This window comes from Thermobia domestica, chromosome 4, assembly GCF_964235325.1.
Source record: "Thermobia domestica chromosome 4, izTheDome1.hap1.1, whole genome shotgun sequence".
NCBI classification, from domain to species: Eukaryota; Metazoa; Arthropoda; class Insecta; order Zygentoma; family Lepismatidae; genus Thermobia; species Thermobia domestica.
The window spans coordinates 303740226-304893658 of NC_137457.1; the positions used below are offsets into that span (position 1 = coordinate 303740226).

The following is a 1153433-nucleotide window of genomic DNA, read 5'->3' on the forward strand; positions in this document are numbered from 1 at the left end:
AGCCCACCATCAGATATCATTTTCTACATGCAGATGATATTTGTAAGTCTTTGCAATCAGTTCTGGAAAAGGAAACCGCACTTAGAACGTGCCACCGCACCTCTCACTAACGAAATGCTTGGCCCTGTGCAGAATGTAAGCCTGCTCTCGCTTCTTGCCCACCTATGACGTCATCACAAAATCTTTCTTCCTTTGTTACTCGCTAACGACTGAAAGTATCGCGATCAAACAAACACCATTCCTTTTAGAATGTTCAACTCTACAAATGGAAATAAATTGTAAAAAATGCATTTCTAAGTCGAACTGCTCCTTTAATAATACTAATCATACTATTACTACTACTAATAATAATAAGACTAACAATCGCACTACTAATAATACTAATCATCATAGAAAGACATTTTTGCATCGTGGTTCCACCGTGTCTCTCTTGTCCACCGGGTAAACATGTTCGTTTGGAACTTTCGATCGTGTATCGTGTTCCATTTGATATCGATTCTCATCATTGACGTATCAGAGATCACAATCACCACCAAGTGTTATCATCTTAAGTTTGCAACATTTGCGTTCGTTAGAAAATAAGTTCAGTGTATCAGATTCGTATCCCATCCAAGGCATGTATGACCAGAGTACATAACTTCCAGGGGCGATGGGGAACGATCATTATAATTCCTGTTTGACGACGTTGCGAATCGTCGGAGCAAGCATGTTTCCATCTTTCAACATGATCTTCTTCTGCAAGTTTCAATGCGATTCTTGTCGAGGAGTTGGATAGCTTCCTTTGTAAGTGATGCTCACAGGATTCCTACAATATGGTTCTTATAATTTAACCATGTTTTCAACACTAACAATATGCAAGAGACCATTGAAGTTGTGGGATATATAGAGATAATTTAGCGATTATATTCCCAGCGTCATAAAGAAGTGAGATTGAACGAAAAGAAAAAGCTGTACTCACAGAATTAGATAATGTTGTAAAGAGAAATAAACTAACACTTTCTTCTAGTAATACAAAAAGGGCATATCTGGTTTCCCATAAGGAGCAGGCTGTGTCACGTGATCAGGTCAAAAGTCATGTTGCGTGGTCATCGAGTCATCGAGTCAAGACACTTCAAATCCAGATGTGAGATATTTCAAGCACGTAACCTTCGCGTGGGGTGCCCTGGGTAATTCGCAGAAGATGCATATACTTTATCATTATTACTGATTTTACTCAAATAACTTAACTTTTGACAATGTTATATCCATATTTACCTTAAGAGCTATAATTACATCGTCTTTAAGCTCTTCATTATTCTTTACGATAAGCGTTCAATTAGCGTTCTTATTATAGTTTTTCAGATATATGGAAACTTCATTTTTTCATTGATTTGACACTGATTTTAATGTTCATGTTTCGTGATTTTTTACTGTATTCCATGCATTTTAGGACAATTTGCTTCTGGAATATAAAATCTGTGTTGCCTCTTCTACATTTTTAACTGAATTTCAGCCTCTTTTGGTCTTTGAGATAAGTGGAGGAATTATTTTTTTCTCATTGATTTTCCATTGACATTAATATTAATGTTTCGTGCTTTTTTTTTTTTTTACTATGTTACCTCCAGTTTAGAACAATTTGCTTTTAAAATATAGGATTTACATGGAGTCTTCTACATTTGAACTGAATTTCAACCATCTCCCTCTTTTGGTTTTTGAGATAAGTGGAGGAATTATTTTTTTCTCATTGATTTTCCATTGATATTAATGTTAATGTTTCGTGCTTTTTGACTATGTTTCATCCATTTTAGGACAAATTGTTTTTAAAATATAGAATTTACATGGAGTTTTCTACATTTGAACTGAATTTCAACCATCTCCCTCTTTTGGTTTTTGAGATAAGTGGAGGAATTATTTTTTTCTCATTGATTTTCCATTGATATTAATGTTACTGTTTCGTGCTTTTTGACTATGTTTCATCCATTTTAGAACAATTTGCTTTTAAAATATAGAATCTACATGGTGTCTTTTACATTGAACTGAATTTCAAACATCTCCCTTTTTTGGTTTTTGAGATAAGTGGAGGAATTATTTGCTTTTCATTGCTTTTCCATTGATATTAATGTTCATGCTTCGTGATTTTTTACTACATTCCATCAATTTTTTATTAAATTTACCGTTTGTATCTCATTTCTATAGTTTCGTGTAGGAAATTATGATGCTATTCAGCTTAAATGCGTAAATATACTCAATTGTCAAAAACAACTCGTAATATGTATATCATTAAATTGGGATAAACAGTAAGTAGTTCGAAACCACTATATGAAGATAGGCACTATCAGTTACTTAAAAGTTGAAATGCTGACGATGAGGATATGAAAGATAGAGCTGAGTTTTAACCCAATTCCCGCTCACCATTCACCGGCGCATGGCAACTGCAACTGGAATTACTGTTAATGCACGAGGACATTCCCGTTAAAAGTCATAACATATACATAGGCTCGGACTGACCAGGGCAGGAAGGCAGGGATCCCTGTCGGAGCCCTCTCTAAATATATATTGTAGTTTATTCCGTTCCCAGATTTCAGTGGCCCTCAGCATTGAATATAGTCTTAGGGTCTCATTATTGGAATGACACTAATAGTATTGTAAAGTCCTGTTTGGGGTCCTTTGTTTGTGACCTAGTAAGAATATATTTCAACAATATGAAGAATGGGGCCCCAGCATCATATTATCCAAATGTGTATTCGGACCCTATTAATGCCGAAATGAAACTGACTTTTGTAAAGTCCTGCTGGGGCCCTCTGTTAATCGTTTGACAACTTATTGCAACGCCATAAAGAAACAGAACAGGGGCCCCACTCGGGGACCCCATTACCTCACGTAAATGAAGTCGACAGCTTTATGAAGAAAAGCCACCCCTATGGCAATGGTTTTACAAGAATCTGTTAAACTTACACTACTATTACTAGTACTACTACTAACAGTAGTAATAGTAGTAAAGTAATAGTAGTGAATGATAATAATAATAATAATAATAATAATAATAATAATAATAATAATAATAATAATAATAATAATAATAAGAAGAAGAAGAAGAAGAAGAAGAAGAAGAAAGTGAAGACGGGCCCTGCAAGTGAAGCTCCTGCCGGGGCCCTATACCCCCCAGTCCGAGACTACATATACGCTCTTACGAGACAAGCATACTTTCTGTAACACCACTGCAAGATTTCGATAATGGATTTACAAAATGTCATTTGGTTGAAGGAAATTACTGACACGTGTGGAATGAAATAAGCATTTCGAAAACAAGTACACTTTATAAATACAATTTTCAATAAGAACATATAAACAACAAATAATAGCCCCAATATACGTTGTATAAGTGAAATATCCAAAACTTTCTAGTGTTTTCGAAATGTTCAATTATATATAGTCTGTGCTAAATAATCTAAATTTTTCTGTAGTTGCTAGTTATTTCCAGTAAACTTTCTTGTAGTTTTTAGATTTTATTTTATTTTTTAAAGTATGTTGTGCCAATTAGGTGCACAAATGCAGGAAGGGCCAAAAGAAATATGGTCGTTAGAGCTCAAATGCACATCGATATCCTAATGAGTTTAGTAGAAGCGGGTTACTGTCAAACGAGAAAATAAAAAGTATAAAAGGAATAGAAAAATAATATGAAAGACTAGCTAAACCATCAGAATGTGGATGCCACATTTGCACACTATTACATGCAAAACCCTCTTTTCACATTTTTTTAGCACATTATCATTCACCAATATACAACTAGAGTCGTAACTTGTAGGGGGAAGGGATCAACTGTCCCCAGGGAAGCTCCCCGCCGTTCGAGGGGGGCAGTATAAGACAAAATTTTCTTACTTCAAATACATGAAATTATAAATGAAGCATGAAACAGGTTCACTACATTACATAAACAAAACAGTACACAAAATGTAAATAAAAATGAGTCGTGGGTCCACTTCAGTAAAAAAAATTATCTACTAGGTCTATTAGGGCCCCTAGAAATATTATTTATTCTTATGGCTTTGTGATATGTCAACATTGTCCCATTAATTAATTTGTCAGGTATAGAATAGGCCCAGGGCGTACGGGAGGGCCACCAAAAGTAAGATAAAGATGGAAAGAAGAGCGAAAGGGCCCGAAGCAACGTTTTCTAGACGCTGTACACAACATAAATTTAACAGGCTTAAAAGGAGCTATTCAATCACATAACTCTTTGTTTGATTATCTTCTTTAAGTTTATGGCTGAGAAGCAGATAATAGAACGTAACATCGTCTAGATGCCAGCTAACAAACAGTTTTCCAGTGTAACTCAAATAGCTTATTCGATTAGTACATTTTTTCTGAAGAATAATATTATAAGTTATGCACCGTGCGTATGGAATCTTTTATTTAAGAAATGTTAAAACTTATCCGAAGAAAAGTGTTTTTTTTAATTACTTTCAACATCTCTCAATCAGTCATGCAAGAAGAAGGAAAATATAGATTCACAAACAAATCCAAATTCTATTTTAACACAAGATGGCATGTGGAGTCCAAATAAAATTCGAAGTATGAAGTGATCGAATTCGTTAAAATTCAAATCTTCCTTATAATCTCGATGCGATTTCGATGTATTTCTACCATAACCAAGCTGTGTGAGGCTGATAGGTAGATGTATTTCGGCCATCTCTAGTTGTAGCCGTAGTATAGAAAAGATGAGGGCTAGAGTTTTCACTTCCAGAACATCGACAAACGGTTTTTGCACGATCAGGGTTAAAAGTGGATCTGAAAAGGTCAGGGGAGGCATGACACGTCGTCCCCCTTACCTATGTTTGCCCATTGCAATTTTTTAGGAAGTGGTGGGACGCCATAGATATTTTTTGGAAGTGGGCGAACGATGTCCCCCGCGTTCTTTTTCACTTTAGCCCTGTGCACGATTACAAAAACAAAAACAATATACACTCATTCAGAATACATGAAACAGAAATATTGAAGCTGTATTCTTTTACTTTTAATTTTTTTTTACATTTTTATTCATTCGGAATTAAAAAGAAATATCTTAGCTATTTTTTTCAATTTTACTTTCTTTCTTTACAATTTCTTTTATTAAATCTTATTTTATCGTATTTCTTTTCTTACAGCAATGATTTGCATTTACAAACAGTAACTTTAAATGTATGTTTTTAAAAATTAATACCTGATTACCTTTTAATCATATCAACCAGGATTACAAACGTTATTCTTTGGAGGATATTTTTTCACATGCATTTATTTTAAAATTTTCATTTTTTAAAGATTATAACCAAACGGTATTTTATATTCAATACCTAAAGATAGTAAATGGTCTCATATACTGAGTCGAGAATTAAGGTTGGTCAATACAAGTTTCCTTCACCAGAACCAATTCATCTATTAAAGGAAACACGTTTATCTCTATTATAGTAAGCAACTTTTTCGTTTCCCACACTTTTTTATGTTCTGAACAATGTTTTATTACCCACATCTTTATCTTGATTGTTCTCCAAGATTCCCCGATCAACAATCCAATGGATGTCTAATGGATTGAATGTTTTCCTTCCTAGATATAACTCACTAGATGTCTTACGAGTTTCTGAAATTTCACTCATACGTATTTAAAGTAGATTGAACTTGATAATTACTACTTGACTATTTCATTTGATTTTCATTTACATTTGAACGCAGAATTAATTTTACATTACGATTCATTCTTTCCGTTAAATATACAGATGGTGAATAAGAAACATCCCTTATATTCTGAATACACAAACTAAATAAATATTGTTTAAACAAATTGTTAGAGAAATAGCAAGCATTATGATGTAATAACTTACTCGGATAACCGTAAGAATATGAAATCTTATCTAGCATAGAACATATTACCCTAGAAATAACATTTCTCAGAGGTTCAATGATGATAAATCTATTATAAGCGTTAGTGATTACAAGAAAATATTTGAAACCAACACTTGGAATCCATGGACCAATTATATCTATATGAAGGACAATATTGGAGTAATTTTCCTTCTGAAACTAGATACACCATACAAAACTCCTATTGCAATCGTTACAACGCTGACAAATGTCACATCTGCGTACATACTCGGTTACATTTTTAAATTCCTTTTCACGTGTAAAGCGGAATGCTATTTTTGCAAATCTTTCTGCACCTCCCCGTGACTTCTCTCATTATTACTTCGTGGAATAATTTTAAAATGTTTAAACTCTTCGGTGCATCTGCTCTCAAGGTTCCATGTACCTTACTATGTGTACGTTTTAATAAAACAATAACTTTTAACAGATCTGTTCCTGATTATTCTCTAATTCTTTGATAATTCCGTTCAATTTAGGAATTAGATCTGTTTAATTTAATTTCCGTTTAATTTAATAATGATTCTGTGCAATTAACCTAAAGGTTTATTAAAAATAGAACTTGCCCAGAAGTTAATGAAAGAAAGATGCACATTTTTATCATAAATTATCTTCTGTTTATCTTGAAAACAAGGAGAAAATGGATACGTATAATTGTTCATTCTATTGATATAATCAGCTACATGATTATTTTTCGAGCATAAATAGATTATATTAAACCTATATTTAGTGACTTTTTCTAGTAATATACCATTTTTTCTTTTATGTTCTTTTAGTATTCAGGTCAAACGTAGATTTTCACAATATACTGTAATTTTTTTATGTAAATACATATTAAATGTTCGAAGTGTCATTACTATACTAAATGTTTCAAGTTCAAAAATGTGTTTAGAACAATCTGCAGAAGAAATTAACTTTGAGCAAGAAGACATAGGCCTAAATTGATCTTTCTCGTACTGACTAAGAAATGCATACTAGATATGCTTGAACTGTCGACATGATAACCAATGAACTAAAGAGATCAGGAATCTTTAATTAACATAATTTGTTATTGCCTCCTTGATTTGTTGTAAAATTTCATCTTCCTTTTCACAGATAATAGGCCTAATAGACTTCAAAGGATACAAGTATTACGTAAATACAAGATTAGACCATTTTTTAGTGTTTTAATAAAGCAATTTATTTTAAAAGGGGTTTTGAAAGTGTATTCACGTATATTACGAGCATATAAACTACTTTAAGAAGTAAACATCTCAAGGGAAAGGGAAAAGAAACTATTTGTGAAGTGTATACACATTTACCAAAATATTTGAGGCAAGAGAAATAAGGACTTTTGTATCTATGTCACAGAAAACAACTTTTTGTGGTCAGGATAGTTTAGAAATAGGGAACAGAAGGACGTAAAGTGGTAATCAAATGTGTGTATATAATCTCTGGTAAATTCTACCAGAGATGGAGTTGATGATTGGTCTTCGATCGACAAGACTTTGTTAGTCGTATTCAAATACCGAGTCTGTAGTCGCGAGTCAATATTTTGTCTTTTGATAATATTATTGGATTTATTTATGGACACGAGCATGCAAATTGGAAATTATTTGTTGTTTTTTTTTATTTAGCGTAAAATGACTACCAGTAGTAACATTAGTCCAATTTAATTATCCTGAAACACCTTAGGCCTTTGTGCCAGAACTCATGTTTACTCACATTTTGCTAGTAATTGTCAAAATTACATAAATCAGGATAAATTCATTTGGAATGAGAAAGTGAAGTAGTAACTTGATTTCAATATCTCAAGCAGATTTATGTAATACAAATATCTCAAGCAGATTTATGTAATACAAATATCTCAAGCAGATTTATGTAATACAAATATCTCAAGCAGATTTATGTAATACAAATATTTCAAGCAAATTTATGTAATACAAATATCGTGTTGATATTCACGTAATCACAATAACTAATTGGTTCAATAATTATACAGGCATTCGTGTCTAACATTATTGTATACATTTTAATTGTTGTAAGGACCAATCTAGCTCAATTTGTTTCATTAGTCAAATTATTCAAATAAAGTGATAGACTAGGAATAAGGTATGATTATTCCACTACTCTAGCAGTATTAAAATCCCCATTTTCTCATTTGACAAGGTAATTTGCATACTTAGATATAAGTTTGTTTATTTATTACACGCATAAATAATTTAATTTAAATAATCAATTAATTATAATTAAATACGCATGTGTGACAGATGAAATGAATACTACCACTATACAACCTGCAGTTTGCTTACGTTAGGTCACTCTACCTATTATGGTTAAACATATAGTTTAACACATACAGTGTTAATCTGTATAATCCTGGCGTACAATTAATCTTTATTACGTGTTACAAGGGACTAATAATTCAACATAGTCTTTAACAAAAGGGAGAAAATAGGACAAAACTAGACGTTTGCATAAAGCTCCTCTATTCTTAAACTTCGATTGATTTTTTATTACGTGAACTATTGTTTATCGTAAATTTTCATTTTACCATAAAAAAAACTCATATCTTAGAAATGTCATCTGATTTTTACATATTCGTCTCTAATGGAAACAAAATTATTATTCAACCTTCTATGAATCGTAATACCTTTTCGGGGGGGGGAGGGATTTCGCTGTGTTTTTCGACAATATAACCGTGACAAAATAATATCTAAGTATTCCTCTTTGACTTCATTAAATATCCTGGGCAGAAAATTGAAAAAAAGGAATTCCTACAAAATTAGATTTGGTAAAGATATATCTGCATACAAAATCAGCTCTAAGCGACTTCATTATATGCTAAAATATGTCCACAGATACATATTATTATTATTATTATTATTATTATTATTATTATTATTATTATTATTATTATTATTATTATATAAGCGGCTCAAACATAATTGTAAGCGCTACTTCCGGTAAAATTGAATTATTTGGATGGAATGGGTTGGGATTGAACCACAGAACAGTATGTAGGTAGTTTAATTTTGGAAATGATCTGCAGATGGCTGGGGAAGATTGTTTAATGTATGTCATTGCATTAAATTGCATGAAAATGTTGGAATTTCTTTTTCAGTTTACTCAAAAGTTAGAAAATGTGACATACTATTATGTTTCCTCGAGCCGCTCATACGGTATACACGGTATTGTATGATCAAGATGAGTGACTGAGGTTAGGAGTCTCACAGAGCTCCGAGCAAGCTAAGTGGGCAGGAAAGGAGACTTAGAGCTCCAAGTAAGCTAAAGGTTTTGCGTCAGGTAGCTCCTAAAGCTTTAAGCAAGCTAAAGGAGTTTAGGTGATCAACGAAAAACTTATAATAGTTGATTAGTTCCTCCTGGTTTTATAAGTGTTCCAATGTGACAGTGGCGCTGGTGGTCATTTGTTATTACGTGACAAGTAGTGTCGTTAGTGTCGTTGTTGACTGCTCTTGTAGTAATTCGTAGTAGGACGCACATGGTTTAATGTTTACAAATATGAGCACATGTTGGTTGTTAGTAAACAGAGCCATGTACGTGATATTACAGTACTTATACATAGACTATTCTATTCATCGTAGTTCATTTATACTTATAAAGTAGGTTATTTTTTCCATGTCATTTCTTTATTTCAGGTCACGTACCTTAATCTCTATTTCTTTCACGTTCCTCAGTAAATATTATTAATTGTTTTGTCCCTGTATTTTCGTTTTTCCGGCTTCTAGTACGCTAGAATAACATATAACAATAAGCGTACATGAGCACTTACTGTATTTGCTGAATATCTAATACGGTAGAAGTTACGGAATGTGATTTCTTTTTTATGTGCCATAAGTGTTTACAAGGAGTCGTGAAGCTTGACCTAGATCCACCAATGTCACCACCCAATAGAACGCGAAGGTGTGTATCGGTCGTCAATCTCCAACCATGAAATTTTGTCAGTGTCGTGTCTCGTGCTATACGGATAACATCTCCTGAGGGTGCAGTGTTGTCAGGTTGCCACTAAGTTTCGTTTTGTTCTTATTGTTTTTGTCGTTCTGATATATTTTTTTCTATCATTATGGTTACTGTTTAATTCGAATAATTGATGTGTTATAGTTCTTTAAGGTTACTTTAAAGGGACAAGTTTTGCCGATAGATGTCACTTTATAGTCTTCGTCTCTCTCTCATGTATTTTTTATCTCTCACGAAAATTTACTATTTCTCTTACAAATTTCAACCTACAGACTTCAAATTTTTAAAGAAGGAACTTCATAACCAATGGAAGGCAACAATCCGTGCCGATTTTTAATTCAGAATTTTCTTCATTGATGAAACAATTCCATTGTTAAAAATTTGGATATCCATTTCAACAATCAAACCATCTCAACAATGAAGAAAAGTCTAAATATAAAATCGGCACGGATTGTTGCCTTCCATTCATTATGAAGTTCCTTCTTTAAAAATTTGAAGTCTCTAGGTTGAAATTTGTAACAGAAATAGTAAACTTTCGTGAAAGGTAAAAAATACATGAGAGAGATGCTAAAACTATATTGTCATCTATCGTCAAAACTTGTCCGTTTACATCAACCTTAAGTGCTGTTTTCTTGTCGCTTGTTCGCCATGTAGTCTTACTTTGGCAACGTTGTTCGTGCACTTCTGTTGTGTCATGTTTTTTCAAGTGTGCATTCGGAAGGGAACTTCACGAAATCGTACCGAATTCTCTAGTTCCTCCTTACAGAGGCCTCATCCGATTAGTTATCGGTGGAAATTAAAAATTCTTTTTTTTTTCTCCATAGTTTGCAAGCTACTCCAACTTAACAAACTGACAATTAACGACAGAACATTCACACATATGAGTCAATTTATGTGTTTTGCAAAAAAAAAAAAAAGATTTACAGCTTCGGTTATATCTGGCAACACTGTGTGGTTCCTAGTGCAGTTTAATCGTTGCTTCCTAGTCTAAAAATATATGTATAAACAAGGTTTTCATTTTGGTATTACCATTATTTGTGTATCGCTTCAGGTTCAAAAGCTCTACTTTTCCTAAACTTCGGGTTGCATTGTATATAGGACACCCTGTAGTACTACGATTGGTGTAGAGCAAAGGCTTCACGAGTCGTCGCAGTCACTACAACATTGATATTATGTGGAATCTACTAGAATTCTCTCGTAGTACACTAAAATTTGTAACATAATTTTGTATATCGATAAGGATTTGTATGAAAGCCCAAGTGGGTTCTCTAGACTTACAGATTAGAAGGGCGTGTTTGTTAACTTTCACATATTCCCACTAAACAACAAACATCTTTAAGAAATAGTATTACCTAAACAGTAACGTAGAGATTTACATTTTTTTTTTTACCAAGACGAATCCTAAATTAAATCCTTTAAGATTTAATAACAACATTTCGTGAGTTTTAATTAATTAATGTTGGTATTAAATCAATTTTAGGAAATTTACCAGATGAACTGGAGAATTTATTTTAGTTTATGAGCAAGAATGAGTGAAAGTCAGGTGAAATGAATAGTTGAAGTTAAAGAAATACTTGCTTGTTACTTGCTTGTTTTTGATGTTGTAAGTGGCACTGTATGTAGAGGCGGAAGGAACTATTTGACGGAGAGGTACATTTGTTGATTTAGTGGCGGGAAAGTCAATGTGGAAATAGCGCGTATATGTTAAGGTTTTGACATATAGTATTTGAGTTTTATCGAATTATGCAAAAATAGCGAGCATCAGTTGTTAAAAGCTGTCGACAGATCAAGTATAGTAATACAACGTTGGGGAGGAAGGAACAGGAATTTAGCGGCTTATTTAGCAGTGTTTAAGGAAATGAAACCTCCAAAACTGTTTTACACAATTTTGTACTCGAAATTGGAAAAGTTTATACGTCTCTGGTTTAAAGGGAAGTGATTTCTAACTCAATCTAATCTAATCTAATCTAACTATTGTAGTATATTTTGGTACTTTTTTTTCATTTTCATGTGGTTCGGCAATAGAGCAGAAATGATAATCTTAGATTTGGAATTAGGTCTCCTACAAGCTTATTCGGTTTCTACAAACGTATTTTGGTCTTAAATTATTTCATTCTATTTTGTATATGTTATTTTCAAGATTTAATAATTTTATATTTTTTCTTTCTTTTCTTTTAATTATCAATTTGTGGCACAGGAGATGGCGCACTTTCGCCAAGAATTCTAAAAATCATATATTCTTATCAATTTCACGCACTTCCACAAAATTAACACCACAAACAAATGTAATTGTGAACGAATGAATAAAATATAACTAGCAAATTAACCAAACGTAAATAAATTAAACATTTGCTAAATTAATAAATTAACTTGTACGGTGTGATTATAATGTAAGTGTTATTTATAGCGTTCAATATTCCAAATTACGAATGAAATAAAAAATAATTTTGAACATTAACTCTATAGATATGCCACATTGAGTTGACCCCTAGTCTTCCGTTGCAAGCGCTGCTATCGCCTAAAGGAATTGCACTCCCCTTCTCTCGCTTAGCAATAGCTGAACCCTTATTGGCTCAACGTGTGGGTGTGTGAGGGTGTGAGCTTTAGTTCGCATTTTTGGCACGGCTCAAGACATATTGGCAGCACAATAGTTTGTTTCGACCTGAATGTTTAGTTGTGAACAATGTTCGTAATTAGAGGGATTTTTTTTAATTAAGGGAAATTTCATTGGTAAATTTAACAAAAAGGGAGAAAGAATGGGTTAAGTTTAGAGTTACCCCTCCGCTTTTTATAAAAATCAGGAAAATTTACAGGAGAAATGAGGTAAGAAATGATAATTTGAAGTTTTTATTTGATGTTTAGAAATGTAAGTTCGGCAGGAGAGTTATGTTTAATACGAGAAAAGATATGTGGAAGTTAGAACTATTTGCCGGATGCGGAAGCATTGCGGAAGGTTTCAGCAGCATGGTAGTTGTAAAATATGGCGAATATGGCGAACAGGTGTAACGGATGCGCAAAAATAATGAAGAAAACCTTTTAATTTTTTGTGAAACATACGGAGTACTGAAATTAATTGAAATGTAACAATGTTTAATACTTTAAGCACTGTTTTTTGTATGTTGCAAAGTCCAAGGGCAACTTCAGACTGGAGGGGCAACTCTAAACTTAAGCCGAAAGATTTTTTTCCCCATAAAACTTGAAAATCCCGGGAAATTTTCGAGCTGGCTCATTGACTAATATACTAAATACTTAAATTATTCTTTGTTCTTCAGAAACAAATCAATACAATAGCAATACATTGTGTATGTGTGTATGTATCTTGCAAGTAGCATAAGTTTCACCCATTGTTGGCTGTGTAGTTTCTTTGTAAAAAAAAAAAAAAAGTGAAGAAAAAAGTAGAAAAAAATAGAAGCGAAAAGCAAATTAATAAAACAAGTGTGGTTGGAGCTTCCTTCAATATAGTTAAACTTATCATATAATTTATCATAGGAATTGGACATCCAACAAACTAGGAAAATTTTGATAAGAAAAGGGAAATTTTGGGGTCAGTTGAGGGAGATTTTGTTAACGAAACCTACGAACACTGCTTATGAATGGCATTGGTTGTTTAAAAAAAAACTTGGCAGAGCTGACAATCTTCGTAGACTTTGTAGTAATGTAGTGTATTCGTACGATTGTTAAAAGGAAACTGCTGAATTTTTTTTTAGTGTCTTAAGTTTAGTCTGAAGGCCATAGTAATAACAAAACTTCTACCTGAGTATATAAATTTGCTGGAAACAATTTTTCCTGATATTCGTGAATTACGGGATATTTCGTCTCCATGTACTTTCGTATAGGATGATGTGGAGCAGTGGCGGTTCTAGCTCGGGGCCGGAAGCATTGGCCTCCCAGTTTTTTTTAGTACCTAAAATTATTTAAGGCATTATTTACATATTTTTTTAAAGTTTATAGTAAAATTATTATATACCTATCATTATCTGGGTTTTGGCTCTCCCCCTTCCCCCCAGTTTTTACCTTGTAGAACCGCTACTGATATGGAGTGATCAATTTGAACAATACATACATCAATAAGATTGGAAATAATTTAAAAGTCTTTTTGTTGGTGACAGATTAGCATAGTATGAATTTGGTTTTACTTGAAACACTATTCTAATTTGGAAAACTAGGAACGGGCTCTAGAGGAAACGAGAAATTAATTTGAATTAATATACTTCTGCTATGCCACGCAAAACGGAAAGATACAGTCCTCAACTGTGTGGATACAAAAGAAGCAGCACGATTTTCCCGCACGATGTAGAAAGTGCATATTTGCTGAAGAGATGTTAATTGCAGAACTAATCCGTGAAGACTTCTTTCTACATCTTTGTTATTTATATTCCTATATCCAGGAAAATGCTCATTTGGTCAATTTTATTTGCAGGAAATGAAATCGAAATACGATCATGTCATTTTGGTTTATCCCTCCAACACATTAAACTATTGAGATATTTCGGTTCAATTTTCGTTTGGCTGGAAATATCGATCTTGTCGAGAAAGACCAAACTCACTGGCTTCTTTGAATGGATTTGTATTATTTTGTGTTTTAATTTCTTTTTAAAAATCTGTTAGAAGGAATACCTTACTTTGAAGTACAGCTCACAGATGACGAGAAGAACCCTAGCAGAAGCAGTGACGTAGGTATGGGCTCGCCCACTTTTCGAATGGGGGATTTCAAATGACACTATGGAATAGCACACATGTAACTTTACCCGGAGTAGCAGACGACATTTAAGTGTAGACCACACCTCAAAAACCAAAAATGGACTTGACCGTGTCGTTGACCTTTCCCCGCTTCCCCTGTTTTAGGGTTCTTCTCGTCATCTGTGAGTTGTACTTTAAGACAATACTTCCAACAAACCTTTTGGAATATTTCTTGTTTTAAGTAATTGCAAATGGACACCTTTAGTCCTTATAAAAAGTTTCGGTCTTTACGAAAACTCAGCTAAGCACAAATCTTCTAAGACTAAAGCTAACCAAGCGACTTTAAATTTTCTTCTTCACAATTCACAGTACGGCTATTAGGAAATTAGCTTTTTTTTTTTTTTTTTGCCAAGTCACTTTTGGCACGGATGTTTCTCATAGTGGTGAATGTGGCGTATGATCTTGGGAACACGTGGAGAAATTTTTAACCTGTCGCCTGTAAGGAGCATGACGCTCTCAAGTATAGACTAGTGTTGTGATTCCTCGTCACGGTTTCAACAGTGGAACAAAATGTATATATCAAGTTCTGTCCCCACTAAGGGAAAACATCTATAGAAACATTTGAAGTGTTGAGAAATGCCGTGAGATGAGATGAAATGTTAGAGGGTTCTTTTGGGGAAAGAGGATAATTACCTTTCTCGTTGCCGTGTTTTTGAGCAACGTAAGGATTAAGTATTGGAAGGGAGTTTGTGGTAGATGGCGATCGCCCTCAGCTTATGTTTCTAAAATGAACTGTTATTATTTGGTGAACAGTAGTAGTAATGGTTTCAGTTGAGGACACTTTTGTATATATGGTTCCCTGGCTCAGGGGACGTGGTAGGCCTACAGAGATGCATAGAACTACCCCTCTAAATTTTGGCAGGGATATCTTGGCCCATTACCTAAATTTCGGTAGGGGTACTTAGGGCCACCACCATTAAATTTGGGCCATGACCCCCGGCCCAGGGGTGCATGGGACCACTCCCAAGGGCACAAAGTGTTATGAACTGCCCCCAATACAGTCTTTTTATTCACTCTACGATATCTGACATTACCATGAAACTTGCATTTCGGTCATTTAAAACGATAGCGCGATTTTTGTTAATCATTTCAGATGATCTAACAGATATCGTACAGTCTCCTTATTAGTGTTGGAGCAGGAGACGAGACGAGAAATAAAGTTTTTAGTCTCGTCTCATAATTTTTAAAAAATTCTCTGATCGTCTCGATTCTCAGAGCCCTTTTTCTCGTCTCATCTAGAATCTCAAAGTCCTTTTTTGTCTCGTCTCGATTCTCGGAGCCCTTTTTCTCGTCTCGACACTCGAAACCCTTTTTCTCGTTATGACGTGACTTTCTTCTTGATTTTGTCTAGAAGTTATTAAAATCCTTCCGCGTCACGAGAAGTCCACGAAAGATGTCTTATAACAACATTTAAACCATATTGTGTTATTGTCGAAAATATTGTGTTATGACTTCCATATCTTTAAAGGCAACATTGATTAATGCTCCGCACAATCACTTTATCAATTTATAGTTTTCTATTATGAATAATGTAACACCAAAATAGTGTTTGTGATTAAAATCTCGGATAAACTAGTATTACGCATGACATTCGATAAATTTCTCTTCTCGTCTCGAAAACAAGTCGAGAATTGTCGTGTTTCCCGTTTACTCTTGAATTTGAAAATTCGCTTCTTCGTCTCACTTTCGAGACGAGACGAGACGAGACGAAAAATTTCCGATCTCGTGGGGAACACTACTTCCTCTTCACTCCAAGAGAGCTGATATCACCACGAGACTTGGATTTCGTTCATTTAAAATGCTAATGTTTTTAGATATTATTAGGAAGAGGATGAGAAACTGGTTGGGACATTGCCTAAGAAGAGATTGTATCATGAGGGTCGTCCTAGAGGGTATGGTGGCGAGAAAGAGAGGGAGGGGGCGAAGGAGACTACAATTAATGGATTATATTAAAACAGAAAGATCATACGCAAAGACGAAGAAGTTAGCGGAGGACCGTGGAGCATGAAAGCTTCTCAGCTGCGGCAAGTGACCTGCCAATAAAGGCTGAATACCTATGATGATGATGATGATGATGAAAATGCTATCACGACTTTTGTTAATCATTTCAAATGTTTTTTCAGACTTGCTTGAACCTTACTTATATATATAGCAGAAGTATATATATATAGGATACTTCATATTACATATAGGGTGTTTCATAATTTATGGGTCAATATTTTAAGAAGAATTGATTGATCATTATTATTATCATTTTATGTAATTTTTGGTTTTGGTTTAACTTTTTATTGTTTTTTTTTTTACGCTTTTGTTTCAACCACCAAAGAAACAAAATATTTAATTAAGCAGAGGGAATATTGTGTACCACAATGTAATGAAACAAAATATTTAATTGAATTTTAAAATGTGTATAAAACAGGCAATGTATGAAGTGGAGGCAGTTTGAATATTCTTTAGGATTCATAATCCAATGGAAAATTTAGAGTGCCTTGACTTCTACAATGCAAATGACCGGCTATGACTTCTAAAACTAGGAAGACTCAGAAAGGGTTTGGGTACAAAACCTCGCGGCCAGAACCTCGCGGCGACAACCTCGCGGACCAGAACCTCGCCTGGCCAAAATCTCGCCTCCCAAAACCTCGCGGCCCAAAATCTCGCCTGGCCGAAACCTCGCCTGGCCAAAACCTCGCCTGGCCAAAACCTCGCCGCCCGAAACCTCGCGGGACAAAATCTCGCCTGGCCAAAACCTCGCCGCCCAAAACGTCGCGGGCCAAAATTTCGCGGGGCCAAAACCTCGCCTGGCCAAAACCTCGCCACCCAAAACCTCGCGGGCCAAAATCTCGCCGGGCCAAAACCTCGCCTTGCCAAAACCTCGCGCCCCAAAATATCGCCATACCCAAAATCTCGCCTGACCAAAATGTAAATGTTCCAACAGATGATAAGGATGACGGTATAAAAGACGCTGTTTCAGAAGAAGTGTCACGGGTATTTGACCAAGTCCCGCGATACCATATGGAAGTTCTATTTCTGTATTCAATGTGAAGGTAGGGCGAAGGATGTTTTTAAACTGGTTATAGGGAAAGAAAGTCTGCTTAAGGAAAGTAATGACAACTAACGGAGTTAGTTTCGTGAACTTTGGAACATTCAAAAACTTAAAATTTTCACAAAAATCTAATAATATTTATGAAAGTATGAAATAATATATGAGTTTTTACGAAGTCCCTTGAACATGTCCTGTAGGTTAAAGGAGACGTAGATGACCAGGGTGAAGGAAATGATCGAATAAAGAAAGTGGGAGGAAACGGGAATAACCCGAGAAAGCCCACGCACACGATGTATTGTATATTATTATTATTATTATTATTATTATTATTATTATTTGTAATGTGGAATTGCATAAAGAAACTCATTGGGTAAATTTTAAAGAAAAGTTTCATTCGCGGCGAGGTTTTGGCCACGCGATGTTTTGGGTGGCGAGGTTTTGGCAACGCGAGGTTTCAGCCCGGCGAGATTTTTTCCCGCGAGGTTTTGGGCGGCGAGGTTTTGGCCACGCGAGGTTTTGGCCCGGCGAGATTTTGTCCCGCGAGGTTTTGGGCTTCGAGGTTTTGGCTACGCGAGGTTTTGGGCGGCGAGGTTTTGGCCACGCGAGGTTTTGGCCCGGCGAGATTTTGTCCCGCGAGGTTTTGGCCGGCGAGATTTTGGGCGGCGATGTTTCGGCCGCGAGATTTTGTCCGTATCCCCTCAGAAAGAATGTGCAAGAATGTTGACATGACGGAAAAATCATATAAATACTGCCGGATTCTCTTCCGGGTATGAGAAGTTCTATTTTGACGTCGAAACTCTGCGAGTCAAATTATTCATAATCAGTTTTGTCACTCCGCCATTCTGTCCATCAAAGGTTCTGTTCGTCATCGTTACCAAAAGTAAGTGATTATGCATTGTCTTCTCTAGTCTTTAAGTCATACCAGTCCACATCATGCTCTGTAGTTATTCAGTCATTCAAGATCAGTTCATTAAATTCTTATTTTAAATTATTTCTGTGTTGTCGAATTTTATCTTTGAATTTCTACTCCCATGTTTCTAATTTTGAGCTACGCTATCTACGCCCCCAAGACTTGCATTAATTTAAATTACTTCTTGGAGGAACTGGGTGGATGTTAAGGCCATTCAGTAGTTTTCATGTATGAGAATTGTTTGGGGTTCGCGACCCAGACAAGAGGTCTCCGTTCGACATGCCTCCAGAAGTTTCTAACTGCCTTTTACGTCACAAAACCGGTCACGTTTAAGGTAGATTGCAAACCTATTTTTAAGGTTTTAGCAATATATATATATATATATATATATATATATATATATATATATATATATATATATATATATATATATATATATATATATATATATATATATATAGAGAGAGAGAGAGAGAGAGAGAGAGAGAGAGAGAGAGAAAACACTAAGAGAAAACGAAAAACATAGACTGGAAGTCTTTGAAATGTGGTGCTACGAGGATAGAAGAATGACTGAAGTTAAATTGACAGAGAAGGTTCAAATGAGAGAGTACTGGAAATGGTAGGAGAAGAAAGAAACATATTGAAGAATATTCCGAAAAGACAACTTTATGAGACATGGAGGAATCTTGTTAGTAGCTATGAAGAAAATTGTAGAAGGATAAATACTTAGAGGAAGGCCATGATTGAAAATATACGGACCAAATAATACAAGATAGAGGGAAAAAAAGCTACGAAGAAATGAAAAATCTGGCCCAGGATAGGGAAGGGTGGGAAGCTACGTCCAACCAATCGAGAGATTGCTGACATGGGGTGATGATGATGATGATGATGATGATGATGATAATTAGATAATCATTTCACAAGTGGACACTTAGTCGAAAAAGTGTAAATGCATTTTCAGGGAGTCATCTTGACTGAGGATTTTCTGGGCTTTTCTCATTCATACCAGGTAAATGCCATAATGGTACCTAACAAAATGTCCCAGGCCGTTTCCTTCCTTCCCGAATCCTTTCTTCTTTCCCTTCCATTAGATCGTGTGCTCGCCGAGGGACGTCATCCCTCATATACGTGACAGGCTGAATGAATTTAATTGCCGACAGCCCAGAAATCTAAATTCTAATCCTAATCCTAATCGCGAAACACAAATCATCATCTCTGGCTATATCTCATTAACCATGCCGTATACTGGGCTATGTCTCATTAACCATACGGCATACTGGGCTATGTCTCATTAACCATACCGTATACTGAGCTATATGTCACTAACCATACCCTATACTGGGCTATATCTCATTAACCATACCACATACTGCGATATATCTCATTAATCATACCGTATACTGGGCTATATCTCATTAACCATACCGTATACTGGGCTATATCTCATTAACCATACCGTATACTGGGCTATGTCTCATTAACCACACCGAATACTGGGCTATATCTCATTAACTATACCGTATACTGGGCTATATCTCATTAACCGCACCGTGTACTGTTGTGTTGCAAGTGTCATAATAAAAACCTGATTTGGGTATATTTCGGTATAAGTTTCAGTGTAGTAGATAGCGTGGTTACCGTTCATCAATTTTTAGGTTACACAAGGTTTCCCTTTCTCGAAAACTACTCATGAGGATTTACGTAGGCTGATCAATAAACACTGGTCATCAGTGTTTATGAGGTGAATACAACAGCACGGTACAGAAAACGAAACACGTCTGTGTAGTGGGAGAAGTGACGAATAGGTTGAGCAAGTTTGAAGGTCACGACGTCAGGAATATAACCTTTCCTGTCATTCGAGCACATACATAGTTTCAGTTTCGATAAGGCAACATGGGAAAATCATCACTACCGATAAAAATTGGTTTCATCATTATGACCCTGAGTCCAAACAGCAGAATTCTGTGAGGAAATCTTCTTCATCACCAACACCGAAGAAAGCGGGAGTGGTTGCTTCTCCTGACAAAGTTATGGTCATCTCATTTTTCCATATTCGAGGCATGGTGTACCAACATGAAATGAAATGAAAATGTCTTTATTGAAGCGGGCGAGGTTCAACCATGGCTGCTCTGCCATCTAACCCTTGTCAAAAGAATACAATATTAAACATTACACATCAAAAGGAACGAAAAAATAAATAAAAAATAAAAAATACAAGTAAAAGAACAAATCACAAAATAAACAAGTCACATATGGAATAAAAAAGTATCGATATTGTTGGATGTAGCTAAGTTGTTGCATAAAACTGTACATGTCGTAAGTGCCAGAGGCTAGTCGCTGGGATTTCATCAAATGTGATTTTAATGAATTGCGAAATGAATTAAATGACTTTATTTCCGTGATAGCTTTCCACCACATAGAACTGTCACGGAAGTGTATTATAAGGGTGTATTGAAAACCCTCCAAGGTCACATTCATCGGAAACGACGAGATTTGAAAGAAAGAGGACGGATGCTACACTATGATAACGCTAGGCCCCATATTGCCAATGTTGTTAGTGACTATCTTGCAAACATCAACGTTCCGTGTGTACCCCATCCTCTGTATAGTCCTGATTTAGTCCCTTGTGATTTCTTTCTTTTTTCCAACTTTGAAGAAACATCTCCGGAGACGGCGGTTCGCATCTTCAGGGCCAGTGGTGAAAGCTGCGGAGGAGATTTTGAAGGGTCTGTCCATGAATGGCTTCCAGCATGTCTTTGATAACTCGCAAAAACGTTGGGAAAAAGTACACACATGTAATGGGTTTGAAAAAGACCATCAACATTTGGAGGATTAGTACAGGTAATTATCTTTTATTCATTTATGACCATTCTTTATTGACTAGTCCTCGTACATTCATTAATATCACCTTTGTCTCATTATCGAACTTTTTGACTCATTATCGAACTTTTTGTGTCTCATTATCGAACTTTTTTTGTCTCATTATCGAACTTTTTTGTCTCATTATCGAACTTTTTATCTCATTATCGAACTTTTTTGTTAAATGATAATAATATTGTAAAATTTATTGTTAAATGATGATAATAATATTGTAAAATTATCGAAATTTTTTGTCTCATTATCGAACGTTTTGTGTCTCATTATCGAACTTTTTTGTCTCATTATCGAACTTTTTATCTCATTATCGAACTTCTTTTTGTTAAATGATAATATTGTAAAATTTATTGTTAAATGATAATAATGTATGATAATAATATTGTAAAATTATCGAACTTTTTTATGTCTCATTATCGAACTTTTTGTGTCTCATTATCGAACTTTTTATCTCATTATCGAACTTTTTTGTTAAATGATAATAATATTGTAAAATTTATTGTTAAATGATGATAATAATATTGTAAAATTATCGAAATTTTTTGTCTCATTATCGAACGTTTTGTGTCTCATTATCGAACTTTTTTGTCTCATTATCGAACTTTTTATCTCATTATCGAACTTCTTTTTGTTAAATGATAATATTGTAAAATTTATTGTTAAATGATAATAATGTATGATAATAATATTGTAAAATTATCGAACTTTTTTATGTCTCATTATCGAACTTTTTGTGTCTCATTATCGAACTTTTTATCTCATTATCGAACTTTTTTGTTAAATGATAATAATATTGTAAAATTTATTGTTAAATGATGATAATAATATTGTAAAATTATCGAAATTTTTTATGTCTCATTATCGAACGTTTTGTGTCTCATTATCGAACTTTTTATATCTCATTATCGAACTTTTTGTCTCATTATCGAACTTTTTTATTAAATGATAATAATATTGTAAAATTTATTGTTAAGTGATAATAATAATAATGTATGATAATAATATTGTAAAATTATCGAACTTTTTATGTCTCATTATCGAACTTTTTGTGTCTCATTATCGAAATTTTTGTCTCATTATCGAACTTTTTTTTGTTAAATGATAATAATATTGTAAAATTTTAATGGAGTTAGCAACACTGTTATGGAGCGCTATCATCCCGTGGAGTTCCCTCACACCAAGCTCCTCGACTCGTTTGCTGCCGCTGTCAGACAAAAGCCCGGTAAATCACGTGACCACGGGAGATGAGCTGCACTATTTATAGAAACCTTGTTTACAGAATGTGGAAGTCGGAGAATTTTTTTTCCTTCTTTTATTTTCGCTAAAAATTGTTTCTTTTCTATTTTCCTCTTCAATCTTTATACGGAGCTCCATTGGCATTCTTTTTTTTCTTTTTCTTTTTTTCGCCCCATTTCTCCTTCCTCTTCGCAAGTGAAACCCTACGAGCTTTAATAGAGACAAAAAATGAAATGGATTCTATATAACTTTTTCTCTCTGGCCACCTACAGATCCTTAGATAATTCATTAACGTTATCTCGGTCACTGTGCCATGTTTTCATACATCCTACATAATGCTGTGTTAACATTTTACATGATTCGTACTATAAAAATCATATATATCGATAAACTGAGCATGAGAAAACAATGATGAGCATTTATCAACGTTTAAAGATACGCAAATTGTTACACATTATATTCTAATAATAAAAAAATTGAAACGAAATATTTAAAAATGAAATGAAATCTCTGAGTTTTACGTCCCACGCTTATGCCAGTTAGGCTAAAGGAGACGGTGATGAGTAATGAATGAAATAGTAGAATGAAGAAAGTGGGAGGAAACGGGAGAACCCCGAGAAAACCCACGCACACGGTGTTTGTCCACCACAAAGTTCACTTGGGGGGTTGGGATCGAACTCGGGACCCCAATCACCAGAGGTGAACGCTCTACCACTGAGCCACCTCGGCCCCCGAAATATTTAAGTCTTACATCTCATGATGGTATGCCATGTAAGTTAAAAGGAGATGGTGATGATGAGAATGACTGAAATGATAGAATGAAGAAAGTGGGAGGAAACAGGGGAACCCCGAGAAAAACCATACGCTTGTCTACCACAAAGCCAATTTGCGCGAGAAGGGTGTATCGACCTATTTCCGGTAAAATGAGATATAGATATTTTCTGCAAGTTTGAGCATGTCTGCATGTGTCTAGGTGATGTTAAGGTAATATCTCTGCTCCGTAACGAACGCCTGTCTCCAAAAATAGTGTGTGAATACGTTGGTTAAATGGATAAGGGCATTTTGTTTTTCTGCTCTCCTGAAAAATTGAAGAATTGCTAGTTACGCCCTTATCCAAATTTACCTCTAGAATAAGGATTAGATTTGTGGGCTTTCGACATCTGTGGCCATGTTAGCACGTCACACATACGAGGGATGACGTCACTATGCGAGGAAAAGGAAGAAAGGAAGCGGCCTGGGACTGTTATGTTAGGTACCAACCCGGTATTTGCCTGGTACGTTACGAGGAAAACCCAGAAAAACTTCACTCAGGATGACTAGCCTGAAAACCTTATACACTTTTTCGATTGAGTGCGAGCTGGAATCGAACCAACGACTGCACGCACCAGAAATTAAATCAAATCGTTCAGTTTACCGTTCCATGATTATGCCCGTTCTGCCGAGGGAGATGGATGATTAAGCCAAGTAAATGACGATGGAAAAGTTGGTTGAATGAGAATGTGGCAGAAACGGGAGTACCCCAAGAAAACCCATGGACCCCCACGGACACGGTGTAGTCCATCACAAATTCACTTGGAGAAGGGTTTGAACCAGGGATACCATGGATCAGAGGTAAGCGCTCTACCAGCGCCCAGAGATCGCTTCGGTCAATGAAAACTTGACCCACGACTCACCGTGACCCACTGCTACTCACCACCCACCATGAATTACACTGAAAAAAATGAGGTGTTGAAACAACACAAAATGCCTACCACTTTAGCGTGTTATTTGTGTGTGTGAATCCGACGATTCACAGGTTTACAACAATATTATTGTGACCGATTACTAAAAATATAGAACATTATTCGTTACTTGGTAGAAGTGCCAAAGATATTTCGCAAAGATTTGCTCATATTAAACGATAAATACCAATGCAAATTCTCCCAGGTAGTAACGAGTTATTTTTGATATGCTCGGAAGGCGATGTCTTTGTGCTGAATTAACACACAAGTAACACGCTAAAGTGGTAGTCATTTTGTGTTATTTCAACACCTCATTTCTTGTTGTGTACTCTGACCCACTGTGAAACACTCCGATCCACCAAAACCGATCGTCATCAACTCTTACCCATGATCCACGCCTTCCTCCCAACTGACTAAAGAGATTACCCATTTGTAGTAAAACAAGACTGTGAAATTATCACTAATCAGAGTTTGAATTTCTACGGTCAATCGCTCAAGCATTGCTCTGTTACAATACCGGTAGATCCGACTTATACAATATAAAATAGTAAAGTGTTTGTCATAAGGCATATTACGATGAACTTCAATTTAATTATCATATATAATTATTTCCTTGTTGAAGTGCAGATACTTTTCAGTGGAAAATACCATGAAATTTGAAAGTCTCAAATCAAAGTAAAGTATGCCAACGTGAGGGGGGAAAAGTGTAAAGTTCGACTGACTCAAAAACCAAGTAGTAAGTCTTATTGCTATTATTATAATTACAAACATCAATATCCAAATGTACCTGAAGTTCTTTTTTCACTTAGATATCTGATGTAACTAAATAGAAACAAATGAAAAAGGAAGAAAAATGAAGGCCTTGAAAGTAATATGTAGACAAATTCACCAGTGTTCAAGTCTACAATGCACGAGCAGAGTGGGTCGGTGGGTCATAATGGCTCACGGTGGATGGTGGGTCACAGTGGGTTACGTCCTGTTGACCTACGATCCACTTCTCCTCCTCCAAAAAACACGATTTGTGTAGCACTGGTGTTTCTTGGAACCAATTAATTGTGTTATGAAAGATATTCATGTAAATAAGAGTTGGCCAACACGTTGATCGCGATCTACTAAGCATCTGGGTAGTCGTTAGCAGGGATGGAGTAGGTCAGTGGATCAAGAGGACTTGACCCACTGCGACCCACCACCCACCATGACCCATTTTAACCTTTCGACCCACTGACCCACGACCTACTCTCATCAGTACATTGTAGACAGCAGCTTCTGAACACTGGTGAACTTGCCTACGTTTTACTTTCAAGGCGTCCATTTTTCTTCCTTTTCCATTTTTTTCTATTTACTTACCTGAGTTGAGTGTTATCTACGTGAAAAAATAACTCCAGGAATTTCTAGATATTGATATTTGTAATTGTAATAATAGTAATAGGATTTACTGCTTGGCTTCTGAGACAGCCTGTGCGTTTTTTGAGAAGCTAACTACTGGAAAAAAATATACTTTTCAATAACGTCTAATATGTATATGAAATATTATATAAAAATGAATGTAACTATGTGTGCGTAATCATCACGGCCAAATGTCAAAGTCAAATGAAATCATTTTTGGTATATATTGTTAGGCTCCAATTCCAACTGGAATGTTATCATATTGCTTTTATTACGAGGCATGTCCAGAAAGTAAGTTCCGTTTGGTAATAAAATTAAATTGTGTACAGATACAGAAAAAAATATTTATTGCACAAAATTCTACAACTCTTAAACTACTTTTCCACATAACTGCCGAAATTTTGCAGGCATTTGTCATAGCGTGGCACAAGGTTTTTATACCTTCTTCATAGAAGTTTGCCGCCTGTGTCTTCAACCTGTTGGAAACAGTTTCTTTCAGCTCGTCGTCATTGTTGAAGTGTTGACCGCCAAGGAAAGACTTGAGATGTAAGAACAGATGAAAATCACTGCGGTTTTCCTGGATCTTGTCATTAATCGCGTGAACCAGTTCTTCTGTAACCAAAGATGGACGCCCACTTCGTTCTTCATCGTGCACGTCACTACGTCCTTCATTGAATTGTCGGACCCATCTTCTCACCAATGAATCACTCATCGCATTTTGTCCGTAAACATCGCAAATTTGCTGATAAATTTCACTTGGTTTCACTTTCCTCGCATTCAGCAAACGAATCACCGCTCTGATTTCACAAGCGGCGGGATTTTCAATCAACACCGATATTGTAAACAAGCACAACAAAGCGTACGTGACTGACAGCGATCTCCAAATGGCGCACGTTTCTTCTCCTTGATACAGAGCGTCTACCGCGCATGTGCGGAACTGCGATCGCAGCGCTGCAGCGGAGATAAATTGAAACGGAACTTACTTTCTGGACGTGCTATGTATAATACATATCCCAAGGGCGGGTGGAGGTCCGAATTTCTGCGAAAATTGAGTTTCTCACGAGTGGGTCATAGTGGGTGGTGAGTTATGGTGGGTCGTGGGTCAGAGTGGGTCATGGTTGGTTGTAGGTCGTGGGTCAAATTTTCATTGACTCACGCTATCTCTGGTCGTTGGAGGTAGCTCGCAATAATGTGTGACATGCTGTCTATATTGACCAACTATTCCTGTTCTACGCTCCCTCTAGCAGGCTAGTAAACAGATAACTAGACCATACATGATTTCAGAAATGAAAAGTAGCCCTAAATACTAAAAAGGTTAGCCACTCATATTGTAAATTAATGGGCTAAAGGCAAAGATGGGCACATACATTCAACACCATTGATCGTAAAATAGCTGAAATATACACCTTACTTCCTTCTCTCTCTCTCTTTTCTCTCTCTCTGCGCTCAAGCTAGACACAGAAATAAAGAAGAAGGTTGTGATCACAAATGTCTGTAGCATTTACCAGCCACAGGGATCATCACCCTTAATTGTTGTTGCTATGACAATAAATCTTGTCTCAGCACACTTCCGTTTCTCTCGTGTCCCCCACCTACAGTAATAGATGAAACAGGATCAGCTTAAAATCCCTGTCCCTGCCACATATCTAATAACCGTGGCTAACCACCACCGTTGTGAACGATTACCCGTAGAGCATCCTACACAACTCAGAGCAGAAAGATTGGTTGGAAAACACAAGAACGATTGTCACAAATCGCAGTACGTGTTTTTAAAGGTTGGCTTAAAGGGGCAAGTTTTTCCGATAGATCTCACTACAGTCCTCGTATCTCTCTCATGTATTTTTTAACTTTCACGAAATTTCACGATTTCTCTTACAAATTTCAAACTACAGACTTCAAATTTTTAGAAAAGGAACTTCATAACCTATCGAAGGCAACGATCCGTGCCGATTTTTGATTTGGAATTTTCTTCATTGTTGAAATGGCTTAATTGTTGAAATTGGATATCCAAATCTTTATCAATATACTGTTTCAACAATGAAGAAAGTTCTAAATAAAAAAAATCGGCACGGATTGTTGCCTTCGACAGGTTATGAAGTTCCTTCTATAAAAATTTGAAGTCTGTAGTTTGAAATTTGTAAGAGAAATCGTGAATTTTCGTGAAAGGTAAAATATACATGAAAGAGATACGAAGACTGTAGTGACATCTATCGGAAAAACTTGTCCCTTTAAACCAACTTTAAACGAGGAAAATAACAAATAAGACATAAACGTCCAATCTAAACTAGTAATTTTAATTGTCTTTCCTATATTGGACTATTTTCGCTGTATATTCCAGTTCTGTACACAAACGGAATGAAAGATTTTTCAAATTGTTGCATTATTTCTGCTGTTGAATGTACACTGATGTTTTTGAAAATTACAATACCAATAAGTACGTTTTCTTTCAGTAAATTTTACTCATTTTTAGTACGTTTTACTGTGAAGTCATATACGAATATTGTGCATCACTAGTTTGTGCGATATTACCTTATTTCGATCATGAACTTATTTCTCATCTCGTCTCGTCTCTCGAAAAGCTTTTTTCGTCTCTTTTTGTACACTTATGTACAAAATTTATATTCTGTTTTTTTTCTTCTTAATTTCATCTAGAAGTCACAAGAATCCTTTCACATCACGAGAAGTTCACGAAGGTGTGAAATAATTAACTACATTTCAACTACATTTATTATTTAAGTATATTGTGTAATAGTTCTCGTATCTTTAAATGTTGATAAATGGTCTTCGTTATATTTCTACAACCACTTTATCAATTTATAGTTTTCTTTTACTATGAATCACGTAACTGTGTTTGAGATCTAATACTATAATGAACTAATGTTGCTTACAAAACTAAAAATTTCTGGTCTCGTCTCGAAAAAAGAAGAATTGCAATGTTTCTTGTCTCGTGTCGAAGTTTTAAAAAAATACTCCTCGTTTTCGAGACGAAACGAGAAACTTATTTCTCGTGGGCAATACTAGATAATAAAATATTCCTTTTTCTTAACAATTTGGCGACCCTGCCAGGAAGAAACGACGGATATTCAACCGAACTCTCAGAATTTATACGCTACGCTACAATATACAAAGATGGATTGTGCGTACATGGGCCTAGTAGCGTCCACAGTTCGTTTTTCTGGAGTAACAACGCGAAAGGGTGGTTTACGAACCGCTCACCTAGTGGAGCATAGATAAATGCACAAGAAATTTGTGGACAAGCATCACTACGCCGCCTTGTTGGCGTCAAAGAAGACAACAAACACAGACAACTTCGTGGGAGCCTCTCATATCATGAATTGATGCTCGTACAGAATACACCGCAATGACAGTAATGCATATGTGGAAGCAATATACGAAAGAGACTCGTACGTAAGACAATTGAGCAATGGATCGTGTAACGTGGCAATGCTACGGGATAACAGGCATCTTGTCTCTATGGCCTTGGCAGGCAGTGCAGCCTCCATGAAAACGAAAACAAAAGCTTCATGCTACGTGTGCTGTGTGAGTTTTAACGCGTTAACGAAAACAAGGTCTTACAGCTAATTCGTGTATGGCAGGACATGGACTACCGATTCGACGTTTGTCGCATAATAAATGGTACTTATGCTGAATGCATAAAATAAAACTGAACTTTCGTCTATTCAGTGATGTATCGTATACGTCGCTATCTATTGTGCTTCATTGCAAGTAAATATTTTAAATTTGCTCTTTCTTCGTCGCATACTACTTATACAGGCTACTATAAATGATTCATTTGTTTTCAAAAGGCTGTATTTTCAAAAGTAATTTATTACACTTACAAGAAAAGCTATCCAACTCCTGGGCGAGTATCGCATTGAAACTTGCACAAGTGGAAGGACATATTGAAAGATGGAAATATGCTTACTCTTACGATTTGCAACGTCGTCGAACCGGAAGTAGAATGATCGTTCTCCCATAGCCCCTGAAAGTTATGTACTCTGATCATACACGCCAGAATGTGATACACTGGAACCTCTTTTCTCACAAATACAAATATTGTAAACTCAAGATGATGATAATCGGTGACGTCATTGTTGCGAATCGATGTCGAATGGAACACAATACACGATCGTAAGTTCCAAACGAAGATGTTTACCCAGTAGAGAAAAGGGACACGCTGAAACCACAACGCAAAAATGGCTTTCTAAGATTATTATTATTAGTATTAGTAGTATGACTTATATTATTATTATTATTATTATTATTATTATTATTATTATTATTATTATTATTATTATTATTATTATTATTTATCGTCGTCTTCGTCTTATTGCCGACCTCATGTTCGTGTTGGTTGAGGCGTCAAGCCAGGGACTCAAGGGTCCCGACTCCGAATCCCGGCTGGGGTATGGTTGTTTGTGGATTTTAAACATTTATAGCAATGCTAGATTACACAAGACGGGGCGAAGTTCTTCGTTACTTAACAAGCCCAACAATATAGCCTATTTCTTGTCTTCTTCTCATTATTATTTTTACTCATCATACTGATCATATTAATAATGCTAATCATACTACTACCACTCTTCCTCCTCCTCCTCCTCCTCCTCCTCCTCCTCCTCCTCCTACTACTACTACTACTACTACTACTACTACTACTAATAATAATAATAATAATAATAATAATAATAATAATAATAATAATAGTAATAGAAAGCCGTTTTTGCGTTGTGGTTACAGCGTGTCCCTTTTCTCTACCGGGTAAACGTCTTCGTTTGAAATTTAGGATCGTGTATCGTGTTCCATTTGACATCGATTTGCATCAATGGCGTACTAGAGATCCCAATCACCACCGACTATCATCATCTTGAGTTTGCAATATGTGTATTCGTGAGAAAACAGGTTTCAATGTATCACATTCTGGCATGTATGACCAGAGTACATAACTTTCAGGGGCTATGGTGGAACGATCATTCTACTTCCGGTTCGACGAAGTTGCAAATCGTAAGAGTAAGCATTTTTCCATCTTTCAATATGTTCTTCCACTTGTGCAAGTTTCAATGAGATACTCGTCGAGCAGTTGGATAGCTTTCCTTGTTAGTAACATGATAAATATACATATGAAAATAATTGCAAACTCACCAAGTTCTCTACGCCTTTTACAAATGTTCTATATTGTAGGGAGCTAGCTTCTTTACCAGCGGGGGCTGAGGTGAAGGGGGGAAATTTTAACAATTTTTCTGCCTCACTCTTGCAATAGTCCCTTACCCTCCTTAGTATTATGCTTTAAGCGTTGCCAGAGTTAAAAAATTGTAACATGAATGTCATTTTGAAGAGTTAGTGTGAGTTGGTTATTTGTTGTGTGCTGTTGTGGTTGCGGTTTCGTTGCTTATTATTCATTTGACAATGGCTTCACAGCGTAAGAGAGGGCAAACTATACACAGCGAAGCTAGAGAAGTAATATGGAAGGCCATAGTGCAGTGCGACGAAGAAGCTAGGGAGAAAAAACTGAAGCATTTATCACAGCCAAGGTCGCCCATGTTGTGGTTTCCAAGGGGGGGGGGTAAGTATAAGCAACGTTTCAAATATAGCTTTATATTTATCTGTAACTAATGTAAAAATTCTATTGGGTTTTAGATATTCCCAAGTACAATTTCCTCTTGGGGGGGCGTTCGCCCCCCCCCCTGATGGGCGACCTTGATCACAGCCTAATTTGCGTGTGTCCACGTATACAGGGATCTTCGAAAGGGATTGCATAATTGCATAAACTCTGAATTAAGTATTAGCTGAATTTTTTGACAACGCACTGGCAACCCTGCCCAGGACCGTCGAGTGACCGTTTCTTGGTGACGCGGGTGGGGAACCTGTCAATCAACTCTGAATTCCTCAGCCTCGCATTAAAGCCAGCTCCCTATAATACTTGTCCGTTTGCTCACACCTCACAGGTTGTACAGCTATAACAGACGAATATCTCGCATATTCTAACACAGGGTTTCTCAACCTGGGGGTCGTGAAGATAAGCGGAAGAAATAAATATAATTACAATATAATAGCGGAATATGTTTTTAAATATTATTTTGAATTTTGCTGATAGGCATATTTTTATTTTTGTACATACTGTTAAGAACAATAAAAATAGGTCTAGTAAACATTTTACATAGGTGCACAGTTGTTTAAAAATCAATTTAAATAAAAGAAGTACGATATGAAACTAATGAAAACTGCATATTGAAATACTAGAAAAATGCAAATGCCACTAAACCTGCATATTGAAATACAATTAAATTTGAAAGCTAATGAGATATCTGAGCATGATATGATTTCACTAGTGCGGCAATGTCCGGTTCAATCTTCGTGATGTACATTACCAAGTCATTTAAAATAGTCAATAACTCTTTTTTTAAACAATTGTCCAAGTTTTAAAACTAAATTAGAAATCACTTTATTTTTTTTATCATATTATCCAGAATTATTGAAGTTCTGAAGTTATAAAATTTTCAAACGACCTCCATTTTCGAAACAGTATAACGGATCGAATTCGATATTTTTAATATGAATGAATTGACAAAATTTGGTTTTAAATCCATTCTCTTCTAGGGAAGTTACTGTATCCACCATATACAATAAAATTATTCTACTATTATAGAAACAGGCGGATATCGCAATAGGTATATTACAAATCCCACACAAGCTTTTTGAAACAAGAAGTTATAAGGGGGGTCACTGACAAGAGGATGTGATAAAATGAGTGTCGTGATAGGAGTTAGGTTGAGAACCACTGTTCTAACACACAAAAGCTGTTTTCTTGCTTAACCTCCATTTTAGACAGGTACTAAACTTGTGCTGCCACCTGGAATACACAATACAAACTCTGTGAGTTTGTGGCTATTTTCATATAGCCTATCTCTCATGTTTGTACGTATAATAAATTTGAAAATATAGCGTTTTGGACACGAATGAATCATTTATAACAGCACTGTATAAGTTATAATGTGCTAAATGCAGTTTTTTAAAATCTAGCACATAATTCCAGAAGTTTTGATAGTTTAGTAGAGAAAAGCTAACGTCCTAGTCTTCACTTACTGTGGTCTTTGTCTTGGGAAGATTTTTTTAAACAATAAGTTTGGCAAAACTTTAGGAATAAACAAAGAAATAACACACTAAAAAGAACTTTAAAGAAAAACAACATGTGATGTAACAAAAAGCCGTGAATCACTTTTATCTTCAACGCAAAGCAAACATTTCTCTCCATCAAATGCACGAGAGAAGGTGAAACAAGACGAAAAAAAGGAAGAAGAAAAAGCAACAAATGACACGGCTAAACCCCCAAGATGTCACATGGAGTAATAAATATTGGTTACGCACTGACAAGTTGATGCTTTAACTTTGTTTCTGTTTGTGTCAGTACCTGATGATACTCTTCTTACGTGTGCTTTGATGACTCTTGGCATGATGTTGGATGCATCTTTTGAAACATATCTAAAAGATCACACTACGGAAAAAAAAACAATCTTTTACACTACATCCGTTACATGACAACAAAGTTATCCCTTAGTCCATGACTCTCATGTTGATGTAGAAATAATAATAAATGTGCCAAAACAACAAAGAATAGTCATAAGATTCTGTTAGCTTACTTTTAAGTTTGTTTGCACGAGTCAAATCTTGCAACTTAAGTTTTACGCACTTTCATACTAACTAGAGTTGAGAAAATTTTGCACATCTACTTAAACTTAATGCCATTACAACATATTTTCATATTTTTTCTCTAGTTTATTGTTTTATTAGGTAACTCTTCTGTTTGTTAGGTCGAATCTTGCAACTTAAATTTCACTCATTTTCATACTAACTAGAGCTGAGACACATTTTGCATATCTACTTAAACCTAATTCCACTCTTTTGTTTGTTAGAGTTAAGTCTTGCAACTTAAATTTTACTCACTTCCATACTACAGGGTGTCCAATATACAATGCAGCCCGGAGTTTGGGATAGTAGAACTTTTGAACCTGAAGTGATACACAAATATTGGTTATACCAAAATGAAGCTTTGTTCATGCATATAATTTTAAACTAGGAAGCAACGATTGAAGTACACTAAAAACCACACAGTGTTGCTAGATATAACCGCAGGTGTAAATCAACGTTTTTACAAAACACGTAATTGACTCATAACTCATACGTATGGATATTCTGTTGTTAATTTTCAGTTTGTTTAGTTGGAGTAGCTTGTAAGCTATGGATCAGTTTTCGGGGTCACTGAGATAAACAATGACACTTTCGATGCCGTTTAAATCCAAATCACTCCGCAACTTGGGGGAAGGGAAGGATGGCATATAAAAATGTTCGAAAATGACCGATATTAGTGTTGAGTTCATAGTGTTCAGTGTCGCTAAGAGGAACAGTAACACTTCCAATGCCGTTTAAATTAAAATTAGCTCCGCAACTTGGGGAGATGTATAAAAATGATCGAAAATGACCGATATTTGTGTCGAATCCCTATGTTTTGGGGTCCATAAGTTGATTGGTGACAGTTTTGGTGCCCTTTATATCCAAAATGAAACGTATTGTCTCCTATGAAAAACGGTTATTCTAGTTAATTTATAAAAAAAGAAAAGAACTGAATAAAACTATTTGTTTAAAAATTGCATATAAATCTGAGAATACAGATAAAAATTACAGCAGAAAAAAAACTTACGTAACGAATACCTAAAGCCCTCCTCAAAATATTGTCACGCTTCGTAACGCAAGGCCGAACCCCCTCTTCCTTTGCCGCGTTACGTAATATGTAGACGATCCCTTATGCAACCCAAATTTTCACAGAAGTGTGGTTGGTTGCATGCAACCAGACGTTCTGTTGACTTCAAGCATTACTTCATTAGATGATAGAATGGTTCACTTCTGGTTGGAGGCTTTTTATGTGGTGCCTCTAATGCAGTGGTGCCCACCCCCCCCTTTTATGCCCATGACGCACCCCCCACTTGTCTATCCATAGGTGTTCTTCCATGAAAAAAAATCTGTTCGATTAATTTTTACACCCCCTCAAACATATTTATATAGATTTTTAACCCTCCCAAATATTTCAATGACGCAGTTTGCGTCATAGCCCCCCTTGTGGGCACCCCTGCTCTAATGTAAGAGATAAGAACAGTTGCTTTCTAAAATGCAATTTTAAAAAAAAGTTATCTCGTTCAATCATTAAGATCGTAAAAAGAATATTAATTAGTACGTATAATTATATAGTAGAGTACCTGCTACATCTCGCTCGTAAGACTCAATCGAGAACTGATTGAATTTGAAAACATTATAATAAAAACTAAAAAAAAAAAAAAAAAAAAAAATACTTGAAAGCAACACTTTTATAAAATGCACGGAACTTGTTTTAGACAGGGTAAAATGAAGAAATGGAAGTAAGATTAGAAGTATTGCGTGCGATTCATTATAATGGATTATAGCGAACCACTTCCCAAATATCCATGAAAAATTTTAATCCTCAACTGCAGGAATAGGACTCAATGCTGTAAGTCTTACTATTTAGTCCATTTCTTAACCATCAACCTTAGGAAAAGTGTCCAATCCTTCCACTTCTAGTCTCATTTAGCCATCAACCTTAGAAAGAGCCCCAATGCTTTTAGTTTTAGTCCCATTATTTAGCCATCAAACTTAGAAAGAATCCTCACTTTTAGTCTTACTCTCAGTTTCTAATCCTCAACCTTAGGAAAAGCGTCTACAGCTTTAAGCCTTAGTCCCATTTCTTAGCCATCAACCTTAGTTAGATCGCCCAATGCTTTTAGTCTTAGCCCCATTATTTAACCGTCAACCTTAGGAAGAGAATTCACTTTTAGTCTCATTTTCTAACTCTTAACCTTAGGAAGACTCCAAAGCTCTTAGTCTTAGTTCCATTTCTTATCTCACAGCCTTAGATCGCCAATTGCTTTTAGCCTTAGTCTCATTTTGTAATTCTCAACCCTAGAAAGAGTGTCCAAAGCTTTTAGACTTATTGACATTTCTTATCTTTCAACCTTAGATCACCCAATGTTTCCAGCCTTAGTCTCATTTTCTAATCCTCAATCTTAGAAAGTGCCCAAAGCTTATAGTTTTAAGCCCATTTCTTAGTCCTCAATATTAGATCGCCCAATGGTATTAGTTTTAGTTCCATTATTTACCCATCAATTTAAGGAAGAGTGCACACTTTTAGTCTTAGTCCTATTATATATCCATCAACCTTAGGAAGAATGCTCACTTTTATTCTTAGTCTTATTTGCTAATCCTCAACCTTAGGAAGGGTGTCCAAAGCTTTTAGTCTTAGTTCTATTTCTTATCTCTCAGCCTTCGATCGCCTAATGTTTTTAGCCTTAGTCTAAATTCCTAATCTTCAATCTTAAGAAGAGTGTCCAAAGCTTTTAGACTTAATCCCATCTCCTAGTTTTCAACCTTAGATCGCCCAATGCTTTTAGTTTTAATCCCATTATTTAGCCATCAACATTAGGAAAAGCGCCCGATAATTTTAGTCTTAGTTTCATTATTTGCTCATCAACCTTAGGAAGAGTGCTCACTTTTAATCTTACAGTTAGTCTCATATTCTAATCCTCAACCTTAGGAAGAGTGTCCAAAGCTTTTAGTCTCTTATCTCTCAGCCTTAGATCGCCTAATGCTTTTAGCCTTAGTCTAAATTCCTAATCTTCAATCTTAAGAAAAGTGTCCAAAGCTTTTAGACTTAATCCCATTTCTTAGTTCTCAACCTTAGATTGCCCAATGCTTTTAGTTTTAATCCCATTATTTAGCCATCAACATTAGGGAAAGCGCCCGATACTTTTAGTCTTAGTTTCATTATTTGCTCATCAACCTTAGGAAGAGTGCTCACTTTTAATCTTACAGTTAGTCTCATATTCTAATCCTCAACCTTAGGAAGAGTGTCCAAAGCTTTTAGTCTCTTATCTCTCAGCCTTAGATCGCCTAATGCTTTTAGCCTTAGTCTAAATTCCTAATCTTCAATCTTAAGAAAAGTGTCCAAAGCTTTTAGACTTAATCCCATTTCTTAGTTCTCAACCTTAGATCGCCCAATGCTTTTAGTTTGAATTCCATTATTTAGCCATCAACATTAAGAAAAGCGCCCGATACTTTTAGTCTTAGTTTCATTATTTGCCCATCAACCTTAGGAGGAGTGCTCAGTTTTAGTCTTCCAGTTAGTCTTATTTCCTAATCCTCAACCTTAGAAAGAGTGTCCAAAGCTTTTAGTCTTACTCCCATCTCCTAGTTCTCAACCTTAGATCGCCCAATGCTTTTAGTTTTAATTCCATTATTTAGCCATCAACATTAGGAAAAGCGCCCGATACTTTTAGTCTTAGTTTCATTATTTGCCCATCAACCTTAGGAAGAGTGCTCACTTTTAATCTTACAGTTAGTCTCATATCCTAATCCTCAACCTTAGGAAGAGTGTCCAAAGCTTTTAGTCTTACTCCCATTTCTTAGCCGTCAACCTTAGTTAGATCGCCCAATGCTTAGTCCTATTTCTTAGCCTTCAATCTTAGGAAAAGCACCGAATTCTTTTAGTCATAATCCTATTTCTTAGCTTTTCTCAAAATATAACTGCTACAAAATATAACTTCCATCCCCAGTACTGCAGAATTCCAAATCGGTTATTTTACACATAATAAACGTATACATATATTTATACTTGTGTAATTAGATAATTGAGTTGAGTTAATTTTCAGTTTAACGTCCCGTTCAGCAGCGAGGCTATACGAGACGTGGACCTACTGATTAACGTGGAATCCGAACCACATGAGCTCCCGCCGGGAATCGAACCCGGGCCTCCCGTGTAATTAGATAAATCCGAATGTGTATTTTAAATAGAAAAAATAATTTACGATACGGTTTTCTTTTCATGGTTATAACAAGTAAGATGCTCTGAGCACAAGGGCGCCCATGTTGTGGTTTCCAAGGGGGGCAAGGATAAGTGGCATTTCAAATAGAGGAGAGGGTGCAAATGTGGAAACCCAGTTTGTATTTAATTTGTAAGAAAGCAGTGAATCGCAAAGTTGTTGGATCATAGTATGTTTTTAATCTGTAGACGAAACAAAGACAACAAAAGATTTTAAATGATTACAAAGTTAAGAAGCTAAAAGTTACAAAGTAAACAAATTTCGATTCAAGGTTTTGTTGTCATCAGACAAAAATGTTATGTAGGTAAGTCTTATTTGCAGAAATCACAAACATAAATGTTTGTTTCCGCACCGGCACACTCAGAGTGACTCCATTTCTCACATAATTGACATTGAATCCATAGTCCACCACGCATATCGTTCGAAAATAGACTCCCATAAAATATGCACAGGGCGTCTTTTTCGGTGGACTTTTCTACTTCAACTGGAAGATAGATTGCAGTTTTTTTTAATTGGAGAAGGAACTTTGGGCATTTTTTTAGTTTTCTTACCGGCTGCAAGCGGCTTCTGTTTAGGTCTAGTCGTACTCTTAGATAAGGATTCTTCGAGCTGTTTTTGTACGGAGACGATGTGAAAACAGCGGAAGAACTCGGCTTACGACCTCTATTCGAAGTCTTCCTCTTCAAAGGGGGGTATTTTCATGATTTCATATGTGACACACAAAGTTTTGAAGAGATGCTCGGAACGTTGGGATCCTCTGAAGAGGTGCTCGGTACGCTGGGATCCTCTGAAGAGGTACTCGGTACGCTGGGACCCTGTAATAAAAATAGTGGAGACAATTATTTGCCTTTTTTCCGCCTCTTTGTCAGTTTCCACTTTGCTTTACCCCTCTGCCGTGCCCCTCAGTTAGGCCATGAATAAAAAATATCTAACATATACTTGTATGATTCAAATGTGTGTTATCTTCAATAAATTATTTACTAATAATAGAACAATGCAATGGTCTTTAGGGTGAGGGAAATGTGGAAACATGTTTGTGGCATCCACATGTTTCCAAGTTACCAGTACTGTAGTCAAATTGGATTGTACGAGTTAAGTTAAAAACACGTTTGTTTGTGATTGATTGAAAGCCACCAATACCTTCCCAATAACCCCCTTTCACAATACTCTGACATGTATTACACTACATCCAGTAGCGTACCCAGGAATTTATTTCGGGGGGGTTCAAACTAAATATGAAGCTATTTTATATTAAAATTGCTAAAATTGCCCCTAAAATTAGGCTAAATTTTTAAAAAGTCGAAATTTCGGGGGGGAGTCCGGACCCCCGTGTCCCCCCCTTCCGTACGTCCCTGACTACATCTATGATACTTTTGACTTAATACTACACACTTACCTCCAAAAACTTCACGAAAATGTGTAAACAACAATCGACGCACCACCATTAACTACACTGGCCGACTGCTTCATAGCGTTGTGCAGTGACGAATGGGGACGAGGGTGATTGTTTACGGCAATCGCCGCTAGGTTAAAGCTCTCTGCAGTCAACACGTTACGTTTCCACATTACCCTCACGTTTCCACATTTGCACCCTCTCTTCTATAGTTTCAAATTTTGCTGTAACTATTCTAAAAAGGCAATTGCGTTTTCGATATTCCGAAGTACAATTTCTTAAAGGGGGTCAAGCGCCCCACCTTGTCCCTCGTAATGGGCGCCCTTGTCTGAGCGTGATGGCTGACTACTGGTGAATACGAAATGCAGACCAACAAGTTGCGAGTTGCCACTTTTATTAGCCAATGACTATGAACTACTTGTGGTTCTGTTGTGAGATTTTCAATTCTTCAATTACTTTATATTCTCTCTCTTTTGGTTTTATAGTCATAAAACGAATGACAAACTGTAAAGATTCCAAACCTAATCAGTGTGGTAGTGTTCATTGATAAATAATAAGCGGGAAAAAGAAATATTAGAACAATTAAACCAAAACTTTTGTGGGTTACTACAAAATTTATTAAGCTAATTAAAGCTTTCGGCTACGCATGAAAATCCACATAGGTATTTTCATGGAGTTGTTGTGTAATTCTTTTATATGTATGTTGGGTTATTCAAAAAGATTGCCCAATCAAAATTTCGCATTTGCTAACGATACAAAGCGCACTTTCCTTCTCTTTGAGAACAAATCCAAAACTGGAATGCTCTTATACTCGGATCCGGTTTTCATTATTTTAAATTCAACAAGTATTCCCAATTTTCTGTTATTTGATATCTCTATTTTCTTTTTCTTTTTTTTCTTTTTTCTTTTTTCTTTTTTTTTTGTTACCTTACAGGTGCAACAGCATTCCATCTACGTCCAGATCAGCTGGATTTTCTCAGTGACTCAATACATGTAGTTTGGACATAATCCCTATATAATTTATATAATTGCTCTATAATCACAAGACGCACAGGGCAGTGGCTCAGTGGTAGAGCGTTCACTTCTGGTGGATGAGGTCCTTGGTTTGATCCCAGCTCGCGCCAAGTGAACTCTGTGGTAGACAAACACCGTGTGCGTGGGTTTTCTCGGAGCTCTCTCAGTTTCTTCATTCCACCATTTCATTTGTTTTCTCCTTTAGCCTAGCGTGGGACGTAAAACAGATTTCATTTCACTTAAACGCACATACGTTAGACATTATGAGACGCGTGTGCGATTCTATATTGTAGTATTCACGTGCAAGGTTTTACAATATTTACTTAAGCATTGTTCAACTATAGATCTTGATAATACTGAATCTCTAAGTAAAATTATTTTTTCGTCAAAATTGCATACAGAAAATGAGATCTGTCTTATGTGCTTGCCAGGTAAATAACTTGAATACGGTAAATAACTTGAATAAAGTTCAAACTGACAACGTGTTCATGAAAATACTTAATTTTTAACAAAATATAGGATACCATGTTACTGCTTAAATCATTTCATGGAGTTTTACCTTTTTTTTTTTTTTTTTTTTCATGTCTCACACTTTTATTATTAGTTTCACTTTTTCACTTTTCTCCCTTACGGGAGATTTATAGTCCCAGCCGTAGAGCCATGTGGACTGTTTCACTAAGTTTGTTTTGAATAAAAGTTTTTTTGAATTAAATATTTGTATTAAAATGGCACGTGCCAAAATGGCCGAAGTTGCCTGTTTTAAATAGGCTTGTTTATCACACTTTCATTGTAATAAGTATTCCCAAAAACGGCGCATGTAGATATTAAAATAGAAAGACATTGTATTAAAATTGTATTGAATAGCAAAATTGTGAAAAGTAATAAGTTGTAAATAGTAAAAAATTGAAGAAAAACTGAGAGCAAATTCTCCCCAATACTTAGGTTTACAGCGCCATCTTTTATCCCCCCTATTATTAGTTACAAGCAGGGATTGACATAAATCTTTGAAATCTTTAGTTGCTGCTTCTTCTTTTTTTGCGAAAATCAGAAAACGAGAATTAAAATTTACGGATTGACAAGTTAAATTAAACTTTCACTGAATAATAATGCTACTACCAACAATTGCTTATAGAAGTGAATTCATACGTAATTAATTAATGCTGGGTTTACCTCAGAAAGCGTCCTAATATTAAATTACCAACCAGTTTCGATAGATTCTATCTTTCTTAGCAATTAAATCGAAACCTCAACATCTCATGACTACAGAAGGGCAAAATATGAAATTTCACATTTTAAAGCATGCCCCGTAGGACAATGGGATAAGGATGTTTATGTTTCATATGTAAAATCGAAGTATCTAATTTTTAATTTTCATATTTTGACAAAAATTTCATATTTAGTAAAAATCTTCATATTTCTTCGTATTTTGTATGTTCCATATGCCTAAACTGAATTTCTAACTTCCTTGAACCCAGTGACCTTATATCAGCTTAAGTCAGAACAGATTGGCGGTGAAACTTTGGGTTTGGCTTAAGGTGCCATTTTTAGTGAACGTTGTTTCTGACTAAAGTCTAATCCATCGCAGGATTCTGAAACGTGGATATTTGGATAGGGTACATACTAGTTCCTAAGTGAAGTCTTGACCCGACCACTGTAGGTTCCATAATATTGGAGCTAAGGGCCTTTAAAGTTTATTTATTTATTGTTTTTGTCAGCCCGTAACTCCGAAAGGAAGCATTTGTGCACCCAGGTTGGTCTATATTTTTTGTCGCACCTTGGTGTCAGGAATCATCTCTCAAATGTTGTCGGTGTTGTTTTGAAACACCCTGTATACAATTTATTTCGCTAGCAGAAAAAAAAATACTTAAAGCAGTAGGTTTTAATTGTAGTTTTCTAATTTCTGGTAAAATTCCTCTTTATTATTTGTATATTTTTCGAACAACTCAAAATGAGATGTGATCTTATTTACAGATACACCGTACAAGTGAGTCAAGTTGAGCAGCGAGAAATATATTAAAATGTTCAATATGTGAAACTAAAGCAAGATTGCTACACCGTCCAATTGAGAATGCGAAGGATTACTGATTTTCTTTATTACTAGGTTCGGACGAATCTGACCGTGACACCACTTAAAAAAAAAAAAAAAAAAAAAAAATTTTTTTCTTTCAACAATGTTTTATGAAACGTGTGTATACTAGCAAACTTAGGCGTGTTGTGTCGATGAAGACAAAGTATAATGAATGTGTTGGTATTTTTTGTGTGTGAAGTTCGTATTCTTGCTCGTAAGTGAAGGAATCGCATTTCCCTTGGTTTATTTTTGTTACCTCGTAGGACTAGTGCATATTCAAATATTTCTTTCGAATCTTTCAGTTTTCCGTTCACACTGAAATGTATCATTTTATTTTTTCTTGTTTATATAACTACAAGTGTTACAATATATATGCGACAGTAACAAAACGAAAACGTTTGTATGCGACAGTAACAAAACGAAAACGTTTGTATGCGACAGTAACAAAACGAAAACGTTTGTTTCAGTTGGTGACGTTGAAGTTAGCAATATGTATTACTTTTTCCACAAAATATTTCGTTACCATTACAGATAATTTATCGCACCAGAGAACAGGTATTTGTTTTCATTTTGTAAAGTTTATATAAAAGTCTATACTAGAATATTAAATAATATTAATTATATGTTTTAGTGCATGAGTAAATTAGCGAAACTTGCCTACTGCTCTTTCTTTTAAGAAGTAATTTGGTAAATTAACAAAATTTCACCAGATAAAAGAGCATATTAAGAACTATTTCATTCAAGAGAAACGCTTCACAAATAGACTTGCATGTAACTGCAAAATTCTGTAATTAATGCACATCCACGAATAAATGACTAAAAAGTACATAAAGGAAATGATTGCAGACTATTAATTTTTAAGAGTAATTACAAGTTTTGTTTTCGAGTGCTTTTTTTAAAAAATACTCACAATATTGAAATTTCTCAATTTACATCTTACACCCGTTGAAAAAAAACTTCCATTACTAGTAAAATTAACCTAACAAAAATATTTTTGTTCTTTTCCCAATTTTTCCCGGAAAAAACTGCTTTGTACCAACAGGTTCAAACTTTCCGAAAATTTTACAATACTAGCTCCACCCAACGACAAATGTTAAATAGTTCGAATTGTCCAGAAACGAAATATAGGATAATATTTCAATAAATTCATAATGTTTGCTTCAGAGCTTGTCCAGAACCAAAAGAATAAAGTAAATACAATGTTCAATTAAAATGTAACAATGCTCTGAATAAAAGTTTCTAGATTATTATTATTCAGTTGAAGCAACAAAAATGTTCCATCTTATGTGATTACTGATAGCTTATTTTTTTTTCAGGGTTACCAGGTCAATCAATAACCATTTTTCTAGTTCGAAATTTCTAATTGTAAATAGAATTATCGTAAAATTTGAAACATCCATTATTAATTTTAATGATTTTTTTAATCAAAAGGATATTTAATTTCACTAAATAATACATCGTTCAAAACTAAGGTAGTGCATGATTCTATTTAAAATGAGTATGTTTATGTTGAAATTTGTTTATATTAACGAGCTGGCAATAGTAAACGGAAAAGCAATCACACAAAATGGAGTATCATAGTTGCTTATAAGCGAATTTTCAACAAATATTTAATTCATTTTAGTTCAAACGAAGTCACATAATATCTTTCCATATCCTAAACCAAATATAAAAGATTTTACCTTGTATCCAGAGAGGAAATACTTTTCTAAACATAAAAATTAGAATTATAAATCACTGAACAAAGCAACGTTTATTTATAAAATACTAAATGTGTAACAGTTTCGCCAACTGAACATATTGGCTTCATCAAACACGGAAGACAGTGTCTGGATGAAGCCAATATGTTCAGTAAGTTGGCGAAACTGTTACACATTTAGTATTTTATAAATAAACGTTGCTTTGTTCAGTGATTTGTTAAGTTATTTAAGATAGCAAAGTAGTATCAACCAATTAGTTTTCCAAACAGTTTCGATGCTGTCTGGCATCTTTCTCAATGTCTGCAACTGCGTTTGCTCGACTGGAAACACGAATTCCTTTCTATATGTTACCAGTCTAGCAGCGCAGTTGAAAACACTGAAAAGATGCCAGGGTGCATCAAAATTGTTTGGAGAAGTTTTTGCTCCCCGCATACAAAGTAAGGTCCTTTTATCTCTAAGTTACTAATTGCTTCAGTTTGAATATAAATATGTGCCCGATTGCGAAGCATCACAATCACCAGCTACAAGTTATGGTTTTGGGTATAAAATGAGGATTTTAAAAAATTTCAAGACAAAATCTGTAAAAAACTAATATTTATTTACATCAAATTCAACCATACAAGTTGTTTTGCTGTATATGGATCAAAATGCCAGTCTACTATGTACAATAAAATCAATGTGTATATATATTCATTATACAGTAACATAATAAATCACTGTCCAATATTCAGTTTCGTTATTATTATTATTATTAAATCTTGTATACACTTTGCATTTTCTACTGAAAGGACTAGGATATATATATACATGTAACGTTTTAATGACTGGCACATTTAAAATCAACATGGTTTACAATCATATAATTTCATTCTCTGGGAAACAATACTATACAAGTTATTTACATAAAAAAACGGTCTTACCACCAGATACTGTTGTGTACGGTTAAGAGACCTGATATTTTCAAAAGGAAAATATATATATATATATATGTATATATATATATGCAACAGTCACGTGTTATATCACAGCTGTTTCATATAATCTTATCTGTACATTAAGTTGATTTTATTTTTTAACAAGGAGTAGTAAATACCAGGAAAAAGCTGTGATTTCTGGTAAACCAGATATTTGTGTTTGTATCAAAAAATCTGTGCGTTTTACTTAGAAAATGTTATGTAATATGTGTGACTTTGTAAATCGTAGAGTAAGAATAGAACTTCGGAGAATTTGTCCCCTCTCTCTCTGATTTGTTAAGATCACGGCCACGTACAATATCACAAACTATGCCACTAAGATAACATAATAGTTTTGTGTATACAAGTAATAATATATGCTATTGAGAATACCAGTTTTAAGTACAAGAGGCAAACTCTGTAGTTAATAGTTTCGTTTCAAATGCAAGTTCCAAGGAGCTCATTCGTGGCTAAACGGTTAGCGTATGCGCCTTTGGCGTGAGAAATCCGGGGTTCGATGCCCGAAGGGAGCTCATGTGGTTCGGATTCCATGTTAATCAGTATGTTCCGTCTCATATAGCCTTGCTGCTGAAAGGGATGTTAAACATAGCCAACTCAATGTAAGTTAGAAGGCTCATCCAACAAATAACTATCAAGCAGGTAAAGAAAGAGTAACTTCTACATCAAATTACTGATCGTATCTCTTTAAAACAATAACTTTCCAGCTTGAATATTTATCTTCAAATTGTTATATAGATACATAAATATATACATAGACATAGATGTCGTTTTACGAATTATGAGTTCATTTAGCGAACGGTTTTCTTGAAGATTTAGAACATAATGTCCGAAGTTCAAATACAACAGGTCCATTCACTAGCATAAATAGCTATAGTCAACAGAAACATCAATATAGATTCCCTTCCTCTTTTATATATTTTTCTAAGAATACATATTTAAAAATAGTAATTTGATGTAGTTCACGGAAATATGTAATCAATTACTCGATGTTAATTACAAAAGAGGAAATATAGATTTTGGCACAATATTTTATATATATATATATATATATATATATATATATATATATATATATATATATATATTACTCTCTACATATTCCTTTGCCAATGACTTTGATGATTTTTTTAATGCAAGGAGAATGTAATCGCTATACAGTGCTGAAAACTATATTCCAACTTGTCAATTTGCTCATAAATTACCGTAAGAAATTTGCTGGTGACATAACAATACTTTTTTTTTTTCTTCTCAAACAGATCAGGATTACAATATTGAAATCAAATTAATCTCAAAGTTGATGCAATGATACATAAATATTTGTTATTAATTGAAGTACTACGTACATTACTTTCGCTGTAATAGTAATAAATATCGAAGCTTTTTTTTTTTTCCTGAGGAGACAAATATCCAAAGTTCTAACCATACTATTGTTTCTTTTAAAAGATGTTTCTCTGAAAAACAAATTACTAAAAAAAAGTACACCTTTAAGTAGTAAAAGAAGAAGAAGGAAAAAATTATAAGGAAGCACGAAATGAAATAGATAGGGTTGGAATCCAGATTTCAAAATTAAGAAAACGACACATTAATCAATATTCCACCTATTTAAACACGGATAATCTAAGTGCACGAAGATGAACACTTTTTTAACACATCATTCAAGAGCTATAGAATTTTACTGACTCAATTCTACTGTAAAATCACTGAACGCATATTTAAAGAACTTGCTCCTTAGGTTTTTAACGCAAAGATACGGGTTTAAATTGCGCGGTATATCAGTGTTAAAATTAAAAAAAAATATATATATATATAATAATTACTTTCTTTTGTTACTGTATCGCAGTCGCCACAAACAATCTAAATGTCTTATTTGACCAATACCTTAGAAAACAAGGTTCCAATTTTGGTACACATATATAAACATGCAGAGAAATACTGTATTCCCAACTGAAATAAAAGTAAATTCGCATTGGTCAATTAGTTTCGAAAGTGAAATCAAATTGGTCAAGTACTTTCGCAAGTGAACTCAAATTGGTCAAGTACTTTCGCAAGTGAACTCAAATTGGTCAAGTACTTTCGCAAGTGAACTCAAATTGGTCAAGTAAAGATAGTGAACTCGAACTGATCAATCAGTCAATCAATTTTGAAAGCGAACTCAAATTGGTCAATTAATTTCGAAAGTGAACACTAATTGATGAGTTTGTTTCGAAAATAAACTCGAATGGTTAATTACTTTCGAAAGTGAACTCTAATTGATCAATTAGTTTCGAAATTGAACTCAAATTGGTCAAGTAGTTTCGACTGTACGTACAAAAGATAAGAAGAAGAAAAAAAAAAGGTAGTTCTTACATTTGAAACATCTTTTAAATAAAGGAGGAAAATAGTAAACATACAAAAATCGCATTGACATTTCAGCACAAGTAGTAATTTCAACGACGTGTATTTTCGTACTTTGAAAATATGAAGCAATAATAAGCTATTTATATCAGAAATAGAGTTAGTAACATTATCAGCTTTACAATTTTATTTACCACATATACACATTAAAAAAAAAAAAAAAAATCAATCTCCTTGTTTCACATATATTACAATTACGCTACGAATACTGAAACACAAATACTGCTGCCATTCTTATCGACGCCATGTTTACTCCTAACAAAGAGTTTCTAAACAATAGTCACACACATTCAAACAGCACAGTTAAGTAAAAGAAGGACTACATCCCACAGACATGTAAGGTATAGACTGACATTTTCTACCCCTATTAAACATTGTGTTGAAGCCAGTTCGGGAATTCATTTACCACTCATGAAAGCATTATGACTAAGAGATAAGCAATATCGAATCTTCGCCACAGTATTATATTATGATGTTAATCAATGCCGAAATTTCTCAATTAACCTTCCTAATGCTATGCGGAATTCAACTGTGCCCTCAAGTCTTATTTTTAATTAAAATGTGTTAGAAAAACAGTATACTTGAAGGTTGCACTATACCTCATGATTACATAAATACTTTGCACAATGCAATTACTTTTAGTATTGAAAATTAATACACCAGGGTCCACTTAAGATCGCTCGTGACACTGTTGTTTGAAGTTGACAATAAAAGATAGAAACATATAGGTTCACTGTTGTTTCCTGTTGTCACACCTTTGCTATAAAATATAATTTGCTTGGTACGCATTCGAGTGCTGAATTAAGTGTTTGATTTCATTCTCCAATCGTGAACCCAGTCTTGTTTCTAGCTTTCAGAAATCCAATTACGATATTTGCGCAAATATAAGCCGGGTGTGAGTATAGGCCGCGCCTAAATTTCTGACATGAGATTATAGAAAAAGTTAATCTCGAATATAAGCCGCACTACTAAATTTAAGAGGAAGTTGTGTGTTACATGTATCAGTCATCCATTCAAAGCTAGTGTAAGACAATTCTATAGAAATTACATCATGAACAAAGCGACTTCGACGCCGGGAGGCAGTTTGCAACGTGCATCTGTGTCAGAAGTGTGCCGTTGGATTTTTGGCTTCTTGGTGGTCAATATCGGAAGAACTTGATATGAAAAATTTCAGAAAAACTGGGATTTCCAATAATCTTGATGGGACTGAAAATAACCTTCTTTGTGATAGTGAATCTGACCAGCGGTCTGGATCGTCTAGCGAGGGTGAAGAATCACACACTGGTGATTCTGAGATGGTGGGAAGTAATTGTGTTTAATTTGGGTGCGTACAAACAAGCTGACGCAGTTTTGTTTAATAAAGTCGCTTTTTTCAAGAACAGGTACTGTATATAAATATACTGTATACATTATATATACTGTATAATAAAGGTACGTATTCCTGTTAGTAAAATTATTAAATGTACAAGTGATAGGTGTTACCGGTACCCAATGAAGGTGGCAATTTTTTTCCAATAAGGGTAAGATTTTCTGCTATTTTCTTCTTAAGTCTTTGATGGTTTGCAAAAATAACTGCAGTAACTTATAATGGTACTAATTTCAACCCAGAAGATGGTGTCATTTTGAAATTGACGATTGATTATCTGAGGGGGAAAAAATCTTGATTATAGGCCGCACCATGATTTTTCAAGCCAAAATGTAGAGACAAAAATGCTGCCTATATTCGCGCAAATACGGTAGTTGTGTTGATTGTGCATTAAATCTCACAAAATGCTTGTCTTAGTGGCAGTAAAGGGTTCTTTTTCAAAATAATAATTTGATATGTTTTTCTTTTATTATTACTTTACGTGGAGTCCGATGGAATATCTGTTAGAAGTTTATGTAATTTCATACCTTAGCCTTAAAAAGGTTAATAAATTCCCCAGAAATGAGTACGTTTAGTCTTATACTTAATGGCTTCAGTTGATTCTGCCTCCTTACGTCGGTCTATACTTTACATGTCTGTGCTAAATGCACATCTCCTATACTGTATATAATATCAAAAAACATGTGTGGAAAAGCGCGCGCCTGTATTGAATATATGTATATATTGATATAATATAAATTTGGTGATATAAAAAAGAAAAAAGATCGTTCAAGTAGTACACAAGATAGAAGATAGGAATGTGTGATCAGCGTACGAGACAATACAAGGAAATATACATAAGTTCAGTCTTCACTTTGTTTTACAGTGTAAGAAAAGTACAAGAATCACGATATGTCTCAGTGCTTGTCATTTGGTTTTCCTCATTAATTTTTCTGCTTTGCGTATTATAACAAGCACAATTACTACACATTTATTTTCAGTATTAACAATAAAATCAGTCAAAACTTTTCGTAGTTTCTCTCTTAGAAATAATAAAACATTCACTGTTAAAAACACAATTATAAACATACAACTTGTTTATACAGTGGTTGATACCCACCAGAATTTTCTCCGTGATTTAACAGCCGTAATCTTTTCTTTCCCCATAATCGCTCGTCGTTATTTCATTTAAATAAGCTAATCTCGCTTACTCACGTCATAGGTGTTAAGTTCATTACTTAATTAATAAATAACAAATAATTAATTATAACAACAACATTATGACTAATGTTCTTACGCTATTTTTTTCTTGACAGGACTCGCGTCCAGCCTGCGTCCTGCGGTAATAGTATTCTTTGGCTGTTCTAACTGTCAAACTGGATGATGCTGTGTCACCCCTCGACCAGACGAGCGACTCTTTTTGTTGCTGCCGAACATAAACCAAGTGCCTACCTTCCTACCTAAGGAACCTGTAGATCCATGCGATGACTGTAAATTGCCAACCTGACTTTGTAAGTTTTGACTGGAACCAAGTATTTCTACTGGATTAATACCGGATGTTAAGTCACGTTTGTAGCTTTTATCTGAAAGAAGAGAATTCGTGGTCATTAGTGTAAGAGGATAAGAATTAAAGCTTCTTAACATTACGTAAGTTCCTTATAACCTTCTACTTAGCAATTAGCCTATGAGAAGCGATCTACGTAAGTACGGTACTGTTAATCCTAAAAGAACCGAAAATGTTTTGGGTTCCGCTTCAGGAACCTAGACGTTTTAAGAGACTTTCGCCACAACTTTCTTTATATTGTGTCCGTTGCTTTCGGTCTTCGCATGTTATAATAGTTATACTGTTGTAGTAATGGTGTAAGCGTTTGAACTTAGTAGCTTTATTTTTTCATCTGTTACAGACAGAACATGACCCCTCCGCTGGTAGGGTACACCAAGAACGAATAGAGGACAGATGGTCTGGTCTGAAGTTGTGTCAAGGGCTGACATTCATCGGAGACTTTCAACACAACACGGGGACCGTGTAGAACTATGTACAAGTGGATAGATAAGTTTCAAAAATGACCGAACAAGCGTGACACACGAAGAAGGAGCAACCCCCACCACTTATTCTACTGTTACAGCAATCAAGGCGACGAAGTTTTGAGTAGAACAGTCACAGGACATGAACGCTTGTTCATCATTGTGAACCAGAATCCAAAAGATAAACTAAGCAGTAGAAACGTCATGATTATCAACAGAAAGGACTTCCAGACGCAAAGTTCCGCAGGAAAAGTGTTGCTAACCGTATTTTGGGACTCAGGCACGACTAACAATCTACACTGGAAGACTATTTGGAAAAGGGGGCGTACAGTTAAAAATACAAGATACAGTGAATCGCTTGTCAACAATCTGAAGCCAGCAATTCGCACCAAATAGCGAGGTCTATTGTCGAAGATTGTATTGTTGTTGCATGATCACTGTTTTCTGTTCCTCCTTAGTACACACTGCCAGCAGAGTGACCATGTTCTCCAGGTAAAGAAAGAAAGAAAGAAAGAAAGAAAGAAAGACAACTGGAGGAAGTTTAAACTTTCATAACGTTACTGCATTATAACATGCGAGGGCGGAAACAGAAAACCATAATTCAGTGTGTTTCAAGAAGAAAACCAAAATATATATTGAAATCATCATTTGGAAACATCTATAGTGATCTTTATTATGAACTACTTTTGAGAATATTAATTTTATTTTGTGCAATGGACTTAAGAAGTGCATTTCGTTTCATTTCTTTCTTTTTAAATTATAATGCATTATTTGTTCATGCTTGAACCTCATCCGTGGGAATTATTCTGATAACGTATTCTTACATACCTTTCTTATACATCATGATAATGCTCCAGCCATTTATTAAACTCGAATTATTCGATAGAATTAGAAAAGACGAAAGAATTTGGACTGATCGTGGATAGATCCAGATATATACCATACTTTTTTTTTTCTGAAGGAAATTTCAGTAATCTTTCATTATCAGCAACTTTATAAAGGGAACACACAGATGGACGCTATATATATTCAAGTTCTTTTAAGGATACATGGCTTTTAAGCCTAGCATCGAAACCACACATGGAGCCTCTATAAGCCTGGATTATTTATCACCCAGTAGGCTACGCCAGTTTTGAAATTCTATCTCCCTTTTTGGTCATTATGACTGTTCTGTACATGTAAATTTGTTTGGTGACAATGTCCAAATGATCTTTTCTCTTACATAATATGTATTTTACTCTCTGTGACAGAGTGTAGAGAGCTCTGCCCACTAGTGTAATAGCTAGCGTGTGTACCTTTAATGCACGCAGTCCCGGGGTTCGATTGCCGGTGGAAGCACAAAATATTTAATTTCACAATCAGTCACTTTCATTACTCATCCGTCTCTTTTGACTTAAAGGGCATCACTGTAGGGTATTACACTACAGATAGAAAAAAAAAAAATGCTTTTCTCTGTATGCAGACCAGTGGCAATTAAAAGGCTTTTTCTAGGCTTTTTTTCCCCTCACGATCAGGAGTGTACGTAAATAAGAAACACTCATATTTTTGATATCATATAAAAATTACAGTATAAAAGTACTGTCAATCCTCTGAATTATCATGATATTTCATTCAATTGATGACGATGTTACTAAAATTCAGAATTACATGAACGCTACTTCTCTACCATTTGTTTATGCATTGTTGTACATATTATAGCTGCTATATTTGTTTGGCAATAGATATTTGTCAGTATAAGTACATCGGACAAACAGGAGATATCAGTAACTTTCCTTACCAACTCTGCGCTATTCACCCTTTCATCCAGCCTACAGTAACAATTATCTTTAGAGTGGTTTCCGCAAATCTGCAGATGGAGAAGTCGTTATTTGCTTCCTAAATTCGCGAAATGAGTCGGTGTTTTATCTTTGACTTTAAGTAGTATAGCATATTTACTTTAGGATTTAAAACGGGGATTTTTGTTGAAAACAGTCACAAAAATAACAGACAGTTATTTCTGCGTATTCGGCAATTGTTCTCGATTTTTTTTTTTTTTTTTTTTTTTTTTTTAAAGAAAATTTGTTTATCTAGAAACAAATTTAACAACGTTGGTCCCAGTGCAAACAGCTTTTCTTTTCTATCTTGTAAAGCTGTTTGCACTCAAATTTTAGCTGTTTGGGTAAGCAAATTTCGATTGTAAAAGTGAAATTGTAATATTTCATGCTTGGGGTGGAGGCGTAAAGAAATTAAGCTGGGCGTATATGTATACGCATTGTATTTGCACTCATTTTACAAGTGTGAACCGGATATTTTTGACTTTGTAATGATTACTATCGGACATTTAATAGTAAAAAAAATATTAAAATGATATAAAATGAAAGACAAATGAAATTTAATAAATGGTTTCATTTTAACTTTTCTTTTTAACAAAATTAACTATTATCTACAAATACTTACTGCGTGGTCGACCTGGAGGTCGTCTTTGGCGTCTGGCTGTGTTTCGTGCTAGTTGTCGTGCAGATTCTGGAAACACAAGTCCTTCTTCTCGGTCTTTGGCAACTAAATCCCGTTCCTCTTGCATGGCCTCCAGCCAACGCTTCTTTTCATCCACCGACCGACAGCAGAACATTAGCCACTTGTCTCGAAGATTGTTCCTCACTTTCCAGCCATGCCTTACAGACACGCCTAGCTGAGGATCTACAATGAACGAGGAAAAAAAAATGTTAGTAGTTCTCATTATTGTATGGGTCCACTACAGAAGTCAGTAGCGTTAGATATCAAAATACCCATGCACTCAAGATTATTTTAACACTATAAAATAGTAAAAGAAATAAATAAGATTAACTTTTTAACATGAATTGATAATAAGATAAACTCTAACAGTGTAGTTTATGTCAATTCCTAAAACACCGAAACGTCAAAAAGTGAAAGATAAAATTAGCTACTAAGTTACATTAAAAATTCTAAAATAATAATAATAAATAATAATAATAATAAATAATAAATAATAATAATAATAATAATAATAATAATTTTTATTTCAGTGCCTTGAACAGCTTGTTGGCAAAAATACAGCATATTGTGTGGTATCAGAGCACTACATTACGGTGGAATAATAATACTGATAATAATAATAATAATAAAAAATAAGAAAATACTAAAAAGAGGAGCACTAATATAAAACACAATGTAGATAAAAGTCAATTAAGCAGGAATAATTCCTTGTCAACTTCTCTATTTATCTAAAAAAAATGGAAAGCTAAGAAAAACATTGGTAAAATTACACTTTAGATTAATGTTGCTAAAACTATCATTCAGATCTCAAACTATTCACTTTCTAATATAGTTAAGTCTAAATTTATGTACTTAAAGAATTCTCAATCTTTTTAACAGGTTGACTGCAAGGTGATTTGAGGGTACTGCTCCCAGGAGGCCATACAATTTCTTCTTACCTTTAGCTCGATTATGCATAGTTATATCTAGGGATGGACAAAACCGGTTTTTATAAAAACCGGTTTCTAGAAAACCCGAAAAACCGGTTCAGTTTTCTTTTAAAAACTTCGTTTTTTCACCGAAACCGGTTCGATTTTCTCCAAAACCGGTCCGGTTTTCACCGAAGTAGAAACTGAATCGTTTTCCGGAGAACAACGAAACACTATTCTGGTCAGAAATAGAATATATTTTGGAAAAGAAAAACCGGTTTTAAAGAAAACCGAAACCGGATCCAGTGAAAAACCCGAACCTGTTTTGGAGAAAACCCATAACCATTTTCGGTGAAAAACCGAAAAACCGGTTTTTGTGCCCACCACTAGTTATATCACATATTTGTCGCAATATTTTGTTTCTCCCGAAAATGTACCAATGGGTGCCAAGCACCATATGTGATACTCGTAGTCTCACTGTAATTTGTGATAATGAGCATCATATATGATGCTTAAGAACCTGGATAGGCTAATAATTTGTGATATCAAGCATGAGCATCATCTATAGTGCTCATGGCCCCACAGAGAAATAAGGTGAGCACCACATATGATGCTCATAGCAGTCAACCTGTTAAAATTTCACATTTCCAATTCAGAGGAACTAAATTATATTGTTTGGTGACAATGTCCAAATGATCTTTTCTCTTATATAATATGTATTTTACTCTCTGTGACAGAGTGTAGAGAGCTATGATTTGGAACTGCCATTTCTTATGCTATGATTTGGAACTTTAAAACCTAGGTTTCGTAAACCGTATTCACTGATATAAACATAATCTAGTAATTTTTGCATGATTACTTTGTCAATTTTTTTTCTTCTATTCATAAGACTTTCCAAACTCCAATAATAATTCCAATATTCATTAGCTACGTGAATAGTAGCTCATTTTCATCTTAAAACATAGCAGTGGAATAAAACACTTTAGCACAGATTCTATCTTGTTTGCCAAAGTTTTACACACGCTGTTCCTTATTGCTGAATCAAATTTTAGTTTTGGTCTTACAAGTAATTTATACAGAAATACATATGAAGGGTAAGGGGAAAAAACAAGGAATGTCTATGTGTGCTTTGGCCTATCTATTGGTGACTCTTGGTACTATTTCACTGCGTACAATAACGAATGGACAATAACCTTTAACTTTATTAAGTGATATTTCGTGTAATTCAACACAATTTATTTCGTACGCGGTTTTCAATATTAAAAAGCCCTTTTCTCGAAAATGTAGATTTGTGACATTCCTTCTTTTTTTCCCCTTACCCTTCATATATTTTATCTCTTTGAAATACAGGCCACTGTTTAAAAAGAAAACCTACTATCCTTCTGGCACCTTGTACAATACAATGTATGTGGTAAGAAAAGTTTAACTGACCGTCAAATGTAATACCTAAATCTTTTATCATAATAATAATTGTTTTCCCTTAAAAGAAAGAAAAAACATTTCTAACACTGGGACACGCGTATACAGTACTTACTTTTAATGAGGAATTTTTTCTAAGTTGGGGGAGGGAGATTCGTAAGATTTTTGGCATAAAATTTGAACCACCTCTTCTCCCCCTCTTGTTTTCCGAACCTAATTCTCTTTCTTCCTACGGTAAAATGTGATGTGGGTACTAAACAAAAATGAGAAGGTTATACTCGAACGTTGCCTTATTTACAATAAATGCTTACCTTTCCCATCAGGAACGTCAACCACTTCAGAATTGTCAAGATCTATCCTCCCTTTGTACACATAGGTGTTCCTTTTAAGAATGTCCTGGAATGAGAAATGATAAAGTGTTACAATACAAGACATGTAAAAATATAACTTGAACTTCGGATTTTATTGATGCCGTAATCAAATAAACACTTTCTTTTTTTTCTCGGATATATTTTCAATGTTGTTTTATTTGTTTACAATAGCACATATCCAATAAAAAGCGTTTACTAGGGAAAGGTATAAGATCAAATTTTAACTGTAACAATCGTTCACATTTCTTAATATATTTTTTCTAATTTTAAAACAAAGTTTACTAGCAGAATGCTCATTCTTAGCAAAGAGAGAATACGTTTTGTTTTAAACATAAAGTACTAATGGGGGCTGAATTTGAATTTAAACGGCATCAGAAGTGTCACTGTTCATCTCAGCGACCCAGAAAACTGTGGATTCGACACTAATATCGGTCATTTTCGATCATTTTATCATTAATGTCCCCCTCTTTCTCCCCTAAATTGTGCCGTCAAAGTGAAATGATAAAAAACATCCCTGGCCCATACTTCATCTATGTGGCAAATTTGATCGAGATCTGTCGTTTGGTTCAAGAGTTATTAAAGTTTTATTTATTTTTATATGTCTCCAATCCCCTCCCCCTATCCTACACTGTACCGTTAAAGTGAAATAATAAAAACCATCCCAGGCCCGAACCTCATCACTGTTGAAAATTTGATCAAAATCGGTAGGGTGGTTCAAGAGTTATTAAGTCACAAACATAGTCATTCATTTTTGTATATATACAGGTAGATAGGTTTCAATTTCAGTTACCAAAAAACACCTTTTTTTTTTTTTTAATTTTGTAATGATTAAATATTGCGCAATGACATTTACCTTATTTGCCGGTGTATAAGGCGTACTTCAATTCTGTATTCAATCATGCGGAAATTCAATTAATTTTCTGTATTTAATTTTGAGGGTAATATATTTTCACTGCCTTTTATAATATATATTAGCTGAAATGCCCGTTCTTCGCACAGGAAGAATACGTTTATGGAAAGTATTTATTACCCCTTCCCGCCTTAGGATACGCATTTCAATGAAAGCGTAACGATAGAAATTTAGTAAGATAAAAGTAATTATACTGGGCATAAAATTTTGAACCCCTCTGGTAATGTTGGATACTCTTTTAATTGAAAGTAATATAATAAAAATCCGGTCGGAGGTAGGTACTAACTGTGTTACAAAACTCGTTTCAAACGAGTCAGCCATTTTTCAGTGATGCGATCACAAACAACAGATAACATCGATTTTAATGCGGTGAAAAAATAACGGAAATGCTCCAGCTGAAAGATTTGTCCGATTACTTGTGATGAGGAGTTTATATACCGAGCTTAATGTTTCTAGTTTCAGGGAGATGATCTATTTTCCGCATACATTTTGACTCCCGCTTATTCTTCTTAGGATAAGGCCACGAATAACAATGACATGACAGAAACCTCACAACTACATATCCTCCAAATTTCAATTCAAACTGTTCATCTGTTTTCCCGTGATGTGATTACAAACATCAGATCCCGTTCAATGTGGTAAAGTAAATATATATATAATCCCCCCTTTACAGCAAAAATTTTCAGAAATGCTGGAACATGTGTTTTTTTATTTGTAATGAGAAGTTCCGGTATCGAAAAACACAGGCAAGCTTGAAAGAAATAAAATATCGCTTTTATGCTCGGTCTCCCTTGTAGAGTTCGAGTCGACAGGGAGATGAACATTAGGTGCATAGGTGGAGGTGACGATGGGATCTTCTGCTGGAGGAAGCAAGGGGTCAGAAGAGCCTGCTAGCCTCCCGAGTGAGTCAATGACACGGACCATTGGGCCCAGATGTTAGCGTGGTACTTCACTACAGTGTCTTTGTAGCCGTGAAAGAGGCGATCGTAGCTTATTAGCTACGTAGCAACATCTATCGGAGGGGAGCGATTGGTGCTTCCTAAATAGAAATATCTGCCTCGTGCACAAGGACTACATTATCCACTGATATCAGTAATGTACGGTGTACCTTTTCCGTAAAATGAGGTAGGCAGGAGCTGGGACCTTGTTATACCTACCGAGCAGGAAAGCCTTCGGGATACCTCCCCAATGTGCCTTTGGGTCCTGGACATGGTTAGTTTGGTGCCGGTTGAATGACATGAAGGTAGGCAGGGACAGGCTCCAATCTCCACCTTCCCCCAGTCAGCCTGAGATCCTGGTTTGAGTTGAACTCTGCCGAACTGTGGTCATATTGTGAGATTCGGTAATTTGGAGCAATGTTTTCCAAGGGAAATGTGAGTTTGCTTTATAACGCTCGGGTGCCATCACTGCATATGGTGGTAGGCCCCTACTCGCTAGGGGAGGTTGGTTACCGAAAGGCGCAACAAATAGAATTCTGGGAAATATTTGAAAGAGCATTGTAAACACTCAATATACATAGATTCAAGATGTGTGGATCTAACGCGGCCGTAAGTGATAAGTCTCGTCTTATAAGTCACCTCTGTTGGTGACTAAGAATGATGGAAACACTCAAATCACTTGTGGCAGAGGCAAATGGTGGCCACCATAATTATAAATGCTACTGAATCATTATTTCTAATAAAAGACGTGATTTTGGACTGTTTTCGTAATAGTTGTTAAAATAGCTACCGACGCCCATGTTCTGGGGTGAGGAAAAGAAAAAGTAAAAAAAAATAATTCGAGTGATTTGTTCATGTCAGCCATTATAGCATAGAAATTATGAAAATAATGAAATCTTGTATATTGTATTTTTTCTTTTAAAAAAAAAAAAAGGTAAAACGAAAAAAAGAAAAGAATGTAACTAAGTAAGAATTGAGAGTTAAAAGCTATTGGTTTTGTGTTAGCTACTTCGTTAGCTTTGTTGCAGGAAGAAAAGGTATTGCTTCGGTGTGTGCTGGTTATGACGTCAGCTATCAATCGCGTGACAAGGCGAACCTTCACGGCTGCTTCGCTGAGTGGAGGGAGGCAGTTGTGTTTGAGTTCTTTAACCAAGGTTGTCTTTTGGCTATCTAGGAAAAGTCTTCCTTTAACAAATTGAGTGGTTCTTTTTAACAAAACAGATTGGAAGATTGAAAGGAATAATTTTTACCTGGAAGTTGACTTTATTATAAAAGTAATCTTTAATAAGAAATAGTAGTTGCTTCGTCTTGACTTACATGACGAATTCAGTTGACTTTTAATTCTATGGGATAATTTTCCAGAGTTTGAGTGAAAAGAAAAGGACAATAGTATGCTGTTAAAACGGAATTTTAATCGTGCTTCAAATTAAGGATTCTGGAATTTGTAATATTTAATGGATTATATCATCGTTAAGTTTAATTGCTTGAAGTTGAATGCAGGACTTTCGCTATTCTTTGAATGGTGCTGGTTATTGAGTACTCAGCTGAATGGACAGGGCTAGGAGTTCGACAGTCGATTTCCCTTTTGTGTCAAAGCATTTCTGTATGTGTGGAAGTAGTAGCAGTAGAGAGCTTGACAATTTACCAAGGACCAGGAAGCAGTAACAACGGTAAGTGAACGTAGATAGTACCTTTAGACCCCTCTTGTCTGCGTTAATTAACTGTTTGTTGTGGTTGTGTAATTTGGTTCAAATTGGTCGATTCGTTCTGATTGAATTGCTATTTCTAAATGGCAAAAAATTTCATAGATTAAAATTCAGGTTGCGTTGCAATAAATTTTTCAATTGCTGATAGGTCTTAACTGGTCCAGAGTTTCTTTTTAGTAGAGGTTTTGTAATAATTAAAAAGAGTAATACCGATTAAATATATCTTGAACCCATTTTGAATAAGCAATCAGTGCTTTTGAATGGGAAACCGATTGATAGCTGACTCAAAGGGGAAACAAATAAATATATTAGTTAACTGAGAACTGATAGTTCAGTAACTGTTTTTCTGAATATTGAAAGAGTAGAACAATTACGTTTGAGATAATAAATTTGAAAATAAATTATTGGAAGGCAATTTGGTAATTTGTGGAAGTAATAATTGTGTAAAAATTCCTACAAGAATCAGCAGTTTTGTTGAAATCAAGACTAAATTTCTATGTAAAATTTAAAATATTTTTAAAAAATTTGTTGTTTAGAACTATTGATTAATTGTTAAATGGAGACTTTATTTAGGAATTATTCTCTTTAAACTTGAAAATTATTTAAATTGTTGAAAATCCTTATTTGTTGAATATTAAAATCGTTTGAATAGTTGTCTCTTTAATATTGAAATTTGTAATAAATTGTTAAATAGATTTAACCTGATTTTAATTGAGTTAAGCCATTTTCAAGTATTCTAGTATAACTAATAATCAGAAGGTTTGAAGAAAAATTATTAAAATTCTATTTCAGGTATTTAAAGTAGTGACCATAATTTTTGGTAAGTGGTGTTGCTCGTTATATTTTTTATTTAGCCTTGTGAAGCAATCCTCCGTATTCGATTTGCTTTTGGAGGCATGTTACGATTATAGATTCTTTGGCTATTTCCATTTTGCAATCGGAACAGGAGTGGATGCGTTACACACTCTGTCTCCGTCCCCATCACGAAAATTAAATTAGAGTGCTAGAAGAAGAGGAAAACATAGGAAGATAGTAGCCGTTAGGGAATCTAAACGCTGATACCTACCATCAAGAACATTTGACGAAGAAAACTCTCCAGACAGGCGGAGTGAGGACTAAAAAAAGGCACCAGAGCAGAAAGGTGGAAAAGAAGGATGGCCATCTCTGGATTGGACTGCACGAGATCCGATTGAGATTTTATTTATTTATTTATTTATTTTAACTGCGTGATAAAACTTCGGGACCTTACGCCATATGTCTGTTGTCATTTTTAAAAGGGATTTCTAATCCTAGTTTTTTTTCTTTCCTTTGAATACATGTATGGTTGAAATGATGCTCTCTACATACGCATTTCTATTTCTTCCATTACATTTCTGGAAATGTGTGTTCAATAAAGAACTTCTTTTGGAGGGGCAATCGTAGATGGCTAACTTACAAAAAAAATATGAAATGAAATCATTGAGTTTTACGTCCCACGGTTTTGCCGGTTAGGCTAAAGGAGACGATGATGAGTAATGAATGAAATGGTGGAATGGAGAAAGTGGGAGGAAACAGGAGAACCCCGAGAAAACCCACGCACACGGTGTTTGTCCACCACAAAGTTCACTTGGCGGGAGCTGGGATCGAACCCGGGACCCCAAGCACCAGAGGTGAACGCTCTACCACTAGGCCACCGCGGCCCCTACAAATAAAATACTAATTAAATGATGAAGCATTAACGCACTACTTTATATAAAGAGCATATACTATTATCTGTACGGTGCGTCGTGAACCTGTATTATTCTGCAATATTTCACAAACTTCACTGCTTTTTTTTTCCAGCAAGGCCAGTTTCTCTGGATTACTTATTGAACTGCTCACGTTATTCCTCTTGTTGGTGGGAACAAGATTTCCCTCCGCACTTAAAGTCAATATTAAGTAGATTATTACGCCAATCCTCTTCTGAAAATTGATACATTGCATTACCAAAAAGGAACATAGTGACTACCTTACATTCATAGTAAAGTGTTTCTGTGTACGACTGATCAATTCTCATAAGAGGATTAACATAATAATGTACTTAATTTTGACTTCCAGTGCTGAAGTAATTCTTTTCCCGTAAACAAAAGGAATACCATCAATATGTGTAATCCAAAGAAATAAAGCCTGCTAGGAAAAGCAAACAGTAAGGTTTGTGAAATATCGCAGCATAATACAACTACACGACGGCATCATAGATAACAATATTTAGTCTTTTGTATTCTGATCCTTACCTTTTTACACAGAATAAGTTGATGATCAAAAAGAAATAAGGTAATATTGCTTGTCCACATTCCTGATGTCACTTTTATTACTTCTCCCTGATGTATTAAAAGCGAACTGGTTTCAATCAAGTCATTACCCTGTCAAAGGAAAAGGAAAAGAAATTAGATTTGTTTAATGACAGAATATACACCTTAAATCGTTGTACAGTCACTTTCCGCAATATTAATCATACATAGCAAATTAGCAGAAAACAGTAAAAAACATTATTACGAATCACTAAATAAACATTAAATACTAAGCACTTTGGATAAACACTTTATCCAGTTGGTACTGGTGGAGCGGGGCGGAAAGAAGTAGGTGGAAAAAGACAGAAAACTTAAAAAACAGTATTTTCTGGAGTCACCTGTCTATGACAAATTTTCAAGCAAAAATTGCCGTAACTGGCCTGGCCTCCGGCTGAATCTCTAAACGAACGCTCTGAAAATTCAAAAAATTGGCGCAGTATACAAGATATTTTCTTTCTGGATGGCCAAATACGATTTCCTTAATGTTTACGACGAATGTTGAGGTAAAATTAGCTAAAACACATGTTGCTTACATAAAAGAGGGAACTTGGTCACCAGGAAACTTACTTATCTGTATATTTAGGCAGAAAATTTACACAATGTGTCGTTAAAAAAAAAAAAAAAAAAAAAAGTATGACAAACTGTGTTTCAGCGTCGTCTGTAGATGCAAATAGAAATAAGTTTACTTATTGCTATATTATGTCACTTGATTGTTCAACAGCATGGTAGCTCAATGGTAGAGCCTTACCTCTGTTGTGTGAGGTTCGAACCTTACCAAGTAAGTTTGTGGTGGATTCTCGGATTACTCTCGTTTCCTCCCACACTCTCATGCTACTAATTCTTCCATCAACATTCACTTATTTTAATCGTCTCCCTTAATCTATAGGGCATAATCGTAGGACGTTGAACTGAAAGATTTTATTTCATTTTCATTTCGATTGTCCAACAGCCCTTCTCGTTACTCCAGTGGCTAGCAAGCTCCTTCGTGGCTAAGCGGTTAGCGTACGCGCCTTTGGCGTGGGAGACCCAGGTTCGATTCCCGGCGGGAGCTCATGTGGTTCGAATTTCACGTTAATCAGTAAAGTCTCGTCTCATATAGCCTCGCTATTGAAATGGACGTTAAACTCAAAACAACTCAACTCTAGTGGCTAGCATGCGCGCTTTTGGTGCACAGTCCTCCCAATCTTTAAATACATAATGGTATTTTGGATTTCACGCCTTGAACTTGTAGCTGAAAGTCCCGTTAACCTCTGTGCTGAAAGGGAGGCTAAACCCCAACGCAACCACCCAACCGATTGTTCAACAAGTTTCGCGCAAATGCACTTAAAATATATATATAGAAAATATAATTTCACACGATCTATCGATTAGATAACATTCTTTACAATATTGGTCTTCACTATTTGCCAAAAATCTTCGATCTAAATGGTACCCTTCTTTAATTCCGAAACTATGATATACACAAGGAAGCTCTATCACTGAGCCACCGTGCCCCCCAGTACAAATCCTGTATAGAAAGATAAATAATTGACGAACGCAACCAAAAAGATACAACGAAACACGGTGAAAAGAATGCAGACAAAAGATGCATTTAAATGTAATGTAACAGGTTGATTGAGGCTGTAAGATCTGGAACACGTTGAGTGAAGTTTGGAGGGGGGGAAAAAGATATATTTGAAAGCGTTTGGATCATAAGGACATAGCAAAATGTATACGATCTGCTATAAGCTAATACACAAAATTAATCTAAGTAATCCCAAACCAAACCAATCGGGGTAACAGCTCAATTGTGGACCCTAGCCTGCTTCAGCGTCGTCTGTCAGCAACCGGTTGAACTACGTCCAGTCTAGCGACGAGCGTTGCAGTCACTAACCGGCGTTTCAGGAGCTTTCTAGACTTAGTGGGCGTCACATCTTTCATTCACGTGACTCCCCAGTTTCCCTCACGACGCTGGGTGGGCACCGAAAATTAGGAAGCACCGTCCGGGAATCGAATCCGGGATCACGAGGACATGAGTCCAACGCTCTAACCACTAAATTATGGTGTCCCCCAATCTTAGTAATCACTAGCTGAAATTCTCGTTCTTTGCACAGGAAGAATAAGTTTATAGAAAATATTTGAATTCCTCCCCCCCCCCACCCATACGATGTGTATTTGAATCGAAATGAAATGATAAAAACGTAGCTCTACCCAAGTCTTAAGCTGCAAAATTCATTTCAAGATGTGCAGTTGCTTCGTAAAAAATTTAAACACCTTTCACCTCCTTTGGATATGTAATGATAAAAACGCAGGTTTATTCAAATAATAACTATCTTCAGAAATCGATCCTATTGTGTGAAACACACTATTTTCTGCATAAATTTTGAATTCTTCCTCCTCTCCTTCCCCCTTTGGATAATGAAATAGACATGATAAAATCCTGGCTCGAGCCAAGTGCTAACTACGTTTCAAAATTCATTTTAAAACGATTTAGCCGTTTTTCCGTGGTGATGAGACAAATAAGGTCGGCTTGAATGTGGAAAAAAAGAAAACGCTGAGACACATACCCAATTATTTTTAATTGGGGTTTATATACCGAGTTTCAACTCTGTATCTTAAGGGGCTGCAATCCTTTCCAAAGTGATTTTAATCAAAGTGGTATGTTAAAAACACAGTTCGAGGTAGGTTCAAAACTTTATTAGGTGTACAACTTTGCTTCCACCGTTTTCTAATAGATGGCTCTAGCAGTATGTGGTGGTGGAAATAAACAGACGCAGGAAATCATACAATAAGCTTGGGCATTTGTTAATGTAACCCTATCGAAACATAAGTCGATTTGTGTCCGCATCATAAAATTATTCTCGATTAAAAATGTCAGTTTATGAGCCACATTACAGTCATTTGCGGGAGTTTTTAATTTTCTACTTCAATATAAAGAAATATGCGGCGGAGACTCATCGAATTTTCTCATGGCGAGACCGCTATTAGTAAAAGAACGTGTCGTGAGTAGTTTCAACGTTTCGAGAACGGTGATTTTCACATCGAAGACTGGCATGGCGGTGAAAGAGAAGAGGTTTTTGAAGATACAGAATTGGTGGCATTATTATTCTTTTTGGCAGGATTATTAGGAGTAACTCAACAAGCCATTTCGAAACACCTCAAAGCCATGAGAATGATTTAGAAACAAGGAAATTGGGTGAATTGAAGCCCCCCGCGTTTGTCTGCTTGTGAACAGCTGCTTGAAGGCAAAGACGAAGGGATTTCTGCATCACAATGTGACTGGGGACGAAAAATGGGTTCACTACGAAAACCCTAAGCGCAGAAAATCGTGGGGACTTCCCGGTCATGCTTCCACGCTGACTGCCAAACCGAATATTCACAGCTCAAACGCTATGCTCTCTATTTGGTGGGACCCGATCAGCGTAGTGTATTATGAGTTGCTATAACCGACTGAAACAATCACAGGCGATCTGTATCGAAAGCAATTAATACGTTTAAGCCCAGCGTTGAAAGACAAACGGCCGCAATACAACGAGAGACATGATAAAGTGATTGTGCAGCATGATAATGCTCGACCCCATGTTGCAAAGTCGGTCAAAGCATACTTGGAAACGCTGAAATGGGAAGTGCACCTCACCCCGTTCTTATGAAAAAGTCAAAAATTGGATCGATACATGGCCCACCTTAAAAGATAAGCAGCTTTTTCGACGCCGGATTCGTACGCTGCCCGAAAGATGGAAGAAAGTAGTGGCCAGTGATGGATAATGCTTTGAATCGTAAATGTATAACGAGTTTTTTTCTTTCTTCAATAAAGTCTCGAATGTCGAAAAAAAAAAAAAAGAAATAAAAGCGGAAACAAAGTTGTACACTTAATATTTCAATAACACACGAACAAACATAGATCCATTCAGCTTTATAAATAAGAAGATTACTTACTTCCCACCCTTCAACTCTCTGCTGCCATGCTGCTAATTTTTCTAGACTTTCCATGCGACGTTTTCGTTCATTGATCAACACAGCCACACCTCGCATAGCTTCTAATGCAGCCTTCACTTCTTCGTAATCAGGGTGATCAGCCTATCAAAGAAAAAAATATGAATCAGCTGGATACATCATAAAACACGTACAGTGACAATAGTAATATTCGTAGGAAAGCCAACATCAGAAGGAATTTTGGAAATTTAAAAAGTAAGCTGTCTAGTACTTACAAGATAGTTATTACATAAAATAATAGACGGTTCTAGATTTCTCCTTTCAGTCTAGAAATCTGTGGGCAAAATTTGTAACATTAGAACTATTGTGCATTTGAAATATCTGTACCAAATGAGAAGTTCAAAAAACAATTAAGTTATTTATCACCATTCTTATAAGTATTAAACGACCCATATTCCAAAATTAACGACCCATGTAAAAAAAAAAAAAAAAAAAAAAAAAAAAAGACTGGCGCGAAGTGCAAATACAAAAGTGATCGTGACTAAATTGCGAAGAATGGGATCCTTGGTTCGATTCCAGCTCGCGCCAAATGACCTTTGTGCGCCAAAAACATTTTCCCGAAGCGGACTATCCAAAAATAAATATTCACGATTTAAATGCCATTGATTTTTTTTCTTACCAACTTGATATGATCAATGTATCAGTAAATAAGTACAATATAACAAAATTCTTGTTGGTACCAAAGGACTTGTCATGAAATAAGAACCAGTTTTCAAGGTTCCTAGTCGAGATATCTTTGTGTGTTTCTTCTGACATTCGAAAAGCTGGATTGACTACTGGAAGACTCCGGTACCAGATACTCGATACCAAAGTGAGATTTAAAGTATGGTTTATTTTATTTTATATATATATATATATATATATATATATATATATTTTAATACATAGAACGGACGATAAAGCAAGCATTACAAGTTTGAAAACAAGCATGGAAGTGAAATTCTACCTGAAAAAATATTTTAAATTCTTCAAGAAGCAACTGTAACTGGTTAATTCTAAAAGTAATTTATTCAGGACTAATTAACACCAATAACAATTATTACGCTGATTTAGCTCTTCAAGACTTCTACAAAAAAAGCTCTTGTAGTCAATGAAGGGCACTGATCGGCTGGAAGATGCACTGTTCAACTGAGTGATGAGTAACTCAGAGTATCGATGCGTGATACATTTATTTCTAAGCCTTTTGGTTTTAATTCCAATAGTCCTCCAACTGCCTCGCGATGCTGAACTTACACCGAGAACTGTTCCCCATCGCGAATCGAACATAAAAGCTCGCGCACACATTACCTAGTTCTAGTACGTATTTTTAGGCACTAAAGCAGTGTCTTCATTATTCGATTTAAAAAGTACCAATAAAGTTTTTTTTTACTTCGTTTTTTTTTCCCAAGTCTAGAGGCATTGCAGAACATGTTATGTATGGTTACACGTCTTTCTGTGTCGAGACATAGGATGTGATGACAATAACTTAAAAAGAACTATCTTTTGTTGGGCCTATTTTCATTATTTTTTGGCGGGCTTACTTTTGCACCTAGTAGATAGAAATTTTGCACAAATATTTAGTGTACCCCTTAGTATTTTCCAGATCTCTGCGTTAAAACAGAGGGGAAAGGTCCAGAGGGACAAAGAGAAAAAAAAGAGTGATATTTAAAAAATTCCTTTCTTCGCGATTTTCCCACCTCAGATACATGATGGAGACATGTGGATGGTTCTGTTTGAAAGAGAGTTCTACTCTGAAGAGAATGATGGACGAACCATGATTCTAGGGTAAATAGGGATGTCACAGGAACTTTCTACTGGGTCTTTTGGAGTAATCTGGGGCATTGTGGGGCTCATTGGTAAATATTTTTTCCCGCCCTTACTATTCAAGATAGAAGCTTGAAATTTTGTGCACACATTTAGTAGACCCCTTAGTACTTTTCCGTTGACTTAGAGATCTATGCGTTAACACAGGGGAGTTCCAGAGGGACTCAAAATTTGATTTTTTTTCCCAGAAAAAATACCGATTTCTCTCAAAATCTCCCGCCTCAGGGACTGATGGGGAAATATGAATGGTACACTTTGAAAGACTGTTCTATTCTGAAGAGAATGAGGTACGAACAATGATCCTAGGATAAATAGGGATGATGCTGTAGCTGAAAGTCTATAATTTACATTAAAAATGCCAGAATTTAAAGGGATTAACAGTGAAGTTAAAATTCGAATTATCCCCTGTTCGTGTTGAATTTTATTGTTCAGCGTATTTGTGTAACAAGAGGTTACGAAGGACGGGACCTAGGAATGGGCAAAACCGGTTTCTAGAAAACCGAAAAAACAAATTTTGGTTTTCCCCAATAAACTTTTGGGTTTTTACTGAAATCAGTGTGACTTTTGTCAAAGCTTGCATCTGTTTGTGTTCTTATAGTATTCATTTCCAAACAAGTTAACGAAGAACCAAAAAGTATTTGATAGAAAACCGAACCGTTTTAACAACCGAAACCAGTTTGATAGAAAATCAAAGCCGGTTTTATAAAAACTAAACCGGTCTGATAGAAAACCAAACCGGTTTCCCTCAATGTTTTCAAATGTAGACATCGTTTTATTTTCTAAAATTCAAAAAAAAAAAAAAAAAAAAAAAACTGTTTTTGTGTTCACCACTATTACTAGTGGGTAGGAATGCCAATACCGGAAGTTTTACTTTCCGGAATCCAGAATTTAAAACCGGAAAAATTCCGGAATTCGGCAAAAATTCCGAAATCGGATTTTTTTTGAATTTCGGAATTTTTCCAAAATCCGGAAAGTGAAATTTCCGATTCCAGAAAATACATTTTCTGGAATCCGGATAATTTTGGCCATCCTACTAGTGGGTACCAAACTACGATCAAGGTTAAATCCATTGTAGTTGGTGGGTCTCTTATTGAAAAATAACATAATGTATACACTATGAATATATAATGAATTACAGAATGGATTTATAGGACTGCCATACTTATGCTATATTCTTACCTTAGTATATTTGAGCAATTCAGCTAATTGTAAAGGATATTTACATATCCTTTGGACTGGTGTGAGCAGAAACCCATCGAGAGATATGTCAATGAGACCACGCATAAGACGACATGCCTCGAAGAAATGAACGAACCGGGAGTCTTGGTACAACTCTTGCAAGGCTACAATGGCTGACGGGTGATTATTGCAATATTCGGAGTAGATGCGGAAACCTGGAGTCTGTAAAACAAGATAAATAAAATTAGAAATGGATATACATTGAGCATATTATACAAATTTAAAATCTTATGTTTACGCCTTTTCATAGGAAAATAATTATACAAAAATATTTCAGTGTTTTTAGTCTATATGGAGATTCCTAAGATATCTTGATCATATTATTTCAATTTGCCTACAACTAAAAACTACATAAAATTGTGCTTACCGCCATGGTCAAAGCCTCGTTTTGGTATACGACCAAAATCTCACCACTGTCAACTCCCTTAAGTATGAATTCTTATTATTGGCGATTAAACACAATTAAGTGATGACAAAAGAGCATACGTCATTGAACGATGAAAAAAATGAAATGAAATCTTTAAGTTTTACGTCCTACGATTATGCCAGTTAGGCTAAAAAAGACGGTGATGATGAGTAATGAATGAAATGATGGAATGAAAAAAGTGGGAGGAAACGGGAGAGCCCCGAGGAAACCCACGCACACGGTGTTTGTCCACCACAAAGTACACTTGGCGGGGGCTGGGATCGAACCCGGGACCCCAAGCACCAGAGGTGAACGCTCTACAACTGAGCCACCGCGGCCCCTTTTAACTTTCAAATTAAATGGGATGCATACATCTACGTATAGAGGTCCATTCAGCTATATTAAGCCGAAGTCAATGTGCAACTGTACCGCGCATGCACAACCCATCGCCGTGAGACTACCACAAGGCAAGCAACAGTAACTTGTTAGCCACGCAGTAGAGCAAGGTGGTTGACCGTAGTCTGATGCAGCCGAAAGTGAACAGATTTTGAAATGGGTTCATTGTGACCTTTTACAACGCTAACTTCACGGCGTCGCGTGTCATAGAAATGTGTCAAGTGCGTAATTCTCGTGTAGATCGTGCCCTTGGAAATATGCGGCACAGTCCTGGGCCCACTACAGCGACGCGAGCAGCTAGAACCGTTTCTCAAGTGTTCATGACTGTGATCGGTTTCTCGTACAGGGACACGCCGGAAACTAAGTCTCCGAACGAAACGTCAAAATCAATGCTGCGTACTAACAGACTTATATCCTGGCTGAAATGTACCAGCACGAATTGTACGAATATGACGTTAACCAGATTGACCTGTAATAAGACAAGGGATCCAACTTCACGGCGAAAACATCACTGGAATTCTATCGCCATAAGGAGCAGGAAACTGAAATTAAGGCACTTTCCTTCTCTGCCATCCCTGTCAAGAGTATAGACGCAAGTCCAATGGACTATTATGCTTTCGGACTCCTCAGGCGGCGCCTGTCCCATCATCGAGTCTCCACCGTCACCGGCTTGTGGAAAGCCTCTCAAGAAGAGTGGGATGCAATACCCATGGACTAGCTTCAACGCAGTATCTCGCTATGAATACTCCGATACCGGTCAATAATCAGTAAAGGCTGCTTTGTAAATCGAACATAACCAGTGGTGGAACCACGGTATTTCTTAGGTAAGTAGCACATTCAAATTCGGAACTGAATTAACGTTTGTATATGCATACAGCGATATATATGGAACATTATGTACTGAAGCTATAATGATGCCCAGATTTTGGATAGGAGATATTTTGGCCTGTGAGGTTCTGCGTGTAAGATTTTGTACCCAAACAGGCAATGATTCTCATTGTTTGTTATGATGTAATATTCCTACCAAATGGTTGACTAGTAAGTATTTTTGTATATATATATATTACACACTGAATTTGATTCCCTGTTTTTATTGTACGTTAATTAACGTGCAGTTTTCAATTACAATATTATACTATATAATTGGTGAACAACAACAGTTAAAAAAAATACTTTCTGGTATTCAACGACTGAACATTATTAGTGGAAATATATACCGGCACAGTTGATCATGGAATTATTACGGATTACGTGAATTATTAAAGAACTTACCTATAAACATTCTACAACACAGTACAAGGTAGCCAGAAAATCCCTTTACACCCGCTCTAAATGCCTGTGTAACAATGTAAGATGTTAAAATATGAACCTCCTATCCCGATCATTGATATGGTAACAGTGCTCCTCACATGAATTGCCACGTGACTGCCCGCGGAGGAAGGATAATGAAGTGAGTGTGCTGACCTGACCACTTCATTGTCTCGCCTTTCCGTGTTTGGTGAACAATGGCAGATACCAGAAACTTCACCTTGGAGGAGTGCTTAGTGGCAAATCTGTGAGTTCATGAACGGAAGCTCAACAACAAAAATATGCCCCAGGTGACAGGTTTCGTGATCGGTTCGGTACGGAGAGATCAAGTCGTCAGACTTTGATCACGTGGGAGAAGAAAGCTTCTCGCCTGGGAAGTGTTTTAGATGCCCCTCGTTCTGGTCGTCCATCAACGCGAAAGGAAATATGTGCAGAAGCTAGTGTGTCAGTAACGCACTCACCCTGCAAGTCGACCAGAAAGTGTTCTGTAAAACTTGTAATTGCAAGAAGCACAATGCAGGTACACATAGAAACGGACTTGGGATTGCACGTATTTCGGCCAATGCCCATCAATAAACTAACCGACGATTACTGAAACCACCAGCAAGAAGCATGTAGGATCTTGTTGGAAACCTTCCCCACCATTTCTGCTCGGAAGTGCGTTCTCTTCTCTGATGAACGTGCTATTTATCGGAGTTTGTGAAATAAGAACGTCTTCATATGGTTACATGAAAGTGTAGGTATAAAGGGACTTCTTGGCCACCCTGTAAACAGCAATAAATTGTTTCAAATGCTCAAACCAAAAACAAAAACTGGTGAATACTTCATGTTACTGACTGCACTTCAAGGATTCATTCACTTCATTTTATGTAGTTTCTCATCATCTATGAGGTGTTCAGTAGATTAAGTTTTCTTGTTTTCAATCATACTGACGAAGACGACGGTGGTTCGCTGAAACAACTTGCTACTGTCTACATTTTTGGATTTGATATGAGTTTAGCGTCCCTCTCAGCAGAAAGGCTGTCTGATGCGTGAAATCCGAACCACATGAGCTCCCACCCGGAATCAGACCTGGGGCTCTTAGGCCGAAGGTGGTACACTATCCACATAGCTATGAAAAATCTGCCACTGTCTACAATATTATAGGATGCTTATAGGAGAGTTTTTTAATATATAGGTGAGTGAAATATCCTTGATCTACTGATTACGAGTAGTTCAGTTTAAGTAAATTTTACACAATTAGTTGCAGATCAACTAGATTATCAGCTTAAGACACCTCTACGTATATTTTATTGATTGGAGAAAGTAAGTAAGTTATCCACTGAAACATGATCGCATAATGTAGTAAGAAAACGTCAGGCGTATCTTCCTTAAACGTACCACAATATTTCTATATAATCATTTAGTATTTTGTGTGCTGTAAATACGTTGATGTATTTCTTCAGTTTTTAATTATTATTATTATTATTATTATTATTATTATTGAATGTGCATGTGAGCATGTGGGCAAGAGGTTTAGTTAGCCAACTGGTATACAACAATTCATGATACAGTGCATAGTGTTAAAATGGGACATCTAATAGTATAAAGATATGAATATGACGACATCTATGTTTATCTCCCATTGACGACCGATCAAGCGAGCAGGATCTGCTCTTAAAATAATCTCACCTCATTAAATATTACAGGTTAGTTGCGTTACGTTTATTATAATTTTTTCTACGAAAGGGAACTTCTGAATGTAAATCACGTTCTGTAAAGAACGTTTACAAATAAATTAGGCGGCTTAGCCCATCACATATGAGAAGATAACGTCCCTCGAAGATTACACTGTCTGGGGAAGGAAAGAAGCAGCCTAGGACCATTCTGTAAGGACCACCCCAGTATTTGTCTGGTGTGAATGAGAAAAACCTAGAAAAATCTCATTCAGCATGCCTAAGAAAGCTTTTACACTTTTCCGATCGAGTGTCCCCACCGAGAATTGAACCCAGCACCACTCGCGCTACAGGCGAGATCTTAGCGACTACGTTACGCGAGCCCACTTAATCGAAACCCAGACCGTACGTGCAGAAAGCCATTCGGAGGTACAAATTACAGGTCAAGAAATATATACTGGGTGTATCAAAAGTCCGGGACCATAGGCCAACTCCATTTTAAGATACAAACGTTGTTAAAAATAGGTGCTTTTAATCTAAAGCGGTACAGTTTCTCCAATTGCACCAGCCGTTTGGGCTCCACACTAGTCAACCTGACCTGAACTGGCAACATAGGGTCCCCTACCGGTGTAAAGCCCAAACAGTTGGTGCGATTGGAAGAATTCCACCATTTTAGATCTACAACCATCTAGTTTCAATAACTTTCTTCTTTTCCATTTCTCGTATTTTTACTCATAACGGAGTTGGCCTATTGTTCCCGAGTTTTATTACACTCTATACATTTATTACAGACTAATAACAAATAATTTATAGAGAAAAAGTGCAGAGATACAAAATATGGACTAAAAGATAATTATATTTGTTAGGAAGTACTAACAAGTAATTTATATAACATGGAAATAAAGTAACAATTATTATTCTATGAAATTATATAAATCTATTTTGGATTTATATAACATAATTCTATCGAAGTAAGGTAATTTTTTGGACTCCTTCAGTAAAAGCTAGCATGCGAACTGCTTATCATATTGTGTTTAGTTTGAAACATTAATCTATTTATTTCTCAATTTCTTAATCAATGTACAAATGAAACTTCAGAACTTTAAGAAGTCAATAAGTAGCACCAATTAAAGCGCTATTGTATAGAGTGTATCAAAAAGAATTTTACAATTTTGAAAACTCATATGGATTTATTTATTTAGCTTACAGACATGGTCTTGGTGTCATTTTGTAGCAAAATACATCAAGCTTTATTTTATTTTATTTATTTATTTTTACTTTATACCCCCGGGCGTGAAGCAAGCCGGGTTGATTTTGTAGGACTGTTTACAAAGCTTTGTCTCACTTGCTCTACAACGTTCACAGACGTATAGGAATGACCTGAAGATTTGTGTCTTACCAAACATCCAGTTTCAATACAACACTTATGCCACTGATAAATAGTAGGCCTACTGGGAGGATTTTTTACCATACTTTGTGCGAAAATTACGTTGCATAGTTGTCGCAGACTTGGATTCTTCAAACTAGAACACACAATTATCACGCTCGGAACCAGTAAAGGCAACCATCTTTGCTACAACTGCCGCTACCGCTCGCGGTAGCTTGTTTCTGAACTAATGTACTACGTGAGTCAAAACTTGATGCATTTTGCTACAAAATGACACCAAAACCATGTCTGTAGGATAAATGAATAAATCAATACGAGTGTTCAAAGCTGTAAAGTTCTTTTTTGATGCACCCTGTACTGTACCGTTCTTATTAAAATAACAGCACTCTGTTTAAACACTCAGATAAATAGAGACTGTCTATGAAAACGTAATGCACGTGCGGTGAAATATGTAATTCATTTCATGAATTTTACTATTAAAAGGATTTTAAAGTGAAGCACAATTTACTGTACTCACTCTACGTAGAAAATGAAGCCCAGTTCCATATAAATTATGATTACCTACATACCAGTACCTACACAATGTTGATTCATGAACATTTCCCATATTTCTAAACTATATGTTGTAAGACAATTTAACGTAATACAAGACAAACGAAAAATTGATATTCTCAATCCTATGTTAGTATAAACATGTTTTAGTACTTTTAAGTCCAGACATATGCAATTTAACAGACTTTACGAAAGTACACAAAATATTTCTGAACTTACATGTTTACTAAAACATGCTCCCAGACAACTTTTGTGAGGTGCGTCCCAAACCACACAACTCTCAAGATCCTCGAGAAACGATGATTGGAATTTTAAAAGATCCTCCAAGTTTCCAAATATAGTACTTATTTGTTGTGGGGAGAACATATCTGAACGATTGCGACACTGCTCCAGATAGCCCTGGAAGAAAGAAAAAAAAATGCATCATTACAAAACAAATACTTGACATACGATAGTATTATATTGTTATTGTTAGAGCTAGGCATTTTAGGTGCAAATTTTAAGTGTAAATATTCATACAAACAGTATCAAAACTAATTACATCTTATAAAAGGACTCAAAATCTACTGACGTATTAAAAAGTATACCTAAACCAAATTCTAGAAACAATGTTATTAAAGTTACAAGTCCAAAAAACTGTTAAACAAAAAAACATTTAACATTTCAATGTTTTTTCTCAGTGTCCCTGACAAGGAAACTTTTTCCGGTGTCACACAAAATGTGGAACAAGACTATGGTCAATCGATTTGTGTTAGTGAACACGAAAATCCATACGCGGAAAAAATCCTCGATCACAACCGTTCCGTACTTATGAGGGGGATGTGTAGGGGTACTGCCAATACAACACGTTTTGGATAATGAGACGAAATATGGCGCGAGTTAGATGAAAATAGGCATAGAAGCGCAGTTAAACATATACCAGTGGCGGCTGGTACTATATGTTGCATGGTTGTGCAACTGGATATTTTTTTAATACTAAAACTATTTTTAAGTATTAAAGTAGTGTATCAGTAAAAAATAAACCTCTGCTCTTGAGCGCGAAACAGTATTGATGCATTTCTGAAAAAAGTCAATCAAAAAAAAAAAAAAAACGGAAAGAAAGAGAGAGATTTACATGTCCAGTGGCAGCGAACGTTGCCACTGGAAGCAGTAACACTGAGCATATGGCAGCGAGCTCCTATCTCTTAACATGGGGAAGTGGATTTATTCTTGCATCGCTCCTATCTTCCCGTATTGGTCTCATGCGGTTGCCTTTCGTCCGCAACTGGTCAGCTTCTGTAATAGTTACGAATTCCTCCGCTTAGCAGCGCTAGCAGGGTGAGCGAGATACAGACGCTTGGAAGAAAGAAGTTATTCACAAAACATAAACTCGCAAAGAACAAATATAAGTCTGGTGGTAGCAGGGACGGATCCAGGCTGAAAGTTTGGGGGGCGGTCGTTCGAAGTCAATAGATTTTATTTAACATTTATAATACAAAGGTGAAAATTCTTGGGATAAGATTTATTTTTTAAAAAATCCTATTCTGGGGGGATCGATCGAGTCTCGAAGAAGAAAATGTCTTACTACTGGTCTAATTCCTAGCTCTGTGTCTTTCGTGCACATGATTCTGTGTTCGATTTCCGGCGGAGAGCATAAATTAATATCAAATCATTCACTTCCAATACTCATCTGTCTTCTTTAGCCTAATTTGCTGGAATGTTAAACTACTTTTTTTTTTTTTTTTTTTTTTTTTCATTTTCGAAGGAAAACATCTTAGATTTCATGCTTCTTTACAGACAAAAATACGTGGTTTCTGAAAATGGACTTTTTGTACCGTATATTTATACAAAGAAATGCTAAGAAAATGCATATTGTCGGAGGAGAGAGGTGTTTCTGGACATTAAAGAAAATAAAGCGGAAAATATTTGCGGTAGCGATGCTTTCTATTCAGAGAAACTTGGCGAGCAGCATTTCAGATTTCAATAAAGTCATAGAAAAATTTGAAGCCCAAAAGATGGAAGAAAGCATAGTTTATATAATAAACATAGTCTAAAATAATGCATAGTTTATATAATTAAATAATTTTGTTTAACTGCGTGCATGCAATTTTCTTGCTTTTTTTCTTCTTTTCGGATTAACGCCATCATTCATGGCTTACAGCACATACTATATATTCGATTTATCTCGTGTTCAATAACATGAGTGTAGAGGTTTTGTATATAAATAGTATATAAACGTACATTGATAGGGTTGTTTGAAAAAAAGGAAATAGCTTATATATAAAATCAATATTAGAGAAATGATTTAATCAATAACATACAAATAGAGCTTAAAAGACTTTCCTCTTCATATTTCCTGAATATTTTTTTGGATAAGACTCAAGAATGCTGGGGGGGGGGGGGACACTTGCACGTACCTACATACCTTTGATATTGCAACATTGCAACCGGTGCTTGTACAAACTACGAGCCGCTACTGACATATACTACAATGTGACATTACATTAGACAATGGGCCTACTCTGACAAGTGAGGAAAGAGGCGAAGCACGTAACGACAGAGGGGAGGGTAGTGTGGAGTATAGCGTAGCGGAAAAGTTCCATAGAAGGTATGAACACATACGATATATTACTTAAGGAGAATAGCATAGTAATATATCATGGACATGGTCAAGTACATGGGTGGAGAATAGAAAGCCAAGGGGGCAACGGCCCCCACCTTCCTGAACTGATCTTTCAATGTATAGTGGTGTATTGAACATTGCATTGCAATTACACAGGGGCGTATATTGATGTCTTACTTTTATGTCATCATCATCATAAACATATGAAAATGAATGCCTATATGTATACAATACTCTATACACATCGGACATTACGACGGGAGCGGGTCCGGACCCTACGGACAATCCCCTCCATAGCTCTTTCTTCCATTTCTGCTTCAAAGTGTCGTTTGTTTGTGATTGATTACTTGGCCAGGTATAATTACTGTACCATTCCCCTGACGTCTCGCTTTTCCGTTTTCCTCAATTATATGACCATTTTTACTTGTGCTTACCCGCCCCTCCTCTCTCGTTATCTGCTATGCCTCTGCCGTTATTTGTCAGTATTGTCAAATATAATGTCACATTGTAGTATATGTTGTGCTTCAACGAACTTGCTCCATATTTCGTCTCATTATACACAACGTTGTGTTGCCAGTGCTCCCATAAGTAAGAAACGGTTGCGATGGAGGATCTTCCCCGCCAATAGATTTTCTTGTTCACTAAGACAAATCGATTGAAAATAATATCGTTCCACATTTCGTGTGACACCAGAAAATGTTCCCTTGTGAGTAAGACTCGTGGCTATATGACTTGCGTATGCGTCTTTGGCACATGAGTCTAGGGTTCCATTGCCGGTGGGAGCTCATGTGGTTCGAACCCAACCGTTAAGCTGTAGGTCCATATATATATATATAGAGAGAGAGAGAGAGTCGATACTAAACGAGACGGTAAAAGTCCAAATTAATCAATTCATCCGATCACTAAATAAATATTTGTATGCACGAAAGCACTCAACAATACCGACTGGTAATAAGCGTGATTTGATAGCTTGAAGTTGCCACTCCCTTCAATTTCTATTATATAGGTTTCCCTTAACGGAATGCACTGCAGCAAAAATTATGTGATGTCGCACATGCCAGGTGTTCCTTGTTTATTATAACATTTAGGCGAGTCAACAAAAGATCTTAAGAAAGAACAAAAAGGTGATGACATTGAGAGAAGATGCAAAAAGCCACTTAGACTTAAAAAAAAAAAAAAAAAAGCGCAACCAAAATACAGAAGTATTTATTTAACGTTTTGTTTGCAAGACAAGCTAATTTGGGCAATTTAATAGCAGAAAAAAATTAAGATTCAGTACATAAAATTCCTAGTTCTAGTTATTGTTCTCCTGTACACAATTACTGTATTTCTTTCTTCATTTTTGACTACAGAAGATTAATCTTTAAACGCCTATTGACGCACATCTGCGTCATGACTTTAAACCATCACGGCTCAGCCCCTAATTAAGGCACGAAGATAATTTTAGAATCAATGTGTTCGTGAAGAATGAAGCTTTCCAAGGTCATGCATCTTATGTATATGGAGATTACCACAGTAGAGGGGGAAGGGTAAAATTCATGTTTTTTTTTTTTTTTTTTTGTTGTTGTTGTTTATTACATCAGTTTTTTGGGGGGCAATCCTCCCTCCCGCCTTGGGGGTACAGTAATAAAAATTGGTATACGAAACAATAAAGTAGTCCACTATACGCTAATACCCTGCAAAAGTACTTGTTTGTTAGGTGTGTGAAATAGGGGATGTTCAAAATTGACCAATTTTGGGTTGCCAGGGCCTCCCAAATTCTATTTTTTAAATTTTTTCCCGGATTTTTTCTCTTTCTTCATCTTATTCTACGAATAAAGCGGAAATTGCACAAGTGTTACCTCGTTGGAATCTGCGATCCATAAGATTTCCAGCGATGTATGAATCATGAATCTGTGATAATTACGGGGTTTCTAGAGCCCCTAACGTGAGAACCTACGATTTCGTTGAAATCCCTGGTCGGTGTTTAAATGTTAAGGTAAACATTTGAGAAAGTTCTCATTAAAATATGAAACAGGGTGTGACCCACTCCTTGCAGTTGTGAAATTGCACACCAATAAAGGAAAATGGGACTGTCCATAAATAAATGTGCATGTTACGTGAAACAACGAAGTAATAACTCTTAACTTACAATTAATTGTTTTATAAAGCATAAGTGTGTGGGAAGATGAGGATGGAGCCAGTGGAAAACGAAGCAGTTATCAACTTGATTTGATGACTTGATTTTGAGTTTAACGTCCCTTTCAGCAGCGAGGCTATATGAGACGTGGACCTACTGATTAACGTGGAATCCGAACCACATGAGCTCCCGCCGGGAAGAAGCAGTTATCAACTTTCAGATTTTGAAACGCAACACTCATCCAACTAGGGTTGCCGGATCTCCGGGTGCCGCCCAGAGTGCTCCGGTTTGAAATACATTCTACGGTATTTAAGAGTCAGCAAATTTAATCAATGAGCCTAGTGTGATGTTCCTCTGTCAATTTTTCTTTTAATATTTCAAGTGTAACATTCATCCTCAGGGCACATAATGCCTTAAATCCTTTCTTACAACGTTATCTTCACAGTTTTCTTTTTTTTTTCTTTCTTTCTTTCCCGCAAGTGGTAATTTAATAATGTTTTTAGTTAGTATTTTCGACACATTTGGTTACTTGCCTTTCTCACTATGTTATAGATTGTTCTTATTCTTTCACTACATATATAATGCATGTATGTCCTGTTCTTATTCTTTTACTGTATATTGTAATGTACCATGTGCTTGTGTTTATAAACAATCACACATGCTCCTGTTTGTAAACATCAACCTTACGTATTTACGATGGAGTACTACACCTCACATGGGATTACTACAAGAAGCAGACGACGGACCCCAACCACCTCCTACAAATCACATGACGACATGAGAGCAGCAGCGCCACCGCCGCCCGGAGTGCTTATATAACGAAGCGGATTCAATGGACAATAACCAGTATGCGATTGGTCTCTCCTCCTCTAGCTTGCCTGGAACTCTAGGAGAAAGCCTCTAGTTTGCTGCGGAGCTCCGTCGGGATCCCAATCTCAGTTGCTTCGGGGCTTTGTGACTCTTAACCCCCCCCCCCCCGCCTACTGCTTGCTTCGGAGCATTTAGGTTTCCTACAGCACTTTGCCAACAAATTTTGATCGAAAGTATGTAATTCTTTGAAATTCCGATTTTTACATTCATTTAAGCATAATATGAAAGGAAATGATAATAGAAGAATTTTCTTAGCTCAGGTTGTGAAAAAAAAAAAAACAAACGCCCTTGTACAACAGTAGCTGTATATATACAAATGCATTAATATTTATAGAACATTTAAGAAAAATCCTTGTAAAAACCTACATTTCACTTTTTTTTTTATCTATTTCACTGTGATGTGATAAGCTGGGGAGTTAAGAAGTACCCTAACCTATAGCTTTCTATATCCTTGTACTTCCTTTTTCAAAATTGCGCAAATACCAGTTTCACAGCAATACAGAAAATAAAGTAACCGTGGTCAAGTTAAACATTAACAATTCCGTAATAAAAATCAGTATTAACATCAAAACATCAAAAATATGTACAAATACCTTTTTGTGCAAGAACTACACTGCAATGTAGACAAAAGTTTCAAGTGATCTCTTGTACAGAATTATGTTTATTTTATTTTGAGCATCTTCACTTGGCTTGCCTTTTGTAGGTTACATCTGGAGCATCACTTGCAATAGTCCAACAGTAGTCGGCCAATATGTTAGAACTCCTCTTTCCTTCATATCTCTTCTCCATGGCTGCAATATCTTGATGGAAACGCTCACCATGTTCGTCACTTACTGCTCCACAATCTTCGGGAAAGAAGTGAATGAAGAAAGTGGAGTTTCAGAGACATATTGCAACCAAGATTTTCGTAGCACAATAACAACTTTGCTACCAGTTGTTTGTAATTTGTTGCTCGGTGTCTTCCCAAGAACTGTGAACAAACACTCTTCAAGCTTTCCCACGCAGCTTTGAGAATTTCGTCGAACTTATGATCTTTGAATAGTTGCCTAATCTGTGGCCCTATGAAAACACCCTCTTTAACTTTGGCATCACTTAATCGAGGGAATTGTCCTCTTAGGTACTTATAGGCCTCATCCTCTTGGTTCATGCACTTAACGAAACTTTTCATAAGACCTAATTTAATATGTAGAGGGGGAAGCAAAATTCGGTTACAATCTACCAGTGGTTCATATTTTTCACTCCCGGCTGAAGAGTTTCTCTGGTACTTCAATCACTTTTGCGGTAATGAGATCCACGATCTCTACTGTCCCATTCACATATAAAGCAACAATACTTTGTATACCCTAACTGCATACCTAGCAACAGTGCTATTACTTTAAGGTCACCACAAATGAGCAACTGAAAATCGTAATATTTAATGGCTTGAAGTAAACGTTTCAAGTTTTCATAAGATTCCTTCATATGAACTGCGTAACCTACAGGAATTGAAGGAAGTTCATTTCCAATATATAAAAGCACTGCCTTTAAACTCACCTTGGACGAATCTATAAAGAGCCTCCACTCCGTAGGTTCGTAATTAATTTTAAGTGCCCTCATGAGACCATTTACATCTGTACATGCCACAAGTGTGTCTTCCATAGTAAAAAATGAAGTGAACATCTTCTCCCTATTCCGATACACTGAAATATTTACTTTTTCCTGCAATGAATTCCATTGCTTTAAGCGTGACGCTAAAATTTCGGCTTTGCTTTTCGAGAGGTCCAAGTCTCTGATTAGATCACTTAGTTCCTCTTGAGTAAGTCTATGTGGTTCACATGGAGGTTCTTCTACAACAAATGTAGGGTCCTTCGAAGTACTTGATTCAGGAGCTTCAACTTCTTGATCATCATCAGAAAAAAGATCGTATTCTTTAGGTGGGTCAGGAACAGGTAGTCCTTCTCCATGTGGAACAGGGCGCATTGCAGAAGGAATGTTAGGATAGATCAAGGCCCGCTTCTTCTTCGTGGAAATTCCCTTCTTGACGGAAGGAACCATACAAAAATAACAGTCTCTGATGTGGTCGCTTGGCTCCCTCCAAATCATGGGCACTGCAAAAGGCATTGAGCGCCCCTTCCCATTAATCCAATTTCTTAGATTGCTGGCACAAGTGTTACACACAATGTGGGGTGCCCAAGATTTATCTTGGTCTCCAATTTTACAACCAAAGTAATATTGATAGGCTTTTCTTATTAGTGGTGTAATAGTCTGCTTTTGTGAGGAAAATGTCACTTCCCCACACACGTAGCAGAAGCTATCCGCATTGTTTACACAATTTCGCGGCATTTTTGTTTATTGAAATCCTCAAAATGTCACTTGAAATAGTTCCGACAACTATTTAAAAATATACATTCGAAATACCAGTATTTTTGCGTACTTGTAGTTGTATTTTTATGTCCTGCACTACACAAACGTCACACCCAAAACGCCGATAACTGCACTAAACCTGTCTTTTCTAACAATAGCAGAACACTACTGAGATAAGGAACACAATGAAACCAAGCGTTCATCTAGTTTCTCCAGTGTTGCCGGACCAGTGTAACATTTTACCCCAAACGAAGCGAGTATATTTATTTTTAAAGTGTTATTATTAGACATGCCTGTAAAACGAAAAGTAGAGCTAATATTCGAAAATAACTTTCAAATTCGTGATCAGCACCACAAAATCAATAAGAATTAGCTGATTTTGTTCAATTTACATTTTCGTTGTTGAACAGTGATGTCATTTATACTTATATCCTATTAGTTATTTATAAGGATTGTACTTTTATTGAAAAAAAAGGTTGTTTAAAATATTTTCATTGTTGTTTCAATAATGTTTTTATTTAAGTATTTAACAACAGTGAGAATAAAATTTAAAATTAGTTTCGATGGAAATGAACTGAACAGTAAGCTCCTGTTTTGATGTCTAAGGGTAATAATAATTGTTGTTAATTGTAGAGTGTTCTTTTTGCGAAAGGAGATGCACCAAATAAGTTCAAAATAATGCAGAATATTTTCGCTGTAACAATCAGTAAAGCACATGTCAAATGAATGTTTATTGTAATCAAAGTTCAATGGTCCAATGATACAAAAAGAATTTGTGATGTTCGACATTTGAGTTCATATGAACTTAAAAATGGCCTGTTAAGATTTTCACAAAACAGTTCTGGAAAACAGTACTCTCTATCATTCAGCGAAGAGCTCCAAAAATATGAATAATAAGGTAGCAGTCAATAATCACTAGTTTTATTTTCACTTTGGCACGACAGCCTATAATTTGGCTAGTATTAATGATGTGTTAGAAATAGTGATGGTTAAGTCAGAAATAATGGCGGTAAAAACATGCAGAAATCCAATTTCAAATTTGTTGAGTTGATTTTGAGTTTAACGTCCTGTTCAGCAGCGAGGCTATTTGAGACATGGACCTACTGATTAACGTAAAACCCGAACCACATGAGCTCCCGCCAGGAACCGAACCCGGGTCTCCCACGCCATAGGCGCGTACGCTAACCGCTTAGCCACGAAGGAGCTCGATTTCAAATTTGTCTCCAGCTACATAAACGCAGGTAGTCCCCGGGTTTGCCTTCAATTTGACAACCCCGCACCAAACATAGAGATCGTAATGTGTACAAAGCTAAATGTCCTACAGCATTGACATTTCAAACGAGGACAGAGTCCGTAGAAAACGGCCCATATTTTTGGACGACCATCACAATCACAAATTAAGGGTATACCACCAAGGAGTAAGCAACCATACTAGAAGATCACCGAATAACTATTAGAAAATTAAGTTAACAAAGGTAAAGTTAGTGCAGTCGTTTGAAAGAGAGAGAAAATATGATTCGCTGATCTTATCTTCTGCAAGGAGCAACCATGTCATCTGCTTCCGTGAACTTTTAGCCATGTATAACGATTTTTTTTTTTTTTTGATTACTTATAATATTTGTTCGCTAGGCCTTATCACAATATAAGACGACGTAGATCAGCATCAAACGTCTGAAGCCTAGGCTACACAATATAAACCTTGTGGTCCACAACCTTCAGAAAGGTACGTGTCTATGATGATGCTATTTTTTTAGGAGGAACCAGAAGAAAAAAATGACACATTTTCTGGCAAAAGAACATACAATGACTCCAACTCACTATGACTTATTCAGTGAAATTACGGAAACTCTACGAAAAATTAAAGGCACAATATACTTTTCAACGGTGCCCATGTTCTTGAAAACAAAACTCTTTTTACAGCTCTCATGTCGCTCAAATAGAAGCTTATTCATGTGGCTAAGAAAATCTCATTATTTCGCTTACACCTGACATATGCCATTTGATTTCAACCTTTTATCTTTCCATAAAGTTGTTTCCGAAAGTAAGAGCTTCCCAGTTGATGAAGCACTGATTATAGAGGTACATTCGTATCTCCAATTCCAAACTGCTAAGCTTTATAAAAATGGTAGCTGTAGCTGTACAAAATTATATGCGTATGGTTCTAGATGACAACTCTCTGGAGAAAGACTAACATCTGTGCCAATTTGAGTACACCCCTGACCATTGTGTCAGGAGAAATCTTTACTTAGCGCCCATCGTAAACAAACACTTAATCGCTGACTTGATTGTTCATGAAATGGGCTAATGGCGAATGTGGGTTATATATTGTAATTAGAACACTAATCACATTACACTATCTTTACAGGTCAATGAATTAAAAGTTGACTCGTTACGTTGAACACTACACAAATACACAACTACTTACAAAAAGACACTGAAAAATATATTACCTCCACAACATCTCGTAAGTTCTTCACAAAGTCCCGCTCTGTGCTGATAACCTCTCGAACAACACTGCTCCTGACTTGGTCGTTGGATAATAATGATATACTGGTTCTTCTTCGTAGTTGAGACGACGCTGACCCTGATGCGATCGCCGCTAAGCAGTCTTCTACTGTATCTTCTTGACTTACACGTAACTATAAAAGAAAATACATTTTCATTGGTGTCACGTAAAACAACAGCTCCTAAACTATATTCCGCAAAATAAGTTCGTGTTCCTCAAAATATTTGAAAAACAACTTATGTAAATACATAATTTAAAATAATAATAATACATTAATCACCTACATAATAAGTTGTCACACAGGCTACTATGGTCCGCCAGGGTTACCATGCACTCGAATTTATCTTTTTTTTTTTTTTTTGTCTAATCTTCTAGTCCTCGCCTTCATATTTTTCCTACTCTTTCTTCTTGCTGCATTTTTCCTCTTTTTTGATTCCTTCTTTCTTCGGTTCTCCAGGATATCTCTTCCATTTTCACGCTTTATGAGTTCTCCTCGTTTTACTTCTATTGTCGCGGAGTTGTCGTTTGAATCATCTTATCTCAGATTATTTGAAGCTGCATTGCTTATCTTTTACCATATATCAAACAACATATTTGAAAACTATCAAAGAAGAGGGAGGGGGCAACTTACTCTCCACATTGCCTGTGATCAGAACAGTCAAGCATTCTTTTCGTCCGCGTAGAGAGTTTGAGACATATTTGTCGCCTTTCGCGGTTAAAACTGTTTCTTTGCTGGTTTAAGTGTAAATCAGATTCGTCCCCGTTGAACATTCTACTCAGATCACTTAAGCTGTTAGTGTAATTATTTTCTGATAAATATTCAAAAACACAACTTGCTCAGGTCTCTAATTGTTCCTCGGTCTCCGATGCTCTAGAAATAGTAAAACTTTTCGCCATCCTCAGAGACAGTGGAATTTCTTTTGAAAAACCCTAGTAAGCACTTCAGGGCTTACTCACGTAACTCCCATCATTTTTTGGTCACTAACCAGGACTTGTTCTTTTGATACTAAAAATTTCCCCTTCACTCAGCATGAATCCACATAACAGTTGCTCTTCAACGTCCTTTATCAACGTAGATTCTGAACCCATCCTCGTTCTTTCTGGAGATTTTCCCGTAGTCTTGTCTTTGAGGGTACCTCGAGGAATGATTAGTATTTCTTTTTAAAGCAACAGTAGCATGGTAACCCCTACCTTCACATCGCTCAAAGATTCCCTGCATCCACTCAGAATAATAATTTAAGATTTTTCCTCGTTTCGATGCCATTTTGAAATGAATCGATCTAAAATACAACAGCATTAAACAAGAGTTAGTCAAGATATATTATTGTAAAATGAAAAACTGGAAATCAAATACTTCATGTCTGCTCGCTGTATATATATGTCATTGTTTAAACCACAGGTACAAAAATAAAATATCTAAGTATATTTGATTTGTTTTCTGAAAGAACGCTTAAATAATACATTGTATTTACGCGTTTTTGTATGTTTATTAACAAAGTATTTTTGATAGCTCACAACGTTGTGTTGACAGTGTTTATTCCCGTGACGACTATTGGTTCCACTCAGTTTTCAGAAATATATACCAAAATGATCAGTAAACAAAGTTTTTTTTTTCTTCTTTAAATAAAGTACAAAAGCATCCAAATTTAATAATAAACGATAGATGATCCAGCAGTTGCCAGGTGTGGCGAATTCTAGTACAAGTGAGTCAAGAGTGAGCTAGTAGTAGTCACGTCCATTAACTCATGGAATTGCACATAAATATATATCTAATGATAAACGTGTTCTAGGGATACTAAATCTAAGGTTCAGGTCACTCAGAATACGAGAACATACTGTATCGCAATTGATATGTAAAGAAGAACATACCTGATTCACTTATGATTTGATACAAACGAACACATTTCCGGATGTTTCTCATCATACACTTAGCTAATCTTCAGCAAAGTATTTCCCCACCGAGGAGTATATCGTCACACATGATAATATATCGTGACGAGGATAGTAAGGAACTTAGTGGCGGATAGCTTAACTTTTAATCTCATGTATTTTCCTTATTTTAGGGATTTTAGTGCGTAAGTGGCGACTACCGGTGCCCTCTCATCTAATAAATATTAAGATTTTTTGTCCATAAATTCATATCGAAATAATGTAGATCGTGCACTGGATATAACAATCGATGAATTCCTGAGAATTGATATATTTCAATACACAATAAAATTTTACTGAAATAAATTAACTTCGGAGGTCCCCAAAATTTCGTTATACTGGTACTTTACTGCACCATAACTCAGTTCCCAGGAAATTAAGTTGAATCGATTTACTCACTATAATTTATTAGTAATGGTACCTACCCGTACAAAGGCTGCTGGGAACCAGCCGCTCTTCTCCTCCCTTGATCCCCACCACCAGTCTTTGTCAGTTGTATCCAACACTTCTATCACCTCTCCTGCTCGGAAAGCAAGTTCTTCCGGATCCATGGTTACGTGATCCCACAGCGCTTCAGCAAGCACCACGGCGTCTTCATCCACCCCCTGAAACCAAAACAAAATACGCAGCTGTTTGTTATTAATACCCCCATGCCAAGCGTTAAATATTTCTATTAATTATTTAGTACTTAATTTGGGTATAAAGCAAATAGCATGAGTGTCAAAACAATGGTTAAATGTTGAGAAAACAAGAGTACATATAGAACCAACGTTATAATCAATCGGTTAGTTTTCTGATAATGTCCTCCAAAATATTAAATTAAATAAATTGGTCAACATACAACGATTTTAGTGCTCTACAGGGTGAATACAAGTCAGGAACACTGGCGGTATTACTTTCTGATTTTATATGAGTTGCGGCATTTGGAAAACACGAAGGACGAACAAAAGATAAGCAGCGATACAAAACGAAACGCCATTTCATTACTCTCAAATCGTATGCTACCGGCTGAATGAAAAATTTCACTGACGCAAACCGGAAAACAAGTGGTTCCGTTTTATATTCTGAAACTACGGTAGACTTTCGAAAGATACAGATTTGTGACTTCCGGTTTTGATAGGGATAAAGTCGGAGATACAGGACCATACCATCGGATAGTTCTTAGGATCTTACAATTTCTGAACTGAGGTGCCGTAGAAGTCCCTAACAATTTCTGAGAAAGAGCACTTAAATTTAAATGAAGTGTGTATAATATCAAAGAAAACATCGTAAGTTAACGAAATCACAGTAATTCAACATGATCACCCTCCATATCTAAGCAGAGTTGCCATCTCTCCGCAGTGCACCTGAACACACCTGGTAGGCCCCATAGTTTTGGAGCTATGGACCTTAAATTTCATTTTTTCATGTTTTCGGCAGCCTGTAACTCCGAAAGGAAGCATTTGTGCACCCAGGGTGGTCTATACTTTTCGTCTTATCTTGGTGTCAGGAATCACCTCCCGAACGTTGTCGGTGTTGTTTTGAAACACCCTGTATATATACCCCTCAAGATATATATAAAAAGCTTCTCGCTATTTATGCTCGTTCTTGCTCTGATACCTGTCGACAAACGGACGGGCCATAGCTGTCCTGTAAGACTTCCCATACTTTTGCAAAACAGTTTGCAAGTCTAAAAACAAGCCTTTGGATCGAACACCAGATTAACTATTTTTTAAAACTGAATTGTACGACATGAAAAATGCAAGATTTAGATCTTTCTGCGAGAGAATAACCTTGTATTTTAGTTGCACTGGATAATCATATATTGACGATAATTCAAAGAAACATGTGTATCGAGTATAAGGCTGTGTAATATTATTTTTCGATGTCTGACATACTTTCGTAATCAATTTTTCGATTTAGACATTTTTGGAAATGTCGATATTCCGAAATTTCAATGTTTTCTTGATGTCGATTTTTGACATCGAAATCCGGAAATCGCACAGTCTTAGTTAAGAATGATGTCGGTAAAATCGTTTTATTCTTTATAAGTTTTTCAACTGGTTTCAGACTTTATATCCACCCTGTAGCATGTTGTTCAATTTATATCTACTTTCCATTAGTATGTTGATGTGAAAAGTCCATTTTCGCGAGGTAATCCTGTGTTTGTTGCCCTCTAGTCACATTTGCAAGTCTTTTTCGACATCTGAAAATATGTTTACCACACAAATAATGATACATCCACCGAATTTCACTGTTGCTTGTCATTCCTGACAAAACAGAGATATATATGTAATTGCACGTTTATTATTTTTTTTAAAAAAAAATGCAGTGACTGCGTCTCGTTAAAATTGGCCTATACAGTTTCGACAGATACTACTGCCTTTCTTGGAAGATCGCAGTTAGTTAATGAAAAGGGTTCTGAACTGTTGAAGGAACTCCATTATTTGTAGTATCATTTCGCTGACATATGTAATATTAAGAAAATGATTTGGGTAATATTAGGTTAAATCAAGTTGTTTTACATAAAGATTAAAATTCTTACATATATTTATTGTAATGGTTTAGGGACAGAAATTGACACATACTGTTAAATAATTAGGCAAAAACTTGCCAGTATTTGCGTCTTGTTAAACTTGTCCTATATAGTTTCAACAGATACTCCAGTCTTCCTTGACAGATCGTTGTTACTCCAAATGGTCTGGTTTTATATGTAATTATAATGAAATTTTAATCTAAATCATTTTCTTAGTAGGACACATGTCTGTGAAATGATGGAGTTCGAATACCCCTCAAGATATGTTATTGCCTATTTATATGGAATAAACAAACATAATGTGCTGAAACCCATTTGACTAAACTCCATTCTGCGCACAGACTTGCATGTGTGGCTGTCCAAGAGAGCTATTATCAAATTTCCCACCAGACTTGATACCTTATTTTTAATTAAACAGAGGCAGCACACAAAAATATTTTAAATACTATTTTGCTGAATAGTTAAGTTAACAGAGACTTTCATGTTGTAAAATACGAGGCCAGTAATAAAGTAATGAGACTTCTTCAAAACTACCTTTATTTATCTACACTTGCACTTTATCCCCTTCAAAATAGCTCCTTTAGAAAGCTACGCAGCGATGGAGACGTTGTTTTTAGTATTGACAAGGAGCATTATTATGATGCACCATCCACGAGTTTGAGACATCTCGCTGCATGCGAGTGACTCGTTTTCGTAGTTGATCAAGAACTTCACAGTAAAATTTCTGTTGATCGTTTGGCCTTCAGGTTCAAATTCTTTATGGGCAGGGGCCGCGGTGGCTCAGTGGTAGAGCGTTCACCTCTGGTGCATGGGGTCCCGGGTTCAAACCCTGCTCCCGCCAAGTGAACTTTGTGGTGGACAAACACCGTGTGCGTGGGTTTTCTCGGGGTTCTCCCGTTTCCTCCCACTTTCTTCATTCCACCATTTCATTCATTTCTCATAATCACCGTCTCCTTTAGCCTAACCGGCATAACCGTGGGACGTAAAACTCAAAGATTTCATTTCATTTTTTTTTTCTTTATGGGCAATGCTCTACTGTCAAAGAGAATATGAGCAAGGTTTAGATTTTCAACTTGCTCATTCGCGCTTTTTTTCTGCCGTGACGAGTTAAGAGTGTAAAACTCAGCACTTTGTGGTTTGATTTCGGGACTGAACTCAAAGACGCAAGTCTCGTTACCTCCTTAAAATATCTGGATCATTCTGAATCCCTCTAAAGATCATGGAACGCGTCTTCCCTGTTGAGCTTTTGTTCAATCGGTACCAGTTTCGCACAAAGTTTCCTCACTTCCAATTGGCTGGTCAAAATCTGATGGACGGCCATGCAGTTCAAATTCAGTTCGTCTGTTATTCTAACAGTTAATCAACGGTCAATCTGCATAAGGTCTCGAATTTATTCCATATGTGAATAATTTCTGGACGTTGCTGGTCCAGACCGGGCCTCATGTTCCACTGATACCCGGCCTTCAGAATATGTTTTGAATGATCCGGGTTCGCAACAAAGCAGCACTGCCGTAGACTTTTTTTTTATTTTTCTATACAGCCTCGGTCGCGTTGTACCCAAGTTTAAAACAGAACTTGATGGCACACCACTGCACGTAACTTTGTTCGCTCATGTACATGGTGCTGCAAGATTCACTTCACAACAGAGCTCTCTCATTTCACCTGTTAACACGACGGTCTTGTCACTCACATCGAGGCTGCATGAAATGTTGACGAGTGTGCGCTGGAGGGAAGGGATGAGGAAGACGTCCAGTGTTTGCTAAGTCCTGAGTTCTACCTCCGGTCTCATTACTTTATTTACAGACCTTGTATTAATGGTGGGGTGCTGACTGCCACAGCCAATTATTGGTGCTGATTGCCACGACTGGCGCTAATTGCCAATATGAAGGTGCTGACTGCCACGAGCCTGAGAGAAAGTTGCTAGACGTAACATTACCGGACGCCAAGAAGCATGAAAGAAACTAGATGATCCTTAGGATCATGTTGTTCAGACCAACACTTAACAAAGGTAAACAGGTCTCTGTATGTACTCTCATGTCCAAAATTATTGTCACATTATTATAAATATGTTTTTCTAGTAATATAATTTGATAACGAATTCGCCCGGTATTTCTTATAATGTTAGTATGTGTATAATCGGCTAATACAAGTATGTGGTAAATTTCATGTCAAAAGAGCAGTAAATAAGAACAATAAAACGAAAATAAAATTTCCTTGTCCATTTAGTTACATTTTATTTTACTCATTATGATTTTCATATTTATAATTCTTTTCCTATGAAATTTATCACAAATATAAATTTCCTGATTATACACATAATATAAGTATTAAAAGTACTCTGCAAAATTATCAAATTATATTCTTACAAGAAGACAGTTATAGATATGCGACAATAATTTTGGACATGAGTGTACTTTCAGTTTTGTCAGGGAGCGGTGTGTACAAAATTGGTACGATTTATGTATTCTCACTTGAACTCCATATGTCAGCATGAACTGTGTACAGCTGTGCAAATTGTTTCGAGCAGCTCTTGAAAGTTCCATCAAAAAAGCACTGCTGGCTGTACCTCACAAGGGAAGTTCAGGAGAAAGCACTCGCCTGCAGAAAAACTAAGCATGCCATTTGAAGTCCCAATTCATGCTGATTACAACAAGCTAATAAAATTCCTGTACGGTTGAGAACGGTTCGAGATATTCAACTTGGACATTTATATGAGAAAATGAGGATATACGCATTTATACGCGTTAAGTACAACATAATTAGTAACGAATATTGACATACGAATTGAAAGCTATCGGAAGTAACAGAAAAAAAAAGTGTTTCGCAATAACTAACGGGTTTGTTAGATACAATTAGTCATTACATTGTTTACAATAATCATAGATTAGAGATGAAAATTGATCACTGTTGTTCTGTTTTATGAAGAAATGACGCAGGCAAAATACTCCCTTGCACCATGAACATTTTATATGTGCAATTGTGTTGCATCCGTCAAGAGAACAGTTCGCAGAACCAAAGCAAAAACCAAATTCGACAAGTGATTCAAAAGTTATATTCCTATAATTTGTTCATAACCTGCCTTGCAGAACGCAAACTGAAACAATCTAATGTATCGCGGTGATCGGAAGTGATTCGTATGGACACGAACCTTATTTGATTGTTTCGTTGGTACATTATAACGTCCAGATGAAGAAGATTCATACTATGTACACATCTCCTGCCATAATCTTTGATTGATCGGAATCAAAACACATCAAATGGTTGCACAAATCGTGTGCAATTCTTTGGTATCTTCTCAACCATTAGGTCTTTGCTATCCGTCATGCAACTTGTAATGGACAATTTGTCTGTGAATGGACCCCAGTGATCAAGCAATAGCAAGTTCAAACTATCAGGCTTCGCCATGGGTGAGAATACTTAAGGCTGTGTCCAACACTCGCAATGCGATAAGATTTCCCTATATAATAACATGGCATATTTCTTTCCAAAATTTTATGAAAACTATTTATTTTATAAAGTTCAAAATTCGGCCAAATGTTTGTTAGTATTAATATTGCATGTTCACTTTTACTTTTTCTTGCTAAGGTAATATTAAAGCGCGCTAATTAAAAATTAATTTTCTTCCATTTAAAAGCTGTTTAAGATATTGGCTGCATTTTGCAACAGTGTAGAACAGCATGGGACAGAAAGAGAGGGCTCTTTTTCCAGGAATTCTAAAAACCCTGTTCACCCCTCTGGACCTTTCCTTATTAGTCTTCGCGACACGTGGTAGAAATTTATGATCCCTTCTGGCTAAAAACCAATGTTGCCTCGATTCCTTTTCTTTCTTTCCTTTTTTCTAGTTGAAATATTTTTTTTTAAATTTTTGTTGTTGTTAACTGAAAATAGGAAGGAAAGCTTTCTCCTTATTTTGCCGGACTTTAACTGCACAAGTAAATCGGAGGTACAGCAACACTGAGAGCAGTGACAGCTTACACGCTTGCGAGTACTAACCGAGAGTTGTGGGGGTGAAAAGAAGCAGTGGTTGGGGAAAGAGCCCTTTAAAGCTGTCCCGATGTTATAGGAAGCTATAGGTAGATTTCTTACATTCTCTGCCCCCGCTAGGTCACGTGCGTGAACTTAGGGTTGTCCGCGGAGAAAAAAGAAACCGATGGAATGCAGATTGACAGCAGATAACAAGAGCAATGTCTGTTTTCTCTCTCTTCATAGATCGTAAAGATTTCCTTGATTCTACGTAAACATATCAGTGAATAGTTACCTGTACAGGCATATTGCAGCTAACAACATACGAAAATTTCAGAAAATCTGTCTATGTTGTTTTCAAGTGAGGGAAGTCTGTTCATCTTATAAAATTAGTTTCGAACTGTATAGCGTAAAGGAAACTCACTTATTTGTTGCATCAACTGAGAAAAATTTACATATAGATCAAAGAGAAGTCTTAGGAAAAACGAACGATATACTAAATGCTGGTACTTACTGTCTATTAAGTATATTCGTATCAAAATTGTCTAATAAATCTAGAAATGAATAAAAATAAAGAACGGTCCGAACGATTCTTTTACTATATATATATTATTTACATAGCGTTTTGAGTGGCATCGAGAACCCAATTCTTTGCCTTTTTTTTTTTAAATCGAACTTGAGACTACAGGGGCCTACGTCTCAAAACTACTACTCTTGTAATAGAAGTGCGATACTTCTCAAAATCAAATATTTTACACTTGTATACATTATTAAAAAGCGGCAAATTAAAAATGTCAGCAATAGTACTTAGAAATGAATTTTACTATTTATTCTAGTATATCTACTTCATGATATTTGATGGATTCTCAAAAAAAAAAAAAAAAAAAAATTACAAGACGAGTAATTTTGAGAAATAGACCGCTGCCGTGTTAAAAACACACACACAATTGACGAGTAAATTTAAATGTATTAATTAATATTTATTTTAGAAAACGACATGTCAGATGGAGCCGAAATGCCATTTTATACCGAAACATTAATAACAAAGACAAATGTGGAAATCAGGCAGAGCATATTTTGGGAAGTATATCATCCTGGTGATATTCGCCTGGTGGGACAGAAGAAAATCGTGGGTTAACATTAATAATAATAAAAATGCTTCTTGATATCACTTATCGATTTTGCTCTATGGAGCTATCGATTTGGTTTTAGTTTGATTTCAGCTTAGCGTACCGTTCAGCAGCGAGGCTATATGAGACGTGGAACTACAGCGAAGGAATACGAACCATACGAGTTCCTGCCGGAAATCGAACCCGGGTCTCCCGCGCCAAAGACGCGTATGCTATCCACATAGGTCCGGGGGAGCTCTATGGAGCTATAGGGATCAATATTGAAACTAAAAGAGTGAAATTGTTTTACCATTTCCGGTTTCAGTAGAGAGAAATAGGTGAAGATGGTATTTTTCTTGAGATGCTCAATCGATTTTCGAAAACTGTCGCTATCTACTACCAATTTATTTTTATGGCGATCAATGTCAAAACCGAAAACGGTTTATTCCTACCACTTCTGATTTCAATACATGGTTAACGAAAGAAAGGGAGCTTAGTTTTGAGACGTCGTTTGAATTCCCGAAAACCTCTCGAGCTCTCTGACAGTTTTTATTCTATGAAAATCAATATTGAAACCGGAAATAGTAGTAAATTTTTACGACTTACGGTTTTAATAGTGAGATAGGGGTAGAGGTGGTAAATGTTCTTGACGTTGGATCAATTTCCCAAATCCTCTCGTCGCTAGTTATTTCCGTCTTTGATTTATGGCCATTAATGTTGAAACTGGTTGTAGTCGATTTTTATCACTTACGGTTTAAATATAAGGTTGTTGGAGGAGACAGACACGGAACCTATTCTTGGGGTGCTGAATGGATTCCAGAAAACTGCTTCTCGATATATCTTATCGTCTTTGCTCTACGAAAGTCAATATTGAAACTGGAAGTAGTAGTAAATTTCTACCAGTTCCGATTTTCAATAGAGAAATAGAGATGGAGAGGTACATTTTCTAGAGTCGTTGAATCAATTCCCTATTCCCGCTTGTCGCTAGCTATTATAGTTTTTGATTTATGACCCGTAAGTAGTCGATCTCTATAACTTTCGATTTATATAGAAGATTGACGGAGGAGATGGAACCTATTCTTAGGACGCTAAATCTATTCCGGAAAATTCTTTTCGATATCTCTTACCAATTTTCGTCTGATACCTGTCAACATGCAGAGCCGTTCTATTGGACTTCCGATACTTATGCATAACATAGTTTGGAAGTATAATAAATCCAGATAGAAGAAATATTATTCATCAAAATTATTTTCGTGCAGATTAACAATCTGAGAATTTCAAAAATTCTTTTACAACAGTAATTATGCCATGAAGAATAACGGGGACCACGGTGGTTCAGTGGTAGAGTGATCACCTCTGGTGTGTGTTGTCCCAGGCTCTATTTCAGCTCGCGCCAAGTGAGTTTTGTGGTCGACAAACGCCATGTGCGTGGGTTTTCTTGGGGTTCTGACGTTTCTCCCACTTTCTTCATTACAGCATTTCGTTCATTCTCATCATCACACTCTCCTTTAGCGTATTCGGTATAACAGTGAGACGTAAAACTGAAAGATTTCATTTCTAAATAATAACCTAATGCATTCTACAGGGTTTTATTCTTGGGTAATAACCAATAATAGCGTACAGATTGATGATATGCTTGGAGATTGATATGCCATAAAATCGATTATTCATGCAAAAAATGCACAAACATTTGCCAGCTAGTCACTACAAGTGAGAATGACATCTGCTTCGTTCAGATAATGTTCCTTATGAGACGAGACGAGACGAGACGAAAAGTAAGGTTTTCTCGTCTCGTCTCCTAAGTTTAATAGGCCTCGTCTCGTCTCGATCCTTGAAGACTTCTTTCGCTCTTGTCTCGAAATTTTATTGCTCTGTTTTGTTAATTTATGTTTAAAAAATTATATCTTATTTTTTTCTTAATTTCAACGAGGAGTTTTCACAACCGTTCCGCGTCATGATTGTTACACGAATAGTGTGATATACGAACACTTAAACCACACTTATTATTGGAGTAAATTTTGTAATGACTTGGATATTTTAAACGTAGATAAATTCTCTTCATTGCTTTCGTACCATCATTTGTGCTGTACGCATGATGCGAAAACGTAATAATGGAATTATCCCTGACGGTATTGGCCCCATAGCCCCTAAATATGCCACTGATCACAACATATTTTTCATAATTTTTAGTCCATAAATGCAAGTTGCACTTCATAATTTTACTAAATATGTATGTTCATTGCATTGTTCATATAGAACAAAAGCATGGTGACGGAACAAACTTTTTAGTGCTGTATCTCAGTTACATGAGTTACAAGTTATCCGCCTACATAAATAAGTTCTTCGTTTCTGAGTCAACAGGTTTTATCCGTAAATTTTCCCAAAAAAAGTGCCCACCTCATTCTTGTTCCGTCTCTCTATTTAATTAAATTATATGATGAGCGTGAAACGTGAAGATCTACTTCCGACGCAAGTGTTTATAAGCCGGGCACTAACTACTTACCTATCTTTCTTTTCCTCTTTTAAAAATTAATAAAATCACTTATATTCTGTCTTGTAATATATATATATAAATATAATTGAAAATCACTATGTGACTAAATCTCCTGAACCTCCCGACAGATCTCGATCAAATTTCTAACATGAATGAGGTTCGAGGCTGGGTTGGTTTTAGGCTATTCACTTTGATGGTAGAACTAAGGGGAGGGGGTGGAGGAGGTAGTATAAAAATAAATAAAACTTTACAACTCCTGAACCACTCGACCAATCTTGAACAAATTTTGAAGAGAAGACAATTCAAAACAAGACTTGTTACAAAATACAAGTAAAAAGATGTGTAGGTAGATAAGATTTTCTCATTTCTGACAGCAGCCAGTCTTACCTCCCGCAAGCTTTTTTCTTGCGACCATATGGTCAGGTTGTCAACTACTACCAACTTTTTGAAGATCAGTGAGGAACAATGGTGTGAATGGATCAGGTCTCTGCACCTCCACGAACAGGAAAAGAAAGCCTGCTTACAACGCTGCCATATTTACTTGTAAAAAATAATAATTATAAACTATAAGAGCAAGTTTAAAAATAAAAAAGTGAACATGTAGTATTGTGGTAGGTTAACATCTGGAGAAAGTTTGAACTGCATAAGACAAATAGTTTTCATAATATTTTGGAAAGAAGTTTACCATGTTATTATATTGGGACTGATGATCCCAGCTCCAAACGTTAGACACGGCCTTAACGCATTGAAACGTGCATCCACTCATTTTCTCATATAAATTTCCAAGCTGAAAATCTCGAACAGTTCTCAACGTATAGGAGTTTTATTACCTGTTGTAATCAGCATGAATTGGTCCTTCAAATGACATGCTTATTTCTCTGCAGGCGAGTGCTTCTCCCAAACTTCCCTTGTCAGCTGACTTCAGACCATCATATCCATTAAATAATACAATAAAACAATTAATATAAACAATGAAATGTGCAAATTGTACATATAACAGAAAAGACAATCCCTTTATAAACATCCAAGTGTATGTCGTTCCACTTAGTGAGCAACTTTGTAACTTATAGGATGCCACATAGATTTGCTGTGATGATTACTAAATTAATCCCTGCTAAATTAATTAATAATCATAAATTTAGTATGAGGGATTAATTCCTCTCTTTCCAAATACAGTTTCTCCCAGGCTCGTGGCAGTCAGCACGCCGTCGTGGCAGTCAGCACCTTCATATTTGCAATCAGCGACAGTCGTGGCAGTCAGCACCAATAATTGGCTGTGGCAGTCAGCACCCGTGGCAATCAGCACCTATCCGTATTAATATCATTAGTAACTAAAAAACTTTTCTTGTCCCAAGATTGGCATATTTTTGCTTCAATACAGTCGTCAGTTTTGTGTGTCAATTAAATAAACAATACATGTTAAATGTTACTACAAAAAATATACTTTTTATTGCACTGATTTACAGTTTTGTTCAAAGTACTTGGCTATGCATCTCAATTTTATTTATTTATTTATTTAAGTAGGAATATACGAACCAGCAATTTTCTCTTTGACACCTCTATGCGTTCCAACATTATAAATATTTTGCCTATGAAAGTTCTATATTTTAAAAGAAAAACGTGTGGAGCAACGATTTTTGAACAAGACTGTATATATGAATCAAAACTATTGCTCATTACAACACAACATACACTCAAACTATTTTAAAATATATATCCCGAGTTTCCTTCAATATATTTTATTGTTTACCAATACCTGACATTAGCACTATTAGAAAGCCCTCTTAAGAGAAGATCAATTGATTTCTGTAACTGTTAATCATATGGTGAAAAGGTTACACAGGATAATCCCCTATCGAATCAGTTTACCTGCTCGAAAGACTTCTTTCTTTCAGATAACGAAGCGTTAGATGATTCAGAGTCTGATAACGCCTCGTCTTCCGAAGTACATCGCTCCTGCTCATCTTCGCTGTTGATATTTCCAGTCGATGTTCTTAGGTTAGGAATACCTGCAATTTAAATATTACATTATTAAATGTAAATAAATTTCCTAACTTAAACTAGCAGTGTTCATTCTTTACACAGGAAGAATAAGGTGTAATAAATATAAAAATCACAAATTTTAATATTGTATAAAATTGACCCTCTTTTCCCTTTCACAAACGGAATTTTCGAAAACAATGAACTAAGTTTTCCCTTAGTTTTAATTAAGATTATGTACCAAATTTCACACCTTAAGCGAATACTCACATTCGGCATTTTCTGAATAAAAGGAGATTTGAGTGTTATAAAAATGTTCGTCTTTCCTTCCTTAGGAATGGAGTTTTTGAAAATGCTGAAACACGGAGTTGCCTTACTTTTAATTAAGGGTTTATATGCCAGTTTCATCTCTCTAACTTCAGGGATTCGTGAGACAGTCTACGCTTCGTGAAAAATTTAAATCTTCATCAGAATAATATGTACGAGGGTAATTCAGAAAGTAATGCCTCTAAGCCAACTACTTGGCCAATAATACTGCAAACATTTTGAACTGTTTATCACTAATGCACTAATGTTTAAGTTATAGAATGTCACTTGTTTCAACTTCCTATCTCTTGTCATTCCAGAGTAATGAAGCAATCCATGGCATACAGTGATGACGTCCGGTTGAAACAGCGGGTTGTCATTGAATTTTTGACTGTGGAAGGTTTGCGCCCAGGAATATTCATCGCCGGCGACGAGTCGTGGATACACCATTACGACGCGGAAACGAAGTGTCAGTCGATGGAGTACCGCCATACGTCCTCTCCTCAGCCAAAAAATTTCAAGGTGGTCCGAAGTAGGCAAAAGTTAAGCCTTAACAACAGTGGACATGGAATGCTTCAGCAGGAAGTTGGAAGTATTATAAGCCATCAGCTCCAAGATTCCTTGTGTTAGGAATAATGCGTGCTCAGATGTTTTGTTTTACGCTTATACGTGACAACATCGTAAAATATACTGTAACAAAATTCATCGCAGCACGCATTATTCCGTACACGAGGAGCTGTGGTGCTGGCGATCCCTAACACTTGCGACTTCTAACTGAAGCATTTCGTGTTCACTGCTGTTAAGGTTTACCTTTCGTCTAATTTGGACCCACCTTGAAATCAGAGCATAGCTGAAAATTCTGTTGAGAGAATGTCTCGGAATTCCTCGGACACCCATTGCATATTGATGAATTATGCATTTTTTGGATTACGTATATATGATTTCCTTTACGCTGATACAGACCACCACTCCATGTTTTTTTTTTTCGAATTTGAAATAGCCCGTGTTGAAATTTAGCCTTTTAAGAGTCTTCATCCCGGCGAAATTAAAATACCGCTAATTTTACAGTAATTATGTGATATCTTCAAATAGATAAAAGATAATTGAAATATGGAACAAGAGTGCCCTAGACAATACTATTTTGCATGAGGTACCGTTACCACAAGTCACCTAGTAGCTTTTTGTTTTCAGCCGTTTAGAAACGCGAAAATAAATGCCGATTTTCAAAATGGCTTGAAATCGAAAGCAGATAAGTGAGTCGTGATAACGGTTTCTCATGTAAAATAATATTGTCTAGGGCGCTCTTGTTCCACATTTCGATTATCTTTTATCTATTTGAAGATATCACATAATTACTGTAAAATTAACGGTGTTTTAATTTCGCCGGGATGAAGACTCTTAACAACTTTGGACAGCTCTAGATCTGAAACTATGCACTTTTTCCCACAGGTCCATGTGGACTTTTTTCTCTTATTTTTGTGAGGAATCACCTCCTATAATTTATCGGTATAGTTCATTAACTATTGTGTATATGTTCTGGGTATGTTTATGCATAACATCGACAATAGGAACACCGGTTTTGAGAACTCTTCTTTTGCTTGAAAGAATAAACCTTCCCAATGGTCCTATATAAATTTCTAAAGGATCTGACAGTAATCTTTTAGAGCTAGACTATGAAACACATCAACGATTACTGGGTTAATAACGACAAAGTAACATGCTTATAGGCAACCATACATTCTTCAGCGTGATTATGGTTGCATAACAGCACAGGGGTTGCACTGCAATGTTTTGGAATACTTTCATAGTACATTATATATTCTCTCTGTTGTTTTAATATTTTAAACAAATGAGTTATATGTGCGAAGTCGGTTATTTAAAAAAAAATCTTACAGTTATTTACACTCATATCCACGTTGCCTAAAGACAGATAATGTGCACAAACACTTGCAATAATTCAAAAACTACTTGGTTTCACTTCTTCCAGCAGCAAAATATTATTTTTCTTTTAGCATAAGTTATTTTTGATATATTAAAGATGTATATGCAGATTATCTATCTTCAGGGAATATGAAGGCCAGTGTGAAATTAAAAAAAAAAAAAATCTTTGCGTTAAGTAACAATTTGACACTCACCTGATGGCCGCCTTCTTAGAAGTGGGGAAAGTTCATTCAAGTCCATTGGCTGACTAATAGAACGCCGCAACTGCGATCTACCCACAGACTTTTTCAAACTACTGTAACAACAAAGAAAACAAATATTATATATGAGTATATACGATTTCATATGCATTCAAAGATACTGCAGGGTTGCTTTGAAATTTCAGAAACAATTTTCGTTCGGAACACATCAGGTTATGAACTCGGTTGTGCTCATGACCATACAAACATTATGTAAGATCACTTGGTACGGGACAGGACCTTTCCCATCACAGAAATGTACTTAACATTCTAGGTATAACGTTGAAAGCCTTAACACAATGATAGAGTAAAATTATTTTATTACAATTTACAGGAAAAAATATTAATTGGTAATCGTAACATGGAGTTGCATTCTTTCAATATTTTCTCCTAAATAAGCATGGTATGACACACTTAACCATCTATGTACAGAAGGGGATATTTTTATATTCAAATTATATTATATTTTTATATTGCTTAATAGTATATTCCTATTATGTATTATTTGATAGTTTGAAATAAAATCTATATTACGTATACTGTTTCTACGCTTAACTTTCTGGCAAAGACTATGTTGGGATGTAGTATGGGCAGAAACTTACCTGAATTTGTACACATGCTGTTATGTAATGTTGTCGTGTAACAGAGTGTCTACTAAAATTCCAAAATGAAATTTCGTGACTTTTTCGTGACCTTTTCTTTACCAAATCATAAAATTTCCTAATATTTTCAAGAGCGAATTTGGGTGCGAATTAGGCCGAATTTTCCTCCATGTGATAGAAACGTACTTTGCTTGCGATTTGGTAGCGTCTAAAGCCGACGATAGACATTTTTGGTAGTGAAATTTGACATTTTATAGAACAAAATTTTTCAATCTGTACTTACATTTGTACAGTTAAAAAAAATCGTGACCCAAAAGCTAAATTTCGTGACTTTTTCGTGACTTGCATGACCGTTTTCTGATTTCGTGACTTTTTCGTGACATTCGTGACTTTCGTGACCGATAGACACCCTGTGTAAGTACACATGCCGTGTTGTTAGGGAAATAGTATGTGTAATGTTTGGATGAAAGAGAATCGCTAGATTATGAAGAAGTAATTAATGTAGTTACGGGCAGTAGAGATTGTTATATCCAGTAAATAATACTTGGATAGTCTATGTGGAAGGTGTATACCAGAAAGAGGTATAGAAATAAAAGTTAGCATTTGTGCAAAAGTGTGTTGTTGATTTGGACAAGTCGATAGTAATACAGCAGACACAATTGATGTGTACATTTCTTTTATTGATATAAATTTACAGACCATCTAAGTGATTTTCTGATAACATCACTGTCACTGCATTACCCTGACTATTGATCACTTTGTACAGGCTGAGGCAGCGTTAAGAGATTTCTTTTAATACGCAAATTACAATAATGTTGCCAAGAGTGTATGTGACTGATCAGCGTCATCCTTATACAGTAGAATCCGGCAAACTCGACCTCATGTGGACTGAGATGGTGACGAGTTACCGAAAACGTCGAGTTTTACGGAATAAGAGGTTGATATTCACAATTCATGATTTTTTTTACTGCATATTGTCACAAACCCGCCACGAAAAAAGAGAAAATTAGTTGTTAAAGTGATGTAAAAACAATTTCCAGATAACAGACGACTCTACTGATTAAAATAAGTTTACGAGTTTACACCCTGCACAAAGCATTAAACTGTGATAAGTAAAAACTGGAACGAAACTGAACAGAACAAAAAAAAGGCGAGCCAAATCATGACCCTGCATACTAACACCCAATCTCCAGTAATTGACCATTACAGTAAAATTTAAAACTCTAAATAAACTTAAATAAAAGATAAACTTTTAAAATAAAATGGTGGGCGGAAGCAGTGGGGTTCATTCATTCCTTTATCCAGCCAACAACCGCAAACATCTTGCCAAACGAACAACAGAGCCGAACAACTCACAGCAACAGCTCTCCTGAAAGAATAAGGACCATGAGACTGGATGTGGCATTTGCATTGTAAGTTGTCTCCCAAAACTCCCTTTTCACGGTATTCGCTGAGCTGTGGATTGGGTAACATAATCGATATCCCGTGAGGGTATAATCTTTATACCACTATATGTCTTGATTTTGTAATCTGTAGCTGTTAATAAATCTTTCAATTAAGTGAATCAAAACGTCTAATGTTATAATTCAATAGCATATCTCTTTTGGCTTTAAATATCAAAAACAATTTTTTATAGTTAAAAGATTAAAACAATATTACTTTAATGTGAAAGTTTAGGTTAACAACAAGGTACGGCCATAATCCTTTAAGCAAGCTTGCTCTACTTACTTGCATGGTATAAACCAAGACGCCCGTCCGTTCTTCCCCAGTAGATGAGAACTCATGTGTTATGCAGAGACAGTGTTTCCATCAATAACTTTTATAGCCAGTTTTTTCTTATGTTAGTGATGAAGTAATTTCCAACGACAAAAGAATTTCAAAAAATGAAGTGTTTATAAAACAAGCATAAAATAAAATATAGAATGTTTAAACAAAGGGCTTAATTTACAGTTCCATTGCGAAGGGCCCCAGACGATAGACGTTGACCAATAGATGAGAACTCCAATAGGTATAATAGGAAGCACTCGTCAAGTCCTATCTAAAGCCTCAGGAGGTTGGTCAAAAAGTGCAGCAAATGTAAGGGTGTCATTGGTGATTTAGAGAAACAGAGAGGTTTTAGGAATGAAATCAATATAGGAGTAAGATCAGTATGCAGCCACATTCAAGAACATACAAGATACAACCACATGTAAGAAGTATCCATAGAAGATAGCGCTAAGCTGGAGATATCGGCATAGGTGATCCGTCGATTTTTTTTTTTTTTTAAAAAAACTAGATATCTCGAAAGAAAACAAAGGTAGACGAAATAAAAGTGTGTCTAGTATAGGACCTTTCAAGAACTTACATATGACATGCAATTTGTTAAGGAAACTTCAGAAAAAAGGTGAACTAGTGAGAGATCGTTCTTCACTAGTAGTCCCATTTTGACTAATTGGGAAGCTTGCCCAATTAGAAAGCTATCAACCGACGACTTGGTTAGTGGATTCTCTAAAGAAACTTGAACGTATTCTAACTTATGCAAACAAATTAAATAAACAAACTGCTTTCTAAAACCTCTCAGTTTCTCTAAATCACAATCAACCCCTTACCTTTGCTGCCCTTTTTGACCAACTTCCTCACCCATTAGAGGCAAAATAACAGTGCTTCTAGATAGAGCTTGACGAGTACTTCTTATTACACCTATTGGTTAACGTCTACCTTCTGGGGCCCTTGACAATGGAATTGTGAATAAACCAGTTTGTAGCACTACTGGATACGATACGATACGGTTCATGGATACGATATGAAAGTAACGTTCAAAACAGATGGTGATCATTTTCAAAATTTTTTCATTGATTATTTCTGAATGAAGCAAAAAATGTGTACGAAAGTATATATATTTTTTTCATACCTAAATAGTAACTGACATGCGTCTTCTAAACTCTTACGTACTCGTAATGAGTCTTGCAACAGACATACGTTCTTGACGAAAAGAGTGAGTGAAATTATTCGGATGTGACTAACTTGGTGTGCAGTATGCGAGCTCAACGCATAGCGACTGTGACACAGCTAAATAGTTGAAACTTATGCATTATTTCATCCATAGAGGGCACTATGTGCTATTAACGGCTTTTTGCCAGTGAGGCGGTATTTCCGTAGCAAGCCGAACATTTTTGAAAATATCCTCGTAGTTCCCTTTAATTTAAATCTGTTTGGTGCCTTAAAGGAAAATTTGAACGACAGGTGATTTCAGTCAGATAAACTTAAAATTCACAGTGATTCAAATTGATTACAAATCCTTCTCTTTATTCTCTTGTTATTTGACACATTTGAATATCGATGTTAACATGCTGTGACAAAAACAAACTATTTTGAAAAAAAAAATCTTTACTGGACATAATTCTGTATTTGTACCTGCCTAAAAATTTAATATGGGCTTCGGGCTGAACGGTCATTAGATAGACTAAATTTTGTCACATTTTCACAGCTAATATACTTACTTTCTGAGTATGACTCCATTTTCTATTAGCGCTGGGGCCATGGCAGGTTGAGGAGGCCTCATTTTGAGTGGTGACGGTGACGAGAACTGCCGTCTGTAACTAGCTCGTCCTTCTGCACTGAAACGTCGGCCGCCGAGATCTGAGTGAGTCCGTCTCACTTGTTGTTTATTTTTGTACCTGTTTTGTAAATCAGCCTGGAATACACAAGCAGAAGACAAATATTAAATAATGCGGTTAACATGTCTCGATATTATTTTTTGAAATTATTCTGAAAGGATCTATGTTCATTGGATGCACTGTAATATATACAGACTGTTGTAAGAGTAACGGAAACACCTGACCAAAATAAAACTCACCTCTATAATACACAAGAGATTTAAGGGTGTCTACATTAAGGGATTTTCAAGATGCTGTACCGCAACTGATTTTAGAGATAAGAACTTAACCACAAACTATGGCACAACACACCTTGATATAACTTAATGTATCTGTAATCTATTACTCTATATTATTGTATTGCATGATCTTTATGTTCCAAATAACCTTGCTACTTCAAAAGTTGCCTTCATTACCGAGAACGACTACTTGGCTTCCCTGACATTAAACAATTTTTCAATAATTTCATTGACTGTAAAGTTGTTTTCGATAATTTACCTGATTTTTCCCCAAATTTCCAGGTCTGTTAGGAACCTTGTTTATGAGGTTTGGCGTGGGTGTTGATTAGTCAGTTAGGACTACTTTCATATATCGAGATTACTAACGAAGTGTCCGGCCTCGCAAAAGAAGAATGTTTGTCCACAATATTTGATATCTTGTACCCCCCAAGGTATTTTTTCTAGATTGTCAATCATATGTAACTTTTTTTTTTTTTTTTTTTTTGTTAATAAGTTTACGTAATTAATTTTATTTTCCTAACAAGACGAGCTTGTGAGAAAGCTTTTTTTTTCATCCATTTTAAACAACCCCTTTCCCTTTCAACCTTCTCATCCCTCCTTAGGATACAAATAAAAAAAAAAACAAATTCTAAATAGCCTATAGTCCCCTAAAAATTTCAGTTTTTTCAACATAGTTACTTAGAAATATGCCACTCCAATGTGTGGATTGTATATCAAACAAACATTTTTACTCATAAGTATTATTATTATTACTATTATTATATGAGAAGAGTGACAATGTCTTACAATTTAAAATGAGCATATGTTAAGAGAAGTAACAGAGCAATTCTTACCAAAAAAAAAAAGCTTTAACTTTATGACAAGAGATCTAGCTGTCAATCTTGATTTTACTGTTATTATGTATCTTCAGTGTATTTTTACTTTATAATTCTTTATTCAAAGAACCAGTCTTCTATGTTGAAATATGACAATAAGTGACCAAGAGTTTTTGTTTGCTGGATGTCCAATTTTAAGCGAGGTTGACTCATTCTTTTAAATGGTAGTTAAATGAAACTAATTTGCATAGTTATGTTAATGGTATACTATCAAATTGACTGTTTGTTTTACAGTAATTTTGATCTTGTTTTATAAATTAGTTTTGAACTTTATAATGTGAATATATTAATCTTCTGACAAGGGCCTTAACCTGCTCTAATAGTCATTCTATACTATAAATTTTCTGGTCTGTTTAAAATAATTATATAATGATTTTAACACAGTCTGTATTTTTGCCTATGAACTGTTCATAGCACTTAAAATAAAGTTATTATTTACGTAAAAGTTTGAAATTATTTTTCTACCCTGAAAAGATTATAAACTATAAAAATCCTATACTATATATGAAAACCTGAAGTAAATTTCGATCTGAAAGTTTCGAGTTATAACCGAAATGATTGTCTATGGACCAAGCCAGTTTGAATATATTCGGATCTAAGCGCCAAACCTGTGCATAGTAGTCCAGATCATTGCCAATAGAATGCGTAACGTGTATGTGCTCGGCACAAATTTTCGAGCAAAAACATCATTATCTCAAAACTGTTCAAATCTGGGCACTTAGATCTTAATTTACTTCAGGTACACAGAATACTAAGTTATTACTACTAAGCCCATACTATGGTAGTTAATAGTTATTGTCATTTTCACGTTAAAAAAGTATTTCCTATTAGCAACAAAAATATTTTGACACAAACCAACAAGATACATATGCTAATTGTTTCACACGACGATTTTCATACAATCGCATTTTATCGACTAAGGAAACAAAACGATAAGGATGTTATCAATAACTTATCAAACAGACGGAATATTTGCCTTTCGGTGACATCTCAACTTACATCGTCAAGGAGGAAGCATTGACATATGCATTGAAGGTTGACCTCACTGTTTGTCGAAACAATTTGTATTTAACATAACGTAACAGCAAGAAAGAACAGATGATTGGAATATACAGCGTATCCCTCCAATGATCGGCCAATATTAAACATGGAATTCTTGGAACAACAAGAAGTTTTAGGGAAAAAAACATTTTTGCGATATTAGCCAATAATTAGCTTTTGGATCAGGGGCCACAAAACTTTTGAAGAGTACCTAAATTGAGAAATGAAATGAAATCTTTAAGTTTTACGGTTATGCCGGTTAGGCTAAAGGAAACGGTGATGATGAGAGATGAGTGAAATGGTGGAATGAAGAAAATGGGAGGAAACGGGAGAACCCCGAGAAAACCCACGAGCACGGTATTTGTCCACCACAAAGTCCACACGGCGCGAGCTGGGATCGAACCAGGGACCCCAAGCACAGGAGGTGAACGCTCTACCACTGAGCCACCGCGCCCCCGGTACCTAAATTGAGTTTTCGTATTTTCTACGGAATAAGCACATCACACTGAGTTAACTGATAGTTTGGGTTCGGCTACACTATCTTAGTTCTTCAGATATAAGGCCTACAAGAAAATTTTTAATTTAAATATATTGGATCTTTTGATCCAAAAATAAAGAAATGTCACGTAAATGGTCGCGTCTGAGAGTTTCTGGTTGCAAATACTTTTAATTTTCGATTAACTAAACCGCTATTTGCTCCCGAGCTATCTACGAGTGGGAAAAGTTCTTCAGCGTAAGTACTGGCTTTAGCATCCTTTTCCGGCACCAATACAGACACGTATAGTGTAAGGTAGGATCCGAACCTTCGTAATGGGCTCAAATTTTAAGCTCTCCCACCGGGACTCGAACTTTGTGTGCCAAACGCGCATGAGCTAGCCTCAAAACAAGCCGGGAGGGCTACATAAGTTTAGTAAATAATAATAATAATAATAAACGGACTAATCTAAAATCCTTACATCCTTGCATTAAACTTGAAGAATTTAATATGCTTCTAACTGTTCTGATATTCATTTTTTTTTTTTATTCAAAAGGCACTGTTGGCAAGTCTAAAGTTTCAACATTTAATGTACGATATGTATGTTTATAAAATCGAATGTATATCCTTTGCAACCTTTCCTGCTAGTCTAAAGGCTAGCGTGTGCGTCTTCCCCAGGTTCAATTCCCGGCGGGAGAGGATTAGTAAAAATTGAACGCATTTTACAGTGGTTCGAGATTTCCCCTTAAACTGCAGGTCCAACTCTCAGACAGTCTCGGTGTTCGCTAAGCTTAAACAAACAACAGTGCGTGCTTTGTGAAGTATGACAGAAGAAAACGTTGAAAATGTTATGTAAACAAATATTTTAATGTGCTGTACTTTTGCATTTTATGATAAATTGCACATTTTTCTCACTTCGCTAAGCTTTAGTGTTAGAAAGAGCAATTTAATTGAAGAAAACAAAAGTTCAGAAAACTGAATTCCACTCAGACGGCCATGTTCTCCACACAATTACTAATATGATGAAAACTTACGCATAGTCGTTAAAAAAAATCGTCCTTTGCTTAATTTTCATTTTACGCGTAACTTAGAAATTAAAGGTCTGCTCCACACCAAAGCCGACTGTACAGTAAGTGCAAAACGTGCATTTCCACGGAGCGGCAAGTTTCGAGAGAAGACAAATCTGCCATCACTATATTATTTAAAATAAATATTGTTGAAAACAGATTTCATGATGATGGTAATTAAATTTACTAAGTTGACCTTACTATTTGAATAATATTACATTCGTAAATCATGTTTGGGTCGCATTGGTTTAAGGTCACATGGACAGTGATAAAGCAAATGGTCAGATAAGTTCCAGCATGAATTGCTTGAGTGCTGTCAAATACAAGAACTAAATTCTCGAATAGTAAAGAACACCTGTTCCACTTAGGTAGTTATCACATGTTTGACATGAGAACTAGTCGTCTTGTCTTTGTCACAAACAAAGTTTCTTATCATTGAAGGTGGAAATAAGTTTTTTTTTAATTTTTAATAGATATAGAAGAAAAATCAAGAAATAAAGATAAAAGAGCTAGTTGTACTGGAATTGGAAACTGATATATTGAGATTGAAGCTCGATATTGAATTCTATAAAATGGATTACCATCTTTTTTTCTGTAGGTGTGTTTGGTTTATCTTTCACTAACATAATAGATTATTATTTAAAGAAAAAAAACAGACACAACGAGATTGTATTTGTAGTGTTTAGGCCTTTCTGAGTGCGAGTGTTCTTTCCCTACCCTTCGTTGTTCCTGATGGGCGGCAATGGTGCAATTTCACGGGGTGACAAAGTGCCTAGAGTTGGCCCTGCTCCACACCATAATAGTTCACAAGCTTGTATAACTGGTCTACCACCATGCCAAGTTTGATCCAGATCAGATAAGTTCAGTTGAACTCGTATAATACGAGGGGGGACCCAAAAGAAACCGGATTGAAAGAGTGCTGCCGTTCCTAGGCGTAGTACAGAGTAGGGATGGCCAGAACCGGTTCCTGGTAGAACCGGTTTTCGGGTCTGAACGGATCCGGTTCTAGAAGATCCGGTTCCGGAATCGGTTTTCTGATCTAGATCTGGAACCGGTTCTTCGGATCCAGGTCTGGAACCGGTTCCTAAGATCCGGTTCTGGAACCGGGTTTTCAGATCCAGATCTGGAACCGGTTCTTAAGATCCGGTTCTGGAACCGGGTTTTCGGGTCCAGGTCTGGAACCGGTTCCTAAGATCCGGCTCTGGAACCGGATCTCCGAGAACCGGTTCCGCTGGCCATCCCTAGTAGAGAGTTCTGCTAGATGGGTCTAGTAGAGACCTTCCCAGACTAGTTGGCCAAGTGGCGTCTGCGTAGGAGGTTAACGTTTGATCGTGTTATTGTTTTTCTCAGCTGTTCTCGTTTGCCGCCTGCGAAATCGTTATAGCAGATTCAAAAGAACAAGGAGTGTGTTTGCTTCCTACTTGGAAAATTGGAAACGAAAAATTAGCAAATGCTTCAACAGGCTTTCAAGAAGGATACTATGAACAGCACATAATTTTTTGAGTGGTTTGGGCGCTTTAAGTGTGGTGAGATGAGTGTTGAAGATTATGCACGTTCTGGGTGCTCTTCATCATTTCGAAACGATGAAAACATCGAACAAATCTGCCCCAAAATCAGCGAGGATCGTCGTTTTATGATCGATGATATTTCAAAACAGGCAGGAGTGAGTTGGAGCTCGTGCCAGCGTGAGGTTTTACAAATGAGACATGTTGCCCCTAAGTTTGTTTCTCGCCTGCTCACACATGATCAAATCATTCGTCTGAATTTGAGCTAGAACTTGAAAAATCAGATTGAAAGTGATCCAAACTTTTTGACCAACAAGATGACATTTTCCGAGAATTAAACAAAATCTAAAACAAAAATGTTTTGATGGTGTAGAGGCTGTAAAAAGAACTTCGCAGAGAGCATTGGACGATATAAAAGTTCCAGAGTTCCAGAGGTGCTTCAAACAGTGGGAAAGAAGATGGGAGAAATGAATCGCATTTAATGGAGAGTACTTTGAAAAAAAATGTAATAAATTATTTTTTTAGAACGAAAGTCCGGTTTCTTTTGGGTCCTCCCTCGTATTGTGTCCTCCTCATTGATTTTTCAAAGAAAGATCAAATAAAAGAGGAAAATAAGTCTTCTGCTAAAACACATCATCTATAAACGACGAGGAAAACAAAACTTCAAAAGTACAAAAAAAAAAAAAAAAAAAAAAAAAACCGCAAGCCTACACAATCATTCTATTTTACCAATGTTGTTAGAGAACTATATGACCTCAAACGACTGCAAAGCTCTCTCAAACATTGGTTTGCCAAATGCGTTAAAAAATTATCAATATCCATAAAACCAAACTGCGCAGCGTTTCCTTCTTTTCCTTTTTCCCCCCTCCATTTTATCATCAAGGTGCAGGACTTCCCCTAATTGCTTCCTTTGACAGCTTTCTGTTTCGTAGTGAAATATATTTCGTACGAAAGCTGTCTAAATGTAACTCAAGTCATTTGTGCAAGGAAAAATAATCTACGGAACCCATAAACTTTACCTGTCACACACTGTATCAGAAATCACATTGTCACTCAAAATTATGGTTTGTAAAGTAAAGCTGGTTAAGCTTTTAACCTGATTATCATTTTGATTTTGCCGATTGCATAAGAGGGGTATTTTCTATGAAAATTAATGGTGGCCAACTTATAATTATTTCATTGTTCGGTACATAGTGTAAAGTTACCCACTTGTTTGATTCGCCGAATGCATAAGTTGGACATTTCTTATAGAACTAAGGTCACCACTTATGAGATATCATTGTGTCGCAAGTAGTGTTAAGTTGGCCACCTGTTTGATCTGACCACTTGCGTAAGTTGGATATTTTCTAAGATACTAATGGTGGCCAATTTACACATATTTTACTGCGTAACACATAGTGCTATGATCACATTCTTTTAATTTGATCATTTGTTTGATTTTGTCATTTGCATAAGTGGGCATTCTCTTAAAAACTAGATTGGCCAACTTGACTTCAATGTGCAGTAAACAGTGTTAAGTTGGCCGCCTTTTCTACGAAACTAACGGTGGACAACTTACGAAATATACCAGTGCGTAGAATAAAGTTGCCAAATGCTCTTTTACGCCTATTTGGAGCTCATTCGTGGCTAAGTAGTTAGGGATGCACCTTTGGCATGGGATACCCGGGGTCGATTCCCGGTGGGAACTCACTTGGTTCAGATTCCGCGTTGAACTGTAGATCCATGTCTCATTATAGCCTAGCTGTTGAAAGGGACGCTAAACTAAACAATCAATCTTTTATGATTACTTTTCAACCAGTTTGATTTATCTGTTGAAAAATTAGATAATCAACTTACAATCATTTCACTGTGTAGTAAATAGCCTTATGTTGGCCATCTCTGATTGGACATCCGTTGGATTTTGACATCTGCGTAAGTTGGACTTTTTCTATGTAGATAAGGTGGTCAACTTAGCTATTTCACCGTGTGCAAGTAGTGTTGGTCATTCGTTCCATTTGTCCGCTTGGAAAAGCTAGATATATTCTGAAGAATTAAGGGTAGCTACCTTACGAAAATTTGATGCAGCAAATTCTGTTAAGTTGACCACCTCTCTAACTTCGTCGCCTGCTTAATTTGGCTACATATAGGCGGAATTTTGCAGATATAGTAATGTGCTACGTGTTACTACTCTGTAACTTTGTTACATGCGTAAGCTGGACTTTTTCCGTAGTAAACTTATGTTCACGGTACCTAATGACAGATACAAAGTATAACCTGTACTGTAACACAGTGTGACTACTCATGTTACAGATACGATCGCGTCTAAAATTGGAACCAACATACGAGAGTACAACTATAGTATCTGTAAACGGGTTACGTATTTAACATAGAATTAACTTTAATGATGATTACTGTCTGAATTATCTCATTAAATACTATAAAACATCAGCTCTTAATTACTATGTAACATCTTATTAAGAGACCGATAATTTCACCCACATTTTTTATTCTAGTCATAATGGGATCATTCATTTAATTAAAGAAATCCATAAACGAAGGATAAGCATATTTTATGAATGTATATGCATGATGTAGTTAAAGTAGTTAGAGCCTATTTCAACTGTGCCCTCGAAAAATATGTGAAACATTCTTCGGCCCTGCTCCCGCTGCCTTCTTGCGGGGGAAATCTTCCATTTGCTTTGAGGGAAGAAGTGAATGACCTCGGCTGTGTTGCCAATTTGTCATTCAGTCGTTTGGTCTTGGTGAGTGAAGATCGTAGGCTACTTAGAATGGCTAACAAGACTACAGCGAAGCCCGAGAAATAATTCGGAATGGCAACCCTGTCTTCATCCAACCATTGAGGATCTCGCCACAGCAATTTGTTCCTCCTCTTTTGAGGGAGGTATGGGAAAGCAGACATCGACAGCAGCACCAGCAAGGTCACAGTTGAAATAGAAAGACTCTAGTTACTATCGCTAGTAATGCTATCTAGCACAAGGTGACCAGACGTCCCGATTTAGCCGGGATTGTCCCGTTTTTTTTCTGATTCTCAAATGGGACGCCTAAATGTCCCGTTTTTAAGCAAACATGACCCAGGCGTCCCGTAATTATTATTCAAAATATAAATGGTCAATGCTAATTCTACACTCTTCCGTATCAACACTCATTGGGAAGGTTCAGCCGTGCCTAGAACTTCTGAATATTCAAATGAGAATTGAGTGTTCTGGGGTTCAAGTGGGAATTGAGTGGGAATTCTGAGTGTTGAAGTAGTTAAAAGTATTTTTGGGTAGTACTTAAGTTAGAAACGCTGTGTTATCATTTTTACGTGTGTATTTTGTAAATTGAAAACACTGCTGAGTCCCAAAACGCAATGTGGAAGTCACCCCCAACCCACCCCGCCGTCGCCGATTCGTATACGTCCCGTTTTTGAAAGTAAAAGTTCTGGTCACCTTGATCCAGCAACAATATCACTAATAATAATACTATCTAGATACACACGAGAATTACTAATAATCCTATTTAGATACAGTCTTGTTTAAAAAATCCTCGCTATTGAACGGTTTTTTGGAGAGTTCTGTATTCTTACCCACAGAAAGTATTACACAAACACGGATTCTCCTTGACAAATTATAATATTTAATTCAAGACATAGCATTTATTTAATTTTCATTCGCAATATTTACGTAGTTTTATGAATACGACTGGCCACGTTTCACCATGCCTAATATAGTTCATTTGTTCCAATCACAATGAAAAACTAAAAGTTACTTACCTCCGTAAGAACATTGTATGTATTACTACTCAATAACTTGGAAATCAAATCTCTTTCTAGATAAGCTAGACGCAAAATAGTCATCAGAAACCGATAAAGAAGGAGCCATAGCAAGAAAAAGTTGATATAATTCACTTTCCGCCACCACGCTCTATACTCAATGATCTCTACTGATATCAACCATAGCTACCAACGAGACGATAAGGAAACGGACGAAACAGACAACTGAGGAAAGTTCCCTTATCTATAACTTATTTTCCTCGAAACTCCGCAAAATTCCAACACAGCGCTGTACGAAATAGCCACTGTTATCTTTCCTTGTTCACACATTTGAAAAATACATAGTCTCCAGTTTAAAGTACACGCAAACGATGATATTTTAATTATAAAGTTTACATTTGTCAATATTACGAGGAAATGCTGGTACAGACGGACACAAAATAATATTTCCGGTATAAGAAATTGTAATAGCGAGAGGCGGTTTTCTGTAACCAATTAAGAATTCCGAGAATATACCACATCTCCAAGGGCGGATAGGCCACCGGGATACCGGGAGAATCCCGGTAGGAAATCCGCCAATAATAAATTAATGAGGCCCTGTGGTGGAATTATATTGGTGCATGCTCCATTTGGTATGACAGCTTTCGACAGAATTAATAACTGACCATTGACCATTACATTTTTGTTTCTGAATGTCAAGGGGCCTTGAAATTTATTTTTGTACTCAGCAATGTCGAAGTTTTTAATGAATGTTGTAATTTCAGGATGTACGGGGGAAAAAAATTGAGAAAAATGTACTTCAGTAGATAACGTTTATGTGCTACATGAAAATATTTCAGACCTAAATATTTAGTCACATCTGAAACTGATTGATACACTTCTTAAGACTTAAAATTGTGCTTTGTATTCGAGGAGGTAGGTGGGATATGCCAATTCAAACTTCATGTAACGATTAAAAAAAAAAAAAAACCGATAGAGATAAAAGGAGAAAAAGTAAGAAACAGAAAAGGAAATTAGGAAATAACGATTATGTTAGATGTAAATATTCTTCGATATTTTAGAATCCCACCATTGGACTCATCCGACAGAAAGCAATGGCAAACCACTGTCGGTGTTTGCCTTGCCTAGGGACCGTAAGGTTAATTAAAAAAAAAAAAAAAAAAAAAACGGCTGAACACTTATCATCATTATCCTCGCTTTAAAATCAATTGAGTAAATAAAACATTTATAAGACAATAAATAACCATTTTTGCAGTAATTTAGAAGCAGTTGAAGCTAAACATTGACATTTTTACTAAAATTTCTTCGTTGGGTGTTTTAAGAGTACCTATCACTGCGAAATTAAAATACCGCTAATTTTACAGTAATTATGTGATATCTTTAAATAGATAGAAGATAATACAAAGTGGAACAAGACCTCCCTAGACATTGTTATTTTGCATGAGGTACCGTTATCACGAGTCACCTAATAGCTTTCCGTTTGCAGTTATTTAGAAACGCGAAAATAAATGCCGATTTTCTAAATGGCTGGAAATCGAAAGCAGATAAGTGAGTCGTGATAACGGTATCTCACGTAAAATAATATTGTCTAACGAGCTCTTGTTCCACTTTTCCAATATCTATTTGAAGATACCACATAATTACTGCAAAATTAGCGGTATTTTAATTTCGCAGTGATGGGGCCTCTTAAACGAATGTGCCGTCTTTAGAAGGGGGTCATATTTAAGAATGGATAAGTGGAGTGAACATAATTGGAGAAATAAGATGATGGGTAAAAGATGCTGTACTGCGAAAGGTATTTGGCTATTTCTAGGATCCCAGAAATGAATTGTCTGTCCAGTAATCTACACATTGAAGGAAACAGCATCTACCCAGAATAATAGATCTGAAACTAGACATAAAACAGAACAGCTCGCAGAAGGACTCATAAAGCAATACTTGCTGTTCAAGTATTTCTTCGCATCTTTCAAGAAACAACACTTCTGCCGAAGTACTTACAGCGAAGTGGCGTTGACATGTTACAGGCTTACAGAATGCTGCATAAAGTAATTTCCAAACTTGATTAATATTGGTTGGATTTTGATTCCATCGTAAATGCTGCTACAGTTTTGCTGAATGGGCAAATAATCCTCCGCAGACGAAATTCTAAACAAATTAAGACTTATTCCGTGTAACGAATTAATTCATATTCACGAAGAAATTAAATTTCGACTAAAAGCAGGGAATTCGTGTTATTATTCGCTTCAAAATCTCTTGTCGTCGCGAATTCTGTCGAGGAATTTGAAGCTTAAAATATACAAAACGATAGTCACGCCTGTTGTTCTGTATGGCTGCGAAACATGGTCACTTACTCTGAGGGAAGAACATAGACTGAAAGTATTTGAGAACAAGATCCTGAGACGAATATTCGGACCCAAGAGGAACGGGAATGGGGAATGGCGGAAACTTCATAACGACGACCTACGTAATTTATACGGTTTACCCAACATTGTTAGGATCATCAACTCTAGGAGGCTTAGGTGGGCAGGTCATGTAGCTAGGACGGAAGAAAGTAGAAACGCTTTCAAAGTCTTGACAGGAAGACCAATCGGAAAACGACCATTAGGAAGACCTAGGCGCAGATGGGAGGACAATATTAAGATGAATCTCACAGAAATAAGAATACAAAGTAGAAACTGGATGCAGTTGGCTAAGGATAGAAGTCAGTGGAGAGCTTTTGTGAACGCGGCATTGAACCTCCGGGTTCCATAGGCCATACAGTTAGTTAGTTAGTTTACCGTTTAGGACTAATGCCGTGTCCCCGGACAGTCAAGTAAAGGTACAGGGAGGCAGGAGAGGATACAAAGAAACAGGCCTGAGTGCATTGACTGAGCATCTGAGAATACTTTGTTTTCCACGTGCTTAGTGAATACATGGTATGACGCTTTGGTTGCATCGCTCACGCTACCTCGGTTCGACCTCTGGTCAATGTGCGGCTAGCTAAATATTTTTTTTATCCGAAGCTTTTTACCCGGTTTTTTTATCCGAAGCTTAGTAGTCCATCGGGTATCGAACTTGGACCACATGAACAAACATTATGAACACCATTACGGAGAAATCAATTACCTAACTCCTTTACTAGTTTAAATTAGGGATGGCCACAAAGTTCCGGTGGAACCGGTTCTCGGAGATCCGGTTTTCAGAACCGGTTCCGGACCTGGATCCGAAAACCCGGTTCCAGAACCGGATCTTAGGAACCGGTTCCAGAACCGGATCTTAGGAACCGGTTCCAGACCTGGATCCGAAAACCCGGTTCCAGAACCAGATCTTAGGAACCGGTTCCAGACCTGGATCCGAAAACCCGGTTCCAGAACCGGATCTTAGGAACCGGTTCCAGACTTGGATCCGAAAACCCGGTTCCAGAACCGGATCGTAGGAACCGGTTCCATACCTGGTTTTGAAAGCCCCCAAAGACCCGTAAAGGAGTCACAAAGTTCACCTTCAAAACACTGCAAAAAGGACCATGCGCTTGTGCCCTCCCCACCCAGACCTGCTTGTGTTCCCCAGAAAAAAATTTGGTCCACCAATGGGTGTTTAGCCAAATGAGTTGGCTAGTTTGCCTGTTTAGCCAATGAGTTTACCAGTTACCCAGTTTATTTAGCCAAATGAGACAAGTGGCCGCCGCCTGGGCGCCTGCCTGTCGCTTTCACCAATTCATCTAGCACACTGTTAACAGCCTGCCAGCAGCTCGGGTTTGGCGTAGGGATGGTCAGTTTCGGTTCCAGTAGAACCGGTTCTTGGAGATCTGGTTTTCAGAACCGGTTCCAGACCTGGATCCGAAGAACCGGTTCCAGACCTGGATCCGAAAAACCGGTTCCAGACCTGGATCCGAAAAACCGGTTCCAGACCTGGATCCGAAAAACCTGTTCCGGAACCGGATCTTCTAGAACCGGATCCGTTCAGACCCGAAAACCGATTCCACCAGGAACCGGTTCTGGCCATCCCTAGTTTAAATAAAACCGTCCTCATGTCAAGGGCGGATCTAGGAACGACTTCTGGGGGGACCGAAGGTTGTCATAATGCTACTTTTAAGGGGTCCAAACTCTGGGATGGATTTTATTTATATATATAAAATAAGAGTTTCCTGTTCTGGGGGGGAAGCGATTGCTCCCTTGGATCCGCTCCTGCCTCATGAGGATGAGAAAGTAAGCTCTATGATTTGATTCTCAAGGATATTTAGATGGACTAATTAACAAGGACAATTGAGAATATAAAATAAACATCTCCAAGTGTCACGATATTACTAAAATAGACACTAAAACAAGTAGCAGAGTTGTGTGTACACAACGCAAAGAGTGGTTTCTATAGCGTGATATTTTTTCAATTAAGATTAAAAGCGAAAGTGGTAGAGGAGATTAGAGTGGAGATGGGAAATATAAGCTCTGTCCGGAAAGTAATGTCACCAAGACTGTAAGTATGAAGAAAAACTGAAATGATTTTTTTTTTTTAGTTTAACTTCCCACAATTTATGCTCTTTGAGCTCAGGGAGATGAATGATTAAGGCAAGTGAATGATGAAAGAATTGGTGAAATGACAATGTGGGAGGAAACGGGAGAATCCAGAGAAAAATCCACTTACACGATGTTGTCCATCACAAACTTACTGGGCCGGGGAACGAACCAGAGACCCCACTCACCAGAGGTAAGGATGATAAATCAGAGTGGAGATTAGAAATATTCTCGGGACACCACTTTTCGCTATACATTACCGTTTTTGTTCTACAGCAATTATCGTTAAAAACGAAAATGGTTGATTTCTGTCAATTCTGGTTAGAATAAAAGCTTATGAGAGGAGAGTACCTACTCTTAGAAGGCTAAATCAATTAAAAAAAAAAAAAAAAAACACTTTTTGCTATCTCTGATCGTGTTTGCTCTATGTAGATCAATATTGAAATCGGAAGTAGTTGTGGATTTCCATCATTTCCACCTTTCGTTAAAAGTTAAGGATAGAGATTAAATAAGTTCTTGTAACGCTTAATCGATTGTAAGAAATCGCATTTCGGTATCAATTTCCGTTTTTAGTTTACAGTGATCAACGTGAAAAGGGAAAATTGGTGAATTCTACCACTTCCGGAGGATGGATCACCTCCAACCACAAACTCAATTCCTAACTTTTCACCCCAGGGTGTCTACTGAGTTTCATTCTCAAAATTCCACTATATTCAGTATAACTATCAGCAAAATTCCTGTGCCTAATACAATGATTTTTTTAAGTTCTTTAGAAATAATCACACTCTTGATGATTTCAGGTTTGTAATTGTTTCACCATCAAAAGAATATTTTCAATAAATTTAGTTAACCTTGATTTTCTGAAATACATTGATTTTTTAAAACATTTTTTAAAGGGTCTCCCAACTCCCCTCGCAGCCCTCCACCCATTGCTTTAAATGTCTAATTACAAAATGTATATAACTCTTCCTTTGGAAAAATTTACAATCTCAATGGATACAAAATTGTTTCTAAGACTATTAAACCAATTACAAAAAAAGTATTGTTGACAAATTACCGATTTCATTATTTTTCCAGTATGTAGATCAAAATTCCAGTATACTTCCAGTATCAAAATTGAATTCCAGTATAATTCAAGTATTTCCAGTATCAGTAGACACCCTGAACCCTCTACAACCTGGCTAAAAATGAGGGTGAGCCATCAAGTGGTTCACGAAATGTTTGTTTCCCGGACGGACAGATAAGGCAAAGATATACAAGATTTTCTGCTTGGTAAACCGAACTCCTTAAAAAAAATCAAATTGTCTCCCTGTTCACATCAAAATCTATTGTCGCGAATTCGGTCGAGGAATTTGAAGCTTAAAGTATATAAATAATAATAATCATGCTGTTGTTTTGTATTGTTGCTGGCGTGGGAGACCTGGGTTCGATTCCCGGCGGGAGCTCATGTGGTTCGGATTCTATATTAATCAATAGGTCCACGTCTCATATAGCCTCGCTGCTGAACGGGACATTAAAATCAAAATCAACTCAACTCAACTGTATGATTGCAAAACGTGGTCGCCTACTCTGAGGGAAGAACATAGACTGAAAGTATTTGAGAACAAGAACCTGAGACGAATATTCGGTCCCAAGAGGAACAGGATTGCGGAATAGCGGAAACTTCATAACGAGGAACTACATAATTTATACAATTTACCAAACATTATCAGGGTCATCAAATGTAGGAGGCACAGGTGGGCAGGTCATGTAGCCAGAATGGAAGAAAGCAGGAAAGCTTTCAAAGTCTTAACTGGAAGACCAACGGGGAAAACGACCATTAGGAAGACCAAAGCGCAGATGGGAGGACAATATTAAGATGGATATCGTAGAAATAGGAATACAACGTAGAAACTGGATCCAGTTGGCTAAGGATAGAAGTCAGTGGAGAGCTTTTGTGAACCCGGCATTGAACCTCCGGGTTCCATAGCCCATAGAGTTAATTAGTTAGTTATAACTGTGGAACATGAAGTTATGAGAGCACGAAGAGATTGGAAGAGGAGTCAGACAGCGATGTAGCACATCTCCTCAACTATTTCAACATTTACAGTATATGTTTAATGAAGGAAGCATTATGGGAATTGCGGTTTCAAGATTGGAGGGCAGATCATTAACAAGATCAGGTACGCAGATAACACGGTTATTATAGCTAAAACCAAAGAAAGACTACGGGAGATGATTGACTAAATAGTTGACACTGAGAAGCTATATGGAATTGAAATAACATCGAAAAATCGAAAGTCATGAGAATATCCCATGAAAACGCGTCCTTACAGGTCAGAGTAGAACAAAGAGAACATAAAGAGGTCGATAATTTCAAATAGTTGGGAAGTATTTTGACGAGAGATGCTTACTGCACCAAAGAGATCAGGTCAAGAATTACCACAGCCAAAGACGCATTCGACAAGGAAAGCTCACTCTTAACTAGCAGGTTTAAGGAAGAAGTTAGTCAATCGCTATATATGGAGTATAGGACTGTATGGTTCAGAGACTTGGACATTACGGAAGTTTGAGAAGAGAGCTTTGAAATGTGGTGTTGGAGGGGAGACGATAAAACAGGCAGAGAGAGAGCAAAAAACGAAGATGTTTTAAAACAGATAGGAGACGCTTTTAGCCAGCATACTTTGTAGGGAGACCAATTGGACTTGACACATGTTGCGAAGAAATTGTCTTCTTCATACCGCCATAGAAGAAAATCGCCCAGAACCTGCCGAAAGGCAAGACACTTGATAACAATAATAATACGAAGAAAACGGCATCAAGAACTGGAAATTTAACTAACCTGGTTGTGAAAAAATTTACCAAAGTGGCATTTTATGTTCATCACTATTGTATCACTGAATTTTCTGCCCCTGCCATTTTTCTTATGTTCAATTTGTGATGCCATTGTATCTCACATACTTTATAAGCAAGTTTAGTTTTAAACGCAATAAAACCACACAAACACATTAACAAATTTCACTTAAAATCCATAGAAAGCACTAAACAAGTCTCAAAACGTTAGGAAAAAGCAAAATCTTTTTTGGTTTTGATGTCATTTCCTGCTTAACATCCTGTCTAGAGATAACAAGACCACTCTCGTACCACCAATGCAGCATATTTCTTACTGGTTAACAGACTTACAACCAAGCAAGGTACACGTATATTTATTTAAAAAAAAAAAAAAAAAAAAAAAAAGCATACGTTAAAATAACATACTTTTTATTATTTTTTCTTTCTTCTGTTTAAGGCAAGAAAAAGAACTGTTATCGGTTATCACTTATATACAACCTTCGACACATAAGCACATTCCAATGCTTATCACATCGTAAAAACGACTTAATAAACTTCACACATTGCACTTTCTTATAAAGAATTGTGCATATTAAGCACTTTTTCCTGACAAACGAAGAAGCTGGCCGGTGTACGCGATAATATAATGGATTTGAAACAAGTTATTCGAGGCACGTTAACCAATAATAACTTTATTATTATTAATGTACTTCCAAAATATGCACAAATATCGGAAGTCTTATAGAACGACTATGTCCATCTGTCTGTCTGCTGACCGTCTATCGGCAGGTATCACAACAAAAATATAATTTACCAAGCGAAGTAGCTCAAATGGTAGAGCGTTAGCTTCGCATTCAGGAGGTAGTGGGTTCGATTCCCGCTGCCGACCATCTTGACTGGGGTTTTCCTCAGTCCTACCAGGCAAATGCCAGGATGGTACCTACTAAACAGGCCCTGGCCGATACCTTTCCAAATCCTTTCGTAGTTGTAGTTATCCAGTACAAAATGGCCTCTGAGCTGTATCTGGTACTTGCTAAATAAATAAATTAATAAAGCATGTAATAATGTAATGGATTTGAAATACATTATTCGAGGCCAACTAATCAATATTTGCTTCAACTATTTTATTATTAATAATACACTCCAAACTATGCACAAGTATCGGAAATCTTATAGAACGACTATGTCCGTCCTTCTGTCTGTCTGCTGATCATTTGTCGACAGGTATAACAGCAAAGATGTAAAGCATGTGATAATGTAATAGATTTGAAATTCAAAGCACTAACCAAGATTTGCTTGAACTAATTATTATTATTATTATTATTATTATACTGTATTTCCAAAATATGCACAAGTATCGGAAGTCTTGGTAGAGCGGCTAAGTCCGTCTGTCTGTCGATAAGTATCACAGCAAAAACGGTCAGATATATTGAGAAGCGGATTCTTGCAATCGATTCAACCACCTCAAAATAGATTTCACCTTCTCCATTAATTCTCAGTTCAAACCGGAAGTGGTAGAATTCAACTATTTCTGGTTTCAAGATTGATCACCATAGAACATAAACGATAACAAGTAATGACATGCTGTTTTTTTTTTTTTTTTTTTAATTGATTCAGTGTCTTACGAGAACATATCACTTACAGCAACACTCTACCGAAACCAAAAATGGTTGAAATTTACTAGTTTCTTTCAGTTCCAATTCTGATGTCCAGACCAAAAACGGTAAAAGATATCGAGAAGCTGTCGTTTACAATCGAGAAAATAAGATGAAATTTTACGGTTATGCCGGCTAGGCTAAAGAAAACGGTGATGATGAGAAATGAATGAAACGGTGGAATGAAGAAAGTGGGAGGAAACATGAAAACTCCAAGAAAGCCCACGCACACGGTGTTTGTCCACACCAAAGTTCACTTGGCGCTAGCGGTGATCGAACCTAGGATTGCCAACTCTGACAAATAAAAGTACCGGCACCTGCTCATAATCCTCAAAATAGATGAGTATAAGTATATTTTAAACCTTGAAATATACAGTTCAACCTGGAAAAATATCGGTCTGCCGGTAATATACCGGTTAGTTGGCAACCTTAATCGAACCGAGGACCCAATACACCACAGGTAAACGCTCTACCACTGAACCACCACGGCCACCTTATTTGCAAACGATTCAACGTCTCAACAATAGATTTCACCTCCTCCATTAATCCTCTATTCAAACCGGAAGTGGTAGAAATCGACCCCTTCCGGTTTCAACGTTGATCACCATAGAACAAAAACTGTAATAGATAGCGATAAGGAGTTTCTGTAATTAATTCAGCGTCTCAAGAGAACATAACATCACCATCCGTAAAATTCTACGAAAACCGGAAATGGTTGAAATTTACTTGTACTTCTTGTTTAAACGCTTATTTTCATAGAGTAAAAACTGAGACACATCAAAAAGCGTTTTTTTTTAAACAGATTTAGCGTCCCAAAAATGAGTTTTCTCTCGACTCTTATCTATATGTTCAAACTGGAAATGGTGAAAATATATGATTTCCGGTTACTATATACTGATTGCATAATGGATACAGCGGAAATAGATAGACACAAGCAGTTTTCTGATGGATTCAGTATATTGCTCACCTCTGGTTTTTTTCCTCTACTGCAACCGGAAGTAATAGAAACCAATTACCACTTCCGGTTTCAATATTCATTTCCATATAACAAAAAAGTACGAGAGAGCGAGTAATGGCTTTTCGATATGGATTCAGCATCAGAGGAACAGTTTCCATCTTTTATATTATTTCTCTATTTCAACTAGAAGATATTCATGTATTGCTTCAAGTTTGAGTATTGAATTCACATGGTTTGAAGGTCTACCGTAGTTTCACACTGTGAAACGAAACTCACTTGTTATTATATTAATACTAGAAGAATACTCGTTCTTTGCACGGGGGGAATAGTTTAATTTTGGACATAAAGGGGTGAATTTGGATTTAAAGGGCATCGGAAGTGTCACTGTTCATCTCAGCGACCTCGAGAACTAGATTCGACACTAATATCGGTCATCTTCGATCATTTTTATGTATCCCCCTTACCCCCTCCCCTAAGCTGCACCGTCAAGATGAAATGATAAGAGAGATCCCAGGCCCGAACCTGATCCATGTGGCAAATTTGATCGAGATCGGTCGGATGATTCAAGGGTTATTAAGTCACAAACATAGTCACTTTCACTTTCATATACCTAGTTATATCATAAATACTGTCACAAGTTTGAATGTGAATAACACAGAGAGTATTAACACAAGTCAATTTATTTTGGTCATGTTTTACATTGATAGGTTGTACATCTGACGCACGAATCATTTGTCGAAATGCCCCCCCTTGGCCTTGCTGCAGGCACGAAGTCTGTCCGGCCACTGGTCAATGGAATTACGCACCACGTCTATGGGAAAATTGTTCACTGCTCGGGTTAAGAATTGTTTTAGACTGTCGACAGATGGATTCGTTTATGGCAGACCTTTGCCTGAAGGACTGTCCAAAGTTTGTAGTCCAACGGGTTACGGTCCGGACTGCTAGAAGGCCAATCAGCGGTAGAAATGAGGTCGGGGACGTTCCGTGCCAGCCAGTCCTGGGTTGTTTTTGCTTTGTGGCCTGGAGCGGAATCCTGCTGGAAGGTCCACCTTTCTCCAGGGAACATGGTAGCAGACAATGGTTTCACTATAGGTGTTGGCACTGTGTCCTGGTACACCTTGGCAGATGTTATAACACCTTATTCGCAAAAATGCAGCTGGGTTGTGCCTGAGTAGCTCACTCCCCATCAAACCATCACTGAGGCAGGATGATGTGCCCTCTGAACCCTTGGAGCTGCCTCAGCAGCTTAAGTAGATGACGTGGCATACACACGGTCACTTTGGGCGTTGTAGGTCTGCTCAATTGTGAACACCTTTTCGTCAGTGAACAGATCTTTCTGTGCAGATTGTTGGCCTAACAACGCAACAGTCTCTTTGATATAAGGACCCTCTGCGACATTAATGTTTGGGTCAGAAAGTGACTAGTCCACCTCTTATACGCCCGTAGATGTAGGTCACTCCTGAGCACACGAGACATGGAATTTCTGCTGATGTTCATCTCAGCAGCCATCACATTTTGTGTTCGAACAGGATTTCTTCGACTTCTCGCTGCGACTGCTTTCTGGACCTGTAGGGTTCGTACCGTTCGTGGTCTGCCACTCCTTGCGCGGTCAGCTGCCGTTCCAGTATCGGTGTATCGCTGCATGGCGCGATACACGAATCTCTTGCTGATTTGTAGGGGTTTTGGGAGGTTGAAAATCTCACCTGCTGTCTTCCCGACCTTGTGTAGTGCAATTACTGCTACACGATTTTCGTAATCGCCCCACTTCATCAGAACTCAGTACAATACCAACGTATGTCATGAACAGTCAAACACACACTACATGCATATTCCGCTTTATACACAGATGGCAGCACTGTGCCACTCCGGATGCCTACAGCACCACTCGAAACTTTGTGACAGTATTTATGATATAATTAGGTATATAGATTCCAACCGGAAGTAATATAAATCAATTAGCACTTCCGGTTTCAATATTAATCTTCATTCAGCAAAAACATACAAGAGAGCGAGTAATGGCTTTTCGATATGGATTCAGCGTCGAGGAACAGTTTCCGACTTTTATATTAACTCTCTATTCCAACCAGAAGTTCTAGATGTATTGCTTCAAGTTTGAGTATTGACTTCACATAGTTTGGAAATCTACTGTAGTTTTACAGTGTGAAACGAAACTCACTTGTTATAATATTAATATTATTACCAATTTTCAAACTATATTATGAGCAGTGCGCAAGTATCGAAAGTCTTTTAGAACGGCTATGTCAATTTGTCTGTCTGTTTGTCCGCCCGTCTTTCGATAGGTATCAGAGTAAAAACGGTACGTCCCAAGAATAGGTTACATTTCATCCGTTAATCCCTATTCCAGTTGGAAGTGGTAGAAGTTATCTACTTCCAGTTTCAATGTTGATCGCCATAAAGCAAAAGCGGTAACACACAATTACAAACACTTTTCAGAATCGGCTCGGCGTCTGAAGAAAATCACCACAGTGACAAGCAGTTTTTGGAATCGGCTCGGCGTCTGAAGAAAATCACCACAGTGACAAGCAGTTTTTAGAATCGGCTCAGCATCTGAAGAAAATTACCAAAGTGACATGGAATTTTTGGAATCAGGTCAACGTTTGAAGAAAATCACCACAATCACAAGTATTTTCTGGAATTTGCTCGGCGTCGGAAGAAAATCACCACAGTGACAAGCAGTTTTTGGAATCGGCAAGGGGTCTGAAGGAAATCACCACAGTGACAAACAGTTTTTGGAATCGGCTCAGCGTCTGAAGAAAATCACCACAGTGACAAGCAATTTTTGGAATCGGCTCAGCGTCTGAAGAAAATCACTAGTGATAAGCAGTTTTTGGAATCGGGTCAGCATCTGAAGAAAATCATCACAGTGACAAGTAATTTTTAGAATTGGGTCAGCGTTTGAAGAAAATCATCACAGCGACAAGTAGTTTTTGGAATCAGCGTGGCGTCTGAAGAAAACCACTACAGTAACAAGCAGTTTTTACACCAGTGGTTCCTGGCGCCCGCTTTCGTAAACCTTGCATACTTGACGCTAGTGATGTGTCACTCGCGAACGAGCCGGATCTTCTGAACGGCTCTTTTGGATGAGCGAGTCAGTTGTGGCTCATCTCTACTAAGTCAAGGTTCTTTGGGAGTAGCGGTTCTTCGGCAGCGGAAATGTGGATCTTGTGTGTCGCTCACTCGCGAACAGCTCTTTTACTTCTCGATCTTGGCTCAGTCAGTTGCCGTTGTGGAGCGGCGGTTTCGATGCTTGTCACTAAGCTGTTCTTCAGTTCGGTAAGTATGCCTTGCCGAAGTGTATGTCTATATATTTCCGACATGAATAAAATAATATCAACAAAGTTGGTATTTGAGACATGATGTGGCAATTGGACCCACAATGATACCTCACATACAAAACGAAAACTAAACCCGTGAACTTTTCAAGAATACCTAGAAACAAATTTGCAGAGCAAGGAAGTGTGTGCAGTAAGTAAAAACCCGTAAGATTCGGTTCATTTCCTTTCCTTGGGTCATCCTCTTTAATCGGACGTAGATAATTCATTTGAGAAATTAAACAATGAAAACGTGCATGCGTAGCAGTAAAGAGTACTACTTAGTCGCTCAGCGTTTATTCATGCATTCATTGTGCAACTGTTTGTTTTAGATAAAGGTACGTGTTACACAGCTCTTAACAGCCGAAATTATGTTAAAAGGAGCATATAATGAAAACGAATCTTTAACAATTGCAATTAATTTTTAATTATATTTTACGTACGAGAGAACTGATCCTTGCTACGACTTAGTTCGTTATTTTCTGTATGAAAGGTAATTAAAACCTAAATAATGGTGTTTAAGGTATTTAAAATATTTTGTGTAATACATACAAAAATTCTTACGGTTGTAATGTATTGAATTGAAAACAACTCCCGTAAGCTGTACCTACAAACATAGTTAAATTTTATGGGAGCACACCGGCTTGAGATGTTTGGGGACGATGCTCCCATAAGACTGTGTGGATACCTGTTCTTCAAAACGCAAATGTTAACTTCGAATTGAGCATAAAAACAAATATTTACAGCAACGATAAACGGTATTCTTTGTATTTACTTGAATATAAGCTCTTTATTTTATAGCCGATCAGTGGCCCGTGCTGCAGAGCTTCCTCCGGAGTCAAATATCCGTTCATACTTAATGTGGATTACCAGTAGATGCACAAAACTATTTCTACTCACGTCCCCCGTGAATTGAAAATCGACGGGGAGAAATCTGAAATCAGTACTCAGACACCAATGGTTCTTGAATTGAGGTCCAAAAGACTGCCAATGGACGGATGCTACCGAAATAAGTTAAACCGAACAGGTGTAGGGTAGCTAGCGCTCTTACTTCGTCTGGAGGAGGAGGTTATTGTTGTTTTTATATTATTATTATTATTATTATTATTATTATTATTATTATTATTATTATTATTATTATTATTATTATGTTAAAATGGCAAAGAAAGGTGGAACATACTGATCTCTCATCATTAAAATTAAAAACTCCAAAATTTCCCAGACAAAAAAAAAAAAAAAAAAGTTTAGTTTCCGACCATCTGTAGTTAAGACATGAATCGATTCTGGAACACATGCTTAACAATCTGGTTACACGAAATCGCGATACATTGTTGATACTTTTACTCGTTTGTTCATATGTACAGTACCAAACATTGCACCCTATAAAATTCACACTGCAACCGCCACTGGAAACACTTTACAATTTCAATACTCATAAAGCCTCTCATTTATTGACTCGACTTGAGTATTGAGTAACACTTATTATCTTTGTTTACAGAAAATCCAGATTCAACCAGAGGCATCGCCATCAGATAAGACAATACACTTACTTCTTCACAAAATCAATTAGTTTCCTATCCTCTTCTTTGTGTATACGCTATTGAGAAATTTCCCCGCCCACTTCAGGCTTCCGTGACCGGAAGACACCGTGTATCCGATATCGTTTGTTTACCCAGCTGGGTAATCATTGAACAATAGTAAATAAATACAGTAAAACTGCATGTAACAAATACGGTTTGAGCAAACATAGTGCCGAACTAAACAGGAAGCTCTAAGTGACAAGATATGATCTGAAGATATAAAGAATGAATACAATGCTTGCCTATACACTGCTATAAGTATAGGAAGTCTTATAAAACTGCTAAAGTCAGTTCGTCCGTCTGTCGACAGGTATCAGAATATAAATGGTACGAAATAGCAAGAAAGGTTTTCTGGAATAAATTCAGCGTCCCAAGAATAGATTCCATTTCCGCCCTTGTCTCTATTAAAGTCAGAAGTTGCAGAAATTTACTACTTCCGGTTTCCACATGGATCTCCATAGAGAAAAAACAGTAAGAGAGGATAAGATTTTTAAAAAAATAATAATAATGGATTCAACATCTTAAGGATAAATTTCGTCTAGATCGCTCTATTCAAAAGCAAGTGATGAAAATCTACGATTTCCGGTTTCAATACTGATTGACAATGAAAAACGATAACAGACAGGGAGATATGGATTCAGTGCCGCATGGCCATGTTTGGATCATAGTGGAAAACAGTGACAGATAGGGAATGATATGTATTCAGTTCCGCATGGATATGTTTGGATCATAGTGAAACACTGTAACACAGAGAGAATGATATGGATTCAGTACCGTATGGCCTATTTGGATCATAGTGAAAAACGTTAACACAGGGAATCATATGGATTCAGTACCGCATGGATATGTTTGCATCATAGTGAAAAGCGGTAACAGACAGGGAATCATGCGAATCATATGGATTCAGTACCGTATAGATAAGTTTAATTTTCGATTTCATTTTCTATTTCAACCCCGAGATGTAGAAAACTACTAGTATTTCTGTTAAAATTTTGATCTCGAAAGACCAAAAATTGTAAGAGATAGCAAGAAATAGATTTTTGATATGAATTCAGCGTCCCAAGAATAAATCTCATTTCCAGTCTTGTCTCTATTAAAGTCAGAAGTGGCAGAAATTTACTACTTCCGATTTCAACATGGATCTCCATAGAGCAAAAACACTAAGAGATAACGAGAATTTAAAATATATATATATATATATATATATATGGATTCAACATCTTAGGGGGAAATTTCGTCTGGATCGCTCTATTCAAAATCAAATGATGAAAATCTACGATTTCCGGTTTCAATACTGATCGACATAGTGAAAAACGGTAACAGACAGGGAGATATGGATTCAGTTCCGCACGAATATGTTTGGATCATAGTGAAAAACGGTAACAGATAGGGAATAATATGTATTCAGTTCCGCATGGATATGTTTGGATCATAGTGAAACACTAACACACAGAGAATGATATGGATTCAGTACCGTATGGCCATGTTTGGATCATAGTGTAAACTGACAGACAGGGAATCATATGGATTCAGTTATGCACAAATATGTTTGGATCATAGTGAAAAACGGTAACACAGGGAATCATATGGATTCAGTACCGCATGGATATGTTTGGATTATAGTAAAAAGCGGTAACAGACAGGGAATCATGCGAATCATATGGATTCAGTACCGTATAGATAAGTTTAATTTTCGATTTCATTTTCTATTTCAACCCTCAGATGTAGAAAACTACTAGTATTTCTGTTAAAATTTTGATCTCGAAAGATCAAAAATTGTAAAAGATAGCAAGAAATGGCTTTTTGATATGAATTCAGCGCCCCAAGAATAGATTTCATTTCAGCTTTTATTCTTCTACTGTGAAACTGACAGTAAGAACTTGGTACAACTTCTGATTTCAGTGCTGACTTCTATAACATGATAATTGTAAGATATAGCAAAGAACTGTTTCTGAATATGGATTCAGAGTCCAAAGAGCAGGTTTCGTCTCTAAACCTTATCACTTTTGAGGAACTGGAAGTTATTGATCTACTACTATTTCTGGTTTCAGTATTGAATTCGCTAAATATAGAAATCTACCAGTTTTAGAAAGTGAAACAAAATTCAAACAAGAACATAGTTAAGGACATACTTGCTTATTTTTAATTGAGGTGATTGTTTGGTAACTTAGTCACTAAGAGCACGATTTTAGCACAGGTCCTTGATTTGGTAGAAGTTTACAGAGATGGTTGTTATTCGATAGTAACTGTCACTTTCTTGAACTTCAGATATTGACGAAAATGTCTAGTGTTTCAAATTGAGATATAGTTTTAATTTTACAGCGACATAGAGACGACGGACGAAATAAAATTTGGCTATACATTATACCATCCCGGAAGTATCTTAAGGTTTCATACTATTACCTTTGCTGAGGTTGTTACCCACAGTGCCTGTGGCTATGGCGTAGAGCCACGCGCCTGAAAGACTGACATAGAAATCTGGGTTTATGCACAAATTGGAATTTGGTTTAGACAATGAAATCTTCCAATGTAAGATTTACATAATGACGAAGTTCGTTACGTAAGTTAAGATGTCTTCAGCACATAAAGCGAATTCACAGACGAAATTGTATAATAATTTTTAATATTTTACAGTGGATTCTTTAACATAAAATTATGAGTAGTAATCTTTTCTCTTTATTTGTTTGTTTGTCCATCGTCTTTTTGACAAATCATATTAAATTTTAAAAAAGTTCAACAAACATAAAAGTTTATGATTGGTCAGTTACGTTAAAAAAAAAAAAAAAAAAAAATCCCTTTTCAGCACGTGTCCACTAACAGGTCTTTCCACATGAAAGGCGAAAACTATTTAGCAACGAGAGCATGCTCGAAGTACGAAAGGTAAAGCTTAAAACCATTTCAATAAATAATTTTTAAAGAACTTAGTAAAAATGAAACAGAAATACCAACCTTAAACTTTTCTAAAAGTGATTGATTTAGAACATCTGACTGAGGCCGTGATTTCTTTGCATGGAGGTTCACCGCTGACCTTACCCGTCGTCTAATCTGAAATGAAAATTAAATCAATGTATTTTTAATAAAGAAAACAGGGTTTTTAAAACAAGTTCTTGCTTTAAAAAAGAAAACAATAATCAATAAAGGATAACACGCTAATGAATTTTAACACAATCATATCATTTATTTTAAATTATGATTCCTGAAAAATCCTTGCACTTTCACGCTTTCAGCTCTCATTTAACAGGGTGTATATCCACTTGCTTTCGCGGTAAGACCGTTCCTTTACATTTCCCACAATTATGCCCTGTCAGCTAAGGGACACGATGATTAAAGCAAGTGAATGATGATGGAAGAGTTGGTGAAATGAGAAAGTGGGAAGAAACGGGAGTATCCCGACAAAACCCACGGCCACGATGTTGTACACTACAAACTTACTTGGCCGGGCATCGAACCAGGGACCCTAAGCACCCAGGGAAGAGCCTATGGATTGGAAGTGCATAGAATTAGAATTTAAAATCTGTGGGATGACTACAACTAATAATTTTACACCGAATATCACTGAAGTACGACATTTATATTTTAAGTTTGCGTATGTTCTAGTGTCTCTGCTCAGGTACGCTTTCTCCACCTATTTCATATCACGACCTTACCCCCTTACCTTTGACCACACCCTCTTCCGTGCAACTCCTATAAGTATTTTTCGACTTGTAATAAGCTTTTCGGTTATTGCCTAATGAAATCACATAAGGCTCAGATTTCCCACTAGTCCTGATTTTGTGAAGCCTAGTGAAATCATATATGGCTCAGGTTTCACACTAGCCTTTATTTTGTGAAGCCTCGTGGAATTACACAAGGCTCAAGTGTCACACTAGCCCTCATTTTATGAAGCCTAGTGAAATCACACTAGGCTAAGGTTTCACACTAAGCTTCATTTTGAATATTGCATTTCAACATGCAATTTTTCACTACTTTTAATCCTCTTTTATTCCAACTGTACTTTAAATTATTCTTTATTTATTCAAAATTTTACTTAATATTGTTTGCTCTATTTGGTAATAACTACGGAAATAAGAATATATCAATCAAGATAAGAAACGTACAATAATCTTTAAAAATAATAGTTTACACCCATTCGATCCTACTTACATTTATCATCCCCTTTGCGACCTCTCCAGAGGTCCCAACCATCAGATTGAGAAACCCGGGCCTAGGAAACCAAGGATCTATTGCCGCATGGACGAAAGAACTTCACTGGATCATATCGTGCGAAATCAATCAAATCAGGAATGGCTTACCCTACTTATCCAAGATGCAGTTTTGTATTATCTTGAGGGTCCGCGGTGGCTCAGTGGTAGAGCGTTCACCTCTGGTGCTTGGGGTCCCGCGTTCGATCCCATCTCCCGCCAAGTGAACTTTGTGGTGGACAAACACCATGTGCATGGATTTTCTCGAGGTTCTCCCGTTTCCTCCCACTTTCTTCATTCCACCATTTCATTCATTACTCATCATCACCGTCTCCTTTAGCCTGCCCGGCATAAACGTGGGACGTAAAACTCAAAGATTTCATTTCATTTTTTTGTATTATCTTGCAATCTCTTTCGAGATCTATCCACAGGTCTCTCTCTATAAGTGATATGTCCCACCTATCTTAGGCGTGTTGAGTTGAGTTGATTTTGAGTTTAACGTCCCTTTCAGTAGCGAGGCTATGTGAGACGGGACCTACAGATTAACGTGGAATCCGAATCACATAAGCTCCCACCGGGACTTTGGCGTGTTCTAACAAGTAACGTACATATATTGTGGAGTTCCACGTTACGAATGCGTTATCACTCAACAGTTTCTTATCTCTTAAGGTTCTAATTCCCCCCCCCCCCCCCTCCTTCTCAAAACTGCTTTCGAATACAATCAACTTGTGTTCATCCTGTCGTGTTAATGGCCAACTTTCACATCCATAGAGCACCACAGACAATACTATTACGCGTTGATACCTTTTCTACATTGGAATTAATAATACCTTAAAAAAGTTCCCATTTTGGATTTTTGCTTTCGAGCAATGATAAGAGGGAATTTATTTACAGGGGATCGACAAAACAAATCAAAAAACGCTTCATACAGGACACGTAAATTTGGCCCTTCACTGTACAACGCGTGTTGCGGTTGCCGATCGTGTTTTCTTTCCAATGTGTCATGTGAACCTTCCTCTTCCGTCAGCAGTAACCCGTTCACCTGTGAGTGTCATGGTGTGAAAGTGGTGCGGTAGAATGGACGACCTGACAGACTTCCAAAGCAGCATGATCGTTGGTGCCCGTCTGGTTGGAGCTTCAATGGCAACAGTGGCGAACATTGTGGGGGTATCGAAAGGCATTGTGCTCAATGTCACGAGGGCATACACAATTCATGGGCAAACGACGTCTGCAAAGCACAACAGTGGTCGAAAGACAATCCTGTCAGATAGGGGCCGGAGGCATTAAAACGGATTGTAGCAACTAAAAAGAAGACCACTGCAATGAAAATTACGTCTGAACTCAATTCCGGCCTACAGAACCCGGTTTTATTGAAGACATTGCGACGGGAACTTCATAAAATGAAAATTCATGGCAGGGCCGCTATCGTCAAACCCCTGGTCACAGCAGTAAATGCAAAAAGGCGTATCCAGTGGTGCAAGGACCACAAGGCGTGGACTCATGAGCAGTGGAAACACGTAATGTAGTCCGATGAATCGACTTCACCTTGTTTTCAGCAACCGGTCGTGCTTACGTATGGAGAACACCGTCGCAGGCCTATGATACAGACTGTCTGCTCCCAACTGTAAAGCATGGGGGTGGTTCTGTTACAGTATGTGCAGTGATATCGTGGTTTTCTGCAGGTCTCATCATAGCCCTGCATGGAATGATGAATGCTAAGGGGTATGAGGCCATTTTGGGGGACCAGCTTCTACCTATGGCCCAAATATTGTTCCCTGATGGTGATGGCATCTACCAAGATGATTTGGCACCCTGTCAAGCTGCAAAAACGGTGAAATCATGGTTTGAGGAGCATGACCAGGAGCTATCACACCTCCCCTGGGTCCCAAAATCACCAGATCTTAACATCATTGAGCCATTGTGGTCTGAGTTAGAAAGGCGTTTTCGGTCTCATTACCCTCCACCAGCATCCCTTAAGGAACTGGAGCATGTTTTGGAGGAACAATGATACAAAATTCCACACACCACGATTCAGGAGCTGTAAACGTCCATTCCACGTCTGATCCAAGCTATTTTGGACGCAAAAGGAGGCCCCACACCATACTAAGTATGATTTTCACACTTTTGCAAACGTTTTAGATTTTTTTGCCCAACCCATATTATATATATATTATTATTATTATATACTTCAACAGCTTCGCACGTTTAATAATTTCCCCCGTGCCGAAAACGTTATTTTTGGATGTCTGTTCGACGATATCGATGTATTACACTCTCCTAGAAGCAACACCGTTCAATGTATCCAAATCAAATTTTAAACTTAAGGTTTTTCATAAGAAATGAAATCTTTGAGTTTAACATCACACGATTATTAGACTAAAAGAGACGATGATTAAAGTAAGTGAATGATGACGGAAGAATTAGTGGAATCATAAAGTGGGGGAAATGGGAGTAGCCCTAGAAACCTACGGACACGATATTGTCCACCACAAATTTACGTGGCCGGGAATCGAACCAGGAACCCACGCACCAGAGGTAAGCGCTCTACCACTGAGCCACCGTTCCCCCGAAGGTTTTCAGGAGATTCGAATGTTTATATGAAAAGGGAGTTCCAATTCTCTTCCTACTTCTAAAAATAAGTTTAATTTACTCGAGAGTGAAAATTAAAAATTGCAAATTACTCGAAAACAGTCGTTAAGATTTTGCTTGTATTTTATAAATCATAATTTGATTAACAACCGTATAGCACTGAGAAAAAAAAGGACCACGTCACTTTTGGAGGCAAGTTAACTTTGCACAATTTTCTCAAAAACGATTAGGCGATTTTGTTTATATTTCATTATCAACCCCAAAATATGCTATAAGTAATTTCTCCAGAAAATTTCCAAACAAAGTAGTTTACTCATGAAGTGAGACTTTTCCGGATTTTTTTAACGGCTCGGGGGATTTAGTTTATATTTCATAAATGAATAAATCATTAATAACAGTTGCAGCATAACATGGTTTAATTTGAAAAATACGAACAAGAAAATTCAGTCCGATGCCGCACACCTTTCACTTTTCAAGTTCCGATTATGTCTTCCGTTCGCATTTTTTCCTATATAAAGAAATGTCACAAATCTAGCTCGAAATTTATTAAAACTTAAACTATTATGAAACTATTACTACTTACAACTGGTGGACTATCCATATCGTCCAGAGGCTCATCTTCCATTTGGTGATCGGTGTCATGAGACTCTGAACTATCTCCACCAACAGGAACAGCAGAATTTGGCACAATCTGAAACAAGAAATTTAAATATGAATGCTGACATATATTTTAATATCTGTCTTCCTGTTTGACGACAGATATTGACTCATATTAATACAGGGTGGACATAAAGTCTCTCCCTGATAACAAAAATTAATAACAAGAAAACAAAGAATGATGGAAGCATGCAGTCTGAGAACATCACTTATATGATACTTCAAGATTTTGCCACAGCCTGTGCTGCCATCTACTGCAGCTGACAACAATGCGACAGTCGTTTGTTTAAAAATGGCGTCAGCACAGCAGAAAAGGAAGTGTGTGTTGTGGTATCGTGAAACAAAATACCTTATCAGAGTTCAATGAACATTCAGAAGAGAGTATGGATTACAGCCACCAGGTGTTAACAGCATAATGTAATGATATAGCAAGTTTATTGCGAAAGTAAGTGTTTTAGATCATTTATAGAAGCGATAGACCGAGTGTTAAATGTGTGGAAGCTGTTCGTGTTCCTTTAACCCGAACCCCACGGACATCACGTGAACTGGACATCCCGAAGTCAACTGTGTTAAAAATTCTACACAAACGCTTGAAGTTATAACCATATAAGGTGCAAACTGTTTATGCGTAAACACAAGAAGACCACCTCCGACGCGCAAATTTCGCATGTGACATCGACATGGATGTCTTAAGGGCAACTAATGGAGAACATGTGGAAATTCTCTAAATCAAGTAAAGAAACTTACTGAGTTTTTCTATTATTTGCTGCAAACCGCATGCTTCTGTCATTCTTAGTTTTGTTGTTATTAATGTTTGTTATCAGGAAGAGACTTCATGTTCACCCTGTATTATTAACGTAAAACAAATTAAATTAAAATTAAGTACTGCCCCTGCATCCCAAATAATGTTTCAACTTAAACTATTTCAACCCTCTCTCTCTCTGGGAGAGTTCATTGATATCACAGATATGTTCAACTCTATCCCTGTTGTTCCTGCGATTTTCTGCACCCAGCAATGGTTGCGAGCCCATAAAGTTTCGGATCTTATTATATATGAAATCATCATGATGGAAAGAGTTGCATGAAATCATCTAACTACTTACATGTTTTCTTTTATAACAGCTATTTTACGATGTAAGAGAAAATTTACCTCCAAGAAGATGGTCTCGCTATCGGTAGCCCTCTGTCTTCTCTACTGGCTAACATTGTTCTCAACCATTTCGAAACAAAGGCTGACCACTAAATAATTTATTAGGTATCTTAGGTATATTGACAATTGCCTGATTATTAACAAGGATAGAAACATTTTTAGATCTTCTATTGGAATTTAACTCCATTCATAAAAACATAAAATTTATATTGGAAGAGGAATCAGAAAGAGGCCTAAATTTTCTATATCTTACGATTTACCGGCAAAGCAATAAATTTTTCTTGTCAGTGTACACGAAGGAAACGCCATGTAATCATTTTGTACACAAAGTTTCAGTTCATTCAAATCTAAAATGCGAATGTTTGGAATAACTTTTTGTTTACGAGTTTTCTGCATTATCCGCAAAGAATCAGAACTTTCAACATTTACGTAGGTACAAAAACTGGATTTGATGTTTACATTCTAGAAAAGTGGAAAAGAATCACATGGGAGTTTTACATTAGGCCACAAAAAACACCCTCCAAAAAGAAAGATTTATTTATCCTTGTGGCCAGGTATTTCTGTAAAACTGCGCCAAGTTCGTTCAAAATTCGGCATATATTTTTCCGTGAAATCTGGGACCAATTTCGAAAATACAATTTCTAAATTCAAAAGTTATTATAAAGATCAGTTAGCAACTTAAGGTACTTATAATTTATTTACTTTCCTTGCTCCAATTTTTACATAGGTATGACGCAAAGCAACATCTCAACTAGAGTAAAAAAAAATATATAAAGTATCCAAGGAGTGAAGAGCTGTCCACTTTGGGTTTATACAGGCATTTAAAGGAAACAACGCACCAGATTGATAAGTGTTAAGGTGGCTACTTCATCATTATTTTACCAACACAGTGGAATCGCGTTTCAGTCAATCATCTGGACAAAAAAATCCACTACTTAATCTTGATAAAAGCAATCCGGGCAAAAATGGAATAGCATTATTGGTAAATACACTAAATTAATTTTAGAAAAAAATAGTAAGCCTAAAGTATTTAAAAAATGTTTTCGTATTTAAAAAATTATAATAGTCCAAATATAATTCTTTAATAAGTTAAACAAAAAGTGAAGAATAGCAGTGTAAAGTGAATGAATATACAAAAATTCAGGAATTGACTGACCACAGAGCACTTACCTCAATTTGAATACCGCTGTCTCCACTGTTGCATTTGGCATTCCGAGCGGCCTTTTTTCCTTTCTTTCTTTCTCTACTCGAACGCCACACAAGGGGTCCAAACCTGAAAAAAAAAATCATCTTTTAGAAGGATTTAACAAAGAATTAGTAATTTTTGACAGTTTTTAAATAGCATATACAACATAAACAGCATATTTCTTGAAGTAAACATTGTAACCGAAAACTATGTTTATCTAACAATGTATTTTGATTGACAGGATCGGAACGTAATTTGAAGAAAATATAGACATGTGATCACCGTAGCAGCTAGGAATTTTCTTATGATGTACTTGTCCTGATGATGCTACCAGAGGAATTTGATACCGAAATACAAACCGGGAAGTCAATCACACGCATTAACTCTTTCGCAGCGAAAGTCAACTCTAGTGGATCTGAGAATTTTTGCCTTTCGCTGCGGAAATCGACTTTAGTCTACAACGTCTATTTTCAACGAACTTAAAAAGTTCGTTACTGAATTCTCTATGCCTGTGTGTGTGTTATTTGAATTGTTTTTTCGATTTTGAGTTCTCTATTCAATCACCAAAAACTATCTGATAAACTGATGGAATTTTTCGCGTCACTCTTACCGTTCCCGACATATTGGCCAAAAAATGACCGATTTTCGGAAATTTAAAGAGCCATATCTCGGGAACTGTAAATCATAGAGAGATAATATTTTGCGAAGAACATAAGAAGGTGTGGATAGTTATCTTCCCGTTCCATCTCTCCATTCTTTATAAATTCGTTCTGGCAATGCTCGTGGAGCATTCTTAACTGGTTGTTTATATTTCGCTGCGATAGTCGATTTCAATCGCTCATTGTACACGGAGCATGTGGTAGTTATAATGCGTTGCATTGTGCTGCTAACTGGCGGCGGTTTCTTGGAATTCTGCAGTGAAGTGCGAATGAATACGAAAGCTTTGCGTCATCCTGTTGTGGTGTGTTTGCGGTTTTAAGGCTAACTAAGTATAGCAGGAAACAATGCCAGACAACAGTAAGACAATCAGTGACAGTCAGATAGCTGCATTTTTGCTAGATTCTGAATCAGATGTGTCAGGAGAAGAGGGTGAAGTTGAACCTTCCAGATCTAGAATCTGAAAGAGTTCCAAAACGTAGCAGGTAGCAGTGGTCAGAATACAATGTGTGATGTTTATTTGTGGAAAATATTGAGCATTGTACGCCATGGTCATTTGCTGATTTTGCAGATATCTGTCTTTGGTGTCTAAAAGATGGTGTCTTTAAAACCATATTTCACGAAAATATGAAAATTTCATTTTTTGGCAGCTTAATTGCCCCTTTTCCAGGAACCACCTGAAAATTTAATTCCGCAACGAGAAGGTTAATAAGTAAACATCATTTTCATTTTAATATGCATCAACATAAAAATGCATACAACAAATACAAAAACTTCAATACATTTATCAGTGGTTCCCTATACAGCAGGGGTGCCCACAAGGGGGAGGGGGGGGCTATGACGCGGGCACAATACACAGATTGGCATCTTGTAAACAGCATAACCTATGTAGTAAGTTTTACATTTAAAGTCGGGTGAAATGGAATTCTACATATATTCTTGGACTTTAAGTAGTGCTATCTTTCAGTTTTGTAGTAATATTTAGTCTCCAGTTCTAAGGAAGTTGGAATCATTTATTCAGTTTAAAAGTTTAAACCTCTTAAATGTTTCAGATTATATTTTCACTGTATCCTTTACGTAAATTCATTTGTTATATATTTCAGAAGTATTCATTTTGGAAGTACATTTCCAAGTGAATTAATACCACTAAGTCTATTTTACGATCATTGTCTTAGTGAGTTATGTTTAACTTTATTACACGCATAGCACTTACTTTAATATAGTTTCACACCTGCTGAATATGTGCTTCTGTATTATCCTTCAAATACACATGAATTACTATATAATTTCTATGTTTGTAACGAAAAAAATATACAAGTGTGTCATATACGCCCCTGGATGTCTCCTATTTTCCCTGGCAATTTTCAATGTGAATCAGGAATGGAGGGAGATCAGTGTCTCACTTTTGCATCATGGTTGTCTCAAACATGCCCCATTGGCAGGGGAAGTGAGACACATATTTCATTTCTTTCTTCTTTCATTATGTAATATCACATAAAATTCACACGTAATATGATAAACAGACAGAAGCATATAATATGCAACTTTTTTCCTCCTAATCCGGTTGTTGTGTATATATTTAGAAAAGTATTATCTCGGGTTATCCACTCTCACATTGATAAGTTCTTTTAAAATATAAACTTTGTAAATACTTGTGGTACCAGTACAGTTTATGGATCCATATATTATTTAAAATATACAGAAGATATATTTAATGTTATTTACAAAGAAGTAACCAATATATGTAAGAATCTTACCTTTTACATGTCTAATAACGTAGAAACACACCAAGAAGTGTACAATGTTTTAATCTAGTATTCATGTATACGGAAGCCATATCAAAGTAAAGTTAACTCATGATGTCCAACGGGGAGGACGTAAATATAGCAAGGAGGAAGAAGTGTTGAATATGCAAAGAAGAAGTACATAGTAAAAAAAAAAAAAAAATGTAATATGCAGGATAACTTTACAATGCCTGCGTCAGTTGGAATCCTTACATAGACATAATAACTTAGACTCAATTTATTTTAACAAAATAGACCCAAATTTCCCTAACCCTAAACTAACAGACCGTACCCTAAACTGATCTAGTCTACTATACCCTTTTAAAATGGCCCTACTAACTTATACGCAGCTGGAGCGTGTAATGTAAAGTTTATTTTTACATATATTTTTAAAATTCACAGAAGAAACATGTAATATTATTTCTTGCACAATCATCGTTAACAAACGTACTCACACTCGCTAACGAGCCTGTTCCTTATGGACGCAACCCACGTCCGACAACCAGCTTCGTCCTGCCTTTAAGCGAGTTAGATACAATTCTTGCTATCAGTGGTACTTAGCACAAATTGATTTATTTTTTAACTGTCACTTTTTTATGACAAGTCTAAAAATACGTGGTATTTATAGTGCAAGTCAAGATTAGGCACACCAGATTTTGCAAAATTTACACAAAATTCAATACTCTGCACGAAAAGACATATTCATAACAAATAAATTTCTGCAGGTGGCAGAGTTAAATATTAATTAGGGCCTAATACAACTGTATTTTGTTTACAAGTGTAGAGTTACTAATGTAAAATCATTGCAAGTGCAATACGTTAATTAAAACAAGTGAGAGCATATGAAAGATAGCCGTATTATTATTTTCCGCCGGTGGAGTATTTCTGCAGTGTACAAAAGCTGTACCTTATGTTTACAAGTCTCTAGCGTTACTAGTGTTAAACCATTAAGAGTGCAATAGGAACTCAGATTACTATGAAAACCCACGTTCTTTTCACCATCCTCGCTTACGCGCCTGCTTCATTTGGACATATCTCCCGTGAGCCCACCAGTTTCGCCCTGCCCTGATTCAGTTTGTAGTCTTTAGTAGCCATCTAGCACAAGTTGATCTGTATTTCTTGCACTGTAGCTTTTATGGTAATGTTTAGACGTTGTATTTATACAGAAGTTGCAAATACTCTGCTGGACCCTTTGAACTTCATCTATACTAAGTGAAGTACTGTCACGATGTCAAGTGGTATGCTTAAACCTAATCTGCACGCTATTGGTACCCAAAACGATTATGACTCCCTGAAGTGAATCTGCGTCCAGGAATGCAATTCTCCACATAAGAAACAATATTTAAATGTATTGAGAGTATATTTATTTATTACGGATCCATAAACTGTATTTGCACCCATTTTTTATGGTTCAACTAAAGTAACCCTGTGCAATGATATGTATATCTAAGCACCATATATATAGAAGCTATAACAATGTTTACTTGTACTACAAGTAGACTATACTTTACGTACAAACTAATTCGTACTCTTTACAAAACTTTTAATATCAGTAACAATTTTACTAATAACTAATATTTTAAATATTGAGTTGCCTGCATCCCTGATTTTACCTTTCTCGCAAAAAACACGGTCTCTTCAAAGATAATCCTTCGATTGTTTTCTCCACTGACAGCCGTCGTTTTCGACTGCTAATCATCGTAATAACGAAAATGCTCTTGTATCTTTGAATTGCTGGCTAAACTCTTAACACAGAGAGAGCTGATAAATTTTAATTCAGGTTACAATTCATTTCTAAGCAGAATTTCACTCAATCACTACCAAATACTACATTCATTAATTCAAATTTACCACTGCCTTGTCTGCTGCGTGGATATTTTTTGTGATGTGCAAGTGATACCAGTACCTAACCTCAAATCCGTTCCTTTTTAAAGCAAGAAATTCCTAGTTAATTTTGCTTTGATTTGTGTCCCGGGTACCAATTTTCACATTCACCCATGAGTTTCGTTTCATATTGTGAAGCTACGAAGCTTCAATGTTGAAACAAAAAACAGAATTATGACCTATTGATGAGGGTAGAACCTTTTGTTGCAACGATGTACGCAAAAAAATAGTTGAAAAAGCGCTATTTATTACCGGTCTTGCTCTTTGGAAATCAATATTAAAACCGAAAGTGGATTTTTTTTATCACTTCTAGTTTCAATACAAGAACTTAAATACATTTATTATTGGGATCCTGAATCTAGAGGTATACACAGGCGGGTTTAGAAGAGGATATTGCGCCCATGAGATCATTTGGGGAACATATTTTTTTATTGAAAATGTTATAAAGAGGAGAAAGATACATACAGGGAGAAGAATGGTAAATATGAGGGCAAATTGGTAAATTTGAGGTCAGAATGGTAAATTTGAGGATATAGTGGTAAATTTGGAAGAATAGCAAAACTGGAGAGAGAGAATGTTAAATTTAAGGGGAAAATAGTAATTTTGGGGAAGATGTGCATCTCAAGTCTGAATCTATACTATATCGCTACCTATGGAAGAGTCAAGTAATTTCACACTTCTGGCCACAACGAAAATAAAGGTTAAAAAGATACATTTTTCGGGTTGCTGCCTGGTAATTCCGGTGTATGAATCAGGTTTGTTTTTAGGCTATACATTTCTCCACTTTATCTTCGCTGTATTTCAGACACGTTATTCTTGGGAAGTCAGGGGAATAACTGCCTCCACCGAGTTTGAGAAAAGCATGCTTTTTAATAAATTGTATACTAATAAAAAAAAGAAAGCACGAAACCCTTGTCACTGGACCCCCCCTCCTCCCCAACAATCCGTGGCAAAATCTGAGATAACGTTACTATCCATTGATTATCACAATACCTTGTTATGGAAACCCAGACAAAAATACAACTTCCTGTGGCATAATATTCATAAGAGAATACAAAATATTTTCACTGTTCCTTTCCACTGCTTGTAGCAATAAAATTTATATTTTTCCCTGTATGACTTCTCTCAAGAGCCGCCACTGTTTACGTTTACTATTATAAATTAATCATAAGTGTTTACAAAATGCACCAATACCTGAATACCGCTTCTGCATCTTCCTTCGTTGGAAATTCGACTGAGCGTTGTGTTGTGACTTCTTCGTTGACTGTTGTTGTTGGTTGGTCCGAGTTTTCCGTTACTGACGCCGGCGCTACCTCTTCCACTGTTGGCTCTATGTCACCTGCTACACTCCCGCTTTCGTCCTTACTTCCCTTTTTGTAGAAGCGCAAGGAGAAGCTTTTACGGAACTTCTGAAGAACGCTCTCCGATACAGTACCTAATAAAATATAAAAGCATTGGTCATTAGGTGTTACGGATTTAAACCAAGTAAAAAAGAGTTTAAATTGACGGCAAATAAGAGTCCAAAGACGGCAGATTGCGTACTAATGTAATCTCTACTAGTAGCAAGGATCTTATAAAATAGAGGATATGCCCTTACAACAAAATCTTGAAGCCATACGTCACAGTTTCGCCACCCCTACACTGCCCACTCCGCCCAATAGGATCGCAATGTTTTCAGCCAACAATCATGGCGGAAACGAAAGTAGCCAATCAGACGATGGCAGAAACGAGAGCAACCAATCAGACATACCGATGCTCGGTTCCTTTATGGCTTCACCGATTTAATAGGATGAAGATACATATGGGCAGATCCTCTATTTATAACATCCTTGATTGGTAGGCATATTTTAATGCCTACTTCAAAACTATTTTTACGTTTTAAAGAGTTAAATTAATTTCAAGAGACTAAGATGGCGGAATGCATACTAATGTAATCTCTATGGGAAGCCATATTGGTATGCCTGTTTGAGAAAAAAAATGCAGTTTAACACAGAACTAAATTAATTCCAAAGAGGCTAAGATGATGGAATGCATACTAATATGATCTCTAAAGGAAACTATATTGGTCTACCTGCTTTGAGAACTATTGTTAAAGTACTCCACAGAGCTAAATTAATTTCAAGAGGCCAAGACGGCGGAATGCATACTATTGTAATCTCTATGATAGGCCACATTGATATATCTGCTTGAAAACTATTCTCAGAATTCTAATACAGTTGAATTAATTTCAACAGACCGAGGTGGCAAAATAAGTATGTAATCTCTACGTATCGAACTTTTATCGTCTCAGTTAGGAATTATTAGAAAAACGGGCAAGGACACACCTCTATTTTATTTTATAAAATTTATATTGGCTTCACTAAATTGGACGAAGCACTAGGAAAACAAAGTGCTTATGTATAGGTCTAAACGAATTAATAGGCCTTAGTCACTATTTCAGCATTTCCAGTGGTAATGAGAGTGATTGATTGATTGATTTTGAGTTTAACGTCACGTTCAGCAGCGAGGCTATATGAGACGTGTCCAGTGGTAATGAGAGTGAGACGTTCCAAAAGTTGCATGTTCGGTTCGAAACAGTCTGGCTGCTAGATGAAGAAGACATATGCCCAGGACCGGATTTGTATTTCTTTTCATGTAATGCATTTGATCCATATACTGTATTTTATAAGGTTTCTCATTTCAAGAATTTAGACAAAAATTACAATTCGTTCTTTCATTATATCATGTTTATAGGTCAATACAGAACATAACCACTGTAATTTTATATAGCATATTGCTTTGGAACTCACCGACAACACATGGTACCAGAAGAACATCTCACAGTGCTAAATGACTGTGTTAATTCAACACAATGGCTCTGTGCCACTTTAACACATGGATAATGTCATTTCAAGCTCATCGCACTTTGGAGTAGTGTTAAAGTGGTGGGTGTTAAATAAACTTACCTGACGTAAGAGGAGTAATTTTAGTAACACGCCGTCTTATTAAACGAACATAACAATTTTGAGGATAATAAAGTATATCGCAAATTACTTACAAAGAGTTTTGAGGAACGAAATATAGTTGGCGACAAAGAGGAATAGTGAATATAAGAACAACAGATGGCAGCAATCCATGTAACTATCTGAAAATCCATACATTTACAAAATTAATGTGAAAGATTACAAGAAATATAATATGTTGTTAATTAATCGGCATGAATGGCAAATATATCGTTAAGCTTTGCTTATAGCATGAGATCGACATTAATGCAAATTTTCAATGTCAGTTTACTTCGAAATTTATATCATCCTCGGAAGGCAATGCGCAACTTTAAAGGCACGATGTAGGTGTCTGTATCTGATACACCGGATTTCGCCACTTTAAAGATGCTTTCAGGGGCAGTCGATTTAGGCTCCGATCTACAGGTCAAGAAAGCGGTGCGTTCGTGGCTTGCTGCGCAACCAAAACCCTTTTCTGCAGAGAGTATCGGAAAGCTTGTGCAACTTTGGAACAGGTGCATTGAAAAGCAGGATGCCTATGTTGAAAAATGATATGAATAAAAACATTGCACTTTTGTGGTATCGCAGATTTTTATTGACTTGCCCTCGTATAAAGTTATCAAATGTGTAGACAATTGAAATGAAATGAAATCTTTGAGTTTTACGTCCCACGGTTATGCCGGTTAGGCTAAAGGAGACGGTGATTATGAGAGATGAGTGAAATGGTGGAATGAAGAAAGTGGGAGGAAACGGGAGAACCCCGAGAAAACCCACGAGCACGGTGTTTGTCCACCACAAAGTTCACTTGGCGGGGGCTGGGATCGAACCCGGGACCCCAAGCACCAGAGGTGAACGCTCTACCACTGAGCCACCGCGCCCCCCCATGTAGACAATTGTTTTATATCAAGAGTATTATGTGTTACACAAGCAGTAAGGTGTGTATGACGCGACTAAACTTGTGTCGGTCTTTTGCCACCCCTTAGAAAAATACTGCGGGCATTACCGGTAAGGATGTGTGTGTAAGAGAGAGAGCAGATGAGATTGGGTCAAAATTAATGACTGGTGAACATCTATCTGGCTGGGTCACCAGCCTCCACTGCATACGGATACACCATATACCCAGCCAAAAGATACAAAACTAAAGCAAAATCATCAGTCATTTAATCCAGCTGCTTCCATTCAGTGAACCGCCAATTCCGTTGGTTAATCATCATGTTATCGAAAACAGAATAAAAAGCTTTATTACAAGTAGAGACGAAATGTTTTTTTTCATATAGCTGCTCGAAACATTTAAAAAAAAAAACGAAACAAAAGAGATTTTTCTTCATTTCATAAAAGAATATTAAGGCATATTGTGGATATTTTTCGGACTTTTTTTTTTTTTTTTTTTTGGCTTAATATGTGGTATTCCATTCATTGCTGGTGGTCTTCACACAAAAGTCAGCTGCTTTTATCTCTTTGGCAGGCGGATGGATAGTCAATGCCTAATTAAAGAGACATTATTAAACCATAGTCATTTTGGCGGGATGGGGATCCGCTTTGATAGTGAACAGAAATGAAACACATGTACCGTAATTAGCAAATAATGAGTATATACTGCTTGGAATTTAATGTTCCTCGCGTTGAGAGACAGAGAGAGAGAGAGAGGTTGTTAACGTGCTTTTGTGGCGCAAAATAACACGTGAAATGTCACAGATTGTTGCTGGTTTGGCTGACGTCCAGGTTCTCTTGGGAAAATGTTCACCCGACCTGCACCAAGGCATGATTTATTATAACTTGTGAAACGTAACGTCATTCAATAATATCACGCATTATTTTTTTTTTCAATGTGAATTCTTTCCAATTCAACACATCCCAATATAGAAAAATGGCGTTTAAAAAAAGACAAGAAAGTATTGTTTTTCATTACACAAAAAACACCTTATGCAGAGTCATTTCGACGTATGATTAGCGTCATACTAAAACACTGACTACTGCAGGAGACTTTATGTTAGTCGAACTATTTAGTATGGCACTAATCGTGCTTCAAAACGACACTGCATAAGGCCCAAAGAGTCTTAGCACTGGTGTTTGTGATTCTTTCAAACACCTTTATTTAATATGACCATCTTCTCAGGGCCGCAAACATTGTACACGCAATTCTTGGTACCGTACTCCGTGGGGGAACAGATTTCAGCGCTGGTATATAATTATGAAGCAAATGCAGAGCAAGTTTTAAAAAGTAATAATTATAATTGTGCTGACAACGCATCCTTCAGTTGAAGGTATCTGCTTTAGTGCAGGATTTGTCAATAGAACAGGTGACTAGTTTTCGATACCTGGGTAGTATTATTAGTAATGATATGAAGTGTGAACGTAAAATGAAAGCAAGGATAGGAATGGCAAACGAGGCCTTTAGGACTAATAAAATACTATTTTGTGGAAATTCGAACAAAGAGTTGAGAAAAATTCTCATAAAATTCTTCGTGTGGAGTATTGTACTATATGAATCAGAAACATGAACATTATGTAAAAATGATCAAAAACGACTGGAAGTTTTCGAAATGTGGGTGTAGAGAAGAATGGTGAGGATTAGCTGGATCGAGCAGAAAACGAATGAGAGGATGTTAGAAATGGTGCGGGAGAAAAGAACAATTTTAGATATTATTAAGAAGGGGAAGAGAAAGTGGTTCGGACATTGGCTAAGAAGAAACTGTATCATGAGGGACGTGCTAGAGGGTATGGTGGTAGAAAAGAGAGGGACAGCGGTTGAAGAGACTCCAATTAATGGACGATATCAAAACAGAAATCATACCTCGAAACGGAAGAGATTAGCGGAAGGCCATGGACCATGGAAGCTTCTCAGTTGCAGAAAGTGACCTGTCAATAATGGCAGAATACTTATGATGATATAAAAAGCTACGTTTAACCTAAACTGATATTACAGCTTTTTATTCTATTTGCGATAGCGCGGTGACTAGTACTGGTACCTCTTCAACTTAATTGCCGCTAATTCGCTGATCAACTTCACCTGATCTGATCACGTGCTATGACGTCATAACGATTAACGATCTCCTGATTTCAGTATGGACGGGGACAAATAGCTCAACTGCTGACGTCCCCATTTATTCTTCAATCAATAATTTTAGCACAGGTACATTGGCTCACCCTCAAATTTTGGGAGAGTACATAGGACCACGCCCCTTAAATTTTAGAAATTTCCAAATTTAGAAACTTTGTATAGTACTACAAGACCGTATGTATATATGTGAGTTTAGTGGTCCACCTCGTTCACTTTTATGGGTAACAACTCCCAAAACTTATAAGCCTTCTTACCTATTTTATCGTCTTTGACGAGGTTTTATGACCATATATGCTTATATAGTTCAGTATAGGGGTCGTTTCATAGAACATGGATACGTACATTGGTGCTCTTATTTTAAATTTTGTGAGGGGTACATAGGACCACCCCTTAAAAATTTAGGAAATGTAAAAAAAAAAAAACAGTAAATGTTCTCTAGGATCTAAATAACATGGTATTTCTGTAAATTTGGTTAGTTTTGCTTGTTCCCTTCTACGGATAAAAATGCCAAAAATACACATACTGTCATGTGCATACCACGTGGTTAGTTTTTGATCTAATTTATCTTCTTTAAATGCTGTATTACGTCATATGGTTAGTAGTTAAGTGCAGGGGTCAATTATCTTTCGTGAGATATAAGTATTTCCATGCACTCCTCTTAAATTTTAGGAAGCATACATAAGACCACTTCTTAAATGTGGGAATTGTTAAAAAGTAAATATTTGTACATGTTCTCTAGGACGTAAATATATACTTTTATATGTTTGTTTAGCCCACATTGTATCCAACTATAATTTTAAAAATATTAAAATTATACGTAAGTAACACGGCTGAAAATTTGGATTACAGTGACGGGGTATTTTTAATATACTGCCCCCCAACGTTCAGTAAGATGATGCTTTCTTATGTTACATGGTTATATAATTGAGTTCAGCGGCCTATTCTCTTCATAGAACATGGGGCTGCAGTGGCTCAGTGGTAGAGCGTTCACCTCTGCTGCATGGGGTCCCGGGTCCAAACCCTGCTCCCACCAAGTGAACTTTGTGGTGGGCAAACACTGTGTGTGTGGGTTTCCTCAGGGTTTTCCCGTTTCCTTCTACTTTCTTCATGCCACCATTTTCATCCATTTCTCATCATCGCCGTCTTCTTTAGCCTAACCGGCATAAACGTAGGACGTAAAACTCAAAGATTTAATTTCATTTCTTCATAGAACATATGCATATTGATGGTCTCACCGTAAATTTTTCGAGAGGTATATTGTCCCACCACCTAAATTTTGGAATTCTCAAAAAACAAAATTAGTTATTTTTTTTCTAGGACTCGAATATATGTTTTATAATTTTAATTATATTGTTTAGCTTATAGTCTTAACTGCCATTTATCATCTGTACTCACTGGGATACAGGACAAAACCACGATAAATTAATTGCATGATAGGACATTAATGTTCCTTTCCAACACCGAAACTTTGATCCTAAGCTTAAAGTGAGATCTGAACCACGTGAGCTCCCATTAAGAAGAAAAAAAATGAAACGAAATCTTTAAGTTTTACGTCCCACGCCTATGCCGACTCGGCTAAAGAAAACAATGATCATGATGATGAATGAAATGGTGGAATGAAGAAAGTGGAAGAAAACGGGAGAAGCTCGAGAAAACGCACGCACACGGTGTTTAGTTCCCCTAGGAATATAACCCAGGTCTCACATGGCGAGGGGATAATATACTAACTGTATAGCCACAAGAGAGTTAATACGTAACTATGACACCTAACCTGTTAAACATGTTAAACATTCCATATTTCACATTTTTCTTTACAAAAAGGAGCGCTATGCGGATCCCTTGATATAAAATGTATATGTTTACTTCCTACATTTCTCAAAAATGACAAAATCCAATACTTGCATTGTGTGAATAATGCCAACAGTGATACTTAAGAACATGGAACCATAATCACTACACACAGTAAATGGAAGTAATACAATTAATGATATAGCAGCCATTTTAGGGCTATGTGCGAATTGTTTCGAACATTCTGATTGGCTTATCGACTGCTTCATTCGTCTTCATTGGCTATTCATTACTCAACTGGAGAATGGGTTGTCATTACTCGTACAACTTCCATTTACTCTGACCACTATATTGAGTACCTAAAGCGTGAAATAGAGTCCAGCATCTAACTCAACATTATCTATCTATCTATCTATCTATCTATATATATATATATATATATATATATATATATATATATATATATATATATATATAATTATTTAATCTTTGAACATGGTGGTACGTAGGTATCTGGATAATGGTTTTCAAAAAATATTCATTCCTTTTGTATTTACCCTCAGAGTAAGTGGTTGAAGTTGTGTTACCTACTCATATTTAAAAGAAAAGTAATATCATTCTTACCTGAGATATCTCTTTGAGACTGAGAGATGTCCGTACTCTCGGCCAAACGAAGACCCTGTGACGGTGGTGATAGCAGAGGTAACGTGCTTTGTGACGACAAAAATACTACCTCCTTATCCGAGCAAACTTGTGACCAGGGTCTGAAAACAGAAAAGAAAATATATTTATTACACTTATTTATTTGTTAATTATTAAAAAAAAATATCTAGATACTAAATTCATTTGTACACTGGAATTTATTTTTTTTTATGCCAGTGTGAATAAAAAGATGCATTGCTATCAACCACAAGGGAAATAACAAAGTACTAAATTTTAGTAGGAGAACGTACTCCAAAGAAGGAACGATCTTTTGGGATTCTCATGGATCGACTACCTAAAAAACGGTAAAACTATCACAGGTCAGTGCTACGACTCCTTATTAGACCGTTGTCAGAAATAACTTATGAAAAGCGGTACCACTTAGAAAAAAAAAACTACCACGATAATGTCCCAGAACACATTTTTGCAACTGCAATTGGCAAAACTGTCGAATTATATAGGCTACAAACTGTTACATCGTTCACCATATTATTCAGATTTGGGCAACTCCGACATTCTCCTCTCCAGAAATTTGAAGATCTGACTCGGTGGAAAATGACCTCATATCTGATTAGGAGATTATCCTTGACACAAATGCCTATTTTCCAACATATCACATATGTTATGGTTTGGAAGACATAAAATTGTTTGGAATAGGCTGGTCAAAATAATATCGTGCTAAAAGAAGACTACGTCGAAAAATAAATTAGTTTTCAATATGAGACGCAATTCTATTCATTTCAAAGTTATAAACTCTGCTCTGCTATACACTATGAGATAAGTCCTAGCAAATATCTTAGGATTTATCTAAGGAATAGTGTTACGACATATCTCTTAGGAAATCCCACCCTTTTGTGCCATATACGTAACTACATTGCACATTCTACTGATATTGATACCAGGCGCTATATTGTTAAATTTCACACATCTATATATATAAAAAAGCATAAAAATCAAAAGATAAATTAACAAAACATATCTCATCAGCCCCTGCACCATTCTTCATTTTGTCGAGCATTTTTCTCTTTCACCCACATACAGTTGGCGGGGAGAAAACAAATTTGTTTTCACTTTCTCTCACCTGATGTGGCTTAAATCGAAATCTTGTGAATTTTCTTTCTGAAATAGAGTGTGCTCGAAACAAGAGAAATCTCATAGGATCGTTCAGAACACAGGAAATGATATGCGATCTGATGCCATACACACTGAGATTTTGGCTCTAGGAAAAATCGTAAGAGATTTGCTAGGATCTATCCTATAGTGTAAGGTGAAGAGATGTTACGTGTGTAGCAAGGAACAAAGTCCAAGTGGGTGACGGGCTACAGAACCCATGGCAAAACATGATCAGCAAAAAGAAATAGTACACAGGACGGACGTATCAGTGACAGAAATCATAAGAGCCGCGAAGAAGATTGTCACCTAGGAGTAAATGCGGCATAAGTGACTGCGGAACCAATGCGACAATGCAACTTCCAGTCACTTTTGCCGCAACTTCCAGTCACAATGCGGAGGAGTTTTTGCCGCATTCACTCCTAGGTGACAATCTTCTTCGCGGCTCGACTATTTCTGTCACTGATACTTCTGTTCTGTGTATTGTTACCTTTCGTAGATTTTGTTTTAATATAAGTCAGACTGCACCATCCAAACCATTGATCACCACCAAAAACATTTCAACGAAAAAGAAAGAAAAAGTGCCGAGACGCAAGCAAAGTAACCCTTTGCTTATTGGATACTTAAATGTGGTTCAATGAATCCTCTTTCATTTTGTTTCTATCTAGCTGAGATGCCCGTTTTTCATACGAGTAGGAAAGTTTATGGGACCCTCTTTCCCCTTAGGACATTCTTGAGCAATGAATATGGGCTTAAACTGCATCTGAAGTGTCACTATTCATCTCAGTAACTCTGAAAATTATACATTGGATACTAATATCGGTCGTTTTCAATTATTTTTACATGCTACTTCCTCAACCCTTCTCCTCCTTCCCAAAAATAACTAGAAAAACTAAGTTAGGCCAGGGTCAACACACGTACCAAAAATCATCAAAATCAGTGTAACGTTCTATGAGAAATTAGCCATCAAACATATTTTTACATGTCACGCCCTTCATCTCCTCATCCTCATTCCTGACGAAAGTGGGGTGAAAAAAAAAAAAGAAGTTTAAGGCCAGAGTATGCACTCATGTACCAAAAATTACCAAATTCGATGCAGTGGTCTAGGAGAAATTTAGCGAGCAAACACTGCCACGTTCATTTTTGTTTATATATGACAGGGTGTGTGGCGGACACTCAAATAAGTTTATACTCCAAACTATCTCCTCCCCTACTGTCAAATATGACAGTGACTGTGATTCTGTAAAACAGCAATTTCCTGGCGTCATTCCTTGGTCTCACGCTGGATTACGCTCACAAAACGCATTACCGCGAGGACGGAATCGAATGTATCAACATTTTAGATGCGTAAGATTAAGTGGATACATTAGGAGACCATGTGCATCCTATGGCCCAGATGTTGTTTGCAGCCAATGATGAAATTTCCAAGATGACAATGCCTCAATTAATACTACTGGAGCTGTTGAAATGGAATTTCATGAATTACACATCATCTGGCTCACCTAATCCCCAAATTTGATCATTATTGAACACCTGTGATCACAAGGTGGTTCTGGAGCTCAGGATGCGGAGCAGATACACTTCTTCATCTTCCTCACGGAACTAAGTGCTGTTGTTCATGAGGAATGGTATAATATTCCTCTGTAAACCATTAACTGCTTCATGACAAAGCCGAGTTGTTCTGTGGGCTAATGGTGGTCGCATGCCGTATTAAGGAGGTAAGTTAAATCATCTTCTGGTGCTTCCACTATTTTGATATCCGTTTGTATCGTGCTACCAGTCACACGTCACCCTACAATATACAGGATAACCCATACATTTTTCCTATTATCTTATATGGACATGCACTCTAGGCCTCATCTCCTGACCAACTCTATAAGCAGATAATGTTACTTGAATGATGTTTATGCGGCGGTGGCTAAGTGGAAGTGCGTTCATCTCTAGTGCATGGAGTCCTTGGTTCGATCCCAACTTGCGCCAAATGAACTTTGTGGTGGACAAACACCATGTGCGTGGGTTTTCTCGGGATTCTGCCGTTTCCTCTCACTTTCTTCATTCCGTCTTCTTTAGTCCAGCCGGCATAAACGTGGGCCATAAAAGTTCAAGATTTCATTTCGTTTTCGATTTTTTTTTTTAAGTAACATTGTGCTCACTTGATGACTTACTTAGTATATAGCTATCATCTGGGGCAAATACTGAGAAAGTATTTAAACGCATGTCTCCTGGTTTAGCATTCTACGTATACTGATCGATGCAAATAATTTTGGTGCAGCATTCTAGCGGCTTGTTATTATTATTAGTTTGAAGTGATACGAAGCTGAGGAGAGAAGAGTATACTTATTTCCTGTTGTTTCTACGCTACTTGTCAAATCTCGAGATCACACACAGAACTCAAAGCTTTTGATTTTGAAAATCATGTTTAAAGGCCTTTATATACGCCATACAATCTGTTTTCATATTACCCTGGGCTGTTTCGATTTATCTCATCTGATTGAGCAAGCTATATGTACTGAATAATGTTCATGGATGTTCCATGTTGCATTCTATGTAACACGAAAAATTACGTAGTATATAAAGGCCTTTAGACGTGCTGGAAATGCAGCTAAAATGGAGTTCAAGACAGATCTAGAACTAATTTGACGTCACCATTGCTAAGTTCATTATTATCCATACAAAGATTTATTTATATAGTATAATGAATCATAAGCACTTGAATTTTCTGTCCAGTACATGGCAGTCTGCCATACCATTTTTCATATTCTATACATTTTGTGGAGCTCTGGATTAAGGCTTCTGAATTTCCATATTAAAATATTTCAAGTATTAGAAGCGAAAGACTATATGACAGGAGGTGAGAAATGGTTCAAATAAAATACCATATAACGAGATGGAATTTAAAAGAAGAAGAAAAAGAAAGATTAATTGCCACTTGATCTTTCTTTACAATGTAGCCAGATTTACTGTTTTTATTCCCCCTCAATAATATTAATGTTTGTGTTAATTTATTGTGCTGACAAATACGAATAATAATAATAATAATACAAAAAATAGGACAAAAAAATGTTACTGATTATCCTTGATTACAGCGACCCACATTAGATTTCTTCTTCTTCTTCTTTTATTTTTCTAATTCCCGAGATTCATCCATCACACTTAACCGAGAAAGGTCTGATTGCGTTTGACATTGTCACTGCTAACATAAATCTTTCCTAGTTTAAACACTATAATTTTGTATTAGCTGTAATTATAACTTATTTTTACGGCTTTTTTTGTTTGTTTGTTTCACTTTGACTCCATTTTGGTTGTAAAAGCGAAGCCATTTTTTTTTAATAGTTGTGACGAAACAACAAATTGTGGACCAGGCATTTTAAAAAAAGAAGAAAAAGCCAGATTAGCTATATTGAAGTCGGTTAGAGCAGAAGCACATGTATGAGAAACGTCCAGGGACCAATTTCTCAAAACTATTAATCTTGTAATACAAGTGTAAATTTTTTTGAAAATTAAATACAAATTTTACAATTATGTATATCATAAAATCATGCCTAATTAAAGGTATTAGAATTAGAATTTTAAAATGACTTTTACTATTGTTGTGTAATATACCATTACAGTCTAGTGAAATTATGTTTTTAATAGGAGGGTGCCCGAAATTTTTTGCACCGACTGTACTTGACGTTTAACAAAAATTTCTGGCTGTTCAGATAATCCGTAAATTTTATTTGTTATTCTATTTCAAATTAACATGGAAAAACTGTAAAAATTCATTAGGAATTATAGTTTTGGGAATCAATACCTTTATTTATATTTTAAATTAGTTATAAGTCTTGTATATGGATATGTAAATGGATTATTACAATTCTTACGGTGTCAGTGCTATCCGAAAATATAGATCCACTATTGGACGGAACTTTCCAGATCAAATAACCAATCTAAAATTCGACAGAATTTTCAGGACCACCCTTCACCTCTCTTTTAGATACCTAGGTCCTTCTAAAATCTAGTTTAATCCAGTTTTTACCAAATTTTATTCGTTTCAAAGCCCCACCGCCAAAATGCTTAGTTTTGATTGGATGATAAACCCACGCTATGATATTAGGGCGCAATTTTTCCATTCCAAGCCGGAAAATCTTGCTGACAACAGCCAGATTTCGATCGTCGAGCTTAAAAGGTCGCAACGGAGTGAGAAAAACTGCAAACAAGGTAATATTGGGACTTTATTAACGTCCAAAAGATCACTGGAAGTCTTGGGAGCCATGAACTCTTAAATTACATAGTAAAACTGGTCTAAAAAATCTGAAATAGTAAATGCAAGATAATGACGCCATGTTTTCATCCACCGATCGATATGGACAGAATTTAGGATAGTGTGTGCATTTAATCTCCTTTTCCAAACCCAGTTTGCAGTTCAGTGAATCGAATAGTTAAATTTCCCTTTTGCCCCTCCTGAATCAGTGTAGGTTCGGTCAGACCTGTCCGTTCAGTAATCTGTCTGTGTAGTTAGTACGTGATTTTTTTTTTTTCATACATGGCGGTATTTAATTTCTTTGTAGTTAAGATAGGTAGAATAATGCACGTGTAAATTTACAGTAGGGGCTCCTATCGGACTCCCAAATTGGGAGTCCGGCTTCCAGCGGGATGAGTTGAACATGTAGTTTGTTCCGGGTTCCTGCCCCTTCAGGGCAGGGGGCCTATTGTTAGTTAATACTTTGATATGTCCCCTCAGGGCATTGATTAAACAGGTTGAGTAAAGAATGTGATTCAGTGAATATAAGAGCCAGTTGGCCCTGTTCATTTCTTTCCTTTCGTTACCTTTCATAGAGCCGATTTAACATGGTAAAATCTGAATGATTTCTGTGTATATTTATTAGTATAACATGTATTAATGTAGTGTGTAGTATGAATGTGGCATGATGTGTCTTGTAGTTCGAGTAGTATGTGTATATTTGTAATGTAGTATCAGTGATAGTGGTAGTTAAGTGATGAAAGAGTGTGTTGGACAGTGTAGTATTTACTATGCGATAAATTCTTTATTATTCCGTCATTAAGTGAACTCATACACGATATTTAACCTTTAGTTTACCATTGACAGTACACTGTCAAAAGTGTACATCCGTTCGTCCCGCTGCCACTGTACTGACAGAGGCGAAAGGTCTACTTTTACCAGCGACACACCGGTTGAGAACCAACCTTTTTGGTTTCTTTCAGTATGGACTATCTCTTCATACAATAAGGCACATCATTTTAAAAAATAAGTGTGCTGTTCCTACTTTTTTCTAGCTTTTAACAGCAATAAAAATTTAGGTTTGTGATTTTTAAAAAGAATGGCTTTTAAATTTTAAAAACTCTACGTTTCACAGGATTTTATAAATGTTTCGCAGGGAATGTCATGGTGATTCAACGTATAGTACAGTCCGCATTGGAAGAAGGCGAAGAAAACTCTTCTTTTTTTTTTACCACAGCTAGGAGTGCGGGGGGGAAGAGTGAAATTGAGAAATCGTGTTTTCCTCCCTGTGTAGACTAAACATATCTCGACGGAAATAATTTATGAGCCACGAGCAGGAAGCTATGTTATCTCCAATTCGTTTTAACAAGTGGGCTATATACACAATTTGCCCTCTAACCCCCCACCCCTCACACCCACGAGCTCAAACTGCGCTGTTTGTTCCTCGTGTACAAATCCATGTGGTTCATTTTCCGGTGTGTGTGTGTGGATGGAATTCTTTTACGCAGAAGAGAGTAGAATCAAGAGTAGTAGGTTCGCTTACATTTCGAGATGGCAGCAACAAGCCTTTCCAAAGAAGAAATTCAAGAAGCCCTCTGGGAGGAGACCGACACAGAAGATGTAGATGATTTGGACGTTAGTGACAATGACGAACCAGACATCGAACCCGAGACATTGAGTGAAGACGATTCCGACAGCGACGACGAAACACGTCCAGACTACAGGCAGTGGATTCGACGGGACAGATCTAAACCTTCCCCTACACCTTTCCCTTTCACTTTGCAAGCTGGACCAAAGACCGACAGACTGACTGCATCCTCAAACCCCATTGACGCTTTTTGTCTATTTTGTGATGGTGATTTCTTCAACATGTTGTTGACAGAATCGAATAGGTATTATCAACAACATGTTGCAAGACACAAGCCATCCAAAATAGAGCCACCCATTACGCTGGAGGAACTGTATCGTTTTTTTGCTATCCACCTTAGTATGGGACACAACAGACGAGACAGGTACTCAGACTATTGGAATCGGTCCGGCATCATGTTCTCTCCTTGGTACGGCGAAAATCTTTCCAGAAATCGTTTCTTTCACATTTTACGCTTTCTTCACTTCTCTGACAATAGCAGACCACCTAACGTGAACGACCAGTCCTATGACCGCTTCTGGAAACTGAGGGACGTTTTCGAATATCTACGTGACAAATATGATAAACTGTACCAACCGACAGAAAACTTATCGCTTGACGAAGCCATGATTCTGTACAAAGGTAAAGTGATTTTCAAGCAATATATCCCGAAGAAACGCAAACGATTTGGGGTGAAACTCTACATGCTTTGTGATTCTAAGGGGTATGTTGTCGATCAGATCGTTTACCTTGGCAAAGATAAGACCAGACAGACAACAGAAATGACTTCAACACACGCATTGGTCATTGAACTGACACAGAAAGTTCAAGGAGTTGGCCATAAAATTTTTATGGACAACTTCTTTTCCTCTCCTGATCTTTTTGACGATCTTGCAACAAAGCGTACGCAATGTTGCGGGACCGTCAACAAGAACAGACGTTCGATGCCTGACGACTTCAAAGACCGCTTTTTCAAAACAACACGAGGGGACATACATGTACGGACCAGGGATGACTTATGTGCGGTTTGTTGGAGAGATAAACGAGACGTTTTTCTTCTGACAAACTTTCACAACTTTCCTGTCGACGGTAACTTCCTTGACGAACATAAAAACGCGATCAAGCCGCACATTGTTCTGGAATACAATAAACACATGGGTTACGTTGACAATGCTGACAAGATGACGAACACGTATAACGTGCGAAGACGGACAATGAAATGGACAAAGAAGGTTTTCTTCTACCTTCTTGACCAAACTATTTTAAACTCTTTCATTCTGTTACGTTTCTTTCGACCTTCCCCTGCCTTACGAGACTATAGACTACAACTGATTTACGAACTGGTGGCTCTGGGGACACCACCAGTTCCAGGACCGTCGCACATAATAAGTCGACCTCCACCTCTAAAAATACAAAGGTTGGAAGCTGCCAATTCTAAACATTGGCCCAAGAAAGTTCACGAATGCAAGGACTGTGTGGTGTGCTCCAATAGTAAAAAAAGGAAGAGATCAAATTATGTGTGCTCGGAGTGTAAGGTTCACCTGTGCGTTGATCCATGCTTCGGGGTGTACCACACGCGACAGTGACCCACGTGACCCTAAGGGACCTGAGTGCATTGTACACAAGCTGTGACCAGGCTGTTGGTAAGTACAAGTACTAACTTTCATTTATATTGCATAATTTTACTTCTTTGTCAATGTCTATAATAAAAAAAAGGCATTGGATTGTTACTGGAGATATGTGCAATGTTTCAGAAGAAATATTTATAGTGAAAATACTATTTGATTTTAAGACCTAAACCAAAAAGATTTCGCATTCGGAAGGATGTACGTACATTTTCAATACAATTCTTTACAAACAATATTGAAAAGAAGGGGGTTGGGGGTGTTTTCACCCCCAAATTTAGCATTTTTTTTAGATTTTTTTATCTTTGGCGCCCCGTGGCGCCCCCTGAGTTTCTACCAAGTATGTCAAAGGACTCAAACATTATACCAGGGACCTTCCTTAAGAATACAAAAGTGATTTCATAACTTAGTCGCATTTCGTAACGTCAGAAAAAAATGTTTTCTGGTACACTGCAATGACATAAATTTTACACATTTTTTTCGCATTTGCAAGGTGTCAGAAAATAATTTATAGAAACATTACTATTTCATTCTAAGACCTCAACCAAAAAGATTTCGCATTCGGAAGGATGTACGTACATTTTCAATGCAATTCTTTACAAACAAAATTGAAAAGAAGGGGGTTGGGGGTGTTTTCACCCCCAAATTTAGCATTTTTTTAAGATTTTTTTATCTTTGGCGCCCCGTGGCGCCCCCTGAGTTTCTACCAAGTATGTCAAAGGACTCAAACATTATACCAGGGACCTTCCTTAAGAATAAAAAAGTGATTTCATAACTTAGTCGCATTTCGTAACGTCAGAAAAAAATGTTTTCTGGTACACTGCAATGACATAAATTTTACACATTTTTTTCGCATTTGCAAGGTGTCAGAAAATAATTTATAGAAACATTACTATTTCATTCTAAGACCTCAACCAAAAAGATTTCGCATTCGGAAGGATGTACGTACATTTTCAATGCAATTCTTTACAAACAAAATTGAAAAGAAGGGGGTTGGGGGTGTTTTCACCCCCAAATTTAGCATTTTTTTTAGATTTTTTTATCTTTGGCGCCCCGTGGCGCCCCCTGAGTTTCTACCAAGTATGTCAAAGGACTCAAACATTATACCAGGGACCTTCCTTAAGAATACAAAAGTGATTTCATAACTTAGTCGCATTTCGTAACGTCAGAAAAAAATGTTTTCTGGTACACTGCAATGACATAAATTTTACACATTTTTTTCGCATTTGCAAGGTGTCAGAAAATAATTTATAGAAACATTACTATTTCATTCTAAGACCTCAACCAAAAAGATTTCGCATTCGGAAGGATGTACGTACATTTTCAATGCAATTCGTTACAAACAAAATTGAAAAGAAGGGGGTTGGGGGTGTTTTCACCCCCAAATTTAGCATTTTTTCTAGATTTTTTTATCTTTGGCGCCCCGTGGCGCCCCCTGAGTCTCTACCAAGTATGTCAAAGGACTCAAACATTATACCAGGGACCTTCCTTATGAATACAAAAGTGATTTCATAACTTAGTCGCATTTCGTAACGTCAGAAAAAAATGTTTTCTGGTACACTGCAATGACATAAATTTTACACATTTTTTTCGCATTTGCAAGGTGTCAGAAAATAATTTATAGAAACATTACTATTTCATTCTAAGACCTCAACCAAAAAGATTTCGCATTCGGAAGGATGTACGTACATTTTCAATACAATTCTTTACAAACAAAATTGAAACGAAGGGAGTTGGGGGTGTTTTCACCCCAAATTTAGCATTTTTTCTAGATTTTTTGATCTTTGGCGCCCCGTGGCGCTGCTCGGTTTGTACCAAGTATCTCAAATGACCCCCAAAATTATAGCAGAGACCTTTGGCAACAAAATGCTTTTTACTTTATGTCTCTATACGCAATAGTAGTTATTTTAGAAGCTTTTCTTTCATACACTACAAACTGTTAAAAATCATTTAAATTTCCCGCGGTACGGAGAAGCGTACACCCTGCTGGCCGGCGGTAAAGTAAAGGTTAATAGTGAACGTAATATAGTATAATGATTCCGTGTACAAGGTCACATTCAGTTGTTCAAGGGTTGATTACATCGTCGCTAGCCCTAGTGTCAAAAGTCAGTACTAACTGCCATTCGCATGTCAATGTTCTTAGTGATTTAGTTTTCGTGAAATTGACCTTTCTTTTCAAAATAAAACCTAGAAGGTATAATTCACAGCCCATATGAATGTACAGTTAGGTCAAGTGACCCAAAATTAATATATTCTGAAAATTTCAACATTCTGCATAGTCTAGAAATCGAGATATTTAAATAAATAAACAATACGTAAATTTTTAACAGAAGTCGGGCGATATGATGCTAGTTCTTCGCTTTGAAAATATATTAAATGTCCATTTTTCTTCGTGGCTGTAGAATTTCATTGTTGATGCAGAATTTTATAAACATTAAACATTATCGCAGATAATTCTATTTTCAGTGAACATACATAGGATTTTTTTTTCTTTCGTTCTTAATAAAGCTACCAAGTATTACATAGTATTGTGTGTGTGGTAAGAGTGTCTTGGGTTCGAGTGAGGTTGTCGTGCGGTGATCGGAATGGGAAAATGTTTGTAGTGATTATAGATTTTAAAGTGTTATGATGAAATGTGTATATAGGCTGGGCGTAAATAGAGGAAACAGGGTGTTCGTAAGATATAGCGTCGTAGTGAATGAAAAGAATGATGATACGAATATTATATGAATATTATTATGAATATGAATATGAAGTATATGAATATTATAGTAAATGAATATAGTAGATAGGACATCCATATAGTTTAAAATATATAGTAGCCCAGTGAATACTTCGCCGCGTGTTGATATATAGATATTGAATAGAGACGTATAGCTACAAACATCTCAGGTTCCGACCCCTGCACCATAGTATCACGCGGACCGGAGGGCGATATATAGTCGGACTATGGTAGTACTTTGTAGTTTTATGTGTCATAATAATAATCAACCATAGTAATACCATCTGATAGAATGGGTAGCATCATATAATCGCTGACTAGACATATTGAATATTAAATTGTGAAAAGACAGTGGTAGTTATACAACAGGGCTGTAGTGAATTATATTTTCTGGTCGGTTTTAAAAATAGAATGCACCACTCCGTGAGATTTTTTTTTCTTCACGTTACCTACTCAGGCTAACTTATAATGTTCATGGAGGCGACATTTCTGATAGGGTTACAGAATCAAAACAATTAGTTATTGAAATTTATTTTTAGCGTACCCGGATGTCGACCCCTAGTCCCTTTAAGTATTTTCATTTCTTTTCTTAGTTTAATTAGACGAGGGAAATTAACGACATCCCAGACTGTGGCGTGTCTGCGCGGGGTAGCTATCGGTGAAGTTTGGCAATAGAAATCACCGATCCAAAATTCAGTTTATTTAATTTTTTTTTTACTTCGGCAAATCATTAGTTAGGGATATCTTAGATAATACTTCTATTCTAGTTTCATTACTGTCCTCGAACCTTCTTAGTTTTTCTAAGGGGTCGAATATTTTTTTTTTACTTAGAGATTTCAAAATTGGGGACGCAGTTACCTGGTCCCTTTCCCCCTCTCCTTTTATCCTGCTGGTCTGGGCCGGATACGGGGATCGGATTTCAATCTTACAAGCCAACTCTTGTGGGATTGGGATCTGATGGACACAGAACTTGCATCCTTGGCAGCAGGGCGCCCCTTGAGTCTACGTATTTGAGTAGACCACCCTTTTTGGCATATTAAGAATATTTTGGCTATGGATTTTGTTGAGAGCGAATTTCGACTTCTAACTTTGTAGCGTTAGTTATTTCTCACTTAAGTCTTTGGCGCCCCTATTCTTAGTCTTCCTTCTTCTCTATCTCTCTCTCTGTCTTCATTTCTTCAAGTTTTTTTTTAATTTTTTTTTCAACCTTCCCCCCCCGAGATTTTGAACTTGTTACTTACGATTTATTTAACGTACAACTCTGATCTGAAATTACCAGCTGAGACGTTGCAAGACACGATTCATGAATGGAGTAGATAATGATTGGGTCCTCCATCACATTTTGACCTATCGCCGAAATGAACAAAGACTTCGTAGTTGACGACACTTCGATTACGTTCTCTCACCGTCGTCCCTCTTAAGTTTTTTTTTAATCCGTTGGTCACTTTCCTTTCTGTTTTGGTTTTCGATTACTTTGTAGTTAATCTGGGCCCAGAAATTGTATTTTGATTTACCTAGTTATATCTAGAAATGCTCTGTGTTACGTGCCTGCCTCACAAAGTTTTTTTTCCTTCATGATTTAAACACGAATTGATTATATAAAAGTTAAAAATTTATAGACGCGCGGTATCAGATAAAATTTAATTTGTTTCCAAATGTAATGTTGGAAGTCATTTGTTTTCTTGGACAATGTTGCAACCTTCTTAGAATTTATTGTAGGGGTGATTAATTTAAATGTGTGCGCATTTATTATAAATATATATATATAGAGAGAGAGAGAAATAAATACTTCGAAATATATGTGTAATTAGTATGTGAATATGATGTTAAAGTAAAAGTATGATATTAAATGTATTATGAATATATGTAAGAGCGCTCGTGTCTGTCCCCCTAGACGTGTATTGGTTGCTATAGTTTACCAGAAGTCTTCCGACGAATTTAAGAATGTAGATTTTGTTAAGAATACCGCCGTGCACTTAAGTAATTTTCCTTTTCTTCTGAATCAATGTAAGTGATAACCTCTGTAATTATATAATGGCATGCATTGAAAAAATATCGGCAGGTCTAAACGTAACCCACATCATAACAAATATTATCCCTGAACAATTAACCTAAAACCATTGTGGAAAGTGTACCTTGAATCCGTCTCACCTTTATATGTATCCTGTGACTTGACCAGTTTTTTTTTTTATCCTCAATTTGAACCATCATACTCCGTACACCTGTGGAAGATCATTTTTTTTTTTAAATCCGAACCATGTATAAACATATACGAAAGTGATCCTAATGAAAGGTCTCGTGAAGTGTCCCAGTGTTGGATAAATAACTTGAAATTATTCGATTAATAAATTTGGAAATAGACCGTCTAAGAGGAGAAACTTCCTCTAGTGAAAGTGATTTTCTCGAAATCCCTAGATGGATATAAACGTAGCAGTGTGCGATTGCAGATACAATCTGTTAAGAGTTATAAACCAAATATAGTCGATGAATGTCTTTTTTTTTCGTAAACCACTAGATATATATATATAGGTATATATATATATGTATAAACACAAATTAAGTTAAATGGAGCGAAACGTTTTGGACACTACGACTAGTGCGTGAGTTGTGATTTGGACGCTCGAAATTATTAATATTTTAATATCTCGACGTGAGGTAGAGACTCATATAAGTTCTAATACACCAAAAAGTTTTTTTTTCTTTCCTCTTTGTCCAATTTTTTTTAAGTGAAATAAGTTTTTTTTTGCGTATGTCGCAAATCATCATTTTGCTTTAGCATGCCTAAGATATGATACATGTAATTATTTTTTTTTTCCTTTCTTTTTCTTTTGTCAATATGATTGAATATATAAAATTTACTAAAATATAACACTATGTACTCTATTAATATATAACTAAGAATTTGTGCTTTTAATATTTTTTTTCATAATTATTTGTTTTGTCTTTTCTTTTCACTATGAATGTAATAAACTATTTGTACCATTGTAGCTAGTTGATTTTCCTTTAAACATATATACACTGTCCTGAGTGAGTGAGCGTGTGAATGCATGATAGATTTAATATAAGTAATTTTAGTGATATCATTTGTCATATTAACATCTGTAATATATGTGTCATGTTTTAATATATGTGTTAAGGTAAATAACCTAGGTCATGAAGGACCGTCACTAATGGTTTAAATCGGCTCGAGGAGTGAAGCAAAAATAGCAAAATAAGCCTAAATACGACATCTTTCTTCCAGGAAGTTGAGACTTCGATTGATACGACACATAAATTTATATTGAGTTTATAAGTTTGATTTTTTTTTCTCTTGGCTAATTCATATGTGTGGTCGATCCTAGAGGACAGAGTTCAGATGCTGGATAGTTATCAGTCACCGGTCGGAATAACTTTACAAAGAATTAAACTTCACTTTTCTCATTTCCAGGTCTAGGTCTGGGCAACCCCATGATCGTGGTGCCTGGAGCTAGGTCTGGGTGGTATGAGGGAACATGTGTCTATTCCGAAGCATTCCAAAATTGATTAGTTGTTAATAACATTTAGAATGATTCATCTTTCAACGACTTTCCCGACCTTTTACTATATTTCCGGAATTATCCAGTAATCTGTTTCTCATTAAAATACCCTATCTCTTTTCTTTCTTCTTTACCTACCTCCTTCTTTTACCCTTCTACTTTCTTCTCTTTCTTTCCTATTTCTAAATGAAAGAAAACGGAGTCATGATTGAGAGTAGTCGCTATTGGCACGGTCAATAAGTTGTTTCGATGAGTTTTCTTCGGGAGTCCGATATGGAATAATTAACAATAACAAAAGGTTTATTGGAAGTTACTCTATTGGAAAATAATCTGGATTTCAATCAGTAAGTGATCTTTCGTAATCGTCCTCGTTAAAGAAAATTAATTTTAGCGACTCCTCTCCAACTCTACATTAGCTCTTTTATCTTCGTTAATTTTTTTAACGTCTTCTTTCAATTTTGGCTAACCGTGACAGGATCTGTTGCCCTGGAAACGGCGGTTTCTATGGCAACGGACAGGAGTTTTCTTTCAATATTGGCGACCGTTGACATCGGACAGTTACCATGGAAACAATTGTTTTCCCTGGTAACGAATCTGAAATTATTTATTAAACACTGTTTAGGATCGAGCACATATTGATTTGGCCACAAAGATGAATAATTAAAAAGTCACAGTGAGATTAAATAATTATAGTCATTGGCTATTCTGCTATCTTTGTCTCTCTCTGTAGAAAGGGGGAAATGAAGGAATTTGTCAAAGTAAATTCTAAAATTTGAAAATGCTGGAAGTTGACCCAAGGAGGGAATTAGATAGGAGTCCCTTAATTTATGAATAGTACCTGATTAATAAGTCTTGTTAGTTGATAAGTATATAATTGCATGTGTTTATATTGTGTCTTTTTGGGTGTAAGCTATGGCAACCAATAGAGAAGTCGTATCGCACGAGAACGCGGAAGTCTCATGTACACAATGTACATTAGAAAGTAGTGAGAAAAGAGCTCGCGTCTCCCGTAGGCTAGTGAGGTGTCACGAATGTGGGCTGAAATGGATCCATTTCAGTTGTACCAATTTAGAGGATACTGCGGAAAATGCAGAAAAGGTCCGAGCTGGTGAGATAGTCAAATACTGCAAAGAATGTGAGGGGAAGCTCCACCAGTCGCGTGAACCCATGAGTTTATCCTCTGAAAAAGAAAATGAGCATCCCGATTCGGACGGTGAGCGAGGGTATAGTACTCCGAAGAACCGAGGCCAAATATCTCCAGTGGAGATATCTGACCTCGATGATGATGAAAGAGATGGGGATCCAGTTGGTGATAAACCCAAAGAAAAGAAAAGGAAGACTGGGTCATCTAATAATGACGCTCTCCTCCTTTCATTGCAACAAATGCTACAGGAAATGAGACGCGAAATAAATGAAAATATAGATAATAATAGCCGAGAGATGAGACGCGAAATGAATGAAAATAGCCGCGAGATAAATGAAAAAATAGATAATAATAGCCTGGAGATGAGACGTGAAATGAATGAAAATAGCCGCGAAATAAATGAAAAAATAGACAAGAATAGTCGGGAGATGAGACGCGAAATAAATGAGAAATTTGACACCTCGAAACGAGAAACCGAATCTCGATTTGAGGTACTAACCAAGAAAATCGACAACATATGTTTGGACTTTGCTTCCTCAATAACCACATTGAGGCAGCAAACGTCTACTGAAATTGATTTGGTCAGATGCGAGGCTCAACAGTCCCTAAAGCAACTTCAGCAGGAGACTGAGGGTAAATTAGATAATGTAAATTCTGAAATCGAACAAATAGATACCAAATTGCACAAGATTAACAATAAATTAGAAACACAGCAGGCCGAAATTGATAGTTTAAAGTCAACCTTGTCGGACTTATCATTGAAAACCGAACTGGAAGTAACTGACCAGAAAATTTCGAAAATTCAAAACGAGATAGCAAATATTCAAAAAGAAATAACGAAACCTAGTCGTGAAAAATCAGAGGTAACCTATCCTTTCCCCGGTAGCGATTCCTCAGAAGTATTACCTGCGATAACAACTACATGTAGCGCAGGAAAAGAAAATTTAACGTCAGTTGATGCACGGGATATTGCGACGCACTACCCAATGCATCGGTCAGAACCAAAGTCGTGGTTCAATTCTAATAGTGTGCCGAATCAGTCGAGTGTTGTGACGACTACGGTCACTAGCGTGAGTGCTCCCTCCTTACATGGAGGTATACAATCACATAGCGCGTTGCCGGGAAGAGGAGATGGGTGCCATTCTGAGTCGTTGTTCACGGGTGCGATTGGTCCGGGGATGGAGCCCAACATATTCAATACGACCAACAAAATCCCTTTCACTTACATGGGTAATTATAACACCGCTACTACGTCGTCGGTGGTAAATCCGGTGACGACTCCGATTGTGCAGGATAATATGTTAATTCCCAGTAACTATTCCCCTGCGTATGTTAGTATGGGTTCCAAGGTTTCGCTGAGGGACATCGAACGTTTTCCCACTTTTGACGGGAATATTACCAATGGACAGCCTCGTGTTTTTCTGCGTAGATTGCAGCAGTGTTTAGAAATGTATCGGCTGACCGATAGAGAACGTTTACAAATAGTGGAAAAACTTTTAATTGCAGCATCAGGCGCGTGGTTTGCTTCTATTAAATATAGAATCCATACGTTTGACGATTTCCTTATCCTTTTCAAGGAAGAATACTGCAATGAACATATAGAGAGGCTTCAGAAACGCAACCTCCAATCTTTAAGATATGATCGAGCCAAGTATGGGTCCCTTCTGGACTATGCTTGGAAGATCATAGAACTGTACTACCAGATTGCAGAGAATCCATCGCAAGCCGAACTAGTAGACATCATAGTGAACGCTCTTCCACCAGATGAGTCGCGGGCTATTGCTTCCCACTTGTGCCAAACGGTGCGAGAAGTTACGTCACGCCTAGCTGCCCTGTGTGGGAAAGAAACTGGAGGCCCACCAAAGAGGTATTTCGCCCGACAAGCCAAAGTTGTGAAACCCGTGAAAAGCAAGGCAACGGCTAGTTGCCAAACGGACTTTCTGAGTTACACCCAAGCTGGATCTCGCTATCCGAGTGGGAGTGGCTCAGAAAGCAATCAATACAATGGTCGACGCCTGTTCCGTAACCGACCGATGTTTAACAATCGCCGGGGTTATCGCCCCTATGACCGCACAATGGGGGAATCGAACCCGAATAGGGACGATAATAGGAGGAACTTTAACGGGGCGTACCGGAGAAGAGAAAACGGTAATGGTCAAAACGGCAATGTTAACAATAACTGTGCAAGTAGATCTCAGAATTCTGTCCCTTCGTAAATACCAACTAATGGCGGAAATGGAATTCTAGCCACTCGAGGGATTGATAGTCGCGAAACCGCTGTCAAATCGACAAACTAATTCCGCAACTACCTGGTGAAATGGGGGAGGATAGTTGCGGGAAAATATACCCCATTATTTTGAAAAATCAGACTGACCACGAATGTAAATCTAAGTTATGGACACAAAATTCATCATTTCGGGACTCGTTACAATTTATCATAAAATTTGTTATAGATGAGGAACCCTTTGCTTCAAGTGAAGAACGCTATTTTTCTGCCTCTCCCAGCCTACGAGGAAGTATCGGCGGCGTTGAACTTGTCGCTACAATAGATAGTGGCTCGGAGCTCTGCCTAATGGACTGGGAGGTGTGGAAAAAATTAAAGCAACGGTTTCCATCCGCTAAATTGAGACCATACACGGGCCTTACACTTGGCGCTTTCGCTGGAAAAGAGAGTTTTTCGGTTCAGGACGTTCAAAATTTCAACCTAAATATACAGAATCATATATTTGAAATAGCCATTTTCGTTATAAAGTATTTGCGAACGGACCTAATACTGGGATGTCCGTTTCTAGATAAATTCCATTGTATCATTGACCGGGAAAAGAAAGAGATCAGAATGAAAGATAGTTTAGGAAACACTGTTGTCGTTCCTACGGATCGACCAAACATAATGCTAGTGAAATTACCAGTGGAAGAGATTGCAATCGGTGAATCAGGATGGCCGGTGATGGATCAACCCATGCTTGACCCCAATTTAAATTGTCAAGCTGCCTGTGCAGTGACACCTCTCCACAAGGGAGGGGTTAACAGGGGAGATCAGCTGGATCCACTCCTGGGCACCGAATGCAATGTCTCGGAACAAGAGATTGATTCATATATTGCCACTCGGGATGACTTACCATCACCGATTAAATCAGGTCTTCGGAAATTATTAATAAAGTACCGTTCTCTTTTCTCTGAGTACCCACGCCGCGTTAACGCGCCTCCCTATAAAATACAGTTGAAAGATGAAGAACCAGTTGTTGGACCATGTTATTCCGTTCCCCAGGCTATACAACCTGAGTTTGAAGCAGAGTTGAATAAATGGTTACGGTTGGGGATAGCAATAGAACAAATGTCTCCATATCGAAATCCTATTCATGTCGTCCGGAAGGCCTCTGGCGGTGTACGTCCAGTTTTAGATCTGAGGGCTACCAACTCAAAAATTAATCTCCACAGGTGCAGGTAGAACCTATCAATGAGTTATTACACCGAGTTTCGCAGGCAATGTGGTTTTCGTCGTTTGACGCGTCAAGTGCATATTATGGGATCAGTTTACACCCAGACTCTTACCAATGCACCAGTTTTGTGTACAAGGGAAGACAATATTGCCTCACTGTTCTGCCACAGGGGCTGAAAAGTAGTCCTGCTGTATTTCAATCAGTAATGACAAAATTTTTTAATGACTCGACCCGTTCTTTTGTTATTTTGTACTTAGACGATGTACTAGTAAAATCAACTACTGAAGAAGAGCATTTGGCTCATTTAGAGAGAACTTTCGAAATCTTTAAACAAGCAAATTTTTCATTAAATTTCAAGAAATGTAAGTTCTTTGCACGGGAAATCAAATTTTTAGGACATATAATTAGTGGCAGAACAATAAGAGTTGACCCTCGACTCAATGAGCCAATTCGTTGTTTTCCAGTACCGAAATCTAAGAAAGCATTACAGAAGTTTTTAGGGCTTATAGGATGGAGGCGAAAATTTATCCCAAATTTTTCTGGTCTCACTGCTAATCTGTATCAACTCCTGAAAAAGGATCAGAAATTCGTACTGAACGACGAAGCCTTGGAAACTTTCAATAAACTGAGAACTCTTCTTAGTAATCCACCTGCATTAAGTCAGCCAGATTTCTCCTTGCCTTTTCACATCCATAGTGATGCGTGCATGGAAAATTTGGCTGGCCTACTTGCACAATATCCTTCAGATAAAGATAATCCTAACGTCATTGGATATGCCAGTCGACGGGTGAAACCCTATGAGTTGTCTCTTTCAATATCTCAGCTGGAACTCCTGTCAGTCCTGTTCCTCTGTGAACATTTTGAGCAGTATATCATGGGTCGTACTACTTATGTCCATACAGATAACGCGGCAGTCACACATGCATTCACCCAAAAGAACCTTGAGCCACGAACCACCCGCATTCTATTGAAACTGCAGAAATTCGACTTAATTTTCCAACACTGCCCAGGCCGAGAAAATTTTGTAGCCGACACAATTAGCAGATACCCACCTGAGGTATTGCTTGAGCCCGAAACACATTATGTCCATTTTTTAACCAAAACGCAGGATGCTGATATTAATCTAGACTTTATTCGAGAAAATCAAAGAACAGATGAATTATGTAAGAACCTGTTAAAGCAATATGAAAACAACCATAATCTGGACAGAGTAACAATGTACTGTGGGTTAATTTATATTAAACCTTTGCGTATTCAGAAATGGCTCTTAGTGATACCGCAGAGTTGTATACCCCAAATTATCAGTGTTGTCCATTCTACCGGTCACTTTGGAGTTCAGAAGTGTTATCGTTTTTGTTGAGCTATATTTTATTGGAAGAATCAAAAAACCACGATTAAAAACTTCATACGAAATTGCATAGAATGTGCCGAAACAAAGTTTACGAACCGTGCTATAGCTAAGCAGGAATATCATATCCAAGCGACCGTACCCCATGAGACTCTGGGGGTGGATCTTATTGGAAAATTGCCACCCAGTCAGGGATATTATTATATTTTATCTTTAACAGATATCTATTCTCGTTTCGTTACCTTCCTCCCACTGAAAAAGGCTCATACTAAGGAAATAATCACCGTATTAGAGAGACGATACTTTCATCTATTGCCTTACCCACAGGAATTTTTATCCGATAAAGGACCGCAGTTCCAATCTAAGTTATGGCAGGACTTTTGTAACAAATATAAAATTAAACATAAGAAAACTTCCAGTTATTCCCCGCAGGCTAACGGCGTTACAGAACGTAGCCATAAAGAACTCAATAGGCTAGTTAGATTATGGTGTCATGAGGATCAAACCACTTGGCACAAGTACCTAGTCAAAATTCAGGATCTCCTAAATAACTCATATTGTTCCAGTATTGGCTGTACGCCTGCGGAACGCTTTCTTAGTTATTCTGCCAATGATAGCTATAGGAAAGTGTTCCCATGGCCCAAAGAGTTAGATTCCGTAGATAACCGTTTCCGATACGCTGAAGTAGAGGTAAAATTAAAAAGTCATGCTAAACAGTCGTCAAACGCTATAAACCTGCAAGAAGGGCAATTAGTGATGTTGAAACTGCATAACTTATCCTCACTTATAAAGCATGAGTCAGCAAAATGGATGAAAGTCTATACCGGCCCGTTTTTGGCAGTTAAATTATTGAAAAATTGCGCTGTATTACATAATCTAAAAGGTGAAAGTATCGGAACTCACAATTTCCAAAATCTTAAGCTTTTCAACTGTACTGAGGACAAAAAACGGGAACTTCTATCTCAATACCCAAAGTGAATGTTACACTGTCTCATTTGAGTGTATGAGAGTATGAGTGAGTAGTTAGTTTATTAGTACTAATACATGTTAACTCTATTCAACAAAATTTTGTTATTCAAACAGAAATTTTTTTTAACGACGCCGGGGAACTGTAATATACCATTACAGTCTAGTGAAATTATGTTTTTAATAGGAGGGTGCCCGAAATTTTTTGCACCGACTGTACTTGACGTTTAACAAAAATTTCTGGCTGTTCAGATAATCCGTAAATTTTATTTGTTATTCTATTTCAAATTAACATGGAAAAACTGTAAAAATTCATTAGGAATTATAGTTTTGGGAATCAATACCTTTATTTATATTTTAAATTAGTTATAAGTCTTGTATATGGATATGTAAATGGATTATTACAATTCTTACGGTGTCAGTGCTATCCGAAAATATAGATCCACTATTGGACGGAACTTTCCAGATCAAATAACCAATCTAAAATTCGACAGAATTTTCAGGACCACCCTTCACCTCTCTTTTAGATACCTAGGTCCTTCTAAAATCTAGTTTAATCCAGTTTTTACCAAATTTTATTCGTTTCAAAGCCCCACCGCCAAAATGCTTAGTTTTGATTGGATGATAAACCCACGCTATGATATTAGGGCGCAATTTTTCCATTCCAAGCCGGAAAATCTTGCTGACAACAGCCAGATTTCGATCGTCGAGCTTAAAAGGTCGCAACGGAGTGAGAAAAACTGCAAACAAGGTAATATTGGGACTTTATTAACGTCCAAAAGATCACTGGAAGTCTTGGGAGCCATGAACTCTTAAATTACATAGTAAAACTGGTCTAAAAAATCTGAAATAGTAAATGCAAGATAATGACGCCATGTTTTCATCCACCGATCGATATGGACAGAATTTAGGATAGTGTGTGCATTTAATCTCCTTTTCCAAACCCAGTTTGCAGTTCAGTGAATCGAATAGTTAAATTTCCCTTTTGCCCCTCCTGAATCAGTGTAGGTTCGGTCAGACCTGTCCGTTCAGTAATCTGTCTGTGTAGTTAGTACGTGATTTTTTTTTCATACATGGCGGTATTTAATTTCTTTGTAGTTAAGATAGGTAGAATAATGCACGTGTAAATTTACAGTAGGGGCTCCTATCGGACTCCCAAATTGGGAGTCCGGCTTCCAGCGGGATGAGTTGAACATGTAGTTTGTTCCGGGTTCCTGCCCCTTCAGGGCAGGGGGCCTATTGTTAGTTAATACTTTGATATGTCCCCTCAGGGCATTGATTAAACAGGTTGAGTAAAGAATGTGATTCAGTGAATATAAGAGCCAGTTGGCCCTGTTCATTTCTTTCCTTTCGTTACCTTTCATAGAGCCGATTTAACATGGTAAAATCTGAATGATTTCTGTGTATATTTATTAGTATAACATGTATTAATGTAGTGTGTAGTATGAATGTGGCATGATGTGTCTTGTAGTTCGAGTAGTATGTGTATATTTGTAATGTAGTATCAGTGATAGTGGTAGTTAAGTGATGAAAGAGTGTGTTGGACAGTGTAGTATTTACTATGCGATAAATTCTTTATTATTCCGTCATTAAGTGAACTCATACACGATATTTAATAGTGAACGTAATATAGTATAATGATTCCGTGTACAAGGTCACATTCAGTTGTTCAAGGGTTGATTACATCGTCGCTAGCCCTAGTGTCAAAAGTCAGTACTAACTGCCATTCGCATGTCAATGTTCTTAGTGATTTAGTTTTCGTGAAATTGACCTTTCTTTTCAAAATAAAACCTAGAAGGTATAATTCACAGCCCATATGAATGTACAGTTAGGTCAAGTGACCCAAAATTAATATATTCTGAAAATTTCAACATTCTGCATAGTCTAGAAATCGAGATATTTAAATAAATAAACAATACGTAAATTTTTAACAGAAGTCGGGCGATATGATGCTAGTTCTTCGCTTTGAAAATATATTAAATGTCCATTTTTCTTCGTGGCTGTAGAATTTCATTGTTGATGCAGAATTTTATAAACATTAAACATTATCGCAGATAATTCTATTTTCAGTGAACATACATAGGATTTTTTTTTCTTTCGTTCTTAATAAAGCTACCAAGTATTACATAGTATTGTGTGTGTGGTAAGAGAGTCTTGGGTTCGAGTGAGGTTGTCGTGCGGTGATCGGAATGGGAAAATGTTTGTAGTGATTATAGATTTTAAAGTGTTATGATGAAATGTGTATATAGGCTGGGCGTAAATAGAGGAAACAGGGTGTTCGTAAGATATAGCGTCGTAGTGAATGAAAAGAATGATGATACGAATATTATATGAATATTATTATGAATATGAATATGAAGTATATGAATATTATAGTAAATGAATATAGTAGATAGGACATCCATATAGTTTAAAATATATAGTAGCCCAGTGAATACTTCGCCGCGTGTTGATATATAGATATTGAATAGAGACGTATAGCTACAAACATCTCAGGTTCCGACCCCTGCACCATAGTATCACGCGGACCGGAGGGCGATATATAGTCGGACTATGGTAGTACTTTGTAGTTTTATGTGTCATAATAATAATCAACCATAGTAATACCATCTGATAGAATGGGTAGCATCATATAATCGCTGACTAGACATATTGAATATTAAATTGTGAAAAGACAGTGGTAGTTATACAACAGGGCTGTAGTGAATTATATTTTCTGGTCGGTTTTAAAAATAGAATGCACCACTCCGTGAGATTTTTTTTTCTTCACGTTACCTACTCAGGCTAGCTTATAATGTTCATGGAGGCGACATTTCTGATAGGGTTACAGAATCAAAACAATTAGTTATTGAAATTTATTTTTAGCGTACCCGGATGTCGACCCCTAGTCCCTTTAAGTATTTTCATTTCTTTTCTTAGTTTAATTAGACGAGGGAAATTAACGACATCCCAGACTGTGGCGTGTCTGCGCGGGGTAGCTATCGGTGAAGTTTGGCAATAGAAATCACCGATCCAAAATTCAGTTTATTTAATTTTTTTTTTTTACTTCGGCAAATCATTAGTTAGGGATATCTTAGATAATACTTCTATTCTAGTTTCATTACTGTCCTCGAACCTTCTTAGTTTTTCTAAGGGGTCGAATATTTTTTTTTTACTTAGAGATTTCAAAATTGGGGACGCAGTTACCTGGTCCCTTTCCCCCTCTCCTTTTATCCTGCTGGTCTGGGCCGGATACGGGGATCGGATTTCAATCTTACAAGCCAACTCTTGTGGGATTGGGATCTGATGGACACAGAACTTGCATCCTTGGCAGCAGGGCGCCCTTGAGTCTACGTATTTGAGTAGACCACCCTTTTTGGCATATTAAGAATATTTTGGCTATGGATTTTGTTGAGAGCGAATTTCGACTTCTAACTTTGTAGCGTTAGTTATTTCTCACTTAAGTCTTTGGCGCCCCTATTCTTAGTCTTCCTTCTTCTCTATCTCTCTCTCTGTCTTCATTTCTTTAAGTTTTTTTTTAAATTTTTTTTTCAACCTCCCCCCCCCCCGAGATTTTGAACTTGTTACTTACGATTTATTTAACGTACAACTCTGATCTGAAATTACCAGCTGAGACGTTGCAAGACACGATTCATGAATGGAGTAGATAATGATTGGGTCCTCCATCACATTTTGACCTATCGCCGAAATGAACAAAGACTTCGTAGTTGACGACACTTCGATTACGTTCTCTCACCGTCGTCCCTCTTAAGTTTTTTTTTAATCCGTTGGTCACTTTCCTTTCTGTTTTGGTTTTCGATTACTTTGTAGTTAATCTGGGCCCAGAAATTGTATTTTGATTTACCTAGTTATATCTAGAAATGCTCTGTGTTACGTGCCTGCCTCACAAAGTTTTTTTTTCCTTCATGATTTAAACACGAATTGATTATATAAAAGTTAAAAATTTATAGACGCGCGGTATCAGATAAAATTTAATTTGTTTCCAAATGTAATGTTGGAAGTCATTTGTTTTCTTGGACAATGTTGCAACCTTCTTAGAATTTATTGTAGGGGTGATTAATTTAAATGTGTGCGCATTTATTATAAATATATATATATAGAGAGAGAAATAAATACTTCGAAATATATGTGTAATTAGTATGTGAATATGATGTTAAAGTAAAAGTATGATATTAAATGTATTATGAATATATGTAAGAGCGCTCGTGTCTGTCCCCCTAGACGTGTATTGGTTGCTATAGTTTACCAGAAGTCTTCCGACGAATTTAAGAATGTAGATTTTGTTAAGAATACCGCCGTGCACTTAAGTAATTTTCCTTTTCTTCTGAATCAATGTAAGTGATAACCTCTGTAATTATATAATGGCATGCATTGAAAAAATATCGGCAGGTCTAAACGTAACCCACATCATAACAAATATTATCCCTGAACAATTAACCTAAAACCATTGTGGAAAGTGTACCTTGAATCCGTCTCACCTTTATATGTATCCTGTGACTTGACCAGTTTTTTTTTTTATCCTCAATTTGAACCATCATACTCCGTACACCTGTGGAAGATCATTTTTTTTTTAAATCCGAACCATGTATAAACATATACGAAAGTGATCCTAATGAAAGGTCTCGTGAAGTGTCCCAGTGTTGGATAAATAACTTGAAATTATTCGATTAATAAATTTGGAAATAGACCGTCTAAGAGGAGAAACTTCCTCTAGTGAAAGTGATTTTCTCGAAATCCCTAGATGGATATAAACGTAGCAGTGTGCGATTGCAGATACAATCTGTTAAGAGTTATAAACCAAATATAGTCGATGAATGTCTTTTTTTTTCGTAAACCACTAGATATATATATATAGGTATATATATATATGTATAAACACAAATTAAGTTAAATGGAGCGAAACGTTTTGGACACTACGACTAGTGCGTGAGTTGTGATTTGGACGCTCGAAATTATTAATATTTTAATATCTCGACGTGAGGTAGAGACTCATATAAGTTCTAATACACCAAAAAGTTTTTTTTTTCTTTCCTCTTTGTCCAATTTTTTTTAAGTGAAATAAGTTTTTTTTTTGCGTATGTCGCAAATCATCATTTTGCTTTAGCATGCCTAAGATATGATACATGTAATTATTTTTTTTTCCTTTCTTTTTCTTTTGTCAATATGATTGAATATATAAAATTTACTAAAATATAACACTATGTACTCTATTAATATATAACTAAGAATTTGTGCTTTTAATATTTTTTTTCATAATTATTTGTTTTGTCTTTTCTTTTCACTATGAATGTAATAAACTATTTGTACCATTGTAGCTAGTTGATTTTCCTTTAAACATATATACACTGTCCTGAGTGAGTGAGCGTGTGAATGCATGATAGATTTAATATAAGTAATTTTAGTGATATCATTTGTCATATTAACATCTGTAATATATGTGTCATGTTTTAATATATGTGTTAAGGTAAATAACCTAGGTCATGAAGGACCGTCACTAATGGTTTAAATCGGCTCGAGGAGTGAAGCAAAAATAGCAAAATAAGCCTAAATACGACATCTTTCTTCCAGGAAGTTGAGACTTCGATTGATACGACACATAAATTTATATTGAGTTTATAAGTTTGATTTTTTTTTTCTCTTGGCTAATTCATATGTGTGGTCGATCCTAGAGGACAGAGTTCAGATGCTGGATAGTTATCAGTCACCGGTCGGAATAACTTTACAAAGAATTAAACTTCACTTTTCTCATTTCCAGGTCTAGGTCTGGGCAACCCCATGATCGTGGTGCCTGGAGCTAGGTCTGGGTGGTATGAGGGAACATGTGTCTATTCCGAAGCATTCCAAAATTGATTAGTTGTTAATAACATTTAGAATGATTCATCTTTCAACGACTTTCCCGACCTTTTACTATATTTCCGGAATTATCCAGTAATCTGTTTCTCATTAAAATACCCTATCTCTTTTCTTTCTTCTTTACCTACCTCCTTCTTTTACCCTTCTACTTTCTTCTCTTTCTTTCCTATTTCTAAATGAAAGAAAACGGAGTCATGATTGAGAGTAGTCGCTATTGGCACGGTCAATAAGTTGTTTCGATGAGTTTTCTTCGGGAGTCCGATATGGAATAATTAACAATAACAAAAGGTTTATTGGAAGTTACTCTATTGGAAAATAATCTGGATTTCAATCAGTAAGTGATCTTTCGTAATCGTCCTCGTTAAAGAAAATTAATTTTAGCGACTCCTCTCCAACTCTACATTAGCTCTTTTATCTTCGTTAATTTTTTTTAACGTCTTCTTTCAATTTTGGCTAACCGTGACAGGATCTGTTGCCCTGGAAACGGCGGTTTCTATGGCAACGGACAGGAGTTTTCTTTCAGTTGTAGTGTTTTTATTTCACTATATTTTACGACTTGTAAAAAAACATATTACAAGACTTGTTGCTTTGAGAAACAGCCTCAGAAAGTTTATGTCTGGACGTACTCTTGTTGAACCTCAAACTTCAACATTGTTGTACGTTTAGCCTGTAGTGTGTCTAAGAGTGTAGTAGGCGGGACGAAAACTACAATGTTAAATTCGAGACGAGAGACATGAAAATTATTGCCTTCAAGATGAGACTCGTCTAATAAGCAATGATAGTACGTAACGACTTGATTTCAAGCGCTGGTGTAGTGTTACATAGTTAATAGCATAAAGTCTATAAATTGGCACGATTATTGTAAATTCATGTAAGAAAAGTCATGAGAAAATATCCCGTGGAAACACGTCTTTACGGGTCAGAGTAGAACAAAGCGAACTAGAAGAGAAGGTTGATCATTTCAAATATCCGCGAAGTATTCTGACCGAGAGACACTTACTGCACCAAAGAGATTAGATCAAGAATTGTCGTAGCCAAAGGGGCATTCAACAAAAAAAACACCCCTCTGAATTAGAAGGTTTAATATTGGACTAAGGAAGAAACTGGTCAGGTGCCCTATATACGAACAAGGTCGCCCATGTTGTGGTTCCCAAGGGGGGCAAGTATAAGCGACATTTCAAATATAGTTTTAAATTTTGCTGTAACTAATGTAAAAATTCTATTGGGTTTTCGATATTTCCAAGTATAGTTTCCTCTTAGGGGGGGGGGGCGAGCGCCCAACCTTGTCCCCTGATGGGCGTCCTTGTATACGAAGTATTGAATTGTGTGGTTTGGAGAGTTGGATATCATGGAAGTTAGAAAAGAAATATTTAGAGAGCTTCAAAACGTTGCGCTGGAGGAAGATGAAAAAATAAAATGTACGATGTTTGAAAAGGGGTAGGAGAGAGAGACGCTTTTAGCCATCATCCTTCGTAGAAAGGCCAATTGGATCAGACACATCTTGCAAAAAAAAAAAAAATATGTCTTCATACCGCCATAGAGGAAACGATGGACGGAAAGCGAAGAGTAGAAAGAAGACGAACCCAACTGGTCGATGATTTGAAAATCAGAAGAAAATATTGGGAGTTAAAAGAGGCAGCTGAAGATCGAGAAATGTGGAAGAAACATTTCCGGGCCTGAACCTAAAATCATTAGTTCCAGGACTTGCCAACAGGAAGACTACTTAATAAATACAATGTAAGAGTACTTGTCGACGTTTAAAAATTTGCGAATCATTAACTAATCAATTTACCCCAATTATTAACAGACTTAGCTATTATTAACACGGCCGTGCCCGGGGGAAGGGGGGGCGAGCGGGACGACGGCCCCGGGCGCCGAAGTAAGGGGGCGAAAAAATCCGGAGAAAAAAGGAAAAAGATAGGAAAAAATGCTTGGAATATACGTATGTGGGTGCCGTCGTATGCTCTCGCCCCGGACACTGATTTTCCACGGCACGGCCCTGATTATTAACACGACTTAGATTAATTTCTTACACTTTAAAAATATTTCAATACGAGACTTCTTAACTATTGCATATAATTAACATTTGCAACACATAGGGACAATACACCAACACCAAATAAAGGTGACAGTAAACGAAAGAATATTGTGCTTCATATGGAGTAAATATTTGTGGATCGTATATAAGTAATTACAACCTACTTAACGTTTAATACTGACGTTGTCTTGGAATTAGTAACTATTCGAATTGGCGTTACTGAGAGACTGAGATGATGATGTATCATAAGTAGATCTGACCCCTATACTAAAGTTGTAGGCAGTTCTATAACGGAAGTAATCTGATTTATATACATCACAAGAAAATGTTCCAGCAACGATTTCAGCTGGTGGCACGGTATAACACCCTTTTCCGGAACCATATCTCCGATCAAATGTGGATTTCCGGTATTTTGCAGTACTTTTCACCCCTCGTATACTGAAACTTCCCCGGGGAAAATCTAAAATCATCACTGATAGGTTCCGTCCCTTCCCGCTCTTCTTCCGTTATCACTTTTTAGGCTCATCATAGTTTGGAAATCTATCTATCGCAGTTACACACTGTAAAACGAAATTTAGCAAGAGCTGTAAATTGTGATTCTTGATACCGTATCACCAAATAGGATCAGTCTCTACTTTCTTGTACTCATATTTACTTTATTGAAGTTCTTGATGTGAATTTTCCTTTTACAAACCGACACGAAATCTGTGAATTTCTATTACAGCATGAGGAGGTAATAAGTAGGCCTTCTCTTGCACAGAATTGTTTCCTGCATCTGAAAACAACACTTTATGCTTTCCCTTCTTTTGCAGGAAACCCTTTCGATACGGAGCTAAATCCTATTCTATTGGCCTTGGTAAGAATGTAAACATTTCTGCTTGGTTAACGTAGATACAAGATTTCTTCCCTTGTTTTAACACAGAACGGAACACAATTTTCTTGTTCTGTTAACACAAAGAACATTCATTTCTTAGGTTGTTGTGGTTACGTAGTTTTTTTTTTTTTTTTTTAACTTTCTTTCTATTTACTAGAAACCAGAGCAGCTATTATGGAGATGAAGTAACATCATAAACTTAAAGCTACATTTCTTTTGTAATTTACTACCAACTTCAGATGAACTCAGTTCATTAACTGTCAGATACTTCTGTCAAAACGAAGTGTCCGAAAATTGTCAGTAAAGCACAAAATATGTGATCATCATCGAAACGCATTTTGTTGCCTTTCGAAATATGCCCATTTTAAGCAATATACAGGGTGTTTCAAAATATCACCGACAAAGTTAAGGAGGTGATTCCTGACACCAAGGTAAGACAAAAAGTAGGGCTATAGACCAGGGTTGCCAACTTTTCTTAAGAAAAAATCAGGACGCGACAATCGGAATTGTGAGTCCATCTCCCGCCTGGGAGCACGACTCCACGTACAGCGAGTCATTGAAAAAAATGTAAATAATCAGCTGAATAAGACGTACCTGAATGAATGCAGCACCTTATTTTTTCCCCCACCCACTGCTCTCACTATGTATAAGCAATATATGCAACAAATTCAAACCAAAACAACTGAAATTTATTTAACATAAACAACGTTTAAAAAGAAAACTATGTAGAATGTTTGGTTTTTAACACAAACAAATGAGCTAGTTAGCGTGGCGGCCACCCGCTAAAGTGAGCGCTAGTGTTACTACCACTGCAGTAGCAGTCGCTTTTCGCGCTGCATGGAATATACTATCATCATAATCGGCTGGATTATCAACTCAAAACACTTAGGGTATAACTATTAATTAAAAACGAGCTTCTAACTATTTTTCATGAGTCAAATTAAAACACAAATTTGTTAAATTGATTCTACACATAAAACTGGGCGTGTAAAATACCCAGTTATATTTTAATTAACTTTGAAATTCGATAAATCGGGACAATATGCGTCCCGACGAGTGTCCAATCGGGACGCGGGACAAATAAGTCAGAAATTGGTACAGTCCCGACAGAATTGGGACGGTTGGCAACCCTGCTATAGACCAACCTCGGTGCACAAATGCTTCCTTTAGGAGTTATGGGCTGCTGAAAACATGAAAAAAATGAACTTTCAAGGTCCATAGCTTCAAAACTATGAGACCTACCGTAGTCGGATCAAGATTTCATTTACGAACTAGTATGTGCCCTATCCAAATATTCATGCTTCAGAATCCTGTGGTACTTCCGAAACAATTTTTATAGAGGTAGTTGGTGGGTATTTCAAATTATATGCTGTAGCCAAATTCCCTTTATAAAAACTGTTGCGTTAGTACATTAGGATTCTGAAACATGTATTTTTTGGATAGCACACATATTAGTATCTAAGTGAAGTCTTGAGCCGACAACGGTAGATCCCATAGTTTTGGAGCTATGGATCTTTAAAGTTCATATTTTCATGTTTTCGGCAGCCTATAACTCCGAAACGAAGCATTTGTGCACTCAGGTTGGTCTATAATTTTCGTCTAATCTTGGTGTCAGGAATCACCTACCAAACGTTTTCGGTGTTGTTTTGAAACACCCTGTATATATGCCAACGATTAACAGAATCATTAAAACACTTTTTGTAGTAACTTCTGGGAACAGTCTTTAGTTCCTTCGGTGAATTTCGTTTGATGGATTCAATTGAGTCAAAACGCCTTGCGTGAAATGGTAATTTCAATTCTGGAAACAGGACAAAGTAAACTTTGAATTTTTCCCCCAAAATTCGCTCACAATAATCGCCATCTGTGCTGGTGCGTTGTCGTGATGCACATTCCATGAACTGCTTTTCCACAATTCAGCAGTTTGACGTGATTTTTATTTTTCTCATTCCTCCTCTCCAGTCAGCACCCTGTTGTCTTGTTTGCATGTCAAACTCGTATACTCATGTCTCGTTTCCCGTAATAATACTTTTCATGGATGTAGCATCGGCTCTGAGCTAATCGAATATGTCCTTAGTAATTTGTTTTTGATATTATTTTTGGAGAAAATTCAGCTCTTTCGAAACAATTCGAACGGCGACGCGTCTCATGCCCAAAAATTATCAATAAGAAAAGTACGAAGGTATGTCAAGTGTTGAGTCCAGAGTCACCTCTTTCCAACTTGAATGAAGATTTTCCTTCACGTTTCCTTCACTTTGTTGATGTTTTCATCGGTCGAAGACGCTGAAGGATGACCGGAATAACGCGAATTTTTACACACTTCTCGGCCTTCTTTGAATGCTTTGTACCAACCGTATACTTGAGTTTTGCATAAAATCATTCACCATAGGTCTTTTACATTTCCAACACTCCACAAATAAATTTCCGTTGGCAACACAAAATTTCAGACTTTTTTTTTTTTTTTGCTTAGTATTTTTATTCACTCTAAAGTCACAAGACACCTCCAACCCCCTCCCCCCGTGACTTCACCTATTTCTGAAATCAAAGCAACATTTTCGAAGAAGACCTTTTCCGTTTAAGTAATGACGTCATAGATGCAAGAACAAGAAAGAGCAAGATGCAAACTTTTTCAACACGACTACGGAAGTTTTGGAGCGGCGATGAACAAAGTGCACTAATCTAGGGAAATTCTTGCGCACACTGGTTGACCGATGCAAATGTTTAAACTTTCCTTTGTTCTTCAGAAATGAAACAATACAATAGCATAATTTGTACCCATTCTTGACTGGGTGTGTTTGTATTTTTTGTGAAAAAAAAAAAGAAGTGAAAAACTAAAAGAAATAGAAGAAAAACACAAATGTGGTTGGCACTTCCCTTAATACGTATTACTGAATTAATCTTAGGTTATCACATAACTTCTGTCACTGGAATTGAATATTCACCAAACTAAGGAAAATTTGGTAAGGAAAGGGAAAATTTTGTGTCTGTTGAGGGAAATTTTCTTAAGGAGACCTACGAATATTGCTAAAAGCCCACGAGACTACGTTGTAAAGTAAACATACTTTCCTCTTGTTTTTTTGTATTAGAGCTCACAGAACTTCTCTCGTACAATTCAAACTTGAACAAAATGAAAATTTATTTCTCCCCCCCCCCCTTCGATATCAAAATACAAAGATTGACAATCAAAATTCGTTACAAAGGAGAAAGTGAAGTTTAGCTTCTATATACCCTACATGGAACGAAATTTCCTAATGAAAGTTTTCCCTTAAATGACTTGATATAAATTCGTGAATATAATCTTAACTTGAACTAGCTGAACCTGTGCTCTCTACATAGCACATCATTCACATATGAGCATTAATCTCCTTGTCATCCCTCAATATCTGTGCATGTCCCTTTACAGACACAAGTGAAAGACGTCTCGATAAAAATCGGCAAGGGGAGATTTCGTCAATATGTCGTACGGTTTGCAAGATTTGAGCCTACTTTTCGGTTGAAGTCCCTAATTCACGTATGATCAGTGTTTTCTTTTATCTTGCATGTTGCACATTATTTACACAATTAATTATAATGTCAGTGATATATGGTGTTCATTGGACAAAACAATCCAAACAATAACGATTCATCTTAGACTGGAGAAATGGTTATCCTTCGGTTTTCATTATCAGTTGGTCATGAAACAAACGCCTGAGACATATACAACCCATATATACAACTATGTGATGTTCGAATGTATAACTTTCTGGATATGGTGCTTTACTTTTTCAAAATTTCAGCACTTCCAGTATACTCGTAAAGAATGTATTAAAGAAATAGCGGTCATGTTATTTAAATATTCAATTAGAACTGTACAATCTAAAAAAAATTGGAATCGACTAGCGAAAACTGCACTTTCTAGCACTTGTAGTTTTCTAGATCTCGTTGTCGAAAGGATTGGAGACAAACATATAAACCTAGCATTTTAATATATAGACTAGCTGTACCTGCGCTCTCTACACAGCGCATCATTCACATATGAGCATGAATCTTCTTGTCATTCCTCACAAGATCTGTACATGTCCCTTTACAGACTAAAGTGAAAGACATCTTGATAAGAATCGGCAAGGGGTATCATAGAGGGAAGAGTTTTTCGATTATTTTTTCAATATCTCTCAACGTTTGCAAGATTTGAGCCTACTTCCGGTTGGAGTTTCTGATTCACATATGACCAGTGTTTTCTTTCTTGTTGCATACAGTATGTAATACGCAAATACACTACATACACAATTAATTATAATGTTAGCTATATATGATGTTCATTGGGCAAAACACTCCAAAAATAAAGATTAACCTTATACTGGAGAAATGGTTATCCTTCCTTTTTCATTATTACTTGGCCATGAAACGAACGCCTGAGACATATGCAACCTATATATACAACAATGTGGTGTTGGAATGTATAATGCGTAGGATGTGATGCTTTCGTTTTTTTTATTATTTCAACACTTCCAGTGCACATGTAAAAATGTAATAAAGAAATAGTGTCCATGTTTTTCCAAATATTCAATTAGAACGACAATCTATGTAAAATTTTCAGTCGATCAGTGAAAACGTCATCTTTCTAGAGCATGTAGTCTCCGAGATCTCAGTGTCGAAAGGATTGGCCACAAAGATATAAACGTTCACAAACAGTTTAAAAGAACTCCAAAGATGGCAGCACAATTCGTTTGCATTGATTTTGAAGAAGGCTTATTAAGGTACAAAGACTTTGAACAATAATTAAAAAATAAACTTTATGAAAAAGATCTATTTAAATAATTTATTTAAAGTACACATACTTTAAAATATTTGTCTTTGTTAAATGTGAAATCACAAATAACCGTAAATCAAAGGATTGAAATCAAAAGTTAGAGGTTGGAGTTCAGGCGTCTTTATTGCTACTGTAGCATTTTAGTAGATAGATTGTTTCATTCTAGTCTACTTTCTGGAAAATGTTCTACTTATGGATTAGTTTTGCAGATTTAATTCCTAAAACTTGGAAGTAAACCATAAATTTGTCCTACAGAATAAGTAAGTTAAACTCTGAGCAAAATAGATTAGACAGAGAGAAAAAAAACAATTGAGTAACGCGAAAAACAAATCAACAGCTAATAAATTGTGAAACCTTTTTTGTTTGGCCTGATTCAAATTGATTCGCAAACGAACACAGTGTATTATATGACGTGAAAATGAACGAACTTCCTCACACTTTTTTAAAAAAAATATTATTGTTATTATTTTTACTTTATTCATTGATATAGCTATTCTCCTTGACAGTTCGTGTCACGTGATACAATGGCATGTTTTTGTTTCTTTCCTGCAGTAATCGTAAATAATTTTGCTTACCATCTTTTTATTCTTCTTTTATTGAAGTGACAAAGACGGAACACGTGATTGATGAGCATGAACTGTGATGATTTCGTGATTTATGTGGGACCTTATTAAGTAATTCTGAAAATGGATTCTTCATTTTTAAAGAAAGAAGAAGAAGAAAACTTTCAACACCAAAGACTGTAAACGGGGTCAAAATTACGAGTGTTACACACGAAATGTTGGAAGTTAGAATTGTTATAAGTTTCACTTCAAGAAATGTGATATTAACGAAAGCATATTACAGGCGTTAATTTTCTTTATTAAACAGCATTATATATTATGAATATCATACTGTGTATGAGGCAAAATGCGTGCAAAATGAAATGAAACGTAAAGCATATTACAGGCGTTAATTTTCTTTATTAAACAGCATTATATATTATGAATATCATACTGTGTATGAGGCAAAATGCGTGCAAAATGAAATGAAACGTATAGTTTTACGTCTCACAATTATGCCCTTTACACTAAAGGAGACATATGAATTAATGAAATTATCAAATATTTGTTGGAATGAGAATGTGGGAGGTAACGTGAGGATCTCAAAAACGGGGATGGCGTGGGTCAATAAGAACTTGACCCATGATCCACTGACAAACCATTCACCATGATCCACCGTGGCCCACGATCATTCACGCACCTAAAACCCATCGTCATCAACTAACACCCATGATCTACACCCTCCTCTCCACTGACTAAAGATTTTACACTTGTAATAAAACAAGGCTGTGAAATTGTCACTAATTGGAGTTTGAATTTCTACGACCAATCGCTCAAGCATCGTTCTGTTAGAATACCAGTAGATCTGACCTTTATGATGTAAAATGGTAAAGTATTTGTCATGGACCATATTACGAAGAATTTCAATTTAATTACTATATATAATTATTTCCTTGTTGAATTACAGATAATTTTCAGTGGAAAATAGGATGAAACACCCAAATAAAGGTAAAGTAAGCGAACGAAAAAAAAGTGTAAATTGACTGTGTCTCGAAAGCCAAGTACTAAGTCCTATTGCTATTATTACAATTACAAATATCAGTATCCAAAAGTGCCTAAAGTCCTTTCTTCACTTAGATATAACACATCTTAGGTAAGTAAATAGAAACAAATTGAAAAGGAAGAAAAACTGAGGCCTTGAAACTAAAATTTAGACAAATTCATCTGTATTCAGAAGATGTTCTCTACCATGCACCGAGCAGAGTGAATTGGTAGACCAGAGTGGGTGGGTGGTCCCAGTGGATTACCTCCTGCTGACCAACTCACAAAGCTTGACCCGACTGACCCCACGACCTACTCCATCTATGCTCACAAAACCCACGGATACGATGTTTCCACCATAAAGTTGCATGAGCGGGAATCGAATGAAGGATTCCTCACACCAGAACTGACCGTTCTATATCACTGAACCACTGTATCGCTGAATCGATTCCGGAAGCCTGCTTGTCACTATCGCTTACCGTTCTTGCTCTGTGACGATCTACATTGAAAGCAAAAATGGTTACTTTCTACCACTTCCGGTTTGGATATAAAGGGTTACTGAAAGAGATAGAACATATTCTAGGGATATTGAATTGATATAAGAAAACCCTTGTCGATCTCTCTTTTACCGTTTTTGCTCTCTGGAGATTTGTATTGGTGTAAAACCGGAAGAAATAGTAAATTTCTACCACTTCCGGTTTTAATAGAAATATACAAGTAAAGATGGGTATCTTTTCTTCAGACGAATCTTCTTCAATCGATTCTTTTTTGAAAAATAAAAAAGCTTGTCACTATGTAATGGTATCGTTCTATGGTAATCTGGGACGCTGAATCAACCTAAACAAACAAATAAATAAATAAATAAATAATAACGCTCCTCGATATCTCTTACCATTTTTGCTCTGATGCTAGGGTTGGCCACAAAGTTCCGGTTCCGGCAAAACCGGTTCCGGAACCTATTCCAGACCTCGATCCGAAAACCCGGTTTCGGAACCGGATCTTGGGAACCGGTTCCAGACTTGGATCCGAAAATCCGTTTCCAGAACCGGATCTTACGAACCGGTTCCAGATTTGGATCCGAAAGCCTTCAAAGACTCGTACAGGAAGCACAGAGTTCACTTTCAAATCACTGCAAAGAGGACCACCCGCTTGTCTCCTCCCCGTCCATACCCGCTTGTGCCCCCCCGAAAAAAGTTTTGGTCCACCAGTGGGTGTTTAGCCAAATGACTTTGCCTCTTTAGTCAATGAATTTGCCAATTACCCAGTATGTTTAGCCAAATGAGACAATCGGCCGCCGCCTGGGCGCCTGCCTGTCACTTCCACCATTTCAGCTATCACATTGTTCACAGCCTGCCAGCAGCTTGGATTTAGCGTAGGGATGGTCACGAAGTCCAGGTTCCAGCGAAACCGGTTCTTGCAGATCCGGTTTTCAGACCCGGTTCCGGAACCGGTTCCAGATCTGGATCCGAAAATCTGGTTTGGAACCGGATCTTGGGAACCTCTTCCAGACCCGGATCCAAAAAAACTGTTCCAGAACCGGATCTTCTAGAACCGGATCCCTTCAGAGCTAAAAACCGGTTCTGGCCATCCCTATCTGATGCCTATTAACAAACTGACAAACAGATATAGCCGTTCTACAAGACATCGGATACTTACGCACGATGCGGTAGGTCTGTATTTATATGTTATGCGCCCCTGTGCTCTAAATAATTTGACCCCCCCCCAAAAATGACCAATATTAGAGTTGAATTCATAGTTTTTGGGGTCGCTGAGATGAACAGCGACAATTTTAATCCAATTCAACTTCAAAGTCATGCTCCACTTCCCAGCGAGGGGGCGAGATTTTAAAAGTAATCGAAAACGGCACATATTAGTGTTGAATTCATTGTTCTCGAGGTTGCTGAGTTTAACGGTAACAGTTTTCATGATGTTCAAGTTCATCCTCACCCCTCTGGGTGGGGGTGGGGGTGGGAGAGGATGAGTTTTCAAAAATAATCAGATAAGCTAGCTAATTAGTAACTACTGTAATTAGTTAAACACATTAACATATTTTCTTGCGCTTGCACGGGACTCTGCAGGTTGCTAGTTTTAAATATTACTTTATTGTGAATCTTAAAAAAAAAGAAAAAAAAAGAAAACTACTGAGGGCCGCAGTGACTCAGTGGTAGAGCGTGGGGTCCTAGGTTCGATCCCAGCTCGCGCCAAGTGAGCTTTGTGGTAGACAAACACCGTGTACGTGGGTTTTCTCGGGGTTCTCCAGTTTCCTCCCACTTTCTTTATTTCACCATTTCATTCATTACTCATCATCACCGTCTCCATTAGCCTCACCGGCATAACGGCAGAACGTAAAACTTCAAGATTTCATTTTATTTTATTTTAAAAAATCCAAAATTTTGCTGCTCCCTAAATTCTGCCGCCCTGTGCTCGAGCACAGAATAGCACTTACCTAAATACAGACCTGCGGTGTGGATTTATTTATTTATTTTGAAAGTTTACTATAGTCTGGTTCTGGCTAGCCCTCACAGTTTTCACCTTCTAGATCAGTCACTGCTTATGCATAGCATATTTTGGAATTGTAAACTAAACTATAAGCCTTTACTTCAATATGAATCTTCTGCATAGAGATAGACTACGCATTTTTCTTCCATCCAGCCAATTTCTTTCTTTCTTTCTTTTTCTTTTTTCTTTTTTTTTCATCGAAAACTGCAGAGCAAAGAGAAGGGACAAGTATCCATCATTCAAAGTTATCGACATGTCAATGACCAACTGGGGGGAACAAAAGAAAACATTGGCTGAAAGCCAGGATTCAGCTATAGTACAGTACCGGGTACAGTAGTGGCATAGTAACCAATATGTTGCACACGACACATTTTCTTTGTCTCACCAGACCCATCAAACTCAAAGACGACTTGACAACTGACGTCATCAATCACATTTTTTTCCTTTTTTTTTTTTTTAAATTCTAAAGAGAAGATCTACAGCTATTTTCTCAAGCTACGCACACATATACCTGGGAAAGACAAGCTAGTGATGTTTCACAATCAGCGACACATAAGATAATTACCATTTATTAAGAAAAGAACTTATAATGTGTTCAAGAGGACCCATCACGGCAAAATTAAAATACCGCTAATTTTACAGTAATTATGTGATATCTTCAAATAGATAAAAGATAATCGAAAAGTGGAACAAGTGCTCCCTAGACAATGTTATTTTACATGAGATACCGTTATCACGACTCACTTATCTGGTTTCGATTTTCAGCCATTTAGAAAACCGGCATTTATTTTCGCGTTTTTAAATGGCTGCAAACGGAAAGCTACTAGGTGACTCGTGATAACGGTATCTCATGCAAAATAACATTGTCTAGGGAGCTCTTGTTCCACTTTTCGATAATCTTTTATCTATTTGAAGATATCACATAATTACTGTAAAATTAGCAGCATATATTTTAATGTCGCAGTGATTAGGGCTTGTTAATGTATGAGATATCAATGAGATCTTAACTGTGTATGATGACACAAACAGCTGGCTGAACCTCGCAGTTGAGAGGGTTATAATTGAGCTACTCAGCTGACCCGAATCTAAGCAACACTCCTGTAAGTCATATCCTAACTTCTTATAGGGCAGTGGCGGATCTAGAAGGTAAAAATCGGGGGGGGGGGGGGCAACTAGAATCCAGACTATGATAGGTAGGGGAAAGTCGCACAAAACCGGGCCCAAAAATGTTTTTACTTGTTCTTCAGCATTTATATGGATGGTATAGGTTGAATTAGTTTCCAAATGCTAAATAGATTTGTTATTGACACACACACAAAAAAAAAATGTTTATTTCAGTGGGAAAAGGTCATAAATTATATGAACTGTCGCCGATTATATGAAAATAAATATGGAAGAAACATGAAATAAAGTCGTCATTTTGTTATAAAATTACATGGCGAGCAGATTTTATCTGGTCCCAAACGATTATCGTCGAATATAAGCTGTTAAAGAAGCACTCTGATTAGCCAAATTCAAATTACCTCAAGAATTTATCCCTCTACAAGAGATGTTCTATTCATCGCCTCCGTAGCCAAGTCGGAAGAGCATGTGGTTAGTAATCTAAAGGCTGATGGTTCGTGCCCACTCTTGGGTATTTTTTTTACTTATTTTAAGCGTTTTTTAGACTCACATTAATGTAAACACATTACGCATATAGGCGATTTAACATATTTTGGGAGAGTAATTTTGTGGCTCATTGATGCTTACCGCATGGAGAACATATTAGGCACGTTCCCCAGGTACATGTCAGGCATGTGCCCAGGGGCGGACATAGACTGTGACTATCACTTGCCATCCATTTGATTTCTCTCAGAGGTATATAAGGCACATACTGGACACATCCCCATGTACCTGAGTGAACATGATAGGCATATGCCTGGTAGGTAATTGTGCTGTTAGAGTGCTTTCTGTTCTATGACGATCAACGCTGAAACCGGAAATGATTTATTTCAACTGCTTCCGGTTTGAATAGCTCGAGTTGATTTTGAGCAGCGAGGCTATATAAGACGGAACCTACTGATTAACGTGGAATCTGAACCATAATGAGCTCCTGCCGGAAATTAGAACCTGGGTCTCCCACGCCAAAGGAGTGTACGCTAACCGCTTAGCCACGAAGGTGCTCTTGAATAGCTTTATATGAGTGAAGATGAAACCAATTTCTTGGGATGCTGAATCCATAGAAAAAATTATTTTTGCCCTATCTCTTACAATTCCTGTTGTATGGAGATCAATATTGAAACCGGAAATGGTAGTAGATTTCTACAACTTTTTGTTTCAATGTAGGAATAAAAGAGTCGAGTTAGAATCTTATCCTTCAGACGCTGAACCCATTTTTAATTATCATTATCTATTACATTTTTTATCTATGATGATCAACGTTGAAACCGGAAATGGTTGATTTCTACTGCTTCCGGTTCGAATAGAGTGTTAAGAGAGGAGACAGATCATGTGCTTGGGGCACTAAATCCACACCAAAAGAAACATTTTTGTTACCTCTTACCGTTTTAGACCTGACACCTGTAAGCAGAGACAGACGACATACCCGTACTATAAGACATTCAAAATTTATGCATAGAATAGTTAGAAATATTATATATATATATATATATATATATATATATATATATATATATAGATAGATAGATAGATAGATAGATAGATAGATAGATAGATAGATAGGTAGATAGATAGATAGATAGATAGATAGATAGATAGAGAGAGAGAGAGAGAGAGAGAGAGAGAGAGAACTCTCTTAGGAAATAAACCGACAAGGTAGACAAAAGCAAATTTTTTACTGGATACCACAAGTGAGATGTAGAGACCTACACAGCATCCTAATACTGGTGGTATCAAGAAATTAGAAATTAGGTAGCACTCCGAATATCTTGGAAACGAGATATCCAAAGATAGATGGTTGTCAAAAAATATTGGAAAGACCTTAATCCAGCAATAGATAGACACTTGTTGATAATGGTATGTATGCGTTTCAAATATAAATAACCCTCACCACTACAGTAATGTGATCCCCATTTTCATTGTCGATATCAGAGCATTTGCAATTAAGAAGTAAACGCTTATACCTTGTACTGAGAAATCATAGGTTTAACCCTATAGCTGCAAGATTTACTAAAAACAAATATAGTTAAACTAAAATTTACTGTTCCGGTATAACTGAGTAAAATTTACTGTTATGTCTGGGTATAACAAACGGTTCTGCGAATCCAAAATATTTTAACAACGGGTTTTAGCGCGAACTGGGTGAGTAGCACCACTGATTCAAACACGAATATTGTTTGAACACCTTGATGTCTGTTCCTGTCTTAACTCCGGTTTACATTTGAGAAATTGGCTTCTTTCCTTTCTTTGTTCTCTCTTTCCAGTATTTTCCCTGCCATGATGCATCGGGTGAATTGAAAGTGTTTGATTTGATCTACTTGTCCAAGGCGCTGTGAAGCACACGGAATGAACAGGTGGGGCGTTTCGTTGAAAAGAGAGAGAGGGAGATTTGGTTTTATGCCAGAAACTTGTAAACGAGTATGCTCACCTTTTTTTCTTTTTTCTTTTTTCTTTTTTTTTTAAGTGTCTTAAGCTCTTGTTGTCTTGGCAACAACACGGACGCATTTCCGTTTTTACAAGGTCTTATTCCTCAGCTCAATTTCTACATGTATCCTGTTAAAAGCATGAAGTTACACAATAGATGTAATTTCGATTATCGATCACCAATAAAAAAACTCCCAAACCTCTAAAGTTTAAAAACTTCAACGAATTAAAATCGAACAAATGTTACAGTTAAAATATGCACTCAATTCTAACCAGTGACGACGCAGGAGGATGTTACAAGGGGGAGGGGCGAGTGTCAGTCTCCTATGTTCATAAAAGCCCCTTCCCCCTAGGCATGTTTTGTTTGTAGCTCAAATAATATAAAACTGTCCTTTTCAGTATACAAAAATATAGCCACCCCCAAAGAGACTAATGCTGGCATTAGAAGATGCTCACAGAGGGGTTTAGGAAGCAGGTTGCGCCCATGCGAATATTTGAGGCGACAATTTTTCATTGAAAATGGTACAATCAAACTGAAGAATGGTAAGTTTGGGGGGTGGAAATCGTCAATTTGGATAAGAAAGGTAAATGTGGAGGAAAGAAAGGTAAATTTGAAGGGAAGAAAGGTAAATTTGGAGGGAAGAAAGATAAATTTGGAGAGAAGAAAGGTAAATTTTGAGGGAAGAAAGATAAATTTTGAGGGAAGAAAGATAAATTTTGAGGGAAGAAAGGTAAATTTAGAGGGAAGAAAGGTAAATTTGGAGTGAAAAGAGGTAAATTTGGAGTAAAAAAAGGTAAATTTGGAGTGAAGAAAACTGGCTGAAACAAGCTGTGATTCATTTTCTTAATGCTAAAAAACGTGAAAGCGGCTAAAATGCATCGCAAGAATTGAAATGAATATTCAATGTTGGAATTTAATTTTGTACTCTACTGAATTATAAATAAAACGAAAATTTTAAACCTCACAGCTACTAGAATGCCTAAATACTTTGTATAGTAGGATATTTAAGCATAGGCCTATGTTGTCTGTACAGATTCAGAATGTGCATAAATACATGTTTTAATCGTTTGGATTTTTCGAATGATTTAGCATTGGTTTTCCCGTTAAAACTATATTGACGTTCGATAATAATCAGGCACAGCCGTGGCCTCGACATATGGCATTAAAGAGCACTTACTGTAATAATAATAATAATAATAATAATAATAATAATAATAATAATAATAATAATAATAATAATAATAATAATAATAATAATAATAATAATAATAATATAATAATAATAATCATCTCTAGTTCGGTCCTTAAATTTATGGGCCATGGCAATGCTTAAAAATCTGCGGACTTCAGTTCCAGATTCTATATTTCTGAACTAAGCAAGCGAATGGTTATTGTTTCGGATAGTGGGCGTGGCGATTCCAGGACAAACATTCCTTGGAAAGACTTTACTTCACCGAAAGACACTACTGGCGCCCAGGATAAGATTATAAAGGTGAAACTGAATACCCAGCTACCACTCCTACTGGGAAGGTATTTGTTTAGGTTTCACGCATTCCGAAATTCCTTCACGACATGTTAACAATGCGCGAAATATGTACTAAAATGCTTTTGTCTTTACTGTGGAAGCAATCGGATGAAGCGATTTGAGAAAAGACAAATAGCAGATCTTTCGGTTGTCAATCACTCCCACCGCATTCATGATAAAAATCTTTGGAGGAACGAAATTGTTGTCAATAGGTGGTCACATCGTGTAAAGATAACCTTTGTCTCCTGTAGCCTGTACACTCCTTAACTGAATCCGCCTAATTCCTTTGATCTTTAGAAATGTAAAAACCTTTTCTTGTAATACATTATTCAAATATTTAGTCTTATTCACGTATTTTGGGTATAGACGAAGATTATAATCATGTCGCATAGAAACGAGTACTCACTATTAAATTTATTACAAGCATTGCATATTGATCTTGGAAGAAATTTCTCTCGCCAGTAAGATGGTTATGAAAATTTTAATATTTTTTAACTGGGATTCAAGAAATGTACTCTGTACAGAGGTATGCATTATACGTGTATGTGGAGTGAGTGGAAAGCATAAACTTTTTTTTAAAAAAAAGTAGATTTTTTAAATATTCCAAAAAAAAAAATACATAGCTCCTGCTTAGCCGAATTATTAACGCGCACATCTTTAGTGGAGAAAACTCTTACTGCCGCAGAAAACACTAAAAAATTTCTGGTATTGATGCAGTGGGGGAGTAAATGAATTAAGATGTATCGAACTCCGGATAAAGAAGTCAGAAATGATGGAACTTGAGAGACAATGCGCTGACCACGCACCCCAATTGAACGAGCGCAATCTGGAGGGCTATAAGCTATTTACGGGTTGTGGGGAAAGCAAGTTTAGTGCTTCCTTTTCACCTGTTAGCCAATATAATCAGTATTTGAATTGAATATGTGCAACTAAAGAAAACTGAAAATAATGGACGCGTGGTCAGTACACTGACTTCCAACACCATATTTCTGTAGTTCAGAGACCACTGTATGTAATGAATGCTTATGATCCACGAAAACAAAAAAAGAAGAAGAAGAAGAAGGCAGGGGTGCCCACAAGGGGGCGGCGGTAATTTCGTCACCGGAAACTTCGTCACCGGAAAGTTCGTCACGGTAATTTCGTCACCGGTAATTTCGTCACCAAAATATTGCCATATAGGTAATTTCGTCACCGAAAATTTTGTCACGATAATTTCATCACGGGTTTCTTTTAGAGCATAATACAAGTAGAAAGAATGAACTCGAAAAAGTTTTTGAAGTTGTTTGCTTTAATCTTCAACTGAAGCAAAACTATGCAGCATAATCAAAATAGATTATTATTACTAAATAAAGAGTTACATATTTTAGATATCGTATTTGAGACGAGAGATAAAAGTTTCCAGTAATTCTATCACAGAAATATTATCATATAGGAAATTTTGTAACGGTTATTTTTTCACCTTTCTTGAACTAAATGGAGGCAAACAAATGACCAAAACAATTTACGTTATCTTAATCAAACTTGGAAAACAACTCAGTTCGTGTTGAACTCTACAAAATTGAAGTTTCGGGTACTCGACGCAGGTGCAAGCACCAGTAGAAGAAAATAATGCCAGCTTCAGCAAATGTTGAAAGCACAGGCAACATGGGAACTAATGGGTTTATATATCACTATTTACAAATATTAAGTATCGCCAATATCAAAATTTTAGAACAGAAAATAGCAAACAAATATAGGAAGATATGTCAATCCGTTCATTTTCCCGCAAACGGGACGAAAATTTGCATCGTACTTGTACCATTTTCTGAGCCCAAACTCTTGGACCTTCCTCCACGTTAACTGAGTCATGTGAAAAGAGTGATCGTTTTTAGGAGCTATTGAAAGGAGAATATTATATTTCAACTCTGAGTAAACATTGGCAAATTGTTATTGCATATATGTGGAGAAAACAAATTTATTTAAAGGAAGAAAAACGTATAAATATGTCTGGAAGTTTCCTTTAAATAGCCTTATGGAGCTATTGAGAAGTGAAACATGGATGGTGGACTGAAACTTTTCAATGGCTCCTTTAAAAAAAAAAAAAAAGCCCTATATGTTACGGTATTTGAGCAGTACGGTACGCCCTAATGCAGAGTAAGACACAAAATTCATATGAAGAACTGTTTCGTGCGGTGATGTATCAATGTAGTGAATTTAGTGAATATGCGGACCCTGTAACTGTGGTTATGGATTTCGAGATAGCGGAAATGCAGGCTGTAAAAGCAACTTTTGGAAACAACTCGTGTCCACCATCCATGTTTCACTTCTCAATATTTGAAATATTTCACTCAGAGTTAAAATATAATATTCTTCTTTCAATAGTTCCTTGAGTAAACATTGGCAAATTGTTATTGGATATATATGTAAAGAAAACACATTTATATAAAGGAAGAAAAACGTATATATTTCTGGAAGTTTCCTTTAAATATAACCTTATGAAGCTATTGAGAAGTGAAACATGGATGATGGAAGGGAACTTTTCAATGGCTCCTAAAAAAGAACAAAAAAAAAAAAAAACGTATATATTATTTGAGGTGAGACTTCCTTTACTAGGTGTACGCCCTAATACAGAGCAAGACATAAAATTCATATGAAGAACTGTTTCGTGAGGTGGTGCATCAGTGAAGTGAATTTAGTGAATATCCGGACCCTGTAACTATGGTTATTCGATTTCGAGATACCTGAAATGCAGGCTGTAAAAACAACTTTTGGAAATTCAACTCGTGTACAGCGTTGCTTTTTTCACCTGACTCAGTCAACATGAAGGTCGAAAAGCTTGAGCTCACAGAACAGTAGAAGACCAATGAAAATTTTCGTCTATTTTGCTAGAAAATGAACTGATTGGCATTTCTTCCCATAGCACATGTGCATCGATTAATACAAGAGTCTTTGGAGGAAGAGCGGGAGCTTCTGGACTGTTCTGATAGTACTTACGTGTCCGGCACATATCGCCGTGTTAAAGCTCGGTCTGGAAATATTCGTTTACACAATGTGCCCCCTCTATATCCTCCAGACACCTGGAATGTTCACTAAGCCACCCTGAACAACAATCATAGGACAAATAATATTTGTGAATCGTGGAACCGTGAATCGTGTGAATCGTAAATACAGGATGGACTTAGTAGGAGTTCAGGAAGTTAGGTGGGAAGGAAATGGATCTGAGAATTCCGGAAATTTTACGTTCTTTTACGGGGAAGGAAATAAAAATCACCAGTTAGGAACAGGGTTTTTCGTTCACAAACGAATATTACCAGCAATTAAACGGGTTGAATTTGTTACTGACAGACTTTCTTTTATTACTCTTAAGGGACGGTGGTGTGATATTATTGTTTTAAATGTACATGCTCCAACTGAAGATAAGGGTGACGATATAAAAGATAGTTTTTACGAAGAAGTGGAACGGATATTTGACCAACTCCCGCGATACCATATGAAGATTCTATTAGGGGATTTCAATGCGAAGGTAGGACGAGAGGATATTTTCAAACCGATTATAGGGAACGAAAGTTTGCATAAGGAAAGTAATGACAACGGTGTTAGACTCGTGAACTTTGCAACATCCAAAAACCTAATCGTGAAGAGTACAAAATTCCCACATCGCGACGTTCATAAATACACTTGGACATCACCAGACGGAAAAACACATAATCAAATTGATCACGTTTTAGTAGATAGAAGAAGACAATCTAGCATAATTGACGTCCGGTCGTTTAGAGGGGCTGATTGTGACACTGATCACTGCCTGGTAGTAGCGATAATACGGGAGAGATTATCGTTGAATAAAGGTAATATTCAATGTCCGAAAACGGAGAGATTTAATTTAAAGAAATTAGAAGAGAGCCAGGTAAGAGAGGAATACCAGATTGAAGTTTCGAATAGATTCGCGGTTTTAGAAGACTCGGAGTGCACTAGTGTTGAGGATACTTGGATTGAAATTAGAGATAGCATTAAAAGCTCAGCAATAGAAAAATTGGGACACGCGGAAATACGTAGGAACAAACCATGGTTCGACCAAGAATGCATTAAACTAGCAGAGAAGAGAAAACAGGCAAAATTACGGTGGCTACAAAATCCGAATGAAACAACTACACAAAATTTCGCAGATATCAGGCGGGAAACTTCCAAAACTTTTAGAACAAAGAAACGGGATTTTTTGAAAGCTAAAATTAAGGAACTTGAAGATAATAGTAAAAATAAAAATATTCGGGACATGTATAAGGGGATCAGCGAATTTAAGAAAGGCTATCAACCTCGTGCTTATATATTAAAGAAATCTGACGGAACAGTTCTCACCGATACGGATAGCCTCTTAAATAGATGGAAGGATTTCTTTGACGATTTGCTTAACACGCAACCAAAAACTAATGTGCGTGGAGAAAAGGAGATACACACCACAGAACCGTATATTCCAGAACCCAATCGAATAGAAGTGGAAGCCGCTATAAAGAAATTGAAGAAACACAAATCTCCGGGTGTAGATGAAATTCCGGCTGAGTTAATTTTAGCTGGAGGCGAAAAATTGTGGAACAAGATACACAAACTCATTCTCCTTATCTGGAACAAGGAAGAATTGCCACAAGAGTGGAAAGAATCAATCATTGTTCCAATTCACAAGAAAGGCGACAAAACTGACTGTAATAATTATCGAGGCATTTCTCTTCTGTCAACATCCTATAAAATCCTTTCAAATATTCTGTTAGCAAGATTGACCCCATACGCAGATGAAATTATTGGAGACTATCAGTGCGGATTTAGACGAAATCGATCAACTATCGACCAAATATTTACCATTCGCCAAATACTCGAAAAGAAGTGGGAATACAATACCCCGGTACATCAACTATTTATTGATTTTAGAAAGGCTTACGACTCGGTTAGGAGAGAAACATTATACAACGTTCTTACAGAACTTGGAATACCGAGAAAGCTAATTAGATTAATTAAGATATGTTTAAGTGAATCCCAAAGTAAAGTCCGGGTAGGAAAATTTTTGTCCACGAGCTTCCACGTCGAAAATGGCCTGAAACAAGGAGATGCGTTGTCGCCATTATTATTTAACTTTGTGCTGGAATACGCCATAAGGAAAATCAAAGATAGCAACCAGGGCCTAGAGTTGAACGGCATTCACCAGGTTATGGCATATGCTGATGATGTAAATTTAATAGGGGATAATAGGAGAACAGTAGAAATAAATGCAGAGATCTTATTAAACGCTTGCAGGGACATGGGTTTAGAAGTAAATGCAGAGAAAACTAAATACATGGAAGTGCGTCGGGACCGTAATACGGCAAATTGTGGAGGCGTTAAAATATTAAATAATACTTTTGATAAAGTGGATACTTTCAAATATTTAGGATCAATATTAACAGACGAAAATCATATTCACGAAGAAATTAAATGTCGACTAAAAGCAGGGAATTCGTGTTACTATTCGGTTCAAAATCTCTTGTCTTCGCGAATTCTGTCGAGGAATTTGAAGCTTAAAATATATAAAACGATAATCATGCCTGTTGTTCTGTATGGTTGTGAAACATGGTCGCTTACTCTGAGGGAAGAACATAGACTGAAAGTATTTGAGAACAGGATCCTGAGAAGAATATTCGGACCAAAGAGGAACGAGAATGGGGAATGGCGGAAGCTTCATAACGAGGAACTACATAGTTTATACGGTTTACTCAACATTGTTAGGGTCGTCAAGTCTAGGAGGCTTAGGTGGGCAGGTCATGTAGCTAGAATGGAAGAAAGTAGAAACGCTTTCAAAGTCTTGACTGGTAGACCCATAGGAAAACGACCATTAGGAAGACCTAGGCGCAGATGGGAGGACAATATTAAGAGGGATCTCGCAGAGATATGAATACAAAGTAGAAACTGGATGCAATTAGCTAAGGATAGAAGTCAATGGAGAGCTTTTGTGAACGCGGCACTGAACCTCCGGGTTCCATAGGCCATAGAGTTAGTTAGTTTAGTTAGAATCGTGGAACCAGAAGTTTCATCAACTAGTAGGAATATCCCACCCAACTACTTGGAGGTTTATTCGTGGAATTCAACAAGATGAAGCAAGAGTTTCAACTATGCTTCATCAAGATGATGTGGGCCAACCACCAAAAAAGAAAACCAGAAGAGCGTTTCAGACTTTGCAGAAACGGCTCCAGTCTTTGTGTTTAGCGTACAACGCTGGAACTAAAAGTTTGACAGATTTTTTGCTTGGTGTTTCATTTAATGTGGTGCACAGTAGAAAATGAACATGTAAAACGCTTATGGTATTATAACGACTTACATTTTCTTTACTATTTTCTGTTTGGAAATTTTGATATTGGCAAAACATAAAATGTGTAAATAGTAATATACAAACTCATTAGGAGCCATTTTGCCTGTGCTTTTAACATTTACTGAAGCTGGCATTATGATCTACTGGTGTTTGTTCTTGCGTCGAGTATCCGAAACTTCGATTTTGCAGAGTACAATACCAACTGAATTGCTTTCCAAGTTTGATTAAGATCAGGTAAGCTTTTTGGTCACTTAGTTTGTCTCTACTTAGTTCAAGAAATATGAAAATATAACTGTGACAAAATTTCCATGCTAATTAATATTTCTGTGATAGAATTACTGAAAATTTTCTCTCTTATCTCAGACATAATACTTAAAATAACATGTAACTATTGTAACTATTTATTTAATAATCTATGCAATTTCAAAAACTTTTTCGAGTTTATTCAATGTGTCAAGTTCTATAAGACACTGGGCATTTTCGGTGACAAAATTACCGGTGGCGAATTTACTACGTCAAAATTTTCGGTGACGAAATTACCTACATGCTAATATTTTGGTGACGAAATTACCGGTGACGAAAATTCCGGTGGCGAAATTTCCGGTGACGAAATTACCTAAGTTCAGAGGGGGCTATGACGCAAACTGCGTCATTGAAATTTTGAGGGGGGGTTAAAAATCTATATAAATATGTTTGATGGGGGGGTAAAATTAATCGAAAAGAAGATTTTTTTCATGGAAGAACACCTACGGATAGACAATTGGGGGGGTGCGTCATGGACATAAGGGGGGGTGGGCACCACTGAAGAAGGTGCGGTGGCTCAGTGGTGGAAAGTCCACCTCCAGTGCTTGGGGTCCTTGGTTCAATCCCAGTTCGCGCCGTGTGAACTTTGTGGTGGACTAACACCGTGCTCGTGCGTTTTCTCTGGGTTCTCCCGTTTCCTCCCACTTTCTTCATTCCACCATTTCACTCATCACCGTATCCTTTAGCCTAACCAGTATAAGCGTGGGACGTAAAACCTAAAGATTTCATTTTTCGAAAACAAAAAATCTTCTGATCGTATTTTCAATCGTTGTGGCTATTTTGGTGGCCGTGATTTTGCGAGCCATACAATCCTGTATATATATATTCCCAGCAATCCCAATAGGATCCTGGGAATATATATCGCAAATAGAATCCCCACTTTACAATATATATGGAAGGGCTGTACCCACTGGAGGTTCACAGGGGTCGGACCCCGCTCCCAAGCTTCCTAACTCAATATTTATTTATACATTTTCCCAATAAAATTATACTTGTGTAACAGAGAAATGATTGATGTAGCCAGGGGCGGATCCAGGACGTACTTCTGGGGGGGGCGGTGGGTTGTAATACTGCTACTTAGAGCTACTTTTAAGAGCTCCAAACTCTGGGATGGGTTTTATTTATACATAAAATAAAAAAAAAAAATACTTCTGGAGGGCAATTGCCCCCCCCCTGGATCCGCCACTGGATGTAGCATGAAAATTTGATCTTACAATTCATCTGTGCTTTTTCTCTTATAAAAAAATAATGTATAATTTTTTTCTGAAAATAGAGGTGGAAATATTTTACAATTATTTGTCGTCTTTTCGGGTGCAGAATAATACCCGTTCAATATTACAGAGGTACCGGTAGTGACTTTTAGTATTGGAATCCCCCTTTCGCAAAGCTTGGACTCCATTCAACAACAAAAAAGGTGCTACATAAACACAAAAATAGTAATATAATACTGTTGAAGCAAACTACAACGATGTCCAGTGGATAGTATACGCAGAACCATTTTTATTACATTTTTCAAGTGTTTCCGTGTATATTTGGCAAAATTTTAGGTTTTCGGAATGTTTTTTGCTTCTCCTGAAAAATTGTGGTTTTAACACATAGCGGTTCTTCGAGGCGCAGCTATGATATACATGCTTATGTACTTGAGCTCCCTTAATAAGTTTCTAGCTACATCACTACACGAAGACACATACTACGAACAATTTCTCGGTAAAAATATTTTAATTATAAATTAAAAGCCAATAATGATAATAAATATAATGTACTTACCTTCGAATGTCCCATTCCGATCTACTCGTCACATGTTTATCCAACAAAGGCGTGCTGGAAGCTTTGGCCCTTCTAGCAGATTTGGACACCCCTCTTCGACGTCGTCCGGAAGGGCTGTCCCCAGCTTCTTTGATCGGCTGCAGAAAGATCACGCTATTAGCACACATCATCCGGGAAACCACACTATAACTATCAATCACTCCAAAAATAACATGATCGTAATAAACAAAACGTACAAGAATTTTTTGATACGCAAAAGCAATATATTAAAGAAAAAAAAGTTTTCACCATGTTAAAAAGCACTTCAAGCAGAAAATAGCTTATCAAAAAGGTTGATACACTAAGAAAACAAATACAAATTGATAAGATTTCAATATTTGAGTGGCAACTATGACGGATTAGTTTCACATATTTCTTGATTAACGAAAGCACTTTGTTGTCTTGTTTTATCGATACTTATTCAACTGAACAAATGAATGAAAAATACTCCTAAAAACACATAGTATTGTATGTTCTTTTCTTTTCACCCCAAACCGTCTTGCATTACAGACAAACACTGTTGCAGAACCGCACTCTTTAAAATAAAGACATGGAAAAGTAACTAACTGGAATATTAAAAAACGGTATGTTCGTTGTCATACATACTAACCAGCTTATTAGCGGAATCCTGGGTGTAACGTGCGTAACACGGAATTAATGGTAATGACAGAACTACATCACAAGATAGCACTTGGGTGAGCATGGCTGCGGCACTGTCTTGCTTGCGTTCATTCCAAGCGCGTGGAATATACTGTCGCTCAAAAAGCCCAAGGAAAGCGTACACAAGAAAGGACCGTGAATTGATGCAGTACGTACTGTTGGAAGATCGGAAGAGAAATGAAAAAGAGATCTGTTGACCAAACCTAACTCGAGCGCTTTTTCTTTTTCTCTCGCTGCGAATGAGACAGTTGATCATAAAAGTTTACCGGAAGTAAGGCGAGAAGCGAAGCCAGTAAAGAAATACAGTAGCGTGTGACAGTTTCTTGATCTGTGTGCATTGTGTCTGTGCGAGAATCTCGCCGCAGGATTATGGGGTGGGTGGAGTAATTCTGCCAGTGTGACAGTATTTCCTCAGTGTTTTTTTGCGACAAATACGTGTTGCCAGTCATTTGATTGCATTTTTGAGTTTTTTTTTATTTCTTTCTTTGCGTCCTTACGTAACACCAAGTTATGAAGGGCAGGACCGTACTACTAACGTAAGCTCTAAAGCACGATCTGGGCTTGAATTCGGTACGTTGGCTTAAGAGTCTTCATCCCGGCGAAATTAAAATACCGCTAATTTTACAGTAATTATGTGATATCTTCAAATAGATAAAAGATAATCGAAATGTGGAACAAGAGCACCCTAGACAATATTATTTTACATGAGATACCATTATCACGACACACTTATCTGCTTTCGATTTCGAGCCATTTTGAAAATCGGCATTTATTTTCGCGTTTCTAAACGGCTGAAAACGGAAAGCCACTAGGTGACTTGTGATAACGGTATCTCACACAAAATAATATTGTCTAGGGCGCTCTTGCTCCATATTTTAATTATATTTTATCTATTTGAAAATATTACATAATTACTGTAAAATTAGCGGTATTTTAATTTCGCCGGAATGAAGACTCTTAAGATGACCAGAAATATTTTGATCAAAAAGATTTACATTAGAAAACAGATTTTGGGCTTTCAGGATCTATGGCCATGCATGCCTGTCACGTATAAGGGATGACGTCAATCGGCGATCACACTATCCGAGGAAAGGGAAGGAAGACAGTATTGGGGAAGGAAGGAAGTGGCCTGGGACCTATATGTTAGGTTCCATCCCGGCATTTGCCTGGTGTAAATGAGGAAAACCTCATTCAGGGTGGCTGGCCTGGAAAAGCTTTTACATTTTTTTCGACTGAGTGTTCCCACCGGGAATCGAACCCGAGACCGTTCGCACCAAAGACGAGAGGGTTAGCGACATTTGATCAAAAAGACTATATGAGTTCAGTTTAGCGTCCTTTTCAGCAGCAAGGCTACTTGAGAAGTGGATGGACCTGCAGCTTAACGCGGAATTCCCGCAGGGAACAAAAGCCCGGTCTCCCGCGTCAAAGACGTATACGCTAATCATTCAACCCCGAAAGAGAATTACAAGACGGAGGGGGGGAAAAATAAAAAAATACGTGAGCTGTCTCTGTGTTTTGTAAGTTCCTGTTGTTTTAATCAGCAAACCGGTCCCGGGTTTTATTCCTAGTAAGGATACCCAGTCGGAAAGGTGTGACAGCTTTTTCAAATCAGACGTCCTAAGTGATTTTTTTTTTTTTTTTTTGGAGGAGCTTCCTTATTCACACCAGGCAAATGCCGGAATGATACCTAACATATAGATTCCAAACGCTTCCTTTCTTCTTTCCCCATTCTTCGGATAGTTTTCTCTCCGAACTGATGTCACCTCTTATGCGTGACGGACTTAAGACTATAGATGCCGGTAATATAAGTATAAACAAATAATAATCCACAAAAACTATAGCAAGAGCATAATCATAACATATAAATAACTACTTCCGTTTCCTCCCAATTGTCCTTCCACCATTTCATTCATATCTCATCATCACCGTCCTCTTTAGCCTAGCCGGCATAATCGTGGGACGTAAAACTTAAAGATTTCATTTCATTTCTTGTCAATGGTTATCCTAGTTGTATTGCTATAAAAGCGACAGAGAGCATGACCACATTAAGAGACCTCGAAATTAAAATACAGCAAATTTTACAGCAATATGTGATATCTTCAAATAGATAAAAGATAATCGAAATATGGAACAAGAGAGCGCTAGACAATATTATTTTGCATGAGGTACCATTATCACGAGTCACCTAGTAGCTTTCCATTTGCAGCCATTTAGAAACGCGCAAATAAATGCCGATTTTATAAATGGCTGAAATCGAAAGCAGATAAATGAGTAATGATAACGGTATCTCATGTAAAATAATATTGCCTAGCGAGCTCTTGTTCCACTTTTCGACTCTCTTTTATCTACTTGAAGATATCACATACCGTAATTAGTGTAAAAGTAGCGGTATTTTAATTTCACCGTGATAGGGTTATAAACTAGCATCCTCCATTGTCTATTGGCTAGAACACGCGCCTTTGATGTACACGGTTCGGGGATTAATTCCCAATGGAATAGCCTTGAAAAATTTGAACGCATTTCACTTTTAAACTTTAAGTCCACATCTCATATAGCCTCGGCGCTGAAGAGACAAACTATAGTCCTACCAATAAACGACAAGCTTACTTTTCGCAGAGCAGATCGCTTTTTCTTTTAGTTTTCATAAGTTTGAATTAATTTTATTTCCTAACCTGAGTGGGATTGAAGGTTACTTTTCTATTCAACGTTATTTTTTCAATATTTACTCGAATTTAACATTACTTTTCCATATCGATTTGAATTTAATGTTTATTTTTCATATTGATTTGAATTTAAAGTTACTTTTTTAATATTGATTTTAATCTAACGTTACTTTTCCATATTGATTTGAATTCAATGTTACTTTCTCATATCGGGGCTATATGGGACGGGACTCTACAATTTAATCTGAACTACTACTCATGTTTGTATCCTAGGTAAGAACCTCTATAGGAAATCAAACCCAAGATCACGCACAAAAAGGACATGTGCTAACCACTCGACCAGATAATGCAATGCAATACAACTGTATTATTTGTTCACTGAAGTTCCATTTCAGCAGTGAGAACAATATGGGACGTGGACGTACTGTTAAAGTGGAATTCGAATCAACGTAATGAGCTCAAATTTTAGTGTTCATCTACGGAAATCGAAGCCTCAACTTACAATTTAGTGTTCATAGTAGACGAAACCTAGGACATCATTTGGTAGAGTCAGGCGGGCAACTGTCCCCTCTCTTCCGTGCAATATATAAAACGTCCAGTTGGAATAAATCACAAAGGGTTTAGCATCCCGTTCAATTGCGAGACTATATGAGATGTGGAAGTGGATTTACAGCTTAACGTGGAATCCGAACCACATGAGCTCTTGCCGGGAAACGAACCTGGGTCTCCTTCGCCAAAACCTGGGTTGAAAATTAAAGAAAACGTGAAACAGGAAAATGTCAGCGCATTAAATGGAGCATCCTGCTTGTCACACAGAGACCATTATTTGTGTGAGACAAATGTACGAAATTCTTATGCCGACAGGTTGGCAATATTGTTTTTTTTTTTTTTTTAATCCTGTACTTTTAATGTTATTTTTGTGCTGATGTTTCGGAACCAAATACTGGTAAATAGGATTTAACTGTCATTTACAAGCAATGATAAATTGTTATAATTTGAATTTTAAATTTCTTCTGTTCGTTTGCTTATATGTAAAGAAATAAGGCGTAAATGACATTGATAAATGGAAGATGAAGTTCTGAAACGAGACGCCCTTAATCCTTTACTGTTACAACATATATGTAAGAGTTTCATACTAAAGACGATGGTTGATGACTTGAAAATTTTGAGTTGAATTTGCAGTCACTTGATTTTTTAAGAGTCTTCATCCCGGCGAAATTAAAATACCGCTAATTTTACAGTAATTATGTGATATCTTCAAATAGATAATAGATAATTAAAATATGGAACAAGAGCGCCCTAGACAATATTATTTTGCCTGAGGTACCGTTATCATAAGTCACCTAGTGGCTTTCCGTTTTCAGCTGTTTAGAAACGCGAAAATAAATGCCGATTTTCAAAATGGCTCGAAATCGAAAGCAGATAATTGAGTCGTGATAACGGTTTCTCATGTAAAATAATATTGTCTAGGGCGCTCTTGTTCCACATTTTGATTATCTTTTATCTATTTGAAGATATCACATAATTACTGTAAAATTAGCGGTATTTTAATTTCGCCGGGATGAAGACTCTTAACGTCATAAATAGCAAATGAGTAGTTGGTATACATACAAATGTTATTCATGAATATTTCGTTTCGAATATTTCTTGTTCATGAATTGTAGTAGTTTTCTTTTAAGAGCTCAACAAGTTTTCTACTTTCAAATTCAAAGTAATTTGCTTTTTAATTTACATATACCTTTGTAAAGAAAGGTGTGCTGTGCTTTCTAACACTTTAACAAGCGAAAATACCCTCTAAACCACAAACTACTTGGCGTCCTTTCTGGGCTTGAGCCGCTTCAACGCCATCTGTCAGTGACCAACTGAACTATGTCCAGCCTTGCGACGAACACGTAGTCAGTGCGCTGCGTCGCCCTATCTCTGACAGGTGTATCAGGAGCTAACAGATGGCGTTGGAGAGGGGCTGTTACGTCAAATAGTTTAGTATGTCTTGAATATTTCAAATAAAATTTCATGTTTAATCTCTTTTTCTACAGAAAGATAATACAGTAGTTTTAAGCAGACTATGCAAAAAGAAAAGAATAAGAAAATACTCTTTGGGCTTAGCTTTGTATAATCTTTTATACTGTAAGTGACAAATTTCACAGTTTTCACTAGATTAAATATTGAAGATCCCTTATTTAAAAAAAAAAAAAACATTTAGCTTATCTTCGTGATTCTCACACGTTTATACTCTGATAAACCTTGCAGTTATCTTTCAGTGCAGTGATTTCACACTACACCCCACTTACAGACGCAAAGAAAATTATATATTTACTGAGAAGACACACGCACACACGCACACAGTGAGGAGAAAGTTGTATTTGTCAGAATCACATTAACAGCCTCGCACATATTGCGATACGTGTGTGTGTGTATGTGACGATGTTTTGTCGTGTGCGGGCCATAAACTTTCTGATCCGCTCCATCAGTGGTGTAACGAAGCTACAATTACAAAGACTTTGTGTACATGTAAGAGAATGTGTCGGTTGATATGTAACTAGTCTATATACACCTTCAGTGCAGGAAATCCGGGACTGGAAGCTCATTTAGTTCGGATCCACATTATACTGAAATACCACGTCTCATGTAGTCTCGGTGTTAAGAAAAAAGGCCGGTAAACTCAAAAATCAACCAACGAAACGAACTAACTTCTATACGAGGAACCTTAAGCCTAATTCTCAACCTATTCCTATACTACTGCTTTTAATTCACAGTTTGCCATATTTTTTTTTCTAAATCCACAGGCGAAACAAGTGTACACCACGTGAAGGAGTTTAGTTTGTAGCCTATCACGTGATATTTTCTCAACTAATAACGAAACCGAAAGTTATAGTAATTTCTACTACTTCCAATTTGAGTGGAGAGATTACAGTGGAGATGGTATATGTTCTTGGGACAATTAGTTGATTGCATAGAACAGTTTCTCGCTTACAATACCGTCTTTATAGCGATCAACGTTAAAACCGGAAGTGGTTGATTTCTGCCACTTTCGGTTGAATAAAGCAGGAATAACAGACAATGGTAGATATCCTTCGAACGCGAAACCAATTCCCAAATACCTGCTTCTCGCTATCTCTTGGTTTTTGCTTCTATGTACTGTAGATCAATATTGAAACTGGAAGTTCTAGTGCATTTTTATCACTTCTATTTTAGTATAGAGAATAAGGAGACGTGTAAAATGTATTCTTAGATGCATAATCAATTGCAGGAGACAGCTTCTCATTATCTATTACCGTTTATGCTCTAAAGTGGTGAATACCAAAACCGGAAATGGATGGTTTCCACAACTTCCGGTTTGAATATTACCTTCACCCACGAACTCGATTCTTAACTTTTTATTTTATTTTTATTTATTTATTTATTTATTTATTTATTTATTTATTTACATCTTGGTCAAAACGTCCTTTGTCTGCAACGATGCTATATAGGACGAAGAACTAGATTTTAAAGTGGGATCTGAACCACTGAAGCACGTTAAATTCTTTCCCACCGAGAATCTCGTAAATCGGGACCTTGCCCAACAAAGACACACATGTTAGTTACTATACCAACCAAGAAAGTTGTTCGTAGGGTTGTACGTATATATTGATCGATAATTTTGATATTTTGATATTCCGATATATTGATCAAGTCTTGATATTTTCTTCGATATCGAAATCCCGATATCTCACACTTCTAGTTATTGATTAATATGTCTTTGTAGTTTATCAATACGTCTTTGTAGAGATTCGGCATCGGAAATGGAGTGAAATGAAAAAAAAAAAAAAAAAAAAGAGTAGGCTAAACAGGCTCAGTTGAAACATAAAGTGTTTCCTTGCCTGTCCAGGACTAAGAAGAACGACAGATTCTTTCAAGTTCAGCACAGCCGGATGTAGCAAATTAACCGTTGTCTGTCAGACAGCACCAAACCCACATGTTTTTTTGTTCTTTGATTTTTTACTTCTTCTTGATGTTGTATGGACCCACCCTGAATTAATTACTCAAAAAAAAAAAAGAACAAAAAAAAAAAAAAAAAAGACCTCCCATTTGAATGCATTTTCCTATCTTACACGTATGTATATGCATTTGTTGTTTTATTCATATTTCTTAGAACCCTTATATAGACAATTAAAGACTACACCACATATGTATTTTTTTATCTTTTCTTTTAAAGTGCTTTTTCCAGAAGATGACTTGACAACTGATGCATGCACTTGAAAGAAGCATGAGAAAAAGCTAATTTAAAGCCGGAAGTTCAGAGAAAACAGATTCGTGAATATAGAAAACTACTACCCACAAAATATTAATGGTCTGCTGCTCTCTAGACACACATAAATACAAAAAAAAAAAAAAAAAAAAAAAATGAATGCACAAGAAATGTACGATGCGTGTCCTTACGGCTTATCGTGGGCAAAAAGTTCATGTTTTTACTTATGCACTGTCAACAAGTGCAATGAAAATCATTTGTTTCTTCTAGAGCATTTAAATTAACTGGACAAAAATAACTTTGAGGAGTTTGGTACATATTTACTAGGGATGCCGAAAAGTTTCCGGAATACGGATTTCATAAAATTTCCAGAATTCACAAAAAAATCCGAAATTTAGAAAATTCCGGATTTCGGGCTCGCTGACGAAGGACATAAGAACGAATCAATCAATTTAGATTGTAGGTCTTGTCATATATAGCCACGCTAATGGCAAAGGATGTAAGAACCAATCAATCAATTTAAACTGTAGGTTTCGTCTTATGTAGCCTTGCTGCTGTTAAAGGACGTAAATACCTATTAATCTCATTTTAAACTTAGGTTTTGTCTATATAACCTTGCTGTTGACAAAGGACGTAAGCGACAATCAATGGATTTAAATTGTAGGTCCCGTCTTATATAGCCTTGCTGCTGTTAAATTATGTAAGTACCAATAAATTAATTTAAATAGTAGCATTCACTGTTGACAAAGGACGTAAGTGTCAATCAACGAATTTAAACTAGGTTTCACCTTATATAGCCTTGCTGCTTTTAAAGAACGTAAGTACCAATAAATTAATTTAAATTTTGGTTTCACTGTTGACAAAGGACTAAGTGCCAATGAACGAATTTAAACTGCTGTTAAAGGACATACGTACCAATAAATTAATTTAAAATGTCGGTTTCGCCGTTGGCAAAGAACGTAAGTACCAATTAATCAATATAAACTGTAGGTTTCGCCTTATGTAGCCTTGCTGCTGTTAAAGGACGTAAATACCTATTAATCTCAATTTAAACTGTAGGTTTTGTCTATATAACCTTGCTGTTGACAAAGGACGTAAGCGACAATCAATGGATTTAAATTGTAGGTCCCGTCTTATATAGCCTTGCTGCTGTTAAATTATGTAAGTACCAATAAATTAATTTAAAATGTAGCTTTCGCTGTTGACAAAGGACTAAGTGCCAATGAACGAATTTAAACTGTAGGTTTCACCTTATATAGCCTTGCTGCTGTTAAATGATGTAAGTACCAATAAATTAACCTAAAATGTAGCATTCACTGTTGACAAAGGATGTAAGTGCCAATCAATGAATTTAAACTGTAGGTTTCATCTTATATAGCCTTCCTGCTGTTAAAGGACATAAGTACCAATAAATTAATTTTAAAATGTAGGTTTCGCTGCTGGCAAAGGATGTAAGTACCAATTAATCAATTTAAACTGTAGGTTTCGCCTTATGTAGCCTTGCTGCTGTTAAAGGACGTAAATACCAATCAATTAATTTAAAATGTACGTTTCGTCCTAATACTGTATAACCTCCTAATATTGAGGAAGTAAGAAAGGAATGGAAAAGGAAAAGCGGCCTGGGACCACTGTGTTACATACCACCCCAGCATTTGCCTGGTACGACTGATTGATTTAAACCGTCACAAAGGATGGCCGACCTGAAAAAAAAAGCTTTTACACATTTTTGACTAAGTGTTTCTCACGGGGAATCGAACCCAGAACCGCACGCACCAACGGCGACAGCATTAGGTACTCGGGAGCACCAGACTTTAAACAACCAAAGAACGTAACTCTGACTGCGTATGTAGCCATAAGGAAGAGTTCTACAGTGTATCGCAACCGACAACACGTGCATAGAAAACATGTATGCTAATCTAATGCTGAAGCGACAAATACATTTTGTCGTTTTGTAGCTAATGGGAGAAACACGACCGGAAGTATAAAAGTCATAATTCACAGTAAATGCAAGAAACAATATTAATAAATTAGCTCTTAATTTTCAATTATACAACTAAAATTGATATTTATTACATACGCATAATGCAATAAAAGTGTCAAATGGTGTGAAATATTATCTGCTGAAAGAAAGAAAAATAATACATACCGCACTGTATATGCGAAAGATTTATTTAATTAAGCAGTGAGAGAGATATATCTTGTGCTATTTTATTTAATTTTCTTATTCCATAAATACTAGCAATCTTAATCTGTAGGTGGGTTGCTTCAAGAATCGAAGCATGCGAAAAACTGAAAAACGAAACCAGAACGCAAAGCTACGAAAAGTGAGAGAGGGAGAGAGAGAGAGAGAGAGAGAGAAACAGAATTTATGACGTCACTTCCTGTCTGATTTACTGTGTTATTATTACTGAAAACAGTACTGAGAAATAAAAGTGCTGAATTTATCACGTTCTATATCATTTGTGAACATTTCTCAAGGAATGTAGTGTACATTTTTTTTTTTGTTTTATTATTTTTCTTTTTGTATAGTCGTACAATAGCCAAACTACATAATGAACTTGAAAAACAAAAATTGTCAGACATGATATGTTCATTTACACTGAATACTTGTATTGAAGAATAGCAACAATAACATCTATATTTCTTTTGCCCTTTCTACAGATGATTTATGAATGAGCATTATAGTTAAAAATGGGTCACGCGAAAGATGTCACTCACAACACAACAAAGACAAGAATATTTTCTTAATGGTTATCTTATTTTGATAAATCCCATCTTCATTTATATTTACATTACGAAAACTAAAGTACTAATTAAATGAATACAACATCTATCAACATCATTTGTAGGTAAAATGAATATAAATAATAATAAAAATAATCTCCTGAAACCATGTTAGACGAAATGTATATTTCAAAACCGAAATGATTACTAGATCTTAACAAAAGTACTCATTTCCATTTAGGATTAATATTCTGTACTGGCCCTGACATTATGAAGTAGTGGGTTTTGCGGCTTGTGACACACATCCTTACTAATATATAAACTAAGCAGGAGTCACCTAAAGTTACCAAGATTTGTATACAGATCTTCACTCTATCTAATCGTGTACGAAGTCTATCAAGTTTTGTATACATATCTTCACCAAATCTAATCACGTACGAAGCCTGCCAAGTTTTGTATCCAGATCTTCACCAGATCTAATCGCGTACAAAGCCTACCAAGTTTTGTATACAGATTTTCATCAGATCAATCACGTACTAAACCTACCAAGTTTAGTATACAGATCTTCACAAGATCTAATCGCGTACGAATCCTATCAAGTTTTATATACAGATCTTCACTAAATGTAATAGCATATGAATCCTACCAAATTTTGTATACAGTTCTTCACCAGATCTACTCGCGTACGAAGCCTACAAGTTTTGTATACAGATCATCAGATCTAATCGTGTACGAAGCTTATCAAGTTTTGTATACAGATCTTCACAATATCTAATCATGTACGAAGCCGTTTTGTCGATTTTCGACTCGAGGGGAACTGGGGTGGGGTGACACGTTCTGGAGATCTCAGAAGCTTCAAGTTAGGCAATTCAAACTACTCTGTTGTATTGCAGTTTGCATACTATTCAGTCTGTGCTAAAGAAGCGGACACTTCTGCTGTTAATAATAAATAATAAATCACGTTCCAGCTAATTATTTAATAATGGATTCCTATTTTTTAAAATTATATTTCAATACTAGCCTACTTAAATTAGAGATTGAGACAGAGCACATATTCTATTCTCTAGATGGAGAATCATTTATAAAAACAAGTAAGTTCTTGTTTCACACTTAGGTATACAAACTAGTGTATAAGTAACAACCCAATCTTTTAGCCAGAAATGTCAATTCTGGTTTCAAGAAGCGGATTAGACGGGGAAATTACTCTAGGGATGTTGAGTATGTTTACAAGAATAGCATAATCTAAGCAGATCCTAAACACACCCTTTGATGCGCTGAAATATCAGCAATGTTGCCAATTCAGAGTGTTAATTTATGAAAACTAGGATTTCCTTGGTTCCCCCTTATAGAGACCTCATCCGATTAGTTATCGGTATAAACAAAAAAAAATCTTTTTTCCATTCCATAGTTTCCAAGCTACCCCAATTAAAAAAAACGGTTACATCTGGCAACACTGAGTGGTTCCTAGTGCACTTCAATCGTTACTTTAAAATATAAGCATGAACAAAGCTTCATTTTGATAAAACCATTATTTGTGTATCGCTTCAGGTTCAAAAGTTCTACTATCCCAAAACCCGGGTTGCACTGTATATTGGACACCCTGTATATAAATCCTTCGGAAAGTTCTATTTATCTCTGACTGTTTTTTTTTTATCTATGAAGATCAATCTTGAACAATGTTGCTGACGAAACGAAACAGGAAATAAGGTTCTTTCGTCTCGCCTCGTATATTTTGTAAGAAGTCCCGCCGGAAATAGTTGATTTCTGCCACTTCCGGCGGTTAGATCATCACCAAGAAACTCGATTTCTAACTTTTAACCCTCTTCATCCTGGCCACAATTCATCTTGATTCATTAAGTAACTCGATTTCTAACTTTTGACCCTCTTCATCCTGGCCCCAATTCATCTTGATTCATTAAGTAACTCGATTTCTAACTTTTGACCCTCTTCATCCTGGCCAAAATTCATCTTGATTCATTAAGTAACTCGATTTCTAACTTTTGACCCTCCTCATCCTGACCCCAATTCATCTTGATTCATTAAGTAACTCGATTTCTAAATTTTGACCCACTTCATCCTGACCCCAATTCATCTTGATTCATTAAGTAACTCGATTTCTAAATTTTGACCCTCTTCATCCTGGCCCCAATTCATCTTGATTCATTAAGTAACTCGATTTCTAACTTTTGACCCTCTTCATCCTGGCCCCAATTCATCTTGATTCATTAAGTAACTCGATTTCTAACTTTTAACCCTCCTCATCCTGACCCCAATTCATCTTGATTCATTAAGTAACTCGATTTCTAACTTTTGACCCTCTTCATCCTGACCCCAATTCATCTTGATTCATTAAGTAACTCGATTTCTAACTTTTGACCCTCTTCATCCTGGCCACAATTCATCTTGATTCATTAAGTAACTCGATTTCTAACTTTTGACCCTCTTCTTCCTGGCCCCAATTCATCTTGATTCATTAAGTAACTCGATTTCTAACTTTTGATTCTCCTCATCCTGACCCCAATTCATCTTGATTTATTAAGTAACTCGAATTCTAACTTTTGACCCTCTTCATCCTGACCCCAATTCATCTTGATTCATTAAGTAACTCGATTTCTAACTTTTGACACTCTTCATCCTGGCCCCAATTCATCTTGATTCATTAAGTAACTCGATTTCTAACTTTTGACTCTCTTCATCCTGGCCCCAATTCATCTTGATTCATTAAGTAACTCGATTTCTAACTTTTGACCCTCTTCATCCTGGCCCCAATTCATCTTGATTCATTAAGTAACTCGATTTCTAACTCTTGACCCTCTTCATCCTGACCCCAATTCATCTTGATTCATTAAGTAACTCGATTTCTAACTTTTGACCCACTTCATCCTGACCCCAATTCATCTTGATTCATTAAGTAACTCGATTTCTAACTTTTGACCCTCTTCATCCTGGCCCCAATTCATCTTGATTCATTAAGTAACTCGATTTCTAACTTTTGACCCTCTTCATCCTGGCCCCAATTCATCTTGATTCATTAAGTAACTCGATTTCTAACTTTTGACCCTCCTCATCCTGACCCCAATTCATCTTGATTCATTAAGTAACTCGATTTCTAACTTTTGACCCTCTTCATCCTGACCCCAATTCATCTTGATTCATCAAGTAACTCGATTTCTAACTTTTGACCCTCTTCATCCTGGCCCCAATTCATCTTGATTCATTAAGTAACTCGATTTCTAACTTTTGACCCTCTTCATCCTGACCCCAATTCATCTTGATTCATTAAGTAACTCGATTTCTAACTTTTGACCCTCTTCATCCTGACCCCAATTCATCTTGATTCATTAAGTAACTCGATTTCTAACTTTTGACCCTCTTCATCCTGGCCCCAATTCATCTTGATTCATTAAGTAACTCGATTTCTAACTTTTGACACTCTTCATCCTGGCCCCAATTCATCTTGATTCATTAAGTAACTCGATTTCTAACTTTTGACCCTCTTCATCCTGACCCCAATTCATCTTGATTCATTAAGTAACTCGATTTCTAACTTTTGACCCTCTTCATCCTGGCCCCAATTCATCTTGATTCATTAAGTAACTCGATTTCTAACTTTTGACCCTCTTCATCCTGGCCCCAATTCATCTTGATTCATTAAGTAACTCGGATTCTAACTTTTGACCCTCTTCATCCTGGCCACAATTCATCTTGATTCATTAAGTAACTCGATTTCTAACTTTTGACCCTCCTCATCCTGACCCCAATTCATCTTGATTCATTAAGTAACTCGATTTCTAACTTTTGACCCTCTTCATCCTGGCCACAATTCATCTTGATTCATTAAGTAACTCGATTTCTAACTTTTGACCCTCTTCTTCCTGACCCCAATTCATCTTGATTCATTAAGTAACTCGATTTCTAACTTTTGACCCTCCTCATCCTGACCCCAATTCATCTTGATTCATCAAGTAACTCGATTTCTAACTTTTGACCCTCTTCATCCTGGCCACAATTCATCTTGATTCATTAAGTAACTCGATTTCTAACTTTTGACCCTCTTCATCCTGACCCCAATTCATCTTGATTCATTAAGTAACTCGATTTCTAACTTTTGACCCTCTTCATCCTGGCCCCAATTCATCTTGATTCATTAAGTAACTCGATTTCTAACTTTTGACCCTCTTCATCCTGGCCCCAATTTATCTTGATTCATTAAGTAACTCGATTTCTAACTTTTGACCCTCTTCATCCTGGCCCCAATTCATCTTGATTCATTAAGTAACTCGATTTCTAACTTTTGACCCTCCTCATCCTGACCCCAATTCATCTTGATTCATTAAGTAACTCGATTTCTAACTTTTGACCCTCTTCATCCTGACCCCAATTCATCTTGATTCATTAAGTAACTCGATTTCTAACTTTTGACCCTCTTCATCCTGACCCCAATTCATCTTGATTCATTAAGTAACTCGATTTCTAACTTTTGACCCTCTTCATCCTGACCCCAATTCATCTTTATTCATTAAGTAACTCGATTTCTAACTTTTGACCCTCTTCATCCTGACCCCAATTCATCTTGATTCATTAAGTAACTCGATTTCTAACTTTTGACCCTCTTCATCCTGGCCCCAATTCATCTTGATTCATTAAGTAACTCGATTTCTAACTTTTGACCCTCCTCATTCTGACCCCAATTCATCTTGATTCATTAAGTAACTCGATTTCTAACTTTTGACCCTCTTCATCCTGACCCCAATTCATCTTGATTCATTAAGTAACTCGATTTCTAACTCTTGACCCTCTTCATCCTGACCCCAATTCATCTTGATTCATTAAGTAACTCGATTTTTAACTTTTGACCCTCCTCATCCTGACCCCAATTCATCTTGATTCATTAAGTAACTCGATTTTTAACTTTTGACCCTCTTCATCCTGGCCCCATTTCACCTTGATTTATTAAGTAACTCGATTTCTAACTTTTGACCCTCTTCATCCTGACCCGAATTCACCTTGATTCATTAAGTAACTCGATTTCAAACTTTTGACCCTCTTCATTCTGGCCCCAATTCATCTTGATTCATTAAGTAACTCGATTTCAAACTTTTGACCCTCTTCATTCTGGCCCCAATTCACCTTGATTCATTAAGTAACTCGATTTCAAACTTTTGACCCTCTTCATCCTGGCCCCAATTCATCTTGATTCATTAAGTAACTCGATTTCAAACTTTTGACCCTCTTCATCCTGGCCCCAATTCATCTTGATTCATTAAGTTGTTCTCGAAACTTTTGTCCCCCGGGCGGACGGACAGAAAGAAGCTTATATGGACAAAAAATGACAATATACGTATTAAATGAGTTTTGAGAACTCCTTAAGAATTAGATAAAAGTGTTATTTCAGTGAATTGAAGAAGTATTGATAATGTTTTAGAAGGCATAATAATTGATAAAAACAAAAATTATCAAATTGTACTTGATTCGGTAATATTTGGTTGGATTACATTACGTTACCTTATATCACGTCATTAGGGATGTAGTTTTACCATACGGATCAATAATAATAATAATAATAATAATAATAATAATAATAATAATAATAATAATAGTAGTAGTAGTAGTAGTAGTAGTAGTAGTAGTAGTAGTAGTAGTAGTAAACAACGGCTTAGAAGGCCAACAGGGGTTCATTGGTTTCTATTCTCGACATGAAATCGGCAAATTAGACTTGCCCAAATTTCTCTGTGTATTTTACAGTTTATGTATCCGTATAATAAAACGAGTGTACCGCTCCGCGAAATAGTCCATCCGCCTCCACACACAGTGCCGCTTACATCAAAAACAATCAGCAAATACAACCACTTTCTTCACTTTTATTATTTCCCTTACCTGACTTTCACTCATTCTTCCTCACAAACTTAAATAAATTCTCCAATTGACCCGGTAAATTTCCTAAAACTGGTCTCACGATACAGCAGTTAATTCTTATCAAATCACTTTATTCGGAGTTGCAGTTAAATTTGGTAGCTACGAGTATAACATCTATTGTCATGGAAATAAATTCCCGTGAAATGAAATGAAATTTTACATGCAATGTATATGCTTTTTAGGCTAAAGGAGGCAGATGTATTGCCATTCTTGCTGGTTTTCCTAATATTTACTGTAGTCACAACAATGGGCGATTTCTACGCTATCAATGCCATCTGGTTTTGAAAATGAAATGAAATCTTTGAGTTTTACGTCCCACGGTTATGCCGGTTAGGCTAAAGGAGACGGTGATGATGAGTAATGAATGAAAATGGTGGAATGAAGAAAGTGGAAGGAAACGGGAGAACCCCGAGAAAACCCACGCACACGGTGCTTGCCCACCACAAAGTTCACTTAGCGGGGGTTGGGATCGAACCCGGGACCCCAAGCACCAGAGGTGAACGCTCTACCACTGAGCCACCGAGTCCCGCCATCTGGTTTTGTTTATTTCTTGAATTTAGCGTCTAATTTCAGCATTCAGGCTTACGAGACACTGACCTTCAGTTTAACGTGGAATCTGAAAATCCCATTGCACCCACTGCTCTCCCACAGAGAATCGAGCCCGGGACCAGTACCGTGCCTTGGAGGGCAGGGGCGGGCGGGGCAACTGCCCTGGGCGCCGAAGTAAGGGGCTCAAATTTAGGGAGCAAAAAAAAAAAGGAAAAATGATAGGAAAAATTATTTGGAATGTATGTATGGGGGCGCCGTCGTATACTCTGGCCCGGGGCGCTGATTTTCCACGGCAAGGCACTGCCCGACACCACACACAACAAAGGCGTGAGCGCTAGATACTAGAATATTTTGTTGTTCTTAAAACTAGAAGTATCACCTGATGAAAAACATGTTCGTAATAAAGTAGTCGTCTTACAATAAAGAGGATAAAAATAGTATTTTTAAACAAAAAAAAATGGCGATGGGAGGCAAGTTCGTATTCAGAAATTTATTTTGGAGTGAGTACGAGGTTTTTCAGGGGGTCCAAATATAATATGAGGATAAATTATAACAAAATTTGGAGATGAGTTGATTTTGAGTTTAACGTCTCTTTCAGCAGCGAGGCTATATGAGACGGGACCTACTGATTAACGTGGAATCCGAACCACATGAGCTCCCGCCGAGAATCGAATCCGGGTGTCCCACGCGAAAGGCGCGTACGCTAACCGCTTAGCTACAGAGGAGCTCATAACAAAATTTGGAAAGTCACTCCTAAAATTAGAGTAAATTTGCAGAAACGTCGAGATTTCAGGGAAGAGGCTGTCTAGACCCCCAGAATCCATCACCTGCGTACGTCCTTGGTGGGGGGAACAGAGATTTTTTTTTAGACATTAGTCTTTATCTTTCAGTTTAAAGTTTCATGTTATGCCATTTAGGCTAAAAAGACTAATGATTAAGGCTAATGATTGATTGATGGTGGAATAGTTGGTGGAATGAGAATGTGGTAGGAAACGACATTACTTCCGAGAAATCCACGGACACTACGTTGAAAACTACAAACTTACTTCGAACCAAGGACCCCATGCACCACAGGTAACCGGACTACCAGTAAGCTACCGTGCCCCCCCCCCGCCCCTAGTCTTACGTAAAGATGGAGGAGCTAAAAAAAAAAAAAGAAGATCTTTAAAAATCAAAGTTTTTCACGACTTTTTTCCCCTGGAAATTTTTGAAGCAGAAGTAACAGCACATTTCACATTTCACCTTTATTTTCCATTATAACACGAAAAATATTTAAGTATTGTTTCTCAAGGAATAAAACCATAAAAAAAAAAAAAAAAAAAAAAAACTCAACGAATCAAAGAAAATTTGTCATTCTGTAAGAAAGGAAAAGAGCAAATCTGTGGATGTAGTCAGTTTTCTAGATCACCAAATTGTTTGTAGAGCTATTAAAGCATTGTTCCATGAACAAAAATGTTTTAGCAAAAAATTTAAATGAGTTATGGTAATAACTGTTCTCAAAATTTTAATTGTTGGATTTCGTCGAACAAAATTATCGTTTAATCTATATATACAGGGTGGTTCAGTAATGTTGGACAGCCTTGAATAAATCGGAAACCAGAAGAGATATTAGCAAGAGTGTGGTGGATCCATATACTTGTGGAAGGGGGACGTCTTGTGAGGTACCACACAATGTTACCAGGTCAACAGTGTTGCCAGCTCAGTACAAAGTTGTATTTTTTTAAATGGAACATATAGAAGTTTATGCCATCAAAAGAATTAGTACAGAATGTGAATACCAACAAGCGAAACCGCACCTGTCAGTGTTGCCAAATAAGGAAGTTATAAAGCTTCAAAGATCAAGAAATTAAAGTGTCCGTAGAGCAAAACTAGCAAAAAGGCAAGAAAAATAATACTACGGAATGAAAAGGAGTAACCGAAAGAGTAAACCAAAGAACGCACAGCATCCAGTGAGTAACAGGGTTGCCACAGCAAAGGGGAAAAAATTGAAAATTTTGCAGTTGCTATAGGAGGAAAAGTGCCCATATGACATAATGCTGGAAACACCATAGAAAGTCTATGTAAGATTCAGGAATCCTAATAGCGTTTGTTCGAAATCAATATCTCTAACCGTTTCCGAGATATACACCAAAGGTGTGAGGAGTTTGCAACACTGCATAATAATTCCCTCGCCCTCCAAACTACAGGAACGAGTAATGAAAATGATACGCCCAACAAAATGTAAGAACTACACGGGTCTAATCGTCAAATCAATTATGCAGTGTTGCAAACCCCGCACACCTTTGGTGTATCTCGAAAACGGTTAGAGATATCGCTTTCGAGCAAACGCTATTAGGATTCCTGAATCTTACATAGACTTTCTATGGTGTTTCCAGCATTATGTCATATGGGCACTTTTCCTCCTATAGCAACTGCAAAATTTTCAATTTTTTCCCCCTTTACTGTGGCAACCCTGTTACTCACTGGATGCTGTGCGTTCTTTGGTTTACTCTTTCGGTTACTCCTTTTCATTCCGTAGTATTATTTTTCTTGCCTTTTTGCTAGTTTTGCTCTACGGACACTTTAATTTCTTGATCTTTGAAGCTTTATAACTTCCTTATTTGGCAACACTGACAGGTGCGGTTTCGCTTGTTGGTATTCACATTCTGTACTAATTCTTTTGATGGCATAAACTTCTATATGTTCCATTTAAAAAAATACAACTTTGTACTGAGCTGGCAACACTGTTGACCTGGTAACATTGTGTGGTACCTCACAAGACGTCCCCCTTCCACAAGTATATGGATCCACCACACTCTTGCTAATATCTCTTCTGGTTTCCGATTTATTCAAGGCTGTCCAACATTACTGAACCACCCTGTATAAAAGAGAACGCACAAATCCTTTGTTACCTCATCACGCTAATACGGCTGAACCAATTTCTTTTATTTTTGGGGGGTTATTAGGATTTGGACCCTAGATGGTTTTTATCATATCACTTTAATTTTTAATTACCAGTGTCTTGAGATAATTGACCATTCAAGTGTCCATAACGTACAAATCCTTTGTTAGCTCATCATAGCTAAATCTAACCGTATTTATATGCAACCCACATGACCGTGTCACTCGGCGGGTTAACATAAATGACAGGCGATATAATGTTAACATTCTTCTATGGTTTTTATCATATCACTTGAAAGCGAAAAAGTAAAAATTATCTAAGTAACAAAGTTTATTGCGTTCCAGGGTGACCGCAGCGAAGCGGGGTGAACGCTGCTAGTTTACGCATAAACAAAACTTCACAGTTAGTATCGCGGTTTAGGAGCAAAACACATATCATGTAGGAGATCTCTCTCTTACATCAGGGGCGGATCCAGGGAGGGTCCCCGAAAGAGAAAACTTTCTTAGAGTTTGGAGCTCTTAAAAATAGCTCTAAGTAACAGTATTACAACATACCCCTCCCACCCTCTGGTGCTTGGGGTCCCGGGTTCGATCCCAGCCCCCGCCAAGTGAACTTTGTGGTGGACAAACACAGTGCTCGTGGGTTTTCTCGGCGTTCTCCCGTTTCCTCCCACTTTCTTCATTCCACCATTTCACTCATTTCTCATCATCGCCGTCTCCTTTAGCCTAACCGGCATAACCGTGGGACGTAAAACTCAAAGACTTCATTTCATTTTTCCTACCCGTCCCACACCCAGAAGTCCGTCCTGGATCCGCCCCTGTCTTACATCGAGGCTGTAAAAATTCGAGTGAGAGAAAGTTCGTAACACTATAAACAAGTTTGCTATTTCAATTCCAAACATATTCGCAGGCAACACATAATCTTTGTACTGTACATGCAACACATAATCTTCCAGCGTTCAATTCGCGGTGGAAGTTCATATGGTTTCTGAACTTCTGTTAAGCTGTAAGTCCATATCTCATATAGCCTCGTTGGTGAAAAGAGACGCTAAACTCTGGACTAAACTGCCAATGTAATCTTCAGGTGGTAATTTTCCTCCCAGACCACTGACTCCAACTATTTGTGTGATATGTGTGTGCTAATTGGCAGTAATTCTTATCGGTAGAAAAGGCGGGCAGTAATAGATGGTAATCTGATGACAACACTATGTACTGAAATATGTCCTACGCCGAAATGTCAGAAAATACAGATTTATTTATATGTCAATGAAGAAATAAATAGTTTTAATCGCTTATGAGGGACTATGCAGCACAAACGGAAAATGTTTGGTGCGCGAAATCTAAAGGAGGATATAAAACACAACGTATCAATGGCACTTTATACCTCTCCTCGTAAGATGGCAGTACGTATACAGACAGCTCCCTGCGCCATCTGTTAGAGACCTTGCCAATCAGCTCATTTCATTTAGTATTTAATTATGTAACATTATAGATACGTGTGCTATCGTTTTTTTTTTTTTCTTTTCTAAAATGTGAATGGACAGCAGTCGATTTTGAAAAAGGAACAGAACAAAAAGAGAAATTAAAGAAACTTGATTATTTATTTTGTTGTCTAAAAAGATGGGCAATATTAAATTGTTACAAAACTTAGTCAAAAACTGCAGAAGGAATGCAGAGTTTGTGCTTTCACACACTCGTAAAAGAATTATAAAGTTATAATAATAATAATAATAATAATAATAATAATAATAATAATAATAATAATAATAATAATAATAAATTCCTACTTTTATGTCATTCATATATAGGTAGACTAAAGAAGAGGAATAAACAAAATGAACGATTACAGGACTCATAGTGGTCTTTTATCCTGTAAATAGTTGAAAAGTGACCATAGGCGCCGACTTGAAGAAAATATTGGGGTGGGCGGGAAACAATGAATAAATATATAATCATATTCAGCCGTTTTCTATCAAATGCTGGATAAAGGCCCCCTTCCCTCCAATCTCGGTCCGCTGCATTCGCTCCACTGCTAAATTCATGACATAAGTCAAATTTGTCTATAGGCATTAAAACAAATTCAAGTTCAAATTCTGGAAACTTCACTGCAGCACATTGATCTTCACTTGTCATATCAGTGTTGCCATAGTGTTGGTTGAAGCTTTAGTACTCTATTAAACGTCGTTTTGAAAACCTATCGAATAAAAAGGCTGTTCCTAATATTGAATTAAAGGCACGACGAAATTTACGACAGAAATTCTTGTCCCTTTTTCTTAATCCTTCCTCAACTGGATTATATTGGGGGGCGGGGACCTCACCTTTAAATATTGGAGAGTCAATAGTGTCCTCCCCCCCCCCCCCACCAAAGTCGGCGCCTATGAAAGTGACCAAAAGCACACGAAAAAGTGACCAAAATCTCATCATGTCCCTTTTTTCCTTTGTCAATTTCTCCATCACCTCTCTCTCTTTGTTTGTTCTTTTGTTTCTTCTTCACTTCTTTTTGAGTTTCCTCCTTTCTTAGGTTTTCTAAGTATGCTTTGTAGTTACGATAAGCAGACTTACCAGATGTAAGAAGCTTCTAAGTAAGTGGAACCAGTTCTGGCCTATTTTCGAATTTCTTCATCCCAGACACTATATTTAAATCGACATTGAGAGTTCTCAAAACCATGAAATATTCGAATTCATTACCTACTCTTAAGAAGAACATACTAGAAGCATACATACACCAGAGATGAACGCTTTACCACTGAACCATCGCAGCCCGTTCCACGATAGTTAACGTAATATTATCCTTATATTAGAAGCGCTAGTTCTTTGCACGGCAGTATGGAACCCTCAACACAGCAGAGCAACTTGGGTTGTCTAATTTGAGGGGCTCCTAAGATGCCTTGTATTTTTTCAACCTCCAGAATGCGATTCCTCTACACCCACCTCGAGTTGAATTAAAAAAAAAAATGGCTTTCTACGGGATTATATCTGGTGAAGATCTGTGTACAAAAGGGGTGCACCCATGGGGTTCCCCCGGGTTCGGACTCTTAAAAAAAAAAAATCCTAATATACATCTGTACACTTTCTTCACGAAACTATTCTTGTTTAACAGGGAAATGATTGATATATCATGGAAATTTGATTTTATACTTCATCTGTACTCTTTCTCTTATAAAAACAATCTAGTTCTATCATTTTTTACTGAAAATATACTTAGGTGGAAGTATTTTACAATTACTTATTGGGCACAGAATAATACTCCTTCAATACTACATAAACTCCCTCAATACTACTTCAATACTTCATAGTGGGTTGTAATATTGAACCCCCCGCTCCCAACAAAAAATTCTGGATGCGCACCTGCTCTTTTCTATGAAGATCTGATGACACATATATACGTATGTATACGTTCGTTTATAGGTACACGTGTATTAGTAAGGATAACCATATTCGTAAAGCTTAATAAAATGAAAATACTTAATTTTTTTTTTTAAATGTCGCTTGCTTTTACACTGCACGTACCCTGCATAATGGCTTTGCAGTGCAGCCTGAGATGTTAGTTAGGAGTGTTATCTGCTCAACGAACACTGCCTACACGTTCATTTATCGGTGTCCCGACAAAACGTACCAGCGACAAAACGTACCACTTGAATTTTCGCGACAAAACGTACCACTTTTGACGACCTGTCATAAATGACAACCTGTCATGGATTAATTAAAGCATTTCTGATATTTATTCCACGACAAAACGTACCACTTATATAAATTACAACCTGTCTTGGACTAATTAAAACATTTCGGATATTTAATCCGCGACAAAACGTACCACTTCAATTTTTTTTTTTTTTTTTTTTTTTTTTAGCGTGTTCACAGATTATTCTCCAGATCGAACAAACTTCTCTTAAGGAGCTCCTCCCTTGCTAAGCGGTTAGCATACGCGCCTTTGGCGCGGGAGACCCGGGTTCGATTCCCGGCGGGAGCTCAGGTGGTTCGGATTCCACGTTAATCAGTAGGTCCACGTCTCACATAGCCTCGCTGCTGAAAGGGACGCTAAACTAGTTTCAACAACATTCAAACTTCTCTTAAAGATTCTGTACGTGACAAACGTAACATTAAACACGTTTATCAGGGAGTAAGAGAACACGAGTCTTCCAAAATACATTAGACCAATGTGGGTGCTTACATATCTAACAAAAGAGAACATAATGTTAAGAAACTACTTCCTCATGAACAGGTAAAACAACGGCAGTATAAGGTTGAGAAGAAGAGACAGGTAATGTATCGAGTTGTCGAAGTGCAGAAACTCATTGGTAAAAGAGGGCTCATTTACAGAGGAAATGTAGCAGCCTATAAACTGAAAGACACAGCTATAGATCATGGAAACTTTTTGGATATTATTCCTTTCTTAAGCAAATTTGATCTTCCGCTTAAAAGTAATTTAGATAAGGTCACCGAGAAGAGTCATATACGAGGAAGTAAGCAGGATAGTGGTCACATAACTTTTACTAAACACGGTAAATTTTGTTTTGAATACTATCACACTTATCAGAGAAGATATTTCGAAAGAAGTCTCTCAAGCTTCAATATTTTCTGTTCTATTAGACACTACTCAAGATATAGTAGTTTCAGGCCAGTGCTCTGTTGTTTTACGGTATGTTGTTAAAATGGTTGTTAAACAAAGTATTGTTGTCATTGTAAAATGCATATCTACCACAGGCCAGTGTCCTTGCGGTTTACTGCTGGAAATTCTGCAAAGGTTGAACCTTGATATTAAGAAGTGTATTGGAAATTCAACCGATGGCTCAAGTAACATGGAAGGACAATATTCGGATTTTTTCAATTCACCTATGATCAGTTACACTGTGATTCAGTTGATTTTGAGTTTAACTGCCCTTTTAGCAGCGGGGCTATATGAGACAGGACATACTGATTTACCGGAAATCCGAAGCACATGAGCTCTTGCCAGGAATCGAACCCAGGTCTCCCACGACAAAGGCGCATACGCTAACCGCTTAACCACTAAGAAATTCAGTTACACGTGTGGTGTTACGCTCATATACTCAATCATGTCATATGTGATCTGACAAAAAATTACATTGATTTTGTGTCATTGTTCTGCTGAATGACTGTGCGATATTTATGCGTGAGTCTTATCAGCGAATGGACATTTGGAAGATCAAATGTTAACAAAGGCGTCTTACAGTTATTGCGGAAACAAGATGGTAGAAAACATACTGTTTTTCAGAAAAAGTTTGGTCATTTTTCGAACCCAGAAAGTGCTTTGTATACAGAGTTGACCATAATAATTAAGAAAATTGCTTCTACAGAAAATATCAAACCAAAAGCTAGGTGTAAAGCGAAAGGATATATAAAAGATCTTCTCAAGTTCAAAACAACTCGGACAACACAAATGTTCCTTAAGATATTTCAAGTGACGACCTCTCTGTCAACCTATCTCCAAATAGAGGGTGCTGCTAGTGTAGTCCTATCGGATAGTGCAGACTACTCTGTTCCAAGTGAAAGAGTAGAGAGATGATTTTTGAATCCGTTAAGAATGCAGCATTAAGCTTTGTAGAATGTGTCAATAAATTTGAAGACTTTTAGAACGTGATTTCTTTCTTTTTTCTTTTTTTTTTTTTTTTTTTTCCTATTGACCTGTCGACAATTCGCCTTCAGAGATGGACAAAGATTTTCCCGTGAATATGAAGATGAAGCTGCTTCTATCCAATGACCAGGTATTGCATCGAAGCATTCAACACAATATTGGACATGGTAGTTTCGAGTATTTCTTCAAGATTCAAGAAGCAATGTACTTTATGGATTATTTGGACCCTAGCCACTTCAACCAAGTAACAGAACTTCCAGACGTGCCTTTCGATAAACTTACATATTTTCTGAAAAACTTCAGTAAAGAAGTTTCCAAGGATACTATAAATGTATTCTCTTGGACTTTTGAAGGATGCGGATATCCTTGAAAGTCAGTCTTGATGACGAGCACTACCGAGAAAAAATGACTGTCCTGATGATGCAAGTGATTCAGAATTAGGAGAAAATACATTTGTTTTCAAGGAAAGCGAATGCAAAACGTGTTGCAAAATTGTTCAATGTGCTGCTTTTTAATTTTGCACAATTGTAAATTTTGCAGTAATACTTATCCAGGTTTCCAGCATACAAATTTTTATTGACTTTGCCCGTAACTCAGGTAACATGTAAAAGAAATTTTTCAAAACTTAAATAAACTGAAATACATTAAAAATAGGATAACGAGTACTGTCTCAGGAACATTTGAAAACATTTATGTTGATGTCTATTGAAAAAGATTTATTAAAAAATATTTCGAATACAAAAGTGATAGATACAGTAGCATCAAAAACTAGTACACTAAAACATCTGCTAATTTTTTAATATAGTATACGTTCTCCTTGAACTTCATATAATATTTTGAACAATTCAGAATAATATTCTGATGAAAGAATATCAGGTTTTAATTGTCAATTGTTAATACTATTGACTTACTGTAGAAAGAAAACTGCAATTGATTTGTGACATTAAGATGTTGGTGGCCCTTGTGGGAGAAAGCGCCCGCGCCCCTCTAATAATGCCTATCCGTCTCTGGTCCAAAGCCTGGATAAAGTGTGATGGAAATCAGCAGATATTCAAATATTGCATATGCAAGATTCTTGCTGGTCTTGGTCTGGCGAGAATCTTGCAGGTATTATCTTGGTCGCTAGTATTGTCTTGGTGTTGCGAGAATCTTGCAGGCAAGGTCTTAGTCTTAGTCTTGGTCTTGCATCGCTACTTTTCTCACCATCAATCTGTTTAACTTTTAACCTTATTTTGGCCGGTATGTATATACTTATATACCGTCCTATCAAGTGGTACGTTTTGTCGCCTGTCATTATTTGATGACTGATTAGAAGACTCTTCACAAGTAGCCCTCCAGGCAAGTGGTACGTTTTGTCGCTTGTCATTATTTAAAGTGTTTTTAGAAAACCCTTCACAAGCATCCCTCAGGGTAAGTGGTACGTTTTGTCGGTGGTACGTTTTGTCGCTAGTACGTTTTGTCGCGTATTCTCATTTATCACCTATTCTTCTCTTTTCTTCACCACTTTCCAAGAGAAAGAGAGAGAGAGAGAGAAACCTTCAAGGTAACAGCTTACCCACTGGCACAATCAATATTTGAACATACAGAGTGAAGTGTGAATATGAAGATCGTCCAGGTGTGAGAAAGAAAAAGATAAAAAGAAACTTTTTTTTTTTTTTTTAAAAAAAAAGGAAACAATTTCTCAAGGCTGCTGGGGCCATTAACACAACAAAGTGCTACTAAATATTTAAAAGTTATATTGACTCTCACGCAATTGCCTTGTCTTTTTTCGGGCGGAACGCCAACACTCAAAATACAAAGTGTTACTAGCAGGTATGGTAAGCGCGTTGTAAAAACAACCGTCGTCCGCATAAGTATATATATCTGCAACCATGGTCGCCCGCAACGGGGGGGGGGGGGGGTTGTCTCGTCTCTCCATGGATTTTTCGAAGGGTATTCAGTTTTTAGGAGGTACATGTCAAAGCATACCGATATGTTTCCTTCATACTATATAGTATTTACTATATTTATGGTAAATACGAAGGTGATTCAGAAAGTAATGACTCCAACCCCATTATTTGGCCAATAGTACTGCAAACATTCTGATCTATTTATAATTAATGCACTGATATTTAAACTATAGAATGTCACTTGTTTCACCTTCCTATCTTTTCTCGTTCCAGAATAATGGAGCAATTGATGGCATCCAGTGGTAACACCCGGTTGAAACAGCGGGCTGTCATTGAATTTCTGACTGCGGAAGGCTGTGCGCCTAGGAGCACTCATCGCAAGTCGTGGATACACCATTACGGCCCGGAAACGACGTGTCAGTCGATGAAGTACCGCCACACGTCCTTTCCTCCGCCAAAAAAAAATCTAAGTTGTCTCATCTGCTGGCAAAGTGTTGTTGACATTCTGCCTCGTCCTTCTTATAATCTGTATCTTGCGCCCAGCGACTTTCGGCTCTTCCCCAAACTTAAGGATCACCGCCAACGGTACGGTTGTGATGGGAGATGGAAGCAGCAATTTCGCAAAGTTATTGCCAGTAGCCACCACAATTCTTTGCCGACGGCCTGAAAAACCTTGTTTCGCGTCGGCGCAAGTGTGTTGCTTGTAATAGGGACTATGTTGAAAAATGATGCCACCATTTGTAGCTTACATTGTAAGCTTTCCACTGATACCTGTATCGGTGCTATCTGTCGAACACAAATAAAGGTATCACCTTGGAGGCATTATTTTCTGAATCACCCTCGTACTATAGTAGCATCGTTTATTTACTGTAGTTCATAAGCAAGGGCGCCGATCCTGGGGGCCGAGGGGGCCCGGGGCCCCCCAAAGCTCATGCGGGCCCCTGCATTGTATTTATGAATATACAATATTTGGCTGGGCCCCTGCATTGTATTTATGAATATACAATATTTGGCATAATTTGAATGCAATTTGTCTTAAAAACCTCATATATATGCCTTCTGCATCTGAATGCCCCCTCCCAAATTTACAGAGAAATCGGCGTCCTTGTTCATAAGGATATATGCGTAAATAACTATTATTTTATATGAAGTACGAGCGCGCATCTAAGTGTGTGTATACTTGAGACTGCAACCTAGAAGAAAAAGTCTTGCAGGTGTTCCTGTCTAGAACTTGAATGAGAATATGGAATCAAATGCGATAATTTCGAGAAAACCCGCTGACATCATGTTCCACTGCGTAGTTGGGGACTGATTCCCCGATCCCTGGCACCAGACGTAAACATAGATTTGTATAATGTATGCACTATATATATGCTGCAGGTAATTTGTACTCCAATAAGGTAATAAATAAGTCCAGAATCTGAACACGTACAGAGCTCCCTCGTCGCTAAGAGGTTATAGTGTACAGGCCTTTGGCGTGGGAGATCCGGGTTCGATTCCCAGTGGGAGTTCATGTGGTTCGGATCCCACGTTAAGCTATAGTCTCACGTCTCATATAGCTTCGCTGCTAAAAAGGGACGCTAAAATCAAATCAGATCAAATAAACACGTAGACAAAGAATATGGGATCAAATTTATATAACAGCGAAACTCTCATTTCTGCGTGGGAATGTTGTTCACGTGTTTTACACTCTTCTTTTGTAGGCACATGCTACCTTACTTGGGACAGGTAAAGTTGAGGGGGCGCAACTGAAAATAAGTGTTCAAAAATGTCAATCGCTTCACGAATTATCACTCTAACGTCTTTTAGAGTATATTTGCTTGGCGCCTACCTATATTCTGTTTCCTGGCATATTTCTGTTTCACCTATATCTAAGATAGGCCTGAGGTAATGATAAAAATGCCGGCAAGGCTGTAGGCGAAGCAGGAATAGACCCAAACGGAAGACGATATTTACAGTAGATTAAATTTTTTCTCACTTGTATAAAAATGCTGTATGTAATAGAAAAAGAAAAAAAAATGTTCAGAAATAATGAAAACGATGCTCGGTAGTGAAAGGGTTAACGTAATGTCCCAGTACATAATTTCTGTTATTTGTTCCAGAATTTTTATAGCTTGCCTACGGGTTAAAAGAAAACATGAAAAACTGTTGACGCTAATGCTTTAAGAAATCAAATAATTACAAGGGGAAAAAATCCAAACTCTTAAATTCTTTCTGCCCTATTTGCAAGAAAGTTCATATTTAAAAATTTGCATAATTACAATAAATCCAAACTGTTTTGTTTTAAATTCTTTTTTTTTTTTTTCATCAGTCCTATTTGCAGGGGCGAAAAAGGGAAAAATGACCTTCAAAAATTGAGATAGGATTATAGCTTTACCAACATCCACTTGATAATGGCTCCAAAAATATTACAGAGTGGTTTAGCTAATTATGAAGGAAAACAGCCAAAGAAAATATGATGAAGTGCCTTGAAGATGAGTTAATGATCAACACACAAACACAAACATAGCAACACTAACACACACACAAAACCTGCAACATGAAAGCATGTATATTTATAGCATTTTTCCATGGCATCCCTTCTTTTTTTTTTTCTACTTCATTCTACCATCATACTTGTTTTGTGCGTATGTGTGTGTGTGTGTGTCAAGTGGAAGACCCACCACAAATAGTAAACCATTAATTTTCTCGATGGCCGACAGCTTTCATATTACTGCCGTAGATAACAGACGCGAACTGGACGCATTGATGTAACAGTCTCTTGAATGCTGGCTTTATTAAGAAAAAGAGCAACTTGCTTGTTCTTAGAGACTGCTACGTTACTATCATCCTAATAATAATAATAATAATAATAATAATAATAATAATAATAATAATAATAATAATAATAATAATAATAATAATAATAATAATAATAATAATAATAATAATAATAATTATTATTATTATTATTATTATTATTATTATTATTATTATTATTATTATTATAACTGCAAGAAATTAAATGAAATGAACACTTTAAGTTTTACGCCCACGGTTATGCCGGCTAGGCTAAAGGAGACGATGATGATGAGAAATGAATGAAATGGTGGGTGAAGAAAGTGGGAGGAAACGGGAGAACTCCGGAAAAAACCCACGTACACGGTGTTTGTCCACCACAAAGCTTACTTAGCGCCAGCTGAGAAAACAACTGCAAGACATTAATAGAGTGTCATGGTTGGAGCATTTCATTTCGGAGCAAATTTGAAAAGAAAATAAATAAATAAAAGTTGTAGCCTATATTCTACTCATATGCTACAAAGGCAAAAGGAAACAGATAGATGACTAATAAAAGTGAGTATGTAAAAATTGATGGAATGCAAATGTAGAAGAAAAGAAAAACATCGAGAAACCAGAAGGTCGTGTACTATAAAAATCACGCGATTTGGAATCGAACCAGAGACTTCTGGCATCAAAATTTAGCCCTCTATTGCTGTGAACTCGGTTCCATTGAGATTCATCACGAAATAAATTGCCAGTTCTACAGCAGATGCTGGGACAGGCCCGCAACTCCAGGGGGCCAGGTTCTCCCTAAACTTTTCGTGGCTCCCCAGACCTCAATACAAAAATCACAATTTAGATATTTGTAAGATAATTTTTTAATGACTTCCCCCCCCCAAAAAAAATCTTTGTGGCTGGTTTCGAGCCTGTGCTGGAAGTGTCCCTTATTTTGATTCAAAAACAGGTTTCACCATGTTGGCACCAACTTCACGAAGATTAGAATAATTAATGTTGTCAGTGCCACTGCAAATGTTTGTTTCCAAATCTTGTATAGTCCCACCATTGTTCTTGTATACCTCTTGCTTTAACCGGCCCAATAGAAATGAATAGCAGTGTTGCCGGGTGCATGTAAGTAAAAGTTTTATCATGATAATTTCAAAGTTTACTTTTCATTGTTTTCAGGAATTGCATAATGTAGACAGATCCTTAATACACCTTTTGATGCACTGAAACATCAGTAGTGTTGCCAATTCAGAATGTTAATATGTGAAAACTACTATTTCCCTAGTTACCCCGATTAGAGGGCTCATCCGATTGGTTATCGGTGGAAGTGAAAATTTCTTTTTTCCGCTCCATAGTTTCCAAGCTACTTCAACTAAACAAAATGAAAATTAACGACAGAACATCCATACGTATGAGTTATGAGTCAATTTACGTGATTTGTTAAAAAAAAAGAAAAAAGAAAGAAAGAAAGAAAAAGAAATACACCTTCGGTTATATCTCGCAACACTCCTATTGTACTTAACTCACTGCTTCTTAGTTTAAAATTATATGCACGAACAAGGCTTCATTTTGGTATAACCACTATGCCTATTTGTGTATCTCTTCCGGTTCAAAAGTTCTACTATCCCAAATTCCGGGTTGCATTGTAAATTCAACACCCTGTAGTTTATAAACATATGTGTAATTTGATTTGCCCATTCCTTTGTAAGTGTGAGAGTGGAGCATTACCAGCCAATAAGATTTATAAACAGCGGAAGATTACAAATAGACTTGTTTACTTCCGTTTTGAAGTAAGAGGGAGCCAAAAGTAACTACAAGACGATTCCTTGTGCTGATTACATATCAGTCATATGTAGCCGTTGATAGTTTGCAACCTTAGGAAGTAAATGTATGGTAAAAGTTAACAGATTTTAAGAACACCTTGTATATACACAAAATGAACACATAAATCATTTAACTTCGACGCAGAATGCACTCTCTTTTCTCCCCCCCCCCCAATTCCTTCAAAAAGCAAATATATATATGCGTGCTCCAAATCAAACATTTAACTTTCTATTTTTGCACGGGTGAAAATGCAATTAGTTCTACGCAGTGTGACATCATGACCTGGCAATATTGATTTCAAAATTAGTTTCCCAGTGGCAATGTGAGGAAACAAACAAAACGACACTGGCAAACCTACTATATCATGCATATTTGTCGAAAGCGTCGCAACATATTGTCAAAACATAAAAGCACATTAACACCGAAGAAAATGAAATTTACTCTGACACCACAGTCATTTATTTACTGACTTTTCTTCTTTGTATTTTTTTTTATCTTGTTTTCTTTATGATGCGTGTGTTTCAAAATCGTAGAACATCCGTGGCTAGAAGAGACGTTACACTATTTTTTTTTTCGTAACCTATTTTTGAGTTGTTTAGGCTAAAAATATTCGAGGTAATAGCAGTACTTATCTTCTGTTTACGTCATTTGACGTCAGTGTGTAATATGCAGTGTTTTATGGACCACTCTAATAGTTTATAACTTTAAAAACAAAAAATTGGTATCTATTAATATTTGCATTAGGTCACTGATACGCATTCTGTTTGGTTGGTGGCCATCACAAGAATTAACCTCAACATTACTCATCCTCTACGCTAAGTAAGTTCACTTAAAAAAAAAAAAAAAAAAAAAAAAAAAAAAAAAAAAAAAAAAAAAAAACAAGTATATCAGTGGCGGCTATTGAGAGAAATCGGTCTAAATCTATTTGTTTTCGCTATAAGCTAAGGGTGGAAAGTTGCATATACAAGAATTCATATATTAGATAAGATATTTTTCCCCTTAGCGTTTAACGAAATAATAATTTTAAAACCATTTTTAAAAAAATCTTGACCGACTTCACACATGCAGTCCACTTATTTAAAATATTACAGTAGTACGAAGGGCTCGTACAGGACACTTGTCTATGATTGGCTGTAGAAAGCCACGTGACATCAATCAATGACCCTGGTTACGTGGTATGACGTCATAGGTCATCGACCTTGATGTTGAATGAGGTACGTAACCCTATCTCAAACTTTTGGAGGCGTGCAAAGTTTGGTCATGGTAACTCTATACGAGTACGATTATATATATATCGGGTGTTCTAAAAATGGCGCCCACGGACTACAGAGCACTGTTCTTCAAGTCAAAATAAAGCAAAAAATTATATATATATAATTATGTACCTTTCGGGTGGGTCCTCGTCTGGAGATGCGATTTGCATTATGCGGCAACGTTGCAGAAAAAGAACTATAGATTAGATCTACCAATATATCAAATAGTTACATCGATTCTTTTCAGATGGCAGTTGAAGTCAAAAGATATCGACGCTAGCACCATCTACTACCATTACAATCGATGCAGCTACTTGATGGGTTAGTCGAGAAAATGCTCATGATTCCAAGTTAAACTACGACGCTGCCACATAGTGAAGTTTTTGATTGCACATTGCGCCTGAAGGAGGGCTCGGAGAGTATGCCATTATATAACATTTTTGCTTTATTCGTGCCTGTAGAATAATGCCTCTTTCACCTAATTATGCAAATTTATTTTGAAAGCTACATTTCAATTCGACAAATTCATCGGGTCTTATGTGGATTTTAAGGTGCTTATAATTGTCCATTATGAGAAAACGATTTTTTTTTTTTTTTTTTTTTTTTTTTGAAAACGAATATGAATCATGATATAGGCTATAGTACCTTGACTAAAGAACGTCAAATCGAGAATCAAACATGTGAATACTCAAGCTCGAGCAATAGACATCATTAAAACACTATAAAATTCTGCAATAGTGCTCTGGAGCTGACATTTCGATTGCTTCTGGGCCAGAGACACAGAGACCCCGGCCGATTAGGACGAAGTCTTGAACTAAGTGATCCGTACCGTATTTACTGCTTTGTAAAATGCGGCGCGATGACATAAAACACGTAGTTTGAAGATTTCTGAGTTACAGCAGAAAATTTTGGGTTGTTCTCTACCTGGACACAATACTTTTGAAACACCCTTTAATTAAACAACTAGAACAGACTATCTCTAACCCTAACCTACGGGAGTTTTACGTTAGAAAAGAAAGAAGAAAAACAGATCAAAGCCCCTGAGGCACGTGTTAGAAGTCCAGTGCATGACATGCGTGGAATATTAATACGGACAAGTATTGATAGCACTTTCTGACGCCCCCTTCCCCTCTTTCTACCTGCAATTGCCCCAAGCATTGTAGTACTAATGAAATGGCATTCCACTGTGGCACCTGCTGGAGTTCCACAGACATCAACCTCGGGTTGCTGGTCACATAACAGTGGGTAACGTTTTCATACTTGTTACATGCCACAACCATGCTTAAAACTGAGATCACTCTCAATTTTCTTGTGTTTTGTAAAATATTTCAGAAATACAAATTTATCAATTAGGGATTTCGTACAATGTTTCCTGTCTTGAAACAATTGCTCTCTACATTATAGATAACTATTATGAAATCTAAAATTTACCAGGTGAATTTTTTTCTTGAATGTAACTGAGAAAGTTATCGGGAAACAAAAAGGTATAACCGAATGAGATGGTGAAAAGTACCCTTGGATTGTTATATTTATACCAAAGGTATCTCATATCCAAAGATAACTTTGGTCAGAAAATCAACTTCTTCAAATCCCTTCGAATTTCGAAGCTATTGTTAAAAATTCAATAATCAAAAAGTGTTCGTATCTCAGAACGATTTAAGTTTCGAGGGTAAAACAAAATATGAATATACTTTGCTTGAAGGATCTTACCGCAAACAAACAAACAAAGAGTGAAAAGCAGGTCGAAAATATTCGAATTCAAATATTTTTGCTTTATGTTTCAGTGACCACTTTCTATTTTCTACTATAGAATAAGCGCCAACATACGTATAACATACGTTGACCATGGTTCGATACTCGCGGTGCAATTTAAGTCGTATGAACACTTTTTGATTTTCGAATTTTCAAGAATAACTTCGAAATTCGAAGGAATTTGTAGTTGATTTTCTGACCAAAGTTACCTTTGAATATGAAGAACCTTTAACATAAATATCACAGCAATCTGTGAAAGGACTCTTTTTACAGCCTTATTCGGCTATACCCTTTATCATGGGGTATATTCTATTGAATGTAATTGAGAAAATTACTGGGAAACAAAATTTATCATAGGGTACATTCTATTGGACGTAACTGAGAAAGTTATCCAGAAACAAAATTTATCATGGGGAATATCCTATTGAATGTAATTGAGGAAGTTATTGGGAAACAAAATTTGTCATGGGGAATATGCTATTGAATATAATTGAGAAAGTTAAAGAGAAAGAAATTTATCACAGAGTATATAGACTACTGAACATAATTGAGAAAGTTACAGGAAAATAAAATATTTCGCGCGGTATATTACGAGTATGTTGTACATAATTGATAAAAAGTTATTGAGAAACAAAAAATTATTGTGGGGAATGGGATCTTCTACTGAAGATAATTGAGAAGAATATCGGAAAGCAAAATTTATCAGAAGGAACCTACGTTTGAACGGAATCAGGAAAGTAATCAAGAAACAAAATTTTATCATAGGGGTCTTACACAAGAAAACTTTACTGGAGAAAGTAATTGGAAAACAAAATTTATCACATGAAATCTTAGTTTTGAATGTAATCTGAAAAAGTTATAAACATCCACATTTGTCGGACGGATTCTACTTAGAAACGTGACTGGGAAAAAGTTATCGCAAAACAAAATTTATCAGAAGAAATCTATTACTTTTGAATGTGATGGCGAAAAGAAAACAAAATGTATATCAGAAAGGATGTACGTGCCTTTGAATGATAGGGAAAAGATATTGGGAAGCAACATTTATCAGACGGATTCCACTTACCAATGCAACTGGAAAATATTAGTTAAAATTGAAATTTTATCACAAGGAATCTATTCTTGAATGTGACTCAGAAAGATTACAGTAAATCAAAATTTATCAAATGAAACCCATTACTTTTGAATTTGATAGTTATAAGTCATTGCAAAAGAAAAATTATCACAAGGAATGTAGTCGTGAATGATATTATTTTTGAGCGTGAATAACAAAACTTGTTAAAGAGATTCCACTTTGTACGCGTGCCGTGCGTATGTGTGATTGTCAGAGTTTGACCCGAACTAAGGCATCGAATCTGTGGCTAAAGTTTTGGTGCTGATCTAGAACCGTAGGACAATTTTAAGAACTACAGTAGTTAAATATAGGGGTACCGAACTCCGGTCTCAAAACCTATAAATAACGGAAATAATAATCGATGTCTTCCCTTGAAACATTACACAATTAAAGCTGGTTGGCTTACCATGACCATTTGTGAGCTGCTTCTGTTGAAATTTACTATCAAGAAAAAAAAAAATCTTTGAGCAAAATCACCTAAACGTGAGCTTTATGCATCAGTACTACCACAAAGCCTCTAAAACGTGAGCTTTATGCAACGGAGTTTAGTTTCTAAGAGGTCCTTTTCTTCAGTACTATCACAAAGAAACACTAAAACGTGAGCTTTATGCAACGGGGTTCAGTTCCTTACAGGTCCTCTTCCTCAATACTACCACAAAACCACTAGAGCATGAGCTTTACGTTACAGAGCTTAGGACCTTAAAGGTCCTTCACTTCAATACTACGCATAGAACTACGAAAGCGGGAGCTTTACGCACCAAGGTCCTTTACTTCAATACTACACACAACACAATCAAAAAATCAACTTTACGGAAAGGACTATTCGTATCTAAAAGACTCTTCCCTTGAGTACTGCACATAAAACAAGGAAAACATATCTAAGATTTTCCTTGTTTACTTTAACTACTTCAAAAGAAGGGTTGTAAATATAGATAAAATATACTGGCCCTATTTTTATTTGAATTAAATTTTACGAATTAGAAAGAAATAGTCAGTACCAGAACACGAAATCTACTTTGAACGATCTTTCTCCGGTAAGAATTTAACAATTTTAACTCTTAAGCTACGGCTAGACAAGAATGCGTTTCCGATACGTTACCTCCCGCAGTTAACGCGACCTAAGTGACTACTACGTAATTTTACTTTCGCAGAGTTGTGAGCCAGTCAGGGTTCCCAGGCCTTACTGCCACACCCTTATTCTCATTCATGCGAATCACGAGAAATAATCCTATTGTGTTACATAGATTTTTCTGTGATTAGCTAAATTTTTTTTCGGAATTTCCTTGTATTTTTGTGAATTTTCTTTTGTTATGTATGGACACATTTTATAATAGAAGTTTCAAAACTCTGCACAAAGCTTCTTCAAAGCAGCCGTTTCTTGCTAAAATCCCCTTGCCTGGAAACACGTCTTTCCTTTTTTCCCTTTTTTTAGACATCTTTTATTGTTCCGAAACGCACCAAAGAACACGCTCGGGCCGACGTATTCTGGGCGTTTTATTGCTTTTGCGTTTGTAGCGCACTGTGATCAGCCATACACATTTAAATATATGGTCAGCGTATTCCAATCGTAGGCATGAGCCATAAAAACGCGTTGCGAACACATCGAAAAGCCGCGCACTTACTTTTTCTACGTTTATTTACGAACCTAACACATTTAACCGGCTTGTTTTACTCCCTCTTTTTTTCCTTGCTATTATTTCCTTCTTATTCTATGAGGAATAAAAAGAGGAGGGATGAAGTGAGCGGAGGGGGGAAATATCGTCACTGCAGAGAAATAACACAAGGAATCCTTTGCGTCACTCATCAAATATTTAAACACTCGTCAGTTAAAGTGCTTTTTTTTTTTTAACCCGTATATGGAGGAGTCGGTGCAAAGATATCAAATAACACCATCCTATTTTTCTCCTCCTTTCTTCAACTCATTCCACATACAATGAACAAGAATTACACAATTCGTTCTCTTTTGTCTTACTCTTCCTACTATATTGTAGCAAAACATTGCCAAGAACACAAAAGCAGCGCTATACAGTTTCACATAAGTATACTAAAAAGCATTGCTCTCATTCTATAAACAGTTCCTATCAGTAACTTTTTTTTTTTTTTTTTTTTTTTTTTTAACCCTGAACGTATCATTCAGAATATACGAAAGTAACTTCACATAAATTTCTAAGGTATAATTTTGAAAATTATGTAAAACAGTAAATAAAAAGTATGGCACAAAATCTTTTTAATTTTTACGTCCCACGGTTATGCCGGCTAGGGTAAAGGAGACGGTGATGATGAGAAATAAATTAAAATGGTGGAATGAAGAAAGTGGGAGAACCCCGAGAAAACCCAAGCACACGGTGTTTGTCCACCACAAAGCTCACTTGGAGCTAGCTGGGATCCAATCGAGGACACCATGCACCAGAGGTGAACGCTCTACCACTGAGCCACCGCGGCCCCTAAATAAAAGTACGTAAAACAAAGTAAAACAAGTATAAATTTCAGAAACGGAAAAGTATGTAAAACAGTACGTATAAGGTTCAAAGTATTTAATAAAGAAAGTATTTACAATACTTTGAAATTGTAAGTATTCAAAGAATTTACAGAAAAATATGCAAAACAGAAAGCATAACAAGTAAAAATATGTACAACAGGAAGTATGAGAAGTAAATAACACTATAAGATCCAAAATACTACATTACCAAGAAAACTATAGAGTGTACTATACTACAAAAGAATACAATCCTTTAAAAAGTAAGTATAAGATTCAATCTCTTTAAATATAAAGTTCAAAGTATTTGAACAGTAAGTACTGTATATAAGATGTAAACAATACATATAAGATTCAATTGTGTTTAAAGAGTAAATATAAGATGAAAAATAGTACATAAAAAATCCTGGATATTTAAAAATTAATCATAAGAACCTGAATATTAGACAGAAAAGTATGTTTTAAAAAAAATGGCATGCAATTTAGTTATCACTACATTGTAGTTACCTTAGAAGTATGCCAAACCAAGCGAATAAGTTTCTGCAGTGGGCAGCTTTATACAAAGTTCAATCACAAAGTAACGAACAATCTATCACATCTCGATTGAAAGCAGGGAATTCATGTTATTATTCAGTCCAAACGCTTTTGTCTTCGTGAATTCTGTTCAAGAATTTGAATCTTGTAACAATGTGCTGTAGGGTTATGATAACAATGTGCTGTAGGGTTATGATAACAATGTGCTGTAGGGTTATGATAACAATGTGCTGTAGGGTTATGAAAGATAGTCGCTTGCTTTGAGTGAAGAAAGCCGACTTAAAATATTAGAAAATAAAATCCTGAGGCGAATAGTCAGATCTGAAAGAGAAGTGAATGTGGATTGGTGGAAATTTCATAACGAGAAACTGCATAATTTATAACGTTTATCTAGCACTGATAGTGTCATTAAGTGTAGGAGGCTCAGTTGGGAAGGTCATGAGGCCACAATAAAAGAAAGTAGGAATGCTTTAAGGTTGATTTAAAGAGACAGGTTTTGCCAATAGATGTCACTTTATAGTCTTCGTATCTCTCTCATGTACACTCATGTCCAAAATGATTGTCGCATATCTATAACTGTCTTCGGTTAAGAATATAATTTAATAATGATTTTGGAGGGTACTTTTAATACTGATACTATGTGTATAATCGGAAAAAATATATATTTGTGGTAAATTGCATAGGGAAAAAAATATAAATACGAAAATTACAATGAGTAAAGAAAAGTGTTACTATTTGGACAAGAAAGTTTTATTTTCGTTTTATTGTTCTTATTTACTGTTCTTTTGTCATGAAATTTACCACATACATGTTTTTGCCGATTATACACATACTAACATTCTCAGAAATACAGGACGAATTCGTTATCAAATTATATTCCTACAACAACATATTTATAGACATGCGACAATAATTTTGGACATGAGTGTACATATTTTTTACCTTTCACGAAAATTCACGATTTCTCTTACAAATTTCAAACTACAGACTTCAAATTTTTCGAGAAAAAACTTTATAACCTATCGAAGGCAACAATCTCTGAAATGGCTCAATTGTTGAAATTAAATATCGCAATCTTTAACAATATACTGTTTCAACAATGAAGAAAATTCTAAACAAAAAATTGGCACGGATTGTTGCCTTCGATAGGTTATGAAGTTCCTTCTCTAAAAAATTGAAGTTTGTAGTTAAAATTTGTAAGAGAAATAGTGAATTTTCGTGAAAGGTAAAAATATACATGAGATACAAAGACTGTGGTGACATCTATCGGCAAAACTTGTCCATTTAAACCAACCTTAAAAAAAAAACTTTAGCTGAGAACCCAATAGAAGAAGAAAGCAATAGAAAGACATAAATAGAAGAACAATATTAAAATGGATTTCGCAGAAATAGAACGAAAGAACAGAAACTGGATCCAGTTGACTAAGGATAGACGTCAATGGAGAGCTTTCGTGAATGCGGTGTTGAACCTTCGGACTCCATAGGCCATAGTTAGTAAGACTCAAAATAAATAAATAAATAAGTGATATATGCAACCAAACAACACGCGTGATTATAAATTACATAATTTCTAGGATAGTATTTACTTCAATTATTTACAGTGAAGAAACTTGAATCAATAGAAACTGAACAACAACAAACACAGTTTGGTATCAACATAATTTGTTTCGCATTTGAAGGAGTAACGGAACTATGGTCTTTGTATTGGTGAAACCGTAGATCTACTTCTTGTTCAGGGAACTGCCTCAAGTGCTTAGCACGAACAACACAGGGCTTCCATTGAACACAAAGCGAGGTCCGCATATTAAATAATTAAGGCCAGGGAGAAGAAACCCTGGCTAATGATCTACTAACTTGGCTCTTGCAAAACGCAGAATAATAATGATGTAGAAAGAGAAGGCAAGAGAGAGAGAGAGATGACACTGAACTCGAGATGAACTCTTCTCATCAACTAAAAGGAAATCTCGATATGAAAATATGAAAGTCTCGAAAGCAGTAAAAAAAAAAAAAAAAAAAAAAAAAAGTATCTGCTAACATAATATATACAGGGTATTAATGAAATATACCGAGAAACTGTAAGAGGTTATTCCTCACATCGAAATAAGTCAAAAAAGTTCCTATGGACCTGTTGGGAAAAGTACATAGTTTCAGAGCTAGGGCTGTCCAAAATTGCGAAAAAAAATTGATTTCAAGAGGCCCTATTTCGAATTCGAGAAATTGTGGAGTGGTGGTCCTTATCAGCGTAAAGAACGTTACGCATACACAAGCCAAAAAATGCATAGTATATCAATTTTCAATGAGTGTGCAGGGTATTCTGTACAAGGTATAATTGTCAAATACGTTCTGAATAGAGTTTTCAGAAAAATAAACACACTGCTGAACAAGACTGCGCTTATTTAATATAAAAACACATTTACACGTGACGTTTCGATCTTCTAGCCAAGATCCTCATCAGACGATGCACACTCCACAAGATCGAAACGTCACGTGTAAATGTGTTTTTGTAGGCTGGAGGTAAGCCTTGGCAACAATCGACATCCAGTGCTTCGGAGGGAAGTCGGAAGTGTTAGGAACCGGCCATTCCATGTTCTTTTGTGTTCGGAATAACGTGTGATGCGATGTGTTTCGTCACGGTATATTTCATGTTTTTGTCACTTATAAGCTTGAAACAAACCATCGCAGCATGCTTTTTCCCGACTACGAGAGACCGTGCTGTTGACAATCCTTAACACTTCCGTCATCGCGCTAAAGGATTCCCTTTTCACTGCTGTAAAGGCTTATCATTTGCCTAATTTGGACAATCATAAAGTCAGAGCATATCTGAAAATCCGGTTGATGGCATGTCTGGGAATTTCACTCTGCAGGGAATACTCTCCACACCCTTGAAGATTAATGAAATATGCATTTTTGGATTGTGTATGTATGACTTCCTTTACGCTGATAAGGACCACCACTCCACGATTTCTTGAATTCGAAATAAGGCCTCTTGAAATCAATTTTTTCGCAATTTTGGACAGCCCTAGCACTGAAACTATGCACTTTTCCCCACAGGTCCATAGGAACTTTTTGACTTGTTTCGAAGTGAGGAATCACCTCTTACAGTTTGTCGGTATAGTTCACTAACACCCTGCATATATATAGTGTTTCAAAACAACTTAGACAACGTTTGGAAGGTGATTCCTGACACCAAGACAAGACAAAAAGTATAGCCCAACCTGGGTGCACAAATGCTTCCTTTCGGAGTTATAAGCTAGCGAAAACATGGAAAAATGAACCTTAAAGGTCCATAGCACCAAAACTATGAGACTTATCGTAGTCGGATCAAGACTTCATTTACGAGGTAGTATGTGTCTTATCCAAATATCCAAGTTTCACAATCCTGCGGTACTTCCGAAACAGTTTTTAGAGAGGTAGTTGGTGAGTACTTCAAATTATTTGTCCATAGCCAACCTCCCTCTGCAAAAATTGTTGCGTAAGTACCTTTGGATTCTGAAACATGGACTTTTGGATAGCGCAAATATTAGTTCCTAAATGAAGTCTTGACCCAACTACGGTAGGTACCATAGTATTGGAGCTATGGATAATTAAAGTTCATTGTTTCATGTTTCCGGCAGCCTGTAATTCCGAAAGGAAGCATTCGTGCAGCCAGGTAGGTCTATATTTTTGTATTATCTTGGTGTCAGGAATTACCTCCCAAACCGTTGTCGGTGTTGTTTTGAAACACCCTATATATGTAGTTTCAGTTTTAGGCTAACATTCAGATCGGGGCCGTGATGTTTCAGTGGTAGAGCGCCACTTCTGGCGCGTGGATTCTTTGGTTCAATCCCAGCTCTCAACAAGGGTGCTTTGTGGTGGAAAAATTCTTTGCGTGCGTGGGTTTTCTCGGTGATTTCCCATTTACCCCAACTTTCATCATTCCACTATTACCTCCATCTCGTAATCACCGTTCATTTTAGCTTAGATGCAGTCGTGGGCTGTTAAACACCTCCCTCCCACTTAAAAAAAAAAACACACTGAAACGATCATATACATATAGTTATGACTTCAGCTGCTTACTCATTTAGCAAAATACCTAAAGAAATCTAACTGTACCAAAAGTTTTTCCCTATAATACGCAATATGAACTCCATGAACTTTCATAAACATCATTCTATTGAAACATGTACTATTACTATTACTGCTACTATATCTCCTTCCAGAGTTTCTCCCCCCCTTCGTGGCTATATTGTTAGCACAGACGTCATTGGCGAGAGACCCGGGTTCGATTCCCGGCGGGAACTTATGTGATTCGGAGTCCACGTTAAAATGTAGGTCCACGTCTCATATAACCATGCTATTGAAAGGGACTAGCTTAAATTCAACCAAAATTTCACTTTCTCTTACTACTACTACTACTAGTAGTAGTACTATTAATATAATCCTTATTTCAGAGCCATGAAAAGGCGATCCAACTGGAGCTGACATGTCCCTTTCCGCCTAAACTTGAGTTTAAATGTCATCGAGATTTACACTAATGATCATAGCTTAGTGATCCGGAAAGTTACGGATTCGACACTAACATCGGTCATTTCAAACACGTTATTTTTCATACACACACATCCATGACGAAGTGGGTTAAACGTGGACCTGAACGGAATCGGGACTGTTACTGTTGATCTCATCGACCCTCAAATTATGGTAATGATCAGTTGGGGGATCATTCGTAAGTATATAGTTAGTGTATGCGATGATTAGGATCCCCTGTCAAGCAATAGGCCTACTTTTCATATAGTCTCGCTAATGAAAGGGGCCCTAAACTCCAATCCACCACCATTCATATGCGTCATCCTGGATAATTATCCTCTCCTCTTACGTATACATTTCGACCCCCCGCGTATCCCCCAAGCTGAAAATCAAAAAAGCGGCTTCGTACACGATTATATCTAGTGAACATCTATCCATGTACAAAAGTTTGTGACTCATTTCTATGCGAAAATGTGTTGAGAGACACATCCACATTAATACACTCATATAGTTACATATTATTTTATTATTATTATGTAAGATTTATATTTTCGGAATGTATAAAAGACAATTTTACAATATAGAGTTGGCACTACTGACATGAATGCTGCTCGCCTGTCTTCGTTCGCGAAAACTAAATGAAGCAACCGTCCAACGTTTCATGAATTATTGGTTTCACCAAATTGCAGAACAGAGGAATGTAATACTCCTGAAAAGTTAAAAACTGGACGAGGAATGTCTTTTTTTTTTTTTTTTTAAATCTTTTCGTTCTTTTTTAAATATTACATAAGAAAAGTTGATACCAAAACAGATTTAAATACCTTCTATTTTGTCTACGTATATAAAATAAAATAACTTTATGTCAAATCGTACAGACCAAGAAAGAATATTGGAACCAGTCAGATTATTATTATTATTATTATTAAATAATAATAATAATAGTATTAGTAGTAGTATTTAGAGGATGGTCACTGAATTTCTTGTCACTGCCACTATATCTGGCTCTCTATCCAGGAGTCCTCAACATCTTAAAGTGAACTTTATCTACACACGATTATCTTGTTTCCCATAAGACAGCGTGTAAATTTTATTTCAGGAATAACTAACGAAATATCACACTAAACGACTTAGAAATCTCCACACGAATACACAATACCTATACAAATTAGATCATTGTTTTACTTTTACACTCAATGACATAAATTAATATTGTAATATACATTTCAGTTTAGTTAGGCAACGAAGTAATCGTTGAAGAAGAAAAAGAATACTGGCCACTTCAATAACCTTGTATAGCAGACGATAACACCAGTTATGATGCTAAGAGGGCAAGAAGTGGACGCTCCCTCAACCAGAGGCACTGTTGCCAACTCGCGAGTGTGAAATGTCGCTAGTTTAGTACTCTAGAGAAGCTAGAAGTCGCTAAACGCCTCCTGCCAAGTCGCAAAAGAAGTCGCTATATAATTTAATAAAGGAATTAAAATATTTTAAATATTTTCCATGTGCAGTGGAAGACTCAAGTATTTTTTTTTCTTTTTTTAAAAATGACCATCTTGACAAAACCACTGCACTTTGCTTTTTGAAGAATACAAAATTAATAAATACAGCATTAAAAGTTTGCAAATACTTAAAATTTTGGATCACTTTTTCCCATTCCCTCTTATAGAGTGGGTGTGTACGATTATTTTTGGGGGTAGGTTGGGGAATTCATGTTGCTTTCGTATTGAAATCCTTCACCGAACTCACCCCACGAATTTTCTGTATATTTTATATTAAGAACAACCGCAGTTAAATTAATATATAAATCTCACGCACTACACTGAACCAGAAAAGCACAACGTTCTCCAACGTCACTGTCACTGTACGGACTGTGCAATGGAAGAGGTTACCAGCTATTACGCAACTAATTAGATAGGGAAATTCCCGGATTTCCGAACCGCAGTGAAGCAGGGCATAATGCTCATAGCAGCGATGAATCCAACGAAGTAAGTCGCTCATAGCAGTAGTGCAACCGAGTGTGTAAAAGTAGTTATTAGTATCACAAACTGCAAAATTTTGGAATCTTTAATATAAATATAGAACAAAATAGCTGAATTTCTAAATGTCGCTAGATTTGTCGCTAGGCGCTAAATAAAAATTTTTGTCGTTAAGACACTTCCAAAAGTCGTTAGTTCTAGCGACAAAGTCGCTAGATTGGCAACACTGACCAGAGGGGAACTTAGCCCTCCGATTGCACCCAAGCCATGTTGTGTCTTACTGAAGGTCAAGGAATATAAAACTATCCTTTCCGATATACAAAACTATAGGTACCTCCCAGACCGATAGCCAGCTCAAAAATGTAGGGAGTGTCCGGTAGAAGTTAGGGGGGCCCGGTTCCCCTAGACACCCGTGGATACGGGCCTACTGCCTCCCGAAATATCTCTACCCATCCACTTGTCCTTCCCCACGAAAGTAAAGTTGGTGTCGTCACTAGGACACGAGGATAGGAAAAGAAACGTATATTTCCTTCCCTTTCCTGGTTTGTATGCCTTAGCCAACTTCCCTTCCTCTTGAGTTAATCAAAAGCACCTGCGCTTAGTGGCTAGAGCCTTTTTTATTTGAAGTGTGCCCCATCTGGCGCTGCAGTCGAGGTGTGTTTTCCCGTACCTCCCTCAAAAAAGAGGGACAAATTGCTGTGGCCGAGATCTTTCAATTGTTGGATGCGAAAGCGTTGCCAGAATTAATTATTTCACGGACGTCGCTGGACCCTGTCTTGTTAGTCACTCTAAGCAGCCTACGATCTTCACTCTTCAAGACCAAATGATTGAATGACCCATTTGCAACACAGCCGAGTCATTCACTTCTTTTCCTTAAGCAAAGGGAGGGTTACCTCCGTCATAGACTGGAGGGGGTGGGGCCGAAGTATGTTTTACATATTTTCCGAGGGCACACCTGAAATAGACAGGCTCTACCATGCTTATCGCGGGAAAAGGGTTCGATTCTGTCACGTTTCGCAACTCTTTATTGACTATGTTGCCAGTGTCTTTTAAATAATATTACAAAAAATTATGACATAGATTCTAGATGGGAGCTCACGTGGTTCGGATTCATGTTAAAATAAAGACCCATGCCTCAGCCTCAGTGGTGAAAGGGAGGTTAACTTCAATCAACCAACAAACTAAAATACCCTCACGATAAATTTTAAAAATGTAAATAACTTCATAGACTGGACTGATTAGAAATCCTAGCAACGATGAGGGAATAACAATAAAAAAATGTACTCACCGTGTCAGGAGCAGTGTGCACACCATCTGGTGTTGATTCCCGTAAACCACAGGGGCTGGACAATGGACTCGGAGTAGAGCACGGGCTGCCTTGACGGCGCCACGGAAATAATACACTACAAAGAAAACAGAAAAAGATCACTTTAATATACTCTATATGTTAATTAAAGTACACACACAAAAAACAATGCAAATCATATAACATATTTTATCTAAGAAATTTCTTTATATAAGGGTAGATGGAGTATATTAAAATAAAACTTTTTGATGTAATTTATAGATAGGTAACCATATTTTAGTATCTCAAACAAGGACTTTGTGCCTAAGGGTAGGAACATGCCGAAGATACCTCGCGATCGGGGTCGAGGTTTAAGTCGCGATCGCTACCTCGCTATGTGCGATGGATGAAGGGCGCACATAGCGAGGAGGTCGCACCCTCACTATTAAGTTCTCAGCTTAACGGGATGATCTACCTTTTCTCGGCACAAATTTTTTTTATATTGGACCTTATGGGGAGAACATGGCTACCGAATTTCCTCAGTTTCTAAGGAACTGGGTATCTCTAATGGGAAAGAAAAATTTTGCAGCATTCTACAGAAGTTTATTAACGGGTTGAAATACTTAAATTGTATATTTGTCTGCTAGTTTAGCAGAAATAAATTATTAAAAAATAAATAAATTAGTTTCTTTTTATATAAATTATAATATGTCTAACTTTGGAACCAATTATGGTAGAAAGATCAACTTTTTTTTTTTTTTTTTTTTGTTTTATTCCTTGAGAAGAAACGACTCTAATAGTTTTAATCACAACCGTATCTGATACGTCAATTAAAAAATAGTATTTTAATATAAGTATTAAAGTCCACCTGTCAAGAAGTTTGACGAGGGTAAGATATCCGCGCCCACCCTTTTCTTCTGTTTTCGTCCCGAGAGACATGAAGGGACCGTTTTCACAGCAGGTGTCAATGCGAATGTAAACATCCTGTCCTCACGTTCAATAGCCCAAGTTCGGCCACTTTCTCTCTCTCTCTCTTTTTCTCTCTCTTCCGAGGAGGTGTTTCTACACTGTAAGAAAATTATAGATATGTAGATAAAATGGTGATCAATTATTTCTGATAGCCAGATGATAGACAAGCATTCTAAAATGCCTTCGAATTCCAAAAATGTATCGACCATAACTTTACCATCTGGTTATTTTCAGGAGGCAAAAGTTATATTATTATTATTATTATTATTATTATTATTATTATTATTATTATTATTATTATTATTATTATTATTATTTGGAGTTGGAGTGCAAAGTCACGAAGATACAAATGGCTCCATTGGCTAAACATACACATAGCTGCCCCCATTCAGAACATCCCTTTGTGCGTTAGAAAACATGCTATAACAATGCGCTCCTCGCAAAAATCTAATTCAACTCTTATTGACCTCAGTAGCGCTTACTAATAGCGTAAATGCTATAAATCAGGCATTTGCAAGTAGGAACAGGGATTGGCCGAATCACAGAAATCTTACTGTCGTCACGGGCTGTAAAAGGTAATATATTACATTTTCACAAGAAATAATTATCGGATAATTTAATAACGGACAATTTCGCGGGCTGTATAAAAGAACTCGGCGTGTCAGATCCGGGCCGCGAACCGACGTTTGGATATACCTGCGTAAACATTCAACAAAAATATTTCCCCCGTAGGGCGCTTCTTTGTATTGAAGAGAAGGCTAGTTCCGAGAAATGCCCAAACAATAGTAAGGAATTTGAAAGTCAAGTTCTGACCACCAGAAGTAATAAACAATCGAAGTCAAATAAGAAATCGTGGATGCTTAGAAAGGCTATTCCAGTAGCAGGATCGGAGAATACAGGAAATCTATCCAGTGTTTTCTGTATATATATATATTATATATATATATATATATATATATATATATATATATATATATATATATATATATATGTTTGTATGTATGTGTGTGTGTGTCGTGGATGAATAGTTACGCTAATCCTTTATAATCAAGGAGTCCCTTGTTTGATTCTCGATGAAGACACAAGTGGTTCGGATTCTAAGTTAAGCTGTAGGTCCCACCCATAGGACGTCATCATTCTGAAAGTATGTTCTTTTCTGCGTATCCTGCTTCTTGTTTCAACTCTTTAGGATAAATCGAGACTAACTGACAGTGCGTAGTCTTAGCGGGGTAAGCGCGGAAAAGCGAAAAAGTCAAAGAAAACAGGGCTTTGCTCCCTTGTCCCCATATAACAATGCACAGTATGGACACCGTTCCAAATGGATCTTACAGGAGCTATCATGGCAAAATTTTTGTATAAGACAATTGGTGTGTGTCGTCTGCATGGTTGTCTGGGGACAAAAAAGGGCAAACATGTTTTTCAATAAATAAATAAATAAATAAATAAATAAATAAATAAATAAATAAAAGAAAACGTGCATTTTTCAATTCCCATATCCTCGTCCTAAGAAGGCGCTTAGCGCAACGAGCCTAAACTTTAAATGCTTTGAAAGTTTGTTCTTTTTTGCGTATCCTGCTTCTTGTTTCAACTCCCTAGGACAGTGATGATTTCAGGGGTGATTCTGGGAAGGGGGGGAATTCTCCCAAGAGCTACGAAATTCACCCTCGGGTGCTTGAGATCTTCGCAGAAATTTCTGTGGAGCACGCAATTTTTAGTCGGTTTACCCCCAGTGCCTCCGGAGGAAATGATCTGAAATTAACACTGCTATAGGATAATTGGAGATTGGCTTACAGTGCTTAGTCTTAGCGAAGTAAGCACGAGAAACCAGAAATATCACAAAAAACAGGGCTTTTGCTCCGCTGTTCCCCCGTGAAAATGCACGGTTTACATACAATACAGGTTGGATCTAACACGGCTATTTAGAGAACGTCTTATAGAGCATTTGGTGTGCAGTGTCGTCTGCGGACAATGAGGCAAAACCGTGTTTTTCATTAAAAAATGGAGTATTTTAAATTCCCTCGTCCCTTCAGGAGACGCTTCTTTAATGAGACCGTATCCTGCCTCTTTCTCCCATTCTCTAGGCTCTAAGCCAATTAGGACTGACAGGCATTTGATAAGTCCATTACTTGGTTGCCTAGTAATTAGCCATCATATTGGCTGCCATATTGGATTTAGACAAATGTTCTCTCATGCTACCATGTAAAATATGTCTTGTCGTGATGAAAGCTACCAGAAAAAGTAGGTTTCGTTTAGTCCTAAGGAAGTACGCTATATCCTAGACTAATGCGTGCATATACGCATTTGTAACTTTGTACAGTTAATCGTTAGACAACAGTGTTGCCAGGTTGTAAGGTTTCTAAGTGGCAATAAACAATGCCATATTTAAATTCATCGGCCTCAGAAACCTATAGTTTGACACCAAAATTATCTTTCTAAGTGCCTTGGTTCACGATCTCTCTCATTATATATATATATATATATATATATATATATATATATATATATATATATATATATATATATATATATATATATATATATATATAGAGAGAGAGAGAGAGAGAGAGAGAGAGAGATTTACGTAGGGCGGCGGCCGTATTGGAAAATGACGGCTACTAGGATAACACCTCAAATTTGAAATATATTCCCAAGACATTATTTTAAAAAGAACTTAGGGGACATTTTTTACGGACACCTATATATGAGGGCCAGGACTTTACATTGTCGGAATCCTGTGGGGGCACACCTCTTTCCCCCTTCCCTTCGCCACTACTGTATGCTATAATATTTGTCCGGAAGGGAAAAAAATCCAAAAATAACAGCGTTTTCTGATATATACTGTTCTTCTCGCGCACTCTAGAATGCAATGAAATGAAATCTTTGAGTTTTACGTCCCACGGTTATGCCGGTTAGGCTAAAGGAGACGGTAATTATGAGAAATGAATGAAATGGTGGAATGAAGAAAGTGGGAGGAAACGGGAGAACCCCGAGAAAACCCACGCACACGGTGTTTGACCACCTCAAAGTTCACTTGGTGGGAGCAGGGTTTGAACGAGGGTCCCTATGCACCAGAGGTGAACGCTCTACCACTGAGCCACCGCGGCCCGCACTCTAGAATGCATCTTGATTAACTTCCAGAGGTAACGGGGAAAAGAGGATACTTCACACCATATCGTCCAGTCTCTTAGTATGGAACCATTGAGGCAGACAAACTCTATAAAGCTAACAGTATTTGGCAGCTGACAGGTAATCTCAGAAACTGGTCGAGAATCTGTTTCATTCAGACATCCACCCCCTTCCCCCTCCATTTCACCAACCCCCGCCCTTTCCGCGGCCAAGCTTAGAGTGGGGCGTGACTTACCCTCGTCAAACTTTGACAGGTGGACTTTAATACTTATATTAAAATACTATTTTTTAATTGGCGTATCGGATATGGTTGTGATTAAAACTATTAGAGTCGTTTCTTCTCAAGGAATAAAACAAAAAAAGTTGATCTTTCTACCATAATTGGTTCCAAAGTTAGACATATTATAATTTGTATAAAAAGAAACTAATTTATTTATTTTTTAATAATTTATTTCTGCTAAACTAGCAGACAAATATACAATTTAAGTATTTCAACCCGTTAATAAACTTCTGTAGAATGCTGCAAAATTTTTCTTTCCCATTAGAGATACCTAGTTCCTTAGAAACCGAGGAAATTCGGTAGCCATGTTCTCCCCATAAGGTCCAATATAAAAATTTTTGTGCCGAGAAAAGGTAGATCATCCCGTTAAGGAGAAACATTGCTGTGACGCATATGAAATTATTCCATCAGTGCATAAAAATCACTACGAAATCACATTTTGAGATTGAAAGAACCAAACAGTTTATAAATAGGGATGGACGCGAGACATGAGAAATACCAAAGTCTCGTCTCTTGTTTCGCAAAAATATTTCAGTCTCATCTCTTGTTCATTTCTATCAATATTCTAAACTAAGGACTTTTACCTTTTATTCAATTTTCTGTGAAGAAAATGCCCTCTTTCAGCACTCAGGCGAGAAATCGATTCCCAGTAAAATTTAATAAATAAATAAATAAATAAATAAATCGTGTATGTCTTCAGATTTCGAGGTGGGTGGGGTATTAACTGCAGCAAATGAAGTTTCGGCACTGCAATTCCATTATTCGACGTTTCCTCCCTATGGATACTTGCCTGTCTTTACAGGTATTTCTTTACCTTAAATCAATAACGAATTTAGAAGAAACCCTTTTTATTAATCTCGGAATTGGGGAGGGGAGTCATGGAGTTCTTAAGCATAGATATGATTAACAGTAGCTTCTTTTTTTTAAAAAAAAATCTACAATTTACGGACTTAAGTCCAAAAGCCCCCTCCCTGTGACCGCCACTGCCTTATATAATACTAAGCTACAGTACAATTCTCAAATAAATAACTTATCTGACATTCCCATTTCAGTTGCTATTTTCTTCCATTCTCTATTTAAAACGTGCCTATTATGATGTTGTTTGTGTTTCTTATTCCGTATTGCTGGAACATTCCGCACTAGTTCTATTAATATGTCTTTCATAATCAAATATAATAGTGCAGCAAAACCTCTCGAGCATAGAAACACACAATCCTCTTTAGACGAAATTCTAAACAAATTAAGACTTTATTCCGTGTAACGCTTCAGAGAGAGCCAATGAGAATACGATGCTTCCGCTAAACATTGATGTAAAAACAAACTCAGTTGTTCTTCATCGCGACCACTAATTCAGCCTCGCGATCGACCTCTAGGTCGCGATGTAGCGTACATCTTCGGTATGCGCTTACTCGTTTGAATACATGGGTTTGTGCCAGTATCGAGAGTGCGACCGCATCTTAAACCTCGACCTCGATTGCGAGGTATCTTCGGCATGTCCCTACCCTAACATACAGGTTCCAGGTCGCTTCCTTCTTTTCATATTTCCTCGAATAGTGTGATCGCCGAAAGAAATCATCCTTCATATATTCTATAACGAGCTATAGGTGTCGGTACCCCACAAACATATAATCTCCAATCTCTCTACTAAAACCGGTTCGCTGTAATATGGGTCTACACTAGGGGTGTTCCGGATTCCGGAATTCCGGAATACTTCGGAATGAAAATCTTAATTCCGGAATCGGAATTAAAAATTTAGTTATTCCGGAATTCCGAAATCTCGGAATTCCGTAATTTCGGAATCTCGGAATTCCGTAATTTCGGAATCTCGGAATTCCGTAATTTCGGAATCTCGGAATTCTGTAATTTCGGAATCTCGGAATTCCGTAATCTCGGAATTTCGGAATCCAGGAAGTTCATCTCTAAATTCCGGAATTTCGGAATTCCGAAAGTTCACCTCGAAATATCGGAATTCAGGAATCTCGGAATTCCGGAACTTTAGTCAGAAATTTCGGAATTTCCAAAACTCGGAATTCCGGAATCTCGAAACTTCAGCTAGAAATTTATGAATTCCAGAATATGAGGACTTCGGTTCAGCACTGCTGAATCTTTGAAATTCGAAATTCCCAATAACGGTACATCGATCCAGCATATCGGAATCTCGGAATGCTGAAATGTCAGCATCTGAAATCTTCAAGTAACATGATTATGAGATAGACATCAACACTCAGACAATGTAATGATGAAACTTACTCTTTTTTACTCATTGTTAGTGGCGGCAATACTCCGTCTTTCTGCAGAACGAAAAGAGCTGAGCAGAAGGACTCATTGAACAAAGTGTAAAGACTTCATTTACTGGTTCTTGTCTTGTTCTAATGTTCTATCCAAGGGCAGGCTCTAACATTTATACATCGTTGCTAGCTGGGTCACTAGTGCAATACTGATAGAGTATCGACCAGTTTCTTCCCTGCGTGGCTTCAAAATGACATATAGAAAATGAAAAACTTAGAAACAGGGCGAAGCCATAGATTGCGAGTTTCGTATTCATTACCTATATATTTACTTGCACACTTGAGCCGATATTCACCCTCGTACTCCTTAATGTTTAGAAGCCAGGTTCTGGATACGTAGCTGAAATGCTCGTTCTGCGCACGAAGAGATTTTAGATTTTAGAAAGGCATACGACTCGGTTAGGAGAGAAATATTATACAACGTTCTTACAGAACTTGGAATACCGAGAAAGCTAATTAGATTAATTAAGATATGTTTAAATGAATCCCAAAGTAAAGTCCGGGTAGGAAAATTTTTGTCCACGAGCTTTCACGTCGAAAATGGCCTGAAACAAGGAGATGCGTTGTCGCCATTATTATTTAACTTTGCTCTGGAATACGCTATAAGGAAAATCAAAGATAGCAACCAGGGCCTACAGTTGAACGGTATTCACCAGGTTATGTTTTATGCTGATGATGTAAATTTAATAGAGGATGATAAGAGAACAATAGAAAGAAATGCAGAGATCTTATTAAACGCTTACAGGGACATGGATTTAGAAGTAAATGCAGAGAAAACTAAATACATGGAAGTGTGTCGGGACCGGAATATGGAAAATTGTGGATGCGTTAAAATATTAAATAATACTTTTGATAAAGTGGATAGTTTCAAATATCTAGGATCAATATTAACGGAGGAAAATCATATTCACGAAGACATTAAATGTCGACTAAAAGCAGGGAATTCGTGTTACTCTTCGGCGCAAAATCTGTTGTCCTCGCGAATTCTGTGGAGGAATTTGAAGCTTAAAATATATAAATCGATAATCATCCCTATTGTTCTGTATGGTTGCGAAACATGGTCGCTTACACTGAGGGAAGAACATAGACTGAAAGTATTTGAGAACAATATCGTGAGACGAATATTCGGACCCAAGAGGAATGGGGATGGGGAATGGCGGAAACTTCATAAAGAGGAACTACATAATTTATATGGTTTACCCAACATTGTTAGGGTCGTCAAGTCTAGGAGGCTTAGGTGGGCGTGTCATGTAGAATGGAAGAAAGTAGAAACGCTTTCAAAGTCTTGACAGGAAGACCAATCGGAAAACGACCATTAGGAAGACCTAGGCGCAGATGGGAGGACAATATTAAGATGGATCTCGCAGAGATTGGAATACAAAGTAGAAACTGGATGCAGTTAGCTAAGGATAGAAGTCAGTGGAGAGCTTTTGTGAACGCGGCATTGAACCTCCGGGTTCCATAGGCCATAGAGTTAGTTAGTTTAGCCATATGTGTACCAAGTTTGGTTGAAATTGCTTCAGGTGTTCCAGAATTATGCTGGAACAAACGTACATCCATTTTTATAAGACAAAGCATCTAGCTCTTCTCCCTCATAGTTTTCTTAGTTTTTATTTTCTTGTATTAGGAAAACAACTTTTCAACGAAAACATGTGGTTCGAAGCTCACATACGTAGTCGGTCCGGTAACTAGCTGATAGCAAATAGTTTTTCATAACGTAGGTTTTGCATAATGCTATACCATAATTATGTAATTTTTGTAGATAGCATGGCACAAAAATTAATTCAATTATACCATGATACCTTTTTTAATACACAAAATGAAAACTTTCCTTTTTGTCAAATGTATTTTGCGTTAATATAAAGAAGAAATAAAAATATGATAGATCTGAACTACGGAAGATTGGAAATACAATGTAATATATATTTGTAATAACTGTATTTAATATTTGTAAAAGCAGTGGAAAAATATACAATCAATCTAGCTTTCAACATAAAGTAATAATGAAATGCCATATCAATAGAATGTTAATCCTCTCAAATTTCTTTAATTTAAATTAAACCTATAATTTTAGTTTCTACCGTAATTTTTTCTGTCAGAGCTTTATATAATAGCGGATTCTTACTCTTATAAGTTAGGCTACCTGTTCATAAGATCGATAAAATAAACAAACAAAAAATACCTTATTATGTTTAAAGATGTTGGTTAATGCAATATAAATTTCATATAAATTTTCATAGATTAGAATATACATTATTACAATTAATTTACAAAAACTAAAAAAATACACATTACCTCAAATCCAATACTATCATTGTACAACATTTTAATAGAACAACCTTTATTTCGTCGGACTCTGATGTATAAAATCAGTTCTTCGATCCCGACTCGTGAGAGGATAGTTATGTTCGCGAAAATTTTCAAAAGAATAAATGTTTTAAAAATTAGAAATAATATCCTATATATTTGATGGATGCCATTAAACCTGATTGTATCTGTAAATTATTTCTACTACAAAATGTTACTTTTGAAAATTCGTTTATCCTTTCATAGCGTTTTCAGTCTGGTTAGTTTTACTAGGACATATGTAAAAGGCAGAATGGAAATGTACATTAACTACAAATTAAAATAAAAAGTACTTATCATGATGAAACATAAGGAAATGTTATACAAATAACATACTAACAATATATATTACGCATATTTAATACGTAACACTAGAAAACTAAGAAAATGTTATGCTGTACAAACATTTTAAATACGAAATATTATGAAACTTGAGAAATATATTAATTGAAATATTATATTGAAATAATGTATTAACATTATGAAATCAAAGGGAATGTTATTTGAATAATATACAGATACATCTATGCAGTGATAATGACACTGGTAACTATGCCCTTCTCAATAGCTTAAATTTACCGTACCTTTGAAAATAAGAAAAAGCAGATACAGAGACCGACAGAAGTATTGGAATAATATAATTAATACTTTATTTACATTGTATGCATTATAAACAACATACATCATATTTGCTTAGTAGTGTTGAATTTGTAAACATGTAAACGTTACCATTATGTGTCTCCGAAACTATATTTAAAATATCATAATGCATGTATTTAGCACACAATATATAGAGTCTACTATATTTCTCCTGCGGTCTCACTTATAGGACGACATAACGTCTCCAAACGAGTAGACAGGTGACTGGATGCATGTTTTATGCCCCCACCACACAGTCGTTGATTTCATACTGTGCCTCGCAACAGCAGCTCGCAATTGTAGTGTAAAGCTAAGCATTCACAAGTGGCATGGGGTGTAAAGGTAAGGAGACAACAGTCGAAGAGAGAAATGTTGTAATTAATTAACACTATAGTGTTGTGAATAAGCCGAGATACGCCGCTCCTTCTAAACTTACTACTAGAGACAGGAGCCAAACAAGCAGAATCCGGCATCTGAGATTAGAGGAAGCCTTGAACAATATTCTGGCACTGTGATGCACACAGGAACAGTTGGACTGGTTTTACATAGTGCCGGTTACAATGCCAGTTTTCCTACGAGGAAACCGTATGTCAATTGTGTGAATCAGAAAAAGAGTCTAAAATTTGTTAACCTGTATAGGGGAAGCCAACAGAATTCTGGGATCACGTTCTCTGGTCGGATAAAAACAAATTCTGCTTATACAGGGGTGATGGACGTGTTACAGTGTGAAGGCTATCAAATACAGCTAAGAACATGGTAGCTACAGTGAAACATGGAGGCAACAGTGTGATGGTATGGGGATGTATGTCTTCATCAGGCGTTGGGGAACTGGTGCTTATAGATGGAATCATGGAAAAGTTTGAATTCAAGAGAATTCTTGAAAACAATCTTAAGAGGAATGCACAGAAGCTAGAACTGGGAAATGGTTATTACTTCCATCACGACAATGATCCAAAGTATACTGCGGAAATTATGAGGCTTTGGATGGTGTATAACACTCCTCACACTTTGAAGATACCGACCAAATCACCAGATTTAAATCCTACAGAGAATATCTGGAACGAGCTCGAAGATCGTGTTAGGAAACCTCACATTAGAAGTAAGGACCATCTGAAAGAACTTCTTCAGAGTGGAGAAATATGAACTCTGCAGTAAGCACAAAAAAGTACAGTCATGTTAAAAAATTATCGTAGTAATCCATAGAAAGGGGAACATAACTAATTACTAGCTGTTCTCTGTTGAATGCTGATATCCAGATGTAAACAAACTATTTTCATCCTTTCTGGTAGTGGAAATAAGTATCCGATGCTTTTTATGAGTTTATATATTTAGTAGAAGACTCAAATTTATTTTGTAGCAGTTGTAATTTTGTCTACTTTCTTTGCATACCTATAGAAATGATAAATCTAGTAAACATGTTTATGTTAGAATAATTATGTTGGACTCTGTACTTCGTGTTGATTTATGAATCCCCTGTTAACTAAGCCAGAGATGTGAAACAACGAGAAAATTTAGCTTATATTCAATAGTATTTTAAAATGTTTTTGGGACAATAGCTTTGTTCATGGACAGAAATATTAACTGCCCAGCATGCTCATCGGTAAGATTATTTGTGTACACAAATATTTTCTCGCTAATTTTGTTAATCTTGAAAGATGGTGGGAATGATTATTCCACCAAAGTAGTGGCTCTTCCTCCCAATCTGCATCCCCAAGGCTTAGGTACAGGTTCAATTATTCTATGTGACTGCCTTCTTTATCCTGTCACCAAATGTCCTTCGTTTTAGGCAACTGTCTAATCTTTTAGTACCAACATTCCCTCAATTATCTTTTCTAGGATTTCCTGCTGGAATAAGTCTCAACTTATACAGTACTCTACCTTTTGTTATCTCAATATTTTTACCCAAATTATCTTCTTTAAACCTGAGATCTAAGAAAGCACAAATTTTCTACAGAATTCTGCTTCTTTCATCCTTCTCGAATCGCGATTTCAGAAGAGACAAAATTTCCATTTTCATGCTTCTTTCATCTTCTTTGAGGCTGCTTCTAAGATCTGTTCACTATCTCCCTCTTCAGTCAAAAAGTCATAGAATGAAAGATGTGTTTCCTGCGTACTTGCTTCATCTTGTTATGATATATCGTCTATCAGTTGAGATTCTTCGACTTGAAAATCTTTTGAAATTTGTTCATATGATGGCCATATGTCCGACGCTGTAACAGATGTTTCTGCTGACATACTGTCACAGAGCATTTGTAAGGACGATAATAGTTAATAATTCTAATTAATAATCATAGTTAATAATTCTGTTTCTTCGTTCTGAAGGATAAGATTTTTATATATTGTTTGAGACAGAACTTTTGCTATTTCTTCTTCGCGTGTTACAACTACCAGCATCAAAAGGAAAGTAAACAATCATATTGTTGGCGTGCATGACGGAAGTATTTTACGCAGAAGGCCTAATGCATCTTACTCTTCTTGTAGCGCATGTCTCGTTTTCCTGCTTTGACTCATAATTTGTCTGTTTCCGAAGGTCCCTGTAGCTCAAGGGCTTTGTTTACTCTAATATTCAAAGTATGGCCGAAACAACTCAAATGTTGGAAATCGCTCCAGTCAACAATGGCCTTTACAATATTGGCACTACTGTTGTTACATAACGAACATTTTCAGTTGGTATTTCCCACATATCTATACTAAAATATAAAGCCTCTCACAGATTTGATTTCGGAAAATCGGAATTCCGGAACTTCATCGCAAATATCGGAAGTTCGGAATTCCGGAATCTCGAAACAAGATCTGAAATTTCGGAAGATCGGAATTCCGGAATCCAGAACACGATACTAAATTTCGGAATCTCGGAATTCCGGAATTTTCGGAATCTCGGAATTCCGGAATTTTCGGAATCTCGGAATTCCGGAATTTTCAGAATCTCGGAATTCCGGAATTTTCAGAATCTCGGAATTCCGGGATCTCGGAATTTCGAAATTCCGGAATTCCGATATTCCGAAAATTCCGGAATTCCGAGATTCTGAAAATTCCGGAATTCCGAGATTCCGAAAATTCCGAAATTCCGAGATTCCGAAAAACGGAATTCCGAAAAATTCCGGAATTATCGACATTCCGAATTCCGGAATTGAAATCTCAATTCTGAACACCCCTAGTCTACACTTTACCCAATATCTCTGAAATGCAGATTTAGGAAAACCTGAAGGTGAAGGCAGCTGGGATGTAACACCTCGTTTATTATCTGTTCCGACTGACTACACAAAACTATTTTACAGACCAAAGTAAAGCAAAAATCCCTGCCGGGAACTAGTACTGGTTTACGAATCCACTAAGTTATGATATATTAAATTTTTTTAATAGTTAAAAGATGGTAAACGTTGATAGTAACCCCAGCTACTAGCCATCTGCATAAATTATATGCGTATATATGAACAGGAAGATCACAGCCTACTTGTTAAGGGTCTTCACTACAGCAAAATTAAACAACCGCTAATTTTAGAGTTTTTCTGTAATATCTTCAAAACAAACAAAAATATTCAAAAAGCAGAAAAGTAGTGAACTAGACAATACGATTTTGCATGTGACACCGTTATTACAACTCATCGATCTGTTTTCGATTTGCAACTGTAGATAGATTTAGCATCTTTTGAGGATTCTGTAAATAGCGGCTTACCGAAAGCAGGTAGGTGAATTGTGGTAAAGGTATCACATGCAAAATCGTGTAGTCTAGTTTACTGCGTTTCTGCTTTTCCAATATTTTTATTTGTTTTGAAGATATTACAGAAAAACTCTAAAATTAGCGGTAGTTTAATTTCGCTGTAGTGAAGACTCTTAACAGAGAAGATGGCACTGAAATTGCTGTGATACGACTGTGTTGGATCATGATATAGCCTCAACTTCTACCGGTGCTAATAGATGGAGTTAGCACCAACGCCTGCCGGCTTTAATTGCTATCTGGTGAGAATCGATTTAATGACTTGATGGATTCGTAGAGCAGTGCTAAACAGGGTTGCTAATCGTCCCGATCCTGTCGGGACTGTACCGATTTCTGATTTATGTCCCGCGTCCCGACCGAACACTCGTCGGGACGCATCTCGTCCCGATTTATCGATTTTCAAAATTAGTTAATATTTTACTGGGCCATTTTTTCAAAGGAATAACTTATTCTTTTATAAGGCTACTAGTACCGGAAAGTACATTTTTAAAAAATGCTAAACTCTGCAGGAAGAAAATGAAGTATCTCTTTTGCATTTTTTTTTTTATTAAGTTTACCAAAGGGAATATTCAAAGAAAAGAATTATTTAGTTGATAGTTTGTTTCAGTCATTCTTTAAAGAAACTAATTTGTTTGTGATTAAAAAAAAAAAAAAACATTCTATATAGTTTTCTCTCTAAACTTTGTTTATATTAAACAAATTGCAGTTGTTTTGGTTTGAATTTGTTGTATATATTGCTTATATCTAGTGATAAGCAGAGGGTGGGAAAATAATAATAATAAAAAAAAAGGTGCCGCATTCATTCAAGATCGTGTTATTCAGCTGATTATTTACATTATTTTCAACTACTCGCCGTACGGGTAGTCGTCTCCAGGGGCGAAAGGGGCTCCAACACCGGTTGTCCCGCCCCGATTTTTTTAAAAAAGAAAAGTTGGCAACCCTGGTGCTAAAGGTTCAAATTTTTACATACTACGTTGCCACACAGTCAAATTTTTGGTTGTCCCTAGCGCTCAAAGGAAGCCCCGGAGGCGCAAGATATATCATTATATACGTAGATTTCGGTTCATTTCGACCTGTAGAAAAGTTTTTGTGCGCTGTTCGGGGTCATTTTTAAAACAACTCATAGACCTATATACGGGTATTACCGTCTCCAGGCTACCTAACGAAGCACGGAGAAATAAAGATATGGGCCACAAACGTGATGGTAAAACGAATTACGATTATTATTATTATTAGTTGATACTACAAATCAAAATAATGTCTTTGTGCATACTAATATTTATGCAGTGTATATTAGTTGGAATTCTGAGTTGTATGTAAGAATAAACCTTTTACTACATTGAGAAAAAAAATTGTAGGTGGCGTACTTAAAAAGATAGGTTACATGCGTAATTCATGTAGTTTTTGGACAACGTACAGCAGACGTATAACTGAAAACGCATGTTTTATAATAGTTTCTGTATAAGTGTTCGATCCATACGTACTTCCTGTATGAAACAATGTAGGCGATCAGGATCTCACATACAAATGAACGTATATAACATATAGCTGGCGAAGGTAACATAAGTATATGCATGTGATATACGGAAAACTGTTAGATGTCAGACATCCTGCAACGGCATGATGTAACATCTAAAGGCAGTAGCTATGTAGCATACGGATAACGTATGCTCCGCACTGATTTCTATGGTAAGCAAGAAGATACCGTATATTTGTACAATATACCGCTGTCCGGAAAACGGATTTTTCTCTGTGTAGAATTTTGAAAAACACCCACTATGAATTTTCATCGTTGAGAATTTATCACGAAAATTTTTTTCATGAAATATTGGTATTAATAATGTCGGTTTGAAGTGTTAGAAATCTGGCAATTCTAAAAGATACTGTAATGAACCACTGTATAGGTGTGAATGGAAATACGTATAAGTATGGGTGTGTTTACAGATATATTATATGTATATTACTTGATAGTAAATGAGTTATAAACGTTTAAAAAAAAATTTGTCTCACTATGCCACATCTTTCCCTATATACTACCAATAGTACAGATGAGGACAAGATAAACCAAAACCAGAAAATTGTTTTTCGAAACACTGAACGAGATAAAGCAAGCAATTCTAGCTGTGTTGGACCGTGAATAATGATTCATTAACGGCTAGTCCTTAGTTCCGCTGCTATGCAAACGGAAACTTCTACTTCATGGATCTCTCTCATTAATTTTCGTTTGGGACACTAATGGCGCTGGAAGCAGCTCTCGTTCCCGAGAGTTTGGAAATCAGAGACGCTTTTAAAAATAGCTCCACGAGTTACACCACACACACAATACATGAAACAACCGAACGTTTACCCATTCATTTCCATCGCTGAAACGGAAAGTGATTAATGCCTGTATTTACTTAATAATTTTGCGTTTAATAATGACAAGTTTCAACACGGATTACTCTTGTTATTCAACGACGCCAGAGAGATAATATGGAAGTTTTGCGTAACAGAAACACTGAAGTGCAAGTACTCAAATTGGGATAAATTTATACTCTGTTGTCCGAACTTTCTCTTCTAACAATAAAGTTTCACATTCACTACATCTAATTTAACGTAATAATTCTCCCCCATCCCCAATACACAAAAGTAAACAATAATTAAGTCAGCATAGATACCTTTTTATTTATTTCTTTTGGTGCAAGTTAACAATACGGGGACATACCTTGAATATAAACAAGCGAAATACGTTACTTCACAAGGATGAGTAATGTTTAAAAAACTTAAATCATCCAAATTCAGCCCCGCAGCTTGGGGGTCTGAAGGGGAAGATATATTTAGAAATGATCGAAATTGACTAATATTAGTGTCGAATCCATAATTTTCGGGGTCGCTGAGTCGAACAGTGATACTCTCGATGCCGTTTAAATAAAAATTCAGTACTGCAACTTGGGGCAGAGGGGAGATATATAAAAATGACCGAAAATGACCTATATTAGTATCGAATCCATAGTTTTCGGGGTCGCTGAGACGGAGAGTGACACTTCCGATGCCGTTTAAATCCAAATTCAGCCCCTTTGTATCCCTAAGGAGAGATGGTGGCATGTAAAGGTAATTGAAAATGACCGAAATTTAGTGCTCAATTCACAGTTTTTGCGGTCCCTAAGTTGATTCGTGACAGTTTTTGTGCCCTTCATGTCCAAAATGAAATGTATTCTCCGCGTGCGAAGAACGAACAATCTCTTACTATTTTATATAGCTGAAAATAGGCGGGTTTGAGAAGGTTGCAACTTGCCCCCTAGCGAGCGATGTTTAAGCATCAAGAGTTCTTTCCTGCTGATCTAGTGTCTAGTGAGCGCGCCTTTGGTGCATAAGATCTCGGGTTTGATTCCCGATGGGAGAGAGCATTGAATGCGTTCAAGTGGTGCGGATTTAAGCTTAAACTATAGGCCTACGTCTCATATAAGCTCGGAGCTGAAAAGGGACACTAAAATTCAATAAAGAAAGAAATGAGACGACCCATAACTAGGGAGGTGACCAGGTAAAGGTCACTCTCTCCCCCTCCCCAGCGATCATCTTCAGCTCTCTGCTGATAGTATACTTTCAATTGGGCGGTGTTATGCAACAACTAGTCAACCCACAGTATTTTTTTTTTTTTAAATAAATGAGTTAACCCTGCTGGAGGGTTCGAACATATGTAAGGAACATACTGAAAAAAATGCTGGTAACGCGTTTGCAGTCAGTCTGCCATCTATGAAGAGAAAAGTCAACTCACATACAGTAATATCTTATGGGGTAGAGAAACCTGTAACTGCGATTTCCTCAAAACTGACTCGTTGTGGGTTGAATGGTTGTTGCATAACACCGCTCAATTGTTTATGTAGCTAAATATATGTTCAACAACTAGGCAGCTAAGAATGAGAGGTAAACTCAAGTTATCGCCTCCTCCCGCACATCCACCCAAGGGCGCCGAGTTCATATGGGCCCCTATTGTATTTATGAATATACAATATTTGACATAATTTGAATGAAATTTGTCTTAAAATCCTCATATATATATACCTTCTGCATCTGAATGCCCCCCCCCAAAAAAAAATTTACAGAGAAATCGGCGCCCTTGCATCCAACCCTTCACTGACTTCGTGTTCTGGCTATGGGTCTGTGTACAGAGATAGCGTGGGTCAGTGAAAACTTGACCCATGCCCCACCACCAACCTTGAACAACGACCTATCACCCATCATGACCCAATCTGACCCATACCTAGTGATGTGAGGCGGAAAATTTTCCATTTGGGAAAATTTTCTTCTATATTTTTCCGGAAAATTTTCCGTTCTAAAAAAATATCAGTAATCAAGTAACAATTCCTCAGCAATCATGAAATTGATTGAATTCATGTATAGAATTGTTAAAACTGAAAGATCGTTTAAATAATCTGAAAATTTTCATGGCTCAGACAATTTTCAGTACTATGTAGGAACAAGTTAAACAATTTTTCATGAATCGAAATATTTTCTGCCTTATATGGAAAAATTGAAGAATTTTTTAGGAGTCAGAAAGTTTTCATAGATCGGAAAATTGTCATCACGATGTAGAAACAAGTGGAAAACACTTTTCATAGGCCTGACAATTTTGGATATTATGTATAGTGATGTTAGGTGGAAAATTTTCCACTATATTTAACTCCACATAGAGCTACAAAATTGAATTTCAGTAGAGGAAAGTTAGTCAGCAACAAATTATAATTTTCCAATTAGCTTTCGGGAACCGGAAAATTTTGTATTTCAAGTTGGGAAATAAAATTTTACACAGTGTTTCTCTCTCTCTATAGAAGAAAATTTTTCACCTCACATCACGGTTAAACAACGATGTAGGAATAAGTGGACTATTCTTTTACGAATCGGAAAATTTTAATCACTGTACAGGACAGACAATTTTTTGATTCATGGAAAATTGTTCCACTAGTTCCTACATAGTACAGAAAATTATCTAAGCCATGAAAAATTTCAGATTCTTTAAACGATCTTTCACTTTTTAACATTTCTATATATGAATTCAATCAATTTTATGAATACTGACGAATTGTTACTTGATCATTGATATTTGTTAAGAACGGAAAAATTTCCGGAAAAATATAGAAGAAAATTCTCCACCTCACATCACGGCTAAACAACGATGTAGGAATAAGTGGAGTATATTTTTACGAATCGGAAAATTTTCCGTTTCAAAATTTCCCGGAAAATTTTCATCACTGTATAGGACACAATTTTTCGATTCATGAAAAATTGTTCCACTTGTTCCTACATAATACTGAAAATTGTCTAAGCCATGAAAGTTTTCAGATTCTTTAAACGATCTTTCACTTTTTAACATTTCTATATATGAATTCAATCAATTTTATGAATACTGACGAATTGTTATTTGATCATTGATATTTGTTAAGAACGGAAAAATTTCCGGAAAAATATAGAAGAAAATTCTCCACCTCACATCACGGCTAAAAAACGATGTAGGAATAAGTGCAGTATATTTTTATGAATCGGAAAATTTTCCGTTTCAAAATTTCCCGGAAAATCTTCATCACTGTATAGGACACAATTTTTCGATTCATGAAAAATTGTTCCACTTGTTCCTACATAATACTGAAAATTGTCTAAGCCATGAAAGTTTTCAGATTCTTTAAACGATCTTTCACTTTTTAACATTTCTATATATGAATTCAATCAATTTTATGAATACTGACGAATTGTTACTTGATCATTGATATTTGTTAAGAACGGAAAATTTTCCGGAAAAATATAGAAGAAAAATTTCCACCTCACATCTTAACTAGACAACGATGTAGGAATAAGTGGAGTATGTTTTTATCAATCGGAAAATTTTCCGGAAAATTTTCATTGTACAGGATAAACAATTTTTCGATTCATGGAAAATTGTTCCACTAGTTCTTACATCGTACTGAAAATTGTCTGAGCCATGAAAATTTTCAGATTCTTTAAACGATCTTTCACTTTTTAACGTTTCTATATATGAATTCAATCAATTTTATGAATACTGACGAATTGTTACTTAATCACTGATATTTGATAAGAACGAAAAATTTTCCGGAAAAATATAGAAGAAAATTTTCCCCTCACATCTCGACTAAACAACAATGTAGGAATAAGTGGAGTATGTTTTCATGAATCGGAAAATTTTCCGGGAAAATTTTCCAGAAAATTTTCCGTTTCAAAATTTTCCGGAAAATTTTCATCACTGCCCATACCCCCCCCCCAAAAAAAAAAAAACATTGCCATCAACTATGACCCATGATCCACGCCCTGCTTTCCACTAACTAAAGTTTCCACTTGTAATGAAACAAGGCTTTGAAATTATCACTAATCAGAGTTTGAATTTCTACGGTTAATTGTTACAATACCAGCAGATCTGACCTTTACGATATAAAATAGTGAAGAGTTTGTCATGGGCCGTATTATGACGAATTTCAATTTAATTATCATATATAATTATATCCTTGTTGAATTACAGATATTTTTCAGTGGATAATAGGATGAAATTTGAAAGTTTCAAATCAAGGTAAAGTAGGTCACCGTAAAGAAACAAAGTGCAAAATTGGACTGTGTCTTCAAAGTCAAGTAGTAAGTCCTATTGCTATTATTATAATTACAAACATCAATATTAAAAAAGTGCCTGAAGTTCTTTCTTCACTTAGATATACTCATCTCAGGTAAATAAATAGAAACAAGTGGAAAAAGGAAGAAAAATGGAGGCCTTGAAAGTAAAACGTAGACAAATTCACCAGTTTTCAAAAGATGCTGTCTACAATGCACTGAGCAGAGGGGACTCGTGGGTCAGTGTGTAACAGTAGATGGTGGGTCGCAGTGGGTCACTTACACCATTACCAGTCAGAAACAAAACAACAATCCAAACAATGGAAGTACCCCTCCTCCCCTACCCAAAAAAGGCAAAGATGTTCTCCTCCGCTGGCAAAGTGATGGCCTCTATTTTTGGGAATTCCCAATTCATTGATTACCTGCAAAGGGGTCAGTCATACCGTCACAGAACAATACTATAGCGACCTTTCGACAAAAAAACTTCAAGTGGAAATTCAAGAAAAATGGCCACAAATGATGTCCAGAGGCATTCTCTACCATCATGACAATGTTCCCGACCACACATCAGCAGTTGCCATGCCTACTATTCACGAATGCGGCTTTGAACTAGTTCCTCATCCACCCTATTCTCCAGATCTGGCCCCCTCAGACTTCCACTTGTTCTCTAATCCAAAAAAGACTCTAGCAGGACGACGTTTTGCAAGCGATAACGACGTCATGATAACCGTGGAAGAGTTTCTACATGATCACAACCTAAAGATTTTTTCCCCTACTGGGATAAGAGCACTGCAGCACCGTTGGAGCAAGTGTGTTGCTGTCCAAGGGGATTGTGTTGAAAAATAAAGGTATTACCAAATCTGTACTTCTTATAGTTTCCTCAAGGCTCAAAACTTTTCACTTACCTCTCGTACAGTTAGTTATTCTATCTTACGGTAGCAGTTGAAACTTTCTCTTTACAGTTCATGGTTTTACCGACAGAGGACTGTGCAACTCTTTTTATATTTTGCGCAAAGTTACCTTTGAAATGCGAAAATAACCCCTGTCTTATGGTATCAAGAGTTTAATTAAGAGGCCTCATTACTGCGAAATTAAAATACTCCTAATTTTACAGTAATTCTGTGATATCTTCAAATAGATAAAAGATAATCGAAAAGTGGAGCAAGACTCCCTAGACAATATTATTTTGCGAGAGATACCGTTATCATGACTCATTTATCTGCTTTCGATTTCCAGCCATATTCAAAATCGGCATTTATTTTCGCGTTTCTAAATAACTGCAAACGGAAAGTTATTACTAGGTGACTCGTGATAACGGTACCTCATGCAAAATAACATCGTCTAGGGAGGTCTTGATCCACTTTTCGATCATCGTTTATCTATTTGAAGATATCATATAATTAATGTAAAATTAGCGGTATTTTAATTTCGCAGTGATAGGGGCTCTTAAGACTATTGGATGAGAAGGTATGCGAAAAATGGGTTAAAAAACAGAGAGGGAGAAAGAAGTAAAATAATCGTATCCTGAAAAAGTTATGCTTATAATTCATAGAAATTACAATCCACAGGAAAAAAAAAAAAAAAAAAAACTAAGCATTTCATCTCACATTCAGTGCAAGTGACAAGAGTCCTGGTTCTTCTTTCTTTGAGAACTGCAAGTACATTGTATATTAATGAAAGTCAGTTACGTAACGGAATGGCTGTAAGAAATTCTTCTTGCCATCTGCTACGCTTCCTTCCGTTCTACGAAAGACAGAAGTTTCCTTAAATTATTCTTACATTGTACGTTTCAGTTCTCTTAAGAATTCTATCCAGTTTCTAGCAGCACTCCTTTCTGTGTTGGCAAAACTACAATACCAGAATTTTTAGCAACGTGAAATATGTATAACAGAAATTTTTATTGCTAATTTGCATTATAATTTAGTTGTGACATCTAGATCTATTGGATTTGTCGTTGTAAGATTCCACAGTATTCTAGTAATATATTCCTTTCCAAAGTTCTCAGTTTCTGTTATAGGCGGCGCTAGAAAGAACATTTTGCTCTTAAAATTGTGATATCATATGTTTGAGCCTTTGCAAAAGATAAGATACTCTCTCTCTCTGCCTGTACAGGGTGGCCAGGAATTAACTCCTTATCGAAAATTGTTCATAGCTTTTTAAATACAATAACCAATGTTTATGAAACAAACAAAATGTTCCTTACAATTGTAGAATTTAAGCATGATATCTCATTTGTGTCATATCAGTGCCGTACAGATCATGGCGCAACGTCTAGGCTTGCGTAAGCAGGCTTAACCGGTACCCCGGTACAAAGTATAGCAGTTCGTGGTACAGTCCCCAGCAAAAAAACCTGCAACATGAGCATGTAAGTTTATTGTGAAACTACGCCTAACAGCGCAGGGAATCAACATAACGTCTAAGTGGCACGAATCACGCCAGCAGAAACCTCGTCGTCCTTCCCTGCACACTTATTTTGGAGCAAACGACTTCATCGTTTCACAATAAACTTACATGCTCATGTTGCAGCTTTTTTGCTGCGGACTGTACAAGTAGAGAGATGGTGACGAAGTGTGAAATAATCTCATATCTCGATAGGTACAAAGACAATCAGGAATTGTCGTTCGAAGCTCACAAACATAGATTCTGTAGAAGTATTAGAAGACACGGTCGGCCCTCAACAGTTAGGAGGAAAATATGCAAGTTGTTCAGGTAATGTTCACTTGAAGAAATTCTCAGAAATCGCAAAGAATCTCGCGAAGGTGGTTTAATCCAGGGGCGTAAATAAGGGCCCCACAGATCCCGCATTGCGGGGGGACCTCAAGCCATAAGGGGGCCCCAAATCGTGAAGTAGGACGTAGAGAAGGGGCCCCACTCCACGCTGTCTGCGGGGAGGCCCCCAAGCCTTTAGTTATGCCATTGGTTTAATCTGACACACAATCCGAAGTGTACTGAAGGAAGAGTTGAATTTTCGTCCATTGGAACCACATTACTGCTACGAATAATCGCTGGAAGGCTGTGATAATCGGTTCACGTATGGGGAGACGATGTTTGCTTGATATGAAGGCTGATCCGATCCTATCTTTTCGGTAATATCCTCTGGCTAGATGAAGCCGTATTTCATGTTGGAGGGTTTGTTAAGCAACACAATTGTTATTATTGAACGGAAGAGAATACGAGGCTAATTGCTGAAAAAAGCCAACATTCTCCACAGGTTACTGTGTGATGCGGTATGACGTCCAGGAAAATTGTAGGCCCATACATCATTCGGGACACAATGAATGCAGAACGGTAACATGCTATGTTTAAAGATTATATTCACGGTATTGTATCCGCGCTAGGCAATTAAAACGACCTAACCTTTCTGCAGGATGGGGCTCCGCTTCATATCGCACGTCCTGCCCGTGCGCGGCTCGACACCTAGTTTCCAGAATGCTAGCTGGAAAACCAGCACGGCCATGAACGGCCAACCCGGAGTTCTAACCTAACGCTCTGTGACCTCTTCTTCTCGCAGTAGGAGAAACAGGAAGTTAATTGCACAAATTTGAATTAAGGAGCGAATACGCGAAGCTCTTGTAAACATACAGCTAAAGATGTATCTTCAGAAATTTGTAGCAAACATCCCCCAACCGCTTAAGAAAACTGATAGATAATGGTAGGTGTTTATGTGGAAATTTTAGCAATACATAACAATTCTGCCACTGTAAGGAATAAAATGCTTTTTGTTTCATGAAAATTGGTTAAATGTTACTCGCTTGATTGATCTGTGCGTGTAGAAGTTGCGAACTAATTTCTTTGTTTATAAATGATGTCATTCAAATGGCAGGGTTGAAAGCGGTACTAGATTGATTTGAGATTTTTATCATATGTAGTTTTTTCAAGAAAACTAAAAAAGAATAAGCTGAAGAAAGTTATTTAAACATTAGTTTTCCTTTCTAGTGGCCAGCGCCCGCGCCTTTGTTGCACGGGGTCCTTGATTCGAATTCCGCTGTGAAAGTGATTTGAAATTTGAACGTGTTACAGTAGTTCCGATTCCACCTCACACTATAGGGTCAAGTCCCATGTAGGTCTGTTGTTGGAAAGAGAAGCTAAATTTCAAAAACAGCAAATACTCTTCCTTTGTGAATTAAGAGCTTCCTTTTCAGGACCGACAGGAATTTTTTTTTAAAAAATTGTAGACCTTTACGTTGGCGGCCCCACTACCCCTTCTAATTGTCACAGTGACATGAACAATACCTCATTGTAAAGCTTATGGAACACAAATTTCAACGAGATAACTTTTGCACCCCCTCCCCCGTGCCAAACCCGTAGAAGACTGTTTTTTGAAATGAGAAATTTTTGTTTTTGAAAATTTGAGAGGCTGGCAACACTGTTATTTGTCGTACGCAGGAAAAAGTATTTTTACGTATACGCCAGACATTGGGTACGATCATGTAAAAAAAAAATGAAGGGTGAAAGTTCAATACAAATGAGAAAAAATTCCGAACGTGTTTCCTACGAGAGTCACCCTGTACATATTTTTCGAAATATTTTGGTGTACCCTGACGTTAGCAGTCCTAGCGACGCCTCTAATTTTCACAGAGATATAAGCCGTTCCTCCTTGGAAAGTTTACGGAACAGATTCCAACGAGTTAACTTTTGCCCCCAGTGGGTACGACAAATAATAGTGTTCCCATAGACCCACACACACCGAAAAAATGTATTTTTTCCCGACTTTATAGATTTCTTCTTTTTCTTTTACGGGTTGGACATGGGAGGCACAAAAATTACCTTGTTAGAATCTGTGTCCCATAAGCTTTTCAACGAGGTACACTCATGTCCAAAATGATTGTCGCATATCTATAACTGTCTTCTTGTAAGAATATAATTTGATAATGATTTTGCAGGGTACTTTTAATACTGATAGATACTATGTGTTTAATCGGGAAATGTATATTTGTGGTAAATTTCACAGGAAAAGAATATAAATACGAAAATTAGAATGAGTAAAATAAAATGTTGCTAAATGGAGAAGAAAGTTTTATTTTTGTTTTATTGTTCTTATTTAATGCTCTTTTGACATGAAATTTGCCACATACATGTCTTTGCCGATTATACACATACGAACATTATAAGAAATACCGGGCGAATTCGTTATCAAATTATATTCCTACAACAACATATTTATAGATATGCGACAATAATTTTGGACATGAGTGTACGACCATGTCTTTGTGACAAGTTAGAGGTGCCGCTAGGGCTGCAAACATTAGAGTAGACGACGGGGTCCATCGAAAAATATAAGTACAGGATGATTTTCGTAGGAACGATGTTTTTCTTCTTTGCTATTGTATCTTCGCCTTTCATTTTTTTTAATGTTATTAATCCGAATGTCTAACATACACGTGACATTACTTTTTTCGGCGTACGGCAAATAACAGTGTTGCCAGCGTCCCATAATTTTCAAGTAATGTGTTTTTCGTTTACAAGAAAATATACACTGGAAAAAAGGGTAAATTCAATACCCCTTGCAAGTACAATGGCCATACACAGGGTATCACTAGTTAGTATGTTCATTTATCTTTCTTGATACTACTTTTTATGCTTGTAGCTCCTTTGGGAGGAGAGTTTTTCCCGAATGCTGAGGAGGAAGGGGAACTAACGTCCAACTTTTCTCCGTATCCTTCCCCTGCTGGACCCCTGATGTGTGGATGAAATGCACACCGTTGGAAAGATTCATCATTCCTAAAGAGATAGACATCTAAATTATCTCTCTAAATTTATTAGAAGCCGAGTAAGGGGGTTTAAACTGATGGCTCAACCCTTGAGCCGTTAGTCCTGAAAATGTTTTAATCTGTAAATTTAATTTTGTTAAAAATAACTCCCATTCTTAAAAAGCATCAAGGGATTAGTTATGCATGTAAACGACGTAGGTTAATGAACATAAAAAAAAAAAAAAAAACTAACGAAACTTAATTAATGCTTATTCCGAGCCAGCGATGTTCGGCGACCAAGAAATTTTTTCTTCAGTCAAATAAAACTCTCGTAAATTTATATTATATTTGAATTCCGAAAAATAGGTATATACCTTTCCAATTGAAAAGGTCGAGCGTCTAAAGTATTACATAATTTCTTTCGTTGACCACAATCACACATATTACTATGTTGTAATACATTTTATATTATTTCCATCTGTTGAAATATTCTACTTACGACGAAAAAAAAAAAAAAAACTAAACACCAGACTTCGTAGTACAACCACATTCAAACAAAAAGCGACTTGTCTCCCATCTATTGGTCACATTAACATCATATTACGCTTTAATGTATGCGCTACAACTTACGTAACAATTTTAAAAAAATTTATTTTATTTCTTCGTAGAAAATTCATTGAATGTCAACACATATATAGTCATATATTAGCGCTACATAGCACTGTCGGCTTCTTTAGAGGACTTCAGTGGAAGTTCAAGGTTTTTGTGACTCAAGAAAGTCTCTATAGTTACGTCATCAACTTGTTTCAATAAATAGAGAAAGAAAACACAAACAAATGAGACAATACCTAAAAACTTGTTCCCATTTGAATTAATTAGAGGTAATTAGAGGAAGTTGAGCATAACTTGTATACCAGATCAGAGAAATTTCTGTTTATATATATATATATATATATATATATATATATATATATATATATATATACACAAGGTGTCCAATATACAATGCAACCCGGCGTTTGGGATAGTAGAATTTTCGAACCTGAAGTGATACACGAATAATGGTTATACCAAAATGAAGCCTTGTTCATGCATATATTTTTAAATTAGGAAGCAACGATTGAAGTACAATAGGAACTACACAGCGTTGCCAGATGTAACCGAAGGTGTAAATCATTTTTTTTTTTTTTTTTTTTTTTTTGCAAAACGTGTAAATTGACTCATAACTCATACGTATGGATGTTCTGTCGTTAATTTTCAGTTTGTTTAGTTGGAGTGGCTTGTAAACTACGGAGCAGAAAAAATAATTTTTCATTTCCCCCAATAACTAATCGGATGAGGCCTCTGTAAGGGGGAAATAGGGAAATCGTAGTTTTCATAAATTAACACTCTGAATTGGCAACTTTCCTTATGTTTCAGTGCATCAAAAGGTGTGTTAAGGATCTGTCTGCATTATGCAATTCCTGAAAACAATGAAAAACGAACTTTGAAATTATCGTGATAAAACGTTTACTTACATGCACCCGGTAACACTGCTACTATCAGAAATCAGTTACCAGCTCTACAGCGGATGCTGCGAGTGTCTCCTGTTTTGATTCAAACACTGGTTCACACGTTTTACCAGATTGGCAGTTACTTTACGAATATTAGAAGTGTTAATGTTCTCAAGTGCGAATGTTCGTTTCCAAGTCTTGAATAGTTCGAGAATTGTTCTTGTATACCTTTTGCTTTAAATAGCCCCATAGAAATGAATAGCAGTGTTGCCAAGTGCATGTAAGTAAAAATTTTATCATGATAATTTCAAAGTTTGTTTTTCATTGTTTTCAGGGATTGCATAATGTAGACAGATCCTTAACACACCTTTTGATGCACTGAAACATCAGCAATGTTGCCAATTCAGAGTGTTAATTTATGAAAACTACGATTTCCCTAATTCCCCCTTACAGAGGCATCATCCGATTAGTTATAGGTGGAAATGAAAAATTCTTTCTGCTGCTCCATAATTTCCAAGCTACTCCAACTAAACAAACTGAAAATTAATGACAGAACATCCATAAGTATGAGTTATGAGTCAATTCACGTTTTACAAAAAAAAAAAAAAAAAAAAAAATTGATTTACACCTTCGGTTACATCTGGCAACACTGTGTGGTTCTCAGTGTACTTTAATCGTTGCTTCCTAGTTTAAAAATATATGCATGAACAAAGCTTAATTGTGACATAACCCTTATTTGTGTATCGCTTCAGGTTCAAAAGTTCTACTACCCCAAACTCCGGGTTGCATTGTATATTGGACATCCTATATATATATATATATATATATATATATATATATATATATATATATATATATATATATATATAGATAGATAGATAGATAGATAGATAGATAGATAGATAGATAGATAGATAGATAGATAGATAGATAGATAGATAGATAGATAGATAGTTAGATATAGATATATAGATAGATAAACAGGCGACAAAGTTTCGACATTCTAACGGACTACGCTAAGTCAAGTCCTGGTCTTTAGCGAACCCAAAACGTACGAAAGTGTTGCCTAACGATTTTTCTAAAAAATTCATCTTTCCACTCTAAAATCAGTTGCATCAAATGTTTACGACAGGAAGTAACGTTTTTGGCCTGATTGATTGATTTTGAATTTAGCATCTCGTTCATTATCGAAGCTACAAGACGTTGGCCTACAGCTTAGCCAAGGGATCCGAAGCACATGGATCTCCCACTCCGAAGGTGAATATAGTATCCTTACAGTCGGTAGTATTGTCCTGTCCCTTTGCAAAAAGGAAGATTTCACTCAGTGGTAGCTTTTGAGGGCAGTCACATCTTTTCTAAAAGCTCAGCACTTTCACTAGACTCTTTAGAATCTTGGTGATGCCTGTAGGTACTATTTTTAGTGAGGAAAAAAAAAACGCGCACGTAAAATAAATGCAGAGAACAGAAATGGTAATGGTGAGAGAAGTATTTAAGAAGGATAGCAAGGTATCTGAATAATGAATTAGGAAACTATTTATTTATTAAAAGTTTTTTTTCTTTACCTCGACAGAGTTCGTTAGTAGAGACAATCCGGTGATAACGGTTAACGATGATGTAACGTATTGTATAGTTTAAAATCAATGATATATCCTAGCTTCTATGCAACGTGTACAGTAGCAAAGCATTGCTGGTCGCCTATGATTAAAGGATATGTATTTTAACTCGACTGACTTCGTTAACGGAGACAATCCGTTAACATCTTCACGGATAACGGTGATTTAACGTATTGTAAAATTTAAAATACATAACATTACCTAGCTTCTATGCAACACGTACAACAGGAAAGCATTGCTGGTTGCCTATGATAACAGGATATCTAGCTTATCTCAACATAGTTCGTTAATAGAGACAATCCGTTAACATGTTCATGGATAACGGTGATTTAACGTATTGTATAGTTTAAAATCCGACATACGTAGCTTCTATGCAACATGTACAGCTGTAAAGCATTGCTGGTTGCCTACGTTTAAAGGATATCTAGCTTATTTCGACAGTTCGTTAATAGAGACAATCGGTTAACATCTCAGGGATAATGGTCATTTAACGTATTGTATCGTTATAATCCATAACATTTCTTAGATTCTATGCAACACGTGCAACAGGGAAGCAATGCTGGTTGCCTATGATTAAACGCTATGTAATGTCTTTACTACAAAGAAGTTCATTAGCCTTTAGTTTCGCGTGCTCGCCCTTACTTCACGGAATTTATTCTTAATAATTACCTTAAAATTGTATAAAATATTTACCAGAGAAGTCCATGTTCAGGAACCCAATCAGGACACAACATGTACGAAAAACTAGAAAACGGAAGACTGCATTTGCAACTTGTCACATCACGAAATCACTATTTAAACACATACACAAAAGAAACTAATCACCATTTACAAAAGGAAGGAAGCATGATAATCTTTTTTTTTTTTTTTTTTTTTTTTTTTTTTTTTTTTTTTTTTTAGAACTTGTTAAAACTCAGCACAGATTTTAGTGTAAAACAACACTGACCACAGGCACAAACAGCATTTAAAACAAGCAAGAAATGAGCACTCGTTTTGGACCACGGAAGCGCACAAAAAATTACAATCGAACAGCCTTTTTCTGCGAATTTATACAGCACTCTCGAATACACAGGCTCAATTCCCGTAGACGACTAAAACACAAAATTCCTGGTAGCATGCAAGAACGATTTATGGGGGGGGGAGGACTCTAATTCGGATGACGGGGTGGGGGTGGGGGGGAAACCCATCGCATGACGATTCCGTCGCTTGCGCCAGGACGCTGGGAAACTCTTTGGTTCATCCCCACCTCTCTCTTATTCCACTGTCAACGCAAGTAAAAGCGAACCAAACCACCCTTTCCCCACCCACCACCATCGCGGTGCTTTTCTCGTAAGTTCTCCGTACCTCATTCATTTCCTAGTTACCACGGGTCACGTGACGTTACTAAATCTAGGCCAAAGTCTTATATATATATATATATATATATATATATATATATATATATATATATATATATATATATATATATATATATATATATATATATGAGGTTCTTTTTTATTATTAAGAAAAAAGAACTACACCTACTCAAAAGTAACGTTTCACGTTAGAAGTAAGCAAAATATCACGCAGATTAAAGAAAATAAAAAGTTTCCGTAAATCTGAAGAAAAGTGACTGCAGTTAAAATTTCAAAACAATGGCCACATAACGTTCGATTGTAGGTTCAAGTTTACCGTTTCCTTTCTGCATCGAGCCTACAGTATATAAGATGTACATCCAGGGCGGGATTTACACTATCTAAACTGAGAAGCTGGCAATGAAAATAGCAACATTTTCCAACAATGTCTGCCCTAATGTTTCCGCCGAATTAGTCCCAGAAGCGACAGTCCTATTAGCGACAGGAACTGTTATCTGTCCTATGAGCGACCGATTCATTTACATTGAGATGATGGAAGATGATATGATTCCATCTCGTAAGATATGTTTGTCTCTGGCGTTATTAGTGCCCGAACAACTTGGTATGAAATATGTACGTGCCAGTGATACTGTTCGTCAAATATATTTTTCCTCTACTGTGAGTGCAAAGAAAACTTATTTTAATTTTGAGTTAGATTTGACATAAAACATATCAAATAACGAGACAACAGGGATATTTCCATGAAAAATGTATTCCTATGTAATTATTGAAAATCCAGTTGTAATATCCCCTTTCCTCAAAAGCTCTGTTTTCTGTACTTAATTTGATTCAAATCTAATTACTCACTGAGTACAGTAATATATTTTATTTTGAAAAACTTAAACGTGTAACAGTTTCGCCAACTATCTACTTTTTAGACTTTCTAAGACACTGTGAATAAAATAAAAAAAAAGTCAATGATAAAGGACAGCTTACATCTGATTGGCTATTCTCAACCAATCCCACCAATTACAATGCAGTTCACTCTAAACAATCCTGAAGGTAAACAAACTCTTTAAACTACCTTTCCCCCTATTGCAAGCTACTAAAACGTAAACTAATTGCTTAATTTGCCTTCCTCCCTTGTTTTGACTTATACATAAAAGCTTGCCGTATAGCAATCTGAAGTAATCCCTTACAACTAAACGAACTATTAAGTCCTGCGAGAGATTTGTAACTTGTGTAATAATTTCTTCGAATACACAGTGTTTTCAGATTTCTTCGATGTCCTCAAGTGATATCCTCTTTTTGCATGGACGCCCGATGGGAAGGCTGGGATCGCCCCCCTGGCTCACGAAAATGTATATGTAATATAGCAAACCACGTATATTAAATACCAGATATTCCAGACGTGATACAGCAACCATGAAGATGCCCCTCCCTAGAAAATTTTTTTCGGGCGCCCCTACCTTTTTCTGATTTCTTTCTTATGCCATAAACGTATTCAATCTAAACTTATGCTCCGCATCATTTTAACATGAAATTTTTAATTATATTAGAATCATAGACAAAGGCGGAGCTACTCTAAATATTTAGTTAGTTTTCCCCTTGGTATAGTCAGTGTATTCATAGAAATTAATTCAAAATACAGTGAAACCTGTCTTTAGCGGAATCGAGCGGGACTTGCAAAAATTTCCGTTAAAGTCAGGTTTCCGCTTAGTGGAGGTAGACCTTTCCTTTCTTTAAAAAAAAATGCATGCTTATAAAGGGGAATACTGGGAAAATATATTGCTGTACGTACATTGTTCGATTACAATACTTCTTTCTTCTACGAATAAATACACACACAAAAAAAATTAAAATGAATACAAAATATGCTGTGCACACGTCTTCTTTATTTTTCTAATAGCCAAGCAGGGTTTTCTGTGTACATTGCTGCTTGACTTTCCGCATACACTTTAGCCTGAAGAAATTACACTAAGTGAATCAGAATCATTTTTTCGTAAGGCAAATTTTTGCAGTTCCTTTAAACTTCTGAGAGAATCTTCATGTATTTATTCTACACTCTTCTTGGAACTCGGTATCGTATTCCTCTTCTTCCTCTATCTCGTTTTCTTCTTTCCGACATTCCGTATGATTCTTGATTAAGTTGCGGGGATTAAGGACAATTTGTGGGGGTCAATATGAGTATACCTAGTGGTTGGAGAAGGTCAACACTGTCCAGAAATATCTAACAAAAGAACGAACATTTTATCGCAGACAGTGTAATGTATATGTCTCACAGAATGTCTAAACATCTTTTAAACGCTGTAGTCCGGAACTCAGAATTTTCCGTTAAATGTTTATTTTTCTTTCCGTTGTCCGCGTAACACAGTTTCCGCTTAATGAAGGGACTTTTTACACGTTTTGTTCTCCAAAATTCATGGGACCGTGAAATATTTCCGTTTAAGACAGTTTTCCGTTTAATAAAGGGTCCGTTGAAGACAGGTTTTACTGTATAATATTAGCAAAAACGTATAAAAGATTGTTAATGTAATGAGAGCAGTCTCACGTATTAAATTCAGGTAGAGCGAAATTTTTCACAGTACATTTTGTTAGGTTCTAAATCACATTAGCGTCAAACAAATTAAAGAAGAGAGAACCTTATCTTCTTCCATTATCTTAGTATGAACGAATCGGTGACTCATAGCGCAGTTAACAGATCGAATCGGTCGCTCATAGGACAGTTAACAGTCCCTGTCGCTAATAGGACTGCCGCAGGTGGGAGGACACCGTTTCCGTCTGGGGAGTAAATAAAAGAGAGTTTTGCAAAAGCAATAGTTTAAGTCAATTTTTCTGAAGGTTAAAGGAATGGGATTCGGCAAGTCATGAGTTCGATTTCCGAGACTAGACACTGAGTATTTCCAGAGTAATTTCTCATTCACACCATACATGCTAAAGATTTAAAAAAAAAATCCAAATTTAATTCAAATGTACTGGTAGTTATTGGTGCACCCCCGTCAGAAAATCCTGTGTGCATCTACATAAAATTAAAATGAAATCCGAACAACCGTAAAGCGTTCAAGTTTTAAGATTTATCCTCCGGAAGTCGAACCCGGTACCCCGTATATCAAAGGTGCGCGCGCTAACCATTAGGTCACCGATGAGGGTTAGTCTATGACGTTTGGAAACAGTGCGTGTCAACAGACAGCACATTCACTACTTTTAATAGGAACCTTGTTCACCTTCATAGCAGGTATGTCTTTTGGTGCACAAGGTCTCGAGTTCCCTTCCAGAGCATCTTACGCGCTACAAAGAGTTCAGATCACAGTTCTTAAGGAGCTTGGTATAACAAAACTCATTTGTAGACGTATTTACTCTGTCTGTTTGTGTGTGTGTGTGTATCCAGAAGCCCCCCCCGTAAAATCTCAGTAACTACTTAAGAGTCTTCATCCCGGCGAAATTAAAATACCGCTAATTTTACAGTAATTATGTGATATCTTCAAATAGATAAAAGATAATCGAAATGTGGAACAAGAGCGCCCTAGACAATATTATTTTACATAAGAAACCGTTATCACGACTCACTTATCTGCTTTCGATTTCGAGCCATTTTGAAAATTGGTATTTATTTTCGCGTTTCTAAACAGCTGAAAACGGAAAGCCACTAGGTGACTTGTGATAACGGTATCTCACGCAAAATAATATTGTCTAGGGCGCTCTTGTTCCATATTTCAATTATCATTTATCTATTTGAAGATATCACATAATTACTGTAAAATTAGCGGTATTTTAATTTCGCCGGGATGAAGACTCTTAATGGGCCACCATCAATTTATCAAATTTAGACAGGATGTAGAAGGTCAGTAGTTAGGAAACGAGTTCGTCAGTGGTGGATATTCAAACCAGAAGTGATAAAGATTAACTTTTGGGAAGCGTGAGAATGAGTAATAAAATTCAACTTCCCGACTCGAAGTCTCAATGGTCTTAAGCTGAAGAGTCGACAATTTGAAGTTAAGATGATGTGTGCCAGAGTTCTCACGCCATTTTTTTTTAACATACGGAAGTTTGCTACCTCTTTCCTTTCCTATTGTCTTCAGAATCACCTAATTTCACTTAAAAATACTTTCCATATAAATACATACTATGTATAAATTGGAAACAGTATGGTATATACAATGTGGCCCAAAAGTAGGTATACACCCTTGCGTTGATTATGTATAACATTCTAGTTTATGGGTTTATTTACTTCGGCTCTTCCGAGATTAAGATGTAAGTAAAAACACATTAAGAACAAATAATAAAGAAACTAAGTCTACCTAATGGATAACAATAAGAAATGATATAAAATGCAATGAGTTGATTAGTACGGTATACTGTATACCTACTTTTGGGCCACCCTGTATAGTGTTGCGCATGAGATACTTCTCGTCTCGTGGGCAAAACTATAAATTGATAAAGTAATTGTAAGAACATAATGTGAAAAGCATTTATCAACGTATAAAGATGCACATATATTACACAATATACTCAATGTTGTTATATCACATCCTTTGAGGGCTTCTCGTGATACAAAAGGATTCTGATAATTTCTAGATGAAATTAGGGAAAAATAGATTTTGTACATAAATTTACAAAACGAGATGAGAAAACACTGTGTCAGAGCTTGCTACTTCTTTCTTTCAAGTAGCTCCCGATTTGTTCACACGACGCTGGGAGACGCAACAACGCCAACACTATTTGGCAAGTTTGAACGGTCACCCTGCTTGACTTCGCTGATCTTACGAGAAACGGTATCCCACTGTAGTTAGGTCATTAGAGTTGATGGCCCTCACTGTTTGGATATAAAATCAATTCAGAGTGAGGGAGTGAATTTAACTCTTCAAACTCTGCTTGGATATACAATCAGTCAGAGTAAAGGAGTAAATTTAACTCTTCAAACTCTGTTTGGGTATAAAATCAGTCAGACTGAGGGAATTAATTTAATTCTTCAACCTCTGCCACACTGCGATTTGGGCAATACGTTCGCATTAGATTACGGATTTGCTTTTGATAGAATATACCGTATTATGTTTTATGATAGCTTAATATCAACTACGGTGGGTTAGAAAATAATCCATGAGGAAATCCATTTACTCCTCCTCTAGTCTTCAAATAAAAGTAATATGTGTGACGAAAATCTGTAATATATATGTATATATATTCTATTTCTATGAACAATACTGAAATTAGTGAAGCGTAAGACGCTGAATATATCAAATTTTTTTCCTCTTGTTTCTAGAATGCATAGACACATCACTAGTTACTCGTATTATTATTATTATTATTATTATTATTATTATTATTATTATTATTATTATTATTATTATTATTATTAGACCATATTATTACAGTTATTTCCTCTAAGCCTTTGACTTTTTTTCAAATTACCTGCACGCCAGCGACACCTATTGGCATCAGATAAAATGCATCGCAACTAGCGACATCTATTAGCCTTACTCTGAATTATTAGTAGCGTGACAGGCCGCGACACACTGTCATTATAAATAAAGATTGTCCCCCAAGCATTCGGCTCGTCTTCAAACTGGCTGCACTTCAGCGACACCTATTGCCGTCAACTAAAAGGCAACAGAACTAGCGACAAATATTAGTCTGATTGTGAAATATTGGCAATTAAGGGTCTTCACCACAGCGAAATTAAACTACCACTAATTTTAGAGTTTTTCTGTGATATGTCCAAAACAAATAAAAATATTCGAAAAGCAGAAACATAGTGAACTAGACAATACGATTTTGCATGTGATAACTTTAACACAATTCACCTATCTGCTTTGGGTATGCTGCTATTTACAGAACCCACAAAAAATGCTAAATCTATCTGCAGTTGCAAATCGAAAGCAGATAGACGAGTCGTGATAACGGTATCACATGGAAAATCGTATTGTCTAGTTCACTACGTTTTTGCTTTTAGAATATTTTTATTTGTTTTGAAGATATCATAGAAAAACTCTAAAACGCTGTAGTGAAAACTCTTAACATGACTGACCCTTTATAATAAAGTTAAATAAGAATATATAAATATTTCCCCTTTATATTTATGCAACCCGCAGCTTTTAAATGTTTTGAAGGTTTGCATATTAGCGTTTTTTCACAGTGATCATGATTTTTTGCCTTATAATAAGTACTATTATTATTATTATTATTATTATTATTATTAAATTTACAATACTACAGGCGAATACTGTTACACTAATTATAAAGTCAAATTAACTTTTCCCCAGGCCATTGGTTAGGGAGGCTTTGCTTAGAGCATTAATGTATATATAAATCAGCCAGATACGAATGTTATCTACTGCACATACAGATATATACGTATACTATATATTGAGCGAAGCATTTGGAAAAGGATGCAGTTATAAATGCTGGGAATTTTAACTTCTGCTGCAACAAAAAAAGGCAAGAAAAAAAGCAAAAACCCGTAAAAGGTCAAATTGGCCGTTCAGTTCATATGTCGATCATCCATTACTTACGGCTTCGCTGCAGCAGTTGATTTTTTACCTTTTTATATTTTTAGCCTATCCTTTTTGGTCAATAACTGTCAGTTTCATGTGGTTCTCGCTTTCTACAAACTTTTCCTCCTACCTCTCTCTCTCTCTTCCTCCACTGGACTCCCTGTTAACTATATTTCCCCCCCCCCCCCAGTAGTTTCAAATTCCGCCATCTTTATTAAATTTTACCCATCCTCAACCAACACTGAAAGAGAGAAGGACACACACAGAGAGAGAGAGAGAGAGAGAGAGAAACTATAAAAAATCATATCCGAACATGAATTGGCCAATTTGAAAGCAGAAGCGAAGTAAATGAAGAATTTTATTTTTAAGTACTACCTAACTGCGGAAATGAACTGTGGGCACTTATAAAAAATTTAAGACAAAAAAAGTGAAAAATAAAATAGAATACCTAGATTATAGGAATGACAAAAGAAACCTTTAAAATTAAGACAAGCATATTATGTGAGTAACCAGCGGCATAACAGATTTTTTCTGGGGGACAAGCATTAATGTGTATTTGCGCCCCGTAGAAAAAGTTGTTTTTCTAATTCTTGAGTCTCTCTTTCCATCTTTCGCTTACTCTTTATGGGGCCCCCGGAGCCTGTGGGCCCTCCCTCACGGCAAGGTGTGCGGGGCCGTTAGTTACGCCCCTAGGCAAGTCCCATACATGACGAATTAATTTAGGAGACAATATTCACAAATCTCAAAGGCATATAAATAGATATTATTTCTAAAAGCCCCTAATGGTACACATTTTTTACTGAATGGGCCCACGACTCATTTTTGTTTTATTTACCTTTTGTGTGCTGTTTTTTTTTATGCAATGTAGTGAATGTGTTTGATGCTTAATTTATAATTTCATGTTCGTATCGTATATGGAGTAAGAAAAATTTGTCTTAAAGTTGGCCCCCCTCAAACGGTGGGTTGCCCCTTGCCCCCACAAGCTACGGCCCTGTGAATAACTATACGATGAAAAGTTGCGATTTCTTTTCTTTTCTTTCTTTCTTTCTTTCTTTCTTTCTTTTTTTTTTTTTTGTTTTTCGTACATGCAACCTTTCAATAACGGACACTGATGGGGCATGATTATCTGTACGCAAATATTAGCTGTCTGTTGCAGGGAAGTTAGCATAAATTTGGAATTATATACTTCCTTTTCCAAATTCCGGAATTTTTCTCAATTCCGGAATTTTTTTAAAAAATCTGGAATTTTGTAAATTCCGGAAAATTTCCGAATTCTGGAATTTTTTCCAATTTTAATTACTTTCCGGGAAGTAAAAATTCCGGAATTAGCCATCCATATTCTCTCTCAACGAATTGAAACGAAATCTTTTAATTTTAACGTCCCATGTTTATGATTGTTAGCCTAACGGAGGTGAATGATTAAGGCAAGTGAATAATGATGGGAAAATGTGTGAAATGATAATATAGAAGGAAATAAGAAGAGTACCCCGAGAAAAACCCCACGGACACGATGTTTTTCACTACAAACTTACTTGGCCGAGAACCGAACAAGGGACCTCACCTACCACAGGTCCACGTTGGTTAGAGACACCGCAGTCTACTGGTTAGAGCGTGGTCCTGGGTTCGATTCCCGGCCGGTTCTTATCAATTTTTCCCCGCGGCCAACCAGTGTCGTGACGCAAACTGGGGAGTCACGTGAATAAAAAGACGTGACGGCCACTAGGTCCTAATGAGCCTGTTAGTAACAGGGTGACGCAGCGCGTTGACCACATGTTCGGTCACTAGGCTGGGCGTAGTTCAGCCGGTCGTTAACAGGTGGCGTTGGAGTATCGCACGCCCACAAGGGGCTGTTACGCCAACTGGTTTTGAAATGAAATCTTTTGAGTTTTACGACCCACGGTTATGCCGGTTAGGCTAAAGCAGACGGTGATGATGAGAGATGAGTGAAATGGTGAAATGAAAAAAGTGGGAGGAAGAGGGAGGACCCCGAGAAAACCCACGCACACGGTGTTTGTCCACCACAAAGTTCACTTGGCGGGGGTTGGGATCGAACCCGGGACCCCAAGCACCAGAGGTGAGCGCTCTAGCCAACTGGTTTTGTTTTTACCAGGACCTTGATAAGATTTGATAATAAACATTTCAAATTATAAAAAAATAAGTAGATAAACCAGTGATTTTATTGATTTTTTAAAAATATTTTTTTAAAAATCTTTTATACACATTTAAATAAAATCTTGTATTTAGCCTCTCTCCTTTTTTCTTTTTTTTTTAAAGAAAAGTTTCTTATTTTCGTTGAATTTAATTAATTTACCCTCACAATAGCTTACTTCCTACAGCTGTGTATTGTGTGTGACATTTTTGTGATCCTTTCCTCTCTGCTTGTTTTTCGAGCTGTGTTATTCTTCCTACATCCTCTCTCAGAGATAATCGGATTTAGACAGAATTTGAATTAAGTTGGTGGATGTTCATTTCTCTCTCTCTCTCTCTCTCTCTCTCTCTCTCTCTCTCTCTCTCTCTCTCTCTCTCTTTCTTTCTTTCTTTCATTTTAACAACCCGAACAAACTTTTGTTGCTTAGATCACAGCTGATGTTGTATTTCTTATTCAAAGTACAAGTAACAAAAAAACAAGCACCAAACACTTCTAAACAAATTAAATCAACACTCAATTTGAAATTCTTGGTAAGAGTCGTTCAAAAAATTCCCGGACTCATTTCATCATTTTTTAAAAAAGTGACTGTTACAGAATTATTTATTTGTTTGCTGAAATTTAGCGTCCCTTTTCTACCCTTGGTTTCCCTCTTCCTGATTTTCCTTCTGCCTTTCCCTCTATCAACACGGTGATCTAATCGAAGCACCGAATACGATGGTCAAGCAAGCTGTTTCTTCTTTTTCCTATTATCATGATCTGTCGTCCTTCATTAGCTTCCTTTAGTACGTCTTCATTTCTTTTCCTTTCAGTTCATGATATGCGCAACAATCTGCTCCAACACCACATTTCAAATGCTTCCGGGTTGGATATTTCAGCTTTTCTCAATGTCCACGTCTCTGATCCGTAAAGCGCAACGCTCCATATATATTTTACACATATAAACTGGAAACTGGTTTGTAGAGAAACCAAGAAACTGGGGTTTTGGATTATTTCAAAACGAGTTTCGGTGTTCTGCAGAAACCGGTTCCATTTTCTGCAGAACAGTTCTGGTTTTCTTTTACTGAAACCACTGTGATTTTCGCCGAACCTGGTGTCTGTTCTTGATCTTGCAGCACTTATCTCCAAAGAAGCTAACAAAACAAAAAGCTTTTGATAGAAGATTAAACCGGCATTACAAGGGGCTATTGTTAGAAAACCGAACCAACTTCCTTTTGTTTTATCAGGTCAATCAGAGTATAAACGCGTGAAAATCACAAAAATGAAATACCTATATCCTTTCCTTAAGAGATATCGTTTCAATTTAATCCAAACAGTATACGCTGAGCTTAAACAGTGATACAGCATTACTTTTCGGTATGGGAAGACAAATAAACATAAAATTGTATTTGAAATAGTCAATACATGGTTTCTTGATTAATGAATGTCAAATGACACACGAATATTGCAGCTCGAGCAGTGGACATCACTTATTCACTACAAACTTCTGCAGTAATGCTGTAGATCCGATATTTCAGTTGCTTCCAGGTAATCAGGTCTGTCTAGATCCTCAGGTCTCTCAGGGACAGAGAAGTGAGACCCAGATCCGGATAATTCGAACAAAATTAATGATTCAACTGACCTGTACCCCGATCAATGCTATCTAAAAGTGAAAAAATGAAGTTCTTGAGAACTCAATCTTTACAAAGACTTTTAAACTCAGAACTCTGTAAAACGAGTTTGTTTTTAAAGGAAAGTTATTACTGTTGGAATGAGAACAGAATTGAATAGATAATATTTAAAAAAATGGAAAGCTGGAACTCACAAGGGGAAAAAATCCATTTCTAAGTTTGTTTTACAGTAATCTTTTGAAGTGGAAGTTAAAAAAAAAAAAAAAGGAAAATCTCAGAATATAAAACCAATTTCCCTTCGGATATATTCTGCTGGTTAAATCTCCTGAATGGATTTTTTTTTTTTTTTATTAACTGGAGCGGGAGTGGACGAAATGATAAGACGGGATAAGAAAAGCATAGGGAGTTGGCAAGAAGTATGAGAGGATGAATCATGTCTAACGTTATACCAGTTATAGTATTATACCTAGGCACTACAATCTTCAAATTTTATCCTGTATTTAGAAGTACCGGAGCTTTTTCGCAATTCGCATCAGCAACTAACGTAACTGGAACACTGAGATGCATATTTTTTTTACACTCGACAATAGACATAGGAACTAAATACACGTTTTTGATTGGTTGCAGTTTGCGACTGATCAAATCTTCTGGTGCATGTATTGAGTATTATAGTAATAGAAGAAAATTATCACTTTGTGTGTTGATAAAAATTAAAATATAATTATATTTGGGTTATATTTCGTAACAACATGAGGTATACTTTTTTTTCAAGCGCTACCCTAAAAGAAATACGCATTTTGGTCACAAGGAAACGGGTGAGGTTTGAAGTTGGACCACCCAAGTGTGACGTAATGTTCAGTGGATTATCATGTGGGTAAAGGTGTAACAAAACGAGCCCTACAGGGCTTCTAGGCTCCTTTGCTCGCTGCCGCTCGCTCAGCTGTTTCATGACGTAAGTAAAACACTTTTTATGCATTATATATTACGTATAAAAGCAAACGAGTATTGTTTTTATCTTAATGATAAAAGCGTTATGAAAATTAAAAAAATAAAAAAAACTTTCCTTGGGCTGGGTTTGAACCCACGCCAAAAGCTATTGTCATTATTAGCCCGTTGCGCTAGTACGCTTGGCCAAGAGGACCTACAGCAGCGGGATTTGATTCCTGCTGTATGTACGCTACGTGGCGAGAAACGGATAACTTCAACCAATCAGAACCGCGTATTTCGTTCCTATGACTAGGGTCTAGCATGATTAAAAAAAATATGCTAATGAGGTATGTGTTAGTGGTCAATTGTCATCAAACTTCAAGGTTATCGTCTATCGCACTATTCTAAGTTCTTGGACAATTTTTCGAAAACGAAGTATGAAATATAAAAATAATCCAAGAACGAAGTTTTTCGGAAAACTAAAAACGAAATAATTTTACAAAACGAAAAGCTTTTCGAAAAGTCGAAAAATTATATTTCCGAAAAACGAAAAAGCAGATTTTTCGAAAAAGGCCATCCCTAGTAGGTATGCTTTATTTCCTTAGCTTTTAAGGACAAAATTTGCATTGTTACCGATATGTAAGGCGACCAGATATTACACTCTTTTTCAGGCCAAAACTATTGCTTTATAACCTTTTCATGTGTTACAGACGCAACCGCACTTAGGTCAAGAACTTAAAACGTCAAATAAACGTGTCATGAACAGAAATGTAATCTGCTCTGCTAATGTTAGATTTATCGTTTGTTGGTTGAATTGCAGTTATAGCGTACCTTTTAGCACGGAAACTATGCAAGATTTGTACCTACAAGTTTAAAGTGGAATTCGAACCATCAGAATGAGTTCAAAATATTTCAAGGAGCGGTAATCGAACCCGGGAGCCCCGGATTCAAAGGTGCGCGCGCTAGCCAACACATCAGGGGGAGTGCTAGCTTATTGCTTATGTCGCGTGATCGTCCTCTTTGTCATATGACAACGCAACTATAGTAATCGCTAACACATTTATCCTTCTGTAACAAGACCTCCTCTGTGGCTAAGCGGTTAGAGTACGCGCCTTTGGCGTGGGAGACCCGGGTTCGATTCCCGGCGGGAGCTCATGTGGTTCGGATTCCACGTTAATCAGTAGGTCCACGTCTCATATGGCCTCGCTGCTGAACGGGACGTTAAACTCAAAATCAACTCAACCCTTCTGTAACAAGACATAATGTACGAGTTATGGTTATATCCTACTCTTCTTATACGGGGCAGAACGGTGGTTCAGTGGTAGAGTGTTCACCTCTAGTGCGTGGGGTTCCTGGTTCGATTCCCGGGCACGTAAGTTTGTGGCGGACAACATCATGTCTGTGAGTTTTCTCAGGGTACTCTCGTTTCTTCCCACTTTCTCATTCCACCAATTCTTCCATCATTATTCACTTGCCTTAATCATCCGTCTTCTTTAGCCTGACAGACATAATCGCGGGACGTTAAACTAAAAGAAAATATTTCACTTTTTCTTCTCATACGCCTTTTTTGTCGAAGTATTTTCTGGTCACACTACCGATGTGCATTCCCTCATGAGCCACCCCTGACTGTAAACTACAAACAAAATTTCAACTTCCGCTTTTATCTCAATATATACAAAATCTGACAATAAAGTTCGGTGAACGAAGTCGCTGTGCTCGACCTGGCAACACTGGCGCAACGAAACACTGCACACGAGTAGCGACAGCTGCCGCCATTGTGGACTCACCGTTGTTCAGTTGTGAGTCAACTGTGGTCTGTGTGAGAGACTCGTTATACCAAGTGAGTGTTAATGTGTCCGGTTTCAAACTGATAACAGTAAAATGAACGAACAAAGGATCAATCTGAAGTTCTGTTCACGCATCAAAACGATGCTAGTCACCTTTTTTTTTTTGACAGTAATGGCATAATCCATAAGGAATTTCTACATGAGGGAACGACATTGAATGCTGCTATGTACGTTGAAATTTTGAGACGTTTCATAAAAGGTGTACAAATGGGTACGATCCCAGTACTCAGAACAAGGTTCATGGGTTCAAGTTCACGACAATGCTCGCCCTCACACAGCCAATATCGTCAGACAATTCCTGGCCCAAAAGGGGGTGGTGCAAATTGATCATCAACCATACTCGCCAGATGTGAATCCTCCCGACTTCTTCCTGTTCCCATGCCTCAAACTCGCGTTGAAAGGAAAGAGATTTGACGATATTCCAGACATCCAGCGAAACGTGACGAGGCTCCACAGCACCATCCCGAAAGAAGAATTCTCAAAATGTTTCCAGGACATGTACAGCCATGCTCAGCGTTGCAAAGCTGCGGCAGGGGACTACTTCGAAGGACAGTAAGGTAAGTTACATTCATATTGTATCTACTTTCTATAGTACTGCCAAAATGACTTGAGCCGTGGCAAAAATGTGAACTAAAGCTTACACCCTCGACACACCTACGGGTTGAGCCAATGAGAGTTCACCCTTTGCTAAGCGAGAGAGCGGATGCGAAAGGGAGTGGAATTCCTTCTGCCGATAGCAGCGCTTGGAACGAAGGACTAGGTGTCAATTCAATGTGGTATATCTATACCTATGTATTTACGGGATCATGCCGGATACAGCACGTGTCACTTCCGGTTTCAACATTCGATTCTCAGTTATTACGCAATGTGAAAAGAAACTGTTTAACTGAAAAAGAAAGAAAAAACTTTTGATAACATTCTAGTCAAACGAGATTTCCTTAAACAGAAAGAAAAGAACAGTATCATTCGCAATAGCAAAGTGGAGTAACATCGCAAGAATTCTAAGAAATCCCTGAAGATCTATTGTGAAAATCCTGTGAAAGGCATCTCAGGGAAATAATCCAGCTGCAACAAACTGAAAAGTGCAAACGAACGAGACGAAAAGTGCAAACTTTGATCTTCTGTGATGTAACGAGAGCAAAAAGAGAAAGAAATAGAGAGAGAGAAAAAAGACACCGCTTAGAAAAACAGGTGACACAAATCTCACAGTGTCGCCTACTATCGTTAATAAAATTATCATGCGTTTGCAAACATACACACACACAAATCAAATTTCTTAAAACCTAAACTGAAGTCTAGCAGAACAAACGTTATGATTATGTTCGTTGAAGTTCATACATACCAGTGATGCCAGCCCGTGGGGTAAAATATCCATTTTGGGGGATTTTTTTAAAATGTTAATTTCCAGTGGCGGATCCAGAAGATAAAAACTGGAGGAGAGGGCCAGCTAGAACCCATACTATGATAGGTATATCGTCAGTTTACAATTTTTAAAGGATTCTACAAAACTTTCCAACTTATTTCTTTCCTAATTGATATTATGCCTACTTTACCGTTCGTTTCAGCACCGAGGTTATATAACACATTGACCTAAAGGCTTAAGTCTTCATCCCGGCGAAATTAAAATACCGCTAATTTTACATTAATTATGTGATATCTTCAAATAGATAAAATATAATCGAAATGTGGAACAAGAGCGCCCTAGAGAATATCATTTTACATGAGAAACCGTTATCACGATTCACTTATCTGCTTTCGATTTCGAGCCATTTTGAAAATCGGCATTTATTTTCGCGTTTCTAAACAGCTGAAAACGGAAAGCCACTAGGTGACTTGTGATAACGGTACCTCACGCAACATAATATTGTCTAGGGCGCTCTTGTTTCACATTTCAATTATCTTTTTATCTATTTGAAGATATCACATAATTACTGTAAAATTAGCGGTATTTTAATTTCGCCGGGATGAAGACTCTTAACGTGAAATCCGAACCGCATAAGCATACTGCCGGGAGTCGAACCCGGGTCTCCCACGCCAAAAGCGCGTACACTAACCGCTTAGGCAGGACGGAGCTCTTAAGTTAAAAAATGATGGCAGAAAGGCATGATAGTAATAAAGAATTCTCACAACCAACTATACGTGTTTCCGTCAGCATTTTCATTTTTATCTTTCAAGAAGGAAAATGCTTATCTCTAAACTGTTCCTAAATGCATAAGATGGAAGCTTACGCACAAATCACTCAGATATTGAACAAAATTAGTATCATACAGTAGTTTCATTTTTCATATTTTATAAGTTTTTAATTTTTTGTAATTTAGTGTAATGTGGGAAATTCAATAGCAAAATGGGGATTTCTGCCTCTCAAAATGGGATTTTGTAAAGTTTTAGGTTGGTGTCACTGGTTTACACAAAAGTCATGCATGTTCTGAAGTTATATGATATTCAATGCTTCAACACCGCACCGCTTGTACACTTGATGAAATTCTGCATACGCCACTGAAAATACAGTAGACTCCCGAGTATCCGGGTCACGACTATCCGGCCTAGTTTTCTTTCATCGTAATTAAATGAGGAAGACAAGGCGCTGTATTGGCAACATTGCCATGGTCTTGGAAGCGGGCGACTGCTACGATCCTCCTATGTGTCGTGTGCAAAATACAAGTTGAAACAGAAAAAGAGCAGCCTTCTGCTCCTTGTTCATTGTTTCGTCAGTCTGTAACGGACAGTATTGCCTCACTTGGTACAATTGTACCAAATTCAGCCCCTTTTGTCACTGATCGGCCCGTTGGTACCACGCTGGCATTTTCAGCCCCTTTTGTGAAAATGCTGGTACAATTCTACCCAATTCAGCACCATTTAACAAATACTTGTCAAATTATTAATTATGTGTTGTGGTGTCGTTGAGGGAAGGTTCTAGGACCCTGGACCGGTTTTGCATTTTTTTTTTTTTTTTTTTTTTTTTTTTTTTTTTTTTTTTACAAATGTCAGTTTTCCTTATATTCTTCTTACAGTCTATTATGCTTCTTCGGTCGTGAAATAAGCGAGAATAAGTTGCAATAATTTATATTTTAATATTTTATTATAATGTACTGTTTACACACGAACTCGAAGATGATTGATTAGTTCTACGTTTTATATATTTTTTCATATATTGCCATCATACCGTTTTGGTTTATTGCTCACTTCGAAATAGAGGTGCGTTTGGTTTCCTTACAATTCATACCAAAGATTATAGTTGTGTTTTCCTTTTTAACTTGCGGTCTCTGTTATACCTCTTACGTGCGACAAAATTTTCATCTTCCACGGTTGTTCGGGATTACCTATTTGGATATTTTCAAAAAGAGCACTTTCTTGATTTGGACTCTTAGAAGGGGAAGGGGTGTTCTAGAACTTCGCCTCTTTTAGTTTCGTGTTATAGACTCATGTATTACACTGGTATAAAATAACGAATTCAGCCCTTTTTGTTTCAATTTGGTACTATTTTTCAGCCCACTCCAGAGCTACGACTGTGGAAACACTGGTAACAGATCTGAATACAGTACGATTGCCATTGTTCCTGATTATAACTGTATAGTACGTACAGTGCTGAATTCGTAAATTGTTCTTGGGGTGTGCATAATGGTCATATACAAACGAGTTCATAGAACTCCGACTTTTTTCTTATCCGGCCTGCACTTCCTTGACATTAGGCCGGATACTCGAAAGTCTACTGTATATGCATAAATAATGTAATGTTTTCCAGAACGGCACAAACAGCTGTGATAAGAAAACGTAAATCTGACGGAAATATATTTTATTAAAAGGAACAATATAGTGTATTTGTTTGCAAATGCTCAAAAGTTAGGCGGAATTCAAGTTGGTGATTGTTTACAAAATAACCTGAATTCCTTCAGACACTAACAAGAAATATTGTAAATCGCAGCTGCATTTTGTTAAAAGACTTTGCAGTAGTACAGCCTATGCTTGAATGCAGATAAAAAGCATTAGTCAGCAGTAATAATCACGTACACACACAAGAACTAACATTTTTTACTTTAACAACCTCTCAAAATACAAGTGAATGTGCACGAATCTTTCTAAAGAAACCAGATTCCAATTCTTTGAAATGGTTTTGTAAACTATGACCTTTGAATAACCTTTTCGTCGTTATTAATAAACGGGAAGTTTTCTCCTTTCCTTGAATGAATCAGAACTTCCGTATTTTTCTTCTCTCTTCTTTATTCAATCTCACCAGATTAGCAGCAAAAATGAAAAGAAGGAAAAATAAATTTTCAACAATCTCATTCTGTTGTATATATATATATATATATATATATATATATATATATATATATATATATATATATATATATATATATATATATATATATATATATATATATATATATAAAAAGATTGTATGACATTTATATTCACGGCATGTGATACTATAATTAAGCATAAATTTTTCCTTCATACAATTTTAGAATCCAAACTACGCTATACAAAAGTATGGGAAGAGTTATAGAACGGGTATGTCCGCCCGTCTGTCTGTCTGTATACAGGAATCATAGCAAAACCAGTACGAGACAGCAAGAAACATGTTTTTTTGGGGGGGGGGGGGGGGCGGGGGGTATGGATTTAGCTTGTCATGAATAACATTCTATTTCCGTCGTTATATCTCTGTACCAACCGGAAGTGATAGACACATGTTATTTCCGGTTTCAATAAAGATCGGCTTAAGAGCAAAACCAAAACCAACCACTAAGCGTAACAGCCCTTTTTGTAGGCCTGAGCCGTTCCATCGCCATCTGTTAGTACCCAGCTAAAAATACGTCCAGCCAAGCGACGACATGCTGCATCGCCCTGACTCTTAATTAGTGTATCGTGAGCTTTCTACACCTAGTGGTCGTTACGTCTTTTATTCACGTGACTCCCCAATTTGCCTCACAACGTTGGGTGAACGCCAAAAATTGGGAAGTTTCAGCCGGGAGTCGAACCGGCTTAAGTGCAAAACAGTATGCAATAATGAAAAATATTTCTAGGTAAATATTTCATTACCTAGTGACCCTTTTCATAAACCCTACATACCTGACGCCCTTGCAACCTATGCAGGGGCGGGCTCATGAGGGATCCACGGGATCCGGCGGACCCCCAAAGAAAACTTCTTAACTCAACATGCATGTGTACACTTTTTCAATAAAACTATACTTATTTAACAGGGAAATTGATATAGAATGAAAATTTGATCTTACACTTCATCTGTACTCTTTCTCTCCTCATTCTCTTATCTAGTTCTATCATTTTTTGATAATATAGTTGGAAGTCTTCTACAATTACTTATTGTCTTTTCGGGTGCAGCATAACACCCGTTCAATACTGTAGTGGCTTTTAGTATTAGACCCCACGTTTCAAGCCTGAACCTCTCACAACAAAAATTTCTGGGTTCGTGCCTCATTCTATGACAACGACAAATCGTCAAGTATGTTGAGCCTGTGAAGTTAGCTGAAGCTACACTGTAAATGATATTTTACATGTGGTACTTTTATTCATAATTTGACAAGCCTATTTCTACAGCATCTTGCGCCTCCTTTTGGCGTGGGAGACCCGGCTTCGATCTCCGGCGGGAGCTCATGTAGTTCGGGTTCCACGTTAATCAGTAGGTCCACGTCTCGTATAGTCTCGCTACTGAAATGAATGCTAAACTCAAAATCAATCTTGCGCCTCCTTGCTCGATTTTCACGCCCACACTCTGGGTACCATCATTTAAAACAACAAAAAATTTATGTCTCTTTAGCGGCGACAAAACACACGACGAAATACGTGGAAGATTTAAAAAAAAAAAAAAAAAAAAAAACAATGCTGTGTATCTTTTTTTGTTTGTTTCTTTCTTTTTTTCCCTCCCAATTTGATTGCTATTTGTCACATTCATTGTACTGTGCAAACCATAAAAGCATAACAATGAGGAAAAATGCAAATCTAACGTGCCATTCTTTTGGGATTTATGCATAAACATGCATACATACACACACACATGTACCATACATATGCCTATGCATTTTACTGATAACTGCCAGATCATATACAGGATTTTTTTTTTTTTTTTTTTTAAGCTGACGCAATACCAGAAACATACATACAATTTGCTAGGAAAAGAAAGTAATCATATCTATGCGCATATGTACTTTAGAATGTTCCACCCATTTTGTTTCGCAGAACTGAAAACTTGAGCGATTACGTCACCCATTAAGTCTTGAAGACCTATAGTACGTGGTTAGTGCCACGTCGAATTATTAACTTTTCCTTGTCCTATTCCCAAGAAATAAAGCATAATAAATCAGTTCTTCATTATATGTGCTTCTTAAATGTAAACTCTAGAATAAATTGATGACCAAGTAATAAATCAATTTGTTGGCCAAGTAGGGTTGCCAACTCGGGAAAATAATAATAATAAAAAAAATAGGCATCCAATCAAAATCCGCTGTGATATAGGTCGAAGTGTGAAGTATCTCTGTTCGGATCTATTCAGGGGAAGAAAATGTACTATCGTGAAAAATAAAATTGCATTAGCACCTGTGTTCTGCATATCCTTAGTACAGCGTTTCCCAACCTTTTTCAACTTGCGGCACACTATGGGTGTATCTTGAATTCTCGCGGCACACTCATTATTATTATTATTATTATTATTATTATTATTATTATTATTATTATTATTATTATTATTATTTGCTAATCTAAAATAAAATGGTAATTTTTTATCTGTGATTACTGATCATCTTCTCACAGAGATGAAAGCTCGATCACTGGTTTTCCCCTATGCTAATTCATTATGCTTATTTTTTATTATAATTTTAAAATAGAAAACAATTGCAATGAAATATAGGACTCAAATTTTTAAAAATACGTTCTTTTTTTTCGAAATCTGTATCCAACCTTTCACTAAGAACGAAGATCACTAAATAACGAACGAACAAACAAATGTCTTGTACTTTTAACTTTGCTGTTTTAGCCAAAACCGGTGCATATTATTGCAATCACACAGCTTGCGATGCGTCGAAGTCAAAACACAGCTGTTGAACAAAGTGTTGTTCTGTCATTCACGTGCGAATGAGTGTTCTATGAACGTTCACTTGACGCGTACCGTACAAGTGCTTCCATTTTTCGGTGTTAGTATGACTCTCAATTGAAGCGTAACATAGCAGCTAACCGTGGAAATGTGTACGAGCCGAAATACTGTCTGCTACACAGTAATAAATGTAGAATAATATATTACAATTACAGTAATCTTTTCCATGGTAGAAATTCATAGTAATATGAAATACAAAAATATAAATTTTTCCCTATGTCTTGCAATTTGGTTGCTAAAAAATTAATAATTTTGATTCGATTTCCTCAGGGCACACCAGCGGTCCATTCGCGGCACACCAGTGTGCCGCGGCACACCGGTTGGGAAACGCTGCCTTAGTACATTGACTAATAAGCTTGATAGATACATTGTTCTATAAATGAGAAACTGAAATCGGCATTGATAATTTTATTGGCATTTTCCAACAACTGCTACTTCTTTAAAATTATCCAAACAGATGAAAAAAGTATATTAATCCTTACGCAAAAATTTTGGAATTGGAAAATGAAATTTGTTCTTTAAACTTGTACTTCAACTACAGGAAATTGCTTTAAGAAGTCCTTTTTCACTCTCAATAAATGTGTAAAATTCCTTACAAGTTAATTTCAAATTTTCCCTGATACAGTCCCTGTCCTCTCTTTAAAATTATCTAAGCAGATGATGGTGAAAGATGACAGTTTGGATCAGTGGCGTATTTAGGGGGGTGGCTTCCGGGATTTAGCCCCCCCCCCCCGAAATCTTACTTAGTATAGTAAAGTAAATGAAATATCTTGCAGAATTTTCACATTTTCAGGCAAAGCCCCCCCCCCGAAAGTTAGCAAAGCCCCTCCCGAAACAAAATCGTAAATACGCTACTAGTTTGGATTTACATAATGAAAGTTACTTCTTAAATCTATACTTCGAACGAGATGAAATTGCTTCGAACTACATACAAATTTGAAAATACCGGTTATAAAGGGACTGGTAAGAAGTTTGTACCGGTCACCGGCTTTAATCAAAATAACAGCAATATTTCCGGCCAGTCCGGTCAAAAACCGGCCAGTTGGCATCCCTATGGCCAACAGACGAGAAGTATCTCTCGTCTCGATACTTGGCTTGAAAACAAGTTGTGGGTCACTGGTAAAGTGCTTTATCTCTAGTGCGTGGGGTCCCTGATTCGATCCTGACCAAGTAAGTTTTGTAGTGGACAACATTGTGTCTGTGGGGTTTTCTTGGGGTACTCCCGTTTCCTCCCACTTTCTCATTCCACCAATTCTTTCATCATCATTCACTTGCCTTAATCGTCGTCTCCTTTAACCTAAAAGGGCATATTATTTGTGGGACGTTATACTGAAAGAAAGATTTAATTTAATTTTTATTTCCAGAAGACAGAGAAAAACGTTTCTTTCTTTCTTTCTTTCTTTCTTCTTCTTCTTTTTTTTTGAAACAAAAATTGATGATGTACAACTCTCACGCTCCCTACTAAGAAGAAACGGATACTGGAGCATACACTAATTAACCAGGCGCGCACCCACGCGGGGGGATCCACATGTCTAAAAGTAATATTTAAAAAAAAAAGCAAATTCGCAACTCGACATACACTTGTACACTTTTTAAAAAAAAAAAATAAATAAAATTATTATTTTTTAAAAATTAATGGAGCACGTGCACCTCCCCCCTCCCTTCGTTGTAAATATACACTACCTAAAGTGAGAAACTAGCAGTGAGTTTTGCAAAAAAAAAAAAAAAAAATCAATAGTTTCAGTCAAAAAAAAATTTCTGAAGGTTGAAGGAACCGGATTCATCGAGATCAGACACGTAGCATTTCTAGGGAAAAATTTTCATTCACATCACAGATGCCTAAAGGCATTTATAACACTTATTTCAAATGTACTGGCAGTTATTTGGTGCACCCCACTCAGAAAATCCTGGATCCGGCCCTGATTGTACACCATATTTTTTTCTTCGAGCTTGGTTTACCAAAATGCCTGTACTAAGCGTCCTAAGAACACATAGGCCTAATAATCTCAATCCTTAATTCTATAACACATAGGCCTAATAATCTCATAGGCCTAATAATAATAGAACACATAGGCCTATGAGATGTGAATAATAATAGAACACATAGGCCTAATAATAATAGAACACATAGGCCTAATAATAATAGAACACATAGGCCTAATAATAATAGAACACATAGGCCTAATAATCTCAATACTAAAACCAGAAGCGATAGAAATCCGCTATATTTTCCAGTTTCATTATTGACCTATATAGAGCAAAAATTATGAGACAGCAAGAAGTGTTTTTTTTTTTTTTTTTTTTTTATCGATTTAGCATTCTACGTATAGATACCATCATCTTCTATGATGGACGATTAGAAGCTACGGTTACAAGGCTGATATTTCTGGAGTTTCCTCTGTTATAGAGGAGTGTGCGGTAATTTTAATACATGGAGTTGGCAACTGTGCACTGTCAGCCACCTGTCAGTTGTGGCGTAGAGACCTGCACGGGCCGAATTTTTCGGCCCGAGCCCAATCCAGCCCGAACGTACCTAGGCCCGGCCCAGCCCGGGCCCGAAAAGTTTACGAGATTTTCGGCCCGAGCCCGGCCCAGCCCGGTAAGTTTTTTAAAATTCTTGGCCCAAGCCCGGCCCGGGCTCGATAAATTTTAAAAGTTTTTGGCCCGACCCTGGCCCGATAATTTTTTAAAAAAAAAATTAGCTCGAGCCCCAATCTTTCTCAAAATTTAGTACTAAATTTGACCTAACCTCAGAAACCTTTTCTAAACTCTGGTTTACAACCTGACGCTTGCCTCCCGAATGGTACCATTGCCTCCTAGAACTTTGCCTGTCATCGAGAGAACAAAAACTCCATTCCCTGTAACAAAAATCTAACTTAATTGATTTTTAGCATAAAGTGAAGATGGCAATATTGTTTAGCGACAGGCAAAACATTCCCACCCCTTCTTATTATTTTGAGTTCAGTGAAGGTCAAGGTCAGAGCTCAATTTACCGCATAATGCCTGCAATCCTCTATAATGAAAGTGGAGCCGCTGAGCAATACAAACTGTAAATAGCTATTGCATTCTTTGTAACATTTTTCAGGGACACACTTCTTCAACATTTGGCTTTATTCCTATTATCGTTTAACGAAAGTCAATAATTATTAAAGAATTGCAATTGATCGGCCCCAGCCCAGCCTGACCTGAAGAGAAATCAGTGTCGGCCAGCCCACTCCCGGCCCGGACCAAAGAAATAGTGTCGGCCCGCCCAAGCCCGGCCCAGCCCAAACAAATAACAGAGTCGGCCCGCCCAAGCCCGGCCCGTGCAGGTCTCTACTGTGGCGTTAATGTATGTAAACACAAAGGACGAGTCGTTTGAAAAACTAGTCTCGCGAAGAAGTCCGTTCACTTATTCGATTTCTGTGGGCGAAACATGTAACAACGGATGAAACTCACCGACAGCTGGTAGAGGTTTACGAAGTCACTGTAATGTCTCGTCAGCATGTCGCAGAACAGTGTCGAAAGTTTGCGGCTGGTAGGGAAAACGTCACCGACCAGCAATGCAGCCCAGAAGACTACAACGCTGTTGAAGCAGTTTCAGTGGGACATCATTGACTACTCCTTTACAAACCAGACCTCGCTGCAAGCGACTTTCACCTGTTCCCGCACTTGAAAGAGCACCTCGGAGGTCGTCACTTCGCTTCAGACGAGAAAGTGAAACACTTCGTTACAACGTGGCTGAACACGCAAGGCAGAGTCGGATTTAGGTTTGGTGGGTCCCTAAGCTATTGAAGGTAATGGGCCCTTTAAGTATCAAAATGAACGCAAGCACACTATACAAAAATGAAGAAACTAGGGATATTTTAGAAAGCAGGCTAACAAAAGGGGTCCCATTACTTATATCATAGGAGTCTACACAATATGAAGCACTGTTGCTATATGTAGATTTTACTTTATTTATTATTTTTCTTATATTTTGGAAATATACATAAAGTTGTTTCCTTTAATTTTTGGGCCCCCAAGGGAGTGGGGACCTAAACTATAGCTTGTTTAGTTTATACATAAATCCGGCACTGATGCAAGATGGACAGAATTTTTACCAGAAGAGAATCTTCGATCTCATCCCACGATGCAACAAGTACCTCAAACTTAATGTGTGTACTATCTGTTGTCTGTATTGGTTGTATGAAATAGTATATACATACTTCAATACAAGCTGTGTAACCTTACTTTCCGATCACCCCTCGTACCTTAAACCTCTGTTTAAACCGAAAGTGGCAGCAATCAACTACTTCCGGTTTTAACGTTGATCTCTATAGAATAAAACTGGCAATAGGTAACAAGAGGCGGTTTCCTACATTCAATTAGGCTTCATAAGAATAATATATTCCATCCCCACTCTAGTCTCTCTACTAAAACCAGACGCGGCTAAAATTTACAGCAACTTCTGGTTTCAGTATTAATTGAGGAAATAGTACGCAATACAAACCAAATTCTTTCATTTTTTTCTTTTTTTTATGTTACTTTAACGTCTCACAATTATGCACCGAGGCTAATCACTGGCGATATTAGTTTTTTTTTTTTTTTTTTAATCTGGGGGATCGGATGAATCAAAATCAAAATTCTCTTTCCGACAAAAGTTATATATACAAAGGAGCAGTGGCGGATCCAGGGTATGATCAAGGGAGGGGCTAAACCATAGTTTGCAGCTTTATAAGTGTAAATCAGGATTGAAGCCCATTTTATCCAGTGTATACCTGAGCGTAAAGGGGGCATATAGCCCCTATAGCCCCCCCTGGATCCGCCTCTGCAAAGGAGTATAGTTTCTTTAAATATATTTTACTAAAATCTGGGGGGACGCGTAACGACGACCGTGCGCTAATGGGGACCGTAATGATGAGATCGATAATAATTATGGAATAATGGAAGTGAGAGAAAACCGGAAACCCCCGAAAAAAATACACACTGTGTCTTCACAAAACTGGAATCGAACTAGGAGCCTCACATGTCAGAGGTGAGCGCTCTACCACTGAGCCACTGCAGCCCCGACCTTTAGGTGCAGTACACGTGATACTGTTACTTGTTACGTTTACAAACAACAACAAAAAAAAAATGTCGAAAACTACATGTGAAAAACTACATGTACTCACATCATTTTCACCCAAATGGTGTGATTGATTAGCATTTGTCTTGTGTTTAGACATTTTCATTTTTCGTTCAACGATAGTAAGTTTGAAAAATTGTTCTAAAACTAAAATTTGAGTGCAATATATTTTACAAAAAGAATACCTGCCTTTAATACTCGTTTCTTTTCCTGATATATGCCTTTGACGCAACACCACCTACACACTTCCTACGTCACACCTGCAACCAATACGCAGCGACGGAGGTGCATTACTGTGAGAATGTAACAGCAGACACTGGTAGAATACCGAAACAGAATAAAAATAGTAGCATCCACATGAGTAAAAGTATGTGTAACAATAAAAGATAATATGCTATCGCTTCTATATAAAAAGAGACAACAACGTTAAAACAAGTAAATTACCTTTTGAGTTTAAAACGTTATTCGCATCATCAGAAAGGGGTTCTTTCTTCCACATTCTCGTTTAGTTTATTGACTGCAGTTCCAATCGTCTTGTAAATTTTCTACAATCAGAGGCGGATCTATCCTGAGGCTGGGTATCTAGGATCCCCAGTCTTTCGAATAAGAAAAATAGTTTAAGCTATTATTTATATATATATATTTTTAAAGCTTATAGTAAACTTATTATATACCTATCACCGTCTGGGTTCTGGCTGCCCCGCCCCCATTTTTTACCTCCTACATCCGCCACTGTCTTCAATATTAGTATTAGCGTTTTTTAAAAAAAGAAACCTAAACATTAGACAAATACTAATCGATAAGAGCTGAAAATACGTAAAATTATCACAATGTTCACCACGTGACAGTGCTTTTTTTTTTTTTTTTTTTTTTTTTTAGAAATCGCTACTGGGTGTCCAGGCGCCAAAGGACCCTTGACACACACAGCAAAATTCAAACGGAGAGAATTTTTAAAATGTATTTTTGTATAATGTACACTTTTGAAACAATGACATTAAAAATGTTTTTGGGAGAGTTCTGCTAACAGTTTCATTTCCGATTCAACACATCGCCATCAATACAGGAACGGACATTTCCTTTTTGCAGGTCGGTACTTACAGATAAAACCGTACTGTGTTATCATAATTGGATATTTTTCTTCATTCATTCATTTATTTTTATGTCCATACTTTAAAGTTGGACATAAACAGGACAAGGACATAAAAAAAAAAATACGACTGGTACAGATGGAGAAGATACAAAACAATGCAATACACAAAGTACTGAACAAGGAAATAACAATACATGAACTTGACTAAACATTTCCCTAACGAAATCATTTTATGTGTATACGTCAGTGTATATTTTAACATATTTTCGCGGTGTCGTCCTAGATGCGACAGTCTTATGTGCGATAGGAACTGTTAACTGTCCTATGAGCGACCGATTCGATCTGTTAACTGGCCTATGAGTCATCGATTCGTTCATATTAAGAGTGGTGTTGGTTGGGAATAGTTAATCAGATGTAATGTATCTCAAAAGCTTTCTTTTATTATTGAAATGCTTTTTTCATTTCATTCATAGTGTCTTAGGAAGTCTAAAAAGTTAGCAAAACCCTCACAAGATTAAACGAAACATTGTTTTGCTTAGTGAGTAATTAGATTTGAATAAAACTAAGTACAGAAAGCAGAGCTTTCGAGGAAAGGGGATATTACAATTAGATTTTAATATTTAATTACATAGGAATACACTTTTCACGGAAATGACTCTGTTGTCTCGCTAAGTTATTTCATATGTGTTATGTCAAATCTAACTGAAAATTAAGATAAGTTTTATTTGCACTCACAGTAGAGGGTAAATATATTTGGCGAACAGTATCACTGACACGTACATTTTTCATAGAACGGTTGTTCGGCCGCTAATAACGCCAGAGGCAAACACATTTTACAAGAGGAAATCTTATCCTCTTCCATAATGTCAATGTAAATGAATCGGTCGCTCATAGGACAGATAACAGTTCCTGTCGCTAATAGGACTGTCGCTTCTAGGACTAATTCATTTTCACTAGGCGAGATTGGAACTTTTGCATCATGATATGAGATATTAAATTAAAGGACTTCGTGAAGCCCTGTTAACATTTTGTGTCAAACATTCAAGTCGCATCGCCTAGAAGGAACATATAACCAGCGTATGCCACACTTAGTACCACACGTTCTGTAATGTATTTTGTAAAATATGCATCAGAAGGCACGGAAAATATTGTGGATTTAAGCATCGTCAATGAAATGCTATCTAACCGGGATTCCCTTAACGAAGTTTAAACTAACTCTATCAAATCTTAATCTAAAGATGACCAACGATATAAAGTACCAAAAGTAACCACAATGGGCCAAAACAAATGCTGACAAAGAAGTAATGATTAAAACAATCTTTCGCATATACATTCAAATATTTTATTTACCAAATGATAATTTCGAAATTACATATAATACAACAAACAAAAACGTTTTGTAAGCAGGCCCGTATCTAGGGGGGTCTAGGGGAGCCGGGCCCCCTAAATTTTTGCTAACCTAAATTTTCACGGTAGGCTTGCAAATGAAAAATGAAATGAAATCTTTAAGTTTAACGTCCCACGGATATGCCGGTTAGGCTAAAGGAGACGGTGTTAATGAGAAATGAGTGAAATGGTGGAATGAAGAAAGCGGGAGGAAACGGGAGAACCCGAGAAAACCCACGAGCACGATGTTTGTCCATCACAAAGTAAACACGGCGCGAGCTGGGATCGAACCAGGGACCCCAAGCACCGGAGGTGAACGCTCTACCACTGAGCCACCGCGCCCCCGCCTTGCAAATGAACTATAATATGGGGATCAACTATAATATGGTTGGATCGGGCCTCCCCCTAACTTCAGCCGGACCCCCTTACATTTTTGGGCTGGCTACGGGCCTGGTTGTAAGCAAAAGATAAGTAAAAATTGCATTTCATAAAAATTAAATATCGAAATAGCAAGTTGTTTTTTTCTGTTATTTCCTCTCACAGACTATTCAAAAGGTATATAAGCTAAACGCCATTTGGACATGTCAGAGAGTTCGGTTTCAACCTTTCTAACTCTTTAGTCGGTTTATTAACTTCCTGCGGTGCTTCCACAACAATTTTTATAGAGTTAATTATTGGGTACTTCAAATTATATCCCCGTAGCCAAACCCTATCTATAAAAATTGTTGCGTGAGTGCCTTAGGATTCCGAAACATGAATTTTTGGATAGGGCACATATTAGTTCCTATGTGAAATCTTGACGCAACTGCAGTAGGTCCCATAGTTTTGGAGGTATGGATCTTTAAAGTTCATTTTTTCATGTTTTCGGCACCTGTAACTCCGAAAGGAAGCATTTGTGCATCCAGGTTGGTCTATACTTTAGGTCTTATCTTGCGTCAGGAATTACCTCCCAAACGTTGTCGGTGTTGTTTTAAAACACCCTGTATAAACACATTAAAGAAACAGGACATGATATAGATTGGGAAGGAATCAAAAGATTAGAAAGGGAGAAAAGGAGTGTGATAAGAAAGTGGAAAAAAGCCCAGTGGATTAAGAAATATGCGAAGGAGAAGTTAATGAATTGGTCTAGTGGACTTGTGATACATGAATTATGGGAAAAGATGATAGACAAAATAGAAAGAAAGAATTAAAAGGAACAACACGATCTGTTGGAGTAGGTGTACTACGGAGAACAGCAGATGGGCAATAGCGAATAGAAAGTGTAAGTGACAAACACCTAATTGAGAGTTTCATAACAGGTGCGCAAAAAGAGAAAGTGACTACAGTAATTAAAAATTTACTTTTTGAGCCAATTGAAAGTTTACGTTTACAGTAATTTAAAAAAATACTTTTTAGAGCAAATTAAAAGTTAACGTTTTATAAAGAGAAAGTGGGCGTGTCTTGCATTCACATTGTATATAAGCTGTCAAAATTGGATATTTCTCTCATAATGTGTCTGAGGAAGGTTATGTTACATAGCCGAAACTGTAACACAAATATATAATCTTAATATATATATACTGCTTTGGTCAGTTGGAGTTATATTAGTAATATAGAAAATCCTATGTTAAAAATATTACTTTTAGAGGAAGATAGGAGAGAATATGTAAATACTATTTTTCAAGAAAGAAAGAAATATGGCGAGTTTCACATGCTATTTCCAAAGTTGGTGGAGCAGCCACAAAAGTTTTTTTCAGTACTTCAGAATGGCACAGAATACATTTTGGCACATCTTACAGAAGATCTGAGGACGCATAAAGAAGCAAAGTAATTTTTGAAAATATATATCAGCAGAAGAACGGCTTGCTGCAACATGTAAATGGGAGTCTCAATACTTGGGATGAGTTGTAAACCACCCTGGCGTAGTCTGTAGAAGTCGGCCGTAGTCGCCAGACCATGACGGCGCCAGTCTGACCACGTACACTTCTCTCAATGCATTTGTTTATTTCACCGATGTCGTCAGAGTATGCCAGACTACTAAAAAGTCGGTGAAAGTCTGATCCACTGTGACTATAGGCTTAGAAGTGCATCGGTCTAGTCGTCCGTCAACTCAAAAGGAAATACGTGCAGAAGCTAGTGCGTCAGTGGTGCATTTCACCCTGCAAGTCAACAAGAGAAAGTTATTATTAAGTATTAGTAGGAATGAAATAAGTGCAGGTGTAAGCGGACTTTCTGGCCACCCTGTACGCTATTATATATTCTCCTGTTAAATAGCAAGTTGGATGTAATGGTGTTTATCTTCCTCTAACGGAGAACGGTGACACACACTCCTAATAGTGACACACCATTCAAACGGTGACACACACTATTTCAACAGTGATGCACAAACTACTTGTAATTTCCTTGGGCAGATCTTGTGGAATCGAATTCCATTTTAATGGATTAACAGGTTTCATCACATACCGAAACATTGTTTCCTGGACATGTGTCCCATTATTTTTCATTCCGACCGTATATACTCGCCTAAAGGCTATACCATCTAACGTATACCGAAACCAAACTTTAACTTTTTTACTTATTTATTTTAAAATAAGATTTTCCACTGAAAGCTTAACATTTTCCCCCCTCAAAAAGAATGGTAACAATAAATAAATAAATAAATAAATATTTCTGGAGAACAGTTTTAATGCTTTTATTTATACTTCATAAATCAGTATTTTAGTAGCAGCCTTCGTATATGACATGGTGTACCTTTTTTTAAACTTTGGAAATAACTGAGAAGAGACATTTTTTTAAAAAAATGTTTGATCATGTAAAAGATATTTTTTTTTTTAAATATCCAACTCGACATTTCAAACTCCCATAAAGGAAAATTAGAAACAACATACACAATGATAACAATAATCGTATTTAACCAGCCTAACGCTACAAATTATGCTACATGACAAATGCGTGTACTTACAATGGATAATTACAGAATGTAATTAAAGTGCATGTGAATCGATAAATTTAAAAGTCAAACATACAGTACATACGCAGAAAAACACATGCACAGACATATTGTTAACCTACAATATGTTATAAATTCCTCTGAGAACTGGATACACCAAACTAACACATGCATATCATCAGAATTACAAGTTATATCGTTATTTCACAAGTATGTGTCATTTCAAATTTTGCTTTCGGCACGGGGGGGGGGCAAGGTTCTCTACCGATATAAAAGTTCCACGTCTTTCGTTATTTTATTAGTGTAGAATACAAGGTATGATCAAAAAATATGGTGAATGAATGTAATTGCACAGTGTCATCTATTGATGTTGTAACCATGAAGACTGGAGAGTGAGGACTTGTTAACGGTGTCTGTAGCGCGCCAACATTTAAGTTTTGTTCTAAGCTGAAAAAAAAAAAAAAGGCCCAAAGAAGCACACGCAATGTCAAGATCAGTGTATGGCGACAAAGCCGTGGCATTGAAGACTGCTTACAAGTGGTATGAGCGATTTAAAAGCGGCAAAGATTCAGTAGAAAAGGAGCAACTATCGTGACGTCCTTCGCCACAAAAACAGATGAAAACGTATAAAAAGTGGCACAAATGATTTGTTAAAACAGGCGAATGACTGTTCGAGAGATTTGCGAAGAACTAAACATCTCGTATGGGTCCGTGAAAAGTATTTTAACCGCCGATTAACTGGGTAAAATGGCTTCCTTCTTCACCACGAAAAAGCGCAGTACCACATCTGGCTTTGGATCCGCAAGTTTTTGGCCGAAAAAAAAAATATTCCTCTCTGTCCATGTTCGCTGTGTTCTCCAGATATAGCACCATGCGACTTCCCAAAGAATTAAAACTGTAGATAAAGGAAAACGTTTCGATACCATTCCTGACATTGGGAGGGCCCACTACAGAGGAGCTGAAGGCCCTTCCAAAAGAAGCCTTCCAGAAATGGTTCCAGTCTGGATTCAACGTTGGGATAAGTGCATTGCTAGCCAGGGACAGTACTTTGAAAGAAAATAAATCAAATTGCATGTAAGTTTATTACATTGTTTCTAATGAAATTATTCACCGTATTTTTGATGACACCTCGTATGTATTACGAAACATCCGGAGGGGTAATAGTTTTCCCTAAAGGCCCCTGATGTATTATTGTTTGGACGAATCAAAGAATAACAAACACTTTCTGCTACTTAATAGTCTTATATTTCTCACATACAATGAATAATACCGTATTAGCCCGAACATCTGAAAGAGGGAAAAAGAAAAAAAAAATGATATCTGAATATAAGCCAAGGGAAGGAAATAGGATGCCAGTAATCATTTACCGACAAATTCAAAGAAATGTTATTAGGCAGACCCCAGATATCATAGATAATTAATTTTATTCCGTGCATAATAGTTGATACTGGCGACAAACCAGTAGATTCATTTCAGAAGACTTAAAAAGTTCAACACTTCAGTTTATGTACACTGTGACTTTCACGTTGTGAACACTATGACTGTCACGTAATGTACACTGTGACTTTCATGTTGTGTACATTGTGATTTTTACGTTGCGTACACTATTACTTTTACGTTGTGTACACTATGACTTTTACGTTGTGTACACTATGACTTTTACGTTGTGTACACTATGACTTTTACGTTGTGTACACTGACTTTTACGTTGTGTACACTGTGACTTTCATGTTGTGTACATTGTGACTTTCACGTAGTGTACATTGTCAAAAGCAATATGCGTTTACGTGGCACTGATACTTGTTTAAATGTACGAGATGTGTTTAAAAAGTATCGAATCTTTGGTTGGCAAAAATAAATTTATTGATTTGCAAATCCGAAACATTAATTCCCCTTTAAAGTAGTATCCTTAGTAATGCACACACTTCTTCCAGCGTGTCCTGCATTGTTGTAAACACTTCTGGAACGCAGTTTTTGAAATGGTGAGAAATCATACTGTCGCATTCCGCACGATGCCTTCACTTGACTCAAATCGGGTTCCTTTTAGCGGCATTTTCAGCTTGGGGAAATAACCGAAAGTCATATGGAGCCATGTCAGGTGAGTAGGGAACATGACGATACACAGGAATATTGTGTTTCGCAATGAAAGCCGGAATCAAATTTCACGGACACTATTCTCATGCCCAAATTCTCGTTTAAAATTGAATGTACCGATCCGATTGAATGGTTTCAACTTGGGTATCGCCAAACTTTTGGCAAAATTTGATGCAATATCGCTGTACAAGTTTTTCTGTCATTTTACAAAAAATTAAAATCTGACGACCGCTCACTATACGTCTTCACTCGTTGGCCGACTGCCACCGACTAACGGTCTCTGCGGGCCGGAAAAAATTCACGACTGCGCATGAGTGTCCCCCTCTACATCTAAACTGAAGAAAGACTCCCGCGCTTTATTCGTTTACGCGAAAAAAAAATATAAGGGTCGATACTTTTTGAACACACCTGGTATACATTCAGCATTCCAAATATATTTCATTTATCCCCATATCCGCTTATTGGAATCTGAACTGATAAATCTATCAGATCTGGATAGAATATGAAATCATTATAGCTTGGAAGTCCACCTTAAAATCACAGTATGTAACGAAATTAACTTTTTTTATTATTATTGCTATAGAGAGAACTTAAATTCTTTGAACACTACTAATTAAAACATGTATTTCAACCGATGAATTCCTTTGGAACTTACTGATAAAAGAGCGCTTATGGTACATATTCCTATCTTGATTGTTTTACCAATTTTATTTCTTTCTATATTTTACGTTGCCACATAATTACAACATAACGTTGAATACAATACATTACGTATTTATGTACTGTATTTCCTTCATAACATACTTTACTTTCGAAAACACCAAAGTATATAATTTATAGCATTGCGTTCAGAAGGGAGTCAATGTCCTCTGTAATGGCTCTTCATTAGAATGCATATACCGTCAAAAATAGAGTAACGTTGAACAAAGCAAAAATACATTTTTACGATTTTCTAAAAATACAAAATACGGCAGCAGAAGTTTTATATGACTTGACGTCACAAACTCCCCAACGCAACAGACATTGGTTTTGTAGCAGTGCTGCATACAGTCTTATAAAACCAAAAAAAGAAAGAAAAAGAAAAAAAACTCGCGGGAAGATTATGTTAGTACGGTTAACACCTACACAGTTACTCTCTTTCTGTGAAATCTGAAATTACACCCAGTAATATGTGTACCCCGGAACTTGTCTATGATATCAGACAAACGCATGGCCATTATCGGGTATTATTTCACATCACCATGGGAAAGTACAGGTATCTTGACACTCAAAACAAATTCCATACTAACAATTTTTCGCATTTTTATAAAGGAGTATTTGTTTCATTTCTCTAAACTTCAGAATTTCCAATTTTGAAAATATATTTTAATGGAAAGGGGACACCTAGTCTTGTGGTTAGAGCGTTGCACTCATGTCCACGTTATCTTGGGTTCGATTCCTGGTCGACGCGCTTCCCAATTTTTGGCATCTACTCGGCGTCGTGAGGTCAAACTGGAGTAATGTGAATACAAAACGTGACGGCCACTAGATATACAAAGCTGCCGATACGCCTGTTAAAGATACGCCGACGCGACGCAGTGCGCTGACCGCGTATTCGTGGCCGATTCAGCCGGTCGCTAAATACTAGGGATGGCCAGAACCGGTTCCTGGTGGAACCGGTTTCCGGGTCTGAACGGATCCGGTTCTAGAAGATCCGGATCCGGAACCGGTTTTTCGGATCCAGGTCTAGAACCGGTTCTTCAGATCCAGGTCTGGAACCGGTTCTTCGGATCCAGGTCTGGAACCGGTTCTTTGGATCCAGGTCTGGAACCGGTTCTTTGGATCCAGGTCTGGAACCGGTTCTGAAAACCAGATCTCCAAGAACCGGTTCTTCGCGGAACCGGTTCCGCTGGAACCGAAACTTTGTGACCATCCCTACGCTAAACCCGAGCGCTGGCAGGCTGTGAACTGAACAGTGTGCTAGATGAAATGGTGGAAGCGACAGGCAGGCGCCCAGGCGGCGGCCGCTTGTCTCGTTTGGCTAAATAAACTGGGTAACTGGCAAACTCATTGGCTAAACAGGCAAACTGGCCAACTCATTTGGCTAAACACCCACTGGTGGGCCAATTTTTTTTTCTGGGGGCACAAGCGGGTCTGGGCGGGGAAGGCACAAGCGCATGGTCCTCTTTGCATTTTTTTAAGGTGAACTTTGTGCCTCCTTTACGAGTCTTTGGGGGCTTTCGGATCCAGGTCTAGAACCGGTTCCTAAGATCCGGTTCTGGAACCGGGTATTCAGATCCAGATCTGGAACCGGTTCCTAAGATCCGGTTCTGGAACCGGATTTCGGATCCAGGTCCGGAACCGGTTCCAGAACCGGTTCTGAAAACCGGATCTTCGAGAACCGCCGAAACTTTGTGGCCATCCCTACTAAATACATGTCATTGGAGCGGCTATGGTCCACAAAAAAAGGGTCTGTTACGACACGTGGCTTGGTTTGGTTGTTTTGATGGAAAATTAGTTTCAGGATTCTTCATGAAAGCTAATTTTAACATTATAAAATACACAGTGATCTATGTCAGAAATTGAAATATGACTTTGCAGAATATACACGGATGTGTTTACTTTGTACGTTCGTACACTTAAGATGGTAACTTGGTAATAAAGATATGTATAAAACAAGCTTCTGCTCTACATGTCCATCTCGGCAAACTTCGTACTTGCCAAACACGCTACGCCACGTGGCATAAGAATTTCTGGAATTTATCTTTTTCTTGAGTTTAAAGTTACACCATTACGCTTTGAGGATAAGGAAGATAGTGACCTTGAAGATCTACAGGGTGGCCCAAAAGTAGGTATACAGCGTAAACTAAGTAAGATATTTCCTGCCGTATGATCAGCTCACTGCATTTTGTATCATTTTTTTATTGTTATCCTTTAGACAGACTTAGTTTCTTTATTATTTGTTCTTAATGTGTTTTTACTTACATCTTAAGCTAGGAAGAGCAGAAGCAAATAAACCCGTAGAATGTTATACTTGATCAATGCAGGGATATATGGCTACTTTTGGGCCACCCTGTATAGTGTTTTGATGATAATTCTGTTTAACAGACCATCTTACTTCAATTGTGGTATGATTAATTGTTGCAACACGCCCAAGTAATTGGTACCGTTGCTCAAACTGTCTTCCTGGAAGAAGAAAAAACTATACATTTTCTGATAAGTAACGCAGCACCACACTTACTTTAGAGTTACATTCTTCGAGTTTGTAATTATTTTTTTCATTCTCCAATGATTACATTAAGTAAGTTCACACGGCCGTTGACGCGAATGGTGGATTCAACCTTAAATATTTGCCAATTTAGCCACTGATCATGTATTTTTCCTATTCAGTTAATAAACAATTATTCCATTAATGAATAAGTGTTCTAATAATAACTGTTCGAATATTCATTTAATTAACAAAGACTTGTTCGAATAATTATTAAGATTTATGAACTAATGTTCCAATAATTATTACATTCATGAATAATTGTTCGAATACGTAGTCGATTAACGAACAGCTTCGAATAATTATTCAATTTTCGAACAACTTGAGAATAACTATTCAATTATCGTATAACTGTTTAAATAATTATTAAATTATCGAATAACTGTGCGAATAATTATTCAATTGTCGAATGAATGTGCGAATAACTATTCAATTATCGAATAACTGTGCAAATAATTTTTCAATTAAAGAATAACTGTTCGAATAATTATCCAATTATCGAATAACTGTGCGAATAATTATTCAATTGTCGAATAAATGTGCGAATAACTATTCAATTATCGAATAACTGTGCAAATAATTTTTCAATTAAAGAATAACTGTTCGAATAATTATCCAATTATCGAATAACTGTGCGAATAATTATTCAACTATCGAATAACTATTCGGATAATTATTCAATTAAAGAATAAGTCTGATGAGGATCTTGGCTAGAAGATCGAAACGTCACGTGTAAATGTGTTTTTATATTAAATAAGTGCAGTCTTGTTCAGCAGTGTGTTTATTTTTCTGTTTTTTTAAGAATAAGTATTCGGATAATTATTCAATTATCGAATAATTATTCAATTACCGAATAACTGTACGAATAACTATTCAATTATCGAATAACTATGCAAATAATTTTTCAATTAAAGAATGACTGGTCGAATAATTATTCAATTATCGAATAATTGTTCGAATAATTATTCAATTATCAAACAACTGTACGAATAATAATTTAATTATCGAATAATTGTGCAAATATTTTTTCAATTTCGAATAACTGTGCGAATAATTATTCAATTACCGAATAACTATTCAATTATCGAATAACTGTTCGAATATTTTTCAATTAAATAACTATTCGAATAATTATCCAATTATCGAATAACTGTGCGAATAATTATTCAATCAAAGACTAACTATTCGGATAATTATTCAATTATCGAATAACTGTGCGAATGATTCAATTAAAGAATAACTGTACGAATAATGATTCAATTATCGAATAACCATTCAGTTAACAAACAATTATTCAATTAATGAACAAATGTACATATGATTACTGATTCATGAATATTTTTCGAATATGTATTTGTTTTGGTGAGTGAATTTTCGATAATGGGAATAAGATTATTCGAAATAGTTTCTAATAAAGAACAAATAGAACCAATAATAATGTTAATGATATTATTAAATTACAAGTAAAAAGACAGGATTACCTAATATTATTCTCAACATAATGGGCCCTATGCAGAGTCGTTCTGACGCGTGATTAGTGCCATACTAAAGAGTTCGATTAACAAATGTTTCCTGCAGTAGTCAGGCCTTTAGTATGACGCTAATCATACATCAAAACGATTTTGCGCAAGGCCTAATAATTCTGCACAATGATTAAGTTCTGTGACTGTCAAGACTCCTTTTCGACAAGTTTGTTACTTTGTTGAACACAGCCTATAGGGAAGTACCATTGAACTTTTAAGTTTCGTGACTGTCTTGCAGGAGGCAACGCACTTAAAAATTGACATATGTTATTTTTGGTATAAAACACATAGATACACGTAAGTACGTTCTTGGTTGATTCCCTCGAACACGCACGCACATGCAGTTATTGGTCTTGCCTCAATTCAGTCCTTGCACATGCAGGTGCATATCAAGATTAAAAAGAAAACTGGACAAGGAAAAAAAAAAAAGTAAAAGAAAATTGCTCCCAGCAGTTGGAAAAGTTCCAACGGTAATCCGCCAGACTCTCAGTCGCTCAATAAACTGGATTCCATCTTCAAATCCAGTATGTGAAGTGTCCAACAACATGTTCCATTCATGTAGGGGCTTCTTTGATATACATAGTTGTTGTACAACTCAACCTAATATATGAAAGAAAAAGAAGAAAAGGCTAACATACGCTATTGTAATCTAACATACGAATTAGCAAAGCAAACGAATTTGTACAGGGTGTTTCGAAATTCCAGTTACAACGTTTGAGAGGTATACTATTTTACATGTGGAAAAGAAAAAAAAAATTGAATTAAGGTTGGTTTAAAGGGACAAGCTTTGCCGATACATTTCACTAGAATGTTCGTATATCTCTCATGTAATTTTTACTTTTCACGAAAATTCACGATTTCTCTTACAAATTTCAACCTAGAGACTTCAAAATTTTTAAAGAAGGAACTTCATACCTATCGAAGGCCTATAGAATATTCTTCATTGTTGAAACAGCTCCGTTGTTAAAGGTTTGGATATCCATTTCAACAATGAAGAAAATTCTAAATAAAAGATCGGCATGAATTGTTTCTTCTTTAAAAATTTGAAGTATCTAGGTTGAAATTTGTAAGACAAATTGTACATTTTCGTAAAAAGGTTAAAAAAAAAAAAAATACATGAGTGAAAGACGAAGACTGTAGTAATATCTATCGGCAAAACTTGTCCATTCACCCCAATCTTAAGTCGAAATTGGTTTCGTTTTTCGGTTATAAGCAATGACGACTTCAGGGAATGGCTTGGAGGAAATTCCTTCACTCCGAAAAAAAAAAAAAAAATCCCGGGGCACATCTCCGATTGTACTCAACGTGAGTTATTCCAGTATTTCCGCAGTACAAGTATTGCTTTCATCGAAAAAAATGAAATTAAATGTTTCAGTTTTACGTCCCACGATTATGCTGGCTAGGCTAAAGGAGAATGAGACTATGATGAGAAATAAATTAAATACGTGGGAGGAAATGGGAGAACCCCAAAGAAAACCCACGAACATGGTATTTGTCCACCACAAAGCCCACTTGGCGCGAGCTACAATTGAACCGGGGACCCCATGCTCTCCCCCCCCCCTTGTATCAAAAGTAACGCCCAAAGAAAATCTTCTGAAATCACCGTTGGCTACAAGTTCCATAGGAAGCAGGATAGAAAAAAAGTCACACTTCGACCATGCGTCAATAGCATCTAATACAAAAAGATACCAATACACAAAAGAATGAAATATAAACGAAATTTAAAAAAAAAAAAATCTCTCTCTGTCATGGGAACATGGTAGCTCAACTGCTCAACGGTAAACCGCTTATCTCTGGTTCTAAGAGTTTCTCGCCATATTTTAAGCCAAGGGAGTTCGTGATGGACAACAACATGTCTGTGGGTTTTCACGAGGTTCTCTCGTTTCCTCCCCCATTCTCATTCCATCAATTCTTTCATCATCATTCACTTACTTTAATCACTCTTCTCCTTTAGAGGGGGCCACGGTAGCTCAGTGGTAGAGCGTTCACCTCTGGTGCATAAGGTCCTTGGTTCGATCCCAGCTCGCACCAAATGAGCTTTGTGGTGGACAAACACCGTGTGCGTGACTTTTCTATGGGTTCTCCCCTTTCCTCTCACATTCTTCATTCCACAATTTCCTTCATTTCTCATCATTACCGTCTCCTCTAGCCAGGAACGTACGCAGGGGGTGGGTTCTGGGAGTCCGAAATCTTGACTTTTCTGTAAATTTAGTCTAATTTTTGAGGACGATTTCATAAGTTTTCATGTAACTTATCCTCATATTAAATTTAAACCGTAGCCAAAGACCCTTGGACCCCTCCTGAAATAAATTCCTGAGTACGTGTCTGCCTCTATAGAGATGCCACATTGTCTTGATACTTAGCCTTCCTTTCCAAGCGCTGCTATCGGCTGAAGGAATTCTACTCTCTTTCGTCATCTGTAGAGCAATGTTGCCGCACTTCGGAACGCGAATCTTGCGGTCAGTACAGAACGTGCGAATTCTATACGATAGTTTCTTGTTTTTAAATCTGGCAATAGCGTAGACGACTGCAAGGTTCTCTCGCTCAGCAACAGCTCAACCCTTATTGGCTCAACGCGTGGGTGTGTCGAGGGTGTGAGCTTTAGTTCGCATTTTTGCCACGGCTCAAGACATATTGGCAGCATAATAGCCTAGCCGGCATAATCGTGAGACGTAAAACTTGAAAAAACCTCATTTCATTTCGTCTCCTTTAGACTAAAGAGCATATTCGTGGGACGTTAATTAAAATATTTCACTTCTTTTTCTTTTGTATCTCTGACGGGGAAATTATTCGAGATTCCCTACTTTATGGGGAAAACTTTTTCTGAGGTCCTTCAAAGGATCGGACAATTACATAATTGTACATCTACTATTTCCGAAGCTTTCTTTCTTTATTTTTCTTTTTTAAATTCATGTCTTGTTAACCCTTTACTGTATGATTAATTCCTAGCCCGATAAACACAAATTTTATTCCTGACAGTTATTTCTTCCAAAAACACTAAAAATTAAAATAACATTTGAAAATTTTATCTATCACCTCGGGCTGACAACAAGCGAAAATTACGATTGCACCAGATCTGTAACACTATGCATTAACAGCTATTTTTTACACAAGTTTTGCAAAATCTGAATAACGTTTAAAGAGGTAGCAAAAATTACAATTTTTCTAAATCTTCAATCATGATATTTCAACATGTAATATTAAAAAAAAAATCTATCAGAAAAACGTAACTATAATGCTGCCAAAATGTCTTGAGCCGTGGCAAAAATGCGAACTAAAGCTCACACCCTCAACACACCCACGCGTTGGGCCAATAAGCGTTCAGTTGTTGCTAGGCGAGAGAGCCTTGCAGCCGTCTACGCCAAAGAGAGTGGAATTCCTACAGTCGATAGCAGCGCTTGGAACATGAGACTAGGTGTCAAGTCAATGTGGTATATTTATAAGTACTTGGCGTAACAGCCATGAGCCGATCCACGCCATCTATTAGCGATTGGTGGAACTACGACCAGCCTAGCAACGAGCGCGCCGCGTTGCCCTAACGCTAACCGGTGTATCGGAAGTTATCTAGACCTTGTGGCACGGTCTTTTATTCACGTGACTTCCCAGTTTGCCTCTTGACGCTAGAAGCACAGGCCGGGAATCGAACCCGGGACCGCGCGGACATGAATCCAACGCTCTAACCACTAGACTACGGGGTCCCCCATTAGAAAAAAGTAGTTTAATCGAATATCTGCAAAAATTCCGCTCCACAGTGTTACATATTTTGATTTCTCTTTCTCTCTTTTCTCTCAATTTTTTTCTTTTTTGTTTGCTTGACCTCGATATCATATTTTGGACAACAATGCAAAACAGACTACCCTTGTGACTGATGTAAAGTAAATGGATTAAAGATATCTACAGGTGTAAGCGGTCTCGATTTGATTCCCGGTGGGGGCACTCCACCGCAAAAGTGTAAAACGCTTTTAAGGCCAGCCATTCTGAATGAGGTAATCCAGGGTTTTCTTCATTCACACCAGGCGAATGCCGGGGTGGTACCTACCATATAGGTCCCAAACCGCTTCCTTCTTCCCTTTCCCCGGATTGTGTGCTCGCCGAGGGATGTCATTCTTCAAAGCGTCATGGGCTAACATGCACATCGATGCCGAAAGCTCAGAAAAAAAGATATCTACAGCTATTATTGTATGTGTATCCATATTAGTGTTTGTGTTACATAAAGCACATTATGCAGTCAAGGATTAATTAAAAAAAAAAAAAAAACAGGAAGTTTGGTCAACCCTACCTTTCTCAGCTATTTTCAAACTTGACATGTCTTACCTGTAAAGAAAAGAAAAGAAAATCAGCATTACATGTTTACCGAAAATTCATATAACATTGAGAAAAAAATGAATAGTCATAGAAGTCAAGTAAAACACAAACGCAAATTGTTTGTTTCCCAGTTGTCTGAGCAAAGCATTATTGTTTATGTCAGTCTAATTTCTTTTGCTTCTTTCTAATATATAGTCCATATAAGGACCCAAAGGGGGTATAGTCCCCGCAACTAGAGGTCCAAAATTGCACTACAAGATTTATGGTTAGTGGAGAACAAAACGGGTGTTTTTAAACACCGTTGAGCAAGCTAGATACAAAAATAAACATTTATCATCCTAAGGTACGTACACAAACACCTAAAATTAAAGGATGTCCCACAAAGAATCCATTTTTTTTTAAATGCCCACCATTTCTGTTCTAGTAGGTTGGCAACATTGAACGTTACATGATTTTCATCTATTGTCTTTATTGTTAGTAGTCACGGAACGCCGAATAGCGCTTGATCGTCATCTGTTTTCTGTACGAGTACGAATGGAGCGCTTTACGACGGAACAGCGTGCTGTCATAATGAAACATTATTACAAATGTAATGAATAATGTGAATTCCTACCCGTACAGAAAACAGATGACGATCATGCGCTATTTGGCGTTCCGTGACTAGTAACAACAAAGACAATAGATGAAAATCGTGTAACGTTCAGTGTTGCCAACTTATTAGAATAGAAATGGCGGGCATTTCCTTCTTTATGGACCAACCTTTTACATGAACATGGCAGCTTGAATTCTCTTTGACGAACTTCAGCGTACGCCACTGCTTATGGTACTTGATTGTACTTTATAATGAAAAAAAAGAGACAAACAAGATGTATATCGCATACCAGATCTAACACTGATGTCAAAAATCGATCCAGAGAAAAAATAAATCAATGGTAACCCGTGTTTTTACTAATTATAAATATTCATAATAACGTATCTTGAAACGATTATAAATGAAAGTGACTATGTTTGTGACAATAATCACATAACCGATCTCGACCAAATTTTCGAATCCATAGTTTTCTTGATCACTGAGACGAACAGTGACACTTCCGATGCCGTTTATGCAAATTCAGTCCCCAATAATACTCCCAAGAGAGGATGGTGATATATAATTCTAATTGAAAATGGCCAATATTAGTGTCGAATTCATAGTTTTTGAGGTCCCTAAGTTGATTAGTGACAGTTCTGATGCCCTTTAGGTCCAAAATAAAACTATTCTCCCCGTGCGAAGAACGGGCATTCTGTTAGTAGTGAATAATTTTGACCCTATAAACGAAACCATACTTGACAAGATACTAGTGTCATATGTTACTAATTAGAGTGTATTTGTAACGCTTAATTTTTTTTCCATAATGTTAATTTAATGTAGATATTTTATTTTACATTTATATCTAGTACGAATCATAAAATTTTAAATAAATTTTGGAGAAAGAAAAAAAAATCCTATTCATGATGTTTTCCTTTTAGGACATAATTACTGGTTCGTCTATACCCCACCGAACAGATGCCCGAAGAGTAGTGTGGCCACCACCACCATTCGCGCGCCAATCCAATGCAGTACAGAACAACCACAATGGCCTAAAAGGATTAACTCAAATTCTGACCAGACAAGTTTTGTTTCTAAAATTAACGAACGTTTATTGCATCTGACTATTTAAAAAAAAAAAAAATCGTGTCATTAATTCCAAGATCTTGCTGAAGCGACACCCAGCATCGAAACCTTTAAGCTTTACTTAAACGAAGACTATCATTAATCTTATTTATAGTACTTCAACTTGAAGACAATATTAATCAATCAACTGTATGTACAAATATGTACTGTTCTCGATTTGACCAAATAAAATTTTAAATATTTGTATATCTTTTATTGCAATTTCATATTCTTTAAATAACAACAATACTCCATCTCTTAAGGAGTCAATTTCAAGAACGGATAACAAAATTCCTTTAAGAAATTGGAAAAGGAAAATAACTCATTGCTATCACTAAACATAGTATAGTTTACAGTTGAGGTTAACTCCATATCTCACCAGGCGTGCCCATCTCCAATCAATAAACACACAACAACAACAACAACAAAATAATTTGTTACTATTATTTCCCTATAATTCAGCATATTTGAAATACTGAATACACTCCCTTTTACGGAGGGCAAAAGCTTGATATTTATATCTCATTTCATTTAACGATATTCATTTAGTTATCCGCAAGACCGTGCATGACATTAATATCAAAGCAATATAACACACAATAAGAAAGAAATCTACCTAACTAATCTAATCTAACCTAACCTATAGCTATCCTACTTCTACCTCATTTAGTACAAATATTGAAACCACATTTCATATTTAAGAGGGCGGATAACTTGCACATTATATATATCTATATATTCACATCATACGAAATTCACACAATAATAAAAGAAATCAGACACATAAATAAATTGCACGCTGGAGTTGCCTCAACATCTATTTACGCTATCAGGAATAACAAATTTGTTTTTCAATAGTTTCTCGAAAGTATGCAAATGAGGTTTTGATTATACAGCATAATTCAATTTCTGTGGAATTTTGAATTTATGTTAACCGTATCACAACAACAACGCTCATGAAAGAAAGAAAAAAAAAAAGCTAACTTAAAGTGACTATGGAATCAGTACCGTCAACAGTATCAATATATATTTATCAAATAACATGCTTTTAAGATGTCAACATCAAGACGATGTGCAGAGCTTTCACTATCTGGTCTCATAGCAGCAGCTAATTATAAGACTCGAAGTTCGTGACTATTAGATTTTGTCATTACTCATTTCCTTCCCCTCTAAAGACTGTCTGAAATTGTGTGACTTAGCGATACGCTTAACAACTCTTCATCATAATCACATACATAACGGAGAATTGACTATTGTCCCTGATTAACAATTTTGAATTCAGTCATCAAAACAATGTCACTGATACCCCAAAGTCACTAATACTTCAAGTGGTTTAAAGAGGAGTTCTCATGCAACTTCTAGAAGTCAACAAAATGGAGGATAAAGTCACTGACCTGTATTCTGAGATGCTCACACAGTACCAAAATTTTACCACCTGGTTGACTGTCTGGTTGGTTCCAACATTACCTGAGCATCCTTCTTGCTCCCAAATTACCCTGAATAGCACCGAGAAAACATCTTGGACGGCTTCTCTTCATTTTGATTAACCTCTGTTTGAATTGCCATGTTAAAGATAGGCCGTCTCCAAACGAAACACTACTCGTTATTATTGGTATTTCCCAAGAGCCCCATTCTGCCTAATTGTGTGCCAGGTTAGTCAAATTTCTGGTTTTGACAGGGTTTACGGTCCAAAATTTCCTTTTAGATGCACGTTTTCCTGTTATATTTTAGAAGGGCTCTTGGGCTCTTTCACTATTATGTTACTTATAGGATCTTCTGTACACCTTACACACCCCCTCTTGACAACACTAGATTTAACTATAATCAGTATTGATATTTAATTTTTATGACTCTTAATATATAAAATCAGTTTTAACAAAAGAAAAGAGAATTTATTTATTTATTTCCGCATATTTCATTATTCTTTTTCTTCTATATTAACTATTTAATTTGGCTATTCCCACTTTGAGACATACCAACATGGCGAACGTTTGTTTACATTTCGAAAAGACGCACAATTCATGCAAGGTCAGACTTCAAAACCCCAGACCAGGTAAGCTTGTCACGGAACACATTAAGGTGTTCGTACTTTTATGAGAATCATGGCAGTTATGCTAAATATAATTTGAATCTCTATAAAGATAAACAATAAATTCTATCTTTCTTCCGGTCAAACATTAGGCCTAAAATTATGTAAACAAAATTAACCTATAACGTTCTTTCGTACATTAATGCCGAATAACTTTTGGATTTAAAACAATTTCATTATTATTGACTACAATAATAATAATAAATAGGTTATCTCATGTCATCGTAGTATAATTCCGTAATATTAACAAGATAAATATAGTGACTGCAAAGCACACCATCTGAGCCGTCATGCTACATCACTTACGTTATGTAGCTATCAATGTTATATTGTCGGTACTGATTTACAATATGCTAGTCAGCAGTGATACATATTATTATAAAAATAACCTACCGATAAAATGTACAAGGAATACTGTAATATAGAATTTTATCTAATGTTACCGGTAGTGAAAAACATACCGTAACATATTTATCTAATTGTAAATCATAGTACTGTTCAGTACTACTATTATTTGCCATTAAAAAAACTAAATCAACATATCCTATGAACTGGCAACACCGGATATTCAGAATCTCTTTGTTTAAAGTTATATATTCTGTTGTGACCTAAACGAGAGCAACCTTCTTTCAACATGTTACTTTTTTTTAATACTTCGCTTACTCACAAAATTTGTGGCATGAGGCCAACTTTTCTCTGTCACATCTGGCAATTACCCAAATCTTGACCTCATCCCATCAGTTAGAACCTGACAGACTCATAACTTTTCTTCTAAGTAACATTATACGGTGACGGCGGGTAGTCTTTGCGTTGAATAAGTCAATTCACTTTTATTACCATACAACAGAGATTTCTTCCATCTACTGTATATACGTATGTGACAAGACATTTTTTTTTTATTTCAGCCTATCAGATGGAATTCAATCAACCGCTGTATCATCTGACAATATGACAAGGCATTATAATACCTACAGGATTACAAGATAGAAAAAATCAATACAAGAAGTACTTGAGTTTCCACATAACACGCTTTTATCAATAACATACTTTCTTGACCTTCATTACGATGATACTGTCACTTATCAACCTTCTTGTTTACAACTTAATTAGCTTTCTGGCCTATTTTGGATGGGAATGGCATGTAATGTACTGAATATAATAGATAAATGACTCAACGAAAGGAAGTATTACATATTAAGGAATGAGTCAGAAAAATCATGTTCAATCGATTCGTTTACAAATCTTTTTTTTTTTCTGTAAAAACTGAGTAGTGCTGTGCTGTCCACGAGATTTCTTGTCCTGTCTAGGAAACTAGGACAGAGGTCCACTTTGCATTTGAGACGAGTAGAAAAAAGACGGCTCTCGTCTCGTTTTTGAGAAGAGATAACGGCCAACGGTAGTTCACCAAGTCTTAAGTTTCTTCGTCCCGGCGAAATTAAAATACCGCTAATTTTACAGTAATTATGTGATATCTTCAAATAGATAAAAGATGATCGAAATGTGGAACAAGAGCGCCGTAGACAATATTATTTTACATGAGAAACCGTTATCACGATTCACTTATCTGCTTTCGATTTCGAGCCATTTTGAAAATCGGCATTTATTTTCGCGTTTCTAAACATCTGAAAACGGAAAGCCACTAGGTGACTTATGATAACGGTACCTCACGCAAAATAATATTGTCTAGGGCGCTCTTGTTCCATATTTCAATTATCTTTTATCTATTTGAAGATATTACATAATTACTGTAAAATTAGCGGTATTTTAATTTTGCCGGGATGAAGACTCTTAAGAGCTTTACATGATTCAAGGCATATAAAAACTATAAATTGATAGAGTGATTATAAACGTTAGAAGATACAGAACAATACACTACACAATTACACATTACACAATATACGAAGTGTGTTCAAAAAGTATCGAACCTGATTTTTCCCGCGTAAACCAATGAAGCACAAGCGACTTTCTTCAGTGTAGATGCAGAGAGAACGCTCATGCGTAGCCATGAATTGTTTTCCCGCCTGCAGAAGGCGTCAGTCACTGGCAGTCGGGTCGGCCAATAACTGAAGAGGTGTAGTAAGTGGTCGTCGGAGTTTTTTTTTTTTTTTTTTTTTTGTAAAATGACAGAAAAACTTGAGCAACGATATTGCATCAAATTTTTCCATAACCTTGACGATACTCAAGCGGAAACCATTCAATCCAATAGGTACATTCAATTTTGAACGAGAATTTGGGCATGAGGAGATTGTCCGCGAAATTTTGATTCAGGCTTTCATCGCCAAATACAAAATTCATGTGTGTCGTCAGGCTCCCTACTCACCCGATATGGCTCCATGTGACTTTTGGTTATTTCCCAAGCTGAAAATGTCACTAAAAGGGATCCGATTTGAGTCAAGAGAAGACATAATGTGGAATGCGACAGCACGGTTGCTCACCATTCCAAAAACTGCGTTCCACAAGTGTTTCCAATAATGGCAAGAGCGCTGGGAGAAGTGTATGCATTACCAAGATGAGTACTTTGAAGGGAATTAGTATTTTGGATTTCCAAATCAATAAATGTATCTTTGCCAACCAAAAGGTTCGATACTTCTTTCAACATATCTCGTACTCCAACAATAAATATACTTTAAATGTTGTTATATCACACCCTTCATGATTCACATGTAACGCGGGAGGCTTTTTTTTTTCACTGTAGATGATATTAAAATATCAGTGTATATACATTTACAAAAGGAGACGAGACAATGAAAGCTTCTAGAGAATCGAGAAAGGACGATTTGATTTGATTTTAATGCCCCATTTAGCTCAGAGGCTATAAGAGACATGGACTTATAGTTTAATGTGGGATTCGAACCACACAAGCTCCCGCCGGGAATAGAATCGGGGTCTCCCATGTCAAAAGACCACGAGCTAAGCGCTTAGTCCTCGAGACAAGACGAGAAATAATAATTCGAGAATCAAGATGAGACAAGACCTCTACAAAACTTATGAGACGAGACGAGACGAGGAAACCTTATTTCTTGTCTCGTGAACAAAACTAAAACTGAGGTGGAATGTCATTATTATCATCATCATATGAAGTAGTCCTCCATCAGATGTAAGGTGCTGCACTTTGAGGAACTTTCCGCGAAACTGTGCTACGTTTTCCAATATTATTTCGATAAAGGTGCAAATATTGCGCAGGACCGCAAGAAAAAAAAAATGTACTGTTTATGGGCAAGATACGTTATAGAAAGTTAAGAGCCAAAAATGGTTCAGTCTTTTCTTTCTAGAAATCTCGAAGTGGAGTATGATCCTCGCGGTGGGCGATCAATCACACACACACACACACACACACACACACACAAAGATATTTTGGTAAAAGCTGAGAAAAACCGGATGTAGAGGACTCAGGACATTGCCAATGACATAAACATCCATCGCCAGTTACGGCATTTGAAGACAGCCGACTTAAAAAAAAAAAAAAAAGTTCCTAACCCCTTTGTTACATGCAACCCACTTTACTTTGTTGATTATATGGTTGCGTACGAAGTTTTTCTCATCACGTGTGGCAATAATCACTTCATTTAAAAAAAATATATAATTATTATTTTAGTCAAATATTTTATACATAAGAACTTTCCTTGGACATGGTTTATTGAATTAGTGAAAAATACGTCAAAATATGACCACCAATTCTCGATATAGTCTCGAACATACCTACCTAGCTGTCTATATACACAAACATACAAAAACAGAGAACCTCTTTTTTCTTTTTCTTTAAAGTCAGTTAAAAGATCATTGAAGGACTATTTTTTTTTTTTTTTCAGAATAGAGATACTTTCAAGTCTAAATATCAAATAATTACGTAGAGAAATTTCAGAATTATACTGATTTCCGAAACACGAAGTGTAGTCAAAAAAAAAGAAAACTCCCGGAATGTTGTAGTTTCGGCATTTATGATAATTGTTGTACAGTACAGTACTTAGGTTGCCTAATTACGAATCTAACAAGTGTCAACATGTCTTAAAAAGTGATGGGCAAAACCGTTTCTTAAAAAACGTAAACCGGTTTGTAGAAAACCGAAATCCGAAAAACCGACATTTCGATTTTCTCCAAAACCGGCTAAGTTTTTCACCAAAGCCGGTTTCGGTTTTCTCCAAAAACCGGTTTGGGTTTTCACCGAAACCTGTTTTGGTTTTCTCCAAAACCGGTTTCGGTGAAAACCTTTGGAAAACATAAAACCATTTCTGTGGAAACGGATTCTTTTTCCGGAGAACAACGAAACACTATTCTTGTCAGAAATGGAACAAATTTTGGAAAAAAACGGAACCGGCTTTGAAGAAACCGAAACCGGATCCGGTAAAAACCCGAACCGGTTTTGGAGAAAACCGATAACCGGTTTCGATGAAAATCGAAACGGTTTTGAACAAAACCGAAACCGGTTTTTGTGCCCACCACTAGTTTTAACAGGCAGTATACGAATAGTGTAGCTGAACAGATGAGTATGGAGTGACCAGTTGTTGCAATTAGGAATGCGCACGAAACAAGATTTGTGGCTGTCTCGTCTCGAAAATGTGCTGTAAAAATGATATCTTGACTCGAATTTTGTCAGGAAAATCCTGTCTCGACTCGTCTCGTGCGCATCGCTTGTTGCAATTCCACAGATCGACCAACGTTCAACTATCAAGTTCATCTGCAAATTGGGGAAAATCGATTTTACAGACTCTGATAGCCTTAAAAATAGTTTAGCACCAACGGATGTTTGGCTCTTCCCAAAGCTAAAAATGGGCCTCAAAGGTACTCGTCAAAGAAGAGATCAAAACGAACGCGACGGCTGAATTTTGCGAGATACCAAAACAGGACTTTCGCCGATGTTTCCAGCAATCGCAGGATCGCTGAAACAAGTGTATGTGTTCCGAAGTACTAGCGTCATTTTAGATTTGGCCTGGGGGAGGGGGGAAAGACCCCTTGATGTAAGTAAAATTTCGCTTTTTTTACTGACTTACTACTACTACTATATTGATAAAATCTATATACAGTACATCTCAAACTCAGGAGGGGGGCAAATGCCCCTCCCTGCTCCCCTAAATGACGCCCCTGTTCTGAAGGTACCTCCTTTGATATGAATTAAGTAAATGTGTACTTAGTTGTGGTAATAAAGAATTAAAACAAAATTCCGGGAAAGTTTCGACTGCCCCTCGTATTTTGTAAAATCTCCAAAAAAAAGAAGAAACTGCAGTCAAGCCGAAAAACAAAGTTAGTTTTGTCTTGTTTATATTGTGAACTGAGAAGTTTTCGAGGCAAAGAGCAAAAATAGCGCACAGTCTTAACTTGTTTTTTAAACTATTAAACCTATCCGCTACATCAACCTAGCGGCACGCCCAATCAGATTCTTTTTTTAGTTAGATCTGTTCGTTTATTAAATACAGTGTTGCGAGATATTAGGGCAGTAGAATAACGGGACTTAACTATAGGAACTGTTACGTTCTTCGATCGTAGAAAACAGACATTACCAAGCTTTCTGTCAATCTCATCTCATTGTATTAGATTTGACAGCTACCTGATTCGCAAGTTCCTTCTCTCTCCCCTTTACCCTTGCACTTGAAACTTTTTTTTTTAAATTTGTTTTCATTTTCTTCTAGCAGCTAACATGATTTGTTCCTTCTGACAAAGAGGCGAAAGAAAACAAAAACAAAGAGATGGTTCTGTTGTGCGACCCTCTTGCCGAAAGCAAGACCAATGCCAGAAGGCCATCGGAGGCCAATCAACTTCCAGATTTTCTTTTCAACGCTGATTAAAAAGCATCTGCATGAATATCATCAACCCAAGAAACACAGAACTCGTTATTAACACAAAACAGAAACGTATTGTACATGGCTTGCATAGTTTTGTTTTTCTTCTATCGCCTCAAAAGTAACTCACGCAATTCCACAATATATTAGCCTCTGTCACAGAGTTTATTCTAAAAATTCGCTGAATTTACTTCAATCGGACTAAAAAATTGTATGCAGTTTTACTTAAGGTCTGCCACAAATGAGTAGATTTACGCTTAGAAACTTGTTAATAGAAAATGAAAGAGAAATATAAATAAGGAACACAGTTCCATTTCCAACCCCTTTGAAATCTTTAATCGTACACATATCGTTACTGTAAGCACACATAAGTATAAAGTCTACAAATAAGATGTTTCCTGATTAAAAAAAAAAAAAGAAAAAAAACTATTATTAGTTCCTTAAAACAAACGTGCATATGTAGTTGAATATGGAGATTCATCATAATCATCATCATAAATATTCTGCCATTATTGGCAGGTCACTTGCAGCAACTGAACAAGCTTCTTCCATGCTCCACGCTCATCCGTTAACCTCTTCGTCTTTACGTATGATTTCTCTGTTTTGATATCGTCTATTAATTGTTGTCTCCTTCACCCTCTCCCTCTCTTTCCTGCCACCATACCCTCTAGCACGTCCCTCATGATACAATTTCTTCTTAGCCATTGTCCCATCCAGTTTCTCTTCCTCTTGTTAATAATATCTAAAATTGTTTTTTTTCTTCCTCCACCATTTCTAACACCTTCATTCGTTTTCCTCTCGACCCAGCTAATTCTGTCCATTCTTCTCCACACTCGCATTTCGAAAGCTTCCAGTAGTTTTTCATCATTTTAACATAATGTCCATATTTCTGCCTCATACAGTATAAAACTCCACACAAAGCATTTTATGAGTCTTTTTCTCAACTCTTTATTCAAAGTCCCATAACATAGAATTGTCTTCCCCCTAAAAAGGCTTCTTTCGTCATTCCTATCCTTGCTTTTATTTCACATTCACACTTCATATCATCATTAATAATACTACTCAGGTATTGAAAACTAGTGACCTGTTCTATTTTCTCTGCTCCTATTTCTACATTTAATTAGTTCTGATACTGAATATTTACATTTATATGAATATTTACCTTTCTTGCATTCTTTTAAAACCAAACTTTTGCACCTAAAATTCCTAGCTCGATTCATCAGATACATAGTACTGAACGAAAGAAGCAAAGATGATTCCATAACGGAAGTGTCTTAGGCGTGCGGGTGAACAAAAATGAATCCTCAAGGCATTCATTTATTATAGTGGTGTTAGTACGAACATATAACGTTAACCGAACCCAACGAACATGTCGTTGCAGCTGTGTAACCTGACCGATAATTTCTTTTTCAAGGTCACTGAATAATAATTACCTTTTGATGATTACAACAGATGCTTCCTTGATGATCTTCTTCTAAGGTGTAACCACGAACAGAAAACATGATTTCATAAAGAAGTATTTACTGTATAAGTACTTGTACAATAGATATTACGAGGGCCGTTCCGAAAGTAATGCCTCATTTTTTTTTCATGGAAACTAATGGAGATACATAAGTAACAACAGCACAGCTAAGCCGAGCAATGTTTCGGCTGCAGACTGTCATTCTTCCACACAGTTCTCACCATTCGTTATGCACTTTTGCCAACGATGAACCAGAGCCTGTATGCCGTGCTTGTAAAAATCGGAAACAGCTGAGGCTAACCACTTCCTTACAGCCTTAACAACAGCTTCTGAGACTTGAAAATGTTCGCCACATTCACATTTGTACACAATTCTTTGGTCGTTATCCGCAATCAGCACGGATGACTTGATCAAGACGCTTTTCATTCGGCGGATGACAGCCGTGCAGGGTTGACCGAGCCGTGGCTTGTCATGAACACCCTTTTCAGCACCGTGAAAATGCCGTACCCATCGCCTCACATTGCTCACGTCTATTGTATCGTCTCCATAAACCTTTACGAAGCGTCGATGTATTTCAATCGGCACAATTCCTTCAGCAGTAAGGAATTCAATCACTTATCGTTGTTTTATACGCACGTCCATATCAGGTTCCATTTTGGAACACTCCTATGCTGGTGCTAACTACCACAGAACAACGAGACCAGCTGCAAATAAAAGAGGAAGGTTCAAGCATTAGCACTACACCAACGACGTTTGGGACGGACATACAAAGTCAACACACACACAAAAAATAGGAGGCATTAGTTTCGGAACGACCCTCGTAGTATTTCAGTTTATGCCCTTTAGGTTAAGGGAGACGGATTATTAAGGCCAGAATGGTGATGAAAGAGCTGGTGGAATGAGAATGTGGGAGTACCCCGAGAAACACATGAAAACGATGTTGTCCACTACAAATTTACTTGGCTGGAGATCGATTCAGGGACCCTACGCACCAGAGGTAAAAGTTCTACCACTGAGCCACTGTGCCCGGCTCCTTTTTTATTGCAAGCAGTGACATACACAAAAGCTTATCAAAGGAGGAGTGTATATAGGAGTTTCGTATAGAGGTCATACCGTTCAACGCATCGGAACAACTCTCCTAGAGGCCATACCGTTCAACGTATCGAAAGTACTTGCCTAGAGGTCATACAGTTCAAGGTATCGAAAGCACTCGCCTAGAGGCCATACCATTCAACGTATCGAAACCAGCTGCCTAGAGGCCATACCGTTCAACGTATCGAAATCACTTGCCTAGAGGCCATACCGTTCAACGTATCGAAACCACTTGCCTAGAGGCCATACCGTTCTACATACCGAAAGACTTGTCTAGAGGCAGTACCGTTCAATGTATCGAAACCACTCCCCTAGAGCTTATACTGTACAAAGCATCGAAATCAAACATAATATATACGGTTATTATAAGATTTTCCACGAGGTGTTGGGATCGAATTTTCTTTGCCTGCACCACATACGCACGCGTTAGCCACTAGACACGCTGGATTTGCTGCAAATGAAGAGAAATTGTGGTTTAAGACGACAACTTTTAACAATGCAACTGTCTTGATATATATATATAACAATTAGAAAGTCAAAACTACAGTGGGAGACGACCAGTGGAAAAATTCTTTGTAGGGAAGTAAACACAACTGAGGAAAGAAACAAGAGGAAAAAGTAGTAATCGTACCAAGAATTCTAACAAATTCCACAGAAGCAGTTTTCTACAAATTGCACTTGCCCTGAGGACCCAGTTCTTGGACTAAAATCATTCTGAGTCACGCAGACAACTACAAAACAAAACAAAAAAAAAAAAAAAAAGAGTCGGCAAAGTATTAAGTTTTTTTTTTCTTCTGAAAAAATAAAATATGAAGTAAATAATAGTAGGAGAAAACAACAAAAGGAATTCCGTTTAAGTTGAAAGTGGTACTTTATTTAATGGAGGCTGTGAATTTCTTCTTATTCAAGATGGGATAAGAAAAATAATAATCATAATAATGCACAAGAATGAGAAGAAAAGTTAACAAAATACACCTTTTTTGGATTGATTGTTTCTTTAGAACAAGATGCATAACGACGAAAATAATGCTCCTAGAGTCGCAAGAACTTTTTCTAGAACAAGGACACGTATTCAGAAGAATCTCAAGAGACTCTCGGATAGAGCTATTTAGTAATACTATCATATCAATCCAAAATTTGACGTTATTAATTATTTACCTGGCGCATAAACCAATCAACTGCTTTTATGACGCAGCTGCCCAATCTTCACATATTATGAACAGTGTTGCCCACGAACAGAGGAGGATCTAGAAAGTAAAAACTAAGATGGAGGGGGGCGGGGGAAGATTAAGTACCTGGCTATTTGAGGAGATCGCAAAATGTATTTATTGCTCATGCGTACGCTTGGAATACGCTGACCATGTATTTAAATGTAGATGGCTAATCACAAACGCGAAAGCAATAAAAACGCGGAGAAAACGTCGGCTCCAGCGTATTTGGTGCATTTTGGAACAATACACCGCCTACTGTTTAAAAGATTTCAAAAGGAAGGGGAAAAAAAAAAAGGAAAGACGTGTTGCCAGAAAAGGGACTGTATCAAGAAACAGCTGCTTGGAAGATGCTTTGCGCAGAGTATTGGAACTCTGCTATTACACACCTGGACCTGGAAAAAAAAAAAAAAAAAAAACTCGGAAACCCTGACTGGCTCACAGTATGATTTACAACTCTAGCAAAAGTAAAATTACTGAATAGCCACCTTGGCCGCGTTCGCTACAGGGGGTAACGCTTTCTCAAATAACCTAAGACTAAGACAAGTAAATAATGAGTTCACTATAGACTTTCAAAAATATATAAATAGTAGCTTAAATTATTTCTGTCACTCAAAAAACTGGGGGGAACTAGGCCCCCGGTCCCGGGCTAGATGCACCACGGCCCACGAGACAAGAAATTTCTCGTCTTGGTTTTCATTTTTTTGAGACGAAAACCATTTCATGAGACGAGACAATACTAAAACATTCTTAGATTGCAAACAGTTTTTAGTGTTACTTTCTTAAGAGTATTTTTTTAAACTATAAAAACCATTATACATACAATGTTAAGAAAATTTCTAAAACGTTGAAATTTTGGAGTACTTGGGGGATGATTTTTAGAGAGGCTGTTTGGGAGTACTTGATCACTCTCCACCTACTTCTCTAAAATTGGTGTGCAAGCACTGAAGCATTCTTATGAATATTTGGAACATGAATATTTGGATAGTTCACATATCAGTTTCCCAGTGGTCTTGAGCCGACTATGATAGGTTACATAGTACTGGAGCTATGAATTTTTAAATTTCACTTGTTTCACGTTTTCGGTCCCCTATAACTCCGAAACTATCCACTTTTGAGCACAGGTCCATATGAACATATTTTTTTTTCTTATTTTGATGTGAGGAATCTGTTTCCAAAATATTCTGACACATTTCTGTAACATCCTGTATAGCCTTGTAGGGCCCTGCACGGGCCGAATTTTTCGGCCCGAGCCCAATCCAGCCCGAACGTAACTAGGCCCGGCCCAGCCCGGACCCGAAACGTTTTGGAGATTTTCGGCCTTGGCCCAAGCCCGGCCCGATAATTTTTTAAAAAAAATTTAGCTCGAGCCCCAATCTTTCTCAAAATTTAGTACTAAATTTGATCTAACCCTCATAAACATTTTCTAAACTCTGGTTCACAACCTGACGCTTGCCTCCTAGAACTTTGTCTGTCATAGAGAGAACAAAAACTCCATTCCCTGTAACAAAAATCTAACTTAATTGATTTTTAGCATAAAGTGAAGATGGCAATATTGTTTAGCGACAGGCAAAACATTCCCACCCCTTCTTTTTATATTTTGAGTTGAGTGAAGGTCAAGGTCAGAGCTCAATTTATCGCATAATGCCTGCAATCCTCTATAGTGAAAGTGGAGCCGCTAAGCAACACAAACTGTAAATAGCTATTGTATTCTTTGTAACATTTTTCACGGGCACACTTCTTCAACGTTTGGCTTTATTCCAATTATCGTTTAAAGAAAGTCAATAATTATTAACCCTTAACGAGTTTTCGTAACCATTTGGCTACACCTTTGTTTGATCTTGTGTATTGCGTTTGAAGAGTATCAGGTATTGTTCGTTATGATTATTTGTGTACTTACTTTCCGCGATGGTAGCAGTTATTGCCCCTGGTGACAACTCAGGTAAATTTTTCGCGGGAAGTTGTCTGTGGATATGTTGTTTTGCAAACAGTGCCGGAAGCAGTGAACCGTTAAGGGTTAAAGAATTACAATTGATAAGCCCCAGCCCGGCCCGACTTGAAGAGAAATCAGTGTCGGCCAGCCCAAGCCCGGCCCGGCCCAAAGAAATAACCTTGTCAGCCCGCCCAAGCCAGGCCCGGCCCAAAGAAATAACAAAGTCGGCCCGCCCAGCCCGTACAGATCTCTTATAGCCTTGGTGTTGAAAAGAACGCTAAATTCCAAACCAACCAACCAAAACGTTCTACTTTTTCATGAACGTCTAGTATCGGATAAGTGTATCGAATATGATATTCTTTTTTTTTTTTTATTGTGATAAGCTCTAGCTCTAAAATGTGGAATGAAATCAATACACGACAATGAGGAAATGTTCAGTAGTTAATGTGCTTTTAATTACCACGTTTTTCTCTTATTGTAAAAAAAATAAAAAACTCAAGGAAAACATGATTCCAAATATGAGACCCTTACAAGAACTATGTATTTGGATAATAATTCTTCTGTCTTGCATGCTAGACAGATAAAATCAATATCTGCAGCATTACAGTCATCATGTGCCCACTGTTTGCAGCGTAGACATTTCATCTTCTCCATTGTCACTCATTGTAGTCCTGGGAGTAGAAACGGCCGCAAAAGTAGACATTCGCCATCGGCGTCACTTGTATCTTCTGTGTCAATATTAATATCTTCACTAGAACTGTTGCAGAGGGAGATTGAATCAGTAACCGATTTGTCACGAAGTGAAAGAGCGGCTTTATCATCGATGCTGTCATAAAAGAGACAGGTCTATACTCATGGCAGTATCTTTAAAACAAATTAAAAATCCTTTTTTAAGAACGTCATACAATGATTCATTTGTATACATTTTAGAGATCACACTAGAGCTAGGTACGTCTACGTATGCTTACAGGAAAACGTTTTTCTGTTCTTAGATGTAACGCAGCACTTGACATTTGTAATGCTTTAATGTCTAGCGTTTCTTTTTATCCCCTAAGCTGTAAACAAATATATTCATTTACATCACATAGACATTTCACAATTCCATGTCATGCTATAAACATGAACGTAACAACCACTTAGTTCCTTAGCCTGTTTTAGAGTTATACAAAATGTATTCCTTATATGTGACTCTGCCACCATAGGACTTCATTTATTAGGCTTCGTATGGGGTCTCATATTAGGAACATGTTTTCATCTCTTCCGAACAGAAAAACAAAACAATTCAATATATTGAAAGGTTCAGCGTTTGAGTCACATCTTTTTACAACCATAACTATTAAATAGCAATGCATCAAAAATTAAACATTTACCTTAACAGCTTTAGATCGCTTGTTAAGCTGCAAATAGCAACAAAAACTACACACTTGGTACACGCACAAAATATGTCCTAGTTCTTATTCCAATTGATCGGTAGTGAAGATAGCATCGCAAAAGGTGGTAGATCTCATGATATAAAAGTTCTACCGCATGCCGCTCGGTTACAGCACCTATTTACTGCATTAGGTTGTGGTCTCATATTACGCAAGGGTCTCATAATCGGTACATTTACTCTACACATCAGTTAAATATTATATGGTATAGCTTCGAAGATTATAATCATATTCTGATGAAATTTAGGTAAGACCACCGGGAAACATACTCTTTGAAACAACAAAAGAGCGATCAAAATCGCAGCACATATGTTGGAGTTATGCGTGTATGTATAAACGAGTTCTTTTTTCAGACCCTTTTCGTTTCTACAAGTCAGTTTACAATACATTTATAATATACACAGGGCCAGATTAAGGGGGATGCAAAGGTGCACGTGCACCCCTCCCCTTCGTTGTAAAGATACTGTACACTACCTAAAGTGAGAAGCTAGCAGTGAGTTTTGCAAAATCAATAGTTTAAGTCAATTTCCTGAAGGTTGAAGGAAAAGAATTCATCGAGAGCAGACATTTAGCATTTTCAAAGGAATTCCTCATTCACATCACAGATGCCTAAAGGCATTTAAAAAACTCAAATTTAATTCAAATGTACTGGTAGCTATTGGTGCACCAACTCAGAGAATCCTGGATCCGGCCCTGCATACCTTCATATATATACACATGCTTCACATGCAGAACGGCCAGGAAATCTCACGCCTTGGGGCCATCTACCATCAATATCATCTACGTTAAAAAAAAAAAAAATCCCTACAACGAGAGATTATTCTTCAGTTTGGCAATACTGCACATACATTTATGGGAGGACAACTGGCTCACCATCCGCTCCTGTTCTGTTGTTGCTGATGTACATTAAAAAAAAAAAACGCATGTGATTTTGCTCTTTTGGAATTTCCCTTCAGTATAAATTTGGCACAGATATGTCTTAGCCAAACACAAAAAAGAAACACAAAGTTCAGCTATGATTACGAAATGACGTTATACAACACATAATCCCTTATCGCTGAACAGCTTTGTAATTGCTCAAGCGAGAAGAAACTGCAGTCAGATTTTGGTTTTATTTTCTCTTCACTTTGCATTTCGAGTTATCTCTTTTTGTTTTCGCCCTAACTTCTGCAATTGGTTTTTATCTCATCTCCCTCTGAACTGTGGTCCATTTCCTTGTTTTCAAAGTGAATACTGTTAAAACAGTTTCTAAATGTGAATGAAAACTTAGTACACAAGGATATATTCTATTTAACTTTCTGATTATTTCCTCAACAATGACGTCATTTTAAGATTAACTATTTACGGATAAGGTTTTTGTCGTCTCGTCCTGTAATTTTGCAAAAGCCTCGTCTTGCCTCATTTTCGGATCAAAAGATTCAATATATTTCAATCAAAATTTTTTTTGTATCCTTATATCTGGAGAACTACATGTTGCCATCCCAAAATATCACTTAACTCAGAGTTATGTGCTTATTCCGTAGAAAACACGAAAACTTGATTTAGAGTACGATCAAAAATTTTGTTGCCCCTGATCCAAAAATGCATCGGAAAATCCAACATATTTAAAATTTTTCATGTTGGCCTTATATCTGGAGAATTATCTATAGCAGCGTTTCCCAACCGGTGTGCCGTGAATGGGCCGCTGGTGTGCCGCGAGTAAATCGAAACAAAATTATTGATTCTATAGCAATTAAATTACAGGACACAGGGAAAAATGTATGTTTGTATTTCACATTACTATGAGCCTGTAATATGAATTTACAATTTTAAGTTTCAAACCGCGTTACTTTTCTGTACATTTTTAATATTAAAAAAGATATTTGTTATCATTGTTATGATGTTATGACCATTATTGCTTCTTTATGTTGCAGACTATTTCGTAACTTCAAATGTTAAAATATTCAACCCTTTCGACAAAACAAACATGCATACGAATTACCTACATTTGTGTTTTAAAAGTAAAGAGATTTGTTTGTTCGTTCGTTATTTAGTGATCTTCCTTATTAGTGAAAGTTTGGATGCAGTTTTCAAAAAAGAAAGCGTATTTTTAAAAACCTAAGTCCCATATTTCATTGCAATTGTTTTCTATTTTAAAATTAGAATGAAAAATAAGCGTAATGATTTACCATGGTGAAAAATCAGTGATCGAGCTTTCTTCTCTGTGAGAACATCAGTAATCACAGAAAAAGATACCATGGTATTTTATATTTAAATACAATAAAATCTATGAGTGTGCCGCGAGAATTAAAGTTACACTCGTAGTGTGCCGCAAGTTGAAAAAGGTTGGGAAACGCTGACATATAGTGTAGCTAAACCCGAACTATAACTTAATTCAGTGTGATGTGCTTATTCCGTAGAAAAATACGAAAATTTGATTTAGGGCTCGTTCAAAAATTTTGTGGCCATGATCCTAAAACTAATTACTGGCCAACATTGATTTTTTAAATGCATTTTTTGGATCATTCATAAAATACTTAGCAAATATCACAATCTTTTGAGCCATTTTTTGGGACAATTCCTAAAAGTATTGTTTCTAAATATATCTACAAAATGTATACCCTAATTTTTCTTTCTTACTTTCATCCTGAAGTTATCAGAATCCCTCCGCGTTACAAGAGGTCTACGAAGGGCGTCATATAACATTTTAATCATATTCATCGCAAAATATCGAAATACATATATTGTGTAATAGCTTGAGTATTTTTCAACGTTGATAAAGCTCTTCATTGTGATCGTACGATGACTTTATCAATCTCTATTCTATTTTAATTTTAAACCATGTACAAAAAATATCACTAGAACAAATGTTTGGGATCTAAAACTTGGGTGAACTAGTATTCTACAACAGATTAGAGGAGTTTATCTTCTCGTCACGCAAGAAAAATGAAAAACGACTGGGTTTTCGAAATGTGGGTATGGAGATGAATGGAGACAATAAGTCGAATCGAGCGGAAAACAATTGAGAGATTTTTTTAGGAATGGCAGGAGAGAAAAGAACAATTTTAGATATTATTGAAAGCAGGAAGAGGAACTGGTTGGGACATTGAATAAAAGAACTGTATCATGAGGGACGTGCTAGAGGGTATGGTGGTAGGAAAGAGAGGGAGGGGACGAAGAAGACTACAATTGATGGAGATATCAAAACAGAAAAATCGTACGTGAAGACGAAGAGGTTAGCGGAAGCAAGTAGAGCATGGAAGCTTCTCAGTTGCGGGAAGTGACCTATCCCTTATGGCAGAATACCTATGATGATGATGATGTCTCGAAATTGAGACGAGAATTAAGTTCAGTTGAGTTGATTTTGAGTTTAACGTCCCTTTCAGCAGCAAGGCTATATGTAACAGGACCTATATGATTAACGTGGAATCCGAGCTACATGAGTTCTCGCCGTGAATCGAACCCGGGTCTCCCACGCCAAACGCGCGTACGCTAACCTCTTAGCCACGAAGGAGCTCTCGAGACGAGAATAATGTTTTTAGCTTCGTCTCGAATCTGAAAATGCACTGCTCGCATCGTGGGCACGGAAACGCATTTGTCGATCTGGATGGCTAGAGTATTACTGCATATCCAAGCTCACGACATTTTTTTTTTTCTTTGCGTTTCCTGAATCTTAGAAAGAAAACTAAGTTTAACAAATTATCAACGTTCTGTGAAACAAACAAAAGAAAAATCGATCCAAATCAGACTTATTACGAAACTTTCCACAAGATATCAGAAAACCTTTGCTCTCCTTAGTGGTTCTCTGCTACTCTAACCTCGGAATTCTCAGAACGTCTCACAATTCCCTTGGTATCAGTTTTAACTCTTCTTTTCCCTCCTATTTCCACGCAAAACCTTTATTAATAGCCCTACGTAATCACCTTTTCATTTAATGCTCTGTTATAAATCATACCATTCGGAATGGAAAGCTACAAACGACGTTATACGTTTATGCGGTGTGCTAAGAGAGGAAGAGGGAATGGGGAAAAACAAAAAGTACGACCACAAATGACGCGCAGAAGCAAACTTAATTCATTTCTTTCTTCGTATGTGATCAGAAATAGGATTTTTTAAAAAATAATAAAGATGGAGAAGCAAAACGGAGGGAAAAAAAGGAACCCATATCGTTATCAGTCAGTTTAGCTATTAATCAATCAAAGGAAACTTACCAGATGGAGCAGAAATCTTCTCGGAGATGAAAAAAAAAAAAAAGAGTGTAATTTATGCCACAAGAATTGTAACGACTGGATGACAAGCAATTAATAAGATTCATAATTTGTCTATTTATAAATAAATAGGTTCTTAACTCTCTTGGCCTGAGCGGGATTAACCAGGAATTCTAGGTCTTGTCAAGGATTTTTTTGTCTTCTTTCTTTCCTCAACCATAGATTGGTGGGCATCATGGAAATTTTAAAATTTTTCTGTCTCTTGGGAGAGCTGTTTTATACTTTAATAAAACCTCTTCTTCGTAACTGCATCTAGATATTCTATCCTTGGTCTTCCTCTTCATGGTTTTCCTTCTGCCTTTCCCTCTATCAGCACAGTGATCCAATCGGAGTGTCGAATAACATGGCCAAGCATGTTGTTTCTTCTTTTTCCTATTATCTTCATGATTTTTCGTCTTTCATTTGCGTCCTTTAGTACGTCTTCACTCCTTTTACTTTCGGTCCATGATATAGGCAGCACTCTGCGCCAACATCGCATTTCAAGTGCTTCCAGGTTGGATATTTCCAGCTTTTCTCAATGTCCATATCTCTGATCCGTAAAGCACCACGCTCCATACCAGAGCCTTAATAAATCGTTTTCGAATGTTCAACGACATATTTCTTGATGTTAGCAGTCCCCTTTGTCTGTTTAATGTTTGTTTAGCCTGCGGTATTCTTGAACTTGAAGTAGTGTCTTTTTCACTTATTTGTACACTGGGACGGTTAAAATCCTGGAATTGAATCCTTGGTAGGTTAAATAATGAATACACGGTACGTTTGTTACAAAAAAAAGTAAATATTAAAATATACGCGTGTAACTTTTCGAAAATGAAATGAAATCTTTCAGTTCAGCGTCCCACGATTTTTCCTTTAAAGGGAGATGGATGACTAAAGCAAATAAATGCTAATGGAAGAATGGGTAGAATGAGAATGCGGGAGGAATCCGGAAGTACTCCGAGAAAACGCATAGACACAATGTTGTCCACCATAAACTTACTTGGCCGGGATCGAACCAGGGACCATAGATAAGGGCCACTACCACTGAACCACTGTATCCCTGTGTTAATAGCTATTGTAGTCGCGTCTGCACATGCATACATTTTATTCCTGACAGTTTGAGTGGTTGTCGTAGGGACTAGGGATGGCCAGAACCGATTCCTAGTGGAACCGGTTTTTCTGAACGGATCCGGTTTCGGAACCGGTTTTTCGGATGCAGGTCTGCAACCGGTTCTCAAGGTCCGGTTGCGGAATCGCTTTTTCGGATCCAGGTCTGGAACCGGTTTCGGTTCCGGAATCGGGTTTTCGGATCCAGGTCTGGAACCGGTTCCCAAAATCCGGTTCCGGAACCAGGTTTTCGGATCCAGGTCTGGAACCAGTTCTGAAAACCAGATCTTCAAGAGGCGGTTCCTCGCGCAACCGAAACTTTGTGGCCATCCTTAGTAGGGACCCCAGCACATCCGTTTGTTCCGGGGCCCGTAATAGTGTTAAGGGTGCACTGGTCTGTGCACGTGCAAGAAGTTGTTATGTGTAGTCGAGAATGTGCTTATGTGTTGCTCTTTCTCCTTCCCCTCCCTTGGCAAAATAGAAAAAAAGAAAATCCTGCGGGCCATCTCCCTTAATTTTTATTGACATTTTTCGGGAAAAGTATGTCTTATTCACGCGCGAATACGATATCGTATAAGGAAAGAAATAAGCAAGGTAGGAATAAGCAAGGAAAAACTTTGGAGAAAAAAATTAACACCAATTAAATCGTGAACACATTTTGTATGTGTACAGTAAAATGCTGTAAATCAGATACCAACATCATTAAGATAAGGTAAACTGATAAAACGTAATTAATTAACAGAGCTTTCACTCATTTCCCCCTTTTACTTGTGAAGTTTCCATAAGATAAACATCAATTGAAGATGCCGACAGAGAAAAAAAATGCTGACTAGCAAGAAGTGTCAAGAACAACCACTTTGTCAGAAAAAAAGAAAAAAAAACGATAAAGAAAGAATTTTATCACTACTTCAATCAGAGTAAGTACAAAAATGTCACGTATTCAATACAATCTGAAGGTTCTGTGAATCACTTTATCAACACAAGAATACATAGACTAACTTTGTAACATGTGTCCCTGTATATAAATTTGTTCAATACCCCAAACACGAGGGTGATTCAGAAAGTAATGCCTCCAAGGTGATGCCTTTAGTGTTTGACAGATAGCAACGATACAGGTATCAGTGGAAAGCTTGCAATGTCAGCTACAAATGGTGGCATCAATTTTCAACATAGTTTCCATTATGGGCAACGCACTTGCGCCAACGAGGAACAAGTTTTTCATGCCGTCGGCGAAAGATTGTGGTGGCTGCTGGCAACACTATTGCCGAACTACTGCTTCCACCTCTGTGTCACAACTGTAGCGTTGGCTCTTAAGTTTGGGGAAAACCCAAAAGTCACAGGGTGCAATGTCCGGACCATAAGCAGGATGAGGCAGAATGTTCGTGAACCTCAGGCGTTGCAATGCTTCCTGAGTTTTGTGGCTTATATGCAGACGAGCACTGTCGTGGTGCAGAATTGCCTGTTTATCTTTGCAATCTGGCCCGTAGTCGCTTTAGGCTGTCAACATAGCGATCTGAGTTTCTGGGCGCACAACTTTCCGCAGTCAGAAATTGAATGACAGTCCGCTGTTTCAGCCGGATGTCAACACTGGATGCCATGAACTGCTCCATTACTCTGGAACGAGAAGAGATAGGAAGGTGAAACAAGTGACATTCTATAGCTTAAGCATCAGTGCATTAATGATAAACAATTCAGAATGTTTGCAGTACTATGTCCCTCGTAAAATAAATATCGTAATTTGATTTGATTTTTCAAACTAGTTACTTATATTTGCGGTTCTGGGGTAGGCATATTTTTGGTGGCACACGGTGGCCTATTCAGGCTAGTGATGAGCGCAAGAGTCTTGGTCTTGCAGTTTTTGCAAGAGTCTTGCATGCAAGACCAAGACCAAGACCAGGAATCCGGATGCAAGACCAAGACCAAGACCAAGGGGTGCAAGACCAAGACCAAGACCAAGACCATACCTGCAAGACCAAGACCAAGACCATACCTGCAAGACCAAGACCAAGACCAAAACTCTTGCGCAAGAGTCTTTCACAAGTACCGGTATTACTTGAATTTTTTATAGAATGCAAAGAAAGGGGAAAAAGTCATTACATCTTTTACTTGAATTTCTGGCTTCAGTAAAAATGCCGCTGGAGTGATGTGTTCCCAGTAGTTTATGCAATCCACGTGAGTCGATCTGCCTGTGTAGCATATAGCTGCAGTATGTCGTTTTCTGAATTGGCTGTTCGCATTTTCTGTAGATTTTGCTCCTTTTCAAGCTACATAGGGTCATCTTGCGCCATGTGAGCTTTTTTGGTGGACAAACACCGTGTGCGTGGCTTTTCTCGGTGTTTTTCCGTTTCTTCCAACTTTCTTCATTACACCATTTCCGTCATTTCTCATCATCACAGTCTTCCTTAGCCTTGATGCATAACTGTGGGACGTTAAACTAGATACTTCATTTCATTTCGAAGCATATTAGTGATGTTCTTCTTAAAAAAATAAAGAGAAATATAGTATTGAACATCAGTAATTCTGTACACACAGATGCCGAATACATGTGTATGGCTTTGGCTCCGAGACTCAAGCATCCGTTAGAAATTTTTAATGTGTGCTCATAAAATTAATATCGAAATAACATTTTCATGACATTGACAAAAACTTGCATGTGCATGTGACGGCAAGTTTGATTTCATAGACGCATGCTTATACGTTGAATAATTGTTTATCAATAAAACTCTTAGCCTCATTAGGTAGACCTATACGGCACATCGAGGATTGAGCGATATAACATACTACAATAATAAATCTATATTATAAAATTGAAAATGAATATGTTTGTGACTCCTAATCTCTTGAACCACCCGATTGATCGAAAATGATCGATATTAGAGTGGAATCTATAGTTTTTGGGGTGGCTGAGATAAACAGTGGCACTTCCGATGCTATTTAAATCCAAACTCAGTCTCTTAGTTTGGTGGAGGGGAGGGGATATATATGGAGGAGATACATAAAGATGATAAGAAAAGACCAAATATTAGTGTCGAATCCATAGTTTTCGGAGTTGCTAAGGTGAACATTGATATTTGCGATCCCATTTAAATGCAAATTCAGCACCACAACTTGGGGGAGAGGAAGGAAGAAGATACATAAAAATTATAGAAAATGACCATTATCAATGTCGAATCCATGGTTTTGGAGGTCATCCAGATGGACAGTGACACTTCCGATGCCGTGCCTCGCAATATGAGGGAGGAGGAGACATATAAATGTATTGAAAATGAACGATATTAGTGCCGAATTCATATTTTTGGGGGATCTCTGAGATGAAGAGTGACACTTCTGATGCCGTTTAAATCAAATTCAGCCCCGCAACTTACGGTGGAGAAGGGGAGAGAAATCATCGAAAATGACCGATATCAGAGAGCGTTTTAGTAATAGTAAAAACTGACTGACTAACAAAACATTTTTTTTTTAAATTTAACCCAACAAAGGGGGTAATTGATGCTAGTAATCCATATTCACAAGTGTGAATGATTTTGTACAATTATTTCAAATAACTTGGAGTTTGATGCCGTTATTTTGTATTTCTAATATACTATAGGTCAAAAGTATTTATATAAATTGAGTTTACACAAAAGACAGACAGTTGAGTCGTTTTCAGTTTTCACTCAAATTATTCTAAAATATTAAGAGGTTTTATTATAATAATTAATATTTTTTCTTCTTTTTCGGTCAATATTGCTGAAAGTCTCTTCGTCTTGACGTAGCATTTTTCTGTTTTAATACCTTCCTTCAATTACAGTCTCCTTCACTCTCTCATTCTCTTTCCTTCCACCATATCCTCTAGCGCGTCCCTCATAAAACAGTTTCTCCTCATCCAATATCCCAACCAGTTTCTCTTCCTCCTCTTAACAGTATCTAAAATTCTTTTTTTTTCCTACTGCTAATATTTCTAACACCTACTCATTCGTTTTCCGTTCAACACAGCTAATTCTCTCCTCCCCCCCCCCTCCATGTCCACGTTTCGAAAGCCTGTTATTTTTTAATCGCTTTTTTAATCCATGTTTCTGCCCCATAAGAGTACAAACTGGAATCAGCAAAACAAAATCTCAATATTTAATTGGAAGTTTGTTCAATACAAGGATTAGCTAAACCTTGAAAATGGTTGAAAAGAAAAATATGACGCCTTTAGAGTGTAAAAATAATTTTGCACTTTGCTTTGTGCCGCTTTGATTTTCTAGTCTCCCCAGTTTGGGAACCAGTGGAGTGTTGGATCTGTTATATCTATATATATACATATATATATATAAACATAACGAAACGTTGTGATTTATCTTATAAGTAGTGAAGCGTGGGCATCCACTTAAAAAAATAAAGGTCATCATCTACGTTGTACACTATCATAATATGACAAGAAGGTAAAATATATCACATTTAGAAACATACATTGTATTTCCGTTACTATTGGCGAATTGTAGAGTTTATTATCCCTTATATCGATAGTAAAATTTACCTATGGAATGCTTGAGATTTCTTAAATGCAAAACTTGCAAGACTCTTGCATGCAAGACCAAGACCAAGACTGGGTGTGCAAGACCAAGACCAAGACTGGGTGTGCAAGACCAAGACCAAGACTGGATGTGCAAGACCAAGACCACGACCAAGAGCACCCGGTCTGGTCTTGGTCTTGCATTTGCTCATCACTAATAATAACTGGATCAAAACAGCAAAATCGTATGTAAAGACGAAGAGGTTATCGGAAGACCGTGGAGCATGGAAGCTTCTCAGTTGTGGTGACATACCAATAATGGCAGAATACCTATGATAATGGTGATGATATAGAGTAAAGAATAAAGAAGTTGTCCGACTCGAAGATCTCACCCGTTCCACCCTCCCCCCCCCCAAAAAAAAAAAGGTTGGTAGAAAGAAAATGAAACAAAATTTTGTATATGACAAACCTATATGTGTAAGAAATGAAATGAAATCTCAAAAGGTGCTGGAAATATCGTCTTCCAGCTCTTAAACACATTTGAATACGACGTTGCAAGTTTATCAATGTGGCTCCCAGAACCCTGTGTGGCATTGCTTTGATTTCACGGTGGACGCTCTTTCGTAACCATCGAGGATCCGTGGTTTGTTGTTATATATCTTTACTTACAGATAACCCCACAGGAAAATGTCTCGTAGGTTCAAATCTGGTACCCTTCGAGGCTATCATACTACTGAAATGACTCAGGAAAAAAATAATTCCATTCCAGCCGTGCATCGAGAAGAGTGGTACGTACCTTCATCTTGTTAGTACCAAACGATAGAGATCTGCACAGACCGAAATTTTTAGTGCTTGCCCAGCCCGGCCCGTGAATTTACAATGTGAGGCCTGGCTCGAATCCGAAATATGTTTTAGCATTTAGGCCGAGCTCGACCCGAGCTTATGTGGTAATCAAATGAGCTCGAGTTACGGAAACTTAATAATTAACGCAAAATTGTATTTTTATTTACAGCAATTAGAGATTTAATTTTGCAGTTGTGCTTTATAAGTTCTCTAGAAAGAATGATGCAATATATGTCGTTGTGCAGTATATTTACAAAGTTAGGCCCGAAACGGCCCGAGAAATATGATTGTATATTTAAAAATTTAAAGCCCGAGCCCGGCCTGGGCCCGAAGTGATATATGTTTTGTAGGCCCGAGCCTGTGCAGATCTCTATCAAACGAGTGCCAATGTCTGATCATCTAACATTTACGATAGTTTGATATAAACTTCATTCTTACAACTAAGTCGAAAAAAAAATAGGCCTGATTATGCCCCATTGTGATAATGCACAGGACACGCCTACTTTTTGTGAATGAAGGGGTTCCTCAAGTATATACAATGCTGGGAGAATTCTGATTATTTCATAAAGTATTTCACAATCACTTTTATTGATTATCCGTATCCTTTTGCCTACAGACATAACCGTGGGAAGTGAAACTATAAATTTCATTTGATTTCTTTTTTTTTTTTTTTTTTTTTTTTTTTGAGAATCATTGGTTAGGATCAGGAATTTGGAATTAGACTTCTGGCATTTCGGCATTTATGACCATGTTAGATCGTCACGTATGAAGGATGACGTCCTTCCAGTGATTACACTATCCGAGATAAGGAAAGGAAGCGACCTGAGACCTGTATGTTACGTACCATTCCGGTATTTGTCTCGTATCAACGGGGAAAACCCAGGAAAAACTCACTCAAGAATGGCTGGCCTGAAAAAAGCTTTTTACAATTTTTCGACCAAGTGTCTCCCCCGCCCCGGGAATCGAACCAGGGACCGCTCGCACCAAAGACGAGATCGTTAGCGATTACACTATGAGGATCATTGGTTTACTAAAATTGATAGAACCACAAGATAATGTTACAGGGTATGGAGTAGAAAAATGTCTCATATTAATAGGGATGAGCACGAGACAAGATTTGTGGCTGTCTCGTCTCGAAAATGTGCTGTAAAGGTGGTGTCTCGACTCGAAAAACGTATATTTTTCTATTGGAAGAGTCATGTCTCGACTCGAATTTTGTCAGGAAAATCCTGTCTCGACTCGTCTCGTGCGCATCCCTACATATTAAGCATATTAAATTCATCCAATTATGGGTGCGACTCGACTTTTTAATTAGATATGACTGGGTATTATTTTTTATCACGTATTAAACGATGCCACTTAGAGTTATTTTATAGACTTTATTATATTATTATTATTATTATTATTATTATTATTATTATTATTATTATTATTATTATTATTATTATTATTATTAAAATAACTTTAGCATTTTGTATCTATGTACTTATATGTTATCTGCTGGCTACGAATGAAATATAACCAAGAATCCTCCGTACACATTCCAAAGTTGTGCCATTAAAGGCCGTGGGTGGGCAGGGTGGTGCATGCAAACATATATGAATGAAGACCTGTTATAAAAGATACAGGGTGTGGCACAAGCTTCAAAGTCTCCAGCCAGCAGGTTTTTTATCATATGGGTGATGCTAATGAATGCAGGTGATGCTTGTTTGCACATACGTAATAGACTGGAAACATAAAGTTGTTTTCTGCAGACTTTGGCTGCGGAGAACAAGTCTAGTTTTATTTTTATTTTTATTTATTTTTTTTAACATAGATGTCATTGCGAAATTGGTCTTTCCCGTTCATATTTTTTTTCATTATTATAAATAATGATGATAATGAACCTGATGCCACTTGTTATTCTAGCAGGGAACAAAAGCTTCTTCAATTTATACAAACACGCCCATTATTGTTAGAAGCTTTGTTAATAACCCAGTTTAATTGAGGATGTATTTACAGTTAGCGTGCTTATTCTTGTCCTTACAAAATATGTACTTACGTTCTACCAATAACCAATAGATGCTATGGAGAGAAATGTAAAGAAAAAAATTAAATGAATTTTTTGAGTTTTACATCCCACGTTATGCCGGCTAGGCTAAAGGAGACTGGATGTTAAGAAATGAATGAAATGGTGGAATGAATAAAGTGGGAGGAAACGGGAGAACCCCGAGGAAACAGACGCACACGGTGTTTGTCCACCACAATTTTCACTAGGCGCGAGCTGGGATCCAGCCAGGGACCCTGCACCAGAGATGAACGCTCTACCACTGAGCCACCGCGGCCCCGAGAAATGCAAAGACAAAGGTTCATACAAATCCTCTTTCACCAAACTTTTCAAATTAAAATTTGTTATAAATATCTTATTGCAACACTTGCATTTTGAATTGGAAACGTCCTGTTAAATTGAATGTGTTAATTCCGAATCTGAAGACCAGGCGCGTCATTTAGGGAGGGCAGGAGGGAGCAATGCCCCCCCCCCAAGGGTTTGAATAATACATATACTTTAATCGATGTCTACTAATATAGTGTACTAGTACAAAACGTAAAAGTCTAATGTCGATGGTGCGTCCCCCCTCAAGCAAAGTCTGAAATGACGCCCCTGCTGAAGACCGTTTGCTGATAACTATTTTCGTTCCTGAGATACACTCGTAGCTCACACGGATCGAGACATTAAAAATGGCCAAAAAAATCGAGAAATGATTCCGATTCTGAGGAACATTTGTCGATGTTTATCACTGTCGAGATACAGCCGCAGCCCTCACAACTTAGAATACTGAAAAAAGAATGGTCGCGTAAATCAAGGGTGCTGATTCTGAATCATAAAACAGTTTGTCGATAACTCTTTTGAGATACTGTTGCAACTTCCACAGCTCAGGCATTGAAAACACCGTGTAAATCAAGAATGTTAATTCCCAATCTGAAGACCGTTTGTCGATAACTCTTTTTTGTTCTCGAGATACAGTCGCAACATCCACAGCTCAGGCATTGAAAACAGCAGTGTAAATCGAGGATGTCAATTCGCAATCTAAAGACTTTGTCGATAATCTTTTTTTTTTTTTTTTTTTTTTCGTTATCGAAATACAGTCCCAACTTACACAGCTCAGGCATTGAAACCAGCAGTGTAAATCAAGGATGTTGATTCCGAATCTGGGGGCCGTTTGTCGATAACTCTTCTTCGTTCTTGAGATACAGTCGCAACTTCCACAGCTCAGGCATTGAAAACAGCCGTCTAAATCGAGGGTATTGATTCCGAATCTGAAGACCGTTTATTGATAACTTCTTCTCGTATTTAAAATGCAGTCGCAAATCCCACAATTCAGGCACTGAAAACGGCCGCGTACTAAATCGAGGGTACTGATTCAGGATCTGAATACCCTTTGTCATTAACTTTTTCGTTCTCGAGATACAATCTGAAATCCCACAGCCCATGACCCCGAAAACGCCTACGTGAATCGAGTGTGACGATTTCGAATCTAAAGAATGATTGTTTATAACTCTTACCATTCTGAAAATACACTCAAAACTATCATAACCCAAGATAACGCGGCCGCGTAAATCCAGCTTTGATTTAAAATCGTAAGACCGTTTGTCGATATGTGCCTAGTTCTCAAGAGGCAAGGCCTTAGGACACAAAATGATTTTTTAAAAAAAAGAGCGAGTATAACAGCGGTTTCTTGACAAACATAGCTGCTTTAAGAAAGAAAGAAAGAAAGAGAGAGGGGAAAAAAGAACTTTTGCAAATGAAACAACGTATATTTAGGAAATAACACAACTCGTTAGCACCTAGACTCAAGTTCCAGCACTGTGACCCTCAAAGCGTTTCATTTGTGAAACGAAAATTAATTGGTAATTATGTCGTAGTCGGAGCTCAGGGACCATAATGAACACAGAAAATTTCTGTCATCCCCTTTTACTGCCTTGCCACCCTCTTAAAGCAACTCCAACCCTGTTTCCACCCTTTTCTCTCTCTCTCTCTTCTCTGGTCCTTTGGAATTAATTTGGTAGAACAATTCCTGCTTTCTACGAATATACATACAACGCTGCAAAACATGATCTAATTTCCACGTAAGCAGAGCAAAACAACGACAGAGCCAAAATACATTTTTAAATATTATGTTAAGACTGCTTAAGCTTACTACAAAGCACCAAGATATTCAGTTGCTAAGCAAACAAGGAATTATATTATTATTATTATTATTATTATTATTATTATTATTATTATTATTATTATTATTATTATTATTATTATTATTATTATTATTATTAATTATGATTTACTTCATAATTCTACACCTCGACAGCACAATAACTAAAACAGAATACAAGAAAAAACTACGAGGGTCATTCCAAAAGTCTTGCACACAACACATGCACGATTGTTTGAGTGGTGTGATCAAGTTCAATGTTATGTCAATTGTAAGTCAAAGTTTGGACTTGACGGTTGTGTCAGTGTTTGCTGTTTCACGTTGGCTATGTTGTGAGAAATTCAGTGTTAAAATGAAAGGTGAACCCGCCTCGGATTAGGGATGCACACGAGACAAGATTTGAGGCTGTCTCGTCTCGAAATTGTGCTGTAAAAGTAATGTCTCGACTCGAAAAATGTATATTTCTCTATTGGAAGAGCTCTGTCTCGATTCCAATTTTGACAGGAAAATTCTGTCTCGTCTCGTCTCGTCTCGTGTGCACCCATAACTCGGATTACACATAGTGACCAGCGTTTCTATATCAAAATCGAAACTCTAAGTGGAAAGAATCCAACTAAAATGCTTACAATGCTCTGCGAGAGGTTTTTCTGGAAATAGTGTAGTGGATCGTAGCACTGTATCATGAGGGTCAGCTCGTTTCCGTGAAGGTTGTGTAAGCACTGTGGACAACCCAAGAAGTGGAAGACTATCAACTGCAACAGATTACATCTCTGAGATTATTGTGAATCATATTTTGACAGAGGATCGACGAAAAACATGTGAGTAAATTGCATATGAGGCCAGAATGTCTGTCACTTCAATTTACAGAATCATTACTGAAATGTTAAAAATGAGAATTCGTCAAAGAAGATCTGACATGCTTGCAGCTCGTGTTCTCATTTTGCACGATAATGTAAGACCGCATACTGTAAGGAAAACACAGTGAGGAAGTAAAGGAAACACTCGACAAGTATGAATGGGAAATACTTCTCCATCCACCATATAGTCTTGATTTGAGCCCAACATACTTTAATTTGTTTCCCAAATTGAAGGAACCACTCAGCTGAAAACGTTTTGATATAATTGGCGAAACTTCCAGTGAGGTGACCCGAGTGATCAGACAGCTCAACAATCAAGGTGCCCTATCCGGAATACAGAATTTACCAAAACGTTAGGAAGCTGTCATAAGCAAGAATGGAGATTATATATTGAAGGCTTGTAAAGGTATTTTGTACAATAAATTATTTATTTCCATAATATCATCTAAGTGCAGAACTTTTGAAATGACCCTCGTATCAGCAGACAGAGCAGAGATTATTTCAGTAGTGGTCCATGGGGAAATCCACTCCCCGGAGCATTTCTCCGATCACCCTCAAACTGGATTACCAGTATTTACGAAGTACTATTTTTTCCCTCCGTTTATTGAAATTCTCCCTCCCCCGAGGAAAATTTCCTGGAGTCATCACTGACGATAGAGTACTGTATCTCTCCAAATATATTGAGAAGCACAATGCCTCAGTGGTTGAGCGCTCACCTCTGATGCAGGGCCGGATTTCGCATTTTGGCGCCCCTAGGCCCAATAATTTTTCCGCCCCTAGTCTGGTTAAAGTTACTTTCCTAAAAACCTTTATTAAAAAAATATATCAGGCCTATATGTTAATTGCTTAAACACCATTCCACGATGCAATTTTGTCATTGCAAGTTTTTGAGGAATTTACTTGGTTCTGGGCTTAACAAAATACCGTAAATGTATTAACAAAAGATTGGTGAATAACTTTGGTTTTGTTCAATTTAGCCATTTGGGAAAATAAATTTAAAAAACTCTGTAATACATTATAAAATAGTTTTAATCTCAGAAACACAGCTTACATGAAGTATTTTCATAACGTGACACAAAAACTTCAAAATCAGAATGCTTTATTAGCCTGATTTTTTAAAATCAATTCAAAAAATATGTTAAGTTATGGCTATTTATTTTTATTTCTAGATATTTTTTAACTTTTTTCTCTCGGCCGTGCGCCCCCTGGGAGCTTGCGCCCATAGGCCCGGGCCTACCGGGCCTATTGGGAAATCCGGCCCTGCTCTGATGCCAAGGGTCTCTGGTTCCATCCCCAGCCAAGTAAGTTTGTGATCGTATCCGTCCGTTCTCCCGTTTCCTCCCATATTTTCATTCTACCAATTATTCGGCCGTCATTTATCTGCTTTAATCATCCGTCTCCTTTACCCTAGAGGACAAACATCGTGGGACGTTGATCTTAAAAATTCCATTTCAAACATTAATTAAATGTTATATATGCCACCTATTTGTAGTGTCCTGGTATTTCTTCCTGCCGACGGGTACGGTATTATTTGACAAGTATATTTTTTTTTTCTTAAGAGCCTGACATACTAAAAACCAATACAAAATTTACCAATTTTCTTTTGCTTGTTTATTCATAAGTGAAAGGAGATAATGAAATGCAACTCACCACAATCATAGATAATGTTATTCTACAACAGCAAATATGAACCTGAAGAATGTTCAGTGTTGCCATCCATAGAAATTACAGTATTGCCAGAATAATATTTCCTTAAAAATTTAAGTTAAGGCAGCGACTAGAGGAATATTGTCTAGGGCCCTCTTGTCTCACATTTCGATTATCTTTTATCTATTTGAAGATATCGCATAATTACTGTAAAATTAGCGGTATTTTAATTTCGCCGGGATGTATAAGGAGTAACTGATAAGACTGAAGCTAGCTATTTTATACGATAATAACCAATTTGAACATATCATTTAAGGCCACCAGAAAACTTCAATGAAACAGAATACCCTGGTTTCTAACGTGAAAACTAATATCGGTAGAAAAAAAAAATCTACAAAGTACTATCGTGTTACAAACGTTTTCTCATATTGTTTCATATACCACATGCCCATATTTTCATTTTTGAAACTGTTGACGTTCATTCAACACGACGATTTCAAGATGACATGATACGTAATCAAATGCACTTGAGTTTCGTTCCTCTAGTTGCTGTCTTAACTTAAATTTTTGGGAATTATTATTCTCGCAACACTGTAATTTCTATGGATGGCTAGGGGCCGCGGTGGCTCAGTGGTAGAGCGTTCACTTCTGGTGCTTGGGGTCCCGGGTTCGATCCCAGCCCCCACCAAGTGCACTTTGTGGTGGACAAACACCGTGCGCGTGGGTTTTCTCGGGATTCTCCCGTTTCCTCCCACTTTTTTCATTCTACCATTTCACTCATCATCACCGTCTCCTTTAGCCGAACCGGCATAAGCGTGGGACGTAAAACTCGAAGATGTCATTTCATTTTTCTATCTCCTTTCACTTATGAAAAATAAGCAAAAAAAATTGTAATTTTCGAATTATTTTTTAGTATGTCAGGCTCTTAAGGAGAAAATATGTAAATAAATACCACAATTTTGAGAAATATGTATTTAAGGGGAGTGTTGAATGTACGGGGAAAATTAGTTTTCTCTAACAAATGGATAGGACTGCAAGCATCAAAGGTACGTACGAACGGTAGCTACCAATTTAAATAATAATAATGACAAAGTTAATTTAATAATTGCAAATATCATTTCAAGAAGTTAAGATCCAATTACGCTGCGATCGCCTCTACTTTACATCCTGCCTACCCAAGAGAGAATTTCTACTGACGTCACTGTTAATAGTGCTACCGATATTGCTGAAACATCTCTTAAATTTTAACTGTATGTTTTAGGAGTCATAAATTGAAACAGTTTAAACATTTCTGTAGATGACTTTTTTTTTTTTTTTTTAAAAAAAGGTCGCTTTATTTGAAATGTCATATTCATGCGTTTTTCCTTCTCTCTCTCTCTCTCTCTGCTATTCGATTTTGTGCCGTTGCGTTGCTCGTGTATACCCTATATATATCTCAGCGACACGTGTTGGGCCTCTTGCATTCCATCGTAGCAGGGGGTTCCCAGGGAATCCCTCACAGCAGACTACGTTGAGAGGAGAGATGGAAGAAAGTGACGGCATGGCAGTGCATTTAATCGAGTGAAAGTTTCGTTCAGTGGTGCCAGGAAAAAAAAATACTCTCGTGAAACTTAAAATCATGAATGAATCTATGCTGGTAGTTGAAGCGATCAGTTTTATGTACCCTCTCATGCTCCAAGTATGTGAGGTTTTAACTTTACCAATATTGTTTCAGGTTAAACCAAAAATCTTATATTTGAGGTTACATTGATGCCAAACAACAATACTCTAGGCTTTACATACCCTTTCATACCCCAGGTATGCGAAGTATATACCCTCTCATATCCCAAGTATGCGAAGTTTTAACCTCTCACAAATATTGTTTGGTGTTTAACCGAAAATCTTATATTTCAAGTTAAACTTATGACAAACCCAATGCTCTAGATTTTATATATATATTCTCTCATACCCAGGTATGTGAGGTATACATCTTCTCATACCCCAAGTATGTAAAGTTTTAAGATGATTAATATTTCTGTTTTAGGTTTAACTGATAAATGTTAACCTAGAAAAACTTGTAACGTCAAAACACTTCTAATCTTTGAAAAGATATACCTTCAACGATCGAAAAAATCTAACCTAAGCACATATTTCCAGGTAATGGATTGGGAAGTCCCCGTTACTAGGGAAGATCCTAACCATGGATGGCCAATTCCGGAACTTATACTTTCCGGAATCCAGAAAGTAAAATCGGAAAAATTCCGGAATTTAAAAAATTCTGGATTTTCGGGAAATCCGGAATTCTGAATATTCCGGAATTTAGAAAATTCCAGTGTTCAGAAAAATCCGGAAAGTGAAATCTGCGATTGCGGAAAATAAATTTTCCGAAATCCGGAAAATTTTGGCCATCCCTATTGTTAACAAATTGACTCCATTAACGAAAACGGCCGAAATAGACACTCTAGCTGTCTATTGCAAATTATTATTATTATTATTATTATTATTATTATTATTATTATTATTATTATTATTATTATTATTGCCTTAAGAATCCGTTTCCCTTAGTCTGAAGGACATAATCGTGGGACGTTAAACTGAAAGATTTCATTTCATTTCTAGAGGTAATGTTATGACATGATGTTACATAATTATGTTTTCGAGTTCACTTCGTTAAAATGACGGTCATCTTGAAATCGTCGTGTTGAATGAACGTCAACAGTTTCAAAAATGAAAATATGGACATGTGGTACATGAAACAATATCAGAAAACGTTTATAACACGATAGTACTTTGTAGATTTTTCTTCTACCGATTCTGGTTTTCAAGTGAAACCAGGAATCCCATTTCATTGAAGTCTTCTGGTGGTCTTAAATGGTATGTTCAAATTGGTCATTTATCGTACAAAATAGCAAGCTTCAATCTTTTTAGTTATTTCTACTCCTCATACATCTTAAAGAAGAAAATGAAATGAAATCTTCCAGTTTTACGTCCTATGATTATATTGGCTAAACTAAAACAGAATGAATAAGTGGGAGGAAACGGGAGAACCCCGAGAAAACCCACGCACACGGTGTTTGTCTATCACAAAGTCCACTTGAGGCGCGAGCTGGGATCGAATCAGGAACCCCACACAGCAGAGGTGAACGCTCTACCACTGAGCTCCCCTCCTTAAAGAAGAAGGAAAAGCATGAATTTAAGACCGTGGTCATTTCGGCAAAGTGACTGAAAAGTTTTTCGCTCAACGGTTATAACATTATTATATACGCATATGTCTCCCTCATGCCTATGTGATTACTACATTAACTTTTGGCGTGGGAGACCCAGCTTCGGTTCCCGATGGAAGCTTATATCGTTTGGATGTAATGATTGAACTGTCAGTTCGCGTCTCACATAACCTGAGTGATGAAAGAGACGCGAAAAAATAACTTTGGCGTGGGAGACCCGGGTTCAGTTCCCGGCGGGAGTTCATGTGGTTCGAATGACCCCGCGTAGTGTAGTCGCTAACGCTCTTGCCTTCAGTGCGAGCGGTCCCGGGATCGATTGCTGGTGGGTCCACTCGGTCGAAAAGGTATAAAAAGCTTTTTCAGCTACCATCCTGAATGGGGTTTTCCTGGGTTTTCCTCATTCACATCAAGCAAATGCCGGGGTGGTACGTAATATATAGGTCCCAGGTCGCTTCCTTCCTTCCCCAATCCTTTTGTTCCCTTTATCCGGATAGTGTAATCGCCGAGGCATGTCACCACTCAAAAGTGACGGGCTAACATGGCCATAGATGCCGAAAGCCCAGAAATTTAAATCCTAAAATCCTCATATGGTTCGGATCCCACGTTAAGCTGTAGGTCCACGTCTCGTATAGCCTCGGTGCTGAAAGGGACGCTAAACTGAGAAACAACAAGAAAAAAGAAGCAAAAACTTCAATCCAGCCAACCAGAATATATTTCTCGTGATGTTCCAGCGATTCAACAATTTTTGGACCACCCTGTATTTTCTTTTCGCGAGTGTTCTTTTTGTAAACCTAATTGATCGGTAAGCTATTATATTTTTTAAAAAAGAAAAAAAAGACGATAAAGGATCATACGAGTAAACAAAACTTCCACATGAAACAAAAAAAAAAAAGTAATAAAGCCATTAATTTCCTGAAGCTCTAAAGTAAATAGACATTGTTTTACATTCCCCTAAGTATCGTAATCATAGGGTATGTAAGAAAGAACTGAACCGGGAAAAGATAAACACGAACCATTTTCTTTCTTTCTTTTTCTGGTGTGCTACAGATATAAGATCAGATATCTGTTTCATATTTTTCTTTCTCTAAACATTTAAAACTTTGGAAAGTAAGCGTACATGGCAAGTTGCTGTGTGTACAATACTAAAGGATTTGGTTGTTACGATTTCAACAGCGTTGCCAACTAACCACTACAAATTCAATTGTTTCTCTTAGATTACGAAAATAGTATTATTTGTTCAGTATGACAGTTGATTCATTTATTAACAAAACTCTACATATAAAAGAGTGAAACCATTTTAAACAAAACGATTACGAGTACGAAATAACGAGTTAGATTTCTGGGCTGTCGCCATTGCCATAATTTTTTGATCCAAAATAAGGACCAGGGCCGTGCCGTGGGGGGGGGGGAGCGGGGCGACGGTTCCGGGCGCCGAAGTAAGCGGGCAAAAAAAATCGGCACAGAAAAGGAAAAAAGATATGAAAAATTACTTGGAATATACGTATGGGGGCGCCGTCGTGTAGTCTCGCCCCGGGCGCTGATTTTCCATGGTACGGCACTGATACGGACAACCCTTAAAATGACGACCTATCAAAGGTACGGTGCCCAAACAAAGAATAAATATTTTGAAATTTCTTACCTAAAAATCACCTCTTTAGGTTATCACACAATTGTTTACTGTAATACTTAAAAACACTATTGGAAACTAACATGTTTCTTTTTTATTATTAACACAAATATAATAAACCAGGCAATTAAATTACATATAGGTCCTATTAAATCTAACCAAAAGAACCCTGGAATGGAAAAATGAAACCCTTTTTAAAAGCATAACCTACTTTATTAATAGTGACTAAAATATGAGTTACGTGATGAAAACACAGTTCTTTTCAAACAAGATTTTAGCGATTCCCGACTAAATTCGGAAATTTTCGGACAGCTCCAAAACTCTCAAATACGGACATTTTCCTATTTCATACTTTGTACGATACGGACACGGACACGGACCCAAAAATACAAACAGTACGTACAAAATACGGACGTATGGCAATGATGTCCCTTGGCGATTACACTATCGAAAGAAAGGAAATGAAATCTTTTTAAGTTTTACGCCCCACGACTTATACCGGCTAGGCTAAAGTAGACGGTTATGATGAGAAATAAATGAAATGGTGGAATGAAAAAAATGGGAGGAAACGGTGGAACCCCGAGGAAACCTTCACACAGGGTGTTTGTCTGCCACAAAGTTTACTTGGCACGAGCTGAGGTCGAACCAAGGACCCAATGCACCAGAGGTGAACACTGTACCACTAAGTCACCGTTGAATCCTATCCGAGGAAAGGGAAGGAAGAAAGTGACCTAGGACCTTTGTTAGGTACCATCCCGGCACTTGACTGGTGTGAATGGGGAAAAACTCAGAAAAACTTCACTCAAGATGATGGCCTGACTGAGAAAGCTTTTACAATTTTTCGACCGAGTGTCCCCACCGGGAATTGAACTCGGGACTGCTCGCACCAAACGCGAAAGCGTTAGTGACTATGCTATACGGGGCCACCTTTTTAAACAAACCGATTAGCAATATAATCATCATCACCACCAGGGCCGGATTTAGGGGGTGCAAAAGTTCACGTGCCCCCTTCGCTGTAAATATACACTACCTAAAGTGAGAAGCTAGCAGTGAGTTTTGCAAAATCAATAGTTTAAGTCAATTTTCTGAAGGTTGAAGGAAAAGAATTCATCGAGAGCAGACATTTAGCATTTTCAATGGAATTCCTCATTCACATCACAGATGCCTAAAGGCTTTTAAAAACTCAAATTTAATTCAAATGTACTGGTAGTTATTGGTGCACCCCCCTCAGAGAATCCTGGATCCGGCCTTGATCACCACCACCATCGTCAACCACTGTCAATCCATTGCTGGATGAAGATCTATTCAATTTTTCTCCTGAGTCATCTCTCTTCCCCACGTTATTCCGCAATGCTTTTTGACTTTTCTTATCACCTTAAATGAGGAAGTTTCCCAGGTCGCTTACTGTATCTTGGTATCTAGTCAAGAACTACTTTCGTCCATTGATCAATGATATCTTCTTGCAATATGTTCAGCCCATCACCACTTCAATGATTTTACTTTCATGATAATATCCGTCACTCCGGAGTGGGTGAAGGAGACTACAATTAATAGAAGATATCAAAACAGAAAAATCATACGTGAAGGCGAAGAGGTTAACGGAAGACAATGGAGCATAGAAGCTCCTCTGTTGCTGCTAGTGACCTGTCAACACTGTTTCTTCCAGAAATGTTTTTTTTGGGGGGGCACTGCTCCCCCCGGAGCTCTGACAGTGCCCCCGGAACAGACCAAATTTAATACGTTTATTATATAATAAAAGTAGAATAGTACCAGCAGTGCCCCCCCCCCCGGAACATTAGTTCTGAAAGAAACACTGCCTGTCAATAATGGCAGAATATCTATAATGATTATGATTGATGATGATGATGATCCACACTGTCATTCCAGTAATAATTTCATAATCATTCAATTTCACTAATCATCCGTCTCCATGAGCCTTAAAGTTATAACCATGGAACGCTAAACCAGAAATTCTATTTTATACATTTTAATGAACACTAGAAGCAAACTTATATTAAAAAAATAGTTATATTATTCATTTCAAGAGTTTGGCAACGCTGATTTTCTGAAGCAAGTTAGTTCTGAAATAAATTTTTCCGGTAAACACAAAGAAAGCAGATAAAAGAGAGGAGAAGAGTAGATGTAGTAAAGTTAAAAGAAAAAGAAAGAAAATAAATATAAAAAAGTTCAAAAGTGGACTTGAAGGAGAGGGCAGAGAGAGGAGGTTCTCTGATCAAATAAAAAAAAAAAAATAAGAAAAGAAAAAAGAAGACGGAACTGTTCCGGATCGAAAATCGATAGTTTTAATAAAAGCAACCACCCTGAGTCCAACTTCCCAACTAATTCCCTCAAGGAATATCCATTCCGTTCTCTCTTTTTTTGACTATTCTGACTTTATTTCTTGACATTTCGTCCAGATGCTGACATTATGTAAAACTTCCATTTTTTTTTCTTTCTTTCTGTTAGCTGGCTCAGGAAATGGAACTCCAAATCAATTCTGCTTCTTCATAGTTCTAGAAATTATTTGAATGTCTACTCGTCTAATTGTGTGATACTGTAACTATATTATGCTGATCAGGGGCGGCGATAAGGGGGAGCAAGAGGGGGCAGTTGCCCCCCACTTTTTTGGAGGTGACCCCTTAATGTATATAATTTCATTAGGAAGTGTAAATTTTTTGTATGTATTACTGGTTCAGAGAAAAAATGGTGACATATAATATTTGCCGTTGCGTGAGTACCTACTGGTTATTTGTCTTCTCGTGGAATTAAGAAAGCTACAGGAATTGCGTTTCAATTGCAATTCAAAGCAATTAATATTGCTACTGCATATTTCTTTAAATGTGGTATCATATGCTTGTAGTATTTACTGTCATTCATTTTCTAACAGTAATGTATACAGTACTTAATGACATGTGTGGAATTAAAAATATAAGTTGTTCATTAATCCCTAGTTTCAATATAACTTCTACAAAACAAGCCTCATTATTCATTACTATAATTAATATTATCCTTTCTATTTATTTGTTTTGCAAATTTGTTATTAAATAATCTGATCACAATTTTTAAGACAGAATTTTAAGATCTTCATGAGCAAGGAATCAAATCTCTTTTCACACTTTCGTTGTTTTAAGAGTACAAAGGGCTAGTACCTACTGGCGTTGCTCTTGTCAATTTACTTAATAAAATATGAAATACGATATACGGCATTTTAACTGAAAAAGATAGTATCCTATTAGTTATACAACCTTTCATTACATAAAGTGTTAGAAACAACCAGCAAAACGGATATACAAACATTCAAGTCATGTCTTGCTCCGCCCCCACTTTTAACGTCCACATCGCCGCCACTGATGCTGATCAGCATATTAATGTGAAAACTCGTGTTGCCTACAATACGGAAAACTTCTCGTCTCATCTTGTCTCAGAAAAGAGACGAGTAATATATTTTCAAAAATGATACGAAACAAGAAATTTCACAAGTCTAGTGAGCAATACTAGCTCGTCCAAATAAGGAATGGCCAGAATCGGTTCCTGTTGGAACCGGTTTTCGGGACTGAATGGATCCGGTTCTAGGAGATCCGGTTCCGGAACCGATTTTTCGGATCTAGGTCTGGAACCGGTTTTACGGATCCAGATCCGGAACCGGTTCCTCGCGGAACCGGAACTTTGTGACCATCCCTAGTCCAAATCTGAGATTTCAAACACTATTTTAGTGTTATGCAAATCATAAAATAGGCTATGAATTTATAAAGTTATTGTACGAACATAATGATGATCGTTTATCAACATCTAAGATATGCAACTCATTAAACAATATACAGGCTCGGATTTCTATGACGTCATGTGTTTATCCTGACATATATTTTTATTTACATTAGTATAATTATTACTCATACAAATGCATATTTGAACCGCAATTCAGCTTTAGATCATATTTCACCCGAAGAGATATAAAAGAATTTTTGGATCATATTTTAAGTGAATTTCACTTATTGCTTGAAATGCATTTCTCAGTATTCGTAATGAGTTTATTTGGAACTCCTTTCTTAGAAATATTTGTAACGCAATTTAACAGATTGCAGTGCAGTTCTTCAGTAATGATTCTTGCTCTGCCATAGCAGCAATGATTTTGGAAAAAGAAATCACTACTTCCGCCTCGGTCTGTTTTCTTCCGCAATGATATTCACACCACTTCAGCCTCTCTCTGTCTCTGTTTCCTCCCTGCAGTAATACCTTCACCACTTCAGCCTCTGTCCGTCTTTGTTTCCTCCCCTGCAGTGATATCCACACCACTTCAGCCTCTGCCTGTCTCTGTTTCATCCCTTGCAGTGATATCCACACTACATCAGCCTCTGCCTGTCTCTGTTTCCTCCCCTGCAGTGATATCCACACTACATCAGCCTCTTCCTGTCTGTTCCTTTCCTGCAGTGATATCCACACCACTTCAGCCTCTGTCTATTTCCTCCCTTTCAATAATATCCACACCACTTCAGCCTTTGTCTCTGTTTCCTCCCCTGCCCCTGCAGTGATATCTTCAGCACTTCAGCCTCTGTCTGTCTGTTTCCTCCCCTGCAGTGATATCCACACCACTTCAGCCTCTGCCTATCTGTTTCCTCCCCTGCAGTGATATCCACACTACATCAGCCTCTGCCTGTCTCTGTTTCATCCCCTGCAGTGATATCCACACTACATCAGCCTTTGCCTGTCTGTTTCCTCCCCTGCAGTGATATCCACACCACTTCAGCCTCTGTCTCTATTTCCTCCCCTGCAATAATATCCACACCACTTCAGCCTTTGTCTCTGTTTCCTCCCCTGCCCCTGCAGTGATATCTTCAGCACTTCAGCCTCTGTCTGTCTGTTTCCTCCCCTGCAGTGATATCCACACCACTTCAGCCTCTGCCTATCTGTTTCCTCCCCTGCAGTGATATCCACACTACATCAGCCTCTGCCTGTCTCTGTTTCCTCCCCTGCAGTGATATCCACACCACTTCAGCCTCTGCCTGTCTGTGTTTCCTCCCCTGCAGTGATATCCACACTACATCAGCCTCTGCCTGTCTGTTTCCTCCCCTGCAGTGATATCCACACCACTTCAGCCTCTGTCTCTATTTCCTCCCCTGCAATGATATCCACACCACTTCAGCCTTTGTCTCTGTTTCCTCCCCTACCCCTGCAGTGATACCTTCAGCACTTCAGCCTCTGTCTGTCTCTGTTTCCTCCCCTGCAGTGATATCCACACCACTTCAGCCTCTGCCTGTCTGTGTTTCCTCCCCTGCAGTGATATCCACACTACATCAGCCTCTGTCTCTATTTCCTCCCCTGCAATGATATCCACACCACTTCAGCCTTTGTCTCTGTTTCCTCCCCTGCCCCTATAGTGATACCTTCAGCACTTCAGCCTCTGTCTGTCTCTGTTTCCTCCCCTGCAGTGATATCCACACCACTTCAGCCTCTGTCTCTATTACCTCCCCTGCAATGATATCCACACCACTTCAGCCTTTGTCTCTGTTTCCTCCCCTACCCCTGCAGTGATACCTTCAGCACTTCAGCCTCTGTCTGTCTCTGTTTCCTCCCCTGCAGTGATATCCACACCACTTCAGCCTCTGCCTGTCTGTGTTTCCTCCCCTGCAGTGATATCCACACTACATCAGCCTCTGCCTGTCTGTTTCCTCCCCTGCAGTGATATCCACACCACTTCAGCCTCTGTCTCTATTTCCTCCCCTGCAATGATATCCACACCACTTCAGCCTTTGTCTCTGTTTCCTCCCCTACCCCTGCAGTGATACCTTCAGCACTTCAGCCTCTGTCTGTCTCTGTTTCCTCCCCTGCAGTGATATCCACACCACTTCAGCCTCTGCCTGTCTGTGTTTCCTCCCCTGCAGTGATATCCACACTACATCAGCCTCTGCCTGTCTGTTTCCTCCCCTGCAATAATATCCACACCACTTCAGCCTTTGTCTGTCTCTGTTTCCTTCCCTGCAAGCGATACCTGAAATCCAGTTTCTTTGCTGCATATTTGTGGAAAATTTTCCTATCCACATCCGGGAGAGGTTTTCAATACACGGGGGGATGTGGGTGAAAATACTGGCAATTTCAATTGAGTACGATCAGAGATATGACCCCCGGTTAATTCCTACCTGGGCCACTCCCTGAAATCTATCACATTATACTTATGATAAGATTTGGCTTTTTAAAATACTAACCGTAGGGATATTTTTCGTGTATGAGACATACTTGACATTAAAAAAAAAAATACCTAAAGAAAATTTAGCACCATCTTAAATATAGCTTCAAGATGTCTGGAGTCAAGTGATTTAATAGTGTGAAGTTACATGGTATTAGGTTATATTTTGACATTTTTAAACGCATAAATGCATGCGTATATTCAATTTTTTTTTTAGTTCATAGTAGTTCGAGCCCTACTTATAAATATCACGTTCATGCTTGTTGCTACAGACTTGAAGCAGAAAATCCAGTCTTAAGAGGCCTTATCCCGGCGAAATTAAAATACCTCTAATTTTCCAGTAATTATGTGATATCTTCAAATAGGTAAAAGATAATTGAAATGTGGAACAAGAACGTCCTAGACAATATTATTTTGCGTGAGGTACCGTTATCACAAATCATCTAGTGGGTTTCCGTTTTCAGCCGTTGAGAAACGCGAAAATAAATGCCGATTTTCAAAATGGCTCGAAATCGGAAGCGAGATAAGTGAGTCGTGATAAAGGTATCTTATGTAAAATGATATTGTCTAGGGCGCTCTTGTTCCATATTTCGATTATATTTTATCCATTTGAAGATATCACATAATTACTGTAAAATTAGCGGTATTTTAATTTCACCGGGATGGGGCTTCTTAAACATACGGACGGGACCTACCGAGCAGTTTATTTATCCTATTATTCCAACCTTCAACTGGATTATTAATTTTCCGCTTGTAGCAGCTCCATTTTAACCACAGGAATATCTTCGTATCCCAGCCATTGTTGCACAAAATAATTCAAGAATTTTTTTTTAACTTCTCATTAGCAGGAGCTTCTCAGTTGATGAATAATAGCCAGCCTTCATCCTGGTTATTCATTCTGAAAATATATTCGTTTCATCCTTGGTTCTCTCGGAATTCAGCATGAATACCATTAACTTGTGTAAATTGCTTGCTATAGCTCTTCGTAGATGCGTTACAAACCGTTTGACGATCCTATTGGTATTAAAAGTGCAGCTATTTGATTTTGTAAGCACAACACACAAACACTGTGTTAACGCTATCTTCTTAACTACGTATCTAGCTAGTAATTTTCTCTACTCTTAACAGTCCTCAGTTAGTATTTAGCTTCAATGTCAAATACTAATCCTGAATTTCATACAAACTTACATGATTAAGAACGTGGTCTTAAGTGTCACAGCTGACACGTTTTCAAATGACCCTTTAAAAAAAAAAAGTGATCGCAATTGTCTTTGCTTTTCACATAATCGCAATTATCGTACGTCGTCATATATTCGTAGAAATTTGTAGTGACGTCATAAATTCCACACTCAAATTTCTAGTCTATAAGAAAAAGATTGGGAACAGTATTTAACAGCGTTTTGTGGATGGCGTTTTGAAATGGGAGTTACCTACCTGGCTTATGTTCTACAATTTTTGATATTAGGTGATTCTTCATATTTATTCCTGAGTTTGAGTTTTCGTGTTTGGCGTCCTTATGCAACCCCAAGATGGAAAAAAAAATGAAATCTTTCAGTTTAACGTCCTACGTTTATGCCCTTCAGGCTAAGGAAGACGGGATGATTAAGGCAAATGAACGATGATGGGAACATTAGTTTTGGAATGAGAGTGTGGGAGGAAATGGGAGTACCCCGAGGAAACCCATGGAAAATATTGCCCAAAACAAACAAACTTACTTCAGAGGGAATCGAACCAAGATCCCATGCACCAGAGGTAAGTACTCTTACCACTGAGCCAGCGTATCCCCGTAAGATTAGAGACATGTTACCGTTGTGAAGATAAGTATATAAACTACTCGTCCGAAATAAGTAGGAAAAAATGAAATGAAATTTTTGGAGTTTTACGTCCCACGATTATGCCGGTTAGGCTAAAGGAGACGATGATGATGAGTAATGAATGAAATGGTGGAATGAAGAAAGTGGGAGGAAACGGGAGAACCCCGAGAAAACCCACGCACACGGTGTTTGTCCACTACAAAGTTCACTTGGCGGGGGCTGGGATCGAACCCGGGACCCCAAGCACCAGAGGTGAACGCTCTACCACTGAGCAAATTATTTTAATCACGGAAAAACTGGTGATCCATTTGAAATATGAATTTTTCCACACGCTTACTGTGTGCGCAAGGAAAGGTGGCTTGTGACAGTTGGGTAGAGCACGTGGAGTATTGGAGACGCTGTTGCCAGAGGCTCAGCAACAGACACACCAGCTTTGGCGACAAACTCAAGACGTTTAACTAGTCGTCTCAACTACTGGCAACAGCGCGGTCAGTGACCTTCGTTGCCTAGAAATAGCGTGGAAGAATACTGCTGTGATTGGCGAAGAATCCTCCCTATCGTTTTGTTTACATGTGCAGCTATCTATCAGAGACCACATTTCAGTAACTCGATAATAGCACTTCGGGCGACATGTTTTTTTTTTTTTTTTTTTTTTTTTTTTTTATCATTTCACTTTCATTTCAAATGCATATTCCAAGAGGGAAGGGTTTCTAATTTTCGCAAAGACTAATACCATAAACATTTTTGCCGTTTGAAGAACGGACGCAAGGGCTAAAATATCAGGTGCGAGGCCATAGGCCGAGGAAATGCGGGGGAGCGAAGTTTCAGGTAGACGATAGCTAAAAGTATCCGGACACCCCCAAAACATACGTTTTTCATATTAGGTGCATTGTGCTGCCACCTACTGCCAGGTACTCATTATCAGCGATCTCAGTAGTCATTAGACATCTTGAGAAAGCAGAATGGAGCGCTCCGTGGAACTCACGGACTTCGAACGTGGTTAGGTGATTGAGTGTCACTTGTGTCAGAAGTCTGAACGCGAGATTTCCACACTCCTAAACATCCCTAAGTCCACTGTGTCTGATGTGATAGTGAAGTGGAAACGTGAAGGGACACGTACAGCACAAAAGCGTACAGGCCGGCCTCGTCTGTTGACTGACAGTGACCGCCGACAGTTGAAGAGGGTCGTAAAGTGTAATAGGCAGACATCTATCCAGACCATCACACAGAAATTCCAAACTGCATCAGGATCCACTCCAAGTACTATGATAGTTAGGTGTGAGGTGAGAAAACTTGGATTTCATGGTCGAGCGGCTCTCATAAGCCACACATCACGCAGGTAAATCCCAAACGACCCTTCGCTGGGTGTAAGGAGCGTAAACACTGGACGATTGAACAGTGGAAAAAGGTTGTGTGAAGTGACGAATCACGGTACACAATGTGGCGATCCGATGGCAGGGTGTGGGTATGGCGAATGCCCGGTGAACGTCATATGTCAGCATGTGTAGTGCCAACAGTAAAATTTGGAGGTGGTGGTGTTAAGGTGTGGTCGTGTTTTTCTTGGAGGGGACTTGCATCCCTTGTTGTATTGAATGGCACTCTCACAGCACAGGCCTACATTGATGTTTTAAGCACCTTCTTGCTTCCCACTGTTGAAGAGCAATTCGGGGATGGCGATTGCATCTTTCAACACGATCGAGCACCTGTTCATACTGTACGGCCTGTGGCGGAGTGGTTACACGACCATAACATCCCTGTAATGGACTGGCCTGCACATAGTCCTGACTTGCATCCTTAGAACACCTTTGGGATGTTTTGGAACGCGAACTTCGTGCCAGGCCTCACCGAACTACATCGATACCTCTCCTCAGTTCAGCACTCCGTGAAGAATGGGCTGCCATTCCCCAAGAAACCTTCCAGCACCTGATTGAAAGTATGCCTGCGAGAGTGAAAGTAATCATCAATGCTAAGGATGGGCCAACACCATATTGAATTCCAGCAGTACCGATGGAGTGCGCCACGAACTTGCAAGTCATTTTCAGCCAGGTGTCCGGATACTTTTGGTCACATAGTAGATAGATAGATAGATAGATAGATAGATAGATAGATAGATAGATAGATATAGATATAGATATGGTAGCTCATGACGGAAGACGCATTGGTAATACTTTAATTTAATTGGTACAAGCTAAAAGGATAAGATTTGTACAGCTTCAGAAAGCAATATATAATAATTGGTGTACGAGTTTTTTTTTTCTTTGGCTTGCATGATATATTTTCATTTTACCAATATCACTTCCCTCAAAAGAACTCTGTGCTCATGCACACACACATATATATATATATATATATATATATATATATATATATATATATATATATATATATATATATATTATTTCATTCAGCCACAAGATGTATCACAAAAGATTACAAATGTTTAAAAAGAACAATCTTATCGTGGAGATAATAATTTCAAATTTCATTCAAGAATTATCAGAAATAGATATAAGGACAGAAAAACAACGGAAATTCCTATTAAAGGAAAATAAACACTTTGACAAGGATAATCAACAAAAATGAAAACGCAGATAACACTAGATCAATGTAGTATTGTTATATAGAACAATAATAAAATACATCGATGCCGCTAAAGTCGATCCGATTCTTTTCAGATTTTAACTTTTTTTTCTTTTTATACCTGAAAGATTCGTTTATTGGAATGAATCGTTCCGGAATTACTCATTACTTTAATACACAAGTTCTGATTTTAAAAATTTGAAGTTACGGGACGGGACTAGTTTGAGGTTCCCGACGCAAAGAACGTCGTACAGGGTTGGCAGCTCTACAAGAATCTTCGTAGACACAAAGATAAGTTCCGAGTACTCTGGTCCTGCATGATAGTCTGTGTCAGAATTCAACTAAACAACTCTCTAGTTCTGATTGTAGTTCGGAGCACATGTAAATAGTAGGTCCGTCCTCCAAAATCTCGGTGTTGCATAAGGGCGCCAAATATGATAACTCAAACTCACGGATTTTGTGGGAAGGGGAAGGACAGGTAAGAAATTCAGACAGTTATGTTGTCTCTTAAGTGGTGACATAGATAACAAATGACGTAATTCTTCCTGTATTCTCCATTGAAATTCGAGTTCTATACATTCTATACACAAGTAACGGACAACCAGATTCAGCAGATACAGTATCAAGAAAGAGTGGCGCTGTCGTCGCTGATTCTCTTTGACGTCATATGCAGACAAGAGATAAATTTGATTGCTTGTTATCAGGCTTAACAGCTTTAGAGAGAGAGAAGTAAAGAAAGAATAAATAAACTTAAAGAATGTAATAAATATATTTAGTCTCATTAATAAGCTTCGGATTTACAATATATCGGAAATGTTTAACTTGTTTCCCTAATCTAATTCAAAAACACTGTAAAACACTCTTCCTTGTTTACATCTTATACATGACTCAGAAGTTATCTTTATGTCTACGAAGAATCTTGTAGGGCTGCCAACCCTGCCCCACGTTCTTTTTCCTGTGCTAGCAACATCCCACTAGTCCCGCCCCGTAATTTCATTTTTTTTAAATCAGAACTTTTGTATTAAAGTAATGGCGGATAATTGCAGAACATTCATTGCAGAACATTCATTGCAGTGAACGAATCCTTCAGTGAAATGAAAGGATCGAAACTTGGAAAAAAAAAAAAAAACAGGTTGACTTTGGTGGAATCAAAAGACAATTCTTTCGGGAAAATAAAAAAGATCGATTCACTCACTGTAGTAGAAGAAGTGAGTTAGTGGATTTGGTTCATGGAACCAAACAACATATGAATAAGCCCAGTAGAAGTATTTATATATACAGTACTGGGAAAGCAATACTTCAAAAACAGGGGGATATTGTAGCGATATGATGAAGAAACATTTATGATGAAACAATTTACGCATATATAGAAACAACCAAATCTTTACTTAGCCGTTCCTTCTTTGCATATAACAAGCAAGAGGAAGAAATCAGGAAGACCTGGAACTTCCTGATGTCTCGAAACATTGTATTTATTTCTTCTTTATACATTTCTACTTTTTCCCCTTCTCTTACAAAACAAACTTTGTAATAGCTTCTCAGTTGATAACAGTGCTTCGAGTATAGTTTGACTGAAAGAAGGAATCATATTGGAGAAACCAGGGGCGGATCCAGGGGGGAAACTTTCTTATCTTATATATATAAATAAAATCCATCCCAAAGTTTGGAGTCCTCAAAAGTAGCAGTATGACAACCTACCGCCCCCCCCCGCCCCCCAGAAGTCGGTTCTGGATCCGCCCCTGGGAGAAACATGGAAAATCAGAATCAGTGTTTCTTTCAGAACAAATGTTCCGGGGGGACGCATACTTAGTATTTCGGGGGGCACACTGTTGATACTATATTTATTCTTATATAATAGACCATTTTGGTCTCCCGAGGAGGCACTCTCAGAGCTCCGGAGGGGGGCGTACCCCACAAAATATACATGTCTGAAAGAAATATTATTCAGAATCATTCAATTCATCGAAACCAAATGATTCGATCAAGAGTACGGATCGAATTGCTCTTTGGACGAGTCAAATAAGGAAACCAAAAAAGTCGAAATGATATAACTTACTGGAACCAAAGGATTCGACCCCTTAGAAACGAATCCTTCTCTGGAATGAATTGAAAGGAATTGACTCTGAAGAAAGAACCAAATTATCCATCAATTCGCTATGTTTCTTGGTTGTGACCTCAGCCAGGGCTGGACTAACCCATCTGGAAGCCCGGGGTTACGAAAAAAAAAATATGTGGCCCCTACTGACTTCACCTAATACATTTTTGTGAAAGTACAGTACGAAAGTTAAGGGAATATATTTCATATTTTTGGTCATATTTTATTTTATGATGATGATTGTATCTTCATTATTCTTTTTAAATAGCCAGTTGAGATTTTGATCGGAGTGAAGGCCTTATCCACTTGGAGACCTGGGGCTATAGCCCCTACCTAAGATCCCCCCTTAACCCTTTGGGGATTTTATGGTACAATTTGTACCATACGCGTTTTTCATGGTACATTGCGTTATAACTCTCCTATTTGAGCTTTTTCGTCCGTTTTTTTTTTTCAAGTCCAGAGGCATTGTAGAAGACATTACGTATGGTTTCACACCTTCCTGCGTCCAGACATAGGAGGTGATGACGTCATAAGTCTAAAATATATTTTTTCATTTATTAAGCCTATGTTCAATATTTTTTGGCGCACTTACTTTTGCACGTAGAAGATTGAAATTTTGCACAAACATTCACTCCACCGAGTAGTATTTACCAGATTTTTTTTTCAGATTTGTGAGTTAAAACAAGGGGGGAACCAGTGGGTCAAAGGGTTGAAAAAAGGGATATTTTTACCCCCAAAATCCCTTTCTTCGGGATTTTCCCGCCTTACATACATGATGGAGACAGGTGAGTCATACCGTCTGAAAGGCAATTTTATTCTGAAGGGAATGATGTGCGAAACATGGCCATAGGATAATTAGGGATGTCTCAGGGATTTTTTTAAAAAATCCCTCTGTATACGGGAATATGGTACATTGTCGGTATATATATATTTTTGGCGGGCTTACTTTTGTATCTAGAAGATTGAAATTGTGCATAAACATTCAGCTTACGTAGTAGTATTTATCAGATTTTTTTCAGATCTCTGCGTTAAAACAGGGGGGGGGGTCCAGAGGGGCTAAAAGTTGAAAAAGGGACATTTAGACCCAAAAAAATACCTTTCTTCCGGAATTTCCCGCCTTATATACATGATGGAGACACGTGAGTCATACCGTCTGAAAGCCAGTTTTATTCTAAAAAGAAAATGATGTGTGAAACATGACCCTAGGGTAATTAGGGATGTGTCAGGGAATTTTTATCAAAATATACTTCTGTATAGGGGAATATGGGGCAATGTCGGTATATATGTTTTATGGCGGGCTTAGTTTTGCACCTAGAAGATTGAAATTGTACACAAACATTCAGTCCACCGAGTAGTATTTAACAGATTTTTTCCGGATTTATGCGTTAAAACAAGGGGGGTCCAGAGAGGCTAAAAGTTGAAAAAAGGGATATTTAGACCCAAAAAATCCCTTTTTTCGGGAATTTCCTGCCTTAAATACATGATGGAGACATGTGAATGGTACCGCCTGAAAGGCAGTTTTATTCTGAAGAGAATGATGGGCGAAACATGACCCTAGAGTAATTCGGGATGTCTCAGGAATTTTTTCCCCTGAGATCATAGTGTTTTTGGTAATTTGGGGCATTGTGGGAATTCTTCATAAAATTTCTCCCGCCCTTACTATTCAAGATAGAAACTTGAAATTTGCCACACACATTCAGTATACCAAGTACTATTATCAGATTTTTTAGATGGCTACGTTCACACAGGGCCGCTCCAGGGGGGACCAAATTGCGAGAAAAAAGTTTCCCTCCGAAATTTTCCCTTTGACATCATTTTCCCGCTCCTGGTATATGGTATGAGCATGCAAGTGGTACCATTTGAAAGCCAGCTCTATTCTGAAGAGAATGAGGTATGAACCATGATCCTAGGATAAATAGTATTGATGCAGTAGCTGCTTGACTGAAAGTCTAAAAAATAGCCCAAAAAGCCGAAATCTGGAAAGGGTTAATCCGGCCCTGACCTCAGCATTATCAAAAGTTATGTGGAAGCTGAACTCGTGGAATCTATTACAGTACAAAAATATAGAATAATTAACGAATACTGATAATTGTTTTAAATTATTAGGTTGACAGTCCAAAATCTATTTTCCTGAACAAGAAAACTTAATCTTCTGCTCGTGGCTAATTATAATGAGATCATATATTGTGCCTAACACATTTTTTAAAAATTTGCTTTAGTTAAACAATCGGGGAAACAAGGAAAGAAAATTGACAACAGAGTAGAAAGACGACATTACGCGTCACCTCGTGTAGCTTTTCACCCAATATAATATTATCTCGTCACTAGCGCCATCTATACACGAAAATGAACTTAATGCACGCAAGTGAAGGAAGAAAGGGCAAAAAAGCCTATCAAAAATTATTGCTGCTAGTTAGCGTGCTGTTGTGGAAAAGATCTTCCGTTTTTTTCTTTTCATTTAGTTATTTATTTTGTTTTCGTGCAGAGGACGATGGCATCATCTTCATCTTTTCTAACGACTAAGCTTTTGCTTGACGTAATGACGGGACATTTCGATTATCTTTCACTCTTCTCAGATTCGTTCGTTTTACTTCCGTTCAGCAAGAATAGACGTTGTAACTAACGGTTCTAACGGTTTGAAACGGGAGATGAATTAGCCTTATTTGATACTTTTTTTCCTTTCCTTTCTCCGAGATGGCTGCAAACGAAATGAAAGGCAAACGTTTTCGATAAACGAAGTATTAAAAAGTATCAAACTATTCGCGAAGTTTATGGTTGCCAGAATTTGAAAAAAAAAAAAAATAGTCCTCGATATCAAAATATACATTTAAGAGCCTGGCATACTGAAAAAAATACAAAATGTACCATTTTTCTTTTGCTTACTTTTCATAAATGAAATGAGATAATGAAATATAACTTATCACAATCATAGATAATGTTATTCTGCAACAGAAAATATGAACCTCAAGAATTTTCAGTGTTGCCATCCATAGAAATTACAGTGTTGCCAGAATAACTTTTCCCCCAAAATCAAAGTTAAGGCAGCGACTAGAGGAACGAATTCAACTGCATTTCATTACGTATCACGTTGTCTTGGAATCCTGTGAACTACATTTTAAATAATGGTTGTATTTAGTTTGTAATAAACAAAATATTTTAAATATGCAGTTATTAAAATTAAATAATAATGTAATTATCTCACTAATAATGTAATCATTTCACTAATTACCTGTATACTTTTCTGCGAAACGTTCGCTACACGGCACTCTGATAGAGTGCTCATTTCTGATGATAATACTCCCTGGTTCAACTCCAGATCAATGTGATTTTCTGGTTGACAACATCCTATCCATGGGTTTTCTCGGGATTTTCCCTTTTCCTCCCATATTCTCATTCCGCTAATTCCTTTCTTAATTATATATTTTCACTAATCATTCATCTTCTTTAGCCTTTCACAGTCCACCATATTCGTGGAACGTAGAACTGAAGATTTTAGTTTATCTTGTGGAATATTTGCACTAGGTGGTGACATTATATCCACATGGCATAGGCGAAAATAAGGGGCACCACAAGAAACACGTAATATTCCTTTTACGTGCACGTTTACTTTTGGCACCCCACTTGATGTAATTGCTGGATTTCTTTCCTTCTAATTGTCTCCTTATTAATTTGGGCTGGGCGATATGAAAATGTTTCACTTACAGCACGAATGGTATGTAACGGAGTCGGGGCAGGACGAAGCTGTTTGGCACGCGCGAAGACGCGTCAGCGACGGTGAATATACCCATGAACGAGGGTAATGAAAACAAGTTGGTTTTAAGAATGATACGGCGTTTCAACAGCACTTGTCATGGCTTCACACTAGTAGCACTTCACTTGTATTTGGTAAATATAAAATACAGCTTCTGTACTCTGTGCAAGCTTCAGTTGAGAAATACACGGAAGGTATCATTTTATTACGATTTTGTATTTCTGTTTTTAAAAAAATCTCCGTATTTTTGAACAGTACAATGCGTAACACAGCATTTAATTACTTTCCAAATTGTAGATATGACTACAATTTCACGTCTTCCATTAATATATTAATTTATTACTAAAATGTATACTTATGTCCTCAGCAGGCCCAAATGATACCCCTGAACGCAACACACGCTCTGATGGAGGTGACCAAAGATTACCTCCATTTTGTGTTTGCCATATGATATGATCGCTGACAGAAGACTATACAAGGTTCAATACAGCTGGTATCGATATTCGAATTTGGTTATCAATAAAATATCGAAACATGATCGATATAGCGAAAAATAAAATCAGATTGACATACTGATTCGATATTTGAAAATGAAAATCGAAATATCGCACAGCTCTACATTGACGCTGGTGTGATCTATAAAAGAGTGTATTTATTGTATGCGCACTAAAGGTTAATGTAAAAAATCGGTTTTTACTTTTAGCTGTACTGGTATTACAATTCATAAAGAATCATGTAGCTCTTAAACACGCAAGCACAATCCGCCACTAAAAAAGCTTGTTTAAAAATAGAAATATTTTTTTTATTATAAGAAATAAGGAACATATATATAAATATTGTAAAATTTGTTCCCCAAAGGTAAGTTGTTACTTCATTTTTTATTTTTATTTTTTTAATAGTTAGTCACGCGACGATGCCTGGAGGTTTACATATCCATAATAATGTTAAAAAAAAAAAAAAGGTAAATGTGTAAATCGTGATGCATGGGTTCCTCAACCGAAAAGACAGACAGAGGTCTTTTACCGTCACCGAAAATGATAAGAGTCAAGGTTAGGAACGAGGTAACGTTTATTACATAAAAATTCCTTTTTGAAAAAAAAAAAAAAAAAAGCCGTTAACTGAGATGTGGTCACATTGTTACAGTGCTTAGACAAGACAACAGAAGTAAAAACACCGAGAACTTACTGAACTCCTTGTCAACCGCGAGAAATTAACTTGACTTTTATTTTAAAGCGAATATCGTTACTTTTGAACAAGTGGCTTCCAAAATTAAAACCATCCAACCAATGATCTTTATAAAAATTACATAATACTTAAAGTCATTCGCAGTGGCGTATTTACGATTTTGTTTCGGGAGGCTTTGCCTGCAAATGTGAAAATTCTGCAAGATATTTCATTTACTTTACTATAAGATTTCGGGGGAGGCTTAAGCCCGGAAGCCCACCCTTAAATACGCCACTGCCCATTCGTCTGTAGAACATCCATTTCTTGTGGGATGAGAGATGAATACTTTATGGGCCAGCTCTACCATATATGCAGCCAGGCCCGTATCCAGACGGGTCTAGGGGGCCGCCTCCCTAAAGTTTTGCTGGTCCCCTAAAATTTTCACGGTAGGTTTGCAAATGAACTATAATATGGTGATGAACGATAATAAGATTGGATTCTCCCCCCCTGCTTCAGCTGGACCCTCTTACATTTTTGGGCTGGCTACTAGCCTGTGTAGAACACGTGCATTTGCACACGGCGGCAAAATCTGTCATAACTATATTATTAAAAAAAAAAAAAGAAATCTTGTTGGAAACAGACTTCATGATGATGGCAGGGTGGTTTTGTTTAAAACAAATGATTAAAACTTATTTTAAACAATTTATTTTGTTTATAACAAATTTTGTATACGTTTTAAACAGTTTGCTTTAAACACGTGTATTTTTTAAGACTTGTTTTAAACATAAGTTTATTTGTATTTTATTTTATTTTTGTACAAAAATCTGCCAGAACAAGAAAATTGTCAAAAAGTGCTCCCCATTCAGAAGACTATTTTATTCCCACGTGAATGTTTTGAGTTCTCATGGCTACAGCAGGTCAATGTGATAATTTACAATTTATTTTCTCTCTTCCCCCCCCCCCCCTAATTTTTAATGTATATGGTATTGTTTAAATGCTTCTCAGTTAACTTGCGAGAAAGTGTTGTAGTCGAAGGTTAGACTATTTGTAGAATTGATATTAAAAAAATAAATAAAATAATTATCATGGAAACAAATTTTTGTGTTGTATTCAGAAAACAAAAAAAGGTTATTTGCTAAATTGCGGTTCTGAAATTAAAATATCGCAGCCATTCGTTGATACAGTATATGTTGGTTCTCAGTTTCCGTACAACTTGGAATCGTTTAACATGAGTTTTACGAGAAGGAAAAAGAACATCATTTGGAGCAAATTTATTAAAGTAATTCAAACTCCATCAGATAAGGAAACAACCATACGAGCTCGCTGCAAAACGTGTAAGAAAGAAATGGTTGGTTTAGTATAAAGAATGAAGAATCATTATGAAAAATGGCAATGTTGGAAGAAACTGGAAACCCAAACAAAATAATAAAAGTGTTGATCCGAAAATTGCTTCTGATTATTCTAACGTCAGTTATGTGGTTGAGATGCAACTGGAAACTTCAGGTAAGAATTAATTTCGTATCACCAATATATTTTTCATTATATTATGAAAATTTTATTTCGACCCTTTTCCCCACCTGTTCTAAATTTTCTTAAAAATTTTATACTTTGGCATAGCTTGTATGAAGGGACCAGACGAGAAAGTGCAAGGTATGGCAGTCGCCCGCGTAACTAACCATTAAGGCGTGATACTTATTGTAACATCAGTGCCGAACGTCAGTCTGGAACAATTTGATCTCAATTTGCTAGTCCGTCTGCATGTATGCACCACGCTACAGGGCGAACTTTTCGGTCTTTTAACATTAAATTTTGAAGGTAGAAGTACTTGACGTCGGAATTTCCTGTATAAACTTTGACTGCCATCTGACGTAAAATTTCAAAATTAGTGGTTCGGATCCCATTTTACACAAAAAGACCTGTCTCATATAGCCTTGATATACTGATGCAAGACTATAATCAATCAAACTAAACAAATTTTATGCGTTACGAACAAACTTGGGTTGCAGAATAAATTTGTTTAGTCTGAAGTGATAAAAATTTAATTTTTACCGGTGTGACTTGCTTCACGAGCTGCCACTGTTAACGTATAATCTTCATTGATTAGTTGGGCTTATTCCTATTTGGTGGCGTATATTAATATTTGTTGAATATACTGCACACTGCTGTTTAGGTCTCTGATCAGAATATATATATATATATATATATATATATATATATATATATATATATATATATATATATATATATATATATATATATATATATATATATATACTATAGGACCAGGATTTTGCTGTGAGAGGAGGCAAGACTACGAGGAAGGATCAAAAACTAAGGTTGCAAGGAAGATATTTCTGTAGTTTCATCTGTTATGGAGGAATGAGGCGTGTGCGATAATTTTAATACATGGAGTTGGCAGTTGTGCAGACTTTCAACCACCGTCCACCAATGGCGCAAGTTGTAGGTACACACAAAGGGTGACTCGTTTGGAAAACTTGTCTCGCCCGAAGAAGTCCGCTCAGTTATTTGATTTCTGTGATCGAAACATGTAACAGCTGTTGAAATTCATCAGGAGCTGGTAAAGGTTCACTGTAATGTCTCGTCAGCATGTCGCAGAATGTCAAAAGTTTGCGGCTGGTAGAGAAAAATGTCACCGACGACGAGCTCTCAGAGAACCACCAAGCTGTTGAAGTGTTTCGCTGGACACCATCGACCACCCTCTCTACAGCCCGGACCTCGCTGCAAACGATTTTCACCGGTCTTCGCACTTGAAGAAGCACCTAGGAGGTCATCGCTTTGCTTCAGACGAGGAGATGAAATACTTCGTGACAACGTGGCTGGATAGGATTTTTTACCAGGAGGAAATCTTCAAACTCATCCCACACGATGCGACAAATGCTTCAACCGATGTGGAGACGATTTCGAAATAGAACCTAATGTATGTACTATCTGGTGGCTGTGTTGGTTGTCTGTTATATGCACGTTTCACTGTAGGCTTTGTAACCTTATTTTCCGATCATCCCTCGTAACTACATTTGTTTTTTATATTAGTGTTCTATATATGGAACTCTTGTCACCACAAATGACGTCCTTGTCCAGAAGTAGGCCTATGTATTTTATTTTTTTAGTACACATAGCAAGTCGAAGATGAAAATCACTCTACATGTTTGACCTTAATCCATTTCCTTCTATCTTGGTTAGACTTTAGTCGCTGAAAAGTGCAGGAAAAAATCATTCTAGTAAGTGATGAGATCAATTACGTCATCGTCCGTTTAACACTATTTTGTGTATGTATGTGTGTGTTATCAAAACATTATTTCATTGTTTCAAAAATACATCCTACTTTATCAGTTCTCTGTTAGCACATAACCCAAAGTTCAAATAGCAAGCAAGATAGGGACGCATTTTAACACATTCGTCATTTCTGCACATAGCAAAATCGTAGTTACAGTACAGTATACGTATGTACGGGATTTAAATGGTTTGACAGACTTTTACGTATAAAGAGGACATTTTTAGAGTTTACCAGGAGCTGAGAAGTCTTCTAATGCCATAGTGAGAACATTTATTTTTAGCCGAATAATAATTAAAAAAAAAAAACAAAAAACAATTAAATTCGATCCGTTTCTATGTACGAGGGAGGACCCCAAAATAACCGATATTTCTTGATAAAAAGCATGGGCGTTTTTTTTTTTTTTTTTTTTTTTTTTTTTTTTTTTTTTAATACAACTTTTCAATGGAGCTTCAGGATAACCCGGATAAATCTTCGAGATGGTCGATTCTTCTTGCCTGATTAGATCATGGATTTTGGCGATTTTGTCCTCGGTTCGCACACTTGAAAGACGACCGGAACGGGACCAATTTTCAATGGTCATTTCCCCACTTTTAAACTGAGCAAACCATTCGTAAACTTGTGTTTTGTTGAAAGCGTGTTCCTTGTACGCTGTTTGCATCACCACAACAGTTTTTGCTGCTTTCTTGCCGAGTGAAAAACAAAACTTCACAGCTGCACGTTGTTCGTGAGAGTCTGCCAGATCTTCGTGTCACGAATGCACTACAGATACACACAGAGAACTGTCATAGGAACCACCACGTCGTTGTGAGTTGTCGCCACTTGGCATACTGACTCAGATGTAATCCCATAGCGCCTTAGCTGCGCAACCTCGTACTACAAGTACACGATGCACAGGAGTATGATTCCGGTTATTTTGGGGTCCTCCCTCGTTTGTATATATGCCCTAACTAATACTTATCAATATAACGGAAACCTCAAAAAATACAACTCACGAGATTAAAATGGCATTGGGCCATCTTTCGCCCACAGAACAACTCTGAGTGACGTGGAATGGCACTATAGAAGTCGTGATGGCAACTGGAATATTAGACCATTCTACGTAAAGTGCATCAGTCAATTCTTTGAGAAAGGATGGAAGTAGAAATCTACGTCGGGTTCATGGCGTCTCAAGAAAATAGATCACTAATGTTAAATTGTGTTCAAGTTGGGGGATTGAGTACGCCAGGAAAGATGTTCAACTTCATGCTAATGTTACTCAAACTACTTGGGCCAGGGAAGGTGTTCAACTTTATCCCAATGTTCTCAATCTACGTAGCCCAGGGGAAGTGTTCAACTTTATCCCAATGTTATTCACACTACGTGGGCCAGGAAAGGTGTTCACTTTATCTCAATATTACTCAAACTACGTGGGTCAAGGAAAGTGTTCAACTTCATCCCAATGTTATTCAAACTACGTGGATCAGGGAAAGTGTTCATCCCAATGTTACTCAAACTACGTGGGTCAGGGAAAGTGTTCAACTTTATCCCAATGTTACTCACACTACGTGGGCCAGGGAAGGTGTTCACTTTATTTCAATGTTACTTAAACTACGTGGGCCAGGAAAGATGTTCAACTTCATCCGAATGTTACTCAAACTACGTAAGCCAGGGAAGATGTTCAACTTCATCCCAAAGTTACTCAACTACGCCGCAAACAGCTCCAGCTGTATAAATGACCAACTATCATCCTAGAATATGGCATCATTACCCGGAAGCAGCATTTGGTCCATAGGATGCACACTGTCCCCCTAAAATGGCGACATAATCATGGACAGTGATGCGATCGATAAGCATCAGCACAAGACCCACTAAAAACCACGATATTGCGGCCCATAGTATCACAGAGCTTTTGTCGTGTTTCAGAGTTTGGCGGAGCCACACATAAACATGGTCTGTAGTTTGTATAAAGCGAACGGTAACTCATCCGATCATATCACACGTTTTCAGTCATCAGTGGCCCATGTTGCAGCATGTTTGCAGTACCATTGTAGTCATGCTAAAGCGTCATAGTCGCTGATCAGTGGATTCGTCCGCGTAACCCAACGCCATAGTTCATTACATGTAAACTCGCGGCGGAATGTGATTGTCGATACGAGCTGTGAGAAGTGCTGTTTAAGTTTCTCCGTCATTTGCACGGTAGTCGCACAACAGATCTGAGTGTCAATTCACTTTAATGCTTGGCTGGTTTCCTTCCGATTACTATTCCTCTTCGCCGATATGGTTTTGTCATGAAATGTGTAGCCTGGCATCACCTTTGGACATTGCCCCTCGCGACACACCGAACATACTTGCCACGTTTGTCATGGTCGAACCAAATAACAGAGCGCCAACAATTTAACCTCACTGAAAGTCGGAGATGTCGTCTTTCTTATACTATCACTGAACACTGCCATTACACTGCTCTCTAAGTTGTACGGAGTTTACCTAAAAACACCACCACGGACTTCCCTGCGCTGTTGTCGTCGTTTATTCCCCAACCTGGACATTTGATGTGTTTCCAACTCTACGCAGACATTTGACATATTTCAACTCCAGGTGTTTACAGTAAATTGACAAGTATCTGTGTATATTTTACGTTCCTAATTATAGAGGTATCCTTTAAAAGAAAGTTTCAACGTATTTGTAAAAATCTTCATATTATCTTTTATTATTATTATTATTATTATTATTTTGTTTATTGAAATTCTCTGAAAATGTACTTAAAAACAAGCTGTAAAAGGAACGGATTTAAATAATTACAATAGTAGGCCTATTGCTTGGGTGTAGATTTACATTTTTCTTACCTTAAGCAGATTAACTTCTTAAAATTCTTTAGTAGAACAGAATGTTCAGCAGACTTGACTTACCTGTAACGAAAAGAGGAAAAATACAATATATTTGATGAACAAGAGGAAAAATATAGTACATTTAATGAACAAGAGGAAAAATACAGTATATTTGAAGAACATCTATAACTTAGGATAGGGACATGCCGAAGATACTTCGCGATCGAGGTCGAGGTTTAAGTCACGGTCGCACCCTCGATATTGGCACAAACATATGGATTCAAATGGGTAAGCGCATGCCGAAGATGTACGCTACATTGCGATCTAGGAGGTCGACCGCGAGGGTGAATTAGTGGTCGCGATGATGAACAACTGAGTTTGTTTTTACATCGATGTTTAGCGGAAGCATCGCTGTGGCTCGTGTTCTCATTGGTTCTCCCTGAAGCGTTGCACGGAATAAAGTCTTCATTTGTTTAGAATTTCTTCTGCAGAGGCTTGTGTGTGTCTATGCTCGAGAGGTTTTGCTGCACTATTATATTTGATTATGAAAGACATATTAATGGAACTAATGAGAAATGTTCCAGCAATATGGAATAAGAAACACAAACATCATAATAGGCACGTTTTAAATAGAGAATGGAAGAAAATAGTAACTGAAATGGGAATGTCAGATAAGTTATTTATTTGAGAATTATACTGTAGCTTATTATATAAGGCAGTGGTGGTCACAAGGAGGGGGCTTTCGGGCTGAAGTCTGTAAATTGTAGATTTTTTAAAGAAAAAAGAAGCTACTGTTAATTATATCTATGCTTAAAGACTCCACGCCCCCCTTAATTCCGAGATTAATAAAAAGGGTTTCTTCTAAATTCGTTATTGATATAAGGTAAAGAAACACATATAAACACAGGCACATATCCATAGGGAGGAAACGTCGAATAATGGAATTGCAGTGCCGAAACTTCACTTGCTGCAGTTAATACCCCCTCCATCTCGAAACCTGAAGACATACCTGACTTATTTATTTATTAAATTTTACTGGGAAACGATTTCTCGCCTGAGTGCTGAAAGAGGGAATTTCTTCACAGAAAATTGAATAAAAGGTAAAAATCTTTGATTTAGAAATTTGATACAGATGAACAAGAGACGAGACTCAAATATTTTTGCGAAACAAGACGAGACTTTGGCACTTCTCATATCTCGACTCGCGTCCATCCCTATTTATAAACTGTTTGGCCCTTTCAATTTCAAAATGTGGTTTCGCAGTGATTTTTATGCACTGAATTTCACATGCGTCACAGCAATGTTTCTCCTTAAACTAATAACTTAACAGCGAGGGTGCGAGGTCCTCCTCGCTATGTGCGCCCTTCATCCATCGAGGTAGCAACTGCGACTTAAACCTCGACCTCGATCGCGAGGTATCCTCGGCATGTCCCTACTCTTAGGATTTCTACTACACAATAATCCTATGTATATACAGGGTACATACAATATACAAATTACTGTTGTTAAAATCAGAAGTAGTAAGGCGTCATTGTTAGGAGAAATCAATTTATTTCATTTATTTATTTATTCGTATTTCTGGGCAATACCGGCATTTATGGCCTTAAACACGTCACATATGAACTATGACGTCCATCAGCGAGCACACTATTCGGGGAAGTGAGGAAGGAAGTAGCCTCCGGCTGGGATATATAAGTCAGGTACCATCTCGCTATTTGCCCTGATATAAATGAGGAAATTTCAGGAAGGAAAAACTTCATTAAAGACGCTGGCCTGAAGAAAGCTCTTTACATATTTTCGACCGAGAGCGCCCGGGAATCGAACCCGAGACTGTTCACACCAAAAGGCGAAAAGCGTTAGGGAATATCAAATAATGTTTACAATCCGCTAATTAACATTAAAAAATACTATTAAGTGCATCTGATTGGCTACCAACGATATACCTTTTTACTGCCATGAAAATTTGTTTTTCCTTGATATCGAAAACTACTCATGAGATTTAATCTAAAATATGTCTTTTTCTTCACCTTGCTGTCATTTATCAACTGATATATCTCGATAATACAACAGAAATTAAATTTTAAAGAGTTACTGATACTGTTTTGGGCTTTATCTTATCAACCATGCTGTAGTAGTGCCTGTCATCTTGCTAACGTGTGATAACGGAAAGATTGATTAGGGTATACTTTAGCGTCAGTTCTTAATTTTAAAAAAATACATATAATTTTGTTAAGTTTATATGTATTGACTGGTATGTGTGTCCTCCTTCGACATATTTTTTTCCCCCTGTTATACTAGTAATGTCAAAGAACGGACTATAAAACGCACTTTTCTTCTTCTTCGAAAAATTGCCTCCAAAATTCAAGTGCGTCTTATTACTCGAAATTAATATAAAAATGTCCAGTGTTTGATTTAAAATTCCCGCCAGTCTTAAAAAATGGCCATATATTCGATGCCGCGGGAAACCTATTTCTACCTGGCAACATTGAATTCAACTGGCAGCAGTAGTGCACCGATGCGACGGACATGAGTTGCAGGGATTCACAAGCTTGCTAACACTGTTTCCCTCCCGCCCCGCCATCACAAAATTGCTTCCAATCGTCAAAAAAAAAAAAAAAATTAAAAATTAAGGTGTGTCTTATAGTCCGTAGCGTCTTATAATCCAAAAAATACGGTACTTTTTCTTCCATTATTCGAATATCAGAATCTTCGATTTCAATATTCGAACTCTTTTTAATCGATCGATTGATCTACCACTGACCCATTAACCATCGAACTTTAAATAATGGCACTTCATCCCACCCCACTCCAGACAAAAAAAAAAAAAAAAAAAAAGGACGGATTTCAGAAAGTTACAGCATCTCCGGAACCTGCGATTTAAAGGGGGTCCATATACTTCGTTTTACTGCGCAGTTCTTTATGATTTCTTAATTGAATGATAAACTATGCGAACTGAGCGATTTAGGCAGGTTTTCCCATGCAGTTATTTGGATTAAGCAACAGGGCTGTCTTTTTGGAACGATAAATTGCACAGTTAACTGAAGTAAACGTACAGTAAACATAAACTGAAACAGCAACTGCTCGTTAAGAGTCTTCATCCCGGCGAAATTAAAATACCGCTAATTTTACATTAATTATGTGATATCTTCAAATAGATAAAAGATAATCGAAATGTGGAGCAAGAGCTCCCCTAGACAATATTATTTTACATGAGAAACCGTTATCACGACTCACTTATTTGCTTTCGATTTCGAGCCATTTTGAAAATCGGCATTTATTTTCGCGTTTCTAAACAGCTGAAAACAAAAAGCCACTAGACGACTTGTGATAACGGTACCTCACGCAAAATAATATTGTCTAGAGCGCTCTTGTTTCACAGTTCAATTATCTTTTATCTATTTGAAGATATCACATAATTACTGTAAAATTAGCGGTATTTTAATTTCGCAGGGATGAAGACTCTTAACCTGAACGGTACTCCCTCACACAGTCAGTTCAGTTTTTGTACCAAGTTTTTAAGACAGCTGGATTGGGCAGCAAAACTGAAACTGTACGACCTCCTTATAAGCTGATTCACTCATAGGGTTCCGTGCCATAGAATGTCGTGCCCTGCCTATGCTTCATCTGTGCCACGGGCGTGACAATTTATATATACTATGGCCGTACCGTTCCGCTACTGTTTTCGACACCATTTCCCAAGATGAATTGCAAGAAGGGTCAAATTCATGTTGCTTCGCGTATTCCGAGAAAAGCACAAGTATCGCGGCCATCGAGTCGCGACCGAAGTGGTTTGTTTTCAAAGCAGCCTGTCGGGACTAGTGGCGGGCACAAAAACCGGTTTTTAGGAAAACCGAAACTGTTTTTTGAAAATTTTAAAAACTTTTCACCGAAACGATTTCGGTTTTCTCCAAAGACCGGTTCGGTTTTCCATCGAAATCGGTTATCGGTTTTATCCAAAACCGGTTCGGCTTTTCACCGGATCCGGTTTTCTTCAAAACCGATTCATGTTTTTCTCCAAAATTCGTTCTATTTCAGACCAGAATAGTGTTTCGTTGTTCTCCAGAAACCGATTCCGTTTCGACAGAAATAGTTTTATGTTTTTTCCATAAGTTTTTACCGAAACCAGTTTCAGTGAAAACCAAACTGGTTTTGAAGAAAACCGAAACTGGCTTCGGTGAAAAACCGAACTGGTTTTGGAGAAAACCGAAAACGGTTTCGGTTAAAAACCGTACCGGATTTTGAAGAAAACCGAAATGCCCCTTTTTTAGGATTTTGGTTTTTCTAGAAACCGGGTTTTATAAAAACCAGTTTTGTCCATCACTAGTCGGGACACGGCACGGAACGGCATTCTTCGTGTGAATTAACCTTAAGACAGTATAAAAATCATTTAAAACGCTCATAACGCCCAGTGATTCACGAAGAATATCTTACAAGTAGTGAGTTGCGTTATAGGACTATATATAAGTGTCACCATTAGCGAAGGACAAAATAACCATAGACGCAATCTGTTAGTTAATAGAGAAATTTGCTACATACACAGTACATAAGTAACAATTTCTTCCAGCAAAATAAAAACTTTATAAATAATTACTATTGACAATGAATGACATGCTTTCTAGCCGCACAAAATTTCTATTTTTTTTTTTTTTTTTTTGCGATTTTCTCGAAAACTAATTAGATTTAACCCAAAATCAAGTTATTTTGTTCAGCTCGATCTGACCTATCGTCTTATCTTTGGAAAACATTTTACTTAAGTATAAATTACTATTTGGAATTAGGATCGGGAATTACGATTTCTGGGCTTCCGGAATCTATGTAGGCCGTTACATATGAAGGACATCATCACTTGGCGATCACGTTACCTGAGACATTGGGGAGAAAGAAGGGAAGGAAGCGATCTGGGATTATTATGTTAGGTAACATTCCGGCATTTGTCTGGCGTAAAGAAAACCCAGAAACCTCATTCACGATGGCTGGTCTGACAAAAGCGTTTACCGAGCGCCTCCATCGGGAATCGAACCCGAGACCGCTCCCAGCAAGAAATTAAAATGTAAGAGTCAATTTTACGTTTAGGTTATATCTCATCAACTGTACTGTATTTTTTTTTTTAACTGTCTATTGAAGTTTATTTTGTTATTCAGATATATCTTATTAAATTGTACCGATACGCTAAACCATGCTTTCTGAACCTATTTCACATGAAGACCCTCCTCCTTTATCACACCCTCTTTCTAGCACGGACGCCGATCCTGGGGGAGCGAGGGGGGCCGGGCCCCCCCAAAGCTTATGTGGGCCCCCGCATTGTATTTATGAATATACAATATTTGTCATAATTTGAATGCATTTTTTTTTTAAATCCTCATATTTATGCCTTCTGCATCTGAATGCCCCCTTCCCCCCAAAAAAATTTACAGAGAAATCGGCGCCCTTGCTTGCTAGCGACCCTTATTAAATAATTTTCGGCTTGTAATAGATTTTTTACTATTATCACTTACAGTTGTATACACAGTATGTGTGTAAATCTTATACGTACAGGAAGGGGAATAACAGTTTGTAATAAGTGTGGACATAATAATCCGTCTATCACAGTAAATTTAATTTTTTCCGCTAGTAAACTCTAATTACATTTATCTTCTTCACCTCCCATTCCGACTCTCTTACGTGTCCCGATCTCCAGATTGAGAAACCCAGCACTAAAACTAAACTAGAAATTAATCAACTTTTATACATCTTTGCAAACGTCATCTCTTGTGAAGCATTTTTTTTTAATCTAATACATTCTCTCTCTCTCTCTCTTTTTTTTAAAAATTCGCATCGTAGTTGTTTCTAACTTACAATATCAACACAAGATGGCACAATAGCATTGGCTGTTGGCTAATTAATACATCATATTCTTTGTGCTAGCAGTTAGCAGAGTAAAATAATGGCCATTTTTTTACGAATTGTAAACGATCTGTTTATAAAAAGGACAATAATAATGGCTGCAAGGAAACAATACTATATTGAGTCATAAACAAGAATTATGGTCACAGAAATTAGTCACAATGTGAGCAATATGCTTATATACGTCCTGAATTGTCAAACTAAATTTCCAATAGATGGTAAATGCATCGTTGTAAGCCGTTATCTAGCTTTATTCCAAAAAGCAAAATTTACTAAAAGCAGAAAAGACTTATTTAATACAAACAATGAAGTAAATGTTAATTTTCACAAGATAATGAATTAAAGATGATCCAAAAATGTACAGTGATAATGAAAATCAAACATATCGGAAATAAGAATATTCTTTGGCAATCTAATAATACTATTGTTCCACTGAATTTATTTACATTGGATTCGAAAATGTAAATAAATTCAGTGGAACAATAGTATTATTATTAGATTGCCATAGAATATTCTTATTTCCGATATGTTTGGTTTTCATTATCACTGTACATTTTTGGATCATCTTTAATTCATTATCTTGTGAAAATTAATTCAAAGTCCTTTTACCCATCCTTCTAAGTCCTCAACTAACCTTAGAAACACAATGGCATGTATATCAGATATGCATCCTCCCCATCCTGATGTATGCCCATTCCGCATGGCAACATACATTCCCAACATACCTTCGCCACCTTCAGGTGGTCCAAAACAAAGCAGCAGGTGCCATCACTGGACACATTAGGGATACACGTATCCTGCAAATCTACCAGGATCTCGAACTACCGCTACTCTAAGAACTACGAACTCAACATTCAGCAAAATTCTGGGGGAATGTCCGCTAATCAACCAATCCAACAATCAACACAATAGGAACAAGAAATCCATCGCGACAGATGTACCGAATGCCCAAGGACCCACAGTAGTGAAGCACCTCCCAAGACGATAACTCCAGGGAACGGTGACAGTCGCGATCCCAAATCTTACAGACGCAGGTGAAAAAGAAAAGAAAGAAGAAAAAACAGCCAAGAAAAAACACACAGATAGAAGGCACGGGCACTAGCCCGAAACTTCTAAAATCAAACACCCGTCAAGAAAATGCCTGCCTGCCTGCTTGAATTTATTTAAGTAACATCTGAGTTTGGGCTAGGAGAGCTTCTTATCCAGTTTTAATATAGGGATCAGTTTTATAAATTAGAATGTTCTATGAACTAACTGCAACTGCTCGCTCTTGTCTTATTCAAAAAGCAAGTTTATATGTTTTTTTTCCTTTTGAGGTAATACTAATTGAAACTTCCTTAATTTTATATAGAACTAGCAGAATATGGTACCCGTGCTTCGCAAGGGGAGAATAGTTTCAATTTGGGCATAAAGGACTGAATTTGGATTTAAACGGCGTCGGAATTGTCATTGTTCGTCTCAGCGACCCCGAAAACTATGGATTCGAAACTAATATCGGTCATTTTCGCTCATTTTAATATTTCCGCTCCCCCTCACGCAAGTTGTGAGGCTGAATTTGGATTTAAACGGAATCGGAAATGTCACTGTTCATTTCAGCGACTCCGAAACTTATGGATTCGACACTAATATCGAGCATTTTCGATCATATATATATATATATATATATATATATATATATATATATATATATATATATATATATATATATATATATATATATCCCTCCCCCAAGTTGCAGGGCCGAATTTGGATTTAAATTGCATCGGAAGTGTCACTGTTTATCTCAGGGACTCCGAAAACTATGGGTTTGTCAACACAAATATAGGTCATTTTCGATAGTTTTTAAACCTCTCTCTCCTCCCTGAAATGATAAAAACCATCACAGGCCCGAACCGCACCTATGTTAAAAATTTGCTCGAGATTGCTCTCTGGTTCAAGAGTTAATAAGTTTTATTTATTTATATATCTCTACCCCTCCCCTCCCCTAAGCTGTACCGTCAAAGTGAAATGATAAAATCCTTCGCAGGCCCGAACCTCATCTTTGTTGAAAATTTGATCGAGATCGGACTGGTGGTTCAAAGTTATTAAGTCACAAACATAGCACCTTTCATTTTTATTTACATAGATAACAGATATAACAATCGATGAACGTAATCTTCCATGGCTGCACAGAGTGGAGGGCGAGGGGAACAGTTGCCCCCCTCCCTAGATTTTCAAAGAGTGTTAAGTTCTTGATAGTACTACATGTCAAGCCATACTAAGGCGCTATAGTTCATTTAACAAGGATATGTGCGTAAATATAGAATTGTTCATTTTTATATAATGTATTACGCTATGTGCATGCGTAGATCAAATTGTGCGTGTGTGCATTCGCGACTGTGGATGTGTGTCGGGTTTTTGCCCCCTCGGATCAGTGGTAATTTCAGTTGATTTTCTCCAGGGAGAACTTCACTACACTGGGGACATAAAAAGTAGTATTACGAACATACTGGGAATCCACATTGAGCACGATAGGATATGCATGGGTATTTCGTGGTTCCGGGGGGGGGGAGGAAAAGAGATTCTCCCCCGACCACCCCTGAAATCATGATTGCATAGAATCGTGAGTGCGAGTTTGCTCCCTGCTCCCCTAGCAAAAATCCTGCGAACGTCCTGGTCTAGCTCTGTTAAATGCTAACAAGTAATGTAAAATTTCAAATTGGAATAAATAAATAAATAAAACAAATGGTTATTTTGAAAAAGTTGGAGATTTGTTCCTCACTAGTATAAAGAACGACATAACAATGACTACAGCTAGATGGATTGTCAAATTATGCGTTCCCTATATGTCCCCCTTTTCTTACCCCAGAGGTACTGAAAAATCAAGAGACATGAGTTAGATGGCCTTTGTTTGTTAATTTTATCTTATAACAAACAAAAGGGGGATACAGGACGTAGCTAATAAGGCTGCCTCCTAATAATATAAAACCCTAGTAAGAGTTCAAATTAAAGATGATAAAGACAGCTAAAACCATTTAATCAGTTCACCGTTAGTGTATATGATCTGTAAGTTGACGACGCCCGATCGAACGAACAAGTGCGCTATCCTCATAGTGGATACATTTGTAAACGACTGTACATATACGCTACTTCATGACGATTTTACAAGTACAAAAATATTTCATAAAATAGAGATTTGTGCAGAGGAAGAAATTCTATTTTATTTTTCACTTTAAAACAAAAAAAATCGATTGTCAATTGTTTCAGCCTTTTGACATTTCCTAACTTCATGCTTTAAAATCACTTATTGTACGAACAACGGCAGAACTAATTGTGAACAAACTGCTTCAATTTGTCACGAAGTCTTTTATAAAACATTATATTTTTTCCTTCTCAGCCTTGTGAAAGTACTAAGTCACTTCACAGATTCAAAGATATAAATGTATATTCACAGAGTGTCTTTTTGATAGCTAACAAAAATATTATAGAGGTTGTTAACTACTGATTTATTTCTCTTCTAAAAGATTATATTCTGTCTTTATTGTTGAAATTCTATTCTTTCTAAGTTTTTTTTCTTTCTTCCTTCCTATCTCGCCCATTGCTTTTCATGTTACACCTGCAGGAACAACACTTTATAATTCCACTTATTCAAAAGGTTTTCCAAGGTTAACAGCTGTCGGTTACGAAAAATCAGTGTTGCAAATACAAACAGTTAACGTTTCTGTAGGCACTTCTATCTTGATACTCAAATTGAATCATATTTCTCAGGATGAAATCAAGAAATTACACACAATAATGATTTATAAACAAGCCTGAGGCCTCAATCTATATCATTCTGCGCAAAATTTGCAAATCGCAACTTAAAGCAAAACATACAATTAGCAATTATACCGAGTATCACTAACTAAAACGGAAATTTTGTGTTGTGTTGACGCAAGTCGCCAAGGAATGAGGCCCAAGGTATGTTGACGTTTCGAATTATCGTGTATTTTATAAATGGTTAAACAAACCTGCTTGATTATCATCAATATCGGAAACAAATGTATTATGTTAAACAGTTAATTAAATCAACCTTATATTGCTGTTTTATACCTCCTCGCTGGTCGATATTGACAAAATAGCTATCTAAAGATCGATATATTCAAACATCGAAAACTAATCGGAAACTAGGGTTACCAGAATGCAAAAAGTAATATTATATATATATATATATATTATATTATATATATATATATTATATTTTATATATATTGCAATAACTCAAGGCAACATGGCCAGATAATAAACAGTGGTGTACGCAAAGGACAGTATCTTGTAATAACACCTTCAACAAGAAGATAACAAAAATCCTGAAACGATATATCCTAATCTTAGAAGCTTGAACCCCAGTGATGAAATTCTGTGTACGTCACTGATAATAACATTTATTATTATTATTATTATTATTATTATTATTATTATTATTATTATTATTATTATTATTATTATTATTATTATTATTATTATTATTATTACAAACTCATACAATAAAAATGCAAAATTAATAGCAAATAGATTTGAAGTAGAAAATGATATTATAAAAAATAAGAACTTATTAAAAACTCATTATTATTAATTATTATTACTAGCTGAACCTGCGCTGTCTATTCAGCGCATCGTTCTGTTATAACCATGATTCTCCTTTCCACTGTGCATGTCTCCTTACTCTCACAAGTAAAGCTTTGGAGACTCACAAAGGAAGTAAATTCCTATGTGTAGATGTTGTTGGAGTGAGTAACACGATACGAAGTGGAAATATTTTTTCTAATAAATCCATATCCGTCCGAGAACACCTCAATTGCGTCTCTTGAGGCCTTTGAAGTTGCCAGCATGCAATAGGATTTGCCATTCAGATTTAAGCAAAGCGCCTGCAATGTCCGTCAACCCGCCATACGCATATTATCTACTAGTTGCCTAACACCGAAGTTTCGGCCTGCAACAATGTTAATCTTATGTGCTCAAAATGGTCCCTAAAATGTTGAATAGGGCAATAACGACACGCGTTTTTGAAAATCTGAATGAGAACTGGGCAATCTACACAAAATTTGGAATCGACCAGTGAATACGGAATGTTTCTAGCACTTGTGGTTTTCGAGATCTCATTGTCGAAAAGATTGGAGACAAACATATAAACCTATATATATATATATATATATATATATATATATATATATATATATATATATATATATATATATATATATATATATATATATATATATATATATATATATATATATATATATATTCAACAATTCAAAATGTTAGATGAAGAGCTCACAATTACAATAGCTGAGTTTACCCTAATTATTTTAATTGTTAACTTCCTTTCACGACCTGACAAGCGTTTTTATTATCCTAACCTCTCCAGATTCTTGAAAACTCAATTTCAGGGTGAAAAAGAATACACAAAACTGGTCTGCTACGAAAAAGTATAAAAGTGTATATCCAGAAAAGAGAGTACTCGTACTCAGGGCCATATTTCACATTTTTGGCGCCTCGGGCCATTATAAAATGCAGGCTCCTCAGTATCAATATTTGCCGTCAAATTTCTGTAATATTCAAAACTGGAATATGAAAACAAACTGGTTCGATTGGCGTGGGAGACCCGGGTTCGATTCCCGGCGTGAGGTCATGTGGTTCGGATTCCACGTTAATCAGTAGGTCCACGTCTCATATAGCCTCGCTGCTGAAAGGGACGCTAAACTAAAAAAATCAATCAATCAATCAAACTGGTTCGAGAAAAATTTACCGCCCCGGGCCATGACCCATGTGGGCCCATGCGCAAAAACAGTCCTGCTTGTGCACTCTTTTATAAAGGTGTACATCCGGCAACGATATTGACAATTATATCAAATATATAAACATCAATTGGCAGGAACGTACGTAAGGGGGTGTGGACCCCTGATATCGCAACTTTTCTGTAAATTTAAGCCTGCATAATTTCACAGATAATAATTTTTGGAACAATTTCACAGATTTTAATATAATTTATCCTCGTACCCAATTTAGCTAAGTGGTTAGCGTACGAGCCTTTGGCGTGGGAAACCCGGGTTCGATTCCCGGCGAGAGCTCATGTGATTCGGATTCCAGGTCTCATATAGCATCGCTGCTGAAAAGGGTGTTAAACTCAATTCGTATAGAATTTGAATCCTTTGAAATAAATTTCTGTGTACATCTTTGTCAATTGGTATTTAAAATATTGACAAAAAATATCGCACAGACACACTTTAAACCTCAAAAAGATTGTGCATCAATAGCTGACCAGGTAGATATGAATGGTAGATTAACTGTCTTGCGTGTATACGCTATTCAAAAAGATCTAAGATGTCTGGGACGTATGATTGTCCTTTGCCATAACTTATTTACGAATAATGACTGACTGAAGTTCATTCGTCCTCAATGGGTGAGTCTTAAACCTAACAACATTTTAAACTTCTTATGTTGGCAAATGATTGATTGGACAACGGTTATCCAGCTTTGGAAGACTGCAAGAAATTTTCCGACACTTGGCAACCCTGATAAAACAGATCACGTCTTCGGTCCTCCAGCTGCTTTGAGGTTACAAGTTCTTTTCAAATACGTTCCGTCTTATCCTGTCTGTCTGTCTGTGTAAGTGTGTCTTCCTTCCCACCATTGCAGGTTTATAGAAGAAAGAAACCCCCTTCCGATGCCTCCTCAAATACTATATAACAACAAAAGTGCACTTCACTCACTCACGACGCTGGTATGACTTGACTGGCTACACAACAGCTGCTCTTCCAAGAAAATCAGCAGCAGGTCATTCAGCGAATAAGAGGAATTCCCACCGGCCACCTGAGAATAAATATACTATGGGTGGATTTCTTCACACATGCACTTGGCGAACAGCCGTTCTATATATGGTAAAACATGCTCTTTACATGTGTGTTTGAAGTTTCAATATCCAAAACTAGCTCATCACAGTACAATGTATTGGTGATAACGTACAGGTTACCAGCACCGTACCGTGCATTTCTACTGAGGAAAGTTGTTAATTCTAATGCATTATTTTGAATGTTCTGTATTATCCTTACATCATAATTGCATTATTTATATGTAATGCGATGTTATGTTTAATCTGGGCGCGCGGAAGCGATACAACTTCCATGGACCCCACGCTCCTAATAATTACTTCAAACAATTTTAAAGATATCCTCTTCTAAATTAATTAAATCTCTTGCTTTTACAAAATGAATTTGCATTGTTATATCAGAAAATTTAACTTTCATGAAGAACGTTTAAATAGATTTGAGAAACAAATAAGCAAAATCAAATAATTAAAATCCCAGTTCCTTTCAAAGAAAAATAATTTCACATATAAATAATTGAACTAATAATCAAAGATAGCAGATCATGGACGCTACGCCCCTGATAATCAATTCAAATACAGTATCCGACTGAAAGACCCCCCCATATTTAGAGAGGGCGCTGTGTGAATTGTGGTGGAGATACGGCGGCGGAGGGGGGTATAGATCGATAGCGGTATATGATACGTATCATTTTCAGTAGTCGAAATTATGTGGCGCGGTAAGGATCGTGCGTTTGTTGTGAAGGAGTATATTTATAATGGTGGTTCTGTGATCACTACTCAAAGGACATTTCGCATTCGGTTCGAACTTGGCCGACATGATTCTGTCTCCGGGTAGAAAAACTATTCAAGTTTGGGTATCAAATTTTAGAGCAACAGATTCTGAACTGAGAAAAAGGTCACCTAGTCGACCTGTTCAAGTGTTGAATGCTTTTGAGATTGCTGGATGGACGCTCTCACACGCGCCACATTTTACGGCGTTGTTATGGTCCGAGATCGACCATGTGATTTTTTTTTTTTTTTTTTTTTTAATGCAGAACATGTTGCTTTAAAGTTTGATAGCCAAACTAAAACAGTTTTTTTTCTATCCGGAACAGAATCATATCGGCCAAGTCCGAACCGAATGCGTATGCCCGTTCAGTAGTAATAACAGAATCACCATTACGAATATGCTTCTGCACAACAAACGCACGACGCTCACCGCACCACGACGTTGCAACTACTGAAAATGGTATATATACCTCTATCGATCGATACCCCACCGCCGCCGTATTCCCACCACAACTCATACAGCGCCCTTTCCAAATATATGAGGTCTTTCTGCCGGACCCTGTACAATTCGGTATAGCTTTCCATGAAATAGCCTCTGGTAATTATTTCAAACAATATTCAGTAGTTCCCACGCGCGCTACGCCCCTGGTAATTACACCGTATGAATTATCCCCGTTGGCCCGGTGACAACTAATAAAAATTCTGTTCCAACCGCCTTTCAGGCATATGCTTTTACGGTTCCTCTCCTCGGCGCTACGATAAGTTACATTATAATTATGTCACCTACGCAAAGAACGTCCTTTAGAAAATTGTCCTAGTGAGTGTAGCCCCTCATATTCTGATTCTTCTCGCTCCATCCCCCCCCCCTAACTGACAAAATATTTTGGAAGGAAGTCTAAATGGAACATCTGAGAGGAGGTAACTGAAGCCAGTACCCAACAGAAAACAAATTCAGAAAGTCTACACATAAGAACAAGCTGAACATTATTTCGTTTCTGAGTTCTTAGTCTTGCAAGAAGTACGAAAATAATCAAGTTATTCATTTTACTATGGACCTCTAAATTCGGCATGGGCTCCCTCGTGGCTAAGCGGTTAGCGTACGCGCCTTTGGCGTGGGAAACCCGGGTTCGATTCCCGGCGGGAGCTCATGTGGTTCGGATTCCACGTTAATCAGTAGGTCCACGTCTCATATAGCCTCGCTGCTGAAAGGGACGCTAAACTAAACAACTCAACCCAATTCTAAATTCGGCATTGGTAACTTATATGCTTCATTTTACTTATACAGGGTGACTCAAAAGTCCCCTGACAGAATAACTCTGTTATAATCAGAGTTACAACAAAATGTAAGAGAGGGAAATCATCTCCAAATATAATGCTTTCAATCTAAAGTGGAGGAATTTTTTAAACTGGACGACGAGCCATTTGAGTTGTACACTCTTTATGCGCCCAATGTTAAATGAAAATGCAATGTTGCCATTAACCTGGGCTCACAACGTAAGTGAATGAAGTTACTATCTTTTACACTAGCTGTCAATGGCCAGCCTCCATTTCAAACATGCCTCCATTCACCATATTCCACCTCCAGCCCCGCTCTTCCCTCCCCTAGCCCCTCTATTAATGGTAATGTTGCATTTTCATTTAATATTGCGCATATAAAGAGTGTACAGACCAAGCGGCTCGTCTGATTAAAAAAAAAAAAAATCCTTCACTTTAGATTGAAAACATCATATTTGGAGAGGGTTTCCCCCTCTTACATTTTTTTTATAATTCTGATAACAGTTACCCTACGTTGGGGGACTTTTGAGGCACCCTATATATACAGTATAGCAGACTTCTCCACACCTATCTTTACGCGCAGGTGCAAATTTTGTTCGTAATCAAAAGACATCAGTCTTTCCTTTTTCTTTACATGCAATTGTTAAGCATAAGTCTCCATTTTTTAACATATTTCGTGATGTAATTGTCATTCAGCACTAAAATGGCCACCGGAACTACGCTAATAACAAAAAAGAAATTGAGCTAATTAAAATAACACCTATTTTCCTCAGCTTTTCAACGATTAACGACCGGAAGTTCATAGAAAAATGATCGTTTTAACTTCCAACAACAATTGTATATATTCTTATCCGGCGCTTAAAAATTATTTGTTTCCTGGAATCTTTCAAAGTTAAAGCTCATGTGGTTGATTGTTTATTTTGGCCTAAATTTAGCAGCAGCTTTCAAACGTTCGTGTTAATTTAAGATCTTAAAAAAAAAAAAAAAAAAAAAAAAAAAAAAAAAAAAAAAAAGTGATTGGAGTTACGAGTATATGAAATGTTAGCACACTCTCTTTAGGTTCCTTGCGGAACTTCAGTTTGGTTTATAGTTAGGGGGGAGGGAGCTCAATCTTTATCAAGCCAATGGTTTCCAATAAATTTTAACTATCGACACTTTCTCGAATATACACGACACTGAGACTCACTTAGATCAAATTAAAATTGTTCAGTGTAGCGTCCCATAATTGTGCATATTTAGCTAAGGCAGGCAATCAGGCCCGCAACTAGGGGGGGCTAGAGGGGCCTGGCCCCCTAAACTTTTCGTGGCCCCTCCAAACCTTAACACAAAATGCTATTATTAATACAAAAAAAAACACACACACACACAATTTAGCTATTGGTAAGATGTTTAATGACTTGCCCCCCCCCCCAAACATATTCATGTCCCCCAAACCTCTGTGGCTGGTTGCGGGCCTGCAGACGATGATTAGGACAAGTGAATGGTGGGAGAACTGGTGGAATGACGATGTGGGCGGAAACAAGAGTACCCCCGAGGAAACCCACGAGCACGAGGTTGTCCACCACAAACTTACTTGACCCCGGATCGCACTACGGCCAATGCGGATATACTTTCTGTTTTGGTATATAGATCGGAGACGTGGACACTAACAAAATCATGAAAAAATTAAATGAAATATTTTAGTTTAACGTCCCACGATTATGCCCTTTTAGGCTAAAGGACATTGTTAAGGCAAGTGAATGATGATGATGGAAGAATTGGTGGAATGAAATGTGGGAGGACACGGGAGTACACCGAAAAAAACACGGACACGATGTTGTCCATCACAAACTTATTTGATCAGGGATCGAACCAGGGACCCTACCAGGGTTGCCAACCGCCCCGATTTTGTCGGGACTGTACCGATTTCTGACTCATTTGTCCCGCGTCCCGACCGGACACTCATCGGGACGCATATTGTCCAGTTTTTTTTTTTTATTTTCAAAGTTAATTAATATTTTACTGGGCCAAAAACTTTGTGTGATGATTGCCAGCTTGATTTTAGTATTATTATTTGTCAGTAATTCCTAACAATGTTATACACTCGTTTGTGATTTTAAAAAAATCTATATAGTTTTCATTCTAAACTTTGATCATATTAAATAAATTGCAGTTGGTTTGGTTTCAACTTGTTGCATATATTGCTTATAGGCCTACCTAGTGATGAGCAGTGGGTGGGAAAATTAAATAATAATAATAATAATAATAATAATAATAATAATAATAATAATAATAATAATAATAATAATAATAATAAGGTGCAGCATTCATCAGGTTCGTGTTATTCAGCTGATTATTTACATTTTTCAACGAGTTGCCGTACGTGCAGTTGTCTCCCGGGGAGGAAGGGGGTCACCAACGCTGATTCTCCCGTCCCGATCTTTTCTTAACGCAAGTTGGCAACCCTGGACCTTACGCACCAGAGGTAAGAGCTCTACCACTGAGTCACCGTGCTCCCTGCTGTATATCAGGCAGGGGCGGATCCAGGACCGACTTCTGGGGGGGGGTTGTCATACTGCTACTTTTAACGGCTCCAAACTTTGGGATGGGTTTTATTTATATATATAAAATAAAAAAGTTTCCTTTTCTGGGGGGCGATCGCCCCGATTGCCCCCCTGGATCCGTCCCTGATATCAGGTTAGAATTAAGGTTGGTGTAAAGGGACAAGTTTTGAAGATAGATGTCACTACAGTCTTCGACTCTCTCTCATGTATTTTTTTATCTTTCACGAAAATTCACGATTTCTCTTACAAATTTCAATCTAGAGACTTCAAATTTTTAGAGAAGGAATTTCATAACCTATCGAAGACAACAATCCGTGCCGATTTTTTTATTATTATCATTTAGAATTTTCTTCATTATTGAAATGCCTTGATTATTGAAATGGATATCCAAACCTTTAACAATATAACTGTTTCAACAATGAAGAAAATTCTAAATAAAAAATCGGCACGGACTGTTGCCTTTGATAGGTTATGAAGTCCCTTCTCTAAAAATTTGAAGTCTCTAGATTGAAATTTGTAAGAGAAATCGTGAATTTTCGTGAAAAGTAAAAAATACATGATAGAGATACGAAGACTATAGTGGCATCTTATCTTCAAAGCTTGTCCCTTTACACCAACCTTAAGAGACTCGCTGATGTCGTTGACTGGTACAGTTTGTTTCAAAATTAAATTTTAACTTGACTAAACGTTAATAAATAAATTTTATAAATTCTGGACTAAACAGATCCTCTGGATGTCATAAAATTAATTCTTAAATTATAAAAAAAATCCGTAGCAAACCCCATGAGACTGCGACATATCGGTTGAGAAAGCTTGTAGAAGGGGCAGAAGACATATTACTCTCTGATATGGAACTAAAGGCGCAAACAAAAAACTCAGGCAAAGCAGATTTCTACTACAGTTTATTTCATAGAAAATATTGAGGTTACTGTCTGCATATTTCTGCAGATGTACTCCCATGGTGTGTGGAATGTGGATGGTTCCTTCCTTTACAGCAGGATTACAAAATTAGCTTCACTTCAAATCATCAACGCCATTACACAACCACAGAAGACAGTGGTTCCCAACCGGTGTTGCGAAATTTTTGAACCATTTGAAAGCGAATCAGGAAGCATTCAATAAATGATTTTTAAAATAAGCACTTACTAATAATTTTTAGGCAGACTATCAGACAACGCCCTTAGCGGCACCAACACTCAGAACTACACAGTCACACAGCTTTATATAGTCTGTGAGATTAGCGTGAAAGAAATATTTTACTTCCTGACACTAGTATGAAATTTCGCACAGTGCAAATATAAAAAATAAAAATTAAAAAAGGGATAGCAGACACTTAATCAGAGGCCATGAGCCCCTGTCGTGACGTCATCAAAGTGGCTGCCGTGTCAAGATAAATAAGTTCGTTTAAATGATCATATCTCCATTATCAATCATGATATTAAGATGTTTCATTATGTGAAAGAACTTGAATTAGTTACCCCCCCAAAAAAAAAAATCAGTAACCTTTTCTTATAACACAAACGGTCAAGAAATTATAACGCTGGCGAAAATCTGGAAGTGGGTAATATAATGGTAAACATTTCAGAAAAACGCTCTCTAAAACAAATAAATAAATTTACATATAAAACTCTAAGCGCCTGCTCAGTAACATTTAAATTTATTTATTTGGCGCAGGCGGTAGGATTGGATCCTACAGTCAAAAGGGACACAAGATATTGAAGAAGTAACTAATGCCAATTTTATTACTTTTATAATCAAACTACTGTATAGTACTTATGTTAATACAAACACTGTATCAAACACATTAAAAATAAGCAGAGATAAATACAAAATAATAATAATAATAATAATAATAATAATAATAATAATAATAATAATAATACAAGATAAGATACACAATATATTAATTATCTCTAGAACTCTTTATTGACACGATAGTCTATCAAATACATTCGCCATGTTTCTCTATCGTACACAAACAACTGATTCAATTCAACAGATTTTTTAGCGAAATTAAAAATCAACAGTAAAAGGTGTATGTACTTTAAAAATGTGTTTCAATATCTTTTTTCGTTATTAATTGCTGTTTTATGTCTATTTACCCACATTTCTGGTAATTAAAAAAGCGTTTTATTGCGGTGTAAACAACAAATCAGACCACACAGTTTAAAAGTATATCTTTAATCTGCTTGAAAATGTGGCCAACGAAGTGGAATTTTGTATATTTTTATTCTTTTTTGTTTTCCACTAGTACCATATATAACGTCATGTTTGCCAGATTATATAAAATATATAATATATATTAGTGCTTTATTAAAAAATGTATTATAGTTTCACTTTCTGCATTATTTTTAGACAAGTGTTCTTTACATTTTACGTAAAGCAATGACTTTTCATTTTCAATTGCAAGCATAGATAATGCTGAATCAAAAAGTTTTTAAAAGAAGTAACATTAACTGTAAAATTATTATTGAACGAAAGTGTTGGATCAAATATTCTTCATTATTAGCATTCCAGATGCAGAGCCATTGTACTTTTAAAAACATGTAAACATATACCGGATTGAAAGAATTAGCGAATCCATTGTGTAAAGAAAAGCAACCGTTAAGTTGCAAGAGCATGAAAAATTCCTTCCTTTATATTCTGCTCATATATATAACATAACACAGAATATGATATTTAAATGATAAGCAAAATACGTTCTGAAGGACAAAGAAAGTTGAGATTCAATGTAGATGAACTCTTACTGATTCAGATATATTTCTGTAACTCACTGACCAGTGTGACCAGCCAGCAAAAAATATTTCGTACTAACCTATGCAGATAAAAGGTACTAGATATGGGGGGAAAAGTACTAAAATTTTATCTGTCCCCGTTTCACCCTATTTATGACATTTTACGATATTAACCCGGGAACACTAATATGTTTTTGTATACACTATTACTAAATATTCGTAAGTTTTACGATTTGAAGTAAAACTCATTGTTTCCTTGCTATACAGGGCCGTGCCGTGGGGGGTGACGGCCCCGGGCGCCAAAGTAAGGGGGCGAAAAATTCGATAGAAAAAAGGAAAAAAGATAGGAAAAATTGTTTGGAATATATGTATGGGGGCGCCGTCGTATACTTTCGCCCCGGGCGCTGATTTTCCACGGCACGGCCCTGTTGCTATATAAACTTTTTTTCTAATATATAAATATTTTCTAATATAATAATTAATGTTTATTTATTTACTTTATAGGATACATTGTGATTAATTTCTAGTTTTTTAACTAAATGTTGTTGGTTCAATATATGCATAGATTGCTATTATATAATTGTATCATAAGTCTACTTCAAAAAAAAATTAACATTACTTTCAATGAATCCCCTTTTACTATGCTAAACCGAAAGGTGACTCAAAATAACACTTATGAAGTTATTTTGAGTCACTTCAATAGTAACTGGCTTTCAAATTCCTATTTCAGAAAAAAATACACAACAATAGAAGTTACTTTTAAAATTGTAACGTTATCACTAATACCTCGTAAAATCTACGAATTGCCTCTCCATGTCACACTTTACACGAGAGCATTGGCAAACGCAATCTGCCTATGAGATTAGCCGTGACGCCAACTTGAACGAATGTGTAGAACTGGTTGAAATCACCAAGTATTAGGTCACCATCGTAAATTTTACGACATATTAGTGTTCCCGGGTTAATAACGAAGGTTTCCAGCAGCTTCCCTTCCCCTGTGGGTGGAGGAGTGACCCCACATTTTTGAAAGAACCTCCAACTTTATTATTATTATTATTATTATTATTATTATTATTATTATTATTATTATTATTATTATTATTATTATTATTGTTGTTACAGTCAAAGTTCAATACAAACCGTGGAAACCACTTACTCCCTCTCAATTTTGATTTTACTCCCCAAACTAAAAATCCTGGCGGAATCCGTGCTTAATTGTCGTATTAGAACTCACTGTAAAACCACTGAAGTAAAACAAGTATGATAAATTTAGAGGATGTCGGGAGAAAACAAGAAATATAAAATGGGCTTATTGAGAAAATCGAGTTTTAATTTTTTAATAGCCTATTGTTGAAACGGATCACCAAATATGTAATATTGTTTACTGTGGTCATTTATTAGTTGGACGAGGCGATCGGACGGCACCTATGTCCCACTTCTGCTCTTGTAAATACCACTGGTGAAAAAAGGCAGAAAAAGGTTACCAGGAACAATGAAATTTTCGTACATTGCCAAATTTTCATGAGATTCCTGTTTCTCTCCCAAATATATTTATGAGAAGAGGAGGAGAAACGTACTAGATTTGTGGGAGAACGTACTAAGAACACAAAAATATTATAAAAGGTACTAGATCTAATACGAAAGTACTAGTGGTGCTCTCACTGTCACTGATTGGTCTTTCTTAGTTCATAGTGGATTCTTGACTTCATCCCTGTTAGAGCAGTTCATTAGGTGCACCAAACACTATGTCCTTATGTGCTAAGAATGTATGTGAATTCAATTATATATTTTTCGATCAAAAGATCCAATATATTTTAATCAAAAATTTTCTTGTAGGCCTTATATCTGGAGAAGTACATACCCAAACCCAAACTATCAGTTAACTCAGTACGATGTACTTATTTCCTAGAAAATACGAAAACTCAATTTAGGGACTGTTCAAAAAATTTTGTGGTCCCTGATCCCCGATTGGCCAAGATCGCAATCTTTTGATCCATTTTTGGTTTTCCTAATTTTCTTGTTAAAATTGAATTATATATTTGAAAAATAGTAAAGCAATTGCATTTATTGATGGTCGCCATTTGCATGCATTGGCTGACCATATTTTCGACTGAATTATTAATTTATGCAATTGATATAATGTAGATATATATGATGCAATTGAGTCAAAATCGTGTATGGATAATGTAAAAAATAGAGATAGAAACGAACTGTCAACGTTACGGATGTGTGTCATAATCGAGAAAGGAAAAATGGAATGAAATCTTTAAGTTTTACGTCCCAAATAACCGAGAAAGGAGTCAAACGGTGAAACAAGGTTAGTTGGCCAGATGGTCGAGGCAGAAAAAATTGGTAAAATAAATATGTGAGGTATTTATGGATATGTGTATGTGTATTCTTAAAGAATTGTGTAGGTGTATATGTTGTGTAAAGTGTAAAATTTCCACTTATCCCCCTTCCTCTTCGCACCACAACACTAAAACGATGTTATCACTTCCACTGCTATCGCCGAACTCTGTAATAGGTTCACACAAATAAGTTATCTTTGACTTTTTTGTTGTTGTAGTTGTTGCTGTTGTCAAAACCACAAAAGGAGTTTAAATTTGTGATGCAGACCTAAGTTCGACTCGCGTACATCACTAAAATTTGTATAAGTAATAAATGCATATTAAAAAGTTAGAATGAAGAAGTAACTGTATAGAAAAGTGGAAGGTCATAATTGCGAAAGTTAAAAAAAAAAAAAAAAAAAAAAAAAAAAAAAAAAAACAGTAGATCGAAATTGGAGTAAAGTTTGGGATGTCCAAGAGGGTCTGCATTTTAGATTATTGGGAAAAACAAAAGTAGTTCAGAAGACAATATATAAAATAAAAAGAGAACATGAAATTTGATGAAAAGAATGTATGATGTATAGAGTAAAGGGAGAAGTGTGTAGAAGAAAATATATAAATGTAAACAATGGTGTACACGTAAGTACGTCAGGAAAGGAGGAGGTTCGAGTTTCCAAGTTCATATAATGTCAGTGTTTGTATACCTATCTTGATAAGGTAATTGTTTAATTTTGCATAATATCTTGCTCAAAGAAGGATTTTAAAAACTCCGAAACTCCCTCTTGTGTACACTACTGAATGTAAATATATGGGTCTACCATAGTCAACTTCCTCTCTGAGCATGACACAACAAACAATGTGAATACAAAAGAGACCCACTCACGAACTCCCACAAATTACAGATGGCGCTAGTTTGGTTATTACAGATTGGAAGCTCTGCTCTTTCTTCAAAGTTAAGCAAATTCACTTTCGGTAGCGAACTGAAGGGCAGGAAGGAAGGGTGAAAGGTTTTATTCAAGGTGTAGGAAAAATCAGTAGATGAAAATATTTAAAGGATAATGAAAAGAACAGAAAGAACATGGAAATAATAAAGGCAGGATTGATACATATAGAGACAAAGCTTTTAACATCAGTTTCTTGAACCGAAATTTCCAACCTTTAAAATAAATCGACGTTCTGCCGCTGAAACCGGATGATGGTGAAAACTACAGCCGCTGTTTCCGATCTATGGTGACGATTTCAAACTGCACTTACCTTAAGAGAAACCACGTCGCCACCATCGAGAATGCTCTATTTGGTGGCCCTGAATTCGGGGAATTGCCCTACAGCGAAGTTTCCACTGTAAGAGCCTGGCACGTAGTGTGGTAATGTCACGCCGCAACCACTCCTTCTGACAGGCTTTTCATAGCCGTTAACGGTGCAGGGTCTCCTGGAGACACGGCTTGTTTCAAGAGACCAAAGGCACAAAAATCCATCAGTGATGTATCAGCGAACTTCACTGGAATCTCTGTAAATGGGATGGCATGAATTCCAGTCTCTGCTGCTATCTGTTGGAGGAAGAGGCGGGTTGAGCGAGATGTATGACTTGACGCCTTGTTTTGAAGATGCACTCACACACGATTCTTGTCTCTCCCGTAGAGATGGGGAATGTCATGGCGATAAACGGATGTCAGGATGTAAGCCTGATAATATTCCGAATTCACCTTTGTATTTTTTTCCTACATGATGTGTGGTGAGCTTGCTCTTGTACGAATATCTAGCAACGACAATGAAACCTGTGCCAAAACTTTCCTTGCATTCAGTGAACCCACTTTGAAAGTCCCTCACACCTGTTGATCTATACAACATTGCACGTGGCTTGAGACAGTCTCCAGATAAACATACGCCTCGTCCAATGTTAAAACAAAATTCTTTTCACCGCCCAGGTACCTTTCATATAGCTTTTGGCAGTTGATGCGACGTTCCTGGATGTTTTGGCAAGAGCTTATGAACACGCCCTGTCCGTCGCTTTATCAACCTCAAATCGTGGTGAATGATGGTGTGAACTGTCTTCAGTGATGTCTGTAGCCGCTTCGTGGTACTCCTCTGAGTGGGTGGATTCTCCCTGGTGACCACAACCCCGACTTCCCGAATTCTAGCTCGTGTGCGGCTAGTGGCACGCCGGAGGCTGCCCTGTTTGTTCTGCCCCATAGGTATCATCCCACGTCTCCCTTTACCTGCCCCTTTCAATGTCCGTAATATGCCACTTTTGAACACAGCTGATAATGGCACTATAACTGTAGTTCACGTTGGAATGAGGAGTTATGTAGCCCTCCCAATAAGCACTTATTTTCGGAGGCATTTGTCCTGATACGCACTTACCACACCTGTCTCGGACAGTCAATGATCCAAGGTACCCACACGACTGGAACCTTCCTTCTCTTTCTGCTTGGTGGTGCTATACCAGGCGTATAATTTCGTCACCATAGATCGGAAACAACCTCTGTATTAGAAGACAAAGCAATATTGATTTTGGTTGTAAAGCAGCACGATGGTTTAGTGATGAAACACTAGACTTCTGTGGACAAGCTCTCCAAGATTCAATCTCCAGACATGTACCATTTGTAATAATAACACACTATTTATATCCAGTTCATAATCATTCATAATCATCCACTTTCGATCAGAAGGCGATTCACACGAAGTTCAGTATGCACAGTTGACGCAGTTGAAAATTACTAGTTTTAACATTCTAAACGAAGACGGTGACGGAATGAAAATAAAATGAAAGGAAAGCCCGAGAAAACCCACACACCTGGTGTTTGTCCGCCTTTCACGAGCTGGGATGAAAGCAGGGAAACCACGCATCACATGTAAGCGTTCTACCACTAAACCACCACGACCCTACGATGGAGCTGAAAGTGATAACAATTCAACTGAATCGAGGAAATGAAAACACCCTTGAGCTCTCGGAGCATTATATATATTAATTTAGATAACACATGAAAGTAATTATTTTAGTTTTTGGTCAAACTGTACAATAAATTTATTAACCACTAACCATATAAAACCTAAACAAACCTATCCGAAAAGATGAAAATTAAACCGAAACAAAATGAAAACTTGACCAAAAATAAAGAAGAAGAAGAAGAAAAGACACAATATGGGATTTGTAATTTCTTGCGGCAACTTCCCCAAATGGCTAGCATATCCGTATTTCACCCCAATTACAGTACAAAAAGCAGCAGTATTGAATAAATGAAAACAAATCTTTTGTTTAAAACTTTTGATGAAGGAAAAACAGGACTACTGCTCATTTACAAATATCAGGTAATGAATGGGTTGACAAAACGGCGAAAAATAGGTCATATTCTCAGGAAACAAAATTAGATTTTTTAAAAAAAGTAATAAGGAAAACAAATACCGAGTGGAAACTAAAGATGTGTATATGTATTCTCTAATATGGTTTCACATTTATGTTAACCAGAGTAAACCTCATTACAAGGGAAACAACTTTAGTTAATCATATAACTGTGCTTGTAAAACATCACGCATACCTCACACAAAGTAAGATAAGAGACGGGGAAAATATCTGGTACAAAAAAAGTCTTGTTTCTAAAATTTTACAAAAAAATACATATAGAAAGAAAAGAATATAACCAGTATAAAAAAACAAAAATATGAGTTGGCACCGTTAATGTAGTTTTATTGCCGCGGTTATGAGCATAAAAGATCGTTTGGCAGATTTTACCTTATAGGACTTCCTTGGAATTAAATTCAGCCAAGTAATAAACTGAAGAAAGAAAAAAAAACCTCCGAGAAACCCTTGGGTCAGCCATTTTGTAAATATCTAGTACATATCTAGGTTAGATATTACATACACCGTATACATTTCAGAAGATAAGCAGAAAAATGAAAAAGAAGATGATGATTATGATGATAAACGCTTTAAAAAAAAACTTGCTGAATTATATAACTTACTGTATACGTATGGACCGTACATGAGATAAAGAACCTAAGGATAAACACAGCAGAAAGAAAAGTGCCAGGTTGGATATTATTCCTTACAGGGGTATCTATCCCCTTCCATGAGAATGGGCAAAACTCCAAAATTTACCATTCTACCCGAAATTTACCATTTCCCCCACAAATTTACCATTCTTCCCCAATTTACAATTCTTCCGTCAAATTTACCATTCTTCCCTCAAAATTAACATTCCTCCGTCAAAATTTACCTATCTTCTCTCAAATTTACTATTCTTTCCCCAAATTTACCATTCTTTCCCCAATTTTATTTTTCTTTCCTCAAATTTAACATTGTTTTCCCAAATTTATCGTTCTATCCCAAATTTACCATGTTCCCTCAAATTTACCGCTCTTTTCTCAAATTTACCGTTTTTTCCCCAGATTTACCATTCTTCCCTCACACTTACCATTCTTACCTAATTTACCGTTCTTCCTTCAAATTTACCATTCCTCCGTGCAAATTTATCTTTCTTCCCTTAAATTTACCATTCTTGTCCCAGATTTACCGTTGTTTCCCAAATTTACCGTTATTCCCTCAAATTTATCATTTTCCAATCAAATTCACCATTATTTCCACACATGTGCCGTTCTTTCCTCAAATTTGCCATTCTTCCCTCAAATTTACCATTCTGACTCAAATTTACAATTCTTTCTTCAAATTTACAGTTCTCTCTCCCAAATTTACAATTCGACCTCTCTCTCTCCTACAATAGAAAATATACCCCCCAGATACTCCTATAGGGGCAAACTGTGCCCCAATAAACGCCTGTGAGCAACCCTGGTTCTACGAAAAACTAAAATGAATCACTTTCGAGCTTTTGTGTTCAAATTGTGTTTTGACTTATAATATACCGAAATTATAAAGAGGACAGTACCTACTAACATCTGGGACTTGAATCCGATGTACTTGGCGGGTATACAGATTTGATCGTGCAAGAGATCGAATGTTATACAGGACGTTCCCCATCACACTATTCCACGATCTAAAAAGCGCATGATTACATTACCCATATCGGCCGGACCTAACAGCAAATCTGGTTTGTTCAACTTGCTATATATACAATGGCGGATCCAGGATATGATCAAGGGAGGGGCTAAACCATAATTTGCCGTTTTATCCAGGGTAAAGCAGAATTGAAGCCCATTTTATCCAGTGTATATCTGAGCCTCTGAGCCTATAGCCCCAATAGCCCCCTTGGATCCGCCTTTATATTATATATATATATATATATATATATATATATATATATATATATATATCGTTAATAATAAAGGCAAAGCTTCTATTTGTATCACCTGGAACATTATAGAATACAAACAGATTACCAGTGAATAAGAGTGAGGGAAGAAAAGGCTTTAGTCCTGAAAAGGACCGCTTAAAAGAGATCATATTTGACCCAAATTTATCTTATGTTCCCAATATATTGTGAAGGACAAATTATACAGTACAATTAAGTTTCAACGGGGGGGGGGGGGTGAGTTGTCCGACGATGAAATATATTAATCGATAGCTCTCATTAAGCTGAACAAAATGATACAGATGAGTGAAAATTATCATGCGTAGTTTTCGAGAAAAGAAACTAAAACATTTTAGTAAATTTAGCAGTGTTAATTGATTACAGAAACATCCAAATAACTGCAATGCTTGGAAAGACCAAGATACTGTAATATTTTATTATGAACTGGGCTGCAGTTGGTTTAAGGATAGTGTAAAGGGACAAGTTTGGCCGATAGATATCACTACTGTCTTCGTATCTGTCCCATGTACTTTTTACCTTTCACGAAAATTTACAATTTCTTTTATAAATTTCAACCTAGAGATTTCAAATTTCTAGAGAAGGAACTTCATAACCTATTAAAGGGAATAATCCGTGCCGATTTTTTATTTAGAATTTTCTTCATTGTTGAAACAGTTCCATTGCTAAAAGTTTGGATGTGCATTTCAACAATCAAACCATTTCAACAATGAAAATTCTAAATAAAAAATCAGCACGGACTATTGCCTTCGGTAGATTATGAAGTTCCTTTTCTAAAATTTGAAGTATGTAGGTTGAAATTTGTAAGAGAAATCGTGAATTTTCGTTAAAGACAAAAAATACATGGGAGAGATACGAAGACTGTGGTGTCATCTATCGGCAGAACTTGTCCCTTTGAACCAACCTTAATGTTCAACGTTGGCTGGATTTCCTCGTATGTTATACGAAGATACTCTTTTATAAGAATTCTTACTGATACGTAATTTTCATCCGTCGCCCACTGCGAGGCTCATCTGTCAGGCTTTATCGGCCGCGACTAAATTCCGCAAACCAACTAAAAAAAAACGGTTGCGCGTGAAGCGGCACAGTCCTTGGAACATTTTTCGAAAGAATAATGGCACTACTCTTGCGTCAAACCGTGCTTAAAATCGTAAAAGATCATTGCATTAAAAATCACGACGTCGAAAAGCTCCCTTATCGCCGAGTGACAGAATCTAACTATTTCAAACAAATCTGTAACTTTGCAGTTATACCTTTCAACACTCGAGGCCATACGCTTTTAAACGTAACAAGTTTCAGTCAGCACGGCAACGCTATTTGAATTTTAGTATCTAGAAACTTTCGGCATGCCCTCGTATTTTTACTTTCTCAGTTCTTATAGCACTTCGCTCCTCATGTTGCAAGTATAAGTGTGTGTAATGCCACAAGCATTGTTTTTCTAAAAGTTGCAAGAAATAGAACAAAATCGTAGGTGGAGCTACCAATAAAGGATGTTCACCATTACATCTTGCGCTTTTTGCTGTTCCTGTTATTGTTGTGGATTTGTTACTGCCACGCCATATGTTCTGCAATATCTCTGCCAGACGTTTGAAAATTACTCATCCAGGGTATAAAAACAAAAGACATACGTTATTTTTACAAGCGCTTCTCTTTTCTCTGTGTTGTTGTGATACTGGAACAACTTAAAACAAATTGTCCATTTGTATTTGTAGCGCTATTCTTTTGTCTCTGCACATGTCAGCGATTGCACTACCACATATGACAGTTCTTGCCAATTTTTTTTTTTTTTTTTTTTTTTTTTTTTTTTACAAGAGCACTTTTTGAAACCCACTTAACAGTAATATTATGCACATTTAAATAAAAGAATAAAAAGATACACCAACATTTTAATAGGTAACCACTTTTTTTAAAAAAAATCAACTGGGCATATGTGAGGAAATAACGTTTCCGCTTAGAGTTTCACTGCGTGATATAGCCAGACAAGAATGACTTGATTGCTGGGTTACTTGAAATCATAGTTAAATACTAGCTGAAATGCCCGTTCTTCGCACGGGGAGAATAGGTTTACCCGTCACCATTTTCACCCCTTAGGATACGTATTAGGGATAAATGTTTACTTAAACGGCATCAGGAGCGTCACTTTTCATTTCAACGACCCCGAAAACTATGGATCAGACAGGAATATCAGTCGTTTTCGATAATTTTTACATACTACTTCCTTTCCCACCCCTCAGCCCATACCGGAGAATGAAACAGGACTTGTCGGCATTGGAAGTGTCACTATTTAGAAAAGTATGGATTAGATACTAATATACGTAGTTTTTGATTATTTTTACATTTCAACTCCTCACTCTCCTTCGATGGCCGAAAATGTTCTAAAACTTTAAGAGTCTTCATCCCGGCGAATTAAAATACCGCTAAGTTTACAGTAATTATGTGATATCTTCAAATAGATAAAAGATAATCGAAATGTGGAACAAGAGCGCCCTAGACAATATTATTTTACATAAGAAACCGTTATCCCGACTCACTTATCTGCTTTTGATATCGAGCCATTTTGAAAATCGGCATTTATTTTCGCGTTTCTAAACAGCTGAAAACTGAAAGCCACTAGGTGACTTGTGATAACGGTATCTTACGCAAAATAATATTGTCTAGGGCGCTCTTGTTCCATATTTCAATTATCTTTTATCTATTTGAAGAGATCACATAATTACTGTAAAATTAGCGGTATTTTAATTTCGTCGGGATGAAGACTCTTAAGTTGGGCCAGGATTCACTCATGTACAGAAATTCGACGGAGCAGTCTAGTAGAAATTATCCTTCAAATATAGTTATATTCGCTTTTTTTTTATTTATTTATTTATATAGATACAGCAACAAAACGTCAGGCAGCCAAATACAGAAGGCAATAGCTAGAAGTGATTCTTTCTTGTTCCACTGTCGATAAGTAGTTGTTAAACACAGAGTTGCTGATAGTTTATAACTTCCTGGAATTTTCACTGTCTCAGCCTCCGTCATAGTTGTCTAGCTTCACAACAATGGTAACCCTGACCGACTTTCGAAAAATTCCTTTCTGGTCACTGCCCATTATTTCTATGTAACAACAGCAAATGGCCTCCCGCGATAGTATGTCTATCTGGAATTAGAATTATTTTATAGTAGCAGAAGTGCCCAGACTTCGCATGGGATAGAACAGTATGTAGTCCTGCAGCACAGAGTAGTTTGGACTGTCTTAACTTGAGGAGCTTTCGAGAGACACTATATTTTACGATTCTCTAGTACGTGTGATCCCTTCCCTAAATCCGCTCTCGAGTCTAAAATCGAGAGAAACAAAAAAGTTTTGTATGAGATTAGATTTCGCAAAAATCGATCTGCGTAAAAAACTTGATGCGAAGGCGGATCTATCCCGAGGCCCAGTTTTTTTTGAAAATCTTTGAGTTTTACGTCCCACGCTTATGCCGGTTAGGCTAAAGGAGACGGTGATTATAAGAAATGAATGAAATGGTGGAATGAAGAAAGTGGGAGGAAACGGGAGAACCCCGAGGAAACCCAAGCACACGGTGTTTGTCCTCCACAAAGTTCACTTGGCGGGAGCAGGGTTTGAACCCGGGACCCCATGCACCAGAGGTGAACGCTCTACCACTGAGCCACCGCAGCCCTGCCCAGTTTTTTTGAGTGACAAAAACCACTGAAGCTACTACTTAGAATATATATATTTTTGAAAGTTTATACTAAACTCATGATATACCTGTCATAGTCTGGTTCTGGTTCTGCCCCCCCCCCCCATTTTTACCTTCTAGATCCGCCTTTGATTTTATTTGATGGCTCGTGGCACTGGCGTCAGCAGCACATAAACTCTAAGGAGACAGACTGCCGGAGGCACTGGGGTATATGGAATACCCCAGGAAAGCTGGGAGCCCTCCCCAGGGAAAATTTAAAAAATAATCATACATTGCATTTTAAAGCATTTTTAACAAAAAACAAACAAACTTTAAAAAGTTGTTTTATTTTTACCTTTTTATAGCGTAGTTCAGTGGCCAACCTTTTTATAGCGTAGTTCAGTGGCCAACCTTTTTATAGCCTAGTCCAGTGGCCAACCTTTTTATAGCCTAGTTCAGTGGCCAACCTTTTTATAACCTAGTTCAGTGGCCAACCTTTTCAACTGACACATTTCAGGACATCGTGACACACTTGTTTGATATTTTTATTATAAATAATAATAATAATAATAATAATAATAATAATAATAATAATAATAATAATAATAATAATAGTGAAACCTATTAATTTTTATAATAACTCAATGTGTATATATAGCATTGAGCACTACTGCTTCCTCTAAAGTTATTGATTGGTACCGTCTGTGTTGATTTTAACTAATTATTATTAAATTGTGCATGATTTTTAAATTCTAAAATTTCGCGACACACCTTAGGGGAGAATAACGAAGTAAAGGTTATCATTTACACTTACTAACCGCGTATATTAATTCTCTTTTAAAAAAATGGTAATTTATATATAAATTCCATGTCCCTTAGTTTCGGTGCATAATCGAGGGGCGTTAAACTAAATATTTAATTTCATTCCATTTATATAAATTCTCATGAAATGCCCCACTTGAAATGAATACTCCAAATATTTAAAACAAAATGTCGATGAGTGCAAATTCTTGTGCAAATGGATGTGTACTGAAATAGTCCTCAAAGCAGTGTAATTGTCGATCGCTGTGAAGAAAATGAATTGGAATCCAAACTCTAGCTGCTCAAACTTTCAATCAAGATAAGCTATAAATCACATTTTTATTTCTGTTACTTTTAGCTTTTCTCTCCACTAGATAAGTCAGTTTTACTCGCAATTGCTCAATGATAATCAGACTTTTAGTGTGGGCGTCTCAAGTTCAAATTTAGATGTGCTTTAAAAGTTATCCAGAAAGAATGGTCCGACAAATATCGTTGTATGGTATATTTTGCAAAGTTAGACTCAAAAGGGCCGAGAAATATGATTGTATATTTAAAAATTTACGGTCTTAAGAGTCTTCATCCCGGCGAAATTAAAATACCGCTAATTTTACAGTAATTATGTGGTATCTTCAAATAGATAGAAAAAAATATATTGAAATATGGAACAAGAGCGCCCTAGACAATATTATTTTGCGAGAGGTACCGTTATCACAAGTCACCTAGTGGCTTTCCGTTTTCAGCTGTTTAGAAACGCGAAAATAAATGCCGATTTTCAAAGTGGCTCGAAATCGAAAGCAGATAAGTGAGTCGTGATAACGGTTTCTCATGTAAAATAATATTATTGTCTAGGGCGCTCTTGTTCCACATTTCGATTATCTTTTTATCTATTTGAAGATATCACATAATTACTGTAAAATTAGCGGTATTTTAATTTCGCCGGGATGAAGACACTTAACCAAGCCCACGGACTGGGTCAGGCCTAAGCCCGCGACCTCGGTCCGAGCCCGTGCAGACATTTAACACACACACGTTCCTTACAAAATACATTGGAAATATATGGAGCACGTGGTGCCATCTATTGATTTTAGACGGTAGAGCCTTTACATTTACCTATTAATGAATTTTGTAAAGCTTCAGACGCAGAACAATTTTGCATGTGTAGTGAGCGTGTGTGTTGTTTGGGATAGAAGCCGTATGGTTCTGAGAAAGTCGCATGTCTCGCAAATTTACACCCACTATGTAACACTGGTATACTTCTCTTTTTTTAAACTTTAATTAGTGAAAACACAGTGGCCTCCAAAAGTTGTGTGTATTGAAACACAAATATGGCTAACATTCGTATTTCATTCTTGCCAAGTATTTATTTACAGCTGCATAATTTGGAGAAAGAAGTCCAATTCTCATAGCCGGTTTATTAACAGGGTCAATATTTCACAGTTTCACAAAGAAATTAAGAGGAGAACTGTAAGGGGAGGGGAATAGGAGGAAATATAAAGAAAAAAGGCGGGGGTAAAAAGTGGGAATTGAAAGAATAAAACGTATTAAGGGCAAAAAACACGCAAAGCAAGTGTCGGTCACGACATCTCTCTCTCTCTCTCTCTCTCTCTCTCTCTCTCTCTCTCTCTGTCTTTTCCTCATTCACTCCTGTTCATGTAGTTATTACAATACACTACAGTTTTTATCCTTACACGTGCAACAATAAACTTTCTTCCTGAACATGAGTACCTACTTGCTTTCTACTTACTCAATGGACACATTTTTTTTTTTTTTTTTTCACATGGCGACCAACTACTTTTTCTCATTACGCCAATTATTACGGAAAAGTTCACGCATTAAAGGTGCTGATGATAGGATTAAAAAAAAGAAAAGAAAAAAAGAAAAAAAGAAAGAAAAGGAAAAAGAAAGAAAAAACAAAAAGTAAGAAAAAATTACTGTTAGAAATTTGCAAATATCTGGCAACATTTTTCTGTCGTCAATATACACTCATGTCCAAAATTATTGTCGCATGTCTATAAATATGTTGTTGTCAGAATATAATTTTATACCGAATTCATCCGGTACTTCTTATAATGTTAATATGTGTACAATTGGCAAAGACATGTATGTAGCAAATGTCATGTCAAAAGAGCAGTAAATAAGAACAATAAAACTTTCTTCTCCATTTAGCAGCGATTTGTTTTAATCACTCTAATTTTTGTATTTATAATCCTTTGATTCCTTTTCCTATGAAATTTACCACAAATATACATTTCCCGATTATACACATAGTATCAGTATTAAAAGTACCTTGGAAAATCATTAACATATTATATTGTTACAAGAAGACAGCTATAGATATGCGACAATTATTTTGGACATGAGTGTACCTCAACTTCGTCATTTAACTTTCTCTTACCCTTTTAAGATCTAGTATCTATTTTAGGCACTAAAGCAAGGGCGCCGATCCTGGGAGGGGGCCAAGGGGACCCGGGACCCCTATTGTATTTATGAATATACAATATTTGGCATAATTTGAGTGCAATTTGTCTTAAAATCTTTATATATATATATATATATATATATATATATATATATATATATATATATATATATATATATATATATATATATATATATATATATATATATATATATACCTTCTGCATCTGAATGCCCCCCCCCCCAAAGTTTACAGAGAAATCGGCGTCCTTTCACTAAAGTAGTGTCTTCATTATTCAATTAAAAAAGAACAAATAAAGCCTTCTTATTTCGGGTTTTCTTTCCTTTTTTTTTTAATTCTAGAGGCATTGTAAAACACGTTTTCACGCCTTTCTACGTCGAGATATAGAGGGTGATGATGTAACTTACAAAAAATTATTTTTTGTAGGTTTATTTTTATAATCTTTTGGTGGACACACTTTTGCAACTAGAAGATTGACATTTTGTATTTAGTGCACCCTTGAGTACGTTCCAATATTTTTCAGATCTCTGTGTTAACATACGAGGGTCCAGAAGGGAAAAAGGACTTTAGAAAATCGCTATTTTATCGCCTCAGATACATGATGGAGGCAAGGGCGCCGATTTCTCTGTAAATTTTTTTGGGGGGGGGACATTCAGATACAGAAGGTATATATATGAGGATTTTAAGACAAACTGCATTCAAATTATGCGAAATATTGTATATTCATAAATACAATAGGGGGCCCATCTGAGTTTTGGGGTGGCCCGGGACCCGCCCCCCCAGGATCGGCGCCCTTGGATGGAGACATGTGAATGGTCTGAAAGCCTGTTCTATTCTGAAGAAAATTATGTACGAACCACGACCCTAAGATAAGTAGGGATGTCTCAGGAAAATTTTATATCACCTAGGTACATCCAGGTCTTTTGGAGTAGTCTGGGGCATTGTGGGTCTCATTTTGTACAAGCACTTTATAAAGAGCATTTATCAATATTTAAAGACAGACAAGTCATTATATGATATGCTGCAATATAAAGCCTAATAAATGTGGTTTAAATGTTGTTGTATCACACTTTTCATATACCTCTCGTCTCGCGGAATGATTCTGATAATTTCTAGAATAAATTACGAAAAAAAACCCTTCAGGGCATAAATTTTGAGACGAGCAAAATTTACAAACAAAATGAGACGAGCCATTTTGGAGACAAGCCGTGACGAGAAAATGTCTTTCTATGAACTAGACGAGGTGGAACAATTCGAATATCGACACGAGACTTCTACACCATATTTATGCAACCTGAATTCTCGTTTCGTCTCGTAGGAAACACTAGTGCGAGCGGCAATCTAACCAGGGACTACGCGCGTCAGAAGTGAGAAGGCTATCACCATGCTACTTATCTACCTCCTGAGACCACAAGTGATAAGTCTATTACATCTAATTAGAATATTAAATCATATACAGTCTGTTACAAAATAACTGCACAATCTGCTAAAATTTCAAGGTTTTAATTTCCCTTAGAAAATTGTTAATTAACTTTATCTCTAAAGGGGCTTAACGTATCATACAATTGTTCGCCAATGCATTTTGATACGTTTTTGTTTATTGCTACTCATAGATTTTGTGTGATCTTTGCTCAACATATGGCAGTGCATTCACTATGCAAATGGCTGCCTCATGTATTCACAAGTGAATGGTGATCCGCTGATCGTTGTTCATGAAAATTTATTCCGTACGTAACCTTTCGTGTTTGTGAGTTATTGTTTATAATATGTATATAATTTTTGTGATCGATTTTCTATAGTTAATAGTGATTACGTATTAGAAAAGTTTAAAATACTGAACGACACATCCTCTCGTAAACAAAGGAAGATACTGGCGTTGTACTATCGTGGCATTTCGCAATGTCAAATTGCAAAACAATTTGAACTGCATCATACAACGGTTGGTAGAGTTACTAAAAATCAAACAATGTATAATAAGTCCTCTTTGAGAGACAAATGTGGCCGAAGGCGAAAAACAAGCCCACGGATAGACAGAAAAAGTAAGGCCCTAGCTCTGACAAGCAGAGCATCATCTTCACGACAAATTGCTCAAACTGTGGCCGATGATACTGGTATTTGTGTAAGTTACGTAACAGTTGTTAGACTGCTAAAGGAACAAGGAGATCGGAAGAAAACACCTAGAAAGAAGCCGATACTTAACGAAAATCACGTAAGAGCCAGGAAACACTTTCTTACCATGTACGAAGCGTGGTGTGTTGAAGAATGAAAACAGGTGATTTTCTCCGTTTAAAAAAAGTTTAGGGTGCTTGTGAACGACAGTGGTGTCCTACTATGGATGAGAAGTGGGGAAGAACTTAATAGCGACCCTATATCACCGACAGAGAAGTTCGGTGATAGTATAATGGTATGGGGCTGTTTCACGTCGAAAGGTATCGAAAGACTAGAAATTTGCAACAGGTCAGTTAATGCACAGTATTATATGGACATTTTAAACGTAAACTTCTAGCAAAAGTAAGAGATCATTTCTCAGGAAAAACAAATTACTTCACATGTTAAGATGATAATGCGCCGTGCCACAGAGCTGCTGTGGTTAAGAAGTGGTTTTCAGACATGCATATCCAAAGGTTGCGGTGGCCACTTAATTCTCTAGACATGAATCCTGTTGAAAATTTATGGAATATCATGTCTCGCAAGCTTACAGGGAAGTGCTTCCAAACAAGGAAGGAGCTTACTGAAGCTGTGGTGCAAGTTTGGTTGCATGACTTAGACGAATCCTTGTGCCAGTCTCTAGTACACAGCATGCCAAGTAGGTTGGCAGCACTGAAAGCGGAAACATACAAAGTACTGAATGGGGTATATATACAGTTAAGGCTTTTATACACTTAACAATACTGTTCAAGAAAACTCGCATCCATTTCTTGTTCATTAATGAGATGTTAACATGTGTTCATACAAAGTGCATGAAAACAAATATGTTCATACTTTTTGTAGTAATGGCTATTTGTAGCTTATTATTATATAATATATTGTATTTGAATCTTTTGTCTCTATAGATGTAGTAGATAAAACACCAAACGATGTATAGAAATAATTTGAAACCATTGCAATTAACATATGTCATAATATATATAACAATTCGCAAAATTTATCGATTTTTCTTAGGTGGTGCAGTTATTTTGTAACAGACTGTAGTTTAGAAAGTTATTGTAAGTTTATGATTTTCCAGCTTTGCTTTCTGCTTTCCCGCAATACATTCTATAACTAATCAATAGTCCTTACATACAGTACTTATATGTAATAGTTTTGATCAAAAGAGACACTATCTTCATTGGTTTTCCGAGAGATATTGCTCTTATCATCACCGGAAACAATGTGAACACTTTATAATTCAGTGATTCTCAAAGTGGGGTCCGCATAACCCCTGGGGGTAAGTGGGATCTAGCCAGGGGGTCCGCGAGTTCTAAAAATTGAAATGTGTTGTAATAAAATGAAACTCACAGCTGTTGTGCAAGAAGTATTTTTAAGACTAAGAAACTGTAGCTGTGGGCAGTACGAGTAAAAAAACAATAATTATTCATCATTTGCAGTGCTGAAGGATTTCATTGACTCTTCATGTGAAAATTCTCTGCAGAAAAGCACAAAACATGAAAGCATTAGCTGCAAATTTTCGAGAATATTTCTCTGTCCCACAACCTGGTAATGGTTGAATTGGTAATCCTTTCACTAATGTAGAAATCCATGACATACAAGGTATGAATCTCTCTAACACAGAACAAGAACAGATATTGGAACTATCATGCGATACTTCATGGAAAAACGTTTTCAGAGAAAATGAACTTCATAGCATTTGGTTGCGTGGTTTCTGTGAGTATGAAGAGTTGTATAAAAAGGCATTGCAACATTTGATGCCTTTTCCTACCTCTTACTTATGTGAGCAAACCTTTCTTGTTCATTGCAGTATTCGAACCTTAAAGCGAAATCATCTTCATGTAGAATCGGACCTAAGATTGATGGTGACAAAATTTATTCCAGGTTTGAATGCAATTATGGAAAAACACAAAGAATTTCATTCCTCACATTAATGACCCCACATTTAAGAATTTATCAAGTGAATTTTCTTTAAAAAAAAATCGATTTTCATTCTTCAAAGTTACTGTATTTTCAATAGAAATTTCGTTCACTACGAAGCAATCATGTATCTTTAAAATAAATTCCTTATTGCAATATTTTTCTTGATCTTTTTATTGTCAGTGCTAATTCAAATTAGTACATATTTTTAATACCTTGTGAAATTCCTTTAATACCTTGTTCACTACGAAGCAATCCTGTATCTTTAAAATAAATTCCTTATTGTGATATTTTTCTTGATCTTTTTATTGTCAGTGCTAATTCAAATTAGTACATATTTTTAATACCTTGTGAAATAGCAGATAGCGTTGCAAAGGGTACACAGATCACTTTCCGAATGAACAAGGGGTCCGCGTTATCGAAAGGTTTGAGAACCACTGCTTTCATTTATTCAGAACATATTGACAACGAAAATTACACACCAGCTGCTATACAGGTTTTCGAGACGCTATAACTCGAAAGTGTCCCCCCGTACTAATCATCACCATCAACGAATATATCTTTCAAACTTCTACACAACTGATAATACAAACAAGAATAGCAGACAATGTACCTCATAATAGGCATTTGCTCATAATATCACCATAAATTACAATTCACACGTCACATTCAATAACACCACAGACAGCAATACAATTTTGAGTCCCGAAAACAGATTCCAGCTGAGCTTGATCGCCGTCAGGTGGCGCTGATTGATTCTACAAAGCATTTATTCACGTCACGTGAACAAATATTCAACAAAAACCTCGCCACCAGAAGGCGCTGACAGTTAGGAACTTGAAAATAAAACGTAATATATTAAAGAGAATTAAATGCTGAACAATATTACTGAAATGGCTTCGTGGCAGACATTTGTTTCAATGAACTTTACAAAATATTTTCTTATGTATCAGAGAATTGTAAAATAAATTAATAAATAAAATTATACTTAATATTATTAACATTTAATTGAAAGAGATCAAACAAGATACATACAACAATCAAAACATCTCAATGAGCTTAACAATATGATGAGTCCTATGCGTAGATTTCGAGGGAAACGAATGTTTCGAGATGAAACCAACAATGAACTATATACTACTAGTCAAATATAAAACTACTATTGCAATATACACTTGTCAAATATGAAGCTAATACTGACGTATACACTAGTCAAGTATGAAATTTAATACTGAAGTATACACTTGTCAAATATGAAGTTAATCCTGAAGTATACAGTAGTCAAATATGAAACTAATACCAAAGAATACACTAGTCAAATATGAAACAAATATTGAAGTATACACTAGTCAAGTATGAAACTAATACTGAAGTCCCAAACAGACGCATCAGGAGGTTTCTAGACCTAGAGTCTTGATTTTCACGTGACTCCCCAGTTTGCCTCACGACACTGGGTGAAATCCGAAAATTGGGAGGCACCGACCGGAAATCAAACCCGGGACCACGCGAACATGAATCCAACGCTCTAACCCAGCGTTTCCCAACCGGTGTGCCGTGAATGGACCGCTGGTGTGCCGCGAGGAATCGAAACAAAATTATTAATTTTATAGCAATCAAATTGTAAAACGTAGGGGAAAATGTATTTCACATTACTATGAACCTCTACTATGAATCTACAATTTTAAGTTTCATACCGTGTTACTGTTCTGTACATTTCTAATGCTGAAAAAAGTATTTGAAGTCATTGTGATGACCATTATTGTTTCTTTATTGTTGCAGACTATTTCGCAACTTGAAGATTTAAAATATCGTTCAATCCTTTCGACAAATTACCTACATTTGTGTTTTAAAAGTAAAAGAGATTTGTTTGTTCGTTCGTTATTTAGTGATCTTCCTTCTTAGTAAAAAGGTTGGATACAGTTTTCGAAAAACAAAGCGTATTTTTAAAAACTTGAGTCCAATATTTCATTGCGATTGTTTTCTATTTTTTTTTTTTGAATGAAAAATAAGCATAATGATTTACTACGGGGAGCTTTCTTCTTTGTGAGAAGATCAATAATCACAGAAAAAATACCACTATGTTTTATATTTACAAATAATATCTATAAGTGTGCCGCGAGAATCCAAGTAACACTCGTAATGTGCCGCAAGTTGAAAAAGGTTGGGAAACGCTGCTCTAACCACTAGACTACGGTGTCCCCATATTTATCTATTTATTGTATATCTGAAAAGAAAATCACTCTCATGAATAGCAGGTTATAATAGTGACACACATTCCAGTTTTAAAATATCGAAAAAGTATTGGTTTTACTGTTTACTTTTTCCTTTCTTTCATTCTCTTTTTTACGTTATTATCGATTGGATACAGTCCAAACAATCAATCCTCTTCAAAATTAGAAAAACTCTGTAATATTATATATATATATATATATATATATATATATATATATATATATATATATATATATTGCAGTTATGTAAAAAGTCAAATTCCAAAGGTCAAAAACTGCCCCTCGCTTACATGAAGACCACCCTGCTTGCATAACTACTGAAGTTCCCTTCAAAGCAATCACCGAGATAAAGGGAAGAAGGATAGAGAAGACCTAACCATGCGTGAAATTCATACCTCGGGGAGACTACCCTCTGTAATCTGTGGACGAAAGAATGAAAAATGTATATGATATATATGTATTTTTTTAAAAAAAGAAAATTTCCCGCTTAAAAAAAATGCTAGTGTTATCGTGACCGAAATGTGGAATTCCAGTCCTTTTATTCTATAGCCTCTAAGAAATATTTCTGGTTTCAATTTTCCTAAGTTAGCAGAAGAGGGGGGAAGAGGAGGGGGAGGAACGTTTCGAAGCCCTAGGAATGCCGTCTTCATTAGAATACCTTAACACAAAAGAAACGCTAATTACATTTTTGTTTTGCTGCCAGACCACCACTATAACGCTAAAACTGCATGATTTTGTTGTGCTGCTGAAACCACGCATTTACCCACAGTATTTCAAAGAAAGAAAAAAAAAACGAGAGGGTGTTGCAGTATATCTGTAGTAAGAACCAGTGCTGTTAAAATAATTGTGTGATATCTTCAAATAGATAAAAAGATAATTGAAATATGGAACAAGAGCGCCCTAGACAATATTATTTTGCGTGAGGTACTATTATCACAAGTCACCTAGTGGCTTTATGTTTTCAGCTGTTTAGAAACGCGAAAATAAATGCCAATTTTCAAAATGACTCGAAATCGAAAGCAGATAAGTGAGTCGTGATAACGGTTTCTCATGTAAAATAATAATGTCTAGGGCGCTCTTGTTCCACATTTCGATTATCTTTTATCTATTTGAAGATATCACATAATTACTGTAAAATTAGCGGTATTTTAAATTCGCCGGGATGAAGACTCTTAAACTGAAAGATTTACTTTTATAAAATGGTTAGTGTGGAGAAGTATTTTACTGTATGAGGTAGAAACATGAGCATTATGCAAAAATGATGAGAACTGACTGGAAGCTTTCGAAATGTGGATATGGAGAAGAATGGAGAGAATTAGTTGGGTCGAGCTGAAAACGAATGAGAGGGTCTTCGAAATGGTAGGGAAGGAAAGAACAATTTTAAATATGATTAAAAATAAGAAGGGAAAGAGGTTGAGAGATAAGCTAAGAAGAAATTGTATCATGACGGACGTGCTAGAGGGTATGGTGGCAGGAAAGAGAGGGAGAGGGCGAAGGAGACTACAGTTAATGGACGATATCAAAACAGAGAAATCAAACGTGAAGACGAAGAAGTTAACGGAAGACCGTGAAGCATGGAAGCTTCTCAGTTGAAGCAAGTAACCTGCCATAAAACGCAGAATAACTATGATAAGGATGATGATAAGTAAAAGATGGAGAGGTATTATACAATGTAAGGATAACTTAAGACAAGTGGCGGTTCTTGAGAGAAAGTAAAAATAAATCACATCGGTAAAAAGAAAATTATCCCTACAAACTAAGGAAAGAAAGCTTAAGCAAATGTGCTAAATTCTAATATTACAAATTTGTAAAGCTGTTTGAAGTTTCCTTGCCTTAGATTGTAGCAATAAAATTTAATATTTTACACATTTGACTTTCGTCAAAAGCTGCTACTGACTTAAAGTAACGTTATCAGGGGTAAAAGTGCAGGGAAACGCGGATGGACGCCGTCCCCCACCCTCTAAAAAATATGTACGGCGTCACCACACTTCCTGAAAACGTGTCGCCACGTTTGGCCTAATCCTCGTTTCGCCTAACCAATTATCTGACACTTTTATGACAGATAAATGATAAGATTTGTGTCCGCCATTTTAGGCGAAATAAGGATCCTCGTTTGGCCTAATCCTCGTTACGCCTAAAATGGCGGACAATAAGAAAAAACCGTGCAAATTCAACACAGGGAAATTATATAAGAGAAAATTCCCTAGTATATAAAGAATTAAGAAATGCAAAATATATAGATTAATATTATATTAACTATTTTCGAGGAGTTAGGATTACCAAAACTTGTTTATGTATTTACTAGGACCATGGATATATACGAATATATATAAGTAAGCGAATAGCAAAACCCGTTAAATTCACATTTTAAAATTTGTGACAAATCGAGAAAAACTGTTTAAACACGTCAGAATTGTAAAATAACATTAGAAACTAGAGAACATTAAACAATTAAGAATAATGTGAGTGTTGGTCTGTGGAAAGCTGTATAATCACATTAGTCTGTGAATTGCGTTATTGAAGAAAAAGTTTGGATTTAACAGGTTTTGCGTATGTAAATGGAAATAACAGCTTTTGCATCTGGACTAGCGGTCATTTTTGTTGAGGCTCAAGATACAAAACCTATCACAAAGAAAGGGAGCCAGAGTCAGAAATCAGTATTATGCCTATGCACAAGATTGGCACAAATGAATATGGATACATAAATGGTACATTAATTTTGTTCTAAATTGAAAACAATGGACCCAAATGTGCAAAAAATTGAGTTATGTAACCTCCTCTCCGTCATCATCTATTAAATGAAAATCCATATCGTCGTCGTCCTCTGGTGCATCACCATTTTCTCGGTTTTCTATTCCTCAGAAACCTCTTTGTAAAACGTGAGCTTTGAGCTGCTTTCAATCGTCAAACCCTTCGTAACTACAAGCGGAGTTAATTATACCTATCTGTATACACTTCTAAACTGAATGACTATATTTTGGAAGAGTTCGTAGCTTTTTATGGACTAACATAGAGTGAATATTAATTTGCCAATTATCCCAATATATGAATTTGAAATATAGCAATACAAAATGTGCAAATGTTGAGTTTGAGCAAAACAGCGGCAGAAAGAGAATCAGAAATGGTAAATAAGTTGCAATTTTTTTAAAAACATGTTGTACCAGAAGCATGTTAAAATTTTGAATGATAATTGACACGAGACATTTTAAGAAAGAGGTTCTCCTGAAGCTGAAGAGACTGTTTAGAAAAGAACCTAATCCAACAATGTTCTGTTCAAAGTAAAGAGTTACCCTGAAATACAAAACAAACGACTTTTAAGCATAGGATAGTCCACTCACCTTGTCTTTTAGACTACATTTCGTTTCCAGTTTTTCATGTGTCTTGTACGTTTTCTAGACAATTTTGGTGTTGTCTGATAACAAAATTATGATCATCGCTGCCTAGAGTATCGTTTTCTTTCGATTTTGCGTGCATTTGTCTAGTAATTATTAGAGAAAAGAATATAAGCACAGAAAAGTTTCACAAACAGTTAGGTTAAGACATATAGTGTCTTCATTTTCAGTCCAGGGTGCGCGGTGATTCAGTAGTAGATCGTTCACCTCCGGTGCTTGGGATTCCTGGTTCGATCCCAGCTCGCGCCGTGTGGGCTTTGTGGTGGACAAACACCGTGCTCGTGGGTTTTCTCGGGGTTCTTCCGTTTCCTCCCACTTTCTTCATTCCACCAGTTCATTCATTTCTCGTCATCACCGTCTCCTTTAGCCTAACCGGCATAACCGTGAGACTTAAAACTAAATATTTTATTTTCATTTTTTTTTCAATTTTTCCAAAAATAAAAAAAAAATAAAAGCACACACTTCAAATCCTGTCAAATAAAATTTCGAATGATTTACGAAGAGTTGCAATAAATATTCAGATTACTAAACTCATATAGTTTAATCTGAACTCATAAACTCATATACTAAACTAAATTCAGCTAATCCTATACAGTACGAAACCTCAAATTGTTTGAAATATGGAATTAACCGGGTTTGATTCTGCTTTTCTCATGAGGTTATTCGCAGATTTGGGATTTAACAGTTTATGAAACTGAATATGGAAGAGGAATTTAACTGGTTTTGCATCTGTTGTCATGATGGATTTAACAAGTTTTGGTAATTGGCACATATTTCAATCTCAATTTTCAACTAGTTAAAATGGCTTTTTCTACTGAATACTGTTTGGAAATAATAGCTTTCCAACTAAGGTTTCCAGAGCAACCACTATCTCATTTTTTTAAAGTGAATTTAACGGGTTTTGCCATTGGCCTACTCATATATCGCATATATATCGACACGTTCTCTAACTATTCAAACGATTTATGGTATGGATTCCAAATCTTAAGGATAGATTTCATCTCAGCTTGAGTCTTCTATTAATGTAAGAACTAGTACAACTTTCGGTTTCAATATTGATTCCTAAATATTAAAAATCGTAAGAGATAATGAGAAATCGTTTTTGATGAGAATTCAGCTTCCGATAAACAGGTTGCATGTCTCACATTATCACTCTATTTCTGCCGTAAGTTATAGATATATTTCCGGTTTCAATATTGAATCTGCATAATTTGGAAATCTACAGTAATTTAACAATGTAAAAAGAAACTCACATGCAAGAGAACAAGGTATAAATGTTTTCATAAATTTGCTTACTGCACCGAACACCAGTAAACCTTAGCCAAGACGGACACCCAACTGAATAAGGGGTTCAGCCAGATAGTTAGTAGACAACGTTCGCTTCATCGTATGGACGTCAGAAGCCGATAACCCACGAGGTTACTACTTGTCATTATATGTCACTACCGTTAATGTTTTACACTGGCAACAGAATGCTGTGACTAGACCATAGAAACGAGTAACATGGTTAAACAGGGTTGGCAAAAACCATGTTAAAAAAAAAAACAATAAACCTGTTTTTTCTTTTTTTTTTTTTTTTTTTTTTGTTTAAACCCGGTATTTTTTGGGTTTGAATCAGGTTTTTTGTTTACATAATTTGCTGTATGTATTTATATCACATATATAGAGAAATAAGTTTGTTTCATCTTGGGTTATTGTGCAACAACCGGGTTATGCTGGAAGAGGTCACATAAGCTTAAAGCGGAATCAAACCGCTTCTCGGCTTACATCCGAGAGAAATTGTCCTCCATTTGAACTCGAAACCGGGACTAATTGACCACAAATGCGATATATCTGCCGACTCACTCATGAAGGACTCCTGGTAAAAATACGTTGTGCTGATCTTTAGGTACTTGTAAAAGTAACTGTCAAGAGTCATTTCAGAAGGACAAAAAGATAAACAGTTGCACAAGTGAAACCATTATACAGAATTACATATGGACAATTTCAAAATGCTGCAGAGTACAGAAGAACTGATTTAGTCCAAGTTAGTTCATTATGACTCTTATTAGTCGAAGTTAAAGAAATACAACGAGAAGAAGAAGAAATAGACTTAATTTACATATCAGTAAGAAAAGTGAATAAAGATACGAATTATTTGAGTCCACTTTGGCTCTGACCTATTTATACATAAATAAATACCAAAGATACTTCTGATTTCAATAAATGACTCTCGTGGGATTTGTATGAACCCTCCTCTCCCCAAAACTACAGCATTTCGATGTATTTTATCAATAGTAAACATTATTAGAACGAAACAATATTTAGAATTTTTCTTTGATTGAAATTGCATAACAATAATAACAAACTATTAAAAAATCACAAAAGAAGCATTCATAAACTTATAAAAAAAAATACAAAAGTTGCTTTTGTAGTATAATCTTTTTGAGTAATGAATGGCACTTTTTAGGTCTGAATATAATACGAATAATATACGGGAGTGAAACGTAATAACCCATAAGTGTGTGTTCATCAAGATTTTACGAACACTTACACTTTTACGAATATTTTTCGTGTTTTGCTTTAAACCAGTTTTATTTATTTATTTATTTATTTATTTACATGTATTTATTTTTAACAGCTGGTTTAAACCAGCAAATCCTGGTGCGATGAATCTCGTTTTCAATCTCATCACGCCAGTGATCAATAATTTGGTGCCAGCCCAACGAAATCATGTCAGGTTGGAATTGTACAAAATAACGGAGACCATGTTGATTTATAGTGTTTTTCTGTCAGTAATGTTTTGGACCTTTGGTACCTACTATTCACCCGTATTGTATCGAAGTACGAAGATCACCAGAGTCAACTATAGGCCTATCTTCATTTCTGTCATACGAGTGGAAATGGAGTGTACCAGCAGGACAACCACCCTCGTAACAGATCCCGGTTGGCCACCATCTGTTTGGAGGAGCATTCAACTTCTTCCTGCTGAAACAACCACTGAGAAGCCCGGATTTCAGTCTCATTGTACATCTCAGAGACTTATGCTATGGACATTCCCGGTAGTGTGTGAAACGAGTGGAAATTTAACTCAAAAGGGGTAATTTCAAAAGTAATAATAAGAAATGAAATATATTTTTCTTCTTTCTTTGTCAGTAACACATTGAGATGTTTGAATTGTGGAATTATCCAAAGAGCAATTTGTCAGCAGAGCGATTTGTCACAAATCACTCATTTCGATCACAGTTGTCCATTGTTAAGTTATGAGCAAATTTACGGATCTTTTGTCAGATGTAGCTCGAAATAGCTACAAATTTCATACGAATTGTAATTACAATAGAATCACAATAGGATCCCTTGTAATGCATCAACAGTTACAAAAATGCTTGAAAATGGAATGAAATCTGGTACAATTGTCGAAACACTTTTCCGAAAGCAAATAGTCCTATTACAAATTAGTTATGGGAAAACTAATTTGTATTTCTCAGTTCTTCACATAGTAGGGATTTTGTTTTCGAAAAATTTCCCTCCAGTTTTATCTCCGCGATTTTTTCTATAGTCCACCATTTTAGGCAAAACGAGGATTAGGCCAAACGAGTATCCTTATTTCGCCTAAAATGGCGGGAATAAAGCTTATCTTTTATCTGTCATAAAAGTGTCAGATAATTGGTTAGGCGAAACGAGGATTAGGCCAAACGATGCAAGATCTCCTGAAAAATTACAATGGGCAAAGATAGGCAGGGGGACGGCGGGACGTCATGCCGCTATGTACCGCCCCCTACTTTTTCAGATCCACTTTTACCCCCGAACGTTATTAACTCTCTGCCAGAGAATTCATGGACGTTTGAAAGTCCAACCTTTATATATATATATATATATTATATATATATACGAGGCACGTTCCGAAATGAAGTTTCATTATTTTTTTTTTTCATACAGAAACTGTACTGCCAAATACAAATACACAATCGCATCATGAACTATACACTTTGCACTATTTTTCGAGATAATCGCCACCGACATTGCGGCATTTGTCGTAGCGTGCAATCAGTTTGAAGAAACCGCTCTGGTAATACTCGGTGCCCTGCGATGCAAGGAATTGTCGCATAGCCCGTTTCACCTCAGCATTGTTTTGGAAGTGATGTCCCGAAGGTGTGGTTTTCAATACAGGGGACAGGTTGGGAGCAGGTCCGCTGGGACAAGATCGGGGTTGTAAGCAGGGTGATTCAATCTCTCCCATCCGAAGTGATGAATCTCATCTTGTGAGAGCCCTGTTGGGTGGTGTTTTGGATTGTCGTGCAAGAGCACAATACGCAAGAGTCCTGGTCTGTTTCGATGAATGGCGGACCTTACTTTGATGAGGGTGTCACAGTAGCGTGCCACAGTTCCTTCTTCGAGGAAATCAAGGAGAATCACACCTTTTGCGTCTCAGCACACTGCGGCCACAACGTTTCCTCCAAAATAATAAGCAGCAGCTTGAAAGCAAAACAAAATTATTTCCATGATAATAATTATTATTAGACGTTAATATGTTTGGATTGGTACGACTTCGAATTTTTTTTTTTATTAATTATGGTAAGACAATATGTTGTGCTTTTATGCGTTTATTATTATTTCCTGCTTTTTAGTACAGTTTTGAATTAGTTTTAAGTTTGTTTAATTTTTACACTTTGATATGCAAAATGTTTCTCACAGTGGGTGACCAATCACAGAAAAAAAAAGTGAGTGATATTCTGCCAAAAGTCGAGAAAGATTGCCATCTAAGCAATTATGATATCACCAATGATCTAAAACATCCACCACCAAAGTGCTAAATCATTTGGGAAAACCTGGCAACAAAAATATTCTTCATCCTTTGGGTATATGCAACCGATCTTGCTTTAATGATTATCTGGTTGCAGCCGTTTTTTTTGTTAATTTACCGAGTTAAAAATTATTTTTTTAAAAAAAATCTTGGTGTACGTATCCAGGGACGTACGCAGGGGTGGGTCCTGGTGGTCCGGACCCCCCTCTCGAAATTTCGAATTTTAAGTAAATTTAGCCTAATTTTAGGGCAATTTTAGGAATTTTAATATAAAATACCTTCATATTGAGTTTGGATCCCCCCCGAAATAAATTCCTGTGTACGCTACTGTACGTATCGATACGATTTGAATGGCATCCATTTTATTCTAGTTGACAGCCGGTTCTCAGTTAAACCCCAAAAGTCCTTTTTCTTTCTTTCTTTTAAATTTACAAGGTTGAAAATTGAATTTTTGGGTAAAGTATTTATAATTGTTGATGTACGCATTTGTTACAAACCAAATCACATCTAGTTTGCCGAAGCCGACAATTGATCTTATCGTTCACGTTGTTCCAGCGTTGTTTAAACTATAGTCACATTCCAGCTTATTTAGTAGCGATTTCACATTTATAGCAAATACTTGTGTAGTGCGGGAGAATCTCCATAGATGTAGACCAGCATTATCGTTACTATCAATGCTAAATAGTTGAAGGAGGGATGGATCGATGAATCTGAGTTTAGCATCCCTTTCAGCAGTGAGGACACTTGAGACGTAGACCAACAGTTTAACATGGATCCTGGACCATATGAGATCCCACTGGGAATCGATCCCAGATCTCCCGCGCCGAAGATGCGTACGCCAATCATATAACAAGGAAGGAGTTCTCCAAATAATTGCAAAAACTAGATGCTATAAAATACCTCTCCTGCATATAATAATAAAATAATGAAGATTTGTTTTTAAATTTTCCATGATCACGGTATAACATTTCTTTTCTTAATGTGATCACTGTTTTATATATTGCAGAGCTGTTCTCTGAATTAAGTACAAGAGAAATGACACCGAATTAATTCCTTGCCATTAAGTTTCCATAGTTAGTCATGTTATACTGTAGATTTCATTTGCTCTCTTTAATGTTCTCGCCACCTTGTGCTAAGTAGTCATATGAATATTAAATCCGCTCTCAAAAATATGTTACTGTACAACGGGGGGTTTCAATCTGGAAGTCGCTTAGGTCAGTGTTTCTTGGTTTTCTCAAGTTTAAGACTCACCTCCAAAGGTATTATATATCACAGAACTCAGGCAGAGCGGGTTCAAGATATTTTGATACCCTAGGCGAGAAATATTTAGGCAACTCCTGTCCTAACTCCACCGCCCCCTGGTCCAATCTGATTTAATGCTTTTACCTTTTTGGTTTAGGTAAAGGGTCTTTATATAAGCAATAAACACGATAAAACTTGCTATCATATATGGTGGCTTGCTTTAATGTTTTCACATAGTTTTATATATATGAGCTCATGTGGTTCGGATTTCACGTTAATCAGTAGGTCCACGTCTAATATAGCCTCACTGTTAAAAGGGACGCTAAACTAAAATCAACTCAACAGTTTCTCTTCTCTCCGTGGCAACACTATACGGAAGATACCTCTAAAAGGTGATAATTGTTATTATGGAATTGTCAAACAGACAATACTGATGAACTCTAGATATGACATGAAGATAAATTTACCTAAATTACAAGGACAGGAAAAAAGTAAAACTGAAGAGGGACAATTCTTGGCCAGGGGGCAAATATAGGGTTGTTACGAACTCCACAAACCAATAATAATAATAATAATAATAATAATAATAATAATAATAATAATAATAATAATAATAATAATAATAATAATAATAATAACGCGGAAGCCGCCTACTTCGCCTATATGGACGAGACGAGCCGATATATTTGGAATCGCCATATCATTATGTTCAGCTCAATGAGATCTAGCTGCTGCTATATATCACCTTTTGAACGAAAAATATTTTCGGTAAAAACGGTAACAATATTGTTGAATTTTCAAACCAACCGTATTTCGTTTGCCTTTGCTGTATTTTGACACTGATGGCTGTAGTTTAACACTGATGGTTGTAGTTTAATACTGGTGGCTGTAGTTTAAGATTGATGACTGTAGTTTAACACTAATGGCTATAGTTTAATACTGACGGAGCGACAATATACTTGTCACTTATTCTTTTTCATTTTCGACGGACGTCATGAAGTATATACAACTTAAATAAAATATAGTTTTGCTTTCAAAATTCGCAAATTCAACCTTTGAAAACCGAAACCATGATGCAATTACGAATAGGATGTATTTCTAATAAAACCTTGAAATACTGAAACAATTAAAAGTTTTAGTTAGTTAATATTTGTGAACGATGCATTGAAGCAAAGAAAAGCGTTAATATGCGGAAAGACACGTATTACATTACATGGTTATGAATCATTTGTTTAACATTTTTGGGTTTTCTTCATTTATATATAAACAATTATTTTTACTATTATTATATAAATATGTAACCTATTGATTGTAAGTTCCGGGTATTAGCAAATAGTCTTTTATCAGAAGTTAAGAAATAGTGACTAATTGCAAAACGTATGCTTCTAAGTTGGTGAAAATGACTCAATCTATACATAGGCCTATTGACGTTTGTATTATTAAGTTAGCAGGATCTAAGGAAAGTGAGAACTTTGTACTACTTTATGACTGGTATAGGCTCGAGACAAATCAAATATGAAGTATTCGCTAATATGTATCGTTTTACATTGTGAAACACTACGGTAGACTTCCGAACTATGAGAATTCAGTCAGTGGCGTATCTAGCGTGGGGCCGGGGGGACCTAAGCCCCCAGCTGATTGAGTGACAAAAATAATTGAAGCTATTATTTATATATTTTTGAAAGTTTATAGTACATCCATGATAAGTCCTATCATAGTTTGGGTTTTGATTGCTCCCACCCCCCTGTTTTCCATTTTCAGTTCTGATCACCTTAGGGCATGGATTCTGAACCTTTTTTTGCACCGGCGTACTATCAGAGCGTACTAATAAATAATACGTACCACTAACAGCAACTCGTGTACCACAAATGTTACGTGTACCACATGTTGAGAACTCTTGCCTTAGAGCAAAATCTGTGTAAATAAAAATGAAAGGGACTTAATATTTCTTGAACCACCAGACCGACATAAATATGGATCGGGCCTGGGATGGTTTTTGTCATTTCACTTTGACGGTGGAACTTGAGGGAGGGACAGGATATTATATATATATATATATATGATCGAAAATGAGCGATATTAGGGCCGAATTCATAGTTTTTCGGGGTCGCTGATATGAACAGTTACACTTCCGATGCCATAATCCAAATTCAGCTCTGCAACTTGGGGGAGGCAGAGGGGATACACATATAAATGATCGAAAATGACCGATGTCAGAGATCGTTTCAGTAATAGTAAAAAGTGACTGACTAACGAAACATATTATTTTTTCTTATTTCAACCCAGCGAAGCTGGTAATTGACGCGAGTCGGTAATAGACTATATAGCTACGTAGGAATTGTTTACTGCTATGGATTCAGCGTCCCAAGAACAGCTTCCATATCAGACCTTATCCTTCTATTGTATCCTACTGTTTAACATGAGACACTGGGTTTAAATAATTTAACATTTCTTTTCAGCACCAAGGCTATATAAGACGGGACCTACTGTTTAAAATTTGGGATTGTATTAATTGGTTTTGGAGTTTAACATCCATTTTCGTCGTCGAGACTATGAGATGGGACCTAGTATTTATAAATTGCTTTGGACTGATTTAACATTCATTTTTTTAGCACCGAGCCTACATGAGACACGGCCTAATTTTAAACGTGAGATTGGTTTGAATTGAGTTTTAACATTTCATTTCGGCACCCAGGCTACATAAATCATACTGTTCAATGTACGAGTGCATTGGATTGATTTAACGTGGGATTGTATTTGATTGATTAAAGTTTAGCATCTCTTTTCAGCACTGCGGCTACTTGAGAGCAGTGACGACGCCAGCTTTAATTTCTTTGGGGAGGAACGGAGGGGCAGAGAAATTTGAGGGGAGGGCTAATTTTTGTAAACTCAATATAAGTTTTATGTTACTTCACCTATATTACAACATTTCTGGGAAGAGGCAGTCGGGAGGCGAACGATGTAACCGAGGGGTGTCCACCCCCTTTGCCTCCGTTAGCGTCGTCACTCTTTGAGATTGAGATTTACCTACTGTTTACAGTGCGATCCGATCTACTGAGTCTGTTTTTGAGACAAGTATCTCCACCAGCAGTGGAAACGGAGCTGTCTCTCTTCCTCCGCCACTGTAAGAATCGAAACCGAGACCACGCGCATTAGAGACAAAAGAGCATTACTACCAACTAAAAAGGACTTTGGAAACCTCCTTTTGAAGTATTCCACTCCTTCCTCTGCTGATGGTTTGCTGAGGCGTCATTTGGGCTTCCAGCAGGAGCGCCGCCCGAAAAAATTTTCAAGGGAGGCCAACTCCATCGTTGCTATGTTACGTTTGGTATTTCTTGTGTTTAACATACGTGGTTTGCTATATTACGTATACATTTTCGTGAGCCAGAGGGGCCTTCACCCCTTCAGGCGCCCACGACCTCCAGGGAGGAAATTGTTCCCCTTGTGAGTTTGAGGTTCATAATACATTTTAACCAACAGGATAACAATGTACCAAAAACCTGAAAATTTTCTTACATAGAGAGTCTTGCCCCCCACCCCTGAAACAAACAGAAATTACACAGTTGCTGGTACTGATTGTTGCACTAAATGTGCTCAATTACTTCCTTTAATAGAATCAGTCGCGTATTTGCAGGGGCTATCGGGCTCAAGCTCCCCCCCCCCCCGAAATAAATGTGTTAGTTTTTCGCATTCAAAATACAACAGTAACAGTTTTTACTATTTCTAAGAATATTATTAACTTTACATTTTTTTATACTTTATTCAGAAATAATGCTGTATTTGTCAAATTTCATACCATGTAAGAATTGCGTTTTTTTTTTTTTTTTTTTTTTAATCTTTCGTCCATTCTAATCTTCTATTTCTTTTTATTAGTTGTTACTTTATTTCCTTCTATTGTTCATAAATATTTTATTCTTGGATTATTTCATTAAAATTTCGCCTTCTTTTCCTAATCGCGGGATCTCTATTTAATTTTATACGATAGGTTACTTATTTTTCTAAAAATGTGCGCCACCGAATTTCATACCTCCACCCCCCAAGCATTAGGTATTATCTTACCTTTTAGTTATTTCTGCCCCCCTCCCAGGGGCGGATCCAGGACCGACTTCTGGGGGGGCGGTGGGTTGTCATACTGCTACTTTTAAGGGCTCCAAACTTTGGGATGGGTTTTATTTATATATATATAAAATAAGAAAGTTTCTTCTCCTGGGGAGGGCGATCGCCCCGATCGCCGCCCCCCCTGCATCCACCCCTGCCTCCTCCCGAGTCTCACACAATGTTTTCATTCCTCATACCTGGAAATGTCATTATTAAAGGAAGGAAAATAGGAGCGCTCGAAGAAAATTTTCTGTGGGGGTGGGGGTGGACATCTCTATGGTTGCCATATTACTTCTCTGGTATTTTTGATATTTAATATACGTGGTTTGCTATATTACGTATATATTAGGGCGCCCACGAAGGAAAATGAACTTCATTAAAATTTGTCGGCATCCAAAAGGAAAAATATAAGTGCTTGAGTCACAGGTCCCCCCCCCCACCCGCATAACAAAATCCTAAATACGCCACTGCATAGAATAAATAATTTGTACTTACCTTTTGCCATTTAGAACTTTCTTATCGTTTGTGTAGAGCAAAGTGCTCCCGCTCAAGTTTGTGTTATGAGCTTCCCAGCTGAGAGAATGACTGTGACACAAAGACCCCACAGGTATTTCGGACAGGTACGGAGAAAAATGCCAACTATGTCTCCAAGCGACCGTTGATGAGGGTAACGATGGAGAACTTGGCGGGATTGTTGTCAAACGGCGGCGTCGCGCCGGATCTAATCCTATGTCACACATTCACACTATAAAAACACACAAAACTCACAAAAAAATTGCTGACAACACAAATTTTTCCCTCTCCTTTTCCGCCACCCCAAAAACAAAATCACTGTAACCACACTTATTTTAACAACAAAACATCAATTATTTCCCAAGGAATTGCCGTTTTTTTTTTTTTTTAATAAATTTGCGCGCACGCGCGAGTTAATAATATTAGCGCACACATCCAGAATCGCACTCTCATTGATATACACAACAATAACACCTGACACGCACTCCAACAACCGCCAGTAACAAGCTACTCGCAAGAAATACGTTTGTAAACTGAACTGAACACTCTCAACTGAAGTTCAACCTATCTCGAAACCGGACTTCGCTTCGCATCGCAGCAATAGCAAAGCGGCGGTTGTCACACGTGTTTCTCCGACCCAATACCAGGCGGCGCTGATGTTTCCTTTTTATTTTTTTTTTCTTTCTTTTCTCGAAGTAGTTTTCAACTAACTCGTCGTAGGACGATGGTTATTACACTGTGATCTCGGGAGGGGATTATGAGGGTAAATTTCAAGCGAAAGGGATAGGATAGGAAGGGGGGGGGACAAAAATAAGGGCGGAAGTTGTGTGTATGTGGTGTGGGAACTAAAAATTCATTCAGAGTAGGAAAATGCATGGGGAGATAAGTAAATTTAAAGATTCTCTTTTCTAAAGAAGATTTGTATTGATGTAACAAAAAAGATTTTGAAATAGAAACAGCGTTTCTGTATATTATTACCTGTTTTTTTTAATCATCTTTGCTCCACGCGTTATAAATCCACTTTTATGAAGAGATTCTTTGTCAAAAGCAATACAATTATATCATTATAAACACTTGTAAATTCTCCTTACTTATTTCTTAAAATGCTGATTCATTTACTATTGTCTTGAAAATTAGTTTCTCGTCGAGACCAAAAAAAAAAAAAAAAAAAAAAAACGAAGTGCAAATTACAGAGAATGCGTACAGTAAAAAAGTGGAAAGAAATCTTTAAATTTTACGTCACATATTATGCCGGCCGGATAAATGAGACGGTGATAAAGAGAAATCAATGAAATGGTGGACTGAATAAAGTGGGAGGAAATGGGGGAACCTCAAGAAAACCCACGAGCACGGTGTTCGTCCACCACAGAGCCTACTTGGTGCGAGCTAGGATCGAACCAAGGACCCCATGCACCAGAGGTGAACGCTTTACCACTGAGCCAGTATGCCCCCTGTCGATTCCGTCTCATATGGCCTTAGTGCTGAAAAACGGACTTGAAACCTCACTCGCGCGCCACTTTATGATCCCTTAAACTCAAGACTCTCGTATAACCTTTCAATCAGACTCCCCACTTACGAAACCTTAATCACAAGCCACCATAGGTTCGTTTCCCTCAAACTACTCGCTACGTTACAATCCCTTAAACACAAGTCAATCTGACGCTATGTAACGGCCTTTCAGTCCTGTCACATTTTGACTCATAAACTTCACACACCACGACATTTTGAAGCACAACCTCTACAAACGACACATCAACTTCCGTAGCACAGGTCATGGACTCGTGTTACCTACAAGACAAGACGTGAACAAGAAATCAGGTTTTCTCGTCTCGTAAAGTAAATCTTTGTTAAATCAAGTAAATCTCGTCTCGTGGACTCCCACCCACTTTATTCTCCTGATTTGGCACTTTTTAACTTTCATATATTTCCAAAGCTCGAAAAGAAGTTGGAAGGTACTCATTTTGACACTGATGATGACGTCATACATGCCGTTGATGGAATTTTACACGCCTTCCACAAATTATTTTTTTTTTTCAGCAGCATTAACGAACTTGAATATCGATTAGGCAAAATGTGTTGACTTGTCGGGAGACTATGTTGAAAAGTATCAACTTCCATAAGCTCTCTGCTGCTAGGTTCACAGGAAGGCTTAGAACTTTTGTATCAACCCTGATTTTATGTACTGACTTTAAAAAATGAAATGAAATGAAATCTTTAAGTTTTACGTCCCACGGTTATGCCGGCTAGGCTAAAGGAGACGATGATGATGAGAAATGAATGAAAATGGTGGAACGAAGAAAGTGGGAGGAAACGGGAGATCCTCGAGAAAACCCACGAGCACGGTCTTTGTCCACGACAAGGTCCACACGGCGCGACCTGGGATCGAACCAGGGACCCCAAGCACCGGAAGTGAACGCTCTACCACTGAGCCACCGCGCCCCCTACCCTATCTTTCTTTTGTTAATTTCATATAGAAGTTATCAGAATCATTTTGCGTCACGAAACGTTTACAAACACAACTATGTACAGTGCGTCCCACTAGCTTTCAAACCCGAAAAAAACGTTATAATTTCCGAACAAACGTACATAAGAAAATGAAATTCACAATACTCGTACCTTGTTTCATGCTAAACACGAGAAAGGGTTGAACAGAAACGCACACGTTAAAACAAAGACGATAGGTGGCGCCAGGGAAAGTGCTGCTTGGCGTGGTGCGGGTGCGTTAACGTGACTCGAGTCGCTGCATCGCGAGGATGGTTCTGTACACCGTACAGGAACGCGTGTTCATTGTTAAAAAATATTGGATATCGGGATCCTATCAGACCGTTCAACGTGAATTTTGCCGTGAATTTGGATGCCGTACAGGACCATCGAAATCATCAATACATCATTTGATGAACAAGCTCGAAACAACAGGAACGTTGCTTACGGAACATGAAGGCGCGCGTCCACGGATGTCCGAGGAGACAGTACAGAATGTACGGCAACGTCTTTTGCAGTCCCCTAAGAAGAGCCTGCGTCGATTATCACAAAAGGTAGGGATGTCAAAGTCAACTGTGCAAAGAACCGCCAAAAGAGCCAAGCTGTTTCCATATCGCGTTACAGTCGTCCAGGAGTTGAAGACTACAGATTGGAAAAAGCGCGTGATGTATTGTCGTTGGTTGCAAGCTTTGTTGTATGACAATCCAGGAATCCTAGACTAAACTTGATTCACAGATGAAGCTTGGTTCCATCTCAATGGTTATGTGAACTCGCAGAATACTCGGGTGTGGGCCGCCGAAAATCCGCACGTGTACCATGAGATTCCACTTCATCCCTTGAAGGTGGGAGTTTGGTGTGCAATTTCCCAACAGTGTATCACTGGACCCATCTTCCTTGAAGATACAATGAACACACAAGTTTAGTGAATTTGTGAATCAGCTGGACGATCAAGAACTGCGTCGCGGTTATTTCCAACAAGACGGAGCAACGTGCTATACTTCCAACATGGCCATGGCAGAAATTGAGTCCTTTTTTGGTGACAGGATAATCTCCAAAGGATTGTGGCCGCCAAGATCCCCGGATTTGACACCACCTGATTTCTTCTTATGGGGTTTTCTTAAAGTTGTGTCTACAGAAACAGCCCACAATCACTGCAAGAGTTGCGAAACAACATTGAGAATGCGATTCATGAAATCACACCGGAGACTCTACATCGGACTTTTCACGATATGGAACGCCGTGTACAAACATGTCTTGACGTCCAGGGAGGATACTTTCAGCACCTGCTGTGACGGTCATGTATTCAGCATGAAACAAGTTACGTGTATTGTGAATTTCATTTTCCTATGTATATTTGTTCGGAAATTATAACGTTTTTTTTTTCGGGTTCGAAAGCTAGTGGGACGCACTGTATAACGACATTGGGATAGCATTTATTATTGGAGTACATTGGGGAATCACTTGCATATTTCTAAACTGATAAATGCTCTCCACTGTGTTTTTTCAATCACTCTATCAGTTTGTAGCTTTTATATATGAATTATAAAAAATTGTTTGAGATCTAAGACATTGATGAACAAGTATACCTATCCCGCAGGAGACTCAAGAAATTTCTCGTCTCGTCTCAAATTTGAAAGTATACTTCTCGTCTCGTCTCAAATTTGAAAATATACTTCTCGTCTCGTTTCAATTTTGAAAATATACTTCTCGTCTCGTTTCAATTTTGAAAATATATTTCTCGCCTCGTTTCAAATTTGAAAATATACTTCTCGTCTCGTCCTAGAATTGAAAATATACTTCTAGTTTCGTCTCAGAATTGAAAATATATTTCCCGTCTCGTCTCAAATTTAAAATTATATTTCTCGTCTCGTTTCAATTTTGAAAATATACTTCTCATCTCTTCTCAAATTTGAAAGTACTTCTTGTCTCGTCTCAAATTTAAAAATATACTTCTCGTCTCGTCTCAAATTTGAAAGTATACTTCTCGTCTCGTTTTAATTTTGAAAAATATACTTCTCACCTCGTCTCAAATTTGAAAATATACTTATCTCGTCTCAAATTTGAAAATATACTTATCTCGTCTCAAATTTGAAAATATACTTCTTATCTCGCCTCAAATTTGAAAATATACTTTTCGCCTCATCTCAAGTTTAAAAATATACTTCTTATATCGTGTCAAATTTGAAAATATACTTCTTATTTCCTATCAACTTTGAAAATATACTTCTTATATCGTCTCAAATTTGAAAATATACTTTTCGCCTCATCTCAAGTTTGAAAATATACTTCTTATCTCGTGTTAGATTTGAAAATATACTTTTCGTCTCGTCTCAAATTTGAAAATATACATTTTTTGTCTAAATTTTGTACATATATTTCTCGTCTCGTTTTCGAGCTTACTCGAAAATTTTCTCGTCTCGTGACCAACACTATTAGAGATATAGGGCTCAAAAATACTCTCTGGACGCTAATGATTTCAGAAGAAACGACCGCAGCCAGATAATGACTATAGAGTATTCTGTTTATTATCATCATGATGAGCGCTGTAGATTAATGTTAACACACACAATGTACGTATCAATGATGAAATATTGTAATCTAGCATGAGATCAAACATTTCGTGAGGAGTGGGTGTGGTTACATAGGCGCACTATTGTTCTCAAGACTTCGCCTACCACCACCTACACCAATTAAGGTTTCCTTTTTTTTTTTAAAAAAAAAAAACCTAAAGTGAAATATGGATAGAAGAGACTGAGAAAGAGGGAAGCTTCGAAAAGGAACAAAAAAAAATCAATATGGTAGCTGCTGTATTATTCAACCCCATCAACCTCCATCGCCGCAAATAACCATCAGACTTCCCCCACCCCACCCACTTTAATGCCCTAATTTCGAAAAACTTGTAAGAAAGTTTGAAACAACTTCCTTTCCCCAATTTCTTTGTTTTTATCTCTGTACAAAAAAAAAAAAAAAAATGTGATGAAGGGTTTGAGGACATGACAAGTAACGTAAGGTGCATGTAGTTTAAAATTCTTTCCTAAGAAAGGCTATGAATAAAGAGGTGTCACATGCTGAAGTCGAAAAAGATCCTAACAGGGTATTAAAAAGTTTGATACATATATATAGGGTGTTTCAAAACAACTCCGACAGCGTTTGGGAGATGATTTCTGACACCACGATAAGATGAAGAAAAAGTATAGACCAATGTGCGTGCACAAATGCTTCCTTTCGGAGTTATAGACTCCCGAAAACATGAAAAAATGAAATTTAAAGGTCCATATAGCTGCAAAACTATGGACCTACTGCAGTCGGGTCAAGACATCACTTAGGAAATAGTATCTGTCCTATACAAATATTTAAGTTTCCCAATCCTGCGGTACTTCCACAACATTTTTATATAGGTAATTGGTTAATACTTCAAATTATATGCCCCTAACCAAACTCCCTTTATAAAAATTGTTGAATGAGTACTTTAGAATTCCAAAATGTGTATTTTTGGATAGCGCACAAATTAGATTCTAAGTGAACTCTTGACCCGATTACGGTAGATCACATAGTTTTGGAGCTATGGTAGTGTGAAGTTCATTTTTTTTTCATGTTTTCGGCGGTCTATAACTCCGAAAGGAAGCATTTGTGCACCCACGTCTATACTATTTTGTCTTATCTTGATGTCAGGAATCACATCCCAAACGTTGTCGGGGTTGTTTTGAAACACCCTGTTTACATACATACGTAAATACAGGGTGTGGGAAAATAAGATTCTTCTTTCCAAGAAGCATGATACGCTGTTGTAAAAAAAAAAAAAAAAAAAAAAAAAAGAAAAAAGAAAAAAAAGAAAAGAAAAAAGAAAAAGAAAATTATTTACCACTTTAATTGATGATTGTTCATGTAACGTAAATTTCCATTAACTTCCAGAGATGTCGTACACAGGGCTGTGCGATATTTCGATTGTTCGATATTTTTCAAACATTAAAATATGGATATCAAAAACATATTACTGTTACGAATTTCGATATATCATATTTCAAAACTCTTTTTCTATTGGTTGAATTAGAATTTAGCGCCCCTTCAAGACTAAATGACATGTGGACCTATGGTTTAAAGCGGGATTCGAACTGAACCCGGGACGCCATGCACAAGATTTTTTTCGGTATTTCAGTACTTTTCTTTATTTCGGTAATTTTTATATTTGGTATTTTCCAAATATTTTGATTTTATTTTTTATTTCGGTATTCGATATTCTGATAAACTACAACTAACGAAAAATTCTGGAAAAAACCTCAGGAAGGGTTATAGGTGGGTAATTCATTTACTCTGCGATTTATATAGGTATGTGACAACTGGAAATTTAGGAAGCAAACTGCAGACATGTTCAGTGGCGGCTTTAGCAGTTAGGCATGGGCCTACCCAAAAATTCTGAAAAATATATAAACGCTAAAAGATAAAATAAAGAGTAAATATATTTTCCACTATTTACATTAATAGTAGATAATTATTTAAGAAATAGCATCAAACACTACTGTAAAAGTAAGTTTCTACTGCCATTAATCAAACAAATGTATATATGTATCCATAAGGGTGGGAGAGGGCCTACCCAAAAATTAAAATCTTAAAGCCGCACCTGGACATGTAAATTAGAATTAGGGATAGGCCTATTCAAGAATTGCCCAATGACTTAGCCGCACTGAAATTTCGCTTTTCATGTGATCAGTGAAGTCAAGCAGTGCTTGGTACGATCCAAACAAAGATTGCTGACCATTCGTAATCACCAGACAGTGTTCGTATTGAGGCGTCCACCCAGCGTTGTGATGATAATTGGGGAGCCATTTGAAACAACGAAGTAGAAACTCCGGTCTAGAAATCCTGCATTAACGGCAAGAGGAGCCGATGTACTGACCACACATCACCTTAAACGCATGAGTGCCACAAGCGGTCTGGTAAGCCCTGTCCCCTTAAGAACTGTTGCGCCAGTTTTTTTTTTTTTTTTATGTACTCTATATAAGAACTGAATACTTATCAGATATAAGGTTTTCTGATCTCTTAAAGTATGAAAAAAAAGCAACATTCTATTGCTCCCTATTCAAGCTTCCTGATAGTTGATGTCCTGTTTAGAAAAAACAAAACATAACTATATATTTGCTGTTCTGGAATTACTAAGAAATAAATACTATGGTGGTGGGTATGTACACTCATGTTCAAAATTATTGTCGCATGTTTATAAATATATTGTTGTAGGAATATAATTTGATAACGAATTTGCCTGGTATTTCTAATAATGTTAGTATGTATATAATCGGCAAAGACTTCTATGTGGAAAATTTCATGTCAAAAGAGCAGTAAATACGAACAATAAAACGAAAATAAAACTTTCCTGTCAAAGGCACGTAGCCAAGGGGTGGGTCCGGGGGGTGCGGATCCCCCCCCCTCGGAACCAGAAATGTAACAATTAAGGAAGGATGAAACAAAGAAACGAGAAAAAGAAGAATCAGTGTTAAAAATATAAAGTTACAGCAAGCGTTTAGTTACTCTTATGAGGAGGTTTGTGTGGAGGAAACTAAGGGGGGGGGGTCAAGTTGAAAATTGATATTATTGTAATGGAGCCTTCCGAATTCAACCTGTCTCCATACTAATCCTATGGACTACAAATGACGATCGATAAATCGGTTCGATCAGATAGACTCTCAGAAAAACTTCAGAAACTCGGAATATTATATCTTTTTCAATACTTTTTGTTACATTCTTTTACTCGAGAATCTTCATAGTTCGTTTTTAAAATACTTACTAACATATCCTTATTTTATTGTCCTAAGAAACCAATATGGGTATGTTGCCAATAAAATAGTTTATATTGATCGAGTCCCTGGTGTGTAACGAGAGTAATTTCATGTCATGCTCCCCCCCTCCATCACGAAATCCTGGCTAAACGAACAAATATATGTTTCCAGTAAACTAGTTTAGAATGATCGTGCCCGTGGTGTAATAACCGCAATATTTCGTCACGGACCCCCCCCCCTATTATGAAATCCTGGCTACGTGCCTGCCTGTCCACTTAGCAACATTTTATTTTACTCATTCTAATTTTCATATTTATAATGATTTTCCTATGAAATTTACCACAAATATACATATCCCGATTATACACATAGTTTCAGTATTAAAAGTATCCTACAAAATCATTATTAAGTTATATTCTTACAAGAAGGCATTTATAGATATGCGACAATTATTTTGGACATGAGTGTACTTCTTTTCCTAAGTGTACCTCTTAAATGTTCAATGTACTTTAGATCCTAAGTGTACCTCCAAAATGTTCAATATACTTTTGATCCTAAGTGTACCTTTTAAATGTTCAATTAAACTTTTTTTTTTTTTACCATTCTTTGACGCTTGACAATAAAAAAAAAAATTGGAATTTCCTCCAGTAAATGTTTATTTAGGTGACTCATCGTCTACCAAAAAAAAAGTCTCGTTGTCCTGTTGTCTCCACCCCCACACCCTGATCTTCCAGCAACTGCTCAAAACATTTCGAAGGCATTTCCTATCATTCTTTCCTGTTAGTTACGTCGTCATCTCTTGTTCGTTCTCTGAGTTCCTCTTTTCTTTTGGTACCTCCATCTTGTATTTCTTTAGAAAGCATGTCTATTTTTTCTTTCCTTCTTGAGGCTATCTTTCACTTTACTTTTCTGTAAAAAGTGGAAGAGAATTTTGTCAAATGTCAATCACTGGTTGCTACATTTTACGTAACTATTGAAATAAAATATTTACACTTATAAAAGTTCCTTGATTATGCCTTATAGTAGTGTTTCTCAAACTGTGACACGGTGAACGCACTTTGTTGCGTGAAGAAATCTAGAACAGCTCGGATACGTTTCTCAACAAATATTGTATTGTTCGTATGGTGAGGGTCCAAAGAAACAATCTACAGCACTGGCAACACTGTTTTTTACCATTGAACATAGATCGTCGTACCACTGTGGGACCCAAAAGGCTGGTGCGATTGGAAAAATGCTAACATTTTACATTGAAGATTACCTATTTCCAATGGATTTTAATGTGAAACCTCTCTCTTTACCCATACACCCGGTATATGAAACTTACAGGCTATTGCAATTTGTCTTCCCTAAATGACGCCCCTGATTGTTATCCACCGGATTTCTTTCTTTAAAAAAAAAATACGATTCAGTGTACTTTTAGTGACAAAAATAAATGAACTAACAGTGGCGGATCTACAAGGTAAAAACTGGGGGACCAGCCAGAACCCAGACTTATGATAGGTTTATCATGAGTTTACTTTAAATTTTCAAAAATGTATAAATAAAATAGTTTCAATTATTTTTGTTACTCAAAAAACTGCGAGCTTATGCCACGGCCCCGGGCTAGAATCCCCACTGAGAATTAGTGCTAGAATTTTCTTTTTCCATTTTCAATTCAAAGAAGCATAAAGCTAACAATTAAGTTTGTACAATATGTCCTACTAGAAAATTCAGAATGTAATTATTACTATTAACTTGAAAAGTTGTATGTTATTTTCTTATAAATCTCAATCAAACAATAATTCATATAACTAATTAAATTTATTCCGGGCGGAAGCCATATATTGACATGTAAGTTCAACAAAAACAAAGGTAATTAGCTACTGGTTTATGTTCTAATTAGATTATTTATTTTAATTACTATTCTATTGTTGTTCTATTATGTATTAATTTAATTAAATTTGTGTACGTTATAAGCGCCATCCAGAAACAATAATATTGTATATTATCTTTTCGTAATATATATACAGTACTCATAAAAAACACTAAATTTAATTTCATCATAATAAAAATACCCCTTTACTGTTTTATTTTTCAAGGTTTGTTTCGCGTGATGTCAAAAGATAGCACAATGTCGAAAAATTGTGACTGTGTAATGTAATGGCTGCACAATGGAAGTACTTGTTATTTGTTTAGTATAATATTAATAAGGAAATAATTTATTATCGAAATGGTGACTTTCATTTCTGGTATTATGTAATGTGTCAATGTCAAAGTTGCTTTCAGTAGATGATCCTACTGTATTACCAAGGAGAATTCACTATTTTAACGCATACTGTGCAATTTGCATAAAACTGGCTTTGGGGAAGAATTAAATTAAATCATTCAAGTTTTACGTCCCATGGTTATGCCGGTTAGGCTAAAGAAGACAGTGATGATTAGAAATGAGTGGAATAGTGGAATGAAGAAAGTGGGAGTACCCCGAGAAAACCCACGAGCACGGTGTTGTGAAAGGCCCTATGGTAGTAAATGGCCAAACTGTATGTGAAGAGCCCCTAAAGAGGATTTACTTGAGTAGAGCATGCACCTAGTTTATTACTTTATTGTGTTAGTGGGATGTACTTTAGAGCTACCACTACACAATACTAAATTAATTAATAAACCGTTTATATTTTTTTTATTGAGTATAGGGCTGAGTACTGACCTTTGAGAATAAGATAAAAAGATAGAATGCAGGAGCTATAAAGCTGATATTTGATAATTAGAAGCAAGAGAATAGCGTTAATGGTTACATAAAATTTTAAAAGAAATTAAAAATAAAAGAATATACTGTACTGCCAATGATACCGAAATGGTACACACTCTTTATTTTTTTTTCGTTACTATATTGCTCCTGTGTCAGTACTTGGGTTTTAATGTTTTTTTTCTGTGCACCGTTAGGAAGTGATAATACATATAGGAAGCATTGAGAAGTTCTTTATACAATTTTAGCTGAAAAAGGAAAACATGATATGGTACATCTAAAAATTAGTGTATTTACCAGTTCCAGAACCATTGGACAATTTAGCTATGAACCAGCCATTTGTGTTTTGATATTATTTAATAGCAATATTTGAAGATAAAAAAATGGTATAATTTTTTTGAATGACTTGAACACATTTTATTTTACACTTTTCCACTGTGCACAGGGATAATTACTAACCTTGTGTATGTTTATGCAGATATTTATATATATATATATATATATATAACTAGAGAAGTTTTTTTTAATAAAATGTTTATCCAGTTGATGTTGATATTTGTTTTTAAGTGATTTTAGTATAGAGTTCGATTAACTAGGATTTGTACACAATTTTAATATTTTTATGTTACTGTTTTTCAAAAGGAAAAGTTAAAGTTTACTAAAAACCACATATATTTTAAAGTCAGGATTATAGTCCGTTCTTAGTCCTTTGCAAACACTGATTATTTGGTACAAGATGTTTTTAGAACTTTTAATTGTTTATGATAAACTAACAGCTTTGATTTTTTTGATGTTAACGATTTTTTTTTACACTGTATGTGATCCGCCAAAGATGTGTTATGTGAAGCAACACATTATTATTCTCAAAACCAAGGGAGCTACATTGCCCTGACAATGTCTGGTAGGCGTTAGTCTTTTAACTGCCAGCAAGGTTGAGCACTTTTTTTAAAAAAAAAAAAGAAAAATTTTTAATAATACTTCGATTATATACACTAAACGTGTAAAAATATAGCATTGGTTTACTGTATTTAGTTTATGTTTATTGTTCTTCTCTTGCAGAAGCGGCGATTTAATATTTTAGAACACATATTGTTTTTTTTACGAATTATTTTACTTTACGTGTTAACTATTCTTTGGCTCAAGCACCTTTTTTTTAAACTTTTTTCTTTTGATTTTACCCTATTTTTTTTTAGTTTAAAACCGGAGAAGTGCTTTTTCTCTCATGTCCACTTTAACCGTTTTTTTTCCTTGCAAAGAATTTGTCCAGAGCGGCTCCACAGGCAGATTTCACCCTTGCTTTCAATGGTCACTGTCCTTGAGGCGCTGTTAACGAATTTAGTTTTTGATGTGGTATATTTTTTTTAAAAAAATAAAGCAAACACTTTTTAGTTTGTATGGATATATAACATATTTCAATTTATGTTTTAATTTTTTTTTCTTGACTATAATAATATCAAACACTCATTTAAGGTTTACTATATAAATTAAAACAATATTAAAAATAATAATTACAAAAAAAAACAGCTGGTTCGTTTAACTCCCTTTTGCCTCTCCTACATGGATAAAACAAAACTTTGCTCTCTCAACTATATATGTGTGTGTGTCTGCTCTGTTAGCAGTCTGTTAAAACAGAACCAAGAAAGTTTTTAAATATTATCTGGACACATACTAATAGCAAAAAAAAATGAAAAATAGAATGATATACTAACTATAAGGTATGGTGTCCCTATAAGGTAAATTACATGACGTCAATATTTATTGTTTAAAAATGTGAAAAATTTTCAACGTGCGGTAAGCACATGATTTTTTTTGCACCAAAATTTGCTCCCCCTTCCGCCGAATTTGCATGAAGGGCTCTATATAGAGATTTTGAAGAAATAGCGAGATAAACCGCTCTTGTTGTAGGGAGTCGCTTTTAAATTCCAATTTTAATTTTATTTGGAATAATTCTTAAGAATAATGTTTTATATTTACTTTATACGAAATTAATATATTACCTTAAACTTGTTCTGTGATTACATGATAAACAAAAATACAAATTTAAATACAGATATGCAAATAGGATAATTTACATATAAAAATATAAAAAACTACTGAGCACAAACTGCACTTTACAATTTCCCCTTTGGAAATGTGGAATGTGTTTACTAACACAGAACACATTTCCAGAGAAGTGCACATTTGTTAGATAAACTTGTTTTATACTTTATATATATTATTAATTGATTACATAAGAAAATTACAATTAACAAATTAGATAAGCACTAGAAGAGTATTTCACTATTTTTATTTTTACTAATATACTAACAATACATAACGAATTAATGATATACATGAATTATTTAAGGAAATGCGTAAATGATCCTATTTTATAAATACAAAGCTATTTTTATTTTTTTTACACCTAATTTGACTCTAAGATACATTATAATATAATTATGTCACAATATGTGATAATACCATATAGATTCTTGTTACTCTTAATAGTTTTGTAATTACGTCACATTTTTGGTATTTCCCACCACCTGATTTACTACTGTTTCTTCTCTTTTAATGAATTTTTTTAATAGGTAGGCATTTTTTTTATTTTGACTTTATTTGAAACTGGGTCAGCCAGTGTGTACATATTTTTTCCTGACGTGCCTACAATACGCTAGGGTCCCGAAAACAGGATTATGAGCTTTTTGGAAACACCTGTTATTGCATTTGACCTAGGAAAAATTCTGGCCAGTATAAGTTTACCCACTTGGTACACGATGGTACGATGTGACTTGTTAAAGTACTTTTTGCGTGCAGTTGCATTTTTTGCTAGGTTTCTACCTGCAATTTTAATATAGTACTGCACATCATGGCGTCTTTCCATTTTAGGAATTTTGAAGATTTTTGCGATGTCTCTGGACATGGATTGTCCAAAATGACATTCGTATGCAGAGACGCCAGTGGTCAGGTGTTTCGCTGAGTTTAGACATTTTTTAATTTTATTTAGATACTTGGACCACATCTTTTGATTGTTATGACAGTATTTTTGAAGTAGACGAACTGTTGCCTTTACTGCCACTTTTGCCATTTTTCCCTGTGGATAATAGGGAATGGACATGATGTGTTTGATGCCTAAATTGGATATTTTTTGCTTTCACTGCTCCGCGGTGAACTGAGAGCCTTTGTCCGTGAGGACTAGTTTTACACTGGGACTTAGTTTTAAGAACTCCTTAAGTTTTTTTATCGCTGTGGCAGTGTTTGCCTTTTGGCAAGCATACAACGCTACTAGTTTTGAAAATGCATTATAGAATACTATTATATAGTTGACGCTGCCTATGCCTCGTGTCAAAGGACCACACCAGTTGATACACACTAGGAAACTTGGGCGGTTTACTATTACAGGATTGAGAGGTCCTGGCAGATAGCAGTGTGGTGGGTTAGCTTTTTGGCAGATGATGCAGGATGCACAGAACTTTTTTACAAATGCACGCATCTTTGGCCATTTAAAATACTTTGACAGAAGTGGTAGTAGCTTACTGGCCGACATGTGCCCCCGATTTGAATGATAATAATCGAGCAGAGGAGCTACTAACACTTCTGGAATGCAAATACGGACTCCATTTTGGTTTCGTTTACACAGACGGCCGCTTAAGAGCTTGTAATGGTGACGATTTTTTTTACTTTGGGTGAGTCCGTGTTTTCCTCCAAATCCCTCTTTATTTTTCCATAAGTGGGATTTGAGGATTGCATTTCTGGCAGTTGCGATGAGTTTTCGCAATTCGCACGGAACCTCCGTAAGAATAGCCATTAGGGATTTTTGTAAAACTGGTTTTTTACACACTCTCAAATCTTCCTGCAAGTGCGGAGGGTATCTCGAGTGATAGTCACTAATGTTTTCACTTGATTTTACGAACTCGAATTTGAAGTTCAGGTTTGAGAGTGTCAGAACCCATTGTGAGATCCTCTGGTTCGTAAGACGACAGAGTAGAATGAATTTTAGAGCCTGATGGTCGGAACGAAATTTGAACTTGTGACCAATTAAGTATTATTTGAATTTTACTACTCCATTAATAAGACCTGCAAATTCCTTTTCGGTGATGCAATAGTTCCGTTCTGCGGCGTTGAATACGCGCGATGAAAACCCAATAATCCTTATATCATTATTTTTATTTTGTTGATATAGGAGTGACGAATACGCAAAGTTGCAGGCATTACATTCCAAAATGAGCTGCTTGTTTGGCAGAGGTTGCTTTAATACCACTTTTTTTTGGAAAATATTTTTTATTTATTTCATGGCCTCCTGATGACAAGGTTTCCACTTAAACTTCACGTTTTTTTTAGTAGGCCGAATAACGGGAAAAGAACTTCTGAGTACCTTCGACTGAAGCAGCGGTAGTACTGACAATATTTAATAAATGATCGTAATTCCTTAACATTCTTAGGTGTTTTAAAATCGATCACCCGCTTTACTTTTTCCGGATTTTTTTTGATACCGTATTGAGAAAGTTGGTATTCAAGTATGTTAATTTTCTGACGAGCAAATTTGCATTTTTTTAGTTTAAGAGTTAGGCCACCTGCTGTTAATAAAGCGAGCACTTCGTCAAGATGACGCATGTGCTCATTAAATGACGTATTTTTTACTACAATGTTATTTACATATTGACCACAAAACTTTTTTACATCTGGTTCAAGAATTGAATCAAGAGCACGTACATACGAGGCTAAACTTTGTTTAGTGCCAAACGGTAACTTTTGGAAAACATAAGATATTCCTTCGTGAAGAAAGCCCAGATACTTTTGATCACTTTCTCGCACCTTGATTTGAAGGAACATTTTTACCCCATTAACAGAGCTAAATCACGACTTATTACACATGTCTTGCAGCACAGACAGAGGTGGAATTGGGCGATTACATTTTGAATTTGATATTTTTTTTAACGAATGTCCATTAATGCACACCCTCACTCTACCGTCGCTCTTAGGCGTTACTACTAATGGATTGGCAAACGATGTGGCTTGTTTTTGAATGATTCCCCAGGCTAGCCATCGATTAATTTCGTTGGCTACCTGGTTCCTGTATTTTACTGGGTATGGATACATTTTAGCTTTCACAGGATGTTTGTCCGTTATTTTGATTTTGTGCTCATAATTGGATATGCACCCAGGCTTGATATCGAACAGTGCCTGATGCTTTATTAACACTGCTTTTAAACTTTTTTTCTGTTTCTGTGAGATTAGTGTACTTGTCGACGTAGTCTTTTATTTTTGAGATGGATGCACGGGTTCGGATTTGCCTCCAATCGGATGGCGAAAACACATAAGTTGTTAGCTCTTGTGTGGTTGGGTATCTTTTCTCCAACCTAAGCGCTTGAATGACCGTGTTTTTTACGGGCTTACTTTTTTTTAGGGTTGCTATGTATACAGGCATGGCCTTCCGTCTTTTGTTTGACGGGTAATTTTTATCTAAATACACATCCCCTAACTCCCCAACTGGAACCCAGGTGCTTTGGCAATCCATCTCCCACTCCAGACAGCGTACGACTAAGTCCTTTGAGTGACAGTTTATTGATTTAAATTGTATTTCTACATCATGTGGATTGGTAAGATGTAGAGTTTTTTTGTCATAATTCAATATGGCACGTGAATCGTTGAAGAAGTTTGAACCCAGAATAAGCGAACGATTTAGACCGGACACAATTATTTTCACAGTATGAAATATTTTTTTTTGAATAACAAGCTCTAGCATTGTTTGTTCCACTAACGCAGCAGCTTTTTTGCCAAAAGCGGAGGTTACTCTAATATTATTTGCACGCAAAAATGCAGGGGGAGGGTGGCTATCCTTAACTTTATTTCACAGTTTTTGGGAAATTGCGCACACGCTGGCTCCTGAGTCTAGTAGTGCGTCAACTGCTTGCGCAAATACTACTACGTGAATCTCGGGGAGTGATATTACATTATTTGTAGGCATAGGTTTATGGCTCGTATCCAACAAATCTTTAAAAATAGAGTTCGCTTCTTTAAAAATATTCCTGTTAATGTTGACATTTTTGCCATTTTTACTTAATAATGAAATTTTACTAGCACTAGCCTTTTTAAAGTGTGTACGGTTGATAATCTTTACACAAGTTTCCCAATTTTTCCTTTCATTTGAATCTTCATTTACGGAAATTTTCTTTATGGCGGTTTTTGGCTCGTCACTCTCAATTTTTCTCTCATACACATTTTCTCTATTTTGCACATACTTGGGATCTATTTTTGAAGACTCAGTCGGGGTATTCACGCACGCATTCGACCTACCGTCCCCACAAGCATGTGCAGTTACACCTCATTGACGAGTCAACGGCGATGCTCGACTATTCATATCTGGGTTGTCATTTTGGTTATGGGTAACTGTTTTTTTGCTTTGGTCATATGTCTCTAACACATGTAGAGACTCGTTTCCCCTGAAAGCAGTTTTCTGCTGGCCGGGAAAAGGTTTAACATTACCCCGCTGACCTCGTGCGCGACGTGTTGCATTTTTTTTTGTTGCCATTTTTTTTACCTCGTGGGTGTGATACACCTCCACTCTCGTTGCCACGGTTACGAGATGGGCTGTTTTTTAAATGATGTTTTTTTGGTTGTTTCTGGTAAGGATTCCGGTTGTCTCGCCTTTGCCTGTTTTGCCTTCGAGACGAATGCGTACCGCTTGGGCGTGGGGAGTTCTGTGACCTGCTTTCATAATTGATTTTTAACATGTTCACTCCCTTTTTATTATAAGTGAATGACTCGCGGTCTCGCATTGAGGTTTTTAACTCCTGCACGAGAGTCAGCAGGTCAGAGATATTTTTAGGCCGGGACGAGACGACTGACCTGAATAACCAAGGTGGTAATTGCCGTGTGAGAACCTTGAGGAGGGTTGATTTGCACATACTAGGAGACAGAATACTGTTTTTGTGTAACAGGTCGAGCAGATAGTTGGATGGGGATTTATGCAATTGTGAGTCATAGTGAGACGTAAGAATGGTTGCACGCAAATTTGCGAGACGTTCCTTGCTTAAATACGTCTCGCGGAAGAGGGCAACAAACTCGTTATAACTTTTTATCTTTGCTGCAGTGACCTGATACCAAAGTGCTGCCGAGTTTTTAAAGCATTTTGACACTAGACTAAGCCTCAACTTATTAGGTACACCACTAATTTCGAAGTAGCGGTCTAGATCCACGAGGAAGTTATGAGTAGAAGTCTCGTTTTCATTTCCTTGATAAGTTGGTAGTGTAAGGTCCCTATGGAGGAATCCTAACGCGGTTGCCATATTTACACCCTGTGCCTGGTTGCTAGGAATGGTCCTTGACGTAGAAGGTTGCGCGTTGGTGTCAGTCTCGCGGGCGTCTACTAAGTTCCCAGGTTGAGAACCCAGCAAGTCGCGTTCTGAAGAGATCTGCTGGGTTAATGGTGGCGAGATGGCTCTGGGTGACCCTGCTGACAATGTGGCGATTTTTCCATCCACAAGTTCAGCTGTTTCACGCTGCACTGACTCTTTCCACTGAGCCATTTTTTTTCAGCTTTTTACAAACATTATTTACAGTCTCTTGCATTCGTTGAATGCTTCCATTGCATTTAGACCTAATTTTTTCCAGAGGCGTTTCCTGCTGGAATTTTTCCTTTATCCTTGCTATTTGTGAGGTGAAGTTCACCTCAACTCTCTTTACTTCCTGGCTTATTTTTGTTATTGAGTGTTCTACACCTGCTACTCTCTTTGTGACACTGACAGTGGTCTGCTCCACCCGGGACGAAACCTGCTGCAACGTTTTCGTTAGTTTACTGTAATTTTCATTAACTAAATTGGCAACCTTGTTTGAGTTTTCATGTACTTGACCTATTTTAACGTTAGTCTCATTGATGTGGGAATTTAACTCCCCCCTGGTGGATTTTAACTGCGATCGCAATTCGTTAGATGTGTTTTTAATGCGCTGAACGAGTTGGCGTTTACTACTTTTAAGCTGTTCTTGAACTATATTTAACCTACGCTCAAGCCTGAAGTTGTTCGTCTTAATTTTTTCTTTGAGTCGCTGATTGCTTTTACGAGATTCCCTTCGCACCTGCTCTAAACCTGATTTTAGTTTCCTCGCACTAGATTCTAATTTTTCTTTAAGTTTTTGGTTACTCTTTTCCAGGCTTTTGGTATCCTGTTTAACCTGTTCAATTCCTGCTTTTAATTTTTTCTGACCAAGAAGAATTTGTTTTAAAATTGCTGTTAAATTTAGTTTTCCTGCATTGCTAGCCCATACGTTTGAGCCATTAGTTTTATTTTGACTTTTTTTTGGAGTTGAATTCGAGACCACCAGTGACGTATTACTGATACTGGGAGGGGGGTCGTTGTTTTTGAGCTTGGACACGTTAGTCTCGATATCGGAGTTTGCGTTTTTTTTTGTGCAAACTCTTCGTTTTTTAGTTTATTTATTTTTTTAGCAATCGAATGAGTGACTACCATTAAACTAATAAAATTTGTAACAAATTTAACCTCCCCCTAAATTGTATGCCTGAAACTCTAATTACACAGAATAAAATATCACAACATATACACCAAATAAACAAAATAACTCTATTTCTGCAATATTTTTGGAATCGCTATGTGAAACATCAAACATACCGAAAATTTAAGCCAAAAAATGTTGAGAAAGCTGACTCTTATTCAATGTCACCGTAGGATAAGATGAACATTGAATTGCCCCACGCTGGGCGCCAAAATTTATTGTGAAAGGCCCTATGGTAGTAAATGGCCAAACTGTATGTGAAGAGCCCCTAAAGAGGATTTACTTGAGTAGAGCATGCACCTAGTTTATTACTTTATTGTGTTAGTGGGGTGTACTTTAGAGCTACCACTACACAATACTAAATTAATTAATAAACAGTTTATATTTTCTTTATTGAGTATAGGGCTGAGTACTGACCTTTGAGAATAAGATAAAAAGATAGAATGCAGGAGCTATGAAGCTGATATTTGATAATTAGAAGCAAGAGAATAGCGTTAATGGTTACATAAAATTTTAAAAGAAATTAAAAATAAAAGAATATACTGTACTGCCATAGGGCCTTTCACAGTGTTTGTCCACCACAGTCCACACGGCGCAAGCGGGGATCGAAACGACCCCGAGCACCGTAGGTGAACGCTCTACCACTGAGCTACCGCGCCCCCCAAACTGGCTTTTGGATGACAAAACAAAAACAAATGGCCGAGTCAGGTGTACACTACGAAAAGAAGTTTGGTTCGTTCAGGCTTGCCAACCATATGATAATTTATCGTGATATAGTTATAAATATATAATAATGCTCTTGCGATAATTGGTTAGATAATTTTAGAACGCACACTCTTCTTGCAATTCTTAAATATGCAAATAAATTGTATATGTGCCTGAGATAATTATAAAACATACACTGTGGTTTCTAACAGTCATACCCACTAAAATAAATTAATAACGATTTGAAAATTGGGAAATGGCAACACTGCATCCATTCTTTAAATTCAATTACGTTTTACGATGGGATGAAAACATTGTTGTTCAGAGTAGCGTTTATAAGGATTTTTTAAAAGAAAATCGTGAGGACAGTGACGTCGATCTGGAGTTCGAAACCGAAGATTTCTAGATAAGATTTTTTATAGAGATTGCTATTATTAGTAGTATTATACTTGTTTTTTTTTACAATTATCACATGCATAACGAATATACGATATTTTTTTTGTAATATACGATAATTTTAAAGACGAAATTCGATAATTTGATCCTCTGAGGTTGGCAACTCTGGTTCGTATTGTGTAATATGGTTTCAATTAATGTTGATTTCTATCACTTCCGGTTTGAAAACCACGCCTTCATCAACGAACTAAATTCACAACTATTGACTCTGTTCAAAATCCTGACCAAAATTGATGATAATTCATCAAGAAATTCTTGAGATTTTTTAAAAAATGTTTTCCAAATGGAAAGACGGACACACCAAAAAAAGGGGTTTTGTGGTAAACCAAACTCTTTTTTTTTTTTTTAATAGACTTTCAGAGTTGCATAGGCACAGTGGTTCCGTCGCAAATCAAGGATCAAAGACCTTTTACCGGTAAGAGTCTTCATCCCGGCGAAATTAAAATACCGTTAATTTTACAGAAATTATGTGATATCTTCAAATAGATAAAAGATAATCGAAATGTGGAACAAGAGCGCCCTAGACAATATTATTTTACATGGGAAACCGTTATCGCGACTCACTTATCTGCTTTCCATTTCCAGCCATTTTCAAAATCGGCATTTATTTTCGCGTTTCTAAACAGCTGAAAACGGAAAGCCACTAGGTGACTTGTGATAACGGTACATCACGCAAAATAATATTGTCTAAGGCGCTCTTGTTCCATATTTCAATTATCTTTTTATCTATTTGAAGATATCACATAATTACTGTAAAATTAGCGGTATTTTAGTTTCGCCGGGATGAAGACTCTTAAATTACGTGATTCCATCCACGGCGCTGGATACGGAGAGGGCAAATCGTACTAGAGCCCGCCTTTTTTGAGGGGAGGAGGGAACTAACTAACCCATGGTAACAAGAATAAGTTTCATTCAGTAAGTCTTATAAATTCCTTTCAGTTCTTATTCGTATACTGAAACCGGAAGTTAGAAACTAATAAATTCCGGTTTCAGTATTGGTTTTTGTATACAGTCATGGTCATAAGTATTCGTACAGTGCAAACGTTGAAGAAAATACACATATTTCTGCCATTAGGTAAATAATTAGACGCATGTGTTGTGCGAGATATATGCTTCATTCAGCAAAGAATATGCACAAAATAAACGGAAAACAAAACATAGATTAATTTGCTACAACAATGAAAAGAAACAAACAATATGACTGTGTGCTGGACATAAGTATTCGTACAGCAAACGAAAAGTTCTCTGGTTATGAATGACAAACCATAATATCTTGCCTTAATACTTCGTATGCATGCCTCGCTTTCGAATAACCTCCCTCAATCTGTTGGGCATTGAATGAACAAGAGACGTAGTGGTTTCACGTGTAATATTCTGCCACTTTGGCAAAAGTATCTCTTTCAGTCTAGTTTTATTAGTTATTTCATGTTTTCGTATGCGCGTTTCCAATTCACTCCACAAATGTTAAATGGGGTTCAGGTCTGGGGACTGCGCTGGGGTTTTCAAGGTATGAGACGTGTGGTATAGTAACCACATACGCACAAGCTCGGCGGTATGTTTTGGGTCGTTGTCCTGTTGGAAGTAATAATCTTGTCCAAGACCCAATTTATCCACACTCTTCTGCAAATTTCGTTTCAGGATGTCTAAATATACATATTTATCCATCGTTCCGTCAATAAATACAAGCTCTCCAACGCCCGCGGTAGACATACAGCCCCAGACCATCACCCCTCCAACACCATGCTTAACGGTCGCTTGTATATTCTGAACCTCAAGCTCAGTATTGGGCCTTCTCCACACTAAAATTCTGCCATCATTGTGGAAAATATTAAATTTGCTTTCATCTGTAAACAATACCTTATCCCAAAAGCCTGTACTTTTACTTACATGCTCCTGTGCAAACGTTAAGCGCCATTTCCTGTTTTTCTTATTGATGAATGGTTTTCGTCTCGGTACCCGCGCTCTGTACCCAGCTCGATTGAACAGTCGCCGAATAGTTCGTGAGGACACTTGTTTCCCGAAGTGTTCATGTACATATGCCGCTATCGCTGACGATGACACTTTCGACGTTTTCTTCATAAATCTCAACACTACCCGTGTTTCCCTCGTAGTGAGCTTTTGTGGACGACCCACCCTTTCACTGTTTATGTATATTGTTTTCCCTTTATATCGTTCTACTATACACTGTACAGTCGAACGACTTCTGTCCACTATTTCTGCAATTTGTGAATAAGATTTGTTCTTCTGAAATAGTGATAGAATCAGTTTCCTTTCCTCGGGTGTGGTTTCTTTCCTTTTCCGCCCCATTATCTCTTTCTAGGTTACAGCGAACACCACCCAACACTTCACCTGACACTTTGAGCGTCTCAGTAATGACTATCTAGTCTCTGCCTGCTGGCACTAGTGATTTGATAGTACTTGTCTAGTATTATTCTGCGGTGTACGAATACATATGCCCAGGCAAATATCGCTCTGCCCACGCATTTCCTTTATTTGTACATTCCATAGTAAGGATATTTCTACGAATTCGTGTTGCGTCTACTCTTCCAAGTGCAGGGACATGTCTGTGTTGGAGACATAACTCTCTCATTCACCATTTGCCTGTCAATGCATTGTTAATTCTGGTACAGGTGCTGTATGAATAGAGGAGAAGGTCTAAATACGGGCTGTGGTCTAAATACGGGCTAGGTGACGTTCTAGACTTCTGAATGCTTGTGTAGTGCTACCATCTACTGACAAAGGTGTGAAAGCATTATTCAAGGACGAAAGTGGTGGCGTGGTACAGTTGGCGACGAACAGTTGGGTCTGGTTGATCAACTTGTGTGTTTTGCCTGTGTTCAATCGCGGGAAAGTTTTATCAGGTATGTGTTTTGTGTTATTTTTGACCATAAGAAAACCCAGTTTGAAAAATTGTAACAGGTAAGTTGTATTATGCAGGAATAGCACTTGTAGTTCGTAGAAAATAAAAGGTAAATAATATTGTGTATGAGTACTGTTGCGTGACAAAGCAAAATATACGAATGGTCTAAATACAGGCTACCTTGCTAGGTCTAAATATAGGCTAGTAGCCCATATTTGGACCATCATTGTAAAGTTCTCAAAACTATCTCTTTTGTTTCAGCATGCCAAGATCGAAACCCAAGTACACTACAAAAGGCAAGAGAAAGATGTGGAAGCAAGAGGTCATGGCGAGTGCTATTTGCGCCGTAAGAGAAATCCGCATGGGGACGCTGAAAGCAGCAAAGACTTTTAATGTGCCACGTACAACTCTGCAAACGTTAAGCAAGAAACACAATCTAACTCCCATTGAAGGAGCAACGACAAAACTTGGAAGAAAACTGATATTAGGTGACGAGCTTGAAAAACAATTGGTAGAATATCTACTCCTCATGCAGCAAAATTTTTTAGATACACCAGGAGCGACTTGCAACGTATGGCGTATCAACTAGCATCACGAAATGGTCTTCAACATCCATTTAGGGACAGGCTGGAAGATCGTGGATTGATCTTTTCCTTCGTCGGCACAAAAAACATTATTTCGCTTCGTAAACCATGTGGAACGTCTTTTGCTCGGGCTTTTGGTTTCAACAAGGAAAATGTTCAGTTTTTTCGTCTGTTCGAAGATGCTTATGAAAAATACAAATATCCTGCAGAGAATGTCTACAATGTGAATGAGACGGCCCTTACAACTGTTCAAAGCAAATTCCCGTCTATAATTGGAAGGAAAGGTAAAAGACAAATATGCCGCTCTAACTTCTGCAGAGAAAGGTGCAACAATCACAAATATTGCCTGTATGAGTGCCGTTAGACAATTTGTGACTCCCATGGTAATATTTCCGAGAACAAATATAAGTAGTCAGTTAATGAAAGTAAGTCCTCCAGGTTCCGTTGGTGTAGCGCATCCTAGTGGGTGGATACAAGCCAATTTATTCACCATATTTGGAAGAGCATACCTTAAAGTCCAAACTGTGGAAATAGCTGTAAATGGTTTTAAGTCCACACGAATTTTCCCATTGAATCCAAATAGTTTTAGTGATGCAGATTTCATTACTTCTGAAATAGAAGCACAAAAAACATGCAACTCAACCCTTAAACCTACTGTGGATCAAGATCCGAGCCAAAGTAACAATGCCCAAGATCCTGTCCCTTCTACATCATCGTTTGAAGAGTTTCCCTGCTTTACATCTGAAGATACTCACAACACAGTACCTGGTACTTCAAATCTAGTAAGTCCATTTCATATTTCAACAGTTCCTATAATTAAAAAAAGACTCAGCAATCGAAGTAGAAAACCAGCACGTGCTACTGTTATAACGGGTACTCCTCACAAAGAAACAGTTCTTACTTCCTTACAAACGTCCCATTATCGTTGACTACCGTTGACCACAAATCTGCAAATGTAAAAAGGAATACATCTGGACAGAAAATAAGACAAGGATCTCTGGAATTTGCAAGACAAGAATCAGATTCAGAAGAATGTAGGATGGTGATTTCTGATTTAGACCTTTGTGATGATGAAAATACTAACTTAGATATGCCTGTTGGACACGAAAAGCTTAATGACGAAGAAGCAAATTGTATATTCTGCGATAGGAAATTCTCTGAAGATACACAAGGGAAGCTATGGGTTACATGTATAATGTGTTCAATGTGGGCACATAACGAATGTGCTGGTGCGGAAAAGGAAGACTACATCTGTGACTTTTGTAAATAGACAGTCATCACCTCTACATTATTCTTTCATCTTATTTTGTACCTTCAAGGATTTTTCTTAGTTCTTTGTGGCAAATTTCGAAGGTAGCCCATATTTGGACCATACTTTCAAAACTTAACATTATGGTCTCTCTCAGAAAACTGTGTTTATTGTTGTTAGTCTTGGAATTTTCAGCTATATTTGTAACTCTGTTATAAAGTTAACATCTCTCAACATATTTGGAGTTGTTATTTCGTACATTCCTTAGAACATTTTATTGATATTCGAAAAATAAAAATGGTAGCCCATATTTAGACCTTCTCCTCTACTTATGTCCAGTACTGTATAATAATTGTGAGAGATAGCGAGACACTGCTTTTTGCTACGGATTCAGCGTCCGAAAAACAGGTTCCATCTCTGACCTAATCCCTCTAATGTAACCGGAAGTTATACATATACTGTTTCCGGTTTCAATATTGAATTCGCATAGTTCACTTAGCCTTTGTGGACTTGAGCCGCTCCAACGCCACCTGTTAGCGACCCGTCGAACTATGTCCACGCTAGCGCTGCGTCGCTCTAACAGGCGTATCAGGAAATTTCTAGATCTATAGTTCGCGTCACCCGAATTGGTGTATGGCACCAGCCAATAAATCCAGTGCGCTGTTACTAAACCTTTAGGGAGGAATCTAATCCAGTGGTGCCCACCCCCCCTCATGTCCATGACGCAACCCCCCCCCCTCAATTGCCTATCCATAGGTGTTCTTTCATGAAAAAAATCTTTTCGATTAATTTTTACACCCTCTCAAACATATTTATATAGATTTTTACCCCCCCCCCCAAATATTTCAATGACGCAGTTTGCGTCATAGCCCCCCCCTTGTGGGCACCCCTGAGTCTAATCATTCATAATTTTCCACAAATACGAACAAAATCAATTATGAATGATTAGAATCCTCCTCCTTGAAGGTTTAGTAACAGCGCAGTGCGAGCTTATTGGCTGATACCACATGCCAATTCGAGTGACGCGAACTATAGTGGTTCTAACGTCTTGTTTTCACGTGACTCCCCAGGTTGCCTCACGACACTGGGTGGATGCCGAAAATTGAGAGACCACGCGGACGCCCACATAGCACAAGTACGTCCACGGGATGTCAGAGACTGAGCCCGCAACGGAAGACGGATATCCCGGGATTATCTGAATATGCTCCCGGGACCTCCACAGGATTTCCGCGGGAGATCCAGATGTCCGTTAATATCCCAGGATACGGGATATTCAACGGCACCACGAAGAGATATGTCTATTGGTTTTCCCTCGGACCTCCTGTCCCATCTGGGACGTCCCGTGGACATCCTTACATGGGAATCCTTCAGGACGTCCCATGCAGAATGTGCATGGGATGTCTTCTCATTGTCCCGATAATCCCGGGAACCGAATGGGATGATTGGGATCAAAATGGGACATCCCAGGGACGTAGTGTGCTATGTGGGCGTGAATCCAACGCTATAACCATTTGACTACTGTCTCTCTCATAGTTTACATTAGTTTCAGAATATCAAAGGAAACTCGTTTGTTCTTTCCTTAATTTCCGTATTGCATATATTCTTCTTTCAAAAAATGTATTTAAAATATCCTTACATTGCCTCTACCAAAAGACTATTAGATTGCGTAGGGTCTACCACCGCTTTTACTTACTGAAATATCGAAGGCAACCGCAGCCATTTTGCGTCTAACGTAAGTCCCTCTCCATAATAAGGAAGACCATACAAAGCGTAATATTTACTTTTGTTCTCATTACACTGCGGGTCCTTTGTAGTTTAGCCAGGGACCAATTGTAAAGCCTAAACCATAACCAGCTTTTTGTGGTAACCGTACAGCACAAGTTAAGTACATAACATGCTTGGCTTACACACGCGCCTGAGCACAATATTGTCAAGTGCGGTAACTGTGACGCATTTAGCCGACCAATTGCCTATCTCCCGATCTCTTTCTCTCTCTCTCTCTCTTTCTCATTCTCGTGGGAGAAAAGTCTTGTAGGAAAACCTATAGTATACAAAGGATATACATGCATATAATCCTCTAGTCTTTAACCAGGGTGTTATTCGCGAACGCCGTTCCTCATTTCACCTCATTGGATGTTTTACCTTTAAATATATTAAAAATTCGTCCCCAGTAAAGCAAATAAGGAATTGTGTTTCTGGGCGTTCGTATATATGGTCATTTTAGTCCTCACGTATGAGAGATGACATACCTCGGTAATCACAGTACTCAAGAAAGTGGGAATGAAGAAAGCAGCCTGAAACCTATATGTTAGGTATCATCCCAGCATTTTCCTGGTGTGAATGAGGAATCTCAGGAAATAATCTCACTCAGGATGACTAACTTGAAAAAGCTTTTACACCGAGAATCGATTCCGGGATCGCTCACACCAAAGGCGAGAACATTAGTGACTACGCTTCGCGGGGCCACCCGAATTTAACAAACCGCAAACTAGCTTTTAATGTACATAACAGCAGAAATACAAATATATATAAAGTAAAGGTCTCAACCAGGTTGTCTCCCAGACAATTTTATCCGGGGAGGATCAAAATGTGACAGGGCTGCATTGGAACGTTATTTGCTAAAAGTCGTTCCCTTCACAAGAGTGACATACAGGGTGGTCCAAAAGTGTAGAAACAACACCCAAATAAAAAGCACAATTTTAAAAGACATGCAAAAACAACACTGTAGATTAATAGTGAAGGTAGGGGGAAAACTTTTAGGGCATGTGATGTGGATGGCCGCTATCATTAAATCCGCCATTTTGAATTCATTTTCATTTTATTAAATAGAAACCATACGTTGTGATACCATGTTTTCATCTGAAATTTTCTCATGAATTTAATACTGCTTTTGTTTTTGCTTTATCATTTACCATAATAAAGTTATGATTGTTTTTTTTTCTTATTATCATTTCAGGTGATCAAGATAACATACAGTAGCTGTGATGCAGATAGAACGCACTGGGATTATTTTTATGTCAGGAGAGGGAAGTATAAGCGTCGTTCCTGATGACATTAACACCTGTCACCCAGATAGGGCATACGTTAGCCCAGGGATGCAAATAACCACTCGCCCGGGGCGAGTGGTTCATCGATGCGGGCGAGTATTTAATATCATACCGAAGGTAAGTAAATGATTTCTGTTGTGGGATGTGGGTTAGTGGCTTTTTTTTTCTTGTGCTAGTAAAATTTTGTTGCTTATTTGCATCCCTGCATTATTAGCCATGCAACAGTAAGAAAGTTGATCAATAGGGTCTACTAAAATTCCAAAATGAAATTTCGTGGCTTTTTTGTGACCTTTTCTTTACCAAATTATAAAATTTCGTAACACTCTCAAAAGTGAATCTGGGTACGAATTAGGCCGAATTTTCATCCATGGTTTGCTTGTGATTTGATAGCATTGAAAGCCGACCATAGATATTTTTTGTGGTGAATTTTGACGTTTTATAGAACAAAATTTTCCAGTCTGTACTTAAATTTGTACAGATTAAAAAAACGTGACTCAAAAGCTAAATTTCGTGACTTTTTCTTGATTTGCATGACCGTTTTCTGATTTCCTGACTTTTCGTGACTTTCGTCACCAACAGACACCCTGATCAAAAAATTCAGAGGAACAGAGTCCGTGGCTAATAAACCAAAATAAGGTAGGTCATGCACGGCGACTGAGGAAACAACGTCATTAGCAATGTTGCCAGCATTTAGCAAGAGTCCAAATCGAAGCACTCGTCGTCTGTCCCAGGAATGTGGTATTAGTTGCACATCCATCATATGTTTCTTCCTGCATAAGTGGCACCCCTACAAGCCTTAAGTGCATTCAGGACCTATTGGAAGATGGCGTTTGGAATTTGCGAAGTGGGCAACAGTGCAAATACGCCATAATCCCCGTTTCGCTTACGCTGTCTTATTCACAGATGAGGCCAACTTTTATGTTTCTAGTGAAGTGAACGAACAGAATGTTCGCTACTGGTCGGACACCAATCCTCATTGGTGTGCAGCATCTGCTGGCACTCCTGGTAAAGTAATGGTGTGGTGTAGTGTGAAGGAATCCGTGTTGTGGGTCGTCTTTTGTTTATAAATGATACCATAACAGCAATCAAATATCGTTAAATCTTGGAAGAAGATATCCTGCCATCTCTCTTATTTGAAAATGGAACATTCCCTGTCTTCTATCAACATGTGGTGCTTCTCCGCATTATGGAAATTGTGTTCGTGAATATTTCGATGGGCAGTTTCCCAATTCGAAGATCGGTATATGTGGTGCTGTCGAGTGGCCATCATATTCCCCTGACCTCACCTCTAGATTATTATTTTTTTTTTTTTATCTTTGAGGTCATCTCAGGTTCATTGTGTATTCAGTGAAAATTCGGGATATTGACCACATAAAGGGAGCGGATAAGAAACGTGTGTACAACCATATCCGAAAGTACTTTGAGCAAGGATTTGGATGAATGAGAAAAAAGAAATGACTAACAATTCACTGGAACGGATAAACATATCGAATTCATGTTTTAATCGAGAGAAATATATATGTAACTGATGTTGTAAAAACAAAAAAAAAAAAAAAACTACCTAACTTCGTTATGATAAGGGATAAAGCAAAAACAAACACACTATTAATTTTTTTTTTTTTTTTAGTTTTTGTAATTAACACAAACACAATTAATTACACTTTGAATTCCTACCAGATTCAGCAGTCACAAACTCAGAAACATCGAGGACATTAAAAAGAAACACCCAGACGCTTGAGTAAGACTAGAACCCACGATGAGTTCAGTAATGTCACTTTAGATTTTGCCGGAGGGGGGGGGGGCAAGATTGTTCACCGACATAGGAATTTCACTTTCTTTTTTTTTAGTATATCAATATACATATTATAAAAAGCATGTGTTTCTCAAACTTATAGGGAGAACTCGGCCCCTGTCCTTCTAAATGACACTCCTTGTTGAGTTTCATCTCACGATCACACCACCCAACTATATCTAGCGGCACCACTGAACAACCATGACACTTTTGTTAACAGTAAATTATCAACTGTATAGTGAGTTTTTGCTCATCCTGTATCGAGTAATACATCTTAAATACCGTCTATATTTCAACACACTTATTTTACACAAACGATAAAATCTGGTAGTAACACAGTATTGACTAACCTACATACAGACATACTACTTTTCTTACAAGAAACAGCCTATAGAAAACAAGACAAAATTAAAAGCATTCTAAGCTCCTTGATACGCCACTCTTATAAACATAACATCACAGGCAAGAAAAACTAACGGTTTTGAAGTTTTAAATTCCCACCCCATCGAGGACAACAGCCAATCAAACTCTCGTGCCAAGAGACTTAGACTCGATTCTTAAGTAACGCTATAAAGTCGTTCACTTGTCTCCTGCATTTTATGAGCTATAAACCCTTCGTTACCAGATGATGCTGATTGTAGAATACATAACAGCCTTGATAGCGGCGTAAAATATTGATCTGAACATTACAAATTTATTGATTATTTTTGTCGCCTTACGAGGGAAGTAATAATTTAAAAGGGAAATTTATTTCAATTTCATTTAAGTAATATTTCTTTTATTTGTTTTTGCTGAATCTTGCTAAAGTAAGAGTTCGTGATTGGTATTTTACGACACACAAACATGTCTACTGCACTTCCATATGCAATGAGGATTTTGAAGTTGTGGCAAAGAAAAAAAAAAGAAAAGAAAAAAGGAAATATTTCTTAATCTGGTTTAGACCGGAAATGGGGAACTCTTTTTTGTTGTTGTTGTTTGTTTTAAAGGTCATATTGACAATGCCCATTTCTCAAGAAGGTTGCGTATGATAGCTTTGAATATAATTGATTTTTCTAGTTATTTAACAGTTAATAATCACATTAATAATTTACTTGAAAATGTACAGGGTGGCCATAAAGTCCCGTTACCTTTGATAAATCCTAATGTAAGTTTTCTCGTTACCTCTTTATGAATGTTCTAAGGCTTTCCGCTCTTTCAGATTGTGTGAATGATGGCTGATATTTCCGGTTACAGTATTGAAGAACGTGTTATTGTAAGTTTTTGGTGCATAAGAGAAACCACACAGATAAGACACTGGCAGAAGTGCGTGTAGACTTTCGGATAAGGTTTTAACGAGATCCTTCCCGAAACATACACTTTTATTATGGAAACAGAAACTATTCGCCACAGGAAGGATAAGGAAAGAAGTGGCAGACCGTCCACATGAGCAGAAACACGTTGTTCTTTCTCGACGGTGTTGTGAATCACGAGTGATAACTGGGCATGTTGCAGAACTGGTTTGTTGCTCTCTTGGAAGAGCACGTAATCAAAGAGACGGAAGCAAAAGAGAGGTTCAGCATGATGGAGCACCTGCCCATTACGCCCTCGCCATACGCGAATATTTTACGGAAGTCTTTCCTGGGCGTTGGATTGGCCACGGTAGTCCGCATCTGCCTGGCCATCACGAAGCCCAGACCTCACCATTTCTGATAATGCGCTATAGGGGTTCATAAAGCACATCGTTGCACAAAACAATAACGATACCACTTCCGAACTGACGGAAGCTGTGAAACAAGCCTGGTTTAGAGAATAATCATTAGAACTTGGCTTTATATGACCTAAAAAACTTTGAAAATATGTTTGCATTTATGACCCAAAAATGGTCAAATTTGATTTATGATAAAATACGGCAGAATGAGCTACGGAAAATAAATACAGATTTAACGAAAGCTCCTAAGAATAGTAACTTTTTAAAGGCGTGTACAAAGTTAATTTGTCTGGAATAAATGACTTTAACCGCGGAAGCATCGATCACAGCAAATTACTGACACCATAAAGAAAGCTGAACGGCGTTTTACTAATAATTGTATTTTTTCTTTTCTTTTGAATGTATGTTCTTAAGTTGTGACGTATCTATCAGAGCACAATGCCAACCCTATAAACAGAAAACAAACACTTTGACGTGAAAAAGTAAGTCTTTCTCTTTCTGTGGAGTTGCACTGGATGACTAATGCAATTTCAAATTCTCAGACTTGAAGGATCTTCAATTTGTACTAACAATGGCCTTGTAATTGCACTACCTACTTTCTACATCGCGAGATATTACAAGGGCATACTAAAACCAAGTTAAATCACTTGCGTCAATTTCTAGTTCACTGTTGCTCAATTTAACTTGTCGTTGGACGTTCGTAAACGATTTATTAAGACCCTGGTATGGAGTGTGGCCCTTTACGGATTAGAGACGTGGACATTGAGAAAAGCTAAAATATCCAAGCTGGAAACATTTGAAATGTGGTATTGGCGCAGAACGCTACGCATATCATGGACCGAAAGGAAAAGGAATGAAGACGTACTAAAGGAAGCTAATGAAGGACGACAGATCATGAAGATAATCGGAAAAAGAAGAAACAGCATGCTTGGCCAATTTATCGGTACTCCGATTGAATCACCATGCTGATAGAAAGGTAGAAGGAAAACCAGGAAGAGGAAGATCAAGGATAGAATATCTAGATCCAGTTATGAAGAAGAGACCTTATCAAACTATAAAACAGCTTTCCCAAGCGAGAGAAAAGTTTTAAAATTTCCATATTGCCCACCAATCTACGGCGGAGTTGAACAAGGAGACCACAAATAACGTTAGAAGTCGTACAGTACATAAAGTGTTGAATATCCAGTATTTCATTGAAGCTGACTGGTAAATGTGTTTCTAACCAATAAGCGAAACAGTGAAACTATGATCAAAAATATACTTTTATTTCACTTCGTGCCCAAATATGAACTAGAGTAAAACAAGGTTCCAATATTTATTTATCTTACCAATTAAAAAAAAAAAAAAACATATTTTCAAATTCACAAGAATCAGAATTGTGTTCATAGTTGTCATCTATAGAAATTACAGTGTAACCAAAATTTGAATTACCCAAAAATCTAAGTTATGGCAGCGTCTAGAAAAATGAACTCAACGGCAATTGATGACTTATCATACTGTCTGTATTCCTTGTTAACTGCTTTTTAAATAATATTTGTATTTATTTTGTAATAAAGAATACAAAATAAATAATTTTTAATAATCAGTAGAATTAAAATACAAATATTATTTAAAAAGTAATTTACAAGGATCATCAATTGCCGTTGAGTTCATTTTTCTAGTCGCTGTCATAACCTAGATTTTTGGGTAATTCAAATGCTGGTCAGGGGGGCGCGGTGGCTCAGTGATAGAGCGTTCACCTCTGGTGCTTGGGGTCCCGGGTTCGATCCCAGCCCCCGCCAAGTGAACTTTGTGGTGGACAAACACCGTGCTCGTGGGTTTTCTCGTGGTTCTCCTGTTTCCTCCCACTTTCTTCATTCCACCATTTCACTCATCTCTCATTATCACCGTCTCCTTTAGCCTAACCGGCATAACCGTGGGACGTAAAACTCAAAGATTTCATTTTCAAATGCTGGTCACACTGTAATTTCTATGGATGACAACACTGATTATTCTTCCGATTCGTATTTTCGGGTGTAGAATAACATTATATATTACTGAGGTAAGTTATATTTCATTCTCTCTTTTCACTTACGGAAAACTGGCAAAAGAAAAATGTGTTAGCTTTTGAAAAAATATTTAGTAGTCTTAAATTAGACGCGTAAAAGGACACCAGAATAACTTTTGAAAAACTGAAACAAGGGAGAGAGGAGTAGAAGCAGAGTTAGAGACGTTATGTTTTCATATTTGAATGGTAGTTAAACTCAAACTCATATTTGAATGGTAGCCCGTAAACTTTGTACAAGATGGGTTGCATATTAGGTGCTTATAATGTAACTAAACAATTTGTATAATAACTTAGCCTTTTGTGGGACCGAACCGCTTCAATGCCATCTGTTAGCAACCGGTTGAACTACGTCCGGTATGGTCAGTGTGCTGCGTCGTCCTGTCTCTATAATAGGCGTATCAGAAGCTTTCGAGCGCTAGTGGCCGTTACGTCTTTCATTTACGTGACTCCACAGTTTGCTTCACGACGCTCGATGGATGTTGGTGGGTGAAGTACCGGCGAGAATCGGACCTGGAACCACGTACATGTGAGTCGAACGCTCTAACCACCACATTACAGTGTCTCCATACAATGTAACTAAAATATCTTATTACCGATAGGATTACACCATCTTATTCTGAGTACATGCTGCAGAGGTCTGCACGGGCCGAAACTCTTAGTCCGTGCTCGTGTGATAATCAAATGACCCCGAAATAGGCTCGAATCACAGAAACTAAATAATTAACGCAAACTTGTATCTTTATTTACAACAATTGGAGGTTTAAGTGTGCTTTAAAGGTTGTCCAAAAAGAACGGTCCAATAAATAGCATTGTACAGTATACTTACAAAGTTAGGCCCGAAAAAACCCAAGAAATATGGTTGTATATTTAAAAATTTACAACTCGAGCCCATGCAGACCTCTAACATGCTAATCGCTTGACTTTAAAAGGATTTAAAGAAATTGAGTGGTCAGATTCTTTTGAATAATACTGTACATACACATGAAGAGCTAGAGAAAACAATCTTCCTTATTTCTTTTGTTGCAGAGCAAGTTTATCCAATGAGGAGACCAAACGAGACGAACCAGTTTGATAAGGAAAAACACAAATAATAATATTAACGCATTACACATAAAAAGAAACAAACAAACAAAAAATCAACCGTTAGTTAATTTTCTTGTTCTGTAGTGTTTCGTATATGGGTTCAAGTTTTATGGCACTTTAAGGAATTTATTCTATATACTGTGTCTTTCTGTATGTGGACATATACGTAGAATAGATACAGCGTATTGTTTTCATAAATATGTGTAACAAAAACGAACAAATAAACAAAAACGCACTCCAAAGTTGCACTTTCCTTATTAAGATTATTTTATCTGATCTAAGCACAAGCTCTTATTACTAGTTTTACCAGTACTTACAGAGATAAATGGCTACTTTCTTCAATTTCTGTAACATTGGTTGTTCATTATAACTTTACTAATTGGATGTCGTCAAAACATACACAGGTGTTTCTCTACGTTTTTTGTCAATTTCAATTTATACAGTGAAACACGTTAAGTTCGTAAACATATCTAATAAATTAGAAAAGTTTAATTGTGATGTAGATATAATGATAAAAGTACAGTGAAATATAGTTAAATTTATTCATCCTTTGTATAACAACAACTTGACTCGTCATTTGGTTACTGATCCCCCCCCCCCCGTAGCGTAGTCGTCAACGCTTTCGCCTTTCGTGCGAACGGTCCCAGGTTCGATTCTCAGTAGGGACATTTGGTCGAAAAGATATAACAGCTTTTACAGGCTAGCCATTCTAGGTGAGTTTTTTCCTGGGTTTCCCCTCATTCACACCAGATAAATACCGGGATACTACCTAGCAACATTCCTTTCTTTCTCTCCAAGTTACTGGGCAGTGTAATCGCCAAGGACGCTATCTCTCATGTGTGTGTAACGGGCTAACATGGACATAGATGTCGAAAGCCCAGAAATCCTAATCTTAGTGACGGGCTAACATGGCCATAGATGCCGAAAGCCCAGAAATCTAATCCTAATCTTAGTGACGGGCTAACATGGACATAGATACCAAAAGCCCAGAAATTTGATTTCTAATCCTAATCTTAGTGACGCCCTAACATGGACATAGATGCCGAAAGACCAGAAATCTAAGTCCTAATCCTAACCGTAGTGATGGGTTAACATGGCCATAGATGCCGAAAGCCCAGAAACCGAGCGAAGTAGCTCAAGTGGTAGAGCGTTGGCTTTGCATTCGGGAGGTCGTAGGTTCGAATCCCGCTGCCGACCATCCTGACTGAGGTTTTCCAGGGTTTCCCTCAGTCCTACCAGGCAAATGCCGGGATGGTACCTACTAAACAGGCCCTGGCCGATACCTTCCCAAATCCTTTCCATTGTTGTTGTTGTTGTTGGATATCCAGTGTAAAATGGCTTCTGAGCTGTATCTGGTGATTGTTAAATAAATAAATAAATAAATTTCTAATCCTAATCGTCATTTGGGTAATTTAGAAAGCGACCATAGTACTTAAAAACAGTGATCGTAGTACAACTTTTGCTGTCTCCTCACACACAGAGGTACATAATCCAAAAGATAGTATAATATTTATGTTGTAAGCGATCTCCAGGACTCATCTGTAGGTTTGGACGTTAGGAATATATCGTACAAGATGTACAGAGCACATTCTATCTTGACGAAATTTGGCGGTAGGTCTTTTGCAGAATATATGTGTGATCAACGGCGCCGACTTTCCAAAATTTATATGAGTGCATAATCAATGGCGGGAAGTCTTATATGTTTTCAGTAGAGTCTCGATATTTTTTGGATTGATTTCCTTTTAGTTAAAATCTTCTATGAACACTGTCATAAAGGGCAGTGCTGTGATCAAGTAAAATATACCGGTAATATAAGAACAAGTTGGGGCTGCCCTAGCTCAGTTGGTAACACGGCTGACTTAAACATAAGAGAAACGGGTTCAAACTCGGGTCCAAGGTTATGAATAAGTTAGTGTAATGAATATTCTTATCATATGTAACCGTAACATTAAGTGTATACTTTAAACAATTTACATGATGCACAATGATTGCAAGAGGCAATGATATTATCAACACGTTACTAAAAGAAAATACCACATTCATACAAATTAAAATGCAAAGAATTTTCATAAAAGCAAATAATTTTAATGGTATTGCAGAAAGAACGTGCAAGAATTTTGTTGTGAACATAAACTACAAAGTAACTAATTTATATAAGGTGTTGCTTGGCTGCCTTCGCACAAACACATTTGAAACAATTATGTTTCAGAGGTTTAGAAACTTAAATGTTAAAAAATTTTAACTTCCATCTCAATGTTTTAATTGCTTATTTTTTTGATAATGGCAAGTGAGAAATATTTGTTTTATTTTGTTTCTATCAAACTAAAAATCTTGTGGGCGCGGCTGAAGCCCCGGAGCACCCACGTAGACGGCGCGCATGTATGTGATTAATCAATTGTAAGAGAGAAAATATCTTAAATCATATTTAACATTCAAAATGTTCGACTTTTATAATATGTATATTCTTACCTTTGCGTGTTTACTGTAGTATCCGTTACATCTTTATGTATCCATTATGTATGAAGCAATGAGAAACTTACCTAGAACGAGAAGAAAAAAATATAAATAGAAAAAAATATATCAATACCAAAAATATCTATTTAAAATGTTAAGTACAACAGAAAAATACATAAATAAATAAGACTAAAATTATCAATAAAAGTCAGACTTTTTACATAGATATCTCACTCACTAGAACAAATCAATATGCGTCAGTGTAAATCATTATGCGCAGTTTTCAAGATAACTCAGAAAAAAAAATATTTTGCAAGCATAAAAACTTATGCTGAACGAAAACCATGTCATTGACACTAAAGCCGAGATGGAATGGATCAGTGGGTCGTGGGTCAAGATTTGTGAGTAGGTCAGTGGGTCATTAGTCAACAAGACTGCGACCCACCACCGATCGTGACCCATTCTGACCCACAGACCCCGACCCACTCTGCTCAGTGCATTGTAGACAACATATTTTGAACACTGGTGAATTTGTCAACGTTTGACTTTCAAGGCCTCCATTATTTTTTCCTTTTTCATTTGTTTCTGTTTACTTATCTGAGATGAGTACATTTAAGTGGAAAAAACAACTTCAGGCAATTCATATTTGTAATTGTAATAATAGCTACTGGGCTGACTCGAGACACAGTAGAATTTTACGCTTCTTCTCCTCTTTACGTTCGCTTACTTTATCTTGATTTGAGATTTTCCAATTTCATCCTGTTTTCCACTGAAAAAATATTTATTTAACAAGAAAATAATTAAGTCTGATAATTAAATGAAATTCATTGTAATATGACACATGACAAACACTTTACCATTTTATATCGTAAAGGTCAGATCCACCGATATTGTAACAGAACGGTTCTTGAGCGACTGACCGTAGAAATTCAAACTCTGATTATTAGTGATAATTTCGCAGACTTGTTTTATTACAAGTGTAAACTCTTTAGACAGTGGAGAAGAGAACGTTGATCATGGTTCAGAATTGATGATGATGTGTATTGCAGGGTGGTGGGTCAAAATGGGTCACAGTGTGTGGTGGGTCGCTGTAACAGTGGGTCATGGTAAATGCTGGGTCAGAATCATGGTGATTAGTGGGTCAACGTAGGTCACGATGGGTCGTGGGTCACGGTGGGTGGTCTTTCAGTGCGTCATGGATCAAGATTTCATTGACCCATGCCATCTCTGTACTAAGGAATACCCTCCAGATTTTCATTATTACACTGGCAAGATGACACCACGTTGTAGAATGGTGAATGACATACACCACGGAATTTTTATGAACTATTAAAATGTTAATCAAAATCATATTCAAGAAGAAATTAAATGTCGTCTAAAAGCAGGGAATTCGTGTTACTATTCGGTTCGAAATCTCTTGTCGTCGCGAATTCTGTCGAGGAATTTGAAGCTTAAAATATACAAAACGATAATTATGCCTGTTGTTCTGTATGGCTGCGAAACATGGTCACTTACTCTGAGGGAAGAACATAGACTGAAAGTATTTGAGAACAAGATCCTGAGACGAATATACGGACCCAAGAGGAACGGGAATGGGGAATGGCGGAAACTTCATAATGAGGAACTACATAAGTTATATGGTTTACCCAACATTGTTAGGGTCGTCAAGTCTAGAAGGCTTACGTGGGCGGGTCATGTAGCTAGAATGGAAGAAAGTAGGAACGCTTGCAAAGTCTTGACTGGAAGACCAATCGGAAAACGACCATTAGGAAGACCCAGACGCAGATGGGAGGACAATATTAAGATGGATCTCGCAGAGATTGGAATACAAGTAGAAACTGGATCCAATTGGCTAAGGATAGAAGTCAGTGGAGAGCTTTTGTGAACGCGGCATTGAACCTCCGGGTTCCATAGGCCATAGAGTTAGTTAGTTATTAAAATGTTAATTTTTATATCAGTAAAATACTGTCTAAAAATAAGATACATTATCTCGCTGGGTAAATAATATCTAACTTAAACAAGTGATACACTTAACAATAAATTCTGATGCGCAGTTTCCGTGAAAATCGCCAAGAAACTAACTTTTGTGCGCTACAAAATATGCTATTCGTTGCTAATAATACTTGATAATTGGCGTGGGAGTCCTGAGTTCGATTTTCAGCGGGAGCTCATATTGTTCGAGTCCCACGCCAAGCTGTAGGTCCACGTCTCGTATAGCCTCGCTGCTGAAAGGGACTAAATTGAAGATCAAATTAATAATTGATAGTACCTCTGAAACACGTTGTTTATAGCTATATTAATGTATTGTGCACATTACACATATGTATCTTCTGTACTAACTGATGTAATTTTGGAAGTGATGCATAGGACCACTCTGCTTAAATTTTGGAAATTGCCAAAACTAAAAATTTTAATGTGGTAGTATAAAATCAGGGTATGTACAACTGTAAGTTTGGTTCTTCCGTCTCGTCTCCTTGGTGCCTGGGGTCCTTGTTCGATCCCAGTTTGCGCCAAGTGAATTTTGTGGTGGAAATACACCGTGTGCGTGGATTTTCTCACGGTTCTCCCGTTTTCTCTCACTTTCTTCATTCCACCATTTCCTTCCATTTTCATCATCATCATCTCCTTTAGCCTCGCCGGCATAATCATGGGACGTAAATCTTAAAGATTTTATTTTATTTTGTCTCCTTCTGTGGGTACAAAATTGCAAGTATTCAAAATTTCGGAGGTATTTTAGCCTTTTTTTAATCTTCCTCATTGAGGGTTTATTGGATGAGTACAGGAGACGATAAGACTTTAATGCTTCCCTCTCAAATTTTGGAAGTGGTACATTGGGCCACTCCTTAACTTTGGGAATTGCCAAATAATAATAATACTGTAATAATAATAATAATAATAATAATAATAATAATAATAATAATAATAATAATAATAATAATAATAATAATAATAATAATAAAAGATTGGTGAATGCTCTCTAGGGCCCGAATGTGTACTTCTGTAAATTTTGTTGGCCCTCTGATTTCAGAAGATGTTTAAGAAGCCCCATCAGGGCGAAATTAAAATATCGCTAATTTTACAGTAATTATGTGATATCTTCAAACGGAAAAAGATACTCGAAAAGTGGAACAAGAGCTTCCTAGACAATATTATTTTACATGGGATACCGTTATCACGACTCACTTATCTGCTTTCGATTTCCAGCCATTTAAAAAATTGGCATTTATTTTCGTGTTTCTATTAATAAATGGCAAGAAACGGAAAGCTACTAGGTGACTCGTGATAACGGTATCTCATGCAAAATAATATTGCCTAGCCTAGCGAGATCTTGTTCCACTTTTCGATTATCTTTTATCTATTTGAAAATATCACATAATTACTGTTAAATTAACTGTATTTTAATGTCGCAGTGATTAGGCGTCTTAAATCTTTTTGTAAAGAATAATGGCATTGGTATATGGTGTCATTATCAAAATTTAAGTTATAACGTCTTATCATTTAAAATTATAAACAATCTACCTAAACATACCATTAATGTATGCTATTTTTATTATTCAATCTGCATCCAACAGAACATTATGTGAGCATTGAGTGAGAGACACAGGCTTCTAATACCAATTACCTTGTTAAAACCCCTAACCTCCCTCCACAAGACGACCAGTTGAGACAGTAGAGAAATTTCACATGGGAAGATTCTATACAATTACAAAAGATTATGCTTTACCCCTCGAATCATCCCCTTTTCATTCTCTCCTAAAAAGTGCCATCTGTGGGAACCAAGGATCTAATTCAACCCCCCGACCCCATCATCCCTCGCTTGTCCTGCTCTTTTCTAGTTATGTTAAAACTTTTACTCCTCCCACATCCGGCGAATGCCATTTGTCAAGCTTCGGCAAAGAAGTGTTTTTCTCTCTCTCTCTTCTTCTAGTAAATCTGACCCTCTAACAGAACTGAAGGGTCTTCTATATCTGTTCTCTGTTTCGTACATTAGAATCTTCAGGAAATATAAGTGAAAACAAATATATTTTAATTCGTTTTCCCGTTAGCGTTGATGCAAAGCGCTCTGAATTTCAGAGATACGAATTTAATCCTCTTTTATTGGTTTCAGTATCCAAATGCTTATTTTAATAACGATTTCGTCACTTCGTTATTAGCAACTAACGATTAATACTATACGTTAAAAAAAATAAAATGATATTGATATATCAACAATAACTATAATGTAATAGAAATATAGTATACTTCAGGATTCTTTATTTTTTATTGTACAATTATACAGGTTGTTTCAAAATAAACCGGGGTTTTAAGGCTTTGTAGTATTTACAATTAACTTACAATTATAAATAATATACATTGGGACAGAAAGAGAGGGCTCTTTTTCCAGGAATTCTGAAAACCTTGTCCACTCCTCTAAACCTTCCGCTAACTAGTCTCCGCGACACGTGGTAGAGATTTATGATCCCTTCTAGCTAAAAACCAATGTTGCCTCAATTTCTATTTCCTAGTTGATTTTTTTTTAAATTTTTGTTGTTAACTGAGAATAGGAAGGAAAGCTTTCTCCTTATTTTGCCGGACTTTAACTACACAAGTGGATCGGAGGTACGGCAACACTGAGAGCAGTGACAGTTTACACGCTCGCGACGACTAACCGAGGGTTGTGGGGGTGAGAAGAAGCAGTGGTTGGGGAAAGAGCCCTTTAAAGCTGTCCCGATGTATACAGTGGAGTCTCGTTAATTCGAGCTTGAATAATTCGAAATATTGGATAATTCGAACAGAAGTCAATTCCCCTTGAAAACTGTATTGAAAACAATAGTAAAAAATCGTGGATAAATCTTACTTTTGAAGCTATGTTTTGGATAATTCGAAGTAAATAGAGTTGAAAACTTTTATTGTTGGACAGATGTGAACAGAGAAATACAGTTTAACGTGTTTTCAGTTATCCAGATACAGCCATAGGGAAGGAATTAGTCCCAGAAGCGACAGTCCTATTAGCGACAGGAACTGTTATCTGTCCTATGAGCGACCGATTCATTTACACTGACATGATGGAAGATGATATGATTCCATCTCGTAAGATATGTTTGCCTCTGGCGTTATTAGCGCCCGAACAACCTTGGTATGAAATATGTACGTGCCAGTGATACTATTCGTCAAATATATTTTTTCTCTACTGTGAGTGCAAATAAAACTTATTTTAATACTAAGTTAGATTTGACATAAAACATATCAAATAACTTAACGAGAAAACAGGGATATTTCCATGAAAAGTATATTCCTATGTAATTATTGAAAATCCAGTTGTAATATCCCTTTTCTTCAAAAGCTCCGTTTTCTGTACTTAATTTGATTCAAATCTAATTACTCACTAAGCCCAGTAATATATTTTATTTTGAAAAACTTAAACGTGTAACAGTTTCGCCAACTATCTACTTTTTAGACTTTCTAAGACACTGTGAATAAAATAAAAAAAAAGTCAATGATAAAGGACAGCTTACATCTGATTGGCTATTCTCAACCAATCCCACCAATTACAATGCAGTTCACTCTAAACAATCCTGAAGGTAAACAAACTCTTTAAACTACCTCCCCCCTATTGCAAGCTACTAAAACGTAAACTAATTGCTTAATTTGCCTTCCTCCCTTGTTTTGACTTAAACATAAAAGCTTGTCGTATAGCAATCTGAAATAATCCCTTTTAACTAGACGAACTGTTAAGTCCTGCGAGAGATTTGTAACTTGTGTAATAATTTCTTCGAATACACCGTGTTTTCAGATTTTCTCAAGTGGTGAACACCCTCTTTTTATGGGCGCCCGATGGGAAGGCAAGGATCGCCCCCCTGGCTCACGAAAATGTATACGTAATACATATAGCAAACCAAGTATATTAAATACCAGACATACAAGACGTGATACAGCAACCATGAACATGCTCCTCCCTAGAAAATTTTCTTTGGGCGCCCCTACCTCTTTCTGATTTCTTTCTTATGCCATAAACATATTCAATCTAAACTTACGCTTCGTATCATTTTAACATGAAATTTTTAATTATATTAGAATCATAGACAAAGGCGGAGCTACTCTAAATATTTAGTTAGTTTTCCACTTGATATAGTCAGTGTATTCATAGAAATTAATTCAAAAATATAATATTAGGAAAAACGTATAAAATATTGTTAATGTAATGAGAGAAGTCTTACGTATTAAATTCAGGTAGAGCGAAATTTTTCATAGTACATTTTGTAAGGTTCTAAATCACATTAACATGAAACAAGTTAAAGAAGAGAGAACCTTATCTTCTTTCATTATCTTAGTATGAACGAATCGGTGACTCATAGCGCAGTTACCAGATCGAATCGGTCGCTTATAGGACAGTTAATAGTTCCTGTCGCTAATAGGACTGTCGCAAGTGGGACGACACCTAGGGAAGAGTAATACAAAAGATAAATAGAAAATCTATGTAATGATAAAGATGAAGGTGAGTTGGGGAAGAAGTAAAGATAGAGAACGTGTGCCAATCTCATCTTGTTTCAAAATTGGTTGAAAATTTAAAATGAATTATTGATAAAGTCAACCAAATGTTATTAATATCGTATTCCACGCAAAACTATCGATTCGTACAAAAACAATCAAATTTAAGCAAATGAGGTTTACGACTTCTTAAAAATGAGAACAGAATATTCAAATTGTTACTGGTGTTTAATTGTTTGGGCTATTCAATGTATGTTGTAGTGTTGTACGTAAATATATTTCCCATTGTACACGTAGGTTGAATTATGTGGAGTCAATGTCGTTTGTTAGTTTGGGGTATTCGATCACGCAAATAATAAGCTGCTTTAAAGGTAAAGTCTACACCATATGAATAGGTTTTTGATGCACAGTACTTTGGTTTGTTTGTTGTTATATATGTGAAAATGAATGTTGTTGGATAATTCGAAGTTATTTCGTGTCCCCTTGGACTTCGAAGTAAAAAGAGTCCACTGTACAGTACATCAAATGAAAAAACTCAAACAGTTTTGTACTCACGCACCTGCATGCACTATTTCCTCTGTTTGCCGTTAGAAAGCGCTAGTAGCAAATATGGTAGGTAATGAGCAGAAAGCTTTTTATATTTTACATTTTGCAAAGACTAAATCTACAGTTACAGTGTAACCTCTAGGCTATGTGGAGACGCTTGCCGTTGCTACAAACCTACAGACAACAGTTTAGGTGCAAACTTTGCAAATGAAATATTGCTGCATGAGGATGAAGATTTTCTGGATCGTGTCGTCTTCAGTGACGAATCGATATTTCACCTAAATGGCGATGTGAACACTCATGATGTTCGCATTTAGGGGTCAGCATATTCCCACAAGATGGTACAGTTGCAACGGGACTCCCTTAAATTTAATGTATTATGTGCCATACTTTGGCAGAAACTTTGTGGGCTTGTGAAATATATAAAGCAGAGGGGTATGCAAGGCGGGTTTCAGGGTTTAAACTTCTTCCTTTGTGCACGATATTACGAAAGAATAAACATTTACTATATTCAGACATGCAAGATTGAACTATATCGACAAGCTTTAAGAGGTGATTCCTCAATAATAATAATAATAATAATAATAATAATAATAATAATAATAATAATAATAATAATAATAATAATAATAATAATAAGAAGAAGAAGAAGAAGAAGAAGAAGAAGAATATTTTATTGGTGTCAGGAAATTACAGACACTCAGTCCAATTACAAATTTCCAAAAAATAGTATAACGATAAACAATACAAAAAAATGCATAAAGTAACATTAAAATAAAAGCATACATAAATATATAAACACACATTAAATAAAATAGTAGGGAATAAAGAATCATAGTATAAAAATACAGCCATAATAATAAGAATCATACACAGACAACAGTAAAATAAGCTAAATGGGAAAAAATACAAACCAAAACATGCAAAATAAATAAATAAATAAATAAATAAATAAATAAATAAAATAAAATTTATCAGTGGCGGCTCGTGGAATGAAAGGTAGGGTGGGCCAAGCCTCAAGACAAATACTTTATGGTTACTACTACTACTACTCCTATTAGTGTATTATTATTGTTATTATTAAGTAAATTGGTTTAGAAACTCGAAATTGCAGTCAGAAAAACTTATTACACTAACACGTTAAGTATAATCATAGGGCAACAACACTACGTCCACCTGTTTTGACACCTCAGAAAATGTATCTGTTAAGTCATTGTCACGCAGAAATAGTAATAAATCACTTTTGTTATTAATTGCGCAAAGAATACCATTGCTCTATGTGGCTGGTAGTTCGGATAGAACAGGATACAACTGTTAAGTCATTTTCCGGGAAGGAATATTTAAATGTGGAAAAGTTCTGAGGGTTCACTTATTGGAAACGCGCGTACTTTCTAACACGCATACTTTATTCATTTTCGCAAAACCATACAAAACACAGGGGGGAAATATAGCACAAAAGACACTAAGAAGATGAACGTCTAAACTGAGGGGTGGACACGAGGTTGATTTTGCCTGAATACCATCTTTGGTACTCATGGCAACCGAGATAGAAATTTGATCTTTTCCCATGAGTACTAAACTCGAGCCTAATTACGTCATTAACGTTCATATTCAAATAAATAATGGATCCCCAGGGAGCAACAAGAGGAGAATTTGTCCCTCCCACCTAGAAATAAAAATACAACTGATTTTATGCAATTTTCCTTCTGAAGTAAGGATTCTGTACAACAGTGCATACTTTACAGTTTTTTGTTCCCTGATTTAAAAAAAAAAATCTACAGGCGCCCATAAATCAGTCTGAATTTTGGGAAATCTGACATTGAATAAGCAATCATTGGATTTATTTGATAAGAATTTGAATTTCCATCTTAATCATGAGAGAAACAAGTTCTGAACTACTTCAATGTCGTTTTAAAAATACTGGGCACCTTTACTCCAAATACTAATACAATAAGTATTCCAGATGACTTCTTACATTGGCGTAATATAGTATTAAACAGGTTTGCAAAGAGCAAAAGTCTTTAGAAATCTACTTTATAATTCCTAAGTTCCCTCTAGCTTCAGAGATATACAGTCAAGATATTTTCAAGAGTTCATTTATATATATAAAGTACTATTTTTATCTCACTAAACAACAACTGAAAAAAATTATATTGAACTATAAAATATAAAATCAACGACAGAAGCAAAAAGAAAAAAGGCAGAAACAATAAGAAACATAACAACAACAAAGAGACAACATGGAAACGACAAATAGCAAATATATTTTTTTTAAAAAAAATGAAGAATGTTATTGGTTAACTACTCTATAGTCATAGTAATAACAAAAGCATATTAATAACAGTTTAAAAGATACTGCCTTGTTCTAAAACGCTCATGTTGTTTAATAAACAATTGATCTTCGATTATTAATTGTCCTTCACGCAGAAACACAATATAGTAATGCATCTGATAAGAACGTGTAAGTATGCGAAGATTTATCTGCCTCGTAAGCACATCGTAGCACAATAATAATTGCAGTCTTCTATCTACTTGGATATTGAGTACAGAGATGGGGGGGGGGGTCAGTAGGTTGTGGGTCAGCAGAACGTGATACACTCTAACCCACCATGACCCACTCTGACCCACGGACTCACCGATACACTATCGGATCCATCCGGCTGATGAATTTGTTACGTTTTACTTTATATTTTTAATTTTTCTTCCTTTCTCATTTCTTTCTTTTACTTACCTGAGATGGGTATATCTACGTGAGAAAAGAACTTCAGGTACTTTCCGATATTTATATTTGTAATTGTAATAATAGCAATAGGACTTACTGCTTGGCTTTTGACACACACACGAATTTTACAGTTTTTTTTTTTTTTTTTTTTTCCCTTTTACGTTGGGCTACTTTACCTTGATTTGATACTTTCAAATTTCATCCTATTTTCCGCCGAAAAGTATCTGTAATTTAACAAGGAAATAATTAAATAGAATTTAATTGCAAAATGGCCCACGACAAACACTTTACCAAAATAAAGGTCAGATCAACGAGCATTGTAACAGAGCGGTGCTTAACCATTGACCGTAGAAATTCAAACCCCGAAGAGTGATAATTTCACAGCCTTGTTTCATTACAAATGTAAACTCTTTAGCCAGTGGAGAGGAGAAAGTGTATCATGGGTCAGAGTTGACGACAATGAGTTTTGGTATATAGTTGGTCAGAGTGGGTGAGGGTGGGTCGTACCCAGTGGGTCAAGTTTTCATTGACCCACGCCTTCTGAGTCCTCTCGAAGGCGTTATTTAATTGAGTCAGGGTGCAATTGCTTCCCTCTGAGTTTGATATATATATATATCAAGAGTATAGTAACATATTGTCAACACCAGTAGCCACACTAGAATACCGCTTCTCGTAAGATGCCAATGCCCTACCTGTACTACAATACCGCTTCCCGTGAGATGCCAAAGCTCTAGCTGCACTCGAATACCGCTTCTCGTGAGATGCCAACGTCATAGCTGCACTACACTACAATACCGCTTCTCGTCAGATGCCAACACCCTAGCGGTACTAGAATATCGCTTCCCGTGAGATGGTAACGCCCTAGCGGTGCTAGAAGACAGCTTCTCGTGAGATCTCAACGCCGTAGTCGCACTAAGATACTACTTCTCGTGAGATGTCAACGCCCTAGCCACACTACACTACAATACCGCTTATCGTAAGATGCTAAGACCCTAGCGGAACTAGAATACCGCTTCTCGTTAGGTGCCAACGCCCTAGACACACTACAATACAATTTCCCGTGAAATGCCAACGCTCTAGGTGCACTGCAATACTGCTTCTTGTGAAATCTCAACGCCTTAGCCGCCCTACAACACCACTTCTCGTGATATGCCAACGCCCCAGTCGCATTAGAATACCGCTTCTCGTGATATGCCAACGCCCTAGCCGCACTAGAATATCGCTTCTCGTGATATGCCAAAACCCTAGCTGCACTAGAATATCGCTTCTCGTGATATGACAAAACCCTGGCTGCACTAGAATAGAGCTTCTCGTGAGGTGCCAACGCCCTAATAGCATTAAAATACCGCTTCTCGTAAGATGTCAATGTCCTAACCACACTAGAATACTGCTTCTCCTGAAATGCTAATGCCCTAGTGCACTTGAATACCGCTTTTCGTGAGATCAGGAAAGTTAAACAGTGTTGGGTTTAGCAAGAAGGGTGACCATTCGCACTCTCAGATAGTGTTAGCATTGCAAAGTACCCACAGCATCGTGAAGACAATTGGCGAACTACTTGGAAGAAAGAAATAGCGAAATCCGATCTACAAAGCCAGCACTAAAGGCAGTGGCGGATTTAGAAGGTAAAAACTGGGGGAGGCAACCAGAGCCCCGACTATGATAGTATATCATGAGTTTACTACAAACTTTTAAAAATATATAATCTTAAATTATTTTTTTCATTAAAAAAGCTGGAGGCCTAAGACCTCCAGCCCCAGGCTAGATCCGTCACTGTTCAAAGGCGAAGAGAGCCGATGTGATTACCACCCAACATTCCAAAGGTATCAGTACCACAAGGCAGTTGATAGGCCCTGGCACACTGAGGACGGTTGCGCCAGGAGTTTAGTTTGTAATATACTAAGGAAAAGCTTGAAATAGGGGAAACCATATAGTCGTTGGCACTCTGACAGTTATTGGCACTTTCCTTAGTTTTTTCTCTTTACTAAGGAAAAATGAATACGTGTTGGTAAAAATTTCCTGCAGCTGGCAGCTCTGATCCTCTCTGCCCGCGTTCCCGTTGTTTGTTTTGCCGGAAACCTTTCAGTTGGAGGCAAGCTCTAGTCGACAGTGGAAGCTATTTGGATTTTTCAATTTTGCAGGTAATTCTTATACTTTTTGTTAAGGATATTTATCAGCTTAAGAGAAATGTAATTAGTTTGCTATTGTTTAAAAGGTTCTAATATTTTTTGCACGAGAGGAATTGGGTCTACTAATCATTCCAATGGTACATTTTCAACCGATTTGTTTGTCCTGCGAGTGAATGCATGGGGTGCCAATAACTGTACGAATGAAAATATAAAATGTCAGTTATTGGCACTATAGTGCCAATCACTGTCTCTGATGCTGAAGAATAAAATAACTTGAAAACTGTCCGATAATGCTTTCCATCTCCACATCTGTTCTTGGTCAAAATTTTAGTTTCCTACTCTAATAAGTAACAGTTATTGGCACAGTGCCAAGAACTGTATAAATGACCATGCCAATGACTGTAGGGATTTGCAGCAGAATAAGTTCTGGTAGTGAAATATGTCTAATATGCCTATTGAAATTATTTATTCATGTAGTCAAGTTCAGGGGCAGACTGGCAAGGTTTGGCCCACCCGGCTGAGTTACAGAGTTAGCCCACCATCAAAATTTATTATAATAGTTTGAACTTTGAGTTACGGCAAGAAAGTATTTTTCAAAACTCAGCTAGTCGGCCATGAAGTGCGCGTGGTCAGACACAAACATAGTTATTAACAATAGCGAGCTAGCCTAAGTCAATGTGAGTAACGGAGTAAAGAAACTCCGGTAAAGAAAAGTCTGCTGTGAGATTCAAAACGTTAGTCCCAAACGTCTGGACGGTTATGGACATTGTTGGTTTTAGCAACATGGGCATTTATTTTCTACTTTTTTTTTTTTTTTTTAAAAAAAATGGTAAGGCCTAGATCAATGTCAAACTTAAATTATTTCATATAAAATTAATTACAAAACGTTTTCTTATTGTTGCAGAAATCGGCACGCAATGCCAAAGATTGGAAGAAAAAGATATGCACTATAACAGAGAAGTGCTTCCCTTTAAGCAATATCAAAAAGTGTAGGAATAAAGACAGATCGAAGCAGTATGGCGTTCCTCGGTCTACATTACAATTCCATCTGAGAAATCAAGATGTGAAATCATCTTCCGGACCACGACCCATTTTAGAATAGGAAGAACCATTGTTGGTGAAATTGTTAATAAAATGTGCTGAAAAGAGTTTTCCCAGAAAGAAACAGGATATTCTTAAAAGTGTTCAGGACTTTCTCGTGAAACATCCTCGTTCTAATCCGTTTCCAAATAACATGCAGGGAGATGGATGGTATAAATCGTTCTTTCAAAGAAATCGTAAGGTTGCGGAAAGAACGTGCGAATCTGTTACAAGTGCGAGTGCTTGTGTAACAGAAAACGACATAAGATCATGGTTTCATAATATACAGAAGTATTTTGAAACCAATAACCTTACAGATGTTCTGCAGGATGCAACACGTGTTTACAACGGTGATGAAACAAACTTTTTGCTTTGGCCGAAAACTGGAAAGGTGTTAGCGGAAATGCAAAGGAGTCTTTAACAGTTTTTTATGTTTACTTTCAGTGCTGCAGGTGACGTACCACCCCCAATGGTAGTTTTCCCTTATGTTCGTGTGCCTAATGATGTGGCTCTATCTGTGCCTACAGGATAGGGTATCGGTCGCAGTGAGAACGGGTGGATGAAAGCCGAAGTATTTTATGGATATATAGGTAATATGTTGTATCCGTAATTAAAATCGAAAAATGTCAAGTTCCCGATTATATATTTTGTGGACAGTCATAAAACTCATCTTACTTACCAACTTAGCGAACTTTGCTGGAAGCTTCAAATTGAACTCATTGCTCTGTATCCCAATTATGCAAGAATATTGCAACCTGCTGACGTTGCCGTATTTACACCATTGAAAAATGGGTGGAAGCAAGTGGTACGAGAGTGGCAACTTTATAATCAATTGCAGTCTCTGACGAAAGCTAAATTTGCTCCTCTGTTGAAACAAGCACTTGACACTTACATTTCGCCATCTATTATACAAAATGGATTTAGGGCATGCGGTTTACACCCATTTGATCCCAACGACATAGATTACACTAAATGCTTTGCAAAACCAATACAAACAGTTCAAGAAATATTCGGTGGTAATGAGCAAACTAAGGATGTAGTATTAATCAGAACCGAGTTTGAAAGTATAGTAGGAACTGATGTAATGAGAAGACTTCAGGAAGTTGACAATGAACAAGTCCTTGTAAATAAGAACGAAGAATTCCATGTACTGTATCGCTTATTTCAACATTTTATAGATAATAGTAGGTCTAAGTCTTCGGTAGAGAGATGTGTTAATCTTCAGTCGGGGCAGGCGAACAATCAGCAAGGTTCACCTGTATCATCTGCATGTATCCAACTCAATGATTTCAACCACTCAGATACTGCTAGTGATGCTCATACTCTTTGTGAAGTAAACTCTAGTACACCTACCAATGGCAGTACTACAGATGCAAATGCTTTACAAAAAGGTTCCGGCTCAACTCCAAAAAAGTTAAAGACCGAACACCCATTGCTGCAAGATGTTTTAGTATGGCAAGAAACTCCTAAGAGAAAGGGGTAACGAAATGTAGAAAGACTGCCGTTTGTAAGAACGTCTCATAAATATCAAGCTATTTTGCAAGACAAAAATGAAGAAAGCAATTAGCTGAACAAGAAAAGATCAGAAAGCAAACAAGGAAGATGTCTGAGAGAAAGAAACAAGAGTTAAAACGCAGAGGAAAAGCATCTGCAAAGAAATCAAAGCATGAGGTCTATCTCGATTGTTCAACGCAGATAAGCGGTCCTTCAACTTCTAACCTTGAACAAGACAAAGGGCTGACGGAATTATTACAAAATGGAACGCTCACAAGGATGCTGAACTTCGATTCGTCATCAGCTACGAGAAGCAACGTAATATCCTGCAAACACTGTTTTCAGCCATTCTTTTCGGGAAGGATGGATCTTGAATGCGAGTTGTGCCACAGTCGTTGCATTCCATAGTACCATAAGGAACACATACCAGAAGACATAGAAGATGGATTTGTGTGTCACGGGTGCTACGTTCTACAGGATGACAGTGAATGTGGTCTCAGATGAGGACGAGATTAATGAAACGGATTGACATAAATCATTGAAACATACAATTTTGATTGTGCATTTCCCATTTCTTTAATTTTAAAAATATGTTGTGCATTCCCCGGTTTCAATTTGTTTTTACTTCATAATGTTCAAGGTCTAAAATGTCTATTTCTTGTCTATTAATACATATAATAACTGATATTACTTCCAGTCAGGCCTACAAGCCTTATTTCTGTCAATCGTATCTTCTAATGTATGCTTTATAATAGTGCCAATAACTGTCCTCATTGGGTGCCAATAACTGTTTTTTGAGTGCCAATAACTGTAAGATCATTGTCACATTACAAAATATATTTTTATTGCCAAACTTTACATTTGTATTGTAATTTCTCCACATATTATTCAATTAGAGATTCCCAGAAAGTATATATTAAAAAATCGCCAGTATATGTTATAAAATAAGTCTGTTATAAAGATATGAATGAAAACAAATCCTTAAAGTGCCAATAACTGTATGGTTTCCCCTACTGCTTCAACTATTAATCAAATTAGGTAAGAATGTAAAAGTAAGGCAAGATACATTTTTACACACAGGTACAAATAACACACACACACATTATATATATATATTAGACCTATATTCAGGGTGTTTCAAAACAACACGGACAACGTTTGGGAGGTGATTCCTGACATCAAAATAAGACAAAAAGTATAGATCAACCTGGATGCTTTCTTTCAGAGTTACAGGCTGCCAAAAGCAAGAAAAAAAATGAACTTTAAAGGTCCATAGCTTCCAAACTATGGGACGAACCGTAGTCGGGTTAAGATTTCACTTAGGAACTAGTATGTGCCCTACCCAAATATCCATGTTCAGAATCCTAAGGAACTCACGTAACAATTTTTATAGAGGTAGTTGGTGAGTACTTCAAATTATATGCCCGTATCAAAACTCCCTCTACAAAAGTGCGTAAATGTCGTAGGATTCTGAAACATGTATTTTTGGATAGTGCACATATAAGTTCCTAAATGTAGTCTTGATGCGACTGCGGTAGGTCCCATAGTTTTGGAGCTATGGACTTTTAAAGTTAAATTTTTTCATGTTTTTCGTAGCCTATAACTCCGAAAGGAAGCATTTGTGCACTCAGGTTGGTCTATACTTTTTGTCTTATCTTAATGTCAGGAATCACCTCCCAAATGCTGTCGGTGTTGTTTTGAAACACAAAAGTGACTATGTCTGTAGCTTAATAACTCTTGAACCATCGATCTCGATCAAATTTTCAACATAGATGAGATTCAAGACTGGGATGGCTCTTATCATTTCATTTTGATGGTGCAATTTAGGGGAGATACTTAAAAATGATAAAAAATGACCGATATTAGTGTCGAATCCATAGTTTTCGGTGTCTTCTGCTAGCATGTTATCTTTTATGTTCCACAATTATGCGCCGAAGCTAACGAAGACGGTGATAATGAGAATGAATGAAATGGTAAAAATGAAGAAAGTGGGAGAAAACTGGAGAACACTTACTCACACGGTGTTTGTACATTGTTCGCTAGTGGTCTACTATGCCACGCTTAATTGCATGCATGGAGAGTATGTCCGCGACCGTTCGGTCTATTTAATCGACGGGTACCGCTCAAATGTATCGCACCCCGCCCGTAGTTCCTCAATACGCTCGTGTATTCTCGTGCGCAAGGTGCACCATCAGAATTTGTCCCCTAATTCTGACTCGCCTAAGTAATGTAACCCCCATTTTCTGAGGGAGTGGGATACGCCCACTGCGCGGCCAGACCGAAGTCCTGAGTGCCTATCAGTTAACCTACTGGTTGAGGCAGACTGCTAGCGAATCAGTCCTACCATGCTCTGCAGGCATGGCGCCCGAGCGCCCGGTGTTTCTACAGATCGAAGACAACTTGGCGCGATCTAGGGTCGAACCAGAGACCCCACGCACCAGAAGTGATTATTCTACCACTGAACCACCGCGGCCATATTATATATACTGAAAATCCCTTCCCTTCCCTACCCTACGCCAATGTACGAAATCATCAGAAGCCTATACGTCGCTATTCTAGAGAGAAGGCGTAACGTTTCCAGCCCATTAGATATTTTCTTAGAGAGAAATAAGTCCCTATAATAAATAATAACTATAGTAAATAATAATAATAATAATAATAATAATAATAATAATAATAATAATAATAATGATAATGATAATAATAATAACTATTTGCATCATTCAAATTATATGCTTCGTTGAAAATAAGGGGGGAACATAATTTTAGGACTTTCCCGAAAATAAAAATAAAAAAGTTATAATAGCAACATTTGATTTTTCTTGCATTTTTCTTTTAAAAAATTTAAAAAATAAAAAACAAAAGCCAATAGTATAAAGTAAATGTAAAGTAAAAATAGTTCACAGTTCAGCAACATGCTCTGTCTACTCTGTATCATACCACAATATTTGACGTTTCTTTTGTGTTTATTTTCTTTTTTTAAAATCGGTAACGCATGTAAATCCAGACGCCTCCCTAGAGAATCATATTCCGTCCGTTCACGGTCCAGCCCCGCGTTACCCTATAACCTTTGTGACAATTGGTACACAGTACAATACTTCCCCCCTCTGGAGCTCTAATAGCACAGCCCCGGCCAAATCAATACTTGAGACTCATTCAGTAAAAGAACGGGGGGAAAGTCCCCCCCACCACTTTCACTTTAGAAAACTTTTGCGATATCCAAACTGATTTTTATTTTCTTTCCTTAGATCTTTTTTTCTTTTTCTTTTTCGCTATACAAATATGGTATTACCATGGAGATGGGTGGACGTTTACATTGCTACTATGTAAACAAATACACGAGGGAAATGCATGTTACTTTTTTCTTTTAATATTTGTTTCTTATTGAGTTTGAGTACGGTTTACGTTTAAACACTTACGAACACGGGCGTGCAAAGGGTGGGCTATGGCATATCCAATATTATAGACTGGACTCCAACGACAATTTAAAATTTTCCTTGGGCTAAGGCTACTAAACATGATGATAACATGCTAATATTGTATCCGGTAAAACGCTGTGTGAAACTATTGTATGTATGTGATGGATTCTGAGGTCATGTTACCGTTGAGGCAAACATTTTGTGCTGTGCCCTCCTTTGGTGCACGTAGTTCCCAGTCCGATTCCCGATGGATGATAATTAAATTTTGAACGCATTCTGATGGTTCGAATTCCACCTAGATATACGTGTCATTTAGCCTCGGTGCTGAAAGGAGACACTGAAACTCAATAAATAAATAAACCAACAAACTGTGCCGTTCCTCCACCCCGAAACAAACAAAGAAAAAGCATTTATAAGCCAATTAATTAAGCTATTAGCATGACATTTTTTAAAATTTAGTTTTTGCATCTTTATGCAACATCGGAGTTACTAAACACGGAACGCAGAGGTGGCATAGTCTCTCCAAACTTGACCCATGACCCACTATGACTCATCACCCATTATGACCCATGTTGACTCACCACTCGCTATGACCCACTTTGACTCACTCCGAACCACCAGAACCCATCGTCATTAATTCTGACCCAAACACACGCCCTCTTCTTCACTAACTAAAGAGTTACATTTGTAGGGAAAAAAGGCTGTGAAATTGTCACTAAATCGGAGTTTGAATTTCTTTGGTCAAGCGCTCATGCATTGCTCTGTTACAATACCAGTGGGCCTGACCTTTACGATATAATATGGTAAAGCGTTTGTCATGGGCAATAATACGATGAATTTCAATTTAATTAGCATATATAATTATTTCCCTGTTGAATTACAGATACTTTTCAGTGGAAAATAGGAAGAAATTTGAAGTCTCAAATCAAAGTAACATACGCCAACGTACAGAGGAAACGTGAACAATGAAAAATTCGACTGTCTTTCGAAAGCCAAAGAGTCCTATTGCTATTATTACAATTACAAATATCAATATCCAAAAGTGCCTGAAGTTTTTATTTATTTATTTATTTGTCACTTGGCTATACTAATCTCAGGTAAGTAAATGAAAAAGGAAAAAATGGAGGTCTTGAAAGTAAATCATAAGACACAGTCACCAGTGTTCAGAAGATTCTGTTTACAATGCACTGTTCAGAGAGAGAGAGAGTCGGTGGGTCAGAGTGGGACACGGTGGGTCGCAGTGGGTCACGTCCTGTTGACCCACGACCCACTCACAAATCTTGATCCACTTGACCCAAGACCCACTGACCCACTCCGTCCCTGATTGTATCCAGTAAGACGCTATGTGAAACTACTGCATGTAATGTAATAATGCATTCTGAGGTAATTTTATTGTTGAGTCAAAGACTTTGTGCTGCGCCTTTCCAGCTGGTCTCGCAGATAGAGCGTAGAGTTCCTTCATGGCTAAGCAGTTAGCGTACGAGCCTTTGGCGTGGGAGACCCGGGTTTGATTCCCGGCAGGAGCTTATGTGATTCGGATTCCACGTTAATCAGTAGGTCCACTTTTCATATAGCCTTGCTGTTGAGCGGGATGTTAAAGTCAACTCAACTCAACTCGTAGATAGTTTTTCGCGCGTTTCTTCTGGCACATGGTCTCCAGTCCGATTCCCGATGGAAGATGATTAAATTTTAAACGCATTGCGTTTGGTTCGAATTCTACCTACGTCTTACTTAGCTATAAAAGGGACGCTGAACTTCAATAAATAAAGAAGCCACAAACTGTGCTTTTCCTGCACCCCGAAAGAAAGGGAAAAAAATGATTAATTAAGCTATTAGCGGGACTTTTTTTTTTAATTTTGCATCCTTATGCAACACCAGGGTTTCTAAACATGGAACACATTATTAACGTGGAGTTCGAACCATGACCAGTCCTGGGTCTAGTGCATTGCAGTTATCGGGTGCAAGACCATCATGAAAAGATCAACCTTCATAGTATAGGCCGTTCCTCACCAAACAACCACGCCTCAAATATAACTCAAGTATGTTATAAAATAGAGGATCTGCCCATACGTATCTTCATCCTATGAACTCAATGAAGCCAAAAAGCAGCCAAGCATCGTCTGAGCAGGCACGTCTGATTGGCTACTCTCGTTTCCGCCATGATTGTTGGCTCGAAACATTGCGATGTTGGTGGCCCAGAGCGGGCAGAGTAGGCGTGGCGAAACTGTGAAGTATGGCTTCAAGATTTTGTTGTATGGACAAATCCTCTATTTTATAGCATCCTTGATATAACTAGACTATGAAAATACCCATGAAATGAAACGGTGAGAGGAAACGGAACAAGCCTCTGAGAAAATCCAAGGACACGATGATGTGCACAATAAACCAGTGGTTCCCAAACATTTCTTGATTGACAACACATTTTTCTGAACGCTCACTACATGGAGACACTTGTTTATTTTATTATTATTATTATTATTAATAGCAATATAAATTATAATATTGTGACTCTATAAGCTTATATAAAGAAGTGACTATGTGGTACTGAGCATTTTTGCACCCTTGGAGGCGTTCACTGATATAGTCTGTCTCAAAACGATTTTAACAAATTATTAAGAGTCTTCATCCCGGCGAAATTAAAATACCGCTAATTTTACAGTAATTATGTGATATCTTCAAATAGATAAAAGATAATTGAAATATGGAACAAGAGCGCCCTAGACAATATTATTTTGCGTGAGGTACCGTTATCACAAGTCACCTAGTGGCTTTCCGTTTTCAGCTGTTTAGAAACGCGAAAATAAATGCCGATTTTCAAAATGGCTCGAAATCGAAAGCAGATAAGTGAGTCGTGATAACGGTTTCTCATGTAAAATAATATTGTCTAGGGCGCTCTTGTTCCACATTTCGATTATCTTTTATCTATTTGAAGATATCACATAATTACTGTAAAATTAGCGGTATTTTAATTTCGCCGGGATGAAGACTTAAATACTCTACGATTTTAAATTTAAAAAAAGAACCCTTTGCACCAAAGGTGAACACTCTACAACTGAACCATTATGCTGTCCCACATAAATAGTCTAGTGGTAGGAGCGTTGACTCACGTCTGCCTTGTCTAGGGTTCGATTCCCGGCTGGTGCTTCCACCCAGCATCATCGAGGCAAACTGGGGAGTCAACTGAAATAAGAGACGTGACTTCTACTGGGTCTATACAAAGCTTCTGGTATGCCTGTTAGAGACAGGGCAACCACGTGTTCGTCGCTACGGTTGGACATAGTTTAACTGGTTGCTAACAGATGGCGTTGGAGCAGCTGAGGCCTATAAAGGGCTGTTGTTCCAGTTGTTAGTTAGTTTAGATAAATATACGCGAAGAAGATTGAAATTGGTTGATTTTTTTTTTTATTTTCAACACAAACATAACCAACGTTCGATATTTAGAAAATGTTTATCATCACGTTGTCTTCTAACGGAAAAGATCCATCCCGCTTTTTAAAAAAAAGAAGAAGAAGAAAACAGCACACGCGTAAAACCTTGAATTTAACGTTCCATGGTTATACCCTTTAGGCTAAGGGAGACCGATTTATTAAAGTGAATGATATTATAAAACAATATGTGGAATGAGTATGTAGAAGGAAACGGGAATATCTTAAGAAAACCCACGTACACGATGCTGTCCAACATAAACTAAAATGGCCCGGACTCGAACTAGGAGCCCCTGACAATAATTTCAGTGTTAAGCAGTTGTATGTTTAGATATTTAATTGACTGATATAAAATCCTCCTCTTGAAAAAAAAAAAAAAAGGAAATCCTTGAGTTTAATGTTCGAAATCATGTCCGTTAGGCCAAGGGACACGATGATTAAGGCAAGTAAATGATAATGGAAAAATTGGTTAAATGAGAAGGTGGAAGGAAAAGGGAGTACCTCCGAGAAAACCCACCGCCAGAGCCAGGACTCTATGCGCAACAAGTGCATTTGAACGAGGCGGCAAAATATCTGTCAAAACCAGGGCCGTAACTTGTGGGGGGAAGGGGGCAACTGCCCCCACCCATGGAAGCTCCTCGCCTTAGGGGGCCCATTTTTAGACAAAATTTGCTTTACTCCATATACGATATGAACATAAAATTATAAACGAAGCATCAAACAGGATTACTACATTACATAAACAAAACAGTAAAAATAAATAAATAAATAAAACAAAGATGAGTCGCGGGCCCATTTCACTAAAAAATGTCTACTATTAGGGTCTCTAAAAATAATATTTATTTGCATGGCTTTGAGATTTGTCAATATTGTCCCCTTAATTAATTTGTCATATAAGGAACGGGCCCGGGGGCGTAACTAACGGCCCCGCAGTCCTTGCCGTGCGGGAGGGCTCACAGGCTCCGGGGGGGGGGGCATAAAGAGTAAGAGAAAGATGGATAGAGGGGGCCCAAGAATTAAAACAACTTTTTCTAGGGAGCCCAAATACGCGTATTAATGCTTTCCCCTCCCCCCGGAGAAAAATCTAAGTTACGGCGTTGGTGATAACTATATTATTTAAAATTAATATTTCTTGTTGGAAACAGACTTCATGATGAAGGTGGTAAGCTGACCTTCCATTTGAATACTACATTCATATATCATGTTTAAGTCGCCTTAGCTTAAGGTCACATGGACAGCGCTAAAGAAAATGGTCAAACAAATTCCAGCATGAATTGTTTGATTGTTGTCAAATACTAGAACTCAATCCTCGAACAGTAGCGAACATCTGTTCCTTTTGGTTAGTTGTCACAGTTTTGATATGAAAACTAGTCTTGTCTTTGTCACAAAGAAGTTCCTTATCATTGAAGGCGGAAATAAGTTTCTTTTTTTTTTTTTTAATTTTTAACAGATGTAGAAGGAAAATCAAGAAATAAAGATAAAAGAGCTAGTTGTACTGGAATTGCAAACTAATATATTGAGATTGAAGCTAGTCATTGAATTCTATCAAAAAGATTACCATCTTTCCTCTGCAGCTGTGTTTGCTTTATCTTTCACCAACATAATAGATTATTATTTTAAAGATAAAACAGACACAATGATATTATGTTTGTAGTGTTTAGGTCTTTCTGAGTGCGAGTGAACTTTCCCTCTCCTTCGTTGTTCATGATGGGGGGTAGCATACTTACAATCGTGGTTTTTAAATTTTTTTTTCTGGATAAAGGGGGCGGTAAATGATGTTATTGCACGGGGCGTCAAATTGCCTAGGGCTGGACCTGTCCGCCATAAACTTACCTGGGCGGAGATCAAACCAGGGATCCCACGCACTAGAGGCAAGTACTTTATCATTGAGCCACCGTAACCCCCTCTTGAAATAGCATCTAATAGTTACAGTGCCAAGTTTGATACGCGTTTTGCGACATAGAAATTTGATTAAATCGTTCTGGAATATCAAGAAAACACACGGTATGAAAATATTCTTTTAAATTAATTAATATTCTATATATTGTGTCTATATGTGAACTATACCAAAATATTAGTAGTGATACTGGTTAATTTTTACTTCCTAAACAAAAAAAAAAAAAAAAAAAAAAAGAAAAAGAAAATACTACAGTATTTCTTTAATGTGCCATCCCGTGAAGACAACGCAAGGTCAATAATATAAGACACACAAAGGAAGAAACGGTACGTGATTTCCGAAAAACAAACAAACAGCCGAGATCTGGAGAAGCAGGTAATATGTGCTATGTCACGCGCATTTTTCACAGGTAGAATAAACAGAAAAATATCCCAGAGACAAACCAGACACGTTTGCAGGGGGGGGGGGGGTTAACATTGAGCTATAAACAGTCGTGTAAACACCTACGTACTGTATTCTACGGATAAACACTTTTTTTTGTACCCGAGAACAAATATTACGTAATGCGTTGTGAAATTTACTATGACTTTTAGTGTCGAAAGATAAAACTAAAACAGTCCATGCTACATTTCACACTACAATATGACCGTTTATTCAAATTTGAAAATATTTTATCTTCACTTTATACAATCTATTATGCTTTTAGACTTCCAAACTACGCTATGCGTAAGTTTAGGAAATTCTACATGGAGCCAAGGGCGTCGATTTCTCTGTCAATTTGGGGGGGGGGGGGGGACTCAGATGCATATATGAGGATTTTAAGACAAATTGCATTCAAATTATGCCAATATTGTATATTCATAAATACAATGCGGAGTTCACACATGAGCTTTAGGAGGGCCGGCCCCCCTAGGATCGGCGCCCTTGCATGGAGGGTTTGATAGTCCAAGACTTCATGAGCTGATCACAAGTACCATTGTTGTAGTTGAAGATGACAATCTTCAATAAACAAACTCTGAAAATTACGTTTTATTATTATTATTATTACACTACTAGCAAAAACGTGGGAGGCCCGGGTTCGATTCCCGGCGGAAGCTCATGTGGTTCGGATTCCACGTTAATCAGTAGGTCCACGTCTCATATAGCCTCGCTGCTGAAAGGGACGCTAAACTAAAATCAACTCAACAACTACTAGCAAAATACCCGTTCTTCGCACGGGGAGAATACGTTTAATTTTGGACACAAAGTACTATAGAGAAGCCAGTAAGAGGAGGTCTCTGACAGCTCGCAGCAGCGTTGCCACTACTCAAGTGTCAAGGTTTCTTTCGGTGCATCCATAATGGCAATTTAATTAATGGTGTAAGACAGAATGACCATGATTAGTAATACTAGCACCAAAGTAGGGGCTGCATTTTCCCTTGACACGTGGAGAGGAACTTCAGAGACCTTGGCTGGTTCCAGTGAATAACAGGCTAAGTAGACTTTTCTTGAAAATTGAGATTTTACAGGTATAAGCTACTTTTGGTGAGTTCTACAATGTGTAGAAGCGGCTAAGACGAATTCTTAAAATTAAGGAAGCTACAGCATGTGCACAATCAGTTATATCAAAATTAACCAGGTAACTGCTGTAAAATTTACCTTTAAACTGCTCTCCTGTAAAATCCGGTTATACACTGGAACCAGACATTTCTTGTTGGTCCTACAATAATAGCGGCTGAATTTGGATTTAAACGGCATCAGAAAGTGTTGCTGTTCGTCTCAACGATCCCGAAAACAATGGATTTGATACTAATATCTGTCACTTTCGATGATTTTAAAATATCTCCCCTAAGTTTCATCGTCAAAGTGAAACCCGAACCTCGTCTATGTGGAAAATTTGATCGAGATCGGTCAGTGACTCATTTTTATATAGACTATATGAGGCACCCAGTATCAAAACCCACCAAATCTTTTTTTTTTTTTACCGAAATTGAGTTATATATCGCTTGTTATATGTTTGATCTAAAAAAAAAAAAAAATCCATGGAAACAGAATGTTGCTTAAAAACTTAAGGGGACAGACTACTAAATATTTTTCAAAAGCTAACAATTTTTCTTTTGCCAGTTTTTCGTAAGTGAAAAAAGATAATGAGATGTAACTTACTTCAATAATAGATAATGTTATTACACTCCTGGTGACCCGAAAATACGAATCGGAAGAATTTTCAGTGTTGCTATCCATAGAAATTACAATGTGACCAGAATTTGAATTACCCAAAAATCTAGGTTATGGCAGCGACTAGAAAAATGAACTCAACGGCAATTGATGACTTATTATCCTGTCTGTGTTCCTTGTTAATTACTTTTTAAATAATATTTGTATTTTAATTCTACTGATAACTAAAAATTATTTAATTTGTACACTTTATTACAAAATAAATACAAATATTATTGTCGGCTACGGACATTGATTGCTATTAACGGGCCTTCACTACCGCTACTTTACTACCGATATTAAACTACCGCTAATTTTAGAGTTTTTCTATAATACCTTCAAAACAAATAAAAATATTCGAAAACTAGAAACATAGTGAACTAGACAATATGATTTTGCATGTGATATCTTTACCACAATTCACCTACCTGCTTTCGGTATGCTGCTATTTACATAACCCGCAAAAAATACTAAATCTATCTACAATTGGAAATCGAAAGCAGATAGATGAATTGTGATAATGGTATCTCATGCAAAATCGTATTGGCTAGTTCACTACGTTTGTGCTTTTCAAATACTTTTATTTGATTTGAACATATTACAGAAAAACTCTAAAATTAGCGGTTATTTAATTTTGCTGTAGTGAAGACCCTTAACGCCTCTTCTTGCATTTGATGAACGTTAGTTTACCTTTTAAATAATCATCACCCTGTTATCCTTGTTATCATAAAGCATACATCACTTGGTTTATCTTTATTATTTGTAACGGAATATTGTGATATCAGAAAAGAACTTTTTTATGTATTGCATGGCACCAAGTGGTACAAAAGAACTTTTTTTTTTTTTTTATATACCCACCTACCTCGTTTTGCAACAACAGTAACAGTTAAGAAGATACGCAACAATAAACTTATCTTTTCTCAAAGAATATAAACAGACACTTCCGTAGGTTTCCTCCTACTTTTGTGATCTGTGAAAAGAAAAGAAAAGAAAACGCTTACGCCACCACAAGCTCAACGTTCCGGAAATTAAACTCTTCAGAAAAGTTCGCTCTTTTGGTAATCGTGATGGAAGGTTGTGTGTTAGGTGTTATTTCCATGGGCAGAAGCCAATTTTATTCGTATAAGAGGTTCACGAATCTGCCGTTTATGGCGCTGCTGCAGCTCGATTTATCATCAAGTGGCGCTTCTTTCTATATAAAACTTCAATGTCACTCATTTCCCTTTTCGTAACCAAAAGAAACGTAATCTTTCAACTTTTGTTCTCAATTCAAGGTTTCTTTCTTTTCTTTTTTTAAAAAAGTCAAATTTTTCTCACCTTTTTCTTTACGAAACATTTCAACAGACAGAAAAGACGAAAATCTCATAACCAGATTTAAACAGAAAAAAAATAATAAAGAATAAAAAAATCTCGTAACATTCACTCAATGTGTCATCTTTTGGATTTCTTTTTCCCTAACACGTTTAAGGAAAATGTTTAAAACCATTCCGTAAAGAATTATGATACTTGTTTACAAACAATTGAACTTCTTTATGTTCAAAAGTTATGAAGTAGAAAAGACAATTTTTCTTTTTCTTTCTTTTTTTTTTCCAAAACATAAAATTTGTAATAAATATTCCATTTTATTCCACAAAATTATTTCTAGCACGAACAATGCAACATGTTTAGTTTTATTTTACAGCATGTTTTTAAACATTTAGTGGTGTTTCTGAAGAACCTAATCAGATCAATAAAATGTGTCCCTTCACGGACGTACAGGGTACAGCTAAAGTGTGTGCTTCTAGATTCGATTCCCGGGGAGGGAGTGCTTGCCTCAGATACTAATCTGAGTTAAAAGTTCGAAATCCACTTTAAACAAATACGTTTCGTCTCACATAGCCTTGGTGTTAAGCAAAACAAAACAAAACAAAAAAAAGATAACTTACAATTAATCAACCACTAACAACGAAATCATGTAGACTATCGATTTCTAAACTAAATAGAGTATATACAGGGGTAGGCAAAAAAAATCTAAAAACACGTCATACAGGACACGTAAGTTTGGCTCTCTACGGTACAGCGCGTGTTGCGGTTGCAGATCTTTTTTTTTTTTTTCAATGTGTCAGGTGGACTTTTCCGTCAGCAGTAACCAATTCACCTATGAGTCTCGTGGTGTGAAAGTGGTGCGGTAAAATGGGCGACCTGACAGACTTCCAAAGAGGCATGATCGTTGGTGTCCGTCTGGTTGGAGCTTCAGTGGCAACAGTGGCGAACATTGTGGGGGTATCGAAAGGCACGGTGTCCAATGTCACGAGGACATACACAATTCATGGGCAAACGACGTCTGCAAAGCACAACAGTGGTCGAAAGACAATCCTGTCAGATAGGAACCGGAGGGCATTAAAACGGATTGTAGCAGCTAAAAAGAAGACCGCAGCAATGAAAATCACGTCTGAACTCAATTTCGGCCTACAGAACCCGGTTTCATCGAAAACAGTGCGACGGGAACTTCATAAAATAAAAATCCATGGCAGGGCCGCTATCGCCAAACCCCTGGTCACAGCAGTAAATGCGAAAAGGCGTATCCAGTGGTGCAAGGACCATAAGGCGTGGACTCATGAGCAGTGGAAACACGTAATGTGGTCCGATGAATCAACCTTCACCTTGTTTCCAACAACCGGTCGTGTTTACGTATGGAGAACACCGTCGCAAGCCTATGATACAGACTGTCTGCTCCCAACTGCAAAGCATGAGAGTGGTTCTGTTACAATATGGGCAGTGATATCGTGGTTTTCTGCAGGTCCCATCATAGCCCTGCATGGAATGATGAATGCTAAGGCGTATGAGGCCATTTTGGGGGGCCAGGTTCTACCCATGGCCCAAATATTGTTCCCTGATGGTGATGGCATCTATCAAGATGATTTGGCACCCTGTCACGCTGCAAAAAAAAGGTGAAATCATGGTTTGAGGAGCATGACCAGGAGCTATCACACTTCCCCTGGGTCCTACAATGACCAGATCTGAATATCATTGAGCCATTGTGGTCTGAGTTAGAAAGTCGTGTTTGGTCTCATTACCCTCCACCAGCATCCCTTAAGGAACTGGAGCATGTTTTGGAGGAACAATGGTACAAAATTCCACACACCACGATTCAGGAGCTGTATACGTCCATTCCACGTCGGATCCAAGCAGTTTTGGACGCAAAGGAAGGCCCCGCACCATACTAGGTATGATTTTCACACTTTTGCAAACGTTTTAGATTTTTTGTCTAGCCCATGTATATATATATATATATATATATATATATATATATATATATATATATATATATATATATATATATATATATATATAGGAAGATAGATAGATAGACAGGGGTAAAAGTGGATCTGAAAAGGTAGGGGGACGGTAGCTAAGGGCATGACATCACACCGTCCCCCTGCCTATCTTTGCCCATTGTAATTTTTTAGGAATAAGGAGGACGCTGTGTATATATCTTTTAGAAGTGGGGGACGGCGTCCCCCCTCGTTCCCCTGCACTTTTACCCATGTAGATAGATAGATATAAATATATAGGGTTTTTTCGGGAAGTAACGAGCCCTACTTGACTGTGAAGCGACTATATAGCGCCGAGCGGTGCTACCGGTGAAAAGGAGTGGGACGGACCTTAAGTTTGCTAGTGATACTGGGGTTAGTCGCCTTCAGGAAGTCAGGAAGTGCTGCCGCGTGAACCACTGTGCAGTGACCTTGTCGTACTTAACGATGAAGAAAACATTAGAGCAACGTTACGCGTTTAAGTTTTGTGTGAAGCTGAACAAGACGCCAAAGGAATCGTGCGACATGCTGAAGGAAGTCTTTGGGAATGACTTCATGTCCTATTAACAGGCAAAGAAGTGGCACAAAGCGTTCCGAGTAGGTCGGGAAAACGTCAACGACGAGGCCCGTTAGGGACGCCCCTCAACATAGCGAACGGAGTAAAATGTCATACGTGTGCGCGAATTGCTCGACACAGATCGTCGCATTAGTGTTAGTATGATGGCGGAACAGTTAAACCTGCCGAAAACCGTTATCCACAAGACTGTATTAGAAGAATTGGACATGCGGAAAATTTGTGCAAAACTTGTGCCGAAAATCTTGACCGACTCGCAAAAAGTGAAACATGTCAGGAACTGAAAGAAGTTTGTGAGGATGATCCCAACTTCCTAGACAACGTAATCACTGGTGATGAGTCATGGATTTTTAAATATGATCCGGAATCCAAGAGGCAAAGTTCCGAATGACACACATCATAGTCACCGCGCCAGAAGAAAGCTCGAATGAGCAAATACAAAGTCAAGTCCATGGTCATTTTTTTTTTAATGCAAAAAGAATCGTGGATCATGAGTTTGTCCCCGCTGGCTAGACTGTCACTGCTCGATATTACAAGGGAGTGCTTCAGAGACTGAACGTCAGGGCCACCAGAATCCGAAAGGAGCTCCAAGGGTCATGGAAACTGCATCATGATAATGCACCCTTTCCAACGCCTTTGTTGTGACGTCCTACCTGACCCGGATCGGCGTAGCAACGGTTCCTCACCTACCTTATAGTCCCGACCTTGCCCCGGCGGACTTCTTTTTGTTCCCTCGATTGAAACAGGTGCTTAAAAGGACATCATCTGGGCACTGTGGAGAACATCTAAGCAACCACGACGGCTCTTCTAAAGGACATCCCGGCAGAAGACTTTCAACAGGCATATACAGCACGGGCATTGCGCTGGCAAAAATGTATTGATGCGGAAGGTATGTATTTTGAGAAATATTAAGTTTTTGTATGTGTACAATTAATAAATTGTCAAAGGAAAAATGAGGCTCTTTAGTTTCTGGATAAACCTTGTATATATAAGCTGCAATGAAGATTAGGGATTTCTTAAGAAACCATCCCACATGGATCCAAGGCCACTCTAAGGCAGGATTTTTAACCCAGGATGAATGGAACAAGGATGAGCGCTTTATCAGAGTCACTCTAGCTTCTGACGTTGAAACATTATAATTGCAGGGAAGAGTTGCAGCCTTTTTATCTAGTGGGGGATCTTGAAGATAGAATCTGAGGGGGTAGACATAACCCAGACTATGATAGGTGGATCATGAGTTTACTATAAACTTTATATATATATATATATATATATATATATATATATATATATATATATATATATATATATATATATATATATATATATATATATATATATATCAAGAATAGCTTAAATTATTTTTGTCACTCAAAAAACTGAAGGGCCTAGGCCCACCGGCCCCGAGCTAGATCCGCCACAGTTTTCCCCAAATTAAAATCAATATTAATATAGGGTCTACTACGGCAATCAATGGTTTACTCGAAAGCTTATTTAGCATTCCCAGTTCCTCACTCCTGCGAGTACCAAAATTATTATTATTATTATTTTTTTTTTTTTACATATTCTCAAAATCAAAACGTAATCGATAACTTTGTGTTAGTAGGTTTTCTAGAGGTTTTCCTGTTCCCCCCACATTTTCATTTCAATAACTCTTTCATAATCATTACTTTCATTCTTTATCTGTCTTCTTTACCCTAAAGGACATAATCGTTGAACGTTAAATTAGATTGAATTTTCTTCTTAAGTTAAAATGAACAAACGATAGACGTTAGTACTATCCATCAATTCGAGATTTTTTTTTTTTTTTAATAACGATTCACGGTTATCTTCCGAGTAATGAGTGAAAGAAACAGTGGAATCAAAGTATTGGGAGGTAACGGGAGAATACCGACAAAACTCATCACTCGATATTGAACCTGGGACCACACACAGTGGAATTAGTGCCCTTCCACTGCCCAATCGTGGTCCCAAAATATGTGTGATTTGAAATACGTTAGTTGTATTCATCGAAGAATCCATCTGCTAGATATAATAGCAATCAATGTTGAACACATGTTTCGTACAGGTGACAAGTATGATATGTATAGAGAACACGTGAAAAATTATTCACTGGAAACTGGTTGGTCGACTGGAAGCTTTCGAAATGTGGGTGTGAAGAAGAATGGTGAGAATTGTCTGGGTCGAGCGGAAAACGAATGAGAGGGTGTTAAAATGGTAGGAGAGAAAAGTACCATTTTAGATATTATTAAGAAGAGGAAAAGAAACTGGTTCCGACATTGGCTAAAAAGGAACTATATCATGAGAGATGTGTTAGAGAGAGTATGGTGGCAGGAAAGAGAGGGAATGGGCGAAGGAGACTACAATTAATTGACGATATCAAAACAGAGAAATGGCAGAATACCTGCGACGATGGTGAATCCTTGCTCCGAGTATTCGCAAAAAAAAAAGTCAGGGCCGGATTAAAGGGGGCTATAGCCAGTAGCGTACCCAGGAATTTATTTCGGGGGGGGGTCCAAATTAAATATGAAGGTATTTTATATTAAAATTCTTAAAATTGCCCCTAAAATTAGGTTCAATTTACACAAAAGTCGAAATTTCGGGGGGGGGGGTCCGGACCCCCAAGACCCACCCTCTGCGTACGTCTCTGGCTGTAGCCCAGGGCCTCCAGGTGGACAAGGGCCTCTACTCTGATCGAAATCTCAACTGACTATTTAAAAAGAATCATAAAAATACAATCATCATCGTAAAATAAAATATGACCAAAAATATGAAACATATTCCCTTAACTTTTCTACTGTACTTTCACAGAAATGTATTAGGTGAAGTCAGCAGGGGTCAGGGACGTACGGAAGGGGGGGACACGGGGGTCCGGACCCCCCCCGAAATTTCGACTTTTTAAAAATTTAGCCTAATTTTAGGGGCAATTTTAGCAATTTTAATATAAAATAGCTTCATATTTAGTTTGAACCCCCCCGAAATAAATTCCTGGGTACGCTACTGGCAGGGGTCACATATTATTTCTAGCCCCAGGCCTTCAGATGGGTTAATCCGGTCCTAAAAACGGTGCGCGAAAACTGACATTTTCAACATTTTCTGTAGCGAAGTGCTTATATGTATCTCTTTGTCATAATTCACTGCCAAGCGACTTTCTGAACACATTGTATAAAGAAGTATTGATAAATAAAACTTTTTTTTAAAAAAAGTCTGTAAGCAGGGATTTATTATTTCCTACACAATTACGCGATTTTTATACCTTTTCTTTTGCTATAGTGCTGCCAAAATGTCTTGATCCGTGGCAAAAATGCGAACTGAAGCTCAAACCCTCAATACACCCACGCGTTGAGCCAATAAGAGTTCAGCTGTTGCTACGCGAGAGAGCGGAATTCCTTCAGCCGATTGTAACGCTTGGAACGGAAGACAAAGTGTCAAGTTAATGTGGTATATCTATAGTAGTGGATATTAATCTTTGGCTGGGGATCGATAGCGTAGGAGTACTCCCTTCTCTGCAGAAATTGCTGTAAATGTATATCTTTTTAGACTTCGAAACTATGCCATTACGAAAGTGTCGAAGTCTTATTCCGCTCTATTTCCGCTCGTCTGTCTGTCGACAAGTATCAGAGCAAAAATGGTAAAGAAATGGAGGTACTTTTCCTTTCAATGTTAATTCAGTGTCCCGAGAATAGCTATCCGCACCCTTTTCTCTCTATTCAAGCCGGAAGTGAGTACAAATCTACGATTTCCGGTATAAACACATCACAGAGAGCAGAAAGCGGTAATGGATAGCGAAGAAAGAGGCGTTTCGATGTGAAATCCGTGTCTCAAAGAACAGGTCCAGTCTTCTCTCTTTTAACCCTCCATTGAAACCGGATGTGGTAGAAAGCCATTTCCGGTTTCAACGTTAATCTCACCATAGAACAAAGAACGATAACAGATATCGAGAAAGGTATTTCTTGAAATTAATTCAGCGTCCTGAGAATTGCTTCCACCGTTATCCTTTTACTAGGGTACACTGTACTCTAATGGTTAGAGCGTTGGACTCACGTCCACGTAATTCCGGGTTCGATTCCCGGCCGGTGCTTCCTAATTTTTGGCGTCCACCTAGCGTCGTGAGGCAAACTGGGGAGTAACGTGAATAAAAGATGTGATGGCTACTATTATAGGTCTACAAAGAAATACGCCTGTTAGAGATAGGGCAGCGCTGTATACGTGTTCGTCACGAGAGTGGACGTAGTTCAGCCAATCGCTAATAGATGGCGTTGGAGCAATCCACGCTCACAAAGGCCAGTGCTGAGTGAATTTATAAATCTAGTTATTAGTTTCGGTTTCAATATTGGTCTTCCTAGAGTTGAGTTGAGTTTTAGTTTAACGTCCCGTTCAGCAGCGAGGCTATATGAGACGTGGACCTACTGATTAACGTGGAATCCGAACCACATGAGCTCCCACTGGGAATCGAACCCGGATCTCCCGCGCCAAAGGCGTGTACGCTAACCGCTTAGCCACAGAGGAGCTCCTTGGGCTTCCTAGAGTAAAAATGGTAAGAAATAACGAGAAATTACTTTCTGATATAAAATCAGTGCCCCAAGAATATTTGTAGTATCAACTCCTATCTCTACATTTAAGCCGCAAGTGGCAGATCTCTACAAATTTTTGTTTTAACACAACAACCAGGGAGGTACGCAGGGGGGTGGGTCCTGGGGGTCCGTACCCCCCCCCCCCGAAATTTCGACTTGTGTGTAAATTTAGCCTAATTTTAGGGGCAATTTTGGGAATTTTAATATAAAATACCCTCATATTGAGTTTGGACAACCGCGAAATTAATTCCTGCGTACGCTACTGACAACAACGGTAACAGTCAACGAGAAACATTTTCTCATATGTGGATTCAGTGTCACAAGAATTTCTGTCTTGTTCCTAGAAAAAAAAACAAAAAAAAAAAAAAACGGAAACTGTAAAACTCCGCAAAACTTCCAGTTTCAATATTAAGTTGTGGTGAAACTGCGGGGACGATGGCTCAGCGTGGGATCCCTGATTTGATTCCCGACCAAGTAACTTTGTGGTGATATCACCGTGTCCCTAGGATTTCCCGGGGAACTTGCGTTTCCTCCCACTCTCTCATCCTACCAATTCTCTAATCATCATTCAACTCGACTTAATCATCCGTTTTCCTTAGCCTAACGGGCATAATTGTGGGACGTTAAACTGAAAGGTTTCCAAGAAAAGATATTGCATTGTGAAACTGTTCGCGGTAATTTCGCGATGTAAAATATAACTCATTTTTTAAAACTAGAAACAGTTACGCCGTTTATTCAGCAGAAATTTTGTAGAAAACGAAAAAATGAAATGAAATCTTTGAGTTTTACGTCCCACGATTATGCCGGTTAGGCTAAAGGAGACGGTGATGATGAGGAATGAATGAAATGGTGGAATGAAGAAATTGGGAGGAAACGGAAGAACCCCGAGAAAACCAACACACACGGTGTTTGTCCACCACAAAGTTCACTTGGCGGAGGCCGCGATCGAGTCCGGGACCCCAAGTACCAGAGGTTAAAGCTCTACCACTGACCCACCGCGGCCCCCATTTGTAGAAAATGATATTTTATAAGATCACTGATTGATATTTCCATATTATATGGTCAAAAAGTCGATAAGACCTAAACAACAAAGTCAATCGGATTGAATTTCGAGTTTAGCATCTCCTTTCAGTACCGAGGCTACATGAGAACGTGGATCTACATCTCAATGTGGGATGCAAATCACATGAACTCCCGTCAGGAATCGAACGCGGCGTCCGCCGTGTCGAAGGCGCGTACGTTACAACGAAGTCTATATATATAACTTCGTTGTATATATAGATTTCGTTGATTTTGAAACGAAGGGAGAAAAGCGCAAATTTTTAAAGTTATACACCAATTAAACTTTTGAACTCAGTTTTTGATTGCAACATATCTGCAACAGAAAAAGAAGTGACAAAACCCTATGAACTTCTGAGTTTCTACTTTATCGCACTTTGTACTACTGATGCCATCTCTGAACAAACTACTTAACTAAAAGAGATTTTGCTGCCATCTGGTGAGTCGTTTGGTAATTACTTCTACTTTGGAGTTCAAGAACTACTGCTAGCAATGCCACAGATTGGTAACGAAACAGAAACAGGTTTAATTAAATTACTTGATGGACGCAGGAATTCTGTACAAACATAATTTGAATTTTGGAATTAGATATTTTTTTTCAAAAGAAAAAAGAAGAGAAAAAAGAATAATAGATTTTTCATGTGGGATAATGAACTTTACGGAGCGGGATATGTACACTAAAATTTATGTGTAACAGAATTTGAACGATAGAAGACGACAGGACAGAATTTGATTGTCCTAGAACAAACGATAACAAGAGAGGTATCTAATTTCACCATAACAATTAAAAGCTTACAACAATGGAGAGATAATAATCTCAAAAATTTTCACCATTTGATTCATAGATTACTTCATAGGCCAACTATACTAAATACCAGAATTCCAGTCTCTTAGAAGAACAAATGATAACGGGAAAGATATTAAATTACCTGCAACAATTAGTTAAACTCAATAATGAACAACTCAACAATTGAAAATTTGAACGAAACAATTGTTGCATACAGTTTATTCAAATAGAGTATTCATAAAAGTTATTTCTTACACATTAATTTCCATTGAAAATATAGGACGAAAGCAACGCCATCTCTTGCCCCAGAAAGAACCTTTTTTTTTTGTGACTTTACATTTATTTACCTTAACGAACTACCATGGTACCGGAATTTAACCCTCGCACTACCAACGGGAGGGGGAATCCTCTGTGCTCACCACAATATATATGCTTTTTGTAATTACTCATCTATTTTTTTCTTTAAAATTGCAAAGAAAAAAGTTATTGTTCAACATGTTTAGCTAAAGCATATACCTTATGGTCAGGGGCGTACGCAGAGGGTGGGTACTGGGGGTCCGAACCCCTTCCCGAAATCCCGACTTTTTTGTAAATGTAGTCTACTTTTGGTTCAATTTAGAAATTTTCATATAATTTAGCCTCAAATTGTATTTGGACCCCCCGAAACGCTTTAGACCCCTCCCGAAATAAATTCCTGCGTACGTCCCTGCTTATGGTGGTGCAAATTGAACATTATTGTGCCTCATAAATGTGCTATTTTAAGCTGCATGGCACAAAGTACTCCCGTTGGTAGACTACGAGATGTGACTGACATTTAGTAGTGTCACTCCTAGATGGCACTATAATAAATAGCTATTAGTCTTATTCCCTGTACTATTCACTTCAGTTTCTGTAGATTTTTGTGAGTTCCTAATTTATTTCTTTTGTGAGATATGTTTAATATTAACAGATGAGTACAAAATGATCTTCCTTATTTGGTAGTCAGTGTTACAAAAAATAACTAGGTAGTGCGAGGGTTAACGCACATTAATGCCACGTTTCTGACTAACACGTTTCCAGGGTGTTTCAAAACAACACCGACAACGTTTGGGAGGTGATTCCTGACACCAAGATAAGACGAAAAGCATAGAACAACCTGCGTGCACAAATGCCTCCTTTCGGAGTTATAGGCTGCCGAAAACGTGAAAAAATGAACTTTAAAGGCTCATAGCTCCAAAACTATGGGACCTATCGTAGTTGGATAAGGTCTTCACTTAAGAACTAGTATATGCCGATCCAAATATCCATATTTCTCAATCCTGAGTTACTTCCGCAACAATTTTTACAGAGGTAGTTGGTGAGTACTTCAAATTATATGCCTGTACCCTAACTCCCTCTTTAAAAATTATTGCGTGAGTACCTTAAAATTCTGAAACATGTATTTTTGGATAGCGCACATGTTAGTTCCTAAGTGAAGTCTTGACCCGACTACGGTAAGTGCCATAGTTTTGGAGCCACGGACCTTTAAATTTCATTTTTTTTTTTCATATTTTCGGCAACCTATAACTCCGAAAGGAAGCATTTTGTGTACCCAGGTTTGTCTATACTTTGTGTCTTATCTTGGTGTCAGGAATTACTTCCCAAGCGTTGTCAGTGTTGTTGTGAAGCACCCTGTATAATAGATAAAATGATTACACGTTGTACTAGTGTCACTTCTAGGAGAATGTGTATCACTGTTCACTATGTATTCTTTCTTTCAAACCATACATAAATTCTTCATCATCATTAGCATTTAATAAAAAAAAAAAAATGAGACATTAACAAATCGATACACCTAGTATTGCCAATGAGACTAGGAAGTTCTCATCTCAAGACGAGAATCAAGATAACACGAGACGTTTCTTGAATTTCGTGGGCAGCACTAGTTTCCCCAAATGTTAAAAATCTCAAACAATGTTTTAGTGTTACATACGATTCATAATAGAAAAAAAAAATCTATAAATTGATAAAGTTAATGTATGAACATAATGAAGAACATTTTACCAAACATTTAGAAGATATGCAAGTTATTATACAATATAATCTAACAATAAATATGGTTGAAATATTATTTCACTCCCTCCGTGGAACTTTCATAACAGAAAGATTCTGATAATGACTTCTAGACGAAACTAATTTAAAATTTAAAGTAGGGCATAAATATTGTGCATAAATTTACAAAAGATTTTTCATCTAGATTTGTACATAAATTTTCGAAAAAAAAAAAGGTGAAAAAATTTGGGACGGGAAAAGATCCGAGAATCGAGACTAGACGAGAAAGAATTCATCGAGAATCAAGACGAACGAGAAAGAATTCTTCGAGAATCAAGACTAGACCAGAAATAAATCTTCGAGTAAATAAATACTATTAGTAGCTAAATAATCGTTTCAGCACAAAATAAACAATAGGCCTACAAATTACTGTCATTATAACTAACAACGAGCAAGATACATTTTAGCAGCATAAAAATGTTCATTCTCGAAAACTACGCATCAGAAGCCACATTAAATATGTAATTTCTTTTTCAGCTCGCTTTCATCCATCGCATTATATTTCATATTTGCACGATAGTGTACCCAAATAAAAATTAAAATTTTAGAATTAATGGTAATTTTGGTGTATTTGACGTTTCTTTTATATATTTCCTCTAGAAGAAAAGAAAGAAAGTGGGTAGGGTAGAAAAAAGGTCAGTTGTTAAAATAAGATAGCGATATCTCGAAATTCCATAAGGATAGAGTCAGGAAAATTGGTCTCTAGGCTTTTAATTTAAAATAATTAAAGATGTGTCTTTTGAAGTTTGCCTTAGAAGGGAAGAAGAAAGGTAGGAAGAAAAACGGAAGGATGGTGGGTTGCAATTATTATAATAATATGGCCATATTTCGAAATCCCTTAAGATTAGAAATATGTTAGGAATATAAGAAGAGCAAGGCCTAAGCCAAGCTAATGTAGGGGTCTGAGGGGCGAAGTGCGCAGCTAGCCGAAGGCTAGTTTTATGTGTAAAAAGTATTACTTTTATTAGTGACATCCAATTAAACTAATTGTAGTTAAACAAGGAGATTTTATTTAGTGACGCATCCGAAAGCAGGCAAGCAGCGCAGAAAATTAGAGCGCAGGAATGATTATTTAAATGCACTATGTCAGACATTTGCCTAATGGAACTATGGAAAAATCTTTATCAGCATTTATAGGACTCGAATTCGAACCCAAACTTTCGCTCATCACTATTCAACGCCAAGCGTGTACCCATGATTTTTTTGTTAGAAAATATTCCAAGTTTAACCCTTAACACACCAAGCGGGGTCCTCTAGGGACCCCAGAGGGTGATATTTGGTGATACTGCTGCAACTATAAAAAAACAATTTATTCTCAATTTTTATATGTGCCCTGCATCCTTTTGGAATATCTGCTACATAATAAGATCAATGATATGTTCGTTAAAAAAGTACAAAAAAAAAAAATAAATAAGTTGAGAAATTAAAATAATACTTGGGGTCCCTAGAAGACCCTGCGTTAAGGGCTAAAGGGTTCAATATTAGAAGACACCACTTGTGGAACCACGGGGAGGGCAGTGGGAGAGACCGCTCCCTTTCAAGACTAACTACTTATCGGTCTATACATAAACCATTTCATTAATTTATTCTGATTTGACGTATCCTGTGTTTCAAATCAACACTAATCATCCAGAAGGCAACCCGTCTCCCTCCAAACACTTTTTCTGGATCCGCTAGTGCAAGATATTACGTTTATGTGGTATTGAGCTGGTGTTATACTGGATCCGAAAAGACGATAAGTAATTGTTAAGTAATCCTGCTTATTTTTTTTTTTTTTTTTTTTTTTCAGAAAAAAATCATAGACTACTTTTATAAGAAAGATTACCGGTACAGATTGAGTGTAAGATCAAATCCTTATGCTATATCGATAACTTCTCTGCTAAACAAGTACAGTTTAACGAAGGAACTGTACAAAGGGTATATAGCTGGATAAGGTGGTAAAAAGTGCCCTTACACGGATTGCTGTGATATTTTTACCAAAGGAACCTCATATCAAATTATAACTTTGGCCAGAAAATCAACTTCAAATTCCTTCGAATTTCGAAGTTATTGTTGAAAATTCGAAAGTCAAAAATAGTTCATATCTCGGAAACGACTTAAGTTACGAGGGTGAAACAAAATATGGATATATTTTGCTTGAAGGGTCTTACCGTAAAAAAGAACAATGTATTTTGTCCTCCAAATTTCTAGCGAAAAGCGCATCGAAAATATTCTAATTCAAAAATATTTGCTTTATATTTGAGTGACCATCTTCTATTTGCCACCATAGAAGCAGCACCAACTCACCTATAATATATTTTGGCCATGGTTTGATAAACGCTGTACAACTTTGTGTAAACTGAGGAAAACCAAAGTCGAACATGCCTGTAAGATATGCAGCCCATGTTACGTCATAAATGTTTTCGCCGGAACGAAAACTGTCAGAAGTCAAAGATGGTCGAGTTTGAGTTTCTGACTTGTCATGAATGGCTCTACATGGCAATGTAACTCTCAAACTCGTACTTCTTCCAGAAACCGTGTGAGCGCGCCAGTGCCGCTAGCCAAACTATCATTCAATTAGTTTTTTTTTTTTTTTCTGCGCACTGACAATTCGAATAGTATTAGTCCTGCAATTCTAGGGCTGGAAAGGGAACAGAAAGTTTCGGATATCTGTGCATCTATAATGACGTCCTTCGAAAAAAAACATTCTACCTTGTAAGTTTGGAGTCGCGGCCAGTCAGAAACCGGGTGGGGAAGTGGGGGGGGAGCCAGAACACAGACTATGATATGTATATCATTTCATTAGTTTACTATAAACTTGCAAAAATATATAATTAATAGTTTACATTATCTTTGTTACTCAAAAAACTGGGGGGGGGGGCTATCCTCCCCCGGTCTCGGGCTACATCTGCCACTGTTATTCAGATATATTCAGTTGCACACCTCAATTAAAATTCATCGGATAGTATAAATAAAGCTAAGTCCTTAACAAAAGAGAACTAAATAAACAGATAAAATACGGCTAAATTGTAGAAATAAAGCACCTTTCAAGACAGAAAAATGTCAGTTTTTTGTTCTCGTTTCTGTCAGAATGTTTCAAAGTACCGGTGAGATTATTTTATCACTCTCTTTAGGTAGACAGAAAAAAAAATGTAGGCTAACTTTATGGGAAAACAGCATGACCAAGACTAATATATTTAAATCAAAAGAACAGTGAATAACAACACATTGTGACACCTGGTAACATGAACTGGACACCTCGTCGATAAGACACTTGGATGACCAAAAATGCGATGTAAAACACACCACCTTAAACGGTGAAAGCGACATTTACTGCATAAAATACTTGTATCCCGTCTCTTCCGCCCGCCAAACGAAGCAGCAGAAGTGTTACCAGGTCATTGTGCCAAACAACACACAGATTATGCAACAGATTGTCTATGACATATATGGAGGAATCCAAACATAGTTCCGGTAAACTTATTACGGAATATACTTTGTTGATCTTCGGTCGTAGAATGGGTGGTTATTAATTTACAGTGACTGCTCATTACATGCTACAAACAAAAGAAAAGTAACCATATGTTACGATATATTATCTCTTTTTCTACATCTGAAGGTCATTTAGTGTTAACTTTTGAAAGGCAAAGAAGGCGGTCCTCTATTAAATGCTTAAGCAATCAACATGACATATGGAAGGGGTTTTACAACACACTTTTCTTTTTTTTACAATGGTATAACAGCTTTTAGGATAGGAAAAGTAACAACAAACATTTTTTACAACTATAAATTAGCATGCAATAATTAATTTCCAAGGTTAATTGTTACTTTCTATTGTTACATGTTATTCAAAACAAAAAGGTTGTGCATTAAGTGTTATTTCTTTAAAATTACTTTTGGTGTGCTGCAATATGATAAATTGTAACAAGATACCGGTACTAAGCCTCCTACTATGTGCGTCGATCCTGGAGGGGGTGTCTGCTCTAACCCCCCAAAAAAAGTTAGCTTCAGAGTTGCCAACCTCAGAGAAAATTATCAATTTTCGTCTTTAAAATTATGGGTTAACTGCTGTATAGCCGGACCAATTTTAGGAAATTTACCGGGTCAATTGGAGAATTTATTTAAGTTTGTGAGGAAGAATGAGTGAAAGTCAGGTAAGGGGAATAGTAAAAGTTAAGAAAATGGTTGTATTTTTTGGTTGTTTTTGATGTTATAAGCAGCACTGTATGTGGAGGCGGATGGACTATTTCGCGGAGAGGTACAGTTGTTTTAATAATACGGATCCATAGATTGTAAAAGGGGCAAGAAAAATTTGGGCAAGTTTTTAATTTGCCCATTTCATGTCGAGAACAGAACCCAACTAACCCTTGCGGGGCTTCTAACCCGTTCCTACTACTACTACCACTACTTATATTATGGATCCGTATAGTAAAACTACACGCCTAATAACGTAATCTAACGTAACGTAATGTAATCCAACCAGATATAACCGAATACAGTACATTTTGGTACTTTTTTCGATTTTCAAATTGGTTCGGCGATACAGCAGTAATGCCAAAATTATTGTATATTACAAAAAAAAAAAAATATATATTCATTTGCACGTAATAATCGCAGAAACAAGTATAATACTCCTAATACTAGCAATTATATATAATAAACAGTCTAGTAAACTTCAATTTCGAACTCCAAATTGGATGGATGTAATTAAATCATCGTTACTCATTAAAATAATAACACATTTTCAAGAGTTATCGTGTGGAGTAACGGACGGACGGACTGACGCATTAACATAACAGTAAACAGTACATTAAGTCCTTGCGAGACCCTAGTAAGTCTAGAAGGTGTAAGGAGAGAAATGTAAATTTTATACAGTCACGAACATTAATAAATGGAGGTTGGAGCCATAAGAAATAATAGCTTCAGCCTCCATTCATTAATGTTCGTGACTGTACAAAAATTTCTGGTTTAGTGGCGATCTTCGACTTTAACCATTCGGCATATACGAGCAAAAGAATATAGAGGGCATGAGGATACTATTTCCACGAAGAAATACTGTTCCGTAAGACCAAGTACTTTGCACTTCAGAGTTAACTTTGCACAAAATATGAAAAGAGTTGCACAGTCTTCTGTCTGTAAAACCATGAATTGTAAAGAGAGAGTTTCAACTGCCACCGTAAATCCACATTATCACGTTAGAACTTGTAGCTGTCATTAAAAAAAAAAAAAAAAATCTTGAAACCCTAGCATATTTCACCGTGTACACATAGTCTTGAAAGGGTCATAAAACATTTTTTCCGTCTTGCAAGGAGTTGAACGATGCTCAACTTTCTGCGACGTCTTGCTTGCTACCTGCTATCGCCCTCCCGCTGACACAAAAGAAAAATCAGTTTCACCGCTTCCAAAACAACGGATTCTTTTGGACAGGGAGGGAAAGTGCGCCAAAATACACGTTTTTAATGAGGAGGTTCACTGTTTGTCCGCTAGAGTGCACTGCTGCATGTGTGGAGAAACCGTTCTTGCCATCAAGAAGTTGTAACATGTAAAGATTAAATAGAAATATCGGGTTGAAAGTTTTATATATATATATATATATATATATATATATATATATATATATATATGACAGCTAAGATTCATTTAACGTGGCAATGTGGCTTAAGATAGAACATCTAACTATATTTTGGTTATAATTTTGGGGGTTAACATCAGTTTTAATTACCCGGATGGTTTGTTGTTATAGAGGTATGGAAAGCAGTCATTGTAAAGACCGACAAAATTTGAAAGATATTACCTACAAGAATTTCCGTCAAAGTTAAGTCCTTGAATAAGTCCTGTGTATAATGGGACTTTTGAAGCAATAGCTGGAATTGAAGTATGAAACGTTTTAAAGTCATAAAGAAATAAAATTAGAAGAAGACGGTTTCAGCCTCTAATCGGAATTACTTTGCACCGGTCCCAAGTAACCTCTTAGATAGAAAATTACTATTGCTGGTACCTCCTGCCTTCTATTTTTAGGTAAATTTCCTATTTAGGTAGATGCCGGAATGTGTTTCTTGTTGGAAAATAAATTACGAACACTGGCGGATCCAGAAAAATAGTTTGGGAGGGGCTTCACTTAGAAAAGCTTTTTTTTTTTTTTTTTTTTTTTTAAGAAATCATTAGACTTTTTTGGGAGGGGGGCTTGAAGTTTATACGCACAGGAATGACTAACATCAGAATTTTTTAAAAAAGAAACGATACAGTGTGGGTGGGCTTCAGCCTGAAAGCCCGTAAATATTCCACTGATTACGTTTGGGGTAATATTCTTGGGCATAAACAGCAATCAAGGTCAATCAGTTCACGGGGATTTTTTCTGCTCCTTAGTTGGCATTTTTGTGGGTAATGTGCTATAGAGATGCCACATTGTCTTGATACTTAGTCTTCCTTTCCAAGCGCTGCTATCGGCTGAAGGAATTCCACTCTCTTTCGTCATCCGTAGAGCAATGTTGCCGCACTTCGGAACGCGAATCTTGCGGTCAGTACAGAACGTACGAATTCTATACGATAGTTTCTTGTTTTTAAATCTGGCAATAGCGTAGACGACTGCAAGGTTCTCTCGCTCAGCAACAGCTCAACCCTTATTGGCTCAACGCGTGGGTGTGTCAAGGGTGTGAGCTTTAGTTCACATTTTTGCCACGGCTCAAGACATATTGGCAGCATAATAAACTATTAGACAGTGGTTCTTGTGCCGGTATGACGATAATTCATACTATTATTATACACATTGACATGATTCCTAGTCTTCCGTTGCAAGCGCTGCTATCATCTGAAGGAATTCCACTCACTTTCTCTCGCTTAGCAACAGCTGAACCCTTATTGGCTAAACGCGAGGGTGTGTGACGGTGTGACGGTGTGAGCTTTAGTTCGCATTTTTGGCATGGTTCAAGACATTTTGGCAGCACAATAAGTACTGATACCGGTACCATCATTCTAATATCAATATTTGTAGATTGCATGCAGTTTTGTGTAGGAAGTGAAATGTATAAATACTGAAGGGAAAACATTGCACAGAAACATTATGTTCGTACGTCGAACATGCTTTCTTGTATGTTGTGCAAAGTATCCGCACCTATGGGAACTTTCCACCAAAGTTTATATTTCAATAACTATGGTCATACTGAATAAGGGGCGGATCCGGGGGGCAGGGCAATCGGGGCGTTTAGAGCTCTTAAAAGTAGCTCTAAGTAGAAGTATTACAACCCACTGTCTCCCCCCAGAAGTCTGTCTTGGGTTCGCCCCTGTACTGAATGTTTACTAATGCAATTGTACAAATATTTTCCTTATATATCTACTGTTATATGTTTAAAATACAGTGTTCTAAATCATTACGTTTGTAAGTTACATGCGATTTTCTTTACAATTCCTTAAATCTAGTGCAAAGTCTTAACGGTGTTTTATTGTTATATAAATGTCTCATTGTATGCTTAATATGTATGGAATATAGTACACTCATTCGACGTTAACTCATAGACAGAAATGAGATCAGAAGGAAGAGTTTAATTTTTACCTATTTTTTTTTTTTCATCTTGAGATAATAATATTGAAAAAAAAAGAGAGAGATAAAATAGCAAAATATACACGATTTTCCTCTCAATGCCAGACGGATAATAAAGGTTTAATGAGAAAAGCACGAGACTGCCATCTAGTGGGAGAAGGGAAAAACAATTGGAGAAAAAAGAATAACACTGACGGGGGACAAAAATAGAGGGAAACTGTCGTGAGTGCCTCATCCAGGAAACAAAGCCTACTTGAGGCGTTTCTTTGTTATTTTTCTTTCCAACTTAAAAAAAAAAAAAAAAAAAAAAAAAATTATATATCTTCCCTCGTTCATTTATAGTATTTTATCTTTTGTGCAATTGGCGCTTCACGATTTGAGTTTCTTTTGAGAAAATATTATGGCTATTGCTTATCTTATTCTTCCATTGTCTCCTAAAAAATAGTCGCCAGCTGCAACAACATACTTTATCCGTTTCTTAACCAACGATTGGCGAAAGAAATTCTCAACTACGTATGTTGCATTTGCCCAGTCATCAGGAAAGGTCTTTCCTCCTAAGATGTGATTGAAATGGCGAAGAAGGTGGTGATTCGTGGGATAGATATCTGGGGAATACGATGGGTGAACAAGGGCTTCATACTGCAACTCATGGACAGCCTTCACCGTCCTCGTCCTTTGAGTGACATGTAGCTGAACCAAAGGTGTCCATTTTCCACTGGGCTCACTCGGGCTCGCGCTCACTTCTCTCAACTGAGCTGGCACTCACTCGGGCTCGCGCTCATCTCTCTGGACTGGGCTCGCACTCACTCGCGCTCGCGCTCACCAGTCTCAACTGGACTCGCGATCACTAGCGCTCGCGATTACTTCTCCCAACTGGGCTCGCGCTCACTCGCGCTCGCACTCACTAATCTTATCTGGGCTCGCACTCACTCGGGCTCGCAATCACTTCTCCCAACTGGGCTCGCACTCACTCGAGCTCGCGATCACTTCTCCCAACTGGGCTCGCGCTCACTCGGGCACGCGATCACTTCTCCCAACTGGGCTCTCGCTCACTCGGGCTCGCACTCACTTCTCTCGATTGGGTTCGCGCTCACTGGGACTCGCGCTCACTAATCTCAAGTGGGCTCGCACTCACTCGGGCTCGCGCTCACTTATTTCATTGGGGCTCGGGCTCATTCGGGCTCGCGCTCAATTATTGAGCCCGAGCCCGGTTGAGCGTGAGTGCCGAGCTCACGAGCGTCGGGCTCGCGAGTTTGGACACCTATGAGGTGAACATTATTCTGCAATATGAAGACACCATGTCTGTTGACCATTGACGGATGCTTGCAGACAAGTTTGTGCCGCATTTCATCGAGTTCAGCCAGTAGTTTAGTTGGAAAACAGTAATTACTGGAACTCACTTTATCAACATAGCAATCTCTATATTTCATACAAAACTGACTTCACCTAATACTTTACTGTGAAAGTTCAGTAGGAAAGTCAAGGTAATATGTTTCATATTTTTGGTCATATTTAATGATGATGATCTAAGATAAATATTTCCCGGAACGCCGTTCATATCCGTTCCGACCCAACTAGACCACTCAGTACAACACACTAATGTTCTGGATGGTTTCACTTCGCCTAAGGGTACGCTCGGGTGTAGACATTAGGTTTATCTAGCAGGGGCCCATCGTTTGTGAGGGAGGGCAGCTACAATGTACAAAGCCCCCCCCCCAAAAAAAAAGTATTACTGCTAGTGATTTTGAGGCCTGAAAAGAGCCGGAAAATTTTGGTTTCCGTCCGGAAAACTAAACACCCAGGTTTTTAACTTTTTTTTACTTTTCTCCATAAATATTATGTACCAGATAATTTTTATGCTTAACCAAGGACTACTGCTCCAGATCAAACGTTATACATTTGTGCATAACTATTTCAATTTAAGCCCTTGTACACAGAACATATCAACATAAGATTGATTTTCTTTGAAATTTCACTTCATTTCTTTAAGATTTCCGGACAAAAATATTTATTTATTAGTCGTGACTAAAAAAAAAAAAAAAACAAAACAAAAAAAAAAAAAACACCTAAATATTTTATTAACAGCTACTGTATATCTCACTTCCTGTTTTACACCAAGCAGCAGAAAAAAAGAGAAAAAAGCGAATGGAGTCCAAACTGAAAACTGATTAAAAACGTTCTTTTTCTACAGATTTCCACCTGCTTCAAAAAACAGGGGGGTAGGAAATCATATGGGGGAGCCTGGCCCCGATTGTGCCCCACTTGTAGTTATACCCATGAGGGAACGATTATACGGAAAGTTTTCTATTTCTTCCTTCCCTTTTCACTTTTCTTATCTCGAATTACCCTTAATTCTTCATAGAACAGCGTGATTGATATCGAATTTAGCGATCAATTTTGCTCACTCAGACGCAAATCAGGGTTGGGAGCAAAAACGTTCAAAGAGCTGTCTGCTGCTCAGGCAGCAACAGAACATTTACAGTAAAGAGAACACCTGGAGACCTGTTTTAACATAGTTTGCGAACTTAAAAAAGACAATAGACAGGGAGATAAACGTACCGAGTCTTTCTATAAGACTTCCCATAGTTAGCCATAATATAGCTAGGGCTGCATTAAACCATTTGGAGGACTGGGGCTAAAGAAAATATGTGGCCCCTGCTGACTTCACCTAATACTTTACTGTGAAAGTACAGTAGGAAAGTCAAAGGTGGTCATATTTTATTTTATGATGATGATTGTATCTTCATGATTCTTTTTAAGCAGCCAGTTGAGATTTTGATTAGAATGGAGGTCCGGGGCTACAGCCCCCCTTAAGCTTCCCCTTAATTCCGCCCTGTAGCTTGGAAGCCTAAAAAGACAATAGCCAGGCAGATAGACGGATAGAGTCCTTCTATAAGACTTCTAAACTATGTCATGCACAAGTACGAGAAGTCTAAAAAGACAATAGACAGACAGATAGACGGACAGAGTCCTTCTATAAGACTTCTAAACTATGTCATGCACAAGTACGAGAAGTCTAAAAAGACAATAGCCAGGCAGATAGACGGACAGAGTGCTTCTATAAGACTTCTAAACTATGTCATGCACAAGTACGAGAAGTCTAAAAAGACAATAGCCAGGCAGATAGACGGACAGAGTGCTTCTATAAGACTTCTAAACTATGTCATGCACAAGTACGAGAAGTCTAAAAAGACAATAGACAGACAGATAGACGGACAGAATCCTTCTATAAGACTTCTAAACTATGTCATGCACAAGTACGAGAAGTCTAAAAAGACAATAGACAGACAGATAGACGGACAGAGTCCTTCTATAAGATTTCTAAACTATGTCATGCACAAGTACGAGAAATCTAAAAAGACACTAGACAGACAGATAGACGGACAGAGTCCTTCTATAAGACTTCTAAACTATGTCATGCACAAGTACGAGAAGTCTAAAAAGACAATAGCCAGGCAGATAGACGGATAGAGTCCTTCTATAAGACTTCTAAACTATGTCATGCACAAGTACGAGAAGTCTAAAAAGACAATAGACAGACAGATAGACGGACAGAGTGCTTCTATAAGACTTCTAAACTATGTCATGCACAAGTACGAGAAGTCTAAAAAGACAATAGACAGACAGATAGACGGACAGAGTCCTTCTATAAGACTTCTAAACTATGTCATGCACAAGTACGAGAAGTCTAAAAAGACAATAGCCAGGCAGATAGACGGACAGAGTGCTTCTATAAGACTTCTAAACTATGTCATGCACAAGTACGAGAAGTCTAAAAAGACAATAGACAGACAGATAGACGGACAGAGTCCTTCTATAAGACTTCTAAACTATGTCATGCACAAGTACGAGAAGTCTAAAAAGACAATAGACATACAGATAGACGGACAGAGTCCTTCTATAAGATTTCTAAACTATGTCATGCACAAGTACGAGAAATCTAAAAAGACACTAGACAGACAGATAGACGGACAGAGTCTTTCTATAATACTTCTCATACATATGCATAACATACTTTGGAAGCCTAAAGAGACAATAAACACGCAGATAAACGGACAAAGTCTTTTATATATATATATATATAAGACTTCCCGAGAACAGACAGGCAGGTAGACGGACAGAGTCTTAAAAATAACTTCCCATACTTATGTATAACATAGTCTAAAAGTCTAAGAAGAATTCTATGCTGAGAAGATACCAGATTTCTTATTTCAACTCTCGATAGTCGTTACCCTATTTACGTCAGATAGTACAAAGATTATGTCAAAGTTATTATACATGAATGATTGTTTTCTGCTATGGGATCATTTGCTTTTGTCCTTTTTCCTTAGGTCTTCGATAGACACAAATGAATACTGTCACTTTTTTTCTACAGGGATAAAAAAAGCTGGGATGAGAACAATTTACTTCACACACACATTCATCTTCTTCTGTTCGATAATGCGATGAATGATGAAAGCAAAAAGCGGTTGAAAAATACCCTTCAATAGATCTTCGACCTTCTCTGAATATCAACAGAAGCTGTCCACAAGTCTCCTATCATCCTTCCGGAAATGACAAAAGAACAGAACTTCTTTTCATGGCAGTAAAAAAAACTGGACGAAATAAATCATGACTTTTTTTTTATATATATATATTTAAATAGAAATATTCAAATTTCAGTGGTGATGAAATAATGGTCATAAAGCAAATCTGGAATAATATATAGGCCTAATAAATTTCTACTTAATTTAAAGAATGATTTGTCTACCATTGACCAACTTGATCGAGAATCAAATTTTGTGAATAAGGCAACTCAAATGATTCGTTCATGAAGCATTTGTCGATACTTTAATTTATATTCGCTCCTTACTTGTACACAAGGGCGGATCCAAGGGGGGCTACAGGGCTATAGCCCCCTCCTTGACGGTCAGGTTTACACTGGATAAAATGGGCTTCAATTCTGCTTTACACTGGATAAAACGCCAAATTATGGTTTAGTCCCTCCCTTGATCATATTCTGGATCCGCCACTGCGTTGTACATACAGTATTAGCTACAATTTATAACAAAATTTATAAAATAACAGATTTGAGATTATCTTTAGGAAAAAAATAGCATGTTATGTTTTAAAACATTACGGAAATTAGATCATCCTGAACAAAGTCAAAAACATTTATTTTTAAAATATTAACCTCTTATAATTTCAAGTATCTGGGAAGTATTTTGACGAGAGACGCTTACTGTACAGAAGAGATCAGATCAAGAATTGCCATAGCCAAAGCAGCATGTAACAAGGAAACATCACTCTTAACTAGCAGCCTTAATATTGTACTATGGAAGAAGTTGGTCAGGTGCTATATACAGAGTATTGGACTGTAAACTTGGACATTATGGAAGTTAGAAAAGAAATATCTAGAGAGCTTCGAAATGTGGTATTGGAGAAAGATGGAGAATATAAAATACGAAGATGTTTAAAACGGATAGGAGAGAAGAGGACGCTTTTAGCCAACATCTTTGTAGGAAGGCCAATTGAATTGGGCACATCTTGCGAAGAAATTGTCTTCTTCATACCGCTATAGAAGGACAGACGGAAGGAAAGCGAGGAATAGGAAGAAGAAGAACATAACTAAATGGATGATTTGAAAAATGGACGAAAATATTGGGAATTAAAAGAGGAAGCTAAAGATCGAGAAATATGGAAGAAACATTTCCAGGTCCAAATCTTTGTTCCTTAAAATCTCATTAGTTCCAGGAGCTGTCGAAAGACAGATTACTTAATAAAATAATAAGCTCAATAGAGACAGTTCATGTTTCCATTAAACTTATCATATGGATTACTGAATCCAACTCTACTTGTCGTTTCCACTAGAGGATGCAGAAGGTCCTTAGGAAGAAGGGGGTTTTGGCCCTCTGGATGATTAATGTAGGCTTGGACAATAAATCTTTAAGTTTTACGTCCCACAGTTAAGCCGGCTAGGCTAAAAGGGACGGTGATAAGAAATGAATGAAATAGTGAAATGAAGAAAGTGGGGGGAAATGGGAGAACCCCGAGAAAATTCACGTACACGGTGGTTGTCTACCACAAAGCTCACTTGGAGCAAGCTGGGATCGAACCAAGGACCCCATGCACCAGAGGTGAACGCTCTACCGCTGAGCCACTGTAGATTTAAAAATAATAAAAAAAATCTGTGACTGTACTAAAGGGAACTGAAGCCAGGAGATTATTGTAGCAGTGCAAAGACTTGTAATATGTTGAAAGTAAAATAAGTTCTTGAACTTTGAAGTATGAACTTAGTTTAGTGAACTTAGATTTGTGAACACTTTTCATTCTTATCTGTTAGAGTACCGTAAATATTTAGAGTAAGAAAGAACTGAAATATAACACTTTTATTATATTTCTCTCTCCCATTTAATAGCAGACAGAAAATACCCTTAGAACATACACACACACTAAAATGCCTTTCTCCCAAACTTTCACTTCATATGAAAAGAGAACCATTTAAAAAATAATAAAAGCGAGGAAAAAAAGAACATTTACTCAGTCTGTGTATGTATGTATAAGAGAAAAGTGCAAGGATGCAACAACTTTCGCACACAGAATATTCACGTTAAAAACGGGAAAATATTCCTTTCTCCGTTGCAGAATGCATACAACATCATCTATACACTTTGCTAGAAGCGTGAAATGAAAGAAAAATTCTATTAACCTTTAGGAAAAAAAAAAAAGCAGCGAAATTGCATATTAACATGTGTAATTTTTCTTTCTTAATACAAACCAGTTCCTTTTTGTATATTAATTAATTTATCGTTTGAAAACAAATTAAGTTGGATTAAATTTAAGGTTGGTTGGTTATGTAGCGAAGAATAGTGCTGCATGCATATTATATATATATATATATATATATATATATATATATATATATATATATATATATATATATACGCGCATCCGTACAAAGTTGCGAAATTACAGTGAGAGACAGATCTGTGAAAAGATAATATTTATTATCGAAAAATTCGGTCACTGCTTTGAAAAAAAAGAAAATCAACAAAAAAAAATTCTATATCTTTTTCAAGGTTTTGAGGTCGCTCAATAGATATTTATTTCCTTAAGCGAAAGTCTCTTCACAAACAGAAAAGCCGAAAATAAAAATAAAAAACACACATATGAAGGTCGTGATGATAGAATATCAGGTTTCTGTCTTTCCCAAATCAACCGTCACGTTAAAAAATAATAATAATAATAACGTCAAGTTCTTTTTAACATCGTGAGACTTCTATGTACGTTTAAAACGACTAACGTATTTGACACGATAATGGACGGTTTCTTTTGACAAGAATGATATCTGTAAGACATAGTACTTACTTGCACATATATGTATACGTTATATGCTAGTAGGTAGCGTATAATATAGGGTGACTAATAAATTGCTCGTGAAAAATTTTAAATGACGAAAAGTTCTTATTAAAAAAAAAAATAGCAGGTCACTTACCGATTAATCACATTAACTTAACAATATAATTAGGATTTTTCGTAAAAAAAAAAAAAAAAAAGTTCAAAGGTGACACATATCTACCAATCCATAGATCTCGTCTAATTGAACAAATTGATACGAATTACTATGAGTCCTCATGCGTAGTTTTCGAGATAATCGAAAAAATGTTTTCGAGATAATTGACAAAAATTAGGCAAAAAAATTTTCGAGATAATCGAAAAATAGACAATGCTTCTTCGAGATAATAAAAAAAATAGACTTTTTCGTGATAATCGAAAAGATTTACTTTTTTCAAAATAATCCAAAAAATTGGACCTGAAAATTGATGTCATACGATAACCACGCCACCTATTGAGAAAAAAGGGAAACTGAAGAATACCCTCATTAAGCATTTCGTTATGATACTATCAAGACGATCGTACACAGTATGATTAATGAGATACAGCCCAGTATACGGTATGATTAATGAGATATAGCCCAGTATATGGTATGGTTAATAAGATATAGCCCAGTATACGGTATGATTCATGAGATATAGCCCAGTATACGGTATGGTTAATGTGATATAGCCCAGTATACGGTATGGTTAATGAGATATAGTCCAGCATATGGTATGGTTAATAAGATATAGCCCAGTATACGGTATGGTTAATGAGATATAGCCCAGTATACGGTATGGTTAATGAGATATAGTCCAGCATATGGTATGGTTAATAAGATATAGCCCAGTATACGGTATGATTCATGAGATATAGCCCAGTATATGGTATAATTAATGTGATATAGCCCAGTATACGGTATGATTAATAAGATATAGCCCAGTATATGGTATGGTTAATGAGATATAGCTCAGTATATGGTATGGTTAATAAGATATAGCCCAGTATACGGTATGATTCATGAGACATAGCCCAGTATATGGTATGATTAATGTGATATAGCCCAGTATACGGTATGATTAATAAGATATAGCCCAGTATATGGTATGGTTAATGAGATATAGCCCAGTATACGGTATGGTTAATGAGATATAGCCCAGTATACGGTATGGTTAATGAGATATAGTCCAGCATATGGTATGGTTAATAAGATATGGCCCAGTATACGCTATGGTTAATGAGATATAGCCCAGTATACGGTATGGGTAATGAGATATAGCCCAGTATATGGTATGGTTAATGAGATATAGCCCAAAATTATAATTACTCGTAACTTTTATTTTTTGTTTTGGGGACATCGTAGTCTAGTGGATAGAGCGTTGGACTCACATTCACCTCCCGAGTTTGATTCCCGGTGCTTCCCAAAGTTTCGAAGTTCACCCAGCGTCGTGAGGCAAAGTGGGGAGTCACGTGAATTAAAAATGTGACGTCACTACGTCTAGAAAGCTCATGATGCGTTTGTTATCATACGGTATATCTATACGCTTGCTAGAAGCGTGAAAAAGATATAAAAATTCTATTAACCTTGAGCAAAAAAAAATAAATAAAACAGCAACGAAATTGCGTATCAACAGCACGCTGACCATGTGTTCGTTCCTAGACAAGACGTACTTCAGCCGGTCACTAATAGATGGCGTTGGAGCGACTCAAGCCCACAAAATTGTTTGATTACGCCAAGTGATTTGCTTTAATTTTTGCTTAACTATAATATTGTCTGAAGTTAGGAATCGAGTTCCTCGATGATGGTGAAATTCAAACCGGAAGTGGCAGAAATCAACCATTTCCGGTTTTAATGTTGATCACTATACAGCAAAAATAGTAATACATAGCGCGAAGCGGTTCCTTGTTATCGATCATCGATTAAGCTTCCCAAGAATATGTTTTTATCTCCAGCCTTAACTCTCTACTGAAACCGGAAGTGATAGAAATTCAATACAACTTCCGGTTTCAATATTGACCTGCATATAGCAAAGAATGATAGGAGATATAACGAGTAGCTCAAATCAGTTTAGCGTTCTAAGAATAGGTACTATTGCTTCTCTTAACTCTATATTCATACCGGAAGTGGCAAAAATCAACCACTTCCGGCTTTAACATTAATCGGTATAGAGTAAAAACGGTAACACGTAACAAGGAGCGGTTTTCTCAATTAATTAAGTGTATCAAAAATATATTCCACCTCATTCTAGTCTCTCCACTAAAACCGGAAATAGTAGAAATCTACTACAACTTCCAGTTTCAACATTAATTTAAAAATATAATGCCGTACAAACCAAATTCTTTCACGTGGTGCACACGTGACATTGCTAGTTGTTTTTCGCCATGTCCGGTACTCATTTAAATCATATTTGAGATCTCACATTTATTTAATCAGATTTATATTTGTTGTATACTTTGTCTTTAATATATCATACAAAATTATAGAAGTTCTTAAGCAGTTTACGTTGTGTCAGTAATTGAAAACACTGGTGATTTCAGAACATTTTTCCTAGGGAGGAGCGAATTTCCAATGCACGATGGTTGTAAGAGATGAATGAAAATAGAAAAAAAAACTAGAAAACTACAGCTCACAGATGACGAGAAGAACCCTAGCAGAAGTATTGTGACGTAAGTATGGGCTCGCCCACTTTTCGCACGGGGGTTTCAAATGACACCACGGAATAGCACACAGTTAACTACCCGCAGTAGCAGACGGCATCTAAGTATAGACCACACCTCAAAAACCGAAAATGGACTAGACTGTGCTGTTGAACTTTCCCCGCTGCCCCTGTTTTAGGGTTCTTCTCGCCATCTGTGAGCTGTACATAGTACTGTAAAAAAGAATACTGACAACCCATATTGACCACGATTGGAAATATGCCCCAAGAGGGAATTTCGTAGCTCGGAGACATTCTCCTCAGGTTACCCCCTGAAATCATCATTGATTGAGCATATAATACACACTAGCAAATTCTCCCACTTCCTACATCATCATCATAGGTATTCTGCCATTATTAACAGCTCACTTGCCGCAACTGAGAAAGTTACATGTTTCACGGTCTTCCACTAACCTCTTCATCTTCACGTACGAATTCTCTGTTTTGATATCGTCCATTAATTGTAGCCTTCTTCGCCCCCTCCCTCTCTTCCCTGCCACCATACTCTCTAGCACGTTCCTCATGATACAGTTCCTACTTAGCCAATATCCCAACCAGTTTCTCTTCCTCTTGTTAATAATATCTAAAATTGTTCTTTCTTCCTCCAACATTTCTAAGACCACCTCATTCGTTTTCCGCTCTACCCAGCTAATTTTATCCATTCTTCTCCACATCTACATTTCGAAAGCTTCCAATAGTTTTTCATCATTTTTGCGTAACGTTTATGTCTCCAACCTATTTCTTATGTCTCCACACTAAGCATTTTTATAAGTCTTTTTTCTCAACTCTTTATTCACGGCAGTGTTGGGCAAAATCAATTGAAATCAATTGCAATTGATCAATCAATTGAAAGTAATTGCTCTGAAAATCAATTGCAATTGATTTCAATTTGTAATTGACAATTAATTTCAATTGCAATTGAATTCAATCATAAAATTAGCAATTAAATTTTCGTCAATTGTTAATTGTTAATTGGTCACCAGGCAATTGAAACTTTTAATTGTTAATTGTCAATTGCAAAGGGTGCAATTGAAACATTCAATTGTTAATTGCAATTGACAATTGAAACTTGTAATTGTTAATTGTAATTGTTAATTGCAATTGAAATCAGCAATTAAAACTGAAGATAAGATGTGTGTATATTGTATTGTCCACTTGTTACTGTTTTACATATTTCAAATAAGGTACTTATAAGAAATGCTGGATACCTACCATCCATTCCCCCCCTGGGAAGAAAGCCGTCAAACTAAGTATTTTTTAAATATATTATGTTTATGGTTCTATCCCCCTTGAAAGAATTCAATATGCCCGTCATGCATACAATAGGAATGAGCACGAGCGAGTTTTCTTTAAAACTCGACTCGACTCGAAGCAGACATCTTTGAGTTCGACTCGAGATCTCGGCTCGAAACATTTTCCCCCAACTCGACTCGAATTCGGATCGAGTTTCAGGTCGAGTCGAGCCAATTCGAGCTAAATCCTTTGTGTAGTTCCAAGTACTACTATCTTCAAGTATCCTACATAGACAATATAATTATCAATGATACTACTACTACTACTATAACTAATTATTATTATAACGCCGTGTACATGTATAAACATGGAATATAGGCGGTTTGTATCGGAATACTAAAAATTAGTTAACTGTCGATCTCGGTAGTCAAGAAATCTTCAGGAGGCAAGGACATCGGTCACGAGGTTCTTGGTTTGAGTTCAGGAGGAGCAAGTATTAGGGCTCGAGCCAAAAATTGTTAGAAGTTATGGGACTCCAGCCAAACATGTTTAAAACTGCTCGACCCGGGTTTAGCGTTGTCAACGACTCAAGCGGCTCGGTCACAGCTCATTCACTTATCGAGCCGAACCGAGAAGTGAGCCGAGCCAACAGCTCATCCAACCGAGCCAGCTCGAGCCGAACCGAGCCGAGCTGATTGCTTACCCCAACCGAGCCGGTTCGAGCCATTGGCTTAGTTAATCTAACTCGAACCCAGGCTATGGACTCGTTTCAACGGAGCTGGTTCGAGCCATTGGCTCCAATTGAGCCGAGTCGATAACTCGTCTTTACCGAGCCGGTTCAAGCCATTGGCTCAATTGAGCCCAGTCGATGGGTAATCCCAACCAAGCCAGCTCAAGCTGTACGCTCAGTTGAACCGAGCCGGGCCGGTTGACATCATCACTATTCCGGTTGGGCTTCTACTTTGGCTAAAAAATTGAACCGTGCAGTTCTCAGCCTTGATGGTAAGAACTACAAAAAATGATATGAAATCTTTAGTTTTACGTCCCATGATTATGTTGGTTAGGCTAAAGGAGACGGTGATAGTGGGAAATGAATGAAATGAAGAAAGTGGGAGGAAACGGAAGAACCCCGAGAAAATCCACGAGCACGGTGTTTGTCCACCATAAAGTCCAAACTGCGCGAGCTGGGATCGAACCAGGGACCTCAAGCACCGGAGGTAAACGCTCTACCACTGACCCACCGCGCCCCCTGGTAAGAACTACAGTATATACTTATATTGGTGCTCACGGCGTCATTAACTTGTTCCACTACCAACGAATTTCGAGGTACTTTGTTTTGCATCTTTTGTGAGTGTTTTGTGTCGCTTTGTGCGCCTATTCCCACATTTTGTGCATCACCGGAAGTGGGTCAAAATGGGCCTACAAATATGGCGGAACAAATTATTGCTCTTCCGCCACCAATGAATTTCGAGTTCGTTTCCTTCATATTGTTTTGTGCCGTTTTGTGCGTCTACTTCCGTTTTGTGCGTCATGGGAAGTGGGTTAAAATGAGTCCCCAAGGTGGGACGAAAATGACCAAGAGTTCCGCCACTATTAAATCTCGAGGTCGTTAATTTCACATCGCGTACCCTTTTGTGCGTCTATTTCGACGTTTTGTGCGTCACTTGAAGACGGTCAAAATGGCCTCAAAGGTGGGACGAAATTGACCCACTGCTCCGCCACTACCGAACTTTGAGGTTCTTCCTTTCGCATCGACTAGTGAATGTGTCGTGCCGTTTCGTGCCCTTATTTTCACGTTTTGTGCGTCACCGGAAGTGGGTCAAAATGGGCTTCCAAGATGGGACGAAAATGACCAAGAGTTCCGCTACTATCGAATTTCGAGGTCGTTAATTTAGCACCGCGTACCCTTTTGTGCGCCTATTTCGACGTTTTGTGCATTACTGGAAGACGGTCAAAATGGCCTCGAAGGTGGGACGAAAATGAACCACTGCTCCGCCACTACCGAATTTCGAGGTCCTTCCTTTTGCATCGACTACTGAATTTTCGTGCTGTTTCGTGCCCCCATTTTCACGTTTTTTGAGTCACCAGAAGTGGGTCAAAATGGGCTTCCAAGATGGGACGAAAATGACCCACTGTTCCGCCACTATCGAATTTCGAGGTCGTTAATTTCACATTGCGTACCCTTTTGTGCGCGTATTTCGACGTTTTGGCGTCACTGGAAGACGGTCAAAATGGGCCTCGAATGTGGGACGAAAATGACCCAGTGCTCCGCCACTACCAAATTTCGTGGTCCTTCCTTTCGCATCGACTAGTGAATGTTTCGTGCCGTTTCGTGCCCTTATTTCCACGTTTTGCCAGTCACCAGAAGTGTGTCAAAATGGGCCTCCAAAGTGTGACCAAAATGACCCATTGTTCCGACACTATCGAATTTCTAGGTGGTTTCTTTCGCATCGTTTAGTGCCCTTTTTTTTAAGTTTTCTGCGCCTATTTCTCGTCTTGTGCATCACCCGAGGTGAGTTAAACGGGCCTTTAAAGTGGGAGTTAAATGGCTCACTGTTCCGCCACTATCGAATTTCGGGATTGGTTCTTTCGCACCGTTTAGTGTGTATTTTGTACCGTTCTGTTCGCCTACTTCCACGTTTTGAGCATCACCAGAAATGCGTCAAAATGGTCCATCAATGTGTGAGGAAATAGAGCCATTGTTCCGCCACTACCGAATTTGGAGGTCGTTTCTTTCGCATCGTACACTGCCTACTTTGTACTGTTTTGTGCTCATATTTCCACTTTAGTGAGACAACAAAAATGGGTCAAAAGGGCCTACAAGTATAGCGGAATAACATAATGCTGTTCCGTCACCATCGAATGTCGAGGTCGTTTTCTTCACATTTTTAATGCATGATTTGTGTCGCTTTGTGCATCAGTGGGAGAGGGTCAAAATGGACCTTTAAAGTGGAATGGATATGTCTTTTTCTGCCATATTGGTAGGTCGTCTTTGACCCACTTTTGATTGATTGATTGATTTTGAGTTTTACGTCCCGTTCAGCAGCGAGGCTATATGAGACGTGGACCTACTGATTAACGTGGAATCCGAACCACATGAGCTCCCGCCGGGAATCGAACCCGGGTCTCCCGCATTGACCCACTTTTGTTGGCCTACAAAACGTGAAAATATGCGCAGAAACGGTAAAAACATGCACTAAACAATGCGAAAAAGCGACCTTGAAATTCGATACTGGTGGGAGAGTGGATCATTTTTCTTCCCACTTTGAATGCCCATTTTGACCCACTATCATTGATTCACAAAACGTGGAAATAGGCTTACAAAACGGTAGAAAACACGCACAAGATGATGTGAAGGAAACGACCTCGAAATCGTTCCTGACGGAACAGCATTAAATTGTTCCGCCATATTTGTAGGATAACATTGACCCATTTCCGGTGACGCAGAAAACGAGGAAATAGGCGCACAAAACGACGCAAAAAATTTCCATGTAATTAAGCTGAATTTCCATTTAAGTTTGTAAGCTTAATTATATGGAAAATTTTATACATTTTTCCTTTACGTTGGTCTACTTTACGTTGATTTTGGACTTTTAAATTTTATTCAGTTTTCCACTGAAAAGTATCTATAATTCAACAAGGAAATAATTAATAATTATAATTATTATCTATATAATTGAATTCATTGTAATTTGTTCCATAACAAACACTTTACCATTTCGTACTAGCTGTTATGCCCGTTCTTCGCATGGATCAGATAAAATATCAATGTAAACGAACTGAACAACGGGAGAACAATCAAAAAACATTTCTAAAATTGGATATATTTTGTGTGAATATATATCCAACAACCGTTTCCGTACATGTGTTTTCATTGGGAAGGCTGATGGGGGCTGAATTTGAACGTATACACTATCGGGGGTGTCACTATACGTCTGAGTAACTCCCATAAATATGGATTCGAAACAAATTCTACTACTTCGACATGTCCCGGTGAACCACCCCTCAGACCCCCTTGATTCATAATGTGAAAAAATCTCCTCTGGCCCCCACCAACCCCCAACCAATACCGCGAAAACTATGAATGTGATACTAACATCTGCCATTTTCTACTACTTTTTACATATGCCGGTAAAAGTCCCTATAATCCTCTGGTTCCAATTTTGAAAAAAAAAAAAAAAAAACAATGCCTCTGGCCCACAGCCGATGGGGGCTGTATTTGGAAGTCAACGCCTGTGAAAGTATCACCATTCATCTCAGCGACAGCGAAAACTATGGATTTGACACTAATATCGGTCACTTTCCATCATTTTTACATGTCTCGCAATTTCCCACCCCCGGTGACTCCCCGCCCGCATACAATGGTGGCTAAATTTGAAAATCATCGCTAATGAAAGTATCACCATTGATCTCAGCCACCGCGAAAACTACGGATTTGACATCGGCCATTGTGGATTATTTTTACATGTCTCGTGATCCCTTTTATAATGCCCCCTTTCTTAGGTGATGGGGGCTAAATATGAAAGTAAACGCGGTCTTGAGTTTCACCATTGAGCTCAGCTATCCCGAAAACTATGGATTTGACATTAATATCGGTCATTTTCGATTATTTTTACATGTCTCGGAATTCCCCCCTCTGCTGACCCAAGGCCCGCATACAACGGTGGATGAAAATGAAATGAAATCTTTAAGTTTTACGTCCCACGGTTATGCCGGTTAGGCTAAAGGAGACGGTGATGATGAGAGATGAGTGAAATGGTGGAATGAAGAAAGTGGGAGGAAACGGGAGAACCCCGAGAAAACCCACGAGCACAGTGTTTGTCCACCACAAAGTTCACTTGGCGGGGGCTGGGATCGAACCCGGGACCCCAAGCACCAGAGGTGAACGCTCTACCACTGAGCCACCGCGCCCCCCACAACGGTGGATGAATTTGAAAGTCATCGCTAATGGTAGTGTCGCCATTGATATGAGCAACCGCGAAAACCATGGATTTGACACTAATATCGGTCATTTTGGATTACTTTTACGTTTCGGTATCCCCTTCCCGTTGACCCACGGCCCACAGCCGAATACGGTGAATTTGGAAGTTAATGCGATCGGAGGTTCACCATTGATCTCAGCGACCGCGAAAACTATGAAATCGACACTGATATCGTTCTACTTTTACATGTCACGGTAAACGCCCCCCCCTGAGACCCCCTGGTTCGAATTTTGTTGAAAACGCTTTGCCTTGGTGTGGGACCTGGACCAAGGTATCTTTGACCAAAATTTGGTAACTCTCGGTCGACTTTTCTGGTCTCCAGGCCGGTCCCGGTAAACGTCCCCTGGGGACCACCTAATAAGGAATTTAAAAAAAAAACTATTCGTCTTGGTCTGGGGCCTAGACCAAGCTACCCGTGACCAAATTTTGAAAAGTTTCGGTCCACTCGTCTCTTCCACAGGCTGCACAAAGATAGATAGACAGACACACGAACAAACTCTATTTTATTTATATTAGAAATGTCAGATCCGCCGTTATTGTATTAGTGCGGTGCTTGAGCGATTGATCGTAGAAATTCAAACTCCGATGAGTGAAAATTTTATAGGCTTGTTTTATTACAAGTTTAGACTCTTTAGTCAGTAGAGAATAGGGCGTGAATCATGGGTCAGAGTTGATGACAATGGGTTTTGGTGGGTCTGTGGGTCACAGTGGGTAAGAGTGGTTTATGATGAGTGGTGGGTCAGAGTGGGTCACGGTGGGTCGTGGGTCACGACGGGTAGTGAGTCAATTGGTCGTGGCTAAAGTTTTCATTGCCCCACGCCCTCTCTGAACTATAGTGTTGAAAATTAATTGTGAAAATCAATTGCAATTGATCAATCAATTGAAAGTAATTGCTGTGGAAATCAATTGCAATTGAATCAATTGCCAATTAATTTCAATTGCAATTGAATTACAGAATTCAATTGCAATTACTTTCCACTGCAATTACTTTCAATCAATTGATCAATTGCAATTGATTCTCCTTTTTCAATGGCCAACTGCAATTAACAATTAACCATTACTTATTTCAATTGTTAATTGCAATTAACAATTAAATTTACAGATTAATTGTTAATTGTTAATTCAATTGAAATTTGCCCAACACTGATTCACGGTCACACAAAATACTATTTTCTTCCTCCTAACGGCTTCTTTCACCATTCCTATCCTTGCTTTTATTTCACATTCACACTTCTCACCATCACTAATAATACTACCCAGGTAATGAAAACTAGTCACCTGTTCTATTTTCTCCCTTCCTATTTCTACAGTATATTTGACACCGATCCCTTCGTTCTAATCAGGGGCGGATCCAGGACCGACTTCTGGGGCGCGGGGCGGTGGGTTGTCATACTGCTACATTTAAGGGCTCCAAACTTTGGGATGGGTTTTATTTATATATATAAAATAAGAAAGTTTCCTCTTCTGGGGGGGGGGCGATCACCCTGATGCCCCCCTTGATCCGCCTCTGGCTCCAATCCCCATGGCTTTTGTGTTTTTCACATTTATTTCCATTCCATATTCTTCACAACCCTTCTGCAAGTTCTCTGGCTTATTGATTTTCTAGTACGAGCATTTCAAGAAAGAGTCGCATCTCTTTTTCTTTCATTCTAGGTCAAACATGTAAAAAAAAAAAAAAAAAAAAAAAAAAAAAAAAAAAAAAGTGAAACACGTTTGTAATTTCTTTAAATAAAAAAAGTTTAATAGTTTTATGTCCCTAACGTTAAAGGATTAAGGATTCCGATACAGGGTCGTCATCTTATAATTATTGTAATCTACCTTCTTTTTTCCCCTCCCCAACTACATTTGCTTCCCTTCTAGAAGATGATTATTATTATTTATTTATTTATTTATTGCAAAAAATGCTGAAACAAACTTATTATTTTAAATGAGAAGTCCAAATAGCAAACTTTATATCTTAAGCCTTCAAAATTTTAGAGTTATTGACTCCTATTATAATTCAAAAAAAAAAAAAAAAAAAACGTCCCTTTCCTTTTTTCACCCTCTTTTCTTTCCTTGTCAATCAAATATGAAAAACGTTGAAACACGTATCTAATTACTTTTAATAAAGAAGTCCAAGTCCCGAATACCATGTATTCCGAGATATAAACTTTTCATTATACTAATTGTAATCTCCATCCCTTTCTTCCATCTCAGCTCTTTTTTTCTCTCCCTTCTAGGCAACATATTGAAAAACATTAAAACATGTTTCTTATTATTTTAAATAAGAAGTTCAAATACAGTGGAGTCCCGCTAATCCGAACTAAACGGCGTGACAAACATCTTGGCATTTGAACGCGGTGCTCTAAGTTCCTTTTAAATGCTGCTAGTAAATGAGAGGCCAGCGGTACTGCCACATTTATTTTGCACGCATCCTCGTCTATCCCCTGTCACTTGATCGCGCTGTAGTTTGTCAGCTTAGTCATAGCCACACTCCTTTGCCACTTGGCAAAGTCGCGCCAGAACTTGTGCTTTATTCGTTTAGCTGAAATGCTAAGATGTTTGTCACAGGCATTAATTGGGACTGAACCCTGTTCGGGTTAGCCAGAATTACAGGAAAATAGCGGTTTGAAGCGGATAAACGGGTCTATTGTGTTGTAATACATAGCGTATAGTATTTCAAAACACGTTTTCTGACTACAGTGACTACAGTACAATGTACTGTAGTAGAAAAATGTTTAAAATGTTGAAAGAACTTGATGCCTTTATTTTTCTATGTGCAGTGCGTTCAGTTTTATGTTAGAGTACAATACTTATTCTACCACATTACTATATTTCACTCATACTAAATCTATAAGTTTCAATATTGTACAGTGCATACTGTATTCTATTTCAAACTTTATGTAATTGTCGTGTTGTGGCTTAAGGCTTAAATACAGGTAATAATGAAAAAAACTGTATTTAACTAAAGTTTACTTTGTTTTCTACGAAAATCATTTTCATCCTTTTAGTTATTAATTTTCTTAAAACTGCTTATTTCCGTCACAAAAAATAAATAAATAAATAAATAAAATAAAAAATAAAATCTTCCTTCCGGACCTGTTCGGATTAACCGGACGTTCGGACTAAATCTGTTCGTATTACCCGGACTCCACTGTACAAAATTTCATGTCCCTAACATTTAGAGATTCTGAAATACAGATAGGGATGCGCCACATTTGTGGCTGTCTCGTCTCGAAAATGTGCTGTAAAAGTGATGTCTCGTCTCGAAAATATGCTGTAAAAATGATGTCTCGACTCGAAAAATGTAGATATTTTTCTTTTGAAAGAGCCGTGTCTCGACTCAAATGTTGTCAGAAAAATCCTGTCTCGACTCGTTTCGTGTGCATCCATAGATACAGACATTTCAATGTATTAATTGCCACCCTTATTTCCCCCGTTCCTTGTCTATTTTTTTTTTTTTTTAAAAAAAGATCCTTCCTTAGTGGTACGTTACGTCACAAATCCTATCTACTGTCCAAACTTGAAGTTTCTAACATTAAGCAGTTTGGCCTGGTTGTTGACCAGATACTCAGTCACGAGCACGACCTCTTTTATATAGCGAGATTTATGACTTGACTCATATTATAGCTCTGGTCTCTTAATGCATCTTCAGAATAGATCAATTTTAACTCTTTTACAAGCAGGGGTATGAATTTTTCAGAAGTAACAATAACATTGCAACATTCAGTGAACTTCTTAAAATTTGTCAATTCCACTTTGCACTTACAAGGAGTGAAGCAGCAATTGAGAGAGTATTTTTCTCTAGTATCATAAATAAATGCTTAGTGAAGAAATGAAAGAAACCGCCTATACATTCAGTTAAGGTGACCATTCTACTAAAATACTGATTTCAAAATACATGGCTTGTGAATAATTTTGCAAATACTTGTTGCGAGAAAATAACGCATACCTTCTACCAAAAATGAAAATTGTAGAAAAGTACCACTGTATTTCTGTATGTAATACGGCTTCAACATAGTCAACACAATTATAAAGTAAGCTTTTTTTTTTGCGCCAAAAATTATATAGGGCCGGATTTAGGGGCTGCAAAGGTGCACGTGCACCACCACCCTTTCGTTGTAAATATACACTACCTAAAGTGAGAAGCTAGCAGTGAGTTTTGTAAAATCAATAGTTTAAGTCAATTTTCTGAAGATTGAAGGGAAAGAATTCATCTAGAGCAGACACTTAGCATTTCCAAAGGTATTCCTCATTCATATCACAGATGTCTAAAGGCATTTTAAAAAAACTCAAATTTAATTCAAATGTACTGGTACTTATTTTCCACTGAGCCGACTAGGCCCGTTTCTAGAGCGCAAAATTTTTGAAGGGTGCAAAATTAAAAAAAATAAACAATATTCCTTCTAGATTTTTTTCATGTGAAAAAGTAAAAAAAATGAAGAGCAAATATAAAATATTTACATTTGATAGAAGCAATGTACACTTCAAATCTATGCAGTAATAAGTACGCAATAGGGTAAGAAATCTAAAAATAATTCAGATCATGTTTCCCCATTTGTTACCTTTTCTTACGTAGTTGTAGCTGTAACATCTAGTGAGTGCTATTTCACTGTAATAAATTATTAATTCACTAATTAAGCATAATTTAGTTCAGCTTTATATTTAAGCTAGGGATGAAAGGATTCAAAAACACGTAATTATTGGGAGCGCCGAGCTCCTAAATGCTGCACTGTATTGGTTAGTTTGCAAGTCTTCGGCGCAGAAGACCCGAATTCGATTCCCGGAGGGATCTCATATCGTTCAGATGCTAAGTTTAAGCTCTAGGTACATGTTTCACACAGCCTTGCTGCTGAAAGGGACGCTAGTCTCTAATCTAACCAACCAGATCAATTTTAATCTATTAATGTTTAAAACTATTACAAGTCTCAGCAGCAGGCCGGTAGCCAGCCCAAAAATTTAGGGGGGGGGCTGAAGTTAGGGGGGCCCGATCCAAAAATATCATAGTTCATCACCATATTATAGTTCATTTGCAAGCCTACCGTGAAAATTTTAAGGGGGACAGCAAAAATTTAGGGGGGCCCGGCCCCCCAGACCCCCTGAATACGGGTCTGCTCAGCAGTACAAACGTGGTTCATTTCGGTAAGATTTGATATTGAAAAAATTAAATGATTTTTTTTTTACTTCTCATAGTGATGCCCTGTAAGCTAATGCAAACGGTTGATTAATGGAAATGAATTATTTGTGAAAGAACTAATCGAGTGAATACCTAAGAGGGAAGCAACCACCCTAAGGAAGGGGCCGCGGTGGCTCAGTGGTAGAGCGTTCACCTCTGGTGCTTGGGGTCCCGGGTTCAAACCCTGCTCCCGCCAAGTGAATTTTATGGTGGACAAACACCGTGTGCGTGGGTTTTCTCGGGGTTCTCCCGTTTCCTCCCACTTTCTTCATTCCACCACTTCATTCATCTCTCATCATCACCGTCTCTTTTAGCATAACCGTGGGACGTAAAACTCAAAAATTTCATTTCATTTCATTTCACCCTAAGGAAACCCACTGACACGATGTTGAACACCACAAACTTACATAGCCTGGGATCGAAGTAAGTACTCTTCGCACCAGAGGTGAGCGCTCTACCACTGAGCTACCGCGTCCCTCAAGATCTGATATAGTATGAATGATTATTGGTTGTGTGTAACGACAGCGGATTACTGTTAGAAACAATACCAAGTGATATAGTGTTTCAATGATACCACAGCATCATATCCATGAGTTTTTTTCGAGATTTTCCCCTTTTCCTCCCACATTATCATTTTACTAATTATTTCACAATTCCCTTTTGATAATTATTTGTCTCCTTTAGCCTTCAAGAGGGCATGGTGGCTCAGTGGTAAAGCGTTTATCTCTGGTACATGAGGTCCGTGGTTCGATGCCCGGACAAGTAAACTTGTGGTAGACAACATCGTGTTTATGGGTTTCCTCGGGGAACTCCCGTTTCCTCCCATTTCCTCATTCTACCAATTCTCCCACCATCATTAATGTGCTTTAATCATCGCCACCCTTAGCCTAAAGGGCATAATCATGGGACGTTAAACGGAAAGATTTCCACATTTTTTCCCCTTTAGCCTTGAGGGAATAACTAGACCTATAGAATTTATGTATTAAAAAACTGCAACTTTATTTCATTCCGCGAAAATGTAGAATAAACTTCAAATAGATCATTCTAATATAACTGAAATGAAATCATGAATAACTATAGGCCTCATGAAATTAAAAATAACCATTGTCAGATTTTAAATTTTCCTTCATTACTGTAGTAATTCCAAGTCGATTTTCCCCATAAATTGACTTGGCAATCCTGCTTGACGGGTCGGCAATTATATATACGTGTATTCCTTCAAGACTGACGAGTATAAATTACAAAAATGGATGCGCACGAGACAAGATTTGTGGCTATTTCGTCTCGAAAATATGCTGTAAAAGTGATGTCTCGACTCGAAAAGTGTATATTTCTCTATTGGAAGAGCCGTGTCTCGACTCGAATTTTGTCAGAAAAAACCTGTCTCAACTCGTCTCGCGCCAATCCCTAATTACAAACCGATTATCAAATATTATTCATAAACGAAGGTAGAAATAGACGAAAAAAACTAAACGAGAAACTACACTGAAAATGAAATAGCAACTACAAATATATTAAAAAGAGCCTTAAAATAAATATAATAGAAGAAATAGAAAATAATATTAAAAACTTACCTTGGAATTGCTGCTTTGAATCCGCTGAGTCCATACTTTTCGGAAAGAAATGATTTTGGTAGCGAGAGCGACCTCTGTTGAGCAGACGGCAAAGCTTCCTTTTCGTCAATTGTAGGATGTTTCAGGAAGAACTGATTAGTCGTTGCGGTGGCTAAAGAACGACTACGAAACTTTTTCATTGACTCGGGGGTGCTAGAAACGGAACAGGGTAAAACAACCGGAAATTCTTCGTCAATTGTCGATTTTTCTTCCTCTTCGTCGTCATCTTTCAAATCGTCATCGGTTAGTGCGTCGTCACGATGTCCTTCAGAAGCATCAGCAGTTGTAATTTGCAACAAAGAGGACTTGTGCTTTGATGTTTTATCAGTTGTTTGTGCTATTGGTGGTGCATCTGACGAACCGGTTACCCATACGTCACTGGATGAATCATCTGACGTGTCTAGTCCATTAGCTTCTACTGGTGAGTACCGATCTACGTCTACATAACCTCCTGGACCATCCTCTAACAATTCCAGTTCATCCAAACCGCTCTTTTTAGAATCCGATTCCGCTATGTCCGAATAACCAGTAGACGAAGTTTGACGACTTTTTGACGTATCATCATCAGTATCTCGTCGCGCTTTCCACAGTGCGGCTCGTTGACGAGCATTTAGACCTTTTATACGTCGCACGTCTCTCTCTTCATAGTCAGTAGAAGCGCTTGGAGAATCAAGATCGGTTCCCGGCGACGGTCTAGACTCCCCGCTTATTAAATCCTCATCCACTCTATCAAGAGAGGACATCTGAGAAGACGAGGAAGTAGTCGTTGTTGTTGAAGAACTCTTGCGCTGACTAATCAAATCAGTTTTACGTCCTGACTTCGATCCCTGGCCAGAGCTACTTTCTTCTGGCATTACGTACATTCGTAATGTACTGTTGTTTAAAGTGTGACTGGGGTAACTTTGCGACGAACGGAGTCCGCTACTGACAACCGAAGGTGAGGTTGGTGTTACAGGTTTCGAATGACTTATAGTTCTTGGGATATCTTCATCCCTTCGGTGACCGCAATGAGGCCAAAAGTCACACGTGGCTGGGTTACATTCTTTAGTGAACAAGTCCCGAGAAGTCTTTTCCTTAGAAACAAACGAATGACGAAACACGTGACCCTTAACATCCCGATCAGCTGACGGTGAAGAAGTCTTTTTACCAGAAATAAAAAATACATTAAAACCTTCTTCTTGTGGCACTGTTCTTTGGTTCGAACCCAGCTTTTGTTTCGTACCGTTCATCAGGGGAGTGTGTTTATTTTTATCAACGTTATTACGGTAACGTTCCAAAGTTTTATCACTATAATTCATTCTCTGCACTCGTAATGGTGACAGTATTTCGTATTCGTCATGCGAATATTCTAAGATATTATTTGAATTTTGTGCACTATTTAACGTTGGTGATACATGTTTGGATTGTTCTGTTATTGGTGAACCATTCACTTCCGGTATTAGTTTGTTGTTTTCATGCTCTGGAGAGGAACCAATTTTAACTACAATTCGGTGTTGTTGTATAGTTGTATCTTTGGGATAATTCTTCACTAACCAATACTCGTAATCCAAGTCTCCATTACTTTCGTTTTGGTGTTTATCTTGAGGCATCATTCTGTTATTTGGCGAGTCTTCATCATTAATTCTTCGTAAGTTCCCAGTAGGTGGCTGGTGTTCAGTTGTTCCTTGAAGTTCACGCGCACCACCTCCTTTGACCTTCGCTGTTGTCGTTGTTAATCTGGAGGAGGTGGTTGTTGTTTGTGTGGGTTTTGTTGCTGGTTGCTGCTGCTGTTGGTGTTGATTTGTCTTCTCGGGAAGTTGTAGACTTCTCGAGCGACGAACTCGTCCTCCGGCCCACGTGGACCTGTCTATGGATCTGGCAGCACGGCCGCGCCCCGTAGCAGTCCTTGATCCTGTTGGGTGGACGTTGCTCGGATCTTCGGCTTCGATTTCCGAACGTAACTTCAATGACGATGTTAATTTAGCATTGTTTCCTGTACTAATTGACCTCTTAAATAATGGAATTGGCAAAGAGGACCGTCCAGCAGTTCTTGTCATTGACGATGTTGACTTGGGTTGCTTGCTTTTGTCAACACTGCCAACCCTTGACAGCAACGATGGTTCTTTACTGACTGCCTCTTGTGAGGGCTTTTTCTGATTCGGTTGTTTACCATCACGATACACCCACACATCCTCAACAACCTTCTCCTCTTCTTTCTGAGGTGTTCTTTTATCGAAGACTTCATTGGTCGAAGTTTCGAACGACGAATTGACAGTTGTGATAGAAGAAATGGCACTGAGGTTCAGCGAGGAGTCTTGTGTACTGGAGGCACTTCTGTTGATAGGGGAGACGCTAGATCCCGAAGATCGAAGCACGTTGTTCGGTAAAGACAAATTAGAGCCGATTGGAGAACTGTCATGATTTGCGTATCTTGATATGTCCTTGACACTACCATTTTTAGAAGCACTTTCTTTACTTTCACTTCCATTATCACGATTATCCCCTATAGGTTTTGCGGGTGATGGAATTTTTGCTTGAGGTATTCGCGAATATTTATTTGGTGTAACAGTGGAAACTGGTGTATGACTCACAGAATCATCATTTTGAATCGTCCCTACATCTTTGGTAATTGATACACTTTCGACTGGAGTAAGTTTGTCTTCTAAAACAGGTCCTGCTGAAGCAGATCGAGGGGTCTTCCAGGTTGTTGATACACTACCATTAACATCAAAATCAAAATCATCTTCAACCATCGCATTTGATCTGGGAAGAGGGGGTTTAGAACGTACTGGCCTGTTAGAGGAATCTTGAAATGCTGGGGGTGGGGAGATGATTGGTGTATTAGCATGCACACGGGAGGGTGATGGCGTGGAGAGGCTTCGCTTCAAATCCCGATCACGAAAAATCAAAGACAAAGACACTGGTCGTTGTAGTCCATCTTCTGTCTTACTCATTGGTGTTCGCGTGAGTGCATCGAGGCGACTGGTTGCTAACATTTCTTTTGACACATTGTTCCCATTAGTTTGATCCTCCACCACTTGACTTCTTCCTGTTGGTGAAATGATTGTGTCACTATCATCTGTGGGGGATCTTTGAACTTGGACCCAACCAGACCTTCCAAGAAACACACCATTCACTTCTTGGTTACACCAACGTACGGGAGATAATTCACGACCGGATAACAACAATGAACCCATATGACGCTCGGGTTTCGAAGCAAAGAATTTTTCGCGCGAAGAGTAAGGCGAATCACATGACGACACTTTACGCGGTTGGTCCAAGGTTCGACTCTGGGCTACTGTGGTCACAGGCGAGTTACCACCTATTTTCACTAACACAGGAATTCCACTACCACCTCGCGACACTTTCACTGTATCCTCCGGTGTGTCCCAAGGTTCCGAAGAACTTCTTAAGTGAAGAATGGACACATTACGACCTCTGGGTTCCATTGTGTTTCCAATAACAGCATCTAAATTGTCACCAATTCCACAAAGAGCCGGTGGGGTTACTGGCAACTCTTCGTCGTCAAGCCCAAGAACAGGTTTCTCGTTGCTGTTGGAATGTATTTGGGAGCGACTACGCCGCGATTTATAGTCCATCGTTGACGATACATTGTCAACAGAGTCATTATCATACAGAGAATCACTTGCACCACTTTCGCACAACGATAAAGTCTCCACAGAAAGAACTTTGCGACCCGTTGAAGAACGCCACTTGGCGAAACGAGCGGCAGCAGTGTTGCTTTTCCGTTGTTCATTTGCCCACTGCTGAAGACGTGACTCGAGAAGAGAAGAAACTGGTTCTTTTCTGGCTCCCTCCAGGCAGAGCGGACTGCAAGAGCGGGAAGGTGACGACGCCCACCTTGACTTTCGCGCTGTGTTGGTAGTGGCGCTGCTCGAGACTCCTGCCTCATTTGTTGTTATATTTCGTCCACTTTTTCTGCTACCTTCATCACCATTCATTCGTCGTTCGTCGCTGTTGGTAACTGAATTGTCATCCCGTTGGTGATTTTTGGTAAAACCAACGGGTGTTCTGCCACGGATTAACTTTGTACTTCCCCGACACCTCCCAGCTTGTCCAGTTTTATTACTTTCCTCATGCCGTTGAAATACTTCAGCTAATCTGGACCGGCTACCACTACTGGAACGTGGCTTAGCGGTTACGTCCACTGTCTTATTACCACGAGGACTTGTAACGTTTCCGTCTTTCCCATTGGCTGTTGACGATACCGACGGAGGCGTGCGGCTTCTTTTGTTGTAAGTGCCAAATACTAAATGCTCAATGTTTGTGTAGCAAGGGTCGTTTCGGATGTCGAATTTACGTTTACCCGAGCCCCCGCCTCCTACTATTCCGCCCCCAGCGCCACCTCGTGATCGTTTTCTTGTTTTTACACTCTCGGCTAATTGTAGAAGTTTTGCTCTGTTGCGAATGGTGAGGTCCTCCGGAGTGATGTTCATTGTGTCTCCTCCAGGTGGCGGGTCTCGAACTCAACATCCTGGAAGAAACCAAAGAGAAAACTATTAGATCACCTGCATATGTCACGTAAAAACAAAGTAATAAAATGTATTACAAATAAAATGAATTATGTATGTACTGTATTTAAGGACTCCAGATTTAAAAAAAAAAAAAAGAGTTTTAGTTTTACATCCCACGATTATGGCGCTAAGGCTAAAGGAGATGGGGGTGATTAGCAAAATTGAATGATAATGAAAGAATTGTAGAATGAAAATGTCGGAGAACCCTGAGAAAGCCAATATAACACAACATTACCTATCACAAACTCACATGGCCTAACATCGAACCAAGAAACTTTAGTACTAGCAGTGTGCACTGTACCCACTAAGCCAAAACGCTCCTCGGCTCCAGATTTAACTTTGAAGCCATGTTATACGAAATATTTAACAGTGAATCAAAGAAAAGAATAAATTGTGGAATGACATTGATCAGGACATATGTTTACAGGTATAATTCCAGTATTTGTCTAGTGAGAATACAAAACTTTTAAAAACAAATCACAAAAAGAACTGCTATTTGAGGATGTCAGGAACATGGAAATACCGTGCTCGTATTGCAGTTCGTATACTCTTAAGAGTCTTCATCCCGGCGAAATTAAAATACCGCTAACTTTACAGTAATTATGTGATATCTTCAAATAGATAAAAAGATAATTGAAATATGGAACAAGAGCGCCCTAGACAATATTATTTTGCGTGAGGTAGGGTACCGTTATCACAGGTTCACCTAGCGGCTTTCTGTTTTCAGCTGTTTAGAAACGCGAAAATAAATGCCGATTTTCAAAATGGCTCGAAATCGAAAGCAGATAAGTAAGTCGTGATAACGGTTTCTCATGTAAAATGATACTGTCTAGGGCGCTCTTGTTCCACATTTCGATTATCTTTTATCTATTTGAAGATATCACATAATTAATGTAAAATTAGCGGTATTTTAATTTCGCCGGGATGAAGACTCTTAAGATTGTGACACCATCGCTCGTCAAATATGTAAAGAAACTAAAAGTGACTCCTTCACATAAAATTGAGCGCTTTTGAGTTCGAATTCAATAACTTTATGAATCTTTTGAAATGAAATCTTTAAGTTTAACGTCCCACGATTATGCCGGTTAGGCTAAAGGAGACGGTGATAATGAGAAATGAGTAAAATGGTGGAATGAAGAAAGTGGGAGGAAACGGGAGAGCCCCGAGAAAACCCACGAGCACGGTGTTTGTCCACCACAAAGTCCACACGGTGCGAGCTGCGATCGAACCAGGGACCCCCAAGCACCGGAGGTGAACGCTCTACCACTGAGCCCCCGCGCCCCCTATTTTAATAACTTTTGTTACTTCTGAAGCATTTTATTAAACTTACTTATTCCAGTTTGGGTTGAGTTGTAATTTTTGTAGTCTACCATCAATAATACATTGTATTTAAAACAAAAAAGCAAATATAATTGGCAATATAATTATGGCATGCACAAAATGTACTTGAAAAATAAGTCTTACCAGCTTCACTGGGGCTGGTAATGTCTCATAATGCCTACATACTTTTATTGGATCTGAATGCATTATTTAAATGGAAGATATAGCTGAGGATGAAGCATTGCTAGTCGCTCTCTTTAAAATGTAGCCTACTTTTGTTGACCTTTAGCAGTTTTGATAAGTTCAATAAATTTTCATGCCTTCAACTCTTCAGCAAATTCCGCGCACGACAGGTCAATTATCAAAGCGAATTATAAGCTCTGCTTTAACCATGTTCATCGACAAACGATTCCTTTCGTCACTTCAAAATAATCTGAATAGAACACAGAATACGACTAGTAAAAAGAAAAACTACCGGACATTTAACGTCCGGTTTTGAGATCGTACCGGACACTGAGCAAGGAGGTAAAAAAAAACGAATTGTCCGGTAAAATATTGGACGGTTAGCAACCCTATATGAGACCCACGCGTGCAATGAAGTACAGGGATGTCTTTTAAATAGTCGCGTACACAGAACTCCAAAGAGGCCGCGCTGGCTCAGTGGTGCGGTGTTCACCTCTGGAGCATAGGGTCTGTGGTTCGATCCCAGCTCGCTCCACGTTAACTTTGTGGTGAACAAATACTGTATGTGTAGCTTTTCTCGGGGTTCTCCCGTTTCCTTCCACTTTCTTCATTCCACCATTCCTTTTATTTCTCATCATCGCCATCTCCTTTAGCCTAGCCGGCATAACCAAGGAACGTAATACTGAAAGATTTTATTTAGAATTTCAAAGGCGTTCAAGTACCCAAGCTCATATCGTTTAGGGACAAGTGCGATTTTTGTTAAATCCTAATGCGGTAAATATTATTTTTTTCATTATATCTTGTTCAAGAGGGATATTAAACCCCGCAAAGCCCACTAGAGTACGCCGTTGGTATTTAGTAGAAATTTGATCTAATTTTTAACATAAGATTCTAACATTCATTTCACGACAAAGCTGTCATACTTATCGAGTGAGAGATTAAAAAAAAAAAAAAAAAAAAAAAAGAGTTCTTAACAGTATTTGACAATTCGCATTGGATAATCTGTAAATAATGCGGCTCTGTTAGCAAAATGAACCTACGAAAATTTTAAAAGAGAAAGTTACCAAGATGCTACCAACAAGAGCAGGAAAAAAAAAAAAAGCTCTTAATAATCTTAAATGCACTACGTATTTCTCAACATCCTCAGCAAAACATGCATGAAGTATTATTTTCCACCGATATGTGATTAACCTCAATACACAAATACCCAGCGTGAGACATCTGTTATGCTAAAAGCGGACTAGCTACTTATTCAATGCGCAAATCTAGTTTCATACACACACGTCAAGTTAAAAATGTGGCTTAACACACACGTGCTTACAAACACTGCCATACCTTCCAGGTACTTAACATTTCAATAAAAAAAGAAACAAGCTTACAATTAAGAACAAGTATACAAAGTTTCACTTCCGAGTTACCTGACACTGCAAGCGAAACAAAAAAAGGGGGAGAATCCCATTTGCTCGTATTTTCTACTTAATGATTTGTTGTGGTGTCTACATTCCTTCACGTGACATTTTTTTTTTCTTCTTTCGTTTCGTAGACGAATCCATCTTCCTCTTTCAACAGTTTAGTATTTCTAACTTTATTTTCTGCTTCGTGCAGGATTACTTTCGGCACACCACTCGAAATAATTGTTGAAAAATTATATTTTTTCTTCACTAATTTCCTTCTTGTCGTCTTGTAAATGATTTGCACTGGGCGACATGAAAATATCTCACTTGGCATAGGTAAAATACAAGGCCGCCATCAGAAGTAATTGTTGAAACAAAAAAAAAAAAAAAAAAAAAAAAAAAGATCAAAAGATTGAAATTTTGGCCGAGAATTTTCGGGAATGATAAAAAAAACATCAAAAATTGCTATTTTTACCAATAATTAATTTTTGGATCAGGAACAAAATTTTCGAACGTTCCCTAAATCAAGTTTTTGTATTTTCTGCGGAATAAGCACATCATACTGAGTTAAGTGATAATTTGAGTTTTTCTACAATGTACTGTACTTCTCCAGACAAGAACATTTTTGATTGAAATATATTGGATCTTTTGATCGAAAAATTACAATTATTTTACGATTTGGTATAAATACGGCATCCGGATATATGGCATAGAAAACTACAGTGTAAAAAACACACATACTAACTTCTGCTAGGTAGTTAACTTAAAAGCACGAATGCTATCGAACCGAGTCAGGGTAGGACGAAACTGGTGAGATGGCGAGATAGCCCGGTGGTGCGTTAGAATGGAACAGGTGCGTCAGTGAACGGTGAGTATACGTGTAAGCGAGAGTAGTGAAAACAAGTGGGTCCTGCAATGATATGAGCTTAAATAGTATTTGTCATAGTTTCATACTAGTACGACTCCGCTCGTAAACATAAAATATAGGTTATGTACACTGTGCAGAAATGCCACCGGTTGTAAATATTATCTAATACAGTCATCTTTCATATGCACTCACTTATTTTATCCGTCATAAAGTGCTTTTAATGATTTTACACTATTTGTAACCCTACACTTGTAAACCTAAAATACAACAGTATTACTTTGTATTTAATTTTATGGCCTGCAGAAGTTTGTTCTTCCAAAATGTGGTGTGCCAAAAGTAAACCAACACCTTCTGCTTACCTTAGAAATCTAAATAGAGCAAAAACGATTAAGAAATAGCGAAAAGCAGTTTCTTTGGGATCGATTTAGCATTCTAAGAATTGGTACCGTCTTCTCTCTTCAAACTGAAAATGGCTAAAGGTAACCACTTACGGTTTTATTTTTGGTCATTTTAGAGTATAAATAGTAATAAATAATGAGAATCAAATTTATGCAACAAAAAATTAGGCGTCCCAAGAACATAGTCCATCCCCACTCTACTAAAACCGGAAGTGGTAGAAATATATTGAGGAAATATCACGCTCTACAAACCAAACTTCTTCACGTGATATACACGTGACACTGCTGCTTGTGAATCAGATTTATAGAATGGTATATGTCTTATCTGTTGGATTTCTGGTATGTCTTATCTCTTGGATTTCTGCTATATGTCATCTCTAGGGCTTCTGGTATGTTTTATCTTTTGGACTTCTGGCATATTTCTTCTCTCTTGGATTTCTGGCATACGCCTTATCTCTTGGACTTCTGTCATATGTCTTATCTCTTTTTTCGTTAAAAGCTAGTAGTGTTCTAGAATAAATATTACGGCCAAGTGAAGATTTGTATCAATTCACTTTGGTGAAACAATTATCATGGAGTTGAGATAATTGATTATCAATGTGTCCAGAGAGTTCATCGTATTGTCATTACCTTCAACCGTTAACAAATTCAAACGCTTAACAATTGAGAAGCAAGCAACCTGCGGCACAAATGTTAACTGTTGGTCGCGTAACATCTCAGTAAAGTTACAATTCTTGTGATAACATCAATGTGTGCAGAGGGTCATCGTATTGTTATACCTTCAAGTGTTAATAAATTTAAACGTTTAACACCTGATAAGCAAGCAACCCGCGACACAAATATTAAATGTTGGTTGCATAACATTGTCAGTAAAGTTCCAATTCTGCAGAGGTGTACGTCTATTTTTTTTCTTTCTCTCTCCTGTTTGCTGTTCTTGAGCAAACAGTGTACATACACGAACAGAAGCGCTTTTACCTATCCAGTGGCGGTCTTTTCAGGAAGTCACACATGTAAAAATTAAATCATTATGGCGTTATACAGGTTCCTGTCTCGATCTCGGTTATCATCTCGAGTCGAAAATTGCTACATTGATTTTCGTCTCGAACAACAGATACTTGTCTCGATAGTCTCGAGACAAATTGTGTGAAACTAAAAAAGTATAAGTATGATCATATTGCAGCCTGTCATTTTTTTTGGTATGATACCAGGGGTGCCCACAAGGGGGGGCTATGACGCAAACTGCGTCATTGAAATATTTGGGGGGTTAAAAATCTATATAAATATGTTTGAGGGGGTGTAAAAATTAATCGAAAAGATTTTTTTTCATGGATAAACACCTATGGATAGACAATTGAGGGGGTGCGTTATGGACATAAGGGGGGTGGGCACCACTGTTTGTATGTATGCATGTTTTCTGATTTCATTCTTTGACTGGATAATCATTATTGTAGGCCGCGTACCCATTCACAGTTAAATGAATAACGCTTGTGTTTTCTGTGCATGTGCCCGCTGATTCAATCCTCAGCTGTCCCTGGAGAAATTCCATCTTTTGCTGTCTCTTGGGCAGGCGCCAAGAAAATAAGAGTCTGAAATTGTTGGGAAATAATTAGTGAAAGAATTGTAAGTTTTGAACAATTATTCCTGTCTGCGACTCTCAACTTTACTTGTTCCAAGTGCGGTATCGGATCACTATGCACCAGCGAAAGAAAATTATGAAGGGAATAGGGATACCATATCCCCAAATACACGTGGGTTTCATTGGTAAATAAATTTGTCCCCGTATTCTTAATCTGTACGCCATTTTATTCCATGAAAGGAGATTTCATTAAATATCGTTCCTTTATTATTTTTTTTTTTAAACACATGTCAACTCCGGTGCACAATAAGGTCATTTGCTGTCATCTGCAAGGGTTTTCCTCTTGTCACATATGAGATAAAGCGAGAGTGGGTGAAAGAGAAAAGATGTATGAGTGTGTGTGTGTGTGGGTTAGTATATCTTTGAATGCATGACCTTTCTTAAACGTACACGCAACTTTTTTTTAATATGGACTTTCACTTTCCCATACTCTCAGCTTAACGCGCTTATTTACTCTTTTGTCAATGGCCGACATCTCTTAAATAATACTAATAAAACAAGTGTATTGTTCAGCAGTTTAAACGAAGGTGTTAGAAAGTCAAAAAATGGCCAATAACGTTTTTGAAATGTAAATTTACGGAAGGAAGAAAAAAAGCATTACGATGCTACACAGTACATTATGTTTCCAGTATTTTTTTTTTTTTTTTCAAATTGATAAAAAGTAGTTTTAAAACTATCAGAGTTGAATTTCAACTAAGGAGTGAAGCAAACTAAGTGAACGTTCCTACTTTATTGTACGTTCCAGCGAAGTAGACTTTGTGGTGAAAGCAACACCGCGTGTGTATGTTTTTTCGGGATTTTCCGCTCTTTTTCGGAATTTTTAATCTATTAGTGATTTTATCTACGCATTTCTGTGAGTGTGAGGATTTTGGTGCCAACAGAACAACGTGTTTACGTATTTCCAGAATTCACGTTTTGTTCTACTGGAAAATAGTGTAATGTATGTAGGGAATGTCCTGACACTTGTGAATGTTTCTTTGAATCAGAAAAGCAATGATGCCCATTTTTGATCAAACGTTTCTCAAGGCATTACAGTATTATGGTTAGAAGCTTTTTCGCAACATTCTGGAAATATATAGTGGACTAATAAAATACTTCTTCGCATATTTTGCAGTTGATCCAACTTTGGTAATCTTAATTATTTCATGTGGAATATATGTAACTGAATATTTTTGTCAAGCTATGTTGTGGAATTCTGGCTTTAAGGGTTAATAATACTTTGAGGGATCGTTTATTCAACTAATATTTCGATGAATTATTCCTTTCTTCGCATGTAATACTTCGAACAACTGTTCGTTTACTTGAATAATACTTCGAACAATTGTTCGTTTATTTGAATAATACTTCGAACAATTGTTCGTTTATTTGAATAATACTTCGAACAATTGTTCGTTTACTTGAATAATACTTCGAACAATTGTTCGTTTATTTGAATAATACTTCGAACAATTGTTTCTGTACTTGAATAATACTTCGAATAATTGTTCATTTATTTGAATAATACTTCGAACAATTGTTCGTTTATTTGAATAATACTTCGAACAATTGTTCGTTTATTTGAATAATACTTCGAACAATTGTTCGTTTATTTGAATAATACTTCGAACAATTGTTCGTTTACTTGAATAATACTTCGAACAATTGTTCGTTTATTTGAATAATACTTCGAACAATTGTTCGTTTATTTGAATAATACTTCGAACAATTGTTCGTTTATTTGAATAATACTTCGAACAATTGTTCGTTTATTTGAATAATACTTCGAACAATTGTTCGTTTATTTGAATAATACTTCGAACAATTGTTCATTTATTTGAATAATACTTCGAATAATTGTTCATTTATTTGAATAATACTTCGAATAATTGTTCATTTATTTGAATAATACTTCGAACAATTGTTCGTTTATTTGAATAATACTTCGAACAATTGTTCGTTTATTTGAATAATACTTCGAACAATTGTTCGTTTATTTGAATAATACTTCGAACAATTGTTCGTTTATTTGAATAATACTTCGAACAATTGTTCGTTTATTTGAATAATACTTCGAACAATTGTTCGTTTATTTGAATAATACTTCGAACAATTGTTCGTTTATTTGAATAATACTTCGAATAATTGTTCATTTATTTGAATAATACTTCGAATAATTGTTCATTTATTTGAATAATACTTCGAACAATTGTTCGTTTATTTGAATAATACTTCGAACAATTGTTCGTTTATTTGAATAATACTTCGAACAATTGTTCGTTTATTTGAATAATACTTCGAACAATTGTTCGTTTATTTGAATAATACTTCGAACAATTGTTCGTTTATTTGAATAATACTTCGAACAATTGTTTCTGTACTTGAATAATACTTCGAATAATTGTTCATTTATTTGAATAATACTTCGAACAATTGATCACTTATTTGAATAATACTTTAAACAATTGTTCGTGTATTCGAATAATACTTCGAACAATTGTTCGTGTACTTGAATAATACTTCGAATAATAGTTTGAATAATTGTTCGTTTATTTGAATAATACTTTGAACAACTGTTCATTTATTTGAATAATCCTTCGAACAATACTTCGAATAATTGTTCATTTATTTGAATAATACTTCGAACAATTGTTCGTTTATTTGAATAATACTTCGAACAATTGTTCGTTTATTTGAATAATACTTCGAACAATTGTTCGTTTATTTGAATAATACTTCGAACAATTGTTCGTTTATTTGAATAATACTTCGAACAATTGTTCGTTTATTTGAATAATACTTCGAACAATTGTTCGTTTATTTGAATAATACTTCGAACAATTGTTCGTTTACTTGAATAATACTTCGAACAATTGTTCGTTTATTTGAATAATACTTCGAACAATTGTTTCTGTACTTGAATAATACTTCGAATAATTGTTCATTTATTTGAATAATACTTCGAACAATTGTTCGTTTATTTGAATAATACTTCGAACAATTGTTCGTTTATTTGAATAATACTTCGAACAATTGTTCGTTTATTTGAATAATACTTCGAACAATTGTTCGTTTACTTGAATAATACTTCGAACAATTGTTCGTTTATTTGAATAATACTTCGAACAATTGTTCGTTTATTTGAATAATACTTCGAACAATTGTTCGTTTATTTGAATAATACTTCGAACAATTGTTCGTTTATTTGAATAATACTTCGAACAATTGTTTCTGTACTTGAATAATACTTCGAATAATTGTTCATTTATTTGAATAATACTTCGAACAATTGATCACTTATTTGAATAATACTTTAAACAATTGTTCGTGTATTCGAATAATACTTCGAACAATTGTTCGTGTACTTGAATAATACTTCGAATAATAGTTTGAATAATTGTTCGTTTATTTGAATAATACTTTGAACAACTGTTCATTTATTTGAATAATCCTTCGAACAATTGTTCATTTATTTGAATAGTATTTCGAACTATTGTTCGTTCATTTGAATAATACTTCGAACTATTGTTCGTTTATTTGAATAATACTCCGAATTGAAGAATCTTTTCAAGAATTGTTCATTTATTTGAATAAACCTTCGAACAATTGTTAGTTTATTTGAATGATACTTCAAATATGGAACAATTCTTTATTTATGTGAATAATGAACATACATTGTTCACCGCTATATAAGAACGCTATTTTATGATATCATGCGTGACTCGCCAGACAAAAACAGTTTTCACAGGAATAAATTATTATTTCTTTCATTATTTGAGGAAAATTTGTAAATGGTAAAACAATTTTCGGCTCACTTTGTACATTTCATCAGAAAGTAGAGAAAAAAGTTTGATGTCATTGACAAATCCATAGGTCATATGCTCATTTCACTAAAGCAATCAAGAGAAGCAAAAACGTAATATATTTGCATAATTAGATTATTCGAAACACCAGTCCTCGATTATTGGCTATTTATTATGCGCAACATCACAAACGAGAAATAATAGAGGAGCAATTATCGTTAACATAATTAGCATAATAATGAAGTATACAGTCGTGTGTTAATTTATGAGTAATAAAGTACATTTACCATTATCATTACTAAGGATAAACATTTTGTATCAATAACATAGGTAAATATGTACACTCATGTCCAAAATTATTGTCACATGTCTATAAATATGTTGTTGTAGGAATATAATTTGATAACGATTTCGCCCAGTATTTCTTATAATGTTAGTACGTGTATAATCGGCAAAGACATGTATGTGGCAAATTTCATGTCAAAAGAGCAGTAAAGAACAACAATAAAACGAAAATAAAATTTTCTTGTCCATTTAGCAACATTTTATTTTACTCATAACTTTCGTATTTATAATTCTTTTCCTTTGAAATTTACCACAAATATACATTTCCCGATTATACACATACTATCAGTATTAACAGTACCCTGGAAAATCATTATCAAATTATATTCTTACAAGAAGACAGTTATAGATATGCGACAATCATTTTGGAATGAGTGTACTTCGCTTACTTTTGTTTATGGATTTGCTTGGTGTCCTTATGCAATAAACGAGTCATTTGATTAAACGAATTTTCTCGCTACAAGCTAAGAAAAGAAAACTTAAAATAAGTACTTATTCTTGTACAGTCAGCGACAAAAGTTCTTCCGTTTGGTAAAATTTATTTTGCAAATAACTGTAGTATAACTGGAACGTACAAAAAAATTATATATTTTTTTTAATTTAGTAAAAACTCTACTCAAATTGTCCTTCCATTCTAGTTATTTACGAAACTAATTTCATCAAATGGAAAGAATCTTGTCTGTGATTGTACACATAAATTAGTACATATTTTAAGATTTCTTACCTGAATTTATAGCGAGATTTTTTTTTTTTTTAACCAAGTGACTTTTTCAGGATCTGCGTTACTGGACGAACCTTATTCTTGAAAAATGTAATCCAAACTATCGGACGGTAAAAATTGTTAACAAAATTGTGTATATATCGATTTTTTAAAAACATATTATTAATCTTAATTGTCAAATAGGAATTTTATCTACTATAGGACACTATGTGCCAAAAAGTTGCGGTGGCTCAGTAGTTTTCCGCCGGTCTTTGAAATTTTAACTGTCCTTAGATATTTCTGTGTTCGTGTCCCTGTTTTCAAAAAGAGGCATAATTAATGAAAAACAGTGAAACTGAAGTAAAAATAGTAGTCATTAGAAAAAAAATTAAGTTACTGAGTAACGTTCGGTAAATTAGTAAAAAAAAAAAAAAAAAAAGTGGTAGAGCGTTTAGTCTATGGTGCACGGAGTCTATGGTTCGATCCCATCTCTCGCCAACTGAGTTTTGTGGTTCACATGGGTTTTCTCGTGGTTCTCACGTTTTCCTTAACTTTTTTCATTCCACCATTCTGTTCCTTACAATGATCATTCTGTCTTCCTTAACCTCGGTGCATAATCTGAGAGATTAATATATATCGCTAAACAATTTTCTTTGGAAATATACAGGGCGTTTCCTAGAAGGTTTATTTTTTTTATTTTTTTTTCATTTATTTATTTTTTTCTTTTAAGAAAGCAATCATAAGAACAGTACATATTTTCTTTCTTTTTATTAAGCCATCAAATTTGGAGATTGGACTATTTTTCTTTAAAGTCCAAAAGTTAATGGCCAATTGTCAGGAATCAAAAATCTGCACACCACAATACTTCATATGCGTACTGAACATGTAAGGATCTAGCAACATTTTAAATTTGATCATATAAAGATCTTCAGTTCCCGAGTTATTGTCAACCACATTTTGAATTTGGATTGGTCAAATTAAAAAAAAAAAAAAAAATAGACAGTACCTATTGTGTAAACAATCACTCAAACAAACAAACAATGAAGACTTGGGACAACATTCTGTACTTGTCTTTGCAATATTTGCGTATAACAATGCAACGCAAAAAGTCGTTATCAAATTGCTATGCCGATTATCGCCAATTTTACATTACGTTGACGCAAACTGTTAGAGAATATACCCGTTGGTGTTAAAAAAAAAAAAAAAAAGACCGGGTTTGGTCCTGGTAGCATTTCATGTTGTTCTGATCGCACATGCAACTGTAAGTTTGCGTCTCATGAAGTCTAAGATACTGAAAAGGAAGCTTAACTTGAAAAAAACTAATGGTATCTGAACCCACTCCGGGAGTAGAGCTCAGGACCACAGATATACAGAGGAGCTGCTAATTTTCAAATATGTAAGCCATTGTATAAAACTACTCAATGCATAAAAAAGAAATGACTAAAGTATATATATAAAGGGGTAAAAGTGAAACTGAAAAGGTGGGGAGACGGTAGGTAAGGGCATGACGTCACGCCGTTCCCCCTGACTATCTTTGCCCATTGTAATTTTTTAAAAATCTGGATGGATGCCGTACATATTTTTAGGAGGCGGGGATGACGTCCCCCTGCGTTACCTCTCACTTTTACCCCTATATATATATATATATATATATATACAATTTGATCTAGTATGCTGATATCTAATCCCTGGAGTTGAACCAAGGCCACAACAAACGTAAAAAGTTTTTTTTTTTCTCCCTTGCAATTTTTGATACTAGAAGGAAAGGGGGATATAGCTGTAACGTTGAACGAGAAAAGTTTCGAACATTTACGATCCCAACAGCGAGAAACAAGAACACCGCATACACACGCTGATTCCAATTATTTCCGATATCATTAGAATCAAGATTATCTGGTATTAGTGTAGTGCTTAGCAAAAGTTATAGTCAGCCCAAGTTAGCCAAACGAGGTCGTTACGGGATTAAAAATAGATGCAACGGTGCACTGGAAAAAGGAAATGGAATTTGTCGTCTAATGGGACATTATCAGAGTTTGAACGAGTTTCGTTAAAGCTCGGAAACAGCAAGAGTAATGGGCATTTGGCGACGATACAATAAAATATTATAGGTTAATATACAACAATAATGGACAACTTGTAATATACCAAGCGTCAATTTTTATGTGCTGCACTGGAAAATGCACTCGAGTACTTCTTAGCTGTTACTTTCTTTATGTATTTTGTTTCCCCTCTGCTTCATTTTCAATAAGAGGGGGGGGGGGGAGAAACGGAGTACCTTTAGGGTCAAAAAGAATGTACCTGACATGTCCAAATTCGCAAACCAGGTTCTCGTGTTCTATCAAAATGAAACTGATTATATATAACCAATAACTACCAATACATTTGAATTTTTAAATTTAATAATAATAATAATAATAGGCGGTACTCATTTCGTCCGCTAGTCCGTAGACCGTTACTTAAGTTGGCGAACTGCAATATGAACACGCACATGGAACAGCAGGCGGTGAGTGAGTTTTTAGTGAAAGAGGGCATGAAACCAACTGAAATTTACAGAAGACTTCACTCACAAATACGGTGGTGGAACACTCAGCCGCAGAAAAACCTTTGAATGGTGCAAAGGCTCCAAATACATTAGGAAGTTGAAAATCCGAACTAATTGCGACCACAGGTAGTTCGGATTTTCAAATTGTTCGAATTTTCGAAAATGACCAAGAAAATATACTGTATTAAGTCAAATGCTATTTAGGCTTAAATATACTGTACGGTATTCTCTTTTATCGATACAGTGGTTATACAGTACATATAGTAATTACAATACCGTGCGTAAGGCTATTTACATTTAATGTTTCTGAAGAACTTGTTCGTATACTAAATTACACTGTTCTTGTAACTCACACTTAAAACTTAACTTGTATAGGCCTAAGGGAAAATAAAAATAAAAATATGTATGACAAACAGTTACATATGAATGATCTTTTGTAAAAACACTGACTTCACACAACGCTGACGGACAAGCCTATTATTTGTTTATGGCTAGCGCTAAGACAAAATGCAAAAAGCTTCTAGGGACCGCCTTCGGATTTTTGACGTTTCGGATTTTCGACGTTCGGATTATCAACGTCCTACTGTATGGAGTTGCGTCTATTACTAACGATCTTGGTCATAGATCCAGCTTACATTTCTAGGAACATTCAGCGCATTGTACAATTTATCAAACAATTGTGGTAAGTAATCATTCTGAAATGTCATAAAATTGCAAAGGTAAGTAATCATTCGTTAGGAATAAACACAATAATTCACGACCATATGCTGTTCCGAAAAGTTAGTGCACGCTGGATTGCAAAACATCTTTCAGCTTTTGATCGGCATAGTTAGAACTGAAATTTGCACAGCTATGACAAGACAGGCCAGTATTCCCTGGATCGCATCATCACAGAATGATGCAGGCCCGTAGCCAGCCCAAAAATGTAGGGGGGCCCGACCCAACCATATTATAGTTCATTTGAAAGCCTACCGTGAAAATTTTAGAGGGGCAGTGAAAAAATTTAGGGGGGCCCGGCCCACCCTAGCCCCCCGTGGATACGGGCCTGGAATGATGTGACGAAATATTTTCGCAGGTAATGACGAAGTGAAGCATTCTATCCTAGAATAGTTCAAACGTACTGACATTTTTTTTATGCGAAAGCCATCAAACATTACATAAAAGCTGGAATAAATGTATTGTATAATCGTAACAGAGAGTTATGTCAAAATATAAACGCAGTTTCAACTTGAAATTTGTTTGTCTATTTAACAAAAAGACCTGTGTTGACTTGAACATCCCTCATATGAGGGTGTCTCAAAAGTCAACTGGCATAACGTAACTCTGTTATTATCAGAGTTACAGCAAAATGTAAGAGGGGAAACCGTTTCTAAATATGATATTTTCAATCTAAAGTGAAAGTTTTTTTTTTTTTTTAATTAGACGAGTCATTTGGGCTGTACACTCTTTATGCACCCAATGTTAAATGAAAATGCAACGTTGCCATTTACCTGGACCCACAACGAAAGTCAATAAAGTTACTGTCTTTTACGCTAACGTGTCGATGGCCAGCCACCATTTCAAACATGCCCTCATTCACTTTATGTTGTGGATCCAGTTAAATGGCAACGTCGCATTTTCAATTAACATTGTGCACATAAAGAATGTACAGCCCAAACGACTCGTACGATTAAAAAAAAAAATCCTTCACTTTTGATTGAAAACATCATATTTGAAGGTTTTTCCCTCTTACATTTTGTTGTAATTCTGATAACAACAAAATTACCCTAGGTCAAGGAACTTTTGAGACGCCCTGTATATAACTTTAATATTTAATAATCAAAAATGTAAGTAATTTTTCGTCTCATCTTCTCGTGAGAAACATTAATTAACATTTAAAAAAGATGACTCTAATGCAATTTTTACGTAAATCTTGAAGTAATTAATTCCTGAACAGTACTAGAATAACATGTTTACTTTTTCGCTGTAACAGATAGGTTATTTCTAATCTGGAAACAGTGCCAAAAACATTTTTGGTATTCATACCATCTTGTGCAAGGAAAACGAAACGTGTTAGACATAATAATGTTCAGAGTGGAACAATACACGTGAACTACTGGCGTTTAATTTAAATACGTTCTCCTAAGGAAATTACTTATTAAGTTTTTGCAGAACAGATGGAGTTTGAATCATAAGTTTCAAACGTGTTAAAACTCGCAATAAAGTAACAGTTAACATGGGATCTTAATTGCCAAGAATATGTGACACAGAAAATACATCAATCAACTATCTAAAATAAAAATAATACTAATAACAGAGTTTAAATTATAGCATTAAATCACTAATAAATGACAGCAAGATTTAATCAGGTCACACTTAAATGACAGGTTTATGCTCGCTATCTAATTTATCGAAGAAAGAAAGAAAAGAAGAAAGATCGAAATTTTGCCACCAGTTTACCTGTCCACCGTTGAGACTTGATTTGATTTACTTTTTTGCTTTTCTCGGTGACCTTAGCACACCACAGCATGAATAAATCACATCATATCAACATGATATGGTATCATTCCCAGCACGTGCAACACCTAGGTCTTGCCATGTGATAAAATTGTCAGAAGGTATCTAGCAACACTGTTATCACATTAAATTTGTAGCAAGGCAGAAAATTCCATCCTATCCCTTCTTTAAATGGAACGAAGTTTTTCATTGGATCTTTCCTCTTAAGCCTTACTGCTGCTGTTTCCTGTGGCGTAGGGAGATATAGTTCATTTTTTTTTTTTTTTTTAATCTACATCTATCTAGATACGATCGTGTACTATGTTTGTGACTTTATACATCTTGACCCACTCGACCGATCTCAATCTAATTTTCAACATAGATGAGGTTCGGGCCTGGGATGGATTATATCATTACACTTTGACGGTGCAATTTAAGTGAGGAGGGAAAGGGGGAGATTTAAAAATGATCGAAAATGACCGATATTAGTGTCAAATCCAATAGCTTTCGTGGTCGCTAAGATGAACAGTGGCACTTCCGATGCCGTTTAAATCCAAATTCAGCCCCAAAACTTGAGTAGAAGAGTATATATATATATACAGGGTGTCCCAGGAGGAATGGGCAATATTTTGGGAAGTGGTAGTATGAGTGATTCTAAGCAAAAAAAAAAAAAAAAGTTGATATGAACATAGGTCCTAATCTCAACGGTTTGAGAGCTACAGGTTGGGAACCACCATCTTTTACTTTCTATTGCGTATTGCTCACCCTGTAGTTATTCTACAGAGGTGCCACATAGCGGATTTGAAAGGTGATGAAATGGCCTTTCCAACGATATACAATATGTGGCAGTGGTATCTTTGGAAGAGAAGTTATTGAGGAATATTTGGAATCAGTGTTGCAATCCAATTTCTTTAAATAACCTTAATTTTCTCAGATTCCCGTCAATACCTTCCCTTCCAAAGACAACACTGCCACACGATGCATACCGTTGGAAAGGCAATTCCATCACAGTTTAAATCCGCTATGTCTTACCTCTGTAAAATAGTTACAGGGTGAATAATACGCAACGAAGTCAAAAATGGTTCACAACCTGTAGCTCTTAAACCATTGAGATTAGGACCTATGTTCATATGAACTTTTTTGCTTAGAATCATTCATACTACCATTTCCCAAACTATTGACCCTTTCTCCTGGGACACCCTGTATATGAAAATGATCGAAAATGAACGATGTCAAAGAGCGCTTCAGTAATAGAAAGTAATTGACTAACGAAACATATTACTATTTTTTTCTTATTTTAAGCTAGCAACGCGTAATATTAGTTGTAAATATATGTACTTTTATAATGCTGTTGTAAAATGATGACTCAACTCTTCCAATATGATATAGATCAGGGTTTCTCAACCTATTTCTTACCACGGCACATTTTTTCTCCACATTCTCTTTGTCAGCGACCCAGATACGTAACTTCCGGTTTGTAATACGCTTCTTGGATTATTGATGCTGACGACTTACAATTGTTTGTGTGTGTAAGCTTTATACATATAGTATACGAGTCTGAAAAGAATAACAAATAATTCCTTTTCAACTGTCGACGATACTTGGCAATACGAAATAATTAACACTTCTGACCAAAATATGTGCATTATTTATTAAAAATAAAATTCAGAGTTATGGTTTCGATAACTTAACATTATCTTCATCAGACACTCAGTGCACGGCTAGTCAATGAGTTCGCAACGCGTTTTTATGGCTCATGCATACGCTTGGAATACACGGACCATGTATTTAAATGTGGATGGCTAATCACAATGTGATGTAAACGTGAAAGCAATAGAAACAAGCAGAATACGTCGGCTCGAGCGTATTTGGTGCGTTTCGGAACACTAGACCGCCTGCTGTTTTGGAATCGTGACAGATGTCTAAAGGAAGGGGAAAAAAGGAAAGGCGCGTTGCTAGGTAAGGGGATTTTTAGCAAGAAACACCTGTTTGGAAGATGCTCTGTGCAGAGTATTGGAAATCTGCTATTATAAAGTATGTGCGTGTATAATAAAAGAAAATTCACAAAAATACAAGAAAATTCTGAAAAAATAACCAATCAAAGAAATATCTATGTAAAAAAGACCTGGAAACCCTGACTGGCTCACAATATGATTACTCAAAGTGAAATTACCAAGTAGCCACTTAGATCGCGTTCACTGCAGGGGGTAACGCATCGGAAACGTATCCTGGTATAGCCATAGTCTAACTGAAAGAGAGATAAAACACAAGTTATAAAGTTTTATTGAGAAAACGCAGAAATATATGTTGAGTTAGGAGGTTTTGGGGTGATGCCCAGAGCCGGTGGACCTTCGTGGGTTGGCCCCTGGATTGCACACTAACACAAAACAACTTTATCCCTGTAAGATCAAGACATTCTAATGATATTGTTCCACCCAAGAACACATCTACCACCCTTCTATCTCCTGGTAATAATGACAACTGAGTAATCCTTTGTAACAATGGCAACATGCTTCTCATTGGTACGTCTCACGTGGCTCTAATGCCATTTTGATAGATGTACTGGTACTGCTCATAAGAGAAGTTAGATTAATTTGTAATTCTACTACAGAAATACCTATTTATTGACGTTAGTTCAGAGATTTTTTTCGCTAAGAAAGACTGGGAGCTAAACACTTTCTTTTCTTTTCTTTCTTTTTTTTCCCGTCTACTGCATCCCTGCATCAACAAACTTCACAGCGCCCCATACTGTTTGTTGATGCAATTACATCAGCTGTAGTACCCAATGGACTCAGTCCATCTGGGCTGAAACCACTTCCTTTTCTGTTATGCGTGGACCGCGCCCCTACCGGCAGGACAATGAACTTCACATCTTGAAATTGCTATAAACTACATACATGCATCCTCCGCACAGATATTTGACAACATTTCTATGCAAGCATACCCATTCTAACTTCCGCGATATCAGCATATTGCTCACTGCACATATCTGGAATACATAAGGAAGTAAAAGGCAAATTGCTCTGTTAAGCGTTTCATTAGTATATATTTTTTACATCAGATGGCACCACGGTCTATTCCAAGATAACGAGAATTTTTGTTATGCAATTCAACCAGTTTAACATTGATATGTAAAACACAGCTGTAACGTTACCACTGTCTTTCTTCCATGTTCCTTCTTTCTGTGTGCGTTTTCCTGAGAATGGGGGCAGGAAACGGCGACAACATAGAGTATCCAGATCAAAACGCTACTGTATACAATATGCCATGACAGAAGGGTTTTAATACTAGCAGAATGCCCGTTCTATGTACGGGAAGAATACATTTCATTTGGGCATAAAGGGCATCAAAACTGTCACTAACCAACTTAGGGACTCCCAAAATCATGAATTCGACACTAATATCAATCATTTTAAATTATTTTTACACGTGACCATCTTCACCTTAGGAGTACTAATGGGGGGGGTGACTTTCGATTTGAACGGCATCGGAAGTGTCACTGTCCGTCTCAGCGACCCCGAAAACGATGGATTGGACACTAATATCGGTCATTTTTGATCATATATATATATATATATATATATATATATATATATATATATATATATATATATATATATAGATAGATAGATAGATAGATAGATAGATAGATAGATAGATAGATATAGATAGATAGATAGATAGATAGATAGATAGATAGATAGATATAGATATATTTCCCTCCCCTAAGTTGCACCGACAAAGTAAAATTATGAGAACCATTCAAGGCTCGAACCTAATCTAAGTTGAAAATTTGATAGAGATCAGTCGGGTGGTTCAAGAGTTATTAAGTTACAAACACAGTGACTTTCATTTATAGATAATAGATTTTTGCCGCCCCAGGCTCTATTAAGAAATACCGCCCAATATTTTGTGTACTTTCTCTTCGTTCTATTTAGCTATGTGTAGCCTATGTAAATACAAAAACTGACAAAATACAAAATATTATACTCTTACGCTCCCAGTAAGTAAGCACTAGCCTCAGTTACTTCTAGCAACATTAGAGTCGGAACGAGAAAAGTGGGTCTCGCCGTGGTACCATTTTTTTTTTTTTTTTTTTTTTGTATAAAATCTCCCTTAAATTTCTTTGGTGGACATTTTTTTCGTATGCTATACTTTAATTTTGATTCTTTTACCTAGGTAATATGCCGCCCCTGAAAATTTGCCGACCTGGGACCGAGCCTTATCGTGACATATGGTAAATCCCACTTCCATACTTCTAACTCTGAATGCCTTCGCCAAGTCCCTCTGAAAGGTGAAGTACCTAACGTGCATGCTTTCTTTGTGCGTGGTCCCGAGATCGATCCCCGCAGTGAGAATATTTGTTTGAGGATATAACCATAAATAGTGGAACAGATTTTCCTCTAAATGCCCCATATGCCATTCCATTCTTCCTATTATAAAAGGATTCATTACGAAGTAACCTTCCCCGCTTGTCTCGTGGCTAGCGCACGCACGCCCTTGATATGTGAGACCCTGAGTTCGATTGCAGGTAGGAGGGTGTTGAGAAATTTGAAACGCATCACGGTGATTTGGATTCCAGCTTAAACTGTAAGGTGCACGTCTCATACAGTCTCGGTTCAGAAAAGGAATGGAAACCCTACCAACAAACTTATTACAAAGCGCTTATAAACTTGTAATTTTGTATTAAGTGCATAGGCATATTGTGAAAAATTAAGCCACTATATTGTAATTTTAAAATTTGAGTGTAGTGTCCCTTTTAGCAGCGAGGCTATATGAAACGTGAATCTACAGTTTGAAGTAGAATCCAAACTACACGAGCTCCGCAGGGAATCGATCTCGGGTTTGCCAGTCCAAAATCGTGTACGCTAACCACTTAGCCAATAACAGAAATCAAAATCTGATTAGAATTTCATTTTGAGTTAAGTGTTTCTTTCAGCAGTTAGGCTATATGAGACGTGGACCTACAGCATAACGTGAAAAAATGAAATATTTCAGTTTAACGTCCTACGATTACGTCCTTTAGGCTAAGGGAGGCGATAAATAAAGCAAGTGAATGATGAATGGAAGAATTGGTGAAATGAGAAAGTGGAAGGAAACGGGAGTGATCCGAGAAAACTCACGGGCATGATGTCCACCACAAACTTACATGGCTAAGGTCTGAACCAAGGATCCCACGCACCAGAGATAACCGTTCTACCACTGAGGCACCGTGTTGCGTAGATTAACGTGTAACCCGAAAATCACATGAGCTCCCGCCAGGAATCGAACCCAGATCTCCCACACCAAAGACGCGTACACTAACCGCTTAGCCACGAGAAAGCTGAAGCTTCTATCTTGTAATAATAATAATAATAATAATGTTAATAATAATAATTATAATAATAATAAATCTGACCCATAAACAGCAGAAGCTGCCTTCTCCCTCTCACAAAGCCAGAATTCCCAGATTTTCTGACTAAAAACTTGGGACCATCCTATGAAAACTTACACTATAGTCTTCTATACCAGCGTTTCCCAACCGGTGTGCCGCGAGGAAATCGAAACAAAATTATTAATTCTATAGCAATCAAATTGCAAGACATTGGAAAAAATGTATATTTGTATTTCACATTACTATGAACCTCTACTATAAATCTAGAATTATAAGTTTCATGCTGTGTTACTTTTCTGCACATTTTTAATGTTGAATAAAGTATTTGTTATCATTGTTATGGCCATTATCGCTTCTTTATTGTTGCAGACTATTTCGTAACTTGAAATTTTAAAATATCATTCAATCCTTTTGCAAAGCAAACATGCATACAAATTACCTACATTTGTGTTTTGAAAGTAAAAGAGATTTGTTTGTTCTTTCCTTATTTAGTGATCTTCGTTCTTAGTGAAAGGTTGGATACAGTTTTCGAAAAAGAAAGTGTACTTTTAAAAGTTGAGTCATTCTTATTTCATTGCCATTGTTTTCTATTTTTAAATTAGAATGAAAATTAAGCATAATGATTTACCACGGGGGGAAACCTGTGATCAAGCTTTCTTCTCTGTGAAAAGCATATCAGTAACCACAGAAAAAAATACCACTGTATTTTATATTTACAAATAATAATAATAATAATAATAATAATAATAATAATAATAATAATAATAATAATAATAATAATAATAATATCTATGTGTGTGTGCCACGAGAATTCAAGTTACACCTGTAGTGTGCCACAAGTTGAGAAACGTTGGGAAACGCTGTTCTATACGTACTTACATTTTGATGAAATATCAGAATTTTATTAAATAATAGATAAGCATTCACCAAAAGTGATACAGAACAGATTATTCCTAATAGTTCAGTATCGATGACTAATAAGATCAGTATAGTCTACTTTTTAAGTATCACACGAATAATATTAACTTATATTTTGAAGAAAAATCGGTACATTTGAGAGGTTTTGAACAATTTTTGGGAAAAGGAGTAAATTCGAGACTGTCCCGTCTAAACCCGGACGTTTGAGACACCTACACATAACGGAACATGTGCAGGGCCGTCCCTAGGCAATTTGCCGCCCTTTGAAATGCCATCACTTGCCGCCCTCATTTCTCCAGAAAGAACAAATCTTAAAAAGCTACGATTTTAAGTATGCTACCCGATTATGAACAACGAAGGAGAGGGAAAGCGCACTCGCACTCAGAAAGGCCTAAACACTACAAATAGGCCTACAATCTCGTCCTGTCTGTTTTTTTAAAAAATCTATTATGTTAGTGAAACATAAAGCAAACACACCTGTTGAAGAAAGATGGTAATTCTTTTTTATAGAATTCAATATCGAGCTTCAATCTCAATATATCAGTTTGCAATTCCAGTACAACTAGCTCTTTTATCTTTATTTCTTGATTTTCCTTCTACATCTGTTAAAAATTAATCAAAAAATTTTGTTTACACCTTTAATGATAAGTAACTTGTTTGTGATAAAGACAAGACTAGTTTTCATATCAAAACTGTGATAACTAACTAAATGGAACAGGTGTTCGCTACTGTTCGAGAATTGAGTTCTTGTATTTGACAACAATCAAGAAATTCACGCTGGGATTTGTTTGACCATTTGCTTTAGCACTGTCAATGTGACCTTAAACTCATGCTACCTAAACATGATTTATAAATGAAGTATTCAAATACAAGGTCAGCTTGTAAATTTAACTACCATCGTCATGAAGCCTGTTTCCAACAAGAAATATTTATTTTAAGTAATGTAGTTAACGACAGATTTTGACGCCCCTCGAAACTTAGCGCCCCGTACAAATGCACGTGTTGCACATATGGTAGAGCCGCCCCTGAACATGTATATGAGGCATGATACAAATACCTTACGTGTTTGCAATAGAAACTTAAAGCATAATGAATACATCCACCCAGGGGTAAAAGTGCAGGGGAACGCTGGGGGACGCCGTCTGCCCACTTCCAGAAAATATCTGTGGCGTTCCCTCATTTTCTAAAAAGAATTACAATCAGCAAAGATAGGCACAGGGGATGGTGTGACGTCATACTTCCCCCTACCTTTTCAGATCAACTTTTAACCCCTGGATCCACCGTATTTCCCTCAAATTTCCATGCAAGTGAAATCACAATATAAATGAGAGGCAGTGGTAGATAATGGGTTACATGAGTTTTTAATCTCCCGTTATTTTACGCGAAACGAGAATCCTTACTTTGCCTAAAATGCCGGATACAAATCTTATCATTTATCTATTATAATTGTGTGAGATAACTGCCTAAGCAAACGGAGGATTAGGGAAATGATGCGGCACGGTTTCTCAGCGACACGGTCCCCCTCTTTACGCTGTCTTCAACTTCCTTCAGATAAAAATAAAATCAAAAAACCTTACTGCCTCACTACGAGAAAAACACTCTTTCATTATAATCAACAAATCTTTTTTTTTTTTTTCTCTATAAAATTCGTGATCAATTATCACAATATTTTCCACCGGATAGCAACCTCCTTTCCACTCTTAAATGATAAATATTTGTAGAAATTAATAAGGAAACACGACGCTGCAATTAGCAAAGGTGTTTTAAATCACTTGCAAAAGGCAACCTGATAAGGATCACGAAATTAGTATTACGTTTGTTCTTCGTCTGCAAGTGCTAAGCCGCTCAATTAGTTCGCAAATCCGCTCATAGATGGTGCCAGCGTACGGTTCACAAAGCTATTTTCGTTCGGAGTGATTTGAAAGGATTTTCTTGCAGCATTGCCAGTTCTATAATTTTTACATATACAAATTTATAATTTGATTTTTATTTCATTTCATGACGACGTATATTAAAAGCAATTCACAGACTCTCCCTAGATCCACATGCTATTAAAATTCAAAATTTGCAGTGCCAAAAGTTGCGGTATAACTGTTCCATCAGGATTTCAAAGGAGAGAAAAGTATATTTTACTTTAGACTTTTTTTTTTTAATTTAAAAATTAACTTATTTTATTTAACGCTTAGACGGATAAATAATAATCAGGGGCGTCATATGGGGATGGCAGGGTAATTATCCTCCCTGGGTGTGAGAGTTTTTTGGTCGAAGATCTGTGTAATTATTGGGAATGGATAGCCACCCCTGTCGTTTGCCTAGCAACATTTTCCGAAATTTCTGGCGTCATATTTCCGTTTTGGGCTTTAAAAGAAAGCGGAGGTTTGCAAAAGAAAAAGCCGATTTTCTGAAGGTTGTAGGAAAGGATTCACCCAGCAAAACAATACGTACTATATCATTTCTCAAGTGGGACGAAAACAGAGACCAGAAGGAGAGAAGAACCCGAGACCAGACACTGAGCATTTCCAGGACGACTCCTCATTCACTCACAGATGCCTACCAGACATTTAAAAACTTCCAATTTAATTCAGGTGTACTGGTAGTTATTGGTGCACCTCCGGTCAGAAAATCCTGGATCCCTCTCTCTCTCTCTCTCTCTCTCTCTCTATATATATATATATATATATATATATATATACGAGGATCATTCAATAAGTAAAGAGACAAAGTCTATATTTTTAACACTAATCTTTTTTTTTTTTTGTTTCAGGGGTGTTAGCTGGCAACCTTGGGATATGCTCTGATCTGCTGTTTCGTAATTTTATGTCAACATAACTTCAAAAATATCAATTCATCATGGCAAGTCCTCAAGAAGATTGCACCTTAGAAGAACAGCGCTCAGTCATTAGGTTTTTAGTCGCAGAAGGTGTAAAACCAAGTGAATTTTTTTCTCGAATGTTAAGACAGTACGGTAACAGTTGCATGAACCGTGCAAATGTGTACAAGTGGGTTGATCGGTTTAAAAGTAGCCGAACAAGTGTAGGTGATGAACCCCGATGTGGACGTCCAGTGGAAGTTTCTGGTTCTTCGTTGGAATCGAGGATTGACGGACTTATTCGTGATAACAGAAGAATTACTGTTGAAATGATAGCTGAGGAAGTTCAAGTAAGTGTTGGAACTGTTCACAATGTCATTAGGAACATTTTAAAGTACAAAAAAACGTGTGCCAGATGGGTTCCCAGACAGCTTACTGACGCTCATAAAGAATCAAGGCTTTCCATTTGTCAAGCCTTAACGCAAAGAAGTTTGATTGAAGGAGACGCTTTTTTTAAAAAGAATAGTGACTTGCGACGAGGCCTGGATCCATCACTACGACCCTGAGACCAAAAGGCAGAGTATGAAGTGGAAACACACTAGCTCTCCAGTTCGCAAAAAATTCAAGGTTCAACCTTCCGCTGGTAAAGTGCTGCTGACCATCTTTTGGGACTCACAGGGTCCAATCTATTGCGATTTCCTTGAAGATCAGCGAACTATCAATAGCCTATACTATTCTGAGATGCTAGAACACAAAGTAAAACCAGCTATCAGGAGCAAACGCCGTGGACTCTTGTCAAAAGGAGTCATTCTTCAGCACGATAACGCCCGCCCTCATACAGCCCAGCTGACCCGAGATAAGCTTCAAGAATTGGGTTGGGAGGTCTTACCTCATCCTGCCTACAGCCCAGACCTCGCCCCATCTGATTTTTACCTGTGTGGACCACTCAAAGACGCCCTACGTGGAAAAAGATTTGCTAACAATGAGGAAGTTAAGGCAGCGGTGCAAAGGTGGCTTCGGGGTAAATCGAAAGATTTCTTCGCCAAGGGAATTAGGAAGCTGCAAGAAAGATGGGACAAATGCATAACTGTAAAGGGTGATTATATTGAAAAATAGCCTTAGTTTCGAAAGATTGAAATAAATCTTTATTGAGCTATAGCAATTTGTCTCTTTACTTATTGAATGCCCCTCGTATATATATATATATATATATATATATATATATATATATATATATATATATATATATATATATATATATATATATATATACCATATGGGTGTGTGTTGTCTTAAATAGCTTATTTAACATTATTACTGCTGTTTTTTTTTTTTTTTTTTTTTTTTTTTTATTGTTCAGTCGTACATACATTGCGAAATAGGTCTCATGTGTTTTAAGAAAGAACTCGTCAAGTTAGTGGGGGTCACAACGTCATCTGTTTGGCCTTCAAGAGTACAGCGCAAAAGGTTTATTTTGTTCTCGCAAATGATATCTAAAAGGTTTTTATGGGAATCAGGAACACATATAGGCCTACATGTTATCGAAATGACCATCAACGTACACCACTTAATATTTTTCAAGAGATTTTGAGATCTGTGCTTTAACACAGAGCCGGTATAGAAGGGCCTCAAATTTTGAGAAAGGGATTTTTCAGGGAAAAAATTCAATTTTCTTCGATTTTTTTAAAAGAAATATGATACAGACATATGAATCGTACCTTTTGGAAGCTCGCTTTATTCTGAAGATGGGGTATGCAACAAAATCCTAGAAATAATGATATGTTAGAAAATTTTTACATTATGTTCTATTTTTTTTTTCTTTTTACTTCTGCGTTAATTTTGGGATATTCATCACACATTAGTAAATATTATCTCCCCCCTCCTTAGTTTTCAAGATATCATATTGATATTTTGCATACGCATTGCATACACAACTTGCAAGTGATTTTGAGATCCGTACGTTAACACAGGATCAATTCAGAGGGACCTAAAGTTTTGAAAAAGGGATTTTTTTAGAAGAAAAAAAATCCCCTTTTCCTCGAGTTCTCAATTTCTAGGTATATGATACGGACATGCGAGTGGTACTGTTTGGAAACTTCCTGTATTCTGAAGATTTTGAGGTACGAACCAAAATCGTAGGATAAATAATAATGATGCAATAGCTGCTTGACTGAAACTCTAAAATGTATTTTAAAAAAATCGAAAATCCCAAAAAGGTTAAATTAAATATTCAGTGGCGTAGCGTGGTTTTAAAGGGAAGGTGTTAGTTTCAATGCATTTTTCTTAATATTTTACGCAGCTTTTTTTATATTGTGTCTTATTCGTAAATAACTATTACTTAATTTATTTTAATGAATTATCCTGTATACTCATGCGAAGATGCTCCCATGGACGCTACGCCCCTGGAAATACCAGTTAACAAATGCAGAAGTACAACCAACATTCATTAATTAATATCATGCTACATCGAGTTTTGCTCCATATGTAAGAATATGTTTTGATTTTTTTTTAATGCGGTAAAAAAGAAAAATATTTCACTTTATATTCTGTTTGGGCACCAAGAGTTAAATACTGTGCTAAAGAAGTATCAGATAACTTACATAAGAACCACGAAAAATAATTGTTTACAGATATTTCACTAAATATTTTAATACGTACAAAATAGCTTGTTATACAGATATTTTAAATTTCATGCCTGGCAACACTATACCTTATAGCACACACAGAGTTGCCAATTCCGTTACCATAATTTAATCAGGGAAAACAAATCACACTCACGATTAAGCTAAAAATTACCTTGACACAATATTTCTTTCCTGAAAGGAGGGCGTACAAATTTAGCATGTGATACCTATCGGCCAACACATTACAAGTGTTTGAAAGTTTTAATTTATGGAAGTATTAAACGGACACGCCTCTTTTTATCAGTAAAAGACAGCTTGCTTACGTATTAGCCATATACTAATACTTTGCAGCTAACGTTTGCATTTATTTCTGAAGTGTAAATACGAAATGAACCAACAGATGGCAGTAGAGGAGTATACAAATACTTTTCTGACTAGATGTGTGAGAAAAATTGTTACCAGCCCGCCAACAAAATAATAAAAAGTGCAATAATAATAGTGAAATGCTACATTCAAATGTATATGAATTAGTATATATTTCTCAAGAATAAATATTCAATAATGTCAATGAATGTTTTGCATAAACAAAAGTTATATTCTTTATACAGGGTGCTTCAAAACGACAACATTGCGGTGGTGATTCCTGACACAAAGATACGACAGAAAGTATAGACGAACTTGGGTGCATAAATGCTTCCTTTCGGAGTTATAGGCTAGGTTGCTGGAAACATGAAAAAATTAACTTTAAATTCCATAGCTCCAAAAACTATGGGACCAACCGTAGTCGGGTCAAGACTTCACTTAGGAACTAATATATGCGCAATACAGAAATACGTTTCAAAATTCTAAGGTATTCACGCAACAATTTTTTAAGAAGGAGTTTGGCTACGGGCATATCTGAAGTACTCACCATCTACCTCTATAAAAATTGTTGTGGAAGTACCGCAGGATTCTGAAACTTGGATATTTGGAGAGGGCATATACTAGTTTCTAAGTGGTCTTGACCCGACTATGGTAAGTTCCCATGGTTTTGGACCTATAGACCTTTAAAGTTCATTTTTTCGACAATCCATAACTCTGAAAGTAAGCATTTGTGCGCTCAGGTTGGTCAATACTTTTTGTCTTATCTTGGTGTCAGAAATCACCTCCCAAATCTGTTGGTTTTGTTTTGAAAGACCCTGTATAACAGAAAATAATGATGATATTGAATTCAAAGTAATAGTAATTAACTTTATAAATATATAACAACGAAATAAGAAAGAAGGCTAATAACTGAAATTGCTACGATTAATGAGTTGTAACAAGACTAATAACTGAAATTGCTACAATTAACGAGTTGTAAACAAGACTAATATTGTGACTGAAATTGCTACAATTAACGAGTTGCAACAAGACCAATAACTGAAACTGGTATAATTAACGAGTTGTAACCAGAATAATAACTGAAATTGCTACAATTAGGGAGTTTTAATAAGACTAATAACTGAAACTGCTACAATTAACGAGTTGTAAACAACACTAATAACTGAAATTGCTACAATTAACGAATTGTGAACAAGACTAATAACTGAAACTGCTACAATTAACGAGTTTTAATAAGACTAATAATTGAAACTGCTACAATTAACGAGTTTTAATAAGACTAATAACTGAAACTGCTACAATGAACGAGTTTTAATAAGACTAATAACTGAAACTGCTACAATTAACGATTTGTAAACAAGACTAATAACTGAAATTGCTAGAATTAACGAGTGGTAACAAGACTAATAACTGGAATTGCTACAATTAAGATTTGTAACAACAAGCGGGAACTAGAAACAATTTTTTTCCGTGCTCACAACGTCATAATGCAAAATGTATGCTGGTTTAGAACTGAATAAGGCCGATATCTGCGAGAGGTGAGTTCTCATATAGCTTTCGAAGTTTGTAATAGAAAGTGTTGAATGATTGATAGTGACAGGTCAGAGGTCTATACGGAAGAGGTGAGTGTACGTCAGGAAAGAGCTCAAAAATTCAGTTCTGGGAGAAGTGTTTTTCAGATCTGAGTTTACCATGTGCAAGTTTGAACAAGATTTTTTTTTCATCAATGATTTTGAAGCGTCTGTCAGGTAAGTGAATATTCAGTCAGACCAGTGTTTGTAAAGTTCGTTTTACCACATGAGAAGCGTGTGTGAGGAACTCTAAAGCAATGGAGAAGTTCAAAACTAAATTTAGCACAGAGGGATATATAGAAGATCTATCCAGTGTTTGTATTTTCCAGCGCTGTCAGTTTGTTTCAAAATTCCTCGTTTAGTAAAAATTCCCATAGTAAATCTTCTCCATATTCCCATCTCGATTGCTATAGATACGTACACACAGAATTTTACATGAAACTTCTTTGATAAATGTGAAAGAATAGGAGAAAATACGCATGCAATCATGGACACCTTCAACCAAGGGCAGGAGAGAAGTTGAACTTGCACCCCCTGGATTTTCGGAGGGTCTTCTCAGTTCTTGGAAATACATGTCAAAAGATACTAATTTGCCCTTACACATTATAGTGCCTAACATACTTATATTAAATACTATAGTACTATACAGGGTGGTCCAAAACAATGGAAACACTGGTAGGGGGGTAAAGTCTGCAAAATATAACCGAAATAACAATGTAGGTGGTGAATAGGCATGGGGGAAAATGAAGACACACCACAATGACATCCGCCATCTTGAATTTTACCCAATTGTCTTAAATGGAAACCATGGCGTGACATGTGATTTTAATAGCAAACTTTTGTAGAAATTGAATGACATTTATTTTTGCTCTAGCGTTAACCGTTACGAAGTTATGGCTGTTTGTGTTGTTGTAGGTGACTTACTAGGAAAAAATGGCCTTGACGCACGCAGAGCGCATTGAAATCGTGCTGATCTCTGCAGAATGAAACACCAGGGTGACTGTAGACGATTTTACCAGCTATCATCCGGAAAGAACTTCCATTAGCAATGGTACTGTGTTGTTCACAGTGCTGCAGAAATTAAAAGACACTGGATCTATAGCAGATCGATCCAACACTGGTAGACCACGCACAGCAACAGACGAGGCAACAACTGTAGCATCATTTACTGTGTGCGCAAGGAAAGGTGGCTTCTGACAGTTGGGTAGAGCACGTGGAGTATTGGAGGCGCTATTGCCAGAGGCTCAGCAACAGCGACAGCAGCTCTGGAGACAAACGCAAGACGTTTAACAAGTCGTCTCAACTATCGACAACATCGCGGTTGCCTAGAAACAGCGTGGAAGAATAGTGCTGTGATTGGCGAACAATCCTCCCTCTCGTTTTGTTTACAACATGTGCAGCTATCTGTCAGAGACCACCTTTCAGCAACTCGATAATAGTAAAAATGCAAAGTTTTAACATTGATGGCTTTTACTCCATAACAGTAATAGATAGTGAGTCGCTATTTTATGCAATCAGTTAAGCATTCAGTAAGGGACTCTTCTGGATGGTACACTTTTGCCGTAAATTTCCATATGGGTGTACCATCCAGAAGTGTCCCTTCTGTACATATTCCCAGGGGTAAAAAAGGATTTGAAAAGGTAAGAGAATGGATGACATCACGCCGTCCTTCGTGCCTATCTTTACCCATTGTTTTTTTTGGGGGGGGGGGAATGAGGGGATGCAATAGATACTTTTGGAAGTGGGGGAACAACATCCTCCTGCATTCCTCCTCACTTTTACCCAGACCGGTAGCCAGCCCAAATGTGTAAGGGGGGGGGGCGATCCAACTATATTATAGTTCATTAGCAAGCCTACCGTAAAAATTTTAGGGGGCTAACAAAAATTTAGGGGGGGCCGGCCCCTCTAGACCCCCTGGGTACGGGCCTGCTTTTACCCCTACATATTCCATATATAATATTCGGGCCAGTACGATATTTAAAGTTATATAAAAGTTGAACTTCGTTACAAAAATTTGAATATAGCAATATTAAATGCATAAATAATGCAAATTTATTTCGAAAAACAATGGGTCATTTAAGTAGATTTCAACGAGAAATCAGTAAAAAAGACACCAATAAAATTCCCGTTAACTACAAAGAAAACAGCCTCCAATGAGGTATAGTTAAATTTATATTGAAGGTGCGCTATCCGGTCATGACGTAATGTCACGTGGTAATTAGTCCACTTTGCGCACATAACTTTGTTGATAAAAAAGTGATTTATCTATGAAACATAGCTGAGCGAGCGTCAGCGAGCAAAGGGGGTAAGCCCCGCGGGCTCGTTTTATTCCACCTTGCCCCCCCCCCCACGATAATAAGCACGTGACATTACATCACGCTCGGGTTGTGCATTTCGACGTAAATCTAACCTCACCCACTACAATGGGTTAAAAATCAAGATGGTTTACCACTGTTAACAGACAATTTTTTTTTTCGAAAACTAAAATATTTTTTAGCCATAATATCAATGCTAAGACTATTCTCAGTCTGTACGTTTTAAAGCACCAACGCTGCATGCATAAAAAGTACGGATTAGTTATTAATAATTATGGAGTTCTTTCTAAACCATTGATACGATTTTGCAAACAAGGAAGTTTCTTTCTGCAAGAGATAACGTAAACCTATTAGTAATACGATTTTATTCACTCCCACAAAAATATATTAGATCATTATATACACAATATATAATTATTGCTTCCTTCCTTACGGAAAGAGGAAATTTGTCGTATTACATTGAGAAAAGAGGATTTTGTCTTTTCTATATGTAATTCGACTGTTCCGCTACCTAGTTAATGAAGTCGTCAAACGGAAATTGTTAAGATGTTGAAAAAAAAAAAAAAAAAAAAAACTTTTCCCTGCGTGGCGTATTCTCCAAATGATTTCTCTCTTCACAATTCGCGCTCCACTCTTAATTAAGAATTCTCTGTCTCTTACCTTTCCTTTACTTCTCGTTCCACCACGCTTCTTCTCTTGAGAAACAGGGTTGGAAATTTTTTATATCACAAGAATTGTACAGGATAATGAAAAATTATCGATACCGTATTTTTTTCTGGTCAGCAAATTGACATAACTAGATTCGTTTTCCAAGTTATCTACGTGAGTTAAAGGATAATTACTATGCAGTAAAATAATAATAATAATAATAATAATAATAATAATAATAATAATAATAATGAATTGTAATAATCTAATTCGAATAATAAACACTTCTGACCAGAGTATATACACTTATTTATTAAAAACTAAATACAGTGTGACTGTTTCGACAACTTAACGTTGTCTTCATCAAACACTAACTGAAAGAAATATATTCAGAGCATAGACATTTATACTAAAAGTGAAAGTACTCAAATTCGTTGTTTACATGCTCTGAAGGTATCTCTTTCAGTTAGTGTCTGATGAAGACCACGTTAAGTTGTCAAAACCGTATTTAGTTATTAATGAATAAGTGTATACACTCTGGTCAGAAGTGTTTATTATTCCATTTAGTGAGTTCCAGAGCCGTGATGGATAGAGTTGCATATAATAATCTGATTGTTTGTTTATGAAGTCTGACATCTTTTGAAAATGAAATGAAATCTTTCAGTTTAACGTCCCACGATTACGTCCTTTAGGGTAAGGGAGACGGATGATTAAGACAAGCGAATGGTTATAGGCAAACTGGTGGAATGAGAAATTGGGAGGAAACGGAAGTACTCGAGAAAACCCACGGACACGATGTTGTCCACCACAAACTTACGTGGTGGGGGATCGAACCAGGGACTCCACCCATCAGAGGTAGGACATTGAGCCACCATGCTTCCCCTTGAAGTCTTTTTCAGTACCGAGTCTATGCGAGACAAGGATGCTCGAGTTTAAGGGTCTTCACTACAGCGAAATTAAACTACCGCTAATTTTAGAGTTTTTCTTTAATATCTTCAAAACAAATAAAAAATACTCGAAAAACAGAAACGTAGTGAACTAGATAATACGATTTTGCATGTGATACCGTTATCACAACTCATCTGTCTGCTTTCGATTTGTAACTGTAGAAAGATTTAGCATTTTTTGCGGGTTCTGTAAATAGCGGGATACTAAAAGCGGATAGGTGAGTTGTGGTAAAGGTACCACATTCAAAATCGTATTGTCTAGTTCACTACGTTTCTATTTTTTGAATATTTTTATTTGTTTTGAAGATATTACAGAAAAACTTTAAAATTAGCGGTAGTTTAATTTCGCTGTAGTGAAAACCACCACCACAATCCATTGAATAGTCTCTCATCAGTAATTTTTAAAAAAAGTGAGCGCACTACCCACTAGACAAGCGGTCAACATTTTTGGAAGAGCTTGAGTTCCGAAAATGTTGACCCACCACCATGCACCATATCGTTTTTTCACACAATATCTCTATTTCTTTAGTCGGCCTGTGGTTCGGATTCTACGTTAATCAGTAGGACCCGTCTCATATAGTCTCGCTGCTGAAAGGGACGTTAAACTCAAAATCAACAACTCGAGCTCGTTTCTTATTCAGTTGTATGGCCTCCTCTCCGTGAGCTATGTCTTCCATAGGTCTTCTTCTTAAACGCCCCAAGCACTGAACTCTACTTTCTTGCAACTTTTCTACTGCTGGTCTTGCCTTTACTGTTTCTCGGATAATTTGATTCTTAATTTTGTAATTTCGCGTCAATTCACACATCCACCGCACCATCTTCCTATCAACAACATGCTACTTGTATTCCTCTCTCTTCGTCGTCGTCCTACATTCCGTTCCGTATAATGTGGCAAGTGTCACTACTGTTTTGTATTACATAATATTTCTGTCACTTCTTTTCATTTCCTCCGAAGTTTTTGATTTCATGATCTACGGTTGTAGTATCCCCTTTAGGCTAAAGGAGACGGAGTGATTAACGACAGGAAACGACCAGGCCCGTAGTCAGTCCAAACATTTAAGGGGAGCAGTAGAACTTAGGCGGGGTTCGATCCAATTTCATCACATCATATTTCATCACCATATTATAGTTTATTTGCAAGCGTACCGTAAACATTTTAGGGGGACAGTAAAAATTTAGAGAGGCGATCCCCGTGCCCAACCCCCCTGGATACAGACCTGGAAACGTCAACGAAATAATTAGTGGAATAATAATGTGGGGGGAAGCGGGATAACTTCAAAGAAACGCACAGACACAGTGCTGTCAATCTCAAGGTCCCATTGCTTAAGATCCTATTAGGGACACTTTGTACGAGGCAGTGGCAGATCCAGGGGGACGATCGGAAAAATCGACCCCCCCAGAAAAGGAAACTTTCTTATTTTATATATAAATAAAATCCATCCAAGAGTTTGGAGCTCTTAAAAGTAGCTCTAAGTAGCAGTATTATAACCTACTGCCCCCCCCCTTAGGAATCCGTCCCTGATCCGCCCATGGTACGAGGGGTAAGAGCTCTACCACTGAGCCACCAGCCGTAAAAATATAGATTATTGTAAAAGCAAGCACTAAAAATTTACCGCAGTTTTGACGATATTATAACCAATTTCGGAATGTATATCGCAATGTCAAGGAAATTACCATACGAACGCAGTAATTACCATGAAAATGAAAATTTCCATCTCTGGTTGAGAAGTTTAGAAATACGACAAAAGGAAGAAAAAAGAAATGAAAGCGTCTTTAAAGAAATCAACGCTTCCTTGCACTAACACGTAGAGTATATCCAGGTTACGTATTTTTCAACACACACGCTTCTTGCTTACTGTAGCAGTAGTGCGTATACAAGTAACCCCATTTTTGTTTTGTATGTTTACGTATTTTACTTACACGCACATGTGCAAGACGGGTTAATAGTTCTTCTTTCATTATTCACTGGAAAAATAAAACAATGTGCAGTACTTCTTAAGTGTTTCTTTCCTTTCTTCTCACAAAGGAGGGAACTAAAAGGAGATAATATAGTGCCATTGTTTTTGAAGTTTTTTTTTTCTGATGCACTGTTTATCTCTGGGAGGAGAAGGGTTTTTAATTGGCCATATTTACAACAGTAATAACTTCATGTTTTCTTGTTTTATAGATATGTGGGTTCGATTTTCTGTACGGAAACAAAATTTTCGTTACGAGTCCAGTGCAGGCGCGCACCCAGACATTTTTGTTCCAAGCATTGAGGGGGTCCAATACAACAAACCATTACATCTATATAGTATTGAACGGGTATTATTCTGTACCCGAAAATACTGAGAAAAATCCGATATCCGAACAGCAGTATATTGTACAAATATACGTAATCCTTATGTTTACTACGGAAATCAGTATCGGAGCACACGTTATCCATGTGCTACAAACTTTTCCCGCTTAAATGTTACCCCATGCCGTTGCAGGATGTATGACATTTAAAAGTCTTCCGTATATTACATACATATATACGTCAGATATATGTAACATACGTCCATCTATATGTGAGATCCTGACCGCCTATATATTAGTTCTTTCCTTCGTACGGAAAGAGTATTTATTCGGAACACTTGTACGGAATGTGCGTAAAAAATATGCTTTTCCAATTATATGTTTGCGGTATGTTAAGAGGCCTCATCACTGCGAAATTAAAATACCGCTAATTTTACAGTAATTATGTGATATCTTCAAATAGATAAAAGATAATCGAAAAGTGGAACAAGACCTCCCTAGACAATATTATTCTGCGCGAGATACCGTTATCATGATTCATTTATCTGCTTTTGATTTCCCGTCATTTAGAAAATTGGCATTTATTTTCGCGTTTCTAAATAACTGCAAACGGAAAGCTACTAGGTGACTCGTGATAATGGTACCTCATGCAAAATAACATCGTCTAGGGAGGTCTTGATCCACTTTTCGATTATCTTATATCTATTTGAAGATATCACATAATTAGTGTAAAATTAGCGGTATTTTAATTTCGCAGTGATAGGGACTCTTTTAAGTCCAAAAACTACAGGATTTGCACATGTAACCTACCTTTTTACGTACGTCAGATACGATACTTTTTTTCTCAGTGCATATTTTCAGAAAAAATTGATGGAACTAGATTCTTTTTATAAGAGAAAGAGTACAGATGAATTATTTTTATAAGAGAAAGAGTACAGATGAATTGTTTTTATAAGAGAAAGACTACAGATGAATTGTTTTTATAAGAGAAAGAGTACAGATGAATTATTTTTATAAGAGAAAGACTACAGATGAATTGTTTTTATAAGAGAAAGACTACAGATGAACTATTTTCATAAGAGAAAGAGTACAGATGAATTATTTTCATAAGAGAAAGAGTACAGATGAATTGTTTTTATAAGAGAAAGACTACAGATGAATTGTTTTTATAAGAGAAAGAGTACAGATGAATTATTTTTATAAGAGAAAGACTACAGATGAATTGTTTTTATAAGAGAAAGACTACAGATGAATTGTTTTTATAAGAGAAAGAGTACAGATGAATTATTTTTATAAGAGAAAGACTACAGATGAATTGTTTTTTTAAGAGAAAGACTACAGATGAATTTTTATAAGAGAAAGAGTACAGATGAATTATTTTTATAAGAGAAAGAGTACAGATGAATTATTTTTATAAGAGAAAGAGTACAGATGAATTGTTTTTATAAGAGAAAGAGTACAGATGAATTATTTTTATAAGAGAAAGACTACAGATGAATTGTTTTTATAAGAGAAAGACTACAGATGAATTGTTTTTATAAGAGAAAGACTACAGATGAATTGTTTTTATAAGAGAAAGAGTACAGATGAATTATTTTTACAAGAGAAAGAGTACAGATGAATTATTTTTATAAGAGAAAGACTACAGATGAATTGTTTTTATAAGAGAAAGACTACAGATGAATTGTTTTTATAAGAGAAAGAGTACAGATGAATTATTTTTATAAGAGAAAGAGTACAGATGAATTATTTTTATAAGAGAAAGAGTACAGATGAATTATTTTTATAAGAGAAAGACTACAGATGAATTGTTTTTATAAGAGAAAGACTACAGATGAATTGTTTTTATAAGAGAAAGACTACAGATGAATTGTTTTTATAAGAGAAAGAGTACAGATGAATTATTTTTATAAGAGAAAGACTACAGATGAATTGTTTTTATAAGAGAAAGACTACAGATGAATTGTTTTTATAAGAGAAAGAGTACAGATGAATTATTTTTATAAGAGAAAGAGTACAGATGAATTATTTTTATAAGAGAAAGAGTACAGATGAATTGTTTTTATAAGAGAAAGACTACAGATGAATTATTTTTATAAGAGAATGAGTACAGATGAATTATTTTTATAAGAGAAAGAGTACAGATGAATTGTTTTTATAAGAGAAAGACTACAGATGAATTGTTTTTATAAGAGAAAGACTACAGATGAATTGTTTTTATAAGAGAAAGACTACAGATAAAGTGTAAGATCAATTTTTCATGCCGTATCAATCATTTCCTTGTTAAACAAATATAGTTTTATTGAGAAAGGGTACAAATGTATGTTGAGTTAGGAAGTTTCTGGGTAGATCTGGGCCCAGCCAATCAACATGGGTGCGTCACTGGTTAAAAATTAAAATGAAATATTTCAACTTAATGTCCCACGACTATGTCTTTTTAGACTGAGAGAGACAATGATCAAAGCAAGTAAATGCTGGTGGAAAAAATGATGGAATGAAAAAGTGGAAGAAAACGGGAGTATCGTGTGAAAGTCGACGGATACGATATTGTCTAGGGACCCCACGCACCAGAGGTAAGCGCTCTATCTTTTCCTTAAAAAAAAAAAAAAAACTCCTGACAGTAATACGCGTAAAAAGTGGCTATCTTTTACAAACCGCACTTAAAATTTGTTGTATTTTAAACACGATATTATTTCTTTTCAATTAAGAGATAGGAAACCATCAAAATCTACAACAGTGCTCGGCTTTTCAAATATTAGTCACACTCTACTCACTAGGATCTATATTAATCATTTCTGAGCTCAACCGGAAAATGGTTATATAGGGGGGGGGAGTTTAGGGGGGGAAAGGGGGATGGAACAAATTTTCCGCTTACCGCTTCTGCTGCTTTAATTCATTCCAAACGAGACTAAGCTTTCAGAGACATGCAACACTAAAATGTGCACACACTACTATGACAAGTATGTGTGTGTGTGTGTGTGATTCTGTACTTTCCCCTTACGCTCAGGAACAATTACAGCAAAACTTTTTCTCTTAGATCCTGTGTGCACATTTTAGTGCACACCCACTCACCACTAATCCCTCGTACTCCAGAGAAGACAGAAAGAGAAAGAGAGAATGGTTTCTCTCTTGTGATTCGCTTCATAATTCATCCTGCCATTATTTCAACTCCTCCTACACGTCTGCCTGTTCTAATAAACCACTAACTTGTCCGGATTTCTGTAGATTGTGCATACGAGAAACAGTTTTTCCCGCAGTGCGTAACGCAAAAAATTTGGTAACACAATTTTCCCATTAGCTAATTTTTTTTCAGTATAAATTTTTTAAGGGACACGTTTGCCTTACAACTAATGAGTAAACCGGAGACAAAATAAGTCAAACAAGAGAAGTATCGTTTCACATTAATGAAATTAGTATAGGCTTCAAAAGATTCAGTACTAAAACCGGAAGAAGTAAACTCTACAACTTCCGGTTACAATAAGTAGATAAGGTTAGAGATGGAACCTGTTCTTTGGACGCTGAAGCAACATCAAAAAAGTTTTTTGTTATCTCTTACAAATTATTGCTATATAAAAATCAAAATTGAAACCAGAAGTTGTATTAGTTTTTAATACTTTCGATTTCAGTAGAAGAATAAGAGCTTTCTTACAAAGCCGTAAATTCACTTGGAGTGAATGTGTGGTGTTGGTTGTCTGTCTTGTCGTGGTTTGATTGGGCCCTTCTTTTCCCCACAGTATAATTATCGGTGAGGAGCACCTGCAAATGCCAGATACATCCATTTTTCCTGCCTATCAGGGACCTCTATGGAGACGAGAGGTTTTATCTGCAACAAGATAATGCCCCACCTCACTACCATAATCTTTACAGGGAGTTGCGCAATAAAAACTTACCTCAACAGTGGATAAGTCGAAGGGGAAGTATCGAGTATTCCCCACGTTTCCAGATCTCATTTCTTCAGACTTTTGCTTATACTAAACTGTAAGGAACGTTGTTTACGAACAAAAGCCGCGCATACTGCATGACCTACAAGCAGTCTGTGCAGATATCAATCTTGGCATGTTACACTCAGTGGTTTGTGCAGAAGTCGGCAGCATAGCCAATGTAATGGTGTATTAACCTAACCAAAAATGAGATGTTTCCATCAACTCATTTGAGAGTTATTCATAATTAAACAGTGTCTGCATTTTTAAAGCCAATTTGTATATCATGATATCATCATCATAGGTACCTGGTATTCTGATATTATACCAGAAAGACGAAGAGGTTACCGAAAGAGTTGGCAGGACACTTGCCACAACTAAGAAGTTTTCATGCTCCACAGTCTTTCGGTAACCTCTTCGTCTTTATATACGATTTTTCTATTTTGATATTGCCCATTAATTTTAGCCTCCTTCTTCCCCTCCTTCTCTTTCCTGCCACCATACCCTCTAGCACGTTCCTCATGATACAGTTTCTTCTTAACCAATATCCCAATCAGTTTCTCTTCCTCTTCTTAATAATATCTAAAATTATTCTTTTCTCCTTTATCTCGGGGTGTCTCTGATTGGTTTTCCGCTCGACTCAGCTGCTTCTCTCCATTCTTTTCCACACCCACATCCCGAAAGCTTCCAGTTGTTTTTCATTATTTTTGCGTAACATTTATTGCGATACTCTACACGAACTGTTTTATGAGTCTTTTCCTCAACTCTATTCCAAGTCCCACAAAATAGGTAGCTTTTCTTTCTCCTAAAGACCTCTTTCGTCATTCCAATTCTTGTTTTTATTTCACTTTCGTACTTCATATTATCACTTCTAATACTAACCAGGTATCAAAATCAAGTCACCTGTTCTATTTTCTCCCCTGCTACTTCTATATTCGACACCGACCGTTTCGTTCAAATCACCATGGCTTTTGTGTTTCTAACATTTTTTTTTCATCCCATATCCTTCACAGCCTTTCCTCAAGTTTTTTGACATCTTATCAATTTTGTTTCCTGATTTCAAAACAAACACCATATCATCTGCAAATCGTATATTATATATATATATATATATATATATATATATATATATATATATATATATATATATATATATATAAATTTTTTCATTAATATCATGTTCAACGAGAGTCAAACCCCTTGTACAGATAACTGTATCTCAAACTTTCTTCTAGGAGGGGGCGCGGTGGCTCAGTGGTAGAGAGTTCACCTCCGGTGCTTGGGGACATTGTGGTGGACAAACATCGTGCTCGTGGTTTTCTCGGGGTTATCCCGTTTCCTCCCACTTTCTTCATTCCACCATTTCATTCATTTCTCAGAATCATCGTCTCCTTTGGCATAACCGTGGAACGTAAAACTTAAAGATTTAATTTCATTTTTTCTTCTAGGAAACTGTCCGCGAGAACCAAAATCAAAATATGATGGGGCTGTACAGTGAAACCTCTCTAAAGCGGACAGCCGTGGGGAATCAAAAATTGTCCGCTATAGAGAGGTGTCCGCCTTAGAGAGGTTTCAATATCTTCTTACGTAAATTAGTAGAAGGTATTGTGCAATTAGAAAAATATTTTTGCATGAATCGTGTATTTACAAATATTACCAAGATGTTACTGTACTTGCATTATCTTGTTACTACTACTACTATCCCGCCATTCAATACTCTATGTTCGAGACACAACATGGAAATAAGATGTTATAGTTCTCTGCACTTTACATTTATCGCTACTTACTACGTTTTCGGTGTATTGCTTTAATTTGTGAGTTAATTGCAGTCCAGTAATGACTTTTGAGAGAATATGCGTACCCGTGGGCAAAAAATACCAAACTTGTCTTTTGCTTAGTTAGGGATTCCGGCGGATAGTAAAATGACTTATCATCCCAAACGGCGGGCAACTGTCAATCACTTTTGTATCTAAAACAGGTTGGGTGAGAGTAGAATGCAAGCAAAGAACATGAGGATGTTGTTAAACGGACACCTTTCCTCTTGAGCAGACAGTTGAGGGGTCAAAATATTGTCACACCCTCATGTGCTTCCTTGCTGACACAGGTATGAATCACAAAAAATGTATTATTTTTTACTGTACTTTTCAACTTGTTTCTAGAGGAAGTGTCCGTAATACGGAGGTAAATAATACCTATAAAAGACAGAAAAGACTGTCCGTGTCCGTACTAGAGAGTGTCCGCTTTAGAGAGGTTTTCCAATGTGCATCTTACTATTACAGTGTTTGGGGATTACAAAATATGTCCGTTATGGGAGGTGTCCGCTTTATAGAGGTGTCCGTTATACTATTTCTTTTAAAATTCGTGCACAATGTAATCGCAATTTACTTTGCCTTAGTTCCGGGGTTTGCGTAGAGGTGGGGTTGGCCAAACGGCCTGGAAATTTGTCTGTAAGAAACACTGATCCCACTACAGTCCCCTCAAATTTAATTTTGCCATCTCCGAGGACAAAATTTTCTGATAGAAAGCGTGCTTGGACAGCGTAACATCACAGTTCAACATTTTGCCTACTTGAAAGGACAAAAACATGTTTTGTAAAACCGGAATCTATGTATATTATGATGAGTCAAAAATCTAAGAGGAAAAGAGATTACCACACACGTACAGAAGGGATGTAATAATATATGCATGCATGTATGTGCTTAAGTAAAAAAAAAAAAAAAAAAAAAAAAAAAAAAATGCAGTTAAGCACATTCCAGCTTTTTAAATAATTTGCTGCTCGCCACACAAGAAACAAGTATACACTTCCTGCATGCAATGTCTGTTGCAAGAAGACAAACTGACTTTTTTATTTTCTTAAATTTTTAATTAAGCTCACGGTAGGCTGATTTACCTGGATGTTGTGCTGTTTGCGTTGCAGAGTACCTCCGTTTATTACGATATACGTAGCGTATAAGATGAGGAAAAGTTAGCTAGTCTGGTTACAAAAGGAAGGAAAAAAGTAATTTCTTTAAAAAAATAAAATAAAATAAAAAAGAAACACCAGAAGTTGGGGGTGGAGCAGTAACATAAAAAAAAAAAAAAAAAGCTACAGGAGTAGGATGTCCTAAAGCCTGTTTCACAAAAGGTGCTAGCTTGTTATACCAGTTTAGATCTGATAAAAACGATTTTCCTACAACTGTATAAATCGTAAACTTACTAGAAATTGGTCGCCCAGGACTATTCATCAGAGCAATCTCGAAGTTACATCCTCTACGGGGATTAGCATTAGGAATTGGGCTTTCAGCATATATGGCCATGTTACCCCATCATGTATGAGGGGTGACGTCTCTCGGGGATCACACTATCCGAGGAAAGGGAAGGAAGGAAGGAAGGATTGGGGAAGGGACGAAGCAGCCTGTAACCTAAATGTTAGAAACCATCCCGGCATTTGCCTCGTGTAAAAGAGGAAATCCATTCAGGATGGCTGGCCAGAAATACTCATACACTTTTCGACCGAGTGTTCTCATCGGGAATCAAACACAGGAGTTGTATACTATGTATCTGATGTGTTAATATACAGGGTGTTCCGTTAGGAAGTAGCAATGCGTTGGGAATCGTAGTAGGGTGATTCTAAGGAATATATATATATATATGACCAGGGGCTGATCCAAGAGGGGCTATAGGGGCTATAGCCCCCCTTGAGGCTCAGGTATACACTGGATAAAATGGACTTCAATCCTGCTTTACACTGGATAAAACGGCAAACTATGGTTTAGCCCCTCTTTTGATCATATCCTGGATCCGCCACTGTATATGACCATGTGTCCTATTCTCAATGGTTTGCGTGCTATAGATTGTGAACCATTTTTAACCTTATATTGCTTATTGCTCAGCCTGAATTGTTATTTTATAAAGTTGAAACATAGTGTATTTGAATACTGATGGAGTGACCTTTCCAACGGTATGCACCACGTGGCAGTGATGTCTTTGGAAAAGAAATTATTGAGGAAAATCTAATATATATATATATATATATATATATATATATATATATATATATATATATATATAAGGGAACTGGATGGCAACACTGATCCCCAAACTTCTCTCAATGACTATCCTCCCAAAGACAACACTGTCACGTGCTCCATATCATTGGAAACGCTATTCCATCAGCATCACTATTAGAGAGGTCACAAATGGTCATAGGGTTAATGGAGGAGATGGAACCTATTCTTGGGACCCTGAATCCACTCTGAGACGACATTTCTAACTTACTCTTCGTTTTTGCCAGGGACATAATCTAGGGCTCCACGACGGGGAGTCACTGTCCCCCCTCCCTGAGGTTAAGATTTATATGCATTTTAGTCAATTTGATGATAATATTTCTTATACTAATGAAAAACGTGAAAATTGTTTACGCCGGAAGGTCTTTCCTTCCTCCCCCCCCCCCCAAAGCAAAATCTGAAATGACGCTGCTGGTGTTTGCTCTGCTACATATTCAACAAACAGATGAACGGAAGGACGGACGGACGGACGAGCATAGCCGTTCTAGAAGACTTTCCATACTTGTGCACAGTATAGTTTGGATATTTAAAAATACTTTACAGAACATAAATACTATCTAGCGTAAAAAAAGAAAAGAGAAACTAAACTTCAAAAAAATCAGAAAGAGAACCCCACTATGCGCAAAGAAGGCGGGGGGCATAGGAAGCCAGACCCTTGATTTAAAATGAAATGAAATCTTTGAGTTTTACGTCCCACGTTTATGCCACCTAGACTAAAAGAGATTGTGATGATGAGAAATGAATGCAATGGTGGAATGAAATTAAGTGGGAGGAAACGGGAATACTCCCGAGAAAACTCATGCACACAGTGTTTTTCCACCAAAAAAGTCCACTTGGCGCGAGTTAGAATCGAACCAGAGACCCCACGTACCAGAACCCCTGATTTAAGTTTAACATTGATACTTATTTTGTGGAAGAATATCAGTAGAACTTTAAAAATGAAATGGAATCTTTCTGTTTAACGTCCCACGAATATGTCCCTTAGGCTAAGGGAGACGGATGATTAAGGCAACTGGATGATGATGGAAGAATTGGTGGAATGAGAATGCGGAAGTACTCGGAGAAAACGCATGTGCATGATGTTGTTCACCATAAACTTACTTGGTTAGGGATCGAAAAAGAGACTGCATGCGCCAGAGGTAAGCGTTCTCACTAAGCCACCGTTTTCCCCTTTCAGTAGAATTCAGTGGCGGATCCAGGGAAATCTCCCCCCCAGACGAGGAAACTTCCTTATTTTCTATATATAAATAAAACCCATCCCAGAGTTTGGAGCTCTTAAAAGTAGCTCTAAGTAGCAGTATTACAACACACCGCCCCCCCCTTTAGAAGTCCGTCCTGGATCCGCCCCTGGTAGAACTTTGAATGTGTCGTGAATTATCTAGGTTGATAGGCACCCCATTGTATTTAATACTTGTTTACCGAAATTTTCAAGTTTATGTTCGGTAAAATAAGACTGAGTAATTTAAATCAAGTCTATCTACATAATAAGGATTACTTTTCAGAACATCTTTTTTTTTTTTTTTTTTTGAAAGTCCAGCATTGATATTGCTTTAAAACGCTAAAAGCTGGGTAAAATTTTCCTGGAAATAGCCTACAAGTATTAACGACAACCTGAAAAAAATAAAATATGCCTATAAAAATATCTGTAATGGATACAGGAAAAAGCCGATTTTTATGAAAACCAAAACTCGATTTCTAGAAACAAAAATATCGGTTTTCTTCAAGACTGGTTTGATTTTCTCCAAAAATCAGTTCGGTTCTTCATGAAATGGGTTTCGGTTTTCTTCAAAAAGAACGGTTCGGCTTTTTTACAACGAGATTAGTTTCGGTTCTCTTCGAAAATTAGTTCGGTTTTTCACCGAAACCATTCTCTCGAAAATGAAAAAAAAAAAAAAAAAAAAAATCACCGTTGTGATTTTCGCCGAAACCAGTGACTGTTCTTACCCCTGTAACATTCATTTCCAAACAAGTTACCGAAGGAACAGAAAGGTTTCTGATAGAAATCCAGACCGGTTTTGAAACTGAAACCAGTCTGGAGAATAAAAGTTTTTGAGTTTTCTCTTAAAATCTCCGTTTCGTTTATCTTAAAAACCGAAAAGGCGATTTTTTTTCCCCCATTCTAGTGTGTAAAACTGAGACTTTTGCTGGAAGATAGGTTCTATCCTAGTTTCTTTAATACAGCTGTCTTATTGACGCTAAGTCAGTAATACAGGCATAGGGTTAACAGTTCCCTTCCTTGTGTTAATATATATTTTTATTTTTATTTTCCCTTAGGACTATACAAGTTAAGTTTGAAGTGTGAGTTACAAGAACAGTGTAATTTAGTGTACGAACAAGTTCTTCAGAAACATTAAATGTAAATAGCCTTACGTACGGTATTGTAATTACTGTATGTACTATATAACCACTGTATCGATAAAAGAGCATACCGTACAGTATATTTAAGCCTAAATGACATTTTCTTGGTAATTTTCGAAAATCTGAACAATTTGAAGATCCGAACTACCTGTGGTCTCAATTAGTTCGGATTTTCGACTTCCTACTGTATATGGAAATAATCTTTTTTCAGCACTGAGTACCAATATAACAGACAAAAACTAGTCATTCTTCCACTTGGTCTAACTTGCTAGCACGAACGCATTTTGGTATACAGTGTCCTTGGTTCAATTCTCAGTGGGAGAGCATTAGTTCGCAGTAGGGTGGTCCAGATTTCACCTTGAACTGTAGGTCCACATCTAATATAGCCTCAGTTCTCAAAAGAAATGTGAAACTTTTTAAGAAATAAACAAGACCTACAGTTTAAAGTAGGATCAAAATCACAGTAAGCTCACCGGACATCGAACCCAGGATCTAGTGCACCAAAGACGAGCAGGATGAGGGCATAGAAAAACAATAAATTAGAAACTAAGACCAAAAGTGAAGATACAGATTGAGGATTACGATAAGGCACACCACTCTACAAGAACTGTGTAATACTGGTACTGTATTTGCATAGGCTATGTTCATTATTATTCTATCCAACATTTTGACTTCTTACAGCATCAAGGAGCCAAATTTTTCACAAAGGAAATGCTAGAATAACAAAAGAAAAAAATCTTAAATCTTTTGTCATGAAATGTCTTTCTACCATTGAGAAAGGCAACGTTAATATACCTCCGGCGAAAACAGCTGCGAAAAGCATCAAAATCTCATTTCCTACCGATTATCATACATATTAATTATATTGTTCGGCACGGATATCGAATTGCAGCTGTTATACGTGTGAATAAAAGTATGATCAGCACATTCTGGTGGATATGAATATCCTATATAAGATCCCGTTATTAACTCTTCACAAAGTGTGTCACAAAGTAACAATGCGATTGTCAAAGTTGATAATAACATAGCGTACCTCTCCCACAAAAAGCATCAGGGACACACACGTACGTACAGTATGTATGAAACGTACATAGATTGAAGAGACATGTATGAAGATGTCCAAAGATGGCTCTGCGGTAAGCGATTACGGGATATTGATCCTCCGCCCAGCTACCAACGTGTTAGCTCATTTCCGCGTTACGGAATCCAACCAACCTATGTCCTTTCTTCCGGTACAAGTAACCGAGACGTAAGTAAAGAGGTTCTTTACTCAGGAATTTATCATGTCTTTCTGCAGGCTCGCTGATTTTGCTACCATCTTCTCACTTATTAACTTCCAGAGAGTGCTCTATAATGTTGCTGAATGTTTGAGCTGTAAACTTTGTTTTTTTTTTTCTGTCTCTCCCCCCCCCCTAAGTTCTCCTCTCATAAAGTGAAGGCGAAAGATCAATTACGAAGCCAAGCCAATCTTACGTAATTCATTCTTAAATAGAGGGTCGTGCTCTGTAATTAGGAAGACCCAAATATTGACTGCGCCAAGGAATTGAACTTATAACCCTTGCGTTGAACAAGTCATAAGAAGAGACCGGCCGTTCAGGCACTAAAAAACATGGAAACTAGAGAATATAATTCAAAACATAGGCAGCAAAAGGCACTAAAAACATGGAAACTAGAGAATATAATTCAAAACATAGGCAGCAAAAGGCACTAAAAATATGGAAACTAGAGAATATAATTCAAAACATAGGCAGCAAAAGGCACTAAAAATATGGAAACTAGAGAATATAATTCAAAACATAGGCAGCAAAAGGCACTAAAAACATGGAAACTAGAGAATATAATTCAAAACATAGGCAGCAAAAGGCACTAAAAACATGGAAACTAGAGAATGTAATTCAAAACATAGGCAGCAAAAGGCACTAAAATCAAAATAACAAGGATAAACATGTGATAACATTGAAAAACTTAGATTACGCGTACTGTTCAAAGAAATAGCAAATAGGGAGTACGTTGACTCAGTGGTAGAGAGCTTACCTTTGGTTCGTGGTGTCCCTGGTTCGATCCGCGGACAAGTAAGTTTCTGGTGGACAACATCGTGCTCGTGGGTTTTCTCGGGGGTATTTTCATTTCCTTCTACTTTCTCATTTCATCAATTCTTCCTTTACCATTCGCTTGCTTTAAGGTTGCTTTAAAAGGGACAAGTTTTGCCGATAGATGACACTACAGTCTTCACATCTCTCCCATGTATTTTTTATCTTTCACGAAAATTCACGATTTCTCTTACAAATTTCAGCCTACAGACTTCAAATTTTTAAAAAAGGAACTTCATAATCTATTGAAGACAACAATCCTTGCCTATTTTTTATTTAAAATTTTCTTTATTGTTGAAATGGCTATTATTGAAATGGCCATCCAAACCTTTAACAATGGAACTGTTTCAACAATGAAGAAAATTCTAAATAAAAAACGGATTGTTCCCTTTAATAGGTTATGAAGTTCCTTCTCTAAAAATTTGCAGTCTCTAGGTTGAATATTGTAATAGAAATTGTGAATTTTCGTGAAAGGTAAAAAATACATAGGGAAAATTCGAAGACTGTAGTGACATCTATCGGCAAAACTTGTCCCTTTACACTACCCTTAATCATCGTCTCCCTTAGTCTATCAGGCATAACTGTGGGCCGTTAAACTCAAAAAAAAAAAAAAAAAAAAAGAATAATATTGTCCACCGACGTACGAGTTCTATGCTGATATCGACAATTTATTTAAAACAAAAAGCATGTATTTCTCAAACTTAAGGGGAGGAGCCAATTGCCACCTTGCTCTCTCCAAATGATGCCTCTGGTTTAAATAATCTATAAACATGTCTTGTCATTTTTTTGCAGACCACTACTCATAAAAGAATAAGATTGGATTACAAGAAGTCATTTTGTCTAATACATAGGAACAACAGATGGCAGAACTTTATCAGAATGTGAATATCAGAAAATTTATAGCTGTGCTTAAAAAGAACTATTTTCGTGAAGGAATACAGAATATATAACATTGTTCGTTACTTGATATAAATGTCAAACATACTGATTAAAACTTTGCTCATAGCATAAAATAACAACTAAGACAGCTTTCCGCTGCCTGTTATTGGATATTTTTGAGGTAGGCGATTACTTTCATGTTCAAATAGCACACTGATTTAAAAACATTTACTCGATCGGATATATTTCTATGAATATCAGGTTACGTGTTTAACTCCTATCTCACAGCCCCTCCTTTCTTCACCCCAACTTTATGTCTAATTTGATTTTAGCATTTGAGCCTTTGTTTTGTCAACACTGTCTCTACCATATTGCAGTTTCGATCAATCGTGACTACTGATGTCAGGAACAAAAGTTACTATGAACTAATAAAATGTTGATGTCAGGAACAGAAGCTACTGTAAACTAATAAAAGCACAATATACAGTCAGCAACAGAAACTACTGTGAACTAATAAAAGCAGAATATATTGATGTCAGGAACAGAAGCTACTGTAAACTAATAAAAGCAGAATATTCTGATGTCAAAAGCAGAAGCTACTATGAACTAATAAAAACAGGATATACTGATATCAGGAACAGGAGTTACTGTGAACTAATGAAAGCAGAATAATATTGATAACAGGAAGAGAAGCTACTGTGAACTAATAAATCAGAATATACTGATCTCAAGAACAGAAGCTCTTGTGAACTAATAAAAGCAGAATATACTGATATCAGGAAGCAGAATATACTGATGTCAAGAACAGAAGTTATTGTGAACTAATAAAAGTAGAATATACTGATATTCGGAACAGAAGCTACTGTCAACTAATAAAAGCAGAATATATTGATATCAGGAACAGAGGCTAGTGTCAACTAATAAAAGCAGAATATACTAATGTCAGGAAAAGAACCTACTGTGAACTAGTAAAAGGAGAATATGCTGATGTCAGGAACAAAAGCTATTGTGAACTGATAAAAACAGAACTCCCAACTGATTGCGAATTTCGATATCACCCGTAAGGATCTTTTAAGCGTATAAAGAACATGGGACTGTTTAAGAGATGCTAAGTTCTCGTTAAAACAAAATTGAAAGGCAGCAAAGATTTCTGGAATATGCTTGATTGTTTAGACTTGAGTTTAGCGTCCCTTCAGCACCAAAGCTATATGAGACGAGAACCCACAACTGAACGAGGGATCCGAATCACATGAATTTCCACCGGAAATTTAATATATTATTTTGTATTTTATGCGTTGTAATTCTGGAGTATGCTCTAAGAAAAAACAAAGACAGCAGGGCCTAGAGCTCAATGACATTCACTAGACTATGGCGTACGCTAATGATATAAATACAATAGGGAATGATAGGAGAACAATAGAAAGAAATGGAGAGACTTTATGTTCCTGTAACCTAATAAATTTAGAAGTAAATGCAGAGAAAAATAAACACATCGAAATTGACCGGGATCGTAATACTGCAAAGTATGGATGCGTCAAAATATATAATACTTTCATAAAGTGGATACTTTCAAATATCTAGGATCAATATCAACAGACCAAAATCATATCCACGAAGAAATTAAATGTCGAATGAAAGCAGGGAATTCGTGTTATTATTCAGTTCAAAATCACTTGTCGTCGCGAATTCTGTCAAGGAATTTGACGTTTAAAATATATATAAAACGATAATCATGCCTGTTGTTCTGTATGGTTGCGAAAGATGGTTGCTTACTCTGAGAGAAGATTGAAAGCATTTGGGAACAAAATCCTGAGATGAATATTCGGATCCAAGAGGAACAGGAATGGGTAATGGTGGAAACTTCATAACGAAGAAGTGTATAATTTATACTCTTAGGGTCATCCAAGTCTAGGAGTCTCAGGTGGGCAGGTGATGTAGCCAGAATGGAAGAAAGTAGGAACGCTTTCAAAGTTTTAACTGGAAATCTAATAGGAAAATCACCATTAGAAAGAAGTGGGCGTAGTTAGGAGGCGTGGGCTTCTGTGAACGAAGCACTAACCTCCGAGTTTCATAGGCCATAAAGTTAGTTTATGATACAATTATTTGTAATGCACTGCCTATGGGAACAGACTCAGTTTCCAGTTAAAATTGTTGTACCTTATTATGCGAAACCATATACTGTTTTTGTTTGTAGTATGTAAATTCTAAAAAAAAATCACAAATCTCCCCTCTTTAAAAACCGTAAAATATTCCTTTTCTTCCCACTGCAAAGTCTGGCAACTCTGTTGTTAGCCTATCTATTAATAACATGTTCCCTATAGAGCTAACATCCCCAAAATACTTCTGACACCTCCACCTCACATTAACGTTGAGGAAGAGATTCATGAAGGGTTCCTACCCAGGAGCGTCATTTAGGGGGGGGCAGGGGGGGCAATTGCCCCCCCCCTGAGTTTGAGATTTATATAGATTTTATCAATAGAATAGTAGTAAATCAGTGAAAAACGCTAAATTTTACTTATATCAAAGGGTCTTGCCCCCCCAAGCAAAATTTGAAATGACACTCCTGTTCCTACCACTATTACGTCATTGTGTAATGAAGTAAAAAGTATCAAGAGGTTAGGTATTTTGCATCATAGTGTATGTAATTCCAGGAAGCAATCATCACGGTAACCTTCAAGACAATCTTGGAAGTCATAGCTACTTCTCGGTGTAAGCAGAATATTAGACTTTTGCATCAAAGATGATAACCATTTTCTGCAAAGGTTGCATTGTAATATTATATGTCTCTTCTTTTGTGTATATATAGGAGAGCTCGGATAAAGAGATATTGTATCTCAAAGAGAGATGTTCTCACACAAAGAGAAAGAAAGGAAAAAGTCTTGAGTGACGAGTCTTTTAAAAACCCTCTTTTATTTTTATTAAATTCCTTTTAAGGATAGTTCTGGCATCACGTACAGTAAAGGAAGAAAGGAAAAATTACATTTAACGTCAGCTCATACATTGCTGTAAAAGATCTGGTAATTTAATGTTCCTTCTTCTTTCTTTACGTATGAGATGAAAAAGGATGAGAGACTAAAATAAGATGAAGAAGAATCGAGTCTTGTTTCACAGTCTGAAACTACGGTAGATTTACAAATCGTAGAAATAATAATAATAATAATAATAATAATAATAATAATAATAATAATAATAATAATAATAATAATAATAAAACCGGAAGTAGTAGACCTATAACATCCGGTTGTAACAGAGGAATCGACATCTGACATCAGAGATGGAACGTCTTTTTCGGTTGCTGAATCTTATATTAAAGATCCATTAAGGCGGATCGCCACCCGGAAGTCATTACATATTTTATCTCATTTCCTTAACCACTGCGCATTGAAACATCACACATTATAAATATTGTACTATAAGATAAAGTTATGTTTCAGGTACAACACAAGACACTCATTCATTTGGTTGTGTCTTCTTGATACCGAAAAACGTAACAAATAGAAGAAAATATTTCATTCGTTTTACAATGAGCACACAAGATGGCAATAGCTGTTAGATCTTACTAGAGGTGCTCAGTTTTATGAAATGTTCATTTGTATGTGTAAAGTATTTTAAAGTAACGATCTCATTATGAAACAGATATATTGTTTGACCGTTTTTCATGTTATGTTTCATATTTTATTTAAATATTAATTTGTATTTAAGGAAATAGATTTTGAGAAGAAACTTACGAAGAACGCCGTAATGCGTTGTTTTCAAATTTGTACGTTTAATTCCTGGATTCTAGCATTGCAGTTCGAGAAGCGGAACTTAGCTGTGAATTGCAATAAGGGTCGAAAACTAATTTCTCCAGTAAGTATCCAAGCAGAATTCCATGATTACTTCCTTTATTATCTGGCACCAGTAAATACACGACACTACCTGGCAACGCCGTACTATTCAAGCAGCGTTTAGCATAGCACCGAGAACACCTAGTGATCCACCTTAATAATTTCTCACTATCTCTTAGGCCTACAATTATTACTAGGGCTCGGAAGTTGAAGACCTAAAAATTACCTAAAAAGGACCTGTAAAAAGACCTTAAAATATTTGAAAAAAGGACCTAAAAACTGGGAAAAAAAGGACGTAAAAATAAAACCCAATTTACTTAGAATTACATATTTAATAAATATAATGCTCAAGAAATACAAGCTTCTGGTTGTATACAGCATACAGTACAAAGAAACTTTATCAAGGAAATGCTTTGCTTTGTCGTTCAATTTGCATTTTTTGTTATATTATTTCTGTTGTTTAAGTTTAATCCTACATTTTGAATACTTTTGGAGGACAACTAGAAATCGGACACTTTTGGAGAAGGCCACGACATCACACTGACCCGTAACACTCTGAAATTATAATTGATCTGTGTATCAGTTAGCACGTAATAAAATACGCAAATATTTTATGCTTTAAATTGTAAGTAAAGAACAAAATTATCTATTTCCCCGCCGGACGGGAATTCGGTAACCTTGAGCAGCAAGAAGTACAAAAATAAATTTTTGTTTGGCCTTTTACAGCAGCAGCTCAAGGCAAAAATTAGGCAAAAAGATTTGTTGCTCCTTTCCTAGTTCTAACCTATGTTTTACATTATAGTGATTTTAATAATTTAGGAGCCATTTTTCAGAAGGTAGGGCTGGTTGTAATGCGGGTTAATGGCCAGTAAATTTATTGTCGAAAGATGAAGTGCAAAGAAAAGACGTTAAGACACATAAAAAGCTGTAAAAAGACCAATAAAGAAAAAAACACCGAAAAAGGCAAAAATAAATAAATAAATAAATAAATAAAATAAAATAAAAATAAATAAATAAAATCCACCATTTTCTGGCCTACAATGACCCAAAATGAATATATATTATGCGGCACTTGTAAAAAAGAGGATTTTCCCTCAACTTCCGGGTCCTAATTATTACTATAGGACCTATACAGGGGTAAAAGTGAATTTGAAAAAGGTAAGGGGACGCATGACGTCATGCCGTCCTCGTTCGAGGGGGCCCACTTTAAGACAAAATTTTTTTACTCTATATACGATACGAACATGAAATTATAAATGAAGCATCAAACAGGTTTACTACATTACATAAACAAAACTGCACACAAAAGGTAAATAAAACAACAATGAGTCGTGGGCTCATTTCAGTTAAAAAAAAAGAAAAAAGTCTATTATTAGGGGCCCTAGAAATGGTATTTATTCGTATGACTCTGAGATTTGTCAATACTGTCCCCTTAATTGTCATGTATGGAAAGGACCTAGAGGCGTGTGGGAGGGCCCACGGGCTCCAGGGACCCACAAAGAGTGAGAAAAAGGTGGAAACAGGGGCCCAAGAATTAGGAAAAAGTTTTTTCTACGGGGTCCAAATACGCATATTAATGTTTGCCTCCCCCCAGAAAAAAGTCTAAGTTACGGCGCTGACTCCATCTTTCCTAAACCAATCAGGATAGCCAGTCACTAGATTCGAATAAGATTTTGGACAAATTTAGCAACAAAATCCTGATCCAGCCTTTCCTACATCAATCAGGATAATCAGCCACTAGATTTGAATAAGATTTTGGCAAATCTAGCAACGAGATCCTGATTTAGCGTTCCCTATCACTTAGCTATATAGTATCCCAAATGATTTCGCGATCATCATCGGCGTGACATCCCACAAGCAAAACCAAAAGCTCTCGTATACACAGGATAAAAATGACATGTTTCTTTGGCAAAAAGAAACATTAACAACTGTACTACTATATAAGGAAATAAAAAGAAGAAGCCTTCAGATTTTTAAGAAAGGAAACAAGAATATTAACAGCGTCTAAATTGTTTTTCTTTCCCTTAAGATAAAAAGACGGGGCACAATTTAAAAAATAAAAGTCTTAATTACTTTTCTTCCAAAGAATTTTATTTTAATAATCTAACCTCTCTATTTCTCAATTTTTATTGTTTCTTTTTTTTTATTTGCTGGAAAACATTTAAAAAAAAGATAAGGCAACATCACGTAATTTTTCTCCTCACCATCATTATATTTTATTCCATCTTACTCCATCTTTTAAATTAAATGTTTGGAAACTTTTCATTGTGTAAGATTAAAGAAAAAAAAGGAAGAATAATTAAATTTTTGAGAAGACAATAGAAATGAACTTAATATAATTCTTTCCACGTGACAGAGCAAATGGTGAAGAGAAGGATAAATATAATAATTAACAATATTATCAATTTACTGTTGGATTGAAGGCGTATCTAACTCTTCTCAAGAACCATTTATCTTGTGGGCGATTCTCTTCCACGTTATTCCGTTTGATTTCGTCACACCACCTTTTGTATCAGTTACGGGGACCCTTACAGTACTGTTCTCCGCTAACTATCTCCGTTTGATGTATTAATTGACAGAGGTACCAACAAGAACAGTTTAAGGCACAGATTGCGCTCATGAGATTTTTTTTTGGGGGGGAGGGACTTATTATTGAAAATTGTACAACAAAACTGGATAACTGTAAATTTGGGGAGAGAATAGTAATTTGGGGAGATTGGTAATTTTGGGAGAGAGAATGATAAACTTGGAGCGAGAATGGAGAAGTTGGATGCCAATATGGTAAATTTTGTGGGAAAGAATGGTAAATTTGGGGGTTAGGTGGTAAATTTTGTGGGAAAGAATGGTAAATTTGGGGGTTAGGGTGGTAAATTTTGTGGGAAAGAATGGTAAATTTAGAGGGAAAGTGGTAAATTTTGAGGGGAAGAATGATCGACTTTAGGAGAAGAATGGTCAATTTGAGGGACGTTGAGTTGATTTTGAGTTTAACGTCCCGTTCAGCAGCGAGGCTATGTGAGACGTGGACCTACTGATTAACATGGAGTTGAGTTGATTTTAGTTTAGCGTCCCGTTCAGCAGCGAGGCTATGTGAGACGTGGACCTACTGATTAACGTGGAATCCGAACCACATGAGCTCCCGCCGGGAATCGAACCCGGGTCTCCCACGCCAAAGGCGCGTACGCTAACCGCTTAGTCTGATTAACATGGAATCCGAACCACATGAGCGGGAATCGAACCCGGATTATTGCGCTTTTCTCGAAAGTGGCTGTAACGATTATAATTCATTAATAACCTTACACTATTGTATTGTATGTAATTTATTTTGTGTGAAATATCCAGAAAGAGTCCTTTATTGCTGAAGGTGAGTTCTTTTCCGATCATTTTCTGAAAAATGACTCTTGCAATATTGATATTTCATTAATATTTAATTAATATCCCTAAAATAGGACATGCGTCATTTTTCACGGAGAAAAAGAAAAATCCACAAGTGGTAATTTAGTTCCGAGGGTGAGTTTCCTCGGACGAAGTTTACCTACAACATCTAGTAATTTTGTTCGTATTTCATACATAAGTGGTTCAGTAATTACTACAGCATCGCTTGATTAGGTTAAGAAATGAAATGTGGTTGTCATACTTATTATTATTATTATTATTATTATTATTATTATTATTATTATTATTATTATTATTATTATTATTATTATTATTATTATTTTATGCGCGGTATTTGATATTTCGATATTTCTTGGTGTTACAAATATCTGATATTTCATTTTTTCGATATTTCAATATATCGATGAAGTTTCGACATTATGTAGATATCGATTTTCGATGTACAGTCAGCGACAAAAGTTCTTTCTGTATGGTAAAATTTATTTTGGGAATAACGGTGGTACAGAAAAGTACATTTTCTTTTTCATTTACCGAAAACTACTGAAAATGTGTTTTCATGTTGAAGTTATTTCCGTAACTAATTTAACTGTGGCCTCGTGTAGCGCAATCGACACCGCTCTCGCCTTCGGTGCGAGCGGTCCCGAGTTCGATTCCCGGTGGAGGCACTCGGTCCAAAGACTGTAGGAAGCTTTTTTCAGGCCAGCCATCCTGAAGGGTTTTTTTCTCATTCATACCAGACAAATGCTGGAATGGTACTTAACATATAGGTCCCAGGCCGCTTCCTTCCTTTCCCCGGATAGTGTGACGTCATCCCTCATACGTGACGGGCTAACATGGCCTATGGCCATAGGCGGCGATTAGGGGGGGGCAAGAGGGGGCAGTTGCCCCCCACTTTTTTTGAAGTGACTCCTTAGTGTATATAGTTTCATTTGGAAATGTAAAGTTTTTCTATGTACTACTGGTTCATAGAAAAAATGGTGCCATATAATATTTACTGTTGTGTGAGTACATATTGGTTATTTGTTTTTCCGTGGAGTTAAGATAGCTACAGGAATTGCATTTTAATTGCAATCCAAACCAATTAATATTGCAATTGCTTATTTCTTTAAATGTGGTATCATATGCTTGTAGTATTTATTGTCATTCATTTTCTAACAGTAATATATATATACTTAATGACATGTGTGGAATTAAAAATATAAATTGTTCATTAATCCCCAGTTTCAATATAACTTCAACAAAACAAGCTTCATTATTTATTACTATGATTAATTTTATCCTTTTCATTTATTTATTTCGCAAATTTGTTATTAAATAACCTAATCACACAATTTTCCAGACTAAATTTTAAGATGTTAATGAGCAAGGAATCAAATCTCTTCTTACAATTTCATTGTTTAAGACTACAAAGGGCTAATACCTACTTGCGTTGATCTTGTCAATTTACTTAATAAAATATGAAATATGATATATGATATTTTAACTGAAAAATATAGTATCCTATTAGTTATACAACCTTTCGACGAATATCCAGATCATCTCTTGCCCCCTACTTTTAACGTCCAATCGCCGCCACTGCCTATGGCCATACATGCCCAAAAGCCCAGAAATCTAAATCCCTAACTAATTTCACCAAACGGAAAGTATTTTTGTCACTGACTGTAGATATCAGAATATCACCAAATCTAACTGTAACCCACCAAACAAGTTGTCTTTTCATCGGCACACGTGTCACTGAACATGTATGTGGGCCAACAGAAGTAGAATCTTCTGCTAAAGTTGGTTTTCCAAGAAGTTATATAATTTGCAGGCTATAAATTTCAAAGATTTCATGATTACATTGTATATCAATGATATCTTTTACAGTTCAAAGCCTGCAAATAACAAGAGAAGTTTCCACAAAGTACATTAACTTCAAAATAAAGAATGCGGCAATATTATTTTTTTTTAAAGGTTCCTTTATCTTGGTTCCAATCACTCTTCCCACTATCATCATAAAAGAAAAAATAAAAAGATAAGAGAGAATTTTCCCCAAGCAATTATCACAGAAAGGTAATACCGTTACCTTAATCTGATTACCGGTACCTCATAACCAATTTACTCTATGTGTCTAAAAGATGAAAACAATAATATCACCTTGTTTCCATCAGGGTGGTTCAAACAATATTTCATATCAATGTAGAACGGCATTATTTTTTTAAGACCGAAGAAGAAGAAGAAAGTATGTTATCTGTGACTCGTGATCGCCACGTGTAAAGCTATGAATTATTGTTACTTGCTGGTTTATCTCAATCAGTGCAGGCAATCCGCTCTGACGCATTGTATTCGCATTATCTTTTTTTTTTTCTTTCTTTCTTTCGTTTCAAGCTACTATACAAAATGTTTGAAAACGCCACTAAGAACACATTGGGTGGTGTGAAGAGCATGAGATAAGTGGGAGGTGCTTTTAATACCCATCTCATTCTCTCACTACAGGAATGTACAACAGATGCAAATGATATGTAAATGTTGTAAATAATTAATAAAAATTTAGATTAGCCAAAAAAAAATAAATAAATAAAAATATAATTTAGTGTCGGTAGAGCCAAATTACAAATAAAGTTAGAATTTACATTCCTGTAAACATGAGTTCTATATTAACGTCCCATTGCCCCGTTAGGGACAGTAATGCTGCTTGAAGCTCTGACTTAGGTCAGATATTATCTTAATATTAAGAAAATGTGAATTTATCATCAATTTGCATTAGTTAAATCTGGCAGACACAACATATCCTGAAATGCCTGAAAAGTAAAAAAAAAAATTATACAAGTTATTTTGTACTCACCCTGCGGCTAAGTATTCAATTAAAAACTCCACACACTTTATAGAAATGCACCCATATTTATTTTTAATTTCACTACTGAACACACAACACCACCACACGCAATATATAGATATATACACACTAGATATTCAATATATATATAAAGATATATATTGTTAAACAATCACTTTGATAACTGCCTTAAATGATTTTTTTTTTGTAAAAAAAAAATAATAATAGAGATCTCTCTCTCAATTCAAATGTTCACTGTCACTATACCGTTTTAACAAGATTTTTCTTTTCTCGTCACTGTTAACACACTTCACTACAGATGATTCTCCTGGAGAGGTCCTATTATCCTTCTTCTTAGGGAGTCACAGTCTTTAGATCTTGTCTTCTATTGAGAATAAAATTTCAGTTTCAGAGAAACTGCTGATAAAACACACTGGTATCTTTAACTCAGTCTTATACCTTGTGTTTAAATAAATAACATTGCACTGATGTCAATTGAAGTTCAGCAATGCAAACATAGTTTTTTACTTTTGTTATGCTAAACTGATATTCGTTAACTTGTCAGACATTTTCAGCTGTAATTTTACGTCAAAGATTATTCACTTTAGCATAAAATAAAATGTAGTTCTTCAGAATAATTATCTCTATATAACAGATATCCAAATAACAATTAGCTCTATTATTACTGCTGAAGTGATGTATGTATGAAGATATGAGTTCAACTCTCAGTTTCTCACAAAGAATAATTGTCTGACTTTGGCGACAGTCGATCTTCAACTAACTATGTTTTACTCTCATTTCCTTTTGTGGCACACACTAAAGCTATCTTTTACCAAAACTCGCCTCCTTCGCGGCTTTCAAAAGTTTTTTTTTTTTTTCTTTATTGTCAGAGGATAGCGGGACTTTCTTTCACAAAGGGTTGCTTGTGAGAGGCCTGACAGGTGTATCCCTCTAGCGGTTACTGTTTCTTTTTCGAATGTAAACAACCTCTCTCAGTGACCGATATCCTTCTCTGTTTACATTTATATTTAATGATATTACTGATTAACGAATTACAATTGACATGTAACAAAAGTTGAAAACCAATATTTAAATATCCTATTTTACATTTATACACTTGGGTGGAGTTGTCATTGTCAAAAAGCAGAAAAAATACCAAATAACTTGTTGGTGGTAGACAATTGTCTTCTGCTACCTTCCATCACACTCCAAGGCATGCCGGAAGTGCCAGAATCAACACACTGAGTAAAAAAAAATTAAGCAAAGAATAGCAACTGCCAAAATAGCTATTCTATAAAGAAAATACGGTAAGGATCGCGATTCTATATACTAATTTAACTTTATCGGATCTGTCCAAGAATTGTTATAGGTTGGAAATTTATATTCAAAAATATATTTCATATATCAGTACCTTCTGGTAACCCTGGAACAATATGAAAATTGAATTGATGAAGGTTCGCTGACTAGGCACCCAGATCCATTGAACCACCCCCACCGAAGAGGTAGCGGTTCCCTTAAAAGTGTGAAAATCGCGGTCAGTGAAACAATTTCTCACGTATTGTATTCGAAAATTCGTATCTAGGTGTGTATAGTTTAACAAAAGATTGCTCAGCGACTTTCTGTCGCCAATTTTGTTTTGTCCATCCTTAGAATTTCTTTCCTTTTCTTATAATATATTTCTATAATAGTTATAACACATTGAAAGAATCTTGTTTATAGTATTTTCTAGTTACTATAGGTTGGCAATATTTGGTACCCTAAAGGTCACTAACCTCTATCTCCCTGAAGTTTCAAAAATCATACAGAACTTTCCAACAAATATACAAAGAAAAGCAGTTTTCTGTTATGCCACTAAACTTAATGAAATTTTAAATAAAATAAAATAATATCAGAATGATTGCTTGAAATATAATGTATAAAGAATAACTAAACTAATTAAATATATATATTAAATCTGAATATAAAATTTAGATTGCATATGCAAATTTTATGAATAATAAAAATAAAATAAATAAAAATATCTTTGTTAAGCTTGCTCATAACAATTCCCCCTTTTGAGAAGGTTGGGATATACTTGTGAAAAGATATCACAACGTTCTCACTTATGCGAATTTAACATGAATAGAATTACCTAGAGTGAATACTATATATGACACTTTTGATTAAAATTAATAAAATACAACTATCCTAGCAAATTTATGCGTATTTGTCTACCTATCTATCTATAGACTTGTATGAAAAACTATATTACTAACAATACTATATATATATATAGAAATATTCTTTAACCTAATGTGATTATATGTGTGAATATAATAATATAAATACTAATTAATTAATATCTATGTATCCCATGATACGTTGGAGTTCCCATCTTGAGAATTTATGTTTCTGCATTCTCGTTTCCAGGTGTATTTTCTCGCATGTTATATTTTTTTAATAGAAAAGCATTTCTCTTAATTATCTCCTTGCCAGTGTTGAGGTCTGCAAGTGTATAGACATTGGTGTCTGTCTTGTGGACTACTTTCCAGGGGCCACTATATAAAACCATTAACTTTTTGGACACCCCTGCCAAGGCATCTGATTTTGGAAAGAGACGAACTAGTACAAGGTCTCCAATATTATACTCTACAAGCCGATGATGCTTGTCGAAATATGCTTTTCTTGCTTCCGCCTTTTTCTTCAAGTTTTTCTGCGCAATTTCCACGTAATACTTGGTTTCAGCAGATCTGTCCACTTCCGGTACCTCAAACAGACGAGCTATATCACTTGTTTGTGAGATGTTTAGATGTAGCTCATAGGGAGAAAATCCCGTACTTAAATGTTTTGCTGTATTTAAGCACCTTTCCACTTTAGTAAGTAATCTCGGCCACTCTTTTTGGTTATGAGAGCAATATTTACGTAACATACGGACTGTAGACTTTACAGCTGTTTCCGCAATTTCTCCCTGAGGAAAGTAAGCACTACTCATAACATGCTTAATTCCTAATTCTTTCATTGCATTTTTCCACTGTATGGACTGGAACTGGGTCCCTCTATCCGTGATTAGCATTTCTGCATTTGGGCATAGTTTGAGAAAATCTCTCAATTTTTGTAATGCAATGGATGTAGTTGCTCTCTTACAAGCATAAAGACCTACTAATTTTGAAAACACATCTAAAAATACTAATATGTATTGATAACCACCATATCCTTTAGTGATTGGACCGCAGAAATCAGCACTCAGAAAGACGCCTGGCTTCTCTGCTATAACTGAATGCATAGGACCTCTATAATAACAAGTAGGAGGGTTTGCCTTCTGGCATATGGAGCATGAGCCACAATATTTCCTAATTACAGTGCGCATCTTTGGCCAAAAGAAACTCTCTGTCAACTGAGGCACAAGTTTGCTAGCTGAAAGATGTCCACTTTGTTCGTGATAATAATTTAATAAAGGTTTGACTAAGACTTCCGGGATACATATGCGTATGCCCATGTTATCTCTTTTACATAGCCTACCATTCAATATTTCATATCGGTGGCTTTTCCCACAAACTTTACCATTCTTGTCTCCATTTTCTACTTGTCTTTTAATGGGACCTAGAAATGAATCTGAAGTTTGTAGTTCAGGTAACATGCTAATTAAACTTCTCATTTCACATGGAATCTCTTCTAAGATACCCATTAACGATTCTTTCAAAACTGGTTTGGCTTCAATGTCAAATTCAACATTACTATGTGGTGGATATCTTGAATGATAATCAGCCATATTATCTTGGGACCTTACATGTTGAAAACTGAAGTCTAAATTCGCTAATGAGAGTGCCCATCTTAAAATTCTCTGATTGGTGAGTCTACATAGTAAAATAAACCTTAAGGCCTCGTGGTCTGAGCGTATTATGAATTTATTTCCTATCAAATAGTGTTTAAATTTTGCTACCCCATCAACCAGTGCCAAAAGTTCCTTCTCCGTCGTCGTATAGTGTTTCTGAGGGCCAGAAAATATTCTCGAGGACATTCCTATCACTCTTTTCTCTCCATCATCATCTATTTGATACAACAAATTGGAACTCGCTCGATCGGAGGCATCTACTTCTAAAATAAATTCTTTGTTAGGTAGTGGCTTTTTAAGCACTACTTTCTCTTGAAATATTTCTTTAATTTTATTTAGAGCTTCCTGATGCTGTGAACTCCATTTAAACTTAACATTTTTCTTTAGCAACTCATAAAGAGGATACAAGACATCCGAATATTTCGCACTGAAACATCTGTAAAATCCTAAATAACCTAACAGCTTACGTAACTCTTTTACATTCTTAGGTGGTCTAAAATCAACTACTTTCTTAATTTTATTCTCATCCTTGCCAATTCCTTCTTGAGACAATTCAAAACCAAGTATCTTAATTTTTGGTTGCGCGAACTCACATTTTTTTAGCCGGAGTGTAACTCCTCCTTCTTTCAATAAAGTCAACACCTGCTCCAAATGAGACAGGTGCTCTTCGAAACTAGTAGATGCTATAATTGTATCATCAACATACGTATTACAGAATGATTTGACATCATTTCCAAGAATTTGATCAAGTGCTCTGATGCACGATGACAGACTGGTTTTCGTTCCAAATGGTAGTTTCATGAAACAGTATGATATACCTTCATATACGAAACCTAAAAATTGTTGGTCTTTTTCCCTGACCTTCACGTTTACAAAGAATTCAACTATATCGAGTTTACTGAAATAATTCTTATTACTAAGTGATTGCAAGATGTCAAGAGGGACTAATGGTTTGTCGGTCTGTCCTTTTATAACTTGCGAAAGCCTCCTCCCATCCACACATAGACGAATTTGTCCATTTGGTTTCTCTACAACAACAAGTGGATGACTATAGCTACTAGGTGATTTTTTTATTATCTTCCACGCGAGCCATCTGTGAATTTCATTTCGAATTTGATTCTGAAATTTCATGGGAAAATTGTACATTTTTGACCTAATGGGTGTGGGATCAATTATTTCAATACAATGTTCATACCCTTTGATTGTTCCAGGTCTCTCGTCAAATATATCACGATGTTTAATTAACAAAGAAGCTAACATGGCCTTCTGATCATTATTAAGTTCTACATAAGCGTTTACATGTTCGTGGATTTCTTCTACAGTGGTTTTCGTATCCACCTGTAACCATTCTGAGGGTGACAATACTCTTTCTTGCAGTTCCTTGATTGTGGGAAACTTTCTAAGCTTCAACTGTGGCTTGGGGTCAGTCTCATTTAGCTGCTCCCTTGAATTGCCATAAACCATTTGCTGCAATTCATCATGCCTCTCTAATTCACTAAAATTCTCTACCGTGATTGCATTATCAGCATCACAATTTATTGTCTCCTCTATATATCTTAATACTAAATCTTGATTATCTACTTCCACGTCTCGAAAATTTATTTCTACAGTGTGTGGCTTATGTAATACTAATAATCCTCTAGAATAATCTAACACAGCATGTGCTTCTACAAAGAACTGAGATCCAAGGATTAAATCACGATTAAGGTTTTTCACTATGATCCCTACTGTGTGAAATAGTTTCCCATTAATGTACAATGCTAATAGTGTTTGCCCCAATATGACAGCTACCTTTCTACCAAACGCAGAAGTAACTTTCATATTATTACTTTTCAAAAAAGGTGGTGCGGGATTACTGTCCTTAACTGTATTCCAAAGATTTTCACTCAATGCTGAGATGGATGACCCACTGTCTAGCAATGCATTGATTGACTGCGCATAAATTATCACATTAATTTCAGGTAAATGTATAATATTGTTTCGAGTCACCGGCTCGTCTCGAATATCAAGCAATTCATCAAATATCCCATTTGCTTGTTCAAATACTGGTTTACTAATTAACACACTTTTACCATCTTTTAATACTAACTTAACTGAGTTATTTTCTATGTCACTACTTTGATCAAAATATTTCTTTTCTATTATTTTTGTACAAGTGACACAATTTTCTTTTTCTTCTAATGATCTACATTCTAAAATCTTCAATGAAGTTTCTTTTTCATTGTGTATCATACTACCATTATTACTGTTTTGACTGTCATCGAGCACGCACTGGGGTTGGACCACTAGTTGGATACTGGGTTCGTTATTTCGGATGTCAAGTATCAACTCTTCCTCAGTGCATGCTGGAAATTCTCATTGTTCATTGCGATTGTTTTCCCTTGCACTGGTTGTATTTCCTTGTGCTGTGTAAGTGTTGGAAGTTTGTCTGCTGTCATATGTTTCTAATACTTGAATTTGTTCTGTGTCATCATATGTGTTCCTGTTATTATTATTATTACTACGGCTGTAAAAATTCCTTGAATTTACACCCCGTGTACCTCTCTGTGGTCTCGTGTTTTGATGAGGCGCGTTTTGAGAATTGTGTCTGTTTATTCTGGTGGATTGATTTTCAGTATTTCGGCCACGCCCCCTTGAGGTCTCTTCATTTGCATTTGAATTTCTTTCAGTTCTTTCTACGCGACCTCTTGCATTTCTAGAATAAGGACCACGGTTTTGTCTGTGAACACGATTATTCCGTTGTGGCTGAGTGGTCTCGTGTTGTTCACGTGTGACCTCTAGCATATTAATGCTCCTCCTCTGAGGGACATTAATCCTATCCTGGTATGAATACTGAACTTCCGTCACAAGCGTGAGTAATTCTGAAATAGTTTCTGGTTTTGCGGCTATTATAATCCTGAAAAGAGAAGGCGAAAGTTGGCGCGGAAGAACCTTTAACAGGATTTTCTCTTCAAGGGGAGGGTCTAAGACCGCATTTAAGTGTAGCAAGTGGAGCAAGTACTCCGATGCGCTTTTGTGTACTTTTGGATTGAATTGACTTGTCAATATGTTTGCTCTTAAAGCAGCTAATCTCTCTTGGTTCAAATATGTGGCTTTAAATGCTGTTATAAAGTCTGAATATGTAACAATCTTGCTTCTCATGACTTTAAACCATTGCAAGGCACTACCTTTTAAGGTGCGTGAGATGAAGGACAGACGTGCTTCAGTGTTGACACCAGTTAGTTTAAAATAATTATCTAGGTCAACAAGGAAGCTATAAGTCTGGGCTTCATCTTCCAATCCTTGAAAACACGGTAACTTTAAATCTCTATGTAAAAAGGAATTCATAGCCGTTGCCAAGGCAACCTGACTATCCATCTGAGTTAATGACTGTGCAGGTGGTGAGGTTATTGGTTGGAACGTATTATCACCTACTGCCCTTGAACATGATGGCAATTCCTGTTCTAATTGAAAGGTTACACTGTCAGACCTATTGCCATTGCCTGTATTTTCATTATTGAGATGCATTCCCCTACATTCTTCACCTTGTGTCCTATCTTGTAACCTGCTTATTGAATTACATAATTCTTGCACTTTCTTGTTGGTAACAGTATCTAATGCAATAAGTTTTCCTTCTAAATTTTGCACTTTTTCTATTACATCTTGTTTGAACACAGTATTGGCCTCACTAATTTTTTTCTCTATGTCTTCTTGCAAAATGACCTGTCCTGCGATTACATTTTCTAACTTATCTTCAAATTCTGATCTTGTGTGAACTATTTCATTTTGAATAGTGTCATTTTTCTCTTCTAATGTGACTAGTTTTGAGCCTATTTCTGTCCTAACACTTACAATTGAATTTTCAGTGGCCTCAATCCTATCGTTTACCTTTCCTAATGCACCATCTACTTGATTTACTGTTTTCTCAAGATCATTATGTAACTGTTGCTTTGTATTTTCGAGAGCTTTAGATAGTCTTTCTTCTAAATCCTTGTGAGCATTTTCAAAATCCCTACGCGCATTTCTAATTTCTGTATTTGTATTCTCTAATTTTTCTTCAACCTGCAAAAGTTTACTTTCTATTTCTTTTTGGCAAGCGTTCGTTTGATCTAACTTATGATTTGTACTATCAATTTTCTGTTCTATTTCCTTCTGTGAAGCAACTATCGTTAATTTTATAAATTCCATTAGATTTCTCATTTCCTCACTATTTACTCCTAATGGTGGTACTACAGGATTACTTGGCCTAGCTTTCTCTTTATCTCCTGTCTCTTCTTGACTACGTTCTACTTTATCACCTTCTGATTGCCTAACTTCTAATGTTTCTCTCCTATCACCTGTTGATACTTCACCTATTTCTTGGACATTTATTATGTCTTCCTCTGAAGGACTCAACCTTTGTGCATAATCTAAGAATACCAGATTTTCATCCATCTTTCTCTTTTGTGACCGAGTCAATACCATTAACTTTCTCTAAAAATTCTCAAAATTATCTCTAAAATTCGATTTGTGAAATCCTAAAAAAAAATTATCTCCCCCTTTATTGTTTACATCTAAAACATAACTTTTGTATTAATGAGTTTCATACTTAATTATGTAACAATTCTTGGACCAGATATGGGAAAATATATTCGCGAATAGTTAATTTTGACTTGTGATGATAAATTCTCATTTGCAATAAATGACAGATGCAGCATTTAGTCTAGCAACACGCTGGAGAGTTTTTATGTAACACAATGACCAGCGTGATCAAGCTTACACGCATGGGCGCCAAATTATTGTGAAGAGCATGAGATAAGTGGGAGGTGCTTTTAATACCCATCTCATTCTCTCACTACAGGAATGTACAACAGATGCAAATGATATGTAAATGTTGTAAATAATTAATAAAAATTTAGATTAGCCAAAAAAAAATAAATAAATAAAAATATAATTTAGTGTCGGTAGAGCCAAATTACAAATAAAGTTAGAATTTACATTCCTGTAAACATGAGTTCTATATTAACGTCCCATTGCCCCGTTAGGGACAGTAATGCTGCTTGAAGCTCTGACTTAGGTCAGATATTATCTTAATATTAAGAAAATGTGAATTTATCATCAATTTGCATTAGTTAAATCTGGCAGACACAACATATCCTGAAATGCCTGAAAAGTAAAAAAAAAAATTATACAAGTTATTTTGTACTCACCCTGCGGCTAAGTATTCAATTAAAAACTCCACACACTTTATAGAAATGCACCCATATTTATTTTTAATTTCACTACTGAACACACAACACCACCACACGCAATATATAGATATATACACACTAGATATTCAATATATATATAAAGATATATATTGTTAAACAATCACTTTGATAACTGCCTTAAATGATTTTTTTTTTGTAAAAAAAAAATAATAATAGAGATCTCTCTCTCAATTCAAATGTTCACTGTCACTATACCGTTTTAACAAGATTTTTCTTTTCTCGTCACTGTTAACACACTTCACTACAGATGATTCTCCTGGAGAGGTCCTATTATCCTTCTTCTTAGGGAGTCACAGTCTTTAGATCTTGTCTTCTATTGAGAATAAAATTTCAGTTTCAGAGAAACTGCTGATAAAACACACTGGTATCTTTAACTCAGTCTTATACCTTGTGTTTAAATAAATAACATTGCACTGATGTCAATTGAAGTTCAGCAATGCAAACATAGTTTTTTACTTTTGTTATGCTAAACTGATATTCGTTAACTTGTCAGACATTTTCAGCTGTAATTTTACGTCAAAGATTATTCACTTTAGCATAAAATAAAATGTAGTTCTTCAGAATAATTATCTCTATATAACAGATATCCAAATAACAATTAGCTCTATTATTACTGCTGAAGTGATGTATGTATGAAGATATGAGTTCAACTCTCAGTTTCTCACAAAGAATAATTGTCTGACTTTGGCGACAGTCGATCTTCAACTAACTATGTTTTACTCTCATTTCCTTTTGTGGCACACACTAAAGCTATCTTTTACCAAAACTCGCCTCCTTCGCGGCTTTCAAAAGTTTTTTTTTTTTTTCTTTATTGTCAGAGGATAGCGGGACTTTCTTTCACAAAGGGTTGCTTGTGAGAGGCCTGACAGGTGTATCCCTCTAGCGGTTACTGTTTCTTTTTCAAATGTAAACAACCTCTCTCAGTGACCGATATCCTTCTCTGTTTACATTTATATTTAATGATATTACTGATTAACGAATTACAATTGACATGTAACAAAAGTTGAAAACCAATATTTAAATATCCTATTTTACATTTATACACTTGGGTGGAGTTGTCATTGTCAAAAAGCAGAAAAAATACCAAATAACTTGTTGGTGGTAGACAATTGTCTTCTGCTACCTTCCATCACACTCCAAGGCATGCCGGAAGTGCCAGAATCAACACACTGAGTAAAAAAAAATTAAGCAAAGAATAGCAACTGCCAAAATAGCTATTCTATAAAGAAAATACGGTAAGGATCGCGATTCTATATACTAATTTAACTTTATCGGATCTGTCCAAGAATTGTTATAGGTTGGAAATTTATATTCAAAAATATATTTCATATATCAGTACCTTCTGGTAACCCTGGAACAATATGAAAATTGAATTGATGAAGGTTCGCTGACTAGGCACCCAGATCCATTGAACCACCCCCACCGAAGAGGTAGCGGTTCCCTTAAAAGTGTGAAAATCGCGGTCAGTGAAACAATTTCTCACGTATTGTATTCGAAAATTCGTATCTAGGTGTGTATAGTTTAACAAAAGATTGCTCAGCGACTTTCTGTCGCCAATTTTGTTTTGTCCATCCTTAGAATTTCTTTCCTTTTCTTATAATATATTTCTATAATAGTTATAACACATTGAAAGAATCTTGTTTATAGTATTTTCTAGTTACTATAGGTTGGCAATATTTGGTACCCTAAAGGTCACTAACCTCTATCTCCCTGAAGTTTCAAAAATCATACAGAACTTTCCAACAAATATACAAAGAAAAGCAGTTTTCTGTTATGCCACTAAACTTAATGAAATTTTAAATAAAATAAAATAATATCAGAATGATTGCTTGAAATATAATGTATAAAGAATAACTAAACTAATTAAATATATATATTAAATCTGAATATAAAATTTAGATTGCATATGCAAATTTTATGAATAATAAAAATAAAATAAATAAAAATATCTTTGTTAAGCTTGCTCATAACAGTGGGAAATCAATCCTTCAAAAGAAGGCATTAAAAAATGCATACGTTTTTTAATGTTTTTCTTAAAAATAAAATAAATTGTACTATAAAGTACAAAAAACAAGAATTTTAGGAATGATAAAAAAATGGATCAAAAGATTGCGATCTTGGCCAATAGTTAGTTTTTGGACCAGGGTTCACAGAATTTTTGATTGGCCCCTAATCGAGTTTTCGTATTTTTTTACGGAATAAGCACATTATACTGAGTTAAGTGATAGTTTTGGTTTTGCTACAATACATGGAGTTCTCCAGATATAAGACCTAGAATTTTTTTGCCTGATATAATCTCTCTCATAATCTTTTTAGAAGAAATTTTCTTTAAAAACAGTTTCTTTTATAATTCACTACATTTTTTTTAACTTTGTAATACGACTTACTTTTATCTTTTACAGCAAGTATGTTTATTAAAATACTTTTTTTTTTTGCTTTTCAGTACTATTTATTTTATTTTTTAAAGAAAGCATGGTTTTAAAAATATTTTCATATTTTATTTTTTCTACTTTTTATGTTTTCACATTCAATCATTTTTTGTAGTCTTTCTCATGGTTTCACATTCGATCATTTTTTAACTTTTTGTTACGTTTTCACATTCAATCATTTTTTGTAGTCTTTCTCGTTTTCACATTCAATTTTTTTTCACTTTTTGTCATGTTTTCACATTCACTCATTTTTCTACTTTTTGTTATGTTTTCTCATTCAATCATTTTTTACTTTTTGTTGTTGTTATGTTTTTACATTCACTTTTTTCAACTTTTTGTTGTTTTCACATTCAATCATTTTTCTAGTCTTTCTCATGTTTTCACACACACTCATTTTTTCTACTTTTTGTTACATTTCACATTCACTCATTTTTCTTCTTTTTGTTATGTTTTCACATTTACTCATTTTTCTCGTTTTGGTTATGTTTTCACATTCACTCATTTTTCTCCTTTCTGTTATGTTTTCACATTCAATCATTGTTCTCCTTTTTGTTATGTTTTGCATTCAATCACATTCTTGAAATCGATCTTACTTCCACAACCTGAAACGTTAATTTACGAGAATCTCCTGCATGTTATACTGTACTTACCTACTCCAGAGCATTTGTGATTGCATAACAACAGGATATATAGTTATACCTGTTAAGAAGTTAGCAGATTCACTCCAATTAAGAAAATCGGCGGAAATAACCGCTCCAGTTATCTATTGTCAAAGAAAAATTTTAAAAAATCATTTTCCGTTCAAGTGTTATCGTGTGAGTAGTGGACACACATACTAACATTATAAAACTGTAAATCGTACTTGGGGTAATCCTAATAGCCACTATGCTGTTCTACCCAATCTTCACAGGACATTTCGTTCTCGAACTATGACTATTAATTTTATCTTTACCACCAAATTTAAACGGTCTACAGCTTCGAAATGACGCATTTGTACACCTATGTTAGCCTATTTAAGTTTTTTTCATGTTACGTGCGACGATTCATTTCCCAAAACTTGTTTGGTGTTGTTCCCGAACACTTTGTAGAAGTGCAGGGCGCTTATTTGTAGTCGAGGGGATAGCGTGCGACAAGACTACCAATTTAACTTAAGTTAAATTTAGCTTATTTCAAGCAGTTTTCGGTAATTGGAAGCTAATTTTAGCTTATTTTAAGCTGTTTTTTTTTTTTTTAAGAAATAAAATTTAGCTTATATCAATTTACTGAAAATTAAGTTTGGTTTATTGGAAGCTAACTTTAGCTTATTACAAGCTAAGTTTAGTTTATTGGAAGCTAAATTTAGCGTATTTCAAATTGAATTTGGTTTATTGGAAGCTAAATTTAGTATATTTCAAACTGAATACTGTTCATTAGAAACTACAGTTGGCTTATTTTAAGTTAGGTTTCGTTTATTACAAGCTAACTTTAGTTTGTTTTAAACTGAATTTGGTGTGTTGAAAGCTAAATTCAGCATATTTTAAGCTAAATTTGATAATTGGAAGCTAAATTTAGCTTATTTCAAACTGAATTTGGTGTATTAAAAGCTACATTTAGCTTATTACAGACTAAGTCTGGTTTATTGGAAGCTAAGTTTAGCTTCTTATTACAGGCTAAGTTTTGTTTATTGGCAGCTAAATGTAGCATATTTCAAACTGAATACGGATCATAGGGAACTAATTTTAACTTACATTAAGCTAGATTTGATTTATTGGAAGCTAATTTTAGTTTATATCAAGCTAATCTTGGTAATTGAAAGCTAAATTTAGCTTATTTGAAACTGAATTTGGTGTGTAAGGAACAAAATTTACCGTAGCTTATTTCAAACTAAGTTTATTAGAAGCTAACTTTTGCTTATTTCAATCTAAATTTCGTGTACTGGAAGCTAAATTTAGCTTAGTTCAAGCTAAGTTTTTGTAATTGAAAACTATAAGTTTAGTGATTCGGTGTATTGGCATGTGTTAATTATTGTGAGTTTGTTGTTAATAGGTTAAAAATAAAGCTCCATGGATGAGCTCGAAACGCACCAAATATTTTTTTTTTTTTAAGGACGAATATTTGGTTTTTCTTTCTTAATGATCATAATGTTCAACCTCTCACGCGCGTACAGTATTAATAAATTAAGCTTATTTGAAATTGAATATGGTTTATTGGAAGCTTAATGTAGCTTATTTCAAACACAAATTTAGTTTATTTGAAGCAAGTTGCGGTGGTGGAAAATGAATAATTGACTATGACTGGAAATATTCTTATTTGGCTATAGTACTGCATCGCAGGCGTTTTTTTTTTTTTTTTTTCCACCATGCAAAGCAGTTCTCAGGCTTTGTCGTGCGGTATGCACTTTAATTCGCTTCATGATCCGTTGTTTTTGTTTTCTCTTTATAATCCCTACATAAAGGCCATAAAATACTTGCTTATCAACAATCAATGGCATAAACATTGTTCTGATTAGCGCGGGATAAGTAGAACGAATACAAGAAAAAAGTATGATAAATAAAAATGAAGGAAAAGAAAAGAAAAGAAAAGAAAAGAAAAGAAAAAAGAAAAGAACAAAGTAGACTCAGAAACATAAAATGTCACTTCTTTACCATCACAGTATCTACCGAACTACTTCTGAGACAGAGCCGTGGTAGAGCGTTCACCTCTGGTGCATGGGGTCCTCGTTTCGATCCCAGCTCGCCCTAGTGATGGGTAAATTCCCGGGAAGATTCCCCAAAATGGGAATTTTTCGGGAATTTATTTACAATCACCAAGGAAATTGCATTCTATTACTATTTTATAATTTCAAAGTTAAATTCGCTTTTTTCTTTTTTACCACAGTATATTATTACTGTTGTCTCCAAGGATTCTTTAAAATGTATATTGTGAACGGTATTATGTTATTTTATTAATATTCTATTATATTTAGAGAGTACGTATAAATGTATATTTACTTACAATATGTTCTATGTAAGTAAATATATGGTAAAAATGGTATAATAAGTCCACATATTTTTACAACACTAAAAAGTTTAAATCTATATGTAAGTGGATTTTCTAAACTTGACTCTACTACTGATATTATTAACATATTAAATTTTTAAATGTTATAAACAAATTAGGTTGGGTATCGGCCAGAAGATACATGTCTCATCATTTTATCAACATTTGCGCATACATATTTATGTTCACAATAGTTGCAAGATACTGACCTTGTTTTATAATTTTGCACGTAACACTGCCACATACGATCTTTCTTCCTACCTATTTCTCGAAATTTCGTGCGTTAAGAGTCTTCATCCCGGCGAAATTAAAATACCACTAATTTTACAGTAATTATGTGATATCTTCAAATAGATAAAAGATAATCGAAATGTGGAACAAAAGCGCCCTAGACAATATTATTTTACATGAGAAACCGTTATCACGACTCACTTATCTGCTTTCGATTTCGAGCCATTTTGAAAATCGGCATTTATTTTCGCGTTTCTAAACGGCTCAAAACGGAAAGCTACTAGGTGACTTGTGGTAACGGTACCTCATGCAAAATAATATTGTCTAGGGCGCTCTTTTTTCCATATTTCAATTATTTTTTTTTTTTTATCTATTTGAAGATACCACATAATTACTATAAAATTAGCGATATTTTAATTTCGCCGGGATGAAGACTCTTAATTCACATGTAAGAGAAGTCCGTGTACCTTTTCAGGAATTCGAGTCAGAGACAGGAGACAGACCGACGTCTATTACTAACGGTGGTTCGGGTTTTATTAATAGTACTTCATCTCTATTTCTACATAATGTCTACATTACTTTACAAACTGGTTCCTTTTCATCATTTGTAAATTAGTACTTTGCTACTTTTTTTTTTTTTTTTTTTTTTTTTTAGTGCAAATGGAAATAGAACTTTAAAAGTCGTGTTATATAAAGAACAGTCAACGAATTTTAATTTTTTTTTAACCTCCAAATTATTTAAGACTTAGAAGTAAATCAGAATAAAGGAAGGTAAAGTAATTAGACACATGGTTCTTATAATTTGGAAGATAAAGTAAAGAAATGGAAATAAATTCCTTCCCGGGAATTTATATGCCAGGGAAAAAAACCAGGAATATTCCCATTTTTATTTTCCTTCCCACCGGGAATATTCCCACTGCCCGTCACTACTTGAGCCAAGTGAACTTTGTGGTGAACAAACAACCACCGGGTCCGGAACGACCCCCGAAAAAAACCTTCCTAACTCAACATACATCTGTACGCTTTCTCAATAAAAATATTCTTGTTTAACAGGGAAATGATAGATGTAGCATAAAAATTTGCACTTACACTTCATCTGTACTTTTCCTCTTTGAAAAACAATCTAGTTCTATCATTTTCTTTCTGAAAATATAGATGGAAGTATTTTAAAATTACTTATCGTCTTTTCGGCTGCAGAATAATACCCGTTCAATACTATGGCTCGTAAATTGGACCCTCCCCTCCCGGAAGCTTAGACCCCTCCCAACAAAAAATTGTAGGTGAGGGGGAAAATCTTTCATCTTTTAAAAGAAACACAAGTATCTCTCGAAGATGTGTTTGTATGAGCATGTACTATATATGTAGTAATTTTCTTTACAAGTAAAAAATTATTTTAATTTGGCTACTGACTTACAAAAGAACTCACTGAAGGTTTTCTAGGACTCACACCAGAAAAAGCAATTTATTATGGGCGAAGAAAAGTAATGTCTAGTTGAAGATTCCAACTATTTCCTGTGGTGGGTCATCAGGTCATCGACTTCAGACATTTCAGGGTGTCTACTAAAATCCCAAAACGAAATTTCGTGACTCTTTTGTGACCTTTTCTTTACCAAATCATATAATTTATAACATCCTCAAGAGCGAATTTGGGTGCAAATTAGGCCGAATTTTCATCCATGCGATAGAAGCGTGGTTTGCTTGCAATTTGATAGCGTCTAAAGTCGACCACAGATATTTCTGGTTGTGAATTTTAACGTTTTATAGAACAAAATTTTCCAATCTGTATTTACATTTGTACAGATAAAAAAAAAATCGTGACCCAAAAGCTAAATTTCGTCATTTTTTCTTGACTTTCATGACCGTTTTCTGATTTCGTAACTTTCGTGACCGATAGACACCCTGCATTTTGTGGGGAAGGATTATCATAAATACTTATGAACTGAGAATAATCTCTGTCCGTTATGAAAAGGTAATCACCGTAGTCAAGTGGTTACAGCGTTTTTTACCCACATCTGCGTCGTCCAGCGGCTATTGGTTATGTTAGATGCTCTATCAAAATGCAGTCCTAGGGTCAGTGTGTATAGTTCAATGTGGGCAGATGAAGTGTTTCGTCAAAATTGAACATCTCGCCAAGTATGAAATAAGGATACGAGCTACTGGAACACTCACCGTACAACCCGGAGCTTGCGCCGAGCGATTATCATCTGTTCCCCTGTCTGAAGCAGTTTCTTGTCTGACGGTGGTTTGACACCGACGAAGAAGTGAAAACAACGGTTGAAGGTTGGCTTCGGTCCAAGGGCGCCCATCAGGGGGGGCAAGGTGGGGCACTCGCTCCCCTTCTAAGAGGAAATCGTATTTGGGAATATCGAAAGCCCAATACAATTTTTACATTAGTTATAGCAAAATTTGAAGCTATATTTTAAACCTCGCATATATTTGCGCCCTCCCCCTTGGAAACCACAACATGGGCGCCCTTGCTCAGTCATAGGCAGGTGATTTGTACGACGCGACATGGCCATACAAAACTTATCGAACGCTATGATAAAATGTTTAAACAAACATTGTAATTGTGTAGAAAAATAGCTTAATTTGTACAGCGGAAATAACCAAAAATGTATGACACTATCTTTACTAGTTCTGTTTTTATTGACAATCGGACCTTATTTAAACAACAGCCCTCGTATTTTAAAGAGTTGATGTGTTTTTAAGTATCTTATTTCATATTTTATTATAAATACTATTCAATTGCTATAAATATTAAATAAACTTAATAAACACAATACAAATGAAAATAAAATGAAATCTTTCAGTTTAACGTCCAATGATTATGTTCTTTAGACTAAGGCAGACAGATGATCAAGACAAGTGAATTATGATTGGAATGAGAACGGTGGAATGAGAGTGTAGGAGGAAACAGGAGTATTCCGAGGAAACCCACGAACACGGGGTTGTCCATCACAAACTTAATTGATCGAGAATCGAACTAGGACCCCACGCATCAGAGATAAGCGCTCCACCACTGAACAAAAGTACACCTACAAACACAATACAGATTAACCCCATTTGTGGGAGACAGCAGGCCATTGAACATTTTCATCGCTCCGGACCATTAGATATTCGTCATGAATATCAAAATTAGCTGCCAATTTTTTTTTTTTTTTTGGAATTTCCAGAACTGGAGTATGAAAAAAACTAGTCGGATAAAATTTACAACCTCCAAAATAATTTCCGTCCCAAGTCATGGCCAACCTTGACCGATGCGTCAATACGGCTCCAAAAGCAGGATATTATGTAGAGTAGTTTGGGAGGCGGGCTTCCGATTCCCATTCATAGCTACCCCTTACCAACGGGTTCCCTGTGAAACTTAAAGTTGTTTCAGGTTTTCTCAACTTATTTCATTTCACGACCTCCATTGTATCACTCCCTCTTGCCACCGACTCCAGTAGTTCCCCGCTTCTAATAGGCTTTTTGATTCTTATTACTGCTTATCGTTTGTGAAGCCTAGTGAAATCAAACCAGGCTCAGGTTTCACACTAACCCTCATTTTCTGAAGACTAATAAAATCACACCACGCTCAGGATTCACACTAACCCTCATTTTGTGAAGCCTGGTGAAGTCACACCAGGCTCAGGTTTCATACTAGCCCTTATTTTGTGAAGCCTAGTGAAATTACACTAGGCTGAGGTTTCACACTAGTCCTTATTTTGTGAAGCCTAATGAAATCACACCAAACTCAAGTTTCATACTAGAACTCATTTTGTGAAGCCTAGTGAAATCGCACCAGGCTCAGGTTTCATATTGCCATCACTTTGTGAAGCCTAGTGAAATCACACCAGACTGGTTCTTACACTAGCCCTCATGTCGTGAAGTCCAGTCAAATCACACCAGGCTCAGGTTTCATACTAGCCCTCATTTTGTGGAGCTTAATGAAACCACACCAGGCAAAGGTTTCATACTAGCCCTCATTTTGTGAAGCCTAGTGAAATCACACTAGGCTCAGGCTTCACTCTATTTTCATGTTGCATTGTATTTCGATATGCATTCATTGGTGTTGTTTTTAAAACAATATATTAATTGCTCTATTTGACAATAATTATGGAAACACAGATATGTCTATTAAAATACCAAAATTGAAAATAAGTGAATCGGTAAGTGGACAAGGACAAAAGAAGAATATTCCAAATATACAGCACAACATTCTGTATAACTAAATATCCAATCTCATTACATTTTTGGTATTTTTTGAAATGAAAGGTCTTAACGTACGGGATAAATCTCCCATGCAAGTATTTTCTTCTATAAGCAACGGGATTTTCGGTAAGAGGTCTTGTTTTTCGTTTTCCAAAACTCAAGTGTTGTGGAATGTTCTCGTTTCCCCATTCACTGAATCATTTCTTAAAAAAGAATCATAATTATATATATGTAGTAGATCATAATTATATATATGTACCTTTTTCACTTCCCTTCGCGATTCACTAGGGATCCCGACCACCAGATTGAGAACTCCGGTCCAGATAAAATGTGTGTTCAAGAAACAATAAGCAGTCAAGAAAATCTTATGACTTATTTCGTAAATAATAATAATAATAATAATAATAATAATAATAATAATAATAATAATAATAATAATAATAATAATAATAATAATAATAATAATAATAATAATAAAAGTGGCGCGACCGATATAAAGAATCTAATTTAAACTTCAATTTTATTAAAGTATTTCCTGTCCATTATTTCTCGGAGATAAGGCGAGAGAATTTTTCTTTCTTCTTAAAACTTGACTGATCTGTAAACTTGGAGTTTCTGTCTTTGTCTGGCTTGACAACGATTCCTTGCAACGCTGAAAGAGGGATGGATTTAGGTAGTCATTTCTTGTTTTCAGAAATTTAGTAGTTTTGTCGGAAGCAGCATTTAATTTATTGTGTTGTTCCTGTATTTCCTTTTTTTTTTTTTTTTCTATTCATGAAAGCTACAGATTGGTTTTGTCCTCCACAGATGTGCCTGTTGTATATTCGATTGATAGAATTGCGTGTTCATTTTGTAATTAATTTTCAATTAAAAAAAACAAACTAGAAAGGGCAATTTTATTAACTTCAAACCATAATGAAAAATTAAGTACAAAAAAAAAAAGAGTTGATTCAATTGGGGTTTAGAGTCCCGTTCAGCAGCAAGGCTATATGAGACCTATAACTATAGTTTAACATGGGATCCGAACCACATGAGCTCCCGCCTGGATTCGAAACCGGGTCCCCGTGCCAAAGGAAATCAAGACAATGTTGGCAGAATGGATAACCAGAGCGAAAAATCACTGCAAGTACAGGAATGCTCTGTACGTGATTTAGATTGAAATAAGGTTTAAAAGTTTATTTCGTGTTCTGTTCTACTAGAGTAACAAATATTGTAATTGCAACTCTGTTTGTGTGTGTTGTTGTGCGCTCATTCGAAGGCTCGATTTTGGTGTAGTCGTCTGCATTCCTACAGGGTGTTTCAAAACAACACCGACAACGTTTGGGAGGTAATTCGTGACACCAAGATAAGACGAAAAGTATAGACCAACCTGGGTGAACAAATGCCTTATTTCCGAGTTATCGGGTGCCGAAAACATGAAGAAAATGAAATTTAAAGGTCCATAGCTCCAAAACTATAGAACCTACCATAGTCGGGTCAGGACTTCACTTAGGAACTAATATTTGCGCTATCCAAAAATTCATGTTTCAGAGTCCTAAGGTACTCACGCAACAATTATTGTAGAGGGTGTTTCACTACGGATATATAATTTGAAGTACTCACAAACTACCTTTATAAAAAAATTGTTGTGGAAGTACCACAGGATTCTGAAACATGGATATTTGGATAGCGCAAATATTAGTTCCTAAGTGAAGTCCTGACCCAACTATGGTAGGTCCCATAGTATTTGAGCTATGAACCATTAAAAATCATTTGTTAATGTTTTCGACAGCCTATAACTCCGAAAGGAAGCATTTGTCCAGCCAGGTTGGTTTATACTTTTTGTCTTATCTTGTTGTCAGGAATCACCCCCCAAACGTCGTCGGTGTTGTTTTGAAACACCCTATATATATATATATATATATATATGTACATATACATGTGTGTGTGTAATTTGGGAATTTTTCAATTTTGAGCCCTCCATTTTGAGCATGTGTCTTCGTAAAACAACGTATCATAGAACGTTTTAACAGAACTCTTAAACAAAACATGTGGAAAAAATTTAGTACTCAAAGAAAATATAAATGGATAGATATATTACAAGAATTGTTTAATGAGTATAATAATATAGAACATGGAACAATTGGTATAAAGCCTGTAGAAGTTAATAAGAAAAAATTCTTTTTAAGTTCGTTGTGGCAATGTTCTTGGAGCATTCTCAACTAATTAATTTTTTTTTTTTTTTTTTAAAGTTCTATACGGACTCTTGATAAATACATCATACGTACCGGTATACTTTATAGTTTTTAGCTGACTATTTATAAACTCAACTTTAACCAATAATATAAAAGAATTTTAAATGTGTAAAAATGAGGAACATAACTTTAAACGTATGAAGTATATTGACTTTGGAGCAGGGGCGTTATTTGGGAAGGGCATGGGGGAAATTTTCCCCTGACTTTGAGAAACATATGCTTTTAATCAATTGTATATTGTTAAAAAAATATTTTTTTTATATCGATGGGTGATCTTACCTCCTCCCCCCACTAAAATATAAAATGACTCCCAAGACTCCCAAGCTGCAACACTATAGAAAGTTCCCGTAGAACAGCTAATATTTCTAATATCGATATCTTAAAATAGTGAGATCGATATATTATCGAGGTATCATATAACTCTAGCTTTGTAGGGTAAATAGTAAGAATCAATCTCATATAGCTTCGGTACTGAAAAAAAAGGTTAAACTTTAATCAACCGACCAAATTTCTCAAAACGGTTCTTGTTGAAAGAAAAAGGACAGAACTTTTATACCATTATACGTATAATAGAAAGCCAACTCACCTATGGTATTAACCACTAAATTTTTATAGCTTATTTTATTTTTTTAAAAGAAAGGTATTGGGTATATAATTACTGAAAGTTCAAGGCACCGAAACTTTGAGGGTATTCCCCCCATTTAATATTTTTGGAAAATCTTCCTCCCTCCTACTAATAACCTAACTAGAACTAACTAACTCTATGGCCTATGGTACCCGGGATTTAGAATTTAGATTTCTGAGCTTCCGGCATCTATGGCCATGTTAACCCGTCACTAGGATTAGGATTAGGAATTAATTTCTGGGCTATCGGCATCTATGGTTATGTTAACCCGTCACTAGCATTAGGAATTAGGTTTCTGAGCTTTTCGGCATCTATGGCCATGTTAGCCTGTCACTAGAATTAGAATTAGGAATTAGATTTCTGTGTTTTCGGCATCTATGGCCATGTTAGCCCGTCACTAGGATTAGGATTAGGAATTAGATTTCTGGGCTTTCGGTATCTATGACCATGTTAACCCGTCACTAGGATTAGGAATAAGATATCTGGGCTTTTGGCATCTATGACCATATTAACCCGTCACTAGGATTAGAATTAGGAATTAGATTTCTGTGTTTTCGGCATCTATGGCCATGTTAGCCCGTCACTAGGATTAGGATTAGGAATTAGATTTCTGGGCTTTCGGCATCTATGGCCATTTAGCCCATCACGTATGAGGGATGACGTCCCTTGGTGAGCACACTATCCAGGGAAAGAGAAGGAATGAAGCGGTCTGGGACCAGTATGTTAGGTACTATCCCGGCATTTACCTGATGTGAATGAGGAAAACACCAGGAAAACCCTCACTCACGACGGCTGGTCTGAAAAAGATTTTCACACTTTTCGACCACGAAGAATCGAACCCGGGACCGAAGCCGAGAGCGTTAGCGACTACGCTACGCTAGACCACACAATGAAACCCGGAGGCGTTCACAAAAGCTCTCCACTGGCCAACTGGATTCAGTTTCTATTTTGTATTTTTATTCATGCGAAATCCAACAATATTATTCTCCCATCTGCGCCTAGGTTTTCCTAATGGTCGTTTTCTGATTGGTATTCCAGTTAAGACTTTTGAAAGCGTTCCTACTTTCTTCTATCCTGGCTACATGACCTGCCCACCTGAACCTCCTAGATTTGATGATACTAACAATGTTTGGAAAACTATAAATTATACAGTTTCCGCCATTCCCCATTCCCGTTTCTCTTGGTCTAAATATTCACCTCAGGATTTTAGTTTCAAATACTTTCAGTCCACGTTCTTTCCTCAGAGTAAGTAGCTATGTTTCGCAACATAATACATGTTTCGCAACAACATCGTTTTAATCTTCAAATTCCTCGGCAGAATTTACGACGATAAAAACTAATGACCTACTGGGGTTGAATAAAGTATCCCCATTGTCAGAAGTTTGCAAATTAAATAGAGTAATTTATAAGTAATTAACATGTATTTCAAGTATAATTAATGGGTAAACTATAGCCTTCGTATTTCAAGTGTGCCTTCGAAAAATATGTGAAACATACTTCGGCCCCACCCCCATCGCCCTCTTACGGAGAAAACCTTCCCTTTCCTTTGGGGAGAGAAGTGAATGGCCTCGGGTGTGTTGCCAATATGTCATTCAGTCGTTTCGTCTTGCCGAGTGAAATTCGTAGGCTACTGAGAATGGCTAACAAGACAGTGTGCTCAGTTTCGGTGCGAGTAGTCCCGTGTCCGATTCCCGAGTGCCCCCCACCGGACCCGGGACTCTGACGAACTCTGTGGGGGGCACTCTGTCGAAAAAGTGTCAAAAAAAGCTTTTTCAGGCCAGCCACCCTGAATGAGGTTTTCCTGGGTTTTCCTCATTCACACCAGGCAAATGCCGGGGTGGTACCTCACATATAGTCCCAGGCCACTTCCTTCCCTTTCCCCGGATAGTGTGCTCACCGAGAGACGTTATTCCTCAAACGTGACGGGTTACATGGCCTTAGATGTCGACAGCTGAGAAATCTAAACTCCTAAAGTTCTAAAACCGTGCACAGCGAAGCTCGTGAAATAATTTAACATGGCAAGCTTGTCCGCAATCCGACTGCTGAAGGATCTCGGCCAAAACAACTTGCTCCTCCTCTTTCGAGGGAGGTACGGAAAAACACATATTGTGGTAGAGCTTATATTTTATGGTTATTTTAAGTATATTTTATTAAGTTTATTTTTATTAAATATTTTTAGTTTGAATTAAGGTTTGTAAAATAATAAATAAATATAAAAATAATTAATATTAGCATAATATATTATATAAATGTAATAATTATTAATTTTATAATTTTATATAACCAATTATTTAAAACACCATTTTAGTAAATTGTTTTTTGTTTAAAAATTAAAAAATAAAATTTTATAAATGTTTAAATGAAAAAAATAATAAAATTTAATATAAGTGCATTTACAAAATAATTATTAATATTAAACATTTTTATAAGTATGTTAAAATTGCCAAAAATTATAAAATAAAGCATTTTAAAAATTGCTAATTATTAATTATAATAAAAAAACAATTTTGTTTCTTAAAAAAGCACATGCTTTTAACGTTGTGCAGTAGTGGTGAATTTTAACTTACAAAAATTAAATAAAACTTAACGAACAAAAGGTTTAAAAAAAATTGACAGCAGCGCCAGCTGGGACGCACTTGAAATAAAAAGGCTCTAGCACCTAAAAATATCCTTAATCTCAGGAAGTTTAATAATTATGTACGTTCAAATACTTGAATTTTCTATATCGCGACATTTTACTGTCAAGATTTTTCTTGTTTACGTGCATTCCTGTTCCCCTTCCACAATCCATTTCAACTGTTATGATTTCCAACCCTGGGTAAGCATTTTATAAAGATAAATGTTAAGCGTTCATAACAAATAAATAAATGATATTAGATTAGTTTCACCAACGCTTGAGATATGGAGCATATCAATTTTGCTGTTCTCTGTTCTCAAAAAAAAAAAAAAAAAAAAAAAAAAAAAAAAAAAAACTGAACAGGAAGCGCTTAATCAGATAACAGGGCGAAATTCATTTTTCTTTTAACATTATCTCTGGCACTGAGTTATTTGTTGATATTTTCAAGGTGGCATATAAAAGGGCATCTATTGGCTTTCATGGTGAATGAGTATTCTGTTTCGCCAAAGCATGCAAGTGAATGTTTTCCTTTAAATTAACATACGTACAAGGTAAAATAAATTATTATTACTGGCCACCACTTAACAAATATAGGAGTATTTAAAGCGGTTAATTATTACGAAACTCGGATGAGGAAATTACTCGAGTGCATGCTTACACAATTAGTAATGGATTTATTTTATTTTATTTTATTTATTATTTTTAGTGTAAGCTCTTAGGAAGCAGGGGAGGATCCAGGACGGACTTCTGGGGGTGGTGGGTTGTAATACTGGTACTTAGAGCTACTTTTAAGAGCGTCAAACTCGGGGATGGGTTTTATTTATATATAAAATTTAAAAAAGTTCCCTCTTCTGGGGGGCATTGCCCCGATCGCCCCCCTGGATCCGCCCCTGTTAGGAAGGAAAGAATCGATAAGATGATCGTAAGAAAAGACACCAATAGAACCAAGGATGGTACAAAATAGGGGATCTGCCTATACACCAAAATCTTCAAGTCATACGTCACACTTTCGCCACCCACACTCCGCCCAATAAGATCGCAATGTTCTGAGCTTTTCATGGCGGAAACGAAAGTAGCCAATCAGACGTACCGATGCTCGGTTGTTCTTTTTGGCTTCATTGAGTTAATAGGATGAAGAGATACATATGGGCAGATCCTCTAGTTTATAACATCCTTGGATACAACGCTAATATGAATTCAAGCATAGCTAAGAGATATGAGGACATTGTTCCGCCACGGCGTATAAACAGTGGGAACCCGGCTCCACAAACGATATCCTGCCCCTCTCCCCTAAATGGAAAAATGATATCATTCAGTTTAACATTCCACAATTATGCCCTTCAGGCTAAAGGAGATAATTATTAAAGCAAGTAAATGATGATGGGAGAATTGGTGGAATGGCAAAGTTGGAGAGCCCCGAAAAAAATTCACGGACACGATGTTGTCCACCACATACTTACTTGGCCGGTTATCGAACTAGGGACCCCACGAGATGTAAACGCTCTTTACTATTGAGCCACCGTGCCCCCATACTCCCGAAATGGGATTCGTCTGGTGTACGGTTAATAAAACTTCTTTGATACAGTAAATAAATAATGTTTATAATAGAATATGAAAGAAAATGTAGTTTATTATTATTATTTTAAACCATGTCAACACGTTCAAATAACTAAAGCAACTGAAATTAATCATCCACTTTGATTTTTGCACTTCTATACTACGGTTTGTTACTCTCATTTTCCCGACAGAAGCTCATGTGAGATTTGGACTCCACGGTAAGTTGTAAGTCAAGGTCTTACATAGCCCCATTGCTGAACGGAACGCTAAATTCAAATCCAATACATTCTAGTTAATCTCATTTGTCTAACTGGATGTGCACAGTTGCGAATTATTATTATTATTATTATTATTATTATTATTATTATTATTATTATTATTATTATTATTATTATTATTATTATTATTATTATTTTAAACACTTGCATAATAAATTATTTTCATAGGTTATACAATATTTTGTTTCTTTATGTATAGTTTATTGATACATTAGCTACAGCCTGTGATTTTAAATTCACGTACTGTCAGGTCGCATACTTTGTAAGGTAGCATTGAGTTATTAATGTCTCTATATTCTGAAAGAAGCAGAGACAGAACTAGCCCAGGGCCGAGGGGGTCTAGGCCTACCAGATTTTTCGAGTGACAAAAATAGTTAAAGCTATTATTTATATATTTATTGAAAGTTCATAATAAACTCATACTTACCTAATATACTCTGGGTTCCGTCAGCTCCCCCCCCCAGTTTTTACCTTCTAGAACCGTTACTAGAAAGAAGTATATAAAAAGCCCGATACCCCTGATGAATTCATGCCATCTTAGAGCAATTTGCTGGCTCTAAAACCATAAGTTGGTGTATTATCGAATATCAATCAATATTATTTGAATAATAATATTTAGAGCCCCGAAACACCTTCCTGAATTAGTCATCGCTTTCTCTGAGACTTTAATTTAACTAGGGTTGATCGCGAGATACAGGAGAAACCAGATCTCTTTTGCTTAGTGATGTGAGGTGGAAAATTTTCCGCGGTTCCGGAAAATTTTCTGCTATATTTTTCCGGAAAATTTTCCGTTCTAAAAAATATCAGTAATCAAGTAATAATACTTCAGCAATCATAAAATTGGTTGAATTCATGTACAGAAATGTAAAAAAGTGAAAGATCGTTTAAAGAATTTGAAAATTTTCATGGCTCAGACAATTTTCAGTACTCTGTTGGAACAAGTTAAACAATTTTTCCTGAATCGAAATATTTTGTCCTATATGGAAAAATTGAAGAAGTAGAGAAAAACACTATGTAAATTTTTACGTCCCAACTTGAAATATTAGAAAATTTTCTGGTTCCCGTAATCTAATTGGAAAATTATAATTTGTTACTGTCTAATTTTCCTCTACAGGAATTGTATATCTCAATGTGCAGTTAAATATAGTGGAAAATTTTCCACCTAACATCACTATACATAATATCCAAAACTGTCCGGATTATGAAAAGTGTTTTCACTTGTTTCTACATCGTGATGAAAATTTTCCGATTCATGAAAATTCCTTACATTTGTTTTTCAGAGCAATAAAACTTTCCGATTTACAAAAAGTTGTTTTACTTTTTGCTCCAAATGATGAAAATTTTCCGACTCATAAAAAGTTCTTCAATTTTTGCAAGACACAAAATATTTCGATTTATGTAACATTGTTTCACTTGTTCCTACATAGTACTGAAAATTGTGTGAGCCATGAAAATTTTCAGATTCTTTAAACGATCTTTCAATTTTTAACATTTTTATACATGATTTCAATCAATTTTATGAATACTGAGGAACTGTTACTTAATCACTGATATTTGCTAAGAACGGAAAATTTTCCGAAAAAATATAGAAGAAAATTTTCTACCTCACATCACGGCTAAACAACGATATAGCAATACGTGGAGTATGTTTTTATGAATCGGAAAATTTTCCGTTTCAAAATTTTCCGGAAAATTTTCATCAGTGCTTCTGCTAGAAGCGCACACATCTTCCGAAACAATTTTCATTACACGTTTTTGAGACAAAAGAGTCTAAACTCTCTTCTTTCGTGCAGACAACCCTAAAATTGACGGTCACGGCATTTTTTACTACAATCTCACACATCCTAGTGTCAAACAATGGATCCTTCCCTCTAAAGATGATCGCTCTTCCAATAACCAACATGCACTTCCACATGGCTTATGGAACCCGGAGGTTCAATGGCGCGTTCACAAAAGCTGACCATTGATTTCTGTTCTTAGCCAATTGAATCCAATTTCTACTTTGAATTCCTATTTGTGCGAGACCCATCTTAATATTGTCCTCCCATCTGCACCTAGGTTTTTCTAATGATCATTTACCAATTGGACTTCCAGTTAACACTTTGAAAGCTTCCATTCTGGCTACATGACCTGCCAGACTGAACCTCCTAGACTTGATAACCCTAACAATGTTTGGCAAACAGCATAAATTATGCAGTTCCTCGTTATGAAGTTTCCATCATTCTCCATTCCTGTTCCTCTTGGGTGTCCGAATATTCGCCTCGTGGTTTAATTCTCAAATACTTTCAGTCTGTCTTCTCTTCCCCTCAGAGTAAGTGACCATGTTTCCCAAGTAAGCAGTTCTCACAACGATACTAAACATTTTATATACATACATACTGCGTGCATTCTTTTCCAACAAAACATCTTAATTAAAACATTTCCCCATCTAGTTCAGTGACCCTCATCCCGTATATATATGTGTGTAATATTTTTTTTATAGCTTTCAAACTTTCCGAGGAGTAAAATGCTAGTTTCATACTCCCACACCAAGTGATTCATATGAAAATGTATTATTATTATTTTTTCTTCATGTATATTTTACGTATATAAATATGTCCTATATTTCCACGCTTTTATTATAGTTGAATACAAAAACTGAACAACACTTTGTTACAAGAGAGATGACAAAAAGAAATCATAAAGCAAAACTCTCGACACCATTTGTATTGTAACTACAAACAGCATTTACCATTTTTTTTTAAGCATGTGTACTACTCTTATGTTTTTTTAAAGGGATAAATGGAGATAGGCGTACTCAAACCAACTTCCACACTTATATGATGTCAACGTGCAAGAAAGGAGAAGCTACTCTTTAAGAGACAATTAATTGTAAAGAAGAGAAGTATGTTACACAATGACATGTTCCTGTGTTTTATTTAGTTTCTGTGATATAATTACTTCTTATAGTAAAGCGCTTGGATAATTAACCTGAATTAAATTAGTCTATCCATATGCTATATTAAATCCTTTTTTTTAAAAAAAAAAAAAAAAATATATTATTTAATTACACTGAGTGATGCTCAGTAAAGACGAAAATACGTAGTTATTCACACAATCACATCTTTTTACTGAAAAACAAATGTACGAGGGTTATTTCGTAAGTGATGACAACCATGCTATAGCTGCGAAACAAAGTTGTAACAGTGTAAATACACTATAGAAGGGTATTTCCAAAAGTTTCCGACTTGAACTTGAACTTTAGGAATTTCTTGGCATTCGGAATCTATGGTACGGTATTTTAAACCCGTCATATATGAGTAATGACGTCATTCAGCGATCACATTACTCGGGAAAGTGGGAAAGGAAGCGGCCTGGAACCTTTATATTAGATACAGTTCCGCAGTTTGGCTGGTGTGAATGAGGAAAACTCAGGGAAACCCTGAACTCAGGATGGCTTGTCATGAAAAAAAAAAAAAAAAAAAAAACATTTACAGTTTTCTTACCGAGTGTTCCCATCGGGAATCAAATTCTGGATTACTCGCAATAAAGGCAAGATCGTTAGCGACTACTCTACGCAGGGCCACTGACACTGAAATATAACGCGCCACTGTTAATAAACCGTTCATGGTACATCATGATAGCTATGGAAGACAGAAAGTATCAGTTTCAACTATCTAGTTGCGTCAGTTCGTTGGAGACAGTTTTTTTTTTTTTTTTTAATCAGCCCCTGTGCGTTCGGCTCGTATACTGCATGATAATGCTCCGTTACATACGGCTATTGTTGCCAAAGATCGCAGTGATAAATCTGGGCTGTAGGGTGGGTACTGAACCTTCTCGAAGCTACAGTCTTTCGCTGCAGCCTGGGCAACTACAGCCGTGTGGACTGGAGCATTATGATACGGTATGCTACTTCAAGGCACATCGTCTCATTCAATTAACTGCCTCCAACGAACTGACGCAGCGAGACAGTTGAGACTAACACATTATTTCTTCCACAGAAGCCATTACATGCTATGAATGCCTTATTACCGGTGGCGCGATATTTCAATGTTACATCAGAGATTTTTGGGAATATCCTCGTATGCGTTTGAAAGCCTCCAGAAAGTGTTTTTCACTGCTACCAGCAGACGGTGTATATGTGAAGGAGCTAACAGCACGGGGTAGTCGAAAGATTTGTGAATATGAATTTATTGCTCGATCAAACTTTGACACACGTACAAATCGACACGAAAGTTCAAAGATACAAAGAAAAGTATGGTACTTATAACAAATAGCTAACACCGTTCAAAACAGTCCCTCCGTGGTGTCCATACATCTCTGCAAACGATGGGGATAGTATTGAAGAACGTCGGTTATGCGATCCATCAACGCTGCTACGATGTTCTACTTAGGTGACAGAAACATCCTCACGCAAGAGCTACTTCACTTTCGGAAGGAGATTGTTGCAATGACTACGATCGGACATATAACGAAGGTGTTCAAAGAGTATTCAGTTTTGCTGACAGCCATTGTGGAGTACGACCGGAAACATATTTGTCATTCGCGTGCGCTGATTACGTTAGTACCCGTGCACACAAACGCCACCTCTTAGTGGCAATTAAGAACTTTTCTGTAGCCTTCAAAAGCGCATATAATGAATTTGATTTCCTTTTTGGGCGACCGTAGCACAGTTCCAATACAGGACTCAGGGGGCACGGTAGTTCAGTGGTAGAGCGTTCATCTCTGGTGCATGAGGTCCCTGGTTCGATCCCAGCTTGCGCCAAGTGGGCTTTGTGGTGGACAAACCCCGTGTTCGTGAGTTTTTTTGGAGGGGCTCTCCCGTTTTCTCCCATTTTATCCATTCCACCATTGCATTCATTTCTATCATCACAGTCTCCTTTAGCCTAATCGGCATAATCGTGGGACGTAAAACTGAAATATTTCATTCCATTTTTCCAATGCACTACTTATAAAGTACGTCACGTATATACATGGTGTTACAAAAAAAAAAAAAAAATACAAGACTAAATAATACATTGTACAAATGGGTGTAGCTATAGCCCAAAAGCACGTATTACATGATCCTGCATTGTATATAAAAAAAAAAAAAAAAAAATCGGTCAAATCTGCAAATACGAACTTTATTTCTTTTGGACGTGCGTTCCGAATGACGACCAAGGCTCGAAACTGATCTGGTTGGCAGGTTCTCAGACCACCATGCAAGACTACTCATACAGAATGGGCCATTCCCCACCACCTTATCTCGCCCCCAAAAAGACGTGGATTCACAGAATCACGCCATTGCTCTTAGCTGAGAAGCGGACTAGGGGGTGGAGGGATATTTTGTAGGTTGTGAACGTTATGTTTTTATACAGATACATCCACTTTCAGCCTTTTAATCTGAAAGAAATCTTTCAACCTTTTAATTGGCAAGCATATTGGATAGCATTATATTTAAATTATTTAGTTTGCTTTTATGTGGGAGCAACTGGATTGCGCACACTATAGATCCCGAATTGCGCACAAATCTCTGTTGGTCTTTCTGGACACAGATTTTTGTCCAACTTTGCCACAATGGTAGATTTAAAATCTGTGCGCAAAGAAGGTTTTCCTTCAGACTAGGATAGAAACAGAAATTAGAAATAAAATTCATATTATATTGAGGATTAACTAAATATAATTTACAATCCAAATGTTAAAATTGTATTGTCTCATAATCTGAATCCCTTTGGAGTTCTAGTACTTATTTTTAGGTACTAGAGTAGCGTCTTCATTATTCAATTAAAAAAGAACCAATAAAGCTTTTTACTTTTTTTCAAGTCTAGAGGCACTGTAGACCACGTTAGTATGGTTTCAAGCCTTCCTGCGTCGAGACATAGGAGGTGATGACATCATAACTTTAATTTTTTTTTGTTAGGTCTATTTTCATTATTTTTTGGCGGGCTTACTTTCGCACCTAGAAGATTGAAATTTTGTACAAACATTCAGTCCACCGAGTACTATTTATTACACTTTTTCGGATCTCTGCGTTAGCACAAGGTGGATTCAGAGGGTCAAAAAGGTAAATAAAAGGGATTTTGTGGTTTTAAAAAATCCCTTTTTTCACGATTTTCCCGCCTGAGATACATGATGGAGACATGTGAAGGGTCCGTTTGAAAGGCAGTTTTATTCTGAAGATAATAAAGGGCGAACTATGATTCTAGGATAAATAGGGATGTCTCAGGAAATGTTCTGCCTGAGATCAAGGAATTTTGCAGTAATCTGGGGCATTGTGGGGATTATTGATATTTTTCCTGTCATGACTGTTCAAGATAAAAGCTTGAAATTTTGTACAGGCATTTAGTACACCCCTTAGTGTTTTCCAGTTGAGTTTTAGGTCTCTGTATTAACAAATTGGGGGTCCAGAGGGGCTCAATTTAAAAAAAAGGAAATATTTTCAAAGAAAAATCCCGATTTCTCTCAAAATTTCCCGCCTCAGGGACATGATAAGGAGATGTGAATGGTACCATGTGAAAGGTTGCTCTATTGTAATAAGAAAACGAGGTATGAACCATGATTCTATGATAAATAGAGATGATGCTATAGCCGCTTGACTGAAAGTCTCTAATTTACCTTAAAAAGCCGGAATCTATAACGGTTAAGCATTTCATACTGCTTCAATATAATGTTATGTTTCTTTAAATCTTCCTTTTTTTGTGTATTGGTATATCCTTTCGCAACTGATCTTAATTTCAAAAATTTTGTTTCTGACTGTATCTTCAACAAAGGAGAGATCACCTGATAAATATCTGGACCAAGTGAATAGAATTATTAATTGTAATGTTTGTGAAATGTTTCCGCCTTATTTTCGTTCGAGGAGCTACTGAGGGTTCTGAAGCCCATATTCTAGATGGGAACTTAAATAAAACAAAGCAAACATTTATGATGACATTCTTAATGTTAATAATAATAATAATAATAATAATAATAATAATAATAATAATAATAATAATAATATAGTATACATACTTTCCACTACTAGCCAAGCTTTATGGAAAAATTGAAAATTGAAAAAGTGAATAATTTTCTCCATTGTCGCAAAGTTTTGTTTTGGTAAATTTATTGAGGTCTGTCGTTAACGTCTGGTCATATAATAGGATACCTGTTACAATAATATATGCGATACAATAAACTTAAATTACAATATTATTAGTATAATACAACGATGTGAGTAAACTACTTCCTCATACTAATTACACTGCATTCCAATATAATCCTTGCAAAATTACACGATTCACTTATTAATAATATGGAATCTGTCAATATATATCTTAAATAACCTTCCTAAATCTAGTTAGAATATATAATTTGAAACAGTATGATGTAGCTACCTGCTAGTTTTATTACATACACTACGACTATGCACAGTAAATGCTATCATTGTTCGTACCTAATGTTACTCGCACAAATTAGGACGATAATCTTGGTTTCTTCATTTATAAATAGAAACTTTTCTCCATCATAACTGAACCCAACTTCTCTTTCAATCATTTACTGAACAGCCTTTGTAATATTTCTCGGAAGATTTTTTTTTTTTTTTTGAATACAGTATAAGGCTTCTCTATCCTTATGTGTTAATTCCTCTGTATTTTCTAAATTAGCTCAGCCCTAATAATTTTATTCGGCCCTTGGTTCGGGTATTCCGCTGCTCTTTTCTTACAGATTTACAAAACTGAAGAGAGAATATTTTCCATCTGACAACATTGCTTAATTTTTCTGTGCGCAATCCTGTACATAATGACAGCTTGTCAATGACTTATCAGATAAAACTGATAAAACTGGAAATGTGTGCGCAATCTCATTGTAGCCTTTTATGTTGAACCATGTCTTCCTGATCATAAATTCGTAAGTTTTAAAGTATTTTTGTACTTTGGTTACAAAATACAATATGTTTATTTCAAACCAACATTGCTATAAAATTGGTCTTATGTGTAGCTACTGAACAGTATTGCCATATTATGGTCAAATATCACAAGAATTCTCTCAGTAATTAGCAACAGTTCCGTTGAAATATTTTCCTACAGAGCAAGAAACCACAAATAAAAATAAATAAATAAATAAATAAATAAAGGAACTTTCGCGAAACATAGGAGATAAAGCTTCTACAATACTAAATTTGACTGTCCCCTGTTGACAAAGATTAGAAGTATCTAAAGAAGTGACCCGCAAATCATGTATATGGGTATTGTATGAAAGCAATAATGCCAATTAAATGATCACTGAAGTTATAATTCGTGCGGATAACGCAATACAATGCGACATTGCTTGAGAGCAACCAGTGCCAAATAAAGTGTGTAAAGAGGAAAGAACAAACACTCCAACTTCGAAGAAATGCTCACTCGTATCACTAACAACTTCACAGAAGTCCGAGCAATAAACGAGTCCTTTTTCTTCCGTCCTATAAAGACTAGCCAAAAGAAATATCTTGTTCCTGGGCGGAATATATTACACAATTAGTGGTTGTCGTCTCAGTGACTCATAGGTAACAAAAAAAAAGTCATCCATTTAGAAAAAAATAAGAGAAAAAAGAAGAACGAAATTCCTAATTATTCAGTCTTGTAAAAGAACAAAACGAAAGAAAGTGTAGAGAACGCATATGGCAGGAAGGCATATTGGAGGCAGGTGGAATGCAATAAAAAGAAAAATACATATACTAAACATGAACCATGAAGATACCTAGTTGACAAGTTAAACGAATTAGATGGAACACCGCGATGGAATTACAACAAGGAACACACATTTACTACAAATTGCCGTGACTACGTGACTGAGTACCTGGTATGTCTTTTGGAAAAGGTTGTGTGTAGCAAGCACACACAATAAAGAGGTACAGTACCATGTTATTTTCTTTATTCGTAAAATATTATGATACATACTAAGGACGTTTTAAAACAGGTACTATAGTTATCGTAAAACACTGATTTTTAGAGGGAATCGCATTGAAGTTTTTAAAGTGTCCTCTACGATTTTTTTTTAAAGCTTACTTTCGCATTTTAATGATATTTACAACAACAAACAAAAAGTATGCGGCCGCTTTTTTAACGGCCGAGTTCAGTATAATATAATCGGGTGCCGCGGTGGCTCAGTGGTAGATTGTTCATCTCTGGTGCATAGAGTCCCAGGTTCAAACCCTGCCCCCGCCAAGTGAATTTATGGTGGACAAACCCATTTCCTCATTCTCCCACTTTCTTCATTCCGCCATTTCATTTATTTTTCATCTTTACCGTCTCCTTTAGCCTAGGCGGCATAACCGTGAGACGTAAACCTCAAAATTTTCATTTCAGTATAATACAGTGCTTTCTGTAAATGTGGTTTCAAGTTCGATGTCTGATAATAGTAGCACAATGATTCAAATCGGTAGTTCGTTTTAATTCTCGAGATAAAGAGTTAGGTTGCGGTGAGTCACTGACTGAACGATCATTTTTTTTGAAAAGCCGGGACCGGTGGTCCTTTGAAGAAGGTGAGACAGTGTGGTGGGAAAGGACCCACCAACTGCACCAGATTAAGTCTAGCTGCATACTGAGCATAGAGCGAAGGACGGTTGAAATTGAAGTATCGTACAAGAACTGTGAACAATGGAATAAAGTCTCTTACAGTATATGCACCTGATCAAATGCTAAATAAAGAAGTCTCCCACGCTATACAGCATACGCACTTGAGCACATGCTAGATAAAGATGTTTCCCATGCTATACAGCATATGCACATGCTAGATGGTGTCTCGCACTCTATACAACACATGCACCGGAGCACATGCTAGATAAAGGTGTATTCTACGCTATACAGCAGACACACCTGAGCACATGCTACATAAAGGTGTCTCTCACCACGCTATGCAGCACACGCACCTGAACACATGAGAGATAAAGATGTCTCTCACGCTATGATTGTAACATACGGTCAATGCACTCAAGCTTCTCTCTGCGTATCGTCTCCTATCTCACTTTAGCTAGCTGTTCTTTGGTCAATATGTGGTTAGGCTAAAGCCTCGATAATGGTTCGGAGCCAATGATGACAGTGGTCCTGTCCTTCTTACCCTCGGCGTTTCATAACGACGTAAAATAGAAAAAAAACACAACTGATTTTGAAAACACCAGCCAATTCTCTTAAAGAAGAGCAAGAAGAATTACCACCAGACCTCTAATACATTAGGATAAACAGAATACCTACGGACCTCTGAGACGAGATCGAGACAACTATTTATTAATCAAGACGAGATCAAAACCATGTAAAATATAATCTCGTCTCAACACCATCACTACACTCACTCATTCTACTTTATTCAGCAAAATGAGATTGGTATTTGTCTCAATTTTGCACAATTTTTATGTACTAAAAATATTGTACAATTATTATTACAACCTGACTCTAGGAGTCCAGAACTGTTCCAGTTTGGGCAGTATTAACCAGAAATTCCACACCTTGACCTGGAGTATTAAAATTAAAAAAAAAAAAAAGCGTTAAAATACCGGAAGTCAATCTTCCGTCCCTTGAATAATAAATGAAGGGTCCAGGGGAAGAAACTGATAAGTCCAAAAATCGGTATTTTTTGTTTTTGATGCAGTGTTGTTCTATGAAAACGGACGTTTCTGTTGATTTAATGACGAGGGGAACACTATGATAAGTCCGAAAATATTTACGAGTAAAGAAAACCCATCCTGGGGAAGAATATGTTAAGTCCACGACCTTCTGGGGAAAACGCTGTTAAGTCCAGGTTATTGTTGTGTTGTATATACAACTATCAATATTGATATCGGCCATTTACGAAATTACTTGTTCACAGTATCCGTTCAGAAACGTGCTCTAGTTACGTGAAGTTTACAATAAACGTGGGTTTCTTTAGTTGTTGTGGCCAAAGGTAATGATCAAAGCATGGATGATTCCCTGAGTGAAGAAGAATCTGCTCCACCTTCAACATCTAAGAAAAAACTTTCATATGGAAGAATTCGAGATGTAATGCAAAACTCAGACGACAGAGCCATGAGACCGGCCCAGAGTGCACCTGCAAACGACGTTTTGAGAAGGTTAATGATGTAGGAAAACAAGAAATCATTAGACGAATGAACGAAATGGTGTCAAATGATGAAATTAACACATACCTGTCAGGCCTAATTGTAATAGTACCTGTGCAGAGACGTAGGCCTAGGAAAAACGAGAGTGAAGCGTCTTATTGTGATGCATCATATTCATACCGACTGCGGGTGGTACAAGAAGGATAGACAGAGGAGGTCACTGTTTGTAAAGCTGCATTCGCTTCACCTCATGTTATTGATCGCGGAAAAGTTGATGATCTTACGAAACATTTGAAAAATACTGGTAATCCTCGGCCTATGATGGTAAGTTTTAACGTATTACACGTTACAAAATAACTAACATAACCTACCCTAACGTAAACTAGCCTACAAATGTTTAACTTAGCTTATAAACAGTGCTCTCAATGGGGTCGATCCCGACTCGAGCCGGGCCACTGGTTGGGGCAGCTCGAGTCATGAGTAGATTCAGCTAGGGTTGTGTTACGGGTTGGTCGAGTCAGCTCGGGTCAGGTTAGGTCAAACATTTTTGTTTTGGTTCGGTTCAAGTTGACCCAAAATCCGACCGGAACCTTACCCGAAACAAAAATGTTCGAACCAACCTGACACGTGACCCGATCCGAGCTGACTCGACTGACCCGTAACACGACCCTAGCTGACTATCCATTACCCGAGCTGACCAACCAGAGACTTGAAAAGAGCTGGGGACCGCAGTTGCTCAATGGCGTTCACCTCTGGTGCTTGGGACCTGGTTCGATTCCGGCCTGCGCCAAGTGAACTTTGTGGTGGACAAACACCGTGTGCGTGGGTTTTCTCGGGGTTCTCCCGTTTCCTCCCACTTTCTTCATTCCACCATTTCATTTATCACTCATCATCACCGTCTCCTTTAGCCTAACCGGCATAAGCGTGGGACGTAAAACTAAAAGATTTCATTTTTCATTTTTGAAAGCTGACCCGATTCGGGTCAGAATCGACCCGATTGACAGTACTACTTCTATATGCTGTCTCTAACCTATCTTGTTTTCACCTCAACTAATTTTAAAAGCATCTAGGCCTATCATTTTTTAGGGTTCCTGGAGATATCTCAAGAAAAATATGCAGATTTTCAGTCACTGTAAAACTGTTTCTCTTTAAAAGCAGTGGAGTACTACACAAACCTTCCAAAGGCACAGTAAATCAAGAAAGCACCATTGAAAAGACTTCATATGTACAAGTGTTACAACGATGTGTTTTTATTAGATTTCTTACAGCAATTTTGTATATAAAATTATCATCAATTTCAAGACAGTAGTGATTGTTTGGGGAAAACTCTGATAAGTCCGGTAAACAGAGCACAGTACTTTTTTATTGTTAAAAAAGTATTACTACTATATTATTTTTCATACTTTATAATATCCAATCACAATAAGATATAACTAAAATGAATGTTAACAACAATAAGCATTACATTGTAATGACATTTTGAAAAATATATAACTTCAAACTTTAAATTTGTTGTACTGTAAAATTTGCAAAATGTGACTTATCATATTATTCCCCTGGACCCTTCAAATATTAAATGAAATGAAATCTTTTGAGTTTTACGTCCCGCGGATATGCCGGTTAGGCTAAAGGAGACAGTGATTATGAGAAATGAATGAAATGGTGGAATGAAGAAAGTGGGAGGAAACGGGAGAACCTATTTTTCTATTGGAAGAGCCGTGTCTCGACTCGAATTTTGTCAAGAAAATCCTGTCTCGACTCGTCTCGTGCGCATCCCTAGTTTTAAGATTTATATTTTTAACAGCAGCAAAATTTATTTTTTTTTCAGTCTCAGTAAGTACCACCTGAACTTTTTTTTTTTTTAGTGCAATATACTATAACAAAACGTAATTTTCTTCTGACTGTAGTGATGACAATGCTACTTCTGCGAAATTTAATTTTTCATAATAGTTTAAGTCTCATGCAGTTATGGTGTAAACATAGAAATCCCAGTTAGAACAAGAATTTTAGGAACGTTAAAAAAAAATCAAAAGATTGCGATCTTGGTCAATAATTAGTTTTTGGATCAGGTGCCACAAATTTTTTGAACAGCCCCTAAATCGAGTTTTCGTATTTTCTACGGAATAAGCACATCATACTGAGTTAAGTTATAGTTTGGGTTTGGCTACACTATATGTAGTTCTCCAGATATAAGGTCTACAAGAAAATTGTTATTGGCCAATTATTAGTTTTTGCATCAGGGGCCACAAATTTTTGAATGTCTCCTAGAGTTTTCGTATTTTCTACGGAATAAGCACATCATACTGAGTTAAGTGATTTTTTGGGGTTTGGCTACATTATATGTAGTTCTTCAGATGTAAGGCCTACAAGAAAATTTTTGATTGAAATATTTTTGATTTGAAAAAAAAAATGGATATCGCAGACCTGAAAGTTACATAGTAATAAAATGTGTTATGTAACATTTAGAAATTCAGCTTGATAATTTAAGAGCCTGCCTTACTAAAAATAACACAAAATTTGCCATTTTTCCTTTGCTTGTTTTTCATAAGTGAAAGGAGATAATGAAATGCAACTTATCACAATCATAGATAATGTTATTCTACAACAGAAAATATGAACCTGAAGAATTTTCAATGTTACCATCCATAGAGATTACAGTGTTGCCAGAATAACAATTTCACTAAAATCTACGTTAAGGCAGCGGCTAGACGTACCAACTCAACTGCATTTGATTACGTATCATGTTGTTTTCGTTTCCTGTGAACTATTTTTTTAAATAATAGTTGCATATAGTTTGTAATAAACAAAATAGTTTTAACATACAGTTATTAAAACTAAATAATTACAATGCTATTTACAAAGTAGTTCACAGCAAACCAAAACAACATGATACGTAACCAAGTGCAGTTGAGATCGTTCCTCTAGTCGCTGCTTTAACTTAGATCTTAGGGAAATTATTCCGGCAACACTGTAATCTCTATGGATGGCAACACTGAAAATTCTTCAGGTTCATATTTTCTGTTGTAGAACAACAGTATCTATAATTGTAGTAAGTTGCATTTAGTTCTCTTCTTTCACTTATGAATAAACAAGCAAAAGAAACGTGGTAAATTTTGTGTTATTTTTAGTAAGGCAGGCTCTTAAGCTGTAACATAGTTATTTTTATTCCTTTTTTAAACAAATCTGTTTGGTAATAGGTATGTCCGTCGATTCTTAATTCATTCCGAGATAAGTACATATACATAGGCCTATTATCAACTATTTATCCCGGAATAGGTGAACCTCCTTAGTTGGAAATTTTACCTACTGTATAGCTATGACCTTGGAAGAACAAACACTGACAACATAAAATTATAAAACCAACTCTGGCTAAATCATCACACTTACTTTTAGCAATTTAGATATTTTTAGCTATAAATACACTTAAAAGCCAATAAAATAATTTTCACTAGCATATCCATGCAATCTTATTCATTTAGTTGTAAAACCATATACAGTACGTATATTTGTCCCATATTATATCCTCAAGCATTGTGTTGTAATTATACATACAATGCAGTATGTAAAACAGAAGGTGACTGTCCAACACCAAAATTAACACACACACACATATACACACACACACACACACACACACACACACACACACACACACACACACACACAAACATTTGCTTCACAGAAAGAAACTGCTTTGGGAAATTCCTCAAAGAATTTTCAAACCAGTTTCTATATATTTGTAATTTCATGAATTTCTTCTATTATAAAGGGAAAAATAATAAAACAAGACACTAATGCCACTGCCATAACAGTATAGTATATTTTAATTATACACTATTTTTAAAGGGTACTTTCCTTCTTTCTTTCTTTCTCCCTCTCTCGCTCATTTTTCATTTCCTTTTTATATTAGCCGAAGAGGTTGCTTACATTGTTCCATTTGTCGATGACAATTGGCCGTCCACTTCTCTTCTTCCCTTCTTGGACAAATATCTAATTTCTCGTCTCTCAAATTTTAAGGAATTCCGAGATATGGCAACCTTATAATAATAATAATAATAATAATAATAATAATAATAATAATAATAATAATAATAATAATAATAATACGCATTTTTCCCTGCCACCCTATTTTCTTCTCTTCTTGGTTAAATATTTTTAAAAAACGCTGACATATATGCCTTATTATTTTACATAAGAAATCCAAATACCAAATTTGATGTCTCTAACCTGAAGGGATTTCGAAATACTGGTATGGCCATCTTATTATAACAATCAATCACCATCCTTTTTCTTCCCGTCTTTCTTGCCTTCCTTCTAGGGAAAATGTTTAAAAAAAAACACTGAAACAGGGGTGGATCCAGGGGGGCGATTGCCCCCCCCCCAGAAGAGAAAACTTTCTTATTTTATATATATAAATAAAACCCATCCCAAAGTTTGGAGCCCTTAAAAGTAGCAGTATAACAACCCACCGGCCCCCCCCCCCAGAAGTCGGTCCTGGATCCGCCCCTGCACTGAAACATGTGTTTAATTATTTTTTCTTTAAAATGAAAAGTCTAAATATTAATTCCCATGTCTTTAACATTAAAGGATTGCGAGGTATGGTCATTCTGTTATGACCAAAGATGCTCGAACTCATCAGGTCGCGTTCATGAGTTCGGAAGTCATGCTCACTCGATCTCACCCTCACGAAGTGAGCATGAGTTCCAAATCATGATGTGAGCGTAAGGTCGAGTAATCGTGATGTCCAAATGATGTGAGCGTCAGTTAGAGTGAGTTAGTCCAATATGTGGCATCTTTGGTTATGACAACCGTAACCCACCATATTTTCTTCCCATCTAGCGATTTTTTTTTTTTTTTTAAAGACGAAACATGTATCTAATTATTTTAAATGGGATGTTCATATACCGTATTTCATGTCTCTACCCTTTAAAGATTCGGAGATACAGCTGTTTTACTATAGCAATTGTCATTAGAATTTCCAAAAATCCTTCCTTAGTGGTATCATACGTCAGCAGTTCTATGTCCTGTCTAAATTTCAAGGGTTTAGCTTAAGCGATTTGGTCTGGGCGTTGATCAGTCAGTCAGGACGACTTCTTTTACATGAGTATAGACATATTTCATGACTTTCTTCTATCACAAAAAAAAGAAAAAAGGAAAGAAAACAAGGCAAACTACCATTGTATAATAGTAGAGCATGTTTTTGTTGGATATTTTTAATAGAAATAAAAATGTACTTTTTCTGTCATTTATCATTTTTATAAAATAAACGAGTAGATTGCTTGTATTGTTTCATTTGCCGTCGACAAATTGGCCGTTAACATAATCATTTATTAGAAGATTAACTTTTGTAACAAAGTAAACAATTGTTATATACCATATCGTTTTACTTGTTAACTTGTTCAGCTACTGAAATAAATAAAAACATCGTCCAACCGCTACGAATGTTATTACATAATATTACTATACAGGGTGTTCAATTTATATTGATCCTTATACAGTAAAGCAGTGGTTCTCAACCTAATTGCCATCACGACCCCATTTTATCACATCGTTTTGCCAGCGATCCCCCTTATAATTTCTGGTTTGTAATAAGCCTGTGCGGGATTTTTAATATACCGATTGCAAAGATCTCACGATATCAATCTATTTCTATAATAATAGAATCCATTACCTGTATATAGTGGATAGAGTAACTTCCCTAAAAGTGAATGTATTAAAACCGACAAGTCCTTGGAACTGGTTTTCAATAACGAAGACTTGGACAAGTTCTGACTGAAGAGGAGAGAATTTCCTGGTCTCGTATCTGCTGCTTTAAAAATAATAATTGCATTTGCTACATCGTACCTGTGCGAAAGTGTTATTTTTTTCTTCCATGATAAGCACTAAAACAAAGACAAGAACCAGCTTATCCAGGGTGGCCACTCATTTGGAATTTCAAAATTCCCTGACTTTTCCAGAAATTTTCCTGGTTTTCCAGAAAATTTCTAGAGAGATCTAAAATTGGTATATATAGGAACCTTGGGCAACTCAGGGACACGAACCCCTAAATTCCAGTAAAATTATTGCTTTTAATTATTCTTTTGTGATTCCAGGCCCCCGGGCATTTGTCCCCTATTCCCCCTCCCCTGTCGCCGGCCCTGCAAACCCGTAAACCATTATTAAACACAAATCATGTGAGTTATACGGCAAAGAAGTCCATGTGTTAAGAAAAAGAATTACTCGAAAACATGGTATTTTGATCCAGGCCCATAGCTAGGAAATGGCCAATGGAGGTGGAGCCCGCACCCTGCGACAATCCTCAACTCCCTTGACTGAAATTTTCATTTCTTTTTTAAACAAATATATGTTTAAAAAATAAGTAGTCAATAATTCTTAAATTTATTTTCTTGGAAAAACACCATTACAGAATTTACATAAAATCGGTTTAAAATTGCAAAATTCAAATCAAGAAACTGTTCTACTCATTATCTACTTATTATTCGTTAATTTGCAATGAAATATTTCTCCGGATTTAACAACAAATATACAATACCTTCACCAGGTGTGCTTATTAGCAACCTCTGTCACATTGCAGTACAAGGTTATGCTATCGTTCTTTGACATCACAAATGAATGAAGAGGACAATTATGGAGCTACCTGTATTAAGAAGTAGCGGACTTCGGTCTAGAAAGCCGGCATTAACAACTTTAGGTAGGCCCGGGTCCCAAAGGTTTTGTCGTGCCAGCAGTGGCGTGCGGTGGTTATGCAACCGGGGAACAGGTCGACATAGATGGGAAATATTGTGTAACAAAACAACGGAACTGAAGTAAATGAGCACTATTAAAATGTGCTTTTAAGAAATCAGAAAAATTTGTTTGAAGCTGTTTTTTTTTTTTTTTTTTTTTTTTAGAACAATAGTACATGCAGTAGCGGAATTGGGTGTAAAAACTAGGGGGAGGGGAATGCCATTACTTCAAATTGGTGGTCAAAAGGTCAAATATCTAAAAAAGCATGGCCAATTAATCGTGTGGCGCAAATAGTACTGCCGCCACTGAGTACAAATGCATGTGGAATCCACGCAGTTTTTGATTCCACATAGAAATACACGCATTAACCAAAATTCCACACATTTTGTGGAATTCGACACACATTCGGAACTCTTCCGGCAGAAATACTCAACTATCGTTCAGCCTTTATATTAATCACGTGACCACCAAAACGGGATGCAGGGGCGCAGCCCAGAGCGAATTCTGGAAATCAAGCAGCCATCGAACTAAACAAGTGTGTTAATTACAAAATGGTCCCGATTTCGCTCCAGCTCAATTCATGGGCAGCACTAAATGACAAAAGAATATGAAGAAAGTATGCGCAGCCCAAACCAGCAGAGCTAGATAAACGAAAGCTGGAAGGAAGGAGAAATCTGGGGGCGAAGCCCCCAGCGACCAAAGCTATTTTGTATATAAATAAACCGGCTAAATGGCTAGGAATACAGCAGAACGTAAATTTTCTCCCGAGTAAAAATTCCATGTTTTTCATCAAAATTCCCTGACTTTTCCCGGTTTTCCAGGTTTTCCAGGTGAGTGGCCACCCTGTTATCAGTTGAAAATGACTTGATAATGTGTGTCAAGAAGATTGAACTGGACATTGCTGCACTAGCGAAATCACACCATGCCCATGTATCTCACTAGCTTTCAATTTTAATTGTATTTCAACATGCAGGTTTTGTTGCATTTGAATTTTTCTGCTATTTCAATATGCAGTTCTTATTAGTTTTATATCGTACCACTTTCATTAAAAATGATTTTTAAATAACTCTGCACTTGTTCAAAATGTTTAGTAGACCTATTTTTTGTTGTTCTTAACGGTATGTATAAAAATAAAAATATGCCTATGAGAACAAAATTCAAAATAATATTTTAAAATATTTTCCGGTATTAGATTCTAATTATACTTATTTCTTCCGCTTATCTTCGCAACCCTCATAAGACCCTCTGGCGGTCCCCTTAGGAGTGTCGCGACCCCCAGGTTGAGAAACACTGCATGCAGTAAAGGAAGAAACGATAGGAGGAAACGTAAATGAACCGTGCATATTAAATAAATATGGAAAAATAAAGGAAAATAATTTTGTTTTATCTTTGACAACAACACTGACAAGGGCGTCATCTAGGGAGGTGACGAGTGTAATTTCTCGCCTGAGTGAGAATCACATGCTTTTTTAAAAATAATTTGTCTATTAATCTGCTTGTAAAAAAAACACAAACATTTTATGTTGGTAGGTAAAGTCTTGCCCCCACCAGGCAAAATCTGAACTGACTTTACTAAATATTGACTGCAGTGTTAATTTATTACACATTCCAAATCCAGATACAGCTCACAGATCACGAGAAGAACCCTAGCAGAAGTAGTGTGACGTAGGTATGGGCTCACCCACTTTTCGCACGGGGGTTTCAAATGACACCACGGAATAGCACACATATAACTTTACCCGAAGTGGCAGACGACATCTAAGTATAGACCACACCTCAAAAACCGAAAATGGAATGGACTTGACTGTGTCGTTGACCTTTCCCTGCTAGCCCCTGTTTTAGGGTTCTTCTCGTCATCTGTGAGCTGTACATGGTGTGTCTGGTTCGAATTAAGTTTGTGGCGGACAACATCGTGTCCGTGGGGATTTCTCATGGTACTCTCGTTTCCTCCCACATTCTCATTACACGAATGCTTCCATCATCGCATAATCGTGAGACATTTAAGAGTCTTCATCCCGGCGAAATTAAAATACCGCAAATTTTACAGTAATTATGTGATATCTTCAAATAGATAAAAAGATAATTGAAATATAGAACAAGAGCGCTCTAGACAATATTATTTTGCGTGAGGTACCGTTATCACAAGTCACCTAGTGGCTTTCCGTTTTCAGCTGTTCAGAAACGCGAAAATAAATGCCGATTTATCAAAATGGCTCGAAATCGAAAGCAGATAAGTGAGGCGTGATAACAGTTTCTCATGTAAAATAATATTGTCTAGGGCGCTCTTCTTCCACATTTCGACTATCTTTTGTCTATTTGAAGATATCACATAATTACTGTAAAATTAGCGGTATTTTAATTTCGCCGGGATGAAGACTCTTAACTGAAAGATTTCATTTCAAATGGAGATACCAAGCAAAAAATCTACACGAGAGCGTTTTTCACTCTTGCAAACGAAGGCCTCTAATATTATAATTATTGGAAATGCGATACCTTCTACGACAATGTAAGAACGAAGATTTAGAAACTGTGGCAACACTAATAAAAAATGTTAGGAATTTATTATTTACCGTAGCTGAGTATCGGGTCACTAAGTTGAATGCAGCGCTCTGGCCACCCAAATTCCACTACATCCAAGCCAAAGTTATTGATAAAAGAATGCGTAGAATACGCCGATTTCTCCTATTACTTTGAGGGGGGAGAGATCGTTGTCAGATATATAAGCAAAAATATTCAAAAACCTGATGATTCAATAAAATTTTGCACTGGAACCCGAGAGGAACGAGAATAAGATACGGCGGGAACTTCATAACGAGGAAATACATAATATACAGGGTGTTTCAAAACAATACCGACAACGTTTGGGAGTTGATTCCTGACACCAAGATAAGACGAAAAGTATAGACCAATCTGGGTGCATAAATGCTTCTTTTCGGAGTTAGATGCTACCGAAAACATGAAAAAATGAATTTTTTAAGGTCCACAGCTCCAATATTATGGGATCTACAGTAATCGGGTCAAGACTTCACTTAGAAACTAATATGTGCCCTAACCAAATATCCATGTTTTAAAATCCTGTGGTACTTCCGCAACAATTTTTATAGAGGTAGTTGGTGAGTACTTCAAATTACATTTCCGTAGCCAAACTACCTCTATAAAAATTGTTGCGTGAGTATTGCAGGATTCTGAAACATGAATTCTTGGATAGAACACATATTAGTTCCTAAGTGAAGTTTTGATCCGACTACGGTAGGTTCATAGCTATGGCCCTTTAAAGCTCAATTTTTCATGTTTTCGGCAGCCTATTGCTTCGAAAGGAAGCATTTGTGCACCCAGGTTGGTTTATACTTTTTGTCTTAACTTGGTGTTAGGAATCACCTCTCAAACGTTGTCGGTGTTGTTTTGAAACACCCTGTACTTATATCGTTTACCACATCGTTACACACACTGTTAGGGTCATCGAGTCGCGGTGGCTCAGTGGTAGAGCGTTCACCTCCGGTGCTTGGGGTACCTGGTTCGATCACAGCTCGCGCCGTGTGGACTTTGTGGTGGACAAACACCCTGCTCGTGAGTTCTCTCGTTTCTACCCACTTTCTTCATTTCTCATCAGCACCGTCTCCTTTAGCCTAATCGGCATAAGCGTGAGACGTAAAACTCAAAGACTTCATTTTCTAAATTTCCTGTATAGATTTTGGTGGCATACCAACATAAAAGTTCAAATGATTGCTTTTTTTTTTTTTTTTTTTTTAATAGCGGATATCCACGCTAGAGGGTGCAATTTTCGGACTCGTAAGTTGAAATTTTGAGGGCAGAAGCACGATACATTCTAAATTTGCTCTATAGATTTTCTCGGCAAGCCAATGTGAAATTTCAAAATGGAGACCATTTTTTTTTTTCAAAACAGCAGTGAATAGAAAATTGTTTCAAGTGGTGACAATGACAGTCTTGAAAGGTAAATCACATTTTAACACTTTTACTCCAAAGACATTAAAATATTTCGAAAAAAAAAAAAACAATTAAGCCCGAAAATATCCGGAAAACCCATACGGGCCCAGGTGGATTTTTTTACAAATAAAAACGTTTTTTTTTTTTCAAACCCTGAGTTCGGGGATATGGGTCTCAGGATGGATGCCTGTAATATACACACAATTTTGATTGTTCGTTCATCTGGAGCTCAGCGTCACCGAGGCTATATGAGACATAAGCCTGCATTTTAACTTGAAATCCGAAACACATGAGCTCCCTCCGGGAATTGAATCTGGATCTCCCGTCACAAAACCACATAAGCTAACCATATAACCGCGAGGGAGCTAGGCACACAATTTTGATCCTAACTGTGCCTATTTCTTTATTATTATTATTATTATTATTATTATTATTATTATTATTATTATCGTTAAGTTCCCTAGACTTAACCTATGATAATATAAAAACTGTTGTCGGCACATTTTCTCTGCGCTTTTCTTCCCATTAAGAAAAAAGAAAGAACCATCTTATAGACCAATAAAATAAGAAATAACCTTCAAAATGAGTTTGACCTTCGAGTATGTAGAATGTATGTTGTAACATTATTGCATGAAGGGAGTATTACTCAAAACATGTGTGCGTGGGAACTAATCGCTTCCCAGAGCTCACATCACGTCACACTAGAATGAACCTTTGATTTCATTGTTTTATGTTATGTGTGGTTACTAATTTCGCACCAATTGAAATGCTCCATTGGTACTAATTATAATGCTGATCCGGGTTTTCTGTTGAATAAAAATATTCTTGGTCGACACAAAACGACATCCATATTATATATGCGACAGTATATATAATTATGGTATGTTACGGGTAAAACACGAAGATCTAGGTTTACCTGGGTAAAATTAAAATCTACCAATCAGGGTCGCACCCACGGGTCTGGACCCCCTAAACTTCGTAAATCGACAAACAATTGTGCACCTTCTTGAGAGGCCTATCACTGCGAAATTAAAATACCGCTAATTTTACACTAATTATGTGATATCTTCAAATAGATAAAAGATAATCGAAATGTGGAACAACAGTGCCCTAGACAATATTATTTTGCATGAGGTACCGTTATCAAGGGTCACCTAGTAGCTTTCCGTTTGGAGTCGTGATAACGGTATCTCATGTAAAATGATATTGTCTAGGGCGCTCTTGTTCCACATTTCCATTATCTTTTATCTACTTGAAGATATCACATAATTACTGTAAAATTAGCGGTGTTTTAATTTCGCCGTGACGGGGCATCTTAAGAAAACTATGGTTTCTCTAGGAGAGAAATGGTTGATGTACATTAAAATGAAATAAAATAGTTTGACGTCCCACGATTATCCCTGTTAGGCTAAGGGGGACGGATGATTAAGGCAAGTGAATGACGATGGGAGAATTGGTAGAATGGAAAAAGGGAGAAAACGGGAGTGCCCAGAGAAAACCTAAAGACACAATGTTGTCCATCACAAACGTATTTGAGCGGAAATCGAACCAGGGACCCCGCGCACCAAAGGTAATAATGTACCTTAAAAATTTGATCTTATATTACATCTGTATTCTTTTTCTTATATATATATAAAATAATTTTTGCTGAGAATATAGACTACGTGGGTGTACTTTTAAATTACTTATCGTTTTATCAAGTTAGTTCAATACTACCCAGACATAGTGACTATGAGTGGTAGCACCGCCCTCTAAACTTCGGACACCCAACATAAATTTCTAGGTGCGCACGTGCAACCAATTGAAGGTAAATCAAGTGATTTATTGAAAATCAATTTTATTCCGTGGCTTATAGGGTAAAGGACACAAACTTACCCAAATATACTTGTTCCAGTGGCGTTACAGTAGGAGATGGGAACGGGAGGAGGGAGGCGAAGATATATATATACAGTGGCGGATCCAAGGGGAGGGCTATAGGGGCTATAGCCCCCCCCCCTGACGCTCAGGTATACACTAGATAAAATGGGCTTCAATCCTGTTTTACACTGGATAAAACGGCAAAATATGGTTTAGCCCCTCCCTTGAACATATCCTGGATCCGCCACTGTATATGGTAGTTGGTGGTTACTAAAGCATATTTCGAAATCAGTTCGAAGTACAGTACAAGGTCTACATTACGCAATGTACATTTTCCACATTACGTAGCCCTCTTTGGAGTATTTATTTTTTACTCTCTGGCATAAATCTCAAGAACCAATATTTACCTCTACAGGCAGGTGCACACCCAGATATTTTTGTCGTGACGGGGTCCCATATTACAAGATATTACGTCTATGTAGTAGTGACTCGACCAGACACATAAGCAGGAATTTATTTCGGGATGGATCCAAAGCTTTAGAGAAATCCATATTTAATATGAGGATATATTAAAATGTGTAAAAATGATCCCTAAAATTACACTAAATTTACAGGAAAAAAAAAAAAAACAGGATTTCGGAGTGAGGTCGTCTGAACCCCGCCAGGCCTATCCTTACGTACGTTTTTGGATCCGGTGCTATTCTGCACTCCCCCCCCCTCAAGAAAAACGATAAATCTTTGAGTGCTTCCACCTTTATTCTCAGGGAAAAAAAAACTAACTTGTCTTAGAAAAGAAAGAGTACATATGAAGTATAAATTCAAATCTTTAGACTATATCAATTAGGGATGGCCAATTCCGGAATTTTTACTTTCCGGAATCCGGAAAATAAAATAGTAAAAATTCTGGATTTCGGAAAAAATCCGATATCGGAAAATTTTGGCCATCCCTAATGTTAATCATTTCTCCGCTAAGCAAGTGCAGACTTATTAAGAAAGTATACAAATACAGTATATATCGAATTATGTTTTTTGGGAGGGGGGTGGAGTCCGGACCTGGTGGACTTCCCTTGTGGGTACGCTCCTGTCCGCAGGTAATGACTGCATCACTGGGTCCGTGGACGCATATCCATTATCCAACTAGCAGTAGTTTGCATCGATTGCCTCAGTTGCTGGAGGAGGGAGCGGAGCAGTGATAATTTCAGATTTACCCCAGAACAGATTTTGAATAGACGGGGAAACCCAGGTTGAGTACGACCGGAGAAATGCCTCTAAGGGAATTTCGTCAGTCCACAAGAGACTTTTTCCTCCCAGGGCAGCCCCTTGATATCATCACTGCGGTGGGCCCAGCTAAAAAAAAAAAATAAATAAATAAATAGATAAATAAAAAATAAAAAAATAAAAATGGCTCGGGAATGGGAGAATTTACAATTGCTAAACATATATATACATGAAAATAAAATTATATTTTCTGTATAGATCAGTTCGCGTTTACTAATCTTAATTAGGCTTACTTCATACTACCTCAGGCTTGAACTGGATCTAGCGTTCAATTATCCTCATTGGGCTTACGTATGGAGGTCGAACTCGTCAGAGAGCTCGTGCTGAATATTGAGCTAGAGGCCGAGAGCCAAGCTCGTGAGTTTGAATATCTTTCCGTAAGTGCAGAACAATTCAGAAAACTCGCTTTAATGTAGCTACAATTACACATTTTTTTAATCCGTACTTATAAACAATGTGGTGTAATCACCTCAGGTAGTATCGTGGGAGAGAGACACACAGGAAGTCTACATACCACAACATTATTCTACTCGTGAATCATGTCCAGCCACTGTTGTTTCCCAAGACAGGAAGCGGCCAGTGAACTAAAGAGGTAAAATAAGAAGAAGCAACATTATTTATCTGGATACTCTTGCAGCCCCTCCCTACAACTTGTGAAGAGATATCACGCTTCAAGGAGTACGTGTGAACGTAAGACTATACGCCATTGTTCTTTCTAAAAGTATGAACCTGTTTTTATGTGTGACATACGAAGCTATACAGCAGAACTGCTCGGCGTTGCATCTCTATAGAGCATCCAGTGATAATAATAGAAATTTGATGCACACACACACATACGAAGATGTAATGGAACAGAGAATACGACGAGAGGTTCGTCTTCTGTCACGTATCTCTCCATGTGTGCATAGGTGATCATTTTATTCAGAGGGAGACGCTTTCACCAAACCTCTCCTGACTTTTGACCTCACACTGTCTCTCATAACCAAAGGTTCCCACTTTTGGAACCCACGTTCATGCCACCAATCCGACATTATACGCTTACTCGATCTCAAACTCCTCGTGGTTCAGCGGTCAGCGTACGTGCCTTTGGCGTGGGAGACTCGGGTTCGATTCCCAGCTGGAGCTCATGTGGTTCGGATTCCACGTTAATCAGTAGGTCCACGTCTCATATAGCCTCGCTGCTGAAAGGGACGCTAAACTCGACCTCAAACTCACATCATTTTGACATTATGTCCACCAACATACGCAGAGCTACACTTCTATTTTATTTTGTTAGTATATAGTATACTTTGATTAAATCTATCGGAGGTATTTGCTTTCCTAAAATCATGCCTCTGAATCAAATTTACTCAATCTGAACTAAAAGGTCGTTTGTCAAAAGCCTTTTTAGAGCTCCTCCGTGGCTAAGCGGTTAGCGTACGCGCCTTTGGCGTGGGAGACCTGGGTTCGATTCCCGGTGGGAGCTCATGTGGTTCGGATTCCACGTTAATCAGTAGGTCCACGTCTCGTATAGCCTCGTTGCTGAAAAGGGACGTTAAACTCAAACCCAACTCAATTCAAAAGCCTTTTCAACGAACATAAAAAAGTTCGTTACTAAATTATCTATGTCTGTGTATATGTGTTTGTTATTTGCGAATTTTTCAATTTTGAGCCCTCCATTTGATAAAGCATCAAAAACTATCTGAAAGAAGTGATGTGGAATTTTTCGCATCACTATTACCATTGCCGAAATATTGGTGAAAAAAAAGTTCCAATTTCGGGAAATTTAAGGAGAGATATCTCGAGAACCGTACGTCATAGAGAGATGATATTGATGTTAATCAACACCAATATTAATTCAATAACATATTATTGATTCAATAATTATTGCGTCATTAGTTAATCAAATAAACTTAATATATAATTTCATATAATTAAAAAAAAAATCTTTTTAAGTTCGTTCTGGCAATGCTCTTGGAGCATTGTTAACTGGTTCTTTCTGTAATCCGAATTTTGCTCGGATTCAAACCCATTATTCTCAAAGGGGCGAGTGAGCAGTGATAATTCAGTGGTAGAGTGCTCACTTGTTGGGCGTGGTGTCCTGGTTCGATCCTAACTCCGGGAAGTGGTCTTTGTGGTAGACAAACATCGTGTGGGTAAGTTTTCTCGGTGTTCTTCCCTTTCCTTCCTCACATTTTCTTAATTCCATTATTTCGTTTATTATCATGATCACTGTTTCTTTTAGACTGGAAGCTTGAGCGTGGGACGTTAAATAAAGAAAATGGAGCTCACGTTTACTAGTTTTAATAACTTTAACACTCGCTCGAGCTGAAGCTCTAAAATCCTAAATAATGAGGCTCACGCCAGGGGCGAATCCAGGGGGAGATCGGGGCAATCGCCCCTCCCTCAGAAGACGAAACTTTCATATATATATAACCCATCCCAGAGTTTGGAGCTCTTAAAAGTAGCTCTAACTGATAATATGACAACCCACCGCCCCCCAGAAATCGGTCCTGGATTCGCCCTTGGCTCACGCTAGCTCGATGTCGCCCTCATTTACCATATCAAACACGGGGTCACTATTCTCACTGGAGCTCGTACTTGCTCGTAGTCGATAGTGTTGTAGTGTTGCCCACAAGAGGAGATATGTTGTCTCGTAAATCTTGTCCAAGAATTTTCTGATCTCGTCTCGTTTTGCAAAGGACCTAATTTTTTCTTAAGTTCATGCAGTGTGACCACCACTAGTACTTTCGTACTAGATCTAGTGCTTTTTATAATATCTTAGTCTTCTAGTACATTCACAACAAATCTAGTACTTTTCCCCTTTTCTTTTTTCCTTATAAATACATTTCGGATTGAAAAAGGAATTTCATGAACATTTGGAAACGTACCAAAATTTCACATTTTCTAGTAACTTTTTCTGCCTAGTTTTTTTTTTTTTTTTTTTTTTTTTTTTTTTTTTTTTTTAAGTGGTAGTTACAAGAGCTAAAGTGGGACATGGGTGTCATCCAGTCACCTCCTCCAACGGAAAGGAATTCTGGCAGTGGTTAGGGATTCCGTCAGGATTCTTAGTTTGGGGGAGTAAAGTCAAAATAGGGAGGATGTAAGTGGTTTGTATGGAATTTTGACTATATTCTTTTTTTAAAGTTGGACGTTGTTCCAAGAATATGGGGGCTATTTCCCCGCTCACAGGGGAGGGAGAGCTGCCGGAAACCTTCTAATAAGATATTAATATCGTAAAATGTCATAAATTAGGGTGAAACGGGAGCAGATAAAATTTTAGTACTTTTTCCCCAAATCTAGTACTTTTGTTTTTCTGCATGGGTTAGTACGAAATTTTTTGCTGGTCGTCACACTGACCTCATCTAGTAGTTCCTTCCGCGTCATCACAGAAGGTCAATGAGGGGTGTGATATAACAACATTCAAAGCATATTTGTTATTGGAGTATATTGTATAATGATTGGCGTATCTTTAAACGTTGATAAATGATCTTTATTGTGTTCACACCTAGGTACAAACACTTTATCAAGGTTTGGATTTTATACTATGAATCATATAACACTCCACTGTAAAATATGAGGTGTTGAAACAACACAAAATGACTACCACTTTAGCGTGTTACTTGTGTGTCAATTCAGCAGGAAGACATCGCCTTCCGAGCATATCAAAAATAAATCGTTACTACCTGGGAAAATTTGCATTGGTATTTATCGTTTAATATAAGCAAAGCGTTACAAAATATCTTTGGCACTTCTGCCAAGTAGTGAATAATGTTCTATGTTTTCAGTAATCGGTCACAATAATATTGTTGTAACCCTGTGAATCGTCTGACAACAGTAACACAGGCAACAGTTCTGCCATCTTATGTTCATACATGCTAAGACACAAGAATAACAGATAAAGAAAATAGATGGAAGAACAGCTATCTGTGTAACTGTTGTCAGATGATTCACAGGGTTACAACAATAATATTGTGACTGATCACTGAAAACATAGAATATTATTCGTTACTTGGCAGAAGTGCCAAAAACATTTCGCAAAGCTTTGCTCATATTAAACGATAAATACCAATGCAAATTCTCCCAGGTAGTAACGAGTTATTTTTGATATGCTCGGAAGGCGATGTCTTTGTGCTAAATTGACACACAAGTAACACGCTAAAGTGGTAGTCATTTTGTGTTGTTTCAACACGATTTTTTACAGTGTAGAAACAGTGTATAATACCAAGACTTGAGTGATCTAGTGTTGCCCATAAAACTCGTTAAATTTCTCATCTCGAAAATGAGACAAGAATTGTTGTTGTGTTTCTCGTCTCGTCTCGAATTTAAGAAGGTAAGTTTTCGTTTCGTGACAACATTATTGCTCGCGTTCACTGATCTCTCTGGGGCTCTTGTTTGCTTGAACTCAGACTTGGCTCGCTCTTCCATTTATAGCGCTCGTAGTCGAATTAAGACATGTTACAGCACAGTGGCGGATCCTGGGTGGGCGCTCGGAGCGATCGGCTCCCCCCCCCCCCTCCGGAAGAGGAAAGTTTTTTTAACTTTATATATAAATTAAACTCATCCCAGAGTTTGGAGCTCTTAAAAGTAGCTCTAAGTAGCGGTATTACAACCCACCGCCCCCCCCAGAAGTCCGTCCTGAATCCGCCCCTGTTACAGCATCCAAGTGAATTCTTCCTTGTTACAAGACAGCTAAAACTAAATAGTTTGCCAGGACACATAATACTAACTATGAATTAATCAACTGCAATTAAAAGCTGCCAATAGATGACAAGAGGTAATAGGTCGATAATTTCAAGTATCTGGGAAGTATTTGACGCAAGACGCTTCCTGCACCAAAGAGATCAGGTCAAGAATTGCCATAGCTAAAGAAGCATTCAACAAGAAAAGACCACTCTTAAATAGCAGTTTTAATATTGGGCAAAGGAAGAACTTCGTCAAGTGCTATAAATAGAGTAGTGGGCTGTATGGGTCAAAGATTTGAACATTACAGAAGTTAGAAAAGAGATACTTAGAGAGCTTCGAAATGTGGTGTTGGAAGAAGATGGAGAAGATAAAATGGACAGAGAGAGAAACAAACGAAGACATTTTAAAACGGATAGGAAAGAAGAAGATGCTTCTAGCCAGTATCCTTCGTAGGATTGTTTAGGGTCAGTGTAGAATAGTGAGTATTTGAAAAGGTCGATCATTTCAAATTGCTGGGACGTATTTTGACGAAAGGCGCATACTGTACCCAAGAGAACACATCCAGAATTGCCATAGCCAAAGAAGCATTCCACAAGAAAAGATCACTCTTAACTAGCAGCCCTTAATATTGGACTAAGGAAGAAATTGGTCAAGTTCTATATATGGAGCATTAGACTGTATGGTTCACAGACGCGGACATTACGGAAGTTAGAGAAGAAATATTTAGAGCTTCGAAATGTGGTGTTGGAGGAAGATGGTGAAGATAAAATGGACAGAGAGAGCAACAAACGACGTTTTTAAAACGGATAGGAGAGAAGAGGGCGCTTTTAGTCAGCATCCTTCGCAGGATTGGACACATCTTGGGAAGAAATTGTCTTCTTCATACTGCTATGGAAGGAAAAGGAGGAATAGGAAGAAAAACACAAGTGATCGGTGATTTGGTAAATATAAGAACGTAGGCCTATTGGGAGTTAAAAGAGGAAGCTGAAAATCAAGAAACGTGGAAGAAACATTTCCAGGACCAAACCTAAAACCTCTTCATTAGTCCCAGGACCTGCTAAAAAGCAGAATACTTAATACTAATATAGATGGAAAATGCAAACCAAAAGGATTGTGTCATTTAAAAGTCAACACAAAATTCATGATGTATGCATGCATGATACTTCCTTGTTCTCAAAAAATTTTTAAAAAATAAATAAAAAAAAATAGAAGAAAATTGTGCCTTCAAAAGATGATTACAGACAGAGACAATACCTCGTGACCTCCGGAAACAATGACAGGCGGAAATAAACGACCTTCAAGTCTTCGCGCGTTTAGAAAGTAGAAACAGGAAGCCACAATGAGAAAAGAGACGGACAATTTGTCATGTTATGTCCTCTAACCATGAGAGAAAGTACGAAAAAGGAAAGCAAATCCCGAAAATTCGGGGTCGACATTTCTGTATGTAACCTTTTCAGTCAGCTAAATTTATTCATACAGAAATATTTCGCAAAGAATGCCATTATACTGTATATTTGACACAAACATATAGAGGGACAGAGATACTTGATTTTTAGTTTAGCGTCTCTATCTTCAACAAGTCTACCTAGGTATAATACACGTGGACCCACAGCTTAAGGTTATTTTTAACGTTCAAATAGTTTGTGTCTAACACAGGCGATGACGCCACCGTCATCAATGTTAACATATACAACTAATAAAATTAAACCAATCAAAAGTAAAATGAATAATTCAAAAACTAAGCAAAAACGGATACATTCTGGTTAATGGACGTTACAAAATCTAGGGAATGGTGCATGTCGATTTCAATATTGTTGTTAGTTTCATTATGGGAGGCTACCATTGTTAAATAAACAATCAATTTTATTTTCCATACTTCCGACCAGAAACTGACCAAACTTGGCACACCTATTTACGATTGAAATATCTAGGTTATGGTACATGTCGATTTCACATATTGTTGTTTGTTTCATTGTTGGAGGTCACCATTGTTAAATAAACAAACTTGGCACTTGTGGGATCCGAACCGCATAAGCTACCACTGAGAATCGAACTCGGGTCTCCCACGCCAAAGGAGTGTACGCTAACCGCTTAGTCGCGAGGGAGCTTAGAGAGAAAGAGTAAGTGAAGGGGCTAAAAAAAAAAAAAAAAAAAAAAACCTCTAAACTTAAGTTATTTCGAATACTGAATACATATACTGAATCTTATCACAACAATTGCAACACCCACCCTTGTTTCTTCCTTGCTGACGGAAACCTCAAAAAACACAAACACGTCATTAAGTAGCATGTCCCTACTCTTTAGGGATTTCGAGATATTGCCATCTAATTATAATAATTGTAATCTTACTCTTTTTCCCTATCCGCTTTTTTCTTACCTTCTAGGTTATATATATATATAAACCTGAAATATGTGTGTAATTATTTTAAATGACAAGTCCATACTAAATTTCGTCTCTCTGACCTTTAGAAATTCCGAAATATGAAAATTTTAAGATAAATGTCATTTCCTTCCCCGTCGAATTTCCCAAAAAAAAAAAAAAAAAAAAAACTTCCTTAGTGGAACTTTACATCACAAATTCTATCTGGGCGTTGATCAGTCAGGAGGACTTGCTTTATATAGAGAGTTTAAAACACATTTGCCACCATTCCCGTGATGAGATTCAGTATATGTAATCCGGCATAAATCCGGGATACAAACCAAACCCAGATTACCCAATTCCAAAGTCAGAATACTATAAGATCACCCATCGTGTTAGTTTATGTTAGCGCGTTCTTGGGAACGCTTCCTCTTTCTCCGTAAACCATCTGGGATCTGGTGGAAAGCACGTGGTTACAGTCAAAGCTTCTCCATTGATCTATTGATTTACGATCTTTAACAACAGCGAAGCTACATAAGACAATCCCTACTGAGTTTAAAGTGGGATCTGAGCTACTGTAGTACATTACATTCTAGGGATGGCCAAAATGGATTATGTTCCGGAATCGGAAATTTCACTTTCCGGATTTGAGAAAAATTCTGGAAGTTTTCCGATCTTACTTTCCGGATTCCGAAAAGTAAAAGTTCCAAAACTGGTCATCTCTAGTAGATTGGATGATCTACAGTCAGGAATAGAATCTACAACCTCCACCAAAGGCACGCGTCGGTCCCGTATCCAGAACATTAAGACGAATTATCGTTTTTTGGTAAAAAGTTAACTTCGAGTTCACCATTATCATTATGTTATGTCATCATCTCTCAGATTTGTTATTTATTCAAGTGTAAACTGGCGTTCACCTGTATTTGGAATTATGTTCGTAAATAAATTCGTAAGGAAAAGGAATAAATGTTACACTAATAACCAAACCAGGATTGGCTGGTTTAAACCAAAAACGAAAAATATTCGTAAAAGTGTAAGTGTTATTAAAAATCTTGATGAACACACAGTCGTGGGTTATCACCTTTCACTCCCGTATATTATTCGTATTATATTCAGACCTAAATTCCCCATTCATTACTCAAAGAGATTATACTACAAAAGCAACTTTAATATTGTTGTGCAACTGCAATCAAAGAAAAATTCTAAATATTGTTTCGTTTTAATAATGTTTAGTTTACTATTGGTAAAATACACTGAAATGCCGTACTTTTTTGGGGGGCGGGGTCACAAACTCGACAAGAGGCATTTATTGAAATCAGAAGTAGGCCCTATCTTTGGTATGTATTTATGTATAAATGGGTCAGAGCCAAAGTGGGCTCAAATAATTCGTATCTTTATTCACTTTTCTTACCGATATGCAAATTAAGCAGTGTTATTTCTTTAACTTGGACTAATAAAAGTCATAGTGAACTAACTTGGACTGAATTAGTTCTTCTGTACTCTGCAATATTTTGAAATTGACCATATATATAATTTTGTATAATGGCTTCACTTGTGCAATTGTTTATCTTTTTGTCCTTTTGTAATGACTCTTGACAATTAGACAACTATATTAATAAGTATGTAAAGATAAGTACAATATACTTTTATCAGGAGTCCTTCGTGAGTGAGTTGGCAGGCGTATCGCATTTGTGGCCAATTAGTCCCGGTTTCGAGTTCAAATCGAGGGCAATTTCTTTTGGATATAAGTCGAAAAACGGTTTGAATTCCGCTTTAAGCTTATGTGACCCCTTTCAGCATAACCCGGTTGTTGCATACTAACACCAAGGCGAAACAAACTTATTTATGTCCATATGTGATATAAATAAATAGAACAAATTATTTAAACCAAAAAACCTGGTTTAAACCCAAAAAAAAGGGTTTAAACAAAAAAGTTTTTTGTTTTTTGTTTTTTCAATAAAAAAACGTTTTTTTTTAAACCCTGCTAATAACTAAAACAAATCAAGAACTGAAAGTTTCAGAAAAGACTGAAGGTACTCACAGCTGTTACATCATAGGGGCAAGGACCCCCCAGTCACTTTGTCTGCCCCTTAAATATGCAGTATGGGTCAAGTGTTATAATACTCTTCTATCCGGTACAGGCCCGTAGCCAGCCCAAAAATATAGAGGACCCGGTAGAAGTTACGGAGGTATCGATGAAACCATATCATAGTTCATTTGCAAGCCTATCGTGAAACTCTTAGAGAGGTCAGTAAAACTTTAGAGGGCACGCAGGCCCCCTAGTCCCCCGTGGATACGGGCTTGATCCTGTGTACCAAAAAAATAGCTACTACAAACATTCTCTGCATTGCGTTTGCTCCCCCAAAGAAATTAAAGCTGCCGTCGTCACTACATCACAGGGGGTGCTGATCCCCTTCCTGGCAAACCACTAGCTACTGACCTGGCACAAAACGCTGAAAAACTACATTAGGGATGAAAGTTCCTGGTTTAGTCAATAGACATACTTTGTCCATTGAAGCTTATGCTGAAACATGTTTTTATGAAAATAGTTCTTTTTACGTACGTAGCAGTACAACCCTAAAAAGCCACTGGCGAAATCTAGAAATTGAATTGTGACTCCAATCTACTGGAATTCCCTTCCTCCCTCCACACAGGAGACAAGCCCAGCCTTTGTCCTTGGAGACAGACTTTAGTTTTCTCTGCCTCACTCTTCTGCATAATCCTATCAGAGAACAAATGTAAGTGAGAACTACCTCTATATACCTTCAGGGCTCTTGCATACCAATTACAAGGTATTCAGTGAAGCTGAACTAACTGATGACCCGAAAATTTATGAGGTCACTGCCTAAGAATTGTTCTTGCAATAGCCAACAAACAGTTCTCCACAATCAGAGTATCATATACCTTTCTCTGAAATCATAAATTTACTATTCTATTGCACGTCACTCCACTAAAGAAAGAATTTATAAAAATGAAGCCATTCCACTGTAGGAATATGACAAAGGCATAGCAAAGAGGCTTACGATTCTTCCAAACAGCGGTTCTCAACCTTCTTCATCTGGCGCCCTCTTCTTGACGCCCTCGTAATCCACACACCTCTTCGTATACTCTACATGCTTCACGACCCCTCTCCTAGGTCGGTGCTTGGTCCGCCGCGATTTTAGATGCAGCATTCAATTCTCAAATCTTCAATAATAATAATAATAATAATAATAATAATAATAATAATAATAATAATAATAATAATAATAATAATAATAATAATAATAATAATTTATATTTATTTCCAGCAAATTGAGTTGATTTTTAGTTTAACGTCCCTTTCAGCAGCGAGGCTACATGAGACGTGGACCTATTGATTAACGTGGAATCCGAACAACATGAGATCCCGTCGAGAATCGAATCCGGGTCTCCCACGTCAAAGGCGCATATTTATTTCCAGCAAATCCTCTGCATACTATTGTAGAGCCCAAGAAACCGGATTCCAATCGAACCCATTACAGTGGTTCTTATTCCACTTTAACCCTTAAGCAGAGACGTTGAGAAATAACTGCCCTACTGTTATGTCTTTTCAATGTGACAACATTGTTTGTTTAAAATATCAATTGCCATTCGAGGTCTTTGTCCACTCACTGTTCTTTGACAAGCGAGTTGATGCAGACGAATGTGTTTTATACGCGTTTGACTGGAAAATATTCTTTGTTTATTATTTCAAATGGATGGAAATCGAAAACATAACATTATTAGAGAGAACGTCATTGATTCAAAAGTTACAAGAAATTAAATGTAGCTGGCAACCCTGAGTATGATATTTTCTCATTAGGGCTCACGCTCTATCTTCAATGACGCTCACGCTCACTACCAACAATGGCGCTCACGCTTAGTATTCTCAATAGGACTCACGCTCACTACCGTCAATAGGGCTCGCGCTCTATATTCAGTGAATTCACGCTCGCTATCCTCAATGTGACTCAAGCTCTATCCTCAATGAGACTCACGCTATCTATTAACCTCAATGGGCTCGTGTTTGCTCAGACTCGACCCATGGGTCTCGTTATCCATTTATGTAAAGGATTGGTGCTCATATATTCAGCCTGAGAACCAGACTCGCGAGTTTGGACATTTCTGATCAAAAATTTTATTGGGCTTTCGATATTCCCAAGTAGGATTTTCTCTTAGGGGGGGGGGGGGGCGAGCACCCCACCTTTCCCCTTCCTGATGGGTGCACTTGCCCCTGGAGTAGGAAGAACGCAACGAAGTAATAATAGCACTATTTACACCCCTCTCACACATGAACAAGTAGTTACTGCGCCCAGCTTTAGTGCATGGGATCCCGAGTTCGATTCCCGATGGGAGAGCATTTAAATTTCAATAACATGAAACTTTTGAGTTTAACGTTCCAGAATTATGCCCGCGAGGCCAAGGGCGCCCATGTTGTGGTTTCCAAGGGGGGAGTATACGCGACGTTTCAAATATAGGTTCAAATTTTGCTGTAATTAATGTAAAAATTCTGTTGGGTTTTCGATATTCTGAAGTACAATTTCCTGTAGAGGGCGAGCGCCCCAGCTTTCCCCCCTGATGAGCGCCCTTGCGCGAGGCTAAGGGAGACGATGACTAAAACACATGAATGATAATGGAAGAATTGAACATAATCATTTACACCCCCTCCCCCTACACACTGGCATAATGTTTAGCGCGCTCAGCTTTAGTGATTAGATGCCGGGTTGGATTCCCAGTGAGAGCATTTAAATTTGAACGCAATGCAATGGCAGCACTATTTCCGATGCAGAAAGAAGACCTCGTCCAACTAATAAACAAAAAGAATTATCAATTAAACGCACGAAAGTTAATAATAATAATAATAATAATAATAATAATAATAATAATAATAATAATAATAATAATAATAATGACAGTAAGAAGGTATAATTAAGCATAATTAGTATCATCCTGTCAACAATTAATTAATAAAACAAAATAAATAAATAAAAAGTAAGGAAATGTATTTACCTCTAAACATGAAGATATATTGTGTCCCTAAGTTCGTTTCTGATCCACCAGTTAAGATTTCCACACATATCTGTATAGTGAAAACAAAATACACAAGAAACACTATATCCACTGTAATTCAAATTTGAATTTTATTATTACTTTTTCTCAAAGAAAAATCAAAACAAATCACCAGACAACTTCTTCCTTTTCTTCTTTTTATCTTCACGATACACACGAGAAATATAATTCAAGATATTGAAAAATGTATACAAAACACAAACACCACAAAATCTTCACACACTTTAAGTAACACAGGATATTATATTGCCAACCACTCGAAAATACCAAACAACTGTTTTAACCGCCCGAACTCACCTTCAACCGAAGCCGCGTCAAGCGCTAATTCCGTACTGGCGTTGATGGTCCTTACCCGCACTACAACCTTGACTGAGTTACTCTCACTTTCCTTCCAACGTAGGTCGCAAGTTTGCCAGCAGGTGTCATTACAGTCTAGAAAAATTGCTTCGCATTGGTGCCAACTCACAGCTAAAGTCACTCACTGTGTCTCGCGCAGCAGTGAACGATGTAAGAACGGGAATTAACGGAGGTAAATCGAATCGTGGGTGTCCATCCAGGTAGAGGGTGGGGCAGAAGGGGAAGGTCGTCCCTTTGGCACTTGACAACATTTAAATTAGAGGAAGGATAGAAAGAAAAATACCTTAAGCCTTTAAATACGTATTTTCTTTATTTATTTGTAAAATCTGCATCAAGTTAGACCAGCGTTTCTCAAATTGTAACAAGGGCGCCGATCCTGGGAAGGTCCAGGAGTCCGAGACTCGCAATGCTCAAGTGGACCCCCGTGTATTTTTATGAATATGTATTTTTATATATATTTTTATTGTTATATGTATTTTTTATGAATATATAATGTTTGGCATATGTTCAATTTGTCTTAAAATCCTCATATATATCTTCTGAGACCTTGTTTGCAACCAAACACACATCTGAGTGCCGCACCCCAAAGCTACAGAGAAATCGGCGCTCTTGAACTGTAGTACGTAGATCTTCGTCCTATTATGATCCCTTATAGTCTTCTTAGACGAAAATGTGTACAAAAAAAAAAGAAAAAAAAGAAAAGAAAAAAGAAAGAAAGAAAAAGAAAGAAAAAGTGAAGTGAACTGGCTATAATTATTATACACCATAATTCCACGAGACACCGTAGTTTGGTGGACAGAGCGTTGGTACTAACGTCCCCGTCCCGGATTCGATTCCCGGCGAGTTTTTTCTCAATTTTCGGCGTCCACACAGAGTTATGAGGCGAACGGGGATTCTTGAGTTGAGTTGATTTTAGTTTAGCGTCCCTTTTAGCAGCGAGGCTATATGAGACGTGGACCTACTGATTAACGTGGAATCCGAACCACATGAGCTCCCGCCGGGAATCGAACCCGGGTCTCCCACGCCAAAGGCGCGTACGCTAACCGCTTAGCCACGGAGGAGCTCAACGGGGATTCTAGTCACATAAATAAAAGACTAGAAAGCTCCTAATATACCTGTTAGATCTGACTACATATTGGTTGGTAGGCGGGACGAAGTTCAACCGTCTGCTAACAGATGGCGCTGTAGTGGCTCAGAACCACAAAAAGGGCTGTTACTCTAAGTGATTTGATTTTATACACCATAATTAAGGATCTTCAATACGTAGATTACACAAATAATATATGATAGACAATTTGAAAAGATAAGGTTGATAGAAATTCTAATCTATATATATAAAAATAAATAAAGCGATGTTGCTCGCTAGCTTTTTATAGGCCCTGCATTGACTTCGATTACTTTTGGTACATGAATAGACGCTGGAAGAGATTATTTTTAAAATAATCGAAAACAACCGATATTAATGTTCAATTCGTAGTATTTAGGGTCTCGGAGAATGAATAGTGACAATCCCAATACCATTTAAGTGCAAATACATCCCTCATCGACATGGGGAGGTAAGAGGTTGATATGTAAAAATAATAATCTAAAACGATCAATATTAGTGTCAAGTCCATAGCTTTCGGAATTACTGAGATAATTGATGATATTCTCTATCCAAATTCATCTTTCATCGCTAAGGGGGGTGACGTGTCAAAAAAAATCGATATTTAGTGTCCAATTCATATTTTACGAGATCGCTGAGATGTATAGTGATATCCCCGCTGTCGTTTTAGTCCAAATTTATCTCCATCGGCATGGAAGTAAGAGGTGGGACAGGGAGGGAATGGCACATAAAAATAAATAACGATTCATAGTTTTCGGGGTCTCTGAGATGAATAGTGATACTTCTGATGCCTCTCAAGTCTAAATGAATCGACATGGGGTAAGGGATAGGAGTGGAAAGGGGTGAGTATAGAAGTTGGAGAAATTATCGATATTAGTTCAATCGATAGATTGCGGAATTACTGAGATGAATAGGAAACACTTTCGATGCCGTTTAAGTCAAATTTCATCCCCCACTATGTGTATCCTAAGTGACACAGGGATTCAAACACTTCCCATGAACATATTCTTCCCGTTCGAAGAAGGTTTATTTCATCTAGTAGCTTATATAGATGTATTATTTATGTTTGCTTGTTAAAATATGGCATTCCTTTTCAGCTCCGAGACTATGTGAGATATAGGCTTACAGTTTGTGAAATCCAAACCACCCTAATACGTTTAATACTCACTCTCACTGAACATCAAAATGAAATCTTTTAGTTTTACGTCCCACGATTATGCCGGTTTGGCTAAAGGAGACGGTGATGATGAGAAATGAATGAAATGGTGGAATGAAGAAAGTGGGAGGAAACGGGAGAACCCAGAGAAAATCTACGAGCACGGTGTTTGCCTACCACAAAGTCCACACATCGTGAGCTGGGATCGAACCGGGGACGCCAAGCACCGGAGGTGAACGCTCTACCACTTAGCCTCACTGGACATTAAATATGGAATCACTTGCACCGAGGGTGCATTCGCTAGTCATTAGATTAGCAGGGAAGGCATATTATTTATATAGCATATATGGTTGCAGGGCCGGATTTAGGAGGGGTGCACCGGTGCACGTGCACCCCCTACGTTGTAAATATATATACTATCTAAAATGAGAAGCTAGCAGTGAACACTTTCCGAAACTTTCTGCCATCATGTTTCGTTTGGGGCTTAAAAGAAAGCAAAGTTTTGGAAAAGCAATAGTTTAAGTCGATTTTCTGGAATCGTCAAGCAAAACAATAGAACATTTGTCAAATAGGGAAAAAAGTGAAACCAGGAGTAGAGAAGAACATTTTTCCTGTATATCACTTGTGACCCTCTTTAAAATACCCCCTCCCCTCTCCTCCGTTCTATGTACCAATGTTGTCAGGGTCAAAGAATATTGTCACATGTCACTTTGAAGAGTTTCTGTGTGATTCGAAAGTTACTGGTGCACCCCAGCTCAGAAAATCCTGGATCCGACCCTGTATAGTTGTATTATAAAATATTTTTGATATCATTAGAGTATTAAAGAATAATAAAGAAATTAATATGTGTTTTTTCTTCTAGAATAATTCCTTTAAATGAAACTTAGTGAACTATGTTTGACAGCTAGCTCCTCCTAGACAGTTGCACTGACTTTGACAATTTTTGATACATAAGTGGACCCTTGCCTAACTTGGGATTTATCATATTATCGACATGAGGGTGAAAGGGAGATCAAGAAGGTGCACAGGGGGATATACAAAAATAATCGAAAACGACCTACATTAGTCTCCATTCATTGTTTTCGGGGTCGCTAAGATTGAATACTAGCACTTTCGATGTCGTTTAAGTCCAAATTTATTCCTCATTGGCATTCAGGTTGAGGGGTGAGGGTGGAAACGGAGTGACACGTAAAAGTAATCGAAAAAGGTCGATATTAATGTTCAATCCACGATGTTCGTGGTTGCTAACATGAATAGTGACACTCCATAGCCGTGTACGTCCAATTTCAGCTCCCATCGGCATGGGAGTGAAAAAAGGTGAAAAATAAAATGTATAAAATCGAACATATCTGTTGTTTGTGTTCACATCACAGGTAAACGGTTGAGCCATCTGAAATGAATTTTAGAACATAGTTAGTAGGAGAGTGGCACTCAAGGGAGGTCCACCTCATCCGAAGCTCCCCGAATTTACTTTTTAATTGTATTGCGTATTTATCTTCACTATTTCGAGTTACAGTTTAGTGCCTATTTTACTGCCTATTTTTTAAATTTTAAGTGCCTATTTGCCTGCCTATTTTTCATGTTTTTAGTGCCTAAACATCCGGTCTATTACTAACCACAAAGACAGCAGATTAAAATCATGCAACGTTCAGTTCTGCCAACTTACTAGAACAGAAATGGCGGGTACTTCAAAAGTTGCATTCTTTCTGGGACACCCTGTATATTTGTCAAAACTATCAATTAATGACTAAAATAAACTTACTCTGTTAACGGATTGGCATTTTGTTATTTAGGTATGTTCTTTTGCAGAAGGAGATTTGTTTTACAACCTACAGGAAAGTGAGGGGAGCTAAGGGAGCGAAGGCAGGCAGTGTCGACGATTAGGACAGGAGTGTCATTTGAGGTGGGCAAGGGGTAATTGCCCTCCTGAGTTTGAGAAACATGTGCTTTTTAATACATTGTATATTAAAATAGTAATTAAAAAAACGTGAAAATCTTATGTCAGTGGGTCATCTTGACCTCTTCCCCCTGCTAAACCTGAAATGAAGTTACTGGATTAGGACACAGAATGAGTAGTAATTAAAGGGAATTTAGGGAATTTAGATTTCGCCCTTCACGTTTTGAGGGAGGACGTCCCTCGGCGAGCACACAATCCGGGGGAAGGGAAGGAAGGAGGCAGTCTGGAACCTATAAGTTAAGTACCACCCCGGCATTTGCCTGGTGTGAATGAGGAAAACCCAGGAAAACCTCATTCAGGGTGGCTGGCCTGAAAAAGTGTTTTACAATTTTTCGGCCAAGTGCCCCCACCGGGAATCGAACTCGGGACCGCTGAGTACTAATTAAAGTTACGGTCTTAAAACATCTTAAGCAAGAGCATATTATGTATTGGAGTATATCCAATGCATCTTATCGCAGGCTTATACGTAAAGTATAATAGCCTCGTTATATATATATATATATATATATATATATATATATATATTTATATTTTATTAGAACACTACAATTAAAGATGTGCTCTTTGATTTTGCTTATAAAACTTCCATATTTGCTACACTATTCTCAATCTCCGTGTAATTAAATTTGTTGATGTATTACTTATGTATTTTCAATTATGAAATAAGGTTTCAAATATTTATGTAATACTCACGAAATATCACACTTGAATTCAGAAACCTTCACCTGGGGAGAGAGGCAATTTATAGTTGTTCGCGTGGAACTATCATGAAGAAATATTGTTGATTTTCGAGGGCATTGTGTAACTGTGAAGTATGGAATTTCTGATCGCTGCCGCGAAGCAAGTTCCGTGCTAATAAATTACACAGAAAGCATTCTTTTAATGGTAAAAAAATGTGATATTTCTAAGTATTTTTGTGATATACAGTGAAACCTCTACTAACGGACACCTCTATAAAGCGGACACCTCCCGTAACGGACATATTTTGTAATCCCCAAACACTGTAATAGGATAAAACATATTGGCAAACCTCTCTAAAGCGGACACTCTCTAGTACGGACACGGACAGTCTTTTCTGTCCTTTATAGGTATTATTTACCTCCGTATTACGGACACTTTCTCTATAAATAAGTTGAAAAGTATTGTAAAAATACATTTTTAGTAATTCATACATGTGTCACCAAGAAAGCATTGTGGCATTTTGTCTCCTCAACTGTCTACTCAACAATCCAGACGAAGAGTCTCTGTTTAACAACGCTTTTATGTATTTTGCTTGCATTCCACTCCCACCCAAGCTGTTTTAGAAACAAAAGTGATTAACAGTTGCCCGCCGTTTCGAATAACACGTTATTCTACTGTCCAGCTGGAATCTCTAACCAAGCAGAAGACAAGTTCGGTAGTTTTTGCCCGCGGGTACGCATATTGTCACAAAAAAGACACTACTGGACTGCAATTAACCCACAAATTAAAGCGACATACTGAAAACGTAAGTGTAAAGTGCAGAGAACTATAACATCTTATTTCCATCTTGTGTCTCAAACATAGAGTATTGGACAGTAGAGGACAACACAGGTACAGTAAAATTTTGGTAATATTCGTGAATACATGATTCATCCAAAAATATTGTTACTAATTGCATACTACCTTCTTTACTAATTTACGTAAGAAAATATCAAAACCTCTCTAAGGCGGACACCTCTCTATAGCGGACAATTATTGATTCCCCACGGCTGTCCGCTTTAGAGAGGTTTCACTGTATATCAAATTGACGCTTTTTAGTAAGCGAAGCATTGTACACTATACTGGGTGTATCAAAAGTTCGGGGCTATAGGCGAACTCCGTTATGATTGGAGATACCAAAACAAAACAGAGGAAAATTGTTAGACTAAATTGCTTTCAATCTAATCCCCCCCCCCCTCATTTTTATATTTGACGCTTCGTTTCAATCACCATGACTTTTATCTTTCTAACATTTATTTTCCTCCTATATTCTTCACAGCCCTACCTCAAGTTCTGTAACATCTTATTAATTTTCTCTTCAGATTCCGCATTAAACGCCATATCATCTACAAATCCTATACACCTAATTACTCTATCTCCTACTGAAATGCTGTCTTCATTCTATAGGCTTTTTTTTTCACTATTTCTCCTCGATAAATATTAAATGACAAGGATACAGACGGAACTGACGTAATCATACTATTTTTTTCTTTCCTTCCTTTTCTCACTGTCGCTCTGTTGTGATCTCAGAGCAGTCAAAATAATAAATAATTAAATATTTTTTCACATAATCCACACACCAGTATTTTAACAGTAGCTAAGAAATGAATAGAAAAGAAAATGATATTTATAGTCATTTCATCACTGAAAAAAAAATGAAATCTTTAAGTTTTACGTCCCACGGTTATGCCGGTTAGGCTAAAGGAGACGGTAATGATGAGAGATGAGTGAAATGGTGGAATGAAGAAAGTGGGAGGAAACGGGAGAACCCCAAGAAAATCCACGAGCACGGTGTTTGTCCACCACAACTAAGACGTGATATAGTTTATGCTAGACGTGATATAGTTCTATACTTAGCCATTGGACAGGTAGTATAGAGCTAGTAATTAGGCATTAGGGCCATGATATAAAGAAAAACTGATTTTTTGGAATTATGCGTAATAAAAGTGTATATAAATTTTAATCATTATCAAGGTGCCTTTGGGGAAAGCGTTGTATGTTGGGGTTGTTGGTCAAATAATTGCGTTTGAAAATTGTACACTGTTTGCAAGATTTGAGTTTACTCGCTAACCAAGATTTTAAGCGTGGAACGTAATATTTATAGCGTATTATTCAGTAAAGTTTGTTAAAGCCTACATGAGTAAGTTTACCGTGATATTTCTGAAATAGAGCAGGTTTTAATGCGTCCGGAATACAGACAAGTAAACGGGTTTGCGAGGCATGATACATTTGTTTTGTATAAGATGTTGTTCTTAAGAACATACTGTTTAGTAAGACGTTGAAAAGCTGGAGCTGATTTATCTTTAGTACTTAATGTGGTAATGATTTTGTCCAAAAAACGGAGGAATGTCTTACAAAGTCCACACGGCGCGAGCTGGGGTCGACCAGGGAGTCCAAGTACCGTATGTGCACGCTCTACCACTGAGCCACCGCGCCCCCATTTCATCACTGGAGTCGTAACTCGATTGAATAATTCCATTTTAAATGAAGCAGAAGTACAATAGTATAGGCCTTGAAACAGAAGATATGCTCTTATGACTAAGATTAAGCAGAATGTATATGGCGTATACCATCGTACATTCTAGACTTCAGCTCTAGTTGGGAAGTACACGGACTATCATGAAAGATTAATCCTCAGAACAAGACCGTACCCCACCACACTGTATATTCGTCGAAAGAGCTGGATTGTAGTGGTAATCTATCGTAATCGCATAAAATATTTCGTGAGGAGCAATGTACTCCATCGCAGCGCCGATAACTAACAGGTGTGTTGCGAAATTTCAGAATTTAAAAAGCATGAAACATCTAATAATCAGTTAAAATTAATTTCGAGACAGAGTGTACCAGTTAACGCGTCTACAAGCACCAACAATGCTTACTATAGCACGGCCAACAAGAGATGGTCTCTGACGTTTCTTACCACATGCGGTGGGACATTGTAGCCCCTACTTTGATACCAGTGTTACCAACCACGATCACTCTGTCTTATACCATTAATCAAATTGCCACTACAGTTGCACCGAAAAAAACCTTGACACGCGAGTAGTGGCAATGTCACTGCGAGCTGTCAGAGACGTTCTTTTATTAGTACATACAGTCCCTATTTTATAGAAACTTATAGTCTTACACTATTATCTTTTTCCTCTTTGTCTCCGCCTTTTCCCATGTTTATATGAAGTCGATATTCCCTTTTTTTTTTAAATCACTTTCCCCACTATCCTCCATTCTTCATACCCTCTTCCTCAGATCGTTTTGTATCCTGCATTTCCATTTCATCTTGTATCTTCTTTTCCTTTTACCTCGTACTTCCAGCATTCCAGCTTTCCGTTACATTTTAATAATAATAATAATAATAATAAATCAAAACAAGTATGTCACGAAGTCGTGGGCTTAAAGTAAAGTGTGCTGTCAGTCGAAAAACCCAGCATTTTTGAAAATTTTCGTTTTAAAGGAGCCCAGGGCGCATTTTCACAATATACGCATAAAATAATGTAATGATGTTTGTTCGCAAATTCTTCCTCGGCTGCTGGGCTAATTTTGATGGGTTTTCGTGCACGATTGAACCATAATATAACCTAGACTTTTGTCATGTTACATTGTTTTAAATGCATATCCTAAGGGAAAGTTTGGGGGGTTCAAAATGTATGCGAAAAATTGTGTATCTCACAATACTCTCAACTTAAAAAGATAAAACTTGGTACACAAACTCTCCATTTAAAATAAGAGAACCCATTTCCCAAAGTCTCCGAAAATTCTTGTTTTAAAAATGGCAAGGGGGTATCTCCTAAGCATATAAAAAATAAATGTAACGGTGTTTGTCCGCGAACTCCTCCTAGCTGCGTCGATTTTGAATATTCTTCGTACATGAGCATATCTTGGACTAACTTAAGTTTTAATACATTTTTGGCAAGAGAAGGAGAAGGCGTGAGGGGGTGACATAAAAATAATCGAAACCGACCAACACATTAGTATCCGATCCGTAGTTTTTTGGGGCGGGTGAGATTATTAGTAACATTCCCGACGTTGTTGAAGACCAAGTTCATCCCCATTGATATGGGCTGGTATAGGAAGATGGTTACGGTTTTGTAAAAATAATAGAAAACGTTAGATATTACAGTGGTGCCCCCCCCTTATGTCCATGACGCACCCCCCCCAATTGTCTACCCGTAGGTGTTCTTCCATGAAAAAAATCTTCTTTTCGATTTTTACACTCCCTCAAACATATTTATACAGATTTTTACCCCCCCCAAATATTTCAATGACGCACTTTGCGTCATAGCCCCCCCTTGTACTGTCGATACGCTTTAAGTCCAAATTCATGCTTCATGTGTATCCTAAAGGAAAGAAGAGATTCAAACACTAGATAAACCTATGCTCCACGTGCGAAAAACGAGCATTTCAGATAATATATAAAATTACGAAAGTAACAACAATGGAGTTGAGCTGAGTTCATTTTGAGTTTGACGACCCTTTCAGCAGCGAGGCTACATGAGACGGGACCTACTGATTAACGTGGAATCTGAACCACATGAGCTCCCACCGGGAATAGAACCCGGGTCTCCTACCTCAAAGGCGCGTACGCTTAGCCATGATGGACCTCCGTAACAACAATGTAATATTCTACTATGGCCCGACCTATGTGCTGTACAAAATCTCATTATTGTGTGACGGAAAATGAATTCGGTTGGAAGATTTAAAGACACGTTGAAGACGCATTGTAAGTTAAAGAAAACCATGTTAAAAGAAAGTGTCCATCTTTGAATGTTAAAGAAAAGCATGTGAAAAGAAACTACCCATCTCTGAAAGTTTAAAGAAAAGCATGTGAAAAGAAACTATCCATCTCTGAAAGTTTAAAGAAAAGCATGTGAAAAGAAACTACCCATCTCTGAAAGTTTAAAGAAAAGCATGTGAAAAGAAACTACCCATCTCTGAAAGTTTAAAGAAAAGCATGTGAAAAGAAACTGCCCATCTCTGAAAGTTAAAGTAAAGTCTTTGTAAAGAAGCTGCTAATCTCTGAAAGTTAAAGAAAAGCATATGACAAGAAACTGCTCATCTCCGAAAGTTAAAGAAAAACATGTGACTAGAAACTACCTATCTCTGAAAGTTGAAGAAAAGCACGTGAAAAGAAACTGCCCATTCCTGAAAGTTAAAGAAAAGCATGTGAAAAGAACCTACTGATCTCTGAGCTACTAATATACTACTTTCAGCATATAATATTGACTTCTGAATATAGCAACACTGCTCACAAGCTTAAAACAGAACACCTAGATATTTTCTCGAAATAAAACAATTTACGTTGTGAATAGTAATGAATTTTGCAAAAAAGGAATTAAAGACCAATTTGAATGTGAAGAAGTACGGAAATGTTTGATTTGATGAGCAATTAAATACGGACATGTATCCTGTGTCTAATAGAAGAAGACAGGAAGGCGCTGATATATTTGTTAACATAAATGTTTAGCTCTACTTCCTTCTGTAACTGGCCATTGAGTATGCAGAGAGCACCAACAACGATGACCGCCCAAAGGAAGAAGAACAAGCTTATTGACTGGGGGGAGGAAGAGACGGGAGGGAACAAGTGGGAAGAGTTTAGAAAAACATGTTATCAGCTGCAGTCGAAAAATCATTGACCCATAATAATAGCCGGAAACAATTTCTGGAAGGGAAGAAGTGACTCGGCTGTTATAATAACACCAACCCCTTTCGGAACGTTGTACTAAAAACATGTCTGGATGTAGGGAAACAAAATGTTTATTTTCTTTATATACATGTGCGATCTCTTATAATTCTGAATTGTTAGATATACATGCAAGTTTTTTTCAGCGGAACATTTAGAACGTTTAGAGTGTGTTTGCTCTGGAAACGAGACGAGACAGAATTTTCCTGACGAAATGCGAGACAAGCTTAAAATATATAAAACGATAATCATACCTATTGTGTTTTATGGTTGTGAAACATGGTTGCTTACTCTGGGGAAATAACGTAGACTGAAAGTATTTAAGAACAAGATCCTGAGATGAATATTTTGACCCAAGAGGAACGGGAAAGGGTAAACTTCATAGCGAAGAACTGCATAATTTATACGATTTACCAAACATTGTTAGGGTCATCAAGTCTAGGAGGCTCAGGTGGGCAGGTCAATGTACCCCGAATGGAAGAAAGCAGGAACGCTTTCAAAGGTTTGACTGGAAATCCAATCGGAAAACGACCATTAGGAAGACCTAAAAAAATGAAATGAAACCTTTGAGTTTTACGTCCCACGGGTATGCCGGTTAGGCTAAAGGACACGGTGATGAAGAGTAATGAATGAAATGGTGGAATGAAGAAAGTAGGAGGAAACGGGAGAACCCCGAGAAAACCCACGGTGTTTGTCCACCACAAAGTTCACTTGGGGGGCTGAGATCGAACCCGGGACCCCAAGCACCAGAGATGAACGCTCTACCACTGAGCTACCGCGGCCCCCTTAGGAAGACCTAGGCGCAGATGGGAGGACAATATTAAGATGAATCTTACAGACATAGGAATATAAAGTAGAAACTGGATTCAGTTGGCTAAGGACATAAGTCAATGGAGAGCTTTTGTGAACGCAGCGTTGAACCTTCGTGTTGACATGCCATAGTGTTAGTTAGTTAATGCGAGACGAAACAGAGCTTTTCCAATTCAGACAAACATGACAAGACGAGACGTTACTTTTAAGACATCTTTTCGAAATGAGACAGTCTTAAGTCTTGTCCTTGTCTTTGTGTTTTGCATCCTTATGGAATAACGAGGTTAAGAAGGACGCAACCAACTATGAACGTGACTGAGGCTTGAATTTGGTCCAGTTCGTGAGCCAGCGAGTCACTCCATGTTACAATTATTGCAGTCAATTTCATTAAATAAATTATTGGTCAGTTCCGTTATCTGCAATAACCACTTTTTTGCAGCCAGTTACTTTTAACTGACATCTCGACTAATTTATCAGTTGCATTCAATAACTATTCGCCAGTCTGCTATGTTTGACAAACCGGGGCGTTCGATATACACACATCGGAGGACACATTCAAGTCCAAATTGGGTCATTTTGGACTTTTTTATTTTTATTTTTAAAACACGGGAACTTCACGAGAAGCCAATGAGGCACCGAAGAACCAATCAGCTCGTTAAATAGTCCTCATCATTCTACCTATAAGATCCAAGAAGATGCAGTATCTGTTGGTGAATCAGTTGCATTAAATAACTCTTGAATGACTATTCATCAGTCAGCCACTTTTGTTAATTATCCATCAGTGAGTTACACTCAATAGCAATTGCTAAATCAGTTACATTCAATAACCCTTGTGTTAATTCAATAACTATTCGTACCAGGTATATCTGACAAGTATTGATCAATGAGTTACATTCAATAGTTATTGGTGAATTGTGTAGCTTCATCAGTATCTATTAGTGAATCAGTTACATTCAATAATCCTTTATATTAATTAGATAACTGTATACCAATCAGCAGGGACGTACGGAAGGGGGGGGACACGGGGGTCCGGACCCCCCCCGAAATTTCGACTTTTTAAAAATTTAGCCTAATTTTAGGGGCAATTTTAGCAATTTTAATATAAAATAGCTACATATTTAGTTTGAACCCCCCCCCGAAATAAATTCCTGGGTACGCTACTGCCAATCAGTTACATCTAATCATTATTATCGGTCAATCAGTTACAGTACATTCAATAGGTATTGGTGAACCAGTTACATTCAACATTTGTAAGTCAGTGAAACTATTCTGTTTATCTATTATTGATTAACCAATTTAGAATGTGATAAACTTACACCAGGAAGATGACAAAAAATACAGTATGGTACTCACTTGTAACCAAGAATACATTTTGTGTTCCACGTGTATCGGAAGTATACAAAGTAATTGACAAGTAGTTAGCTTCTATTGTGCTGCTTACTTACCTGTAAAGAAAAAAAGGGAAAAAGAAATAGTAAAAGTTTTGTTGAAAATATAATATAAATGAGATCTTGGTATGTGTGTTTGTTTACTTCAGACACAACTTATGTAACTTATAAAACATTGCATAGTGATATAAATATCTGGTGAAAAATTAAATAAATTACTTACGCTACAATTTAGTCAGGTTTAAATTAATTAAATTACCACTTCAAGTTGTAGGGAAGCTTAGTCACCCGACTAGCGAGATGAGAAAAGACAGCTCTGCAATAGAAATTTCAAAACTTTTCGAGACAAGACTAAAGTTGACAATAAGACTGGAAATATCTCGTTTCGAAAACTAGGCAAGAAGTACATTAAAAAAAAAAAAAAAAATTCAAGACGAGATAAATAATTTTTCCAAGTCATGTGGGCATCATTACAACATTCAAGTCTTCGATCTCAAACATTGTTTTAGTCTTACCTGATTCATAGTATTAAAAAAAACGTATAAATTGATAAGATGATTCTACGAACACAATATAAAGAGCATTTATCAAAGGTTAAAGATATAGAAGTCATTGTAGAAAATAATAGTAATATTAAATATGGTATTACATCACACCCTTCGTGGATCTCCTGTGAAGCCCAAGGATTCTGATTACTTCTCGATGATTTTTTTAAATCAAGGCATAAATTTTGTAAGTAAATTTACAAAATGAGACGAGAAAATTTTCGAGAAAAGCTTTTCGGAAATCGAGACGAGACGAGATATAATAATTCTTTAAAAAAACTGAGACGAGAACGACACGAGAGTTCTACTACAAAAGTTACGATATGAGACAAAAAAAACATTTATTTCTGGTCTCGTCTCGTTTCATGGGCCAAAACTTCATAATTTAGGGCTATATCTAATTAACCACCCTGTATGTTCTTGTCTTGCTAGTGTTGCAATGAAAAAAGTTAATAAAATGAAATGAAATCTTTTAGTTTAACGTCCTTTAGGCTAATGGAGACAGATGATTAAAGTAAGTGAATGATGATGAAAGAATTAATGGAACGAGAATGTTGGAGAATTTTGAGAAAACCCACGGACACGATGTTTGTCCACCACAAACTTACTTGTCCGCGGATCGAACCAGGAACCCATTGCATCAGAGGTAAAACACTCTACCACTGAGGCATCGTGCCAGCCCCGAAAAAGCTAATGAGGATACATTTCAGTTATCAAAGGTAACATGGTTTCTATACTACATCAATTTTTACGTTTGCAAATAAATAAATAAATAAAACAAATAAATAAATAAATTCTTGATTTTCTCGAAGGATGCACGCATGAGGATTTTTCACTTGCCTGTATCATTTTGATCAACTTATTTAGATCTATCAACCAGTGGCGGATCTATCCCTAAGTCCAGTTTTTTTTTTTTGAGTGACAAAAATAATTTAAGCTATTATTTATTAATTTTTTCTTGACAGTTTATAGTAAACTCATTATATACCTATCATACAGCTCCTTCGTGACTAAGCGGTTAGCGTACGCGCCTCTGGCGTGGGAGACCCAGGTTTGATTCGCGGTGGAAGCTCATGTGGTTCGGATTCCATGTTAATCAGTAGGTCCACATCTCATATAGTCTCGTTGCTGAACGGGACGTTAAACTCAAAATCAACTCAACCTATCATAGAAGGGCGCCGATTTCTCTGTAACATTTGGGGGGGAGCATTCAAATGAAGGGTTGTATACATAAAAAATACATGTAACAATAAAAAATATTCATAAAAATATATGGGGACCCACATGAGCTTTTGAGGGGCCCGGGCCCCCCAGGATTCAGTGCCCTTGTTATCATAGTCTGGGTTCTGGCTGGCCCCTTAGTTTTTACCTGCTAGATCCGCCACTGCTGTCAATGGTGTTTGTCTCATATTTGGACATTTCTCTCCCTCTCTTTGCTCAACGCTTATAATACTCTGTAAAATTTCTGTCTGTAAACAAGTACATTCTTTAAGTTATTTCAAGGACAAACTCTTATTACATTTCGTGCTAGCTGTAGTTCCGTGACCTGCAGCAGTTACACGATGATTTTATTATTATAGAAATGGAATATCAAAAGTAATTTACAAATTCTTGTTAAAGAGAAATACACAGAAAACAACAGTCTTAATAACCGCAATTGAAGGAGAACTGGAAAGTGGAATAAAATACAATAAATTATATAGTGCGTATATTAGGATAAAGATGGAAGATATCAAAATACCTTCTTCAACTGCCTGGAATCCTTCAATATCGTGGCATTTGTAGAATACTGAAGTAATGAGACAGTAACGAATTCCATTGGAGTAACTTCTTCGGTCAATGGGTTATCGATTTCAATTATTCCTAACCAGTGGCGGTTTTTTGAGGGAAATCACATGAATAAAAAGTTACATTTTATCTCTACAAAGAAAGCATATACAAGAATTGACACATTGACTAAGGTTTCTTCCATAAGGTTGTAATGATAAAACTTAATTTCTTAGGGATATGACATCCCTTAAGAGTCGTCACTGCTCTGAAAGAAGTTTTCATTGCATAAGTCTCTGTAAATTTCCAGGTTGAAAATAATATTATAAGTTTATTATTATTGGAGGCCGCGGTGGTTCAGTGGTAGAGCGTTCACCTCTGGTACTGCATGGTGTCCTCGGTTCGATCCTAGCTCGCGCCAAGTGAACTTTGTGGTACACAAACATTTGTGCGTGGGTTTTCTCGCGGTTCTCCCGTTTCTTCCCACTTTCATCATTTCACCATTTCCTTTGTTCCTCATTATCATCGTCTCCTTAAGCCTAGCCGGCATAACCGTGGGACGTAAAACTTACATTTTTCAGTTCGTCTTATTATTATTATTATTATTATTATTATTAAAGATGGAGCTACAGTTTAAGATGGAACCCGATCTACCGTAATAAATCCATTCCTCTACCAATATCACCTTGCATCTGGCACGCACCCAGATTATTTTTGTTGGGAGTGGTCCAAGGTTTTTTTTTTCTCTCTCTCTCTCTGGGGATGATTCCAATACGTCTATGTAGTATTAAACCTATGTTATTCTGCATCCGGAAAGACAATAAATAATTGTTAATTACTGCCCACCTATAGCCTATTCGCAGAGAATCTCGTGGAACCAGATTATCTTTATAAGGAAAGGAAGGTACAAAATCAAATCTGTAGGCTATATCATTGATTTCTCTGTTAAACAAGAAGAGTTATGCTGAGAAAGTATATACATGTTAGTCGAGTTACTAAGTTCTTTGGGGGGGGGGGCGGTCTGGACTCGATGGACACCCCGTGAATGCGTCTCTGACCCAGATCATAGAATCTTCAGCCGCCATTGCTTTCGCTTCAATATGGTTGGCCTTTGTTTTCTACTTTAGAGTGCTCCATAGAATCTATACACAGATACAGGCAAACACCCAGAAATATGTTTGTGGAGGGATGTCCTAAGTTCGTGGGGGAGGCGTCCACCAGTTTGTCTAGCTAGCATTGAACACGACCCGCTCGGGAGAGTAATACTCCCGGAAGTACGTTTTTCCGCGCGCTACTCTAGCTAGCTGTTTTACGCGCTATTCTAGCCAGTTGTTTTAAGTTGGTCACAAAATTTATATTATGAAGTACAAGGGGAACAAAACTAGCCCTATATCATGGAGTACAAGGGCATAAGTACTACAACTACTTATCTGCACAAAAATAAACAAATCACTTTTTAAGTATTATTTTCATATTATTTTAATTTAATAAGTGTTATAAAAATATTTTAAAAAACGTAAAAAAAAAAAAAATCCTCGGGCCGAGTTTGAACTCGCGTCAAAAGAAACTTTTATTACTAGCATATAGCGCTAGCCCACTCAATAGCAAGCATTTGATTTCTGCTATTTTCATGGAACGTGGCAAGAAGTGGATAACGCCAACCAATCAGAACTGTGTTTCTCGTTTCTACTTCCGGGAGCATTACTCTTCCGAGCTAGTCCTCATTGAACTGGTACTATTTTATACTCGATAAAACGATAAGTAATTTTAAAGTATTGTCATCTATATTCTCAGTAAAAATAATAAATTAAATTGTTTTTACAAGAAAAGAAAGAATACAGATGTAATGCAAGATTAAATTTTTAAGGTACATCTTTACCTCTGGTGCGAGGGGTCCGTGGTTTGATTCCCTGCGAAGTAACTTTGTAGTGGACAAAATCGTGTCCTTGGGTTTTCTCGAGGTACTCACGTTTCCTCCCACTTTCTCATTCCACCAATTCTTCCATCATCATTCACTTGCCTTAATCATCGTCTCCCTTAGCCTAACAGGCATAATCGTGGGACGTTAAACTGAAAGATTTCATTTCATTCTAAAGTACCTCATCCATTTCTCTCCTAAAGCAACCATAGTTTTCTTAAGACGCCTCATTCCGGCGAAATTAAAATACCGCTAATTTTACGGTAATTATGTGATATCTTCAAATAGATAAAATATAATTGAAATGTCGAACAAGAGCGCCCTAGACAATATTATTTTGCGTGAGATACCGTTATCACTTATCACCTAGTGGCTTTCCGTTTTCAGCCGTTTAGAAACGCAAAAATAAATGCCGATTTTCAAAATGGCTCGAAATAGAAAGCAGATTAGTGAGTCGTGAAAGCGGTATCTCATGTCAAATGATATTGTCTAGGGCGCTCTTCTTCCACATTTCGATTATCTTTTATCTATATGAAGATATGACATAACTACTGTAAAATAAGCGGTATTTTAATTTCACCGTGATGAGGCCTCTTAAGAAAATATACAAATGTTTATCGATTTACGAAGTTTTGGGGGTCCGAGCCCGGTGGACACTCCCGTGGGTGCACCCCTGCAGAGACAAAGCACAAAAATAATACAAAAATGTACTTTTGACTACGTCTTTTGGTTAAAGAGATTGACTTCACAGGAAACACCGTCACTAATTTAACAGAAGGAATTTCTCTTCTTTCTCCTCTCTCAATTACAATGGGCGAGACAGACAAAAGACTATGACCAGAAAAGGAAGTTTTCTTTTTTTCTCTCTCTCTCTTTGGAAGGAAATTACACACTAAAAAAGAAATAAATAAAAAGGTAATAAAGATTATGACGTAACGCTTTAAGCGTTGCAAAATGTTGTGGTTTGGCGTGAAGGTGGTGTTGTTTCACTTGTTCTTCCGAAAAGAATGATGCAAGTGAATGGAAAGCAGTAATGCAGCGTGGTTTAAGAAATGTAGGGTGTTTTCTAAATCCATACGTTTATCGCTTCGTACTGTTCGTATGTATGTACATCCGCCATAAAGTCATTCAATTTTAAGAGCTGTATTTTTACTCATCATACATTAATACACACAAGTGAGATTTAGCAGGAAAAAGTTATTTGTTGGCCTATTTATCACTCTCAGTTAGTATAGTAGCTGCGTCCAAAACGTTTTCAATTGGCAAGCATGGTGAGCATAGTAGCCGCGTTCTTAACGTTTCCGGTCGACAAGCTTTGATAATATATAGTGACTGCGATAACTCGTGAAGCCTGGGGTCTAAACCAATCAAGGAACTGCTTTACGTCACGTGCGATACATCGGAAGAATTCTGTGCGATTCGTGGAGCTGCTTTCCGAACACACATTTGAGAAAACAAGTGCACTAGCAATGTTGCCAAACTTAGACAACATGACGAACAAGCGACAAAAAAAAAAAAAAAAAAAAGAACTACATATTACACGAACACTACTAATATTCTAATTAAACTGTAACAATAATAATAGCAAAAATATAAAATAACAATAACAACAAAACGATACTTATCGGCCATCCGACAACACTGCGCTCTCAGGAAATGTTCTCCGTATAGCGCGAGAGAAGACACTGACAAAATTTTATTGACAACCGAGACACATCCACGCATCCTATTGGGTGGTGAAATGGAAGACGTAGGTCAAGATTCACGACCCTGTGCAAGCACTACAGCTTTAACCAAAAAAAAAAAAAAAAAAAAAAGTGGTGGCAAAGTGATCAATAATGTAGTGCCAACAACAGCAAAGATTAAATTTTACCGCCTGACAAGTGTCAAGAAGAACCACCACAATGTTTAAGATAAAAACAGTAACTGTGGGTGAAACTTTAAAGAAATAGGGCGGTAAAAAGTGGAAACTTTTCGAGCGAGCCTATTATGCTACCAAGAATGACATTTCTTTACAAGAAAGTGGAACGTTTTGAGGGAGCCTACTATAGAATCAAGAGTGACACTTCATTTGAACGAGATTGAAAACTTTTTTAAGCAAAGCTATCACACAATAAACGGCGGCTTTGCTTTGAAAGAAAGTGTAGAAATATTTTCAGCAACGCTACCATATGACCCCCACTAATAATAAAAGATGAATAAATTGAAGGTTCATTTCGCCCCCCATAGATAAGATTCATCTCGCCCCTAAGGTTCATCTTACCCCTCTGAGATAAGGTTCACCTCACCACTCTGAGATAAGGTTCACCTCGCTCCTTTGAGATAAGATTCATCTAGCTTCTCTGAGAAATGGTTCATCTCTCCACTCTGAGATAAGGTTCATATCGCCCCTTTGAGATTGAACATCTATTCTCTTGGTAAGCCAAACTCGTTACAAATCAGTTTTATGTCCCACGTTTACGTCCTGTAGGGTAAAAGACAACGTTGATTAATGAAAGTGGACGTATATGAAAGGGGTCAATGGAATGATTATGTGGAAGGAAAAGGGAGAACCCAGGATACGATATTGTCCACCATAAAACTCGCATGGCTCGGAATCGAATTAGGGACCCGCCTCGCGTAAGAGGTGCTGATATATTGGAAATGAGGACGAGCGGAGTTGAGGTCGAAGTTTAGAGTACCTAACCTACCAAACTCACATGGTTGTCTGTCCTCCTTTCGTAGATGTATTGTCTTTTGACGAAAACCCACAAAAGGACAGGTTTTACAGTACAGAACAAGTAAAAAGGAAGCTTGTGACGTAATGCTTAAGCGTTGCAAAAAAAGAGAAAAAGAAGGAAATATAGCGTGAAGGCGTTGATTCACCATTTCTTCCGAAAAGAATGAGGCAAGAGTGAATGGAAGTCCATCCTCCGTAGGTTTCTTGGCCAACAGCCATTAGATCAGATGTCTATGATGTGATCTGCTGCATGGTTATTGCTGATGTGTATATATATATGATACCGCTGGGTGTGTGTGGTATATACGATATAGCAGAGAGGAACGACATTGCGAAAACGTGATGTGAATTTGGATCATTGGACGGTTCATGAGTTAACATTTTTCTTTCTTCCTTCCTCACTTTATGACGATGTCCATCTTCTAAAGATGCAGTGCTGCTAACCTGCTGGCGGAAGTCTTCAATGTTGCAATCTTTCTTTTAACAAATATTTTTTTTTTCTGTAGCTGCCCTCATTTCATGCTGAAGACATTGTATATCCTATCCAAGGTGACCAGACGTCTCGTTTTAGCCGGGACAGTCCCTTATTTTCAACCGTTGTCCTGTTTTTTCTGATTCTCAAACGGGACGCCTAAATGTCCCGTTTTTAAGCAAACATGACCCAGGAGTCCCGTAATTATTATTCAAAATATGAATGGTCAATGCTAATTCTACACTCTTCTGTATTAATACCAACACTCAGGGACAGGGGCGGATCCAGGGGGCGATCGCCCCCCCCCCAGAGGAGGAAACTTTCTTATTTTATATATATAAATAAAACCCATTCTAAAGTTTGGAGCCCTTAAAAGTAGCAGTATGATAACCCAACGTCCCCCCCAGAAGTCGGTCCTTGATCCACCCCTGCATTGGGAAGGTTCAGCCGTGCCTAGAGCTTCTCAATATTCAAATGAAAATTGAGTATTCTGTGGTTCAAGTGGGAATCGAGTGGGAATTCTGAATGTTGAGGTAGTTAAAAGTATTGTTGGGTAGTACTTAAGTTAGAAACGCTGTGTTATTATTCTTACTTGTGTATTTTGTAAATTGAAAACACTGCTGAGTCCCAAAATGCAATATGGAAGTTACCCCCCCCCCCTCCCGTCGCCGATTCGTATGCGTCCCGTTTTTGAAAGTAAAAGTTCTGGTCACCTTGATCCTATCCAAACTATACATAAAACTACATATACTCAGTCACTCTAAAATAACTGATACTTTCGGTTGACGTGGAAAATTGAAATTTGGCATGATTGTAGCTTTTTCGGGACTAACCCCACAGAAAAATTGCAAAACGTGATTTCTTTTTTTTTAATGGGAGACACTGTAGTCTAATGGTTAGAGCGTTGGATTCATGTCCGGCCGGTGCTTCCCTAATTTTCGGCGTCCACCCAATGTCGTGAGGCAAACTGGGGAGTCACGTGAATAAAAGACGTGACGGCCGCTAGGTCTAGAAAGCTCCCGATGCGCCAGTTAGCCTCGTCACTAAGCTGGAGGTAGTACCGCCAGTTGCTAACAGATGGCGTGGAACGGCTAAGGCCCACAAATCCGGCCGTTACGCTAAGTGGTTTGATTTGGTTTGGAATATTTTTTTTAATTTTAGGGGCCTAAAAGGGGGAATGAAGAAATTCGTCCATGATATTTAAATGTGTCTTTTTTGGACATATAAGCTCACGTTTTAGGTACTTAGAATAAAAACTTGAAAATCGGTATGCTTGTACGTTTTTCTGTAGGATTATTTAACAAAAACATTAAATTTTTTAAAAAAAAAAATCCAACTTTTGAGTGGTTTTATGAACTGAAAAATCTTTCCCATGTTATTTATACATGACATAAAAAATATTCTATACCCCAAAGTGTTTAGGCACTTCCGGGAGGATTAGAATGGTGAAATTCGGAACGATTCTAATCTTCCGGGACTAACACACAGGAAAATTGCCAAAAATGAATATTAAAAAAAAAAAAAAAAAGTTTCAGGGGGGTCTAAAGGGGAGATGAAGAAATCTCCTTTGTGTCTTAAAGGACGTTTTTTTTTTTTAATCTACAATTTCATGTTTTAGGTACCGTACTTAGAATAAAAAAAATGAAATTCGATAGAATTTAGGCTTTAAGAGTGCGAGGCCATAGGCCGAGCTAAAACGGGTCTAACGGAACGTATTCGTTATAGTTATCGTTACCATATTGTTATCTTGCACGCAGGGGCGTCATTTCAGACTTCTCTTGAGGGAGGTAAGAGCACTACCGACATAAGACTGACGTTTTGTACTAGTATATCAGTAGATAATCGATTGAACTATATAGATTTCTCAAAATCTTGGAGGGGGGCAATTGCCCCCCCTCGTGTTGTTCCCCCTAAATGACGCCCCTGCTTACACGGTTATTGTTATCTTGTGTTGTTATTATGCCAGTTACTGTTACATATGAGATGCGAGGATAGGCCGAGCAAATGCGGGAGTCTGTGCACAAAGTCCCTAGTTGGCCAAAGGCATATATCTATATCTATCTATTTATCTATCTATCTATCTATATCTATCTATCTATCTATCTATCTATCTATCTATCTATCTATCTATATCTATATCTATCTATCTATCTATCTATCTATCTATATATATATATATATATATATATATATATATATATATATATATATATATATATATATATCCGGTGCCGTTCAAAACTAAATTCAGCCCCGCAACTTACGGGAGGGGGAAGATATATAAAAATGATCGAAAATGATCGATATTCGTGTTGGATCCATAGTTTTTGGAGTACATGAGATGAACAGTGACACTTCGGATGCCATTTAAATCCAAATTAAGCCCCCATTAGCACTCCTAAGCGGAGGAGATGGTAACATGTAAAAATAATTGAAAATGACCGATATTAGTGTCAAATTCATAGTTTTCGGGGTACCTAAGTTGATTGGTGACAGTTTTGGTGTTCTTTATGTCCAAAAATGAAACTTATTCTCCCCGTGCGACGAACGGGCATTCTGCTAGTAAGTAAATAAATATTAATTATATTATTTGCTTCGTTTTTCAATATATTAGAAATTATTTTTTTTGATTGTAATTCAAATATGAGAGCTTTATGTGAAAGAAAAAGACAGAAAATACCGGAAAATCAAGCACAAAGGGTATATCTTTTTTCTTTTACAATATTTAATTCTCTCTCTCTCTCTCTCTCTCTCTCTCTCTATATATATATATATATATATATATATATATATATATATATATATATATATATATATATATATATATAGTTACTCGTGTCGCTATGCATGACGGAACAAAGGTACAAAACTAAAAAAATAGAAAAAATGGCTGAGTGGAGGAATGAACGTAGTTGCTTATAATCCGTTCGTCTCCACTTTCGGCTCAGGGTAAGCGACCCCTATTCGAAAGGGGGTAGAGAAGACCCTGAATAGGATTACACGCCGACTGAACACTACAATTCCACGCTTCCGTTTTCAATTTCAATGGATGATGATGCTTTCTTTTGTGAAGCTAGCTCGGTTCTCTTCAGCAGACCTGTGGATGTGGATGTATCGTCTCGTCTTGTTTCGTCTCTGTTGATTCCTTCAACCAAGGACGCCCAGCGGCTCTTTTTCTGTTTCCAGAATCCATCCGAAAAGAGATAATGGAAAAGTGACACAAAAAGTAACGCTGTTTTGTACAGGTGCTCTTCAACAAGCTCATTTTGTGGGATTTCGCCAGAGTTCATCCCTAAAGTGTTAAAGAAAAGTGTCATAAGGTTATTGTTTTGATATCATCAGCTATTTTTGTACGACTTCCCTCTAAAATTTATATTATATTAATTTCAAAGGGTACATGCATTTGGGAAACGAAAATGGAGCTAAGCAAACGAACCTTGCTTGATATGATGATTAATGTGCAGAGTTTGGTTTTCTTGATTATTCGTCATGGTTGGTTAGTGTACGCAACTTTGGCATAGGAGATCCAAGTTTCGATTTCTGGCAGGATCTCATGTCGTTCGGATCCCACGTTAAGCTGTAGGTCCACGTCTTGTATAGCTTCGGTGCTGAAAGGGACGCTAAACTCTAATTCACTCTGTTACATGCTGATCCTTCATCTGGTGGGTTTCAAGATATCCTTTCCAGAACATATCACATTGGTAAACATTGTTTCGCCTCATGTGGAAGTATATTGTGTTCATCGTGCATTGCTTAAGAACCAAGACGGATGATTTGGAATGTAGTTTTTTTCTTTTACGCACATGTGTGTGTGTTGATGTATGAATATATGACGTTCGGAATTCATATACCAGTACCTATTTTGTATCAGCTGGTTTGGTTTTTAATTATTAGGTTTAATTTTATTGTCTGTGCTTTAATTCTGTAAATAACCTACAAATTCTGAATGAATTGTATACCATGACTTCTGTAAATAACTTACAAAAAACATTGACCAGCTTTCAACTAAGGAAAAATTTGCAATTAAGGCTTAGACAAAACAAGCAAAGAGCAATTCAGGAGAGTGTTCGAAAAAAAAAAAATCCAGTTTAAATTTACAGGATATCTTATGGCAGTAGTGTTATTTGCACCAGACACATTTCTTCAATTTATTTTAAATTTTCCTGGATAAACTGTGAATAAAGTGTGTTCAATGTACATTTTTATAACACTAACCTCTGCTACGAACTCTCTTCAGTCAACGCTGAAGAGGAATTCGGATCACTGTCAGGGACTGAGTTTACTAGAATGAATCGTTCGCAATAATCTAGAAAAAATATTTAGTGAATCTACAAAGCTTCTAAAATTAATATTAACTGTACCTATGGCGTCAGCAAAAGACGAAAAGTTTTTTTTTTCCACATGAGAAAGAATTGACACTTTCAAGGAATTGAATGTCCCAAGAAAGGTTATCACCATTGGTTATGCTTTCCATCGAAAAAGACCTGACAATAAGAATACCAGAGTTCAACCAGCATGTATTAGACAGATTTGCTCCAATCAAAGAGAGGAGAATGAATTTACTAATTAATTAAGGTGATTAATCCATTAATCGGATAAAATGTTCTGCATTTTTTATTTTTTAAAAAACAGAATTTAATTTAATTTAACATGTCACATAGCATTTGCATCTAAAGTTGTGCTGATTAGCCAATGAGTCAACTTTATGTCTTCTGTCTCTTATCGCTCGTACTGCAACACACGAAACCACAATCCACCGGCCGCCAATGTGCATCCTACATAAGCGTAACGTTTAATTCTTGAACTTCATACGACGTACTGACTTTTATGAACACTTTTATTTTATATGATTATTTCAGTTAGGGATGCGCTCGAGTCGAGTCGAGACAGAATTTTCCTGACAAAATTCGAGTCGAGACACAGCTCTTCCAATAGAAAAATATATATTTTTCGAGTCGAGACATCACTTTTACAGCACATTTTCGAGACGAGACAGTCTCAAATCTTGTCTCGTGCGCATACCTAATTTCAGTGGTGTATCTAGAAGGTAAAAACTGGGGAGAGAGCAGTCAGAACCCAGACTATGATACGTATATCATGAGTTTACTATAAACTTTCAATATATATATATATATATATACAGGGGCGGATCCAGGATATGATCAAGGGAGGGGCTGAACGATATTTTGCCGTTTTATCCAGTGTAAAGCAGGATTGAAGCCCATTTTATCCAGTGTATATCTGAGCGTCAAGGGGGGGGGGCTATAGCCCCTCCCTTGGATCCGCCACTATATATATATATATATATATATATATATATATATATATATATATATATATATATATATATATATATATATATATATATATATATATCTTGAATTATTTTTTATTACTCAAAAAATTGGGGGAATCTAGGCTCCAAACTAAATCCGCCACTGTTATAGGCGGACACGAGCCTATTTTTACCCATCTTCTTTGGTGACTTTTAATTTTTAACAACAGCTATCTTTGAAGTCACCAATTAATGTTGTACTAGTAATAATGATTGCAGTATTTTCGATTTTTCCTCTCATGCGTATCATATTTGATACGCTAAATGAGTGAAAACAATCTTATTGTGATAGTTGTATTATTTGTGTATTATTTTACGCGTGTTGTGATATTGTGTATTATTTTACTGATATCAATATATTCTTTTTATTTATAAATGAAAACTTGTGTTTTATTTTTTTATATTCATGTCATATTAAAAAAATCTACAATATTATTCGAGTATAACGAAAACAAAATTTCTAAAGGTGAGACATACAAAAATCGATGCATGTCATCGAACAGAACAAACTAAAATACATAAGGGTAAAGTTCTAATGCATAGTTTTCGAGAAAATCGATTAAAACAATTCATCGCTAATAATAACTGATTATTTATTTATATACTGTATTTTTACATCGTATTTTTACAATATACAATGTATTTTTACGTTAAGACGCAGACTGTATCTGTTGGTGTTCGTTTTTTCCGAACGGTAACACACGTACTCCTTACAATCATTACAATCACACATATACCACATGTAATAATAATAATAATAATAATAATAATAATAATAATAATAATAATAATAATAATAATAATAATAATAATAATAATAAAACAATGAAGCCTGGGTCTCTATCTTTAGGATCTTTACAACGGTAACATAAATATCAAGCTAGAAATATTTAAGGTTAGTTTAAAGGGACAAGTTTTGCCGATAGATGTCACTACAGTCTTCGTATCTCTCTCTCATGTATTTTTTACGTTTCCCGAAAATTCACGATTTATTTTACAAATTTCAAACAACAAACTTCAAATATTTCAAGAAGAAACTTCTTAATCTATTGAAGGCAACAATCAGTGCCGATTTTTTATTTAGAATTTTCTTCATTGTTGAAATGGCTTAATTGTTGAAATTGGATATCCAAATCTTTAACCATATACTGTTTCAGCAATGAAGAAAATTCTAAATAAAAAAAAATCGGCACGGATTATTGTCTTCAATAGGTTATGAAGTTCCTTCTCGAAAAATTTGAAATCTCTAGGCTGAAAGAAGAAAGGAAGAAAAAGAACGAAACAATAAAATATCGTATTAATATGAATATACTTTATTTGAAGATACATGAATCTACAAATATAAAAACTAGTAGGACCAATGGTTAAAAGGCAATAAAATTATTTAAAGAAATGAATCTTACAAGTATTCATCTCATGAACTAGGTAATAATATGGGAGCAACAGGATTGCGCACACTATAGATCCCGAATTGCGCACAAATCTCGGTTGGTCTTTCTGAACACAGATTTTTGCCCAACGTTGCCACAATGGTAGATTTAAAATCTGTGCGCAAAGAAGGTTTTCCTTCAGACTAGGATAGAAACAGAAATTGGAAATAAAATTCATATTACATTGTGGATTAACTAAATATAATTTGGTCAGTAGATACAAGAAGTCATGATACCTCCAAATTTACAATCCAAATGTTAAAATTGTCTTGTCTCATAATCTGAATCGCTTTGGGGTTCTAGTACCTATTTTTAGGTACTAAAGTAGCGTCTTCATTATTCGATTAAAAAAGAACCAATAAAGCTTTTTACTTTTTTTCAAGTCTAGAGGCGCTGTAGAACACGTTACGTATGGTTTCACGCCTTCCTGCGTCGAGACATAGGAGGTGATGACTTCATAACTAAAAAAATATTTTTGTTAGGCCTATTTTCATTATTTTTTGGCGGGCTTACTTTCGCACCTAGAAGATTGAAATTTTGTACAAACATTCAGTCCACAGAGTACTATTTATTAGATTTCTTCGGATTTCTGCGTTAGCACAAGGTGGATCCAGAGGGCCAAAAAAGTAAATAAAAGGGATTTTGTGGTTTTTTAAAAAAAATCGCAATTTTCCCGCCTCAGATACATGATGGAGACATGTGAAGGGTCCGTTTGAAAGGCGGTTTTATTCTGAAGATAATAAAGGGCGAACTGTGATTCTAGGATAAATAGGGATGTCTCAGGAAATGTTCTGCCTGAGATCAAGGTATTTTACAGTAATCTGGGAAATTGTGGGGATTATTGATATTTTTCCCGCCCTGACTGTTCAAGATAAAAGCTTGAAATTTTGTACAGGCATTTAGTACACCCCTTAGTGTTTTCCAGTTGAGTTTTAGGTCTCTGCATTAACACAGTGGGGGTCCAGAGGGGCTCAATTTTTTAAATAAAAAGAAATATTTTTAAAGAAAAATCCCGATTTCTCTCAAAATTTCCCGCCTCAGGGACATGATAAGGAGATGTGAATGGTATCGTTTGAAAGGTTGCTCTATTGTAAAAAGAAAACGAGGTATGAACCATGATCCTATGATAAATAGGGATGAAGATGTAGCCGCTTGACTGAAAGTCTCTAATTTACCTTAAAAACCGGAATCTATAAGGGTTAAGCATTTCATACTGCTTCAATATAATGTTATGTTTCTTTAAATCTTCCTTTTTTGTGTGTATTGGTATATCCTTTCGAAATTGATCTTAATTTCAATTTTGTTTCTGATTGTATCTTCAACAAAGAAGAGATCACCTGATAAATATCTGGACCAAGTGAATAAAATTATTAATTGTAATGTTTGTGAAATGTTTCCGCCCTATTTTCGTTCGAGGAGCTACTGAGGGTTCTGAAGCCCATATTCTATTTAGATGGAACTTAAATAAAACAAAGCAAACATTTATGATGACATTCTTAATAATAATAATAATAATAATAATAATAATAATAATAATAATAATAATAATAATAATAATAATAATAATAATAATAATAATAATAATAATAATATAGTATACATACTTTCCACTACTAGCCAAGCTTTATGGAAAAATTGAAAATTGAAAAAGTGAATAATTTTCTCCATTGTCGCAAAGTTTTGCTTTGGTAAATTTATTGAGGTCTGTCGTTAACGTCTGGTTATATAATAGGATACTTGTTACAATAATATGTGCGATACAATAAACTTAAATTACAATATTATTAGTATAATACAACGATGTGAGTAAACTACTTCCTTACACTAATTACACTGCATTCCAATATAATCCTTGCAAAATTACACGATTTACTTATTAATAATATTTAACCTGTCAATATATATCTTAAATAACCTTCCCAAATCTAGTTAGAATATATAATTAGAAACAGTATGATGTAGCTACCTGCTAGTTTTATTACATACTCTACGACTATGCACCGTAAATGCTATCATTGTTCATACCTAATGTTACTCGCACAAGTTAGGATGATAATCTTAGCTTCTTCATTTATAAACAGTAACTTTTCTCCATCGTAATTGAACTCAACTTCTCTTTCAATCACTTACTGAAGCAGCCTCTGTAATATTTCTCGGAAGAACTGGTGTGAGATCTTTTTTATCGAATGCAGTATATAGCTTCTCTATCCGTCTGTGTTAATTCCTCTGTATTTTCTAAATTAGCTCAATCCTAGTAACTTTATTCGACCCTTGGTTCGGGTATTCCGCTGCTCGTTTCTTACAGATTTACATAACAGAGGAGAAAATATTTTCCATCTGACAACATTGCTTAATTTTTGTGTGCGCAATCCTGTACATAATGACAGCTTGTCAATACCGTATCAGACAAAACTGATAAAACCGGAAAAGTGTGCGCAATCTCATTGCAGCCAATAATATAAGTGAAAATAGTTATCTTTATATTTGGTGCCGGAACCCAGGAATGTGTTACAACGTGGAAGTGTAGTACAGGTTTCCAAAATATTTCTTTGTCGACTCTTGATATTTCTTTTGTGAGAAAACGGAATATAAATTATGTGTAATCAGAAAATCTATTACAGCATAGGTACACCTAGAAAAACACCAAAAATTGGTGAGTACTATGAATACATCAAACCTTGTTTCTTTCCTTCATGGGAGCAATGAGAGGCGAATTCCAACGAATGGGCAATAAAATGGAAACATTTCATACGGAAGTGATGGATATTAAAACCCTTCTAATACCGCCAGCCACTACATTGACAAAATAGTAAGTCCTTTGATACCGTAAGCCATTATATTGGAGTATGCAGAAGGTCCGATGTGACATGCGACTGGCCGGTTGGGAAACGCAGTGTTTGGTTCGTTTGGGTGTCGCGTATCTCTTCACACATAGTAATAAAAATGTATACTAATGATACTAATAGCATTAGTATTAGTATTGTTAGTATTAGTATTAGTAATAATATTAATACTAATAATAATAAAAAATTATAGTAATAATACTATTTGGTCGAAACACGTAAACCAAACAGATTTCGCATTGGGAAGGTTGTAGCTACATTTCAAATAAAATTATTTACAAACCAAATTGAAAACGGGGTGGTCCCCCCAAAACATCCTTTTTTCTAGAATTTTCGGCTTTTGCCCCCATGGCCCCCCCCCCCTGGATTTGAAAAAATATCATGAATGACACAAAAATTAAACTAGAGACTCTAGACAACAAAATACTTTTTACTTCATGTCTCTATGCACAATAGAAGTGATGCTATACGCTTTTGTTTCATACACCATAGACTATTAAACATCATTTAAATGGCCCGCGGAATCGCGAATCATACTGGATGTTGGCGGCGGTAGCAGACTTTTCATTAAGATGTGAAATTAGTAAAATATATGTTGAAAGGATTCAGTACCGATGATATAAACTTGGCGTCGATTTGAAAATGTCTTAAATAGCAATTGATTTTTTCTATGTTGACGAGTGTTCGAAGTGAAAGAAAGAAGCAGAGGCGGTATGTTTTATTACAATTTTCACTCAACATACCGGCTATTTAAATGTTGAAATACAGTGAGGGTAGGTTGCCTAAAAAGATTGCATTTCTATTTACATAATGACTCAAAACCATGGGAGAACTTCTCCGTAGTTATGGGGAAAGGGAGAATGGAGGGGCTTTGTCCCCCCAAAAATATTCCCTTATGTTGTGTATAGAAAATTATCGAGTAAAATGTCAAAAACCGAATTTTTGTATGAACGATTTTTAAACAATTTTTCGCGGGGCCACTCCCGGACTCCTACTCAACTGAGGATATTCCAGATCCCCGAAAAGTTCGCCCGCCTCCATAGCAGACAACCCCTAAATCAGCTCATGCTCAAATTTTCAGATTTTATGTCAGCCACGTATGTTCTTTAAATTTGGCCTCCCATTGTGGTTTAGTACGATAATAAGGAAATGTAGCAAAATTCATGTCATGAGGATTAAGTTCTTCATAAATGAATTTATTGGGAAAGGATGTCAGGAACTAAGAACTACATATTACAAATATTTAACTTCCATTAACTAACAATATCAGATTGAATTAAAAGCAATCACCTCAAAAATCTAAATATTAGGGATACATTCATGGACACAGATAATGATCGCACACGTATTCACAGTGTTATACAATTATTAGAAAGACGCCAGAATACTTATTTTTTAACTAATTCTTCTTTTTCCCCTGCAGTATATTTACAAACACACAAAAACTAATAAAAGTCGCATCGAGCTACCTGTCATTTTTATGACGGGGTGAAGAGACGAAAGGGGTTATCATCTCTGGTGACAGAATGTCTGAAAACACAATTATACACCTATTTTCATTTATGCTCTAATTTACGTTGTCGTGTTAATCAAGATTGACAACACTACAGAGCAAACTTCAGGCTTTTCGCTGATACCTGATACATTATATTTACATTTTGTTAAGATTATTAATTTTGCTATTAATTCTGTTTGTAACTCAGAAAACAACTGTTAGCAGACCGACTGCTCCTACCACATGTCCCTGCCAGTCATTGACCTCTGACGGTCAAATTCAAAACTAAACTACTCCATACATTCTCTTGCACAAAGTCTGTAAATGAACGTTTACATGTATAATACTTCAAATTTGTAGAAATATCATTGATTAGTATATTAATACATATGATATATTATACAAAAATCATGTAAAAATAATAAATACAAACTGACATACCATTATATAAAAACTAACACAATCTTTTGGAAATAACTCTCTGCTACGAGAGAGTGAACACACGTGATAATGTTTACTTCAAATACAACTAACAGGGTTCCACCCCTATTCAGTGCTACAAGAAACAAACAGACATTGATTGAAATAGGCTTTGTTGTTTTGTAATAAAATTAAACATAACTCGCATAGGTGAGACTGAACATTACTAGAATTTTAATATATTTTCAAGTAAACATAATAATGATAGGAGACGACTGAAAGTTTTCACTGGCTACGGGGGTGAAGGACACTCGATGGAATAGTTCCTTTTGAATCGTTCGAACCGAACAAGAGAGAGAGAAAAAAAAAAACTAAAATTCTAGGTCGGCTGGCGGGGACTTGGACGCGTAGCTCCTACATGGTGCGAGAAACGGTCAAGTATATTTTATTTCACACCTTTTGTTTCCTGTGTTTTCACAGCAAGCTACGAAAAATTCGAGAGCTTGGAATACAAAGGATCTCGCCATCCTGATGTCGCCCAGGACGACATGTAAACCATAGTTTCAAACCATTGCTGGGTTTTGATTTTCTTTATATCCCTTTCTCTCATAGAAAAAGTAAACTGAAATTTCTTCTAATGTGTTTTCTTTTCCATTTATGGATAGATACGCTGCTATCCACAACTTGTGTGGTTCTCCTCGGCGTGTTCAGATTTCTTTTTATTTTTAGAAATGCATCTTCTGTGTATAGGAAAATTTCGCTGTATCCAAAGTCGACGAAAGAAAAACTTAGGACTATGAATAGCTATTCACGATATTTAAATTAATTTACAATGATAATAATTAACTAATAAAATTTAACATATATAAATTTATTTACAAATTAGTCATCCCCTTTTCATTATGCAAACAAATATACAACTATATTTTAGAAAATAATATGTAAGAAAAATAATAATATGTAAATCTCAAATTATTCAAGAAAAATTTAAATATTGGTATGCAAATCTAGGAAATAATCCTATACTAAATATTGAGATATATGCCTGATACACAATTCATCTAATGAGGTCATTGTTATTTGGTGGGTGTGCTTAGTTGCTATATGCGAAAAGGATGTTACAGTGATTTGTGAGTGGTGTGGCGGTTTGCTGTGTTTCCTAGCGTTATTATAACTCTCAACTTAACCATGGCGTGGCAACAATGCGTTTGCAGACAGATCTATCCTTTAGGCGGGAAGCGTGCCAAGATAAGATGAACGTACTATATTATGTTATGAACGAGCTGAAGCTTATTGCTTATTGGCTGCTTCTTGGTTTTGTACGTACCGTTGCGTTGCTGGTAACTCAACATAAGCGGCAACGGCCATTCTTTAGGCCTAGGTCTACACATAAATGCATATGATGCATATGAACAATTAAGGAGCAGTTAATTTTTTTTTTTTTTTTTTTTTTTTTTTTTTAGTTCAGGGGCGTAAAATACATAAATACAGGTTTCTAAACTTTCTATATACTCAATAACTGTTCAAATGCCAATTGTAAGACAACGATTGGAGACAACTTTTATCTAAGAGACTATGATGATGAATCTATTAAAGTAACATTCATTGCTAATATTTAATAGTCATTCTTTATGAGTTCTTCTCTTGATACGAGTAGACATACCTCGGTGAAAGCATACCAAAAGAAGCGTTTCCATTGTAAGAAGAAAAAAAAAACTTCTCAATTCAACGAATGAAAAATTCAAACAAATAAGCAAGAGAACAGGAAATATTCCCGAGAGAGAAGAAGAAGAATACAGAACAACAATAACACAGAGAGACAACTGGAATCCCATAGCTGTCGTCCTCTTTCCATCCCTCATTGTTGTCTTTTTTTCGTTTGTTTTCTAAACGTAAAAGAAGGAAAGCAATCTCGTGAGTATCGTTGGACATCTGAAATTGCCATTTGAATTGAAGTGGACATCACGTTTGATTTTCCTTTTTTCTTTCCAACCAACGTCGTTTCCTGTTATCCAACTTATTAGTTTCCACAAAGAAAAAAAAAACGTTTATTCAAAAAGAACTATTTAATAATAATATTTCAAGTGCTGTTAATATCTTATGAAATTGCTCGTCTCGTCGAGCCGAGAAGTATTATCTTAAATTCGATTTGAGACTAGAAATATGACATTTTCCGTCTCATTATCAAGACGAGAAATTTCACAAGTCACGTTAAGACAATGTCGCATTAAGACCATGTAATTTTTCCATTAAGACAATGTTCCTGCTTATGTGCACTCCAAACTCAGAATTTTCTTTGTAACAACAGTTCTGAAGTGATGTCTTATCCTCCCTACAAACCAGATCTAGCTCCTAGTGATTTTTGGCTGTTTCTGAGGGCACTTTCAATGCATGTTTATTCTCCAGTCTGGTCGCTCGGGTGCTTATCCCCCCAAAGCTGATGGCGCACTCCCCCCCAAAGCTGATGGCGCACTCCCCCCCAAAGCTGATGGCGCACTCCCCCCCAAAACTAATAATCTCTTCCCTCCTTAAAACTCAAGTCTTCTAAAAACAATTGCCCAGTGTAGCAGTAGTTTTTAGTACTAGTAATTGGTATTTTTGTTGTTGTTTTTATTTCCTGTAGTAGTATTATAAAATGCTTGTAATAGTAGTAGGGGCAGTAGTAATTATAAAAATGGCATTACTTTTATTAGTAGTCTTGATAGTGTACAATACTAAATATGTTCTATGAGGATATTGAAGGGTATAAAAACTTTTACACACTGTGTATGGCACAGGTATTCTTTCTTTTTTTTTTTTTTTTTTTTTTTACAATTAGTAGTATTATTTTTTTCTTTACAAAATATTGATATAATTCCCTTGTACATGAAAAGTAAGACGCAAGTTACAAGTTATTGAGTTTGATACCAAAAGAAAATGTTATCCTCGAAATTAGCTACAAAAAGAAGTGATATCCAACAAAAAACATTCCTGTAAAAGAGCCAAGTACGAGTGGCCTTAAAAAGAATTGAAATCACAAAAATAGGCGCCAAGTTCTGGTGGACAACAGTTACAAACAATCACTGGCTCACTTCAAATTTACATTTGAAACTTGGCTGTTGTCTGTATGGTTACCACTAGCTCACAATTAAGTCAAACTATTTTATAATTTTCAACAGACAACATAGGCAAGTTTCAAATCTAAATTTGAAAGTGATTCCTTGAGTGTTTGTAACTGTTGTTCACCAGAACTTGTCGCCATCCTTTCATATAGCCACTTGCGCGGTACTTCATTCATAGAGTTTCTAAGCAGGGGGTAGGGGGATTCATTCTCGAGATTTAAAAAAAAATCGCATCGTGTTCCAATGTTATTCTGACGACAGCAAAATTACTTATTCGACATTAGAGTAAAATTCTTCCCCAATTTTTTTCTTGATGGCACAACTTGCGCCATTCATCCCTCCTGTGGGCGGCCCTTCTCTCTTAAAACGAACCAACCTTTCCTTTCATACGGCTACTTGCGCGGTACTTCATTCATCGAATATCGATGCAGGGGGTACCGGGGTTCACCCCGGAAAATTTTTGAAAATTAGCTTCTCAAAATCGTGTTTTAATGCTATTCCGACAGTAAAATTGCTAGTTCGAAAGTAGAGTAAAATCCCCCCCAAATTTTTCTCAATGGCGCAACTTGCGCCATACATCCCCCCTGTGGGCGGCCCTGGCTGGCATCAGCGATTTTCCAATAGTCAAAACACACCCTTAAAGAAATATTCTTCGTGGCCATGAAATGACATCCAGACAGCGTCGACGTTGCAAATAATAATAATAATAATAATAATAATAATAATAATAATAATAATAATAATAATAATAATAATAATAATAATAATAACTAACTCTATGGCCTATGGAACCCGGAGGTTCAATGCCGCGTTCACAAAAGCTCTCCACTGACTTCTATCCTTAGCTAACTGCATCCAGTTTCTACTTTGTATTCCAATCTCTGCGAGATCCATCTTAATATTGTCCTCCCATCTGCGCCTAGGTCTTCCTAATGGTCGTTTTCCGATTGGTCTTCCAGTCAAAACTGAAAGCGTCTCTACTTTCTTCCATTCTAGCTACATGACCCGCCCATCTAAGCCTCCTAGACTTGACGACCCTAACAATGTTGGGTAAACCATATAAATTATGTAGTTCCTCGTTATGAAGTTTCTGCCATTCCCCATTCTCGTTCCTCTTGGGTCCGAATATTCGTCTCAGGATCTTGTTCTCAAATACTTTCAGTCTATGTTCTTCCCTCAGGGTAAGTGACCATGTTTCGCAGCCATACAGAACAACAGGCATGATTATCGTTTTGTATATTTTAAGTTTCAAATTCCTGGACAGAATTCGCGACGACAAGAGATTTTGAACCGAATAGTAACACGAATTCCCTGCTTTTAGTCGACATTTAATTTCTCCGTAAATATCATTTTCGTCTGTTAATATTGATCCTAGATATTTGAGAGTATCCACTTTATCAAAAGTATTATTCAATATTTTAACGCATCCATAATTTGCTGTATTCCGGTCCCGACGCACTTCCATGTATTTAGTTTTCTCTGCATTTACTTCTAAACCCATGTCCCTGCAAGCGTTTAATAAGATCTCTGCATTTCTTTCTATTGTTCTCCTATCATCTCCTATTAAATTTACATCATCAGCATATGCCATAACCTGGTGAACACCGTTCAACTGTAGGCCCTGGTTGCTATCTTTGATTTTCCTTATGGCGTATTCCAGAACGAAGTTAAATAATAATGGCGACAACGCATCTCCTTGTTTCAGGCCATTTTCGAAGTGAAAGCTCATGGACAAAAATTTTCCTACCCGGACTTTACTTTGGGATTCATTTAAACATATCTTAATTAATTTAATTAGCTTTCTCGGTATTCCAAGTTCTGCAAGAACGTTGTATAATGTTTCTCTCCTAACCGAGTCGTACGCCTTTCTAAAATCAATAAATAGTTGTTGTACCGGGGTATTGTATTCCCACTTCTTTTCGAGTATATGTCGAATGATAAATATTTGGTCGATAGTTGATCGATTTCGTCTAAATCCGCACTGATAATCTCCAATAATTTCATCTGCGTATGGGGTCAGTCTTGCTAACAGAATATTTGAAAGGATTTTATAGGATGTTGACAGAAGAGAAATGCCTCGATAATTATTAGAGTCAGTTTTGTCGCCTTTCTTGTGGATTGGAACAATGATTGATTCTTTCCATTCTTGTGGTAATTCTTCCTTGTTCCAGATAAGGAGAATGAGTTTGTGTATCTTGATCCACAATTTTCCGCCTCCAGCTAAAATTAACTCAGTCGGAATTTCATCTACACCCGGAGATTTGTGTTTCTTTAATTTCTTTATAGCGGTTTCTACTTCTATTCGGTTGGGTTCTGGAATATACGGTTCTGCGGTGTGTATCTCCTTTTCTCCACGCACACTAGTTTTTGGTTGCGTGTTAAGCAAATCGTCAAAGAAATCTTTTCATCTATTTAAGATGCTATCCGTGTCAGTGAGAACTGTACCGTCAGATTTCTTTAATAGATAAGCACGAGGTTGATAGCCTTTCTTAAATTCGTTGAATCCCTTATACATGTCCCGTATGTTTTTATTTTTACTATTATCTTCAAGTTCCTTAATTTTAGCTTTCAGAAAATCGCGTTTCTTTGTTCTAAAAGTTTTGGAAGTTTCCCGCCTGATATCTTCGAAATAATAATAATAATAATAATAATAATAATAATAATAATAATAATAATAATAATAATAATAATAATAATAATAATAATAATAATAATAATAATGATAGTAATAATAAAGTAAATAAATAAAATGTATACGTGTAGAGAGATTACGTTGAGCAGTGACAGGTTTCAAGTTTCTAAGTAGTTTGTACAATAATACAAGTAGAAGTGACTTGTGTACACCACGTGAAGGAATTTGGATTGGATGACGTGATATTGTCTCAATTAATATCGAAACAGGAAGTGGTAGTAGATCTCTGCCACTTCCGCTTTTAGTAGAGAGGTTAGAGTGGAGATGGAATACATTTCGTGGGATGCTTCATTTCATTGTATAAAACCGTTTCTCACTATCTATTACCCTTTGGGCACTATAGTGATTAACAGTAAAACCGGAAGTGATTAATTTATACCATTTCCGGTTTGAATACAAGGTTAAGAGAGAAGATGGTACTCATTCTTATAACGCTAAATGGATTAAAAAGAACTCTTCTCACTATCTCTTATCGTTTCTTCCCTATATAAGTAATTATTGAAACCGGAAGTTCTAGCAGATTTCTATCACTGCCACTTTTAGTAGAAATTTAAAGATGGTAGATGTAATATATTCTTGAGACGGTTAATCGATTGTAGAAACAAAAATAACGCTTCTTCCTATCTTTTATCGTTTTTACTCTACAGTGACCAATATTAAAACCGGAAACGGTTTATTTCTACCACTTCCGGTTTGAACATCGCCTCCAATAACGAATTCGATTCCCAACTTTTGATCCTTTACATCCTCGTCAAAACTGATGGTGATAAATCAAGAAATTCTTGAATTTTTTTTTTCCCCAGACTGACGGATGGACACACACTGGTATACAGGGTGAATAGGCTACATAAAAAGGAGTTTTGGTTAAACCAAACGTGTTTTAAAATGAGACCTTACAACTTGAAATCACCTCGTATAAATTAAACGGTACATGCGCTTCTAAAGGCTGATTTACATATAGTGTCATGCCCATGCTGTTCTCCTGCCATGACTGCTAGCATTCACATATATCAAACCGTGCCGTGCTGCTACTGCTTTCTACTAGTGGTGGGCACAAAAACCGGTTTTTGAAAATTAAAAAAAAAACGGTTTCGGTTCTTTCCAAAAACGGTCCGGTTTTTCACCGAAACCGGTTTCGGTTTTCTTCAAAACCGTTTCCGTTTTTTTTTTTTTTTTTTTTTTTTTACAAAATTTGTTCTATTTCTGACCAGAATAGTGATTCGTTGTTCTCCGGAAACCGAATCCGTTTCCACAGAAATAGTTTTATGTGTTTTCCAAAAGTTTAAACCGAAACCAGTTTCAGTGAAAACTGAACCGATTTTGAAGAAAACCGAAACCGGTTTCGGTGAAAAACCGAACCGGTTTATGGAGAAAACCGAAACAGGTTTTGATGAAAAACCGAACCGGTTTTGGAGAAAACAGAAATGTCAGTTTTCGGGTTTTTAGGAACCGGTTTCCGGTTTTTATAAAAAACAGTTTTGCCCATCCCTTCTTTCTACACCATTTCCCAACATAGATTGAAAGGAAGGGTCTACTTCGTGTCGCTTCGTGTGGTCTAAAGAAAGCCGACGTATCGCGGCCAACGATACACGACTGGGGTATTCTCTTCAAGGCGGATTGTCCGGAGTATGGCAGGGGAACGGTACGTCATGTGAATTAAAAAAAAAAAGAAAACCCAATGAATTTGAAATGTAAAAGTCTGGAAAGGAACTTCGTGGACCATGACACGGCATGGGAACGGCATATTATGTGTCAATTAACCTTGAGACTTTTTCTGATATGTGATGCTGCTCTACAAAACAACCCTAACTGACGACTACAATAAAACGTGTGTGTTATTTGTGCACAATAGCGAGCATAAAACAAAGTGCTCGGCAGTGCAACAAATGAAAAACCCAATACAGAGCTGCCAACCTTAGAGAACAAAACTATCGATGTTCGTCTGAAAATTATCGTAAATTACAAAACATTATATTGTATTCGCTATGCACGTGATTATTGTAGAAATAGGTGTAATACTAGTAATAATAGCAATAATATACAAGAAACTTGTCTAGTAATACTTAGTTTCGAACTCCAAATCGTCGTCATTGTCCACACATTTATAAATCCTTATTAACACTACTGTGAACAGCAACAATATTCAACTCCCTCGTAAACATAGTTGAATTTAAAGATTGGATGCAGGGTTGCCATATGCCAATTTTCAAAACGTTATTGATATCTTTTAGCGGGAATGACTGTTAAAAACTGAGTATGAGTCTTTTATAATTATATAATGCGCGCTTACAATTTATTTGCACGTTCACATTCTGGTCGCTCCGTGAATCAATCAGGAGAGATTGTATCTGCAACTTCACGAGCAGGAAAAGAAAACCCTTGTGATTCTCCAATATGTGAATTTGTTTATTTTTATATTATTTCCAGCGTTGTCACATTTATTTTTAAAATGTAATGTTAATGAACTATAAGAGCTAGATTAAAAATAAAAAAGTGAACATGTAGTATTGGGGTAGGTTAACATCTGGAGAAATTTTGAACTGCATAAGACAAATAGTTTTCGTAATACTTTGGAAAGAAGTTCACCATGTTATTATATAGGGACTGATGGTCTCAGCTCAAAACGTTAGACACGGCTTTAATATAACTCAATTTAAACCTCAATAACTTAGGCCCTAATTAAGCTAGAAAGATAATTCTGGTATCTATGTATTTCTGAAGGATGACGCTTTCCGTCAATATATATTTTATGTATGTGCGGGGTATCACGGGGACAGGGGGGTAATTACGTGTTTTTTTTTTTTTTTTTGCGTCAGGATTTTTTTGGATCGCATTCCTTCCCCTTTGGAGGTACACTCATAAAATGCATATCGGCAGAAAGCTTCATGCTTCACGCCTAACTTATCTTCGGGCCGTGTGAGCTAAAGGAGACGATGATGATGTGATATGAAGGAAATGATGGATTGAAGAAAGTGGTAGGATACGCAAGAGCCTAAAGGAAACCCATGCACACAGTGCTTGTTCACCATAAAGTCTACTTGGCGCCAGCTGTAATCGAACCAGAGACCCCACAAACCAGAAGATAACGCTCTACCACTGAACCACCGCGTTCTCTAACGATATTTTTTTTTACTAAAGCTTATCCGCCTTATGCAGAGTCGTTTTGATGTATTATTAGCGTCATTTTAAAGGCCTGACTACTACAGGAAACATATTAGTCGAACTCTTTAGCATGGCACTAATCACGCGTCAAAACAACTCTGCATAAGGCCCTATATGCCTTTCCCGAAGTTTTTTTTTTTTCAAATTCTACTGGTAACTTAAAGGTTTTGAGCTCTTCTCTATTGTACAACCAACATATGTGGATAGATCAATATGACCATCAATGTTATCTTTTAGGCAAGGGTGCCGATCCTGGGGAGGCCCGGCTTCCCCCAAAGCTGATGTGGGCCCCCTATTGTATTTATGAATATACACTATTTGGCATAATTTGAATGCAATTTGTCTTAAAATCCTTATATATATATATATATATATATATATATATATATATATATATATATATATATATATATATATATATATATATATATATATCTTCTGTATCTGAATGGGCTCCCCCCAAATTTACAGAGAAATCGGCACTTTTGCTTTTAGAGGACATTTGTAGAAGTGGGCTTTTAGAATGCTGTGATTTAGAGAATGAATCAAACTTCAGAAAACAGTAAAATGATGTGCATAATATATTAAAAAGTAGCTTAACTCAGAAAATGGATAGAAATGGCTAAAAACAAACAAACAAAAAAAGCATATGGCTAGAAAAGCCACTGGTGCCTTTTTCGAAAATTTGTAGCTAACCAAGTTTTCAAAATGGCCAGATCTAGCTAGTGGCAGATCTAGAAAGTAAAAACTGGGAAAGCAGCCAAAACCCAGACTATGATAGGTATTTAATGAATTTACTATATACTTTCAAAAATATTAAATAGTAACTTAAATTATTTTTGTGAACCAAAAAACTGGCGGCCCTAAGCTTCCTGGTTTCGAGCTAGATCCTCTACTGGATCTAGTTACAAAGTGGCTAAACTGGTAGCCCTACGTGGTAAAGAGGAAATTCTACAATTATAACCAGTAGTTAGCAACACTGTATTCTCCGACTTGAGTTCTAACTAAAACGAACAACAGGATGATCAAATAACAAGTTCAAACGATTTCGGAGTCGTGGATGTAGAAAATATATTTCATAGCATTTTTTTTTAAATTCTTTTTTTGCTCGCACGATGTCTCGCTCACATTTCAGCACGTGATCGAATCCAATACAGTGGCTGTAAGAAATAAAAATCAGCGACTATGAATCAGTTACTAAAGCAGAAATAGAAAAAAAAAATATATGGCTTTAAAAAAATAAATGTGCAGTCGTTGGTGCGATAAGATACAGACGAGGAAAAGTGTGTTCTCTCCTTCTCTCATAGAGAAAAAGTATCCGAAACTTCCAGAAAAGTCATCAGAAGTTTCTTGGAGTGGAAATAAAATGTATTCTCTTTTTTCTTCCAGTTCAGTATTTTCTTTTATCAGAAAACGTCACAGAACATTTGATGATAGTTTTTGGGCTAATATAATAAAAAAAATTACACGCTCCAAGAAGTTTTTCTTCTATGTTAACATACAAAAAAATGTTTTAGTAAGGATATACGTCTAATAACAAGAATTACATAGATATAACAAAAAAAAGTACGAATAAAATAAAATTTTAAAGTTCTTTTGATGTTTCCAGAGTGCAGTTCAGTGTGATGATATATATATATATAAAAAAAAATCATTATGTCATCTGCTTGAAGTTAACTCTTGATTCTAAGTCATGCTTCCAGAGTATACGAAATATTTAGTATAATGAAACTTTCATGTCGGTATAATTGATGTATCTAAAAGCAGTTGACTACTTTTCTAGATTCTACTTAAAATTTTTATAGACGGCACCGTGACTCAGTGGTAGAGCGCTTACCTTTGGCGCGTGGGGTAAGGATAAGCACGAGACGGGATGAGACAGAATTTTCCTAATAAAATTCGAGTCGAGACGCAGTTTTTCCAATAGAGAAATACATACTTCGAGTTCGAGACACCACTTTTTACAGCACATTTTTAAGTCGAGACAGTCTCAAATCTTGTCTCCTGCGCATCCCTAGCGTGGAGTCCCTAGTTCGATTTCCGGCCAAGTTAGTTTGTGGTGAATAACATCTTGTCCGTGGGTTTCCACGGGGTACACCCGTTTCCTCCCATGTCCCGGGTTCGATTCCCGGTGGGGCCACTCGGTCGAAAAAGTGTTAAAAGCTCTTTCAGGCCAACCATCCTGAATGAGATTTTCCTGGATTTCTTCATTCACACCAGGCAAATGCCGGGGTGGTACCTAACATTTAGGTCCCAAGCTGCTTCCATCCTTTCCTTTCCCCGGATTGTGTGCTCGCCGAGGGTTGTCATCCCTCAGAACGTGAAAGGCTAACATGGACAGAGATGCCAAAAGCCCAGAAATCTAAAGCCGAATCCTAATCCCCGTTTCCTCTTATATTCTCATTCCACCAATTTTCCAATCATCATCATCATCATAAATTTGCTTTAATCATCGTTTCTCTTAGCCTAAAGGGTATAATTGTGGGACGTTAAACTGAAAGATTTCACTTCAATATTTCATTTTTGAAAATCTTACAAAATACTCAATGTAATTAATAAAACTTCCATGTCGGTATCATTGATGTTCTTATAGTACTCAAATGCACATCTGTGTCACACGTGGAGAATATACAAAGTATTCAGGGTAATAAACATCCGTGATGGCGTAATTAATAAGCCTAAAAGAAGTTGATTGTATTTCTGAATTATACTTAGAGCAGGGATGCAAATAAGCAACAAAATTTTACTAGGTCAAGAAAAAAAAAGCTACTAGTCCACATCCTACAATGGAAATCGTTTACTTACCTTCGATATGATATTAAATACTCGCCCGCATCGATGAACCACTCGCCCCGGGCGAGTGGTTATTTGCATCCCTGACTTAGAGACTGTGCTGTAAAATTCTTCCCTTTGTGGGGGTAGAGGGTAGGTAGAGCTATATAGAGTAAATTAGAGTCCGGAATCGACTATCACCATCGGTTATCATAAAAATCTTCTAATAAAATATAATAATATTTACAAAAATACTGTAATATAACTTTCTGTAATGTAAGGCAGGGAAAAGGTGGCCCAAGACTGTGCAGCCGTAGAACAGGAACTCTACAGAGCTTCGAGCAAGCTAAGCAGAGTGGAGTAGGAAACCTCAATGCTCCGAAGTAATCTGCGAGGAGGTTAAGACTCACAGAGCCTCAAAGCAGGCTAAACGACTGAGATTGGGATCCGGACAGAACTCCGTGCAAGCTAAGGTAGGAGGAAGAAAAGCCTAGAGTTCCGCAGCAAACTAGAGGCTTTTAGGTTGGGTTTCTCCTAGAGCTCCAGGCAAGCTAGAGGAAGGATGACCAATTGCAGACTGGTAAATATCCGTTGAATACTCTTTGTTATATGAGCGCTCCGGGCGACGATGGCGCTGCTGTTTTCTTGTCGTCATGTCACTTGTAGGTGGTCCGTCGTCTGTTTCTGTAGTAAAAAATGAAATCTGTAAGTTTTACGTCCCACGGTTATGCCGGTTAGGCTAAAGGAGACGATGATAATGAGAGATGAGTGAAATGGTGGAATGAAGTGTTTCTGTAGTAATCCACATTTGCAGAGTATACGGAATATTCAGTGTAACAAACCTACAGTCAGTATATTGATACCCGTAGAAGTTGACTATATTGGTAAACCCCACTGGCAAGGTAAAGTATACAAAAATTCAGTATATTAAGCTTCTCGTGTCAGTATAATTCATGTACACTTCTTTAAAATATATTTACGCGCCTCAATGTTTCTAAGTCCCTTAAAATAGAGAAGAAAGGAAGCGGGCATGTATGTGGGACATGTATGTTAGGTACCATCCCGGCATTTGCCGATGTGAATGAGGAAACCCCAGGAAAAGAAAAACCTCACTCACTATGGCTGGCCTGAAAAAGCCGTTAAAACTTTTCGACCGAGTCTCTCTCATAGTAGACCCGTATCCAGGGGGGTCTAGGGGGCCGAGCCCCCCCTAAAATTTTCAAGGTAAGCTTGCAAATGAACTATAATGTGGTGATGAGCTATAATATGGTTGGATCGCCCCCCCCCCAACATTTTTGGGCTGGCTACAGGCCTGTCTCACAGGGAATCAGACGCGGGCCACTCACACGTGCAATTTAGTGACTATGCCAGGTGGCACCACGTGTCTTCCATTGGGTTAGAGTCATAACCAATTGCTATAGTATACCCTTCTCTCCTCAGAGTTTATTCAATCATAAACACACATACGTATATGATTAAATATTGTAGTCCGAGCTCGATTAAAAATACTTTAATAATCACCAAAACTTACCACGATAGATATTTCAATAAATTAAAACTATTTATTTTACTTTTAAACTTTATATTTCCTTACTAATCATTCATTTTGCAGAAATAAAAAAATACATTTCAATCAACTATGGCTAGAGTTACCACCTTTCAACTTGAGAAATCCCTAACATATCGACAATTGAAGTCAAGTTAAAGGATAGACATGCAAAACATTATATAAATCGTGAACAAAATGTAATAATAGGACTATTGTTGTTCACTGAAAGACGTATACTTAATCAGAAGACAAATTTCAACAGTAGTTGCACTGAAGCAATTTTACTATCAGGACATACATTTAAAACAAACAACAGTTAAAAGCTAGTCTTCCAACCAGGGGCGGATCCAGGACGGACTTCTGTGGGGCGGTGGGTTGTAGTACTGCTACTTAGAGCTACTTTTAAGGGCTCCAAATTCTGGGATGGGTTTTATTTATGTATAAAATAAGAAAAATACCTCTTCTGGGGTGGGGTGGGGGGCGATTAGCCCCGAAAGCCCCACCTGGATCTGCCCCTGCTTCCAACCTTTGTTTAATACCTTCAGTCGTACTTTACACAAACTCAGGAACTCCCGAACAAACTATCCATCTCAGTCGATCACCCTCACTACTATGCAAGTTACTTTAAACGTTACATAAGTAACTATATTTTCTTACAATTACAGATTTATTTTATTAGCTTAATACTGACGTCATTCGTTTCAAAGGGATTCCATGTTCAGAAAAATATATTTTTTTAAAAAAATTGCCGCTTCGTTGTTTGCCAATTATAATTAATAATGAAAATTAGGTTTCGTTGTGGCAAAAAAATGGAAAGAAAAATATCTAACCTATTTCGAATTTGTGTTAGTGGTATTTAAAATTTCTGAAGCAGGAAATTGATGGACAACAATTTTTGAAGATGGACAAGCAGTGGCGTATTTACGATTTTGTTTCTGGGGTGCTTTGCTAACTTTCGGGGGGGGGGGGGCTTTGTCTGAAAATGTGAAAATTCTGCAAGATATTTCATATACTTTACTATAGTAAGTAAGATATCGGGGAAGGGGGCTTAAGCCCGGAAGTCCCCCTAAATACGCCACTGTGGACAAGATAGTGCTTGTTTGAACAACTACGGCTTACGTATTATGATACAGATATGAAAAGTAGATTTAGGCTATAAATTTTCATATTCCTGGACATTTGGCGTCCAGAGTAGATGTTGCTCCGGACAAATTGTTTACTTCCCGAAATGTCCGGATAAAACCCGGACGGATGGTAACCCTAACTATGGCTTCCTCACTTATTATATCTTTAACAGTATAAATAAAACAAGTTTAAACAAGTCTGGCCACAAGATTTGTTATCATTAGGTACCGGACTATTATCCTAGTTGCCCTATGACTAGGGTTGCCATACGTCGATATTTTGTACGGACTGTTTGTATTTTTGGGTCCGTGTCCGTATCGTACAAAGCATAGAGTAGAGGGGGGCAAGAGTACGTGGGGGGTAAGAATACGATTCCCTAAAATCAGGTGAATATATTCGCGTATGGCAATAATGCGTCACGTGGAGTTTGATGTTAATGGCATCTAGAACCTAAACAAGTTTGAGTGTGTTGCGGCAAACTAAAAGCTTTCTAGGTAATTATTTATGTTTTTCTAATAGTTTGATATAATATTGGGACATAAGTAGTTAAGGAATAACACACAATTTTATAACGATTTCAAAGTACTGATAAGCGTTAGTTTCTAACATATCCATTGTTTGACAGGATGGAGTAAATTGACTTTCTTCCAACAGTTGGCGGTACAACATCACGGGAAAGTCAATTGTGTAGTGAGGGGGCAAGGGTACGCAGATACCTACGGGGCAAGGGTACGCGTGCGTACTCTTGCCCCTTCTGTTCTATGAAAAAGAATCCAATTTGATTTAGAACTAACAATCAAAACAGAATGTAGATTCCGTTGTAATAGGGAGTGACGGCAAACTACGAATACTGGTTCCCATATGTAGCCTCTAACATTAATAATTCTGAAGAATCCTTCCCATATGTATGAGGGATGCCGTACATTTTTATTCTAAATATCATTCCTTACATAACAGTATCTAAGGTGGTGTTTGTTTTCGAAACAGATAAACGTGTGAGATAGTGACATCTGCAGTTATTGAATAACGTTACGCTTGCTTATTTTATTAGGTTTCAGAAATACTATGCTTTGTCCTCTTTTATCTTAAATGTCAGTAGTCTTCAGTAAGAAATTTCAATGGGCCTTATGCAGAGTCGTTCTGATGCGTGATTAGTGCCATACTAAAAAGTTCGACTACCGTATGTTTCCTGTAGTAGTCAGTCCTTTAGTAATCATACGTTAAAACGACTCTGCATAAGGCGGTATCAGTCCAATGATTGGCTGTATGGGATCCTATAAAGATATATGAAGCTAACCTAACATTTGACAATATGTAGCTTCATCAAGGATTGGTCGAGAAGTTCAAGTTACCCTCGTAGTTGACAAGGATTCTGTAACTGATGGAATAAGCTGAATTTGGAAATATATTTTTATAAAGGGTCTAAATATTATCTGTTTTTTTTTTTTTTTTTTTGGTATCCTATGCATTCCCATTACTGATATGAGGAGAATTAAGGATGTTTCTTTTCTTTTTCTTTTCTTTCTTTTTCTTTCTTTTCTTTTTCTTTTTCTTTTCTTTTTTTTTTTTTTTTGAATGAGAATCTGCAACGTCTTTAGGTACAATAAAGCCAATAGGCCTATTTACCGAAGAAATGGAGAACGAATTAGTGGAATATATCACATTACTGGATTAACTCTACTATGAATTAACTTTAAAAGATCTACGAAGAATGGCATACAATTTTGCTGAACGTAACTAGTTGCCCCATATCATTTAGCCATGTGAATCGAATGGCAGAAAGAGATTGGGCAGAGTCTTTCCGTCGTTGAAATTTAACAATTGCTTTGCAACAGTCTTCAAAGACTGGTCCTGGGAGAGCTCGTGGTTTTAGCAAGACACAAGTTGAATGCTTTTTTAATTATCTAAAAATCTTGTAAGACAAAACGGCTTTTCTCCACGGGATATCTACATGTACGAAACTGGCATAAATACGGTTCCTCATAAAGTTCCAAATGCGACTAAAAATCAGTTGTGAATAAAACTGTATCTAGTGATTTTGGAGTTAACATAACAGCTGTTTCATGGAGTGCATCTGGTTCCTTTATTCCCAAGATATTTCCCACAAAACAAATGACACAAGAATTATTCGATGGCTCGCCGCCAGGTTCTGTGGGAATATCTAATTCTGGTTCATCAACTCACAACTTTTCGTAGAATGGTTATATTATTTACACCAACATGTGCGATCAAATTTGGTTACGAAAAAGGTGTTTTTACTTGTTGACAATCAGACCTCTCACATTTCAATCGAAGCGATTGATTTCTGCAGGCAAAATGGGATAGTGATGAGTTTACCACCAAATCCCAGTCATAATTTGAAACCATTAGATCGCTCCTTTTTTGACCCGCTGAAATCCTGGTATTCAACAGCGTGTGATAAATGGATGAGGAATCATCCATCCCACATAATTCCAAGTTGCGAGCTTGTTTACTGAGGCTTACTACAAAGCTGCAACAATTAATATCTAGCCTTCAAGAATCTGGAGTTGTCCTACTGAATCCAAATGTGTTCACTGAAGAAGATTTTCTTTCTTCTATTGTGGATGTGGTAGACTTAAATGTAGAAGCCATCTCTGAAGATGGAAGCATTCCTGAAGCAACAAATCAAGCATCAGACCTGAATAGAGCCCAAAATCGTTTATCGGATGATTCACTGGAAGTAAAAAGGGACCCATGCGGTGCATCCAGATCAAACACTCCTTTGCCAGTTGCTCGTCCTCCTCCATCTGTTACCAAACCTTTAAACAGTAACGCTAGATCCTCACTAGAAGCAAGCAAGAGCTCATGCGGACTGTCCACTTCAAATACTCTTCTGCCGGTTGCTCGTTCTCATTCATCTGTTACCTAACCTTCAACCAGTAACACTGGATTCTCACTACAAGCAAGCAGGAGCTCATGCAGATTGTCCACATCAAACACTTCTCTGCTGGCTGCTCGTTCATCGGTTACCAAACCTTCAACCAGTAAACTGATCTTTACTGGAGGTAAGCAGGGGCCCATGTGGACCATCTACATCATGCACTCCTTTGGTGGTTGTCAGTCCTCCTCCAACTGCTACCAAGCACTCAACCAGTAGATCTTGATCTTCTCGAAGTCAGAGATTCTGACATCCTCTCCTTTCAAGCAGAACTTACTTCCGAAACGGCACCCTCCACGAGCAAAGGCAAACATCATCTTGCACCAGGAAAGCTACAACCGAATTTGTAGCTACAACTCCTCAGGTCAGTGAGGAAGTAGTGTACGAATGTCCATTATGCAATATCATTTACAGTGATCCACCAATAGAAGACTGGATCAAGTGCGCAAGATGCCATGAATGGTGGCATGAACAATGCACATCATGTAAAGGAGTAAGCACCTTCATCTGTGATAATAGTTAATGCTCTTTTGGGTGCGTGCTCTTGCCCCTTTGATTTCGTACTCTTGTCCCACATAGCCCTATAGGGGCAAGAGTACGAATTTGAATGTTTTCATTTTATGAGTTCTAGTTCCTCTAAGAATAGATGTATATAAAAGTTTAGTTCACATTTCGTAAAGGAGAGTCCAAGTTTTGTGTTCCATGTAAAAGTTTTCCGTTGTAACTTTTTTTTTTAACAAAATATATAAGTTTAATTAAAATTTGCGTACTCTTGCCCCCCCTTTCCTATAAAATAGGAAAATATTCATATTTGACAGCTTTTGAGGCTGCCCGAAAACTTTTGAGTCGGGAATCGCTAAAATCTCGGGCGAAAAGAATTGTGTTTCCATCATACAACTTAAATTTTAATTACTATTAATAAAGTAGGTTATGTTTTTAATAAATACATTTTTCTATTCCAGGGTTCTTTTGGTTAGATTTAATATACGTAATTTAATGGTATGATTTATTATATTTGTGTTAATGAAAAAAAAATTATAAAACATGTTAGTTTCCAGTAGTGTTTTAAGTGTTACAGTAAACAATTGTGTGCTAATCTAAAAAGGCGATTTTTAGGTAAGAAATTTCAAAATATTTATTTTGTGTTTCTTTGATGGATTGTCACATTAAGGCTTGTCCGTATTTTGGATCAAGAAATTATGGCAACCCTGCCTATAACTAAATATACATAAATGTTATTGTTGCACATTTTGAAAATCACAGGGTAAACCCTTGTTCTAGTGGCGGATCCAGGAGAGGTGATCGCCCCCCTACCCTAGAAGAGGAAACTTTGTTGTGTTATATATATAAATAAAACCCATCCCAGAGTTTGGAGCTCTTAAAAGTAGCTCTAAGTAGCAGCATTACAACACACCGACCCCCTAGAAGTCCGTCCTGGATTCGCCCCTGCCTTGTTCTAGGTTTAGTATTTATCACACACATTATCAATTTATTTAAAAGGAAAAAAAGACAGAAAATAAAGAATTTAAACAAAAAAAAATGATTCCAGCTCCCAACATTTTTTTTAAAGTCCATTATTTATTTAGAATTTTTGCTGGTATAAAGTTAGGAAATTGCGTAACAGTAATGAGACAGACATTGATGCATAGTTTGCGCTGTTGCTATCTGCCGGATGCTGTTTGTTCAGAATTTGACAATACTCATTCGACAATTTTATTATATATATATATATATATATATATATATATATATATATATATATATATATATATATATATATATATATAGCGAGAGGGAATTATCGGCAATGGAACGAGAGAGAGAGAGAGATGTTTTTAAGCGATGCGATGGGGGAGAGGCCAAAATATACGCAGGCGCAGTTTCAATATAATTGATCAATCATCTTAGTGGAGGGATTAGCGAGGGATTAAACGCTTCGCATGTTCCTCATCTGGTCCGCATCACGTTTAGCTGATTGATTGATGGAAAAATAAATAACAGGGGAGGGGGAGAGAGGAGAGGTGAGGGGTGTTTTCTTGAACGAACGATATTTCTACTCACTGTAAGCCTATTTCTTCTTATTCTTCTTCTTCTTCTTCTTCTTCTTCTTCTTCTTCTTATTATTATTATTATTATTATTACATTGATACCTTGAAATCTGAATTTAATCCGTTCCAGAATTCCGTTAAGAGTTTTATGACGATTCCCTCCTTTACAATAACAGAAAATGGAATAATTCGTACCTGAATCTCACAAGCTCGAATTTTCAAAATGATTTTAACGGCCAATGTACGAGGAGGCGCTGGAAAGTTCCTGGCTTTGTCAAGAAAATCAAGTGTCAGAGATCCGAGATTACATATTTATCAAATGGGAAATACGTTGACCCCATTCAACAACATCGTTGACAGCGTTGTTGAAGCTTTTCTAGACCATGCAAATAATAATAATAATAATAATAATAATAATAATAATAATAATAATAATAATAATAATAATCCTTCAATAATGTCCTTCAATAGTGTGATTTCAGAAATGTCCTCAAAACGATTACTCTTCAGATGTTTTTTCAAGTTGAAAAAGAAAAAAATAGTCAGAAGGGGTCAAGGTCTAGGAAGTAAGATGGGTGGTGGACCAATTGGAATCCCAGGGTACCCAATTTGGCAGCTACAATGTTTGACTTGTGTATACGGGTGCATTATTGTTCAACATCATGATCCCTTTTGTGAGCTTTTCCACGGCGTTCGCTCTTAATGCTTTCAGCTGCTCCTGGTCAAGATTAACATAACACTCAACGATGATAGAGGCGCCATTTGGTAGGTAGTCCACCATTATAACGCCATCTTTGCCCCAGAAAACGGACGCCAGGACTTTTTTTTTTCTTTTTTTGCCGATTTCTGGATATGCAACTTTCGGGGTGGAGAATCACTATGGCACAATTCTATTGACTATTCTTTGGTTTCGGGATCATAAACATGGAGCCAGGTTTCATCATCTCTCACTATTCTAGCGAAAATTTTATTTGTCTTTTCAAAGTGGGCCAAGGTGGCTTTGGATGCTTCGACATGTTCCTTCTTTTGATCCGTACTCAATAGGTTTCCCACCCATTTCACTGAAAGCTTGCACATGTTAAGGACTGTGGTACAGATATACCGCATTGACTTGACACCTAGTCTTCCATTCCAAGCGCTGCTATCGGCTGAAGGAATACCACTCCCTTTCGCTAAAGCTCTCTCGCTTAGCAACAACTGAACCCTTATTGGCTCAACGCGTGGGTGTGTAGCGGGTGTAAGCTTTAGTTCACATTTTTGCCACGGCTCAAGACATTTTGGCAGTATTATAATAATATAACCAACTCGCTCCCTGGAGATATCCAGTATCTGGATAATCTTATTTGGCGGATATTCGATGGTCCTCAAGAATCAGCGCATGGATAGCATTGCATGTTTGCTAGTATGTTGAAGTTCACGAGCGTCCGCTGCGAGGCTCATTTTCCACCGTGAAATGGCCAGTCTTAAAACGTGATATCCAGGTTTTTACACAGCTGTATGAAGCACATTTCTCCCCCAAGTGTTTGGCACATCTCCATATGAATTTCCTTTGCAGACATTCTCTGGTGCCAGAAGAACTGCATCACAGTCTTCAGCTCCGACGCCGTGAAACTTGCTCCTGCCTTTTCCATCTCACCTTCTACCTGCAAAGACAGATGTTCTACAATTAGGATTCAATTGCTTTTAACACAGTTACATATTTCGATATGAGGCTTTCATATGCCAACAATTTTATTTGTCTATTTCAATTTAAAGATAACAAAGCCAGGAATTTTTTAGACCCTCCTCGCATACTCTCGATTTTAAGATAAAATATTAAAGGTAGAGAGTGAAAAGAGGCATAGAAACATAAAGTTAACAGCCAAAATCGTACGAGATGCTTTAACTACAAGCTTCTAACAATGAACTGACCGATAAGACATGTTGGGTGTCCTGAGAGCTGGGAAAACGTTCGTATAAACACACATGAACAACTTGTTGAGCATTCGAGTTTCAGAGTCGATACTTTATTATTATTATTATTATTATTATTATTATTATTATTATTATTATTATTATTATTATTATTATTATTAGTGTCTATTATTATTAGTCGCTGTGGTCCAGTAGTAGAGTTCACCTCTGCTGCTTGGGGCTCCTGGTTCGATCCTAGCTCGTGCCAAGTGGAATTTGTGGTGGACAAACACCGTGTGCGTGGGTTTTCTCGGGGTTCTCCCGTTTTCTCCCACTTTATGCATTCCACTACTGCATTCATTTCTCATCACCACCGTCTCCTTTAGCCTAGCCAGCATAATCGTGCGACGTAAAACTGAAAGATTTCATGTCATTTTATTATTATTATTATTATTATTATTATTATTATTATTATTATTATTATTATTATTATTAAAATTAGAATATGAATAGATAATTTGGGTTACCTTAACACAGATAGATACTTGTGACCAGAATTGAAAGCATATGAAAACTTTTTAATCAAGCTTCTATCATTGGACTCGATCGGTATTTCTGTGTCTGTCCCTCTATCCATCTGTTTTTATCCAATATTAATGAAATTTTGTACGTTCTTTCCCTCAACCTGCAGAAATAACTCTATTGGTTAGGGTTGTAATACAGCAAGAATATGGAGGTAAAATCTGTCCTATTCTCCACGTTTGTTCATATAATATGCACATAAAGCAATTTTTCGATTCAAAGATTAAAGATTATTGTTATGTCCACATCAAATTTAAATCGGATTTCTGAGAAAGTGTGTTTTATAAATAAAGAATAATAAAAATTAGTGCTCCTATGTTCACGTTAGGTGTGAACATTCCCCATATAAAATATATCGAATTGAGCACCTCCTTTTTCTTAAAGTCGGTTAAAAAAAGGTACTTTCTTACAAGCTTAGAAATTTCCTGATTTACGTAAATATCTAATGTAATCAAAAAAATAATTTTCATCGATAACTTTCTTCGAAATTATTCGAATTTTGATCCAATACGGCGTATATACACCGTTTTATCAAAATTAAATATTTTAAAAGATATTATGTAGAAAATTATTGTATGTTTATATACAAACTTTCAATATAAGGTGGATTTTATTCCCTCGTTCTTGATGAATTGCAACCTTAAAGGTTAGTTTTTTTTCCCTACAGATTGAGCAAAGACATGGACGAACTTCCATTAAAACTAGATACATTTCGCGAGAATTATCATGGAACAGGACAGATACATAAATGCCTGTTAAGCCGAATGGCAGAAGCTTTGCTACGCTCGCTTCAAATTATTTATGAGCGGACGCACCAAACAAACGCAGACCGTCTACCTTTACTCTTCTTCATTTTTCTTCTATCACAAATGTAATCATTGTTTTGCGATATCATTTCAACGCTTTTTTCCACTCTCCGTGCTTTTATCCGCTATTGCAGACACATAAAAGCAATGTCCATTGATGGAAAGGGGTGTTGTTACGCTTGGAGATTTCATAACTCAACATTGATTTGAAGAGTGAATGTGACCAAATGATGGTAACATGGCATTATGTGTTGTTTGAGTTGGATTTGTGAATTTAATAACCTTGTTAGATGAGGATCGTCCGACAGAAATTGCTTTCCCCCTTCTCATTCTGCCATATTGTGTGTGACTTTGAATTCACTGATAAATGTTATGCAGGTGTAATCAGAAGTAATGGTGAAAATTCGTTGAAGCAAAAGTATTTGAACATTTACATGCTGAAATTAAAGTTTTTATATTTTTGGTTTTATTGCATAAATGATACGCTTCTATGCACAAATGAGCAAAATTTGTTTTTCTAATTACATTAAGGATCTCATTCCGTAACTATTTGCGTCAACGGAACATAAAATTAGCGTTTTACTTTTTGATAAACGACAAAGCAGTTATAACTTTTTTTTTTTTTTTTTTGATGTCTTGTGTTATGTTGCGTTGCGCACCGCAAATTTTGCGAAGAACTAGAGGGAATGAGGCCTCCAATAGGTCTACACTTTTCATTTGCGCTTCGGATAGGTAGAAAAAGTGCTTTTCGTGACAAAAATGTGTTTCCTCAAGATACACTCTTTGATTTGTACATCCATATGATCTGTACGCCCGCCGTCGGTGCGAACGGTCTCGGGTTTGATTCCCGGTGGGGCCACTCGGTCGAAAAAGTGTAAAACGCTTTTTCAGGCCAGCCACCCTGAATGAGGTTTTCCTGGGTTTTCCTCATTCACACCAGGCAAATGCCGGAGTGGTACCTAACTTATAGGTCCCAGGCCGCTTCCTTCCTTCCCTTTCCCCGGATATTGTGCTCGCCGAGGGACGTCATACCTCATAAGTGACGTTCTAAATTACCTTAGATGCCGAAAGCCTAGAAATCTAATTCCTAATCCTAATCCTAATAATCTGTTTTACGGTCCTTGATTGCATGGATTTCGGAAACAAACGCACACAGTCTGGAGCAGCAGTTTCAATTTGAAAGTCCTGAAAGTCGATCGCGAAATATCCCGTTCTTTGAAAAGATGTTAACAATTACCCTAGAAATGGCGTAGGATTTGTTAAGGGAAAGAGTAGTAGTGAGCCAATTGAAATCGTTCCAACCAGTGAATGACTGGTAGAATTTAGGGGTTCATTCCACACCAGCCTTCGCAAAATTGTGCGTACAGTAACTTAAAGCCAAAAAGAACGCTAAAAGCTATTATAACTACTATGCCCATAATCGCAAACTAAATTCAATTTTAGCATTACGTTGACCTACAAACCGTTCTGCAATGTGCCCGTTAGTCTTCCGCGCACCATTCTTATTCTGATTATCAACTAACGTTTCAGGTAGGTGCTGGTGAAGTCATGAGTTAGACGAAGTACCCAAGCTAGTAAAACATTGAATTAACTGGGTGAGGTGCTCTGAGCTTGCTTATCATCTCAAACTAACTCGTAGTTCAATTTGCTAAGATCCTGCTTTTATGCACCTTATATGGTCTATCCAAACGTCTTTCTTCTAGGCTTCGGATGAGGACGTATTTTTCATGTGTCCAATGTATCATGTCCACTCTAGACGTTTCGACTTCAAAATCCTTATATTCGATGACCCAGTGCCAATGGATACCAGGTTTTGTTCCTAGAATGGCAACTTTGAGTGTATTTCTCATACAAACGAAGTGTCCCGACCATTTTAGACGTTTCGGCTTTATCATATGTGTAATGTACCATTACAATCACGTAATGTGGTCTCCACTCGGAGGGGCCCACTAATTTTATCACTGACTGTACCATGCTAATTTTTCCGAAATAGGTTTCAATTTATATATGATATTCAATTGATTATAATTATACTTGTAATAAATGTGGAAATTCAGTATAATTCGGTTCTAACTATATTTTGGGGAATAATATCTTTATTTCTTCGGAAGTCCGATATGAATTAGTCAACCCGACAACAAGCATTTTGAAGTTAGAATTCTAAAAAAATCCATATGTTTTATTCATAGTTAATTAAATTATTCTATTCACAACAGTTTTTCAAAACTTCGGAAAAGAAAAATCTTTCTGAAATCTTTGATTTTTACGTCCCACGGTTATGCCGGTTAGGCTAAAGGAGACGGTAATGTTGAGTAATGAATGAAATGGTGGAATGAAGAAAGTGGGAGGAAATGGGAGAACCCCGAGAAAACCCACGCACATGGTGTTTATCCACCACAAAGTTCACTTGGTGGGGGCTGGAATCGAACCTGGGACCCCAAGCACCGGAGGTGAATGCTCTACCACTGAGCCACATAGTGACATACCCTTCCCCAATCACGATGACAAAAATTTTTTCTCTTTTCAGAAATGGGGATCCGTGACAGGACAGACGCCAGAAGTTACGATTTTTCTCTTTTCATATGCACGATATTCGGTAACCCAGTAGGATCTAAGATGGTAGCTTCCCATGCTTATTTCTCATACAACTGGCCTGTTCTTGCCCATCTGAAAGTAGATCTGTCGAACTGATTATCCTTGTGATATTCGCTGGCCCTGATGCAACCAAATTTCTCACATAGGACGTAGCTCCCTATGTGTATTTCTCATGCAACTGATGTGTTCTGCCCATTTTAGACGTCTCGGCTTTATTAACCGTATGATATTCGGTGATGCATCTAGAATGATATAATCCCATGAGTTAGGCCCGTATCCACGGGGGGCCGGACCCCCCTAAACTTTGGCTGGCCCCCCTAAACGTTTCACAGTAGGCTTGCAAATGAGCTATAATATGGTGATGAAGTATAATATGATTGGGTCAGGGCCCCCTAATTTCTACCGCCCCCCCTACATTTTGGGGCTGGCTACGGGCCTCCCATGAGTACTTTTCATGGAAATGTCGCGTTCCGCTCATCTTAGACGTCTTGATCTTATTGTCCGTATGCTACTCCGTAGCATAGTAGCTTCCAGGGTTCCAACCTAGGATAGTAGTATGTTGTGTGTATTTATCATGCAACTCATCTGTCCCACCCATCCTAGATATCTCCACTTTAATATCCTGTTTGGTGACCCAGTAGCTATGGGATTTCCCACTAAGGATGATAGCTTCCCGTTTGTATTTCCCATATAACTGATGTGTCTCACCCACCCTAGATGTCTCAACTTTATTATTGTATGATATTCGGTGATTCTGAAGCTATCATGTCTCCCATCTAGGACGGTGGTTTCTGATGTGTATTTCTCATGAAACTTACGTGTCCCATCCATCTTAGATGACTCCATTTTAGTATCCGTATGATTGAATGGTCAGTACACTGGGCTTCCCACTAAAATAATATGGACGCTGTGTGTATTTCATGTGCAGCTGACGTTTCGGCTTTATTATTCGCATAATATTGGGGTCTTGCATGAGTAGCTACTGTGAAGTTTAAAACTGTGTAACTTCCTAAATTCATACGTTTCTTTCTCTGTCTTCTATTATAGTGTAAAGCAGTGGTTCCCAACCTACCGTACACAAGCTACTGACAGAAATAAGCTGTGAAATTATGAATAAATACCACTTGTAATGACCACATATACGTTAGTCATAAGTAGAACCCCTTCGTGGTTATACGGTTAGCGTACATGCCTTTAGAACGGGAGACCCAGGTTCGATTTCCAAAGAAACTTATAGGGTTTGGACCTCACGTTTAAATGTATATCCAGGACTCATATAGTCTTGGTGCTGGTCGGGTCGCTAAATTGCAAAGCAAAGCAACCAATTTAACTTAAGCAAACTTCATAGGGAATTAAAAACAATACTGTACTACAACAATTATTAGTGAGATTAGTAAAGTGCATGATGGACGAAAAAACATATGCGAATTTGATCTCCAGTTTGCCCTTACCAAATTACATTGTGCATAATCGAATCCAGAATGTATTGAATGAGTTAAAGATACCCAAATCTCCCATATAGGGAGGCGCATGAGACAAGATTTGAGGCGCTCTCGTCTCGAAAATGTGCTGTAAAAATGATGTCTCGACTCGAAAAATGTATGTTTCTCTATTGGAAGAGCTGTGTCTCGACTCGAATTTTGTCAGGAAAATTCTATCTCGTCTCGTGCGCATCCCTACTCTCATTTCAGTCAAACGAAATTTGAAAAATCTACGGGCGTTCCCAGATTATTTGTACTTCTATGACTCGATTCCTTTGGACAATTTCATTGACGTGTGCACAGGTGATGCAAAGATCACAGTAGGCCATATTGCTAGTGTTCTTACGAGAATCAAGAAAGCTTCAAGAAACTGCACAAGTAGTCATTAGGCACTACTCACATACCCTTGGAACGATATAGGACGTAAATGATAGAGCGCTTACATCTGTGCGGGAGTCCCTGGTTCGAACCCTGACCAATTATGTTTGTGGTTTACAACGTTGTGTCTATGAGTTTTCTCATTCCACCAATTCGTCCATCATCATCATCATCATCATTCACTTGCCTTAATCATCCGTCTCTCCTAGCCTAAAGTGCATAATTGTGGGACGTTAAACTGAAATATATTGAAGATACTAGCAAGGATATTAGACAGTACCGTTAAGGTACGATCTTTATTGGGTTTTGGTTTGATTTGATTTTAGCGGTCCTTTCAGCAGCGAGGCTATATGAGACGTGGGCTTCCAGCTCACCGTGGAATCCGAACTACGTAAGCACCCGCCGGCACGATCTTTGTTGGGGAAGCTGCTCAAAATACTGTGTGAAAATATGAGAAGTATTCACAAATCATTGTTATAACACGCTGAAGTTCGATGGTTGTTACGGGATAAAACATTCCCCAGTTTACATGAACTTCGAACGAAAATTTCTTCGCTTTTAAATGACCGAAATAGCTTGCTAACAGATTGTTCGAATAATGAGGAATGGCTGAGCAAATTGTATTACTTGCTAGCAGGGGTAAAAATGGATCTAAAAAGGTAGGGGACTCATGACGTCACACTGTCCCTTGTATTTATCTTTGCCCATTGTAATTTAAAGCGGGGCGACGCCACGGATATTTTCTTGAAGCGAGGGGGAGGCTTCCTCACCACTTTTACCGCTGATTGGTAGACATTTTTGCAAATTGAATGGATTCAAATCATCCATACAAGGGAAAGGGTAGACAATATTCGATGATAATGACTGCACTGAGGGGAAAAAAATGAAATTAAATGTTTTACGTCCCATGGTTGTGCCGATTAGGCTAAAGGAGACGGTGATAATGAGAAATGAGTGAAATGGTGGAATGAAGAAAGTGGGAGGAAACGAGAGAACCCCAAGAAAACCCACGTGCATGGTGTTTGTCAACCACAAAGTCCACACGGCGCGAGGTGGGATCGAACTAGGGACCCCAAGCACCGGAGGTGAACGCTCTACCACTGAGCCACCGCGCTTCCCCACTGAAGAAAAAGATAGCATTCAACATAGAAAGCATCGAGAATAAAGATCTGACATGGCTCACATTGACTTCAAACTTTTTAGAAGGAAATAAAATGACAATGGATGTATCATTGCCAGCAATAATAAAAGAACACCTTAACAATTTACTTTAAGATCTGAATGCATACTTTCCTAGGGACATCCAGGAATCGATTCGAAAGAAATCTGAGTGGTTTGTAAATCCCTTTTTAGTGACGTCAAAACCAGCAGCCTTCACTGCGACAGACAGCCATTATCAGACATCATTTAAAAGATCACTTCTCGAATTTCGGAATCAGTTTAGCAGAAAGTTTTTTCAATATAAAGTTCGAAAGCTAAAATTCTGGGTACTATATACCAGAGATAGAGTGTGTCAAGATTTGAGAGTGGGTCGTGGGTCAACAGGACGTGACTCACTGTCACACACCACCCACCATGACCGACTCTGATCCGCCGACCCACTACGTATTACCCACTGATCCTATCTGCTCTGCGCTTTGTAAACATCTTTTGAACACTGGTGAATTTGTTTACGTTTTACTTTCAAGGCCTCCATTTTTCTTCTTTTTTTCATTTGTTCCTACTTACTTACCTGAAATGAATATATCTAAGTGAAAAAAGAACTCCAGAACTTTTGATATTGATATTTGTAATTGTAATAATGGCAATAGGACTTACTACCTGCCTTTCGAGACATAGTCGATGTTTTCCCTTTACATTTGACTACTTTAGCTTGATTTGAGACTTTCAAATTTCATCCTATTATCCACCGAAAAGCATCTGTAATTCATCAAGGAACTAATTTTATATAATAATTAAATTGAAATTCATCGTAATATGGGCCATTACAAACACTTTATCATTTTATATCATAAAGGTCAGATTCACTGGTGTTGTAACAGAGCGCTGCTTGAGCGATTGACCGTAGAAATTCAAACTCCGTTTAATGATTTCATAGTCTTGTTTTATTACAAGCAGTGGCGGCGGTTGGGCGTTAAAAGTGTGGGGGGGGAAACATGATCTGAATATTTGCATATAAATGTTAATTTTCCTCCTTGTTTCTAATATTTTGTTTGTCAAAAAGTTGTATAACTAATAGGATACTATCTTCTTTCAGTTAAAATATCGTATATAGTATTTCATATTATATTAAGTAAATTGACGAAGCAAAAGCAACACCAGTAGGTAGTAGCCCTTTGTACTCTAAAACTACAAAACTGTAAGAAGAGATTTGATTCCTTGCTCATGAACATCTTAAAATTCTGTCTGGAAAACTGTGTGATCAGATTATTGAATAACAAATTTGCGAAACAAATAAAGAGAAAGGATAATATTAATCATAGTAATAAATTATGATGCTTGTCTTGCAAGTCATATTGAAACAGGGCTTAATGAACAACTTAATTTTTAATGCCACATATGCTATTAAATGTATGTTATTACTCTTAGAAAATGAAAGAGTAAATACTACAAGCATATGCTACGACATTTAAAGAAATATTTGCTTTTGCAACTTCCCGAAACATGTTCGTTGCCGTTAGGTGCAGTTTTCACTTCAAAACACGACAATACTTAGAATCACTCCATACTCCAATTATACAAAATAACACTAAAATCTAGAATTTTGTTGAAGTCACTAAATTTAATTGTATATACACTCGTACACCCCTAACACAGCACTACACTCATATATTGCACTACAAAACAATGGAAAAGATAGAAATTGTTTCTTAAATTAAAACGCAATTTCTGTAGTTTTCTTTACTCCACGGGAAGACAGCCAATACATACTCACGGAACGGCAAATATATGGCACCATTTTTTCTATGAACCAGTAAATACATACAAAAACTTTACTTTTCTAAATGAAACTATATACATTAATGGGTTACTTCAAACAAGTGCGGGGGCAACTGCCTCCCTTTGCCCCCTCCTAATCGCCGCCCATGATTACAAGGGTAAACTCTTTGGTCAGTGGAGAGGGCGGCGTGGATCATGGGTCAGAGTTGATGACGATGGATTTTGGTGGGTAGTGTGTCAGAGTGGGTCAAGATGGGAGGTGGGTCATGGAGGGTGGTGAGTAAGTGGGTCATGGGTCAAGTTTTCATTGGCCTACGCCATCTCTGCTATATACGACTATGAAACGGCCTACAAGGATGTATCCAAAAGTTCCAGGACTGAATCTGTAAAATACCTTTGAAGTTAAATTCCTCCATCACCTTCAAAGTACTCCCCTTTTGCATTAATACAGCGGTCCCAGAATTTCTGCTATGCTTGGAAGCATTTCTGGAAGTCCTTTTTTGGAATAGTGTCAAGTGTCCGCTGCGATTCTTCTTGAATTTCTGGAATGGTGTCGAATCTTCGCCCCTTCATCCGAAGCTTCAGCTTGGGAACAAGAAAAAAGTCACAGGGGGCCAGGTCAGATGAGTATGGGGAATGGGGAACCAGTCATGTTGTTCTTAGCCAAAAACTGCGCCACTTTAAAGGATCGGTGTGCAAGTGCATTGTCGTGGTGGAGAATGAGGTTACCGTTATGCCATTTCTGTGGCCTTTTACGACGCACATTTTCACGCAACCTGCTTAGGACATCACAGTAGAAGTCTGCATTGACCGTGCTTCCATGTGGGACAAATTTCCTGTGTACGATCCCCTCTTGGTCAAAGAAACAAATGAGCATCGTCTTCAATTTGCTTCTTTCCATGCGTGCTTTTTTGGATCTTGGAGAGACCCAGGACTCTTTCATTGACAAGACTACAGTTTAGTTTCTGGGTCGTAAGCATAAACAATGCTCTCATCGCCTGTAATGACGTTTTACCCAATTCCACACAGAATTTTATGCACACTTTTTTGTTCTTCAACTTCCGCCATACAGCCGAGATAAGAAAAATCGCAGATGGCTAATGTAACACACACAGGGCCGCCCACAGGGGGGATGTATGGCGCAAGCTGCGCCATTGAGAAAAATTTTGGGGGGGATTTTACTCTACTTTCGAACTAGCAATTTTACTGTCGGAGTAGCATTAAAACACGATTTTGAGAAGCTAATTTAATAAGTAATGCTGTTCAATTGCTACATGATGTATAATAAATGAATTAATGATAATATTTTGTATAGTTTTCTGTTTGTGCGATTACATTTTCCACTTAAAAAGAAGTGAAATCACAAAAATGAGCGCCAAGTTCTACTGAACAACAGTTACAAACACTCTAGGAATCACTTTGAAATTTAGATTTGAAACTTGCCTATGTTGTCTGTTGAAAATTATAAAATAGTTTGACATAATTGTGAGCTAGTGGTAACCATACAGACAACAGCCAAGTTTCAAATCTAAATTTGAAGTGAGCCAGTGAGTGTTTGTAACTGTTATCCACCAGAACTTGGCGCCTATTTTTGTGATTTCAATTCTTTTTAAGGCCACTCGTACTTGGCTCTTTTACAGGAATGTTTTTTGTTGGATATCACTTCTTTTTGTAGGCTAATTTCGAGGATAACATTTTCTTTTGGTATCAAACTCAATAACTTGTAACTTGCGTCTTACTTTTCATGTGCAAGAGAATTATATCAATATTTTGAAAAAAAAAATAATACTACTAATTGTAAAAAAAGAATACCTGTGCCATATACAGTGTGTAGAAGTTTTTATACCCTTCAATATCCTTGTAGAACATATTTAGTATTGTACACTACCAAGACTACTAATAAAAGTAATGCCATTTTTATAATTACTACTGCCCCTACTACTACTACAAGCATTCTATAATACTACTACAGGAAATAAAAACGACAACAAAAATAACAATTACTAGTACTATAAAAACTACTGCTACACTGGGCAATTGTTTTTAGAGGACTTGAGTTTTGAGGAGGGAAGAGATTATTAGTTTTGGGGGAGGAGTGCGCCATCAGCTTTGGGGGGGATGGGCACCCCTGAACACACACACACACACACACGAAAACACGTGCAACATTCAAACGCTTCCACTTCAAACCACGCTACTTGTCGTCACACTGGCTCACAAGATACCACTACAACACATCCTAGCGGGAAACTCGTGAACTGAAAGGGGTTTGCATGTTATGAGCACTGTCCTAGAACTTTTGAATACACTCTTGTAATTAAGGTACGTAGCTACAAAAACTAAACATCGAACTTATTTGGACGCAGAGGACGATATGAATCTTTCATATTGACTTCTGTGACGCCGGACTTTAACAAATTCTACTGCAAGAAGCAGGTACAGCTCACAGATGACGAGAAGAACCCTAAAACAGGGGAAGCGGGGAAAGGTCAACGACACGGTCAAGTCCATTTTCGGCTTTTGAGGTGTGGTCTATACTTAGATGTCGTCTGCTACTCCGGGTAGTTATCTGTGTGCTATTCCGTAGTGTTATTTGAAACCCCCGTGCGAAAAGTGGGCAAACCCATACCTACGTCACACTATTTCTACTAGGGTTCTTCTCGTTACCTGTGAGCTGTACAGTGTTCACATTAACTTCGAGTGTATCATACATATAACGTTACAATATTTTTCGAACATCTTAGTAAATCGATTGTTATATCATATTGTAGTGATTGATGTAGTTATATAATATTGTATATTTCAGTAATAGATAATATTGTTTCCAAATCTTTTCCTACTATTGTGTCTAATAAATAGATGAAAAAGATGCATTTCTACCTGTATTATACTCAGATAAATAGATATAATAGATGTTTTTATCCAGAACGCGGTGACTCACTACTAGAGCGTTCACTTCGAGTGCTTGGTGTCCCTGGTTCGATCCCAGCTCGCGAAAAGTGAACTTTGTGGTGAACAAACATCATGTGCGTGGGATTTCTCGGGATTCTTCCGTTTCCTCCCACTTTCTTCATTCCACCATTTCATTCATTTCTCACCATCACCGTCTCTTTTAGTCTAGCCGGCATAATCGTGGGGCGTAAAACTCAAAGATTTAATTTATTTTTTTTTATACAGAACACAGACATAGAGCTAAACAGTCTTGGAGCTAAAAAAAAGAAAAAAGTTACAAAAGAGCCCGCAGGTGAAAGGTTTAACCTCTATCGAAACCGGAAGCAATAGATTTAAAATTTCCGGTTTCGTATTGTTTTCTTATAGTTTTGAAAATCTACCTTACTTTCACAGTGCGCGAAAGGAAATGTTTTTTGTTTTTCTATGCTGCTTCTAGAGACCACAGCGAATTTTGTAGAAACAACATGCTTCTGCTGGGGGAAGTTTCGAATGTAATCACTTGAGTGAGAATTTGAACCCTTCGAGCCGAGGAAGATATTTTTATTTCCTGAAAAGTGTTCTTGCTTCAGCATATTTGACAAAATCCAAAGCTTATAATATTTACCAAGAGGGATTTGCTTTCTCCGGGGTGTTGGAATTCTCAAAGGATTTTCCCCTTAATTCATTCCTGGTTTCAACTAACAAACACGTTACTAACCGATAATTAGCGGAAAGTGACTTAATACCGCCCACTACAATTAAATTAACTGAATTAATACAACAAAAAAAGCGAGCGAAAACAGCTGGAAGCGATGATAAAACCTGTGAAATGAGACACGGACGGGATGTTTAGAACAATGTCTGTGCTAATGTAATTAATCCGGTCACAGTTGTAATACATATATATATTGCACTGGTGTATTTATAATATGATTTTATACATATGAAAATAGTGTGAGGGTGGGATAGGGATTGATTTCAGTTCACTAAACCAATTCTGTTGATAGATTTATGCACGACGCATTTGCCAAACTCATTTAATCGCAGTATACACTTCATTTACCATTGTACAGAAAGGGATTACACTATATATCCCCCTTTTTGCTATCATAATGTGGCTTGGAAAGGGGATGGGGTGGTGTTTAAAGTTACAAATTCAAGCGAAAAGAACATAAAACCAAGCGTTTTTTTTTTTAAGATCACACGTGAACTGATAAAATTGTGCAAAAACGGAAGATATTAATGAGTTTCTGAATAAAAAGACAAAGTTCTACAAGGGCACTCTAAGCGCTGTTATTATCCCTTGTATGTTTACAACCCAGTGACCGAATAATGTCGCACGTCTGGTATGCAAGCGCTTGGTATTTTCAAGTTATGTACACTTTATAGCTGTTTCTTTGCTTGTTCATATTTTTCACAATAGCTGCCATTCTTTTTGCTACCGTATCTATAATGATTTACTCACCAAAAAATACCTTGTGTTTGATTTTACTTTGACAACTAGTACAAATTTCATTACATAATTCAGTTAATGAAAGAACAATAGTTACAAATGTGCCATTAACATCACTCTCCCCACTGTTCTGTGTGTAGCTTTAAACTTTTAGTATCCTATAATATCGGTCACTGAAGTTTAGATAAACATAGAACGCACCTGTTAACGAAGTTGTACGCATGAAGTATAGCACATAAACACACAGCAATTGTGGAGGTTATCTTCTGATTTGAACAATGCACATTTTATATTCATTCTTCTTCTTCTTCTTTTTGTCTTCATTATTTTTTTGTTCCTTCTTTTTGATGTTAGTAGTCTGTTTAGAGGTGGTCATGGGAATTCTCGCACGCCAACCATGTCTGGCTGAGACACACACACAAAACTGTTTGTAATTGTAAACCTACCCACTATTGTTTGTATGACACAGAGGACGGAAGTAATATTGCATCTTCAATGGCTTTAACAGCCACATGCATTGTCCACTACTTGGTTTGGAGGAATTTTTTTTTTTCATATACTCTGTGAGAGTTTTTCATTCTCATGCCACTCAGATACACAAGCAAAGGTGATTATTACCTTACAAAATGTTGCACTTTTTCACCATATGTTACAATATATCGTCGCATGAGAATCAGATGAACGTAACTCCATTTTCGTAGGTTTACAGGCGAGAAGACAAAAATATTTTTTTCTTAGAAAGATGTGTTTCTAATAAAATGGTAATTGAGCTATATTACAACAGATGATTGACAAGGAGAGCAGATTGCATTACGTTCCATTTACACCAAATGGGGCTTTCAAAATTGTGTCCAAAGAGGAAGAAAACGAAAACTGAATTTTTGGAGTTAGGCTCCTCTGGTTCTCATGCGACGAAAGTGACTAAATGAGAAATAAAAGATATAGAATAGTATGTATTTGTGTTCTATTTATGACGACACAAACCTCTCCTTGTCCTGAAAACTTGACCCATAACCCACTGACTCACCACCCACCGTGACCCACTCTGATCCATCACCCACTATAACTCAACCTGTTCCACAACCCACCAAAGCCCATTGTTATGAACTCTGACCCATGATCCACGCCCTCCTCTCCACCTCCTCATTTCCACACTAGGTATATGACTTTTTTCAAATTGAAAAGCCTGGGGTGGCAAACAATGAACATTTGGCTGCAAACCTCAAAAATGTCTTTGATTTTGTTTAATTGTAAAAAAAAGCTCCCGCACCTACATGGATGTTGTTTTAGCATTAAAAGAAAATTCGTCTACTTACACAGTCTGCATTTGGCACTGAATCTTCTATACAGTACATTAGTAAAATGGTTTTCAATTTGTGAATTACTATTAATGAACTTGCTGTTGAGATATTTGCCACTTTTGCAAGTGTTGTGATGCCCTTGCATCACTTTCACAGCTCGCTCGGCCACCGCATTTGAGCGAGGCACATCCAGCATAGAACGTTCTTTTACCAAGTGAGGAAGAAACACACTTTAAAGCTTTAGGACACATTAGGTCGGAGATAGCAGCATACAATTCATTGTATGTGTCCTCTGTATAGTGCTGAATTGAAAATCATACCTTTGTCCATCTAGTTGGGATGAAGTCGCTAGTACGTTGTACCTGATCTCTCAATTTTGGAAGGAGAAAAAATGCAACCATGCATAGATTGCACGTGAATTCCACCTAGCATTGTTAAGGGAAGGTAGCTTCTGCCAGTTCAAGTGAGGCCAATTGTTCTTCTTCCGGTAGAAATATATATCCTTCACAAAGTTCAAATAAAAACCGGAAATCATTTCCCCATCCTGGGTTTTCACGGTGGTACTTTTCCTGTGCCAGAATAGTTTTCTTGTAAGTCCTCATTCCGAGCCAAAACATCTTCAATGAATTGATAGTTGAAGCTGGATGACCGTGATTTGTTGGGAATACTGAATCCATCCAGTGTCGCAGAACCAGGTCAAGAATATGGTGCTGACATCCTATAAAATGAGGCTCATCGAAACCCATTTGTTTAAAATGTGTCTGGAGTCTAACAACAAGACCACTTTTGTGCCCTATATTCAATGCTGTGATGTCAGAAATGATCATCTTCCATGCATTATACTCATCCAACAAGGCTTGAAGTAAGATATAGATGTTCTCGGCGGACCTGCTTTCACTCCAAAACTCCAAGGCGAAGACTTCTTTCACAGTTCAGCATTTGATAATCTTTTCTTTCTATTCTTGTCCCATCAAAATGCAAGCACAATTCCTGTTCACCGAAAATTTCTTTAAGCCGATTCTTCATTGTTTCAGCTTCCTTGATCACTCGACGCTAAATCCCCGATTGTGAAGGTGTGGGTACATTTATTTTTTCCTCAGCCAAGTTCTGAAGAACTTTCGCTGCTTTTCTTGTAAACAGAGACAGTTTTGACACGAGTTTGGCTGCAGATTTTGTTGCTTGATACTTACGTTTCATAGGGGGAGGATCTTCTGAAAATTCAGAGTCACTGCTGACCTTACCTTCTTCAGTATCACTGATACTCACATGTTGCACTTGGCTTGTACAAGGACCAATTAGCTACTTCGCCTTTTTGAAGGATGGATCGTTGATATAGAGGCAACTTTCTCTGTAGTGTATCCGACTCGGCCACCAGATTCAAGTTGTTTTCTACACAATTCTTTATCTTCACTGCAAAGCCAGTTTCCTCTTTCTTTTGTAATATCGAAGACACTAGTGCGAGATTTTTCAAATACCTCATTCCTCCTTTTTCTATATTTTACGAACAACTGTATCAGCTTGGCAACTTTTGCTGAAATTTGCTGAATAGTAAGCAAAGGAAAATTCAGCTTCTCCAAAAGTCTACACAGTTATTAAGAGATTATCTTTATTCTATCCAACTGCCCTTTCAGTTCATCGCACAACCCCAAATATCTATCAACTATGTCTCTGTTTGTAGGCATTTTACACATTTCACTCATGTCCGTTTTCATTTCTGGTATGCTGGGACGGCGTTTTCTACATGTCGCTAAGTTCTGTGTCCACTTTTTTCCAGCTGATTCAACTGCTGATTTTGATCTTTTGGTTTTGAATGATACTTTAATGACCAACAAGTGATAAGGAAGGGGCGCAAAGTATGCAGGATTTATGAAGTGGGGCGTGAAGAATGCAGGATTTTCCAAGGGGGACGTGAAGTTTGCAGGGTTTACGCGAAATATGTAGGGTTTACGAATGGGAGCATGAAGTATGTAGAACTTCAGGAACCCAGGTAAGCAAGGTTAGAAACCACTTGTCTCCACAGTATTTACAATTATAACAGATGCATTTACTGTATAAAACTCCCTGTAACGGACAAATTTCATTTAACAGGTAAATAATCAAGTCGTAAGGCGGCTCTTGAGGGATGTCACATATATATATATATATTTTTATCCTTACAAGCTAAGAAAACAAAGTTTACCTATTAATGCTTATATATAGCTTTCTGAAGCTGTACGAAGCGTTCTTCTCTTAAGTTCTAGAGATTAGATTACATCTTCTTTAAATATTGATGTGAATGCCCTCAAAAGCCGCCACTGGCCTCATTGTTGACCGTTATCCAAAGATTTCACTGTAGACGTTCTTAAATTAAAGTATATGGCAACTCTGCAGCAGCAATGGGCACCTCGCCAGAAGATCACTTATGAAAATTCCCGTTTTTCTTTAGCTGCCGTCTCCATTTTTGCTTTCTTGGATAGCCGAGAGAAAAGTTAAAAAAAAAAAAAAAAAAATCTTCCGGAGTGCTTCTTCGTCATCCATCTTTGATGTGTCCCTTTTCTTCTTTTAACTTTCTTTTTATCTCTGTCCTTCTCTCTTTATTTCTTCTTTCTTTCACTTAGAAAACAAAACGCAAGGATAAAAAAAGGAGAGAAAGAAAATGAGCTTCCGGTATACGGTTGCATGTCACTTACTACTACTACTACTACTACTATTACTACTGTTAGTAGTACGTACTTCTTGATTTTCCGACTTCTTCCCAGAGTCTGTGATAATTTTTGCGGGAAGTCTTCTGTCACGCTGCCATCTAGCATGACTTGTCGGGTGTCGACCAGTCTTGTTTTTATTATTAGTATTATATCTTCAATGTTTTGTTCCTTGCAAAACTTTTCCATCCGTTGTCTTCATATATATATATATATATATATATATATATATATATATATATATATATATATATATATATATATATATATATATATATATATATATATATATATATAGGATGTTTCAAAACAATACCGATAATGTTTGGGGGTGATTCCTGACACCAAGGTAAGACGAAAAGTACAGTATATACCAGCCTCGGTGCAAGTGCTTCCTTTCGGAATTATAGGCTGCCGAAAACATGAAAAAAAAAAAAAAAAAAAAAACTAAAGGTTCATAGCTCCAATATTATGAGACCTACCGTATTTGAATTAAGACTTCATTTAGGAACTAATATGTGCTCTATCCAAATATCCATGTTTCAAAATCCTGCGGTACTTCTCCAACAATTTTTATAAAGGTAGTTGGTGAGTACTTCAAATTATATGCCCGTATACAAACTCCCTCTACAAAAATTGTTACGTGAGTACCTTAGGATTCTGCAACATGTACTTTTGGATAGCGCACATATTAGTTTCTAAGTGAAGTCTTGATACGACCACGGTAGGTCCCATAGTTTTGTAGCCATGGATCTTTAAATTCCTTTTTTTTTTCATGTTTTCGGCAGCCTATAACTCCGAAAGGAAGCATTTGTGCACTCAGGTTGGTCTATACTTTTTGTCTTACCTTAGTCTCAGGAATCACGTTTCAAACGTTGTCGGTGTTTCTTTGAAACACCCTGTATCTATCTAATCTACCTATATAGATGCAGTATATTGCAGAATCATCAACCTTTCCCTCCCTTTCTCCCCCCCTCTCTCCTAGCATTCACAAGCAGCTAACCACAGTTATTTCTAGAAACTTTGTCGGACACAGCTTACCAATTTTAAAGAGAGGCAACTGTAGTGTTTTTTTTTCGTAAATGATGAAAGAAATTAGTTTTTTTTTTATTTTAATGGTTTCATTATGTTACTTTTCTGTTTGTTTGTTTGAGTCAAATCTTGCAACAGAGATTTCACGCGTTTATTACTAAAGCTAGTTTGCTACGCTGCAAGAATCTTGTAGCTGTCATTAAAAAAACCTTGCAACGATACAATATTTCTCCATGTAAACATAGTCTTGAAAGGGACATACAACATTCTTGAAAGGGACTTTTTTTTTTTTTTTGCAACGAGTCATACCACGTTCAACTTTCTGGGTCGTGTTGCTTGCTTCTGGTATAGCCCTCCCACTGACATAAACAGAAAAAACAGTTTCGCCGCTTCCGAAACGACTGATTCTTTTGGACAAGGAGGGGAAGCGCACCAGAATACACATTTTTAATGAGGAGGTTCACTACTTGTCCACTAGAGTACAATGGTGCATTGCTTTCAGAAAGTTGTAATGTGTAAATAGTAAATAGAAAGATGGGGTTGCCATAGCTAATAGTTTTACTGTAAAATTATAATTTTGTAAAGTAATGGTCAATTTCTAACCTACCACGGGAAGGAACAAATTAAGAATCAAACTTGTGAGCCATTTTTCCCTTTCCTCCCACTCCGGTGAGGGCAGGGTTTGTTGAATATGTGTAACTCATACATTTTCTGAATTTTTGTTGTATTTGTCATAAGTGGTTTCTTGTTCCATACCTGGCCCAATAAGGGCCTGATTTACTACGATCATTTCAAACTAGGTTTGCTGTCTTTTTCTTTAAAAAAAAAAAATCCCCTGTACCAATGGCCTTACCTTGGAGACGGCCTGCTAACCAAAAGGTTAGCGTAATAAAAGGTTGAAATATAGTGATGCCTTGGAATACGAACTTATTCCGTTCCCGAGTTGGAAGACAAATTTTTCCCTTTAAAATAATAAAAACTGGACTAATTCGTTCCAGAATCTTGTTTGAGTTCCAAACCATAACAAATTGCAAGACAAATTTTTCGACTTAAAATAAAAACTGGACTAATTCGTTCGAGAACCCTGTTCGAGTTCCAAACGATAATGATTTGCAATACAAATTTCACCCCTTAAAATAGTACTGTACAAACTGGACTAATTCGTTCCAGAACCCTGTTCGAGTTTCAAACCATAACGAGTTGGAAGACAAATTTTTCCGTTTAAAATAATACAAATTGGATTAATCCGTTCCAAAACCCGTTCGAGTTCCAAACCATGACGAGTTGGAAGACAAATTTTTCCGTTTAAAATAATACAAATTAGATTAATCCGTTCCAAAACCCGTTCGAGTTCCAAACCATGATGAGTTGGATGACAAATTTTTCCCTTAAAAAAAATGGATTAATCTGTTCCAGAACTCTGTTCGAGTTCCAAACCATAATGAGTTGCAAGAAATTTTTCTCTTTAAAATAATAAAAACTGGATGAATCGATTATTGTGAAACTCCCAAATGTGATGATTCTCTCAAGCTACATGTGTGGAATTCGGTATTTAAACTCTCAATTAAAAATAAAAGAATACTTGTTTCGACGTTTTCGACAATTCCGTTTCTCATAGAAAAAAAAAATGGACATTCTGTAGTATTCAAAGGTTCAATTATTTATACAGAAAAACTCAAAGTGAGTATTTGTTTAAGCCGGAGATATGAAACCCGGATATATTCCTAATTAACTCTATGACCTGTGGAACCCGGAGGTTCAATGCCGCGTTCTCAAAAGCTCTCCATTGACTTCTGTCTTTAGCCAATTGGATCTAATTTCTACTTTGTATTCCTATTTATGCGAGATCCATCTGAATATTGTCCTCCCATCTGCGCCTAGGTCTTCCTAATGGTCTTTTCCGATTGGATTTCCAGGCAGAACTTTAAAAGCATCTCTACTTTCTTCAATTCTAGCTACATGACTTGTCCTGTCCATCTGGGCCTTCTAGACTTGATGATCCTAATGATGTTTGGTAAACGGTATAAATTATGCAGTTCCTCGTAATGAAGTTTCTGCCATTCCCCATTCCCGTTCCTCTTGGGTCCGAATATTCGTTTCAGGATGTTATTCTCAAATACTTTCAAGTATTGTCAAATATATAAACTCCTAATTGAAATAATTCGAAAACATGTTTTAGCCTTTTCAAAACAATTCGGCTCCCAAAGGGGACAATATCTAGTATTAAAATTTCCGATTCCTTTTTCAGAAAATTCATTAATTGTGAGGAAACACTTGAGTTGGAGATATAAAATATGTTATGTAAACTCATAATCAAAACTAGGTTAACATGTGTTTCAGCGTTTTCGAAAATTAAATTTCTAAAGGGTAAAAGAGGGGACAATTGCTCTAATATTCAAAGTTCCAATTTTATATCCATTAAATCTTATATTTCCTGTGCGAAGAACGGACGCTTTAAATCGTTCTAATATAAACACTCTTGATTTGAAGTAGTAAATATGTTTCAATAAACACGTAACAGATAAATTTTATTTGGGGTGCGGGCAAGAAATCGTTTCGGTGAGTCGAACCTCCTCTTGCCTCTGCAAGATTACACCCCTGAACAACAATTACCTAAACAATAAAATTTGACGAAGAAAATTAATCGGAGTAATGATTGTTTCTTCATAGTGCCTTAGCGACTCTTCAACATTAAAAGGTTTTAACTAGCTAACAGTTTTTGTGTAAACTGAAGGAGCTCATTAGCGAAGATAAATGGTTATCATATTAGCTTTTTCACGCAGGAGATCGGGGTTCGAATCCTCACAGGGTATAACTTGTAAAACATATTTCAATTTTAACCCACATTCAGTGTAATAAGCAAGATCTTCTCCTGTGTAGAAGGAAAGAGGTCTTTCAGTTTAACGTCCCACGATTATGTTGTTTAGGTTAAGGGAGACAGATGATTAAATGCACGGATAAAAGTGAGGGGGAAGGTAGGGGTACGCCGTCCCTGCAATTCCAGAAAATATATGTGGCGTTCCATAACTTTCTAAAAAAGTTACAATGGGAAAAGATAGGCAAGGGGGATAGCGTGACGTCATGGGTTCCCCTACCTTTTCATATCCACTTTTATCCCTGATTAAATAAAGGTTTGGCGGAATGAGAATGTGGAAGGAAAGGGGACTACCATTAGAAAACCCACGGATACGATGTTGCCCACCATAAACTTACTTCGACAGGGATCAAACCAGGATCCTTCGCATCAGAGCTAAGCACTCTACCACTGAACCACTATGTCTTCCAGAAGGAAAGAGATGTCGGAATGACACGAAATAAGACCACGAATTGAGGCAAAGCTTTACAAGTTTATTTTCTTCAGTTGGTTCAGATTGGATATTTCAGTTACTTTTAATCATTTTCTAACTCATGTATGATCAGTACTTTTTCTTTCAACTCATACGCATTATGTAGTGAAATGATACATTCTACACACAACGAGTTATAATATCTTTGGTACGCAATACTCATTGGATAACACACTCCAAATAAAGAGATTGTTCTTTAAATGAAGACTTTTTTCCTGCATCAACGGACAGCAAAAGCCTGTTTTAGTGCTCCAGATGCTTACCCATTCTTCGTCGACATCTGTCCATGCGTTTGCGCTACCAACAAAATTACTAGATTCGACTTAATGGACTTTACAACAGTCAAGGGTGCAATTACTACTGTGGCTGACAGTACACAGATCGATATTTGTTGTTTTTTCTTCAAGCGTTACCTGTGTTACCCAGAATGAATTCAAACCAGTAAAGAGAGTTCCACAAAGCTCCCATACTTTTTTGATCATTTTTCACTAACCGGATGAAAATCGAACTTGTAGTTACAAATGAGACCCTTTATATATCTATATATCTATATCTATATCTATATCTATATCTATATCTATATCTATATCTATATCTATAGCTATATCTATATATAATTACAGTGGCTCACAAAATTGATCGTACACCCTACTAATTTCTAAATATTAACGCGTAAAGTCATTACCTGTCACAAAGTCTACATGTTTGCAGTTATTGATTCGGAATTGATGTTCATGGGACCCATTTGTATGAGTATCGCACTTTCTTGTCCACCGTATCTACAGTTGTTGATGGATTCTCCAGATCCATGTACAAAAGACAGTCACAGAATTGATCGTACACTTTACATTTAGCTCATGTTGAAGGAGGGGGTAGAAACAAACAAAACTGAAGGAGTGAGTCACTGTACTAGTAGGTTATCCACGTCCTTCTACATATTTGAGGTGAATGCAATACGAACAAATTGCAGTACAATGGCACCAAAAAGTGAAACTACATACTCTGAACGTAAATTAATTATTAAACTAGCCATGGAGGGCAAATCTTTAAGAACTATAGCAAAAGTAACAGGCAGAACACATTCAACCATCTAGACAGTTGTCAACAGATTCAAGTACGAGGGCAGGATAAGAAATAAAGTTGGTCGAGGAAGAAAACGTATATTGAGTGAAAGAGACAAACAAAGGATCATTTTAAAAATTAAAAAGGATCCTCGTCAGAGTGTACCCAAACTGACAACAGAAGTGGCATTATCCATCGGGAGACCCATTTCCACAGAAACAGTGAGAAGAACCCTAAGAAAAGCTGGATTCAATGGCCGAGTTGCTAGGAAGAAGCCCTATTTTAACAAGACAAATCAACCCAAAACACTTCAATTTGCTTTGGAACACAAACAATGCTCCGAATACTTTTGGAATAGCGTAATATTTAGTGATGAGAGCAAATTTAACCTATATGGATCCGATGAGCACAAAATTATTTGGCGAAAACCTAATACAGAATTTAAGAAGGAACACACTAGACCCAACAGTAAAACATGGAGGAGGATCACTCATGGTTTTGGGCTGCATGACAGCTTCTGGCTAGTAAATCTACACTTTATTGAGAGAACAATGGATAAATTTGCATATCTCAACGTATTGAAGACAAATTTGAAGTCTAGTGCAGAAAAATTAGGACTTGGACAGTTCTACAGATTTCAGCAGGACAACGACCCCAAGCATAGTGCTTATATTGTGCGCTCATGGCTATTGTACAACACAATAAAGACTCTTACAAACCCTCCTCAATCGCCAGATCTCAATCCCATAGAAAATCTATGGTGGGAAGTAGAGAGGAATGTGCACCAGCGCCAATCGAATAACGTGACAGGACTAAAGACGTTCCTGAAAGAAGAGTGGGCCGAGATTATCCCTAGTGTTACAAAGAAGTTGGTACAATCAATGCCAAACAGACTAGCCGAGGTGATAAGAAGAAACGGGTTCGCAACTCTCTACTGAACTTTCCAAATTTGTAAATGGACAAGGTGTACTAATAATTTTGTCTCTTAAGTTTATATATGAAACTGTTTTGTTTCTACGTTCAAGATCTGATTTTGTGTAAAGGAATGAAATAAATATATTTTGTTTATAAGATCCCTTGACATAATATATTTCAGTTTCTTGTAATATAAGATATGTAAAAGAGGTTATTTCTATTCATTTGTCCCACAGTGCCAAGTGTACGAGCAATTTTGTGAGCCACTGTATATATAATATCTATCGTATATTTGCAATTGTTTGTGTACACTACATAAAGGCATAATTCAAGAAATGCAAAAGAGGAAACTAACGAAATCAGAAGTGAAACAAGTAGATAGCATTACAGTAATTAAACACTTCAGGGCTGGCTTACGTACGCTGTAATGACCTCCCGTTCTTCATATGCTTCCAAGCCACCTACGTAATAGTGACACCCCATTCTTTACATGCTTCCGAGCCGCTTACGCGGTACTGACACTCCATTCTTCATTAAGTGATAATGACATCTCCTTCTTTACATGCTTCCGACCTACCTAAGTCGTAATAAAATCTCTTTTTTGCACATGCTTCCGACCTACCTAAAGGGTAGTGACATCCTATTCTTCACATGCTTCCGACTTATGTACGTGGTAGCGACCTGAATTTCTCCACGTGCATTAGATCTACCTACGTGGTAGTGACATCTGATTCTTCACATGCTTCCGAGCCGCGTACGTAGTAGTGACACCTCATTTTTCACAGGCTTCCGACCAAGGGCGACCATGTTGTGGTTTCCAAAGGGGGGCAAGTATAAGCGACGTTTCAAATTTTGCTGTAACTAATGTAAAAGTTCTATTGGATTTTTGATATTCTGAAGTAGAATTTCCTCTAGGGGGCGAGCGCCCCACCTTGCCCCCCCTGATGAGCGCCCTTGCTTCCGACCAATCTAAGGGATAGTGACATCTCCTCCACATGCTCCGACCTACCTACGTGCTACTGTAATCTCATTCTTCACATGCTTCAGATCTACCTAAATGGTAGTGACATCCCATTCTTCACACATTTCCAACATACCTAGGTGGTAGTGACACCCGAAAGCAACCTACGTAGTAGTGGCACCCCATTCTTCACATGCCTCCGAGCCACCTACCTGGTACTGACAACTCATTTCTCACAGGCTTCCGACCAATCTAAGTGATAGTGGCATTTCCTTTACATGCTTCCGAACCTATATACGTAGTAGTGTAATCTCATTCTTCACATGGTTCAGATCTACTTACATGATAGTGACCTTTTCTTCTTTACACGCTTCGGCCCCACCTAAGTGGTAGTGACATCCCCTTCTTGACACCAACCAACCTAAGTGGTATTTCCTTTTGCAGTGAAGTGGCATAATTTCTAAATAATTTAACATATTCGGTTCGGACGTTTCTCACCTCAAAGAAGATGCTTTTGGATCATAAGTTAAGGGTGTAAATTTTAAATACCTTTCCGTTTATACGATCAACGAACGATTTAAATCCCCGCGTTACGGAAAGGTTAAAAACGCCAATCCCAGCAAAACTGGGTTAATGAAACGAGGGAAATGATTGAAACGCGAATTCTAAGGGGAAGAATGGGGATTTGAAATTATTATTTGTAGTGGCTTGTAGTATCGGACCTCCCCCCAAACAAAAATTCTAGGTGCGCGCCTGTGCAGCACTCTTTGTATTTGCAATATGAATTTGGTCTTTGACCTGCACGAACTCAATATGGTTTCCTTTAAACCACAACAGCACCAAGGCTATATAGTTTAGCGTGGATTCGAAACCACACAAACTTCCCCCCTTGGTCTACTCAGAGACACCATATGACAAACACACATCACAAAATCGGTCATAGACGTCAATAGTCACTGCCAGTGACGACGCCAGAGCGGGGGGCAAGGGGGGCGAGCGCCCACCTAGTGGTTACCACTGCCCCCCTGACTGCAACCCGGACTGCCCCCCAGACTTCTATGATCTCAAAATATTCTACATAGGTTATTTTATACGTCAGTATCATAACCAATCTCATTGGCAAACTATATTATCTATACATTTACTACGTGGCAGATTAGTGTTCAAGCTTTCTTCTTTGAGCATCTTCATATGCACATATGTTTCTGTTCTCTAATTTATCGTCTTTCCCGGTAAATTTTATAGTTCTTTCTTATGATTTTTAGTTTCCAACAGTGAGAATAGGTAACATTGTAGGTCCCATTCAACTGAAAACAGAACTTTTCATTGTGCCTAACATATAACAATAATAGAGTTGGTCGACTTGCTTTCTACGCATTGGATGAACTTCTGTTAGAAACAGAAGGAAGGTAAAATCGTTAATTATATTAAATGCATTAAATAACTCGTGTGTATTGATTCAGGTTTGAAGTTTTCAGTTACACATTTTGTTTTATTTAAAGATTCTGTATTTTTTCTGAAACATTATTCACAGCATTCAGTATTCATAGAATGTTCTTATAACAGCCTAATTTTCGAGTACCAGAAGTTAATTTATGAAGGAGATAAAAAGAGTTGTGCTTTTCTTACTGCACTGCACTTACTGTACTACACACAAAGATATGGAATTAAATCGATTAGTCTCAATGAAACGTATTGTCAGAGTGTTGATCTTTAGTTAGTAATTAGTGCTCCCTTAGTTATTTTGCTTCAAAGCACTGACGTAACGTCTACCTATTGAGTAGAAATGTACGAGGAACTGCTAGAAAGTTCGTATGTGGAATAGTAAAATTTTGGTTATTCTATATACTTTCGCCGAGGTTCAATACACTTCCTTGTACAGCGCTCCAGTTTTTGCAGACCAGTTCAAAAAATCTAGAGACTTCCTCGCACCATTGTTCGTAGCATCATCCTTATGAAACCTAAAATGGCATCCTTTCAAGTGTTACTTGAGTTTGCGAAATCAGTAATAGTTAGACAGAGCTAAATCTGGGGAATAAGAAGGATGATCTAGACATTGAAATCCTAGATCATTCAAGGTCAGTTGTGCTTGCAGTGTTTGATGGAAAGGTGTATTCTTCTGAAGGAACAAAATTCCTTTCTTTTCATTTTTCGTGGCGTTGTATTTTCAATTTTTCTTTGTTTTGTGAGTAATGCTGAGATTTTGCATTAAATGTCTGACGCTTGGGCAGGTAATCTATGAGTACGACTCCGTCCTTACCCCAGAAGAATGCTGTAAACACTTTCTCAGCCTACTTCTGTCTCTTGAACTTCTTGGGGCGAGGGAAAATGAATGCTACCACTCCAATGACTGTTGATTTGTTTCAGAATCGTAGCAGTACAACCAGGGGTAAAAGAGAGGGGAACGCGGAGGGACTTCGTCCCCTCACTTCCAGAGAATATCTGTGGCGTCGCCCCCACTTTCTAAAAGAATTACAATGGGCAATGATAGACAAAGTTGATGGCGTGACGTTATGCGCCATCCCTCTACCTTTTCAGTTTCACTTTTAACCCACAACAACCACATTTCGTCCATGGTTACTATTCGTGACAGAAGTTGATGTGCATCATCGTCAAAATGGAAGAAGACTTCCATTGACGTCGTCACTCTTTCACTCGTTTAATCTCCTGAAAGTTTTTTTTTGGGGGGGGGGAACCCAATATGCCGAGAACTTGCGCATGCCCAAGTCATTATGAATTATGCTACCGACACGTTCTACAAAAATGCCCACAATCTTTGACACACAATCAAAAGATTGTGCTGAAATTTTTGCAATTTTCAAGAATAATGTCACGAATTGCATCCATGATTTCGGGGACAGTCACTGTTTTTGGTCATCCTGGATGTAAAGCATCATGTGTTGAGAAATCACCACTTTTAAATCCTGTACCACTCATTTCTTGACCATTGTGTATAACGGAGGAGAGTCCCATATTGTTTTACTGGTTTCCTCATGAATTTACCTCTTTATGAGAGCTGTGATCTCGATGTTCTTAAAGTTCGCTGGTTGGGCAGACATAATCATTTCAGACAGGTCTGAAAACGCAATAAAAATTCATTAGTAACCCTTTCGTGCATAACAACCTCATATGAGGCGCTAATATTATTTATATTTCTATCACCTCAAAGTTAGTCGATGTTACGAGATTTTTCTTCCACGGATCCATGAAGGCCTCAGGTAAGTTGCTCACAAGATGGAATGTACTGTATTATCCCCATGTAACTCAAGGTTATGCATTTAGAGCATGCGTTCCTTACTGGTTTCAAGCTGCTATTTTATTTGAAGTAGTTTTAATAAAATGGAAAACAATCCGAAGGGAAAAAATACTTTTATATTCCTAAACATTCAAGAATGGCAGTCTATGACTGTTTTTATCGTACGTACTGGAAATGATACTTTTTATGCTATTTAAACTTGTAACCTTAAATGAGGCTTCCATGCAGCTAGGAACGTTTTCAGTACGTACTAAAAAGTTCCGTAGTAATGGTATGAAATAGTGGTACTTATTTATTTACTTTCGGCTATAAATATCTCTGTTGATGATGATAAATTCACTTATTTGTGGAAAGCGAATGTAGATAATTTGACAATGCCGATTGTAGTAGGGGCGCACAGACGAGTGAAGTCCACCACCATCAAACCCCCTCAAAAAGCTTCCTAACCCAACATATATTTCTACATTTTGTCAATAAAACTTGACTTGTTGAACATGAAAATGATGATGCGGCATGAAAATTTGATTCTACACTTCATCTGTACTCTTTCTCTTATAAAAACAATCTATTCTGAAAATATAGGAAGTATTTTACAGCTACTTATCGGCTTTTCGGGTACAGAATAATATACGTTTAATAGTACATATACGTAGTGGCTTGTAGTGTTGGAACACGTCAAAGATTTGAACAAAAAATTCTTGGTGCATGCCTGGGTTGTAATATTATATTTATCCATTGTAAATGATCACAATAGTTTACCATAGCATCCCAAGACTGTTCATGAAAGAGACGAGGATAGATGTGAGGACACTGCGAAGTCCATTTGTGTACACAGCTCTTCCAGTGTTGCCGTTGTAAGTGATGAAAACAACCGTAGTAATGAGTTCCGTCAGGGCCGCAACTAGAGGGGGGGCAGAGGGGGCACGTGCCCCGGGCGCGTGGTTGGAGGGGGCGCCGGAAAGAAGATATATCAATTGTTTTAAAAATCGCACCCTGTCACTTGAGGAACTTATTCTAGAGGTTAAAAGAAATCAAAAGTTTACTTGGCCTTTTCCATGGGACCTCTTTTCGTTGATTATATATATATATATATATATATATATATATATATATATATATATATATATATATATATATATAGGGTCTATATATATATATATATATATATATATATATATATATATATATATATATATATATATATATATATAGAGAGAGAGAGAGAGAGAGAGAGAGAGAGAGAGAGAGTCTCATCTAAATAGGTGTAATGTCATACATTAAAAACCTAATATTGCATGCATTTGTTCCCTTGGGCGACCACAGAGAATCCGCCCCCCCTTTCCTTTTCCTACCACAAGGAGCTGTTTGTATAATTCCATTGAGAACAGCTCTGAAGTTTAAAACGCTGTTATCAATAGGGGCGGGGGCGAAAAGTTCCCGATTTTTGTTGCTTGCTGGTGGTTGAAGAGTTTAGCTCAGACGCGCCCCCTGTAATGTTACGTAATTGCTGTAATGTTTTTAAACTAGAGGGCAGTTGAAGGCTGTATGAAGCTTTATCTATTAGTTTTGCTTGAGAGCTTTTCGAGGCATTTTGAATTGTTATCTATCAGTCCAACTTATGCTTTATTATGCTTTATTGTTAATTTCAATCATTTTTTACATTAATCGTATATAATGTATAATATTTACTATACATTAAATAATCTAAATATCTTGATCTATTTATTAATATTTTATGAAGCAATTTCTTTCATATTTAATGAACTTTCTAGTTAATGCACTGTAAAGAGAAATGCTTTGCTCGAATCAGTTTTTTCTATCACTTGTGTGCACCTTAGAGGTGCATATATACAGTAAGAGAAAGTATACAGAAAGGTGCCCAAAAGGTACAGAAAGTGCTCAAGTTCGAGAGGTACACATAACAATATAGTGTGGAGTTCTTGTGTGCTTCATTGTTGATGGAAAGTTTTCTTCTTTTCTCCACATCAAACGATTACACCGAAAAATTTACAGAAATAAAAATAAGCTTTTCATTGTTGCATTGTTATGTTCTCAATGATTTTGGATCGTAAATATTGGTTTTAAAAACATTTCTCATCAGAATTGGCATTTTGCAAACTCATTGACCATCTGATCAACACTTAAACTATAATGAAAAAACTTTGACGCTTTGGAACACCCGTGACATCAATAGTCGCGCGGGCTACAGATGTAGCCCATGAAACTTTCAAGCAGAATAACAATGAGATCCTTTCGATTTTACGTTTGAACACACCCTAAACACGCAGAATGATAGTTGATAGAAAGGTACACAGACACCCTTTGAGTTATCATCTCGAATTACTTTGCGGCAAGGAAAATAAAAACGCTGGGCTACAATGGTAGCCCGCGCACGTATTGGAGGGTTAAAGTACTTAAAAATCGATATAACTGGTTTCATTAAGAATGTTATTTACAGTTGCAATCCATAAGTGATACTTTTCGACTAAACCTTGGGGGGAAGGGGGCGCCGAATTGTGTGTTTGCCCCGGGTGACAGAAACCCTAGTTGCGAGCCTGAGTTCCGTTCACAATGTAATGCTACGTGTAGAACCCATTTTGCATAGGACTCTCATAAGATGTGCATACATTTTTTTTTTACTGTAATTGGTAATGAACAACAACGAAATACACGTTATACTGTAATGTAAGTCAAACATAATATAACTATACTATATATTACGTGATATAACTATTATTTTTGGCATGAAAAATAGTTGCTCCTCCCAAAATATATCTGCCCCTCCTTTGCCCCCCTACGAAATTAAAGCTGGCGTCGTCACTGGTCACTGCAGACACATGTAAAGAGAAATCTGTCATTATAAGCTACATATGCGTTTGGTCATAGCCGCTGCATCATATAGAAAGTTCAAGATTTGTCCTACAACACACTGGCCATAGACGTCAACGGATACTGGAGCTACAAATGCGCTAATTTGATTTCAGTTCAAATGAGTATCCCAAGGAGAAGGAGAAAGTAGGGAGTTCAAAATATACTTTCAAAAAAACTTCCTGTGCAAAGAACGGGTGTTCATCTAATTTCTTACATATATTTATGAAAAACATTTGCCTACTTATAAACTATATATATCTGAACTTAAAATTAAGTTAAACAGGTCATTCTTGAGCTATTTTTGAACTTTGAGAGTTCATTATCCCCTTTGTCTATTAGAACAAACCGCCACTGGACACTGCAGATGATTGGAGTTCAATTACCTAAGTATAGTTTCCACATTAACCTAGTTATTTTCGGGAAGGAGAGATACGAGGTGATAATAGGCATCATGTTGACGCTTGCTGACATCGAAGACCTGACTTGTTTACAAGAACCAGTCAACAGCTAATTACTTTCTGTGAAGTACACAAAAGGCTATTGGGTATACGTCTCCTCATCCCCCTTTACTTCTGCGCCAACTCTTCTAACAAGACTGGGCAAACATAGTAATTTGATAGGGTGGTTCTAGGGTACAAAGAGAGAGAGAGAGAGAGAGAGAGAGAGAGAATACCACACACACACAAACTTCAACTCAACCCTTTCCCCCTTTAGGTCCAAAAACACACACACATCTACACATAGAAAGCTTCTTTTGTGTTTCACTTAGTTGCGTCGCGTCGCTCGAGTAATCTGGTCCCGCTTTAGCAGTGACCTTATCTTTATGTACGGCTGGAATAAGTGTGGTGTACCACTGAACAAATTAGAATTCTGGGCAGCGTTCCAAAACGCCAACGAACCTATTGTCAGACCTTTAGTAACATACTGTAGAGAGAAACACAAGGACGATTATAGCATAACCGCTAATTTTCCTTCCTGTATAGACCATTAAAAAAAAAAAAAAAAAAAAAAAAAAAAAAAAAAAAAAAAAAAAAGCTGGTCGCTTCATAATGAAAATCAAAGGAAATCATCTTTTTAAAAGGTGCCGCGTTTACTTCATATAGGTGAAAGGACAGGATGATAAAGCGCAAGCGAATGATGCCGGAAGAAATGAAGTAAGAAAACACACTCACAAAATACTTTATTTTGTTGTTTTGAGTTCAACATCTTGTTTTAGGACCAGGGCTATATAAGATGTGGACCAACAGTTTAAAGTGGGATCAAAACCACAATGAGATACCATTTGGTCTAATTAGAGACACTCATGACATGCACACCATATCATCAAAATCGGTCATAGGAGCCAGTGGATATATATGGCCACTGGTCATGGACACCAACGGTCACTGCAGGCACAGCGAGAAATCGGTCATGTAAGTTATATACACGTTCGGTCATAGCCTCCACTCTATACATAAAATTTAAGCTTGGTTATACAAGCTACTGGTTACTGACACAACTAGTAATAAGCTTAATTCAGACATGGTGTGCCGTTTCCATATCGTGCTGTGGTCCACAGAGTTTGTTCTCGGACTGAAAACTCATTGGGTTGTCTTTTTAAATTCATACTTGACGTGTATTGCCTATGCCGTTCCCCATCTGTGCCGTGATTCACAAAGTTTCTTTTCAGACTTTGACATCGAAAATTCATTGGATTGTCCTTTTCAATTCACACATGACGTGCAGCGCCTGTGCCGTTCCCATGCCGTGCTCCGTGCCGTGGTCCACGAAGTTTCTTTTCAGACTTTAACATTGAAAAGTCATTGGGTTGTCTTTTATAATTTACATATGACGTACCATGCCTATTCCGTTCCCATGCCGTGCCCTGACAGGCTACCTTGAAGAGAAACTAGCCCGATATTTCGACTTTCTTCGGAGCACATGAAGCGACACGTTGTTAACCAGAACCATACGAAACAGTGGCACGGCACGGCACGGCATGTTGTGTATGAACGGTCACAGCCGTGGTACGCACGGAGTATAAAGGAGAAATGGTATGGCAACTACTAGGGATGGGCAAAACCAGTTTTTACAAAACCGGAAACCGATTTCTAGAAAAACCGAAATCCGAAACCGACATTTCGGTTTTCTCCAAAACCGGTGCGGTTTTTCAACGAAACCGGTTTCGGATTTCTTCAAAACCGGTTTTGTTTTCACCGAAACTGTTTTCGGTGAAAACTTTTGGAAAACATGTAAAGCTATTTCTGTAAAAACGGAATCAGTTTCCGGACAACAACGAAACACTATTCTGGTCAGAAATAAAACATTTTTTTTTTTAAAAAACGGAACCGGTTTTGAAGAAAACAAAATCGGATTCGGTGAAAAACCGAACCGGTTCTGAAAAAACCGATTTCAGTGAAAAAACGAACCGGTTTCGGTGAAAACCGTTTTGAAAATGTTCAACAATCGGTTTCGGTTTCTCTAAAAACCGAAAACCGAAAAACCGGTTGTGCCCACCACTAATGGCAACGGCACACTACGTGTGAATTAACCTATAGACGCCACGGATATGGGACCCCACATATAAGTAGTAGTACCAGAGGCAAATTTTTGGTTTGTTTGCTGGGATTAATCTCTCGATACATTAAAATAGATTTATTCAATTAGCGACTTCCCATTTTTACATCCATCAGGCATTTGTAGAATGATTTTGGCTCCATATGAAGACTACTCACTTTGGATCAATTTTACATTAGCCGCGCCAGTTGGTATCCTATCCTTATGCAAATTTTAACGTTGCAAATAAGTCTTCCTTTACGCAATGTCCAATGTCGCTATATGCGCCTGCTCCTATGGACGTACTTCCGCGCAGACCCTCGAGCTTTGGCGTGACGCGAACAGGAATAGATGCATAGTTAACTAGTAAAGCGACCACCTTCTACTGGTTGGTTAGTTAAGAACAGGAAAAGCTGAGAAACTACTAAAACTACTAAGGTATGCATGAAAAACAGCCTGGTATTACTCGACATATATGGCTCCAGTATTCGTTGGCGTCTATGCCCAGTGGGTTGTATGACCAATCTTGAACTTTTCTACGTGATGCGTAGGCTATGATAGAACGCGTATGTAGCTTATAATGACATATTTCCCTTTACACATGGTTATGGTGACCGTTCGTGTCTATGATTGATTTTATGATGTGTGTGTTATCGTACAACGTCTCTGACTAGACCCAGAGGAAGTTCGTATGGTTCGGATTCCACGTTAAACTATTGGCCCATGTCTTATATAGCCTTGGTGCTGACGTGGTTTAAAGGAAGCCTCTCTTTAGCCTCCTTAGCCATATTTGAGTTCGTACAAGAGAATGACAAATTCATATTCTCTGCATTCACCCATTCACCAAATTTCGTGTCTTTACGTCGGGCGGCGCAAAAGAAACACAACACCGAATAATTGAATCGTTTTTCAATACTTAAATATTACATTGTTTAAAAACTGGTTCTGATAAAAACATGCCGGAAGCAATGAATAGTCATTGTGTGAAAATTTATTACATTCAACGAAATAATTTTTGCATGACGATGCAGTTCACTTTGATATAATGAATTCCGACAAGAAGCAGTGAACTTTATTTGAAAGCTGTGCCATCACCGGAGCACGGACAAGCGAATAGGGACTAGTTCCTTTAGGGGCCGCTGTGGCGCTAATGTACTGCAGTAATATTTGCTCTGTGTGAAGCAGGCAAACCAGGCAAACGAAATAGCTACAGTATAGGTCTAACCGGTAAAGCGTTCTAGTTTTTTTTTTTCTATTTATGAGTAAACACACCTATCGTATCACAAAAATTATTATTTTTTTCTTAAATTGAAAACAACTTGTACGAATTAAATAAGAATAACAGACAATACAATCACATTTACCGGGAAGAAATCCTTTCCAAATGCCAAGTCTTTACTTTTCTAGGTAATGGCTTGGCATTTAGAGATTTTGAATGTTCAAAACGTTCTATTTCAACATCTGCTACGTTCTTTAGCAAAACTGGAATTATTAGTTCACAAATGTTCACACGTAATTTGAACGTATGAATGTCCGAGAAATACGAAATACAAATAAAGCAAATAATATAGGCGGAAAATTTCCGAAACTCGGTTGGTAACAAACCAATGGGGAGGGCCCTTTCAACAAATTCTTCCACAACGTGAATCACCCATACTATTTTCTTTGTTGAATAGCACATTCCATTTCTAGTAAGTTTTATCTTGATCATATATCAAGCTTACAGGGGCGTAGCCGCAGGGAGGGTCCACCGGACCCAAACTCCCCCAAACTTCCTAAATTACCATACATTGTTAAACTTTCTCAATAAAATTATACTTGTTTCACAGTGAAATGATTCATGTTGCATGAAAATGTGTTCTTACACTTCATCTGTACTCTTTCTCCTATGAAAACAATCTAGTTCTATCATTTTTTTCCCTTGAAAATATAGGTGGAAGTATTTTACAATTACTTACAAGGGCTCCGATCCTGGGGGGCCTTGGGGGCCCGGGCCCCCCAAATCTCATGTGGGCTCCCCGCATTATATCTATGAATATACAATATTTGGCATAATTTCAATGCAATTTGTCTTAAAATCCTCATATATGCTTTCTGCATCTGAATGCCCCCCCCAAAAAAAAATTACAGAGAAATCGGCGCCCTTGATTACTTACCGTCTGTTCGGGTGCAGAATCCGTTCAATACTACATAGATGTAGTGGCTTGTAGTATTGGACCCCACCTTAAAAATTTGGACCCCTCCCGACAAGAATTTCTGGTTACGCGCCTACAAGCTCATAAGTGTCGAGTTGTACGTACATCCTAGCGGTGCAGATCCCCGCACAATCCTGATTTTTCTGTAAATTTAGTCTAATTTTAAAGGGAATTTTAGGACTCTTAACCCCTTCGAAATAAATTCCTGCATACACCCTTGTTAAAGAACATATAAAAAACAAAAGAAGCAGGCCATAGAATTAAATAGAAAATAATACAGCTATATTTTTAGGTTTAACAAGTATACGGTTACTAATGTAAAATCATTACAAGTGCTTTATGACGGATAAAATAAGTGAGTGTATTTGAAAGATAATTCTATTAGATACTGAATATTTCTGCACAGTGTACAGGAACTCTATTTTATGTTTACAAGTGAAGCGTTACTATCTTTTCAGTTTTATGTCCCACAGTAATGCCGGCTAAGCTAAAGTAGACGGTGATGATGAGAAATGAAGGATATGGTGGAATAAATGATGTGGGAGGAAACGGGACAACCCCGAGAAAACCCACGCACACCGTGTTTGTCCACCGCAAAGTCCACTTGGTGCAAGATGGGATCGAACCAGGACCCCATGCATCCAGAGGTAAACGCTCTATCACTAAGCCATGGCGACCCCAGAAGCGTTACTAGTATGGAACCATGGCAAGTGCTATTGAAGCTCGTATCATTGCCAAAAACCAATTCTTTTCACTACACTCGCTTACGCGCTTACTCAGGATTGCTGACGCGGTCGCTTCCTTCGGATGCATCCCCGCGCTACCGCGCGGGCTGACCAGCTTTGCCCTGTCCTTACTCTACCACCTAGCATACATAGTATTCGTGCCTTTAGTGGCCACCTAGCACAGGTTGGTTTATATTTTTTGCACTGTAGTTTTTATGCCATACATCCAGAAGCCGTATTTATACGAAAATTCATAAAAGAATTGTAAAATTTCAACAATTACTTCTGGTGGTCTCTTTGAATGTTATCTATCAAGCCAAGTGAGATATTTTCATGTCGGCTAGCGGAAACATTTCAAGGGACAATAAGAAGGAAAGTAGTGAAAGAATTATAATTTTTCAACAATTCTTTCTAGTAGTGCGCCAAAAGTAAACCAGTACGAAAATTTATATCACTATTCTTAAAGTTCTTTGTCGATTTTAGTTCAATCAGTGCAAATTTCAGAAATCTCTATGAACTCTTCAAACAACATATTTTTCTTACCATCTGGTGATAATAATGTTCGGAGCTATCTCATTTTATGATTTTTAGTACAAATCTAAAGCTTTTTTCTTTTCTTTTACTCTCCCGAGCATCTACTTCCGTTGTAGAAGGCATAAAGGAAAAAAAAAAAAGATTTTTTCTTTGGCGTTCTCTTAATTCAAAATTCTTCTCAGTCCTTCTGTTTTCATGGTTCGAGAAAATTACCACACAAGAATGGAGTTTTTTTTTTTTTTTTAATAAAATATTCTTTAGGAGAGAAAATGAGAAATGAAGGCAAACTCTGGCAGAAAAGTGGGTAGGTGGATCCAAAAGGGAAATGGCACTCCTTATGAAAAATTCATTTTATTCTTATAAAAAGCGACAGATTTCCGTAATGATATAAAGCAAATGTATTACCAATGGGAAGGGGGGACTGGGAAGAAAGAAAGAAAGAAAAAAAGAAAGAAAGAAAGAAAAGTTTTCTTTTGTTTCTGGAACTTAAGTAAATGTGTTCAGTGCCTTAAAAGAAGCTTATAACATGAAATAAAATGAAATCTTTCAGTTTAACGTCCCACAATTATGCCCCTTAGGCTAAGGGAGGCGATGATTATAAAGGTAATCAAAAAACAAAAAAGTTCTCTCGCTTTTTGTGGAGGTCTGTGTTCCGTTGGCCCTCACACCGTGAGTTGAATGCGAATGGAGATAAGGCGAAAGTCAGTTGTTGGTGTGTGTACTGTATATCCAACATACTACCTGGTTGTGGCACTTCAGTTACACCGTGAACTTGCGTACGAACAGAGTAAACATGGGACCTCCACAGAGCGTCACAGGGTATGTACTCTGTATGATTTCAAGCTGGGGCCAAACGCCGCTACAGGGGGCGGAAGATATGCCAGGCCTTTGGTGAGGGTATCATGACTACGCGGACAGTGCAGCGGTGGTTTAACAAGTTTAAGGACGGTGACGGAACACTCGAAGACGCGCCACGCGCCAGAAGACCAACGCATGTACAAAATGAAGATCTTCAGGCAGCAACTGAGGCGAACAACGTCCAGACATGTGAGGAACTGGGAGTACAATTCAGTGTGAATAGAGAAAGCATTCGGTAGCATCTCCTTCAACTTGGGAAGCATTACAAGTTGGGTCGATGGGTCCGGACCAGAAGACAGCACAAGCAGACACCTGTGTTTCTTTGCTGTCTCGTCTGAGGAATGAGCCATTTGTGGACAGGGTGTTGACATGTGATGAGAAGTGGATCCTGTACGAAGGTCCACAGCGCCGTCATCATTGGTTATCATCCTATGAACCGAAACCAACCGAAACCAACACTGCATTAGAAGATGGTTCTCCTGTGTGTTTGGCGAAATGCTCGCGGCATCGTGCATCGGGAACTGCTACCAGCTGGTCAGAGCATCAATGCAACTATATACTGTCAACAGGTGAGGCGTGTTCAAAAAAAACTCAAAACTCTGGAGCCAGCACTTCTGAATCGCAAAGGGGTCCTCCTACATACAGTACAACGCTAAGCCCCACATGGCTAAGATGACCCGGACACCATTCTACGCCTTGGATGAGAAACACTATTCCATCCACCATACTCCCCGGATATTGCACCGTCCTATTATCACCTGTTCCATTCCTTGGACAGTCACCTTAGAAAACGTCAGTTCAAATCGCTAGCAGAGGTACAAAATGCACTTCTTGATACCCTCTTCGCTTCACGGCTTACCAAGTTCAAAGAACGGTCCACGGTCATATCGATGTTCGAAGGTGGTGGGTGAAAGAGCGACAGACCTTTTGTGGTTACCTTTATAAAACAAATGAATGATGTGGATGGAAGAATTGGTGGAATTAGAAAGTGGGAGGAAATGGGAGAAAACCCACGGACACCCTTCCAACATATGAGAAGATATTACTCTAAACGGGAATTAAACGCAGTAATATACTAGATCAGTGGTTCTCAATCGATGTGTCGCGACACATTGGTGTGTCACGCAGTTCCCTAAGGTGTGTCATGAAATTTTAGAATTTAATGGAGAATTTAATAATAATTAGTTAAAATTGAGACATACTGTACAAGTCAACACCTCCGGCGGCAGCAATAATATCCAATGCTACGTAGTCATTATAAAAATAAGAGGTTTCACTTTTATAATAGATATTATTATTATTATTTATAATTTAAAAAAAAATCAAAAAAGTGGGTCGCGATGGCGATGTCCTTGACGTTCAGTAAAGTGTGCCGTCATTTAAAAAAGGTTGAGAACCACTGTACTAGATGATGTGAGAAACTGTAAACAAACTTACATGCGAATGTGCTAGTGTGCAATGTTATTCAAAGCGTAGCTCGCGGATAATTAATGGCCTTTAACAAGAGATGTTTGTTAACGGTGTGGAATAATTGGACCATCTTTGTTTTGTCTTGTATTCACTGATTTAGGATTAGGAATTAAGAATTAGATTTTTGGGTTTTCGGCACAGGCCCGTATCCAGGGGGGTCTAGGGAAGGCCGGCACTCCCTAAAATTTTGCCAGCCCCCTAAAAATTTCACGGTAGGCTTGTAAAATGAACTATAATATAGTTGGATCGGGCCCCCTAACTTCAGACGGTCCCCCCTACATTTTTGGGCTGTCTACGGGCCTGTTTCGGCATCTATGGCTATGTTAGCCCGTGACGTATGAGAGGTGACGTCTCCTGGTTATCGCACTATACGAGGAAAGGAAAGGAAGAAAGTTGTCTGGGATCTGTATGTTAGGTACCATCCCGACGTTTCCCTGGTGTGAATGAGAAAAAGACAGAAAAATCTCATTCAGAATGGTTGCCCTAAAAGAACTTTTACATTTTGTCAACCAAGTGTCCCGAAGGGGTGTCGAACCAGGTACCTCTCGTACACCCATTGATTTATATGAGGAGTTAATTTTGCGTTGCTTTTTTTAAATAAAAAATTAACTGGAATTTTAATTTTAACTGATTTGTTCTCCAAATTGAGAGCTCCGTGTCATGGCTATACAGTTAGCGTGCGCTAGAATCAGATTCGATTTTTAGTGAGAGAGTTCGTGTGGTTCAGATCCCACGTTACGTTGTAGATCCAAGTCTCGTATAGCCTCGGCGCTGAAAGAGATGCTAAACTACAACCCAACCGACCAGACCTTGAAGGTTATTTAAATGTCGCTTATTTTTGAAAATGACATTTTGTTAGAGATAATTTTAAACTAAATTAAATTTAAATAATACTGTAATGTATGGTAGAGACGTTACACGGGTAGTTTCTTTTCCACTTACTTTTTCTTATGAAAAGTTTTATACAAGTTCTTTGTACACTATGGTACAAGTAAGTAGGTATCTCTAAGTAATAGTTCTTTCTCTATAAGGTTGGACTTCGTGAACGTACCAGCGCTGAGTGGATTGCTGTCTCCTGATTAGTGCAGCGCGGAAACGAGAGGAATCTCCTGTGCGTAGCGACGCGGAGGTGAGTTGGTATCTCTTGCCAGTGCAGTCTGAAGACGAAAGGAACCTCTTGCCCGAAGCAGCGCGGAGGTTGATTTGTGTTTCTTGCCCAGTGCAGCGCGGAGACAAGAGGAATCTCCTGCCCGTAGCGGCGCAGAGGTGAGTTGGTGTTTCTTTTCCAGTGCAGCGCGGAGACGAAAGGAGCCTCCTGTCTGTAGCAGCGCGGAGACAAGGGGAATCTCCTGGCCGTAGTGATGTGAAGATGGATTGGTGTCTTCTGCGTAGTGCAGTGTGGAGATAGGATAGGGACATCTCGCTCAGAGCAGCCGAGAGATAAAGTTACAAAGTCTCTCCTGCTCAGAGCAGCGTGAAGAGAAAGGTAGAATGATCAGCTGAAAACCGTGTCTCCTGGCTTTCGACGTGCTCTTTTATAGCCGTATTTGGAGACAGAACCTGTGGTGGGGTTGTAGGAGGTCTCTTGGGACTCTCCTATTCTCTTCGTATTTCTTCGTAGACGACGTCGGCTGCTTGATGATCCTCGTAGAAAAGCACATGTTGTTTATAAATATCAGGGATACTGCAATATTATATACACAGCGCGTTTCAAAATGATTTGAACAGTAAGAAATTGTTTTGAGATAGTTTTTCAAACCTAATGAATTTACATATTTTAAAAATAATTCCATTAGATCCAGCATTCTGAAATTAGAAAAAAAGCGCAATTAGAAATTTATCCAATCATTGTCATTGTTTATTAGTGGGATGATCGTTTAGTTCCTTACTTGGTGGAATGAAAAAAATAATAATGAACAGTTAGAAATAGTAGGAAAGAAAATTAAAATATTTTAGGCAATTAGAAAGAGAAGAAGATATTAATCAAATCATTGTTAAAGGATAAATTGTGCTCTGAAGATCGTAATAGAAGGTACGGTATGGTAGAAGAAAAAACCCGGAGGGTAATAAAACTATAATAAATATAATAGTCTACAATATTCTAGTCAAGACCCGTACCTGTTCTTAAGAGGTCTTTATTCTCTCCTAACTAATGAAAATTCGGTTCAAGCGGTCCTGGGTTCGATTCCCGGTGAGGATACTCAGTCCAAAAAGTGTAACATTTTTTTCGTTATTCATAACGGGCAAAGGCCGGGATAGTACCTAACATAATAGTCCCAGGACGCTTCCTTCCTTCCTTTCCCATTCCTTTCCTCCACTCCAATTCCCAGGGACGTCATTCCTCATATGTGTGACGGACGGGCTAAAATGGCCATAGATGTCTAAAGCTCAGAAATCTAAATCCTAATCCTAAACTAAGGAAAGAAAACTTCTCTAATGTTCTAATTCTTGTGAAAGTGACATCCTTCAAGAGCTGCCTATTATAACTCAACGAAGTTTCTAAATTTGAAGGAAGCGTAGCCTGTCATTGATGGCAGAATACGTAATATGGTACAGATTAACTATACATACCTAGTTCCACAGATAAGTGATCAAAATTAGCCGTGACTATATTAGAGAGGTGGCCAAATGAATATGTTTTACTGTAGTAATATGCATCACTTCGTGTGGTTAGTAATCGTGTCTTCAAGCTATTTAATTTGACTGATATTAAATTCGATAAACTTATTACTTTACACATAAATATTTCAGTGTCTCAATATCTTTGTGTTGCAGTATAAAGGTTCAAAGCAGCGACCTTTTATATTTCATTATATAGAAATTCTCGTTAGCCTGCAGCAACGTATATATATATATATGCATTCGAAAGTGGGAACTCACATTCAAAGGAACATAAAAAAAATATCACTCGACATATCAAAGGCTTTTGACAAGAGATGAGTATGTCACACACCATATGGAAGCACTTGTCTCAAACAAAAGCTGATACGAGAATTTGATTGGCTGTTACAGGAGCAATATGACGGCAAAACCGTTGAAGAGAAAGATGAAATGGGTGTGGGTGAACAGAAACGTTAAAAATAGAATCGCTGGTCCATGCGAAGTAGTGGATCATTGGAATTCGCTGGAGGATAAAGTGGCTCATCCATAAATGGTTTGTGAACTCTTGTGTAATTGAAATGTTCTTTAGCATATTGAATATGAGAGCATATTATGTATGCCTTTATATACGGACGCCTTTGGAACTATATGGGACTCCCATATCATTGACAAATGCATCACATTAATGTCATATATGAAACGATTTATGAATCAAGTAGATCTCAAAAGCACCAATTTATAATTTCATATATATATATATATCAAGAAAGAAAGAAAGAAGAACATGTAATATATTAGGTGTATCCAATATATTAAAGAATATACATAAACACATAAATATACTAAATTATAAAATAACAATATACAAAATATAAATGGAGTAAAATTAAAGAATAAGGAAAAATTAACTGCTACAGAAATTAACAAATAAATTTCCTACTTGTAAGTGCTATTACTTCGCCAAAGCAAATCGGACTTCCTCGATTCCCTTTATTAATAGAGTTCCCGGTATTCAGAGATGACAGGACTTAGAACTTCCAGAAGTCATGTCTATCTTTCTGTGTCGGGTAGATTAATTCAATGCATTTATCTCTATATTGCGAAATTTTTGTATTTCTTATGCAAAGAATAAAGAAAAGATAGAAAATGGTTCACATAAGCAAATGCTTGTGTGTGAGTCTGATTCTCGTGTTTTATTTATTTATTTTCTTATCATAACATGTAAGATTCATAATTCATACTTTTACTTAATAATACCACTGTAAAATGAACCTTTTATATACTTTGAAATTACTTTCCTCACTGATTCGGAGTGGAATTTCATTATAGATCTTCCAAGCTCTGTAATATGTTTGATATTGAGCTATAAATTTACTAGTTGCTTTAATTTCTGAATCTTTGTCACATTTCTGGCTATGTACATATGCTTTATGTCGCCCCATTTGTTTCTATTCTTTTTAACATATATTAATACCTTCTGCAAGTATAATTTTGATCGTGGTAACACTGAAAATTGGTTATAGAGTCAATCTAGTCTACTTTCAAGTTCCTTTTTTAAACATATTCTTACAATATTATTTTGCTGAACAATCAAAGATTTTAAATGAATAGGGTAAACAGCGCCCCAAATTAATATACCATATGTAAGTATACTATTTACAAGAGCATAATATACAGTACGTAATATTTTTATGCTTACAACGTTTCGTAATTGAACAAATTTATATAATAATTTTCTTAGTATTGTGGCGATATATGTAATGTGAGAAGACCATTTTAGATGCTTATCAATAAATATACCTAAGTATTTTACTTTATTTTCACTAATAAGAGGACTACAGTTACATTTTTCAGTATTTTGACAATAGTGCAATTTTAGTGACATGTTTTCCGGCTGCCCTGTTAAAGATGGCGAAAACGTTATACGTTTTTTTTTTTTTTCAGCATTTAATATTTGGTCTAGGAATTAATTCGTGCGGTTGGTACGCACACATTGAAGCTGTAGTACAAACACAAAATACATAAATACCTTAAGAAAAATATTGTCCATCGCTAGCCACCACTTTCGCCCATCTGTCAGGCAATGTACGGATTCCGTGGCGAAAGAAGTCCTCATCCTTGGAAGCGATCCAGTCAGAGACCCATGTTTCGATATCTTCTGAAGAAGTAAACCGCTGTCCAATCAAATCGTTGTTCATGCAATCGAACAAGTAGTAGTCCGAAGGAGCAACGTCTGGTGAATACGGCGGGTGGGGTAAAACTTCCCATCCGACATTTTCTAAATAGGTTTTGACCGGTTTTGCGACATGTGGGCGAGCGTTATCATATTGAACAATAAGTTTATCATGTCTGTTCTCCCATTCTGGTCGTGTTCTGGCCAGAGCTTGCTTCAAACGCATTAATTGTCGTCGATAACGTTCTCCATTCATAGTTTCACCCGGTTGCAGCAGCTCATAGTACACCACACCTTTCATATCCCACCATATGCACAGCATAACCTTTGCACAGTGAATATCTCGTTTTGGTTGTGATGGACCTGGTCACCTGGTTTCACCCAGGCCTTTTTCGTTTAGGGTTCTCGTAATGGATCCACTTCTCATCACCCGTAATAATTCGATGCAGAAACCCCTTTCTGCTCTGTCGTTGAAGCAGCAATTCGCAAATGGTTTTTCGTCTTTCAACGTCTCTGTCTTTCAATTCATGTGGAACCCAGTGTGACATCTTTTGAATCATTCCCATGGCTTTCAAGCGTTTGGAGACTGTTGTTTGATCAACGCCTAATGCTGCTGCAAGTTGTTCCTGCGTTTGACACGAATCCTGCTCGAGCAATGCTGTCAATTCTTCGTCTTGAAATCTTTTTGGCTGTCCAGCTCGCTCTTGGTCTGCCAAGCCGAAATCACCACTTCTAAACCGTGCAAACCACTTCTGACACGTTCGCTCAGCTAGAGCATGGTCACCATACACTCCCACCAAAATACGATGACTTTCAGTCGCACTTTTCTGCATGTTAAAGTAATGCAGCAGGACACCCCGCAAAAACACTTTATCAGGCACAAATTGCGCCATGTTCACTTAACTACAAACTGGTGTTGTTGACGCTTTAATCCACTGTCCTATACTACGAACGATACGCGATGACAGGGGTTTGCAACACATGTGTGGATACACGGAACTGTGGGACGCTCCGTTCGTTGCGCCATCTCTTGTCCACCCGCACGAATTAATTCCTAGACCAAATATTAACTGATGATTATCAAGCCATTGTTTTACTTTCTTCATTTCTGCTTCAGTTTTCTTGAATATATCTGTCCATGTTTTACCAATAAATATAAGAGAGGCGTCATCAGCAAATGATTGTATATGCCCGTCCATTTTTAAATTACAGAAATCATTTATATAAATTACAAATAATATTGGGCCTAATACAGTTTCTTGTGGGACTCCTTGTTTTACATATGAATAATTGCTTTGAAAATTACCTATTTGGACGGCCTGTTTTCTGTCTTTCAAATAACTGTTAAACCAAAATAGCGATATACCCCTTATTCCACATCTTTCTAGTTTATTTAAGAGAATTTTGTGTGATATTGTGTCGAATGCTTTAGCTAGGTCTAGGAAAACTGCTATTACTTTTTCACCTTTATCAACATTTTTACAAACAATCTCTGTTAAATTGTATACCGCATCTGATGTACTTTTAGCTTTTTGAAATCCATATTGATTTGAAGAAAAGAATTTATTTTGTTAAAGAAAATTAACTAATCTTCTCTTTATACTTTTTCTAGCATTTTAGCACCGTTACTGAAGATTGCTATAAGTCTATAGTTATTAGAATCAGCCTTTGAGCCTTTTTTATATATAGGTTTTATTACAGCAGTCTTAAAATCATCAGGAAATACACCTGTTTCTAAGCTTAGGTTAAAGATATACTGCAAAGGTTTTAATATATTTGATTTCGTATGTTTCACTACACTTGCTGATAATCCATCTATACCAAATGCAGGCACGTAGCCAGGGGGGTCCGGACCCCCCCCCCCTTTCGAGACCAGAAATGAAAAATTAAGGAAGGATGAAACGAAAACAAACGAGAAAAAGAAGAATCAGCGTTAAAAAAAAATGAGCAAGCATTTGGCTACCCTTTCTTATGAGGAGATTTGTATTACTTGCAATATATGGTGGCGAATGAGCGGGATATCCTGAAAAAGTCAGGGAATTTCAAATTTCTAGAAAAGTTATGGAATTTTCAGAATTTCTGCTACTAGTCAGGGAAATTTCAAGCTTTCGAAAGCATAGTGCCATTCTGTAACAGCGTAGACATTTTTTTTTATCAATTTTTCGTCATAATTTGTCTACAGTATCAAACGTGTCATTTCAGAAACAGTTTTCTACTGCAGATATGTTATATATTATATATTATCTCAAAAATGAATACATTGTTTAGTTGTGAATGTTGTGTTGTGTTGTCGGAACGTCTCATTAATTCAATGTTCTGATACCACATTGAAATGCGTGATAAAGAATTGATGTTTTTTTATATGTTCAAAGTGTTGGCCATTAGCAAAAATACACTGTCGATGCCGTCGAACGGTTGCATAATCTACTCATTGCAACGTACCAAGTTCGATATCTGCACACAAGCGTTCGATGGCTGTTTGCAGGTCATGCAATGTACAAGACTTTTGTTCATACAGTACATAAGCAAGGTCCGTCGACCCTACTGTTCCTTTCCTCTTTTAAGGTCGCGTCATAACTACCCTTCTTTGAAAACCGAAGATGCAGTAAAATTGTGACGTCACGGCGGGAGCAGAAACAGCTTTCGCCCAAGGTCCTCGTCATTCACCCTTGCTTGTTTCTTTGATTTTTGCAGGAAAGTGAGTGATTCTTGCTTTCCTGTATTAAGAAAACATGAATTACTGTAGTGCTCGTGTTAGCCTATAAGCATGTCGAATTGTACACTAAGTACTTTTCACAATTATAGTAGAAATACTACGGGTTCCAAAGTTATTTATCATGTATTTCCCTCGGATCCTTTGCGGAAAGTTTGGCAAAAGAAATGCTGTCGGAAAGATCTTTAAAGTTGCAAACGCCAGCGTCTATTCCGATAATTGTATTCCCGAAGCTTATGGACATAATTTAAAATGTGAGCTTCTAAATATTCTACCCAAGAAAAAGTTTAAACAAGATGTGCCTTCACTAAACTTACCATTACCATACGGAACCGTGTTGATGTAAATAATGAAATAATTAAATGTACGGAAATTAGGTGTTTAAAGAAAAAACAAATCAGACATTGGAGTGCAGCCAGATGAAATAACTATTGTGACTGAAACAAAAAATAACTCTTTGTTTATGTTATTTTCCGTTTGTTCTGTGGAGAGTGAGGGACATAAACCAAAAGAAGAGCTCTCCTTTTTGCGTAAAGAGAACGAAAAACTGAAGTCTAACAGTGTGTACAAAGCCAAAATAATATGTTTACAAATGAAGTTAAAAGAATTGGAAAGCAAATATAATAAAGAATTAATTTCAAAGGCCAGTTCTAAAATATAATATTGTGATCGTTTCAATAAAGTGGTTAATAACCGGGTGATGATATATTACGAAAAAGTTTTACACTAGGCCAAGTATATATGCTAATAAATGGCAAGAAAAAACTAAGATGGATTGATTAAGATATCATTCGTGCATTAACGCAACACGCCTCATTGATAAATTATACAATCATCTGCGGTTACAAGTTCGAATCCCCGTACCCAATGTGTCAACATTTCGACGTTGTATGCAAAAATTAGTTTTTTTTTTTTTTTTTTGTATTCTTACCCCAGTTTTGAAAATTTTGATTTAGCAAGGGCGCTACTTAAAGAGTGTAGAAACATTTTCGGTGCTTATATTTGATGAATTGAATGTTAATAGGCGCATATGCTATGACCAAGAGGTTTATTTATTTTTAGGACCACACAGATGGCAATGATTCGAGGCTTAAAAAATAGATGTGTGGAAACAGCCAGTGCATTATGATTTCAATAAGACTATGAAAAGTAAAAAATTACTCTTCGAAATCATATCGAAAGTTGAAACTCAGGATTCAAGATAGTTGCGATTCTTTCGAAGTTCAATGGTGGCAATATGAGGCTATGTGGTGGTCTCGTTTCACCTTCTTCCAGGTGGATGGAAGCAATAAAATAGTATAAAGTTATATTTCGAAAATTTCACAAAAAACTGTGAATCGAAGAAAAGAAAAAGAATGTGATTGGCCGACCGTTTTATATCCTAAGAAAGACAATTCGCTCTTGAAACTATTAGACAAGGCTAAGACATACTTCAGAATTCGGTTTTTGAATAGAAAAACACAGGAACTCCGCAGGAGGAATGTTCTTTAAGATAGTGGATGCAAAGCTATTCTTCAAGTGCTAATCTGTATGTAGTCTATTTTATTGCATTTAAAAATGTGTTTTCCTTTGCAAATCCTTACGGCGGAACATAGGCTTAGCACACGATATTTGTCCCTGCTTCACCGCGGTGACGTCACACTACAGCTGGAGAAAGTGGCTACGCAGAAACAGGGAGTTATGAAGGGACCTGTAAAAGCGCGGAACAGTAGGGTCAACGGACCTTGGTACATAAGTAAGAGTCTAGAAGAGCGAGGTCTGGAGAACGTGGGAGATATTCGACAAACTCTCTTCGATCTATCGTATTTGGTAAATTTTAATTGAGAGGCTGCCTAACATGATGATGGTAGTGAGGTGGGTCACCATCTTGTTGGAGGTAAATCCCTCATCCGCATAGAGATCTCTGATGGTAGGCAAAATGTATGTCTTCAGCATCTGCAGGTAGTCCTCGCCGGTAATTGTGCTGTTAAGGAAGAGTGGTCCAATTAAATCACAAGAAGATAACCTATACCACACATTTATCCAGGGTAAATTCACAGCTTTGTTCATGTTAAATTCTGGATTTATTGCGGACCAGTAGACACAATGTGACGACTTACTGCCGTTGAATGTGGCTTCATTAGACCACATGATCATCTGTGAAAACATTGCATCGTTGTCCATCATGTTTCGTAACTACTTACAGTACTCCAATCTACGATCTGGGTTATCCTCGTTTATTGCGTGCAGTAATCGTGGAACCTTCCACTTTGCAGCACTCAAAATGCGACGGACAGTTGCACAACTCATGCCCGTTTCACGGGCACACTGTCTCACAGACTTCTGTGCTGAGCGAGTTAATTTTTCTAACACAATGTTCGGGAGTTAACAGTACTTGTTGCTGTGACAGGTTACCCAGAACGACTTTCCTGCATATCTGTGACACAACCTGTCCGGCTCCAAATTTAACACTAATCCGGGCCATTATTAAACGTATCGGTGGTTGTGTTCCAAACTGATTCCGCGTTTCTCTTTTCACTTCACTGATGGCTTTTTACTTCACGCGCCACCTTGAAACCGCTTACCTATCTTCAAATGTCAGCCTTCTAACCATGGAACTTTACCTAAACTTACGTTGTCAATCCATATGAAGTGAACCGTTATATATATATATATATATATATATATATATATATATATATATATATATATATATATATATATATATATATATATATATATATATATATATATACGAAGGCTAGTCAAGAAAGACTTGGACTGATTTTATTTTCTAGGCAATTTATTATTACTCAGCAACAGGCACATGATCCTTTTGAAAGTAGTCCCCGCCCATTTGAATGCACTTTTTCATTCGAGTCTTCCAGTCCTCAAACACGTGTCGCAGGCCATTCTTTGAGAGGTCCTTCAAAACCGCCTCCGATGCCTTCAGAACCTCGGAATTATCGGAGAAGCGGCGTCCACGCAGTCTGGATTTTAGGGCAGGGAATAGAAAAAAGTCGCACAGTGCGGTAGGCGTCTCCACCATCCTCAAAGCTTTGCAACAGCTCCCTGCAAGTCTCCACTCGAACGGCCTTCTGCTCTGGTGTCAGGAGTCGCGGAATCCATCGCGCACACACTCGGCTCATGTGGAGGTGGTCATGCAAAATTTTGAAGGCACTGCCATGAGATATGCGTAGTGCGGCTGCCAGATCGTCGATACTGATGCGTCGATCTTCTCTAACAATGACTGCTGCCGTGTTAATGTTCACCTCAGTAACAGCTGAAGCTGATACACCTGGTCCACCAGCTTTCGTGATTGTCATTCGGCCCTCTTTAAACTCTTTGAACCACCAGAACACGGTACTTCGTGGCAGAGCGTCATCTTTGTAGGCTGCTCTCAACATTCCTAGAGTTTCTGTTGCACTTTTCCCCAGACGATAGCAGAACCGTATAGCTGCAAATTGTTCATCTCGTAATGACTCCATTTCTTCTACAGCCGACTTCTAGAGGCGGTGCAGAACATCACCTGCAATAAAAAGTCGTGGTTACCAAACATGCAATGATTCCTTAACAACATTTTATATATATGCACAGCAAGACCCACCCTACTTGTATGCCAAACTATAAAGCTCCAGCATTAACAGAACTGCCGGGAAAAAAATCAGTCCAAGTCTTTCTTGACTTGCCCTCGTATATATATATATATATATATATATATATTTTTTTTTGTGGATTCCTACATGATAACAGAATCCAAAAATAATAATTTTAATTTTTAAAAATTGTTTTCTCAACTCTGTAATAGCAGCCATTTTTGTTTGACAACATGGGTTGATTTTTTGCATTTGTAAGAGTTTGCGTTAATTTACATTACTCGGACCTGGGAACCTTAAATTGACGAAAGAAAAACCGTTTTCTTCCGGAAAGAACAGCCAATCTTATGATCAGTACATATTTAATGAAAGGATCCCGCTCAGAGCTTATGGAACCAGTTTCCGTTAAATTGGGTTGTATTGCAGTATGTTGTGTATTTTGGTCCCACGATGAAAAGTTTCAATGGGCACGAAGCCCGAAAAACCCATGTTTTTTTTTTTAGATATCCGCTGATTCTTATCGTCACTTAAAGGCGTACGCCCCCTCGTAAACTGAAAATAATAATTAGGTGGATATGTTATCTATAAAGTATGAATAAGTCTCACTAGGGTCTACTAGGGTTTTTAGGGGTAGCTAATTCCGAATAACCTCCATCACGTCAGGTTCAAGGTCATTTGAAGGTCACATTAGAGGAAGAATCTGCAAAAACTACATAAAAGTTTTTGTGGTCGCCCCCCCTTTCGGTCCGGACCCCCCTTTCGAGACCAGAAATGAAAAAAATTAGGGAAGGATGAAACAAAATGAAATGAGAAAAAGAAGGAAATTGTTATATTTGAATAAACAGAGGAAGGAAGTAAATATTGTATAATCTTTTTCAATACGTATTTTTTTTTAATTTACTCGAGATTTCTTCATAGTTTATTAAAATACTTACGAACATATCCTCACAAACCAATATATGTTGATAGTAAAGTTGTTTAGATTGATCGAGCTCCTGAGCCTTCAGAATTTCATGTCACGCCCCCCCCCCCCCCCGTTACGAAATCCTGGCTAAACGAACCAATATATGTTCCAGTAAAATTGTTTAGAATGACCGAGCCCCTGGTGAGATGACTACAGTATTTCATGTCACGGACCCCCTCCTTCACGAAATCCTGGCTACGTGCCTGCTGGAACCTATTATTTTATTTTCTTGACCCAACAAGGTCATGTGAAGGTTATTGCTGGGTCAAAATTGAAAAAACTATCGGAAAAATCTGAAAAAATCATATGTAGGTTTTTGAGGGTAGCTGATTCCAAATCCGAGCCAGTGCTAATCGAATTTACCATTAATATTGTCCATTTAGTTTTCTAGTCAGTCATTTGCAGTGTCTTCTCCAATAAAGATTTGTTCTGCATCTCACATCTCATCATTCTTGAACTTCAACCTCCAGCATTTCACCTTCATTTCCATCGTTGCTCATATTACGATTACCAGCATATTGTATCTATTCGAGTAGAACTCGACCAGGGTTTTGATTTGTTGTTAATGTCGAGCCCATACTAAAAACCGTAGGACCCTGGCTACATCTGCACAACAACCTAATGTCCTAATGTTCCATCCCCAAACATTTTTTTTAAAGTCAGTGATCTGAAAACCTTACCGTAGAAGTGATTGCGATTATTTGAAAGCTTTTTTCAGCTACCTTAAAAACCCTATCTATGATTTTTGTCAGATTTTTCCGACGATTTTTCAATTTTGACCGTACAATGATTCGCAATGACCTTGACATAACTAAAATAAACATTTATGTTCTTTTTGTCAACGTTCCCTCTCGATTTGACCTTCAAATGACCTTGAACCTGACGTGATGGAACTGAACCGATTTCGGATTCGGAATCAGTGACCCCAAAAACCCTACTATATCCTAGTGATACTTGTTCATACTTCATAGGTAAAATGTCGACCTAATTATTATTTTCAGTTTACAAGGAAGCGTATGCCTTTACGTGACGATAATAATAAGGATTTTAGGGCTTCGTGCCCATTGTAACATTTCATCAGAATCCCAAAATTAGGGATGGTATCGAGACGAGACGAGACGAGACTTTGTATAGTCTCGGTCTCGTCTCGGTTGAAAAATAGCTGTCTCGGTCTCGATCTCGTCTCGAGTCAAAAATCGCCGTCTCGGTCTCGGTCTCGTCTCGGTCAACAAATGCTTGTCTCGATCTCAGTCTCGGTCTCGAGGGCCAAATCTCGGTCTCGTCTCGAAAGTCTCGAAATAAATAGGTGAAATTAAAATTGTAAAAATATTATTATCGTAAAGTATGTCGTTTCTGCTTCTTATTTTTGGCCTTATTCTTGACTTAGAATTATGGTGTACTTCTTCAGAGCTAATTTGCTAGCGCTGATGCCTTCCATGCGTGTGTTCCAGGTTCAATCATCAGTGGGTATATCATATCTGGGATAAAATTCTAATAGTAACCCATATTTCACTTTCAGCAAAATACTTTCTCATATAGCCTCAGAACTGCCTATACAATTAAACTCTATTAAATTAACTTCAGTACTATACAGTAGTTTATTTCCTTCCTTTGAATCAGAATTGTTCAATACCTCCTAACGGATAACGCAACACATAGCAGGACGAATTATTTAATCTTACCGAAATTGAAATTTTAGAATTTCTCAGTTATTATCCAATACATTCTGCTTTGACTGTCATTTTAAAAACAGAATATAACGTTCATTATCTTAACAAATAGAGTAAATTATTACTACAATATATTTTGTTTAAAATTGATCAAATGCTTTATTACCGTTTCATATCTACGTGTTTAATTGACACCTTATAACACGAAATTCCTGAACTTTGTGGTGGGAGCTACGGCACTCATCTTTGCTATGTGTGGTCTCGGGTTGCATCACGAAACAAGTTAGATTCAAAGTCCGACGTTTCGCATAGTTCGCGTCTAAATTTAAGTACATTTTGTTTCTTATACAAGTTCCTAAAGTTGTAATGCATTACATATGCATATATCCATTGCCGTAACATAGATTAAGCTTATTTCTGAACTCTTAGCGGTGCATGTGATCTTTATTCGAGAAAACCAATCGCGCGTTCATTACGTTGAAATTTTATATTGATTGAAAATTACTTGAGAAACATGAACATACATATTATATAAGTATATAGGTACTTCGAGCTATCTGTATCTATTTTCTCTCTCTCGCCAAAATAAGTTATTCTTAACTTTCTAGTTTTCTTTTGCATACATTTTCGTAGTTTTGCAGCAACATGAAGTATTAAAGAGTCAAAAATATTTTTTTTTCGCTGTACGACTTTCGTTAAATTAAGGAACCGGTCTTTCGCTTCTCCTGTAAAATTACGAAATTATGACTTGGTTTAGTTTAACTCTGAAGTCTCGATATAAAATCATCACCATCATCATAATCAACCATTATCAATCCACTGCTGGATAAAGTCTTCCCAAGTTTTCTCTACAATTATCTATCTTGGGTAATTCTTTTCCAGGTTACTCCCCAGTGGTTCCTGATTTTGTCACAATTTCCTGTATGCGGACATTTCCTAGGCTGTTTTTGTCACGTGGTATTCAGTATAGAGTTGTTTTTGTCTATCGATCATAATTTCGTCTTGTAATATGTCCATCACATTTTCCAGTCTATTTTAAAAATTATTTCATTAGTAGCAGTCATTAGTTGCCAAATAATTCATTTCTATATATTTGGGCTACAAATAGTTCATATCCTCTACTTTTGGAGCACAGACACGCTACTTTTTGATCTTCAGATCTGCCAACACTGACTCAATTATTTAAATCAACACAATGTAAGGACCCCCATTTGCTCTAGTGGCTAGTACGCTTGATTTTGGTTCATATGGCCCAGAGTTCGATTCCCGGTGGCGGTAATATTCAACGGCCGAAGTTTTTCGGATTCCACAATGATCAGTAATTCCAAGTCTCCTTTAGCCGCCCTAGCATAATCATGAGACGTTAAACTAAAACAAAACAAACCAAAAATCAACCCAATGTGTATTACTAACTGTAAGTCTTTGAATAATTGCATAGATATAGCTATATGATATGGATCGAGTTTGAGGTGGTCGGTGGTCAAACTATAACAAATAAATGCAGTTAGGGTGTAATTAAAATTTTAATAAAGCAATGTTTTAATCTAAAAAAATACACCAGGCCTAAGGCTTAGGGAGAACAACTAGTGCTACTGAAAAGTTGTCAGTTACGTTTAATTTCAGTTACAATTTGCTTTTACCTTTATTACTGGAACAAAAACTTTGACATTAACATTATAAGTAGCCCAAAGACTATAAAAAAACATCATGTTCTGATTACATTCTTGCACCATAAAACAAATTACGAGTAATATTAAAGTATTTTGCACTTTAGCTACGTTATTTGCACTATATTTATAATATTTAACAATTTATTTAAGTTGGCAACACTGCTTAAAATAATGTAACCGACTTGTTGTAATGAAAACTATTGAACACTAATGTTATAATGTTCCTGCCATTTGAGTTATTAGAGATCTCCAAAATGTTGACGTTAGTGATATGTATTGTCCTTTGTTACACTAAATAATGTATGTGCTTTTGTGGTTTAATTTAATATCTAAATTAGAAATATGTGGAGCTCTTTCGTGGCTAAGCGGTTAGCCTATGGCATGAGAGACCCGGGTTAAATTCCCGGCGGGAGCTCATGTGGTTTAGATTCCACGTTAATCAGTAGGTTCAGTCTCATATAGCCTCGCTTCTGAAAGAGGCGTTAAACTCAATTAACTGAACAGAAATATGTAATATCAAACGTAGTGCAATTTGAGAAATTACAACTTTATGTTGCGTTGGCAGCACTGCTTGTTTATCTAGTGGTATTGCAGAGTATCTAGAAGAATTTCCCCTTCCATATTTTACACAGCATGTTAAAAAAAAATCAGCATTTTTAATATATATGACTACTATATATAACTAGATGAAATACCCATTTTTCGCATGGGATCAGTATTTGGAAGTCAAGGTCTGTGGGAGTATCACTATCTCAGCAACCGCGAAAACAATGTACAGTAAACCCCCGTTAACACGAATTCCAAGGGACTGAAAAATCAAGAGTTCGTGTTAAAAAAATTCGTGTTAAGCGGGGACCCAAATTTATTATTCGAATACATTTTCTCCATACATACGAACTACAGTATACAGATTATACATACCACTATAGTATATTATGTATGTCATAGAAAGCACTAGAGATGGTATCGAGACGAGACTGAGTAGTCTCGGTCTCGTCTCGGTTCCAAATTCGAGACGAGACCAAGACTATTCTCCGTCTTGATACCATCCACAGAATTGTATCGAGACGAGACTGAGAGTTTCGGTCTCGTCTCGATTTCGAAAAGCACGGCTCGGTCTCAAATTCGAGTTAAGATCGAGATCGAGACTAGTTTCGGTCTCGGTACCGTCCTCTGAAAAGTGAAAACACTACAGTAAGCTTATTATCCTATCTTCGAAGATTTAAAAAAAAAAGTTTCCACGCAGAAAATCAAGGTCAAGTTATAAAATTGATAACTCTGCTAGCAGGTTGGGTACCGCTAGTAACGGAAAGGTATTTATGACTGCTGTAACCAGTTTGGAGTTACAGGGTAGAGAACATGTTTTGTCTCGAGCTCTCGCCAGCTCGTCTGCCAAGCACCTGCATGTTCAGCGCTTGACGGAGGGCAGAATCAACACCTCATAAGAGAGGAAAGATACCCGTTTCTGGTTTTTCTCTTATTTACAAGGCAATTTTCGTCTGTATAAATACTGTATGACAAAAACTGATCTGGAGTGAAATCTGAAATAAGAAAAATGATCTGAAAAAAAAAACAAAGGATTGAAAGTTCGTGTTAAATGAATACCTTTACTAACTCAAGGGACTAAAAATTAGTTCGTAATTCGTGCTAACCGAAATTCGTGTTAACCGATAAAACTTCCTATAAGATCACGTACAGCGATGCCGGGACCGAAATTTTGTTCGTCCTAACCGAGTGTTCGGCTTAAGCGAGTTCGTGTTAACGAGGTTATACTGTATTTGACACTAATATCGGTCATTTTGTATTATTTTTACATGGCTCGGTACCCAGCAGGTGAACCCCGGCCCGCATGCACTGGTAGCTGAATTTGAAAGTCATCGCTAATGGAAGTGTCACCATTGATCTCAGCGGCCACGAAAACTATGTATTCGATACTAATATCGGTCATTTTGTACTACTTTTACATGTCCCGGTAAACGCCCTCCCTAAGCCCCCTGGTTCAAAATAAAAATAAAAAAAAAAACGCTTCTTCTTGTTCTGAGGCCTGGGACATGATAATTGTCACCCAAATTTCGTAACTCTTGGACTCTCGTCTGGTCCCCAGGCTGCACACAGGCAATCAGAAAGACAGGCACGCAGACACACAAACAAACTCTTCCTTTTACTTATATTAGATAAGATATACAGCCGAGGATCCAAGGGGAGTGTTAAAGGGGTTATACCTCCCCTTGGCGCTCAGCTACACACTGTATATGGTTTAGCCCCTCCCTCGATCATATCCTGGATCCGCTGGTGTATATTATATATATATATATATATATATATATATATATATATAGAGAGAGAGAGAGAGAGAGAGAGAGAGAGAGATGTTGAGAGAGGGAGAGAGAGACAGAGAAAACTATATACATCAGACGTGGATTTTGTTTCGGGAGAGGATTGAGAACGAATAAGAAATATTTGTTGTACGTGCAATGCGAAAAAATGATCACAAATCTATTTCGAGAAGGGCTTCAGTCCGATAGCCACCCCCTAAATACGCCACTGAACATTAGTCAACCGTTCCCATATTATCTAACACAGCAACGAAACAAATTTTGAGTAAAGGGCAATCTTAATAGCTGTGTATATGAATATTCGAGACGAGACCGAGACTTTCGAGACTGACCTAAGTCTCGTCTCGGTCTCGTCTCGATTTATAGTGCTCAGTCTCGGTCTCGTCTCGGTATAGAAAACGCCGTGTCGGTCTCGTCTCGGTATATAAAAGGCCGTCTCGGTCTCGTCTCGATAATTCGAGACGAGACCGAGACGAGACCGAGACTAGTCTCGGTCTCGGTATCACCCCTAACCAAAATACACAACACACTGAAATACCAACCAATTTAACGGAAACCAGATTTCCATAAGCTCTGAACAGGGTCCTTCGTACGGAAAATAGTCCAAATTCACGCAAAGAGTTGACATCAAAATTGATAAATTTGCAAGGTTCGAAGAAATATCATCCCAAGAAGAAATGTAATCTGAAGCTTAATTGTTCGGGAGTAGAGGAGAGTGTAGCTACCGAAATGTATTTCAGGGTGGCCCCAAAATACGTATACACCCTGCATTGATCAAGTATAACATTCTAGTTTATGGGTTTATTTACTTCAGCTCTTCCGAGCTTAAGATGTAAGTAAAAACACATTAAGAACAAATAATAAAGAAACTAAATCTATCTGATGGATAACAATAAGAAATTATATAAAATGCAGTACGGTACTGTATACCTACTTTTGGGCCATCCTGTATATAAAAAACAGAAAACAAACACTGAGAGTTGCTTCCTTTATAAGTTACAATGTTTCAAAAACGGAAAAAATAATTAAAACGTGGACATTTTTTATCTTTGTTGGGATAAAGTCTTAAAAATTATGAGATTTTGACATATAAACCTAATGTTGCGTATTATACTGCTGTACAAATACCGTGTTTGAGATTTCTTCACAAGCTAAGCTAAAAGACGTTAGGTTCTACAAATTTCTCCAAAAACGAAAAAAATATATTCTGCTTACCAATAATAAATGATAATGTAATAAAATCTAATGTGTCGTACTACATTTAAATGTACAGGTATGAGCAAAATTATTGTCCCCGTCTGTTTAATCTGATGTTGTTTGAAAATATCTCTGCCTATTTTTTATGTTCGAAGTTTTGGAAGGTTTCCACAGCAGGAAAGGTTAATGATAAACACGTTTGTAATGTTTGTATTCAGTATTATTTTAAAATAAAGAAATTAGAAGCAAAAATAAATTAATTTGGCCGAAATTACGAGAATTACAAAACTGTTGAAAAGGGTATTTTTTTCTATAACGAGAGGGAATTCTACAGTTCAACGTATAACTGAGATCTCTACATCGCTGACAGTGAGAACAATGTGGATTCATATCCACAAACTACAGGGTGAGCATAAAGTCTTGCCCTGATTACAAAAATTTATTACAGAAGAACCGTTCGACATAATAATGTAAATACTGGTCAGTTACATAGGTTAGTATTACAGGTTTTTTTAAAAGACCACTTACGTTACTTATGTTACTGATGGGCGATTTGCTACCACAGCACGCATTGCGCTTTCTCCTGTTTCGATGCCATTTCGCCAACTAACCCGCGCGCGCCAAGTAACGTACTGCGTCACTCTTGGGTAGCAATTGTGCCATCTATTGGTCTTTAAAAAAAACTTGTAATACTAACCTATGTAACGGACCAGAATTTGCATTATTCTGTCCAACGGCTATTCCGTAATAATTTTTTATAATCAGGGCAGGACTTTATGCTCACTGTGTAATTAATCAAACATTTCTAACATTTCTTACATATATCTGCAAAATCCATATATATATATATATATAAGCAAACAGTGGAAATTATCTATCAAAAGGGACAAACTGGAACACGATCACAATAAAAATCATGTCTTGTAGTAGAACAGATGTATATAGCGTGTAAGAAATCGGTAGCGCAGTTGGTTAGCGCGAGATCGTAAAATTAATCAATCAATAAATGTGATTGAAGGCGAGTCGAGCCTCGTATGCAGAAATTTGTTTACTATTATAATTGTTTATTTCGTTATTTTTTTGTATGTGAAAAACAATTAAACTACTACATATGTTTAATGCTCATCACTATACCAAAGTAAAAAAAAAAAAAAAAAAGTCATTCTTGCACCTGTGCTACGCGAAGTAGCTGACATGATGTAAATGTTAAGGGTGTGAATAGTTTGAAATAGTGGATAATTAGAAAATTGTTTATGATTCCTTTAGATTCGAAGTTGAATAAAGTGCCACTGCATAAACACCTCAATCTAATTTAGTCACTATTTTATAAGACAGTTTGTATGAAGTATGTATACAAAATTAATTAAAACATGCTTTGCTTCAAACAAAATTATTGCAGTATGATTTACAACTTACTGTCTCTCATGGATTCTATTGTGGTTCTATTATGATTAAGAAGTTTTCACATTTCTTCGCTTAATTTGGGAATAATATTATATATTTCCTGTCAAAAACTGTTGTAAGTTCTAACGCACTTAGTTTCCTTCGTTCATGGGCATCCGAGTGTGGTTTTTCTAATTTTCTTGTAAAAACAGTCCTTAGTCCTGTGGGGTGATAGAATGTTACATGCATATCTTCGTATTCATCACCAATGTCATTCACTTCTGTCAGTCATTACTGACCAACATATACACATGCGATAGAGTCTCTTCTGTGAAGTGTAAATCGTACAACTTTTGTAGTGGAATGAATTTCATATTCTGTACTTCGTGAAGTAATGAAACACATAAAGCTCCTCTCTGACCCAGGGACAAAACAATAAAAACTTCTTGTACCAGTAATTGTCATACAATTTGCAAATTGATCAAGAACTTTTACTGTTGTGATGTTGAGTGATTTCTTTATCTTTGTGAAAGTGATTCCTTTTAAATGATCTTAACAAAATTCAAACATTAAATTTTATAACGTAGGTTAGGAACTTTGTTGTTTCTTGTCGCAAAACAATACAGTTTTAAATACAAGGAAAGAAATTTGGCATTCTCGTAGTCATCATCATCATAGGTATTCTGCCTTTATTGGCAGGTCACTTGCCGCAGCTGAGAAGCTTCCATGCTCCACGGTCCTCCGCTAACCTTTTCGTCTTCGCGTATGATCTTTCTGTTTTAATATCATCCATTAATTGTAGTCTCCTTCGCCCCCTCCCTCTCTTTCCCGCCACCATACCCTCTAGGACGTCCCTCATGATACAATCTCTTCTTAGGCAATGTCCCAACCAGTTTCTCTTCCTCTTCCTAATAATATCTAAAAGTGTTCTTTTCTCACCCACCATTTCTAACACTCTCTCATTCGTTTTCCGCTTGACCCAACTAATTCTTTCCATTCTTCTTCACACCCACATTTCGAAGGCTTCAAGTCGATTTTCATCACCTTTACGTAATGTCCACGTTTTCGCCCCATACAGTACGTCACTCCACACGAAGCATTTTATGAGTCTTTTTCTCAACTCTTTGTTCAAGGTCCCGCAAAACAGACTTTTCTTTCTTTTAAAGGCTTCTTTCGCCATTCCTATCCTTGCTTTTATTTCACTTTCGCATTTCATGTCATTACTAAGAATACTACCCAGGTATCGAAAACTATTCACTTGTTCTATTTTCTCCCCTCCTACTTTTATATTTGACACAGACCCCTTCGTTTCAATCTCCATGGCTTTTGTCTTTCTAACATTTATTTTCATCCCATATTCTTCAAAGCCCTTTCTCATTTTTTCTAACATTTTATTGATTTTCTTTTCAGATGCTGCAAGAAGCGCCATATCGTCTGCAAATCTTATGCATCTAATCATTCTACCTCCTACCGAAATGCCATCATCACCATATAGGCTCTTTTTCACTATCTCTTCTAGATAGACATTAAATAGTGTTGGCGAGAGGCAGCATCCTTGTCGAACTCCCCTTCCAATTGCACTCTCTTCCGTCAGTTCTTCCCCTATCCTAACACTTACTTGTTGGTTCATGTATAAGTTTCTTATGAGTCTTCTATCTTTCCATTCCAACCCTATCTTTGTTAGAACTCCCAATAACAATTCCCAATTCACGCGGTCAAAAGCCTTTTCTAGATCAATAAATACAACATACATCTCTTTCCCTTTTTCTATAAATCTTTCACCGATCACCCTTAATAATCCAATAGCATCTCTTGTGCTATTAGCTTTAATGCATTCTCGTAGAGTGTATTAAAATGTTATCAATTGACTGATCTCGTGTTGTTGCCGGATTTAAAGAGATTCTCATCATGAGTTTGGCATTGTTCTCAAAAGTTGTATTTTTGTAGATCGATTTAGCCAATGTTGTATGACATTATTAATAGGAAAATACTAATAACTGACGATTCTACAGACTGCACCATTGTTGCGATATGAAACAAATGGTTAAAACGCGTTTAGTATACTCTTAGTAGACGTTTGGAAATAAACAAGGCTCTTATTCTTCAAAATATTCACATTGGTCACAATATTAAGATACGATCATAACTGAAACATTGCACATGAATGTATCTGAACTCAAATGAAGATAGAGAGCGTGAGCCCAATTGAGGATAGAGAGCGTGAGCCCGATTGACGACAAACAGCGTGAGCCCAATTGAGGATAGAGAGCGTGAACCCAATTAAGGATAGAGAGCGTGAGGCCAATTGAGGATGAAGAGCGTCAGATCTATTGAGCATAATAAGCATAACCCACATTGAGGATAGATGTGAGATCCATTGAGGATAGAGAGTGTGAGTCCTATTGAGGATAGAGAGCGTGTATGAGTCTCAATGAGGATAGTGAGCGTGAGAAGAATTAAATATAGTGAGCGTATACCCCATTAAAGATAGTGAGCGTATACCCCATTAAAGATAGTGAGCGTGAGACTTATTGAGGATAGAGAGCGAGAGCACCATTGATAGATAGCGTGAGCCTCAATAGAGTCTAGTTGAGGATAGTGAGCGTGTGCTCCATTGAGGGTAGTGAACGTAAGCTTCATTGGGAATACTGAGCTTGAGCGCCACTGAGGATAGTGAGTTTGAGTCAGCGCGAGACTTGAATGCAAAATGACCACCTCTGCTTTAGATCAGTGCTACACATAAGTTTCAGTTGGCCATTAAAGTTTACTCAATCTTATTTGGTGACCTCTAAACCTCACATATTGGACAATGTTGGAAAGTTGAGCTTTAATCAGAGATGAATGTGTCACTCATTTTGTCCTCATTTACTCTCCCTTATTTAGTAAAGAAGGATGAGGACAAGAACACTCTTTGAGGATAAAGGTGGACTAAATTTTAAGGAGCGAGGAAAGGCGGGGGTATGAGTATAATATGAGTGTCAGGGCGAGAGCAAGAGTACATTTTGAGGGTGATGCCGGACTATATTTTGAGGAGGAGTTAAGTGAAGTCAAGGGCGTAAGTGCATTATGAAAGAGAAGGCAAGGACAAGAATACATTTTGAGGGTGAAGACAGACTATATTTTCAGAGTGAGAGCGAATGAAGACATGAGTACATTAGAGTGTGAAGGCGGAGAGCGAGAACATTTTGAGGGTGATGTCAAATGTAGACGAGGGCATGAGGACGTATTGAAGGTGAGGGTCAGTGAGAACGAGGGCGGACATATTTTGAGGGCGAGGGCGTGAGTAATTTTGAGGAGAAAAAAATTAAGGTTGCTCACCTTTGTTTCCAATAACGATCAATCTGTGAAGCTGCTAGTTCTGGTACAGCATGTGTAAAGATTATTCTTAATAGCAAAATACAAGAGGAAATTGCCACTTAATTTGTAATTCATTAGTAAGATCCCACGGTTGGATGCAAACGAACCATTATAGGCTTGAAAAACGTTGTTCATGAGAAATGAAGGATACTAGACATCGTCAAGAAGGAGTTTTCTTCTTATAGAGTCAGGGATACGGTAATACCAAAAATAGAAAATTAAAAAAAAAAAAAAAAAAGGTCAGTGTTTTCCCTTAAGGTAATCGACAAGTCAAAGTTATCGTATCTCTTGTGTTCTCTTTGGAAAAGTATAGAGAATATTCTCCGATGTCCTTAACAATCACCCAGACTACTTTGAATTTTAGATAAAGGAATCGATATTAAAATGCAAGACTAATGACTCGTTCGCTCGCTCAACAGACTTTTCTGCCAAAGAACTTTCGCTCTCCAAACTCTCTATCTCTTTTTGATGCTACCTTTTTTGCCTTCTTTCGTTGACACACCAAAAACTTTACAACGGCTTCTTACTATTCCCATTTTCGTAGATTTCCCAAAAGTTGCGGTGAGATTGGTTCTGCTCATAATGGTGGTAGTTTGTGTGTATCTAAAATTGGTGTGAGGAAGAATGTGTTTTTCCACCATCGAACACACACACAATTCAGTCTGGTGAACTTTCTTGCTACTCGGCCGCAAGCCAAAATATATATATGAGAAGATTCCCTTTCTAGCAGGAGCAAAAGTGGTGATGGGTTGAGGATAAGGACATCATCCCTCGTAGCTACAATTTTCGAGGTACTTAACTGCCTCTTTAAAAAAAAAAAAAAAAAAAATGAAAAAAATCGTTTAATGTAGTGAAAACTTTCTCTTCCTCGTGAAAGAGTGCAGAAACGCTTTTAGCATAACCTATTATAATACTTGACTAAACAAATTAGGGCCCTTCCTGCTAGTTTAGTGGATAGTGCGTTTGCTTTTGATGCAAACGGTCCCGGATTCGATCCCCAGTTACTAAAAAGGAACGTTAAAACTTAACAAACAATGAATCAACTAGGAAAGAAAGAGAGAAAAACATATAGTATCTCAGTGGTACAGCGGTCACTTCTGGAGGAAGAGATTCATCGTAGACCACAGAACTGGTAACTTCTGTGTAATTTTGGAAAGGAAGGCTTGGGGTACATTCTGCTATGAGTGCTTTGTTTTCAGATATCCAAGCAAGTGTACCCAGATCCTGGAGGACGCAAGCAAACTTTGGGCATACCTATTCCTCCTCGATTTCCCCAGGATCAGCGCCTATACTAGGCCATGATAACTTATGAAATGAAATGAAATGTTCTTGATAACTTATGAAATTAAATGAAGGTCATGATAACTTATGAAACGAAATGAAGGCCATGATAACACACGAAATGAAATGAAGGTCATGATAACGTATGGCATGAACTAAAGGTCACGATAACTTATGAAATGAAATGAAATTCATAACTTATGAAATGAAGGTCATGATAAGTTGTGAAACGAAATGTTCATGATAATGTATGAAATGGAATGAAGGTCATGATAAATAATGAAATGAAATTAAGGTCACGATAACATAAGAAATTAACCCCAGTTTTATGTCGTGGGGTCTCACAGACTCCAAGGAATCATACGGCTCGATTATTTCCTTATTTTGATAGTTAAAACATAGTACGTTTCTGACATCTTCAGAAATTCAATTTTACAGTATATTTTATGACTATAAAAATTTTTCTTTCGCCTAAGCCATAATTATCTTACTTATTTGTAAACAACCCTGCTTTTTCTGTCGTGGGGTCTGTGTGACCCCAACTGGGAGAGTCAGTTTGCTAATAGTTATGAAGAATTTTTAACATATATTACTCAGAGTTTCTGACAATTAACCTCGTGTAAAGTGAATTCAAAATAGTTCGTACTTGTTTGTTGATGGCAGTGGCGGATCTAGCCGGGGCTGGGTGGCCCAACCCCCCCAATTTTTGAACGTCAAAAACAATTGAAGCTACTATTTATATATATTTTTCAAATTAAAATGGTTTGCGTAAACTCATGATGTACCTATCATAAACTGGAATCTGGTTGCCCCCCCCCAAAAAAATTACCCCCTAGATCCGTCACTGTTTGATGGTGCTAAGGGACTAGAGCGAATTGTCTGTTGCAAGGTGGAAAGTACTAGGAGAAGACAATTTATAAATTTGTGATTCTAACTTTTCTTTTACTCTAATAATCACAGAATGTTTCCAAATAAGGATGATGGGAGAACTTTTGTCTTTTTTCAGCGTATTTATGTGTGTTAGTTTACCACCAAATTGACCAAGTGACCGTACCTCAGTTAGGCAAGTTAGATATCTTCACCGGTAAATCCAAGGTATATTCATTTGTAGGTAGCACAATCCTACCCTCTACATTATCACTGGAAAATTGCGGAGTGACTTAACTTTGTGTGACTCGAAAATTTATCATTGACAATGTAGAAGATGGGGCTGTGTTATCTACAAATGAATATACCTTGTATCCACTGGTGAAGTTATTTGATCGAATTAGGAATACGCGCATCCAGAACTTGAAGCATGCAAAGTAAACAGAAAGTTTGGTCGTGTATAACAGACCTTAGTTAATCGCAATTTCTTCCAATCTGAGAAGAAAAATTTAAGAATTTCTTCATTTGCCAGTGTGACCACTGTTTTCGTCTCTTCCTGTAAGCAATCATTGTAGTGTAGTGTGTGCCTAATTGGTTTTCCAAACAATTAGTTTTTCGGATGAAATTATTTGTTCTTCTTTATTATGCCTGAACCTAAGAGACCTCGAACTGTTGTAACAGACGAAAATATTAGCTCTGTACTGTGGAGAAGAATCTGGCTAAGAACCTTGTAATGAAACTTTCAAAACATTTGTTCAAAAGTGGAAGGAACATTACTATGGAAAATTATTTTACAAGTGTTGAACTTGCTCAGTTCCTGCTAACTCAGAATCTCACTCTCGTTGGAACCATGAAGAAGAACAAACGTGAAATCCCGGACTTTATGCAATCTAGTAAATCTCGTAGTCCATTGACATCTGTCTTCGGATTGAACGGAGACCTAACGATCGTAAGTTATGCACCTAAGAGAAGCAAAGCTGTGATTTTACTCAGCACGCAGCATCATGATACCGCTGTATTTGACACATTTAAGAAAAAGCCAGATATAACAAGACCAATGTTGCAGTGGATAAATTTGACCAAATGGTGAGAGAATTCACAACAAAACGGCAAACAAGAAGGTGGCCATTAGCTTTGTTCTTCAATAAGGTAGATGTTTCTGCACTGAATGCATCTATAATTTTCAAAATTTAAAATCCAGGTTTATGCAATAAACTCAATGCTAGGCGTAAATTTTTAACCAGCCTTCTCGAGGACATGGTAAAGCCTCACATGCAGCGAAGATGCGAGATGTCAGCACGGTTACCAAAATCCGTGGCTGAACCAATGGAACACTTTGAATTCTCCTAAACTGAAAGGACTTCAACAATTTCTGCGTCATCTGCAAACAGAAGAAAGCGTTGTCATCTTTGTGATAGGAAGAAGGACAGAAAAAGTAGACTAGTTTGTGAAAAATGCAACAAACATTGTCGTGCAGAGCACCAAGCATTTATTTGTTGCAACATGTAAATAAACGTTCTCTTGTAATAATGAGAAATAAGTTGAAATGTACCAAATGTGAAATTGTATTTTGAGCATTAAGAAAGATTAAATTGTAAAACAGAAGAGGATTTGCTTCTTAAATAAATATTAAGCGAAATAATAAATTGTTAGGTTAGGTTAGGTTAGTGGTCATTGTAAATGGTAACAGTAAACTGTTAGTCGTGAGTTTCAATATAGATACAATCTACGATATTAGGTTAGGTTAAGTTAGTTGTGATTGTAAATTGTAATAGTAAATTGTTAGTAGTCATTTTCAATATAGATACAGTCTAAGATGGTCATTATAAATTGTAATATTAAATTGTTAGTGGTAATTTTCAATGTAGATACAGTCTACGATATTGGGGTCTGTGAGACTCCACGACAAAAGAATACGAAAAAATTTAGGACAAAAAATAGGGGTTAAATGAAGGTCATGATAAGTTAAGAAATGAAAGCTATGATAACGTATGAAAAAAAAATTAGGCCATGCTAACTTATGAAATGAAATGGAGGTCATGATAACGTATGAAATGAAATGGAGGCCATGATAACATTAAATGAAATGAAGATCATAATAACTTATGAAATGAAATGTAGATCATGATAACGTGTGAAATGGAATGAAGACAATCATAACGTACGAAGTGGAATGAAGGTCAATATAATAAATGAAATGAAGTGAAGGTCACGATAACTCATGAAATGAAATAGTCATGATAACTTATGATATGAAATTAAGGTTACAATAACATAAGAAATGAAATGAATGTCATGATAACTTATGAAATGAAATGAAGGTCACGATATTTTAGGAAATGAAATGAATGTCATGATAACTCATGAAATGAAGTGAAGGTCACAATAAAATATGAATTGAAGGTTATGATAACGTATAAAAATAAATGAAGGTCATGATAATATATGAAATTAAATTATTTTTTAGTTTTACGTCCACGTTAATGTCCTTTAGGCTAAACAGAGCCGAATGAAAGTGATGATTATGAAATAATTGGTGGAATTAGAATATGGGAAGAAATGGAAAAACTCCGAGAAAAACTCACAGTCACGATGTTGTCCATCACAAATTCACAAGACCAGATATCAAAACAGAGCCCATTGCACCAGACATGAGCGCTCTACTCACTGAGCTATCGTGATTTCTCCATGTTGATTTCCTACTATTGCTTTTATTTTTTTAACTGTCTAATAAAACGTACTTATGTATTTAAGTAACAATAAAAAGTACTCTAAAGACTTGTAGCTGTAAATACGTATTTAAGGGTTATCTATATATTAAAATGCTAGATTTATATATGTTTGTCTCCAAAGAAACGTATATATGTTTGTCTCCAACCATTTCGACAATAAGCTTTCGAAAACCACAAGAGCTAGAAACGTGACGTTTTCGCTGGTCGATTCCAATTTTTTTTGAGATTGTCCAGTTCTAATTGAATATTTTAAAAAAAAGTGTTCGCTAGTTCTTTGTTGCATTTTTAAGGGTACACAGGAAATGCTGAAATAAAAAAAGCATCATATCCTACGAGTTATACATTCCATCACAACATAACTGTATACATGGGATGTATATCTCTCATGCGTTTATTTTATGGCCAAATGATAATGAAAAACCGAAGGAGAACTATTTCTCCAGTCAAAGATGAATCTTTATTGTTTGCAGTATTTTGCCTAATGAAGACTGTATATCACTGATATTACAAGTAATATGTAATGTATTTGCTTATTACATACTGCATGCAAGAAGAAAGAAAACACTAATCATACCTGAATTAGAAACTCCAACCGGAAGTAGGCTCAATCTTGCAAACGGTGCGAGATATTGAAAAAAATAATCGAAAAAATCTCCCCTTTATGGTACCCCTTGCCTATTTTTATCAAGACATCTTTCACTTGTGTCTGTAAAGGGACATGTACAGATATGAGGAATGACAAGGAGACTGATGCTCATATGTGAATGATGCGCTGTGTAGAGAGCGCAAGTTCAGCAAGTTTACTCTTCTTTTGCAAACATTTCTATAAATTCACTACAAAAATAATTGTAGAGGAAATGCAAGAGATTTTCACAGGGATTTTCTATCAGCTATTGCTACAGTGAAACCTCTTACTAACGGACATTGATGGAACTTGAATTTTTGTCTATCTTTCACCTTCGAATTATCATATATAGATATACTGTACATACGATATTTCAGAAAAAAAAGTCTGTATTTTGAAGATGTTCATTATTGATAGATGTCTATTAAGGAAATTTCCACTGTATTTATATTCCTCGCAATCAATTGCATTTATTTCAACAATGTTATATTCAATCAAAACAACAATACGTAAGACAACAAAATGATAATTTAGATATTCAGCTCCACTGTAAAATTCAAAGACTATTTGCGTGTTACAGTATCATAATCATCATAGGTATTCTGTCATTTTTGGCAGGTCACTTGCTGCAATTGTGAAGCTTCCGTGCTCCTCGGTTTTCCTCTATAACCTCTTCGCTTTCACGTACGATTTTTCTGTTTTAACATCTTCCATTAATTGTAGTCTCTTTCGTTCCCCTCTCTTTCCTGCTATTATACCCTCTATCACGTCCCTCATGATACAGTTCCTTCTTAGCCAATCAATTTCTCTTGCTCTTCTTAATAATATCTAAAAGTGTTCATTTCTACTCCACCATTTCTAAGACACTCTCATGCGTTTTCCGCTCAACCCAACTAATTCTCTCCATTCTTCTTCATACTCACATTTCGAAAGCTTCCAGTCATTATTCATCATTTTTGCTTAATGTCCATGTTTCTGATCCATATAGTACAATACTCAACACGAAGCATTTTATGAGTGTTTTTCTGAATTCTTTATTCAAGGTCCCACAAAATAGTATTTTATTCCTCCTAAAGGCTTCTTTCGGCCTTCCTATCCTTCCTTTTATTTCACATTCACACTTCATGTCATTACTAATAATACTATCTAGGTATCGAAAACTAGTCACCTGTTCCATTTCTCTCCGAAATGTCTATACTGGGAACATACAGGGTGTTTCAAAACCACCGACAACGTTTAGGAGGTGATTCCTGACACCAAAAGAAGACAAAAAGTATAGACCAACCTGGGTGCACAAATGCTTCCTTTCGGAGTTATAAGATATGCCCGTAGCCAAACTCCCTCTATAAAAATTGTTGTGTGAGTACCGTAGGATTCTGAAACATGTATTTTTGAATAACGCATATGTTAGTTTCTAAGTGAAGCCTTTACCCGACTGCGGTAGGTCCCATAGTTTTGGAGCTATGGACCTTTAAAGTTCATTTTTTTTTCATGTTTTCAACAGCCTATAACTCCGAAAGGAAGCATTTGTGCACCCAGGTTGGTCTATACTTTTTGCCTTCTTTTGGTGTCAGGAATCACCTCACAAACGTTGTCGGTGTTTTTTTTGAAACACCCTATATATCGTACTGTATAGAGGAATTTTGACCACGTTCATTGTACAGGAATTTAATAAAAATAGAAATGATAGAATGTGAACATTACATGTATTTCATTATCAGTAAAGCTACAGAAATTTGTGTACTATACAAATAAAGTATATATTAAGAAGTAGCGAATTATTGTCTAAAACGTCAGAAACAATGTAGCGTTGGAAGACGATGCTAGCCATGCATTTATATTCCAATTAAAGACGTAATGCTCTGGATGTCTCTCAGCTCCATGTATGCCATACGCCAAGAAAATATGGTTTTCGTTAAATGGTATTCTTCAGTAAATTCATTGAATATGGTGCAAGACAACGATACGAATATTCCTAACATATTCTGTTTATAATCCAGAATTCTGAAGTATAATTTTTTCTGGTGGAATATATTTGTATCCGAGGAACATTACATATTTCCAACTTGATTATGTCATTTCGTGAAACATTGCATGTATTACTTTCGTTGAGAACAAAATCTACATAGATATAATAATAACTGTATATTATTTTCTTTTTGAGAAAGTTTTATTCCTATAGTTGGCACCACTGTTACCACAACGCGCCATATTGAGCGAAAAAGGCTTAAAGCAATGTTTCTTTACGCCTTGACGGAGCGGCAACCCGATATGCATGTGTGTGCCATTATTGTAGGGCTCTTGAGGATAGACAAGCATTTCTCCTGAATTTTTAACACTTGACAAGATGGCTTAACTCTGCAGGCTTGACTTAAACTTAACCGGAGTTTTTTTTAAACGTTTTTACTATTTTCACCGTAGAAATAAATTCTTTTTCTCTATTTCCAGGACTAGTTTTTTTTTTTTTTTTTTTTTTTTTTTTTTTAATACGAGTGTCCACAAGGCATGTGAGTGATGCAGCATAGCTTATGCTTCTGGTTTACTATACGTAGTAATAAATTTAATTTATTCAAGACCAGACCACATGCTCTGTCGACGGATTGGTCATACAACCTCTGTATTGAACTTTGTTGTCAATGGATTGGTCATAGAGCACTTACCCGAGATGCAAAGAGCCACTGGTTCGAGCCTAAATCATGTGAGAGCTTATGAGAATTAAAAAATCCGTGTCTGTAACTTCTTATGACTGTAAATGGACAAACTCGTGTGGTATAAGACAAATTATGTTACTTATTTATTCAACAGCTTTCCAGATACAGTCTTCAGTAGTGTTCATCGTCTGGGGGCAGATGACCAGGGTGTTAACGTCCCATTCTCGTCTATCAATCAATCAATCCAGTAGTGATTATCGTGACAAGGACAAATTTTCACCGTCTTGAAGTCCCCATTCTCCCCCAATCGGTCAATCAATCCGGTAGTGTTTATCTTGACGAGAACAGATAGACCCAGTCCCCATTCTTCGTCATTCAATCAACCAAGTAATCAATTAATCAATCCAATAGTGATTATAGTGACAAGGGCAAATTTTCACCGTCTTGAAGTCCCCATTCTCCCCCAATCGGTCAATCAATCCGGTAGTGTTTATCTTGACGGGGACAGATAGCCCCAGTCCCTATTCTTCGTCAATCAATCAACCAAGTAATCAATTAATCAATCCAATAGTGTTTATCTTGACGGGGACGGATAGCCCCAGTCCCCATTCTTCGTCAATCAATCAACCAACTAATCAATTAATCAATCCAATAATGTTTATCTTGACGGGGACAGGTAGCCCTAGGGCTGATATCCCATTCTTTGTCAATCAATCAACCAACTAATCAATTAATCAATCCAATAGTGTTTATCTTGACGGGGACAGATAGCCCCAGTCCCCATTCTTCGTCAATCAATCAACCAACTAATCAATTAATCAATCCAATAATGTTTATCTTGACGGGGACAGATAGCCCTAGGGCTGATATCCCATTCTTTGTCAATCAATCAACCAACTAATCAATTAATCAATCCAATAGTGTTTATCTTGACGGGGACAGATAGCCCCAGTCCCCATTCTTCGTCAATCAATCAACCAACTAATCAATTAATCAATCCAATAATGTTTATCTTGACGGGGACAGGTAGCCCTAGGGCTGATATCCCATTCTTCTTCAATCAATCAACTAGCTAATCAATTAATCAATCCAATAGTGATTATCGTGACAAGGACAAATTTCCACCATCTTGAGGTCTCCATTCTCCCCCATCGGTTAACCAATCCAGTAGTGTTTATCTTGACAGGGATAGATGACCATTGTCCTTAGGTTCCCTTTTTCCCCTCCCTCAATCAATTAATCAATAACCAACCAATCAATCCAGTAGTGATTATCGTGACAGGGACAGTTTCATATGAAACATAGCAGTTGAAAGCTATCATGAATATCGTGACAACAAGTATAATTTTATTGAGAAAGTGTACAAGTGTTTGTTGAGTTAGGAGATTTTGGGGTGTCCAGAACCGGTGGATCCCCTGTGGGTGGGTCCTGATTCGAAATGAAAAGGAAATTAAATCTTCAAGATTTACGTCCCACGGTTATGCCGGCTAAGCTAAAGGAGACGGTGATGATGAGAGATTAATGAAATTGTGTAATGAAGAAAGTAGGAGGAAACGAGAGACCCCCCCAAAAAACATCCACATGTCCACCATAAAGTTCAAATGGCGCTAGCTAGGTTTGAACGAAAGACCCCATGCACCAGAGGTGAACGCTCGCCCCCTGATTCAAAATAATTTCAATAGCACGATAAGATATCTGGGTAGTCATACCTAACGACAGTGGTTTTCAAACATTATATCGCGACATACCAAGTCCCCTAGGGCGTGCCGCAAAATTTTAGAATTTAAAAGAAATTTTGAAGAATTTAATAATAATTAGTTAAAATCAACTTTGAGACAGATTGTACCAGTCAATGTCTTCAGCGGTAAGAATAATGCTTAGTACTACATAGAGTCATTGCATTATAAACACTTTCAGGGTTACACTATTATTATTATTATTAAAAATAATATCAAATATGTGTGTCGTCACTCAATAAAGGTTGAGAACCACTGCCCCACGAAAGTAAGCACAAAGATAATACAGGGGTTGGACAAAAAGATCTAAAACATTTACAAAAGTGTGAAAATCATACCTAGTATGATGTGGGGCCTCCTTTTGCGCCCAAAACAGCTTGGATCCGACGTGGAATGGACGTATGCAGCTCCTGAATTGTGGTTTGTAGAATTTTGTACCATTGTTCCTCCAAAACATGCTCCAGTTCCTTAAGGGATGCTGGTGGAGGGTAACGAGAGCGAACACGCCTTTCTAACTCAGACCACAATGGCTCAATGATGTTCAGACCTGGTGATTGTGGCACCCAGGGGAGGTGTAATAGCTCCTGATCATGCTCCTCAAACCATGATTTCACCGTTTTTGAAGCGTGACAGGGTACCAAATCATCTTGGTAGATGCCATCACCATCAGGGAACAATCTTTGAGCCATGGGTAGAACCTGGTCCCCCAAAATGGCCTCATACGCCTTAGCATTCATTATTTCATGCAGGGCTACGATGGGATCTGCAGAAAACCACGATATCACTGCCCATACTGTAACAGAAACAGCCTCATGCTTTACAGTTGGGAGCAGACAGTCTGTATCATAGGCCTGCGACGGCCTTCTCCATACGTAAACACGACCGGTTGTTGGAAACAAGGTGAAGGTCGATCTATCGGACCACATTACGTGTTTCCACTGCTCATGAGCCCACGCCTTGTGGTCCTTGCACCACTGGATACGCCTCTTCGAATTTACTGCTGTGACCAGGGGTTTGGCGATAGCGGCCCTGCCATGAATTTTCATTTTATGAAGTTCCCGTCGCACTGTTTTCGATGAAACCGGGTTCTGTAGGCCGGAATTGAGTTCAGACGTAATTTTCATTGCAGTGGTCTTCTTTTTAGCTGCTACAATCCGTTTTAATGACCTCCGGTTCCTATCTGACAGGATTGCCTTTCGACCACTGTTGTGTTTTGGAAACGTTGTTTGCCCATGAATTGTGTATGCTCTCGTAACATTGGACACAGTGCCTTTCGATACCCCCTCAACGTTCGCCACTGTTGCCACTGAAGCTCCAACCAGACGGGCACCAACGATCATGTCTCTTTGGAAGTCTGTCAGGTCGCCCATTTTACCGCGTCACTTTCACACCACGACATTCACAGGTGAACTGGTTACTGCTGACGGAAGAGGAAGGTGCACATGACACATTGAAAACAAAAGAACGATCGGCAACCGCAACACGTGTTGAACAATGGAGGGCCAAACTTACGTGTCCTGTATTAAGTGTTTTTAGATTTTTTTGTCCTACCCCTGTATTTCCTTTGAAATTTCTAACGAAACGCTAGTACTTTCATAAACAATACATTAAATGTTAAAAATTGACGGAAACTTGAAATGAGTACAGATAAGTAAAGATAGATAGTAACTTTTATTTCTTGCAAAAAAGAAGAAAAAGAAACTAGCCATAAAGATAGCTACAAAGTTGCATGCAATAATAAATAAATAAATAACTATTTTGGTCTGTAGAAACAAGTTTTCTTGGTTTTAATGACGTTTTCATATCTCCTCAACTGGGTAGAAAGACGTCTCTGGTGATTACAACATTAAGGTTTATACAGCGAAATGTCCTTCCTAACGTAATAATGACGCTCGTACCCACACACACAAATACTACGTATACATATAAATACAGCACAGCTATCTGCTACACGAACTTCTGGTCGTCACAACAGCGGAAACTTTTCGGTTAAACAAAGCCAAACTTACGGAAAAATCATAAACCCTTCCCTTATTATACGCGCCATGTGGCGCTGAAGGGCTTTCAACCGCTTTAAATCCATACTTAAGCTAGTTCTCCACTCTAGATTACGAAAACGAAAACTTTATACAGTGTTGCCATACACCGAGTGGTAAATTATCATGTTTCTTTACCAAGGGCAGATCAGTGAGGAGACAATAAAAAAAAATCGTTTACAATGAATCTTTGCTTCAGGAAGAAAATAAAAGCAGGATTATCTCTCCTTCAGCAAAATAACCAAATTACATGCAACCACAAAGACAAGTAGGCCTACTTTAAGTTTCCGCAAACAAGCAAATCTCAAATTTCATTTGGAATGATTATCGTCAATTCAAATGTTCTCCCATCAAATTCAATCAGTGATGCTATAGGTTCTTGCTGGGCAAATAACCTTGCAAGGAATGTCAAATATCCCTCATACTCGAAAAATGTTCCTTTAACTTATGTCAGTTTTATGAAAGGAAAATTCTTATCATAAGCACCAACATGAAAACATAGATAAGGGAATCAATAATTACATTTTTAAAATTGCGATTCCAGTTGTGTGGTGAAGATACTATAGGAAATTTGTGACGAACCGAGTCTTAAAATAACAACGCATACCATAAACAGAGCTACACTCCATAATTATCTAATCTTTGATAAATAATAATTTAGTAAGGTGAATATATACAATGTGTTTATAAATGAATGGTGCGATTTTAAAAATTAATAATAAATCTATTTATTACCCTGTACAGGTAAAACTACACCGTGCGCAGTAGCAACTGTCCGTGTTTCTCACGCGCTGCCTGATATTTGCTTGTCATGCCCCCTGCCCATTTGTTTGTTTCCGAGATGACGTCGCAACAGGAAAAGGCTTTCTGTGAGGTCCGTTTTGAGATGTCCACATCTGTGGTTACAATGCAGCATGAGTTTCTTGCACGGTTTAGGAAGGACCCACCACACAAGAATAACATAAATACACCGTGTAGGTAATACCGACAGTTCGTGGAACTGGATGTGTGTGTAAAGACAAGAGCATCAGTGTGATTCTCCAAATGTGAACGTTTTCAAGCGATGTTTCGCGAAAAAGTGCACTTCCCATTTTTCTTCGAACAAGAAACTGTAACCGGTGACTCATTTCTACATATGTTGGAAATCTGGTTCTTACTCCAGCTGAACACTAATTATGATGATTACATTTTGCAACTGGACGGTCCTCCGCCCCATTCTTCACCACTGCTGGATTGGACGTGCTGCAGCAGAAGACAACAATCTTCTCCTCTGGCCACCTCGTTCGCCGGAGTTAACACCATGCGATTTCTTTCTTTGGGGGTTTATTAAAGACAGAATTTTATATACCGCCAATGTTCGTGTCCCTTGAAGAATGATCGGATAACGCATGCACTGTAGACCATCATGGCGGACGATCTACACCGAATATAGGAAGAATTTCATTATCGTGTAGATGTGGGTCTGTGACCAAGTGTGCACATATTAAAGGATTGTGATTAATGCATCAGAAACTTGGATAGTTGCCGCTGCTTACGCTGTAAGGTTTGCCCATATAAGGTAAAAAATAGATTTATTATATATTAAAAATAACAGCTCCATTAATTTATAAACACTCTGTGTAGCATGTGTGTATTAATACTGGATCTATTTACTCATTTGGCTTATGGTGTTCTATTTATCCTGTTCATTTCTCATTCTGAGTCATTCTAACAATGGGTATGTAGAGATAGTAAAACAGTTCTACTTCTTCTTGATCTTAAAGAAGGTTAAGAAAAGATTAACGGATTTTGGGGACAATGTTTTCATCATATAATCCTTCAATCCTTCTCCACGAGAAAAATCCCCATGTCATGGGATTTAACCATTAACATCGCGACACTGAACTCATTGCAAATAACAGGGAACTGAAAGATAAAACAAGGTAACGTTTATGACATCATCAGTGTACATACTAAACTCAAAACACAAGAAGACCACTAGTCGTTTAAGCTCGCGGAAGATAAGTAGTATGACATCATCAGCTGTACATATCAACATCAAAACACAAGCCACCTTATGCAGAGTCGCTTCGACGTATGATTAGCGTCATACTAAACTACTGACTACTGCAGAAAACTTATGTTAGTCGAACTCTTTAGTATGGCACTAATCGCGCTTCAAAACGACTCTGCATAAGGCCCAAGAAGACCACTAGCCGTTTAAGCGCGTGACTAATTTTCTTGCACATGGAAATTTTCTGATTATTTTTTCTTTAAAAACTTAAACATATTACTATATATATTTTACAGATGCATTTTCCAGGAAGAAAAAAAGAGGACATATCCGGAGAAAAGAGAGAGTTTGGTGGCCCTATGCTTCACGGTGGGGTGCTGACTGCCACAGCCAATTATTGATGCTGATTGCCACGACTTGCGCTGATTGCCAATATCAAGGTGCTGATTGCCACGATGGCGTGCTGACTGCCACAAAGCCTAAGAGAAAGTTGCTAGACGTAACATTACCGGACGCCAAAAAGCATGAAAGAAACGTGATGAACCTTAGAATCGTGTTGTTCCGACCAACTCCTAACAAACGTAAACAAGTCTCTGTATGTACTTTCAGTTTTGTCAGGGAGCGGTGCGTACAAAATTGGTACGATTTATGTGTTCTCACTTGAACTCCCTATGTCAGCATGAGCTGTATACATCTGCGCAAATTGTTTCGAACAGCTCTTGAAAGTTCCATTAAAAAAAAAAAAAAAAAAAAAAAAAAAAACTGCTGGCTGTCCGTCACAAGGGAAGTCCGGGAGAAAGCACTCGGCTGCAGAGAAACTAAGCATGCCATTTGAAACCCTAATTCATGCTGATTACAACGAGCTAATAAAATTCCCGTACGGTTGGGAACTGTTCGAGATATTCAACTTGAAAGTTTATATGAGAAAATGAGGATATGCGCATTTATACGCGTTAAGTACAACATAATTAGTAACGAATATTGACATACGAATTGAAAGCTATCGGAAATAACAGAACAAAGTGTTTCGCAATAACTAACGGGTTTGTTAGATACAATTAGTCATTATATTGTTCACAATAATGATAGGTTAGAGATGAAAATTGATCACTGTTGTTCTTTTGTTTTATGAAGAAATGACGCATGCAAAAGACTCCCTTGCGCCATGAACATTTTATATGTACAATTGCGTTGCATCCGTCAAGGGAACAGTTTGCAGAACCAAAGCAAAAAAGCAAATTCGACAAGTGATTCAAAAGTTATAGGCCTATAATTTGTTCGTAACCTGCCTTGTAGAGCGCAAACTGAAACAATCCAATGTATCGCAGTGATCGGAACTGATTCGTATGGACACGAACTGTATTTGATTGTTTCGTTGGTACATCATAACGTCCGAATGAAGAAGTTTCATACTATGCACAAATCTCCTGCCATAATCTTTGATTGGTCGGAATCCAAACACATCAAATGGTTGTACATATCGTATGCAGTTCTTTGGTATCTTATCAATTATTACGTCTTTGTCATCCGTCATGCAACTTGTAATGGACAATTTGTCTGTGAATGGACCCCAGTGATCAAGCAATAGCAAGTTCAAACTATCAGGCTTCGCCATGGGAGAGAATACTTAACGTGTTGAAACGTGCATCCACTCATTTTCTCACTTCTAAGCTGAATATCTCGAACAGTTTTCAACGTTCATGAGTTTTATTACCTGTTGTAATCAGCATGAATTGGTCTTTCAAATGGCATGCTTAGTTTTTTGCAGTCGAATGCTTTCTCCCGAAATAACCTTGTCAGCGCTGGCTTCAAGCCATTATATCCAAAACACAAAATCCGTTTATGTTGTTCCAATCTATCGTACTGCAGAAAGGAAGTTCCGTTTTCGAAGCGAACATGATCCTCCGGAAAATGTAGTTCTTTAGACGTGGAAATGTTTTGCTTTATGCCAGGAGCTGTCCTAGCATTGTTTTAAATAGATCTTCTTTTGATAATTTAAAAAAAAAAAAAAAACTAGTAGGTGAATAAATACACACTATTTTACTTTACAATATTGATCGATTAAATAATATAATAAAACCATTAATTTAAACAACGAAATGTGCAAATTATGTATATAACAGAAAAGACAATCCCTTTATAAACATCCAAGCGTATGTCGTTGTACTTAGTGAGCAACTTTGTAACTTACAGGATGTCATATAGATTTACTGTGATGATTACTAAATAAATCCCTACTAAATTAATTACTAATCATAAATTTAGTATGAGGGATTAATTCCGCTCTTTACAAATACAGTTTCTTCCAAGCTCGTGGCAGTCTGCACGCAGTCGTGGCCAGGCCCATATCCAGGGGGGTCTAGGGGGAAGCGGGCCCCTCTAAATTTTTACTCATCCCCTCTAAAATTTTCACAGTAGGCTTGCAAATGAACTATAATATGGTGATGAGCTATATTTTTTGATCGGGCCTCCCCTAACTTTCACCGCCGCCCCCTCCCCCTACATTTTCGGGCTGGCTATGGGCCTGGTCGTGGCAGTCAGCACCTTGATATTTGCAATCAACGCCAGTCGTGACAATTAGCACCAATAATTGGCTGTGGCAGTCAGCACCTATCCATCCTTCACCATTTAAAATAATTAAGGCGTTTGGTTTACCAAAACCACTTTATATATTTACTCTGTCTGTCCGTCCGGGAGACACAAAATCTCAAGAACTACTGGATGGATGACCATTAATTTTGGCCAGGATGTAGAGATTCAAAGGCTAGGAACCCAGTTCGTTGAACGAAGTGATTCGTTCAGGTGATTTTGAAACATGGACAATCAAAAATTGCTTCTACATGAATCTATCAATCAATCTATAAATGACAAAGTGACTACGTTTGTGACTTAATAACTCTTGAACCACTCGACCGATCTCGATCAAAATTTCAGCATAAATGAGGTTCAGACAGACCTGGGATGGTTTTTATCATCTCTCTTTCACGGTGCAACTTAGGGGAGGGGGAGAAGGGCGATATATTTAAAAATGATTAATGATGACCGATATTAGTGTCAAATTCATAGTTTTCGAGGTCGCTGAGATGAACAGTGACTCTTCCGATGTCGTTTAAATCCAAATTCAGCCCTGCAACTTGGGAGAAGGGACGGGATAGGTATATAAAAATAATCGAAAATGGCCGATATTATTGTGTTTTTCAGATGTAAAGCATCACGGGCAGTAGCCAATGCTGTGCGATATTCCGCGCGGTGTTGCCGGATTTCGGACTCCCCTTTCCCTTCTCGCTCTTCCTCTAGTTGAGATTATTACACATACATTGGCAACATTATTCACAATGTAAATATACTATTCCAGCAAACTCAAAGATTTTGGCTGTGTATCCTAGAAGTATATATAGCAACTGAATAACCTACCTATTAACTTATTCCAGTGGAACTGCTAAACGTTCGTCTTCAACACTACTTTCACTATGTCAATTAATATTTCGCCATTGTCTGAATCTGACTCTTGTAAATTTTTTATTATGAGTTCCAAAAATTGTAAACACAAAAAATAATTCTTCGAGCTTCACTTCGTAGCACTTTTTTTTTTTTTTAAAGAAAATTCCGCACTTGTACTCGGTTTCCTTAAAGACATTGTCAACTATAATTTTGGAGAACAAATGAACTACCACGAAAGAAAGCAACCTAGACACTGATGAATTCTGTTTATGCTAGAAGAAGAGAAGTTGCGTTCCTACACACACAATCAGCTCCTTTGCTTCCATGTAATAACATACTCTTATACTTGATGTAGGTCTCACAACAACAATCCATCTGATTCGTAAGCAACACGATATGGTCGAGTTTGTTTTGGGTTACAATAATTTATGACACCACTCAGACGTCTGGTGCTTTTGCGTCCCTGCTAGAGGAGTAAAGAAGGAGTACGTAATTGGCCACACATACGTAAGGTATTGAAACGAAGAAAAAAAAAATCATACTGCGTTTCTTCTGTCGAATAAGGAAGAATCTTGCATGAAGGCAATTTCAAAACAATATTACGAATGTCCCATACCTTCTGTTCTTCCACATGAGCTCCCGCCGGGAATCGAATATATATATATATATATATATATATATATATATATATATATATATATATATATATATATATGAATCAAATTGCAGAGGCTTGTTATTTAATTCGATCGCTTACTATTCTCAAGGGTGTAGAAACGGGGGAAAAGCGGGCCTTGACTTTCCAAACTATTTCCAGCCCCGAAATGAGGTTCATCTAGTATATGTTTAGTAAACTTATTTAATAATTAATGCAAATTAGGAACGTTTATAATAAAATAAGATTTTTAAAAAAAGAAAAAAGAAAACATCATCAATACAGTTTCTGTACCTAATTACAAGGACGCTGATTTCTCTGTAAATTGGGGGGGGGGGGGTGCACTCAGATGCAGAAAGCATATATGATGATTTTAAGACAAATTGCATTCAAATTATGCCTAATATTGCACATTTACAAATAAAATGAGGGGCCCTGGCTCCCTCAGTCCCCCCAGGATATCTCACTACTATATTATTGCATAATAATATCTGAGTTGATATTTTTTCGAGTTTTTTCCTTTTAGTATTTTAACCTACATAAACACAAAGTCGGATAAACAGACTGCTAGAAACAGCATTTGTTTTCTTATGAATAGCTTATTGATTTATCTCTTACAATCCGCTTTTCAACTTCAGTACTGTTAAGATCCGTCTTTTGTTAAGGTAGCATCGAGGAAACATAATATGTGTATAGTATACATGGTGAGTTAAAATGCTTTCATATTCTGAAAGAGGTCATTTGTTCTGTTTTTAATGTGTGAAAAGCTTTCCTCCCCCTGAAAGTAATGTTCCCCTAGAACAACCTGTTGGTTACACCCCTGATTATCCTTTAATAAAAGTTGAGTTCCATTTCCAAATCGAAGAAAAATCCACTGGAAATTAGACGGGACTCAACGCTCGTTTTACTAATTGTTTTATATGGAAACCTTTCAAAGCGTGTATCATGATAACCAGTTATCATAAAAATATGTAGTTTTCACGTATGTGTTCGTAATTCTTTTCTCTACTTCGTAAAGTGAGCAGTTAATGTGCTAATACAATATTTCTAATAAGCGCCTCTGCTATTGTCAAGATTCGCAGTAGCGCGAGAAGTCAGCGTGCAGAACTGCTTGTCGCGAATTGTCAACACCGCTCAAAGCCAATTGGACGCCGCGTAAAGCCAACTCAAGGCCATGCCGCTTCTCATCTGAAATCTGTTGTAGTGGCAAATCCATAGTTTTCGGGGTCACTAAGATGAACAGTGACACTTCCGATGTCGTTTAAATCCAAATTCAGCCCTGCAATTTGGGAGAGGGGACGAGGTAGATATATAAAAATAATCGAAAATGGCCGATATTAGTGGCGAATCCATAGTTTTCGGGGTCACTAAGATGAACAGTGACACTTCCGATGTCGTTTAAATCCAAATTCAGCCCTGCAACTTGGGGGAGGGAGAGAATAAAAATGAACGAAAATGACCGGTATCAGAGAGCGTTTCAGTTATACTACGAACATATTACCAATTTTTCCTATTTTAACCCAGCAAAGTGGATAAAAATTAACGCTAGTTATTTATATACATATAAATAAAGTCTCTGTGTAATATGCAACGCTAACTTACTAAACTCAGGTAGATTGCATACCAGTCAGTTACTTTCAATATAATCAAGCTTTTGTCTTGTCTTCGTCACCATTAATGGTGTTTAATAATTAGGTGCACCAACTAATTTGTATAATAAAGTGTACAAAAGTTTGCAAATGGCGGACATCGCCATTTGCAAGGTTGGCCGACAATGAAGTTGAAGTGCCTGTATTATAGTATAAAGCAATTGACAGCAGTTAAAAATAGAATTCAGTAGCTGCATGTAATATTTGTAATTATAAAAATATGTCAAAGTCAGGTTAATTGGAAAATTGTCAAAATAGGGATAAATTGAAGTCAAAATGGGGAAGGGGGTCCAGAGCAGGCCCGTATCCAGGGGGTGTCTAGGGGGCCGCCCCCCCTAAATTTTTACTGGCCCCCCTCTAAAATTTTCACGGTAAACTTGTAAATGAACTATAATATGGGATGAACTAATATTTTTGGATCAGCCCCCCTACATTTTCGGCCTGGCTACAGGCCTGGTCCAGAGGGATGAAGATGGCCAGCTACCCAGAGGGTCAGGGTGTAAAAGTGAAGAAAAAAGTGAAAAATAAATGAAATATAGATGAGTAGAATATATTTGTGGATCAGTGTAGATGAATTTGTGTATAAATGTAAATGTGTGTAATGAATGTAAGGTGTGCACTTTTGACTTAATCCCCTTCCTCTTCTGCGCAACACACCAGGGGATGTTGACACTAACACGATCACCGCTGAAGGTAATCAAATTCTTTCACGTGGTATACACATGATAATGCAATTTCCTTTATTGTTGACAGCCAATAATCCATGGTTATATTACTATGAAACCAGAAGTTATTGTTAAATTAAGATTACAATCAAAGAAACTAAGTAAATCATAACGTAAGGAAAGGATACACAGTACGAAGAATAAATACATTTTTTTTTTTTTAAGAAAAAGAAAGTACGGAAATAGAACACCAGAAAATCGTCAAATATGGCATGTTGCTCCAGTTTCACCAAGAAATGTATAAAACCAGTTCTTTCGCTTCTGCTATTGGCCTACCTTGCATGCGGCATTGTATTATTGACAGTATCCATCTTGGTACATAAACTATTTTATACTGAGGATCAGATTTTGGACAACGCATACTGCTGGGGCTCGCTTAGTGTTTTTCTAATTGGGATCATGGTATGTGTGAGTGGTTTCCTCGCCTTGTACAGCGTTTGGCACGAAAACACATGGTATTTGGTCAGATTATCAGGTCTGGTTGGTTTTACTCTTATTACAGAAGTGTGTGTGTTGATCATTATCTATGTGTTAGCTCCAGGCCTTAAACCACGAATAAAATCCAAATTTAATGAAACTTTGCATCTCTACAACGCTGCTTCAATAAACCAAATATTTTGGGATGAAATACAACATAAACTGCAATGTTGTGGTATTTATGGACCTGAAGACTGGAAGCCAATATCATCTGAGCAAAGTTCTGATTATTTTTGGCCAGGTACGTATCCTTTACCTTCTACATGTTGCTCAAACAAGGCTTATAAATGTTTCTACTGCTTTGACATCTTACCCCAGAAAATGATAGGCTTGTACCAACAGGGATGCTTGGGCAAATTTGAGTTTTACATTGAGAAACATCGCAAGACACTGGGCATTATTGGTGTACTGATTGGCTCCATTCAGGTAATGGTTAGTGTACTAGGATGGATTCTACACAGAGAACTACGAAAGAAACTACAACGCGAGAAGCTGGTATCAGCAGACGCAAATGAAAATGCATGAAGAAAAATCTATACATGTAACCTCTTTTTCTTCCAGGTCAGAAATGGTCAAATTATGTTAAAGTTTTTGTGAATATTTAAAGCAAAATATCCCAGCTATTTTTTAAAAAACGAGACCGAGTTCTAAAAATTTCTTAAAATGTATTGGTATTTCTGTATCTTTCAGTTAAATAACTTTTAATTCGAAATGTTTCGTGTAAACACTGTACTTTATATATTATGCATATGGAAAATAAATATTAATAAGAAGAACAATGAATGTTTGTGTGTTTATTTGACCGGTACACAAAATACAAGACGTTGACTTGGCGTATTTCAAAGTAAATTTACCGCTGAGATCATAGTCTGAAAACTCTTTCCGTTTAACGTCCCACGCTTACGCGCTTTTTAGACTAAGGGAGGAGACGGATGATTAACACAAGTGAATGATGATGAAAGAATTGGTGGAACAAGAATGGGGAAGGGGAAACGGGAGTACCACGAAAAACGATGTTGTTCATCACAAACTTACTTGACCGGGGGTCAAACCAGGGACTTCTCGCACCGGAAGTAAGCGCTATACCACTGAGCCACCATACCCGCCACAGATCATTGTCTGGAAGAGTTCGTACACTACATACAACTTTTTGGTTCCCTATCCTAATGGTGGAGGAGGGTGCTTCAAAGAGGGAAGATATGGTTTAAAATTTATGTAAAAAAGAGAAAAAAGACTATCTAAAGAATTCCTCATGGTGAAAAGAAGAAACTCAGTATGTGCACTCATTTCTAAAGCCAAGTGTGTACACATATAACTCACAATCTGAAACATAAACTACAGGGCTAAGATACTCCTAGGTGGATAGAAAGCGGTAACATGTAAAAATAATCGAAAACGACGGATAATAGTTTTAATTCTATGGTATTAGGGGTCAAAATAAGTGAATAGTGACAATTCCGATGTCGCCTAAGTGCAAGTTCAGCCCCATTGGCATGGGGTTCCGAGTGAGAACTAGTGACAAAATAAAATGACCGACATTGATGTCGAATCCTTTCCATCAGCATGGAGTACCGAGTGAAAAGTGTGTTACATTGTCATATATCCAAATAAATGTATTTAAATTCTGAAAGGCAGGATCTCGGTCCCTCAAGATCTGGTTCTTGGTGGCAAGGTGGAAAAATGACTCGGATGATCAATAAGCGTTGCTGGACACAAAGAAAGATGAAAAATTAAATTCTGTCATGATTTTGTCATTAGGCTAAAGGAACCCAGACACATGCATGAAGAAACCTTCCAACATGCATGAAAAATGATAAAACCACAGGCAAGTTGGTCGTGTATGGTCTCGTTTATGCATGTTTAAAGTTTTCAAAATCTTCTGTAAACATACATGATGGTTTTGCCGTTGTTCATGCATGTTTACCATGTATGTGCTCTCGTTTATGCAAATTGGTTGTTTTATATTTAAGTCCGCCAATCACGATAGCGGAAGAAATCACGTGACTCTTTCCTCCGTAATGCCAAGGTCGTTAAGTTGAACAGCAAGTTGGTACGTGTGTGGGCAAAAAATTCTTCCAACATGCATGATGAAACAAATCTTTCATGCAAGTTGGTCATGCAAGTGTGTAAAGGGGACCATAGACGTACGCACTTGCATAAAAATTTTGTTTCATCATACATGTTGGAAGAATATTTTGCCCACACAGTACTAACTTGCTGTCTAACTTACCAGAAGAGGCATACGGAGGAAAGAGTCACGTGGTTTTTTCCGCTATCGTGATTGGCAGACCTAAATATAAAACAACCAACTTGCATGAACGAGCACATGCACGGTAAACATGCATGAACAAAGGCAAAACCATCATGTATGTTTACAGAAGATTTTGAAAACTTTCAACATGGATGAACGAGGCCATACACGATCAACTTTGCCTGTGGTTTTATCATTTTTCATGCATGTTGGAAGGTTTCTTCATGCATGTGTCTGCGTATATGGGCCCCTTAAGACTGATGATTATGAGATAATAAGTGACATGATAATGTGAGAGGAAACGGGAGAACTTCGAGAAAACCTATGTCATTGAGATGATGTAAATGTTACTATCGCGTGCTAATATTACTTTATTCCTTACCAATGCTTAAGGGTGTTTTGCCATTTATGCCCTGTTCCCCAATCAGAAACAGCATTGCACTCAGTACTACTAACCTCTCATTTTCCTATTGCAAAATCTGTTGCTTTGTTCCCATTTTCATAAAAGAAAAAAAATGCCATGGCTGTTTCGGCAATCCTCGTACGATTGCATTTTATCTACGTCCGTTAATAGCAGCAAGGCTTTGTGGGACGATACATAACACTTTTAAGCAGATCTGAACTAATCCACTGTAATGCTTCATGGTCTCCTAATGGTGCCCGTGCACCAATGACGCGCGCTTCAGTTATTAAGCTACGGAGGAAGACCATGCAGCGTATTTCACAAGTTGATTCCTTATAAGTTATGTTTCCATAGTTGAATGAAATTAAAAGAAATTTAATATCCCAAGATTACCGTATTTATCCGTGTATGCCGCGCACCTTTTCTGTACAAAAACGAAGTCAAAAAAACAGGGTGCGCGGCATACACGAGGAAATGTAGAATTGACTGAGCCACCAAGCATTTAAAATCACGGGGAGTTTTTATTAACCTAATACTGGAATATTGTGGGTAATTTTACAAGAGTAGAAAAGTTTTAATATAAAATGACAAGTTACAGCTCATCTTTCCTGTTTGCATCAACGGGCCTTTCAAAACCACTTGCGGCGACTGCAGTACACGAAACTACGCCAACTGGCCGAATTAAGAAACCTGCACTTCGCCTTTTGTGCGAATGGATTATTATTAAAGCATGGAATTCAATTCCAGAGGATCTTGTCGTCCGCAGCTTTAAAAAATGCTACATTTCCAATGCCAGCGATGGGAGCGAAGACTTTATTCAGTCCGATGGTGATACGTGCTCCAGCTCCTCGGGAGACGACGACGACGAAGAAAGCTAGGCACGGGAGCGCACAGTATTGTTCGATTGTCTCTGTGTATAACGATTTTAATAATTAAAAGTAGGATGAAAGATACATTGTACCGTTTTTTTTTTTTTTTTTTTTTAGAAAATTGATGTGCGCTGCTTACACGAGGTTTTCTTTTTTTCAATTTTAACGTTCCAGAAATTGGGGGTGCGCGGCTTACACGGGGGCGCGGCATACACGCGTAAATACGGTATAACTTTTGAACTAAAGGACTTGGATGAATTAATGGAAGTGAATAATTGATGATGGAAGAGTTAGTGGGATGAGAATGTGGGAAGAAACGGGTACAACCCAGAGAAAACATACAGACACAATATGATCTACCACAAATTCACATGCTCTGGGATTGAACCACGGACCCCTTGAATCAGAAGTAAAATCTCTACCACTGAGCCCTGCTACAATACTTGGTGTCGAAACCTGTCAATAGGAAATTGTAGTTTTCTGGTGTAAGGTCTTTGCTTTGGAAAGGCAGTGATAGAACATTAACAACATGGAAGCATTCAAAATGTGGGTGTGGAGAAGAATGGAGAGAATCAGCTTGGTTGAGTGGGAAATGAATGAGAGAGGTCAATTTTGGATGTTGTTAAGAAAAAGGAAGAGAAACTGGTTGGGATATTGGGTAAGAAGGAACTGTATAATGAGGGACGTGCTAGAGGGTATGGTGGTAGGAAAAAGAGGGAGAGGGCGAAGGAGATTACAATTAATGGACGATATCAGAACAGAGAAATCGTACGTGAAGACGAAGAGGTTAGCGGAAGACCATGGGTCATAAAAGCTTCTCAGTTGCGGCAAGTGACCTGCCAATAATACCAGAATATCTATGGTAATGAAGATCTATTTTCTATGGTGTCCGGTACGCTATCTTTTCTACCTTGCCATTGAACAAAATATTCTCTTAAAACGTCCCTCCAAGAACTTAATTGTGTAAGTTATTCGTTGATAGCTGATACCCTCAGCTTTCTTCCACCGGTAACAATTCACTTAGGCCGTGGCACTGATATAGCACATTTTCATTTCCCTATGTGCAAAGTAGCTTTATTTTTGAATACATTTTAATAGATTACACCTTTCCACAGCAGTGTTGCCAACTAGTTGGTACAAAAAGTCGCTAAATAGATGAATATATATACAAAAAATGAAATGAAATCTTTGAGTTTTACGTCCCACGGTTATGCCGGTTAGGCTAAAGGAGACGGTGATAATGAGAGATGAGTGAAATGGTGGAATGAAGAAAGTGGGAGGAAACGGGAGTACCCCGAGAAAACCCACGAGCACGATGTTTGTCCACCACAAAGTTCACTTGGCGGGGGCTGGGATCGAACCCGGGACCCCAAGCACCAGAGGAGAACGCTCTACCACTGAGCCACCGCGTCCCCGAATATATATACAAAGTATGTGTGTGCGTAATATACGTGACTCATATATAACCAACAATAATTTCTTTTTTAAATATTTTTAACTTTATGATCAATTTTGCTTCTACGAAATCAAAGATGAGTTTAGAAAACAAGCAAAATTAAAGGTCTAGAAAAGATCTTGCTTAACTTCTACTCGCGCTGCTACAGATAATCTGTTTGCTATCGGGAATGTATTATTTGTGCCTCTAAACAGAGCTCTGTAAACTAAAGGACATTAAAAGATGGAGTTGGTTCCCGTTAGAAGGTAAGAGATAACAACAATCAAAGCGGGAGTATAGAGATAAATATTATATACTTTCCCAGCTCGTCAACATCTAGACTGAGTCAAATAAGCAAAAGGAAAATAAACATACATCTGAACTGATTCAAAGACAAGTTGTTCGCAACACAAAAGTCGCTAGATTTGTAAGTTAGTCGCCAATCGTCATTCCAAAATCACCAAAAAAAGTCGCCAATCAGAAAAAAATATTTTTTGTCGCTATCCTGGAAAGCGAATCTCCTACATTTAGCGACTCTTCTTCCAAATTGGCAACACTGTTCCGCAGGTACTCAGACTTAAGGATCAACTGATTACAGCATTATAAGGATCAGCGAATAAGCAGTCGTAGCTATGAAAGTTACGCAAGATATAGATACTAGAGATGCAAGGGCTCGAAAAAAAAACGGCTTTTTTGAAAAAAAACTCGGGTTTTTCTGCTTCGCTCTTTTGCTTGGGAAATTTTGGGCTTTTTTGAGAATTTTGCTTTAAACTGACAAAGCAGACTTTGTTTTGCTTCTCTACAACAAAAAAACTCATTTAGTTAGTTGTTGATGCAGATAATAATATGAAACCTCGAAAATAAACCATGAATTTCAAAAAGATTTTTTTAAATTAACATATTTACATTATGAATTCCAAAGGATTAACCAATATATGTAATAATATTTTAGCCTCTTATATAATAAGTACTTTTAAAAATGATACACAAAAACTAGCAAAATTGTATGTAGTATTTTGACTTCAAAATATCACACACCCTCTTTTTGAAGCAAAATAAAGAAAAACATTAAAGAAATTTGCACATCAAGAGCTTCGTATTGAGTGGTTCTGTACATTCTTGAAATTTTTCATTTAAGTTTTAACTTTCATATACATTGTATGAATATTTCGAACAATTTTTTCACTGATTGATCACATACGTCAGTGGCGTATTTACGATTTTGTTTCGGGGAGGGCTTTGCTAACTTTCGGGAGGGGCTTTGCCATAAAATGTGAAAATTCTGCAAGATATTTCATATACTTTACTATAGTAGGTAAGATTTCGGGGGGGGGGGCTTAAGCCCGGAAGCCCCCCCCTAAATACGCCACTGACATACGTAATAATATGTTACCACCTATCAGGTGCTTCGGATCTGCAAAATCGGTGAAGCTCCAAATTCTGTAATGCACTGACTGTTTCTTAAGCTTGTTCAGAATCGGAAAAATATCAAATTTTCTGTTCATGGATCATATACGTAATAGACGGTTCATCTGAGCGTATGGTTTCCTAGGCTGTAGAATATATAACCACCATCACGGTTTACCCAGTCCTGAAGGTTTCTAAATTTTTAACAAGAAAATTCAACATGTCGTTACAATTTTTTTTTTTCAAAAAACTATGGAATACATTTAAAAAGAGTGGAAGAATCCATCACTGTTCCAATTCACAAGAAAGACGAAATTGATTGTAATAATTATCGAGGTATTTCTCTTAACAGTCTATTAATAAGATTGACCCCATACGCAGATGAAATTATTGGAGATTATCAGTGTGAATTTAGTCGAAATCGACCAAATATTTACCATTCGACAAATACTCGAAAAGAAATGGGAATATATTACCCAGTACATCAACTGTTTATTGATTTTAGAAAGACTTACAACTCGGTAAGGAGGGAAACATTGTACAACATTCTTACAGAATTTGGAATACCGAAAAAGCTAGATTTATTAAGTGTTTAAATGAATCCCAGAGTAAAGTCCGAGTAGAAAATGCGAGCCTCCACGCGGAGATTGGCCTCAAACAAGCATATGCGTTATTGCCGTTATTATTCAGCTTTGTTCCGGAGTACGCTATAAGAAAAATCAAAGATAGGAACCAGAGCCTAAAGTTGAATGGTATTTACCAGGTTATGGTGTATGCTGATGATGTAAATCTGATAGGAGAACAATCGAAAGAAATGCAGAGGCCTTATTAAACGCTTGCAGGGACAAGAGTAAATGCAGAGAAACTTAAATACAAGGAAGTTCACAACGATCGTAATACGACAAATTATGAATGCGTTAAAATATCAATTAAAACTTTCGACACAGTGGATACTTTCAAATATCTTGGATCAGTATTACCAGACCAAAATCATACCCACAAAGAAATTAAATGTCGACTGAAATCAGGAAATTCTTGTTATTATTCAGTTCAAAATGTTTTGTCGTTGCGAATTCTGTCAAGGAATACAAAGCTTAAAATATATAAAATGATAATCATGCCTGTTATGCTTTATGGTTGTGAAACATGGTCGCTTACGCTGAGGGAAGAACGCAGGCTGAAATTATTTGAGAATAAAATTCTGAGACGAATATTTGGACCCAAGAGGAACGGGAATGGAGAACGGCGGAAACTTCATAAGGAAGAACTACATAATTTATACGGTCTACCAAACATCGTTAGAGTCATCGGGCCTTATGCAGAGTCATTTTGACATGTGATTAGTGCCATATTAAAGATGTCGACTAACATATGTTTCCTGCACTAGTCAGGCTTTCAGTATGACGCTAATCATAAGTCAAAACGACTCTGCATAAGGCGGATCAAGTCTAGGAAGCTCAGGTGGGTAGGTCATGTAGCTAGAATGGAAGAAAGTAGGAACGCTTTCAAAGTTTTAACTGGAAATCCAATCGGGAAACGTCCGTTAGGAAAACTAAGGCCCAGATGGGAGGACAGTATTAAGATGGATCTAGCAGAAATAGGAATACAGAGTAAAAACTGGATTGAATTGGATAAGGACAGAAGTCAATGGAGAGGTTTTGTGACCATAGAGAAAGAGATAATACATTTAACTTATGCACAACTGCACAACAAACATGAGTAAGTGGTTAGCTTTCGCGCTTATATCGTGAAGTCTGGGATTCAACCCCGCATTCGACCATTTTGACAAAAGATTTTCTTAATTCCATCTGTGAATGTAGAGATAGTACGTGTACTGTGAGTCCTGGCCGACTTCCTTTCAAATCGTTTTTAAATCTTTGTTATTACTAATTACCAGCAGTGATGGATTTGCGAAGAGGGTTAGGGTGGGGATGTCTTTCGGATTGAAGCCTGTACCCCGAAATTACGAAATTTCTAAAACAAACTAAATATTAGTTTTGCCTTTACTCATAAACTTCAAGCTGTCCTCAAATAAAAAATTGAATTTTTTAAGAAAACTAAACATTAATAAGAAAAGCCCCTCCCAAAATACTTTTCTAAATCCGCCACTGATTATCAGTATAAAATGGTCTTCAAGGTTGTATCTGGAAGATTATAGCTGAATATACAAACGAAACAAATATTTGTTATGCCTCATAAACTTAAGCTCCTCTTAAATAAAAGTTAGGAATTTTTAGAAAAAACAAACATTATTCAGAAAAATCCCTCCCAAATATTTTTCTAAATCCGATTTGATTATTTCTATCAAATGGTATTCAAGGTTGTCCGGAAGATTATTGTTAAATCATTGCACAGCTACAGTATAACGGAAATGTGGAAGGACGCTCTGACAGATATATTGAAAAACGTACGCTTTGATGGATATATTGAAAACCATAAGTTTAATTATGTGCTAGAAGCTAGAGTACTAAGCTCTAAGAAGTGAAACACGGGTGACTAAAAAGAAATTATCTAGAGAAGAGAAAAATGTAGATAATTCAGAAGTTAAAATAAAGTTAAATAGCTTCTAAAATTGCCCTCAAATACTACGTACTTGATGTTTACTTTAATTCATAAACCATGTGCTCCATCCATCATGATAGTGAATTCCAGAGCGAAATATGGCATTTAGGTCATGGAATCTTACTTAACTTTAGAGTATACTATAAGAAAGCTATTTAAACAGAAAAATCATGAAAATGAAAAAGCCAAAATTTCCAAAATTCTCGTTTTTTTCCCAAAAAAGCCGGCTTTTTATGTGCAAAAAACCATCGATTCAAAAAAGCCGGCTTTTTTGCATCTCTAATAGATACCCTTAAAGTGCGTAACTTCAGACTATAGTACTGTAATGAAACGGTATTTGCATATAGAGGAATTTGTTCTAGCAATTTGATATTTTGAATAAATAAGTGACACAGTGTCTTCGCATTTGTTACCTTGGAAATTATTTTTCAGACATTTAAAACCATGATATGTATATTTCTGGAAAACATTTGGCAGTTCACAAAATGATTTGCTGTAATTTGTCGATGATCGCACACCATCTGTCAATACAAACGTAAATGGAATATAAACTGCCCCAACGTTGTTAGGAAAAGCGTCAGTATATTCAATACGAGCATTTTAATTTTTATCTATCAACAAACTCCATTAACGCCATATATACCACCATCCTTCTCTAATATTTAACCAGATACGTGTCCTGTTCAGTCAACATTTTATTTAATCAGTTTGCAATTAACAGATCAATAAATTAACGAAACTTTTTTTTTTTATTTATTATTTTGTAACGCGAGAAATTATTTTCAATCCGAGTCACGATTTAATCTTTTTCTCCCTCTCCATGTACCCACGTCCCTCTACCACAATAAAGCATCAACATGTACAGTTTGCAATATGCTGTTTGCTTTTTGTTTACATTATGTACAGATTAAACTTGTAACGTATGTTATTGCACGCAGAAAACCCGTATTGATCATTATATTGGTTCTGTATATTTTAATTTACTGTTTGATTTCTTTTTTCACTGTATTGTAATCAGATTTCCGTGCTGTTTTACTTTAGGTCTGCCACAAGATAATTACTACACAGTAGTATTTTCTTGAAATACAGATGGTTATCAAAATAGTGGAAACATCTGTTGTATGTAGTCTAATGCACAAGACTTGCGAGATGGTAATTGCAATTCTCTTCGACAAATTCTCTTGCACAAAAATGAACCAGCCAGTGTATGATTGACCAAGTGAAATTGAATCATTTTGATACACTGAGTTTTATGATAATGTAAGGTTATTATAAATGGCAGACCTATCCCTTACTTTACAGAACTTGAAACGAAAACAAAATCTTACAGTAGGCCAGCGTTTCCCAACCTTTTTCAACTTGTGGCACACTACGGGTGTTACTTGGATTCTCGTGGCACACTTATAGATATTATTATTTGTAAATATAAAACACAAATTTCTGTGATTTATTTTTTCTGTGATTACTGATCTGCTTCTCACAGAGAAGAAAGTTCTATCACTGGTTTTCCCCGTGGCAAATCATTTTGCTTATTTTTTATTCTAATTTAAAAATAGAAAACAATTGCAATGAAATTTTGGACTCAGGTTTTTAAAAATAAGCTTTCTTTTTAAAAACTGTATTCAACCTTTTACTAAAAAGGAAGATCACTAAATAACGAACGAACAAACAAATCTATATTGCTTTTAAAATACAAATGTAGGTCATTTGTCTAAAGGATTGAATGTTATTTTAAATTTTCAAGTTACAAAATAGTCTGCAACAATAAAGAAGCAATAATGGTCATAACAATGATAACAAATACTTTTTTCAACATTAGAAATGTACAGAACAGTAACCCGTTATGAAACAAAATTGTAGATTCATAGTAGAGTTTCATAGTAATGTGAAATACAAATATAAAATTTTCCCTACGTTTCGCAATTTGATTGCTATAAAATTAATAATTTTGCTTCGATTCCTCGCGGCACACCAGTGGCCCATTCACGGCACTCCAGTGTGCCGAGGCACACCAGTTGGGAAACGCTGCAGTAGGCATTTCTCAAGAAGTCACCATAATTCTACTAATTGGTCAATTGGGTGTTCGTTAAATAATAAATTGCTAAATTAGTCATGTTTATTTTGTTACTGAATACGAGTTTACAATATCTCATACTTCAGGAGATATACAGTAAATATTTATATCACTGAATTCTGTGGCAATGCAAACTCTTTTTTGAGTATGAATGTAAATAGTGGACATCATGAATTCCCATGACCATCTCCATCCAACTACTGCGTTAAAGATATTCGACTACACAACGATTGAGTCTCAAGTGAATTATCAACATCAATATTACATAGTTACACATAATGAAAATGTAAAAAACGAAGATAAAAAGACAATGTCTGATTAGTGTCAGAAGTTTCCTTTAGTAAAGCAAAACTTGGAAATTAGAAGACATGAAGAGGGTAGTGAGTCAATGAACAAAAACAACTACATTGAACTGTTGAATTTGCAAAATATGATATGAAACTTGCAAACTCTTTAATGAAGGCAACTGCGTTTGCTAGTGCTTTGAATAGAATTCGGAAAGGCCCAAGCAGCTCTGTAGCAGAGAAAATATCTAACGAAGTGGGATGAAAATGTCAGTTCTCTTCTTGTTGTGATATTACTTCAGAAAATAGCAGGATAGCAACTCTGAATACTGTTACAGCATGGGCGTTGATACCTGTATTACATCCGAGGAACGGGGGGAGTTTGAGATACTGACACACTGACGGGGTACGACGCCTTCTGCACGTATCGCAGAAGGTGATAGAGATAGGAGACGATTACATTGAAGGAATGTAACAAATATTCTTCTGTACACAAAGCCAGATACGAATCATAACAATTAAATCCAATATTGTTATTTATCCAGCTCTTGTATTAAACTTACGGTATTGAAGAATTCAGAAGTCTGTGCGACGTACGTAGCAAGGTTGAAATAGACACACTTCTATCTCTTGCAATGAATGACTATCCTAGGACACTGTTGACTTTTACTCACCTGAAAGAAAGAAGGAAATGATAAAATGAGTAATTTATGAGAAAGACATAAACACCTAAAAAAAAAGCATTTTATTACAATTATTCAAAGATATTCTTCGATACCCCAATAAAACAGTATACTTACTTTTCACATACACATCAGTGGATTGTTGGAAATGTTTCATAATCTCCTCATCCTCCCCACTAATAGAGGATATACTCGAAATTAAAAAAAAAAATTAGCTTAATAAACAAGACATTATTACTCTTGTTTTCGTATTCCGGGACGGAAAAGGAAAGGTAAACAGGAGAAAAAGAAAGAAAATAAGATAACAGTCGAGAGAAGGCATGGCCTCAGTCATTTATTCCAAGACGATGGGTTGGAAAAAGTCATGTAAAATATGTGGTGTGCCGAAAATCACACTCAAAATATTATCTTAAGATAATTATGCTGATCTAGAAAGTGTGGATCTAGTGTGTGTTGTGCTTGCAATGGACTCATGTGGATTGCTCAGGTGCTAAAAAGGACACTTGGTTTTGTGACTTCAGTCATTAGTATCAGTGACCAGGAATTTTGGGTTTAATTCTTACGGTGTTCCATAAACATTGATGTCTCTATAGATTTGTGAATTACTGAAAAAAAAAAAAAAGAAAAATTGTCAACTTCCAGATGATTACTCCATGCAACTGATTTCGTCATGGGTCTTTTTTTTTTTTTTTTAATGATGATCTAATATCAACTACAGTGCACAGAAAACTCTTGTTTGATTTGTTTTCCCCTTTCTTTCTATTTTTTAAAACAAATTTACTTTGTTTATTTCTTAAATACCACTTCTATACTCTCATATTTCTTTACAGGCTCTTTGAACATTTAGTATGTAACATACTGCAAGAGAAATATTTTCAATCATTACTTTATATGCTGAAATGAAATATTAACATTTCACGTAAGAAATATTTTTAATCATTACTTTGTATGCTGAAATGAAATATTAACATTTCACGTAAGAAATATTTTCAATCATTACTTGGTATGCTGAAATGGAATATTAACATTTCACGTAAGAAATATTTTCAATCATTACTTAGTATGCTGAAATGAAATATTAACATTTCACGTGAGAAATATTTTCAAACATTACTTTGTATGCTGAAATGAAATATTAACATTTCACGTAACTTTAAAGGTATAAACTGCTTCAATATTTTGATTTTGTAAGAAATATAGAATTATCCAAGGGAACTTTATAGGTGCCCTACTCAAGAATACTTTTTTTTAAAAAAATTGCAGATTTATTTTTCTTTGCAAGAATCAATAACGCAATCGTTACGTCTTTTCTTGAGAGATATCAGGGTACAGCGTGAATGTTAAATGTTTACTGAGTGTTTGATAATACATTTCTACAGTTTGTCATATCAATTTAAAAAGTCATATGACAAAGTAAATACAATAAAAGACAAAAATTCTGACCAAAGCATATATTAACTAATAAATAATAGCGTTACAGTTTCGACAAATTATCTTTGCCTTCATCAGGCACATTGAAGGCAAAGTTAATTTGCCGAAAGTGTAACAATATTATTTATTAGTTAATATATGCTTTGGTTAGAATTTGTCTTTTATTGCATACAAGAAGTTCCAAAGCTAAAATGAGTGGTATTCAGAAAAACTAAAGTTGGGGGTTCGTTTTTGGTCAGATTTCTCGATCTTGTTCTATCGAGTTTATTCGATTCATGTAACTCTGGCAACATACATTTCACTAAACGCTTCATATATAGATATACACGTATTGCATATGTAATTATAGTGACTATACCGATGTTCCTGGAATGTAAATGGAAATGAAATAAAATGTTTGTTTTACGTCCCACAGTTATGCTGGTTAGGCTAAAGGAGACGGTGATTATGAGAAATGAATGAAATAGTGGGATGAAGAAAGTGGGAGGAAACGGGAGAACTCCGAAAAAACCCACGTACACGGTGTTTGTCCACCACAAAGTTCACTTGGCGGGAGCAGGGTTTGAACCCGCGACCCTATGCACTAGAGGTGAACGCTCTACCATTGAGCCATCGCGGCCCCGCCTCTGTAAATGGAGTTCGACTCTGTAGAGGACTATTATAAGTAAATAGTATAAATAAAAGTTTTAAATGTGTGTAATATCTTCTTTTATCAAGTTTATCTGACCCATGTAACTCTGGTAACATATATTTCACTAAGCGCTTCATATAAGCTTTAAATGTGTATATCTTTTTTTTATTTATCGAGTTTATCAGGTACGTAACTCTGGTAATATACATTTCACTAAACACTTCACATAAGCTTTAAATGTTTATAATATTTTGTTCTATTGTGTTTATCTGACCCATAACTCTGGTAACATATTTTTTTTTAAACACTTCATACACGCTGTAAATGTGTATATCTTGTTTTCTATCGAGTTTATCCAATACGTAATTCTGGTAATAGGTATACATTTCACTAAAAGCTTTAGATGTGTATAATACCTTGTTCTTTCGGGTTTGTCTGGCCCATGTAATTCTGGTAACATATATTTCATTAAACACTTCGTACAAACTTGAAATTTGTAAAATATATTGTTATATCGAGTCTATCCAACTTAGGTAATTCTGGTAATATACATTTCGCTAAAACCTTCATATAAGTGTTAATTGTGTATAATACGAGTTCTCTCGTATTATACACAGTTAATATACACATATTGTTATCATATCAAAGTAAACATATGGACATTTTGCATTATTTTTTTTAATAATCGTTAATAAATGACTTCCTTGATAATTAAAACTTATAATTCTTATAATTTCTCTGACTAAACTTGTGTACTTTGTGCGATGAATCATGCCATGTACACAGGAAGTAAAGACGTGGTAAAGAAGCAAACAGTGCATATAAGAAGCAAATGATCTAAGTTTCTTCGAAAATTTAAAATCAATCTTTTACAAAATTGGCGATCCCTTAGCCTTACGTAGGATTTGTTTCGTTAGTGAACTACAGACACACAGGATAAATATATAGAAATGAGTTTTTGGTAATGGAACTTTTTGAAAATTATTATTATTATTATTATTATTATTATTATTATTATTATTATTATTATTATTATTATTATTATTATTATTATTATTATTATTATTATTATTATTGAGGTAGCGGTTACTCAGTGGTAGAGCGATCACCGCTGGTGCATGAGGTACTTGATTCTATCTCAGTTTTCGCAGAATGGGCTTTGTAGTGGACAAACACCATGTGAATAAGTTCTCCCGTTTCCTCCCACTTTCTTCATTCCACCCTTCCGGTCATTAACATAATCATTTTCCGTTTAGCATCGGCGCATAATCATGGTACGTTAAAAGAAGAATAAATCACAACCTAGAAATAACTGTGAATATGAAAAATATAGAGGTAGAAGAAACGAAAGAAATAATAAACTATGCACTTTTCTGAATAAATATTTCTGAACGTCGTTACTTTATATATATAAAACAGCAAGACAATCATTTCCGATATTTTCAACACGCCATTGTTGAACGCTATTCGCAACAAAAGAAAGCTACTCGCAGTACCGTAGCTTAACAATGTCATAAATTTCCACGACTCATCTCCCGTGACAAGGGAACCAATAACTTTAACACTACCTAACTTTATGAATGAAAAAGAAAAGATCAAAAGTTTTGTCCATATTCTTGACATGTTGATTCCACAATGAATATCCTGCGAGATAGACTACCAACGCAACGAGATAGATTATATTTGAAATTGTGTCCAGTCAACTAGGGAGGATGAAAACAGAATATAAAGAATCATCTCGCATGACCGTAAAAATAAATGGTTCTATGTTTTGATGAAAGCTCCATACACGATGGATTGTTGACAATCCACTCTCAAGACGCTGTGTGTGTGTGTGTCTCAAAACAAAATGAATAGCTGAAACAGAACGACATGCCGCGAGGAAAAGTGGAAAGGGGGTTGGGAAGGGGGTAGTAAAGTGAAGTTGGTGGCGCTTGCTTACGTCACAGCAGTAAGATTTATACAAGCTCCCCGTTGTCATGGAAACAAGGGAAGCTGGAAGGCAGGGTTTTACAAGTACCCTGATGCTACTTCGGTTCCTCCAGGAAACGGTCGGTAGGTACTCCATTCTCCAGCAGTTCTCCAGAACAACATGTTTTTTTTTTCTTTCTCCCTCTTTTCAGCCAGTTTACGTTTTTGTTCTATTTTGGGATCGTTCTCTGGAGGTTACGTCCAAAGCGTTTCTCCTGATTGCTCTAGCTACGTATCGTGTGTGTGGTAAGGCAATACGCCAATTCCTACAGGGACTAGTGCTCGACAAAGTAACTTCACCACACACACACACACACACACACACACACACACACACACACACACACACACACACACACATATATATATATATATATATATATATATATATATATATATATATATATATATATATATATATATATATATTCCCCTCCCTGTCTCTTTTTTCACATACATACACATATGGTTACCTATAGAAAGGGCAAAACTTGTCTATGAAGAGAAACTTGCATTCTAGAGGTGACTGCATTAAAAGCAGCACTTCCCAAGCGAAACTAAGGTTGCACTTGTCAAGGGTCAACTCAATGATATATTACACACATATATAACAAAGGCCACTAACTGTTTTGGGCCGAACCACCTTTCAGCGTATTTGTTAACGTAATTTTAATACTTTTTAAAAACATACTTTGGGCATGGAAGAATCGAGGAGCATAAAATATACAATTAAAAAGCAATAGAGACAGTGATCTAGGTTTTATCCTAGGTACTACGTACAGGGAAATTAACAGGCCTAATCACTGCGAAATTAAAATACCGCTAATTTTGCAGTAATTATCTGATAACTTCAAATAGATAAAAGATAATCGAAATGTAGAACAAGAGAACGCTAGACAATATTATTTTGCGTGAGGTATCGTTATCAAGAGTCTTCTAGTAGATTTCCGTTTTGCAGTCATTTATAAACGCGAAAATAAATGCCGATTTTCAAAATGGCTGAAATCGAAAGCAGATAAGCGAGTCATGATAACGGTATCTTATGTAAAATAATATTGTCTAGCGAGCTCTTGTTCCACATTTCGATTATCTTTTATCTGCTTGAAGATATCACATAATTACTGTAAAATTAGTTGTATTTTTAATTTCGCCGTGATAGGGACTCTTAAGAAAATAGCCCTTCTATGTTTCGTAGCTATGTGATTACCGTACGCATCTTCTGCAAGTTGTGATTTCGGTCTAAGTACGGCAAACGTGCAGTTTTCTTAATTCGTTTTGCACAAACGCTTTCGTCGTTTGTTGGTGGGGATTTTTTTATATATTGTAGATTTTCTTAATTTTTGGGCGGGGCTGCGGCGATTTACTAGTCACCAATGGCAATAGGCGATTGGTCTCGGACGTTCAGCTTTGGGTTATAAGACGCAATCCATCGATGGTTCGAAAATCTTGCAAGCGATACCTTTCAATACGTCCCATGCGATACGTCCCTTGCAAGCGATATGTCCCATGGTTATTTATTTATTTATTTATTTCATAAGGACAACACAACAGGCTTAATGCCCAGTTATAGTGTCGTATACAGAATTATTTAACATACACTATTATACATACACAAACAGTGGCGTATTTAGGGGGGTGGCTTCCGGGCTTAAGCCCCCCCCGAAATCTTACTTAGTATAGTAAAGTAAATGAAATATCTTGCAGAATTTTCACATTTCCAGGCAAAGCCCCCCCCCCGAAAGTTAGCAAAGCCCCTCCCGAAACAAAATCGTAAATACGGCACTGTACACAAATATACGTTATCTAGTTATACATAAGTTATTGCATAATAATTCTTTTGAACTTGTTCTCTGACATACTAAACACATCTATTACATGAAATCTTATTTCATTATATGAAGCACACATTCTCCACAGAGGAGACTTATGTAATATTTTTGTTCTTGCTTTTCTACAATAGAATGTCCCAGCGTTTGCTGTCCTCGTCTTACCTGTTGGGACACGTAATAATACTTCTGTAACTAATTCTGGACAATCAATTTTACCATGTAATAATTTATGTAAGAACAACAAATCAAAAACACATCTCCTTTTTTTCTAATGTTTGAAAATTAAAATTCCTTACCAAGTCTTCATAGGAGACATACTTTGGATAGAAACCGGTTTTCTTGTATGTAAGCATTTTTAAGAATTTAAACTGTATATTTTCTATTGCATCAGTGTATTTAGTGACATTTGGTGCCCAAACAGTACAACAGTATTCTAATTTTGACCTCACATATGATGAAAAATATAACCTTATAAATGTTGATTGTTGCCCTTTTAAACTAAGAGAAGCGGATAATTAAGGCAAGTGAATGATGACTGATGAATTGGTGGAATTAAATTGTGTGAGTATCCCGAGAAAAATTCACGGACACAATATTGCCCATCACAAACTTATTTGACCCGTGACCGAACCCGAGACCCCACACGCCAGAGGTTAGTCCTCTACTAATGAGCCACCATGACCCCCTCAAAGGTTCGAGTTCGTCTTAAAAGAATGGGAACTTTTAAGTGTTCTCGATATTTCTAAATTCGTATCCCTGCCGAGTTTGTATAGTCATGAAAAGTGCAAGAAAATGAACATAGACTAAGAAAAGCGTTTTAATAGAATAAGCTGATGGTTAATCGGTGTCCTCCCACTTCCGTACATGTCAAAATGCTTCCCAGTTCCGTACAAATGTCAGATACAATAAAATGTCATGATTTAAAAGTGAGATAAGAATTCCCATTTCCGTACAGGTTCAATAGCTGTGAATTTTTTGTTAGTTTTTGAGCAGAGGAGGATATGGAATCTAAGGTATAGTTTCGAATAGTAGCAACAGCCAATAAGAGTTCTTGAATAGTTTTATTTTGCAGACTGTCTAGCAGACCAGCACAACCTTCTTTATTGATGACACGTTTAAGAGCCGCAGCAAACTTTTCTTCCAAATTTTTGTAATTCATGCAGATATTGGCAGGGGTGGATCCAGGACGGACTTCTGGGGGGGGGGCGTAGGTTGTAATACTGCTACTTAGAGCTACTTTTAAGAGCTTCAAACTCTGGGATGGGCTTTATTTATATATAAAATTAAAAAAAAAAAAAACTTCCCTTCCCCTGGAATTGCCTAGGGATGCGCACGAGACGAGTCGAGACAGGATTTTCCTGACAATATTCGAGTCGAGACACGGCTCTTCTAATAGAGAAATATACATTTTTCGAGTCGAGACATCACTTTTACAGCACATTTTCGAGACGAGACAGCCACAAATCTTGTCTCGTGCGCATCCCTAGATCCGCCACTGGATATTAGAAGTTCAATATAGGAAACTAATGTGATTCCAGTGATTTTTGGCCTTCTCCAGAACAACAGAAAGCATACATATGAAAGCTTCTATTCACTAATAAAGAAAGAAGTCCTGAACTGGAATCCTGAAGTTGCAATATTAGAGTTCAAGGAAGCAGTAATAAATTCTTTTAGAACAATTTTCTTTCAACTTAAATAACTGGGTGAAAATTTCACTTTAACCAGTGTCTTTGGCGTAAGATACAGGATTTGGTCTTACTGTTAGTTACAGACTACAAAAACAACAACTTCAGGTTCAAATGTGTGCGTCATTGGCTTTTGTTCCATTAGAAATGGTAGACAGTGTTTGGCTGTCTTTTCAAGAAGATATCCCTAAGCTAGAGCAGTTCTATGACTATTTCGTTGACCAGTGACTAGAAAATTACAGTTTCAGTAAGCATGTGGAACTATCATGAAAAACGCCATAGAACAAATTACCCTGCAGAGGATTGGAATAATAGATTAAATACTCTGCTAAACAAGCAACATCCTCATGTCATCGATCACTTGCATGATCACTTGTATCAGTAAGCATGATCACTTGTCGTGGCTTCTAACTTGAGAAAACGGAATAATTCGATGATATATATGCGGCTTGACAATATTCTAAATAAATAACATTTTAGGTAGTTTTGATGTTTAAAAAGATGTTAAATGTTTAGTTGAACTTTCATATATTCATAAGTTGTCAAAAATTGTAAATTGTTTGTTTACATCATATAGGATATATATATATATATATATATATATATATATATATATATATATATATATATATATATATATATATACTGTATATAGATATAGATATAGATAGATAGATAAGAATTACATATAGGTAATGGTAACAACGGTAAACAACCTACTGGCCATGGACCAAGATCATAGAAGATCCAGATCCTACTTCGACGAAGACTTTTTATGAGAGCCGAATTGTGTATCCCTTTGATATGATTTGTGAATTGATATCAAACATATTTCGGGGAAACATTGGTCGAATTTGAATTGAACGTGAAGAGTTGAGTCGAAAAAAAATTTATAACAGTATGGAAAGCATGTATGCATTTTCGTATTTCCTTGAGCATGCAATTCCGCATCCCCCTCTGTTCAAACAATTAAAAATGCACAGAAACGTGTCAGCAGGGCCGGACTTAGGAAGGGGGCTGCAAAGGTACACGTGCACTCCCCCTTCGTTGTAAATATACACTACCTAAAGTGAGAAGCTAGCAGTGAGGTTTGCAAAATCAATAGTTGAAGTCAATTTTCTGAGTGTTGAAGAAAAAGAATTCATCGAGAGCAGACACTTAGCATTTCCATAGGAATTCCTCATTATTCACATCACAGATGCCTATAGGCATTAAAAAAAAAAAAAAAAAATCAAATTTAATTCAAATGTACTGGCAGTTACATATTGGTGCATCTCCCCTCAGAGAATACTGGATCCGGCTCTGCTCGTCAGTTATTAAACATGTACGGAGGTGGGAAATCTTTTATCGATATCAAAATACGTCAAGTCATTACCCATGGCACTTTTACGAATCTGGGAAGAAGGATTTTGACATGTACGGATCTGGAAATGTACTCATCTGGAAGGTATTCTGTTGGTCTCTCATTTTTGGTTAGTGTTGTAAAAAGTCATAAAAGAAGAGAAAAAGAGAAATTAACAAAGACAGGGAAGAAAACTCGAAAATTAAAAAAAATAAAAAGAAAGAAAAAGAAAATGTTTAGTTTTTTAAAAATATTTTAAGTAATACTTTTTTACAGTCATTACAAAACTAAATTTGAGAAGCAAATTTTAAATAATATTCTGTTCCTGTTGCGTATTTACACTCATTAATACAAAGTGTAAAATTCACTTTTAAAACCCCAATCTTTCCTGGAACAGAAACACAAGCAAAAATTAATTACTCAAAGAAAGAAAGAAGAAAAAAAGAATTTGTTCTTGGAAGCGTCAAAAATCTGAGTACACTAAATGCTTCAGATTTTTTCAAATAAACATTCTGTCTATACAAAACTCTCTTTGTTGGACTTGTTTTGTAAAATAAACAACGTTGTTCATATGACTAACTAACTAACTCTATGACCTATGGAACCCGAATGTTCAATGGCGCGTTCACAAAAGCTCTCTATCGACTTCTATTCTTAGCCAATGGGATCCAGTTTCTACTTTGTATTTCTATTCCTGCGAGCAGTTGCGTAAGTAAAGGTTTGGAGGCCTCCCTGCAGACAGCGTGGAGTGGGGCCCCTTCTCTACTTCCGACTTTACGGTTTAGGGGCCCCTGATGGCTTGAGGCGCCCCCGCAATGCGGGGCCCTTATTTACGCCCCTACCTGCGAGATCCACCTAATATTGTCCTACTATTATGCGCCTAGATCGTTTTATAATTGAATTTCCAGTTCAAGTTTTGAAAGCATTCCTACTTCCTTCCATTCTGGCTGCATGACCTGTCCACCTGAGTCTCCTAAACTTGATGATTTTAATAATGTTTTGTAAACGGTATAAATCATGCAGGTCCTCGTTCCAGATGCTTGTCGTATATGGCCTCAATGCTGAAAGGGACGCTGAACTCAAAATCAAATCAAAACAATGGATGAGAGGGATACAAGTAAGATTCTTAATGCTATGTGGTAATCGCAACCAGTAGGGTTGTAAAAAAATAGTGAGTTAGAGTACTTTATTTCAATTTATATATTTCTGAAAGATATTTTAATTGGAAAGATGGTTGAAGTGCTGCTACGAACAGCTTCCAAGAAATTCGCAATTAAGAAGACAGAATTGGCTCAAGTTGTGGGTAATAATCTACCTAAGTCAGAATTCTATTAACTAACCAGCATATGAAAGTGGCTAAAAAAATAGCCATAAAATTACAACATTGATAAGACTGAACTGTTACTTAACCGTTTCTTTCAGTTAGGTGCAGGGCCGTGCCATGGGGGGGGGGGGGCGAGCGGGGCGACGGCCCCGGGCTCCGAAGTAAACGGGGCGAAAAATTCGATAGAAAAAAGGAAAAAAGATAGGAAAAAATGCTTGGAATATGTATGGGGGCGCCGTCGTATACTTTCGCTCCGGGCGCTGATTTTCCACGGCACGGACCTGGTTAGGTGTTTGATTTCTGGTGGAGACACTCTATCAGAAACGTGAAAAAAGCTTCTTAAGGCCAACCACAAAAGTCTAAAAAGTTTTTTTTTTTTTTTTTTTTTTTTTTTTAAGGCCAGCCATCCTGAATGAGGTTTCCTGGGTTTTCCTCGTTCACACCGGGGTGGTACCTAACTTACAGGTCCCAGGCCGCTTCCTTCCTTCCCCAATCCTTTCTTCCTTCCCTTTCCTCCGACAGTATGATCGCCAAGGGATGTCATCCCTCATACATGAGGGGCTAACATGGCCATAAATGCCGAGAGCCCAGAAATCTAATTCCTAATCTTAATTCTTAAAGTTAAAGTTTGTATATTTTTCAAAGAGAAAGAAAAGAATACTTTCTATTTGAATAATATGGAAGGAACACTTTTACATCACAATTACATGCAGTGTTTCTTTCAGAAAAAATGTTACGGGGAGCACACTTAGTATTCGGAAGGGCACATTTTATTTTCAAACGGTATAGATGTATTATTTTGGTCTCCTCAAGGGGGCACTCTCAGAGCTCTGGGGGAGGGGCAGTGGAACCCCTGAAACATGTCTGGAAGAAACATTGATTACATGATAACAAGAGAGTATTTAGTCCTTAGATTTTCTGCGAGAATTCATATTCTTTTCGGCATTTTGAAGAAGTATGATCAGGCCCGTATCCAGGGAGGGTCTAGGGGGGGCGAGCCCCCCTAAATTTTACACAGTAGGCTTGCAAATGAACTATAATATGGTTAGATCGGGCCCCCCTACATTTTTGGGGTGGCTACGGACCTGTGTATGATGTAAAAAATAATTATGATTCATAGATAAGATGACCAGACGTCCCATTTAAGCAGAAAATATTCTCTCTTTTTTTAAATTGTTGTCTTGGTTTTTCTCATTCTTAAACAGGACTTCATTTTGCAGCAAATATGAACAAAATATCCTGTAATTATTATCCAAAATATAAAGATCAAATTCTACACTCTTTCGCTAATTTTTTTTCGGCCGTGCCTGGAACTGGCAAGTATTACTTCAGTGTATTATGTAATTTAAAAACCACTGCTGGCGCTTAAAATGCAATTTAGGAATTTTATAACTCCCCTTCCTCCGAGATTCGTTTGCGTCTCGTTTTTGCAAGATTAAAATTCTGGACACTTTATCATAGCTTCTCAAAAGCATATCAAGTAAGTTATTACCGTGTCCGCAGTGGCACTATTCTCTTAAAGTAACAGTATTTCTAAGTGGCAAGTTTCTCTGCAACTTTGAGGGGGGGGGGGGCACTCAGACGTGTGTTTGGTTGCAGACAAGGCTCTGAGAAGGCATATATGAGGATTTTAAGACAAATTGAATTCAAATTATGCCAAATATTGTATATTCATAAAAAATACAATACACAAAATTACATATTCATAAAAAAAATACATAGGACCCGACGTGAGCATTGGGGCATTCCTCCCTAGGATCGGCGCCGTTGCTAAGTGCTATGGCATTTTTTTTTATGACGAGAGCTTTTGATTTTTGGGCAATTATCTATTTTAAAATGTAAGACAGAATTTTAACCACAAATCCAAAAAAAATATGGGACAATTCTGTGTCCCGACGAATTTTGTGAAGACGCCAGGACACAATCTCGTAATAAGAGACAATTTTCGCGTAAAATACGGATCATATACGAACATTATTTTAGGTTGTTTGATTAACTCTTTATTAATGTTATATTCAAACTCAAGATTATACACCCTCTGCTTCTGATGAGTGATCCACCAATTAACAGAAACCTCTTCCAGTTTTATAAAGTAAAAGCAATTCAATTATTTAGAGTAAAAATGAAAAGAAATTTACATTTAAATTCTTTGAGACAATAGAAAACGCACTTAATACTTATTATTTATTACAATGTGATCGGTCATATAACTGTCAAATATTTTAAGTTCAAATATTAAAACCATTCATTCCTGAGATTTGTTTTTGAAACATTTCCTCTTGGTACCATCTCGTGCCTCATTTCCCCGTTATATAATCAAAATATTTGCTCAAGCCATGGAATGGATAACTTTGAACCAGACAATCTATCTCGAAGCACATTGTTGGAGAGCAGACTACATCCAACTCAAATTGAAAGTGCTTGTTATTGTCTTTAACGTAACCAAAATCGAAGCAATCAAGCTTGAAAGCGTTAATAACATTCTGCGTTGAAAGGAATTTCTCCCACGAAACCTAATGTAATTTTATTCTCCAATCTAAACGCCTATAGTCAACAGTTTCTCTTTTCTCATTTGTATGCTGACATGGAAGTATCTTCTTCTTCCTCTTTTTTTTCTTTAATCTAGCTTATTTTAAAGGAATTTTGATTATACATTGTGTAGTTAGTTAGACTCAATAGTTTCACAGTTCATTCTAAAATCCAGCTACAAGATACTATATATTTATCTTGGTAAAATCACCATATTCTAACAGATGAAAAAATCTGAACCAGGGGCGGCGATGGGGCCGCGGTAACTCAGTGGTAGAGCTTTCACCTCTGGTGCATGATGCCCTTGGTTCGATCTCAGCTCGCGCCATTTAATTTTGTGGCGGACAAACACCGTCAGCGTGGGTTTTCTCGGAACTTTCCCGTTTCCTCTCACTTTCTTCATTTCCCATTTTCACTGTATCCTTTAGTCTAGCAGGCATAACGGTGGAAAGTCAAACTGAAAAAAATCCTTTTAATTTTTGTAACAGGTGAAACAGTCCGCGGACGATGGGCGGTGATAGAAATGAAATGGAAATGAAATAAAATGTTTCAGTTTAACGTCCCACGTTTATGCTCTTAAAGTCTTGGATTATGCTCTTAACATCCCATGATTATGCCCTTAACGTCTCACGATTATGCCCTTAACGTCCCACGTTTATGCTCTTAAAGTCTTGGATTATGCTCTTAACATCCCATGATTATGCCCTTAACGTCTCACGATTATGCCCTTAACGTCCCACGATTATGCCCTTAACGTCCCACGATTATGCCCTTAACATCTCACGAGTATGCCCTTAACGTCCCACGATTATGCCCTTAACGTCCCACGATTATGCCCTTAACGTCCCACGAGTATGCCCTTAACGTCTCACGATGATTAAGGCAAGTGAATGATGATGGAATGAGAATTTGGGAGGAAACGGGAGTGCTCCCGAGAAAGCCCACGGACACGATGTTGTACACCACAAGCTTACTTAGCTGGGACTCGAACCATGAACCCCACGCATCAGAGCTAAACGCTCTATCACTGAGCCACAGTGCCGGTGGAACTATGTTAAAGTTATGCGTGCACACACAACATATACTGTATATATATATATAGAGTGTACAACTTATTTTGGTATATACTTATAACTTTTAAATTAATGAACAAAATGAGCTAAAATTTTCTACAGTGCAAATACCGGAACGGGGACATTCTTTGCCATACCTAGTGATACAATAAGTTTAACAGTGTCGCCAACTCAACATAAAGATATATATGTATTTTCAAAATAGCACTACGTCAGGCTATTACACAGTTCAAATTTACACTAGGAAAATGGAAACGTACAATACTACAATTGTCATACACCGTTGGAAACTAAGAACACTACAGTACCAAAACAATCGAAAGAACATTTTTCGAGGATTCTACATCAGTAATAACGCAAGTTAGACGAACGGGGTAATGCATCTCCAAAGTAGTGGTGGGCACAAAAACCGAAATCCGAAAAAACAACATTTCAGTTTTCCCCCAAACCAGTTCGGTTTTTCACTGAAACCGGTTTCGGTTTTCTCCAAAACCGGTTTCGGTTTCTTTTCAAAATTAATCCTATTTCTGACCAGAATAGTATTTTGTTGTTCTCCGGAAACCGATTCCGTTTCCACAGAAATAGCTTTGTTTTTCAAAAGTTTTCACTGAAACCAGTTTCGGTGAAAACCGAACCGGTTTTGAAGGCACCCGAAACCGGTTTATGTGGAAAAACCGAACCGGTTTTGAAGACACCCGAAACCGGTTTATGTGGAAAAACCGAACCGGTTTTGAAGACACCCGAAACCGGTTTCTGCGAAAAACCGGACCGGGTTTTGGAGAAAACCGAAACCGGTTTCGGTGAAAAAACGAACCGGTTTTGGAGAAATCCGAACCAGTTTTTGGAGACAACCGGACCAGTTTTTGGAGAAATCCGAACCGGTTTTAGAGAAAACCGAAAAGTCGGTTATAAAAAAACCGGTTTTGCCCATTCCTACTCCAAAGTAACTTAATGACGAGTAGTACGGTCATGATATGATATTTGGAACAAGTAAAAACAGAGTTATAAGAAATTCAAAATTCTTAAATTTTTCAAAGGTATTTATTTCGAAAGAGTGTTTACATAAATGTCACATCGAATAACATACATGGTTTTCAGTATGAAGGCGGATGGAAAAACTCTGCAAATTACTCCTAACAGTGATGCTACCGTTTCGCTATTGTAAAATTACGGAGGAGAGACCTTTCTATGTTTAAATTATCTTCGATTGCTTGTTTGGGCTTATTCATTTATTTTTCACAATAGTTTGAAGAAGTACCTTAGAAACTGCTGTTTGGAAAGCGCTTAAGCTGCTTCAGGTGACACAAATTACCCACCACGTATCTTATTTTTCATGTGTAGGAACTAAAAGAAGTCTTTTAGGTGTTAAATCAGGTGATCACGAGCAAGCATATATTTTAATCACGTTCAACCCTAGTCACAGGAACTAAATATAGGTTGTGATTGGTTGGAGTTACCTGAATCTCGCTACGTAGCGTACATATAGCACAAAGAAAACGCCAAATGCTATTGGTCCTCGTAGACGAGCGTACTAGTAATGAAAACGTGGGTTCAAACCCGCCCATTTTCATTATTTTTTAAAAAAAATTCATAACACTTTTTCATTAAAATAAGATGAAAATACTTATTTTTCCTTGTACGTAATATATAATGCACAAATTGTGCTTTTTCCACCATCTATCTAGAAATTTCTGATAGCTCTTATAAACAACGACGTTATAAGCCAACAGGTGAGTAAGAAATGTGTCCCTCGCGAAGCGTGGGGTTGTACGGGGTACATGGGAGATAGAGAGGGGAGGTGAAGGAGGCACCAAGAGGGGAAAGACTTTGCACACACTTTATTGATAAAAGGGGAACCAGGAGAAAGAACTTTATTTATAAAAAGTGATTTACTTACGTTACGAAACATATCTGAACGAGCGTGAGCGAGCAAAGGGGGTTAGAAGCCATACAAGGCTCGTTTTGTTACACCCTGAATCGGGGAAAAAGTGGATCTGTAAAGGTAGGGGAACGGATGACATCACGCCGTTCCCCGTGCCTATCTTTGACCATTGTAACTTTTTTTAGGAACTGGGGAACGCTATAGATATTTTTGGAAATGGGGTAACGTCGTTCTGCAGCGTTCCCCCTCATTTTTACCCATGCCTTGACTCCCATGATAATACCCCACACTCGGGTCGTACAACTTTGATGTAACTCTAACCCTACCTTATTCCTTGTGACCAAGACAGTTGCCTAGGGTAGCGCATGAAAAAGATGCCACGGGCAATGACGTCATTAACTCGATATTTTTGATGAAAAAAGTAAACAGTTTCGGGTAGTGAGTGGTGACTGATGTTCTGGTGGTGAAGGATGAATGATGCGATATGATTTGGGGTTTTTTCTACTCAATTCATTGATGATCTCCGGCAAACAAATTATCGTATACCATCTAACATTCACAGTCCTTCTATCTTTTAAAATCCACGGCTGCCACATTAGGATTACATATTAGATTTCTGGGCTTTCAGTATCTATGGCAATATTAGAACGTCATGTATGAGGGATGACGTCCCTCGACGATGACACTATCCGAAGAAAGGGGAGGAAGGAAGCGGTCTGGAACTTGTATGTTAGGTACATACCCGGTATTTGCCTGGTTTTTGAATTAGGAAAACCCAGGAAAACTCACTGGCAGCAGTCCTCGAACGAACTTTTGTTGATTTCGATATCACTTTGAAACATCCAAACAGTGGATTGCTGTTTATTTTCGGGTTCGTATGAACATATCAAAGTTCCGTCCCCTGCAACATTGTAGTACACCAAATTTTACTTACATCGGCTGAATATTTTGAGCATTTCTTTACACCAATTGACACGAGCCTGTTTTCAAGCTTCGGTCTAGTTGTGTAAAATCCAACAGCTTGAAAGTTTTCGTACATTCAGGTCAGCATACAAAATCGTATGTATTGCTTTCAAGTCAATGGTCAAAGTTGCCTGAATTTTACAGAATGCTACACACCGATCTCTGAATAATTTCATTCACATCATCAACATTACTGGCAAGAACAGATGCAGATGGACGACCTTCAAAATATACTGTAAGGATCCATATACCCACACGTACTGCAAGCCACATGTTTTCACTACAAACACATGCTTTTACAATTATAAACAACAGTGGCAGACGACATAAGGAGACTACACCTCCAGAAAGAAACGAAGAGGATTCGGAGAACAACGAAGAAAGCCGACAGCCCTCCACAGGTCCTCCCTCCAAGAGCATGGCCATAAAAGAGGACGACGTGACCAAGGCTCTACTCCCAATACTAGTAAGCTCCCAACTCTTGCACGAAGCTCGGAAGAATGTGTATACCATGTGCATCTGATCTCTACTTCTCTACGCACACCCAAAGTAGGAATATGCAGTGATCTACCACCATCGTCACCTCCAGATAGTTCAAAATCGAGCTAAAAGAGAGATCACAGGACACACACTGGATACTTATTTAGCACAGATCCATGAGGACCCGGAATTGCCACTCCTCAACGAGGTGAGATAAACCCTTTCAACTAGGTTCTGGAACAACATCAGAGCACAAGACAACCCAGCAGCAGAAGAGATTGGAACAAGATCTCCACCGCCAAGAGCCAATACCCAATGTCAAGTCCACAATAGTCTAGCCAGAAGGAAGGAAAAGGTCTTGCGACAGTAGCAATCCTACAGAAGAGCTATGTTAGCACTAAAAAGTCAAGAACACACATCATGGAAGGCAAGAGCAAGAGCTCAAAACTTCGTGCACAAAAACACGTGAGGAAGGTCGAAGGTTCGAAGAAGTTATCAGTACCAGTGCTGATTGCTCACCTGTCAAAACCCTCTCCCGAGGCCGCAATGGGCTACGGCGATTTCCTTTAATACCTACTACCGGTGCTGCTATGGGCTACGGAAATTTCCTTTAATACCTACTCCCGGGATACTATGAGGTACGGAGTATAATCCTCTAATACACTCTCCCGAGGCCGCCATGGGCTACGGAGATTTCCTTTAATACCTACTCTCGGAGCTGCTGTGGGCTACGGAGACTTTCTTTAATACCTACTCCCGGGGCTGCTATGGGCTACGGAGATTTCTTTTAATACCTACTGCCGGGGCTGCTATGGGCTACGGAGATTTCCTTTAATACCTACTGCCGGGGCTGCTATGGGCTACGGAGACTTCCTTTAATACCTACTCCCGGAGCTGCTATGAGCTACGGAGTATTACCAATCCCGTCGAAGGTAGATTTGGGTTGAGACAAATATCTCTGATTCCGAGACCACATCGTGTACCAAGGATCTTCGCAGTTAGTCTACATTAGAAACATTTAAAGAATTAGAGAAAAGACAAGAATTTTGTAGAAATTTTTATAAAACATTATTTTTTATAATAAAAAGGTGAAGGGTTAAAATTCCGTATACATTATTTAGACTCTACCTACAGAACATTGCAGCACATAACTGAGAAATTGGCCATGATAGAATTCGGAAAACGAATTGTGCACTATCTTACTAGATGGTGCTTCATCCCCAAGAGCAAAATGAAGTCGTTCGATGCATTATTTCGGTATTATACTTGTACATTTGAAATCACGGAAAATCGTTGCCTGAAAGTGTTCACGAGAATTTTCAACTTTTCACACTGAACATAGATATGGGTCTATTCTTCCGAATTTTATAATATGGAACACACTCTGTTTTAGGTTATCTATATTGGGACAAGAAAAAGAATATTTATTTTGTACAGATATTATCTGTGAACTATTTTTTTAAAAAGATTTCGAATTAAACGTCGAAAGAAGATTTATTGGAATTAATCGGAAAAGATAACCCAATGAGAAAAACAAATTAAAATTTTAGTTTAACGTTCCAAGGTGTTTCCTTTACTCTACAAGAGAAGGTTATGAATAAAACTGAATGATTGTGAAATTAAATTCTTGTATTCATCCACTGGGAATCGAACTCTGGACCATGTGCTCGGAAGGCATACGGGCAAGCCACTAGACCAACGATGAGCTTCATTGATAATGCTTAAAAGTAAACTGATTTAACAAATAGTTCAGTATATGCAATATATTATTTGCTATAATAAGTATTACAAATAATACGTACGAATAAATTAAACGCTTTCGCGGATCTTTCAGGTCCATCATAGGATTAGGAATCTCCATGCAGTCCCACTTTAGGTAAACATACTTACATTCATGATATATTCACTTTTTTCATCAGGAATTTCATTCCTTCAACTTCAGAAACACTTTCTTAAGGGAGGTGTTGCATTACTGGGTGCAGATTCACTTTAGGAGGGTTTACCCGTTATAAATTCAGTGTTTGGATTGGATATATGCCATGAAAACAACAATGCGAAAAACACAGATCAACTTGTGTTGAGTAGCCACTAAAAAGCACGAATGCTACCTAATCGAGTCAGGACAGCTGTTCAGTAGGGGGCTGCACATAGGGAGCAGGCGCTTCAGTGATGGTGATTATAAGCATATACGAGAATTGTTTGAGGACACGTCATATAGCCTATGTCAGAGCTTTGCGACACTTCTATGATGACTTTATGCACTGTTTTTACATAGCACTTCACTTCATCATGGGTTCCATATGGTGTATGATGTGGCAGGCCCATAGGCCTAGTCAGACCAAAAATTAAGGGGGGCTCGGTAGAAGTTAAAGGAAGCAATCCAACCATATTACAGTTCATCACCATATTGTAGTTTATTTGCAAGCTACCGGAGAAAACTTTAGGACAAGTAAAAATTTAGGGGGACCCGCCCCCTCCCCCGTGGATACGGACTTGTGTAGTAAAGAGCACAATTTACATTTTGTATTTCTAATTATTATACATGTGAGAGGTAAGATCCGGATACATTTTTAAGTATTTATACATTGGTCTTCCAAAATAACATAAGTTTCTTCTATAAATTTTACAAAATTTATGCTTACTTAAACTGAGACAGCACTAAAATCTGTCGCTTAAGACTATCAGACAAATACGTCAAATAGTTTCACGAGATTAGTTCATCTTCCGAACGTAAGATGTGTCTTGTATGCACATTGTAAATCTCCAAGGAGAATGTCAGTCAATAGAATAACTTCATATTCTTAGTTAGTTCTTACTATTTTTAAAGTAAACAACATGTTTCTAAAGGCAATTTATTTCTTTGTGGTGATAATACTAATGTTTTTTAATTGATAATTATAATACAATTCTTACAATAAATATATTTGAAGTCATAATTAAAATTAGGCCGAAGCCAAAGGTTGTATTGAAGCTAAAATACTTCATTTACATTTTGAATGAAATGAATGTGGATGATATCTAATTACTGTATGATGTAGAGGAGCTGTAACCATATTAAATGTATATCTGGTTATGATTGCAAGGAAGATTTATGTTATTTTTCTGACCACTTTGAAACTGATCTTGTCATGTATATAGTCTGAGTTCTCCGAAGTATTAGTGTACTTACGTAGTAAAAGATCTGATATGTTTTTGGAATCTCGTGTTTTCTTTCTTTACAAGTATTGGTATTTGTTGAGAAACAAAATACCGGGTGAGGGAAAATGATATTCCCGATTTTGTTAATGTATTATTTAAACAGTAATGAGTTTCTCTTGCCACTATATCTTTTCTGGAATATAATCTCAAAAAGTTTTTTTCTCTTTCTATTGCAGAGATATAGTTATGTAGACGTCCATCAGGAGGCAGTTTAGTCGAAGTGAGCAATATGAACGGCATTTCTGTGGAAAATTTAAGATATTTGTGCTGCCACTTGCTATAACTGTGGTTGAATTGCTTGAACGCATTACTGCAGCTGTGGCCGATATCGACCCTGACATGCTAGGAAGAGTTTGATAGGAACTTGATTATAGGCTAGATGTGTGTGTAACTCGTGGATCTCATATTGAACATTTATGTTAGAAAAGAACTTTTTGAGTTGATCAACCAGTGTGTATAATCTCTGTTTATATACGTGTTATTAAAAAAAAAAAAAAAAAAAAAAAATTGAAATCGGGAACACCGTTTTGACACCCTATATATCAATTTTATCCGTTAATTGTCGCTAACTCAACGGCGTTCCATTCTTTGCTTGCCGTCTACAAAGTACTGTATTTTGGTACCTTATTGTCATTCTGCGCCAGTCTCTTCATACACTTTGAAGGATACAATAGTATTCCTCAACAAAACATTTTAAAATGTAGCTATGATCCCTATTACAATTAAGCAAGATAACTTACAAGGCAGGCTACCCGATGTAACACACAGCTTGTAGAGACATAGAGAACATCGAAAAATTAGCGACCCGTATTTTTAATATCGATCAATAAACGTATTGATAGGGCCAAATAGGGGCATAAAAATGGGGTCAAAATGAAATTATGTGGAATATAGCGAGAACGAGAAGAGATATCGGAAAATGTTAAATGTACGAAATACTACCCATAGTCGACGCAAGCCAAGAAAGCAGAACATGCGGAAATGGATCAATTAGGTACACAACATTGTCGCAATGTGTTACGGAAATGAGCGAAAAGGGTGATAATGCGCAGGAAGAGAGAAGAAACGAAAACAGAAAATATGTGTTTTTGCTTTTGGTGCATACGTCGCCCGTATGCGGAAGAGACACAGATTCACCTCAATGCACGATGATGGGAGAACACGCCGGAAGAATGCAAACGCTGTTCGTATAGACAACTAGCGAGACAGTACTTCGCAGTGGGTTGCATATATCGCGTAATGTGAAGAACAATAAGATGGATGTTGGAAACGAAACGGTGTAAAGACAGTAGTAACACAACAAGAAAAATGTAAAAATGTTACTGTTATGTTGTACGCGTATTTTCGTAGTGATGTAATATGTTGATACTCATGAGTGGTACTGATATTAATGTTGCTGTTTATCTTACGTTACGGGATTAACAACGTGTGACATTTCTTTCCTTTACAGCATGTTCGGGAATCCCTCCGTTCCTTTGGGGAATCCCGTGCGCACGCATAGGTGCGTTTTCAAACATGCATTTTTCAATAGAGTAGACATGACTTTCTAAGTGACGTTTTTAACCGCACTCTCTACAATGTATTGTTTTTAAGCTGTTGGCCTCTGAAGTTCATGTTCCCACGCTTTCGACACTCTGTCACTCCTAAACGGGACGGAATTTCCTCAATGTTCACTACGTTTTTTTTTTTTTTTGTTTCTTTTTAGATGTACTATCATCATCCGTCTAAGTTTGTCCATGTAGTTACCGTTCATCCTGTATAAAAATGATCGAAAATGACCGTTATTAGTGTTGAATCCATAGTCTTCGGGACCGCTGAGACGAACAGTGACAATTCCGATGCCGTTTAATTCCAAATTCAGTCCATATAGTAGTATTTAATTTTTAAGACAGAAAACATCGTCTACCAGAAAGTATTTCAGTAATAGTAAAAAAGTGACTAACTAATGGCACTATTACTAATTTTTCTTACTTTAAGCAAGCGAAGTTGGTAATTGACGCTGCTACTACTACTATTACTACTACTGCTACTACTACTACTACTACTACTACTACTACTACTACTACTACTACTAATAATAATAATAATAATGTTGGTTTTACTAAAATGATCTTACACAAAATTAATCTCTTCTTCAATGTTCTATTTCGGTTCTCCTTATACTTCAATTAAACAGACACAACGAAACAAGTTGATCCCGGATTCGATTCCCGGTGGGGGCATCGGTCGAAAAAAAAGTTGAAAACTTTTCCAGGCCAGCCATCCTGAATAAGATTTTCTTGGTTTTTTCTCATTCACATCAGGCAAATGCCGGGATAGTACATAACTTATAGGTTCCAGGCCGCTTCTCTTTCCTCGGATAGTGTAATCGCCGAGGGACTTCATCTCTTATATGTGATGGTCTAAATGGCCATAGATGCCGAAAGCCCAGAAATCTAAATCATAAATCTAAACAAATTGAATTCAAAACCGTTTTGAAGTTGATTTGTCCTTTGAAAGCGGAAACCTAACTTAATTTTAATTAATAGTACAGTTGATTAAAAGTTTACCATCTACGATGGACATCAAAGAAAGAAAGAAATTTAAAAAAAAACACTCAATTTCATACGTTGTAAAATGACGCGACGTTTTCATCAGAAAGATTAAGAGAAGGAGAAAATATTGTAGAATTCTTTCACAGATGACGCTCGATCTTAACGTTAGACGTTCGTATTATAAAAGCATATCTTCCTGACTTCTTGGCTAAAGTTACCGGATATTTTTCTTTTCTTTTTCTTTTTTTGCATTCCCTCCTTTGAGTACATCTTCAAAGTCATCTGAGAAAGATTGAGCAGGTAGTTTCTTTTTTACTTTCTTTCGTGGATATATTAAAAGGCGTATAATAATTCTTTCTGTAGACTAGAAGAAAGCTTCTGAAGTGAGTTTTTTTTTTTTTTTATTTTCTTGTCGATTGGGGCGGGCGAGCATCAAATGACTGAAAAGAGTTAATCAGAGAGGCTTTGGCACACACAGAGTGCGCTGCTGTCTTCGATAAAGAAAGGCAAAAAGAACTTGCGTGCGTAGCGCTATCTATTATTTAGGACGGGAACTCAGTCTTTTTTTTTTTTTTTTTTGGTCCCTTTATTTTGTGCGCCCCATTTATCTGAATAGAACAGTGGCACATAATTGGATTGCAGACTCTTTCATTAATTCATGAAGTTGGAATAGCAATCAGCTTTCATTCTATCATTTCCAATCCAATCCCTTTACTTTCTCATTGAACTGTCCGTGATAAAAACAAAGAGCGATGGACATAATAAACAGAAATACAAATTTAACAGTGAATTTTGTTTTACTATGTGTACCCAAAGTTGATTTTTCAATTTATGGGAATATTAAAACCGGAAGTGGTAGATCCATGATTTCCGGTTTCAATAGAAATATACGAGGTATTCGCAAAGCAACCTCCGATTGGTCACTTTGCCTGCAGTAGTGAGGGCAGCGTTCAGGGGTAAAAGTGGATCCGAAAATGTAGGGGGATGCACGCCACGCCGTCCCCTGTGCCTCTCTTTCTCCATCATTGTATTTTTTTAGAAAGTGTGGGGACGCAACATATATTTTCCAGAAGTGGGGGTATGACGTTCCCCCGCGTTACCCCGTACTTTTACCCCTGACAGCGTTACCATCTTTGCACAGACGTGCGCAGTAGATCGCAGTGTTGCCAACCGTAGCGGAATTCCGCTACGCGTAATGACTTTTTCGTTGCCCTGGCGACAAAGCAGTGACGAACGAAAAATACGGAAAATGTATCGACTTTTGAAAACCTATCTTAAAACTTCCAATTTTCCGCCATAGCTTTAAAGAAGTGAGCAAATTAGGTTACAAAACATGTATGTTAGTTTAGAAAACATGTGACAAAATTTAATTAATTCGGGCCTTATGCAGAGTGGTTCTGACGCGTGATTAGTGCCATACTAAAAATTACGACTAATATATGTTTCCTGTAGTAGTCAGGCCTTTAGTATGACGCTAATCATACTCCAAAACGACTCTGCATAAGGCCAAATCTATCTTGTGTATTTAATGCTTGTCCAGGCCTTAATCAGAGTATTGTTTTGGGGAGAGAGGGTCCACTTGTTGTAAAGTTGAAGTACTGTTGAAATAAAAGTATAGAATTTTATATACGGTTAAATTGTATTTTATAGTAGTTTCTCGGGGAGAGAAATTAAAAAATAGCAGCATTAAACGAAAAAAAAAATCTTTTTTTCCTGAAAGTAATTGCAATGGAAACCTTTTATGAATTTTATATTTGATACATGTATCAACATTATTTGCACGCTAATTTTTGTTTAATTTGTTGACAAGTGACATATTGTGATTATTCTTATATTATAATTTAAAAGTTGTTGTATGCAGTAACGAATGAAACGTATCCCTTTACTTTCATTTCGTATATTTTTAAAAGAAAGAAATGTTTACAATTATAACTGATGTTACACAATGGTAATATGTTAATAAAAACATTATAATAAAAGAATGATAAACATTGTCCGTGACTTTGTCTTTAATAATATTAATTCAAATAAAAATGAAATGAAATCTTTGAGTTTTACGCCGCACGGTTATGTCGGTTAGGCTAAAGGAGACGGTGATGATGAGTTATGAATGAAATGGTGGAATGAAGAAAATGGGAGAACCCCGAGAAAACCCACGCACACGGTGTTTGTCCACCATCAAGTGCACTTGGCTGGGGCTGGGATCGAACCCGGGACCCCGAGCACCAGAGGTGAACTCTCTACCACTGAGCCACTAGTTTTATTATTACCTTCTTGAAAAATACAAAATGGACTCAACTAGCTGAGTCTAAACAAGAAAAGCACTAGACATAAATACAAAAATCACCAAATCTGGGTCTACAACTATAAATGCAGAGAACTAGAAATAAATAAATGCATATTTAAACAACAACAATAATAATAATAATAAAAATAATAAGAATACTAATAATCATTAAAAAAAAAACGAGAGAGGAACGTTAGTTCATGACAAAAGCACTTCTAAAAACCTACTAAAAGAAATCCTTTCCTGCTGCGGAGAATAACATTTCCGGAGCCACCGGGGCCTACCTTAATTCAAATAAGACGAATTCTTTATTTTTTTTTAATTCATAAAATTTAGTGAAGCACTAAATCAGGACTTTCCATTTAGAATTTAAACCTATTATTAATTTGTGAAATATTTTGCAGTTTTGTTAACATCGTTCTTTTTTTTTCATTTAATTTTATAATGTAGCGGAAAATAACGGAATTTCAGTAAGGATAGCGGAACGTGGTGGAATTTTGACGGCACAGTAGCGACTTGTCAAGCTGAGGATCTGGCAACACTATAGATCAGTCTGTATCCAGCCGTGGTAGAGTGAAGGTTGTCCGATTACCAGTTCCATTTTTGTAGCGTCTCAAAATGTGTGGTTCAACAGAAAACCCCGCCAAATGCAAGTTGCGAGCTGTTATACATTTTCTTATGTCAAAACTAGATTCGGCAGGAGCTATTCATAGGAAAGTTTGTGCCGTGTATAGATCAAGTGTGATAAGTGAAGGAGTTGGTCGTGAATGGGCTCGGTCATTTAAAAGTGGACGAACAAACATTCCTAACGAAGAGAGGAGGGGCAGGCCATATGTGGTCATTGATGAGCTCGTTCAGAAAACGAACTCGGAACAGATTTAGCACCCAACGATTAAGGGGGTAGACTACTAAATATTTTTGGAAAACTATTATTTTTGTCTTTTGCCCGTTTTTCGTAAGTAGAAAGAGGTAATAAAATGTAACTTACCACAATAATAGATAATGTTATTCTACACTCGAAAATACAAATCGGAATAAATTTCAGTGTTGCCATCCATAGAAATTACAGTGTGACCAGAATTTGAATTACTCAAAAATCTATGTAAAGACAGCGATTAGAAAAATGAACTCAACGGTAATTGATGACTTATCATGCTGTCTATGTTCCTTGTTTACTACTTTTTAAATAATGTTTCTATTTATTTTGTAATTACTTATTTATTTTGTAATAATTTACATAAGGTTTATAAAATAAATAGAAATATTATTTAAAAAGTAGTAAACAAGGAACATAGACAGCATGATAAGTCATCAATTACCGTTGAGTTCATTTTTCTAATCGCTGTCTTTACATAGATTTTTGAGTAATTCAAATTCTGGTCACACTGTAATTTCTATGGATGGCAACACTGAAATTTCTTCCGATTTGTATTTTCGAGTGTAGAATAACATTATCTATTATTGTGGTAAGTTACATTTTATTACCTCTTTCTACTTACGAAAAACGGGCAAAAGAAAAAAATATTAGTTTTTCAAAAATATTTAGTAGTCTGCAGACTTAACATCTCTTCATGTATATGAAGAAGTGGCTTGGATCCCAGCGATTTAGTGATGATGAGCTAAAAGATGCGGTCACAGGCTGGCTCAAGGCACAAGCGGAAGATTTTTATGCTGATGGAATTTCAATGCTAGTACCCAGATATGATAAGTGCTGGAATTTTTATGGAAATTACGTTGAAAAATAGAGCAAAAGAAGTAGTTTTCAGATGTATATAATAAATTCTTCTTATTTACTTTGGTGTTTTTTTTTTAACTAATCGGAGGTTACTTTCCGAATGGCTTTCGTAAAATAGGAGGTGGAACATTTTTTTTGTGTGTGCTAAATCCATATCAAGAACCAGTTTCTCGCTATATTTTGCGGTTTATGCTCTGTATATATCAATATTGAAACCAGAAATGATAGCAGATTTCTGTTGGGAATTGAAATTGGACATAAAGTGTAACTAAAAATGTTGCACATATTCTTATTTGGTTTATTAATAGGTGTGAATCTGTGCAAATAAACAAACAAAAAAAAAGTTGATAATGTTACTTTCGTGACTCTAAGTATATACTCGTTGATGAATGAATCTCTATTTACGTAATGAATATGCTTGTTTGTATGGTTTAATTCCATTCTCTCAATTTAGTTAACTTTCTCTTGGATATACACACCGAGTGCTCACTGAATTGTGATCACCCCTTTTACACAAGAAAGTGCGGCCAATAGCCGAGCTCATTACATGACCACTCCGACTGGTAGTATTGCAGAGAAAGAACACACTCGAGGCTATATGTTGGCAAACAGCACATTATAATAGGTGGGCAGGATTTATCCGCATTCCAATAGGGCATGATTGTGGGTACCCAAGCAATAGGTGCATCAATAACCCAGGTAGCGATACTTGTTGGATGCGCCCGTTCCAGTGTAGTGAAGATGTACAAGGAGTGGGAAGAAAATGGGGTAACGGTCTCCAAGAGACGGAAGTACAGGCGTATATGGAAGTTCAAAACGTGGTGTAAACGTTGCGTCAAACAGCTCGTGACAGTCAAACGAACCATCAGTGTCCGGGAATTACGTTACCTGTGCAATGGTGTATGCACATCACCCATATACCACGCAACTAGATGGCGTACATTGGCACGCATGAAGTGCCACAGCAGACGACCCACTCCTTACGATTCGTCACTGCCGACTTAACCGTTTTTGGGCGCAGGAACACGCTAATTGGACCGTGGATGATTAGAAAATGGTGTGTTGGTTTGATAAATCACGGTTTGTGCTACTGTTCTTGGATGGGCGTGTGCATGTGTAGCGCCAACAGCACGAAACTACCGATCCCTCGTGTATGGTGCGCACTGTACAGACAAGCGGGGGCTGCTGTATGATTTGGGGATGCTTTTGTTGGCTTGGACTGGGACCGTTGGTGTGCATGGACCACACTGAGACATCCATTGTGTATCTCAAGGTGTTGCAGGATAACGTACACCCTACAATACAACTCTTCTACCCACACGGAGACGGCATTTTCCAGGGCGACAATGCATGGTGAAGCCAAGCCAGGACTATACTTGCCTCCTAACTCACTGGATCTTAATCCTATAGAACATTCATGAGATGTTGTGCAGCTAAAACTTCGCACCATGACTCCTGCACCAACATCTCTGGGCTCATTGTGGGATGCCATCAGGAATACAGATTCCCGTGGAAACATATTAGCAACTACCAGAATCCATGCCACGCCGTGTGCAGGCCGTCATCTGAACAAAAGGTGTACCAACAAAATATTAGGTAGATGGTCGCAATTCAGTGAGTACTCAGTGTAGATAAGGTATAATAAAAGTGTTCTGTGTGTTACGCTTGCAGTAGTGTGATTATACAAAGTTAAGATCACTGCAATTACCAAACTAAAATATTAAATCTCAAACTTCTCATATAGTGGCACAGATTTACTATATTGGTGGAGAGTAATAACAATGACAATAGTTGCAATTATTGAAGTCCAACAATTTCTAACACCTTCGATTTCAGCTGGTTCCAGAAGGCTATGTTGGCTCAGTAGTATCTTTGATGTATGGAGCCCCTGGTTCGATCTCCGGCCAAGTAAATGGTAGAAGACATCGTGGGTTTTCTCCGGAGTACTCCCGTTTCCTCCCACATTCTCATTCGACCAAATCTTCCAGCATCATTCACTCGCCTTAACCATCCGTTTCCCTTAGCGTAACGGACATATCGTGTAAGATGTTAAATTGAAAGATTTCATTTGAATAGATTCTAGGTTCGATTCGTACTAGGTAAAATAATAAGGTTAGAAGTTTCGAAGTTCTCATCACACGCACTCTAAAGTCCGAATGGACATCCAAAGATATCCAAGATAATGTGGAATTTGAATGGTGTAGATATCCAAGATAATGTGGAATTTGAATGGTGTAGATATCCAAGATAATGTGGAATTTGAATGGCGTAGATATCCAAGATAATGTGGAATTTGAATGGCGTGGAATTCCACCCGATAACAAGTAAATGATAAAATGAACCCATACTGTTAAAAATACTTTCTTAAATCTGAGAAACCGTTTCTTATCTGTGCACCGAGAATATCTTTTCTTAGAAACAAGAGTTTGAAACTCTCATTAATGAGAAATGAAGAAAAATAAATGAGGTTGTAGAAAACAGAATGAGAAAATATACTGTTACTTTCCTTATAAATGAGAATTACCAAATCTCATTTCTAAGAAAATATTGTCTCGGTGTACAGATAAGAAACAGTTTCTCAAATTTAAGAAATTATTTTTAACAGTGCAGGTTTTCATAATTTAATCATAAAGGATCTCAAAAATCCTTGAAGATATCACTAGACTATTTGTGAATACTTGTTGCTATGTAATTCTGCTTTGATAGATTAAAGATGTGGTATTCCTAAAGCCATTCAGTCTTACGATTAAGAACATAGAGGGCATGGTTCCCCTAAATAATCCCTATCTTTATAAATTATGGTGGACATTGGTGTAAATTAGTTGTTTCCTGAAGTCTTTTCCGCTAAAGATACGGTTGCTCGCCCTTCTAAACACTTCGTATTGTCCTCTTAAAGTTTGTAGTTGCCTACAGTTTTCCAGACTTGCAATTGCTTACTCATACAGGTGAATACATCCTTTCATCCATGAAAAATCTTCACTAATAAAATGAAAGCTTTCAGTTTTTGTCCCACGGTTGTGCTGTGTGAGCTAAAGGAGACGGTGATGACAAGAATGAATAAAATGTGGAATGAAGAAAGTGTGATGAAATGGGATAATCGTCAGAAAACCCCGACACACGGTGTTTGTTCACCACAAAGCCCGATTGGCGCGAGCTGGAATCGAATCAGTATCTCCTTACCTGAGGTGAAGGCTCTATTGCTGAGGCACTGCGGACTAGTGGTCTGCACGGGTACGGGCCGAACCCGCGGGCCAGACTCGGGCCTACAAAGCATATATCACTTTGGGCCCGGGCCGTAAACTTTTAAATATCGAACTATATTTCTCGGGCCTTTTTGGGTCTAACTTTGTAAATGTACTGTACAACGATATTTATTGGACATTTGGACCGTTCTTTCTGGAGAGCCTTTAAAGCACAACTGCAAAATTAAACCTCTAATTACTGTAAATAAAATTTATCGGGCCTTTTCGGGCCTAACTTTGTAAATATATTGTAAAACGATATTTATTGGACCGTTCTTTCTGGAAAACTTATAAAGCACAACTGCAAAATTAAACCTCTAATTAATGTAAATAAAATTTCTCGGGCCTTTTCGGGCCTAACTTTGTAAATATATTGTAAAACGATATTTATTGGACCGTTCTTTCTGGAAAACTTTTAAAGCACAACTGCAAAATTAAACCTCTAATTACTGTAAATAAAATTTCTCGGGCCTTTTCGGGCCTAACTTTGTAAATATATTGTAAAACGATATTTACTGGATCTTCTTTCTGGAGAGCCTTTAAAGAACAACTGCAAAATTAAAAATCTAATTGCTGTAAATAAAAATACAATTTTGCGTAAATTATAAAGTTTCTGTAATTCGGGCTTATTTGATTATCACATGAGCTCGGGCCGGGCTCAGGTCTAAATGCTTCGGACTCGGGTCGGGTCCCACATTATAAATTCACGGGCCGGGCCGGGTCTGGCCCAGGGTAACGATTCCGGCCCGTGCAGACCTCTACTGCGGACCATACCCTCTAACTGTACTAATTTCAGATATGGTATTTCTCCAGGTAACATTTTCATCCTAGACACAGCACTATCTGCTTTTGAACTTACTTAAAAGTTCATGATATTGGTTTGATCTCCAATTCCAATATTTAAGGATTAGAATTAGGAATTAAATTTCTGGGCTTTCGGCATCTACGGCCATGTTAGCCCGTCACTAGGATTAGGATTAGGAATTAGATTTCTGGGCTTTCGGCATCTACGGCCATGTTAGCCCGTCACTAGGGTTAGAATTAGAAATTAGATTTCTGGACTTTCGGCAGCTATGGCCATGTTAGCCCGTCACTAGCATTAGGATTAGGAATTATATTTCTGGGCTTTCGGCAGGTATGGACATGTTAGCCCGTCACTAGGATTAGCATTAGGAATTAGATTTCTGGGCTTTCAGTATCTATGGCCATCTTAGCCCGTCACATATGAAGGATGACGTCCCTCGGCGATCAAACTATCCGAGGAAGGAGAAGGAAAGAAGCTGCCTGGAACCTGTATGTTAGGTGCAATCCCGGCATTTGCCTGATGTGAATGAATAAAACCCAGAAAAAACTCACTCAGGATTGCTGACCTAAGAAAAAAAAAGCTGTTATACTTTTTCGACCAAGTGTCCCCAATAGCAATATTCAAAATTGACGGATATTTAGTAGTTGTGAGGTTGACGGATGGTGAATTGTCTTAAAGTTCACGAAGAGTGAGGTTGAGATTAATGAATATTCATGAGGTTTATTATACGAGACTGTGAAATGCCGCGAGAAATGAAATGAAATATTTTACCTTTAGTGCTGCGAATAGGGCCGGGATTATTTATGAAAGTGAATGATTATGAATGAATTGCTGAAATGGTGATATATGTCAAGATGCGGGAGAATCCTGACAAAATACATGGACACTACTTTGTCCACCACAAACTGATATTGCCTGAGATCGAACCAGAAATGAACGCTCTATCACTGAATCACCGTGCTCCTTTGGTTTCATAACATTCTGGAGAGTTTGGTAGATCTGGGCAGTTTGCAGGAAAGCTTGTTTTATTCTTGCAATTTTGTAATATTCGGTAGAGTAAAGGTAAGGATTTTCCCTGACTTCTTTATCATTATTATTATTATTATTATTATTATTATTATTATTATTATTATTATTAAAAAGATGTTACACATTTTATATACAACATTACAAATAAATAAGTTCTCTAATAGTTCTTTTCTCTACAAGTTAGACAGCAGGTCGGATGTTTTAATGTTTGTTGGTTAAGAACGACCTTGCCCGTTGCAACTGGGTCTAAAGAAACCTTTTGCCCGATGCAGCTCAAAGGTAAGGGTAGAGAAGTCTCCCTTGCTCGATGCAGCTTGGAGAAATAGGTAGAATGTGACCAGTAGACAACTGATGTCTTCTGTCTCGAGATGTCCGTTTTTATAACCAGTCTTTGGAGGCGAAGAAGTGGAGGTATTGAAGGGGTTCTCTTCGTGTTCCCTCGGTGGTGGCATCTGTCGGCTGTTTGTAGGTGCTCGTGCCGAAGCATTTAGTTTTGTTTACTAACGTGAGGAAATATTACAACATTCTCAGCAGGTTCTCATATTTTGAAATGGAAATGTGGAAGGAAACGGGAGAACTACAAGAAAACCCACAGCTACGATGTAGTCTACCAAGAACTCACATTACGTGGGATCAAAACAGAGCTTTCCCACTGAACCACGGTAACCCCGCTTGGGTTTCAGTTTTTGTTATTTACATCTTAATTATTGTGAAGGACCGACGTTATGAAAGACGGGACGTACTATTAACGTAACCTTCAAACCACGATTGGCTCTGGAACCTTGCGCAGTTGGAGAGTGTTTAGACCATAATGGTAACATCAACCCTCACAACAGAGGTCGTTCCCAATACGATATATGGCCTGTAAAAGAAATGGACTACAGGATCACCAGACAAGTGATCCAGTCGTGCCTCTCTACTCGTAAGGTTGACGGGAAATGAGGAGTGAATAAAGACTAGTGAAGTGTACTAAGACAGGGCCGCACCCATGTGGGGGGTCAGTAGGATGGGGACACTTGCGGGTGTTTTTTTCCTACTGCGCATGCGCAAACCCTGGACGCTGATTGGCTGGCGCAGGTCACGTGACCCCGCAACGCCCCTTGACGCTGATTGGTTGGCCACGCCCCTTGACGCTGATTGGTAGGTGCCCGCCACGCCCCCGGCCACGCCCCTTGACGCTGATTGGTCGGTGCCGGCCATGCCCCTTTACGCTGATTGGCCACGCTCTTTTATGACCTCCATTTTAGGAGTATCTACTGCGCCGACTGGCTGGCGCGGGACCCCCGCCGATTGGCTGGCAGCGGACCCCGCCCCCTTGACGCTGATTGGCCGGCCACGCGCACGGTCTTTTAGGAGGAGTACCGCGCTGATCGGCCGCCGCCGGATCCCCGTCCACGCACATGCCACATAAGATTCGTTTCATTTTATGAGCACTTTTAACATAGCAGATATTACACAGAGAGTACGAACACATAACGCAGCACATATTACATAAGACTCGTTCCCTTTTATGAGCACTCTTTTAAACAGCAAAGACTCGTTCCCTTTTATGAACACTTTACAATCACATAGCAGAGCTAATAAAAGAGTATGGCTTATTTTCCACCCCCTATAATAAGGGAGTGTATTCATTCAACATGAGAACAGAAAGTGGTGGAACCCCTTGAAAACTTGTTTTTAGAAGCCGTGTCAAAAATTGCGATTTTCGAAAAAGTTGAAAGTTGGGTGATGTTTACCAAACGTGGGCGGATGATACATTTGATGATCCTAAATCGAATGCCGTTAAAATTTTATTTCTATCTCTCACCGTTTTCCAGATATAACGATTCGAATTTTTCAAAATTTCGACCCATTTGGTTTCTGAGTTTTTGTACTCTGTACATGTGCACTCCACTGGAAAGACTGGTCAAAAATGTGGCTCTATCTCTTACCGCTTTCGAGATATGACGGTCTAGAGGCAAAAAATTTCGATTTTCGAAAAAGTTGAAAGTTGGGCGAAGTTTGTTTACCAAACTTGGGTAGATTATACATTTGATGATCCTAAATCGAATGCCGTTAAAATTTTATTTCTATCTCTCACCGTTCTCGAGATATGACGATCCGAAGTTTTTTTGGCAACTTGGCCCACCCTTGTCGTACAAGTTTGAAACATGGTTCCATGGGTTCTTCATGTGTAAAATCGGCAAGGGGGTTTATAAAGGGGAGATTTTTTCGATTATTTTTTTGATATTTTTGACCGTTTTCGAGATATGGGCCATTTTATGAATTTTGGATACCCAAAATGAACTTAGAAAATATTTAGCACATATCTTAGGCGTTTTTGTTTGGAGCCAATAGTAAATAGTTTTATTTTAGCCAATGAGATACTTGACTTGTAGATTTTGCTCCAATGAAAAAAAGTTTTATTTTAGCCAATCAGAGGAAAGCAGAACACTATATAAGGGGTGAGGTTCGAAGCAGTCCTCAGTCAGTTATTCGTCGGATTGCAAAAAGATAACATCGTGTGCAGTGTGTGAGAACAGTGAAGTGAATTTTGTGTGAATTAATGGTAAGTATTTTTTGAACTTTGTCAAAATTTTCGGTGCGGATTTTTAAGTATTCCTCATAACCTCACCCATGATAGATTATTTTTTGAAGAATACGTTGTGTTGAATACGATCGTGAAAACCACGCGTCACAGCGGCCAAAAATAAGCCGAATATAGATTTTTTTAAAAATAAGCATTTTTGAAATTGTCAAAATTTTCGGTGGTGGATTTTAAGTGTTCCTTATAACCTCACCCAAGACCGATTATTTTTTCAAGAATACATTGTGTTGAATACGATCGTGAAAACCACGCGTCACAGCGGCAAAAAATAAGTCCAATATGGATTTTTTTAAAAAATAAGCATTTTTTAACTGTCAAAATTTTCGGTGCGGATTTTAAGTGTTCCTCATAACCTCCCCCCTGATAGATTATTTTTTCAAGAATACGTTGTGTTGAATACGATCGTGAAAACCCGGTGTCACAGCGGTCAAAAATAAGCCGAATACGGATTTTTTAAAAATAAGCATTTTTTTAACTCAAAATTTTATGTGGATTTTAAGTGTTCCTCATAACCTCACTCAAGACCGATTATTTTTTGAAATATACGTTGTGTTGAATACGATCGTGAAAACCCGGTGTCACACCATGAAAGACGAGAAACACTGCTTCAATATGTTGTTTGCTCTATCTCTTACTGTTTTCAAGAGAAGTTTTTTTGGACCCGCCGTGGCCCCCCACTCTTGTCGTACAAGATTGAAACATGGTTCCATGGGTTCTTCATGTCTAAAAACGACAAGAGGTGAGGTACGGGGGGATTTTTTCGATTATTTTTTCGATATTTTTGACCGTTTTCGAGATATGGGCCATTTTATGAATTTTGGATACCCAAAATGAACTTAGAAAATATTTACCATGAAAGACGAGAAACAGCGCTTCAACGTGTTATGTTCTCTTTCAGTTTTCAAGAGAAGTTTTTGTCGTACAAGATTGAAACATGGTTTCATGGGTTCTTCATGTCTAAAAACGGCAAGGGGTTTCATAAAGGGGAGATTTTTTCGATATTTTTGACCGTTTTCGAGATATGGACCATTTTACGAATTTTGGATGCTCAAATGGACTTAGAAAATATTTAGCACATATCTTAGTCGTTTTTTGTTTGGAGCCAATAGTAAATAGTTTTATTTTAGCCAATGAGATACTTGACTTGTAGATTTTGCTCCAATGAAAAAGAGATTTATTTTAGCCAATCAGAGGAAAGCAGAACAACTATATAAGGGGTGAGGTTCGAAGCAATTCTCGGTCAGTTATTCGTCGGATTGCAAAAGATAACATCGTGTGCAGTGTGTGAGAACATTGAAGTTAATTTTGTGTGAATTAATGATAAGTATTTTTTGAACTTTGTCAAAATTTTCGGTGCGGATTTTTAAGTGTTCCTCATAACCTCACCCATGATAGATTATTTTTTCAAGAATACGTTGTGTTGAATACGATCGTGAAAACCCGGTGTCACAGCGGCCAAAAATAGGCCGAATATGGATTTTTTTAAAATAAGCATTTTTTTTAACTTTGTCAAAATTTTCGGTGGTGGTTTTGCAAGGTAAAATTCAGTTTTTTTTTCTATTTACAGGTTTAGAAAGAATACGTTATTGGGAAAAACACTAATTGGTGTTCTATAGTTGGAACAGCCCCAATTACTTTTTTCTTGCAAATACCTGATTTTTCCGAGAAGAATTTTGCAAAAAAAACTACTTAAGCATTGCTTTCAATATAGCGTTACAGTGAATAATTGTTGATCGTTAAGAATAATAGGTTATTGGGAAAAACACTAATTGGTGTTCTATAGTTGGAAAGTCCCAATTACTTTTTTCTTGCAAATACCTGATTTTTCCGAGAAGAATTTTGCAAAAAAATATAGCGTTACAGCGAATAATTGTTGAACGTTAAGAATAATAGGTTATTAGAAAAAACACTAATAGGTGTTCTATAGTTGGAAGACAGCAATTAACGATTTTACAATATTCTAAAAGTTAGATAAACAGCAAAAAAATGGAGCGATTTAATATAATATCTGAATCTCAGCAATATTATAGACAGTTTAAAGATAACGGGAATTTACTGACAATTGAATTAACTCCTCCCCCAGAGGGAGAAAACCCCCTTGAATGGGTAGAAAACGGTATTAATGATTTGGTACGGTATGTAATGAGAGGTGTGCTCCCTCATCATCGTGTAGGGTTGACTTTTATAAACCAAAATCACCCAGATAAACCATTCTATTTGTCTTTTCGAACTGCTAATAATATGACTGCTGAAAATGTGTGGGGTGCGTTAGAAAAAGTAATTCAATCCAATACTTCATTCTTATATCAAGATCGCTTTATTCTCTATTTTCACCACGTCGAATTACCTATTGGTATGGGACGAGTGAAACAGAATTTTTCTGACATAAACGAGTACATAAAACATAACAGAGGTATTATAGTCATTAAAAACCCTGAATACTATTGTTTGGGTCAAGCTCTGGTGGTAGCTATAGGGCTTATTGAACATAAAAATGATACAAAAGAAAGAGATAGATATCGAAATCAATACGCAAAACATATGTTTCGAAAGGTATCCGAGTTAAGTGAAAAGGCTGGTGTTAGCCTAGAGAATGGCGGGGGGATACCGGAATTTAAAAAATTTCAGGCATATTTAGTGGATTATAAAATCACAGTGTATGATGGGTTATCGGGAGAAAAAATATTTTTTGAGGGTCACGGTCATGGCAAACAGATTAATTTGTTATATATTAACAATCATTATAACGTGATCACTAGCCTGACAGCAGCCTTTTCATGCGGATACTTCTGCGAAGAATGCCACAAAAAATTTCAGACTAAAGACAGGCACGTGGGGAAGTGTAAAGCTTTATGCAATAAATGCCGGAACGGACCACCATGCACAATTACGAAAAGGGTAGTATACTGCCGGGAATGCAATAGATGCTTTTATGGGCCTCAGTGTCTCAAAAACCATAAGGCTTCATTGTGCGATATTCTTAAAGTGTGCCCTCAATGTCGTAAGGCCTACGCAGTGAAAAAAGGGCGGAATCCACATGTCTGTGGGGAGGTATTCTGCACAGGGTGTAATAATATGATGCCGTCAGGGCATTTATGTTATATACAACCATGCCGAACGCGTACCCCACAGAAATGGCTATTAGTGTTTTACGATATTGAGTGCCGCCAAGATAAAGAAGTAGCCGGTGGTATTTTTGAGCATGAGCCCAACCTGTTAGTCAGCCAACAGGTGTGCTACCGTTGTAAAAACAGTGAGACTGAACGGTGTGGTGTATGCGGCGATAGAACACATGTATTTTATGGGGACAAATGCATCGGCGAATTTTTAGACTATTTAGCACAAAGGCGTTCTGAAATAAATAAAATAGTCGTTGTAGCTCATAACGCAAAGGGCTACGACGCCCATTTTATTTTACGCGCAATGATGCTTCATAAAGAGTGGACGCCGCGAATAATTATGCGGGGGTGCAAAATTTTATCGATGGAGTATTTATATTTAAAATTTATTGATAGTCTAAATTTCTTGCCGATGCCTTTGGCCAAATTAGGCGACGCGTTCGATTTGCCCGTCTCGAAGGGTCATTTCCCTCATTTATTCAACGCAAAAACTAATCAGGAGTATAGGGGTGCTTTACCCGGTATCGAGTATTACGATGTGGGGGGTTTGAAAAAGAAACAGAAAGAGAAGTTTTTGCGTTGGTATAATGAGGAAAAGGAAACACTTGGAGAGACGGGTTTCATTTTAAAAGAACAACTTATAAAATACTGTGTGAACGATGTGAACGTGCTGCGCAATGCTTGCGTAAAATTTATGAACGAGTTTGAGGCTATATCTGGCGTCAATCCGTTCCTCGAGAGTATAAGCATTGCCAGCGCGTGCAACTTAATGTATCGAAAAAAGTTCCTGCGACCGGACACCATTGGTATTATCCCACATAGTGGGTACAGGTGGCGTGATAACCAATCTGTCGGCGCCGTTCAGTGGCTCGTGTACGAGGCCGGCAGATTGAAAACACGAATCCAGCATTCTGGTAACGGGCGAGAGGTTGTGGTGAGAGGAGGGTATAAAGTGGATGGATATGCGCACTATAACGGAGCAGAACACGTTTGGGAGTACCAAGGGTGTCTATTCCACGGGTGCCGGGAGTGTTACCCCACAGGCCGTGACAACCCCATATATAATGACGCGTACACTACTTTTAATATGCGTTATGAAAGTAGTGTAAACAAAATTAATCGTTTAAAAGAGCTGGGGTATATAGTTCATGAAATGTGGGAATGCCGGTGGCGCGAGTTTCTAAAAGAACACCCGCCGGTGAGTATATTTGTAAAAAACCACATCATGGCTAAAAAAGCCCCAATTCATCCGCGGGATGCCCTGTATGGCGGTAGAGTCGACAACGTGAAACTCTACAGAAAGGCGAAAGAGGGAGAACGTATCATGTATACCGATATAATCTCCCTCTATCCTTACTGTTGTAAGGTGAAAAAATATCCTGTGGGTCATCCGAAAGTTTATGTGGGTGATGACGAGTGTCCCGATATTTCAGCGTTTGAGGGAATATTAAAGTGTTCGGTTTTACCACCGGGCGATCTCTACCACCCGGTGCTGCCCTATCGGAGTGGTGGAAAATTATTATTCCCCTTATGCCGAACGTGCGCGGACACTGAATGAAGAAGAAGAATGCACGCATTCGGAAGGGGAAAGAGCTTTGACTGGAGTGTGGGTTGTAGACGAAGTGCGGGTAGCTGTCGAGAAAGGATATAGAGTGCTAGAAAAACACGAGGTATGGAGCTATGAGGTTCTAATGTATGACACTGAAAAGAAAGAGGGCGGTCTTTTCACGGAATACATTAACCTGTTTATGAAGATCAAGACTGAGTGTAACGGATGGCCTGCAGGATGCGTCACCGAACAACAAAAAGACCAGTTCATACAGGAGTATTATGAGAAAGAGGGTATCCAATTAGACCGGGAAAAGATTATGCGCAACAAACCTAAGAAACGAATTTCAAAGCTAGGAGTAAACAGCCTGTGGGGTAAGTTCGCACAAAGAGAAAACATGGAGCAAATCGCTATCATTAAAACTCCCGAGGAGTATTTCGAAAAATTGACAAATCCGAATATTGAGGTTAATTCGTGTATTCCAATCGGCGACAAATTCCGTGTGCTCAACTGGAGTGTTAATGAGAGCGTTATTGCTCCTGCTAAAAACATTAACGTGATAATCGCAGCATACACCACGACACACGCGCGCCTCGAGTTATTTCGTTATTTGGATTTACTTGGCGAGCGTGTGTTATATTATGATACCGATAGTATTATTTACACTCAATTGCCTGGTGAGCCGCAGTTAAAAATAGGAGTGCATTTAGGGGAATGGAAGAATGAGTTGGCAGAATATGGTCCGGATGCATATATCGAAGAATTTTGTGCTGGTGGTCCCAAATGTTACGGCTATTCCGTTGTTAACACTCTTAATGGTAAAACAAAGACAATATGTAAAATCAAGGGAATCACTCTGAATAGTAAAACATTAAAATATGTTAACTTTGAACAAATGAAAGATATGATTTTAAATAATTCATCTTCTATTAGCGTTCCTCTCGGTCGACAAATTGTACGTACTAAAGATTATAAATTGATTACTAAGCCGGAGGCGCATAAAATCTATCAGGTTACTGCTAGTAAAAGGAAACGAATAGAAAATTTTGATACACTTCCCTACGGGTATAAAAGAAAACAAATAGGTTAATTAAAAATGGATAATCAAATTTTAAATCGATGTGTTGGTGTAGCATAAGATGATGAGGGAGGTATATTATAAAATATCATTGTCAGATGATGATAGTAATGGTCAGGTAAATTTCTGTGTCTGTACATGGCGAAAACTCCAGCTTCATTTGCCGTGCATTCAAGTATTCACATTTTAAATTGTAATATGCTATTATATTCATAATTATTTGTGGGGTATTAGAATATGGAGTTTCAACATCCATTTACTTGTATTATAGCTGGCCCCACTGGGTGTGGTAAATCATATTTTGTAAAAGAGTTTTTAAAACATTATGCCGAAAAATGGAAAAATATAGTATGGTGTTATGGTGAGTGGCAACCTCTGTATGAAACTATCCTCAGGTTGTACATTTAAAGAAGGGCTCCCCAAATTAGATGATTTTCCAGCACAGGCTGGCCCACATCTGGTAATTATTGACGATTTAATGCGAGAATGTGATACACGAATTGTTGACTTTTTACTAAAGGTAGCCACCACCGAGATTTAAGTGTTATTTTTATAACACAAAATATGTTTCATCAAGCTAAAGGTATGCGAGACATATCATTAAATTGCCATTATATAATATGTTTTAAAAACCCCAGAGACCAGGCTCAAATTAATTATCTAGCACGCCAGTTATATCCTGGTAACACAAAATTTGTACAGGAGGCCTATCAGGACGCAACACGAGATCCTCATAGTTATTTGGTTTTTGATTTAAAACAGGACACTCCCGACGAACATCGTGTTCGAACAAAAATTTTCCCCTCAGATTCTTACAATTATGTTTATGTACCAGTAAAAAAAATAATCTCAATAACTGATATATTTTAATACTCAATTTTAATATAATAGCTACAAAAAAATGATTAGCAGAGAGAGTGCACATTTACTAAAACTTTTAGCAAAGGCGAAACCCAAAGTACGCCAAGCAATTTTACAAAATGCTGATCCCGAATTAATTCGCTCTATTTGTGAATGTTCCTATAACGTATTACAAGGAAATGTTCCGTTAAATAAAAAAGAGAAAAATAGATTAAAAAGGTATAGAAAGGAATTGAGGTATTTAGCGAAAAAAGGTCCATCATTAAAACAAAAGAAAAAACGAATAATTGTACAAAAAGGTGGGTTTCTTACTGCTTTGCTTGCACCTATTATTGGAGGTATACTATCTACTTTAATTAAATAATTATGCAGCATGCACATATAACGAAATACTTTAGTTAGTATAATATTTACCTGTACCGTGGGCAAAAAGTGTTCATAAATATGTAATATACTTAGTAGAATGTTCATTTTAAATTAACAGAAAAGAAGAATGTTTTTAATATATGTAGGAGATTATTATGGGATAGTTGTGGCTATGTACATGTTATGTGTTGACCTAGTCAAGTGAATTTATGTATTTTACGGTCTTAAAAAGAATATTTAAGACATATCAAGCAATAAAGGTGAGACTAATAATCTTTGAATATCTGAGTTGATTTTTGCATAAAGAAAAGTAATTATCGCTTCGTAACTTATATTTTACAAGACGAACCAGGTTGACGACGCTTTTCTATAGAGTCGTTATAAAAATCTGGTTTACCAAACCCGGGACTTTTGAAAATTCAGTTCCCGAAGAAGGAAAGTAGGGCTGAATTTACTTGGATATTACCACTTATGAATACGAACTTAACCGTATTACGAAGCGGTAAGGTCATCAAAAGAAAAATGGATAGTGAAATAGTGCAACAGGAATCTAATACCAGTAATCCAGGTGAAATTAGTGCAACACCAAGTTTGTCATCTGAGGATCGACTTTTGTTAGCTGTGCAGCGACAAATTATGCAAATGACGACTGAGATAAAACAAACCATGGAACAGAAGCTCAATGAATCTAACACAAACATGGAACAGAAGTTCTATGAAGCTAACAAGACCATGGAACAGAAGTTCTATGAAGCTAACCAAACCATGGAACAGAAGTTCTATGAAGCTAACCAGACCATGGAAAAGAAGATAGAACTGAAATTTAACGAAGCTAGCAAGCAGTATGAAGAATTAAGTAAACGAATAGAACGGATAGAACTGAAATCAGACGATACGAAACAAACAATCGTCCATGTGATGAACGACATATCCTCGCAGTTTGAAGAGAAGTTAAAAAGGTTAGCCGATGAGTGTCAAGAAAAGCACGATCATCAAAATCATGAAATCTGTGCTGTAAAAAAGGATTTAACGTTAATAGAATCTTCCGTTAAACATCAAAAGATCCAGTTGGCTACTATGCAGGAAGAAATTAAAACGTTACAGGCTAGAAACACCATTTATCGCAATAATCTGGGCAGTGATCGCTTCGAGTTTCCCCAATCACCGTATATAAATACGCCTTCGCCGGAATCTGAGGAGGATATTATATTAGAGGAAAATTGTCCGAAGATCACTGATGAACGAAATATAAATGGTATCATGACACAGCACGCTACGGACCGGAACAATCACACCACAAGAACAAGGAGTGAGAAAAGAAAGGTAAAGTTAAGTGTCAAGATGAGCGAAATCAAAGCCATGAGTAAATTTAGTGGTAAGTGCAATGAAAATGCTAGTTCTTTCTTAGAGAAGTTCCAAGACGAATGCAGTATAATGTCTATCGACCGATCACAATACATGAAATTAATACCCCATGTATTACTCCCACCTTGTTCCTTATGGTTTAAGGCAATACGTGATCACATTAGTACATATGAGGAATTTAAAGCGGCATTGATCGCGAATTACGAAAATGACTTTTTGCTGGCAAACAGAGATGCCACTCTTAGAAATCAACATTTCAATCCACGATTGCACAAATCTATTGTAGAGTTTGTTGTAAATGTCTATAATGAATTAAAGGTTGTTAATCCCTTGCAATCGGAATCAAGAATAATTGCATCGATTCGCAATTTGCTTCCATTTAAATTACAGCAGATCTTATTTTCCACACAGTGTATGAGTTTCAGTCATTTATTAATGCTTGTACAATGCTACGAAACTCAATATCATGCTATGAATCTAACACAATCAGGAATGGGTAAAAATAAGAATAATCCTGATCATTTGGTCCCTGTTCGGAATTTGGATATCCGAAGTGTGAATAATACTGAACCGAACCTAAGACGAATATACTCTAGCAATCAAAATGAACAAAATAGACAAGGTTATGTAGGGAATCCGCCTAACCTAATTAACCGAAGTAGACACAAAAATAATAGAAATACATGTCGAAATCCTAGAGATGCTACCAATCCTATGTATAGACATAATCATTGTTCACGAAATGGTACTTCGTATCCAAATTCAAATCACAATGAAAGACATGTACAACCTAATGTAGAACCTAACCACGATTGTGCGGTACAATGCACTTTATTAGATTCATATGCCAGTGCGAATGTAACATGATTACCGTTAACGAAATTAGGTTAAACCCATGTTGATTATAGATTCTTATGAATTTTCGTTTTAAAGTTTGTGTTAATATTAATAATGAAAACGATGGTTATAAATATTTGAAATGCATCTAGTTAAAGAGTTAGTATCACCCAACATTCTTGATCAAATAAATAAGAATGAAAAATAACAATAATAATGAAAAATGTGTTTATTTAATAACAAAAGGGTGTCTTTTGTTTCTGTAAAATAAATTTATTTACTTCCATTTGATTATTCAAACGTAGGTTATGTTTAATTTTTATTCTTTCTTATTAATTTGAAGAATCATAATTCAATTTATAATTAGTTAAAGGCAAAAATTATTTTATATTAGATTGATTTGTGTTTAATTATCAAAGATTTATTGTGAATGTATTTATGAGAATGATAATAACTAATATTTTATATATATATGAGGGTTAACCAAAATGTAATGAAGATATGTACGAGGTGTGATCAAAATATAAAAAAAAGAACATATGTAATGTACGAACATTAATCTAATCAGACCAGTGGTTCTTGAATATAAAAGCCAAGCCTACTCATGACTTTTATATTCAGTCCCTTTATCGGGCGACATTTTCTATAACGAAATACTTTAGTTAGTATAATATTTACCTGTACCGTGGGCAAAAAGTGTTCATAAATATGTAATATACTTAGTAGAATGTTCATTTTAAATTAACAGAAAAGAAGAATGTTTTTAATATATGTAGGAGATTATTATGGGATAGTTGTGGCTATGTACATGTTATGTGTTGACCTAGTCAAGTGAATTTATGTATTTTACGGTCTTAAAAAGAATATTTAAGACATATCAGGCAATAAAGGTGAGACTAATAATCTTTGAATATCTGAGTTGATTTTTGCATAAAGAAAAGTAATTATCGCTTCGTAACTTATATTTTACAAGACGAACCAGGTTGACGACGCTTTGCTATAGAGTCGTTATACACAAAAGCTAGTTTTAATTGCACCAGAAAAATTGCACCAATATCAAACTATATCTAATTTAGATGATGAGATGAAAAATATTTTAAATAATAAAAATATGAGTGTTGAAGAAAAATGGATACGCTATAAAGAGGTGTTACAAAAATATTTACACATTGTGCAAAAACCTACTGCAACAACATCAACTAGTGTTGGTACTACGAAGGGGGAGGAGGATGAGGAGGAGGAAGAGGATGAAATAGTATCTACTTTTCCCGAAAATTGTCTGCGTAAAGCAAGACCTTTATTACGTAAATTAAAACAAAATTCCAACATTCATTGGGATGACAATGGTAATGTTAATATTTATAATAAATTAATTCCTGGAGCTAATATAGTAGATCTAATAGCAGATTTTGTCAGGTATCGCAAGAAAAATATTCCCCCTACAGGTTGGGAACCCTTTGCTGTACTGTTAGCAAAATCCAATATACCTTTAGAATATATAGGCAACCCACAGCGTATAGAATATATTCGTAAGCTGACATCATCATCATCATCTGCCGCTGCCGCTGATCCAAAACAGGAAGAAGAAGAAGAGGAGGAGGAGCCACCACGTAAACGTAAAGTTGTCAACAGATGGTGTGATTATAAAATATGAAGAAGCTGGCCGATATTTATTATAACCCTTCAAACCCTGCCTCGTTTTCAACCGCAACGTCATTATGGAGAGCTGTGAAGAAATCTATTCCTTTACACAAAGTGCAACAGTGGGTAAAAGAACAGTCGACTTATACTCTGCATAAGCCAGTACGTAAAAAGTTTCCACGTAATCCCTATTTAGTGTTCAATATTGACGATCAGTGGCAAGCTGATTTAAACGATATGCACAGTCTGCAAAAGTATAATGATGGTAATAGGTATATTTTAACAGTGATTGATTTGTTTAGTCGTTATGCCTGGGCTGTGCCTGTACGTACAAAAACTGGTGAAAACATTATAAAAGCATTTAAGCAAATATTTGCATCTACACGTCGTAGACCCTTACGTCTACAAACAGATAAAGGTACAGAGTTTGTTAATAGACCATTTCAGTTATACTTGAAAAAGCAAAATATTAAATTCTTCACAACCCAAAACTCCGATATTAAGGCAAGTGTGGTGGAACGTTTTAATCGAACTCTTAAAGAACGAATGTGGAAATATTTTACAGCCAAGAAGACTTACCGATACATAGATGTGCTATCGAAACTTGTTCAGGCATATAATTCTAGACCCCATAGAGCTCATCAATTACCACCCGCCAGTGTGAACCAGGACACTTTTCAACAAGTTTGGAATAAATTAATAAAACCGATGCCACATACTAACATTGCAAAATATAAAAAAGGTGATACTGTGCGCATTACTAAAGCAAAACGGCATTTTGAAAAAGGGTACAAGGAAAAGTGGACTGTAGAAATATTTAAAATAAAACAGGTGATACATAAGGAAAAGAAAGTGGTTTATGTGTTGGAGGACTTAAATGGTGAAGTAATTGATGGTACATTTTACGAAGAGGAATTACAAGGAGTGCCTCTGCCTAAAGTTTATGAAATAGATGAAATTTTAGAAGTTAAAGGTAAACGTGTACTTGTTCGTTGGCGGGGATACCCTCCTTCCTTTAATTCATGGAATCCTGTGTCACATTTAAAAAACATTTAGCCACAATACAATATTATAAACAACTGTTATATTTGTGTATATAGGAAAAAATAATAATAATGAATGATCCTTTAAATACTATACTCACCAAGCAGGAGGTGGTTATAACGTGTATAGAGGTGCACCATATCAAGAAGGTTATGGTATTGGAAGTTTTTTAGGTGGTTTATTTCGAAGTGTATTTCCGTTAATTAAACAAGGAGCAAAAACTGTTGGTAAAGAATTGTTACGTACAGGAATTAATGTAGCTGGAGATGTATTAGGTGATAATAGACCTATTGACGAAGCTTTAACATCACGTTGGCAAGAAGCTAAAAATAATTTAAAAACTAAAGCTCAAAATAAAATAAATCAAGTGCTGGAAGGATCTGGAAGAAGAAGAAAACGGAGAAAGGTTCATTTTGCAAAGACTGGTGGTAAAAAGAAGAGTGATATTTTTGATTAATATGGAACAGACTAGCTTTTATCTTACACTACCGAGTAACAGTTCTATGGAGTATTTTCCACAAAATACTTTGTCATGTTATACTACCAAATTATATCATCCATTGGTGCTAGAGAAAGGTGAGTGGGAGACGGCAGTTGTTGAGGTACATTATACAAATTCATTTCAGAATGTTTCCAAATATACTAATAATATTTATTACCGTCTCATGAATACAAAAAGCTGGAACATAACTAAAATCTTACCAGGACACTATTATAATGTTGATGATATTCTATCTCAAATTAATCATAAAAGTGATATATTAAATTTACAATTAAAAGTTAAAGCATCAGTAAAACGAATTGAAGTCAGTAGAGTAATAAAAGATCAAGAGAGGCGTATAGAAGTACGTCTATCTCCTGAACTAGCCAGAATACTAGGCTTTGATCACATACAACAAGAAGATATTGCAGTTGTGCATCATGCTCGTTATCCACCTGATTTACAAAAATCGCTACCTACACTTATGTATATTTACAGTGATATTGTAGAACCACAAATGGTGGGTGACACCGTAGCTCCATTGTTACGTATTATAAATACAAATATTACCGAGTATGGTATTAATAATGTACATATTTTTGACAATCCTCACTATGCCCCCGTGCAACATAAACAATTTGATCAAATTATTATTGATTTAAGAGATAGTACAGGTAATCCACTTCCTTTCCAACATGGCAGTGTATGTGTAAAATTACATTTTCGCAAACGTAATACGGTATTATAAATTTTACCATGTGTGAATATTAATAGTAAGAAAAATGCAGTGTGACTGTATGAAATCAGAATTAGATTTATTTGCTGGTTTACCCACTCAAACCAGTATTATAGGTAATAAAATAGTTCCATATAAGCCTGTGGCTTCGATAGCTGATAATGCACCAATAGAATTTGTTGTCCCCGGTCATGGGGATGACTATATAGACTTACCGCACAATATGTTTTATATTAAAAGTAAAATTACTAAATCAGATGGTTCTAATTTAACTTCTGCCGATAAGAAAATCGGCCCTGTAAATGATTTTCTCAACGCAATGTTCAGTGAATTGCAATTATATTTAAATAATCAACTTATTTCCTACTCTTCACATACATATCCATATCGATCGTATATTGAAAAACTACTAAATTATAATGCTGAAGCTAAATCAACGCATCTTCAAACATCAATGTGGTTTAAAGATACTGCAGGGCATATGGACAGTGTGGCCGATACTAATGTAGGATTTAAACAACGTTTTCTTCTCACTACTTTAAGTCAGTCATTTGAACTATTGGGCTATATTCATGCTGATATATTCAATCAGGAGAAATTTTTACTGAATGGTGTACAACTGCGCATTAAACTAATTCCAGCTAAACCTACATTTTGTCTAATGGGTGATGCAGATGCTGATGGAAAAGTTGTAATTACAGATGCAACATTGCTTGTGAAAAAGGTTGATGTGTCACCGGCCGTTAAAATAGCACAAAATAAAGTATTACAAAATCCTAAATTTAGAGTAAAATATCCTATAACAAAAGTGCAAGTGAAGACTGAAACGCTGCCACAAGGAATTATGGATAGTACACTTCCAGATCTATTTTCAGGCCTAGTGCCTAAACGTATTATTATTGGTTTTGTTAGTAATACTGCTTTCAATGGTACTTATCAGACAAATCCGTTCAATTTTCAGCATTTTAATATGTCATTTTTACACTGTATGTTGATGGAACGCCTGTGCCATCCAAACCGCTACAACCTGATTTTGATAATAAGCTATATATACAAGCATATTCCACGTTATTTACAGGTTCAGGTATTTATTATTCTAATCAAGGTAATAATATTTCACTAGCCGAATATCCTAATGGTTATACTCTACTGGTGTTTGATTTAACTCCCGATTCTAGTGCTAGTGCTGGATTTCATACTAGTCCACAACGGCAAGGAAGTGTACGCCTAGAGGTTCATTTTAAAGAAGCACTGCCATATCCTGTAACAACAATTATTTATGGTGAATTCTATTCAGAATTAGAAATTGATTTCCAGAGAAAAATATATATTAATTAAAGAAAAAAATGTTAAATACAATTGAGCTTTATGAAGCATTACAACAAAATTTGCCTAAAGATCATTTTATTGGTGTGTATGCTGCTGATGAGTTACCTTTGTTTATTCATACATTTCCAGCCGCCATAATTATAAACACTGATTCTAGTGATAAGCCTGGTGAACATTGGGTTGCTGTTTATATATCTAATATGTGTGTGGGAGAGTATTTCGATAGCTATGGTATACCTCCCTATATACAACATCATATAAGGTTTTTAAAACGAAACTGTCTGTATTATACATGGAATAATAGACGTATTCAAGGTGATTTATCTCAATTTTGTGGACATTACTGTTTTCTATATCTAGCATGTCGTGCATCTGGTTATTCACTGCACGATTTCTTAAACAAATTCTCACTCACCACTATTGATGCTAATGATATTATGCTTTATTCATTTATGAGAGTATGATGGTATTATTTTTTTAAACTCCGCCATTGCCGGTCCCAAGCCCTGGATGAGAAAGGAGGAGGGTTGGGGGTGTTGCTACCCCCGTAAAAGAAAATAAGCCATACTCTGCTATGTGTTATGTTAAATAGGTAGATGAAGAATGTGATATCGGCTCTGCTATGTGATTGTAAAGTGTTCATAAAAGGGAACGAGTCTTTGCTGTTTAAAAGAATGCTCATAAAAGGGAACGAGTCTTATGTAATATGTGCTGCGTTATGTGTTCGTAATCTCTGTGTAATATCTGCTATGTTAAAAGTGCTCATAAAAGGGAACGGATCTTATGTGGCATGTGCGTGGACGGGGATCCGGCGGCGGCCGATCAGCGCGGTACTCCTCCTAAAAGACCGTGCGCGTGGTCCGCCAATCGGCGTTAAGGGGGCGGGGTCCGCTGCCAGCCAATCGGCGGGGGTCCCGCGCCAGCCAGTCAGCGCAGTAGATACTCCTAAAATGGAGGTCATAAAAGAGCGTGGCCAATCAGCGTAAAGGGGCGTGGCCGGCACCGACCAATCAGCGTCAAGGGGCGTGGCCTGCACCGACCAATCAGCGTCAAGGGGCGTGGCCAAGGGGGCGTGGCCTGCACCTAACAATCAGCGTCAAGGGGCGTGGCCAGCCAATCAGCGTCAAGGGGCGTGGCGGGGTCACGTGACCTGCGCCAGCCAATCAGCGTCCAGGGTTTGCGCATGCGCAGTAGGAAAAAAAACACCCGCAAGTGTCCCCATCCTACTGGGGTCCACCGAGTATGCACCCCTAAAATTTCGTAACTCAACATATATTTATACACTTCGCATGTTTATCAGACAGATGATTGGTGGACATAAAGATTTGATTTTACACTTCATCTGTACTCTTTCTTTTCTTATGAAAAAACACTAATTTTATAATTTTATCCGTTAATATAGGTGGTAATATTTAAGAATTACTTATCGTCTTTTCGGATACAAAACAATACTACACTGTAAAAAAATTCGCCTTAAACTTACTGACCGATTACCGTCAATTCTCGCTGCCATCCGATTACCCTAAATTTTGCGGACCACCGTTTTTTCATAAAAACGGCAGACTGTATATTTAGAAGCAAAATAATATTGACCGTATTTAGAAACAAATTTGGTACCGTATATTTTACGGTAATTTACCGTAATATTTAGGGGTCTTTTTTTAAAAAAAAAAAGCACAGGTGTGTTATTACCGTACAAGATTTACGGTAATAGCACACCTGTGCCCTCTTGCTAGATCCAGTAAGAATTCTTGCTGGTCAATATATATTGACCCAATTTTCATCGAATTGCTGGAAACTGTATCAGTGCACACACTGGCCAGCAATAATTTTTGCTGGATGGATGCAACTAGAGTGCACACTGGTCCACTGCTGTTAAAGACTACTTAACTAAAGAAAACAGAAGTGAACGAAAGAAGCGTTGCACCTACGACGTGCATAATATCCATAAGAATAAAAGTTGAAATTAATTCTTAGTTTGTAATATCGAACCCTTGTTCTGATATCATCTTGAACATACATTGCTTTTTCTTTTCAAAATTACTAATTTTATCATGTATTGAGCAAAACACCAGAAGAGGATTCTATATTACATACAAAAAAAAATCGAATTTTATAGCTGAGTTTTCGCACGCTTTGAAGATGTAGTTGGAACAAACATCCATGCCCTTTTAAGATATTCATAAATCGATATTCTGTTACAGTGTTAAGACTAGCTTTATTGCATGTATTTTCGCTATGAGTACCAGTAGACTAATAGACCTCAAATATTCTAATCAGCGATTCATTCGATTAGTCGCATTATTACGGTTTCAAATAATCAAGCAGGCACTTGACAACATAGCTTAGTATGACCAGAAGTACGACTAAACAAGTGTAAAACCATATGACTTCTCACAACACTGCCTACAGTATTCAGTATCCGCTATCTCAAATTAATAAATACGTGTTTGCATAATTATGTAACAGTGGCATCAATGCTTAAAAAAAAAAAAAAAAAAGTCACCAAACTTCCAGAGTATCGAACTTTTGCATATTTAGACTATTAAACGCTCACCAGAACAGATTATAGGTACTCAGAACAAAATTAAAGATAAAAACATTTACAGAAATATTTTTCAAATCTAACAATTTATTTATCCAGAAAAAATAATGACAGCATGCGCCGCATGAAAATTTTCTAGGGGACTCAACTCCCTGATTACTATATACCCTGATATTTTTTATCTGTATTAAAAAATTTAATAAGTTTTCACTAGCTAGGGGAGCGACCCCCTGCCCCTGCTTCGGACACACATGAGTGACAGTATACTTTTGTTTCTGAAAATTCATGTGACATGAAAAATTCCAGTTGATGCAACACAATTTATATAATGCTGTTACGGTAAACTACGAAGCACTTTTCCTTTTTTTTTTTTTTTTTTAAGTATTTCAACATTGTGATTCTAATTCTAGCTTCACAAACCACTCGTATAGTTGGCTACATTATAATAAGACTTTATACATCCAGCAGCTTCTTGGTTTCGAATCGTTGCACTTTGGAGCGATCTGCTTGCCACGATAGCCAACTAAAGTTTTTTTTTGTCACCGAACAAAGTTCAAATATTAACATGGTACTTTCCCATACATTACCTTGCTTAATGTTGAATTTCCAGGATATCTTCAACAGTGGTAGGCCTATTGTATATATCACACCAGAAAACCACACACTAAACAAACAAACAAACAAAAGAAAGAAAGAAACAAAACAAAACAAAGCACAACACATCCGAACCTACGCGCCATCAATCCTCGCTTCGAACATGTGCTTTTTCTCTCCAATGCGCATGCCCGACACAAGTATCTAACAGGAAAACGGTCTCGTACCATTATTTTAGAAAAACGGTAAACCGTATATTTTTTACGGTAAGAGGCACTTATTTTCACGGTTATTGGTTACAGTGTAGTTCAGGGTGAGACAAAAAGATGTTAACATTAAATGGGTGTTCATTTGTTTTTGTTTCCCAGATTAAACAATAACGGGCTGATATTCCATTGAGAAACGAAGGCAAATAACTGCCTGAATGGAGGTTTTTCAGTCCCCAAGCATCGTGCAGGAAAAATTCATTGCCTGGACCGGACGATATGCACCTTCGCTCCTGACAATTGGTGGGATCTACGCGTTCAACATGATTGCAAGGGAAACAGTGATTGTACCCTTCTTTTTTGAAGAAGAGATCGTCAGGGGGAAAGAATTACCTTGCCATGCTCAACACTTTCATGGAAGAGAATGCGCCACCTGTTATTCTCCTGCAAGGGTAGTTTCATCAAGACGGCGTCCCTGCCCATTACAGTCAGATGGTTCGGGACTACGTGAACTACACGTTCGGTAAATGTTGAATTGGTAGAGATTGTCCTCTTCCATGACCAGCACGTTCCCCCGACCTGGCGATATGTGATTTTTTGTTAAGGGGTATGGTCAAGGATCGTGCGTATGCCAGCAAATCTAGCAATTGGGACGATCTGAAGCACTATACCACTTAGGTCATCGCTGCTATCCCAGAGGCTCACACAATCAACAAGGACAGACCCTATAAGTGCATTGAGCGGGATGGATGCCAAATTGAAACCCTGTAACCAAATCCTTGCCTTGTAATTTCACGTGATCAAATCCCCAGGTAATGTTGACGTCTTTATGTCTCACCCTGTACAGACATAGTACACTGAGGAAAATCCATTCTCCAGACAGCGGTATATTGTACAAATATACGGAATCCTCTTGCTTACTACAGAAATCAGTATGGAGCATACGTTATTCGTATACTACATAGGCACTGCCCTTAGATGTTACATCATGCCGTTGCAGGATGTCTGATATCTAACAGTCTTCCTTATATTACATACATATATGTATGTTACCTTCTTCGTCTATATTTGTTATATACGTCCATTTGTATGTGAGATCCTGATCGCCTATATTGTTTCATACCTAAAGTACGTACAGATGGAACACTTATACAGAAAGTATCATAAAACATGCGTTTTCAGTTATACGTTTGCTGTACGGCACGTTAAATCCAAAAACTACAGGATTTACAAATGTAACATACGATTTTACGTATGCGACATACAATTTTTTTCTCAGTGTATCCTGTAGAATTAGAACCTCAAACTTTGAACCCCTCTAACAAAAATTTCGGGGTGCTCACCAGCTCTGAAGATAAGAGTTAATCAGATTTAGGGGCAACTAGATGGCTTAAGTCCGAAATTGAGTGAGCTTAAAAGAAGTACCTATTGTTGAGCATTTTACTTTAATATATTTAAAGAAGTTCTCACACTTTGTCTCTACGTACAACACGAGGCAAGGTTCCCAGGAGCGGCCCTTAAATTTTCGAGCCTGCTCCGAACAAATTTTTGATTCAGGAAAATAAAATTAAAAAAAAAAAGTTTGAAAGACCATTTACAGAACGGTTTTCCTCTACGTCCACAACGAGATAAACAGAAGACAAACAAGAGACGTGTTTACTCCAAATCAATTGAAAAAAAAAAGACAGAAAAAGACCTTTGTATTTCTCAGACTGTGTTACAAGGGTAGGGGAAAGGGTTAAAACACAACTTCCATCACTCCTCCCCCAAACATACAAACAGTTACGCAATATATATATATATATATATATATATATATATATATATATATATATATATATATATATATATATATATATAAACACTGGAATCTCCACAGCTAGTTGCTATAGAGACAACCCCCGTGCAAACAGCGCATCCAGACTCATGTGAACAACGTACGAGAGATAAATCGATTCTCCCTGCTGGCACCTTCCCCGTATCTCTCATGAAGCCACGCCTTTTCGGCGACCCCCGTCACGTGAACACACAGAGGTCATCCAGACAGGATATGTACTAATGCAGTTTGCATTTAATACAATACAATGCATATATGCAGGTTTAATTGATATTCGGAAAAAGAAACAACTAATGCCAGATTAATTAAATGTTGCTTGCAAATTTTGTGTAATTAAAATGGCATTAAAAACTTGAGCACCGTATGACAAAATTTTATGACGTTTGTTGATTTGGAAAATATATTGTTTTGTCTTTTTTTTTAAAAAAAAATACAGTAGTGCAACAATAAGTTTATTTAGCGAAAGAGGATTTAGAGCTTGGGATGGATATCAAATTGTGGATGTTAGTTCATTACAAATTGAAAAAATGAAATGAATTTTTAAAGTTTTACGTCCCACGTTTATGCCGGCTAGGTTAAAGGAGACCGTGATGATGAGAAATGAATGAAATGGTGGAATGAAGAAAGTGGGCGGAAACGCGAGAACCCCTAGAAAAACCACGAGCATGGTATTTGTCCACCACAATGCCCACACGGCGCGAGCTGGGATCAAACCAGGGACCCCAAGCACCGGAGGTGAACGCTCTACCACTGAGTCACCAAGGCCCCTATTACATATTGAATAATAATAATAATAATAATAATAATAATAATAATAATAATAATAATAATAATAATAATAATAACACTATGATTAATATAATTGACCAAGAAGTAACTCTCATAGATGTAGCAGTACTATTGACTCATAACCTCGTATGTACAACATTCAGTACGAAAATAAACAAATGTAAAAACCTGGCTGACGAAATCAAAACGTTATGGAAATGCCTGAAAGTTACAGTAAGACCAATCATTGAAAATAAACAAATATAAAGACTTGGCTGACGAAATCAAAACGTTATGGAAATGTCTGAAAGTTACAGTAAGACCAATCATTGAAAATAAACAAATATAAAGACTTGGCTGACGAAACCAAAACGTTATGGAAATGTCTGAAAGTTACAGTAAGACCAATCATTGAAAATAAACAAATAGAAAGACTTGGCTAACGAAACCAAAACGTTATGGAAATGTCTGAAAGTTACAGTAAGACCAATCATTGAAAATAAACAAATGTAAAGACCTGGCTGACGAAATCAAAACGTTATGGAAATGTCTGAAAGTTACAGTAAGACCAATCATTGAAAATAAACAAATATAAAGACTTGGCTGACGAAACCAAAACGTTATGGAAATGTCTGAAAGTTACAGTAAGACCAATCATTGAAAATAAACAAATGTAAAGACTTGGCTGACGAAATCAAAACGTTATGGAAATGCCTGAAAGTTACAGTAAGACCAATCATTGAAAATAAACAAATGTAAAGACTTGGCTGACGAAATCAAAACGTTATGGAAATGCCTGAAAGTTACAGTAAGACCAATCATTGAAAATAAACAAATGTAAAGACTTGGCTGACGAAACCAAAACGTTATGGAAATGTCTGAAAGTTACAGTAAGACCAATCATTGAAAATAAACAAATATAAAGACTTGGCTGACGAAACCAAAACGTTATGGAAATGTCTGAAAGTTACAGTAAGACCAATCATTGAAAATAAACAAATAGAAAGACTTGGCTAACGAAACCAAAACGTTATGGAAATGTCTGAAAGTTACAGTAAGACCAATCATTGAAAATAAACAAATGTAAAGACCTGGCTGACGAAATCAAAACGTTATGGAAATGTCTGAAAGTTACAGTAAGACCAATCATTGAAAATAAACAAATATAAAGACTTGGCTGACGAAATCAAAACGTTATGGAAATGTCTGAAAGTTACAGTAAGACCAATCATTGAAAATAAACAAATATAAAGACTTGGCTGACGAAATCAAAACGTTATGGAAGTGTCTGAAAGTTACAGTAAGACCAATCATTGAAAATAAACAAATGGGGGAAAGTGTGCCACTTAATCATTTTGGAAGAAACTTCCTCTCCCACTAATAGCTAACTGGGGAAATAAAAAGGCTCTATTGTCAGAAGTTCGCAAATAAATTTCAATAATTCATATGTAATTAACATTATTTCAAATGGAATTAGAGCTTCTTCATGGCTAAGCAGTTAGCGTACGCGCCTTTGGCGTGGGAGACCTAATTTGGTTCTCGGTGTAGCTCATGTGATTCTGTTTACACACTAAACTGTAGGTCCACGTCTCATATAGTCTCGCTGCTGATAGGAACGCTAAACTCAACTCAGAACAAAATCAAATTGGTTAAACTAGTTGTTTATTAGTATCCCTAATCTTACCTTACATCTTCGGATTGCTACCTGTTCCGGCCTATGGCGCACTTGTTCAAATCAAAATGCTCAGAGGGTGGAAACAGTAATAACTGGCTCCTTTTCCTCTAAGAACGAGACGTAGCATCGACGAGGAACTGGCAGGAAAGTGGCTGCAGCGAGTTCAATACGAGGGGCTATTATTAATATTAGCCTGCTTAATTATATATATACACAAGCATATTGGAATGTTTGCCTGCTTACATTGCACTGTAATAAATACAAGTATGTTGTGTACCAAACCTTGTGACTCAATCTTTGATGTTATGATACTTTTTTTGTTTATTTTTATTGATGTTTATAGTATCTTGGGTAAAGATGCCCCACTGAGCGAAGACGCTCCTGCTCGAATTGCTCAAGGCCTGTGCCTCGTGGTCAGAGGGCTTGCTATGCGCGTGAAAGGGTACACAGTCATGAGTAAATATACTGTATGTGTAAGTTGCATCGGAGAAAGAAGCTGCTTTTGTTCAGGTCTGTTCACAAAGCTAAGTTACTTTTATTTCAGTGTCTATAATTTTAGAGAGTGAAGCGTAGTAATGCTCTTGACGGTAGTTAAATAGAAGTACATTAGTAAAGCATAAGTGCTTAATGACTTCAGTCTTTTACACATGCTAATATACTTTGTTGCGTTTCTTTGTCCACGAGTATGTCACGTGATCGACTGGGGCATCTTTACTTCAAAATTGGGAAAGTTGACGCAGTGAAATCGAAGCAAAGATGGCCTCACTTTATAACACTAAAAGTTTAAGATTTCTGTTTGGGACAACCAGAAGGAAGGATTGCAAGGATTTGTACATTCTTTATGTTTTAAACAATGTTTGGTTTGAATATGAAACACTAATTATTCTGTAATAACCTGTAATGAATGTGTTCTCAGAAGCAAACAGGAGATTCCCATTTGGAGCAACGGTTTGGTTTCCTGGCTGGGTTGCTGCTGTCAATGATGTAATATTTTATATTTAAAGTTTTTTTTTTTCCTTTTCGGTCTTTACGTGATTAATATTGGACTGAATGAACTTCACATAATGTGTATGACACTAGTTGGATAGCAACCTGAATCATAAGAATGTGCATGGATTGAGTTTTAAGTCTTTGTGCGAGCTGAATATGTATGAGGATTGTTCAAAATACTAAAAAGAATATCCTTGGGGGAGGAGTCCTGCGACACACTTAATTTGTCACAACTTCCTTTACCTGGTTGAATTATTTTGAAAAGGTAAATCTCTGGGTGAATCAAATATCCCTTCATTGCATTTCTACTAATAAATCATATATCATCATAGGTGTACCAGTGTTGTAGCTAGCAAGTTGTTAGAAGGGGAGGCATTACTTTTTCAGGGAATAAATTTTAACATAATAAAAGAAAGACGTTCTCCCCTCTAGTCTAGTGGCTAGTACATGTCCCTTTGGTGCACGAACTCCTGGGGTTCGATTACCGGTGTGAACACCTTGGAAAATTTGAACGATTACGGTGGTTTGGATTTAAACTGTAGGTTCACTGCATTAAGTGTAATCACAAGAATCCAAGTCTGAAAAAAAATGGACAAATAATAATAATATGTAAGGTCCACAATTCTTTCTTCTCTTTTATTTATATCCATTGTTTATAAATGGATTTAGAAAATATACATGGAGAATAATTGTCATTTTGCTGAAAATTTTCTTTATAATTGGATAGATAGTTAGTAGAAAATATTAGTGGTACAAAAGCATAGTTGCCTGTTTCTATGATGTTTATGAACACATTCTGAAAATTTGTGAAACTGGGGCTTTTCCCCCCAATATTCATGCCGAAGATGCCCCACTTGAAGGTTTTTGTAAATGGTTTATTTTAAATTCTTAAATTTACTGAAATAAAATTGTCTTCCAAATTAATCGTAAATTCATCAACCTCACCTCAATTGCAAGAGTGGAAAATGGACAATAATGAAAAAGTGGAACATCTTTACCCAAGTTACTCTATTTTGACTTCGGAGAGAGAGATGAAGCTAATATCCTCTCATTTTACCCCCATTCTCACCTTCACTTCGGTAGATATTGGTGAGAGCGAGTGTGTGAGAGCATCACCATTATTAGAAGGTAAGTGTAAGTGAAGGCAGAAGCATCACTATTATTAGAAGGTAAGTATAAGTGAGGACAGGAGAGTAAATATTATTAGAAGATAAGTGTAAGTGAGGGCAGGCAGGAGTATAAATATTATTAGAAGATAAGTGTAAGTGAGGGCAGGAGTGTAAATATTATTAGAAGGTAAGTATAAGTGAGGACAGGAGAGTAAATATTATTAGAAGATAAGTGTAAGTGAGGGCAGGCAGGAGTATAAATATTATTAGAAGATAAGTGTAAGTGAGGGCAGGAGTGTAAATATTATTAGAAGGTAAGTATAAGTGAGGACAGGAGAGTAAATATTATTAGAAGATAAGTGTAAGTGAGAGCAGGCAGGAGTATAAATATTATTAGAAGATAAGTGTAAGTGAGGGCAGGCAGGAGTATAAATATTATTAGAAGATAAGTGTAAGTGAGGGCAGGAGTGTAAATATTATTAGAAGGTAAGTATAAGTGAGGACAGGAGAGTAAATATTATTAGAAGATAAGTGTAAGTGAGGGCAGGCAGGAGTATAAATATTATTAGAAGATAAGTGTAAGTGAGGGCAGGAGTGTAAATATTATTAGAAGGTAAGTATAAGTGAGGACAGGAGAGTAAATATTATTAGAAGGTAAGTGTAAGTGAGGGCAAGAGTGTAAATATTATTAGAAGATAAGTGTCCGTGAGGTCAGAAGCGTAAATAATTTAGAAAGTAAGTGTAAATGAGGGAAGCAGTGTAAATATTACTATAAAGGTCACCAAGAAAGCTCTGTCGTTTTTCACCCACCACCTTGAGCTCCCTCGTGGCTAAGCGGTTAGCGTACGCGCCTTTGGAGTGGGAGACCCGGGTTCGATTCCCGGCGGAGTTCATGTGGTTCGCATTCCACGTTAATTAGTAGGCCCACGTCTCATATAGCCTCGCTGCTGAAAGGGACGCTAAACTCAAATCAACTCAACTCACCCACCACCTTTGAACAACTATATATCACCTAACAAGGAAAGAGAGGGAGATTACATATCGAAGTGGAAGATGGTTTATATACCAACCGAAAGCACTAATGACGCCTATTTCGAAACTGTAATAAAAATTTTCCAAATGCATATACTATGCAAGTTATATGAATATACAGTTCAGGGTGTCAAAAAAATCCGTTTACACTCCTAGAAATCGCAAACGATGAGACAGATTCAAAAACAGGGAAACACGTGTTTGATCATTTTAAAAGTACAATGTATCAAACAAAAAGATGTTGTCCCAGGGCCACCCGCAGGGTTCCAAGAGTGGACCAACTCAAAAATTGCAAAAGGTAAGGGAGTCAAGTAGCACATCGTTGGAAACCTGTTGGGAATTGAAATAAGTCGGAACAAGTCTCTACTCTCTAAAATTACCCTGTGCAAAATGGCGGCCGGTCAAAATGTCAGCAAAAACGTCATTGTAAAGTCTATGACCACCCCCTAAAAAAACTTAAGCGGTGCGACAGATGTCAAACAGGAAAACATATGTGTCATCTTTTCAAAAGTACAATGATTGAAAGTAAAAATATTTGTACCAAGATCCTTTACAGGGTCCCAGACGGGGTCCTACTCAAAATTTTCAAATGGCAAGGAGTGGGTCAAATAGCACATCGGTTAAAGCTGTTGTTAAATGAAATGAGGTGGAACAAGTCTGGACGCTCTACGATAACACTGTGCAAACATTTTGTGTTTTAGTTCTTCTTTCTGTAGCCGGGTTTAGTTTATTTTCACTTTAATTCTTGTACTCAACGGAAAGAAGGGAAATGCCCCTATACTGTGAGATTCTGCTTTTCGGGCTTACTAATGTGTAAATAAATAAAAATATATATATAATAAAATAAAAGCAAATTAAAAAGAAAAGAAAAGAAAAGACATAACATTTGACATCTTTGAGTATAAAACTGACTACTTAACATATAATGTACAACCACGAACATAAATAAGTAGATGTTGGGGCCATAAGAAATAAAGACTCTTACATCTATTTATTTATGCTTATGACTGTACAATAGTAGTACTTATGCTCGTTGTCTGGATCATCAACGAGCACCAGGAACAGCGAATCGTGCAAATGTCTCACAATGACAAGTGCCGATCGCAAAATGGAAAGTGAATGCGCTCGGAGAATCGAAATGAAGATGTACATTTTAACCGGCTGTCATTTTACACAGGGTAATTTTTGAGAGTCGAGACTTATTCCGTCTTATTTTATTTCCCAAAAGGTTTCCAACGATATGCTACTTGACTGCCTCACCTTTTGCAATTTTTGAGCTGGACCCTTCTTGGAACCCTGCGGGCGGTCCTGGGACAACACTTTTTGCTTTGATACGTTTTAATTTTAAAATGATCAAACACGTGTTTTCCTGTTCTGGCATGTCTCATCGTTTGTGATTTCTAGGGGTGTAAACGGATTTTCTGGACATCCTGTATATTCATATAACTCGCACAGTATATGCATTCGGATTTTTTTTATTACAGTTTCCCAATAGGAGTCATTAGTGCTTTCGATTGGTATATAAACCATCTTTCACTTCGATATATAATCTCCCTCTCTTCCCTTGTAAGACGTACCTGGAAGATCAAAAATAGTCCCCATCAGCATCGACGACCTTCTGCCAACGTTCTGGAAGGCCATGGATTCCATTGCAGTAGAACTTCGTGGGCCGTGAAGCAGGTCCGTAGCCTGCTCAAAAATGTAGGGAGGGCGGTAGATGTTAGGAGGGACCCAATCCAACCATATTGCAGTTCATTTGCAAGCCTAGCGTGAAAATTTTAGGGGACAGTAAAAATTTATGGAGGGGCAGGCCCCCTAGACCCCCTGGATACGGGACTGCCGTGAAGCGAAGAAAGTATCCAGTGCATTTTGCACCTCTACAGGAATTTGAATTGGCGTGCTCTAAGGTGAGTATCTAAGGAATGGAACATGTGATAATCGAAAGGTGCAATATCCGGAAAGTATGGCGAATGCAATAGTGTTTCCCATCCAAGGCGCAGAATGAGGTCCCTGGTCATCCTAGCCACGTAAGGCTTAGCGTTATCCTGTAGCAGGAGAACCCCTTCGCGATTCAGAAGTGTTGGCTCCAGAGTTTTGAATTTTTCTTGAAGACGCCTCAACTGCTGACATACACAATTGCATTGATGCTCTGACCAGCTGGTAGCAGTTCCCGATGCACGATGCCGCGAGTAGTCCACCAAACACAGAGAAGGACTTTCTTCTGGTGCAATGATGGTTTCGGCTGTTTTGGAACAGTTTCATGGGATGCTAATTAATGATGGCGGCGACGTGGAGCTTCATACATGATCCGCTTCTCATCACATGTCAATACCTTGTCCAGAAATGTCTCCTTCCTCAGACGAGACAGCAAAGAAACACATGTGTTTGCTTGCGTTGCCTTCTGATCCGGAGTCAAACCATGTGGGATGCATCGACTCAACTTGTAGTGCTTCCCAAGCTGATGGAGGTGCTGTCGAATGGTTTCTCCACTCACACTTTATTGTAGTCCCAGTTCCTCACATGTGTGGTCACTGTTGACCACAATTGCTTTGCCTGAAGATCTTCATTTGGTTGGTCTTCAGGCACGTGGTGTATCTTCGACTGTTTCGTCACCGTCCTTAAACTTGTTAAACCACCACTGCAACGTCCACGTAATCACGACACCCTCACCAAAGGCCTGGCATACCTTCCGCCCCGCTGCAGCGGCGTTTGTCCCCAGTTTGAACTCGTACAGTATATACGCCCGTATGACGCTCTGGGGAGGTCCCGTGTTCACTATGTCCTTAAGCATTTTCACCGTGTAACTGAAATGCCACAACCAGGTAGTATGTTTGTTATACCCACACCAATAACTGACCTTCGCCTTATCTCCATTCGCATTCACCTCACGGTGTGAGGGCCAATTGAGCATAGACCTCCACAAAAAGTTTCTTAGTTAGCTTTATAGAAGGTAAGTGTAAGTGAGAGCAGGAGTGTAAATATTATTTGAAGGTAAGGGTGACAGAGGAAGAAGACATCACAATTTTTGAAAATGAGTTTAAAAGAGAGAGGAAAGTAATTTGAGGGTAAGACCATTGCGAATAACAGCTAGTAATGCTGTTAAACGTAGAATCTCTCTGCCGTTACTCGTAAATACATGATTTAGAAATGTTGGAAACAAGTGAAGCTCGTCTTCTTTCCTCGCGTTTAAAAGCTTTATTAAATATTAAATAGTGTCCGGATATATCTATATGTATAATTAATGGGTACTTCCGTATATTTTGTTACATATATATACACTATATAATAGATTGCAATTAGCATGTTATCTTCCTCAGCAATATTTGATTTATATATAGTATGACCCTAAATTCGTTGTACAAAAGCAGACGGGTGATTCCAGAGAGCAAAACAAACAAACAAAAAGAAAAATTCCAATAAACATAGAGCGAAAATCGCGTCGTTTACGTGTTATAAGCTGCCGAAAGCGTGGGAAAACAAATTTTAGAGTTAAATATTGCACAAAGTACTTAGCGTAGACGTGATGCGGCATGGTATCATCAAGGGATCCTAACTTGTTCTATCCAAATTTGCAGTTTTCAGACTTGTGAAATGGCGGTGCAAGGAATTCTTCAAAGACGTTAGGGATTCCCGGACATTTTATGACGTAAATTGAGTTGACAAGAATATGTAAAAGAAGTCTAACTACTTGGAAATAATACCATGTGGCAGGTCAATACACATACACGCAGATGAAAGATGGCGGATAAGGTAATCCTCACTGTGCGTGGTTCGAGATCGAGACTTGCTTCGACGTCAAAAACAGATTAAAACGTGCAAAAAGTGTCACAAATGATTCATTCAAACCGGTGAATGACTATTCGAGAGCTTTCCGAAGAACTAAACATCTCGTATGAGTCCGTGAAAAGCATTTTAACCACCGATTAAATGGGCAAATGACTTCCTTCTTCACCACGAAAACGTGCCGTGCCACCCCTTGCTTTTGATCCGCGAGTTTTGGGTCGAAAAGATATTCCTGTCTGTCCACATTCACTGTACTCTCCAGATATAGCACCATGTGACTTCTGGCTCTTCCCAAAAATGAAAACCGTGCTTAAAGGAAAACATTTTGAAACAATTTCTGACATTGAGGGGGCCATGGCAGAGCAGCTGAACGCTCTTTCAAAAGAAGCCTTCCGGAAATGCTTCCAGTCATGAATTCAATGTTGGAATAAGTACATTGTTGGCCAAGGACAGTACATTAAATGAGACTAAACCAAATTCCATGTAAGCTTATTACTTTCTTTTAAATAAAAGTATTCACCGTATTTTTTGATCACACCTCGTATACGATCTTCACCTGCCATCTCTCTACTAAAACCGGAAGTGGTAAATAATTTACTTTTACACTTCCGGTTTCAATATTGATATCCGTACAGCAAAAAAGAGTAAAAGATGGTGATAAGCTCTTTTCTTTATATGGATTCCGTGCCGAAAAAAAAAAAGGTTTTGTTTCTCCTACTGTATTCCAACCGGAAGTGATAGACTTCAAATACCACTTCCGGTTTCAATATTGATTTCCATAGAGCAGAAACAGTAAAAAATAGCGAGCAATGGCTTTTCGATATGGATTCAGCGTCAGAGGGACAGGTCCTATCTTTGAACTTATCTCTCTATTACAACTAGATGGCACAGACGTACTACTTCCAAATTTCAGTAGAATTCGCACAGTTTCAAGTCTACCATAGCTTCACATTGTGAAAGCAAACTCATTTATTATTATTAGACTTCCGAACTATATTATATTTAAATATTAGAAGTCTTATGAAACAGCTATGTCAATCTGTCTGTCAACAGGCATCACAACAAAAACGGTAAAATTATTATTGTTTTAAGCCAACATCCGCCGTCGCCTCCTTCGGCATCTAAAAGGCACTACGTGGGGTATTGACGCCAAATTGCTCGTCTACACCTACAAGGTCTTCTTCCGACTAGCACTGACACACGGTCATCTCGCCTGGCTATCAGCGACTACCAACTTTTATGCACGCCTCCAAATCCTTGAACGCCGTGCACTCCGCATTGCATATTCTCTACCGCAGCAAACACCTACTGCAGAGGTCTACCGACGCACCACTATCCCTACACTTCTTCCTTATCTCCGACGCCTTCGCAGTTGCTACATCTTTCAGAGCATTACAAATGCCCATCCTCTACTTGACGAGCTCTTGGAGCAAACACCTACCCAACCCAGATATGCATACCCTCCTATAGATCATCTACTGGCCATTTAAGAACAGGACAACTCCCCTGAGACGCACAACCCACTTCACTTCGCCGTATCTATCACCAATATGTCCACATCCACCGTCCATGATCCCACACATGGATTCCTCTCCAGTTTAGCTTCCACCGTCTGAACTCGACCACCTTCCCATTCTATGCACCACTCCATGCTTATCTCTACTTGACTTTGCTTCTGCAACTCTTTATTATATGACCTATTTACTTCTTAACATTGCCTAACAGCCTGAGAACCATCTCATATTAATTCACCAAACCTTTTCTTATGTGACTGGCCATAGAGAAGGCATAACCTTCTGCGGCCCGCCCATCTCTTGATGGGAATGAAAGACAGGGTTGAAAAAAAATTGAATCGATTAATTTGAATTGTCAGCATTGTATGCAGGGGAGCTCTTAACGCAATGTGTAAATCCATTTAAAATTTCTGTTATGCGCATGACGTCACGATAGGAGCATGTAAGTATTCTAGAACAACAATTCAAGGTTAATAGAGTAATAGACAAGAATTGATAGGACGCTGTGTGTCGCCTTTTCACGAGAAAATAGCTGAACCAATAGAAATGAATTTTTGAATACTTTTTTTGCACATGTCTCAAGCCGAATTTATGTCACGTAATTTTTATTCAAATATATATTTTAAGGTGGGATAAAGAGGGTTCAAATTGTATCCCAAAAATAAAGTATTTCACCAGCATTCCAAGTTAGGGAGCTGAAAATCGGTACATAAACTCTTAATTAGAAATAAGCATTTCAGCGTTTGCATAATACGCTTCGAAAAGAGAGAACGAAGTAATTTCTATGCAATACAATTATGCCAACCTGTGGGAATAATCCCATTTTGTGGGATTTTCTTATATTAATTTCTCCAATAGGGATAAAGGGAATTTTCGTAAAAATAGGCAGTATGTATGGGATTTTCATACAATTACTTCATTGAAGCCAATAAACTTCTTAATTGGCGGGAAATAAACTACCGAGTCTTCAATTAACATGAAATCAGTACTAATTGTCAAACTTTGTTACTATAAAATGTATGCTAGTATGGAAGTTATTTGTATAATGACTTGAGAATTAAAAAAAAAAAAAGCACTGGAGTTCCAAATATTTTTTGTAAACATTCTATTCTTCCCGTGCAAGGAAGTAATGTATTGATAAGAGAGCTTCTAGGTACAAAATTCTGTTTTCGCTGTTCACTCTGGCTATTGCAATGCTTTTATTATTTTTATTTTTATTAAATATAGGCTTATCGGAGATTTAGTGTTGGTGATTATTTTAATTTTCTGAATGGTGTTCTATTTTATATGCACGCGCATATTCTGTTCATGTCGACTTTAAGTAGAAGTTTTTCTTTCATTTTCTTTTTTTTTTTTCTTTCTTGTCTTATAAGTATGCACTATTTTTAAAAGTCAACATAAAAAGAACGTCTCGGTGTGCGGATGCCAGTGTGTAGATACAGCAGAGAAACTATTTAGATACAGCTGAAAAACTAAAATTGCAAACGTCGTAGTTGTTGTATGCGAATTTAGCGCCCTGTTCAGCAGCGAGGCCATATGAGAATGGGCACTGCTTAGTTGAGTTAAGTTGATTTTGAGTTTAATGTCCCTTTTCAGCAGCGAGGCTATATGAGATGTGGACCTACTGATTAACGTGGAATCCGAACCACATGAGCTCCCGCCGGGAATCGAACCCGGGTCTCCCGTGGGCACTGCTTAATATGAATTCTGAACCACATGAGCTCCCGCCGATCGGGTCGAAGGTGCATACACTAACCATCTAGTTCTCAGTGATACAGCGTTCATCTCAGGTGCGAGGTGTCTCTGGTTCGATTCCAGCTCGCGCCAAGTGAACTCTGTCGTGATGAGGCTTCTAGGGACTCACCCATTTCATCCAACTTTATTCATTCCACCATTACGTTCATTTCTTATCACCGTCTCGTCTAGCCTAGCCGACATAACCGTGGGACTTAAAACAGAAAAATATTTCATTTAATTTTATTACTCATATAGGTATGAGGGACTCCGGTGCAAACAATTTTTTTTTCTCATAAAAGACCCATTTTTAGAAACAGAAAGTGAAATTATTCAGGTTCAAGTTCCATACCTATAGCTTATAGACTTAAAGTAGACTAATAATTAATGAAAGTGAATTGTTATGAAATAATTGTTGAATGAGGTGTGGGAGAGTCCCAAGGGCTATACACTGTTGTCTACCACAAGCGTACATAGCCTGGGACCGAACCAGGGGCCCTTCGCACTAAAAGTGAGAGCTATTTACAAAACGTGAATTCTATAGTGTCGAAGGAATGATCAGTTCAATGTTTCAACTTCCAGTATGCGTTTCCAACATGACAAACCGAAAAAGGTTTCCATATCTTGCTGGCCCCTACATCGCTCATTGAGGAAGAAAATGTGGTACGTTAATGGGTATCATCTAGAAGTATCTTTCCTTAAATTTAGGTAAGGTATCTGATAGTTGAGAAGAGTTTTTGTGCTACGTGGTGGTTTCCATGAACGCTGAACCTGTGGCCTGCAGGAATCCGCTCTCGCCAAAGTTTGATTGCATCCTCAGAACTTGGATATTCTGTATTTGCTTGATTACACGACAACGATACATTTACCTGAATTTCCCCTATCCCTACATAAGTCGGCGCCGCCACTAGTGGGTCTCTACTTTCGTTCAGAAAAATGAGTGACGAAAATAAAAGGATTCGCACTAACTTTCAATTACGTAAATGGCAGCAACATTGATTCATGATCAGTAAAAAATGTAAAAATAAAATGACCGAGAAGTGAGTGAAAAATATCCTAATGTGCCTGAATCATTAATTAAGCTGTTGTGGGAACTAAGGTATTTATTGAAATCAAGTACACGAAAGGAACAATAACATTTAAAAATTAACTTCATCCTAAAGAAGAAAATATCATCATTTAAAATGAAGCCCAAAACAGTTAATTAACCACAAAAGATAGGTTCGCAACGATTAATATCATTATTCTTCTGCAAACGCCAAGCATTGTCTGTCTGTGGATGTGCGGTTCTCTCGCTGTGCTCCTAGTGACGCAATGTCATCAGCCAATCAGCGTCAATTTTCTTATATGACCCAACCTTACTACTCTATGAACCTTGCATTGTAAGATCGTTTTATCTCATCCGAGAGTCGTATATTCAAAGCGGAAATGATACAAATTAACTTGTAATTTTAATGCTTATTAGAGTCTTAATACAGAAGAAAACCTGTAACAGGTGGCGACAAGCAGTTCGTTTGAAATCGAATCAGCATCTGAAAAGAAACGATACTATCTTCACCTGCATCTCTCTACTGAAACTTGGAAGTTGTGGTAATTTACTACTATTTCCGGTTGTTATTATCCTTCATAGATCAAAAACGTAAAAGGTAGCGACCGGTGGATTTTTTGAAATCGATTGATCTTCCGAACAGTAGGTTTCATTTACACCGTTAGCTCATTATTCAAACCGGAAGTGGTTCAAATTAAAGATTTCCGTTTTTGAACATTGGTCGCCGTAGAGTAGAAGCTGTAAGATACAGCGAGAAGCCATCTTTTGGATTCGTTTCAGTTTTCCTGGGACATGTTCAATTTCCCCCGTTAACTCTCTATTCAAACCGGAAGTAGCAGAAATTAACCATTTCCGGTTCCCAACGCTGATCAACATGCTGAGAAAACGGCAGTAAATAGGAAGAAGCAGATTTAAGATATGGATCCAGACCTATGTTTGATCTTAATCCTCCACTAAAACCTTAAATTATAGATTTCTTACTTCCGGTTTAAGAAATGTTTTACTGCTGTTTTTACCTTCGCACTACCAACATGGGGTACTTTGTACCCATCACAATGTGTTTTTTGTAATTACTCTTCTATTCCTTTCTTTCAAATTGTAAACAAGTATGTTATTACTTAACATATTTAGCTAAAGCATATATCTTACAGCGGTGACAATTGAACGTTAATTACAATTGGACACAAAGTAACCCCTGTTGGTAGATGTGATTGACATTTAGATGTGTCACTCCTAGATGGCAATATAATGAATGTTAGTTCTATCTCGCGCACTGTTCACTTCAGACACTGCAGATTTTTGTTACATTTTCTAACTTTTTGTGAGATTTATTTAATTTTAAAAAGTGGGTACAAAATGGCACTCCCCCTTGCCAGGGGCGTCATTTAGTGAGGCAGGAGGGACAATTCCCCCAAGAGTTTGATGAATACTCTAATCGATTGTCTACTAATATACTAGTACAAAACGTGAAAGTCTTAGACTATGTCGGTGGTGCTTTTGCCCCCCTCAAGCAAAGTCTGAAGTGACGCCCCTGCCCCTTGGTAGTCCATGTTACGAAAAATTACCTAGGTAGTGCGAGGGTTAATAAAAAAAAATTGATATTAATGATCCGGCTTACTTTGAGAAAGCACAAAAGTATAAAAATTCTATTCCAAATAAAAATTGCATATATAAGTTTCTTTTTTGGATATAATTCATTAATACTTCCTTGCTCACACTGTTTGTTCTTCGTTTTTTTTTACTATAAACACCATATTATTTAGTTAGTTCCACTTTAGGTTATATAATCTCTGCTACTACCTCGTACACAATCGAGAAACTATGAGCTGGCAACACTTGGAATTCAAATTAGAGAGGACCCAGCCATCTCCTGAAGTTCCCTCTCGGTTGACGATGCGATGTTTGCATAATTTCTAACATGCTCCTGGACACTAGCTCTCCTCGTACGATACAACAGAGATACAACGTTAATTTATGTTGTCACGGGAAATGAAAAAAAAAAAAAAAAAATGTGGACACATTGTAGTTTAGAAAAGAAAAATGCTAGGAAGTTAGAAAATAGCTTCATACATTATAAGGAATTGTAGAGATAACTTGCAAGATAAGGAAGTTATATAGTTGTTAATTTTAAGTGTAACAAGACGTCTTTGTTAGAACTACTTACATTGTGTTTGGTATTTATTACTCGATTCATTTCTACTGCTAATTTTTCAAATATTTTTAATTTTCTAGCTATTTTTTTCTTTACTTTTGCTCATGAGACGAGATGAGACAAGAAATAAGGCTTTCTCGGTTTCGAAAATTTTTAAGAAATCTCGTCTTGTCTCGATTTTGGAAAATTTCCCCCATCTTGTCTCGTTTTTTAAAAAATTTATGTACAAAATTTATGTTCTGGGTCTTCCTCTTAATTTTTATATAGAAGTTACCAGAATTCTTCCACGAAACGTGTGATATAACAACATTCAAACCATATGTATTCTCGGAAAGTCTTTCTCCGTTTCGGAAATTTTTGTAGAAATCTCGACTTGTCTCGATTTTGGAAAATTTCCCCCATCTTGTCTCGTTTATTTTTCTAAATTTATGTACAAAATTTATGTTTTGGGTTTTCCTTTTAATTTTTGTATAGAAGTTAACAAAATTCTTCAACGAAAAGTGTGATATAACAACATTCAAACCATATGTATTCTCGGGAAGGCTTTCTTGGTTTCGCAAATTTTAGTAGAAATCTCGTCTTGTTTCGATTTTGGAAAATTTCCCCCATCTCGTCTCGTTTATTTAAAAAATTTATGTACAAAATTTATGTTCTGGGTTTTCCTCTTAATTCTTATATAGAAGTTTCCAGAATTCTTCCACGAAAAGTGTGATATAACAACATTCAAACCATATGTATTCTCGGAAATGAAAATGAAATATTTCAGTTGAACGTCTCACGATTTGTGTGTCTTTTAGACTAAGGGAGATCATGATTAAGGCAAGTGAATGATGATGGGAGAATTGGTGGAATAAGAAAGTGGGAGGAAAATGGGAGTACACCGAGAAAAACCACGGATACGAGGTTGTCCACCACAAAGTTACTTAGCCGGAAATCGAACCAGGGACCCCACGCACAAGAGATGCTCCACCACTGAGCCACCGCTCACCCTCAAATGTATTATTGGAGAATATTGTGTAATGATTTGCGTATACTTAAGACGTTGATAAATGCTTTTAATTATGTTCGTACAATCACTTTAACAATTTATAGTTCTTGTAAAATGTAGTACAAAAACAATGTTTTGAGATCTAAAACTTGGATGAATTATTGTAGTGCTCACAAGACTCTAGAAATGTCTCGTCTCTCCTCATCTCGAATTTGAAAATGCACTTCTGGTCTCGTCTCGTCTCGATTTTGATTCTCGTCTCGTACACAACACTAATTTCAAACTATATATATATATATATATATATTTACTACAGTGTTACAAGTAGCATGTGTGTTTGACCCCTATTATCAACACTAACTAAAAACTAACTAACTATGGCCTATGGAACCCCGGAGGTTCAATGCTGCGTTCATAAAAGCTTTCCACTGACTTCTATCCTTAGCTAACTGCATCCAGTTTCTACTTTGTATTCCTATCTCGGCGAGATCCATCTTAATATTGTCCTACCATCTGCGCCTAGGTCTTCCTAATGGTCGTTTTCCGATTGGTATTCCAGTCAAGACTTTGAAAGCGTTTCTACTTTCTTCCATTCTAGCTACATGGCCCGCCCACCTAATCCTCCTAGACTTGACGACCCTAACAATGTTGGGTAAACCATATAAATTATGTAGTTCCTCGTCATGAAGTTTCCGCCAGTCCCGATTCCGGTTCCTCTTGGGTCCGAATATTCGTCTCAGGATCTTGTTCTCAAATACTTTCAGTCTATGTTCTTCCCTGAAAGTAAGTGACCATGTTTCGCAACCGTACAGAACAACAGGCATGATTATCGTTTTGTATATTTTAAGCTTCAGATTCCTCGATAGAATTTGCGGCGACAAGAGATTTTGAACCGAATAGTAACACGAATTCCCTGCTTTTAGTCGACATTTAATTTCTTTGTGAATATAATTTTCCTCTGTTAATACTGATCCTAGATATTTGAAACTATCCACTTTATCAAAAGTAAAGTATTATTATCAACACTAGAAATGCAAAAAGCAGGCTTTATTTTAGGATGGGAGTTGTCTCCGCATAAAAACCAGTTTTTTTTTTTCGGAAAGTAACTGGAAATTTTCGTGAAATAATAAACTAATCACTGAGCAAAATAAACTAATTTTATTATAAAACCAAAATCTTGTGATGGTTTCGCCAACTAAACACTTGGCTTCATCAGGCACTAATAATGATAGTGATGATAGTGTTTGATTAAGCCAAGTGTTTAGGTGGTGAAACTCTCACAATATATTAGTTTTGTAGTAAAATTTGTTTACTCAATGATTCGTTTATTTTTCTTAATTATAGTCAGTGGCGGATCCAGCCTGGGGCAGTTTTTTGAGTGATAAAAATATTTTAACCTATTACCAACCTAACAAAATAGTTTAAGCTATTATTAATATATTTTGAAAGTTTATCATAGTTTCTGTTCTGGCTGGCCCCCAGTTTTTATCTTCTAGATCCTGCACTGATTAAGGTAAACGCGCCTGAATTCGACATACCTGTGCTTAAATGTTGTGAAATAAGCGTAAGATATCATCCCTGCGATCGTGAATAGAAGTGGCAACATTATGGGAGTGTCTTTTTTCTCGTGTCAAAAACACGGTTACAGTAGATGAATCATACGCATGGAGAAAAGAAGTACATTGTTGTGTGTGTGATACACTCTTCGAGAAAAAACACATAATCTTAAGATAATCATAAGACGGCAGGTTATTTTCATAAGACTTTAATAAAAGTTAGGTTTGCTTCAAGCAAATAGTGGAACTTTAATGTTGTAAAGGAGTTTCAATCAGTGCGTTTTGTTTTCTTCTGTGAGGACAAAGGTTGGGATGTAACATGAACGGGAGGTTGTCGAAAACATGAGCCTTTATTTTTAACTTGAACCGGATTTCGACAAGGTTGTCGAACTCATGCTCAGTAGTGCAAATATAATTTTAACTGAATATCTAAACGTACAAGTATGTTCAAAGTCTTTCATAAAGCTATTTGTTGCATAATTCTCCGATAGTTGTAACCTCAGTTCGATATGGAATGTCGAAATCAGGTTCCTGCATGTCGAATTGAGAATCATCGAAGTAACTACTCAGTTCAGAAAATTTAAGTTGTGTTCTTTTGCCCGTCTGATAATTTCTGCATAATAATAAAACAATATTTGAAGCTGAGAAGAGATTACTACTAATAATAATGCCGACTTAATGTTTTACATTGTTATAATTGAAGGTGTCGAATTCAGGTACCGCAACTGTCGAAACCAGGTGAAGTGTGTCGAATTCGGGTTCCATTGGCGAGTTCCAGCTTCATAAAAAATTTTAACATTAGCATTTGAGCCTTGAAGTGACTTTTAGTATTAGTAGAGACTGTACATTTCAAGGAAAAACATGGGCCAACACCGACCAATATTATGGCCACAATAGGCAATTGATTTTGAAAAAGGTCCTTAACCTGTCGAAATCCGGCGCGTTTACCTTATAGTATAAAATAGAGAAAGCTGGTATAATAAAGAAAATTGGGGAATAGGAAAAGAAAGTGAATGTATTCGTTGGTTGCTTTTGATGTTGTAAGCGACACTGTATGTGTGTGTGTGGGGGGGGGGGGGTTGATGGACTATTTTGCGGAGAGGTACTCCTGTTTTACTGTACGATTCATAGATTGTAAAATGTACAGAAAAAGTTGGGCAAGACTTTAATTACCCATTAAATGTCGAGAACAGAATCCAACCTATCCCTGCGAGGCTTCTAACCCGTTCCTAGTACTAGTACTACTACTTCTACTTCTACTACTACTAATACTATTGATCCGTATAGTAATACTGCACGCCTAATGTAACGTAACCTAACGTAACTTAATGTAATCCAACCAAGTATAACCGAATTCAGTACATTTTCGTACTTTTTTCGATTTTCAAATTTTTGCGAAGGCTGGTACGGAATAAGGGCCATGTAACGCTATATAGGCCTATACAAAAACAAAAAGAAATGAGCCTGATTGTTGTCAATGAATCAATTACCACTATCCTAAGTTACCAAATGTTCCATAGATGGCTAAAGAAACAAGAACATTTAGTTTTTAAACTTGGATTTATATACCGCACATAACTTACCAAACTATTTACCTATAGAATATATTTAAAATTAAATTTTTTGTAGTTTAGGGAAATTTACACAGGGTGTTTGAAAACAACTCCGACAACGTTTGAGAGGTGGTACCTGACACCAAAATAAGACAAACCTGGGTGCACAAATGCTTGCTTTTGGAGTTATATGCTGCCGAAAACATGAAAAATGAAATTTAAAGGTCCATAGTTTCAAAACTATGGGTCCTGCCGTAGTCAGGTCAAGACTTCACTTAGGAACTAACATGTGCGCTATCCAAAAATAAATGTTTCAGAATCGAAAGGTACTCACGCAACAATTTCTATACAGTGAGTTTGGCTACGCCCATATAATTTGAAGTATTCATCAACTACCTGTATAAAAATTGTTGCGGAAGTACCGCAGGATTCTTGAACATGGATATTTCGATAGGGCACATACTAGTTCCTAAGTGAAGTCTTGACCAGACTACGGTAGGTCCCATAGTTTTGAAACTATGGACCTTTAAATTTCATTTTTCATGTTTTCGGCAGCCTATAACTCCGAAGGGAAGCATTTGTGCACCCAGGTTTGTCTTATTTTGGTGTCAGTAACCACCTCCCAAACGTTGTCGGTGTTACTTCGAAACACCCTGTATACTGAAGGATCCACGTAGCAGAAGCAAACACTATGTAACAACAAATAAATTGTGTCAAATATAAAACTCGACATTTCTGTAATAAAAAAAATGAGTCTATAAAATATAATAAAAAGAAATTGAAACGACGTGACAATGGAGTACAAAATATAAGAAAAGTCTATATGAGATTCTAGGAAGAAGTCTTATAAAATATTACATTATAACTACGGCACAATATTAAAACCCTCAAAGTGTCTGTTCTTTTGTTAAGAGAAGAAGAACTTTGCTTTAATGTTTTAGTTTATTCCAGTAGATCGCTCTCTTCCCAAAGTTCTCTGAGAGGAAAAAAGAGAAAAAAATTAAGGAGCAGCATTGAAAGAGATTGAGAAAAGAGAGAGAGAGAGAGAGAAAACGAACGATCTCAGTGTTACAATAAACTTTGAAAACTAGAGAAAAATAAGACGAGAGAACAAAAATATAAAAGAATCAATTATAAGAATAGCCAGAATGTTGTTTTCCTTAAACTGTAAAAAAAAAAAAAAAAAAAAAAAAAAAAAAAAAAAAACTATTTTCATCTAGAGATGGCAGGCAGAATGTTTTGCAAACAGATTCATTAAAAAAAAAGAAAAAAAGAAAGAGAAACTTATCCAAACATACAAGAAAGTTGTTATAAGACAATAACTAAAAAAAGCGAAATACTCACTGTACTGTTGTCATAACGGAAAAGAATTTATACTAGTGTAAATAAAAATGATTTAATAGAAGTTTACTCCCTCTCTCTCCGCAAGAATATTTTATAATTTCTCATTTAAATTTAATCCTGGACAGTTTTTACTTCCAAACTATACTATATGTGTAAGTCGCCGGTGAAGGGTATCAGGAGCGTACCCTGACTTTTGGATCAAAAGATCTAATATATTTCAATCAAAAATTTTCTTGTACGTGTTATTTCTCGAGAACTACATATTATGTAGCCAAACGCAAACTTTCACTTAACCCACAAGGGACATCACCCAAATACCCGGCTTCGTTTTCAATGATTTTTTTTTTTTTTTTTTTGCTGATAGAGGGTATGTATGCATTATTTGTGATGGCAGAAATTTTTGCCATGGTGCATGTTTTCTATTTTTTAAATATAATTTTTAAGAGTTGTGGTGTGGTTATTAGAGATTACTGCAAAAGTCCCTTACTACCTTTTGTAAACGGAGTGTTAATGAAAAAAGTGAAGAACAACCATGTGGATACATATAAGGCCTAGCGGGACGTCGTAATGGTAGGTATAACCTTGACGGCACCCATCTTGAAAACCGCCATTTTGAATTAAGGTCAAGTTTTTAAACGGGAATAGGATAATATGATACATAATTTCGGGCTAAAATTTAATCAGAAAAACAATGGTGGAGTTAGTTTTAAGATACTCATATTTGGAGAATAGTTACAGGCATATTAATTGTTTATACTTACAATGTGCCTAAGTCCCTTGCCTTCGCTTCTAACCCGCGTATTAATAAGGATAAAAGCTTCGGTAATACATATTAGGCCTAGAGGAAAGTAGTACGGTATGAGTGACCTTGACGGCAACTATCTTGAAATCCGCCATTTTGAATTAAAGTGAAATTTTTAAAAAATGAAAACCATACCATAGTCTATGACACCTCATTTTAATAGCAAATTTTCCCAGAAAACCAATGGTATGCTTATTTTTATTTTCTATGGCAATTTTTTAGCTAGTCAGGCAAAAATGTCATTCGTTTTCTAGCGATTGTTGTCGAAGGTTCATATTTGTAAGATTTATAATCGGTTTGATCGGGAACTCGATCAAGTTACACCTCTTTATAAACAAGTTACCTGTTTTCATATCATGCTACAAATAGCGTGTTGGGAACAGTCATATTATGCCTCTTTGATGTTTTCTCTCATCGCTGTTGTTGATGTTTTCTCTCATTGTTTTAATAAGTAAAGTTGTATTTATTAAAAATATTTTATTGTTTGTCGTTTGCGCAACATGTCCGCTACACTTCCTGATAATTTTGTGTCCATATATGGTAATAACAATTTGTTATAATTTCATTTGTATTTCTTTGCGACACATAGGTCCATAGGTTCTTCATGTATTCTCGTTTAAAATTTAAAAAAAAAAAAAAAATACATTGCAAGTCTTCAAAATTCAGAAAGATTGCTGGATGCTTATCCCAACACTATTCGTGAACTTACAAATCGCAACTCTTAAATAATGTAATAAACCATGGTACCATTGAACCATGGCAACAATTGCAAAGTGTCAGTTGAAATCTTAAAACATGAGTTGAAAATTAGGAGTGTTGCCAATTTGAAAGATCTAATGGACGTTTGGTACACATTAGAAGCAGTCCTAAATTCATACTAGTTAACTATAGAGCAAATACAAAGCATACCATTGGCTTTTTGTAAAATTTGCTATTAAAATGAGGTGTCACATGGTATGGTTTTCATTTTTAAAAACTACTTTAATTCAAAATTGTGTATTTCAAGATGGCTGTCGTCAAGATTATCATTACTGTACTACTTCCTCTAGGCCTAACATGTATTACCCAAGCTTTTATCTACTTATTATCATTAATACGCGGGTTAGAAGCGGAGATAAGGAACTTAGGCACATAGTAAGTATAAACAATTAATATGCCTGTAACTTTTCCCCAAATGTGCGTATCTTAAAACTAACTCCACCATTGTTTTCCTGATTAAATTTTAGCCCGAAATTATGTATCATATTACCCTATTCCCATTTAAAAAACTTGACCTTAATTCAAAATGGCCGATTTCAAGATGGTTGCCGTCAAGGTCATACCTATCACATGACTTCCCTCTAGACCCTATATGTATCCACATGGTTGTTCTTCACTTTTTTCATTAACACTTAGTTACAAAGGGTAGTAAGGGACTTCTGCGGTAATCTCTAATAACCACATCACAATTCTTAAAAATTATATATAAAAAAAGAAAACATGCACCATGGCAAAAATTTGTCATCACAAATAATGCATACATGCGCTCTATCAGCAGCAAAAAAAAAAAAAAAGAAAAGAAAAAAAAGAAAGAAAAAAAAAAAGAAATCGGAGCCGGACATTTGAGTGATGTCCCTTGTGAGTTAAGTGAATGTTTGGGTTTGGCTACATAATATATAGTTCTCGAGAAATAACACGTACAAGAAAATTTTTGATTGAAATATATTAGATCTTTTAATCCAAAAATTAGGATATGTCCCTGAGCCCCTTCACCGGCGACTTACCCATATAGTAGTTTGGATTTAAAAACTGCCCGGGATTAAATTTAAATCAGAAATTATAAAATATTCTTGCGGAGAGAGAAAATAAACTTCTATTAAATCATTTTTTATTTACACTAGTATAAATTCTTTTCCGTTATGACAATAGTACAGTGAGTATTTCGCTTTTTTAGTTATTGTCTCATAACAACTTTCTTGTATGTTTGGATAAGTTTCTCTTTCTTTTTTCTTTCAGAGCCGGACGTTTGGGTGATGTCCCTTGTCAGTATGATGTGATTATTCCATAGAAAATACAAAAACTCGATTTAGGGGCCGTTCCAAAATTTTGTGTCCCTTGATCCAATTGACCCAAAAGATCCAATATATTTCAACAACAAAAAAAAATCTTGTAGGCCTTAAATCTGGAGAACTACATATAGTGTAGCCAAACCCAAGCTACTCCTCAAAATTTCCGAGACGAAAATACCTTATTTTTTGTTTCGTCTTCTTTCGTTCCCTGGGCAAAACTATTCATAAGAGTAAAATCTCATTGTAAACATATGTCAGTATATCATTTAATACAAACCCTTGGGCCACCTTCGTACGGGTTTGCGTCAATAGGATTTGGAATTTGAATTTTGTTTGCGGTAGTCAGCATGGACAAGTTACCTAAATATTTGATATAAGGCCTTTCCTCAAATGATTTAGTAACAAAATCAGCATTTACGTCAACAAAAGCGCACTAGTTCAATGACACTGCTAATTATGTGACGCTAACTGATATTTGAATAAAGGCCCGTATCCAGGGGGGTCTAGGGGGGTCGCCCTCCCTAAATTTTTGCGGGCCTCCTCTAAAATTTTCACGGTAGGCTTGCAAATGAACTATAATATAGTGATGAACTATAATATGGTTGGATCGCCCCCCCCCTCCTACATTTTTGGGCTGGCTACCGGCCTGTTTGAATATAAGGTTATACTAACTGTGTAGATGAAAACTATAATCAATGGTTTCAATTTCCTGTAATTTTTAATGAATTCCTGTTTGAGAATAGAACTATCTTTTGACACATAAACGAAAGAATTCCGGCTCAAATGTTGCGCGTTGGAGATTAACCGTCGGTAACTTCATTTAAAATGTAGCCATGTACGGTATTCGAATGCGATAACCGCAGATTTAATATTTAGTTTTCGAGCACTGGCAACATTTTGTGGCTGGGTCCGCGACTTTTATTATTAGTATGATGCAATATTGAAATCACTAGATTTTAATTGACGACGCTAAAGTGAGGAGGATTGGAGGATTATTTTTTTTTATCCTGCCTTTGTAGGAATGCTCCATAGTCAATATTAGGTTTTCTTTTTCCCCTATCATAGAGCGCTTATCTATGGTGAGTGGGGTTAATATTTCAATCCCTGGCCAAGTAAATTTGTGGTGTACAACATCGTGTCCGTGGATTTTCTCGTGGCACTCCAGTTTCCTACCACAGTCTCATTCCACCAATTCTTCTATCAGCATTCACTTGCTTTATCATCATCTCCCTTATCCTAATGAGCGTGATAGTGTGATGTTACACTGAAATGTTTCATTTCTTTTTCCCTATCAACAGTAATAAATAAAATTCACGGAATCTAGTTCCCAAATTAAGCTCCTTCGTGGCTAAGGGGTTAGCGTACGCGCCTTTAGCATGGGAGACCCGGGTTCAATTCCCGGCGGGAGCTCATGTGGTTCTGATTCCACGTTAATCAGTAGGCCCACGTCTCATATAACCTCGCTGCTGAACGGGACGTTAAACTCAAAATCAACTCAACTCTAATTCCCAAATTGTTTGTGCATGGATTATTTCAGAAAAAAATTCCACCGGAGAGATTTACCATTGAAATCATCACCGCCTCTGTGTTTGGAGGGCACGGAACTAAATAAATAAACAAATAAATAAACCGTAACGTAGAAATATACGTAGATACAAGTGCTTTTAGCCATGAAGACGAGTTACTACTATTGAGAATATTACATGATAAAAAGATTGTTATATGAAGAAGTTGACCAAATCACGCTTCGTGAAGCATATCAGAAGTCAACCACGAGTAGTTCAAGCTAAGCAATTTCTATCATTTTTAGTTTAACACACAAACACATAACAGAGGAACGTTCTTGCTTTTGATGATGTGGACCATATATAAATTATATAGTCAACGGACCTTTGCAAAAGTTTGTAGTTTTACACTCCTACTTCCGTTAGCACACGCCAGGTGAAACCAAGCGTTCAATGATGGCTGTTTGGCTGTTTTTTTTTTTTTTCGATTAGTACTGTAAAGGTTTACTAACTTGATCTGTAATGTTAAATGTTGGTAACCTTTCTGAAATAATTTCATATATACGAGGGTGATTCAGAAAGTAATGTCTCCAAGGTGATACCTTTATTTGTGTTTGACAGATAGCCCCCGATACAAATGTGAGTGGAAAGCCTGCAATATCAGCTACAAATGATGGGATCATTTTCTCACATAGTCCCCAATACGGGCAAGACACTTGCGCCAATGCGAAAGAAGGTTTTTCATGCCGTTGGAGAAGAATTGTGGTGGCTGCTGGCGATACCATTGAAGAACTGTTGCTTCCACCTCAGCATCACAATTGTAGCATTCGTCTTTAAGAGCCTGCCTTACTAAACATAACACAAAAATTACAATTTTTCTTTTGTTTGTTTTCCATAAGTGAAAGGACATAATAAAATGCAACTTACCACAATCATACATAATGTTGTACTACAACAGAAAATATGAACCTGAAGAATTTTCAGTATTGCCATCCATAGAAATTACAGTGTTGCCAGAATAACAATTTCCCTAAAATCTAAGTTGAGGCAGCGACTAGAGGAACGAACTCAACTGCATTTGATTACGTATCATGTTGTTTTGGTTTCCTGTGAACTACTTTTTAAATAATAGTTATGTTTAGCTTGTAATAAACAAAATAGTTTTAACATACAGTTATTAAAACTAAATAATAATGCTATTTAAAAAGTAGTTCACAGGAAACCAAAACAACATGATACGTAATCAAATGCAGTTGAGTTCGTTCCTCTAGTCGCTGCCTCAACTTAGATTTTAGGGAAATTGTTATTCTGGCAACACTGTAATTTCTATGGATGGCAATACTGAAAATTCTTCAGGTTCATATTTTCTGTTGTAGTACAACATTATGTATGATTGTGGTAAGTTGCATTTTATTATGTCCTTTCACTTATGAAAAACAAGCAAAAGAAAAATTGTAAATTTTGTTGTTTTTAGTAAGGCAGGCTCTTAAGGTGATCCTGAAGTTTTGGGGAAGAGCCAAAAGTCGCAGGGCGCAAGATGCGGACTATAGACAGGATGAGGCAGAATTTTAACAGCACTTTTTTAGCAGATGGGACAACTTTGAATTTTTGCGCGGAGGAGAGGACGTGTGACGGTACTCCATCGACTGACGCTTCGTTTCCGGATCGTAATGGTGTATTCATGACTCGTCGCCCGCGATAAATGTTCCTGGGCACTCAATTTCAGTACTATTGGCCAAGTAATGGGCTTGGAGTCATTACTTTCTGAATCAACCTCGTATTATTATTATTATTTTTAAATATTATTTTCCAATCTTGTACGAAAATTATACGAGAATCATATTTGTTTTGTATTAGCTTACTCGATAAATAGTTCAAAATTTTAAACCATGTGAAACAAAGAGAGTATTTTCATCAAGCTAGTAGTTTCATAGAACTGTAATATTACATTCTCTTATTATTCTGTATCATAATCGATCTCCTTTTCGAACTCGAATTCTGAAATCGATATTCGAGAAAGAGTGAATTATCTCCTTCTATTCTCCTCAGTAGTTCTTAGCATTCAAGTTCTGTATTATGCACTAGGCTTCGGCTAGCTGGGGACGGAGCCCCCAGACAACTTCGTTTGTTCGGCCTACTACCTCGCGTCTCTTATATATATCAGCCTTTGCATCAAGAGTGAATTTCGTGCATTTGCTCTTAACATTTTCTGAATTTGACTTCGCCCCCTGATCGCGTTCACTCGGCCTCGCACCTCTTAGTTCTACAGTTCTATAGCTCTGCCAAAATGTCTTGAGCCGTGGCAAAAATGTGAACTAAAGCTCACACTCTCGACACACCCACGCGTTGAGTCAATAAGGGTTCAGCTGCTGCTAAGCAAGAGAGCCTTGCAACCGTCTGCGCCAAAGGCAGTGGTATTCCTTCAGCCGATTGCAGCGCTTGGAACCGAAGACTAGGATGTCAAGGCAATGTTGTATGTTTATACCAAATTTCAAGTTTATTTTCGTATTCCAACTATCTAAAAGATAAGATTTTGTGTCCCAAGAAAATGCCCATTTAAATAACATGTTTTTTTTACCCCCCTCCCCACTTTACATCGCTTAAAAACTAAAAATGTTCACTTTTGCAATTTTTCTGTGGGTTAGTCCCGGAAAGCTATAATCACGCCAAATTTCAAATTTCCACGTCAACCGGAAGTATCCGTTATTTTGTCAGTTCATGTAGCTTTATATATATAGTTAGGAACGAAAGATTAGCATAGGATAGGATATGAAGCAATTGCAATATTGAGTAACAGAGGAGCTATAATTTCATTCGTGACTTTTATAATATACGGTAACAGGGCCGTGCCGTGGAAAATCGGTTCCCGGGGCGAGAGTATATGAGTAATTTTTCCTTTCCCGAATTTTTCGCCCCTTACTTCGGCGCCTGGGGCCGTCACCCCGCTCGCCTCCCCCTACCCCACGGCACGGCCCTGTACGGTAAGTTGTTTAAGGATCTAATGGAGTTCATGAAGTATCTACATATTAACCAAAGAGTCAACAACAGCGTAATGTTTAAAGAAAAAAGTCAATATACTTTTAAATGGCAAAATAACTTCTATATTTCATGCATATTTAGAATGCTTTCAGTTTTCCATTTAACGCGATTACTGTATTTACATTGGAGAAATATGGCAATCTTATTTATATACTAGATGTTCTTTGTTTAGTAGTCTTAAATTAATGAGTAGGGCTATGAGTTTTGGCAAGAAAAAATACTGAAATTGGTGAATGGAAATGTGAAAAAAAAAAAGACATCGTGTTAGTGGAACGAAAACTTTCTTAATTAATAATTATAATATACCGTAAAACACAATTTTAATTTTTTCTGCCAAATTCTATACATCTAGGATATTTGATTACTTGAAAAAGTCTTTAAATGAACAACGAAAAAATGTAAATGAACCGGTACCGTTAACTAGCAGATTGCATCAATTGTTGTTTGGATTCTACTTACATTGAAACCCTCAACTACCAGATATCATGAATTGTTATTCATCTTCTTATAACGGTGTCACCGTTATCCAGAACACTCCATAAATTGTTATTTGCCTTCTTCTAACGGTGACACCAATCACTAGTAAACTGCATGAATTATTGTTTGTCTTCTCCTAACGGTAATACCGTTAACTAGTAGATTCCATGAATTGTTTTTTTCCTAATGACAACACCGTTAACTAGTAGATTCCATGAATTGTTGCTTGTTTTTTTCAGAACGCTGACAACGTTAACTAGTAGACTACATAAATTGTTGTTTATCTTCTACTAACGGTAACACCGTTAACTAGTAGTTTGAATAAATTGTTGTTTGTCTTCTCCTAATGGCAAGGGTGCCGATTTATCTGTAAATTTTTTTTGGGGGGGACATTCAGATGCAGAAGGTATATATATATATATGTGAGGATTTTAAGATAAATTGCGTTCAAATTATGCCAAATATTGTATATTTATAGATACAATAGGGCCCCACATGGTCTTTGGGGGGCCCGGGCCCCCCCGGATCGGTGCCCTTGCCTAATGGTAACACTGTTAACTACTAGATTGCATGAATTGTTGTTTGTCTTCTCAGAACGGTGACACCGTTAACTAATAAATTGCATGAATTATTGTTTGTCTTCTCCTAACGGTGACACCCTATTTGTATGGAAAGTGGAAAGCATCTGATCTTTTGGGCAAACCTTCGAATATTGTAAATACTGAATTTATCAGCAGCCACATTTCTCTATTTCTTGTCTTAAACGAGAGGTCCACTCCATTCATCTGCAATCACTCCTATCTCTCTTGTGTTCACCAACATCCGTTTTTCCTCTTCGTTTCTTTTGCGAAGTTTGTTCCGTAAAGTCAACATTTTCCTCTTAAAGATCAATTTTTAGACGAAAGAGAAAGAGGCAAGTTTTTTTTTTCTTTCTTTTCATTTCTGTCTTACAATCTATTTGAAAACATGGCGCGGGAGGGAAGAGACAGGACAAATAAGAGTAAAAGAACTGTCTGCTGGGAAGTCTCGGTAACTTATCTCTAAGGAAATGAGCTTTTTGAAATGCAAAAGGCTGCTTGGATGAGAGAAAATGGTGGATGCTGAAACAAGATATAGCACGGCACGACAGAGGCCAAAAGCAAATAAAACGGAAAACTATATATAATGCTCATTAAGAATATACTTGCATGTATGTATTCTCTTAGACGACTGGAGTGCAAAGTAATAATAATAATAATAATAATAATAATAATAATAATAATAATAATAATAATAATAATAATAATAATAATAACATTCTTCGGAAGTATCCGACTTCCAGACTATATATGTGTTGTGTGGGAAGTTTGACAAGACAAGCATATCTGTCTGTCTATCTGGCTTTTCTATCGTTAGGTACCAGCAGGCAAGGGCGACGATCCTGGGGGCGCCGAGGGGGCCCGAGACCCCCAATGCTTATGTGGGCCCCCATGTACTTTTATGAATATGTATATTTTATTGTTATATGTATTTTTTTTTTAATGAATCTGAATGCACCCCCAAAGTTACAGAGAAATTGGCGCCGTTGCCAGCAGGGCCGGATTTAATGTTTTGTCGCCCCTCATTCCGACATACAAACTTTTTAACCAATTAAAAAAAAGCATCTGAATTGTTACAAATTTAGTTTTTGTCTTTTTATTAAATGAAAATATAAGAATAATGTCTTATTTTTATAATATGCACTAGTGCAGTGGTTCTCAATTGTTGTATCGCGACATCCTAATGTGTCGCGCAGTTCCATAAAGTATATCGTAAAATTTGGAAATTTAATGAGCCAATTAAACAAAATCAATTTACAGACAAATTGTAACAGTCAGCGTCTCCAACGGTAGCAACAATGCTCACTATTATATACACAGTTACTACTTTTTACAAACTTATAGTTTCACACTATTATCAGTGGCTTATACCACAAGGAGGGTTTCGGAATTTTAACCCCCTTGAGCAAGATATTAGTGGATCTAGTGGTTAGAGCGTTGTCCGTGTGGTCCCAGGTTCGATTCCCGGCTGGTGCTTCCCAATTTTCGGCGTCCACCCAGCATCGTGAAGCAAACTGGGGAGTCAGTGAATAAAAGACGTGACCGCCACTAGGCAGGCCTGTAGCCAGCCCAAAAATGTAGGGGGGTCGGCTGAAGTTAGGGGGACCCGATCCAACTATATTATAATTCATCACCATATTATAGTTCATTTGCCAGCCTAACTTGAAAATTTTAGGGGGCCAGCCAAAATTTAGGGGGGCGGCACCCTGGAGCCCCCTGATACGGGCCTGCCACTGTGATACGCCTGTTAGAGACAGAGACGCAGCATACTGACCACGTGTTCGTAGTTAGACTGCACGTATTTCAGCCAGTTGTTAACAGATGTCGTTGGAGCGGCTCAGGTAAACAAGGGGCTGTTACGCCAGGTGATTTTGGTTTGATTTTGAGCAAGATATTATAGAAATATACACACTTCCTATAATAAGATTTACTGAATTAAGATAGACATAAATCATGCGTGTCATGAAAGGAAATGAGATTGTATGCTTAACACCCCGCTTGATGGAACTCTGTACTCCACTGACGTGAAATTTATACAATTTTAATATATCAAAGAAGAGTGTCTCGATTAGGGATGGCCAAAACCGGTTCCTGGTGAAACCGGTTTTCGGGTATGAACGGATCCGGTTCTAGAAGATCCGGTTCCGGAACCGGTTTTTCGGATCCAGTACTGGAACCGGTTCTTCGGATACAGGTCTGGAACCGGTTCTTCGGATCCAGATCTGGAGCAGGTTTCAGAACCGGTTCTGAAAACCGGATCTCCGAGAACCGGTTCCTCGCGGAACCGATTCCGCCGGAACTGGAACTTTGTGGCCATCCCTAGTCTCGATGTCGCAGGTGTACAGTAAAGTGTATCGCCAGTCAAAAAAGGTTGAGAACAACTGCATTAATGCAATAATAAATGAAACCCATTTTCATCCATAAAAAAGTGTAAACAATCAACACTAAAACGAATAGAATAGTTGTTTTGATTGTTGAAATTCTGTTTTTACTTTACTGCAATACCAAACAAAATGATCATATTGACTACACTTTTCTATATTATTTTTTTTATATTACTTTTTTAAAAATTTTCACTAAGCTTGTAAAAGTAAATGAAATCGGAGACAAGAGTATTATATCAGAGAGTATAAGAGAGTTAGTTGTCATTGTCTAAAACCAGAATTGCGTAAGCATTTACCTTTAAAATAAAACGTTTCTTGATTTTCCAAACAAATTCGCCTATTACATCAATATATTGAATATTTCGGAGGCCGTCTACTCTAACTTCCACCATATTATATTATTATTATTATTATTATTATTATTATTATTATTATTATTATTATTATTATTATTATTATTATTATTATTATTATTATTATGAGCTGAAATGCCCGTTCTTCGAATGGGAAGAATAAGTTTATCACAAATATTTGAGTTCCCTTCCTCATTAGGATACACATTTTAATGGAAGTTCTGGCGCATATTAGGTTCCTGGTTCGATCCCAGCTCCTGCCAGAGAGTTTTTAATGGACAAATACTGTGTTCAAGGGTTTTCTCGGGGTTTTCCCGTTTCCTCTCACTTTTGTCATTCCAACGTTATCATATATATCATCATAACCATCTCCTTTACTATCGGTGCGTAATCGTGGAACGTTAAACTTTAAAAAATTCAAAATTTTGCACCTTTTTTAAACCGAAAGTTTACACCTAAAATTCCTAGCTCTGTTTGTAATATTGTAGAAAAATTAAATGAAATCTTTAAGTTTTACGTCCCACGCTTATGCCGGCTAAGCTGAAGAAGACCGTGATTTTGAGAAATGAAGGAAATCCTGGAATGAAGAAAGTGGGAAGAAACGGGAGAACCCCGAGGAAACCCACGCACATGGTGTTTGTCCACAACAAAATTCACTTGGTGCGAGCTGGGATCGAACCAAGGATCCTAGAGATGAACGCTCTACCACTGAGCCACCACAGTCCTAAAATATTTTAGAGTTTAACTCAACACAAAGAGAAGGCAGTGATACGTTGTAATCGTATTAACAGTTATACTCAAAATTTTCGTATATCTAAACACAATCTCCATCTTCGGTCTAACATGAAAACAGTTCTCCATGTAATAGTGAAAATATATAAATGTTATTTGAAACCATTAGAACGGGTGTAGTTGTTTTTTTTTTTTTTTTTTTTTTTAAAGTGGAGGAAACGTGAATAAATGGTTCTAACGCCCTTTGCATGTTCTCTCTATTTCCACACATTAAATCTCACCACCTTCCACTCCCCAACACTTTTCGCCACCAGATCTTTTATTGATTCCGATAAAAGCGACCACCAGCATTCGATTAACGCAGGAAGTGCGGGACGGAAGTGCAAAGCTTTCGCACGCAACAAACACACAAAAATTTTACTCTACCACCAGCTCGATCTCAACTATTTTAGTTGTGGTGCTTCACGATATGTAGCTTTTCACAATTTATTGGTAATACACAGAGGATGGATTGCAGAGTCAACGTCTATAACAACTGCCATTAACTAATCAATAATGGCAATTAATTAAGTAATAAAATGGGCAGGAAATAACTTTTAAAAAGTGTGAATTAGATAGAAAATAGGCCCAAAGAAAATATGAAAGTAGGCGCAACACGACTTAGGAATTAAACGGAAAATTACCAAAGAAACCTATAGAAATTAACTTTAAAACAATGGTGCAAATTATCTAAGGAAATATATGTAAATTAACGAAGAAAATAGGTGTAAATTATCTAAGTATATAGGCGGACTTAACTAAGAAAATAGGCGCAAATTATCTAAGGAAATAGACGAGAATTAACTAAGAAAATAGATGCAAATTATCTAAGGAAAAAGGCGCAAATTAACTAAGAAAATAGGCACAAATTATATAAGGAAATATGGGGAATTAACTAAGAAAATAGGCGAAAATTATCTAAGGAAATAGACGGGAATTAACTAAAAAATAGAACCACGCATACTCTGAAATTGTTGTCGCAGGTGGTTGAAAATGTAAGTTTCCCGTTCTTCTCAAGATTTATATCAAAACATAAAAATTTCTATTAAAAGCATCGTGGCACTCCCTAAGATGGTGCGTAGGGTACTTAGTTCGATCTCAATTCGTACCGGTGGCTCAGTTCACCTCTGGTGCATGGGGTCACGGGTTCAAACCCTGCTCCCGCCAAGTGAACTTTGTGATGGATAAACACCGTGTGCGTGGGTTTTCTCGGGTTTCTCCCGTTTCCTCCCACTTTCTTCATTCCACCATTTTATTCATTTCTCATAATCACCGTCTACTTTAGCCTAGCAGGCATTACCATGGGACGTAAAACTCAAAGATTTCATTTCTTTGCGTGAATATTCTCAGTTTCTTCTCACATTTCTACCTCCATCATTTCACTTATTGGCCTATTATAATCATCATCGTCTCCCTTAGCCTCGATGTATAACCATTTGACGCAGTGGCGGCTTTAATGCGTAGGCGTGTAGGCACAAGTCTACCCCAAAATTTTGCAAAATATATAAACGCTAAAAGACACAAAAAGGAGTAAATATATCTTCCACTATTCATGTTAATGATAGATAATTATTTAAAAAATAACATCAACCACTTCTGTAAAAGTAATTTCTTACTGCCATTAATCAATCAAATGTGTATATGTATCTATAAACGAGGGAGCGAGCCTACCCAAAATTGAAATCCTAAAGCTGTCCCTGATGGGACGTAAAACTGTAAATTTCAGTTCGTTTTATTTCTTGACATTGAATAGTCAACAAAATCAGCGCAACTTACGTTGAATTTTTAAACGAATTTGCCTTATTAGAAGCTCCTCTATATTGTACTATAGCTTCACTCTGCAATGTGCTCGGAAACTTGTTCAGATATATCTTGACGTGTCCAGCGTAGGATGCGGCGGTGGTGCGCTCTTAGGTCCGCTACATAGTCACGCGGAGCTTCGCGCGCGGAGTCTCGCGTGGCAAGATTGTTCTATTGTTTCTTATGGGTGCATACATAGTCACGCGGAGGTCTCCGCGCGCGGAGCAGCCTCCGCGTGGCCTGCGGAGGCGGATAAGGCCGTTGAGCAAATGGGTGCTTACATAGTCAAGCGGAACTCCGCGCTCGGAGCACCCACTTCCTTTTAAAATGTAAAGAGCAAGGTGCATAGTAGCAAAACCAAAATGGAAATTGATCCAGAAAGACTTATTACAGAAATTGAATTAAGGCCATATGTATGGGGTCCTGCTTGCGTAGAATACAAAATTGTGAGATTCCCAATTTTTCCAAGTAATTCATAGAACGACCGGACTGACATGCGAAAATAATTGAAGAACTTTTTCTCATCTTCTCGCAAACGTACATACAGAGTCACAAAAGCTCCCTTCAATTTCTTTGAGTAACTAAGGGGTGACTTTGCAACCGCCTATTTTTCTTTGTTCTTCGTTTTCTCTTCTTACAGAGATAATAAGAAGCCACTATTGTCGTTTCGATCTTACTCATGTGGACTCGCAACACTGACTGAGGAGAATTGTGTATGTAATCACATGACGCGTAGCGCGGAGCTCCGCTTGACTGTGTAACGGACCTTACGACCTTGAGCAGTATGACGTCATTCACCGAACTTTATTCATCGAAGAATGCATTTAATCTCCATCCTTAACTTACTACTAAAACCGGAAGTGACAGAAGATCTGCTACCACTTCCTGTTTCAATATTAATTGAAAAATATCCCGCCATGCAAACCAAACTCTTGCATGTGGTGCATTTGACACTACTACTTATTATAAACTGCAAGCGATTCAAAAATATCCACAATAGGAAGTAGGAACTCAAAAGTCAAAGCAATTTTATGAGGAATGTAATACATGTCTTAGTGTGAATACATGTCTATGATTTGCCAACGTGTGGGTACACGACACTATTTTTGATCAACGTGTGAACGCACATCACTATTCTTCGCCATTGCGTGCTGAATACACATCACTATGCTTCGTCAACTTGTGTACACATGTCACTATACTTCGTCAACGTGTGAACACATGTCACTATGCTTCACCAACGTGTAAGCACACGTCACGATGTTTCATCGTGTGGCTACACGTCACCTATGCTTCGCAATCGTGAAGCGGGCAACATGAACAGGCCGCTATGTTCAAACAGGACCCCCCATGGCCCTCTATGGAATGGTCGAAATTAACGCGCGGACAGGGCATACCAGCACATATATTGATGCGTCTGTAAAAGCAAAGGATAGAAGAGAACTGTACGAAAGGATTATCAGTGGATCGCGGCAGTAGACGGCGAAAGTTCACCACGCTACGGGATGGAAGACATCTTGTCATCTAAATCGACGTTCCAAGTACAACTGTGCAATACTTCGAAATCGATCTACCGAAATTCTACAAATGTCGAAAAAATTTTACTGAGCGCTGTGACTTCCTAAATGGAAACATATTACATGAAAATGCTTTCTTTATGGAGTGCTTGTTTTGTTATTCTTGACTTTGCCTCTCACGTACTTTCCTCGCAGTACCCTCTTTGACTGCTACAGTTAAAATTCGTTCCCTAGAGTCGCCGTTGCCAACAATACCCCAATAACCTACTGGTAACATTTAATGACTGTTAAAAAAATTTTAAAAAAAAATAAAGAGACCTTGAAAATGACATTGATAGTTATTTCGCTTGAAATTCCCCTTCAAAGTTCTCGCTGGAAACCGATCGTTATTTATGTTTTGTTTATAGCTCTGTAAGAATTTTAGGGGCTATATTTTTCTTTTCTTAATAACAATAATAAAAAAAGAATGTACTAGAAGAAAATAGAACCATTAAAAAACAAATTTTTCATTTTTCCTTTTTTGTTGCTGATGTTATGTAAGTAAAGCAAAAAAAAAAAAAACCTGCAGAGCAAATATTAATTTTAAAAAAGTTAAACATGTGAACAAAGCAATATGGTTTTACACATTCTTTGTTTATCAAAGTGCTCTTTACTCCTGTGTGAGACACAAAGAAAATATCACGATTTATTATAACTATAAAGGTAGATGCAAACATACAATAGATAAATGAAGATCGGAGGCAAAGAAAGAAAGCACAAATGAAACTCTGACCGCGTCAATGAAATACCTTGTTTTCGACGCTTGTGTTAAAGCGTAACTGTCTCGAGGATATCAAAATCATTCAAGAAGTGTGTGAGAGTATCTATCCCTTTTTTACCTTAACAGATAATTAACATTTGTGAAAAATGTGTAATATCAAATCATGATTACGATATAACAGGGCCCGGCGTGCGGTTCCCAGTGAGGGCACTCGGTCGAAAGTATAAAATCTTTCCTCAATGAGGTTTTCTTGGCTTTTTCCCTTATACACACCAGCCAAATGGTATGGTATCTAACACAATGGTCCCTTATTTTCCCTAACCTTTATTCCTCTCTAATTCCAAAGATCGCCGAAAGCCCGCTGGCTCAATGGATGATCGCTCACCTCTGGTGCATGTGGTCCTTGGTTCGATTCCAGGTCGCGTCAAGTGACTTTGTGGTGGACAAACACTGTGTGCGTTGGTTTTCTCGCAGTTCTCCCGTTTCCTCCCACTTTCTTAATTCCACCATTTCATTCACTTCTCATTATCACTATCTCTTTTAGTGTAGTCTGCATAATCATGAGACGTAAAACTTAAAAGATTTCGTTCAGTTTTAGTGTGATCGCCGAGGGACGTCACAGGTGGCAGGACTAATATGGTCACAGATGCCAAAAGTCCAGAAATCTAATTCCTAATCCTAATGATGGGCTGACATGGCCATAGATACCGAAAGCCCAGAAATCTAATTCTTAATCCTAATTCTAGTGACGAGCTAACATGACCATAGATGACGAAAGCCTAGAAATCTAATTCCTAATCCTAGTGATGGCCTGACATGGCCATAGATGCCGAAAGCCTACAAATCTAATTCTTAATCCTAATCCTAGTGAAGGGTTAACATGACCATAGATGCCGAAAATCCAGAAATCTAATTTCTAATCCTAATCCTAGTGACAAGCTAACATGACCATAGACGACGAAAGCCCATAAATCTAATTCCTAATCCTAGTGATGGGCTGATATGGCCATAGATGCCGAAAGCCCAGAAATCTAATTCGTAATCCTAATCCTAGTAAAGGGCTAACACGACCATAAATGCCGAAAGCCCAGAAAACTAATTCCTAATCCTAATCCTAGTGAAGGGCTAACATGACCATAGATGCCGAAAGCCCAGAAATATAATTCCTAATCCTAATCCTAGGGAAGGGCTAGCACGACCATAGATGCCGAAAATCCAGAAATCTAATTTCTAATCCTAATCCTAGTGACGAGCTAACATGACCATAGACGACGAAAGCCCAGAAATATAATTCCTAATCCTAGTGATGGCCTGACATGGCCATAGATGCCGAAAGCCCAGAAATCTAATTCCAAATCCTAATCCTAGTGACGGGCTAACACGACCATAGATGCCGAAAGCCCAGAAATCTAATTCCTAATTCTAATCCTAGTGAAGGGCTAACATGACCATAGATGCCAAAAGCCCAGAAATCTAATTCGTTATCCTAATCCTAGTAAAGGGCTAACACGACCATAGATGCCGAAAGCCAAGAAATCTAATTCCTAATCCTAATCCTAGTGAAGGGCTAACATGACTATAGATGCCGAAAGCCCAGAAATCTAATTCCTAATCCTAATCCTAGTGACGGGCTAACATGACCATAGATGCCGAAAGCTCAGAAATCTAATTCCTAATCCTAATCCTTGACGGATATAACGTAGAATCTTACAGGGCTTATGCTTCTTTAGCTCATAAACAATTGATATTTGTTTTTTTAAGTTTAAATCCGTATTCCCATTATTAATTTGAGTACTTGATGTTTTGAGCTAAGTAAATAGGATCACGGATGTCATCAGATAAAGTAGGAGGTGAAAGTTCTTTCTTTTTTTTTTTTTTAAAAAAAAAGGAATACACAGGATTATGTAATATATCATTAAAAAGAACTTTTCAAGACAAACTTTTCTTGCTACAACAATGCTATCTTTTTACGCCCTGTATCCAAATGACGGGCAAGCAAAGTTTAGATACGATCATGCAGTAAAATGTTCCGTGAGGACCCTATGGGACAGAACAAACAAGAACTTCATTTTGGGAAAACAACGGTGCAATTGTCCCCCCCCCTCCTGAGTTCGAGAACAGTATGTTTTTTTTTAATAAACTGTATACTAATTATATATATATATATGGTGTTTCAAAACAACACCGACACACGCGTTTGGGAGATAATTCCTGACACCAAGATCAGACAAAAAGTATAGACCAACCTGGATGCAGAAATCTGGTTTTGCATTCTTTCGAAGTTATAGGCTGCTGAAAAAAACATGAGAAAATGAACTTTAAAGTCCATAGCTCCAATACTATGGGACCTACCGTAGTCGGGTCAAGACTTCATTAACAGCTAATAGGTATGCTATCCAAAAATACATGTTTCAGAATCCTAAGGTACTCACGCAACAATTTTTATGGAGGGAGTTTGGCTGCAGGCATATAATTTGAAGTACTCACAAACTACCTCTATAAAAATTGTTGCGGAAGTACCGCAGGAATCTGGAACATGGTTATTTGAATAGGGCACATACTACAAAAACTTTTATGTGAGTAGTAATTATTCTGATGTCCCGAAACAATTCATCTATACATATAGGTGAAGATTCGTGTGTTCATACGTAAAGTCGTTAAAGTATAACCCTAAATACAATATAAACTCTGGTAGAGACAGTATAGAGGATCACGCGAAAATTTTCAAGTATGGGATATGGATGGCCATCGTTATAGTCGCCGTTATCCGTTAATCCGTTACGTATTTACCTCATTAACGATCTCAGTCGAGATAATCGCCTTTGTTATATATTGCAAAAAAAGAAGAAAGAAAGAAAAACAATGAAAAATACACATTCGTTCAAGAATCATCTGACCGAGCTTCGATTCTCGGTGAGAACTAATGTGGTTCGGATCCTTATTTAAGCTGTAGATCCTTGTCTCATATAACGTCGCTGCTAAAAGGGACGCTAAAACTGAAAATCAAATCAAAAGTTATCGTGCGTAGTAACGGACGGACGGACGGATGAAGTAAGAACATAATAAGTCTCACTGCACAATAGTCCTAATAAGTTAGTACAGTAGAAGGAATCTTTTTTTAAAAGAAGGAAAACAAATTTTCGTCATTTTCACTGTACACCCGTATTCTAAATATATGCCAGCGTGAGTATAAAAAACGTGAAGATGATATAGAAAGATACATATTACTCTGTAAATAGGATACAATTTATACACAAAAATTGTATATTTGTGTTATTTTATTGAGGACGACAGCTCGTCAATCTACACGGAAAGATATGATCAACAATGCTACGACAAGTGAGATATTGCAAAATCCATCACGAAAAACATAATAAATGATCCTGAACTGAATATGTTACGCAAAGGCGTGCATTTCCACTGATAAACTTACAAAGTAACTTTACATGATTGCCCCCTTTTATTACGCCGCCAAAATTTCTATCAAAAATGTTATATGTGACGCCAGCGCCATCTAGTAACAAATTACTCAAGCTGTCAACTATGATTAGCGAACCAGGCTTAACGCAAACACTTTTCAGGACAAGCAAGCGACAGGCGGTGGTTGCATGGTAGGCTTGCATCCTCTCCCGAGCAGCACGACAAAAGCGAGATTTTGAGACATCGACAAAAGACGATCGATTATGTTGGCACGTTTCACGAAGCCTAAATGAACTTTTGGTAGACTGGTACTAAATTAGCCTTGCTTTAAAAAGAGAATTTCCGGCTTCCAATAATCACTCTCTCTCTCTCTGTCTTTGCCATTATATAATATTATATTCTCCATAAAAAAGCAGACCTCAAGACATCTTTTGTCTATATTTCTAAAGACAGGAAATGCAAAATCGAAAATGAATTTCTGTGTGAAGATTTTCTGGTGTGGTAAATTGATAGAGGTTTAATCGCTTTTAAAAATCATTATGGAAAACAAGATTTAAAATGAAGTAAAATATTTCTTTATATAACAGAAGAAGACAAAGTTTCAGCTTCTTTGTGGGGAAATTTGTTGCAAATATAGGATCTTACCAAACTGTATTAAATTGTAAAGTAAAACCTGTTTTTAGTGAAATCGAACGCGACTTGCAAAAATGCCCGTTAAGGGTAAGTTTCCATTTAATGCAAATAGACCTAAGAAAAAAAAAAAAAAAAAAAGGAAATACTGAGATATAGTAAGATGCTGTACGTACCTTAAGTCAATTTACAGTATTTATATCTACCTCTGCATTAATACACAAACTCACAATGAACAGAAAAAAAATACTGTACACACGTTAACTTAATTTTTCTAATAATCAAAATGGGATTTCTGTATACATTGTTGCTTGTCTGCTCAACTTTACACCAGTGAGAAACCATACTCAGCATATCAATGTAATTTCGATGTTAAGGTAAATGTTGCAGTTCCTTTCAACTTTTGCCAGAATCTTGATACGTCTTTAGCCTACACTCCCTCCTCTCCCAACTCAATGCCTTATTTCTCTTCTTCCTCCACCTCCTCTTTCTCTTTCAGGCTTTCCGTATAATTCTCAATTAAAGCATGTATAGCAGTCGTGTCTGCTTCCGTTCTCAAATCACTGTCTGTCTGCTGAAAATATATCTAATCTCTCATAGAATGTCTAAAAACTTTCTAAATGGTGCACCGCGAAATTTGAAATTTTGCGTTAAGAAGCTTATTTTGATTTCCGGTGTCCCCGTAATACAGTTTCTATTTAATTAAGGGAATTTAACATGATTTTCGCCGTGAAATATTTCCGTGATGGGACCGTGAAATATTTCCGTTTAATACAAGTTTCCGTTTAACAAAGGGTCCGCTGAAGACAAATTTTACTGTAATAGGTTGTTTCTTCCTCAAAATAAACGACGGAATTTCTTCCTTTGACTGATAACAATTAAATACAATAAAATATACAAAATGTATTGAAGTTATTTGGTGATTTTGATCAATTCGTAAGGTCAATATCTTGATATCTATAAGTTGCTGGACAAAAAAACGTGATGCAACTATTTAAAATCTGCTCATTTTTGGGACGAAGAGGAAACGAAATTACAAGTTGTGTAACAGCGAATTATTTAAGAGGCGGCTGTATCTTTTCAAAATTACTGATAGAACCTAGAGACTCCAATCTAGTCGCACAACTAAGAGAGACGATAGGATGGATCATTTCCTCCTATGGTCGCCATCAAATCTATAGCTATAACTATAACTATATATATATAGGGTATTCTAACAATGGCACCGTCCACGGACAACAGAGCGGAATTCTTCAGGTCACAATAAAGCAAAAGGGCTATGTAAAGGTAAACCCTTTGGCGCCTCCTTCAGCTACTATGGGAAAATAACATTTAAGTGTGTGTGGCAATGTCACAGATTGTTACGCCAATAGGTGGTGCTAGTGTCAACGTCCATCAACTTTAACTGCCATCTGGAAAGAATCGATGTGACTATTTGATGATTTGATAGCTCTCCATAACCTTTATCTGCGACGTTGCAACATAGTGTAATTCGCCTAGTGCTCTTTCCTAGTCCGTGAGCCCCATTTTTAGAACACTTGATAGATATGTATGTATCAGTTAAGAGGTTCTTATATTGAATTTCGTTAGAAAGAAAAGAAAACAGTTCCGATTTGGTTGTAGAGCAGAAGAGGATTTGGAGTTTAGCACACGAAAAAAAAAAAAAATGATATAATCTGGATGTGTATTACTTCCAGATTAAACGTACGACTGTAGAAACCCCCATGCAGCAAACGAGAGTCATCTGTAGAACACGTACTACCATGAGCAAAATAAATGACGCGTCTCTTTATTCTGAAGTTTTTTGAAAATATCTCCATTTTCTTTATATGTTCGAAATTTCGGAAGGTTTCCTCAGCAGGACATGTTAATAACAAACCCGTTTTTAATATTTGTGTTAGATATTAGCTTATAATAAATGAATTAGAAGCAAAAAACATTAAATCGGCAGAAATCTCGAGAATTACCAACTCTGCTAAAGTGGGAAATTTTCAAGAACGCGAGGGAATTCTGCAGTTCAACACGAAGCAGCGACATCTATGTCATTGAAAGAGACGTGGATTAGATCTACAAACGAAACTTTTAACGAAACATTTCTAATGTGTCTTATTACATGCATTATCAACGAACTCCAAATATATGAATCTATGCTAAGTATTAACGTATAGATAGAGCAAATAGTGGAAATTACCTATGGAAAAAGACGAATTCTTAGCACAATCGTAATGAAAAATAGTCTTTACCGTAGAACAGGTTCAGTTCACGTAAGGAAACAAATAGCTCAGTTAGTTAAAGCAACTAGTCTGTATGCCGAAGGTGGCGGGTTCGAATCCAGAAGTGACGGTGTAATTTTTATTATTGTGGTTATTTAATTTATCTTTTTATGTGGGAAAAAATCAAATTGTAACATATGTGTAAAACTCATGACGATACAAAAAAAAAAAAAAAAAAATGCCGTTCTCGCACTTGCAAGAGTGTCTCTAATTTTTGTTTGCAAACAGTTTCGTAATAATTTCCCCTGTGCTCACTACTCACTACATGCTCACTGGTGCATAACGAATGTTTTCCAGTAAATGTTAATTCTAATTTGGAGAATTTTATAAAGTTTCATAATGTTTCACGCTTGATAGTCTTCTATCTACTTTTTTGGACACTTTGATAACAGATTCCCCTATTAAATGTTTTATTTCCCCTATATATATTTAATTAGAGAAAAGTTTTACATGTATTTGTCTTAAATTGAAATTGTTTTGAATTTACCACATGATGTAAGTAGCCCGAAGGAGGAGAAGTGAAGTAACTGATATTCTACGTAAAAGCAACCTATTGTAGAATGATTATGCTTCTTAACTTCAGCACATAATCTTTACGTTGGTCAGACAGAGAAAAACCCTGTTTTTTTCCTCTCCTATGACCACTCATCTTAAAGCTCTACATGTAATGATTCGTGTCACATAATTTCGGCTCTCCAAAGACATTTATTATTATTATTATTATTATTATTATTGTTATTATTCCTGAATATGCCACCCTTACATAATGAAACTTTAGATATTTTGGTTTAAAGTGCTTTCTTTAGTAATAATTTGAGCAACCATGTGAAAAAAATTAAAATGTATGAGGGGACACGAAGTTTTATTTCCTCCCCCCCTCTCTCTCTTTTCAGCACCGTCCCAACAGAAAGTATATAATTTCTGACAAGCAGAGTAGACAAAATGAATAAGAAATATATTTAAAGTAACATTTCCTCCTTCGTGGATGGAATATCACGTAACATTTTTTATTCTACTGAAGACGACCCTAGGCCGTTATGGTTAGGTAACAAAAGAAATACCTAATATATTTATTGCGCCCCTTGACTGTAATATTACCTCTTCTTTATTTGTTCGAGGCCACCCTACATAACCAAGGGTGACAAAAAGAATAGGAAAAGTGTCTAAAGATTACAAAACACTTTATTTTTTGTCAGAAACAAGGCAGTGTATACACAGCATTGCTTTCGTTAACAAGTGTTTCACCGTTGAGTTGCTTATAAAATTAGGCAGAATAAAGTTTTCTAGGGGGATTTGTCCAGGATGGTTTTGTGTCGGGCTAATAATGATGAGTATAATTATTTACATCACCGTTAAAGAAATAGCAAACTTTCTGAAAGGGACTTACTTAGGAAACATCAGATCCTCCTTCTACTTAATTGCATCTGGCGTTCTGAATGAAAGTTCTATGGAACTATTAGAAAAATATATATTCCCGTTTCCACGCTGATGGTAGAATTTCTTAAGCAGTTATTGAATTACGTTCGAAGCATACGCGTAAATAGCGCCCCCGCAAACGAACGATAAAAGTGGTTCAGATTCCACTATAATTAGTATCCACATCTCCTTTGGCCATTAAGGCATAACCGTGGAACGCTAAACTCAAGCAAACAAACAAACAATACTTACACCCCCGCCACTCTTTATTCTGCATGCCATCTCTCCATTTTTCGATACAGCCCCCTTATTACTATGAAACTCTCTTCTTCCATGGTTATGTAATTGCCACTACTTTACAAGAATATAAACCAAAAACGTCAGTAGAAAACACGTTCTAAAATTTACATTTTGAGGCTCGTTTTGGCGCCCCTCTTTCTCTGGCGCCCTGGGCAGTCGCCCAGCCCTTGGCACGCACCTGAAAGTACGGACGCATAACTAAGGACTGCGGAGGAGAGGTTAACCTTCATATTATGCCACTGGTTTGACGTGTTTGAAATGTTCAGTGACTGATCGGTTAGTGAAATAATTTCGACGGTTACTGATGTTTAAAGTTTAGCTGAGACAAAGTTACCTAACCAAATACATTTGATATCGCGATGTCACAATTTGATTTTTCCTCACCTAAAAAAGATAAAAACAATCAATAGTAATAAAAAAACTTACTCGTACTGGGCTCTACCTAACAACCTAATTCATACAGACTAGTTGCTCTGACCAACTGAGTTTCGATTTCTTACGCGAAAGAAGTCTGTTATATTACGAGGCATGCTTTTCATTAGCAAAACTGTTCGAAGTAATACGAACATGGCTCAAGAACAGAGACGGAACTGAATTACCACTCGATTGACCTTGAGACAAATCACCAAAGGGTAGCTATAAACGTAAGTTCAGCATGCATTTCTGTGGAGTTCTGTTCAGTATTCCTATCTGCCAATCACGCTTGTTTGTAAGAGTAATATTTTACAAACCTAACCTTTTGATATAGCACAATAGCAAAAGAATAAAAGGGAAGGAATTCTTGCCCTTGTGAACGTTGGATACCACCATGTGCAATAAAACTGTCGCGTCTCCTTGAAGTGATATTTTATCGAAAATAACTCTTTTCCCTTTATATATCCGAAGTTTTTGAGGGTTTCAAAATGAGGAAACGTTACTGACAAACAATGACGCATTTAGGGGTGGGTACAGGGGGTCCGGGCCCCCTCTGAAATCCCAACTTTTCTGTAAATTTAGCCTAATTTTTGGGATTATCTTTTAAAATTTTATTATAATTTATCCTAATATTGAAGTCGGGCCCCTTCCGAAATAAATTACTGTATACGTGCCTGCTGACAATTTTCAATATATTCGTTAAATAATAAAGTAAAATAATTAAATTAGGAGCAAAAAGCTTCAACACGGGCTAACTTTTGTCCACTGCCAATATTGTTAGAAGGGATATTAATAGCAAAAACTGCTAGTCAATGCTGAACCTTGAAACTTCACCCCGAACAGCAAGCCTATTATTGAGAACTACATATGAAACATTTTATCAAAACTTATCTAGCTTTTATTTGGCATGAAATTATTATATACACCAAAATGCACTATCCTAAAATGTGTATCTAAACATTGCTCTACGTATCTACGAAGCAATGAAATTTTTTTCTCGAAATATTTGGGCAGGAAACTCTAACAGCCAGCCATTTTATTTAAATCGTAATAAACCCTGTAACCGTGCGTTAACTTGGTCCATTGATCCATTGGTAAAGTGTTGGAAGAATGAAAACTCAATGTTCGTAGGTTCGAATCTATCCACTCACCAGAACATTTTATTATGTGTAACGATGAAATAAGAAAGAAAAAATGTATAACCGTTAAGACAAAACTTCAACCAAGTCTGAAGAGAACAATACTAAAATAGTAACACAATGACGTCAACCAAGAATTATTTCATGTAGCGTTTGGACGAAATTACAACTGTCAACGATTGCAGAAGTAAAAACAGGCTGATAGGCGTAATGTAGTCTAGACTTCTGAATGCATTTACTTCCTCAAAACTTCCGTCTCGTCATTGCAATGCATTGGTATGCCGTTAGTCATGGTAAAACCTTTCAATTGGAAGTGAAATGACAAACTAAAACAGTTTTAAATCAATAAATGTCTATGTGAAAAAGTAGGTGTATCTTATCTGTAGTTCTGAGTTCCTTTTACTTTGAAGTGACAAATGACAGAAGAAAGTATGGTGATCGAAAAAAAATCAAATTTGAGATTTCAACGAATTTACACGTATTATAGCCCCTAATACCGAAAAAGTTATTTTCTGATACATGTCCATCTGTTCGTCCGTCCGTTCGCTACACTTTTCTGTGCACTCGCCTAGAGGCGAACCGTTCAACTTATCTGCACCAAATTTTAGTTTAAGATTTTCATAGTATTTCCTATAGTTTCTTTTATTTCCCTCCTACTCCCAAAACAAGGGTAGTTTCCTGTACGATGAAAATAGAAAAAATATATTTTCTCATAACTGGCTCTAACGATCTTGTTTTCTTTCTTTTTTTATAAATCAATATTTAATTAGCAACCCTATTTTGTGGTATAAGGCATTTATCTGAGAAAAATCTACAAGGGGTAGTTTATACTTAGGGGTGAGTTTTTTCTCAGTGATTTTCTCAAAATGGACTCAAGTGTTTTCATTCATATTTCATAAATAAATATTTCATTAATAACTTAACAATATGGCATAAATAACTCGTTTGTCCTAAAAAAAATGCGAGGGGTAGTTTATTCTTGGTGGAGTGTGTTGTCTGGGCGATTTTCTCAAAAATGACTCAAAAGAGTTTATTCGTATTTCAAAAATACATATTTCGTTAATAACCGAACAATATGGCAAAACTAGTTTGTCCTGAAAAAAATATATACGAGGGGTAGTTTACTCTTGGGGGTGTTTTTCCTCCAAGGTTTTCTCTAAAATAAATCAAGCAATTTTGTTCGTACTCAGAAATAAATATTTCATTAAAAACCTAATAATATGGAATAACTCGCTTGCCCTGAAAGAATCCTCAAGAGATAGTTTATTCGGGGAGTTACTTTTCCCTCACGATTTTCTCAAAACTTACGTGGACAATTTTATTGATAATTCATAAATAAATATTTCATTAATAACCCTATATTTTAGTATAAGTCATTTCTATGAAAAACAATTACGACGGATAGATTATTTTGGGGGTCAAGGTTTTTCCCAACAATTTTCTCGAACGACAGGCGATTTTGTTCAAATTTCGCAAATAAATATTTCATTAATAAGCAAAAGTATATCTTAACTCATTGTTCGAAACAATTCACAAGAGGTAGGTTACTTGTGACGTGTTCTTTTTGAACGACTTTCTCGAAAATGACTCATTTGATTTTTTCATATTTCATAAACAATTATTGCATTAATTGCTCTTTTATATGTCTAATGAAAATGTGCTCAAAGTGTGAGTTAGTTTTGTAGTGTGGATTTTCTTCAATCGAAGTTTTTTATTCGATAATCTGACATTCGATGTATTTGAATAATAAGATATTTTTTTCGTATTATCCAAATACACACTTCAGTAACAACTGCGGCCTAACACAGTTAAGAAATTGAATTGAAAAAGTTTAGTGGTAAACTCAGGCTTTTCTTTTTCGAGCGACAAAAGAGAGAAGAAAATATGGTGATTGTGAAAATAGTATATCAAATTCAGATTTCAACGGATTTACATACTTCATGGCGTCTACATACCGAAAATGTGATTTTTCGATACCCGTCCTTCCGGTCCGTCCGTTCGGTACACTTTTCTGTGCACTCGCCTACAGGCCATACCGTTCAACGTATCTACACCAAATTTTAAACTTAGGGTTTACAAAGTATTCCTACAGGAGATTTTCCCATTTTTTCCTACCGCCTAAAATAAGTGTGGTTTACTAACAGCCGAAAATTGAAAAAAGCTATTTTCTCCAAAATGGTTTTAACAATTTTGTTTATTTTTCATTAATCAATATTTAATTAACAACCCTATATTGCAGTATCAGATATTTCTCTTAGAAAAATTTACGAGGGATAGTTTATTCCTGGAGGTGACTTTTTCTCGACGATGTTCTCAGAAAGGGGACTGGCAAATTTTGTACACACTTCATAAACAAATATTTAACCTTGCAGCATGGTATAAGTCAATTGACCTGTAGTAGCTTATTCTTGGAGTTGAATTTATTTCCAGTGAGTTTCTCAAACACGACCAGTTGGCAACCCTGTATCTCGACAACGAAGCTGAACTCGAAAACTGCAAGAGGGCTATTTGTCTCCTTTTGATGTTACGAATCATCTCCTGAAGTTTGTGGACATCTTTCAGGTTCACCCTTAATGAAGCTTCTTTTCGAAAAGTTAACTATTAACTTTGGACATTATTTTTTAAAAAAATCACAAATGCCGTTATTAATTTTAAGGCAGAGAGCTACTTTTGAAAGAATAGATCTTTAAAAATAATTTTAAAACTTAGATTTTTGTTTTCGAGACATTCCAGACAAGACGAGACATTTTAAAAGCTATCTCGTGTCCAAAACATTTGTTACGTCTTCTTTTGGATGTCACAAAGCACGTCTCGTCTCTTTCTCGAGACATGTCTTATCTCGTGCGCATTCGTTAACACTTGGGAAGGATTATCTTTCTACTCAAAGCATTGTTTTTATAATGGTTGCATATTTATGATAATTGCCGTCAACATAAATTACAGTTCTTTCAGTTGAATTAATTGTTTATTATTATTATTGAAATTAAAATTAAATGGAATATCCAGTTTAACGTTGCACGATTATGCACCTACGCTAAGGGAGAATGATGATGAATGAAATGATGAAATGAAGAAAGTGAGAGAAAAATGGAAAATTCCAAGAAAACCCATACCCATGCACACGGTATTTGTCTACCTCAAATTTCACTTGGCGCGAAGTGGAGTCGAGCCACGGACCCCATGAATGCTCTATTATTATTATTATTATTATTATTATTATTATTATTATTATTATTATTATTATTATTATTATATAATAATAATAATAATAATAATAATAATAATTGAAGTGAGCTTAACGAGTTTCAACCGTCCGACTCAACCAATGTTTGGGTGCCTGTTCGTTCGTCTACTCCATGACAACTTTTCATAAAAGACATTTCCTTTTAATGAAACTAGTAAGTGCCTTTTAGCTTTGAGAAGTAACTATGCTTGAAATTTGAAATCTGCAAAATATGAGGTAAAATTAACCAAATGGTGCAAGTTTACACTAATGTATACAAAACAATTTTGCAATATCAATTACGTGAATCTTGTCCCATAAAGAAGCCGAAACCCTTACACTGAAGAGCCCTCCGAGATTTGATAATTGTCCACAAGGACTGAAATTGTCATTTGAAGCCAAGACTAATATGAAGCCAATAATTTCTTTAAAATAGACGAAAAATTCGAAAGTTATAAGCATTTTCATATTTTTGCCTTTTCCCATAATGGAGCCGTAGCACACTATACTGATGATCCCCCCCCCCCCCGACTCCAGGATTTGATCATTCTCCATCGGACTGAAATTGCCATTTGGAACCAACACTTTAATACGAGCCCAACATTTCTTTAAAATAGACGAAAAAATCGAACGTCATAAACATTTTAATATTTTTGCCTTTTCTCATAATGGGCCCGTATTAGCCTACACTGAAGAGCCCCACGAGATTTGATCCTTGACCACTGGGACTGAAATTCTCATTTGAAACCAAAACTTTAATATGAAGCCAAAAATTAAACTTTTACATCAATTTAAACTGACTGGGTTCCAGTTCACCCCACTATTATGTTTAGTTAAGTGGCAATTTGTGACAGCTTCACATCATCAAAAGAATCTTTCACTCCCCCCCTCAGAAGTTTGTGCTGGATCCGCCACTGGATTCAATAGACATTTTTCCTATTCTTTTTATCACCTTGTTGGGGCTCCCTCGTACAAATAAAGAAGCGGTAATATTACAATCAAGGGGCGCTATATATTAGGTATTTCTTTAGTTACCTACCCCTAACCGCACAGGGCCATCTTTGGTAGAATAAAAAAATGCTACGTGATATTCCAATCATGAAAGGGGAGAGGATGCTGTAAATATATTTCTTATTCATTTTGTCTACCCTGCTTATCAGAAATTACTTTCTGTTGGAAGGGTACTGAAATGAGAGGGGCAAAATAAAACGCCGTACCCCCTCCTACATGGTTGTTCAAATAATTACTAAAGAAAGCACTTTAGACTAAGATATCTAAGATTTAAACTAAGAAACTAAGATATCCTTACATTATGTAAGGATGGCATATTCAGGATTATTATTATTATTATTGTTATTATTATTATTATTATTATTATTATTATTATTATATGAATGTTTTTGGAGCACCGAAATTTTGTGAGACGAGCAATGGAATGTAGAGGTTTAAGATGGGTGGTCATAGGGAGGAAAACCAGATTTTTTTTCTGTCTGCCTCTATAACGTGAAGATTATGTGCTGATGGCAAGAAGTATCATCATTCTACAATAGGTAGCTTTTACGTAGAATATCAATTACTTGAGTTTTCCTCCTTCGAGCTACTTATCTCATGTGGTAAATTCAAAACAATTTCAATTTAATACAAACAATTTCAATTTAATACAAATACATTGTAAAACTTTTCCGTAATTAAACATCTAGGGAAAATTAAACATTTAATAGGGGAATCTGTTATCAAAATATCCAAACAAGTAGATAGAAGACTATCTAGTGAGAAATATTGAGAAAGTTTATAAAATTCTCCAAATTAGGATTAACATTTACTGGGAAACAACGCGCCAGCGAGCATTACGTATAGTGAGCAGTGTGCACAGGGGAAATAATTACTAAACTTTTTGCAAACAAAATTAGGCATGCTAATGCAAGTGCGACAACGACATTTTTTTTCTTTTTTTGGTATCGTCATGAATTTTACACATATGTTACAATTTGATTCTTTCCCACATAAAAAATAAATAAAATAACCATAATAATAAAAATTACAACATCACTTCCATTTGGATTCGAACCCGCCACCTTCGGCATACAGACTAGTTGCTTTAACTAACTGAGCTATTTGTTTCCTTACGTGAACTGAACCTGTTCTACGGTAAAGACGATTTTTCATTACGGTCGCGCTACCAATTCGTCCTTTTCCATAGACAATTTCCACTTTTTGCTCTATCTTTACGTTAATACTTGGCATATATTCATATATTTGGAGTTAGCAGATAATGCACGAAATAAGACATATTAGAAATATTTCGTTAAGAGTTTCGTTTGTAGATTTTATTCACATTTCTCTCAGTGACATAGATGTCGCTGCTTCGTGTTGAACTGCAGAATTCCCTCGCGTTCTTGAAAATTTCCCACTTTAGCAGAATTGGTAATTCTCGAGATTTCTGCCAATTTAATGTTTTTTGCTTCTAATTTATCTATTTTAAGCTAATATCTGAGACAAATATTAAAAACGGGTTTGTTATTAACCTGTCCTGCTGGGGAAACCTTCCGAAATTTCGAACATATAAAGAAAATGGAGATATTTTCAAAAAATTTCAAAATAAAGAGACGCGTCATTTATTTTGCTCATGGTAGTACATGTACATACCCACGATTAGTGAATAGATTGCCATCTAGAGACTGTGAATACTTCATGGCATATAACTTGGACGCTAGGTATTAGCAAAATGTCGGTGGTAGCATCAAGGTAGGGACCCCATGCTCCAGAGATGCCCACCCTACCATGGAGCTACTCACAATTAGACAAGGAACGAGGCGTCTAGGTATGTCATGTCTAAAAGACTAATAGCTTCTATTAAAACAGAACCGTGTGTGGCAAGGATTCAACCGAATACAGGCAAACACCAAATGGCTACCTGTATACCAAGGGTGAGGTTAAATATACATTAAATTTGCACCATTCGATCGTGACGTAATGTCACGTGGTATTATCATGGGGCGTGTCGGCTGTAAAGGGAAGGGTGTTTTATCTTAATCTGAAAACTATCATGACAATTGCGATCAAACAAGGAAGTAGTCTATCTTGATCTGAAGACTCCAATGACAATTACGAACAAACAAGGAAGTAGTACATTTTAATCTGAAGACTACAATAACAGTTGTGATTAAGATCGTATAATTTTTTAAAAAAATATACGTTATTTGTATATAGATATAGAAACATTAATGATAAAATACGAATGTCTCTGACACTTTTTGTTTAGGCTAGAGACTGGCAAAATAGTAGGAAATACGAGCTAATACGCAACTATTTCGGTGTGTTTAAAACAGTGGCGGATCCAAGGGCAGCGATCATTGCAATTGCTCCTCTCCCAGAAGAGGAAACTTTCTTATCTATTATATAAAAGAGAACGCACAAATCCTTTGTTACCTCATCACGCTAATACGGCTGAACCAATTTCTTTTATTTTTGGGGGGTTATTAGGATTTGGACCCTAGATGGTTTTTATCATATCACTTTAATTTTTAATTACCAGTGTCTTGAGATAATTGACCATTCAAGTGTCCATAACGTACAAATCCTTTGTTAGTTCATCATAGGTTAAAATAAACGTATTTATATGCAACCCGCATGACCGTGTCACTCGGCGGGTTAACATAAATGACAGGCGATATAATGTTAACATTTACTGCAATCTACTATGGTTTTTATCATATCACTTGAAAGCGAAAACTTCCGGGGTGACCGCAGCGAAGCGGGGCGGGTTAACATAAATGACAGGCGATATAATGTTAACATTTAATGCAATCTTCTATGGTTTTTATCATATCACTTGAAAGCGAAAAAAGTAAAAATTATCTAAGTAACAAAGTTTATTGCGTTCCGGGGTGACCGCAGCGAAGCGGGGTGAACGCTGCTAGTTTTATATATATAAATAAAACCCATTCCAGAGTTTGGAGCTGCTAAAAGTAGCTGTAAGTAGCAGTATTACAACATACCGCCCCCCCAGAAGTCCGTCCTGGATCCGCCCCTGGTTTAAAATCAGTATTAATTTTAACTTCGTGGCCTTTTTTTTCGGACGAGAAAAAAGGCATGGTAGCTCAGTGGTAGAGCTCGCACTTCTGGTGCTTGAGGTCCTTGGTTCGATCTTCGTCCAAGTAAGCTTGTGGGAGATACCATTGTGTTCGGCTATTCTCGGGGTAGTTAAGTTTCCTTCCACTTTCTCATTCCACCAATTCCCCCATCATCATTCACTTGCTTTAATCACCGTGTCCCTTAGCCTAACAGGCATAATCGTGGGACGTTAAAATGAAAGATTTCATTTCGTTCCATTCTTTTTTTAACTTATTTATCTTAATGTTGTTATATACCATATTTGAACAATGTGCTATCAGCGAGACATGCGTTGCAGGCACGTAGCCAAGGGGTGGGTTCGGGGGGTCCGGACCCCCCCCCCTTCGGGTCCAGAAATGAAAAATATTAAGAAACGATGAAACAAAAAGAAACGAGAAGATGAATCAGCGTCAAAAATATAAAGCTGCAGCAAGCGTTTGGTTATTCTTTCTTATCAGGAGCTTTGTGTGGAGGAAATCGGGAGGGATTACGTTGAAAATGGATATTATTGTAACGAAGCATTTCCAATTCCATCTAGCTTCATACTAATCCTATGGACTACAAATGACGATCGATAAACTAGTTCGATCAGATAGACTCTCAGGTAGAACTTAAGAAATGCCCATAATCACCAATAATATGAGCCATTTTGAATTTCGCGGCAACACTAATCCATTTTATAGGATGTCTTTACTCCCGAGGTATGTTGCCAGTAAAATAGTTTAGATTGATCGATCAGTATTTAATGTCACGCTCCCCCCACCGCCACCCCATTACGAAATCCTGGCTAAATGCAGGAATATATGTTGCCAGTACAATAGTTTAGAATGATCGAGCCCCTGGTGTGATAACCACTGTATTTCGTCATGGACCCCCCCCCCCCCCCTATTGCGAAATCCTTGCTACGTGCCTGTGCGTTGTCAGTTTCATTGGAGATTGTGCATTAATCCAGCTTTTAAACATGAGCCACAGCTTTCAGGATTCTTTTTTTTTTTTTTTTTTAATTACTACTTACTTCATACGACAGCACCATTCTCTTAATCCTTTCATGAATCTGTATCTATCATTCCTGGTGTTCTTTTGATCCCTTTTAGGTTAAGTTCCATTCTGATAAACATCACATTCACGCTTTCTGCTTCCGACTTGAGGCAGAAAAATCAAGTCTTAAACCTTCCGATGAGTTCAACTGAGAAATGCATTTATTTCATATATTCTGTTCTTATCATTCGTGTGCCTCCTGGTGATGGCAACTAGGCCGGTATCCAGCCCAAAAATGTAGGGGAGGGGGGCGGATGAAGTTAGGGGGACCCGATGCAACCATATTATAGTTCATTTGAAAGCCTACAGGGAAAATTTTAGGGGAGGCCAGCAAAATTTAGGGGGGGCGGCCCCCTAGACCCCCTAGATACGGGCCTGATGGCAACTCAGAAGTATCTTCGTTCTCCACTGATTTAGAAAATAGTCCAAGATTCTTCTAACTTTCCGTTAGCAGGACTGCCCTGTCACGACAAAACGCTGTAACTTTGGCGGATCAGTTTTGAGAAAAAGAGCCGTAAAGTCGCTACAGTCCGGCTAATTTCCTACTTACATCGAAATTCTCTTTGGTATATTTTCAAAAGTATTTGACTCAGCTCAATGCTGGGCCTGGTGGACATAAGTATCGGTGGGAGAAATTCAAAAATGCTTATAGCGACAAAACAATGTAACTCAAGTTACAGCGTTTTCTCGCGACACGGCAGAGGAGCTTCACCATGAATGAATAACCAGCCTTCATCCACGTCCTGTGGCTTCAGAAAAACTAGAGCTGCACATTGCATACATTTGAATTGTTAGGCACATTTCATCATCATTAATATATCCACAGACGAAGCGTAAGTTCTGTAATTCCTCCGGTAGCACTTCTTCACATGAAACAAACAAACAAACAAACAAACAAACAAAAAATCAAAAGAGCTTGCTTACTAAAAGTAAAAAAATACAATTTTTATTTTGCTTGTTTTTCATAAGTGAAAGGAGATCATGAAAAGCAACTTACCACAATCATAGATAATGTTATTCTACAAGAGAAAATATGAAACTGAAGATTTTTCAGTGTTGTCAGAATAACATTTCCTCCAAAATCTAAGTTAAGGCAGCGACTATTATTTAACAGTAGATCATTATTTAGAAAGTAGAACACAGGATCACAGGACAACCATTATTTAAAAAGTAGATCACAGGATACCAAACCAACATGATACGTAATCAAATACAGTTGATGTGTTGTTGATTTTAGTTTAGCGTCCCTTTCAGCAGCGAGGCTGTATGAGACGTGGACCTACTGATTAACGTGGAATCCGAACCACATGAGCTCCCGCCGGGAATCGAACCCGGGTCTCCCACGCCAAAGGTGCGTACGCTAACCACTTAGTCAAATGCAGTTCAGTTCGTTCCTCTAGTCACTCCCTTAACTTAGATTTTGAGGGAAATGTTATTCTGGCAACACTGTAATCTCTATGGTTGGCAACACTGAAAATTCTTCAGGTTCATATTTTCTGTTGTAGAATAACATTATGTATGATTGTGGTAAGTTGCATTTCATTATCTTCTTTCTTTGATGAGAAACAAGCAAAAGAAAAATTGTAAATTTTGTGTTACTCTTAGTAAGGCAAGCTCTTAATGCTAATGTGGCTGCTGCTTCGAAGTCCACATTGAATATCTGGGCATTCACATGCAACAAATAGCGTAAGCAAACATTACAAAATTTATGTTGTAATTTTTTTAAAGTTAAGAATCAGCTTGCCATGATATACCTTTATGTGCGTAATGTTCTTACTCAAAAGTTTTCGACTAGTTTTTAGCCTCAATAATAAATAAATAAATAAATAAATAAATAAATAATAATAATAATAATAATAATAATAATAATAATAATAATAATAATAATAATCCTAAACTTGATATCAACATGTATACGATGATTAACAACTATTAAGAACTTGGTCGCAATTGTTGTAACTCAAATTTCTAAAATGATCATAAGAAAATGATCGGGTTTTTCACAATAATTGTAATGGTCGTAGGTCGCAAATTCTTGTATATTCATACATCAATCTATACACCACATCAAGCTGAAAAAAAAAAACTTACTTCAGGACGATCCGCTTAGAAGAGTAATGCTCCCGTAAATGTTTTTTTCGCGCGCTACTCTAGCCAGTTGTTTTGCGCTAAATCCTAGCCAGCTGCTTTAAATTGGTCATAAAATATATGTCATGGGGTCAAGGTGGAACAAAACGAGCCCTGCGGGGCTTCTAACTCGTTCCTGTTACTACTACTACTACTATTACTATTACTATTACTACTACTTATCTGCACACACTTTTTTGAGTATTATTTTAATAAAAAAGTTTATGAAAATTTAAAAAAATAAAAAAAACTTTCCTTGGGTCGGGTTTGAACCAACGCCAAAATCGATTTGCGCTACGAGCATCCTCAGCCATGAGGGCCAACAGCAGCAAGCGTTTGATTTCTGCTATATGAATGCTACGTGGCAAAAAAAAATAGTTAACGCCAACCAATCAGAACCGTGTATTTCGTTCATACCTCCGGGAACATTACTCTCCCGAGCTAGTCCTACTTTAGGATATATTCTTATTCGTAGTTTCCAAGAGAGAGAGAGAAAAAAAACGAACTTTTGTGGCGTTAAAGAGTACGTCAATCGTTGCCAATAATTATTGAAACTTTTCTTCATTTTCTGAAAAAAAAAAACTTTATTTATGTACTGCATGAGTAGCAAAATATACTGTTAAATAATCAGATCGTTAGTATTACTAATTTTGTTCTTGAAACTATGACACATAGACTTCTTTACGTACATATAACGTATATGTTAGCAGATACGGTACAGTTGGACCTCGATAACTCGAATTTTTTTCATATTCCTTTGAACTCACCATAACACTCAATGTTAAAATAACCTCTATAAGTCGATCGTTTAAAAAATTACAACCTCGATAAGTCGAATTTTAAGAGTTTCATAATCATATTTAAAAACCTCGATAACTCGAACTTTCGTATCTGCAAACCTCTACAAGTCAAAGTTATCTTCCATAATTCGGATTTTTTCTCGATGAGACCTCGATAACTGGAAGTTATAGCTCTATGCTTTTACATAATCGTCAGTGATGCTGATGTGTACTGTAAATTGTTTTTTAGTCATGTTTAGACATAAAAGTCCCTCCTCCTCCAAAACAATACATGTACAGTATTGTAGTTCTACTAGTCATATTATTTAGACCTAATTTAAGAAACTTTCACAACTTCGAGTTCCAGAGGTCGAATGAAAAACTTCGAGTTTTAGAGGCTATATAGTCATTTTTAATGAGGAACGCGGAACCTCGTTAACTCGAAGTTTTGATGTGTCTACTTTGGTAACTCGAGCCGTGATTACTCGAAAAGCTTGATAACTTGAATATTTATCAATTCCCTTCAGCTTCGAGTTATAGGGTTTGAACGAACACAACTTTGAGTTATAGAGGTTACATTCACTTATATTGAGAAATGTGGAACCTTGGTATCTCGAATTTTTGTCGTGGCCACTTTGAAAACTCATATTCGAACTCACCCTTGGTTATTCGAAAAACTCGATAACTCGAATTTTTGGTGTGTCTACTTTGATAACTCGAGCCTTGATTATTCGAAAAACTCGATAACTCACATTTTAGTCTATTCCCTTCAGCTTCGAGTTGTCTAGATCCCAGTATATAGAGGTCAAAAAATGTTAAATATACTGTGACAAAATACATCGCATCATACGTTATTCCGAATAGAAAGAACCGTGGTGTTGGCGGTTGCTTACATTTCCGAGTTCTCGCCCATAGTTTTCCGTGTTCACTATTGTCAAGGCCTTTTACCTTTTACCTACTTTGAACCAATCTTAAAATCAAAGCATATCTAAAAATTCTGTTGAGAGCATGTCTGGGAATTATACCCTGTAGTGAATTCCTCTGCACAACCATTGAACATTTGGATAGCGTATGTACAACTGCTTTTACGCTGATATAGAACCGATACTCACCAGTTTCTGGAATTTGGAATAACGTGTGTTGAAATTTGTTTTCCCCGATTTTGGACAATCCTAGCTCTGAAACTATGCACTTTTCTCCACAAGTTCATATTAACTTTTTCTCTTATTTTCATGTACGGAATTATTTCTTAAAATTTGTCGATATAGTTCATTAACACCCTGTATACACACACACACACACACACACATATATATATATATATATATATATATATATATATATATAGGATGTCTCAAGACTCCTCTAACAGGGTAAAACTGTTATTATCAGAGTTACAACAAAATGTAAGAGGGGAAACCGTTTCCAAATATAATATTTTCAATGTAAAGTGAAGGAAATTTTTAAATTGGACGAGTCGTTTGGGCTGTACACTTTTCATGAGCCCAATATTGAATGAAAATGCAACGTTGCCATTTACCGGGAGGTGGATACATTTTCTAAGAGTGTGGTGAATGGGGGCTGGCCATCGACACGTGAGCGTAAGAGACAGTAATTTCATTCACTTATGTTGTGGGTCCAGGTAAATGGCAACGTTGCATTTTCATTTAACATTGGGCGAATACAGAATATACAGTGCAAACGGTTCGTCCGATTTAAAAAAAAAAAAAAAAAATCCTTCACTTTAGATTGAAAACATTATATTTGGAGATGGTTTCCCCTCTTACATTTTGTTGTAACTCTGATAATAAAAGGGTTAACCTATGTCAGGGGACTTTTGAGACACCCTGTATATACTACCGCACTTATAATTAGAGCTTCTAATTAAGCATAATATACAGTGATCCGAAGGCTCGAGTGTAACAACTAGTTTCCAATTACGAGACAAAAAGACGCGTTATTGAAAACTGTAGGTTGAGAAGAATCCTTCAGATGTTTTGTATATACCGAGTCGTTGTCATGGAGACCAGACAGCAAGTCCTCTAATTATAGAATATATCGCTCCCGAGAATCTAACTTCAACGTAATATGGTAGACATTGTTTTCATAGAGGAAAGCTTAAATTTCTGATTAATTAGAATTCAGATAGAAATCACTAATACCATTAGATGCGACAAGTGAAGTAAAGAAAAATACTGGAACCATATACAGTAACTATATATAAATGCCACGAAACTCAAAGAGTATACATTTGTTTGTGGAAATCAAATTATTAAAGCTTCATTTTAAGGTAATTTTTTAAATGTTACAGTGTTTTTACTACTTATGACCTTCAAAATTGATTGCATAATAAAAACCACTACCTGTTTCACCGATTATGCAAAAGGTATAGGCTAACAGTGGCGTACACAAAGGAAATCCCTTCTCGGTTTCTTTTTTAAATCAAGAATTTCAAATGTATCGAGTAAAGAGTGATTAAAACCCAGAGAAATGGGTAGTCTAAAAATACAGCTGAGCCCGAAAGAGGATGATTGACAATTTCCTACCCAGAAATGGATTGGTTCAGTACATCGTGGGTCAAGTAGGTCAAGATTTGTAAACGGGTCGGTGGCTCGTGGGTCAACAGAACGTGACCCACTCCTACCAACCACACACCATGACCCACTTTGACCTACCGATTCACTACGATACAACGACCCCCTCTGCACAGTGCATTATAGACAGCATCCGAATACTGCCGAATTTGTCTACGTTTCATTTTCAAGGCCTCCATTTTCTTCCTTTTTTCATTTGTTTTTATAAAGGTAACCAAGAAAGTTCTGTCGCTTTTCCACCCACCACCTTCGGTGCTCCTTCAAGAGCGGGAATAGGCGAAAGTCGCTTATGGTGCAATGAGGTCTGGACTGTAGATAGGGTGGTCGATGGTGTCCCATCTGTTGATGCCGTACTGAGTCGGATACTGTGATTCTTGTCGGTGACGTTTTCTCTACCAGCCGTAAAGTTTCGACACCATTTACGACTTTGACGTGGCATTTACAGTCTGTCCGTAAACCTCTACCAGCTGCCGGTGAAGTTCACCGCGGTTCATGTTTCGCACACAGAAATCGAATAACTAAGGACTTCTTTCCGAGATCAGGTTTAGAGTTTTCCGCCATTTGTGTTTATCTACACTTAGCGACGAAAAGTTCAGAAATATCGGCCTTGAAACCTCAGTTTCTGATCTTCCCTCGTATAACCTCGGTGCTGAAAGGGAACCAACCAACCAAACAATCATAAGAAAACTTGTAAATAAAATTCGTAACCTACGCATTTCAGTCTTAAGTTCGAATATTATGTTATCAGCAAGGGGCGGATCCAGGACCGACTTCTGGGGAGGGGGTTGTCATACTGTTACTTTTAAGGGCTCGAAACTTTGCGATGGGTTTTATTTATATATATAAAATAAGAAAGTTTCCTCTTCTGGGGGGGCAATCGCCCCGATCGCCCCCCTTGGATCCACCCCTGTTATCAGCCGTGCTACTACTACTATTACTACTGTATGTGCGTTCATCCTAGCTTATAGCGTTAAGAATAAACCTTCTTCCATCTGCATCCGAATCTTTCTATGGCTTAAGGCGATCAGAAATGGCGAAATGCAAGGAACGAAGCCAGAGCTGAAAGATCGATACAGAGAAAGACCAAACAAAGACACACAACAAAAGTATCTATATTTTTTTACTTGTTTTGTTTTGTTGCTGTTGTTTTCCGGAACATTGAGGAAGCGAAATCCTTGTCTTCTTGTTATTGTAAAGTAAGCTCCCACCACCACCACAACCAAGAGCTCCAGAAACCCTCGAAACATTTACTCTATTGGCAGGGAGTGTTCTGGTTAAGTTTTCTACACATATTAAGACCTCAAAATATATTGAATTCAAGTTTTACCTTTACACACCAGGATCCTACTTTTCAAACAGTTTTCTTTATCAAAGCTGCTAATTGCTCGTATTTCTTTTCATGTTCTTGTCAATACACACGGATTATGAATTGAAGTGAAATTAAATATTTCAGCTAAACGTCTTTCGATTACCCCTTTTAGACTAAGGGAGACGGATAATCATAAGTGAATGATGATATGAATGATGATAGCTAGAATAATTAATGGAGTGAGAATGTGGGAGGAAACAAGAGTAACCAGAGAGAACCCACGGACACAATGTTGTCTACCATAAACTTACTTGGCCGGGGCTCGAACTATGGACCCTATACACAGGAGGTAAGCACTCTACCAGTAAGCCACCGTGTCCCCTCATACGGATTATAATGGCAATCATAAATACACGAGTAACTCTTTAACTCTATATTCATGAACCGATAAAAGAATTACCTCGTAACCGTATATCACTATAACAACTGTATTAATACGCTAATGTAGTTTTAGAAATTACATGGCGCTTATATTTGGTACTTCACATTCAAGTTATCATTGAAAGGCGTAGGAAATACGATAGTGCTAATTTCTTCAGAAAATATACACAGTATTCGTAAAGCTACTGTGCACTATGAATAAATGCTTCTATGAAAGTAATGTGTGACCTGTAAATCAAATTGTATTTTTGCATACACTGACCCTGCCGCTAAATTAGGCATACATATCTAGTACTGAGTAGCCCCCTTTAGTCCTTGAGAACTGCAAAGATGAGCCGAGGTAATAACTCCACCAGCATCTGGACGTAGTCTGAAGGTATTGCAACCCATACGTCCTCCACAGCGGCCCACAATTGGTCCATGTTCACTGGTGGAGGCTGTCTGCTTCACAGAGTTCTTTGCTCTACATTCCATAAATATTGGAATGAACTCAAATCTGGACTGCGAGTGGGGGAATACATTAAGTGGAGGTCAGTAGAATGTTCCTAGAACCACTCAACACAATCCAGGATCTGTAGGCTGAACAGTTGTCTTGCTGGAAAGTGCCCGTCCCGTTGGCATAAAACATGGTAATAAGCAGGTATTCATAGTCCCTCAGGTTGTCCACATACAGGTTGCCATTCAAAGATCCTCTTAGGCGGACTAATGGTCCCTAAGAGGATCTAATGGTTCCAATGATACCCCAATGAAGACACTCTAGGCCATAAAAGACCCACCACCACCTTCCATTGTACAGTCCGAAGCATAGAAAATGTACCAAAAAGTTTAAGTCCAACTTAGGAACAAACTCTTACGCCGTATAATAACTTATATAAGTTATTACAAAAAAATAAGTTATTACAACATAAATGCAAATATTATTTAAAAAGTAGTTAGCAAGGAACACAGACAGCATGATGAGTTATCAATTACCGTTGAGTTGATTTTTTTAGTCGTTGTCTTAACCTAGATTTTTGGGTAATTCAAATTTTGGTCTCACAGTAATTTCTATGGATGGCAACACTGAAAATTCTTCCGATTCGTATTTTACGGTGAAAAATAACATTATCTATTATTGAGGTAAGTTACATTTCATTATCTCTTTTCACTTACGAAAAACTGGCAAAAGAAAAATTATTAGCTTTCGAAAAATATTTAGTAGTCTGCCCCCTTAACAATCTGCCCTCAGTCAAACATATACAAGCTCCATACTTTTCCCATTTCTCTTTTCAAGACTGCTGCGCCTTGTACGGAAATACGGAAATAAATTAGAGATAAAGAGGGCCCCTTAGCAAGAAAGCTCGCCCCCTTGAGTGATGCACCAACCTATATCTACGTGCACCTCCTACATGCAGTTAGAGATCTAAAGCAGCATGTCGTCTGTGGTGTCGCGCCGCGGTTTTTATCCTGAGACATTTACCGGGCAGTGTGTATTAGGGAAAGAAAGAAGAGTAAAATAGAAGATAGGAAAGCGCGTGAAGATTTTTCACCTCACCATTGGCTTGGGTAGGAGGAGGAAAAACCTGGGAAACACATGGAGTCCAGGAAACCCCCTTTATCGGTCATGCACATGCTCAAGTTATTTACATGGTAAACCACACTAAGAAGGGGTGGGAAAAACCCATGTAAAATTATTATTTTACTGTCTGTATTTAATCTAACTTAAAAGTTGGGTGTGAATTAATCTAATTTGTTAATTGTCTGTAGTTTGGTGGGCAAGTTTGGTTAGTGGGTCTTTGTGTTATTTTTAAGCATGCAACTTGGTCCTTGGCCTCGCCTGGTCGTCATCGGTTTGCAGTGGTGGCAGCTGCTTAACTTCTTTCCTGTCCCTCGGGTTGTGTCTTTTTAGTGCCGCTCCCTCTGCATTGCTTGCTTCTGGTAGCTATCTGTGGTTTGGTTACATATACCTCCCCAGTTGTGGTTGATATGGTGTTGATGGTTAACTTGAAGATCTTTTTTGTTGCTATTGCTATTGCGTCTGTAAGTAGTTTTCTGCTTGCTGGTGGTGTTGTCATAGTTAATATCGATGTAACCCATGTTAGTATTTGCTGTGTCATCCTGTTTATGGCTTCCTCTATTGCTTCCTGCCTCTCTTCTGTCTTAGATTGCTGATCTCTGCTGTTTTCTTGGCTCTCATAAGGGCCTGAATATGTGTGGTGTTCTTCTGTGATAAGCCTGGGCCTGGACATCTCAGTTGACGTTTTTGGTCTCTCAGGACACTCACTGCTCCCTGTCCTGTGACCATTTACTTTGCAAGTTGCACAGAAGTTCCTATTTACTTTCTGGCTACATTCGTCTGTATGCGTACCACCACATCTGTGGCATACTCTCTTGCTAGTACATTGGAACTTCCGATGTCCATATGCGTAGCAGTTCCAACACGGGGACGGTCGGGGTTGGCTTCTGGATTGCTCCACTTTATATGTCCTAGTTCCGGTGGGTAGGCCGTATGTAATTAGTCTATTTATTTGCTCTGCGTTGGTAGAGAATAACCTTATAAGTGGAGTTGGGCCGCTCTCTGACTGGATCCGGGTTATTGCAGTGTATTGAACTTTTTGATTGAGTAGCTCTTCTTCTAGTGTTGTAAGATCTTTGTTTGTGGGGAATCCCTTTATGACGCATGTGAACATACGTGGATTCTTGTTCTGATTCTTCTGACTTCTCTTCGGTGATTGGTACGATGCTCTGTTTTCATTGGCTTCTGATTGGCTATTGCTCGTTTGGTGGTTACTAGCAGATACTGTTTTATTGTGGTCCTGGGAAGGGCCGGGATTTTTCGTCTTCACTTCTGTGGGGTTGGCTTCTACCTGAGTGGAGTTGTCTCTTTCCTGTTGGTCCTCAGAAGGGCCGGTCTTTCTAGTTGTCAGCTGTGTTGGCTTTGGTTTCACCTGTGTGCAATTGTTTTTCACCTGTATTTGAATGGTTTTCTCTTGCGCGAGAATGGACTTTTCTTTAGGTTTCGGTTCCTCCTGTGTGAGTCTTTTTGTTGTTTCTTCTGTTGGCGTATTTTCTTCCGGTGACCTCTTTTTCCTCCCTCTTCTCTGGACCACTTGGAAGTTTTCGTCTTCTTGAGTCTGGATCTCACCTGTCGTCTTTGGCTTGGCTGTGGCAGCTTGGTCTTCTTGGTTATGCAGGACTCCGTCCGTCAATAGTCTCTCTGTGCTTGTGGGATGGTGGTCCTCATAAGGGCCGCCATCTTGTTGGTTTTGTATGGGGCGACGCTGGCTCGAGTGGAACACCTGGTCTTCCGCATCGTTTCTTCTCAGGTACTTGTTGAGGTTCTCTTCCATCAGTGTAAGTGCTTCAGCTCGTATCCTCTCTCTCTCAGCTGTGGAGAAACTTGGGCTGCTCTGGAAGAAACCTGGTCCCTCATCTTCTTCGCCACTCTCCTCTTCAACTCTGTCCCTTCTGCTTGGCTTCTGGGATGGTTGCGGTTTGCGATTGCTCTTTGATCTCGGCATTTCTTCTCTATGTGGCTCTAAAAAGGGCCGAAAGCTCTGATTTAGGTTTGGTTCTAACAGGGTCAGAATTCTCTAAGTGAGATGTTTGTGTCTCTCTATGCTATCTAAAAGGGATAGTACTGAGTTCCTGTCAGCCGACTGTCGGCAAAGCCTGTTCAACCTATACGGCCAGTGCGAATCTTGGTCCGCGATAGGGGGTCCAGCCGACAGAAAAACAATGACTATTCCTTCTAAAAAGCCGTGTGTGTAGTGTAATGTTGTCAGTAGTTTTATTTGGAAATTAACTCTTTGTAGCCTATCTTAAGAAAGACTGGCTATTTTTGTCTCTCTGCTGTAACAGCTCCTTCGGTTGGCACCGTTAGGTTTCCGGAGTGTTAACTGAAGATAATCCTCATCTTCATCTTGAACTTGCAATTGAAGGTCTATGAAGGTCTTCTCTCTCTGCCACTACTGCAACTCAGCTCTCTCTTCCTCCTCTGCTTTGGTCCTGCCGATCAGATCCCACAGCCCCAGATGCGCCTTGTAGCACGGGTCCAGCCTATTTATACCTCCAATGCGAGCAATCGGGGCAACGTATATTCCTTGGATATCAGCATTCCTTTCAACACTGAGACAATATCAGACATGGATCTACAGTTTAACGTGGGATCCGAATCACACGAACTTCCGCCGGTAACTGGATTTGGATCTCCCCTGCTGAAGACGTGTACGGTAACTATATTGTCATGAGCGAACTCTAACGTGCAGAAATGTATGTATACACGTTTGTACGATCAGAGAGATCCCTTTTCAATATGGTTTATCCAAAGCATTTCGAAATTGTGTTACTTTCAATGTCCAGATACTTTCCGAGCACCCTGTATATACATGTATGTAAATCGAAGAACGAAAAATAAACTTTTCCGATTTATTATTCCTTAAGTAATCGTAGTTACCCAATCTTAATTAAGAACCTGGGCAAATGAGAAGAACAATGTTTCCACAACCATTCAATTAGTCGGGCTCCTCCACTGTTATGTAAGCCCGCAACACCAGAGTGTAATTCTGGTTGCGTATATATATATATATATATCAGGCGCTCTGAGCCTATCCGTGTACCAAATTTAGTGGCTCCAGGATATTCCTTTCTATGCGACAGACACACATTAACTACTGCTATTATTATTATTATTATTATTATTATTATTATTATTATTATTATTATTAAAGATTGATTTCTTTTTTTAAAAAAAACGCAAGAATAAACCAATAATGATGTCATGACGATTCTCATAAACTCAAATGAGCCATCCAATTCCCCTTATCTAGCACCCAACACTCTCACTCCAGTGAAGCAAGAGAAATTGATAAAACCATCCGCAAGTGGCATCCCCCACCACTAAAGAGGAATAATGAAAAATTATTGACTGTGCCAAGAGCTCCAGAAGAGACGATGGGGCTTGTTTGTAAATCGAACCAACGTAATTTGGGGAACTAATTTCAAACATGTTAACAACTGAAGTGTTTCAGAGGCGTTGCGCGGAAGGGGATGGGATGAGAGATCGGTCACTGTCTCTATCTCTGCGTTCTCTGTCAGTCACTGAGTGCAAAGGCCCGCCCACCACTATTGGTTGAAATTCGGATCAATGTGCGACGCTGAAATTGCATTGCTACATCCAGCTAGACTTTCACTGAAAAGTAACAAGATACTGAAATACCAACCAACTGAAATATGTTCCAACAAGTGTGTATGATGTAAACAGCATGCCTATTAAGTTTTATATGGGGTCACAAGGAGCCTCGAAATATCAATACAAAATTCTTACATAGTCTCGGCGCTAACAGGATGTTAAACTTTAAAGAGCTAACTACTTAAGATCAATCGTAGTTGTTTTATTTAAAGCATTATACAGGGTGAATAACATTTAAGCGCCTAATGAAAATTTCTTACAACTTTTTTTTTTTTTTTTAATGTAGGTGATTGAACTAAAATACCGGTTGAGAGGGAATTGAGAATGATGCATGAGGAATTAAAATTCTTCAGAATCCTTAGGCGCCAACGTTGTGCAAGAGGTTCTGCAAAACCTTTGAAACAAAACGAAATAAAATCTTAAAGTTAACGTTCCAGGGTTACGTTCTTTAAGCTAAAACAAAATGAAATAGTTTTCTCGCAGTTTAATGTCCCACCATTACGGCCGTTAGATTAAGCGATACGATGACTAAGACAAGTGAACGATGATGGAAGAATTGGTGGAAAGAAAAAGTGGGAGGAAACGAGAGTACCCTTAAGAAAACCCACAACCACGATGTTGTTCACCACAAACTTAATTCGCCAGGAATCTAACCAGGAACCCCACTTTAAACTAAAAGAGACGATTGGTTAATTAATATGAATGTTTATGAAATAATAAGAGTGTGAGTTTAAACGGGGAACCTTGAAAAACCCACGGACACGATGTTGTCCACCACAAAGTCACATAGCCTCGAATCGAACCAAGGACTCCTAGCACCAAATATGAGAGTCCTGCCACTGAGCCAGAATGCCCCCGAAATGGGCCAAGTATCGGATTTCTACAATGTATGTGGTGTGTGCAGTGAAGATTCGACATTTTCAACTATGATCGGAAGTTTAGAGGAGGTTTACGAGAGCGCCAGGGAACACTAACTTGATTCCAATTCCCACCAAGTGAGCTTTGTGATGGGCAATCATTCTGTGTGGGGTATTTCACAGGGTTCTCCAGTTTCTTTCCACTTTCATTATTCCACAACATGATCCATCCCATCATCATCATCATCTCCCTTAGATTCTGTGCATCATCATTTCCTTCCTAGTTCACGAAGAAGGACAATGAGCAGTGGCGTATTTACGATTTTGTTTCGGGGGAGCTTTGCTAACTTTCGGGGGGGGATTTGCCTGAAAATGCGAAAGTTCTGCAAGATATTACATATACTTTACTATAGTAAGTAAGATTTCGGGGGGGTTGAAGCCCAGAAGCGCCACCCCTCTAAATACGCCACTGACAATGAGTAAAGTGTGCAATTCGCATTTACCTATTATTAGGGCAACGCAAAAGCATAAAAGACATAAAAAGCATAACAGCAATTTACACATATGGTTGGTACCTTGAATATGGTTGTGGTTGTCTGAAGGTCCAGAAGGAACTAATTTTAAAAGCATAATAGACCATAATTTTAGAAAATAAAGCATAATTTAAAATATATAGCACAATTCTTCTAAAAATTCTGTTTAATTCTAAGTTTAACATACTGCAGGGGTGCCCAGAAGGGGGGGCTATGACGCAAACTGCGTCATTGAAATATTTGGGGGGAGGTTAAAATCTATATAAATATGTTTGATAAGGGGGGGGTAAAATTAATCGAAAAGAAGATTTTTTTCATGGAAGAACACCTACGGATAGACAATTGGGGGGGTGCGTCATAGACATAAGAGGGGTGGGCACCACTGCATACTGTATTAATATTTTTAAAAACAATATTTAGAATGAAAAATCATTGAGAACATAACAATGCAACAATGAAAAGCTTATTTGTTTATTTGTAAACTTTTCGGTGTAAGCCTTTGGTATGGAGAAAAGGAAAAAGGTAAAGAAGAAAACTTTCCGCCAACAATGAATAGTACACAAAACTCCAAACTATATTGTTAAGTGTACCTCTTGAACTTGAGCACCTTCTGTACTTTTTGGTGTCATCTTTTACTTTTCCTTTTTTATATATATGGACCTCTAAGGTGCACACAAGTGATTAAAAGAAACTGACTCAAGAAAAGCATATCTCTTATAGAGTGTATTAAGTAGAAAGTTCATTAAATATGAAAGAAACTGATTGCATAAAATATTAATAAATAGATCAAGATATTTAGAATATTTAATGTATAGTAAATATTATACATTATACACGATTAATGTAAAATAATGATTGAAATTGACAATAAAGCATAATTTGGAAAAAAATAAAGCATAATTAAACAAAAAATAAAGCATAATGTGGGTTGCTCTACCTACTATCAAAGATTTACTCCTTTATATGCAAATCCGTGATATGAGACTTATTACAAGAGCGTAGTATCGGGTAGGATAATTTCATGGCAGAAAAAAAATACAGAAGAATTCATGAAAGAATCTTAAAATGTTAAGTTCGGATGATCCCAATGTTGGAAATTATATCTTGGATTCATACAGGAACACGCATTGCATTACATTGTGTAATATAAAGAAAATATGATAGATACATGATCAGCTGAGACAATTAAACAAATAAAAGTAGCTGTTAAGTTACACATGAATGCAAATTGTGAACTTGAATTATCCACAGCTGGCAAAGATGCAAAATGTCTTATTTGTTTTTATTGGCGCAAGTGGGATCGTTGTTAAGTGCGAAGTGACGTAAATATACATAAATGTAAGCTACTCTAATTCAAATGAGGAATCCTTTTACAAGAATATTACCTTTCTCTCAGTCGTTGGATAATGTTAATTTAAAATGCGTAAAGGTTAATGTAATGAAACATCAGCATTATTTTTGCATTTTAAATATTCAAATTTTTTTCTTCCTGGCAAGCAAAAGGTAAAATAAAATGCTATTAAATTTAGCTTAAAATAATTATTTTGGTTCTAATTATAAAAAAGACAAACATTTTTGTTTAGTTTAACGTCCCACGATTATGCACAGACACTAAAGGAGACAAGGGGCCGCAGTGGCTCAGTGGTAGAGCGTTCACCTCTGGTGCTTGGGGTCCCGGGTTCGATCCCAGCCCCCGCCAAGTAAAGTTTGTGGTGAACAAACACTGTGTGCGTGGGTTTTCTCGAGGTTCTCCCGTTTCCTCCCACTTTCTTCATTCCACCATTTCATTCATTACTTATCATCATCGTCTCCTTTAGCCTAACCGGCATAACCATGGAACGTAAAACTCAAAGATTTCATTTCAAAGAAATTAAAGGAAACAATGGAAATCAGATGGGTGATAATGTACAATTAAGAAAGTGGGAGGCAACAGAACTCCGAGAACATCTACAATTATGGTGTCTGTCCATCACAAAATCTAGAGAGCCCATGCACTAAACATAGAAGAAACAAACAAATCAGCATTTTCAACAAATTTAAAAAGTTCGTTACTGAATTCTCTACGCGAGCGTGTGTGTGTGTGTGTTATTTGCGATTTTTTTTTTCAATGTTGAGCCCTCCATTCGATGGAGCATCAAAAACTATCTCGAAGAAGTGATGGAATTTTTCGCGTCACTCTTACCGTTTCCCAGATATTGGTCAAAAAAAGTTCCCGATTTCGGGAGATTTAAGGAGCCATATCTCGGGAATCGTTAGTCATAGATGATATTGGTGTTGATTAATATCTACAAGGATGGTGGACATTTTGGTACCAAATAGTAACCGGTGGCCACTGGCCAACTGACCACTGTTCCCCAGATATTGGCCCCCCAAAAAGTTCGGATTTCGGGAGATTTAAGGAGCCATATCTCGGGAATCGTTAGTCATAGATGATATTGGTGTTGATTAATATCTACAAGGATGGTGGACATTTTGGTACCAAATAGTAACCGGTGGCCACTGGCCAACTGACCACTGTTCCCCAGATATTGGCCCCCCAAAAAGTTCGGATTTCGGGAGATTTAAGGAGCCATATCTCTGGAACCGTAAGTCATAGAGAGATTATATTTTGCGAATTTTTCAATTTTCAGTTGTCTATTTTAAGCATGTGTCTTCGTAAAACAACATATCGTAAAACGTTTTAACAGAACTCTTAAACAAAACATGTGGAAAAAATTTAGTACTGAAGGAAATTATAAATGGATAGATATATGTTACAAGAATTGTTTAATGAATATAATAATAAAGTACAGGAAACAATTGGTATAAAGTCTGTAGAAATGAATAAATAATCTTTTAAAGTTCGTACTGGCAGTGCTCTTGGTGCATTCTCAACTGGTTTAAAATAAAGATTCACAAATTTGAAGGTTCTTCTAATAGTTTTGGTATGTTTATTTTGAATACTAATTATAGACTTCCTTGCGGAAGAACTTTAAAGAAAATACATTCTGAAAATTGTTGTATGTTTTCCTGAGAAAGTATCGTTTTAAGAGCCCAATTTGGAATATAATAATAATAATAATAATAATAATAATAATAATAATAATAATAATAATAATAATAATAATAATAATAATAAAGGAAGGAAGGAAGGAAAGAAAAGTAACTCGCTTTACGCGAAGCAAAATTTATTCATGTTATGGTTTATTTTGGTTGTAATATTCGTATTACAAGTAAATGTGGTTTTACTTTATTTCTTGAAATCTTTAATCTCTTAGAAACAAATCCCCAATTCCCATTAATGCTTCCTTCGTTAAACATTCACTATAAATGTTGAATAAATTGGGCGACATACTACATTCTTGTCTGATTGCACTTTCAAAATTAGAGATTATACAAACACCACTGAAATTTGAAATGAAAATTTCTAGTTTATTCTCCCATACAGTGGCGGCGATTGGACGTTAAAAGTAAAGCGGGTGGGCAAGACATGATCTGAATATTTGTATATCAATGTTAGTTTTCCTTGTTGTTTCTAACACTTTGACGAAATGTTGTATAACTAATAGGATACTATATTTTTTAGTTAAAATACCGTGTATCGTATTTCAAATTTTATTAAGTAAATTGACAAGAGCAACGTAAGTAAGTACTAGCCCTTTGTACTCTTAAACAACGAAACTGTAAGAAGAGATTTGATTCCTTGTTTATGAATATCTTGAAATTCTGTCTGAAAAATTGTATGATCAGATTATTTAATAACAAATATGCAAAACAAATAAATAGAAAGGATAATATTAATCATAGTAATGAATAATGAGGCTTGTTTAGCAAAAGTTATGTTGAAACTGGAGATTAATGAACAACTTATATTTTTTTATTCCACTTATGCCATTAAATGTCTGGTATTATTCTTAGAAAATGAAAGGCAGTAAATACTACAAGCATTTACGAGTTAAATACTACGACTTTTAAAGAAATACGCAAATTGCAATATTAGTTGCTTTGAATTGCAATTAAAACGTAATTAATGTAACTTTCTTAACTCCACGGGGAGACAAGTAGCCAATATGTACCCACGCAATATTAAATGGCACCATTTTTTCTATGAGGCAGTAATACATGCAAAAATTTCACATTTTCAAGTGAAACTATGTACATTAAGGGGTCACTTGAAAAAAGTGGGGAAACTGCCCCTCCCTGTCCCCCTAATTGCCGCCCCTGGTCCCACATATATGCCCTGTCAGCTAAAGGAGACTGATGATTAATGAAAGTGAAATGATTATTAAAAGCATTGGGGGTATGAGAATGTCGGACAAAACGGGAGAAACCTTACAAAAGCTCACGTAACACGATATTTTCCAACACAAAACTGACATATCCTGGGATTGAACCAGAGACTCCTTGTACTAGAGATAGGCGCTTTATACGTGAGCTGATCAATAAGGAATGATCATAAATGAATAAAACATAATTACCTGTACTATCCTCCAAATGTTGATGGTCTTTTTCAAAATAGTCCCCATTACATGCAATGCACTTGTCCCAACGTTTTTGCCAATCATCAAAGACATGCTGGAAGCCATTTTTGGACAGTTTCTTCAATATCGCCTCCGCAACTTTCACCACTGCTGCTAAAGATGCAAAATGCCATTTCCGGAGGTGTTTCTTCTAAGTTGGAAAAGAAATAAATCACAAGGAGCTAAATCAGGGCTATATGGAGGCTAGGGTACACACGGAACGTTGATCTTTGCAAACAGAATTTCTATATTGTTCTTTGCGTGTCACTTCCATGTTGCCTTATGCGAAACTGAAACTACGTGTGCTTGAACATCTACCAAGGTCATATTCTTGACGTCATGGCCTTCGAACTTCCTCGATTTATTCGTCACTTCTCCCACTACGTGACGTGTTTCGTTTTCTGTATCTTCATGTTGTATTAACCTAATAAACACTGATGAACCCTCTTTATTGATCAGATTACGTACAACTGAGTCACCGTGCTCCCAAGAAGTGATCCAAGGGATAATTATCCCGGGGATACTAAATCCCTTCCTCCGGGGGGCATATCTTAGATTATGCTCAACGCGAGTTATCACTACTATGAACCATTACTTTTACTCCTATATATTATAAGTCTTTCCCTCCCTGACACAGGGGGGGGGCACAGTAGCTCAGTGGTAGAGCGCTTATCTCTGGTGTGGGGGGTCCTGGTTCGATCTCCGGCCAAGTTTGTGGTAGACATCTTGAATATCGTGTACTGCTGCTTCTTTTTTAGTACTGCTGCTTCCTCCCATCAATTTTTCCATCATCATTCACTTGCTTTAATCGTCGTCTTCCTTAGCCTAAAGGGCATAAACGTGGGACGTTAAACTAAAAGATATCATTTCATTTCCCTCCCCTCCCCTCCCCCACCCTGGGAACAGTCTATGAAATCATCACTGCTTCTACGCGAGACCTTGCTTTAATACATTAAAATCAATTTTGAGACAAATTGTACCAGGCAATGTCTTTAACTGCAGCAATTAATCAACCCTCAATTCTAGCTTAACCTAACCTAAGTGTGTCGCCATGAGTTAGACGGTACTGCTTTACGATACAACATTCTTAAAATGTCAGTTTCGGTTAAGAAACAAAGAAACAACAATCTTGAGTTTTTTTTTTTTTTTTTTTTTTTTTTAAGGCACCTTTAATACAAAGACATTTTTCTCGCTCTGCTATTCACAGAATACAATAGAATTCCAACGTATTGGCTTCTGTATTGGAATGAATAATAATAACAATAATAAAAAAGGAAGTAAGGAAAGATTCATTTCACAAGCAAAAATACTCAGAAACATCTGTTTCCGCCGTATGGAATTGGATTTGCTCGATTTCTTCGATTCTTTCCTTGCTATTTCTCTTCCACGTCGTGAATGATGAATCCATCTTGGAAGTGTTGAGGAAGAGAATATGGGTAGAAAAAAAGAGCCAAATGAATATATACAATCGTATCTTTTCCATTAAAAAGAAATTGCATATGGAACAAAATTCAGTCTCTTCCTCCTCCCTCTTGTACTTTCTGGAATCAATCTGTTTCTGCCACGCAATTATGTTTGGTTGGGGTAAAAGTTCTACATCATATCAGCGGTTTAACACACACACACAAAAGATGAGACATAAAACAATCGATGGATCGAATGTACGAGTTGAGTTAATTTTGAGTTTAACCCGTAAGTACTATGGACCGTCTCTCAGACCGCTGTGACTTTTCGTATCATATTTTCCACAGCCTTACTACTACAAGTGGATCTTTTCGTCTACCTTCCTGTCTAGTAAATGGTTACGTATTGTGAAGTTCGTGTTATATTTGATCCCTTGTGCGCAGCACTGGAGGGGTTGACCGGTCTCACAGACGTACTATAGTAGTTACGTGAGTATTTTGCTGCCCAGTTGTCTTTCGTTATCTACTGATTATCAGCAGTTTTGTGTCTTACGGTGTGGCACATCTTGCACCACACATCAAATCATGACCCAAAGACTGGAAAACCTGAAATAATCATATTTTGTAACATGAGTAAAAGCGGAGTAGATACTCTAGACAAAAAAGTACAGATTACACATCAAGTCGTCGAACAAGATGATAGCCATTGACAATTTTCTTTATGATGGTGGATTACGTGTGGTGTCAATGCGTATGTCTTGCATCAAATCTACGCTAAGTCCGCAGTGATGACAAGACTTGATTTCATGAAAACGTTGGCAAAAGGACTTGTTAGGCCTCACATAGAACGTAGATTGTTCATCAGACATCTGCCACGAGAGCTGAGTTTTTCAATCAAGAGCATACTACAGCTTGAAAGTGAGTTTCCCACCATCGCGCACAATTAGTCGAAGAGGAAAACATAGTTTTCTTTCCACTGAGTTGTAGGCGGAAAGCAAAGATATTCGTGTCAGCGGTGTGGAGTACCGATTTCCTTGCAGTGCAGCAAAAAGATATAAGTGCCTATCTGAAGAAAGTCCATGAGGTCAGAAAAGATAGTGCGGTACTTTTCTTACTGGCAAAACGTAGTTTCTTTACTTTTGCCATCATATAAGAACTAAAAATTAGTTTTATTTATTACCTTTTCAGTACAAAAAATGTAACACTACAACTACAACAGTAATTTCTTGTAAGTTTAAAAAAGCTAAAATTCCATGTTTTTTCTCCGATTTTACTGTAGGCCTATTTTCTACTCTCAATGCATTTATAAGAACAGTGTATTTTAAATTAGTGTTATTTTGACTATATAGAAACAGAGAAAAAATTGAATATTTCAATTACAATTTTAGAATAACAGTGAAAACATTGTTGCAAATTTTGACTATGTTCTCTTTCTCATTGTTCTAAAAATATGAAACTTTTTTTACATCGTGAAATTACTGTTTTATTTTTCTATAAGCAACTAGGATATGTAGGATAGCATTTTTTTAAAAAAATGCAATAAAACTACTGAAACAACAATGCGGTCTGACAGACCGTTCCATAGTAGTTACGAGATTATTTTCGTCCATAGTACTTAAGGGTTAACGTTCCTTTCAGCAGCGAAGCTATATGAGACGAGATCTACAGATTAACACAGAATCCGAACCACCTAAGCTCCCGCCGGGAACCGGGTCTCCTACGTGAAAGGCGCGTATGCTAACCGTTTAGCCACAAAGGAGCTCTCGAATGTGCGAATTAGGTTACTGATATTGGGAGGAAAATAAGGTCCAACAGAACACAAAAGGTCTGAAGGGGCAATAATTCAAAATGACGCCTTTCTTCTCTCACAACATACACACAAAAACAAAGGTATATCAAAAAGTAAGATATGGATTTTCTATTTAGTGAAACACGTGAAGATATCTGAGACTATACCATATTTGGCATATAGTATACACTAACATTAGACATAGGAACCATTGCGGTCCAAACACACATTCTAACATGACACCAAATTGTCCATGACCTTTGTAAAGAAATGTTGCTCCAGGCTTCCTAACCAAATAGCCGTAGATGCTTTGGTACCCAGCGCGCAGCCGCTCACACAAACTTTCGTGAAGCCAAGTTAGTTATGGACGATACTTCTCACCGAACAATATGTGATTTGCAATGCATCTGCAGTGTCAGGCAATTTCACTTTTCTGTCTTCACGAATCATTGCATTGACGTCACAAACATTCTTGACGGTGACGGACGTTGCTGGCCTGCCACTTTGTCATCATCTGTCACAGTCCTCCTACCATTTGAGAATGTGCTGCACCACACTTGTTTCTGGGACAGAACAATCTCTCCATAGACCTCCACTAATTCCTGGTTTCTGTCCCATAAGAAAACAATAAGAAAAGAATAACACCTTGCCCCTCCTCTTGGGAATAACGTTCAACTAGTAGTTGCATGGGCTGCTCAAAGTTTGTTTAAGCTTTCGCGGTTTAACAACGAAACACATGATCTGAACGCCCCAAAAATATACAGAAATGGGGGTCGCTATCTTTCAAGGCTGATTCACACATAGGGTGCTGTGCCCATGCCGTCCCTTTGCCATTACCATTCATTCACACGTACAATGCTGTTCTGTGCTGTTGCTGCTTTCTGCACAATTTCCCAATATGGATTCCAAAGGAGAAAACTTCGTGTGCACCGAAGGAAGCCAAAGGATCGTGGACGACCAGACGCGATCAGGCTGGTTTCTCTTCAAGGCAGCCTGTTCGGGTACGGTACAGCCACGGCACGTCATGTATGAATTAAAAAAAAAAAAAAAAGACAACCATATGAACTTTCAATGTCAAAGTCTGAAAAGAAATTTCGTGCATCACGGTACGGCATGGGAACGGCACACTGTGTGTGAATTAACCTTTATTCACCTCACTCCCTTAAATTTTCTACACCATTGATACGAAGTTTCTTTTCAGACGTTGATTTCGAAAATTCACTGGGTTGTCTTTTCTTTAATTCTCACATGACGTGCCTTCCCATGTGTGCCCCGTCCGTGCCGTGGTCCACAAAGTTTCTTTTCAGACTTTGACATTGAAAAGTCATTGGCTTGTCTTTTTCAATTCTCACATGACGTGCCGTTCCCATGCCATGCCCTATCCTTATCGTGGTCCACTAAGTTTCTTTTTAGACTTTGACATTCAAAAGTCATTGGCTTGTCTTTTTTAATTCTCACATGACGTGCCATGCCCTATCCTTGCCGTGGTCCACTAAGTTTCTTTTCAGACTTTGACATTCAAAAGTCATTGGGTTGTCTTTTTTAATTCACACATGGGATGCCGCTCCTCGATAAGCCACCTTCAAAAGAAAGCACCCCGGTAGCGACACGACGGCTGCGATGTGGCTTCGGCTTTCCTCGAAGTACTCGAAGCAACACGAAGATTACCCTCCTTATAATCCATTTTGGGGAATGGTGTAGAAAGCAGCAGCCGGACGGCATAGTATGTGTGAATGGTTACGGTCCTGCCACAGACGGACTATGGTAGGGGAACAGCATGGGCACGGCACCTTATGTGTGAATCAGCCTTGAAGGATAACGGTGCCCATTTCTGTACATTTTTAGAGACGTTCAGATATGTTGTTTCGTTGTTAAGATATCCAGACTGTGGGAGCTTAAGCAAAGTTTGTGGAGCACATGCAACCTCTTCCTCTTAGAATCGGCGCCCACTGCGTCAGCTGCTTTGGAAACAGTTATTTGAATCAGCTGCTGTGAGCCGAGATCGTATATTGCATGACTATGCTGCAATCTACGCGCTAGAGACCTGCACGGGCCGAATTTTTCGGCCCGAGCCCAATCCAGCTCGAACGTAGCTAGGCCCGGCCCGGCCCGGGCCCGAAAATTTTAGGAGATTTTCGGCCCGAGCCCGGCCCGGCCCGATAAGTTTTTAAAAATTCTTGGCCCAAGCCCGGCCCGGGCCCGATAAATTTTAAAAGTTTTTGGCCCGACCCCGGCCCGATAAATTTTTTAAAAAATTAGCTCGAGCCCCAATCTTTCTCAAAATTTAGTACTAAATTTGACCTAACCTCAGACACCTTTTCTAAACTCTGGTTTACAACCTGACGATTGCCTTCCGAATGGTACCATTGCCTCCTAGAACTTTGCCTGTCATCGAGAGAACAAAAAGTCCACTCCCTGTAACAAAAATCTAACTTAATTGATTTTAGCATAAAGTGAAGATGGCAATATTGTTTAGCGACAGGCAAAACATTCCCACCCCTTCTTGTTATATTTTGAGTTCAGCGAAGATCAAGGTTAGAGCTCAATTTACCGCATAATGCCTGCAATCCTCTATAGTGAAAGTGGAGCCGCTAAACAACACAAACTGTAAATAGCTATTGCATTCTTTGTAACATTTTTCACGGACACACTTCTTCAACGTTTGGCTTTATTCCAATTATTGTTTAACGAGAGTCAATAGTTATTAAAGAATTGCAATTGATCGGCCCCAGCCCAGCCCGACCTGAAGAGAAATCAGTATCGGCCAGCCCAAGCCCGGCCCGGCCCGGCCGGCCCAAAGAAATAACAGAGTCGGCCCGCGGGCCGGGCCGGACTTCGGGCCTCGGGCCAGGCCCGGCCCGTGCAGGTTTCTACTACGCGCGGCTGTTCTTGCCAAGGCTGCAGTGAAAGATTGTGGCTTTCAGGAAATTTATACACCATACAGCTCAGATTAAGTACTACAGCCAGCCTTTGCAGCAACGAACAGGCCTGGACAGTGCCGGATTTACGCATAAGCTTGGAGGCCCAAAAAGATTTAAAGGAAAAATTAAGAGTTGAAAAATGAAATGAAATCTACAAATAGCAACAGTGGCTTCTATGATTTAAGTAATGGGGCCCCTACTACTAGCCTGCTTCCTCCTCATCAAACCTAAATCCGGCTCTGGACTTGGAGCATTGTCATGCAGCAGGATCTATGCGAGCTCAACGTACAGCGACTGATTTAAATTATTGCCTTGAACGAACTGACGCAGTTAGACAGTTGAAACTAATACATTATTTCCTCCATAGATGGCACTAAATGCCATGAACGATTTATTACCAGTTGCGAAAATTTTCAGTGTTTAGACCGGAACTTTTTGGAAGTACCCCCTATATACCTTTAATATATATAAATCACTTTTAAGTAAGTAATATTGAAGTTATATTTAAATGAATTTATTTTAACCAGACTTGAAAAAGAAATCGGTACAATCAAAACATTTAAATTTCTAGTTCATTTCAAAGAAAACAGAGTATTTAATATCTCGTATAAATTAATGGACAAGAGAACAAACATGGCACAGGCATACCTGACATTTTTAAGTCTTTATGGAAAGGATACGAAATAACTTTACATTTCTTTTCTTCTTAAAAGCTTTTTTCGTCAGTATTCTACCAAACCACTGACCCAATGAAAAGACCAAATTCGCAATGCTTACTAAGTTTCATGTCAGCGTGTCTGGAAAACAAGCGAGGCGTATGGAAACCGAAATGAGTCTTTTAAAGTTATATATATATATATATATATATATATATATATATATATATATATATATATATATATATATATATATACAGATGGTGATCAGAAAAATGGAAACACCTGAACGAAATTGCAACTTACCAGATTAATATGGTGTCGGGCCACCTTTCCCCTTCAGAACAGCCTTCATGTGACGTGGTATTGAGGCATAGAGGTAGTGAATGGTAACAAGTGGAATTTTACACCATTCCTCGTGCAGGGCATCGGCCAGTTCTGTGAGAGAGGATGGAGGTGGAAATCGTCGCCGGAGTCGTGTTTCCAAGACGGACCACAGATGTTCAATTATGTTGAGATCTGGGGATTGGGCGGGCCAGGGGAGGTGTTGAACTTCATTCCGATGTTCCTCAAACCACGCTGCAACAACGCCAGCTGTGTGAATGGGTGCATTATCATCCTGGAAGATGGCGTCATTGTCCGGGAACAACATCCGGACCATAGGATGCAAATGGTCTCCTAAAATTGCGACATAATCGTTGGCAGTGATTCGTCCGCTAAGTGTGACCACAGGACCCAATGAAAACCATGATATGGCGGCCCACAACATCACCGAGCCGCCGCCATGTTTCACAGTTGGGCGAAGACACTGCAGATATTAGCTTCTTAGGGCGTTCTCCACACATAAACACGGCCCGTGGTTGGGAATAGGGTGAAGGATGACTCATCCGACCATATCACACGTTTCCAGTCCTCAACGGTCCAAGTTGCATGGTCCCGGCACCATTTGCGGCGTGCGAAAGCGTTATGGTCCCTAATGAGCGGTTTGGCCCGTGCAACACGACCCCATAAGTTCATGTCATGTAATTTGCGGCGGACTGTGATTGTCGAAACAGGGTGGGGGAGGTGCTGATTGAGTTCCTCCGTCACTTGCTCCGCAGTGGCACGACGGTTCTGCGTGGTAATGCACTTTAATACCCGGCGTGATCTGTCACTCATGATTTTCTTCCGCCCACTGTTCCGCTTCCCCGATGTAGTTTTCCCGTGTGTTGTGTAGGCCGTCATCACCTTCGACACTGTCCCACGCGACACACCTAACACAGTAGCCACTGCCGTCACACTCACTCCACACAACCGCGCACCAACAATTTGCCCTCTTTGAAAATCTGAGAAGTCTCCTATTTTACACTACCTCCGTCTGCTGCAGCCACTGGACACTGCTGTTCCACTGCGCCTGACGTAGTATGGAGACTGACCTAACACACCACCACCAGCGGTCCGGCGCTGCGGGCGCCACGACATCACTGCCAACCCATACATCTGACGTGTTGCCAACTACAGGTGTTTCCATTTTTCTGATCACCATCTGTATATATTGCAAATTGCAGATGCTGACTGCAAAGTTCAAATGTCGAAATTTTTAGTTTAACGTCCCACTATTAAGCCCTTTAGGCTAAAGTAGGGTGACCAACCGTCCCGTAAAAACGGGATTGTCCCGTTTTTTCACTACCATTCCCGGTGTCCCGAAAAATTCTCCCGGGACGCCAAAATGTCCCGTATTTACATACATTGGGTACGAAAAATCTTTCGAGTCGCTAAAATTTCACAATTTATATTATTATTTTCTAAGCTATGTGATTATATTGGAATATGTCTAATTACTGAGCAACGTCATCCGTCAAACATTACTGAGCAATGTTTGCGATATTGGATGTGGTGGCTGCACTGTTTTCCCTCTTAGGCCTCCACCTCTAAGACTCCCACTTCGCAGACGACAATGCAAGGGGCTGAAAGTCTCATAAAAACAAACTGTTTTTACTCTCTGTTTCGGGAGGTGGAAGGTTGAGGCGCTGTCATCAGTACAGTACAGTGTTTTCGTGATTTGACTAACACGTAAGATGTAACACCACTGGCGCGTCACTCCAATAATTGGATTAGATTTTTTTTTTTTTTTTTTTAAGAAATGTGACGACTTGTCCGATTGCAACAAAGGAAAGTGAGATGAAATTGATGTCTTCCAGAATAAGCCTCAAATTTGCCCGCCTCCCAATGTTGAAGACAACTGCTCTCCTGATTCTCCACAGCATTGTTGAACATCGCTTAAAAAAAAAAAAATTGTGGGAACGACCCCCCCCCCCCCCGCAATGTTGAAGACAGCTTTGTGCCGCTGTGTAACACATTACGAAAGGGGAACAAAGGTACAGAACTATAAACGTGAAAGTAAAAAGAAAACTAGTTTTAAGTGAAATAATGTTTAAAAGTAAGAAAATGCAAATATAAGGAGTTGGAATCAGATGCTAACAATAATTATAAATCCTGTGAGTGACAAATTTGAGCGCTCATATATTTTAGTAATGTTTTCAAATATTTCATTTTTTGTTAGCTGCTGATAGTTACTTGTTATCTAATTAATTCCACAATCTTTTCAATAGGTTTAAAAAGAAAAAGTGTAAATTTGCCCTTTTTGTGAGCGATACAAAGAGAGAGAGAGAATGGAGAGGCTAAAAAATATATTTAGGAGAGCAACCTATCCAGAAATAAAAGGTGTCCCGTTTTTTCTAGTTGACGATTTGGTCACCCTAGGCTAAAGGAGACAGACGATTAATGAATACGATTAATAATAAAATAATTAGTAGAATGGAAACATAGGAGAAAACATGAAAACACCGAGATAACCAAATGGACACCATGGTCTTCACCAAAACTTCACTTTGATGTGGAATCGTACTAGATACTCCAAATACCAAATGTGAGTACTGTATCACTGAGCCACCGAAGCACCGAAAATGTTCAAACGGTGCTCGTGCTAAATACAGGGTGGCTCAAAAGTAGGTATACAGTCCCGTACTGATCGACTCATTGTTTTTTATATCATTTCTTATTGTCATCCATCATGTTGATTTAGATTTTTTCTTTTTATATAATTTGTTCATAATGTCTTTTTATTTATATCTTAAGCTTGGAACAGCCGAAGCAAATAAATCTATAAGCTAGAATGTTATACTTGATCAATGCAGGGGTGTATACCTAACTTTATATATAGCGATTGTCTCCGACAAGGCGAATTTTTGTTATTGGTGAAGTATCTACAACGGATTTCACATATTTGTCAATCACTAACCCTTTCCCCGCGAGTTGTTCAATAACAGCACAATTGCAAGGCTTTTGACAATAATGGATGTTATGCACATTTTATTGCTCCAATGTCTTACTACTCGACAGCCCTTGTTGTTGGTCTAGTGCAGTGGTTCTCAACATGGGCGTTCTCCTTTACAAAGAGGGCGCTCTGGAATTAAAGGGAGCGATTGGGGGCGATAAACTATTTAAAATATTTAGAGATTTCATGACTTTTTTTTCTTATTATTGAACGAAGGCCATTATAATTTTATAAATTATCAAAAGTTCAGACTTTTTTTATTCTACAAATAATAACGTAGATTCTTCAAGGCGGATTTTAAGAATAGAAGCCTTTTTGTGGTTTTTAGACTGCTTAGTGCAAGTCTTACGTTCAGCCTTGTGCATGAGTGGATTGGGTTAAATTGACAGGGTGCTCTGAGGACAATCGAGGGGGCACCAGGCTCTAAAAAGTTGACAATTACTGGTTTAATGCACTCATTTCCAATTAAATGCTCTGTGACGTCACATTTTCCTGATCTTCTTCTCTATAAATCACACGAAAAGGAGAAAGAACAGATAGGAAACCTGGCGTCGAGAAAGAGCAGTGGTGACAGGCAAAGAAGAACATAGATAGCTAGCGTAGTCGATGGTTTTGCGGGTACACTGCTCGTTGATCCATAACTACAAACTGGTAACCTTGTTTATTCCATTTACGCACTTCACGTCTCACTCTCCTTTATTTCATTGTTTCTGTTGGGTTTTTTTTATTACAAACAGGCGCTCATCATTCAATTGGAGTAGACTGAACTAGTGAGTAATGAGTACTGTTGCCCTGTTTACTAAACTTGTGAGTAACGTTGTCCTGTTGACTAAACTAATGACTAATGTTGCTCTGTTGACTTAACTAGTGAGTAATGGTGCTGTGTTGACTTAGCTAGTGAGTAATGCTGCCCTGTTCACTGAACTAGTCAATAATGTTGTCTTGTTGACTAAACTAATGACTAACGTTGCTCTGTTGTCTTAACTAGTGAGTAATGGTGCTGTGTTGACTTAACTAGTGATTAATGTTGCGCTGTTGACCGAACTAGTGAGTAATGTTGTCTTGTTGACTGAACTAGTGAGTATCGTAGCTCTGTTGAGTTAATTAGCGAGTAATGTTGCTCTGTTGACTTAACTAGTGAGTTATGCTGCCCTGTTGACCGAACTAGTGAGTAATGTTGCCCTGTTGACTAAACTAATGACTAACGTTGCTCTGTTGACTTAACTAGTGAGTAATGGTGCTGTGTTGACGTAACTAGTGAGTAATGCTGCCCTGTTGACTGAACTAGTGAGTAATGTTGTCTTGTTGACTGGACTAGTGAGTAATGTTGCAATGTCGACCAAACTAGTGAGTAACGTGTCTTGTTGACTGAACTAGTGAATAACGTTGCTCTGTTGACTTAATTAGCGAGTAATGTTACTCTGTTGACTTAATTAGTGAGTTATGCTGCCCTGTTGACCGAACTAGTGAGTAATGTTGCCCTGTTGACCGAACTACTGAGTAATGTTGTCTTGTTGACTGAACTAGTGAGTATCGTAGCTCCGTTGAGTTAATTAGCGAGTAATGGTGCTGTGTTGACTTAACTAGTGAGTAATGCTGCCCTGTTGACCGAACTAGTGAGTAATGTTGTCTTGTTGACTGGACTAGTGAGTAATATTGCAATGTTGACTGGACTAGTGAGTAATATTGCAATGTTGACTGGACTAGTAAGTAAAACTGCCCTGACGACTGGACGGTACGAGAAATTTCTCGTCTTGAAAACGAGTTTTTAAATTCCAGACGAGACGAGAAACTTCCCGAGTCTGGTGGGCAACACTAGTTCACTTAACTCTTAGATCTCAAACACTATTGTACAGTTACATGATTCCTAGTGTAGAATCTATAAATTAATAAAATAATTGTAACTTTCCGATTAAATTGGGAGAAAAATAAAGGCATAAATTTTGTACCAAAAAGAAAGCAAGACAAGAAAACTTTCGAGACAAAACGAAAAGAGCTTTTTGAGAATCGAAGCGAAACAACAAAGAATTCTTTGACATTCGAGACGAGACGAGGCTTTCATAAAATTTGCGAGACGAGACAGAAAAAGATTATGTTTCGTTTCACGTAGTATTGTGGGCAGCAATAGATACAAATATAAATGAATCGATTAGTATTACAGAAAGAAACTGATTCCATTTTGTGTAGCTTTGAGATTATTAACCAAAAACTATTTAAATCTAGGAGAGCAGACTTTCCGTTGCGCTTAACTCATAATTCAATGTTGAATTTACACTGTCGCTGTTGTAAAACCTTCGGCAGATGTCCTTTGTATACACAAAGTTGCATATGCCCTCAGAGAATTGGAACACAAATTCACAAAGCAAATTGCAGAAAACTTTGACTCGAGTCCTTTCTGCAAACAATGAACTAAATTAGTTGACCTACTCAAGTCGACATCCTGGATAGAAAGCTACTTCCATATCTTGTGAGCTAAAATAGTTTGGTGGTTTGAATTTGTCTTTCCACCTTTCCTTACCGTAAAACTCTTGTAAATGAATTATCTTTAAGCCGAAACATTCAATTTTAAAAAAATAAAGCCCTTGATTTTATGGTGGGTTGATTTGTACAAATGATGACATTGTATTCTCTCAAAGAACTAACAAATTCACAGAAATACCATATATATATATATGGCATCATAGTTGTAAATCGTTAAGTTTAACGTTCCAATATTATGTATGTTAGGCTCAGGGAGACGATGAGAAAGACAAGTGAATGACGATGGAATAGTTAGTGGAATGAGAATGTGGTAAGAAACGGGAGTACCCCGAGAAAACCTACGGACACGGTGTAGTCCATCACAAACGTACTTGGCCGGGGATCGAATTCTATAATTCAGCTGGAGAACATCCTATACTGGAAGGGGAGATCTTATTATGATCTGTGCACGCACCAACTATGTTGGATTCAAACGCCGGTCGCAATTCGGAGTAATGTTATCGTATTTCGAATAATTCAATATTCGAACATTCGTTGTTCGAATATTCAAATAAAATTCGTTATTTGAATCACTGAGATAATGAATCAGTATTCAAATAGCCAGTAAGTATTCAAATAACGAATCATGATCGAACAATAAATAATTTATTCGAATATTTTGAAAACGAATATTCGAATACCAGAAAAATTACTCGAATCGTTATTCGACTAAAACAATCGAATCATCATTCGAATATTCGATTGTTTTATACGAATAATTTTTCCAGTAACGAATTTTCGAATAATTTTAACACCATTAAGTCACAGCTCTCTTTAGTGGTTGGTCCTTTATAAACTATGTGTTGCAGCACCGTCCCCGTTCATCTTGAAGATAGTGCATGTATCTTTGGAGTACGTGATCCCGGGTTCGATTCCCGGTGGGAGAGAAATGAAAAAAATGAACGCATTGTTTGGATTCTATCTTAAAATTGTAGTACTATCTTGTATAGCCTCTATTCTGAAAAAGGACGCTAAATTTCAACAAACAAACTACGTGTAAAAATGAAATGAAATCTTTAAGTTCTTCCACGCTTCTAGGCTAAAGGAGACGGTAATGATAAGAAATAAATGCAATGATGGAATGAATAAAGTGGAAGGAAACGAAAGAATCTCGAGAAAACCCCCACACATGGTAATTGTCCACCATTAAGAGCCTGACTTATCAAAAATAATACAAAATTTACCATTTTTCTTTCGCTTGCTGTTCATAAGTGAAAGGAGATAATGAAATGAAACTTACCACAATCATAGATAACGTTATTCTACAGCAGAAAATATGAATCTGAAGAATTTTCAGTGTTGCCTTCCGTAGAAATTACAGTGTTACCAGAGTAACATTTCCCTCAAAATTAAGTTAAGGCACTAGAGAAACGAACTCAACTGCATTTGATTACGTATTATGTCCCGTGAACTTTTTCTTAAATAATAGCTGTATTTAGTTCTGAATAAACAAAATAGTTTTAACATAGTTATTAATATTAAATTTAATGTTATTTAAAAAGTAGTTCACAGGATAACAAGACAACATGATACGTAATCAAATGCAGTGAAGTTCGTTCCTCTAGTCGCCGCCGTAACTTAGATTTTGGGTGAGTTGTTATTCTGGCAACACTGTAATTTCTGTGGATGATAACACTGAAAATCCTTCAGATTCATATTTCCTGTTGTAGAATACCATTACCTATGACTATGGTAAGTTTCATTTCATTATCTCCTTTCACTTATGAAAACAAGCCAAACAAAAATGGTAAATTTTGTAGTGTTTTTAATAAGGCATTTTTAAGTCCACTTGGCGTGAGCTGGCAGCGAACCAGGACCCCACGCACCAGAGGTGAAAGCTATACGACTTTTCTTTTCTTTTTTTTTAATGAACCGATCATACCTCAGTTTCCTGAGCACCCGAGTTTCCTCTATAAAAGATTTCTTTAACCTTTATCAAACTTGACAGGGACAGAAACACCATACATTTCCAAGACAGTTAAAATTCCAAAGACTCTCCCAGTGGGAATCGAACCCGGGACCCCGTTCACCAAAAGCGGACGTGCTAGTCACTAGACCAGCGGAGAGGGCACCACTGAGCCCACAAACTTCGTGTAAAACAAGCTAGCTGTAAAATACTGAAACTCAAAATTAACCAATATTATTTGTGTGTTTGTCTTACCACCTCTTCAGCACATTGGGCCATTGTGGCTCACTGGTAAAACGTTCGCCTCTGGAGCATCAGCTCCATGGTACGATCTCAGCTCGCACCAAGCAAGCTTTGTGGTGGACAAACAACATGTGAGGGGTTTTCTTGGAGTTTTACCGTTTCCTTCCACTTTCTTCATTCCATCATTTCATTAATTCTTATCACCATCTCCTATAGCCTAGCCGGTATAATCGTGAGACGTTAAACTTAAAGATTTCACTTTACTTCTTTTTCTTTACCATCTTAAACTTCAATTCTAGACGTTGCCAGTGAGCCTCTTTAATAGAAACTATAGTGCCGTGAAGCCTTATTCTGTAAACGGAAAAGACAACGAGATAGACAAGAAAAGCGGACATGTAAAGCAAAAACTAACAAGAAACCAACGGTCCTCAAGAAGATAAAAACACATAAAGTAAAACAACCAAACCGGAACAACTTACCGTTGGTCTGCAGCGTATAGTTCACCCAAATTTCCTTTAATTGGTTAAAGAGCATGTGTAGAAACGGCATCGTGTTTACGCTTAGGTAAATACTATTATATAGGAACATGTGTTAACGCACATTATGCACTGGCAAACGAACTTTTAAAGAAGAAGATAAAAAGAGAACACACACACACACACATTAAAATATCCACACATCTACGCGTTGAGTTACAAGATTTTACGTATTTGGTTTGACATATCGTTGTTGTTTTATTTCGTTTCACTAAACGCCACTGTATTAAAACGGTTCCTACTGAATGTATATACTAACACAGATACGTATAACACACTTAAAAATACATGCACGCACTAATGATGATCACATATGCGAAGCCGTAAGACACATTTCATCACATCTAAGCTTTTGTGTCATTAAGTTTCCTGTCGAGATAAAACCGCAGAAGCGAAAGGAAACAATACAGTTATTCTACGCCACGGTAATATGCAGAACACGAAAAACGTTACATAGGGTTGTATGGGGCAAGAAAGAAAACACGGGGCAAACCGTGAGCAAAGAAGCAGCTCGGTCGTTGACGTAATGTGTTAGGTAACTCGATTTTTTTCTCCCTCCCTTTCTTTTGTCGACCTCGTGCGCCGGCGACTTCTGCAACCCCGCCAAGACAAAGCACACTAACCCTTCCAGACTCAACTAGAGGGTCGGTTCGTGCTCGCTCGTTTTTCGGTTCCCCCACCACCACAACACATCAGCTCCGCCGATGTGCGAGCACAGGCCTCTCACTAGCTAACCGTAGTGTAAGATACGAGATATACCTGCGGTGGCACATGGTTTGATTCGTTCAGTTTTAAACGTTCCGGTTCTTTTTCGTTTTTGGTGATATTGGAATTGGAACAGATGTTCTTTTTGAGATTTCAAAATTGGAATTTCAGGTTTTTAGTTGTAAAAACATCGCGTTTAACCAAGCAAGAATAGATAAATGGTTTTAGATAATCTCGTACTTAGATCCTCCTGTTTGATACCTTGAATTACGTATTGTCTCAGAGACCACAAGGCGAATGCTGAGATGGTGCTTTTATGTATAAATCATAACCGAATCCCTTTTACCTTCCAATTCACTTTTTATGATCTCGATGAAATGATCATATCGGTGGAACTCCAGAACGAAAACTGGTGAAATTTCCTAGCTACACTCACAATTTACGTGAGTGGAAGCATTTTGGAACAAATGACGAAATAAAGACGGCTGTGAAGCAGCTTTTTGTATGGAAGACATCCATTATTTTCCCCCCCAAGAGAATTTTTTTAAACCTTGTAAAGTGATACGAGAAATGCATCAATGTCCATAGTTCTTATGTGGAAAAATATACAGAGTGTTTCAAAACAACACCGACGTTTGGGAGGTGATTCCTGACACCAAGATAAGACTAAAAGTATAGACGAACCTGGGTGCACAAATGCTTCCTTTCGGAGTTATAGGCTTCCGAAAACATGAAAAAATGAACTTTAAAGGTCCATAGCTTTAAAGCTATGGGGCTTACCGTAGTCGGATAAAGACTTCACTTAGGAACTGATACATACGCTATCCAAAATTACAAGTTTCAGAATCCTGCGGTACTCACGTGACAATAGAGGGAGTTTGGCTAGGGGCATATAATCTGAAGTAGTCACCAACTACCTCTATAAAAATCGTTGCGGAAGTACCGCAGGATTCTCAAACATGGCTATTTGGATAGGGCACATATTAGTTTCTAAGTGAAGTCTTGACCCGACTACGGTAGGTACCATAGTTTTGGAGCTATGAACCTTTAAAGTTCTCTTTTTCATGTTTTCGACAGGCTATAACGCATTTGTGCCGAAAGGAAACACTTGTGCACCCAGATTGGTGTAGGCCCTATACTTTTTGTCTTATCTTGGTGTCAGGAATCAACTCCCAAATGTTGTCGGTGCTGTTTTGAAACACCGTGTATAAGAATTGTATTTTTTATTCCCGCAGTACATTATTTGATTTACATAAACATTTCTGTCCACAGCCACCAGCATTGGCGCAAGTTCCGGGGAATGAGGGGGAACATGTCCCCTCAATCTTGGAACTCGTGGACTGCCCTCCCCAATAATACTATTTGAAATGTTTTTTTTTTTTCAGAGAGAAATGTGATTATTTCTGTCCGACTGCCACGTCACATATGAGGGATGACGTCCCTCGGCGAACACACTATCCAATGAAAGGAAAGGAAGGATGCAACCTGGGACCATTGTGTTAAGTACCATCCCGGCATTTGCCTAGTGTGAATGAGCAAAACCTCATTCAGGATGGCTGTCCTGAAAAAAAGCTTTTTACACTTTTTCGATCGAATGCCCCTATCGGGATTCGAACTCGGGCCTGCTCGCATCGGTGACATAAATAATTTGAACATCACTTAATTTAAAAAAAAAGGTTATGAAAACGGTCTTACCCGTCCCCCCTAATGTTGAAGATAGATTTGCCCCGATTATCGCCATGGGGAAAACATTTTCCAACTTACCATCTTACTTATACAGCATAAATGTTATCATGTCTACGTGAACAAACAATATATTCTAAACTTATTCCAAAAGAACATAACAAAAACTGTAAAGTAAGGAACTTAACATTGTTAACTGTTATTAATAAGCTTGGTTTATCAAAACTCTTTTATACCCGATTGTCAAAAAAGTATTGAACCTTCAAAGGTAAAAATTGAGAAGATATCTATTGTGATTTTAAAATAAGATTATAAAGCCACATATATGTGTTATTTCATTCGATGACATTGTGCCAATTTTTTCGGGAACATCATAATCTCTCACTACAGAACACCGTGGTTTCTCCTTTAAAAAAAAAAGTGACATGGTTTTCACAGCCCTCTTTTGAAACTAACTTCATACAATTCATAGAGTTCTACAAAGACAGAAACAAACAATAGCCTGATGGTTCCAGATCTGGGGTATACAGTGGATGCATTGAAACCTCCCAGCCAATTTTTCTCAATTTCTAATGGTTCGTTAAAAACTATATGCAGTCTGGTGTTGTCAGCCTGTTATACAACATCTTCCTCTGCAAAGCGGAGATATCAGGAGCCTTTTTTTTTTTTTTCATTTCAGAACTCACGTTTATTATCTGGGCAAGAAGCAATTACGAATTGGAGAGGAAATGGAAAGAAGTTTTCGCAGTTCGAATGCATGAATCTCACAAGAGCATTTTAGCTGTATGTAAGGAAAGAAACGATCACTGAAGCTATACTGTTAAGGGTAATTTGGCATTTATAGAAGATTTACCAGCTGCGGATGCAGTATATCAGCAGCAGTGTAGTGTTAGTTTTCGGACTGGGAAGCCTACACCTATTATACGAAGGAAATACAAGAATCATGTTCGGAACACAAGGAAACTGGAAGACCTCCCTGAAAAGTAAGAAAGCAAGCATTTTTAAATGCTAGGCGACATTTAAGAGAAAATGATGATGCACAAATTACTGTCTCTGATCTAGTCAAAGTAATGAGAAAATATCTGTATACAGTATACAGACTTTTAATAGGCATGGCACATTTCATGGAGTGGGAACGATTGCCACAGTAAAACCCAAACACCAGCAGTGACGTCACTCCGCGTAGTTCCCAAAGAAAGCGTTTCAGTGACATAATAGCTAAAGGAAGAATCTCAATAATCACGTTCAAACCACCGAAAACAAAGCATTACTTGTCGTTTCAAAAGCTTAAGGATATTAGTGTGCACGAAAACAATATAAAACTTCTTCCTGATGTACTCTGGAAATGTTTCACCATTTCTAAAATGTCCCAGACCTGGATGATCTGTATTCATGCGCATGCTTCGTAAAGGAAACCATCCTTGGAGATTTTCCATATTTTTCCTGCCAATGGTGAACATGGACTCAACTGACATGACTTGCATTTTCTCAACGTTAACATTCCTTGCTTCTGAAGCTATTCGTAACAAATCAACACCGATAGTGACATTTGACCAACCTCTCTGGTGGAAAGCTTTGACTATTATATGGAATGAACCAAAAGATAGCCACTTGAAAAATATAGCACTTTCATTAGTTGGGTTTCATATTGAAATAAGTTTCCTGAGGTGCATTGGACATTTAATGGTAAATTCTGAAATTCAGAAGAAGCTCGAGGTTATTTATGCCAATATACTAAAGCTGTACTGTATATATTTATTGGTAAAGCACTTGCTAGAGCTCTCGTAAAGAGCATATTGTGGTTGAGGTGGTACTTAATGGTGTGCTGTTAGGAGAATTGTACGGGACTTCCGTTCTTACCATGATCGACAGTACAGAAGAGCATTCTAATCACAAACCACTTGGTAAAATGCACACGCAACAGAACCGTGAGGAAGATATTGAAGTGAGTAACGAGTTTGAGACACATGCATCTGCTGAAAGTACAGGCGGAAAGGAATCCCACTCCTTGATTTCTGACGTGAAAGAATTGTATGACTATGTAACTGGGAATGACATCAATAAAGTTATGCCGGGACATACATTATTGAATGTCTACGAGAAAGTGCAAGATCTGAAAATGAACAAGGCAGAATCCAATAGAACTAGCCGATTATGGATTCAATACATGCATATGATCGACATCCTCAAAACATTCAGTACTTCTGAAAGAACTGGAGATTGGCTTCTGCACCTCCATAGCCTAAAATAAATGCTTCCGTACTTTGCTGCTTCTGGCCATAATTTGTACGCAAAAAGTGTTTACCTATTTCTTCAAAATATGCAGTATCTTTAGAACACTCATCCACATGTTCACACGAAATTTATGGAAGGGTTTCATGTTGTACGTCGAACGAATCAATCCTTGTCCACTGATTTGGTTATAGAGCAGGTACTAATGAGAAGCATTAAAGGAACAGGAGGTCTTACAAGAGGAAGAGGAATGACAGCTCAGCGACAACTGTGGGTACAATCCATGATGCCATGCAGTGAAGTAAACAGGGCAATGCAGGATTTTACAGGAGTGAAGTATCACACAAGTGACCAACATAAGAAGGCTTCGACTGCAAGACCAATACGGACACCTTAGACTTTGAAAAACTTAATCATGACGCTATAAACAAACAATTGTATTCGATGGATATTCTGGAAAACGATCAACGAAAGATGCGACGTAAGAGATGTAAATGACGTGCGTCTTAAGCCAGAAACTAAACCACAGACATCTTGGTGCTTCTTTGTTACCATGTCAACGTCAATAACCAGATCCAAAGTCCAACGAGCATAAACATTTTGTATGGGATATCAAAACAGTAAAAATAACCCTTAAATTTATGTATGAAGATTTACGTTGGAGTCTCCCATTTATCCATGCTTTGTTAGGTTGTGACACAACGTCGCCATTGTTCAACGTCGAGAAAGGCAATACAATAAAGCTATGCAAACAGCATCTTGAGCTGAATGTGCAGAGTATAATTTCACCTGGAGAGAAAAGTCTGGTTGCTGTTTATGGTGGCATTATCTCAGATTCATTAGATAAACTGCAATATAAGTGATTTTCCTCTAAAATTTCAAGAAAAGTGGTGAATATCTTCCGGTTCTCACGGATATGCAACCAGCACCAGACATTAACTAATCCTTTCTGTTAATTCCTGTAGTTGTAGAACTGACTGTTCGTCGAGACGATGTTCATGTCGTAAACATGGTCTAGAATGTTCTGTGGCGTGCAAAGAATGCCAAGGCATACCATGCACAAACTGTATCTCTGAAAATGTAGTATCTGATGGAGATGATGATAATGAAGTAGTCAGGGGGAGTATTACTATAACTAAAATGAGAAAGACCTAGATAGGTAATAAAGGTAATGAAAATGTCTTACTCTGTATTAATTACTGTTTATTTCGTTTTCTAAATATGGTTAATAATTTTTCTTTATTGTGCTGTTGACTATACAATACATTTTTGCATGTATATTGTATAATATTTTATGTAAAATTACTGCTCTTGTATTTGCTTAAGTCAGGGGAAAATTATCTTTTAACTAGTTGAATCCCATGCTTCGCACGGGGGCTGTATTTGGAAGTCGACGCCTATGGGAGTATCACCATTTATCTCAGCGACGGCGAAAACTATGGATTTGATACTAATATCGGTCATTTTGGGCTATTTTTTACATGTCTCGGTATCCCCCCTCCCCCCGCTGACTCCCGGCCCGAAGTAGAATAGCGTGAATTTGGAAGTTAATGCGATCGGAGTTTCACCAATGATTTCAACGAATGAGAAAACTATGAATTCGACACTAATATCGGTAATTTTCTACTACTTTTACATGTTCCGGTAAACGCTCCCCTGAAACCCACCTGGTTCGAATTTTGACAAAAACGCTTAACTCTGGTCTGGATCCTGGACCAAGGTATTCGTGACTAAAATTTGGTAACTCTCGGTCAATTTGTCTGGTTCCCAATCTGGTTCCGGTAAACGTCCCCCCTGAGACCCCTCTGGTTCGAAATTAAAAAAAAAGGCTTCCTCTTCAATTGGGGCCTAGGCCAAGGTATCCCTGACCAAAATTTGGTAACTCTCGGTTCACTCGTCTGGTCCCCAAGCCGCACAAAGACAGACAGACAGGCAAACACACAAACAAACTCTTTATTTTATTTGTTAGATAACAGGGTATTTAATAATATGTTAGGGCTTTTCGTTACCATAACCAAACTGAATGATTTACAAGAACATTGTAGTTATATTTTATTAAATATTCCAAATCTTCACTGTTAACTTTCTTTTCCACAATAATAATTATGTGCAACAACATTTTCAGAATTTCAGCCCCCGTAAAACTGTATTACATAAATGATTTTTATGCGTTTCCTTAATTATACAGTTCATTAGCTTTAATTTGACACAAAAATGAAGTTTCTAGCTCTATTCGTTGGGACTCTATTAAGAGGAAAGTATATCATAACTGTTTACGGTAATATCCAAGATGGCGGCCCAAAGTGGCGGATTTTGCCTGGTCGAATTTTGGTAGACTATGTAAGATTATGTAGATTATGTAAGAGCCACTTCTTAAAAACTTTCCGATGTCTCCTGACTTTTCCAGTGATTCAGTTGCTCTTAGAATTCTGTCATCCATCGAAACATACTTTTTCTTCCTTTTCACGCACCTCTTCTAAATTCAACTCCATCCTCATAATTTTCGCATCTGAACGCTCTGCTTCTTTTTTTTTTCCAAGAATACAACCATATCTTTCACTCGGGGGTATAGTTTATCCACAACTGAGTTTATACGATGGTTCCAACCTTCTACAGTACTACCATCAAGTTTAAGTTTCACGAACTACAGGTTGATCGACGTGTGAGTCACCACCTGTGTGTCGCTGGGACGAAATTCTACTCATTAGCCTGTTCACTAATCAATAAAAATAGCTCGAGACGAACTGCCACGGATTTGCATTGGGACGAAACACTACTACTATACTGGGGCGAAATGCTACGGATTTTGCCTTGGGACGAAACACTACGAAACCAATATAAAATACCGTGATAATTTTTTTCTGTGATTATTGATCTTTTCATAGAAAAGAAATCTCGATCATTGGTTTCCCCCCGTGATAAATCATTTTTCGTTCTAATTTAAAAACAGAAAACAATTGCAATGAATTATAGGACTCAGGTTTTTAAAAATACACTTTCTTTTCTTTTCTTTTTTCTTTTCTTTCTTTCTTTCTTTTTTTTTTAATGTATTTCAACCTTTCACTAAGAAGGATGGTCACTAAATAACGATTGTGCACATGTAAATTTGTATACATGTTTGCTTTGTCGAAAGGATTGAATGATATTTTAAAATTTCAAGTTACGATATAGTCTGCAACAATAAAGAAGCAATAATGGTCATAATGGTAACAAATACTTTTTTCAACATTTAAAAGTACAGAAAAGTAACATTGTACGAAACTTATTAACATGATAATTATACGTTACATTTTTTTAAATATTATATGAAGGTTAGAATTCTTCAACAATATAGTAATATAACAATTTTTCAATAATATCTATTGAAGATTATAATTGTTTTTATGAAGGTTACAATTTTTCACAAATAAGTAAAACAAGTTGGTGCAAGAAGCAAAATTAATGTGCAACTTGAACTTGATGTCCTTTCATGATCTTCAATTGTGGACGGATTTTGCACGGATATATCGTGTTGTGACCTGTTCTTACACTTAATTGTGTTCATTGCAAAAAAAAAAATCCTGCTTCACTTAAGTAGGACATAGAAAAGGGAATGAGAACTTTCACAGCCTTTGTAGAAATAGCTGGATATTGTCTCCGGAGAGAAATCCAGAATGATGCTATGTCTTGCTGCGAGTGCTGGAGCTTTAAACTTCGGTCATTCCTCACATCGACCAATTCACTTTCTTCCTGGACATTTAGTTCTGCTAACTGTAGGACAAGGCGCAAAGGGGTCCCTCACCCAGTCAAATGAAGTCAACTGAAGCACAGGAAAATACTTCTCAACATTGGTGTGTATGAGGCTCCGAAAAATAAAATTATGTTTTTGAAATACTATCTGCTACACAGTAACGTATGTAGGCTACAATAATATATTACAATTACAGTAGTATTTTTTTCCTTGTGGAAGTTCATAACAACGTGTAATACAGATTTTTTTCCTATATCTTGCAATTTGGTTGCTATAGAATTTGTTTCGATTTCTTCACGGCACACCAGCAGCTCATTCGCGGCACACCGGTTGGGAAACGCTGATCTATAGAGAGGAAAAATGATAAGAAACAATGAAGAACTTTTTTCTTTTCGAAATCGATTAACATGCTAAGAATAGGTATAATCTTCTCTCTTAATCCCATATTCAAACCGGAAGTGGCAGAATCCAAACATTTCCGGTTTTAATGTTAATCGCCATAGAATAAAACCCGTAAAAGTGAACTGTGTTTTATTTACTTGCACGTATTCAATATGGAAGACAAGCGAAAATAGAACACAGAGAAGGGAAATAATGGAAAATATTGTCCGTGGTTAACCCTTAACGAGTTTTCGTAACCATTTGGTTACACATTTTTTGATTTTGCCTATTGGGTTGAAGAGTGTTATATTTCCGTATTGTTCGTTGTAGTTATTTGTGTACATACTTTCTGCGATGGGAGAGCAGCTATTGCCCCCTTGTGACAGCTCTGGTGAATTTTATGCGGGAAGTAGTGTGTGGATATGTTGTTATTTTGCAAGCAGTGCTGGAAGCAGACAGAAAATATTAAATACTGAAGGTAAGCAGTGTATTTTTTTTATTTTTCTCGATATGTTCTTGTTTGTAAGTCATTGCCCAACAATGTGCAATTATGAAAACGGCATAATGTCAAAAATTGATTACTATTTACGATAAAAATATACTACGTAACCATTTGGTTACATTGTCCGGTAACGGATCAAACGTATACTTTGTACAGGAAAAAGTACAATATATTGGACTAGCTTATATTGACGTATCATTTGATATTTTTATAGAAAATCTAACGTGAAAAAGATACATAGTACTCTGTTTATTAGTCAAATTTTAAATTTCATACAGAGGCTCAGTATGGAATATATATATATATATATATATATATATATATATATATATATATATATATATATATATATATATATATATATATATATATATATATGTAAATCTATACGTGTGTATAAATAAGTTTTACTGTGAAATCTCATGTCAGATGCAAAGAAAAAATATTGTGATAGGCTATTTATATTTTTGCAGGTGACTGTGTTTCGTCAAACATGGATGAAGAACTTACCTCCGTTGATATATCCTATGGAAGGAAACTAAACATAAGGCCAACAGTAGTGGTCTCTTTCTCTTCTAATCTATCGGATTTTGGAACCTCGGATTCAGAACCTGATCTTACTTTCAGTGATTCAGATCCAGATTATATACCTGAGATATAGTACAGAGTGAGGCATCAGTCAGTTAAGACTCCTGTAACACAGGAGCATCTTAGCATTCACATTTGGTTCATGGTATATGTTTTTCGGGTGGGTAATGGACCATATTGCTTGACATGGTTGCCCTGGCGGCCATCTTGGAAGCCATAATCTTGGATCCAACTTTGGATTTTTAAAATGGAAGGGGATATGTGGGGTATCATTTGATATGACCTCAATTTCAGGGAAACAGTGATACAGACCGTTATTGGTTCACCTACCGTTATTGGTTCAGAAGTTATTTTGTCACAAAGTGTGAAAATTTGGCATTACAACATTATTTGCTCTATGTGCTATCCTTCTTGAGCAAGACAAACTGCAAAGCGCCTCTGTCAATCCGCATGGATTCGCAACAGCATGTCAAAGGTTTCACAACATTGCAAACATCTCTGCGTCAGATGGTGGATATCATGGATGGGTTCTTGATAGGTAAGGTTCCTCAGATGATAGCAGAGGAAGAGCTAGTAGCGTAAAATCTGGACCACTCTATCTGTCTCCGTCGCCCATTCCAATGTCCCGGAAATGGTCTATCGAGCCATTGGCGTGAACATAAGGCATAGTGAGGTGGAACTCCGTCTTGCTGAAAAATTATGGGAAATCACCGTCCTCATTCAAGATAGAGGAGTCTGAGTTTTTAGTCGTGTACATTGATAACTTTTTACAAGTATGAAATTAATGCAATATTTGAAGGATGTAATGAAAATCTCAACTCTTCCAATAATGAGATAAAATCGTTTACGAGGCAGAAGATAAGTTTTTTTTCTTATCTTCTGAGGCAAACACATGAGAAGTGTAGACAAGTCAAACATGTTCATAGAACTCTGCAGTACACCAATGAAATCAAAACGATGGTGTCTTAGAATTTTTGGGTACATGTTAGATTTAGTTGTTGTAAACAGCTGGTTACCTTACAAAAGAAAGTGTAACGCACTTGGGAAATCATCCAGACATCTTAAAGTGTTTCGGGCTGATACTGCATCTGCACTAGTATCATGCAGAAAGCCTAAACAAGAGAGACCATCTTTAGAAAGCTTGGGCGAACCTCAAGTGAATATATGTCGACCTGTTGCTACGTGACCATGTGATAATACAAGGAAAGAGTTTGTTGTTCACTGGCCAGCCCACACATCTAAGGGAAGATGTCGTTTTTGTAAGTCGGGAGTAACAAGCTCACTAAATAATTCCTTTATGCAGTTCCATATGTGTATATGTATCACGATAAGGAATGATTTTGTCACTTGGTAATTGATATCTTTTCTAGACCCTAAGTCACTGTTACACTACGTTGATATATTCAATTTAAAAATATAAAAAATGAAATAAAAAAGATGAATATTCTATAAAACTACGCATATATTTGAATATCATATTTATTCAATCTGTATTTTCAGCGAAATGTAAATATTATTATTTTTTCTATGTGGACTTCTACATTTTCTTATAAATTAATATTCGAGATTTAGATATTAAATCCTATAAAGTAAACAACTCTTACAATGTTTCATTTATTTCTCCTTTCTTATAAGACTAATTTTCTTTATTACTATATGGCTACAAGTACACAAAAATCACTTTGCGGAAAACTGTGCAATGTAACCATTTGGACACAACTCAGTTCTCGAAAACTATTGGCGGGAAAATTTAGAAAACTACTTTCAAATGATATACAAACCAAATAGACGACATACTGCAAATATCATAATTTTTTGATAATTTTCAAAGGTAGTGAACTGTTAAGGGTTAACACACGGGGTCATATGTTAATAATATTTAAATTAAATGTTATTAAATACCAAAATTATACAGGGTGTCCCAAAAGTAATGGTGAATAATGAAACCACAGATTCCTAACACCAAACCAAGAAAAAAAGATTATATGACATATAGTCCGGAAGTGGACAAGGGCGGCCGGAGATAGACAGCTTACACTGAGAAAAAAAATTGTAGGTGGCGTACTTAAAAAGATAGGTTACATGCGTAATTCCTGTAGTTTTTGGACTTAACGTACAACAGACGTATAACTGAAAACGCATGTTTTATAATACTTTCTGTATAAGTGTTCCATCTATACGTACTTTCCGTATGAAACAATGTAGGCGGTCAGGTTCTCACATACGAATGGCCGTATATAACATATAGCTGACGAAGGTAACATAAGTATATGCATGTGATATACGGAAAACTGTTAGATGTCAGACATCCTACAACGGCATGATGTAACATCTAAGGGCAGTGTCTATGTAGCATACGGATAACGTATGCTCCGTACTGATTTCTATAGTAAGCAAGAGGATACCGTATATTTCTACAATATACCGCTGTCCGGAGAACGGATTTTTCTCTGTGTAGAATGTAGGGGGAAGGAACTTCACACTTAGGGAATGGAATTTGCCGATTTACAAAACCACATTGAAGATGCGTGTGAACAATTACGCAACACACTGAGAGTGAGGGAATGCATTCGAAACTCACGATTAGCAAGTTACATAGATGTGGAAGGCCAGAACTTTGAATATTTTCTCTAGGTACGTTTATTGTTAGCACGTATGACCTAGTAGTTTGTAGTGCTATTCTGTGTAAGATACTACGTTACAAATGCAGTACGTCGTGGATTCTGTCTGTTATTTCATACATGACACTAATAGTTATACTTGTTCTTATTTCTACCCTCTCTCTGCAAGTTTATCTGGTATACCACTTTCCATTGCCTCCTGAGATTATGTAACATGCTAAGTGGTCTTTGCTTTGACGCCCATTGTAGATGTGTATGCAATACTGCACCGTTTCATTACCACTGCCATACAGACATTCAGTGAATCCCTAAATGACGTATGGACAGTTTATACAATTATCGATATTCTTTTATTGATTATTTCTTCAACAATCGACATACAAGAATTATCGGTTGTTGGCATTCTTAATAACATCAAGGGTGGTTTGTTAGACCCTTTCCATTATATCATGAGTGATGGTTTAATCTTTCTGGTCATGTGAATTCACAGAACACGAGGTACTGGACAGCGGAGAACCCTAATATTATTTGTCAGCAACCAATCCATGATGAAGAAAATTGGCGTTTGGTGCGGTGTAACAGGAACGCTCATCATTGGACCGATATTTTTTGACACTACCCTCAACACGATTGCATATATGGAAATTTTTTTATGTATTTTGTGCTCAACTCACTGAATATGAAAAAAATACTGCTTCTTCCAGCAAGATGGAGCAACATGCCACACTTCTAAGGTATCCCTGAAACGAATCCATGATGTCTTCTCTGAGGAACGAACTGTCAGCAGAGGTTTGTGACCACCACGTTCGTCGGATCTAACATGTGATTTCTTCCTGTGGGGACAATGAAACTAATCCATGGTCAATACAGGAACTGAAAGACAACATTAGCCATGAAGTTGCCGCCATCGATATCCGAGCTTCACACAGGGTGTATCTGAATATGCCTACACGTACAGAGCTGTGTATTGATGTTGCAGGAGGTCACTTTCAACATCTATAAATGTATTTTTCACTGTATTTTCTCTCTATTTTTCATTGTAAATAAATGGTAAATCCATTTCAGCTCTTCGTTTCTGTAATTTGACTGCATTTTCTTTATTCTTACACAGGCTACTTTTATCTGCGCCACCCTGTATATAAATGAAAGTGATTATTTTTGTGACTTAATAACTTTTGAACAACCCGACCGATCTCTATCAAATTTTCAACATAGATGAGGTTCGATTCTCGGATGTTTTTCTTTTTCTTATCATTTCACTTTGACGGTACGACTTAGGGAAGGAGGAAGGGGGACATATACAAAAATGATCGAAAATGACCGATCTATAGTCACTGAGACGAATAGTGACACTTCCGATGCACTTAAGATCGAAATTCAGTCCTTTATATCCAAATGTATTTTCCACGTGCGAAGAAGGAATCCGATAACTTCAAAATACAATTCAGCAATATAATCAGGTAATAAATTCTGTACATCAATTTACAAAACGAAACGAGAAAACTGTCGAGACGAGAAGAGGAAAGCTTTCTCAGAATCGAGACGAGAAGAGACATTTACGAGATTTACGAGAATGGGAGGAGAGAACCTTATTTTTGGATCAAAAGATCCAATATATTTCAGGCAAAAATTTTCTTGTAGGCCTTGTATCTGGAGAACTACATATAGTGTAGCCAAACTATAACTATCAATTAACTCAGTACGATGTGCTTATTCCGTTAAAAAAAATCGAATTGGGGCCCGTTCAAAAATTTTGTCATGGCTGTAATAATTATCGAGGCATTTCTCTTCTGTCAACATCCTATAAAATCCTTTCAAATATTCTATTAGCAAGATTGACCCATACGCAGATGAATGCGGATTTAGACGAAATCGATAAAATATTTACCATTCGCAAAATACTCGAAAAAAGTGGGAATACAATACCCCGGTACATCAACTATTTATTGATTTTAGAAAGGCGTACGACTCGGTTAGGGAGAAACATTATACAACGTTCTTACAGAACTTGGAATACCGAGAAAGCTAATTAGATTAATTAAGATATGTTTAAATGAATCCCAAAGTAAAGTCCGGGTAGGAAAATTTTTGTCCATGGGCTTTCACGTCGAAAATGGCCTGAAACAAGGAGATGCGTTGTCGCCATTATTATTTAACTTTGTTCTGGAATACGCCATAAGGAAAATCAAAGATAGCAACCACGGCCTACAGTTGAACGGTATTCACCAGGTTATGGCATATGCTGATGATGTAAATTTAATAGGCGATGATAGGAGAACAATAGAAAGAAATGCAGAGAACTTATTAAACGCTTGCAGGGACATGGGTTTAGAAGTAAATGCAGAGGAAACTAATTACATGGAAGTGCGTCGGGACCGGAATACAGCAAATCATGGATGCGTTAAAATATTAAATAATACTTTTGATAAAGTGGATAGTTTCAAATATCTAGGATCAATATTAACAGAGGAAAATCATATTCACGGAGAAATTAAATGTCGACTAAAAGCAGAGAATTCGTGTTACTATTCGGTTCAAAATCTCTTGTCGACGCGAATTCTGTCGAGGAATTTGAAGCTTAAAATATACAAAACTATAATCATGCCTGTTGTTCTGTATGGTTGCGAAACCTGGTCGCTTACTCTGAGGGAAGAACATAGACTGAAAGTATTTGAGAACAAGATCCTGAGACGAATATTCGGACCCAAGAGGAACGGAATGGGGAATGGCAGAAACTTCATAACGAGGAACTACATAATTTATACGGTTTACCTAACATTATTAGGGTCATCAAGTCTAGGAGGCTTAGGTGGCAGGTCATGTAGCTAGAATGGAAGAAAGTAGAAACGCTTTCAAAGTCTTGACTGGAAGACCAATCGGAAAACGACCATTAGGAAGACCTAGGCGCAGATGGGAGGACAATATTAAGATGGATCTCGCAGAGATACGAATACAAAGTAGAAACTGGATGCAGTTAGTTAAGGATAGAAGTCAGTGGAGAGTTTTGTGAACGCGGCATTGAACCTCCGGGTTCCATAGGCCATAGAGTTAGTTAGTTAGTTAGTTAGTTATTTCAATAACATAGCATAGTCCTTCTCCCACCAAATTTGACCCCTCCCCTTCCGTTTCTTATGGCGCTCAGCCGCTATAACTTTGCACATACACATATTTCCACATCCTTTATCAAGCGCACTATGTCTCATCTCGCAACTCGATTCATCCATTTGGACCCTTTACTTGGAAGTGTAAACCCACAGTTCGATTCCCGATAATAATTCGGGAACTAAAACCTTGTGTAGCATGTTATTTCAAGTGTGTACTAAAGAAATCAAGGTTTACCTCTATAGCAAGTTTCATCAATTTCGAATGAGTTACGTACATTATGTACGATATACAAATCCTTTGTATGGTCTATAAATCAGGAACCAAAGGTCTTTACAGGAAAATATTTCACTTACCTAGTAAAAACAAGTCAAACTCTACCCCTACGTCAAGTTTGGTTCAGACTGAATGAGTTGCGTAGATTGCATACGATATGCTTTCTAATATAAGTCGAAACCTCAAATTTGATGGTCCATAACTCACGAACCAAAGGTCAGCACAGAACAATATTTCACATGCGTACTAAACAAGTTAAAGTCTACCCGCATGCTTAATTTCGTTGAGACTGAATGACTTCTGTAGATCGAAAACGATATATTCTTTGTCTCTAAACCCCAACTTTGATTATCCATAACTCAGTAGCGTACTCAGAATAGTCTATCTCAATGTCTAGCTTGGTTGAGATCGAAAGATTCTTAGTTTGCATACGATATATTCTCTGACGTAAGTAAAACCCCCATAACTCAGGAACCTAAAATCTGTGCAGAACAGTATTTCTCATGCGTACTAATGAAGCCAAAATCTACCTTCAACACCTAGTTTGGATGAGAGCGAATGAGTTCTGTAGATCGTATACTATTCAAGGTCAAACCCCAATTTTAATTCCAAAACGTAGGAGCGAAAAGTCTGCATAAAAATGTATTTCACATGCGTACTAAGCAAGTCAAAATTTACCCCATACCTAGTTTGGTCGAGATTAGAAGTTCTGTAGGTCGCATTATACGATATATTCTCTTACTCCCGAATTTGATAACCAATAACTCGAGAACCAAAAAGTCTGCATATAAAAGTATTTCAATGCATACTAAGCAAGTCAAAGTTTATCCCCATGCAAATTTTGATTGCGATCAAATGAGTTTTGTAGATCACATAGTCCAAACCGCTAAATTTCATTCACCATAATTCAGGAACCAAAAGACTGCACAGAAATGTATTTCACATGCCTTCTAAGAAAGTCAAAGTTTACTCCACATGCCTACTTTGGCTGAGACCGAATGAGTTCTGAAGATCACATACGATATATTCTCTGAGTCAAAACCCCAAATTTGACGTACAGTACATAAATTTTCAAAGAGATTACAGTGGCCAGATTTTTTTTAGAAAACGACTTGTATTTTAAACAATAGTATAGTAAGATATTAATGAAAGCGTAAAATTCTTATAGCAGAGAAGAAGCTTGAGCCTCCTTTCTTGCAAACTCTGAAATAATGCTGCTGTCCAAAAATGAAATTACAACTTACTTTTTAGTTAGAAATAAATGTAATTTCCAAACTTGGCAAGAAATGCCCGCATTCAGTGGTTGTAGCTCAAGCGTTTAGATTGTGTACAGCAGACAGTTTCTTTGCCTGCCACCAGGGGCAATTGGGGCAATTGGCGAAGCAGCCACCAGGCGGAAGCACGGATAAACTGTGCAGTCTTCAAGCATCCTAGCAAGAACTCTTCCTCATTCTCGCGGTTCCAACACTATGAAGCAACAGAGCTCCAGCAACTAGGGATGGCCGGAACCGGTTCCTGGTGAACCGGTTTTCGGCTCTGAACGGATCCGGTTCAAGAAGATCCGGTTCCGGAACTGGGTTTTCGGATCCAGGTCTAGAACCTGTTCTGAAAAACGGGTCTCTCGGTTCCGCCGGAACCGGAACTTTGTGGCCATTTCTACGCTAAACCCGAGTTGCTGGCAGGCTGTGAACAGTGTGTTAGATGAAATGGTGGAAGCGATAAGCAGGTGCCGAGGCGGCGGTCGCTTCTCTCATTTGGCTAAACGAACTGGGCAACCGGCAAACTCATTTGGCTAAACACCCACTGGTGGACCAAAATTTTTTTTGGGGGGGGCACAAGCGGGTCTGGGCGGGGGAGGCACAAGCGTGTGGTCCTCTTTGCAGTGTTTTGAAGATGAACTTTGTTCCTCCTTTACGGGTCTTTGAGGGGCTTTTGGATCCAGGTATGGAACCGTTTCCTAAGATCCGGTTCTGGAACCGGGTTTTCGGATCCAGGTCTGGAACCGGTTCCTAAGATCCGTTCCCGGAACCTGGTTTTTCGGATCCAGATCTGGAACCAGTTGCGGAACCGGTTCTGAAAACTGGATCTCTACGAACCGGAACTTTCTGGCCATCCCTACCAGCAACCGGTGCCAGGGTAGAAAAGCAGGTGAAAACGGAGACCATATGGACTCGTGAATCCAAGGCAGGGGAAACCAAAGAAGATGACATAGCAGCAGGGATCTTCGATATACATATTGCGTAACATTTCTTTAATTATTTAACCTGTAATCGGAGCCCTCACCTCAAAGTCTTCTTAATTTCAATAGTTTTTGTTCATATAAACATTCTTCTACCCAACATTTTTGTTTCTTTTGCACTAAATGATTCTTGCGAATGTGTTTGATAATGCATATTGGCGCAATTACCTATGCTTACTACTGAGGCAAGTAACTAGAATATTACGGTCACAAGATAAGCATCATCGTCATATGTCCTTCGGTTGCAATTCGAGGGATTTCATATGTCCCACACCAGTGACGAAATCTTCGAAGAACTTATTCTCGAGGCATTCCATATTTAAATGTCCTCGTATAAAAACGACAGTAAAACTACGTATTCGGTACGATGGTAAGGGTCAATGTTTATGGGGTTTGAAGCCTACGCTCCAAGTTCCCTTTAAACGCTATTAGCAAGTAAGGGAGATGCAGTGTTGACACATTTTCATAATCATATAAATCTAGCTGTTACCTGCTTACCTACTGGCGGTATAGAGTATATGCTTAGCCACATTCGTTTAGCATATGGCAACGTTGCGTCATAGTCTTCGTTTCATTCATCTAGCCCATACGCCGTCAATTGTCTCCCGCACTTTAGTATTAAGAAATTCACAAAGCAATATGACAGTCTTTATAACTCGTAGCGCTCTCACCTACACAAAAAAGGGTGCACGGGATAAAGCCATCAATATCATCACCATCATTACTCGAGTATCGGCGAGAGTTAAGGACCGAGAACTGTGAAGCGCACAATTTCCATCACGCTTCAGAATATACACAACCAAGAAAATGCGGACACTGCAGCGGTAATCATAACACGAAAGGTTTCCTTAACAGCTACGCCAGCTCAATGTTCTACATGCCTGCAAAAGCGTCCTACTTAACAGTTCTCATTACAAAACTACTGCCTGACAATGGTCCAGTTCACACGGCTGCAAATGCTAAATCTGGACAATCCTCGAAGCCACACATTTTTTCGCTGCAGTCTTGGCAACAACAACTTTGTGGATGGGAGCATTGTCATGCAGTAGAATCTGTGCGAGCTCAATGCACAGCAACTCTTCCAAATGACTGACTCCAACAAAGTGTCGCAGCTAGACAGTTCAAACTAATACGTTGTTTCTTCCGTAGATGGCACTATATGCCATGTCAGACCAGTAACTTTTGGGAAGACACTCGAATACAACAGCCTTGTGGACTGTAGCATTGTCATGCAGTAGGCGAACTCAACGCACAGCGACTGATTCAAATGACTCACTCCAACGAAGTGACGCAGCTAGACAGTTGAAACTAATACATTATTTCTTCTGTAGATGGCACTATATGCCATCAACGATTTATTACCAGTGGCGCGATTTTTCAGTGTCAGACCGGAAGCTTTTGGGAATACTCTCGTATACAATGAAAAATGCTTACGATCACATGTTAACTCAAAACTTTTAATCCATGGTAGTTTGTATCCACTACTCTCAACCTTAAGTTGAGGCCATTAGTTAATCCCCAACTTGAACTCAGGTGTCACTGAACCTCAATCTTACGTAATGAATATAAGGGTGAATGAGGCGCGATTAAACCTCACGAGCAAATGGCTCCACGACGCAGCTTATGCTTTTTGTGGATGATAATATACACCTACGCAAGTTAGAAAAAAGAAAGAAAATAAATAGAGACATGTATACATCACGCGTAGCATAACGCTGAGAGAAATATAGAAATAAATGACTGCTATTTTTTTCAATATTATCCTTCGGGCTCATCTATGAGTGTATGTGTTTTTTGAAAAAACATTTCTTTTACAGGAAGATTTGTGTGTTTGTTGAAGCATTCTATCCCCCGACACATACATATACTAGCACACACATATATATTTTACGGAGATAGATACAGAAAGAGAGAGAGAGAGAGAGAAAGAAAGATTTTGAAAGTGTTATGCTGTTTGTGTTAGTGAGCGATGTAAGCGAAAAATCGATAACTAACTGTGATGGAGATGCAAGATGCTCCAGTGATAGTTCCGGTTTTCGTTCTCCAGATTAAAGTGGTTCCGGCGCTCTGGACCCCCAGCTCTGTGTATTTTCTTCGAGCCTTTTCTCTCTCTTTTTTCCGTGCCAGCTACTTTCTCTCGCATGTTTTATGTCTGTGTCAGTATAACAAACATACTTTATTTGTACACTTGTCAGCATATTAATCGGGACAATGGTTCATTTGTTTATATCATGCATATAATGCCAATAAGCTTATGACAAAATTCGTCTTCGGCGTGGGAGACCCGATTTCAATTTCCAGCAAGAGCTCATATGGTATGGATCCCACGTTAAACTGCAGATCCACATCTCCTATAGTCTCGGTGCTAGCAGGGACGCTAAACTAAAAGTCCTCTCTACTCTGATAAGCATAATTGAAGCGAGAATCTTCATAAGCTCTCACGCTCGACAATAGTGGCGTAAGCAAGAAGTATTTTTTGGGTTTTCGCCTCTCCGTTTCAAGATATTATGGAAAAAATAAATGTTTACCATATTAATACCTTGGCTGCCACCATATCTGTTAACCGTTATCACTTGTGCGCCCACACAGAGAAAAATCCGTTCTCCGGACAGCGGTATATTGTACAAATATATGGTATCCTCTTGCTTACTATAGAAATCAGTACGGAGCATACGTTATCCGTATGCTACATAGGCACTGGCCTTACATGTTACATCATGCCGTTGCAGAATGTCTGACATCTAACAGTTTTCCGCATATCACATGCATATACTTATGTTACCTTCGTCAGCTATATGTTATATACGGCCGTTTGTATGTGCGATCCTGACCGCCTACATTGTTTCATTCGGAAAGTACGTATAGATGGAACACTTATACAGAAACTATTATGAAACATGCGTTTTCAGTTATACGTCTGCTGTACGTTAAGTCCAAAAACTACAGGAATTACGCATGTAACCTATCTTTTTAAGTACGCCACCTACAATTTTTTTTCTCAGTGCATGGCAACGGTTCGACAGCAATATTTCGTTTTCGTCTTTGTTTTAAAAACATACTTAAATGTATGATATCATCTGTGCATAGTTTTGCATATACGTGGCGTGGACATTAAATTTTTGCTTCTACGCCATATGTACGTAATGGCATATACACTATAAAACAAACCCGACAGCAGTGCAACTTATGTTTGTGTATGGAAAATCATACACGCGGCATTGCACGGGAGAACCGTGTGTATGAAATTCCATATACCTAGCATCTACATATTAAATTATGTACACTCCACATCAAAAGACTGCGACAGCTAACGCCGTGCAGCTAGGTTACCCAATATACACCTTCTTATCACATAATCGTGTCTGGCAAAGGGACCCCCCTCCCTCTTCCTTTTTGTCTCTTTCATACTAAAATCAGCAACAACATGAGCACAATTCTAATTTCAAAATATAGCCTACATGTATTAGTATCGATAAAATGAAAGAATAAAACCGAGACGAAACAAGATTCATAAGTTGATGTAAGGAGAAATTTAAACACAAGCAGAATGAAAAATTGAAACCAATGGCTGTCTGTTAGACAGAGATTCAGAAGTGAGAAAGAGAGAGAGAGAGGTGGGGGAGAAGGGGAGAACAGATAAAATATGGAATTTAAACGTAGTAAGAAAAGAACGTAACTTTCATTTCCAGAAATCCAACAGTAATGTAGTAGTAACGTTTTTTTTTTAAATATATTTTTTCAGGGCTATTCGAATAATTTCAGTGACAAAAGTCATTTCCGTTTGATAAAATTAGTTTCGCAAATAACTTCAGGATGGAAGGACAATTTGAGTACAGTTTTCAGTAAATTAAAAAAAGAACGTGATTTTCTGTACGTTCCAGCCGTACTGTCATTGTACGTTCCATCTATACCACCATTATTCCCAAAATAAATTTGAACAAACGGAAAGAACTTTTGTCGCTGACTGTACATTCAGTTGCCAGAATATGGATGGATCGCCAAGATTGTTTGAACAAGTCTGTAGTCTGTTTATCTCAAATTTAGGGAATCCATCCTTGCTAGTCCGTAAGTGATGCCTCTGATTTTCGTGTTAATAATTTATGCTACCGAAATGCATAGAAGACTTCTCTAGTGGCTATAGCAGCGTTTCCCAACCTTTTTCTACTTGCGGCACAGTTCAGGTGTTCAGGAATTCTCCCGGCACACCCATATAGATATTATTATTATTATTATTATTATTATTATTATTATTATTATTATTATTATTATTATTATTATTATTATTATTATTATTATTATTATTTTAAATATAAAATACCGGATTTTTTTTTCTATGATCACTGACCACCTTTTCACAAAGAAGAAAGCTTGATCACTGGTTTCCTCCAATGGGAAATCATTATGCTTATTTTTTCGTTCTAATTTAAAAACAGAAGACAATTGCAATGAATTATAGGACTCACATTTTTTTAGAAAATACACTTTCTTTTTCGAAAGCTATATCCAACCTTTCACTAAGAAGGAAGATCACTAAATAACGAACGAAGAAACCAATCACTTGTTCTTTCGAAACACAAATATATGTAATTTATGTGCACGTTTGCTTTGTCGAAAGAATTGAATGATATTTTAAAATTTCAAGTTACGAAATAATCTGCAACAATGGTAAACAATAAAGAACAATAAAGAAGCAACAATGGTCATAAGAATGATAACAAATGCTTTTTTCAACATTAAAAATGTACAGAAAAGTAACAGTATCAAACTTAAAATTGTAGATTCATAGTAGAGGTTCATAGTAATGTGAAATGCAAATATACATTTTTCCCTGTGTTGCAATTTGAATGCTATAGAATTAGTAATTTTCCTTCGATTTCTTCGCGGCACACCAGCGGCCCATTCGCGGCACACCGGTTGGGAAACGCTGGGCTATAGATAAGCGTAAGCACCTTCAATACAAGGCAACCTGGGTTCGATTCCCGATGGGAGTGTATGGGGTTCGGGTACCCATTTAAGTTGCAGGTTAATGTCTCATAGACTCTGTGCTAATAGGGACGTTAAGAGACAAACCAATCAAATTACAAGAAGAGCGGCAGCAGAGACTTCGTTTGGGCCTTCAGGTAGGTGAAGAAGATCTGTCTATAAATGCTAGCCTTAAGTATTTCTGCTGATAACTTGCTAAGATTTCACACTTAGAACCTTACGGTCACTTTAGTAATTCTTCATTCGGGTCGAATATCTTATATATATCTCCTCCCTATCCTCCCCCAAGTCGGGGGGCTGAATTTGGATTTAAACGGCATCGGAAAAATCCCTCACTGTTCCAGAGATGGAGTGGGTCAGTGGGTCGTGGGTCAATATCATGAGATTCACCTACCCACTACCCACCGTGACCCATTCAGACCTACCGACTCAGTCTGCCCAGTGCATTGTAGACAGTATCAGAACACTGATGAATTTGTCTACGTTTTACTTTCAAGGCCTCGATATTTCTTCCTTTTTCATTTGTTTCTGTTTATTTACCTGAGATGAGTATATCTATTCTAAGTGAAAAAAAGAACTTGAGGGACTTTTGGATATTGATATTTGTAATTGTAATAATAGCAATAGGACTTACTACTTCAAGCTTTCGAGACATAGCCTGTGCGTTTTTTGAGGTGACTACTGGAAAAAAATATTTTTGAATCACTTCTAATATGTAAATTACTGGTATTAAACCTAGGTATAAAAAAATTGAATGTAGCTATATGTCAAATCAGGCCAAATGTCAAAGCCAAATGAAATGACTTTTGGTACGTAGTTAGGCCGCAACTCCAATGGAAATTATCATATTGTTTTCATTATAACACATATCCTAAGGGGGGGAGTAGGGGTTCGAATTTTTGGGAAAAATTAAGTATCTCACGAGTGGGTCACGGTGGGTGGTGAGTCATGGTGCGTCATGGGTCAGAGTGTATCACGGGGGGAGTTGGATCACAGTGGATGGTGGGTCAATGGGTCGTGGGTCGTTTTCATTGACCCACGTCATCTCTGTACTGTTCATCTCGGCGACCCACCATCCACAGTGGATTCAATATTATGGATTCAATACTATTATCGGTAATTTTCGATAATTTATATATATATATATATATATATATATATATATATATATATATATATATATATATATATATATATATATATATATATATATATATATATATATATATATATATATATAGTGGCTGCTTTACACTGGATAAAACGGCAAAATATTGTTTAGCCCCTCCCTTGATCATATCCTGGATCCTCTCATATATATATATATATATATATATATATATATATCCTCCCCCTCTCTAAAGTTGCACTATCAAAGTGAAATGATAAAACACATCCGAGGTCCGAACCTCATTATAGAAGCTTGAAAAGTACACGATAGTAAATCTGAGCCAGCCAGAGGAAAAGTTAAGATCTGAGATTAGAAATCTATGGGCGACGATCTTGGGAGACCGAAAAGACCCGGTACCACTAACTTTGTTTAGGGCACCAGTATGTAGATATTTTTACTTGGATCTTTTCTTGAATGTCCGTCAAAGAGGTACACGTATTTGAACATTACACAGCAATTGGCGGCACTACGAAAAGCCATCAGATTTGTTGGAAAACATCTCAATTGGCTACACTGCTTGCTTTGGATTCTTATACGAGAATCTTAATCCTACAATAAGTCTGTATGGAAGTAGCCTGAGTCTCCCACATTGAAGTGTAACATGTAAAGGTTTCACAGATTCATTCATTGTTAGAATATCGTTCTGTTGCACTCTTTCTTGAATTGGTGTATTCTTTCCAGTAGACTTTCCTTAGGCCTGCTTTCAGTGTTACGAACTGGCCACGGAAATTTTACCCAAATCAAGGCTCAATGCCTTCAAAAGTTTGGTAACGCCCAGTTGGTAACGCGTCAAGAGTTCAAGAGTGATGTGCGAGGTTTATTCAAAAAGAAATCTAACTTTTGCTACAACACCTCTATTGTTCATTGTACATCATTTTAAGCATTGACCCCTCAAAGTAGTCACATCTACTGGCAATACACCGTACCCAGAATTCATCCACATTTCTGCCATTTTTGGAAAGCTTTCTGGAATGCACCTTCTCGAATGGTGCGCAGGTCCCTTATCGCGTTGTCCTGAATCTCCTCTATGGTTTGGAAACAACGTCCTTTCAAAGTGATTTTAAGTTTGTGAAACAGGAAAAAAGTCTGTTGGGGCTACGTACGGAGAATAGAGAAGATTGGGCACAACGTGAGTCTGATGTTTTCCCAGATAACTGCGGATGCGGAGAGAAGTGTAAGTGTGCGCATTGGCATGGTGTACCGTCCAAGTCTGGTTTTCCCCACAATTCAGGCCTCTTCCTTCACATAACATCCCTCAACCACGTTAAAATGTCCTGGTACAAAGTTACCATCTGATCACGTGATACAAATTCATGATGCCTTTTCAATAAAAACAAATCAACATCACTTTAATCTTTGATCGACTCATGCTTTTTTGCGGGGGGGGGGGCGAGGAGACCCTGACTGAAATATAAAGCAATTGAAATGTCTCTGCGAATGTTTTCTCAAGTTTGTAGCAAAATGTCAAACACGTTGCCCTTCAAGCTTTTTCATTGTCATTGTATCATTAATGCGACGAACAACTTGCTCACATGCTCATTTCCGTCTCCGTGGGAGTAGCTCGGCAACTGTCATAGCGAAAAGTGGCAAATGGCAATTTTCATTTGCCATTTCTCTAAACCTGCGCTAGGTGCGCTCAGTACTCTAAGCGCGCTACCTCTACTGGTTGGCGCGCTATTTCAAAAGTTCGGTTTCTTTTTGAATATATCTCGTATATAAGACCGAGATACAGCTGAGGGTGAGGGGTGCCAGAAATAGCGTGAAATGGAGATTCAGAAGTGTGGTAAAGTAGAAATTGAATGAAGTTTAAGGAAATGGTCTTCCCTGGTTCTGCATATTACTCAACTATGAAACAAAATATTTGCATGACTGTTTTAGTATCTATACAGAATTCACGTATTTCATATATATATACCATACCTAGTATAGACGTTGAAAAGCATTTATATGAAAATCTTCCTTTTTTCATCAACAGTTATAAATGTACAAACCATAAATCTAGCAACTGTTCATTATTGGTGTACTTTTTCTTTCTTTCTCTTGTTTTGTTTCACTAAACCAAAATTAAAAACGGTGAATGCTACATATTTCTCCCTAATTCTCTTTTTTCTGTGTTTGTGCGTTATATTTCTTTTTTTCTTCATTTTAAAAAACAATTTATCCTTTGAAGACATGCCTACTTTATGGTTTCATTTTACGTATTAAATCAGTGTTTTTTGGTTCTGAACGAACACGGAAAAGCATAAGGAAACTGACAAAAATAAGCTATAACATTTAAAGAGGAAAAAAAATGCAGATTGCATTGCTGATGAGACTAGAGATTTCGCGTCATTTTCAATTCTGGTATAGAAATTGAGAGGAAAATCGAGACGAGAAACTAGATTGTAAAATTCGAGACAAGACTAAAAATACATTTTAAAATTCGACACGAGACTACAAATACATTTTAAAATTCGAGACGAGACTAGAAATACGTTATAAAACTCGAGACGAAATGAGAAATACATTTTAAAATTCGAGATGAGATGGAAAATACATTTTAAAATTCGAGACGAAACGAGAAATATATTTTAAAATTCGAGACGAGACTAGAAATACATTTTAAAATTCGAAACGAGAAATACATTTTAAAATTCGAGACAAGACTAGAAATACATTTTAAAATTCGAGACGAGACTATTCGTGACAAGACTAGAAATACATTTTAAAATTCAAGACGAGACTAGAAACATTTTAAAATTCGAGGCGAAACGAGTAATACATTTTAAAATTAGAGACGAGACTAGAAATATATTTTAAAATTCGAGACGAGACTACAAATACATTTTAAAATTCGAGACGAGACTAGAAATACGTTATAAAACTCGAGACGAAATGAGAAATACATTTTAAAATTCGAGATGAGATGGAAAATACATTTTAAAATTCGAGACGAAACGAGAAATATATTTTAAAATTCGAGACGAGACTAGAAATACATTTTAAAATTCGAAACGAGAAATACATTTTAAAATTCGAGACGAGACTAGAAATACATTTTAAAATTCGAGACGAGACTATTCGTGACAAGACTAGAAATACATTTTAAAATTCAAGACGAGACTAGAAACATTTTAAAATTCGAGGCGAAACGAGTAATACATTTTAAAATTAGAGACGAGACTAGAAATATATTTTAAAATTCGAGACGAGACTAGAAATACATTTTAAAATTCGAGGCGAGATGAAAAATACATTTTAAAATTCGAGACGAGACGAGAAATTTATCAAATTTCGTGTGCAACGCTAGTTATTCCGAATCTTATATCTCAAACATTGTTATAATGTTATATAATTTATAATAGAAAAAAATAAATTGATAAAGAGATTGTGCGAACATAATGAACAGCAGGCTCGTATCCAGGAGGGTCTAGGGGCTCCGGGCCCCCCTAAATTTTTGCTGGCTCCCCTAAAATTTTCATGGTAGGCTTGCAAATGAACTATAATATTGTGATGAACTATCATATGGTTGGATCGCCCCCCCTAACTTCAACCGCCCCCTCTACATTTTTGGGCTGGCTACGGGCCTGATGAACAGCATTTACCAGTGTTTAAAGATACGCAAATCATTAAGGAATATACTCATAGGCGGTAGCACAGTTGGTGCAGCAGTCCTCACATTAATTCCAGTCTTCCTTTTCCCTACAACAGTTCATTCAGATTCGAATACATATTCTTTTCTGTGTTTGAATCATGTTGCTGCATAATTCCTTTGTGTAGAAAAGATACATTTCTATAAACTTAAATTTGGAAGATGTCGTAGAATCGTTGTTAGCGTTACGTATTGCTTCTGAGACTAAATTGGGGATCGCCTCGTCTCGACAACCTTAAATGTTTCTATTGAAAGACCTGTCTGGTCATAAAAAATTATGTCTCGTCTCGTAAAGTGGGCAGCATCATTTACGACATATAAGGGTAGCATAATTCCTATATGAAAGGCAATGCTTCGACCCTAAACCATATGAATTTGTGATGAATTTTCTCGGGAAGCATGTATTTCCTAACTGTTCTTCATTTTACCGATCTTCAGACATGGCAGTTGTAATGAAAATTTAGAAAGGGCTCGTCTGTATAGCTAACCATAGATTATTTTTTATCTTAATCTCACTATTGCTCATTATCAGAGATGAAATGAAATCTTTAAGTCTTACGTCTCACGCTTATGTCGGCTAGGCTAAAGAAGACGGTCATGATGAGAAATGAATGAAATGGTGGAACGAAGAAAGTGTTAGATAACGGAAAAAACCCGAAGAAACCCACGCACGCAGTGTTTACCCATCACAAAGTTTACTTGGCGCGAGCTGGTATTGAACCAGGGACCCCAAGCACCAGAGGTGAACCCTCTACCACTGAGCCACCGCGGTCTCATGCTCATAATCAGTACAGAGGTATGAGATTCAGTGATTTCATTGATTTCAATTCAACATCGCATTTGGACATCGGGGCTGTATGAGACGGGATTTACAGTTGAAAGTGGAATTGGTTAGAAAACTTGAGGAAGGGTTGTGAAGAATAAATGATGGGATGAAAATAAATGTGAGAAAGACAAAACCCATGATGATTGGAACAAAGCCGTGAGTAGTTTCGGTACCTGGGTAGTATTATTAGTAATGATATGAAATGTGAACGGAAATAAAAGCAAGGATAGGAATGGTGAAAGAAGCCTCTAGGAGGAAGAAAATACTATTTTGGGAGACCCTGAATAAAGAGTTGAGAAAAAGACTTATAAAAAGCTTCGTGTTGAGTATTGTACTATATGGATCAGAAACATGAACATTACGCAAAAATGATGAATAATGACTAGAATCTTTCGAAATGTGAGTATGAAGAAGAATGGCGAGAATTAGTTGGGTTGAGCGGAAAAACGCATGAGAGTGTCTTAAAAATAGTGGGGTAGAAAAGAACACTTTTAGATATTATTAAGAAGAGCAAGAGATATTGGTTGGGACATTGGCTAAGAAGAAACTGAATTATGAGGGACTTGCTATAGGGTATGGTGGCAGGAATGATGGACGATACCAAAACGGAAAAATCGTACGTGAAGACGAACAAGTTAGCGGAAGATCGTGGAGCAAGGAAGCTTCTCAATTGCAGCAAGTGATCTCCCAATAGTGGCAGGAGAACACATATGATGATAATGATGATATAAGGGGGATGACGTCTCTCGGCGAGCACATTATGTGGAATGGAGAAGGAAGGAAATGGCCTGGGACCTATATGTTCAGTGTCATACTAGCATTTGTCTGATGTGAATGAGGAAAACCCAGAAAAATCCCCACCCAAAAAAAGCTGTTACATTCCACCGAGAATCGAACCCAGAAACGCTCACACTGAAGAAGCAAGCATTACCGTCTATGTTGCACAGGGCCACTAAAGCGCTATTGGATTGGATTGATTTGAGTTTATTGTCGTTTTTGAGCACCGAGAGTATATGCAACGGGACCTACAGTTCAAACTGGGATTGAATTTGATTGATTTAACATTCCTCATTTAGCACCGAGAGTATATGGAACAGGTCCTACAGTTTAAAGTGGGATTGAATTTAATTGATTTGAGTTTAACATTCCTTTTTTTAGCACTAAGTGTGTATGGAACAAGTTCTATAGTTAAAGTAAGATTGAATTTGATTGGTTTGAGTTTAACATCGTTCTTTTAGCACCTAGTGTATATGGAACGGGTCCTACAGTTTAAAGTGGGATTGAATTTGATTGATTTAACATCCCTTTTTTAGCACCTAGGGTATATGAAACGGAACCTACAATCTAAAGTGAGATTGAATTTGATTGATTTGAGTTTAACATAGTTCTTTTAGCACCTAGAGTTTATGAAACAAGTCCTACAGTTTAAAGTGGGATTGAATTTGATTGATTTGAGTTTAACATTCCTCTTTTAGCACTAAGTGTGTATGGAACAAGTTCTATAGTTGAAGTGAGATTGAATTTGATTGGTTTGAGTTTAACATCGTTCTTTTAGCACCTAGAGTATATGGAACGGTCCTACAGTTTAAAGTGGGATTGAATTTGATTGATTCGAGTTTAACATCCTACTTTCAGCATCTAGGATATATGGAACGGAACCTACAGTTTAAAGTGAGATTGAATTTGATTGATTTGAGTTTAACATCCCTCTTCCAGCAACTAAGGGTATATGAGACATTAGTTACTGCATAAATTGGGATTGGGTTGGTTTGTGTTAACGTTCCTTTTTAGCAATTAGATTATATGAGAGGGGACATACGAGTAATATTTAAATTAGTGTGATCCAAATTCCTAATCGGGTTTGTGTGATTCAAACGCTTATACCGGACATACACACAGAAAGCACGCATGCTACGCACTCGGCCACGAATGTGAATACCACGTTGTGGAATATGAGACAGGGATTAAAGAGTTGATTTTGAGTTTAACGGCCCGTTCAGCAGTGAGATTATATGAGACGTAGACCTACTGATTAACGTGGAGTCCGAACCACTTGAGCTCCCGCCGGGAACCGAACCACGCCACGAAGGTGCTCAGGGATTACAGAATAAATGGTATTGTGATGGGTGAAAAGAGAAGCTAAGAGATAAAGGGCAAAGCTGGATTTAGGAGTCAGTGGTGACAAAGTTGATATATAGAGAACAGATTACCACATTGTAACAGAGGTTCCCTCAGCTGGCACGGTCTCAGACGCACTATTCTCAATGAGATTCGAACTCACTAACTTCAATCAGGCTCCATATCATATCAAGATCCCACTTGCTTGAGCTTGGTCTGGTTAGTATTCTTGCCTCACAATCGAGAGGTTCCAATTTCAAATCCAGTGATCTGTATATCCTGACTGATTTCTTCCATGATTCCCTCAGCTGAACCATAAGAATTCTGGGGTATTATTTTTTTTAGTAAATAGGTGCTGACCAATTTTTTTCCACCTCATTTTCCATCATTGTTGTAGATTTATATAATTCTAGATCAGGGCCGTGCCGTGGAGGGGCGAGCGGGGCGAAGGCTCCGGGCGCCGAAGTAAGGGGGCGAAAAATTCGGGAGAAAAAGGAAAAAAGGATAGGAAAAATTGCTTGGAATATATGTATGGGGGCGCCGTCGTATACTCTCGCCCCGGGGCGCTATTTTCCACGGCACGGCCCTGTTCTAGATTAAGTTGACCTTAGAAGCTGAATCTGAAAATTGGTTAAATCCATAAGGCTTGAACTCACTTGATCTAGCTCTCACTCAGCGACGTAATTTAGAATTTTTCTAGAGGGGGAAGCATTAATACGCGTATTTGGGCCTCCTAGAAAAGTTTTTCTAATTCTTGGTCCCGTTTTTCCATCTTTCTCTTACTCTTTTTGGGCTCCCCGGAGCCTGTGAGCCCTCCCGCACGGCAAGGTCTCCGGATCCGTTAGTTATGCCCCTTGGCCCGTTCCATACATGACAAATTAATTAAGGGGACAATATTGACAAATCTCAAATCCATACAAATAAATATTGTTTCTAGGGTCCCTAATAGTAGACATTTTTTTACTGAAATGGGCCCACGAGTCATTTTTGCTTTATTTACCTTTTGTGTGTTGTTTTGTTTATGTAATGTAGTGAACCTGTTTGATGCTACATTTATAATTTCATGTTCTTGTCGCATATGGAGTAAGAAAATTTTGTCTCAGAATGGGCCCCCTCGAACGGCGGAGAGGTTCCCTGAGGGGAAGTTGCCCCTGTCCCCCCCCCCACAAGTTACGGCTCTGCTGTCATTTGGGGCTCCAGCTTTCCATCCTTAATGAAGCTTGCACTTAATTGAACTTGGCTTCCTCAGGATCCTCGAGTTCTGGCTCACAAGGCTCACTGAGCTCGTGTTCCCATAATTAAAAGGGAACATATTCGTCCGTGCTCGTGCTAACCTCATTTGAGCACGCGCTCTTTCTCTCACTCAACCTGTGGGTCGATATCCATTTTCATTTATAGGGCTCGTGCTCAATAATTTAACTGACAACCGATTAGTATTGTCTAAGAAACGAGAAATTTCTCATCTCGTCTCGAAAACTTTTTTTAAAAATTCGAGACGAGACGATAAATTTCATGGGTTTCCTGGGCACCAGTAAGTTCACCGAAATGTTAGATCTCAAACCATGTTTTAGTGTTAAATGATTTCTAGTATAAAAACTATAAATTGATAAAGTGATCATACGAACATAATGACCACCATTATTCATCGTTGAAAGATCTTATTATATATATAAAAAATCCAATAATAAATATTTTTATATCACATCATTTATAAAACCTCTCGTCACGCGCGATTCTGATAACTTCTAGGTAAAATTAAGGGGCTAAATTATGGCATAAATTGTGTACATCAATTTATAAACACGAGACGAGACAATAGAGAATTATTCGAGAATCGAGACGAGATTTTTAAAAAATTTCCGAAACGAGACGAGATAACCTTTTTTGTTTCTCGTTTCCTGTACTTGAAAAAAAATGTAGTTTAAATTACCAAATATCAATGTAAAATCATTTACACTTCATTTTGTAAGTCGATATACATTTCCTTTATATTAAATTACAGAATTTGCTGGGTTTTACAAATTTACAGTAAAATTATGAGAAGATATTTTTATTGATAAAAATGTAATTTTACATCATTTCATATTAGTAATTTTACTTTATAGGTGTAAATTAATTTACATAGAGGCTTGGCAAACAGACTGCCACCGTTTTTTTTTTTTTGTAAATTTACCTATGAAGTTTTTTACAGTGTGAGCATGCCCAGTTGAGGTCGTGAGTTTGAAAATCTTACAACGACTCACCAAAGGTGGTCGTCAACCCTGGTTCGGATAATAAGATATGTATATCTTTTAGTGGCAGTAATTGTTCACACCTTAAAATAACTTCCGTACTTATATCCGCTATTACTTTCACCTTTTATACTGAAATCACAAGTAGATGATGAGTAGTAAATAATTTATTCGTTGATCCTCCTTTTAACATATATTCACATAAACTATTTTGGAATCAAACATGCCCACAGAGTCTCTATAAACAACAACTTAGCAACCAATTATACAATAATAATATATTTCTTACATATATTAAAAACATTCTTCTTTTGTTATCTTAAATTAACATTATATCCGATATAGTGCTTGAGTAGAAGCACTTTCTGCCCAAAATACAAAGTATCTCGTTGTATAAAATGTCGCCCGACGACGGGACTGAATATAAAAGTTACAAGCGAGCTTGGCTTTTATATTTAAGAACCACTGGTCCGTTTATAATAATGATATTCTATTAGTTACGTCCTTTACATTTTGATCGACCCTCGTATATAACTTTATTAAGCTTCCTTTATATAAATACATTTATAATAAATCTTTTATTTCATTAATATTTATTTTTTTATCATAGAAACTTCGTCGCTTATTAAACTAATCACTGAAGGGTGCGAAGTCAAAAATTGTAAAAGACAGTTACATTTTAAAACATAAATCACAATGATCAATAGTTTTAATCATTATTAAAAACAGTCACGTTAAAAGAAAATGTTTGATATTTCCAGGGCGCATTATTTAGTAATTACGTTAGATGTTATTTTACAGTATACATCGTAGCAATAAGGTATCATAATACAAAAGGATCTTATGCGAGTAGCATACAAGGTGGCGTATGAAAATAGTCCTCGGATAATTAGTTTAATAGAATGAATCTTATTCTTAACATAATCTTCGACAATTAAGTTTCAACACAAATCAATATAATATAAATAACCTTTGCTTTTAACTAATTATGAATCGAATTATAATTCTTCATATTAACAGGACAAAAATTAAAATCATTTGAAAATTATCGTTTGTTGAAACAAACGTGATAAAGTATCTAAAAGTCATAAGGATTGAAGCTCTAACGACCAACGAAGTAGTTTGTTATTATATCCCTGATTGACATTAAGACATAAATTTGAAGATAAATGTTCATAAGAATCTATAGCTGATATGGGTTTAATCCTTATTTCATCTACTGCAGTTAGTTTAAATTCGTACTCGTGTATGGTTCCAATAAAGTACATTGTACTGCACAATCGTGATTATGTCCCGTATTATTGTTCTGTACAGGAATTGTGTCATTATCTTGATTTGGATGCGAAGTGACATCTCTTGAATTACAATTACGTGTATCTATATAGTTTACTGGATTCCTGGAATTTCGCCATGTATTTCGTCTATTTTTGAATCCCTTTTGGTTATATGATCTAACATAAGGATTGCCACGATTAATTAGGTTAGGTGGATTTCCAACATATCTTCGCCTATTTTGTTCATTCTGGTTGTTGAAATTTGCTCGACTTAGGTTATATTCCGTATTGTCTGCATTACGGATATTTAGATTCCGAACAGGTACAAGGTGATCTGAATTGTTTTTAATTTTGCCTAATCCTGCTTGATGATTCTGAGCGTGGTATTGAGTTTCATAACATTGAACAAGCGTTAATAGGTGATTAAGACTCATACACTGAGTAGAAAACAGGATCTGTTGTAGTTTAAACGGTAGCAAATTTCGAATTGATGCAATTACTCTGGATTCCGATTGCAACGGATTTACGACTTTTAATTCGTTATATGTATTTACGACAAAATCGACAACAGATTTGTGCAAACGAGGATTAAAAGGTTGGTTTCTAATCGCGGCATCTCTGTTTGCAAGCAAAAAGTCGTTTTCGTAATTTGCAATCAGCGCTGCTTTGAATTCCTCATATGTATTGATGTGATCTCGTACTGCTTTAAACCATAAAGAACATGGTGGGAGTAATAAATGAGGGATTAGTTTCATATATTGTGATTTACCTATACACATTATATTGCACTCATCTTGAAATTTTTCTAAGAAAGAGGTAGCATTCTCATTACATTTACCACTAAACTTACTCATAGCACGTATTTCACTCATCTTTACGCTTAACTTTACCTTCCTTTCACCATTTCGTGTTCGTGTTGAATGACAATTTTTACCGACTGCATTATCTGTGGTTCCACCATCTCTTTTCCGCCCAACAGTAATCCTTGGATGTATTCGTTCCAGAATAATGTCCTCATCAGACGGATTACTTGAAGATGAGATAATGTGATATCCACGTTGATCTGTTACGGGTGAATGCGAGGTCATCTCTTGAGAACAAGGGAATTCCGAACGATCATTAATCATGTTGTTGTGATATGCATTATCCTTAATCTGCAACGTCCTAATTTCCTCTTGTAATGTAGATATCCACTGAGTATTCGCACGTATTTGGTTAGAATTATCTGTAACCTGAATCTTTTGATGCCGTACAGAAGATTCTATTACTTCCAAATCCTTTTTTACACAATTGACTTCTTGAATTACATGGTTGTAATTATCCTGGCAATCTTCTGATACTCTTTTTAACTTTTCATCAAATTGTAATGTAAGGTCTTTCACCGCCTGGATCACAGATTGTTTCGTATCTTCTGATTTTTGGTCTGTCTGCTCCAACCGTTTACTTAATTCCTCGGATTTCTGCTGAACTGTATGCTTTAATTCTTCCGACATCTGGGCTAACTTTTGTTCTTGTCGCTGTAAAGCCATTAAGATTTTGTCTTCAAATGTCAACACTTCAGGTACATCAGGAGCTGTATTTTGTTCGTCGTTACAACTATCACCAGTTTCTTTCTCCATTGCCTCACCGATCATAATTTTTCTTGTGATTATTTTACCACTTCTAAGTATAGTTAAATTCGTAGTCATGAACCTTATTACTGAAGTAAATTCACCCCTTACTTTGTACTTCAGGTTTTGAATTTACAAAATTCCCGGGTGAGGTAAACCAAAATTTTACAACGACTCACCAAAGGTGGTCGTCAACCCTGGTTCGGCTAATAAGATATGTATATCTTTTAGTGGCAGTAATTGTTCACACCTTAAAATAACTTCCGTACTTATATCCGCTATTACTTTCACCTTTTATACTGAAATCACAAGTAGATGATGAGTAGTAAATAATTTATTCGTTGATCCTCCTTTTAACATATATTCACATAAACTATTTTGGAATCAAACATGCCCACAGAGTCTCTATAAACAACAACTTAGCAACCAATTATACAATAATAATATATTTCTTACATATATTAAAAACATTCTTCTTTTGTTATCTTAAATTAACATTATATCCGATATAGTGCTTGAGTAGAAGCACTTTCTGCCCAAAATACAAAGTATCTCGTTGTAATCTCTGATATGGAGTGAGATTTAGAGATAAAATGAATCATAATGCTTCATCAAGTAAAAGAGGTAGCTTCAGATTTCGAGAATATGCTCAGCAATGTAATTCCGCCCTTCTAGTTGACTAGTTTCTTAGCCATTCCTTGCTTCACAACTTTCTTTACCCAACTATAGAATGATTGTTATTTGCGAAAAAAAGACATTAATATTGATGTCATACGACGAAGTAGCAAAAAACGAAAAAGTTTAGATATAAAGCAATTGAATGCTTGTTAATTATAGTTAAGAGCTAGTATCAGCGAGGCAACTAGGCTAGTTGACACCTGAGGCAAGAATTTGCCTTAGCGTTCCCCTCTGACCAATCAAACCAAAACCTCAACGGTACTGGCGTCATAGTAAAGTTTGATTTCAAAATTGCAGTACATAATTTAATTTTTAGTACAAGATGAAACACCAAACTAATTAATATTTGATTGCCAAATAATCTGAGAGCAGCATGCTTGATATATTCTTATAGTCTTATCATAATAACTGGAAATCACAATGTTTATGGAATTATATCGAGATGTGCGTATGTGTAGAATGAATCAACAGTCTGTTGCTTTAAAATAGAATATTTAATTATGACAAACAATCAAGCTGTTGTCTCAAGTATTATTCTTGGATATTTTGCAAATCTCTTAAATCTATGTAAATTAAATGAAAACACAAAAAGGCGGTACTAAAATTTAACTTTGAGGGCTCCTTCGGCTGCAAAGATTTTTACAATATCCTCAAAAGATAGCTTTGAAATTAACTTATGCTCTATGGATATGATTCTAAGGTTAGTGAGTCGTTGTTGTCCTGTTAAGTTTCTGAGGTAATTTTTTTATGATCTTTAGTTTGCTTAAACTACTTTCTTTGCCGTATAGTGAAAATAAATATTTGCCCAGTTTTGTGCCCCTCCAATCCAGCGCCCAGGGCACAAGCCCTGTTGTCATCCTTAGTTACGTCACTGGCTGGAATCATGTTAGATTATTTCAAGTGTTACTGTGGAATGTTAAGGGTCTATAGTGGCTGAACGATATATATATATATATATATATATATATATATATATATATATATATATATATATATATATATATATATATATATATATATATATAGTGACAGGTTATACATGAGAGGTGCAGAATAAAAGTGTATTAGATAGAGGGTGTTGTGATAAACTGTAGCTGTGAGAACTATAGGTTTAATCATAGAAATAGTTTCCAGATTGAGTATAATTCGTGATACAACAGATTCCATAGTTTTTTGACTATAAAGTTTCAACACCCCCCATACCCGCTTCTCTTCTTTTTTTTTTTTTTTAAATTAGACTCAATCAATCAGCATTTGAAATTCGTCTTAATACTTTGGAGACACACTGTATAAACGAAACTGGCCTTGAAGTGAAATATGGAGTAAAAGCAACACGAAACGGAAATGAGATAAAGGAGTTAGTTGAACCCACAAGAGGATACAAGAAAACGAGAACAACAGAAGCACAAAACTTCTGAAAGAGAGAAATTTCAGCCAACTCTGGTGATAAGAGACTGAAGCCCAAAGGAAGAGAGAGAAATTATCTCAAACATCCAACAACAACACAAGAAAACAATAGCAATTGCCTCTTGAGAACAAAGAACTGTTCCGATTGCTTTTGACTAGGGATTAGAAAACGCAAAAGTCTTCTCCAACAGTTAGTTCCAAAGTGCCAAAGTAAATCTTTGCTTCTTTCCCCATTTATATTCTAACGAAACTATTCGATCCTTCAATAGCTATAAAAGGCTGAAATTCAAACCTAGATTTCTCAGTGGTTGGTTTAGAAGTACAGTATATTACTCCAGGGGTTGCCAACCGTCTGGTATTTTACCAGACAGTTCGATTTTTGACCTCCTTGTCCGGTGTCCGGTAATTTTTTCTCTTACTAGTCCTACTCTCTGTTCTGCTCAGATTATTTTTTAATTCCGTGGAAAGTAGATTTAGGTTGAATCTGGATTCTAAAGTGAACCGGATTTGACAACCGGCTGATCATGACCATAATGCAATTCCATTCCGGAATGAATTTGTTGTTCCGTCGCAGTGATGCTATTGTTTGCAAGGTGACAGTGATGCCAATTTCGACTATTTTTTTGGGGCTACATTAGCATATCTGGAGAGGCATTTAGCCATGCAAATATACGAAATGCTTGGTTTCAGCCTTAAATATAGCTTACTTTATGAAACTTATGCCAGTTTTGGCGTTTTTTCTTAGAGTTGAAGGCAACAGAATTTACTGAACCTATCAAAACTACTATATGTCAACCAGTGGCGTATTTACGATTTTGTTTCAGGGGGGGCTTTGCTAACTTTTGTGGAAGGGGGCTTTGCCTGAAAATATGAAAATTCTGCAAGATATTTCATATACTTTACTATAGTAAGTAAGATTTCAGGGGGCCTTAAGCCCAGAAGCACCCCCCTAAATACGCCACTGATGTCAACAAAAGTAGCCTATATGTTCAAGAGCGCAGGTAGCACTGCTTCACCCTCTGCCACATCCAGATTCAGTAAAAGTATGTAGTCATTATGAGACATTATCAGCCTAAGCGATGCTGGTAAGAATTATTTTTCAAGTATATTTTGTGCATAACATAATTATATTGGTAATTATATTTGGTTTTCTGTTTTAAATAAGATGTATAATTGATGGTAGACTACAAAAATTACATGTGCCGATTCAACCCAAAACTGGAATAAGTAAATTTAATAAATGCTTCAAAAGTAACTAATGCTATTAAATTCGAATTCCAAAGCGCTCAATTTTATGTGAAGTAATCACTCGAAAGTATATGGCCCCTGATATCACTTAATATCAAAATCACATATAATTAGTGGCGTGCCTATATTTTCATCAAGAGGGGGATTCAAGGCCTAGAGGTCTGCACGGGCTCGGGCCTGCAAAGCATATATCACTTCGGGCCCGCTCCGGGCTCGGGCCGTAAATTTTTAAATATACAACCATATTTCTCGGGTCTTTTCGGGCCTCACTTTGTACGGTAAATATATTGCACAATGATATATATTGCACAGTTCTTTCTGGAGAACTTTTAAAGCACAACTGAAAAAATCAGATAGATCTCTATATTGCTGTATATAAAAATACAATTTTGCTTTAATTATTAAGGTTCTGTCTTGGGTCTAAATGCTACAACATGTTTCGGGCTCTGGTTGGGCCTCACATTGTAAATTCACGGGCCGGGCCGGGCCCGGGCTAAAAATTCCCGGCCCGTGCAGACCTCTAGTTTAAGCACTCAATTTTATATTTTTCCTGGCCAAGTATGATTTTGTAATATATAGGCTATCTTATTTCAGTAAATGTTTATACAGTACAATATATTCAGTAAATGAATATAGTAATAAATTCAGCATCATAATACTTTGTTCAAAGGAGTGGGGAGGTTAAATCCCAAAACTACTGTTGTCATCTTTCCTTTCTGATTAACCGGACACATGCCACAATTTAAGATCTGTTCCAATTACTTTAAACTACAAAAAAGGATATTAATTTTAGCTAATTTATTTGGTACCGGTATTGTTTGTTTCCTTTGTACCTGTTGGTATTAAAATTGGTTACAGTACAATTAACATTGTTATACTGAATAATTACATTAACAACAATATGAATTACATAGCTACTTATGTTTTCGTTGCACTGTCATCAAGGGCGCCGATCCTGAGGGGACCCCCAAAGCTCATGCAGGCTCCCCTATTGTATTTATGAATATACAATATTTGGCATAATTTGAATGCAATTTGTCTTAAAATGCTCATATATATATACCTTCTGCATCTGAATGCCCCCCCCCCCAAATTTACAGAGAAATCGTCGCCCTTGACTGTCATATCAGTTTTTTTTCAGTTCTGAGTAGTTCATTTATGAATTAAATAAGGTTAGGAGGACAAATAAAGCCTATATTACTTCAAAGAATTTTTGAATCAACAAATGAGATTATTAACAAAGGACAGTACAGTCTAGCTGCACGAAAGTGCAAGATAACAGTTAATTTTGTATCCTCCTTGATACTTAGGCTGCCTTCACACTAGGATTTTGTGAGCCGCTCGCATGTACCGCCCATATGAACTTGTAGTGTGAAGGCATTGAATACTTCTGAGCCGCTCAAACGATCGTGGTGTCAAAATGGTAGTCATGCAGGAGTCAGAAGAAGCTTCAGCTTTCATCTTGGCGATAAATTGCAAGGAAAAAAAGGAAAAGAGAACCTAGAACAATGTGGATTCATCCTATAAATCGGTCAAGATTGGAAGAATGCTCATTTTATAGTCTGTTTCCTAAACTGAGAGAAGATGAAAGAAATTTTTTCAATTACTTCAGAATGTCTACATCTTCGTTTGACGAAACGTATAATAGTATAGAGTGTGCATTTCATCAGAGTAACACCAAAATGAGAAAATTTCCAACATCAAATAAATGTACACTTTTCTCCATTCCAACTGAGCTCACGCTAACGTGTGAAGGGTTACTGCGTGTTATTTTCTTCTCCGCCAGCAGCCCGCTCTAGCCAACTACTGTCAGGGTGATCTTCATAGCAGCTCAGAGCTGCGGCTCACTTGTACCGAAGCGCATGTATGAAGGCGTACATTTAGGACAATGTAAAACTAGTACGAGGGGAGGCTGGAAAGTTCATGAAATCACTAAGAAAAAATTTACCTAGAAGAACCATTTTAATACACTATTCAACGTATTTCTCCCCAAAGCTCAATACACTTTTCACAACGATATTGTAACATTTCTAACCCTTGTAAATATAAGATCTTGTCCTGCTGTGCAAACCAGCCCTCCACCTCCGCAATGAGTGCCTTATCGGATCGAAAATGTTTACCTTTGAAAAAATAGATGTGGGAAGAAGATGGATGTGGGTGGGTGTTTTTTTTTTTTTTTTGAGTAGGGTGGGTGAGGTACACAGATGAATCCCCGATCTACCAGCAATAGCATGGTTTGATGAGCCTTGTGGGAGAGTGCATTGTCCTGGAGAAACTGAACACCACTGCTCTCTTTTCACCGACGTTTTCTCTTCACAGCCTCCTTCAGTTCAATCAATTAGTTGGAATAAACCCCAGCATTGATTTTTTTTCACCCTTTTTAAGATATTTGTTAAGGATGACACCGTCCTAACTCCAAAACACCGATGCAAGCACCTTCCCAGCTGATCTTTGGCTTCGGAGCTTCTTCGGTCCTGGAGATCCACTGTGGCGCCACTCCATGGATTGCTGTTTAGTCTCTGTTTAGTCTCTGTAGGGCAGCCATGTTTCATCTTCTGCAAGAACTCACCTGGGTTTTAAAACTTTTTCAAAATTTCCTGTGACATCTGCACCCGTATTCCCTCTGGTCAGCACTCAAATATTTTGGGATCCATTTAGCACTGATCTTCCGCATACCCAAATATTCTATTATGACACCCACACGCTCACGCAATATCCCCACACACGCAGCAATGTTTTTGACCGATATGCGCCTATCCTTTATGATCATGTCATGCACTTTGTCAATGTTTTCCGTAGTCACTGCACTTGAAGACCTGCCAGAATGAGATTCATCTTCAGTCTCACGATGACCAGTCTTAAAACGCCTCACCCACCTCGCTACTGTTGTATATTCAGAAGTATGTTCCCCCAAAGTATCCTGCAAAGTTTTATGAATTTCCATAGAGCATTTGTCTTGCAGAACAATAAACTTGATGACATGCGAAGCTCATTCTTCTCGAATTTCCTTAAATCCTCCGCCAAATCTTCTTACAGAACCTGCAACAAAGGAAATAACAATGATAAAATGATTATATACGGGATGAGAGGTTCACAATATATGACCTTTCTAATGATTACAATGATATGTTTCAATTTTTATTTCTTCTTGGCGATTTCATGAATATTTCATCCCCTCCCCCCTCGCAGCTGTAGCTCACGCGAGCGGCTCACAGGATCCTAGTGTGAAGGCTACCTTATACAACTAAATAGACACGCTTCCTTCTTGCAGCACTACAACACAACCTACAACTTGTAAATGGAATTAGAAATTAAAATAAGGACACTAAGTTTATTTCTTAAATCTTGTATTTCAGTTTTGCTTAACTAAGAAAAAAATGGAAAAATTCTATTCAGCTCGTAATATTTTGTAACAAAAATGATGGCTATTTTTAGTGTTGTCTACGAGATGAGACGAGGTGAGAAATAACATTTTCTCGTCTCGTTTCATAAATTTTCTGGAAGTTACATCTCGTCTCGATTTCCGAAGAATATTTCCTCCTCTCGTCTCGATTATCGGTCAGCGTTTCATTTTCTCCTGTCTTGTTTTATAAATTCATGTACAAAATTTATATCCTCATCTTTTCTTAATTTCATTTAGAAGTTACCGGAATCCATCCGTCTCACGAGAGGACCACAAAGGGAATGAAATAACTAACCAACTAACTAACTCTATGGCCTATGGAACCCGGAGGTTCAATGCCGCGTTCACAAAAAGCTCTCCATTGACTTCTATCCTTAGCCAACTGAATCCAGTTTCTACTTTGTATTCCTATCTCTGCGAGATCCATCTTAATATTGTCCTCCCATCTGCGCCTAGGTCTTCCTAACGGTCGTTTTCCGATTGGTTTTCCAGTTAAGAGTTAGAAAGCGTTCCTACTTTCTTCCATCCTGCCTACATGACCTGCCCACCTGAGTCTCCTAGATTTGATGACTCTAACGATGTTTGGTAAAGCGTATAAATTATGTAGTTCCTCGTTATGAAGTTTCCGCCATTTCCCATTCCCGTTCTTGAGTCCGGATAGTCGTTTCAGGATCTTATTCTCAAATACTTTCAGTCTACGTTCTTCCCTCAGGGTAAGCTACTATGTTTTGTAATCTTACAGAACAACAGGCATGATTATCATTTAATATATTTTAAGCTTCAAATTCCTCGACAGAATTCGTTACGACAAAAGATTTTTGAACAGAATAATAACACGAATTTCTTGGTTTTAGTCGACATCTGATTTCTTCGTGAATAGGATTTTCGTCTGTTAATATTTATCCTAGATATTTGAAAGTATTCACTTTATCAAAAAAGTATTATTTAATATTTTAACGCATTCATAATTTGTAGTATTACGATCCCGGTAACTTCCATGTATTTAGTTTTTCCTCAAGCTTTTACTAAGATCTCTGCATTTCTTTCCATTGTTCTCTTATCATCTCCTATTAAACTTACATCATCAACATACGCATAAGGAAATGATATGATAATATTTAAATCATATTTATTATTGGAATACATTGTATAACTTACATATCTTCAAGCGTTGATAAATATTTTTCATTATGTTCGTTGAATCCCTTTATGAATTTATATTTTCTCGTCTCTACTCGAATTTGAAAATGTATTTTTCTCGTTTCGTGGGAAAAACCAATTATTTTTAAATATCAAATTCTTTATATTGTAGTTTTGCACAGTCAAGCTGTTTGACTCTTATCTTTCTTAAATAATGTAAAAATTCAATACACGACATGGAGGTATGGAAATATACTAAACGTTCAGCAATCTATTTCTCTTATTACTGCATTACCGCACACATATTACATTCTACTGAAAAATCTATATTACGTAAGCGTTACTTGGGAGAATAGCAAGGGTGCCGATACTGGTGGTCGGGGGGACCAGGCACCGATCACGGGAGTCGGGAGGATCGGCCCCCCAATGCTCATGTAGGCCTCCATGTATTTTATATGTATTTCTTTTATGAATATACAATATTTGGCATAATTTGAATTCAATTTGTTTTAAAATCCTCATATATGCCTTCTTAGACTCTTGTCTGCAACCAACCACACATCTTGGGTTCCCACAAACTTACTGAGAAATCGACGCTCTTGGAGAATAGTAAATACAATGAGGCACAGTGTTCACTAAATTTGGATTCCGGCCACTGTAACACATTTCTGTATAAAGTTCCAACTTAAAATTACAAAATTAAATAACGAATTAATATATCTTTAGCTGAAAATAATTTTTGTAAATAAAATGACCGAACCGAAAGGCCTCCGGTCTGACTAATAAACCGGGCATCTGACAACAAATAGTAAAACCGAACTATCCGGTTGAAAACGAGATGGTTGATAGAACTACAAAAAAATACGTATTCCTGTTGTTTCACGCTTATTCCCTCCATGCTGAAGTAAACGGATGATTTTTAAAATTGATTAATAATTATGAAAGTATGAGTAGATTGACAGTGTGGGAGGAAACTGAAGGAATATGAAAAAACCCAGATAGATGATATCTACAACTACTTAACATGATCTGAGACCGGACTAAGAACCCTTTGCATCAGAGTTGGGCACTCTACCACTAGGCTATAGTGCCGTCTACGTTATTTGAGGGCGAGTGTCTCATTATTATTTTTTAAAAAATGAAATGGAATGTTTAAGTTATACGACCCACGGTTATGCCGGTTAGGCTAAAGGAGACGGTGATTATGAGAAATGAATGAAATGGTGGAATGAAGAAAGGAGGAGGAAATGGGAGAACCCCGAGAAAACCCATGCAGACAGTGTTTGTCCACCACAAAGCTTACTTGGCGTGAGTTGTGCTCAAACCAAGGACTTCATGCACTAGAGGTGAACGCTCAACCACTGAACCACCACTGTCATGTGGTTCGGATTCCATGTTAATCAGTAGGTCCACGTCTCATATAGCCTTGCTGCTGAAAGGGACGCTAAACTAAAATCCACTCCACTGAATCACCGCTGCCTCATTAAGGCAAGTAAATGAATGATGAAAGAATTGGTGGAATGAGAACGGGGGAGAAAACGGGAGTACATTAGCGACCCCACGCGCCAGAAGTAAGCGCTCCACCACTGAGCCACAGTGTCTTCCAAAGCACATATATATTATCTACATAATCTGGGATCGAACTAAGGACCCCTTGCACCTGAGTTTAAGCGCTCTACCACTATGCCTCAGTGCCCTCTATATTATTTGAGAGTGAGTCTCTCATTATAATTTGAAGCAGTGCAAAAACGGATACGAGAGCAGGCCCGTATCCAGGGGGTCTAGGGGGGGCCGGGCCCCCCTACATTTTGGCTGGCCCCCCTAAAATTTTCACGGTAGGCTGGCAAGTGAACTATAATATGGTGATTAACTATAACATGGTTGGATTGGGCCCCCCCTAACTTCAGCCGGGCCCCCCTACATTTTGGGGCTGGCTACAGGCCTGTACGAGAGAGAAATGTTGACTTGAGATCCAGGGTGAGAAAGGAGTTAGGAAAACTCCTATCTATCTTTGGCATAAACACTCAGTAAGAGGAAGAGAAGAAAAAGAGCGATATGTAAATACAAAAAAGGATTTCGGCGAACAGATCTGAATTTTATACCTTAAATCCATCATCGAAAGTAAACGCAAAGGCGGGGGCAAAAAAAAGAAAGAAAGAAAAAAAGAAAGAAAGAAAAAAAGAAAGAAAAGAACCGAAGTTTGATTCGATTGAAAATTCTACCACGTTCTAAGCATTACTCGTTCCGTCAGACATATGGAAATCTTATGGAAATGTGTGCTCACGGCTTGAGAAAGCAGAATGTATGAGCATGCGGCTACAAATCTTACAGAGGATGCAACGGTGTTTTAAAAGTTGTAAAATAAAATGTGTTTATTGCCTGTTGGGAACTGAAATAAATATTAGAAAAGAAATGGAGAAAACTGTTTAAATCTGTTTTACTTCCTTCACAGTGCTATTTTATAGTATTTTATTGCATGAGGGTGACAGAAGTAGGGGTTTATTTCGGGAAGGAATGAGGGATGAAGCTTTTCAAACATTAGTCAGTCCCTATTTTACATTATGTGATAATGATGGAATGTGTCACCAACCGAAAGTATTTAGACTCGTAACGGTAACCCACCAGACCTGCTACCTGGACATAGTTGTAACCTGATCAGACCAGATCAGACCTTTGACCTGGTGAAGCGAAAGTACCAATGACCAGAACAGATCCGTGACCCGGTGAAGCGAAAGTACCAATGACCCAAACTGACCAGAACAGACCCAGACCCAGTGAAACGGAAATACCAATGACCAAAACTGACCAGAACAGACCCGTGACCCGGTGAAGCGAATGTACCAATGATCCAAACTGACCAGAACAGACCCGTGACCCGGTGAAGCGAAAGTACCAATGACCCAAACTCACCAGAACAGACCCAGACCCAGTGAAACGGAAATACCAATGACCAAAACTGACCAGAACAGACCCGTGACCCGGTGAAGCGAAAGTACCAATGACCCAAACTGACCAGAACAGACCCGTGACCCGGTGAAGCGAATGTACCAATGACCCAAAGTGACCAGAACAGACCCGGACCCAGTGAAACGGAAATACCAATGGCCCAAACTGACCAGAACAAATCCGTGACCCGGTGAAGCGAAAATATCAATGAGCCAAACTGATCAAAACAGACTCGTGACCCGGTGAAGAGGAAATACCAGTGATCCAAACTGACCAGAACACACTCGTGATCCGGTGAAGCGGGAATACCAGTGACCCAAACTGACCAGAACATACTCGTGACCCGATGAAGCAGAAATAGCAGTGACCGAAACTGACCCGGAGACGATACAAAATTGCCATACATACTGAACAATATGTATGAGGTTGCTACTGTAATTCTAAACAAGAATGATTGTCTAATCACTCACTCTCTTTCTCTCTCTCTCTCTCTCTTTTTTTTTTATAACAAAATCTATATAATTTATTTTCTCTCTTGTATGCATGTGTAACAAAGAACTATACACAAAAGATAACTGCAAGATTTATTGAAGAGTAAGTGTATGTGAATAACGGAAAATAAAAGCTATATTTTTCTTATGAGATATGTCAAAAGTTTAATCGATTGAGCCTGTAAAAATTGTCATATAGAATATACGAGATGCCGCTGAGATCAACACTGTTTTGTTAATTTTTTGTACGGTCTCTTTTCAAAACCACTGTATTGATTTTCAGTATGAAAAACACGAATAAACGTGAAATTATATTTGAAAAATGTTTTGATGTGATATCTTGATTGAAAGAATCGAAATACTAATTAGGGAAAGAACATGTGAATATTCGAGGTCCAGCAGTGGTCATCAGTTATGAAATGCTGCTGTAATACTTGGGTGTGAGAAACGAGACCCAAGAAACTAGACAAAAGTAGTGACCCAAGGAACCAAGGTAACGTGACAAACCGTGCGATCACCGGGGTCCACTGCTTACTTTCATTAGATCTCAACGTCAAAATAATTATAAATTTTAAACCTCGTCTTCAATGTTAAAAGTTAATTAAATAATATGGGAATTTAACTCTTTCATCCATTTCACATACACTGAACACAAAATAAACCTGATATTGCGAAATATAGTAGTTTTTATTCTTGTTTAGTAATAATTACAATAATTCAATAATACTTACCTTAATAAATTACTTTGGAGTACGATTAGAGAAGAAACAGTTACTCGGTGGCAAAGCATCCCAGTTTTTCATTAGAACATCAACTTAGTGGCGGATCAACATCGTACACTAGCTTTAGTTTTGTGCCTCTCTCGTTTGATGTTATATTGATTTCAACCACATTTTCTTCCATGTTAATTATTGGTATACGTGTATTCCATTATCTACTGCAGCCTACAGACACTTCTTCACTTGAAGTTGTCCCTATCTTATTTCTGAATAGAAGCGTAAAGCATGAACTAAGAGTTTTACATGCAATTCCAATCACGCACATGTGTCCACACTGGTGAACGAATTCTAAGCTTCTGACAATGTTAAAGAATTCATTAATTTTAAAAGCAGTTTTATTTATCAAAACTCTTCTATATACTTACTCTATCCGCGTCCATCCATACTGGAGGTAAAAATAAATAAATAAATAAATAAAATAAAATAAAATAAAATAAATTTAAAAAAATGGAAAACTCTTGATGGATCACTATTAATTTTGGACAGGACATACAGGATCAAAAATTAGAAACAGAGTCCGTTGATGGAGGTGATTTATTTAAACCGGAAGTGGTAGAAATCAACCATTTACAGTTTTAATGTTGACAACTACGTATACAGCAAAACTGTAATAGCAAGAAGCAGTCAATTAATCGTCCCAGGAATATATTCTATCTCAAATCCAATTTCTCTCTAAACGGGGAAAAGATAAAAAAAAAAAAAAATAGTACATCTTTTGATTTCAATATTAATTGAAGAAATAGAACGCCATACAAACCAAACTCCTCCGCGTGGTGTACACACAATACTGCTATTTGTTCTTTATTCCGTGTCTGTACAAAGGAAGAAACTATATACTATTTTAAAGTCTTGAGATCCCTTGTACAAAGTGATTAATGTTCTCGCTTTCCGTGTAACAGATTGAGTTCGATTTCCGGTGAGATGAAATATGGTTCAGATTCCACGTCAAACTGCACGTACAATATTGCTAAGATAGTGATAAATGTCCTTCACTCGCTTTTAATATAAATTGGTACTAGATATGTACAGTACATTAGTAGTATCAGAAACATTAAAAAAAAATCCCTTCTTAAATGAAGTGATAATTAGCTCCAGTTAGGACAATCTGCTGCACTATAGTACAAAAGGGAAAAAGACAAGTTTTTTTTTCTTTTTATCCCTTTCTAGCACAAGAAATGTACTGTAGACATGAAACATATGTTCAATATATATATTGGGTCATTTAGCAACATTTCGACACGTTAAGAAACAACTCGACACTGCTCTGAAAGTTACGATAATTTTATTCTGCAAAAGCGATAATACTTAAGAATAAACTTTGCTATAGCTATAAAACACAAAAATTTTTCCCGTGAATGCAGTATTTGCAAATGCAAGAACAGATAAACGGAATGGTGTGGATCAGTAGATTTTGGAAGTCTTGCAAGAGAACTCGACACTTACTATGGGAGATGTCGACACTATATAGACAATGAAATCCTTCACATCTTTGAAAATAGTGTCCTTTACAACAAATATAAAACACAAGATACACGAACATCGTAAAGCTAATAGCCTGAACGAACGCCCAGCGTATTAAAATCTTTTCTTAGCTTCTTGTGAGCAGGCACATGTACAGGAATTTCGGGAGGGGTCCAATAGCTTTTGGGGCCCCAAATTCAATATGAAGGTAAATTATATTAATATCTGTATATAAAAAAAAAAAGCACCCCTAAAATATGACGAATTTAGAGAAAAGTTGTACAGGATGGATATCGGGGCCTCACAAAATCCATCCTCTGCATACGCCCGTGCTTTTGAGTACATTTATTGCATGGTATCCTCCGTTTGTACAATTTTATATCCATCTTGTATAATCTTATTCAAGCAGTAGCAAAGAAAATATTTAGAATTTTTACCTTGCACATTCTTGTACTAAAGTGATGTAATCAATACAACTTACATTTAAAAATAGAAAGAAAAAAGAAACAGTACAAAGAAATAAAAATAAATAAAATAATAGCACAGACAATTATTGTGCTGTCATTTTCTTTGTGAAACAGAGAGAGAGAGAAAGAGAGAGAAAGAGAAGAATCAGGACAATCACTTTGAACAAAAGCGAATGAATGATAAATGGTCCGAAGAACGCGTAGATATTTTGCCAGATGTGACGCAAACATTTTTCAGCTAAAATTATATTTGCAATCTAACAATGAATTATTTTTTTTTTTTTTAATAAGAATTTATGTTAGTCAAAGAAAGGGAAAATATATTTTTATGAATCAATACAGTCTACAAAACTCGTCTATCTTATTGTTTAGATTTTAGACTTACCATTTTCTTGTCAGAATGTGTAGTCGTTCGCAAAAAAAAAAAAAAAAAAAAAAAAAAAAAAAAAAAAAAAAAAAAAAACTGCATAATATTCAGCATGTGTGTGTTTGGGATCAGGGGCGTCATTTAGGGGGATACAGGGAGAGACATTCCCCCCCCCCACCCTGAGTTTGAGATTTATATAGATTTTATCAATAGAATAGTATTAAGTCAGTGAAAAACGCGAAATTTTACATATATCAAGGGGTCTTGCCCCCCCCCAAGCCAAATCTGAAATGGCGCTACTGTTTGGGATGGACAGTAGATGGAAGTGTGGTTTCAGGCTCACCTCTGAAACTTCATAACTCAACATACACTTGGACATTTTCTTAATGAAATTATACTTGCATAACAGGAATATGATTGATGTAGCATGAAAATTTAATCTTTAAACTTTTAGTGTGTAATGCACACTTGCGAAGTGTGCACTAAATGTCAGCTTATTATAATTTTGTTGGGGTTAAGCACTTTTTTTGAGGGGGCTTAATTTGGCTGTACTAACATAATAGGCCTCGGTCCATCGCGCTAATGGCCGTATCCTGTTATCCTTGTTCAGAAAGGTTCTTTGGGTGTTGTAAACACATTTTGAACGAGCACATTACTACATGGTGCAATCATGAGTCCGGGACAAAACGTTACGTATTGGCCCTTAGGAGGGCGATCATGCATCCCTTATCGAGAAAAGTAGTGATAGACATTTCCTCAAAGTTGTGTCGAGCGCCATTCGGTACGAGTTCCTACGATAGGCTGAAGGAAACGGTGATGATGAAAAATGGTGGAATGAAGAAATTTGGTAGGAAACGGGAGAACCCTCGAGAAAACCTACGCACACGATGTTTGCCCACCACAAAGCTCACTTGGCGCGAACTGGGATCAAACCAAGATCCCTATGCACCAGAGGTGAACGCTCTACCACTGAGCCACCGTGGCCCTTACATAGTTGTAGAATTGAGTCTAATCCTTAATTACGAAAAACTAACATCTGCGCAAGTCTTTCAGTTTATTGAATTATATTTAGTATGTGTTTAAATACCGTATGAAGTTGTCAATTTTAAAAATGGATGTAAGCGGCATTATAAAAAAAAAAATATAATATCAGTGTTATTAAAATTATCCAGAATCTTGGAGAAACCTAAACATAAATTGTATGTGTTTTAATTTTTACCACAGTCTTCAATAGAACAATTACTTTTTCCTTTGCCTCACACTTTTAACGCTTTTGTGTCAAAGCAGGCCGGTAGCCAGCCCAAAAGTGTAGTTAGGGAGGGCCCGATCCAACTATATTATAGTTCATTAGCGAGCCTACCGTGAAAATTTTAGGCGGACCAGCAAAAATTTAGGGGGGGCGGCCCCCCTAGACCCCCTGGATACGGGCCTGTGTCAAAGATATTGAACTGATTTTCCTTTCTGTGTTTCCTTAAAAGCCGATCATTAAACTTCAGAACTCCATAATCAGTATTATACCCCCCCCCCCGCCCGTTTAAAGCTATTTTGTCAAGTCAAACATTTTGTGTAAGAAGTGATGGGTACTATTTCTGGACACTTTCCATTGTCAAATATATATTTACAATGAAATTTATTTTGTCCGCTAGAGAGACTGTTCGCAAGTAGCGCGTGCATCAGGAACACCTTCCACAGATGGCATGGGTCAATGAAAACTTGACTCTCACGCAACACCCACCTTGACCCACTCTGATCCAATTTGACTCAACAAAACCTATCGCCATCAACTCTGACCCCATGATCCACGCCCTTCTCTTCACTGACCAAAGAGTTTACACTTGTAATAAAACAAGGTTGTGAAATTATCATTAATCGGAGTTTGAATTTCTACGGTCAGTCACTCAAGAACCGTTCTATTACAATATCGGTAGATCTGATTTTCACGATATAAAATGGTAAAGTGTTTGTCAAGGACAATATTAGAATGAATTTGAATTTAAATATTATATATAATTATTGCCTTTTTGAATTACAGATACTTTTCAGTGGAAAATAGGCTGAAATTTGAAAGTCTCAAATCAAGGCAAAGTAGGGAAAAATAAGGGAAAAAACACATAAAATTCAACTGTATCTTGAAAGCCAAAGTCAAGTAGTATGTCGTATTGATATTATTAACGTCAATATCCAAAAGTGCCTGAAATTCTTTTTCGCTTAGATATATCTACTTATCTCAGGTAAGTAAATAGAAAGAAATGAAAAAGGAAGAAAAATGGAGACCTTGAAAGTAAATCGTAGACAAATTCTCCAGTGTTTAGAAGATGCTGTCTACAATGCACTGAGCAGAGTGGGTTGTAGTGGGTCAGAGTGGGTCGGTGGGTAATAGTGAGTCGATGGGTCATAGTGAGTCGGTGAGTCGTAGTGGGTCGGTGGCTCATAGCAGGTTATGGTGAGTCGGTGAGTCAGAGAGGGTCAGAATGAGACAGTGGGTGGGAGTGGGTCACGATGGGTCGCAGTGGGTCACATCTGTTGACTCACGACCCACTGACCCACTCATAAAACTTGACCCTTTTGACTCACGACCCACTGTCCTACTCCATCTCTGGCACTTGCGCTAGAATATACATGCAATTTGCGTGATTTCTGAGGTAATAGTAAAAGCGCGGGAACTAAACTCAGAATTCTCCATTGCATACAAACATACGACACTGGTTGTAATCCAATTAAGCTTATGTAGAATCCGTACTAGGTATAACAGTATCACACTCATATCTTCCACATATTGTATGTAAATTACAAAATTACATCCATCATGCCGCACTTTAACAACATCCTGTCCAGTATACAATGATTCAATTTGCCTGGCTAGAAAATCAATTTACAACTTTTGCCTTTCCAATTTCCCGCTGTTTCGGTTTCAAACAACGAGTGTATTGAGGGTTACAGAGAGACATAAACAAACAAACAAACAAATTGGGGACCTGTCAGACACAGCAAAAGAGATGTCTTCATTTGCCTCCCACACGCATGCGCTGTTAGTCTTGTGAAGAACAATGTTGTCTGACGAATCAACCATCAACAGGAAAAAAAAAAAAAGAACTATAGCTAATTGGAAAGTCAATAATCCGGAACGGAATTCATGAATGACAAATGAAGTCACAAAAAAGAACTGTATTTTTTTTAAATGATAGAACTTGCTTATTTTCTTCTATTCTTTTTTTCTTTTTTAAAAAAATCCTGAAAAGCATGATGACGTAGAAAAATAATCTAATTTTCGTAGTTACCGTTCGTACAAAACTTACTTGATGTGTAACAAACGAAACTTGGCCTCTTCCATTGTCCTTTGTGATTATTTCGCATTGAAGAACCAAAACAAGCACCATCGATATAAATCTCTAGTAGCAAATAGAAACAAGAAGCGTAAACATTATTAGAAGCGAACATAGTCTAATTTGACAAACAAAGAGCTCGCTAACAAGTCTTTATTGACAATTCAGGGATGTTTTTCTGTCTTTGTCAAAGTTGCCGTTTCGTATTCTGGAACTACGGTGAGTTAATATTGAAATCGGAAGCGTTAGTAGACTTGTACCAGTTCTGGTTTCATTTAGATGTGGAATTCATTCGTGGGGGGTGGAATCCATATCAATGAAACCGCTTCTCGTTGTCTATAACCGGTATCGCTCTATGACAAGATTTCTCAACCTGGGGGTCGGGTCACCAAGAGGTCACGATAAGAGTACATTGGGGCCCCAATGGGTGGTAAAAATGATAGATGAAAAATTAGGATCTAGTAATGGGAAAATATTTTTGAGGAATATTTTGAATTTGTTATTTAGATATCATCATAGGTTGAACCGCATAGCGTAGTCACGAACACTCTCGTATTTGGTGCGAGCGGTTCAGGCTTCGATTCCCGGTGGGATCATTCGGTCGAAAAAGTGTGAAACCTTTTTCAGGCCAGCCACCCTGAGTGAAATTTTCCTGGGTTTTTTCTTATTCACACCAGGCAAATGCCGGGGTGGTACCTAACATACAGATTCCAGCCCGCTTCCTTCCTTCCCCAGCCTTTCTTTGTTTCCTTTCCTAGGAGAGTGTAATCGCAAAGGGACGTCATCCCTCATCATACGCGACGGGCTAACATGGTTCATAGATGCCGAAAGTCCAGAAATCTAATTCCTAATTTCTAATCATCGTCATAGGTATTATGCCATTATTGACAGGTTACTTGCCACAACTAAGAAGCTTCCATGCTTCACAGCCGTAAGCTAACCTCTTCGTCCTCACGTACCATTTTTCTGTTTTAATATCGTCCATTAATTGTAGTCTCCTTCGCCTTGTCCCTCTCTTTCCTGCTACCATACCCTCCAGCACCAGCGGCGCAAATCTGTCTGCAACAATGGGAGGGGGACGGGTAAGACCGTACCCTATATATATATATATATATATATTGTAGCGTCCGCAAATATCATTCAATATCTGACCCCCCATTTTTTTTCTTTTCTTTGCATTTTATTGTAACAGAATTCGCGTCTCATTCACTTCTTTTAAACTCCGAATTCTGTTGGGAAGTTTTGCTGTTATGAAGCCAGACATCCTGTCTGTCTTCACGTCTCGCAATCGAGTTCCCCCTTTCTGACCTGTAGGTCAAGAGCAGTTAAGATAAACATTCTCCCCTTTTGGTTCTATACAGAAGCCTGGTTTCTTTATCTATATTGATGTAGTCTTTTAACAAGTTAGATTATTATTATTATTAGTGGTAGAATACTGTTAAGAAAACCCATATAGTTTTGTGTATCTTTTAAATGTCATTTTCTGTTTCTAAAAGATTCTTTTTCGTTCTTCGAAACATTAAATATATATGTATGTCTTTGGTCGAAAACAAGTAAGATAAACTGTCGAAGGGTCTTGAGTTCATTATGTATAAAACCTTTCAAGTTTATTACTTGAAATCTTTTACGTTTAGTATATGTTTTATAGTTTAAGATACTGTTTGTACAATTCTCTGTAAAATCTAGATGTAACATCATTCTTCCAGAGAAAGGGGCTCACACACCTAAACTCAAGGACTATACATCACACGCACACGCATGCGCACACACAAAATCTTATCTTTTGCCTGGCTCTGCCCAAGGCACCTTGTTCTAGCCAATCTAGATGTTAATGGCATGGCTTGTTCCAATAGCTAGTATCTCCGCCCCTCAGAGTGGAACTCTTCCGAGCTCATATGCACCCGAAACCGTGTGCAAAACCAATAATCTTCCTTTTCATGATACTGGTGCCCCTCGGGCTCCGCCCTAGGTACTTTTTACATCTCCACGCATGCTCAACCTCTGACCTTATGGTCTTGGTGCAACGTTTGCTCACGTTACTATTTTGCACACAAACCGTAAATTGGTGCCGGTTGCACCCCCGATCGAGGCCCTTAAAAACGCGTGTTTTGGGCTCTCTCGTCGGACAACGTCCCTCTCCTGAACCCCTCAGAGGCGTGCGGCCTACGAGGAGTACGCAATTCGTTAGGTACGTCTCAGTTCAGGAACTTATCACGAAGAAGTCTCTAGTTGTCCATCCCTCTGCCTTCCAACCTCTCTGCCTCTACGGAGGCCTGCCTACTCACTCTCTTGATTACCTACCTCACTCTCTTGGTTTACCCAGTACTTGGCAATCTGTTTCTGAAAGCTCGATGGCTCAGCCAGGGTTCTCCCATAATTGCTGGTCGGCTTAGGAAACTGACGGTCAAAGTACTACCCTACCTAATCCTCGCGGTAACTTGGCAATCTGTTTCTGAAAGCAAGACGGTTCAGCCAGGGTTCTCCCATAATTGCTGGTCTGCTTAGGAAACTGACGGCTAAAGTTACCTCCTTCCGAACTTGGCAATCTACTTCCACAAGTTTCGCTTCAGCCCGGACTCGCTCCAGAAACTGCTGGCAAGCTTAGGAAGTTGACGGCTAAAGTTCTGTCGCACCCCTATTTGATGTGTGTTTTGACAGACTCTAAGTTTATTGCTTAGCTGGCCTAAACACACGGGTAATCAAATAGTTACACCCTGTTTGATGTCTGTTCGCAGACCGGTAGATCAAACGGTAAACCCTTACACCTTCCTTGTTTGATGTCTGTTCGCAGACCGGTAGATCAAATAGTATACCTCTTACCTACCTACCCACTAGGACTGATTCGTGCCCTCCCAGTCTAGTGCAGTTTTGTTTTATTTGTGAATCCGTGAAGTTATTTAGTGAGTTTATTTTTTGAGTGAGAACTATCTTTTGGAAAACCGCCACGTAAGTTAAACTCTTTTATAAATGTACACAGTACTTACACTATCGCCCCGGCTCTGGTTCTTGTAATTTGCTTAGAGCCAATAAACTGCAGGCTTACTGCAAGGAACATATTTGTCGAGTTTTGTTTCAAGAGATATCCCAAAGGATTGTTTGGTTATCAAACCTTAATCAAGATAACGATTCCATTGTTTCCACTAGAAGTTAAGTCTTGGCCCAGGCCAACGCTACCGTGTAATACTAAGATTCTTCAGACTGTTTTGTTAGCTGAGTTCCTGTTTCCAGTATAACTTTGCCGCTCGAGTTATAGTTGGTGTTTTGCAGAAACTTTGGTTGACTAAATAGAAGTATTTTGGTAAATTACAAAACTCTCTTGTGTGGGTGCCGGTCTACGCAAACGCATACCGCCGGCCCGCCACAATATATATATACAATTATATTTTAAGCAATGTTCAAAATATTTATAAAATTGAAAAAACAATGTTGTGGAGGATCAGGGAAGCAGAATTGTTTTCAACATTGGGAGGCGGGGCAGATTTGAGGCTTATTCTGGGGGACATCAATTTCATATCACTTTCCTTTATGGCAATCAGACACAAATCATCACATTTCTCTCCCCCCCAAAGAAAACATATTTCAAATCGGATTATTGGGGGGACAGTCCCTCCAGTTCCAAGATTGGAGGAGGGCATGCCCCCTCATACTCCGGGATTTGCGCCAGTGTCCAGCACGTCCCTCATAATAAAGTTCCTTCTTAGCCAGTGTCCCAACCACTTTCTCTTCCTCTTCTTAATAATATCTAAAACTGTTCTTTTCTCCCTCTCCGTTTCTAACACCCTCTCATTCGCTTTCCGCTCCACACAACTAATTCTCTCCATTCTTCTCCACACCCACATTTCGAAAACTTCCTGTCATTTTTCATCGTTTTTACGTAATGTCAATATTTCTGTCCCCATACAGTACAATATGCTCCACATTTTATACTGTGTAAACATGTCCGCTCTGTTAGAAGTTTGCACCAAGGAGGAACAACGAACAATGAATCGATTTCTGTAGTCAGAGCGTGTAAAAGCAGCTGAAATTCATTGTAGACTTTTATCACAATACGAGGACAGTAATTTATTAGTGTAAAATCCTTAGAGTAATGCTATTTGAGAAGTATTTTTAATTTCACACTTGTGGTATGTAAATAACTGACAGTTTTCTGACCAGAGTATATACTTTTTATTAAAATTAAATTATTATTTTATATAGTAGTTCCAGAGTCGGGATGGATGAGTTTTATTCGTAGTATGTGTGAAAAACAGAGAATTCGTTTTATTATTCAGTTCAAAATCTTTTGTCGTCACGAATTCTGTCAAGGAATTTGAAGCTTAAAATATACAAAACGATAATCATGCCTGTTGTACTGTATGGTTGCGAAACATGGTTGCTTACTCTGAGGGAAAAACGTAGACTGAAAGTATTTGAGAACCAGATCCTGAGACAAATATTCGGAACCAAGAGGAACGAGAATGGGGAACGACGGAAAATTCATATCATATCATACTTTACATCGCTTACAGAACATTGTTAGAGTCATCAAGTCTAGGAGGCTCAGGTGGGTAGGTTCTGTAAGCACAATGGAAGAAAGCAGGAACGCTTTCAAAGTTTTAACTGAAGTCTAGTCGGAAAACGACCATTAGGAAGACCTAGGCGTGGATGGAAGGACAATATTAAGATGGACCTCGTAGAAATAGGAATACAAAGTAGAAACTAGGTCCAGTTAGCTAAAGACAGAAGTTAATAGCGAGCTTTTCTGAACGCGGCGTTGAACCTCCGTGTTCCATCGGCCATAGAGTTAGTTTGTAGTGTGTGTACGATAGCTCTAGGTAATATACTTGAAAACTAGACATCACTGTTCAAATAACGTGCTTCTATGCGATAAGAACAAAGTGTGAAACGAACCAAGCTTCCCCTGGACACCTTTAGTTTTTAACCTTTGTAATACGCCGTGTCAATGAATGCAACAGCGTTTTCTCTTGATATCAAAAGAACGGTTTTCAGTAGAGGGAGGGGTAAATAGAAGAGATGGAATGGTCTCTTTTATACCGCATAATATTCTCTTGTGACTTGGCTGGCATTTTGAACTCTTTTTGATAAATTATTCATGGCGATTCCTGAAGTTAATATACGGGAAGAAATTGTTGAGGAATGTTTCCTCCGTGAGGCAATATTGCAGAATGAGTCGGCAGGGTTACCAGTGTTGCAACCTAACATTTTCATGGTTATTTAAATCAACGTTAAAAGCTAACCCATGAAAGTACTTACTAGGCTTGGCTATTCACCCATATTTTCCCTTTTTCTTTCTGTAAATAGACTCAATGACAATTAAAAAAATTAACGATTTTGGAAAGTAACTTAACCAGGGGTAAAAGTAAATCTGAAAGGGTATGGAGACGCATGACCCCCCCTCCCGTGCCTATCTTTGCTCACTGTAATTTTTTAGGAAGTGGAGAGACGCCATAGATATTTTTGGAAGTAGGGGCAGGCACGTAACCAAGGGGGGTTTCGGACCCCCCTTCGAGACCAGAAATGAAAAAAAGTAAGGAAGGATGAAACCAAATGAAATGAGAAAAAGAAGGATCAGCGTTAAAAATAAACTACAGGAAGCTCTTGGTTACTCTTTCTTATGAGGAAATTTGTATGGTTCCGAGGTGATATATCCTGGAAGAGTGAGGGAACTTGAAATTTCTAGCAAAGTTGCGAAATTTTCAGAATTTCTGCTACTAGTCAGGGAGATTTCAAGCTTCCGAAGGCATAGTGCTGTTGTGTAACAGCGTGGACATTTTTTATCATAATTTTTCGTCATCGCATCCTTGCAATATCAAACATGTTATTTCAAAAACAATTTTCTACTGCTCCTTTAACCTGTCATTTGAAACAGACAATAGTTGGCGGAATAATATAAACAAACATTTATGTGGAAAGAAAGTTCTGTTAACATTTGATTCAACAGAAAAAGGAAAGGAGACATTGCAAAATATTTTACAAGACATTATTGAGTATGTACATTTTATAATAGTGAATATGTACTTTTTGTAATAGTTGGGGTTATAATGAAAGGAAAATTGTTATATTTGAATAAACAGAGGAAGGATGTAAATATTGTATAATCTTTTTCAACACTTTTTTAAAATTATTTTACTCGAGATTTCTTCATAGTTTATTAAAATATTTACCAACTTATCCTCAGAAACCAATTTAAGTTGATAGTAAAGTAGTTTAGATTGATCGAGCTCCTGGGCCTTCAGAATTTCATGACCCCCCCCCCTCGTTACGAAATCCTGGCTAAACGAACCAATATATGTTCCAGTAAAATTGTTTAGAATGATCGATCCCCTGGTGTGATGACCACAGTATTTCATGTCACGGACCCCCCTTCACGAAATCCTGGCTACGTGCCTGGTAGGGGAACGGCGTCTCGCCACGTTCCCCCTCAGTTTTACCTTTGAACTTAATACTAGTTTTACCATGACACCAGAAATTTCTAGTCTCGTTTCGAAAGTGAGAATAGGGTGAAACGAGAAGTACATTTTCAAATTTGAGACGAGATGAGAAACATGACCATTCTCGTTTCGTTTTCCCGAGACGGGACAAGAAATTTCACGATTCTCGTGACCAACACTATTTCACTCAAGACTGAAAACACTGTCCTATTGTTACATGATTCCTAATATAAAATTTATAAATTGATAAAATGATCGTTTCTATAAATATCTGAAAAGAATTTAATTTAAAAATATTAGCCTAGATAATGCCTGCAATACCTGAGAAAAACATCCTAAAATAATCCGCAACCGGAAATTCGGCAGAGTGAGGCGGGTTGCATGTAGCCAGGGGGCATTATCCTCGTTTTTAAACCCGGCTTTCTTCAGATGATTTAACACTGGTGAAGGATGTTCTTAGACCATTGGTGATGTCATGACTGTTTACATGCCGTTCTTGCTTAACTTTAGCTAGAATATCATCCACGTTTTCTTAATTGGACGCCTAATGTGAGAAACGTGTTGGACATAGAAATTTTTTTCCCTCCTCCCCCAAAATGTGACTGTTTTACTGGTTTTTGTGTTTATGTTCCTTGTTTGAAGTGTTTAAATATCCGCAGCTCACTAACAACAAATCTATAGGTGTGATCACAATGGTTCATTGGTAGAGCGCTTAATTCTGGTTTCAAGAGTCGGTGGTTTGACCTCAGGCCATGTGAGCTCGTGAGGGACAATATTGAGAGAGAGGAGGGGGAGAGATTCAAATATGGAGCCAAGAGACAGACACATTCACATATATTAAAGTTGGTATTGGAGAAACAAGCGATAGGACAGCATCCTTATTTTGAAAAAAAAAATCGCGATTTTTGTAAAACATAGGAATCAAAGTTTCTTAGTCGAACCCTCAAGCATCATACCCTAAGTTGTCGAATTAAAGTGGAGAACTGTTTTTGAAGTATCATGTGATTGCGCACGGAAAGATCTTAACATTTGTAGAATGAAGAATTAAAGAAATCACAGCTTTTGGAGACGAGTTTCGAATGAAGCCTTGTCATTAACCATCCATGCACGGATGACTGATGTTCTTCTCGCATATCTCAAGAATATCAACACTTTTGAACCGTAAAAATTGGAAATATACTCATTTCTATTAGGAATAGTTACTTATTATAAATATTAAAACAGATGTCGCAATGTTAATTACTTATTATAAATATTAAAACAGATGTTGCAATGTTAATTACTTATTATAAATATTAAAACAGATGTTGCAATATTAATTACTTATTATAAATATTAAAAAAGATGTTGCAATGTTAATTACTCATTATAAATATTAAAACAGATGTTGCAATATCAATTATTTCTTATAAATATTAACATATGTTGCAATATTAATTACTTATTATAAATATTAAAACAGATGTTGCAATGTTAAGTACTTATTATAAATATTAAAACAGATGTTGCAATGTTAATTACTCATTATAAATATTAAAACAGATGTTGCAATATCAATTATTTCTTATAAATATTAACATATGTTGCAATATTAATTACTTATTATAAATATTAAAACAGATGTTGCAATGTTAAGTACTTATTATAAATATTAAAACAGATGTCGCAATGTTAATTACTTATTATAAATATTAAAACAGATGTCGCAATGTTAATTACTTATTATAAATATTAAAACAGATGTTGCAATGTTAATTACTTATTATAAATATTAAAACAGATGTTGCAATATTAATTACTTATTATAAATATTAAAAAAGATGTTGCAATGTTAATTACTTATTATAAATATTAAAACAATGTTTAATATTTATGTTGTCGTGAAAAAAATGTTTAAGGTGCATAGTAGGCGAGAAAACTCAGCGTCTCAAGTATAACAAGGTCTCATAAGTAAATGTTCTCACCCAACAATCGGGAATCTAGACTAGTGGTGGGCACAAAAATCAACTTTTCGGTTTCCGGTTTTTAGAAAAACCGAAACGGTTTTTGAAATTTTCAAAATACCGGTTTTTTGCTGAAACCGGTTTCGGTTTTCTCCAAACCCGGTTTTGTTTTTGCCGAAATCGGTTTTCAGTTTTCTCCAAAACCGGTTCGGTTTTTCACCGGATGCGGTTTGGTTTTCTTGAAAACCGGTTCCGGTTTCCTCCAAAACTGGTTCTATTTTTTCTGGCCAGAATAGTGCTTCTTTTCTCTCCGGAAACCGATTCCTTTTCCACAAAAATAGTTTTATGTGTTTTCCAAAATAGTCTTAACCGAAACCAGTTCCAGTGAAAACCGAACCGGTTTTGGAGGAAACCGAAACCAGTTTCGATGAAAACCGAACTGTTTTTGTGGAGAAAACTCAAACCGGTTCGGTGGAAAAAACAAACTGATTTTGGAGAACACCGAAACTAGTTACGGTGGAAAACCGAAACCGGTTTCAGTGTAAACCGAACCGGTTTTCGATTCTTATGCTCCAAAATGCTGTTTTGATTTCTTGTGAACTACTTTTTAAATAACATTATCATTTAGTTTTAATGACTGTATGTTAAAACTACTTGTTTATTAGAAACTAAATACAGCTATTATTTAAAAAGTTGTTCACAGGAAACCAAAACAATACGATACGTAACCAAATGCAGTTGAGTTTTTTCCTCTACTCGCTACCTTAACTTAGATTTTAGGGGCGTTGTTTTTTCTGGCAATACTGTAGTTTCTATGTATGGCAACACTGAACATTCTTCAGGTTCATATTTTCTGTTGTAGAATATCATTATCTATGATTGTGGTAACTTGCATATCATTATCTCTTTTCACTTATGAAAAATAAGTAAAAGAAAAACGGTAAATTTTGTATTATTTTTAGTAAGGCAGGCTCTTAATCGTAATATGCTATTCAGAAGATCGGAGAAAAAGGGTTTACTGTATCCAAGTCTATCAAGGGAGGAAGTTACTAAAGGAACTCTGCAAAAAATATCTTAAATGCACACATATAAAATTGCATTCTAAACCAGTTTCAAGCTATTTTTGTCTTCGTTTCTTCAAACATTCCTTCGGAATTTATTTTCTGAATTTAGTTTGAGAGCTTCAGATAACATGTTTAATTTACAACTTATAGAAAACAGAATACATGATTATTACGAAGATAGCATTTATGCATGCGCTATAAAATATCAAAATACAATATGAGTATATGGGCTATCATGAAATGCTGTTGCATTGTAAAAATTTTATGTTACGTATGCTGCAGTAAACACATTTAGATTTTCATTTTACTCCATGGTGTAATAGAGATCGGTGTGTTTGGTGGCGGAGCTCGGTCAGAGACAGGCTTGGCTCGGCTCGGCTGGCAGGATCTGAACGAAATTTGGTAGGAGAGTAGCGAAAAAAGATCGCCGTATTAGGTGGTCAAGCTCGATCAGGGACAGGCTCAGCCAGAAGTGGGTCGTGGATTAGGTGGGTTAAGATTTGTGAGTGTTTCAGTGAGTCAAAGGTCAACAGCATGTTACCCACTGCGACACACCATTCACCATGACCCACTCTGACCCACTTACCAACCATGACCCACTCTGACCTACTACGAGTCACCAACCCACTCTGCTCTGTGCATTGTAGATAGCGTCTTTTGAACACTGGCGAATTTGTCTACATTTTACTTTCAAGGCCTCCATTTTTCTTCTTTTTTCATTTATTTCTATTTACTTACCTGAGATGAGTAAGTGAAAAAAGACCTTAATGCACTTTTCGATATTGATATTTGTAATTTAATAACAATAATAGCAAAAAGACTTACTACTTGGCTTTCGAGACACAGCATCTATGTGTTTTTAAAGGAGCTGACTACTGGAAAGATATCTTTGAATCACTTTTAATATATCAATTATTACATAAAAATTGAATGTATCTATGTGTGCGTGACAATGACGGCCAAATGTCAAAGCCAAATGAAATGACTTTGTATATAGTTAGGCCCCAATCCCAACTGGCATGTTATCATATCACTTTCATTATAATACATATCTTAAGGGAGTAGTGGAGGTTCAATTTTTTTTGCGAAAAATTGAGTATCTCAGGAGTGGGCCATGGTGAGTGGTGGCTCGTGGGTCCAGTGGGTCGTGTATCACTTTGTGTGGTGGGTTAATGGAGCATGGGTCAAGTTTTCATTGACCCACGCCATCTCTTGGCTTAGCTCGGCAACAAAGACTGTGTTCCAACTCTGCAAGCCGGAAGCTTTTGAGTTCAGTTATCCCCAACTTGTTTAAAGAGTGTATTGAAAGATTTTGGTGAAACGTCTGTCAACCGAAGATGCCAGATCAAGACAGAGCGCATATTATTGCAACAACGATGTGTCGCATCTTTAAACACCAGAGTATTTCATGGTCTGAAAAAAAAAAAGACTATAAAACATTTATAAATAACCATCACAGTACTGGCAACACTGATTATCAACAACAGAGCTACTTCATAAACATACCATCACAGTCGCTCTTTTCTCTGTTGAGCAACAACTAAAAACTCACTTCCGCCATAAATTTATAAATGTTAACCTGACTGACTAACGAACACTATTTACGATGCACTTAATATTACATATAGCAACCAAGAATAAAGAGACACTAAACTTTCTAAAATAAAGAAAAAAAATTATATTCTTCTCCTTATATTGTTTAAGATAATTTGTTTAAATCTCTGACTTTTCCTCTCTTTCTGTAGGAAGAAATCACAAACAATAATTTGGAAATATTGTCTCTCGTAAAATGAATGCATAAATGCCAACTACCAGGACCGGCCCTAGACGATTGGCCGCCTCATGCAATGGCATCATTCGCCGCCTCCCCTTTTCTAGAAAGAACAAATCTTAAAAGCCACAGTTGAAGGTTAGTTTAAAGGGACAAGTTTCGCCGATAGGTGTCACTAAAGTCTTCGTATCTCTCATGTATTTCTTACCTTTCACGAAAATTTACGATTTCTCTTACAAATTTCAAGCTACAGACTTCAAATTTTTAGAGAAGGAACTTCATAACCTATTAAAGGGAACAATCCGTGCCGATTTTTTACTTAAAATTTTCTTCATTGTTGAAACAGTATATTGTTAAAGATTTGGATACTCAGTTTCAACAATTATGCCATTTTAACAATGAAGAAAATAATAAATAAAAAAATCGGCACGGATTGTTCCCTTTAATAGGTTATGAAGTTTCTTCTCTGCAAATTTGAAGTCTGTAGCTTGAAATTTGTAAGAGAAATCATGAATTTTGGTGAAAGATAAAAAAAAAAAAATACATGAGGGAGATACGAAGACTAGTGACACCTATCGCCAAAACTTGTCCCTTTAAACCAAGTATACTACACCATCATGAGCAACGACGGGTAAGGGAAAAGCTCTTGCACTCAGGAAGGCCTAAACACCACAAATACAATCTCGTTGTGTTTGTTTTTTGTTAAATAATAATCTATTATGTTAATGAAAGATAAAGTAACCACGCCTGCAGAGGGAAGATGGCAATCAATTCTGTAGAATGCAATATCGAGTTTCAATCTCAATATATTAGTTTGCAATTCCACTAATACTAGCTCTTTCATCTTTATTTCTTGATTTTCCTTCTACACCGTAAACAATAAAAAATACTTGCTTCCACCTTCAATGATAAGGAACTTTTTGCGGCAAAGACAAGACTAGCTTTCATATCAAAACTGTGATAATTAACTAAATGGTGTAAATGTTCGCTACTGTTCGAGAATTGAGTTATTGTATTTGACAACAATCAAGCAAAATTCATGCTGGGATTTGTTGGACCATTTGCTTTAGCACTGTCTCTGTGACCTTAAACTAATGCGACCTAAACATGATTTATTAATGTAATATTCAAATAGAAGGTCAGCTTAGTAAATTTAACTACCATCATCATGAAGTGTGTTTTCAACAAGAAATGTTTATTTTAAATATAATATAGGTATGACAGAACTTGTCGCTCCGTGCAAATGCACATGTTGCACATATGGTAGAGCCGGCCCTGCTAACTACTGTACTTTTTTTAAATGCTTAATAACATAGTGGTATTATAGCTTTATGGGGGGGGGTCGCAGTGCTTCAATAGTGCCCTCCCTGCTGGACTAGTTGCTAGCGCGCATAGTTGAGGTGCTACGTGTATAAAAACTGCAAATTGTGATAAGAACATCCCCTTTGGTACAAATAATGTTTAAGGTTATACAATGAAATTAAGTCGGGGAGGCATCATCTAAACGCAAAGAAATTCAAGATGGCGGCCATATTTCAAAATAGCTACGCAGTTACAGTTTTTCTGTTATACGTCGCAGGAATTGAGTGTTTTGTATCGATTTGTGGGTTTTTGAGGTCAAGGATTGCAAATTTTGTGTTAAAAACGCGTTAGGAATTTTATATATATATTGCTTTGCGCTAAGGAAATGTTCTGATCACAAGTACAGGATTTTATATTTCTGATTCCTTTATAAAACAGTAAACTCGTTGTAAGAAATGCAATAGCCAACTAATCCCTGTTTTTATTTTATTTTATTTTTTAATTATTTTTTTCAGATTTGAGTACGTGAAGGTGGCAATCGAAAATGGCAAAACGTCTCCGATTAGTTCCTGCATGTGACCTGGAAGATAAAAAAAAAAGAACTAAAAGTGTTGATTGGACAAAGTGTATACTGTGTCAAAAGGTATCTCATGAACATTTGGTATGTTCTGCAAATAACCTAAATGCATCTTTTCGTAACACTGGATACGCAACGCTTGAGAATAATTTAGAAAAACTTTCAATATATTTGTGCCTTACCCAGTGATATGTATATAAAACTGTTTGACGAAGATAACTGTGGAGTGGAAAAAGCACTTTTAAAACGACAAGCTAAATGGCACAAAAAAGTGCATTAAATTATAACTCTACAATGTTCGAAAGAGCAAAGAAACGGAAGCTTAATGAAGCTGACAAAGAGTCTACATCATTATCACATGATCGTAAACATCGATCATCTACTTCTAAAGAGATGTGCTTCTTTTGTAATGGTTCTGCGACCAGCAAGGATCAATTGTTTAATGTAACCACGTTACAAGTAGATCAAAAGGTGAGGAAGTGTGCCATTGAACAAGGAAATAGTGATCTACTAGCAAAACTTAATGGTGGTGATATGATTGCTCTAGATGTAAAATACCATGCAAAGTGCCTAGCAGGATTGTATAACAAGTCTCGGAGTAGTCAATTGACATCAACTTGCAATGTTCATGTATTTGAAGGGGTAGTTTTTGCAGAGTTAGTTAATTACATGGAGGAAAGTATGAAGGGTTCAGATGAAACGCAACCAGTTTTCAAGATGAGTGTCCTGACAAAAATGTAGAAGATGAGACTAATGCAACTACTAGGAACGGATGAGAAAATGCCACACCTTAAGATTACGACAGAGGATTCTTGCACATTTCCCGTATATGACGGCACAAATGTCTGGCAGAGAGTATATATTAGCATATGATAAAACTGTTGGTGATACCATGTTGGAATCTTGTAAAAACGACCAAGATGAAGACGCCCTTGCTTTGTTGCGTGTTGCTAAAATAGTAAAGAAAGAAATGCTATAACAAAAGAACGCATTCAATGGTGATTTACATGCTAAAACCCAGCGTAAATCTGTTCCTCGCTCCCTACTTGCCAATGTGAATATGCTCTGGTATGGATCCAACATTGAAGACAATGAAGTTGTTACACAGCCATTTTTAACAAAATCGCAATTGCTTTGTTTTAATATACAATCAACCAACCCGAAAACCAACTGGAAACATATTGAGGCATGAAACTGATAGAGAACCCCCGCTGCCAGTTTACATGGGTCTTTCAATATTTGGAAAACACAAACACAAAAGCTACATTCACTTGGTCTTTCAATCTCCTACACTCGTGTGCTGGAACTCTCAACAGCGATGTGTGAACTTGTAAATGTCAGGTACCAAGAAAAAAAGGTATTGTGTCCATTAAAACTACGTAAAGATATATTCACAATTGGAGCGTACGATAACATAGACCACAATCTTAGTAGTTCAACTTCGGACAGTTCCTTTCATGGGACAAGTATATCAATATTTCAAAATCCGACACCTGAATGTTTAGGAACAGTAAGGCCTACACAAGATATACAGTATTTCATAAGTAATTTCAAAAAGCGAAGTGTGCCTAGTCTTCCGGACGAGTTTGCTTTGGTGGAGCCAGCAATCCTTAAGTCAAAAGAACTCACTATTCCAACTTGTTCTGATGTTACATTGAAACTCATGCTGACATCCACTGCTACGAATCAGAAGAAAGAAGAAATTGCATGGCTAAAACGTGTCATTAGCGAGGATATCGACATTGGACTTGATACATCGTGAGTTGCCTACCATGCTCATAGACAAACTTGCTTCAACTGATTTTGTTCAAGGAATATAATAACTTTTACCATTATTCTATAAAGATTCATCATCAATAGCTATGATCAAGCATGCGATGGACGTAATAAAACGAGTTACACACTTTCTTAAGGGAAATCAAATTCCTGTCATGGTAGTGGATCAACCACTGTTTGCGTTATCAAAAGTGATTCAGTGGAACTATCCAGGCATGTATGGTGAGAAAAAGTTCATGGTGATGTTTGCTGCAGAAAGCTATCTCAAAGTAACTCACGTAAAGGAAGCCAGAGAAATTCACCAAGTGACTGCAGTAGCACTATACCATTTGTTGCAAGATGCTTACGACCAGTCTGGTTCCGAGCTTGAATTTGACATTTGGTGTGAAGAGCGAGCTGCAGACAGTATCATGTTCAAATATTGGCTGACTTGTCTTGATATGGAAATCCTATTGCTTCTCTTCGCTCAATTAGAGAAGACAACTACTTTTTGTACCGTGACTGCTTAAGAGACATGATTCCTTGTTTTTTTGTCCTGGATCATAATAACTATGCCCGTTGGCTACCGGTCCATCTGAAAGACCTTTTTGATACAGAGTCTCAGCTGCCAGACATACATCGCTCATTTTCTTCTGGACAGTTTGTGATAAAACAAATCAAACAGAATCTTTTCAGCAATCAGCATAGCATTATATCATATATTTTTAGATAAAAATAGTGTATAATGATTTCGCCTATGTTTCAATTTAAAAACTATATGGAATAGAAAAACACCTATAGTAATTCCTAATTTGTTTTTAACATAAAAATTGGAATCCTTGACCTCAAAGACCTATAAATCGATACCAAACACTCAATTCCTGCGACGAGTAACAGAAAAACTGTAACCGCGTAGCTATTTTGAAATATGGCCGCCATCTTGGATTTCTTTAACTTTAGACGATGCCTCCCCGACTTAATTTCATTGTATAACCTTAAACATTATTTATACCAACGGGAATGTTCTTATCACAATTTGCAGTTTTTCGTTGATTTCTGCGATGTAGCACCTCAACTAGCATCTTTGATGCATGCGATCCTGAGTTCGATTCCCGATGGAAGAGCCTTTGGAATTTTAACAGTACTCGATCTTTGTGTTCGTATACGATAGGCCTGAACAATTAAACAAGAGTAAAACAAGAATTTTAGGAATGATCAAAAAATGGATCAAGAGTTTTTGAATCAAGGGCCACAAAATTTTTAAACGGCCTCTAAATCGAGTTTTCGAATTTTCTACGGAATAAGCACATTATACTGAGTTAAGTGATAGTTTAGGTTTGGCTCAGTCTTGGGAAGTAACGTAACGCAAGTAACGCGTTACTTGTAACGCGTTACTTTTTAAGTAACGTTTCCTAGTAACGCGTTACATTTTTTCCAAAGTAACTGTAACGGTAACGCGTTACAAATTTTTAAGTAACGTACCTAGTTTGCGTTACTTTTTTCGCGTTATATTTCGGATGAGTAACTACAATATATGTATATATTTTTTTCGGAAACAAATGTTTCTTTCCTGTAAGTGAATTTCTCAGAATGAAACAATCGAGCATGAACTACGTATGTCAGTGACCGACAGTCACCGACACACTGAGAAACAGATAAGTTCGTAGTGTCACTTGCTCTTTTTGGAAGATGAGGACAGCCTCAGGGAAATCACGTTACTGATTGCAAGCACCTGGAAGATTTTGTCCTAGATTTTGACAGCTCCAAATCAATACATTCAGTGAGTGAACTAGGAGTGTAATGATACCGGTAGTTTATTTTACTTTGATTGGTGTTGTTTTTATAAAGATGGAGAACGAAAATATTTTACTGTTCGAACATTTGAAAAAATACTTTTTTCTTAAGAGCTGAGGATGATGGTAGACAGAATTTAAAAGTAAAGTGTCTGAAGTGCCCCGGGCGGAAAATAACAACTAGGGTAAATAATTAACGATATACAGTAAGGGGTTAATATGAATAAACTGTTCTGATGAGTAGGCCTACTTTATTACTAGACAATAGTTTGCTGATGGTATGTAATATTGGAGTTCTTTCAGATCAGTTTGCTTATCCTAGAATTCCGTTGATTATAGAGTTAGAAACTAGCTTTACAAAGCATGTATCAATTTTAGAGTTAGTGGCAAGTTTTGATTCACCCCCAGTTCATGTGTTCTCATTTTATTAGTTGTAGTGTCATGTTTCTCTATATTCTGTATTTTTAATTTTACATAACAACATTGTTATTATTATATAATTAGTTTAGCAGAATAATAATAAGCAACCATTTTTTCTAACGTATAAGGATGAGCACGAGTCAAGATAAAACTCGACTCGACTCGAATTCAAGTCGAGTTTCGAGTCAAGTCAAAGGTAATATTCTCGAGTCGAGTTCCAAGCCGATTCAGTTTTTCGCGTCGAGTTTCGAGTCCAGTCCAGCTTGATAAATGGCTCGTTCGTTTTAATTCGTCTTGAAATCATAGCCTGATTACACTGGAAAGCGAAAGCCATAAGAAATGTAAGCTAAGCAGTAATATGGAATACTTTTAGTGTTGCTCACGAGAGGGGGCACTGCTCGCATCTCGTCTCGTCTCGATAGCGAGACCACAAGAGATTTTTTTATAACAAGCTCAGCTCCACTCGGCTGAACTGAGAAGATGGCTCGAGCCGGCTCGCTTCGGGTGAACCATCGACTCGAGCTGGCTTGGTTGGGATGAGCCATCTGCTCGGTTCGGCTCAACTGAGCTGAGGACTCTAGCAGAGTCGGTTGGGTAAGCTGTTGGCTTGGCTCACTTCTCGGTTCGGGTCGATAGTGAATGAGCTGTGAGCCGAGCTGCTCGAGTCGTTGACAATTCTAAACCCGGGCCGAGCAGTTTTGAGGATAAGTGCCCTATAACTTTTAACAGTGTTTGGCTCGAGCTCGAATACTCAACCTAGACCTTCAACCCAAATTCAGAATCTCGTGAACAATGTCCTTGACTCCTAGAGTTCACGACTACCGAGGTTGGCAATCAACTAGTCTTTTAGTATTAAAATACAAACCGCCTATCTTTCATGTTTATATACAGTGTTGTTAAAATTATTATTATTATTATTATTATTATTATTATTATTATTATTATTATTATTATTATTATTATTATTATTATTATTATTATTATTATTATTATTATTAATACTGCCGTGTCGTGACAAAACGCTGTAACTTTGGCGGAGAAGTTTTGCGAAAATGAGCCGTAAAGTTTTCATCAGAAAATGTGATCTGTATCGTGTAGAACCAGTGTATCTTGACTTTGGAAACACCTGGTTACATGTAATGTTACGTAAATGCATGTTGTGTGATTAAATTTGGTGAAAATTGATTGGTTAACCATTATTGCCTAGTTACACTGGTTCTACACGATACAGATCACATTTTCGGATGAAAACTTTACGGCTCATTTTCGCAAAACTTCTCCGCCAAAGTTACAGCGTTTTGTCACGACACGGCAGAATAATAATAATAATAATAATAATAATAATAATAATAATAATAATAATAATAATAATAATAATAATAATAATATAAGTTGTAGTAGTAGTAGTGTCATTTATAATAATTATATTGTCTATGTAATATACTTGAAGAGAATACTCGAAACTACACACCGGATTTGGCTCGACTCGACTCAAAACTCGACTCCAATTCGAATGGAGTTGGAGGAAATTTTTCGAGCCGAGTTCTCGGGTCAAGCTCAAAGATGTATGTTTCTAGTCGAATCGAGTTTCAAAGAAAACTCGCTCGAACTCGCTCGTGCCCATCCCTACGAGTAGCGCAGTATGGCATTTTATCAATGTTACATTATACAAAAATGTTCATATAACAAGTAAAAATTTGTCCTTGCATTTACATAAAGCAATATAAATAATAATAATAATAATAATAATAATAATAATAATAATAATAATAGCGGTAGTAATAGTAGTACGGAAAATTGAAGTAATTTTTTCACATATTTAGAGTTTCGGACCTAAAAGTAACGCGTTAGTAACGCGTTACTTTCGAAGTAAAATAACAGTTACTTTTTTGGGGCAAGTAACGCGTTACTAACGCGTTACATTTTAAGAGAAAGTAAAGTAACTTGTAACGCGTTACATTTTTACAAGTAACTTACCCAACACTGGTTTGGCTACACTATATGTAGTTCTCCATATAGAAGGCGTACAAGAAAATTTTTGATTGAAATATGCTGGATCTTGGATCAGGGGCTAGAAAGTTTTTGAACGGTCCCTAAATCGAGTTTTCGAATTTTCTACGGAATAAGCACATTATACTGAGTTAAGTGATAGTTTAGGTTTGGCTACACTATATGTAGTTCTCCATATAGAAGGCGTACAAGAAAATTATTGATTGAAATATGCTGGATCTTGGATCAGGGGCCAGAAAGTTTTTGAACGGTCCCTAAATCGAGTTTTCGAATTTTCTACGGAATATCATACTGAGTTAAGTGATAGTTTGGATTTGGCTTTATACAATATGTAGTTTTCCAGATATAAGGCGTACAAGAAAATTTTTAGTTGAAATATATTGGATCTTTTGACGCAATAAGAGACAAAAAGGTATTTCTTTAAAATGGTAAACGCTCATCTCTGGTGTATGAGGTCTCTGGTTCGGTACCAATCTACGCCGAGGGGTTTTTGTGATAGACAATCATCATGTTTGTTGATTTCTCGGGTTTCTCCCGTTTTCTCCCAATCTTTTTTTAAAATTTCACCACTACCATACTTTCCATCATCATCGTCTCCCTTATCCTCGGTACGTAATCGTGGGACGTTAAACTCAAAACAATGTAGAGCTTTATTAATAAGAAATATGGAAACGTTTCTTGTGACACATATGAAAATGAAATGAAATCTTTCGGTTTAACGTATCACGATATATGCCCCTTATGCTGAGGAATTTTGAAATGAGAACGTTGGTGGAAACGGGAGCCCCCCGAGAAAACCAGCGAACACGATGCTTTCCACTACAAACTTATGTGGTCTGGAATCGAACCAGGGACTCCTCGTACCAGAGATAAGTGCTCTATTACTGAGCTACCGTGCTCCCAAGAAAATAAAATTGAAATCTTTTTAAATTTTATATCCCAGGATTATGTCCTTTAAACAAAGCATTAGTAGAATGAGAATGCACGAAGAAACGGCAGAATTCCGAAAAAACTGTAGAACACGATGTTGTTCACCAACAAAAACTATATGTCATGGAGTCGATCCAGGGATCCGTCACATCACAGGTCAATGCTCTACCACTGATCCTCTCTGTTCCCCCTTTTATTTGATGTAAAATTAAAACTTTCAATTTGATTTCTCACGTTTATACCCTGTTGACTAAAAGAATGAATGATTAAAGAATTTGACGTAATAAGGAAATAGAAGCAAATATGAACTTGGGGGGACGTAGAAAATTCACACAGGGTTCTTTCATATCCTAGTAGCGAATGCAAGGACTTTCAGAAGGCGCAGTCCAAGATTTGGTTTCCTCAACGACGGCCTCAAGTGCAGGAACAGGTGACAGTCACTTGGAGCGAGGTCCTGGCTGTAGTAAGGGTGGTCGATGATGTCCCAGCGAAACTGATTCAACATTGGCGGTGACGTGTTCTCTACCAGCCGCAAACTCTGGTAGAGACACCATTCTGCGACATGCTGACGAAACATTATATTCTCTGTGTAAACCTCTACCAGGTGCCACTGAATTTCAGCCACGGTTGCATGTTTCGCCTACGATTTCTTCGCGAGACCAGTTTTCCAAACGAGTCGCCATTCGTGTTTACCTACAACTAGCGCCGTAGGTGGCGGATGACTGAAACTCTCCACAGTTGCCAACTCCTCATTCCTCTATAACAGACGGAAGTCCATAAATAACGGCCTTGTAACCTTAGTTTTTGATCTTCCCTTGTGCTTGAGATTCACCTCTAACAGTAGGTCTCTCCTCGCATTGGTGCTAAGAAAGGATATTAAAGAGTAGCGTCATTAAAGATTTTGTCAGTGGAGGGGGGCAAGATTGTCTATCGACATTAGAGTTTCACTTTTTTTTTTAAAAAAAAAAATAGTTTATTACTATACAATTTATTTTTAAAAGAATGTGTTTTTCAAGCTCAAGGGAGGGGGCAATTGCTCTCCTCCCCCGTACTCTCCAAGTAACGTACTTGATATTAAACTCCAGTAGTGAATCAACTAATCAAAAGTACATGAATGAACTAGCATCAAACTAGAAATCTTTGGCAACCATGAGTTTTTTGACTTCATTCATTAAACCGTTTCACTATTATCAGAACATAATATGTATTACAATATCGGCTTTTGGGTTAGGACTGATTGTTTATGATTTGCTTGAGGAATTTAACCTCAAGCACGTCATTTTGTTCATTGGTTTGGATTTACTTAATCTGAAGTACGTAATTTTGTTTTTTGTTTTTTTTATTTGCTTGAAGAATTTAACCTCAATCAAGTCATTTTGTTCATTGTTTTTGATTTGCTTGACGAATTTAACCTCAAGCACGTCATTTTGCTCATTCTTTTTTGATTTGCTTGAGGATTTCAATTTCAAGCATATCATTTTGTTCATTGTTTTTTTTTTATTTGCTTGAGGAAATTAACCTCGGGCACGTCATTTTGTTCATTGTTTTTATTTGCGTGAATAATTTAACCTCAATCAACTTTTTGTTTATTGTTTTTATTTGCTTGAGGAATTTAACCTCAAGCATGTCATTTTGTTCATTATTTTGGATTTACTTAAGCTCAAGTACGTAATTTTGTTCATTGTTTTTTTGATTTGCTTGACGAATTTAACCGCAGGCACGTCGTTTTGTTCATTCTTTTTTGATTTGCTTGAGGATTTCAATTTCAAGCATATCATTTTGTTCATTGTTTTTTTTTATTTGTTTCAGGAAATTAACCTTGGGCACGTCATTTTGTTCACTGTTTTTATTTGCGTGAGGAAATTAACCTCAATCAACATTTTGTTCATTGTTTTTGATTTGCTTGAGGAATTTAACCTCAAGCACGTCATTTTGTTCATTGTTTTGGATTTACTTAAGCTCAAGCATGTAATTTTGTTCATTGTTTTTGATTTGCTTGAGCAATTTAACGTCAAACATCATTTTGTTCGTTGTTTTTTGATTTGCTTGAGGAATTTAACCTCAAGCACGTCATTTTGTTCATTGTTTTGGATTTACTTAAGCTCAAGCATGTAATTTTGTTCATTGTTTTTGATTTGCTTGAGCAATTTAACGTCAAACATAATTTTGTTCGTTGTTTTTTGATTTGCTTGAGGAATTTAACCTCAAGCACGTCATTTTGTTTAATTTAATTTAGTTCATTGTTTTTGATTTTCTTAACCTCAAGGATGTAATTTTGTTCATTGTTTTGGATTTACTTAATCTTAAGTACGTAATTTTGTTTATTGTTTTTTTATTTGCTTGAGGAATTTAACCTCAAGCATGTCATTTTGTTCATTGTTTTTGATTTGCTTGACGAATTTAACCTCAAGCACGTCATCTTGTTCATTCTCTTTTGATTTGCTTGAGGATTTCAATTTCAAGCATATCATTTTGTTCATTATTTATTTTTATTTGCTTGAGGAAATTAACCTCAAGTACATCATTTTGTTCATTGTTTTGGATTTACTTAACCTCAAGTACGTAATTTTGTTCATTGTTTTTTTATTTGCTTGAAGAATTTAACCTCAATCAAGTCATTTTGTTCATTGTTTTTGATTTGCTTGACGAATTTAACCACAAGCACGTCATTCTGTTCATTCTCTTTTGATTTGCTTGAGGATTTCAATTTCAAGCATATCATTTTCTTCATTATTTTTTTTATTTGCTTGAGGAAATTAACCTCAAGCACGTCATTTTGTTTATTGTTTTTGATTTGCTTGAAGAATTTAACCTCAATCAAGTCATTTTGTTCATTGTTTTTGATTTGCTTGACGAATTTAACCTCAAGCACGTCATTTTGTTCATTCTCTTTTGATTTGCTTGAGGATTTCAATTTCAAGCATATCATTTTGTTCATTGTTTTTTTTATTTGTTTGAGGAAATTAACCTCGGGCACGTCATTTTGTTCATTGTTTTTATTTGCGTCAGGAAATTAACCTCAATCAACATTTTGTTCATTGTTTTTGATTTGCTTGAGGAATTTAACCTCAAGCACGTCATTTTGTTCATTGTTTTGGATTTACTTAAGCTCAAGCATGTAATTTTGTTCATTGTTTTTGATTTGCTTGAGCAATTTAACGTCAAACATCATTTTGTTCGTTGTTTTTTGATTTGCTTGAGGAATTTAACCTCAAGCACGTCATTTTGTTCATTGTTTTGGATTTACTTAAGCTCAAGCATGTAATTTTGTTCATTGTTTTTGATTTGCTTGAGCAATTTAACGTCAATCATCATTTTGTTCGTTGTTTTTTGATTTGCTTGAGGAATTTAACCTCAAGCATGTCATTTTGCTCATTGTTTTTGATTTGCTTGAGGAATTTAACCTCAAGCACGTCATTTGGTTCATTGTTGTCGGTGTTGTTTTGAAACACCCTGTATATATAATTTCAAAATACGTCAGGAAATCAACTTTTCAAACAAGATCTATTTCCGATCTATTCGCTAAACAGCAAAATGTATACATTTGACTAGTTAGCGATTTCCAAACACACACTATTAATGACAATACTATTCTTTTAAATACGCTTTTGAATATGACGCATTGAGAAGATTTAACGAGAGATAGGGGTATACGCATATAATTATATTCTGCATATACAGTGTATATCTTTTTCATTTTGCTCTTTGCGTTGTATTCTCATAGGAAAATATCTCATTTTATTTGTCTCGTTAAAACAGCCTGGTCTCCATGGTAACTAATACACTGACTCATTTTAACACGCACATTCTGCGGACTGCGTAAAAAGCGTCATTAGACAAACAAACTTCGCGAATTGCAGATGACTTCACAGACAATGTTTGTGTTTCTGCTATTGTGCACAATAATTCGCTACATATACGTGCCTTAGATACGTACTTGTTACTTTTATTATTCTATTAGCGACTTACTACAAACTGTGTGTGTGTGTGTGTGGCACTGTTAGAAGTATATGTGTCACCGGTACCAGAACACAAGCAACAATGAATATAAAAACTGCTATACAAAGTTTTTTATGTTTACTTTTATGTTTATATGGAGGGTTAAAATTAGATTGCTGTACGTCACTTTTTCTTTTTCTCACTTTTTCCATTCCGAGCCGGACTTAAGAGGTGCAGGACCCAAGTAGGAATACTGTTGCGAGGTCCCAGGTACCCAGCCAACTTTCACACACATACACACACCTTTAATTGGTAAGCATTTATATCATTGCCATTAAAATATTTCGTTTGTTTTGTGGTTGAACCTCATTATAATTTCGTAATTATTAAAATATTTTTGTACTTTGGTTACAAAATACAGGGTGTTTATTTCAAAGCAACATTGCCATAAAATAGGTCTTATATGTAACTACTGAGCAGCATTGCCCTATTATGATCAAATATCGAAAGAATATTTTCAGTAATTACTAGCAATTTCGTTGAAATACACAGAGCAAGAAACCACATTAAAAAAATACAAAAGAAGTTTCGAGGAACGTAGGAGATGAAGTTTTTACAATACAAAATTTAGTTGTCCCCTGTTGACGAAGATTAGGCATATCTAAACAAGCGATCCGCAAATCATTATATGAATATTCTATGAAAGCAATAATGCCAATTAAATGATCACTGAAGTTATAATTCGTGCGGATAACGCAACAGAATGCGGTGTTGCTTGTAAGCAACAATGCCAAATAAAAGAATATACAAGGTGACTGGTAATTCGATACATTCCTTGCAAGGGAATATTCTACAAGTACTTTGGTACATTTTCACCTATATGAATCGGGGGGTGCAAATCAATAGTTTCTGAGTAATTAACACATGTGTGATTTTTTTTTTTAATTTGCCGGCTAACGAGAGATGCGCGAGAAAGTTTCACCATGGCCCACTTCCACGTATCGTAGAGCGCTGAAATTTTGTGTGTGTAATTCTGCGTACCTACGTAGGTCATATGGCAATGTACAGTTCGTAAGTCTGCAACGTTGCTGTGTTTTCTCTTGACCGCACACCATCTTCGTTTCACCTCTTTCCAACCATTCAGTTATTTTCAGAGGCAAGTTCTTCTGCGATGTTGCCACGCTGCTGTCTGAGGTACAGTAATGGGTTCTGGACCACTACATCTTATTTCACGTTCGAACCTGTAACACAGCAACGGTGTACAGTTACGAACTGTACATTACCACATGATCTCCACAGATACGCAGGATTACATGTGCAAAATTTCAGCGCTCTACGATACACGGAAGTGGGTCAGGGTATAATTTCCTCGCGCACCTCTCGTTAGTCGGCAATTAAAAAAAAAAAATCACACGTGTGCAAATTACTCAGAAACTATTGGTTTGCACTCCCCGGTTCATATAGGTGAAAATGTTCCAAAGCACCTGTAGAATATCCCCTTGTAAGGAATGCATCTAATTAGCAGTCACCCTGTATATATACAGGTATTATAAACTGTGATAGAATGGAAAGCAATGAATAAAATGTACACTTGAAATATCCATGAGAGTTAATAGAGCAAACACAATAGAGGTATCTAGAACGTGTATCCTAATCCTAAGAATATTATAAGGTTCCACAATATATAAAATTACATGAACTCACTCACTGACATAAAATAAAACGATAGTTCCGGTTGTCGTGGAAAGTTAAAATTTGGCAAGATTTTAGCTTTCTGGGACTAACATACAGGAAAATTACAATTTTTAATTTTTAAGTTGTCTAAACGGGAATTGAAAAATTTCCCATATTATTTAAATGGGTCTTTCTTTGGACCTATGATGTCATCAGTGGCGTATATAGGATTTTGTTTCGGGGAGGCTACCACAACACGTGAATAAGCATTTACATATTTCCTTTTGGATGCCGACAAATTTTAATGTTGTTTTGCATGCAATAAATTTATTTCTGGAAGGAGGCTTGAGCTCGATAGCCACCCCCTAAATACGCCACTGGATGTCATGTTTTAGGTACTTAAAATTGGAATAAAAACGTAAAATTCGAAATGTTTGTACGCGTTTATTAGTGTTACCTAAGTAAATCAGCAAAAATAAAAATTTCCAACTTTAGTGGGGTTTTACAGCAATTGAAAAATCTTTCCTATGTTTTTATATGGGACATCTTCAACACCCAAAATGTTCATGTGTACTTCCAGCAGAATTAGAATGATGATTATTTTTTTTTTTTTTTTGTCATGATTGTAGCCTTCCGGGACTAAACCAGAGGAAATTTGCGAATTTTAATTTTTAGGGGGTCTAAAGGGGAAATTAAAAATCTCCATGTTATTTAATTAGCGTCTTCTTGGGATACAATATCTTATCTTTGAGGTAGTTGAAATAGGAAAAGAAACTTGAAATTCGGAAGAAATGTGGGCTTAAGAGGTGCAAGACCGCACACCGAGCTAAGCGGGGGTCTGGGGGCGAGGTCCCCAGTTGGTCAATTCAAGAAATATTAAGAGCAAATGTACGAAATTTATTCTTGATACAAAGGCTGATATTTAAGAGATGCGAGGCCATAGGCCGAGCAAACGAGGGGGTCTGGGAGCCGGGCCCCCAGCTGGCCAAAGACTACTTTGAATATAAAATCACATACATGTAACCCTACAAGTAACTAATAATATTTGTGTATTATCTCTGAAAAGTACAGTCACAACACCACTACTTGTTTTAGTGACTGTACAATTATATTAATATTTATTTAGAAAAAAATGAAAATTTAAGTACACTGTAAGAAATAAATTATATTTTTTGAAGTTCTAAAAAAATCGCTTAACACTTATAAAGTGTGTGTCATTTTGGTATTCCTTTTCACTATGAGATTTTTTTTTTTTTTTTTTTGTAAAGTTTTTGCCAAATTGTTCAGAAGCTTTTGTTGAATTGATGATTCCAACAGAGTTTTGATCACTTTAAACTCGAAAAATAAAATATTTTTCCAGTCACTGGGATTGTCAAGAAAATCGTACAATGTTATGTGTTCTTGTGTGTATTTGACAAGCTAAGAGTATAGATTATATTTTATCAATGTACATCCTTAGGGAGCAATCGGCTGATGTCCATTTATCGATGGACATCCTTAGGGAGTAATCGGCCGAATCGGCTGACGTCCATTTATCGATGGACATCCTTAGGGAGCAATCGGTCCAATCGGCTGACGTCCATCTCTGCCCATATTTATAAAATCTCCCCTAACGTTAGAGGGAGACACCTAAGAAGCCCTTATGGATAAACGAGTATTAATTAACTTCACACTGGCAAGCCCTAGGTGTAGTCAAAACCTGAAGTAGTTGAGTTGATTTTGAATTTAACGTCCCTTTCAGCAGCGAGGTTATATGAGACGGGACCTACTGATTAACGTGGAATTCGAACCACATGAATTCCCGCCGGGAATCGAACCCGGGTCTCCTGCGCCAAACGTGCGTATGCCAACCGCTTAGCCACGAAGGAACTCCGAAACCTGAAGGAGTTCACCCAGCATGATAAAGGAAGTAATTTGATCTTATTTTTAAAATAATCTATGACAAGACAAGGAAATATGGCATATGGATAGGGACAATTCTTTTGATTTCATACATTTTGACGGATATATACAGTATATCACGAATGAAGACGAAAATAGATATGAACCAATTCGCCGTAATCCTCGTTCTCTTCAGCAATGCAACACAACGATGTGCATTATAGCCAGTTACACTGGCGTCTCTGGCATGCAAAATTTGGAAGGGGGGGGGGGCATCAAAGAAAGTGATTTAAATGGTACTACCTAACCCAACCTCTTTATTATCTTCGATTCCATTTGTTATCTTTCTGCTTACCTTCACGGATCCCCTGAGGTATATCAAGGACTGTTGTAATCGTTTCACAGACTGAATATTATATTCTAAATAAATATAATAATTATTATTTATATTTTATTCTGTAGTTAATAAGTAAATTTTGTAGAATAAAATATTGAATATTTTGTACTTCAAAATATTGAAGGGGACGCGTCCCCCTCGTCCCCCCGCCAGAGACGCCCATGGCCAGCCACACACGAACTTGATACAAACAACTAAAGTTCATAATCCCCAAAGACAGCTTGACAATTTCAATTGTTTCTGCCAACACTTGGAAGTTTCAAGAAAAATGTGCGAATACAAGTAGTTGTTTGTACATAAAGGAAACTATGCAGTAATTGATTGTCCTAGCTTATGATACTTCATTCAACTAAGCGGGGGAGGAAGTTTTTTTTTTTTCTTTTTCAAAAGATTTAATTTGTCATGTCATATGGTGCAGTAGCAACAGGAAAAAATAAATTTCTTCTTTTCATACGAAACATCCTTGGCAAGAATGTTGTATGTGTGTCGCCCCAATTATTTTACATTTAGAGTGAATGTTTAATGCAGGAAGCATTAACGGGAATTTGAGATTTCAAGATTGGAGGGTAGATCATTAACAAGATCAGGTATGCGGATGATACGGTTATAATAGCTCAAACTGAAGAAGGACTCCCATGAGATGATTGACAAAATAGTTGACATCGGAAAACTGTATGGAATGGAAAATAACATCGAAAAGTCGAAAGCGATGAGAATATCTCGTGGAAACACGCCCTTACGGATCAGAGTTGAACAAAGAGAACTCGCTGAGGTCGATAATTTCAAGTATCTGGGAAGTATTTTGACGAGGGACGCTTACTGCACAGAAGCTCAAATCTGTCTTCTACATTGGAGGGGGTGAATAAGACCGTTTTCTTTTTTCTTTCTTTATTTTCTTTTCTTTCTTTCATTCTTTCTTTTTTTGTTAAGCGATGCTCAAAATATTTATGAAATTGGAAAAACAAGAATGCTTTGGAGGATCACGGAGCAGAGTTGTCTTCAACATTGGGAAGCGGGCAGATTTGGGGCTTATTCTGAGGAAGACATCAATTTTATCTTCACTTTCCTTTGTGGCAATCGGACACAAATCATCACATTTCTCCCCCCAAAAAACACATTTCATATCGTATTATTGAAGGGAACAGTCCCCCTTAGTTCCAAGATTGGAGGGGACATGCCCCCCTCATTTCCCCGGGGACAGTGTTATTAGTAGTAGGCCCCCCCGTATATCTAGTCGAGTCAGCAAAAATTTTCTCGATTCTGATTGGCTGAGAGAGGTCACGTGACGTTAGGCCCCGCCCACGCGGGAAATTCAAATTTTCCAGGTCACGTGGTATGACGTCATGAGTCACCCTGCGGGGAAATCCCTCATTCTCTTTTATGACCGGGATTTTTGAAATTTGTTCCCTTTTACGGGTAAGATGTGTGATTCTGATTGGTTGACAGCTGTCACGTGATCTTAGACCCTGCGATATTTGAAAATTCGTTCCCTTTTACGGGTAAGATGAGTGTTTATGATTGGCTGACAGAGGTCACGTGATCTTAGGCTCAGGGATTTTTTAAAATTTGTTCCCTTTTATGGGTAAGATGAGTGGTTTGGTACCTTGAATTTGATTGGTTGATAGAGGTCACGTGATCTTAAGCCCCTGTGACTTTTGAAATTTGTTCCCTTTTTACGAGTAAGATGAGTGCTTTGGTACCTCGATTCTGATTGGCCGACAGAGGTCACATGATCTTAGACCCCCCACACACCCCATGAGTGAAATATAGAGCGATATGTCGGTGATCACCCTAGACCTGTATTTTAGAATTTTGTTCCCTTTTAATGGTTATCCTTAAAGTTCCCATGAAGGGTTCAACCTCCTCCTTAAATAACCCTTTTATGGTATGATATTGTACTGAAGTTTACCTTAAATATTATCGTTCTCTCTTTGACAGATAAGATGATTCTTACCTTGATGGAGATCCTGTCCTTGAATTAGTAGCCTATGTCTCTGGAAGTAACAATGGTGAAAGAGGGGTGTCGCTTGTAGATTTCTTATAACACATTGTTGTGAGTTTAAGCGATTTATTGCTCAGTAAGCGCTTCATTAATGGAAACAGTGTTGCCAGATTTTTTCTTACCTAAACTGCTCCGATTCTTTTCGAAACGGTTCCGCAGAGTACAAGAAATTTTAAACTAAAATTTTTTTTCGAACTAAAGAAATTTTGTAACTAAAAATTTTCGAACCAAAAAAAATTGAAACAAAAACTTTTCGAACTAAAAATTTTGAAACAAAAATTTCAAAAAAAATTTCGAACTAAAAAATTTAAACACAAATTTTTCGAACAAAATAATTTTAAACTAAAAACTTTCGAAATAAATTTTCAAATCAAAAAATTTTCGAACTAAAAATTTTGAAACAAAAAAGTTTAAACAAAAAATTTTCGAACTAAAAATTTCAAAAAAATTTCGAACTAAAAAAAATTGAAACAAAATTTTGTCGAAGTAAAACATTTTTTAAAAACAAAAGTTTCGAACTAAAGATGTAAATCACATCTAAAAAATTTTCAAATCAAACTTTTTATCGAACCAAACTTTTAAAATTTTCGAACTAGAAATTTAAACCAAGTTTAAGAAAAAATCCTAAGAAATGTTTTTTCAGGAATCGAACTCAGGTCTTTCAAACCAAAGATGTGTATGCTAACCGCTTAAATGAATTCGGTTTTAATCGATCTTGGTGGGTTTCGAACCATGGTCCTTGAAAAGGATACACATATACTTTAAGAAAATAAATCTGACAGTGTAACGCTTCTCAAATCAAACTTTTTATCGAACTAAACTTTTAAAATTTTCGAACTAGAAATTTAAACCAAGTTTAAGAAAAATCCTAAGAAATGTTTCTCCAGGAATCGAACTCAGGTCTTTCAAACCAAAGATGTGTATCCTAACCGCTTAGCTATGAATGAATTCGGATTTAATCATGCTTGGTGGGTTTCGAACCATGGTCCTTGAAAAGGATACACTTATACTTTAAGAAAATAAATCTGACAGTGTAACGCTTCCGTTCGTGGATTAAAATAAAATGATGATAGACTTCTTTGTGTGACGACATAGAAGTACATATGATTGAAAAATGCAAACGTCAGCGAATCGCATTACTTTAGTTTTACTACGAACGTGTCAGCATGATTCATGAAAAAAGCAAACATTGACATTCACGTGTGGAATATGAGGAAAATGAAATGTCGTCACAGTTACGACATGTAGTGACATGATCCTGGCAGAAGGGAATTGGCATCGAAATTGCGATACTAGATGTTGTAACTATTGAGAAACGTGAATGACGTCACGATCGATTGTTACACATCGTTTTGGTTCGTGATTCATGACAAAAGCAGCGAGCGTTTTGATTGGTTCGTTGTGATGTCATTTTATAAATTTCCTCGTTTCTGATTGGCTGACGGTGACATCGTTTTCGCAGCGACCTAAATAAAAATCTAAATTTCATTTTTCAAATCCTACATCGCTCTCAACTAGCGAGTGAAGAAGATCTCCTTTTAAAAGTGTCTTTATTTAAGAAGCTTCATTGCACCGACTTTTTATTCATTGAATTGAGGTAAGTTCAGTGAGATTTTATTTGTCACCCAAGATTCGAAAATCATTTGTGGGCGGATCACGAATACACTGTTTTACTTTTAGTACGAAATATTTAGACTATGAAGAAATTAGTGGAATGGGAAAGTGGGAGTACGAATCAGGAACCTCCACACATTAAAAGTAAGCACGATAAATGATATGGTTTAGCGTCCCTTCAGCGAGCGCCCGTCGGGAATTGAACCATGGCCAGAAAAATGTGTGCGCTTAGTTTTGAAAAGAATGCATTAGAAAATTTTAGAAACTATGTCTGAGAATAATATGGTTCGATTCCCTTTAAAAGCATTAGCGACCCCTTCAGCTTAACGTGATATTCGAGCAACCGCCCCGGGATTGAACCAAGGCCAGAGGCGTGTACGTCAACCATTTAGCTTAGTTTTGAAAAGAATGTATGATAACGCATGAGAATATTAAATTTCAGAAAAGACTTGACAGCGATCCGATGTGGGAAAGCAAACCCACCGAGGATTGAACCAGGACCTTCCACGTTAGAAGCATGTACGCTAACCACTTAGCCACGAGTGCATGAATATGTGGTTAAAAAGATTTACGCTATACAGATTTTGTTTTGACAATTACGTATGTGTTACGTTAACGGTTGGTGAATCTCTTCAACTTGCAAACGCATCATTTAAAGGTCGTTGTGAGTAGAAAAAATGCTTACGCGTACTTTATCACATCTCAGTACTGTTGAAACATTCATTCATGCATTCTTTTTTATCACTATAGAATGGTAGGTCAGTTACATGCTACAGCAATAAAACACACATTTCAGTAACATAATTATTTTTAAAAAAACTTTGATTTCTAGTACATGTGCTTTCATAATGAGATTCTGAACGTCACCGCCAGGGGAATCAAACTCAGGACCTTTACATGAATTGCTTAGTTAATTATTTATCATGAATGTTATGATTTCCTGGGCTAAGCGGTTAGCATACGTACCTTTGGCGTGGGAGACCAGGGTTCGATTCCCGGCGGGGAGCTCATGTGGTTCGGATTCCACGTTAATCAGTAGGTCCACGTCTCATATAGCCTCGCTGCTGAAAGGGACGCTAAACTAAAAAATCAAAAAATCAACTCAAATTCACGCTGCTCAATTCCTTTTTTCCCATTACATATTTGTTTTACCGTACCTGTTTGTTTGTTTTCATTTTTTAATCATGGTCCAATCGGGTTTTACTGTTCGCAATGAAATCACTCGTCATTATAGACGATTTATGTACGTTTATGTATTATGAGGTGTGCACGTCAACCATTTAGCTTAGTTTTGAAAAGAATATATGATAACGCGTGAGAATATTAAATTACAGAAAAGGCTTGACATGCCCCGACGTGGAAAGCAAACCCACCGAGGCTTGAACCAGGACCTTCCACGTCCGAACCATGTACGCTAACCGCTTAGTCACAATAATAATAAAAAAAATACGCTATACAGATTTTGTTTCGACAATTACGTATGTGTATCGTTAATGTTCGATGAGTCTCTTCAACTTGCAAACGCATCATTTAAAGGTCGTTGTGAGTAGAAAAAATGCTGACGCGTACTTTATCACATCTCAGCACTGATGAAACATTCATTCATTTCATGCATTCTTTTTATCACTATAGAATGGTAGGTCAGTTAAATGCCGATGTAGTGCTCTCGAGTTTGACAGCAATAAAACACTCATTTCAGTAACATAATTATTTTTTAAAAAACTTTGATTTCTAGTACACGTGCTTTCATAATGAGATTCTGAACGTCACCGCCAGGAATCAAACTCAGGACCTTTACATGAATTGCTTAGTTAAGAATTTATCATAAACGTTATGATTTCCTGTTTATCAGGTGATTAAGATTTTTCTTTCTTCTTTTCTTTTGTAGTAAATTCACGCTGCTCAATTCCTTTTTTCCCCACATTACATATTTGTTTTACCGTAATTGTACCTGTTTGTTTTCTCCTTTTATTAACATGGCCGAATCGGGTTTTACTGTTCGCAATGAAATCACTCGCCATTATAGACGATTTAACATCGAGGGCAGAATGCTCGAAATTCAATTCAACGCACCACCCGTAGGAACCGATATCATACAGTATGTACACAACAGTTTCCAAGCAATGCTGGACCATTTGTTAGCCAATGTCGACGATGAGGCGATGGTTGGTTTATCAGTAATATCGCCACGGAACACGAATAAACCGTTTTGGGTGAGTTTTCGCCAAGCCCGAAACTTGACACTGGAAACGATGTGGGCCTCATTCGAAAGAGTGTTACAAAGTAACAATGCATTTCTCCTGCACGAGCCATTCACCGTGCATTTTCATCGTGTCGATATTCCACGTGGCTATGGCGGTTTGCGGCAAGGAGTACTTCAAAATGAAGAATTATTACGTTGCAAACGAGGGATTGTACGTGTAAAAAATCAAGATTCAAGGTGTTTGGCGTACGCCCTTGTTATTGCTATTGGCCTGAAGGCATACAAGAATGTGGATATGAAACGACATAAGCAGTATCAATATCAAACAAAATGTATTGTGGACGATGAAGTGGATGCATTATGTGCAAATGCAGGAGTCAATTTGGATCATGGTGCCAGTGTAAATGAAATTCGACAATTCCAGGCATACCTCAAAGAATATAAAATTACTGTGTATACTAGTTTCACAGGCCGTGACATCATGTACGAGGGGCCCAACGACGAAAATCGCACTCCCATAAATTTGATTTGTTTGGCTGGACATTTTGACATCATCCAATCTTTAACTGCTTGTTTTGCAACCAAGTTCTACTGTGAAGCGTGCCATAAAAAGTATAGTAAACGCAATGAGCATGTGAAAAATTGTCCTGTAACGTGCTCCAAATGTCTACAGAGACCTCTATGCGACAAGAACCAAACGCTAGTGCTGTGTAACGACTGCAATCGTCAATTTTACGGCGAAGAATGTTTTAATAATCATCGTAATATTGTATATCATCAAGGGGAACCTGTATGCAAAATGGTGCAGCAATGTACTAGATGTTACAGAGTTTATTCTTTTGTACGAAGTGGAGAACGCATGCATGATTGCAATGAGATCTTTTGCAATGTTTGTAAGAAGATTGTTCCGGGATCACATCAATGTTTTATGCTTCCTGATCGACAATGTTTGAAACCTGGTGTTCCTTCACTCATGCACGCAAAGAAAGCCTTGTTGATATTCTATGATATAGAATCTATGCAGGACACGAATATTGGCGATAATACGTATGTACACATTCCAAATTTATTGGTTGCACAACAAGTATGTTATGCATGTGTTGAAAACAATAATATCCAGCAGTCTTGCAGTACGTGTGGTCAGCGCCAGCATATTTTCCAAGGAGAGGATCCAGTTTATGATTTTCTCCAGTACTTGCGGGAACGTCGTCCCAATATAAATAGGATTTTCTGTGTCGCGCACAACGCTAAGGGCTACGATGGACATTTCATCCTAAAGGCTATGGTAGAACAATGCCAATGGAGACCTGACGTTATATTAAATGGGACCAAGATACTGAGTTTAACCTTGAATAATCTGACGTTCATTGACTCGTTGAACTTCCTACCTATGGCATTAAGTAAATTGTCAAAAGCGTTCAATTTACCCGCAACCAAAGGCTACTTCCCACATTTCTTCAACACCAAGGAGAATCAATCATATATTGGACCACTTCCAGAAACAAAGTATTATGGTGCAGATGAAATGGCCGTCGAAGACAGGAACAAGTTCATGCAGTGGTACAACGATCATCGTAATGATACGTTTGATTTCCAGAAAGAAATTATCAAATATTGTATTCAAGATGTCAATGTACTGCGACAAGCATGCGTTTCGTTTATGACGTCATTTGAAACAGAAACCAAAGTGAATCCCTTCTTGGAGACGATCACGATTGCCAGTGCTTCCAATTTAGTATTCCGCCGGAATTTCCTTAAACCCAACACCATAGGAATTCTACCGGCACATGGCTATCGATGGAGAAGTACCCAATCGATCGCTGCAATGCAATGGCTGGCCTACATTGAAAAAAGCGAAGAAAAACAAATCTTACATGCGGCCCGACAAAAAGAAGTGTTTATTGCGGGATTCCATGTTGATGGTTACTACCAAGATCCTGAGACGTTAGAGGAGCACATCTACGAGCATGCCGGCTGCTTTTACCACGGGTGTAAAGTATGTTTTACTACAGGCCGTAATCAGGCCATCTACAGCAATCCAGAAGACACCATGGAATTCCGTTATGAACGAACGCAAAGAAAAAATGCAAGACTGCGTGAATTGGGGTACATTGTACATGAAATGTGGGAGTGCGAATTTAATCAGTTCTTAAAACAAAATCCTGCAATGGCGACGTATCTGAAGAATCACCCGTACATGAACCGCAGACCATTAAATCCAAGAGATAGCTTTTTTGGAGGAAGGACCAATTGCGTGAAATTGTACCACCAAGTCGATGAAAAAGTGGGGGAAGTAATAAAATATTTCGATATTGTCTCGCTTTATCCTTATGTAAATAAGTGTGCTAAATACCCTGTAGGCCATCCACGAATTTATCTACAGGGTGATGAAAATATACCACCAATAAATAAAGTCAATGGTCTAATCAAAATGACGATATTACCAAGTCGCCATCTTTATCATGGTCTCCTGCCTTACCGATGTAACAAGAAACTACTCTTTCCACTGTGTGCTGCGTGTGCCGAAGAAATGAACCCAGACCCTACAGCAACGTGTACGCACAACGATCAGGAGCGATGCCTCACTGGAACATGGGTATCATATGAAATCCAGAAAGCAATAGAATTGGGATATCAACCAGTGGAAATTTTTGAAATTTGGGATTATGACATTGAACAATATGATCCCATCCTTAAGTCAAAAGAACTCACTATTCCAACTTGTTCTGATGTTACATTGAAACTCATGCTGACATCCACTGCTACGAATCAGAAGAAAGAAGAAATTGCATGGCTAAAACGTGTCATTAGCGAGGATATCGACATTGGACTTGATACATCGTGAGTTGCCTACCATGCTCATAGACAAACTTGCTTCAACTGATTTTGTTCAAGGAATATAATAACTTTTACCATTATTCTATAAAGATTCATCATCAATAGCTATGATCAAGCATGCGATGGACGTAATAAAACGAGTTACACACTTTCTTAAGGGAAATCAAATTCCTGTCATGGTAGTGGATCAACCACTGTTTGCGTTATCAAAAGTGATTCAGTGGAACTATCCAGGCATGTATGGTGAGAAAAAGTTCATGGTGATGTTTGCTGCAGAAAGCTATCTCAAAGTAACTCACGTAAAGGAAGCCAGAGAAATTCACCAAGTGACTGCAGTAGCACTATACCATTTGTTGCAAGATGCTTACGACCAGTCTGGTTCCGAGCTTGAATTTGACATTTGGTGTGAAGAGCGAGCTGCAGACAGTATCATGTTCAAATATTGGCTGACTTGTCTTGATATGGAAATCCTATTGCTTCTCTTCGCTCAATTAGAGAAGACAACTACTTTTTGTACCGTGACTGCTTAAGAGACATGATTCCTTGTTTTTTTGTCCTGGATCATAATAACTATGCCCGTTGGCTACCGGTCCATCTGAAAGACCTTTTTGATACAGAGTCTCAGCTGCCAGACATACATCGCTCATTTTCTTCTGGACAGTTTGTGATAAAACAAATCAAACAGAATCTTTTCAGCAATCAGCATAGCATTATATCATATATTTTTAGATAAAAATAGTGTATAATGATTTCGCCTATGTTTCAATTTAAAAACTATATGGAATAGAAAAACACCTATAGTAATTCCTAATTTGTTTTTAACATAAAAATTGGAATCCTTGACCTCAAAGACCTATAAATCGATACCAAACACTCAATTCCTGCGACGAGTAACAGAAAAACTGTAACCGCGTAGCTATTTTGAAATATGGCCGCCATCTTGGATTTCTTTAACTTTAGACGATGCCTCCCCGACTTAATTTCATTGTATAACCTTAAACATTATTTATACCAACGGGAATGTTCTTATCACAATTTGCAGTTTTTCGTTGATTTCTGCGATGTAGCACCTCAACTAGCATCTTTGATGCATGCGATCCTGAGTTCGATTCCCGATGGAAGAGCCTTTGGAATTTTAACAGTACTCGATCTTTGTGTTCGTATACGATAGGCCTGAACAATTAAACAAGAGTAAAACAAGAATTTTAGGAATGATCAAAAAATGGATCAAGAGTTTTTGAATCAAGGGCCACAAAATTTTTAAACGGCCTCTAAATCGAGTTTTCGAATTTTCTACGGAATAAGCACATTATACTGAGTTAAGTGATAGTTTAGGTTTGGCTCAGTCTTGGGAAGTAACGTAACGCAAGTAACGCGTTACTTGTAACGCGTTACTTTTTAAGTAACGTTTCCTAGTAACGCGTTACATTTTTTCCAAAGTAACTGTAACGGTAACGCGTTACAAATTTTTAAGTAACGTACCTAGTTTGCGTTACTTTTTTCGCGTTATATTTCGGATGAGTAACTACAATATATGTATATATTTTTTTCGGAAACAAATGTTTCTTTCCTGTAAGTGAATTTCTCAGAATGAAACAATCGAGCATGAACTACGTATGTCAGTGACCGACAGTCACCGACACACTGAGAAACAGATAAGTTCGTAGTGTCACTTGCTCTTTTTGGAAGATGAGGACAGCCTCAGGGAAATCACGTTACTGATTGCAAGCACCTGGAAGATTTTGTCCTAGATTTTGACAGCTCCAAATCAATACATTCAGTGAGTGAACTAGGAGTGTAATGATACCGGTAGTTTATTTTACTTTGATTGGTGTTGTTTTTATAAAGATGGAGAACGAAAATATTTTACTGTTCGAACATTTGAAAAAATACTTTTTTCTTAAGAGCTGAGGATGATGGTAGACAGAATTTAAAAGTAAAGTGTCTGAAGTGCCCCGGGCGGAAAATAACAACTAGGGTAAATAATTAACGATATACAGTAAGGGGTTAATATGAATAAACTGTTCTGATGAGTAGGCCTACTTTATTACTAGACAATAGTTTGCTGATGGTATGTAATATTGGAGTTCTTTCAGATCAGTTTGCTTATCCTAGAATTCCGTTGATTATAGAGTTAGAAACTAGCTTTACAAAGCATGTATCAATTTTAGAGTTAGTGGCAAGTTTTGATTCACCCCCAGTTCATGTGTTCTCATTTTATTAGTTGTAGTGTCATGTTTCTCTATATTCTGTATTTTTAATTTTACATAACAACATTGTTATTATTATATAATTAGTTTAGCAGAATAATAATAAGCAACCATTTTTTCTAACGTATAAGGATGAGCACGAGTCAAGATAAAACTCGACTCGACTCGAATTCAAGTCGAGTTTCGAGTCAAGTCAAAGGTAATATTCTCGAGTCGAGTTCCAAGCCGATTCAGTTTTTCGCGTCGAGTTTCGAGTCCAGTCCAGCTTGATAAATGGCTCGTTCGTTTTAATTCGTCTTGAAATCATAGCCTGATTACACTGGAAAGCGAAAGCCATAAGAAATGTAAGCTAAGCAGTAATATGGAATACTTTTAGTGTTGCTCACGAGAGGGGGCACTGCTCGCATCTCGTCTCGTCTCGATAGCGAGACCACAAGAGATTTTTTTATAACAAGCTCAGCTCCACTCGGCTGAACTGAGAAGATGGCTCGAGCCGGCTCGCTTCGGGTGAACCATCGACTCGAGCTGGCTTGGTTGGGATGAGCCATCTGCTCGGTTCGGCTCAACTGAGCTGAGGACTCTAGCAGAGTCGGTTGGGTAAGCTGTTGGCTTGGCTCACTTCTCGGTTCGGGTCGATAGTGAATGAGCTGTGAGCCGAGCTGCTCGAGTCGTTGACAATTCTAAACCCGGGCCGAGCAGTTTTGAGGATAAGTGCCCTATAACTTTTAACAGTGTTTGGCTCGAGCTCGAATACTCAACCTAGACCTTCAACCCAAATTCAGAATCTCGTGAACAATGTCCTTGACTCCTAGAGTTCACGACTACCGAGGTTGGCAATCAACTAGTCTTTTAGTATTAAAATACAAACCGCCTATCTTTCATGTTTATATACAGTGTTGTTAAAATTATTATTATTATTATTATTATTATTATTATTATTATTATTATTATTATTATTATTATTATTATTATTATTATTATTATTATTATTATTATTATTAATACTGCCGTGTCGTGACAAAACGCTGTAACTTTGGCGGAGAAGTTTTGCGAAAATGAGCCGTAAAGTTTTCATCAGAAAATGTGATCTGTATCGTGTAGAACCAGTGTATCTTGACTTTGGAAACACCTGGTTACATGTAATGTTACGTAAATGCATGTTGTGTGATTAAATTTGGTGAAAATTGATTGGTTAACCATTATTGCCTAGTTACACTGGTTCTACACGATACAGATCACATTTTCGGATGAAAACTTTACGGCTCATTTTCGCAAAACTTCTCCGCCAAAGTTACAGCGTTTTGTCACGACACGGCAGAATAATAATAATAATAATAATAATAATAATAATAATAATAATAATAATAATAATAATAATAATAATAATAATATAAGTTGTAGTAGTAGTAGTGTCATTTATAATAATTATATTGTCTATGTAATATACTTGAAGAGAATACTCGAAACTACACACCGGATTTGGCTCGACTCGACTCAAAACTCGACTCCAATTCGAATGGAGTTGGAGGAAATTTTTCGAGCCGAGTTCTCGGGTCAAGCTCAAAGATGTATGTTTCTAGTCGAATCGAGTTTCAAAGAAAACTCGCTCGAACTCGCTCGTGCCCATCCCTACGAGTAGCGCAGTATGGCATTTTATCAATGTTACATTATACAAAAATGTTCATATAACAAGTAAAAATTTGTCCTTGCATTTACATAAAGCAATATAAATAATAATAATAATAATAATAATAATAATAATAATAATAATAATAGCGGTAGTAATAGTAGTACGGAAAATTGAAGTAATTTTTTCACATATTTAGAGTTTCGGACCTAAAAGTAACGCGTTAGTAACGCGTTACTTTCGAAGTAAAATAACAGTTACTTTTTTGGGGCAAGTAACGCGTTACTAACGCGTTACATTTTAAGAGAAAGTAAAGTAACTTGTAACGCGTTACATTTTTACAAGTAACTTACCCAACACTGGTTTGGCTACACTATATGTAGTTCTCCATATAGAAGGCGTACAAGAAAATTTTTGATTGAAATATGCTGGATCTTGGATCAGGGGCTAGAAAGTTTTTGAACGGTCCCTAAATCGAGTTTTCGAATTTTCTACGGAATAAGCACATTATACTGAGTTAAGTGATAGTTTAGGTTTGGCTACACTATATGTAGTTCTCCATATAGAAGGCGTACAAGAAAATTATTGATTGAAATATGCTGGATCTTGGATCAGGGGCCAGAAAGTTTTTGAACGGTCCCTAAATCGAGTTTTCGAATTTTCTACGGAATATCATACTGAGTTAAGTGATAGTTTGGATTTGGCTTTATACAATATGTAGTTTTCCAGATATAAGGCGTACAAGAAAATTTTTAGTTGAAATATATTGGATCTTTTGACGCAATAAGAGACAAAAAGGTATTTCTTTAAAATGGTAAACGCTCATCTCTGGTGTATGAGGTCTCTGGTTCGGTACCAATCTACGCCGAGGGGTTTTTGTGATAGACAATCATCATGTTTGTTGATTTCTCGGGTTTCTCCCGTTTTCTCCCAATCTTTTTTTAAAATTTCACCACTACCATACTTTCCATCATCATCGTCTCCCTTATCCTCGGTACGTAATCGTGGGACGTTAAACTCAAAACAATGTAGAGCTTTATTAATAAGAAATATGGAAACGTTTCTTGTGACACATATGAAAATGAAATGAAATCTTTCGGTTTAACGTATCACGATATATGCCCCTTATGCTGAGGAATTTTGAAATGAGAACGTTGGTGGAAACGGGAGCCCCCCGAGAAAACCAGCGAACACGATGCTTTCCACTACAAACTTATGTGGTCTGGAATCGAACCAGGGACTCCTCGTACCAGAGATAAGTGCTCTATTACTGAGCTACCGTGCTCCCAAGAAAATAAAATTGAAATCTTTTTAAATTTTATATCCCAGGATTATGTCCTTTAAACAAAGCATTAGTAGAATGAGAATGCACGAAGAAACGGCAGAATTCCGAAAAAACTGTAGAACACGATGTTGTTCACCAACAAAAACTATATGTCATGGAGTCGATCCAGGGATCCGTCACATCACAGGTCAATGCTCTACCACTGATCCTCTCTGTTCCCCCTTTTATTTGATGTAAAATTAAAACTTTCAATTTGATTTCTCACGTTTATACCCTGTTGACTAAAAGAATGAATGATTAAAGAATTTGACGTAATAAGGAAATAGAAGCAAATATGAACTTGGGGGGACGTAGAAAATTCACACAGGGTTCTTTCATATCCTAGTAGCGAATGCAAGGACTTTCAGAAGGCGCAGTCCAAGATTTGGTTTCCTCAACGACGGCCTCAAGTGCAGGAACAGGTGACAGTCACTTGGAGCGAGGTCCTGGCTGTAGTAAGGGTGGTCGATGATGTCCCAGCGAAACTGATTCAACATTGGCGGTGACGTGTTCTCTACCAGCCGCAAACTCTGGTAGAGACACCATTCTGCGACATGCTGACGAAACATTATATTCTCTGTGTAAACCTCTACCAGGTGCCACTGAATTTCAGCCACGGTTGCATGTTTCGCCTACGATTTCTTCGCGAGACCAGTTTTCCAAACGAGTCGCCATTCGTGTTTACCTACAACTAGCGCCGTAGGTGGCGGATGACTGAAACTCTCCACAGTTGCCAACTCCTCATTCCTCTATAACAGACGGAAGTCCATAAATAACGGCCTTGTAACCTTAGTTTTTGATCTTCCCTTGTGCTTGAGATTCACCTCTAACAGTAGGTCTCTCCTCGCATTGGTGCTAAGAAAGGATATTAAAGAGTAGCGTCATTAAAGATTTTGTCAGTGGAGGGGGGCAAGATTGTCTATCGACATTAGAGTTTCACTTTTTTTTTTAAAAAAAAAAATAGTTTATTACTATACAATTTATTTTTAAAAGAATGTGTTTTTCAAGCTCAAGGGAGGGGGCAATTGCTCTCCTCCCCCGTACTCTCCAAGTAACGTACTTGATATTAAACTCCAGTAGTGAATCAACTAATCAAAAGTACATGAATGAACTAGCATCAAACTAGAAATCTTTGGCAACCATGAGTTTTTTGACTTCATTCATTAAACCGTTTCACTATTATCAGAACATAATATGTATTACAATATCGGCTTTTGGGTTAGGACTGATTGTTTATGATTTGCTTGAGGAATTTAACCTCAAGCACGTCATTTTGTTCATTGGTTTGGATTTACTTAATCTGAAGTACGTAATTTTGTTTTTTGTTTTTTTTATTTGCTTGAAGAATTTAACCTCAATCAAGTCATTTTGTTCATTGTTTTTGATTTGCTTGACGAATTTAACCTCAAGCACGTCATTTTGCTCATTCTTTTTTGATTTGCTTGAGGATTTCAATTTCAAGCATATCATTTTGTTCATTGTTTTTTTTTTATTTGCTTGAGGAAATTAACCTCGGGCACGTCATTTTGTTCATTGTTTTTATTTGCGTGAATAATTTAACCTCAATCAACTTTTTGTTTATTGTTTTTATTTGCTTGAGGAATTTAACCTCAAGCATGTCATTTTGTTCATTATTTTGGATTTACTTAAGCTCAAGTACGTAATTTTGTTCATTGTTTTTTTGATTTGCTTGACGAATTTAACCGCAGGCACGTCGTTTTGTTCATTCTTTTTTGATTTGCTTGAGGATTTCAATTTCAAGCATATCATTTTGTTCATTGTTTTTTTTTATTTGTTTCAGGAAATTAACCTTGGGCACGTCATTTTGTTCACTGTTTTTATTTGCGTGAGGAAATTAACCTCAATCAACATTTTGTTCATTGTTTTTGATTTGCTTGAGGAATTTAACCTCAAGCACGTCATTTTGTTCATTGTTTTGGATTTACTTAAGCTCAAGCATGTAATTTTGTTCATTGTTTTTGATTTGCTTGAGCAATTTAACGTCAAACATCATTTTGTTCGTTGTTTTTTGATTTGCTTGAGGAATTTAACCTCAAGCACGTCATTTTGTTCATTGTTTTGGATTTACTTAAGCTCAAGCATGTAATTTTGTTCATTGTTTTTGATTTGCTTGAGCAATTTAACGTCAAACATAATTTTGTTCGTTGTTTTTTGATTTGCTTGAGGAATTTAACCTCAAGCACGTCATTTTGTTTAATTTAATTTAGTTCATTGTTTTTGATTTTCTTAACCTCAAGGATGTAATTTTGTTCATTGTTTTGGATTTACTTAATCTTAAGTACGTAATTTTGTTTATTGTTTTTTTATTTGCTTGAGGAATTTAACCTCAAGCATGTCATTTTGTTCATTGTTTTTGATTTGCTTGACGAATTTAACCTCAAGCACGTCATCTTGTTCATTCTCTTTTGATTTGCTTGAGGATTTCAATTTCAAGCATATCATTTTGTTCATTATTTATTTTTATTTGCTTGAGGAAATTAACCTCAAGTACATCATTTTGTTCATTGTTTTGGATTTACTTAACCTCAAGTACGTAATTTTGTTCATTGTTTTTTTATTTGCTTGAAGAATTTAACCTCAATCAAGTCATTTTGTTCATTGTTTTTGATTTGCTTGACGAATTTAACCACAAGCACGTCATTCTGTTCATTCTCTTTTGATTTGCTTGAGGATTTCAATTTCAAGCATATCATTTTCTTCATTATTTTTTTTATTTGCTTGAGGAAATTAACCTCAAGCACGTCATTTTGTTTATTGTTTTTGATTTGCTTGAAGAATTTAACCTCAATCAAGTCATTTTGTTCATTGTTTTTGATTTGCTTGACGAATTTAACCTCAAGCACGTCATTTTGTTCATTCTCTTTTGATTTGCTTGAGGATTTCAATTTCAAGCATATCATTTTGTTCATTGTTTTTTTTATTTGTTTGAGGAAATTAACCTCGGGCACGTCATTTTGTTCATTGTTTTTATTTGCGTCAGGAAATTAACCTCAATCAACATTTTGTTCATTGTTTTTGATTTGCTTGAGGAATTTAACCTCAAGCACGTCATTTTGTTCATTGTTTTGGATTTACTTAAGCTCAAGCATGTAATTTTGTTCATTGTTTTTGATTTGCTTGAGCAATTTAACGTCAAACATCATTTTGTTCGTTGTTTTTTGATTTGCTTGAGGAATTTAACCTCAAGCACGTCATTTTGTTCATTGTTTTGGATTTACTTAAGCTCAAGCATGTAATTTTGTTCATTGTTTTTGATTTGCTTGAGCAATTTAACGTCAATCATCATTTTGTTCGTTGTTTTTTGATTTGCTTGAGGAATTTAACCTCAAGCATGTCATTTTGCTCATTGTTTTTGATTTGCTTGAGGAATTTAACCTCAAGCACGTCATTTGGTTCATTGTTGTCGGTGTTGTTTTGAAACACCCTGTATATATAATTTCAAAATACGTCAGGAAATCAACTTTTCAAACAAGATCTATTTCCGATCTATTCGCTAAACAGCAAAATGTATACATTTGACTAGTTAGCGATTTCCAAACACACACTATTAATGACAATACTATTCTTTTAAATACGCTTTTGAATATGACGCATTGAGAAGATTTAACGAGAGATAGGGGTATACGCATATAATTATATTCTGCATATACAGTGTATATCTTTTTCATTTTGCTCTTTGCGTTGTATTCTCATAGGAAAATATCTCATTTTATTTGTCTCGTTAAAACAGCCTGGTCTCCATGGTAACTAATACACTGACTCATTTTAACACGCACATTCTGCGGACTGCGTAAAAAGCGTCATTAGACAAACAAACTTCGCGAATTGCAGATGACTTCACAGACAATGTTTGTGTTTCTGCTATTGTGCACAATAATTCGCTACATATACGTGCCTTAGATACGTACTTGTTACTTTTATTATTCTATTAGCGACTTACTACAAACTGTGTGTGTGTGTGTGTGGCACTGTTAGAAGTATATGTGTCACCGGTACCAGAACACAAGCAACAATGAATATAAAAACTGCTATACAAAGTTTTTTATGTTTACTTTTATGTTTATATGGAGGGTTAAAATTAGATTGCTGTACGTCACTTTTTCTTTTTCTCACTTTTTCCATTCCGAGCCGGACTTAAGAGGTGCAGGACCCAAGTAGGAATACTGTTGCGAGGTCCCAGGTACCCAGCCAACTTTCACACACATACACACACCTTTAATTGGTAAGCATTTATATCATTGCCATTAAAATATTTCGTTTGTTTTGTGGTTGAACCTCATTATAATTTCGTAATTATTAAAATATTTTTGTACTTTGGTTACAAAATACAGGGTGTTTATTTCAAAGCAACATTGCCATAAAATAGGTCTTATATGTAACTACTGAGCAGCATTGCCCTATTATGATCAAATATCGAAAGAATATTTTCAGTAATTACTAGCAATTTCGTTGAAATACACAGAGCAAGAAACCACATTAAAAAAATACAAAAGAAGTTTCGAGGAACGTAGGAGATGAAGTTTTTACAATACAAAATTTAGTTGTCCCCTGTTGACGAAGATTAGGCATATCTAAACAAGCGATCCGCAAATCATTATATGAATATTCTATGAAAGCAATAATGCCAATTAAATGATCACTGAAGTTATAATTCGTGCGGATAACGCAACAGAATGCGGTGTTGCTTGTAAGCAACAATGCCAAATAAAAGAATATACAAGGTGACTGGTAATTCGATACATTCCTTGCAAGGGAATATTCTACAAGTACTTTGGTACATTTTCACCTATATGAATCGGGGGGTGCAAATCAATAGTTTCTGAGTAATTAACACATGTGTGATTTTTTTTTTTAATTTGCCGGCTAACGAGAGATGCGCGAGAAAGTTTCACCATGGCCCACTTCCACGTATCGTAGAGCGCTGAAATTTTGTGTGTGTAATTCTGCGTACCTACGTAGGTCATATGGCAATGTACAGTTCGTAAGTCTGCAACGTTGCTGTGTTTTCTCTTGACCGCACACCATCTTCGTTTCACCTCTTTCCAACCATTCAGTTATTTTCAGAGGCAAGTTCTTCTGCGATGTTGCCACGCTGCTGTCTGAGGTACAGTAATGGGTTCTGGACCACTACATCTTATTTCACGTTCGAACCTGTAACACAGCAACGGTGTACAGTTACGAACTGTACATTACCACATGATCTCCACAGATACGCAGGATTACATGTGCAAAATTTCAGCGCTCTACGATACACGGAAGTGGGTCAGGGTATAATTTCCTCGCGCACCTCTCGTTAGTCGGCAATTAAAAAAAAAAAATCACACGTGTGCAAATTACTCAGAAACTATTGGTTTGCACTCCCCGGTTCATATAGGTGAAAATGTTCCAAAGCACCTGTAGAATATCCCCTTGTAAGGAATGCATCTAATTAGCAGTCACCCTGTATATATACAGGTATTATAAACTGTGATAGAATGGAAAGCAATGAATAAAATGTACACTTGAAATATCCATGAGAGTTAATAGAGCAAACACAATAGAGGTATCTAGAACGTGTATCCTAATCCTAAGAATATTATAAGGTTCCACAATATATAAAATTACATGAACTCACTCACTGACATAAAATAAAACGATAGTTCCGGTTGTCGTGGAAAGTTAAAATTTGGCAAGATTTTAGCTTTCTGGGACTAACATACAGGAAAATTACAATTTTTAATTTTTAAGTTGTCTAAACGGGAATTGAAAAATTTCCCATATTATTTAAATGGGTCTTTCTTTGGACCTATGATGTCATCAGTGGCGTATATAGGATTTTGTTTCGGGGAGGCTACCACAACACGTGAATAAGCATTTACATATTTCCTTTTGGATGCCGACAAATTTTAATGTTGTTTTGCATGCAATAAATTTATTTCTGGAAGGAGGCTTGAGCTCGATAGCCACCCCCTAAATACGCCACTGGATGTCATGTTTTAGGTACTTAAAATTGGAATAAAAACGTAAAATTCGAAATGTTTGTACGCGTTTATTAGTGTTACCTAAGTAAATCAGCAAAAATAAAAATTTCCAACTTTAGTGGGGTTTTACAGCAATTGAAAAATCTTTCCTATGTTTTTATATGGGACATCTTCAACACCCAAAATGTTCATGTGTACTTCCAGCAGAATTAGAATGATGATTATTTTTTTTTTTTTTTTGTCATGATTGTAGCCTTCCGGGACTAAACCAGAGGAAATTTGCGAATTTTAATTTTTAGGGGGTCTAAAGGGGAAATTAAAAATCTCCATGTTATTTAATTAGCGTCTTCTTGGGATACAATATCTTATCTTTGAGGTAGTTGAAATAGGAAAAGAAACTTGAAATTCGGAAGAAATGTGGGCTTAAGAGGTGCAAGACCGCACACCGAGCTAAGCGGGGGTCTGGGGGCGAGGTCCCCAGTTGGTCAATTCAAGAAATATTAAGAGCAAATGTACGAAATTTATTCTTGATACAAAGGCTGATATTTAAGAGATGCGAGGCCATAGGCCGAGCAAACGAGGGGGTCTGGGAGCCGGGCCCCCAGCTGGCCAAAGACTACTTTGAATATAAAATCACATACATGTAACCCTACAAGTAACTAATAATATTTGTGTATTATCTCTGAAAAGTACAGTCACAACACCACTACTTGTTTTAGTGACTGTACAATTATATTAATATTTATTTAGAAAAAAATGAAAATTTAAGTACACTGTAAGAAATAAATTATATTTTTTGAAGTTCTAAAAAAATCGCTTAACACTTATAAAGTGTGTGTCATTTTGGTATTCCTTTTCACTATGAGATTTTTTTTTTTTTTTTTTTGTAAAGTTTTTGCCAAATTGTTCAGAAGCTTTTGTTGAATTGATGATTCCAACAGAGTTTTGATCACTTTAAACTCGAAAAATAAAATATTTTTCCAGTCACTGGGATTGTCAAGAAAATCGTACAATGTTATGTGTTCTTGTGTGTATTTGACAAGCTAAGAGTATAGATTATATTTTATCAATGTACATCCTTAGGGAGCAATCGGCTGATGTCCATTTATCGATGGACATCCTTAGGGAGTAATCGGCCGAATCGGCTGACGTCCATTTATCGATGGACATCCTTAGGGAGCAATCGGTCCAATCGGCTGACGTCCATCTCTGCCCATATTTATAAAATCTCCCCTAACGTTAGAGGGAGACACCTAAGAAGCCCTTATGGATAAACGAGTATTAATTAACTTCACACTGGCAAGCCCTAGGTGTAGTCAAAACCTGAAGTAGTTGAGTTGATTTTGAATTTAACGTCCCTTTCAGCAGCGAGGTTATATGAGACGGGACCTACTGATTAACGTGGAATTCGAACCACATGAATTCCCGCCGGGAATCGAACCCGGGTCTCCTGCGCCAAACGTGCGTATGCCAACCGCTTAGCCACGAAGGAACTCCGAAACCTGAAGGAGTTCACCCAGCATGATAAAGGAAGTAATTTGATCTTATTTTTAAAATAATCTATGACAAGACAAGGAAATATGGCATATGGATAGGGACAATTCTTTTGATTTCATACATTTTGACGGATATATACAGTATATCACGAATGAAGACGAAAATAGATATGAACCAATTCGCCGTAATCCTCGTTCTCTTCAGCAATGCAACACAACGATGTGCATTATAGCCAGTTACACTGGCGTCTCTGGCATGCAAAATTTGGAAGGGGGGGGGGGCATCAAAGAAAGTGATTTAAATGGTACTACCTAACCCAACCTCTTTATTATCTTCGATTCCATTTGTTATCTTTCTGCTTACCTTCACGGATCCCCTGAGGTATATCAAGGACTGTTGTAATCGTTTCACAGACTGAATATTATATTCTAAATAAATATAATAATTATTATTTATATTTTATTCTGTAGTTAATAAGTAAATTTTGTAGAATAAAATATTGAATATTTTGTACTTCAAAATATTGAAGGGGACGCGTCCCCCTCGTCCCCCCGCCAGAGACGCCCATGGCCAGCCACACACGAACTTGATACAAACAACTAAAGTTCATAATCCCCAAAGACAGCTTGACAATTTCAATTGTTTCTGCCAACACTTGGAAGTTTCAAGAAAAATGTGCGAATACAAGTAGTTGTTTGTACATAAAGGAAACTATGCAGTAATTGATTGTCCTAGCTTATGATACTTCATTCAACTAAGCGGGGGAGGAAGTTTTTTTTTTTTCTTTTTCAAAAGATTTAATTTGTCATGTCATATGGTGCAGTAGCAACAGGAAAAAATAAATTTCTTCTTTTCATACGAAACATCCTTGGCAAGAATGTTGTATGTGTGTCGCCCCAATTATTTTACATTTAGAGTGAATGTTTAATGCAGGAAGCATTAACGGGAATTTGAGATTTCAAGATTGGAGGGTAGATCATTAACAAGATCAGGTATGCGGATGATACGGTTATAATAGCTCAAACTGAAGAAGGACTCCCATGAGATGATTGACAAAATAGTTGACATCGGAAAACTGTATGGAATGGAAAATAACATCGAAAAGTCGAAAGCGATGAGAATATCTCGTGGAAACACGCCCTTACGGATCAGAGTTGAACAAAGAGAACTCGCTGAGGTCGATAATTTCAAGTATCTGGGAAGTATTTTGACGAGGGACGCTTACTGCACAGAAGCTCAAATCTGTCTTCTACATTGGAGGGGGTGAATAAGACCGTTTTCTTTTTTCTTTCTTTATTTTCTTTTCTTTCTTTCATTCTTTCTTTTTTTGTTAAGCGATGCTCAAAATATTTATGAAATTGGAAAAACAAGAATGCTTTGGAGGATCACGGAGCAGAGTTGTCTTCAACATTGGGAAGCGGGCAGATTTGGGGCTTATTCTGAGGAAGACATCAATTTTATCTTCACTTTCCTTTGTGGCAATCGGACACAAATCATCACATTTCTCCCCCCAAAAAACACATTTCATATCGTATTATTGAAGGGAACAGTCCCCCTTAGTTCCAAGATTGGAGGGGACATGCCCCCCTCATTTCCCCGGGGACAGTGTTATTAGTAGTAGGCCCCCCCGTATATCTAGTCGAGTCAGCAAAAATTTTCTCGATTCTGATTGGCTGAGAGAGGTCACGTGACGTTAGGCCCCGCCCACGCGGGAAATTCAAATTTTCCAGGTCACGTGGTATGACGTCATGAGTCACCCTGCGGGGAAATCCCTCATTCTCTTTTATGACCGGGATTTTTGAAATTTGTTCCCTTTTACGGGTAAGATGTGTGATTCTGATTGGTTGACAGCTGTCACGTGATCTTAGACCCTGCGATATTTGAAAATTCGTTCCCTTTTACGGGTAAGATGAGTGTTTATGATTGGCTGACAGAGGTCACGTGATCTTAGGCTCAGGGATTTTTTAAAATTTGTTCCCTTTTATGGGTAAGATGAGTGGTTTGGTACCTTGAATTTGATTGGTTGATAGAGGTCACGTGATCTTAAGCCCCTGTGACTTTTGAAATTTGTTCCCTTTTTACGAGTAAGATGAGTGCTTTGGTACCTCGATTCTGATTGGCCGACAGAGGTCACATGATCTTAGACCCCCCACACACCCCATGAGTGAAATATAGAGCGATATGTCGGTGATCACCCTAGACCTGTATTTTAGAATTTTGTTCCCTTTTAATGGTTATCCTTAAAGTTCCCATGAAGGGTTCAACCTCCTCCTTAAATAACCCTTTTATGGTATGATATTGTACTGAAGTTTACCTTAAATATTATCGTTCTCTCTTTGACAGATAAGATGATTCTTACCTTGATGGAGATCCTGTCCTTGAATTAGTAGCCTATGTCTCTGGAAGTAACAATGGTGAAAGAGGGGTGTCGCTTGTAGATTTCTTATAACACATTGTTGTGAGTTTAAGCGATTTATTGCTCAGTAAGCGCTTCATTAATGGAAACAGTGTTGCCAGATTTTTTCTTACCTAAACTGCTCCGATTCTTTTCGAAACGGTTCCGCAGAGTACAAGAAATTTTAAACTAAAATTTTTTTTCGAACTAAAGAAATTTTGTAACTAAAAATTTTCGAACCAAAAAAAATTGAAACAAAAACTTTTCGAACTAAAAATTTTGAAACAAAAATTTCAAAAAAAATTTCGAACTAAAAAATTTAAACACAAATTTTTCGAACAAAATAATTTTAAACTAAAAACTTTCGAAATAAATTTTCAAATCAAAAAATTTTCGAACTAAAAATTTTGAAACAAAAAAGTTTAAACAAAAAATTTTCGAACTAAAAATTTCAAAAAAATTTCGAACTAAAAAAAATTGAAACAAAATTTTGTCGAAGTAAAACATTTTTTAAAAACAAAAGTTTCGAACTAAAGATGTAAATCACATCTAAAAAATTTTCAAATCAAACTTTTTATCGAACCAAACTTTTAAAATTTTCGAACTAGAAATTTAAACCAAGTTTAAGAAAAAATCCTAAGAAATGTTTTTTCAGGAATCGAACTCAGGTCTTTCAAACCAAAGATGTGTATGCTAACCGCTTAAATGAATTCGGTTTTAATCGATCTTGGTGGGTTTCGAACCATGGTCCTTGAAAAGGATACACATATACTTTAAGAAAATAAATCTGACAGTGTAACGCTTCTCAAATCAAACTTTTTATCGAACTAAACTTTTAAAATTTTCGAACTAGAAATTTAAACCAAGTTTAAGAAAAATCCTAAGAAATGTTTCTCCAGGAATCGAACTCAGGTCTTTCAAACCAAAGATGTGTATCCTAACCGCTTAGCTATGAATGAATTCGGATTTAATCATGCTTGGTGGGTTTCGAACCATGGTCCTTGAAAAGGATACACTTATACTTTAAGAAAATAAATCTGACAGTGTAACGCTTCCGTTCGTGGATTAAAATAAAATGATGATAGACTTCTTTGTGTGACGACATAGAAGTACATATGATTGAAAAATGCAAACGTCAGCGAATCGCATTACTTTAGTTTTACTACGAACGTGTCAGCATGATTCATGAAAAAAGCAAACATTGACATTCACGTGTGGAATATGAGGAAAATGAAATGTCGTCACAGTTACGACATGTAGTGACATGATCCTGGCAGAAGGGAATTGGCATCGAAATTGCGATACTAGATGTTGTAACTATTGAGAAACGTGAATGACGTCACGATCGATTGTTACACATCGTTTTGGTTCGTGATTCATGACAAAAGCAGCGAGCGTTTTGATTGGTTCGTTGTGATGTCATTTTATAAATTTCCTCGTTTCTGATTGGCTGACGGTGACATCGTTTTCGCAGCGACCTAAATAAAAATCTAAATTTCATTTTTCAAATCCTACATCGCTCTCAACTAGCGAGTGAAGAAGATCTCCTTTTAAAAGTGTCTTTATTTAAGAAGCTTCATTGCACCGACTTTTTATTCATTGAATTGAGGTAAGTTCAGTGAGATTTTATTTGTCACCCAAGATTCGAAAATCATTTGTGGGCGGATCACGAATACACTGTTTTACTTTTAGTACGAAATATTTAGACTATGAAGAAATTAGTGGAATGGGAAAGTGGGAGTACGAATCAGGAACCTCCACACATTAAAAGTAAGCACGATAAATGATATGGTTTAGCGTCCCTTCAGCGAGCGCCCGTCGGGAATTGAACCATGGCCAGAAAAATGTGTGCGCTTAGTTTTGAAAAGAATGCATTAGAAAATTTTAGAAACTATGTCTGAGAATAATATGGTTCGATTCCCTTTAAAAGCATTAGCGACCCCTTCAGCTTAACGTGATATTCGAGCAACCGCCCCGGGATTGAACCAAGGCCAGAGGCGTGTACGTCAACCATTTAGCTTAGTTTTGAAAAGAATGTATGATAACGCATGAGAATATTAAATTTCAGAAAAGACTTGACAGCGATCCGATGTGGGAAAGCAAACCCACCGAGGATTGAACCAGGACCTTCCACGTTAGAAGCATGTACGCTAACCACTTAGCCACGAGTGCATGAATATGTGGTTAAAAAGATTTACGCTATACAGATTTTGTTTTGACAATTACGTATGTGTTACGTTAACGGTTGGTGAATCTCTTCAACTTGCAAACGCATCATTTAAAGGTCGTTGTGAGTAGAAAAAATGCTTACGCGTACTTTATCACATCTCAGTACTGTTGAAACATTCATTCATGCATTCTTTTTTATCACTATAGAATGGTAGGTCAGTTACATGCTACAGCAATAAAACACACATTTCAGTAACATAATTATTTTTAAAAAAACTTTGATTTCTAGTACATGTGCTTTCATAATGAGATTCTGAACGTCACCGCCAGGGGAATCAAACTCAGGACCTTTACATGAATTGCTTAGTTAATTATTTATCATGAATGTTATGATTTCCTGGGCTAAGCGGTTAGCATACGTACCTTTGGCGTGGGAGACCAGGGTTCGATTCCCGGCGGGGAGCTCATGTGGTTCGGATTCCACGTTAATCAGTAGGTCCACGTCTCATATAGCCTCGCTGCTGAAAGGGACGCTAAACTAAAAAATCAAAAAATCAACTCAAATTCACGCTGCTCAATTCCTTTTTTCCCATTACATATTTGTTTTACCGTACCTGTTTGTTTGTTTTCATTTTTTAATCATGGTCCAATCGGGTTTTACTGTTCGCAATGAAATCACTCGTCATTATAGACGATTTATGTACGTTTATGTATTATGAGGTGTGCACGTCAACCATTTAGCTTAGTTTTGAAAAGAATATATGATAACGCGTGAGAATATTAAATTACAGAAAAGGCTTGACATGCCCCGACGTGGAAAGCAAACCCACCGAGGCTTGAACCAGGACCTTCCACGTCCGAACCATGTACGCTAACCGCTTAGTCACAATAATAATAAAAAAAATACGCTATACAGATTTTGTTTCGACAATTACGTATGTGTATCGTTAATGTTCGATGAGTCTCTTCAACTTGCAAACGCATCATTTAAAGGTCGTTGTGAGTAGAAAAAATGCTGACGCGTACTTTATCACATCTCAGCACTGATGAAACATTCATTCATTTCATGCATTCTTTTTATCACTATAGAATGGTAGGTCAGTTAAATGCCGATGTAGTGCTCTCGAGTTTGACAGCAATAAAACACTCATTTCAGTAACATAATTATTTTTTAAAAAACTTTGATTTCTAGTACACGTGCTTTCATAATGAGATTCTGAACGTCACCGCCAGGAATCAAACTCAGGACCTTTACATGAATTGCTTAGTTAAGAATTTATCATAAACGTTATGATTTCCTGTTTATCAGGTGATTAAGATTTTTCTTTCTTCTTTTCTTTTGTAGTAAATTCACGCTGCTCAATTCCTTTTTTCCCCACATTACATATTTGTTTTACCGTAATTGTACCTGTTTGTTTTCTCCTTTTATTAACATGGCCGAATCGGGTTTTACTGTTCGCAATGAAATCACTCGCCATTATAGACGATTTAACATCGAGGGCAGAATGCTCGAAATTCAATTCAACGCACCACCCGTAGGAACCGATATCATACAGTATGTACACAACAGTTTCCAAGCAATGCTGGACCATTTGTTAGCCAATGTCGACGATGAGGCGATGGTTGGTTTATCAGTAATATCGCCACGGAACACGAATAAACCGTTTTGGGTGAGTTTTCGCCAAGCCCGAAACTTGACACTGGAAACGATGTGGGCCTCATTCGAAAGAGTGTTACAAAGTAACAATGCATTTCTCCTGCACGAGCCATTCACCGTGCATTTTCATCGTGTCGATATTCCACGTGGCTATGGCGGTTTGCGGCAAGGAGTACTTCAAAATGAAGAATTATTACGTTGCAAACGAGGGATTGTACGTGTAAAAAATCAAGATTCAAGGTGTTTGGCGTACGCCCTTGTTATTGCTATTGGCCTGAAGGCATACAAGAATGTGGATATGAAACGACATAAGCAGTATCAATATCAAACAAAATGTATTGTGGACGATGAAGTGGATGCATTATGTGCAAATGCAGGAGTCAATTTGGATCATGGTGCCAGTGTAAATGAAATTCGACAATTCCAGGCATACCTCAAAGAATATAAAATTACTGTGTATACTAGTTTCACAGGCCGTGACATCATGTACGAGGGGCCCAACGACGAAAATCGCACTCCCATAAATTTGATTTGTTTGGCTGGACATTTTGACATCATCCAATCTTTAACTGCTTGTTTTGCAACCAAGTTCTACTGTGAAGCGTGCCATAAAAAGTATAGTAAACGCAATGAGCATGTGAAAAATTGTCCTGTAACGTGCTCCAAATGTCTACAGAGACCTCTATGCGACAAGAACCAAACGCTAGTGCTGTGTAACGACTGCAATCGTCAATTTTACGGCGAAGAATGTTTTAATAATCATCGTAATATTGTATATCATCAAGGGGAACCTGTATGCAAAATGGTGCAGCAATGTACTAGATGTTACAGAGTTTATTCTTTTGTACGAAGTGGAGAACGCATGCATGATTGCAATGAGATCTTTTGCAATGTTTGTAAGAAGATTGTTCCGGGATCACATCAATGTTTTATGCTTCCTGATCGACAATGTTTGAAACCTGGTGTTCCTTCACTCATGCACGCAAAGAAAGCCTTGTTGATATTCTATGATATAGAATCTATGCAGGACACGAATATTGGCGATAATACGTATGTACACATTCCAAATTTATTGGTTGCACAACAAGTATGTTATGCATGTGTTGAAAACAATAATATCCAGCAGTCTTGCAGTACGTGTGGTCAGCGCCAGCATATTTTCCAAGGAGAGGATCCAGTTTATGATTTTCTCCAGTACTTGCGGGAACGTCGTCCCAATATAAATAGGATTTTCTGTGTCGCGCACAACGCTAAGGGCTACGATGGACATTTCATCCTAAAGGCTATGGTAGAACAATGCCAATGGAGACCTGACGTTATATTAAATGGGACCAAGATACTGAGTTTAACCTTGAATAATCTGACGTTCATTGACTCGTTGAACTTCCTACCTATGGCATTAAGTAAATTGTCAAAAGCGTTCAATTTACCCGCAACCAAAGGCTACTTCCCACATTTCTTCAACACCAAGGAGAATCAATCATATATTGGACCACTTCCAGAAACAAAGTATTATGGTGCAGATGAAATGGCCGTCGAAGACAGGAACAAGTTCATGCAGTGGTACAACGATCATCGTAATGATACGTTTGATTTCCAGAAAGAAATTATCAAATATTGTATTCAAGATGTCAATGTACTGCGACAAGCATGCGTTTCGTTTATGACGTCATTTGAAACAGAAACCAAAGTGAATCCCTTCTTGGAGACGATCACGATTGCCAGTGCTTCCAATTTAGTATTCCGCCGGAATTTCCTTAAACCCAACACCATAGGAATTCTACCGGCACATGGCTATCGATGGAGAAGTACCCAATCGATCGCTGCAATGCAATGGCTGGCCTACATTGAAAAAAGCGAAGAAAAACAAATCTTACATGCGGCCCGACAAAAAGAAGTGTTTATTGCGGGATTCCATGTTGATGGTTACTACCAAGATCCTGAGACGTTAGAGGAGCACATCTACGAGCATGCCGGCTGCTTTTACCACGGGTGTAAAGTATGTTTTACTACAGGCCGTAATCAGGCCATCTACAGCAATCCAGAAGACACCATGGAATTCCGTTATGAACGAACGCAAAGAAAAAATGCAAGACTGCGTGAATTGGGGTACATTGTACATGAAATGTGGGAGTGCGAATTTAATCAGTTCTTAAAACAAAATCCTGCAATGGCGACGTATCTGAAGAATCACCCGTACATGAACCGCAGACCATTAAATCCAAGAGATAGCTTTTTTGGAGGAAGGACCAATTGCGTGAAATTGTACCACCAAGTCGATGAAAAAGTGGGGGAAGTAATAAAATATTTCGATATTGTCTCGCTTTATCCTTATGTAAATAAGTGTGCTAAATACCCTGTAGGCCATCCACGAATTTATCTACAGGGTGATGAAAATATACCACCAATAAATAAAGTCAATGGTCTAATCAAAATGACGATATTACCAAGTCGCCATCTTTATCATGGTCTCCTGCCTTACCGATGTAACAAGAAACTACTCTTTCCACTGTGTGCTGCGTGTGCCGAAGAAATGAACCCAGACCCTACAGCAACGTGTACGCACAACGATCAGGAGCGATGCCTCACTGGAACATGGGTATCATATGAAATCCAGAAAGCAATAGAATTGGGATATCAACCAGTGGAAATTTTTGAAATTTGGGATTATGACATTGAACAATATGATCCCATCACGAAAACAGGTGGCTTGTTCACGGAATATATCAATACGTTTTTGAAATCGAAAATGGAAGCGTCTGGCTGGCCTAGTTCCTGTGTGACCGAAGAAGACAAATCAAAATTCATACAAACCGTCCTGGAGCGTGAAGGTATTGCATTGGATCGGTCCAAAATTGAAAATAATCCTGCACGAAGAAGTTTATCTAAGCTCTGTTTGAACTCATTATGGGGAAAGCTTTGCCAAAGATCAAACTTTAGCCAGACCACAATTATTGATCGGCCGGAAGAATTTTATGAAAAACTCACTTCCCCCGACATTAAACTCCATCAAATTGTACCCATCAATGATACGATGTTGTATGCGTTCTGGGAGTACAATGAACATGTGCCTGTTCAAAACCGAAACACCAATGTCGTGTTAGGTGCATTTACAACATGTCAGGCACGTCTGGAACTGTACAAGTACCTGGAAATGTTGCAGGAACGTGTTTTATATTTCGACACGGATTCTGTAATATTTACGGAGAAGCCCGGGGAGCCAACCATTGAACCTTCAACGTACTTGGGATGCTTATCGAATGAGATGGAGTCTTACGGACCACGAGCATACATCAAAACATTTGTCAGTGGAGGACCAAAAAATTACAGCCTAGAAATATACAATCCGGATACCAACGTCACCAGTTACATATGCAAAATTAGAGGATTTACATTAAATTACAATGCAGGACAACAATTAAATTTCAATACGCTAAAAGAAATGATTACAAATCAATGCCGTGGACAAGTCACCATCACTATCCCCCATAAGATATGCAGGACCAAAGACCATACCATCGTCACACGCAAAGAAGAAAAAATGTACAGTATCCAGTACACAAAACGTCGATTTAAAGAAATCAATTCTTATGATACGGTTCCGTACGGGTACGTTAAAAAACAGAAGATGGAACTGGAAAAAGAAGATGAAGAAGAAAAAACTGTAAATACCCAATAAGGCCGCCATTTCTTTTTTCCTTTTCCTTTTCTTCTTTCCCTTCCTTAACCACAAAGCAGCAACACCAAGAAGAAAATGAAGTACCCACAAGAGTTCATAAACCATCAACATCACCATCAGTGGAAGAAATGCAGTCATCTCGTATCCAAGGAGGAACCTTGACCATAAAGCAGCAACACCAAGAAAAATGCAGTACCCAGAAGAGTTCGTAAACATCCATCGGTGAAAAAAAATGCAGTGATCCTGTACCCGAGGAGGAAGATGAGCCTAAACAGATCCATCATTTACGAGTAAGTTTTATTTCTCTCTTATCAATATTGACTCATTTTTATTGTTTCAGAAAAAAAAGAAATTCTTAAATTAATCCGTCGTTTCTTCTTTTTCTTTACAGGATACGGCTACAAGATTCGAAGATGATGACGCGTCCAACATATTCATTAAACTAGATCCTGTATTTATTATGTTAATAAACTTGTATGAGAAGAGCACATACTTTTCGTTAAAATACAACAAGTTGAAAAAAAATATGTTTTATTATTTCTTGAAACCCTGAACACTTGTTTTCAAATCATGGTAATCTTGAAAATTTAAGGTGGAAAATATATTCAAGATTTGGTTTACATGATTTTGTTCGAAAAAATAATTAAAGAATTTTTTAGTGTCCAAAATTTGGTTTTAATTTAGTTCGAAAAAATTTGGATTTGAAAACTTTCAAATGTGGTTTACAACTTTAGTTCGAAACTTGTTTTTAAAAATTGGTTCGAAAATTTTTTGTTTAAATTTTTTTTCGTTCGAAAAATTTTTGTTTAATTTTTTAGTTTGAAATTTATTTGTAATTTTTGTTTCGAAATTTTTTTGTTCGAAAATTTTTTGTTTGAAACTTTTTTGTTTCAAAATTTTTTAGTTCGAAAATTTTTGTTTAAAATTTTTTTAGTTTTGAAATTTTTTTAGTTCGAAAAATTTTTTAGTTTAAAATTTCTTGTACTCTGCGGAACCGTTTCGAAAAGAATCGGAGCAGTTTAGGTAAGAAAAATCTGGCAACACTGTTTCCATTAATGAAGCGCTTACTGAGCAATAAATCGCTTAAACTCACAACAATGTGTTATAAGAAATCTACAAGCGACACCCCTCTTTCACCATTGTTACTTCCAGAGACATAGGCTACTAATTCAAGGACAGGATCTCCATCAAGGTAAGAATCATCTTATCTGTCAAAGAGAGAACGATAATATTTAAGGTAAACTTCAGTACAATATCATACCATAAAAGGGTTATTTAAGGAGGAGGTTGAACCCTTCATGGGAACTTTAAGGATAACCATTAAAAGGGAACAAAATTCTAAAATACAGGTCTAGGGTGATCACCGACATATCGCTCTATATTTCACTCATGGGGTGTGTGGGGGGTCTAAGATCATGTGACCTCTGTCGGCCAATCAGAATCGAGGTACCAAAGCACTCATCTTACTCGTAAAAAGGGAACAAATTTCAAAAGTCACAGGGGCTTAAGATCACGTGACCTCTATCAACCAATCAAATTCAAGGTACCAAACCACTCATCTTACCCATAAAAGGGAACAAATTTTAAAAAATCCCTGAGCCTAAGATCACGTGACCTCTGTCAGCCAATCATAAACACTCATCTTACCCGTAAAAGGGAACGAATTTTCAAATATCGCAGGGTCTAAGATCACGTGACAGCTGTCAACCAATCAGAATCACACATCTTACCCGTAAAAGGGAACAAATTTCAAAAATCCCGGTCATAAAAGAGAATGAGGGATTTCCCCGCAGGGTGACTCATGACGTCATACCACGTGACCTGGAAAATTTGAATTTCCCGCGTGGGCGGGGCCTAACGTCACGTGACCTCTCTCAGCCAATCAGAATCGAGAAAATTTTTGCTGACTCGACTAGATATACGGGGGGGCCTACTACTTTATTGCACCAAGAAAGTCAGTTCAAGAATTGTTATTGCCAAAGAAGCATTCAACAAGACTCATTCACTCATAACCAACAAGTTTAATACTGGACCGCGAAAGAAGTTGATCAAGTTCTACATATAAAACATTGGACTGTATGGTTCAGAGACTTCGACATTGTGCAAGTTAAAGAAATATTTATAGAGCTTCGAAATTTGATGTTGGAGGAAGATGGAGAAGATAAAATGGAAAGAGAGAGTAACAAACAAGGATGTTTTAAAACGGATAAGAGAGAAGAGGACACTTTTAGCCAGAAGCCCACCGGTAACAAAGTATGCTGGAGGTACTGCTGGAAGTAAGTCATCCAAATTCCATACCTAGCATATTTCTTTGGAACCCACTGAAAACAAAGTATGCCGAAAGTAGCCTACTAGCGAAAATATGTCATACTTGACTCATACATTCTAAATTTCGTATATTATCCTATTCCATACTATTTCATTGAGGTTGCTTAATAGTTTTTAGAAAAGCTACAGCAAAATTACAACTATGTAGTTACTTTTCACCCACCCTGTAGCCACATTTAAACAGTACTTCTTTTACTGCATTTTCATTTATGATGATTTAATTAAGTATACACATTCAGTGTTGCCATACTGCATTATACAAATGTGATGTGATGAATAGGTTTCAAAATCTAAACTTCCGCAATTTTCTTGTTTATAAAACTCACGCGTACACACATTACATTATCTTTCCCCGACGGAGATGAGAAGATTCCCGCCGTCTGCTGAGACGTTGAAAAAAGAGGTAAAAGAATCTAGGTGACGGGAAAAAAGTCTGGAATGGCAGGTGTGGTTTATTGCGCCTGCACTTCGACAACAAAAGCAAAGGAATGCTACCTGCAGCTTTCACATAAAAGCTCACTGGCTTTATGGTAGTTAATTTCTAAAGAAAGAAATATAAACATTTTCTTTTTTATTATTATTTTCAAAATAATAATAAAAAAAATCACTTCAATACGTCACGTAACTTGTTATTTTTATTTTCTTTTTTTTTTTTTCGTACTGGTGCAGTGCTGTATGACCTTTCCAAGGAGCTATCACCATGGTAGGAAGCTTTTATATGCGAAAATGTTCTAGATGAAAAAAATTAACCAGTTACATAGTATGCAGCAGGGTTGCCCACAAGGGGGGGCTATGACGCAAACTGCGTCATTGAAATATTTGGGAGGGGATAAAAATCTATATAAATATGTTTGAGGGGGTGTAAAAATTAATCGAAAAGATTTTTTTCAAGGAAGAACACCTACGGATAGACAAATGAGGGGGGTGCGTCATGGACATGAGGGGGGGTAGGCACCACTGGTATACAGTGTTGCGGATAATAAGGAACACAAGAACAATATTAGAGAAACAGAAACTGGTTGGGACATTGGATGAAACGAAACTGTATCAGTGGCGGATTTAGAAAGTAAAAACTGAGGGGGCCAGCCCAGAACTCAGACAATGAGAGGTATTGGCCTATTACAAGTTTATTGTAAACTTTCAAAAATATATAAATAATATCTTCAATTATTTTTGACGCTCAAGAAACTGGGGGACCTAGACCCCCTGGAGAACGTGGTACAAAGTATGGTTGAAGGAAAAAGAGGGAAGCGAAAGCAGGGTTGCCAACTGGCCGGTTTTTCATTAGCCTGGCCGGAAGTCATGTTGTTATTTTGATTAAAGCCGGTGACTGGTACAAACTTCTTACCAGCCCCTTTATGACCGTTCTTTTTTTAAAAAATTTGTATCTAGTTCGAAGTATAGATTTAAAAAGTAAGTTTCATTCTGTAAATCCCAAACTGTCACCTTTCACCATTTACAAACGATTAATATATTTATATTTTGTTCATCTTAGGGACTGAATCAGGGAAAATTTGAAATTTACTTGTAAGCAGAGGCATCATTTAGGGAGGGCAGGAGGGGGCAATTGACCCCCCCCAAAAATTTGAGAAATATATATACTTTAATCGATTGTCTACTAATATACTAGTACAAAACCGGAAAGTCTTATGTCTGTGGTGCTTTTGCCCCCCTCAAGCGAAGTCTGAAATGACGCTCCTGTTTGTAAGGAATTTTATACATTTATTGAGAGTGGAAAAGGACTTCTTAAAGCAATTTCCTGTTCTTGAAGAAGTATATGTTTAAAGAATAAATTTCATTTTCCAAATCTAAAATTGTCACGTAAAGATTAATATAGCCTTCCAGTAGGCTGCACGCAGTGTGTACACGTATTTCTCCGTGAGACTGTGTAAGCCCCTATAAGAACGACTGCAACAATCTTCTCATCCGTAGTACGGTGCTCCGGATGACTATATAACGAACCTAGAACAGGTCGAATATTCCGAGGATCCCGTTAGGATACTAGACAAGGACCACACACCTTCGATCTATTAACCTCGGTATTGGAAGTCGTCAAACAGAGGACCTACGAATTCGGTATTGGCAGGTCCGGCTAACTTTATACCTGGTCCTTTTCTTCGTAAATTCTCTTTTCCACTATAATTTCCGTTCCATACTAGTTGCGCAACTAGGTGGCGCAACTCAGTTGCTGTCTGTGAAAATGACATTAGTTTTATTTCTGTTATTGCTCATCCTTCTTGATGATTGTGTTTTTCAAACTGGTTTAATTAGGTTTGAGGTTTCTGAATGATTTCTTATTCCCCTAGAAGTTTGCTAAATTACTTTACGCATAATAATTCGTGTGCCCATAATTGGTGTATGGGGTCCCGGGTTCGATTCCCGGTTGGAGAGCCTTTGTGATTTTTACTGTCCTCGATATTTCTGTGTTCGTGTCCCTGTCGTTCTAGGTGATTGGAAAAAAGTCAAGTTCACAAGTAAAGCAAGCACAATTAAGGAATAAGTAGTTCAAGTAAGTTACCGAGACACGTTCGGTGAGAAAAAAGTGGTAGAACGTTCATCTCTGGTGCATGGGGTCCCGGGTTCGATCCCAGCCCCCGCCAAGTGAACTTTATGATGGACACCACCATATGCGTGGGTTTCCTCGAGGTTCTCCAGTTTCCTCCCACTTTCTTCATTCCACCATTTCATTCATTTCTCATCACGTCTCCTTTAGCCTAGCCGGCATAATCGTGGGACGTAAAACTCAAAGATTTCATTTTTTCAATCCTGAAATTCTTGCTGAATTACAAATACAAATATATTACATGACTTAACAATGTAAATTTTATTATTTTTTTTTAGAACATATGGTTACAAATAATTTTCAAAATTTCTTCTAAAATTCAATATTAATATTTTTGTGTCAAATTTTACTGATTTGCTTATATGTTTCTACATAAATTATATTTTTTTTCTAATTCTGGTGGAGACGAAATGCAAGTATAGTATATATAATCAGGCAATCAGTACTTTGAAGTTGTGCTCTTAGCGGTTTCTGCCTCCATCATTTCTTCCTCAGGTGATTGGCCTTGAGGTTCAGTCAATACACGAATTTTGGACATGTAGCTTTCCAGTTGCTTGTCCAATTCTTCTGCCGTAAGAAGTCTTTGAGATCTTCTGCTAAGTAAACCTTCCGAAAGATGATTCGTTGCTTCTTCTGCAGGTGGTTGGCCTTCAGCTTCAGTCAAGACAGGAATTTTGGACATGTACTGTCCCAGTTGCTGATCCAATTCTTTTGCCGTAAGAAGTCTTTGAGGAGTTTTGCTGCAAAATAAACCTTCTGAATGATGATTCGTTGCTTCTTCTTTTTCAGGTGATTGGCTTTGTGGATCACCCGAGACACGTATTTTGGACATATAGTTTGCTAGTTGTTCATCTAATTCTTCTGTCTTAATAAGTTTTCGAGATTTTTTGCTGCCAAATATTTCTTCTGAATCTTGATTATGTTCTTCCTCTGCAACTGGCTTATTGTCCGCCATGTATGAAGCTAATTGTTCGTCCAGTTCTTCTTTTGAGAGCAGTTTTCTTGGAGTGAGACAAGAGGTATTTTCTTTGAATTTTTCAGTAGGTCCCATAGTGATAAAAACAATATCAACTTTTCCTTTGCCCCCAGCTTGATTTCCGCTTCTTAGTGCATTGATCACGGACATATAGAGATTCCTGTCGATGGACCCGATGTAAATTTGTTCACGGTCTTTCTTTGTAGTTTTGTGCTCATGTTGTTCAGAACGTTCTTGCCTCGGTGTGCTTGTACCTTTAGCATCTTCTGAGTTCTCCGGTAGCGAATCCGTTGTTGTCTGATGTTTGCAACGTTTATTTGTGGCATCTGATTCATTTTCCACCTTTCTCTTCAGGGTCTCGTTTGACAGTTCTGAATTGTCTGGATTTTCTTTTTGATCATGAGATGAGCTACCCACTTCTGTAATATTAGCTGTACTTTCATCGTTCTTGTTTTGCTTTTCCATGTCGATGTTTTTTTTATATTTCTGTTTTATTAACAAACAACAGGAAAATTCCTTTAACTCTTAAAATTGATTGTTTCTGTGGCATTAATAAAATTAATTTCATTGTTAGGAAATAAACATATATACACATTGTTAATATATATATATATATATATATATATATATATATATATATATATATATATATATATATATATATATATATATATATATATATATCGGGTGTTCTAAAAATGACGCCCACGGACCACAGAGCATTATTCTAGAAGTCAAAATAAAGCAAAAAATATATATATTTGTATATCTTTCGAGTCATCATCTAGATTTTATATATTTTAAGCTTTAAATTCCTCAACAGAATTCGCGACGACAAAAGACTCTGAACTGAATAATAACACGAATTCCCTGATTTCAGTCGACATCTAATTTCTTCGTGGGTATGATTTTGGTATTGTAATATTGATCTTAGATATTTGAAAGTATTCCCGGTGTCAAAAGCATTATTTGATATTTTGACGCATCCGTAATTTGCCATATTACGATCCCGGTGAACTTCCATGTATTTAGTTTTCTCTGCGTTTACTTCTAAACCAATGTCCCTGCAAGCGTTTAATAAAGCCTCTGCATTTCTTTCGATTGTTCTATCATCTATCAGATTTACATAATCAGCATACACCATAACCTGGTGAACACCATTCAGCTCTAGGTCCTGGTTGCTCTATGTGATTTTCCTTATAGCGTACTCCGGAACAAAGTTGAATAATAATGCCGACAACGCATCTCCTTGTTTCAGGCCCTTCTCGACGTGGAAGCTCGTGGAAAAGTATTTTTCTACTGGGACTTTACTCTGGGATTCATTTAAAAACATTTTAATTAATCAAACTTGCTTTTTCGGAATTCCAAATATTGTAAGAAAGTTGTACAACGTTTCTCTCCTAACCGAGTCGTAAGCCTTTCTAAAATCAACAAACAGATAATGTACTGGATAATATATTCCCATTTCTTTTCGAGTATTTGTCGAATGGTAAATATCTGGTTGATAGTTGATCGATTTCGCCTAAACCCACACTTATGATCTCCAATAATTTCATCTGCGTATGGGACCAATCTTGTTAATAGAATGTTTGGGAGGACTTTACAGGCTGTTGACAGAAGGGAAATTCCTCGACAATTATTACCATCAGTTTTGTCGGCTTTCTTGTGAATTGGAACAGTGATTGATTCTTTTCACCTCTTCTTAAATGTGTTCCATAGCTTTTCTTTTTTGATAAAAAAAAAAAAGTTTCGTAATGATATATTGAATTCCTCTTGTTAAAAATTCAGAAACCTTCAAGACTAGGTAAACCGTGATGGTGGTTATGTATCCTACACCCTAGGAAATCACACATTCAGATGAACAGTCTATTAGGCATATGATCCTTGAACAGGAAATTCGGTAGTTCCCCGATTTTGGACAAGCTTAAGAAACAGTCAGTGCATTACCGAGTTCTGAAGTTTAGTAGGTCCGAAGCTCCTGATAGGTGGTAACAGATTATTACGTATGTGATCAATGAATGAAAAAGTTGTACGAAATATTCATACAATGTGTATGAAAGTTAAAACTTAACTGAAAAATTTCAAGAATGTAGAGAACCACCCAAAATGAAGCTCTTGATGTGCAGCCTTAAGAGTATCATATAAATTCATTTCTCTTATGTTTTACTTTATTTTGTTTCAAAAAGAAAGAGTGTGGTATTTTGAAGTCAAAATACATACAATTTTGCTAGTTATTTGTGTACTTTTTTTTTTTTTTTTAAAAAAAAGAAGTACTTACTTTTGTATATAAGAGGTTAGAAAATTATATGCATTGGTTAATCCTTTGGAATTCATAATGTAAATATGTTAACATTAAAATTGTTTGAAAAATCTTTTCAAAATTCATGTTTTATTTTAGAGGTTTTATATTATTATCTGCATCAACCACTAATTAGATGAGTTTTTGTGTTGTAGAGAAGCGAAATAAAGTCTGCTTTATCAATTTAAAGCAAAATTTTGAAAAAAGACAAAAATTTCCCAAGCAAAAAAGCAAACCAGAAAAAACCGAGATTTTTTTTTTTTTTTAAGCCGGTTTTCCCGAGCCTTTGCATCTCTACTTCAGAGGGCTCCTTTCCACAATATTCTTGATTGTGCCCAGCAAAAAGTTTCGACTGTCAAGCCTGAAAGCTAGTTAATCTTTATCTGATGCTTTCAGTTCCTTCAGTAGTTTTTCTGTCTTAAAACCAACTCCAACCGTTCTTGAGTTGAGTTGATTTTGAGTTTAACGTCCTGTTCAGCAGCGAGGCTATATGAGACGTGGACTTCCTGATTAACTTAGAATCCGAACCACATGAGCTCCCGCTGGAATCGAACCCGGGTCTCCCACGCCAAAGGCGTGTATGGTAACCGCTTAGCCACGAAGGATCTCTTCCAACCGTTCTTATTTCTAGTAAGTTTTCATTTGCAGTCAAATCCAAAGCAAAGAGTTTCCCTGCACTGTCAGCAAGTTTCATAATGCTTTGTTTGACACGATGATTTATTAGATTCCTTAAGAAAGATATGAGTTCTGAGTATAGGAAACAAACAAATGACTTAAGACTGGAATTTCCTGTAAAATGGTTCACACTCTGCTGTGACAGTTTTGAAGAAACATAATTTACACTTCATAAATTGTCTTGCACATTTACGTTCCCTGACTTTCCATGGCATTTTAAGCAAAATGCATGATTTCTTTGCTTTTCCATGACATTCCCTGATTTTCCAAAATGTGGGAACCCTGATATTATCCCAATATTAGGCTAAAATTCGTACTTTAAATGCTTCACTTAATATCATTATTATTTACCGTACATTACAGATACTTTTGGAACTTTGTACCAATAATGAGTAAGGAAGGACCAAAGGAATGCCTGAGGAATACCTGAGGAATGTATACCTAAATTACTTTTTGTCTCTTACAGTTGTGGTAATTAATTCCTTAACGTGAATATGTTTTCCCAAATTATTATATATTAGAATTTTAATGTATGTTATTGAAAGAATGAAATGAAATCTTTGAGTTTTACGTCCCACGGTTATGCCGGTTAGGCTAAAGGAGACGGTGATGATGAGTCATGAATGAAATGGTGGAATGAAGAAAGTGGGAGGAAACGGGAGAACCCCGAGAAAACCCCCACACACGGTGTTTGTCCACCACAAAGTTCACTTAGCGGAAACTGGGATCGAACCCGGGACCTCAGGCACCAGGGGTGAACGCTCTACCACTGAGCCACCGCGACCCTTTATGTTATTGAAGGATAGTGTAAAATTTTTGGACAATTACTTTCTATCTTGTTTCTTTACTCAGGCTGTTGTTAGCACTAAAAATTGCAACATTTTTTTTAAATCTAATAAATCAAATTACACTATTTTTATAATTATTAATAATAGTAATAGTAGTGTCAAAGATCCAGGACCAATCTATGAATATCTAGGATCAATATTAACAGTCTAAAATCAAATCCACGAAGAAATAAATGCCGACTAAAAGCAGGGAATTCGTGTTATTATTTAATTCAAAATCTTTTATCGTCGCGAATTCTGTTGAGAAATTTGAAGCTTAAAATATATAAAACGATAATCATACCTGTTGTGCTGTATGATTGCGGAACATGGATGTGCACTCTGAGGGAAGTATTCGAGAATAAAATTCTGAGAGGAATATTCGAACTCAGTGGCAGATCCAGAAGGTAAAGACTAGGGTAGGGGCAGTGAGAACCCAGATTATGGTACACAGTGAAAAATGAGGTGTTGAAACAACACAAAATGACTACCACTTTAGAGTGTTACTTGTGTGTTAATTCACCACCAAGCACGCCGCCTTCCGAGCATATCAGAAACAACTCGTTACTACCTGAGAGAATTTGCATTGGTTTCTACTGTTTGGTATGAGCAAAGCTTTGCAAAATATATTTGGCACTTATACAAAGTAACGAATAATATTCTATGTTTTCTGTAATCGGTCACAATAATATTGTTGTAAACCTGTGAATAATCTGACAACAGTTACACAGATATCAGTGCTTCCATCTGTTTTCTTTATCTGTTATTCTTGTGTTTTAGTACGTATGAACAGAAGATGGCAGAACTATTGCCTATGTAACTGTTGTCAGACGATTCACAGGTTTACAACAATATTATTGTGACCGATTACAGAAAACATAGAACATTATTCGTTACTTGGCGTAAGTGCCAAATATATTTCGCAAAGCTTTGCTCATATTAAACGATAAATACCTATGCAAATTCTCTCAGGTAGTACGAGTTATTTCTGATATGCTCTGAAGGCGATGCGTTTGGTGTTCGAACTGGCCACCTGGAATCTCTAACCAGGTAAAAAAAAATAGGGTATCCGTAGCTGACGGAGAAAAATAACCAAGTCCCTTAGTTATTCCATCCCCATTGGTTTATTTTAGTCGCGATCTTCGTATATACGGTTGGATTACTTGCCTCTTTGGAGTTGAAAAAACAACCGTCGAATTGATTATAATCCTCCACGGAGGTAAAGAGACGTACTTGATTCTAAGTTGACGACCTTGCTATTTCTTTGGTTTTTCAATTTACTTGAGCACGCATACGCTCTCATTGGGATTGACAGCGCTTTTCAGTGCTGGAGGGTGAAGCTATCATCATCATTCTATCTTTTATCATCAAATCGTTCATCACACATTTATAGACACACATCTTCGTATTTACATTTGGGCATCAGCCCAGGGGCGGATTTTCGATGGCGGACCCACGGCTAGGATCAGGCAAAACGATGAAAGGCAAACATACAGGGTTACCTCAAGTTCTACCCGGACCCTCCGAGAGCACCCCGAAGGGCAGGACCCGCAAGGATCCGAGCCACACTTCTACTATTAGCAAATCTCAGCAGCAGCGGCGAGGTTCTCAAGCCTCAGTTGCCTCTGCAACTTCAGTCCTCTCCTCTGGCTCTGTCCGCAGCAGATCGCCACATCCATCCGAACATACAGACAGTTATGCCGAACGTCTTCAACAATCTCCACCTCCGAAAAACCAACATCTCTCTTCTAACTCAGATCTAAACCAAGTTCCCATGGACATAACTACAACTTCAAATCATTCTGATGGATCTACTCTACCTCCAGTTCATTCCATGTTGCTCACTAATTTCGACGTAAAGTTCAGCAATGCGAAGTTTGTAGCCATACAACTGCGCAAATACCTCCCTCGAGCAGCTATTTCAGAAATTGTTCATACGAGAAATGGTATCATTTTAAAAACACCGGACCCAACTCTCCTTACCACAATAAAAAACAAAGTGCCTATTGACACTTTTGGTCCAAATGCGAAGATCCAATCTCTGAACTCCCCCACACGTAAGCAGCCTCCACCACCAAAGCGACCACCATTGTTATCTGTCGTTATTCGGGGGGTTGACCCCTCCTATACAGATGAAGAGGTCCAAGAGGAGCTCAAGCTGGAGGGCCACACTATTACGAAAGTAATACGCACTCGAAACGATAAAGGTCCTACCTATATGGTTCGTGTGCTTACAAACCATCAAGACACCATTGATGAGTTACTAGCGTCAGGTGCATACATTTATAATCACAAGCACAGAGTCGAACCATCACGAACACCAGTTCCAATGCCGGTCCGCTGTGAACGTTGCCAGGTCTACAATTCGCATCACACATCCGATTGTAAAAGTTCCAGTAAATGTGGCTATTGTGCTGGTCCTCATAACACCCGGACTTGTGATAACTTGGAATTGCCACCAAAATGCGCCACTTGTAATGAGCAGCATCCGGCCTACAGTTACAAGTGTAAGGCAAAACCAGACCCTATTCAGGATCATCCTGAACTCGTTGTTCCCTTGCGACCACCGGCACCAGTTCAAACCCATCCACATCCAATTGACGCTCCTGTTTCATTAGACCAGCTATTGACGTTTCTAACGCTAGCTTTGCAAAACATCCACCCTTTTATTAGGCCGCATATTCTACAGCAAATCATTCTGGCAGCAAAAACCACTTTTCATGTTAATTTTACTGCTACTTATTCCGGAAATACTGTTCATTTTCATAAATCACATGCTAGTTCACTTGTTTAACATCATGGCTTTAACTTTTCTCTTTCTGAACATCCGATCACTACCAAAACACAAAGTTTTATTTGAACAGCTTCTTCTGGAGGAACATGTTACAGTATTCTTACTCAATGAAACCTTTCTAACAAACTCTCGTACTTGCCGTTTACCACAATATACCATGTTACATTCTGCAAATCCCGTACCTGCACTTCGAGCAAATGGGGGAGTAGCCATAGGGATTTCTCCTCACATCCCTTATCGCCAGCATCAGTATACTGCAACAGCTCTTCCTGAATATCTCCTTGCCACAGTTTATTTCAAAAATGTCATCATCACCCTAGCAACTATATACATCAGACCAAATCATCCATTACCTCAGCAGTTCGTACAATATATCTCCAATACTTTCAATAGATACATCATTATGGCCGATTTCAATATGCATAGCCGCAGCGATGGTGACCGGACAAATTTCATTAACTTCATAACAACCCACACTACTGAGGTTATTGTTGATCTTCCACAAGCTACACGCCCAATTTCAAACACCAAGCCTGACATAGTCATTGTCTCCACAAATCTTATCTCACATTGCACTGTAGAAATCCTTGATCTTCTTGGTAGTGATCATGCACCAATCAAGCTTGTTTACAAACCATACTCAGCTACGACCCATTCCTCTTTACCAGTACGAGTGAGCTTGCGCTACGATAAAGCTAAATGGGATCAATATCGTTCACATATTACAGACCTCACCAGTGATATAACAGAACCGGCCACATGTGACGATTTATATCAGACTGTAGATCGCATTACATCCGCAATCCAGGAAGCCAGCAACTTGTATATTCCAACAACGAAATCTGTTCCATATCAGCCTAAACTTCCGTCACACTATCTCTCCATGATCAAACGTTCACGTCAGCTCTATCGAGAATATCTCCACACTCGCAACCCAGAAACACTCCGACATCACAAACAACTTCAACGTACAGTGCACAATTACATCAAAGCATATAAACTCCGGTGCTGGGTAAAGACATGCAACACCCTGTCTGAAACATCGCATCCTACTAAATTCTGGTCCCGCTTCAATGCGCTTTATGGAAAATTCTCTAGTACACCCTACCCCATTTTATTGGATGATACACCTGTTAGTACCGATAGCGATAAAGCAAATGCCTTTGCAGATCACCTACAAGTTATCTTCACACCGCCATTTGAGAAAACACCTCACCCTGCAGACAGACTCAATACTTCATCACCAGAACTACAACCCAATCCTACTCATGTTTTACCTCCTAATACTGCTGTTTCCGCCCCAATCACCACTCACGAAATCTCTCAAGTTCTCAATAATAAACGAAATACTGCACCTGGCTTAGATAACGTGACGTATCGCCATATCAAGGAATGCCCTATTTCACTATTACTACTTCTTGCGAATATCTATACATACATATTGCGAACTGGCTTCTTTCCTTTAGCTTGGAAAACATCTAAGACGCTAATGTTTCCCAAACCACATAAGCCTCCTCAGGATGTTGCGTCTTATAGGCCTATACAACTTACATCCACATTCAGTAAGATCTTGGAACGTATCCTAGTTAAACGATTACATATTTTCATCTCAGATCACGGCCTACTTCCAGTCACACAAGCAGGTTTCCGTCCAGCTTTCTCTATAAATGATCAACTACTTCGACTCACAACGCTCATTACTCAACACTATAATTCAGCAAATCCTTCCTGTTTAGTTTTATTTGACTTGGAGAAAGCATTCGATAAAGTCTGGCACCATGGGCTCATATACAAACTTCTGCAATTTCAGCTCCCTATCTCCTACATTCGCCTCATTTACCATTTCATTACGAATCGTATCACCTATATCTCAGTACGAGGCAGTTTGTCACATCCGATCTTTCTGTTCTCTGGAGTACCACAAGGGTCAGCCTTGTCTCCTTTACTATACCTTCTGTATGTAGCAGATATGCCCCGACTGCCAGATCAGGTCCATCTCTTCCAATATGCGGATGACACGGCCCTTCTCGCACTTGGAGCAACTATCCAGCAGCTCAACATTAAGTTACAGACTGCTATTAATCGCTTTCACACTTGGTGCACTCTTTGGCGGCTTACTATCAACGCAGCTAAAACCCAAGCCATCATATTCCTACCACCCAAAAGAACTTCCAAAGTCCGCAGAAATCCACGCAATCTCTCACTGTACGTTGATGGGGTGCCTATTCAAATCAGTAATACTGTCACATATCTGGGAATTACCTATGATCACCACCTTACTTGGTCCCAACACCTGAAAGTCATTACTACAAAAGCCTATAATAGACTCAACCTATTGAAACGAATGACTGGTACCACCTGGGGCCTTAAAGCACACACCATCCTAAATACCTACAAGGTATTTTTACGACCTGTCCTTACTTATGGATTTACTGCTTGGATAGCTGCACCCAATAAGTTCTACAGTAAACTTTTAATTCTAGAACGCCATGCTTTCCGTATAGCGTTCCGCATTAAGCTGCCTAGTCCTACACAGGATTTATATCGCAAAATCACTTTTCCGACTTTACAATATTACCTAGAAAAGCTGCGGCTAACATTTATCACCAAACGCTTCGAAACACGACATCCTTTATTACAGGACACAATGCGTTATTTAGCACTTCATCCAACACCTCACCGTTATTATCATCCTCCACTTTCGCTCCTCTTCACATTATATCATTATACTCTACCACCGTTAGACCCTGCTTTACTTATAATCACAGATTACGTCATTCATGAACATCTTCCTCTCATTCACCCATCATTTCCAGCACAGTGATTACCATTATTTACTAACAAGGGCCTCATTCGTCTTCATCATTGCCTAGAGTAGCCCCTAGGCTGAAGATAACCTCATCTGTCTAATTAATATTATCCACGTGTTGTTCTGTGTAAGCACCTCACCACATCTTTCACTCCCATTGCTATACTTGTACATATCATGAATTCTATACTTAATCATCATTCCCATTATGTTATCGATTATTTGTTTAAAATATACTGTATGTTTATTTTCCTTGTGTATATACCTGCACCTAATGTTAAGGATTAATGTTCCTTAAGTCTCCACCTCCAAAATTACTTATTTATGTAAATGTTGTTGCTAATAAAGTATAAAATCACTTAGCCCATCTAACATATTCTTTCCGTAGTTAACTATCATGTCTCGTTCCTAAAAGAGGGCGTAACCCTCTGAAAGGCAGCTAGCCCGTCAGGCTAGCCTTTAAAAAAAAGTTTGGTGTTGAATTCACACACAAGTAACTCGCTAAAGTGGTAGTCATTTTGTGTTGTTTCAACATTCAACACCCCATTTTTTTTACAGTGTAAGTATATCATGAATTTACTATAAATTTATCAAAAATATATAACTAATAGTTCAATTATTTTTGGCACTCAAAAAACTGGGAGCTCGGGGTAGACCCGCCCGGCCCCGCGCTAGATCTGCCATGTTCGGATCCAAGAGGAACGGAAATGAGGAATGATAGACACTTCATAACAAGGAACTTCATGGTTCATACCGTTTATAGGGTGTCTACTAAAATTCCAAAATGAAATTTAGTGAGTTTTTCGTGACCTTTTCTTTGTCAAACCATAACATTTTGTAACATTCTCAAGAGGAAATTTGGATGTGAATTAGGCAGAATTTTCATGCATGCGATAGAAGCGTGCTTTGCTAGCGATTTGGTAACGTCCACAGCCGACCATAGACATTTTTGGTGCTGAATTTTGAGGTTTTATAGAACAAAATTTTGTAGTCTGTACCAAAGGCGTCCATCAGGGGGGCAAGGTGGAGCGCTCTCCCCCCTAAGAGGAAATTGTACTTGGGAATATTGAAAACCCAATAGAATTTTTACATTAGCAAAATTTGAAACTATATTTGAAACGTCGCTTATACTTGCCCCCCCCCCCCTTGGAAACTACAACATGGGCACTCTTGGTCTGTACTTATATTTGTACAGGTAAAAAAAATCGTGACCGAAAAGCTAAATTTCGTGACTTTTTCTTGACTTTCATGACCTTTTTCTGATTTCGTGACTTCTTCGTGACATTCGTGACTTTTGTGACCGATAGACACCCTGGTTTACCAAACAGTTTGGATAATAAGTAAGTCTAGAAGGATCAAATGGGCAGATCATGTAGCCAGAATGGAAGAAAGTAGGAACACTTTCAAAATTTTAACTGGAAATTCAATCGAAAAATTACAATTAGGCGCAAATAGGCAGACAATATTAAGATGAATCTCGCAGAAATGGGAATATAAAGTACAAACTGGATCCAGTTGACTAAGGACAGAAATGAATATAGAGCTTCTGTGAATGCGGCATTGAACCTCGGAGTTCCATTGGCCATAAAAGTAGTTAATTAGTGTCGAAGAAAGTAATATTTTTACAACGACTTATAGATGCATGGTATAGGCACTGTACAATAGTGTTATCTGCAGCCAACAGTAGTGAAATTTGCGGCAGCACCATCTTTCACGCAATATGTCCATGATGTACGTTTGATGTATGGAAGGATGTCACATCACGAACACTGAACATTGTATTAGTAAACAATCAAGTGTATACATAATTAATTTTGTTTACGTTCATTAATTAGTCCATACATTTCAAACACGAAACGATTTGAACGAGATATACTGGTGTTTCACTCTGTTTTCAATTTCTTGCAAGAGAGTAAAAACTATTAAAATAATTTGTCTATAAATATACAATGAATTTGTTAATAACGCTCTCTCTCATGCACACTATTTTTTAAAGAACTGAAATAGCTTTCAACGAATTCAGTGGCGTATTTAGGAGGCTATCGGGCTCAAGCCTCCGAAATAAATTTGTTAGTTTTTCGCATTCCACGTACTGTACAACAATAATCCTTCTTACCATTTCTAAGAATTTCATTGACTTTCCATTTTCTTATGCTCTTTGTTCAGAAATAATACTGTGTTTGTCAAATTTCTTTCCATGTAAGAACTGAGTTCTTTTTCTCTTTCTTTCGTCCATTTTACTCTTCTGTTTTTTTTCTTAGTTGTTATTCTGTTTCGTTTCTCCTATCATACTTTCGAACATTGTTAGTTGTAATTCAACTCGGCCGTCATCAGTAACACCAAAACTAAGAGGAGCTGATAAGCGAAACTTGCACGGATATCAACATAACGGGTTAGTTATTATAGCAAAGGAATATTTACATCGTTTAGTTATAAAGGAAGGTAAAAATCAAGAAGGGGGGGGGATAAGTAGCCATGGAAATTAGGTAGGCCAAGAAAATGCTTCCTTTTTCTTCTATGAATAGAATACAAGGTTAGATTCACTGCTATTTGTGTGTGTGTGTGTGTGTGTATGTGTGTGTATCATATCACATAAGATCCACCAGTCTGCAATTTTTGCAATTAAAACTGCAATCAGTATATTTCAGCTTCAACTTGTCTCAACATTTTCTCTTAGGTAGAAAGGTACACTAATGTCCAAAATTATTGTCGCATGTCTATAAATATGTTGTTGTAGGAATATAATTTGATAACGAATTCGCCCGGTATTTCTTATAGTGTTAGTATGTGTATAATCGGCAAAGACATGTATGAGGAAAAATTCATGTCAAAAGAGCAGTAAATAAGAACAATAAAACGAAAATAAAACTTTCTTGTCCATTTAGTAACATTTTGTTTTACTCATTCTAATTTTCGTATTTATTATTCTTTTCCCATCAAATTTACCACAAATATAAATTTCCCGATTATACACATACTATCAATATTAGAAGTACCCTGCAAAATCATTATCAAATTATATTCTTACAAGAAGACAGTTATAGATATGCGGCAATCATTTTGGACATGAGTGTACACAGATAAAACAATGTTTCAGTTTTTTTTTCTAAAATGAAATCAGTTAAGTTGAAATGAGATTACAAATATTCAATATGTTTTCGCACCAGTGTCATTTCAGATTTTCCTAGGGGGGGGGGGGTAGCAAGATCCTCCACTGACATACGAGTTTCACGTTTTTTCCTAGTAAATTAGTAGACAATCGATTAAAATATATTTAGTTCTCAAATTCAGGTGGGCAATTGCCTCTCCCCTTCCTTTCCAGTGTGCATCAAAAGTCTGGAGCCATAGGCTGACTCTGTTATGAGTGAAAAGATACGAAAGCATGGAAAAAGAGGGAGTTATTGGAAATAAATAGTTGTTGGAAATAAATACATTTGGACTCCACACTAGTAAGGTACCCTATGGTCAGTGACGTATTTAGGGGGACTTACGAACTTAAGCCCCCCCCCCGAAATCTTACTTACTATAGTAAATTATATGAAATATCTTGCAGAATTTTCACATTTTCAGGCAAAGCCTCCGAAAGTTAGCAAAGCACCCCCCGAAACAAAATCGTAAATACGCCACTGCCTATGGTAAATGGAAAAGTAATGTTACCAATTCAGCAAACTGTTCTCTTGGGTCCTTACTATACCAACAATCGAACAACATTGTTGTAAAACGAATTCGAAGTGTTCTACGCTTCTTATACACGAATGTGCACGTTCTCCAATGTCATTTTTGTATGCCTTCACGTTCTGTTCGAAAGGCCTGCTGAACTGGAAAATTTGCTTACTGAAAAAAATTTCCGACTGCATGTCTGTAACGGTTAACATCAATAATTACATTACATAAGAAAGAAGAACAATACAGTGTTGCTCCTCGAATCAAGCACACCATCCGATCTGACATTGTGAAATCTTGACATACTGAAAATACACACTATAATAGGCCTGAACTAAATTCAATGTTTTTAGTTCTAAATCTGGACTTTCAAACTGAAAATATGCACTACAAAACAGTAAACTGAATATTTTCCGTTTAAAAGCAAGGCTTTCAAACTGAAAGTATGCACTATATCGCACCAAATTCAACATTTTCCGTTTAAAATATAGGATTTTAAACTGAAAGTATGCACTATAACGCATTAAATTCAGGTTTTCAAACTGAAAGTGTATACTATAATGCATTAAATTCAATATTTTCCGTTTAAAATCTAGGCTTTCAAACTGAAAGTATGCACTATAACGCAGTTTCCTGTTTAAAAACCAGGCTTGCAAACTGAAAGTATGCACTATAATGCGGTAAATTCCAAGGATCTTATAAAATAGAGGATCTGCCCTTACAACAAAATCTTGAAGCCATACGTCACAGTTTTTCCACCCCTACTCTGCCCACTCCGCCCAATAGGATTGCAATGTTTTGAGCCAACAATCATGGCGGAAACGAAAGTAGTCAATCAGACGATGGTGGAAACGAGAGTAGCCAATCAGACGTGCCGATGCTCGCTTGTTTTTTGGCTTCATCGATTTAATAGGATGATGATACATATGGGCAGATCCTCTATTTATAACATCCTTGGTAAATTCAACATTTTTAACACAATCTCCTATAGACAGTGTTGGAAATGGAAAATCAGAGGAAGTAGTCGATTTCAATACAATTCAGAGTAAGTATACTCCCTTGTAATTAAAAGACGGAAAGAAAGCAATCACTGACAGGCAAATGCTGATCATAATTCTCCTGAGATGAGGTATGCACTGCATATACAGACAGAACTAATACTAGCTACCAGCGTAAAAAATCTCTGATTTTATTTGTAAGAAATAAACTATCAGATCCTCACTACTTGAATATTGGGGGGGGATATTAGTCTACGAGGGCAAGTCAAGAAAGACTTGGACTGATTTTTTTCCCGGCAGTTCTGTTAACGCTGGAGCTTCATAGTTTGGCATACAAGTAGGGTGGGTCTTGCTGTGCATTATAACGAGATACTTTGTATCGGCTCATAATTACATATATCTCGGGCAGAAAGTGCTTTTACACAAGCACTATACCTGTTATAATGTTAATTAAAAATAATAAAAGAAGAATGTTTTAATATATAAGAAATATACATTATTGTCTAGTTGGTTGCTATGTCGTTGTTTATAGATACTCAGTGGACATGTTTGATTGCAAGTCAGTTAGTGTGAATATACATTAAAAAGGAATCAAAGAATAAATTATTTAATATTCATCATGGACTTGTAATTTCAGTAGAAAAGGTGAGCATACTAGTGAATATAACTTCAGAAAATATTTTAAGGTGAAAACGATTATTGCCACTGAAGATATAACTGAACCAGGGTTAACGACTACCTTTGGTGAGTCGTTGTAAAATTTTTGTTGCCGAAACCCGGGATTCTTGTAAATTCATATCCCGAAGTCTAAGTAAGGGTGAATTTACCTTAGTAAGAAGGTTCATGAATACGAACTCAACTATTCTTAGAAGTGGTAGAGTAATTACAAGAAAAATCATGATTGGTGAGACAGTAGAGAATGAAACTGTTGATGATGCTAACAACGGGCAGAATATAGCTCCTATTGCACCCGGAATGTTGACATTAGAAGACAGAATTCTACTAGCATTACAGCGACAGGAACAACGACTAGAACAAAATTTAACTCAGATGTCCAAAGAGTTAAAACAAACGGTACAGCAAAAATCCGAAGAATTGAATGGACGATTAGAAACACAGTATGAAGAATTGAATGGACGATTAGAGAGACAGCATGAAGAATTGGGTAGGCAGTTAGAACAAATAGATCAAAAGTCCGAAGAAGCGAAACAATCTGTAATACAAGCTGTGACAGACATCACGTTACAATTCGACGAGAAGTTAAAAAGATTATCTGAAGATTGCAAGGATAATTACAATCATGTAATCCAAGAAGTTAATATTGTAAAAAAAGATTTTGAAGTAATCGAATCTTCTGTTCGTCAGCAAAAGATTCAGGTGACAGATAATTCTAACCAAATACGTGCAAATACACAATTGATATCTACCTTACAGGAGGAAATCAGGACGTTACAGATTAAAGACAACGCATACAACAACAACATGGTTAGTGATCGTTTGGAGTTCCCTCATTCACAAGAGATGACCTCGCATTCACCCGAAGCAGATCGACAAGGACCTTGCGTTATCTCTTCCTCAAGCAACCCATCCGATGAGGATATTATTTTGGAAAGAATTCAACCAAGGAATACAGATGGGCGGAAAAGAGATGGTGGAACCATACATAACGCAGTAGGTAGAAATTTTCACTCAACACGAACACGAAATGGTGAGCGAAATACGTGCTATGAGTAAGTTTAGTGGTAGATGTAATGAAAATGCTACTTCTTTCCTAGAAAACTTTCAGGACGAATGTAGTATAATGTGTATAGATAAATCTCAATATATGAAACTAATCCCTCATTTATTACTTCCACCGTGTTCTTTATGGTTTAAGGCAGTACGTGAACACGTCAATACATATGAGGAATTCAAAGCAGCGTTGATCGCAAATTATGAGAATGACTTTTTGCTTGCAAACAGAGACGCTACGATTAGAAATCAACCTTTTAATCCTCGCGTGCACAAATCTGTTGTTGATTTTGTTGTGAATACGTATAATGAATTAAAAATCGTAAATCCATTGCAATCTGAATCTAGAGTGATTGCATCTATTCGAAATCTACTACCGTTTAAATTACAACAAATCCTGTTTTCTACGCAATGCATGAGTTTTAATCATCTATTGATGCTTGTTCAATGTTATGAAACTCAATACCAGGCACAGAATCATCAAGCGGGAATAGGCAAAATTAAAAACAATTCAGATAACTTTAGATCAGTACCAGTCCGGAATCTAAATATCCGTAATGTAGACGATACGGAACATAACCTAAATCGAGTAAATTTAAACAATCAGAACAATCAGAATAGGCAAAGATACGATGGGAACACACCTAACCTAACTAATCGTGTCAATAATTATGTCAGATCATTTAACCAAAGTAGATTCAAAAACAGACGAAATACATGGCGAAATTCTAGAAATACTGTAAACTATATTGATAGACGTAACCGTAATTCAAGAGATGGCACTTCGTATCAAAATCAAAATAATGACACAATTCCTGTACAGAATAATAATGCGGAACATAACCATGATTGTGCGGTACAATGTACTTTATTGGAATCATATACAAGTACGAATCTAAATTGATTGCAGTTGATGTGGTAGGGGTTAAACCCATATCAGGTATTGATTCTTATGAATATTTATGTGTGAAAATAAATTTAATTTCTTCTTTTCGTTCACTTGAACATAGATTATTATATCTACCATACGGGAAGATGTTAATGTTGTTACTGATTAAAAACAAAGATTATTTATATTATATTGATTTATGTTGAAACTTTATTGTCAAAGATTATATTCAGTAGAAGGTTCATTCTATTAAGCTAATTATCCGACGACTGTACTCGTGTATCACCTTATATGAGACTTGGATAAGATTCTTTTGTACCATGACGCCTTGTTGATATGATGTATACTCTAAAATACCATCTTACGTAATTGTCATATAATGCGCCCTGGAAAGAGCAAACATTTTTTTTTAACATGACCGTTTTTAATGATGAATGAAATCGTTGATCATTGTAATTTGTGTTTTAAAATGTAATTATCTCTTACGCTTTTGATTTCGCATCCTTCGTTGATTGTATTAGTAAGCGACGACATTTTTAATGATAAAAGATAAATAATAATGGAATAAAAGTTTTATTATAAATGTATTTATATGAAGGAAACTTAATGAAGTTATATATGAAGGGCGATCAAAATGTAGAGAACACAATTATTATCATGTCATTATTATAAACGGACCAGTGGTTCTTAAATATAAAAGTCAAGCTCCCTTGTAACTTTTATATTTAGTCCCTTTATCGGGCGACATTTTATATAACGAGATACTTTGTATCGGCTCATAATTACATATATCTCGGGCAGAAAGTGCTTTTACACAAGCACTATACCTGTTATAATGTTAATTAAAAATAATAAAAGAAGAATGTTTTAATATACAAGAAATATACATTATTGTCTAGTTGGTTGCTATGTCGTTGTTTATAGATACTCAGTGGACATGTTTGATTGCAAGTCAGTTAGTGTGAATATACATTAAAAAGGAATCAAAGAATAAATTATTTAATATTCATCATGGACTTGTAATTTCAGTAGAAAAGGTGAGCATACTAGTGAATATAACTTCAGAAAATATTTTAAGGTGAAAACGATTATTGCCACTGAAGATATAACTGAACCAGGGTTAACGACTACCTTTGGTGAGTCGTTGTAGCATATATATAAAATGTTGTTAAGGAATCATTGCATGTTTGGTAACCACGACTTTTTATTGCAGGTGATGTTCTGCGCCGCCTCTAGAAGTCGCCTGTAGAAGAAATGGAGTCATTACGAGATGAACAATTTGCAGCTATACGGTTCTGCTATCGCCTGGGGAAAAGTGCAACAGAAACTGTAGGAATGTTGAGAGCAGCCTACAAAGATGCGCTCTGCCACGAAGTACCGTGTTCTGGTGGTTCAAAGAGTTTAAAGAGGGCCGAATGACAATCACGAAAGCTGGTGGACCAGGTGTATCAGCGTCAGCTGTTACTGAGGTGAACATTAACACGGCAGCAGTCATTGTTAGAGAAGATCGCCGCATCAGTATCGACGATCTGGCAGCCGCACTACGCATATCTCATGGCAGTGCCTTCAAAATTTTGCATGACCACCTCCACATGAGCCGAGTGTGTGCGCGATGGATTCCGCGACTCCTGACACCAGAGCAGAAGGCCGTTCGAGTGGAGACATGCAGGGAGCTGTTGCAAAGGTTTGAGGATGGTGGAGACGCCTACCGCACCGTGCGACTTTTTTCTATTCCCTGCCCTAAAATCCAGACTGCGTGGACGCCGCTTCTCCGATAATTCCGAGGTTCTGAAGGCATCGGAGGCGGTTTTGAAGGACCTCTCAAAGAATGGCCTGCGACACGTGTTTGAGGACTGGAAGACTCGAATGAAAAAGTGCATTCAAATGGGCGGGGACTACTTTGAAAAGGATCATGTGCCTGTTGCTGAGTAATAATAAATTGCCTAGAAAAAAAATCAGTCCAAGTCTTTCTTGACTAGCCCTCGTATAAACATGTAATTTTATGATATTTCACTTTGGATTTTAGATCCAAATAGGTCTGAAATACTAATTTTAAGTATTGATTTTTAAAAGAAATTCCGTGGAAGGGTCTCCGATTCTCTGCTTTTGATTCCCCCCCCCCCCTGCGTCTGGCCATCCTTACCGAGGTGCTGATTAAAGTAAGCAAGGAAGCCAAATATTCCAGAGCTTGTGGTGAGAACCGATGAAAACTTCTGCTCATATTTCACTGACAAATAGCAGTAACTTTTTTTCTTTCCTGTATAATGCAGTGTTATGTCTCTGGTCACAAAAGCACAGAGAAGTCTTTTTAACGATATGCTCATGCCGAGTCAACGTCAGTATCACGTTACAAGTGTAAGCGAAGAAAGACCATAACATTTTTATGCGATGTTCCCACACGCAGTCAGCAATTTTTAATGTTTGGGAACAAACCCTATTACTTTAGTCAGCTTAGCATGAGATCCAAGAAACAAAATGTCTTCATTATGCCAGAACGATGTCACAAAATAATTTTCTTCTTTTCTTTCTTTTTAAAGTAGATGGTTGTGAAAAGGATTCGCGAAAAGACAGCCAAGGTCATTGTCTAAATACGATAACAGCTTTAACACCTAATTCACTTAATCTGTTATATGAAAAATCTGAGTATTTCTGAGGGTTATTGTTGCAAAAAGATTAATAAAAATAAAAAAGTTCGCCTAGTTCCTATAGATAATTTTTGTATGTCCTGTTCTCGTTTCACCTAAAACTCTGCTGGGCATTTATACAAGGTGTTTCAAAACAACACCGACAACGTTTGGGAGGTGATTCCTGACACCAACATAAGATAAGAAGTATAGACCAACCTGGGTGCACAAATGCTTCCTTTCGTAGTTATAGGCTGCCGAAAACATGAAAAAAAAAACAAAAAAAAAAAACTTTAACGGTCCATACTACGCGCCCTACCGTAGTCGGTTCAAGACTTCACTTAGGAACTGATATATACAAAAATCCATGTTTCAGAATCCTGCGGTGTTTCCGCAACAATTTTTATAGAGGTAGTTGGCGAGTGCTTCAAATTATATTCCCGTAACCAAACTCCCTCTATAAAAATTCTTGCGTGAGTACCTTAGGATTCTGAAACATGTATTTTTGGATAGCGCACTTGTTAGTAGAGATGCAAGGGCTCGGAAAAAAACCGGCTTTTTTGGAAAAAAAACTCGGTTTTTTCTGCTTTGCTTTTTTGCTTGGGAAATTTTGGGCTTTTTTCAAAATTCTGCTTTAAATCGATAAAGCAGACTTTGTTTCGCTTCTCTATAACACAGAAAGTCATTTAATTAGTGGTTGATGCCGATAAGAATATAAAACCTCGAAAGTAAACCATGAATTTCGAAAAGATATTTTAAACAATTTTACTTCAACATTTTTACATTATGAATTCCAAAGGATTAACCAATGTATATAATAAACACATTTTAACCTCCTATATACAAAAGTAAACAGAGTTGGCAAGAACCATCGTTGTTTCTGAAAATGCCAAAAACCCGTTTTGGGGGGGCAGTTTAAACTAGGCTTTTTTGGGGTTTAAACCAGGTTTTTTTGATTTAGATATTTTGCTTTATGTATTTGTATTACATATTCACAGAAATAAGTTTGTTTCGCCTTGGTGTTATTATTCAACAACGGGGTTATGCTGGAAGAGGTCCCATAAGCTTAAAGAAGTCCGGTCAGTAAATTTCTTAAATTGAGAAACTCTCGCCCTAGCCATCGGGAAAATCCCGTCATTCTTTTAAATGTAAAACAATAACGGGAGAATCCTGTAAAATTTAATTTGCATGTAAAATTTAAAGGTCAACGTATTATAATCAGTACGCTAAAACTGAGTGACACACAATCATAGTCAACGTCTTGCGAATAAAATCAAAAATAAACACACTGCTGAACAAGACTGCACTTATTTAGTATAAAAACACATTTACACGTTACGTTTCGATCTTCTATCCAAGATCCTCATCAGACGTGAGTGTACGTCTGATGAGGATCTTGGATAGAAGATCGAAACGTCACGTGTAAATGTGTTTTTATATTAAATAAGTGCAGTCTTGTTCAGCAGTGTGTTTATTTTTCTAAAACTGAGGTATTAAATTACAAATTTAGTATGTAGGTATCATTGAAAGTCCAATCCAAGCTAATGTTGGAAGCTAAGTAGGCAATCGATAAATTTTACCAATTTTAATCAATATATTTTAGCAACCTTCGCTTCTTTATAAAACAACAGGCATGCAGAAATATATAATTTGGTTTCGTTTTGTATGTTTAGGTTTAACATCCTTACGTAATACCGAGGTTATCAAGGAGAAGACTTTCGCTTAAAGTGACATCCGAAAGAGTACTTGGTTTACACATGAAAGAAGGGTTGTGGTTCGACCGACAATTGAACATGGGACACCTTGATTAAAAGGTGAAAAGGAAATAAGACTAATACAGATGGTTTGACATGTGAAACGTCACTATGAAGTTCACACGATTCGCATTTTTGTTCTTTTAATTTTTTTAGTTTAAACCAGTTATTTTAAAAAAAACAGCTGGTGTAAACGAGCCAACCCTAAGAGTAAAAACTTCTTTCAAAAAATACACAAACAACTAGCAAAATTGTATGTAGTATTTTTACTTCAAAATATTCCATACCCTCTTTTTGAAACAAAATAAAATTAAAATAAAACATAAGAGAAATACTTAGATTTGTATGATACAATTAAAGGCTGCACATGGTTCTGTATATTCTTGAAATTCTACAGTCAAGTTTTTTATAACCACCATCAAGGGCGCCCATCAGGGGGGTTAAGGGGGCGCTTGCCCCCCTAGAGGAAAATGTACTTCAGAATATTGAAAATCCAATAGGATTTTTACATTAGTTACAGCAAAATTTGAAACTATTTTTGAAACGTCGCTTATACTTCCCCTCCTTGGAAACCACAACATGGGCGCCATTGACCACCATCACGGTTTACCCAGTCCTCAAGTTTTCTGAATTTTTAACAAGAGGGATTCAACATATCATTACGAAACAAAAAAAAAAAAAAAAAAAAAAGACTACGGAATATATTTAAGTTAAGCTAAATACAACTGCACAACAAACGTGACTGAGTGGTTGGCTTTTGCGCTTCTATCGGTAAGTCCGGGATTCAACCCAGCATTCGACCATTCTGACATAGCCTTCCTTCATTCCATCTGAGAATGTAGAAATAGTGCGTGTACTGGCCGACTAGGAGTGTAGGAGTTGGCCGACTTCCTTTCTTATTGTTTTTAAATCGTTATTATTACTAATTACCAGCAGTGACGGTTTTGCGAAGGTTAGAGGATCGGTCTTTCGGACTGAAGCCTGTTCTCCAAAGTTGTGGAATGTCTAAAACGAACGAAATATCTATTAGTTATGCCTTTACTCATAAACTTTAAGCTCCCGTCAAATAAAAATTACGAATGTTTAGAAAAACTAAACATTAGTAGTAAGAAAACCCCTCCCAAAACACTTTTTTAAATTCGCCACTGATTCTCAGTATAAAATGATCTTCAAGGTTGTATCCGGAAGATTATTGCTAAACATATAAACGAAACGAAATATTAGTTATGCCTGTACTCATAAACTTCAAGCACCTCCCAAATAAAATTAGGACTTTTTAGAAAATGAAACAATCAGAGAAACCCCTCCCAAAGTACTTTTCTAAATCCGCTATTGATTATTTGTATAAATTGGTATTCAAGGTTGTATCTGGAAAATTATTGCTAAATCATTGCACAACTACAGTATAACAGAAATGTGCAAATACGGTTTGACGGACATATTGAAAAACGTATGCTTTGACGGATATATAGAAAAACGTAAGTTTAACTTTCGTGCTAGAAGCTGGAGTACTAAGCTCTTAGAAATGAAACACGGATGACAAACTAAAATGATCTAGAGAAGGAAAAAAATGTCGATAACTCAAAAGTTAAAATAAAGTTAAATAACCTGTAAAATTGCCCTCAAATACTACATTCTTCATGTTAGCTTTAATTCGTAAAATATGTGCTCCATCCATCTTGATGGTGAATTACAGAGCTAAATATGGCATTCAGGTCGTGGAAATCTTATCTAACTATAGAATATACTATAAGAAAGCTATTTGGATAGAAAAATCACGAAAATGAAAAAAGCCAAAATTTCCAAAATTCTCGGTTTTTTTTTCAAAAAAGCCGGCTTTTTATGTGAAAAAAACCATCGATTCAAAAAAGCCGGCTTTTTTGCATCTCTACTTGTTAGTTCGTAAGTGAAGTCTTGACTTGACTACGGTAGGTCCCATAGTATTGGAGCTATAGACTTAAGTTCAATTTTTCATGTTTTCAGCAGCCTATAATTCCGAAAGGAAGTATTTGTGCACTCAGGTTAGTCTATAGTGGATCCAAGGGGGCTATAGGGGCTATAGGGACGCTCAGATATACACTCGATAAAAGGGCTTCAAAATATGGTTTAGCCCCTCCCTTGATCATATCCTGGATCCGCCCCTATATATATATATATATATATATATATATATATATATATATATATATATATATATATATATATATCTTAAGAACCCCTAATATGAGTATAGACACCTAAATTGAGACCCCCCACCTTTCTTGTGTAACAAGAACTGCAATCTAGTGGAAGCGAACTAAAACAAAAGGAAATAGCCCACCACAGCACCTGAAGTCACGTGAGCTCGTTATGGGAGAGTTGTTAGTATAGTGGAGACTGGAAGAAATTGCGCCCGTACAAAGTTTTCTTAACGCTCATACATCAGGCACTGAATGAAAATGGAGAAGGTAAATTGATATTCATTCTATCTTAACTTTCTTTTGTACCAGTGAATATGCGTATTGCAACATATAATAATAATAATAATAATAATAATAATAATAATAATAATAATAATAATAATAATAATAATAATAATAATAATAATAATAATAATAATAATAATTTATATGTACTTTACACCCAAAGGCAATTACAAAGTACAAAGTTTATACATCATTATCGAAGGATATGCAACCCAACTCCAAATATGGAACTAACATTGGTAACACGAAATAGTACTATAAATCTTTTTCTCTTTACATATGCTGTACAAAAATATTCTACAATTTATCATTTAGTTCTTCCACTTATAAGGTAAGTGCACCAATAGCTGACACTTTAAGGATGCATTTCTAAATCTAATGCTTTGGCTTGTAAATAAAACAACATAGAAGGATTACGGCTTTAATAACTGAAAGGTTTAAGTTTAAGGAAAGGTTTTCAATTGATATAAGACCTTCAGATAAACATATATGAGTTACCAAAATTTTTATGGAACATAACCCACTTGTACCAGTTGTTGATACACAGAAAATACCAATGATCCAATACCTGACATAGTAATGTGCCAAAAGCTGACAGTTTTACTTTAAAGAATGTATATATAATGAAATCATTTATTAGTAAGAATAACATCACGTATTCCTTTAAAATATAGGTTAAAGAGAAGTAACAGATTTATAATAGGTAGAATCTGCTCTTTGTTTAGTACTTATTGAAATATATCCATTTAAAATTTCGAGACATTTCTTACCTTTTGTTAACGCGATAATTCTCAATTTCTTCTATAAGATATGCTCCCACCTTGGAATCAAATCATATTTAGGTGAATTTATTTATTTTCCAATATGTCTGCATATGGATACAATAGCTTGTCTTCAATTTTCGGCCAACACCAGCCATATCTAGTCTTTAGCGTAACTGACGAAAGCTTCGTTTTGCTTAGTCTTCAAAACCCTTCCTGGAAAATATTCACTTTTATATTGAACATTTACATAAACATTGACGTGAAGATTGCCCTCGGACTCTCTTCCACAAGTTGACAGCCTTCCCTGATACCAATCGCGACTGTCTCTGTCAGATTCAAGTTGAACCTCAATGGAAGAGTCGGATGATTCCTCAAAGAAATTGTCACATTTTCTCCTTCTTCGAACTTTTAGTTTCTTTTCTTCCTTGCCTTCTTCGCTAATTCCCTTTGTTTCCTCCCTTTAACCTTTTCTCCCTGGATACATTCCTTTTCCTTTCGCTTATTTTCATAATATTTCTTCCAATCTGCCAATGTTGAGACTGAAGCTATTTTCTCTCTCCTACTCTTTAAGGTAGGCGTGATTGTATGGTGCGGCCAAAATAAAGTTCTTTTAAATGGTGAGAGAATTAATAGTATCAGTACTTTCCGTTGCTCCCTGTTCAAGGGTAGGAACGTCAGTTTCTGTTGTTTTCGAAGTCATTTGAATTGAAAACATAGTTTCACTTCTATTTTGATGAGTAGAAATTTTAGTTACTTCTTGTAACTTGTTTTTGCGTAGAAACTTGAGTTTCTGTAATTTCCGAAGTACTTGAAATTGATATATTAGTAGTGTCATTCGTATTTTATTGAGTAGATATTTCATCTGTAACTTGTTTGTTGTCTATTCTGGGTGGAGGATCATGTCTGCTACACTTCTCTGCATCCATAGGAGGAAAAGATTTTTATCTTCTATGTTACCTAAAAGCTTGCCATCACAATCGGAGATTTTTTTAAAACTTTCTCAGTACAAATTCTTTGTTCTAGGAAACACAAGAATTAACTTATTTGGTCGTGATGAGTTTCATTGAAGAGATTTCCGGAAGATATATCTAAAGTTGTTCCTCCTTTCTTGAACTTTTGATAGTCTATGTTATCAGCGTTAAATGAGTAGAGACCACATGCTCTGAATTCATTTTGTATTGCAGTAGGAGTTACTGACATTTTCATTGTATTTTTCCAAAAGAGGTGCAAAGTCTTCATTTCTTAGCTTTCTACAGTCGCAATCTACAGTCATGTTTGATTCTCCACTGATGCACACTACATTTCCAAGCGCTCTTGAGTGGATGGAAAACTGAAACATCCATCGGTTGAAGAACATGATTGGAATTCGGGTACAAAGCTACAAGCACAATACCATTGTTACTACAAAAAGTGCTTAGAGGCTCAGTGAGATGTGATGCATGATGCATGACCATCAAGAAAAACCAACACAAGAGTTTTGATATTTGACTTTTCAAGCCATGGTTGAAACACATTAGTCGTATATTCATAAAATGTCTTAACTGTCATCCAATTTACTCAGATCTACCAATACCCCAATTCTTAGACATTGAATTAGCTACAGAAGCTTTATTCGTTAGCAACTCTATAAACCATCGGGGGAGCCAAAATACACGCACTAGTTGTAATTAGCATTGCCATACATTCTTTTTCATCATTGCTTGCATATGTGTGTATAGTTTTTTTCTTCCTTACGAACTAACCCTTATTTCCTTTCGGATACAAAAAGGAAGCAGTCTCGTCTGCGTTAAGAATTCTGGATGGATCTTAAGGTGCCTGGATAAAATACCGCACTCTCGGCTGTTTTAAGAAGTTCACACACCTCGGCTCATCTAGTTTCCAACTACAGGAGATAGTGCCACTATCTATCTGTGTTCTAATCAATGAAAAGTTAAAAAGAAGCAGATCACGAATTTTTATTTTGTCTTAAATCTGTTTCAGAACAACCACAGTTTTTTTTCCTTGTAAAATGATGTTTGCATTGCATTGCTCAAATCCATTGAAAATTTTTATGTCAGGTCTTGGTACAAAACAGTATTTTGCTGCTCTAATGAGTGACAACCCCTGTCAGCTTTTGGACCGAGACATCCAAATGTAGTGAAATTGATCATAGAAGACAAGTGTTACAATCTCGTGTAAATTATGTATGAAATTCATAAATTAATGCCGTTATACTTTTTACCAATGCCTGACATGCAGTGTCAGCTACTGGAATAACCCTGCACAAAAGGACACCAATACCTGACACCCCCCTCCTGAAGTTTTAGAATTTGAAATTTAACAAAATTTTCCTCCCGCAATTCACTACACTGTTTCACCAACAGAACATCTATTCAACATGCTACTGAACTAAAAAAAATCATAAATTAACATAAGAGTAACAAGGTAAGAAGACTTACCGTATTTCTTAAGAGTTCTTCTCTTTTTTGCATATTTCTTCATAGCACGTAATTCAGCTTCGTCATACTTCTATCAGTTGGCACGCAAATTAACCACGAATAAGCAAAATGTTGCTAAACCACCAAGAAAAGTGTGTGCGTTGAGAAATTTGTTAATGATCACAAATAACCTTATTATGTTCAATTTAAGATAAAAGTGTCAGCTTTTGGAGCAGTGTCAGCTATTGGTGCACTTACAGTAGTAGGCCCCCCGTTATGGCCAGCCGAGTCAGCAAAAATTTTTGTGACGTCATAGGTCAAAGGTCAATGACCTTGGCCAGGGGTCAATGACCTAGGGGTACCTAGGACCACCCCCTCTAAAATTTGGCAGGGGTACCATGCCCCACCCCCTAAATTTTGGCAGGGGTACATAGGACCACCCCCCTTAAATTTTGGAAATTGCCAAATCTAAAAATTTGGTATGGTAGGGTAGGACCATAGTATGTACCTCTATCGGTATTGGGTGTCTATGTCGTTCCCTTTTATGGGTAAAAAATTGCCAAAAATTCAAATTTCGGGGGTTTTTGACCTAATTTATCCCCTTGGATGAGGTGTTATTACCTTATATAGTTATATGGGCGTATACAGGGGTTCATTACCTTTCATAAGACATGGGTATATTAATGCACCCCTTGAAAAATTTGGGAGGGGTACCATGGCCCACCCCTTAAATTTTGGAAATTGACCAATTTCAACATTGGGTATTATAGTACAGGACCCTAATATGTATCATGATAAATTTGGGTGGTCCACCTCATTCCCTTCTAGGGGTACAAAATTGCCAAAATATAAACGTAAGCAATACGTTGTACCACGTGTTTGGTTTTCGACCTAATTTATCTCCTTGGATGAGGTCCTATTACCTTATATGATTATATGGTCATGTATAGGGGTCCATTCCTTTCATAAGACATAGGTACATTTGTGCACCCCTTTAAATTTTTGGATGGCCCACCCCCTAAATTTTGGCAGGGGTACATAGGACCACCCCCCCTTAAATTTTGGAAATTGCCAAATCTAAAAATTTGGTATGGTAGCCTAGGACCATAGTATGTACCTCTATCAGTATTGGGTGTCTATGTCGTTCCCTTTTATGGGTAAAAAATTGCCAAAAATTCAAATTTCGGGGGTTTTTGACCTAATTTATCCCCTTGGATGAGGTGTTATTACCTTATATAGTTATATGGGCGTATACAGGGGTCCATTACCTTTCATAAGATATGGGTATATTTGTGCACTCCTTTAAAAATTTGGGAGGGGTACCTTGGCCCACCCCTTAAATTTTGGAAATTGACCAATTTAAACATTGGGTATTATAGCACAGGACCCTAATATGTATCGTGATAAATTTGGGCGGTCCACCTCATTCCCTTCTAGGGGTACAAAATTGCCAAAATATAAACGTAAGCAATACGTTATACCACGTGTTTGGTTTTTGGTCGATTTTATCCCCTTTGATGAGGTGTTATTATCCTATATAGTTATATGGTCATGTATAGGGGTCCATTACCTTTCATAAGATATGGGTATATTTGTGCACTCCTTTAAAAATTTGGGAGGGGTACTTTGGCCCACCCCTTAAATTTTGGAAATTGACCAATTTAAACATTGGGTATTATAGCACAGGACCCTAATATGTATCTTGATAAATTTGGGCGGTCCACCTCATTCCCTTCTAGGGGTACAAAATTGCCAAAATATAAACGTAAGCAATACGTTATACCACGTGTTTGGTTTTTGGTCGATTTTATTCCCTTTGATGATGTGTTATTATCCTATATAGTTATATGGTCATGTATAGGGGTCCATTACCTTTCATAAGATATGGGTATATTTGTGCACTCCTTTAAAAATTTGGGAGGGGTACTTTGGCCCACCCCTTAAATTTTGGAAATTGCCCAATTTAAACATTTGGTATTATAGTACCGGATCCTAACATGTATTATGATAAATTTGGGTGGTCCACCTCGTTCCCTTTTAGGGGTACAAAATTGTCAAAATATAAACGTAAGCAATACGTTGTACCACGTGTTTGGTCTTTTGGCCCAATTTATCCTCTTGGATGAGGTTCTATTACCTTATATGGTTATATGGTTATGTATAGGGGTCTATTCCCTATCATAAGACATAAGTACATTTGTGCACTCCTTTAAAAATTTGGGAGGGGTACTTTGGCCCACCCCTTAAATTTTAGTAATTGCTCATTTTATATATTTGGTATTATAGCACTGGACCCTAACATGTATTATGATAAATTTGGGTGGTCCACCTCGTTCCCTTTTAGGGGTACAAATTGCCAAAATATAAACGTAAGCAATACGTTGTACCACGTGTTTGGTTTGACCTAAGTTATCCCCTTGGATGAGGTTCTATTACCTTATATGGTTATATGGTTATGTATAGGGGTCTATTCCCTATCATAAGACATAGGTACATTTGTGCACTCCTTTAAAAATTTGGGAGGGGTACTTTGGCCCACCCCTTTAATTTTGGAAATTGCCCCTATTTACATGTTTGGTATTATAGTATAGAACCCTAATATATATTACTATAAATTTGGGTGGTTCACCACGTTTCCTTTGATGGGTACGAAATTGCCAAATTTTAGTACAACCACGTGTTTGGTTTTGGCTCAATTTATCCCCTTGGATGAGGTCCTATTACCTTATATGGTTATATGATCATGTATAGGGGTCCATTCCATATCCCCTTAAATTTTGGAAATTTTCCAATTTAAGCATTCGGTATCATAGTACATGACCTCAACATGTATCATGATAAATTTGGGTGGTCCATCTTGTTCCCTTTCATGGGTAAAAATTACTAAAATATAAACATAAGCAATATGTTGTACCATGCGTTTGGTTTTTGGCCCAATTTCTTCCCTTTGATGGGGTTCTATTACCTTATATGGTTATATGGTCATGTATATGGGTTCATTTCCTATCATAAGACATGGGTACATTGACGCACCCCTTGAAAAATTTGGGAGGGGTATCTTGGCTCATCCACTCGGTTTTAGAAATTGTTTTAATATAAGCATTTGGTATCATAGTACAGGACTTCAATATGTACCACTATAAATTTGGATGGTCCACATCGTTCCCTTTCATGGGTAAAGAACTACCAAAAATCGAATTTCGGAGGTTATTGACACCTATTTAGCACGTTATATTGTTTATTACCTTTATATGTTTATGTTCCCTTTTAAATTTGGGAATTATCAAATAACAAAATTCGGTAAACGTTTTCTAGGACCCATTGGTGTTCCTCTTATGGCCAAATATTCAAAATTTAAATGTTATTGACCGGCTTTATTATTGAATAAGTACAGGATTTATTACTTTTTTTTCATAAGACACAGGTGTATTTGTGTACCAATCTTAAATTTTGGGAGGGGTACATTTCTTATTGTCATATCAATAATTGGTAAATGTTCTTTGGGTAAATCATTGTGATCACGTGATCAGTTATTGACCTATGATGGGATTAGGAGTCCAGGACATTGGTACATTGAAACTTTGTAGGATAATTCGAGAATGCGTCATTGGTATTGATTATTACAGCCAAATATAAACGTAAGCAAGACGTTGTACCACGTGATTGACCTTGATGAGGTAGTGTACAGGGATACATAACTAACCTTATTGAAACTTATGACTCATAGTCTTAAGGGAATACATGCTACAACACTGGCAAAGTTATTGTTGATGCAATTTGATTGGCTGATCACTATCTTTCCTGCAATCTGATTGGTTGATCACTATCTTTCGTGCAATCTGATTGGTTGATGAGTTTTAAATCTTTGCTGAATTCAGTTTTGTTTTAACATTTAAAAAGTTTTTGAATTTTTTGTTTGAAACTTTGGTTTGACATTTTTTCGTGTGATATTTTTAGTTTAAAAATTTTTGTTTCGAAAGTTTTGTTTGAAAATTTTGTTTCAAAATTTTGTTTGAAACTTTTGGTTTGAAATTTTTGTTTGAAAAAATTTTTTGTTTGAAATTTTTGTTTCAAAATTTTGTTTGTTTAAAATTTTTTTGTAAATTTTTTGTTTCAATTTTTTTGTTTAAAATTTTTTGTTTGAAATTTTTTTCGTTTGAAAATTTTGTTTCCAAATTTTTTCGCTTCAAAAATTTTGTTTGAAAGTTTGGTTTGACATTTTTTTTTAAAGATTGTGCACTCATTAGTAAAGAACCGGAACTGTTTAGAACAAAAACCTTTGTCAATATTTTTTTTCATGATGCAATAGTACACGTCAGAACATGGGGTTGTACTTGAAATGAAAAAAAACACAATTCATTGAAATGGATCATTTTATTACACTCCACATACATCCATACCAGATAGTGGTTCTGGATATTGTCGATACAATGTATTTTGAACTTCTTGCACTAGTTTGTCTTTAGCATATAATTTTAATTCCAATTGAAGTCTTTTAAGGTCTAATGCGATATCAATTGGTGGAAACTCAATGTTCATTTGATCACAAATAAACTGTTTATCAATACAGGTATGCACCCACGAACGATGTTGACAACCATCACAATATCTAGATACATGTTGTACAATATGCATAACACATTTTTCAAAATAGTACTTTTTCAGGAATATACTTGTTTTGTTACACACTTCCACTGCATGTTTAACACACTGGAATACGCTGATGAATTTGTTCCATTCCGTTTGCGTTAGATACATCATGTTGCGAGGGACATGAAATGTACTCTTTTTACGTAACAGCACCATCTTCTCTTCGAGGACTGTACGCAGCACCACTTCATGATTTGAGCCTAATGATTTGACTATGGTCACATTTAGCTCATCATGAAAATAATCGTTCATTTGGTCGATTCGTGAACATAATATTTGCCATTCTTCACAGGTCAGTTGTACACCAAATTGTTCTGCTTTGCCCAATCGAATTACTGGTTCAAATGTTCTAGCACTGATACCAATCATCACATGTTTTGTTTGAAATATATTTATTGGATAATAGCTTGCGAAGATGAACTCTTTATCGTTAGAAGTACACATCTTTCCTCCTGAAAAGCACTTGCTCAAATGATTTCACGGTATTGGTTGATTTATAGAACTACGGCTGACGTCATGTGCTGACGTTTGAATTCATGGTTTCATCACAGTTCCTGACGTCATGCCGACCAACCACATTCATACAACTATGTCTGATGTGCTGACGTTTGAATTCATGATTTCATCACAATTGCTGACGAATCCGGCTGTGTACTAAATTCAAACTGATGACTTCGACCCAAGAGTCTTTTATAGCATAAAGATACAGATCCAGTATTTAAGAAACGCAGCAGTTCTTCTTGTTTTGATGCTTCCATGGGTAAATATCTTGCTGGTAAAATTATATTCTTATCATTTTCAAGCTTCACTACGATTCTTAATCCAAACTCTGTAGGGATCATTTGGCTAGCTAAGATTCTATGAGGTACATTCTGTTGTAAATCAGTAATCTTGGTAAATGATTTCATCACATCACGTGTGTTTAGAAACTGCAGACAAGTAGCCATGATGACGTTATCATGAATACTAATGCGAACGATACTTATATATGATGCAAAACTGATGACGTTTCATTATCATGTTCTGACGTGTACTATTGCACCATGTTCTGACGTGTACTATTGCACCACAATGTTGCCAGAGGTTTTAGTTCTAAACAGTTCCGGTTCTTTACTAATGAGTGCACAAACTTTAAAAATGTCAAACCAAACTTTCAAACAAAAAATTTCAAACAAAAATCTTTGAAAGAAAATTTTGAAACGAAAAACATTCAAACAAAAAAATTTCAAACGAAAGAAATTCAAACAAAATTTTGAAGCGAAAAAAAATTTCAAACAAAATTTTGAAACAAAAAATTTCAAACAAAAAATTTGGAAACGAAAAATTTCAAACAAAAATTTTAAACAAAAATTTGAAACGAAAAAAATTTCAAACAAAAAAATTTTAAGCAAAAAATTTTGAAACAAAAGTTGTCAAAAAAAAATTTCAAACAAAATTCTGAAACAAAAAATTCAAACAAAAAAAATTTGAAAGCAAGAATTTTCAAACAAAATGTTTCAAGCAAAAAAAAATTTCAAACTAAAAAATTTTTTACGTTTCACGGTTAACCGTCAAACTTTATCCGGTTTTTAACTATTCGATTAACAAATAAACGGTTTTGATCATATTTATCATTGAGTGCAAAATGTTGAACGAAAACAAGATTTTTAAATGTAAAACAAAACTGAATTCAGCAAAGATTTAAAACTCATCAACCAATCAGATTGCACGAAAGATAGTGATCAACCAATCAGATTGCAGGAAAGATGGTGATCAGCCAATCAAATTGCATCAACAATAACTTTGCCAGTGTTGTAGCATGTATTCCCTTAAGACTATGAGTCATAAGTTTCAATAAGGTTAGCTATGTATCCCTGTACACTACCTCATCAAGGTCAATCACGTGGTACAACGTCTTGCTTACGTTTATATTTGGCTGTAATAATCAATACCAATGACGCATTCTCGAATTATCCTACAAAGTTTCAATGTACCAATGTCCTGGACTCCTAATCCCATCATAGGTCAATAACTGATCACGTGATCACAATGATTTACCCAAAGAACATTTACCAATTATTGATATGACAATAAGAAATGTACCCCTCCCAAAATTTAAGATTGGTACACAAATACACCTGTGTCTTATGAAAAAAAAAGTAATAAATCCTGTACTTATTCAATAATAAAGCCGGTCAATAACATTTAAATTTTGAATATTTGGCCATAAGAGGAACACCAATGGGTCCTAGAAAACGTTTACCGAATTTTGTTATTTGATAATTCCCAAATTTAAAAGGGAACATAAACATATAAAGGTAATAAACCATATAACGTGCTAAATAGGTGTCAATAACCTCCGAAATTCGATTTTTGGTAGTTCTTTACCCATGAAAGGGAACGATGTGGACCATCCAAATTTATAGTGGTACATATTGAAGTCCTGTACTATGATACCAAATGCTTATATTAAAACAATTTCTAAAACCGAGTGGATGAGCCAAGATACCCCTCCCAAATTTTTCAAGGGGTGCGTCAATGTACCCATGTCTTATGATAGGAAATGAACCCATATACATGACCATATAACCATATAAGGTAATAGAACCCCATCAAAGGGAAGAAATTGGGCCAAAAACCAAACGCATGGTACAACATATTGCTTATGTTTATATTTTAGTAATTTTTACCCATGAAAGGGAACAAGATGGACCACCCAAATTTATCATGATACATGTTGAGGTCATGTACTATGATACCGAATGCTTAAATTGGAAAATTTCCAAAATTTAAGGGGATATGGAATGGACCCCTATACATGATCATATAACCATATAAGGTAATAGGACCTCATCCAAGGGGATAAATTGAGCCAAAACCAAACACGTGGTTGTACTAAAATTTGGCAATTTCGTACCCATCAAAGGAAACGTGGTGAACCACCCAAATTTATAGTAATATATATTAGGGTTCTATACTATAATACCAAACATGTAAATAGGGGCAATTTCCAAAATTAAAGGGGTGGGCCAAAGTACCCCTCCCAAATTTTTAAAGGAGTGCACAAATGTACCTATGTCTTATGATAGGGAATAGACCCCTATACATAACCATATAACCATATAAGGTAATAGAACCTCATCCAAGGGGATAACTTAGGTCAAACCAAACACGTGGTACAACGTATTGCTTACGTTTATATTTTGGCAATTTGTACCCCTAAAAGGGAACGAGGTGGACCACCCAAATTTATCATAATACATGTTAGGGTCCAGTGCTATAATACCAAATATATAAAATGAGCAATTACTAAAATTTAAGGGGTGGGCCAAAGTACCCCTCCCAAATTTTTAAAGGAGTGCACAAATGTACTTATGTCTTATGATAGGGAATAGACCCCTATACATAACCATATAACCATATAAGGTAATAGAACCTCATCCAAGAGGATAAATTGGGCCAAAAGACCAAACACGTGGTACAACGTATTGCTTACGTTTATATTTTGACAATTTTGTACCCCTAAAAGGGAACGAGGTGGACCACCCAAATTTATCATAATACATGTTAGGATCCGGTACTATAATACCAAATGTTTAAATTGGGCAATTTCCAAAATTTAAGGGGTGGGCCAAAGTACCCCTCCCAAATTTTTAAAGGAGTGCACAAATATACCCATATCTTATGAAAGGTAATGGACCCCTATACATGACCATATAACTATATAGGATAATAACACATCATCAAAGGGAATAAAATCGACCAAAAACCAAACACGTGGTATAACGTATTGCTTACGTTTATATTTTGGCAATTTTGTACCCCTAGAAGGGAATGAGGTGGACCGCCCAAATTTATCAAGATACATATTAGGGTCCTGTGCTATAATACCCAATGTTTAAATTGGTCAATTTCCAAAATTTAAGGGGTGAGCCAAAGTACCCCTCCCAAATTTTTAAAGGAGTGCACAAATATACCCATATCTTATGAAAGGTAATGGACCCCTGTATACGCCCATATAACTATATAAGGTAATAACACCTCATCCAAGGGGATAAATTAGGTCAAAAAACCCCGAAATTTGAATTTTTGGCAATTTTTTACCCATAAAAGGGAACGACATAGAAACCCAATACTGATAGAGGTACATACTATGGTCCTAGGCTACCATACCAAATTTTTAGATTTGGCAATTTCCAAAATTTAAGGGGGGTGGTCCTATGTACCCCTGCCAAAATTTAGGGGGTGGGCCATCCAAAAATTTAAAGGGGTGCACAAATGTACCTATGTCTTATGAAAGGAATGGACCCCTATACATGACCATATAATCATATAAGGTAATAGGACCTCATCCAAGGAGATAAATTAGGTCGAAAACCAAACACGTGGTACAACGTATTGCTTACGTTTATATTTTGGCAATTTTGTACCCCTAGAAGGGAATGAGGTGGACCACCCAAATTTATCATGATACATATTAGGGTCCTGTACTATAATACCCAATGTTGAAATTGGTCAATTTCCAAAATTTAAGGGGTGGGCCATGGTACCCCTCCCAAATTTTTCAAGGGGTGCATTAATATACCCATGTCTTATGAAAGGTAATGAACCCCTGTATACGCCCATATAACTATATAAGGTAATAACACCTCATCCAAGGGGATAAATTAGGTCAAAAACCCCCGAAATTTGAATTTTTGGCAATTTTTTACCCATAAAAGGGAACGACATAGACACCCAATACCGATAGAGGTACATACTATGGTCCTACCCTACCATACCAAATTTTTAGATTTGGCAATTTCCAAAATTTAAGGGGGGTGGTCCTATGTACCCCTGCCAAAATTTAGGGGGTGGGGCATGGTACCCCTGCCAAATTTTAGAGGGGGTGGTCCTAGGTACCCCTAGGTCATTGACCCCTGGCCAAGGTCATTGACCTTTGACCTATGACGTCACAAAAATTTTTGCTGACTCGGCTGGCCATAACGAGGGGCCTACTACTCTTACCTTATTTGAGATGGCGTTAGTCATTTGTTTATCGGTCGAATGTCTTGTTATGAGACCCTTAACGGGTTCAGTATATGAGACCGGTCTCATAATGTGACCCGTATAGTAATATTAGGTCTTATATTAGGAGCTCATTTGTATCGACATTTCTGTATTCACAAAATATTTCTTAGACTTAGTCCTGCACATAAAGCCAGTGATTTCGTTGGCATTGTACTGTCATTTTGGACATATTTATTGTCATTTGCTACATATTTGAACATTAAAAGAAGTTATCAAAAAATCGTTGCAGTTTATGCGCACAAAAAGTGTAAAATTTTACAGTGCGTATATTTTAAAATTGAAGAAAGTGAGTTATAGATTGAAAGTGTAACATTTTAAATTTTTGTGCCGTCATAGGATTTAGCTTGGCACATAAAGCCGGGGTCTCTTATTAGGTACCCCTCATAAAAATGACAGTGTAGCAACTTTGGTCACATTTTCCAATATAATTTTTTATTGTTATATTTTTATGTATTCCAATAGTTTGTATCAAAAATTAGACATTCCACAGAATATATTAAAGTAACAATAGTGCTCGTTTATGCTATAATTAAAGAGTTATAGTATCTTAACTTTTAGGGTCTCATATTCAGGGTTCTTATCCTATATATATATATATATATATATATATATATATATATATATATATATATATATATATATATATATATATATATATATATATATATATATATATATACTGTATATATATGGGCCGGATCCAGGATTCTCTGAGGGGAGGTGCACCATTGAATTAAATTTGAGCTTTTTAAATACCTTTAGGCATCTGTGATGTGAATGAGGAATTCCTTTGGAAATGCTAAGTGTCTGCTCTCCATGATTTTTTTTTCTTCAACCTTCAGAAAATTGACTTAAACTATTGATTTTGCAAAACTCAGTGCTTACTTCTCACTTTAGGTAGTGTATATTTACAACGAAGGGATGGCGGTGCACGTGCGCCTTTGCACCCCCCTAAATCCGGCCATATATATATATATATATATATATATATATATATATATATATATATATATATATATATATATATATATATATGTGTGTGTGTGTGTGTGTGTGTGTAATTTTAACATCTGATCGTACAAATTTCATAGTAAAATATTGTAATGAACAGAAATACGAAAAATGCTAAGATCCAGGATTATTTGTGCTTTTCATCCTGCCATTTATTGTAAAAGATGGAAAAATTTGAAACAATAATCTCTAGAACATTGAATATCTGTCCCCTGAGAGATTAGACGGAACAGGAATAAGGCCAAACAGGAATTTAACTGCTTGGTCTGACCTAATATAAGATAGATGTAATGCTTATAAATTGTCAGTAGGCCTGTAGACGAAACAGAAATAAGCCAATCAGAAATTTCTCTTTTGCCTACATTTAAGGTGAGATAAATAATATGCCCCACCTTTCATAATCTTGGTACTGTCCAAGGACATAAAACGCACATAAAACTCAAGCTCTAAACTCAACTCTAACTCATAATTTAGCCCGAATTCGTATGGGGAGTAGGTTAGTGGTTATAGAGCCCTTGCTTCGCAATTGTGAAGTTCCGAGTTTAAACTTTTTCATAAGCTATCTTAACTGAGATTAATCCAAGACTTTCCTTAATTCGACTACACCAGCGTTTCTCAAACTGTGATTCATGACCACAAGTGATCCTCGAGGTCTGTTCTTGTGATCCTATTCGATTGAACATAAAAAAAAGACGGGAAAACAGAATTTAAGTAAATTTACGTATTGCATACTACTTTTGAGAATTTCAAAGTTTGGAAATTACATATGCAAAGTTAGCTAATATTAATGAGTACTATCTTACATTAAAACTAATATAAAAGTAAGATAATTTTAAGTAATTCTTTTGTTTAAAAAGTATATGAGTAAACTAGTATGACCATATGATTACACATTTTTATATGTATGCATTTTATGGCTAATAAAAAAGGTCCACATTTGCAGGCACGTAGCCAGGATTTCGTGAAGGGGGGGGTCCGTGACATAAAATACTGTGGTCGTCACAAAAGGGGCCCAATCACTCTAAACTATTTTACTGGAACATATATTGGTTCGTTTAGCCAGAATTTCGTAACGGGGGGGGGGACATGAAATTCTGAAGGCCCAGGAGCTCGATCAATCTAAACTACTTTACTATCAACATATATTGGTTTGTTAGGACAATAAAATGAGGATATGTTGGGAAGTATTTTAATAACAAACTATGAAGAAATTTCGAGCAAAATAATAAAAAAAAAGTATTGAAAAAGATTTTGCAATATTTACGTCCTTCTCCTGTTTATTCAAACATAACAATTTTCCTTTCGTTATGACCTCAATTATTATAAAAAGTACATACCGAATACTGTCTTGTAAACTATCTTCTAATATAAATAAAATAAAGAGTTTGTGTGTTTTTCTGTCTGTCTGTCTGTCTGTCTGTCTGTCTGCGGCCTGGGCTCCAGACGAGTGGACCGAGAGTTACCAAATTTTGGTCAGGGGTGCCTTGGTCCAGGCTCCAGATCAAGACGAAGCGTTTTTTTTTTTAAATTTCGAAACAATGGGGTCTCAGGGGAGCGTTTACCGGAACCGGCTTGGGAACCAGACAAATTGACCGAGAGTTACCAAATTTTAGTCACGAATACCTTGGTCCAGGCTCAAGACCAGAGTTAAACGTTTTTGTCGAAATTCGAACCAGGGGGGTCTCAGAGGGACGTTTACCGGGACATGTAAAAGTAGTAGAAAATAACCGATATTTATTTATTTAACAATCACCAGATACAGCTCAGAGGCCGTTTTATATTGAATATCCAACAACATTAACAATGGAAAGGATTTGGGAAGGTATCGGCCAGGGCCTGTTTAGTAGGTGCCATCCCGTCATTTGCCTGGTAGGACTGAGGAAAAACCGTGGAAAAACTCAGGATTGTAGGCAACGGGATTCGAAGCCACGACCTCCCGAATGCGAAGCCAACGCTCTACCACTTGAGCTATTAGTGTCGAATTCATATTTTCGCGGTCGCTGAAATCAATGGTAAAACTCCAGTCGCATTAACTTCCAAATTCACGCTATTCGGCTCCGGGCCGGGGGTCACCGGAGGGGGGTGAGATACCAAGACATATAAAAGTAATCCAAAATGACCGATATTAGTGTCAAATCCATAGTTTTCGCGGTCGCTGAAATCAATGGTGACACTTCCATTAGCGATGACTTGCAAGTATGCGGGCCGGGAGTCAGCGGGAGGTGGATACCGAGACAAGTAAAATATAGCCCAAAATGACCGATATTAGTATCAAATCCATAGTTTTCACGGTCGCTGAGATCAAGGGTGATACTCCCACAGGCGTTGACTTCCAAATACAGCCCCTGTGCGAAACATGTGTATATTCAACTAATTTTACAATATATGCGTTCCTTTCTCTGTTGAATCAAATGCTAACAGAACTTACTTTCAACATAATTTTTTGTTTTTATTATTCCGTCAACTACTGTCGGTTCCAAATGACAGGTTAAAGGAGCAACAGAAAATTGTTCTTGAAATAACATGTTTGATACTGCAAGGATGCGATGAAGGAAAGTTATGATCAAAAATGTCCACGGTGTTACACAACGGCACTTATGCTTTCGAAAGCTTGAAATCTCCCTGACTAGTAGCAGGAATTCTGAGAATTCCATAACTTTTCTTAAAATATCAAATTCCCTGACTCTTCCAGAATACCTCGCTTACCTCGCCACCATATTGCAAGTAATACAAATCTCCTCATAAGAAAGAGTAAGCAAAAGCTTCCTGTAGTTTTCTTTTTAATTTTTAACGCTGATCCTTCTTTTTGTCATTTCATTTTGTTTTAACCTTCCTTAATTTTTTCATTTCTGGTCTCGAAGGGGGGGGTCCGGACCCCCCGGACCCCCCCCTTGGCTACGTGCCTGACATTTGAAAAACGTTTGAGAAACATTGGACTATAACGCCATGTCACCCGAATTGGCGTATGGCATGAGTCAATAAGCTTGCAGTGCTCTGTTATTAAACCTTCATGAAGAAATCTAATCATTCGTAATTAATTTTGCTCGTATTTGTGGACAATTATGAATGATTAGATTATTCCCTGAAGGTTTAATAACAGAGTATCGATGGCCACAAAGTTTCGGTTCCAGCGGAACCGGTTCTTGGAGATCCGGTTTTTAGAACCGGTTCCAGGCCTGGATCCGAAAAACCGGTTCCAGAACCGGATCTTGGGAACCGGTTCCAGATCTGAATCAGAAGAACCGGTTCCAGATCTGGATCCGAAGAACCGGTTCCAGTACTGGATCCGAAAAACCAGTCCCAGACCTGGATTCGAAAAACCGGTTGCAGAACCGGATCTTCCAGAACCGGATCCGTTCAGACCCGAAAACCGGTTCCACCAGGAACCGGTTATGGCCATCCCTATAACAGAGCACTGCAAGCTTATTTATTGACTCATGCCATACGCCAATTCGAGTGACGCAGAATTATAGATTAATATAGGAATAGTACTTTTAAGGTTTTCTCTAATGTCTCTCCACTTCCTTTACCATTATGGGTTTTGTCAGTGATAGTTTTAGGGCGTAACGAATGGGTTGGGAATCTCTTATCTCTGGGCCATATCTCCGATTGTACACAATGTGGGTTACTAACATTTTTTGTATTGAAAGTCTTGTGAAATCACCATATTGTTGTTGATGCTTTGCTATAATTGTAGCGTACTTTAAATTTACTGAACGTAATAAACAAATCCATAGGTGGCGTTTGGAGAATCTTGAGGAAGGTATGGTTAATCCCTTTAGACTCCGATTGACTTCCTTCTTGAATGAGAGTAACTGAGGTTAAGGACAATCTTTTTCACTGACTACGTTCCTGAATGAGAGTAGCTGAGGTTGAGGACATTTTTTCACTGACTACGTTCCTGAATAAGAGTAACTGAAGTTGAGGACATTTTACACTGACTACGTTCCTGAATGTGAGTAACTGAGGTTGAGGACATTTTACACTGACTACGTTCCTAAATGTAACTGAAGCTGAGGACTCATTTTTCGCTGACTACGTTTCTGAATAAGAGTAACTGAGGTTGAGAACTAATTTTTCACTTCGTTTCTGAATAACTGAAGTTGAGGACATTTTTCACTGACTACGTTCCAGAGTAAGAGTAACTGAGGTTAAGGATATTTTTTCACTGACTACGTTCCTGAATGAGAGTAGCTGAGGTTGAGGACATTTTTTCACTGACTACGTTTCTAAATAAGAGTAACTGAGGTTGAGGACATTTTTTACACTGACTACGTTTCTAAATAAGAGTCATTTTTCGCTGACTACGTTCCTGAATAAGAGTAACTGAGGTTGAGAACTAAATTTTCACTACGTTCCTGAATAACTGAAATTGAGGACATTTTTTTTCACTGACTACGTTCCTGAGTAAGAGTAACTGAGGTTAAGGACATTTTTTTTCACTCACTACGTTCCTGCGTAAGAGTAACTAAAGTTGAGGAGAGTTTTCTCACTGACTACGTTTTTGAATACGAGTGACTGAAGTCGAGGACTATTTTTTCACTGACTACGTTCCTGAATAAGAGTAACTGAGGTGAAGGACACATTTTTTTCTCTGACTGCATTGCTGAATAAGAGTAACTGAAGTTGAGGGCAAATTTTTTCACGAGCAACGTCTTGAACGTGATCATACAATAATAATAATAATAATAATAATAATAATAATAATAATAATAATAATAATAATAATAATAATAATAATAATAATAAAAGTAGAATATCTCAACCGCCCTAGTAATGAGAAAAGTGTGTTTGCATGTAATGTGAATTGTGTTTGTAGTTTGTCTCTCATGCCTGTTTTTTCGATTACGTAATGTAATAACAGCTTTTAACGACATCTACTTGAAAAATAAAAGCAATGTGTTATCAAAAATTATTTTCTTTTAGAACGTTATTTTGCATTATAACTAAGCTAAAAAATACTACACGTTTAGTTTGACGTAGCTACTTGATAAGATTCTGGTCAGAGCAGTGGCGTAAGTATTTTTATTAGAAGAGGTTTAATGCTTCTCGCTAAGCTTATTTTGATTTTAGTGAATAATTTACATCATAAATTTTACAAAGTGAGTCAGATAGTATCTTCAAAGTGCTATTATATATCGTGGCGTGAGAACCAGAGGAACGTAACTCCAAAAAAATTCAGCTTTGGTGTTCTTCATGTTTGGACATCATTTTGAAAGCCCCACTTGGTGTAAATGGAACGTAATGCCATCTCTTCTCCTTGTCGATCATCTGTTGTAATGTAGCTCAATTACAATCTTATTATTTAAAAAAAAAAAACATCTTTCTAAAAAGAATAATATTTTTGTCCTGTAAATCTACGAAAATGGAGTTACGTTCCTCTAGTTCTCATGCGACGATATGATCTAATAATACTTTTCAAGACCTTTCTTGCCTTATCTATCTATCTATCTATCTATCTATCTATCTATCTATCTATCTATCTATCTATCTATCTATCTATCTATCTATATCTATCTATCTATCTATCTATCTATCTATATAGATAGATAGATAGATAGATAGATAGATAGATAGATAGATAGATAGATAGATAGATAGATAGATAGATAGATAGATAGATAGATAGATAGATAGATAGATAGATACTGTTAGGAATTAGTAGCCCGTCACACATATGAGAAATGGCGTCCTTCGGCGATCACAATCCCCAAATTAGAAAGGGATGGGGAAGGGAGGAAGCGGCCCCTGAGACTATTATGAAATGAATAAAATGAAATCTTTGAGTTTAACGTCTTACGGATTATGCCTTTTAGGCAAAGGGAGAGGATGATTAAAGCAAGTAAATGATGACGGAAGAATTAGTGGAATGAGAAAGTGGGAGGAAATAGGAGTACCGCGAGAAAACTAACAGACACGATGTTGTCCACCACAAACTTATTTAACTGGGGATCGAACCAGAGACCCCACGCATCAGAGGTAAGCGCTTTACCACTGAGCCACCGTGCCCCCTGCAGACTATTATGTTAAGTGCCATCCTGGCATTAGCCCGGTATGAATAAAGAAAAACCCAGGAAAAACCTCACTCAGGATGGCTGACCTGAAAAAAAAGCTGTTGTACACCTTTTCGATCGAGTGTCCCCACCGCGATTCGAACAAGGGACCAAGGGTGAGAGCGCTAGCGACTACGCTACGCGGGGCCACATAAAAAAATAATGTGTGTATAAAATAATAAGGTCCGTCAACAAATTTTCGTACAGAAAGGAGTCATTAGAGCTATCAAGTTTTCGTACAGAAAGAAGGCATCTAGAAGTATCAAGTTTTCGTACAGAAAAGAGTCATCTAGAGGTATCAAGTTTTCGTACAGAAAGGAGTCATCTAGAACTATCAAGTTTTCGTACAGAAAGGAATCATCTAGAGGTATCAAGTTTTCGTACAGAAAGAAGTCATCTAGAGCTATCAAGTTTTCGTACAGAAAGAAGGCATCTAGAAGTATCAAGTTTTCGTACAGAAAAGAGTCATCTAGAGGTATCAAGTTTTCGTACAGAAAGGAGTCATCTAGAACTATCAAGTTTTCGTACAGAAAGGAATCATCTAGAGGTATCAAGTTTTCGTACAAAAAGAAGTCATCTAGAGCTATCAAGTTTTCGTACAGAAAGAAGTCATCTAGAGCTATCAAGTTTTCGTACAGAAAGGAGTCATCTAGAGCTATCAAGTTTTCGTACAGAAAGAAGTCATCTAGAGCTATCAAGTTTTCGTACAGAAAGAAGTCATCTAGAGCTATCAAGTTTTCGTACAGAAAGAACTCATCTATAGCTATCAAGTTTTCGTACAAAGAACTCATTTAGAGCTATCAAGTTTTCGTACAAAAAGAAGTCATTTAGAAGTATCAAGTTTTCGTACAGAAAGAAGTAATCTAGAAGTGTCAAGTTTTCGTACAGAGAGAAGTCATCTAGAAGTATCAAGTTTTCGTACAGAAAGAAGTCATCTAGAGCTATCAAGTTTTCGTACAGAAAGAAGTCATCTAGAGCTATCAAGTTTTCGTACAGAAAGAAGTCATCTAGAGCTATCAAGTTTTCGTACAGAAAGGAGTCATCTAGAAGTATCAAGTTTTCGTACAGAAAGAAGTCGTCTAGAGCTATCAAGTTTTCGTACAGAAAGAAGTCGTCTAGAGCTATCAAGTTTTCGTACAGAAAGGAGTCATCTAGAACTATCAAGTTTTCGTACAGAAAGGAGTCATCTAGAGATATCAAGTTTTCGTACAGAAAGGAGTCATATAGAAATATCAAGTTTTCGTACAGAAAGGAGTCATCTAGAGCTATCAAGTTTTCGTACAGAAAGGAGTCATGTAAAGCTATCAAGTTTGCGTACAGAAAGGAATCATCTAGAACTATCAAGTTTTCGTACAGAAAGGAGTCATCTAGAGCTATCAAGTTTTCGTACAGAAAGGAGTCATGTAAAGCTATCAAGTTTGCGTACAGAAAGGAATCATCTAGAGCTACTAAACTTTGTACTCAGATATATCCTCCTCACCAGATCTAATTGGGTTTGAAGCCGTTTTGTCTTCGATTTTCGACTCTAGGAGAGGTTAGGAATCAAACTGTATGCAAAAAGTATACACAGTGAACCATAGCACACTGTGAGGTAAGCAACCCAATGGTTATTACTGCCGTCCAGGTTGAATACCTTTCAGGTGCAATACCGAAATTATTCTCATAGGCGACAACTGTCCCAAATCTTGTCAAATGGGCTATAATTATTACGGAAATATTAAGTTTCTTTCTTTCGTGCTTACTGTTTGCTGGATGTGTTAAATTTCCTTGGTGATTCAACATTGTAGGTGCTTGTAGTCTCAAAAAGAACGAATTTCCCCCTTATCCTACAAAAAAGGATCATTTTTAGGGGCCAAAAAGAAGGACATATTCCGATAAAAGGGGGCATTTCCCCCTCATCTTACAAAAAAAAAAAAGAAAAAAAGAACGGATCATTTTTAGGGTTCAAAAAGAGGACTTATCTGGGTAAAAGAGGGCATCCTACACACAAAAAAAAACTCATTTTTAGAGGCCGGAAAACAGGACATATTCTGTTAAAAGAGAGCATTTCCCTCTTATGCTGCAAAAAAAAAAAAAAAAAAAAAAAAAAAAATCCGCCTGGATCATTTTCAGGATCAGAGAAAGACGACATAGCTGGGAAAAGTGTTTTTTCCCCTTATCAAAAAAAAGAAAAGAAAGAGAAAGAAAAGAAAAAAACGCCCGAATCATTTTTGGGTCCGAAAAAAGGATATATCCGGCTAAAAGTGGGTATTTATCCCTAATCCAAAAAAAAAAAAAAAAAAACAATGTCCTCCCGGATGATTTTTAGGGTTCGGAAAGGAGGACATAGTTGGATAAAAGAGTACGTTCCCCTTTATTTAAAAAAGATTCGTCCCGGGTAAAAGAATACATTTTCCCTTATCCTACAAAAAAAAAAAAAAAAAAAATATATTGTTAGAGTCCGGAAACGATAGCATATCCTTTTAAAAGATGGCATTTGCCCCTTATCCTATAAAATATCCTGCCCAGATAACTTTTAGGATAAAAAAAGAGAACATATCCGCGTAAAAGATGGCATTTCTCCCTTATCCTACAAAAAAAAAAAACAAAAAAAACACCCGGATCATTTTTAAAATCAGGAAAAAAGGACATATCCGGGTAAAAGAGAGTATTTCGCCCTTATCCTACAAAAATAACCTCGCCCGGATCATTTTTAGAGTCCAAGAAAGAGGGTATATCCAGTTAAAGATACATTTGCCCCTTATCCTAGAAAATAATCCGGCTGAATCATTTCTGGGGTCCGAAAAATAAGACATGTCCGGGTAAAAGAAGGCATTTCCCCTCTGATCCTCCAAAACAATCGCATCTAGATCTAGATCATTTTTTTAAAGGTACGAGAAAGAGGACATATCCGGTTAAACAAGGCATTTCCCCATTTTCCTCAAAATAACTACAGCTGAATCGTTTTCAGAGCCCGAAAAAAGACCATATCCGGTAAAAGAGAGCATTCACCCCCCTCATTTTACTTTAAAAAAAACGCCCGGATCATTTTTAGGGTTCAAAAAAGAGGACATCCGGATAAAAATGGGCCCTTCATTTTCTCGAAAACTACGCATGAGTATTTACACTCACGTATATCATTCTGTTCAGCTTCAGAAGATTTTTCGATTGGTATATATACATCTCTCTTTGGATATTGTGGATTTTTTTTTCTTAAATTATATGCAAAAATTTAAAAAAAAACTGTTTACAAACACGAAAATACTGTACAATATTAAAGGACATTGTTAAACCAATTAGTAGGTAAATATAAATAAAAAGAATTTCTTACTGTTATTTATAACAATACACTTTTTCTAACCATTCGTTTTCATAGAAACAAATATACTCTTATTCTTAACGTTAAGTAGCTAAAAAGAATATCTTGGGAGACAATTTATTTAATTATATTATTTTTGAAAAAAAAGATAAAAGATGTCGATAGATAACGTTCCAACAGAACTTGCAACTAATAACTTAGAAGATAACCGCACAGATCAAATGAAGAAACTCGATATCGAAAAATCAGAGAATAATGTAACTCAACAGGCCTCCTCGTGTTCGACCAATGATAATGCAGGACAAGAAGATAAACTCTCAGATCAAACAAAGAAACTCGAAATACAAAACACAGACAGTAACGTTGTGCAACAAACCTCCTCGTGTTCGAATAATAAGAACTTAGAAGAAGATAAGCTCTCAGATGAAACAAAGAAACTCCAGACAGAGAACACAGAGAATAGTGTTCTGCAAGAGACTTCCTCGTGTTCGACAAATGAAAATTTAGAAGAATTAGGGCTCTTAGATCAAATGAAGAATCTCGAAATAGGAAACAGAGACAACACTAGTACACGACAGACCACTTCGTTTTCGGCCAATGACAATTTAGAAGATTTTAGCCTCTCAGAACGAATTAAGAGATTGAAGCTAGACTGTGAAGGCAGTAAGTTGACGCAAATAATCTCTTCGTTTTCGGCCAATGAGAATTTTGAAGAATTGAAACTCTCAGAGCAAATGAACAAACTCGAGATTCAGATCAGAGACAATAATAATGTTACACAACAGTCCTTCTCGTCTCAGGATCAGCAGGAAACAGCACCAGGAAAACGAAAAATCAACGAAGAAGCCAACACTAATCCAAAGCGTTGCAAACATCAACACCTCAAACAAAAATCTCGTTCATTGTCAAGGGGGCGACGAGGAGGTCGTCATCAAAGACATGAGACCAAATTTACATTGTTTGACAAATTCGAAAGAGAAGTACCAGAGGATGAATCAGTTCAAGTTCACGTTGGATCTATCGACAAGGATCTATTTCTTGCTGTGACAAGAGAATTATGCAAAAGAAAGCGGTCTCGAAATCCAAACGATATTGATGTCATTTTCATCAAGACGGGACGTCTCAAGTTTCTAAGTCCTCGAACAGTGCTGACGAAACAACATCTGGAAGACGAGTTGGAGAAGTATATGTCGAACTTCAAAGACTCCGATGAAGCTCTCATTGTGGATGAAACAACTAAAGAATAATGACGATTCCTTGGATCTCTTGACACGGTTTCATTTTGTTCTGAAAATCATATATATTTTGTCACAGTAATTGTTTCTTGGTTAACAGAAATCTAGTAAAGGAAGGATCAAATATATCGCTAAATTGTCGATTTAAAGAAAATTGCAAATGTACATTAATATGTATTTTTTTAATGCAAACAATAATAAAAAAAAGCATGTATTACACATTTGATGAGTTACTGCATTTATTTTTGTACAAATGAAATGAAATGAAATATTTACTTTAACGTCCCACGTTATGTACCGAGGCTAAGGAAGACGGTTATAATGAGAAATGAATAAAATAGTGGAAGGAAACGGGAAAATGGAAGGAAAACACGCACACAGTGTTTGTCCACAAACAAAGCTCACTTGGCACGAGTGGGATCGGACCATGAACTCCACGCTCCAGAGGTGAACACTCTTTCACTGACAAGGGAACATCTTATATTGATAGTAGCGTTTGTCCAATTTAAACAATGTGCAATCGATAGGGGAGTGAAGAAAAGTGAGAAATCCAAAATTTTACAGGCCAACATGCAGAAACACAGGAAAGAAGAATCCAGAATCATGTGAAGATAACAATACAAAAAATATACGGACACAGAAAGAACTTCAAAATGATTAAAGTAATCAAAATGACATTTACACAACAGTATAGTAAACAAACATTGTACCCACAGACATGCTCAATAACATCATATGTGATGCAGTGTTGTCAACTTAGCACAAAATGAAGTTTTGTTAAGTGGCACGGAACACAAATTATAACATGTAGAAAATCTAATTATGATTAGAACCATACCAGTGAAAGTCATGATGTACAGTGTTGCCAACGTTTGAAGATAGACCTATATGAATTCCTACATGAATATCGGATGTAGAAGAGAACATACAGTACACGATTGAAACTAGTTAAAACCAAAATATGAGACCACAAACAATAATATAATCACTGAAGCACGAAAATAAGGGACGAAGCACAGTATCAAAGCAGGTTTGCCCAAGTGGAAAATGAGAATAGTATCAAACACAACACAAAACTGAAATGATACATGCTCTTGATTAGCAGGTTCACGTTTCTGGTGCACGTAATACTGTATCACCTCACACATTATTGGTAGTCAATTTTTCAGTATTGCTGTTGATAAAGCGCTCCGCAGTGTGTTGGTAATGTATGTATTCTTCTAAATCCGAGATTCATGTAGGAATTTATATAGTCCTATCTTCAAATGTTGGCAACACTGTACATCATGACTTCACAGGTATGGTTCTAATTATAATTGGATTTTCTACATGTTATAATTTGTGTTCCGTGCAATTTAACAAAACTTCATTTTGTGCTCAGTTGGCAACACTGCATTACATATGATGTTATTGAGCATGTCTGTGGGTACAATGTTTGTTTAATATACTGTTGTGTAAATATCATTTTGATTACTATAATCATTTTGAAGTTCTTTCAGTGTCAGTGCATCTTTTGCATTGCTATCTTCACATGAATCTATATTCTTCTTTCCTCCGTATTTCCTGTGTTTTTGGGTGTCGGCCCGTAAAACTTTGGATTTCTCACTTTTCTTTACTCCTCTATCGATTGCACATTGTTTGATTGGGCAACGCCACTATCAATATAAGATGTTCCCTTGTGAGCCACCGCCACCCTGACTTCCGGTTTGAACGAACTGTTAAGACTGGAAATGCAACCTATTCTTCGACATATGAATCTATTTCGCAGAACTATTTATCTGTTATTTTTTTACCGTTTTCGCTCTGATACCGCTTGACAGACAGACGGACGCAGCCTTTCTATGAAGACAGTCGATACTTATGCATAGCATAGCTGCATACACTTAGTCTGGAAGTCTAAGAAGTCCATAGTAATTATTTGAAGACAAAAGAAAAGAAAAAAAAGGTTGTATTTGTTGAAAACTTGTCTCTTTTTAAAATGCACTTTTTGCCCATAGTTCACGGGTTATTTGTTAAAACGCTCCATCAGCTTACACTGGTGAAGTCATGACTTCCAGAGACTTAACACCTTTTATTGATTTTATGATCATATTTCGTCCCCATTTACTCAAGTGTTAATGACAGCCACAAAAATCTCTGAAAAGCAAGCAGAGACTGGAAAGACAGAAAGAAAGAAAGAAAAAAAGAAAGTTTACTAGGTAGCTAGAAGCTAGGAAAAAAAGAACTAGCTGAAACGATAGGAAAATGAGACATAAAAATCGTTATATCGGAATTTTTTCTTCCAATTTTCTTCACTTTTCCTGCTTTCTGCCAAAGACATTTAAAATAGGTAAGACAAAGCTTTGGAAACAAAGCTAACTTTTGTATAGATTTCTCTTAGTTTGCCAAAAATAAAGTCGGTAATTGACAGCTGATTAGATCACAATATTTTTTTCTTTTTTAGAAGCCAGAAAGTAAATAATACTTTCTTAGAATCAACTTTAAAAAAGATCAATTCGATCTGCATACATGAAGGGATGTATGTAAGGACATAAGAATGATTTTTATACTTAGACATCCAAACTACGCTATGTAGAAGTATCGGAAATCGTATAGAATGGCTATGTCCGTTTCTCAGTTGGTATCAAAACAAAAACGATTACACATATCGAGAAGCATTTTTTTTATCGATCCAGCGAGCAAAGGCAAAGATGGAGTGGGTTGTGGGTCAAGATTTGTGAATGGGTAAATGGGTCGTGAGTCAACATGTGACTCACTGCGACCCATTCTAACCCACTCTGGTCAGTGTACTTGTAGACAGCATCCACTGGTGAATTTGTTTACGTTTTAGTTTCAAGGCCTCAATTTTTGTTCCTTTTTTTAACTTGTTTCTATTTATAGTATCTGTTGAAGCTTTCCTGGCGACGTATTGTGAACAGGTCTTCTCGTGCTAGCAGCCAGGTAAATAACGTTATATTGTGCGACGTTTCGAGGGCTGACATCGTCCTCATCTTTAGGCGAATATGATGATGCACTAGAGTGTATGGAATATATATACGCATGTATGTATGATTGGACTTTTCTGATTGGTGGTTGAAATGGCGGCTTCTCATTGGTGCTTGAAATGCCGGGATATGATTGGTGTCCATGTGTTACTGAGTTGGAATCCTCAGTAACGGTTCTGTTAAGGTTCGTTTTTTTTCTTGTATGATTGCAACAGCTTCTTTTATCCTCCTGTCCCAAACTCTTGAGCATTTTGCTATTGTTTCGGTATCTGTGAACAAAATGTTATGTTGCTGTTTGATGTTATGTTCAGCCAATCCGGATTTTTCTGGTTGGTTTAGTCTGATGTAACTGTTGTGTTCTTTGCATCTGGCTTCAATGGTTCGTCCTGTTTGTCCATGGACACCAAATCGTATCCCGCTATTTCAAGCACCAATCAGAAGCCGCCATTTCAACCACCAATCAGAAAAGTCCAATCATACATACATGAGTATATATATTCCATACACTCTAGTGCATCGTCATATTCGCCTGAAGATGAGGACGTCGCACAATATAACGTTATTTACCTTGTTTCTATTTATTTATCTGAAATGAATATATCTAAGGGGAAAAAGAACTTCAAGCACTTTTGGATAATAATATATAATAATAGCTACTTGGCTTTCGAGACAAGTTGAATTTTACACTTTTCTACTTTACGTTGGTCTACTTTACCTTGATTTGAGACTTTCAAATTTTATCCTATTTTCAGTGAAAAGTATCTAAAATTCAACAAGGATATAATTATATATGATAATTAAATTGAGATGCATCGTAATATGGCCCATAACAAACACTTTACCATTGTATATCGTAAAGGTCAGATCCACTGGTATTGTAACAGAACGGTTCTTGAGCGACTGACCGTAGAAATTCAAACTCCGATTAATGATAATTTCACAACCTTGTTTTATTACAAGTGTAAAATCTTTAGTCAGTGGAGAGGATGGCGAGGATCATGGGTCAGAGTTGATGGCGATAAGTTTTGGTGAATGGTGAGTCAGAGTGAGTCATGCTAGATGATGGGACAGAGTGGATCACGGTGGGTCAGTGCGTCATGAGTCAAGTTTTCATTGACCCATGCCATCTCTGCCTAAGAGTAGGATTCATGTCCTCCGTTAATCCTGTACTCAAATCGGAAGTGGTAGAAATAGGCAATTTCCAGTTGTAACCTTGGTCACCATTGAAAAAAAAAAAAAATTAATAGATGGCAACAAGTGGTTTATTGGAATCGGTACAGCGTCTGAAGAAAATATACCATATCCACTCGTATTTCCCTACTAAAACCAGAAGTGTTAGAACTTTCCTAGTATTGTACTTCTGGTTTCAATAATGATCACTACAAAACAAGAATGGTAAGACATAGCGGGAAGTGGTTTTCTGGAATCGATTCAACGTCAAAACAATATTGGATTATTGAGTTTAGCGTCCCTTTTCAGCAGGAAGGCTATAAGAGACGTAGACCTACAACTTAACCGGGATTCGAACCACATGAACTCCCGCCAGAAATCTAAGCTGGGACTCCTGCATCAAAAACACGTGCTAAACAATTAGGTGACCACTCCTCCATTAACTGTCTATTCAAAGCGGATGTGGTAGAACTCAAGTATTTCCGGTTTGAACGCAATTCCTTATAAAGGCAAAAACGGTTATAGAAAGTGAGAAGCAGTTTTTTAAAATTCAATTCCGCATCCCAGCAGTAGAATCCATTTCCACTCTCATTCTTCTACTTCCCGTCAAGTATACATCAGGGGAACAAAATGATAAGAACCAGAAATGAATACGACAGGGAGTCCGATAAAAGTCTGTGAAAAGCAAGTGCCCCCATGGCCCCCCATCAAAGTGTCCTGGAAGCGACTTAAAAATTTCAAATGTTAACATGGGTTGAATGATACCTCGTTTGATATACATGTCTTGAAAAACTAAACAACTTTGGTCGGAAACAAGTGTTAATATGATGAACTGTTTCCAAAATGGCCGCCAAAAATAGGGTCGTGTCTCAGATGAACTTGCACGGCCAGGAGAAGAAAAACGATGAGATAAATCAATAGAATAAACACTGGAGTAAACAAGTGGAATACAGCATATCGAGTGGTAACCTCCAGAGTCTCCCTGAGGAGAACTGGGTGCAAACTTGAAAATTTCAAATATCAATATTATAAGGATCCCCACATAACAACACAAGCACATGCTCATAACGACGATATTTACAAACAAGCAGACGATACACTAAAGAGGAAGACACGAAGAAACCGAAAGGAGACGGACCACACGAAGGAAACCGAAAGAAGACGAGCCACCCGAAGAGGACACATAAAAGAGGGACCACAAAGGACAAGGAACCAAGCATCAGTTGACCGCTGATCGTAAACCTATCCTAATAACCTTGGAGACTGCTATGAAGTGAAGGTGTTTTCCTAACCACAACTAAACCCTGGAGATTGCTATAAAGTCAAGGGATTTTCCTTAACTAATACCGTACCTCAAGAAGGCTGCTATGAGCCGAGATCTCCTAGAACGGTATCCTTGAATAACCCTGGTGGCTGCTGTGAAGCGACAGGTTTCCCAGCACAAGACGATGTAACCTTCAACCTTGGTCATAATAGAGACTCTGTTATAACACAAAAACACAGACACAAAAAGTATCATTTTATAATAAAATAGATTAAGAGCTAAATCTCGGTACTTATTTGACTCCTGGTACCTACAAAACATTTCAATATGGATCGAATGATACCTAATTCGATACATCTCGGAAAACGAAACAACTTTCAGCTTTGTTAAAAAAAAAAAGAAAAGAAAAAAGTACGATATGGGGAACCATTCAAGCTGGCTTCAGGGGCACTTTAACGGGGACTTGGGGGCACTTATTTTCAACAGACCCTGTCTGTGTTCTTCATTGTTGGCCCTTATAACTTCGCTCTCCCGGTGCATACTTGACAGGATATTGGCTTGTAATAATCAATTTGAGGCATCCTGTTCGGAAAACGTCGAAGTTGAATGAAATATCTCATATCCAAGGGCGCCCATCAAGGGGGGCAAGGGGGCGCTTGCCCTCTAGAGGAAATTGTACTTCAGAATATCGAAAACCCAATAGATTTTTTACATTAGTTGTAGCAAAATTTCAAACTATATTTGAAGCGTCGCTTATACTTGCCCCCCACCCCTTGGAAACCACAACATGGGCGCCCTTGCTCATATCTAAGTATAATGTTTAAAAAAACACATATTAAGAAACATTATAACATTTAAATATATCAATGGAAATGATTGGTTAAAAAAATCGATATTTCTATATTAGAAAAATCAAAACTTATTGAAATATATTAGAAAATCTCAAAGTTTTGATTGGTAAAAATGCATATTACTGTTACTCTTCTTGAAATAAATGTAAAACAAAAAAATATATATATAATGTTATAAAAGGTGAATAAAATGTACAGCTAGTATTCGTTGTTAAAAAAGCATGTTTTAGCAAGGAATCCTTTATTCTCAACAAAAGAGGAAGTTTATCTCAGCTTTGTAAATAAACAGTGTTAGCATCTTCTTCGCGATCGAAACGGCTTTCAGACGAGGGAAACCGTGCGTTTCTTCGCAGCCGCTTCCAGATAAACTGAGAAGATTATTGTCTTTCCCATTTTTCTCTTCCACCCTCCTTCTAAGTATCAAATCTGCTTAACTTGTGTTCAACAAGAAAGACGCATTTAAAACTGACACTTACATTTAACTGAAAATAAATAAATCAAATAAAAACAAAACAAGGAGAATTGTAACAAAATTTTAGTTGTCCTGTATGCATTTATCACTATTTGGACACATTAGAATGTTTAGCAGCAAGGATGTACGTCTCCGAGTCACGCAAAATTCGCTATTGTATGTTTACAAGTAAACAAACATTAGATAAAATAAAGTGTTTTCGTGGGTGAAGGGGGTAAAAGTGTAACACCTTCCATCTGGAATAAAATGAAATGAAAATTCTAATTTAACGTCTCATTATTGTTCCCCGGATAATTAGGCCGAAGGAAACGGAAACGGAAGGGAAAAGGATAATTAGGCCTAAGGAAAGGGAAACGGAAAGGAAACGGATAATTAGGCCTACGGAAACGGGAAGGAAAAGGATAATTAGACCAAAGGAAATGGAAAGGAAACGGATAATTAGGCCTAAGGAAACGGAATGGAAACGGATAATTAGGCCTACGGAAACGGGAAGGAAAAGGATAATTAGACCAAAGGAAATGGAAAGGAAACGGATAATTAGGCCTACGGAAACGGGAAGGAAACGGATAATTAGACCAAAGGAAATGGAAAGGAAACGGATAATTAGGCCTAAGGAAACGGAAAGGAAACGGATAATTAGGCCTAAGGAAACGGAAACGGAAAGAAAACGGATAATTAGGCCTAAGGAAACGGAAACGGAAAGGAAACGGATAATTAGGCCTAAGGAAACGGAAATGGAAAGGAAACAGATAATTAGGCCTAAGGAAACGGAAACGGAAAGGAAACGGATAATTAGGCCTAAGGAAACGGAAATGAAAAGGAAACAGATAATTAGGCCTAAGGAAAGTGAATGATTATGAAAGAATTGGTGAAATGAGAATGTGGGAACAGTGGCGGCGGTTGGGCGTTAAAAGTGGAGGGGCAAGACATGATCTGAATATTTGTATAAATGTTAATTTTCCTGCTTGTTTCTAATATTTTGTTTGACGAAAGGTTGTATAACTAATAGGATACTATCTTTTCAATTAAAATACCGTATATAGTATTTCATATGTTATTAAGTAAATTGACAAGAGCAACGCCAGTAGGTAGTAGCCCTTTGTACTCTTAAACAACAAAAGTGTAAGAAGAGATTTGATTCCTTGCTAATGAACATCTTAAAATTTTGTCTGGAAAACTGTGTGATCAGATTATTGAATAAAAAACAAATAAATAGAAAGGATAATATTAATCATAGTAATAAATAATGATGCTTGTTTTGCAAAAGTCATATTGAAACAGGGATTAATGAACAACTTAATTTTTAATTCCACACATGCTATTAAATGTATGTTATTACTCTTAGAAAATGAAAGACAGTAAATACTACAAGCATATGCTACGGTACGACATTTAAAGAAATATTTGCTTTTGCAACTTCCCGAAACATATTCGTTGCCATTAGGTGCAGTTTTCACTTTGTTGGAGCACATCAAAACACAACAATACTTAGATTCACTCCATACTCCAATTATACAAAATAACACTAAAACCCAGAATTATGTTGAATTCACTAAATTTAATTGTATATACATTCGTACACCCCTAACACCCACTTCACTCATATATTACACTATAAAACAATGGAAAAGATAGAAATTGTTTCTTATTACGCTTCTTTCCCTTACTTTCGAAAGAAGAAAAGACATTTTAGGAACTGCCAATTTTTGTGCAATTAAAAAATAACTTGTGAAATACTTTTTAAAAATTCTTTTGCGAAATGCTCTCTGAATTAGTTTCAAAGCGGCTGACTAACATATCGAGCCCTTCTAAAAAGTGAAAGTATGCTGAAATTCTTGTGCTCCAATAGGTTAATTTTGGGGTTATTTTCTGTGGCAATTAAAACGCAATTCCTGTTGTTTTCTTTACTCCACGGGAAGACAACCAATACGTACTCACGGAACGGTAAATATACGGCAACATTTTACTATGAACATATAATGCATACAACAATTCTACATTTCTAAATGAAACTATATACATTAATGGGTTACTTCAAAAAAGTGCGGGGGCAACTGCCCCCCTTTGCCCCCCCCTAATCACCGCCCATGTGAGGGAACACACGGGAAACCCTAAGAAAACCCCAATTTTACAAATTAATGCGCCCATAAAATGTGATAGCACCCAACATTAATGGTTAAATTAAGTAAGGTAAGATATTATCTATACTAACTAAACCTACGCTCTCTACACTGCATGTCACTCACATATGAGCATGAATGTTCTCGGCATTCCTCACAACATCTGTACATGTCCCTTTACAGACACAAATGAAAGACGTCTTGATAAAAATCGGCAAAGGGTACCATAAAGGGGAGATTTTTTTCAATACCTCGCAATGTTTGCAAGACTGAACCTACTTCCGGTTGGAGTTCCTAATTCATGTATGATCTGTGTTTTCTTTCTTCTTACATGCAGTATGTAATAAGCAAATATATTGCATACACAATTAATTATAAGGACAATGATAAATGGTGCTTATTGGGCAAAACACTCCAAACAATAAAAATCCATCTTAGCCTGGAAAAAGGGCTATCCTTCCTTTTTCATTATCATTTGGACATGAAACAAACGCCTGAGAGATAAGCAATCCCTGTACACAACTATGTTGTGTTGGAATGTATAACTCGTAGGATATGATGCTTTAATTTCTTAAAATTTCAACACTTCCTGTGTACCCCTAAAAATGCAATAAAAAATAACGACCACGTTTTTCAAATATTCGAATTGAACTGGACGATCTACACAAACTTTGGAATCGACCAGCGAAAACGGCACGTTCCTAGCACTTGTGGTTTACGAGATCTCATTGTCGAAAGGATTGGAGACACATATATAAACTTTTATTTGGATACAAATATATAAACGTAGCATTTTAATATATAGATTCTATTGTAAGTTTTTGGGTGTTTATCATTATAATCGAGGCTATAAAGCCATGTCGACTTTATTGCTAACATTCTTTCAGTACCAAGGGTGCTCATCAGGGGGGCAAGGTGTGACGTTCGCTCCTCCCCCTAAGAGAAAATCGTACTTGGGAATATCGAAAGCTCAATAGAATTTTTACATTAGTTATAGCAAAATTTGAAACTATATTTGGAACCTCGCTTATATTTGCCCCCCCTTGGAAACCACAACATGGGCGCCCTTGTTCAGTACTAGAATTGATTTTAAAAATACAGGATGAGCTGTAACCAAAATGGCCCATCATCAAGGACGAATAGCCAGTTCGAAACTAAATTGCTCATAATACTAATAATTTTAAAGAATAACGGGGGACAGTGGCGCCAGACGTATATAAATCTTTGTAAGTATCTTAAAGATTGTATCAGACTATTAAATATGTCTAAAAGTAAAACTGTTTAAAAATTAAAATTGAAAAAAAAAAAGTGAGAAATTACACTCATCTACTTATCTGTCAAGCAGCCATCTTGATCCCCTTTTATCTCTTTTCACCAATTGCAAAATGATTGATTTAATATAATTAACCGACTGATTATAAATATACAAACAAAACAACAAATTTTATTCTCTCTTGAGTAAGTACTAGTTCAGGAGTTGACAAGCCAGAGAATTATCACCGCAAAATTCTTTACAATTTAACTGGAGAGAAATAGGTAATCAAATTGATCCGTTACAGAGGAAAGAGTTTCAAATACTTATCTATCTATATATATATATATATATATATATATATATATATATATATATATATATATATATATATATATATATATATATATATATATATATATATATATTCTTCCTTTGCGAAGTCCGAAGACAAAGAGATATTGAGCCTTATGCAGAGTCGTTTTGAAGTATGATTAGCGTCATACTAAAGGCCTGACTACTGGAGGAAACATGTCAGTCGAAGTCATATGATTAGTATGGCACTAACCACGCGTCAGAACGACTCTGCATAAGGCTATTATGTTAAAGGTTATTGGTTCCAATCTTTGAGTGATTAGAAGAAAGAAGGTAAACAACATTTAGATATTTGCGTAAAGTATTCAGGATATAATAGCTGGATACTTTGTAAGGAAATATTGAAATAAAATATCGATCAATTTATGTGTCTCAAACTAGCACTGGGCAAGAAGACAACTGGAACACTATCCATGCACTTTGATTGAAATGCATATCCAAACGGGGTGAAAGTGTTCCCCCTTCCCATTCATCAATCTATTCTTCCCGTGCAAAGAACGAGCATCTTTGTTAGTAATTAATATCGGTGTCGTGTAAAATCATCTGTACTAATAAATGGAAGGGTTTGAAAGTTCTGTATTACACTGTATGTTAAAAATATATGTTATTAAGGAGCAGACGCATATATATATGAGCGAACGTTATTATTATTATTATTATTATTATTATTATTATTATTATTATTATTATTATTATTATTATTATTATTATTATTATTATTAGGCTATTATTACTTCATACAGTGAAATAGTAAACATTTTCTGTGCATCAAAAACAAACATGATAACGAAATTAATAGTAAGGAAAAAGTAACAGAAGCTATATTTTTTAAAAGTTTTAACTTTGACATTCTTTGACAAAGTTTAAGCTGGTAGCTGTGTTTTCGAATCTGTCCATATAAATTTTTATAAATTAAATTTTGAATTTATAATGACTTGAAGAAACGGATAATTGGAATTACGCACCACAAAGTTAACTTCATTTTTTTACGATAAAACAAAATAACTTATTTCACAGGAAGACCAGTTTGTAATGGTAGCCAAGTGCTACTCGGAACCAATTCGTTTTCCATATTTTAAACATTTTAAACCGAACACTATTTTTTCCGTTACTTCAATGCAAAATAAGAAAGCGTAGCAAAAAACACATATATTTCTAGGCCAATACTATGAAACAAATATGAAAAAAAAGGAGATTAAAAAAGAGTATTGTTAAGGTCCCGGAATTTAGGTAGAAATCTAGTTTTTGAAAGGTAAGCTCGAGTTTTGGATTTGGAGAATCGATTGAGCCACTCTCTTTACAGATAGAATAAAGTGTCAAAGAGGATATGGTCTCTGTCGTCAGTTCTACGGTCTGTTTCCAATTAACTTGGTTTGTAGTCAGTAGTAGATTGTGTTCTTGAGAGCCAGCAGACACCTAAAGGTAAACGTCGGGTTTCCAAGAAAAATAATCACTGACCTGTAACTGTATGTAAGATCAAAAGAGAGCTATTCTCTCATAAAGGAAAGATAAAGATAAACTGTTTTCTATTGCAAAAATAGCTCTCTTCGGTAATAAATTATGATCATAGTTGCGTCGCATTTTGCGGTACAATTTTTCGTTTATATCGCATAGGATTTTGTATAGCAAACTGCGATGGGATACCGTTTAAATAAAACGCTGATCTCTCTCTGTCTTATATATATATATATATATAGGGTGTTTCGAAATAACACTGACAACGTTTGGGAGGTGATTCCTGGCACCAAGATAAGATAAAAAGTATAGACTAACCTGGGTGCACAAATGCTTCCTCTCGGAGTTACAGGCTGCCGAAAACATGAAAAAATGAACTTTAAAGGTCCATAGCTCCAATACTATGGTACCTACCATAGTCGGGTCAAGACTTCACTTAGGAACTAATATGTGCCCTATCCAAATATCCATGTTTCAGAATCCTGCGGTACTTCCGAAACAATTTTTATAGAGGTAGTTGTTGAGGTTCATATTATACGCCCGGAGCCAAACTCCCTTTATAAAAATTGTTGGGTGAGTACCTCTGGATTCTGAAACACGTATTTTTGGATAATGCACATATTAGTTCCTAAGTGAAATCTTGACCCAACTACAGTAGGTCCCATAATTTTAGAGCTATGAACCTTTAAAGTTCTTTATTTCATGATTTCTGCAGCCTATAACTCCGAAAGGAAACATTTGTGCGCCCAGGTTGGTCTATACTTTTCATCTTATCTTGGTGTCAGGAATCACCTTCCAAACGTTGTTGGTCTTGTTTTGAAATACCCTGTATTGATAGATACACAGATAGATATAGATATGGATTCACCCTATATAATTCGTACGATCATGTGAATTCATGAAATGAGTAACAAGTGACAAAGCTGCTCCGAGACTGTGTAGTTAGTGTTCCAGTAAATTATGGTGTCAGCATGACAAAACATAATATAGGGCTTATGTATGATAATATGCGGAACTATTTGGTCCCTTGTGTAATCCATTACCCGAGTGAAGAAACAGTAAATTCAAAGCTTTCAGAATTTGAACAACAACAACAAAAAACGTTACGCTAAGCTACACATTAAATTATCAACAACACAAGACAAAGCAATTTGCAAACACCAAATGAAAATGAATGTTCATGAAGAAGAGGCTGAACCTACAAAGGCTTTCTCATATGCAAACACACACACTCATACGTACATAAAAAAAATCGTTAGGTAAAGACAAAAGTTCAACATATGCATGACCGTTACCTACCTTGCATACTAAAGCAAAAGTATATGAAATAACGTACAAAAGTTTACACATAATTAACACTGCGCATTTGCAGAGATGTTATAATTCCATTCAAGAGTTGCCAACCTCTTGTGCATTCTTTCTTCAAAGAGATGTTGATACAAGTACGCTCAGGCTCGAGGTTTTAGTCATAACGGGAGCTAAATATAATTTGATTGTAAAGTACGACCGTGGACCACAAGGGGGGGTGTCTATAGCTCACATTGAATCAATGCAAATCTATCTCAGATATATATAAATTACTCATAGCTCCAATGGTAGAGTGTTGGCTTGGCATTCGGGAGGCCGTGGGTTCGATTCCGGCTGCCGACCATCCTGACTGGGGTTTTTCAGGCAAATGCCGGGATGGTACCTACTAAATAGGCCCTGGCTGAGACCTTTCCAAATCCTTTCCATTGTTATTATTGTTGTTAGATATTCAGTGTAAAATGGCCTTTGAGCTGTATTTGGTGAGTGTTAAATAAATAGACAAATAAATAAATACTAAAAAATGCTCCCAACTTACTGCGGGCTTTCGCCTTCCGTGTCTTTCATATAGAATTTGTCTGACCTCAAAGAATAGCACAAAGTTCGAAGACGTATGGGTATCCTTTTCTCCGCTCTTTCTTGAGACTTGAAAAACCCACTCACCTGCTCGCCTGTTTGGCGAGTAAAGTCTGATGAATCAAATGCAGTGGCCGTCATACAGTTGGACATATCCTCAAAAAATTCAAAAATAAATAGCAGATCTACCTCCTTTTTTTAATTTGTAAGAGACATGCCAATAAGAAAAAGATATTGATATGTTTACTGTGTCGGAAAGTGATTTTTGTTTATTTGCATAAACACTGTGACTGCAAAATGGTCTGGCTAATAGATTTTTTTTTTTTTTTTTTGGCTGGCTAGTACTTGCAAGCAAGATTTTCAAGTCCTGTATATTGGGTCTAAAAGGGCCAGTGTCACCTTTTGACAAAAATGAGATACGCTTCAATTTTAAAGTCTATAAATGGATGTTTTCTTGTGCAAATGTCATCACGAAATAATTTGGAATATATACAATTCATATTAACATTAGCTTTTCTTATAGAAGAAAATATCCATTTATAGGCGTTAAAATTTGTCAAACATTTCATTTTTTACCAAAATGTGACACTGGCCCTTTTAGACCCAAGCCACAGATATACTAAGACTTCACTTTTGTGCAACGCTCTTTCTCTCTCTCTGCACTGAAGTACTAGTTGTCGACTGCAGTTTTCGGATCAAAGTCCTTAAGTGAAGGGCCATTGATGGGAATGGTCAGCAAACCATCCAGTGTGTTAGTCTTCAGTGAATTCCTGCAGGTAGTCTTAACTCTGTTGAGACTGCTGAAGACTTTTTCACATGAAGAAGTACTCACAAATAAAACTGCACAAAATGTGACAATTGGAAGCAAATTTGGGAATCTTGTAATGAAGTTTTCGATTAAGGTTGGGAAAAGACTGGCGAATTACAACGTTGTGAAGACTTCATTTCCATATCCGTTGTAAATACTTCACATTCCGTGTTTTCTCTCACTCAGTGACAATTATTTTGGTGCGAAACAAACTGCGCAGTCCTGTGTGTTTAGGAAAAAAAAAAAAAACATTCCTACTGAACACTGGTCGCCAGCTCCAAATTTCTGGTCGCCAATTCCGACCTGGCGAACGGAAATTTTGCGCCCTGATCCAGAGTAAATGAAACTTGTTCGAATAATGCCACCCCAATCGAGAATAGAAATGACCAATGAAGAAAGCTGAACACACAATATTAGCCAATCAAGATGTCTGAAACAATTCCCAGATAATCCCCTCCCCAAAAACGCCTGCTATATATACAGTATATCATTACTCGTATAACTTCCAAATTTATTCCGATCGCATCAATTTTCATGTTGACAGACAAACAAACAAATCTTTTCTGTTGGTTTGCTTGTGGATTTGCCCTTAAGCATGAGATCTCTTGGTTCATATATGTTTCATATTTAAACATATTTTTTTTTTCCTTTTCATTATATTATATGTTAAAAATGTTGTAGGGTTACGTTACTATTCATAAAGTAATATTTACAGACACAGTTCGGACTCAATAGTTTGTTCTTACGTATGAGTAAACAGTGAGACCTACGTCTTGCAAGAGATGTAGCCTACCAAAGCAAACACAATAAAACATACGAGTATTTACATGCTAAGCACTTTTTTCTCATCTCATGCGGATATTACTTAAGGTCATTCATTCTCTATGCCAGCATTGTATTTTGTTCCTTGAATTGCGTCATTTCCTGGAAGTCTTGCAAAGGTTATTTATCTATATGGACCTAGGTAATATGTAGATGTTCTGCCCAGAGAAAAGTTATTCAATTTATCAGGATTACGGGGGTTCACGGTGACTCAGTGATAAAGCGCTTACCTCTGGTGCGGGGGGGGGGTTCGAACCCAGACAAGTATATTTGTAGTGGACAACATCATGTCCGAAGGTTTTCTCGGGGTACTCCCGTTTTCTCCCACTTTCTCATACCAGCAATTCTTCCAGCATCATTCACTTACCTAAATCATCCGTTTTCCTTAGCCAAACAGGCATAATCTAGGGACGTTAAACTGAAAGATTTCATGTTCGAGCGGTCCCGGGTTCGATTCCCAGTGGGCACACCTCGTCGAAAAAAGTGTAAAAACTTTTTCAGATCAGCCATCTAGAATAAGGCTTTCCTAATTCGCACCACGCAAATGCGGGATGGTACCTACCATATAGGAACCAGCCCACATCCCTCCTTCCCATTCCTGGGATAGTGTGATCGCCGAGGGACATCATCCCTCCTACGTGACGGACTAACATGGGCAAAGGTACCAAAAGCCCAGAAATCTAATTCCTAGAAGAGGAGCATAGATGCTGAAAGCCCAGAAATCTAATTCCTAGAAGAGGAGCATAGATGCCGAAAGCCCAGAAATCTAATTCCTAGAAGAGGAACATAGATGCTGAAAGCACAGAAATCTAATTCCTAGAAGAGGAGCATAGATGCCAAAAGCCCACAAATCTAAGTCCTAGAAGAGGAGTATAGATGCTGAAAGCCCAAAAACCTAATTCCTAGAAGAGGAGCATAGATGCTGAAAGCCCAGAAATCTAATTCCTAGAAGAGAAACATAGATGCTGAAAGCCCAGAAATCTAATTCCTAGAAGAGGAACATAGATGCTGAAAGCACAGAAATCTAATTCCTAGAAGAGGAGCATAGATGCCAAAAGCCCACAAATCTAAGTCCTAGAAGAGGAGTATAGATGCTGAAAGCCCAAAAACCTAATTCATGGAAGAGGAGCATAGATGCTGAAAGCCCAGAAATCTAATTCCTAGAAGAGAAACATAGATGCTGAAAGCCCAGAAATCTAATTTCTAGAAGAGGAACATAGATGCTGAAAGCACAGAAATCTAATTCCTAGAAGAGGAGCATAGATGCCAAAAGCCCACAAATCTAAGTCCTAGAACAGGAGTATAGATGCTGAAAGCCCAAAAACCTAATTCCTAGAAGAGGAGCATAGATGCTGAAAGCCCAGAAATCTAATTCCTAGAAGAGGAACATAGATGCTGAAAGCCCAGAAATCTAATTCCTAGAAGAGGAACATAGATGCTGAAAGCACAGAAATCTAATTCCTAGAAGAGGAGCATAGATGCCAAAAGCCCACAAATCTAAGTCCTAGAAGAGGAGTATAGATGCTGAAAGCCCAAAAACCTAATTCCTAGAAGAGGAGCATAGATGCTGAAAGCCCAGAAATCTAATTCCTAGAAGAGAAACATAGATGCTGAAAGCCCAGAAATCTAATTTCTAGAAGAGGAGCATAGATGCCAAAAGCCCACAAATCTAATTCCTATAAGAGGAGCATAGATGCCAAAAGCCACTAAGTCATCATCATTATCATAAGTATTCTATCCTTATTGACAGGTCATTTGCCGCAGCATAGAAATTCCCATGCATCACAGTCCTCAGTTAAGTTCTTCCTCACGAAAGAATTTTCCTTTATAATAATGTCCATCAACTGTAGACTCTTTCGCCTCCTTTTTCTCTGTCCTGCTACCGTCCCTCATGACACAGATCCTTCTTAGCCAATTTTCCAACCAGTTTCTCTTCCTCTTTTGTTTTATTTATTTATTTTATTTTATTTTATTTTATTTTATTTTATTTTATTTATTTATTTAACAATCACCAGATACAGCTAAGAGGCCATTTTACACTGCATATCCAACAACAATGGAAAGGATTTGGCAAGGTATCGGATAGGCTCTGTTTAGTAGGTACCATCCCGGCATTTGCCTAGTAGGACTGAGGGAAACCCTGGAAAACCTCAGTCAGGATGGTCGGCAGCGGGATTCAAACCCACGACCTCCCGAATGCGAAGCAAACGCTCTACCGCTTGAGCTAATTATATCTAAAAATTGTTCTTTTCTCTCCACTATTTCTAACAATTTCTCGTTCGTTTTCCGTTCGACTCAGCCAATTCTCACTATTCTTCTTAACACCTACATTTCAAGAATTTTTTTTTCGTCGATTTTGCGTGATGTTCATATTTTTGCTCCATACAGTAAAATATTCTATACGAAGCATTTTATGAATATTTTTCTTAACTCTTTCTTCAAGGAGACACAAAATGGAATTTTCCTCCTCCTTAGTGCTCGTCCCACCATTTCAATCGTTGCCTTTATTTTACGTTTCCACTCCATTTCTTCATTAATAATACTACCAAGGTATCGAAAAAGTCATCTGTTCTATTTTCTACCTTCCTACTTTTATATTAATTTTGATACCGCCTCCTTCGTTGCAAAATCACCAGAGGCTTTGTCCAAAGTTTATTTTTATTTCATATTCCTCGCAGCTCTTCCTGACGTTTTCTAACACCTTATGAATCTTCTTTTGCAATTCCGCAACAAGTACCACATCATCTGCAAACCGCATACATCTAACAATTCTGCTTCCTAGACAGTACCACAAATCTGTCTTCAACATTGGGGGAGGGGGGATAAGTAAGACTGTTTTCTTTTTTTTATTTTCTTTCCTTTTTTATTTCTTTGTTTTTTGTTAAGTGATGCTCAAAATATTTATGAAGTTGGAAAAACAATGATGTGAAGGATCAGGGAGCAGAGTTGTCTTCAACACTGGGAGGTGGGCAGATTTGAGGCTTATTCTGGGGGACATCAATTTCATCTCACTTTCCTTTGTGGTAGTTGGACACAAATCATCACATTCCTCCCATCCCCCCATAAAAAACACATTTCAAATCGGACTATTGGAGGGACAATCTCCCAGTTCCAAGATTGGAGGGAACATGTCCGCCTCATTCTCCCAGGATTTGCGCGCCAGTACTCCTAGGCTTTCCGAAATAACGTCTTCATTCTGCAGGATGTTTTTCACTGTCTCTTCTAGATAGATATTATTATAAATAATATTAGCGAGAGACACCCCCCCCCTTCCAATTGCACTCTCGTCTATCTTATTCCCAGGGGCCGCGGTGGCTCAGTGGTAGAGCGTTCACCTCTGGTGATTGGGGTCCTGGGTTTAAACCTTGCTCCCGCCAAGTGAATTTGTGGTGGACAAACACCGTGTGCGTGGGTTTTCTCGGGGTTCTCCCGTTTCCTCCCACTTTCTTCATTCCACCATTTCATTCGTCTCTCATCATCACCGTCTCCTTTAGCCTAACCGGCATAACCGGGGGACGTAAAACTAAACAATTTCATTTCATTTCATTTCTAACTTATTCCTCTTATTCTAACGCTTATTTGTTGGTTTACTTATAAGTTTTTTTTTTTTTTAATGAGTATTCGATCTTTCCATTCAACTGAACTTTTTTTTAGAACTCCCATCAAAACTTTCCAGTTCATCCGGTCAAAAGACTTATCTAGAAGAATAAATACAACATACACCTCTTTCCCTTATTGTATAAACCTTTCATTGATTATTAGCCTATTAATAAGCCAACTAGATCTAAGAACTAACTAATAGGCAACGTCAACTAATAGGTAACGTCATATACATGTTCGGTTGCACAAGTAGATTAATATTTACTCTATGCATGGGTAAAAGTGAATTAATCCTAGAAGCGACTGTCCTATTACCGACAGGAACTGTTACCTGTCCTATGAGCGAGCGATTCATTTACATTGAGATGATGGAAGATGATATGATTCCCTCTCGTAAAACATGTTTGCCTCTGGCGTTATTAGCGTCCGAACACCTTGCTATGAAAATGTACGTGCCAGTGATGCTGTTCGTTAAATATAGCTATTTCCCTCTACTGTGAATGCAAACGAAACTGATCTTAATTTTGAGTTAGATTTGACATAAATCATATTAAATAATTTAACGAGGCAACAGGGATATTTCCATGAAAAGTATATTTCTATGTAGTTAATTATTAAAAATTCAATTTTAATATCCCCTTTCTTCAAAAGTATTACTTTCTGTACTTAATTTAATTCAAATCTAATTACTTACTAAGCACAGTAATATATTTTATTTTTAGAAAACTTAAACATGTAACAGTTTCACCAACCATCCACTTTTTACACTTCCTAAGATTCTATGAATAAAATGAGAAAAACATTTCAATAATAAAAGACAGCTTTTGAGATCTCTAACGTTTCATTGGCTATTCCCAACCAATCCCACCAATTACAATGCATTACACTCTAGAAGGTAAACAAACCCTTTAAATACCTTCCCCCTCGTATAGCAATCTGATATAATCCCTTATAGCTAGAAGTCTTGCGAGAGATTTGTAACTTGTGTAATAATTTCTTCAGATATACCGTGTTTTTGAAATGAGACCTCTAGGAACGTAAATTTTTCATAGTACATTTTGTTAGGTTCTAAATCACACTAGGGTGAAACAAGTTAAAGAAGAGGGAACCTTATCTTCTTCCATTATCTTATGAACGAATCGATGATTCATAGGCCAGTTAACAGAACGAATCGGTCGCTCGTAAGACAGTTAACAGTTCCTGTCGCATCTAAGACTGTCGCAAGTAGGACCACACCGGTAAAACTGAGGGGGGAACGCGGAAAGATGTCGTTCCCCCACTTCCAAGAAATATCTATGTTGTCTCTCCACTTCTTAAAAAATATACAATGGGCAAAGCTAGGCACAGAGGACGGCCCAACGTCATCCGTCCCCCTACCTTTTCAGATCCACTTTTACCCCTGACCCTATGTAAGGCTCTCCTAACATAGTAAAGAAACTAGATCCTAAATAATTTAATATCGGTCATAAAGCTACCTGAAGTTCCCAGGCGATCAGACGACCAACTACTGATCCTACGACTGACACTGCTCGACTTCGCTAATTGAAAGGAAACGAGTATATTCAGAATATTATATGAATAAAGCGGAGTTATCCAGTAGGGTGGTCCGAAAAAAAATGTAAAATTTTGTTTTTGTCATAATATCGCGGAAAAGTTGCTAATAAGGAAAACTAAAAAGGAGTAAAAAAGGAAAAAAAGAAATAAAATCGATTTATATCTCCCGTTCGGGCATGTGCTCTAATATTTGCCAAATCTACCAAAAAATAAATAAATAAATAAATAAATAAATAAAAAATAAAATAAAATAAAATAGAAATCGGTGATACTAATTTTCTTACTTGTCAATATTTAAATATAATAGCTCTAGTTGAATTTTACTCAAACCGATAATGATTTAGGAAAAACTTCAAATCGGTTAAGGAATTCCGCTCGCGCAACGGCTGTCAATTCTCGAGCAACGGCGCTTGTTCCTGATTCCGTACTTCCCTAATTCTAGAAATGAATTACTCCAATGTTATCACTAATGTTGTTATTAAAATTATTCGAAAATCCGTTATTAAACAGTTATTAGTATAATGTCTTTATTGTTATTCGAACATCTCAATATTCATTTTTATATTCGATTAATTATTTGAACAATTATTGATTAATATTCGAATTATCGAATTTATTCGAATATTATAATTTTAGCCGACTAGCATAAAGCTATTTTTATGTACTAGTTTAACGTCCTACGATTATACTCCGAGGCTAAGGGAGACGATGATAATCAGATAAGTGATAATGACGAAATGATGAAAGTGGAAGGAAACTGGAGAATCCCGAGAAAGCCCATGCACACGATGTTGGTTCACCACAAAACCCAATTGGTGGGATTGAATCAGAAAGCCCAAGCACCAGAAGTGAGCACTCTATCACTGAGCCAAAGTGGCTCATCATTATCATCATCATAGGTATTCTGCCATTATTGGCAGGTCACTTGCCGCAGCTCAGAAGCTTCCATGTTCCACGGTCTTCCACTAACCTCTTCGTCTTCACATACGGTTTTTCTGTTTTGATATCGTCCATTAATTGTAGTCTCCTTCGCCTGCTCCCTCTCTTTCCTGCCAGCATACCTTCTAGCACATTCCTCATGATACAGTTCTTTCCTAGCAAATATCACAACCAGTTTCTCTTTCTCTTTCCTATAACATCTAAAAAAAAATGTTCTTTTCTCCCACACCATTTCTAACACCCTCCAGCTCGACCTAACTAATTTTCTTCATTCTTCTCCACACCCACATTTCGAAAACCCAGTCATTTTTCATAATTTTTTCAAAGCCCCATACAGTACAACACTCCACATGAAGAATTGTATAAGTCTTTTTCTCAACTCTTTATTGAAGGCTCCAGAAAACATACTTTTCTTCTTCCTAAAGGCTTCTTTCGCCATTCCTATCCTTGCTTTTATTTCTCGAACGCACTTCATATCATTAATAACACAGTGAAACATTCCTTAACGAACACCTCTATAATACGGACAGATTTTTTTGTCCCGGCAAAAATAAACGTTTTCTTATGGAACAAAACCCTCCCTTTTACGGACACTCTCAGATACGGACGCGGAAAGTCCCCCCCTCCCCCTCCAAACGTTTCAATAACCTCTTCATAACGGGCAGGAATTATTCTCGCTTCTGTGATACAGTAGAGAAAAAATGTTTTCGCCGTAAGTATATCTATCATGAGTCTAGACCTGGTGAACCATCAAACAGAATAGTTTCAAGATGAACTTAAAATTCTTCTTTTTTCTGCCTGCAATAGACTGCTTTCTGGTGGAAATCCTAGA

At 36.9% G+C, this 1153433-nt stretch overlaps 3 protein-coding genes and 1 non-coding gene across 6 annotated transcripts; 2 read left to right on the forward strand and 2 right to left on the reverse strand.

Moving 5' to 3' along the window:
* Nucleotides 1-44369: 44369 nt before the first annotated feature.
* Nucleotides 44370-965194, reverse strand: RhoGEF3 (Rho guanine nucleotide exchange factor 3). Of its 3 annotated transcripts, none has more exons than XM_081756412.1 (21): nt 964430-965194; nt 546258-550770; nt 251313-251427; nt 204689-204825; nt 151774-151913; nt 144514-144754; nt 138979-139081; nt 136585-136692; nt 132181-132276; nt 105300-105493; nt 101174-101274; nt 98622-98761; nt 87097-87276; nt 84687-84875; nt 74522-74701; nt 68539-68760; nt 65500-65640; nt 61528-61656; nt 55662-55746; nt 52967-53206; nt 44370-50088 (listed from the first exon to the last, which is right to left on the reverse strand). In XM_081756412.1, the coding sequence occupies exons 2-21, from the start codon at nt 550730-550732 to the stop codon at nt 49877-49879; spliced, it is 7428 nt and encodes a 2475-aa protein (XP_081612538.1). In that variant the 5' UTR covers nt 550733-550770; nt 964430-965194; the 3' UTR covers nt 44370-49876. The 3 variants fall into 3 exon arrangements, with proteins under 3 accessions (XP_081612538.1, XP_081612539.1, XP_081612537.1); XM_081756413.1 differs by lacking the exon at nt 964430-965194 and adding an exon at nt 673055-673168; XM_081756411.1 differs by lacking the exon at nt 964430-965194 and adding an exon at nt 672698-673136.
* TRNAR-CCG (transfer RNA arginine (anticodon CCG)) lies at nt 442958-443029 on the reverse strand. The gene has a single exon. It is a non-coding gene; the product is annotated as a tRNA-Arg (tRNA).
* On the forward strand, nt 809451-810053 carry LOC145683193 (tetraspanin-9-like). The gene has a single exon (XM_081754555.1). It carries the CDS (start codon nt 809451-809453, stop codon nt 810051-810053), a length of 603 nt encoding a protein of 200 aa, XP_081610681.1.
* Nucleotides 965195-1073238: 108044 nt separating the features above from the next.
* LOC145683548 (uncharacterized) lies at nt 1073239-1077688 on the forward strand. The gene is made up of 2 exons (XM_081754890.1): nt 1073239-1077472; nt 1077574-1077688. The coding sequence occupies exon 1, from the start codon at nt 1073280-1073282 to the stop codon at nt 1077180-1077182; it is 3903 nt and encodes a 1300-aa protein (XP_081611016.1). The 5' UTR covers nt 1073239-1073279; the 3' UTR covers nt 1077183-1077472; nt 1077574-1077688.
* Nucleotides 1077689-1153433: the final 75745 nt, after the last annotated feature.

Coding starts and splice junctions, on each gene's coding strand:
- LOC145683193 (XM_081754555.1), top strand. CDS start 809,451: ATGGTATGTGTGAGTGGTTTCCTCGCCTTGTACAGCGTTTGGCACGAA.
- LOC145683548 (XM_081754890.1), top strand. CDS start 1,073,280: ATGGCCGAATCGGGTTTTACTGTTCGCAATGAAATCACTCGCCATTAT.
- RhoGEF3 (XM_081756412.1), bottom strand. CDS start 550,732: ATGAACATCACTCCGGAGGACCTCACCATTCGCAACAGAGCAAAACTT. Junction 251,428..546,257: donor TTCAAAGCAGCAATTCCAAG/GTAAGTTTTTAA, acceptor TTTTCTTTGTAG/TGTATTATTTCCGTGGCGCC. Junction 139,082..144,513: donor GATGCAGAAGCGGTATTCAG/GTATTGGTGCAT, acceptor TTTTTTTTTCAG/GTTTGGACCCCTTGTGTGGC.